The sequence below is a fragment of the Grampus griseus genome (assembly GCF_964374135.1).
Source record: "Grampus griseus genome assembly, chromosome: 16".
Classification (NCBI taxonomy): domain Eukaryota; kingdom Metazoa; phylum Chordata; class Mammalia; order Artiodactyla; family Delphinidae; genus Grampus; species Grampus griseus.
The window spans coordinates 27,162,574-28,316,006 of NC_139010.1; the positions used below are offsets into that span (position 1 = coordinate 27,162,574).

General features: G+C 39.8%; 22 protein-coding genes and 3 pseudogenes across 81 annotated transcripts in view; 10 read left to right on the forward strand and 15 right to left on the reverse strand.

The window, feature by feature from the left end:
- Window positions 1-5,430: 5,430 nt before the first annotated feature.
- On the forward strand, window positions 5,431-9,401 carry NUDT13 (nudix hydrolase 13; the record flags this gene model as incomplete). The annotated part of the gene is given in 8 exon segments (XM_082673535.1): window positions 5,431-5,517; window positions 6,855-6,980; window positions 7,145-7,186; window positions 7,190-7,252; window positions 7,254-7,257; window positions 7,979-8,133; window positions 9,194-9,355; window positions 9,357-9,401. Coding segments are annotated over 8 exon segments (684 nt in total).
- Window positions 9,402-12,086: 2,685 nt separating this feature from the next.
- On the reverse strand, window positions 12,087-38,761 carry ECD (ecdysoneless cell cycle regulator). The gene is made up of 15 exons (XM_082674351.1): window positions 38,680-38,761; window positions 37,974-38,132; window positions 36,539-36,756; window positions 33,245-33,362; window positions 31,003-31,090; window positions 30,711-30,889; window positions 29,574-29,766; window positions 28,864-28,992; window positions 26,252-26,380; window positions 24,422-24,507; window positions 16,928-17,034; window positions 16,614-16,797; window positions 15,473-15,540; window positions 14,030-14,244; window positions 12,087-12,362 (listed from the first exon to the last, which is right to left on the reverse strand). Exons 3-15 carry the CDS (start codon window positions 36,741-36,743, stop codon window positions 12,132-12,134), a joined length of 1,932 nt encoding a protein of 643 aa, XP_082530477.1. The 5' UTR covers window positions 36,744-36,756; window positions 37,974-38,132; window positions 38,680-38,761; the 3' UTR covers window positions 12,087-12,131.
- FAM149B1 (family with sequence similarity 149 member B1) lies at window positions 38,283-99,329 on the forward strand. 3 transcript variants are annotated; one of them, XM_082674352.1, is made up of 14 exons: window positions 38,283-38,480; window positions 42,694-42,798; window positions 43,739-43,868; window positions 66,007-66,149; window positions 66,934-67,050; window positions 74,227-74,394; window positions 77,994-78,181; window positions 89,592-89,716; window positions 91,539-91,645; window positions 94,039-94,263; window positions 95,736-95,859; window positions 96,102-96,227; window positions 98,021-98,099; window positions 99,200-99,329. In XM_082674352.1, the coding sequence occupies exons 1-14, from the start codon at window positions 38,434-38,436 to the stop codon at window positions 99,271-99,273; spliced, it is 1,758 nt and encodes a 585-aa protein (XP_082530478.1). In that variant the 5' UTR covers window positions 38,283-38,433; the 3' UTR covers window positions 99,274-99,329. The 3 variants fall into 3 exon arrangements, with proteins under 3 accessions (XP_082530478.1, XP_082530480.1, XP_082530479.1); XM_082674354.1 differs by lacking the exon at window positions 94,039-94,263; XM_082674353.1 differs by lacking the exons at window positions 38,283-38,480; window positions 42,694-42,798; window positions 43,739-43,868 and adding an exon at window positions 61,043-61,202.
- Window positions 78,255-105,786, reverse strand: DNAJC9 (DnaJ heat shock protein family (Hsp40) member C9). 3 transcript variants are annotated; one of them, XM_082674357.1, is made up of 5 exons: window positions 105,491-105,786; window positions 105,178-105,318; window positions 104,291-104,545; window positions 102,343-102,429; window positions 78,255-79,599 (listed from the first exon to the last, which is right to left on the reverse strand). In XM_082674357.1, exons 1-5 carry the CDS (start codon window positions 105,668-105,670, stop codon window positions 79,555-79,557), a joined length of 708 nt encoding a protein of 235 aa, XP_082530483.1. In that variant the 5' UTR covers window positions 105,671-105,786; the 3' UTR covers window positions 78,255-79,554. The 3 variants fall into 3 exon arrangements, with proteins under 3 accessions (XP_082530483.1, XP_082530481.1, XP_082530482.1); XM_082674355.1 differs by lacking the exon at window positions 78,255-79,599 and adding an exon at window positions 101,138-101,312; XM_082674356.1 differs by lacking the exon at window positions 78,255-79,599 and adding an exon at window positions 101,181-101,975.
- Window positions 105,787-107,954: 2,168 nt separating this feature from the next.
- MRPS16 (mitochondrial ribosomal protein S16) lies at window positions 107,955-109,571 on the reverse strand. Its single transcript, XM_082673693.1, has 3 exons — window positions 109,380-109,571; window positions 108,685-108,945; window positions 107,955-108,197 (listed from the first exon to the last, which is right to left on the reverse strand). Exons 1-3 carry the CDS (start codon window positions 109,390-109,392, stop codon window positions 108,064-108,066), a joined length of 408 nt encoding a protein of 135 aa, XP_082529819.1. The 5' UTR covers window positions 109,393-109,571; the 3' UTR covers window positions 107,955-108,063.
- Window positions 109,572-110,738: 1,167 nt separating this feature from the next.
- Window positions 110,739-199,034, reverse strand: CFAP70 (cilia and flagella associated protein 70). The gene is made up of 28 exons (XM_082674045.1): window positions 199,007-199,034; window positions 197,156-197,258; window positions 195,816-196,002; window positions 180,248-180,346; window positions 179,996-180,075; window positions 178,619-178,798; window positions 174,971-175,153; window positions 172,543-172,637; window positions 168,385-168,484; window positions 163,649-163,783; window positions 155,892-156,062; window positions 154,904-154,984; window positions 153,231-153,322; window positions 150,661-150,721; window positions 150,144-150,338; window positions 148,000-148,131; window positions 143,327-143,452; window positions 141,137-141,270; window positions 140,900-141,015; window positions 140,477-140,701; window positions 129,659-129,817; window positions 128,942-129,063; window positions 127,327-127,479; window positions 126,648-126,809; window positions 125,882-125,971; window positions 121,285-121,386; window positions 112,370-112,417; window positions 110,739-111,024 (listed from the first exon to the last, which is right to left on the reverse strand). Exons 2-28 carry the CDS (start codon window positions 197,216-197,218, stop codon window positions 110,944-110,946), a joined length of 3,372 nt encoding a protein of 1,123 aa, XP_082530171.1. The 5' UTR covers window positions 197,219-197,258; window positions 199,007-199,034; the 3' UTR covers window positions 110,739-110,943.
- Window positions 118,152-118,806, reverse strand: LOC309834894 (ADP-sugar pyrophosphatase-like; annotated as a pseudogene). The gene has a single exon. The product of its transcript is annotated as an ADP-sugar pyrophosphatase-like (transcript).
- Window positions 199,035-199,462: 428 nt separating the features above from the next.
- On the reverse strand, window positions 199,463-227,129 carry ANXA7 (annexin A7). 4 transcript variants are annotated; one of them, XM_082673922.1, is made up of 14 exons: window positions 227,067-227,129; window positions 223,542-223,596; window positions 221,109-221,331; window positions 220,404-220,505; window positions 219,731-219,795; window positions 219,239-219,304; window positions 214,981-215,083; window positions 214,671-214,765; window positions 211,744-211,857; window positions 211,335-211,505; window positions 208,246-208,416; window positions 208,091-208,166; window positions 206,900-207,012; window positions 199,463-204,458 (listed from the first exon to the last, which is right to left on the reverse strand). In XM_082673922.1, exons 2-14 carry the CDS (start codon window positions 223,593-223,595, stop codon window positions 204,336-204,338), a joined length of 1,476 nt encoding a protein of 491 aa, XP_082530048.1. In that variant the 5' UTR covers window position 223,596; window positions 227,067-227,129; the 3' UTR covers window positions 199,463-204,335. The 4 variants fall into 4 exon arrangements, with proteins under 4 accessions (XP_082530048.1, XP_082530049.1, XP_082530050.1 ...); XM_082673923.1 differs by lacking the exon at window positions 227,067-227,129 and adding an exon at window positions 226,647-226,669; XM_082673924.1 differs by lacking the exon at window positions 227,067-227,129 and adding an exon at window positions 223,690-223,711.
- A 3,714-nt stretch (window positions 227,130-230,843) lies between these two features.
- MSS51 (MSS51 mitochondrial translational activator) lies at window positions 230,844-235,990 on the reverse strand. Its single transcript, XM_082674182.1, is given in 10 exon segments — window positions 230,844-232,902; window positions 233,207-233,300; window positions 233,612-233,839; window positions 233,842-234,097; window positions 234,101-234,177; window positions 234,383-234,512; window positions 235,324-235,474; window positions 235,756-235,789; window positions 235,792-235,954; window positions 235,958-235,990. Coding segments are annotated over 10 exon segments (1,371 nt in total). The 5' UTR covers window positions 235,976-235,990; the 3' UTR covers window positions 230,844-232,682.
- A 7,847-nt stretch (window positions 235,991-243,837) lies between these two features.
- Window positions 243,838-291,950, reverse strand: PPP3CB (protein phosphatase 3 catalytic subunit beta; the record flags this gene model as incomplete). 6 transcript variants are annotated; one of them, XM_082673128.1, is made up of 15 exons in its annotated part: window positions 243,838-245,683; window positions 247,093-247,122; window positions 251,917-252,014; window positions 252,746-252,830; window positions 254,898-254,924; window positions 259,913-259,990; window positions 267,631-267,756; window positions 270,733-270,827; window positions 270,933-271,010; window positions 271,114-271,253; window positions 271,518-271,663; window positions 273,467-273,578; window positions 277,045-277,169; window positions 277,869-278,069; window positions 291,866-291,950. In XM_082673128.1, 15 exons carry the CDS (start codon window positions 291,948-291,950, stop codon window positions 245,505-245,507), a joined length of 1,605 nt encoding a protein of 534 aa, XP_082529254.1. In that variant the 3' UTR covers window positions 243,838-245,504. The 6 variants fall into 6 exon arrangements, with proteins under 6 accessions (XP_082529254.1, XP_082529256.1, XP_082529255.1 ...); XM_082673133.1 differs by having other exon boundaries at window positions 243,839-245,683; window positions 270,733-270,821; window positions 291,866-291,898; XM_082673132.1 differs by having other exon boundaries at window positions 243,839-245,683; window positions 252,746-252,827; window positions 291,866-291,898.
- Window positions 291,951-294,070: 2,120 nt separating this feature from the next.
- Window positions 294,071-443,327, reverse strand: USP54 (ubiquitin specific peptidase 54). Of its 16 annotated transcripts, none has more exons than XM_082673115.1 (24): window positions 385,482-385,562; window positions 366,198-367,036; window positions 355,538-355,630; window positions 339,478-339,612; window positions 337,820-337,933; window positions 337,598-337,680; window positions 337,069-337,174; window positions 336,804-336,956; window positions 335,049-335,198; window positions 332,959-333,127; window positions 331,378-331,548; window positions 328,814-328,945; window positions 328,264-328,644; window positions 327,777-328,008; window positions 326,499-326,632; window positions 317,371-317,538; window positions 314,779-314,898; window positions 313,651-313,846; window positions 311,419-311,594; window positions 310,216-310,374; window positions 302,202-302,320; window positions 301,450-301,590; window positions 297,370-297,556; window positions 294,071-295,350 (listed from the first exon to the last, which is right to left on the reverse strand). In XM_082673115.1, exons 2-24 carry the CDS (start codon window positions 366,342-366,344, stop codon window positions 294,791-294,793), a joined length of 4,026 nt encoding a protein of 1,341 aa, XP_082529241.1. In that variant the 5' UTR covers window positions 366,345-367,036; window positions 385,482-385,562; the 3' UTR covers window positions 294,071-294,790. The 16 variants fall into 16 exon arrangements, with proteins under 16 accessions (XP_082529241.1, XP_082529237.1, XP_082529246.1 ...); XM_082673111.1 differs by having other exon boundaries at window positions 310,570-311,594; XM_082673120.1 differs by lacking the exon at window positions 385,482-385,562 and adding an exon at window positions 443,220-443,327 and having other exon boundaries at window positions 310,216-311,594; window positions 366,198-366,756.
- LOC309834398 (protein FAM136A-like) lies at window positions 405,434-405,852 on the forward strand (annotated as a pseudogene). The gene has a single exon. The product of its transcript is annotated as a protein FAM136A-like (transcript).
- Window positions 443,328-448,371: 5,044 nt separating the features above from the next.
- Window positions 448,372-455,219, reverse strand: MYOZ1 (myozenin 1). Its single transcript, XM_082673429.1, has 6 exons — window positions 455,064-455,219; window positions 453,808-453,898; window positions 452,703-452,881; window positions 450,484-450,730; window positions 449,939-450,104; window positions 448,372-448,882 (listed from the first exon to the last, which is right to left on the reverse strand). The coding sequence occupies exons 2-6, from the start codon at window positions 453,878-453,880 to the stop codon at window positions 448,651-448,653; spliced, it is 897 nt and encodes a 298-aa protein (XP_082529555.1). The 5' UTR covers window positions 453,881-453,898; window positions 455,064-455,219; the 3' UTR covers window positions 448,372-448,650.
- A 3,627-nt stretch (window positions 455,220-458,846) lies between these two features.
- Window positions 458,847-467,042, reverse strand: SYNPO2L (synaptopodin 2 like). 2 transcript variants are annotated; one of them, XM_082673848.1, is made up of 4 exons: window positions 466,806-467,042; window positions 465,418-465,569; window positions 464,472-464,986; window positions 458,847-461,093 (listed from the first exon to the last, which is right to left on the reverse strand). In XM_082673848.1, the coding sequence occupies exons 1-4, from the start codon at window positions 466,908-466,910 to the stop codon at window positions 458,929-458,931; spliced, it is 2,937 nt and encodes a 978-aa protein (XP_082529974.1). In that variant the 5' UTR covers window positions 466,911-467,042; the 3' UTR covers window positions 458,847-458,928. The 2 variants fall into 2 exon arrangements, with proteins under 2 accessions (XP_082529974.1, XP_082529975.1); XM_082673849.1 differs by lacking the exons at window positions 464,472-464,986; window positions 465,418-465,569; window positions 466,806-467,042 and adding an exon at window positions 463,069-464,462.
- Window positions 467,043-470,785: 3,743 nt separating this feature from the next.
- On the forward strand, window positions 470,786-495,803 carry SEC24C (SEC24 homolog C, COPII coat complex component). 2 transcript variants are annotated; one of them, XM_082673600.1, is made up of 24 exons: window positions 470,786-470,865; window positions 472,649-472,848; window positions 475,536-475,671; window positions 484,141-484,316; window positions 484,526-484,900; window positions 485,214-485,350; window positions 486,608-486,676; window positions 487,983-488,094; window positions 488,324-488,451; window positions 489,632-489,770; window positions 489,976-490,091; window positions 490,267-490,391; window positions 490,553-490,744; window positions 490,950-491,043; window positions 491,259-491,375; window positions 491,731-491,901; window positions 492,405-492,501; window positions 492,591-492,736; window positions 492,960-493,098; window positions 493,251-493,369; window positions 493,467-493,646; window positions 493,908-494,099; window positions 494,335-494,424; window positions 494,569-495,803. In XM_082673600.1, exons 2-24 carry the CDS (start codon window positions 472,677-472,679, stop codon window positions 494,707-494,709), a joined length of 3,363 nt encoding a protein of 1,120 aa, XP_082529726.1. In that variant the 5' UTR covers window positions 470,786-470,865; window positions 472,649-472,676; the 3' UTR covers window positions 494,710-495,803. The 2 variants fall into 2 exon arrangements, with proteins under 2 accessions (XP_082529726.1, XP_082529727.1); XM_082673601.1 differs by lacking the exon at window positions 486,608-486,676.
- Window positions 495,804-495,947: 144 nt separating this feature from the next.
- FUT11 (fucosyltransferase 11) lies at window positions 495,948-500,662 on the forward strand. The gene is made up of 3 exons (XM_082673235.1): window positions 495,948-496,716; window positions 497,097-497,722; window positions 499,133-500,662. Exons 1-3 carry the CDS (start codon window positions 496,009-496,011, stop codon window positions 499,278-499,280), a joined length of 1,482 nt encoding a protein of 493 aa, XP_082529361.1. The 5' UTR covers window positions 495,948-496,008; the 3' UTR covers window positions 499,281-500,662.
- Window positions 500,663-504,960: 4,298 nt separating this feature from the next.
- CHCHD1 (coiled-coil-helix-coiled-coil-helix domain containing 1) lies at window positions 504,961-506,194 on the forward strand. The gene is made up of 3 exons (XM_082673536.1): window positions 504,961-505,101; window positions 505,227-505,345; window positions 505,941-506,194. Exons 1-3 carry the CDS (start codon window positions 504,978-504,980, stop codon window positions 506,052-506,054), a joined length of 357 nt encoding a protein of 118 aa, XP_082529662.1. The 5' UTR covers window positions 504,961-504,977; the 3' UTR covers window positions 506,055-506,194.
- Window positions 506,195-508,251: 2,057 nt separating this feature from the next.
- ZSWIM8 (zinc finger SWIM-type containing 8) lies at window positions 508,252-522,201 on the forward strand. 4 transcript variants are annotated; one of them, XM_082673031.1, is made up of 26 exons: window positions 508,252-508,577; window positions 510,696-510,849; window positions 511,094-511,188; window positions 511,362-511,534; window positions 511,710-511,817; window positions 511,930-512,011; window positions 512,132-512,252; window positions 512,651-512,852; window positions 513,001-513,176; window positions 513,551-514,544; window positions 515,305-515,436; window positions 515,569-515,748; window positions 515,851-516,034; window positions 516,247-516,345; window positions 516,940-517,064; window positions 517,513-517,753; window positions 517,852-518,010; window positions 518,115-518,343; window positions 518,521-518,810; window positions 518,965-519,188; window positions 519,695-520,186; window positions 520,430-520,613; window positions 520,717-520,893; window positions 521,054-521,173; window positions 521,497-521,607; window positions 521,736-522,201. In XM_082673031.1, exons 1-26 carry the CDS (start codon window positions 508,370-508,372, stop codon window positions 522,182-522,184), a joined length of 5,709 nt encoding a protein of 1,902 aa, XP_082529157.1. In that variant the 5' UTR covers window positions 508,252-508,369; the 3' UTR covers window positions 522,185-522,201. The 4 variants fall into 4 exon arrangements, with proteins under 4 accessions (XP_082529157.1, XP_082529158.1, XP_082529159.1 ...); XM_082673032.1 differs by having other exon boundaries at window positions 508,267-508,577; window positions 520,430-520,589; XM_082673033.1 differs by having other exon boundaries at window positions 508,267-508,577; window positions 521,429-521,607; window positions 521,736-522,088.
- A 149-nt stretch (window positions 522,202-522,350) lies between these two features.
- Window positions 522,351-529,585, reverse strand: NDST2 (N-deacetylase and N-sulfotransferase 2). Its single transcript, XM_082673883.1, has 14 exons — window positions 528,146-529,585; window positions 526,716-528,062; window positions 526,436-526,523; window positions 525,972-526,126; window positions 525,601-525,786; window positions 525,214-525,342; window positions 524,900-525,082; window positions 524,717-524,813; window positions 524,227-524,350; window positions 523,925-524,099; window positions 523,556-523,726; window positions 523,341-523,450; window positions 523,041-523,143; window positions 522,351-522,946 (listed from the first exon to the last, which is right to left on the reverse strand). The coding sequence occupies exons 2-14, from the start codon at window positions 527,718-527,720 to the stop codon at window positions 522,821-522,823; spliced, it is 2,652 nt and encodes an 883-aa protein (XP_082530009.1). The 5' UTR covers window positions 527,721-528,062; window positions 528,146-529,585; the 3' UTR covers window positions 522,351-522,820.
- Window positions 529,586-531,140: 1,555 nt separating this feature from the next.
- Window positions 531,141-585,289, reverse strand: CAMK2G (calcium/calmodulin dependent protein kinase II gamma). Of its 16 annotated transcripts, XM_082673279.1 has the most exons (23): window positions 585,128-585,289; window positions 583,676-583,770; window positions 572,561-572,620; window positions 565,232-565,286; window positions 564,295-564,360; window positions 561,996-562,068; window positions 561,749-561,851; window positions 561,237-561,320; window positions 560,707-560,801; window positions 560,007-560,129; window positions 556,304-556,387; window positions 556,039-556,081; window positions 553,475-553,537; window positions 551,443-551,486; window positions 544,192-544,224; window positions 541,993-542,061; window positions 540,783-540,827; window positions 539,261-539,309; window positions 537,919-538,032; window positions 535,830-535,905; window positions 535,368-535,462; window positions 533,650-533,894; window positions 531,141-533,035 (listed from the first exon to the last, which is right to left on the reverse strand). In XM_082673279.1, the coding sequence occupies exons 1-22, from the start codon at window positions 585,190-585,192 to the stop codon at window positions 533,662-533,664; spliced, it is 1,767 nt and encodes a 588-aa protein (XP_082529405.1). In that variant the 5' UTR covers window positions 585,193-585,289; the 3' UTR covers window positions 531,141-533,035; window positions 533,650-533,661. The 16 variants fall into 16 exon arrangements, with proteins under 16 accessions (XP_082529405.1, XP_082529414.1, XP_082529413.1 ...); XM_082673288.1 differs by lacking the exon at window positions 553,475-553,537; XM_082673287.1 differs by lacking the exon at window positions 544,192-544,224.
- A 29,538-nt stretch (window positions 585,290-614,827) lies between these two features.
- On the forward strand, window positions 614,828-621,580 carry PLAU (plasminogen activator, urokinase). Its single transcript, XM_082673423.1, has 11 exons — window positions 614,828-614,912; window positions 615,245-615,332; window positions 615,805-615,838; window positions 615,982-616,089; window positions 616,409-616,583; window positions 616,772-616,863; window positions 617,066-617,279; window positions 617,497-617,645; window positions 618,269-618,409; window positions 618,744-618,892; window positions 619,580-621,580. The coding sequence occupies exons 2-11, from the start codon at window positions 615,276-615,278 to the stop codon at window positions 619,754-619,756; spliced, it is 1,296 nt and encodes a 431-aa protein (XP_082529549.1). The 5' UTR covers window positions 614,828-614,912; window positions 615,245-615,275; the 3' UTR covers window positions 619,757-621,580.
- Window positions 621,581-692,134: 70,554 nt separating this feature from the next.
- On the forward strand, window positions 692,135-793,043 carry VCL (vinculin). Of its 4 annotated transcripts, XM_082673853.1 has the most exons (22): window positions 692,135-692,401; window positions 725,491-725,561; window positions 747,750-747,900; window positions 748,081-748,189; window positions 751,048-751,170; window positions 752,579-752,739; window positions 760,432-760,522; window positions 761,518-761,665; window positions 764,910-765,063; window positions 766,129-766,304; window positions 768,419-768,609; window positions 769,833-770,032; window positions 771,906-772,034; window positions 775,712-775,861; window positions 778,029-778,137; window positions 779,262-779,564; window positions 781,163-781,287; window positions 782,631-782,816; window positions 786,248-786,451; window positions 788,478-788,681; window positions 789,064-789,168; window positions 791,418-793,043. In XM_082673853.1, the coding sequence occupies exons 1-22, from the start codon at window positions 692,234-692,236 to the stop codon at window positions 791,562-791,564; spliced, it is 3,405 nt and encodes a 1,134-aa protein (XP_082529979.1). In that variant the 5' UTR covers window positions 692,135-692,233; the 3' UTR covers window positions 791,565-793,043. The 4 variants fall into 4 exon arrangements, with proteins under 4 accessions (XP_082529979.1, XP_082529976.1, XP_082529978.1 ...); XM_082673850.1 differs by lacking the exon at window positions 786,248-786,451; XM_082673851.1 differs by lacking the exons at window positions 692,135-692,401; window positions 725,491-725,561; window positions 786,248-786,451 and adding an exon at window positions 737,013-737,077.
- A 2,888-nt stretch (window positions 793,044-795,931) lies between these two features.
- On the reverse strand, window positions 795,932-818,126 carry AP3M1 (adaptor related protein complex 3 subunit mu 1). Its single transcript, XM_082673854.1, has 9 exons — window positions 817,860-818,126; window positions 807,772-808,047; window positions 806,912-807,083; window positions 802,996-803,133; window positions 800,863-800,948; window positions 800,055-800,188; window positions 798,979-799,186; window positions 797,359-797,503; window positions 795,932-796,887 (listed from the first exon to the last, which is right to left on the reverse strand). The coding sequence occupies exons 2-9, from the start codon at window positions 808,042-808,044 to the stop codon at window positions 796,787-796,789; spliced, it is 1,257 nt and encodes a 418-aa protein (XP_082529980.1). The 5' UTR covers window positions 808,045-808,047; window positions 817,860-818,126; the 3' UTR covers window positions 795,932-796,786.
- Window positions 818,127-818,329: 203 nt separating this feature from the next.
- Window positions 818,330-1,153,433, forward strand: part of ADK (adenosine kinase) — a 486,537-nt gene continuing 151,433 nt past the window's right edge. For 3 of the 7 annotated variants that reach the window (XR_014297905.1, XM_082674080.1, XM_082674085.1), the window contains exons 1-6: window positions 818,350-818,446; window positions 859,707-859,781; window positions 887,087-887,140; window positions 996,734-996,812; window positions 1,071,679-1,071,851; window positions 1,074,938-1,075,046. Coding sequence is in view for 6 of the 7 variants with exons in the window: in XM_082674080.1 (XP_082530206.1) it covers window positions 818,382-818,446; window positions 859,707-859,781; window positions 887,087-887,140; window positions 996,734-996,812; window positions 1,071,679-1,071,851; window positions 1,074,938-1,075,046 (555 nt within the window). In the remaining variant the exon portion in view is untranslated. Of the gene's footprint in view, window positions 818,447-818,669; window positions 819,026-822,922; window positions 823,004-844,537; window positions 844,665-859,706; window positions 859,782-887,086; window positions 887,141-996,733; window positions 996,813-1,071,678; window positions 1,071,852-1,074,937; window positions 1,075,047-1,153,433 lie in introns of those variants that run through there. The other 4 variants (XM_082674082.1, XM_082674083.1, XM_082674084.1 and 1 more) reach the window with 4 other exon arrangements.
- On the reverse strand, window positions 1,010,850-1,011,366 carry LOC309835035 (proteolipid protein 2-like; annotated as a pseudogene). The gene has a single exon. The product of its transcript is annotated as a proteolipid protein 2-like (transcript).

Here is a 1,153,433-nt window from a genome sequence, read left to right on the forward strand (position 1 = left end):
AAGTATAAAAATATCATGAGTATTCAAATCTCAGAAAACTGTTTCTTTTGTCTTCTGTTTACAGAGGGCTCACTGCAATCGCTTTTATCATACAGTCAAAAATAGGTTCCTATAGATGCCACTAGGGCATGTTTATCATTTTACTTTGTAGTTTCATGTGGAGCTAACTCTACTGGTGTTACAAAAGCTCCCAGATCCTACAGAAAATATCTCTAAACTGTGTTTCCTACTTAAGTGACAAAATATGCCATATACCTGAGAGTCTGTTGTAGGGCTTTCAGCAGTCAAAATCATTATCCCTGGGAGTTCCCTGGTTGCCTAGTGGTTAGGACCATAGGCTTTCACTGCTGGAGCTTGGGTTCAGTCCCTGGTAGGGTAACTGAGATCCTGCAGGCTGCGCGGCAAGGCCAAAAAAAAAAAAATCATTATCCCTAAGGCCGCAGAAGGAGAATCCACATTCAGTCCTCCCTGAATCACGCAGTTCCTGCCCTGATTCCCAAGTCTCTTGAAAGGATAGACTTAGGCCGTCCTTAACGAAGGTACAGAACTTGCTCTATTACGTTTTTTTTTAAGAGAAACTAATTACAGGATGTTCTCTTTTTCTACATTTTAATTTTGGCTATTGAAAATATTACACTTTGGGGCTTCCCTGGTGGCGCAGTGGTTGGGAGTCTGCCTGCCGATGCAGGGGACATGGATTCGTGCCCGATTCCGGGAGGATCCCACATGCCGCGGAGCGGCTGGGCCCGTGAGCCATGGCCGCTGAGCCTGCGCGTCCGGAGCCTGTGCTCGGCAACGGGAGAGGGCACAACGGTGAGAGACCCGCATAACGCAAAAAAAAAAAAAAAAAAAAAAAGAAAAGAAATTATTACACTTATTAAATAAGTGTATGTCAAATATGGCTTCACTTTCATCAATGATCCCTTCAGTAGAGATAAGAAGCTAACGGCATCCACCTGGGGGAATAGATGTTTGAAACAAGAGTGCATTGAAGATAAATTTGCTTTTTATCATCCCTAGATTGAATAAGGGTTTCTGAAGGTATACTGTTTGTTCCTTGTCTGCAATAATAAAGTCTGCTCCCATCTCTAGGTGCTCTGTGGTTGATGTTTTATCACTGAACTTGTTTTCCTTTCACTCCACTGCATGTAAATTCTTGCCTCACAGCATAATATTGGCAAAGTACCTTGAGGTTCAATTCAGTAAATATTTATTACCCTTGAAGTTCAATTCAATAAATACTTATTGAATTGAGCCATTCAATATGCTAATTACCCATGATACAGAACTAAGGCAGACCCTGCCCTTAAGAAGATAATAGTCATTTTTGATAAAGGAGGTAAGAATATACAATGGAGAAAAGTCAGCCTCTTCAATAAGTGGTGCTGGGAAAACTGGACAGCTACATGTAAAAGAATGAAATTAGAACACTCCCTAACACCATACACAAAAATAAACTCAAAATAGATTAAAGACCTAAATGTAAGGCCAGACACTATAAAACTCTTAGAGGAAAACATAGGCAGAACACTCTATAACATTAATCACAGCAAGATCCTTTTTGACCCAACTCCTAGAGAAATGTAAATAAAACCAAAAATAAACAAATGGGACCTAATGAAACTTAAAAGCTTTTGCACAGCAAAGGAAACCATGAACAAGACCAAAAGACAACCCTCAGAATGGGAGAAAATATTTGCAAATGAAGTAACTGACAAAGGATTAATCTCCAAAATTTACAAGCAGCTCATGCAGCTCAATATCAAAAAAACAAACAACCCAATCCAAAAATGGGCAGAAGACCTAAATAGACATTTCTCCAAAGAAGATATACAGATTGCCAACAAACACATGAAAGGATGCTCAACAACACTAATCATTAGAGAAATGCAAATCAAAACCACAATGAGGTATCACCTCATACGAGTCAGAATGGCCATCATCAAAAAATCTACAAACAATAAATGCTGGAGAGGGTGTGGAGAAAAGGGAACCCTCTTGCACTGTTGGTAGGAATGTAAATTGATACAGCCACTATGGAGAACAGTATGGAGGTTCCTTAAAAAACTACAAATAGAACTACCATATGGCCCAGCACTCCCACTACTGGGCATATACCCTGAGAAAACCATAATTCAAAAAGAGTCATGTACCAAAATGTTCATTGCAGCTCTGTTTACAATAGCCAGGAGATGGAAGCAACCTAAGTGTCCATCATCGGATGAATGGATAAAGAAGATGTGGCACATATATACAATGGAATATTACTCAGCCATAAAAGAAACGAAATTGAGTTATTTGTAGTGAGGTGGATGGACCTAGAGTCTGTCATACAGAGTGAAGTAAGTCAGAAAGAGAAAAACAAATAACGTACGCTAACACATATATATGGAATCTAAGGGAAAAAAAAACGGTCATGAAGAACCTAGGGGTAAGACGGGAATAAAGACACAGCCCTACTAGAGCATGGACTTGAGGATATGGGGAGGGGGAAGGGTAAGCTGTGACAAAGTGAGAGAGTGGCATGGACATATATACACTACCAAACGTAAAATAGATAGCTAGTGGGAAGCAGCCGCATAGCACAGGGAGATCAGCTTGGTGCTTTGTGACCACCTAGAGGGGTGGGATAGGGAGGCTGGGAGGGAGGGAGACCCAAGAGGGAAGAGATATGGGGATATATGTATAGCTGATTCACTTTGTTATAAAGCAGAAACTAACACACCATTGTAAAGCAATTATTGTAAAGCAATTATACTCCAATAAAGATATTAAAAAAAAAAAGATCATAGTCTTTCAGGGGAGACACAGATTAACAAATAGCACCATGTAAGTGCAACCACAGAAGTATGGGCAAGGTATACAGTAGGACAAAGGAGGGAATGACCCCCTGTAGCCACCTGAAATCCTTTTTTAAAGAAATTTAGGATGTAAATAAATAAAAGGAATAACTGTGGTAGGAGACCAGTGCAGGAACAGAATTCTCAAAGATGAATGCTGTAAAAGAAACTAAGTACGGTTTTGTAATGCTTTGATTATTTCCAAAACACAGGTATTTATCTGAGCTGAAGGAATATGATGATGCATGTAAAAAAGCCCAGCAGACAGGAGCATTTTACCGCTTTCATAACCTGGCTCCTTTGGTTCAGAAATCAGAACATCAATACCTGGCCCCGCCAGCATAGCCTATTAGGTAAGCCCAGAGTAGACTAGTAAAGTAGACCAGGCTGTGGCCGCTAAGCAGAACTCGGTCCATATCAAATCACTGAGAAGAATCCTCCGAGTTTAGAGTCCAGATTTTTCAAACTTCTTCTGCCAATTAATTATTTAACGTATAAACCTGAATTGCCCAATCGAATATTTTTGGGTGATGGTTTGAACCACTATAGCCTTAAACCAAGGGTCAGGAAAACTGCTGTCCAAATTGGAACCCATGTCTGTTTTTTAAATACATTTTTATTGGAACACAGCCTCACTCATTCATTTACATATTGTTTATGACTGCTTTTGCACTACAATGGTAAAACAGAGTATTGTGACAGAGACCGTATGGCTCACAGAACTTGAAATATTTTGCCAACCCCTGCCTTGGACCAGCAATTTCCAGCCTCCAAGAAGCTGTTCACTGTTACACTGTTTAAGATTTGCATCATGACTTAATTTCTCCTTAGAAGGGTCAAAACTAAACGTGAACTAAAATTGTTTTGAGAACTCTTTTAAGGTATATAACTAGAGATATCTAAGCCATTGGGATTTGGCATTCAAGATGCTACCTTGAGTTTTATATGATGCCACTATGCAGAAACTTCTAAATACATTGCCAGGGTCAGATGTTGGAATACTTAGATAGGTAGTTTCTAGCAGTGCATAAGTATATGAGGATGTTTATCAGAAGGCACTAAATATTATTTATAGATTAGCAATGTAATCTTGTATTATGAACAAATAAATATGAGCCCTTCATGCACAGGAGGATAGATTTTCTCCCTATACAGCACTTGTCTTTACAGGCCAGGGTCTCAGATGAGTAGTCTACCCTGGCCCAAAAAAGCAGCATGATTTGAAGAGTAAACTATAGACCTGCTTTGGTCTCTCTACCATTTTAAGTTTGACACTTATTTTTTTTTCAGTGCTTTAATAAGTCAACTATCATGTATCTTTAAAACTAGGGGATATGCTCCTTTCATGATACAATCATAGAGTAATACAGTGTTACACAGAAAGAATTCCTTTAAACTCTTCAGACTGCTGATGAGAAAATGGAGGCCTTGAGAGGTTAAGTGATTAGGCCAAGATGATATAGCTAATTAGCTGCAGGGCAGTGACTAGAAGCCAGCTGTACCTACTTCAAGTTGAAGTAGATGGTTTCCAATAAGTCTAGTATGGCTCTGATGGTTTAATTAAAACCCTTGTTTTCTTCCCTTCTCCTTCTGTGTTTCTTCGAGTTGGAAAGACTCCTGGGTAAGTTTGGGCAGGACATGCAAACAACAGAATATTCCGTGCTAACTGGATGCTCCGAACAGCAAGAAGCATTGTTTGCTCTGGATCTAGGTCTAAATAGCTCCTCTTTCATAAATGGTACATAACATTATTCCTGATGGGTACTTCCCAGTGGTTCTTAGACTTTGGGATTCCACATAATAGTAAAATTTCAAAGAACATTTTAAGAATACAAAACAATTTCAATTTTTCTTAAGTTAGGACCTTAAAAGATAGTACCATCTACCATTATCATCACTTAAAGGACATTTTAATACTTTCTTTCTCAGCTAGGTGGTGGTACAAAGATGTTTACTGTATTATTCTCTGTACCTTTATACATTTATACCTTTATATGTCTTAAATATTTCATAAGAAATGTTTTAAAATCCATGACATTATTCTTATTTCTCTTATCAATGCAGGTGAATAAACATGTTACCTTGGAGTAGCTCTGGGTGTTCAGACCTGCATTTGGGAACTGGTTTGCTAGAGGCTCATGGCTCCTGTCAGGCTTTCCTTCTCTCTTTCACGGTGTAGCTGTAAATGTAATGATGCTGGAATGGAGGTTCAGATAGGAGCTTAGAGGTCCCCTTTCATCTTTTTAGCCAGGGATAGTGTGTGGCTAGTGCGAACGTTCTTATTGCCCCGAAGAGGATCTTGGGAAACACTATGCTCTAATGTTTCCCAAATTTGCCTGAATATAAGAATCTCCTGGTGCTTGTTAAAAAATCAAGATTTCTGGGCCTCACTCACCTGCTATTCAGAATCTCCAGGCAGGGGTTTGAGAACCTGTATATTTTTTTATTCTCCCTAGTTGAGTCATATTAGGTGAGTTTGGGAAACAATGTTCTAACAGAATATACTTGAGAGGGTCCCTGAGGTAAAGCTTGACATTCATTTCATTTTGTTCTCTTTTCTAATTTTTTAGCTTCCTTACAGAAACCTGAAATGGAGACAGAGCTCAAGGGGTCTTTCACTGGGCTGAGGAAGGCTCTCTTTCAGCTGAATGTGAAGGATGCCTCCTTGCTATCCATGGTAGATTGATTTCTTGGTTCTGTAGGAAATTAAGTAAAGTAGTGTATATGGGAAACATTTGATTTTTTTTTTTTTCAGATCATAGTCCTTCCTACAAACCTTGGCAGAAGGACAATGTGCTGTAGGGAGATTGCTTATTCTTCTTTCTTTTACCCTGTTTTTGGCAGGACCGTTGTTAGTACCATTGTCTCCTGAGGGTGTGCAGATATATGGCAATATGATCTATCAGCCTTATAAACATTTTTAATGACCCACAGCATGACATATACATCATGAGAAGTTATTTTATATTGCTTTAACGACTTGTCCTCCAGCTTTAGATTTCACTTGCTAAAGTGCTTTTGACTGCCCATTTAAAGAGGTATCTCTAAACATTTTTAAAATTATTTATATTTATTTTTGACTGTGCCAGGTCTTAGTTGCGGCACACAGGATCTTCGTTGTGGCATGCAGGCTTCTTTAGTTGCAAAATGCAGACTCTTAGTTGCAGTATCTAGTTCCCTGACCAGGGATGGAACCCAGGCCCCCTGCATTGGGAATGTGGAGTCTTACGCACTGGGCCACCAGGGAAGTCCCTTAACATTTTTTTTTTGTTTGTTTTGTTTTTTGTTTTTTTTTGCGGTACGCGGGCCTCTCACTGCTGTGGCCTCTCCCGTTGCAGAGCACAGGCTCCAGACGCGCAGGCCCAGCGGCCATGGCTCACAGGCCCAGCCGCTCCGCGGCATGTGGGATCTTCCCAGACCGGGGCACAAACCTGTGTCCCCTGCATTGGCAGGCGGACTCTCAACCACTGCGCCACCAGGGAAGCCCCCTTAACATTTTTTATTTGCAAAAAAATTCCAACTTTATTGGAGAGGAGTACATGTTGGGGTGGTAATTATACTGAAAATGTTTTCTTTTTAAGCTGGCTCATAAGTTCACAGGTGTTCATTATGATATTTTATATATCATATTTTTAAAATAATTCATAATACATTTAAAATATGCTTTTTAAAAATTCATACTTCAGAGAATTCCCTGGCGGTCCAGTGGTTAGGAGTTGGGCTTTCACTGTTGTGGGCCTGGTCAATCCCTGGTCGGGGAACTAAGATCCCGCAAGCCACACAGCACAGCCCCCCAAAATAAAATAAAATAAAATTCGTACTTCAGATGCTAGAGGACTATGTTCAAATAGTTTCCTTATTTTAAAGTTTAAATAGTTAATAAGCATTTAAAGTAGGTGAGCTGAAAAGGGATTGGTGTGTCCCTTTGAGTTGCTCTAAATAGTAGCCCCAGCACCATTATAATGAGCCCCACATACTCTCCAAATGAAACCAAGCCCATCTTTGTATTCCGAGGCTCAGGCTCTTCTCCATTGGCATGATGCTCATCAGTTCTGCAGCAGAAGTGGACAGCCCACCAAGAAGAATGTGGCTGGCAGCAAGCGTGTGTGCCCTTCCAATAAGATCATCTATTATCCACAGGTAATTATCGCTTTAAAAGGTCAGTAATCCAAGAAGGCTGTGCACTACTTTGTCTTGTGGATGGAAGCCTGTACAGCTAAAAGGCTTTCCTTAGTTACCCATTACTTTGTTTCATTAACAGGCCCCAAAGCCCTAGTGCCCAAGTTTCCATCCCCTTTTCCTAGATGACTCCTGTGGTGATCACTCTGGTGTCAGATGGGACTCAATGACTGCTTGCCCGCCAGAGTTCCTTTCCCAAGGGAATGTATTCTGCCTTGGCAGGTTTTTGTGATAATAGGTAAGGAATTTCGGGCATATACAGATAACATTGAAAGACATGAAATCTTATAGTATGCAATAGTATGTATTTCTTATTCTTGTTGCCATAGTGTCTCAAGCACATTCTTCCCTATTATATCAAGAAAACTACTTTGTGGCATCAATTCTCCAATATTTTATAGGCAAATTTTCAAACATAAGCATAGCTGGAAGATTTATACAGTAAACACCCATGTACTCACCACCTAAATTCCATAATTACTATGTTTACTTTATCACATATCTGTCTATGCATTTCTCTATCCACCCATTAATCCATCTTATTTTTTGATGCATAGATTGCAGACATTAGTACACTTCCTCCTAAATATTTCAACATGCATATTAATATTATATTAACTAGAATTTAATATTTATTTACAGGTTTGTTTGGTTTTTTTGTCAGTCTATTGGGGTAAAATTTGCAAATGGTGAAATGTGGCATGTGAACTTTATTAAAAACCTGAGGGCAGCAGTAGCCTCTCCGACTCTTATTTTGTGTAACTAACCTAGTAGGTTCAAGTATTGTGGTTCAATACCCAACTTCAGACTTGATTCCTAGTGTAGAGACTCAGAGATTTAGGGCTCCCCCAAGAGTATTTCATTGACTTGGGAGCCAGTTTTGCATTCCTTTCGCCAACGGGCTTCTGTATCACCCTTCCTGCTGCAGGGCTGTCCTGAATTAATCTGTGTGCTTATAGGTGAAAGTCTGGAAGAGGCTATCTGGCGAGAAGCTGCAGGAGAGGTGGGATTGGAGGTGGAAAGACTGCAATACTCTGCATCTCAGCACTGGCCCTTTCCTAATGGTGCACTCATGATTGCTTGTCATGCAACTGTGAAACCAGGGCAGACAGAGGTGAGTTCTGATGCTTCCCTTATGATATATCCTTTGCCTCATCCAAGCTGGTCCATAGGTACTTACTAAGCACCTGTCTAGTCCAGCATTGTTTAGATTATACAAAGACATGTAATATATGATTTATACCTTTAAGGAATTTGCAATCTTATAAACAACTAATCACCATAAAAATTGGGAGTGCCAACACAATCACCATTCTTCCTTGTATATATCTCAATCATGAAACAATTTATCTTTCATCATCAGGAAATTAACAGTCTTGCATAGAATAGGCACACAATAAATATATAAAATTTAATGACTGATTTCAGAATTGGTATTATTGCTCCAATCAGGATGTTGGGGACTAATAATATAAAATCATAGGAACTTCTGATTGAAAGGGACTTAGATGTTGTCTTATCCCACCTCACCTTGCTCTAACATCCCTGACAGATGGTGTTGTGGTCCCTATGTGCCAAAGTCTATTTTGTGCTTTGGTTTCTATACAATGAATAATATCTAATCTGTCTCAGCTCCCTGTGGATGCAGTTTGCATTTTTGCTTCTTGCAAGGCAGATACTATGCTTTTGACTATCATTAATTAACACATCCTTTGAAGAAGAGTAACATGTATATGTTCTTTTTTTTAGTTATATAATTTTACCTCTCAATGTTAACCACTTTTTTTTTTTTTTTTTTTTTTGGCCATGCCGCATGGCTTGCAGAATCTTAGTTCCCCAACCAGGGATTGAACCTGGGCCACAGTAGTGAAAGTGCCGAGTCCTAACCACTGGACCGCCCGGGAATTCCCAAACCACTCAATATTTTACTATTTGAGCTTCCAGGATTTAAAATTTTTTTTTTAATATTTAAAATATATACTTAACTCTCATCTCTTAATTATGGTACTTTTGCTTCTGGACCCTATCTAGAACAGATTATCTCCCAGACTATAGATCCCAGATATTACCTTCTAAGATTGCTCAGTTCTGGAACCATTTTCTCATCTTTGGCCGTCGTATTCTAAGTTTTGTATCTCCTAACCTTATAGCCTGTTTTTCCTTATGTCTTTCAGATCCAGGTGAACTTGAGAGAACTAGAAGCAGCTGCCTGGTTCAGTCATGATGAGGTGGCCACAGCCCTGAGGAAAGACAACCCATATTATCAGCAACAGAATGGGGCTTTCCCATTCTGGTTGCCCCCCCCCCCCAAGTTAGCCTTTACCCACCAACTGATAAAAGGAGTGGGTGGAAAAACCGACCTGTTCTATCCTGCCTGCTTAGCTCAGATCAGGCCACCTAATTAGATAAATCCCTCCTATCTCAGAGGGGCACATCAGAGATCAACTGATGAAGAGGTGGTGACGAAAGGTCATCTCCAGGCCAACATCATAAGAAGGCAGAGCAGATGGTGAGCCCCCAGCAAGGCACATCTGCCAGCAGTGTTAATAAAAGAAGTTCCTAATCACAGGCAATCAAAAATGCCAAAACTGATGAGATGACAATTGTCAAAATCAGAGGGAAAGCTGAAGCATTAGTTTGGATATGGGCCCTTGCTCATTCATTTTCTCCTGTGCTTTGGAAGCAAACATCTTTTGGCATGTGGCTTGTCAATGCTGGGTTTATACTAACTGCCAAAATGTGCCTGGTATAATTTTGGTTACAACTTTTATTTTAATATTGAAAATATATAGCAGATCTCAACCCTCTACTGAGTTCCTTTTTATCCTCATACAATTTAAAAAATAGCACATATTTTTTAAACAAATTTATTTACTTATTTATTTGTGGCTGTGTTGGGTCTTCGTTGCTGTGCGCGAGTTTTCTCTAGTTGCGGCGAGTGGGGGCTGCTCTTTGTTGTGGTGTGCGGGCTTCTCATTGCGGTGGCTTCTCTTGTTGTGGAGCACGGGCTCTAGGCGTGCGGGCTCGGTAGTTGTGGCTTGCGGGTTCTAGAGCGCAGTCTCAGTAGTTGTGGTGCACGGGGTTAATTGCTCCGCAGCATGTGGGATCTTCCTGGAGCAGGGCTCGAACCCATGTCCCCTGCACTGGCAGGCGGATTCTAAACCACTGTGCCACCAGGGAAGCCCAGCACAACATTTTTGAATTTGTGTAGAGGTAATTATTTTGTACATTGTAGTTAAATAAAAGCCATATTCCTTTAAGTCCTTCATCCCAGGAAAGTGGAAGTTAAGGTCTTCCTCAAGGTACTCTCTAGTAAATCAGAGGCAGTGATGTTCTATTGAGGTAACTGCATGCCAGTGGGGCTCAAGAGCGTAAGTCTTTTTTGCTGTTACTTGCTCAGTTTGTGACCCAGGGAAAAGATGATCACTTGCCATGCCTGTTTTCCTAAAGGTAAAATGGTTGCTGCCTTTTGCACACCCAGTAAGTGTAACTTCAATGAAGCGATCAGTGAAGATGAACCATTTCTTGAGTTTTATGGGATAAACTAAATTTAGGATTTCTTATCATTCATATATACCATTCTAAACCTTGTCATAGGGAAGAAGCACTTATCTGGAGGAAATGGAATAAATTTCTGTACCTTTGTTCAGATGTATATTTCTGTCTTATGAAGTGAGAAAATTGTAGAAAGTGAGAATTGGGGGTGGGAGTAATCTATTAGTGTGACAAACATTTAAGTCCAGATTCCAAGTCTGTGGAATGACTAAAGCAATATTCAGAAGAAATCCTGTTAGAGGTCTGTTTGAAAAGAGGAATGGCTGGGGAAAGTCTTATCTTCAGGTACTTTTAGGCAACTAACTAGTGATTAAAGACCCAAGTGCCAAAGACCCTAAGATTATTCACACATCCAAGTCCCACAGGACTAAGTAAAAGAGATTCTAGAACTAGAAAGATTGAAGTGACTGAATTTCCTTTTGATCCCAAAAGGTTGTTACTCTCACCATTGCCAGCAAAACATCATTGCTTTGGGGAAATCAAACTGCCTTCATCAGGAAATATTGAGGGATAATATGTGATGGGACTTGATTGTCCTGTTAGATTGGCAGCTTGCCCTGACCTGGGCTGAACCTAGCATGTAGAAGGGAAAAGCACTCTCGAAAGAGAGATCCTGAGATTTCTTCATATCTTGCAGTTAGAAGAAAACAGTTCAGGGTCCATGTGTATTACCATCTCCCAATGTTTTCTATCTCTTTGTGGGTGTGTTTGTGAGCACATGTGTACACAGTATTTTCAGACTGGGGAATCTGAAAATACTGATAGAAAGGGGAGTGTGCAGGACTCCTGGTTGTGAGTTTCTCAAACTTACCATGGAGTGTTTACTTTTGGATTAATGTGTTGTGCTGGAAAAGAAAAAATGAGAATGGCTAATAGGAGGAGCTGCAACATTGAACTTTGTTTCCCAGCAGTGAGTGGGAAGAGGGCTTTGCTTCTTAGAACTCCAAGGATAACTGAAAGCAGAGGCCAAAGAGGGCAGGGTTGGGGTACTGAAAAATGGCAGATAAATAAAAGAAACTGGTGCAGGGCTCACCTGGCTGGAGAATATTTATGTGGCAATGAATCATGAAGGTGCTAAGGATAAAAAGAACCCAATGGGTCCATGAAGAAGAATAGCAAAAACAGGTAAAACGCTAAAATTATTGGACACCTGAGGGAGACAGACTCAAGGTCATTGGTAACTGGAATAAAAAGGCAACTCATTCATTCCTCATGTTTGCCTATCTACCTTCCTTCCTCTACCCAATATTTAATTCTCGATAAACTTAATGTTCTAAACATGGAGTGTACATCTTATCTCAAGGGCTTGATTCTCTCTCTTCTGCTGATTTCAAAACCTTGTGTGCAAAAAAAAAAAAAAACCTTGTGTGCATCCCAGAGTTGAGATCATAAAGACTTGTGCAGAGAGGGCAACATTTGGGGCTCACAGAGGAGAAGTTAATCTGTGAACTTAAAATGAAGAAAACATTTTTACTAAATGTGTAATCAAAACTAGAAATGAGCATAGACAGACTCAATATTTATTTAAGAAGAAAAAACAGAGGCTAGGTTTGCTGGCTAATCTTTTGTTGGCTTACTTATGGGTCCGTGATCAGCACTGTCAGGCAGCTGCACACCCATGCTTTGTAAAAGGTTGGAAGCAGGTCCTGCCAGTCCAGCTTGGGAACTATAGGATTCCAGTATGTTTGAAACCAGGTTCAGGTCTATATCCACTGGTGTCATAACAGATCCTCCTGCACCAGAATCTTCCTCCTCTGAATTGTTACTGGCAGTCTGGGATAGAGGCTCCTTGTTCATGGAGGGAAAAGAAAATCATGGTACAATATGCTATTAGGTTGGATGGTAGTTACATTAAAAAGCTAAGTAAGCAACAATGTAAAATTGATTTCCATATTAGAAAGGAAATTCCCTTGATAGAAAATAAAAATGAAGTCTAATAATAAACTATGTAATTGAACACACATATTAAAATTTGGTTCTGAAGATTAAAACACACTTCTTCCTAGGATAAGTTTCTGCAGATTAAATGGATTTCTTCCCGATTTTGAAATAGCCCAAGGGAGATAACCAGAATTAAGGAGGTAACTTTATAGCTTGCCTAAGAGTTTTAAAAGGGAATAAACAGAAAAATGAACATTAAAAAAAAAAGAATCTAAATTTTCTCTACGTGAAAGAAGTGAGATTTCTTCCCTACCCACAATCCCCACCCCAATGAGAAAACAAAATTAAAAACCTGAGGCCTGGGCTTCCCTGGTGGCGCCGTGGTTGAGAGTCCGCCTGCCGATGCAGGGGACACGGGTTCATGCCCAGGTCTGGGAGGATCCCACATGCCGTGGAGCAGCTGGGCCAGTGAGCCACTGCCGCTGCGCCTGCGCGTCCGGAGCCTGTGCTCCGCAGCGGGAGAGGCCACAGCAGTGAGAGGCCCGTGTACCACACAAAAAAAAAATAAATAAAAAAACAAACAAACAAAAAACCTGAGGCCTTGTGGGATCCAACCACAGAGACTGTGAATTGGTACTTGAGCCTCTGATTTCATAGGCTGAGGAAAGAATTTGAGAGATTGCAGCTTGATCTATAGATTTTTATATCTTTGCTACCCAAAGTGTGGTCCATGGACCAGCAGCACATCCATCACTTGGGAACTTGTTAGAAATATAAAATCTCAGGCCCACCCTAGACATACTTAACCAAAATCTATATTTTAACAAGATCTTCAGGTGGTTCATATTCACATTAAAACCTAATGTATGGTTTCTAGTAGGTTTTGGCAATACTAAAAGTGATTAGTTTTAAATGTGGTTAAGATGATCAAAGCAAGGGGAATGACATTAATTAAGGGCTCATTATGGGTTTTACTGTTGTCTCATTTGGTTCTCACGTTCATTCTATGATATGAAGATTATTGGTTAATGGATACATTCACAGTGGATAGCTGAGCTGGATTTCAAACCCCGCCCATGAGACTCCAGGGTCCATTCTCTTTCTATCTGTGGTTAGACAGTGCTGGTATAAAAACTAGGATAAAAACATGAGTGGAAGATAAATTCTAAATTTGGCTCTAAATACGGGAAACATAAAAAACAAACACTATTAAGACTTGAAAATTACTTGCATATTTAATATCCCTTCTCTTTTTTTAAAATCAATTTAAGCTATTAGTAGAAATATGCAACCACATACTAATTTGAACATATCACATGACTTTAAAAAAAAATCCTGATAGATAACATAGAATAAGTAATATAGTCAAGCTTATGTTTAAGAAAATCAGTAATCCGTCAGCCTACCAGTGTTAGGAAAAAATTAGCATTCTTATTTATTCAAATTAAAAAATTCATCACAGAAAATTATCATGAATCAAATAGAAAAAAAGAAAAGAAAAACTAAGATAAAATATGGTTTTAGCTATCCTTTGTACTAGACTCAAAAGGGAAAGAGGTTGAACACACACATACCATTTGCTTCTGGGTGGTGAAACTTTTGCCAATGCTGGTATGTGCGAGTTCCTGGTCCATCTGGGCCATGTATGACTTGAGATCAGCAAGAGTTCCTTTTACAGATGCTTCTTCCCCAGGCTCCTGTGTTTTAAGATCCAAGTCATCATCACTATCTAAACATTCAGAGTCTTCCTCATCCAGTTCATCAGAGTCTGAGTCATGGGGCCTTGAACCTACATAGACCCCAACACAGAAAGAGCCACTCATTAAATTTTTTTGGAGTGATTACACATCTCAAAAGAATTAGAATGTTATCTAAAATGTTATCAAAAAAGAGCGAATATTAGGCAAACTACTTCAGAAAAATCCCCTCCAGAAAATGGTACTGCTGGCAAACACTTGCAGAAAAGTACACAGCCTGAGCTGAAAGATTCAGCTTTTTCTTTTTAATGTGAATTCAATTAATTAAAATTTTTTACTTAAAAAATTTAAAAACTACATAATCCAGGAATACATTTTGATGTAAACATTCAAGTTATGCAGAATTGTCTCACACTTCACTCTCTTCCCAGAGTTAAAGATCTTTTCACAGTTCAGTGGGTACCCAGACCTTTATTTATGCAATTCTGTGTGTGTGTGTATATGTACATATATATAAAACACATTTGTTATATATATACATATTGAACTATGGTTTGCTTTTCTACTTTTTTTTTTGTAAAACTGAACTATAATCCAATTTTTGCTACTACAATGTTGCAATCACCATCTTAGCATATATAACTTTTTCATAAATTAAATTCCTGGAAGTGAAATAGCTAAGTCAAAGTTTATGAACATTCTGGAGTACCAAACTGCCTTGAGAAAAGACAACTTACACTTCTACTCCCACAGTTTGACAGTGCTCATTTCTCCAACTCTTGAGAAAACTGGCTATTATCAATCTTTTAAATTTTTGCCAATATGATGGGCAAAAAAAAAGTTCTTATTTTTATTGTGTATTTACTTGCTTACTAGAAACAGTTAACTATTTTCAAATATTTATTGATTATATTTATTCTTCAAGGCCTGTTTATATTTATTGATTATATTTATTCTTCAAAGCCTGTTTATATCCTTTGTTGATTTTTTTTTAAACTAGGCTATTTGTGTTTTTATTATTAGTGTATATGTGCAGTATGTCTAAAAGAGAAAAAAAACAGTGTAATACAGGAGCCCATGTAAAACCCTATCTAAACACACAGCATTCATTCATTCAACAAAGATTTAATGAACAGCTATGTCAGGCACTAAGCAAAGCATCCTCTGCAAAATCATTCAATAGGGCAATAATTAATGGTTGAAAGCAACTCAAAATCATTAAAAAAAAAAAAGCAAATGAGATCCAATGCTCCAATGCTCTAGCAATTGCTATACTACTTACACTTGCAAAATGAAAATAAACATCACACTGTAACTCACCTAAGATCTTATCAAAATAATTAAGAAAAGAATCTGCATCAAAAGTGACTGGAGCCTCAGAATGTTCTCTGTAAGATTAAAGGAAAAAGACAATTTATCCCAAACTCTTTGAAACTTTTTCTAAACTGGTGCCATTCTTAGGAACACTCCAGATATATACTCTCAAAAGAGGCACAGAAAGGAAAACTGTAGTTTCAATTTTAAAACTTATGCTTACTGACAGGGCAACAGAAATGGGAAAGATTGATGAAATAAAAGTAAAAACTGCACTTTGATTATGCATATTTAATTTACGCTGATTTAGGGATCTACCCACCCTCCACCTCCCATAAAATATATCTAACATTAGCAGAAGTTGTTATTTATCCAAGTTCATTTAAATAAAGTTTATCTGGGCTTCCCTGGTGGTACAGTGGTTGAGAGGCCACAACAGTGAGAGGCCCGCGTACCACAAAAAAAAAAAAAGGCTTAAATAAAGTTTATCTTTTTTAAGAACGAAGTCTTTAAAAATAAGTAAGAACAAACCTTCCCTTATCTCTGCTTTCTCAAAGAGAGAATACTAAACATAAACTTTAATCTTCTCATGAGGCTAACGAGCATCAACATTAATGAAGAGATATTTGCTGTGCAAGTAACAATTCTATCTACCTTTTTTCCCTATTACTTGCCAAATGTAACATCTCATTTCTTCTGTTATTATTTCTTCCTCTGATAAACACTTTTATCCTCCTCTTTTGAGTCTGAAGCTTCCAATCTGCTTGAGGGTGGGAGATCAGAAGTCTGAGCTTGATGAGAACTAGAAGTTAGGAGTCCATAAAATTCTGAGTAAAAATCTAAAGAATAAAGTACATGGTTGCCCTGCACAGCTCTGGGGTGGTGGCCTTTACATCTGCTGAGTGGTCTCTTTGGCTTACTTCAAGGATCATAAGGGATCAGGTTACTAGAAATCTGACGCCAGATAAGTAAGTTATCATAGTACTAGGCACCAAAAGAGGAAAACAAAGCAGTAAAAATCATTTATTTAAAAAAAAAATTTAAACAAAGAAAAAGGAAAAGAAAGAGAGAGAGAACTGGCAATGACTGGATGATGTCAACATATAGGCTATAACCATTTAGATATTTATACTTTAACACAAATTACCGAGGCAGCTCTGCTCCTTTGTGGGTTGAGACTTTGGATATGAAAGCTTTCATGCTCTCTGAGACTTGAGTTAAGTCATAGTTCTCCTCCTGCCCCTTGGAAACGGGCTCTGGTTCTTTTTTACCAGCAGCTTCCTGCAGCAGCTGGTCCAGCTGATCTGGTGAGAGATCTAACCACTGGTCATCTGAAAAAGAAGCATGACACTGCCATACTATACTCACATGACAGGTACTCTCAGGAAAGGACCCTCTGAGACTTAGTGGAATGTTTCAATTCTCTCTAACCCCTCTGCTCTATCCTGGTCCATCACTCACCATCTTCTGGGGGAAGATTAGCTTCTTCTTTCTTAAGCTCTTCTATATCAAATGGTATTGTCTGTAATAACGTTAAGATTTCTTCACCTGGGCTCATAGCATGAGAGCTATAAAAAATCAAAGACATGGGTATTTAATGAGAACTTAGAATAATAATCACGAAAACAGAGTATTTTAAAGTTGGAAGGGATTATCTAGTTTAATTTGTTTTTAAACATTTGTTTAGGACACAGAATCCTTTTTCTCAAAATTCCACCAGAAACTCTAAAATATAAAAGTGCTCAAAGAAAAACTGCTCTGGGGAGTTCCCTGGTGGTCCAGTGGTTGCACTTGGCACTTTCGCTGCCGCGGGTTCAATCCCTGATCAGGGAACTAAGATCCCACAAGCTGGGTGATGCAGCCAAAAAAAAGAAAAATTGCTTTGTACAGGAAAAGAAATCATCAACAAAATGAAAAGGCAACCTACAGAATGGGAGAAAATATTCACTAACCAAACATATGATACAGGGTTAATATCTAAAATATATAAAGAACTCATAACAGCAAAAAACCTCCCAAGCAATCTGATTTAAAAATAGGCAGAGGAACTGAACAGACATTTTTCCAAAGAAGACATACAAGACAAGAAAAGGTGCTCAACATCAACTAATCATCAGGGAAATGCAAATAAAAACCACAATGAGATACTACTTCACACCTGTCAGAACGGCTATCATCAAAAAGACAAGAGAGATAATGTGTTGGCAAGAATGTGGAGAAAAGGGGACTCCCTGGTGGTCCAGTGGTTAAGATTCCACGCTCCCAATGCAGGGGGCATGGGATAGATCCCTGGTCGGGGAAGATCCCACATGCCACGTGGTGTGGCCAAAAAAAAGAAAGAATGTGGATGAAAGGGAACCCTTGTGCACTGTTGGTGGGAATGCAAACTGATACAGCCACTATGGAATACAGTACGGAGGTTCCTCAAAAAATTAAAAACACAGCCACCATATGACCCAGCAATCCCACTTCTGGGTATTTATCCAAAGAAAATGAAAACAGGATCTCAAAGAGATGTCTGCACACCCATATTCCCTGCAGCATTATTCACAATAGCTAAGATTGGAAACAAGTGTTCATCAACAGATAAATGGATAAAGATGTGAATAAATAGACAGATAGATAGTGATTACATACACACAATGGAATATTATTCAGCCATGAGAAAGAAAGAAATCCTGCCATTTGCAACAACATGGATGTACCCTAAAGGCATTAGGCTAAATGCAATAAGCTAGACAGAGAAAGCAAAATACTGCATGGTATCACTTATATGTGGAATCTAAAAGAAAAGTCAAACTCATGGAAACAGAATAAAAAAGTGGTTGTCAGAGACTTGGGATGAGGGATATAAGCAGAGGCTGGTAAAAAGACAAACTTTCAGCTATAAGATAAATACAGTCATAGGATCTAATGTAAAACATGGTTACTAGCGTTGATAACACAGTATTACATAATTGAAATCTGCTAAGAGAGCAAAAATTATTCTCACACACATACACAAAAAATAAATATGTGGGGCTTCCCTGGTGGCGCAGTGGTTAAGAATCCACCTGCCAGCACAGGGGACATGGGTTTGAGCCCTGGTCCGGGGAGATCCCACATGCCACGGAGCAACTAAGCCCATGAGCCACAACTACTGAGCCTGTGCTTTAGAGCCCGTGAGCCACAACCACTGAGCCTGTGAGCCACAACTACTGAAGCCTGTGCGCCTAGAGCCCATGCTCCACAACAAGAGAAGCCACTGCAATGAGAAGCCCGCGCACTGCAACGAAGAGTAGACCCCGCTCGCTGCAACTAGAGGAAGCCTGCGCACAGCAACGAAGACCCAATGCAGCCAAAAAAAATAATAATAATAAATAAATATGTGAGGTGATGAATTTATTAATTAACTCGGTGGTGGGAATCTTTCCATAATGAATAGGTATATCAAATCACTATGATGACACTTTAAATATCTTATAATTTTGTAATTCTGTCAATTACACCTCAGTAAAGCTAAAAAAAAAAAAAAAACCTGAAAGACTGCTTTGATTGAAATGGACGCTGGAGGCTCAGAGACCTGCCCATTCTGCCTTCCCCTTTGGATCTGCAGCAGGCTCCATGGAACACTATCATGAAGCTGATGATTTACTATCACTCTTTCGATTTATATATATCATATATACGAGGAAAAGAAAACCCAGAAGAAAATATGAACAAAAATTAATCTAACATGCATAAAGTATGAACAAAATTTAATCTGTCAGGGCTTCCCTGGTGGCCCAGTGGTTAAGAATCCGTCTGCCAATGCAGGGGACATGGGTCCGGGAAGATTCCACATGCCGCGGAGCAACTAAGCCTGTGCGCCACAACTACTGAGGCTGCACTCTAGAGTCCGCAAGCCACAACTACTGAGCCCGCGTGCCATGACTACTGAAGCCCGTGCGCCTAGAACCTGTGCTCCACAACAAGAGAAGCCACCGCAATGAGAAGCACGCGCACTGCAAGGAAGAGTAGCCCCCGCTTGCTGCCACTAGAGAAAGCCTGCGCGCAGCAGCAAAGACCCAATGCAGCCAAAAAATAAACAAAACAAAAATTAATCTATCATATATTAAATGCTAGGCTAGCACTTCAAATACATTTTCTTTATTATTAGATTGCTAGGCTAGCACTTCAAATACATTTTCTTTATTATTAGATTGACTTCCCCACCAGGGAAGTCCTCAAATACACTTTCACATTTAGCCTTCTACTTACTATTATGAGGAGGTAATAATCCTGTTTTACAAATGAGAAAACCAGAGCCCAGTGAATTTCTATAAGTTTTGCAAGGTCATTTAGTTGGACAGAGCAAAGGCTTGAAATCAAGTCTTCTGATACTATTTTGTGCTCCTCCTACTATAAACTGATAATGAAATACACACAGATTATTTACATGATGAGTGAGTTATTTTGTGATGGTGATGTGATTTGTTATATAAGTTCATGGAACCCTGTCTGAACTATTTATAATGGAGCAAATCAAGTTACATAATGGACTTGCATTCATTTAATAAACATTTGCACACCCTGCTAACTCATGTGGGTAACAGGAAACTATCCCTACTCCATAATATGTAAATATTACTAGGAGAGAGAAAAGAAATATACAAATAATCATAATAAATTACAAACATATAAAGTCACAGACGAATAGCAAATGCTATCAATACAAAGAATCATAGGAGGGATTCCCTGGTGGTGCAGTGGTTAAGAGTCCGCCAGCCAGTGAGGGGAACACAGGTTCGATCCCTGGCCCAGGAAGATCCCACATGCTGCGGAGCAACTAAGCCCATGCGCCACAACTACTGAGCCTGCGCTCTAGAGCCCGCAAGCCACAACTACTGAGCCTACGTGCCAATAACTACTGAGTCTGAGTGCTACAACTACTGAAGCCCACACGCCTAGAGCCTGTGCTCCACAACAAGAGAAGCCACGACAATGAGAAGCCCATGCACCGCAACGAAGAGTAGCCCCCACTTGCCACAACTAGAGAAAGCCCGTGCGCAGCAACGAAGACCCACCACAGCCAAAATTAAAAACAAATAAAAACAAACAAACAAAACAAGGGTCATAGGAGAAGGTAATTATTCACTGGGGTGGAGGCAGAGAAGTTTAAAAAAAAAAGAGAGAGATAATGGAAGAAGTTGAGTTAGGCCTTAAAGAATCAAGAGGATTCTGACAGGTAAGATAGGGTAGAGAAACTATGCAAGGGGATAAATGAGCATTTGTATAGAGGCAGGGAAGTGAGGAACATGTTCAGAGAGCAAATGGGGTTCAGTCTGGCTTAAGGGTGGAATCCGAGGCTGAATAGATGGGCTGGGATGACAGCACAGCAAGCGTGAAATGGCTAAGTTTAGACTCAATGAAATAAGGAGTGGGTGATCACTGATGGCTTCTTTGTTATTTTTAATTTTTGTTTTATGAGATTTAAATAATATAGACAAGTTGAAAAGGTAATACAATAAATGCCCATATCTCTACCACCCAGAATTATAATATTGTTATACTTATCTCTAGTTTAATTATATGATTACATTTATACATTTAACATAAAAACCAAACTAGTAATATGTGCGTGTACTTACAAAAAAATATGATAGATAAAGTTAGTTTCCTTTGATGATCAACACTCCCAGTTCCAATCCATTTCTCTGCTACCCAAAGGTGATTGCTCTCACAAGAATCCTCCTGGGCCACTGAGTGTGTGTGTGAGACAGAGAGACAGAGAGATAGAGATCGAGACAGAGACAGAGAGAGTGTGTGTACTATTTGTTGTATTTACTGTTTTGTTCTCTTTACCTGAAATGTTATTCCCTCAAATACCTGTCTGCCTCATTCCCTCACTTCCCTAGATCTCTTCTGAAAGAAAAACTCCTTGGCCAACCTATCTAGAAGAGCAGCCCTTATATCTCTCCCCCCAAACGCTGCTTTTTCTTCAAAGTACTCATTACCATCTAACATCATATAATGGTTTACCGTCTTTCTCCTACACTAGTATATAAGCTCCATAAGGGCAGGGAGACTTTGGGTTCACTTGCTGCATTCCCAGTGCCTGGAATAGGGCCTGGCACATAGGAGATAATAAGTATTTATTGAGTGAATATAGATACATGTATCTATACATAATACATGATATTTTGTGTATTTTTACAATTTATATGCATAGCACCCGTATTTTACAAATTTACAACTTGCTTTTTTCCCTCAACATTATGTTTCTGAAATCTATTCATTTAGACCAGTGGTTCTCAACTGGGGACAATCTGGCAATGTCTGGTGACATTTTTGGTTGTCACAATTGGTGGGGAGAGGGGAGCCAGTCCTACTGGAATTTACTGGGTAGAGGCCAGGGATGTTGCTTCACCTCATACTAATGCACAGGACAGTCCCCCACAGCAAAGAATTAAGTGGTCCAAAGTGTCAACAGTGTCAAGGTTGAGAAATCCTGAATTAGATTTATGGATATTTAGCTAATCTCTGATTAACTAATGGAAGTAGGCCATCATGTAAATACACTGCAATTCATTTATCTACTATTGATGGACACTTAGATTGTTTGTAATTTTTCACTATTACAATCTCTAATAATTTTTAGGAGACGGGAGTAACATGATTAAAGACGTACTTCAAGCAGATTCTCCTGGCTCTAACGGTTGAATTGGAAGAGAAGAGTCTCTAGAGGTTGAGAAACAAGTTTAGGTGTAGCCATAGTTCAAGAATTAAAGTAAGTAGAGTAGCTAGCTGGGCAGTAAGGAAAAAGAATGCAAGACACAAGATAATAGTAGACAGGATCTAAGGACTGGATCCAAGGAGAGAGAGGAGGTCTGGGTGATAAGGAGGATGGTGGTACTATTAAAAGACAGTAGGAAACAGTCTATGATATTAATTCAGCTAATAAAAAAGAACATTGGGAAGTAAAGAAGAGGTCTGGAGGGAGATGTGAGTTTGGTTTCAAACTGTTTAGAAGTTATCCTGGTTTGGTGAATGGGAGCCTCTCCTGCAACACTCATTAAAATGTTGGATATTTAAGCTATTTGCAATAAGTAAATTATGGTCCATTTGCTAAAATGCTGTGTGGTTATTTAAAACTATGCTTATCAAAACTTTTTAAGGTCATGGAAAATGTAAGATCGTAACGAGTAAAAATTATGAACAGGATACAAGATTTCTATATAGTATAAAAAATGTTTAAAAAATCAACCGGTTATGGGGAAAAAAATCCTGGAAGGCAGTAGATTGGAATAATAATAGTGGTTTACTCATGATATAAATTTTTTCCTTCTTACATCTTTCTGTATTTGCTGTAATGAATGAATATGTTACTTTTATAACAACAAAAAACTTTATTATATTTAAAAAGAACTACCCAACCATCAATCTATCTTATTTTGTGGGAGAAGCCCTAACTCTCCTACATGTGAGTCTCCCTCATTTCTTAACTTCTCTTCAACCTAAGACTATCAGGTAACACTTTTCAACAAGGGGAGTGGTCTCCTAGAGGAGACAGGGATCATCATAGGGGGAGATTCTCCTAACTATGAGGGCCACCTCCTTTACTTTCTTTCCCAAGTTTTCTTAAAGGATACCCTAAGAAGGCATCATCTTTTCCAATTACTGAGATAAAACTGACGGGAATGGGACAAAGGCACCCCTAGACACTTAAAAAAGAGTAAAGACTGCTGTAAAGTCATTACCACCTCACAGACACTGAGGTTGGAGTTCTCTCAGCATCAACTTTGCTTCATGCAGTCTTCAAAGAACATTTTATTACACAAATATGTGATGTTTGAGATGCTGGCAAAATGACTGGGGTTCAAAACCACATTGGTTTGACCAAAAAAAAAAAAAAAAAAAGCCCAATGACAAAACAAAAACCACACCCACACACAACTCAGGACCTTTTAAACCATAACATATACAAAGTTATTTCTTTCATGTTATTTAATACCTTTATTTCTTTCATGTTATTTAATAGCTTTAAGTATCTCAAATTCAATTTTGCAAACATAAACTGAACTTTTTCCAATATTCAAATTCTGACCTTTGATTCTTCAGCTCAATAAGACCTTCTGCAGGAGCTCCAATTTCCTTGAGCCACACTGACTAGAAGTACCCTCAAGCGACAAGTCAGACAAATGTGATTTTCTTCTTTCAGTGATCCTATTCCCTCTGATTTTTGCCTGCTTTTGTTGTTTCCCACTGTCTTCAAATAATTGTTTTTTATATTCTGTCCAGGGTTTATCATTGTAATTAGCACAGGGTTATTCTGATATGTTACTCCACCATTACCAGAACTGAAACTCAATTTTATAAAATTTTAAAGGGGAGCCATTTCCTTCCAACCCTGTGTTCATTTCTTTCTTCCCCCAGAAAATGTATGTCAGGTTAGAATGAGATTTGATTTGGAAGGTGAACGCCTGCTTCATCCTGCGTTTCAGATCCACCTAAAAAAATCTAAACACAGCCCAGAACTCCCATAGGAATTAAGCACATGGCTCAATACTAGACTGCCTGAGTTTAAATCCTAGGTCTGTCACTTTATTAGCTGTGTAACCTTTGGCAAATTATTTAATCTCTCTTGGCCTCGGCTTCTGAGCTGTAAATAGGGAAAATAATAATTGTACCTATTTCATAGGGCTTTAAGGGGGATTAAACAAGTTAGTGGCCTATGCTTTGTAAGTACTCAATAAACGTTAGCCATTATATGATGATGATGATGATGATGATGACGGTGATGGTGGTGACAGCTGCCAGTGCCAGCAAACTTCTGTAACAACACTTCCTCTCCCTAACCCCTGTTCCTTCAGTAGTCATGAGCCTGGCCATTAACTGTTTAAATATGGAAACTCCAACATCTGCAACTATCTCAAGAGTAAGTAACTCCTTAACTTCTGGCAAGTAATCAATCTCTTCAGGTAGCGATAAACTCACCTTTCTGGCCGGTTTATGGAGAGTTGGAAGTAGTTCTTTGCCATTTCTAGCCTTTCCTGGTACTGAGCAGAACCTTTCATCAGTCCCTAAAAAAATAATAATGCCCATCAGAACATTATATATATGGTATCATTAAAATAACCTGCTCACCAGCAACTTTCAGGGAGGCAGTGTACGATATAATATATTGTTCAAAAATCATGAGGCCTGAGTCCTAGTCCCTGTTTTGTCACTGATGTACCTGTTTGGGCTCCAGTTTCTTCAAAAAAGGGACTAGGTTAAATGTAGTGGTCCCTCATCCTTTTCACCATTAAGGGCCTCTTTCCAATTTGGAAGGTTTTCTATCATTTTCTATTATTTAACTCATTATTAAGAAATAATTGATTAACTAGTAATTAATTTATAAAGCAAAGTACAAATTGAGCCAAAAAGTAGCATAATCCCACCTTAACTACCATTTCTATCTTTCACATGCATGTTTATGGTGGCATTCATACTTAATATTTTATATTCTTTAAAAAATATACTATAATATAAGCAGTTTTCCATACCACTACACAGTCTTTAAAATCATCATATTCTTAAGGACTTTTCTACTTCTTGGATGTTTCCTTAAAGTAGATGATTTATTTCTTTTAATTAATTAATTAATTTATTATTTATTTTTGGTTGCATTGGGTCTTTGTTGCTGCGCGGGCTTCTCATTGTGGTGGCCTCTCTTGTGGAGCATGGGCTCTAGGTGCGCGGGCTTGGTAGTTGTGGCTCATGGGATCTAGAGCACAGACTCAGTAGTTGTGGCACACCGGCTTAGTTGCTCCGTGGCATGTGGGATCCTCCCGGACCAGGACATAAACCCGTGTCCTCTGCATTGGTAAGTGGATTCTGAACCACTGTACCACCAGGGAAGCCCAAAGTAGATGATTTAAATTGAAGGTTCCAAGTTTGAACCTTTCTATAGTTCTTGGAATACACTATCAAATTACTTCCCAGTTAAGGTTCTAACTATTACGATGTTATCAGGAATGTATAGGTGTATTATTTTCACTATATTCTCAACAGCACTGAATATCATTCATATCCTTTTTACATATGTGAAAAACAGTCTTTATTATTATGTTAATATGGTTATCTTTACTACTTGTGAGAGTGAATTTTTTTTTCAGTACGCGGGCCTCTCACTGTTGTGGCCTCTCCCGTTGCGGAGCACAGGCTCCGGACGCGCAGGCTCAGCGGCCATGGCTCACGGGTCCAGCCGCTCCGCGGCATGTGGGATCTTCCCGGACCGGGGCACGAACCCGTGTTCCCTGCATCGGCAGGCGGACTCTCAACCACTGCGCCACCAGGAAAGCCCGAGAGTGAATATTTTAAGAGAAATTTAGTAGTTGTCTTTTTGCAATTTTTTTTTTTTTTTGGAGTATAGCTGCTTTACACTGCTGTGTCAGTTTCTGCTGTACAGCAAAGTGAATCAGCCATACGTATACACATATCCCCTCTTTTTTGGATTTCCTTCCCATTTAGGTCAGGTAAATTTTTAATCCATGTCTCTGCTAACTTTTCTATTTGGTGTCTTCATGTTTGCTTTACAGATTTGTGCAAGTTGTTCATCTGATACAAATAATAACTTTTATCACTTTATATAGATGTTATTATTTTTTCTAAAATATTGGAAACAGTTTATAGACACTCCCTCATTACCACCAAGCTAGAATGGTGCCTTTCAACTCTAGTTCCTACAATTATGTCACACATTAAATATGGACATAGAACTTTAATTCACTGGCTTGACTTACCCTGGATTGTCCAATTTAAAAAATGCATTGCAAGTCCTACCTTAAAGTAATCATTCTTTTTCAGACTTTCAAGGAAGCCAGCCCAGAGCGGTGAGGTAGTCACAAGAGATTTCTTGGCATCAGAAAAATGTGGGCTACATTTGGAGCATAAGATCTCAAATCCATGAGCCTAGATGGAAAAGATAGAATTTTTATTATTAGGTTAATTTCTTTCCATTTAACCACACTCAAGAACTAGGTGATTGGACACATGGGTATGTGGACATTTAAAACACTTTCTGAATTTTAGGAAAAAAAAATCTGACTTTATTTCCAAGTTTCTTAATCTCTACAGATTAAAAATTATAAAGGGGAAGCAAATAATACAAAACAAAGATTCTTATTCTCTTCAAAGAGATTTCTTTTCTCACTAATTAAAAAACTAGAAATTTAAACTTATTTCTTGTTTGCTTAAAAAGGGCTTGCGAGGCAGAAATAGAGACACAGATGTAGAGAAGAAACGTATGGACACCAAGGGGGGAAGTGGGGGGCGGGGGGTAAGTGGGGGGTGGTGGTGGGATGAATTGGGAGATTGGGATTGACATGTATGCACTAATATGTTTAAAACAGATAACTAATAAGAACCTGCTGTATAAAAATAAAATAAAATTCACAGAAAAAAGGCTTGCAAAAGGTTTCTTGTCTAACAGAATTATAAATGAATTAAACATAGTCTCAGGCATAGTAAACGGAGGGAACCACTTCATTTTAAGAGTCCTTTGGCTAAAAAATATAATAAATGCACATGGCAAAATAATTCTAATAGGGTGCTTCCCTGATCACTCTAGAGAAAACTGTCACCAATTCCTTACATATCCTTTCAGAAGTAATCTATGCACTCAAGCAGATATGTGTGTGTCTGCATATGTCCATCCTCCTACTCCATCCCTTTTATTACTAAATGGCAACATACACACTGCTCTGAACCCTGCTTTTCACTTAGTGATATACCTTAGAGATCATTTCATATGAGCATATATAAATTTATCCATCCCACTTCATGGAAAGACCATAATTTATCCAACTACTCCTCTACTAACAGACATTTTGGTAGTTTCCAATCTTCTGCTACTATAAACAATGCTTTCATGAGTATCCTCGTACGTCTTTGTGCACAAGTAAAATATATGGAGGATAGATTTCTGGAAGTGAAAATGCTGAGAAGGGTTTGTGCATTTTAAATGTTATGGAAAGTGACAAACTGTTCTAAGAGACTGATTCAACTTATATTCCTATCGATAATGTTTGAGGGTACCTCTTTATGTATTTTTACAAACCCAGTATGTATTATCAAACTTATAGGTACTTGCCAATCAAATGGTGAAAAATACTATTTTGTAGCTTTAAACTGCATTTCTTTTATTATGAGCAAGTATCAACATTTTTTATAAAAATCATTTGTATTTCCTTTTCTGTGGACTGTTAATGGTTTCTGATGATTTTTTGATTGATTAGTACTATTTTTTTATATTGAATTGTGGGAATGCTATATATTAGATAAATCAACTTTTGTCATTTACTAGTTTTTTTCCTCTTTGTCATTTAAACTGCAAATATAGGGCTTCCCTGGTGGTGCAGTGGTTAAGAATCTGTCTGCCAATGCAGGGGACACGGGTTTGAGCCCTGGTCCAGAAAGATCCCACATGCTGCAGAGCAAATAAGCCCGTGTGCCACGACTACTAAGCCTGGCTCTAGAGCCCGCAAGCCACAACTACTGAAGCCCACGCACCACAACTACTGAAGCCCGTATGCCACAACTACTGAAGCCCGTGTGCCACAACCACTGAAGCCTGCACACCTACAGCCCGCGCTCTGCAGCAAGAGAAGCCACCACGATGAGAAGTCCATGCACCGCAACGAACAGTAGCCCCTGCTCGCCACAACTAGAGAAAGCCTGCACACAGCAATGAAGACCCAACGCAGCCAAAAATAAAATAAATTTAAATAAATAGCAAATATATTTTACACTTTTACCAAGTTTACTATCTTTTGACTATATTTATGTTTTTTTCATACAGAAATGCTTTTTTTTTTTTTTTTTCTGCGGTACATGGGCCTCTCCCGTTGTGGAGCACAGGCTCCGGATGCGCAGGCTCAGCGGCCATAGCTCACGGGCCCAGTCACTCCGCAGCATGTGGGATCTTCCCGGACCGGGGCACGAACCCGTGTTCCCTATATCGGCAGGCGGACTCTCAACCACTGCGCCACCAGGGAAGCCCGCTTAATTTTTATATTATCCAATTTATCAATCTTTTCTTTCATAGTTTCTAGTTTCAAGTCGTGCTTAGAAAGGCCTTTCCTACTCAGATTTTCAAAGTTTTCCTATGTTTTTCTTTCAAATTTTATGGTTTCATTTTTTTCATTTAAATATTTGGTCCAACTGGAATTTATTTTGGCATAGGCGTGAGGTAATCAACTTTAATTTTTCAGATAGCTTCACAGTTTTATCATCACTTACTGAAGAATCCACTTTTCCTTCTTATTTGAAAAGCTACATTTTACTACATTCTCACATTAATAGGGTATATATCTAGATTTCTAAGCTCTGTCATTATTCTCTTAAGAGCCCTTTGACATAAAGGAAGAAAATAAAATTTTCTGGTTTAACATTACCAACTTCATGCCCAATTCGTGGGCTCGGTATTGGGGATGAGATGGAGGAGGCAGCCTGTATCCACTCCGCAGGTCTGGCACAAACCTTTGTTGCACCAACTGTGCATATAGACATTTAGTGAAAGTGACCTGGACATTGGGGCACAAAATATGTGAGTCTTTTCCTGAAATTAAAAATTTGAATATAATTTCATAGTTAATAATAACTTCATAGTAACTTCATTTATGAGCTTCATATTCATATAAATGCAAAGAAGATCCAACCTATTTACTGCCTATATTTTTTAGTAACAGCTTTACGGAGATATAATTCACATACCCATAAAATTTACCTTCACTTGTCTGTATTTAGTTATCACTAAGGTAATTCAAATCATTAGTTACATTACACAGCAATTTTGGTGGGTGGATGATATAGAATAATTCTTAATTCTCTGGAAGAAATGAAATGTTTTATTGTTAAGAGGATGTAACTACTCAAATAGGGAAAATATGGTCAGAAATAGCTAGGGAACATTGAAATACAAAATAAGGAGTCAGGTCTCTTACAATCTTCCTCCCCCGGATAGGAGAAAAGAAAAAATTTAAAAATGTATATTAACTTGCTATGAGGAAACAGAATATTTCCAATTTTTTTCTAGTGAACAATTAAATAATGTTCCATTTTATTTCCAGTGAGAGAAACTAAATGACCAAGAGAACTAGCTTACCGAAGTCATTATTCGTGTTTCAGGCAAGAATGTCTTGAATATACGACAGGCTCGCAGGTCAATGGGGTCCCGCAGGTAAAATGCCTGGACTCCTGCAGCCACCAATCTGGGGCGCTGCTTTAGCACTGCTACAATGCCAGCTGGAAGGAAGCAGTGTGCTTGATGAAGGGAGGCTTTAATTTTTTCTGGGTATCTGTGACAGGTAACATAATTATTTTTATTTTATGACATGTAAACATCCAGGATTCTTATACCATTTACTTCCCCCTTAACATTTTATCTTGTCTTGGTTCACCAAGAGTGAGATGGAAAAAGTGACAAGAGAGGTGAAGATAAAGATACTGTAGGGAATTCCCTGGCAGTCCAGTGGTTAGGATTTGGCACTTTCACTGCCAGCGGCCCAGGATCAATCCCTAGTCGTGGAACTAAGATCCTGCAAGCTGCGCGGCCAAAAAAATTAATTAATTAAAAAAAAAGATACTGTATATACTAAAGACTACAAGAAGGAAGAGAGACAGAAAAAGTGGGAAGAAATGGAAAATAAAGAAAAGGGATTAAGGTGGCCCAATAAAAAATAAAATCAGAATTTATTCTCCTAAAAAATGGTACAAAGTGTACTGAAGCGAAGCTAAAAGAAATGTTTAATACTGTTAAGACCTGAATGGTGCTAAACATTTAATAGGCACTCACATTTGAATGGCTGAATTAGTATGTTATTAGACTAAGGTATTCTCTTCTGAATAGAGCCTAAGGTGCTCCACCTAGGTCAAAGAATCCCATATATACTCCAAGAACCACAGAAAAAGCCTGAACACAATTGTGCTCACTTAGGTTTCCATTTCTAAAGGTCTGAAAATTTCTATCTATGGATCTACATAATACTTAGCCATAATATCTAAGGTAAATAAATGCAAAACTATTGGGCCTATGACACTTTTAAATGGAAATTAAAAGATACATCTGTTTCCTGATTTTAAAACACGTAAGTTTAATTTGTTGGTCAATTTCACGAAGGATGAAGACAGCATGAAAATTAGCATTAATTTAGGTGAAAGAAATTCCAGATTCAACAGAAGACTTGAGCGACATGAAATCAAAAGGCTCCTTAACTAGCAGTGAAAGTGTTATTTTTCTTACCCTCTGATGCGTCTATTCACAGCAGCTCGTATAGATTCTGAAGCCAAAATTTTTTCTGGGTGTGTTGAGATTATATTCAGTGCTTGTGAGATTGTTTGGAGTGTGGTCGGTAACCAGGATACTGCTCCAGGTTTCTTTGGTGCAGGAATAATGCACAACTCCCCATGATGGAAAAACACCTGCAAAATGATGTTTTAATTTTCATACCAGGCAGTGACAAACTCTCAGTGCATATGAAAATGTTGCAACATGATTTCACCTCTGTAGATTTTCCAAACTTGGATATACTTACCCTATTGGCACTATTATCAGGATCCAACCATTTAGGGAGAAAGTCAGCAGCTTCTATTAACAAGAATTCACCGTCATTGTCTTCAATCCTAATGCAAAAGAATTTCTAACTTTATATTCAAAAAAGCACATATTTGCTAATAATCAAACAAATTTGTTCTAATACATTTTCTCCTTCATCTTAGTAAATATATGAGTATGTATCATGTGTAGATTTCTATAATTAAGCAAAATGTTTAAGATACCACTAAGCACTGAAGGAGACTCTAAGATTGTAAGGAGGAATTCCTTAGGTGAGGGTGACAAGGAGAGAAAAATAAGTACATAAATAAATAACAATAGAAAAAAATATGGAAAATATATAAAGTACTATGGGGTTTCAAAAGAAAAAAAATCACGTATAGCCAAGATTAGGAAAACCTTTATGGAGGAGGTATTACTGGACCTGGAAAGATAATTTTGTTTTGCCTCATTTGCATGACTTTTAAAAAATTTAAATTTCTGAATAGATAATACAGTCACATGGTTAAAACTTTAAAAAAATACATAAAAAGTTATACAATGAAAAAGTCTCCTTCCTGCTTTTGTATCTATATGCACAACCCCTCCACCATTGTTATTTCTTGTTTATCCTTCTAGAGTTTGCTTATGTGTAATCCAGCCAATAGGAATATAAATTCTTTCTTCTCTTGTTGCACAAAAGGTAGCATATCATATATACTGTTCTAGATTTTTTTTAACTTTTAATGGGTGGAGATAACAATATACGGAGAAAAGGAGAGATGTTCTTGGGAGAGAGAAGAGCATAAGCAAAATCATGGAGGTAGCAAAGTTAAGGTAGATATTTGAAGAATGACAATGAGTAAAGAACAAGACTAGAAAAGCACAGTTATATAATTTTGTGAAGAGCTTTAAATGTTGGCAGAATCAATGAGAATGAGTTGAATTTTATAGACAAAATGAATGAAAGGTTTTAGAGTAGCGTAGTAAAATGGTTCGAGCTCTACTTTAGGAATATTAATCTGGCAGAGACATACAGGAAAAACTTCTTCCTTTTTCTAATTTTTAAAAAAACCCCGACAAGACAGTAGATGCCTATTAAAGAGCTTTAGGGGCCTAGTGTGTAGGTATGAACCATCATTACATGTATAAAAATCAGAATCAGCACATGAAAGGTATTGCCCCCTTCTTATTATCCTAGTAAAGACAGAAACTACTATTTTTGTGTCTGTTCATTTAAAATTCTATCATTCATTAAAAAATTATTGCTATGTATTTGTAGGTATGGTAACAGTAGTGTTTGTTATCTCTTAGATTTACATCCTGAAGTATTTAAAAATCAAATGGCATAATACTGGAGATCTGCTTTAAAATAATCTTGCTATGTGATGGGGGAGTGGGGAAGGAAGTAAATGAAATAAGAATCACCAGGAGTTGATAATTACTGAAGCTGGGTGATGGGTACATGAAGGTACCCATCTCTCTACTTTTATGTATGCCCGAAATTTTGATATAATAACAAGTTTCCAAAATTGTTGTTCTTTTTTCCTTCTTGTTCTGCTGGGGAAAAGACTGGGTGGATAGAAGACCAGAATTTGGGGGCCGATGAGGAAAACTAGGACATATGTTAAATGGGTGGAGCGCCCTCTGCTGGCAAAACTTGGGAATTACAGATAATTATCCATTCCTATTTTTAAAACTGAATTAGAATGCACTATCGTCTACTTTGCTTCCTGTCCATAAAATTGCACACTGATTTATCTTTAAATTTCTTCTGTATATGATTTCTCATAAAATATAGCTATAGTCTAATAGAGGAAGACACAGTAAAGAAATCTGTGAAATATGCATATCTGAGATGAATTTCTTTTTTTAAAGACACAAGAAATTTGACGGTGATTACTTTTGGGAAGTCAGAGCAGTACACCCTTTTGTATTGTTTGAATTTTATTTACCATGTGTATTTGTTCTTTCATAACAAGAAGAAAAAGAGAAAATCTAAAATAAGCAGGTTTTGTTTGAAATTTTTTTGAAGTTGAACTCTCAAATGATTCTTTAATTCTTCTTCAAGAAAAGGAAGTCACAAGAGAAAAGGAAGAAAATACAGAAGTCACGTTTAAAATCTACATCCCAAGTTTGTACAATTTCCACCAGACTACAGAAAAAAATACTACTAAATGGATAAAAATGTAGTCATTTTCAATAATAGAATTCCTTTAGAATTATTAATAAAGCTATAATACCTTGCTACTAACTCTGGAAATTCCTTTGTAATTTGCTTTACTATATAAACAATAAACCATTCATCCTCAATGTTATCTCCAAACTTTGTCATGCCAAATATATGAGCAGGAACACCTCCTAAAAACAAGAGAAAAGCAATCATATAACTAAATAAACATACCAGTGCAAATAAAAGTACAAGTAATCATTCAATTAAACAAACATTTATTGACTGGCTATGCTCCAGGTACTATACTGGGAGCTGGGGTTGCAATCCTGAACAAGATACAAGAAGCTTATTCTTGAGGAGCTTAGGGTCTAGACAACAGGAGATAGACAACCAAGCATCACAAAACAAGATGATGAACAGAGGTATACACTGAGGGCTATGTGAGCATAAATATGTGATATCGGAGCTACACTCATCTGGAGGAATGACCAGAAGTAGGCTTCCAGAAAGAGAGAACATGTGCATGTGCAAAAACACAGAGGCATGACAGACAATAGCATGGTTCTGGGAATATCAGCAGAAATTTTCAAACAAGTGCATTATCCAAAAATATGTAGAACTTAAACAAGACACTCAGACAGCCAATGGGTCAAAGAAGAAATCACAAGGGAAATTAGACAATATCTTGAGACAAATGAAAACAAAAACACAACATGCCACAAAGATGCGATGCAGTGAAAGCAGTGCTAAGAGGAAGTTTATAGTTATAAAAGATGTCAAATCAACAACCTAACTTTATACCTTAAGAAACTAGAAAAAGAAGAAAAAACTAAACTCAAAGCTAAAGGAAGGAAATAACGAAGATTAGAGCAGAGATAAATGAAATAGAGAATAGAAAAAATATTTAAAAAATCAATTAAACAGAGTTGGTTTGTTTAAAAGATCAACAAAATTGACAAAACTTTAGTTAGATTAACTAAGAAAAAAGAGAAAAGACTCAAATAACTAAAATCAGAAATGAAAGAGGGGATATTACAACCTATGCCACAGAAATAAAGAGGACTGTAAGAGAATACCTATGAACAATTGTACATCAGCAAACTGGATAACTTAGAAGAAATGCATAAATTCCTGGAAACACACAAATTATCAAGACTGGATTGTGCAGAAATAGAAAATCTGAACAGATCTATAACTAGTAAGGAAATTGAATTAGTAATCAGAAACTTCTGCACAAAGAAAAGCCCAGGACTAGATGACTTCACTGGAGAATTCTACCACACATTTAAAGAAGAATTAACATCAATCCTCCTCAAACTCTTACCAAAAAACTGAAGAGGAGGAAACATTCCCAAACTCATTTTATGAGGCCAGCATTACCCTAATACTAAAGTCAGACAAAGGCAATACAAGAAAACTACAGACCAATACCCCTGATGAATAATGATGCAGAAATCCTCAACAAAACACTAGCAAACTGAATTCAACAACACATTGAAAGGATTGTACACCATGACCCAGTGGGATTTATTCCTGGAATGTAAGGATGATTTGACACAAGAAAACCAACCAATGTAATATACCATATTAACAGAATGAAGGTCAAACAAGTGTAGTGCGGAGTGTCTCAAGAGCTACCACGGCAAAAAGAATCCCCAAACAGGTGGGAAGAGCTGCCCAACCAACTCTTCTCCCTACTCCAGATTTCCCAAGTTTCATCAAGTATAGAAGCTCCAGTTAGGGTGTCTATTTTTATCTACCTTACATATTAAACTTCAATTTGAATTTCATCCAGAAGCAATGAGGAACTCCTGAAGGATGTTAGGCAGGAGAGTGACATGATCAAATTTGTGTTTTACAAAGGTAACTGGCAACAGGGTCAGGAACTGCAGACACTGGAACCAGAGAGGTTAGTTAGGTGGCTACTGTAGTCTTCCAGATGAAGAGATCAAGGGGGCCTAGACTGTAGCCAAACAGATGTAGAGAGGGGTCATATTTTAGGAGTAATCACACTAGGATTTAGTGCCTGACTGAACATGGTGAAGTGAGGAGTTGAGGATGATTCTGAATTACTAACAAGCTTGATAACTAGGTGGCTAGCAATCCCATTAAGCAAGACAAGAAAACACTGTGTAAAAATGATTGATTTACTAGAAAAAAGGTAGGGAATTGGTTTTGGCTGTGCTAATGGGACAGTGTTCTTGCCAATAAATATCACGTGTTTCAGTGAATAGGTGTTTAATAAAATTAACGTTTTGCATTTGGCAACTGCTAGCCAAAAGGAAACAGATAAGCACTAAATTGAGAGCCAGAATGATGGTATCACAAGATGCCACGCTCCTGATCTGAAATAAGACCCCACAGAAGTCACTGCATGAGTAGAGCCTTGGTCACCTATCCATGATTCATTTTAGTAAAGTTATAAGAAATGACAGGACAAAGTACCATATTTGGCCAGAGGTCAGATCTCAAGCACTGACAATACAGGGAAGCAGTGAAGGAACCTCAAAATGCTTCCAAGTGGCAAATAATGGTCATTTAGCTCAATTATTTCTCTTTATAAGCCAAGCAGAGCCACTCTTAGATCCTTACCAAAACAACTATGTGAAAGGCAGCCTAGTAAACATACTATCAAGACTGAGGAATACAGAATAACAGCTAAAAGAACTATGGTTAAGGAAGCCAGATGCCTGAACCTGTTTAGTATAGGTACCTAGATACATTATGGCATAGTAATTAAAGTTCAAAAGAAGAGCCATGGCTTAATAATGTTGAATATATATTAGTACCTAAGATAATGAGTATTAGAAAGCATCCATCAACATGAATTAAAAAATTTTTTTTTTTAAGTTCAAGGGCTTAACTGAATAGAGGCAAACACCATAAAAAGCTCAGGATATAAATCTCCTGACAGGGTTCCCCTGGTGGCGCAGTGGTTAAGAATCCGCCTGCCAATGCAGGGGACACGGGTTCAATTCCTGATCTGGGAAGATCCCACATGCCGTGGAGCAACTAACCCTGTGTGCCACAACTACTGAGCTTGCACTCCAGAGCCCACAAGCCACAACTACTGAGCCCACATGCCACAGCTACCGAAGCCCACGCACCTAGAGCCCATGCTCCCCAACGAGAAGCCACCGCAATGAGAAGCCCGCACACCTCAATGAACAGTAGCCCCCGCTCGCTGCAACTAGAGAAAGCCCACACACAGCAACAAAGACCCAACACAGCCAAAAATAAATTAATTAATTAATTTAAAAAAATCTCCTAACACTGAATGAACTATGGACTATTACACATCACTGTTGTCAGAATGACATTAAAAGTCACACATATCAAAGCAAAATAAGCAAAAGAGCCTTACCTTTCCCAGGTTTATATTTGAGATTGAAAGGCTGATTCTGCCAGATATAGGGGACCAGCATAGGTGCAAACTGGGTCATTATCTTCTCAATGTAATTTTGAAGAATCTCTCTGTGTTCTTCTGGGTCCCTTGGTTCATCTGGTATCAGGAACAGTTGGTATTCTACAGTGTCTTCCACTGTAGCAAACTTCATATTTTCCTCCATTCTTCTTTGAAAGCTACATTTAAAGTTTCAATAATATAAACCATATAGAATAATGTAGAAGTAATATCCCATTCCCTGAACTATGCTAGGCAATTCCATTAATGTTGTTTCCCAAAATTCAGTTATCCACATACCATCATCATGATTTTTGCCTATACCAACTATAATAACATTTATTTAACATACTTTTAATGACATTGTTATACTTACGATTACATTAAAGGAACTTTTGATATAATACAATAAATGGAAATCCAATACCACATTCCCAAATTAATAAGTATGTAAGAATAAAATAAAAACTGTTTACCCTTGCACTAGCAGTGGTGTGTATAACACACTTTTAGAAACACTGAAATAACATCTTTTGAAACACTATCACAAGTCCCAGTTCTACCAGTAGTCCCAGTTGTGTTATTCTGGGCATTTCACTTTCTTCCTGGGGCTTTTTCCTTAATTGTAGAATAAGGCTGTTACTGTATCGTCTCTATAATCCGTACCTCGTTTAAATTTTTATTATTTAAATTTTCTGAAAAGCAATCTCCCTTACTCTGCAGAATTAAATCTCTCCCGTTGTATGGCATAGAGGAATTCAAAACTACAAAACATTCATGCCCTATCATTTCACCCCCAAATAATCTGCCCATGGCTCTTGATCCTACAATTATCTATCCTAAATTTTCCCCCTTCTCAGGTCTCAAAGGGTATAGCTCTGGTATATTAGGAGGTGGTAAATAACTATTTTCTAAGGGTTCCCCTTACAAACAAAAGTACTAGCTCACTATTGCTTCCAGGTGAGGCTTGGTAAAGGAAGACACTGTTTTGGATTATCCACTTTACGGCTGCAATTCGATTTTTAGACTTGTTTTTCTAACGGAGTAGTAAAACGAGGTCGAGAGGAACTTGCATCTTCTATCCAGACACTCATTCGCTACTTTCTGTCCAAATCATCATTTGGCCTTTTAACCCTGGTAGACAGATGTTAACTACCCACCCGAGGACTATAAGGGGCTTTGAGATCACTCAGGCTAACTCCACACTGTACATATGAGAAAACACTAGAAGGGGCTTTGAGATCACTCAGGCTAATTCCACACTGTACATATGAGAAAACCGGGAGCACAGCAAGAGAAGCAACCAAGCAGCAGAGGCCTGACTTGGGAGTCTAGAGCTTTTTACTCAGACTAGGCGCTCTCCTTCATCCAACAAAATGAAGCCAATTCCGCTTACGGTTCTAGGGCCTGGGCCTCTCCGGCAAGTCTCTGCTGTGGCACCTTTCCTCAGCCGCCTCTCCTATCACGTGAGCTGGTCAGGAGCTGCCAGTAGCAGCCAAAGCCTGGCTCAGACTGGGTCCACACGCTCCTCTGGGACCAGAAGACAGCAGAAACTCTGAAAGTCAGAATCCGGCTCAGCCTCGGAACCCCGGGCGTCGCCCCTGTTGCGCATCGGCGAGAGCATTAGGTGGGTGCCCGTGTGCCTTCGTCACTTCCGGCTCCACGGGGAAGCAAGGAGGGCGGAAGACTAGGGAGGTGGGGATCCTGTGGGAGTGACGGCCCGGAGTCTAAGAGACGGGGCGTGACGGGGCCGGAAGGTGGCGGGAGGGAGCCGAACCGGAGCCGGCGGGAGGGCCAGGCCAGAGGCCCCCAACCTGGCTTGCCCGCCCCGGCCGCGGCTGAGGAGGAAGAGGAGGATGATCTCCAGATACACTCGGAAGGCGGTGCCACAGAACTTGGAGCTGTGAGTGGACTGCTCAGCCACCCCAGCCCGGCCCAGACCGAGGCGGGCCGCAGGCGCTTTGCGGACCCTCCCTGACCAGTCCCTTGCTCCTTTTTCCTTTCCCAGGGCGAGGGAAAGAAAATTTTCTTCGGAATTCTCTCCTCCCAGCCTTGCCGGACGTTGCCCCTTCTACCTCCATCTCCAGCTAAGGGCGTGTTACCTGTGCTGTCCCAGGACTTGGCCCTCTTGGGTTGCACTTCTTGAGCTCGGGGACTGGGTTTCCTAAGGCATTTTGTAGTTTCCGCAGTGCTTCGTGCCCCAGTGTCAATGACCATTGACAACTCGTGAAGCTATTAATAGCTGAGTGCTACAATGAAGTTGAATACGTCCAGTGCCAAGCACAGTGCAAAGCTGCTTACATGCATGCATTAGCTCACTTAATCGTGTCAATAAGGAGAGCAGATAGGAACTATTATTTTGCCCTTTCTACAGATAAAGATCCCAGACTTAAAGACTGTAGCATGCCAAAGATCACACAGCTAGAGGGTGGTGGTGGAGCTGAAGTACGAACCTGTTGTCAATCTGTTTTTGAAGCTTGTGGTCATAACCATTACACATACTGCCTCTGCACCTCTGCAATTTAGTGTCAGAATCCTTAAGGATCAGTTTTGCTTTTGAGACTTTAGACAGCAAATATTTCCCACTTAAAGACCCACCTCCCACCCCTAGTGAAGTGTTATAATGTAGGAAGTAATGATAATGTCATTCATTTATTAATGCTTTACACTTTCAAAAAGATTTTCACATTTTGATTCTCTTAACAACTCTGTAAGATGGGTATGATTATCTTTAGTTTTTCAGCAGATGAAAATATCAGAAAGGTACACATCTTAAGATTATATAACCAATAGGTTTTGAGCTTGGGTTTTTCAACCCCAAATACCAATATTTTTCCTCCACTAAACTATGTAATTTTAGCAACCATACATTTATTAATTAAATATTAACTATACAGGGCAATTAACAGGCATGGTATCTTCAGTCACATCTGGGTTTCTGTTTAGACTCTTCTGTAGCCTTGTTAATTTTAGGCAAATTACTAAATCTTTGAGCCTTCATTTCTGTAATATAGGAATAAGACCTTATCTAAAAGCATATCTAAAGTGATGGCATAGGGCTTGACACATAGTAGGTCCTCGGTAAATGGTAATTTCCTTGTCCCTTCCCATCTTTGCTTGGTACAATAGCCATACAAACAAAATCAGTCTATGATCTTTCCTTGCCTTTCAGAAGCTTATTATCTACTAAATAATAGGATAGGACACAGAAGCAGTTCAGTTAATAGGCTTTTTTAGCAAATAGGAAGAAGAAAGTCATTTACCAATAAAGGGAACAGGGCTTAGGCAAAAATCTGCTTTTATAATTAATTCTGACCATTCTGAGAGTGAAAAAAATATCATTTATGGAAAAAATTGTTGATAGCGCTTATTGGGCCAGAATTATTGACCCAGTATGGTTATGTTACTTGTTCTCTATTGTTGACTTGATACTCCATAAAGATAACTCTCCCAAAAGATGATTCTCTAGAAGTGTCAGAATAACGTGAATAATGATGATAATGAAGATTATATGCATCTAAATAACTATATATATATATATATATATATATATATATATATTTTTTTTTTTTTTTCTCAGTACACGGGCCTCTCACTGTTGTGGCCTCTCCTGTTGCGGAGCACAGGCTCCGGACACGCAGGCTCAGCGGCCATGGCTCACGGGCCCAGCCGCTTCGCGGCATGTGGGATCTTCCCTGACCAGGGCACGATCCCGTGTCCCCTGCATCGGCAGGCGGACTCTCAACTACTGCGCCACCAGGGAAGCCCTAACTAACAGTATATTAAAAGTAATTTTTACTTTAGGTGTTATAATGATAATTTGCTTTGAAGAAGTAATTTTAGTTTTCTCCCTAATAGTTCCAAATTATAGATATTGAAAACAGGTTGGGATAAAATATACAGCTTAACATTTTAAAAATGGTAAATCTCAAGCATAAATGTATAGTGAATAATATAATGACCTACCCATCACCTACATTAAACAGTTATCAAAATTTTAATATATTTGCTTCATCTTTCATCTATATATTTTTTTCAGCCTGTCTGTCATCTGTGAAATAAGGAAGGAAAACCCCAGACACTATCATTTCACCCCATATACTTCATTATGCATTTCTAAAAATTATACACATTTTCTTATGTAACCACAAAGCTATGATCAAATTTAATATTTCTTTGGTATTATCTAATTGTCACTTGATAACCAAATTTCTCTGACAGACTAAAATATGTTTTAAGTTTCTATTTCATAGCTGGAATCCACATTTCTGATCCCCGCCACTGTCTCAAAGACAAGCTTTTGGTTGTAAAATCACTGAATGAGAGAAGTACAAATAGCTCTACACAAATCCATGCCCACCATTTGAGAAATAGTTTAAAGTACAAGCTCTGCTGACTAGGTCTTTATATACAAAAATGGTACAATTTACTAAAATCTCAAACTATTCATTTGCTCTGAGAAGCCTCAAACAAACTACTTGGATTTGAATCCTGGCTCCATTACTTACTAGCCATATGACCTTAAGCAGGTTACTTAATCCCTCTGTGCCTCACTTTCCTTTCCTGTGAAACAAGAGTATTAGATTTATAATATACATTTGCATATTAAAAGCCCTGGGAAGACCTCTTGTAAAGAAACCTGTGTAACTTTGTTTAACCTATCATGTTATTTGACTACAGAATTTTGTGGGGAAGGAAAGTCTATTGTGGATGATTAAGACTGGAACATATAATAATTGACCCCATAGTTTATTCTAATGCACATGTTGAACTCTCTAGAACAGTACTGTCCTATAGAAATATAATACAAAACACATATATAATTTAAATTTTTCAGGTAGTCACATTAAAAAAAATAGTAGAAACAGGTGAAATTAACTTTTTTACCTTTTTATTTTGAAATAATTATGGACTCAGGAAGTTACAAAAATAGTACAAAGTCCCATGAACCCTTCACCCAGATTCCCCCAATGATGACAATTTACGTAACTATCATATAATTTCAAAGCCAGGAAACTGACATTGGTACAGTACTGTTAACTAGACTATAAACCTTATTCAGTTTTCATCAGTTTTTATATCCACTCCTTTGTATATATGTATATATAGTTCTATGCAATTTGGTCTCATTTATTGATATATGTAACTACCAATACAATAGAGATACAGAGCTGTTCCATCACCACCAGGAAACATCCTTATATATGCCTTTACAGTCACATCCATTCCTTTCTTCACACCCTGGAACCACTAATCTTTTCTCCACCTCTATAGTTTTGTCATTTGTGAATGTAATATAAATGGAATCATATAGTATATGTAACCTTTTGAGATTGGCTTTTTTCACAAAGTATGATGCCCTTGAAATCCATCCAAGTTGTTGCATGTATCAGTTCACTCCTTTTTTATGCTAAATCATATTCCATTGTGTAGATATACCAAAGTTTAACTATTCAGCTGTCAAAGAACATTTCAGTTGTTCCAACCTTTTTCAATTATAAATAAAGCTGCTGTGAACGTTTGTGTACAGATTTTTGTGTGAACATAAATTTTCATTTCTCTGGGATCAATGCCCAAGAGTGCAATGGCTAGGTCTCATGATAAACACATGTGTTTAGTTTTATAAGAAACTGAAATTATTCCAGAGTGGCTGCACCATTTTACATTCCTACCAGCAATGTATGAGAAATCCAGTTTCTCCATATCCTTATCTGCGTTTAGTGTTATCACCATATTTTATCTTAGCTGTTCTAATAGGTATGTGGTTATACCTTATTATATTTTCAATTTGCAGTGAAATTAATTTTAAGAATATATTTTGTTTAACCCAAATATATCCAGAATATTATCATTTTAAAATGTAATCAAGATAAAATAATTAATGATACATTGTACATTCTTGTTGTACTAAGACTTCGAAATCCTATGTGTTTTACACTTAAAGTGCATCTCATTTCCAACTGACCACATTTTAACTGCTAGTGATTAATGGCTACTGTATTGTACAGTGCAGTTCCAGAACAGCAAGAAGTAGGTGACGAACTTGTAGATCAAGTTACTGAAAAGTATATATTTTTTCTTTACAGGAAATATAACTTTGTTTTTCTCTTTCACAGGAAAGGAATAACAAAACATCCTCTTAATCATCATCCCCTTCCAGAGCAGCTGGATGCAATTTCCTCTACCAATGACAGCCATGAAAACGACATAAGTTCCCAAAGGTAATAACAAAAATTGTACTTGTTTGCTTATTGCACTTGATAATGGCAAAAGTTTTGTTTTTTTGCCTTAGGATTGGTATCAAGCCTTGTACTAATGAAAGAAAACAAGAATTTTTATCACACTTTTTCAATACCATTCAACTTTCATTCTGGAACAGCTAATGGAAACACACTTATTTTTATAACCTTTGAAAAGCAGTATTATGAAGTAGTTAAAAACAGAGACTCAGGAGGAACCCAAACAGATCTGATTTTTAATCCTGGTTTTGTCATCTATTAGCTGAATAACAGTGGGCAAGTTACTTACCTGGTAATAGTATCTCTTAAAGGGTGTTCTGAATATAAATGAGATAAAATACAGTAAATGCTGAGTAAATATTAGCTGCAGTTATTATTTTAAGAAATAGAGGATACGGTAACTTCACAGAGGGTTCTGAGAAGCAATGTGGTATCATAGAATAATTACAGTCATAAAACCTAGTTTCAACACCTAGTACTGAATCTCAGATTCTTTGTCTTAAAAAAGGGGTTGAGTTCTGCATCACCAGGTTGTTGTGAGGATAAAATGGGGTTAATATCTGTGAAAGTGCTTGGTAAACTAAAAGTGCCATACAAGTTCACATACTATTCTATGTGAATTCCTAGACGTTTCTGAAATGTCTTTAGTTCTCAAGGGTAGATATTATAAGTGGAATGTTAAAGTATTCATTGTAAACTAAGACTAGAATTATTTAGAATGGCTGCCATCAATTCTGTAGGAATTAGATCCGACTTTACTATGATGCTTACATTTCAAGTCCTTCATTTATTTTTACCTCTGTGGATATATTTCTACACATGCTTATCACCTAATAGATTGCTGAGTAGTTAATGCTGCAGAAACTTGAGGAAATATAAGAATTTTTCTGTTTTCTCTTCTCCTTCCAAATTGTGCATTTAGTGAGTCTGACATCACACAAGAATCACCTTTTACATCAGCTGACACTGGGAATTCAAGGTCTGCTTTTCCAAGTTATACAGGCACAGGGATCTCTACTGAAGGCAGCTCGGACTTCTCCTGGGGATATGGTGTGAGTTTTATGTTATTGGTCTGATGGATTGCTTGGGAGACTGTTCTGGGAGTTAGCATTTGTCAGTTTGGTCAGTATATTTCATGCCTTCCCTCTCCTACACTGTTTATTTTTATTTTTATTTTTTATTTTTTTTTGCGGTATGCGGGCCTCTCACCGTTGTGGCCCCTCCCGCTGTGGCGCACAGGCCCCGGACGCGCAGGCTCAGCAGCCATGGCTCACGGGCCTAGCCGCTCCGCAGCATGTGGGATCTTCCCAGACCGGGGCACGAACCCGTGTCCCCTGCATCGGCAGGCGGACTCCCAACCACTGCGCCACCAGGGAAGCCCTACACTGTTTATTTTTAACTTTATTTTATTTTATTTGGCCGTGCCGCGTGGCGTGCGGGACCTTAGTTCCCCAACCAGGGATCGAACCTGTGCCCCCTGCAGTGGAAGCCCGAAGTCTTAACCACTGGACCACCAGGGAAGTCCCTCCTACATTGTTTATTTACTCTTTAAAATAGCTGTAAAGAAGCATCAGCTTCACCCTCTTTCAGTATTGCTCTGTTTTATGGATGTAGTAGTTGATCCTTAGAGATGCTTAGTGTTTGGCTTAAACACTTGCACGTTGGTATGGATCTGAGCTCTGGATCTACTCCTTCTGCTGTGCTCAGTCCACTAGTGTCTCTCTCCACTACTAATATTACCTTGTTGTTTAAAATGTTTTTGAAAGTTTATTACCAAGCCATATAGACTGGGAAAATGTTTATATTACTAAATGAGAAAAAGCACGTTAAAAATAAATGTATAGGGCTTCCCTGGTGGCGCAGTGGTTGAGAGTCCGCCTGCCGAGGCAGGGGACATGGGTTCGTGCCCCGGTCTGGGAAGATCCCACATGCCCTGGAGCGGCTAGGCCCGTGAGCCATGGCCGCTGAGCCTGCGCGTCCAGAGCCTGTGCTCCGCAACGGGAGAGGCCACAACAGTGAGAGGCCCGCTTACCACAAAAAATAAATAAATAAATAAATAAATGTATAGTGTAGTTCTAATTTTATTTTACAGATATTTTTGCTTATATATACTAGAAAAAAAGACTAAAGATATTTACCTAAAATGTTACTCCTTTATTAATTGGGTGTTGAGATAATGAGATTTATTTATTTATTCATTCATGACTATCTGCCATTATAAGTATTATTTTTAAAAGACCAACAACCTTAAAAGAAAATTTAAAAAACAGATTTTATGCATGTTTCTCACCTTGATGCAATAGGTATTTTTATTTCTGTATCCTCTTTCAATCTATATTTAATTTGGCCTAGCTATAGTCATGGTGTACATACAATACTATGCTCTGTTTTCTCACTGTTATTTTGTAAGCACTCTTCCACAATACTGACTTTATACAATATTATTGTTAGCAACCTGCTTTCTTTACAAAAAGCCTGCTAATTGTTACAACCTTTTTGTCACTATGAGTTATTTTCTAGTCATTTTAAGTTGGATGTATATATAGTTGCCTTACATAGTTGTATGATATATGTGCATCCTGATCTGCTTCTTCATTCACCATTATTTCATATAGACATTTTCTTTTACTACTTCCATACTTGTCAATTTGAATAGTTATATATAGTTATATAGCATTTCCTTGTTTTAATATATTATATCATAATTTAGTAATTTCATTATTATCTGATACTTGGGTTTTCAGTTTTTATTTATTCAACAAATATTTATTGAACGCATTTGTTGTCAGACACTGTATTTGGGAATATGGGGTGAATGAGATTTACATGATTCAATAGTCTAATGAGGGAGACTGACAAAAGCAAATGAACAAAATAACTACAAAAGGTCATAAGTACTCTAAGGAAGACAACAGGGAGCTGAAATAGAACACTATAAGGGGGATTCACTTTAGGTAGGGTATCATGTAGGGTAGATCTGAGACTTGAAGACTGAAGAGTTAACCACGTGAAGAATGAGGAAAAGAGCTTCCAGCAGGTAACCAGCAGCATCTGCAAAGGCCCTAAGGAGGAAGAGATCTTCATGTTTCCAAGGGAAAGTGTTTGGTATGTTCTTGGAACTGGAAAAAGGTCAGGGTGGTTGAAGGATGGTGTACCAGGGGAGAAAGCGCTAATGAGACTGGAGAGGTAGGCAGCACTAGATCTTGTAAGGCATTGTAGGCCATGGTAAAGAATTTAAATTTTATCCTTACGTAATGATTTAATTAATTTGATGACTTATTTTGAGGTTTTAGTGTACTGACTATATATTTCAATCAGTTATCTCTATATTTTAATTAGTATCTCTTTATAAGTTATGAATGTCATACAAATGTTTCCCATTTCCCTTCTTTCCTTTTGGTATTTATTGTGTAACAGATTTTTTTAAAAAAATTCAAATATAACCATTTTACTTTTGACCTTAATTTCTTTGCTAGTCAGGATTTTATCTTTAGAAAGATGGAATATTATAATATTCTTTTTCATAGCTTTTTAATAGAATTTTGCGTGTATAACTTTTTAACTCACCAGACTTTTAAAATAGTATATGGTGTGAGGATAATTAAGTTCTTTTACTGTTGAACCTACTTTGTTTGAACAATTTTTCTACATTTGACTTAATATCTTAGGGTTTTCATGATATTTTAAAAATCTTGGAAAATCTATTAGTGTTCATTAAAAAACATGTATTATTTAGTATTTGTGTCCTCTTTGCTCTTTCAGATAAATTTTATTTTCCCTTGTATGAAATTTTATAAAATATTCATGAGGGATTTAATTGATATTGTATTACAACATTATATTAAATTAGGTGCAGGGAGAACTAAAATTTATTGAATATTTAATAGGTGCTAGGCTCTGTACTAATCGCTTTATAAACACATTTCAGTCATTTTGTACCTTAACTGAACTTAGTATTCTACCTAGAAATATAGTTTACTTAGATCTTCCTTTAATTTAATCCGCTTTATCATTTCATTATTTATTTTGAGTAAATCTCTTGTTGTAAGATACAACTGATATTAAAATTGAACTTAGTATTTAATTATACATTTTCCTTGCTTTTGAACTTAGGTGTTTTTGAGTTATCACTGGTATATAGGAATACAGTTTTCCCCCCAATTTAACTAATGGCCTACTACTTTGCCAAATATATTTATAATCATGCTGGCGTTTATATTCTTAGGTTTATTTCTTTTAAAATATTGTTTTAAAATTAACAAAGTTGGGGACTTCCCTGGTTGTCCAGTGGTTGAGACTTCGCCTTCCAATGTAGGGGGTGTGGGTTCGATCCCTGGTCGGGGAACTAGGATCCCACATGCCTCGGGGCCAAAAAACCAAAACATAAAACAGAGACAGTGTTGTAAGAAGTTCAATAAAGACTTTAAAAATGGTCCACATTAAAAAAAAAAAAAGTCTTAAAAAAATTAACAAAGTTATTATAATGATGTGAAGGAAGACTTTCCTTTTTTATTCTAATTATATCTATTATTTAAAGTTTTATAGTCAACAATCATAAAAATATCTAACCCAGTTCTATTCTATTTTAGTTTTATCTACTTCGGATTGATTTTTTTTAAATAATCAAATAAGGTTTATTCTAGGAATACAAAGATGGGTCAATATCTGTAAATGTATTAATATGTTTAACATCAGTGAATTAAAGGAAAAAATATGATCAAGCCAATAGATGTTAAAAAGATACTTGATAAAATCCAAAAACCATTCCTTATAAAAATTTTCAATTAGATAGGGAAGGAAACCCTTGAAACTTGATAATGACTATTTGTCAGTTAAATATCAGTTTAAATGGCAAAACACTAAAGCTAGTTACAGCAGTTACAGTTACAGTTACAGCAAGGAACCAGACAGGGATTCTCTATTTACAAATTTAATTGATTCCTTTGCTAACTTCGTACATTTTAATTTTTACATAAAGCTTGTCATCATACACTCTATCCAGGGCTATTTGTTTTTCCACTTAACACTATCAATATATTTTGAAGAATATATTACATTATAGCATATTATGTATATTATAGTATATTCAAATATATATATTATTAAAAAACTAACTGCTTTGTTCTTTGATGGCTGCATAGCCATTGCTATTACAAAAAAGTGCTGCATTTATGACTCTGTACATATATTATTTTACATATATATGAACATATCTGAGGATAAGTTTCTAGAGGTTGAATGCTGCTCAAAAGATACATGCTTTTGTAATTTTGAAAGTTGTTACCAAATTGACCTCTGTAAAAGTTATGACAATCTGCAATCTCACCAGGAACATATGAAAGGGCCTATTTTCTTACACTCTTGACCAAAACAGTGAATTATCAAACTTTTTCATCTTTGCCAGAGTTTTAGTTTTTTTTATTTAAAGGTATCTGATGCAATGGGGTTGATTAGAAAAGAAAAGTTGCACACCTTACAGAAAACTGCATAACTTACATATTGGGTGTGCATGTGTGTGTGTGTGTGTGTGTGTGTGTGTGTGTATGTGTGTATGTGTGAAAACAGTACACAGATCAAGATATAGACAATCAGCATCCCACAAGGCTCCTAGATGCCCTCTCCCAACCCCAAAGATAACTACTGTTCTGACCTCTATCATCAGGTTTACTTGTTCTTGCCCTTCATATAAATGGAATCCTACAGTATGTATTTTTTATATCTGGCTTCTTTTGCCTAGAACTGTTTGAAAAGTTCATACATGATGTTGCACATATTTGTAGTCTGTGAATTGCCTATTAATATTTTCATACTCATTTATTATTTTATTTATCATTTTCATATTAATTAGTAGGAGTTCTTTGTCTTTATTTTTAAATTTATTTTAACTTATTTTTTATTTATTTATATTTTGGCTGTGTTGGGTCTTCATTGCTGTGCGCGAGCTTTCTCTAGTTGCAGTGAGTGGGGGCTACTCGTTGTTGTGGTGCGCGGGCTTCTCATTGCAGTGGCTTCTGTTGTGGAGCACGGCCTCTAGGCGTGCAGCCTTCAGTAGTTGTGGCATGAGGGCTCAGTAGTTGTGGCACAAGGGCTCAGTAGCTGTGGCTTGTGGGCTCTAGAGCGCAGGCTCAGTAGTTGTGGCGCACGGGCTTAGTTGCTCCACTGCATGTGGGATCTTCCCGGACCAGGGCTCAAACCTGTGTCCCCTGTATTGGCAGGCGGATTCTTAACCCCTGGTACCTCTTTGTCTTTTAGATTAGGGGTGGTGGGTGTACTTTTTGTGTAAAGGGCTAGATAGTAAATATTTCAGGCTCTGCAGACTCTGTCAGGACCCTCAACTCTCACTGAGAAGGCAGCCATAAGCAGTGTATAAATACATGGGCATGACAATGTTCCAATAAATTTTATTTACAAAATAGGCTGTGGGCTGGATTTGTCCCACTGGTCATAGTTTGCTGACCCCTGTTCTAAATAGTTATATAATGTCCACTCTCCATGTACAACTATAGAACTTTTGGTATTGTACCCAGTTGAAAATTTATTTACCAACCTCTGTTACAGGTAGAGGTAGGTAATGAATTGTACAATAAGTCAGGAGATGGGGCTTTCTGGAATGCCGTGTTTTTGAGAAAAAATTCTGGAAAATTCCTAATTCCTAATTAGGAATTCTCCTAATTCCTGCCTGGAACATGGAACTACGGCCAAAGGTAAAGCAGCCATCTTGGACCATAAAGCATCACTGAGGATGGAAATGATAGAAGAAACTGAGTCCTTGATAACCATGGAGGCACCATATTGCTTTTAATGCCTACCCCTAGATTTAATTTTTTTGAGAGAGAAATTAAACTTTTATCTTGTTTAAGTCACTGTTGTTTTTATTAGTAGTAACTAAATTCAATTAATCACTGATACACTCATTCTTTGTTAAATGTATTGCAAATATCTTTTCCTGGTCTGTGGCTTTTGTAACTTTCACAATTCCCACGCTTAGGTCTTTAATCCCCCGGAATAGTTTTTTGTATATGGTATATAGCAGGAACATAATTTTAATTTTTCCATATGGATAATGAATTGTTTCAGCACCATTTACTGACTAGTTCAGGATTTCTAAGCAAGGGCATTTTTGGCATTTTGGATATGGCTGTTGTACAGCAATGTCCCATGTATAGCAGGATGTTTAGTATTAATGATCCCTGCCTATTAAATACCTGTAGCAACCTCTAGTCATTGTGATCACTAAAAATGCACATATATATTTCCAGCTTCTTCCATAAAAGGTAGCATTATTTCCGGAGAGTACTGTTGCATCCTTTCTCCATTGATTTGCTATGTTACCTCTGTTATAGATTAAGTTTTAAAATATGAAATAGTCTGTTCCTGGGCTCTCTAAACTGTTCTATTCTAAACTCATGCGAATACAACTGGCTTTTTTTGTTTGTTTGTTTTTTTGCGGTACGCGGGCCTCTCACTGTTGTGGCCTCTCCAGTTGCGGAGCACAGGCTCCGGACGCGCAGGCTCAGCGGACATGGCTCACGGGCCCAGCCGCTCCGCGGCATGTGGGATCTTCCTGAACCGGGGCACGAACCCGTGTCCCCTGCATCGTCAGGTGGACTCTCAACCACTGCGCCACCAGGGAAGCCCAATACAACTGGTTTTCATTAAACTATAGCTTTGTAATAATCTATAATATGTGATAGGGAAGTCTTACTACATTATTGATAATTGTCTTGGCCAACCTTTTTTATGTATGTTAGAATCTGATTATTAAATTGCATAGGACAATTTGGGGAAGACTGCTATCTTTATGATAGTGAGTTTTCCTAATCATGAATTTGATATATAAATCTTTCCATTTATTATCCATTTCTTTAATGTCTTTCAATACATTTTTATAATTTTATCCATAAAAGTAATATACATTGTTGAAGATTTATTCCTAGGTACCTTGCATGGTATATTAAAAATCATATTTTTAATCTATTTGTTGCTGGTATATAGGTGTAGAGTTCATGTTTTGTTTTGTTTTTTTAAATTAATTTATTTATTTTTGGCTGTGTTGGGTCTTCGTTGCTGTGCGTGGGCTTTCTCTAGTTGCGGTGAGGGGGGGCTACTCTTCGTTGTGGTGTGTGGGCTCCTCATTGCAGTGTTTTCTCTTGTTGTGGAGCACGGGCTCTAGGTGTGCGGGCTTCAGTAGTTGTGGCACACGGGCTCAGTAGTTGTGGCGCATGGGCTTAGTTGCTTCGCAGGATGTAGGATCCTCCTGGACCAGGGCTCAAACCCGTGTCCCCTGGATTGGCAGGTGGATTCTTAACCACTGCACCACCAGGGAAGTCCCAGAGTTCATGTTTTCTAAGGGAACTGAGTTCTAGGCTAACGTTGGCTTCTGGCAGAAATTTATATTCTTTGTCATGTGTTTAACTTTTGATATTTCATTTAAATGTTTTAATAGATTTCTCATCTGTTTAATACTAGATTAGACTTTCATTGGATTATTTTTACTTTTTTTTACTGTGATAGTCACATACATAAAATTCACTCTTTTAAAGTGAACAATTAAGTGATTTGCAGTATATTCACAGAGTCGTGCAACCATCCTATCATTTTCATCACCCCAAGAAGAAACCCTGTCTCCATTAGCAATTACTCTCCATTTCTCTCTCCACCCAGCCCCTGGCAACCACTAATCTGCTTTCTGTCTGTATGGATTTGCCTATTCTGATATTTCATATAAATGAATCATACAGTATATCACCTATTGTGTCTGGCTTATTTCACCTAGCATATGTTCACATTTTATCCATGTTACAGCGTGTGTCAGTACTTCTTTTTTATTAATGAATATAATTTAATTGCATGGATATACCAATTTTGTTTATTCATCAGATGATGGACATTTGGATTGTTTCACTTTTTTGCTATTATGAATAATGCTACTATGAACACTTGTGTACAAGTTTTTCTGTGGACATGTTTTGAATATTCTTAGGTATACACCTAGGAGTGGAATTTCTAGGTCATATAAAAACTCTATGTTTAATATTTTGAAGAATGCATTTCTCTTTGAAACTTATAGCTATAATTGTGATTGTTTTCAAGGTTCCTGGTTAGTATATAAATAATGTTGATATTTTCCTTGTATTACACAAACATTTCATTGCAGATTTCACATGTATGTCAGAGTAGGTAATTCCTGTGAAATCCATTATTAGTAATGGATTGTGTCTTAATCAAATTCAAGTTTTGTGATCAAAGTTGCAATTACTGCACATTGTGTTTTCTTAATAACTTGGAAACAACCTCAAACTTACAAAAAAGTTGTAAGTATAGTAAAAAGAACAGTTTTCCCTTGGTATCCATGAGGGATTGGTTCCAGGACCCCCTGTGGATACCAAAATCCAGGGATGCTCAAGTCTCACATAAAATGGTGCAGTATTTGCATATTACCTACGCATATCCTTCTGTACACTTTAAATCCTTTCTAGATTGCTTATAATACCTAATACAATATAAATGTGTTTTACATTTACAAACCCATGAATATGGAGGCCAACTGTTTTTTTCCTGAATGGTTTGAGAGTAAGTTACTGACATGATACTCCCTTGCACCAAATATTTTAGTGTATATTTCCTTCAAGCAAGGACACACTACATTACTAGAGGGCAAGAATCAAATTCAGGAAATTAACACTGATATATTGCTACCACCTAATCCATAGATCCCATTAAAGTTTCACTAGTTGTCCCAATGATATCCTTTATAGCAAAAGTTTATATCACATTGTCAAGTCTCTTTAGTCTCCCTCAATCTGGAACAGTTCTTGAGTCTATGATACGACAGAAATGAGCTTGTTTTTCTCATTGCATTCTATTAGGTGGCACATAATTCCATTTGTCCCATTATTAATGTTGTTCACTTTCATCACTTAATTAAGGTGATTTGCCTTTGCATTTGAAAGTATTTTATTGGGGATATATGTATACGTATAGCTGATTCACTTTGTTATAAAGCAGAAACTAAAACACCATTGTAAAGCAATTATACTCCAATAAAGATATTAAAAAAAAGTATTTTACGGGGCGGTACATTGAAATTATGTACGTACTATCCTGTTCCTCCTCAGACTTTCAATTTATGATTTACATCAGTGTAGACTCAAGGATTCCTATTTTGTTCTGTTAGTTATAATATATAATACATCATTATTTACCTTGAAGTTCCAATTGTCCCAGATTTGGCCCACAGAATTCCCTGCAAGCTGCTTCTGTGCCACTTTGACATGTTCCCATCCTTCTTTAAATATTTCCTTACTTTCTGGCACAAGATATCCAGGCTTATTTTGTACTTTCTTTGCCCCAACCCTGGAATCAGCCAATTCTTTAAGAAGCCCTGGTTCCTTTTATGCCATGTTTAGAAACAAAGATTTGGGTGCTAAGCGTGCTCATTGCTTTTTAGGTGTCACTTATTCCCAAACCCTCCCAGTGGACAGAACTAGGGAATATAAGTACTCCTCCTATCCCACTGTGAAATGACAAGGTTCATTCTAGTTTTTTCCTTTTCTAATTTGTAACTTCTTTCTCTGACAGTGATAAACGTGGCTTCCGTTATTCTTAATATATTTACTTATTTGATTAGTCCCCCTGAACATAACCAGTTCCCCACTAATCCACTGCCTCTTAACCTCTGCAAATGCTCTTCTCACTCCACATATGTTTCAACACCCTGTGCTGAGTCACTGACCCTTGCATTCTCGCACCCAATGAATGATCTCCTCATCCCACTCAGAGTCAGACACCCAATGTTGTCCTTGCCTCCGAATAGGCACCTTCCTCAGGCTGCTTGGGCTATCACCCTGTGTGGGGCTGCCGACTCCCCACATGGTAACTTTCTTCTCCATTGTTGTTCCAACATTATAAGCTGGCTGCTCTCCCGCAAGGACATCCTCCTCATCTCACTTGTGCTCCATCACCCTGCAACGACCTGCTCCCCATGCAAACACCCACTGTGGCAGATTATATTTTCAAGTCATGCCAATATACATCCATCTGACATGCCCTTATTACAAGATACTGATATTCCTCCACTGAAGAGATAGGCTCTTTCCCTTTGTTCTTTCCCTTTGAACCTGAATGGACTATTTAACTGCCTTAATCAGTAGAATGCAGTGAAAGTGATGCTGCATGATTTTTTAGGTTAGAAAGCAACACAGCTTCTGCCTGCCTCTTTCTGTTTCTCTCTCTCTGGATGCTTGACCTTGGAATTCAGCCACTATGTTGTGAGGAAGTTCAAACCACATGGAAAAGCCCATATAGAGAGAAACTGAAGCCCCCAGCTGAAAGCCAGCATCAATTGCTAGATATTTGAGTGAATGAACACTCAGATGCTTTCAGCTCTAAGCCTTTGAGCTTTTCAACTGATATCCCAGATGCTGTGGAGAAGAGACAAACCATTCCTGCTGTGAGCTATGTAAATTCCAGACACATGTAAACCTGCAAAGATAATACATGATTATTGCTATTTTGAGCCATTCAGTTTTGGAGTAATCTGGTACACTGCCAAAGTAATTAGAACACCCCTCTCACACTGCTCAGGGTCAGAAAAACTGCTTAGATGTTCTCTTTACCTCTCTTAGGCTCCTATCATACAACAGGCTGTCTTCCTACACAGACGCCGTCATTACTGTGCTTAGGTTCCAATATCTTATAACAGGCTGCCTTCCCAGGTTGATGCCTTCCTTATTCTGTTTTGGCTCTGAAACTCCATGTTGACTGTCTCTTGAGGCATTGGTTAACAGGCAGCCCATATCGATAATCCCTAAGAGAAAAGAAACTCATAAGGTAGGCAGGCCCCTGTTTACCCTGGCTCCCTGCCTGGGAATAATTTTCTGACTATGGAATTGTAAGATAGAGTCCAAACAAAGCACAGTGGTCCCATTTTGCTGAGTAACAGAGATCAGAGTTCAGGGCAGATAGAGCAGTTGGAATCTTTAGGACACAGGGAGATAAAGAACACCAGAAACTAAATAGGTGGGTAAATACAAAGTCTATATTTTTTAGTGATTTCTCTAAAGGATAACTGACTGAATAAAGCAAAACATGTGCAAGATGGAGTTTATATTTGTAGAAGTAAAAGCTGAGACAAACATAGCTCAAAGGATGGGTGAATATAAATGGAATTATACTGTTATACGATTATTACATTTGTGAAGTGTCAGGTATCAAGACAAGTGGGAAGTATGAAGAGGGAGGTGTGAAGTGGTAAAATATTGACTAACTAGACTTTGATAGGTTAAGAATGCACATTATTAGCCCTAGAGCAAGCATTAAAAAATTATAAGAAGAATAAGCTAAGATGCCAATAGGGGAAATAAAATGGAATACTAACAAATATTTGATTAACCTAGAATAAGACAGGAAAGGAAAAGAACAAGAAAGCCTCCCCCCCCCTGCAAAAAAAGGGACAAATGGAAAAGAAACAGCAAGATGGTAGACTACAACCCAACCATGTCAATAATTAAAACAAAAAAAATGGAATGGATAAAAAATGGATAAAACACAGAATGGATTCAAAAAAAAAAACAAGACTCAACTATATACTATATGGAAGAGACGAACTCTAAATATAAAGACACAGATTGAAATTAAAAGGACAGAGAAAGTTATACTGTGCACACAATAGGCTTATATTAATATGAGACAAAATAAACTTCAAGACACAGAGTTGATTACTAGGAAAGAGGAATATTTTTTACGGATAAAAAGGCAGTTTGGGGGCTTCCCTGGTGGTACAGTGGTTAAGAATCCTCCTGCCAATGCAGGGGACATAGGTTCGAGCCCTGGTCTGGGAAGATCCCACATGCTGTGGAGCAACTAAGCCCATGTGCCACAACTACTGAGCCTGCGCTCTAGAGCTGCTACCCACAACTACTGAGCCCGCGTGCTGAAACTACTGAAGCCTGTGCACCTAGAGCCCATGCTCTGCAACAAAAGAAGCCACTGCAACAAGAAGACCACACACCACAAGGAAGAGTAGCCCCCGCTCGCCACAACTAGAGAAAAGCCTGCATGCAGCAATGAAGACCCAGCGCAGCCAAAAAAAAAAAAAAGGCAGTTTGGGGACATCCCTGGCAGTCCAGTGGTTAACGCTCCACACTTCTACTGCAGGAGGCACGGGTTCGACCCCTGGTCAGGGAACTAAGATCCTATATGCCATGCAGCCAAAAAAAAAAACTTTAAGAAAAAATGCTTGCATTCCTATACACTAATGACGAAAAATCAGCAAGAGAAACTAAGGAAACAATCCCATTTACCATTGCAACAAAAAGAATAAGATACCTAGGAATAAACATACCTAAGGAGGCAAAAGACTTGTACTCAGAAAACTATAAAACACTGATGAAAGAAATCAAAGATGATGTAAACAGATGGAGAAATATACCATGTTCTTGGATTGGAAGAATCAACATTGTGAAAATGACTATACTACCCAAAGTAATCTACAGATTCAATGCAATCCCTATCAAACTACCAATGGCATTTTTCACAGAACTAGAACAAAAACTTTCACAATTTGTATGGAAACACAAAAGACCCCGAATAGCCAAAGCAATCTTGAGAAAGAAAAACGGAGCTGGAGGAATCAGGCTTCCTGACTTCAGACTATACTACAAAGCTACAGTAATCAAGACAGTATGGTACTGGCACAAATACAGAAATATAGATCAATGGAACAGGATAGAAAGCCCAGAGATAAACCCACGCACATATGGTCACCTTATTTTTGATAAAGGAGGCAAGAGTATACAATGGAGAAAAGACAGCCTCTTCAATAAGTGGTGCTGGGAAAACTGGACAGCTACATGTAGAAGAATGAAATTAGAACACTCCCTAACACCATGCACAAAAATAAACTCAAAATGGATTAAAGACCTAAATGTAAGGCCAGACACTATAAAACTCTTAGAGGAAAACTTGGGCAGAACACTCTATAACATACATCACAGCAAGATCCTTTTTGACCCAACTCCTAGAGAAATGGAAATAAAAACAAAAATAAACAAGTGGGACCTAATGAAACTTAAAAGCTTTTGCATAGCAAGGAAACCATAAACAAGACCAAAAGACAACCCTCAGAATGGGAGAAACTATTTGCAAATGAAGCAACTGACAAAGGATTAATCTCCAAAATTTACAAGCAGCTCATGCAGCTCAATATCAAAAAAACAAACAACCCAATTAAAAAATGGGCAGAAGACCTAAATAGACATTTCTCCAAAGAAGATATACAGATTGCCAACAAACACATGAAAGGATGCTGAACATCACTAATCATTAGAGAAATGCAAATCAAAACCACAACGAGGTATCACCTCACACCAGTCAGAATGGCCGTCATCAAAAAAATCTATAAACAATAAATGCTGGAGAGGGTGTGGAGAAAAGGGAACCCTCTTGCAGTGTTGGTGGGAATGTAAACTGATACAGCCACTATGGAGAACAGTATGGAGGTTCCTTAAAAAAACTAAAAATAGAATTAACATATGACCCAGCAATCCCACTACCAGGCATATACCCTGAGCAAACCATAATTCAAATAGAGACATGTACTACAATGTTCATTGCAGCACTATTTACAATAGCCAGGAGATGGAAGCAACCTAAGTGTCCATCGACAGATTGAGGCCACTCTTCCTGGCTTACTGTCTCCTCACATGACCTTTCTCCTGGGCACAGGCACAGGTAGAGAGATATCTGGTGTCTCTTCCTCTTCTTATAAGAACACTAATCCTATCAGATTAGTGCTCCACCCTTATGACCTCATTTTACCTTAATTTCTGACTTAAAGGCTTTATCTCCAAATAGAATCATGTTGCAGATTAGGGCTTCAGTATATGAATTTGAGGAGGACACAATTCAGTCCATAACAACGTATACCAGGAAGATGTAACAATTCTAAATAAGTAAGCATCTAATTGAGTTCAAAATGTATGAAGAAACACTGATGAAACTAAAGAGAGGACTAGATGAATCCACAATTATTGTTAGAGATTTTAGTTATTAATAAAACAATTAGAAAATCAGTAAAAACATAAAAGATCTTATGCTATACTGAACAAATGCAGAGTACATATCCTTCTCAAGAACATATGGAACGTTGACAAGGACAGACTGTATGGTGGGCCATAAAATATATCAGTATTGTTCAAAAGATTAAATCTGGGCTTCCCTGGTGGCGCAGTGGTTGAGAGTCCGCCTGCTGATGCAGGGGACACGGGTTTGTGCCCCAGTCCGGGAAGATCCCACATGCCGCGGAGCGGCTGGGTCCGTGAGCCATGGCCGCTGAGCCTGCGTGTCCAGAGCCTGTGCTCTGCAATGGGAGAGGCCACAACAGTGAGAGGCCCGTGTACCGCAAAAAAAAATTCAAATTTACGGATGCAGCTAAAGTAGTTCTTATAAAGACATTTATACCTTTAAATACCTATTTTAGAAAAAGAAGAAAGCTTTAAAATGAGTAACCTAAGTTTCTACCTTAAGATGCTAGGAAAGAAGAGTAAATTAAATCCAAAGTAGAATGAAAGAATTAAAAGCATAATTAATCAAATAGAAAATAGGTAAATAAAAGAGAAAATGAACAAGTCCAAGAGTTGATTCTTTGGAAAGATTAATAATTAATAAGCCCTCTAGTGATACTAGTCAAGGAAAAGCAATAAAATGCAAATTACAAATATCAGGAATGAAAGAGATGTCACTACAAATTCTACAGACATTAAAAGAATATTAACAGAATAATATATACAATTTTATGCCAATAAATTCCATAACTCAGATGAAATGGACAAATTCCTCAAAAATCTGAATAGTTGTAAAACTCTTAAACTAAATCAAGCAACTCTCACAGAGAAAGCTCTAGGCTTAGGTGGAAGAACATACATTTGTGGAAGAAATAACAGTCACACAAACTTTTCCCCAAAACAGGAGCATTTTCAATTCACTTTATGGGTCAGCATAATATTGATGCCAAAACCTGACAAAGACAATATAATAAAAGAAAATTATGAGATGGGACTTCTAAATAGTGTGGCAGAGTGAGTAGCTTGACAAATCTTCCCCAAAAGCAACAATAAACTGGATATAATTGTCTAAAGCAATCATTTCAGGATTCTGAAAATTGACTAAAGGTACACAGCAAATGGAGTAGCAGTTATTCATGAAAATCAATAGAACTTTGAGTTAGGAACAATAAGAGTCTGTTCAACTTTAAAGGGACAAACTATGAAAACTAGCAGCTTCACCACCAGAGAGGGCTCAATAGATTTGGAATGGAACTTGGATGAACTCTAAGTTCAACAGCATTGTCAACAACAGTAGCACATTCGGTAGCATATGAACAAGGAAAAACAGTGGCTCAGATAGTCTGAGGTTTCAATACTAACTAGGGCAAAAAATGGATTGGCAGACTATCCAGAAATTTATTAAGGAGGTCTGGGAAATAAGTCGTAGGAGGGCCTAATAAACTCTCCACATATCCATGCAGGAGAGACCAGAGAGGGCCCAAACTATGCACACACAAATGGCTGACTATGAGTCAGCACACAAATGCAAAGGAGATGCGACGGCACAGAAATTAAGAGCCAAGGCAGCCATTAAAAACTGCTTGAATTTGAACACAAAGTAAACTTTAAGACATAAAATACTACTAGAAACAAAAGGACATCTCCATAATGATAAAAAGGCCAATTCTTTAGGAAAATAAAGTAGTTATAAATGTATACACATCTAACAACGAAGCCTTAAAGCATATGAAGCAAACTACAGAATTTAAAAGAGAAATGGGAAACATAACAGTTGTAGCTGGAGACTTCAATACCCCACTCTCAGTACTTGATAGAACAACTAAACAGAAGATCAGCAAGGATATTGAAGACTTGAACGGTGCTATCAACCAACTTGACCTAATTGATTCTATCCAATGACAGCAGAATATATAATCTTCAAGCATATAAAAAACAAGTTTCATAAATCTAAAGGGATTGAAATTGTACTAGGTATGTTCTCCAACCATGTTGGAATTAAGTTAGAAATCAACAATGGATATAAATTTGGGATATCCCCAAGTATTTGAAAATTAAACACTGTTCTTTTAAATAACTGATGGGTTAAAGAACAATCTACAAGGGAAGTTAGAAAATATTTTCAATTGAATGAAAATGGAAAAGCAGAATATCAAAATTTATAAGACATAACTAAAGTGGTGCTTAGAGGGAAACTTACAGCTTTAAATACCTATAGAAAAAGAAATCAAGCTTATAGACACGGAACAGATTGGTGATGACGGAGGTGGGGTTGCGGGGTTGGGTGAAATGGGTGAAGCATGTCAAAAGGTACAAACTTTCAGTTATAAAATAAATAAATCATGGAGATGTAATGTACAGCATGGTGACTATAGTTAATAATACTGTATTACATATTTGAGAGTTGCTAAGAGAAAAGATCTTAAAAATTCTCATCATAAGGAAAAAACTTCTGTAACTATGTATGGTGATGTGCTATGGAGATCAATTCACCAAATATACAAATATTGAATCATTATGTTATGAAACTAACATAATGTTGTATGTCAATTATACCTCAACAGAACAAAAGTGCCTACAGAAAAATGGAGCATACTGAATCAATAACATAAGCTTCCACCTTAAGAAACTAAAATAGACCAAATTAAATCCAAAGGAAGCAGAAGGAAGGAAATAAAATAATACAGATGAGAGTAGAAATTAATGAAACAGGAAACAGAAAAACAATAGAGAAACTCAATAAAGTCAAAGTTCTTTGAAGAGTCAACAAAATTGATAAGTCTTTAGCTACTTTGACCAAGAAAAAAGACGACATAAATGAACAAGATTAGAAATAAAAGTGAGGACATAACTGTTGACCTTACAGAAAGTAAAAGGACTAGGGAAATATAATAAGCAGCTTCATGTCAAGAAATTAGATAACTTAGATATAACAGGTAAATTTCTAGGAAGACACAATTACCAAACTGACTCAAAAAGACATTAATAATCCATACAGATATATATTAATTAAAGAAATTAAATAAGTAATTTAAAATCTTCCTACAAAGAAAAGCCCAGGCACAGATGGCTTTACTGGTAAATTCTACCAAATATTCAAAGAATAAATAATAACCATCTTTCATAAACCCTTTCAGAAAATAGAAGAAGAGACACTTCCCAACTCATTCAGTGAAGCTAATATTACCCTGATACCAAAGCCAGACAAAGACACCAGAAGAAAAGAATTCTGTATGTAAAAAATTCTCAGGAATTCACAAAATGAACAAACAGAACTGCTTAGCACCAATACATGAGTTTAACAAGGCCACAAGATACAAGGTCAGTATAAAAACGTCAACTGTATTTCTATATATGCTTAAATATTTAAAGAAGAAATAATACCAATCTTTCAGAAAAGAGGGAATGGTTCCTAAATCATCCTATGAGGCCATCCTATAACACCATAGTCAGACAAAGGCATCACATGAACAGAAAACTACACATTAATATTCCTCTTGAAATTATACAAAAAACTTTAAATTATTAGCAAACCTAATTTAGCAACATAAAGGGATTATTTACCCTGAGTGGGATTTATCCACGAATGCACAGCTGGTTCAACATCAGAAAATTAAATTAATACATTATAGTAATGTGAAAAACTGACATGATTATCTCAATAGACACTTTGAAAAAGCATATGATAAAATCCAACACCCACTCATGATAAAAACTCTCACAAAACTAGAAAATAAAAGGGAACTTCATCAACCTGACAAAAGGCACCTAAAGCTAATAGTGTATGTAATGGGAAAAGACTGAATATTTTCCTCTTCAGATCAGAACAAGATAAAGATGTCCCTTCTTGCCATCTTTATTCAGCATTGTATTGGAGGTTCTAGTCAGTGCAATAGACCAAAATAAGGAAGTAAAAGCCATCCACAGTGGAAAGGAATAAGTTAAACTATCTTCATTCACAGATGACATGATGTAGAAAATCCTAAAACTTTCCCTCCGCCCCCACCCCAACTCCATCTACTAGAACTAAGAAATGAGTTCAGGACGGTCACAGTATATCAGATCAATTTACAAAAATCAATTGTAAATGTGGTATATTTATGTAATGTAATATTATTCAGCTATAAAAAGGAAAGAAATACTAATACATGCTACACTATGGATGAACCTTGAAAACATGCTAAGTAAAAGAAGCCAGATACAAAAGGCCACATGTTACATGGTTTCATACATATGAAATATCCAGAGGAGCAAATCTATAGAGACAGAAAGTAGATCAGTAGTGGGCAGGGGCTGGGCAGAGAGAGGAATGGAGAGTGATGGCTAATGGAGCCAGGGTTTCTTTTGGGGTGAAAATGTTCTAGAATTAGATAGTTGTGATGGTTGCACAACTGTGCATATGCTACAAACCACTGGGAATACACTAAAACCACTAAATTTTACACTTTCAAAGGATGAATTTCATCGTATGGGAATTGTATCTAAATTTTTAAAACCTATTGTATTTCTACACATTAGTAATGTATAATCTGAAAGTGAAAATTAAAAATAAATTCAATTCACAAAGAACAAAAAATTGTTAGGGATAAACTTAATGAAAGGAGAACAAGACTTATACACTGAAAAATTTAAAACATTGCTGAGAAAAATGAAATATAAACAAATAAGAGACATTCCATGTTCATGGATTGGACGACTAAATACTGAGATGGCATTTCTCCCCAAATTGATCTATATATCCAATGCATTCCCTATTCAAATCCCATCAGGCTTTTTGTAGAAACTGATAAGCTGATCCATATTGACATGGAATTGCAAAAGACCCAGATTAGTCAAAACAATTTTGAAAAAGAAGACATGGACTTCCCTGGTGGTGCAGTGGTTAAGAATCCGCCTGCCAATGCAGGGGACACGGGTTCGAGCCCTGGTCTGGGAAGATCCCACATGCCACAGAGCAACTAAGCCCGTGCGCCACAACTACTGAGCCCGCGAGCCACAACTACTGAAGCCCGCGTGCCTAGAGCCCATGCTCTGAAACGAGAAGCCACCACAATGAGAAGCCCGCGCACCACAATGAAGAGTAGCCCCCGCTCGCCACAACTAGAGAAAGCCTGCACACAGCAACAAAGACCCAACTCAGCCAAAAATAAATAATAAAGTAAATTAATTAATTTATAAAAGAAGACAGAGAACTTACTCTATCACATTTCAAACTTAATGGTACAGTAATCAAAACAGTATGGTAATGGCATAAGGATAGGCCTATAATTCAATGGCACAGAATAGAGAATCTAGAAATAAACTCATATTTATGGTCAATTGACTTTTAGTGATGACAATTCAACAGGGAAAGGATATTTTTTCCAATAAATGTTGCTGGGACAATTGGATATCCATATGCAAATTGGATGAATTCAGACCCTTACCTTACATCATACAGAAAACTTACTCAAATTAATTATAAATTTAAATGTAAGTGCAAAAACTGTCATTCTATTTTTTTTTAATTAATTTATTTATTTTTGGCTGCGTTGGGTCTTTGTTGCTGCGCGTGGGCTTTCTTTTTTAGTTGCGGTGAGCAGGGGCTACTCTTCATTGCCGTGTGCGGGCCTCTCATTGAGGTGGCCTCTCATTGCGGTGGCCTCTCTCGTCACGGAGCACTGGCTCTAGGTGCGCGGGCTCTAGAGCGCAGGCTCAGTAGTTGTGGTGCAGGGGCCTAGCTGCTTTGCAGCACGTGGGATCTTCCCAAACCAGGGCTCGAACCCGTGTCCCCTGCATTGGCAGGCGGATTCCTAACCATTGCGCCACCAGGGAAGCCCCTGTCATTCTTTTAGAAGAAAACGTATGAGAAAACCTGCAAGACTCTGGATTAGGCAACGAATTCATAGATATGACACGACAAAAGCACAAGCCTAAAAAAATGGATAAATTTGACTCCATCAAAATTAAAATCTTTTGTGCTCCCAAATACACTATCAAGAAAATGAAAGAACAAGCCACAGACTGGGAGAGAATATTTGCAATACATATATCTGACAAAGGTCTTGCATCCAAAACTTAAAACTCCATATGAAGGAGATAAATAGACCAGTTGAAAACAAATGAGCAAAAAGCTTGGACACTCTGTAAAAGAAAACATATGAATGGCCAAGTAGCATATAGAAAGATGCTCAATATCATTATCATCAAGGAAATGCAAATTTAAAACGGTCATGATACACACTCACTAAAATAGCTAAAACTAAAAAGACTGACCATACCTAGTATTAGCCAGGATGTGGAGCATATTTAATGCTCACACATTTCTTGTGGGAGTGCTAACCTGTACATTTATTCTGTGATATAGTTTTAGTAGTTTATTTTAACATTAAACATCCACTCATTATAAGACCAGTAATTCTACTGCTAGGTATTTATCTGAGAGAAATAAAAATATATGTCCAGAAAAAGATTTGTGCATGAATGTTCATATATTTACTCATAATAAAAAATATTGTAAATAATGCAAATGTCCCTCAACAGGAGAATGGATAAACAAATCGTGGCATATTCTTACAACGCAATACTATGTAGTGAATGTAATGTAATGAATACTAACACATGCAACAACATCGGTGAACCTCAAAAACATTCTGCTGAAAAACATTCCACCTCTCTCACTGAATCCGTCATCAAGTTTTGTGTATTTTATCCTCACAATGTATCTCATGTCTTTTTTTCTCCTTTTCTTTTTTCTTTTTAAAAATTGAGATATAGTTGACATATAACATTGCATTACTTTTAGGTATACAGAGTAATAATTTGATATATGTATATAATGCAAAACACAAAAAAGTACATCCTGCATGATCCTGGTTATATGAAGTTCTGTAACAGACAAAACTAATTTATAGTGCTATAAATCAGATCAATGGTTTCATGACATGGGGAACAGGAAACTTCAGTTGCACAGGGGTATGAGGGAACATTCTGGGGTATCAGAAATGTTCTTCTACATCTGGAAAACAATGGTGGTTACTTGGGTGAATACCTTTGTCAAATGTCATTGTGCTGTAGATACTTGAAATGTTATTGTATGTAAACTATTCCTCAATAAGGTTTATTAAACTTTCTAAATACTCAAAGAGTTAAGGGATAAGATAGCATCCATTAAAATTATTGGAGGTTTTAAAACAAAGCAGGTAGAGATTTTAATTTAAGAAAAGACAGATATGAAAATTCAGTTTAAAATCTTAGACATGAATAGCATTTGAAATATCTGAGTAGATAACTGGACATAACTACTATATGTAAACTGGACCCAGTGAAACAGAATAGTAGTGAATTGAATGAGAGAACTAAGAAAATCACCTAGGGGCTTCCCTGGTGGCGCAGTGGTTGAGAGTCCGCCTGCCGATGCAGGGGACATGGGTTTGTGCCTCGGTCTGGGAAGATCCCACATGCTGCGGAGCGGCTGGGCCTGTGAGCCATGGCCGCTGAGCCTGCACGTCCGGAGCCTGTGTTCCGCAATGGGAGAGGCTACAACAGTGAGAGGCCCGCGTACCGCAAAAAGAAAAAAAGGTGTAACTTTTCTTCCATCAGAATGTAAAAGGGAACATAAAAACAGATGAAGTAGAGAGTAAGCAGAGAATCAGATAACATGATCAGATTCACATTTTATAGCCATCCTTTTGGCTGCTGCAAAAGGATAAATTATAGGGCAAAGATTTAATGTAAACTGTCAGGTGAAAAATGCAGACTACAAAGTAATATATATATGGGATTGACTGTCTACCTTACGCTCTAAAAAGAATACTGGAACCAAGCAACTATAATAAAATTAACAATCATTATCTTTGAGTGGTAGAATTATTGGTAATTTTTATCTTTCTTTATACTTTTCTGGATATTTTTGATGAAGAAAATGTTACTTTAAAAACGTAGATATTTCCACAAATTTTCTTTAAATAGGAATAGGGAGGCCATCTGAATATTGTAAGATCCCAAAACTCACTAACTTAACTTTTCTTTCACACAAGTGGACTAAATATTGAAAATAAAACAGAATCTGATTGCTTTCAACCTTTATGATTATTAACAGAGATTGAAGCTCATCTAAATATTTTGGGGTGATAATTTCTTTTAGGAACTTGATCAAAATGCCACTGAAAAAGTCCACGCAATGTTCACAGCCATTGACGAGCTCTTGTATGAGCAGAAGTTGAGTGTACATATTAAAAGTCTACAAGAAGAGTGCCAACAGTGGACATGTAGCTTTCCTCACCTCAGGTATTGGAGCCCTTGTATATTCATGGCTAATACTAAAATTTGAAGAGCAGATTTCCAAGAAAGCTTGTATTCTGAAATCTCTATGGGCATAGATTTATATAAATGAGGCAATGTGGTATAAAGCCTCAGATGACAGAAAACTCATGTTGATGGAAGTTTCTCAGAGTTTTCATAACTACCTATATTGTCCTAATCAAGTAAAAACAACTTCTATACCAGTAACTGTGATCTGTGTACTATGGCTGTCCAAACAGCCTTGCTTTTGAACAAGAGGGTCAGAAAATGTATTTGATTACACTGTTGTCTATAAGTAAACTCTTATGCATGTATACTTGAAAGCAAACATAGGCTATTAGGAAGCTTTCCTTAGAAACCGCATTAGTGCACTTACTACACATACTTAAAATTTATAAAGCTTCATGTTCTTAAGAATATAATTCAGTTTTCACTAATTTGGCCTGGCTTTCACCCACTTTGGCAAATTTAATGAAGATTGCTATAGGGGATGGAGGGAAAATTACAAATGTTTGCCCAGTTCCCTTGGATTTTTTTCAGTGGGGTGGAAAAGCTTTATCCTTTCTATCTCCATTGTATAGGAGAGAGATATACCTTTAAAAAGGCTCTGGATTCACATTTCTCTCAAGAATCATTCTAAATCAGTAACGGACTAAGTATGTACTAGACTTCTATGTAGAGCCATCAAATTTGTTCCAAAAATACCTACATTTTGTATGTATGCCAGGTGAAGGTGCTTAATTATCTCTTTATGTTCTTCACTTTGAAGGATTCTGGGTAGGCAGATAATCACTCCAAGTGAAGGTTATGGACTGTATCCTAGATCCCCTTCTGCTGTTTCAGCTTCACATGAGGCAACAATGTCTCAAGAAAGAGATTCTACTATGTAAGTATTCTAATATGTAAGTACTTATGTATTCTAATGTGCAAGTATTATATTCTACTAGTTATACTAAGGGATTAAAATACTTCTTCCTATTTATTGGTATTTAGTAAAGCACAGCAAATTCTGTAAGATTGACCATATTCTTTATGCATATTAGAATTTTGTTACTTAGTTTTTTGTTCAAAAGTAAGACATTCTCTAGGATTTAAGGGTTATTCAGATTCATATATATCTACGTCCATCTATAAATCTAGGCACTTCCCTCTTGGAATAAATGTGTAGATACACTGGTTTAAAGAAATTCAGGGATCTAAGAAACAGACTTTAAAATTTTTTGAAAAAAATTCTGAAAAGTCATTTTCTTAAACATATAATACTAATTAAAACTTAATTTCTTTATAGAAGTTAAACTGGTATTAGTTTATCAGCTTAAAATGGGTAATTAGTACACTAGCTAAAATGGCTAATTCTTTAACACCTCAAACTCTTTATTTTTATTTTTACTTTTTAAAAATATTGGGAATTCCCTGGTGGTCCAGTGGATAAGACTCTGTGCTCCCAATACAGGGGGCCTGGGTTCAATCCCTGGTTGGGGAACTAGATCCTGCATGCATGCTGCAACTAAGAGTCCCCATGCTGCAACTAAGAAGCCCGCATGCCGCAACTAAAGATCCCATGTGCCACAACTAAGACCCAGCACAGCCAAATAAATAAATAAGTAAATAAATAAATTCCTTTACTTTTTCCTAAGACTGTAATTTTACTTATACTGATACCTTCTAAGAGTTGTAGTAATACTTTCTTTTGATGCCTTTTGGGGCTTGTAGTAATTTCATCAGACCACAAAGTAAAACATTATTGTCTTAGGCCAGTTAAGGTTATGAGATCTGGGTTATCAACTAACTGATTTTTGGTCAGAGAATGGGATTTGTTTACTTCTTTCAAAGTGATTTAAGCTCAAGCTTCTGGTCACTAGGCTGAGCTTTCTTTCTAAATTTAAACCTCATGTATTACATCAATAAGCCTTTTTAAGTTTACTCCTTTTATATAAAGGTCAGACTTTTACAAACTAATGTCTCCCACAGAAATGATGTATCCTTTAATTCTCACTGACCAAAATTACATAACTTATGTCCTGCTATTAAGATATATTTACCTGATCTATTAGTATAAACTTTATATATGCCTTATTATTTTATAACTATAAATAGCAGTTCCATTTAGAGATTCCAAAGAAATAAGGAACAAATCTGAGCAGTTAGCTCCTCCTTTTTTAGGACATCTGGCTAAATCATCATTCTGCAACTTAGTACAGGCAACCTTTCTTTCCTTTTTACTTGCTACCACCACTGCTGCTTGGTGCTTCTTATTTTTCGTTCTGCTTTTCTGGATTATTTGACTTACAGTTTTCAATAATTATCTTTCTTTACTATACAGATGAAACAATTACCTATCTATACTTTATATACAGAGATATTTAAATGAAACAAGTTATTCAGCTATATTAGCACGTCACTACTTATTGAAAATAATAACAAATTAAATATAATCCATATTTATTTTCCTATCACTACCACTTTGTCCATACTTGATACTTTCTATCTTGAGTACCATTAATGAACTCATTGCGTTTCAAAATATTTATATATTTTAATTAACCATAATTATTATTGATGCTCAAATTGTTACAACTTGGCCATGTCAAGCTAGTTCCTTTGTTTTTGTCTTGAATGTTTCCTTGTTTTCTGGTTACAATAGGATGCTCCAGGCCCATCCTGGAAAAAAATTGTTTCTTCCTTTAAGGCATGGTATCAGCTGAAATTCAAGGAAATCTGATTCCTTTGAGAGGCTACTAGTATTTGAGAACAAAATTTGGGTAGTGAGGGTATGTAAGTTGGTGATGCTGCTGCAATTCTGCCACTTTTTGTAATAAGTGGTGTGAAAAAATGTGTCAAGAATTCATTTTGATATTTTTCAGTTTAACAAATCAGTTTTCCATAAAATATGAGGTTGATCATCTACTTTCTACAAAAATAACATTTCAAATTATATCCATTCTTGCCCCTCCACATTACATCAGATTCTCCTTTTAAAGTTCAGCGTTAATCCTTTCTGTCCCCACTTAAAAATCTTCAATAGCTTCCCAGTGAATTTAAGATACAAATCTAAAATTATATCATAAGCTGGCCCCAGCCTACATCTCTACCTTTATCTTCTGTCACTCTCTCTCTCATTCATTCATCCTCCCACACTGGATTTCTTTCAAATCTCAAATGTACTAAACAAGGTATTCGGTCCAGCTTCCATTCTTGAGGAGTTCTTGGGCCAGAGGAGAGTAGTATAATAAACAACACAAAAATACAGTCTCTTCCTTTTTGTATCTCTAACACCTCGTACAATGCGTAGAACATGGTTAGCATCAACTTATTTTTTTTTTACTAAATCATATTTATATGAAAACAAACTCCATGAAAATGAATTAATTGATATTATGGTGGCAAAACAATGTTATCAATCAAGACAAATTAGTGTCTAGGTCAAAATGGAATTCCAGGAACTTTATAACAATAGAAGATGGTGGCAGCATAAGGAGAAAACACAGCCCAGAAAAGGACCATGAAGAAGATGAGTCTGAGGACATTTCCATTTGAAAAGAAACTATGCAGTCATCTGCTTCAAGTTAGCTTAAGGGGCTTACCTACCCTTACTTTAAATACATACCTCAACAAAAATTAACTATAATATCTAATAAGTTGCTAAAGTATATGACTATATGCAGAATTATAACCCTTAAAAAAATCATTAAAGAATGGAGAGCTCAGAAATAAACCTCTGCGTATATGAGTAAATAATTTTCAGCAAGGGCGCCAAGACTACACAATGCGAAAGGACAGTCTCTTCAACAAATGGTGCTGGGGAAAGAATGCAAAAGAATGAAGTGGGACCCTTATACCATATACAGAAATTAACTCAAAATGGATTTTATAGACCTAAATGGAAGACCTAAAACTATTAAAACTCCTAGAATAAAACACAGGGGAAAAGCTTCAGGATATTGGATTTGGCAATGATTTATTGGATAGAACACCAAAAGCTTAGGCAACAAAAAGCAAAAATAGACAGATGGGACTACATCAAACTCTAAATTTTCTGTGCGTCAACAGAAACAATCATCAGAGTGAAAAGGCAACTTATGGCATGGGGGAGAATATTTGCAAATTGCATGTCTGATAAGGAGCTAGTATCTAGAATATATGAGGAACTTCTACAATTCAACAACAACAACAAAAATAACCCAATTAATAAATGGACAAAGGGGGGCTTCCCTGGTGGCACAGTGGTTAAGAATCTGCCTGCCAATGCAGGGGACACGTGCTGTGGAGCAACTAAGCCCGTGCGCCACAACTACTGAGCCTGCGCTCTAGAGCCAACGAGCCACAACTACTGAGCCTACATGCTACAACTACTGAGGCCCATGCGCCTAGAGCCTGTGTTCTGCAACAAGAGAAGCCACTGCAATGAGAAGCCCATGCACCGCCATGAAGAGTAGCCCTGGCTCGCCACAACTAGAGAAAGCCTGTGCACAGAACAAAGACCCAACGCAACCAAAAATAAATAAATAAAATACAATAAAAAGAAAATGTGGTATATACATACGATGGAATATTACAGAAGGAAATCCTGTCACATGCTACAATAGGGATGAACCTCAAAGATATTATGCTAAGTGAAATAAGCCCGTCACAAAAGGACAAATACAATATGATTCCAGCCATCTTTAGTATCTAAAGTAGTCAAATCATAGAAACAGAAAGTACAAGCGGAGTTGCCAAAGGGAGGGGAGGAAGGGGAAGGGGCAATGAGTGTTTAATGGATATCAGAGTTTCAGTTTTGCAATATAAGAAAGTTCAAGAGATCTGTTGAACAATAATGTGAACATACTTAACACTGTTGAACTGTATGGTTTTAAATGCTTATGATGGTGTATTTAATCTTATATTGTTCACCACAGTTTTTAAAATATCATTAAAGTGACATGGTATGGTTTCTCCTAAGCCCACCTCCCTCATGTCACTCATTACAAATTATAGCTTTTGCTTCCATTTTCTTTGATTTTTTTTTTTTTACAACTGTCCTAAATGCAAGAGCCCAGTCAAGCTAATTACAAATCAGACTTTTTCAGACATAAAGAGCTTTCTGAAGCTCTCCAAAACCATGGAGATGTTCTCTTTCCGTTTTTCTACTGGTAGGGCCATCCACAATCATATTTCCTTTCCTAGTGTACTAAGTTATATTTTCTTCCTTTTGGCATCATGAGATCACAACTTCATGTAACTTTCCTCTATTTTGATCATCGCTAGAGGTCCACTGGAAGATAAGTTGGTCTGAAATGGAGTTGAGAGTGGTTAATTGTACTTTTCAGATCCTAGTCAGGAAGGAGAGAGCTCTTGGCCACTTGTTCCTCCTAGCCAACCTGGAGGGCCTTGCAGTGATCACCTCCATGAAGGCTGCAGAATTCTGCCTCCTAAGGCCTACACCTGAGGGCTGGCTCCAAATTAAACTCTTTGTTTAAATAAGAAACCCAGCAAAGTCATTTTATCCTCCATGCATGTGGGAGAAGAATAAAGTGGCAATGATTTCTTTCCGCTCACAAGAAAACAGATCTGAACTTAAATATTACTATCAGGGCAATACATTATTAGATAAGACCACTGTTATTTTTTTAGTAAGTAAGAGAATTACAAACATTTTAGAAGTTAAAGGTTATTTTCCAGACATGGTAATCTCTGAAGTCTGATGATTTAAAAGATCCCTTTGTTAGAAACAACATTTGCAAAGACAGCTTTATGATGTAGAATACTATCTGTTCTTTGCTGCAGCTTTAGGGGAAATGGGAACACTTTTCCTTCTCATCTAACTGAAAATTTTTTTAACTGACAAAAAGGCCTATACTTTGTTAGAAAAGCCTATTTTTTTTTCAGAGCAAGTAATTCCATTAGTTACCACTGACTAAAAAATGATTGGTTAGTAATACAAATGGAACGATACAGTAGCACAATAACATAAGGAATGCTGGGAGTGCAGTGTTTGACATGGGTTTGACAGCTTTTAATTTTGTCATGTTGTCATGTTGAAAAAAAATACTAACACCACTGTTTTATAAAAGAAATGACATATTAACACAAAAAAGCATGTCTCAAAATAAGGACAGTCCTTTTCAAGAAAGGGCATTTTGTAGTCTTACTGAGCATTGTTCTTATTTTGCTCATTTTGATGTGGATCCGTAAAAATTTTGTCATGGATTGCCATAAATCTGTTGACTAGATTTTGGGTATCACTGTTTAGAATTTCAGAACAGAGACTTAAAAAACCTAAAGTCTCAAGTTTAGAGACTTTTATAAACGATAATACCAGCTGGTTTTGATATATTTATTCTTCAAACTGTTTTCCCATCTCTTATTGTCTCTCTGTCCCCCATGCCTCCTGCCATGGTCCAGGCTCTCATCAGCTTACCAGCTCTTGTTTCATCTTTTGCACTAGCCTCCTAACCACATTATCCTCTTCATCACCACCATAGTCATCTTTTAAAGCAAGGATGCTGTCATTCCCCTTCTTAAAAACTTCAATGCCATTGCTATCAATTAGCCAAAGTTAACAAAGTACTACACAGTCTGGCCTAATACCCTTCCAACCACTTCCTATGAACAATACACCTTATTTAACGGCTTACATAACAGAGAAATTTCTCTTTTAAAAGAAGTCTGGAGGAAGGGTATCTAAAGATAGTACAGTGGTAGTATGGTGTTTTCAGGGTCCTAGACTCATTTCATCTTTCTGCTACATTGTGCTAGCCCAGGATACTTTTCCTGAGTTTTGGGGTTTTTCTTGGTGGTCCAAGACAGCTGATAGAGTTCCAAACATGACATTCACTTTCCAGGTAGCAGGAAGCAGGAAAGGCAGAGGGCAAAAGGGCACCCCTTAAAGCTAACCCAGTTCTCTTTAAACAGCCTCCCCAGAGTCCCACATAACAATTCTGCTCATATCTCATTGGTCACATCTGGCTGCAAGGTGGTGGGAAATGTCATCTTTGAGGTGCGTGTATTGCTCTCCTGAATTAAATTGGCATGATGTATTAGGAGAGGCAGGGAGAATCGATATTGGGGGCACCTAGCGTTCTCTGCCACATATGTATAGAGTTTTTTGAAATTACTGTACATATTTTATAATCTTTTTATAATTACCATTTTATTATGGGAATCTTCCATTTTGTCCCCCAACATTAATTTAGTAACCTCATAGAATTCCACTGCATGAATATACCATTATTTAAACAACCAATCCCCTATCCTATATTTTGAAACAGTTGGGCCAGTTTTGAATTTTAGCAATTATAAGCAGTTCTGTGATGATAATTTTTATAGCTAAATCTTATAGGTCATATCCTCGAAGGAAATCCCCTACAAATGAAACCACTGAATCAAAGTGTATTTCTGTTTTAAGGTTTCTAATGCATATTTCCAAAATGTCTTCCAAAAAGATTTTCCCACTAGCCTTGCTGAAAAGTGCCATAGGTTTATTCTTTTTTCATTGTTTAAAAAATACTTAAGGTACAAAAAGGTATAAAGAATAACACAAAGCATACATTGGTTATATTTAATATTTGGTTAAACTGAGAGCCATTTAAAAAATTGTACTGCTCAGATTTGACTGACTTTCTCCAAAGTAAACCTGCTGAAGTGAAGGCGTCATCATATATTCGTTGAATACCTGGGTAGGATGAGAAATTTAAATAGAAGTAAGGGAAGATACTTGCCCTTTAGGAGTATACATTTTGAACAATGACGGAGTTATTGAAATAAGCATATAACCTCCTGAGGTACTTTAAAGAGCTAATTATGAATGTAAATATTATTAGATTTTTAAAAATATTTTATAGCCATAGCTGTTGCATCTGAAAAGATAGCAAGCAGTATTCAATAGTGCATAATATACCTAAGCAGAGTGGGTCTATGGCTAGTATTTATTTATTCCTGTTCTGAGAAATAACAGGTATTAAGGTTTAGAGTAGCCCAGGAAGGTGTCACTAGGGCAAGGGACCTTGAGCTGAAACTTGTGCGAATGAGTTCCTTTGAAAACTGTTTATGTTGAACATAATTAATATTTTTCCTCTTCCAGATTTGGTATTAGGGGAAAGAAGTTACATTTTTCATCTTCATATGCTCCTAAAGCATCTTCCATTGCCAAATCCCCTAGCTTGTGTTCTATGGAAAGAGAAGAGGAAGACTGTATAATCTTCTCGGAAGGAATAATAGAGGAATACCTAGCATTCGACCACACAGATATGTGAGTATTATGTCTTTTAAACTTTTTACTCCCCTGTTATTTTGTTGTTAATATCTATTTTTTCTAAAGTATACTACCAATACTACCTATAATTAAGTTGATGTCTGTTTATTTCTTTTCTATTAGTTCTCAGTTATCCAGTGTCATGTACTTAGTTGATATAAATTCCTATTGCTTTCATATACCAGTCTTCCTTGTATATTTTCTTCCTACACACGCCATTTGCCTCTTCCTGAGATTAAACATTTTTTAAATGAATTTTTTTCTCCACATAATTTGATTTTCCTCTTTGTAAAGTATCACCAGTAACTCATGAAAACTTTATTCATCTGATTCTAAATCCAGTGCTCTCCTCACTATTCCATGCTACTTTTCTGATATATTAAACTCTTAAATTATTCCTCTAAGCCTTTAAAAGCTCAGAATTGATAGTCACAGTAGTACATCTAGAAGTGAGAATTTCATTTTAGGCTGTGAGGCTGTGGTTAGGTCTAGTTAGTGTCACATGATTCTGGACTTCTTCCCATATTTCCTACTGAGCCATGTTTACTACATGCTCAAGGTACACAGTCCTAGGGTCAGGTAAACACAACCCAGATTTCCAAACATAACACCGTTGAGCTAGCTCATTGTTCCAAGGGAATCATAAGTATGCTGTTTTGGTTTTGCAGAAATTGCCCCCTTCCCTTTCACTTCATCTGGCCTGAGTCAAATTATCCATATTTTCTCTTCCTTTTTCCTCAAAGGTCTTTTCCCTTCATTTTAGCTTATAAAAAATACAGTAGATTTAACTAATTTAAAATGTGATGTTCATGGCTCATAGGTGTCCCTGGGGCATCTCTTCCCCTTTCCTGATAGTAAACTGAAATGAATTTTCAGGTAAAATGGAAGATTTTTAGAAAGGCAGTCTTCTCTTTAGAGATATCACTGAGATATTGAGATGTGATGAATGAAAGCATGTAAGTTTGGAAGAAAATGAGATATGAAAGATTTTTTTTAAAATAACTTGGGAATAGGGAAGGTCTTTCTAACCATAGCACAAAATCTACAAGTCATTTAAGAAATTCTTTAAAAAACTACATAAAATAGTATTTCTGCATAGAAAAAATTCATAGAGTCAAAAGACAAATGACAAACTGGCAAAAATATTTGCAGTTCATGCATAGACAGAGGCTTAATTTCCTTAATATGTATATCAGTAAGGAAAAGATTAAAGATGAAACAAAGAACATGAATAGTTCACATTATAAGAAGATGGATTTTAAATATATGAAATGGAATTCATTCACAATTAGAGATACAAATTAAAACTATAATGAGTATTCTTTTACATGTCAGACTATCAAAGAACAAAAGATAAAGGAGGTTAATAATTCCTTGAATGAGAAAAGAGGCATATTCTTTCACTACTGGAGAATTATACCACCTATTTATTTATTTATTTATTTACTTAGGTTTATCAAAAATTTATTCTTCTTTATTGTCAGCACGTTCCATGGTATGGATGTACCACAGTTTGTGCACCTGTGGAAGGACACCTGGGCTATTTCTAGCTTTTGGCTATTATTAATAAAGCTGCTATGAACATTCACGCACAGATTTTTATATGAACAAAAATTTTTATGTCTCTGGGATAAATGCCCGAGAGTATACTTTCTGGATCCTATGTATACCACCTCTTTAAATTGAAATGCACATACCCTTTGACTCAATAATTCTATTTATAGGAATTTATCCTACAGATATAATATCCATGTAGCCAAAGAAGTACATACATATTGTTCCCAACTTAAGATGAGTTGACTTATGATTCCTTGATTTTGCGATGGTACAAAAGTGATACATCTTCAGTAGCAACTGTACTTTGAATTTTGATTTTTTTTCCCTTGGCTGGCGATATGCAGTATGATACTCTCTCGGGATGCTGGGCAGCGGCAGCAAGCTGTGGCTCCCAGTCAGCCACACAATCATGAGGGTAAACAACCAATATACTTAAAACCATACAACCATTGCTTTTCGCTTTCAGTAGAGTATACAATAAATTACATGAGATATTCAACACTTTATTATAAAATAGTTTTTGCGTTAGATAATTTTGCTTAGCTGTAGGCTAATGTAAGTGTTATGAGCACATTTAAGGTGGGCTACGCTAAGCTATAATGTTCAATAGGTTAGGCCTATTAAATGCATTCTTGACATGATATTTTCATAAGTTCATTGGGCTGTAACCCAATATGTAAGTTGAGGAATATCTGTAGAAGGGTATTAATTGCAGTATTGATTATAAAAGCAAAGGTTAGTTGATCAATAACTGTCTAGTTAGATATATTATGGTATATCCAATGGAATACTCTGCAGTTATTTTTGTTTGTTTGTTTGTTGCAGTTATTTTTAAAAAGAGGCAGATTTATATACATTGATAGGGATCATGGACAAGATACACTGACAGAAGAGTGAGGTGCAGTACAGTGTATAATGTAACTATCTCTCTGGACCTACGTGTTTGCTTCTGAGAATGGGGACTGGGGGACAGAGATGTAGGAGACTTATTTTTCACTACATACATATATTTCCTTCTATACAATATGAATTTTTATCATATGACTATGTTATCTCCTCTAAAAAGAAATATAAATTGAAATACATTTAATGCTAATTAGCCTCCTCTGCCACTTAATGCCAGGCTAGCTCTTCCTTGGGAAAGGAGAAGCAAAGGGAGTCTGGCTGCCCTGCTTAAATCTCTTAGCATCCTTCTTACCTGCCTACAGTTTCCTATTTCATTCTTGAGCACTTTGTTGCCCCAGGAGTAACTTTCACTGTAAAGGTACTTCTCTCCACCCAAGCCAGTTCCAGAATTTGCTTTGTCTTAGTTTATAATACATCTGTCATAGATAAGCACATCCATCAGCCAAATTTTCTTCCCCCAGAAATCTGGGGCTACTGGCACTCATTGCCAGAGAAGAGACAGACTTGCCTAACTGGAAGTTTCTGGATTATAGATACACAGTCTCCAGAAGAGTCTCAGAGTAGTTTCCTGTGCTGTTGGGCTTCCCTCTTTTTCCTTTACAGCCAATTACCAAATGTTTATTTGGATTAGTAAAAGTATACTAATTTTAATAATCTATGTGGACTACTTCCCTAATGAATCATTGCCTCAAATAATTATGCAGCATAATCACAGTTATATGCGCATCGTTAAATGTGTCAAGTTAATATTAATCTAAATGTTACCCAGTTACAACAAAAAGAGTATTTTTGTGTGCTTAATTGTCATAGGTTGCTTGTTGATCAATTTTAAATGCCCATCTATTTAAAGCTTAAAAAAGTACAATGATTCTGTCTTCTTTTTCTTGTTCTATTTTTTTGGCAGAGTAGGGGGGTGGGGTGGGATGGATGTAAAAAGGGAAATGCAGAGTCTCCTCTGTTGAAAACTCCCTTAGTTCACAGGCCTATTTAATACCTGTGCTATATATGCGGGGAGGAAGGGGGGGGTGGTGGCGGGGAGGAGCATAAATCACACTCCTAAGCAGCCAAAAGACAGTGGTGAACACCCAGTGAAGAATAACCATGAAGTCTTTCCTTCTTGCTTCTGTTAACAGGGAAGAGGGGTTTCATGGAAAGAAATCAGAAGCAGCTACAGAGAAACAGAAATTAGGGTACCCACCTATTGCTCCATTTTACTGCATGAAAGAGGATGTCCTTGCTTATGTGTTTGACGATGTGTGGAGCAAGGTCCTAAGCTGTATGGAGCAGCTGACACGTAGTCACTGGGAGGGATTTGCTTCTGGTAAGGCTCTTTGTGAAAACAATATAAAAAAATAATTGTTTATGCTTTCCAAACCGTAACCAGTCTATTAAATTATATGTTCATTAGTACTAAAGAATCATATTTGTATTTCTCATAGAAACTAACAGATATTTGGAAAGTATCTGGGAATGAGTGCATAAGTAACAAGGTCTACTCTATGATGACTAGATAGAGATTGTGCTTTCTCTTTGAATATAATTATTTGTGAGAAAAAACATGTGCAAATACATTTAAAAAACTGCTTTATTGAAGAATTGATATACAATAAACCAATCATATTTCAAGTGTATTATCTGATAAATTGACCTATGTATACAGCCATGAAACCATGAGACAATCAATACAGTGAATATATCCATTACCCTCAAAGTTAATAACCTTGTAATCCCTCCCTCCTGCCCCTACCTGACCCACCATCCCCAAATGACAAGTTATCTGCTTAAATGGTATCATGTAGTATTTACTCTTCTTTTGTCGGCTTCTTTCCCTCAGTGTGATCATTTTGACAGTCATCCATGTCACTGTCTGTGTCAGTAATTTATTCCTTTTATTGTTGAGTTGTATTCCATTGTTCCACAACTTGTTTATCCATTTATCTGTTGATGGACATTTGGATTGTTTTCATTTTTGGACTATTAATGCTGTTATGAACACTAATGTACAAGAATTTTGACACATATTTCCTTTTCTCTTGGGTAGATTTCTTCAAGTGAAATCGTTGAATTATATGGTTAAATGTATATTTAACTTCTTAAGAACTGTCTGTATTGATTTTCTATGTTGCACAAAAATTATCACAAACTTAGCAGCTTCAAACAACACACATTTATTATCTCACAGACTTGTGGGTCAGAAGTCCAGGAACAGCCAGCTAGTCATTTACTTAAGATCACACAAGGCTGCAATCAAGGTGTTGGCTAAGGCTGGGTTCTCATGTAGAGGCTCAACTAGGAAAGGATCCACTTCCCCTTTTGTGTGTTTTTGGAAGCATCCAGTTTCTTGTAGCTGTAGCAGTCATGGCAGCTTATTTCTCCAAAGCCAGCAAGAAAGACTGAGAGCTAATCTGCTAGCAAGACAGAAACTTATATAACATAATCATGGGGGTGACATCCCATCACTTTTACCATCATCTTTTGATCTGAAGCAAGTCACAGGTCCTGCCCATGCTCAAAGGGAGGGGTTTAAACGAAGGTGTGAACATCAACAGCTGAGAATCATGGTGGGGGGTGGGGGGTGCACCTTGGAATTTGTCCACTAGTCTTCCCACTGGCCCTTAGTGATTCATGTGCTCCCACAGGCAAAGTACATTCAACTCCCTTCAAAGGTTTCCAAGAGAATCATCTATTACAGCATCAGCTCCAAAGACTTTGAATCAGGTCCTGGTATGAATGAAGTTCCTGGATGTAATACAGGAAGTGAAATTACTGGGGCACAATTCCTTTCCATCTATAAACCTATGAAACTAAAGCTTATATACACAGGTATATAAACATCTAACTATATAATCCAGCCATTCTACTCCTAGAGACAAGTTATTTGACCCCAACACACCCAACATACAATAGTGGGCCAGGAAAAAGATAACCATTATAGACACTCCAGTTAAAAGGCTGGGGTCAGGGAGGTGAGAGTAAAAAAGGGTCCACAGCAATTCTGAAATCCAGCTGTGAAAATACTGGGAGTTCCTTCATTAAGTTTTAATTAAGGCCTGGAAATAATCCTCTCAGCTTTCTGCTCTACCCTCTGAGCTCTTGGTTTTGACCTCTGAGTCATCCTTCCTTTTTCATGAAACATAGCACATGTTTGTAGCTAAGTAATTTTATTAGGCTGCTTCCTGCCAGTAGAATTTTGGGGGTCTGATAGCCTTCCTTTATTTAGAATCTTTTGCCATCTAGAGAGATTGAGAATTTTCAAAATCATCAAGTCCTGGTTTCTTTATGTTTAATAGTTCTTCCCTCAATTTATCTCTCTCATCTCGTGTTTGATTATAAGCAGCAAGAAAAAAATCAGGCCTCACCTTCAACACTTTGACTGGAAATCTCCTTAGCTATACAACCAAGATCATCACTTAAAAGTTCTGCTTTCCATGTGACCACAGGAGACCATTTCACTAAGCTCTCTGCCACAAAATAACAAGCATCTCCCTACTTCCAGTTTCTAATAACATGTTCCTCATTTCCTTCTGAGCCCTCCCCTACAGCTTCCTCCAAATCCAGATTCCTACTAAGTCTGTTCAAGGTAATTTATGTCTTCTCTATCATGCTTCTCAAAGTTCTTCTAGCTTCTACCCATGAACAATCAAAAATGAAATTAAGGAAACAACTCATTTATAATAGCATCAAAAAGAATAAAATACTTAGGAATAAACTGAACCAAGGAAGTGTAAGACTTGTATGCTGAATACTACAAAATATTATTGAAAGAAAATAGAGAAGACCTAAAGAAATAGAAAGACACCCTCTGTTTATGGATTGGAAGACTAAATATCGTTAAGATGGCAATACTCCCTAAATACATCTACAGATTGAGTATAACCTTATCATAATTCTAACTGCCTTTTTTGTAGAAATGATCCTGAAATTCATACAGAAATGCAAGGTATCCTGAATATCCAAAACAATATTGAAAAAGAACAAATTTGGAGGATTCATACTTCTTGGTTTTAAAACATAATACAAAGCTACAGTAATCAAAACAGTGTGGTACTGGCATAAGAACACATACTGATCCAAGGAATAGAATCAAAAGTCCAGAAATAAATCCACACATCTATGGCCAACTGATTTTCAACAGGGGTGCCAAGACCATTCAATGGGGGAAGAATAGTCTCTTTAAGAAATGGTACTGGCAGGGAATATAGCCAATATTTTATAATAACTATAAATGGGGTATAACCTTTTAAAATTGTGAATCACTATGTTGTACAACTGAAACTTACAGAATATTGTAAATCAACTATATGTCAATCAAAAACAAATTCAGATAGGAAAAAAAAAAAGAAATTGTGCTGGCACAACTGGATAGCCACATGGTAAAGAATGAAGTTAGACTCTTACTTCACACCATATACAAAATATCAACTTGAAGTGGATTGAAGGTACACATTTAAGAGCTAAAACTATAAAACTTAGAAGAAAACATTGGAGTAAATCTTCATGAGCTTGGATTTGGCAGTGGATTCTGATATATGACACCAAGACCACAAACAACAAAAGAAAAAATAAATAAACTGGACTCCATCAAAATAAAAAACTTTAGGGTGTATCAAAGGACATTATCAAGAAACTGAAAAGACCGCCTACAGAATGGGAGGAAGTGTACGTAAATCATACACCTGATAAGAATCTAGTACTCACAGTCTATAAAGATCTACAACTCAAAAACAAAAGAAAAAACAACCCAATTTAAAAATGGGAAAATAGGGCTTCCCTGGTGGCACAGTGAAGGATCTGCCTACCAAAGCAGGGGACATGGGTTCGAGCCCCAGTCCAGGAAGATCCCAGATACCGCAGAGCAACTAAACCCATGCGCCACAACAGCCTGCGCTCTAGAGCCCACGAGCCACAGCTACTGAAGCCCACATGCCTAGAGCCCATGCTCTGCAACAAGAGAAGCCACCACAATGAGAAGCCCACACACCACAACAAAGAGTAGCCCCCACTTGTCGCAACTAGAGAAAGCCTGTGCGCAGCAACGAAGACCCAATGCAGCCAAAAATAAATAAATAAATTTATTTTTTTAAAAATGGGCAAATAACTCAAACAGACATTTCTCCAAAGAAGATATACAAATAGCCAATAAGCACATGAAAAGATGTTCAACATCATTATTCATTAGGGAAATCAAATCAAAACCAAAACCACAATGAGACACCACTTCAAACCCACTAGGATGGCTGTTATTTTTTTTAAAAAAAGAAAAGGACAATAACAACTGTTCATGAGGTTGTGAAACTGGAACCCTCATAAATTGCTGGTGGGAATGTAAAGTGGTACAGCCACTGTGGAAACAGTTTGGCAGTTCCTCAAAAAGTTAAACATAAAATTACCATATGACCTAGCAATTCCACTCAAAGTTATATAATCAAGAGAAATGAAATATATCCACACAAAACCCTGGCATGAATGTTCATAGCAGCATTAGTCATAATAGTCAAAAAGTGGAACCAGGACTTCCCTGGTGGCGCAGTGGTTAAGAATCTGCCTGCCAATGCAGGGGACACGGATTTGAGCCCTGGTCTGGGAAGATCCCACGTGCCGCAGAGCAACTAAGCCCAGGCACCACAACTACTGAGCCTGAGCCTTAGAGCCTGCAAGCCACAACTACTGAAGCCCATGTACCTAGAGCCTGTGCTCCATGACAAGAGAAGCCACCGCAATGAGAAGCCTGTGCACTGCAACGAAGAGTAGCCCTGCTCGCCACAACTAGAGAAAGCCCACTCACAGCAATGAAGACCCAATGCAGCCAAAAATAAATAAGTAAAAAAATTAATTTTTTTAAAAAAGTGGAACCAACCTAGACATCCATCAACTGATGAACGGATAAACAAAATTTGGTATTCAAAACAAAATTTGGTATATCCATGTGTTATGGACTGAATTGTGTCCCCCTCAAAATCCATATGTGGAAGCCCTAACCCCCAATGTGACTAGGTTTGGAAATAGGGCCTTTAGGGAGGTAATTAATGTTAACTGAGTCAGAAGGGTGGGACCCTAATCCTATAGGGTTGGTATCCTTGTAAGAAGAGGAAGAGACATCACAGCTCTCTATTTCTGTGTGTGTAAAGAGAAGAAGTCAGGCAAGGACAGAGGGAAAAGGCAGCTGCATAGGAGCCAGGAAGAGAGATCACACTATAAACCAACCCTGACAGCACCTTGATCATGGACTTCCAGCCTCCAGAACTGTGAGAAAATAGATTTCTGTTATTTAAGCCATCCAGTCTGTCATATTTTATGGCAGCTTGAGTAACTAATACATCATGCAATGGAGTATTATTCATATATTAGAAGGAATTAAGGGACTTCCCTGGTGGCACAGTGGTTAAGAATCTGCCTGCCAATGCAGGGGACATGGGTTCGATCCCTGGTCTGGGAAGATCCCACATGCCACGGAGCAACTAAGCCCCTGCGCCACAACTACTGAGCCTGCGCTCTACAGCCCTTGAGCCACAGCTACTGAAGCCCACATGCCACAACTACTGAAGCCCATGTGCCTAGAGCCCGTGCTCTGCAACAAGAAGCCACCGCAATGAGAAGCCTGCTCACCACAACTAGAGAAAGGCCGCGCACAGCAACGAAGACCCAACGCAGCCAAAAATAAATAAATTATTTTTTAAAGAAAGGAATTAAGTAATGAAGCATCTTAAAACATGGGTGAACCTTGAAAATATTACGTTAAATGAAAGAAGACATACATAAAGGGCCACATATTGTATGATTCCATTAAGGTGAAATTTCCAGAACAGGCAGGTCCATAGAGAAAGTAGTTTAATGATTGCCAGGGGATGGAGGAAGAGGTGCATTGGGAGGTATGGGGTTTCTTTTTGGAGTGATGGAAATTTTCTGAAATTAGATAGTGGTGGTGGTTACAGAAAATCATGAATATACTAAAAACCACTTAATTGTATACTGTAAAATGGTTAAAAATGGTGACTCATGTTATGCAAATTTTATCTCATTAAAAAATTTTTTTTTAATTCTTGCAACCTGAGAGATGTCCTCTAAAACTTTTTGTATGTGAGTCTGTTGGTGAGAAATGCTTTCTTTTGATATATGAAAATTTCCTTATTTTTCTTTCATTTCTGCAAGATAGTTGTGTGGTGTACTGAATTTCAGGTGGACACTTTTTCTCTTGGTACCTTTTTTTTTTTTAACATTCAGTGTATCTCATTTATTTTTTAAAAAAATTTTTATCATATTGGAGTATAGTTGGTTAACAATGTTGTGTTAGTTTCAGGTGTACAGCATAGTGATTCAGTTATACATCTACATGTATTTCCTTTTTTTCAAATTCTTTTCCCATTTAGGTTATTAGAGTATTGAGCAGAGTTCCCTGTGCTATACAGTAGGTCCTTGTTGGTTACCTATTTTATTTTATTGGAGTATAGTTGCTTTACAATATTGTGTTAGTTTCTACTGTACATACAGCAAAGTGAATCAGCTATACATATACATATATCCCCTCTTTTGGATTTCCTTCTTCATACTTTAAAGATGTTGTCCACCGTCTTCTCACTTGCACAAGAAATCTGATGTCATCCTTTTCTTTGTTCCTGCGTTCATGTATTTTTTCTTTGGCTGCTTTTAAGATTTTTCTCATTTTCACTGGTTTTGAGCAATTTGATTATGATGTGCCTTGATGTAATTTTCTTCATGTTACTTCTGCATGGAGTTTGTTGAGCTTCTTGGATCTGTGGGTTTATTGTCTTCATTGTTTGGAAAGTTTTCAGCCATTATTTCTTCAGATATTTCTTCTGGTGCCCACCATCCCTTAGGACACCAGTTACTCATATATATTAGTCCATTTGCTTACTGATCCCTCAAATGTGATGCTTTAATTAAAGAATTTTCTTCTCTGTGTATTTCAATTTGGATGTTTCCTATTGTGCCTTCAAGTTCATTAATATTTTCTTTTACAATGGTGAATCTGCTGTTAAGCTCATCCAGTGTATTTTTCTACTCATTGTTTTCTGTGAAGTATGATTTAGGTGAATTTTATATCTTCCATGTCTCTTTTTGAAAAAGTGGGATAACTCAAACATATGTGTGAATTCTGGGTTGGTTTCAATGATTGATATTCTTCTCATTGTGAGTTGTATTTTCCTGCATGGTATTCTTTGGGTGCCAGACATGGTGAATTTTATCTTATTGGGAGTTTTTTTTTTTTGTATGTATCTTCTTCGGTTTTTCCTGGGATGCACTTAAGTTACTTGGAAAAAATTTGATCTCTTCTGGTCTTGCTTTTATGATTTGTTATAGACAGGTCATCAGTCCAACTAATTATCCCCCAGATACTGAGGCAAGATTGTCCTAAGTACTCTGCCCAATGCCCCATTAATTATGAGTTTTTCTAGTATGGCTGGAAGAACCAGGCACTGTTCCTGGTCCCATGTGAGCAGCAGGCACTATTCCCTCTAATTCTTTCAGTTGGTTCTCTTTCCTAGCCTCAGGTGGTTTTTTCTCATACATGCAGTGTTCAATACTCCTTTGAGTACTCAAAGGACACCCCACACTCTACAGATATCCTGGGTTCCCTTTCTGTGCATTTTTCTTCTCTGATACTCTGTCCTATGAACCCTAGCAGTCTTGGTCTCTCTGGACTTTCAAATCAGGGAGTCCACCAGGATCTGCCTTTGTTCTCCCTCTTTGTGTCATGTCTTGGAAACTCTTTCAAGGCAGTTGCAGAGCTAGCATCATTTGTTTACTATCTCATGGTTCACTGTCTTTCATTACCTGATGCCCAGTGTCTTAAAAGCTGTTGTTTCACGGATTTATTGGTTGTTTTAAGCAGGAGGGTAAAGCCAGTCCCTGTTGCTCCATCTTGGCTGGAAGCACAAGTCCAGGAAATACATTAAAAAAAACACTTCTATTAAAGTGTATCTAGGGGAGAGACTTCCCTGGTGGTCCAGAGGGTAAGATTCCATGCTCCCAATGCAGGGGGCCCAGGTTCGATACCTGGTCAGGGAACTAGAACCCGCATACATGCCGCAACTAAGAGTCCACATGCCACAACCAAGAAGTCCGCATGTCGCAACTAAGATCCCACGTGCCACAACTAAGACCTGGTGCAGCCAAAATAAATTTTAAAAATATATTTAAAAAATATAAAGCATATCTATATAGAATATTGCAAAATAAATTTACATCAAGCTTGATTAATTTTTTTTTTTTTTTTTGCGGTACGCGGGCCTCTCACTGTTGTGGCCTCTCCCGTTGCGGAGCACAGGCTCCGGACGCGTAGGCTCAGCGGCCATGGCTCACAGGCCTAGCCACTCCGCGGTACGTGGGATCTTCCCAGACTGGGGCACGAACCCATGTCCCCTGCATCGGCAGGCAGACTCTCAACCACTGTGCCACCAGGGAAGCCCTTGATTAATTTTTAAAAACTGAGTCGACTTGTATGACCAATGCTCATATCAAGAACAGAACATTACCAACACTTCAGAAGCCCCTTTCATGTTACTAAACTCCTACCCCCCAAAAGTAAACCTATCCTGAGTTACAGCACCACAGATTAGTTTTGCCTGTTTTAAAACTTTTAAGAATGGATTCATATAGTATGTGCCCTTCTGCATTTGGCTTCTTAAACTCAACACTGTTAGATTCAACTGTTTTGAGTGTAACAATAGTTCATTTTCATTGTTATATAGTATTTTATTGTATGAATATATCACATTGTACTGTTGATGGACATTTAGGTAGTTTCCAGTTTATGTCTGCTGGCATATAGTGCTGTTATAAACATTCTTGTATATGTCTTTTGGTGAACATATGTAGTGGGTACATAACAGTGGCACTGCTAGGTCATAGGATATGCTATTCCCACTTCAGTGGATACTGCCAAATTTTTTTCCAAAGTGGATGCATCTATTTACACTTTCTCCAGTATTGTATGAGCATTCCAGTTGCTCCACATGTTTGCCACAGTTGATACTGTCCATGTGAGTTTTTTTTTTTTTTTAAAAGCCACTCTGTTGTATGCATGTTTAAGTTCCCTTTTAAAGCTGGTATTGGAGAAGAGTAGGTCTAAGACCCTTTCAAAACAAACTGCTTTATATCATGTGAGGTTAAGTTTTGGGAGATACAGGACAGATAAAGTCCAGAGACATATCCAAACCCCAATAATAATAAATCCTGGTAATAAAGGAATTACTTCAGTTTTCAGTATCAACCACTGAAAGTTTTCAGAGAAAACTTTCATTTTACCTTTCACAATTTTACCAATGTTAGGCTATGAATTAATATCCTTTTAGTTTATTTTTCCATGCATCCATAAATTTAGGTTATTTCATTGTATAACTATTGTGATTTTGAAACTTAAAGTTTGAAAAAAAGACAATGATCTTATAATGGAGCTGGAAGGTCTCTGACTGGTTTAGTGGGGTGATTGACCTAAAATAGGGATCAGCAAACTTTGTGTATAAAGAGCCAGATGGTAAATGTTTTAGTCTTTGCCAGCCATCCAGTCTCTGTTGCAACTACTCAACTCTGCCCTTGAAAGCAGCCATAAACAATGTGTATATGAGTGGATGTGGCTGCGTATACTACTATATACTCAGTATACATCTTCCCCAAGGACATATATAAGAATATCCATGACAGCATTATATACTGGAAAACATAAACTGGAAACTACCCAAACATCCCTCAACAGCAGAACGTGATATATTCATATGATGGAGTACTATACAGTAATGAGAATAAGCAAATTACTCTTACAGCTTTATTTACAAAAACTGGCAGTGGTAATGGGCATGAGGTTTCACTAGTTGTGTGTGGCCATTTAAATTTTAATTAATTACAATTAGGTAAAATTTAAATTGTTCTCAATCACACCAGCCATATTTTATTTTTTTTTACTTAAGTATAGTTGATTTACAATGTTGTGTTAATTTCTGCTGTACAGCAGTGATTCAGTTATATACATATGTACATTCTTTTTTAAATATTCTTTTCCATTGTGATTTATCATAGGATATTGAATATAGTTCTCTGTGCTATACAGTAGGACCTTGTTGTTTATCCATTCTATATATAAAAGCTTACATCTGCTCACCCCAACCTCTCACTCCATCCCTCCCCCAGTGCCCTCCCCCCGGTGACCACCAGTCTGTTCTCTATGTCCATGATTCTGTTTCACAGAATCACAAAGGTTCATTTGTGTCACATTTTTAGATTCCACGAATAAGTGATATCATATGGTATTTGTCTTTCTCTTTCTGACTTACTTCACTTAGTATGATAATCTCTAGTTGCACCCGTGTTGCTGCAAATGGCATTATTTCGTTCTTTTTTACAGAGGAGTAGTATTCCGTTGTATATATAATATATACCATGTTTTCTTTATCCATTCATCTGTTAATGGACATTTCGGTTGTTTCCGTGTCTTGGCCATTGTGAATAGTGCTGCTGTGAACATAGGGGCATCTTTTTCAATTATAGTTTTGTCCAGATATATGCCCAGGAGTGGGACTGCTGGATCATACGGTAATTCTGTTTTTAGTTTTCTGAGGAACCTTGATACTGTTTTCCAGTGGCCACACCAACTTACATTCCCACCAACAGTGTAGGAGGGTTCTCTTTTCTCCACATCCTCTCCAGCATTTGTTATTTGTAGTCTTTTTAAAAAAAATAAATTTATTTTATTTTATTTCTGGCTGCATTGGGTCTTTGTTGCTGCACGTGGGCTTTCTCTACTTGCGGCAAGCGGGGGCTACTCTTCATTGTGGTGCGCGGGCTTCTCATTGCAGTGGCTTCTCTTGTTGCAGAGCACAGGCTCTAGGTGTGTGGGCTTCAGTAGTTGTGGCATGTGGGCTCAGTAGTTGTGGTGCACAGGCTCTAGAGCACAGGCTCAGTAGTTGTGGTGCATGGGCTTAGTTGCTCCGCATGTGGGATCTTCCCAGAACAGCGCTCAAACCCGTGTCCCCTGCATTGGCAGACAGATTCTTACCCACTGCACTACCAGCGAAGCCCCCTGTAGACTTTTTAATGATGGCCATTCTGACTGGTGTGAGGTGGTACCTCATTGTAGTTTTGATTTGCATTTCTCTAATAATTAGCAGTGTTGAGCATCTTTTCACATCTTTTTCATGGCCATCTGTATGTCTTCTTCGGTAAATGTCTGTTTAGGTCTTCTGCCCATTTTTGGATAGGGTTTTGTTGTTGAGTTGTATGAGCTGTTTGTATATTTTGGAAACTAAGCCCTTTTTGGTTGCATCATTTGCAAATATTTTCTCCCATTCTGTAGGTTGTCTTTTCATTTTGTTTATGGTTTCCTTTGCTGTGCAAAAGCTTGTAAGTTTGATTAGATCCCACACTAGCCATATTTTAAATGCTCTATAGCCACATGTGGCTAGAGGCCACTATACTGGACAGTGCATATGTAGAACATTTCCTTCAATCTCCAAATGTTCTATTAGACAGCTTTGCTCTAGTAATCTTTGCTTTTCCTTATGCCAGGTACAAACAGGAATCACCAGCCTGGGAAACACTTTAAAATAAATTCATGGTTTAAAGCGTTTTTTTGAACTGTGCAGGTGGTATGAAACTGGGCTGCAAAGCTGTGAAGCCTATCTTGAGATTATGAATTCTCATGAAAGATTTTTTTTCACAGTACTGTTGTTGTGGGTCTGAAGATATTCATGGATAATAGATTCTATTCCTTTGCTCAGATGATGACAGTAATGTTGCAATCACCAGACCAGCTTCAGAAAGCCCCTGTGTGCTGAATGCACCACAACCTTTGGTCTTACCTCGAGTGCCACTGTCTAAGGTGCTGTCCATCACCTCAAATCCGGTAAGTCGCACAGGGGAATGTACTGGAGAACCTAGGACTGTTCTTGTAGATGAAGTTTGCTCAGTTATTTGCCTTAATTGTATCACTGTGACTCTTTTCCAGTAAAGTTATGTGTTTATCACAGTAATCCAGTGACTCTTTGCAAAGATAAGTTTAATTTCAGTTTAAAAAATAGCAGCGAATGCACTCATGTCAATGAATTGTACATGTGAAAATGGTTAACACAGTAATATTATGCTATGTATATTCTACCACAATTAAAAAAAATTTAACCTGTTAAAAAATTAATAGAAAATTAGAGTTGATAAGTAATTCTCAATCAGCTCTTTTGAAAAGGCATCTATAAGCTGTGCAATCTAGACTCAACTATATGGTCAACTTAAGTCTGCTTTGGAAAAAATGAAAAATATGAAAAGAGGGACCAATATCAGATCTTCTGTGGCCTTAACATTCTGTCCTTTGAATTTCTTTTTGACTTCTTCCCTCTTTTTTCTCTTATCTCAGACTACCTGGTTTTTGTTTTATTTTTAATATTTGAATCTGTTGACATTTTTGCTTTTTGGATGTTTACTAATCATAACCAGATGTAAAAGGCAAATGAAAGGGAGGAGAAAATGGTTTCAAATAAGTCTGTAGACAAGCATATAAAAATGGCCATTTCTTGCAGAAGGTTGATAAGCCTGGTCTCATCCACGTGTAATGATTTATGTAATCCCAGTTCTTACAATGATAGCTTCCCAGTGTTACTTGTAGCAAAAAAAGTGTGGGAGCAGGGGAGGGATAAAAAGAAAAAGGATTCTCATCCTTGGCCCATGCTCATCAAGCCTGGGTTTAGTACCACATCTAGTATTTGCTTTGTTGGTGTACTGGCCAGATATTGTGCAGCTATATTTTAAAAAGGGTTATTTAAAAGTAAACTCAGCTTGTGAATCACTATACTGTACACACCTGTAACTTATATAATATGTACATCAACTCTACTTCAATAAAAAAAAAGTAAATAAAAATAAACTCAGTAAGGCCCATACCTTATCACACTGGAGTATGACCTAGGTAATAATCTAATATTCCTATGATGGTAATAAAATACTTCTACATGTTGAACTGGCCTGGTTATGACCTAGGTAGCCTAAGCCCTGAAAAGTTAACGTACACAGTTCTGGTTGTTAATGACCAAAGGAAGGAGAAGCAATAATCCAAACATTCTTAAGACAAAGTAGGAGGAAAATGCATACTGTGGCAGAGAAGGAGCTGGCCAGAAAGGGCACTTAACTGACTGAGAGAGAAAATAAACAGGACACTAAGGTGGCGGTGGCAGTTAAGATTAAATCCTGCTAACATTAAGATACAATTAACTCCTTCTAATAAAGTCTTCAGAATTTACGTTATTTTTGAGAGCTGACTGCTCCAGGTGTAGTGAAGGAGAAAGCATTAGTTGATGCAGAGCATAGGATTATGTGATGGTAAAAGAGATAGCGTTTACCCCTATTCTCCCCATTTTTGTTCCATATTTTGTTTTCTAGTATAATGTAAATAATAATAATAAAGGTCCTCTCTCCCCTATGAGAGTGACTATTAATTGCTTTCATCTAAGTTGACCAGGCTTCCCCATTTAGAAATGGAGAGGAAAGCACTCTGATCTTGTCATCTTGACAGTGGATTTGGGGCTCCAGCTGGGGTACTGACCAAGATTTACAAAAGTTAAGGCATAGGAGAAAAATGTATAAATGACCTAATTTGGAAATACTAACTTCTGGCAAAGTTGGGAAACCAAGCTGCTATCTTCACCAACCAATGAGTAACACCTTCTTTTGATATGTAGATGAGTCTCTGTCAAGCAGCAAGTGGTCATCAGCCAAATGTGAATGGTCTCTTGGTTCATGGGATGCCTCTACAGCCAAGAAATCTCTCCCTAATGGACAAGCTCCTGTAAGAAGTATAAAACTTTAAGACTATAGAGTTTAAGTAGATCACTGAGAAATAAAAGGAAAGCAAAGTCAGTCAATCAACATGCATGTATTGAGTACGTACCAAGCAACCAGAGACATCTGGGGAGTAAAAACATATAAGGAAAATGGTCTCCACCTTCAAGGAGCTGATAAAATAACTGTTGAGAAGGCACAAAGGTAAAAAGAGACCTAACCATACAGGGCATTCCTGTGACTGAGGGCGAAGTTTGTGTACTCAGTGTGAGCACTATGGTAGTCCCAAAGAAGGGAAGCATTTTGGTGGGTAAGTGTAGGTTTTGAACGTGTCCTTGAAAGACAGAAGTTTGGATAAGCAGAGAAGAGCAGCAAGGCTATTCTAGGTAGGAGGAATGGTGTGGAAAAAGGTTTGGAAACAGGAAAATACAAATATTTAGAAGAGAAAGCCGACCATTTTTGCTGTAGTAGGATAGGAAGCAATAGGTTAGAATTTTAATGTTCTGATCAAAGACCACTGACAATCTTCTACAACTAAAATAGACCATGGTGTGATTAGTGGGAAAGAAGACACTATGAAATTAAAGAACTTTGGGACCAGACTATGGAGGGTTTTGAATGTCATGTTTTTGAGATCCATCCATGTTGTTGCATGTGATTCTCTTTTATTGCCAAGTAGTATTCTATTGTAATAGTACACCACAATTTGTTTATCCATTCTTCCGTTAATGAACACTTGGGCTATTTTCCAGGTTGGGGCTGTTATGTATAAAAGGCACTATAAATATTCTTACACATGTCTTTTTTGTGGACCTATGGTCTCATTTTTCAGTATCTAGAAGTGAAAGTGTTACAGAATAGGTTAAGTGTATGCTTAACTTTATAATAAACTGCCATACAATTTTCCAAAGGAATTGTACCATTTTACATTCCCACGTGAGCAATGTGTGAGTCCAGCTGGGGAGCACATATATTTAAAACAGGAATCTGAAAGATAGATTTCACAGCAGTAGGACACAGATTGGATTGATGCAGGAGGAAATGAAAGTAAGGAGTCTAATGCAGGAGTTCAGGCTGCTATGGGTCTGTTCTCAAGTTGTAGCAAGACTAAAAAAAGGAATGAAATATTTTAGGAGATATTGCAAAAGAAATCACATTCTATAAAAATACAGGAATCAAAGTCAACTCAGATTTCAAGCTCAAGGAAAGCTTGTTTGGCAGGGGGAAAATGAGCTTAGGGTGTGTTGAGTTTACAATGATGGGCCATGTAGAAGGTCAGATTTGAAGGCTGATCTAGAAGTGTGGAGGTGATAAATCCAGTTATGAATGAATAGTCCAGAGGAAGAATAAAGATGAACAAAGAGCAGCTAAGGCCTAAACCCCTGTAATTAGAAAGCAGTAGGTTGTGTAAAGAAAAGGCTTAAGTGAATGGTTAGGAAGATCAGAAAGATCTCATATGAGTAATGCTCAAGGTTTAGCCCTATTCTGTGATGGGCATTTTTCCTTCAAAGTTCTCCAAACCCTGAGGCATATTTTGCACTAGAGGACACCAAAGTGGCCTGAAAGATTGAGGAACTTGCTGAAAGCCAAGAGCACATGGCAGAGCTTTATTCTTTCACTTCCCCTCCACATCACAGTGTAAATACTATCTCTTAGGTGCCTTACAATAGAATCAAACATTCTCTCATCTGCTTAAAACACAAAAACAAAGCCGCTGAATCTACAAGGCAGAGTTTAAGCTACTGAACTGTTGAGCATGGTATTTTATCAGAGTACTTACAGGAAAGTGTTATATTTCACAGTTGTTTATGCAAATGGGGATCTACTGCCCTGGGCTGTACAAAGCTCTGGACCCTTTGCCTGTTCCCAGCTTTCCAAGGAACCCCCTATCCCTGTAGGCTCCAGCTAGCTCAGCATTTTAATCTCTGCAGTGGGAGCCACACTAGTGCCACACCACTACTAAGCAGCAATATTGGCCTTTCAACTAAGTCTTTCTGGTGACATTCCTTCAGCACAAAAGAATGCTTCAAACATGGTAGGAAGCACAGACCCTGAGGTAAACTTTTGGGAAGCACTTTGGAGTCGGTACCCTACAGGTTAGTCTTTATCAGTAACTGAAGAAGTGACTGTGATGGCAGGTGAAAAATGGACTTGCTTTCCCAAGTCTCCATTCTAGTAAATTATGTGTAAGATTGAAATGATGTCCTTCTTTTAGGTACACATTCTCATGCCTGAGCTAGATTATGTAACTTCTAAAACTAGGTTATTTATTGTTTTCTCTTTTCGCTTTTTTCTCCCTTGAATGTATTTTATAGTCTAAGGCTTTTTACCTTTTGAGTTCTGTCTCCCTGTACAGAGCAATCTTGATCTCACTGTGGGTTTCTGATATTTGGACACTAGAGATCTTGATGACAAGCTACTTATGAGGCCTGGGTCCAGTACCATCCTTTCAACTCGAAATTGGCCAAATCGAGCCCTGGAGCTTAGTACATCATTTCTGTCATATACAGTGCAGTCCGCCAGGAGACGCAATCCCCCACCACGTACCCTTCATCCCATCAGCACAAGCCATTCACGCGCTGGAACACCAAGACCTATGGAGGAAATACTCAGAGGATCCCGAATGTAGGTTTCAAAAGCAGAATATCTGGAATCTATGGTAAAACTAATGAAGAATTTTACATAGAGAATGAATTTAAATCTAAGATTGAAATATATGCCTAAACAGTAATCATTACATATTCTTATGATGAACTGCACACTGGTGTAAATCTAATACAGAAAAAATGGAGTTAAATTTGAATGAAATATAGATATACTGGATCTTCCTATTGATTTAGCTAAAGATTTATATTTCTACAAATAAAATGTTGGCTAGAATACTTCAGTAGAACTCACCAAAGGAATAAAAGACATATGTATTTTATTAAAACATTTTCCTTAGTGGGAACATCCTCAGTGAAATTCTTCCCCAAATAATAGTTAATTCTCCTTTAATATTTTTCTGTACCGTTAGGATCTACCTATTCCATTGACAATGAAAACTTTAAAACCTCAGATAAGTAGATGCTTATACACCTTGGCACGTCTTAGGAAGTAACACTAAACATGTTCTCTTCCCTTTTCCCACTTTTCATTCACTAGACACTCTGAGCCTCACTGTGCAAAAAATACCAAGCCAAGTCTTTAAAATAAAATTCTTTCATTAGTTGTTGACTTACAAAACATCTTAGGATAGTTAATTTCTAAGACTAAGAACAAGGGTGTGAGATGACAACACCATAACTGTGTTTTGAATTCAGCCTCTAAATCCAGGACGTCACTATACTTCTCTCCCAACACTTCTTGATTTTGACTTTTCAATTTCTTGTTACAATTTATCCCAATAGACTTACTAAAAGAGGTGTCCAAAACCACCAAAAATCTTTGTTAGGACACCAGGGTTCTCAGCTGCTCTCTATTTTGTTGATATACCTATATCTATACTGATATAGCTATACATTCATTTGAGTATGAGTGGTCTTGATGTATAATTAATCTCTCATCCCTCTGACAGTGCTTTTTTCCAAGTGGAAAAGTAAGCTGCTTTGTTTTTTCTGGGACATGAAAAGTATCATTCAGCTTTTAATTACTATCTTGGGCATGAGTAATACTGCAAACTGCTCCAAATCCCATGGAAGGAAATAAGTTTAGGAACTTTACCTGGAAATTATAGTTTTTAGTGAGAAGGACAACCAGAAAGCCCAGAACTGTGAGTTCCATCAGATGTGAAATTACAAATCCATAACTGTCAGAGAAATACAACACAATATAGGGAAAATTGTTTTATTCCAGTTCTCTGTGGGAGAAAGGGTCAACTTCTGCTGTATGCTCAGGATGAAGTTTCAACAATAAGAAAATACTATGAAGGAAACCCAAAACTTTAATTCTCCAAAATCCTTTCATTGAGATCTCTTCACTTAAAAATGTAGGCAGCTTAAAGCTTTCTGTGCATGAAATTAAACTCATCTGCTCAATTTATTTGATTCTAATCAGTTTGCTTATATTGTTATAACTTTATGCTTTCATGTCTTGGTTTCTGCTGATGGGATCTGCAGCCCAGTGGCGGCCGACTCACTCTCCTCTCCCTCACCACTGCCCCTGAGTCGAAATAATCTGCTGCCACCTATTGGCACAGCTGAAGTGGAACACTTGAGTACTGTGGGGCCACAAAGGCAAACGGTATGTCTTTCCTATTGCCTTTCAATGTGCTTGTAAAACCTCAGGGTCAGTAATTCTGCAGGGTCTGTGCTCTGGTCTTGACTTAACACTATATTTTGTCAAAAGTACACACTGAATTCTGATTCATAACGATGGCATTGGAGCTGCTTGGCCTGCAGTGACCATACCTGTTAGGGTTGATAAAGGACATGCACAGCTCCACTACGAATTAACTGTTTCTGTAATTTTTATCTCTTCTGCAGAAAACCCATGGCGATTCCAGTCGAGCTCGAAGTGCAGCGGTGGATGAGCCTAACCATCAGCAGCCCCACGAGAGGCTCCTTTTACCAGACTTTTTCTCCAGGCCCAACACAACTCAGTCATTTCTGGTAGAGTGACATACTTCCTCTATGGTCTTGATAGTTGAGGAAAGGGGAAAAAAATAGTTTGGCAGACTTAAGGCTTTACATGGTGGCTTAATCAAACTCTAAGAATAAAAGATGAGGTTCTAATAAAAATAATATTTTTAAGTTTTAAGTATATTTTGTTGAAACTCTAACTGGTCTCTGTCACTCATTCTTTTAACTTATACATAAATTGCAAATTCTAAGCAATTTAAAGTTTAGCTATTTCTGAGAATAAGCAAAATGTTAAACCCCAGTGTGTATCAGATTAGCATTAACTTCATTCTCTAACACTGCTCTTAGGGAATTACACAAAAAATGGTATCAGATTATGTATGTGGACTGGTGGATGTGCGAGTTAAGACTTTTGGGGGTTCTTAGTTAATTGGTGTTTGAAATGCTGACAATGCCTTACCACTTAATGTACATTTACTAGCCCTTTTACTTTTAAACAATAGAAAAAAACCTGATTGGGAGACTGGAGATCATGCACTGACCTTGCCCAAAATTGTAAGCCAGGAGCTCAGCCCCACCTCGTTTGCTTTGTGCAAGAGGGCTTGGAGAGCCTAGGAAGTGACTGGGGCTACACTTATGGCCCAGGAACCAGGCACCAGGAACCCACATCCTATACCAGTTTTCAAGACAGTGGTATTTGCAACACACTTATCTCAACTCATAACCCTTAAAACTGTATCAGCCTAAAGCACTGTACGATTCTTCCTCCATTAGAAGAGTGGTGAGAGTAGTAAATGAATGGGACATTGTACTAGTTTCCTAGGGCTGCTATAACAAATTACCACAAACTGGGTGGCTTAAAACAATAGAAATTTATTCTCTCAATTCCAGAGCCTATTAAGTCCAAAATCAAGGTGTCAGCAGAGCCATGTTCCCTCTGCAGGTCCTAGGGAAGAATCTTTTCTTTCCTCTGTCGTAGTTCCTGGGCTGTTCGGCTTACTGCCTGTTTTTATAAATAAAGTTTTCTTAGAGCAGAGCCACCATGCTCATTCACTGTCTGTGGCTGCTTTCCTACTGTAACAGCAGAACTGAGGAGTTCCACTGACAGTATGTACCACAAAACATAAAACGTTTACTATCTTGCCCTCTACACAAAAAAAAGTTTGCTGATCCCTGATAGAAAACATGGGGCTTCATCAGGAAAGAAAAAAAAAAAATCTCAAATCTCTTAATACCAGTGCTGACAGGAAACTGAGAGGGACGTTTTTATTCTAGAAGTACCAGTGGGATGGTATTGATAGCTTTTTTTAATATCTGCATTTAGGTATTTTAGTTGTATCTTAAAATCTTTAAATCCCTTGAGATAATTTTGAAATGTTTGAGTTCCATGTTGAGAGTCACATTTCAAGCATGGAAGTAGTCATGGGTGTTTCAATGTTGCTGAAAAGGTTCTGGTTCTGTTGTTTTAAACAGTCAGCAGGCAATGGAAATCAGATAAAAATTCCCTTCACAGCCAATTTTAAGTATTTAGAAATATTAAACCATACGGATTATTTATAAATGCTAAGATTTTCTTAAAGACATATTAATAAAGTTGTAGAACTTGAAATTTTTACAAGTTAACAATGGCTCTGTGGGCTTCTGGCTTGGGATTTTTCTTACTTGGAACGTAAGAGTACACTTAGCCAACTTGTCCCTCAGAATGTCAGATGATGTCGATTACATTGCTGTCCAACTTCAAGGTTTTCCCTCCTACCAAGTAACACATTATCCTCTGGGAGAAGTCACATTGTAAGAAGTGTCTCATCTTCTCTCTTTTTCAGCTGGACACACAGTATCGTCGTTCATGTGCTACTGAGCATCCTCATCAGGCCCGACCTGGTAGGGGATCTGCAGGAACAGGTCGGGCCATGGCTTTTATTTTACTACTATGTGGTTAAGACCCTGCTGTTTTCCATGTTTATTTTTCCTTCCTCCAGATTTTATTACATTTTGTTTTCCTACATCTTTGTAAATTACCTCAAATTCATTTTGGAATATGGGATATAATAAAAAAATTACAGAACTCCACTGCTCAAAGCCAGAAAGTTCCAGATTTGTTTTCTCATATAAAAATTAACCTCTTGCCATTCCGGCAAACTACTTTTTTTTTTAATCTAAAAAATTTAAGCCAAATAAGTCATTTTCGTAACATTCAAACATTGCATGGATTTTATTACTTGGCAAACCCCATATTGCTATGGATTAAACTGATCTGGTCAGTTAAGCTGCTAGGCCAAGGTAAGAAAAGAAATTCACAATGTCAAGACACAAGGAGTCTGATTCTATCCCATTAACTTTTTTATCTTCTAAGTTATATTCTATAGTTTCTATTTTCATGTGAGTGATGAGAGAAAATTTAAGGATGTCTTAATTCTTCCTATAATGGTCTCACCATCAGGGTCATTTTCTCCTTATGTTATAGGTGAAATTTAGAACTATTGGGCAGTTGAAATGTTTCCTGTTAATAATCAGATTAATCAGCAAGTACATTAAAAAGTAATCTGCCTCAAACCTTCTCTGTAATCCAAGTGAATTCTTTTAGTTCAGTTCCTAGTAGCATCATTTGGTAGTCTTTGAATGCTTTCAGTGGATTCGGTTCTTGGATCAGTTCTCAGAGAAGCACTGCTGCCTCTGAGCTAGTTATTACATTTGGCCATGCTGCCGGTCAAGTATAACTAGTATAATATTTAGGTAAGTCCTTTTAAATTAGTGGCTATTTTCTAAAATTAGGTTACTGCTTTCATATCTAAATATAGATTTTGTTTCTTTATTTTTACATTATAAAATACACAAACATGATTTTTATTGCCTTGGTAAATATATACTTTACTGTTTAGTCACAGGCTCCAAATTTAAAGTCTAACTGATAACTGGAGCAAAAAAGCCCATACATGAACTTGAGACAATCAAATCTAGAATGTCTACTAATGTTACTCTATGATGTCATCTTTGTCTGACAGGTCCTCAGTTACATGGATCTACAAAATCTCAAAACAGAGGTGGACCTATCACTAGAACCAGGCAGGGACCATAGGGCAAGTGAGAAGAACCTGCCTCATGCTGCAGGGAACATGTGGGAAGATTTCACAAATCAGTGTTCAGTCATCTCGTGATGCAGAGCTTGTAAACAGGAGACAACTTGAAACTATCTTCATGAAGAGTTATTTTGGTACAACAGACTGAGAACAGTATCAGCCAAAGATTACATGGGTACTGCTTCTATCTCCAGTTACTGTCTTCTTTCAGCATAAGTTAACCATTTCACTGGACAGTAAAATTTGTACCCAAAGATGTAACAAAAGAGTAATATCCTCCAAATCACTGTTCATATTGTCTGTTAACAATGATCAGTTCAATTATTACAGGATTCTATCAGACTATACATACACAAAAAGTAGGAAATTGTTTGATAACATTATCACTGGCTTCGGAATACTTCTGCTTGTGTTAATTTTTGGACAGGTGTACTCACTTTTACGTCATTTTTAGGAGACAGTGCTGTCAAAAATCTGAGCTACTCATCAAACAGGTGAGTCGTTCCTAAAGTTTTCTCTTTAGATGTCCAATTCCACAGGCAGACAGATATGGCAGGGGTGAGTAACTAAAGACATAAATGTTGAGCACTGGTGTAAAGTAACCTATGTAATAAACCATAATGGATTTTTTTTTCACATAGGACGACTCAACCTCACAACACCTGCTTGACATCAGGTTATGCTTCTTTTCTTCTTAAAGTACTTTAGTGGTCGTATTTATTTCCAAATATTAAACTCACCTTGCCGATTTTCTCCTGCAGATCTAAGAAAGGCAATTTAAAAATTTATAGAATATTTCTATTAGTGAGCCAGCAAGACACAACTTCTTAAAATTTCAGAAACCCTGCAAATTAGTCCAGTATAAACATATCCTAAGAGCAAAGGAAGAGAACTTGGACATTCTTCCAATTTTCACATGGACCTTTCCTGAGTGCACTCATTAACAATGGTTTTAACTATGGCTTACATTTATTTTATTTAAATTTCACTGAATTTTAATTTTGATGATCATACTGGTTTTAGATCTTACTGTTAATCTTCAGAGTTGATCAATTCAATTGGGGTAATTTTATTATTTTGCACTTATCTAATGCTATCACATGAAGACGGATGCTTCAAACAACCTGCATTAAAATTGTATTTTTGATGCAATTAAAGAGTATTTTTTAACCTGTTTATAATCACAAACTGAAAATGTGTCATGGGCTTACCCCAGATAAATCATGATACATAAATCTCAGTAACAGAAGGCTTGTTTTATGTATATGGTATTGAATATATTAGCTTACAAATCAGAGATTTTAAGTTGAACAGTCCCTAAAAAATTTCCATATATTCTAATGAGTTCATACCAATTCAACTAAATATAAGTGAAAATCTCTGTACCATTCTCACAAATCAATACCAGGAGTACATAATAACAAGCCACTGGATCAAGACGTCTTGCCTTTCAAGGTTAAAGTTAAGAGTCAGAAGGAGCCTCTAACAAGTCATTTAGCCCAGCTCCCTTACTCTTTTATAGAGGAGAGAAGTTCAGACAAGCTCAGTGACTTAAGGACATTCAGCAGTTACAGGCAGGACTACAACATCTCTTGAGGCAACTTAAACCAGGCTATCTGCTACAATGCTGACTACGACTACTTTTCTTCTCTCTTCTTTATCCTAAGCACCATTCATATCGTTTCTAGATCATCTTTTAAATGATCACACTGGGATCATTTAAAAAGCTCCTGGAACTTAACAGTCATTTTTTTACTTGTTTATTTAATCATGTAAGATGCTTGAAGTTATCTGAACACCTGTTTCTCCTACAAACCTCAAGCAAAGAGTGCAAAACTTAGTTGTAAAACAAAAAGGAGAGGGTCTATGCAAGAACATTAAGAAAGCAGGGGTTTCCCTGGTGGCGCAGTGGTTGAGAGTCCGCCTGCCGATGCAGGGGACATGGGTTCATGCCCCGGTCCGGGAAGATACCACATGCAGCGGAGCAGCTAGGCCCGTGAGCCATGGCCGCTGAGCCTGCGCGTCCGGAGCCTGTGCTCTGCAACGGGAAAGGCCACAACAGTGAGAGGCCCGCATACCACAAAAAAAAAAAAAAAAAAAAAAAAAAAAAAAAGACTGAAAGTAAATTGGCAAGTATTTGGAAGACAGATGTCCAGCAAGTGTGTTGAAGGCTAGGTAAAGTACCTGTTCTAATAAACACACACCACTAAATACCCTGCAGCTCACTCCTGTGTGGCAAAATGACAACTGCTAAATGTGGTAGGGATAGATCTGCATTATAGGTACAGTTCCTTGTACAGAAGACCCATAGAAGAGTGCTGTCAGGAAGCATATACCCTTCCGCTCCCTCAATGATCACCACCAAATTCCTTCATAGGAGGACCTCACAGAATGTCATGGTGTTTCCAGGATATACTAACATCAGGTTGAGAGATTCTGTTTGGTTTATGTAGTTGATCTGAATCATTTAGGCTTGAAAGATAACTTTTCTCAAGGGTTAACTTTTGTCTTCAAATCTTGACGGCACCTTGCCTATGATGGCATCAATTAACACCTAAGGAGTTTTGAAGAGAAAATTCCATTATTTCTTTTCTTTCTTGAGAGTTGTTTTTTTCCCCCCTCGTTTGGAAGGTTTGCAGTACTTTGCTTCCATCTGAGCCAGAAAATTGTCCATTTCCTTTTGCCGATCCTTTTGTCTGCTCTGTTTGAGAAGTTAAAACACAAGCTTTCAAAACACAAGACTGTCCACAGAGATAAAAGTACTTAGCAGCTTCCAGGGGCTGGTGGAAAGGGAGAATGGGGAGTGACTGCTAATGGATAAGGGGTTTCTGTTTAGGGTGATGAAAATGTTCTGGAATTACTGCTGATGATTGTAAAACCTAATAAATATACTAAAAACCATTGAACTGTACAATTTAAAAGGATGACTGTATGGTACCTGAATGTCTTAAAAGAAGAAAACAAAATGCCCACAATACTGTACATACACTCCAAAGAAAATATTAGCAGTAAGAATCAGAACATGAAAGAAGTGGTGGCAACCTTCACAGACAACCTGCCAGGTTTACCTGAATGAGTGCTTTCAAGTTATCCACTCCTTCATCAAGCCCCAACTCCTTCCTGCTCATTTCTGCTTCTTTAGCCTCTTCCTGAGCCTAAAACAGAAACTCATGTGAGACGCTATGGCCATCTAGCAAATACTAAAAATACACCCTATTTCCCCAAAGCAAATTTAAGACTCCTTCAATTTGAAGATTATATAAATTAAAAGGATAAAATTGCATAAATATGACACTCACTAAAAGGCAGCATTGCTGACATCAAGCAGTAGATCCTCTGATTCCAATAAGCATTTCTGACTGCTCCCCATTTGTATTTGCTAGGGGTAAGCAGGTAATTTGGTTTCATAAACCACATGGTGACAGGAAGGAAACCAAAATGCTAGAAGAGCTAAGAAAGGTCACTTAGCCAAGGATGCCCTCAAAATTCTGCCAGGATATAGGCACCTCAGATTCCTCCTCTGGAAACCCAATTTACTACATGTGACTTGGGGCAGCCTTGAGAGCAACCCTGGTTTAAAATTTCCCCTGAGTAGTTAGGATAAACTCTAACAAATTCAGTTTTAACCTTTCTTTACCGGATTTCAAAGCCACCTCCTCTTGCCAAATGTTACTAGGGCACTGATTCCAAAATACCACAAGAATACCTTGGGAAAGGTTAATAAGTTCATTCTTTCCTTCAGGGCAACAAGTAAGACTATAAGAGGCCCCAACCCCCAGTGAATTTTCTAAGTAGCAATGAATACTATTAATACTGAGAGTTATGATACATTAGGACCCTGTTATTCCAATAAAGAGACACAGTTTCCATTGTCTACTTTCAGTCCCTGTATTCAATTTATTTCTTTTAATACTGTATTCCCCTCTCCAAGTTTGTGGGAGTCTCACTCAAAAGTATTCCAGCCTCCCGCCCCGCTCCCCCAAACTCTAGGGAAGTTTCTCAAGCTAATAGCCTATTACTGAATACAGCTGTGCTCAGTTTCACCTAAAAAATGATTACCAACTTAAGATAAACTGTCAGCTTGAATCTAGACAGATGTAGCCTATGAGCCAAAATGATGATCTTGATACACATTCCACTTCTCTCAACTCAGCACAGGTGTCAGGTTTCTCCTGTCTCTTTACCTAAAAGCTGCAGACCTACCTCCACCCCCATTTCAGCCATACAAAGTAAAGTACCCACCAAAGAGCTACAGTCTTACACTGTTTGCTCTCCGTGGAGCTCCCATTATGAAAGCCAGGTTGAGGCAATGGTGCCTTTTAATACCAAAAGACCAGAGGCACAGATGTTTGTTACCTTGGATCCACTCCCTCCCTGAACCCCAGATATCCTTAAGCTCCTTTCCCCTGCCATCATCCTTACCCTCACCAACTCCACAGTTTAATATGGGTATAAAGGACACACAAGCCACAGTCCTTGATACTCCACAAAAGTGTACCTCAGAGTGTGTTTGGAAAGACACTGTTATCAAAATAAACTAAATTGTTTGTTTAAAAAAATGTATATTCTGGGTCCAACTCAAGAATCAATCTGGCAAGAACAAAGGAATCTGAATTAACAAGACACAGTTTTAAAGGGACAGCCTCTGTCACCCTCCCCGCCACGCCTTAACCAAGTGAGAATCACTGTCTAGCCTGTGTATCTGGACTCCATTATTTTATCTCCTCAGGAATGCCTCAGCAAGGTTACAAGAATTGGCCCATATGAAGAATATTTCAGTGGTACTTTAAAATGATATTATCTAAATAATCCATGCAGTAAAATCCTCTTGAGCACAACACAGTAGAAAAAAAGGTTCTCTTAATGAGCTGATCTGCTCATTTTATTAGATGAAAACTACAAATCAAGTTAAACCTAGTCTTTATTTCAGCAGTCTTGTATGTATTTTCATTATTGTAAATATCCTCAAATTCTTTTTGGAAGCAGTCAAGATATAAACAGCATTCAAAATCTTACCCTCCTTTTCCTTGCATTCATCTTTTGCTTTGCTTCTTTGACAAAGGCATTATAGGACGGGACCTCTCTGGCATCAATGGCTTGTTGAATAATGTTCCTTATCCTGGGTTCCTCTGTGTACTGCACACACAGCACAGACTCCATGATCTGATCCATGTCACCCTTGAAGTCCAGATAGGCCTGTTTAATATCAGCCAGCTCTTCTTCTGAACCTTTGTATGTCTTCTCAAAAGCTTGAATGTCTTCTAGAGATATCTGAACAAATGAGAGGCATATGCTTTAACTTTGAGAATTTTATTTTAAATAAAAGAAATACTAGTAAAAAGTATATTTAGGTGTTGAAATGTTTCTCCTCAACTCAGTTACTTGAGTTGAAATTGTTGCAAGGAACCAAAGTTTCTATGCCAAAGACTTTCCAGAGTTCTCCCTAATCCAACCTTTACAACTGCTAAGCTACAGACCAGGAAAATTTAAGTGACGTTTCCAAGCTAGGAAAAGTTTCAGGACTTACATCGGAATATGTAAAATAAAGCACATCTTGTAAAAAATCAAATGCCCCCATTTCACTACAAGCACTTTACATCAACGGAAAATTAAAGACCCATTTCAGTAAGAGTGTGTGTGTGTATGTAGGTGCATGTGTTATGGATACACACACACGGTTCAAACTAACAGTGAGATATGTCTTCCCTTCTTCAAAGATCGATAAGTAGATAGGTATCTCCTGAGGAACGCCGGTGTGTATGTGTGTGTTTATTGATATTTCGAGGCCAAATAAAATTCCTCATTCTTACACAACACAAAATGCAAGGCCTTAGAGGCATTCAATAAACGTTTGTTGAATGAATGATGAAAACAGTCACAAGGAAATCTCCAGAGTTCTTTACCTTTTTAAACAGTAATCTCCAATAGGCCTCCCAGTCCCGATCTTGGCTGAGCACATCAGAATCCTCGTCCACTGTTCCCTGCTCATCGTACACTGCTCTCTGATCTTTGTCACTCAGAACGGAATAGACCTTCCCAAGGATCTGCGGGAAAGAGCATCCAAAAATCAACCCTGCGCCTCTCACTGAAACCGCGCCGCGAGAAATAAAGATTAGAAAACGCCAGGCCGGGTTCGGCTCACTCCACCTGGGCGGGGTCGGGCGGCCAGAAGACGGAGAAAAGCCCGGGCAACCGGCGGACCGGGGTCTAGCGCACCTGGAAGCGGCGGGTGGCGTCCTCCTTGTCGCCCTCGCCCACCCGGTCCGGGTGCACCTGGAGGGACACCTTGTGATAGCCGCGTCGGACCTCGCCGTCTGAGGCCTCGCGCCGCACGCCCAACACTTGGTAAAGGTCGGCGGTGCCGAACACTTCCTCGCACAGCTCCAGAAGCCCCATGGCCGGCAGCGGCGCGGAGCCGGCGGCGACCTCAGCGAAATAAGCCTGACTCCAGTGACGCTGAGCAGACGTGAGCGACACCCTTTTCCCGCGCAAAAAGCCCAGGGCGCCGGCGCCACAAGAGGCGCCGAAATGGGCGGGGCCACGACACCACACTTTACGGCGGTTGCAAAGGGGGGTGTGGCCAAGCTTGCGTCGGCCAGAATTGAGGCGGAGAGTGGAGCCGGCGTCCCTGGTTTCCTCTAGCGCCAGGACCTCCTTCCACCACGCCCTCTCCTCCGCGGCCCTCCTCCCGATGCTCTGGAAATCTCCCATCTACCTTTTCCCCAACGTCCTAGCTCAGTTTACGCAACAATATAAGGAACGTTTATATTAGGCTGAACCTATGCACTGTTTTCTTTTTGCTTTTACAGGGTATCATCGGCATTTGGCAATTTCACATGGTTTAAATTTAACCTGAAGATTAAACAGATTTGTTCTTTTCCAAAGATGATCTGACAAGAGTACATAGAGCTCTGAGGCCCAAATAATTTTGCAACCTACAGGTTGGGACCGCTGGGTAGGGACTTTCCCTTGAGCCCTGCAATTTAAAAACCCTACATTAAACAAAAAAGACAAAATACTGGTCTTTTAAAAATTCTTTGTCTGATAGAACTTCTAGATTTGACATTTATTACAGAATCATTTCCATTCACCTTCCAGCTCCTAAATCACCTTCCACTTTGCTGGAGATAACATGGTCCAAATGCTCATCTTATTAAAACCTAAACTTTGGAAGCAAAAGCTTTTTCAAGTGCAGTCCTGGGTTTGAGCATGCTGGACTTGAGTGGGTAGCAAGACAGGCTGATGCAATCATTCAAGACTTGGTGAAAAATCTGGGCCTGGAAATCCAAAGCAAGACTAGGGCTAGAGAAAACTTTGGAAATCAGGGAGAGGATGAGCTCACATAGGAAGTTTGCGTATATAGATCTTAGACAAAAGATAGACCAGGGCACAAAGTGAATACGTGAGCTGGAAGAAACTCAGTGGCTCAAAATACCCATTTCACATCAGTTCCCCTCACTGGACAATACTTTCCAGAATTACATTCTCCTCTGCTCTACCAATTAAAGCTTCTCCAAAGACCTCAAACTCTCCAGGGTAGATTATTATCTTTTAAACTTTGAAATGGTTTTCAAAACATTTCTCTTTCCTAGTTCCAAGATCAAACCCAGGTAAAGTCAGTTGCTCTCTGCCTGCTGTGCCTTTAAAGTCGCCCCAAAGTAAGTGGAAGCCAACCAGTGACAACCCTGGGAGAGCCTTGATGACCTCAGATTTTGAGATGGCTGGTAACTGTTCTCAGAATATAAAACCCAGAGAATAAAATAGTTTGGTACATTGATAGGGCTATAGAATCTCCTCTATAAATCTCCTATGTTTTAGTTTTATGTCAGATTATGAAATCTGTATTATCCAATGTGCACTAAAACCATCTAATCCTGCTGCACTTCTGGTGGAACAGAGTATGTGCTATTTGGGTTTTGGGGGACACAACCAGTCATCTGTATTACAAAATCATGATACCTAAACCTGATTCTGTCACTGACTTTTTAAATGGATTTTTATAAAGCCCCTCATCTTAGCTCATTTCCCCAGCTACAGACAATACGACATGTTGGAAAGGGCTCTCCAGGTAGGAACATTGGGGTCTGACTCTTAGCTCTGCCCAATATTAAAACTATGTGGCCTTGGGCAAGTTTCTACTGCTGAACTTCAGCTTCCACTCCTATAAACGAGATAATCCTACTTAATTTCATGATATCTTATAATTCTCACAAATAACCTTGCACGGAAAAGGCCTAAAATGTATGTGGGTACTTTACAATATTATCTTTCTTCCAGTTATTCCTAAAAAGCAGGTTGTTAGAGCCTAAAAGCTCATAACAAACCTACCTTTGTAAATCTGAAATTTTGCATTTACAAGACAATGTAAATCTGCAATTACAAAAACAGTAAGTGAAATAACTGTGTTCCTGAGCTGGTGGGATGACCATAAATGACTAAAGTAGGAATTAGTTGGATAGGACACAGACATGCTGGTTGGGGACTTTGAAACACAGGGAAGTCCTGGAAGGTAGCAGGCTGTAAAGTTGTCCAAGAGACCCAGAGTCCAATCCACCCCACAGCCACTGTCTTTCCCCAGATGAAGGCTGAAAAAGCTAATTAGTACCTATACCCAGCTTTATGTCAGTCAAGAACAAACCTCTCCCTGGGCCCTGTTCAGGTCAGGCCAGAATACCATGGATGACTTAAAAAAGTCCATTTATTGACCTCTAAATATAATAAAACTAAGAGATCTGCACAAATATTTTAAGAGGACTTCGACCTTGTTCCCAGTGCTATGATCACTGAAGTCAGTTTGCTTTTGTTTCTGTAGCCTCTGTATCTATTCTCTGAGCCGCTAAGAGGACTTCTCGTGCCCGTTTCCGTCGCAGCCTCTCAGCATTTGTGATCACCATCGGATGCAGAGGGAAAAAGCCAGAAAGACCTAAAAGTAACAGTATTTTCATTCATTATAACAATACAAGCTAATGTTTCCCTGGGAACTCAGCATCACTGAACTGAGGTCTAACAGAGACCTGATCTAAAACATAGATTCAAATCAAGTTCCTCACTCAACAAAATGTTTTACCTCTTCCCCCAACTCACTTCCTTCCATTTACTGCAAGGTCACAGTGGATGTTGTCTACTTCCTAACACTATTTTCCTTACTTGGAAACAAAAAAGAACTGACAGATAGCCATTCAAGACACACCGTTCCCATTTTTTAGCATAAAATCTCAGTCATCCAGAAAGTCTCATAAAGGAGTCTACAAAAGGAATCTCCAGATTCAAAATGGCAATCAGATCAATTTCAGTTCTCACTCCAGTCCTGATTAGCCTGGAGATAATGAAAATCGTTCTTAATTCCCATCATCTTGGAGCTGATTTCAATTTAAAATCCCCTCAGAGAGGTAAGGCTAGAGCTGAGTTACCGAGAAGCTTTTCCACAGGCTTAGAGAGGTGGGCTCCACAGCCAATCCAATGCCGGATCCGGTCTAGGTTGAGAGCAACGATTTTCTCTCCATGACTGTTGGGCAGTGGATCATAGGAGCCCAGCTGCTCCACGAAACGGCCATCCCTGGGGCACTTGTTGTGAGCAGCCACGATGCGGTAGAAAGGCCGGTTGGTACAGCCACCCAGGGTAAGGCGGATAGTTAAGTGGCCTCCATGGTAGGCCTTGCAGAGCAGAGTACCTGTAGACAAATAAGTGGTTAAGACACAAGAATCGAGGGCACAAAACCGACAAAATGAGATAGATGAAATGAGTCCCCTTCCTCCACTGAAAGGTCCTTACTTCCAACCAATTCTTGTCAATCTGACTTAGATACCGTTTCTTTGTGAAACTCCTCTTATGCACTCCAGCCATCCCCCAACGCACTCAACACTGGCTCTGGACCATGTCGGAGTCCAGCTGCCTCATTTATAAAATTGATGCCGTTTATCTCATAGGGTTTCCGCGAAAACTTAAGAACAAAACAAGAAAACCACTGAGGAGAGGGTCAAAAGTGTGCAGTTTCAGGTACTGGTTGCCTCTAGCTCGTCTACGAGAGCGCCGCTCCACCCAGTCCCGCACGCCCCCTACCCCCGGCGACCGCCTTTAAGGTCTCCCGGGGCCCCCATCACTCACTGAGCTGGACCATAGCGCAGCCGGCAGGCGCCGGGGCCTGTGCACCAGCTGCGACGCCTCGGAGCTTCTCGCCTCCCGCGCGGATCCGCTCTACCGCCTCGGTGGCGCGGAGGACAGCCGGGAAAGGTCAGCGTTGAGGAACGGCCGGCCTCCAAGCTCCGCGACCCCAGGCCGGGCGCCCCGGTGCCGGAAGCGAACGGCCCACTCGCCCCGCCTCTTCCGCTTTTCGCCCCTACACTTCCCGTAACGCAACACAGTGGAACCTAACGTACCTCAACTGCCGCAAAGGAGGGGAGCTACAGTTTGGGGCCGGATAAGTGCGAGAAGAGCCCTGTGGGGTCTCCCGGCCCTCACTGGCCTTTGGGTTCCTGCCAGAGGGAGGAGTAGTGGACAGTCCTGGGAGCGGCTAAGAAGTGCTAAAGTGCTCCACAAATCCATCCTTCCAGCAAACTTTCCGAGCACCAGTTAGGGCCAAGGCGAGCTGCCGAGAACGCAAAGATGCGCTGTCCCTGCTCCCAGGAAGCTTGACAGTCTGGTAGGGGAGATGGTGAGGTTACACCAGAGTAACTAGGGGTGGTCAGTACACAGTCCTGGAGTGAGCGGAAGAGAAGGTGAACCTGATAATTCCTTTGTGCCTCAGGAAGACTTCATAAAGGAGGTAGTGTTAGGACTGAGAGTAGAAGGACTATAAATGAATGTAGAGTTGATTTTACCGTTCTGTGTTTACTAATATGCCTCTCACCTTCCCTCCTGCTCTACCTCCCTCCTATTCTCTCAACCGCCTCCTTTAAAAAATGAAGGAGGGGAGCCTTTATTTCTGGTTTTGCTGTAAACTGATCCGGAGGACAGGGGTGAGGTATGGTTCCTTTGTCATCTCTAGCCCTAGAATAAATGGCCTCCTTTGTGAGGAGTTTTGCATCTGTTATAGGGTAATGGACTCTTCATGGAGCCCTTGTGATTTAGATCCATGAAGATACCTTCAGCAAAGACCAGTCTATTAAGCTTCTCTGTTCACTGTTGGATCCAAAGGATCTGGCCAACTCATATGCTCTTTGCTCTAATGCAGTGACCCAGCACAGCATTCTTCCTTTCCGCCCACCTTAGAAATGATGCCTTAATTCCCAAGTTCCAGTAAGTGAACCTGGCCAACGACCTTAGCAGTTGACCTCTTTCAGGAGTGATCCTGATAAGCTTTCACCAGAAACCCTAATAATGAAGCTACTATACCTTACTTATACACACACACACACACACACACACACACACACACACACACAGAGTTATATTCTTATATATACCTCAGTATACCTTAACTGATGAATTCTGAATCTCTTATTTAGATTTTTTTATTGCCATCCAGTTTACTGTCAACCACTAAAACATCCAGTAACATAGACATCCAGTAAGATAGCCAATGGAAATAAGTGAATGGGTTTCAGTTTGTGCTGAAGATCCTTTTTTCTTTATCCCAAGCCCTCATATGGTGAAACATCCAGGGTATAATTTCTCTGGGAAGGAAAGGAGCTCAGTGTCCCATACAGAAAATTCTTCAGGTGGAAGGATGTCAGAAAGATGGATTTCCAAAGCCAACCGTCTCCTGTACCATGTGGATCTCTGCAAGCAGACTCTCATCTTTCAATTTCAGCTGCATGAGAGGAGGAAGGGAAGGACACATGTCATACCTGATATACCTATGTGGAGACCCCTCTTTTGCGGAACCACAGCTAAAGAACATAGTTCCTCAGGATGGAATTGACTCTTCCTATATTCTCTATTTCACAATAACTCCATTAAAAAGACCTCAAAACATCGTGCTGGTTACATGGATGTGTTCACTTTATGAAAATTCATCACGTGGTATGAACACTCACAATTTGTGTATGTTTTTGTAAAATAACTTAAAGTTTATTTTTAAAACTGTTTACCTTATCACCCAATATATCTTAACTAATGAATAATGTTCCTATTTGGCAAGTGAGAGAAAGGAATGAAAGACACAGGAATCAAAGACATTAGACTTTAATTTTAAAATCTAGATGTGTAGTAGACACATCTAGTTGCCTACTGAAAACCCACTCTCTCCCTTCTTTTACTAACAAAATCATTTCTTTACAGGGCAGCAATGTAACCAACTAAAAAGCCACATTTCTTGCTTCCCTTGCAGCTAGGGGTAATTTCAGTTGTTGCCAATGAAATGTAAGGTAAAGTCATATCTCTTTAAAGGGAGGTGAAATAGCTAGCATGGTCCCTTTGTCCTTTCCCTGCCTTGTTCTTTATTGTGCCTGAAACATGGATATGATAGCTGTACCTACAATGGCTGTCTTGCAATTATGAGGGATGGAAACTGCATGCTATGATTGGTGAAGAAGAAAGAAAGAGGTTGGGTCTCTGATGACACTGTGGTACCAATTCTGGACTTTTCATTAGATGAGAAAAATAAAACTCCTAATTTGTTTAAGCCACTGTCTTCCAAGTCAAATTACTTGCAATCATAACTGATAGACTAGACCAGGGGTTGGCAAGCAATTGCTCATGAGCCAAATCCAGCCTGCTGCCTATTTTGTAAGTAAAATTTTATTTGAAATGCAGCCATGCTCATTAGTTGGTGTATTGTCTATAGCTGTTTTTGCACTACAAGGGCAGAGTAGTAGTTACAATAGAAACCATGTAGCCCACAAAGCCTAAAATATTTCCTGTTTTGCCCTTTACAGAAAAAGTTTGCTGACCCCTGTACTAGAGCAACACCTTCATTTTATATGTGAGGAAAATGAGGCCCAGGGAGGTTAACAAAAGATCCCGCATGGTAATATGCGGGTTTTTATTCCAAACCCAGCAGCCCCATGATAATGGCCAAAGATGGTAAGAAAATCCTCTAGAAAAATATTCATATCATGAAATGCTGTAAAGTCAAGTCCTGAATTAAGCCAGCACCTTCCCTCCAGTTTACCAACCTCAGTACAGTATGAACAGCAGAGGTATCTGCATCATACCTTCATCGTGTACTTGTAGGCCTGCTCAGCTTCCAGTTGCCGTCCAGCCTGAAAAAAAGAGCACCGCCAGGTGATGAGGACATATCATAAATATTATGAAGGGAAAGTATATAAGCAGTGGACTTATACCTTCTTAGTTAAGAACCTCTGAATTCAAAGGGGGAAGCAGGAAAATGAAAGATGGTAGGGAAAAGCAGATGCTCATATATATATAATATATATACCCCTCCTTCATTTCAAAAAGCTTAAAGACAACTTGCCTCTCTTTTTTTTTTTCCTGAAAGCACCATGAGTCATTTGTTACTCTCAGGATTGAAGCTATTCTGTTAATAACAGCTAACACTTACATAGTGCTTGCTTTGTAGTTTACATTTTTTAAGTGCTTTACTTTCATACATAACACTATTATTTATATTTATATTGTATCAATATACTATTGATATTTACATGCCACTAGTATCTATAGTTCCCAGTTTACAGATAGAGAAACCTGGGCACAGAGAGGATAATAACTTGCCAGGGTTATGAAGCTAATAAGTGGAAGAGCCAGGTTTTAGAACAATGCAGCTTGGCTCCAGAGTCCAGGTTTTTAACTACTACAATTCATCCTGTCTGTATGCATTAGAAAAAGCAGATACTGCAATTACTTCCATGAAGATCTGGATATGAGGTGAGAACACTACTTCTCCTAGTTATTTCTTGTATGAAGTAATCATGTAGGACTTAAATGAGAATAATATGATTTCACTAGTATATTTCATAAGCTTGTGCATAACAAATTAGCTGCAGTATTAAGAGTCACTTCAGAAATTTTAAATACATAAATATGAGAACCACAGACTGTTCAGGTTAGAAGGGAATTTAGAGAATATCAAGTCCAATTCTCTGATTAGTGCTAGTCCATGGTAAATTTTTACTAGTTCACAGAAGACTTCATTACCGTAAAGACTTTCCTAAAATATTTAAACTTTCAAGTGTTCCTACCTGAAGTTCACTGAATTCCAGGGGCATTTTCCAGTACATCTTCCTTTCCTATCATTATTACTTTTGTTTCACTTCTGTCATAGGGAGGCAGAGACCCAAAGGATGGAAGGATCCAGAACAGGCAAAATTTTGAAAAAGAATTTTTTTGTTTTGTTATTATGTAAAATGCTGCAGTAAACATCCTTGTTCATGTTTTCTGCTATTTTCCTTAGTAATGTATCTATATATAAAATTGCTAAGTTGTAGATATGAATGTGACTAAATAACGCCATATTGCACTTCAAAGTAGTTGTACCACTTAACATCCACTAGCAATTAGGACAATCCTTATCAATGTTGGTAATATCAAACTAATTTTTCCCAATCTTATGGGTGTGAATTTCTGTCACATAATTATAAATTGCATTTTCATGGTTACTAGTGAAGCAGAACTTCTTTTCATATATTTATTGACTTTTACAATTTCCACTTCAGCAAATTATATATTCCTATCCTGTGACCATTTTTCAATCAGATTGTGTGTAGGGTTTTTTTCTTATTGTAGGAAATATTTATATATTCTGGATATTAATCCTTTATTAGTTATAAATGCTGCAAGTATTTATAATAAAGTCCTTAAGCTTTATTTTAGTGCCTTTTGTTGTACATGAATTTCCAATTTAAAAGCTGTTAATTTATTGATATTTTTATCTTTGTCTTGTGCTTTTATAGTCATAAGGAAACCATGCACACCCAAGGGCAAAGAGGTATCCTCCATATTTTCTTCTAAAGAATCTAAAGTTTTAGGATTTAGACCTTTAAACCAGCTGGAATAGTGTGTGGGGGGGGTGGGGGGGGTTGAAGTAATGACTTTTTTTTTCATATGGATAGCCAATGACTCCACCACTATTTATTGAACAGTCACTCCATTTATTCCTCATTTTGGTGGGATGTTTAATTTTTTTTTTTTTTTTTTTTTTTTTTTGCGGTATGCAGGCCTCTCCCGTTGCAGAGCACAGGCTCCGGACACGCAGGCTCAGCGGCCATGACTCATGGGCCCAGCCGCTCCGCGGCATGTGGGATCTTCCCGGACCGGGGCACGAACCTGTGTCCCCTGCATCGGCAGGCGGACTCTCAACCACTGCGCCACCAGGGACACCCTGTTTAATCTTTTAAAAATAGATTTATTGAGGTATAATATATGTACCATAAAATTCACTAATTTTAAGGTTCAACTGTGCAACCATCACCACAATCCAGTTTTAGAAGGTTTCTATTACTCCCCAAAAGTTTCTTCGTGCCTGTTTTCAGTCAATCCCATTCCAACCCTTGGCCCTAGAATCACTGATCTATTTTCATCTCTATAATTTTCCTAATTTCATATAAATGGTATCATATAATATACAGTCTTTTGTGCCTTCTCTTAATTAGCATAATATTTTTGAGGTTCATCCATATTGTTGCATGAATCAGAATTTCATTTTTATTGCTTAATAGTATTCCATTGTATAAATATACCATATTTTGTTTATCCATTCACTGATGTGTCATTTGGAATGTTTCCAGTCTTTACCGATTATTAAATGCTGTAATGAAATAGAGAAATCTTTGTGTAGACATATGTTTTCACTTTTCTTGACTAGATACCAAGAAGTGGAATTGCTGGGATATATGGTAAGTATGTATTTAACTTTTCAAGAATCTGCGAAACTGTTTTCCAAAGTGGTGTACTAATTTGCAATCCCGCCAGCAATGTATAAGGATTCCGGTTTCTCCACATCCCTGTCAATAATTGCCAGTCTTGGGCTTCCCTGGTGGCACAGTGGTTGGGAGTCTGCCTGCCGGTGCGGGGGACACGGGTTCGAGCCCTGGTCTGGGAGGATCCCATATGCCGCGGAGCGACTGGGCCCATGCACCACAACTACTGAGCCCACGGGCCACAATTACTGAGGCCTGTGCGCCTGGAGCCCGTGCTCCGCAGCAGGAGAGGCCACCGCAGTGGGGGGCCCACGCACCGCAGCGAAGAGTGGCCCCTGCTCACTGCAACTAGAGAAAGCTCACGCGCAGCAACAAGGACCCAATGAAGCCAAAAATAAATAAAATTAAATTTAAAAAATTAAAAAAAAATTGCCAGTCTTTTCGATTTAAGCCATTCTAATGGGTGTGTAGCGTGGTATTAATTTATGTTATCTTAATGAATTATCTTTTAAATCTTGACATAATTTCAGATTAAAGTTACAAGAATAGTTCTCTCCTCTCTGTATATACACACATGCACACATATATACATGTGTACATGATACATAAGTATATATTTTAACTTTTCCTGAACCATTTGAGAGTAAATTGCAAACATGATGCAATTTTAGACTTTAGTATGTGTTTCCTAAAACCAAGGACATTCTCTTACATAAGCACAGTGCAATTATCAAAATCATGAGATTAGTACAAATATAATACTATTATCTAATCTGTAGACTTCATTCAGATTTTTCCAAATGCCCCAGTAATATCTTTTGTAGCAAAAGAAAATCCAGGATCATGCCTTTTACTCAGTATTCATGTCTTCAGTTTCTTTTAATTGGGAGTAGTTCTTGATTCTTCTTGTTTCATGATATGGAATTCCTCAACATTATAGGGCAGTAATTTTGTAAAATATTCCTCAATTAGTGTTTGATGTATCTTTATGATTATATCAGGTTATGAACTTTTAGCAGGAATACCTCAAAAACACTGTTGTGTTGCCCTCAGTGCGTTCTATATTAGGAGGCACATGCTGTTTATTCCAATAATGGTGATGGTAACCTTGATTATTTGTTTAGATTGTTATCTGCCAGGTTTTTCTACTATGGCATTACTGTGTTCCCCCTTGTAATTAATAAATATCTTGTTGTGAAATACTTGAGACTATGTAGATATCTTCTTCCTCCTTAAGCATTCATCAGTAGTTTCAGCATACCTTGTTACCATAGGACCCAGCAATCCGACTTCTGGGCATATATCTGGAGAATAATTTGAAAAGATACATGCACCCCAATGTTCATAGCAGTACTATTTATAGTAGCCAAGACACAGAAGCAACCTAAATGTCTGTCAACAGATGAATGGATAAAGAAGATGTGATATCTATCTATCTATCTATCTATCTATCTATCTATCTATCTATCTCCAATGGAATATTACTTAGCCATAAAAAAATGAAATGATGCCATTTGCAGCAACATGGATGAACCCCAAGGTTATCATACTAAGTGAAGTAAATCAGACAGAAAGACAAATATCATATGATATCGCTTATATGTGGAATCTAAAAAACTGTAGAAATGAACTTATTTACAAAACAGACTCACCGACATAGAAAACAAACTTATGGTTACCAAAAGGAAAGGTGTGGGTGAGGGATTAGCAGATACACACTACTATATATAAAATAGATAAACAACAATGTCCTCCTGTATAACACAGGGAACTATATTCAATATTTTGTAATAAACTACAATGGAAAAGATTATGAAAAAGAATCACTTTGCTGTACACCAGAAAACAACGCGACACTGTAAATCAACTATACGTCAATTAAAAAAAAAAAAGTGGCAAGAGTGAGAATCCTTGCCTTATTCCTGAATTTAGCAGGAAGACTTTTAGCTTTTCACCAATGAGTATGATGTTGGCTGTGGGTTTGTCATAAATGGCCTTTATTATGTTGAGATATAGTCCCTCTATACCCACTTTGATGAGAGTTTTTATCATGAATGGATGTTTACTTTTGTCAAATGATTTTTCTGCAACTATTGAGATTACCATGGGAGTTTTAACCTTCCTTTTGTTAATTTGGTATATTACATTGATTGATTTGCAAAAGTTGAATCATCCTTGTGACCTTGGAATAAATCCAACTTGATGGTGGTGTATGATCCTTTTTATACATTGGTGGATTTGGTTTGCTAATATTTTGTTGATGACATTTCCACCTATATTCATCAAAGATACTGGCCTGTAATTTCTTTTTTTGTAATGTCTTTGTCTGGTTTTGATCTCGGGTAAATGGTGGCCTCACAGAATGAATTTGGGAGTGTTCTGATCTCTTAAATTTTTTGGAATAGTTTGAGAAGGATAGGTATTAGTTCTTCTTTATTTATTTTGTAGAATTCCCTTGTGAAGCTGTCTGGTCCTGGACTTTTATTTGCTGGGAGTTTTTTTTTTAATTTTTGAATTTTATTTTATTTTTTATACAGCAGGTTCTTATTAGTTATCTATTTTATACATATTAGTGTATATATGTCAATCCCAATCTCCCAATTCATTGCTGGGAGATTTTTAAATTACAAATTCAATTTCAATTCTAGTTATCAGTCTGTTCCGATTGTCTATTCCATCTGGACTCAGTGTTGGCAGGTTGTATGTTTCTAGAAATTTGCCCATTTCTTCTAGTTTGTCCAGTTTGTTGGCATATAACTGTCCATACTATCCTCTTACGATTTTTTGTATCTCTGTGGTATCAGTTGTTATTTCTCCTTTTTCATTCTTATTTTGTTTACTTGGGTCCTCTCTCTTTTCTTCTTGGTAAGCCTGGCTAAAGGTTTATCAATTTTGTTTATCTTTTCAAAAAAACCAACTCTAGGTTTCATTGATTTTTTCTATTATTTTTTATCTCTATTTTATTTACTTCATCTCTGATCTTTTTTTTTGCATTTGGTGTTGCTTTTATTTTATGAAAAAGCTCATTTCAAATCTACATTAAAACTAAGCTGAATACAAAGTCTTAGCGAACGGGGTCTGGTGGTTCTTTTTACAAAAACATGGCCGCTGTCCTTTGGCCTTAAAACTTCAGGAAGGGCACTTCAAATGGCTTCATCTTTGCACGTTTCAATGCCAGAGCATAGGAATAGACCTAGCGTCTACTGTCAGATGTTCATCAGCTACCAGAGTATCAAGTCTCTTCAGCAGGTCATTCTTTGGTAAGGAAATTACTTCCACAAATTCTCCAACTCCTGGCTTTGGCTCAGGCCTTAGGTTTTCAGCATCATCTCCATTGATAGTTACGGTCATGATGTGTGTGGTACAATTTGACAAACCTGGATCCATACATACAGCTGGAGAACATTCAGCAACATCTCCTTTATAGCCAGTTTCTTCCTCTAGCTCCCAAAGAGCAGCTGCTTCTAGGCTTTCACTGTCATCAATGAGACCACAGGGAATTCTAAGCAGTAGCCTCCCAGTGGTGGTCAGAACTGCTTTACCAGAATGATACATTCATAATGAAGGGTTCTTTGAAGCACTGGGATAACCGGCCACACCATCAGCAGACTGTCCTTTCCTAGTTGTCCACCTCACAGTTTCCCAAGTTCTTGTTTTACCAGTAAGATCCCTGTCAGTTGTTTTATCAAGCCTGACCCAGGTTCCTTCTGAAATTAACTCTTCTGAAATAATAGACTGGTGTTTTGAGAAGAATCTGCTGGTTCTAGTTTTCCCATTTTCAAACTAGTTAGTCTTTATAGTCCGGAGGCAAGAAGTTCACGCTACTCCCAGGCATGGGACAAAGGGATAGGTACTCCTTTGGGCGGGGGGGGGGGGGGGGGGGGCCGGGGGGGCGGGAGGTGAAAGCATGGGTCCGAGGCCGTAGTCTGAGGAGATGTGGTGCTACTGCTCTCTCTAATCTTTATTAATTCCTTCCTTCCACTGACTTTGGGCTTTGTTTGTTCTTCTCTTTCTAATTCTTTTAGGTGGTAGGTTTGGTTGTTTATTTGAGACTTTTCTTGTTTCTTGAGGAAGGCCTATATTGCTATGAAATTCCCCCTTAGAACTGCTTTTGCTTCGTCCCATAGATTTTGGAAAGTTGTGTTTCCATTTTCATTTATCTCGAGGTATTTTCTGAATTCCTCTTTGATTTCATCATTGACCCATTGCTTTTTTAGTAGCATGCTGTTTAGTCTACACGTGTTTGTTCTTTTTCCCATTTTTCTTTCTATAGTTGATTTCTAGTTCCATACCACTGTGGTTGGAAAAAATGTTTGATATAATTTCTATCCTCTTAAATTTGCTGGGGCTTGTTTTGTGGTATATTAGTGTTTCAGGAAATAATCTTGGGGGAGGTCATCTTTAGAACTCTACCTACCAAAAGAAATTGTATATGATTTTCTTTTTGATCTATGAATTAATTAGAAACATCTTTTTAAGTTTACAAATGTATGTGAGTCTTTTGGCCTATCTTTTAGTTGTTGATTTATAATTTTACTGAAGTGTGATCTACATGTATTCATTGAAGCTCTCTTCGTGGTCTAGCATATGGTCAACCTTTATGAATAATTCACTTGTGCTTCAAAAGAATATGTATTCTATGATTAAGTACAGGGCTATATAATTAGTGTTTGAGCTCAACCTTGTTGTTTTATTCAAATCTTACACATCCTTAATTTTTTCCCTATTTGATCTAGCAGTTTCTGAGAGAAGTGTATTAAAATCTTCCATTTTGACCCTTTTAGTTTAAAGATGAAGAAACTGAGGCCCAGCAAGTTTAAGTAACTTCCCCAGTATCCCACAGCTAGTTGTGGCACAGCTGGGGTAAGAACTAAGGTATTTCTCATATTGATATTTACTCCAAAGAGAAAGTCCAGTAATTTTTATTCTGTTAGTTTCTCTTATAATCACAATATTCCCTGTCAGTTCTGTGTTGTATTGGCCAATGGAAAACTGAGGGCCACTCTCTTTATTCCCAATTTGAATCTTAGGCTAATGTGCAAGTTATTGAAGCAAGTTATTTTAATTATGGGAGGGTTACTTTCTATAGGTAAAGCAGCTATCACAAATTCCCACAATTACACACACACACACAATTTCCCATCTATTTCAAGGATAAGCACCCTCAGCCAGCAGTTCAACAGGATGGAATGATTCAGAAACACTAGTAGAGTATCTCCTTTGCTGGTCTTTGACCTTGTTACATTCTGATACAATATCACTCCCATTTTAAATTTTTTTAAAAGGAAAACAACTTTAATGAAAAAGGAACTCAGGTCATTAAATATAATTAAATACATTTTAAATATAAATACCATGTCTTTCCTGATTAGTATCAGGTAAATATCTAAACTATGTGTCTGAATAGCTAAACCATCTGTCTGAATTTTGGTCTCAAAGAAAAATCTTAGAGACAATTACAAAGAAGATGCTTCATAGCATCAGGTGCATTTTTTAAATGATGGGATCTTCTGGGAAAATAACTTCAGTCTATCAGATTTCTGTTGTTCCTATTGTTGGTAATTCATTTATGGCTACACCCTTATAGTCTACTTTTTTTCTTTTTATCATTAGATTCTTATATAGTTTTCTAGACCATATATGACATTTTTGTAGATCCAGAGCATAAATAGGATGACTATACAATCCCAGACTTGAGGTCCTAAACATGAGAGTGAAGGCAGGCAGAGCGGTGCTGAGGAGGGCACCTTCCCCAAGTCTAATCTGCCATCCCACTGCACAGCCCTTGCACATCTCCTAACTGCAACCCCAGACCAAGATCTGATCTGTACATGCTCCTTCATCTTGAGTCAGGGCACACACTGGGCTGGGCTTAGTTTGTGTGGTCTGGGCTGAGGCCTGCTGAGCAGCTCAAAAGTGCCACAGGGAGCCCACCCCATCTGAAACCCCCACTGACGGTCAACCCCAATCCACCCCATTACCACTCACCTGAGACCACCAAACCCAAATGCCTCATTCCCATTTTTAGAATCTCCTTTCCAGATAAACACACCTAAGTATATGATTTTCAAGCACATCCTAAGTAGAGGCTTCCCAGACATGAACTCTCCTTCATCATCAGTATAATGACCACATCTGAAGCTCATCAAACCTCAACTATCCTGCATTGGTGGCCTTCCCGCTATCTCTTTCTTTACTTGGTCCCTCACCCCTCTGCTCTACAAGGGCATTGTGTAAAGATAATAATCACTCACTTTCAGGCAGACCAGGGCCAGATATGCCCATACTTCAGCATTGTAGTTGTTCAGTGCATTGGCTTCAGAGAGAGCATCCTCAGCCTCTGTGAGCTCATCCAGCTTGATAGAAAAAGAAGATAATGTGATTTGTTAAGTCAAAGTAGTTTTCACTTAAGCCAGCTGGAATCCGTTTAGCTGAAAATGCTATGTCCAAATAATATTGATATATGTGACCCATACTAATAATTTTCAACTTAAAAAATTTTTAGCAACAGAAAAAAAATTTTTAGCAACAGAACTCTTTCTTCAAACAAAATCATATGTGGTGGTGTTCCAATATATGAATGAGTTAAAAGCAGAACTGCTCTGATTAGAAAGTCAGGTACAGGAATCTGGAGCCCTGCCTGCTGGGCTCTCGAGTTACACCCCTCTCTTCTTCCTTCTCTCTATAGCAGGCCCATCAGGGCATCCATGAACCATAGAACTTCAGGTGCCAGGGTTGGAAAACCAGAAGTATTCACTATCATGTGTGCCTCATTCAGTGATTTCCCCATACACAGTGGGCTGTCAGATACATTTGTAGTTTTACATTGTACATCCCTTTCTTAAGTTAGAGTCCTATTAGCCCATCAAAATACTATTGTTTAGAAAGCTTCTCTTTCCCCTAATATTAGTTATTGACAGCACAATCTTGAGCAATCAATACAACATTCAGAGATTCTAGGGCATTCCCTGAGCTCTGGGCACATGGATATCATTGCTGCTCCCTAATACTGTGAGTCTGTTTTGTAAAATCTTCCAAAAGGCCACCTAAGGAAAGGATAAGATACCTCTCTCTCCCCAGTAAAATCGTTCTTCATTTTTCATGTTTTAGAAAATAAAATAACTGGTTTCTAGGCCCAAGACAATATGAAGAATGGCCTTTCGGCAATGCCCATACCTTGGTCCACACTTTAAATGTCTCAGAGATATTGATTCATAATTTAATCAACCTATATTTGCTAAGGATTTATTTTACTCTGTGTCAGGCAGTATGCTAGATACTTAGAATAAAAAGAAAAAATACAACTTTTGCCCAAAGAATTCACTGACAGATACGTAAAAAATTAAGACAAAATGAAAACTCAAACACATAAAGAGTTCTGATAGAAAATAAGCATTTCTATAATAAAAGCATATATATATACATATATATACGTATATATATATATACATAAATAATCTAGTGGAGGGACAAAGGAAAAGAGGAATAATTGTACCCCAAGACTAAGGGATGGCTTCAGAGAAGAAACACTGCTGAAGTCAGTCCTGAAGGATAAATAGGAGTTTGTTAGCTATACTTCAAGGCATTCCAGGTAAGAGGAACTTCATATACAGAGGCACAGAGGCTTCAGAGAGCATGGCATGCTCAGGAAACTCTTAATATGCTTGTGTGGCTGGAGAAGGGAGGGAAGGGAGAGACAGAGAGAAAGCGAGAGAGAGAAGAGAGAAAAGAGAGAAAACAAAGGAAGTGATAAGACCAAGGAGTTAGGAAGAGACCAGATCATTCAAAAAAAATCTGAATATTATTCTGAAATAAGGGGTAGTCACTGAGGAGTTTAAATAGGGAAGTAACCTTGTATTTGCATATTTTAAAGACCACTTTGGTAACAATGCAGGAGATGAATTGAGGGAGGACAGGAGAACACCCTAGCAGGTAAAGAAGGGATGAGGCTTGAATTAGAGCAGTAAAAACACAGATGGAGAGGAGACAGTAGACTCAACAGACATTTAGGAGACAAAATCAATAGGATATTTGATGCCTAATTAAAAGTAATAGAATTAGACTAGGATAGTTATTAAGTTTCTGGCTTGGTTGACTGGATTCATTATAGTCCCATTTACTAAGACAGGGAATACAGGAGAAGGTACAGGCTTAAGGAATGTGAGAATCCTTCTGAGATAAGTTAGGTTATATTTTGGATATGTACATTTTGAGGTGTCTGGGAGACCATCAAATAGAGCTGTCTATTACATTGTTTGATATAAGGGTCAGAACATGAAAAGTGTTATGAATTGAAGCTTTAGGATTCATTGGGGCACAATTGGTAGTTAAGACCACTGGGGTAGATGATATTTCTTAGGGAGAAGAAGTAAGGTGACAGGAGAAGAGCTGGCTATAGAACCCAGGAGGACCCAACAATTATGATGGGCAAAAGACTAGGAGCCAGCAAAAAAAGGCTGAGAAGGACACCAGAGAGGAAGGCGCGGAACTGGAAGGATGTGAATGCAATATTGTGGAAGTCAAGGGAAGAGAGGGTTTCAAGAAGGAGGCAGTCAGCAGGGTTAAGTGCCACAGAGACTTCATCGGAGGGTCTATTGCATTTGGCAATTAGGATGTTATAGGGGGCCCCCATCAGAGAAGTTTCAGCAAAGCGTTAAGGGGTATACACCTAATTGCAAGGAATTGAAGGATAAATGGTACCTGGGAAAGGAACAGATAATTCACATGATTTCAACTTCATTAGTGATGAAAATGTAAATTAGGATATATATCAAATTGGAAAATGATAGTGCCCATTGTTGATGACTTAACAGTAAAAGGGACTCTCACACCTGGCAGAATATAAATCAGTTTACAGCCTTTCTAGAAAGTGAGTTGACACTATACTTAAAAATTTTTCTACATTCTTTATGAATGTATCCTAAGGAAATAACAGAATTAAGCACAGAGATTTATGTCTTAAGAATGTTTATTTCTGCTTTATTTATAATATATAGATGTAGAAACTAATGACATGTCCAATAAGTGGTTGGTCAAATAGATATGGTATATCCACACATAGGTATAGCATGACTAAAACTTTGACTGAGGGGCAGAGATTACTTGGATACCTTAGCAATGGGACTTAACCCAAGTTTTTTTGAGTTTCTATATCAATGAAAATATTTTTTATGCTACTTAAAACAAATAGAAGCATGATTTATGCTGAGTAGTTTGTACTGTTGGTTTCTTGTTCTTCTGAAAGTGCTGTTAGGTTTCTAACAGCTACGGATGTTTTACATCCTTTCTGGGAAGGTGGAGTGGGGGCATATGGCTTCTATATAAGTGATCATGTGTCCTGGTTGGCCTGGGACACTACCTGTGTCCAGTGTAATTATTAATATCACCCTTTTCATTCTCAGAAGTGTCCTGGTTTGTATGATAAATTACATGATAACCTTACTTATGCATCCAAACCAGGGAATACCATGCAGTTATCAAAATTTATGTTTTAGACTATTTGATTATGTGAGAAGGTACCAATGCTATACTGTTAAGTAGAAAAAAAGATTCCAAAGCAGTAAATATATTATTTACAATTTTATACATTAAAATTACTTTCAGGGCTTCCCTGGTGACGCAGTAGCTGGGAATCCGCCTGCCAATGCAGGGGACGCGGGTTCAAGCCCTGGTTCGGGAAGATCCCACATGCCGCAGAGCAACTAAGCCCATGAGCCACAACTACTGAGCCTGCATTCTAGAGCCCATAAGCCACAACTACAGAGCCCGAGTCCCACAAGTACTGAAGCCCACATGCCCAGAGCCCGTGCTCCACAATAAGAGAAGCCACTGCAATGAGAAGCCCGCGCACTGCAACGAAGAGTAGCCCCCGCTCGCCACAACTAGAGAAAGCCCGCATGCATTAACGAAGACCCAATGCAGCCAAAAATAATAAATAAATAAACAAAAGAACTTTTAAAAAAATTACTTTCACATACGTACGAAAAAAGACTGGAGGAAAATGCATTCAAATGTTAATAGTGGTTATCACTGAGTGGTGGGGATTATGGATACTTTTATGTTTTCTTCATATTTTGTATCATCCAAATTTCTATAACTATCATATTTTACCTTTATGGTTAAAAAAACAGCAATGAGAATAGGAGACAAGGAATGTAAACAATTCTTTTGGTTAAGGGTAACAACCAGGGAGGTTGTTACTGTTGTTATTGTTTAATAAGAAGGGGAAAAGTACAGGGAAAGAGGGGATTGGGAAGGAAAGCTTAAAAATGTAAATCAAAAGAAAGAAAATATTAAGAAAGTGAGGGATTAGGAGAAAAGGAGAGGGATAGAATCAAGAATACACGTGAAGAAGTTAGACAAGAACAGAAGAATGCATGCGTCTTTCAAAGATTAGAGGAAAGGAGGGAAGGGTGACTAAAGAGTTTATAGGGGCAGTGGAACAAAAGATCTACCAGAAGCTGTAGCAACTCCTCCTGAATATAGAAGGGACACAGAGCCTAATAAGTATCAATTAGTTTCTTTAATTTAATTGAGTAGATTCTTTATATCCTATATCACTTTTCTCTTCCAGATAACATAATAAAATTACAAGCTTATGTACCATATAACATGAAATTTTTTATTATATAGCTTCATGCTTCAGTTTTTGTGGGATTTTTAAAGAATGTTTTATTTTTGTAGTTCAGATTGACCTTCAGTTTACTGAACAGCTTTGAAGAGCAACTTTTCATTAGAGAAGACTGCCCTGATAGCCTTCCTACCACCATCCAAGCTCCCAGGATACCTGGAAGGCCAAGGAGTCAAGGTCAGCTGTATACACAGGCTAGTCTCAAGACCTGATCCTCTTACCTTATAACAGGCGATTCCCAGTCCTAGCCAGGTAAGGCATGAAGGCGATCTCTTACAGACTTGCAGGTAGGTTTTCTTTGCCTTTTCGTACTGTAGAAAGAAAGCACCACTAAGCTATTGATCTGCAAGCTTCAAACACTGCATTTCTAGGATAACCATGAGGCTTCTGTAATTGTACTCCACACCAATCTAAGTTAGATGAGTCCTTGGATTATGTATATATATGTTTATATATATATATATATTTAAATATATTTTATATATATATATATTTTTAAAATATATATATTTTTTAAGACAACTTTTTAAGAGAAGTTTTATGTTCACAGCAAAATTGAGAGGAAAGAACAGAGATTTTCCATTTACCCACTGTCCCCACACATGCATAGCCTCTCCCATTATCAACATCCCTGACCAGAGTGGTACCTTTCTGTTAGTTAAGTCAAGCTAAGAATGCTTCTACTACTTTTAATAAAAGAAAGCTAAAATAATAGCTAAAATAACACTTACTGAGTTCTTAACAACTTTTTTAGTATCATAATGGTTAAAACCACAGACTCTAGTATTAGACTGCCTGGATTTGAATCCTGCTTCTATTAATTACTGGTTATCTGATGTTGGGCAAGTCACTTTACCTTTGGATGTAAAAGTGTCATCATCATATTACTATTCTTACTCCACAAAGATGGATGTTAATGCTTGAACTGTAATCAGGTCCCAGACAATGACCTGATTTACATAGTTACTCCCTATCTCTATTCCTCACCTCTTTCTCTTCCAGATATATCTGCCCCAGTCGCAGGAAGATGAAGTGCATCTCAGAAGCATCCACTACAAAACTAATGGTTCGCTCATAGCATGCCTTGGCCTCAGCATGATTTCCACTCAGAAAATAGAGATGGCCTTTCACGCCCCAGACGTTAGGGTTCTAAGAAAGTGAAGAACAAGTAGTACATGGGATGAGGTGGTATTTAAAAGTACATTAATGATCTTTGTTTAACATTTAAATTTAGATGAAGTCCATGTTCTTTTGCAAATTAGAAAGAGGGCCATTCAGTTGCACTGGGAGATACTGTTCTAGGACTGCCCTCTCATTTTTTTCTTGCATTCTTCAAAGCCATTTTGTCTTTGGGGAAAATATTAAGAAAAATATTCATGCATAACCATGATAATGTTCACAATGAGAAAGTAGAAGTTCAGGAAACTTGAAATAGATAAAGTGTCTGCTAAAGAGCTGTCCTTATCCTTTCTCTGTCCTTTGTAAAAGTCATGATTGATTAAGAAAAACAAATGGAAGGAAATTAGATAAATGAGTTTACTGACAGCTGATGACCCCCACCTCTGGTAACCAGAAATCTACCTGTGATATGGCATCACCACCTTTAAGAAGGCCTACTTGTCCCTTCTCCAAACTAAACTTAAGACACTCTAGCAAAAGTTATTACCAGGTAGTCCATCTGAGCTGCTTGCTGAAGGTATTCCTCTGCTTTAGCAAAATCCTTCTTGAGTAGGTGTGTCTGGGCCAGCACCAAGTAATACTCACAGCTGGGGCCTCCATGAGGGCATAATAACTCATGTGCAAGCACTCTGTGTACATACTGCAAGGAAAACTCAGATTATAAGAAACATGTAAATGACTGTATGCTGTCAATTCCATAGCTCTCATGGTTGAAGATTATGTCTCTGATAATAAATAATAAGAAACATATTATAGAATGAAATGATTATCAATTTCAAAAGGTTAGAGGTGAATTATAAACATTCAGTATATCATGGTTCCATTACCAGCTATTCATGTAGTAACATTTCCAAGTGAATTATCTACAGTACTGTATAATTCTGGTCTTGCTAGTCATACTAGATGAGTTTTAGCCTATTGTGTAGCAGACAAAAGCATTTCATCAACCACCCCATTTTCATACGAGGTAACATTTTCAGGCATTTGTATTTATATGGAAACTTAGAGTGAGACAAAACCTCCCTTTCTAAAATTCTAGACTCAGGATCTTAGAAACATAAATGTCTGTTTCTGACACACTCTCAAGCATTTGTTATGTTCACCAGTTTTATACTTTGGGCTATACTTTGTTTTAATATGATATAAGGCCTGCAAATTTGACAAAGTCATATGTACTTGCTAAGAAGAGGGGAAACCCTTCTCCCTTTGTTCTCATCTCAGCCTATAATATAGAAACTTCCACTAATAATGAAACCTTCTTAAGAAAATACTGACGGGGAGGCTCTGCAGCTGTTCCCTCTACCTGCATACTGACTCTTGGACATGGGGGAAAAGTGATTTATTTAATTAGGGAGACAGAGAGACTATTTCTCTATTGTGAAAGGTTAGTATATTAAAGCCTCCTGTTTAACATGGCCCACTCCCACCTAGTTCATAATTCTTGCCCTGTCTTGAGTTGCCCACCCTCAAGTGGCACATGCACTCTATAGGTTGAGGGCCAAATCTCTTGCCTCCTGGATCTTGCTCTCTCTCTTACTGCTCACTTCATGGATATGTTTCTCATTTCCTATGTGGTAGGTAGACCTTACAGGATGCTCTTTTTCTCTGAGAGGAGACAGCAATTCTCCAGCTGTTCCACCTGTGACTGCATGGGTAAATCAAATCTGGGACCAGTCACATATCCAGCCCAGTTATATCAATAAAAAATTAGTATTTTTATCCCCCCATATAGCACTGTGTATCTGTTTCCAATTGGTTCAGAACCTGGAAGGGAAGAAGGGTGTGCTTAGGCTCCTGTGAACCCCCAACACTCACATAACATGAGTTCCCACAATAAAGTAACATCAGGCTACATATGACTCAGAGTCTGATTTTGCTTTGCTGGTATTCTATAGGGAGCAGACTTGCAGTGAGGTCTCCTGATGCTCTCTGCAGAGAGTAGTTCATGTTTGAATGTTTATTCCATTGTGTCTATAGTGTGCTCTCAAAGCATGTTTGATTTCTGCGTCATACACAGTTAAGCTTGCGAAGACATCACTATGACAGAATAAGTAGTTCATTAAAATCTTTCCCTCTACTTGCCCTTTTTCAAATATTCTGACCTGCACAGCATTGACCTTCATCAAGAAGCGTATGGTCTCCATGAAGACGGTGGCAGGAGTTTGGGAAACACTATAAAGGGTGGGATGCAGACAAGTAGATGACTCTTGACATTCTGATGCTTCTGAAAATATGATATTAAAATAATAGACAATTAGATATAAAGGAAAAATTCAGAAGCTCAGACACATAGCAGGGAGAGTATTCTACTCTAATATATGAGAGAAATTATAATCTTGAAAGCAATAGATTATTCTACAGCAATGGCCCCCAAGGAGATCTTAAAGGTTCTCGAGGTTATTCTACTGGTGGTTCCAAATGCAAGCTGAATGAATAAAAGCTTTTTATTAAATGCAAGCTGAATGAATAAAAGCTTTTTTTTTAAAAAAAAAGTATTCAGATCTTCCTGAATGTGAAACAGATTTGTAGATACTTTGAATCTTTAGATACTGTAAAAATGAAAATTCATTGCCAGAAAATCATAGGTCTATAGTTGGCTACTTCTCTGAGCTAAATGTAAATCCTCACTACAGAAAGAGTTGCATTACTGAGACTGGATTTCAGAGTCTAGCCTCACATGAAGGAATTTAGACAATATTACAGATAAACTAATCAACTTCAAACAAGTTAAGATTGCCATTTTGGTCAGCAAAAGAGTTTTCAACATTGTCTAGTTTGTTTATCCCCTTCGTCCAACTGGAAATCTTTATTCTAATTACCTTTTTTTGATGGTATCTCCTTCATAGATGTGTTGGAAGGTTTTTGGCTGGTAGTTGGATCCTGAGACTGTACAGACAAAATGGGTTCATGTGACTCAGACTGCAGGTTAGAGGATTCATCAAGAAATTCATCTAGAATGGATAATGGAGCTCCTAGTCCTAAAAAGATTAAATTTTAATGAGATAAAAACCTACCTTCCTACATTGTATATTAAAAGGTTATTACAGGAGATAAATACAATTAATTTCCAAAGCATAGGAAACATAACCCCTAAATATTGCATGGAAAGACTTGTTTTGCAGATTTTTTATATTTCTGAATAATTTAAAGAGTGCAAGCTAAACAGACAGCACAGCTCCTGCCACTATGACCCCCAGTCGAACCCTTCTGCCAGCCCAAGTCATGATAGTGTCAAACAAATACCTATTACAAAAGCTATATGCTAAGCCTAGAATCTCAAGAATCCAGAGGAGAAGATTAATATTTAGATAATATTAAAACCCTTTAAGAACAGGAATTCTATTTTATTTCACTGTTCAAAAATCACATCATCGGGCTTCCCTGGTGGCGCAGTGGTTGAGAGTCCGCCTGCCGATGCAGGGGACACGGGTTCGTGCCCCGGTCCGGGAAGATCCCACATGCTGCGGAGCAGCTGGGCCCGTGAGCCGTGGCCGCTGAGCCTGCGCGTCCGGAGCCTGTGCTCCGCAATGGGAGAGGCCACGGCAGTGAGAGGCCCGCGTACCGAAAAAAAAAAAATCACCATCATCATAAGTAGTTATATATGAACATGGCTATATGCCAGGTATTATATTAAGGATTGTAATGTACAATCTTATTTATTTTTCACAACACTATGAGATATACTTATTATGTTCCATTAAACAAAGTGAACCACAGAAAAGTTAAAAAATTTGCTGAAGCTCTTAAACATTCCAAGCTGCCTCTCACATAAACAAATGTTTTAGGAATAAAAATAAAAAGCAATGCTGGTTAGGAAATGATCAGTGCCAGCTGGTTCTGAATCAGAAGAGGTCACTCTCAGCTAGAGAAAAAGATATGGCTTTGAAAAATAGGTAGAAGTTGGATAGGTAGAGAGGTAGGGGCTAAAGCATGGAAGTAGCAAGGTAATTATTTTTATGGGTATTGAGGATTGCATAGTAAAAATTAAGGAAAGGTAGGTTGGGGGCTAGACTGTATTGATATTTGAATGCTAGGAGTTTTCTTCTGTAGGAAAAAGAAGAGGTTTACAATGAAGAGTTTTGAGCAGAAAAATCAGAGGATGAAAGTGGGATTTTATGAAGATTACTCTAGCAGTACTATGCAGCAAGGAGAAAAAAAATGTTGATGGAGACAAAGAAGTCTGTAATAAGGCTGTTATAACATTCTGGATATTGGTAATGGAGAGTAGTGTAAATATAAAAGGAAGATGTAGGGAGCATTTTGAAAGAAAACCAAATGGTCTGGGAAATCAACTTGATATTGGGATCGGGGGAAGCTCAAGCAAGCAAGCAAGAAGAAGCAGGGATGACTCTGAGATCATGAGCTTGGGTGCGTAATATAATGATGTAGAGTCAGTTTGAGATATGAGGAGATGAGTTAACTAGTGGAAAAATCCAACTGCTGGATTCTGGAGGGATGTCAAGGTTAAAGATAGAAATCTGGGGCTTCCCTGGTGGCGCAGTGGTTGAGAATCTGCCTGCCAATGCAGGGGACACGGGTTCCAACCCTGGTCTGGGAAGATCCCACATGCCGTGGAGCAACTAGGCCCGTGAGCCACAACTACTGAGCCTGCGCATCTGGAGCTTGTGCTCCGCAATAAGAGAGGCCGCGACGGTAAGAGGCCCACGCACCGCGATGAAGAGTGGCCCCCGCTCGCCGCAACTGGAGAAAGACCCAACACAGCCAAAAATAAATAAATAAATAAAAATTATATTAAAAAAAAAGATAGAAATCTGACAGTTATCAGAAGTGAAAATAGAAACTGTGAGGGTAGGTGAGCTCCTAGAAAGTACGACAGTATTACTGGGAAATGATTACATCTAATGGGTATGACAAGAAAGTGAAGCAATCAAAGGAAACCCAAACTATTGGAGATGGAGTTAATCCAACATGTATTTCAAGAAAAGAGAATGGTTAAATATGCAGACTGATCATTGAGAAGTGATGATTTTAATGAAAAAAATGAAACTGGAGAGGTGGCCAAAATGGCAGAGTAGGAAGACCCTGAACTCACTGCTTCCCATGGACACACCAAAATTACAACCACTTACAGAACAACTATCTACGAAAATGACACGGAGACTAGAAGAAAATATTTTCCACACCAAAGACTTAAAAAAGGAACCACAGTGAGATGGTAGGGGGGACAGGGACATGGTATAGTCAGGACCCACACCCTCAGGTTGGTGACCGACATACAAGAGGAATATCACAATCATAGAGGTCCTCCCCAAGGAGTGAGGGGTCATAGTCCTATATCAGGCTCCTCAAACTAGGGATCCTGAACCAGGAAGACAAGCCCCCAGAACATCTGGCTCTGAAAACCACTGGCACTTAGGATCAGGAGAGCTGAAGGACTACAGGAAATAGAGACTCCAATTTTAAAGGGAGCGCACAAAATCTCTCATGCTCCCAGTCCCAGTGCAGAGGCAGTAGTTTGAAAGAAGTCTGGGTCAGACCCACTTGCTGATCTTGGAGAGCCTATTGGATGGCAGGAGGCAACTGGTACTCCCTCTGGGGATGGAGACACTGTTGACAGCCATTTGGGGATCATTCTACCATGATAACACTGGTACTGGCAAGTGCCATTTTAGAATCCTCCCGCTAGCTTACTACCACTGGGGACTGAACCCACCCACCAGGGGGTTGGCACAAGCCATGAGCCCTCCTGGAGCTCACAGACAGCTGCACAGGGATACAGCCTAGCCCACCAGTGGGCCAGCACCAGCCCCAATTCCCGCCAGGGCTGCACAGCCAACCACACAGGAAGCCTACTGTGCCCTCCATTGGGCCCTCAGCCACCACATGAGGCACTGCCTCACAGACAACTGGGCCAGGGCCCAGCTCCGCCTACCAGCATGCCCACATTAGTTCACCTTGCCACAAAAGAAGAATGCATGCAGCCTACATACAGGATACCTCTAGAGCACATAGCTCTGGTGACGAGAATCGAGTGCCCTGCTGGGCCCCATTGGACATCTCCTACATAAGGCCATTCCTTCAAGATTGGGAAGTGTAACCAATTTACCTCCCTACCACACAGAAATAAACAGAGAATTGGGCAAAATGAAGAGACAGATGAATATGTTACCAATGAAAGAACAAGACATAACCTCAGTAAAAGAACTAAAAAAAGTGGAGATAAGCAATCTTTCCACTTCTTTGAATCATCTTCAGTTGCCTTTATCAGTTTTTTATAGTTCTCAGCAGATAAGTCTCTCACCTCCTTGGTCAGGTTTATTCCTATGTATTTTGTTTTGTTTTCTTTTTTGGATACGATTTTAAAAGGATTGTTTTTTGTTTTGTTTTGTTTTGACTTTCCCTTTCTGATATTTCATTGCTAGTGTAAAGAAATGCAACAGATTTCTGTATGTCAATCTTGTATCCTGCTACCTTGCTGAATTTGTTTATCAGTTCTAGAAGTTTTTGTGTGAAATCTTTAGGGTTTTCTCCATATAGTATCATGTCATGTGCATATAATGACAATTATACCTCTTCCCTTACAATCTGGATACCTTTTATTTCTTTTTCTTGTCTGATTGCTGTGGCTAGGACTTCCAATACCATGTTGAATAGAAGGGGTAAGAGTGGGCATCCTTGTCTTGTTCCAGATTTTAGTGGGAAGGCTTTTAGCTTTTCACCGTTGAGTATTATATTAGCTGTGCGTTTGTTATAAATAGCTTTTATTATGTTGAGATATGTTCCCTGTATACCTACTTTGGTAAGACTTTTTATGATGAATGGATGTTGAATTTTGTCAAATGCTTTTTCTGCATCTATTGAGATGATCATGTAGTTTTTGTCTTTTCTTTTGTTGATGTGGTGTATCACATTGATTGATTTGCATATGTTGAACCGTCCTTGTGAACTTGGGATAAACTTGGTCATACTGTATGATCTTTTTTTACGTGTTGTTGGATTCGGTTTGCTAATATTTTGTTGAGAATTTTTCATTAAATACAAAGTTAAAAGAAAAGATATGATAACTATATAAGCAGAAATCAATAAAATTAAAATTGAAAATTAATAGAGAAGATTAATGAAACCAAAAGTTGGCTCTTTGAAAAGATCAATAAAATCAATAAGTCGTTAGCCAGGCTAACTAAAAAAAAAAAAGAAAGAAAGAAAAAGAGGACATATTACTAATATCAGAAATGAAAGAAGAGACATCACTACAGATCCCATGGACATTAAAAAGATAGTAAAGGGCTTCCCTGGTGGTGCAGTGGTTAAGAATCCACCTGCCAATGCAGGGGACACGGGTTCGAGCCCTGGTCCAGGAAGATCCCACATGCCGCGGAACAACTAAGCCTGTGTGCCACAACTACTGATCCTGCACTCTACAGCCCACGAGCCACAACTACTGAACCCTCGTGCCACACTACTGAAGTGCACGCACCTAGCGCCCATGCTCTGCAACAAGAGAAGCCACTTCAATGAGAAGCCCACACACAGCAACAAAGAGTAGCCCCCACTCGCCGCAACTAGAGAAAGCCCACGTGCAGCAATGAAGACCCAATGCAGCCAAATAAATAAATAAATATTTTAAAAAGATAGTAAAGGAATATTATGAACACTTATGTGCCCACAAATTTAATAACCTAGATGAAATGGACCAACTTCCTAAAAAACATAATCTTCCAAAACTTACACAAGGAGAAACAGACAATCTGAATAGGACTATATCTGTTAAATATACTGAATCAGTAATTAATAACCTTCCAATACAGAAAATACAAGGGTCAGATGGGTTCACTGGTGAATTCTCCCAAACATTTAAATAAGAGATTATACCATTTCTATACAATATCTTTAAGAGGACAGAAGCAGAAGGAATACTTCCTAAGTCATTCTATGAGGCCAACATTTTCCTAATACCAAAACCAGACAAAGACTTTACAAGACAAGAAAACTACAGACTATTATCTCTCATGAACATAGACTCAAAAATTGTCAACAAAATATTAGCAAATCAAATTCAACAATATATAAAAGAATTATACACCATGGCCAAATAGGATTTAACGTAGGTATGCAAGGCTGGTTGAACTTTCAAAGATTGACTAATGTAATCCAGAATATCAACAGGCTAAAGAAGAAAATCATATGATCATATCAATAGATGCAGAAAAAGCATTTGACAAAATCTAACGCCTCTTCAAGATAAAAACTCTCAGTAAACTAGGAATTGAGGGAAACTTCCTGGACTTGATTAAGAATATCTACAAAAAACTATAGCTATCATCATACTTAGTGGTAAGAAACTTGAAGTTTTCCCACAAGGTCAGAAATAAGGGAAGGATGTCCCTTCTCACCACTGCTTTTCAACATCATACATTATACTGTAAGTCCTGGCTATGCAACAAGACAAGAAAAAGAAATAAAAGAAATACAAATTGGGAAGGAAGGAATACAAATTGAGAAGAAATAAATACAACTGTCTTTGTTTGCAAAAGATATGATTGTCTATGTAGAAAGTCCAAAAGAAGTGACCAAAAATACTCCTGGAACTAATAAGCAATTATAGCAAAATTGCAGGATACAAGGTTAATATATAAAAGTTAATCTATATACCAGCAACAAATAAGTGCAATTTGAAATTTAAGCACAACACTATCTATATTGGCATCCAAAAAATGAAAAACTTAGGTATAAATCTGACAAAATATATACAAGTTCTGTATAAGGAAAACTACAATCTATGATGAACTAAATCAAAAAAGAACTAAATAAATGGAGAGATAGTTCATGTTAATGGATAGGAAGATTCACTATCATCAGGATGTCAGTTCTTCCCAATTTGATCTATGGATTCAATGCAATCCCAATCAAAGTCCCAGAAAGTTATTCTGTGGATATCAAAAAACTGATTCTAAAGTTTATATGGAGAGGCAAAAGACACAGAACAGCTAACATAATATTTAAGGAGAACAAAGTTGGAGAACTGACCCTGCCTGACTTCAAGACACACTATAAAGCTTCAATAATCAAGACAGTGTGGTACTGCCAAAAGAATAGACAAATAGATTGGTGGAACAGAATAGGGAGCCCAGAAATAGACCCACATTAATATAAACTAATCTTTGACAAAAAAACAAAGGTAATACAATTGAGCAAAGATAGACTTTTCAGCAAATAGCAGTGGAACAATTGGACATCTACATGCAAAAAAATGAATCTAAACACAGACATCATAACATCACAAAAATTAACTCAAAATGGATCACAGGGCTTCCCTGGTGGTGCAGTGGTTGAGAGTCCGCTTGCAGATGCAGGGGACACGGGTTCGTGCCCCGGTCCGGGAGGATCCCACATGCCGCGGAGCGGCTGGGCCCGTGAGCCATGGCCGCTGAGCCTGCGCGTCCGGAGCCTGTGCTCCGCAACGGGAGAGGCCACAACGGTGAGAGGCCTGCATACCGCAAAAAAAAAAAAAAGATGACAGAACTAAGTGTAAAATGCAAAAACTATAAAACTCCTAGAAGATAACATAAGAGAAAACCTAGATGACATTGAGTATGGCTATTTAGATAGAACACCAAAGGCATGACCCATGAAAGAAGGAATTGACAAGCTGGACTTCACTGAAACTAAAAACTCAGGCTCTGCAAAGGACAATGTGAAGAGAATGAGAAGACAAGCCATAGGACTGGGAGAAAATGTTTGCAAAAGACACATCTGATAAAAGACTTAGTCAAAATATACAAAGAACTCTTAAAACTAACAATAAGAATATAAAGGACTTGATTAAAAAGTGGCCAAAGACCTTAACATACATCTCACCAAAGAAGATATACAGATGGCACATAAGCTTTTAAGATACTGCATATCATATGTCACCAGGCATGGTGATAATGGGGCAGAAAGACTATGCATGTGTGGAGGCAAGAAGTATATGTGAAATCTCTATACTTTCCTTTTAATCTTGCTGTGAACCTAAAACTGCTCTAAAAAATGAAGTGTATTTAAAAATAAAAGATTAATATGAAAAATCATATTCTAATAAATTTTTAAAACTAGATGAAATTGATGAACTCTAAAAAGTATAAAATACCATGAATAACACAATAAGAAATACAGAATGCAAATTCTTAAAGATTAAGAAAATGAAATGATAGTCAATACCTCCTTTGCCAAAAACCCCAGGTCCCAGTTGTTTTATGGTTGAGTTCTGCCAAATGTTTAAGTCAAAATCAACTGTATCATATATAAGTTGATACAGAAGAGCAAAGGAAAGGTGTCAAATAATCTTGATTATAAAAATAGACGACAGGGGGCTTCCCTGGTGGCGCAGTGGTTTAGAGTCCGCCTGCCAGTGCAGGGGACATGGGTTCGTGCCCCGGTCCGGGAAGATCCCACATGCCGCGGAGCGGCTGGGCCCGTGAGCCATGGCTGCTGAGCCTGTGCGTCCGGAGCCTGTGCTCCGCAACGGGACAGGCCACAACAGTGAGAGGCCCACGTACCGCAAAAAAAAAAAAAAAAAAAAAATAGACGACAAAAGAAAATTACCGTCTATTTCATTTATGAACATAGATGCAAAGATCCAAAATAAAGCATTAGCTATTCAAATCCAAAGGTATATTAAAAACTAATACATTATGATCAAGTAGGATTTCCAATTATTGCAAGAATTGTTCAATATAAAAGAAATCTGTCAATGTTGTTCACTGTATTAATAGATAAAAGGAGAAAATTATTTTTTTCAACTGATGCAGAAAAAGAATTTGATAAAGATCAACACCTATTAATGAAAAAAACTCTTTGGAAATTAAGAATAGAAGAGATCCTCCTTAATTCTGTAAAGGTTTTTCAGAAAAAGCTTACAGCATATTTTACATTTAATAGACAAACTTTAAACTCATTCCCCTTAAGACAGGAAAGAAGACAATGCTGAACAACACAACTAATATACAACATATTATTGTAGATAATAAAAAGACATGAGTAGTATGAGGATTGGGAGGAAAACGTAACACTGTCATTATTGGCAGATGATATGATAATCATATTCTGGAAAAAAATAACAGAATTAATAATCTATTTGAATCAATAAGAGTCAAATAAGATTGTCATATACAAGTTCAATCTAAAAAACAACAGTATACACTAAAATCTAAAATGTAGAAAATCAACAGCATACACTAAAAAATACAGCAATAACCAACTAGAAAACATAATTAAAATAAGATACTATTATGATAGCAATGGAATCTATAAAATATCTATGAATTACTTAAACAGGGCCTCACTGGAAAAAAATGTTATAACTTTAATAAAGAACCCAGAAGATGACCAGAGTAAATGGAGAGATCCTCCACACACTTGGATGTAATGGTTTAATAATATGTAGATGTTAATTGGCCCTAAATTTATCTATAAATTCAATACAGTCCAAATAAAATTTCCAACTGGATTTTTAATGTACTTGATAAACTCACTATAAAATTCATACAGATGAATAAACATTCATGAATAGGTAAGTCAGGTATAAAAAAGGCAAGTAAATGGGAGAACCTCATATGTCAGATACGAAGGCATACTATAACACCACAGCAATAAAAAGAGTGTGATATTGTTTTAAGATCAGACAAATGAGACAGAACAGAGAGCTCAGAGACATATATACCTTAAATCAAAGGATAAAAGATGATGGTTTAATAGATGGTTTTGAGAAAACTAGATCTATATGTGGAGAAAAATAAAATTTGATGCCTACCTTGCATCACAGTCAAAGATGGAATCCTGATAGATTAAAGATCTAAGTAGGGACTTCCCTGGTGGTGTAGTGGTTAAGAACCCGCCTGCCAATGCAGGGAACACAGGTTTGAGACCTGGTCTGGGAAGATCCCACATGCCGCGGAGCAACTAAGCCTGTGCGCCACAACTACTGAGCCTGCGCTCTAGAGCCCGTGAGCCATAACTACTGAGGCCGCGTGCCACAACTACTGAAGCCCACACACCTACAGCCCGTGCTCCGCAACAAGAGAAGCCACCACAATGAGAAGCCCGCATGCTGCAATGAAGAGTAGCCCCCGCTCACTGCTACTAGAGAAAGCCCACGTACAGCAACAAGGACCCAAGGCGGCCAAAAATAAATAAATAAAATAATAAAAATAAATTTTTAAAATGATCTAAATGTAAAACTAATATTATAAAGTTAATTGAAGAAAATGTGACTTGAGGCAAGAACTATTTAAACAAAACTTCAAAGGCACAAAACTACAAAGCATTTGGAGAGTTGAACAACACAATCAACTAATTAAACCTACTTATAGAGCACTCCACTCAATGACAGCAGAATACACACTCTTTTCAAGTGTATATGGGATCAAGACAGATCAAACACTAGACCATAAAACAAGTCCAAATAAATTTAAAAGGATTCAAATCATGCAAAGCACATTTTCTAATCACAATGAAATTAAATTAGAAATAAAAAACAAAGACATCTGGAAAAATCCCCAAATATTTAGAAAATAAAAAACATACTGTTAGATAACCAAGGGTCCCAGCTATTCAACTTCTAAATATTTACCCAAGATAATGAAAGTATATGTCTATACAAAGACTTGTACACAAATATCCATAGCAGCTTTATTTTAATAGTCCCAAACTAGAAACAACCCAAATATATATCAACAGGTGACTAAATAAACATACCGTGGTATCTCTGTACATCAGGATACTATTTAGAAATAAAAAATGATGAACTACTGATATGGGCAACAACATGTTTGAAACTCAAAATAATTAGGCTTAATGGAAGAAGTCAGACAAAAAAGAGTATATACTGTGTGATTCTGTTTAATTCTAAAATTCTAGAATATGCAAACTCATTTATAGTGATAGAATATGCAAACTCATCTATAGTGATAGAAAGTTGATTGGTGGTTATCTGGAAATAGGAGCAAGAGAAAGAGATTACAAATGGGCACAAGGGAAGTTTGGGGGATTTGGGATATGTTCATTATCTTGATTGTGGTGATGTTTCCATGGGTGTGTTCATATGTCAAAACATCAAATTGTACATTAAATATGTGCAGTTTATGAAATGTCCATTATACCTCAAACTGTTGAAAATACATGTTCACAAAATAACAATGTACAATAACTTATAAACAAAATAACATATGGAAGAAACACATAAACAAAAATACACACATTAAATACATTAGAATGACTGATTTCCTAAAGTGGAGGAAAGGAGAATGTCAATGAAGAACAGGAAAAAAATACAGTGTATAAATAAACAAATAAATTTAACAATCACAAGAATGGGACCTTACATACTGGGGAAGAGAGTGAGGGGAAAAAGAATGAAATTTACTCAGCTAAAATGATACCCCTTTCAGGGATACACAGAGACAGTAAATTCTCTAAGTCTCAAAAAACTGAATAGCAACAAGTAGAAGCTTCCAACTTTCTGTCACATGAATGAGGAAACACTTAGAAGGACTCTTTCCTGGTATCCCTGGAACAACTCAAAACTCCACCTTCTCATTCATTTAACAGCTATTTACTGAGTACCTACTATGTGCCAGGTCCTACTCATAAGGCCAGTAATTTATTCCAATAGCCACTCATCATCTCCCTGGTCCTACCTGCTGGGACTTCCACCTTGACTGCTGCTGTAGAAGAACCACTGGTTATTCCCCAAGGGCCTAAACAGGAGTCGTCTTTCCCTCCTTCTTCAACATACTCCACAGTACCGGTGCTCCTCTGCTTCGTAACTTGTGCCTGAAGCACTCGTGCCTGAAGCTGTTTGAAGGCTTCATGAAATGCCATTTCCATTCGAATATCATTGTTTTGAATTTCATAGTACAAGCCTGAAGAAAAAAAGATGTTGAAATAAATGTGACTAATTTCCCACCATCATATACTGAAGAATGACAACATTTCACTTAAATTTCCCACACTTTTATTAAAGTTTAAGAACTACACAATGAGCCATTTAAGAGTGGAAAGAGAAAGGGAAAATCTTCTAATGAAAGAAAACACATTCATATCACAGGAAAATATCAAACCAAGTAAAGTCCAGGCTACAACATTAGTTGGCTCCAAGCAAGTAGCATCTTCAAAGAAAATTTCTGCCTGTTCATAGTTCTCCATCAGGACAGCCAGGACACCACACAGCAACAAGCTGAGAAGAGACCACCAACATGATTAACAACATGGTCCCATGTCACAGTCATGGAACGAAGACAATTTCACATAGAAGCTTATCTGCTCCTACTCATTCCTTATCTCCCTTCCAACCATACCTGTGGATATGATTCTGGTTCAGGGAAAGGGCTTTCCGAAAACACTCTTGTGCTTTGATATTGTCTTCAGTTAGGAGGCAGAAGGCACCGTAGTCCAGCCAGTGCTCCAGGTTCTGGGGCTCACGAACCAACCTCTATCACATGAAACATCAGGAGGACCAAGGTTATTGTGACGCTATGTCATATTCTTTATGCACACAACATCACACAGTAAGCACTCCATAAATACTATAAGCTCTATGAAAGTAGAAACTATGACTAAGAAGTCATAGAACAGTCCGAATGCCTAGAACAGTCACTCCTCTGGCTTATAGTATGTGGTCAATAAATATTTGATGAAATAATGTAAAAAATGAATCCTCAACTCATTGCTTCCTAGTGTCAGTGTTCTGGTCATCATACGCTCATCCAATTACTTGGGAACCAAAAGGTTCATTTTATATTTCATTTTAAAGATTTACATATAATCATTTCTGTCACAGTCTTGAGAATGCAAACATAAGCTTATCCACAAATATATAATAATAAAAGCAACTCATAATGAGTTAAAACTATAAAGCATTGCTGAAAGAAATTAAAGAAGACATAAACAAATGGAAATACATTCCATGTTCACAGATTGCAAGACTTAATATTGTTAAGATATCATACAGTCCAAAGCAATTTACAGATTCAATGCAATATCTATCAAAATTCCAATGCTGTGTTTTGCAGAAATATAAAAGCCCATTCTAAAGTTCATATGGAATCTTAAGGGACCCTGAATATCCAAAGCAATCTTAAAAAAGAGCAAAACTGGAAGACCCACACTTCCTGATTTCAAAACTTATAAAGCTATAGTAATCAGCCTGATACTGGTATAAAGACAGACATAGAGACCAAGGGAATAGAACAGAGAGCCCAGAAATAAATCGTAGCATATATGGTCAAATCACTTTTGACAAAGGTGACAAGACCATTCAATAGGGAAAGGACAGTCTTTTAAGCAAACTGTGCTAAGAAAACTGGATATCCACATGCAAAGATTGAAGTTGGACCCTTACCTAATACCATATACCAAAAATAACTCAAATGAATCAAAAACCTAAATGTAAGACCTAAAACTATAAAACTCTTGAGAGGAAAACAGGGCAATAGCTTCACAACATTGGATTTGATTTTTCCTCCAGCTGGCTATGTTCCCATTAAGTACGCATTTTCCCCTCTCCCCACACCAAAACCTTTGCACCAGAGGAGGGGTGTCCTGAAGCAACTGGGGCCCATGTGCATACAGAGGTCCAATGCACTGCCTGTGTAGGCATCAGTGGCTCTTCTCAGATGCAACCCAGGGTCGAGTCTTTTCCCTGGTTGTGGTCCCCAGATCCAATGCTGCTGTGGCATGGTCTAAGTGGGGCTGGAACATTGGCTTGGCCTGGGCCCAGGTGCATGGTGAGGCAGCCATGGGAAACCTGGCAGCCAGTAGGGCAGACCTATCTCTGCCTTGCCTCAAGGGCAAGCCAGGACGCTTGCACCCCTCAGGAGCGGAGTCCAGGCTTCTCCAGCCTTTTTATCCGTCCCAGCAGTCCTCCAACCAGCCAAGGTGGCTTGTCTCCTCTGCATAGGAACCCAGGACTGGGATACCCAGTCTGTGGCTTGACCTACTTACTCCCCAGTGTGGGTATACACCAGTGCAATCTCCCCTTTCCTCTGAGTCCCCTCCGAGGGGCACAGATCCTAACCAGATCTCCTCTTCTACTTTTCTTCCCCTTCTACTCAATTGTGTGTGTATCTTTCTCAGAGCCTTGGTTGTACAGGAGTCCTTCTGCCAGTTTCCAGTTAGTTTTCACTGAGAATTGTTCTACATGTAGATGTATTTTTAATGTGTTCGTGGTGGGGAGGTGAGTTCCATGCCCTCTTACTTTGTCATCTTGATCTCTGCCTCTCGAGGTTCATTTTCTGCATATGGATAACCAACTGTTCTAACACAATTTTTTGAAAAGACTATCCTTTCTGCATTGAATTTGTAAACAACTTTGTTGAAAATATAATGGCCTTATTTGTGTGCACCTATATTTGGACTCTGTTTTATTGATCTATGTGTCTATCCTTTCACCAATAAGGTTGGATTTTAAACAATCAGAAACTACTCTTTATTATACCCATATTGTACAAATAGCAGTAATGACAACCACCAGAAAGATGTTTAATTACCTCTTCATAGTACACTGTTGCCATTTCATAGTTCTCATTGACTTCTGCTTCAAATGCAAAGAGTCGAAGCTGTTCACTGCTGGTATAAATGGTTGAAGGAGTGCCTTGGACATCATCTGGCATGGCCTTGTCATCATCAAGATATTAGGCAGACGAAATGAAGCAATTACAAGTAGAGAAGTTTTATAAGAATAAACCAAATGTGAGACTCTAGTCAAGATGTCAAAAATGATATTGAGGTTTCATACAGTCTTGCCAATACACTAAGAGAGTGAGAGTGAACCAAAGGATGAATATCAAGGGTGAAATAGAATCTCAGGGATCTGAGTACCAACAGTCTAAGCTCATGGAAGTGAGTAAAAAATTATTCAGGGCACAACTGCTCTCTTCAACCCTTAGGGCAGCCAGAATCCCTAAGTCACTTCTAACCTCAAACAGCTTCTTTCACTTTCTCTAGTGTACAGACAAATATTATCATTTTTTAGGTGTCATGACATGAAAAGGGTTGGCAAGAACTAGCTAGAGTCTTTAAACATCAAGAAAACACGAGCCCAGGGTAAATCTTTGGCAGCTACATCTACGTTTTCAGTGGGATATATAGACAGATAGATTCTACAAAGGAGACATTTTAGAAATAGCCAGAAAGGTAGAAGGAAAAATAATATATCCTATATACCCAGATAGGAAACCAAGTCTGGTAATAACAAGTAATCTCTTGGGCCAGACGCTATGGCCAGGGAAGACCCCCACCCCACCCCACCAAATTCTTTAACTACAAATAAAAATAATACCACTGACTTGAACAAGTCGAGTTACTAAGGAATGTGAAGAGTAAAGCTAAATTTGAGATGGACCAAAGTAAGCTTTTGATCATTGATTAATGCCTCTGTTCTTTGTTCTTTTTAATTTTGGTGACTTTGACCTCCAAATCCCTACAGCAACACACTGCCATGCCCAAACCAGAAATATTATACCTCTAATATCCACTCCCCAAACCCACATTACAAGCCTTCTCCCTTCTTGTCATTTAGTCCCCTTAAAACTCCTCTCTGACTTCCAATATGCTGATCATTTCCCAAATGGATAAGCCTGGACCTCATGATTTCTACTCATACTACTCTCTCACCAGCACACTCAAGTTCTGGGCATCCTTGTCCTTTTCCTGCACTTGCCCGGAAAACTCCCAAATTAAAACAATCCTACAATCGGATTTCTTCATTCTTAGACAGGAGCTGCTAACTGATCCTGAAGAAAACCGCATGCAGCTTTAGCTGAAGGCCTTTAATGCTCTCAGCAATCTATGTATTTGTCCTTGTTCAGCAACATTTTTCATAATGCTGTGCAGTATCTAAATTTTCTTCAAGCTTTTCATGCAACTCTTACCCCTTCACTTTCAGTAAAGGCGTTACTTCACAGAAGAAATAGAAATCATTAGGCAAAAAACCCCTCAGCTTTTGAATCCTACACCTGAATTGTTTCTTTTCAACTTCTCCCAGTCTGCTGACTCTTCCTAAACCTGTGGATGTTCTAAAGACTTTTCCATCTTAAAAAGAAAGTCTCGGGCTTCCCTGGTTGCGCATTGGTTGAGAGTCCGCCTGCCGATGCAGGGGACACGGGTTCGTGCCCCGGTCTGGGAAGATCCCACATGCCGCGGAGCGGATGGGCCCGTGAGCCATGGCCGCTGAGCCTGCACGTCTGGAGCCTGTGCTCCGCAACGGGAGAGGCCACAACAGTGAGAGGCCCGCGTACGGCAAAAAAAAAAAAAAAGAAAATCTCTAATTTCTAGCTACTGCTTTCCTACTTCTTCCCTTCATCTTCCAACTTCCTGAATTAATATTCCACCTGCTTCCTAATCACTCATTTACTCTTCAATTCATTATCATTTGAATCCACATCATTAGCCCAATGAAACTGCTCTGTAAAGGTAACAACAACCTCCTTATTGCCAAATCCAATAAAAACCTTTCAGATTTTTTTCTTTTTTCCCCAGGTTTATCAAGATATAACTGACATATATCACTGTATACGCATATATTGACTTAACATATATTGTGAAATTACTACTGCAGAAAGTTTAGTTAGTGTTCATCATCTCATATAGATACAATAAAAAGAGAAAGCAAAAAAAGAAAAAAAAATTTGTCCTTGTAATGAGAACTCAGGATTTACTCTCAACAGTTTTCATATATACCACACAGCAGTGTTAACTATAGTCCTCATACTGTACATTACCTCCCTAGTACTTATTTATCTTGTAATTGGAAATTTGTACCTTTTGACCTCCTTTCTCCAATCTCCCCTCCCCCTACCCCAGATCTTGTTTTTCTTGAACTCCTCAAAGTATTTGACAATGGTGACCATTTTTTCTTCTTAAAATTTTCTTCCCTTAGATCCTGAAATACCACTGTCTTCTGGGTCTTTTGCCTTTTCAACAATTTACTTGCCTCCTTTATTAATTCTTTTACTCATCCATCCCTTAAATGTTGGTGTTTCCTAGGGTTTTGCCACCAGCTTGCTTTTCTCTCTACTCGTGCTTTTCTTGGCAGCTTCATCTATGACCACAGTTTGACTAGCATCTATATACTCAAGGCTCCCAAATCTAATCTCTAGCCCAGATCTCTCTCTTGAGCAAAACCCCACAAGAGTCAATGTTTAAAACTGAATTCAACATCACTTGCCTTCCACCAAATTTGCTTATGTTGTATTTCTTGTCCTAGTCAATGGTATTGCCAACTACCCAGTCACTGAGACTTAAACTTAAGAATCTTTGCTCTCTTTTCCTCCTTAGTATGTAATAACCAGTTAACATCACCAGTTCACCACCTCTAACCTCTAACTGGTTAACATCACCAGTTCACCACCTCTAACTGCTATCAGAGTGCTTTTTGTAAAATGTAAATCTAATCATATTATTTCCCAGTATAAAATAATTAAATTTATTGCATCTAACTGCTAATAAGGGAAAAAGCCAAAACTTCTTTGTGTGGCATATAAGGCCTCCATCCACGCTCCTAGCTCCCCTACCAGGAACTGATCCCTGGCTTCATCGCCATTTTCTCTGTCACTCAACCACTTCAAGCTCTGCTCCTGAACTATATGCAGTTTCTGTACATGCCATATTCTTCCAAGCTTCTAAGCCTTTATGATGTTCTCTATGACTCAAATGCTCTAAAACATCTACCTGGTGAGCTTCTTTTTAGCCTTCAAGGCCCAGGTCGAGTCACAGCTCCTCTGTGGATCTCAGGGTGAAGTTGATACTTTCTTTAGGCATCCCCTAACCTGCTCTACCACGGACACACCTTTGTCACAGCACTTACCTCACTCTACTGCAGTTATTTGTATTTTGTGCCTCTCTCCTCTACTAGACAGGGGCTCCTTGGGGACATAAGGCAACAGTAATTACCATCTCATGCTCAGTTCTCAATTGCTTTCCAAATCAAATCATCCAAATCATCTGTGCAGGATTGTTCTCTTAACCCTAGGATACTGGACACTCCTACCTCTTTCAGGAAGGCTGAACAGGTAAAAGAAAAAGTGACGGTGGCCGAGAAGAAAAAAACAGTGAAGGAAAGAACAAATAGAATAGAGACTTTGAGGGACTTCCCTGGTGGCACAGTGCAGTTAAGAATCCGCCTGCCAATGCAGGGGACACAGATTCGATCCCTGGTCCAGGAAGATCCTACATGCCGCAGATCAACTAAGCCTGTGCACCACAACTACTGAGCCTGTGCTCTAGAGCCGGCGAGCCACAATTACTGAGCCCATGCGCCCTAGAGCCTGCATGTCACGACTACTGGGCCCACGCGCCGCAACTACTGAAGCATGTGCACTCGAAGGCCCGCATGACGCAACTACTGAGCCCGTGTGCTGCAACTACTGAAGCCCACATGCCTAGAGCCCGTGCTCCACAGCAAGAGAAGCCACTGCAATGAAAAGCCCGCGCACTGCAATGAAGAGTAGCCCCCACTCACTGCAACTAGAGAAAGCCCTTGCGCATCAACGAAGCCCCAACGAGGCCAAAAAAAAAAAAAAAATCCACCCTTTCCTTTAACAAAAAAAAAGAATAGAGGCTTTGAGGATGCACAGCTGGTTACAGACTACCAGGGGGACAAAAACACTTTGATTTTGTCTTTGTTTTCAAACAAACCACAACTGCATACATAAAAAATGAGCAAATGAAGGCAAGATGTACGATGTACAAATATAAACAGACAAGTGGGAGGAGACCAGTCAGATAGAAAAGGCATATATGAAGTGTCATTGTCATTCAAGTATAATATCTGAAAACTCATAGTTTTTCTTTGTTTTGATTGTCAGTCTTGAAGAAAAAGTTGAGAACTGCACACATTCACAGAATAAATAGAATGATAATTTTTTTCCACAATTTACATAGCTGATTTTATTTATTTTTTATCCATCAAATTTATGAGTTATGAAATTAATATTTCTATGAAGTTAAAAGAGGATATCCCCTTATTTTCCCTAAAATTAGTCTTATAACTTAGGCAGTTTCTTATTCATCTTTGTGTTTTCAATGCCTAGCACAGAGCAGACACCCCAAAAAATGTTTGTGGAATTAAGGAAGAAAAGAAGCAAGAAAGGAAGGAATCATTGAGAGGAGACCCTGATGACCTACAGAGAAAAGGAAGGGTTTTTAGCTCTGAAGCACCTACTTGATTTAAGGCCACATGCATCTGATCCACCAAGAAAACGTAGAGCTCACTAATAAATTTCTGCAGCTCCTCTTGGCTTTCAAATGCTGTTGTCTTCAAGTACTTCTCTCTCACAATCTTTACCACAGCATGCTGCAAGAGACACATATCACCATCTGATAACGCAGTCTAGCACCATGCTAACAGCACAGGCCTCCCTTGAGTTTCTGATCTAAGGCTCATCAGAACTCCAGGAGGTGATTGATTTTCCCTGGTGACTGCTAGACTATTGGTTCTCTGATTTTCCCCCAATCAACATACTCCACGTGGCTTTTCTTTTGTGTGTGTGTGTGTGTGTGTGCATTTTTTTTTAACATCTTTATTGGGGTATAATTGCTTTACAATGGTGTGTTAGTTTCTGCTTTATAACAAAGTGAATCAGTTATACATATACATATGTTCTCATATCTCTTCCCTCTTGCATCTCCCTCCCTCCCACCCTCCCTATCCCACCCCTCCAGGCGGTCACAAAGCACCGAGCTGATGTCTCTGTGCTATGCGGCTGCTTCCCACTAGATTTCTACTTTATGTTTGGTAGTGTATATATGTCCATGCCTCTCTCTCGCTTTGTCACAGCTCACCCTTCCCCCTCCCCATATCCTCCAGTCCATTCTCCAGTAGGTCTGTTTCTTTATTCCTGTCTTACCCCTAGGTTCTTCATGACATTTTTTTTTCTTAAATTCCATATGTATGTGTTAGCATACGGTATTTGTCTTTCTCTTTCTGACTTACTTCACTCTGTATGACAGACTCATCACCATCATCACCAATATGGTCAATGCAGGATTCATACTTTGTGAAGAGAGCCATAAAGCAAAAAAAACCTTAGCATTATGTTTATGCATTACATTTCTCATGGTGGCCACATGATTCAAGGGAGAAAAGGAGAAAGGCCTGATTTGAGAGTTTGGAGAATGGAATCCTGGTTCTAATCCTGCCACTGTGCAACCTCATAAATTATTTTACACTTGGTACTTCAGTTTCCTCATTTGTTAAATGGATATGTACTCCTGGTATTCCTATCTTACTTCAGAAGATGATTGAGAAGCCAAAGAGAAATAACAGGCGATGAAATTTAAAATGTTGTACAAATAACATTGCTATAGCCAGGACAGCATCTTCTTTTTTCTCCCCTAAGTTAACATTATTGCCAGGCTTTGTACTAAGCACTTTCCATGCATTATCTTATTTAATTCTAATAATGACCCCATGTGATCATATTAATATCCTCCCTCATTGTTAGGCAAAGAATTGAGGCTCAGAGTGGTAAGGTCACTTGAGACACAACTGAGATGTGACTATGCCACCTGAGAATAGCCTCTTGCCTCCATGGATATCAGCTGTTTTTCCCTTTGTTACTTCCACGTGCTTTCTTCGTATCTGTTTGGTATAGTATAGGGCACATAGTAAATGTACATAGAGAGGCAGTGCAGTGTAGCAGATGAGAATGTGAGTCTGGAGCCAGACTGCCTGAATTTGACCTTTGACCTTTGACGGGGTGACCAAAGACACCCCGTCTTTGACCTTTACTAGCTCTGTGATCTTGGGCAAATTATTTAACCAACTAATGTTGCAATTCTCCATCTGTAAAATGGGGGTACCTATCTCATAGGGTTGTTGTGAGGATTAAATTAGTAAAGTATGAAGCATTTAAAAATTTGTCTGGTATACAACAAATACTCAATAAATGTTAGCCATTATTATTTGGGAAATTATTATTAAGTAAATATTTCTCAAATCTTAGTGATTCTATGGACTAGGAAAAGGTTTGTAATGGGAGACAGAGATAATTAGTCATGGAATCAATACCAGGTACAGAGTTTCTGCCTGCTAGTGCAACACGAAATCTGGCCCCAAATCTGGCCTACTTCAAGTGAAGAATTAGTTTCTTAAAAGCTTACACTCAGGACAGATACTGAACCATTCCAAGCCTCTACAGGAGTGGAAGGATGTCTCCAGACATTCTATCCTAGAGAACATAGCTCTTTGCACCAACAGCAAGAAAGGTAGAGCACAGCTGAACATAACCAGAGAAAAAATAACTAGGTATGTAGAGAAGATGCTTCATAAAAATCCATGGAATCATTAAATAAATTAATATTTACCTTGAGTTGTTCTTTGAAAGCAAAGTATTTTCCAGAGCAATTAAGTTCATAGTTGAGCTGGCACTTCTGCTCCTCCAGGGTTTCACTATCCAGATCACTCCCCACTTTGACTGCCTGTTTTCCAAACATCCTGTGATACTCATTCAGAATGGCTCTAGAAATGTTCTTGATCTGCATGTGGTAGTCACTCACCGCCTAGAAAAATACAAAACGTCTGGTAAAGAGGCCTCAAAGAGGTCAAGACGTGGAATGGAAGTCTGAAACTGGATTGGGCTTTACATTCAATAATACTTTAGGTATAAATTGCCCTTTTCTTCCCAGCTCAGAAACCATCAGCCAAAGATTAAACACTGTATACTCTTCACTGAATGCCACTGGTCACAAATAGAAGCAGGAAGGAAAATATGTGAAGCTACAATTTCTCACCCCTTCTGGAAAACATACTGAAGAGCCCATGCATTATTTTCACATGGGTGTACTCAACATCTTAGAGTTTCACCTTGGCTTTTGTACTTGCCTTCTGAGCTCCTCCCGTCCGACGGGTAAGAGGCGGCCTTGGAGGTATCATTTCCTTGACCCTGTATCAGAAAAAAACAAAACAAAACTTTATTATATTCAGATTTATGTTCTTTTATTTCCCACCTCTTAAGGTCTAGGCGAGGGAGATCTAAGGTCAGTTGCCCATCACACTTGAGCACTGAGCTATTCTTTCATGTAAGAACCTCGACGTGAACCTCAGAACAGTGTATGGCTGTGGACTAGACAAGAAGAAAGCCACTAAGCAGCTAGCTGGAAAGTAGCTAAGTTGCACTTCTGGCTAATTTGAGCCCTGGCTTTACCCTTACACATTTTTTTAAACTGTTGTACACAAGCTGCTGGACTCAGGGGTTAGAAAGAGATGGGTGTTAACGACTTTATATGTACTCAGTAGAGTCTCTGAAAGCACAAAGTTTTGGAAATATAAATGGTACAGGCAAGTGAAAGCTTTTCTTTCCTTTCCAACAGGACAAAATGTGTACTCTTGGTCATAATTTATAAGACTGCATTAAACTACAGTAATGATATCAAACTTTATGGTGAATAAGAAAATATATTTTATCACAGTCAAACTACTTATGCCAAAACCTCTACCTTCCATTTTCATGAGCTCTTACAAGAACCTAAAGGAAATTAAGTTATAGCTCTTTCTTCTTACAGTTTCACATTCCTACTGAGGTATACTACACTGCCTTGAAGTTTACAAAAAAATTCACAAATTCAATTTTTCTTTAATAGGTCCTGTGTATGGGGGAATCCCCTGGTGGTCCAGTGCTTAAGACTTGGGGCTTTCGCTGCAGTGGCATGGGTTCAATCCCTGGTTGGGGAACTAAGACACTGCAAGCTGCATGGAACGGCCAGAAAAAAAAAAGTGAGAATAGGTCCTATGTAATTTTATACCTTGCTCATAATTCCTAATTTTAATTTTATTTATTTTAATAGATAATATATCCACATGATTCAAAACTTAAGACGTATGAAACAATATACAGTAAATTGTCTCCTTCCAACCTTGTTGTCCAGCCACCCAGTTTCCTCTCCAGAGACAACGTTATTCACTTATTCAAAATATATACTGAGTGCCTATTACCCATCAGGCACTTTTCTAGGTGCTGGGGATAGAGCATTAAACAGAGCAGACAAAAATTCTTGCCCTCATGGTGCTTACATTTTAGTCGGGGAAAATAGACAATAAATAACATAAATTGGTTAGTGATATGTGCCATAGAGAAAAATAGTGTGAGGAGGCAGATAGACTATGTTGGGGGCTGGGGGTGGTGGAGTTGGGGAGCATATTTCACCAGGGAAAGACTCAGTGAGATGACAGTACTTGAGTATGACCTGATGGAAGTGAGGAAACAAGTCATGTAGGTACCTGGGGTAAGGAAATTATAGGCAAAGCAAGCAACAAGTGTAAAAGCCTTGGTGCAAGAGTGTGTCTGGCATGTGTGAGGAATAGTGAGAGGTCAGTTTGGCTGGACCAAAAAAAATGAGGACAAAATATATGCAGAATATGTAGGCCCTTGTAGGCCACTGTAAAGCCTTTGACTTTTACTCAGAGTGTGATGGGGAGTTGCTGGTAGTTTCTGAACAGAGGAGTCACATGAATTGACTTCCATTTTAATACAATCATTATAGAACTCTATAATAAGAATAAGTTGCCCAAATGTCCATCAACTGAAGACTAGAAAAACAAAATGTGGTATATTCATAGAATAAAATACCACTCAACAATAAGGAAATGAAGTACTGATACATGCTACAGTTTGGATGAATCTTGACAGCACTATGTTAGATAAAAGAAGTCAGTCAACGAAGACCACATATGGTATGATTCCATTTATATGAAATGTCTCAGAGTTGGCAAATCCATACAGACAAAAAAGTAGATAAGTGATTGCTTAGGACTGGGGTGCAGGGTGTTGGTGGGGAAATGGCATGAGAGTTGGAGGAAATGCAGAGGGATTGAGAATGTATATGGAGACATTACTCTCCATTTTATAGAGATAAAAAGGATATAAAGGAATGCTATGAATAATTACACATCAACAAACTGGATAATCTTGATGAAATGGATAACTTCCTAGAAACACAATCAAAGCACTGTGGTACAATATAAAAATAGTTCTAAAAAATTACATATATTTACATGTGACAAGGGTGCGTGTGTGTGTGTGTGTGTGTGTGTGTGTGTGTGTGTGTGTGTGTGTGTGTGTATAATATAGGGACTTTACAATAACTCCAGAAGGATAAGTACCAAGGTGTTAAAAGTGGTTATCACTGGGTGAGTAGAAAGAAATCTGGGTATTTTTAGATACTTTCTTGTTGATTTTTTTTTCCTTGCCTATCTTGAAATTCTCAATTTTTTTGTAATTGGCAACATACTGCTTTTATAACAAGAAAACAAAAGAAACTTATCTGAAAAAATAAAAACAGAAAACTGTCTGCTGCTTAGCCCAAGAAAAATTACATTTATGTGGACAAAATGACTTACTTTTATTTATACCTAAACTGTCTTGCAAAGCAAGTATGAGAACCATTGCTACACACCTTCTGGCTAGTTCCTCCGGCATTCGCTTTGGAACCAAGGCTTTGTCCAGCTCAATCTCCAACACAATGTATGTCCCTGCTTCTACATATTGCTGTAAAGACATTTTTCTCTAATTTATTCTTTCCAGAAAAACAGATATTTATGAAAAAATTTTAGTAACATAAGATAATGCTCACAATATAATAAGTGAGAAAATTGTGTATATAACTATATATAGTGTGATTCTGACTTAAAACATTTTTTACATAGAAAAATAACTGGAAAGAGAAATAGTAACACTGGTTATCTCTTGCAGAAAAAGGTTTTCAATTTTAATCTTGGAAACTTCTACCCCAGCTGAAGTCTTGTTTAATTTGTTCGATACTGTTCTTGGAATTGTTTCAAGTGAATGCAATTCTTTCTTCTACCAAACCTTTCAGGAGTCATGAAGAAATAACCTCATAACCGTCTGACATTCCCACCCACACCCTCTTAAGTGCCATAGATCAACTTCAACCTCATGGACATTTCTACCCAGATTCTTGCCAGCATCCTAACTATCAATACAACATGTCCAAAACTGAACTTATCATTTCCCCTATATCCATCTCTATTTTTACTTTTCTCTTAATGATTCTGTCATCTTTCCAGAAAGTGAGGCTTGAAACCTGAGTTATCTTTAACTTTTCTTCCTCAACACCCCAAAGCTTTCAAATTCCACACCCTGCCTCCACAGGTTTTTTACTCTTTACTACAATCCCTTCCCTAGATTAAACTGTCATCAACACTCATCTGTACTGTAAATAAAACCTATAAACTGACATCTGAAGATCCTACCACAACTTCAACCTCTTTCTTCCATATCCTGGCAAGAGTACTGCTCTGAAACACTCATGAGGTATTTTTTCTACGTGACTTAAAAAACTTCAGTGTGAGTCTCTATGATAAGGCTTAACAGTCTCTCATCATCTATACAATGAAGCCCAAACTTTCTAGCAAGCCTTTCAAAGTCTTTCTAAAACTCACCTCAGTCTCTGTCCTCTTTATCACCTCCTTCTAGAACCATTACTTTCATTTCTCTATACCATACACTGAATTAATTGATGTACCCTGAATTCTGCTACCTTCTTCGTGCCTTGACTCAAGCTGTTCTCTGGCCCTGAAATTCTTCTCCTGAAATTCATTTGGCAAAGGGCTCTCTTTATCTTTCACTACTTAGCTTCGATACCACCTCTTCCTGAAGTCTTCTGAGACTGCCCCATCTGACTCCTCTGAGGCCACATAGCACTTTCATTTGTACCTCTACTACAGCATTCATCAAGATTCTTACAGTTAGTTATGTACCAGTCTGTTTTGCCCACCAGAGTGTTGAGTGTCCTGAGGGCAAACAAATAAATGCTGCAGATGATGCATCTTTGCATCTCTCGTAGTGCTTAATATAGCATAATTAATAAAAGACATAAATTTTTAGTGCTAGAAAGGACCTTGAAATTAATCTGGTATCCACTCCTTTTAGAGAGTCTCAACAAGACAAAGAATTTTACCCAAGGTCATAAACTAGTCGTGGCAAATATGGGATGGTTACTCAGATAACGAGCATTTTCCTGAGCATTTTCCACTATATCATACTATCTTGCTCAGTAAAGGACTGATGAATTTAAATTTAATTTTCAAACTCTTCATGCATAGTTACCTGTCCTTCTGGATTGTTGCAAAGAGAGGGTTCAACTTCCAAAGGAGTATCTGAGCTCTGAGATTTTATACTAGGTGCTTGCTGAAAGAAAATAAGCACACCTCAAAAATTCAATTCTTGGGACTTCCCTGGTGGCTCAGTGGTTAAGAATCTGCCTGCCAATGCAGGGGACATGGGTTCGAGCCCTGGTCTGGGAAGATACCACATGCCGTGGAGCAACTTAGCCCGTGTGCCACAACTACTGACCCTACCTTTTAGAGCCCACGAGCCACAATTACCGAAGCCTGCGTGCCTAGAGCCTATGCTCCACAACAAGAGAAGCCACCACGATGAGAAGTCCACGCAACACAACAAAGAGTAGCCCCCGCTCGCTGCAATTAGAGAACGCCCAGGTGCAGCAACGAAGACCCAACGCAGCCAAAATAAATAAATTAATTAATTAATTTTAAAAAATTAAATTCAATTCTTGGAACTTCCCTGGTGATCCAGTGGCTAAGGCTCTGCGCTCCCTATGCAGGGGTCCCGGGTTTGATCCCTGGTCAGGGAACTAGATCCTACATGCCGCAACTATGAGTTCATGTGCTGCAACTAAAGATCCTGTATGCTGCAACTGAAAGATCCCACATGCCGCAACTAAAAATTCCACATGCTGCAACTAAAGAAAAAAAAAAAGATCCCACATGCTGCAATGAAGACCTGACACAGCCAAATAAATAAATAATAATTTTTTTTAATTATTAAAAAAATTCATCTAGCCCTCTCAAGTCCTCCACTTTGGGGAGCTTGTCCAGAAATTAATAAAGCTGGTTCTTTGACTTCTAAAAAAAAAAAATTCAATTCTTACATGGTCTCCACAATAGCAGAAGCAAGGACCATTATGTTGCATCAAAACGCAAGCTAAACTGAGGCAATTCACCAAATGAGAAATCAGTGCAAGCCTCTGGAATGTAACAAAACCAGCAAAATCATCACCTTCTCAACAACCTACCACATCCCCAGGCCTAGACCTTGCTTCCATATCCTTTTCTTTGACTGTTTTCTCTTCTTTCAGGTTCTTAGAAATAACTGGTTTGGACACTGGAGAATTAATTCCTCCTATTTTATTATTCTGAATCAAATGATGGCCAGTATCCCGGAACAAGCTAAATGAACACTTGGTCTGAAAAGAAAGAAAGAAACAAAAAAATGTAATGACTCACAGGCAAATGAAACAAACGCAGTAAAAACCCACATTATTCATTAATATCATTTAGTTTTCTAGACAATTTCAATATGGTACAATCAGAGATGGATAGGAGAAGCAAAAAACAATTGTCTTGTCGTACTTGTTGAACAGGTGAAACCATCACAGAAACATAGCTGCCTACCCTGTTTTTTAAATTAATAAGAGAACTTTCAACCTGGCTTGATTTGGTGTCTCATAACTTATTACCAGAAAGCTTTTAAACTTTGACACATAATTTCAGATTAACTTTAAGTGGTAGAATTTATTTCTGTACAGGAAATATCATCTGTCTAAATACTACTGGCCTATCAATTATAATTTGAAGAATAGTGCAAGTTTAAAGTAAAAATTTGTATGGGAATATTCAAACTATAGATAAATAACTGGAAAAGAATCTTAAAATAATTTTTAAATTAAACAACATGGATGAATCTAAATGTAATTTATGCTAAGTGAAAGAAACAAGACCAAAAAAAAACGAAAAACAAAAGAGGGGAGGAGTGGACAGAGGTGGGAGAGAAGGTTAACAGATGAGGATAATGGATATTTTCATTATCTTGATGGTGGTGATAGTTTCACAGATGCAAACCTACGTCAAAAGTTTTAAATTGTACACTGTACATATATGCAATTTATTGTATGTCAATTATACCTCAATAAACCTAAAAGACAGTCCAACAATATTAAAGAAAAATTATAAATAGTAAATATCACTCACAATCTTACCACCTCTACAGTAATTGCTGTATTTCATATATTCTAAGATGCAAACTGTTTCAAATTTTAACATCTCTGGAAGAGAGAACTTTACATATAAGTGGTATTATACAATATGTAGTCATTTGTGTCTCCCTTTCATTCAGCGTGTTTTTGAGGTTCATCCATATTATAGCATGTATCAGTAGTTCACTTTTTTTTTCTTAATAAATTTATTCACAAAATATAGTGAGACTGTAGAGGGTCTGGGGGCTGTACACGGGCAGGGCCCTGGGGAGCTCTGTATATGGGGCCGGGAGACAAGGGAGCCTCCAGGTGGAAGGGTATTTTTTAATAAAAAAAATAATGGGAGGTACAACCACCCCTCCCCCCTCCCTGATTAAAAAGACACAAAAATAGACATCTCTGAGGTAAATGGGGAGCCTGGGGGCTTAAGGGTGTTGAAAGGGTACTTCGTGTTTTCTGCCGACACCGGTCACACACTGGAGCATTCTCCAATTCTAGCTCTTCTTCCCTGGTGAAAAGGCTGAAGCTATCCCGCAGAGACACCTTGCCCCCAGCAAATCCTTTCTTGGGTATGGGCAGGAACAGGTCACAAAAAACCTCGGAGGTCGTGGAGTGATACCCACAGGCCTGGCACTTGAGACAACTTTTCAACTGGCCCACAAACAAGTCCACAATCTTGCTGTCCTCTCGCTCGAGGTAAGCTTCCCATTAGGTTGGCTCGGTTGTCACCGCTTAACTCAGGTTCTAGCAGAGCCCCTCCGCAGCATGGTGGGTAGGGAGCTGGACTATTGGCCAGAACTGGTGGAGCCCGGCGGCCTCGTCAGTTGATTTCGAAGTGTAGCAGCTCCATGAGGAGCTTCAGAAACTCTTGGGCATCCTGCTGGCTGTATCCAGAGAAGGAGGGAACATATTTCTGGAAGACACCTCGGAATCGAGTAGGATTCACAGCTTCGCAGGAGTCAGGGTGCCACAGGGCACGAATCACATCTGCAAAGCCTTCAGAGTTCACTTTTTTTTTTTTTTTTTTTTTTGCAGTACGCGGGCCTCTCACTGTTGTGGCCTCTCCCGTTGCGGAGCACAGGCTCCGGACGCGCAGGCTCAGCGGCCATGGCTCACGGGCCCAGCTGCTCTGTGGCATGTGGGATCTTCCCGGACCGGGGCACGAACCCATGTCCCTTGCATCCGCAGGCGGACTCTCAACTACTGTGACACCAGGGAAGCCCAGTTCACTCTTTTTTTAAAACAGCTTTACTGAGATAAAATTAACATTCCATACAATTCACCCGTTTAAAGTGTAGTCAAAATTCAGTGACTTGGGAAAAAAAAATCTGATTTACAGGCCTAGGCAGCACCTTCCTGAGGATGTTTTTCTGCTTGGTTGAAACACAATGAAATATTTATAATTTTGGATATTCTCTGTTTAGGCTAGGGGTACTATAGACTGCTAGCCCATGAAGATTAAAATGGAATTCACTGGGCAATATCCAACCAAGTATCAGAATGGAACAGGCCACCAACAAGGGTGAAAGCAGGTTCTGTTTCAGCAGCAAGTCCAACAGAGACAAGGAAGTAAATTATTCCAGTTTTGCTCCAGGAAAAAAAAAAAATTCAATGATTTTGGCATATTACATTAATTGTAGTTCATTCCTTTTTTACTGCTAAATAGTATTCCCTAATATAGATATGCCACAATTTGTTTATTGATTCACCAGTTGTGGGCATTTGGACTGTTGTGAGTTTTTAGCTATTATGAATAATGCTGCTATGAACATTCATGTACATGTCTTCATGTAAATGCAGGTTTTCAGTTCTCTTGGGTAGGTTCCTAGGAATGATTTTCTGGGTTGTATGGTAAGTTTATGTTTAACAGAGATTTTCTATATAGTTGTTCTGCCAAGTATTGAGAGTGGAATATTGAAATTTCTAAATGCTACTGTCAAATTGTCTATTACCCCTTTCAATTCTGTTGGGTTTGGCTTCATGTATTATGAGATTCTGTTGTGTGTATTCACTTATAATTTACACATTATATATAATAATTTATAAATCCTATCCTTCTGATTAATTGACCCTTTAATTATTATGACATGCCACTCTATGTCTTTAGTAATATTACTCATCTTGAAGTCTATTTTGTCTGATATAAATATAGCTACTCAGCTCCATCATGCTTTCTATTTGCATAGTATATCTTTTCCATCCTTTTACTTCAACTTATGTGTGTCTGAAGCAAAATGTATTTGTTATAGACAGCATATCATTGAATCTTGATTTTTTTTAATTGAAGTATTAGTTCAATTACCATATTGTATCAGTTTCAGGTGTACAGAAAAGTGACTCAGTTATATATGTTTTTCAGATTATTTTCTATTAGAGGTTATTACAAGATATTGAAAACAATTCCCTGTGTTCTGAAGTAAATCCTTGTTGCTCATCTATTTTATGTATAGTAGTTCATGTCAGTTAATCCCATACTCCTAATTTATCCCTCCCCCCACTTTCTTTCCCCTTTGGTAACCGTAAGTTATTTTCTATGTCTGTGAGTCTGTTTCTGTTTTGTATATAGATTCATTTGTATTATTTTTTAGATTCTACATAAGTGATATAATATTTATCTTTCTCAAATCTTGATATTTTTAAAATGCAGTCTCATAATCTCTTTCATTGGGGTGCTTAGACTACTCACATATAATGTTATTGTTGAAATATTTACATTTATTATTTGACATTTTGCTATTTCTTTTCTATTTATCTTGTCTTTTTTGTTCCTCTCTTCCTTCTTTAAGTGCCTTGTTTTAATGTTAAATATATATATACTTGAGTATACGCATATGGTATATGTACACAAACACAAACACACACATACACACACACACGCTTTTCTTAGTGGTTGCTTTAGAGATTACAATATGCATCTGAACTAATCACAATCTATTTCACACTGAGACTAATTTAATTCTGATAAAATATATAAACTTTACTGTGCTATAGCTCCATTCTATCCTCTTTCCTTTATGCTACTATTATCATATAAATTACATCTATGTATGTTACAAACCCAATAATAAAACTAATGCTTTATATAATCACATCTTTCAAAGAAATTAAGAGCAAATATGAGAAAAACATATATTTCTAAAATCTTTTATACTTACTTACATTTAACCATTTCTAGTGTTCATTTCTTCTTGTGGATTCAATTTATCATTTGGTTTATATTCTTTCAAGCTGAAGGACATACTTTAGTAATCCTGGCAAGACAGGTTTATTAGCAACAGATTCTTTCAATACTTGTTTATCCATGGATGTGTTTATTTCACCTTCATTTTTGGTTGATAGCGTTTTCATTCAACACTTTGAATCTGTGTTTCCATTGCCTTCAGGATTCCATTGTTTTGGATGAAAAATCAACTGTTAACCATGTTGGTGCTCCCCTGTAAGTGATGAATCATTTTTCTCCTGTTGAATTCACAATTTTCTTTTTCTTTCAATAGTTCACTATAATGTGTATACTATAGACTTCCATATGCTTTTCCTACCTGGAATTCTCTGAACTTCTTAGGCATGTAGATTAATGTTTTTATCAAACAGGGGACATTTTCAGACATTATTTTTATATACATAACTTCTGCCTCTTTCTCTTTTCTCCTAGGACTCTCATTACAATATGTTGGTTGCTCTCCACCAAGATCTCCATTTCAACCAACGACATTGTCAGCCATGGGTCCTTCACCCACTGCTCCAAATTTTGTGAGCCCTCTCTGTGGCAGCAAAGTTGCTGGCCCTCACAGCCCATCCTGCCCTAGAAGAACCACCTCACTGATTAAGCTAAATTAGAGAAGAGGTAGGGGGAGGTGGTTTAGGAGCAGATCTAGGCAAGAATGCCTCAAACTCCATTGTTTTTCATGCATGAATACTTCTCAGTTTGTTGATGCCTTTGGTCAATTTCCAGAGCACTGAAATGGCATTTTGTCAATTTGTCCAGCTTTACAGTTGCTTTTAGGGGGAGAAAATTTGACAACCTCCTCACTCAGACATACCCAGAAATGTTTCCTCCCCAGTATTTTTTATATATTTAAAAAATTATGATTATATATTTTTAAAAAGTTATGATCATAGTGGATGTAGTTTTATATCCTTTTTCATTTAACAGACTATCACATGCATCATCTGTTTTTAAAGTTTTCATGAGAATAATTTTTAATATATGCACAATATTCTCCTTCATATGGGTATAATAAAAGTAACAGGCAAAAATGTTTGTGTGTCAACTATATCCCTAGTTCTTTACATATTTTATCTCATTTAATATGTAAAACAATTCTAGGAAACAAGCAGTGTCTCCATTTTACTGATGAATAAAGTTAAGAGAAATTTAGTCACTTGCCCAAAGTCAGTAAATGGCAGCCTGTCTGGCAGTTCCAGAATTCAGTCTAGAAACTGGCCTGACATCAAAGCCTATAACCTTTCGGTTAATATATTGTTTCCCTCAGATTCACCAAAAATATCTTGATATGATTGATACAATAAAGTGCTTTATATTTTAGAAATAGTAGCCATCTTCTGATATGTATTCAAATATTTTTCCCAATTTTTTAGTTACATTATAATTTTGTTAATGATGGTTTCTTCTATGTATAGAAGATTTTTATTTTTTGGCAATCTAAATCTTTTATATCTTTCATTTGTTTTCAAGCACAGGAAGTCTTCCCTTAATTCATATCTTTAATTAATAGACACTTCTATTTTTATAGACTTCACATTTAACTTATTTTAATAAACTCACTTGGAATTTATCATGATCTATGCTATATGTAAAATTTTTGCTTTCTTTTTTTCATTTAACTATCTACAAAACATTAATGATTATCTTTTTAATGGATGCATATTCCACCATTTTTATTTACAATAATTTATTAATCCTTTCTCTATTATTAGACATTTAATCTTAATTTTAGTCTTGCTATTATTGATCCCCAAAAGTTTTCATGAATAGGAGGGTTTTGATCCTATTAAATGATTTATTTCAGACAAATCCCTATAAGTTTGATTTCTGATTCAAAGGATACTTATATAGAGTTTATGACTCAGTTGGTTTTCAAACAGCTGATGGATCTTTCATGACTCTGTTATTGAGAAATACTTGTCCTAATAATGATAAAATAGTAATACGTTTTTGTTGTTATTACTGTTGTGTTTTACAAAGCCTCACTTTCTCCTAAGAAGAAACATGATAAAGTTGATTTTTTGCTTAAATAAATAAATAAATAATGTGTATTTTAACACCTGAAAATTGCAAGAACTATATTATAGCTCATTAATCAGTACATATATTTAAGTTTTTGCATACTTAACACACAATACTTCATTATTTGGAAGATTTTCTTTCCAACTTTATTGAGGTAAAGTTGAAATACAGGCTTACTCTGGAGTTATTACAAGTTTGGTTCCAGACCACCTCAATAAAGCAAATAACTGCAATAAAGCAAATAATGGTTATCTTGGTTTCCCAGTACACATAAAAGTTATGCTTACACTATACTGTAATCTATTAAGTGTACAATAGCAGTGTCTTAAAAAACAATGTACAGGGACTTCCCTGGTGGCACAGTGGTTAAGAATCCACCTGCCAATGCAGGGGACATGGGTTTGAGCCCTGGCCTGGGAAGATCCCACATGCCATGAACAACTAAGCCCATGTACCACAACTACTGAGGCTGTGCTCTAGAGCCTGCGAGCCACAACTATTGAGCCCACGTGCCACAACTACTGAAGCCCACGCGCCTAGAGCCTGTGCTCCACAACAAGAGAAGTCACCGCCGCAACGAACAGTAGTCCCCGCTCGCCACAACTAGAGAAAGCCGGCACACAGCAGTGAAGACTCAATGCAGCCAAAAATTAAAAAATAAAAGTAAAGATCTTAATTTAAAAATACTTTATTGTTAAAAAAGGCCAAAATGATTACACTAGTGACAACACAGATCCCAGATCACAATAACAAATATAACAATAATGATAATGTTTGAAATAGTGTGAGAATTAATAACATGCGACACAGAGACACAAAGTGAGCAGATGCTGTTGGAAAAATATCACCCATAGACTCGCTCATCATCTCAGGGTTGCTGCAAACCTTCAATTTGTAAAAAAAAAATGCAATATCTGTGAAGAGTAATAAAGCAAAGGGCAATAAAATGAGGTATGCCTGTATAATAAATTACATATTTAAAATATACAATTTGATCAATTTTGACATGTGTATACACATGTGAAGCCATTACTGCAATTAGAATAACCAGTATTTCCATCATCCTTAAAACTTACCTCATATTTCTTTTGTAGTCCATTCTTCCCTCTATCCCTGTTCCCAAGCAACCACTGATCTGCTTTCTGCCACTACTTTCTGATAATTGTATTTCATTGGCAGTATACAGCATGTACTCTCTTTCGTCTGGTTTCTTTCATTTATCATAATGCATTTGAGATCCATCCATGTTGCACGTGTTAATAGCTCATTCCTTTTTATTGCTGAGTAGTAGTCCATTGTATGGCTATACCATATAATTTGTTTTTCTGTTCACCTATTGATGGAGATTTGGGTTGTTTCCAGTTTTTGGATTTCATTATCCTAAAGTTTTTAAGGTTCAAGGGCAGAAGACTTCAAGGTTCCATATTTAACATCCCAGTATACCAGCTGGTTCCAAATATCAATTGCAAAGCTATGTGTGCTAAAGATGTAGGTAAACACATACATAAGAATAAATTAGGATGATACCCTCTCTTCAAATTTTTCTTACCTTTTCATAGACTGTGCTACCTAAGTAAGGGTAAACATGAAAAGCTCCCCGAATCCTCTTCACACCTGGATACAGCAATGGCACCATATTAACATAAGCCACACCATGAAATGAAAGCCGACCTTCATCATCAGTCTAAAGGAATAAAAACAGAGAGCTGTTAGTGCTACAGAGTAATGTAGCTGAAGTATGGAACTCTGACTTAGCAGTTCAAAGACCTGACTTTAGGACTAGCTGAGCTACTTGATTTGGGTCAGTTACGTAGACATTTTGGGTCTCTGCTCATTTATCTATTTATTTATAATTGGGTTTAAAAACACCATGATCTCTGAGATAACGTATACTAACACTATGAACAGTAAAGATAATAGTTGGATCAACACATATGCAAACTAATTAATAATATATATTCAACCAAAATGTCAATTTCACCATGTTGCTTCTTAGAAAAAAGTGAAGCTTTGCAAAAATCAGTAATAACAACAAAAGCTTAAAAGAAAACAGATTGTGGCCTTAGCTTTAGTTTACAGATTCATACGAATGAGAGGGGCCTTACAAATCATCTGCATCAGTGACGACACATACGATTTAATTTATGCTTAAGTTCTAACCAATTAGTGGAGGTGTTTTAGAATACTGTGTTGAGAAAGATTCTGTGTCCTTATTTGGGTTCAAAAGAAAAGAATGCTTTGATTGATCAGTAATATCTGCCATGGATGAAGGAGGATGACTGACAGTCTGCTGTCATGTATTTGCCAACCCTAATCTCATCTAAATTCTCATTACAAAGATGAAGAACATGTCAGTAAATATATTTTAACATAATTTTTAATGGTTGTATGGTTTGCCATAGAAAACTTTTATAAGGAAAAAAATCAGTGGAAGAAAGTTTAGTGAAAGAAAAAAATCAGTTTAGTGAAAGAAAACACAGTTAATTTCTACAAGGTTAAAAGTAATCTCTTTGAGGGACTTCCCTGGTGGTCCAGTGGTTAAGACTTCGCCTTCCAATGCAGGGGGTGAGGGTTCGATACCTGGTTGGGGAGCTAAGATCCCACATGCCTAGTGGCCAAAAAACCAAAACATAAAAAAAGAAGCAATATTGTAACAAATTCAGTAAAGATGTTAAAAATGGTCCACATCAAAAAAAAATCTTTATAAAAAAAGTAATCTCTTTGATTTAGCTGATTATAACAATAATTAGAAATTAGATTAAAAGCCCTATCTTCATGTGATAACATTATATTGCTTTAGAAATCTAAGGAATGTTAGCCAATACATATTATATATTACAAAGATACCAAAACCAGACAAAGATATCACAAGAAAAGAGAATTACAGGCCAATATCCCTGATGAGCATAAATGCCAAAATCCTCAACAAAATATTAGCAAACTGAATTCAACAATACATTAAAAGAATCGTACACCATGATCAAGTGGGATTTATCTCAGGGATGCAAGGATGGGTTAATATCCACAAATCAATCAATGTGATATACCACATTAACAAAACTGAAGAATAACAATTATATGATCACCTCAATAGATGCATAAAAAGCATTTGACAAAATTCACCATCCATTTATGATAAAAACTCTCAACAAACTGGGTATAGAGAGAACATACCTCAACATAATATAGGCCATATATGACAAATCTAAAGCCAACATCATACTCAAAGGTGAAAAGCTGAAAGCATTTCCTCTGAGATTGGGAACAAGACAAGGATGCCCACTCTTTTTTTTTTAACATTTATTTTTATTTATTTGTTGATTTATTTATTTATTTTTGGCTGCATTGAGTCTTCGTTGCTCTGCACGGGCATTTCTCTAGTTGCAGCGAGTAGGGGCTACTCTTTGTTGCGGTGCGCCAGCTTCTCATTGCAGTGGCTTCTCTTGTTGCAGAGCACGGGCTCTAGGCATTTGGGCTTCAGTAGTTGTGGTTAGCAGGCTCTAGAGCACAGGTTCAGGAGTTGTGGCGCACGGGCTTAGTTGCTCTGTGGCATGTGGGATTTTCCCAGACCAGGGCTCAAACCCGTGTCCCCTGCATTGGCAGACGGATTCTTAACCACTGCATCATCAGGGAAGTCCCAAGGATGCCCACTCTTACCACTTTTATTCAACATAGTATTAGAAGTCCTAGCCATAGCAATCAGACAACAAAAAGAAATAAAAGGAAAACTGGAAAGGAGGAAGTAAAACTGTCACTGCAGACAACACGATATTGTATATAGAAAATCCTAAAGACACCATCCAAAAACTACTAGAATAAATGAATTCAATAAATTTGCAGGATACAAAATTAACATACAGAAATAAGTTGCATTTATATATACTAACAACAAATTAGCAGAAAGAGAAATTAAGAAAACATTCCCATTTTAAAATGCATCATTGGGATTTCCCTGGTGGCGCAATGGTTAAGAATCCACCTGCCAATTCAGGGGACACGGGTTCAATCCCTGGTCTGGGAAGATCCCACATGCCACGGAGCAACTAAGCCCATGTGCCACAACTAAAAATCCTGCATAAAGAAACTAAAACATGCCGCAATGAAGATCCCATGTGCTGCAACTAAGACCCGGTGCAGCCTAAATAAATAAATAAATATTTTAAAAAATAATAAATGTTTTTGCACAGTGAAAGAAACTACGAACAAAATGAAAAGGCCACATACTGAATGGGAAAAAATATTTGCAAACTATATTTCTAAAAAGGGGTTAATATCCAAAGAACTCATACAACATCAAAAAAAACAAACAACTTGATTTAAAAACAGGCAGAAGACCTTAATAGACATTTTTCCAAAGAAGGCATACAGATAACCAACAGACACATGAAAAGATGCCCAACATCACTAACAATCAGGGAAATGCAAATCAAAACCACAATGAAATACCGCCTCACACCTGTCAGAATAGCTACCATCAAAAGACAACAGATAAGCACTGGCGAGGATGTGGAGAAAAAGGAAGCCTCATGTACTGTTGGTAGGATTGTAAATTGGTAAGATCCTATGGAAAACACTACAGAGGTTCCACAGAAAATTATAAATAGACCTGCCATATGATCTAGCAATTTCACCTTGGGGCATTTACCCAAAGAAAACAAAAACATGAACTTGAAAAGATATATGCACTCCAATGTTCACTGCAGCATTACTTAAAATAGATATGGAAGCAACCTAGTTGTCCATCAAAAGATAAATGAAGATGTGGTATGTATATATATAATATATATATATATATATATACACACACTATGGAATATTACTTAGCCATAAAAATTGAAATCTTGCCATTTGTGACAACATGGATAGATCTAGACAGTATTATGTTAAGTGAAATAAGTCAGACAGAGAAAGATTAATACCATGTCATCTCACTTATACATGGAATCAAAAAAAAAAGACTAAAACAAAACAAAAACAGACTCAGAGATACAGAGAAAAAAGGGTGGTTGCTGGAAGGGGTGGGAGAAACAGGTGAAGCAGCTTAAGAGGTACAAACCACCAGTTATATAACAAATAAGTTACAGAGATATAATATACAGCATAAAGAACGTGGTCAATAATATTGTAATAACTTTGGGGACAGATGGTTACTAGACTTATCATGGTGAACACTTCATAATGTTTGCAAGTGTCAAATCATTATGTAGTACACCTGAAACTAATAATATTGTGCAACAACTATATTTCAAGTTTTAAAAAAGACTTTTTGCAGGGGACATTTCTTAGGCTATTTCCCATGGTTTTCTTCTTCAGCATGATAGGAAGCAACTGTTGGCATAGTAAGTGGGATGAACTGAAAACACAGTCATTTGGACAAATGCATTTATTTTTATCATAAACAAACAAACAAAATACAGTAGAGAACTTTTCTAGGCTCATCAAAGCTGTATCTTTTCAGCATAGTAGTACACCTATGAATCCTATTACTCTAATTAGTGGGCTAAAACAATTTAAGTAGGTAAGTCTAAAATAAATTTAGAAAGATGTAGTAGGTTGAACCATATTGCCAATATTTAACTACTTTTGATGTATTAAAAGGCTATTTGGGGGCTTCCCTGGTGGTGCAGTGGTTAAGAATCTGCCTGCCAATGCAGGGGACACAGGTTCGAGCCCTGGTCCGGGAAGATCCCACATGCCATGGAGCAACGAAGCCCGTGCGCCACAACTACTGAGCCTGAGCTCTAGAGCCCGCGAGCCACAGCTACTGAGCCCATGCTCTGCAACAAAAGAAGCCACCGCAATGAGAAGTCTGCACACTGCAACAAACAGTAGCCCCCACTTTCCGCAACTAGAGAAAGCCCGCACACAGCAACGAAGACCCAATGCAGCCAAAAATAAATAAATTAAATTAATAATTTTTTTTAAAAAAAGAAAAGAAAAGCATTAAAAAAAGCCATTTTTCATGGTTTTACCCATGTTAAAACTATAATAAAGAGCTAGAGGAAAACAGGATAACTGAGAATAAAGCCTAAATAATTGTTAGTGGACAATAGGGAACTAGGGTTACCAGTCATCCTGATTTGCCAGGAACAAGGGAGTTTCCTGGGATATGAGACTTTCAGCACTAAAACCGAGAAACTATTAAGCAAATCAGGATGAGCTGGTCACCCTAGGGAGCAGCCACACAGTTCATATTTTCCTTTGGTATCAGAATTAGAAGCAGAAAAACAGGTTGGGTCTGACCCAGCATTTCTTATATAAATATTTTTAAGTAAACTAATTTACCTTCTCAAATTTAGCAGATTTCCCTTTGGGTACAGTAACCAGAGGAACCCTTGTGATCTCTACAGGCCAAAATCGACAATCAGCAATTCGCTTCTGAAAACTGCAGATCAAAAATCAGCCCATTAGCATTACATGCAAAAATGGGGTTAGTATAATTTAGGTCAAAAGGAAGTATTCCTCTCTTAAAAAGTAATGGAATACACATATGTAAAAATTTTTATTAGGCGTGTGGGCTTTTAAAACCTTCTCATAGGGCTTCCCTGGTGGCGCAGTGGTTGAGAGTCCGCCTGCCGATGCAGGGGACACGACTTCGTGCCCCGGTCCGGGAAGATCCCACATGCCGCGGAGGGGCTGGGCCCGTGAGCCATGGCCGCTGAGCCTGCGCGTCCGGAGCCTGTGCTCCGCAACCGCAGGGGCCATGACGGTGAGAGGCCCGCGTACCGCAAAAACAAAACAAAACAAAAAAACCTTCTCATAGCAATAAAATTCCAAAAATAATTATACTATACTGCTAGCAGAAGCAAATTGTATATTTTTGAGAGCAGTTTGACAACATGAATCAAAAGTCTTTAAAATGTTCATAGCCTTTGACCCACAAATTCCACTTCTAGTGATTTATTCTAAAGAAATAATCAGACAAGTATGCAAATAGTATAAAGTACATTTATTTCTACTGTGAAAATAATCATAGTAAGACTTCCATTGTCAGCTCAAACACATAAAGAGCTTGGAAGCTATCACTCCTGTCCTCACAACAAGAAAAGAGCTGGTCAGGGACTTCCCTGGTGGTCCAGTGGTTAAGAATTCACCTTCCAATGCAGGTGATGAGGGTTCGAACCCTGGTGGAGGAACTAAGATCCCACATGCCACAGGGCAACTAAGCCCGTGCGCCACAACTACTGAGCCTGCGCACTCTGGAGCCCTAGCGCCACAACTAGAGAGACTGTGCGCAGCAACTACTGAGCCCGCGCACCACAACTAGAGAGAAGCCCACACGCCGCAACAAAGAGTCTGCGTGCCTCAACTAAGACCCAATGCAGCCAAACAAATAAATTAATTAAAAAAATAAAGGCATATGTAAGGAAAAAGCTGGTCAAACTGAAAATCAATGACTTTTCTTAGATCCATCTAAGAATTAAGTTCACAGGGCAAATTGCCACCTGGAAGTTTAGAGAAACAGGCAAGTACAGAGAATCACAGCTGAAATCAGCTTACAGGCATCAGAAGCCATTAGAGCCAGTAACTGGTAGAAACACTTTAATGATAATTTTGAAAGATTGTTGGAGGCTGAGAGTGAACTAACCAGAGAGTTAAAAACTCCTGGGTGCCCAGTCTTAGGGGGTCCCCACACGTTCTTGGGTTTTAAATCAAGGAGCTCCATCAGACTCTCATTGTGAAAGCAAGAGAATAGCCTTAGGCAGGGAGAAAGGAAAGGTAACCATATTAAAATATGTCCAGAGTATTCTCCATAACAAAGGCCTGCTCTGTAAGGGAAACTACTTCACCAGAGTTTTATCTGACCCAGGGAAAGGGCAATTAGACAACTCCAGTCCTATTTAGCCTTCCTGTCTCACACGAAGAGAGGAAGAAAAAAAGACTATTACACACTTATGAAGTCACAACCTACGGGCTCAAACCCATTAAAATACTGAGATTTAATCACAGGATTATAGAACACTTCCCTTCCCCAACACCTTACCGCCACACATCAACAGGATCCAGTATAATAACAGTGAATTATAACTGAGAATCTGCAAAACACAAACCCTGTTTAGGAAAGAGCTCTTAGCAAAACCAAAGACAACAGGGAAGGAGCAAAAGGACACTGAAGCCTCTAGCATCTACAGCTACAGCAAGTGTTAAACACAGCCTACCTCCTAGCCAGGTTAACATAAAAACTCACAGTAAAAAACCTAATTACCATATTTCTTACTACCCAAAACATAATGTCCAGTTTTCAATAAAAAACTACAAGGAATGGTAAAAGGCAAGAAAAAATACAGTCTGAAGAAACAAGGCTAGCATATGAACTAGACTCAGATATGACACAGATTTTGAAATTACCAGATAGAAAATTTTAAATAACTATGATTAGTATGTTAAGAACTCTAATGGATTAAGCAGACAAAATGCAAGAACAGATGGGTAATGTAAGCAAAGAGATGGAAATTCTAAGAAAGGATCAAAAGGAAATGTTAGAAATCAAAAACACTAAAAAAAAGGAACAATTCTTCTGATGGGCTTATCAACAGACTGGACATAGCTGAGGAAAGACTCAGTGATCTTGAAGCCACTGAGCCAATAAAAACTTCCCAAACTGAAATGGAAAGGGGAAAAAAATTTAAAAATCACAACAGAATATCTAAGAACTGTGGGACAATTACAAAAGGTATAACAGGAATACCAGAAGGTGAAGAAAGGGAGAAAGAAGCAAAAGAAATATCTTAAGTCATAATGGCTACAAATCTTACCAAATTAATGGCAGATACCACAGATCTAGGAAGCTCAGAGAACACCAAGCACAATAAATACAAAAAAAAAAACTACACCTAGGTATATCATATTCAAACTGCAGAAAACCAAAGAGAAAGAGAAAATCTTGGAAGAAGTCAGAGAAAAAAACACCTCACCTATGGAGGAATAAGGATAAGAATTACATTGGGCTTCCTTTCAGAAATCATGCAAGCAAGAAGAGAGTGGTGTAGAAACAAACCACCAACCTAGAATTCTGTATCTAGTGGAATTATCCTTCAAAGGTGAAGGAAAAATACTTTCTTAGTCAAACAAAAATGGAAGGAATTTGTGGCCAGTAGACCTGCCATGCAAGAAATGCTAAAAGTTGGGGGCTTCCCTGGTGGCGCAGTGGTTGGAAGTCCGCCTGCCGATGCAGGGGACACAGGTTTGAGCCCTGGTCTGGGAAGATCCCACATGCCACAGAGCAACTAAGCCCGTGCACCACAACTATTGAGCCACGTGCCACAACTACTGAAACCCGCATGCCTAGAGCCCGTGCTCCCCAGCAAGAGAAGCCACGACAATGAGAAGCCCACGCACTGCAATGAAGAGTAGCCCCCGCTCGCCGCAACTAGAGAAAGCCTGCACACACAACAAAGACCCAACACAGCCAAAAATGAAAACAAATAAATTTAATTTTTTTAAATGCCTATTAAAAAAAAAAGAAATGCTAAAAGTCTTCAGAGAAAAGGAAATGATGTGGGCCAGAAACGTGGATCTACATAAAGAAAGGAAGAAAATCAGAGAATGAAACAGATTAAAGTAAAATAAATTAAAATTTTTTTCTTATTTTTAATTAGTCAAATAGATAACTGTTCAAAGTAATAATAGTAACAATGTGTCCTTAATAACATATCAGCAAATCAAATCCAACAATGTACATTAATATTATATACTACTGTCAAATTGGGTATATAGGAACTCTGAAATATCTGATCAATTTTTCTGTAATCCTAAAACTGTTCTAAAAAATAGTCTATTATTTGAAAAAACAGAGATTTTCATTCAGATTATACATATATTGATAATCCTCTATTTCTCACCTCTCCCTAATCTCCAGGTCACTGTGACAGAGACCGATAGTTACCCACACAAAACTGTGTCATGTTCTGCTTTAGTATATAAATCCTGATCTAGTCTGGGTGACAATGTGTCCAACAAAACCATTATTTCCTAAGCCTCTTTTGCATCGAGAGATGGCCAATGAGATGTAAACAGGGGTTGTCAGATTCCAGGAAGGTTCTATAAGAGGGGCTAATACAGCCAGCATGTGTCCTTTTTTAATCCATAAGCACTCCCCTCTTCCAACATTCCGACAGGAATGTGAAAGTGCAGGCTGGAGCTCCAATAGCCATCTTGAACCATGAGACAACCTTGTGGATGGAACGTACATGTTAAAGAAGGTAGAGCAAAGAGAAAGATTGAGCCTGGATACCTAATAATACTGTAGAGCCACCACACATACCAGCTCTGAACGAAACAAGAATCCCCCATGGTTAAGCTACCATCACTAGAAGCCTGCTATTAGCAGATGTGGTGGAAGAGAACCTCAGGATCACCTTAACTCAAATATAAATAAACAAAAGCAACATTTCTTCCCACCTACATCTCTGTTGGTTAGACATATTCCCTCCCTCTTCCTACCTGATCACTGCAGGAGGATCAAGGTAGCAGCGACTTTCCAAGTCCCAAGTAATCCTTTTCTTTATGCACTCTGCTTGGTTCCTAAATTCCCTGTCCTATAAAATCATAAGACAGAGACTTTTACTCTCTCAGTATGCCATGGTTGTCTCCTGCTCCATCTGTGGGGCATTCTTTTAATGGATTTGGTCACAATACTTTTATTACTACTACTAATACTACTATAAGTATGACTACTACTGAAAATACTACCACCATCTTAAATTTTAGGGTACTTTACTATTAATACAGTATATAAAATAAAATACTTATATTATCCTTATATCAATCTAATACTAACTGCCAAATATTCACTCACATAACCTTAATCAGTGATTCTCAACCGTGGATGCATATTAGAATTATCTGGGAGCTGATAAAAAAAAAATCAAAAACTGGGCATTGGTATTATTTTAAAAGTAAATTCTTATGTAATTGATCTGGGTTAGAGCCTGGCCATGGTTACTATTTTAAAAGCTTTCCAGGTGACTGTGATGAGCAACCAGGGTTGAGAACTAGTTATCTAAATTAAAATGCAATATAAAATCTAAATATCTAAAATAAAATATCTGCTCTAAATGAAAACATTAATGTAAGAAGAGTATGAATTTTTAGTAATCACAATGATGAGAAAAGACACTGCACAATGTTTTTAAAATATTGCTAGCCTTATCTCTATTTAAAATATTTAGAATCAGATACTGAAAGTAATTCAACCACTCATTGTAAAATTACTTTATTGAATGTTTCCACTAATGATTATCAGCTCATTCAAAATACATTTGCAAATGTGTTTACAGCATTTTCTATGCTCTTGACAAACATAGGTTGTAGAAAAATGTGAAGTAAGAGTGAAAGAGAAAGAAAGAAAGAAAGAAAGAGGAAGGGAAGGAACAAGAAGAAAATAATTTCAACAACTGAAATGTTCACCAACAGGAGACTGGTTAAGCAAGTTAAAGTATGTCTATACTTTAAAAAAAGTATATCATAAAGCAAGTGTTAGCGCAAGTTCGTGTGCCGAATGCACAGCGAGGCCAAACAAACCAAAACGTTGGAGTTTGGAGCAGAGAAAAAAAGGTTTATTTCAGGGCCATGCAAGGATACGGGTGGCTCATGCCATAAAAACCCCAAGCTTTCTGAAGAGTTTCAGCAAAAATTTTTAAAAGCCCGGTGTGGGGGGGGCAGGGGGGTCGCAAGGTATGTGATCAGCTCATGCACAATTCTCTAATTGGCTGATGGTGAGGGAACAGGGTGGTGTCACAGGGGTTAACATTTTCAGTACTTAGGCTCCAGGAGGCCTGGGCCTATGTGCTCATGGTCATCTTCCATTTGGTGGGGGGTTTTCACATCTGTAAAACAGCTCAGGAAATGTGCCTCAAATATTATTATCTAGGTACTTCAGAGAGGAGCTAAAGCAGAGGATTTGGGGGAAAGGCCTGTCCCCAGAAGGTCCCATAGGGTCCTGCTCTGTTATACAAGTACAAATAAAGAAAGAAAAAGAATGTGGAAGAAATCTCCAAGATACACTATAAAGCGAAAAAAGCAAGTTGCAGAAGTGTGTGAGTATGCCACCATTTGTGAAAAAAAAAATGACAGGGAAAGAATACGTGTAGGTATACGTGTGTATGGGTATGTGAAGAAAAAACACATTTTCCCTACTTCCAATATGATTAAGCACTTATATATACTCAATTAAAAAGAAATAAATAAACATTTCACACTTGAGATAAAGCAAAAATAGCAGAGTCTTCTTGACAGGTTCTAGATCTCAAAACAGCAAGACTTTGAATACTTCCTATAAATCTGGACTCCCTAAAGAAAAACAAGTTGATCCCTGACTTTTACTACACTGATGTCTTTGAGCCAGTCTTTCTGAAATCTGACTCCCTTGCATCCTTTTCGAGGAAACTTTACTTTTCTAAATGTTTTTGCTTCTGAGTCTTCTTTTGACTATTTACTTTTGCTTTTATATGCGTAAAAATGTAACCAGAAGGAAACACAAGAAACTATAACAAAGGTTAACTACCAGGGTGATGATCTGGGAAGGAATTAGGAAGAAGAGACATGGAGGAGGGGGGAGACTTTAACTGCATATCTCTTAATGTTTTATTTTGACCTGTAACTGTATTATAACCTACTCATAAATAAATAAATGTCAAATAAAATAAAGAATAAATATGAATTAAATCAATGATTTTGTTTGTTGGACTTAAGAAGTCAGGAAATATTTTAATCAGAACTTTATAGATAATTGTTTTATTTTGACATACACCTGTTTTATTTTAAGAGGTGATGGATGTATATGAATTACAGTGATTTACAAACTGTAAACATATGTTTTATCATATGTCAGTGCACTGAGATTATCACCAAATCCGCCTAATTCTCTCACCTCAGGATGGTTGAGTTCCCCTTCTTCTTCCTCATAGGGCCCACCAACGATGAAAGCATCAGGAATGTTATTAGCTCCTGGAGCCAGAATGTTGGCAATAGGCCATTTTTTGGGCCGAGGAACAGGTTCTCTTTCCCCTCCAAGCTTCAGAGTTCCATTCTTGAAGAAAATGGGATAGTCTTTCTACAGAAATAAATACCATGTATCAGGAAATTTTGTGAAAGACTTTGAAGTGGACAAAAAAAGATTACTGAAGTGTCTTTTCAATGGAATGCCAGGTGTTGTCTAACAGATCCTTCTGTGATTATCTGTTTCTAAAGAGGGGCCTGTGTCCTTCATTGTCTTGCTATTTTATAATTCCATAATTTATAGAAAATTGATAATAATGCAAATTATTCTTGTCCATAGATATGGACATGTATTTTGTCCAGTGGAGATATAATTGATCATTGCACTATGGCTGATAAGTTTTGAATTATTAGCAAATATATTTCAAGATTCCTAGTTGCTTGTATATATGGGTCATTTGTTCAGATTCTCCTTTTTCAAAAATATTTCTTTATTTCTTTATTTGGCTGGGTTGAGTCTTAGTTGCAGCATGTGGGATCTTCACTGTGGCATGTGGGATCTTTAGTTGTGGCATGAAAACTCTTAGTTGCCACATGTGGGATCTTTAGTTGTGGCATGAAAACTCTTAGTTGCCACATGTGGGATCTACTTTCCTGACCAGGAATAGAACCCGGGTCCCCTGCACTGGGAGCACAGAGTCTTTAGCCACTGGACCACCAGGGAAGTCCCCAGATTCTCCTCTGAACTGGTTTAAACACTTTATGTCATTTTATATTTATATGAGAGTCATGATGTACCTTTTTAAAACTTATCTTTTAAAAAATAAACAAATCTGACAAAGGGCTAAAAATATAGGCATTTTCATATCTGTAATTTATCTAAAATATACTTGCAATAGAAAATTGATAAAGTTATAAACAGACAATTTATAGAAAGAGAAATTCAAAAATCCAACATTTAAATAAAAACATGCTAAAAATCATTAATAATAAGTGAAATGCACATTAAAACAATGAGATACTATTTTAAACTGTAGATGGGCAAAGTCAAAGTCTGAAAATATTGTGTTGACAGCATTGTGAAGAGAATGGTATGCTTATACATAGTTGATGGAAGTGTAAGTTTGTACAACTATGGAAAGCAATTCTGTAGCCTCTTATAAAAAGTAAAATTGGCATAACCTGTAACTCAACTATTCTAGTTCTTTGGGTTAAGTTTTAAAACTTCTGTGAAGGAGGGGCATTTCTAGAATAGCAGAGTAAGAATCTTTGAAAATCTGCTCCTCAAAAAAAACCCAAAAAAACCAATGCCAGCAAAAATTGTCGAAATTAAGGATGCCAAGACCACTCAGGGCTTCCCTGGTGGCGCAGCAGTTAAGAATCTGCCTGCCAATGCAGGGGACACAAGTTAGAGCCCTGGTCCGGGAAGATCCCACATGCCGCAGAGCAACTAAGCCCGTGTGCCACAACTACTGAGCCTGCGCTCTAGAGACCATGAGCCACAACTACTGAGCCCATGTGCCACAACTACTGAGCCCACATGCCACAATACTGAAGCCTGCACACCTAGAGCCCATGCTCGCAACAAGAGAAGCCACTGCAATGAGAAGCTCGCTTACCACAATGAAGAGTAGTCCCCACTCACCGCAACTAGAGAAAGCCCACGTGCAGCAACAAAGACCCAATGCAGTCAAAAATAAATAAATAAAATAAATAAATTTATTTAAAACAAAAGACCATTCAATAGGGACAGGACAGTCTTTTCAACAAATGGTGCTAAGCAGGTGCTAGTTATTCACGTGCAAAAGAATGTAGTTGGTTCTTACCTAACACCATATACAAAAATTAACTCAAAATGGAGCAAAGGCCTAAACATAAGAGCTAAAACTATAAAACTCTTACACACAAACACAGGGGGAAAAGCCTTGTGACATCAGATTTGGCAATGATTTCTTGGTTACAACAACAAAAGAAAAAAATGGACAAATTGAACTTCATCAGAATTTAAAATTTTGGGGTATCAAGAGACACTAACCAGGGACTTCCCTGGTGGTCCAGTGGCTAAGACTCCATGCTCCCAATGCAGGGGGCTGGGGTTCGATCCCTGACCAGGGAACTAGATTCCACATGCTGCAACTAAAGATCCCACACGCCACAACTAAAAGATCTCACATGTGGCAACCTAACGAAGAATTTATGTGCCGCAACTAAGATGCGGCACGGCCAAATAAATAAATTAATTATTTTAAAAAGACACTAAACTTGGGCTTCCCTGGTGGCACAGTGGTTTAGAGTCTGCCTGCTGATGCAGGGGACACGGGTTTGTGCCCCGGTCCGGAAAGATCCCACATGCTGCGGATCGGCTGGGCCCGTGCGCCATGGCTGCTGAGCCTGCGCGTCTGGAGCCTGTGCTCCGCAACGGGAGAGGCCACAACAGTGAGAGGCCCGCGTACTGCAAAAAAAAAAAAAAAAAAAGATACTAACCAGAGTAAAAACGGCAACCAATAGAATGGGAGAAAATATTTGCAAATCACATATCTAATAAGGGAGTAATAGCTAAAATATAGAGAGAACTCCTAAAACTCCAACAACAAAATGACAAACAACCCAATTCAGAAATGGGCGAAGGACTCGAATAGACATTTCCCCAAAGAAGATATACAAATGGCCAATAAGCACATGAAAAGATGCTCAACATCATTAGTCACCAGGGGGATGCAAATCAAAAACACAAGGAGATGCTACTTCACATCTATTAGGATAGCTATTATCAAAAAACAGAAAATAACAAGTGTTGGTATATGTGGAGAAATTGGAACCCTTGTGTACTGCAGGTGGGAATGTTAAATGGTGAAGGAGAATTGGAGATTTCTATACGAAAAATGTAAAATGGCAATAAAGCAGGTAAGAGTATTAACTAATTACATTTTTTTAGCAAGCAATTTGGAAATCTCAAGAGCCTCAAAAGACCCATACACAAGCATTCTATAGAAATCTGGACTAAGAAAATAACCCGGAATTAAAAGAAAGTTTTGTATAATAAAGTACATTATATAAAATATATGCATAAAAGTAATCTGTGTAGAAATACTACATCCAGGGCTTCCCTGGTGGTGCAGTGGTTGACTGCAGGGGACACGGGTTCGTGCCCTGGTCCGGGAAGATCCCACATGCCGAGGAGCGGCTGAGCCCGTGAGCCATGGCTGCTGAGCCTGCGCGTCCGGAGCCTGTGCTCCGCACTGGGAGGGGCCACAACAGTGAGAGGCCCGCATACCGCAAAAAAAAAAAAAAGAAATACTACATCTAAAATTGTCAGATTTTAAATGTTTTATATATTTTCCATCATAAATATGTATGTATTGATATAAATTATATGTAGTATATATATATACATGTATATAACATGTAAACTATAAATATTAACATGCATGTATAAAACAGAAGTAAACTTTATGTTTTTGAGCCTAAAATAAATCTCAGCCATTAACAGAGCCTGCTTTGAATGAAATCTTAGAAGGTGAGGAAGAGATGACCATATGAGTGTTTAAATCTCTATAAATATCTTGCTGTAAGTCTTTACCTCTCCAGCTGATGGAACTTGCAGACCAACCATGAAGTTCTGCAGCAGCCCCATTGGAATGAAGGATTCAGGCACAGAGTAGGCAGCCTCCAATGTGACCTTCAGGAGATTGCCTCCTGAGATCTGGGCTGTGGTCAATAAGGGCTCCGCCACAAATACTTTAACTTCAAGACTGCACTGCTGTATAAGAATAAAATTACGCAGACATTTGAAAATGCTAGAGGCCTCCCTTTTTTCACATTATCTCATTTGAACCTCACATCATTGCTCAAGGTAAGAAGGTCAGGTTTAATTATTTCCATACAGAGGATTCAAATAGCTTTTTTAAGGTCCCATGAATTAGAGATAAATCCAAGAAGAGAACTTTATCCCTAAGCTAGAGCCCTTCCCTTCTCTTCTTCTATAAGATCTAAGGGAAATCAACAGTACATAGACTGGGACACTGGACCAAGGAAGGCAGATAGAGCCCAGATATCTACCTCTTTCCAGCACAAATCACATGGAATGACAGAAGGATATTAAATGATTATCTTTATACCCAATAAAACAATAATGCTACAATAGCCCTGGAAAACAAGAAATGCCATCACTGGACTACACATTTTTAGGAATCATTGAAAGACAGAAAGCAAATTAAATCAGATCTACCAAAAAAACCTAGAAGAAACCAATCACATCCTAAAATAAGAGGAGAGAATCACAGCAGATGTAGGAGTGGATTGTGGCAGCTCGAAGGTCAGAATCAACAAGAATCAGGAAGGGGCTTACATCAACAGTTAAGTAAGGAACTGCATTCAGAATAGTTGGGGCAGTTGGGTCTTACTTGTGCAAAACTGAAGACAGCTGTGGTATCTGCTGAGAGTGAGTGTACTTGCACAAGAGTGGCAAAAGCAGTGCCCCAAGAAGCTACTGATCCCAGGAGGAACTGGGAAACAAAGTCCAGAACACAAACCAGTAACACAGCCTACCAATTCATGCTTCCCCTCCTCCAATGACCAGAGGCAAGCTACCATGCCAGAAAGTGTGTTAGATGCATTCATATACTATTTAATTTAATTCAACAGGTCATAGTTAAAGAGGCATTTCCATGGTTAAGCCTTCCCTGCATCTACCCCTGGGCAAAGTAACAGATACCTACTCTGTGTCCATATGCCCCAACCCACCATTTAATCACACTGGTCATAACCTCTGATGTGTAGATTATGAACTCCTAAAGTAGGAGTTTCCTTATTCATCTTTGTTTCCCAGAACCTAGCACTATGTGTGCCTGTGAAAAGAAGGTGCCTGATGAATTGGACTCAACTAAATTTAACCTTAAGAGCAGACAGGCTTGACTGAATATCAGGCTGATATGTTAAGAGTTAAAACTCTAATTACCTTAATACCTGATCGAAGAGCTTCCAAGGGCGAGCCTGGCACAGGGTGCAATGGGACCATCGTTTCAAACGAACTCTCTCCTGCGAAAAGAAGGCCAAGTCAAGCCAAAGAAGGAAGGGTTAGGCAGAAATAACTGTGCTCATCTTTCAGTGAATCCCTCAAACTCACTGAGGCTGATTTTTGCACTTCTCTGGAACTAAGTTTTATGAGAAATAAGTTTATTTCTGCTTTTGAGCAAATCACACATCTGACCTTCCAGTAAAGGAAGAAGGTCCACCACAGCTTGACCAAGAATCATGGTCTTCTCCTCTTTCTGTTTCTTTTCCTTTGGTAAAACTTCAGTCATCGTTACTAGAAAAATCAAAACAAAGAAAATGAGAACATGTCTAGCTCACACATCAGATAACCAAGGTGCAACAAACAAATCATTGTCAGAGAAATTCAAGTTAAGAGAAATGAACTTGAAACTTGAGAAGGCACCATTATTAGTGACTTCCAGTGGAAGATACTGGACCTCCTCAGTGACTTATTAATCTTTTTCCATGCAAATTATTTTTAAAAAGGATTTTTACATCATAATCATGTACACACATATGTATAAACTTACTGATACATATGATTATAACAAAGTTTCATGTAATATTCATCCTTAGCTCAAAATCCTTAGGTATTTTCTATTCTATTTCATGTATAAGAAATTACTGGTCATGACTCCCTCAATCAATTTTAGGAAAGACTAAAAATCATCATCTGGGACTTCCCTGGTGGTGCAGTGGTTAAGAATCCGCATGCCAATGCAGGGGACACGGGTTCGAGCTCTGGTCCGGGAAGATCCCATATGCCGCAGAGCAACTAAGCCCATGTGCCACAACCACTGAGGCTGCACTCTAGAGCCTGTGAGCCACAACTACTGAGCCCGCATGACACAACTACCGAAGCCTGAGCGTCTAGAGCCTGTACTCTCCAACAAGAGAAGCCACCACAACACGAAGCCCGTGCACCACAACTAAGAGTAGCCCCCGCTCGTCACAACTAGAGAAAGCCCACGTGCAGCAATGAAGACTTAGTGCAGCCAAAAATAAATAAATAAATAAATTTTAAAAATAAAATAAAATAAAGAAGGAACCTGAAAGTCCCTTTTTCCTTTTTTTAAAAAATATTTATTTATTTGGATGCATTGGGTCTTCGTTGCGGCACGCAGTATCTTCATTGTGTCGTGGGGGCTTCTCTCTAGCTGTGGCACGTGGTCTCTAGAGTGTGTGGACTCAGTTGTTGCAGCACACGGGCTTAGCTGCCCCGTGGCATGTGGGATCTTAGTTCCCGACCAGGGAATAAACCCATGTCCCCTGCATTGGAAGGATTCTTAACCACTGGACCACCAGTGAAGTCCCCAGTCCCTATGTTTATTTGTTTTAATTCCATGATTTCTTATGGTACTTACTTACATGGTTTAACTTTGTACACATTTTTATCCACCTAGAATTTATTTTGGTGTAATTCTGAGATATTAGTTACATCTTTTTCCAGAGAGCTACCCAGGTGTCCTTACACCATTGATTACATAGACCACCTTTTTCCCTACTGATGTGAAATGTCATCTTAATCAGATGCTAACTTACCAGAAGTACTGGTGACGATCTCTGGACCTGCTAGTCTGTCCTAATAATCTGTAAGTCTCTGCATGCACAAACACCTCATTGTTTTATTATGGTCTTACACTATGTTTTACTCTCGTGTAGGATTAATAATCCCTCATTAACTTTTTCAGAAATTCCTGATTATTCTTACTTTAAAAACTTTTTTCTGGGCACTTCCCTGGTGGTGCAGTGGTTAAGAATCCTCCTGCCAGTGCAGGGGACATGGGTTCGATCCCTGGTCCGGGAAGATACCACATGCCACGGAGCAACTAAGCCTGTGTGCCACAACTACTGAGCCTGCGCTCTACAGCCTGTGTGCCACAACTACTGAAACCCGTTTGCCTAGAGCCCATGCCCCGCAACAAGAGAAGCCACTGCAATGAGAAGGACGCACACCGCAGCAAAGACTAGCCCCCGCTCCCAGCAATTAGAGAAAGCCCATGTGCAGCAATGAGAACCCAATGCAGCCAAAAATAAATAAAATATAAATTTTTTAAAAAAAACTTCTTTCTGTAAGCATTCTATAATTAAAAAAATAATGTTGGCAGATTTATAGAGATCATGTTAAACTTATAGGTAAACTGAGGGAGAATGACATCTTTGTTATGTTGAGCATTCCTGTTTAATATGGTATGCCTTTCCTTTTGTTCCACCTCATACCTCTCAACAGCATTTTCTTTGAATCAGGATCCAAATAAGGTCCACACATTGTGATTAGCTGGTGTCTCTTAAGTCTCCTTCACTCTACTGATGTGTTTTCCATTTCTTTAGGTTTTCTAAATTGTCCATTTTATCAAAGTTTTCATGAGTAATGGCAGAATATTCTTTTTTATGTCTTTTTAAAATTGTTTTAAAATACACATTACATAAAGTTGATCATCCTAACCATTTTTAAGTATCAGTCCAGTGGTACTAAGTATATTCACATTTTTGTGCCACCATCACAGCTATCCATCTCCATAACTCTTCACCTTCTAAAACAGAAATTTTATACCTGTTCAACAATAACTCCCCATTTTCCCCTCCCCCTGGAAATCACCAGGATACTTTCTATCCCTATGCATTTGACTACTCTAGGTACCTCATATAAGTGAAATCATACAGTACTTGTCTTTTCATGACTGGCTTATTTCACTTAACATAATGTTCTCAAAGTTCATCCACGGTATAGCATATGTCACACTTTCCTTCCTTTCACAGCTGAACAATATTCTACTGTACGTATATACCACATTTTGCTTATCCATTCATCTGTCAATGGACATGTGGATTGCTTCCACATTTTACCTTTTGTGAATAATGCTCCTATGAACATAAGTGTACATATATCTCTTTGAGACCCTTTCAATTCTTTTGTATATATTGCCAGAAGTGAAATCGCTGGATCATACGGTCATTCTATTCTTAATTTTTTGAGGAACCACCAGTTCCTACAGTAACCACACCATTTTACAGTCCCACCAAAAGTACACAATGGTTCCGATGTGTCTACATCCTTGCCAACACTTGTTTTCTGTTTCTTTGACAGAAGCCATCTTAATGGGTATGAGATTGTATCTCGTATTTTTGGTTAGCATTTCCCTAATTAGTGATGTTGACTATTTTTTCATGTGTTTACTGGCCATTTGTAGATCATCTTTGGAAAAAAGTCTATTCAAATCCTTTTCCCATTTTTGAATTAGGTTGTTTGGGGTATTTTTGGTATTGAATTTTAGGAGTTCTCTATATATTCTGGATATTAACCCCCTATCAGATATATGATTTGTAAATATTTTCTCACATTCTGTGGGTTGTCTTTATACTCTGTGGATAGTGTCTTTTGATGCCCCAAAGTTTTAAATTTTGATGAAGTTCAATTTGTCCATTTTTGTATTTTGTTACCTGTGCCTTTGCTATCCTATCCAAGAGTCAATGAGAAATCGAATATGATGAAGTTTTGACCTATGTTTTTTTCTAAGTGCTTTATTGTTTTAGAACTTACATTTAGGTCCTTGATCCATTTTTGCATTAAGTTTTGAATGTGGTGTTAGGTAAGAGTCCAACTTCATTCTTTTGCATGTGGATATCCAGTTTTCCTAGCACTACTAGTTGAAAAGACTTACCCTTCCTATTGAATGGTCTTGGCATCCTTGTCAAAAATCATTTGACCATATATGTTAGGGTTTATTCCTCAGCTCTCTATTCTATTCCACTGTTCTGTATGTCTCTGTTTCTGTCAATATCACCCTGTTTTGATTACTGTAGCTTTGTAGTAGGTTTTGAAAACAAAGTATGAGACCCCCAACTTTGTTCTTTTTTAAGACTGTTTTGGATATTTGGGGTCTCTTAAGATTTCATATGAATTATAGAAAGGGTTTTTTTTTTATTTCTGCAAAAAAATGTCTTTGGAATTTTTATAGGGATTGCACTGAATCTGTAGATCACTTGGAGAAGTGCTAACATTTTAACAATATTAAATCTTCCGATCCATGAACATGTGATATGTTTCAATTTATTTGTGTCATCTTTAATTTCCTTCAGCAATGTTTTGTAGTTTTATATTTATGTAGATATATCTTTCTCTATTCTTTTACTTTTTACCTTACCATATGGTTATATTTTGAGTTTCTTGTATATAGTGTATTTCTTTATCGAATTTGTAATCTGTGTCTTGATATATTTAATGTAATTATTAATATATTAGGGCTTAAGTCTGCTGGGTTTTGTTTGGCCCCTCTTTTTCATTTCTCTGTTTTCTTTTCTCAGCCTTTCTCTGGATTACCTGAGCATTCTTTAGAATTCCATTTTTATTTATCTATAATACTTTTGAATATATCTCTTTGTATAGATGTTCTAGTCATTGCTATAGGTATTGCATTATATATATACTATTTATTACAATCTACTGATGTCATCATTTCACTAGTTTGAATGAAGTATAGAAACCTTACCTCCCTTTATGTCCCCTTGCCCTCCCTGTTTATAATTGCCAAAAATACTTTCTCAATATACAGAACCACATCAGATAGTGTTATACTTTGTTTCAAGTGTGAAACACAATTTAGAAAACTCAAGGAGAAGGAAAGCTTATTTTATCTGTCCAAATTTTTGCTTACCATATTCTTTCTTCTTTCCTGATGTTTCTAGGTTCTTTCTTTTATCATTCCCTTTCTGTTCAGAGAACTTCCTTCAACCATTCTTTTAGGGTAGGTCTTCTGGTGACAAATTCTTAGTTTTCTTTCATTTGAGAATATCTTGATTTCCACTTCATATCTTTTATTTAGGTATTCCATTCTAGGTGAGCAGTTCTTTTACCACTTTGTAAATATTGTTCCATTTCCTTTGGGCCTCCATGTTTTCTGATGAGAAACTGATACCATTGTAGTTGTTTTCTCCTGCTTTCAATTTTTTTTTTCTGTGTCTTCAGTTTTCAGAAGTTTTACTATGGTGTTCCTTAGTACAGATTTCTTTTGGGTTTATCCTGTTGGGACTTTGCTCAGCTTCCTGAATCTGTAGGTTTATGTCTCTAGCCAAATTTGGGGAGTTTTCAGGCTTAACTTCTTTGAATATTTTTCGAGCCTCACTCTCTTTCTTCTCTCCTTCTGATACTCCAATAACACTGTTAAATCTTTTGGCATAGTCCCACAGGACTCTGAAGTTCTGTTCATATTCTTTTAGTCTATTTCTTCTACATTACTCAGATTGAGTAATTTCTATTGTTCTATCTTCCAGTTCACTGATTCTTTCCCCTTTTTCCTCCATTCTGCTGTTGAGCCCATTCACTGAGCTTTTCATAGCAGTTAATATATTTTTCAGTTCTAAAATTTCTACTAGATTCTTCTTTATATCTTCTATTTCTTACTGAGACTTTCTATTTCCCCTATGAGTCTATCTATTGTTTTTTCATTTGTTTCCAACATGTTTACAATTGCTCATTGAAGCATTTTTATCATGGCTTCTTTAAAATCTTTGTCTAATAATGCTAACATATCTATCATCTTGGTGTTACCATCTACTGATTATTTGTTTAATTCAGTTTGAGATCTTCTAGTTCTTAGTATAATGAGTGATTTTCAAATGAAACCTGGAATTTTTATATTATGCTATGAAACTCTGAATCATACTTAAACCTTCTTTTTTGCTGGCATTTTTTGACACCGCTCCTACACAGGAAGGGGAGAGGCAATGCCTCATTATTTTCAGGTGGAGATAGAAGTCTAGGTTCCCCACTCAATCTCCATTAATACCTGAGTGGGGCAGCTCCTCCGTACTGCTGAGGGAAAATGGGGGTTCTGATTCCTTACTTGTTCTCTACTGATACTATAGTGGGTGTAGATGCATTACCACTAGGTGATGGTGAGTTTTGATTTTACACTAGACCCCGTTTGACACACGCCAGTGGGGAGTGGAGGAGCACCTCATTACTGCCAGATTGGGGCAGAAGCCCTGGCTCCCTGTGTGGTCTCCATTAAAACCACATGTTAAAAAAACAAAACAAAACAAAACAAAAAAACCACAAGTTGAGGGAATTCCTTGGCAGTCCAGTGGTTAGGACTTGGTGCTTTCACTGCCTGGGCACAGGTTCAATCCCCGGTCAGGGAACTAAGATCCCACAAGCTGCGTGGCATGGCCAAAGGGAAAATAACAAAAAACAAAAAACACATGTTGAGAGAGGGGGGTCATTACCATAGAGCACAAAAGTCCTGGCTTCCTACTTGGTCTTCTCTGACACCACTCAAGTAGGGTGTTGAGGCATGTTATTTCAGCTTTGTGCGTGTGTAAGCCTAGGTTCCCCACTTGGCTTGGGTATGGGTGGGGCCACAGTTTTTTTTTCTGGGCATTTGACTGGAGTAGAGCAGTTTCTGTCTAAATGTTTTCTGTCATGCTAGGCTGCCCCCTTTCCTGGTCTTTTGATTAGAGAGAGCACTTTTGTTGGTGGTTGGTTGGTTTGATCTGTACCCATTTTTGTTTCCAGGCTGCTGGCTTCTTCAGCATACAGTTTGGGATAGATGAGGCGAAAAGAAAACCCAAGGAACTCATACTGTCTTTCCTCAAGTCTCATTTCTTTCTTCTCTCTACCTTTCAGAGTCTGTTATATAAATAATGTCCAGGGTTTATAGCTCTGAGAGGAATAGACGAAAGTATATCTAGTCCATCTTCTTGGAGGCAGAAGTTCTGTTTAAAATTCTTCTTGATGGGCTTCCCTGGTGGCCCAGTGGATGAGAGTCCACCTGACGATGCAGGGGACACGGGTTTGTGCCCCAGTCCAGGAAGATCCCACATGCCCCGGAGCGGCTAGACCCATGAGCCATGACCACTGAGCCTGCGTGTCCGGAGCCTGTGCTCAGCAATGGGAGAGGCCACAACAGTGAGAGGTCCGTGTACAGCAAAAAAAAAAAAAAAAAATTCTTCTTGATTTCTAATGACTGTACTTAAGATTACAAATGTATCTCTAAGCACTACATTAGCTATATCCCACAGTTTTGGTATTTGGTGTTTTACTGTTGACTTGATTCTAACTGCTTTGCAGTTTTTATTATGATTTCTTCTTTGTCTCATGAATTATTCATAATAATTTTTGCTATATATTTATTAGTTCTTATTTTTTTGACTGTTGTATTTTGGTCAGAAAGCTTTGTCTGTATGCTATTGATTCTTTGGTATATGGCAGGACTTGCTTTGTGGCCTGGTAAGTGGCCAGCTTTTATTATACAAATGTTCCTTGCATGTTTTAAGAAAATACATATTATTTAATGATCAACATAACTCTATGATTACTAATTCTTAGAGAAATTTTTTTTGTCTACCCAGCACCTAGACAGATATGATGGTGAGTGAACTTTTTTTCTAGTCCAATCTTTTTGAGAGTCTCGGCTTACGACGAGGTAGGTGGTCTCACTCTCAACTTCCCATCTACAGCAGCCCAAGTCTCTGTCTCTGTAAGAGCATTAAAATCCAAGCCCCTGGGTTTTAGAATACTGCCCTCTCCCTCCACACCACCACACACCAACGGCAGCTGTTCAAGAGTTCCAGGTTTCAGTTTCTGTTTTGTTTCTGGAACAAAGGAACTACCATTTCTTTCTCACGAGTTCAGTGACATGCTTAAAATAAGGGTCCAGTATTGCCTTTCCTATCCAGTATGCTAGGGAAGAAGGCAATTGAGATACAACTATTACTTGGGGTGACAGAGAAGCACAGAAGAAAGAAGAAAGAAGTAGAAGAGAGTGGGTGGGATAAAAGAGTGCAGGTCAGATGGATGCCTCCGTGGTTGACTGATTCCCACCTATGCCAGAGCTAGGAATCACTGCTCTTGAACAGTGTTTCCCAGTAATCACCTGAGACATTTTTTTCCCAAGGTACAGCTACCTAGGCTCTTCCCATGGCAATTGTGAATTTAGTGGTATGGGGTTGGACCCTGAAGATTATTTTCTCCCAAATTACTTTCTCTCAGGTGACTGTTATGGAAAGAAAGGTCTGGAAAGCATTGCTCTAGAATACTGTATAGATTCTCAGGTCCACCTCTCCGGGTTTGGGATCTTGGAATCTGTGGGTTTTCGCACGCACCTTAGGAGATGTGCCACTAAAAAACAACAAAAACAAAAAATAACAAGTATGGGTCATCAATCGGATCAAGATTGCAGAGGAATAGGATGGGGAGCTCACCTTCTGACACAAATACATCAAAAATACATCTACATGTGGAATGATTCTCACAGAACATCTACTGAATGCTGGCAGAAGACCTCAGACTTCCAAAAGGGCAAGAAAATCTCCACATAACTTGGAGAACAAAAGAAAAGAGAAAAAAAAAGAGAGAAAGGAATCAGGATGGGACCTGCGCCCGCAGGAGGGAGCTGTGAAAGAGGGAAAGTTTCCACACGTTGGGAAGTCACCTCACTGGTGGGGAGATCAGCCAGAACAGAGGGGGAGCTTTAGAGCCTCAGAGGAGAGTGCAGCAACCGGATTTGCAGAGGGCAAAGCAGAGAGAAACCTGCACAGATGGTTGGTGTCACCACCCGGCACTCGCCAGCCTTATACGCTTGTCCACTGAGGTGAGCGGGGGCTGGGTGCTGGGGCTCAGGCTTTGGAGGTCGGACCAGGGGAGAGGACTGGGGTTGGCTGCGTGCAGACAGCCTGAGGGGGCTAGGGTGTGGTGTGCCTCAATCAAGGGAGTACAGGAAGAAGCCTGGGCCCACGAGAGAGGCAAGACGCCATTGTTGGGGGTGCGAGAGGAGAGAGGCGGGACCTCCATAGGAGTTTCTTTCTCCACACACACTCTCAGGTGGCAAGGCACTGCCTACCTGAGCTCCAGGGGCAGGTACGAGCCGCCACTGCCATCTCGGACTCCAGAGGTGGGCGCAGACTGCTGCCACTACCAAGGGTCCCACAACTGGGCATCAACCGCTGCCCCAACCGCTGCCTTCCTGGGAGTGTGCTCAGGCTGCGCACCCGCACACCCACTATCAAGGGGATAACGGCCAGAACAAACTGTGGAAAGAGACAGCAAGCATCCAAACCAAAAACAGCCCTCGTGCCAAAAATATATTTAACCCACACAAGCTATGCAGGGACATTCCCACATATAAATAGCCCTCCAAGACGAGAGTAGATAACCATTTCTCCTAAACTCACAGAGTAAGAGAAATATAAGCAAAATGAAGAAGCAGTTAAATTGCTTCTTTGACTCCCAGTTAAAAGACCAAGAGAATTCCCCAGAAGAAACAAACAAGGAAACAGACCTCTTCAGTCTAAGACACCGAGTTCAAAAAGGTAATGAAAATACTGAAAGTATTAAGAAAGGCTATTGGCAGAAACGCAGATTACGGTAAAAAGGAACTAGAAATTACGAGGAGGAGCCAAGAAAAATTAGAAAATTCATTTGCCAAGACAAAAGCTGAGCTAAAGGCAATGAATAGCAGAATGAATAATGCAGAAGAAAGAATAAGGGATCTGGAAGATAGAATAATGGAAATTAGCCAATCAAAACAGCAGAGAGAAAACCAAATGAAAAAAAAAAGAAAGCAATATAAGAGACCTATGGGATAATATAAAGAATGCCTATCTATGCATAATAGGTATTCCAGAAGGAGAAGAAAGAGAAAAGGGTATTGAAAATGTATTTGAAGAAATTATGGCTGAAAAAATCCCAAATCTAAAGAAGGAAACAGATATCTAGATACAAGAAGCACAGAGGGTCCGAAACAAGATGAACCCAAACCGACCTACACCAAGACATATTCTAATAAAAATGGCAAAAGTTAAAGATAAAGAGAGCATTCTAAAGGCAGCAAGAGAAAAACAAATAGTTAATTACAAGGGAACTCCCATAAGGCTATCAGCTGATTTCTCTACAGAAACGCTGCAGGTCAGAAGAGAGTGGCAAAATATATTCAAAGTTTTGAAAGGGAAAAATCTGCAACCTAGAATACTCTACCCAGCAAGATTATCATTCAGAATAGGAGGGGAAATAAAGAATTTCTCAGACAAGCAAAAACTAAAAGAATACAGCAATACTAAACCTATCCTAAAAGAAATATTGAAAGGTCTTCCCTAAATAGAAAAGAAACAAGAAGATATAGGAAGGAGGAAATCACAGTTTACAGTTGGAAAGTAAATCACTTAAATTAGTCAGTATACAGATCAAAAAGAAAAAAAAACTTATTTGTGAAAGTGATGATAAACACAAGGAACAGAAAAAGGATAAACATGAAGATGTAAAAAAGGACATCAAAATCCTAAAATGTGGGAAAGGAGGGTAAGAAAATGTAGATTCTTTTTTTTAGAATGTGTTTGAACCTATATGACTATCAGTCTAAAGCAAGCAGATATAGGAAGAGGTTACCATACTTGAAAAGCAGGGCAACCACAAATCAAAAATATACAATAGATTACTAAACCCAAAAAGAAGAGAACACAAGCGTAAAATAAAAGGAAATCATCAAACCACAAAAAGAAAAACTAAAAGAAAAAGAAAGGAACAAAAAATAAACATAGAATCAACTGGAAAACAAGGTTTAAAATGGCAATAAAGGACTTCCCTGGTGGCACAGTGGTTAAGAGTCCGCATGCCAATGCAGGGGACATGGGTTCGAGCCCTGGTCCAGGAAGATCCCACATGCCGCGGAGCAACTAAGCCCATGCGCCACAACAGCTGAGCCTGCGTTCTAGAGCCTTTAAGCCACAACTACTGAGCTGACATGCCACCACTACTGAAGCCTGCAAGCCTACAGTCTGTGCTCTGCAACAAGAGAAGGCACCGCAATGAGAAGCCTGCGCACTGCAACAAAGAGTAGCCTCCACTCGCCACAACTAGAGAAAGCCTGTGCCCAGCAACGAAGACCCAACACAGCCAAAAATAAATAAATAAATTTATTTTTTTAAATGGCAATAAATACATATGTATCAATAATTACCTTAAATGTCAATGGACTGAATGCTCCAATCAAAAGACAAAGAGTGGCAGACTGGATTAAAAAAACAAGAGCCTACAATATGCTGCCTACAAGAGACACACCTTAGGGCAAAGGACACACACAGGTTGAAAGTGAGGGGATGGAAAAAGATGTTTCATGCAAACAGAAATGACAAGAAAACAGGAGCTGAAATATTCATATCAGACAAAATAGATTTTAAAATAAAGGCCATAAAGAAAGATAAAGAAGGATATTATATAATGGTAAAAGGATGAATACAAGAAGAGGATTTTACACTCATCAACATATATGCACCTAATCCATTCACGATAAAAACTCTTACCAAAGTAGGTATACAGGGAATATATCTCAACATAATAAAAGCCATTATGACAAACCCACAGCCAATATAATACTCAACGGTGAAAAGCTGAAAGACTTCTCATTAAAATTTGGAACAAGACAAGGATGCCCACTCTTACTACTTCTATTCAACATAGTATTGGAAGTCCTAGCCACAGCAATCAGACAAGAAAAAGGAATAAAAGGTATCCAAATTGGAAGGGAAGAGGTAAAACTGTCCCTATATGCAGATGACATGATACTATATATAGAAAACCCTAAGAACTCCACGCAAAAACTACTAGATCTAATAAATTCAGCAAAGCAGCAAGATACAAGATAAACATTCAGAAATCGGCTGCATTTCTTTACACTAACAATGAAATATCAGAAAGGGAATGTAAAAAAACAATACCTTTGGGAATTCCCTGGTGGTCCAGTGGTTAGAACTCCATGCTCTCACTACAGAGGGCCTGGTTTCAATCCATCCATGATTGGGGAACTAAAATCCCACAAGCCGCTTGGTGCGGCCAAAAAAGAAAAAAAAAAAAAAAAAAGCTTTTTAAAATCGCACCAAAAAAAATAATACCTAGGAATAAACTGACCAAAGAGGTGAAAGACTTATATGCTGAGAACTATAAAACATTAATAGAGGAAATTAAAGATGATTCAAAGAAATAGATATCCCATGCTCTTGGACTGGAAGAATTAATAGTTAAAATGGCAATACTACCCAAAGCAATCTACAGATTTAATGCAATCCCTATCAAATTACCCATGACATTTTTCACAGAACTAGAACAAATGATCCAAAAATTTATATGGAACCATAAAAGACCCAGAATTGCCAAAGCAATACTAAGGAAAAAAACAAAGTAGGAGGCATAACTCTATCAGACATCAGACAATACCACAAAGCTACAGTAACCAAAACAGCATGGTATTGGTACAAAAAACAGACATACACATCAATGGAACAGAATAGAGAGCCCAGAAATAAACCCACACACGTATGGTCAATTAATCTTCGACAAAGGAGGCAAGAATATACAATGGGAAAAAGAAAGTCTCTTCAGCAAGTCGTGCTGGGAAAGTTAAGACAGCTGCATGTAAATCAATGAAGTTATAACACATACTCACAGCAGCACAAAAATAAATTCAAAACGCCTTAAAGACTTAAACATAAGACAAGACACCATAAAACTCCTATAAGAAAGTATAGGCAAAACATTCTCTGACATAAATTGTACCAATGTTTTCTTTGGTCAGTCTCCCAAGGGAATAGAAATAAGAACAAAAATAAAGAAATGGGACCTAATCACTCTTACAAGCTTTTGCATAGCAAAGGAAACCATTAAAAAAAAAGAGAGAGAGACTTCCCTGGTGGTCCAGTGGTTAAGAATCCACCTTCCAATGCAGGGGATGTCGGTTCAATCCCTGGTTGGGGAACTAAGATCCCACATGCTGGGGGACAACTAAGCCCGTGTGTCGCAACTACTGAGCACACGAGCCACAATTAGAGAGAAGCCCGTGCACCACAACGAAGGAGCTACATGCTGCAACAGAGATCCTGTGTACCGCAACTAAGACCTGACACAGCCAAAAATTAAATAAATAAATAAATAAAGATTGGGACTTCCCTGGTGGCTCAGTGGTTAAGAATCCACCTGCCAATGCAGGGGATAAGGGTTCAAGCCCTGGTCTGGGAAGATCCCACATGCCGCGGAGCAACCAAGCCTGTGCACCACAACTACTGAGCCTGCGCTCTAGAGCCCATGAGCCAGAACTACTGAGCCCATGCGCCTAGAGCCCATACTCTGCAACAAGAGAAGCCACAGCAATGAGAAGCCTGCGCACCGCAACAAAGAGTAGCCCCCGCTCACCACAACTAGAGAAAGCCCATGTGCAGCAACAAAGGCCCAACACAGCCAAAAATAAATAAATAAATATTTTTTAAAAAAATTAAAATAAATAAATAAATATTAAGAAAAGAAAAAGGAAAAAAAAGAAAAGACAACCTACAGAATGAGAGAAAAGATTTGCAAATGATGCAACCAACAAGGGCTTAATCTCCAAAATATACAGACAGCTCATACAACTGAACAACAAAAAAGCAAACAACCCAATAGAAAAATGGGCAGAAGACCTTAATAAACATTTCTCCAAAGACATACAGATGGTCAGTAGGCACATGAAAAGATGCTCAACATCACTAATTATTAGAGAAATACAAATCAAAACTACAATGAGGTACCACCTCACACCAGTCAAAATGGCCATCGTCAAAAGTCTACAAATAACAAATACTGGAGAGGGTGTGGAGAAAAGGGAACCCTCCCAAACTGTTGGTGGGAATGTAACTTGGTGCAGCCACTATGGAAAACAGTATGGAGATTCCTCATAAAACTAAAAATAGAACTACCATATGATCCAGCAATCCCACTCCTGGGCATATACCCGGACAAAACTATAATTCAAAAAGATACATGAACCCCTATGTTAATAGCAGCACTATTCACAATAGCCAAGACATGGAAACAACCTAAATGTCCATCAACATATGAATGGATAAAGAAGATATGGTACACATATACAATGGAATACTTCTCAGACATAAAAAAGAATGAAATAATGCCATTTGCAGCAACATGGATGTAACCAGAGATTATCATACTAAGTAAAGTAAGTCAGAAAGAGAAAGACAAATACCATATGATATCACTTATATGTAGAATCTAAAATATGGCAGAAAAAAAAGTGGATATATGTGTATGTATAACTGACTCACTTTGCTGTACAGCAGAAACTAACACAAGATTGTAAACCAATCATACTCCAATAAAATAATTTTTTTAATTAAAAAAAAGTCCTCATAGGTCAAATTACAGTATATCTTAATGTGAACATTCAAAATGACAATTCTAATTTAAACATATCTCGAGGTTACTAATGTTAATAGTAAAAAGACAAAACAAAACAAAAATAAATAAATAAAATATGGCACAAATGAACCTATCTACAAAACAGAAACAGATTCACAGATATAGAGAACAGACTTGTGCTTGCCAAGGTGGAGGGGTGAGGGAGAGGGATGGACTGGGAGTTTAGGGTTAGTAGGTGCAAACTATCAGATTTAAAATGGATAAACAACAAGGTTCTACTGTATAGCACAAGGAACTATATCCAATCCCCTGGGATAAACCGTAATGGAAAAGAATATTAAAAAAGAATGTATGTATGTGTATAACTGAGCCACTTTGCTGTACAGCAGAAATTAGCACAACACTGTAAATCAACTATACTTCAATAAAAAATAAATTAAATAAATAAAGTTTTAAAAACCACACTACCAAAAAATAAAAAATAGTATGGGTTAAAACAAACAAAAAAGACTTAGCCTAGAATACAGGTTTAGGAACAAAGTATTTCAGAGATAATATTATGTAGTTAGAAACTGTAAAAGTGTGAATACAGAAACTATCCATCTATTTATCCATTCATTCATTCATTCAACAAACATTTTTTGAGCCCCTTTCTATCCCAGATATTTCTAAGCACTAGAAATTCTGAAATAAATAAGATACAGCCCTGATTTCAAAAAGTGTCTCCTCTAACAAGGGAGGCGAATTAATAATTGCTATACAGTTTGGTGAATATACAGAAGTACAGATATGGCTGCCAGGTAAAATACAAGATGCCAAATTAAATTTGAATTTCAGATAAACAACAAATCATTTTTTTAGTGTAAGTATGTCCCAAATTTGGTTTTTGGGTTTTTTGTTTCTTTGTTTTGTTTTTTTCCCCTAAATCTGGCAACCTTAAATATAGGAATACAAAGGAAAAGCTCACAAATCAGCTTAGGAGACGAAGGCTGCAAATTTCAGTTATATGTCTATTCATATACGCCCATGGATTGAATTGAGCATTATCTACATTCTTACTTGTTTGACTGTTAATAAGAATTGATTAGTTACTAAAAAGTTATTAAATAATATTTTTTAGGGAAATTAAAATGAGTTGTACACATGAATAGATCAAATTATCTATATATGATTGGTCTTGTTTCAAACTGGGGGCTGTTTTTTTCATAAAAGAGCATGTTTGCTTCATGTTATTGCTTATTGTTCTTCAAAATTGTATAAATATTCTTTTTTTTGATCATATGTATGTTTTACTATCAGCTGCTGGAAAAAATAAAGTCAATTTGGAAAATAAAAAAAAATTTTTTTTTAAAGTTCAGTTATGTGTCAAAAGGTCTTCAATACAAACTGATTAAAATTAGTAGGTCATGGTGACAGCTGCCAGAACCAGGTGGGACTCAAAGTATACTGTGTTATTCCCAGATTGAAAAGGTAAGGTGTGTTCATCTGTCACTACAACAGCTACTAAATATCTCAGAATATCCTGATCACTCATGTAATTAACATATTTAGAATCCCAAGCACTTACAGAACACAGGTTTGTGGGCGAGGTCATGTAAAGTGACTCCTCCTTCAGGATTGAACTCAAAACTGCAAGTGAAGTTGTATTTTGCAGTTCCTTCTGGAGAAACAGCAATTTTTGCAGAGTCTCCCAGAACCACCTGATTGAATTCTGCACGGATAAAGGTAACTGGAGTATCTCCTTTAAAACCTTTCTGTTGACAGAAAAATACTTTACAATTATATTCAAATAGAGAATTTTCCTACATATCTGGCAACCCATTTTGACTTTATATAGCATTTTGCACGTTTTCCTAACAAGCTATGTTACAAATACAAACGGGGGAAGTAGAAAGTCATTAAACAAATCTAGTTGTAGCTAAATGCAACATTCTATTTAAAGGCCGTTAAGTTGGAAGCTTTGAAAAATAACAGTAATTGTGTTTATATGATTATATAATTGTGGAAGATTTGAAAAAGTGAGGAAAGCACATAGGAAGACATTACCTGTAATAATATATTTTCTAGTGTTTTGCTGTGTGTGTGTGTGTATATATATATATATATATATATATATATGCACACACATTTATATATACATTTTTATATATACCCTTTAAAAGAAAGTAGAGGTCATTTATTACATCCTGTTTTGGAATAAGCTTTTTGACTTCATAATACTGAATGAATTTTTTTTTTTTTTTTTTGCGGTACAAGGGCCTCTCACTGTTGTGGCCTCTCCCGTTGAGGAGCACAGGCTCCGGATGCGCAGGCTCAGCGGCCATGGCTCACAGGCCCAGCCGCTCCGCGGCATGTGGGATCTTCCCAGACCGGGGCACGAACCCGTGTCCCCTGAATCGGCAGGCGGACTCTCAACCACTGCGCCACCAGGGAAGCCCCTGAATGAATATTTTGACGTTTCATTATTCTTGTAAATTTTAATACTTATATCATATTGTAGTTTTATTATTTAAATTCATCAAATGAAATTAATCACAAGAGAAGTTCTGGAGGAATTCAGATCCTTTTCAGGAGAAAGGAACTGCTGTCTAGGAAAATGAAAACCAGTTGTTTCACCCCCATTAAATTTAGTATTCAAATTGCCAGATATTTTACACATTAATATGACTTGCTGATTATAGACTAACAATAAGGAACACTGAGAAGGAAGTGCCATTGCTATGTAAAGCCAGGAGGTTTGGTGGTACAGAATAATGCAGAACTCCATGCCTCCTGCTAATGTTCCCAACACATCTTCCCCAAGCCACAACTGGATGACTGACAGGGAGACCTGAGCCCAAAGACAAAAGTACATTCAAGGAGAATGAATAAACTAAGGACTTCCAGGATTCCCAAAAATAACTTTACCAAGTCATATCCATCTGTCACAGTGATCTGCACGGGTCTGCCTGTTGATGACACCTGCTCCATATCAGCACCTGGGCAAAGTCTCTCTGGTCTTCTTTGATCTCTGTGAACATAATGAACGAACCTGTCCCCTTATATACCATAGTTGCACAAGTATCCACATTACATCATAACCAATACCAGGGGAGAACCTAGAGAAATGCCCTAGTCCAGCACTGTTTTGTGCACTTTCCAACCTTTGTTGCCAGATAGGCAGTGCCTTAGGGACCTGGTCACAAGGATGACTCTGCTGGTTAGTGCTAAAAAGATTCTTATACATGTAACTAACCCATTAAGCACAAATTATCACAAGGCAAAGAGGGTAGGAATGCCATCACCCCACCTCCCATCCCTCACCTGCTTCAAAGTGTTTTTTGGTAGCTTTTTTTTCTTTGTGATGTGCAAAACTCCCCTCAAGCATTACTTAACCTCTCAGTTTTAGAAAAATATATTTTGATAACAAGAAAGAGGCAGCCCCACAGAATGTTAGTCCACTGGAAAAAGTCCTGATGTATGTCTTATTTAATCAAAGGTATTTTCAAATTATTTTACAACACTAAGGATACAACTTCAAAAATAAATTGGATATATGTTAAGGGAAAAAAAAAGGTCATGTTTTCTGACTCAATTTAAAGTGGAACTTAATGCAATTCAAATATTTACATCGGCTATACTATGCTAAGTGTGTCTAGGACTGGTGGTAGAAAAAAGAAAGAGATATCTTGCTGTCTCCAAGCTTTATAAGTATTCTGCATCTTTCTAGCGACTCCCTCATTTTCCCTGTTACCTACAAGTCTCAGATCACTTGTTCAACGTTATGTCTCCAGGCTCATTCAGGGCCTAAGTGGCCCTGACAACTTTCTTATCAAGTTTACATTTGAAATGATCTTTCACATTAGTCTCCTTTCCTTTTCAATAGTAGCATGTGAATTACGCCTTCACTAGCCTGACCCTGGACAAATGCTTAACTTCTCTGAGCCTCAGTCTCACCTTCTATAAAACAGATAACATAACTTCTGACCTGTTTCACATTTGTTGCGAATATCCACTAAAACAGTAAAACTGCTTAACCTATGAAGCACCGCACAAATGGTGTTATTAATAAGCACTACGTTTCTTGAATGCTTAATTACTTCTTTAGAGAAAAGTAATCTATCATACATTTCTGCAGTCCCTGAGTGTCTGGCACCATGCCTTGCCCGCAAGAGGCATTAGCAGCATATCTGTTGAACAACGAGTGCAAGAAATCTGGCTAGTTAAAAGTTATGGTCAAGGCAGTTAAGTGGGGGCTCCTGTTGCCGCTGACAAGGCACGCATTTCTTGTCATCTGCTCAGAAGAAGGGGAAAAGTCAGATTAGAAAATGGTTAGATGCACAACACTGTAAATCAACTATACTCCAATAAAATTTTTTTAGTTTAAAAAATAGAAAAACAAAAAATAGCTTAAACAAACAAACCCCAAAAAACAAAAAGAAAGAAATCGTTTAGGTGAAGGAGATGATGTGACTGGGAGTGGTCTGGGGACAGGAGCGCAGTCTGCGCTTACTGTAGGGGAATCTCGGCGCAAAGTGGGAAGTGGGGTCTCAGTCTGGCTTATGGGTGGGAGGCCTGGGCTTGGCGAGAGCGTCCGCGCCTGGCGGGGTCGGTGGCGTTCGAGTCTGTACCGGAGTACAGTAGTGCAGGGATGCGGTGTGTGCGTTTCAGCCTGGCCGAAGCTTAGGGAGAAGAAACTGAGGTAACACGGTGTGGCCGCAGGACCGGGGTGGGGAGGCCGGGAGGAGACAGTTTTCTAAGGAGTAAGAGCAGACTTACCTGACTTAGCCGCAGAGGTGTGTTTTTTTTTTGCAACTATAGCAACCAATTACATCTCGCGAGAAATTTGTCTCCACAATCACCGCAAGTTTAACCCAAGACTCGCGATAACATTGTCCGGGAGGGAAAGGGGGACGGGGCGCAAGGTGAGTTTCTGCGCCTGAGTTCCGGAAACCGTGCTCCTCAGCGACAGCCTCTGTATTTGCGGTCACTTGTGTTTTCGCCGATGCCACTTTCCCTTGGCATAAGTGTTGGCTAAGTACAAAGATTTCCACCTCTCGAGTTTGCTTTTTCGACCCCTTTCTTTCAGTATCTCTCCATAAATAGGAGAAAAACCAAAAGCAAATTTATTTAAAGATAAAATAAAAGCCTTTATTAAACGGTTTTGAAAACAGGTCATTTAAACCTTTCTCCGTGAAAAATGCACATAAGACAATACTTTAAAAGGGAGCCTGTGTCTCACACACTGTTGGGGAGGATGCAGAACCGCACTGCTTCTAGTGCTAAATATTTATACAATAAACAGACTCAAAGTATATGATGTTAATGCAAAAATTTAATACGTTTGAAATTCAACATTACTTTAGAGTTGGAATGGCAAAATACAATGGCAAAAGCCTGGAAACAACTCAAACGGAAGAGTGGATGAATACACTGATATATATTCACAATATCACGTATTACAAAGGAGTCAAAATGAATGAACTACAGCTCTTCACAACATGGATGAATCTTAGAAGTATACAACTTTAAAATGTTGCACTGCTAAGAGCCAGCTTGAAGGGGCTCCTGGCCAAATCACAGACAATTTGAGGATCAAGATAAACAATGATAATAATGGATTACAATCCATTGAATAAAATAGGAATACACAAGTTCACATTGATATAAATAAATGAAGAGAAAGGAAAGCTCTTTCTAACAGTAGAATGCCAACCCAATGATGGAAATAGAGAATTACCATTTGGCACCAACTATAGAAGTGGATGATTTAGACATGAGTCTTCAGTGGTAAGATTGGTGTGTGGAGGTTTGATGAGGAATAGGATACTGGCATGATTTTGGAATACTAATCAATTACAAAGGGAAAAACAGTGAATTTAAGAAACCAGCATGACTAAGTGATCAACGTTAACATCACCAGTGTTGGGAGGGAGTCTACATTTTGTGCCTCCTGATGAGACTCACTGGGAAAAGCAAAGCATCATTTTGTGGTACTCCTGCAAACAAGGCACCTCGGTTGTAAGCCGTCCTGCAGAAACTAAGGTCTGTACCCTTTAATAAAACTGTCAAGGCCATGAAAGACTGGCAACTCTTGCAGATTAAAGGAGTCTGAAGATACACAACAACTAAATGCAATACTTATTCCTGTATAGCATGTTGACCCAGAAAGGAAAAGAAACATTGTTGGGATAGTGGGCGAAATTTGAATGGGCTTAGTAGATTGGGTAGTAGTGTTGTACCAATACTGATTTCCTGGTGTGGAAGATTGTTTGCTGTTATGTAGAAGAGTGTCCCTGTTTGGGGGAAAATACCAACTGGAGTGTTTAGGAGTGATGGGACATCATGACTGCAGTTTGCTCTCTCAACCCTCAAAAGTTTCAGAAAAAGACTAATAACAAAGGATATATGCGCGCACACACACATACTCAAGAGTGAGCAATGAACCAACAACATGTTAACTATATGAGAATCTGGGTGAAGAGGAAATAGGAGCATGGAAGTTCTTTGTACTGTTCTGGCAACTTTTCTATACATTTGAAACTATTTCAAAAGAAATTATTAAACTATACACACACCCACACACTACTCCCCATGGAAACTCTGCTTAGGATACAATTACCAGAGCCAAAATTTAAAAACAAATTGTATTTCTGCTAATAAACATATTAAAATTATAAAAATTAAGAAAAAGATTTTTTTAAGTTGCAGTGTTATAAGTCATAACAGTTCTCTAAATAAAACTATGCAACTGTTGAGTAAGGCATTTATCTCTGGATTTTTCCCCCAGTGAGGGTTGTGAGTGAATCTGCGCTGAAATAACTATCCTACCTTGTGCACACATACCTTTTTTTTTTCGCTGTAAGGCTTGCAGGATCCTAGTTCCCCGAATTTAAAAATGGGTATTTGAATAGACATTTTTCCAAAGATATGCAAATGGCTAATAAGCTCAAGAAAATATGCTCGTTAGTTATTAGGGAAATGCAAATCAAAACCGCCGTGAGATGCCACTTCACATCCACTAGGATGGCTATATTCAAATAGACAATGATAGTGTTGATAAGAATGAGGAGCAATTGGAAGCCTCATTCATTGCTGGTAGGATCGTAAAATGGTGCATACAGCTGCTGTGGAAAATAGTCTGGCAGATCTTCAAAAGGTTAAACATTCTCTCTCTGTGTGTCTCTTTCTTCCCCCCAACACTTTCTTAGTCTCTTTCTCTCTCCCTTTTTTTTTTCAGCCTCTTTGAATCTTTCAGTCTCTCTCTGAGTCTCATTTTTAAAACTGCTCTTTTAGAACGGGAAACGGTTCAGGTCCTGCTGTGGCATGGGGCTTATGTCTCAGTCACGTCTGCTGTGAAGCACACGATGCTCTATTTATTGTAGAAAGTGACTTTATTTGCTTTCTAGAATTGTTTCTAACAGATGGTATAAGAGAGGTAATAAAGAGAAAAATTTATGTCTGTAAAGAATACAAAAGTTAGTTTTACTTACTGTAATATGACTGTCTTAAACTTATTTTCTGAGAAATAAATGTTCTAATGAGCAGCAAAAAAAAAAAGTTAAACATAAAAATACTGTATGTACCAGCAATTCCACTCATAGTACTATAGCCAAGAGAATTGAAAACATGTGTCCACAGAAAAAACTTGTACATGAATGTTCATAGCAGCATTATTCATAATGGTCAATAGGTGAAAACAACCCAAATGTCCATCAATTGATAAATGGACAAGCAAAATGTATATCCAACAATGGATTATCCAGCCACAAATCAGAATGAAGTATTGATTCACGCTACTACACAGGTGAATCTTAAAAACAGTATGCTAATTCAAAGAAGCCAGACACAAAGGGCAACGCATTGTATGATTCCATTCATATGAAAAGCCCCAATAGGGAAATCCAGAGAGACAGAAAGTAGATTAGTGATTCCCAGGGGCTGGGCAGGAGGAGGGGAAAGGGGGAATGACTGCCAATGGGTATAAGTTTTCTTTTTGGGTGAGGAAAATGTTCAAAAATTGATTGTGGTGATTGTTGCACAAATGCATGAATATCCTAAAAACGACTGAATTGTACACTTTAAAAGGATGAATCGTATATGAATTATATCTCAATTTTAAAAAATAATTAATTAGTTATGTCTGTGCTGGGTCTTCACTGCTGTGTGCGGGCTTTCTTTCTATTTGCAGCGAGCAGGGTCTACTCCTCACTGCGGTGCGCAGGCCTCCCATTAAGGTGGCCTCTACTGCTGCGGAACATGGGCTCCAGGCGTGTAGACTTCAGCAGTTGTGGCACATGGGCTCAGCATCTGTGGCTCGAGGGCTCTAGAGCACAGGCTCAGCAGCTGTGGCGCACAGGCCGAGCTGCTCCACGGCACGCGGGATCCTCAGGGACCGTGGCTTGAACCTGCGTCCCCTGAATTGGCAGGCGGACTCTTAACCACTGCACCACCAGGGAAGCCCTCAATTTTTAAGTTTAAAAATATATAGCTCATATCTTTCCCTAGTACCTTACACCCCTCTTTCTCACCTTTACCAAATCCCATCACTGTTACTTACTTTTCCAAAACCTATATCAAAACTCTATCTTAGGGCATCCCTGGTGGCGCAGTGGTTGAGAGTCCGCCTGCTGATGCAGGGGACACGGGTTCGTGCCCCTGTCCGGGAAGATCCCACATGCCGTGGAGCGGCTAGGCCCGTGAGCCATGGCCGCTGATCCTGCGCGTCCAGAGCCTGTGGTCCGCAACGGGAGAGGCCACAACAGTGAGAGGCCCGCGTACTGCAAAAAAAAAATCTATCTTAGCCAGTGATCCTTCTGCCTATGTATCTTGCTTTTGCCCTGCGCTACAGTTGTACATAGGTCTATCTCTCTAAGAGTAAAGTTGTGTCTTATACCACCTTGTATGTATGTCCCTTGGTACTTACACAAAACAAATGTTTATCGAAATATAATTGATAATTACTATTCTCCCCCTCAATTTTTAGTACAATCATTCACCAGATCTGTATTAAATATCTGCTTTGTACCAGGGAGCTCAACACAAAGAACAAATAGGGTTATTACCTTCAGCAGAATTTATAGTCTAACATTTACAATTTCCTTGTATCCTAATTTTTGTTTAGAACCCCCCACTAGATTACAAACCTCCTTCCTTTGTATTGATACTTTCCCTAACCTACTGTAATGCTCAACATACTCGATAAGTAATTGCTCAGTACTGGGAATAAAGCCAGGTTTGAAATCACTGACTCCCTGAACTACTTCTCCAAAGAGCTAGTATTCAGTCTCCCAGGAAGATGATTTAAGCCTCTTTTATTCATTAATTCAGCACCTCTTATGTGTCAAGCTTCACTGTCTTGAATCATGATTAAATTGCAACTAAAATTAAAGTCTTTCATAAATTTTTTTTCTTTCTTTTTTCTTTCTTTTTTTTCATAAATTTTTTAAAAAAATCAAGGGCCAATAAAGATCTCTAGGCAGTCTCAGTAGACGTAAAAGTAGGCTATATATTTTATGCACATAAACACATAATCCCTCTTTTAAAAGTTATTACAGGCAATACTAAACTATTTTCTATGTGGGAAGTTTAGTGTTTATGAATATAGAATACCTATTTATGTAAAGTAAGATGCAAATTGCTCTTCTAGGTCAAAAGAGCTGAATTTTTTAAAAAAATAATACAGTTTTGACATATTACCAACTATAACTGTCCAATGGAAGGCAAGGGTTTTTTTTAAATTCAATATTTATTCAAATTTATTCAATATTGAATTTTTTATTCAATATTATTACACAGAATTACAGACTGTTGTGACTTTTATTCAATTTGGTATCCTATTTAGAATAAGAGCAGTGAGAATTATGCTTTACAAACATTGCATTATTACTTCATCATTGTGATATGGCTTTACTTGATCGTATATAGAGAAAAAAATAACATTGGAATTAAGGCAATAACCACATGTGCAAACCAAGCACAATACCCTGACACAGTCTTTAGTACAAAGCTCTTTTGGTTAGGTGAGGATTGATGTTGCTGCATGCAGGTCAGTCATTGCTTTGAAGGATAAGCTCTGAATAGCTTCACTCATTTAAAAAAATCTCTCCTACTGGCCCACAATGGCCAGAAGAAGCCTTCGGTAATCTCCACTCGTATCACTTGCAATCCTTTTGCTCAGAGTCTTCTGATACATCTGACTGAACATCTGTTTTATTTGTACAAGATCAATCTGCATGCAAGACATGATATTTTTGATATTAGAAAACAGCTGTTAAAGAAAACTGATATTAGAATTATTCTTTAATAGTGAAAAGATCCTAATTATAACCAAAGCAGAGGGGAAAAAACACCAGATGACTGGCATTTTATAGCTAGCATTCATACCAGTACTAGCGTCACCCAGTGAATGTCTGATTCACTGTTCTGTAAAGATATTGAATAAGGGTGATACTAGTTTCATCTACTATTCCAAATATATTAGTCATTTAAAAACCATTTGATAGAATGGCTATTATCAAAAACACAGAAAATAACAAGTGTTGGCAAGGATGTGGAGAAGTTGGAACTCTTGTACATTGCTGGTAGGAATGTAAACTGGTGCTGCCACGGGAAAATGGTATGGTAATTCCTCAAAAAAATAAAATAAAAACAGAATTACCATATAATACAGCCATTCCACTTCTGGGTATACACAAAAGTGAAAGCAGAGGCTCAAAATTTGTACACCCATGTTCACAGCAACATTAATCATAACAGCCAAAAAGTGGAAGCAACCCAAGTGTCCACTGACGGATGAATGAATAAACAAAAAGTTGTGTATGCGTACGATGGAACATTATTCAGCCTTAGAAAAGAAGGAAATCCTGACACATCCTACAATGTGGATGAACCTTGAAGATGTTAAAAAGGACAAATACTGTATGATTCCACTTATATGAAGTATCTAGAGTAGTCAAATACATAGGACAGAAAGCAGAATGGTGGTTGCCAGGAGTTGGGGAGCAAGGAGAATGGTGAATTATCGTTTAATGAGTTTTCAGTTTTGTAAGGTGAAAAAGTTTTGGTGGTGATGGTTGCACAACAATGTGAATGTACTTAATGTCACTGAACTGTACACTTAAAAATGATTAAAATGTGTTACGTATATTTTATTATAATTAAAGAAAAAGGGATCCTGCTTAGAAAATTTAAGTCTAAAAACAAATACACAAGAAGGTTTTTCCAAATACTGTATTACGGTTCTCTTTTAAAAAATGATTTACCTTCTTTCATATAATTTCATAGCATATGTTTTCTTTTGATTAAAAAGAAGTCCACTAAATAAACAAAGTCAAAGAAAGGAATACATCTGAGGCTATATTTAGGTAAAAAGATAAATATAAAATTTTTTACAGTTATTTCATAATTAAGTGTATGCTAAATTTTAAGAATTTTTATGTCCAATGGGATTAATCTGCATAGGTCTTTCATACAGTTCTTTTTTTTTCCCCCCGCACCTCGTGGCTTTCAGGATCTCAGTTCCCCGACCAGAGACTGAACCCAGGCCATGGCAGTGAAAGTGCCAAATCCTAACCACTAGACCACTAGGGAACTCCCTCATACAGTTTTTTACATAAGCAAAATGAAAACCAAAAAATAAACATCTGGAGTTCCCTGGCGGTCTGTTTCACTTAAGCAAGCCTCTCTCACAGCATGAGGAAAGTGAACACTGTGCTTTATACAATCGCTACCAGCCGTGAGAAAGAGAGCCCTTTCTTAATGTCAGTCCTGAGGGATTGACAACCAACTAAGGAACTTTTAAGAAATTAACATTCTAAGTCAGACAGAGAAAGACAAATACTGTACAATTTTACTTATATGTGGAATGTAAAAAAACAAATGAACGAACACAACAAAACAGAAACAGTTATAGACACAATGAACAAACAGGTAATTGCCAGAAGGGAGGGGGTTGGGGGAAGGAAAGAAATAGGTGAGGGAGAGTAAGAGGTACAAACTTCCAGTTGCAAAATAAGTAAGTCACAGGTATGAAATGTACAGTGTGGGGAATATAGTCAATAACTATGTAATATCTTTGTAAGGTGACATGTCATAACTAGACTTATCATGGGGATCCTTTTGAAATGTATAGAAATATCGAATCACTATGTTGTATAACAGAAATAAGCATAGTGTTATAGGCCAATTATACTTCAAAAATGAACAAACTCATACAAAAAGAGATCGGATTTGGTGATCAGAGGTGAGGGGTTGGAGAGGGAAGATTGGAGAAAGACAGTCAAAAGGTATAAACTTGCAGTTATAAGATAAGTAAGTACTAGGTATGTAATGTACAACGAGATAAATATAATTAACACTGCTTTACATTATATATGAAAGTTGTTGAGAGTACATCCTAAAAGTTCTCTTCACAAGGGAAAAGATCTTCCTTTAATCTTGTATCTATATGAGATGATGGATGTTCACTAAACTTACTGTGAAAATATTCATGATGTATATAAGTCAAATCACTATGCTGTATACCTTAAACTTATACAGTGCCGATTATAAACTTACACAGTGTCAATTATATCTCAATAAAACTAGAAGAAAAAATGTGTTTAATATTGCTAAGAAAAAAGGATCAACATTCAAAATCAAGTAAGATCAGACAAACAGAGAAAGCCTCACCTCACTTCGAGTGACCACAATCCTGACCAGGGTGGAGTCATCTGTGCCGGCACCTTTCATAGAATGGTACAGCCTCTCAGCGAAGAAGGCAGGGCGGTTCAGGGCACACTGCACTGCAAGTGAGAGACGCTTCAGACGTGAAATGACTTGAAAAAGGTGTGCACACACCACCTATCACTTCTAGCTGCTTTTGATCATTTTCTACGTAATCATCTCAGAAATCTGAGGTGAGCTGAAGATATTCTCCCCTTGATTTTTCTCAGCCTCCACCTTTCTTTCCAGCAGCATCAGACAGGCTACCTTCAATTCTACAAGATTCCCTCTGGCCAAAAAATCCCATTTTCTCTCCATAGATGCAGTCATTAGCCTCTTAACATTTTCCCCCTTAAAGTGAGAAAATCTGTAGCAACTGTGCCTTGGTAATATCTTACTTAAAAGGAATAATGACTAAAATCTGAATTCTAGATGTCAAATATATCATTTGACTGAGAGAAGGATGTAAGATACACTCCAATATAAAAAAAGAAATCACAGATTTGAGCAAAGATTTGAGAATGATAATAAGAAATCTGACATGTTTTCTCTTAGGAAAATTAAATTAGCAAAGTCTCTTCCTGCAGATGGTAGAGATGTACTAACTATACATCATTACGTTAGCTACAATTACTATAGTAGTATTTGTAAGATATTCAATTGCTAATATCAATGTGTTACTAATAGTCTCTTTAGTTTTATATTCTCCATGAGAATGAAATTCCCATTTCATTAAACATCTGAATGTCAGGACACCAAAAACTGGGTTTTTAATTTCCAAATGGAAAAGGGTCTCATTGGGCTAAGTACTTGAAAGGTGTTTTGGAGAGCTCACAATGACGCTTTGTGTGGTAGCACTCCGTAGTTCCTTAGGGCTTTCCTATTCACCTTAATGGAAATGCCACAATCTATCATATATTTTTGTATACTCCTCAAGAAGGGCATAGAGAATAAAGACCAAATAATTTCAAAACAATCCTATTTGATCACACCACCAACCATTCATAGAGAATTGCATATAAAAACAGAGGGTTAGCTTGGCCTCTGCCTAAGCAGATTCCAGGGAGGCTATATTAATAATCACCACTTAATGGGAACAACTATTCAAAGCCTCACTCATTTACAAACAAAACAAAGCAAAACACTAAAGTATCTTACAGATGGTCTTCAAACCACTTTCAACACTTCCAGAAAACTCACGGCCGACACTGCTTAACAAATCTCGATTAGCCACCTGTAAACAAAAAGTATAGTGGTTAAAATATTTTCACACCTTAAAATAGAAGCCAAATCTTCAAAAGAAAAGCTCATACCCTGCAATAGGCCTCCATGGTAGCTTTCAGCTGAGGAAAGCTTCTTGTGGCAAGAATCATGTTAAAGCAAGATTCATCTGTCCCTAATTTCCCCTCACCAGCCTGACAGAGACGCTGAGCATCTTCCTGAGCCAGCTGGTGGTTAACATTCTGGTTCTCATCGCGATTTCCCTGCAAAAGAGGAAGGCAGGAATTAGAAGAAGGTGATACAAGTTCTATTAAAAAAAATAATAATTTTTTTCTGGGACTTCCTGGTGGTCTGGTGGTTAAGACTCCGCACTTCCACTGCAGGGGACAGGTCCCCATGACAGGGACACGGGTTCGATCCCTGCTCAGGGAACAAAGATCCTGCATGCCATGTGACAAAAAAGTAAAATAAAATTGTAAAAGAAAAAAAAAAGTTTTTCCAATCTAGTCACTTCTGGATTTAAAGGGACAATTTACTAAAAATTAATGTATAAAGTTTGTCACACTTATCTTTCATTTCCAAAGAAACTATACTAGTGTAACTAGTACTTTATTACACTGCCAACTTTGGATTTTATATGACCATGGTTTAATGAGGTTATATTAAAATGAGAGGTTTTCAGGGCTTTGAGAGCTAAATTAAATCAGAAAAGGTTTCCATGAAAAATCACACACACGTTTTATTTTTGAAAGTGTGGAAAATTTTATTAACATTCACTTTAAAAAGCTTTCTCTTGGTACACCAAGAGAAAGGGGTTCTTAAAAAAGTTACTCTTCAGGGTTTGGTCCTTGGTTTAGAAGTTTTGGGGTTTTTGTTTTTGTTTTTATTCAATAAACATTTATTAACAGGTATTAAGAGACTAGGCATGATAGAAACCACAAGGACTGGAAGTGACTATGGCCACTCCATTCTTCCCATTAAGGAGATAAAAGATGCCTCCACAGTGGGATTAGGGTTATAACTGAGGTCTATGGGAATTAAGTGCAGGCTCAGAGCAGGGAATGACAAATGGCCCAGGAGAGTCCAAGAATGCTTCTCTGAGGAGGTGGCTTGAAGGGTGGTAATTGGGCCAGGAGAAACAGAATGGTGTGTGTTGAGACTGCAAAGTATGACACCTCCAGAGGCTGTGGCCACACACACACACTCGGGATCTAGCAAGTCCTGAACACTAACAATGCAGCCACTTCTATCCTCCGGGAGAAAGCCTTCTGCTACGAAAGGAATTTCATTTTTCACTTCTCTTGTGATAGGGTCTACTTCTATCGGTTCATGTTCTGAGCCAATAAGCACCGTCCCCTGTTCAGTTCGGAGAGAGAAGCACTGAGGTTTCCTGGAGGCTGGATATCCCTGAACTCCAGGGTCTGAAGTAACTTTAGATTTCTCATGATGAAGCGACTACTGAGCCACGCTGAGGACCTCCTCTAATAGGAGATATAAACTACCACTCAAATAAATTATGAGTCTGCTTAGCTGGGATTTAAGATCAATATGCATTATACTGAGTTCCGCTTTGTATTCATCCATATAACTATAAGGTATGGAGCACTTGCTTTGTACCAGGTTGTATTAGTCAGGGTTCTCCAGAGGAACAGAAACAACAGGATGTGCTAAGTGGTGGGGACACAAGAAAGACAGGGCCCCTCCCCTCAAGGAATTTAAGTCAAAGGAGGGAGTATATAATATGGAGGTTTCGTGAACGTCCTTTCATTCATCCAAGTGTAATCTTAATATACAAGTATTTATTATGAATGTATACATGAAAATGACATGTGAGCCTTTTAGAAGAAGTTATAAATAACTCAAGTACTGCTAGTCTGTACCAATTTATAGACCAAACTCTTCACTGGGAAGAAGAGAGGGAGGGCCTGGGCCTGAACAAGAGTAAAGCTTAGATGGGTAGTTGGTTTCTCTCAAAAATATCAATAGAAACACAAACCCAAACAAAGGAAAGGCTGCCCTCTGGAGTCTCAGTGTCTGTCTGAGCAACAAAATGGAGAGGTGTTCCTTGAAGGTGAGAAACTGTCTCCTGAAGAGCACTGGGCACAAGGCATGTGTAGAAGCATATTCTAAATGGGCTACTGAACACAGCACAGGCAAAGGAGCTCAGGAACAACTCCCCAGATGATTGCCTTTGGATTCAAGCACATAATACAGTCCCATTTTCCTAGGAAGCCACTCCCTGGAATAGGGACCTTTACTTTGAAAGATGGCTGGGCCTTGAACCCTGCATAAAGAAATATTCAGCACCTCATTAAAGTCTTAATAATCATTTTTTAGCATTAACTCTCTGGTCCTGATTTTCTTTTCATGCTAACCTACTCCCCTGCTCTGTTACTCTGTTGTGGGTAAATTCAATGTCCTCCCATCCATTTGCTTTCTTTTCTCATTTCCATACCCACGCACTTTGGCACACTGTCTTTTCTGCAACTACCTCCCTTTGCTGTGAAGAGCCTCTCCTCTACTTTTAGAATCTTCAAGACTGTCCAACCTGTGCACTAGCAGGATAGCCAACAACTCCTGATACTGAATCAGTGTGCTAGTATTTTGCCTCATCTCTTTCAAATATACCCTGATTATCTCATTCTAAGTGTATTTGTAGTATCATTCCAAATACCCTATTTGGAGAATTTTCTGCCACTTTTCCAGCACATTTGGGGAATCAGAACAAGGAGGGTACTAAGCACAGTACCCACAGTACTAAGTACTGTGAACGCTGAAACATTTTCTGCATTTCTGGCTCTCCTCACAGTCCTCACTCTTGTAGCACTTGCATGGCGGACCTACATACCTTCAGTTGATGGTCCGACTTAACTGGCAGTACAATGCTAAGCTCAAAAGTACAGATTCATCGCCATTCTAAGACACAGAGCCTCAAGTTGATTTCTGATTTCATACAACCTTAAAGAGGTTAATTTCTGATTCCTTACAAAGGCCAGATTTGCAGAAATAAATTTCAGTAGTGACTACAAAGAAACCTGTACAGTGGATTCTGCATTGTCCCTCCTAAAGATGTCAAGATTCCAAGGGGACTAAATATTAAAAGGAATAAAGAATGGCCACTGGCAACAGGCAGTAAAAAATGTTCCCTCCACCAACACCCAAACTTTCATGCTATACTCACCTGGCACATGGATACAAGTAAACGTTCAAAATGCCCTGATGTATCTGACCTAATGTCCTTTTCAAGGTCTCGTCCAAATTCTGATTGATAACATCTGACAATTTCTCTGATTTCCTGATTTGTTCTTGTGCATAAAATTTCAATCAATACACGTTCCTGAGTTCCTACTCCCTATGTGAAGTGAAGAAAGGGAGAATTATACAACAAATCATGAAATTTCTGAAAGTAGTTAAATCTTACTGTTCCATCAAATATTTCTTTAGCCCCCAGATCTAAAAAGCTCTATATATTCAGATGATATAAAATAATGTACTGATTTAGCTGTCACTATAAATTCAAAACTGCCAAAATTTATGGGGCTTTACATTTGAAATAGGATAAAATACTCAAAGTAAATGCCATATACTACCTTCATTGCATTCTGTAAACTCCAGGCATCATAATACGTAGGTGGCATGAACAGGGCAAGGATCAGTTCTTCCATATTTCCACTTAACTCTGACTTAAGATCTTTGATTAAATCCTGTTAAATTACAAATACAAGCTAAGTATATGTGCTCTCCAAATTTTGTTTTGCTTAAATTTTTTAAGGACAATATGAAAAAATGGAATTGAATTGCTATATGAAAGCCTCAATTGCTGTTCTGAATATTATATACTAAGGAATAAATATTTATTTTAAGTTTATTACACTCAAGCAGATATATTTTACTCATTCTATCAATAAACACTTAATAATAAATTTATTATAGTTCCACCACCACACTAGGTACAAAATAAGAGGTATAGGAAACAAAGAATAATTCAAATTAACAAAATGATAAACAGATATTTACTTAGTATAAGAAACTGTTCTTACTCTATGAGGAAATAGAAATTGTCATCATCATGTTCTTATTTGAAACGATAAGATAAACATTTTTAAAAAGTTAATATAAAGCAGCCCGTACTCCAGCGTGAGATGAGTAAGTAGCACAGAAATAAGCTGAAATAGGAAAAGTTAAAGTGGGCTAGAGAGCTCAGAGAAAACTTTTAGTCCAGATCTTGAAGAATATGTAAAAATTAGCAGGCAAAGAGAAAGAAGAAAGGTATTTCAGGCAAGGAGAAAGAACACAAACAAGGAACAGAAAAGTGGTTCCCAGCCTTGGCTATATGCATTAAAATCATCTGCAGAATTTTTCCAAAAAAAAACCCACAAACAACACTTATGTCAAGAATGAATACCCAGAGATTCTGCGTGTGTTTTTAAGTTTGAAAAGAGATTATGATACTCAGCTAAGATTGAGAATCAACAGTATAGAGGCAAGAATGAGCAAAGCTTGTTCAATGGAACAACAAGACAACCAATTTTGTTAGAGGGTCATGTTTTCAGAGATTAGTAAAACAAAGTTGTAACTACATGCTTGGATTACTACCTTGAATACCAAGCTAAAGAGTGTGGATTTGATTCTGCATGTTGGGAGGAGTTGCTGGAAACTTTTACGTAAGAAAATGGCATTGATATAGCAACAACAGGCAGTATCAACAGGCAGGACGGACTATGACGACAGAGGCTATAAATGAAATTTAGGCTACTGGAATATTTAGGTAAGAAGTAATAAAGGCTTGGACTTGAGTGGTGGAAAGAAAAAAAGGAGACAGAAGACACATTTTTAAAGAGCTCTTTTAACAGATTAGATCAATAAGACATAGTCAATAACCAGTTGCTAGGACAAAGCAGTGCCTGGCATACAGTAGGCACTGAAACAATATTCACTGATTAATTGACAAAGAAGAGTGTGGAATCAAAGAAGACTCCAAGGCAGGCTAGAGGAATAGTATTTTTATTAATAAGAAGTCAAGAGAAAAGGTGGCTGTGGGTAAGGAAAATAGGCTGGGAATTTAGTTTTAATTCAAAGGTGCTGTATGAGAAAATTCAGGACAACAAAGCACAGACCACATGTGAACTAAAGAAATTCATAATGTGGAAAATACTTTTGCGAGAAAAGTGAGTCTGATGTTGAACCCTAAGAGAAACTAGAGTTTGTGTCACTTAATCAGTCTTAAGACTAAGGAAGTGGATTTTGGGTTGGGCAGGCAAAGTAGAAAAGATGAGGTGGGACCAGCCAGTGGAACTCTACTTCCATTCTGAGAAAAGTAAACTGGATTCAGAGGATATCGGAAAATGTTTAGGATTCCTATCTAAATGGCAAACCAATGCTACCCAGTCTTGCCCTTTATATTTGAGAAACGATGACACCTTTCAGCCACAGAATCTTGCTGGATTTAGTCACTGATCATCCACTCAACAAATATTTAAGTGGCTATCTGTTAGTGTTCCTGTACTTGGTACTATAAATACAAAGATGAATATGACATGGTTTGCCTGATGGGAGCTCACAGTTTTGGGGAGTGGGCAGTGACGTTAGTTACAGCAGAGGTTTTACAAAGTGCTATGGGACCACAGTGGAAGAAGCAGCCAAATTATGCCCAGAGCAATGAGAGAAACTTCACAAAGTAGCTTAATCAAGACAAATCCTGGAGAATTTGTTTGCCATGCAGGAAAAAAGGAAAAGTTGTTCCAGGACAAGAGAACAACATATACCAAACACAGAAGTATGTGTGCAGGGAATGGCAAGAAGTTCTATGAAGTCATAATACAAGATATGTTTAGAGGGAGGAAGAGGAGTGAAAGATGATACCAGGGACCAAAAATAAGCAAGGGCTACATAAGAAGTCCTTGAATCCAACTGTAAGGAGCAGACTGAGAACCAAGCTACTGATCAGGATTGTGGTCATAATCTACTTTTTACTGAACATGTGTCACCTACCAGACATAGTAAATAGGTATGACTGTGAGATCAAGGACTACTCTAGAATTGGAAAGCCTTCTAAGAGAAATAAATATTGATGGGACTTCCCTGGTGGCGCAGTGGTTAAGAATCCGCCTGCCAATGCAGAGGACACAGGTTCGAGCCCTGGTCCAGGAGGATCCCACATGCCGTGAAGCAACCAAGCCCGTGCACCACAACTACCAAGCCTGCGCTCTAGAGCCCACGAGCCACAACTACTAAAGCCCGTGTACCTAAAGCCCATGCTCTGCAACACGAGAAGCCACCACAATGAGAAGCCCACGTGCCACAACGAAGACCCAGCGCAGCCACAGATAAATAAATAAATTTATTTAAGAAAAAAGAAAGAAAGAAATATTGAATACACCTCTCCTGGGGTCTCTGAAATCTAGTTGTCTCTTCTTTGTACTCACCAGTACGAGTAAAAAGATAGTAACCAACCTGACAGAATGCAGGGCGTAAGGCCACTGTTCATGCTCACTCCTGAAAAGGAAACAAAACATACCTTGCCATACATGGTCTTAAAAGCTGCTTTAATTTTTTGCCTTTGATCATTGGAACGATTGGCCACAACGTCCACAATTGCCTGTTCGTCTGTACCTGAAAGAACCATACATGTCTAAGTAAGGATGAGGTCTGTGTGGGGTGCTCCTTGATGACATCTTTTAGATGCTTACAAGGTGTCTGGTGCCAGATTAAATTGAGGGATGTGCACACAGGCTCACATATAAACTTGGTTTATGATACAAAGCTTATTTTTACTCTACAATCACTTGAATTTGATTGTAAATGAGACAAAAATATGTTTTCCTCACCAAAACCCTTCATTGCTTTACGAAGAATTTCTGCATCTCTCATGGCATCGAAGTTGGCAGCAGGTTGGATTGTTCCTTGAGTTCCCTGAGTCATCGAAGCAGGCTGAGAACAAGAGGCATAAAATCCAAATCAGTTATTGTGGTAATCATTTCACAATACATACATATACCAAATCAACATGTTGTATACCTAAAACTAATACAGTGTTATATTTCAATTGGGTCTCAAAAAACTGGAAGAAAAATAATATGAAAAAATGTTCAACATCTTATTAAAAAAAATACTAACTTAAAAAAAAAAGCCAACTCCGGTTTCTCTGCTTACAGGAAGACAACTTAAGACTTCTCCGATTATGGGACTTCCCAGGTGGCGAAGTGGATAAGACTCCACACTCCCAATGCAGGGGGCCCGGGTTTGATCCATCATCAGGGAACTAGATCCCACATGCATGCTGCAACTAAGAGTTTGAATGCCACAACTAAGGAGCCCACCTGCCGCAACTAAGGAGCCCATGTGCTACAACTAAGGAGCCAGTGAGCTGAAACTAAGAAGCCTGCCTTCTGCAACTAAGACCTGGTGTGACAAAATAAATAAATAAATATTGGGGGGGGGAAAAAGACTTCTCTGATCATCACTCTTAGGCAAGGAAGCCAGTACTTAGGTTTTAGGATAAGGATATTTATTTTCATGGCTCATTCTGGAACAGACAGAGACTATCTTTCTCCCACCAAAAGACAGCCAGACACCAAACTTTCAGGAAACAAGAGAGTCAAGCTTGTGAAGATAGTCACAATCTTTCCATGCCTTGGTTTCCTTCTTGGTAGAACAGGAGGGCAAAAAAGAGATTGATCCCTGGATAGTGCGAGTGGCAGTGTTTTATTTAAAGAATATAATAATGGCTTTAGTGAGGTAGAGCCAGACTTGCCCAATGAGATTTCAAACAAGCAATATACTTTTGGTAATAGCTCTTCATTTCCTGTACGGGCCCTGATTATTAGACATAAAACATTTTATAATAAGAAAAGCATGAAAATGAAATTGATGACTACAGACTCTGGGAGTTACAATATTCTTCATCGATTTTATAAGGAAATAAACCAGAAAGCAAAACAAGGACTATATGTTTTTAAATACAAATCTATAAAGAAATTTAAAAATCACCATATGACAAAGACCACAGTACTAAGTGTTTCAGGCAAGAATCATCAATGGATGCTAAAATCAGTGGGTAAAAGTATAATGAGAACCAAGATATTTGCATACTTTGTAACATTACAGCAGAAAACCTAGCAGACATCATCTGAAGCAAATGATCAAAACCAATTATCACCAGGAATGGGGTAAATCAACAACTAGTGCCTCCTGATATGATTCACTAGGGACACGACATCATTTCTGTGGTATTCCTGCCAAAATGGCATAACCTAGATTTAATCAGGGGGACTTATCAGACAAACACAAATTAAGGAATATTTTACAAAATAACTGGTAGTATTCTTCCAATGTATCAAGGTGATTAACAACAAAGACTGAAGAATTATTTCATATTAAAGGAAACTTAAGAGACATGACAACAAATGCAATGTTTCATCCTGGATTTGATCCTGAACCAGAAGGACATTACTGGGACAAGTGATGAAGTCTAAAGGTTGGGTAATAGTATTATAAAACTGTTATTTCCTGTACTGTATTTATGTAAGAATCTGAGTAAACTGTATGTATACAGGAATTCTGTACACAATTTTTACAACTTTTTTATAAGTCTGAAATTATTACAAAATTAAGTTTAAAAAAGTTTAAATACAAAGCTATGAAACAATTCATTAGTTTTCTTAAAATATTCGAATCAGGGTTTAAGAGAGATGGGATACAGCAAGATGATATCCCTTCACATTTTTTTTTTTAATTTATTTATTTTTGGCTGTGTTGGGTCTTCGTTGCTGCACACGGGCTTTCTCTAGTTGCAGCGAGCAGGGGCTACTCTTCGTTGCGGTGCGCAGGCTTCTCACTGCGGTGACTTCTATTGTTAATGGAGCATGGGCTCTAGATGCGTGGGCTTCAGCAGTTGTGGCACGCGGGCTCAGTAGTAGTGGCTCACGGGCTCTAGAGCGCAGGCTCAGTAGTTGCGGCGCACAGGCTTGGTTGCTCTGTGGCATGTGGGATCCTCCCGGACCAGGGCTCAAACCCGGGTTCCCTGCATTGGCAGGTGGATTCTTAACCACTGCGCCACCAGGGAAGTCCCCCCATCACATTTTTTAAAATTTAATTTTAATAATATATTTTATTTAACCAAGTATCTCTAAAATATCATTTAAAGATGCAATCAACATCATTTCAAAACATAAAATGATTCAGTTGCTTTCTAGGCAACTGAAACGGTATTTCGAGTTATACCCATTGAATACAGCAACAGCAATATGCCAACCAATATGCCCCTTTGTAGGGGCAAAGTGATTGGGGAGAAGGAGACCAGACCCTTCGACAAACATTTTTATGGTCAGTAATTCCTCCCACTCATCTCTACTCTCACGCCAACATTTTCTTCTACCAATAAGCCCTAACAATCATCCTTCAGTAGTTTCTAAGCCAGGAATGTAAGCAGAGAACTAACAAGAAATATTTGTATATTGGTTTTAAGGAAAAACTAAAATTATTCTACTTGTAGCAAATATTCAAGCAGAAAAAATTTTTCAACATATTGCCTTTACATGAGGCTTAATGTATCAAGCACTGATGAAAGTTTTCTTTGATGTAACCACTGTCACTAAAATCCTAAGCAGGGCAGAAGCTTCTGTTTATAATACACTGAACTAGACAGTAAGAGAAACTAACCCTCATCATGCACTATTTGACGACTATCATTTTCTGTCATCCTCTTGTTTCTAAAAACGAACAACCACCAAAAGACTTATTCCATTTTTCATCTAGAGGGAAAAATGGTTTTGTTTTATTCTTTGTTGAAAGTCTAAGTTTGAAGTGAATCTTCATCAAGAATACTATCATTCTGCAGGCATTATACTGAACTCAAAGAAATCAGGGTCTATATTCTTGAGGTCAAAACTCTAACTACAGAGGATTTCTCAGTACAGCAAAGCCCATACTATCTGCCACCAAAAGTGCCACCCTTTGCCTTCCATTTCATTCCGATCTTCCTGCTGAAAACCTGCCATAGAATTAGAATTGGGTCAATCAGGAGAGGTCACCTGGCCCCAAGACAAAAGCTTTCTTTACATCTTCCTATACACACACACACACACATACACACACACCAACTTCTATCAGGGGATTTTCAGTGACAGGGAGCTCACCCCTCACAAGGTAGTCTATTTCACTTCCATCTATTCCACTTTCCATCTCCCAAAATCTACTGCTCTGTAACTTCCTGGTTTCAATTTAGGGTCGTAATTGTTATGCAAGATAAGCTGCATGTGTATGTGTGTTTTACTTTTAGTGTTTTTATGTTTAAAAATCTTTTATATTCAGTCATAAAATGATGTCTTTAAAAGCAAATGCATGCTTAAACTAAACTAAAATAAAAATTCTCATAACAAATGATTAGAATAACTACAGATTTATAATATGATTAATAATCAACAATTTTTTTAAAAAAGGATTGAAAGCAATTTACTATGGGCTTTGGAGGAATATCATTTACTGTATCAGCAAAGTAGCACTGTATAACAGAGACCACTGGTCTGAGAGGCAGAAGAGCTAGGATCTAGTCTCAGCTTTGACTTTCACTAGCTGTGTGGCCTCTCTGGAGCTCAAAAATTCCTCAAATCTGGAAAGGAAGCCAGAAAATGGCTAAGTTTTTTTCTTCCAATTCTGTAACCCCTTACCAATCCCAGCCTAAAAAAAGCTTTAAAATGCTAGATCTTTATGAATAGACAATATGAAATGAGAAAATCAAGATAAGGTAAACATAAAACTGCTTATGTTCCTATTAACTTGCATAGGATATAAAAGAATTAACAAGTCAATTAAAGAATAAAACTTAATATTAAAATAAGGAGCTATATTGAGATAGGGCAAAGATTTGATATACGGGAGACCTTCTGAGACTCCTGAAAAATCAATTTAACAGACATTAATTGACTACTGTATTTAAACCCCTGCCAAGCACTACAGGGACATAAAGATAAAAACAGATACAATGAGCCCTCAAGGAAGTGGTGAGAGACAAATACAGGAGAAATTAGAAACAAATGAAGGCATATATAGGAGATCTAGTGATTAGTGAACATTAAAAAACCTTACTTCACTGCTATAATCCACAGAAACAGGAGAGAAAACAGGATAGGAAGGTAAGGATTCTGTATTGATCTGAAAGAAGAGTGGAAAGTTATAAAGGTAAAAAAGGAAAACAAAAACATACTTCATAAAACACTGCCAGAAATATCAACCACCCAGTAAGTTCATAGTTATACTGCCAGCAAGGGAGGAGGAAAAAGAACTAAAACCAACGCCAAGAGTCCAAGTGAATCACTATGAAAAAGAGTATGGGTGTCATCACCTGTGAGAAGGGACCTATGTTTGTCTTATTAAAGTCATCAGGACAGTACTTAAAAGCAGGTGGACCAAAGAGCATGGAGTCTAACAGAAGCAAAGATTAAAGTCTTAAGTGAACTGTTTTAGACCATCTCCTCTGCTTCATGGAAACCTCTAATGTTAGCAAAGGAGTAGTGCCCTTCTTTAGCATTATCCAGTTACCCAGACTAAATTTAAAAGGTAGGAAAAAAAAAAAAATACCTGACTAGGGTAAGGAGATTGTCCTCCAGGGTACTGAGAAGGCATCGGTCCCCCAGGAAAACCACCTACATATTAAGAAAAAATACAGCAATCAGGTCTTAACTGATTTAATTTTTCAAAACAGCACTGATTTATTATGAATATGGAAACATATGAGAATATTCACACTATTCACTAGGATAATTTTTAAGTTTTATAATTTACTGAATCAAAAACCAACTTTGGTCACAAGGACCTTTTAAAATATTCCATGTCCTAATTTCTTTAAAATAATTTAACATAATTTCTTTATAAACAATACTCTAAAAAAAGAACAAAACACTTGAACCAGATTAAATTCTGATTCCATCTGGAAAGGATGACAGGACATAGTTCTGGGGGTTGTTTCCTTTGTGCTATACTAATGAGCAGAAAAGTTCCTGAAGGTTTTGCTTTTTGGCTTCAGGACAGGTAATTTTTTTTTGATTGAAAACATAGGTCCTTATTACCATCTTGCTGATTAAACTTTTTCATCAAATTAATACACTTCATGAAACCATATACTACCTAAGAAGTATTTAGTATAAACGTTTACTAAAGACGATCCCAAACATAAACTACTAAGTTCCTTCAACAGCAACTGCAAGATTCAAAATATCAAGGTACTGTTTTTCTCTGGACAGTTAGTACATACCAGGTAGTGGGACCTGGGATGGGCCCCCGCCATAAGACTGTGAGGGTGCCTGTGGATAGCCAGAAAAGCCTGCTCCACTTGGTGGGGCTCCAAACCCTTGGCCTGGAAGAAGAACAAGAGAAAAAAAGAAACAAACTACAGTGACAGTTCTCATGATTGAAGTGAAAACTTTAGAAACAGTAGAAGAAAATATACTATTAATGCTATAGCAGTAGTCCCTTTTGGTCTAAATTCAATTTCTCAACAAATCCTTCCCCATTAAAAAATAAATTTAAAAAAAAGGTTACTTCATTCATCTGCCTTAATAACTTATAATACAAAAGTGCTAAGATTTTTGTTTGTTTGGTTGGTTGGTTTGGTTTTTTACATACTGTGGACAAAGCTGTCCTAAGGTCACAATCATGCCAAATGAAATATCTTAATCAGTTCTTAAGATTACAAATTATCAACCAAACCATTATATATTGGTCCTTTATTACCATGAGATTTATTCTAATTCCTTTCTCAACAGAATTTTGGAGACTGCTCCCAGCTTTCATGCCTCCTTAGAACCTTTATCCTTCTATCTTGCCAGCTAGGTCCTTACTGTCTAAGGTAGAAAGTAGGCTAAGAGCAACTCTGACCTCGTACAAAACAAGAAGGAACCGAGAGGATTAAAGAGAGAAGAAAAAAAATGCTATACTAATTCCACAACCCAGGACTCACCTCCAGGATAGGATGGAGCTCCCCCTGGCTGTGGGGCACTGGGATAGCCTCCAGGGGCAGGGTAGCCTCCAGCTCCTGGGTAGCCTCCAGCTCCTGGGTAGCCTCCAGCTCCTGGGTAGCCACTACTTGGTGTTGGTGGGTAGGCACCTCCTCCCACTGGAGGAAAGCCACTAGGATAAGAATACTGACCAGGAGGAGGAAAAGATGACTCCTGACCCGCAGGCTGAAAAACCAGAAAAATTTTCAAATGAATGTGATCACCGAGAAATAGAACCTAGCTAAGGAAACAAACAAAGATAACTGTTAAGGTCTAGCTTATTCTTTTACATATTAAAAAGCCCATTAGAAGTCCTGGTATCTCATACTAGTTTATCAGTATACTAGTTTTTCAGGACACTTGTTTGTCAGAATTCAGTTATATATAAATCTACCTGTGTTAGGCAAGAAGGGTCTGTTTCTCTATTTGGGAGTAAGAACCAGGCTCTTTCCAAACCTCAAGCCTTCAGGAACAACTAGCAAAGCTCATTAGTTCCTTCATTTTCCTAGCACCTGGAAATAATAGGAAGATTTGCCTCTCTACCCTAAAGAGAAGAATTCATGGCTTTCTTGCAACACATCTGGACCTGTGCATAACAGGGGGGAAAAAAAAATAAGGTGACCTGAGTCATACACTGGGTGTGACATTTTGGACCTCAGTTCAGATCACACAATGTCTAAGTATGGAGAGACTGTTACATGTTCACTAAACTTTTTCCCAGGCCACAAAACTAGACTACATTTCCCAGGACCCCGTTACAGTTAAATAGGACCATATGACTGAATACCGGTAAACGAATGTGGACAGAAGTAACATACACGACTTCCAGCCTGGTCCCCTTAACTTTCTGCCCAATCCTCTAAGCTCTCTCTTCCCCTCTCTTTTCCTTCATCTGCCAGCTGGAAGCAGAAGATCCAGTGGAGGACTCCAAGGCAACAGAGGATGGAAGGAGCCTGGGAACCCTCAAGACGACATGGAACAAAGCCTCCTAGCTCCCCACCACACCCTTCCCCCGGCCACCCCCACCACTGACTTCCAGGAGACTGAAGTAAGCAAGTAATAAGTTTTTATTGCTTTAAGTCATTGGGATGTTAGGGTTGTCTGTTTTAACAATTAGCTGATATTGACTGAAATGGTGGTCAGAGTCCAGTTTAGTACATAGGGACCTGGGAACATATTCATAATTCTCATCTCTTCAATGATAAATTCGGGAGAGCTATATATTCACTTTACATAAGAATATACACATAAGAATATACATTAATCTGTATAGGCCCCTCTTTCTATTCTCCCAGAGTTAGAAAGAAGCCCTGCATACTTATGAGCATAAAATTGAAACACAATTCTTACTTATGCCTCAGCTATGAGGTTAGTCCTCAGAATAGTATAGACATCAACAAGGCAGAACTTGGTAGCACATTTATAACATGCACTCCAAATACTAAAAGTCTCAGAAGTACTAATCCAGGGACCTCTAATCCACTGCAATTTGTTACCTATGAGTCAAGCTCCTCTTAAGTTTTTTTTTTTTTTAAAGATGTTGGGGGTAGGAGTTTATTAATTAATTTATTTATTTTTGCTGTGTTGGGTCTTCGTTTCTGTGCGAGGGCTTTCTCTTAAGCCCCCTCTTAAGTTATTTTAAATCTTCTAACACAAAGATTAAAAACCAGTAACTCAGGACTTCCCTGGTGGCACAGTGGTTAAGAATCCGCCTGCCAATGCAGGGGACACGGGTTCGATCCCTGGTCCGGGGAGATCCCACATGCCGCTGAGCAACTAAGCCCGTGCACCACAACTACTGAAGTTGGCGTGCCTAGAGCCCGCACTCCGCAGCAAAAGAAGCCACCATAATGAGAAGCCCACGCACCACAACGAAGAGTAGCCCCCGATCTCTGCAACTAGAGAAAGCCCACGCACAGCAACGAAGACCCAACGCAGCCAAAAATAAATAAATACTTAAAAACAACAACAACAACAAAAAACCCCAGTGACTCAGGATCGATTTAGCTTACCTACATGTTGTACTGAATCATACAGCATTTAACATTTTAAAATATTCATTTCCCAATTTTAACAATTGGGCAATTTCACATAAAATCCAGATTGTTGGCTTTACTTGAAGATATGGAATTATCCAGCAACACTGGGTCAGCCTCCCTGCATGGACACATGCGGCTTAACCTGACTAACTGCTGCCTTTCCACAGGTGAGCCAAGTCCCTGTAGTTCCCCACAACACCTGCCTTCACTCATGAACTCCACTCAGTACTTCTGGCCATTTGAATTTATGACCCCTGCTCTAGCATATTTGTAAGAACTGTCATGGGCTGGCTAGTTCTATACAAGATCTGTGCCAAGGACATGAGCTATTTTAGTATCATAAGTGGCAATACTTACAGGATATCCAGGGAAAGCTGGGTAGCCTGTGGGGGGATAGCCCGGGTACGACATTCTGTAACAACAATAAAAAATGTCTTCTGTAATTTCCTATAAGGATCAAGGCCTTTGAAGATATATTTTGTCATAGGGTTTAATCAAAACACACCTTCTGTCAAAAGAGTCTAGCAGGCAGACTGATTCAGTAGTTCTGAGATGGGGCCCAAGATTCTGTATTCCTAACTAAGCTTCCAGGTGATGCTATTGCTGCTGGTCTGTGAATGATATTTTGATACCAGAATATTTTGGCATTTCTGAATCTACCACCTAATTTGCCAAATTTTTCAATATGTGTTTTGGCTCGTCTCCCCAATACAGCTATAAATGATTTGTATTTCTTTTTTATCAAGACCCCAAACAATGACATATACACACTATTATATATAAAACAGATAACTAATAAGGAGCTACTTTATAACACAGGAAACTCTACTCAATACTCTGTAATGGCCTGTATGAGAAAAGAATCTAAAAAAGCGTCAATATATGTATATGTATATGTATAACTGATTCACTTTGCCATACACCTGAAATTAACACAACATTGTAAATCAACTATACTCCAATAAAAAAATTTTTTAATAAAGGACCCCAAACAAATCCAGTTCAACACTTACAAAAGCCCACTATTTAATAAGCACTGTCCTAGGTGCTGATACAGAGATGGGGGGGGAGGAAAATGAGAAAATAAATTTAAGTTATTATAGTGCTCCTTATGACATAAGCACAGTATAGAAGCTAAAAACTTGCTAAATTGAGAATGAATGGGCATATATTTAGTCGAAGTTGAAAGAAAATAAGAAAACTGATCCAGTCAGTTTTAAAACAGTCATTTGGAATCCAAAGACCTGGATGCAAAGGACGTTAAATCATTTTTTGCTGTCTTCTTCCCCAAGCCCAGCTGATAAAAAAAAAAGGAGTAAAGGAGAAACAATATCACCCAAGAACAGTCAGATGGACCAAGGGTAAAAGAGGTCAGGGTCAAAATAAAGTGAAGAAGTCTGAAAATAATTTATGGGAGAAATTAATAATTATTTTATTTATTATTTTTTTTTTTTTTCCAGTACACGGGTCTCTCACTGTTGTGGCCTCTCCCGTTGCGGAGCACAAGCTCTGGACGCACAGACTCAGCGGCCATGGCTCACGGGCCCAGCCACTCCACGGCATGTGGGATCCTCCCGGACCGGGGCACGAACCCGTGTACCCTGCATTGGCAGGCGGACTCTCAACCACTGCGCCACCAGGGAAGCCCAATAATAATTTTAAAGGCAACAAGTTTTATAGCACCAAAGACTACAAAAACAATTTAAATTTCTAAATCTCAGGAACTGTTCCAGTGACAAAGTCCTATTTCTACAGCCTTTAGCTACTACATTAAATCTTACCTTTAAAGGCACTAGAGGAATTAACGTCAACAAGAGTTTCTGAACAGAATGAAGATAAAGACTATCCGTACATGAGAAAACTTAAAGCAACTTTAAGAAAATGAATCTGGGTACATTTTGAAGTATAATTATATAAAGGACTAGAATGCAATTCTATTTCCAGGATGTACCTCATAAAAATACTTACACAAATGCAAAATTATATACGTTCAAAGCTATTCATTACACACTATTTGTAACAGAAAAAGGTTGGGAATTCCCTGGCAGTTCAGTGGAGAGGACTCAGTGCTTTCACTGCCATGGGCTGGGTTCAATCCCTGGTCAGGGAACTAAGATTCCGCAGGCCAAGTGGCACGGTTAAAAACAATCTAAAAGTCCATTAATAAGGAACAGGTAAAACAGATTATGGATAGCCATACAATGAAGTGTTAGGCAACTATTAAAAATGAGCAGCTCTCTTTTTACTCATATGTGAAACCACTCTAAGTCATATTAAGTGGGAAAAAAGATGAAAAACTACATAATTTGCAACCAAATGTGTAAAAATTACATTTATTTGCTTGTATATAGAGAGAATATCCCTGAAAGTATACTCAAGAAAGTAGGAAACAGTACTCCACTGCTGCCTCTGGAGAGGAGAGCTGGGGCATAACAAGGAGATTTTTCAATGTACTAAAAAAAAGTGCTAAGTGTCCTTTTGGAATTATGCATGTATCATCTATTCAAAATGCAGATTGAAAAAGCTTTTGTAAAAAGCTGAAACAAACCCGAGTTTGGTGACTCAACAAACTACTCAACTTTGCCCAAGGAATAATCAGACTATACCAGTGAACCAGAACTTTTATTTCCTTTTCAACATCCTCCGTCAGCAACTACTTTTAAAAGACTAGAAAAGCATTCTTGGTTTTCCAAACCATCTCCACCCAGTGAGTCAACTACTAAAAGGGGTGGGTCTCACTATTCAAGTCTCAGAGATGGCATGAAGCCCAGGAACACAGGAGGCAGCTGTTGCAAATTTATGAAACAAATACAAAATAGAAAGGGTGTATGAAGATGGCCAACAGCAGATACTACAATTTTCCAAAACCTGCCTCTTGATTGGGAAAGACCATTTAAATCTGTCAGCAAGGGCCCTTCAATAAAGAATTGGAGGCACGACTAGGCTCTGCATGGACAGGGTAGGCAGTCACCACCAATGAGGACTGAAAGGAGGCTTCACTTTGCAGTGGTCAAAATTCTCTCTTCTACCTCCCTATCTAGTACTTGAACTCCTTCCCTGCCTGATAGGTAACTCATTACACTCATTATCTAATTAGGACAGATTATCAGATCAGCTCCCCACCAGCTGGCAGAAATTAGAGAGTTTAAAGGCAGTTGGACGACTTCTTTTCATTTCTGTCACTTTATGGTAGACATCAGCCATCTCCTGTAGAATTGTTCACACAGGTTGGGCTCAAATCAGCACACGTTTGCTGCTGCTAAGGTACTAGGAATCTAATCTGGAATGCCACTTCCCTGAATAGTTTCCAAGAATTATAAACCTGAACCAGTGTACAGTTTTAGGCTTCCGCATTCTGTCCTAGGTTCACTAAGCAAGTACAAACGTCCCAAGTTTCCCTAAATTTGCTGTGTCACCAGGAAGTCTAGTCACCAGCCGGACTTAGCTTTCGGTGCTGCTCACCGGTTTTCCTACTCAGCCCTCCGTGGGGTCGCTTCAGCAGGGCCATCCTCTGGCCTCAACCCCTCCACCTGTGGTCCACCTGCCTGCGCGGGAGGCCCCTTGGGCAGTGAGCTCCCTCGGACCTCCGGACAGCCAAGGGGCACAGACGACCGGCGAACAGGACTTCCCGTTGCCCGGCCGCCTCGCCGATCCCGCCCTAATGCGCCCCCGCCCGAACGCCCCCACCAGGCAGCCCGGGTCCCAAAACGCGCACACCGAGTCGCTGGCCACTCCCGGGGCCCACAGGCTCCTCCAGCGCCCCCCTGCTCGGGGACACACGCGGGGCCCCGCCCTCTCCCGGCTGGCAGGCCTCAGAGCAGGCCGGGGCGAGGCGACCGAGGGGGACGAGGGATGGCAACGGTAGGGTACGCCGTTCCTCACCTGACCCGGTGGAGCAGCGCCTCGTCCCAAACTGATCTCGGGCAAGATGGAGCCGGGGGCGGGCCCGGGAAGGGCGGGGCGCCGAGGGCCGCCGCCCGAGGCCGTTAGGATCGCAGGGGGCGGTGCCGACAGGGCCAGTCCAGGCGGCTGTCGGTGCCGCTGCTCCGGCTTTCCCTTCCGCCCCGCCTCGCCGCCCCACCTGCGAGAAGACGCTCTCTTCGGGTGCACCAGCCAGTTTTATCACAGTTCCTTCTGGGCTCTCTCAAGCCATTTGGGAAGTTGAAGCCGTCCTGAGGAATCCCGAAGCCCCTTCAGTGGTGGGCGGCAAAGAAGGGCTCGAAACTGGGAGGCCAGGGGCAGCCTCTCCGCCTGATGTGCCGTCCTCCCTATCTTCTGAGGACAAAGACGGTGTCTTTTATTAGTCCCTTGTGAATTGAATTAATATTTATGAGGCTCCTAGATAGTGGGAACAGGAGATGCACTAATCAAAACCACTCCAAAAGGGAGTTGTTAGGTGATTCCAGGCTCCCCTCACACTAGAGCCCTACCATTAAACATTTGAGGCAATTTCAAGGGCCCAGACCAGTATCTTAAACTCATTAAGAAAGTTTATATTCCAGAGCAAAGAACCAGTTGGCTACCTTTTACAGTGGTTCTCAAACTGTGGTCCCCAGACTGGCAGCCACCACATTACCTGGTAACTTGTTAGAAATGCAACTCATTGGGCTCCACCTTAGACCTAATGAATTAAATTCTAGAGATGAAGCCCAGCAATCTGTTTTAACAAGCCCTCCACGTGGTTCTATGCACACTAAAGTTTAAGAACTATTAACCTATTACTCCACATGCTTTTCTACCCAAAACCTGCCTCATGGGGGTGGGATAGGGTGGATTAAATTTTTAAGTGGCAAAAGCAAGATATACATGGCCCTAAAACAGGAGTGAAGTGGAAGGTACTTGAGAAAGGTCACTGCCAAATTTAAACAAAACTGCACAACACTCTGGATACCCAGCATTAATTCCCCAGCTCTCACCAATCGGTCTGGAAAATATTGGGCCTTTCTGTCCAATCTGCCTGGAGACCTCTGGAATTTAAGCATTCCCTAAGAAGCCTGTCCTTACTCCTTTGCTCTATATTACTACCTAGGTGATCTCATCCCCACCCTTCCCTCTGCCTTAACTATCAGCTTGAGAGGTTATTTTCCAAACCTCCTATTTCCTGCCCACTTTCCTGAGCTATAGGCCCAAATATCCGATAGTCTATTCAGGTAGATACCACTAGATTTCCCACTTCATCCTTTCAATTTGTCCTTCTTTCTTGACATACAAGGACCTCCAGGGCCAGAGACCCTTTCCTCATGCTGCCTCTGCCTAGAAAGCACTGCCTGCCTTTTAACAATTATGAATCTATTAAGACTCAATTCAAAGATCACCCATCTCCTTCCTGCCTCAAGAAGCTTTTCCTGACCTTCTTTTCTTTACCTTCCCTTGGGTAGACTCCCTTTTTTGCACCCAAGAAAACCTTTTATAGATGTCTGCTGTGACACATTTAACAGTAGTCATGGGCTTCCCTGGTGGCACAGTGGTTAAGAATCTGCCTGTCAATGCAGGGGACATGGGTTCGATCCCTGGTCCGGAAAGATTCCACATGCCACGTAACAACTAAGCCCGTGTGCCACAACTACTGAGCCTGCACTCTAGAGCCTGCAAGTCACAACTACTGAGCCCACGGGCCTAGAGCCCGTGCTCCGCAACAAGAGAAGCCACCGCAATGAGAAATCTGCGCACTGCAACAGAGTAGCCCCCACTCACCGCAACCAGAGAAAGCCTGCGCGCAGCAACAAAGACCCAACGCAGCGAAAAAAAAAAAAAAAACCCAGTAGTCATAGCACATGAGTATTTAACTTGCCTGTATTCAACCACATGAACTTAGCAAAAACAAAACACCTCTGAAGGTCATCATATGCTCCAGAGTTCACATAAAATAGGAGACATTATGCTTCTCCTAATGTGAATATTGCACTGTGTTTAAACACACATACCGGACTTCCCTGGTGGTCCAGTGATTGAGACTGTGCTTCCAATGCAGGGGAGCGTGGGTTCAATCCCTGGTCAGGGAAGTTCTGCATGCCAAGCAGTGTGGCAGCAAAAAAAAAAAAAAAAAAAAAAAAAATATATATATATATATATATATAATTAAAATAAACATACCTACGTTTTGTACAGACAGAGCAGTAATTTTGTCCCCAAAGGGACATTTGGCAATGTCTGGAGACGTTTTTGGTTGTCACAACTAGGGAGGAGGGTTTTACTAGTATCAATGGGGAGAGGCCAGGGATGTTACTAAACATTCTACAATGCACTGGACATCCCCCTACAACAAAGAATTATTCAGCCTGAAATGTCAGTAATACTGAGGTTAAGAAACTCTGAGTTAGACTAATCTTCCTAAATAACGGATTTGGTCATATAATTCCCTGATTAAACTCCTCCACTAGCTTCCCACTGGAACCAGAATAAAATCCAAACTCCTAGCCATGGTCTATTAAGCCCCACATAATCTGGCTACTGCCTACCTCTCTGATCTCATCCCTCTTCACCTTCCTTCTCAAGCACCAAACTCTGGTCAAAATGGCCTTCTGTCTAAACATACCAAGCTTGTGACCAAACACACCAGAGATTCCCAGGATCTTTACATTTGTTATTGCTCCTATTTGCAATGTTCTCTATTGCATGTTACATCTCAAATGTCATCCATCTCCTCAGAGAGGTATGTATTCCCTGAACATTGTAGCATTAGTAGCCCCACTGTCACTAACACCACTACCAGTTATACACACTAATCACCCTATTTAATTTTCTTTGTAGCACTTAAAAGCATATAAAATTCTGTATTTACTGTTTGTCATCTCCCCCTGCTGCCCTCGGAATGTACACTCCTTGAGAACAGGGATATCTCTAGAGTCTAGAAATAAAATGTTCAGTAAATACTTGGTTGACTACAACAGGGCCTCCCAGACTCAAGCCAATTATTTCATCCAGTGATCAACTAAATAAACAGAGGTCTGTTTCCAATAGTGGAGGAAATAATTGGCTCTGATAGACTTGTTGAGATAAGGATATGTTGGAATCCACAATGGAGTGTTATCCTAAGGGAATTTCAATGTAGTTTTGAAAATACAGCTTTTTCACTTCATATGCTGACTTTAGAAAATGTAACTCATTATATTGCCCCTGCTTAACATCAGTCTTTTATTAAACTGTAAACACTCTAAGGGTAAAAGCCATTTGGAATCCTCAGCATCTAGCATGAAGCTAAGGCACTTTTATGTACTGTCACCACCACTCTAAGCTGGAATTTTTTGTGTCACCTGTTACTGTGTGGTTTCTGTCTCCTGATTAGATTCTGATAGATATATCACATTTCACCCAAAACAATCAGCAATTAAGCCCTATAGATTTTACTTTCACATTCTAGCTACAAAATATTATCTACCTGTTTACTTTCCTTGTTATAGCTAGACCTCTTCTTTTCCCTAACTACTACCATTGGTCACTTTAGTTGATACATGCATTACATCATCTGAACCACAAAAATGGCATTCTGACTGGTTTTTCCATTGTCGAACCATCTTGCTCAGTAAGTTCAATCTATTTATCTTACTGAATAATATTCAAAGTGGTATGTATTCAATAATAGCTACCATTTATTAAATACATACTATATGCTAGACACTGTTAAGCACTTAACAAATATTCTCATTTTTTACACTCTGATTTAAAAAACTGTTTTTGGTAACAGCTTTATTGAGATATAATTCACTGATGTAAAGTGTACAATTCAATGGTTTTTAATATATTCAGAGTTGTACCATCACAATTTTAGAACATTTATATCACCCCAAAAATAAAGCCCATACACTTTAGCCATCATCCCCAATATGCTCACCATCCTCATCTCTATGCTGCCACTCATCTACTTTCTGTCTCCATAGATTTGCCAACTCTAGACATTTTATATAAATGCACTCAGATAATATGTGGTCTTTTATGACTGGATTTTCACTTAACATGAACATGGATGAGCGTATTTTCAAAGTTCATCCATGTTGTAGCATGAATCAGTACTTCATTCTTTTCTATGGCCAAATATTTCATTATATGTATATGCCACATTTTGTTTATCTATTCACAAGTTGATGGACACTTGGGTTATTTTTACCTTTTGGCTATTATGAATAATGCTGCTGTGAACATTTGTGCACAAATATTTTCATTTCTCATGAGTACACACCTAGGAGCAGAATAACTGGATCAAATGGTAACTTAATGTTTAACTTCTTGAGAAACTGCCAGACTGTTTTCCAAAATAGCTGCACCATTTTACATCCCTACTAGCAGTGTACGAGGGCTGCAATTTCTCTACATCCTCGTTAACACTTGTTATTATCTGTCTTTTTTATTGTTGTCATCCTAGCAAAAGAAGCACTTTCTTTCATTGTGGTTTTGATTTGTATTTCCAGATGACTAACGATGTTGAGCATCTTTTCATGTGCTGATCGATCATTTGTATATCTTCTTTGGAGAAACATCTGTTCAGATCATTTGCCCACTTTTAAATTGAGTTATTTGTCCTTTTATTATCGAGTTGTAAGAGTTCTATATATATATTCTGGATGTAAGTGGAGAGGCTGAGGTCACAGCAAGTTGTAGAAATGAATATCCAGGGAATATCCTAATCCTGAGAGTGTGATAAGAGAAGGATGACAATAGACAGGGTGTGGTAGAATGGCAGACCCAAAAAGAGAGCTGATGTTAATCACTCCTTTGGCAAGAGAGAAACCTCCAATCTTGAGATGTTCTGTGTAGACAAGTAACACTTGGCAGTGAACAGGAAATAAGATAAAACAAGTGACTTAAGAAGCCCCAAACTGAGTTTATTGTGGTATAGACCAGGTGATAACAAACTCCAGTGTATTCAAGTAACCCTGATACACCTTGGGATACCTAAAATACAACACAAGGGCAAAAAGCTGCTCTAAAATTAGAAGTCCCCAAGAGAAAATAGGAAAATGAGACATGTATCTCGAAAAAGCCAGGAAGTAGAACAGTGTGCCAATCCTCACAACCTCCCCCACGTTCCCAACCACTTCTCTACTTCCTCATTTTTCCACTACTTCAAGTCATTAAGACTTCTGCATTTTTTAGCCCAAATTGCTGTATAAGAAGAAAGTCTTTTTCAGAAGAATAAGGTGCCATTCTTCTCCTTGGTGCCATCCGGTTAAAGTCAAAACGTATAACTTTCTCATGAAGGAAACTCTTAGGAACTTAAGGCTCTACAAAGACTGATATAAGGGCCTTTTGTCACACACTAAATCTAGAATCCTGTCTCCACACACTAAATCTAGAATCCTGTCTCTAGAAGCTACATGTGGCTAACCTCTTGGAAATGAGTCACATCATACAGGAGCTCCCATTCAGCTTAGAATCTACCAGGACAAGTGAATTGTTTACGATATAGTGGATTTGAAAGTTGGCAATAATCTGGCATCAGCAGGTAATTTCATCACAATCTCTGCATTTTCTAGACACCCAGTCAGGATCTGGCTCAGCTATTTATACCCTGCCATTTACTTTCTCTTCCAATTGCCTCTTATCCAGCTGGCAGGAGCTTCCAAGAAACGTGATATAGTAGGCACTGCAGTATACTGGCTGCTTGTTGGGGTTGGAGTAGACCTGTTCAGGTTTGAGGGACGCAAAAGGATTAGCTCCACAGGCTGTGATGTGTGTATCCATGTCCACCAGAATCTGCAAAGAGGCTGCCAACTCCTGCTGGCTATGGGAGACAGATAAGAAAAATTGCCCTGCTGATTATGAAAGAGATAGGAGAGGAACTGCTCATCAATCCCAAAAATTACCTAAGGCTGGACTAACGCAACAGCTATCCCTCCCTCCCAAATGTCTAGACTAACTACTCAATTAACTAGCATAGCACTTTGAAGGGATGAGAAAGCCAAGCATGGGAAGGAAGAAAATCCTCACCAGAAGGCAGAAGATGAGCAAGGGGGAGAGAAATGAGCTCATCTACATAGAGGTGTGAGTGAATTGGGGAGGTATCACAAATAGGAGGAGGTCAAAACCTGTAAACAGTAATCATTGTAGGGATCTCATAATCACGAAGTAGCAAGAGGGTGGGCAGCCAAGCCTCCATCAGGTCCAGGGAAGCATGGAAACCTATGGAACAAAAATGGAGATGGAAATAGAAAGGGGAAATGCTAAGGCAGACCCTAACCAACATACTTCTTTGACTGCGTCCACCCCTCACCTTGCTCACCTCCAATGCTCATTTACCACCATCACCCGCCCCAGATTCTTTAATGGAAAATTATGGACCCAGGTGTAGCACATATGGCTAATGATCAACCAAGGTCTTCATTATATTACGCTCAACCTGACCAAATGAATGGGGTTCCAAAGGTACAAGAGCCAGGATGGAAAACTCCCAGAGGACCGACCCTGTATTCCCCCAAACAAATGACTCTTACCTGGATGGAATGCCACCACCAAATCTGGATGGGCTATCTGCCCAGACTCTACCTGCTCCTCCCAGAAGTCATGATAGAGGCCCCTATGGCTACTAAGCTGAACTGTGCCAGGTTCCAGGAGTGAAGGTGAGGCACTCTGTGAAAAGCCAGCAGCTACATCTACACCAACCATGATTACATGGAGGCCAAGGTGCCCAGGAAACATGTAGCCAAGTTCATCATAGTCCCAGGGTGAGTAAGGAACGTCTCTGCATGAGAAGCACCAACCACGTGCACTGTGCTTCCCCTGACCCTCCCAACATTTATCCCCAAGGCCCGAAGCCCAAAGCCCAGTGTCAAGGGCTGTGACAGGGCATCTGTCAGCAACCGCTTCAAAGAGCCCTGCAGGACATCTGGATCTGGCCTTGGCCATCCTACACTGGCCCACAGGGTGGTCATGGCCTGACTACCAAGCATAGCATCCAGAGTAGCCTCTAGCTGTAAACGTCACATAGAAAACCAGGTGTCCCAGCCCTGTGCGCCTTCAGTCAGCCAAGACCAAGGTCCTGAGGGAAGGACAAAACCACCTGCAGGAAAGAAGGAATAAGAAATGACCTAATCCTTCCCTGGCTTCAATATTCCCTCCATGTTCATTCTCCCAACCTGTCCCCAAGACTGCCCTGTCCCACTCAGTTCCTCATTTTTTCCTCAAAACAACACACTTTCATATATTTCTCCAAGTACCATCAACTATGACCATTATGGCAAAATTCCCCAATACTGTCACTCCACCTGTGACCAGAGGCCATTCCATGAGACGGTCCACAGCTACAAGACGCAGCTCTTGACAAACCCTCCTGTGTGCTGGCCAGTCTGACCTCTGGCACTCTGGACCACAGTAATAGACACTTCTGCACCTGAGAGAATGAGGCCCAGAAACAGATGTTCCTATACCTCAAAGGTGAATGGGGGACTCCTGGGGAAGGGAACTGATATTCCTGCACCTGGGAAGAAAGATCACCGGGTGAGGAAAGTAGGGAGAGGAATGACAGCTGCTGCAACAAATTTGGGGACTATGTTTGGCACAGGAGGCAGGAGGGAGTGGGAACGTAATTTTTCTCTTGGGTTACAGTGACACCTCAGCCTCTGTCTAGAACTAACTTTTTACATCCCTTACAGAAACAAAAAAACAGCAGGAGTTTGTGGCTGCCCTGTTATCACAGGTGTGGCTTGACCCCAACCTCCCCAGACAGATACGGTCTTACCACTTAAGTGCTCAAGAGAAGAGAGGTAGGGCTTCCCTGGTGGCGCAGTGGTTAAGAGTCCGCCTGCCGACGCAGGGGACACGGGTTTGTGCCCTGGTCCAGGAAGATCCTACATGCCGCGGAGCGGCTAGGCCCGCGAGACATGGCCACTGAGCCTGCGCGTCCGGAGTTTGTGCTCCGCAACGGGAGAGGCCACAACAGTGAGAGGCCCGCGTACCGCAAAAAAAAAGAAAAAAAAAAAGGAGGAGAGAGGTAGAAAGGATTATACTCCGGTCTAACCTCCCCATAATACCAAAATAATCAGGAGTCTTATAAGCAACCCTTTTCTAATTTCTCTGTGGCCTAGATCACACAAAATGAGGAGCAAGCCTGAAGTTATTCTGAAAATTCTCAGACCTTTCCTCCTGCGATGAGGTCTTAGAATAGGATCATTCCGGATGTCTCCCCTATTAGCCCCCAACTAATCACCTCTTGCCGGAGGACCCTGGAGTTTGAAAGGCCACTAGGGAGTACTTTACAGTGAGCACAGAATCGGAATGTGTCCTCCATCTTCTGGAACATTTCTTGAAGGCATCGATATCCAAAGCCTGATACAGGAGTATCCCCATCTAGCACCAACCTGCAGAAACAGCATGAAGAAGGAGTGGCAATACGAAAAACACCTCCAAAATTTCTCATGACTCTTACCTTGTCTCCTATATATTTGCACCTCTCCTACTCCCATTGTTTCTCTTTTAAGCAAATTATATTTCTTCTATAGTAATAAAACTGGCAAAAGTCAGGATGAGAAAATCCCTCATTGCAAATACCCCATATTCCCCAAGCTATACTCCCTCTCCACCTTATGAATCACTTCTACCAGTGACAATATATCACTCTTCCATAGAGTTAGTCACTCACTTGTATTCTTCATAGCTTTTCATGTTCAGCTTTGAAGGATCAGCTGGGATAGGCCAGGAACATTATTCTCCAAGGAGAAGAAGCCAAGTGTATCAATGCTAGGTCCAGGTTTTGAGAGGGTCAGAGGCACAGGAGTCACAACTGTGGGTGGGGTCACAACCACGGGAGCCACTGATGAGGGGAGTTTCTTGTGCCTTCGTCATCGGGACCGTGGAGCCATGGCCTGTCCAGTGATACCTGGGGACTATACGTAGAACAGATATGGAATGGAATTTTGTAAGTTGGACACATATGATGCTTTTTCATATGTTTGACCTTTCACTTGTCATTCCAGTCTCTCAGGCCCAGGTATCAGTAAGATTTATTTCATATCTACAGATTATTGATCACCACAGGCAGTTGTGAAAAAGAGAAATAATTATATGTGACTATAATTATACATATATGTATTATACATGAAGTTCTATATATAATATAGATGCCTAGAAAAGTCTGGCAGGGCTCATATAAAATTGATAACAGTGATTAACTCTGAGGAAGGGAAAAGGCACTAGGATGGGAATTGGATCGATAAAAGGGAACTTTAGACTTGTTTGTAATGTGTGACTTTTTATACAAAGAATATATTCGTATACTATTTGTGTATTTTAAAACATCAACTTAGAGGAAAAAGCAACAAAAGTTTTGGTTGGGCTTCCCTGGTGGCGCAGTTGTTGAGAGTCCAACTGCCGATGCAGGGGACACGGATTCGTGCCCCGGTCCAGGAAGATCCCACATGCCGCGGAGCGGCTGGGCCCGTGAGCCATGGCCGCTGAGCCTGCACGTCCGGAGCCTGTGCTCCGCTACGGGAGAGGCCACAACAGTGAGAGGCCCGCGTACTGCAAAAAAAAAAAAAAAAAGTTTTGGTTGTCCGAAACTACCATCTAACTAGAGAAACAGTCAATCTAATCTAGTTGGGGAAGGAAAACATTCATTTTAAAAAACCTATCATCACATTTATAAGCAATAAACCAAAAAGTAGAAATCAAATGCAATACCAAATTAGCACTACAATGCCAAGTTATGCACATTATTAGGAAAATTTTCTAAAAAGGTGAGTTCTGAAGTAGAACTAAACCCACACCCACTCACTACCTAGAGAGAACTCTTGTGGTGTCCTCCTTCCCTGGCCTGTCTTTTCCCATTCCTTCCACGAGGGTTGAGTAAACAAAAGGGACTATACTGGAAAAAATAAAACATAAATATTTATTGATAAACAGATAAAATCATTTGCAAAATATTATAACAGAAACAAATGTGAAAAAACATACTTAACATCTATATGTCTTAGACGTTAGATATAAACTATAATATAAGGCAGTGTATAAATCCTACAAGAAAAGTGAAACTAGAGCACTAATGGGAGATCAGAAGAAGAGTGTCTCTCAGTTGGTGAGCTACAGACAGACTTTATGAAGCAGCAGTTGGAACAGACCATGAAATATGGCAATACTGTGAATACACAAAGATAGGGAAACAGGAACTCTAAACACAAAGAAGAATGTGACCATAACAAATGTAGATGGGAAAATTCTGGGAACTAAGGAACTAGAATGGTTTGAGCTGGATTATTAAGTCTAAAGATCTAAGTGTAAGAGAGAAAAACTATATATAAAGTCTTAGGGGCTTCCCTGGTGGCACAGTGGTTAAGAATCCACCTGCCAATGCAGGGGACACGGGCTCAATCCCTGCTCCGGGAAGCTCCCACATGCCGCGGAGCAACTAAGGCCGTGCACCACAACTACTGAGCCTGCACTCTAGTGCCCATGAGCCACAACTACTGAAGCCTGCGTGCAGCAACAAAGACCCAACACAGCCAAAAATAAATTAACTAATGAAAAAAAAATTTTTTTAATGGTAACTTTCATGTTAAAAAAAAAACCACTATAAAGTCTTAGAAGAACACAGGGGAAAAGCTTCATGATACTGTATTTGCCAAGTTCTTGAATACGACACCAAAAGCACAAGCAATAAAAGAAAAAATAGATAAACTGGACTATATCAAAATTTTAAAACTTTTGTGCATCAAAGGACAAAGTGAAATGGCAACCCATAGAATGGGAGAAAATACTTGTAAATCATATATCTGATAAGAGATTAATATCCTGAATATGTAAAGAACACCTGAAACTCAACAACAACAAACAGCCCAATTACAAAATGGGCAAAAGACTTGAATAGACATTTCTCCAAAGAAAATATACAAATTTCCAAGAAGCACATGATACTCAACACGACTAATCAAAGGCAAATCAAAACCACAGACACCACTTTACTCCCATTAGGATGGCTATCATCAAAAAACTAGAAAACAACAAGTGTTGGTGAGGATGCAGAAAAACCGGAACCTTCCTACACTGATGGTAGGAATGTAAAATGGTGCAGCTGCTGTGCAAAACAGTATGGCAGCTCTGCAAAAAGTTAAATAGAGAATTATCATATGACCCAGCAATTTCACTCTTAGGTATACACCCAAAATAACTGAAAACAGGTATGCAAACAAATGCTTATACACAAATGTCCATAGCAGCACTATTCACAGTAGCCAAAAGGTAGAAACAAACTAAAGGTTATCAAAAGATAAATGAATAAACAAATTGGGATATATATATATATACACATATATATACACACACACACACATATATATACACATATATATGTGTGTGTATATATATATATGTATATATATATAAATTCAGCCATAAAAAGAAATGTACTGATACATGGTACAATGTGGATGAACCTCAAAAACATTATGCTAAGTTAAAGAAGCCAGACACAAAACGACACATTATATGATTGCATTTATATGAAATATCAAGAATAGGTAAATTCAGAGACAAAGCAGATCCGTGGTTGCCAAGGGCTGGGTGGAAGGGGGAATGAGGAGTAACTGATTAATGGTTATAGGCTTTTTGGGGGGGGTGATGAAAACGTTTTAGAACTAGATAGAGGTAGTGGGTGCACAACAACGTGAATGTACTCAATGTCATTTAATTGCTCACTTTAAAAGGATTAATTTTATGTTATGTGAATTTCACCTCAATTTAAAAAAGAAGAAAGGTATCTATAGAGATTTTGAAGCTAAAAAATTGTTTTATTCCCCAGATAAACTGCCTTCAGGGACAGGGAAATGAAGAGGATAATGCTGACAGTGGTTGTTTTTTATTGTCAATGAGGTAAAAGTTCAAATCAAGAATTGTGTTTTGTTACAAAAATGGTCTGACATTTAATCCTTCTGAACTAGATCTGTTAGGAAAAAACTCCAGAATCATCATTCAGCTGAGATGTAGGTGGCAGAACAATCAAACAAAAACCCTCCCCAAATCATCCAGCTAATATCCATTATCTTACAACATGGCTCTTGCAAACCACGGTCCTCAGGTTAATGGAGGAACTAATTTGATTTTCCTTTGTAGTTTCTTTCTCCTCGTCCTTTCATTCCACCCCTATTCTCCCCCCTCATCCCACAGATGAACGGCCAGTTTCAGAGTCCACAAAACAGAGATAACTAAGTTCATCTGCGTATCACATCTTCTACATTCCCACCAATAAAGAAGAAATTAGACCTAAAGATAGTACATTATTTTAGGATTTAAGGGTTCTCTCTCTTTCCTAAAGGGCAGATGGAATTGCCTTCAAACCTTAGGACACCATTTCCAAAAACTGACCTGGCTCTTCCCTCCACTTTTTTTAAAAAAATTTATTTATTTTTGGCTGCATTGGGTCTTTGTTGTTGCGCACAGGCTTTCTCTAGTTGCAGGGAGTGGGGGCTACTCTTCGTTGCGGTGCGCAGGCTTCCCATTGCGGTGGCTTCTCTTGTTGTGGAGCACGGGATCTAGGCATGCAGGCGTCAGTAGTTGTGGCTTGCGGGCACTACAGTGCAGCCTCAGTAGTTGTGACACACGGGCTTAGTTGCTCTGCATCATGTGGGATCTTCCCGAACCAGGGCTCAAACCTGTGTCTCCTGCATTGGCAGGTGGATTCTTAACCACTGTGCCACCAGGGAAGCCCTTTCCTCCACTTTTAATCACCAAACATTCTCATCACATTCCCAGAACCACTGCAATTCTAGAATAAGTACTCATATGCTGTATCTACCCAGCCCCCTCTGGCAAGACACCACCTTCTTAAACCTTGAAAGAATGGACTCATCTTTTCTTTACAGGTATCGAGGAAAAGTATCTTTGAGATAAATCAATAGTCTTAAATTCCAGAAGTAATAATAAATATCTTCCTGATATTCAACCAAAGGCCTTTATTCTGCAATGGAAGCCAATTAAGACCAGAAAGGTACTTATCCACCTTTCCAATGAGCGATCTTCCTCCAATGGAAGATTAAGTCCACTGGAAGACTGGATGAACTGGCTGGAAGTCAAGGGATCGATCACACAGCTTGGCGAGGCATGAAGTTGGTGAAACCCCTGATGCCATATTTTCCTCTGTGTCTACAGTGGGTTCCTGATACAAATGGATAATTTTCTGGCAGGAAGGTAAGAAGGTGGGAATGAGGAGCCAGGTCTTTGCATTTGCATCTGTATATATCATCAGGCTCATGTCTGAGTTTGTGTACCCAGCCCCCCTAGTTCTAACTTTCCTGCAATGAGGCCTAGTATCCTCCAAGTTTGGGGGTGGGGAGTTGACCTGAGAGAAACAAAGGCAGTGACTTGGGGTCTAATTTATTCCCAGTATATAAGAGAGAGAACACCAACACCAAGGACTGGAGAGGAGACATGAACTGGATGGCCTACAAAAACTCTTATCCTTCATCTCTAAATTCTCTAAAATATTAGCTAGCTTATCCCCACACCTAGGTCTCCCATATTCACCCCTCCTTACCACCAACAGCCTCAAATTTCACCTAAATCATAGTCATCTTCTCACCATCTCCAGACCAGTGAGGCCCATCTAATTTTCTCAAGTTCACCAGCAAACAAAAAATGTCTTTAGGGAGTAGGGAAGAGAAGGGTGAGTGAAGCTCATCATTGGGGATCCTCAAAAGGGGTTAGGAAAGAGAAAAAGAAAAGGAGAAACACATTAGAAACATTGCTATTAGGACAACATTCAGCAGCTTTATCAGTGATTAACACTCCCTGGAGTGATAAATACTTTACTCAACTATAAACTAAGCAAGCAGAGGAGTTGATGGAAAAGTAACTTACCCTGCTAAGCCCTCAGCTTCCTTCCTTCTCTCTTTCTTCCAAGTGAAGTAAATGCTTGATCTCCTCAGATCTACATTGTGGCTGATTTGCAGCTGTCCCTTCATATCACTTTCCTTTGCAAACTGCTGAAATGCTGAGTCTCTGTGATAAGGTATGCCCTGCCAACCAGACAGACAACACTGAATTCTCCCTAACGAGGCAAATAAGGACCTGGCCCCCTGCCCTTGGACTTCTCTCTTTCTGACCTTCCTTCTCTGCCAGGAAGGCTCAGAACTCTGTCAACACTCCCAAACTCACCAAAGGCCAGGCAGGCTGAGGAAAGATGAAGCTTACTGCTTCCTGGACCTCTCTTACTAAGGCAGCATTTCTGCTCCCAGTCCACAGCGTCAGGAAAAAGCCCTTGGGATTAGTTCAGAAGTCAGTATTTGATTGGAAAAGGTAAACACTAGCCCAGAGGAACAGGAACCCCTAGAGTTCTAGATGTCAATCTAGACACAGGATGAGCTCTCCCAAGCCCCAAGTCCTTTTTAACGTAACAAACACTGCTCAAACACAACTCAACAGTGACCAATGTAGGTTTAAGTACAAATATGATACCCAGAAAAGGAGAATACAAATGGTCATTTAATGGTACAGAAAGAAATCAATTGGAGGGGAAACGTCCAGAATTAATTTGTAAAATTCAATTTCCCTGAAAGGAGAGCAAGGCACTTTCTGAGTGAATGTCATCAGGGGCATTCCACCTGTTTATTTTAAAAGAGGAATAAAATTTTCTGGAATATTAAAGTAAGCAAGACCAAAAACACACACTATATCTAGGAAGAGAAAATAGAAAAGAACTCAAACATCTCATTCCTTCCTGTAATGGATGCTGATCCAGGGAATTTAATTCCACATTTCTAGCTCCTTTTCACTTAGAGCTATCAAGCTCCAGAACCTATCAGAGTTGTTAGTGCAGTGGTCCTATATGACTCTATGACCTGACGCTGCTTATATGTGGGCCCAGCTATGTCACTTACCTGCCTCTGTGAACATCAGCAAATTGGGGAACAGAACCACTTGCAATAAGGTCCTGGACCGTGGCAAATAAATCTATGCATGAACAGATGCAGAGAATGGATTCCAAAGGAACCCCAAAATGTAGAAAGCACAAACTACAAGCAGGGAAGGTGGAAGAAAAGTGTTAAGGATGCAAAAAAAACATTACATAACATTATGTAGAATAGCTGTGGACAAAGGAAAATCAGTTGCAACAGGCAAAAATCCTGAATAAAATAGGGGTAATTCATTTTAAGCAAAGGTTTCAGGCCAATTTCAAGTTTAACTGGCAGAAAATTGAAAGGTTTTGAGGTTTGTTAATGGCTGAACTGCAAAAGGTAAAAGAACTCAGATTGTTTTTTCTAACTCAGAAGTGTCATCTTTGAATATAAAGGGAGATGATATATAGAAAAAAACTGACATTGAATAGTTTACATTTCACCATCATTACTACTGTTCTGGTAGACATTTAAATTTACAATTTAGAAAGATCTGAACTTTTCACAATTTGCATTCATCATGAGTTACATAAAAAAAAAAACCTTTAAAAGTACTTCTATGGTTCGTTGTGAAACTAGTTAGAAGACAGACTAGAAAGAGCTTCCTATTCAACAAGTACAAAGGGGGCTTCCCTGGTGGCGCAGTGGTGAAGAATCCTCCTGCCAATGCAGGGGACACAGGTTCAAGCCCTGGTCTGGGAAGATCCCACATGCTGCGGAGCAACTAAGCCTGTGAGCCACAGCTACTGAGCCTGTGCTCTAGAGCCCGCGAGCCTAGAGTCCATGCTCCGCAAGAAGAGAAGCCACCGCAATGAGAAGCCCGCACACTGCAACGAGAAGCCCCCGCTCTCTGCAACTAGAGAAAGCCCGTGCACAGCAACAAAGACCCAACTCAGCCAAAAAATAAGTAAAATAAATTAAAAAAAAAAAAGTAGGAAGGGATCTATGAGGCACTGGGTGATATTCTACCACTCTTCATGTATACCACTTTTTCTGAGTTCCATTCCTTCCTCTTATTTTCTTCTTAATTTTTGCCATTAACCCTAATTCTTCTGATTTGCTAATGATATTTTATGTTTACCCATGATTCCCATGAACACTATATAACCCTAGTAATGGACCTAAGGAACTAAAGAAGTTCCTGCTACCTGATATATTAGTTAAGCTCTTAATTTAGAGATGCATAGTTTTCATAGACCAATAACATCAAGAGAATATTTAAGGTATACAGTACATAATAACTGTAAAGGCAGCTCATGGACTGGGATGCAAGTTAATATTACAGCAAGCAGAAGCTGTAATGATCAACAATTGGAGTTCTGCTTGCTACCTTGAATTAGGCATGTATATATACTTCAAGTTAAATTAATGCTTTTTTTTTAAGTCTTTATTGAATTTGTTACAGTATTGCTTCTGTTTTATGTTTTGGTTATTTTTTGGGCCGCGAGGCATGTGGGATCTTAACTCCCTGACCAGGGATCGAACCCACACCCTATGCATTGGAAGGCAAAGTCTTAACCACTGGACCACCAGGGAAGTCCCTAAATTAATGCTTTATAATGTGTATCATTATAATTATTGTTGAAAAATGTAATTAAAGTTGCTATACAATTATATTATTATAAAATGTTGAACAATATGCAAATTTCGCTCAATTTGCAAAATTCTATACTTATTTTGATTGTGACAAAGAACGAAAATGCAGTATTCTTCTTTTCTTATTGTTAAAACTTAATAAATTCCAAATACTACTGTAACAAAATTCTAGACAATAACATTTTCTTTCAGTTAAAAGTTAAGTGAAACACTGATTTTAAATAACAGATTTAGGCCTATAATAGGCACCCAGAGTGCTCAGTTACTAATGCTCATGTAAAACAAGTATAAGCAAAGTAAAAAAAAAGAAAAAAAAGGAAAAATTTATGAAGACAAGAATTTAATTCATCATATTACCATGAACTACCCATTAGATAATTTTCTCTGAATATCCCAATTCTACTAACAGGATTTTCTGATTTGCATGAGGTCAAATCAGACTACATCTTCCAAATAAAACCCAACACAGAGATAGGAGCAGCGGCCCATGCATGGAATTTATTGTGTGCTACTGTTTATAAAATACTCAAATAGTCCTGCACATGCATAATATTTCCAACTTAGAAAGGAGACCATACAGGGTGCACTTTCTGGCAAACAAACAATAGATGGTTCCGCTGCCTGGAGCTCTGAGTTGTATTCCAGGGCATGAGGGAAGCAGGCCACCAAAGTAAAGGGAAATACCAAACTACTGTGGCAATCAATACAGGTCAGTAATTGTGAAAAATTAGCACATGGTTCCATTTAGTCTAACCAAGCAGTTCTGTAACTATCAAAAGAAAATGTTCAACATGCAGTCTTGACTTTTATGCTTCCACTAACATCTGAATGACTGAACAGAACTGTTGCTTCTATGCTGCACTGCTTAATCAAAAACACTTCCAGAACATTTTAAAATTTCCTTTGCATCAAAACATAAAATGATAGGAAGCCAGCAGTAAATCACCCTGGTGGCTATTTAAGCAACTTGAGTACTCACAGTAAACTAAAATTTCTCATAACATCTAGGTAACCTATACATGTCGTACCTGTACATCATAGGTCTATATATTAAATATTTGCAAAATGAAAACATGCATACACAAAATACGTCAAGTTTTACAGACATGATTTGAATTAAAATTTACTTTGACAATGTACAAACTTCTTTTAAAGTACCTTAAATGAGTAATTCTGTAATTCTTCATAATTCTGAAATTTAGAGATTTTCTTCTTAAATCTCTGGGGTGTAAATCTCAAAAGATCTGGGCAAGAAAGATTCTAAATTAGTTTTTGGATTTGTGTACAAGTAAGAGAGTCTGCCTAGAAATAGGTTATGCATTCATAATTGAAAAATACCAAGACTATATTACAGAATTAGCCACATTTAGGAACTACAGACCTAAGGTCAGCATTTTGTATAAATGCCAACTGGGTTTCTCAGCATTTTGCCCATAATTCAAAACACAGCTTAGTAACCTCGGAAATGTATTTTAAGACCATGCTAACTCATCCTTTAAAGACATTTCATGGGGGAAAAAAAAAGTCCACATTATCTCTTAGGATTGTATTTGAAGTTATGGTTGAAAAACAAAATCTAATTCTACTGAGGGGAAAAAGAAATCTCATTTGTAAACTTAAATGTGTGAACCACAAGCATAAATGGAGGTGTAGTTGCCCTCCACTGGAAATTGCCCCAAGCCCCTTGCTCACTGCTCTCCACCTTGGCAGCGATGACCCAATCTTATCAGATAGCACAACATGTCCCAGGGCCCTCAAGCCTCCATCCAGGAAGGGGGCTGGGGTCTCAAAAGCACAATGGTTTCTCCAGAGGGACTGTGACATTTACAGTCAGCTTGACCGACCCCTCCAGCTCCTCGGGTGATCTGTCCATTTGGGGCCCGAGCTGTGAGAGTCCCTGGGAAGCCGTGGGTCACTGGGCACCATGGTTGCCAGTCCCGTGGTTCTCAGTGGCATGTGCGGTGTTCAGAGAATTGAAACCATCTTGCTGTACAGCATCTTTCCGGGGTGGCATTCTCTCATTGATCCTATCCAAACCCTTTGCCTCTTCAAAACTGCAGATTCTATGTGGTGGAGAGAATCCTCGTATTGCTTAACAAAATGCAAATTTGATACGTCAGTAATTGAAAAACATTTCTGAGATTTCAAAAACATAATTAATGATTTTTAAGAAGAAAGAAATTAGTTGTACATAGCAACATTTAAATCTTACTTTAACTGAAGCCTATCCCCATTCTAGATTTCCCCTTAAAAATGTGAAATGTTTAAACCTAAATATAAACATGACAGCTTCATAGACGACAAGTGTTACATAGCCTTAAAAAACACACACACACAAAAATAATCCTCCCCTGCCCCCAAGACCTCCAGGCAATGGTCTCAGGGTCTCAACCTGACTTCTACTACATCAATTATCTCCTACCTCAGGCCCTAAGATCACCAGTGACTATCACAGTAAGGCAGCAACAAGAGTAGGGGCAAGTGAGGAGGCTAAACAAGGTTAATCCTCAACATACAAATCTGTACCAAGAGCGTGGGAGAAGAAAAGAAAGTTAAAATTTAGCAGATCAGAACTACCTTGGAGGTCAAGGTATTATCGCCCCATTACCACCAATATGAAATGAAAAAGGTAGGAAATGCCTCCAGGAGTTAGATCTGTGTTTGGCAGATTGTAAAACGTATTTATAGTTCCATATTTTAGGAGATGTTTTCCTTAATTCACTGGCCATTCACTGCCTGTTCTTTGGAAACCCAAATCAAAATAAACGGCAATCCTCCTCCAATTGTTATGGTTTCTCATTCACTTCATCTGGAGTGATGTATCCTCTATTATTAAAATGTACATTAAAAAAATTTCCATACTATTGGTTATAATTTGGTTGCTTTAATATGCAATCCCTGGGACTCAGAGTCTGTGCATGTGAACCAAGTAAGGGGTTGGGGCAGCAAAGCTTTCAGCAACGTGGAATACCAACCCAATACATGATATACGCGATGTAATATTATCAGCAAACACTAGCCCAGACTGCAGCACAAAATCACAGTGACAACTCTGCACTCTCAGGTGAATTACTGAAAATGAGTATGTCATTTTTATATCATGAGTATACCAAACCTACATCTAGAGAGGATTGCACTTCAGAATTTAAAAATCTGAGTAGCACAGAATCATGCAAAATATGGAACAGATCTTTATTTGCAACTGTAAATGCTATAATATTATACCATAACATGCTGTACTCTAAAGAATTCTGGAACATTAAATGCTGGTCGCATTACTATACTAGAAAAGGGAAAAAACCAAATTGTCACTATGGAACTCAGTCCTTGTGATTTAAAAAGAAGAAGAAGAAAAAGATATGACTGTTAAACTTGATGAGTCAGTGAGTCTGATTCATCTTGGACTGTGCAAGCTAGAAGTAAGACACACCCACAGGACATTCACTGATGCCCACCCACACACCACAGATCTCTGCCCAGTGCAAGGACTCTGATCGTACCTTTTTCAGCCTCAATAGCCTCAACTGTGGCTGTACAGAAGTGAGCAGAGGCATGCAAAATGAATGAGAGAGATGAGAAGGGTCATATCGTACAGCAGAAAAGGCAATGATTACTTAAAATATAACAGTACCCCATACTACATTATCATTTACAATTTAACATATATAGTACCCATATTAGAGAGCCCCATCCAATCCCCCAATTCCTGACACAGCACAGTTTACACACAGCACTAAGACACCATCGCTCAGAGCACAGAACACATAGACCTATTGTAAACACAGACACCTCAGCATCCATGCAAATGCACACTAGTATTAATTACCCATCTTGAATTCAGTATTTTGATGACGTTAGAATTTTCCAACATGTTTATTATGTCACATCCATCACAATCACAAGGAAATTCTCTAGAGTGAAATTATGATGGTAGAATTGCAGTAGAGCAAACAGAATGAGATTCTTTTCTTTCATGTCTAACTTATCACCAGTTGGTCCCCTAAGATATAAACTAGAAGGGGTCAGCAATGCTTTTCCTGTCACTTCTAATTCATAGGGCAAAGCATAAGCTGCAAAAGTTGGTATGGCTACAATGAAATTTATGGTCAGTAAACTTGGTGAATTACTCTAATTAGAACAGTTCCATAGTGCTGTCCTCTGTGGGTAATCTAAAAGGACTCCTCTTACCTACTAGAAACGTCCTTTCTATTATAACTGGTGTTCCAAATATCTAAAGATATCTAAAGATATCAACATGTAACATATATAAAAATCCATTTATGTTCAGTGTATCACGAACTCAAATCTACCTCAGTTACTAACAGCCTCAAGTGACAATAAGAAGGCTACTGAGCATGTTTTCAAGCCCATCTACCAACTAGAGAGGAATCAAGAGATAGAACTGAGGTCTTACTGGCAATAAATCCTGTTCATTTCATGATATGGACATACATATAGGTCATATAAATGAGAAATACATTCTTGGTATAGCTTGTCTCTGGCCCATTTAGAGAATTGCAACATATTTAGTCATACATATTTTTGTAGTCAAAGATTCTTTTGGTTCATTTCTGGGTTCAAACTGTATAAAGCACTCACACTGAGGACCAGGACCAAAGATTGCAGAGGACATTATTGCCTGATAATACTGCCAAGTCTCAATTCTTACTTTACCCAAAGTGTACAAATTCATACTATTGATAATGTTCCATCCCTTCTACTTTGCTTCTTCAATGATAAGGCCAATTAGAATAATTATTCCTAAAATGAACTTTTAGCAGTACACATGATTTAGAAATAATAAAATTTATCCAAAGCAGTTATTAATGTGAAAGGACACTGATGAATCTAAGGAATTAAAGAAGGCTAAATTAGATGTTTGTAATCTCAATCAGATAGTAAAGTGGGGACCCCCAAAAAAGGAGCATAAACACTGAATAAAGGAAGAATTAATTTTTCTCAACTGTTAAATCATATTACAAATTAAAGCAGATATACTTATTGTATACCCACTATACTTATTTAAATCACCATTTAAAAAATCTAGCCCTGTACACTTGGAAAATACTCTTGGAATTTGTCCAGACAGAAAACTGGGATAAATGACCCACCTCTACTGGATCAGCCCTGGAATTCCTATTCTTCAAAACATGGACTATTTTCTTTATAATTTAGAAATTAAATAGGGAAAAATAAAATGCCTATCAGAATCTATGTTTTAAAGAGCTTGTGGTAACAGAAGTGATTTTATATGAGATATTTCATAATTTGTATTTTATATATAGTAATAAATTAAAAAACTGATTATCACTGTAAGAATTAGTATCTATTTTAGTATGTCAATAGTTTTAAAGTCTATAAAAATTTTTTTCAAATTATGAAAATGACAATACACTTTTGGGGGCTTTTAATTTTATATGCATTTTCTAGGTCAATTTATATTCTCTGCTCTTTCCCAAGGCCTCTAAATGCTCCTAAATGCTTTTTAGGACACAAAATGTACATCACACTCAAAATTGCATACCATGTTAAGTCTGAATGCTTAGAATTCAAAGAAGATCATTTGAAGCTTACATATTAAGCTGGAAAGAAAGAGATCTGATAATTGCAAAATTCTATCTGAAAAGCACTATTTTTCCTCAATTTTTTTCAGTTTTATGGGGCATCTTGACATGACCTTACTAAGTTTGAGTGTAATGCTGTTTCAAACTGTGTTCCTCAATACTACACAGGATAAGTGATCAAGAGGAATTGACCTTACTATAATATAGATGGCCACATATTTTCTCATATAGGTCCTCATGAAGGTAGCATTATAATGGCTAGCTCCCAATCAAACTTCCAAGAAGAAAATGCACATAAAATATGATTATCAAATCCTACTCCAACAGAGTTATGCAGTTTGTAAAAACACTTGAGAAATATCATAAATTAACTGTAAAGTTATTGATGAGACAATTTCTATTTTCTGACAATAGGACAGAGGTCTTAGAATTTTAAAACTTTCTTTTTGCAATACTTAGCTCTCAGGTATTCACGTCAGGGGTCATGTCTACTAAAATTTTAAATGTTACATAAATTTTTAAAAATCACATGGGTGATCATACTTCTGTATGAGTTTTGTTATTTGTTTCAAAATGGGTTTGTCTTATGATAGAGAAATCACTTCAACCAAATGTAAACCACACGATCAAGATCCATTGCTGGCAGAGCTAGGGAGCTATCTAGTTTCCCAAATCGGACCCCTTAAGCTCAGCACCATCCAGTAACTCACTCTACGCCGGGAATAGACAGTCCCTTCAGTAAAGCTGTCTTTCAATCCTTCCCTGCAGTTGGGGGTGATTTCAAAGTTGGAAGACTGAGCTTCAGGCTGCATGCAAATTAAGAATAAATAGATGTGCTGAGCTCTCAACAAAGCATGTAATTAGCAGGCACTAATTGCGAAATCTGAAAGAAAGGTTCGCTGTGGATACAACATAAAAGTAACAAAATATCCAAGGATAACTGAGAGATGACCGTAGTTTAGATTTACTTAAGTGTGAGACCCTTTAGGTTTTCTTTTCCTTTTCTGAACAAACAGGAGGAAGGATATGGCATTTTTCAAGTTATTAAAATTCATCCTTTTCTATTAACATTCTTGCTAGTGTTATTGAATGTTTAAGGTCTTCTTAATTTGTTTTAATGAAATTATTTTTTGCTCATTTTCCTAATGTTTACAAGATAATAAGAAAAATGAAGGGCAAGAAATATAAAGAAAATCAGAGCAGATTTTTTTTAAATCAATAAAAGAAACCTCATTCAAAATGAAAATTTGAAGATATAATTTCAAAACATACTTATATATCTCACATATACCAGTAGTGGTAGCAGACAACACAATAACATATAAATAGAACATGTATAGGCTACAAGTAGAAATTATTTATCTACAGAAAAATTCTTTTTATTTATTTAAGCATTTATTATGAGACCGAGTGAAATGAAATTGTGAAAAGTCAATCTAATTTAAATTTATTCAAAATTTAAAATTAAAATTTCCTATTTTTTTGCCTTAAAAATTTGACTAATTACAACACCAAACATGACTGAGAAGACATCAGATCTGTTGCTTCCTGTTTTAATACAACAATGACCCTTGGAGGGCTGTCAAAAGTGACTACAATAAAACATAAATTAAGGCTTTACATATCACATTTTCTGCTTTCCAACCACAAGGGAAAGAAATCTAGACTTTCAGTTATTGGGTATAATCTATAACATTCACATCACTTTCTTCTATTTAATCTGTAATGGGCTTTCAAAAAGTTAACCCAGTATTTACACAAATACTTACTCCAAAAAAACTTAAGATTTTTTTTTAAATATAAAATATTCAATGAGCCAGATTACAGGAATGCTTTACGTATAATTCTTTTTATTTTCATGCAAAATAAAGGCACACTTAATAACACCCTTTCAATTTTGACTTACAGGATTTAAATTCCACCCCTTATAACAATGACTTAATGTCTAACGTTACATTCATGTTGAGAATGCACAAAGTACAGCAACAATGCAGCAAACCTCAAAACAAGGTGCTACAAAGTTGCTTCTACATCAAGACAAGTGTCTGATAGAGTAATTTAACTTAACATACTTTTACAGACATACAGCTAACCTAAAGAGAGACAGACAGATTTAGGAAAGCAGCTACATCTGCAGAGGAAGGAAACAGCGTGTTACAGACAGTCAATTATACATAGAACATTTGACAAACACCACAGAAAACAAACTTTGGCATCATTTACCAGGGTACAAAACCTTGCACAAATGTTTTGGCAAGTGAAGTGCATAAGTAATGTTCTGGGGCTCAAGCAGATTGTTAATTCTAAAATTAACATCTGAAAATGTAAGCACAGTCTAATACAATTACATAAATTAGAAAGATAAAAAAATAAGAAACTTGGAATTACATTTCCATTTAAGTAATATGGATATCCTTGATTCACATTCTGAAACTGAAGCTTTAAAAAGAAAATGGTGCATTAGACAAACGAATAAATATTTCAGACATTATGATATGAGTTATTCCCATATCATTTCATGAAAAGCTGAGAGACTGATCATTATTTTCAATTGAAAGGAATACCCATTTTATCATTTTCTGGCCTGGTCAGGTTATTAATCAGACACTACCTATCATATAGTATTCTGCTTGTATCAGCTGCTGAGACAAGAACTAAAAGGCAGAAAGAATTCCCTGCATGCATTATGTGTATTGTTAGCAAAAGAGTGAGGTGTGCCCCAGTCCATGTGAGGCACAGCAAGTTGCATAACATCATTACCACTTTGCAGGGTCTGCCGTCCTCCAGCTAACACTCCACTAGGCAACATCCCTGTGGGAGTCAGGCCCTTGAGTGTCAGCACACTTTCACTCTCCTCCCTATAGCAGAGAGATATAACAAAGATCAGAGACGTCCAACAAGTACTTAGGTTAAAAGAGGAGATGGGGCCCAGATGTAGGCCATGTATGTAACTTATGACATTCATTGCTATTACCATATTTTCCTCAATTCCAAGATATACATTTTTCCACGTTCTAAATGTTTCAGATATGAGGGTATGCCGTACAACTGAGACATATATTGTTCTTCCTGAAAAGCTTTATTAAATATGTGGTGAGATTCATCACCAATGGGTATCATAATATTGATAAAATATGGTATTTCATGTCTGATATAAGCAGTTTTGCAAACAAATTTTTAAGGACTAACCCATTCATGTGCACCCTTATACCTGGTCTTCCTGAATTAACCCCAGGAAGACAATTTGTGACTCCAGCAAAAAGGACTTCCTTTATAGATGAGCAAGTTCATCAGGAACACTCTAAAATGTGCCCCCTCCTCCTTATTATGCTCTAATTTTAAGGTGTAGATCTAATACTTTCATCACAGAAGGACAAGAGATGCCAAAGGTGAACAATAATAATCACAAGGGTCAAAAATACTAGTTTCAAAGGGACCTGTGTTCCCCTCTTCAACATGTAAGTATACAACTTCTTTATAGAAAGAATGCTACTATATTGCTTTTAGATATCAAACAGGACACCGCTTATAATAAAGTATAATAAAAGTGATTTCTGTAAAACAAATCATTGGGAAAATATATCATTACCTGAGAACAGAGAAGACCCTTGCCATCTTGCCAATTGCTCGAATTTTGTTTCTTATGATTTCTTTCCGGGCTGCAGCTGAACCTACTTTCAATGGAATAAATAGAAAGAAAGACTCAAGTTTAGGGCATCCATACTTGTACCATTCTATTAGCCTGCTTCACTCTCATCTGAACCAACACCAAGCCCCTCGCCACCAGCTCACATGGAAGAAACTAGATGAACTCATGCCAAAAAGCTTCTCTTTCAATGTTTAGCTCAGCACTGATCTAATACTGGGATCTGACACAGATACAACTGAAAAGTAATCAGCCAACTTTATCACTCTCACACTACTGACTAACCAGTAAAACAGCAATGGGAAAGAAACTAGAGTCCAACCTGTATCACAAACCAGAGGACAAAAAAATGGTAACAATTCTACAGTCATTGTTTAATTCTCATGAGAGCCTATGGCATGCAGACTAACAGACTAGAACTGGTCATAACCTTTAGACTTCTGTTAGATTATCATAAAAGCCTTTAACATGCAGGCTGGAAATATCCCATCATACTATGACAAAAGAAGCTTCCTTGCTCAAAGTTAGTCTGCAAACAGTGATATGAAGCGACTACTGGGCAGGTGACCCAGAACGAGGGACCATAGCAGCATTTCAACAATGTACATCTCAACCTCATGGACTAAGTGTCCTCTAAGGTCATGCAAATATATACAAGCTTTTACATCCCTAGGTGAGTATGACACAAGGAGAGTGAGCAATGAGAAAAGACTCCCCAAAAAACATGGCTAAAGAATCACTAATGCTTCATCTCCAAATGGTTAGCTGCACTGCCTATCACTGATACAGAAGAGAATATATCAAAATAACTGAATCTTTGCCTGAATAAAGACTCAGAGGTTGTTATCTTCCTTCCCTTGGCCTCCAGAAAGAACAACAACAATCTCAGTCCTGTTATCTCATATACAGCAACTAGAATCACTCTGGACCCAAGAGTGTGGTTCCTTAGAACTGTGCTTCAACATGATGAAAACAAACATATGGAAGCACCGTGGTTGAGGAGAAGGTTAAGGAAAGGCTAAAGACACTAGACCAAAAGGGGCCTTAGGTACACAGAGGTCTGAACAACCAAAAGTCTTTTGGGCTAGAGCATCTTATTTAAAATTCAAGCAGTCCACAAATACATATAATTAAAAACTAAGATGATGACTGGACCTTACTGCAAGGAAACAGAAAAAGAGATCCAATTTCAAAGATGAAAACAAAAGACATATTTTAGAGAAAATAGGCTCCACAACCATGTTTATGATGCTCTAAGTGTAATATTATGAGTGCTGAAGCTATAGCTTTTACAAATCCAAAACTGTGTAGGTCCATGGTACTACACAGGTATTTCTAAGGTGCCAAAAAAATTACTTAAAATCTCAAAATCATAGAATATTGGAATCTGAAGACATTAGAGATACTGCAAAGTTCAATTTCCTCATTTTATAGACAAAGAAACTAACTTTACTAAGTGTCTTGTCCAAGGACATAGGGTAAGTCTGATTCTCTTCAAATAAATTAATATATTTTGTTTTAAAATTGACAGAATTTTTGAAATAGCCAGACTGGGGGAGAGGAGTACAGAGATGGGGGAGGATGGCTGTAATGAGATACATTCACATTTTCAGCCTTAATTTATATATCTATAAAACTGAATGATATGTAAACTATACTGATTTCAAATTAAAAATTCACTGGAATATAAAAACACTTTACAAATCAGGATTTTAAATCAGTCTACAAACACATCATGCATAATATTAAAGTAAATGTCCACAGTAAAATTACTTTGGGGAATCAGACAGACAATCAAACACCCCTAGTCATGCAGGGAAAAGTACAAAACATTACAAATAAGCAAAAGAATGAAATTTTAAAACAAGAGGAATGAAAAAGAGGGAAAAATATTTCCATGCACAGAAAGACAGATATCTTGGAATATGACTTCTAAAAACATCAAATTCTAACTTAGATAAAACTTAAACTAAATTTGCACAAGGCCCAAGAGGACTCTGCATAAGTATACTTAATGAATACACAAACTTACATGGACATGAGAATAACTTATGAAGTCATATTTCAAAACAATGTTACTCTGTCTGGTCTGTACCTTTTTTATTGCCATATATGAGCCGTTCTTCAGATGGAGAGTCCAGAAAAAAGGAAGTGAATGATGGAGAAAAGGTGGTTGAGACAAATAAAAAGATAGAGATTTAACTTGGCAGTGGTACTGAAGAATGAATGTAGAAAGAAAGGGAGAAAAATGAAGGTCCTCATATTTGAAATTTGAAAAATGTAGTACTGTAAGATCTGGCAAATAAAGGAGGGATGCCACTGGGTAGAGCTCTAAAGGAAAGATTTCTTAAAAGATATGTGTTCAGAAGAAATTATGGACAGAATGACTATAATATTTGATGAAAGTAGACAAATTAGGGACAGAAAAAAACACGTGAAAACACATAAGACTGATAAAAGACTGTGCTAACAACAATCGCACATTTATATTAATACCCTTAAGGAAATGTGTCACCCATGGAAGTATGTTAAGTGAAAGGTAATGACACAAATGAGATACAAACTCATGTGGTTCTTCAAGGACACGAACATCTGCAAAATCTGTAGCATACACAGAGAAATGTAGGTAACTTTATAAACTACCTCAGTGGAAAACCTTACCCACTCCCAATAAAGGAAAGGCTAAGCCTCCCACACTCCATAATAACAAGAGCACACAATTTCTTGAATCAGAATTGTGGAACTTTTGCACATACTCAGGATCAACAGTATGTGCTGTCTGTTCCCAGTCCAATCTGGGAGTTTTAGGGACATCTTTTTGCACAAATAGCAACAGATTGTTTCAAAGCAAGTAATAGCTCTTAGAGTAGGCAGCAGAGATGTCTCATTTGAGCTTTCCATTCTAATGCTGAGATACATGATTCCATTATAGGAAATGCAAAGTTTTAGTTTAGTAAAACTATAACACATATGGATTATGTATTTCCTTTACCAAACTCAAGACAAAAGATAAATAACTGAAAGAAACAGTATGCATTCTAAATATCATAGAAATCAGTGTTCAGAAATTCCCTTTAATGATTACATAACACCTCTAAAAGGAACACTATGTGCATTTACACATGCAATATGTTTATGCAAATTTTTGCCTTTAAAAATAAACCCACATGTACATTAAACAATACAGAATACCAAAGGCCATCACTTAAGAAGAAAGAAAGTCTTATTCCTTTAGCCAATTTCAGCCTTGAATATGCAAAATCTACTCTTTCCTTCCTCCCAGTGGGAAATGTCCAATCCTGTTCTTTCCCTTCCCCCACAGAAAAGCTAAACCCTTATTGTGTCTCCACAGCAATCCCCAACCCAACAAGTTTTCTTTCTAAGTCAGATTTCTTCCCAGGCCCAGTCCATAACATGGTTCCACCGCTGAGTAGGAAAAGGGGAAGGAGAGGAGAGAAGGTATGCTATCATGCTCAAAGGAAAGAAGAAAAGACAGGGTTAAGGGGAAGAAATAAGGGAATATGTGTAAGAAAGGGAAACAAATGTAGTTCTAGTAGCTCTTTTCCCTATCCCATCCTAGTATCTATCCTAAACTCCTCCCCTTTCCTCCATTCCTCAAGGTTCTTCCTCCCCCACGCCACTCTCATTCCTTGATGCAAACTCCCATACCCATATTCAAAAAATTTTCTTGGGCTTCCCTGGTGGCGCAGTGGTCGAGAGTCCGTATGCCGATGCAGGGGACACGGGTTCGTGCCCTGGTCCAGGAAGATCCCACATGCCGCGGAGAGGCTGGGCCCATGAGCCATGGCCACTGAGCCTGCGCGTCCGGAGCCTGTGCTCCGCAACGGGAGAGGCCACAACAGTGAGAGGTCCGCGTACCGCAAAAAAAAAAAAAAAAAAAAAATTTCTTGGCGTCCCTGCTCTTAATACTTGGTAGTGTAAGGGTGAATAAATGTGGAGTAATTGCACCTGCCATGTTGGCAGTGAAGGGAGATCTATTTCTAGTATTCAAAGATGGAACTCAGTGTATTTTCCCGTAGAAACATTGTCATAATTTTTTAAATTACTTAAAGAGTGGGAAAGAATTTTCATCCTCTCTATTCCCTCAATCTATGGAAGAGAAGATTTTGAGAAGTTGGGTGACTTTCCCAAGATTACACAGCTAGTATAATGGTAGCACCGACACCTGAACCACTGATCCTTTTCACTAAACTACAGTGCCTCTTTAATGATCAAATTTGATTCATCTCTGGAGTGTAAGAATGATATAACAAGTTGATAAATAAGCATAATTTATCATTAATAGGAAAAATGTTGATAAGATACATAAAATCTCATTAGAAGGAATATAATAAAATTTTATATTTACTTCTGGTTGAATTCCCAAAAATGATTCAGTATCTATCTTCTTATAAATCATCAGTATCTAAACCAAGTACTATATTAGACTTAACAAGGAAATTTTTTCCCTTTTTACTATGGAAAGAGGACTAAAGCATCACCTATCACTACTCCTATTTAACACTATTAACAATATTGATACAATTTTTTTTTTTTTTTCGGTATGCGGGTCTCTCTCACATTGTGGCCTCTCCTGTTGCGGAGCACAGGCTCCGGACACTCAGGCTCAGCAGCCATGGCTCACGGGCCCAGCCGCTCTGCGGCATGTGGGATCTTCCTGGACCGGGGCACGAACCCGTGTCCCCTGCATCAGCAGGCGGACTCTCGACCACTGCGTCACCAGGGAAGCCCAGATACAAAATTTTTGAAGAAAAAGAAATAAAAGGTAAAAATGTAGAAAATAAACAATATCAGCCTTATGCAAATGACATATTTTTTAAAGTGAAGGAAAACAAAAATTACCGTAGGAAGTAATTCTGCTGATCCAACTTGTTGAACATAAGATAAACCCACAAACATATAATTCCTTTATACAGTCAGAAAATATAAGAGAGATACCAGTTGCAATAGTAATAAGAACATAAAACACTGAAATATTAATTTAACTTGGTAATAACAGATTTTTCCCAAAGAAAAACTATATAATTTTAAATAATTATATATTAAATATATTAAAAGGAGTAATTATAGTAAATGAACTAATTATATAGAGCAAGAGATTTTGATCTTAGTTTAGAAAATTAAATATTATTTTTTAAAAACTTCCTAGATTCAGATATAGATTTAATGTAACACCAATTAAAACTCCTACTAGATAGTTCACAGAATTTGACAAATTAACAGAAAACTCTATTGAAAAAATTAGTGGAACATGTACAAAAATGATTTCATTATATTATTGATCATTACATCAGTACCTATAAAATTATGAAGTAGGAACTATTATCTTCATTTTGAAGATAAAAAAACTGAGGCTCAGAAAGGTTAAGTAACTTGCCCGAGGTCACATAGCCATTATGAGCAACTAGAATCTGAACCCAGAACTAGTCTTACAACAGTGATTGCAGAACATGGAAAATAAATATTTAGTTAAAACTATTTAAAAATTTTATGGAAAAGACAGATATGATGAAATATGTTAGAACTAAAAGCTTCTACAAAATATCATAGAGAATTAAAATAAGGAAAAATTAATATTATTCATTAAATCTTATTATCCAAACAAAAAAAGAACTGATATAATTTATTTCAATGAACAAAACTATAAACCAGAGTAAAAGCACATCCCTGCCTGCCACCAACAGATGGCACTAGCAGACACTTGTATATAGTCACTTTGTGCTTTCAACAAATGGACTTAAAATTGTGGTTAAGAATCAAACCTGTTGGTAAGTAGAGAAATTTCTAAACAGTTTTTACTCAGATTTTACTTGTTAAATGGTCACTTGATAGGGACAGTTTACATAGTTGGGAAAGCAGATAGTAATTTCTCCCTTAGCATCATGAGAATTCAAAGAAATGTAAATTAAACCAACTGTAATTTATAGCCACCAAGCAAAATAAGTAAAAACAACCAAAACCCAATTAGGTGGGCCTGTGAAGAAATACAGGTCTATAGATTCATTGCTAGAAACACTTCATATTGGTCCAATTTTTATGCAAAGTAATCTGGCAGTTCATAGCTAAAATAATGAAGCTAAAACTCTTCATTCTCTTTAACTCTGTAATTCTCTTCAAGAAATTTATTCCAAGAAGGAAAATTAAAACTATTGTATGAATGTTTATTGCATGCTATTCATAATAAAGATAATTTAAAGCAACCCAAATGCCAAACAATATAATACTAACTACAAAGATTATGGTATATTGATATACTTAGAAATATGTAGGTATCGAATTTTACCAATATGTAGACCATGTTTAATACATGGAAACATTTATATGAGAATTAAAACTATGAAAAGTATGCTGCAACAAAGATGTGAGGGGCATATGGAAGGGAATAAAGAGTTTTCAGCTTACAAACTGTTTATGTTTTTGTTCATTCAGTTAATTAATATAAATATTTAAATTTAAGTTCTAAATAAAAACTTCAGAACATAAAAATAAAAGTAATTTTGTTTCTATTGTATTAGTTTATACTATAAATGTGCATTAGGTACATAGGCTGGTTGGCTTACATAAGAACTAACAACCATGTATAACTTTGTATGGAAAAAATGCTTGCTGAATTTTAAACTAAACTAACAAGTGGTCTCTTAGAACATAACCACTCATAAATTGAGAACAGCTTACTTTGAGTTTTCAAAGGAAGAAGTGACAACGGCATTGGGTATTCAGGTATGTTTCTGATGCACTAAGAATACAGTACCAAGGAAAAAAAAGCATTTTTATCCTCCCTTCTCTAAGTAGTGTCCATATTCATGAAGAACCACATTCTATTAGCACTTCAATTTTCCTTTCCTTCTGTTCTTTCTTCCAGATTTCCCCTTTCCCTAAATTCATTTTCTTCCCCATACCAACAGAAAAAAAAAATTACTAAAATGATTTTAAAATCTTAAAATAAATAATATCTGAAAAACTGACTTGTCATTTATCAAATAGCATAGCCATTTGAGAGCAATGACTATATTTTACAAGAGTATATTAAAGCTGGGCAGTTAAAAGATTCTATTTCACAATAAAAAACAGTAAAATGAATAGTCATACCATCAAACTGGTCTTCTCCTTCAGTCATAAGTTCATCATCAGAGCAAATACTCAGAACATTTACCAACATTTCTGTCACTATTAAAAAAAAAGTTACACATTAGTTTATCATATTCAACTATCTATATGTATACAGGGCAACTATTTATACAAATGATCCAAGAAGACGAACATATTCTGATAGCAGAAATGACGGAATTAAAAGCTATGAGGGCTTTTAAAATGAAAGAAATTAAGTGGCTAACGAGCCTGAGAGATTCTTTATGGAATAAGTTTTCAGGTCTCTCAGGAAAAAAAAATGAAGCCCCCACAGGGCTAAGAACAGGGATGAATAACATCTAAATACATACATTTAAATTCTTCATTTATGGATACAGCATTAAGGAGTAAGAAAGGGACCTCCCTGGTGGTCCAGCGGTTAAGACTCCGTGCTCCCAATGCAGGGGGCCTGGGTTCGATCCCCAGTCAGGGAACTAGATCCCGCATGCTGCAACTAAGACCCGGCACAGCCAAGTAAATAAATACATATTTAAAAAAAAAAAAAAAAGGAGTAAGAAAAAACCATGGCACAGTTCCACTGTTTCAAAAAGTTTCAGGATTCAATCTTTTAAAAACTGGCTCCAGCAATTCCCCTGAAACTTAATTCCTAAGACTACTAATGACTATCTAACAACTGGAACCCATGGTTCTTTCTTAGGTTTAATTCTCCTTCACCGTTCTATATATTTTTTTGTCTTCTCTTTTCCCTTGGTTTCCAGGATTCTACTCTTCTGTTTTTTCTACCTTTCAGACTATTTTTCCCACAAATTTGGACATTCTCAAGATTCTCTCTGCAGTCCTGTTGTTTTTATATGTTCAATCTCTTGGTGATTCCATCCATTATTATGTATTTTCAACTACCACCTTTTGAAGATGATTCCAAACTCTTTATTGCCAGTCTCGACCTCTCCTTCAATCTCTAGATTTCCCTGCTGGTTTTACTGCCAACTGTCTCAGACTATTTGTATATCGTCTGTTTCCCCTACTAAAATGAAAGCTTCATGAGTGCAGGGTGCTGTTCTGTTTACTACTGCATCCCCAGAGCCTGGTACTATGCCAGGCACATGAGAGGCATACAGTAAATATTTGACAAATGAGTAAATAAAAAAATTAAAGGTATAAGCAAATTTCAATTAATCATATAAACGCCTATTGAATATTAGCCCCTGGATGTCCTGATGGCACCTTGAAATGGACACATTCAAACAAAATTCAATACTGCCCCTATTATTTCCCCTATAGTATATTAATAGCACACCACATGTCAGGCACTGTGCTCAAGTTCTGGGATTCAGATATAAAAGGTCCAGTCTCTACCCTGTAAAAGCTTACTAACTACTAAGGATAAATAGTTATATATATACATATTATATCACAAAAAAGTGATGAGCACTATGCTGAAAGTACGCAGAGTTATGCACAAGATCTGCTGAAGAAAAGAAGGCTTTTGGGACTTCCCTGGTGGAGCAGCAGTTAAGAATCTGCCTGCCAATGCAGGGGACACAATTTTGATCCCTGGTCCAGGAAGATCCCACATGTCACAGAGCAATTAAGCCTGTGTGCCACAACTACTGAGCCTGCACTCTAGAGCCCGCAAGCCACAACTACTGAGCCCGCATGCCATTACTGAAGCTCACGCACCTAGAGCCTGTGCTGTGCAACAAGAGAAACCACCACAATGAGAAGCCCGCACACTGCAACGAAGAGTAGCCCTCGCTCACTGCAACCAGAGAAAGCCCACGTGCAGCAATGAAGACCCAACGCAGCCAAAAATAAATAAATAAATTTATTTAAAAAAAAGAAAAGAAGGCTTTTGGTAGAGGAATCATGAAGTAGAAATTTGCCAGGTGGAGAGGGCAGATAAAGCACTCTAAACAGAAGTTAGAAAAACTATGAAGAAGTCATATAGATCAGTGGAATAAAATTGAGTCCAGAAATAAAACCTCACATTTAAGGTCAACTGATTTTCAACAAGGGTGCCAAAACAATTCACTGGGGAAAGAATAGTCTTTTCAACAAATGGTGCTAGGACAACTGGATATCCACATACAAAAGAATGAAGTTGGACCCCCACTTCACACCACACACACACACACACACACACACACACACACACACACATATTAAGTCAAAAAGGATCAAAGACCTAAAAGTAAGAGCTAAAACTATAAAGTTTTTAGAAGAAAACATAGGAGTAAATCTTCATGAGCTTGGCAATGGTTTCTTAAATGTGACACCAAAGCACAAGCAACAAAAGAAAAAATAAAGAGGACTTCATCAAAATTAAAAACTCTTGTGCTTCAAAGAATATCACCAAGAAAGTGAAAAGACAATGTCACAGAACAGGAGAAAACATTTGCAAATCGTATATCTGATAAGGGACTTGCCTCTATAATATACAAATAACTCTTACAACTCAATAGTAAAAAGACAAATAATCCTTTTAAAAAAGAATCCATTTAGAAATAAACATTTCTTCAAATAAGATATGCAAATGTCGAATAAGCACATAAAAATATACTCAACATCATTATTCATTAGGGAAATGAGATACAATTTCATATCTAATATGATGGCTATAATAAAAAATGATACATAATAACAAGTATTGGCGAGGATATGGAAAAACTGGAAACATTATACACTGCTGGTAGGATTGTAAAATGGTATAGCTCCTTTGGAAAACAGTTTGACAGATCCTCAAAAGGTTAAACATAGAGTTATATGACCCAGCAATGCTTACTCCCAGTTACATACCTAAGAAAAATGAAACCATATTGTACAGGAATGTTCATCGCAGCATTATCCATAGTAGTCAAAAAGTGGAAACAACCAAATGTCCATGAGCTGATGAACGGATAAATAAAATGTATATCCACACAATAGAATATTATTTGATCATAAAAAGGAATAAAGTACTGATTCATGCTACAACATGGATAAACCTTGAAAACATTATGGAAAGAAGCCAGTCACAAAAGACTACATATTGCATGATTCCATTTACATGAAATACCCAGAATAGGAAAATCTATGGAAATAGTGAGTAGATTAGTGGTTGCACAGGGCTGCAAAGAAGATGTGGGGGGAACTGGGGAGTGAATGCTAATGGACACAAGGTTTCTTTGGGAGAATGGTGAAAATGTTTCAAAACTGATTGTGGTGACAGATGCACATCTCTGAATATACTAAAAACCACTGAATTACACAGTGTAAATAGGTTAAGTGTATGGTATTTGAATTATACCTCACTAAAGTTGTTATGAAAAAATAAAGAAAAAGTAAGAAGGTATGAAACTTACACAGCATATAGTACATTAAGGAAGTTGGCTGGGCTGTTTCATACCTGGAACATAGAGAACGTGAAAGAAAAAGACAAAAAGTGAGGCTGAAGAGAAAGTAGGGAAGGTCCACATGTGACAGGCTAAGGTTTATCCTGAAAGTTACCAGAGTCATTTATGGATACTAAATAGTAGCTTTTAAGTGTGTAGTGCTTTCCATCTAGAAGCTTAGCTGTGAAGGAAAGGCAAGAGAATCATAGCACAGTAGTAGTCAATGAAAGATATCAGAAAAAGGAAATGTTATTTATTTTTTATTTAAAGATCATATAGATTTGAACAATTTACAAAAGAGCTTAGAAGAGAGAGTTTGAAGATATAGAAGATGTAAATAATACAGTAACTTTCCTGAAAAAGCAGAAGGGTAATGAAATATAAGGACAAGTTAGAAAGGCTAGCCCTGGATAGAAGGGTCACATCTTCAGCAGGATAAGAATTCAAGATGAGTGCAGTTTATTGGGAATTCCCTGGTAGTCCATTGGTTAGGACTCCACACTTTCACTGTCAAGGGTCCGGGTTCAATCCCTGGTTGGGGAACTAAGATCCCTGCAAGCGGTGTGGCATGGACAAAAAAAAAAAGACTGCAATTTATAAAGCAGGGGAACAGTCAGTACAGAAAGCTCCCATTAATGGTACATGTTCTCTCTGAGAGTAATGGAAGTGGCTAGAAAAAGAAAATGTTTAAGTAAAAAAGATAAAATTTTAGAATATATCCTAACGGAAATGAGTGAGGAAGCAGACTAGTGATATAAAGGATGTTTGGGTACTACTGAGAGCCTAGCTAATGCTAGAAATCAAAGGGTGGTACCAAATCATAAGGCTGTATAAATATCTCCAACAGTGCTTTATATGTTGACTGTAAGAATGGAAAAAATGGATAGTTAGACTTTACTGGGGCTAACATTTATAGAACAAAGTAGAAAAACGAGAGAAAGGAGTTTGGAGGTGTGTTAAGAAGAAAGAGAGGCAAGGGGGGATCTGACTAAAAAAGAAAACAACACGTTCAAAGGCCTAGCAATCCCAATGAAGATGAAGAGAAGCTATAACTGAAGTAAGCGGTTGCTAGAATAACAGAAGTTTCATCAGGGTGTGTTAATAGCACTATCATTACCAGACTCAACACATCCAAGCCATTTTCAACCATTCCCTCCTCTTAAACATGCAATCTTGTTAAGTCTCACTGATTCTTTTACAGTTCTTGCAGTTCTCCCATGCTCTCCATTCCTAATGCTAACAGGGTTTCATTATGTTTCCATTTTGACTCCCGATGAAGCTTCACAACAGGTCTCCCAATCTCTAGTCTTCCTTGCAGTTCACTTCACCAGAGTAATTTTTCTAAATGACTATCATGATTATATTCTGTTGCAGTTGCTTCTCACCATTTATCAAAGTTCCAGATTCTCTGTTTAAGTGATCAAGATCCTCCTGATCTAACCCTGACTTAACTTTTCATTCTTTTTCTACTACTGTCCTTCATACATCTTACTTGCTAATCTAACTGAACCTCAACATTTGTCAGTGACGTTATGCTTTCTTCCTTTCAGACTCAGGATTGGGAAGTTCTCTCACCTAGAATTCTCTTGCCCAGATCTACCAGCACAATTCCACCATTCTTTAAGCCCCAGTTCAAATGCTACTTTAATCCCTCTGACAGATATAATCTCCTCTCTCTTGTTAATTCCTATAAAACTATGCTTATCTTGGAGCGCTTACCATATTACATTTTATCATTACTTATGTATCTTTAGTCCCCTATTAATCTGCAGAGACCCAATATCTTACTTGTATTTGTGTATCCTTAGTACCTTGAATAAAACAGACTTTCCAAAAAAATCTAGCAAATGAACAAATCCTACATGTATGACCTTCTACAGAAGATCACACTATGCTGGACTCTCTGAAACAGAGGTTCTTAAATTGGGGCCAATAAGCCTGAGTGGGGTTACCAATCCACTTCAGATCTGTAAACATCCTCAAAATGTTACATACGTACAGATGGTACATATATTTCGTACATGAAATTTTCTGGAGGAAAAGTCTGTAACTTTCACGAGATTCTCAAAAGGGTTTTGTATTAAGAAATTAATAAATGTATTTGTGTACTTTAATTTTTTTAAGAGTCCTTATCTTTGAGATTCATTCTAAAATATTTATAGATACAAAAAATAACAGCTGAGATTTGATTCAAAATAATTGAGGTGTGGCATGGGAAGTAGTGGATGGCGATATAAATGACACAGTATTGGCCATGATTTGATAACTGTCGAAGCTGAGTAATTAGTACATAGGAATTCATCATATTATTCGCTCTACCTTTGTATCGTGCTGGAAATTTTACAACATAACATTTTTTAAAAACAAAATAAAAAGCCCCCAAAAGGCTAAAAAACACTACTTTCATCTAACTTTGGGATTAAACCAGCCTCCAAGGAAGCCTCTGGCTTAGTTAGGTTAGTTGCTTCCCAGGGACTAGATCAGAGTCAAACTGGCTTTTTCGATGCGGAATCAAATGAAGTGCCATTTGCTGCTTTTCACACCAAAAGAACATTTTCATTAGAATGAAGAAGTAGTTAGGCTATTTAAACACCTAACATGTATTAAAATGGAAAACTAGGCAAAGAGTTTGAGAAAATTTTCTTACTGTGCTCAACATTGGTTAGGATTCTATTTGCATATAATGTTCAAATCTGAGATTCCCATTTTTAGAAAGATATGAATAATTTAGAGAAGATCCACAGAAAAACAACAAAAATGGTCAAAGGGTTTGAATACGTCCTCACAATAGCTAAGATGATTTAGAGTGGCAAAAAAGAACAGACGATCACTTAGTAGCAGACTTCAAATGTAGGATCACTGAATTCCACTGTTCTTCACTTATGAGAGAGCCACAGAAACTAGATTAAATTTTCTCATTTCTCAAAAGGAGTTAGACTACATGATTGTTAAGTATACTATGAGATCTAAAATTCTATGATGTCCTGGTTTTTGATAGGTGCATTCGTTGAGAAAACCTATTATCTTCTCTCTCCTTGTTTGAATACTCATAGCATAAACATTTAGATTAGATATAATGAAATATTTCCTTTTTTGTGGAGGCATAAGAAAATCAAATTAGAAATATCCATTCTCCTCCTACCTTATCTTCCCTGCTCTCCCCACCCCCCACCCCACTCATTCTTCATTAAAATATTTGTGTTGCAGTCTAGCCTGGAGGCAGGAGAATGAGCAAGATGAATTCTTAAATTTCCTTTAGCCTGATGATGCTATCATTGAACTATTTCTCATATACCAAAGATAGAAGGTTATAAGTGTAATGCATCCCTTGCACCTAAGCCCTTTACTGGCCCCCTTCTCAAATGCTAAAGTGGGTAATTCTATCCCCATATTAATGTTGACCTACGGAATAACTGACAAAGACCAAAGGCAATCTGCAAAAAAACTGTTTAACATACACAGTTTAAGTATTAACTCTGAATTGCAGAACGAAAAATTGCCTTGGCAGAAGTAACATATCTCCGACAGAAAGGAACATTTTGTAACACAGAAGAGGTGAGAAAAAATAGAGAGGGATATAGAACAAAATGTTTTACAATCATGTCTGTACTCTAATATTCTCATATTCCACGTATGGAAACTGAGGTATTGCTTTGTGGGAAAATTAACACTAAAATGGAAAAAGAAGAATGTGATAAGGTAAGGAAATCTTAGGAACTCTAAAGAACTAGAATAAAATACAAAAACAAAATCTCTTAAATAGCATTTATTTTTTTAAAAAAGCCTATTAAATACATAGTAATAGGAATCTTTAAATTATCAGAAAAGCATTACCACTAAAATTGTATACATATTTTTTTATATAAGAGAAGAAATATCAGGTCAGAATCTGAATTTCTCTTTATCATTTTTGAGAGTACAGAACTGCTACAAAATGACTAATATTGCCTCAAATGAAGGCAATTAAATTCTCCCATGAATTGCCATGACATCCCCAAAAGTGGTGTTAAAATATGTAAAAGTGTCCATTCCAAAGCAAAGCTATTCCTCTATTCCTTCATAAAATATTTAAGCTAAAGAAAAAAAGAAAGAAAACCCAACAGCTGAAGACAACATCAGGCTATTTATAAGTCTTCTCCCAGTCCTCCAGACACCCTCAGATGGGGGCTGTAAACAGCTAACTAAAATATCTTTGAGGCTCTCATATCCACACCCACTGACACAAGTAGAGCTGTAGCCACAGTGAAATTAGCCTTCAGCTTCCTTTAGCAAGTAGTATATGCCTGCAATAGTACACTGGAGCAAATATAACGGTAATAAAACAATTTTTTTAAATAAAAATCATACCTTTTTCTCCAACAAATGGTAAAGACCATGTGAAGACATCCATAAAATTGGGCAACCAGTAAGGATGTGGAGAACAGTTAAATTGTCGAATATTCATCACATTATTTTCATACTTTAATACAGCAGCTGCAAGATAAGTCTGAATGTCAATGTAACAATTTGCCTTTAGCTCTAAAAGTCTAAAAACAGATATAAGCACAAAAATATCTTTTTAAGGGGGTGGGGAATCAAGGGGTGAGTAGAATGAGGGCTAGTAGCGGGAGGTAGAAATTTTTAGTAGTAACACACTTTTGCTTTTAACACACTCTTATGTAGAGCATAGTCAGATCTTCACTTGTCATTATTAATGAAATTCCCAGTCTTTCTCGAATGTTTATTTTACTATATAATCCAAAGATAAACATGCACTTTTACTAAATCCAAAATTGTGAAAACTCAGTTTTTAGAGGAAACACAGAATGACAATGAGCAATTTTCTAGGTTTAAAATTTCATACAAGTTGGAAGAATTTAAGAGGGTGTTTTTAGTTGCAGGCAACCTGAAAAGGACAGCTAAATGGAAATAAAGCAAGAAAAAAAAAAACAGAAAAGAAAAAAATTTGGAACATTTTATTTATGAATGTAGGAATGTACTTATTTCATGTATTATAAGAAATCAAATGAAACTACTACAAAAAATATTTTACTTCATATAGAAAAAAATTCCATTAAAATACCGAAAGAGAAAATATTATACAGGTAACATACTCTTCTCAATTTCAGGTATCTTTCTAATGTTTCATAAGTTGATATAAACAATACCTTAAATTAATCTGACATAGATTTCAGTCACTAGTTATATTATTTTATGGGACACTGGACTAGATGGGCTAGATTCTAATCTAAGCTACAGCATATACTAGCTGTGCAATAGTTAGCAAATTAACTAATCTGTTTCTCATTTATAAAATAAGACTAATATGTTCACCCTGCCTACCTCAGAAGTTTAAGGTCAGAGAATGTATTTCACATGAAAGTACATAAAAGTATAAAATGCTTTGTAGACACTATAATAATTATGTGGTTACTTTTCTTTTTTCATTTTAATGTAAAGCACTGAAATGTAGATGTTAAATTCCAAGATTTGGGATTCTAGCTCATATAGAGTCAAAAGTAATATGTTTGTTTCCCTTATGAAATTCCCATGAAATAAACATATTTTAAATTTAGCCTCAGAAATTAAGGGCTGATACAAAGCATTCGGCTTTAAAAAAGAGAGAGAAAGAATCTAGAAAATTGCCTTACAGATGGAACGAAACATTACAAACATATCCCATACCATGTAAGCACTCAAGTCATTAACACTATGTACAGAATCAGAACTACCAAGAGACATTTGATTCTGACAAGACAGATTCAATGGTTTGAGTTTCTTTTCTGAGTACTAAGAAAAGTGATCCCTTAACCTCCTGAGTTAAACTGACGAAGGACAACCAGTAAGTCAGTAATCAACAGAGCACTGAACACTAGCTCCTTTAGTACTGACAAGGGGAGGTTACAGGTAGAAAGTTAAATGTAACAAATCAGTTCTGAGGATGGCATCCAAACTTAGATATGTTCCTCTTCAAAAATGAAGCCATGCTTCATTAGGTATCTTTATAGAAGCGTCAAAATTTATAAACCAAAATATAATTTAAAAAACTATTTTAGCACTGGCATAATCCTTGGAGGCTACAATGATACTAGCTTCTAAAGATTACCAACTCAGTTAATGTCAATGGTATGGTTGTTTTGGTAATTAATACAGTATGGAGTTCTTGTAGCATACTCTGTATCCAAGTTATTATACAGCTTGCTACTGTCTGATCTCTGGCAAATGTTTTAATCTTTTAACTATGATCTATACTCTTCCAAAAACTCTTATTCCACTCCTCTTTTGAACTCACACCACAACCCATATTTAGCAACGACCTCATTATTTCTCTAAACGTACTTTTAAAAGTCTTTAACCTTCTGTTCTTTCCTCCTGGTACAACCACTCCAGTGTGACCCTGGAAACTATGGCACAGTCAACTGAATTCCAGACATGTCAAGACAGAATAGAAGCTGGCTTCTTAATTTCCTCTTCTGAAAATGTGAACTACGTAAACATACTCAAGCTCATCTTCAGTGTCCCTGGCACACACTTAACTAGATTAAGATCCTTTGGTATTATCTCTCAATAAACTGTGTTCAAAGTTAAAGTAAACCCAGTTATTACAGACAGAGCAAATTTGGAGGGAAGAAGGGGGAACAGGAACCACCAGAAAGAAGGGAAATTAAAAAGACGTAAGAAAGGGCTTCCCTGGTGGCGCAGTGGTTGAGAGTCCGCCTGCCGATGCAGGGGACATGGGTTCGTGCCCTGGTCCGGGAGTATCCCACATGCCGCGGAGCGGCTGGGCCCGTGAGCCACAGCCGCTGAGCCTGCGCGTCCGGAGCCTGTGCTCCGCAACGGGAGAGGCCACAAAAGTGAGAGGCCCACGTACCGAAAAAAAAAAAAAAAGACGTAAGAAAAAAGGAAGAAAGATCAGTAAAAAGAAAGGAAAGGGAAGAATGTATCCCAGAAAGGAGGTCAGATTGACTTAATCAAAGCCTCAACTACAAATCATCATGGGGCAGTAGAGATAAACGTAGGGAATAAGAAAGGGAAAGCAAACCTAGATCAGTGAACATAAAACAAGAGACATGATAAACAACTATGCGGTACAAATACATGAAATGGTCAAAGCAGCAACAGCAGCTTTATGCAAACAAGAAAACATTCTCTTGACTATAAGGGGGAAGATTTAAGAAAGAGGAGTTTGAGAAAATCATGTTTATTTTTGCTTGACGTAGTTACCTCAGAACATTCTTTCACAAGGCAGCTTTTGTGAATGACAAGTTGTGGACTGGTTACATATGACTTAAGTTTCACATTTTGGATTTTTATTTCTTGCCCTCTCCCCTCCCTTATATCTTATACTTTTTTATAATAAGATTTGGATAGTTACAGTTTCAAACAATACCCCTTTTCTATTATATTTTCAAAAAAAAGTCAATTTATATATTAAGTTGTTTAACAATTTTTTTATCAACAACATCTTACCTTTATTATTGTAGACATCTAAGTAATTAGGTGCCGAAAAAATTGTTATTAATGAAGGGAACCCTGTAGTTTGACTTTTTCTGTACATTCTATAGCTGCAAAACAAATAGCTTAATATGCATCGTAAAGCATCAATCATGGTTACTAAGTTTGATTTGTATATAAGGTGTTAATTTGGGTCAGGGAAACAGAATTCTTACCCTGCATCTTGAGCTTCATGAGCTCTAATAATCGATAACAAATTATTGTTTTGCAAAAATTCACACACTGCTGGATAGCTGTGGGGAAAAAGAGTAAATTAAGTAAAATAATGACTTTCTATATGAAGCATATGCTATTTTAACAACTACAATGTGATTAAACTTGGATTTTTTTCCTTACTTATAAAAATAAGAACATCCTCGAACTGTATTGTGACTAAAATGTTCCTGTGATTTTTCATTTCCAAAATCTTCAGAAGGATCAGACCATAGCAAGTCACACATTGGTCCAAATGCAGGTGGCTCTTTGAATCTATCTAACTGTGAAAGAAGAAAAGAAATAAAGAACAGAAATAACTTGTCAAAAAGTGAGAATGGAATGGACATAGGAAAGTGGTACCAACTTTAAATATTGTCCATACTACATTGTTCTGAATGGTTAGAAGATATTTCCATAAAATATCAGTATATTAATTTTTACCATTACCTAATCTTGGCAGTGAAGAGAGGTTTGAAGCTTCTAGTCTCTATCCAACAAAATACTATAAATAGGAATCAACTCTTGGAATTAAAATATATACTCACTCTCCTAATATCATCCAGTGTGTGTATTTCTGGTGAAAGTCCACCATGAACACAAAGAAATTGTTGGTTTAAAAGTGCAGCAAGAGGCAGGCTATCAAAAGCTTCCATACAAGCTTCATAGACTCTTTCTGAATATTTAATTTTACCTAGAAAAAGAAAAAAATTCAATAATTGAAAACTGCATAACTTGTTGATCATTTTGAAAACATGTGTGTGTGTATACACACGACTATTAAAACCAAGCAAGAAAATTAAAGATACGGGAAACAGCCAAGTGGCAGCCAGGGGTTCCGACTGGGTAAAGGGGTGAGTTTAAAAAGGCAGCAAGGAGAAATTTAAGGGACAATAAAACTTTTCTGTATCATGACTGTAGTGGTAGGCAGCTCTATTCATTTGTCAAAACTCAGAACTAAACACCACAAAGAGTAAATTTTACTGCGTAAAAAAATTTTTTTTAAAAAGGCCAGCATCTTGCCCCATTGAATCAAGAAGGATAAGCAATGTTATTGATCTTGTGAAGACAAAATATGTGCTCTCTCTAAATTTATTTTGTGTATGCAGCAGATAGTCATAAAATGTTACTAAAAATAAATAAGTCAAATCTCTAAAAATAGTTAAACTCTTCACCTTTATAGGCCAAGAAAGGCAAAATTAGAACTAAAAGTTAAAACAGTGTTAATACTTTATTTTATTCTAAGAGTCAGTGACTACTTTGTTGTTATAGGCAAGACTACTATATCACCACAACAAAACTCAAGGTCCATCCAATTAAAAAAAAGATTTTATTCATATGTTGCAGGAGCAGAGGCTTTCCTTTAGCCTACAATGAACACTTAAAATGGGCAGTGAAGCAAGAAGCCAATATAACACAAGAAAGACTCTACCAAACTAAACTCTCATCTACTTTTAAGTAGATATCATACACATTCTCTTGCTCCTTTATACTTTTAAATTCCTGCATATTTTATGTTTTGGGTGGGATTTTGGCGGACCGCTTGTTCCTTATCTAAGGGAAAAAAAGAACTTAGTTCCTACTTCACTTTTTAATATTGTAACATTCAAATACGAGAAAATCTATATCCAGCAAGCAGAGGTTATAAACTGATAGTCTGCTGACAGATCTGTTTTCCAACACTGTGGTTTAATAAAAATTTTAATTTGATTGCTTTTAGGTCAAGCATGCACTTCCCAGGTCTCATCTTATATTCTTTAGGTTACCCACCTGATCCTTGAAGTTATATGAGCTTGCCACCTCTGCCATTATCCATCACTATATCGATCTTTATTGAATCATGTTTTGAGCCTCAATAATTCTGAAGTTATTTCTAATTTTAAATCTTAACTCTAAGACTTAATACAGCCATGAATATTAACAAGTACACAGCTATGAGGTGTGAAAAAAGGTCAAACACTGCTCCATACCATATGGTTGCTTATAGCTATTAGATTACCACAGCCATAATAATTTAAGAGAGAAATGGGGTAAACATTGTAGGTTATGACCTTCCATTCATTAATAGTGTGTTTAAAACAATCTGCATAATTAAAAAATAAGTAAAACAATCTGCAATGATGATTAATCTGCTAAGAATTTTCATGGGAATGCCTCAATATTGATGGAGAGAAATCTCCAACGCAACCTTTCTTTTCTTTTGGTTTATATTCATCCTGTTAGAAAAAATAATTCTAACGTTAAAACTACATACAGAGCTCAAAACTGTTCCTAGGTACATATGTAAAAATCAAACTTAATAGGAAATACTGAAATGAAAACATCTGAATAAAATTAAACACTAGAGATCACTAGACAATCTTCCTCAAAGCTTGACACATTTGGACACAAAATCTGTTCTTACATGTTGCACTGTAAAAATCGTCAAACTCTTACTACCGACATCACTCCAAAAGAATACTGAGGAAGTGAAAATATTTCTCATGGCAGTACTCACATTCCTGCTTAAAGGTAAAATATTCAGTAAGGTGTCTGCATTCATGGTTGCCTCTCAGAAGAAATAATGTGCTTGGGTATAGAATCTTCAGGACCCATAAATATAAGACACACTACAAAAGAAAATGTTTCCAGTGAATTAATCTTATATTTTTGTTTAACTAAGCTGTTTGATCTTTGCTTCTTTTCTTCTAACCCTACTACCCTTACAATCTCTATCACTCTTCATTATCTTTTTATTATCTTTTTCTCTTTGTCCCTTACTAAAACATAAGCTCCATGAAATTAGGGACTTTGTCATCTTATTCACTTCTGATTCTCCACTCTTAGAAAAGCACCTAGCAAATACTAGAAGAGCAATAAATATCTGTTGAATGAATGAGTCAAATAATTTAATTACTTTAGATTTACAAATTGTTTGCTGTAAAAACAATTAGCAGATTGGGCTCCTCCTTAGGTATACCAATAAATAAAACAATAACAATGTCAAAAATAATAGCAGCTAACATTTATTGAGTACTTATAATGTGCCAAGCACTATATAATTAATTCCTCTCCTTTATTCCTCAAACAACCCTACGAAGTATATAATATTATCTCTATTTTACAAATGAGGAAACTGAAGCAAAGAGCTTAAGTAACTTGTCCGAAATCACAAAACCTCTAAGTAATGGAGATAGGATTCTGATCCTCTGATCTTAAACATTATGCCATGTTGCCTAATGAAGAGAATAACCATGCTTTATGTTTACATTGTTGGTTATGAATGTTGCCTTATATAATGTAGGTGCTTATTATGTGAAATGATTCAAAGATAATTCAATTTCTTAATAAAAAGAATATTAAAACAGTACAGCAACTATTTTTCCCTAAATACACCTAACATAAGAAACAGACTCAATCCCACTACTGGGCATATACCCTGAGAAAACCATAATTCAAAAAGAGTCATGCACCACAATGTTCACTGCAGCTCTGTTTACAATAGAAAGGACATTCAAGCAACCTAAGTGTCCACCAACAGATGAATGGATAAAGAAGATATGGCACATATATACAATGGAATATTACTCAGCCATAAAGAGAAACGAAATTGAGTTATTTGTAGTGAGGTGGATGGACCCAGAGTCTGTCATACACAGTGAAGTAAGTCAGAAAGAGAAAAACAAATACCGTATGCTAACCCATATATACGGAATCTAAAAAAAAAAAAATGTTTCTGAAGAACCTAGAGGCAGGAATAAAGGAACCTAGAGACAGGAATAAAGATGCAGACATAGAGAATGGACTTAAGAACACAGGGAGGGGGAAGGGTAAGCTGGGACGAAGTGAGAGAGTGGCATGGACTTATATATACTACCAAATGTAGAATAGCTAGCTAGTGGGAAGCAGCTGCATAGCACAAGGAGCTCAGTGCTTTGTGACCACCTAGAGGGGTGAGATAGGGAGGGTGGGAGGGAGACGCAAGAGGGAGGAGATATGGGGTTATATGTCTAAGTATAGCTGATTCACTTTGTTATAAAGCAGAAACTAACACACCGTTGTATTATACTCCAATAAAGATGTTAAAAAAATAAAATTTAAAAAAAGAAAAAAAGAAACAGACTCACATTTTACTTATTTGGTTAAAAAAAAAAAGGAAAGACTATTTCATATGTAAATAAGCTTGGTTTACATAATCATATACAAAAAGAAAAAACAAACTTCATTTATTTATTTTTTTGGCCGTGCTGCTTACGGAATCTTATTTCCCTAACCAGGGATAGAGCCCGGGCCCTTGGCAGTGAAATTGCAGAGTCCTAACCACTGGACTACCAGGGAATTCCCACAAACTTTATTTTAAACAAGTTAAGGTATATGAAATGTGTAACTATTCACATCTTCATTTTATTCACAAGAAAAAAATAATTAAACTGGGGAAATACTTATTAAACACCTGTCCTTTTTCCTTATTCTGATTATTATTTTCCTTTTATAACAATAAAATATATTAACAGTCAGCTACTAAACCCTCTAATACAAAGACATACATACCAACATGCTCAGGTACCAAGTAATCTTCCTAAAATTTTTTATTTTATTGTTTTTGTCAAAGCCCCCAATCAGAATAGAATTTTAAAAAAAAAGCCCCCAATCTTTATATTAAGGAGGGCAATTTTCTAGTTTTCTTGAAGGCTCCAGGGAAGTTTGAGGAGGCTGATGATGAAACTATGAATGGAAAGAGGAACAACTAAGGATAATAAAATTCCCAAGGGAATTTGGGTGGACAGAGCCCTGAGCTCTCTTCCCCACTAAGGATCCTAGCATACCTCAGAAAGGAGGTTGAAAACACTGGAGGAGAATTAAACAACAGTAATCGGCATGGAAATTCACCAGGTAAAGCTTCAGTATCTAGTGGGGGAGATGGTTAAGAGCACAGGCTTAGAGTCAAACTGCCTAGCTCCACCATTTACTAACAATATGACCATGGGCAAGTTATTTAACCTCTCCAAGCCTCAGACTCCTCTATAAAATGGATAAAATAATAGTACTTACCTCATAACTTTGTTGTAAAGATTAATCAATGTGTATTAAGTGCTCAGAATATGCTTGAAACACATTAATGCTAACACACCTATCTATTTGTAGAGCTTCTACCCAACAATTTTACCTGTAAGAATCTGTCCTGTAGAAATAATTGGGCAAGTATATAAAGATGTATAAATAATATGGCTCACAGAAGCATCACCTATAATGGCAAAAAACTGGGAACACCTTATATGCCTAATAAGAAGTTGATTAAATTGACTGTGACTTGTTTAGTCGATGGAATACAATGCAGCTATTAAAAATGATGCTATAAATTTATAATTATTTACCTGGAATGACATCACAGCATAGGGATTTATGAAAAAAGGAAGTTACAGAACCTTATAATAGGGTTCCATTTTCATTTCAAAAAAGGAAAGAGATGCATATATTAGAAAATACAAATTGTTCTATATTTATATCTTATTTTAATTTATATAATTAGAAAAGTAAAAGGAGCAAAAAGAACCATCTACTGCTAAGTGATAATCAACAGGTCACTTTAATGTCTCAAGTTTTTTAAAACAAATACTTTCAGAATGCATAAAGATTCTATATGATATATTTGGGTTTTAATTGCTATGGAAGGAGGGATAGAAGTACTAGAGTTTGAGCAATAAACGCACTGTAATATATTTTATTTCATCGGAAAAAATACAATTAATCTTTTTTTGCATGGGTGAATGCCTTTAAGGGCAAGAGAGATAAACAGCATTAGCTCCTTAGGGCCACTAGATAACAGGGCAATAAAGACCCCTTAGTTTGCTTACAATTTCCACTGGGAAAAATGGCAATTATAATTACATTAAGAGTGGCACAAAGAAAATTAAAAGAATAGTTTGAAAGACAGAAGAGGAATAAATAGTAGCTTTACTAAAAACTTTAGAATATGCAGAGGTATTAAAAAGAACCCAATACAGGTAATTTAAGGAACTTATTTTATTAGGAATTAATGGAAATCATCTATGATAACACTTAAAAGCAAATCAAATGACAGTATATGATTATTACCTCTATACTAAAATAACCTCTGTCCACATAATCACCAAGAAAAAGGTATCGTGTATTAGCAGGTGATCCTCCTACTTCAAAAAGTTTCATCAGATCAAAAAATTGGCCATGGATGTCACCACACACTGAAACAAGAAGATTATTAGATATGAAAAAAAAACTCTGAAATAACAAATTTTACTTAAATTCTAATTTATTTTACATAAGAGATAGTGTAAAATTATATCAAGAAAGGTCTAAGAAGGAAGTAATCTATGAGGAGTCATGATAGGGATGATGTGTATACAAGTGTTCATGTGCTCAAGATCTAGAACGAGATATAACAAAAGTAATGAAATTTGTAGTCAGTGACAAAATTTTCATCTAACTTTATAAAGCTCCTCTTTAGGAAGCCAAGCATGCATGTCTTAGGATGACAAAATTATAATGGTGGCAGTAAAATCTCCATTCTAACTCCATACTTTCTGTTGACCTGTAAATGATCACTTTTGGTATCTGATACAGCATTGAGGTATTTGCCCCTAATGACTGAAAACAAAGTAAATAAGTATTTGTTGAATCAAATTCAGTGATGGCCAACACAACTAATGAAACCTTCACAAAAGCATACTAGACTAACTTCTGCACTCAGATTATTTAGGATCATGTTTATTCATTGAAAACAGGCAAAAACTTTAAAAAGAAAATAATCTGGAAATTCAAGATAATGTCCATGTAATATTAATTTAGTATACAATATGAATGAAGAAGAAACAGCTTTATATTTAGGTAAGTAAATAATGCTGCAGTAAAAAAAACAATATCCAAAACATAAATAAGTGTACCTGTAATTGGAGCCTCTACTTCTATCATGGTTTTCTCTCTCCGAAGAATGGCAGCACCCTCATTGATAATTCTAAGTGCAATTTCTTCATCTACCCGACCTTCTTTTACTAAGTGGTTCTTCAAAACATCAACCCTGGGTATCCCATCCATATCAAAAACTTCTTCAGATGTCAAGCGATGCGTTGGGGGGAAAGGGACAGCTGCAATTTTTTTTAATTAATAAAAAATAAATCACTATTAATATATTAACATAAAAACTAATCAATGGATCTAGGTAAATAAGAGTAAAAACTGAAAAGCTGAAGTTTTGCGTCTTCATTTACTGGATGGGGTATTAATTTTTTAAAAGCTTTTTTTAAAAAAGAGTAATCAAACTATACTTCCTTATTAATTATATATAATAACAGAAGAATTATTAGAGAAATAAACTGTCTCACAAAATTAAAAGTTCTTTCAGGATAACTAAAGCTTTTTTCTTTAAGCAAAAACATTTTTTGGTAGAATTCTCAAAACATACATTCTTCATCTTAAATGAAGTACAATAAATATAATTTAATACCACATAGGCATGAATAGAAAGAAATCCCAAATATAAGGTGATCTACCAACTTCCTATTAAAAATATATAAAACAATGCCTGCTAGCCAACTTGAATAGAAACTTCTAGGGATATAGATTAAAACAGCCAAATGCTTATTGATGGAATTTAAATTAATTCAGATGCACATATAGATTTGAAATAACATTAATAAATCACGATAATTTTGAAATACTGCTTTTTCTCTTACCTTCATGTTTCATAAAATACTTTCATTCAAAATCTTTACAAATTTTTGACATCAGTGTATTCCTTATCACTGGATTCGTTTTTTGAGTCATCTAGCATACTTTTCAAAAGCAAATCATCCTCACTCCCATTTAAGTTGTTTGAGATACAGCACTTTTTAAATACATATTCAATGCTATCACTGCAAATTTATCCTAAGCCACAATTTCCATTTGTCTAACTACTGAAAGAGTTGGCCTTTTTACTCCTGTAGCATATATTTACGATTTCCACAAGTAATTACCAACTGTATTGTTTTAAACTGATATTTGCTTTTTTCTATTCGTAAGAATTTAATCATAATAAGAAACGCCAGATGAAAAAACAAAAGACAAACTGATTTCAACCTAAAGCTCTAAATCCATTGTCATTGAATAATCCAGTCACTTATTCTTACTTATAATGTTAAAATCAATATTTTTCTCTCACGCCTGTGATTCATTTCTCATGACTGTATTACCATTCTCTTTAAACATTATTGTCTTTAAACATTATTATCTTCTTCATATACTGGGAATTTTCAACAAAAAATAGTACAATGATTTTTGTCTTCACTATAATTGAAAATACTTTGCTCCTGTTCAAATGAAATGAGATTTAAAATACTGAATTTAAACTGATATTTGTTAAATGGAATGGAAAACGTGAAGGTCCATTTTCAATGGTATCTACCACAATTTTGAGGTCATATACCTAGGAAAAGTTACTACATATCTGTTAAAATTTTTTATTCCTTCTTTACTGAATCCAACAAATGACCTCTTTATGCATTCAAAATCAGCTTGGATTGAAGTAGTTTTAGGCCCTTTACCAAACAGTACTTTGCTTTTCAAAATAAAGAAAGCAAGAGGGCTTCCCTAGTGGCGCAGTGGTTAAGAATCTCCCTGCCAATGAAGGGGACACGGGCTCGAGCCCTGGTCCGGGAAGATCCGACATGCCCCAGAGCAGCTAAGCCTGTGAGCCACAACTACTGAGCCTGCGCTCTAGAGCCTGCGAGCAACAGCTACTGAAGCCCGCACGCCTAGAGCCCGTGCTCCGCAACAAGAAGCCCACGCACCGTAACAAAAGAGTAGCCCCCACTCGCTGCAACTAGAGAAAACCGGCGCCCAGCAACAAAGACCCAACTCGGCCAAATAAATAAATAAATAAATATATATATAGATATATATATTTTAAAAAAAAGAAAGCAAGAGAGAAATTTATAGTAAGAATTTAGTCTACCTATAGACTCAAATGTAAGGCAGATCTCTCTTTTCTGAAATAAAATTTTTAAAGAAAAAAGTCACTTTATATTTGGGCATACAGTACATACTATTTTCTTGATGTTTCAGGGCCATCACTGGGATCATCAATTATTATGCAGAAGACTGGAAAAGTATAGGACAAACTGTTTCTTCACAGTACAACTTAAAAAAACTAAAAGCAGGGGGCTGGGTTAGAATTACATCAATTACCTAAGAAGAGTAAATAACCACATTCTCATAGGAGGAAAAAAAGTTAGGAAGAACTCAGTTCTTATAAGTGAGATAAGAACTAAGGCAGAGGGATATCAACCATTTCTAAAAGACTTTGAAATCATCAATCCCTGTTGCTTTCATCTTTTTTGATACTTAGTAAAACAAAACTTGAACTTGCATTTCCCCCCCTTCTTTAGAACACATCTATTCCCATTACTTTTTACTGCATCTAGAATAAGACATTAAAATACATTTTGTTCCCCCAAATACAGTATGTCAGATTCCAAAAAAATAAAAACCTTTCTTAACGTACATTCTTCTCCAACCAAAGATTAAACAAACCATCATACTATATGCTATAACCAAATTTGCCCCTAACAGTAAACCAATTGTTTAAAAACTACAAAATTTAGGTTGAGCGTCCGCCTGCCCATGCAGGGGACACGGGTTCGTGCCCCGGTCCGGGAAGATCCCACACGCCGTGGCGGCGAGGCCCGTGAGCCATGGCTGCTGAGCCTGCGCGTCCGGCCCGTGAGCCATGGCTGCTGAGCCTGTGCTCCGCAACGGGAGAGGCCCGCGTACCGCAAAAAAAAAAAAAAAAAAAACCTACAAAATTTAACAATTACTAAATAAAAATTACTTCTGGGACATCATGAAAATGAAAAGTTTAAATATCTCTTAAATACAAATTTCTGAGATCAAGATGGGGTCATATTTTTCTCATCAGGCCAAGAGAATTTTTCCTCTACTTAGGAAAAAAGATACTGTTTAAAATGTTGCATTCTAGATTATGCATACTTCCTAAAAATCAACAACATAAGTCAACTAACAGGTGAATTCTGTTCAAAATACAGAACTTCCTAAAAACTGATCTGGGAGACAATCTCTCTCTGCCCCACTCAGCCAGTCGCCTGTGGTACTGCATGTTTTCATGCACATTGCGAATGCCCCACTGCAAGTCACACTGAGCTATTATTGCTCCTCTTTAACCAAGAGTCAGAATGTCTTTATTCATCTGGGGAAAAAAAGTATAAACTGCCTCCAGACCTATGTTTTCTACTTCTTTTTCAATTCAAGGCATACTTTTAAATTTCAACACCAGTTGGTATACTTTTTAAGGAATGGGTACAGGTTGAGGGGTGAAGAAATGCCACCATAGGTAAAAGTAGACGAAAAATTGTTGTTCTAACAACACAACACTGATAGTGGAGAACAGAGAGTTTCAAAAGAATGTTTTAATATGTCAGTAAATAAGAAAATAAGAGGCAAAGGCATTGTGCTCTTTGGCAGCTGGAGAAAGGAGCCATAGCAGGTGATCTAACTAAGCAAAAGAAAACTAACCAAATAGAATTTGGCCTAACAGGAAATTAATTACTGACCCTGTTGGTCAATAGAGGGTTAAATTTTTTTCATCAAAAATTAATATTCTCAACTACTACCATCAACTCCTAAGGTACTTTAAAGCATTTCCATTTAAGTTCAGGTTTTAAATGATTGGGTTTTTTTGGGGTTTTTTTTTGCGGTACGCGGGCCTCTCACTGTTGTGGCCTCTCCCGTTGCAGAGCACAGGCTCTGGACACGCAGGCTCAGTGGCCATGGCTCACGGGCCCAGCCACTCCACGGCATGTGGGATCTTCCCGGACCGGGGCATGAACCCGTGTTCCCTGCATCAGCAGGCGGACTCTCAACCACTGCGCCACCAGGGAAGCCCTAAATGGTTTTTCACATTTCTAATTCATCTTCAGCCAACTATTCCTGTTTTTCTAGGGTTTTCATCCTATATATTTTTTTCTCCTTATTTTCAGAGTATTTTTCCAACTCTTCTATGTTTGAGATAGGGAAAAACCAGTACATAAAATGTATGTAAATATAATGTGAATGGTCAATAACTGAAATGGGTAAAATGGAGGATTAGCTTGAACAACCTAAAGAGCTATAAAATCATAAAATCACCAAGTTTCCAACACTAGAAAACTTGATTTGGTAATATTCACTTTAACCAAACTGTTCTGTTGAAAAATTTCCTTTAACACAAATTTTGGCATGAAGGTCATATCTGTATAGTAATCAATAACCTTCACAAGCTATTTTAATTCAGATTTAATATATGGTGGCTGATAGACAAGGCCTCAAAAAATTTAATGTAGGAAGTTGAAAAAATAAACCAGGGACACAGACTGATCAAGGATGGGGGAAGAGCAGAGATCTTATTTTTTCTACTAATGGTAAGAAATCCTGGGACTTAACTAATCCTGTTGCCCAACTCTAAGCAAAGGCTGCAGACTATTAGCCCCGTGAGGCCTCTAACACCAACTGGGGTGCAGCCTGTGCCACCTAAAAACTACTCCAAAGTATCATTCAGATGTCTGTGCTGCTCACCATTGCCATTACTGGCAACTGTCCAAAATAAAGTTCCTCCTGATTTTTATCTGTGTTTCTTTTGTTCACACCATACCATCCTCAGGCTGTTCTCCTCCCTCCCAATCCTCTTCATTGAGGGCTGCAGAATTCCCATTATAAAAAATTTTTTAAAAATTCACCCTTCTTTCCTGTGTGCACATGCGTGGGCACGCACACACACACATTTTAGCTCTTCACAGAATGCTGTCTTCATCTCTCTAGCTTAATTAAATCTTAGTCCTCCTGAAGGACAACACTTCTGAAACACTTTTTCCAAAGTTGACGATGCTCATTTTTCCACACTCCACTATTTGAGCAGAAAAGGCCACAGTCTTCTTTCAGCTCCCCACTACCACTTCCAACATCATCACTCCCGTGAAGAAGAAAATGCTTCCTCGTTTGAGGTTCATGACTTCTGGCTAGTTTATTCTTGTCCCAGCCATCTACTAAATTTCTGGTCATCTCTCACATGAAACTCAGTTTCCTGGTTCGAAAGCTTTCTCCACTCTAAGCACCACCATCATCAATGTCCATGTGGATGACCTATGTAAACCCAAGAACTGAGAGGTTGGAGCTCCATTCTACTTCAACTCCCCTAGTCTTAGCCATAATTTCTGCTCCAGCTCTGAAATCCTGAATTCTAACCTCTTACTCCATGATCAAAATCTCTAATCCTTTCAGATTCACTCCCTTTTCTTCAACTGTTCTCCAAGAACGTGGACAGCCTCTCCTAATCAACCCCCTTCTGGATACCTTTGCTTGCTGCAATTCTGAAGCTATTCCATCACCTACCCACTTTTTAAACAACATCCTGAATTGTTTAAAGTCCTTTTGTCCTTTTACCCTACTTACAAAACTCCGATTCTTGGATTAGTTAAGTTTCTAAACTTGGATGCTAAGTATAAAATCATCAAAACAAGGCTTCCCTGGTGGCGCAGTGGTTGAGAGTCCGCCTGCCGATGCAGGGGACACGGGTTCGTGCCCCGGTCCAGGAAGATCCCACATGCCATGGAGAGGCTGGGCCCATGAGCCATGGCCACTGAGCCTGCGCATCCGGAGCCTGTGCTCCACAACAGGAGAGGCCACAACAGTGAGAGGCCCGCGTACCGCAAAAAAAAAAAAAATCATCAAAACAGCTCAGTGCTACTACAAATTCATGGTCTCCAACTTAGTTGGTCACTAGCACTTGCCATCAATCTATTCAACGTTCTAGTCTGTGCTCTCTCCCATTCTCCTCAGTGGAGATTTCAAATGATCACCTCTTCCTTGAACCCTACACTTAATTTCTCTCTTACTCAGTAGTCAACTTGAATCTTTTTCAGAGAAAATTGAGACCTTCAGACCAAATGTCACTTTTCTGTCCCTCTCCATCCACATCTATGCCAGTATCCACTTTACATTTCTTCCTATCAAGGAAGAGGTATTCCATCCATCCAATACTAAACATTCTACTGTGCTCTGAATCCCACTATCCCAACCTCTTCACTTCAGTTCACCCTTCCCACCCACCCATGCCCCTATTCTGTTTCTTCTGCCTCTGACTCTCCATTGGTTCTTCCCTTTGAGCAGATAAACATACAGCCAGCCCTCCACAACCACAGGCTTTCCTGTGCAGATTCAACCAACCACGGATAGAAAATATTTAAAAAATAAAGTTCCAGAAAGTTCCAAAAAGCAAAACTTGCATTTGCCTCTCTGGCAACTATTCACATGGCATTTACATTGTATTAGGTATTATAAGTAATTTAGAGATGATTTAAAGTAAATGTGAGGATATAGGTAGGTTATATGCAAATACTAAAACATTTTACATAAAGGACTTGAGCATCCACAGATTTTGGAATGGGGAGGGGTATCCTGGAACCAAATACCCACAGATACCGAGGGGAGACTGTACTAAAGTCTCTATGATCTTAAAAACAACCCCAACAAGTAATTCTCCCTTACTTCTCATCCCTGTTTTTACCATATATATCCCTTATTTTACAACTAAGCTTCTTGAAAGAGTAATCTACAGGGAATAGCTTCATTTTATCACTTTTTTGTCTACTTTCCTCAATCCACATTTATCTGGCTTCTGCTCTATTCCTTCACCTTATATCTCTCTCCTCTCTTGGGTTCTTGAACTCACTCACCTGGTTCTTCTCTTAATTCTCTGGTCATACCTGATCAGCCTATTTCATGAACTTCTAGTCCTTTTTCTGGTCCTAGGACAGTGTGACCTAGGATTCTGTCCTTGGCCCTCATATCACACTCCTCTCATTCATAACTATGGCTTCAACTAAAATCTATATTTTGTGGACTCCCAAATATATTATTCAGTCCAGACCCTGCCCCTAACTAAACTCCAAATCCTTATTAAACTATCAAATATCTTCATTTGGATGTTCCATAAGTATCTTAAACTTAATATGTCCAAAACTTAATGTCCTCTAAACTATCACCAATATAGCTACTCATCTGGAAATTATCCTAGAAGTCTTTTTCTTCCTCGCCCTAACATGGTCAATAGGTCCTAAATAATTCTCTGATCTGGTTTTGTCCCTTTGGTCCTGGGACACTGAATAAGGACTTTTTTTTTTTTCTAAAATTACTAAAATCTTTTCAATTTTTCCCATGCTTCACAATAACTCAGAATACTTTTTAAAATTCAAATCTCAACATCCTCCTGTTTCAAGACTGGCTTCATCATATAAAATCCAAATTGTGTCTCTTAACATACCATATGAGATCCCTTGTAATCTGACCCTTCCCTACATTTCCAACCCTCATCTTTTGCCACTAACTCACATTCCGGACACATCCTATACTTCAGATATTTAATCTTCATTTTTAAAGTTACATCACTTAAAAAAAATCTCTGTACTTTGCACGCCCTATTATTTGGGGGTACACTAGTCCCACCTTTTGCCTAACTTCTCCTTGTCCTTAAACCTCATTTCAGTGTTCCAATTCTTGAAAACATTTCCTGTTCCCAGGCTAGGTTAATGGTGCCCCCTCCTTGTGGTCCCATAGCAAAGCATTTGATGCACACCTACATCATGGCACTTATCAATTGTACTGTAAGTATCTTGTCTCCCCCTCAAGTTTATGAGCTCCTTGAAGGCGAGGGAGCTGTCTTTCATCTCTACATACCTAGTGATTTGAACATGTATACTAATGTCTACTGAATTAATGATACATTAGTTACAGTTTCTAAATTACTTATCTTACACTAATTTATGTAGCAATGACAATATATTTATAGTACTTTATTTACAGTTTACAAACTGCTTTCACATACATAACGCTATGATTCTCAGAGACATCCTGTGAGTTCAGTAGGGCAAGTTTTATCTCAATTGCACAAATAGGATAACACGTTCAGATAAGTTAATGGCTCTCTCAAGGTGTTTCAACTAGTAAGGGGTAGAGCCATGATTGAAGCTGAGTTCTTCAGAATGCTACTCCAGTACTACCTGTCTTATACCAACACAATGACAATGCTCTTCTGACTAAAAGAGTCATCAAAACTCTCCTCTTCACCAAGAACGGTATAACCCCTTCAGATGCCACAGGTAGAAGCATGCTCTAAAGAAAGATTTCAGCAGATCCTACAACACTGTCTTCAAAATTTCCAGGTATCCCTTGGATTCCTTTTAATGTGTGGTGGTTCTTTGAACACAATAACCTTCCCTCAAAAACTGGTTCCCCTTCCTGGCTTATTTTTGTTATGGTATCATCATTCTCTGTTACTCTGACTTAAAATTTTGGTGTCATTGTTCTCTTTCTGGACTCCAAGTCCTACCGATTCTTCAAATTCTCTTTTTTTTTTTTTAACACCTCCATTGCTGCAATGTTAGTTCAAGTTCTTATTACTTTGTGTACGAGAAAACTCTAACTAAAATCTCTACTTTCCCTCCCCTTTTTTGTACAAAGCATAGGTAGATAAATCTACCCCAAAATTTGGGGTGGTTTCTTAAGGACTAAAGAATAAAGGGAACAACAGCCTGAAACTTATTTTCAAAGTCTTTCTTAACCATTCCCAGTATCTTCCATGTCACTCCAATCTCTTCTGCTTTCAACTACCAATGCTCAAACAATCACTAAAGCAAAATTAGTCTGATTATTGTTTTCTCAAAAAGGTTTGCTCTTCCACCTGTTTCATTCCCACACCCAGTCACTGATCCAATATATCTACTTTCTAATATTACTCAGAATTTGTGTCATATCTGGTTTTTCTCCTTCTCTTAATTCATACTGTGGTCATTCTGCACTTGGACTACTCCATTAATCTTCTGACATCCTGATTTAAGCCTCTCCCATTATAATATTTCATTCTACACAATATCACGTTAGCTTTCAAAAACCAAAATACTGGGTCATTCCTTTACTTTAAAACCTTCAATAATAATAATGGTGATGGCTATCATTAGTTGAGTACTTACCACGTGTCAGGCCAGGCACTGCGGTACAAATTTTACATGAATTGTCTCTATTAATCCTTCAAAAATCCCATATTATTAACTCTATTTTGCAGATGAGAAAATTGAGGGTTGGTGATATTAAGTATCTTGTCCTCAGTGAAAAGGTTAAAGTAGAACTAGGTTCAAACCCAGGCAGTCTGACTCCAGAGGCTTAATCATCCAGTGTTCTTAATTATCCAGAGGCTATACTGCTTAGCTTAAGTTTCAGATCCTCAACTTGGTGTACAAAAAATCCTTTCCAACTTCATCTCCTGCTTGCCAAGAACTTCACACAATACTGTCACATATTTCATGCTTTTTTCTAACTCCATGCCTTTCTGCTGCTGTTTTCTCTACCAGAAAATATTTTCTCTATCCCAGCCCTACCTTATATCTGAAGAAATTCTACTCATCCTTTAAGGCTCCGCTCAAAACATAATCCTTTCAGTAAAGTTTCCCTCCAATTAAGACAGTTAATTCCTTTTTTACAGCTCCAACAGCACTTTGTATCTAATTCATTATATTATTTATTTGCAATAATGTCTCCCCCACCAGACTGCCTCCAAGAGAATCTATCTTACTTATTTCAATTCTGTATCCCTAATGCCTAGTATTATGTCTGGTACAAAGCACATACTCGATAAATGTTGCACAAATAAATGGTCCCAATCTTTTGCTTATTTGAATCTTACCCATTCTTCAAGACCTCTTTCCTCCTATACAAACCCTTGCTAGACCACTCCAGTCCAGAATCATCACTACCTTCTTTGAACTCAGCTTGCTGGGTCTGCCACTTATCTGGCAATTATTAATCACACCCAGCCTTATGACATAAATGATTAACTTTTTATGAGTACTTATTTCCCCAAGGACCAAGACTGTAGTTTATCTTTCACACTTCTGTTGTTTCCCTACAGTTTTTAGCTATACAGCAGGCATTAAATAAATATTTGCTATTTGATTACTCTGAATTTCCAAAATAAATTTTACATACCATACAAGGATGCCAATTAGCTTTAGCTTATTTCATCTCTGTGTATAAATAAACATTTTTATAATGAAATGAAGTCATATGATTGGCACTAAAACACACCTCATCTAATAAATCAAAATTCTTTTACCAAACTTTTCCTTATAACTCTTGCCAATTCATTCAATAGCTCCGAACCTAAAACTTTTGCCTCACTACTGAACAGCTTTCCTCCTTGGCATTTTCCTTCTAAGATGACCTGTTGCCAGTGTTCTCTTTCCTTCTTTCTCTCTCTCTCTCTCTCTGTCTCTCTGTCTCTCTCTCTCCCTTTCTCTCTCCCTCTCTCTCTCCCTCTCTCTCTCTCTCACACACACACACACACAATATTCTCTGTTCCTTTGCTTTCTATAGGACACACGGTACTGAAGATTTATTTTAGTATGCTGAACAGTTTAACAAAGGTGGAAAGAAAAAGAAAAATCATTTTCAAGAGTTATATTTTTTAGATAGGTAAGTCCACAAAATAGCTTTTGTAAACAAAAACTAAAATGCAAGTTGCTTTAAAATATAATGAAATAGAACTAGTAAAAAACATTGAAGTAGCTATGTGACCCCGAGACCTTTGTGGGTCATCTAAAAATCTGTAATGAAAATAAGCAATCCTAATAAAGCTAAGGTACTGGAAAACACGTTAGCCTCATATTTATAAGCAGGGCAGCTGGCAAGAGAACCTAAATGAATCATAAGGCTGCCCATCAGATATATAATAGCTAAAAAACTTACAACACACACTCTTTAGCATTTTGGTTCAATCTGAAAGTCTGATAATTTAAGAGATAAGGATAATATAACCTATGAAATAAAGAAAACATGTTGAATGCAAAAGAGAGTCACATTGTGGGTGCTAAAATGAACATATACACAATATAGACAATGCATTCTAAGTGATAAAGGTGAATTTTTGTATCAGGAGTAATAGATTTAATAATCTCAAGGGATAATCTAGTTTTACAAATCTGGGACCTGATCTATACGGCAAAAAGTACATTTTAAAAGTATCTGGAAAGAAAAGGAAGTACCTGAACAATTCAGGTCAAGCAAATTTCCGGGCGAGGAGGGAGAGCAATATACATAAATTCAGGGTTTTATGCTTAAATTACACACACCAATTTTGCTGATGTGTCAATAAGGCATTCACGCCAAAACAATCAGCTGTTTTTCCTAGTTTGTTTCTATTTTCTTATTTTCAACTTCCTATCTTAGCTAAAGATAGAAAAATGCTTAACAGAAAATTGTCAAGAGGGCATACTATCTCACCTAAACCACTTGGGCTACACCAACTTTCAAACAGAATTTGACCAGAGCCAGCAGCTGGAGCAGGCTCAAAACTGAACTTCTTTAACTAACCAGGAAACCTAATCACCCATAATCAGTGATATGGAATTACCACTAATAATTTCAGTGAATAGATAATTTATACATGAATCACCTATAGTATCCCAAGATCTCAAACTTCACATGATGTGAATTTCAGGCATTTGATATTAAATACAGAAAGACCTATTTCCCCTTCAAAACCTATGTGACCATAAAATATAGGCCTCCTGACTAGAAGTGTAAGAGTATAAAATTTAGAGACAACAAGGAAAAGTTTCAGGGAGTAAAAACACTACTTGTATTCAACGTCAACGATGGTCTCCATAACATTACTACTATGAAATGGTACTGATGCAAAACTAGCACATACTGGACTTAAAAGAAATCTGGATTTTTAACAAGTTAAACCTAAGTTGAACTAGCACTGTGGTCATATATCTTCAGGAAACTGGTGTTCTTTGTCATCAAATGCAACATGAGAGTACAACTATTGACTGAGAAAGACAAGAAAAGCTTGAAGATGAAATCTAAAAGGAGATTTGTATATGAAAGGTAAGTTTCCCAGTAACTTCCAAGGAAGCCAGAGACTCCATGAGCAGCACAAACCAGTCTGTTGCACACTATATCTAAAGCATGTGATCCATATCAGTCATTCCAACTAGCTAACAAATTCCATGAAGAAATGAAAATTGTCTTGAAGAATATACTACAAAGCACATGAGATCTTACATCCATGAGCTCTACTAAACTATAATTTTCTTACCAACAAACTCCTATTTACCTAAATCAAGTGACTTTTATTTCATACCAATAAACTGCAAACATGACTGTGTCTTGCATTCAAAACTCACCCCTAAGGAATATGCCTTATGTCTGGAATCTTATTTTTACTGTATTAAAGCAGTACAAGGGAAATATTACCACATATTTGACAAGAAACAAGAAGATTCACAAGCATAAGGAGAGCATAAACTCACTGTTCAGCAATGTGACTGGTTGTCCCATCTAATAGTAGGGTGAAAAGTACCCAGGGAAATTAACAGACAGCACAAGTATACTGTCAGCAAATTAACAGGCAGCCCATGTCTCCTATTCCCACCCCCACAGAACTTCAGGATTTCACAATAGGATGAATGCCTGAACTACCAATCATTTTTCTTTCTCTTTTTTAAAAGATTTCTCAGGACAAGGATTCCATAAACTCTTTTTTAAGTTCATTCCAATAACTGGCCTGAAAAGATATACTATTAAGTTTTTTAAATTATCTACATAGCCTAGATACAAATTAGTGTTATTATTATTAAAGGAGACTCGAATTGACAAATTAAAATTAAAAAAACACAAAGGAAAAAGTTTTTCTTGTTTTTAAATATTTTAATGGAAACATGTCTAGTCAGATTTCCAAAACTGGGCTAACAGTGTTTACATTGTGCCAGTATACTTAAGAAGCTGAATTAAATAAATAAATAAAACAAATAAAAGTATCTATCTTTCAAAAATAAATGTGATACAATAAGGAAACCTTTATTCTAAAATGATTTCAATTTACTGACCAAGCTACAGGATAAAGAAAAATCATTTCAAATTATGTTTTTCACCTCCGCAGCAGTGCTTCAAGTTGATGGGCTCTCCCAGAAAGCGTGGAAATCTTAAGCAACTCTCAATTAGCCCTCAATTTCTCTATTTTAAATTAATCTGCTGACCTGTGGTCGTTAAACAACCATAAATTCTGCACCAGCTGAGAAATATTTAATTTTTTCTTCTAGGGGGAGTGTGTGGGTGTCTGCCTGCAAAGGAGGGCTAACCCCTCTTGGCCTTTGACCAAAAAGTGTTGACGGTTTTCTACGTAAATGCTTCTTCCTATCCCTGAAGCTTTTTTCTCTTTTATGCTGTCTTTTTTCCATCTATTCTGCACTTAAAGCCGGGGCCCCCAAATTCTGGCTCGTCCCTTCACCCTTGTCCAATCCCATACAGTTCCCCCAATTTCCGCGCGGGGTGACACCTGAGGGCCGAAGGCGAACCCCTGCGGCTGGCGCTAACTAGGCGCGAATAGGGCAGACGGCTGTCATTGGGGAGCAGACGTGGGCCAAAGCCGAGGTGATTTCTGACTGCTCATCGCCCGGCGCCGCGTGGCTGAAGGTCTCCGAGCCCCTCGGTCCGCCCAGGCAAGCAAGGCGTGCAGCTGTCGCGGTGCAGGAAGCTAATCGCGGCCTTTGGGCCGCTTTTGACAGACCGGGCAGGAAAAGAAAGGGGCTCTGCGACTAGTAGCCTCACCCCTTCGGCTAGGAGACCCCCCCAGGGCGAAACCCCCGCCACGGCCAGAAGGCAAGCGAGAGACCGCGGAGCCGCCGCCACCGACTCAGCCCAGCCCAGCAGGGGCCCGCCCAGGGGCCACTCCCCAAGGGAGGCAGCCAGTCATTCGCCCGCCCTTCCGGGCCCGCTCCGGAGGGGACGGTCTCCCGCCCGCCCTCACACAGCTACCTCCTCAGGCCAGGCCCTCAGGGCTTCGTCCACCTCTCACCTTTGACGACTCGGTCAGCCCCGGGAGGGGGCGGCGGGGGCGGGGGTGGGGGCGGTGCAGCCCGGGCCGGCTCCGGGGCGGCCATGCTGGGCCCGGGGCTCGGCTAGGCGCTGGGCCGGGCGGGGTTGGGGGCGGGGGCGGCGGCTACCAGAGCCAAGCGGCGGCGCCGCCGGGGAACATGGCGGACCCTCTTTCCCTACAGAGGGGCTAAGACCGGCATGCACCGCGCGTGCGGGGGCGGGGGCGGAGCAGGCTCTAGGGACTTGGGCAAAATTACTGAGGCTAGGAGAGAAACGGGACGAGCCAAGGGATCAGGTGAAAATTCTGGGCAGGCAGAAACAAAAGAGTGAGAAGAGATGGCTGTCTGCATCTAGTTGCTGCGGTGAATGAGTGCTAGGGAAAACGACACCAGCTTTTATGGAGCTCCCAGTAAGATGGGGTGACGATCAAACCTAAGAATCTCCTACTAATAGAGAAAAAATATATAACAATTTGACTACCGAATCCGGGTACTTTGGTTGGTAACTGAAAGGAGAAATAGAGGAAGCATTCTAGATTCTAGAGCAAAGCAACAGTTCAGAATGGAGTCTGAGAGAGAATCTGACTGACCCTTGTGTTTAGAGCCTGGAACTGTCAAGAGTCTGGAGGCACAGAGTAACAATGCAGGTAGAGCAGACTAGGCTCCAAGGGTTAAGAATCAAAACACGTAAGAGGAAAGAAAGGGATGACACCAAGAGACGTTCAAAGAGTACAGAATTCACCTGAAAAGGACACAGCCTCCCTCTTGATTCATTCAGAAAACAGAGATTCCGAAGGCAGAGGAGTAAGTAGGGAACTGGAAATTAGTTCCTCATAAGAAATACCTCACAGGATATTTCTCTGCATATACAGAAATGTGGGCCCAGGTTTTCTATGGAAACTTTATAGAGACGGACATTCATGGGGAACGGAGTAGTGGGACAAGAACTGACTGTTCGGGACTTCCCTGCTGGCACAATGGTTAAGAATCTGCCTGCTAATGCAGGGGACACGGGTTCGAGCCCTGGTCTGGGAAGATCCCACGTGCTGTGGAGCAATTAAGCCTGTGCGCCACAACTACTGAGCCTGTGCTCTAGAGCCTGCATGCCGCAACTACTGAGCCCGAGAGCCACAACTACTGAAGCCCACGCACCTAGAGCCTGTGCTCCGCAACAAGAGAAGCCACCGCAATGAGAAGCCCGTGCACCACAACGAAGAGTAGCCCCCGCTCGCCACAACTAGAGTAAGCCCATGCGCAGCAAAGACCCAGTGCAGCCAAAAATAAATTTAAAAAAAAAAGAACTGACTGTTCAATCAATAATTATTAGAAGTGTGTATGACACCAGGAAAGGTACTGGATCATGAACAGAGACCAGCATATCCACTAAGCTCTATATATCTTGATGGCATAGGATTCAAGTAGCATAGGGTAAGAAATGCCTGCACATCCTCCTGCTCAATACTACATGTGCTCAGAATCTGTTCATAATAGATGGAGATAATTAGATAAGCAGTTGTTCAAAGGTCTCAAAGAGCACCTCTCTACCTCTTCATTTCGTCAATCTCAGTGATCGTGAGAGCTGGGGTAAAACAGAAGAGAAATGCCCAATGGGTATTCTTTGCAAAGGGAACTCACAAAATATTTTTTAGAGGGAGGTGAATTTGGGAGTGAGGCAGGGGTGAAAATGGATCTTTCTGGCATGGAAGTGCAATAATTCCACAGGGGAAGGGGAGGGGCAGCCATGGGAAGAGAGCAAGGAAAGGATACGAGGCGCATCACAAACTTGTAGAGGGAGGGCACCAAGAGTACCTAGATCAGGAGTGAGTTTGTAAGAGGAGTTTGAATCCCCAGAAAATCTCCCTAAGGAGGGAAGGAGAAAGTGTGTAATGTGTTGAGTGCCTCTTGGCAGGAAAGGGATAGAAAATATACTAGTGGCAATAATAACAAGGAAAGTCACTCCATATTAGGACCCATTGACTCCTACCTTGAATATATACCCTTCAACTATCCTTCAATTCCTCTTTGGCTGCTCACTTTCACTCAGTCAAAAGCCATATACAGAGCCCCAGGCCTCTGGGAATTGGTATTTCTTGCTTCTCCAGGCTTCCCCACCCCAATACAAAAGAGCAAGAGCATACAAAAGGGATTAAATAGACAATTAAGTGACAAGGAATTAAATAGAACTATCTTATAGATTTATTAATGAAAAATACTTTACAAAAACAGTATGTTTGGCCCTAAAATAGTTCAGCTGACTCTCAGGGTTTACAACGGCGACTGAGCGAGTGGCAGTAATGGCTCTGCTGCTGAGGACAGGAGGGTATGTTAGTGTGCCTGACTCCATCTGTTCAGAAGAGCAATTGTTATGTTGGCAGCCTCGCATTCTAGGCCAAAAGTTTGAGGGCAGAGGGACAATCTGGGCAGGTGGGTTAGCCTGAATGTTGTGGTCAAGACCAACACTACAGGGCTACATGTCCCTCCAAGGATGGGGGATTGGGAAGACAGAAGGTCAGGTAATAGGGACAGGTGGATAAAACAAAGAAGTTGGTAATATAATAAGGAACAGAATACGAGGGCTCAGGTGGAGGTGGGGGCATAGAGTATTCAGGAATAAAACGGTGACCCTAAGATCCTAAGGAATGGCTAGTGTCCAGAGTAATATGGATTCATCTTTAAGGTGGGTCAAATAAAGCCCTAAACAGCAGCTGCTTCCTTTTGCTAGGTGAATGGAAATTGGAATTTCAAATATTCCCTCTCAAAGAGCCAGGTCTCTTTAGCGGTTCCTGGCACCCCTAGGAGAAGGTGCCAACTCTATGCTGAGATGAGACTAGCACAGCCCCAGCAGGGATGCAGGGTACCAACTCTATAGAGAAAGCTGTGGCTCCAGGAGAGGAAAGGGGTGACCTTTACCACCTGCTGTGCTGCATGGCTCTAGCCCTGATCTGCTCTCTTCCAGGGGCATCTGCTAGAACAAACAGAAACTCCTCTCTCCCTGTCCTCCTGTGCCCAGATTGCAGGGTATAACTGCTTTGCCTCCAGTCATCATCTGGGGGCATATCTACTCTTCGAGGACCAGGGGCTCGAAACTCTGGAACAGGACCTGAATTCCAAGCTGACCTCAGGGGTACACGAAGACTGCTTGACGGCAGAGACACAGGGTAAACAATGGGAACGTGGGAGGGTGAATGGAAAAGATCCTCCCAGGACTGAGCATGAGGAACCTGAAGGCCCTGGTGTCTCTCTGGTAGTGTGGCAGTGTGAGTTAGCTGAGGCTTGCACCCTGGAGTAGTCAGGAATCTGGCGCCAATATGCTGGTTGGTCTCTGACCATGCTCCCCAGGAGGCATCTGTTCTGGTTCGATGGGGGAGACTCCGGTAGTTCAAAGTCCTTCCTGTGTGCTTGACCGCTTCGGAAGTTTCACCCCTGTCACACATAGCCAGAAACTGCTGGACACTCCTCGAAGTTCCTGGGAAGAGAAAAGAAACCCAACGATTGAGCATCTTCAGTAAAACCATTCTCCTTTCCAGAGGACCATTTCTGGCTTTTCCTTCCAACTCCCCACCTCTCCAAGAACATACACATAAGGGAAAGAAGGAACCTAGTTTTGCTTTTAATTTCATTTTTTAAAATTCTTAATAAACATTAAAATCAAGTCTCTTACCTCCAACCTGTGCAAATGAAACAGTCTCCTGGATGTTGCCATACTTCTGTCTCACTGCACTATAATCCTTCCTCCAAAAGACACACACACACACACACACACAGTCACACACAAATGGCTCTCTAATATTGCAAATGTATGTTCTCACTGTGACAACTTTACTCCTTAAGAGCCACCACTCCAAAACATCACTCAGTTTTTCTGAACATGGTACCTTCACTGAAGTTAAGCTGTGTCTGCTTACATTCTTGCTCATTCTCCAAGATCTCTGCTTTTGTTTGCACCACTCCCACATACATAATGTGAAATGCCTTTTCTATACATTGATTCCCCTTTACTTAAAAGAAACAAAATAACTAATTTTCAAAAAATCACTTCTAAACAATATTTTTCATTCTTTATTTTAAAATTCCATCAACACCTGTACTATACTTACACATATGTATATCTGACTATTGAAACTCTGAGCTCTTTGAGAGCAGAGAGCTGCCTTCTTTCTCCCCTGTATTCACTGTAGCATTTGGTGCAGAACAAGTTGCAATAAATGCTGCCTGACTAATCAGATACCCCTAATAACTGTCAAAGGAGGCTGGCTACCTGGCTGTTCCACTGAGTAATATGAAGTCCATTTGTCCAGAAGGCCTGCGTATCCAAAGCTCCCTAAAATTTGGACACAAATATCAACAATACTACTCTATCTTCTGTTCTAAGAATGACAACCATCCCTCCTTGCCCTGGGGATTTACATATCCACAGACAGGTTTCTCAACCTCGGCACTACTGATATTTTGGGCTGACAGCTCTTTGTTTTGGGGGTGGGATGGGGTGTGCAAGGAAACTGCTTGTGCATTGCTGGATGTTTAGCAGCATCCCTGGCCCCTCTACCCACTATATGCCAGTAGCACCTCCCCTTTCCCGTTGAGAATCACTGCCTTAAACTGTAGATTCAGCCCATAAGGAGGAAAAGGAACAAATCTAGCTGTGGAGGGTCAAAGCCAAAAGGATACTGTCCACCTTCCCCAGGATTGTCTGGGTCTCTATACATGGTATGGATATTCCAAGGGTCTTTCCAAGTCTCCCATTCACACCTCGTCCTCCTAGATCAGGGGTCCCCAACCCCGGAGCCACGGTCTGCTATCTGTCCATGGCCTGTTAGGAACCAGACCACACAGCAGGAGGTGAGCAGCAGGGGAGCAAGCGAAGCTTCATCAGTATTTACAGCCACTCCCCATCACTCGCATTACCGCTGGAGCTCTGCCTCCTGTCAGCATTATGGCGAGTTGTATAATTATTTCATTATATATTACAATGTAATAGTAATAGAAGTAAAATGCACAATAAATGTAATGCGCTTGAATCATCCCCAAACCATCCCCCCTGCCCCTCCCATCTGTGGAAAAATTGTCTTCCACGAAACTGGTCCCTGGTGCCAAAAAGGTTGGGGACCGCTGTCCTAGACCATCGCTCAACTGAGACTCGGGATAGAAGGAGAGGAAACTAGCTGATAGGGATGACACTTCCTGTTTTGGGGGATCTTAAAGACTGGGTATTAACTCCCCTTGGTCACTTAAAAGCATATCCTATCATGACTGAAGCAATTCATTTTCATGGGTAGTTAGATTCTGGGAGCTCTGGTCTAGACCATGTTGCCCAAGAAATGATTCAATCATAATTCATCTTTAAAGCAGTCATTCATATCCCTTTACAACCCCACCTGTGACCCCTCTTCCCCCACCCCCCAACAGGTGTACTGATTTGATTCTTCCAAGTCCCTGGAAATGTACCACATTCCAGCACATAATAGTAGATTGTGGGGAGAGTTACCTGGGGGTCTATGGGGCTCCCCTGCCACGCTGGGCATCAAGACATCTGGGGACAGGAACTGTGGTTGGGATGGGTAGAGTTGGGGACCAAGGAGAAACACAGGAGGGTCATGGATGACAGGGAGGGAAGAGGAGCTGGAACAACGGTGCCCGGTTTCCAAAGGCTTTTTCCTCGCGTTTGATGAATCCTTATAATGAGACAAGACAAAAAAACATAGAGATGAGGATTAACACAGAGCAGGATATGGTTGGGTAAACAGTGAGGAAAGCAGGGGGAGATGGAAGGAACTAGAGTACAAGCATTCCTTAATCTAGAGAGGGACCCAATTTACTTGTCACTCTCCCTATCAGCCCCTCTAGGAAACATCCTGACCACTATGAACTGGAGACACCAAACTACAGATTCTCTTCCCTTAATCTATCTTCCTCATAACCCTCACCTTCCCAAACCTAACATCAAGGTCTTTAGCAAACTCCTTAATGCTAATAGTAGAATTAGAGAGATTGCGATAGAAATTTAAAAATAGAGAAGAGGGGAATTCCCTGGCGGTCCAGGACTATGCGCTTTCATTGCTAAGGGAACAGGTTCAATCCCTGGTCAGGGAACGAAGATCCCACAAGCTGCTCAGCATGGCCAAAAAAAAGTAACAAAAGCCTCTAAAAAATACATATTTAAAAATTAAGAAATTAAAAATAGAGAAGAAATGAGAGAAATTCAGAAAGCCTGAGAGATTGAAAAAGAAAATTCTACACTCTCTCTAAATATTGGGAACTAATATATATCTCCCTAAATGTACAATCAAAAACTCTCTATTCCATCTTTCCCATTACTGCTACACTCTACAGTCTCCACTTTGGTGCTGCCTGTCAAGTTTGTACCCATTGATGCTTATGACCTGCTCTATGCTCCATTCAACATTCACTTCTGTGGCAAAATCTCTGAAATATCCCCTTTAACATATGAAACACTAATATGTCCAAAATTGAACCAACATTCTTCCAAACTCCTCCTCCTGGTACCGTATTTTCTTGTCACCTAGACTCAAATGTTGACATTGCCCTTGATTTTGCACTTTTCTTCCACAATTCCATTAGTTACCTATGCCATGTAATGTCATTTCTACCTATAGGTTTTTTTTTTTTTTTTGCAGTACGCGGGCCTCTCACTGTTGTGGCCTCTCCCGTTGTGGAGCACAGGCTCCGGACTCGCAGGCTTAGCAGCCATGGCTCACGGGCCCAGCCACTTAGCGGCATGTGGGATCTTCCCGGACCGGGGCATGAACCCGTGTCCCCTGCATCGGCAGGCGGACTCTCAACCACTGCGCCACCAGGGAAGCCCTCTACCTATAGGTTTTATATTTAAACTCAATTGGACCACTGCAGCAGCCTCCAATTTAGTCTTCCTATCTCCAGCCCACTACCTCCTTAGTGTGGCCTGCAAGTTCCTATGTGATATGGCAATGCTGATCTTTCTCACTTTATCTCCTACCATTCCTGTGCCTTTTACACTCTAACCTTCTTAACGTTCCTCAAACACACCAAGCTCATTCCACCTCAGGGCCTTTACACTCTGCGTTTCTGTTACCGGGAATGTTCTTCCCGTGGCTTACACCTTCATGTCACTGAGGTCTCTGATCAAATGTTACTTTCTTAGAGCTGATTTCCCTCACTACTCTATCAAAAATAGCCCTGAGAATAACCACTATTACCTCTTTACTCCTCATCCTCTTCCTTTGCTTTATTCTTCTTTATCACACATTGTCTGGGGTTTACTTGTTTATTGTCTTTCTCTCTTAGTAGAATACATTTATTTTCACTCCAGTATCCCCAGCACCTTGAACAGCTCCTGGAACATTATAGGCACTTAATAAATAATATATTAAATAAAATAATCTATATTCCAGTATATCTTATTTCCTTTACTAGATTGTAAGATATTTTGTGTTGTTCCATCAGTGTGTGCTCATAGCACCTAACAACAGCATGGCACATGGTAGGCATTTACCATATAGCATAAGGACCAGGTGCTAGTCCTCTCGGCATGTGACACAGCCATAGAAGAAAGAGACACCACTCTTCACTGGTTTCCTTTCTATCTCTCTGGTCTCTTTTACCAAGTCTCCTTTTGGGGTTCTTCAGAAGAACCACCTCAAATCTGATACTCTTCAGGGATATGTCCTGGTTCCTCGCCTCTTTTTGTAATACTCTTCCTCTTTTTAGTGGCTATGATTCTCAAATCTCAATTTCAAGTTTATATGTCTCACAACCAAAGGCTACCAGATACCTGTCTCCACTCAAGCTTAATATATCCAAAATTGCAGATATCTCTCCCCCCAAATATATTCCTGCTTCTCCTCCCTCAAATATTATCATTATCAACCTACAATTCCTAGATATTATCCTTGATTCTCCTTTCTCCATATCCAGGCAAGTAGGTACCAAACACATTAATTTTTACTTCCTAATTGGCTCTCCAGTATGTCCACTTCTATCCTCCTGAACTCCTTACTGTGGTTCATGATATGACCCTTGTTTATAGTGTTTCCAGTCTCACTTGTCAATACTCTCCATCCTTCCCTCACCAGACTCTAATCATGCCATACCAATGAGCTTCTTTTAATTCAGTTAATGTCTGCTTCAGGTCCCTTTATCTGCTACATTCTTTTTACTTCCTGTAGGAAGACTTCCCTGATTCTTCAAGCCTGGTTTAGATGTCCCCTCTATTATGCTTCCATAGCATTAAATCCTATCATATTATATTACAATTGTTTATTTATCTGTCTCCCCCAGTAGACTGTAAAGTCATGAGAGCAGGGACTGTATCTAGCTCACTCACCACCACTTCCCCAGCATCTGGCACAATACCTAGAACATAAGCTCAAAAAGCATTTGTTTAAAAGAATGAATCGGGACTTCCCTGGCAGTCCAGTGGTTAAGACTTCGGCTTCCAATGCAGGGGTTGTGGGTTCGATCCCTGGCAGGGAGCTAAGATCCCACAGCCTTCGTGATCAAAAAACCAGAACATAAAACAGAAGCAATTTTGTAACAAATTCAATAAAGACTTTAAAAAAATGGTCCACATCAAAAAAAAAAGAACGAATCAATGAATAAATGAATGATACAGAAGTCAGGACAAAGGAAGCCAACTCTCCTAGGAAAATAACAATTCGCCATTAAAGGTATATGAGAACAAATATTGGGAAGAAAAGGCCACCTTTTCCAAAAAGAATGGCCAACTGTTCAGAGCTCTTTAGAAACTTATGAGCAATAAACTGGAAAAAATGACTACCTCTAGGGAAAGCAGTTGGATCTGAAGAAGTGGTGGAAGAGACAGTTTTCTTTTTGTACATTTTTATATCACATATTTAAGACCTGTTTTTTAGTATTTGTCAAACTGACCTGGTGAGCATGCTTCAATATACTGGTGCTTTGTATCCTGACCCCTACTGAAATAAAAATTCAACTTGCTTTGGGCAAGTGTGTGAAATTCTCCAAAGGCACGTTTTAGAAACCCAACCACTGAAACTATTTGATTTAGCTGATCTCTGCTGACTTGGGTGTCCCTGTCCCTTTCACATATAGACTACTGCATTAATGCCATATGAAAAGCCCCAAGGATGAGGATTTTAAATTATTTTCCTTCTCTTGCTAATGTACATGCTTCATTTCAGCTTGAAAGCACACTGGACCCTACTCAGTCACGTACTAGGATGGGGAAGAAAAGGCAAAAAAATACTCCAACCCATCTCTTATCTTCTTCCTTTGATTAGTACAGTGGGTTCTAACCCAGTCAGCAGCAGTGGCTTCTCCAAGACTCCTCTTGAGGCTGCTAGTACTCTTCTCATCCTGGGGAAGCCTATAATACACCTTCCAGAACTGCTACAGAGAAGGGACATTCTTCTAGGCTCCAAGTAAATGTGTGTCAAGAAAATAATGACTATGTGTCCTCATTTTTGCTGAGTGCATATGGCTTTCCCCCAGATTACAACTTTCAGCTTCTCCTGCCCCTTCACCTGCAGTATATTTTTACCTAGCAAGAGAAAGAAGATGCTCTGAATAGATAGACCCTGATTCTACTTACAAAACTGTGGGAAGAGACTGGGACGTCCTCCCTCTCTGAGACAACGGTGCCACTGAGACTGCGTGAGATGCGCCGAAAGTTCTCTGCACCATACTGATCATCCTCCCCACACTCCCTGCTGGGGCCTCGGCCAGGTGCAGCCTTCAAACACACAGACACACACAGGCAGACACAGAACACCAGACATGTGGTTTTCCCACAGACCCTGTCCCGAGGGATATGGGAGAGAATAGGGTAAGACTCACTAGTAGATATCTGAATTAGACGTATTTAAAAGGTAGTGGCCATATGGCAATCTCCTCTCACTCAAAAGAAGCCCAATCTGGGACGAAGTGAGAGAGTAGCATTGACATATGTACACTACCAAATGTAAAATAGATAGCTAGTGGGAAGCAGCCGCATAGCACAGGGAGATCAGCTCGGTGCTTTGTGACCACCTAGAGGGGTGGGATAGGGAGGGTGGGAGGGAGATGCAAGAGGGAGGGGATATGGGGATATAGGTATATGTATAGCTGATTCACTGTTATACAGCAGAAACTAACACAACATTGTAAAGCAATTATACTCCAATAAAGATGTTAAAAAAAAGAAAAAAAGAAAAAGAAGAAGCCCAATCATAGACCTTCTTCTCTTCCAACAGCCCCACATTACCATGCCGCTGCTTTACCACCAACCCTACCACTCATCTCTCTCCATAATTCTTTCCCAACACATCACCCCATGCCCAAAACTTTAGCACCTGAGGTGGCTACCTGAGAAGTAGACACTGTATTGGCTTCATGGAGACTGTGCTCTATTTCTGCTGTTGGGGTCTTTGAGAGATCAAGGCCAGGGGCTGAGCGCAACCTCCTTCCTACACCATCTGTAGAGCCTGAGGAGGAAAACATAAATACAAGTTGAAGCCATCTCTTCTCCTGGAGTCTAAACCCAGCCTGGCAGCACAACACTCAGGAATTCTTGTTTCATTAAATAACAAATATGCATCTCTGAATCCACTGGAGGATGGGCTCCTGGAACGTAGAAGCAGGAGTTTCAGAATATGGATAGCTTCCTATAAGACTATAAGGATCTCAGAACACAGGCCTTGAAGAACCTTGTTGAGAAAGGGCTCTGTGGACAGATAGCTGAATAGCAAATATAATCAGCTTTGCTTCTGTCAGCCTTGGGCCCAAGACTTATAATACATACAGAGGAAATTATCTGATATAGTGATTCTCTAGAGTGTCTGTGATGACAAAGGAACTATTATCTCCAGTCTGGTTAGGAATTGAAAATTATCATAGTAATCACATATTAAACCGACTCATTTTACAAAGCAGGAAAATGAGTTCCAGGATCTGACAAGTAGTAAGTAGTTTAACCAGGATTAAAACTCAAGTCTCTGCACTTACACTTCCAGTTATATACTACGAGCAGGAGCTCTTCAGCAACATTTTGTATGTGCAGTGCTCTTTTACTTCCCCCATTATCTTCTCTTTTTTTTTTTTTTCCTGTACACGGGCCTCTCACTGTTGTGGCCTCTCCCGTTGCGGAGCACAGGCTCCGGACACGCAGGTTCAGTGGCCATGGCTCATGGGCCCAGCCGCTCCGCGGCATGTGGGATCTTCCCGGACCGGGGCACGAACCCGTGTTCCCTGCATCAGCAGGCGGACTCCCAAGCACTGCGCCAGCAGGGAAGCCCCAGCTTCTCTCTTTTCTTCACTTAAATTCTAAACAAATTCTAAATGTTTATCTCTTCCTCAAAATCTTGCGAGACTATTAAGAGATGAGCTGTTCCAAACTGGATATGTGACTCCCAAGGCGCACTCACCCCAATACAACTAATTAAGCCTTCCATTCTGAAAATGCACACATCCTTGACCTACATTTGATATATATGTCTATTGCCAATTCATGTCTTGATTTGTTATTTTGATTCTGATATTGCTGATATACTAAGCTAGAAGGCCAGTTATTTTCAATATTTCCTTGTGCTTAAATGCAGTGGTTCCAATACTACCTCAGATTCATCTAGAACTTTTAAAAAATACAGCTTTGTGTACCTCTCTGCAGACCTACTGAATCACAATCTTTCTGGCTGGAGCCTGGGAATATTTATTTTTAAAAGGTTTCCACAAAAAGTGTGGGAGAATATCCTCAAACATTGTTGGAAGAAATGTGAAATGTTATAGTTTTCCTAAAAAGCAATCTAGAGATAACCATTAAGACTGAAAATATATTTATCCTCTTAACCAATAGTTCTACTCCTGGGAATAAGAAGCAAAACTATCTGTTTATTGCAGCCTTGTTTGTAGTGGCCAAGAACTAGAAATAAAGTAATGCCCATCTATAGCAGAATGGCTAAATACATTACGGTATCCTCAATATCAAATATTGTCCAGCCACTAAAAAGAATGAATTGAGTTAAACTAGATGACTTAGAGGAATTTTCATCAAGTATTGTTGAGTTAAAGGAAAAAAATCTGTAATATTATCCCCAAACAAAAAAAACACTATATATGTAGGTCTATATAGGATTATATGAACAGAGAAATACAGAAATATGCACATTAGACTACTGTCTGAGAAGGTGGTGGGGGATAAATGGTAGGGATTGATTTGAGGGAAGGAGAGAGAAACAAAAATTGTCTGTAGTAAAAACATCATAGGAACTTCCCTGGCTGTCTAGTGGTTAAGAATCCGCCTTACAATGAAGGGGACATGGGTTCGATCCCTGGTCAGGGAACTAAGATCCCACATGCCATGGGGCAAGTAAGCCCATGCCCCGTAACTACTGAGCATGCAGGCCACAACTAGAGAGCCCATGTGCCACAACTACTGAGCCCACGTGCTCTGGAGCCTGCACGCTCTGGAGCCCGTGCACCACAACTACAGAGAAGCCTGCCCAGCGCAGCAAGGGGCACATATGCTGCAACAGAAGATCCTGCATGCCACAACTAAGACCCGACGCAGTCAAAAATAAAATAAAATAAAATAAATAAATAAATATAAAACAACAACAACAACAATCATGTGTGCTATGATCCCATTTATATAAAATTATTCTGGGCTTCCCTGGTAGTGCAGTGGTTAAGAATCTCCCTGCCAATGCAGGGGACACAGGTTCGAGCCCTGGTCCAGGAAGATCCCACATGCCACGGAACAACTAAGCCCTTGCACCACAACTACTGAGCCTGTGCTCTAGAGCCCGTGAGCCACAACTACTGAGCCTACGTGCCACAACTACTGAAGCCCATGTGCCTAGAGCCTATGCTCTGCAACAAGAGAAGTCATCTCAATGAGAAGCCCGCGCACTGCAACAAAGAATAGCCCCTGCTCGTTGCAACTAGAGAAAGCCCGCGCACAGCAATGAAGACCCAATGCAGCCAAAAATAAATAAATTTATTTTAAAAATAATAATAATAAAATTTTTCTTCCTTTTTTTAAAAAACCCATTCTTCAGGTGACTATGATGGACAGGCAGATTTAAGAATTACAGCTGTAATGGTTAGAATTTGGTGCTCCTCTAATCAAGTCAAGTGTGATTCCTACCTAGACAAGAAGGTAGCCATTGGAACCTCCTGAAGAGAGTAGACACTGATTCCTTTAAAGATACTTAAACAGAGATGGAGGTGGCCTTCTGTAAGGAGTACTGTTGAGGGGACTTCTCGATTTGACAGAATTAAGGTGACATCTACTCACTGATCAATAGTAACAAGAAGAAAGACTACCAGACATTATGTACTTCTTGATATGATATAAGAAGTCTAAGTACTACCTATGAAATATTCTTATTTTTAAAAAGTAAACCTGATTTTAATCAAGAATCAAACCTTCTAGCCCTAAGTACCAAGTTATAGGGAAAAAGAGGGTCTTAGGAGAACATGTTTTAAAAACAAAATGACAACAAAAAAACCTCTCCTAGAATATAATCTAAAACGTGGAAGACAAATGACCAAATTTCTTCAACAAATAAATGGCAAGGGGAAAAAAGAGACAGGAATCTTACAGGCTTAAAAGAAGCCTTGAGACACATCAACAAAATGCAATGTGTGGATCTTGTTTGGATTCTGATTCGAAATAAACCAACTGTGAAAAGACACCTGTGGGACAATTGAAAAAAATTGAATACTGGCTAGTTACTGTATTATATTAAGAAATTATTGCTAATTTTTTAGGTATAATAATATTATAGTTCTGCGTTTTAAAAAAGAGTCTTTATTTCTTAGAGATACATTCCAAACTATTTATGGAGGAAATGATATAATGTCTGGGATTTACTTTAAAATAATCCAGTGGGGAGGGAAAGTGGCAGGGGCGGGGGAGGGGTCCCTAAATCAAAATCAGCCATCGGTTGATAATTGGGCAAGATCATCTTGGAAGTTAGTGATAAGAACAAGGGGGTGATTATAGCATTTACTCTTTACTTTAGAATATATTTGAAGTTTTCCATAACAAAACATTATTTTTAATTTTTAAGATGATGTGTGAGCAACTTCAAAATACTATGAAATTTAGAATATAGGTCAAGGGCAGTGTTCACATAACCCTTTAGGAACTATAGTCATGTCAAAACTAATCTGGTTGCAAAATACCACATTCTATATGATTCTATTTATATGAAATGTCCAAAATAGGTCATCTATAGGCAGAAAATAGATTAGAGGTTTACTGGGGAGTGAATACTAATGGGTACAGGATTTCTTTTGGGGGTGATGAAAAAATACTTTAACTGATTGTGGTAATGGATGGACAACTCTGTCAATATCCTAAAAAACCACTAAATTGTACACTTTAAATAGGTGAATTGTCCAGTACATAAATTATATATCAATAAAGCTTTCTTTTTTTTAAAGCAATAAGTCATACAGAGAAAGACAAATACTATATGATCACACTTATATGTGGAATCTTTAAAAAAGCCAAACTCATAGAAACAGAGAATGGAATGGTAGCTGCCAGGAGCCAGGGGGTGGGGGGAATATAGAGGTGCTGATCAAAGGGTACACATCATTTCCACTTATAAGATGAATAAGTTCTGAGGATCTAATGTATAGCATGGTGACTATGGTTAACAATATTGTATTACTATATACCTGAAAGTTGCTAAGACAGTAAATCTTAAATGTTCTCACCACAAAAAAAAGAAAGAAAGATATTGTAATTAGGTATGGTGATGGCTGTGTTAACTAACTTTGCTGTGGTAATCATTTTGCAATATATACATGTATCAAACCATCACACTGTAGACCTTAAACTTATACAGTGTTATTTGTCACCTATATCAATAAAATTGGAGAAAAAAAGTAATTTGGTGCTTAATAAATGCTTTACAATAAGATAAAGCAAGACTCCCCTAAAGATATATTCTGTCATATATGGATCCTAATTGGCATTTTCCTTCATTGTCTACTTCTTGATTTATTCCACTGATCTCTTCTTTATTCTGCCACGTCAGTTCTGAAAGACTCAATTTAAAAAAGAGACTCTAATAAAAATAAAATAAAAATAAAAAAGAGACTCTAACCAAAATAAAACCTAGTTTGGTTTCACAAGTTATTTTGAGGACTGATTCATTAACTGGATTTTTTAAATTAGTTTTTGTTCACTATTAAGTAAAAATTAATGGTTGCTAGGTACGCTTTCATACTGTTTTCAGAAGTATAGGGCTTCCCTGGTGGTGCAGTGGTTAAGAGTCCGCCTGCCGATGCAAGGGACACGGGTTCGTGCCCCAGTCCGGGAAGATCCCCCATGCCACGGAGAGGCTGGGCCGGTGAGCCATGGCCGCTGAGCCTGCGCGTCCGGAGCCTGTGCTCCGCAATGGGAGGGGCCACAACAGTGAGAGGCCCGCTTACCGCAAAAAACAAACAAACAAACAAAAAAAACCAGAAGTATAATCTTCCTGAGCTTGCCAGTATGTATCAAGAGATTTTTTAAAGTTTATAACCTTCAACTAGTTATTACCCTTCAAAAAGTTTATTCTAAGGAGTTTATCAGAAATGTGGCCAAACTCTTAAGTATAAGGATATTCATCACAATGCTGTATTATCAAAAAATTTTAAGTAACCTAAATATTCAACCACAGTAGAATGGTTGAATATATTATGGTGTATTTATATGCAGCATATTATAGTCATTAAAAGTAGTTTTTTCCAAAGGGAAAATGCTTATGGATATAATGTAAGAAATCATGGGACTAAACTATATACATATATTATAATCCAGCTTTTTGTAAAAACAAAACAAATAAATATATAGTATATATGCATAAAAAACAAAACCAGAAGCAACATAGATGGAGATTATTATATTAAGTGAAGTAAGTCAGAGAAAGACAAATATAATACGATATCACTTATACGTGGAATCTAAAAAAATGACACAAATGAACTTATTTACAAAACAGAAATACTACAGACTCACAGACATAGAAAACAAACTTATGGTTACCAAAGGGGAAAGAGGGGGAGGGATAAAATGGGTGTTTGGGATTAACATATACACACTACTATATATAAAATAGATAAACAACAAGGACCTTCTGCATGGCACAGGGAACTATATTCAATATTTTGTAATAGCTATAATGGAAAAAATCTGAAAAAGAATATATATATATATACACACACACATATATATATGTATGTGTATATATATATATATATATATATATGAACTAAATCACTTTGCTGTACACCTGAAACTAACACAACTTTGTAAATCAACTATACTTCAATTTAAAAAAAAGTATGTCATGACACTATTGATACTATGTATAAAATAGATAACTAATGAGAACATATTGTATAACACAGGGAATTCTACTTAGTGCACTGTGATGACCTGAATGGGACGGAAGTCCGGAAGGGAGGGGATATATGTATATGTATGGCTGATTAATTTTGCTGTACAGTAGAAACTAATACAACATTGTAAAGCAACTATACTCCAATAAAAATTAATTAGAAAAAAAAAGTAAACTAGGGGAAATTTGGAAAAAAAAAAAGTATGTCAACCAGAGGTGGGGGGCAGCAACCCAAAGCCAGAAGTAAACTCATGAAACTACTGCCAGGGTTATCAATGATTTTTGTTACTTTATATATTTTCAAAGCCATCTACAATAAAAAATGTTGCTATCTGGGGTAACATAAGGTTTGTTTTGTTTTGTTTGTAATATAATGTTTGACATTCAATTGGTTAGTTCAGTTTTAATTGCAATATATTTTTATATGTGTTTATGATTCTTAAAATACTTGACATTCGTATATTCTTTCTCCCTTATATTAGAGAGGAAGCTAATTGAGGCAAACTCCAACTTTTCCTCATTCTTTGTAATCTTCCCATACTGCCCTGTCCTATGTATTAATACTTAAGGAGCACTTAATAAATGTTATTGCAAAGTTTACACTAGAGTGGAGATGCTAAAAAACATATCTTAATATTAAATCTTATATTTATATGATATCCCCCACTCTGATGCTCCTGGGAATATAGCAGATTTTCAATAACCACTTGTTTGGCTATAATTAAATATTGGTTGGCTGCATGCAAAGAACTATACCACCTAAACTGAAGATAAATTTCTGAGTTTAATTTTACAGAATCATACATATCATTTAAAGAGTTGGAAGGTATCTTTAAAAAATAAAATCATTGGGGCTTCCCTGGTGGCACAGTGGTTGAGAATCTGCCTGCCAATGCAGAGGACACGGTCTGGGAAGAGCCCTGGTCCAGGAAGATGCCACATGCCGCGGAGCAGCTGGGCCATTGCACCACAACTACTGAGCCTGCGCTCTAGAGCCCGCGAGCCACATCTACTGAGCCCACATGCCCCAAATACTGAAGCCCACGCGCCTAGAGCCCGTGCTCCACAACAGGAGAAGCTACCGCAATGAGAAGCTTGCGCACCGCAACAAAGAGTAGCCCCCGCTCTCCACAATCAGAGAAAAGCCCACGCGCAGCAACGAAAACCCAATGCAGCCAAAAACAATAAATAAATTTAAAAAATAATAATAATAAAATAAAATCATTGAACCAATTCTCTCATCTTATAAGTAAAAACTTGGATATTAAATGACTTGTCCAAATTTTTACTGACAGTTAATGATGGAGACAGAACAATAGTTCAGGCTTTGGAGTTCTTAAGTACATCAATCTTAAGTTATAAATATCCTTCATGTCTTCAGTTTACAGAACTAATTCTGTGCTGTGCATTTAACATTAGACTTCACTCTTCACACAACATAATCTCACAAAGAGTCGGTGAACAGGTACCCTACAAGCATAACACCTTGAAAATTCTAAACCTGGTAGTTCCTGAACGGATCAGGGAAGGTCTTGATATTGCTGGTTCAGTACGATCTGGATATGCCACACTGGCGACTTGGCTCAACGTGAACATCCTCATTGCAAGTTGGAGCTTGTTCCTAAGCCATAGAAGAATGACTTTTCCTCCCAGCCTCCCATACCTCATGCTGAGTCACTCTCAAAGGCCTAGGAACCACTCCTTAGCATTCATACTCAGCAGCCCTGGGCAAATACTCACTGGTCTCTTTAGAAGGAGGGAACTAGCTTGTGAGTGATGATTCTGCCCCGATTCTCCACTCTAGCCAGAAAAATGTCTAGCTTCTTGTCATGAAGTCTTTATGAATAAAGTCAGAAGTTCTACTGCTGCCTCCTAAGCTGAGGATATTATTTACATAGAACACCATCCCCCTTCTGATCTTATCTTCCTGCCTTCAGCTTTTCGATGCCCCCCACACCCCCTGCCCCTGGTTGCATTCTTACCTGTTTGGCTCAGTGGGTTCCAGGCCACTTCCTGCTGCCCCCATCCAGAAGAGCCAGATTGAGAAACCTGAAGACTGGCCTGGTAGAGAGACTCCAATTCTGAGGTCTCCTGCTCTGTGTCTTGGTTCCAATGTGGATGCAAAAGGATGTGGTTTCTTTCTGGATAAGTTACACAGGTATGGGAATCAGGAGGGGAGGACTTCATTCCTGGCCCAGGGACCCCAAGCTGAGAATCACAAAGCCTTGTAACATTCAACCAGGAATCCAAAGGCAAGGAAGTTCCCAAGTTGACACTGCTGCCCAGCTCCTTAGGCCTAGCATCTCTCACTTGAGCTGGTTTCCCATGGTAAATACCTGACTCTGCCAACCTGGACTGTCCTCCCCTAGAAGTTTCACCATTAGGCAGCCCAGAGTTCATGGCAAGAGAAGGATGATCAGCAGGCTCTCCCCAGGAAGGCAGTCTGTTCCTACCATCCACAGAGGGTTGTTGTTTTGCCCAAGGCCAATGACCTTTCCCTTGACCCTGTGGGAATGGAGGCTTTGAGTCAGAAAGGGAAGAGTCCTTCCTTAGACTGTTGGGCAAACTTCTATCCTGGGAACCTGTACCATCCCTTGTGGAGGTGCCCTGCATCCTCTGGAACTGCTCTGCCAGAGAGCGGACAAGCCCCTTTGCAGTAGGAAACTCTGGCCTATAGGGGTCCTCGCTGCCTCCGTCCACTTTTGAAGTCAATGAAGTTTTGAGGCTTTGGGTTTGGAGGCATTGGTTAGTTTTCTGTAAGGTATTAGGAGAGTGAAGCACAGAAGAGGAAGGAGCAGGCATTATGGAGTGGCAGGCCCTGTACAGAGAAAGGCTGGGCTGAGCTGATGAACTTGAAGGACCACAGCCTAGACTGTGTGCATCTCCTCTCTCAGAGGTGGTTGTTCCAGTTGGCTGTAGCCAAGGCATCACCTGGGATGAGTCAGCAGGATCCCTCTTTTCTTGAAATAGCTGTTCTTGATCAGTGCCTCTTCCTCCTTGTTGGGGGAACCTTGTACAGCTGCTGTTGTCCCCCCTGTAGCTTTGCAGCTCACCCTCTGGTTCCCAACCATGATGAGAATTCTTCTCAGTTCTCCCTGGTGTTTTATGTAAGCCCTGCCTGTGGAACACAGAGGGGTCAATGCTGTCCACCTCAACAGAAGTAAGAAGGTTCGAGGCAGACCCACCAGAGGAATTGTGCTGTGGAGCAGACAGGGCAGATGACTCTGGGAATAATGGCGAGTGTGACTCATGGCAGGAAGCGGATGAGTAGATGAAAGAACTGGCCCCAAACTCTGTATTCATGTAGGGTTCCAGTTGGGCCTCCTGGCTTAACAATACTTGGAGCGGGATAGGCTGTTCACTGAAATAAATAGAGAGAGCCAGTCATAAGCTGTCTTAATTGACAAGATCACTTACAAAAATAACTGTTCATTTGGTTTCCATTTCTAGCTATTCACAGAGGTAATGGTGAAAATAAATGGAAAGACAAGCATAAGTAGAGTCAACAGATCAGAGGTTCACAAGAGAAGGCACATAGTCGGCTCACACCTAAGTAACAGGTAATATTAATTCTCTTTATTAAATACCCTCATCAAAGTTGCCCACAGTAATAGTAAATAAAGCTCTTGCTAATATTCTTCATTCCCTGTAAAGTCCCATTCCAATCATATTCTACTTACAAATTCAAAAACAAAAATTGCTCATGCCATATGCAAATGACAATAGAATGTAAGCAAAGCCTAGAAATCACTCATCCCTAGGGTCCTGAGAGGCAGATCAGCCAAAAGAACCAGAAGGCCACATTTACAGAGTACAGGATGATTTGGGCTCCTGGGATTAATATAAAAATCAACCATTTCAAATTTTTTTTTTTTTTTTCTTTTTGTAGTACGCGGGCCTCTCACGGTTGTGGCCTCTCCCGTTGCAGAGCAGAGGCTCCGGACGTGCAGACTCAGCGGCCATGGCTCACGGGCCCAGCCGCTCCGCGGCATGTGGGATCTTCCCGGACCGGGGCACGAACCCGTGTCCCCTGCATCGGCAGGCGGACTCTCAACCACTGCGCCACCAGGGAAGCCCTCAAATGTATTTTTATAATCTGGATTTGGTTGTATTTGTTTACTGAGATATTTCCCCAAAGTAATGTGCTGTGACTCTCTTGAGATTTGGGAGTGGAAGTAGGGATTAATTGCAGTTAGATTTCTTACTAATTGTTTTGTATTTCTGACCTAAAGAACTCAGGGCTAGAAGCACTTAGATAAAACCTCAATCACTCACATACATCTAATGGCAGAAGTTTTCTGAAAAGAGTTTAGCTGCCTAAATTGCTTATAATCAAAACACATCTCTGAAAAAAAAAAAAAAAAACACATCTCTGATCAGATTCTCAAATTAGCATTCAGCGAATGGGGTAAACAATAGGAGAAAAGAAGAAAGAAGAAGATCCTAGCTATGAGCATTAAATTTGAATGATAATACACTATAAACTTTTGTGGGCATAGTCATTCAATCACCCTTACAACATTTTGAAGAATATGGTATTACTTATAAGGAAAGCCTAATGGAGTCAAACAGACCTGGATTTGAATTCCATGCTTCTACCACTTACTAGCTGAGTAATCCTGGGTACCTTACTTATCTCATCCTCTCTGAGCCTGAGTTTTCTTATTTATAAACCATTGCTAAATAGTAATCCCTGTCTCCTAAGGTTATTGTGAGAATTAGATAAAATAAAACATAAAAGAGTTTAGCTTAGTGCCTGAGCAAATATTCAAAAAATGTTAGCTTCTTTTATAATGTTTATATTCTGAAAACTACTCAGGCTTGTTAACAGCCAAAATTAATTCTTACTTAAATCTATCTATTCTCAGTAACAGCCAATTTCAAGGGCTAAAATGGGGAAACTACACCAATGGCCATGGGGACTTTTTTCCTACTCCTGACCATAGGGAAGCAAAACAAAGGGAATCTTTGTGTCTCCTCTCAACGGATCAATCAGAGCAAGGAAGACTGCTTTCTCTACTTCCTTGAGGGACAGGAAGCACTGAAATCTCAAAATAAATCACACGGTTTCTACTGCAAAGTGAAATGTAACTCAGATTGCCATGTCTAAGACCATAATATGTACAAATTTAATAGTCATGTTATTACACAAGTCCAGAGACAAACTCACCCACAGGAAATATAGACAAGTGGTCTATTTATTATGCTATACTCTCTGCATCTTTCTAGGAACTATTAAGAAAAGGACCAGCAGTGGGATGAGCTTTTCATTGTATGTCTGACCTGAGAGAAGAAATCTTTTCAGAGGACTCTTCTCTCTCCCCTGGAGTCGCCAAGACAATGAGAGCTGGCTATGGAGCACCCATGGTCACTTCCTCCCCTGGCGTCCATAAACTACAATGGTTCCCAGGCACTACCTTGTTGGCTGAGGGAGGGCTCCCCTCTGTGAGGGGAGGCAGGCTGAGGGCTGCGACGGCGGCTGAGATGGTTGCTGCTGCTGCATGCGATCCTGCAGGCTCCGTGCTTTTCGAATAGTGATTTGCAGCTTCTTATCGACTAGGGCTCTGCTGTGCGTGCTAGAGCTGGCACCATGCAGGGCAAGTCTTAGTTTAGCTAAAATGCAAAAGAAAATATAGCAGAAACAGAACACAAAAATACAAACAAAAATAAAAAGAATAACATTCAACCAAAAATGAGCAAAGATATGCAGTAAAACTCAAAATATGCAGCAGGAATACAAGGCGTGGACCATGCATATGTTGTCCAGGGCACAGAGCTGCCTCTGGCTATAAGGAACATTCATGGAAGCCATGGAGGCCAAACAGGTTAATTCAAATTTAAAAAACAAACAAAAAGCTAAACTAAAATGAGTCAGGAAGATAAACTGGTGCTTCCATCTTAGACGTTGCCACTCTCATTGTCCTTTGCAACTGACCTGTCCGACTCTGGTCTCCATTCTCTGCTCCCATCTCCCCCTTCCTGATGGCCAACAGCAGAAATAAGATCCAAACCTGCATCTGTCTTTATAGAACACAGTTTCTTGTGGGTCACATTAAAGAACCAGATACAAATTCTAAGCCTTAGTCCCTTGCTGTAACCTTATGGTGCAGCATAACAGGAAGGCAGGGGAGAAACATAAAAAATCAAATATGCAACACAAAGTCACAGGCCTGGGAAGTCACAGTCAATTTATTCATTTCTTCCTGCCCTAAGCTCCACCTCACTAGTCAGTAACTAGAGAAAGAGCAGACTAACCTCACATCTGAGATCTAACTTTATTTTGGGATTAGAAGGTAGGTCTGGCTGGATAGTTCATTTGTAGACTTCTGCTGAGGTTTTCCCAGTAAATAACCATAGGCCACAGTGACAACGCCTAGCACATTTAGAAATCTGAAGGGCAAAAGATAGCTAAAGTGCCTCAGTTTGGGGGAGTGACAGTGAGGAGACTTAAAAGCTGTTTTTATCCTATCTGAGTGACGACACTAATAATACCTATTGTGAAGTTAGTGAAAAGTGCCATAGCCATAGCGGTTAAAGTTACTTACAGATAGCTTCGTTACAGAGAGCCAAAGCGGCAGCACAGTCTCCCTTCTGTTCCAGATGCAGCGACTCTTCAAACACTGAATCTGCCTCTTGTAGGGACCTCTCAAAGCCGTCACTCCTCCCTGAAAGGGCCAGCACTTTTCATTTTCATAACAATCTGTTCCAACTTTTCCTATGTGCTGTTTTTTCCCTTCAGTGCACATAGATCATTGCTGCTGAGCCTCTGGTCCACCCTTACTCCAACTGACCATTACTATTAAGAATTCTCTGAAACACGTAGGACATCCATTTTTGCCTTAGCTGAGACTTTACCAAAGCCATGAAAGAGGGGCATGTCATTGTCCACCACATATTCCAACTCCAAGACCTCTAAGGGAGGCCCTCAAGGAAAGAACAAAGTACTGTCTATAATAGAAGGGTGGGTTCTTATGCCTGGAACTGACGTGCTTCTCTACAGTGCAACAAGATACATCTTGGCAACCTGTGTTCAACGCCCCAGATCTCCACCAAGACCTCCACTGCTGTGTTAAGGCAAAAGTGGCTTCAGTACTCTGTGAAAAGCCATCTGTAACACTTCTTTCCTACATAATTCATAGTTTTCTTTGTACCACCTGCACCTGGAAAATCAATACCCCTCTTGGGCACAGGTGTTCTACGGTTCCTAACTTCAATGTATCTACCAGGCCAGTGGAAATGCCCTTGTTCTTGGTTTGCACACACATACCTTTCATCAGCACTGCTAAGTATTTACTTCTATCATGCCCTTGCTCACCAAACCTACTGTAAAAAAGTCACCTTCCCTTGCAGTGAGCATAAGATGTTGCTTCCTCCCCTGAAAGTGAATGTGTGCCAAAGCAGGTGCAGGACAGTCTAGGGACAGCGCCACATGAAAAGCAAGAAAGTACTGTAAGGGCAACTTTTGTAAAAGAATTCTCAAGTTTATATATCCCCTTGCCTTTTACTCACTCATAACCATAAATTAGTAGTAACCTGTAACCCAAGTTCACCTACAATGGGATTAATGGTGAGTTTTCACAAGCTCACAGGAAAAAAAAAATCATTTCTCCCATAATGCACCTATCCTCCATTAACCTCCAGCTGTACATGGTAAGAAAAGCTCTTCCATACCCCTAACATTCACTCCCTAATTCACCAATAGCTTCGGAGAACAATGAGAAGGAAGTAGAAGTAACAAGTTGGTTCTGAAGATCTTGACATTTGGGTTCTACTCCACTGCTAGAGGTATGGTCCCTGGGGTAGGGGGTACTCAGGCCTGAAGTTTTCTCACTATATCTGAAATCAATTGAATCTATACAACCTTTATAATCAGAGGTGGTGGCTAGAGCAATTAAAACAAAAAAAGTTCTCTACAGAGATATAGGCAAACTATATAGTTGGTCAATGATTGTACTAAATTTTAATTCTTATCCTCTAGAATCTTAGCACTCCATTCCTTGCTCTAAACCAAAGTGTATGGAGAACTGACAATGAAATACAGCCAGAGGGATCCACTCTCAACTCTAAGGTACTACCCAACTGACAGAGCGGGGAGAAAGGCAAGGGAGGAAGATGACAAGACCCCTCTTTCAGAAGCAATATGAACCTGAGACACCAATGTGATATAGCTTAAGGACAAAAAGGAAGAAAAAACTATCGAAACATAGGGACATCTAAGAAATTAGGAATGGTAAACTAATTTGGAGACAAAAAACAATGCCTTGGAAAGTATAAAGCAACAACTGCCTTGAATCAAAAGACAGTAGGATTAGAAGAGAAAAGTAGCCCCCAAATAAGCCCAGGAAGTTTTCCTAAGTGTTGATAAGAAGAAAGAAGTGATCAAAAGAAAGCAGCCACCCAAAACAGCATCGGCTCCTATTCTTTACACTACTTTAGCACAATTTGTTGCATCTGGAGGTTCTGAATAATCAACTCATTTCATAGAAAAACACAGATATAGGTTTCAGGGCCTATTTAAAATAGATATCTCAGCCTTTTTGAACTCTTATTTTGAAGGCTAGTCTCTGCTGGTACAAAGTGATGTCCTAAAGCAATTGAAGGGAGAAAAAGTAACTAATGTGGGGCAGCTGGAGAAGCTGAAATAAAGTCCATGAAAATCGTGTGAGATTGGGATATGAATCATCAGAGGATCAAAAGGAAATCAGACTCTGTGTTCTTAGAACCTGTTTGGTAGATCCACTTCCCTGAAGCTCCAGGTAGGAAATCTCAAGGGCATATTTCTGCTGAGCGAGAAGAATTCCCCTCACTGTCAGTGTGGCTCACTCACTGCCTTTTTCTGCTGTTTCTGAATTGAGTAGTTTAATTTACATCTTATATAGCTGTTCATCAGAAATATTTTTCATGAACAATATACTATCTTCAATCTACAAGCTTTTAATAAATGGGCCCCAAATCAGTGCCTGTCTCTAACCAATAGGCCTGTCACCTCCTACTTTAACTAGCTCTCACTGAAATGGCTGAATTAAGATAAAATATAACTTGGCTAAAGAGAAGACAGAATTTATGAGCTTGAGTACTTTTTTCCTCCCAGCTTTCTCTGTCCCCATCACCCACAACCTAATGCTCACAACAATTACCCTGATTCTGCAGTTCATCTAAGTCCATGAAGCGGCTGGGATGAGGGTTAAACCCTTTAGCTGCCTCTAATTCCTTCTCTCGTTTCCTTTGAAGTTCCTGTTCCTGGGCCCTTCTGGCCACCTCTTCCTGCAATTCATCCAGTTCAGTTTTGGAAGATATCTCCCCACCTGGAATAAAAGCAAGGGAGAAGAGAAGTCGCCACATTTCCATAACCAAGACTAAGCACTTGCTGTATTTATGGCCACAGCACTGCTTTTCCTTTGGAACTCTTGGCTTCAGTCTGGAGTTCATATCTGCATAGTGCTTTCCATTTCAGATTCAGGATGATACCTAGGCCATGAATAATAATAATATTTATTGGGTGCATTATAACAACAATAACATCATGACAACTAACATTTGTTGAGTATTTACTACGTGACAGGCATAGCTGTAAGCACTTTTACATATGTTATTTAATTCTCAGAATAATATGTGAGGTAGATACTATTACTGCCCACATTTTAAGAATGAAGAAACTGAGTCACAAAGATGATAAATAACTTACCCAAGGTAACAAAAATGGCAAACGGTAAAGCTGAATTAAAGTCAAATAGGTTAAATTCATAATCTGTGCTTTTAACTACTAGAGAGCATTCTCTACCATGTGCTACCAGTGACTCACCAGGAAGCTTCAAACAAGTCAATTTCTCCCTCTTAATTTCCACCACCTTTTTAATGAGTTTGGAAAATATTGATAGTAGTAAAAATTTAATTTTTTCAGTGTTCACAGATGGAACCAAACAGATCTAAAAGGATGTCCATGATATATTAAGTGAAAAATCAAGTGACAGAATAGTATCTATAGTATGACTCCCTTTTATTTATTTTTAAATGCTAGTAATAAACTTACCTATGGACAACTAGGGCAGCTGCCAGATGCTGGTGGGGGACCTCGATGCCCAGGGAGACAGGAGGAACCCCCAAGCGACCCGGTAGGACATTGGGGGACTAAGGGGGGAGGAGAAGTGGAGGCAGGACAGGACCTGTGCCCCCAAGGGGTGGCTGGGAGCAGGGAGGGGTTCCCGTGTCTGGAGGGAGCCTCGGGGGCTCAGATCAGGGGGAGCATGCCTGGTGTTTCCCCTGCCCAATTGGCCCGGGAAGCTTGCCCAGCTCTCAGGCCCGGTCCTACACCCTCGAAAGGCCCCTTCTACTACACTGGTTCTGGGGGCATATGAGGGAGGCTGGAGGAGAACAGAAGAGGCAGGCGGGATGGAGGGGCCCTCCAGGACGGAGGAACAGGAGAGTCACAGAGGGAGTGTGCCCTGCCCACTTGGGCTGGGAAGCCTGCTGGCTCCCAGGCTGGGTCCCCCACCCACCAAAACCAGAGGCACGCCTGGACCCCTACTGTTATGTTGAGCCTAAGTCCTACCCCCCCATGGCCTTTTCCAGCCCTGTGCGTCCTAAGCACAGGCCTCGCCCACCACCTAAACCCCACCCGTGCCTAAGCCCTGCCCCCACAGCCAAGGCCTTTTCTGCCTTTTTTTTTCTTTTTTCCCCTCCTCTTTTTTACTATTGTGGTTCTGTTTTACCTTCTGGTTGTTGTTTCATCTATATTTTTATTTTCATTTTATTTCTAACATATCTGTTAGTTTCCTAGTCTAATTTTATTTTTACTCTTTGTTATTGTTCTGTTTTATTTTTTGCCACCCCACACGGTTTGCGGCATCATGGTTCACAAACCGGGGGCTGGGCCCAAGCTCCTGTGGTGGAAACTCCAAATCCGAACCACTGGACTAACAGAGAACCTCAGACCCCAGAGAATATTCATCGGAGTGAGGTCTCCCAGAGGTCCTCAACTCAGCACCAAGACCCAGATCTACCCAAGAGCCCACAAACTTCAGGGCTGGAAGCCTCAGGCCAAAAAACCAGTAAGACAGAAACACAATCCCACTCATAAAAAAAAAAAAATTAGCCAGCAAAAAAATATGTCATAGATGAAGGAGCAAGGTAAAAACCTACAAGACCAAATAAATGAAGAGGAAATAGGCAATCTATCTGAAAAAAAATTCAGAGTAATGATAGTAAAGTGATCCAGAATCTCAGAAATAGAATGGAGGTACAGATTGAGAAAATACAAGAAATATTTAACAAAGACCTAGAAGAACTAAAGAACAAACAAACAGAGGTGAACAACACAATAAGTGAAATGAAAAATACACTAGAAGGAATCAATAACAGAATAACTGAGGCAGAAGAACGAGTAAGTGAGCTGGAAGACAGAATGGTGGAAATAACTGCTGAGGAGCAGAATAAAGGAAAAAGAATGAAAAGAATTGAAGACAATCTCAGAGACATCTGGCGCAACACTTAATGTACCAACATTCGAATTGTAGGGGTCCCAGAAGAAAAAGAAGGGTCTGAGAAAATATTTTTGAAGAGATTATAGTGGAAAACTTCCCTAACATGGGAAAGGAAATAGTCACTGAAGTCCAGGAACTGCAGAGAGTCACATACAAGATAAACCCTAGGAGAACCACACCAAGACACATATTAATCAAACTAACAAAAACTAAATGCAAAGAAAAAATATTAAAAGCAGAAAGGGAAAAGCAAAAAATAACATACAAAGGAATCCCCATAAGGGATTTTTCAGCTGATTTTTCAGCAGAAACTCTGCAGGCCAGAAGGGAGTGGCAGGATGTACTTAAAGTGATAAAAGAGAATAACCTACAACCAAGATTACCCAGCAAGGATCTCATTCAGATTCAAGGGAGAAATCAAAAGCTTTTCAGACAACCAAAAGCCAAGAGAATTCAGCACCACCAAACCAGCTTTACAACAAATGCTAAAGGAAACTTCTCTAGGCAGGAAACACAAGAGAAGAAAAAGACCCATAAAACAAACTCAAAACAATTAAGAAAATGGTAATAGGAACATACATATCGATAATAACCTTCAATGTAAATGGATTAAATGCCCCCACCAAAAGACACAGACTGGATGAATGGATACAAAAACAAGACCCATTATGAGCTGTCTACAAGAGACCCACTTCAGACTCAGGGACACATACAGACTAAAAGTGAAGGGATGGAAAAAGATATTCCATGCAAATGGAAATCAAAAGAAAGCTAGAGTAGCAATACTTGTATCAGATAAAATAGACTTTAAAAGAAAGACTGTTACAAGAGATAAGGAAGGACACTACATAATGATCAAGGGATCAATCCAAGAAGAAGATATAACAATTATAAATGTTTATGCACCCAACATAGGAGCACCTCAATACAAAAGGCAAATGCTAACAACCATGAATGGGGAAATCGACAGTAACACAATAATAGTAGGGGACTTTAACACCCCACTTACACCAATGGACAGATCATCCAAACAGAAAATAAATAAGGAAACACAAGCTTTAAATGACACAATAGACCAGATAGATTTAATTGATATTTATAGAAAATTCCACCTGAAAGTGGAAGAATACACTTTCTTCTCAAGTGCACACTGAACATTCTCCAGGATAGGTCACATCTTGGGTCACAAATCAAGCCTCGGAAAATTTAAGAAAACTGAAATTGTACCAAGCATCTTTTTTGACCACAATGCTATGAGATTGGAAATCAATTACAGAAAAAAACTGTAAAAAACACAAATACATGGAGGCTAAACAGCGTGCTACTAAATAACCAAGAGATCACTGAAGAATCAAAGAAGAAATTAAAAATACATAGAAACAAATGACAATGAAAACACAATAACCCAAAACCTATGGGATACAGCAAAAGCAGTTCTAAGAGGGAAGTTTACAGCAATTCAATCTCACCTCACGAAACAAGAAAAATCTCAAATAAACAATCTAACCCTACACCTAAAGCAACTAGAGAAAGAAGAACAAAGAAAACCCAAAGTCAGTAGAAGGAAGGAAATCATAAAGATCAGAGAAGAAATAAATGAAATAGAGATGAAGAAAACAATAGCAAAGATCAATAAAACTAAAAGTTGGTTCTTTGAGAAGATAAAATTGATACACCATTAGCCAGACTCATCAAGAAAAAAGGGAAAGGATGCAGATCAATAAAATTAGAAATGAAAAAGGAGAAATCACAACTTGACACCACAGAAATACAAAGGATTATAAGAGACTACTACAAACAACTATATGCCAATAAAATGGACAACCATGAAGAAATGGACAAATTCTTGGAAAGGTACAATTTTCCAGACTGAACCAAGAAGAATTAGAAAATATAAACAGACCTATCACAAGTAATGAAATTGAAACTGTAATTAAAAATCTTCCAACAAACAAAAGTCCAGGACCAGATGTCTTCACAGGTGAATTCTATCAAACATTTAGAGGAGAGCTAATACCCATCCTTCTCAAACTCTTCCAAACAACTGCAGAGGGAGGAACACTCCCAAATTCGTTCTACAAAGCCACCATCACCCTGATACCAAAACCAGAAAAAGATATCACAATAAAAGAAAATTATAGACCAATATCACTGATGAACATAGATGCAAAAATACTGAACAAAATACTAGCAAACAGAATCCAACAACATATTAAAATGATCATCAACCATGATCAAGTGGAATTTATCCCAGGAATGCAAGGATTCTTCAATATACGCAAATCATTCAATGTGATACACCATATTAACAAATTAAGGAATAAAAACCATATGATCATCTCAATAGATGCAGAAAAAGCTTTTTACAAAATTCAATACCCATTTATGATAAAAACTCCCCAGAAAATGGGCATAGAGGGAAACTACCTCAACATAATAAAGGCCATATATGACAAACCCACAGCAAACATCATACTCATTTCCACTAAGATCAGAAACAAGACAAGGATGTCCACTCTTACCACTCTTATTCAACATAGTTTTGGAAGTCCTAGCCACAGCAATCAGAGAAGAAAAAGAAATAAAAGGAATACAAATTGGAAAAGAAGAAGTAAAGCTGTCACTGTTTGCAGATGACATGATACTATACATAGAAAACCCTAAAGATGACACCGGAAAACTACTAGAACTAATCAGTGAATTTGGTAAGGTTGCAGGATACAAAATTAATGCACAGAAATCTCTGGCATTCCTATACACTAACAACGAAAAATCAGAAAGAGAAATTAAGGAAACAATCCCATTTACCACTGCAACAAAAACAATAAAATAACTAGGTATAAACCTACCTAAGGAGGCAAAAGACCTGTATGCAGAAAACTATAAAACACTGATGAAAGAAATCAAAGATGACATAAACCAATGGAGAAATACACCATGTTCTTGGATTGGAAGAATTAACATAGTGAAAATGACTATACTACCCAAAGCAATCTACAGATTCAATGCAATCTCTATCAAACTACAATGGCATTTTTCACAGAACTAGAACAAAAAATTGCACAATTTGTATGGAAGCACAAAAGACCCTGAATAGATAAAGCAATCTTGAGAAAGAAAAATGGAGTTGGAGGAATCAGGCTCCTTGACTTCAAACTATTCTACAAAGCTACAGTAATCAAGATGGTATGGTACTGGCACAAAAACAGAAATACAGATCAATGGAACAGCATACAAAGCCCAGAGATAAACCCACGCACATGTGGTCACCTAATTTATGACAAAGGAGGCAAGAAAATACAATGAAGAAAAGACAGCCTCTTCAATAAGTGGTGCTGGGAAAACTGGACAGCTATATGTAAACAAATGGAATTAGAACACTACCTAACACCATACACAAAAATAAACTCCAAATGGATTAAAGACCTAAATGTAAGACCAGACACTATAAAACTCTTACAGGAAAACACAGGAAAAACACTCTTTGACATGAACCACAGCAAGATCTTTTTTGACCGACCTCCTAGAGTAATGAAACCAAAAACAAACAAATGGGACCTAATGAAACTTAAAAGCTTTTGCACAGCAAAGGGAACCATAAACAAGATGAAAAGTCAACCCTCAGAATGGGAGAAAATATTTGCAAACAAAGCAACTGACAAAGGATTAATCTCCAAAATATACAAACAGCTCATGGAGATCAATATCAAAAAAACAAACAACCCAATTAAAAATGCGCAGAAGACCTAAACAGACATTTCACCAAAGGAGACATACAGATGGCTGAGAGGCACATGAAAAGATGCTCAACATCACTAATTATTAGAGAAATGCAAATCAAAACTACAATGAGATATCACCTCATACCAGTCAGAATGGCCATTATCAAAAAATATAGAGGGCTTCCCTGGTGGCGCAGTGGTTGAGAGTCCGCCTGCCGAAGCAGGGGACACGGGTTCGTGCCCCTGTCTGGGAAGATCCCACATGCCGCAGAGCGGCTGGGCCCGTGAGCCATGGCCGCTGAGCCTGCGCGTCCGGAGTCTGTGCTCCGCAACGGGAGAGGCCACAACAGTGAGAGGCCTGCATACCGCAAAAAAAAATAAAATAAAATAAATATATATATATAGAGAGAGAGAGAGAGAGAAAGAGAGAGAGAAACAATAAAGCTGGAGAGGAGGGTGTGGTGAAAAGGGAACCCTCCTGCACTGTTGGTGGAAATGCAAATTGATACAGCCACTATGGAGAACAGTATGGAGGTTCCTTAAAAAAACTAAAAATAGAACTATCATATGACCCAGCAATCCCACTACTGGGCATATACCCTGAGAAAACCATAATTCAAAAAGAGACATGTACCACAAAGTTCACTGCAGCACTATTTACTACAGTCAGGACATGGAAGCAACCTAAATGTCCATTGACAGATGAATGGATAAAGAAGATGTGACACATATATACAATGGAATATTACGCTGCCATAGAAAGAAACGAAATTGAATTATTTGTAGCGAGGTGGATGGACCTAGAGTTTGTCATACAGAGTGAAGTAAGTCAGAAAGAGAAAAACAAATACCATATGTGAACGCATGTATATGGAATCTAAAAAAATGGTACTGATGAACCTAGTAGCAGGACAGGAATAAAGACGCAGACCTACTACAGAATGGACTTGAGGATATAGGGAGGGGGAAGGGTAAGCTGGGACGAAGTGAGAGAGTGGCATGGACATATATACACTACCAAATGTAAAATAGACAGCTAGTGGGAAGCAGCAGCATAGCACAGGGAAATCAACTCGGTGATTTGCGATGACCTAGAGAGGTAGGATAGGGAGGGTGGGAGGGAGGCTCAAAAGGGAGGGGATATGGGGATATATGTATGCATATGGCTGATTCACTTTGTTGTACAACAGAAACTAACACAGCATTGTGAAGCAATTATACCCCAATAAAGATGTATAAATAAAAAAACTTATCTATGTACTTGTACATAGAATAGAAAGCACAGAAAGAGATGTAGGAAGATACATGCCATAATGATAACAGTGGTTCCTTCAGTTTGAAGAGGCAATGGGCAAGTTACTGAATTGTTGGGCTAACATTTACTTCTGTAATGTTTTAAAAGGGTGGTCAGTGTCACCAGATAAAAAAAATAGGGTTTACTATACAAAGAGGATGGTGGGGTGTTTGGTGTGTGAGGAATTTATTCTAACTCCTTGCCAAATATCTTTTACCAGTTGAGGAATCCAGTTGGTGAATTCTATCCAGCTAATCTAGAATTAGGGCTATCAGTGAAATCATGAGACTCAGTCTTTAGTGTGCTGAAAAACTATTGGCTGTCGAAGGAAAGAGAAGGGGGAACAGGCTCATGGAAGAGCACAAGTTTCTCAAAGCAATGTTAGTCAATATGAGATAAATTAAAATGTGGGAAATAAACCAAACCTATAATTTCATTAGGAAGAATGAATCTCTTCCATGGATTTCTCACTATAACCTACTCTAGCCCAGGATTTCAGAGATATCTGCTTCTACAGGCATTGTTCTGCTCTGCCAGATGTTAGCAACCTATGGCACTCACACCTAAAAGTGTTCATGCCTTTTTATTTCTGCTGCATATCACCCTTCCAGCCACCCTTAAGAACTTTCAGTGGCCATTAAGAGAACTGGTGGTCAGACTAGTAATGTTCCTGGTGTCATCTCTACAGGTTGGCACATAATATTCTGTCCTGGTCTCCCTAGTGAGCTGGCCACATATCTATATTCAGAAGCTCATTAAACCAGACCATAGTTAGGTTTCTGCCCACACACCCTACTCCCAACTGATCTAACATACAGGAAAAAAAGGGATGAAACACATCTTTCAGAGAAGGTTGATTTCTAAGTTAGACGAATGGACCCCAGAACTCCTCAGCCAACTAAACAATACTGAATACTCACCACCTTCCTTCAAGCATCACAAAAAGTCTCCATGTTCGGGAGACTACATAGTTACTACCTCAATTTTCAGCTGTGAGTAAGTAAAGGATTTATTTTACTTATTTGAATACGCACTGTAAGTATATATGTGTGCTGTGAGAAGAATGTAAAAAGGATATAAAACCTATGACTACCTCAAATGTCTATGCTTGGTGTCTCATACCTGAAATTCCAATATCCCTTTATCTTCAGGCTTTGACTTGTTAAAATGCTAGTTTCTCTTAGAGAAAGCATACTTTAAACTATTCTCAGTCACATTCATCTAGTGTAAAAGAGTTAGATCATTCCTTTAAAGCTTGTTTTGAGAAGGAGGGACAGGCACATTCAAGAAGGAAAAACAAAGCAGGGATACTAGACAGGATATAGAGGCAGGGGCAAGGGGAGTTCTGACCTGCTTATTTCCCAGTTTTGCCCATAGCCTACATGTCCCCTTTGTTATCTCAATTCATAATACTAAACAATAAAAAATCCATTCCCACAAGAATGCCTCTATACCAAGGAAAGCCCTAGGAGTTATTCTTCTGAAGAAAGCAGGTGCTACTGATACTGTTCACCATATTTCTGTTCCTTCTTGCTCCCTCCAGGGCTCTCTCCAAGGTGGAAAGGAGCAAGCAGGCAAGCCATGATAGAGAACAACAACAAAAAAAAAGATAAATCCAGAGATGGAGCAGATCAAACGTCTTCACATTTACATTCTGATGGAACAAAGTACAATTGTCCTCTAATTTCAAATGTGCTCAGGTTAGGCTGTTTCCCAAATAGAACTGGCAGTAAAATCCAGTTCTCCAAATCCAACGTCCTTGCGCTTACCTGAGAGGGGCTGATTCTTTGTCCAGCCACTCCTGGATACTGTGGAGTCTGCCTCCAGGATGCTACTACTGTGAGACTTTGGGATGTGACGCCAGGAAGGGGCCAACCCAGCTGATCTCTTAGCACTTGTATCCCTTCAAAACAGAAACCAGTCTAGTGAAAGCATCAGAAGGCAGATAACTAGCAACATTCCTAGGACTAAATTCCCTCCAAAAACTACAAGAAAAACCCCAAACATCGAACTAATATAATTAAAATACCTGCAAAACTACTTCTGAAAATTGAAATACCGACTCGTTCCCCCATCTTATCTCACCTCATTCACATTTTGTACATCTAGAAGTGTCTGGCACAAAACTTATTTAATGAATTAATAAACAAATGCTCTCATATGGATTGGCTTCCTCTTTCTTATACTTTTGTAGCATCTTCTCATGTGTAAAACTAAACAGGGTCTGATGTCAGGGAAGAGCAGTGGGAAAGTATGAGGATACAGTTATCACTCTTACAGAAGATATCACTCCTTTCAAAGCTATAAACTGTTAGGAAACTTGTCTCTGAGGCAACTCAGTAAAAACAATATATGGAGATCTGAAAGTTATAAAGCAAATGGGCCCTATGGACAGGGTGCAATGACCACTATTAAACTGTCATCATTATCTTATGGAATTATGAATATCACTGGCTTCGTAAGACACAGAATCCCCAGTGATCTTAAATAAAAAAGTCTAATATAAAAGGCAAGAATAAATAAAAATTGGGTTTTCTCTCTGATTGTATAACTATGTAAGTTTTGGTTCACTAACTCATTCTTTCAATAAAAGTTATTTACTGGGCTTCCCTGGTGGCGCAGTGGTTGGGAGTCCGCCTGCCAATGCAGGGGACGCGGGTTCGTGCCCCGGTCCGGGAAGATCCCACATGCCGCGGAGTGGCTGGGCCCGTGAGCCATGGCCGCTGAGCCTGCGCGTCCGGAGCCTGTGCTCCGCAACGGGAGAGGCCACAACAGTGACAGGCCCACGTACCGCAAAAAAAAAAAAAAGTTATTTACTAAACAATTATTTTATATATAATACTTTAAAAGTTGCCTCTCCTTTCTCAAATGTCTTTGCTGCTTCTCCCAGCAGAGGGTACTGTTGCCATAGAAAGTTGATCGAGCACATTTTGCTTGCCCACAAGATGGTAATAAAGTCCATCTCTTCACTTGTCTGAGTTTAAAAGCCTCTTGCTGGCTCACATTTCTGCAAGGGACAATGTAGCAATTCAAAGGCCAAACAATACCTGCAGACATTCGAGCTCTCAGGCAGGGCTGCATCCAGGCTGACAGGGCTGCTGCTGTTCCTCTCACTGCTCTCATAGCCAGATTCCATTCGCTGGATTAGGCGAGGGTGCTGCTCTAAAAGGTGACAGCCTGGCCGTAATGGGCCCCAGATCTTGTACTGGGGTCTTGGTCCGCCAGTCTTAATGTCGTAAGCAGGTGGCTTGCTTAATTCGTCTGGTGTAAATTCTTTAGCTATCTCAATGAAAGAACAAGTATGGAAAAGGAGGTAGATTTAGCATCTGCCTCAAATCAAGATATAACTAACCCTTCCCTCTAGCTACTCATTCACTGAACTCATATCCCCAAAAGGCGACCCATGAGGGTAAAATTTTTACCCTTCAAGGTAAAAATGCACCTTGCCAAGTCTACCAGAAAACCCAGGTTTTTTTAAAAATACAAAAATCAACTTTATTCAAAAGCTCAATTCTTCCCTAATTATCTCCTTACCTGAATCCTCAGAAAAGGGGCTAAGCTGCGTATAGCCAGCGTGCTTCCTTTTTTCCTTACTAAAGATACTGTCAATATTGAGAGACTCCCGTTTGGGTCTCCATGTTGGACGATACTTGCTAGAAGAACTGGATTTTGACTCACTGCTGGTACTCTCTACTTCCCAGTCACGAGAGTGTAAAGGCAGGTTCCGAGGAGGTTTTTTGTCAGTCTGGTCTCCTCCCCTCCCCCCACAGGGAGATCCTAGGTTGGTCTGAGAAACCAGGGATGGTCTGTTATGGATAATATTGCTGACTGTCTCTTTAAAATCCCTTAGCCTGTTGGTGCTGCTGGATGATTTGGAGGCATTCCTAGGAGCCTGCTTCTCTTTCAGTGTTTCTCCTAAAAACACAAAGGATGAAACAACTGTAAATGTTTAAAGTCATCACGGGCACCCAGACCCCAGAGTCAAAAAAGAATGAAAGGCCTTTGAGCAGACAGGAGAAGCCACAGTTGGAGTGTGAGTGTGACAGAGTGAGTAAAGAAAGAGAAACTATGCAGGGGGGCTTGCCTTCACTGTGGTACCCTGAGGCCTGAAGCTCATCGCCTTTCCTTCTGACCCGACCAGAGCTCCTCTTGCGCTCTATCAGTGACCCTTTCTTGGATGGGAGTTTCTGATTACATTCACTATCAGTCAGGTGTCCTGAAAAAAACAAGGAAATGGGGGTAAGCTGGTATCTGAGACTGACCTCCATCCTTTAGAGAACCTACTCTCCCTTTGGGATTCATGGCAGTACCACAAACTTAGTGGATCGGAAGCTGTAGAGGCCAAGACTATGTGATTTAAGTGTAGCAGGAATCTCTCAATAGATAAAGGCAGAAAAGCTCAAGTATTTAGTGGGAACTTCCAAATTTACAATGTCTCCTGAGCAATTACCAATCTCGATCCCACTCATAATCCTTCCCAGTGACCCAGAAGGACACATTACTTGGTAGTTTTTAAAAGGCAAAAGTTTTAAAGATTATATAAGAATATCATGGTAGCAACACATACCGAGTGAAGTTTAATTTTTATTACATCTGGTATTATCCTAGGTGCCCCAGCCTTTGCCCACAAGAGCTCTGATCGTATATGGCTTTAAGACCCAGTTCTAAACGTTCCTTAAATGTGAATCATTCCAAAGGACATCTGAACTTTGAATAATTCTCATTCCCAGCCATAACCCATGCTTTACCAAACTTGACTTCGCCCAGAGATTACACTTCATAGTTCCTCAATACTAATCACTGGGAAACCCAGGAGATCTGGGCTCTTTTATGTAACTTGCCATACTTCACGCCCACAGTATGTGAATGTATAAGTGTGATCTGACAACAGCAAAGGTCAGATTCTAAAGGATATAATCATCTAAGCTGCTAGAAGCCAAAGGTGAATTAAGCAACTGAATTAAATTGGAATATAGGCTTATAGGAAATCCCCTAGGGTTCTCAAACATCTGAGAGCTAACAGAAATTTGCTTCCATATGTTAGTTATGAAAATCCTTGTACATATTCAGGTATGATATGCAATGATATGGCTACATATTTTCAATTACCAACGCAATCTCTTATTGCTTTTATCTAATCATTTGCTATCTCTGGGCCCATAAGAAAGACTTATCAGTTGGAACAACGAAATCCACTAATGTAAAATCCAATGGGCATGCTCCTCCACCCCCAGCCATTCACAAACCCTTAAAATAAACCTGACTCTCCTTATTTATCCTGTGACTTGGTTTCTCCCTGTTTCACAGTTTCAGAAATACAATCTAAAAAAATCACACTTTGCAGTAGTCACCTATGCAATAGTCATCAAAAGAAATCCAATATGAATCCAACCAAACCACTAGATCCAACTACCAATTCATAAAAAATATAGAGGAGAGAGAAACACGCTACAGTTTACCATACAGACACAATCAGCAAAACTTAAAATGTGGGAAAACTACAGCACAAACTACCTAGTTCTTCAACAATAAATAGAAAGGAAGAAACAGAGGCAAAACCTACAGATTAAAGGAAATGTAAAAGACTTATTAACCCATCACAATGTGTAGACCTCATTTGGATTCTGAGTCAAAAACAAACCAACCATTAAAAAATATGACATTTATGAGATAATAGGATATTTGAATGCTCATTGGTTAAGAAGTTATTAATTTAAAAAATGATTCTTTTAGAGATATATACTAAAATATTTATGGAAAAGGTGATATAATGTCTGGGATTTGCTTCAAAATAATCCATGAGTAGGGGAAGTGGGCAGAGGTACAGATAAAACTAGACTGACCATGAGTTATAATTATTGAAACTAGGTGATGGGTACATGAAGGGGCTGTATACTATTCTGTATGCTTTTGAATATGTTTGAAATTCTCTCTCTTTTTTTTTAAAGGTCATGCACAGGATGTAAACCACCAATCTGAAGCCATGGGATCACTAATTCCCAAGTCTCTAAGAGTATGGGCACTGTCCTATGCCTTAGGTGATGAACTTTTCATCTCAGCAGTCAGTCACTTACTGTTCTTACTTTTGTGCCCTGTAATGATTTCTTCCACTAACACAGGCACAATCTTCTGTAGATTAACAGAACAATTCAAGAATGTTCTCTGCATGGAACTCACAATAACAAACAGGCTAGCTTTCCATCCTTTTATTTCTCTGTCCTTCAGGAAGCCCAGCAAGGTGATGAGCAGGTTTCCCCATCCATAAATATGCCCCTTCTCTCAAAACCCTTCAGGGCTTTGAAACAAAGCCTGGCATGAGAAGGAAATGAGGTGCAAGACCACAAGGTTTAATGGGGCACTATGAGAATGACAGGGATCAAGAGCACAGCAGGAAAAAAGCCTTCAGAAAAAGATTTCAGAATAAATAATCACATTACAATTGTCCTTACTGATAGGCTGCTGTTGACGGGAACATCATCATTCATTCAGAAGTGAGTTGCTTTCTTTCATCCTTCTCAATTACCCAAGTTCTGTGCATTTCCCCCTTTGCATGACAAACATTTCTGACTTGCCCCAGTTTCTTTTTCTTGGGAGACCCTCTATGCAGAACTGAATCAGGCAAGCAGGGTCCACTGTATAAGTCCCTACCTGTGTCCCGACTGCTCTGAGACATGGAATCGTTCTCCACATTATAGATGACTGTTCCCTGAGAATCAGAAGAGAAGTGACTGACCACAGACTCCTGGTGGGAGTGTTTGTAGGGATAGCTCTCCGTTGAGGAATCTGTTCGAGTATCACTTGAGATGGAGGGCTCCCTCCCTGAGGGAAGGAGGAGACATGCAAAGGTGAGGAAAGAGAGGACAGTGATAGAGAGGGGGCGAAGAGCTGGATGGCAACAAAGGTTCACAAGGTAAGAACTTCCTAAATGGAAGGGTGAGAAGGATATACCAGAGCCGTTCTTCCCAACACCCAACTTCAGATAACCCAGACACACAATTCCTCCCACTCCTGCCCCTACCTTGCTGAAGCCCTCCCTTTGCCTGCCATTGTGAAAAACTGTGGGGCTTTTAGAAAACCTACAGGGGGGAAAAGTAGAAGAAAGGAAAAAGTTGTGAAAAGTAAGATCTACTTAGATGGCAAGTCCCAGGCCAACCTGGCACACATAACCTGTTGTTTCCCTATCCCTTGTTTCCCTATCCCATAATTTTTCTCCTATACTGCCAGAAAAGTCACTTTTAAAAATTTAAAAGCATTTTTAATATCTATGAGACATTATGGGGCAGTTATTTATACTTTGGTGTGAATTAGTTCAATTAGACTACTTTCCTCTGAACACCTAGCTGAGATAAGCACAACAGTGTAAATGGGTGTTTGACTGAAGGGAGAAGCAGCAGAGCAGGTCTGGGTGGGGCACAAGGGTGGGAAGAACATACCAAACAGGAGGGAGGTACAAAAGGGAGGGGAAAAGATTCCAAGGATAAGTATCTTCTCTTTCATTATACTCAGGGCCAGCCAGCCTTAGATCCAGAAGAGGAAAAGAACATTACTTTTTCCTCCTTTTAGGAATCAAGCCAAAACCATTAGGGTTGTATTTCTATTACAGGATGAGTTTCTGAGGGATAGCCTGAGACTTTAGTAATAAAGCTGCAACTGTTTCTACAGGAAAACATGATTTAAGTTCCAAATAACTGAATTAGAAGTGAACAGCTGATTCATAAGCTAAGAAATATTGCTACCAGACTTGGCATTTTAAAACAAAAATCTCTCATCCCAAACAAAATGACGAGCTTTGTAGTAACTCATATCATTTTCTGGGTCTTAACAACTCAAGTCACTGTTAAATTGCTAGTAAGAATGAGTCATCTTAGCAATATTAGAAGGTTAAATAGTGAGGTTTCCCTCACAAACTTAATACCTCATAAGTTCCTTCTAAATGAACATAATTGAACATAATTTGAACATAATTTCCTTCTCATTTTGAGAAATGAACATAATTTCATTCTCATTTTTGAAACGGGGCCAGGTGATCTAGACAATATATTCCTAAACACTGAAGGAAACAAAGCCTGACACACCTTGGGCTTCAGCATGAGTTGGCACTTCTTTCTTATTTCTGATGAATCCTCTTTCTCCAAGCTAGGTTAAGTGCTAGGCTCATGACTGTGAGACCCTACTGTCCAGTCATCACATTGGAGTGGGGAGGGAGAAGTAAAGAGCTAGGCTGCTCACCTGAATCTTCACTATCGTAGCATGTCCCACTGTACGACTGGAACTCAACTTGGGGGGGCAGGTCCTGGGTGGACACTGGGGTACCCTGGGGGTCTGCATAAAGCAGCAGCAAAGGCTGATAATGTCCCTTGATGCATTTGGTCACCACATCCTTCCATTTGGGCCCAATCTGAACCAGAAACAACCAGAAAAAGCATGAAAATTATACTTCATATCCATAATTCAACACATATCTTTCTACTCTATTTTTCTAAAGAAAATAAAAGAGATGAAAAGACAAGAACTGGGTAAAGAAACAACAAAAGAGATCTTGGACCTAAACTTAATGAATTTTTTTTTTTTTTTTAATTTTTGGCTGCGCCATGTGGCATGTAGGATCTTAGTTCCCCAACCAGGGATCAAACCCACGTCCCCTGCAGTGGAAGTGTGGACCTTCAGGGAAGTCCCAATTAATTTTTTTCTTTTTTTTTTGGCGGTACGCGGACCTCTCACTGTTGTGGCCTCTCCCATTGCGGAGCACAGGCTCTGGACGTGCAAGCTCAGCGGCCATGGCTCACGGGCCTAGCCACTCCGCAGCATGTGGGAGCTTCCCAGACCGGGGCACGAACCCGTGTTGCCTGCATCGGCAGGCGGACTCTCAACCACTGCGCCACCAGGGAAGCCCCCAATGAATTTTTTGTTAAGTCTTTTTTAATGAAATCCTTTTAGAAAGCACTAAAACCCTATAAGAGATAGGAATGATGAATAAAATTACTTTTATTCCTGTGAAACATCAATTCAATTACGAATAAAAGTTCTCAAAGCTGAATATGCTATGTGAGGGGACTTCAGTTGACTTGGTGATCAATTTCTTTTCACAGACATCAAATAAAAGCCCTTGCTTGAAATTTGCATTTCTATAATTTTCTCCTAAATATTAAAATCACCTTCATGAAGCTAAAGAGCAGACAGAAACCCTCTCACAGACTTCCTGAAAATAAATGACATTCCGTCTCAGAGTTCACACAAGGCAGGACATAAAATGTCAAACTGCTTAGAATATACAGCTGAACCTCTCAGCCTTAGCTTTGTGCTGGATTCAGTGCTGCCATGGCAGTGGAAAAAAGTGGCAGAAGAGCCATGGAAACAACAATCCAATCAAATCCCCAAACTCACTCTCTTTTAAGTTTGATCCAGTCACATTCTTAGATGGTGTGTTCTTGGAGTCAGACCACTGGCACAGTGTTTATTTCATAATAGACGTTCAGTAAATTTATAACTGAATTATCATTTTAACTGAAACATTTATATACTTTTTACATACAAATCTGATTTAATATTTTATAAGGCAGGTATTATTTTTCAAATGAAAAACCTAAAGCTCAAAGAATTTACATAAGTTGCCCAAGATTACAACAGTAAAAAAGAGATGGAGAAGAGAATCAGGGAATTAACAAAGACTTTACTATTTGTAGAGGACACTACATAAGGCCCATGGGTTGGTGTAGATTATAGTCAGCAGTCTCCTAGCTGCTAATCTTATCACAAAAGGCTTCCTAACTCACACAGATCACCTAAACTACTTCAGCCACACACTCTGTGGTTTAGATAGTACCAAATTTCCAGCTTTAAATATCATTATAGCCTTATTTTCTCTACACAATCCCCAAAATACGTTAATCCGTGATAGAGTACTTCAGGGAGATATCAGAGAATAATTTATAGCAGCCCTGGGACAAAGTATGACCCACTGTTAATTACAAGATTTGGAATTCTGAACTCTGTGCTAAGCTTATAACCTAATTTGAGGCATTAGATTGTTCTCGCTCAAATCAACGAATTAACACATTTTTTGAAAAGCCCTTTCAACTATAAATTCAGAATGGTTCTGAATGCTGGTGAGGTGATTCCGAGAAAATAACAGAAGATAAATTGATCCTGTCCTCAAGGAACTTGGTCTGTTGGGGAAGACAAGACTGACACTCTCATAAATTCAATAGATAGGCAGACAGACATTAAAATTATGAAAATGAAACACTGAAGACAAGTAACTGTCCACAGTTTTTTGTTCCATTCACCAAACACGTCAAGAAGGACTTGAATATTCCTACCTCCTTGACGTGAGCATCATCAAAATACATCCATTTGCGGATCTTTGTTTGGAAAAAGAATGTAGAATAATGTTTGCCGTAGTAACAGATCATTCCTACTAAGTACAGTTCAGACTGCTTGGCCCGGTCATCTGTCACTCTGAAAAACAGCTGTGGGGAAAGAGGAGAAAGGAAAGAATAGTCACATACTCAGCCCTCTCACATCATCTCTCAGCAGACTCCATCATTTCTTAATTAAGGTACTGACTTGCTTCTCCTTTTGCTAATCCATATTAATCATCAGAAATGAACATAAAAAGGCAAAATTTTAGCGAAATGTCAGAGAGATAGTGACCAAACTGGTAATGTGGTGATGTTTCTTCATAACTTTTATTTTATTTATTTATTTATTCATTCATTCATTCATTCAAATTGCAGCAAGCGGGGGCTACTCTTCGTTGCAGTGTGTGGGCTTCTCATTGCGGTGGCTTCTCTTGTTGTGGAGCATGAGCTCTAGGCGCGTGAGCGTCAGTAGTTGTGGCATGCAGGCTCCAGAGTGCAGGCTCAGTAGTTGTGGCGCACGGGCTTAGTTACTCCGCAGCATGTGGGATCTTCCTGGACCAGGGATCGAACCCGTGTCCCCTGCATTGGCAGGCGGATTCTTAACCACTGTGCCACCAGAGAAGTCCTCTTCATACCTTTTAATAATATTTTCTTGCTGGGGCCTATTCTAATATGAGCCAGGAATGTTAAAAAAACATAAAAACAAAACATTCTCAAGTTTCAAAGGTTATTTATCAGCTGGTGCCACAAATATAAATTTCCTGTTGAGACACTAAGTAGAAGGTAAGAAAGCCCTTAGGGGGAGCAATCCCACCATACTGGTTACCAACATTTCAATTCCTAGATATCTAGCACTGTCCTAGGTGTTAAGAGATACACAAAATATTTGAAGGCAAGGACTCTTGCCTTGAGGAATCTGTTTGGTTGAAAAATCAATCATAAAAATAAAGCTAGAATAGAACAGAATATGTAGGCTATAGAAATTTAGAAAAATGATCTTTAATTGTGCATAGCCTACTATGTCAGAGACTCCTTGGCAAGGAGACCTAAAGTAAGATCCCAGATGGTTCACTTATTCTCAACCATGGCTTAATGACATTAAAAAACAACAAGGGATCTCCTTAGTCACAGGACCATCCCAGAGGGAAACCAGCAGAAAGGAAACCACAGACTTTCTGACTGAAGGAAAATCCTGGCTGTACCTATAATAGGGTACGCCGCTGATAAGGTAAACAGCCCGTGTCTGAAGTCTGTTTCCACTAGAATTCTCTTCCAAGCCACTTCATTACCTTCTCAGCAGATGTTGGTTCCTACCATGAATTTAATATTCTAGGACTCATGTCATCAACTTCTACCTTCTTCTCCTCCCATAGCAGAACTAGACAGGACTGCTCACTTCTTTGACCTTACTACCTCCCATGGTTGAATACACTTCCCTATTCTACACTGGTATTAACTAATGATAAGTAGAGCATATGATAACTCTATTTGATTTTTAACAGTAGCTAAGCTCTGCCCATTCTGTCTTTCAAGGCCAAGATCATCCCATATCTTCCCAAAAGCCTTTGCTTTTGAGTGTACAGATACACACAATATATTTTTTCAAAACTCTTTAATATTTGTCATTTAGGATATACTTTTGTGTTCAGAGTTCACTGCCCTTGAGCAATAGTAAGTTAGAAGAACTCCAAGTAAGAGATAAAGGTAACTAACACTCACGTCACCCAGCTTAAGGCAGGTGCCCAGGCTGTGAATGACATCCTCTGCCAAGTCTGAGTGGTCCGAGTCCCATACCAGCCCAATTGTGATAATCTGTGGAGCGTTCATCAACACACGGCGAATCCGAATCCTCTCTCCACAGTTGCTCTGAAATACATATATAATGCTAGTGAGAAATGTTGCCCACTGACTCTGCCTCAATTCCACTAATCTCAGGGTTTCCCTCCCCACTCTGAACCCCACCCCTCACTTAACTCACCGGGCAGTTCCGCAGATCCCCCATGGTGCTGGCATTCTGCAGCAGCTCACCAAACATGCTTGGTGAGGGTTTTTCTCGTCTTTCCAGCATACAAATAGCCTGATTGCTTCGAGATGGGGAATTGAAGGGGGATGATGTTGGGAGTTGTACAGGGTTATAGCTAAATCATTCATGCAAATTCCTAACTCACATGTTTGACTTTCTTCCTCTGCCCACTATGCCAAAGCCCCTCATCCTGACCAGCCTCAGTATCCCACAGAGTAAGTGTGCCTGCCTGTCCCTAAATCCAAAGCTCATAGAATCCCCATTCCTCCTCCCACTCTGCTGGCCAGAACCTGAGACTAAGAAAAGGGGACAGATGGGAGAGGAAAGAAGGAAAACAAGGTTATTTTTAAATTACTGTTCTGAGTTCCTACAATACAGCAAATACTCAGCAATAAGGATACAAGCTATTTGGGTACCTTCAGTTAAAACCCAGTCAACTGAAGGACTGCCTAAGTATACAAACAGAGAACCCTATAAGACTCACCAAAGGGAAGTAGTGGAGATATAATGCACCATCTGGATGAAAGGCAGCGGATCAGAAGTGGCGCCACAGCTAGTACATACACACTAAGCCCAGGGAGAAAAAAGCAAAACCAGCAGCCACAGTCATTAACTGTTTTGGCACCCATTTGACATCCTACATCCTAGGATAAAGTGTTCTTGAAGAAAAGGTCTAAGAAGTGATGGGAATAGAAATAAGGTTCACCTGCTCAAACAACGTCATTGCAAATTTCTGGTGGGAGATGCAGTGTTGGGCAGTGCATATGTCCTCTTTGGTTTCATCAGCAATGTGGAAGTGAATCCGCATCAGGAGGTTTTCCTAATAGGGAAGGACAAAAAGCAGTACGTAGACAAAAGTACAAATTTGTTGGCAGTTTACTCAGAGAAACAGCAATCCTCCTTGAAGGGAGGAATACCACTGATTTTTTTTTTTAATTTTTAATTTGAAATAATTATAAATTCACAGAAAGTTTCAAAAAAATTATACAGGAGCTCCATGTACCCTTCACCCAGTTTCCTCCACAGGTGACATGTTACTTAACTATAATACAATATCCAAACCAGCAAATGGACATCAATAAAATCCACCGAGTTTATTCAGATTTCACCAGTTTTACATGCATTCATTTGTGTGTATGTGTAGCTCCATGCAATTTTATCACATGTATAGTCGTGTAAACACTCCCACAATTAAGATATAAAACTCTTTCATCACCACAAAGCTCCCTTCTGCTATTCCTTTAACACTGTACCCACTCAATTCCAAACCTAACCCTTAGCAACCACTAACATGTTGTCCCATCTCTATAATTTTATTATTTCAAGAACGTTAAATAAATGAGATCATATAGTACATAACCTATTGATAGTGCGTTTTTCACTCATCATTACTCCCTTTAGATCATTCAACTTGTTACATAAATCAACAGCTCATTCCTTTTTATTGCTGCACAGTATTCCCTGATATAGAAGTACCCCAGTTTGTTTCACCATCTACCCATTAAAAGCATCTGGGCTTTTTTACTTTGGGGCTATCACAAATAAAGCTTCTCTGAACATTCACGTACAGGTTTTTGTATGAACATATGTTTTCATCTCTCTGGGATTCACGTACAGGAATCTAACTGCTGAATCATATGGTAGTTTGCAAGTTTAGTTTTTTAAGAAACTGCCAGTGTTTTCCAGAGTGGTATACCATTGTTCATTCCTACCAGCAATAAATCAGTGATCCAGTTTCTCAGGGGCACCCCTGATTTTGGCCTATATTTTACCCTATAATAGGATATATATCACTCAGATTGTTTAATGGTTGCATAGAGTCTTTTGAAGGTTGATGAATAGAACCCAGAGTTGAGAAGCGTTAGGGTCCTCTACTAAAAGTCACTGGGAGCAAAGTAGCCATGTACATAGCACATCACACTTGTGCTAAGGACTCAGCTATTCCCTGTTTAATTATCTTTACTATGCAGGAGCTCTCAAACTGTGGTCCCCAGACCGGCAGCATCAGTGTTAGCATCTCCTAGGAACTTGTTAAGAGATATTCTTGGGACCCATTCCAGACATACTGAAACAGAAACTCAAGGGAGTTGAGCCCAGAAATTTGTATTTTAATGGGCCTTGTCTCCTCTGAAGGTGAGAGCTACTGTTCTGTGCGATGGCAAGCACAAAACTACCCTAAGCCTGAAGGAAAAAGAATAAATCCACTAGGCAATTCATACTTTAGTAGCAGAAACAACTTATAGAAACTAGGGAAATTCCTAGTTATAACTGTAGAGACCAGGAGCACAGTAAAGTAGCCAGTCCCTGATGGAGACCATCCACAGTCTCACCCCATATCAAAGAGGGCCAGAGGCCAGCACTTACAAAGCACTCCGCAGCATCGTCCATAATTCCCAGCTGGAAACGCTGTTCATCCTGAAAAGTCTTTGCCAGAGCACTGCGGAGAGTGTCAGATGGAAGCACTTTTTCAGTACTGCACTGAAACTGGTTAAAGATTCCCTGTAGGGAAGAGGTTAGACAAGGGGAAAAGCACAATGCTGTTACTGAGCTTCGAGGCATCCCAGTCTGTCATGCTAGGATCTCCATGCTTACAGCTATGGAGCCAAATGTACTTTGAATGTGTTGATATGCTTGCAGTTAGTTATAAAAAAGTAAAAAAAAATGAGACTCATAATAAAGGGCATGATATGTGCTAATAAGGATCCTTGCTCTTCCATCTGAGTGTGATACTATCAAGGACTCATTAGGAGAGACCGTTGTCATGAGTTAATGCAATGCAGTTACCTCTGATTTCCTCTGATATAGAAAGAGGTAGATGGTCTACAATAAATAAAGATAAATTATATGTCACTGAATTGGTAAATTATTCTCTGGGGGCTCATCGTATGAAACTTGGCCCCTTCTTTTAAATTGTTTAGCTAGTATAAAATTACCCAAAAGTAAAAAGAATAATATAACAAATACCTACGTGTCTAACACTAAGAAATAAACATTCTATCATGTTTACTTCCAATCTACAGATAAAGCTAAAGTTCCCTTTAAGACCAGTCACTCACTATGAGTTTGTTGCACAATCTTCTGTTTATAATACTTTTACATATATTTGTATGTGTGTATATATGTGTGTGTGTATGTACATAACCCTCAATAATACATAGTATGCTTGTGTGTATGTGTCTTTCATGTAAAAAGTATCACACTGAATTTTACTTTTTTAAAAAATTCAGCATTCTTTTTGAGGTTAGCCATATATTTCATCCTTTTCCCCTGCTGTATAGTATTATATCATGTTACTACATCACATCTATTTATCCATTTGTATAGTATTATATCATGTTACTATATCACATCTATTTATCCATTTCTTTATTGACAGATATTTTAACAGTCTCCAATTTTTTGCTATTGTAAAGAGGCTATGCCAGCTTAAACTTCTACCAGTGCATGAATATAAATAAATTTCCCCATATCCTTATCAGCAATTAATACAGTCAGACCGGTTAATTTTAGTCTTTCTAACTACATTTAGTTTTTCTGGGTCTTCTATGAGTATTACTTGCAGAAAATACCTTCTTCTAGTCTTCTGGTATCTTTCAAGTGCAGCAGTTTTTTATTTTGGTGTAACTAAATGTATCTACCTTCTCCATCTTTACCTATATCTGAAACAATGATGAATATGATATCCAGAGAATGGAAACAAAGAGTGGCAACAAGTGGCACCTGCTTTGAGGTGTCCTTCTCAAGTGGTATTGGATCCTCTGCACAGAGATTTTAGAAAGTGCTCCTTGACATCACATAGCCCAGATCCACACTAAACCACCAGATAAATTAGTTACATGTCAACATGCCAAAGAATGTCACCAGCTTGAAATCCTCATTAGTAATTTATTCATATTAAAAAATTCCAGGGTTACTCTCAGACTTACTAACGAGACCAGAAATTAGATCACTTTTATAAACCTACTTATGTGAGCTAAGAATAGGAGGTCCCACCAACCTAGAATGGCTAATTATTGGTCCTCATTTTACTTGACATTTTACTTGCAGTAGCTCAGTCACTCATTCCCTTCAAATTTTTACCCAAATATTACCTTCTCAATGTAGTGTTTCTGGATCATTTTATTTAAAATTGCAAGCTCCACCCACTCTTTCTAAACTTCCCACACTTACTTGTTTTATTTTTCCCTTTGGCACTTTTACCAGCAGTCATACCATGTATATTACTTATTTATTGTCTAACTGTACTCTCTAGAATATGAAGACAGAAATTTTTGCCCTTTAATTCCTTGCTACACTCCCAGCATCTATAATAGTAATGGCATGTAGGCCATCAACAACTAGTTTTGAATGAATGATTTTATATGGTTAGATCTTATTAAGGGAAAATATTAACTCCCTTCTCTCTCTCTTTTTTTTTTTTTTTTTTGCGGTATGCGGGCCTCTCACTGTTGTGGCCTCTCCTGTTGCAGAGCACAGGCTCTGGACGTGCAATTTCAGCCGCCATGGCTCACGGGCCCAGCCGCTCCGCGGCATGTGGGATCTTCCCGGACCGGGGCACGAACCCGTGTCGCCTGCATCGGCAGGTGGACTCTCAACCACTGCGCCACCAGGGAAGCCCTCCCTTCTCTTTTATAAGCACATAAAGAATCACCTAGAAAAGGTGAAAATTTTTCTTAAGGTAACACAACTGGTTCAAGCAAAATGGGACTAAACCTTGTTCTGCTAATTTCAAGAGACCTCTGTTCTCTTACTAGCATCATTCCACCTCATACACACTGAACATCTATCCCTATAGCAACTTGAGAACAATTTACTATGAACTCTGCTATTATTGCCCTACAAACAATTCCATATGATGTGGAGGAGGCAGCACCAGAAAAACATATTTAGTATTACTTAATAAGCATGGGGCTGGGGGGAAATCTATTATAATTACTTTATTTTGGAGTGACCTAGAAAGTTTTAACAAGTCTATTATAAGATCAGGTAAAGACAGAGCAAGACCTTCCATAATTTGTGCTGGAAGTGGAAGAATGTCTATCAGTGACTCCTTAAACTAGACCAAAAGTAAAGGTCTGGGTCCACAGTTAAACACTCCTAGAGGGCAACTGGATATCTGTCAAGTGACCAATGGGATTTTGAAACTTGGGGAAATGTGAAGAAAAAAGGAAAAGGAAGGTAGGAAAAGAAGTAGTGGCTGCTTCTACATAAGGTGATCTGAACACTTAATGATATGCTGAAGGGAAGTCACCTCAGCTTTGCAAAACTTAGTGACCACTATCATATCCTAACCTGCCACTCTTCTCAACTGTTAATGGTAAGACATTAATGCTGACAAAGGCTCTACCTCTAGAGCAAGGGATGGATGAGGTTTGGTCCTTTGTTCAGAGTCTTAAACCGGTTCCAAGACAAACCGATGGAAAATTAGTTTCAGGGTAGTTCTGTACAAACACAACAAATGCAAACTGCAGCCCCTTTAGTCTCTCTCAACTGGGTTTCCTCAAGAATTAATACTCTAAAGCAACAGTTCCTAATGAATTAACTTCTCTCCTATGCATAGTACTAGTTATGTTACCATCCTAGAGAGAATTAAGAAAATAGTCACTCAAAATACTTTCTGTGTTCTGTGGTTCAGATGACCTTGTTTGAGAAAGGACAGAGATGCACTGAGAGATGGCATAGAGTAATAGTTAAGAGTATGGACTCTGGAACCATAGTATTTGGGTTCAAAATCCCAGCCCTGTTACTTACCATCTATATGACCTTGGACAAGTTACCTAACTTCTCTATGCTTCAGTTTCCTCTTCTAAAAGAGAATTAATAATAGTATTTACCTCCTAGGATTATTTGAGGATTAAATAAGTTATCTATCTTTCTACTTATATCTTAGACTAAAGTCTGACCATATCAAAGTGCTATCTAAGTGTTAACTGTTATTATAATCATTCTATTTGGGATTCATTTTAGGTTACTGCCTGCTACTGATGTATGAAGAAGGGCCTTGAGAGTCAGAAAGGCTTCTACCTTGAGCTACCTACCCAGTCTCTAAGGTCTAGGTACAAAGGAAGAAATTCTTCTCTATTCTGCTGCTTGTATTCAAGAGAGGCAGATTTCCCATGACCTAGATAACAAGGGTTTTAGCACAGAAAAAGAAAGACTTAAAGTCAGAGCTCTGACTGTGCCCATAGTGGATATGCAACAACAGATCTGGCTCTTGTGTTCAGTGGCATCATCTCCATGCTACTCTTTTTTTAACCTCTTAATTACGAACAGCTTTCTCCACACACACTGAGTATCTGAATGTATTCAGAATAGCCTCTGCCTGCATCTTCTTTATTTTCTTATTCAATATTTTAATTATTGTTACCGGTATTGCTCTGCCACTGTTAGGAAGAAGCAAGTGTATCAGGGATGACGCAGCCTGAGCCTGCCCAGCATGCATCTGTGAGCTGCAGCTCTGGAAGAAGCTGTAGCACAAAGCCCCTCTGTTAGGGCAGCACACTAACCCCTGTGTGTCCCTCTCACATGAGCACAAGGCAGGAATGGGCCTCCTCCTGTTCCCTTTTTCACCCTCCTCCCACCTTTCCCAGAGGGAGATCCTGTTCACACCAAAGAAAGCCAAGAACATTTAGTTCAGCAATAAGAACAGGTGGTAGCACCAATAAGGAACAAAAACTGGTATTCTTCCAATTGCTGAGTTCTATGGCAGAGAGGGAGAAAGGGCAGGAAGAACCAAAACCCAGGAATCATTCTCCCCTGTGGGGTCCCTGATGGTTTCACTTCAATAAAGAAAAAACCCACCTTTGAGGTTTCTCTCTGCCGTTCTTCACAGAGTGAAACCAAAGAGGTCTTCCTTTTCACTCTCAGGAAAAGGCAAATTACTTTTTGTCTGTTAACTATTTTCTTGGATGCAGTGCAAAAGCAACAAGACTAATGACTAAAAGCAGGTGCTTCCCCATCCATCTCTCTTGGATCAAGTAGCAAACAATTCTACCCACAGGAGCATATAATTATTTGGATTAGTAAAAACCACGTAAATAAGATAAAAGTGCCATAAAGACAGAAAGTCTTTGTGCTTTGTCATCTACAAATGCAGCTGTTGCTTAAGTTCTTCCTTTTTTTCCCCCTAAAACACAGACTTTGTCTTTAAGGAGGGAACAGCTGTCTATTTCTCTCTCAGAATTTTCTATCTTTGCATCAAAAAGAAGTCATGAGTAGAGAAGATACAGGTCAAGAAAAAGGGCTGTCACTAAATTTGATGCTTTATGGGCCCAAGGTCTTTGAAAAGTGCCCCAGTCAGCAGTTCAACTCATCCCTGAGAGGTGTCCAGCAACACCTTCTACAAAGGCGTGACACATGTTATACACTACTACTAACTCAATTCTTAGAGTTTCTCTTCTTGATCTAAGCTTCCCAAATCTATCATTTTGGCTTTCATAACTATCCCTTTTTTTCCACACCTCCTGTAAATCATAGACCTAAATAAACCATAAACCTAGATGTGGCCAATCGAGTCTGTTTGTAAACACAACCCTTTGAAAGGAAAATAAAGGAGCTACTCCTTGAGAGTCACTGACTGCTGGAAAATAGAACTTTCACCCTAGATTTGTATGTTCAAAAGAATGTTGAACGTTTTCTTTCAAGAGGGGAAAGAATATTGAAATATTTACCATTTTGGCATCCAAACCAGTAACACTGGATTTTTAACATTTTATTGCCAAAAAGTTCAAACAGGGCTTCCCTGGTGGCGCAGTGGTTGAGAGTCCGCCTGCCGATGCAGGGGACGCGGGTTTGTGCCCCGGTCCAGGAGGATCCCACATGCCGCGGAGCGGCTGGGCCCGTGAGCCATGGCCGCTGAGCCTGCACATCCGGAGCCTGTGCTCCGCAACGGGAGAGGCCACAGCAGTGAGAGGCCCGCGTACCGCAAAAAAAAAAAAAAAAGTTCAAACATACAAGGGTAGACAAAATAGCACAATAAATTCCCATGTACCTATCATCCAACCTCAACCATTACTAACCTGTGGCCAATCTCATTTCATATATACCACCCACCCTCCTCCCAGATCATTTTGAAACAAATGCCAGACATTATTCATCTGTAAATATGTCAGGATATGCCTCTAAAAAATAAGAACCCTTTTTGTTTAAAACATAACCATATAACAAACCCTTTCTCTAGTGTTCAGTGATTTTTTTGTGATATAACAGAATCAGTGATTACATCTCCCCTGACAAGTGTGAGCTGCAACTCCCAAGGTTTGTAGTCTATGAGCTGACCAAATATGTGTTCTTCAAATTAAAGTTGTTAAATATAACAACTTTAGTGACAATTCAGTGACAATTCTGAAGTGACATTTATGCAGTAAAAACAAAAGGAAAGGTACCTATGTAAAGTGATGGCTATGTTAATTAGCTTGTTGTAGTGATCATTTCACAATATACGTATATACCAAAACATCAAGTTGTGTGCCTTAAATCTCATAATTTTTATTTGTGAATTATACCGCAATAAAACTGAAAAAAACACTTAACCATAATACCACTACCACACTCAGAAAAAGGTATGCAGTCAGTTTAACAGAAATTCTTGCTCCAGGAAGAGAAAGCAGAGAACAGCTGGCCAGTTTCTCTCTTGAGATTCTTTAACCTTATGTCTTAAAATAGCTACCTTCTAAACTTCCTTATTAGAAAATTACCCACATAACCTATATCAGTCCGTTTAAATCAAATTCAGTTACCAATACCATATCTCCCCATGAGTTTAGGGCTTTATTTGCATTCAATTTATAACCCAATACCTTGGACTTACAGTGGTGAAGCAAAAGACGGTCATAAACTTACCTTTCACACGCATTCCTGCTACCTATGCAAAAATGACACCCACATACACAAAGGCAGAGACACAGATAGAAACAACAAGACCTCAAGACAGTGGACAGACAGAGACAGGCCAAATTCACCAGGGAATAGTATTGCTTTTAGTGGGAAATCATAAACTAATATTGAGATTTATAAAAATGTAACAGTCATTCTGGAATTTTTGCCAAGATCAGAAATGTAGGACCTTAAAGATGACCAACAGTATTCAAATCAAATTTTAAGAATCAAAGCCACTTACCCCACAGGGGAAATAAAAAGGGGGACCCGTCTGGACATGAACAAAGATTTTGAGATTGTATAAGTTTCAGGTTCTGCCATAAACTCTGGAAAGAATCATGATGATCTGCTATATTTTTCCTTATAGTCATACCCCTCTATTTGAAATACCATGTAAAATTCTGAACTCCAGAATTTTTAAAAGGATAAGAGCCTGAGTTTTATACTATCCAAGTTATGTCAATGACTAAATTAGTCAAGAATATTTAGGTACAGGGCTTCCCTGGTGGTGCAGTGGTTAAGAATCTGCCTGCCAATGCAGGGGACAAGGGTTCAAGCCCTGGTCCAGGAAGATTCCACATGATGCAGAGCAACTAAGCCTGGGTGCCACAACTACTGAGCCTGCGCTCTAGAGCCCGCGAGCCATAACTACTGAAGCCTGCACGCCTAGAGCCCATGCTCCGCAGCAAAAGAAGCCACCGCAATGAGAAGCCCACGCACCGCAACGAAGAGTAGCCCCAACTTGCTGCAACTAGAGAAAGCCCGCACACAGCAGCAAAGACTCATGGCAGCCAAAAATAAAATAAATTAATTTTAAAAAAAGAAGAATATTTAGGTACAGCCTAATACAACTTTAAGAAAGGTTAACCAGGGCTTCCCTGGTGGCGCAGTGGTTGAGAGTCCGCCTGCCGATGCAGGGGACACGGGTTCATGCCCCGGTCCGGGAAGATCCCACATGCCGCGGAGCGGTTGGGCCCATGAGCCATGGCCGCTGAGTCTGCGTCTCCAGAGCCTGTGCTCCTCAACGGGAGAGGCCACAACAGTGGGAGGCCCGCATACCGCAAAAAAAAAAAAAAAGAAAGGTTAACCAAAAGACCACACAAATATGTTCATATCACATAGATAAGCATAACAGGAAGGAAGTTCAATTCAAATGGATAGGTGCATTAGACATAAGGACATACCTTCCTTATGTGAGGGCTATTTATTACTAGCTAAAATTTCCAGGTAACATACTAGAAATCTAATTTCCTGGCTTAAATAAATAGCCAGTCTAGGATAATGGGTTTACTCCTCTGATAGTGGCCATGACTATAGGACAATGAAGAACCTTCCATTCCTACAGTCTACAAAAAAATGACCAGACTAATTCCTTATACCACATTACTCGATATGTTTATGCTTCAGTCCCCAGTAGAGGAATAGCTACATGGTACACAATAAAAAAATATCGAGAGATTTGTTCCCTGAACTCTCAAATTTCCCCCCAATTAACAAGTGAGCTATCAGCAGAACACAGACTTTCCTGCCCCTTCACAACAGTCTTACTGTTCTACAGGTACAGACTTACATTCCAGGACCCCTATATACAAAAACCTATTTCCTACCTACCTACCTCCATCACCACCACCATTCCCTGGCTTTTATTCCTTATACTAACATCCTTTAAAAAAAATCACTAATTGAGAAGGTTTGTTGGATTTAATCAATCAATGCAGCATTCTTCTTCGCCTATAACAAAAAACACTCTGTCCTACATCCTGGCACTGTAAAGCCTCTAGTACAATCCCTGGAAGGAGAACAAAATCTTTGTGGCATACTAAGTACAGAGGACGGATTTCCTCCTCTGGACAGAGATAAATAAATAAACCAATACCAAAGTCAAGTCATACCCTGGGGGCCAGGGTGTAAGAGCAGACTCAATATGAATAATAAATCAGAGCTCTGGGCTATAGGCATGACAACAGTTTAGGTCAGGAAAAATCTTTCAGTAATACTAGGTGGGAATAAATTTGGTATTTTAGAAGGGACAGGGTAATTAGCACACAAATTTCTCTTTTTTTTATATAAATTTATGTTTTCATTTATTTATTTTTGGCTGTGCTAGGTCTTCGCTGCTGCGCAAGCGCTTTCTCTAGTTGCACGGTGAGCGGGGGCCACTCTCCATTGCGGTGTATGGGCCTCTCACTGCGGTGGCCTCTCCTGCTGCAGAGCATGGGCTCTAGGCACGCGGGCTTCAATAGTTGTGGTGCACGGGCCCAGATGCTCCGCGGCATGTGGGATCCTCCCGGACCAGGGCCCGAACCGGTGTCCCCTGCATTGGCAGGCAGACTCTTAACCACTGCGCCACCAGGGAAGTCCCCCACAAATCTCTTCTATTTGCTAAGTCAGAGTTGAAATGCATTGCAGTTCAAAGTAAGCAGAAAGACAGACTAACACAAATTCTTCATTAATAATTTGCATGCAAGATTTTGAGACTGTAATTACTTTAGGGACTTAGTGTCAAGTAACACAGAAAAGAAAAAAACACTATATTTTACAGGACCAAAAGAAATGGATTATCATAAACATTGTGTACAAACCACCAAAAAGTACTGGATGCAACATATACTATGGTACCAATGAAGATCACTAGGCACAGGACTACTGGCAGACGTTCATAGAGCAGAAGAAAAAAACAAAAATATTGAAGAAGACATGATCCAAAAGGTATTCACATAAGGCCAGTAGTAAATGCATTTTAAGTAAACAACTGCAGAGAGAGCAGGGACACATATCTTTCAGCCAGACTTGGAAGGGCAAATCCTTCATCCAAACATCAGATTAAGGGAAAGTTAGCTAGCTTCTGACTCATCAAGGAACATGTTTGTGTTTCTTTTTGTACTTAATAGTAGGTTCTAGAGATAAGCAATTATGCTCTAACATAAAGAATTCTGACTTTATAAAGAACTGGCAAGTTTTGCAGAGTACTTCAAATTCAGGAAGTTTGGAATCTCTTGTTTTAAAAAAAATCTAAGAAATAAGAATTTTACAAATCAAACAGCATTAAAGAATGCAAACAGGTCATGAAGTATCAGCAAAAAGGAATTCTTATTAGCCTCATCAAATATTCCTTCTTTTTAAATAGGAGGCAGAGAAAAATATATATAATTACACCCATAGAGAAAAAAATATATAGAATACACCCACACTGGGACACCACAAAGTTAACATGTAACTTAATGGCAGGATACCAGATAACTGCTCTACAGACAGAATCCCAGACTTTGACTTCTTACGTCAGCAGATCTTTCCCACCATCAACCCCCATTCCTGCCTCCCTCCTCCCCTCCCCCACATCTCTCCCTTCCCTTACTAAATGAGGCATGAAGGCCTAGATTAGTAAACTTAGTAAAAAAAGTATGAGACCAAAAGTCACAATATGAAAATCTCTATTAAACAGGACAAGAGTGAGAGCGAATATAAAAGACAGAAAGAAAAAGAAAAGGAAAAGGCAATACCCTAAACTCCATAACTAAAATACCAAGAAGTACTAAAAGACTATATGAACCCAGAAAAGTTGTGTTTATATTATGGTCCAGGCACTGTGAGGAACACCAAAAGAAAAGCTGGGCCACCTTCCCAAAAACCCATTCAGCCATGCTAAACACTGTTAAAATCAATTACGGATGTAGATATAGTATTTTTAAAACTTCATGAAGAAGATAAATTTCTGAAAGGCAGATGTGGTTTGGCTTAAAAGGGATGTGTTATTGTTCTGTTTATTGTTATTATTTTTGTTATTATTTTGGGTGCCAAGGGATGCAGGCAAAGTGAATGACATCTGTCTGCAATGCAATGTCTAAGAGGCATGCATAGTAAGTATACCATCTGCTATCATAGATGAAATGGAGTGCCTGGGGAAGGAGAGGAAGGGAAAAGGAAGTGTGAAATTAGTTTTTTAAATGTCCATAATCCTGCTTTTCTAAGTGATTGAAGAGACAACTGGGAGGCACTTCAAGATTATAAGAAGGTAGTAACTTCAAAATAGCACTCCAGGGTAGTCTTAGGTTAGAACAAATGAAATAGGAAGATACTAGAGATGGAAAGGCAATTAAGGGCCTGAAAAAAAGAAGTACTCTTTTTACTAAAACGGTGGGCAAAAAGACCTATTACTAGAAATATTATAGACCAGAGAGGAGGCATAAAGAGAAATGATAATTCCTGTGGTGGAATTCAGGCTATTTTCAGTTTTCCTCTTTACACTTTAGTATACTTTCCAGAATGATTGCAGTATTTTTCTATATTTATAATAAAAATCATCATTCAAATAAAGAACAAACATGATGTGTATACACAGCCAAAGAATAATAAATAAATGCTCATGTGACTGCCACACAATTTAAGAATGGAAAAATTGAGTTTGAGTATCCACAAATGATTATATCCTACCCATTCCACCTTCCAGAGGTAACCATTATCCTGAATTTTGTGAAAATCATTCCTTTTTTCTCTACAATTTTATCATATGTATGTATCCCGGAACAATATGTTATTTATTCTGCCTGTTTTGGATTTGTATATAAATGGAATCATAGTTTAGCAGTCTTCTGTGACTTGCTTTTTTCATTCAATATACAAATCTTCCTTGATTTATGATGGGGTTACATCCCAATAAACCCACTGTAAATTGAAAACATGCCTAACTTATCTACTGAACATCATAGCCTAGCCTAGCCTACCTTAAACTTGCTCAGAACATTTACATTAGCCTACAGTTGGGCAAAATCATCTAATACAAAGCCTACTTCATTATAAAGTGTTGAATATCTGATCGAATTTATTGAATACTGTACGGAAAGTTAAAACCAGAACGTTTGTATGGGTACAGAATGGTTATAAGTGTATAGGTTGTTTAACGTCATGATTGTGTGGCTGACTGGGAGCTGAGGCGTGCTACAGCTGCCTAGCATCACAAGAAAGTATAATACCATATATATCACTAGCCCAAGAAAAGATCAAAATGCAAAGTAAGGTTTCTACTGAATGCATATCGCTTTCACATCATCAGAAAGTCAAAAATCGTTAAGTCAGACCATCGTAAGTTGATGGCTGTCTGTAATGCTTGTGTGATTAACTCAAAATGATACATGTAGCTGCAGGCTATCCATTTTCACAACTATATAGAAGTGAAATAAACTACTACTCTAGGAATAAACCATAATTTTTTAATCGATTATATTAGAGTTGGAATGGGTTGTTTCATTTTTCTGTAATCACAAAAAAAATACTACCTTAAACATCCCCAAACATATCTTCTGGTATGTATGTACAAGGAAGTTTCTTACAGCGAATATCCAGGAGTAGAATTACTGAGTAGTAGGGTACCTGCTACTTCAATTTTATTTGACAAATGTAATGACAAACTGGTTTCCTAAATAGTGGTATCAATTTATATTCCAACCAAAAATTTATGTAAATTCTCATTATTCTACCTTGTAGGTAACAATTTTATCTGACTTTTAAATTTCTACTAATCTGAAGGGTATGGTTTAATCTACATTTCTTACATTACTAAAGAGGGTAAGCCTATTTCATACGCTTAAATATCAATTGGGTTTCCCATTCCGAGAAATGCCTGTTTATGTGTTTTGTCCATTTTCCTGTTGACTCATTTTATTATTTACTTATTCTTCATGAGAATTCTTCTCTGGAGTTCTATGTTGGTTACCAGTCCTCTGTTGATTATATATATTGCAGATATTTTCTCCCAATTTGTAGCCTTGTATATTTATTGTCTTTATGGAGTCTTCTGATGAACAGAAGTTCTTGAATTTTCTATAGTAAAACGTATCAAGCTTTTTAACTTTGCATTTTTCATGTCTTATTTATTAAATCCTCTCTATCCCTTAGGCCATGATATTCTCTCATAGTTTCTTCTAAAACGAAGTATATTGTCTTTCACATTTTACTCCTTAATTCATCTGAAATTCTTACTTTTGGTATAACATGAAGTAGGGATCTAATTTCCTTTTTGTCTATACAAATAAAGAGTTATCTAAGCACGTTTATTGGAAAGTCTAAGAGTATAATTTTCAAATTAAGTGCACAATAATTAAAAGAATGCAAACAATGCCATCTAAAACAAAGTATGTGCAAATTAGAGCCTAATTATTTAACATTTATTTAGCACTGAGAGATTGAAAAGCACTTTAGGGGAAAAAAAATCAAATTTTTAATCTTCCAATACAGCAAAAGAGGCAGTGAAGGAAAATAAATCTAATGGATAGATCAGGCAATGATGTGATGAGGAAAGCATCAGAATTTCCACACATCTTCAGCTTATAAAAAGACCCAAAACACAGCCTTTGATCCACTAAGCCCATTTACCTATCCATCATAAGCAACTGCTTCTCTGAAAAACTCCCAAGATACAACCTCAGCCCCTTTAGCTTGAAAAACAACTTCCTTTCTGTAACTGGCTATTTCAGAAGGTGTCCCATAAGGTCTGGTGATTGGTTTCCTTTATCTTTCTGACTTATATAATTATATTGATTTATATTAAAGTAACAATTTGTCCCTGTGGAAAATGAAACATAGCAAGACTATGACAGCCAGTTCTCCAGAGTCCCATCTGGGTCAGTGAAGAAAATGGCACAGTCCTGACTAATCAAAGGCATGTCAGAGGGTCATGTAATTTCCGTCATCCCTTCTTGTTACAGATAGGAGTTTCCAGTTTCAGGAGATAGTTCTACCAGGGATTTCTCCAGTATTCAGATCTCTAGCAAGTAACTTGCCTTGTATTTTTGGTTTTAATGCCATGAACCAGACTCCCCTTGGACTTGCTGACCAAAGGACCACTATGTTTCTTGTTTATCTAAAGTTAGATACTTAATGCCAATGTACCTTTCAGAAAAATCAAGCCGAATGCTCTTTTGGATGGACTTCTGTCTGAATGGGCATAGTCAGAAATGTTACAACTGTAAAAAATCTGGTTTTATTAAAATTTCATATTTAAACTCCCCAATTAACCAATAATTTTTTAAAACATCTTTATTGGAGTATAATTGCTTCACAATGTTGTGTTAGTTCCTGCTGTATAACACAGTGAATCAGCTATATATAGACATATATCCCCATATACCCTCCATCTTGCGTCTCCCTCCCATCCTCCCTATCCCACCCCTCTAGGTGGTCACAAAGCACCGAGCTGATCTCCCTGTGCTATACAGCTGCTTCCCACTAGCTATCTACTAGCTATCTATTTTACATTTGGTAGTGTATACATGTCCATGCTACTCTCTCACTTCGTCCCAGTTTACCCTTCCCCCTCCCCATGTCCTCAAGTCCATTCTCTACATCTGTGTCTTTATTCCCGCCCTGCCCCTAGGTTCTTCAGAACCATGTTTTTTTTTTTTTTTTAGATTCCATATATATGTGTTAGCATACAGTATTTGCTTTTCTCTTTCTGACTTACTTCACTCTGTGTGACAGACTCTAGGTCCAAACACCTCACTACAAATAACTCAATTTCGTTTCTTTTTTTTTTTTGCGGTACGCGGGCCTCTCACTGTTGTGGCCTCTCCCATTACGGAGCACAGGCTCCGACACGCAGGCTCAGTGGCCATGGCTCACTGGCCTAGCCGCTCCGCGGCATGTCAGATCTTCCCGGACCAGGGCACGAACCCGTGTCCCCTGCATCGGCAGGCAGACTCTCAACCACTGTGCCACCAGGGAAGCCCAATTTCGTTTCTTTTTATGGCTGAGTAATATTCCATTGTATATATGTGCCACATCTTCTTTATCCATTCATCTGTTGATGGACACTTAGGTTGCTTCCATGTCCTGGCTACTGTAAATAGAGCTGCAATGAACATTGTGGTACATGACTCTTTTTTAATTATTAACCAATAATTTATATTCTATATTTTGCTAAAAGTTATAATGGTTCCAAACAAAGGGTGGAAAAAAAAAGATATTTGTGACCCTAGTGGCAAAAAGTTCAGAAGACTCAGTTATCTCTTTCCAGAAATATCTGCCTACCATGGACTAAAACTTCAAACTGATGTTGGTCAAAAAACTGTTTTGAGTCAGTTGTTGCAAATTTAACTGCGAAATTCTCCTGGATTTTTTGGTCACAATTCCTGCTCTCAGGTATAAAAGCAACTAAATTAATAATGATCACAACCAAGCATCCCTGTGACAAACCAAGAGTTCAGACTTCATCAGACTGAAAAATGACTCTAGAAGCTTACTCAGAACTTTGGCATACTCATCCAACCATAAATAACCCATTGTATATCAGGACCAAGAAAACAGCAAGGATGAGTGTTGGAAAAGTAATAGAGAATGGGCCCTTCCACATCCTAGTTCTTTCTCTTTAGCAACTTACCTAAAGAGAACTCTCTCGCATTAGGGCATTTTATTTGTCTCTAAATGAATCCTCAGTTTCATTTTATTCAGAAATGGAAAACTTGGAGTCAGATAATGGGGTACACAACTGATATAAAGAACCTATTGATTATTACATGTGATAATAGGAAATATTAGGGAATGGGAAAATGGCAAAATTTTAGTACTGGATTTTCTTTTTGTTGTTGTTGTTGTTGTTGTTGTTTGTTTTTGGTGGTACGCGGGCCTCTCACTGCTGTGGCCTCTCCCGTTGCAGAGCACAGGCTCCGGACGCGTAGGCTCAGTGGCCATGGCTCACGGGCACAGCCGTTCCGCAGCATGTGGGATCCTCCCGGACCAGGGCACAAACCCGCGTCCCCTGCATCGACAGGCGGATTGTCAACCACTGCACCACCAAGGAAGCCCTGGATTTTCTTTTTTTAATAAATTTTTTTCTTTTTATTTTTGGCTGTGTTGGGTCTTCATTGCTGCACGCGGGTTTTCTCTAGTTATGGCGAGCGGAGGCTACTGTTCATTGTGGTGCGCAGGCTTCTCATTGCGGTGGCTTCTCTTGTTGCGGAGCACAGGATCTAGGAGCACAGGCTTCAGTAGTTGTGGCACACGGGCTCAGTAGTTGTGGCTCGGGGGCTCTAGAGCGCAGTCTCAGTAGTTGTGGCACATGGATTTAGTCACTCCATGGCATGTAGGATCTTCCCAGACCAGGGCTCGAACTCATGTCTCCTGCACTGGCAGGCAGACTCTCAACCACTGTGTCTCCAGGGAAGCCCCCTGGCTTTTCTTAATAGAAAGAGTTTGTTGCTAAATTTAGCTTTAATAGACAATATTTAATTCCATGAAAAACAGTTGGTTGTTTATTCTTTCAAAACGAAAATTTAGTGTTAGCTTTTCGGATAAATACTCAAAGTCTAAGCAAGTTTAAATAGTATCCAATCACATTAAATAGAGTTGTATGGGCAAAAGGTTCAGAGAAACAGAATACCTAAACCAAGTAGTAGTTATTTGAAACAAGCAAAACTAATCATACTTATCCTTTGTACTAAACCACATGCAAATAATGCAGTAACAAATTCTTTAGCATCAACCTGAATAACCAAACCACCTTAATATTGATCATTAACCTAATGACAGTGAGAAGAAACAAATTTGAAGTATTTACCTTGAGAGCACAAAAGATGCAGGAATCTCCCATGCATTTGTGAGTTGTAAGCTGCCTAAAGCTACGTCTGAAGATGTCCAAGTGCCATAAAACCTGATGAAAAGGGAAAATACTTCATTATTCTACAAAAACCTCCCATTTAATTTCAAATTCAAGAAGTCAAGCAAACATAGGTAGACAATAGACATTGTTACTCCCAAGAGAAAAGCTCATTCTAGTGTATTAAAAAAAAGGTCAAAAACGGTGAGGTATCCAACCAGAGGGATAGGTGACCATATTCTGGAAAACACACTAATTCGAACATAAAGTAGGTCACACAGAGAAAATATGATACTAGATACATCAAATGTGATCCTAAAGAGGGAAGTTATGGGTTAAAAACTGCGGAATAAGGATTTATTTCAATGGTCCACACAGGGAAACCATGAATATTTTAAAACTTACTTAGAAGCTTGAATGGTAGTGTGGAATTTTGTCTTTGTTAGATTTCTCAATTTTTGGACCTTTCTGAGAGAGGTGTAACCTCCTTAAGTCAAGAGAATAAAAAAAATAATGGTGATATCAACAGTAATAAATCGGTTCATAGGGGGCAGAGTCAAGATGGCATACTAAGAAGACGCGGAATTCGCGTCTCTGCACAACTAGGGTACCTACCAGGCACCGGTGGGGGACCACGGACACCTAAGGGGACGGGAGGAACCCCCAGCAACCAGGTAGGACGTGGGGCATTGGGGGGAGTGAAGGGGGAAGAGAAGTGGAGAAGGGAGGGGACTGGCATCCCTGAGGGGCGGCTGGGGGAAGGGATCCCATGCCTGAAGGGGGAAACTGGGTGAGCATTGGGAGGGCAGAGGATCAACAGGGATCGTGGCCAGGTTTCTCCTACCCACTTGGGCTCCCAGGAGCCTGCTGAGATGCCAGGCCTGATCCTCTGCCCACTGAGGCCCCCTACAGCCGCACGGGCCTGCAGGAGTGGGAGGGAGGGAAGGGGGAGCAAAAGTAAAGGCTGGACCTCTGGGACTGGCAACCCTGAGTGGTGGCTGAGGGAGGGGAGGAGTTGGTACACCCAGCAGGGCCCACCCATGGTTAGGGGTCCATCAGCAGCAGAGGGGACCCTGAGGGAGACAATGGGGGAGGGGCACAAAGGAATGGAAGGGAACCGGGCCAGCACCTTCTCTGTCCACTTATGCACCAGGGGGTCTATTGGGTTCCTGGGCCTAATCCTCTGCCCTCAGAGCCTCCCTCCTGCCTTGCAGAACCCAAGCCCCGCCCCCACACCCCCACCAAAGGTCCCACCTCTACACTCAGAGACACCTTCCAACACGCTGGGCCTAAACCCCACCCATACACCCTCACTAAGGGCCCTACCTCCAAACTCCAGAACTCCACACTTCAGAGGCCCTCCTTTCCACGTGCAGCCTCTCTCCTTCCCGTGCAGGTCCTAAGCAGAGGCCCCGCCCCATGTTTAAACACTGCCCCATCAAGGCCCCACCCCCAAGGCCTTTTACGGCTGAGTGGGTTCTGGAGCCTAGGCCCTGTCCCACACCCAAATGTCACTCCCCCACTCACCTATATCCTGCCCCACCCTAAACTCCACCCCTGCTAAGTTCCACCACCACCTAAACTCCGCCCACATAGCCAAGGCTTTTCTTTTTTTCCTTTCTTTCTTTTTTCCTCTTTTAGATTGGGGTTCTGTTTCACCTTGTTGATTCATTGTTGTTGATTCTTTTATATTTTTATTTTTCCTAATAAATCTTTTACTTTTTCTAATTTTACTATATTCTTTATACTTTGTTATTATTCTCTCCTTTTGGCTTGTTCACCCCACCCCTTTTTTTTCTTCTTTTTTCTGTTGTGGTTTTATTTTACCTTGTTGCAGTTGTTTAAATTATAGTTTTATTTTTCCTAATATTTTTTATCTTTCTAATTTAATTTTGTTTTTTACACTTTGATATTCTACTGCTCCTTTCTTTCTTTCCTTCCTTTTCTTTTTCTTTTTTTTTACCACACCACGAAGCTTGCGGGGATCTTGGTTCCCAGGCCAGTGACAGGTCAGGCCCGACTTCCTGTGATGGGAGCTCCGAGTCCAAACCGCTGGACTAACAGAGAACCTCAGACCCCAGTGAATATTAATCAGAGTGAGGCCTCCCAGAGGTCCTAATCACAGCACTAAGACCCAGCTCTAATCCAACTGCCTGCAAACTCCAGTGCTGGATGTCTCAGGCCAAACAACCAGTAAGACAGGAACACAGCACCACCCATCAAAAAAAAAATCAAAGGACAAAAATATATGTTACAAACAATGGAGCAAGGTAAAAACTTACAAGGCCAAATAAATGAAGATGAAATAGGCAACCTACCTGAAAAAGGATTCAGAGTAATGATAGTAAAGATAATCCAAAATCTTGGAAACAGGATGAAGAAAATACAAGAAACATTTAACAAGGATCTAGAAGAACTAAAGAGCAAACAAACAGTGATGAAAAACACAATTACTGAAATTAAATTACTCTAGAAGGAATCAATAGCAGAATAATTGAGGCAGAAGTACGGATAAGTGACCTGGAAGATAAAATGGTGAAAATAACTGCCTGGGAGCAGAATAAAGAAACAAGAATGAAAAGAATTGAGGACAGTCTCAGACATCTCTGGGACAACATTAAATGCACCAACATTTGAATTATAGGGGTCCCAGAAGAAGAGAAAAAGAAAGGGTCTGAGAAAATATTTGAAAAGATTATAGTTGAAAACTTCCCTAACACGGGAAAGGAAATAGTCAATCAAGTCCAGGAAGCACAAAGAGTACCATATAGAATAAACCCAAAGAGAAACACGCAGAGACACATATTAATCAAACTGTCAAAAATTAAATACAAAGAAAAAATATTAAAAGCAGCAAGGGAAAAACAACAAATAACATACAAGGGAATCCCCATAAGTTTAACATCTGATCTTTTAGCAGAAACTCTGCAAGCCAGAAGGGAGTGGCAGGACACGTTTAAACTGATGAAAGGGAAAAACCTACAACCAATATTATTCTACCCAGCAAGGATCTCATTCAGATTTGATGGAGAAATTAAAACCTTTACAGATAAGCAAAAGTAAGAGAATTCAGCACCATCAAACCAGCGTTACAACAAATGCTAAAGGGACTTCTCTAGGCAGGAAACACGAGAGAAGGAAAAGGCCTACAAAAACAAACACAAAACAGTTAAGAAAATGGTAATAGGAACATACATATTGATAATTACCTTAAATGTAAATGGATTAAATGCCGAAACCAAAAGACATAGAAGGGCTGAATGGATACAAAAACAAGACCCGTATATATGCTGTCTACAAGAGACCCACTTCAGACCTAGAGACACATACAGACTGAAAGTGAGGGGATGGAAAAAGATAATCCATGCAAATTGAAATCAAAAGAAAGCTGGAGTAGCAATTCTCATGAGACAAAATAGACTTCAAAATAAAGACTTACAAGAGACAAAGAAGGACACTACATAATGATCAAGGGATCAATCCAAGAAGAAGATATAACAATTGTAAATATTTATGCACCCAACATAGCAGCACCTCAATACAAAAGGCAAACGCTAACAGCCATAAAAGGGGAAATCGACAGTAACACAATAATACTAGGGGACCTTAACACCCCACTTTCACCAATGGACAGATGATCCAAAATGAAAATAAATAAGGAAACACAAGCTTTAAATGACACATTAAACAAGATGAACTTAATTGATATTTATAGAACATTCCATCCAAAAACAACAGAATACACTTTCTTCTCAAGTGCTCATGGAACATTCTCCAGGATAGACCATATCTTGGGTCACAAATCAAGCCTAGATAAATTAAGAAAATTGAAATTGTATCAAGTATCTTTTTCAACCACAACGCTACGAGACTAGATATCAATTACAGGAAAAAAACTAAAAAATACAAACACATGGAGGCTAAACAATATGCTACTAAATACCCAAGAGATCATTGAAGAAATCAAAGAGGAAATCAAAAAATACCTAGAAACAAATGACAATGAAAACACGACAACCCAAAAGCTATGGGATGCAGCAAAAGCAGTTCTAAAGGGGAAGTTTATAGCAATACAATCCTACCTCAAGAAAAAAGAAAAATCTCAAATAAACAACCTAAGCTTATACCTAAAGCAATTAGAGAAAGAGGAACAAAAAAACCCCAAAGTTAGCAGAAGGAAAGAAATCATAAAGATCAGATCAGAAATAAATGAAAAAGAAATGAAGGAAGCAATAGTAAAGATCAATAAAACTAAAAGCTGGTTCTTTGAGAAGATAAACAAAATTAATAAACCATTAGCCAGACTCATCAAGAAAAAAAGGGAGAAGACTCAAACCAACAGAATTAGAAATGAAAAAGGAGAAGCAACAACTGACACTGCAGAAATACAAAAGATCATGAGAGATTACTACAAACAACTATATGACAATAAAATGGACAACCCAGAAGAAATGGACAAATTCTTAGAAAAGCATAACCTTCTGAGACTGACCCAGGAAGAAATAGAAAATATAAACAGACCTATCACAAGCACTGAAATTGAAACGGTAATTAAAAATCGTCCAACAAACAAAAACCCACGTCCAGATGGCTTCACAGGCGAATTCTATCAAACATTTAGAGAAGAGCTAACACCTATCCTTCTCAAACTCTTCCAAAATATAGCAGAGGGAGGAACATTCCCAAACTCATTTTACGAGGCCACCATCACCCTGATACCAAAATCAGACAAAGATGTCACTAAAAAAGAAAACTACAGGCCAGTATCTCTGATGAACATAGATGCAAAAAGCCTCAACAAAATACTAACAAACAGAATCCAACAGCATATTAAAAGGATCATACACCATGATCCAGTGGGGTTTATCCCAGGAATGCAAGGATTCTTCAATATATGCAAATCAATCAATGTGATACACCATATTAACAAATTGAAGGAGAAAAACCATATGATCATCTCTGTAGATGCAGAAAAAGCTTTTGACAAAATTCAACACCCATTTATGATAAAAACTCTCCAGAAAGTAGGCATAGAGGGAACCTAACTCAACATAATAAAGGCCGTATATGACAAACCCACAACCAACATCGTTCTCAATGGTGAAAAACTAAAACCATTTCTTCTAAGATCAGGAACAAGACAAGGTTGCCCACTCTCACCAGTATTATTCAACATAGTTTTGGAAGTTTTAGCCACAGCAATCAGAGAAGAAAAGGAAATAAAAGGAATCCAAATGGGAAAAGAACAAGTAAGCTGTCACTGTTTGCAGATGACATGATACTATACATAGAGAATCCTAAAGATGCTACCAGAAAACTATTAGAGCTAATCAATGAATTTGGTAAAGTAGCAGGATACAAAATTAATGCACTGAAGTCACTTGCATTCCTATACACTAATGATGAAAAATCTGAAAGAGAAATTAAGGAAACACTCCCATTTACCATTGCAACAAAAAGAATAAAATACCTAGGTATAAACCTACCTAAGGAGGCAAAAGACCTGTATGCAGAAAACGATAAGACACTGATGAAAGAAATTAAAGACGATACAAACAGAGGGAGAGATATACCATGTTCTTGGATTGGAAGAATCAACATAGTGAAAATGACTATACTACCCAAAGCAATCTACAGATTCAATGCAATCCCTATCAAACTACCAATGGTATTTTCCACAGAACTAGAACAAAAAATTTCACAATTTGTATGGAAACACAAAAGACCCTGAATAGACAAAGCAATCTTGAGAAAGAAAAACGGAGCTGGAGGAATCAGGCTTCTGAACTTCAGACTATGCTACAAAGCTACAGTAATCAAGACAGTATGGTACTGGCACAGAAACAGAAATATAGATCAATGGAACAGGATAGAAAGCCCAGAGATAAACCCATGCACATATGGTCACCTTATCTTTGATAAAGGAGGCAAGAATATACAATGGAGAAAAGACAGCCTCTTCAATAAGTGGTGCTGGGAAAACTGGACAGCTACATGTAAAAGAATGAAATTAGAACACTCCCTTACACCAAACACAAAAATAAACTCAAAATCGATTAAAGACCTAAATGTAAGGCCAGACACTATAAAACTCTTAGAGGAAAACATAGGCAGAACACTCTATGACATAAATCACAGCAAGATCCTTTTTGACTCACCTCCTAGAGAAACGGAAATAGAAACAAAAATAAACAAATGGGACCTAATGAAACTTAAAAGCTTTTGCACAGCAAAGGAAACCATAAAAAAGAAGAAAAGACAACCCTCAGAATGGGAGAAAATATTTGCAAACGAAGCAACCGACAAAGGATTAATCTCCAAAATATACAAGCAGCTCATGCATCTCAATATCAAAAAAACAAACAACCCAATCCAAAAATGGGCAGAAGACCTAAATAGACATTTCTCCAAATAAGATATACAGATTGCCAACAAACACATGAAAAGATGCTCAACATCACTAATCATTAGAGAAATGCAAATCAAAACTGCAATGAGGTATCACCTCACACCGGTCAGAATGGCCATCATCAAAAAATCTGCAAACAATAAATGCTGGAGGGGGTGAGGAGAAAAGGGAGCCCTCTTTCACTGTTCGTGGGAACGTAAATTGATATAGCCACTATGGAGAACGCCTTAAAAAACTAAAAATAGAACTACCATATGCCTCAGCAATCCCACTACTGGGCATATACCCTGAAAACCATAATTTAAAAAGAGTCATGTACCACAATGTTCAGTGCACCACTATTTACAATAGCCAGGACATGGAAGTAACCTAAGTGTCCATCGACAGATGAATGGATAAAGAAGATGTGTCACATATATACAATGGAGTATTACTCAGCCATGAAAAGAAACGAAATTGAGTTATTTGTAGAGAGGTGGATGGACCTAGAGTCTGTCATACAGAGTGAAATAAGTCAGAAAGAGAAAAACAAATACTGTATGCTAACACATATATATGGAATCTATAAAAAAAAATTGGTTCTGACGAACCTAGGGGCAGGACAGGAATAAAGACACATAGAGAATGGACTTGAGGACACATGGACCGGGAAGGGTAAGCCGGGATGAAGTGAGAGAGTAACACTGACATATATAGACTACCAAATGTAAAATAGATAGCTAGTGGGAAGCAGCTGCCTAGCACAGGGAGATCAGCTCAGTGCTTTGCGACCACCTAGAGGGGTGGGATAAGGAGGGTGGGAGGCAGACGCAAGAGGGAGGGGATATGGGGATATACGTATGCATATAACTGATTCACTCTGTTATACAGCAGAAACTAACACACATTGTAAAGCAATTATACTCCAATAAAGATGTTAAAAAAAAATCTGTTCATAGTTTGTAACCTTGATACAATGTGATGAGAACAACACTTTACTTCTATGGTATTCCTCTCAAAAACCCATAACGCCAATATAATCATGAGAAGCATATCAGACAAACTGCAATAGTGGGACATCCTACAAAATACTTGATTAGTACCCTTCAAAATTGTCAAAATCATCAAAAACAAGGAAATTGTGTGAAACTGTCACAGCCAAGAGGCGCCTAAGGAGACAGGACAAGTAAATGTAAATGTAGTATCCTGGATGGGATCCTGGAATACAAAAAGACACTTCATAAAAAAACTCACGAAATCTGAGTAAACTATGAGTTCAGTTGAAAGAGAAATGGTGTAATATATAGCATAAATGCCTTAGGAAGCTCCTCTTATCTGGAAAACATTTAAATAGCACCATATATGAAAAGGCACTACTTTTGGAGCACCAGATTATAGCACACCTCCGAGGCTTCTTCATACTTTGGTGTCTATAGATATATATTTCCAAAAGTTCTTTGAAACACGTTACACTTCCAAATAAGCAACGCCTTTTTATAATAAATGTAATGGGTTCAATACATCTGTGGTGAACACAGCTTTCATACCAAAAGTTAGAATATTAGCTCATTGAAACAATTACTTTCAGCTTGTAACATGATTATAACAGGCACTCCAAAATTATCAATGTCTTCCAAGTATAAATATAAAAATAGGTATGTGTGTGTAAGTTATATGTTCTATATGGCACTGGAAATTAGAACAGAAATTTGTAAATATTATTGCTTAGACTGACAATAAAAATAGAACATATAGAAAAAACCAGAATTATAAAAACAGGACTATGGCCTGATAGGAGCTAAACACACACACATCTATATCAACACCTTTTTTTACCTTCCTCTAAATTACAAAAGTATTATTAGTTTATGCAAAGTGACTCAAAAAACTAATACGTGGGGGGAAAATAGCCTAACCAAACACCCACACCCACCCCCGCCCCTGCTGCAACTGCATACAATTTGTGGTAGTAATTAGTGAAGGTACTTACACTCTTTCTTTAGTTTGACAGCATAGAATTTTTGACTCTTGACAGCATAGAATTTTTTAATGTTTTCAAATAAAAATTTGAAAACAGAGTATGGAAATTTCATTACATAAATAATCTTGACAATGAAACTTTGTCATTTGCAACATGGATGGACTTGGAGGTTATTATGCTAAGTGAAATAAATCAGAGAGAGAAAGACAAATACTGTATGATATCACTTATATGTGGAATCTAAACAATAAAATAAACTAGTGAATACAACAAAAAAGAAACAGACTCACAGATATAGAGAACAATCTAGTGGCTACCAGTGAGGAGAGGGAAGGTGGGGGGCAAGATAGGGGTAGGAGATTAAGAGGTACAAATTATTCTGTATAAAATAAGTAAGCTACAAGGATATACCATACAACACAGGGAATACAGTCAATATTTTATAATAACTATAAATGGAGTATAACCTTTAAAAATTGTGAATCTCTATGTTGTACACCTGTAACCTATATAATATTGTACATCAACTTTACCTCAATTTTTTTTTAAAGACATTTTTAATACTACTGAGAAGACTAAACATGGACTGGGTATTAGATAATATTAATAATTTTAGCTAAACTTTTTAGGTGTGATAAAGTCTTTAAGATTATGGTTTTTTTCATGTCCTTATGTACTAGAGAAATACACTGAAGTATTTAAAGATCACATAATGCTTGGGAGTAGCTTAAAATAATTCAGCAAAAAAAGGGGGCCAGTGAATGAACTAAGACTGGTAAATATTAATCATTGTTGAGCCTGGTTGATGTGTACATGAAGATTCATAATACAAAATAAATAAGTAAATAAATAAATAAGCTTGACAAGATCCTTGTACTACAAATGAGGAAATTAAAATACTATTACCTGTACAAGGTCACAAGGCTAGTCTAAAGAAAGGCTAAAACTAGAACCCAGGTCTCCTAAGTCCAGTGCTTTTTATATCAAATATGTTGTCTTGTCTTTTTTTTTGGGGGGGGGGGTATAATTGCTTTACAATGGTGTGTTAGTTTCTGCTTTATAACAAAGTGAATCAGTTATACATATACATATGTTCCCAATTGTCTTGTCTTTTTTTCTCTCATAACAACTTATTTTCTCATACATCTGAGGTGTAAAGCTAATATTTTACCCAAGCATAATTATCTTGGGTGGCAAATTTCATTTACTTTTACTGTGAAGAGGAGAAAAAAGGGGAAAGCAATCACTTGAAAGTTAGACCAAGGGGGATGAACCGAACACGGTATGGCTCTGATTGGGCAGGGCAGGCAGACAGACAGGAAGCTTTGGGATTCTGAGACAGCTAAAGTGGCAAGCAAGACAAAAAGGGAAAATTTAGAGTAGATAATCACCTTAGAGGAATTTATTTTCTACCAGCTCTGTGCAAGCATATCTGACCAGACACTGCAAGGAGAGCTCAGAGGAAGGAGATGAAGAAGTAGACAAAGACTGGACCCCGATCAGAACGTGTGCTAAGAGCCTGAATATTATGAGACAAGAATAACATACCTGATTCATTTAAATTAAGTTCAAAAACAGGCAAAACTAATCTATGGTTGGTGGTTACCCTTCAATAGTGTTCACCCTTGGGGAGTGGTTAGTGACTGGAAGAGACCGCAAGGGAGTCTTCTGGAAGCTGGAAATCAGCTCTTTGTTAATCTGGGTGCTGTTTACATGGTTGTGATCAGTTTTGAAAGCTGAGTTGTATAATTATGATACATGCATTTTCCTGTATGTATATTATACATCAATAAAAAGTAAAAAAGAATATTAAAAAAAAGAATAACATACCTGAGAATCTTTCACTTGTGGAAAGAATTTTGCTTTCTATACTAGAGGAAAGCAACTAGGGTGATGAGACACCTTCGTCTCAAATGGAAAAAAAGGAAACAGTAGAGACTGTTCAGGAAAAAAGTCAATAAACAAGTAGTAAGATCATCTAGTCCATGTACCTCCCTTTAGACAGCTAAGTAGTAGTAGTTACAGTTATTATTTCTACTATCATTATTACTCTCCTCTTTTACAAATGAGGTAATTGAGACTCAAAGAGATAAAGTGACTTGCCTACGATCACAGAGATTAACTTAAAAAATAATCTTAGGCTGCTGACCTCAAACAGAGACTATCAAGTGTTAGATTTAAAACAGTAATCAGAAATACAGCATCAGCAAGTGAAAGTCAAAGTTCACCAAAAAGAAAGAAATTACCCTTACCTGCAAGGCACTGTTGAGGAAGCAGCTGTTTTGTCCTGGCTCATTGCTGAGGCCTTTGCTGGGGGCTATGGAGGTTGAGCTTCGAGGAGCAAACATCCCTTGGACACTACCACGGCCCCCTGAAAAATAATTTCTCTTCCAAGACATTATTGTTCACATTTAGCCTGAAAACACAGAGGAAGTTTTGTATCTTTTGGGGAGGGAGTTTCTGTCTGCTGAAGTCCTTAATATAAAGAGAATCCAGAATTTAACAAATTTATGTTGAAAGATTTTAAATTGACAACATTTCAAACATCATATATGCAGCTCAAGAAACTCAGGTATCCTTAGATCCACATGACAGAGCTGTCCTCTACTTGCTCCAAGCAATGCCCAAAATGTAACATGGCACAGGATTAATTCAAATAGAGAAATCCTTCCTTCGATTTTTCTTGAACTGCCTCCATAAAACCCTGGTGAAGTGGCTGTACTCCTCAACTCCAACAGAATCCAGGATCAGGGTAGGATGTGTTCTTTAGGCTTGTTTATAATGCTTCTTGTGGATTGAAGAATTTTCCAACTGGAAGGAGAGGCAGACGGATAAGCAAGAATCCAACGCAACCCTCCTCGCCTTCTATTGCCTCGTCCCATCATCCTCTGAAGTAAAAACCCAAGTTCTAAGCAACTGACATAGATTCCACAAAGCTAAGAAGCTTGTCTGAAATAAATGGAGTTTCTGTTTTTGTTGTTCTGCTGCTGTTTTTTAATATGCCCCCAACATTTTCTAGTATTCCATCCAGAACTTCAGAAAGTCTCTTCTCTTTTCCTCTGTGACTAGACTAGCCAGCTGTGCCAGAGAGCTTTAAAGAAAGAAAAAAAAAAACAATCAAAAGCTTGCGTCATTTAATGACTCTACTAGCTTTGTGCGCTTCTGCCAAGATCAGCGTTGCCTCACCTCTCACTAAAACTTGAAACCGAGACAAACAATGCTCACCACCCCACCCCTGCAAAGAAATCCTAACAACAACAAAAAGGAGAAACACTCAAACCAAAGAGGTGGGAAGAAAAAGGTGTGCGCAGCTTTAGTCTCATAGGAGCCTCCTCCCAAATTTTCTAGGAGGAGAAGAAAGTTGACCTGGACAGAAATAAGAACTGAATGCAAACTTTCCAAAATCAGGCTAAGAAAAAAGTTACCAAGTAAACACACACCAAACTAGAAATTGAAACAGTTTGTTTTGGATGTTGTGAGTACAGAAATTTTTCAAGGTATTTTAAATGCTCATGGCTATAAAAGCCTATTTAAAGGTGGGAGGGTCATGTTATCAGTCTAGGCTCTGAGTAAAGATGTCCCATCCCAGAGAAACCCTCATGGTGAGTAAACCATATGTCCTTAACATCCAGTTTGTATGTTACATTTTTTGCCAGAGGATCAGAGAGATAATTTGGGTTACAAATCACTTAATCCTCAGATTATATCCAAGGCATTCACAATCAGAGGCCATCCATTGACCAACATTAATTTTCAACTAATTAAAATGTCAGTGAGGCAACAAGGGAAAATTTCCTTGGAAGGAAATGCTTCTAATATTCACCTTTAAGTTTTCCTGTAAGGCTGCCAGGTCCACAGAAGGAAAAAATTAAGAATGTTAAATATTAAATTTGGTTTCTAACAGTTTCCCAAGCTTCTCCCTTCCTTCCCACCATCGTATGGATGACCTAAAAAAGCAAAAATGCTATAACATCTTAATCATTCTTGGTTCACCTAGCACTATCCATAGTGTGTTCAGTGGAAAAGCTGAGGCACAGGAACATTAAACGGTTGCACAGACTGTTCTTTCCCTTCTCTAAATTCCCAGACTATTTATAATCTACAGGTCACAGTTAAAGTATTAGATTATACATTATAGTGTCATATTATTCTGTATTTGTTTTTATTAATCTCTATTTGTTTTATATGGTGTCAGTCATATATCCTGACTATGACTGTATGAAATGAAATACTAACTAGTGTCAGACATGTGCTAAACAATACCGATATTCTTTATTTTATCTTCATAACAGCCCTATCATGTAGGTATTAATAGTTCCGTTTCACAGAAGAGTAAAGGGAGGCTTAAAGACATTAACTTGCCCAAATCAAAGCTGGTGTCAGAGCTAGAATTGTTTGACTACTTACTGTGACTTAATTATATATTTTATTATACTATTCCAAAAGCTCCTAACACAGTGCTAGTCTAGTCATAAGCAGGCACTCAATAAACACTGCCTGATGATTAGCATATAGCACCAGGCAGGATCCCATGTCTCCTACACAGACTACATGACCCTCAACCCTCTACACACACCCCATACACACCCCACTCGAGGCCACTAAGCAACTTCCAACAAGCCATGCAGCATTCCTTCAGCTCAACTGCTGCAAAAGAATGACAAATACCAACCCTCCACTTTGCTCAAAGCCAAAAGGACTTGGCAGGCAGGTGGGGTTTCCAGTATCCACATTAGGAGCTCACTGAAACTCAGCCTGCCCTATGATACACACCCCTGAGTTCAGGGAGCAAAGGGAAAAAAGGCAGTAGCAGAAAAAAAGATTCTCAGGCTCTGAATGGCAGCATTATGTAGGGTAAGGCAAAAAGCTCTCACACTTGAGCTAGGTGTGTCAGAAACCAGAGGTGAGAGCCAAAAAGAACAAAGCCAAGAGTGGTAATAACAAATGGTCCAAGAAATACTGATGACAAAATATTTCACTTAAATTACAGGTCTAGCACCAAACAATATAGTCCATCTACTAAAGATACATGAGAAAATAAAGAGTTCTACCAACATGGCTCTAACAACCTATTTTTAAAAAGAAAAAGAACTTCCTAGGCAATACCAGAGTATTTTAGGGGTAAAAGAGCATAATGTCTGCAACCTACTCTGAAATGGTTCAGGAAAAAAAAAAAAAAATTTGTGTGTATGCATGTATACTTATGTATATATGGAGAGAGAAGGAGAGAGAAAATAGTAAAGCAAATATAGCAAAATGTTAACAATAAATAAATCTGGCTCAAGGGTATATGAAAATTCTTTGTTCCATTTCTTGCAACTTGTTTGTAAGTTTTAAATTATTTTTTAAGTTGAAAAGGAATTGATATCTGCAAATAATACAAGAATTTAAAATTATGTAAGAATTAGCTTGTACTGTATGAAGTATTAGTAACTCAATGCAAAATCATGACTAAAATCATTAAGCTGGTAGATAATAACCATGCCAGATGATATTGGCAATCCCAAACTGAAAATAAAAGAAAGAAAAAGAAAAATACAAAAATGTATAGATATGAGGACAAATTAAAAGGAAATAAAGCTTGAATCCTATTTCTATGACAAGGAGAGGTCGAAACACAGTGTAAATTCAAGCTGTTGTCAGGAGTAAGTGATGTAGAGTAATTGTGATATTATTAAGAGGACTAGGACTAGACCTGGAGTTGGAAAAACATGGGTTCAAATTCTACATTTTTACTACTTTATGTAATCCCAAATAACTTAGGTGTCCTGAACTTTGTTTTCTGGGTCTATGGAACGGTGGCACAATACGTATTTCACACAGTGACTAAGATTTAACGTGATAGGTATGTGAAAGCAAGTTTTCAAAACAAAGAATTAATAATGAGTTCACTGAATGAGTGAATTGCTGAGCCTAAAAACTGAAAAGTAAATTTCTGTTTGGGGACCTCAGGATACTAGAAAGTTGTAAGCCAGCAGGAATAAGTCTTCTAATTATATGAAAAGAACAATAGGCCTCACATAGAACAAGGTACATGTCAGTATGATTTAGCTATGTGCTTGAAGAAACATTTGAATTTTACAATTATTTAAAAAATACAAAGTTTAAAAAAATAAAATAAAAAGTTTAACATAAAAAGGTAAACAACTGAGTCTATTACAAGGAATAGGGTAACATTTTAGAAGGTCTACAAACACTGACCATGTTCAACTGATCAATGATTCAAATGGAAAAGCCATGAAGAGTGTCTCAGTTTCTAAGGAAGGAACAGTAGCCCCATCACTAGTGATTAAAGTCAAAAGTAACCCAAACAATAGGAAGTCAAACTGTACAACACAGGGACTTCCCTGGTGACGCAGTGGTTGAGGGTCCGCCTGCCGATGCAGGGGACACGGGTTCGTGCCCCGGTCCGGGAAGATCCCACATGCCGTGGAGCGGCTGGGCCCGTGAGCCATGGCCGCTGAGCCTGCTTGTCCGGAGCCTGTGCTGCGCAACGGGAGAGGCCGCAGCAGTGAGAGGCCCGCGTACCGCAAAAAAAAAAAAAAAAAAAAAAACTGTACAACACTGAGATATCCCAACAGTTTCCAGAAAATTTGCCCACATTTCTGGTTCTGTTATTCTATATAGCAGTTTACTTATAATTTACTGAAGAATCTATACTTGAACTGATAAATCAGCAGGCAATTACCTCAATTCCTTGGTATACTCCACATGTCAATAATTACTATATCCATAGTATCTTCTCGCTTATTATGAGGATATCAATGTCTGGCATATAGTAACTGCTATATAAATTATTGTTATTGTTATTATTACCATTCAAACATTCCCTTCTCATGAGCTCTTTTCCCTTTAAAGATAACCACATAGATATCCTATATTCTTTAAAAACCCAGTAACAGCAAAGACCACCTTGAACTTATTAAATCCTTACGCCTACTGTCCTAAATTTTTTTCAACCTTTCACTGCTAAAAGTCTCTGTAAAATAATTTACAACTGCTGCTTCTCCTTGCTCATCATTAATGTCTTCAGAACATGGTACTGTTCCTTTATTCCACCATCACAATTCTACTTCATGGAACATTTGCCTTCTAAAGAAATCTAATTTCAAAACCCACTGGCTTTTTCCATATGCCTCATTCTTCTTAATTTTTCTGCAGCACCTAACACTGGCTGCCTGATGTAACACAATCGTGAATTCATAGGGTGAATTAATAAGAAAATAAAAGAATGACAAAAATGAGAGAATGACAAACACTGGTTCTCCTACTGCTCTGACAGTCCATTTTCTCTCTCTTTTGTTGCTTTCTTAAAAGTAAGCATTCCGGGACTTTCCTGGTGGTGCAGTGGTTAAGAATCTGCCTGCCAATGCAGGGGACACGGGTTCAAGCCCTGGTCTGGGAAGAGCCTACATGCCGCGGAGCAACTAAGCCCGTGAGCCACAACTACTGAGCCAACGTGCTGCAACTACTGAAGCCTGCGTGCCTAGAGCCCTTGCTCTGTGACGAGAGAAGCCACTGCAATGAGAAGGCCGTGCACTGCAACACCACAACTAGAGAAATCCTGCGTGCACCAATGAAACCCAACACAGCCAAAAAAAAAAAAAAAAACCTAAACATTCCCTAAAGTTAAAATTAGACCTTCTTGGTCTTGTCTAGAGTACTTTCCATGAGTGTTCTCATCCCCTTTTCCATCAGAACTTCAACCATAACTTCTGGTTTGATAAATCACAGATCTTATGAACTCTGAAACCAAATTACCAACTATGTGCACACTGTCCCACTTTCAAAACAAGTTTAACATGTCCAAATCTGAAGTCACCGCCTTCCCCCCCAAAATAGTCCCTCCTCTTTATCCCCCATTTTTTAAAATTTATTTATTTATTTATTTATTTATTTTACTAATGGCATTGAGGCAGGAGATAGATGGGCCCCAGGCTGGGCAGCTGGAGTTGTCCCCTGTGGACAGATACTCCAAAATAGCAGGCACGAGAGAAGAGCTGAGCACTGCCCAGATAAAGATAGAGACAACATATTTCTCTTTCTTGAGGTCAAGAAGACCTTCCTGACTATACATGCACAGAAAGGCTCTTTGGAGGTCAAAAGGGAGGGGGCATCACCTCATAGCAAGAGATGTCAACCTACCTAGAGGTCGCTTCACTAGAATCCATCTTGGCTAAGAGACGTGTGCGCACACATGGGAGGACCCTGATATATACCAAATACGGACTCAAAACCAGGCAAAGCGTGCTTCCCTGGTGGCGTAGTGGTTGAGAGTCCGCCTGCCGATGCAGGGGACACGGGTTCGTGCCCCAGTCCGGGAAGATCCCACATGCCGCGGAGAGGCTGGGCCGGTGAGCCATGGCCGCTGAGCCTGCGCGTCCGGAGCCTGTGCTCCGCAACGGGAGGGACCACAACAGTGAGAGGCCCGCTTACCGCAAAAAAAAAAAAAAAAAGAAAATACACAGGACTTCCCTGGCGGCACAGTGGTTGAGAATCCGCCTGCCAATGCGGGGCACACAGGTTCGTGCCCTGATCCAGGAAGATCCCACATGCCATGGAGCAACTAAGCCCGTGCGCCACAACTACCAAGCCTGTGCTCTAGAGCCTGCGAGCCACAACTACTGACCCCACGAGCCACAACTACTGAAACCCACGCGCCAAGAGCCTGTGCTACACAAGAGAGCCACCCCAATGAGAAGCCCGCGCATCACAACAAAGAGTAGCCCCCGCTCGCTGCAACTAGAGAAAGCCCGTGCACAGCAACAAAGACCTAACACAGCCAAAAATAAATAAATTTAAAAAAATACACAGATAGCAAATAAACATATAAGAAGATATTCAATATTATTAGTCTTTAGGGAAATGGAATTAAAACCACACTACATGCCTACTAAAGTAGCTAAAAACAAAAACAAAAATATTTAAAACCTGACAATAACAAAGGCTAATGAGGAAGTATCAGAGCGACTGGAAGTCTCCTAAATTGTTGATAGAAATGCAAAATGACACTGTTGGCAATTACATATAATGTTAAATATACTTTTACCATCTGACCTAGCAATCCCATTCCTAGGTATTTTACCCAAAAGAAATGAAAGCTTATGCCACATAAAAACCTTTACACAAGTGTTTATAATGGCTTTACACATAATCACCAAAAACTGGAAACAACCCAAATGTTCTTCAATTAGTAAGTGGTACATACATACATTAAACTCAACAATAAAAAGGAAAGAATACTGACATACACAAAAATATGGATGAATCTCAAATGTACTATGATGAGACTCAAAAGGCTATATACTATATGATTTCACTTTTATGACATCTTGGAAAAGTCAAAATTAAAAGTCAAAATAGACCAGTGTTTCCAGAAGTTGTGGGTGACAGTAGGGGTTGATTGCAAAGGGGCAGTACCAGGCTGATGAAACTGTTAACGTATCTTTTTTTTTTTTTTTTTTTTTTTTTTTTGCGGTACGCAGGCCTCCCACTGTTGCGGCCTATCCCGTTGCGGAGCACAGGCTCCGGACGCACAGGCTCAGCGGCCATGGCTCACGGGCCCAGCCGCTCCGCGGCACGTGGGATCCTCCCGGACGGGGGCACGAACCCGCGTCCCCCGCATCGGCAGGCGGACTCTCAACCACTGCGCCACCAGGGAAGCCCTGTTAACGTGTCTTGATTGTGCTGGTAGTTATACTATACTACCTCTATGCATTTAGCAAAACTCAGAACTCTATACCAAAAAGATTGTGGTATTTTAATATAAATTTTTCTAATTTTATATAGACTACCAAAGATTCTAAAAAACACTTTTTAAAGCATATTTTAAAGTGTCAATTAAAAAAACAAAAACCTTTCCCAGGTCCCTCCTGAAGAATAATGTCCAAACTTCTCAGTCTGATTCTTAATAACATAATCTGACCTTAATTTATATTTTATATTTATCTCTTTTTATCCCACTACATAAAACTTCTCCACCCAGGGCTTCCCTGGTGGCACAGTGGTTGATTAAGAATCCACCTGCCAATGCAGGGGGCACGGGTTTGAGCCCTGGTCCGGGAAGATCCCACATGCCGTGGAGCAACTAAGCCCATGCACCACAACTACTGAAGCCTGTGCGCCTAGAGCGTGTGCTCCGCAACGAGAAGCCACCACAACGAGAAGCCCGTGCACCACAACGAAGAGTAGCCCCCGCTCGCTGCAACTAGAGAAAACCCGTGCACAGCAACAAAGACCCAATGCAGCCAAAAATAAATAAATTTATAAAAAGAAAACAAAAAAACTTTTACCCAAACATTTTTCCCATTTCTGTGATCTTATTAATAGTTTTACCTACTTGGGATGCTCAGTAACCTACTTCCCCTCTATAGGTAACCCAGCCTCTTTGTAAAAACCTTTGTAAAACACTCCTTGACTACCCCAAGCCTGAAGGGATCTCCCCCATTTCTGAATTCCTATATAAATTTTCTATAATTGTAAGGGAAATTAATGTTTCTATCAGACCATTGTTTCTAGGGTCCTTCCCCTCTCCCTGTTCCCCTCCATCCCATCTGAGAATAGAGAATGGATGGAGGTCAGAAGCCAATTGTGTTATATACAAATATCTGTTACTGTGGATATACAAATATCTGTTATTGTGGGGATACATTACATAGGAGTTCACTATAGTTTATTTTATTTGTCATATAATCTATCTTTCTATTTATAAATCGTGATTCTAACTAAAAAGCATGATTCTAAATATATATGTGTGTGTATATAGGTATGTATGTATGTGTACACATATACATATACATAAACTTTCCATAATTACTTCATCTTATAAAGCAAGATATTCTAATATTTATGTGATTCAGTTAAAACTTCAGGCTTTCCTCACTGTCAATATAAACATTTTAAGGGACATCACACAGCTTTGGGCAGATGAGATCCTAGTGAGATAGTTCTGTATAAATGCATCTGAGTCATATCCTTAGATACTTAGTTTAAAAAAAAAAACAAACAAAAAACCCAAAGCTAAACAAACTTGGTGAGCATTGCATTATTTGTTTAGTGGAAATCTGTTCCAAAGAAGCTGTCCATATGCAGTTTGTTTGTTGTTGTTGTTGTTCTTTAATTTATTTATTTTTGGCTGCTTTGGGTCTTCATTGCTGAGCAAGGGCTTTCTCTAGTTGCAAATAGTGGGGGCTACTCTTCGTTGCGGTGTGCGGGCTTCTCATTGTCGTGGCTTCTCTTGTTGCGGAGCACAGGCTCTAGGCGTGAGGGCTTCAGTAGTCATGGCACGTGGGCTCAGTAGTTGTGGCTCGCGGGCTCTAGAGCGCATGCTCAGTAGTTGTGCCACACGGCAGCATGTGGAATCTTCCGAGACCAGGGATCAAACCCGTGTGCCCTGAATTGGCAGGTGGATTCTTAACCACTGCGCCACCAGGGAAGCCCCATATACAGTTTTCAGTACGGAATCTTGCTTAGTTTTCAGGTCAGCCAATTAGATGATGATTAAAAACAACCACCACCTGATATTGGTAACTAAGTGCTAGATGCAAATTTATTCAAATTTAAATTTAAACGGCTCCATAGTCCATTATCTAATACTCCTATCTGATTGATTTTGCCTTTGTAACAGTAGCAACCAAAGGGCACGCAGCATCCTGCAGAGAATAGTCCTAGACTACAACAAACTAACAGATAGTAGGCTATTTGTCAGCTAGTTATTCCCAAACTCTTTGCAGAAAATGTATCATTATCTTTATCCACATTTATTAGTTTCCAGCCAACTCCAAACACAATGGAATATTCAATCAAAGATGGAAGGAGGAGAAAGAGCATACAAGAACCCTATTGCCGTGTTGCTCTCAACTCTGAAGAAGATACAGCAACCTATATTTTACTATTGCAGAATAGACTCTGAATAAGCTTGTTCATAAATTCCTTTTTTCCCAACTTTATTCAGGTATAATTGATAAAACTGTTATGTATTTAAAGTGTACAATGTGATGATTTTATATATGAATACATTGTGTGAAGGGATTCCCATATCAAGTTGATTAACACATACTAGAAAGGCAACAGAAAAGACTAATGAAACTAAAAGCTGGGTTTTTGAAAATATAAATAAAATTGACAAATCTTTAACTAGACTAAGAAAAAAGAGAGAGAAGGTTCATATAAATAATATCAGAAATTAAAAAGGAGAAATTACAACTGATAACAGAGAAATACTAAGGATCATAAGAAACTACAGTGGACAATTATACACCAACAAACTGAATAATCTAGAAGAAATAAATTAAAATATAGAAATATACAACCTACCAAGTCTGAATCATGAAGAAATAAAAAATGTGAACATAAATACTTATATTTATTTAATCTTTAATCTACTTTATACTTATTTAATCATCATTACGACCTAGCTCCTGGGCTTTACTAAGTCAAAACAGCCTGCATTACCTTGTTGTCTCTAACATCAGGTAAACTAGGAAGCTTAGAAGCCAGAATTGGGAAAGAAGCATGTCATCTTATCACCTATTACCTATTTCTTTATGTAGTAGAGTTACTAAATTGTATGTCCCACATTGTTCCCAATCTGAACACACTAACTTCCTGTGAGCAGGCTAAAAAACCTTTCCCATGTGTGAAATGACAGAAAACAGTGGGTCCCAACCTTTCTGCAGACCCCCACATCCAGAGGCAGGCTTAAGAAAAAACCATGAATTGTGACAGGAAATGATATTAGTAAAAGCAATTCCTTGGGAAGGGAGAGGCACCATATGTGCAGACAACACTGAAAGGCAAGGGCAAGGTGGGGTAGAATTAAGAAAAAAGAAGAAGAAACCATGAAGATTAAGGGCCCCTCTCTTGCACAGGCCCTCAAGCCCAATATCTACTTTCCTCTTTTAAAAAAACTGTTTCCCTTAAAGTGGGCCCTCTGAATTATGTAAGCTCCAGGTCCCACAGACTCTGAATCATATTACAGAAACTGAGCTTTTATAGTATACGTTACTTGAGAAAATATATGATTCAAAAATCTACTTTAGGGCTTCCCTGGTGGCGCAGTGGTTGAGAGTCCGCCTGCTGATGCAGGGGACGCGGGTTCGTGCCCCGGTCCGGGAAGATCCCACATGCTGCGGAGCGGCTGGGCCCGTGAGCCATGGCCGCTGAGCCTGCGCGTCCGGAGCCTGTTGCTCCGCAATGGGAGAGGCCACAACAGTGAGAGGCCCCCATACCACAAAAAAAAAAAAAAAAATCTACTTTAAATTCGGTAATAGTAATAAACATGTATTTTACTAATCAAAGCCATCTAATACATTATGCGTTATATAAATTTAGTTAGCACTAAATAGATCTAAATTGTACTCTTTGAATTTTTCATTCTTGGGCTGACTGTAATAATTCTACTAGGGATCCACACACAGTTGACAGAGTAGAAATGGCAGGGCTAAATTTAAAAGATCATGGCTCAAGACTGCCAGTATTAGAGGTACAGCTCTAGAAAATGAAGACCTCTAGAAAATGAAGACCTCTAGAAAAAAACATTTCTCTATATTAATGAAATACAGAGAATGATTACTTCACAACGAGTATACACAATGCATCATAATGTGCTGCCATTTTTCTCAGGCCAAAGTATTAAACCAGGCTATAGACGTAGCCGCCCTAATTATCTACTACTATATTCCTCACCAACAAAGTCAGCTTCTCTTAGCCTCTGTGTCTGAAAAAACCCTAAGTAGTCATTCAACTGTTTGCAAAATGAAACTGGCTTAACCATAAAGAGAGATGAGGCCTGGAAGGACACTGGGCCACAGGAAGAGCCTGTCACCCTAAGAGACAGTGGGGTAAAGGAGGTTCAGAGATCTATAGCTTATTAGCATTAGCATTGGAGACTTCTTTATGAATGGGATATGAGTGTAACTGAGACCAATACTGACTAGAAAGGATTTATTCCTGCAGAACCTGAAGGTCCTTTGATGAAACCAGGAGTAAGGTGCAGGTATCTCAGAAAGGGATAGCTCCCTTAAGGGAATTCATTTCATAATCATTAAATGAAGTTCAATGAGGTCTCTAAGTAATACTACTAATTCTATACGTAGAGAATTCCATGACATTCATGCAAATGATAGTATCAAAGTATCTCCACCAAGACATTTATTAACCACAAAGGGAAAGATAGTAACTTTACTGTAGAGAAATGAGGCAGAAACCCCCTTAACCAAGTGATCAAGTCAAACATCACGAGCAATAATACATATTGACATCATGAATCCCATGGTAATAATGCACTGAGAACACATTTCTTGACGTTCTTGCCTAAACCATATAATCTCAGTTCAATCATGAGGAAAAAAAAAAAATCAGACAAATCCAAATTGAGGAATATTTGACAAAATAACTGACTAATACCCTCCAAAAATGTCAAAGTTATAAAAGACAAAGAAAGACTGAGAAACTTTTACAGAACCTCGGAGACTAAGGAGGAGAAAAGTCTAAAATGCAATGTGAGATCCTAGACAGGATCCTCAATAAAGAACAATGGTGAAGAAACTTGAAGTTTGACGGTCTTTATGTAACAGTATTGAACCAATGCTAATTTCCTGCTTCTGATCATTATACTATGCTTATATAAGATGATAAGATTAGAGGAAGCTGGGTTAGGGCTATATAAAAACTGTACTATTTTTGCAACTTTTCTGTAAGTCCAAAATTGGTTCAAATAAAAAACTTTTTAAATGTGCAAATAATTCATTGAGGGAGATGAAAGCTTGGGCCCAATGCGGAATAGAGGCAATTGGAGGATTAACATCTATACTTATAAAGGTAAGTGGACTAATAGTTTGTGATCATGGGAAATTTAGAGTCCAATGAAGGCTTGTGTGAAATGTCTGGGGTTATCATGTTTAACATCAAAGTTTAGCAGTTAATGGGTTATTAGTTCAGAAACCTGTTTCTCAGAGCTTGATTTACCTAGAATGAACTATTAGAAAAGTTTTTAAATCTACAAGATCAAGGATAAGTAAATGTAAAATAGCAGGGGTCTTGTTAGGGTGATGAATTATTTTTTTTCCTCTTTTCTCTATTTTCTAAATTATCTATAATTCATAGATGAATTATCTTTAATTTATAGTTTCCTTACTTAAAGTAAAACTAAAATTGGAATTTAAATTCATTTTCCCTAAAAACAGAATGAAAGGACTCTGGACCAGAGGTAACCAACCATTGAGAAAGCTGTTTAATAATTGGTAACTACTTCCTATTTAGAAACAGGGGGCCAGATGTGGATTTCTATTTCCTTTCATTCTGTTTTCATTGCTGCTGCTGCTGAGGTCCAGATCCTCTCCCCTCTGGACTACTGGACCACATTCTGACTCTTTGACAGGTCTCCATTCCTATATATGTGACTACCAGAGGACTCCTAAAATACCATGACACTCACCTTTTCAATGGCTTCCAGAGATGGGTATTCTTTTGGCTAGAGAAAAATGGTATTTTTATAATTCACAAGGGGAGAAATTAATGGATGGAGTTTTCACAAGTTTCTCTCCCATAATTTTTTCTTGTCCACTTATTCCACTGCTTACAAGGCAAAAACATGAACAAAGAGTAAACTTTAAAAAAAAAAAAAGCAGGGACAGTTTTTTGGGGGCAGGAACCCGCTGTGTCCCCCTTTGCCTGGCAAAGCAATAAAACTATTCTTTTCTACAAAACAAAAACAAAAACAAACCCAAAGCAGTCAACAGGACCTATTTTGACAGGTTTTTTTTCTTATTGACTCATGTTCATGATTGTGCTTTCTTTTTTTTTAAATTAATTTATTTATTTTTGGCTGTGCTGGATCTTTGTTGCTGCGTGCGGGCTTTCTCTAGTTGTGGCGAGCAGGGGCTACTCTTCATTGCGGTGCTCAGGCCTCTCATTGCAGTGGCTTCTCTGGTTGCGGAGCACGGGCTCTAGGCGCACGGGCTTAGTAGTTGTGGCATGTGGGCTCAGTAGTTGTAACGCACGGGCTTAATTTCTCCACAGGATGTGCGATCTTCCCAGACCAGGGCTCAAACCCACGTCTCCTGCATTGGCAGGCAGATTCTTAACCACTGAGCCACCAGGGAAGTCCATGATTGTGCTTTTTTTATTGCATATTTTTACATTCACATAGTCCGCTAGTAAAATTAACTACTAATTTATAAGATTGAATTAAATATGTCTGGCACCTACACAAAGTTTGAGAATCATTAGACCTTACCACCATTTTCCAGCTACATCTACTCATTTATTCATCAGACATTTCACTGAGCACCTATTAAGTGCCCCTCACTCATCCTCCACTCCAAGATAAGCATTCCCATCCTCCCCCATATTACAGTTATTTGTGTACATGGAGTACCTCACATATTCCTTAAGGGTATCTTTTTATTCCACACAGAAGTTGAATATAATAGGCACTGAATCACTGAAAGTTTAATTTAAAGAGAAAACTTCTCGTTTGAAGGGATAAGTACCTAGAACAGCCAATTCCAACATTCTGATAAACTCTGACTCTCCTTAAATAAGAGTCCTCCAAATCTCCATAACTAGCTTGAGATATCACAGATGGTTTTTTCTAATGAAGACTGTATCAACTCAATCAATATTTGCTCTGATTCAAGCTTAAAAATAAAAAGAGATAGCATCTACAACCATAAAAAAGTCCATGTTATTTGTTGATTTATGGGCTGGTTATCACAAACTCCCCAGTGAATACAGTTACTCAACTCAAACAATTTCCTGAGGGTTGGACTTTGGCAGCTTCAAATTATTACATCATGTACAACAAGAAAAACTGTATGCTGATAAAGGACAGAAAGCCTTATATTTTTTCTTTTTGTAAGAGCTTAGAAAACTGTCATTTACAATAAATTTGTCCAAAAGCAGCTGGAAAAAAAAACACGACATGTTTCACTTTACTATTAAGTGACAAATGTAACGACTAAGAAATGACATTTGGGGACTTCCCTGGTAGTCCAGTGAGTAACACTCCGTGCTCCCAATGCAGGGGGGTCCAGTTCGATCCCTGGTGGGGGAACTAGATCCCGCATGCATGCCACAACTAAGAAGTCTGCATGCCACAACTAAGAGCCCACATGCCACAATCAAGAGTCCACATGCCATAATTAAGAAGTCCACATGCTGCAACTAAGACCCAGCACAGCCAAAAATAAATTAATAAATTAATTTTAAAAATAAATAAAAAGAAATGACATTTGCAGGCTACTTAGCCCCTCCTTATAAAGATCCAGAGCTATATAGATAATCTACTGACTTCCAAGGGAGGCAGCATGATAGTAGAAAGAACATAGTGGTTTAAAGTGCAGGCTTTGCAGGGCCAACCACATTATATAACCTCAGGAAACACCATGATCATAGTGGAGATCCAGGAGGCACCATTCCCAGGGAACACAATGTGATTTATAAAACTTAGGGACCGGGCTTCCCTGGTGGTGCAGTGGTTAAAAATCCGCCTGCCAATGCAGGGGAAATGGGTTCGAGCCCTGGTCCGGGAAGATCCCACAGGCCGTGGAACAACTAAGTCCATGTGCCACAACTACTGAGCCTATGCTCTAGAGCCCACGAGCCACAACCACTGAGCCTGTGAGCCACAACTACTGAAGTCCACGGGCCTAGAGGCCACGCTCTGCAACAAGAGAAGCCACCACAATGAGAAGCCCGCGCACCACAATGAAGAGTAGCCCCCGCACACCACAACTAGAGAAAGCCCATGCCCAGCAACAAAGACACAACATAGCCAAATATAAATAAATAAAATAAATAAATTTTTAAAATAAATAAATAAATAAATAGAAATAAAACTTAGGGACCTAGAGTTCACATGGTAGAACAGGTTTGGATTCTACCACCTAACAACTGTGTTATCTTGACCAACTTATTGAATCAATTATTGAAGTCTCAGGTACCTCACCAGTAAAATGGAATTTAAAAATATATATATGTCTCTCATACAACTCTTACGAGAGTTAAATGAAATAGTGTGTGTGTATACATACATATATGTGTATATATATTTTATATATATATATATATATAATTAGCCCAGTATCTAGCAAATGAGACATAAATGTTTTGATGATAATTATGAAGAAGCAGGATAAAATGAATCTAAATTCCAATCCTGCTACATCACTTTCAGGTCATTTACTACATGTAATAAATGTGATTTCTTGAGACTATTGCAACAAAATTATAACACTTAGGGCCAGGTACAAAATAGGAGCTCCATAAATAGTAGCTGTGATTATGATAACTGCATCCCCTATACCCATCCTCTCTCTTTCCTTCTCCCTTTCTCTCTTACACACACCGCCCCCCTCCCACACACACACTTACTGTAAAAATTCTATGAGATTAAACTATAATAGATAGCACAAACCAAAAGCCACATCAAAATGAGGGAAAATGTATTCTAAAAATAATGCATTTTCAATACAATTCACCTCGACTACTGTGGTAACTTCCAAACTATTCTCCCCCTTCTAATCCTACCTATAAAATGGTGCCAAAAGCAATCTCTGATCAATTACTATTTAGCTCAAAAAACTTCAGTGACAAAATACTTATACTTAAAACACAAAAAAATGAGTTGTTCTATGTATACACCCGGCATTTTGCTCAATAAGGAATATGTATATTTATTGAAGAAAACCTGCATATAAGTGGACCCATGCAATTCCAGTCCCTGTTGTTCAAGGGTCATCTGTATTACCCTTCCCCCAGCCCCATCTTCCCAGTATTTCCTAATACTAATAATCCACTCCACTCAGCAAACCTGTCTGAAGAAGCCATCCTGCTGGCAATTTATAGTAATAAAGACTAATGATAGTCACACCCTATTAGGAAGGAGTAGTCATTTATATTTAATTCATTTCCCAAAAGATTTTCTAACTACTGTCCCCTACCAATTGGGATTTAATCTCTCCCTCCCAGGAACATTTTGTTAATCAGTTCTTAACCAACACCCGAGTACTTTATTAGAATAAAAAGCAGAAAGTGACATTGCCTTACACTCAGCAGATGTTCAACACTTGTTAAATAAAAGAATAAATGAAGAACTAAGTTTTTTGAAATACATTTTTCAATTTAGAGATAACTCAGTTATAAGTATAACCAGTCATCTCTTTATTTCTTCCCTGAATCTCCTGCCTAAATCATATCATACCTAAATCATACCTTCTGTTTCCCAAAGGTCTATGGAAGAAAGATACTCTACCTAATAGCCAGTAGAACAAACACAACATTCTTCCTCAAACATGCTGCTAGTAAGGCTTCCCTGGTGGCGCAGTGGTTGAGAATCTGCCTGCCAATGCAGGAGACACGGGTTCGAGCCCTAGTCTGAGAAGATCCCACATGCCGCGGAGCAACTGGGCCCGTGAGCCACAACTACTGAGCCAGCCCGTCTGGAGCCTGTGCTCCGCCACAAGAGAGGCCGTGACAGTGAGAGGCCCGCTCACCGCGATGAAGAGTGGTCCTCGCTCGCCGCAACTAGAGAAAGCCCTCGCACAGAAACGAAGACCCAACACAGCCAAAACTTAAATAAATAAATAAATAAATAAATGTAAAACAAACATACTGTTAGTAGCGCCAAACTAGTAACTGTGGTAGATAAAGGGAAAAAAGTCAATAGTGAATACATTAGGCCCCAGGATAGCAAAATGATAACTATGAGTTCCATAAAGTTGCCTTATATTATCCTCTAGTTCAGTAACTTAGAACTAGAGAGTTTTTTCCTAATTTTTTAAACCCTAAGATTGTTTTTCAACTTAAATGTTCAATTGCAACCATGCAGTATTTATTAATCATTATAAACATACCACTTAAAAAAAAAGGAGCTTACAATTTAAAAAATTAAAAAAAAATAAACATACCACTGCCCAAATTATTTCAGCACAAACAATAATGAAAGCATGATGGCTCTATCAAAAGCCACTGACTGCACTGGCTTGACTCGTTTCTGCTAGGAGAACACTGGCACTGAATGGCACAAGCAACTCCAGTGTGAGAGACCAAGCACATGACTGGGAAGGTGACAGAGGATACGAAGGAAAGAAAGGCATGTATCAAGAACCCCTCCTCTCTGGGGGCAGGAGTGGAGGGAAGGGCAGGGATCCACTGAAATCTACTCTAAAAGCCTTCTAATACTCAAACAAAATCATGCTGCCAGACTCCTGGTTTTGAGCCAGTTCGAATCCCACCTCTACTTCTGACAACTGAGAGACCTTAAGCAAAGTACTTACCCCCCAGCTCTTTCAGCTGTAAAATTATAATAACAGTAGCCACCACTTAGTGAACACCAACTTTATGCTAGGCACCAGACACATGGTACGTCCTTTAATTCTCACAATTAATCTACCAAGTAGGGATTATTTCCCTCATTTTCCAAAAAAAGAAAAACCCATGTTCTACCTATGCATGACTGTTTCCCAAAGGGATAATACTACCTATCTGACAAGGTCATATTGGGAATTAGAAGTAAATGCAAAGCACTTAGCATAGAAACTAGCACTTGCCACATGGTAGTAGAGCTCAGGAATTCATTATTATACAAGTGCACCTATCACTTGAATAAGTGATTCAATTGAACCGCAATGAAATACCACAAACAAGTTTTCCCTCACATCATCTACCATAAAAATGACTTTTAATTAGCAGTACTTCTGAAGAACCCAAGGCTTATAACTTTATAACTGCTTGAAATACCAGAATATCATCCATTCAATGTCAACACATACACACACACACACACACACACACACACACACACACACACACACACTGTTTCTTAGTTGAAGATCAAAACGTATAATCCAAGGAAATAGAAAGCCCATTATGAAAGTGATATTTGACTTAAGTTGAACACCGAATATTAAATATTTTACTTTCAAAAGGATTATAGACCTCACATCTCAAGAGAGAAGGTGCTAATGAACAAATCTAACTTCCCAAAAGTAATTCCCAGAACCATCTGTTATCCTCAGTACTCAGCAAACCATTTCCCAGAATTGACAATATATTGCCAAAATTTTAGTGAATTTTGCCAACATTTGCTGAGAAGAAAAAAGAATCATTCCAATTCTGGAAATAAATGCTACTTTCCAGCTTAGCCACAAAATAAGACCTCTTCTTCATTATTTCTTTTATCAGTATGTTAATACTGAAAATAAGTATAAAGAAATCACAAATAACCTTCTATCTGAAGGAAATTTAAAATACTAAACCCACAACCCTTGCCTTTAATTCTATGAGCTCAAGAAAATCTATGAGAATGGGTTTTTAAACCAATAATAAAAATCAAAGTTCCAAAGCCTTAATAATTGAATAAGAGGAGGGAAGCACAGAAACAACAGTCAGCATTAAAGAAGCCTTCTGAAAGTTAAGAAGTTAACCTCACTTTCAAGGTTTAAACTTTGCCCGTTAAAAGCAACACTTCACAAAGACTGACCAGTTCCCTACATCCCTCCACCCACCCAGTTTTACCATAAGCACGTACTTACCAGAGAGCACACTCAAACCTCCAGCAAAAGGCCACCAGAAATCACAAGGGCATTTGTGGGACCAGTGATACAGGAATGGGGAGGGGCAAGGGAAGAGCTAGAGTTCTGGGGAGGGAAGGGTACGTTGGGAGGAGACAACTGAAGCTAGCAACAATGGGAAACTGTGAATTTAAACCACAAAGGCTTCCCGCAGAACAGAGTAACAGGGAAAGGGCAATTCTTTTTACCACCTACCAGGAACTCAGCACTGACAATTCATGATAAAGCTAAAATCATGGAGCTTCCAACGAAACACAAAGTAAACTTAAGAAACTAACCAAAAGTAACTTGAAAGGACACACCACAAACTTCATAAAGGCTTAAGAAAAACATTTAGGAGTCTGTTTCCTCCCGGAGCATTCCTGATGACAGAGGTCAGCAGTATAACAATAAGGTTTGCGGAGTGGCAGCTGCTTTCAAATGGAGGGCCAGCACTAAAAAAGTCCTTTGCACTAAGTCAAAAGGAGCACTTGAAGACGCTTTTGTAGTGCTTTTGAGAAAACCAAAACAGTGTCGTGTTTGAATCCTTAATTCATAATTCCAAGACTGTCTAGACTTAAATTGAATTAAATCATTTTAAGACGCAAAACTCTTCCAACTATCTTAAACAAGACACACTCTTAAAGAAAATTAATGTGTAAACTGAGAGGTTGGATTCAGGAATCAATTTTTAAAAGCTTGGACTCTCAAAGATTCCCAACCTGAAAGGCGAGGACAGTGAAAAATCTCCCCCCTTCTCTCAGGGAAGAGGCCAAATTATATCACCAAGAACAAACAGCAGGCAGAGTCCTGCCCCCAAACATGTGATCATTCCACCCAGAACTCACATTTGCAGGCAGGGCACAAAGGCCCCAGAGGACCAACGCACACCCTTCTATGTACTACTCCCTGTTATAAAACAGCTTTATTGAAAGGAGTTGTTTTATAAGCATACTGATGAAAAAACTCATCAGCAGAATCCTTGCCAAATAGGAAGTTCTGTTGTATTTCTATAGGTTGAGAGAAAATGTATGGGTTCATTTTTTTAAAGATTTAATTAAGATTTATTGGCAAAATTAAACAAAAGCAGGCACTACCCAAAACTAATTAAGCTCTTACATTTTAACAATATACTAGTCTAAAGTAGTCCTTTCACAAGAAGGGAAGTGCCCAAATTAAAAAAAAAGAAAGAAAGAAAGAAAGAAACTATTGCTTTTCTTTTGCTAACCATTAGCATTCTAATTCAGGTCTCCTAGTGCTTGGTGGAGGGGGTGGTGGAGATGTTAGTGTCATTTCAAAATGTGAAACACAGGATTTCTACGATCAGTGCTAAATACAAAAAAAGAGTGTACAAATATCAAGGTCAAGCTCTCCAATCAAGTCCTTAAGAGATGGTTATATACTCCTTGTGGAACTAATCAAATAAAACTAAGAATACTGGGGCAACCCTGGTTACAATGCAACTAGGTAACATGACTTCTCATCTCAGCCAGGCAAGGGAGGCGATCCACAGGGAAATCTTACCTTATGAACTGTAATCTCTTTTGAAGCCCCTCAGAAAATACTTCATGCAAAACTCTCCTACATACTCACATTCTGCCTTGTATAAGTTATTTTTGGACATTTCTTATTTCCTTTTCAAGACTGCATAGGAGATTCTGTCTCATATAAAGAGAACCCTGTGTCAACCACTAGGCATCTCAACCCAAAATAAATTGAGTAACTACAGCTTTGTGCTAGATGAGTGCCAAATTGCTTATAGGAGTGTTTTTGTGGGCATGATTGCTAGGTCAAGATGTTGCAAGAAGGGGGACCGCTTCCAGGGCTCGAGAGTGGGCTCTTGTCTAACACTCGGAAATGAATCCGAGGAGACACACATACTGACAAAAGCAAAAGACTTTACTGGGAAGGGGCGCCCGAGCAGAGAGCAACAGGGTAAGGGAACCTAGGAGAACTCCTCTGCCCCGTGGTTCACAGTCTCAGGTTTTATGGTAAGGGGATCAGTTTCCAGGTGGCCAATCATCTTGCTTGGCCCATATTCGGTCTGACTCAGGGTCCTTCCTGGTGGCACAGGCATGTCTCAGCTAAGATGGATTTCATCGTGAAGGTTTATGGGAGGTTGCCAGGACACATTGTCTCCTCCCTCCTCCTTCTGGCCCCTCCCAAATTTTTCCAGGTTAGTTTTACAAGACATACTATGGACTGGCGTGTCCTCCCTCCTTTCAGCTCCTCCCAAATTCTCCCGGTTAGTTTTCCACGGCAGAACCATGTTCTTCTTCAGGACCTCCTACTGTGAGACAATGCAGGCAAGCAGTTATCATCCTGCCTCCCCAGCCAAGGTGGGGAGTTTCAGTCAAGGGTTCCCAAACAAAGAGGGAGACTAACATATATGGGTTTAGATGTCATTTTTAAATGTTCAGGAATCCTGAAGTTGGATGACACTGGTTACAACAGTGAAGCTGAGCAGGAGCCTGCAGAGCCTTCCCAGGTACAAAAGCCACTCCGTGTCTCAGTTTCTTGGTTGTAGAAAAAAGGCTTTAGTCTCCTAGGCCTTCCATGAGTTCCAAAGAGCAGCCTCATGCAATCAATGATTAGATTAGTCACAAGACTCCTGGTTCCTCCTGAAGGGATACTGATAACAATCTGATGCATATCTTCGAGCTGTTCTGCAGAAACTAAGACACACACACACACATACACACACACACACACACACACACACACCCGACCTCCCAGGTAGAGAATGGTGACTACATCTAACCACAAGCACTAGACCCCAGACTATCTGGAACCAGAAGGTTGATGACTGAGATTCCAGGAACATTACCCTGTTACCTCACCATCAACCAATCAGAAGAATGTCCATGAGTTGATCAGGCACCCTGCAACCCTCACCCATAATGTTGCCTTTAAAAAACCCTTCCTTGGGACTTCCCTGGCCGTCCAGCGGTTAAGACTTCACCTTCCAATGCCGGGGGTGTGGGTTCGATCCCTGGTCAGGGAGCTAAGATCCCACGTGCCTCGTAGCCAAAAAACCAAAACATAAAATAGAAGCAATATTGTAACAAATTCAATAAAGACTTTAAAAATGGTCCACATCAAAAAAACTTTAGACAAATAAAGCTTCCCTGAAAGTCACTGGGGAGTTCAGGTCTTTTGAGCACAACTGACTGTTCTCTTTGCTTGGCACCCTGCAGTAAATGCTGTGCTTTCCTTCATCACAACCTGGTATCAGCAGATTGGCTTTCCTAGGCTCCAAGCATGTGAACTCAAGTTCGGTTCAATAACAACAGTACTTTGTAAAACTGTGCTTCAACAAAACTTGTCCTATTTTTCAAGTACTTTGCAGGGAATGTTACACCATAAGAGTCCACCTTTGACTATACAGACAAAGACCTCTGAAAAAATATAAAAAATTTTAGCAGGGAGAAACTACTTCTAAGACTTGAATAAAACAATCAAGAGAAATCCTTGTGTGGGTGGGTGGGGTACGTGGGGGGGTGATATGGAAGAACATAGGCCGAAAACTCCCACTTGGTCACATCCACTATCCAGAGGGGTAGGGTACAGCAGAATGTTCAATTTAATAAGAGAATATTTTGCTTCTCTTAGAGCCATAAAAGAGAAACAGAATTTCTCTAAGAAAAACCAAGGTGACTCCCTCCTGGAGTAACCCCAAAAATCATTTTTGTTGGGTTTTATTTCTGAGATGCTAATGATAATGCTGATATTTGCGGAAAGGAAGGAGTTGAGTGGCTCCAGAGTAGGAGCCAGATTGGAAAATAAAAGTGTCTTGATTCTAGCACTCTAGGGAGCAGTGAGGAAATTTGGAGACTTTTAAATAAATTATGGAGGATTGAGGTGGGGAGGGGCAGAGTAAAGACTGCTTTATATCAAGTGGAAGCCCATGGAACAGTAGCATTTGACTCCTGGCTATGTGTTCACATGGGGGAAAAAAAAGCTTAAACTGGAGTTTGGAAAATGAAAATAAAATATGGACTTGATCTTAGTTAACAAGGAACCCAAGAGAAAATATTCTAGCCTTTGACTCTAGATTGTAAAGAAGAATATACTGGAAAGTCCATAGAAAACAATAAAAACTATATACCTAATTTGTATCTAGTTTATATTCTGAGATTTATTTAGTGTCAGTAAATAGCATATGTACCTTGAATAGCTGATTATTTTACTCAAGTACCCATTACTAAGAAGAGGTATAATGCAAAAAAGGAAGAGAGAAGAAAAAAAAAACCAAACAATTATGATCCTAAGGACATACTTCGGATAAACTCTGGCTGTTAACCACAGACCTAAGCAACAAACCATCCAAAAACAGTTCTGTGTATTTCTCACACAAATGGACTCTGAAAAAAGAGGAAAGGCAGTCAGGGGCCACTTATTTGAGTTTCTAATGTCATAATATCATTATCATTTAAATTCATATATTTAATTACATCTTGCATTATCCTAAAAATTATTTGAAATAGCACTATGTCATTATGAATATAGCCAACATATCTCTAGAACAATGGTTTAAAATTTCTTCAAAGAGACTGAAAGCTTCTAGAGAGGAGTAAGGATGTCAAATATCTCTCAAGCACCACAGAATCACCTAAATGCTAGTGAAACCTAGCAGGACTCTGTGGGGCTCTTGGGCCTGGAAGCCTTTCAAACAGTTGCTAATCAGGGAAGGGAGGGGATGCAGAGACAAGGGAGGAGCAGCCAACAAACAACAGTGTAGCCTTGGGGCAGGGTCCTCAAGGGATACTCATAATGATATCTTTGAGCTCTTTTACAGAACTAAAATCCCCAACAAATGGAAGATATTAGCATTCTTTATTCCAGAGAAGGGCACAGTTTAATAACCTCCAGAAGCTCATCAGGAAACCACCTGAGGCCAGATTAAAGGAGTGCAGGCCCTGCACACACCCTGATCCTTATCAGCAACCCCACCCTTGAACCACTGCTGTAAAACTCCTCATCAGGAATTCCCTGGCGATTCAGTGGTTAGGACTCTTTGCTTTCATTGCTGAGGGCCCAGGTTCAACCCCTGGTCAGGGAACTAAGATCCCACAAGCTATGTGGCATGGTCAAAAAAAAAAAAAAATCCTCACCAAATCCCCCCACATTGGGACACACAGTTTTTCAGGGCACAAGTCTTCTGTGTCCCCCTTTGCCTGACAAAGCAATAAAGCTATTCTTTTCTACTTCACCCAAAACTCTGTCTCCAAGATTCAATTCGGCACCAGAGCGCAACTTCCAGAGCTCTTTCTTCTAGTGCTCTTACTCCAAATCTGTGAAGATTTAGGGCAGGCACATAATGAGAGGACTAAAGGACAGTGGTGACTGTGCCAAAATTTCAGGATGGCCACAAACTAAAATTGTGAATAAAACGAAGAGCAATTTGCTCCCAGTTCTGATAACACCTTGCTATGTCACTGAAATAATTATGCGTGTTAACTCAGAAGATTCTAAAGGCAAAAACTCTCCTTAAGAGGTTTCACAAGAACCAAATTGAGTCTACAGTTGTGCTATGCTGTCAGTAGAGTAATTTACATTTTGGGCAATATTTATCCTAAATCGTCTCTGGTCTTCTCTAGCTGTAGTGAAAGCCTCTGAGATTTCTACCACATTTCAGCATTTTATAACTGATTTGGGGTAGAGTTACTAATAATGTATTAAGATATACATGCTAGGGGAAATTCCCTGGTGGTCCAGTGGATAGGACTCCATGCTTCCACTGCCCGGGCCTGGGTTCAATCCCTGGTCAGGGAACTAAGATACTGCAAGCCACGTGGTGCGGCCAAAATATATATATATATATATATATATATATACACACACACACACACGTGCTAAATTTTTCCCCATGTTCAACTGAACCTTAATAACCACACCATCATTGGCACAGTGGTTAGGAATCTGCCTGCCAAAGCAGGGGACACAGATTCAAGCCCTGGTCAGGGAAAATCTCACATGCCGCAGAGCAACTGAGCCTGTGCACCACAACTACTGAGCCTGCACTCTAGAGCCCGTGAGTCACAACTGCTGAGCCCGCATGCCACAACTATTGAAGCCCACATGCCTAGAGCCCGTGCTCCGCAACAAGAAAAGCCACCACAATGAGAAGCCCGTGCGCTGCAACAAAGAGTGGCCCCCACTTGCTGCAACTAGAGAAAGCCCACACACAGCAACGAAGACCCAATGCAGCCAAAAATAAATAAATAAAAATTTTTTTTAAATCCTTTAAAAAAACAAAGTCACACCATCATGCCAGGACAATTCAAGGGGGAAAGAACAGTCTCTTTAACAAACAGTACTGGGGACTTCCCTGGTGGCGAAGTGGATAACACTCCACGTTCGATCCCTGGTCAGGGAACTAGATCCCACATGCATGCCGCAACTAAGAGTTTGCACGTCACAACTAAGGAGTCCACCTGCCACAATTAAGGAGTCTACCTGCTGCAACTAAGGAGCCGGTGAGCCACAACTAAGGAGCCTGCCTGCCTCAACTAAGACCCAGCACAACCAAATAAATAAATTAAATAAATAAATATTTTTTAAAAAAATAGCGTTGAGGCTGTTACCCGAAAATTGGGTTCGCCTCTTGATGCATGTCCAGCCAAAAGACACAACCAAGCCAAAGACTGGGAGAAGGAAGGATTTATTACTTGCAGCAAGTAAGGAGAACACCAAGGATCTTTCCCAAAGCAGTGTCTCCCCAAATAGCAAAATTGGGAAAGTTTTAAGCTAAGAGTACATGCATATTCATGAAGGGACTTGGGCCAACGACAGAGTCCAAGCTTTAGTTGACTGAAGTCACAAGGGTCAGAAAAGGTCAACATAATCATCCCTCAAGTTCCAGCTTTTCTGGTGGTTGAGCACTTCATGCTAATCTTTACCACTAAAACAGAACTGGGAGTCTTTACAACTGATACATTATCTTTGCTATTGTTACTTCTCTTGTCTGACAACTGGTCTGCTTATTTTTGCATTCTTTTGTTCCCTTAAGATCACTAATTACTGAGACTTGTTCAAGGACTAGCACTGTGACCAGGCTTAGATCATAAAATGGCTTAGGCCAAAAATGGCTACTCTTATATCAAGAAAGCCATGCCTGGTTCTCTTTCTCTGGGGAACCCCAACCCTATCTGCTTACAAGGAAACTGGATATCCATATGCAAAAAAATGCAGCTGGACTCCTATCTCATACCATATGAAAAAAAATTAACTAAAAACGGATCAGGGACTTCCCTGGTGGTCCAGTAGGTAAGACTCCATGCTTCCGATGCAGGGGGCCCAGGTTCGATCCCTGGTCAGGCGGGAAACTAGATCCTGCATGCATGCCACAACTAAGAGTTTGCATACCACAACTAAGAAGCCCCCATGCCGCAACTAAAGATCTGGCGTACCACAATTAAACAGGCCACAACGAAGATCCCACATGCAGCAAATAAGACCCAGCACAACGAAAATAAATAAATAAATAATTTTAAATAAATAAATAAAAATGGGTCAGATATCTAAATAAATGAGCTAAAACTATTAAAACTTTTAGAAGAAAGTTTAAGCATACAACTTCATGATTTTGGGTTAGGCAAAGTCCTCTTAGATATGACACAAGCAGCAAAAGGAAAAATAGATAAATTTGACGTCATAACAATTAAAACTTTTATGTTTTAATGGACACCATCAAGAAAGTAATAAGATGGGGCTTCCCTGGTAGCACGGTGGTTAAGAATTCGCCTGCCAATGCAGGGGACACAGGTTCGAGCCCTGCTCCGGGAAGATCCCACATGCCACGGAGCAACTAAGCCCATGCACCACAACTACTGAGCCTGCGCTCTAGAGCCTGCAAGCCACAACTACTGAGCCCGTGTGCCACAACTACTGAAGCCTGCGCCTAGAGCCGTGCTCCACAACAAGGCAAGCCACCGCAATGAAAAGCCCATGCACCACAACGAAGAGTAGCCCCCGCTTGCCACAACTAGAGAAAGCCCACACGCAGCAACAAAGACCCAATGCAGCCTAAAATAAGTTAATTAAAAAAAAATTTTTTTAAGTAATAAGATAACCAAAAAAATGGGAGAAAATATTTGCAAATTACATTTCTGATAAGAGACTTGTATCTAGAATAGATGAAGAATACTTACAACTGAATAATAAAAGCAATCCAATTTAAAAATGGGTATTTCTTAAAACCTCAATTTAAAAAAAGTTCTGAATAGACATTTCTCCAAAGAAGATACACAAATGAATAAGCACATGAAAAGCTGCTCAACAATACAGTATGGAAATAGTCAAGAGGAGTGACTTTACAGTGAAGAAACCTGACAGCCAGTGCCTCAGGCAGGTGATCAAGGTCAATATCAACAATGATAAATCATGTTGACAACATTTACCCTTGATATGATGTGATGAGAATGATACTATATATCTGGATCTTCCACCCAAAAACCCATAACCCCAGTCTAATCATGAGAAAAGTATCAGATGAATTCCAATGGAGGGGCATCCCACAAAATACTTGACCAGTAGTAGTCCAAACTGTCCAGGTCATCAAAAATAATCAAGGGCTTCCCTGGTGGCGCAGTGGTTGAGAGTCCGCCTGCCGATGCAGGGGACACGGGTTCGTGCCCCGGTCTGGGAGGATCCCACATGCCGCGGAGCGGCTGGGCTCGTGAGCCATGGCCGCTGAGCCTGCGCGTCCGGAGCCTGTGCTCCGCAACGGGAGAGGCCACCACAGCAGTGAGAGGCCCGCGTACCGCAAAAAAATAAAAATAAAAAAAAAATAATCAAAGTTTGCAAAACCATTATAACCAAAAGGAGTGGTGATAAGTAATGCAATGTGGAATTTTAGATGTGGACTTAAACAGAAAAATAACTAAGCTGGGATGAAGTGAGAGAGTAGCATTGACATATATACACTACCAAATGTAAAATAGCTAGTGGGAAGCAGCTACGTGGCAAAGGGAGATCAGCTCGGTGCTTTGTGACCACCTAGAGGGGTGGAATAAAGAGGGTGGGGAGGGAGACACAAGTCGGAGGGGATATGGGGATATACGTATGCATATAGCTGATTCACTTTGTTATACAGCAGAAACTAACACAACACTGTAAAGCAATTATACTCCAATAAAGATATTTTTTTTTAAAACTGGGGCTTCCCTGGTGGCGCAGTGGTTGAGAGTCTGCCTGCCGATGCAGGGGACACGGGTTCGTGCCCCGGTCCGGGAAGATCCCACATGCGGCGGAGCAGCTAGGCCCAAGAGCCATGGCCGCTGAGCCAGCGCATCCGCTGCAACGGGAGAGGCCACAACAGTGAGAGGCCCGCATACCCAAAAAAAAAAAAAAAAAAAAAAAAAAAATGAAGACATCTTAACAAACTATGGGCTTTGGTTAATAATGTTTCTATATTGGTTTATTAACTGCAACAAATGTGCCACACTAGTGTAAGATGTTACTAATAGGGGAAACTGTGGAGAGACACAATAGGGTAACTCTCTACTACTGAAAGGAAGCGGGACCCTGTGAGGCCCACCTGGGTATAAATCCTTTCCATGTCCCCTGTTTCCTGTTTGTAGGAAACAGGCTTCATTCAGCCACCTTGACTTTCCCTGAGTTCCAAAGGGCAGATTCAAACAGTTGCTTATCAGGGAAGGGAGTGAATGCAGAAACAAAGGAGGAGCAGTTAAGAAACAACAGTGCAGGGACATCCCGGGTGATCCAGTGGTTAAGAATCCGCCTTCCGATGTATGGGATGTGGGTTCAATCCCTGGTCAGGGCCACAGCTAGAGAGAAGCCCGTGCGCTGCAATGAAAGATCCCGCATGCCGCAACTAAGACCCGATGCAGCCAAATAAATAAAAAAATATTTTAAAAAAAGAAAGAAACAGTGCAGCAATAAAAGCGAGGTCCTGGTTCCTCCTCAAGGAATATACATAATAATACCTTTGAGGGCTTCTGTAGGAAATAAGGCCCCCACCTAGGTAGAGGAGGGTAACTTCAGGCTGTGCACAAGATTCTTGGAACACCACCCTGTTACTTCACTACCAACCAATCAGAAGAAAGCCTGCACACAAAATAAGGAAGACTGACCTCCTCCCCAAATGATTCTCCCTTAAAACACTTTCATGGGGCTTCCCTGGTGGCACAGTGGTTAAGAATCCACCTGCCAATGCAGGAGATACAGGTTCGAGCCCTGGTCCAGGAAGATCCCACATGCCGCAGAGCAACTAAGCCTGTGCACCACAACTACTGAAACCCACGCGCCTAAAGCCAGTGCTCAGCAACAAGAGAAGCCACCGCAAGGAGAAGCCTGCGCACCGCAACGAAGAGTAGCCCCTGCTCGTCACAACTAGAGAAAGCCCACGTGCAGCAACGAAGACCCAATGCAGCCATAAATAAACAAACAAACAAATAAATAAATAAATAGAACACTTTCATGGTTAAGCAGAATCGTCAGAGTTGGTTTTTAGGCACAGGTCTGCCATCTCCCCAGATTGCCAGCCTCCTGAATAACCTTTCCTTTCCAACCAACATGTCTGTCAAGTATCAGCTTTTGAGCAGTGAGCGAGCAGCAGAATCTGAATTTGGTAACACTATTTGCTCAATTTTTCTATAAATCTATAACTGTTCTAAAAAATAAACTGCTTTTTATTAGCTTGTTAATAATTAATAATTTTTTAAAAACATGGTTAAATTAAACAAAGAAATGAAAATCAAAACCACCTCTTCACACCAAAATGGCTAAAATAATAAGGGTTAACAAGAGTGGAAAGAAATCTGAATCTTCCTGCACTGCTGTTGGAAATGTAAAATGGTACAGCCACTGTAAAAAACAGCCTGGTAGATCCTCAAAAGATTAAACATAGAGTTACCATATGACCCAGCAATTCTATTCCTAGAGATAGATAGGTAGGTAGGTAGGTTAGGTAGGTAGGTGGGTAGGTAGAGAGATAATCTCCAAGAGAAATTAAAACATATGTTCACTTAAAAACTTGTACATGGGGCTTCCCTGGTGGCGCAGTGGTTGAGAGTCCGCCTGCCGATGCAGGGGACGCGGGTTCGTGTCCTGGCCCGGGAAGATCCCACATGCCGTGGAGCGGCTGGGCCCGTGAGCCATGGCTGCTGAGCCTGTGCGTCCGGAGCCTGTGCTCCACAACGGGAGAGGCCACAACAGTGAGAGGCCCGTGTACAGCAAAAAAAAAAAAAAACTTGTACATGAATGTTCATAGCAGCATTATTCATAATAGCCAAAAAGTGGAAACAACCCAAATGTATATCAACTGATAAATTGATAAATAAAATGTGATATATTCATACCATAGAACAGTATTCTGTCATTATAAGAATGAAGTACTAATACATGCTACAACATGAATAAACCTTGAAAATATCATGCTAAGTGAAAAAGGCCAGTCACAAGGACCACCTATTGTACGATTCCAATTATATGAAATATCCAGAATAGGCAAATTACAGAGATAGAAAGTAGATTAATGGTTGCCTAGGACTGAGAGGAGGTGTGAAAGAAATAGAAAGTGACTGCTAATAGATATACCATTAATTTTGGAGGTGATAAAAATATTCTAAAATTAATTGTGGTGATGGTTGTTCAACTCTGTAAAGATATTAAAAACTACTGAATTGTAAAACTTTAAATGGATGAATTGTGTGGTATGTGAATTATATCTCAATAAAGCTATTATTTTAAAAAATCACAGTTTTCCTCTTTGCAAAACAAGGACACTGTTCCATGTCTGTGGTTTAAATTAGGTTCCCATAAACAACAGCAGCTGTCACCTGGTAAAACTAGATGGCTTCAAATGCTTGGCAAACAACTTATGTGTGTATGAGATTTTGAATAGCTGTTTTTAAAGAATACATAAGCAAGAAAATCAGGCTGTCAGGGCATTCTTACTGTCTGACATTGTCATTTAGTTCAGGACAGAATGCAATCACCATTTCTCTAATCAAGAAGTCAACAGTACTGATTACATGTATGTCCAAAGTGAATGGACACAGATAATTCACTGTGACAAAAATAAGGCTGAAAATGACACCAACATGTCACAGCAGCAAAAGTCAGAGTACAAGTGTTACGTTTGGGTGGAAAGACAGAACAGATGAACAAGGCAGGCTGAAACGACACTTGCTGGGCACACCCTTTGCTAAACAATTACAAACATTTCCCTACATGTCTGTAGAAATCCTTCCTGTTGCTTTTTGGGCAAATTTCCCCAGAGTACTCTCAGAAGCTGACTTAAAACCGTCTGTTTGAAAAACAATCTGACTGTGCTCAAGGTGCAAAGAAAGCAGAGAACTAATGAACCTTTGGTGAGTGAAAAGGGGGACAAAAGGATAGGGGGAAAAGATGGGCAAGTATTTACCTTCATTAAAGAGACTTAAACACCACTCCCGAGTTGGTGATCTGAACTAGGAACACGGGAAAAGGGAGACATGACAGCATGGTATTAATGGTTTGGGAAAGGAACTGGTCCTTTGTGCCACTTTATTTTCTTTCCTTAAACAAAGAATTTAAATGTCCAGTTCACAGAGAGAAAAAATAGATGACCAATAAAGATAAGGAAAATGTCCTATCTCATTCATATTAAAGAAATGTAAAAGAAAAGTACTATCACCTTTTGTATCTCAGAATGCCAAGTATTTAAAAGTTTGGTGAAACCAGAGCAGGTGAGGGTGAGGGGAGGGGTAAACTCTCATTCACTCCTGGTAGAAATAAAATTAATTTGGTGGTATTTCTCAATTTAAAATGCTTATACCGGGGCTTCCCTGGTGGCGCAGTGGTTGAGAGTCCGCCTGCCGATGCAGGGGACACGGGTTCATGCCCCAGTGCGGGAAGATCCCACATGCCCTGGAGCGGCTAGGCCCGTGAGCCATGGTCGCTGAGCCTGCGCGTCCAGAGCCTGTGCTCCGCAACGGGAGAGGCCACAACAGTGAGAGGCCCGCGTACCGCAAAAAAAAAAAAAAAAAAAAAAAAAATGCTTATACCCTTTGTTTCAGCAATTCAACTTCCAGAAATTTACCCTGCAGTTTGCAAAGATAATGTAGAAAGATATTACAGTTGCACCGTTTGTAATAAGTAAAAACTAAATGTCTGTCAATAGGAGATTGGTTAAATTATGGTAAGTCTCATTTGGGAATATTTACAGATGAAATAATATGTAAGAAATTTACTTCAAAATAATTATGGGTTGACTAAGGAGGAGTGGGGGAAGGATAGATGAAACACAACTTACCATGTATTTAATAGTTCATGAAGCTGGTGATGGGTACAGGTGAGTTCAACACACTCTTCTCCTTACATTTGTATATGTTTGAAATTTTCCATAATAAAAACATACAAATGTATAAACAACCTCACTGAAGGGGGTAGTGGATAAAGGTACTGACCTAAGCAACTATGGAAATGACTGGAGTTTTTAAGACTAACAGCAAAGAAACTGAACGTTACCACTGCCATGCTAGCTAGTACAGATGCTTCCCACAGGTGTACAAGTTAACAATTCTGAAAAACACTATACATGTATACTGGAATTGAACAATTAAGTAAATGAATGGGAGATAGTGGAAGGTTTCTCACGTTTGGAATGGGAAGTTACAGATAAGACAGAGGAAAAGGCTAAAATTATCCATGTGGTAACAGATTAGAGTTGGAGTATAAACTTGTGTTTAGCTTAATAAAGATACAGATGGGGGACCTCCCTGGCAGTCCAGTGGTTAAGACTCTGCGCTTCCAATGCAGGGGGTGTGGGTTCGACCCCTGGTCAAGGAACTAAGATCCCACATGCTGCATGGCGTGGCCAAAAAATAAAACACTTTTTAAAAATAAATAAATAAAGATGGTTACATCTAGAAATATTTACAGATGTGTATATGTATACACGCATATATTTACTTGCTGTCAGCTGAGAATGTTTAGAATCAATGACACACCAGTTGCAACAAGCACACCTAGACCTGACATCTTAGTTTCAAATACTATTCTCCAATAAAGGAATCCAAGGTTCCTTGGAGAAATGGCTAATTCTAGGCCTGGGACAGGAAATACATGAGATGAGCCTGGAGCATCTTATAATGTCAAAAAGTAAGGAAATGCTAAAAACAAAACACAACAAATATCCTAAATTGATAGAGGTATATCAAAGGGACACAGGAGACAACCAAAGGAGTGCCCAATGGCCAAATCTGAAACAATTTGAGAAGAAAAAGAAAGTAATATTGGGTTATAGGCTAAAGAATAAGATAAATATCTATGAGTCCATACCAATTTAAAGAAATGTATTCCTGGGGAATTCCCTGGTGGTTCAGTGGTTAGGACTCCACGCTTTCACTGCAGGGGGCATGGGTTCAATCCCTGGTTGGGGAACTAAGATCCCGCATGCTGCGCAGTGCAACCAAAAAAAAAAAAAATGTTTTTTTTGAAGTATAGTTGATTTACAATGTTGTGTTAGTTTCTGGTGTACAGCAAAGTGACTCCATTTTTTATATATACATATATATATTCTTTTTCATATTCTTTTCCATTATGGTTTATCCCAGGATATTGAATATAGTTCCCTGTGTTATACAGTAGGACCTTGTTTATCCATTCTAAATGTAATAGTTTGCACCTACCAACTCCATACTCCCAGTCCATCCCTCTCCCTCCCGCTTCCCTTTGGCAACCATAAGTCTGTTCTCTATAAGTCTATTTCTGTTTTATAGATAGGTTCATTTTGCCATATTTTAGATTCCACATATAAGTGATATCATATGGTATTTGTCTTTCTCTTTCTGACTTGCTTCACTTAGTATGATAACCTCTAGTTCCATCCATGTTGCTGCAAATGGCATTATTTAGGTCTTTTTTATGGCCGAGCAGTATTCCATTGTGTATATGTACCATATCTTCTTTATCCATTCAACTGTCAATGGACATTTCAGTTGTTTCCATGTCCTGGCTACTGTGAATAGTGCTGCTATGAACATAGGGTTGCATGTAACTTTTTTTTTTGTTTTGCAGTACGCGGGCCTCTCACTGTTGTGGCCTCTCCCGTTGCGGAGCACAGGCTCCGTATGCGCAGGCTCAGCGGCCATGGCTCACGGGCCCAGCCACTCTGCGGCATGTGGGATCTTCCTGGACCGGGGCACGAACCCGTGTCCCCTGCATCAGCAGGCGGACTCTCAACCACTGCGCCACCAGGGAAGCCCTGCATGTAACTTTTTGAATTATAGCTTTCTCTGGATATATGCCCAGGAGTGGGATTGCTAGATCATATGGTAATTCTATTTTTAGTTTTCTGAGGAACCTCCATACTGTTTTCCATAGTGGCTGCACCAACTTACATTCCCACCAACAATGTAGGAGGGTTCCACACCCTCTCTAGCATTTGTTATTTGTAGACATTTTAAGGCTGGCCAGTGTGAGGTGGTACCTCATTGTAGTTTTGAATTGCATTTCTCTAATAATTAGTGATGTTGAGCATCTTTTCATGTGCCTACTGGCCATCTATATGTATTCTTTGGAGAAATGTCTATTAAGGTCTTCTGCACATTTTTCAGTTGAGTTATTTGTTTTTTTTATTGTTGAGCTGTAGGAGCTCTTTGTATATTGTGGAAATTAAGCCCTTGTCTGTTGTATCATTTATAAATATTTTCCCCCATTTTGTAGGTTGTCTTTTCGTAAAAAAAAAATAAAAATTTTTAACAAAAAATTTAAAAAATAAATAAAATTGGCAACTGCCTAGAAAACAAACTTAGGGGAAAGGAGTAGGGGAGGGATAAATTAGGAGGCTGGGATTAATAGCTATACGCTACGATATATAAAATAGATAAACAACAGGGTCCTACTGTATAGCACAGGGAACTATATTCAATATCTTATAATAACCTATAATAGAAAAGAATCTGAAAAAGAAAAAATATATAGATATATATATATTGCTGTACATTTTGCTGTACAACAGAAACTAACACAACATTGTAAATCAACTATACTTCAATAAAAATTAATTAATTAAAATGGCCAGGGCTTCCCTGGTGGCTCAATGGTTAAGAATCCGCCTGCCAATGCAAGGGACACAGGTTCGAGCCCTGGCCCGAGAAGATCTCACATGCCGCAGAGCAACTACTGAACACCACAACTACTGAGCCTGTGCTCTAGAACCTGTGAGCCACCACTACTGAAGCCTGTGCACCTAGAGCCCATGCTCTGCAACAAGAGAAGCCACAGCAATGAGCCCGTGCACAGCAATGAAGACCCAACGCAGCCAAAAATAAAATAAGTAAAATAAATAAATTTTTTTTAAAAATGGCCAATTGCGAATAAAGTCAATATTTGTTTACCTAAAAAAAGTATATTAAATTAAGATAATAGGGACTTCCCTGGTGGCGCAGTGGTTAAGAATCTGCCTGCCAATGCAGGGAACAAGGGTTCGATCCCTGGTCCGGGAAGGTCCCACATGCCTTAGAGCAACTAAGCCCATGTGCCACAACTACTGAGCCCATGCGCCACAACTACTGAAGCCCACACACCTACAGCCTATGCTCCTCAACAAGAGAAGCTACCGCAATGAGAAGCCCACACACCGCAACTAGAGAAAGCCCACACACAGCAATGAAGACCCAATGCAGCCAAAAAATAAACTTCTAAAAAAAGAAAAACAAAATTTTTAATTAATATAATAAAATAAAATTACCAACTGCCACCCTATCTCCTTACCCTGCCTTAGTTTTTTTAATTGTACTTATCACTACCAGACATTACTCATTATCTACCTTCCCCATTAGAATGTAAGCTCCATAAGGCAAGGGCTTTCTTTATCTTATTTGCTACTGTATCTCCAGAGTCTAGTACACTATGTGGACACATAGTGGGCATGCCATAAATAACTTGCTGAATGAATAAATGATTAGGGTGTTAGGTGAAAAGAGCAGATTATAACAGTATTTTCAAAAATATTTCATTTTTATAAAATCAAGCAAAATGGAAAACAAAAGCTACTATACACGCGCAGAGTCAATTCTCATTACATGGATTCCTCATATGCCAATTTTCCTACTCACTAAAATAATTTGTAACCTCAAAATCAATATTTGCAACACTTCTGTGATCACTCATGGACATGTGAATGCACAGAATGGTGAAAATTTTGAGTTGCCTGAGGTGCACATTCCCAACTAGGTCAAAGCCTGAAGGCAATACTCAGCCTTCTGTTTCAGCTCTCATACTACTAACTAGTGTCCTTTTAGTGGTTTATTTAGTACAACATTTTTCACATTTTTGTGCTTTTGGTTGGTGATTTCACTGTTTAAAATAACCCCCAAGTGTAGTACTGAAGTCTATTGTTTCTAAGTGCAAGAAAGCTGTGATGTGCCTTCTGGAGAAAATATGTGTGTTAGATAAGGTTCATTCAGGCATAAGTCACAGTGCTATTCACCATGAGTTCAATGTTAGTGAATCAATAATATATATTAAATAATGTGCCTTTAAAAAAAACACACATAAAACAAGGTTACATGTTGATTAGTTAACAAAAATGGGACCAGAGACTCATAGGAACCTAATCCTGTATTTCCCCTAGGAGCAATGATTCAGTATTCATTAATTCAGTGTTTGCTGTGATGCTATAGAACATATGAGCACAAATAATAAATCTGTGCGTATTTGTACATGTAAAATTAAATTAAAAGGTCAGAGAGATTATATACCATTATACCATGAGGTTAACATAGTTATTGTTAATATAATCTTTGGGTGGGAAGATTATAAAGTATTCTTATTTTTTCCTTATTTGTATTTTCTATTTTTTCTTTTACAATGAAAATATTTTTTGTTAGAAGAAAAAACTGAGTTGCTGCTAATATTTTAAAATAAGAATTATAGTAGTAAACATTCTATGGTAGCCAAAGGAATATAAAAACAGGAAAAGAGGGCTTCCCTGGTGGCGCAGTGGTTGAGAGTCCGCCTGACGATGAAGGGGAGACGGGTTCGTGCCCCGGTCCGCGAGGATCCCACATGCCGCAGAGCGGCTGGGCCCGTGAGCCATGGCCGCTGAGCCTACACGTCCGGAGCCTGTGCTCCGCAACGGGAGAGGCCACAACAGTGAGAGGCCCACGTACCGCGAAAAAAAAAAAAAAGCAGGAAAAGAACAGTGATTTTAAATAATTAAAGTGTAAATTTATAGCTCTCCTCTTAACTTTTTAACCTGGATCTTCTAAATGAAACCTCGTATGTGCAAATACACATGTAAGCCTATACACTTCTCCCTGATTAGTGATTAACAGACTACTCAAATACTAACAGTTTGAAACTCACTCATTTATAATTATAAAATTTTAGAGTAGAAATAATCTTTGGAGAACTTAAAGTTTCTAATCTAATGCAAGAAAATTTTTTGTAATCTTTTTTACAAGAGGTCACCCAGCCCCTAACAGACTATGTTCAAGAACAGAAATCACATCATCTTATAAGGCCATACATTTTAATTTCCACCCACTGCTCTTAGTTCAATCTCTGATCAAAAACAGAGGAGATCTACTATTTCCTCTTTACATATGCCTTTCAAATTATATAAGACAAAACTCATGTGTTCCCTTAGTCGCCCTTTCCAGGCTAAATACTCTAGTACAACCAAGACTCGGAGCAGTTCACAACTTTATTCATCCCCTCATGTAATCCCCACTCTTTTAAGTATGCACTGGATCTGCTGACTTGCTTCTAACAAAATATAGCAAACGTGATGGGATGTCATTTGCAAGATTAGATTAGACTCTGGCTTCCATCTTCTTCACTGTCATGGAAGCCAGCTGCCATGTTGTATGGAGAGTCCCACAAGGCAAGGAATTGAAGGATGCCTCAGCCAACAAGCTAGAAAGGAACTAAGGTCCTCCGTCAGTTAACCCGTGAGAAGCGGAATCATGCCACAGGAGAGGCAGAACTTGGAAGCTGATCCTCCCCCAGTTGAGTCCTCAGATGAAATCAAAGCTCCTGTTAAAAACTTGTTTACAAGGACTTCCCTGGCGGTGCAGTGGTTAAGAATCCACCTGCCAATGCAGGGGACACAGGTTCGATCCCTGGTCCCGGAAGATCCCACATGCCACGGAGCAACTAAGCCCATGCACCACAACTACTAAGCCCGTGCTCTAGAGACCGCAAGCCACAACTACTGAAGCCCACACACCTAAACCCCATGCTCTGCAACAAGAGAAGCCACCACAATGAGAAGCCGGCCCACCACAACAAAGAGTAGACCCCGCTCTCCGCAACTAGAGAAAGCCCACACACAGCAATGAAGACCCAAAGCAGCCAAATAAATAAATAAATAAATAAATAACTTGATTACAGCCTATGAGAGACACACTCTGATTCCTAACTCACAGAAACACAGATAACAAATATTTGCTGCTTTAAGTTGCAAAATTTTGAGGTAATTTGTTATGCAGCAATAGATGAATAATACACTAGTAATTTCACTTCTCATCATAGCCTAGAAAAATTCTCACACATGTATCTTCCTTAATTAGAGGAAAACTGAAAACAAGTTAAATGTTCATCAAAGGGGAATGAATAAATACAATGTGATACAGTCTTAAGATTTAATGCTATGTATCATTTTTAAAATGGAATATACAAGGTAGATCTCTAAGGGTGAAAAAAAGGACTGATAACTTATCTACTGCATTTGAATGAATGGAGCAGAGTTTTAGGTCCTAGCTAAGAGTCTGGGAATGATTTAATAATGATTAGAACTTTAAAAACCGAGCAAATGAAAAAAGCAAGGCAATTATGCTTAGGAAAATGAAAAATTGTATAAGAAAAGAATTATCTGGAAAGGGCGGGCCACAGTGACCCAGGAAGCAGCGAGGCAGCGGGCTCCTGAGCGGGAGTCCATGTGGGTGCCGGCCAGCAGGGAGCAGCGCCAGGTCGCCATGGCAGAGCTGCAGCAGCTCCTGGTGCAGGAGGCGGTAGACTCTATGGTGAAGAGTCTGGAGAGACAGAACATCTGGGAAAGATGCAGGGCCTCATGTCCCACTGCAGCACCGTCTGTTGTGAGGACAGCCAGGCGTCCATGCAGCAAGTGCACCAGTGCATTGCGTGCTGCCATGCACCTCTGGCTCAAGCCCAGGCCCTGGTGACCAGCGAGCTGGAGAAGTTCCAGGATGGTCTGGCCCGGTGCACTATGCATTGCAACGACAAAGCCAAAGATTCAATAGATGCAGGGAGTAAAGAGCTTCAGGTGAAGCAGCAGCTGGAGAGTTGCGTGAACAAGTGTGTGGATGACCACATGAACCTCACCCCAACCATGACCAAGAAGATGAAGGAGTGTCTCTCGTCCATTGGGAAATAGATGTCTGCTATTGGCCATTGGGGCTGAAGGCAGGAATCTGTTTAAAAAGAGGAATGGGGATTTGAGTTTTCTAAGGAAAGTTTATGAATGAGGAAATTAAGGATGGCTGCAAGTTTAAGGCCTATGTCACTTGCCTCTGGACACTGGTTCCCTTGTGTTTGAATCCTAGAAAGTGAAAAAAATTGGTGCTAAAATTTGGGTCAGAGATAGCACAAGATAGCACAGGAGAGTTTTTGTGAGCCTGAATTTCATGTGGCAAGTGCTTATCCTGGCACAGATACTATGAGCTGTTTACCAGAAGGATCACTACAACATTTTCCACAAACTGGAAATAAAACAAAATCCATGAGGTCACTAATTTAGAAGGGGGCTTCTGGGGATCTGTTTTGCTTGGTTTTGTTTTATATACAAGGGCATGAAGTTACTTTAAGATGTAGAGTTGGGGGAGGTAGTTTGGATAAAAACTTTGAAAGGGTCCTTGCAGGTATTCATTTCTGGCCGTCAAAATGTGGATGCGCATTTCTTAAAATTCTCACACATGACATCTTTCAGCCTGGAGACCCTGTAAAAATATAAGAAGCGCTATCACACTGGTAGGGGAAGCAAACTTTCCCTCTAACTGGCAGCCATGATGAGCCCTGAGGCTGTCTGCAGCAGAGCCAGCCGAATCACAAGACAATCTTGCAGTGACACTCACCCTTGAAGGGAAATGGGATTTTGATTGTGCTATATGCTAGTATTCAGGAATGAACAGCGAAAGATGAATTGTTAGCTGCTTAATTAAGAGAGTTATGAAGTACTGGCTTTGGAAAAATCTGGTTTTCATAAAACAAAATAGAATGAAAGCCTAAACCCAGTATTGCTTACTTTGCCCCCTGTAATAACAAAGCTCTGTTGAAACAAACCCTTGGCAACATGAAGGTCAAAGGAGAAAAAGTAAGCAACTCAGGGGCAAGCTGTGACTCTTTTAGAGCAAAAAATGGGACACAGCCCCCCGCCCCCGTTACCAAATACCACTTTTGCGACATGGGTTGTTCTTGCCCCAGTTCTGGCACCTTATCGTTTTATTAAGGACCCTGTTGCGTTTTTAGCAACTTATTACTTGATAATATAGCCTGTCTGTTTGCTGTTTCAAGACGGTGATATATTTTCCTAGTGGTTTGGTTTTAAAAATAAATAAGATGTAATTTTTCAAAACAAAACAAAAAAAGAATTATCATCATTGTACATGATGTAGCTCAGGTTCAATATTGGTATAATATAAATAATAAATAACGACCCCAAATCACATAACTATGGTGAAAATATACCGGAGAACACATATATGTATTTAAAAGCGCCAACACTTCATATTCTTTATATTGAACACTTTATATACATTTAACAGTTTTTAAAAGCAACTAATATGATTATATTTTTAGAAATATTTAAGACACTTGATTATAGTTGCCTCTGTGGGGAGGGATAACTGCTATTTTTCCTTCTACACATATAAACTATTCACATTTTAAATTTTATTTATTTTTATTTATTTTATTTTTGGCTGCGCTGGGTCTTCGTTGCCACACGCAGACTTTCTCCAGCTGCAGCGATGCGGGGGGCACTCCTCATTGCGGTGCGCGGGCCTCTCATTGCGGTGGCTTATCTTGCTGAGGAGCACGGGCTCTAGGCACGCCGGCTTCCGTAGTTGTGGCTCACGGGCTCTAGAGCACTGGCTCAGTAGTTGTGGTGCACAGGCTTAGTTGCTCCGCGGAATGTGGGATCCTCCTGGACCAGGGCTCAAACCTGTGTCCCCTGCTCTGGCAGGCGGATTCTTAACCACTGTGCCACCAGAGAAGACCCACATTTTTAAAACTATGCACATGTATTACTTTGATAAAAATAAGATAAAGTTCCTTGTAGGGAGGTAGAGGGAAGGGGCTTTGGTTTTATCTCTGTTGTTTTATTTCTAAGAGAGAAAGAAAAATTATATAACAAATACCCATGTTTCAATTTTAAATTGCATAAAATTTAAATAAATGTTTAAAATTATTTTAAAATTTCTCAATACTCCCCTCCTCAAATCCCAACAATTTCCTACATAAATGGTTTTCAGACCATTTTTGGTCCAGTCTCCCTTCCTTAGAATGCTCTCAACTTTATCAGTGTCCATTTAAACCAATATGCAAAAATGTATTTCCAACCTAGCACAAAAATATATTGGAACCAAAACTTTTATGACCTGGATAAACGTAATATAGCTGAAGGTGTTTTTAGCAGCCACATTGCACAGGCAGTTGCTGCTACATTTGTGATTAACCAAAATTCCCAGATATTTTTCACATGAACTGCTGCCCAACCAGCTCTTCCTCATCCTGTTATTGTGCATTTGAAGTTTTGAATTTAAATATTCAAGGACTTACTCCTGCTAAGTATAATTTCAGTTTGAGCCCATGATTTCACCCTATGGACGTAATTTTTAAGGCTTTATTTATCATCTGTCAAATTAACTACTCCTGCATCTTTCCAATACTTACATCTCTGATTAACTTGTTTTAAAAATGTTTTAATGGGACTTCCCTGGTGGCGCAGTGGTTAAGGATCTGCCTGCCAATGCAGGGGACATGGGTTCGAGCCCTGGTCCGGGAAGGTCCCACATGCTGCGGAGGAATTAAGCCCATGCACCACAACTACTGAGCCCATGTGTCACAACTACTGAAGCCCATGTGCCTAGAGCCCCATGCTCCGCAACAAGAGAAGCCACTGCAACGAGAAGCCCGCTCACCGCAATGAAGAGAAGCCCCCGCTCACCCCAACTAGAGAAAAGCCCACGTGCAGCAATGAATACCCAACGCAGCCAAAAATAAATAAATAAATAAATAAAATTGTTTTACTCTATCCAAGGTCCAAAGAAAATCCACCAGAGGCTTTTCCTGGTGAAATCAAGAGTCTAAGTGGATACAATTATTCAATCTTCAACACATTCATTTAGTCAATCAACCAAACCATATTTTACTATATAACAGCTATAAATGTATCATGAAAGATTGGGAGAAAGAAAAGACAACCCTCAGAATGGGAGAAAATATTTGCAAACGAAGCAACTGACAAAGGATTAATCTCCAAAATATACAAGCAGCTCACGCAGCTCAATATTAAAAAAACAAACAACCCAATCCAAAAATGGGCAGAAGACCTAAATAGACATTTCTCCAAAGAAGATATACAGATTGCCAACAAACACATGAAAGGATGCTCAACATCACTAATCATTAGAGAAATGCAAATCAAAACTACAATGAGGGGCTTCCCTGGTGGCTCAGTGGTTGAGAGTCCGCCTGCCGATGCAGGGGACATGGGTTCATGCCGCGGAGCGGCTAGGCTCCGGGAAGATCCCACATGCCGCGGAGCGGCTAGGCTCGTGAGCCATGGCTGCTGAGCCTGCGCGTCCGGAGCCTGTGCTCCGCAACGGGAGAAGCCACAACAATGAGAGGCCCGCGTACAGCAAAAACAAAAACAAAAACAAACAAACAAACAAAAAAACTACAATGAGGTGGACTTCCCTGGTGGCGCAGTGGTTAAGAATCCGTTTACCAATTCAGGGGACATGGGTTTGAGCCCCGGTCCAGGAAGATTTCACATGCCGTGGAGCAACTAAGACCATGCACCACAACTACTGAGCTTGCGCTCTAGAGCCCGTGAGCCACAACTACTGAGCCTGCGTGCCATAACTACTGAAGCTCACGTGCCTAGAGCCCATGCTCCACAACAAGAGAAGACACCACAATGAAAAGCCCGCACACCGCAACGAAAGAGTAGTCCCCGCTCTCCGCAACTAGAGAAAGCCTGCACGCAGCAACGAAGACCCAACACGGACAAAAATAAATAAATTAAATTAATTTTTAAAAAAACAACTATAATGAGGTATCACCGCACACAGGCCATCATCAAAAAATCTACAAACAATAAATGCTGGACAGGGTGTGGAGAAAAAAGAAACCTCTTGCATTGTTGGTGGGAACGTAACTTGATACAGTCACTATGGAGAACAGTACGGAACAGTTTTTTTCTTAAAAACTAAAAACAGAACTACCATATGACCCAGCAATCCCACTAGTGGGCATATACCCTGAGAAAACCATAATTCAAAAAGAATCATGTACCACAATGTTCACTGCAGCACTATTTACAATAGCCAGGACATGGAAGCAACCTTAGTGTCCATGAACAGATGAATGGATAAAGAAGATGTGGCCCATATATACAATGGAATATTACTCAGCCATAAAAAGAAACGAAATTGAGTTATTTGTAGTGAGGTGGACAGACCTAGAGTCTGTCATACAGAGTGAAGTAAGCCAGAAAGAGAAAAACAAATACCGTATGCTAATACGTATATATATGGAATCTAAAAAAAAAAAAATGGTTCTGATGAACCTAGGGGCAGGACAGGAATAAAGACACAGACGTAGAGAATGTAATTGAGGACACGGGAGCGGGAGAGGGTAAGCTGTGACGAAGTGAGAGAGTGGCATGGACATATATACACTAGCAAATGTAAAATAGATAGCTAGTGGGAAGCAGCTGCATAGCACAGGGAGCTCGGTGCTTTGTGACCACCTAGAGGGATTGGATAGCGAGGGTGGGAGGGAGACGCAAGAGGGAGGGGATATGGAGATATATGTATACATATAGTTGATTCACTTTGTTATACAGCAGAAACTAACACAACATTGTAACACAATTATACTCCAATAAAGATGTTTAAATAAATTGCATTAATTTAAACATTAAAAAACATTAATATCGCGATGAAGAGTGGCCCCTGCTTGCCACAATTAGAGAAAGCCCTCCCACAGAAACTAAGACCCAACACAGCAAAAATAAATTAATTAATTAAAAAAACAAAAACAAAAAAACCCTGACAACTGGAGCCCTTGTACAATTCTAGGAGAATGTAATGGTACATCTACTTTAAAAAAAAAAAATGCAATAAACCAAAAGCCATTGAATTGTATACTTTAAATGGGTGAATTATATGGTATGTGCATTATATCCAAATAAAGCTGTTAAAAAAAGAAAGACTGGGGCTTCCCTGGTGGCGCAGTGGTCGAGAGTCTGCCTGCTAATGCAGGGGACATGGGCTTGAGCCCTGGTCTGGGAAGATCCCACATGCCACGGAACAACTAGGCCCGTGAGCCACAACTACTGAGCCTGCGCGTCTGGAGCCTGTGCTCCGCAACAAGAGAGGCCACGAAAGTGAGAGGCCCGTGCACCGCGATGAAGAGTGGCCCCCACTTGCCGCAACTAGAGAAAGCCCTTGCCCAGAAAGGAAGACCCAACTCAGCCAAAAATAAAAATTAATTAATTAATTAAAGTACCCTTAATTTAAAAAAAAAGAAAGAAAGACTGGGAAACTGTGGGATTATGACTGTAACAAGAACAATCTCTTGATCTATTAACCTTGTAATTCTAAATAGAAGTAATAGAATTTAAGAATAGAAATAGAAGAAATTTGTTATGATAAATCAGCCTATACTAAATCTTTTGGGTTAATACTCCATATCATCTGTTTGATCACTTATAATTTAATTTTTCTGTATTTAACATTAATTTTACAGGTCTGCACTTTTCCAACTACTTTCCTCTTTTTGGATATCAGGACATTTGTCTCTCTCTGGTTTTTATGATTTCTCAAAGATTAACAACAGTGACTCTGAGATCATCAGCCAGTTAATTCAGTACTCTGAAATTCAACTGAGTCTTAAAATTTAAATTCACTTTAAAATGATCATTCTTGCCATCTGGGATAGTTTGTAGTTTACAATTTGCTATATACTCCCTAGTTTGAAAACTATTGTCCTTGCTGCTAGTAATAATCTATAGAGTGCTTATTTTTTAAAGAACTTTAGAATTTCTCAAAAATCCTATAAATAGGTTAAATAGAAATTAATATACCATTATCCTATTTTACAATAGGGAAACCGAAGAACAGAGAAATTTAAATTATTTACCCAAGGTCAAAGAGCTACAATGAACCAAAATCTCCTATTGCAGCCTAGGGCTCTTTTCATAAGGTCATGTAGATCTCTAACACAAAACTACTTAAGACAGCACACAAAGCTTCTTGCTTAAAAACTGATTTTTCAGTTAGTGGTTGACAGGGGTTAAGGAGTGGGTAGATGCAAAGGAAGTGGGTATAGCTGTAAAAGGGTAATATGATGTATCCTGTGGTGATGAAAATATTCTGTACCCTCACTGTATCAATGTCAATATGCTGGTTGTGATTTGGCACTACAGTTTTACAAGATATTACCACTGGATGAAACTGGGTAAAGAGTATATCAGACCTCTATTTCTGTGTGAATTTTGAGAAGTATCTCAAAAGAAAAAAGTTTACTAAAAAATAATTAATAATTGATATTTCTTTTTTAAGCCAACTTAATTTTAAAGAAGCTTACTTAAAGTGAATAGTTTAGGTAAATTAAAACAAAAAACAAAATACAATCATGCATAGGGCTCTGAAAGCCAGCACAGGGGACTTAAAAAGCAGCTAAGTCCCATTAACTAAAGCTTTAAAAAAGCCATAGAGATCCCTGGAAATTAAAAAGGAACCCCCAGGATTTTTGTTTCCCAAAGAAGCAAAATAAAACAAGACAGTATAGGAAATAAACTATTAAGTCACCTCAAAACGAATCACTAGAATAAAGTTAAAACCACCAAAGCTTTCCTCAACCATCGACACACTTTACTGCAAACCTCAACTTAGAGAAAAGAATGAATGTGCACATGTGTCACCTTCAACTTGATATTCACAACCACACATTTCAAAAGAGTCCCAAAATTGCTTCTGTTTATTTGCTACTCACAAAGTGCCTGAAGCTTCAACCATTTCCTGCTTCTCCCAGCTGCAGGACTTGCAATTAGGAAAACATTCACTCAGCATCTAGAGCAGGTCTGGTTAGAAGGATGAGCTCATCCCTTCAGATGTGCACCTGATCCTCAGGAAGTTGCTCCTCCTCCAGCCAGCAGGTCTTTGTATGTTTAAAGTGACACCCACAACCTGTGTAACCACTTGGACAGAGCCAGAACAAGTCCTTCTCTATACATGCCTACTGCCACGGAATCATTTCCTGCTCTGGCCACCTCACATAGCCACCAAATTCAGGCGGCAGCATAGCAGTAGCAGCTGCTGCTGCTCCCAGTATGGCCTCACTAGAGAAGGATTTCATTTTCAGCTTATAATGGAGGTCAGGTTCTTCACTTCTACCCTGTGAACATCACACTATTTGTTTCAACAGGTCCTTGCCCAGAGTCAGACCTGACGAATCACCCTCTTCAGAACTTACAACTCATTTTCTTAAACCAGGAATGTAATACTTCTCCATTCTCTTACTCTGCTTGTCTTGTCTACAAGTCTCAATTAACAGAGGCAGCTAAATGCACTATATGCATTTACAGCTAAATGCTCCAAACCCAAGTTTGCCCCTCAGTTTCACTACTTCTAAGAAAACATTTACTCTGCCATAGCTGTCCATTTATTGGTAAAACACATAATAATACTAACTCAAAAGATACGTAGAATTCACTTCAAAGTGATGTAATATTGGTACTTTAATTGTCTTCAATCAAAAGTACCTGGATACTGGGCTTCCCTGGTGGTGCACTGGTTAAGAATCCGCCTGCCAATGCAGGGAACATGGGTTCAAGCCCTGGTCCGGGAAGATCCCACATGCCGCGGACCAACTGAGCCCGTGTTCCGCAACAAGAGAAGCCACTGCAATGAGAAGCCAGCGCACCGCAACAAGGACGAGCCCCCACTCACCGCAACTAGAGAAAGCCCGTTCACAGCAACAAAGACCCAACGCAGCCTAAAGTAAATAATAAAATAATTTTTTTTTTTTTGCAATACACGGGCCTCTCACTGTTGTGGCCTCTCCCGTTGCGGAGCACAGGCTCTGGACGCGCAGGCTCGGCGGCCATGGCTCACGGGCCCAGCCGCTCCACAGCATGTGGGATCTTCCCGGACCGGAGCACGAACCCGTGTCCCCTGCATCGGCAGGCGGACTCTCAACCACTGCGCCACCAGGGAAGCCCTAAAATAATTTTTTTTTTAAAAAAGTACCTGGGTACCAAATAGTCATTCAACAAATATTTCTGTGCACCTATTATATAAAACTGTCTGAGGGTGCTGGACTGGGCTTTCAACTTAAAAAAAAAAAATCTAATAAATAGCCCTTCCCATCTCAGCCTTCCACAGGACCTTTGCAGTATTTTTACCTCTGTCATGGTAAGCTTCTAATACACTAACAGGCTGAGATAGGAATATAAACTAGTTGGAATAACATCAAATTCATTAGTGGTTACCTTTGAGAGATGGCAAGGGACTTGTGATCAAGAAGGAGAAAACAAGGAGGCTTCAACTTATTTAGTAATATTTAATTTGCTGGATAGTAGACACAAGGTTCCTTATTGTATTATTCTTCTTAAATGTCTTAAATAATAAAAATTTTTAAACAGAGAACTTCTGAGCATCAAAAGACACAGTCAACAGAGTGAAAAGACAACCCACAGAATGGGAGAAAATATTTGCAAATCATTTATCTGATATGGAGTTAATATCTAGAATATATAAAGAACTCCTACAAGTTAACAACAAGTGATTGAAAAGTGCACAAAGGACAATAGACATTTCTCCAAAGAAGATATACAGATGGCCAATAAGCATATGAAAAGATGCTCAACATCACGAGTCTTTAGGGAAATGCAAATCAAAACCAAAATGAAAATTGAAAACACCCATTAGGATGGATACTATCAAAAAAAAAAAAAAAAAACAGAAAATAGCAGCTGTGAATGAGGATGTGAAGAAACTGGAACTCCTAGTGGGAATGTAAAATGGTACAGCCACCATAGAAAATGGTAAGGCAATTCCTCAAAAAAATTAAAGACAGAATTATCATACGATCCAGCAATTCCACTTATGGGTATATATCCAAAAGAACTGAGAGGACTGGCCAAGATGGTGAAGTAGGAAGATCCTGAACTCACCTCCTCCCACGGGCACACCAAAATAACAACTATTTACAGAGGAAATACTGATGAGAAAAACTGGAAGACCAGGAGAAAAGATCTTCTACAACTAAAGAAATAAAGAAGGAACCACAAAAAGTTGGGTAGGAGGGGTGGTGACATGATATAGTCAAAACCCATATCCCCAGGTAGGCGAACCACAAGTGGGAGGACAACTACAGTTGAAGAGGTTCTTCTCAAGGAACAAGGAGTCCAAGGCCCACAACCAGCTCTCCAGGCCTGGGTCTTGCACCGGGACAACAAGCCCCACATTTGGCTTTGAAGGCCAGTGGGGCTTACTTTCAGCAGAGGCAGAGGGCTGTGGGAAATAGAGACTCCACTTTCAAAGGGTACACACAAAATCTCACACACTCCAGGACTCAGCACAGAAGCAGTAATTTGAAAAGAGCCTGGGTCAGAACCCCCTGCTGATCTTCGAGAGCCTCCTGGAGAGGCAGGAGACAACTGGAGCTCATCCTGGGGACAAAGACACTGGCAGCAGCCATTTTGGGGAGCTCATTCTACCATGCGGACATTGGTACTGGCAAGTGCCAATTTGGAATCCACCCTTTAGCTTATTAATGCCGAGACCCAGCCCCACCTACCAGCCTCTCAGCACCAGTACTGGGACACTTCAGTCCAGCAGCTAGCCAAGCAGGAACACAGCCCCACCTACCAGTAGACTGGCCAGAGACACTGGGACACAGCCTCACCCACCAGTGGGCCAGCACTAGCCTCAGGACCAGCCTCTCCCACCAGTGGGCAGGCACCAGCAGAGGAATCCAATACCAGTAGGCTGATACCACCTTCAAGATACCCAGGACCCCAGAGTCAACCATATCAGGAACCTGCCCACCCCCACGCCCCTGGGCCCTGGCCCTACCCACTAGCAAGCTGACAACAGCTCTGCGACACCTTGGACCCCTCAGCTGGCTGCCTCAGGATCCAGCCCCACTCACCAGTGGGCCAATACCAGCTTGGGACACCCCAGACCCCACAGCCAGCTCTGTCAGGAACTAGCCCTACCCACAAGCAGGCCAACACTAGATCCAGGACCCCCAGCCCCACAACCACCCACCCTGGAACATGGCTCTGCCCATCAGTGTGCCGGCACTAGCCCCAGGACCCCTGGAGCCCCAGAGCCAGGCTCCTCATGACCTGGCCCCATACACCAGCAGCCAGTAGCCTCTGCACAAGTCAGGACATGGCAACCAACCAGACAGGGGGCCAGCCACACCTACCAGACCACCCATAGTAGTCAACCCACCACAACAGAAGGACCCACGCACATAGCTCTGGTGACCAGAGGGAAGTGCACTACTGGGATGTATAGGATGTCTCCTACAAAAGGCCACTTCTCCAAGATCAGGAAACATAACCAACCTACCAAATATATAGAAATAAAAACAGCAAATTAGGCAAAATGAGGTGACAGAAGAATATGTTCCAAATGAAGGGACAAGATAAATCTCCAGAAGAACTAAGTGAGTGGAGATAAGCAATCTACCCAATAAAGAGTTCAAGGTAATGATTGTAAAAATGTTCAAAGAAAAAAAAAATGTTCAAAGAACTCAGGAGAAGATTGGATGAAAAGAGTCAGAAGTCAGAAGTTTTTAACAAAGAGTTAGAGAATATAAAGAAGAACCAAATGGAGTTGAAGAATACAATAAATAAAATAAAAAATACACTAGAAGGAATCAACAGTAGATTAGGTGATACAGAGGGATGGATCAGCAAGCTGGAAGACAGAGTAGTGAAAATCACTGAAGCTGAACAGAAAAAAGAAATGAGGACAGCTTAAAAGACCTCTCAGACAACATCAAGCATTCTAACATTCACACTGTAGGGGTCCCAGAAGGAAAGGAGAAAGAAAAGGACAGAGAACATATTTCGAGATATAATACCTGAAAACTTCCCTAACCTGGAAAAGAAAACAGACATCCAGGTCCAGGGAGCACAGAGAGTCTCAAGAGGATCAATCCAAAGAGGACAACACACAGACACATTGTAATCAAAATGGCAAAAATTAAAGATAAAGACAGAATATTAAAAGCAGCAATGTAAAAGCAACAAGTTACAGATGAACTCCCATAAGGCTATCAGCTGTCTTTTCAGCAGAAACTCTGCAGGCTAGAGGGAGTGGCACAATATATTTAAAGTGATGAAAAAGAAAAACCTACAACCAAGAATACTCTACCTTTCAAGGCTTTCATTCAGATTTGATAGAGAAATCTAAAGTTTACAGACAAGAAAAAGCTAGCTAAAAGAGTTCAGCACCACCAAACCAACTTTACAGACATGTTCAGCGGACTTCTCTAAGTAAAATTTAAAAAAGTCCACAACTAGAAATATAGAAACTACAAAAAGAAAAATCTCATTGGTAAAGGTAGTAAACCAACCACATGTAAAGCTAGTAGAAGAGTTAAAAGACAAAAGTACTAAAATCATCTGTATTCACAATAAGTAGTTAAGGGTTACACACAGATGTAGCATATGATGTCAAAACCAGCAAACATGGGTGGGGAGTCGGGGGGGAGTAAAAATGCAGGGCTGTCAAAATGCATCTGAATTTAAGAGATCAGTAACTTAAAATAATCACATACATATAGATATATAGCTATATATAAACGTCATGGTAGGGACTTCCCTGGTGGCACAGTGGTTAAGAATCCGCCTGCCAATGCAGGGGGCACAGGTTCGAGCCCTGCTCTGGGAGGATCCCCCATGCCGCAGAGCAACCAAGCCCGTGTGCCACAACTACTGAGCCTGCGCTCCAGAACCCACAAGCCACAACGACTGAGCCCCTGTGCCACAACTACTGAAGCCCACGTGCCCAGAGCCCGTGCTCCACAACAAGAGAAGCCACCGAAATGAAAAGCCTGCATACCACAATGAAGAGTAGCCTCCACCTGCTGCAACTAGAGAAAGCCTACGCGCAGCAACAAAGACCCAATGCAGAAAAATAAAATAAATAAATAAATAAAATGTTTTTAAAAGATATTAAAAAATAAATAAACCCCATGGTAACCACAAGCCAAAAATCTATAATAAAACCACACACAAAAAAAGAGAAAAGCATCCAAACAGAACACTAGTCATCAAATTACAATGCAAAAGATCAAAAGAAGAATGATTTCACTTATATGTGGGATCTAAAAAACAAAACAAATGAGTAAACAAAACAAAACAGAATTATAGATACAGAGAACAAATAGGTGGTTTCCAGAGAGAATGGTGGCTGGGGGGAGAAAAGAAATAGGTGAAGGAAATTAAGAGGTACACACTTCCAGTTGCAAAATAAATGAGTATGGGTATGAAATGTACAGTCTGGGGAATATATTCAATATCTATGTAATATCTTTGGTGACATATCATAACTAGACTTAGCATGGTGATCATTTTGAAATATATAGAAATATCGAATCGCTATGCTGTGTAACAGGAACTAACATAGTGTTGTAAGTCAATTGTACTTCAAAAACAAACAAACAAACTCATAGAAAAAGAGATCAAACTTGTGGTTACCAAGGTGGGGAGGGGGAGGAGGGAGAATTGGATGAAGGCAATCAAAAGGTACAAACTTCCAGCTATAAGATAAATAAGTACTAGGGATGTAATGTATAACATGATAAATATAATGAACACTGCTGTATGTTATATATGAAAGTTGTTAAGAGAGTAAATCCTAAGAGTTCTCATCACAAGGAAAAAAATTTTTTTCCATTTCTTTAATTTTGTATCTACATGAGATAATGGATGTTCACTAAACTTACTGTGGTAATAATTTCATGATGTATTTAAATCAAATCACTATGCTGTACAACTTAAACGTATACAGTGCTGTATGTCAATTATATCTCAATAAGACTGGGGGAAAAAAAGAACTGAAAGCAGGTTCATAGGCAGCATTATCCACAATAGCCAAAAGATGGAAGAAATGCAAGTGAACGGGTAAGCAAAATGTAACATACACATACAATGGAATATTATTCAGTCTTAAAAAGGAAGGAAATTCTGACACATGCTACAACATATATGAACCTTATGCTAAGTGAAATAAGCCATGCACAAAAGGACAAATACTCTATGATTCCATCTATATTAAGTACTTAGAAGAGTCAAATTCAGAAACAGAAAATAGAATTGTGGTTGTCAAGCACTACAGGGAGGGAGGAATGGGGAGTTGTTTAATGGGTGTTGAGTTTCAATTTTGCAAGATGAGAAGAGTTCTGGAGATTGGTTGCACAACAATGTGAATATGTTTAATACACTGAATTGTACACTTATAAAAGGTTAAGGTGGTAAATTCTACATTGTGTATTTTACCACAGTTAAAAAAAAAAAGAGAGAACTAATCAAAATAGGTCTAAACCTGCTAAATATAAATTACTGAGTGAGAAATATTTTAAATCCTAGTTCAAACAGTCTGGTGCTTTTCTCTTCTTTCAAAAATCAATTCAAGCTTGGGACTGCCCTGCTGGTCCAGTGGTTGGGACTGTGCACTTCCACTACAGGGGGCACCGGCTTGATCCCTGGTGGAGAAACTAAGATCCCACATGCTGTGCGGCCAAAGAAAAAAACAAAAATCAATTCAAGCTTTACTGGTGATATTTGTTGGAAAAAACTGATGTGCCATAGGCAATAAATGAATTTATTGCTCTGATCAATTTCATAAAACTGAAGAACCTAATATATTGGGGGTAGCTAATGTACACCTATAGAAAGAAGTCGAAAGTACAAACACACCTCACTTTATTGTGCTTCACTTTTTCATTATATTTGTTATGGTGGTCTGTGATCAGTGATCTTTGATGTTACTATTGTAATTATTTTGGGGCACCACAAACCATGCCCATGTAACACGGCAAATTTGATAAATGTTGCTTTCTTCTTACCACTCCACCAACCAGCTGTCCCCCCTTCTCTTTCCCTCTTCAAGGGCTTCCCTATTCTCTGAGACACAACAATATTGAAATTAGGCCAGTTAATAACCCTACACTGGCCTCTAAGTGTTCAAGTGAAAGGAAGAGTCACATGTCTCTCACTTTAAATCAGAAGCTAGAAATGATTAAGCTTAGTGAGGAAGGCATGTCAAGAGCCGAGATAAGCCAAAAGCTATGCCTTATGCATGAAACAGTTAGCCAAGTGGTGAATGCAAAGGAAAAGTTCTTGAAAGAAATTAAAAGTGCTACTCCAGTGAACACACAAATGATAAGAAAGTGAAACAGCCTTACTGCTGATATGGAGAAAGTTTAAGTGGTCTGGGTAGAAGATCAAACCAGCCACAACATTCTCTTAAGCCAAAGCCTGCTCCAGAGCAAGGCCCAAACTCTACTCAATTCTATGAAGGCTAAGAGGAGTAGGGAAGCTGCAGAAGAAAAGTTTGAAGCTACCAGAGGTTGGTTCATGAGGTTTAAGGAAAGAAGTCATTTCCATAACATAAAAGTGCAAGGTGAAGTAGCAAGTGCTGATGTAGAAGTTGCAGCAAGTTATCCAGAAGATGTGGCTAAGACAATTAATAAAGGTGGCTACACTAAACAACAGATTTTCAATGTAGACAAAATAGCCTTCTATTAGAAGAAAATGACATCTAGGACTTTCATAGCTAGAGAGAAGTCAAAGTTTGGCTTCAAATCTTCAAAGGACAGGCTGACTCTCTTGTCAGGGGTTAATGCTATTACCAAACTGAACTCAGGTCCACTTGTCCAATAGGCAGGAAAGCCAATCTACTGACACTAAGTTGTGGTGAAGGAAAGTACAGCATTTATTGCAGGGTGCCAAGCAAGGCAAACAGGTAACTCATGCTCAAAAGACCTGAATTCCCTGTTGGCTTTCAGGGAAGGGTTTTTAAAGGCAACATTAGGGGTGAGGGTTGCAGGGTGCCAAGATCAGCTCATGGACTTTCTTCTGGTTGGTTGAAGATGAGATAACAGGATGACATTTTGGAAATTTTAATCACCAACTTTCTGGTTCTAACCAGTCTGGGGTCTAGCACTTGTGGTCAGCATGCAGTCACCTCCACCTGGGTGGTGGTTTTATTTTCTGCAGAACAACTCAAAGATATGCATCAGATTGTTATGTATATCACTTGAGGAGGAACTAGGAGTCCTGTGATTCTGTTTTTATTTATTTATTTATTTATTTATTTATGGCTAAGTTGGGTCTTTGTTGCTGCATGGGCTTTCTCTAGTTGTGGTGAGCAGGGTCTACTCTTTGCTGAGGTGCGCGGGCTTCTCATTGCAGTGGCTTCTCTTGTTGTGGAGCACGGACTCTAGGCATGTGAGCTTCAGTAGTTGTGGCTCGTGTGCTCTAGAGCACTGGCTCCGTAGCTGTGGCACATGGGTTTAGTTGCTCCATGCCATGTGGGATCTTCCTGGACCAGGGCTCGAACCCGTGTCCCCTGCATTGGCAGGCGGATTCTTAACCACTGCGCCACCAGCAAAGCCCGTGATTCTGTTTTATAGCTGAACTATTGTTTAAGCTATCATTACTTTTCTTGCTTGACTGCTTTTCCTTTGTTTCTGCATTTCCTCACTTCTCTAATTACTAACTGCTTGAGTCTGCTCTGTGGAACTCAAGGAAGGCCTAGGAGACTAAAACGTTTCTCTACAAACAAGAAATAGGGGACAAAGAGGGGCTTTTGTACCCAGGAAGGCCCCACAAGGTCCTGCTCGGTTTCAATGCAACTGGTGACTTTGATAGGGATAGGATAGGATAGTTATACAGGTAGTTGTAGAAGTCCCAGTATGGGATTATAGATAGAGAGGGAAACCTAGGAAACTTTGGGAGACCACTGTAAGTTAATGATCGCTCAAGAAAGCTATCGGAATGTTGTGGAACACAGCAGCCTTGCTTAACTATAAAGTGATAAATAAAAGCAGGAGATATGTCCCAGGTCATTAGGTGAAAGAAAAATGTTACCACCCTTCTACTGATTTGAATAAGCGCAATGACAGTCCTAGTTTGACCCATAGGGTCAGACACTGTCCTGCCCAATACGAAGGAGGAGCTAGTGATGTAAGCCTGAAGTCTACTTGAAGAAGGCTGTCTTTTCCCCTCCCCTACTCTCCTTTTATTATAAAATTGTAGCCCACTTAATCCTTGGGGCAGAGCCTCCTTGCCTGACCACTTGCACCTCTCACAAGCGTCCTTTATTAATAAATCTACTTCTTGCCTATTACTTTGCCTCTCACTGAATTCCTTCTGCACTGAGACACAAAGAACCTGAGCCTCAGTAAGTCCAGACACCAGGTGAGAGATTCTAATTAAAGGACCGTGGGTTCAAGTCCCAATCAGTGTTTTGGCCAGGTTCAAGTCCCGGACTCATGGGTTCAAGTCCCAATCTGGGTTTAGGCTGGGTTCAAGTCCCAGCACGTGGGTTCAAGTCCCAATCTGAGGTGCACAGTTTCAAGTTTAGGTTAAAACCAATGCTCATTTACCATTTTGAAAATCCTAGAGCCCTTAAGAATTATGCTAAGTCAGGACTTCCCTGGTGGTCCAGTGGTCAAGACTCTGTGCTCCCAATGCAGGGGGCCAGGGTTTGATCCCTGGTTGGGGAACTGGATCCCACATGCCACAACTAAAGAGCCTGTGTGCTGCAACAAAGATCCCGCATGTTGCAACTAAGACCTGGCACAGCCAAATTAATAAATAAATATTAAAAAAAAAAGAATTATGCTAAGTCTACTCTGCAAACGGAACAACAAAGCCTGGATGACAGCACATCTGTTTACAACATGGTTTACTGAATATTTTAAGTCCACTGTTGAGATAAGAAAAAAAGATTCCTCTCAAAATATTGCTGTTCACTGACAATGTACCTGGTCACCCAAGAGTCCTGATGGAGATGTACAACCAGATTAATGTTGTTTTCATGCTTGCTAACACAGCATCCATTCTGCAGCTCATGGATCAAGGAGTAATACTGACTTTCAGGTCTTATTGAAATAGAAGGGAAGGGGGCAAGGAACAACCTCTAAAAGAATGACATAGGGACTGCCCTGGCAGTCTAGTGGTCAAGACTCCACGCTTCCAATGCAGGGGGCGTGGATTCGATCCCTGGTCAGGGCACTATATCCCACACGCCACAGGGCGCGGCCAAAAAAAAAAAGAAAAAGGACATAGCCCTTGAGGATATGACATAAACTGGTTAGAATCAACTACATCCAAGACAGCAGAAGATTCGACTGCCAGTGCACCTTGAGCCTCATTATATGCTCACTATAATACACTAGCATCTAAGTGCCACACCTACAGTGTCATTGGTGCCATGAGTTTGGAGGCTAACCATAAAAGGTCAAAAAGTGGGCAGTGGTCCAATTCCTGGAACTTTCCACCCCTTCCCGAAAATAGTTGGAATAATTCTCCCACTCGTTAGCCTATGAAATTATTCAGCCCATAAAAACTAACCACCCCATATTTCAGGGCCTCTTGCCTTCTGAGATGGCCCACACTCTGTCTGTGGAGTGTGTTTCTCCCAAAACCATTCTCGCCTTTTGAGATGGAGCACATTCTGTCTATGGAATGTGTCTCTCTAAATAAATCCACTCCTTATCTATCACTTTGTCTCTCACGGAATTCTTTCTGTGATGAGACATAAAGAACCTGAGCTTCGGGGCTTCCTGGTGGCGCAGTGGTTGAGAATCCGCCTGCCAATGCAGTGGACAAGGGTTCGATCCCTGGTCCGGGAAGATCCCAAATGCCACGGAGCAACTAAGCCCGTGAGCCACAACTACTGACCCTGTGCTCTAGAGCCCATGAGCCACACTATTGAGGCCACGTGCTGCAACTACTGAAGCCCACGTGCCTAGAGCCCGTGCTCCACAACGAGAGTAGCCACTGCAATGAGAAGCCCGCGCACTGCAACAAAGAGTAGCCCCTGCTCGCCGCAACTAGAGAAAGCCCACACGCAGCAACGAAGACCCAACACAGCCAAAAATAAATAAATAAAAATAATAAATAAATTTATTAAAAAAAAAGAAAAAGAACCTGAGCTTCATTAAGTCCTGAGACCAAGTGTGTGATCACAATTAAAAGACAGTGGGTTCAAGTCCCTATCTGGGTGTGCAGCTTCATTATTATTTAAGAAATACATTTTGTAAGGCTATAGCTGCAATAGATAGTAATTCCTCTGATGGATCTGGGCAAAGTCAATTGAAAACCTTCTGGAAAGGACTCATCATTCTAGATGCCGTTAAGAATATTTGTGGGTAAATCCCTGGCGGTCCAGTGGTTAGGACTCCATGCTCTCACTGCCAAGGGCCTGGGTTCGATCCCTAGTTGGAGAACGAAAACCCCACAAGCCACGTAGCGTGGCCAAAAAAAAAAAAAAGAATATTTGTGCTTCATGGGAAGAGGTCAAATTTCAATATCAGCAGGAGTTTGGAAGAGGTTTATTCCCAACCTTCATAGATGACTTTGAGGGGTTCGTGATAAAACTTGAACAGATATGCAGTTACTCCTTATGGAGGAGCAAAGAAAGTGGTCTCTTGAGGTGGAATCTACTCCTGGTGAACATGCTGTGAAGATTGCTGAAAAGACAAGAAAGGATTTAGAATATTGCATAAACTTAGTTGATAAAGCAGTGGCAGGGTTTGAGAGGATTGACGACAATTTTGAAAGAAATTCTACTGTGGGTAAAATGCTATCAAACAGCACTGCATAGTACAGAGAAGTCATTCGTAAAAGGAAGAGTCAATTGATGTGGCAAACTTCATTGTTTTCTTATTTTAAGAAACCATCACCACCACCCTAAGCTTCAGCAACTGTCACCCTGATCAGTCAGCAGCCATAAACACTGAGGTAAGACTCTCTACCAGCAAAAAGATTACAAATCATTACAGGCTCAGATGATGGTTACCATTTTCTAACAATAAAGTATTTTTTAATTAAGATATGTACATTTTTGGGAGTTCCCTCACGGTCCAGTGGTTAGGACTCGGCGTTTTCACTGCTGCGGCCCCGGGCTCAATCCCTGGTCAGGGAACTAAGATCCTGCAGCCCTCGGAGAGTGGAAAAAAAAAAGTACATTTTTTAGACATAATGCTATTGCACACTTAGTAGACTACAGTATAAATATAATTTTTATATGCAGTGGGATATAAAAATTCAGGTGAGTCACTTTATTGCAGTATTCTCTTTATTGTGGTGGTCTGGAACCAAACCTGCAATATCTCCAATGTATGCCTATAAATATCACCACTAAGGTTTGCTGAAAAAACAAACACTTAACCTAAAGTACACAGTCCCCAAATACTAAATGAAAGCTTAGAAATAAAATAATTATTCTTCTTCATATTCTATACAAAGTTTGAAATCTGCATTAAAGTGTATTAGCCCCATTCCTGAGGCTTATTTAGAAAGGGTGGAAGTAAGGAAACTACAATTAAAAAACTAAGAAATAATCCTTCAGAGGAAGTATGTGCTTCATAGGTTATTGTAAAGATTAAATGGATTACTATATGTAAAGTGTTGAGCATAGTGGCTGGCACATTATATTGCTCAACAAAAGTTATTCAAACTTTCTCCATTTTCTCATGTCCCTATTTTTTCCCCTTAAACCAACATAATCAAAATTAGTTTGACTGTTTTTTGTTGTTGTTTTTGTTGTTGTTGTTTTTGGCGGTACACGGGCCTCTCACTGTTGTGGCCTCTCCCGTTGTGGCACACAGGCTCCGGACGCGCAGGCTCAGCGGCCATGGCTCACGGGCCCAGGCGCTCCGCGGCATGTGGGATCTTCCCGGACCGGGGCACGAACCCGTGTCCCCTGCATCGGCAGGCGGACTCTCAACCACTGCGCCACCAGGGAAGACCAGTTTGACTGTTTTTAACACAAACATGAACAGTATTTGAAATAACTTTCTGCGGTTCACAAAGTGATTTTACAATCACTATCATTAAATACAGTTCAATGAAGAAAAAAAGGAAAGAAAACTAAAATTTGAGTGCCTACAACATGATAGCTACTGCACTGAGAATTAACATTTATTATTTCACTTAATTTGTTCAAGTAGGTTATTATTATACTAATTTCACAGATAAGAGAGCTAAGGTTCAGAAATATTTCATAATTTGACCAACTTTGCACAGTAGTATTAAATTGAAGGGCTGAGATTTGAATGCTGTCTGGCTCCAAAGTTCATACCCTTATCACTAAAAACTATCTTAAGCCCTGTGAGAGAGAGTTTTTTATTCTCTTGTTCAATTACTCATTCATTCACTCCCTCACTCAATCAAACAATTCAATGGTGCCAGGCACACTGTTCTAAACTAGTGATATGAAAATTAGTAAAACAGCATCTGCCCTCATAGCCTAGAGGGTGTATGTGTCTGAAGGAGGGATGGATGAACACAAATCAACCAGAAAACAATTAAGTAAGAGTTCAGTAACAGTAATATAAGCAGAATGCTGTTGAAACATGGAGGGTAAATATTAGCTTGGGAGAATCTGGAGAAGCACTGCAGAAGAAATATGATTTCACCTGAAATTTTTAAAATATGTGCTTATAACTTGATAAAAAAGCATCTACACAAAAACCTATAGGGGCCTTCCCTGGTGGTCCAGTGGTTAGGAATCCACCTTCCAATGCAGGGGACGCAGGTTTAATCCCTGTTTGGGGAACTAACATCCCACATGCCACAGGGCAACTAAGCCCACAAGCCGCAACTACTGAGCCCGCACACTCTGAAGCCTGCATGCCACAACTAGAGAAGCCCATGCACTGCAACAAAGAAGAACCCACGAACCAAAACAAAAGACCCAGCACAGCCAAAAAACAAAAAAACAAAAACAAAAACCTACAGCTAACATCACACTTAAAGGTGAAATACTAAATACTTTCCCCCTAAGGTTGGGAACAAAGCAAGGATGTCTGCTCTCACTACTCTTAATCAACATAATATTAGAAGTTCTAGGCACTGTAATAGGCAAGAAAGAGAAATAAAAGGCATACAGATTGGAAAGGGAGAAATAAAACTCTATTTGCAAATGACAGAATGTCTACATAGTAAATCCCAAGGAATCTACAAAAACACTCCTAGAAGTAATAACAAGGCCACAGGATATAAGATTAACACCAAAAAAAATCAAATGCATTTCTTTTTTCTTTTTTTTTTGGCTGCGCTGGGTCTTCGCTGCGGGGCGTGGGCTTCTCTAGTTGTGTTGCCTGGGCTTAGTTACCCCACGGCATGTAGGATCTTAGTTCCCCGACCAGGTATCAAACCCGCATCCCCTGCATTGGAAGGCGGGTTCGTAACCACTGGACCACCAGGGAAGTTCCAATTGCATTTCTATATACAGTTGACCCTTGAACAACACAGGGGTCAGGGCGCAGAACCCCCTAAGCAAGAGGAAAATCCACTTATCACTTTACAGTCACCCTCCAGTATGGGCGGTTCCATAACCTCGGATTCAACCAACAGAGGATTATGTAGTACTACAGTATGCATTTATTTTTACAAATCCATTTATAAGTGTACCTGCATAGTTCGAACCTGTACTGTTGGAGGGTCAACTGTACTAACAACAGACGTGCAGAAAACAAAATAAAAAAACATTACCATTTACAATCACTGTAAAAAAAACTAAATACTTAAGTATATACACTTTCCAAAAACATGTACAGGGTCTGTATGCTAAAAGTTTGATGAAAGAAAGCAAAGATGACATAAATAAACAGGCTTGTTCATTGATTGGAAGACTCAACATGATAAAAATGTCAATTCTCCCCAAATTAATCTATAAGTTTAATGCAATTCCTATAAAAATCCCAGAAAGGCCTTCTTTAGACCTAAACAAGCTTATTCTAAAATTTACATGGAGGTCTTCCCTGGTGGCACAGTGGTTAAGAATCCGCCTGCCAATGCAGGGGACATGGGTTCGAGCCCTGGTCCAGGAAGATCCCACATGCTGTGGAGCAACTAAGCCCGTGCACCACAACTACTGAGCCTGCGCTCTAGAGCCCACGAGCCACAACTACTGAGCCCGTGCTCCGCAACAAGAGAAGCCACCACAATGAGAAGCCTGAACACTGCAACGAAGAGTAGCCCCACTCGCTGCAACTAGAGAAAGCCTGCGCACAGCAACGAAGACCCAACGCAGCCAAAAATTAATTTTTTAAAAAAAACGCACAGGGCTTCCCTGGTGGTGCAGTGGTTGGGAGTCCGCCTGCCGATGCAGGGGACATGGGTTCATGCCCCAGTCCGGGAAGATCCCACATGCCGCAGAGCGGCTGGGCCCGTGAGCCATGGCCACTGAGCCTGAGCGTCCGGAGCCTGTGCTCCGCAACGGAAGAGGCCACAACAGTGAGAGGCCCACGTACCACAAAAAAAATAAATAAATTAATTAATTAATTAATTAAAAAATTTTAAAAAAAATTAAAAAATGCACAAATTTTTTATCTTACACTTCTGAGGTTAAAAGTCCAACACACTCTCACTGGGCTAAAATCATGGTGGTAGTAAGGCTACTGTTCTCTTCTGCTTCTATTGCAGAATCTTTCCTTGACTTTTCCAGATGCTTAAGGGATGCCTGCATGCCTCTGCTTACGGTCCTCTTTCCTCCATATTCAAAACCAGCAACAGAGATTGAGTCCTTCTCACATAGCATCTCTTCTGCCTCCCTCTTCCACTTTTAACAATCCTTTTAATTACATTGAACCCATCTGGATAATACAGGATAATCTCCCTATTTTAAAATCAGCTGATTAACAACCTTAATTCCTTTTTGCCATGAGGGAACATACAGGTTCTGAGGATAAGGACACAGATATATTCGAGAGGGCTATTATTCTGCTTACCACAACTAATTTAACCAAAAAAAAAAAAAAAAAAATGTGGGCTTCCCTGGTGGCACAGTGGTAGAGAGTCCGCCTGCCGATGCAGGGGAAACGGGTTCGTGCCCCGGTCCGGGAAGATCCCGCATGCCGTGGAGCGGCTGGGCCCGTGAGCCATGGCCGCTGAGCCTGTGCGTCTGGAGCCTGTGCTCCACAACGGGAGAGGCCACAACAGTGAGAGGCCACAACAGTGAGAGGCCCGTGTACTGCAAAAAAAAAAAAAAAAAAGTGCTCTGAAGAACAAGAATCAGGAGTCGGTGAGGAAGAGTAGAGCAGAAGAAAGATGTTTTTCCTTCTAAGCCTTAAAGTATCATTTCACTTTTAAATAATGTACATGCATTACTATGACTTGATTTTACTTTTAATGGCCTCAAATTTGCATGGCTTTATTGGCACAGAGATTGGCACAAACAAATCAGTTGCATAACGTTAGTAATCCCCTTGGGCACTGCTCAGCAAGAACTAAGCAAAGCACTTTGAGGATACTGTAGGAAATGTAGGAAAAATAACAATTTGGGGACTTCCCTGGTGGTCCAGTGGTTAAGGGGGTACAGGTTCAATCCCTTGTCGAGGAACTAAGAACCCACGTGCTGCACTGTGTGGCCAAAACAAAAAAAAGAGAAAAATTTAAACCATAACTATGGAATCTGTCCTGACTAGGGATACACATCTTTCTGCATTCTGAGTAAGAAATCTAGTCAGAAAGTTCCTAACTAGTTTCCTGAAAAATATCTGTGATCTAGAGAGGAAGGAGATTATGTCTAATACTTGGGAACTAGAATCCGAACAAGATTAGTTTCATAAGCTCAAATAGTGGTTCATCCTCATCAATGCCACCACAAATAGGTTCTGTTCAATGTATCAATTCCAGGTGAAAAATGGCACTGGGCAAAGTCAGGATAATAGAAAAGCTTTTGACTTGTTAGGGAATAGAAAGTAGTTTACACTGGCTGAAATAAGACAGTGGAAATCTAACTAGAAATAAAACCAGAATCACAAATCACAGGTTAGTCTTTGATAGTCAATGGCAGATCACTGAAAGCTACTGAACAGGAGAGTGACAAAGAGTAAAGCATACCTTCTTACTCAGTGTTTTTAGGTGGTTGATAATCAGTGAAGCTCAAGGAAAGCCAATCCACTGCCAAGACTATGGGGGGACACTGGAGGCTCCCAGGTACAAAATTTAAGAAGGCACTCACTCTCAAGGTCAATCAAGTAACCCTGCACTTGCACAGCCCTGAGAGTAAGTGACTGCCTCCTTAAATGTTGCACTTGCACAACCCTTAATATCCTTATTTTGTGGGCTAAGCACCTCATTTATCTCATTCTTAATAGCTAAAAAGTAGAAAGAACCCAAATGTCTCAACTGATGAACGGATAAAAAGAATGTGCTTTATTCATATAATGGAATATGGAATATTTTTTTGGGCCATAAAAAGAATAAAACATTGATACATGCCACAACATGGATGAACCTTGAAAATACTATGCTGAATGAAAGAAGTCAGTCACAAAAGACCACATATTGGTATTTTATGATTTCATTTATATGAAATGTCCAGAATAGGTAAATCTATACAGACAGAAATAAATTAGTAGCTGCCAAGGGAGGGAGGGGTTGGGATGGAGAATGACTGCTTATGGATATAGAGTTTCCTTCTGGACTGATAAAATGTAATAAAATTGATTGAAGTGACAGTTGCACAACTCTGCACATATAGTAACTTTTGAACTATACACGTTAAATAGGTGAATTGTATGATATGTGAATTATACCTTAATAAAACTTATTTTAAAAGCAGATACTTAGGGCTTCCCTGGTGGTGCAATGGTTAAGAATCTGCCTGTCAATGCAGGGGACACGGGTTCAATCCCTGGTCCAGGAAGATCCCACATGCTGTGGAACACCTAAGCCCATGCGCCACAACTACTGAGCCTGTACTCTAGAGCCTGCAAGCCACAACTACTGAGCCCTCATGCTGCAGCTACGGAAGCCTTCACACCTAGAGCCCATGCTCCGCAACAAGAGAAGCCACCACAATGAGAATCCCGCGCACCGCAACAAAGAGTAGGCCCCGCTCGCCTCAACTAGAGAAAAGCCTGCACGCAGCAACAAAGACCCAACGCAGCCAAAAATACAATAAATAATTTTTTAAAAGAACCAGGGACTTCCCTTGTGTCACAGTAGTTAAGAATCCGCCTGCCAATGCAGGGGACACGTGTTCGAGCCCTGGTCTGGGAAGACCCCACATGCCGCGGAGAAACTAAGCCCATGCACCACAACTACTGGGCCTGCACTCTAGAGTCTGCAAGCCACAGCTACTGAGCCTGCGTGCCACAACTATTGAAGCTCATGCACCTAGAGCCCGTGCTCCACAACAAGAGAAGCCACTGCAATGAGAAGCCCGCACACCATAATGAAGAGTAGCCCCCGCTCGCCGCAACTAGAGAAAGCCTGCGCACAGCAATGAAGACCCAACACAGCCAAAAATAAAATTAATTAATTTTTTAAAAATTCACTTTATACATTAAAAAAAGCAGATGCTTAGTAACTATCTATTGAAATAAGGCATAAAAAGGATGAAAGTCATTGTGAAATAAGAACAAGTGCAATTTTTAAAGGGAGTTGTTTCTTTTCATGAATTTTTAGAGGAGGCATAGGAAAAGACACCTCTAAATCAGACTTCTATACTTTGCCCAATTAAAATCATTACCAGAGTTTGGTTCATACAGATTTCCTACCCAAAATAACTTGCTATGTGGCAATCTGTGATTTAAACATTGGTGTTGACTGATAAAGCATGAATAATTTAAACGTGTATTCTCAATATCAATAAATACTCTAACTCTGAGGTGTCTAAAACCTACCTTTGTAATTACAAAATTTCTTATTTCAATTCTGTTAAATAACTAGAAGTTTCCTTAGACCTGGTGGGCCCGAAGAAGGGGAAAAACCCAAGATTAAAATGATATTGCCTCTCTCTGGTGTTCCCCAACACTGTAGGAACACCCATGATGTAATTCTCAATTGTTCACAAACACATTTCTGGTCTTCAAAGTCCACAAGTAAAGATAAATAAGAGGCTGAAATAGCAAAAAAGGATCAAGGAACTTGTTTTCTTTTGGCACCATACAGCTTTGACTGGGGCCAACACCCAGGACAGGATGCACCACCAAAGGAAGTGGATCTGCACAGGGAAACAAGAGCTGAGCCCAGGTCAGAAATGAGACAATGACATACAAAGAGAACGCTCTGTTTCTATAATAAGTGAATTTTTCTACAAACCTACTATGAAACTAATGTATTAACTAAAAAGTATTTATCCAAATTTTCTTCTCAGGAGAAAATGAACATTTTTTTCTTCTGGGAAGTCACTGACTTACCACCAGCTTTATATTAAAAGCCTACTTTTCATGTCTTAGGAAAAAATGAATCTATACACAGGTCAGAATAAGACTGACAAAAATATATTTTGCAAGAGTCCAATACAGTCTTATCCTCAGCTTCTGTTTTCATTTAAAAACTCAAATGTTATTTGAGGGAATTCCCTGGCGGTTCAGTGGTTAGGATTCAGCGCTTTCACTGCCGGGGCCTGGGTTCAATCCCTGGTGGGGGAAGTAAGATCCCGCAAGACCTGCAGTGCAGCCAAAAAAAAAAAAAAAAAAAGAAATATTATTTGAAAAATGTGCTTTTTGGAACATGTTTCTTCCTTTCAATGTGGTACAGAAAGGTACTGTTTAGGGAAAGTGTTAAAATACTGAAATGTCAATTTCAGAAACTTCATTAGTTGCATACCAACAATGAAAGGACTATATTTTCTATTTGCAAAACAAATGTAATTGGTTTTTCTTAAAAGCCACTGGTCTGGACTTCCCTGGTGGTCCAGTGGTTAAGATTCCGTGCTTTCACTGCAGGGGGCGCAGGTTTGATCCCTGCTCGGGAAGTTCCTCATGCTGCGCGGTGTGGCCAAAGCCACTTGCCTACATAGCCAAACTGAAATAAGGAAAACTCTGAAAGAGTAACAGAAAACTTAAAGCATTTTTATATATACAACAATCCTACATTCATGTATGTGTCTGATATAAACCATCAATAAAAAAAGAGAAGTACAGGAATTCACAAATTTACTATATGGCACTGTCCCCAAAAGAAAAACAAATAGAATTTGGATAGCCTTTTCTACAGATGTATTCTCTGGGGGGAAAGACTGAAAAGTGAACCTCAAAACAAAAATAAATAGAATTTGGATAGCCTTTTCTATAGATGCATTCTCTGGGGGGAAAGACTGAAAAGTGAACCTCAAACTGAATTCTACTTTCCCACTAATTCTCATTAAACGTTAAAAAAATGTTCATATTTTTAACATTGATAGACCAACTTAAAAACTTTAGTGAAGATGTGATCAAGTTGGTGACTGGTTCGGCATTAACGTGGACATTAGAATTTATTTTCAGTATTATTTCTTCTAGGAACAATGGTGTTTTACTAGCAGCTAAATTATCTCTTTTAGTACTTCATATGATTTTCCTAACTCCATACCCAGCCATTCCTACTCTTCCCAATGTTCAGCAATTTCTCCAGAACATTTTCCTTGTCAGGAAAATTTTCCTTGTCAGCTTCTGCCCTCTCTTACCTTTTAGTTGATGCTTTCACTTGCAGGCACACCCAGGCCTTAACAGGACAGGGAATTTATCAGCAGCTATCAGCAATGGAAAGGTTCTGGAACGGGATGGGGAGTTATGTGTATGACCAGCAATTCATGGATTTTTCTCTGCCTTCTATACTTGGCCATTTTGACACAGTCTTTAAGGCAAATACCCACCCTACCTTGGTAGCTCTGCCTATTCCTCTCAAGTGCTATCCAACAGAACTTTCTGCACTAATGGAAATGCTCAATATCTGCACTGCACTGTTCAATATAGTAGACACATGTGACTACTGTGTACTTGAAATGTGGCTGGTATGACTGAGGAACTGAATTTTTATTTAATTTTAATGGCCACATGTGTCTAGTGGCTTCCATATTGAACAGCACAGATAGCCTAGATTCCTGCAGAGACTAAAGCTATTGCTCTAATGCCAAACCCCTTGGCTAGTGACCAGACACCCAACCAGGATCATGCTAGCCCTGTCTTCTAGAAGATGTTCCTTGTATCCCCCAGCTTGGTGAGAGGGTCCTACAGTGAATAAATGAATCATCTGGAACCACAGAGTGACTACCTGCCTAATCTTCTATAGCTCCTACCATCTCAACCCCTACTGCTTTGAGTTGGAGTTACCACCTTCCTTTAGGTACTGCACATTAGATCACTGCTTCTCAGACTTTAAGGTGTATATGAATCACCTGGGGATCTTGTTAAAATGCAGATTCTAATTCTGCATTTCTAACATGCTTCTAGGTGCTTGGTACCTAACCTACATGGTACTAACCCTAGGTTCTTGGTTCTCCTAACCCCTAATCTGACTGGTGTTACTGATGGTTCAGCAGCAAACATATGAATTCAGACCTCCTAAGTCATAGTATGCTTTTCATTGAACAAATATTTGCACCATGTAATGAAGCTGCACAGCAGTATCAAATTTGAGCAGTAGATGATGTTATTTGATGTGATAGACCATTTTTTAAGCATACTGTTTTACAGAGGAGGCTATGACAATGAGCTAAAGATCACAGTTCTAATAAGTGAACAACTGGAATGGGAACCAAGGTTTGTTTGGTTCCAAAGCCCACATTCTTTCTGCTATGCCAACCACCCCCTCAATGCTAAACTCAGGAATGTCCACATGTCAGGATTTCCCTTCAGAAGTGAGCTGTGAAGGAACATTGCTGCTAAAGAGTTATCCTTTTTCCCCAGGTATAACAGTAATCAGAAAAACCAGCTTCTTCCATATGTATGATTAAATATCAGACATGATTATTATTTATATATTCTATTGTGTATTTTCAACCTGATCAATTTTATTCAGCTATTGTCTCCCCAAATTTAAATTCAACTACTTTAACTCAGATGACACATCACTATACACAAGATTAAAAGAGTTTCTGACTTTTCTAATCAAATCCCACTTGAACCCAGAAGTGAGCTTTTTTCCTCTATTTTTTTTTTTTATTAATTTATTTTATTTTATTTTGTTTTTGGCTGTGTTGGGTCTTCGCTGCTGTACACGGGCTTTCTCTAGTTGTGGCGAGCGGGGGCTACTCTTCGCTGTGGTGCACGGGCTTCTCATTGTGGTGGCTTCTCTTGTTGGGAGCACGGGCCCTAGGTGCACAGGCTTCAGTAGTTGTGGCACACGGGCTCAGTAGTTGTGGCACACGGGCTTAGTTGCTCCGCGGTATGTGGGATCTTCGTGGACCAGGGCTCGAATCCATGTCCCCTGCGTTGGCAGGCGGATCCTTAACCACTGCACCACCAGGGAAACCCCTTTTCCTCTATTTTTAATTCATAGTTTTATTCACCAGACTTGGTTTGAATAATTCTAACCCTCTTAGAATTTTCCTATTGTCAAGATAACTTCGAACCATTGCAGTAGCCCATTCTAGTGTTTTACCCATTGATGGTCAAAAGGTTTCCATAGGGCTTCCCTGGTGGCGCAGTGGTTGAGAGTCTGCCTGCCGATGCAGGGGACATGGGTTCGTGCCCCGGTCTGGGAGGATCCCACACGCCATGGAGTGGCTGGGCCCGTGAGCCATGGCCGCTGAGCCTGTGTGTCCGGAGCCTGTGCTCCGCAACGGACGGTGAGAGGCCTGCGTACCGCAAAAAAAAAAAAAAAAAAAGGTTTCCCATAAAAACAAAGAGCAAACTAAAAAACATTGCAAGCTATATAATAAATGATTAATATTTTTACCATAAAGAGCTATAAATCATGTCAAAATAAGAAAAAAACTGCATACACCAAAATGAAAATTGGCAAAGACATGAAGAGCTGAAAAAGATAACTATCTTGAAAATCCAAAAGAATCAAATGAAAAACCATTTAAATCATTTTTAAAAAAGATTTACTATGTTATCCAATTCAAGATCAACACAGAAGTATCAATAGCTTTCCTATATGCCAGCAATAACCAAGTTTTTATATGTCATGAGTAGAAGATCCCAATTGCCATATCAACTTTAAATAACCATAAAATAACTAGAAAGGTAGACATGTGCAAGACCACTATCAAGAGAACTATAAACTTTTCTAAAGGATTTTTTTAAAACCTAAATAAAGAGAATACACTGTTTCTAAATGGAAAGTTTCAACATTTGTAAATTCATGGGTGTACAAATTCACCCATAAAGTAATTTATTTGTTGCAATCAATCCCAATTACATTTCCAACAGAATCTTTGTAACAAAACCTGAAAGACTGTTTCTGAAAGAAAAAAAAAAATCTGTTTTTTGTTTTTTTTTGCGGTACGCGGGCCTCTCACTGTTGTGGCCTCTCCCGTTGCGGAGCACAGGCTCCGGATGCCCAGGCTCAGCGGCCATGGCTCACGGGCCCAGCCGCTTCACAGCATGTGGGATCTTCCCGGACTGGGGCACGAACCCGTGTCCCCTGCATCGGCAGGCGGACTCTCAACCACTGCACCACCAGGGAAGCCCCCCAAAAATCTGTTCTTATATATAGTCTAAGACTGAGGGGGACCTGACCTTCAGCAATAATTAAAACTGGGTGGTATTGGGAATTCCCTGGTTAGGACTCTGCACTCTCACTGCCAGGGCCCAGGTTCGATCCCTGGTTGGGAAATTAGATCCTGCTAGCCTCTTGGTGCGGCCACAGAAAACCAAACCAAACCAAAAAGCCTGGGTGGGGCTTTCCTGGTGGCACAGTGGTTAAGAATCCGCCTGCCAACGCAAGGGACACGCATTTGAGCCCTGGTCCAGGAAGATCCCACGTGCCGCGGAGCAACGAAGCTCATGCGCCACAACTGCTGAGCCTGCACTCTAGAGCCCGCGAGCTACAACTACTGAGCCCGCGTGCTACACTACTGAAGCCCACATACCTACAGTCCGTGCTCTGCAACAAGAGAAGCCACCGCAATGAGAAGCCCGCGCACCGTAATGAAAAGTAGCCCCCGCTCGCCGCAACTAGAGAAAGCCCGCGCGCAGCAACAAAGACCCAACGCAGCCAAAAATAAATAAATTTTTAGAAAAAAGAAAACAACCCAGTTAAAAAAATATGCAAAGAACAGAATAAGAAATTTCACAGAAAGAAATGTAAACAGCCAATAAAGAAACAAAAAGATGCACAAACTCACAAGCAATCTGGAAACTATAAATTAAAATTTACCCATTATATTAGTAAAACTGTACAAGATTGATATCAAGTATCAGTGGCAATTTCATCAACTGCTGATGGAATAAAGAATGGTACACAGACTGTAGGGCAAATTGGCTGTATCTTTCAAAATTAGAAACATGTATACCTTTTAAACAACAATTCTAGGCACCTACTCTACAGTTATTCTAGGACATTTGCACAAGAGACAAGAATAAAGGATGTTCATTTCAGTGTTGCTGATAACTGCAAAAATCTGAGAAAACTTAAATGTCCATAGATAAAGAAACAATTAAATAAATTACAGACATTCAAACTGAAATACAATCAGCTGTTAAAAAGTGTGTACTGACAGGATGAGATCTCAAAAGCATATTGCTAGGTTTTAAAAAAAAAAAAGAACTACAGGAAAAAAAATTATCAATCCACGGACTTAAAAAAGATATAAATAGATATAGAAATTGCATATATTGCAGGAAAAAGAACTAGAAGAAAATTCACCAAACAGGATAGTTCTAGAAGAGGAACCTTTGCTTCTTAGCCTCTACATAAAGAATTATTTTTTTAAAGAATGTACTTTTTTCTCTTTCTTCAAATTAAGTATACAATTTAAACATTCGTAAGATTTTTAAATGTTTTTAAAGACAGGGGCTTCCCTGGTGGTGCAGTGGCTAAGAATCCGCCTGCCAACGCAGGCGACACGGGTTCGACCCCTGGCCCAGGAAGATCCCACACGTCACGGAGCAACGAAGCCCGTGCGCCACAACTACTGAGCCCATGTGCCACAACTACTGAAGCCCGCATGCCTAGAGCCCGTGCTCTGCAACAAGAGAAGCCATGACAATGAGAAGGCTGTACACTGCAATGAAGAGTAGCCCCTGCTCGCCACAACTAGAGAAAGCCCATGCGCAGCAACGAAGACCCAACGCAGCCAAAAATAAAAACAAATAAATTAATTAATTTAAAAAATTAAAAATATTTTAAATAATAAAAAAGACAGAGAAGTCAACAAAAAATATTGTTTTAATTTGCAGTTTCCAGATTATGTGAGTTTGAGCATCTTTTTCTTTCTTTCATTTTTTAATTGAAGTAGCTATTTTACAACGTTGTGCTAGTTTCAGATATACAGCAAAGTGATTCAGAGATAGATAGATAAATAGGTAGACAGATAGATAGAACAAATTGTTTTTCAGATTCTTTTCCATTATAGGTTATTCCAAGATATTGAATATAGTTTCCTGTGCTATACAGTAGGTCCTTGTTGGTTATCTATTTTATGTATGGGGACTTCCCCGGTGGTGCAGTGGTTGAGAGTCCGCCTGCCAATGCAGGGGACACGGGTTAGAGCCCTGGCCCGGGAAGATCCCACATGCTGCAGAGCAACTAAGCCCGTGTGCCACAACTTCTGAGCCTGCGCTCTGGAGCCCGTGAGCCACAACTACGGAAGCCTGCATGCCTGGAGCCCATGCTCTGCAACAAGAGAGGCCACTGCAAGGAGAGGCCCGCGCACCGCAACGAGAAGTGGCCCCCGCTCGCTGCAACTAGAGAAATCCCGTGAGCAGCAACAAAGACCCAACGCAGACAAAAATAAATAAATAAAATAAATGAAAAAGAAAAAAAAGTATTTAAAAAAAAATCCACCTGCCAATGCAGGCGACACGGGTTTGATCCCTGGTCTGGGAAGATCCCACATGCCAAGGAACAACTAAGCCCGTGTGCCACAACTACTGAGCCTGCGCTCTACAGCCCATGAGCCACAACTACTGAGCCCACATGCCACAACTACTGAAGCCCATGCGCCTAGAGCCTGTGCTCCATAACAAAGAGAAGCCACCGCAATGAGAAGTCTGCACACTGCAACAAAGAGTAGCCCCCACTCGCCTCAACTAGAGAAAGCCCGCACACAGCAATGAAGACCCAACGCAGCCAAAATAATAATAATAATAATATTTTATATATAGTACTGTGTATCTGTTAATCCCAAACTTCCCCTCCCTCCCCTTTTGGTAACCATAAGTTTGTTTTCTATGCCTGTCAGTCTGTTTTTTATTTCTTTATTGGCTGTTTATATTTCTCTCTTTGAAACTGCTTATTCTATTCTTTGCCTAATAAAAAATAATAAATACGGGAAAATGTTCAACTTCACAGGTAACCAAAGAGATGGAAATCCAAAATGAGATATCACTTTTCAGCTACCATGTAAATTGTTTTTGGTTTGTTCAATGTCTATGTACTATTGCTAATATAAATGCTGAGAAAGTAATACTTTCTCCCAGTGGACGGAATCTTTCCAGAGGCTGTGTGTATCAAAGTAGAAGAAAAAGTCTCCAGGCTCTCCTGTGGTGGGTGGAGTTACAGAAAGCTTTTAGACCATTATTCTCTTTACACATCATCAACTGCTTTCAGTTTTCAACCCTTCTGGAGAAGTTCCCGTTCTCACCACTGAAGGCTCTTCCTATCATCTCACTCTCTTGCTCTAAACCTTTCTTGGAAAAATGTCTCAATGCCTCAAAAATAACTCACATTAAAATATGGGCACACAGCCCACTTAGTTAAAAGATGTTAGAAAACATTGGAATCTCATTCACACCCCCGTGCTATTCCAGCTAAAATCTATACTGACGAGGGACTGATGCAGAAAGTCAACTCAATGAAAAAAAATCACTGACTCACTGTCAAATCTGCATGTAATTCTTAAGAATATCTGGGACACTGCATTAAATGACTTTGGGCAAGTCATTTAAAAGTTCTGTTTCCTCAATATAAAAGGAAGATATAAAATTTGAATTTCAACCAGAAAATCAGATTTTGGACTTTGGAATATAGAGTTTTAAAAACCTGAAAGTAAATATACAAAAAAATAAAAATTTTTAAAAATGTAGTGTACAAAAATTTTTACCTAAATCCCTTAGTCTGCTGTAATAACATTTGCCCTGTATATGAATATAGATAACCATTTCCACTGTTAAAATAATCACTTTCTGGAAGTTTACAGATGTTAACAATTGCTTATTATAACTATTTTCCCAAGCATAGCTCCCAATACAATCATATACAATATGAATATGGTAATGTACTCAATTCTCTGTACAATACAAACCTCATATTCAGCATCATGCTAATATTCAAATTAGTTCCTCATATGTAGTGTCAATATTTGAGGGAGAAAACTCTATGAATAAAGAGACACAGAGATTGAATTCTGATCTTCTGACCAATTCCACATTCAATGACTGGTCCCCTACCCCCATTCCAAGGCCCCCTTACTGCAAAAGAAAGGAATCTTGCTTAGATTACCAGTCACATATATTTCCAACTCCAGTCCCTAATCTGCCATTTACTAGCTCTATGATCTTCTGCAATTTCCTTAATTTTTTAAGCTTCAGTTTTCTTATGTTTAAAATTGAAGTATTAGTACCAGCTGACTAGCAGAGTGCTGTGAAGATAAAATGAGATAATTGGGGTTGTGGGGGGATAAATAAATAAAATGAAATAATGTGCCTAGGACATTAATAATCAATGAATGTTAGCATTTATGCTTATTATTATCATTATTATTGACTTAAGAATGTTCAGGGGCTTCCCTGGTGGCGCAGTGGTTAAGAATCCGCCTGCCAATGCAGGGGACACGGGTTCGAGCCCTGGTCCGGGAAGATCCCACATGCCGCGGAGCAACTAATCCCATGCGCCAAAACTACTGAGCCTGCGCTCTAGAGCCCGCAAGCCACAACTACTGAAGCCCATGTGCCTAGAGCCCGTGCTCCGCAACAAGAGAAGCCACCGCAATGAGAAGCCCCCGCTCACTGCAACTAGAGAAAGCCCGCGCGCAGCAACGAAGACCCAACGCAGCCAAAAATAAATAAATTAAAAAAAAAAAGAATGTTCAGTGATATTTAAGAGTACTTTAAAAACACTATTAAATTATGAACTGATCTGTGAATTTTCTCCTCAAGCTTCCATTCTAATTTTATCTCTTCTGAAAAACGTAATGTGTTTTATTGATGCAGCATAGTTTAGAATTTGCTTAATATTTTTTAAAATAATTTCTTCCATTTTAATCTTGTCAACTATTATGTAAACTCCTCAGGGCCAGAACCTTGTTTCATAAGCCTGTGTTCACATATATATTGTGTTTACTACAATGTAATGATTTGTTACTCTATTTCTCTCCCTTCCTAGGCTCTGAGCAATTCCAAGGCAAAAAGCAAGGCTTACTTATATTTGTATCCTGGAGACTTAGTAATCAGACACAAAATAGGTCTCAATAAACGTTTGTTGAAGGGATAAATGAATGAATTAATCTTTTTTCCCCCCTGCAGTGCCTTACAGTACTCTACACATAATAGGAACTCAGTAAAGCTCCTTAATGGATTCATGGAGAAATCTTTTGGACTCAACCACATAAAGCTTTATCTTGCCTCAGAAAAGCATTTCGACTTTAAAGGTTAGCTACTAACATTACAAATTAAAAGTTTTAGTCTAACATATATCAAATGAATAGGTTCAATAACTAACCACATCAAGGCTAGCTCTAGAAGGATTAAAATCCACTATTCTAATTAATGAATTTGTGAACCTCAGCATGGAGAAAGCCAGTTACATAATCAAAAGAGAGGTTATCAAGGATGGAACCCACACCTCCTGCAATGGAAGCCTGGAGTCTTAACCACTGGACCACCAGGAAAGTCCCTGTTTTTCTTTAATTAACAATGATCTTTTGATGTTCCTACTACCTGGTTTCTTGCAAAAACTCCTATATATCCTGGCTCCTCCCTTACATCTTCAGAGCAGTCCCTCAGAGTCATCTGAGAGGCTGTCTTCCAGGCTTAAGTCCTCAGCAAGTCTGTCAAATAAAACGTTAATTCTCAAAAAAAATAAATAAATAAAAAGAGAGGTTATGCCTTTGCAAATTTATACCTACAAAAGATAGTGAGAAATAATTATCAGAAAGCTTGTATCTGTATATTGAAATGAACAAATTATTTTTTATGCCTGAATTGATGCCACTGTTTTCACTAGAAATAAGAGTTAACAGCATAGTGATCCAAACCTGTCTCTAGAAAACAGTCCTTGAGACTCAGAGAGTAAATGTTTTGCCTCTCAGTGATTTTTAACTCCCGGAAGACTCCTTTTATTTCCAGACTGACGGATATTCAAAACTCTTTCTGTCTCCTAAAAATAAAACTGCATCCATTTCTTAAAAGGCAAACAACCTGAAAAGACACACTTTCGGAACACTAGGTTTTTATATTCAAGTAACTAAAACTATCCCTAGTGTTCAGCCTTGTGCTGCTGCAGTAGAAACACTTTTCTTAGTTTTTAAATTACATTCGTGGAGGATTTAAATGTCGTACTGTACATTCTTTCACTGTATGATCTAAACTGATTTTACACCGCATATATAATTTCATAAGTACACCGTAAAGGAATTCTACACTTGAATGAAACTGGAAAGAAACGTGAACTTAGCACACACCCCCTTCTTCCAACTCGATACGCACATCTTAGTTTTTTTTTCTCAAGAATTTCTCTCTCCCGCCCCCACCCCACACTTTATTTCAGAGCAGCATCATTCATTATCCCACTCACCACTACCGAAAGAACCTTTCCAACTAATACTATTTCACCAGGACCCTCCTTTCACATCTCAGAGTCCGTGGGGGATTTCTTTGGAAGGGGGGTGGGCGGTAAAGTTCCGGGACGCCACCATTCCCGCCATGTCCTATAGGACCCAGGTCCTAGCGCGCAGTCCCCGACCAGCCTCAGGCGGACCCCAGGAAACTGCGAAGGTCTGACACCGCACCCCCCATCTCCGCCAGGGCAAAGCAAACCGGGCCCAACCTCTAGGCTCCTATTCAACGTACCCTCCTCCTCGCTGTACCCCATTTCTTCCCACTTACTTTACCCAATTCTGAGTCCCCATAACCATCTTGCTCCCAACACGAACACCCTTTTTACAGTCCGGGCCCTGCCCCTTGAACCCTTCTACACCCCGGTCCCTCCCCCTGGACCTCCCACCAGCTTCAACCCTCGCAGCGTGCCCTAGTGCAGACACGCGCCCTGTCCCTATAGCTACTGGACCCGGGTCCTACCCCACACGTCACACTCGAGCCCATTTCTCCCGCGACCCGACCTTCCCCACCCCCCTCCCCAAGCGCTACCACACACACCCCCCAGCACCCTGTTACCTCCGGCCCCGCCCCCCTGAGTGTCGCACTCACCGCTTCTGCCGCCGCATCATTAACCGCCGCGGCTGCTATAGCTACAGGGAGCCAAGGCAACCAGCTCTCGCGACACTTTCCTCAGCTACGGCGAGAACGGCCGGGAAGAGTCTCTCGCAAGAAAGTAAATGAGTCAGGGTCGAGACGGCTAAGTATATCTCGCGATAGTATTGTGTAAAATGGCGGCCGCAAGGCGCTTAAGGGGTGGCCTGGAAAAGTCTGGAGGTGGGCGAGGGCGGAGAAGGTTATGGAACTGGCAGGAGAGTCGGATAAGTATTGTAGGCAGGACGCAGGACGGTCTGGGATGGGGTAAGTTAGTATGACGAACCCTACACTGGAATAACTTGAGGTATGGGGCTGTCTTTTCCCAGTGCCTCAAACTTAAAGCAGTGTCGCCTTGGCTGAAGTTCAGTCTTCCTGGCATTTTCCTTAGGCATGCAGAGTAGAGATGGAGGGAGCAAGCCAGAAATTGACCTTTCCATCTCCTCCTTAACCTTCCTTCAGGAAACTTTGATTCGTTCTTCCCCTACTTTGGTTTGTGAATGGTGTTTGACTTAACAGAAATATTTATGTTTATACACTCGTGCCCCGCCCCCATCAATTTGCCCAACGAAACTAGGAAATCAAAGTGTTTTGTTGTTGTTGTTTTTAGTCGAACATTATTACAGATGTTTGGCCTTGAATGTGGAAAGGGGCCGCATTGGTTTGTGATTTGAACTTTGCAGTTGTTGCTTGCCACCCTGTGGGTACATCCTTACTTGGTGACTCTCTCAACACTTAGTTGTAAGGGCTTTCTCTCTGCCCTCAGAAAGCTGTAAATGCAGACTGAGTAGGATCTGGAACAGACGACAGACATGTTAGGGGACACACTGACTGAAGCTGCCCACCCTGGCCAGGCAAGATAGTAGCCACTTGCATGAGTCATCTTACAACAGGAGGTCCTGGTAAGGAACGCGGAACTAACAAGCTACCACCAACCGGAAGAATTCAGGAAAGGTCAAAATGAGAGAGGAGACACCAGTCCATATGTCCTACCAACATCCCAGAATCCTCACTGGAATCTGTTTTGTCTGAGCAGTGCGCGCACCACCAGGAAGGACCCTGAGTCAGAATGATTGGCCAGAGACAACCCGGAAAGTAACCCCATTCCCATAAAACTCAAGGCTGCAAGCCACGTGGCAGGGCAGTTCTCCTGGGTTCCCTTACCCTGCTGCTATCTGCCTGGGCACCTCTTCCCAACAGTCTCTTGCTTTGTCAGCACGTGTGTCTCCTCGGACAATTCATTTCTGAGTGTTAGCAGCCCACCCTCAGGCCCTGGAAGGGGTAACCCTTACTGCAACAGCTATATAAAGAACGTTGTTCAGTGAGAGTAAAACAGAGGAGAACAAATAAGGGAATAAAAATAATAAATGGAGAATTCAGTTTCTTCTCTCCAATCCCCTGAATACCTCTCATAGTCTAGACCAGTGCTGTCCGGTAGAAACATACTGTGAGGCACATCATGCAATTTAAAATTTGTAGAAGCCACATTTTTTTAAAAAGTAAGAAAAATGAAATTTAGTTATTCACTTAACCCAACGTATTCAAAATATTTCAACATAATATTTTGAAATTTTTAAAAATTTTTATTGGGGGTACAGTTGATTTACAATGTGTTAGTTTCTAGTGTACAGCAATTTTTTTAACATTTTGAAATTATTAATGAGATATTTTACATTCTTTTTTCATACTGAGTCTTCAAAATCCATTGTTTATTTTTACAGAGCATCTTAATTTAGCCTAGGCAAATTTTAAGAGCTTAATAGCCACATGTGGCTAGTGACTGCAGCATTAGACAGCAAAGCTCTAGACCCTATACCAGGGAATGCATTATCTGGATGACTTTAGGGGCATAGTATTATGGGCAGGTGGTTTATGTAAAAGAAAACCTTGAAGTTGCTAACTCAAACGGCTGCAGAGTCTAGGTGGGTAACAATAAAAGAGATCTGATGTAAAACAATAGGTGGTAGTGGGGACTTGTGCCCACTGAAGAGTGCAAGTGAAACAGGAGGAAAGGGGGCAGGGCACAACCTTTGAAGGAATGACACAGCCTAAGGACGGGACATAAACTGATTAGAACCAAATGGGTCCAAGATGGCAGAGAAGTCAACTTCCACTAGACCTTGAGCCTCAGTATACGCTCACTGTAACACATCAGCAAGTTAAATGACACACCCAAAGGCACCATGACAGTGGCGGTGCCCACTGTCAAAAAGTGGACGGTGGCCCAATTCCTGGAAATCCCCACCCCTTCCCGAAATAGCTGGAATACTTCTCCCACTCATTAGCCTATGAAATTACCCACCCCTGTAAAAACTAACAACCCCATACCCTGGCGGCCTTTCTTAGCTTCTGAGATGGCCCACACTCTGAAGAGTGTTTCTCTCTAAATAAATCCACTTCTTACCTATCACTTTGTCTCTCACTGAATTCTTTCTGCGATGAGACATCAAGAACCTGAGCTTCATTAAGTCCTGAAACCAGGTGTGTGATCTCATTTGGAAGACTGTGGGCTTTGGTGGGGTTCTGGCACGCGTGTTCAAGTCCCAATCTGAAGTGCATGGTTTCACAAGCTTCTATATAAAAAGAGTTTTCCTGCAGCCATTATGGAAAACACTATGGAGATTCCTCAAAAAATTAAAAATAGAATTTACGTATGATCCAGCAATTCCAATCCTGAGTATCTGAAGAAAAAAAAAATGTTAACTAGAAAAGATATATGATATGCACCACTGTGTTCCTTACAGCATTATTTACAGTAGCCAAGATGTAGAAGCAACCAAAGTGCCCATCAGTAGATAAATTATGGGTATATATTTACAAGATTTCAGATATTCTGAGGTTGGAAAGATTAAGTTGCTAGGTTTTCAGAGCTGTTGACTATTAGACCCTGAACTTTTTTTTACCCCAACTTTAAGGGTAGGCATTTAATAATTATTTTATAGCTGGGAAATCTCTTTGTCACATGAATGTTGTTATTTACTTTTGTACATCTGATGCCTGATTTATAGTACCTAGTATATAGTAGGCACTCAATAAACATTTGTTGAAGGAATATAGTCCTTAACTTTTGGGGAGGGCTCACAGACTTTTTTTTCAATTTTTATTAATTTATTTTTGGTTGTGTTGAGTTTTCATTGCTGCACGCGGGCTTTCTCTAGTTGCAGTGAGTGGGGTCTACACTCCGTTGCGGTCGGTGGGCTTCTCATTATGGTGGTTTCTCTTGTTGTGGAGCACGGGTTCTAGGTGCTTGGGCTTCAGTGGTTGTGGCGCGTGGGCTCAGTAGTTGTGGCGCACAGGCTTAGTTGCTCTGCTGCATGTGGGACCTTCCTGGACCAGGGCTCGAACCCGTGTCCCCTGCATTGGCAGGTGGAGTCTTAACCACCGTGCCACCGGGGAAGCCCGGGCTCACAGACTTTTAAACATGAGAATCTCATAAAAGCTATGAAATCTTATCCACATCCTGTCTGTGCCCTGCCCATATTCCCTCAGCCTATCCTAGAGTTCACTACAGCTTTGGTAGACAAATCCTGTACAAGCCATAGCTTCCTACCTTAAACACCTGAGTTATCTCCTTGCCTGGAAGTGCCAGCAGAGTTAACATTCCCCTTGGCAATCCGTAACCAATGAGAGATGGGATTTGGTAGCTAAATATTCCAGTTACTACTGGAATAGTAGTAGAATTGCCTCAGTGAGGCAATTCTGAAGTATGTTTTACTATAGTGTTTCTCAAACTTTACTAACACTTAAGAATCACCTGGAAAGATTAATAAGACACACATTCTTGAATTTGCAAAAATTTTTTTGGCCTTGCTGTGCTGTTTGCAGGATCTTAGTTCCCCCGACCAGGGATCGAACTGGGTCCCTGACAGTGAGGGCGCCAAGTCCTAACCACTGGACTGCCAGGGAATTCCCTTGAATTTGCACTTTTAACCAAGCTCCCAGGAGAAAATGTTGCTGCCAGTGCATGGACCACACTTTGAATAACATTTTTCTCAGAGAGTCTCTAGTGAGATTCAGCCCCAGTTGCTGGAAGCACCTTTTTGGCCTTCTTCTCATTCCCTTACACTGCTTGGATTCTGGGACCACCTCCCAAATTTACTACTTGCATCCAAATCTTTGTTTCAGGGTCTGTTTGTGGGGGAAGCCAAACTATGACAACTCTTCTTAGAAAAATGCACATAGAAATAGTTTTGTGTACTAGTTTAGAGGAAGTATGAATTCCCTGAAATTTATTTATGTCATAAAGGAAGGTGACCAGGGTAAATGTCATATGACCCAAGTTCCATGAAAATTGAATCAGTCCAGGCAGTCTAGGAACCTAATATAATCATTAATGGCTCATGGAGTTAGCTGAATTCAGCCAGCTCTCCTCAGAAGTTATTTTTCCAGATCTGCATCAAACTCTGACTTTGTGGGACGTAAGAGTAAGTCCGGGACTCTAAAGAAACCCCATGCTTGAAGTTAATAAAAAGAGTATTGTTACTCATTCCTATTGGATTCTCATGGTTTCTTCCCAATCATAGTGCTTTCTGGACACAACTGCAGTGCCCCTATGACCCTTAGATCTTTTCTTGATGTGTTCACAGATGAGCCAGGCATACTATAACTGCAGATGGTTTCTCCCACTTCCTTCTGGATTCCAACATGGCTCCCTATTCTATTTCATCCTTTTGGGAACCTGTAACCTTTGACATATATTCCTAAGCTCACTCTCGTGTCATCTGGAAACTTTATGGCATGCTCTCATTCTGTAAAAATTGGGTAATCCTGATTATCCCAGTTTCTAATCAGCTTCTTAAAGAGAGCTAACGCCAGGGTAACCAACGCCTATTTCCTAAACACAGCACACAATTGCTGCTTAGCTTTGCCCACATATGGGCCAGCACATGTGTTTGTCCATGATTATTTGTCTTATGTACTATTCAATAAGTATGTCTTTGTATACACCTATGAATGTGCTTTGGCAGGTGCGGATGTGGGTGTGGGTGTGTAAGTAATCAGGTCAGTCTTGAAGTCCGAATAATGGATGTATGGTATTTTACTTTAATTAGTCTCTGTGCATTGTTAGCCTCAGTTTTCGTCTGCCCTCAAATATCAGAGGAAGAATGAGTTCATTTCCTTGAAGTTTATTAACTGTTACTGAAGGCAGAGAAAATTCCATAAGAGAAGGTTCCATACAGAGTAAGTGGAAGGGGAGCTCTGAGTTGGTAAGAAAAGATGCTTGGAGTGGGGACTTGGAGTGAAGGATGGAAGGGCAGATCTCTCCTTTCTTTTTCCCTCCATTCCCACAAGGATACTGGATTTTCAGTGGGGGTATCCTGCTCAGCATTCCCTCTCCAAAATGGAACCAGAGAGGGGAAACTTGATACAAAGTAGAGGTAAAAACACCTCACAGCTCCTCTGTTTCTCCATCCAAGGGGATGCCAATATCCACGTTGTAGTCTACAGGCTCCCCGGAGCTCAGCCAGGGAATAGGGGTTCGATTGAAAGAAGGCCTGTTGGAGAGGTTCTGGTTGTAGAGGACTAGGGGTTCACTCAGCAAGGGCCCCAGGTCAAACTTGGGCATCTGGAAGGTCATGCGTTTGGAGGCCTTCTCATATCCACCATAAGGCATTGCTGTCCTGAAAAGGGGACACATTATTTAATTAAAAGCCAGAACAAAAGAAAGAGTTTTGTCAGTGGGATGTTACACTGTTTTGAGGATAGGGAAGTCTGTGAATTCTAGTTGCAGATTGCTTCTGCACTCCTTATTCTTCTTCTCCCTAAGTACTCCATTCCTCCTTCTGGTTTGCTTGTTTCCCCAAAGCTAAAAATGAGAAAAGTAGTCTAGTGTGTACTAGATAGAGAGTCTCATGGATAGTTGTAAGCCAAACCAGTCACATTTTCAGAGAATTTTACCCCAAACACTATAGACTCAAGGGTCTGAGGTCACCTTAAATTATAATGACCCCCCTCAAAACCCCTACCCCACCTTCAGTGGATAGTGCGTGCCCTGGATGAGAGGAATTAACATTTCCTGGAAAATCCAGGCACCTTAGGACCAAATGCAAAAGCACTTCTCTAGGGCTTCCCTGTCCCGTTTTCACACAGTCTAGAGAAACCCAGTTCCAAAAGGATAGATACTTGAACCTTACTAAAGTAGGGTATAAAGAAATAGAATCTTCAATAGCATAATAACTTGCTGTGGTGCATAATCTATAAAAATTCTGAATCACTATGTTGTACACCTGAAACTAATATAATGTTGTAAGTCAACTATACTTCAATTAAAAAAAGAAAAGAAAAGAAAAATAGAGTTATACTATAAGGACAGTAATGGAATTGTAACCTTGAATGAAGGGAGCCTCAAGAAGCCTTTAAGTGTGTAATATATTATTCCCATTTCACAGTCAAGGCAACCAAGGCTCAGAAGTAGGGTGACTTTCCCACACCGCTATGAACAGCTATGAACATAACTATGAACTAAAATTCAGATCCTGCCTCCTAGCAAATTTTTCCTTCATCATACCATGCTGTTTCTCTGAGCTAGAGTGAAAAGACCAAAAGCCTTTATTGTGGCCCCCAAATTCCTCCCATGCCTCCTCATCCCCCTGAAACATTTGAACCAGTCTCCATTCCAACTAAGGGCATGTTGCCATACACTGGAATGCATCAGGTTCCTTCCACATCCTCCTTACCTGTTGAAGGACTTATACTGAGGGAGATCAGCTTTGGCCCCGTGGGCCAGCAGGTTGATGCCAAGTTCCACTTTTTGCTGGGAGTCAACCCCCATGGCTCTCTCCCATGGGGAAATATAGGTCTTGAACACAGTGATATGTTTTCCTTCTCCACCTGCCTGGTCGTCTGGCAGCCATGGGAGAGAAATAATAATAAGTCAAATAATAGCAGTTAGTAGCCAATGGAAGTTAGTCTCAGAGCCCTGCACTAGAGAAGTTGCTGGGGCCAGGGACCAAAGGTAAAACATCTTGGTAATTGTAGAAGGTTTGTGAAATAATGACAGCCTGGAGTCGGATTTGTGATACAAACTGAAAGGCTAGAAAGGTGACTGAGAGACAAGGCTTCTGGGTGGAATAGACACGTCTCTGTATCCTTATGGACCCAGAAAGTCCATCAGGCTATCTCAACAGGCCTCTCCTGCTTCCTACACCCAGTCTAGGCCTCATTCCTGGGTATTTCTCTGCTTTAGAGACCAGACACCTTATACTTGGGTGAGGATACTTGCCTAGTCCTGTCTCGCCAACCCCTGCAGTGCCAGCAGCTCCTCCTTGGCCAGTCTGGCCCCCAGGACCATCTGTACCCCGATATCCAGACCCAGGGCCCTGATGATGGTGATGCTCGTCAGAGCCATACTGTCCGGCAGAGCCACTTCCCCCTGCCTGGCCTCCACCGCTGCCCTTGCTGTAGGAGAATCCCTGGCCAGCTGTACCCAGCTGTCCCCCAACTGTGGGAAGGAACTTCTGGAAGTGATCCTGAAAAGAAAGGACAAAGTAAGGGGAAGGTTAGCAATGGGTATGGGGAATACCATAGCAAGTAGGAGGTGATCAGAGACAATGGACAACCAGAAGACACTGAATCATCTGAGACTCCCCCCTTCAATAGATGGTTAGCAGATAGCCTGACTGAGAGAAATTAAACTCTCCTTAAGGGATACAACCCCTATGGCTCAGTTCGAATTACATCTAGGATGGGGGCAACTCATTCTCCAAAATCCCCTTTCCCTCCTTACCAAGGCAAAGAGAACCAAGAGTTCTGCTCAACTTAGGTTTGAGAGATTGGGGCTGGCATGGAGAACCCAGCCTCAAGTTAAAGAACTAGAGAGATCTCTGCTCCTCCCCTGCATCTTGTCTAACAGATAAAAGTCTCTTCTCTCTCTTCCTCTTCCTCTCCCTTTCTCCTCTTGGTGCCTGTTGGACCAGGACTTCCTGACAGTGAAACTGTAGTGGGTAGGGGGAAGGGAAGCCCAAAGGGCAACACTGGATCCATCCCCAAAGCCTAAAAATAACCCTGCCAACTCCTTCAGGAGGCTCTCCTGGCCACCCACCGAACACACCCCCATGCTCCACCCAGTGTAACCAGACACAGGCAGGGGGGAGGGCTTTTGGCCTCCTAAAGTTAGATATGACCGGCTCAGCATTTTTATTCTGCTCCTACATACGGGCAAATGGCAGACACTCCTGCCCCTGGCCCCATGTAGGCATCTATTTTCACTCTCCCCTGGCTGCCCAGGAAAGGTGGAGGGGGAAGAAAGGAAATGGAAACGATCCCCTCCTTCTCAGCTGAAATATCTTGTGCCTGGTCCCTCTCCAATCTCTACTTCTCTTCGGAGAATGATCCTGACTAGGAGACGTAGGACCTTAAAGCATGGTTTCGGTCCCCACATCTGTGGTCCTTACACTGACCCTTTAGATAAAAGAATGGCTCAAGAAGAGATGGTTATAAAAATTCACTTACCTCTTTCTACGGTTGCCAGATTTTGCAAAAAGAAAAAATCACAGGACACCAGTTAAATTTGAATTTCAGATACACAATAATACTTTTTTAGTATAAATATGCCTAAGTATTGCATGGGACATATTTAGATATGAGAGTATTCATCATGTACCTGAAATTCAAATTTAACTCGGTGTCCTGTATTTTTTAATTTAATTTTCATGTCCCAAATATTTCATGGGACATACTTATATTAAAAAATTGTTGTGTATCTGAAATTCAAATTTAACTAAGTGTCTTCAATTTTTTTTTTTTTTTTTTTTTTTGCCATGCTGCGTGGCTTGCAGGATCTTAGTTCCCCAACCAGGGATCGAACCCAGGCCCCTGGCAGTGACAGCACCAGACCACTGGACCACCAGGGAATTCCCTAAGTGTCTTCAATTAAAAAAAAAAACTTATGTCCCAAATAATGCATGGGATGTACTTTACTAAAAAATTATCTGTGTATATCTCAACTTTATTTTTTTAATTGAAGTAGCATTGCTTTACAATATTATATTAGTTTCAGGTATACAACATAGTGATGCAATATTCTTATAGACCATACTCCATTTAAAGGTATTATGAAATATGGGCTTTATTTACTGTGCCTACAATATATCCTCAGTAGCTTATTTAGTGTGTATCTCAACTTTAAAATATAGGACTGGGCATCCTGTGTTTTATCTGGTAATCCTATCTTTAATACTTAACCATACTGGGAAGGAATTTTCTCCTTGAAGGTGTGGACTCCCCACCCTGCCTCACCAGCTCTAAGATACAGATTTAGTTTCAGAGGTGGGCTGTAATTCACCCTGGAGCTATTGGGGGCTCGCTGTATCTGGGGGGTTAATGAGCTTATAAATTAGCTGGGAGGGGAGGTTGGTCATATTTTAGAGACTTGGGCGGGGCCTACCAAGAAGCTGTCAAAAGAGGCACGAGCCTTTCAGAGTAGTAAAGTTCTGAACTCACCATTGAGCTGTCAGAGAAGACATCAGGGTGGTTTTCATAGATAAATTTCTCCACCCGCATCTGCCGCAGTTTGAACATCTTGGAGCCCCGGTTAGTGAGTAGCGACAGCTCCTCCAACATCACATCCCTTGGGACGCTGATCTTCTTGCCCAGGTTCAGGCCTGAGCTCTCCTGTCCACCTTTCAGGGAGGTGGGGAGGCAGAGGCAAGGGAAAGAGGAAAGTAGGGTTTTCTAGCTCCAAATGAAGCTGCCATCCACAACTAATTAAGTGTGTGTGTCCCAGCAGAGATCACTGAGGGAAGCAGATGCTGTCTGTGATGTCTGATCAAATTCTATCTAGTTTATGAGGGATTTTGATTTCCTGGGTTTGGAGTTGGAGAGAGTGTATGGGAAATGGGGTGCAGAGTGAGACAGTGGGGATACTAGAATGGGTGAAGACGGTGAATGGGGTAAAAGGTATGGGGTACAGGGCAAAAGAGTAAAGAAACATCATAGATGGAGGTCATTGGGGAAACTGTAGCACGGGGGGAAAGCCCAAAGCCACCTCTAAATATATACTCCTATCTTAACTCCTTTGCCTTCTCTTCCCCTCAGTAAACTGGCTGCAAACGGCTTCTAGGTATTGATTGGGAGAGCTCTTCACATGCTGTACTCCTACCACCCCCAGGAAAAATGCCTGAGCAATTTTCCATTTTAAGTGCCTATACGAGGCTCCTTAGCTCTGGGGAAAGAAGTAAGGAAATTAACCATTTATTGAGACCTTACTCTGTGCCAGTCTCCATCATACATATTTTCTTCTCAAACATACCTCACTGACCTGTGGGTCCTGTTGTCTTGGACCTGTGCTGGGTAACATGGCATGGGTGTTATTGTCTCAGATTACAAGGTGAAAAGGGTGGAAGGGTGAGTAGTCAGTGTTGAATTCTTTCTTCCTTTCCCCCCTTCCCCCCACCCCTGCAAACCTCACCCCCACCCCAAATTCCTCTTGTCTCTCCTTATCTCTTCGCCTTAAGACACATATAACCTTATGATACTTCTGGGGCTCATGGGCCAGAGATACTCTCAATAAGAAGTCCCACACTAGGTAGGTGCAAACATGCCATACCTCCAGTGAGTTCCATGATCAGCTTGCTGGATTTCCGCTTCTTGTTGGGGGCAGGGGTCCCTGAGAGTGGCATTGTGGAGGTGGATGGAGCCTGGATAGGGTGGGAAGGAGGAGGTGAAGGATGGACAGGGACTGCGGTGAGTGTCTACAGTAAGGCACTGCTTAAGGACTTCAGGGAGCAAAATTTCATTAGATTTTTTAAAAGAAGTACATATTTCTCTAAAAGGTGAAAAACCATTGCTTTAGGGCTTCTCTTCTTGGGAAGCAGGGCAGAAAGTATAGAGGCACCCCTTGCCCCTGCCTTCTACCAACCTCTTTTCAGCTGTTTTACATAGAGCTGGTGCCGGGCTTAGGAACACAATATGTATTAGGAGGGCCTGGGGGTAAAACAAACACATTACTTACAGGTCAGGTAATGCACCCAGGTTTCATTGGTTTGGCATGACTTGAAGCTTTTATTTGTACGGGGCTCCCAGACTGGGATTATCATTGCAAACTCTGGCCTCTCAGTCTTCCCCAAGCCCCAGAGTGGGGGGGGGGGGGTGGAGCAGAAAAAATGTTCTGCCAGGGTTGAGGAGATCCAGCCAGAAACATTCTCCATAGGATGGAGAGGTTATTGCCCCTCCACCGGGCCAGCTGGATCATGGCCTGGGAGGTGACAGCAGTGCTCCCACTCAGTTTCAGTCACTCCCCACCCCCCAGACCTGGAGTGGAGAGGGAGGTCAATCTTGATGCATGTCAATTCAGCAATATCATAGCAGTGGGGAATTCAGGGAGGACAGGAACATAATCATAGGATCTGGCAGTGGAGGGGGACAAGCTGGGAAAAGATACAGATTCCAGCCCCTCCTTAACAGAAGTTGGCACTCAGCGAAATGTCTTCTGCTGAGTCCTGTCTCACAGCACATCTGCGATTCTACTAGCTTAGTGGGGTCTGCTGAGGCCAGAGTCCAGGAACTGCTAAATAGATTCTCCCCATACCTCTCTCAGCCCCAACTAGGTTCTTGTTTTCCATCCAGCCTCTCAGACCCCCTTCTCATTCCTCCAGTGCCACCCCAAAATCTCCAATCCCCCCACCCTCTTGGGCCCTTCTCCTTCCAACTCTCTGTGGCTCCCCTGAACTGGACAACTGGGAACTGAGTACAGATGGAGGAGGGAGGAGCTCCCCCCAGGATCAAGGGTCACTATTACAGACACAGACACAGCAGTCAGCAGAGTGGGCTCCAGCCCCTCTGACTATAAAGCTGGAGACTTACCGGCTGCTCAAGCGGTGGTCAGCTCTCCCTGGGGTCCAGCAGCTTTGGAGGACTGTGCTGCTGTGACTAGAGAACCCGAGCTGGGCAGGCGTGGGGGCAGCACTGGCAGTGGGGGAGGGAGGGTGGTTATTAATAGAGACGATGAGCGCAAGCAGCTCAAATGGCACAGGGGTACTGAGACCCTGGAACCAAGATCCCATCCTCCTTGCCCAGAGGCTCAGGAAGGGGAGGAAAGTCCTTTGGAATTCTCTCACTAAGCTGTCTGAGCCAAGGATCAGTCTACCCAGGGACTCCTCTTCTTTGGCACCTCGAGGCTGAGATCCAAAGAAGCACTCAGGGAGAAAGTGAAAACTGAGAGGGAGAGAGGAAGCAGGCAGCAAGTGGTGAATAAGAATTCGGAGTGGGAAAGTGAGAACCAGGAGAATGTGTCTGGAGAGCCATTCGGAGACAATCCAGGCTGGAGCTGGAGGGACATGTGGGTGAATTTTGGGGGTGGGAGGGTTTAAGATGCTATGTTTCGGGAAGGAATTTCTGTTCACAATGGAACTGCCCTTTGAAAGTTCCTGGATAGGCTGGTCTTTCCTTTGGGAGGGCCAGATTTTGGCAGGATAAGGGACCAAATTAACCAAATCCAGTAGTTAGGCTATCAGGGATGATGTGGGAGAAGACTTGACCAGTTTCTGCCTTTTCATCCCCATTTGCTGTTCGGGTGCTCAGTTTAGCCTGCTCTGCCAGATAGATGTCACTTTTTTTTTTAAATTTATTAATTAATTTATTTATTTTTGGCTGCATTGGGTCTTCGTTGCTGCACGCGGGCTTTAGTTGCGGCGAGTGGGGGCTACTTTTTGTTGTGGTGCGCGGGCTTCTCATTGCGGTGGCTTCTCTTGCTGCGGAGCACAGGCTCTAGGTGCGCAGGCTTCAGTGGTTATGGCTCGCGGGCTCTAGAGCACAGGCTCAGTAGTTGTGGTGCACGGGCTTAGCTGCTCCGTGGTGTGTGGGATCTTCCAGGACCAGGGATCGAACCCGTGTCCCCTGCATTGACAGGCAGATTCTTAACCACTGAGGCCGCCACCAGGGAAGTCCCAGATGTCACTTCTACCTGAAGGGGTACACGTAGGCTTCTGACCTGCCAGGGCTTTACTCTCTGAGGCTCCTACTTGGGATTTTCTTCAAAGGGAGCACACACCCCATAGGATCTGGACTGTCCCATTCACACTGGTCTAGAGAAGCCTCTGGGAAAGGGCACAAGCTTGAGAGCCCCCTCCAGGGAAACCTGTCATTTGCCCGGCACCTTCCTCGGTAGCTGCGTGAACATCCTGGATCCTTCTCCATCTTCTGCTCAGGTTTTGTAACCAGCTGCTGTACCTCTGCTGTATCCACCACCCTGTTGTGGCTGCCTTAGGAAGTGGCTTTTGTAGTCCCCAGAATACCTTTCTGTCCCTCTGTGAGCTACCCACTCTTCCTGACCATGTCCTTTTCCCATCCTGAACTTTATAGGTTCAGGTTAGGGGCTGAAAGTTCGCCCTGCTCCCCTCTACTTGGCCTCTGCCCAGACCAGTTTAGCCTCCAGATTCCTCATCTTTTGTCCTTTTTCTCCATTCTCTCCTAACCCAAAGAAGCAATTAGATGAAAAAACATAAATAGCAAAAAGTGATTTCGTCATCATTACCATCCTCCCCTCAAAAACCAACCAAAATTTTGGTCTCTTATGATTGAGTACCTAAAACTACCTAGTGAATGAAGACAGAATATTTAGCCTAGGCTCTCTGAGCCCTTCCTTTGAAATTCTGAGAGGCTGCATATTTGGGAGAATCGGGTCAAGGGCCTGGTTATTGGCAAAAATCTGCCCCCTGCTGGTAAAATTGGGGCAACAGAACTTCCTCTTCTCAGAAGTCTAATTCTAGCCGCCTTTCAGTGCCTTCTCTTTTTTATTTAGTCTCAATCCACGCTGATCCACCCTCTCTCTCCTTCTTCCCTCTCTCACCCCACCTTCAACTTCAGCCATTGCTTTCCCTTCATTTCCTCCAGGGTGTTGGGAAAGCAGGGCCTTTCCAAATTGTCTAGGTTCTGTAAGCTGAGGCCTCATCTGAGAAGTATGGAGCAGGGGATGGAGAAGGGGAGAATCTGGAGAGAGAGAACTGGGGGAGTGAAGGAGGTGGCTACACTGGATTAGGACAGAATTGGTAGAGAAGAGCAAAAGACCAGGGGGTGAAGGGCAAAACAGTAAAAAATAGGAGGGTAGGAACTGAGAAAGAGATCAGGAATCAGGAGATCAGGGGTATGAATTAGAGAAGATGAAGGGGAGACCAGGATTTAGGTATAAAACTAGAAGAGATGACAACAACAGAAGATATGGAGCATAAGTTTATTCTTGTGCACAAACCAAAGTACTGTGACTCACACTCAATATGCAAAGGAAATTATCAATTTCCAGATCAAGCAGCAAGCGTGACTGGTGGTGGTCATGGTGAGAGGGGAGCCCATATCCCTCTAGGATCAGAGATCAGGACCTAAGCTGGAAAGAAATAAGAACTAGGGTTTGAGGGATGTGTTAGAACTAAAAAGAGGTTTTGGCTCTGGGTGTTTCCCTGCCCTTTCTCAGGTAGTTATGACAAGCTGCAGAAGACAGAGGGACAGATTCAAAGGAGGTAGCACAGATACCTGTCTTTCAACACTCAGCACACACTCTCACATCCCTCCACCATCATCCCCCTTCACTCTAACAAATACATTCTTCTCCCTCAAATTTCTCCCCAATTCCCCTTTTGTGTACATGATTGGTTTCTTATTATCCAATTTTACTCTCTACCAACACTGTAGTCTCCCTCACCATGCTTCTCTCTGAGGCTCGATCAATTTCATTCATTTCTGTTCTGCTCCTGGTTTCTACCTCACTTTCCACATCATGGTTCTTTTCTCCTTTCTGTCTTAAGTTCATGAGACAATGAAGCCAATGATTTGTTCATTCTCAGAGGACATTTTCTTTCTTTCTTTTCACTTCTTGGATGCTTTGTTGCTCAGCATGGGCCTCTCCAGTTGCTAACTTTCTGAAATCCCAAGGAACAGAATTCTTAGTTCTACTCCTGGTCTAGCTGGTATAACTCAACCCATACAAACTGCCCTGGTCCTTCGGGTCTCCTCATACTCTATGAATTTCACCAGATGCTCTACACCTGCTACAGATGATGATCTTTAACTCTAATGAGTCTCTTTCTCCCCACCAGACATTCTATGTGAGGATAACTGACTCTTCTTTCATTAGTGCAAGGGTAAGACCCAGATTGGGTCTTTATTTAGACGGCTCCTCTTACTCTTGCCTCAGACAGAAGAGCACATCTGTGTGCACGCACACACTTGCACACACACACCTAGGAAAATGCCAGACAAGCTTGGGAAAGAAGAGTGAGGAGCAGCAAATGATTTCGTGCAAATAGGGGTCAGTTCAGTCCCTTTGCTGCCTGTCTGGTGGTGAGCTTCTTGCCTGAGGTCTCAGTGGTAACTTCTCTGTCTTTCTCATTGACTGTTAAAACAAAGCCCACAGAAAAAAGCACAAATGTAGAGAAATGGAGACTAGTGGAGGAGTGTAGGTGAAGAGACAGAGTTAAAGACAGAGATCCAGGCAAGGAGCTACAAAGAGAAGCACAGACACCAAAGCAAAGATAGTATTATAGGTTGGAAAGCAGCAGGGAGGTTAGGAGTCAGGAGGAAGCTGGGAGATGGGACACCAACTCCAAAACTTTCTCTGGCAGGAGGGAATTTAGCCTGCAAAGGAGGGGTGGCGGGAGCGGGGGCGGGCGGGTTGGGTAGAAGCAACTTTAGGAACTAGCTGTTCCACCTCCCCTTGGTCCTGGGAGCTGTGTCCTGTTCAGTGGTGGCCCGCCCCAGGCCTCCACACATGAGCCTGCCATCCTGTTCTAGTAGCTGAGAACCGGGGCCTGGCTACCTGGAAGCCACAGGAGCTGGGGGAGGTCCCAAGACCCCTGGGAGACTCTGGAGGAGGGGCTGGGCTAAGGACAGGGGCTGAGGCCAGCTCTGCCCTCCAGATGGGCTCATCCAATGTAGTGGCTGCTCGGGGGGCAAGCACAGTGGGTGCCAGGGGCTCTGCAGTGGGCTGGGGCGCTGGAGTCGAAAATCGGCGGATCTCCTGGACTCGGGCAGTTTTGGGAGGCACTGAGGAGGTGGGTCCAGGAGTCGGGGGAACCTCATCAAAACAGAACATGGCACTTTTAAGTTGGTAGGGCTGGTGCCGCATGAAATCCAAAGCCTTAATGCCCTGCTTGGGGGCTGCCCGAGGCCCTTGGGATTGGATCTTACTAGGGAGAGTTCGGGCAGCTTGGGGGAAAAACGGTGAGAGCAGTGGGTTGTAAGCAATTGGAGGTGGGGCACGGATATTGGGTGAATATTTCCAGGAAGGGGGCAGGGAGGGGGTAGGAGAAGGGCTTCTGGGCCGAGGGCCAAGGCCAGGACCAGGTGCTTCCACCACATACCTGTCCGCTCGGCTCTGACGCTTGGCAAACAGCTCCCCACCCCTGCCTTGAAGCCTTGGTGGTTCAGGGATTCCAGCTGAAGGGGCCGCCCCATTCACTAACCCATCGAGGAACCCTCGAGAAGGGGGCTTGGGAGCCACTGGGGGTGGAGTCTTAGGAGTTGTAGGGGGTGGGGTCTTGGGAGCCATTGGAGGCGGGGTTTTAGCTGTCACGTGAGGCAAAGTCTTGTAACTCCTGCCACCCGGTGGCTGCATGAAGTTGCAGGCTTCAGCCCCGAGGCTCAGGGCATCCTCCTCTGGACAAGATTCCGCACCCCCAGCCCGGGGTTTTTCATCCAGGTTCTGCACCAACGATAGCAGCTCCGGGTTGGGCGAGTTCTTCGTCTCCTCATTTCCCGGCCGGAACATCTGCTTTCGGGTCCCCCGACGCCGGGCCTCCTGGAGGATGCCGGTGCGAGCAGCTGGCACGGAGATGCGCTTCTCTCGAGCGCTGGAGGGCTCAGGGGCTGCGGGGCCAGGGGCGAGGGCCTCTGGGCGTGCAGCAGGTCGCAGAGGCGCCGATAGGAAGATAGAAGCGGTGGAGGTCATGGCAGCTCCGCTAGCGGCGGCGGGGGGCTCTGGGGCTCCGCCTGGCGTAACAGGACGATTGGGGGCTGGGATGTATAGGGAGCTGGTGGCCGTCACGGGGCCGGAGGAGCGTGGGGTGCTGGTGGAACCGGGGGTTGACACGTGGCTGGGAACCCCTGAAGAGAAGCTGGGCAGAGGAGTGGTCCCCTGCGGAGAGGACAGGAAAGGCGGTGGGACGGCGCTGAGGCCTCCCAGGCTCTCATTTGCCCTTTTGGGAGCCAGGGGCCGGAAAATAACCGAGGTGGTACCTGGCCGCTGCCCTTGTAAGCCCGGAGTAAACGGCCTGGCTGACCGGTTAAAGATGCTTGGAGCTGGGGTAGAGGCTCCACTGCTAGGGAGGAAAGGTCTGGGGCTGGCTGCAGGGGCCGGCGAAGGGCTGGATGGGAGCACAGCCGCCTCTGGCGGAGCGCTTTGTGCCCGAGGTGGTGACTGCAGGCCCTGCCCGTTGAGCGTGGCGGCTGGACCATCCCCGGCCGGCTCCTGAGTGCTGGAGTCTGCGCGCTGGCGCTGCTGTTCAAAGAGTTGGGCCCCTCGCCCAGAGGCCTCACTCAGCTGCCCTCCCAGCCCCGGGCCCTGGCCCTCTGCTGCGCCTGAGCTCGGCCTGGCCAGCTCCATGTCCAGGTAGGGGCTGTCCCAGTCGGACTGGTTGGTGAGGCTGCGGGCGTCGGAGAAGGCCTCTTCGTCCAGCTCAGACTCACTAGTTGGAGGGACGCCGTCCTCCTCCCCAGCGCCTGTCCCCGCGGCAGCCCCAAAGCTCACTAGGGTGTACTTCTTGGCTCTCTGCCGACGTTTCTTAAACATCAATACCCCTTTCGAGTGGGGGTTGGGGGCTGCGGTTAGCAGGGATGCAATCGTCCGGCATTTGGTCTTGGCCTCCTTCACACTTCTCTCTTGGAGGCTCTCTGCCCTTTGCAGTTCTGGGGAGAGGAGGAGGGAATGGTCAGGGAGCATCTTCTGTTCCCCAAGGCTCTCACCCGCCCCCCACCCCCTCCCCCCACCAGCCAGCTCCCTCAGGCCTCCCACCTCTGGTCTTCTCACTGGCCTGACCCACAAGGTCTCTCCTGCCTTTGGCAAAGTCCTCTAACTTGGGGCCAGAGTGGAGGTGAAAGGTGAAACCAAGGACAGTGAAGGGAAGGCAGAGGGTAGTTGGCTGCCCTGACACCACTCTGACCACAGCTCTCCTCCTATCCTCTCTTCCCTCCTGTCTTTCAGGAGATTGCTCTTACCCACACCACACGCATGCCTCCCCTGCTTCCCTCCATTCCTGGCTGGCAATGTGAGGCTGGGGTAGAAGGGGGTTTACTTCCCATGGCAGGCAAGGACATGAAGCAGGTCCCACGGTAAGAAAAAATAAGAAGGGGCACTTTTCTCCCACCAAAGAGACCCTGTTAGGGGACTTCTCAGAAAGTTTGGGACTTATCCCCTCTTCCTACCCCTTACCCTATAATAAGGACACAAAGGATCCTTAGCAATGAGGATCTTCATTCATAATTCCACTATCATCGTGTGATCCACGTCATATACATTCATAGAAATAACTCCCACCACACATCACTTCAACAAGGATATGGCTCTAGGGAGAGGTGGCTATGGGCATATTTTCTCATCTGTACTTTTCTCTCACATCCCCATATACTCTAGCTTATATACATCCTAGTTCATATACACATGTATAAATACACGTGTCCACACAAAAACATACATGCATACTCAAAGTGGCCCTTCTTCCCAGAATTCCCCTAGCAGAGACACTGTCACTAACAGTTGGGACAAAATTTAAGTGCCTTCTAAATCCAAGGTGCTCCTCTGTGCCTCAAACCCCTGCTACTCACAGGCAGGGATGGCTTCAGATCTGAGATGCAGGAAAAGCCAGAGTGCTGCTCTCCAAGGAAAGCTTCCAGATCTTTAGGATATCTCAAAGTCACCAGTTGATACAGTCTCCTTTCCCCCAAGCTGAGGGTGGGAGTGGGGTGGGCTTCTTTGACAGAGCTGCCCCCTATTTTCCAAGCCTTCTGGGTAGAGAGCTCAGGTAGACACTACCAGGCAGGCACGCAAGCACTGTGTGCTAAGGGGAGCCAGGACAGGGTTTCCCGTGCCACGTGGGGCCTGGGAGGTGGAGCCAGGAAATGGGAACGCTGCCCTGCTGCTAGGACCCTGACTCGGACACAGATACTCTCCGATCCATGATCCCCAGTTCCTCCTGAAAAATTCTTGAAATTCCATCTACTTTCCACTCAAGATATCAAAGCTCCCTTCTGATTAGGGCTCTCATTCCACCCGTTCCAACGTTCATAGCACACAATAGTACTGTGTACTAGAGATAGGCACTGGAGTCATAGTTTAGTTCAGATTTTTGGTTCTTGGGAGAGTTACTTCATCTCACTGAAGTTCAGTTTCCTCATCTGTAAAGAAGGATGATAACATAACGTCTACCTCATAGGGTTGCTATGAGGTTTAAGTGAGATAATGTAGGTAAATTTAGCATTTAACCTAAGCCCCACTGTGAGTAATTATTACTATCAAAGCTTTCTTGACACTAGCTACACATGTATCCAGACACTTTCTTGTTCACTCATATCTTCTCCCACGGACTCCCACATACATGCTTTCACGTATTCATAGATTACTCACACTTCTCTCTCACACATACACCCTCTCTCCATGAGTTTTCCATAGCTCATGTGGTCACAAACCCCTTTGACATGTGACCATAGCATCAGCCCATTCTGAGAAAAGGGCAGTGAAACTCTTAAGAAAAGAAGGAAGAGGAAGGAAAAAAGGAGGAGGGGGTAAGGGAGTAAGACCTTTCCCAAAGACCTCCCTTCCCCAACTGTTGATGTAGTCCCCTCCATTCTAGATTCCAGAACTCTCTTGGCTGTGGGAGGGTAGTACCTGCATAGAACGGGTCCTGGAGCTCAGGAACTGGGCTTGGGGCTTTGTCGCAACTGGCTTGGCTGAGAGGCTCTTGGCTGATGGGCTCAAAAGTCTCCATGCCGAGAAAGGCAGTGTTGGCTGGAGCAGAACCAGTTTGAGGCACCCCCCACGCCTTTTAAAGCCCCTTTGTCTTATCCCCAGAGCTGGTAGCTGAATGAGCTCACTGTGCTATTTTTGGAGCCTGGCCCCCCTCCCTTCTCTGGGCTGCCCCACAAGCCCTGGTATGATGGACATGGGCACCTGCCTACCCTTCCCCCTACCCCACCACACTGGACAATGAGGTCTGCTTAGCTAAAAATATCCCTGAGCCACTCACTAACTACAGTCTCACCCAGCATGATGGGGAAGGGAGAGGGTGCTAAAATGAGAATTGGGGATAAGCATGAGATCGTGGGTGTGCATCTGGAATTTCTTTGTGGGACATGGGACACTCTCAGGGATGTCTGATGGTAAACTGTCACGTCCTTAGCCTCTATTCCAGACTTAGAGGCACAAAATTCTATGGATCAGGAATCAGAATAGGGGAGGAACGAAAGATGAGAACTAGAGGGGTAACCCTGAGATTTCCAAGGTGACAAGAAAGGTCTCTAGAGGAGGGGTATGGGAGGCATAGGACAGGGAGAAAGTTCACTCTTAGACTTTGTTCTGTAGCTCACATCAAAAATAGTAAAGAGGGCTTCCCTGGTGGTGCAGTGGTGATGCAGGGGACAGGGGTTCATGCCCCGGTCTAGGAAGATCCCACATGCCGCGGAGCGGCTGGGCCCGTGAGCCATGGCCGCTGAGCCTGCGCGTCTGGAGCCTGTGCTCCGCGTCTTAGGGCCTACATTCTCGCCTAAGATAAGAAGCCAAAGATCCCTCCCACCACCACTTCCTAGAGATCTCATGACTATTCCATAGCCTCCCAGTCCCCAGGAATCCTAATGGAACTAGCAATGTCAAAGGTAGCTCTGATGCTATGCCTGCAATTAACACTGAAGAGTCCCTGTATCCCTGTCCTGCTTCCAAATACTCCCCTGACCCATGTCTGCACTCTGCCTTCACCCCGTCTGACACCTAGCAAAATCATAGCAACGACAAGCAAACCCTTCATCAATTCATGTCCCTTTCCAACTTCCCTACTTATCCTGTTCCTGGGTTGGGTTGAGCCCCCTGTACTTTTTTGTCACGCTAGTTCAAACAGCAAAACTAATGGGGATCGTGAGAATAATTATTTTCCCCTCCTATCCATTACTCTTCTCCACCTGTCCCCAAGACTGTATCCAAGGGAAGCATAAGGTAGGTGGAATGTATGGTTATGGAGTGTTAGATTTAGGGCTCAGATTGAAGGATCCTGACTAAGGAAAAGGAGTTCAGGCACTCACTGGCTTGTTTGGCCTTCTGAGTATAGGTGGTAGTCAGATCTTCTGCCACTGGGTGGGGAACAGGCCCCACCATAGGGATGAGATGAGGGCCAGGCCGGAGGGGGCCATGGGGCAACAGCAGGGCCTCAGCCGGGGGTGGCTGAAGGGTTGTCCCGTCCTCCCAAGATGGGGAGCTCACGCGGCTGTCATCCTGGCTGGGAGGGCCAAGGACACCAGGTGCTGGCTCTGCGGGGCTGTCAGACAGGTAGACCTCGTCAGGTGGGGCTCCTGGAGGGGTGGGCCTTGTTGGGCCTCGGCGGCGGGGTCGGCGGGTCTTTTCCTGGGTGGCTGGGCCATCAGCATCACTGTCTGTCTCTCCATAGTAAGCCTCACTGTCAGGGGGAGAGAGGAGGCTCCCAGGCAGGAGAGGCTGGGGAACTGGAGCACCAGGGGGCTCAGGACTCAGCGGAGACAAGGGTGACAGTGCCTGAAGCTCACCAGGGGATGGAGATCGCACAGGCCCCTCGTCCTCTACCCTGGATGGAAAAGATGACAGAACTTGAGAAATGAGCTGGATGACTGAGAGCTAGAGAGATCTGGAGGAGATAGGAGAAGGATGTAAGGGGAGAGAGGGGACTGGCATGTAGGTGAAATGGATGGGCTGGGAAGAGTGGAGATCTGAAAATGAACTGGTAGGCAAATCTGCTTGGCAGGCTTTGACTGGAAGTGGGTTTAAAGAGAGATGTGACGATAAATAGACAGGCAAAGGGCCTAAATAGGCCCACGCACCCACATTCAAGTGCTTTGGGAGGCATACACAAACATCTATACTCCAGCACAGATACACAAGCAGAAATGGGTACTTGTCAGTAGCTGAAGTCAGGCCAGTGAGACATAGAGCTGAGACAGGCAATGGAAGCCCTGGACTAGGGGGATGGGTGTAGGCTGGGGTGGGAGGGGTCCATACCGCCTGACGGTGAGGACAAGCTGATTCCCTGAGTCATCGATGAGGCTCATGGCTCTGGCATGAGAGAGGCTGGTGCAGGAAACCCCATTGACGGCCAAAAGCTGATCCCTTTCCCGGAGTCCTGCTCTGCCAGCCTGGCTCCGTCTTCGGATCTGAGAAGGTGTTGGAGGAGAGACTGTAGGTGAGGGAGGGCTCCAAGGGGGGAATAGAATGAAAGGAGTTAGGACAGGAGGGACCAGTGTGTGGATGGAATTTTACTTTACAGGGTAAGAAAGGATGGGGAGGGACAAGAGGTGACAGTTAAGGGGGGTCAATCTAGACGGAAGAAGGTACAGATTTGAGAGAATAACACATCCTTTAAAGGAAGGTAGGGTAATCACTGAATGAAAAAGATGGGGAAAACTGCAAGGGGGGACGGGACGTACTATTGTAGAAATGGTGGTTATCCCCTCAAGATTTTCCTCCAAAGGAAATATCTATACTAGCCAACAGTTCTCTTCTAGTCCTTGGAGTCCTAGGCACCATTATCTACACAGTCAAGATTTTAGAACAGTACTCCAGATTGGAGGGAGTCCAGCAGATTCTGAGGGATTGCGATTGTGTATGTATATGTGTGCCGGGTGTGCACACACATGTACATATGTTAAAGTAATAATAGTAATAGTGGCGATACATTTAGTGCTTACTAAATGTTAGGCACAGTGCCAAGCACTCTACGTGTTTTATTGAATTTAATCCTTAGAAGTTAGCACCTATGGAGTAGGTACTATCATTACCTACATTTTATAGTTGAGAAAATTAAACCTGTGCTATGAAACCAAAATGGTAACAACTTCATCTGACAGACCATATCTTGCCATAACCCTCCTAGCCTTAAAAAAAAGTCTTGCCTAGTGAGAGAAGGGATCTGGCGTAGCGAAAGAGGAGGACTGAAGGCTGGGGCAGGGGCAGGGCAAGGCTGGGCTGGGCTGGGCTGCGTGAGAACCTCAGATCATCACATACCAATTTAGTTAGAGAGAAATGACAACCTTCCCTACATTCCTGGAGTTTGGAGTAGAGGCACAGACCCAGGAGAGCAAAGACTGGATGGCCAGCCCTGAGCCTCTGTTGCCAGCCCTGGACCTCTGCTTCTATGAAATTGAGGCACAGTCTTCCTTTTTCTCTGCTCCCAGAAACCAGGAATTCCCTTTTCTAATAGCCCCCCACAAGAAGGCTGTGCTCAGACACTGCTCCCCCCGTCAGATCTGAGCATGCTTCCTCGACCATCTACCCACCCCCACTCCACTTCTTCACAGCCTCCCACTTCTCCCCCCACAGGCCACCACATGACTCTTCCCAAGTTCCCTTGGGTTCCCCTTTCCCTGAAACCTCAATATAGGCTCCCTTACCTTGGATACCTGTAAAGGTTTCCTCTGCTCGGCCCCCCCCTGAAGTCGGAAGCCCCAGGGGGCTCCCCCAGACAGTGTGACCAGCACCTCCTCCTCAGCACCCATCTCTCAGCTTGGCCTATGGCCTTCAGAGTTTGGACAGTGTCCCAGGGAGAGAAGTCGAGGTGCTGGTACCCCGTCCGGCCTGTCTGGCTGTCCTGCTTCTGCTGCCCTAGGCCTTCCACCCCACACCACACACCACAGGCAGGCAACTTGGCCCTGAGATCAGTACAGTCCAGAACACATGTCCTGTCAATCGAAGCTGTGCTCAAAATAGTTACCGGCTGTACTCCCCTCCCTCCCCAAGCTGTATTACTCCCAGAGCTAATTATAGTGAAGACTTCTGCCCTCCCCTGTCTCCCATTCTCCTGCATGGGCTTTTTACTCAGGACTCAGAGTACTAGCTCTGTGGGCTCTATAACTAATGTACATCCTTTCAGGGACTGTGCGTTCCCTGATAGGGTCATGGACTAATCCCAACTGCTCTCCTCCAAACTTATTCCAAAGTGGCAGCAGCAGGGGCTTCAATTCCTGAGCAAGGAATGGCTGGGTTTGTCCCACAAGATTGCAAGACCCCCAGAAAAAAGTACCCCTTTGCTGTATGAATTAACCTATTAATCAAAGTGGAGATCCATATCCCACTGCAGTGCTGGGTGCAATGTAGAGGAACTCTGTTCAGCCTGCTCCAGCTGAAGTGTTGCCTGTTCCATAAAGCTTTTCCTGCCCATCTCCTCACTCCCTACCTATAGAATTAATCCTTCCTTCCTCTGGGCAAAATATGTATCTTGTTCGTATTTCTATTATTGTAGTTTTCAGCCAATATTACGGTTTGTTTATATGCCTGTCTCCCTCCTAGATTGTGAGAAACTTGAAGGCAAGGACTGTGTGTAAAAGCCAATCAACAGCCCCCAGAGCAATGACTGATGTAACAGGTGCTCAATGTTTGGTGAAATAAATTACCTCTTACAACACATAGTTGGTCATGGAAAGGTGGGTAGAGATAGGTGTGCATAAACATGCCAACCCATGTTAATAATAAAATATTTAGTTATTTTTAGGTTTCCATTACATGAATGTGCCCTATGTTAAGAGATCTCTTTCTTTTAAAAAACATAATATTATGGTGCTGTAATTATTGAAGGCTACAGAGGTCCCTGGAATAGCTGCTCTGATAGCATGCTAAATGCTGTTTGCCTTGGTGTTTGATGTAGTCATAAAAAGCACTTGGAATTTAGAGTCAGAACTGGGCTTGGATTCTTGTTCTATCATTTATTAGCTGTATGACCTTGGGCAGTTACTTGACCTCATCAGTGAAAAGAGTATCTAAATATCCATTCATTCACTATTCAAACATTTATTGAGTGCTAGCTACATGTAAGCCATTGTGCTATACCAGTGGCTTTCAATTAACCCTGCATATTGGAATCAATTAAGTGCATGTTGGAATCACCTGGAAAACTTTTAAAGCTACTGGCTCCCTAAAATAGGACTGTGTATATGATTAGATGATGGGTAATGACATTTTACATATTACATGAATTTATATATTATACAAATATTATACATTATACAAATACTTTATACACACACACACACACACTCTCTCTCTCTCTCTCTCTCTCTCTCTCAGGCCCCTCAGCCTTAGGGATTCTAATTTTATTGGCCTAATAGCTGGTATGGCCATTTTATTTTTATTTATTTATTTATTTTGCTATGGCCAGTTTAAAAAGCACTGCAGGTGATTCTAATGCGCAGCCAAGATTGAGAACCAGAGTGGGGATACAGAAACCAATAAAATGCAACGTATCAGCCTCTATTCTCAAGAAACTATGAATTTAAACTCTACTACTTACTAGGAGTGCAACATTAAGCAAAACAGAGGATACCTACTTTCCTATGCTGGCGTGTTAAATGGGATAAATTATGCGAAAATACTTAACAGAGACCCCAGTTTATGGCAATTGCTCAACAAATGTTAGCTGAATTTCGCAAATTACTAATCTAGACTAGTGGGTCTCAATCTTCAGCATGCAATGGAATTGTCTAGAGGGCCATAGCTTGCTGGGCCCCACCTGCAGAATTTCTGATTCAATATGCCTAGGGTGGGTCTGCAATTTGTAACAGGTTTCGCAGGTGAAACTGATACTGTTGCTCCCAGGATCACAGTTTGAGAAACACTGACCTCCACTATAAACTCCTGAGGACAGGAAAAATCTGCCTGTTCACTAAAACGTGCTCAATGCCTAATAACAGATTCCAGCAACGACTAGAAGTGCAAGTTTTTCAATGAATGAACCACTTTGTGCCTCAGAATAACTAAAATTTACTGTGCACAATATGAGAGCAAGAACTTTTCCCCACATTGGTCATAAAATTCTTCATTTAATGTTTTTTTCCCTTTAAATGCTTCCTTTACACCAGTGCTCTTTTTCCCCATTTCTTTTCTTCCTTATTAAAAAAAAACTTTTATTTTGAAATGAATTGTACATAATACATATGAACTATTTGAAAATAACAATAATGTAAATATCGATGTGAATATTAAGAAATAGAACACTATTAATATTATTGATGCTCCATTATGTTCCTCCCAATTATACTTTTCTCTTTCCCTCCCCAGAGGTAACCAACAGCCTGAATTTTGTTACTTTGGGGCTTTTTTGTTTGTTTCTTGTTTTTTTGGCCCCAGGCCAGGCTGCTTGCAGGATCTTAGTTGCCAGACAGGGACAGAAACCAAGCCCTCCAGCAGTGAAAGCGTGGAGTCCTAACCGCTAGACTGCCTGGGACTTCCCACTTTGTTTTTCTTTATAGCTTTATCATACGTGTATGTAATTACAAAACCTTATTTAAATTGATGAAGAACTTTTGTTTGTTCACTACTGTATTCCTGGACCCAAGAACATGGCTTGGAACACAACAATGCTTAAAAAATAATTATTAAATGAAAGGATTATTGAAAGGATTAAATGAGGTTATGTATATTTTAAAAACTCCTACAAATATTAGCTACAATATTGTTATTATTAAATGGCGTAATAATAATTACTCCAGGAACTGTAGCTCTTCCAAAAGGCTGGGGGCATTCTAAGAGTAGAGATTATCAGGCTGTGGCAGTGCTCTGCATCTAAACCAAGGCGCTCTATAAAAACGGTTAACTAATAACGAGTGACCTTTACTGAGCACTTACTACGGTGCCAGGCAATCTTTGTGGCCTAATCCCATACTCTCAACAAGTTTTTAGAAGGGCATTCATATTCTTTTCATTTTACAAATGAAAGAAACTGAGGCCGAGATTAAGTTGCCCTAGCTAGGGAACTGTAGAGCCAGAACTTGAACACATGACCCCAGAAAGCAGAATTAGTGCCCTTTAACGTTACAGGGTTCTAAGGGAATTCCCTGGTGGTCCAATGGTTAGGGCTCTGCACTTTCACTGCCCGGTGCATGGGTTGGATCCCTGGTCAGGGAACTAAGATCCTTCAAGCCCCATGGGTCAGCCAAAATAAATAAATTTTAAAAAGATATATTACATCAGAATAATTATATTTAAAAAAAATTGTACGCCCCGCTCCGCAAATCTCAAGACCGGCAAAGGTCATGGGTGAGAACCTCCAAGACGGAAATCAATGGGGCCAGGGGTCAGCAGGAAATCGCTACAGAACTCTAAATCAGAGGTTTCTAAGATGTCATAGGAAGAAGAGTTACTAAACATAGTTCAATCACATCTCAGCTGGTGGGACCATAAGGTTACCAGGACATCTGGGCAAAACAAAAACAAAAACAAAAACGGAAATGCATAAAAAACTGCGGAGCCCCTAGGGGTCGGCCATGACGAGAGGGGAAAGTAGCGCATGTGCGGCATCCGGGTTCCTCGGCGCGTACTTACTGCCGACGTGGCAGAAGGAGTGGCCTTGGAGCGTGGGGGTGGAACTTCCGGGGGCGACGCGCCGGCCCCCTCGGAACCGGAAGTGGAGCCAGGGAGCCTTGACGTTAGGAACGAAGTCGAACCTGGATCTGGAGCCGGGTGAGGAGTGGCTTCGGGAGGTTGGTGGGTAGGAAAGCAGAGGAGAGGCCGGGGTATCACTGGCCAGATCGGGGTCCTGTCTGAGAAGGAAGGGAGGGGCCCGGGGGCGGGGGCCGGGGAGAGACCCTCACCTCATGCATCCACAATCCAGAATCAGTCCTAGACCCTCCCTTCTCTTCTCCCGGCCCAGATTCCGGCTCCCGCTTCCTGCCCTGAGCCTGTTGAAGGGCGCAAGACGCTCGATCTCCTACTTAGTGGAAGTCTCTCTCATCGCGGCCCGAGAAGCTGGCTTGGCTTCTCGGTCTTGATCCCCAGCGCTCCCAGCCTCCACAGCTCGACTACTTTCAGAGTTCTAGGAAGCTTGCCCCGCCTCCTGGGTTGTCACCCTCGACTGTCCACCCAGAGTGGAGTTGAAACTTGAGCCTGACTCCAAACTCTTGGGTGTGTTTGAGGGGATTATTTCCTCGAGAAGAAGCTCCTTTCCTACCATCCCCACCCCCACACTGACTTTAGGAAAATAAGAGGAGGAGGACATCCGTCAAGCTTAATGTAGTGACCTGTGTGAGGTTTAGGATTTGGAAGAACAGCTCCTGAGATGGCTTTGAATTTAAAGAGTTCTAGTCCAAGAGCAGCTCAGCTTTTCTGTAGTCAAGATGGCCCTACCTAGCAAAGGGAGAGGCCCATTGTTCCCTTGCAGTAGCTGTGAGCTCTTATGCTTCCTGGGTCCCTTCTGTCTATAGGAGAGTTGGAATGATCAGGCTATGAAGAGTAGATGTGATCAGATAGTCCTGTTCTTGGAAGGACCTTGGAAAGGCTCTCCAATTTATTCCTTTGTTGCTGGGCAAGATTGTAATAATTTTGGTGGTGGCCTAGATTCATTACAAGCATACAAGAGCAGAAAAAGGAGAGTTGGAGAAGTGCATTGGGATTTGGAATACTTAGTACTGGAATCCTTCTAGCAGAGGGGAATACAGTCCCCTCTGCTAGAAGGATAAGGTGAATGATCTTTTTCCATGAAATCTAACTTTGCCACTGATCTTTGAACTGTTTCCCTAGGTTATTGTGAGAAGTTTTTGTGCCAGGCCTGCACTCAGTTCTAATCTGATACCTTGCTAGAGTTTTGAGCTGTTCTTTACATTTAGTGATTTTAATAATTCAGTTCTAAGGTCCATACACTTTTTTGGTGGGAAGACTGGGGATGGTGTAGCACTTGATTTACTGCAGTTTAGCCAAAGAATGTCATTTTTCTAACCGGTTACTCTAAAATTTGTCTTTTGAGGGGGAGGGAATTTAGCCAATCTGTTTTAGACATGTAGTCTGGGTGATTAAAAATGACTAGCACACTAGAGGGTATTCAATTTTGTGGAATGAATGGATGCTAGAGTGAATGAATGGAAAGTGAGAGCATTGTTTCATTTACCTGTAATATCACAATAGTTTATCAGTGGCAGGACTTCTTGTATGACTAGACACTAGAAATCATACCACTGGGGAATGGAGGCTGCTGCTCCATTCCAATGGGCCTATCTGAGGTTGAAATTTATACCCTCTTGGCAGTGACAAAGCATAGGGTTCAGAGTAACAAAATCCTTACTTTGAGGAGGCAGTCTGTCTGCTGTCTGGGGAAGAAAATTACAAAGATCCTGTAGTAGTGTGAGAATGATTAGGCTGATCACTACCTGATAAGGTCAGTCCTTTTCCATTTCTACTTCCTACTGTGAATAGTGCTCTCTCTTTAGAAAACTGATTTTGACTAATTTCTCTCTTCTCTCTCATCTAATAGGTGAGACCAAGTCGGGGATGCTCTCATAATGAACGTTAACCAGTCAGCTCCACCTGTGCCGCCGTTTGGGCAGCCCCAGCCTGTCTACCTAGGGCATCATCAATCCAGCTATGGTGGGCAACCAGGGCCCACAACCGCCCCCACTTCCTATGGAGCCTACAATGGCCCAGTACCAGGCTATCAGCAAACCCCTCCCCCAGGTATGTTTCCAAGCTTCCTTTGAGCTGAGGAGGGGAATTAGTAGTCTTCAGGTTGGGTTGTATTGCCCTACCTAAGCTGCCTAAAAGGTTGTGGTGACTGGGATTGAGGAACATGAATCTGGCTCTTGGTCACTGAGAGTCCTGTGGGCAGTCTGCCCTTCCCTGTTTTTTTTTTCCCTTTTGGCCGCATCTCGCAGCTTGTAGGATCTTAACACCCTGACCAGGGATCGAAACCAGGCCCACAGCAGTGAAAGTGCCGAGTCCTAACCACTGGACTGCCAGGGAATTCCCACCTTTCCCTGTTTTTTTATAAGGCGACTGTGTCTCTGCCTTAAGACATCTAGTGGGAGCACATCTTCCAGGTTCAATGGCAGTTCACTTCCTGTGGGTGTCACCCTGTGCAGCCTCACCTGGCTGCATTGTTCACAGCTGGATGGAAGGGTTGTGGTCGCAGCTCGTCCAGAGCCTGTGACTAGGATTAATTATTTCTGTTGACCTAAAGTCTCTCTGAAATCACTTGTTTCTCATGTATATTGATAATGCCTCTCATCGGACTCATAGTTCTATCTATAAATGACTCTGGGACTTGGGGAACTAGTTCATGGATGAAAAGTGTGATGTTTGTGTGCCTGATTTTTGGTGCCTCTCATATCTTTCTGCTGATATCATTCCTTTTCCTTTGTTTGAGTTTCTTTGGCTTCTTAGATATTGTCTAATATCAGGGAAATAAGAGGAAACCAATCTGGTGCTGCCTTAGGATCAGTGTTTGGCTTTTACGTTACTTTTTCATGAAGAGCAGCTGGTAATCTACAGATTATATTATTCATAGGGGTTTTTTAGAAAATGGTTGACATTTGATCTTTGGTTAGGCTAGCTAAGGACTTAGGTATACCAAATGCTTTATGCTTTTTAAAACAGTAAATTCCATAAAGGGATATGGGAAAAAGAAGGCACCAAGGAGGCATAGGTAAGATTTGGGAAATGATTGAAGTTATGACCATTTTAATTATGACTTTGGAAAAAAAAATTGCGAAGTGGTGAGATTAGGTCTCAGGGCTTTGGAGAGCCTTACTCTGGGTTGGGACTTTGGCTGGACAGAGTCCACCTCTGATCTATCAAGTCCTGGCTTATCAAGATGGAGTTTGGCATTGCCCCAAGAGGAAGCTCTGTTATTGAGAGGAAAACGTATCTGGTTCTTTGATGGCTAGTGAGCAGGTTCAGATTAATCATATTCCTGTAGGCAGGTTCTATAGTGTCTAATCTCTACTGGGGGCAGAGCAAAAGAAAAACAAAAAAACAATAGTTTGAACAGGGGTCAGCAATATTTCCAAAGTGATATGCCAAGTAACTAATTGCTTTCTTCCTGCATCTCATGTGGGAAGGATGCTTGGGGGGAGTAGAAGTAGCTTTGATGGCAGCTCTGATGAGCAGAAAGGATGGAGTACAGCTTTTGTGATGACATAGTGACAGCAGTAATTGGAGGGCAGGTGACCTGTCCTGACTGAACAGTTGGGCAGGAACAAATTCTCCAACCCGTGGGAATACTTTCCTGAGCCATGTGCTATTGGGAGTGCCAACACTTAGAAATGGCTGAAAAGAAGATGCGTAGGATGAGTAGAATATATGAAGAAGAGGTTGGCAGAATAGTCTTCCTAATGTTTATTTATTTATTTTGGCTGCGCCGTGTCTTAGTTGCAGCATGCAGGATCTTCATTGTGGCATGTTTAGTTGTGGCATGCGGACTCTTAGTTGCGGCATGCATGTGGGATCTAGTTCCCCGAACAGGGATTAAACCCAGGCCCCCTGCACTGGGAGCACAGAGTCTTACACACTGGACCACCAGGGATGTCCTGAATAGTCTTTCTAAGAGGTGCCTTTCTTTACAACCTAGTTTAGAATGTTACTTGGTCACCTTCTGTGCCACCTTTCTCAAGTATGCTCTAAGTTTCTGAGTTCTGGAGTGGGATCCTTTCCTTTTTTAAAAAAAAATTATTTATTTATTTATTTATTTTTGGCTGTGTTGGGTCTTTGTTGCTGCACTCAGGCTTTCTCTAGTTGCGGTGAGCAGGGGCTACTCTTCATTGCAGTGCACGGTCTTCTCATTGCGGTGGCTTCTTTTGTTGCAGAGCACGGGCTCTAGGCGCACGGGTTTCAGTAGTTGTGGCTTGACGGCTCTAGAGCACAGGCTCAGTAGTTGTGGCTCACGGGCTTAGTTGCTCCACAGCATGTGGGATCATCCTGGATCAGGGCTCGAACCTGTGTCCCCTGCATTGGCAGGCGGATTCTTAACCACTGTGCCACCAGGGAAGCCCCAGATCTTTTCCTTAAAAGAGTTGACGTTTTGTCTAGGGTAAGAACGTTAGACTGTCCTGGATTGAGTGAGAGTGTATGGTGATCATAGGAAGGCCCTACATTTTTGTGGCTCTGGCTACAGCTTCACCTGTAGTATACCTGTCTAGGAGAGTAGAGGCTCTCTGGCTGGGCATCCATGTTCAGAATCTCCTGTAGCTGGAGTTGCATGTTGATGGTGTCCTTTTCATTACCAAGCTATGGTATTATGCTTGTGATATTGCAGTAAAGGTCTGAGCTTATTGGTCTGAGCTTATTGATTCTTGCTTTGCATTCCTTGCTCAGGGTGGAGGAGAAAGTTATTTCCCAATTGCTTAGTTTCTCTTCTTTACCCTCAGGTGTTTCAAGAGCCCCACCTTCTTCAGGGGCACCTCCAGCCTCGACAGCACAGGGCCCTTGTGGCCAGACTGCATATGGCCAGTTTGGACAAGGAGATGTACAGAATGGGCCAAGCTCCACTGTTCAGATGCAGAGGTACGTATTTGTTTTTTTTTTTAACATCTTTATTGGAGTATAATTGCTTTACAGTGGTGTGTTAGTTTCTGCTGTACAACAAAGTGAATCAGCTATACATATACATATATCCCCATTATCTCCTCCCTCTTGCCTCTCCCTCCCACCTTCCCTATCCCATCCCTCTAGGTGGTCACAAAGCACCGAGCTGATCTCCCTGTGCTATGCGGCTGCTTCCCACTAGCTATCTATTTTACATTTGGTAGTGTATATATGTCCATGCCACTCTCTCACTTCGTCCCAGCTTACCCTTCCTCCTCCTCGCCGTGTCCTCAAGTCCATTCAGAGGTACGTATTTGGCTCAACCTAAAATTGGTCTGATGAGACTGGAAGAATTAGGAATGTGTGAGGGCCTGTTTACTTTTCTTTTCTTTTTTTTTCCTTTGCTTTTCTCTTACATCCCTTTTCCTCTTCCCTTCATCTTTTTGTATTTTGTTCTCATTTTTGCAGGTTACAGGTGCTGCTGATGTCCACCCTATGGATTATTGACCCATCTAAGTACCTGGGTTTTTTTCATATTCTTTCTATTTTTGTGAACTTGGGTTTTTTCCTTGACTAGACATATCTATAATCATTGTTATGGTCCTTCTGAGCTTACCCTACGGGAAAAACAGGAGAAAAGAACCTCAGGATTATTTATGTCTCTTCTGACTTCCCCTTTTCCTTTAGATCAGGCACTTAGTAGGACTTATTGGTTAAGTTTGAGTGTGACCAGTTATGAAAGGAAAGATACTCAAAGGAAAACTACGTAAATGATGAAAACTTTGGTGGTGCATGACTCAGTAAACCCTTGTCTTTGCATGGAAGTCCATTAAAGGAGGGCAGTCATCTCTGTTGGAATGCTGTTTGTTTTTTGGTAAACAAAGAATAAAGTATAACTACGCATAGGTAGTGGTAGTGGAAGAGTCACTTAGTGACATTTTTATTAGGTGTCCAGAATACACATTTTTAACATTGAATGTAAGCCCAGAGAAAGAGGCTAGGAAACTCTCCCTAACCCTCTGTGTTGGAAAACTCTGAGAAGCAGTATAGGGAATTCATTAGTTCATTCATCCACTTAAAAATATTTATTTTGTACTACTATGTGTCAGATGTTGTTCTAGAGGTTGGAGATAAAGCATTATCAAACAGATCAAGTCTCTGCCCTCGTGAGCTTATAGTCTCATGGAGTACACAGAAGATAACAAGTAGTCAAATGTAAATAAGAAATTAAACAGGGCTTCCCTGGTGGCGCAGTGGTTGAGAGTCCGCCTGCCGATGCAGGGGACACGGGTTCGTGCCCTGATCCGGGAAGATCCCACATGCCGCAGAGCGGCTGGGCTCGTGAGCCATGGCCGCTGAGCCTGCATGTCCGGAGCCTGTGTTCTGCAACAGGAGAGGCTACAACAGTGAGAGGCCCGCGTACCGCAAAAAAAAAAAAAAAAGAAATAAAACAGAATAAGGATATTGAGAATGAGTAGTGAGGAGGTAGGAAGCTGTTTTAAATACATTGGTCAAGGAAAGCCTCTCTGAAGTGATGTTTGAAACCACAGTGAAATGATGAAGGGAGGTACCCAGAGATCTGGGGGATGAGTGTCTTAGATAGACGGAACAATGGTGCAAAGGCCCTGGTAGAGAAATTAATTTGGTTGATGTGAAGAAGAGCAAGAATGCCAGTGTGTCTAGAGCATAGTGGAGAGTGGAGGAGATAAAGTAGGTACATAGGCAGGAACCATATCATGTAATGCTTTCTAAGCCATAGTTAGAAGTTTAAATTTGATTTTAGTTGCAGTGGGAAGCCGTTGGAGAGTTTTAAGCTGGAGAGTAACATGTTCCCCATTTATTTGTTTGTTCGCTTATGTGATGGATCTTTTCATTGTAATGTAAAACACATATACAAAAAACATACAAAACAAAGGTATGGCTTGGTAAATTTTCATAAAGTGATTACAACCCAGATCAAGAAATAGAACTCTGCCACGCACCCCTAAAACCCCTTCCATGTGTTCCAGTTCAATCATCGCTCTCTCCCTCCCCCCATAGGTAACCATTATCCTAACTTTTTTGTTTTTGGCCATGCGGGATCCTGGTTCCCCAGCTAGGATTCGAACGCATGCCCCCTGCAGTGGAAGTGCGGAGCCCTAACTACTGGACCACCAGGGAATTCCCTTCCCTATCCTAACTTTTTTCTCTTTTTTTTTTTTGCGGTATGCAGGCCTCTCACTGTTGTGGCCTCTCCCGTTGCGGAGCACAGGCTCCGGACACGCAGGCTCAGCAGCCATAGCTCACGGGCTTAGCTGCTCCGCGGCATGTGGGATCTTCCCGGACTGGGGCACGAACCCGTGTCCCCTGCGTTGGCAGGCGGACTCTCAACCATTGCGCCACCAAGGAAGCCCTATCCTAACTTTTATAGTAGCCACTTTCTTGTGTTTTTTTAAAATAGTTTACATCCAAAGGTACATCCCTAGACACCACAGTTTAGTTTTACCTATTAAGAAAAAACAACTTGATGTGTCTTTTAAGTCCATAGGTTCCCTTTTTATCTCTTTCTTTTTCTTACTGTTTATCTGTTGAGGACTCAAAGCTAATTGACCTGAAGAGTTTCCCACAGCCTGGATTATCTGGGTTGTATATTCATGTTGCAGTTCAGTATTTTCCTTTTTCCTTTGTATTTCCTGCAAATTGGCAGCTGAATCCAAAGACTGGATCCAGATTTGATCCCTGTGGATAGGATGGAGCAAGATTTTGAAGGCACATAATATCTTTTTTTATATATAAATTTATTTATTTATTTTATTTATTTATTTTTAGCTGCATTGGGTCTTCATTGCTGTGCACGGGCCTTCTCTAGTTGCGGCGAGAGGGGGCTGCTCTTTGTTGCAGTGCACGGGCTTCTCACTGCGGTGGCTTCTCTTGTTGTGGAGCACGGGCTCAAGGTGCGCGGGCTTCAGTAGTTGTAGCTCACGGGCTCTAGAGCGCAAGCTCAGTAGTTTTGGCGCACAGGCTTAGTTGCTCCGTGGCATGTGGGATCTTCCCGGACCAGGGCTCGAACCCATGTCCCCTGCATTGGCAGGCAGATTCTTAACCACTGTGCCACCAAGGAAGCCTGGCACGTAGTATCTTTTTTTTTTTTTTGCGGTACGTGGGCCTCTCACTGTTGTGGCCTCTCCCGTTGCGGAGCACAGGCTCCGGATGCACAGGCTCAGCGGCCATGGCTCACAGGCCCAGCCGCTCCGCAGCATGTGGGATCTTCCTGGACCGGGGCACGAACCCGTGTCCCCTGCATTGGCAGGCGGACTCACAACCACTGCGCCACCAGGGAAGCCCCACACATAGTATCTTGATGTCTCTCTTTTTATGATGTTACTAGTTGTTGATTCATATGTATGTTAATTCACTGGGTTTACAAAATGGTGATACTCTAATTCTTTTGTTTTCCTCATTTATTTGTTTGAATACCATTTTAGACAGTTCTTGTCATCTGTTATTTGGTTACAGGTTGTGCAATTCATGTAGAATAAATGCTTGACTCTTTACCTTTATTTCCTAGTTTATAGGGAAATGAGTTGGTTCTCAGTTATGTACAAGGTGACCAACTCTTATTTTTAATATCATTATGAATTTATAGTTTTAAACATATTTGATGGGTTTCAAATTACTGCAACTATCATCATTATTGGAGTATAAAGTGTCCTGTCTTTGACCAATGTGAGCCTCTTCAAGTTGATTCCTGAGTCCTTTTGACATGACCCTAGTAATCTTTAGGTCTAATGAGATGTTTCAGGCTTATCTTGTACATTTATATTCTAGACCAGGAATTACCCATTTTTCCAAGAAATCCTTTATTTTTTTGGTGAGAAATGTTATTTTGTGACTATAACCTGGGCACTAGGAATGTTCATTGCTGCCTGATTGGTCACTTCCTAGGCCTCTTCAGTGGACGTAGCTAAGAAATACATACCTACATATATTAAAGTTATAATACCTCATTAGTTTAAATACGTACTTTCAGTTCAAATTCAAGACTACAGAACCTTTACTTAACCTCTTCATTATATCTGTATCTCTTTTCTTCCATACCAGGAGTCTTGATTCTCAAGACTGTGGGGATGATGGAATTTGAATATTGGAATATCCCACAATTTCTCATTTATTTTATCCCTTATTATACACAACAATCTCAGTATAACAATACTAATACTATCACAAATGTGATTAGTAAAAACATTACTTTTTAAAAATTTTGCTTGTGCTCTCCTCATTCTCTAATAATTAAAACAAATATATTTATTTTAAAAAAGAGGTCACTTCGCTGAATTCAAGAGTAGAAGTAGGGAATCCTATGAGGAGGTTATTGCCGGTAGTTCAGGTAAGGGATGATCTTGGCTTGGTTTAGGATGGTAGTGGTAGAGGTGGTAAGAAGCAGTCAGATTTGGGATATATTTTGAAGGTAGAGTCGGTAGGATTAGATGTGAGTTAAGAGAGAGAGAGGAATTCTGGATGTCTTTTAACCTGTTGACTTAAGCAATTTGGTAAATAGTGCTATTTACTGGGATGAAGAATATTTGAGAAGGAGCAGATTTGGGGGGTGAAATGAAGGGTTTTATTTTGTACATTATAGGTTTAAGAAAGCTACCAGCTACCAAGTAGAGATGCTGAATAGGCAGTTGTATATGGATCTGCAGCTAAGGAATAATGTCAGGACTGGAGATACAAATTTGGGAGTCTTCAGTATAGAGACATTATTTAAAGCCATGGGACTAAATGAAATCACTTAGAAAGTGAGCATTGTGAGTAAATAGTAGAGATGAGGACTGAACCTTGGAGCTTACTGACATGTAAAAGGCAGTCAGAGGGACTTCCCTGGTGGTGCAGTGGTTAAGAATCTGCCTGCCAATGCAGGGGACACAGGTTTGAGCCCTGGTCCCGGAAGATCCCACATGTCGCAGAGCATCTAAGGCCGTGTGCCACAACTACTGAGCCTGCGCTCTAGAACCTCCAAGCCACAACTACTGAGCCCAGGTGCTGCAACTACTGAAGCACGTGCTCCTAGAGTCCGTGCTCCGCAACAAAGAGAAGCCACTACAATGAGAAGCCTGCCATGAAGAGTAGCCCCTGCTCACCCACGTACAGCAACGAAGACCCAACGCAGCCAAAAAGAAATAAATGAATAAATAAATTTATTTTTTAAAAAAAAAGGCAGTCAGAGGAGGAGCTATCAAAACACAATGAAGGGGCTTCCCTGGTGGCGCAGTGGTTGAGAGCCCGCCTGCTGATGCAGGGGACGTGGGTTCGTGCCCCGGTCTGGGAGGATCCCACATGCCATGGAGCAGCTGGGCCTGTGAGCCATGGCTGCTGAGCCTGTGCGTCCGGAGCCTGTGCTCCGCGGCGGGAGAGGCCACAACAGTGAGAGACCCACGTACCGCAAAACAAACAAGCAAACAAAAACACAATGAGGGGCTTCCCTGGTGGTCCAGCGGTTAAGACTCCATGCTCCCAATGCAGGAGCCTGGGTTCGATCCCTGGTCAGGGAACTAAGAGCCCTCATGCTGCAACTAAAGATCCCATATGCCACAACTGAAGACCTGGCACAGCCAAATAAAACAAACAAACAAACACACACACTGAGAAAGAGCAGTAGTGAGGTAGGAGATTAGCCATGACAGAGTAGCATCCTGAAACTAGGTGAAGAGAGTATTTTAGGAAGTCAAGAGAATAATCAGCTGTGTCATTTGCTGCTGAAGGGTGAGATGTAGACGAAGAATTGACTGTTGGGTTTGGCAAGGTTCGACGTCATTGACAGTTGTAGTTTCAGTGGAGATATGAAGGCAGGTGAAAGAATTTCAGCTGGTAAGTAGATTAATATAACCTAAAACCCTTCTGCCACAAACATCTAGAAAGGGGAGAGGAAATAGAAACAATTCTTTTTTTTCAAATACATAATCAAGCTTAAAAGAAAGAAAGTGAAATCCTCAAGTGCCAGAGACAAAGTGGGAACTGAAAATCAGAGTGGTTTTCAGTTTTCAGTGGTTTTCAGTGGTTTTCAGAGTGGCTGCCTGTGGAGAAGGTAGAAATTATTATCTTGAGAACCTGCAGGCTTAAGTTTAAGGGCAGAGCAACTAAGCCTGTGCGCCACAACTACTGAGCCTGCGCTCTAGAGCCCACGAGCCACAACTACTGAAGCCTGTGCCTAGAACCCGTGCTCTGCAACAAGAGAAGCCACCGCAATGGGATGCCCGGGCACCGCAACGAAGCGTAGTCCCCGCTTGCTGCAACTAGAGAAAGCCCACACGCAGCAACGAAGACCCAACACAGCCAAAAATGAATAAATAAATTAATTAATCAATTTATTTAAAAAAAACACACAACAAGATACTCCTGTGTATCCATCAGATTGGCAAAATTAAAAAGTCTGACAGTACTAATTATTGCTGAGCATGTGGAGTATCAGGAACTCTCATCCACTGGTGGTCAGATGCAAATTAGTACAACTACTATGGGAAAATAACTTGGAATTATCTGTTAAAATTAAAGATATGCATATCATATAAACCAGTAATTTCACTCATAGCTATATGCCTTAGAAAAAACTCATGTGTATATAAACAAGTTGAATATATGATTGAATATAGCAACATTATTGATAATATCCAAAAATTGGAAAACCCCCAATATCTATCTGTAGTAAAATGCTTAAGTAAATCATGGCATATTTATTTAGTGGAATAATATTTAGTGATGAAAGAGAATGCTAAATGCAACAGCATAGATGAATTCATAAACATCGTTGAACAAAAGAAGCAAACTCAGAGTATGTACGATGTGATTCTGTTTACAAAAGTTTAAAAACCTGACATAGCTGAATTATATTGTTTTAAAGATACGGGAACAATTATCAAGAAGTTGGGAAAGTAGTTATCTTTGGGAGAAAGGAGAGGGCTGTGATGGAGGAGAGGCACACTGGGCCTTTGGTGTATTCTATTTCTTGAATTGCTTTTCGGTTACATGGGTTTTTGTATTATTCAGCAGTACGTATATGTTTTATGTATTTTTTTCTATTTATGTTATATTTCACAATTAAAAAGTAAAGTATTGATACATTGGACTAAGAATTGGGTCTGGGTTCTAGTTCTAGAATAGTCTGCTACTTATACCCTTAGTGTCTTAGTTTTCTATCTGCTCTGTTTCCCTCATTAATTTGCTGTGAGAATTAAATAAAGCACTTAGAGATGCTTTGTAAATTATAAAGCCATGTACGGATAAGGTGTTGGTTTATTGTTACTATGGTATGTGATAGAATACCACTGGGTAGTGGAGAGTATTATCCATGTTAATAGAGTAGTACCATGGAATATAATTATTTTGACAAGGATTTATGAGCATCTGCCATGGGGCTAACAGTATGTTTGTTGCTATGGAAGACAAAAAATGCAAAGCCCAACAAAGAGCTTAGGGAGGTAAGTTTCACTAGCATATTGCCCAGAAAATACTAGTTAAATGAACAAATGAAAAGTGTGAAACTGCAGAACTATTAGAAGCTGACCAAACATAATAAAGTTCTAGTTATTTAGTAGAGACAAAATAAGCAGGAAGGATAAATCAGAATTTCAGTTTAACAGGCTATCGTTGTGAAGAATTTGATTCATTCTTGAAATCCCAGAAAGAGCTTGTTATGTATAATAATCTATGTTATAGATTTCTGCAGTAACATTACTGTAAAACACTGTTGCAACTGCTAGTTGGTATACAATGATATTGGAATGATTTTGAATTTATATTTTAATATGCCATCTGATACCATGGGAGTATTCAAGACAGTTATCCAAGTAACGAGGCTTTGCTAGATAGACCCAGCTAGAAGGCTACCTGGTTTATGTCCTGTTTGTCTAGTCCTTAACTCTGGTAGAGTTAGCATCATCTTTCTGCTTAGCATAGAATGCCAGACTTAGCTGACCTGCTCTTCTAATCTTAAGGATATTTCTAACATCTTTCCCAGGATTAAGTGATACTTTGGTTTAAAAGTTAAACAATCAAACTGCATTTGTTTGAGCCCACATTATTAAGCTCCTGTTGTGTTAATGCTTCTGTGCACCTTCCCTTCGACTCCTTCAGTGCTTCAGATTACAGAACTGAGGTGGTTTGTCAACAAAGGATTAAGGCAGAGGAGGTGATAATCTAACTAGCAGAGTAAATAATACTCTGATCTGAGGGTGTTCAACCATGTTTTTGGAGTGAACCTAATGGAAAACAAGGTTTGCCATGAATAATCACAGTGTAGATCATGAGGAATGTAATTTATTCACAAATATATAAAAATGTGAAGCCATATAAGAGCCCAGATGAGAATAAGATGCTGTAAAACAATATAGTTTCCTATATGATGTGGAGCTCCTGCCAACTTTGAAGGGTATCTCAGCCCACTAGAAACCTCTGCCTTCCTTCTCTTCGCAGGCTCCCTGGGTATCAGCCATTTGGGTCAGCCATATTGGCCCCTGTGGTCAGCCAGCCAGCTGTGCTTCAGCCCTATGGCCCTCCCCCAACAAGTGCACAGGTGACGGCTCAGCTGGCCGGAATGCAGATCAGTGGTACTGTGGCCCCAGCCTCTCCACCTTCAGGGCTAGGCTATGGTGAGTAGCTGTGACCACAGGAATACTGTCCCCTTCTTTTTAGAAGCATCAGACTCTGGGGCTATACCTGAATCCCTTTTATTTCTTGTGCTTCTGAGCCCCAGCAGATGGGAGAAGTCATTCCTGCCCCTCATGTGGAAAGGAAAGTGATTTACTGAACAAGGAGGCAGAATGACTGGGGTTCTGACTCTACTTCTTCTACTTCTCAGGCCCACCAACATCGCTGGCCTCAGCCTCAGGAAGTTTCCCTAACTCTGGTCTGTATGGCTCCTATCCTCAGGGCCAAGCTCCTCCCCTTGGCCAGGCCCAGGGTCATCCTGGGACCCAGGCTCCCCAGCGATCTGTCCCACTACAGGCCTCCAGCTTCACACCCCCAGCTTCAGGGGGTCCTCGGATGCCTTCGATGACTGGTCCTCCCTTGCCTGGACAGAGTTTTGGGGGGCCCCCAGTGAGCCAGCCCAACCACGTGTCCTCACCTGCTCCTCAAGCTCTGCCCCCTGGCACCCAAATGACTGGGCCCCCAGGACCACCACTACCACCTATGCACTCCTCCCAGCAGCCAGGCTATCAGCTGCAACAAAATGGTGAGTTTTTCCCAAGGTCTACCTAGGAGCCAAAGGCTTTAGCAGTTCACGTGTTTTTGTTGTTGTTTTTATTTGCTTTTAGTATTGTTTGCTAAGTGGTGAACTAGATAGACAGCTTCAGGGTATTATTACTAGGATCTGGGGTTTATAAGATTTTTTTTTCTCTTAGTTCAGGTAGTGTGGGCTTTCTCTGAATGGTCACTACTGTACCTCTCAATTCTACATTTATAGGAGTCTAGTAATTTCCGTGAGGCCTTAAGAAGAGATAGAGAAGGAATAATTTGTTCATCAACCTTGTGTCCTTGTCACTTAGGTTGCTTTGGACCAACCCGGGGCCCTCAGTCCAATTATGGAAGTCCCTACCCAGGAGCAGCCACTTTTGGAAGTCAGCCTGGGCCTCCTCAACCATTGCCTCCTAAGCGCCTGGACCCTGATGCCATCCCGAGCCCTGTAAGTAGATACTTATGTGGTCCTGGGGAAGGTGCTTGTGGCTGCCAGATAAGTGAGTCAACCTAGAAGAGATGTTTGCCTAGGCTTTTCTGATTTTCCTTTTCGTTCATCATCTTGTAGGTGTAGAACCTAGATGTAATTTTTGACTCTTTAACTAGAACTTGAAGTCCCAGAAATCTTCTGGGGGCACTTTTACTTCATAGCTGGGCAGGAAAGGAAGGGAAACCAGGAGTGATCAGCAGTATCAGTAGAGCTCTGGGTTGAGTGCTGCATTCTGCCACTGCTGGACAGAGCACGGTAACCTCTGCTCTTCTGTGGAGTAGTGGGTGGGTCCAGGTCTTGTCCTCTTAGATCTAGTAGGATAGCAGTCTTCTTAACGGGTAGAGCTGGTGGAAATTCTCTGGTGTTAGGTGGTAAGAAAAGGAAAGCCTCTCTGGATTCTCTCTGCCCTTATTTGGACAGTGTTTTAGGAGGAAGCCTCCAATACTTTTGTTTGTTAGCCTGCTGCTGTGTGGATGGGGAATAGTGATCTACAATTTCAAGGGCGATGTGGGGAAGTTGCTTCTCCCAGGAAGAGGGTGAATCTCACCCTTAGAGCCATCAGAATACTCAGGCCTTCCTCATCATACACAGAATAGAGGCTGGTACTGTATTCCCAAGTGGAGGCCACTTTATAGTTCTGTCTGCAACATTTGCTATGTCAATTACCTCACCATGCTTAGCCATTGTCATATTCCATTCTGTTCTCTTCCCTCTTCCTTTGGGGAACTATCATGGTGAGGGACCCAGTTGGCAAAGGGGGACTCTAGAGGATTAAGCAGTCCCTCTTTCCTTCTCCCTCCTTTAGTAAGGAGAGTCTGGTTGGATGTGAGGCTTCTTTCAGCATAAGAATAGTTCTTACATGGGAGGCTTGGCCTTTTGGAGGGAACATCCCTCTTCTTCCTTCTTAAAATTTCTCCCATTCAGCCCCTCTGTATAACCCCTCTTGCCTCCTATTTGCCCCCTTCCTTATCTTTCTACATCATAGCCTGAGCCATTAAAGGCTCTTTTTTGGCCCAGAAACATTTGGAATTTCTGATCTGGGGGGGCCTGATTTCAGCAGTATGAGCTGGGCTCCATGGAGTTAGTATGAGCTAACTCCATGAGTTAGCTGTTCATGTCTAACTCATCAGGGCTGAGAGAAGTAACATCTGCTTCTTGTTCTTTTGTCTCCCTCCCTGTATTCCCCTGCTGCCTTTATTATTAAAACACTAAAAGCAACTCAATGAGCTGCCTCCTCAGCAGAAAACCAGACACAGAATAGACCCTGATGCCATTCCTAGTCCAGTAAGTGCAGGGGGTGGGTGTGTGTGTGTCATCCCTGTGTTAATGTCACCCATGCATGCCTGTGACCTCATCTTCACCTCATCCACCATGTCCATCCCTCCGCATCCTCTTCCCTTAGTCCTTCTAGACCCTTGCTTTTACAAGCTAGAAGGATGTGCATGCCTCGAGTCACCATATAATGAAGAAGTAGCAAGCTGTTAGCAGTGCCTTTAAGTATGGGATGGTAGAAGGTCAGGATCGAAGGGTGGGGTCAGATGGCATATTAAGCTTTGGTTTTAGTCCTGCTGGCTCCTCCAGGAGCCTGCATGTGACATAGGATGGAACAGGACAAAACTGAACAGTAGATCTTTCCCTTTTGGGTTTGATTTGTCTACTGCTTATTGTAGAGAAACATGTGGGTAGGTGGCTACTAATGTACAAATTTGGGAAGCTCATTTCTTACGGGGAGGGGTCAGCTGGTTTGGGAAAGTGTGGGCCACTTTCTCATCTGGAGAGTCTGTTTGACTCTGATATATTTCTAAGCTTCAACTCTTTCTCCTATGGGATACAGAGTCTTCTTCTCCCTTTACTTTTTCTGGTTTTACCAAACCCATCTTGAAGTAACTGACCAAAGGTTATCAGCCTGCATGAAGGTCTGATCACCAGCTTTGCAAAATCTTTTTTTTTCCTTTGCTGGGTCTGTCAAAATGTGGGGGACTGAGGATTGGGCTATAATATCCTCTTCTTCCATATTTACACACTGATGCTTACCTGAAAATAAGGCAGCATCTGCTTCCTCACCTTACCTGATCATTTCCTGCTGTGTAATCCTCTCCTCACCCTGTCCCTTCTACTTTCATTGAGTGTAGAGTCATTCCAGGTAGATTTCATTTTTACATGTTTACCGTTGTCTGTTCCCCTGCTCTGATTCAGAATGTGTCTTGGGAAGAGAAGGGGAGGCAGAGGCTTGATGGGGGAGGGAAGTGGAATCTGATCACGTTTGAAGGCTTGTGATAAGAGCTGGAGCTTTCCTGGAGTAGGTATTATAACAGGGTGATCACCATTTATTGGGATCAGGGCGATTCATAAAGAAGCCCTTTCTCAATGTTGCCTGTCCAGCATGTTGCTGCTGACTGTGGAGTGGAAGATTGGCATTACAGCATTTTATATGATCTCCTAAAGGAGAGCAGGCCTGGTGCATGAGGCGTGTTCCTTGGCAAATTATTAGTTTCTGTGCTGCAGCTCCAGTGTTTCTTTCTCCTGGCTCTCTGCGACCTGCTACTCCCTTTTCATCTGTCACTTCATTCATTTCACCTCTTCCCTACAGATTCAGGTTATTGAGGATGACAGGAACAACCGGGGTTCAGAGCCATTTGTTACTGGAGTGCGGGGCCAGGTGCCACCCTTAGTCACCACCAACTTCCTCGTGAAAGACCAAGGTGAGAAGGGCATTAATTACTCCCTGCAGGGACTTTTTCTCCAGCATTATCAGCTTATGGATGGGGCTTTGTCAGTCTTTAATCAGAGACCAGTCCCTCATTGGTCTCTAGGGGGAAAAAGCCACCATCAGCTCTAGCATTTGTTGGGATGATGGGGTGGATTGGCAATGGAGAGCCAGTGTCTGGAGTGATTCTGTGATCTGACTCAGCTTTTCTACCTCCGCTTCAGGGAATGCAAGTCCCCGATACATCCGATGCACATCCTATAATATCCCTTGCACATCTGACATGGCTAAGCAGGCTCAGGTGCCCCTAGCAGCTGTCATCAAGCCGCTGGCAAGGCTGCCCCCAGAAGAGGTGAGTCAGGGAAGGGACTAGAGTATAATGAAAGGGAGGAAGGGAGGGGGATTGGGGAGTGAGACTTCTTCCTACATGTGATTCTGGCAGTCACAATGGAAGAAGTCTTGGTTGGGTGGGAGGGGTGAATATCTTCAATAGCTTTCTATCACAGGGCCCATGCCTGAAGGGGTGGTAGGGATGAGAGTAAAAGCCCAAGAAATTGCTGGATGGGAGCAGAGTCCACAGGGGAAACACATTATGGAAAGAGTCAAGGCCAACTTGTAGGGGAGAAGACAGCTGGTTGCAGGAACGTCTCATAGCATGGTCATCTCCAGATGATTAGAAGCACATCATTCTGTTTTTTCTTGTATGCTGTCCTGTCATCCCAGGTAAGTCGAGATGTTAGGACAGCATATTAAGGAAAAAGGTAGATTAAGATCCAGTAGTCCTTCTTACCTGGTTTGGGCCATGATCTGTCACCCCAATCCCTGGAATCAGCATTGAAAGAGAGAGAGCTTGGCAGCTGCTCTGCCAGGCCTTGGTAGGATACCCTCATATTCATGCCTAGCTTAATGAACTTGGGGTGGATTTCTCTGTAACTGGATACTCACGGCTCACTTTACATCCTGTTTCTCTGTCTTGTTCTGTGTTTTTCTCTTTCTTTTTTCCTGGGTCTCAGTGGGGATGGTTGGACACTTGGCTGCTGGTCTCTTATCTGTAGGGTGACATCTGCCTGGGCGTCAGTAGGCTCACAGAAATCCAGGGATTGGAGAGGACAAATGTCATAGATACTTTGTTGGGAAAGGAGGTAGGAGTCAAGATCCTAGAGCAGGAGTGAAGGGGATTGAAGATTGGGCCAGAAATGAGAATCCTGGGTAATCTCTGGTTTTCTCCTCATACATCCATGTCAGCCCCTGGCTTGTTTGGGCCAGTTCCACAGTTGCTCTTCTCTTTCCAGAAGAAGTGAAATTCTAGAGATGAGGAGTAAGGAGAGGGGACTATAGAATTTAGACTCTTAGGGACATTCCTTAGAGACATTTGACATTTGTCCTTGTTCCCCTTCTCTCTGCTCCCTCCCCAGGCAGACTATCTGAGCCATGCCCTTCTCCCTCCAGGTTGTTCCTCCTCATCTGTTGCCACATATAGCTCCCTGCTGTAGCTTCCCTCTATGTCTGAGCCCCTCCCCTTTGCTCTTTAGGCTTCACCGTATGTTGTCGACCACGGGGAATCTGGCCCTTTGCGCTGCAATCGCTGCAAAGCATACATGTGCCCTTTCATGCAGTTCGTTGAGGGAGGGAGGCGCTTCCAGTGCTGCTTTTGCAGCTGTATCAACGATGGTATGTTCACAGAGGCTGGGGTTGGGGGGGATCTGGATTGCATCTTCATTGTTCTCTTTCTAGTTAGATAGATGAGGGTCCGTTGGTTCAGGAGTTGGGGAAATAAGGCGCCTGTGGGGATGTGGGGCAATAGAGTGAGCTCAGCCAGGACCCAACTAAGATTGAGCGTGGACCTTTGAGTAACACTCTGCCCTACTCCCCACAGTTCCCCCCCAGTATTTTCAACATCTGGATCATACCGGCAAACGTGTGGATGCTTATGACCGTCCTGAGCTGTCCCTGGGTTCTTATGAATTCTTGGCCACTGTAGATTACTGCAAGGTGAGGGAAGGTAGCGTGGGGAGCAGCAGTGGGTGGACAATGAGACAGCTAAGACTTGCTGTGGTCATTTCCCTCACCCCGTCATTGTCCCCTTTGGTGTTGACTTCTCTCTAGTCAACTGACCTGCTTACTAATACCCCTCTCCCACCCCCGCCACCATTTCCTTCCTTTGCAGAACAATAAGTTCCCCAGCCCTCCTGCCTTCATCTTCATGATTGACGTCTCCTACAATGCCATCAGGAGTGGTCTTGTTAGGCTCCTCTGTGAGGAGCTCAAGTCATTGTTAGACTTCCTGCCTAGGTGAGAGTTAGGAGCCGAGGTGCTTCCTTTGGATAATGATGCCTGGGGAGGGGGCTTAGGGGTGGGTGGCTGGGTTAACTCAGCACATCGTGGATCCTGATGTCATGAAGTTGGGTGGTGGAGAAGTTGGCAACCGTGGGTAACAATGTCACCTTCTACAGGGAGGGCGGGGCAGAAGAGTCAGCAATCCGCGTTGGCTTTGTCACCTATAATAAGGTGCTCCACTTCTACAATGTGAAGAGCTCATTGGCCCAGCCACAAATGATGGTTGTATCTGATGTGGGTGACATGTTTGTGCCACTGCTGGATGGCTTCCTGGTCAATGTCAATGAGTCTCAAGCAGTCATCACCAGGTAGGAGTTAGACTGTGGGGGTAAAGCAGGGGTGGGGTGGATACAACCACAGAAGGCCAGAGAGTTGAGCAGAGCGTTCAGCAGATGTACAGAGGCTGTGCCTCAGGAGTTCTCAGAGTCTGGGGGCCAGATGACTCTTCAGGGAATTGAGGGATTTGAAATTTGGATAGCAATTTTGATTGCCTCCTATCACCTATCTCTTCAGCTTATTGGATCAGATTCCAGAAATGTTTGCAGACACAAGGGAGACAGAGACAGTATTTGCCCCAGTTATCCAGGCTGGGATGGAGGCTCTGAAGGTAAGGCTCGAGTCCCTGGCAGCCACCTCTGCAACACTGTCTTCTGACCATCTTACCCCCTAGGATACAACCCCTGTATCTTCAGTGATTGATGGCTGTGCAGTGAGTCAGCTTGTCTGACATAGTTGGCACTGAGTAAATGACGAGGGAAGGGATGAATGAATAATGGATGAATAAAGGAAAGAATGGACAAGTAGATCTCTCTTCTTTTCTAGGCTGCTGAGTGTGCAGGGAAGCTCTTTCTGTTCCACACCTCCCTGCCCATTGCAGAGGCCCCAGGGAAACTGAAGAACAGAGACGACAGGAAGTTGATCAACACAGACAAGGAGAAGGTGTGGGATTGGGAGCTGCGGGGAGGACTTTCTATTACAGAGGAACATGCTGTCTATTCACAATGCAGTACTCTTAACTTTCTTGAGGGAGACTGGGACTGGATCCTCTGCCCTTTCACATGTCACATCCGTGACTGCCAACCTTCTCCACTGCTCCCACACCTCTACCCCATCCCAAAGCCCTTGGTAGACTTTTTTTTTTTTTTAAGAGACTGTTCTGTTACTATTGCAAACTGAGAGGTACATCTGAAGTCTTACATGTCCTTGAACATCCCATATTACATATACAGCATATACAGTTCTCAGGCAGGGTGGAACTGGGATCTTTGAACATTTTTTTCCTGTTCTTCCCCAGACTCTGTTCCAGCCTCAGACAGGTGCCTATCAGACCCTGGCCAAAGAGTGTGTGGCCCAAGGCTGCTGCGTAGACCTCTTCCTCTTCCCTAACCAGTATGTGGATGTGGCCACGCTCTCTGTTGTACCCCAGCTCACTGGTGGCTCTGTCTATAAATACGCTTGCTTTCAGGTACGGCATGGGACTCTGGGTGGCAGGTGGAAGCAGGACTGGGAATGCCTGCCTGCATGTGGAGTGGCCCCTTAGCTGCTGACTCATTAATAGGAATAGCGTTGGAGGAGAAGACTGCACAGTGTACAGAAGAGAGTGTGGCAGTCAGGAGCACGGGGCTTGGAATCAGTCCCGGGTTGATATTCTGGCCCTACTATTTACCAGCTGTGTGACCTAGGATAAATTACTTAATTATTCTCTCCTTTGTTTCTTCATCTACAAAATGGGATTTTTATAGTTATTAATTAGGATTTATCATCAGGATTAAGTAATTATATGTAAGGCACTTAATGGGATACCTGGCATGTAATATGTAATAAGTGCTTAAAAGCTATCATTATCATCAACATCATTATCTTCACTGTTACTGTCATTATGATTCTGCAGGCTTGTAGAGTGGAGGGGGTGCAGGGAGATTGTTTATATGTAGTCAGTGATGTGACTCTGAGCCTGGGGGGATGCAGGTGGAAAATGACCAGGAACGGTTCCTGAGTGACCTGCGTCGGGATGTACAGAAGGTCGTTGGCTTTGATGCTGTGATGCGGGTCCGGACAAGCACTGGTCAGTCCTAGTTGGAGAAGAGCAGGTGGGGGGGCTCAGTCTGGAGGGAGGCACCTGTCATACCTTTAGCCCTGTCCATGTGGCCTCAGGTATCCGTGCTGTAGATTTCTTTGGGGCTTTCTACATGAACAACACAACAGATGTGGAGCTGGCTGGGCTGGATGGGGACAAGACGGTGACTGTGGAGTTCAAGCATGACGATCGGCTCAATGAAGAGAATGGAGCCCTCCTGCAGGTAGGGGACAGGAGGCAGGGGTTGGGGAAGAAGTGTCCGCGGTCATATCACTGGATATAAACAGGCTGTAGGGAAGGGGGTGAGGGATGGGTAGAGAAGACTAGAAGAGGCTGGAGAAGGGATGGCTCATGTCTGTCTTCTAGTTTAAGAATATAGCAGAGGCAGTTTTCCAAGGGCTATGCTGAGGGAGGGGTGTGAATTCCCCCTTTCTCCCTTCCCCTAGTGTGCCCTGCTCTACACCAGCTGTGCAGGGCAGCGACGGCTCCGCATCCACAACCTGGCCCTCAACTGCTGCACTCAGCTGGCTGATCTGTATCGAAACTGTGAGACTGACACGCTCATCAACTACATGGCCAAGTTTGGTGAGGGCAGAGGCAGGGCAGGGTGGGATTGGGGCTAAGAGAAAGGTCCAGGATGGTCAACAATTCAGCATTCCTGAGTGGGTGTGATGGTGGGAAGGCGCATGTGATGGAGTGGCTGACCATTGACTGTGCTGTCTCCCTTTCCCATCCAGCATACCGGGGGGTCCTGAGCAGCCCTGTGAAGACTGTTCGTGACACTCTTATCACTCAGTGTGCCCAAATCTTGGCCTGTTACAGAAAGAACTGTGCCAGCCCTTCCTCTGCAGGACAGGTAGGGCAAGCATATTGGTGGAGGAGTTGTTGGGATACATTTTTGCATTGGGAGGGATTTCTCATGATTATTGACTTTGTTTTGATAACCCCCTTAGTTGATCCTTCCTGAGTGCATGAAGCTACTCCCAGTTTACCTGAACTGTGTATTGAAGAGTGATGTCCTGCAGCCTGGAGCTGAAGTCACTACTGATGACCGGGCCTACGTCCGACAGCTGGTTACCTCCATGGATGTGGCTGAGACCAATGTCTTCTTCTATCCTCGGCTCCTACCGTTGGTGCGACTGAGTGCTGGAGTGTGAGACATTGTAGTGAGAAAGGGACATCATAGGAGGACGAAGGGAAGGATTAATATTATCTGTGTCTGACACTCATGAATTTTTTACCTATCTTATCTGATGTAATATTTTCATACTGAGAGTTACTCAGGTGCTTAGCTTTCTGAAATTTCGTGTGTATGGGGGTGGAGGATGGGGGTGTGGGTGGGCAAACGAGTCTTATGGTCCTTGGTAACCGTTTGCCCCCTTCCTTTTGTCTAGACAAAGTCTCCCATTGAGAATACCACTGAACCACCAGCAGTTCGAGCATCTGAAGAGCGTCTAAGCAACGGGGATATATATTTGCTGGAGAATGGGCTCAACCTCTTCCTCTGGGTGGGAGCAAGTGTCCAACAGGGTGTTGTCCAGAGCCTCTTCGGTGTCTCCTCCTTCAGTCAGATCACCAGTGGCTTGGTGAGGGCAGGGAGTCAAGGAGAATGTGGGTGTGGAAGTAGACTCTGTGATATGAGTTAGGAGCCAAGAAAAGTGTGTTCATTCCCTTAAATAGCAGGGTACACTTAGAGAGGGAGGGTGCTGTCATTCTTCACAGGCTTCCATATTTCAGATAATGCATAAATCTGTGCTGTCCCATCTTCACTTCTGGATTCAGCATACCTTACCATAAGGATAAATGAATTTTGTGTTCCAGAGTGTTCTGCCAGTTCTGGATAATCTACTGTCCAAGAAGGTGCAAGGCCTCATTGACAGTTTGAGGGCACAGAGATCACGGTACATGAAGGTAACACTGATCCGGACCTGGATTTCTTACCTTGTCAAGTCCTCACTGGGAAGGGGGATGGGGAGTAAGTGACTAGATAATGGGATTTTAGGGCATGTTTAATTCCCTTTAGCCCTGCCTCATGACCCTGTGTTCTGGCCATAGCTTATTGTGGTGAAACAAGAGGACAAGCTGGAGACACTGTTCAAACACTTCCTGGTGGAAGACAAGAGCCTGAGCGGCGGAGCATCCTATGTGGACTTTCTCTGTCATATGCACAAGGAGATTCGGCAGCTACTGAGCTAGAGCATGTGGTAAACAGCATAGGGTCCAGGCCAGCTTCCAGAAAGTACCCCAGGACAGCAGAGAAATTGGGACAGTTCCATATATTATAAGTCATATAAGCTGACCTCAGTCTCTTTGGGGGGAGGGGGAGGTATAAGGAGACACCTTCTTTCTGGGCTCAAGTATCCTACCACTCTGTCATGTCCTGCTGTTGGAAGGTGCCCCTGTCCCCTCACTTTACCATTTTCCTGCTAATCCTGTCGTAATGAATGTAGTTTCTCAGTTCACTGTATATGATTTGGTGTTGGGGGATTTGGAGCCACCCAGACCCTGATAATATTATGTGTCCCTTTGGACCAGCCTCCAAGAAGAGAAGGGCAGACAGGAAGGAGTGAGGATCCCAGGGTATTACAGGGGGAGGGGCTGCGAAGTCAGCTCATTGTCATCAACAACTTCCTATATTAGGGATAAACATACTTACAGGTGCACAAGAGCTGGGGTATAGACCATAGATGGTAGAAAAGTGGTCAGTCTTCTTGGGCCTGGAAGTCAACAGCCAACTCAGAGTGACTGAGGGTGGTTGATTAGCTTTCTTGCTCTGCTTCCACTGATCTTTCTCTCTCCTGAAATGATTGGTGATCACTTGGTGAATAGAGGCACGTAATCAGAAATGAATGAGCCTGGGAACAGAGTTGCAAAGTATATTAAGACCTGGTAGCGGTATCAGCCTCCTTTCCAGCTGGAGAGGCCCCAACACTGGATGGTTCTGTAGGGAGCCTGGCCATCGACTTGCAATACCTCACAGAGCCAGCCCGCATCCCACTCTGAGCTCCCGCTGGAAGCACTGCTCTCCAAGCTGGAGGTTGTTGGGGAGAGAGGCAGAGGTGTCTAGTCTCTCCTGCTAGGACACCACTCAGGCTTTCGTACCGACAGAGTGGCTGACAGTTATCTTCCAACCCCACCTAGCTGGGGCAGGACAAGGGCTAGGCTTGATGGTGGCCAGGCTTGCCTGCTCCCAGCCCGGGACGCCCCTGCTCTGGACCTCTCATTTCTCTTCGTTGGTTTATTTTTCAATGCATCTTTAATTTGTAAAGAAATAAAATAAATTAAGATGTAACCAGCAGCCTCCGTTTTATCTGTGACGTATCACTTTCCTTGCAGTACTTCCTGCCAGGATTAGCGGCTCCCGCGAAGTGGCCGGCTGAGGTGGCCACTGAGCTGCGCATGCGCCATGTGCCCCTGTGGCGTAGGACCTCGTCTCGTCGCGACTCACCGCGAGGTGGGGCCTGTTGCTGAGGGGTTTCGGCTGTCAGAGTAGACATGGGGGCCGGCCGCACGGGGGCTGTGCTTGCTGCCCTGGGAGTGCTTAGTGTCTGTGCGGCCAGCGGCTCAAGGCCCGTGGCGGAGGGGGAGACCGGCGGGGAGGGGGAGTGGGCGGAGCCGTGGGACGGCGCAGTTTTCCGGCCTCTCTCCGCGCTGGGGGCAGTGGGGGTGGCGCGCGGTCCAGGGACCCCGCGGCCGGGGAGGGGGGAGGCGGTGGACCTGCCGGTGCTGCTATGGTGGAGCCCAGGGCTGTTCCCTCACTTCCCGGGCGACTCGGAGCGCATCGAGTGCGCGCGCGGCGCGTGCGTGGCCTCCCGGGACCGACGGCTGCGGGGAGACTCGCGGACGCGCGCACTGCTCTTCTACGGCACCGACTTCCGCGCGTCCGAAGCGCCGCTGCCGCGCTTGGCGCACCAGAGCTGGGCGCTCCTGCACGAGGAGTCGCCCCTCAACAACTTCTTGCTGAGCCACAGTCCGGGCATCCGCCTCTTCAATCTTACCGCCACCTTCAGCCGTCACTCGGACTACCCGCTGCCGCTGCAGTGGCTGCCCGGGACCGCCTATCTGCGCCGCGCGGCGCCTCCGCTCCCGGAACGCGCGGACTGGCGCCGCCGGGGCTACGCGCCGCTGCTCTATCTGCAGTCCCACTGCGACGTGCCTGCGGACCGGGACCGCTACGTGCGCGAGCTCATGCGCTACATCCCGGTGGGTGAGGGGGGGCGGGAAGGGGAGGGTGGCGCGCCGGGCTGAGGCCGCGACCCCTGGTGTCCAGGCCGACGTGCCATATCTTTTTTTTTTTTTTAACATTTTTATTGGAGTATAGTTGCTTTACAATGGTGTGTTAGTTTCTGCTTTATAACAAAGTGAATCAGTTATACATATACGTATATCCCCGTATATCTCTTAAGTCTCCCTCCCTCCCACCCTCCCTATCCCACCCCTCTAGCTGGTCACAAATCACCAAGCTGATCTCCCTGTGCTATGCGACTGCTTCCCACTAGCTATCTATTTTACATTTGGTAGTGTATATATGTCCATATATACGCTACCCATACCCTCTTGACGGCGTGCTGTACCCCACTCAGGTGGACTCATATGGGAAATGCCTGAAGAATCGGGAGCTGCCCACGCTGCGGCTACAGGACACAGCCACAGCCACCACTGAGGATCCAGAACTCTTGGCCTTCTTGTCCCGCTATAAGTTTCATTTGGCCCTCGAAAATGCCATCTGTGACGACTACATGACGGAAAAACTGTGGCGCCCCATGCACCTCGGTGCTGTGCCTGTGTACCGCGGCTCTCCCTCTGTGAGGGACTGGGTGCCCAACAATCACTCCATCATCCTCATTGACGACTTTGAGTCGCCGCAGAAGCTGGCAGAGTTTATTGACTTTCTGGACAAAAATGATGAGGAATATATGAAATACCTGGCATACAAGCAACCTGGGGGCATCACCAACCAGTTCCTTCTGGATAGTCTGAAGCAGCGGGAGTGGGGAGTGAATGATCCTTTACTGCCTAACTACCTTAACGGCTTCGAGTGTTTCGTCTGTGACCACGAACTGGCTCGGCTGGATGCCGAGAAGGCCCATGCAGCCTCTCCTGGGGACATCCCTGTCCCTGAGCCTCATATTGCCCAGCCCTCACACATGGACTGCCCAGTGCCCACACCTGGCTTTGGCAGTGTGGAAGAGATTCCTGAGAATGACAGGTAAGGGTAGCTGGGGTCCCCTGTGGCTGTCAAATCAAATGATTTACTGACTTGCTTCCTGCAGGCAATAAATTAGCACTAGGTGCTGAGGGGATGTTGTATAAGGAAATTATGACATGGGATCACTCTGCCTTTAAGGTATCAAGAGTCTAGTTGTGGGGATAAGACAAACTGCGAAAGCTCAGTAAAAGGTGAGATATCATTCAGGGCAACAACATACAAAAATCAGCTTTTGTAAACAATGTTTGCAGTAGTTCAAAAAAAGCTTCAACTAGAGCAGAGGGCCCGTTCAGGGAAGCAATGGGGGAGAGACAAAGCTGGGCCAGGTTGTACATATTCTGAATACTAGGCTCTGGAGCTGGACTGTCCTGAAAATCAACTCAGCTATTTATGGAGCACCTGCAGCATGGTGGGGCTGGGGATGAGAGATACAGAAGAGAGTATTCTGAGGGAGGTTTGTCTGCAACAATCAGGGTTTATACCTGTTAACCTGGTGTAACTATTAACAGCACCTCCTTTCATTCTTAAAATTACCCTGATTTGGATGATAAATTATGTTTGTCCTAGACAGAGTAGAAGGGATGCTTTCAAAGGATGATTAACAATGGTAGGCAGTGTGGATTGGAAGGGAAGTGAGGGGGCTACTGCAGTAGGTGGCAGAAGGTGGTGACATTGGGAAACAAGGTCAGCATGGGAGGTGGGGTGGGAAGATGTTGAAGCCACTTGCAGCAAACCACACCTGTTGGGGGAGGGGTGATAAAAGATTATTAGCCGTGAGAAAGAGAGGCTGCTAGAATGTCCTGCAGAGATCACCTTGGACAGTGGATGGCAGCAGAGGGCTGGCACAGTTTGTTCCTGGGAGTGGAGGTAATTTGTATCCAGTAATTTACATCAAGTAATTTGTATCTAGTTTGTGCTGAACATAATATTATGATTTATCAGAGGAAAAGTGTAACACATTAAAAAAAGAGAAACATTCAGGTTCTGTCTCATCAAGACACTGGATACTATTGCACTTTCATTTTGATTATTGAAATAGGTGTAACATAAAAGGTAACCATCTAAATATGCCCCCTTGCTTTTCTTAGGGAGATTACTGTGTCCATAGTTTGGCCCCTGTCCTGCCTGCCTCTTAATTCCCTCCACATTTAGGGACCAAGAGCAGGCAAGTCAGGAAATTTAACTCATTGGGGGAGGGGGGGTGTTGTGTGATAAATTTGTGTTTGTGGCTTACTGCCTGTCACTTGGACTAGTACTGGGTTTACTTCACATTTCCTTCCCTCAAAGCGGATCCTTCGTCCTAGCCATAAACCACTGTATCTGCTTAAGATTTCTTTGGCCATTCAGAGAAAGGTAGGACTCACAGCTGTGCTGAGGTTCCGTAATCCAACTCCCATTTTGATGTTTCAGCTGGAAGGAGATGTGGCTGCAAGATTACTGGCAAGGCCTGGACCAGGGGGAAGCTCTCACTGCCATGATCCACAACAATGAGACACTGCAGAGGAAATTTTGGGATTACCTAACCGAGATCTTCATGAAAAGGAACCAAAATCTCTAATTACTCTTGCAAGAGTCCTTAACTTGATAGAGCTAAGGAGATGGAAGTCCTTATTCTACCGTGGGACATGAAGGGTATCTGCTACGCAAGTTCTTAATGAGCACTGTCTTACCATGAGTTCAAAGAATAAGTTATATCTACTGATATTTTATTCTAAAGATGTGTAGCCAGGGTCTCAGCCTATGGTAATAGGGCCTCTCCTCAAGGAGAGAAGGGGGCATCCAGTTCTTGGTTTAGTGGGAACCAGAAGCCTGAAACACCCATTTGATTAAAGGTGCTGATCAACAAAAATTTTAAAGAACTGCTTATTTCTCTAGCCATATCATCCTCTCAGTCATGATTGGGACAACACGTTAGTACTTGGCTGTGAATGAGGTAAGATGGGCCAGGTTTAGCATCTTTAGAAAACTACTGTGCTATTCCTCAAACCATTCATTATTCGGTACCTTTCCCAGTCTCCTTTCCTCATCTCTTGCTTTATAAACTGTTATGTTGGTGAAGCAAAACTCCTGGTGGGTTGTATTCTGGCTCTCTGGAGTTGTATTTTTTATATCATTTACTTTGCTTTTCATGTCAACCTTTTCATTTTGAATGGCTTTTTCTTTCCTGGTTTTCCACAATTTCTGATGGAGACGGAGTAGCCTTGCCACCATTCCCACATTCATTTTCCCCAGCATTAAACTGCCTGTAGATTTGACAGCTTTTCTTACTGCTGGTTTGCTTCTTATCTAGGGCATATCTGAAATTCCTTCTCCACTCATGAGTAGAAAGATTCAGTGGCTAATAAATGTCATGCCAATTTAATGAATTGTCCTGCTCTATTTTAGATTAGAGATGGAGACTCAGGCTGGAAATGACAGCAGAAAAAGCTATGATTTTGAAATGTTGAAATAGGCCAATGTGAATCTAAGTGCAGATTTTTATAAGTCCTTGATCTCTTCTGTCTGCCTAATGAACTCTTCTATTATTTTTATATGCTACAAAAGTCCATTTCCCCCCAAAACTCATGAAAATTATGGCAGAAAAAAACAGCCCAGCAATATAGCTCTAGTAATTCTTTCATATTCTGTGGCACTTTTCACTTTAAGTGGGATAAATATTCCAACTTCATTCGCTCTATTACTGTTACAACGCACAACTTTATAGTACTTACTGAGACTACATTTTGATGGAGCCCACCCACCTAAGCTCAAGGGCATGAGAAGCGAAGCAAGACATTTAAGCCATCACAAGTGGCTGGCTAAATAAAAAGTTGTTAGTCAGATTTAAGGAGGTAGCCAGACCCTTCTATTGCTGTGGTTTAAACATACAGCTTAATGGACAGGGAGACCATTTGCTTTTTCTGGGGCAGTGGAACAAGAAAGAATACCTTGGATCTTAGAACTACCCTGGTTGTAATATTGTATTAATGAGTTATCACTAGAGAAGTTCCATAGCTTATCAATATGTCTGGTTTAATTAGTGTGTGTGTATGTATGTATATATGCACACATTAATTTACAAACATATATATATATATAGTTGTAAAGACTGAAGAGGAAGATGATGCTTATGACTTCAGTACAGACTATGTATAATAGAATCTTGTCCTTCTATAAGGTTTTGTTGGGTTTTAATTTTTTTTTTACATCTTTATTGGAGTATAATTGTTTTACAATGGTGTGTTAGTTTCTGCTCCATAACAAAGTGAATCAGCCATACATATACACGTTCCCATATCTCTTCCCTCTTGTGTCTCCCTCCCTCCCACCCTCCCTATCCCACCCCTCCAGGCGGTCACACACCACCGAGCTGATCTCCCTGTGCGATGTGGCTGCTTCCCACTAGCTAGCTATCTACCTTACGTTTGGTAGTGTATATATGTCCATGCCTCTCTCTCCCTTTGTCACAGCTTACCCTTCCCCCTCCCCATATCCTCAAGTCCATTCTCTAGTAGGTCTGTGTCTTTATTCCTGTCTTATCCCTAGGTTCTTCATGACATTTTTTTCTTAAATTCCATATATATGTGTTCGCATATGGTATTTGTCTTTCTCTTTCTGACTTACTTCACTCTGTATGACAGACTCTAGGTCTATCCACCTCATAACAAATAGCTCAATTTCGTTTCTTTTTATGGCCGAGTAATATTCCATTGTATATATGTGCCACATCTTCTTTATCCATCCATCCGACGATGATGGACACTTAGGTTGTTTCCATCTCCGGGCTGTTGTAAATAGAGCTGCAATGAACATTTTGGTACATGACTCTTTTTGAATTATGGTTTTCTCAGGGTATGTGCCCAGTAGTGAGATTGCTGGGTCATATGGTAGTTCTATTTGTAGTTTTTTAAGGAACCTCCATACTGTTCTCCATAGTGGCTGTACCAATTCACATTCCCACCAGCAGTGCAAGAGTGTTCCCTTTTCTCCACACCCTCTCCAGCATTTATTGTTTCTAGATTTTTTGATGATGGCCATCCTGACTGGTGCGAGATGATATCTCATTGTAGTTTTGATTTGCATTTCTCTAATGATTAATGATGTTGAGCGTTTTTAATATTTTGAGCAGACTGCTAAACTGTTCTGTGTGATATACCAGCTTTTTAAATAATTAATTAATTTATTTGTCTTTATTTTATTTTATTTTTTTTGCGGTATGCGGGCCTCTCACTGTTGTGGCCTCTCCCTTTGCGGAGCACAGGCTCCAGACGCGCAGGCTCAGCGGCCATGGCTCACAGGCCCAGCTGCTCCGCGGCACGTGGGATCTTCCCGGACCGGGGCACGAACCCGTGTCGCCTGCATTGGCAGGCGGACTCTCAACCACTGCGCCACCAGGGAAGCCCATATTTGTTTTTATTTTTGGCTGTGTTGTTTCTTCGTTGCTGTGCGCAGGCTTTCTCCAGTTGCAGCGAGCGGGGGCTACTCTTTGTTGTGACGAGCGGGCTTCTCATTGTGGTGGCTTCTTATTGGGGTGGCTTCTCTTGTTGCAGAGCATGGGCTCGGCTTCAGTAGTTGTAGTTGTGGCACGGGGGCTCTAGAGCGCAGGCTCAGTAGTTGTGGCGCACGGGCTTAGCTGCTCCGCGGCATGTGGGATCTTCCCAGGGCCAGGGATCGAACCTGTGTGCCCTGCATTGGCAGGCAGATTCTTAACCACTGTGCCACCAGAGAAGCCCACCAGCTTGTTTTTAAATTTAGGAAATCTAGCTCTTTAGAGCTAGATCAAAGCTAACATCAAGTGTTTATTTAAAAAAATAATGGCACCTGCTTGGAATGGGGTGAAGATTTACAGAGAATTTACCATTTTTGGCTGACGTGAAACTATATAATATACTGCAAAATGGAAATTCTGCAACAGACCTCGCAATAAACATTTATATATATGGGGTGCTCATATATTGTTTATATATGAGATGCTTCAACAACTAGGGTCCTAAAGATGTGGCCAAGCAAAGCTATAATTTAGGCTGGGTTTCACTGCCAGGGTGGTTCTTTTTTCTTTTCCTTTTTTTTTTTGGCTGTGCCGCATGGCTTGTGGGACCTCAGTTCCCGGACCGGGGACTGAACCCGGGCCCTTGGCAGTGAAAGCACAGAGTCCCAACCACTGGGGAACTCCCCTTTTTTCATTTTATTTAATAAAAAATGCCCTTTATAACAGCATGGAAAGTTTTCTGTTTGGACTTTTGCAGAAAAGAATAAGAGAGAAAGACAGACCTTCGAAAATAATTATGTTAAAATTTGATATAGTAAGGACTCTTACAAAAGAAGCCAAATTCAGGACTCTGATTTCTAAGCTTGCAATCTATTTAAATGCAGATGCTAGTTTATATAGTGCAAAATACATTATTACCCAAGTGCAAAATAAGGTTAGGACTCAAATTTCATTATGTGCAATGAAAAGGGTAGGTGATGGTTATGCAAGGTGTAGAATCATCCCTACCTCTCCTGTCTAATTACAACAGTTCACACTGGCATTACCTTAGCACTTTTATGTACAAAGTAGGCCAGTTTTTTATGAATGATTGTGGCTGGAGACTCATGCCTGCTTTGTGGTCAGTGCTTCCCAGACTTTCTCCTTTATTCCTCTTACCATAAAAGTATTCAAAACCAGGTGCTACATTTCTACAAGGGAAAGCAGAACCAGGAATAGCCACATGGCTATCTAACTAAAGGCTTCACTTTCTCTGTGGAGAAAGCAAGCAATGTGAATTTTCTCTGGTTTGGGGCCCAGCCTGCTCTGTATACAGTAGCAGACTTGGGGTTATTGGTGGTAGAAGTTCTGATAGGAATTAGCTTTATTTGTGTTGCTGCAGTGGGGGTGGAGCATGGGGCTGATGCCTTTATTATTCCCGAGTTGCTTCTTCGATTATCACAGGTTTAATTTTGTATAATAAATGGCTTCTTTTTAAACATTGTCTTCTGCTTGGTTTTATTTCTGGGGTGAAGATGGTAAAGCTGGAGACTTGCAAAAATATTTCAAACATTTGTTCATTTAACAAGTATTTATTGGCACTACTCTAGGCCTTGGGGATACACCACTGAACAAGATAGACAAGGTCCCTTCTCTCATGATGCTTACATTTTAAATGGGTGTTGGGGGGTAAGGCTGTAAACAAACAATAAATGAACAAGATAATCCAGACTATGATAGGTACTCTGAAGAAAATAAAACAGGTTGATGGTGGTTTGGATGGAAGTCAGGGAAGTCCTCTCTGACATGAACTGGGACTCAACAGAAGAAAAAGAACCAGTCATGCAGAGATAAATGGGAAGATTCCAAACATCTGTGATAAGTGATTAGCACACACTAAATATTGCTTCTCCATAGTAGTCACCTTATGAACTACAAGCTTGTCCAAGTTATGCTTCCATTACCAGAGACACTTCTTGGAGCTCATGTGTAAATGCCTTGAGAATGAGTGGTTCATCTTTGGATTGAGTTTTGTAAACAGCTAAAAGTCACTTGGTGGGGAGGAGGGGGCGGGGGGAAAAAAGTAACTTAGAAGCAAGTCTGATTAAAGCTAGGCATCATAATTGAAGGGCCAAGTGTATAAATAGGAATGGTACTGCTAAGTACCTTCAGAGGATTGGCGAGAGGATTAACTAAAACGATGAATGCGAGAAAGTGCTTAAACCTCACCCAATCCAGTGAGATCACTACAAATGAACAAACGATATCTAAGCAGCAGCAGCTGTTAAGAGTAAATGAGCCTATTTTTCTTCGCGGCTTCGGAGTGGCTCTAAAGGTAATCAAAACCAACAGTTCTTAAAGGTTTATTAAAATAAAATCATTCCCAACGTAGCATCTTAAACTTATATTTTGATTCGCTCCCATCCTCTCTGCCCTTGCCTGTGTATCGCCCTCTAATCCAGACTTTACCACCAGAAACTAGAGTCCATTTATCAGGCCTCTTTCCTGAGTGTTCCCGGCCCAGTACTGCCCCAAGACTTCAGAGCCCGGAGCCTACAAGAGTCAGCGTAGATTCACAAAAGAGTCCCAAAGACTCTCCTCCTAACTTGCACACGGGTCTGCACCAGCCGTGATCCGACCCCGGCATCAAGGCGACCCCGCCAAGAAAAGAAAAAGGTGAATGCTGGGGCGGGAGCGGGGGGTGGGGGGTGGGGGGTGGGAGAGGTTGTCGCCGAGTCTCGTCGAGCTCGTAGGGGTCACGCAGGGTCACGCACGGCGCCGCAGAGCCTGCCGGGAGCTCGGTGAGCAATGGCGACGCCCAGCCTCCGGGGTCGGTTAGCAAGGTTTGGAAACCCGCGGAAGCCCATACTGAAGCCTAACAAGCCCCTCATCCTAGCTAACCGTGTCGGGGAACGGCGCCGGGAGAAGGGCGGTGAGCAGTCGGAGCCGTGGAGGCCCCAGAGCGGAAGTCGGAGGAGTGCAGAGGGCTGCTGGGTGGGAGGGCCGGAAGGTAAGGGTCTCCTTGTGACTGAGGGTCCCCGCGTTCTGCTTCTCCAGAGGCGACTTGTATCACGGAGATGTCAGTAATGATGGCTTGCTGGAAGCAGAATGAATTCCGCGACGAAGCGTGCAAAAAAGAGATCCAGGACTTCTTCGATTGTGCTTCGAGGGCTGAGGTGACAGGAGACTCCTGGGGTGCCCTTTTGGGAGGAGAATGGGGGGCATACAGTAATGATTCTTACTGTCTCTTGCTAGGAGATAAGAAAGTCCCTCTCATTCTAAAAGGGCGAGGAAGTTTTTGGAAGCTACCTGAGTCACGCCAAAGTGGGGAAGGTTACCGTTTTGAAGGCATTGTGATCTTGAGCGATTTGTTTCACTGGTTTTAGCTTTACTTGGTGCAAAATGAGGTTAATATTAGTATCCACCTTACAGAATTTTGTGAGTGTCAAGTGAAGAGATGAATGGGAAAACCACTTTGTAAAGTTTAAATTGCTGTTCAAATAGACATTATTGTCTGAAGTAGAACTAAAGATAGTAAAGGACAGGTTGTTTGGTTTCCAGCCTAGACTTAATTGCCAGCTGGCATGGTAGCTTCAGACCATACAGTCATTCTTGGGTCCCAAGTTCTTTTGATGAAAGGGGACTGGGAAGATGACACCGATCTCCAGGCTGGTTAATACCTTAGTGTGATTTGGGGTGTTGTGAGAACTATTAGCTTAGGTCAGGGCCAACTTTGGAGCTATCATTTTAATTTTTGTTCTGTGTTTTCAGGCAGCCCGAAAAGTGAGATCAATCCAGGAGGACCTGGGAGAGTTGGGGAGTTTACCCCCCAAGAAATTGAATAAGTTGTTAAATAGGTTTCCTAACAAACCTCATGTCAGCTGAAAATGGAGAAGCATTTTCAATGACTGGACTATAGCTTCTGAGAACTATGCAGAGGCATTTTAGAGATGTTTGCACTGCCATGCTGTCTTTGAAGAGTAGGAGGCAAAACACTTTCTTTTACCCTTTGGAATCATTATGTGGGTGGAAATTATGCTTTATGTTGAAATAAAATCCTCTGAAGAGAACTTGGCCTTTTGTTGTGGATTAGGTACTCCCACCATAGTTGAACCTTGTGTCCTCCCCTACACTCTGGAAGGTCTTTGCTCTCTAATTTGCACCAGGTGCAGGACAAAAACCTTTGTCTTGTCCTGCATTTGAAGTCCTGTATACCATTTAATGCCCTTGCCTTTGGATGCATTAAGGATGTTGGAGTCTGTCTATATGCAGAGTTTTTTGCCATCATCTGTAAGTATTTAGCGACTACCTATTTTGTGCATAACTCCTGCAGGGTGCTGCAGGAATAATCAGAAGTTCACAAACTGATGACCCAAAGGTACTGCAGATGAATTTTATTTGGCCCACACAGTTAAAATTTTGTTTTTAAATTAGCTGGCCACATTCAAAAATAGGAAAAATGTCATAAAAAGCCCACTTTTTAGCTTTTCTTAAAAAAATCAAAAGATCTGGCAACCGTAGTTTCTTATTCCCACATGGAAATAAAGATTAATCAAGTAGAGCTGATTATCGTTTGTCTCCATTCTCCAGGGATCTGGCCACAGGACTCTCCCAAATGATGAGACTGAGACTTAATTGGCAATTATCTTCTTTGTGTATCACCTGTTCACTTCTCTCATTAAGTTATCCGCCTAGCTGCTGAAAGCATTTACTTTTGTGACCTCCTGATATTAGAACAGTTGTATAGCATTTTATGTATACTCTGCCCTTCCAGGCATAACTGAGTTAACCTTTTCTATGTACTTTACAGCACATACATCCCTTTAAATGTACAAAGGGATCATTGGGGGTTTTAAAGCTCCAGTGGGATAATTATTAAGATAAAGAAGGGGCCGTGCCTCCTTGACCCCCCCACAGTTACCTCTTTCTATAGTCCACATACCCCATTGGTGGAGCACTGGGCAGTTGCCTGGTTCTGCAAGCTGTTAGGAAGCTCAGTGCTTAGGCATTTTGTACTAGCCTTGGAAGTTCTTAACCGACAGTCAATAGACTCCCAGTAAGAGGTCTGTGAATATGGATGAGAAAAAAATTTTATCTTTAACCACAACTTAAATTGAGCATTTCAATTAGGGCGGTGGGAAACAAACCACAGTATTACTAGCAATACCTATGTGAAATCACAGTATCTCAATATTTAAATTCATCACTTCAATATTATGGTAGTTATTACACTTGATGCTGGATCTTATTTAAAGTATAAATAAAGAAGTACTATGTTACAAATTTGTTTTATTAATATTTTGATAATTGTATTTCAACATAAAAGGTTTCCTTTGTAATTCTTTTGTTTACTTATAAACAATCTGAGAAGGGGGTCTAGGGGCTTCACCAGGCTGTTAAACGGCCCATGGCACAGAAAAAGGCTAGGAACCCCTGGACTCAAAGGCCCCACTGACAAACAGTGCAACTATCTCCTGAAATCAAACGCCTTCTTTTCCTGTTGCTTCGCCAATTAAACCCCATTAAAAAGTCTTCTGGAATGCAGGCTTCTGAACTACAATTCCCAGAAGGTGATGCGGCCCCGGGGCCTATCCGGAGTTAGGACAATAACTCCACCCAATGGTTCCTGTGTTTGTCTCTTGACAGCCTACAACTCCCGACATGCGTGGCCGCTGCTTATTTCTTCGGGACATTATGGACGCCGGGTTATTGCTGGGATCTGTAGTCGTTTCGTATACTTTTGGGGGTTGGCTTCCTCTTACGGTATCTGGGGGTGGGCTCGAGAAAAAAAAGCAGGAAATGTAGCAATTAAACAGGTTCCTTATATCCGCGCGTACCGGCTCGGGTTCCTGGGCGCGCGAGGGCGGAAGTGGTGGTGGCCGGCGCGGCCGGAAGTTCAGATCAGCTGATGGGGGAGGCGGCGCCGCAGCCGCCAAGAGGCCCCGGCTTCCGAGCGCTTCGTCCGGGCCTTGAATCTCGGAGACTGGCCACGATCCCCGTTCACACCTCGCAGTTGGGCAAGGCCCCGTCCCGTGTCTCTCCCAGGCCTGAGATCCTCGCCCGGCACGGCCGCCCTGAGCGCCCCGGCCACCCCCAGCCCCGGCTCGCCCCTCAGGCCCCGGGCCTCCCCACAGCCCCCGGCCGGCGGCCCAGGCCCCGGATCCGCGGGGGGGGACCCGGCCCCGGGGGGTGCGGGCCCCATGGAGCTGATGTTCGCGGAGTGGGAGGACGGAGAGCGCTTCTCTTTCGAGGATTCGGACCGCTTTGAGGAGGATTCGCTCTGTTCTTTCATCTCCGAGGCCGAGAGCCTCTGCCAGAACTGGCGGGGATGGCGCAAACAGTCAGCGGGGCCCAATTCCCCCACTGGCGGCGGTGGCGGAGGTGGCAGTGGCGGTACCAGAATGCGAGGTGAGGGTGAGCTGGAAGGAGGGGAGCGGGCAGGCCCTGCTCCGGCCTTGCTCGAGAGCTGTCCCTGCTCGGGAGCTGTCCCAAGCTGTCCCTGCTCGGGAGCTGTTCAGGACTCGCTTTTCCGGTCTTCCTGGGGCTGCCTTCTCCACACCTGCCTGCCTGCCTGCCTGCCTGCCTGCCTGCGTGTGTGTGTGTGTGTGTGTGTGTGTGTGTTGGAGTGATGGCTGGGAAATTCTGGGTTGGATAGGATTAAAGACAGAAAGTAGATCTTCTGTGGTTCATTTGCCGTAAGAGATGGGGTAAAGGAGAAGAATTCCCTCTTTGACTTGGGAGTACTTACCGAGTTCAGCCTGAGGCAGGCCAGAAAATAGAAAAGAATGTGGGTAGGGGGTGGATTGTGAAGAAGTGACCACTTGAGGTGTGTCACCCCATCGCAAAGTGTATTGGGAGCTTCTTGATTCAAGGTGATGATCTCTGATCCCCGTTGCACCAAGAAGGGATTCCACCCAGAGCAAAGTGGAGGTGAACTGGCCTACGAGAGGGGTGTCACATAGGTTTAGATCAGAGACTTGGTTCCTGGCCATATTGAACATCTGTCAGAAGCCAAGCCTGGGACCACTGTACTAAAGCCTTAGATTTCCTTCATCTGGGGCCTGGGGAAGAGTGTGCGTACTTGACTCTCGAGTCTCGTGAAACACTCTTCTTGCTTTTCACTTGAGTTTCTTTCATCCTTGGGTCTTTCTGATGAGTGCTGTGAAGAATTTTGCTTTTGTTAAAGAGGATGGAGAAGAGAGTGATAACAGAAGCCCCGCAGACTCAGGACTCACCACATTCTTGCCTTCTTCAAGGCACAGTTTGAGCTTCATTGGAAGTGGACTTTTTTCACCAGTTGAGGGGTTTAATTTGTGATTCTACTCTGGACATTCTAAGGTCCTGTTTTCAAAAGGCCCCGGAGAGATTTCCAGCACCCCTTAGGGACAGAGGGAAATTTACATGTCACTGTTTAGGAGTGGTAATATTTACCTTCATTTGGAGAGATAGCATATGCCCTGTACACACACACATCATAGGTAGTTTCGCTATGGGTCTTCTATGGGCTCTTTGCTTCTTTCATATTTGCATGTGTGGGTAGGCTTAGAGCTCCCTCACTTTGAGGGAAGTAACTGAAGATGGTGGTGAAGATTTTCAACATATTGATATCTTTATGAACAGGTTAAAATCTAGGAAAGCATGGCATTCCCCCCTCCCCCGCCAACCCTACCCTTTTTCAGTTGCTCATTTATAAAATAAGAAGACTGACTTTTTATTTAGAAAGGTTCCTTTCAGCACCATTATTTTCTATGTGTCTTTTAATCTGACTAGCAATTTGGTGAGATATGCAGTCTGTTGCGTTTCACTGCTTTTTGATTAAAACAGTGTGGGAAACTTTGAATGGTAGCTCCATCTTACTCCAGGTGAGTCCAGGAGTGGCAGCCAGGTTCCCTTGGGGTAACCTCTCCACCCCCAACCCACACCCCAGGGCATCCACTGTGGGAAGCCAGGGCTCAGGTGTGCCAAAGAAAGTGCAGACTCTCTCTTGCTTCTGGAGGTCCCTCTCAACTCTTCTGGGCTCTGGCCTATCTTCCCTCCTTAGATGGAAGCATGGAGTCATTTAGAGGGATAGTAAAAAAAAAAAAGGGGGATAGTAAAAAAGAAAGGGACAGTAAAAAAAAAGCACTTAGAGAAGCGAATGCCAGGGGAGATATATACACAATGTAATGTGAATCTCAAGTGCTAGGTATATGGGAAATTAGATGCCAAGCCAGGTGAGACTCATTACTTGCTAGGATCCTGGGACACACCTGTTTGGCTAGGAGTTTCTGGGATATCCCTGGTACCTTCTAGCAGGCTGTAGGCTGGGGATTGCTTAGCTCCCCTTCCCCAGATGGAGTCTTAAGGGTTAGTGTATCCTCACAGGAGGGTCCCTTGGTTTTTCATCCAGATGTCCTCTTTCCTTCATAGTGAAGGCGGGGAGGGGGGAGGGCGCATCAAGATGTGGCATTGGCATCGGTGCCAAGTAATCATGGCCCTTTTTGTTTCCCCTCCTCTTTCCCCTTACCTCAACCTTTGTTTCCAAAGATGGACTGGTGATCCCACTGGTGGAGCTGTCAGCAAAACAGGTGGCGTTTCATATCCCATTTGAAGTGGTGGAGAAAGTTTACCCCCCGGTGCCTGAGCAGCTCCAACTCCGAATTGCTTTTTGGAGCTTCCCTGAGAATGAAGAGGATATTCGGTGAGGCTAAAGGACTGACGGTGGGGAGTGGGGTCCTGATGTTCCACACCGTGCGCTGGGCTTCCCACGGAACAAAGGGCACCGTACTTGGGGCTGCGGTAAGGAGGCAGCCGGGGCAGGGAGTACCTGGGATTTTCCCCAGCACGATATGACACTGGGGAGTGCCCGGGGCATGGTGGTCTCTGACAGGGTCTGTGGAAGGGTATTTGCTGCATTGTGGCTATGTCTTCTTCTTCACTCCCAGACTGTATTCCTGCCTGGCCAACGGCAGTGCAGATGAGTTCCAGCGAGGGGATCAGCTATTCCGCATGAGGGCTGTGAAGGACCCCCTGCAGATTGGTAAGGGCCCCTCACCAATTGGTACTTCCTGCTCCTCCCACCCCCTGTGTTAAGAATTAAGGAACTACTGCAAGAAGCTGGAGCAGGTTGTCTGAAGAACTGCAGGGCCAGGGTCAAGGGCAGAGACCTGTGTCTTGGTGGCTCTCCCTGACCATACCTGTGTTTCTCCCCAGGGTTCCACCTGAGTGCTACAGTGGTGCCACCTCAGATGGTCCCCCCCAAAGGGGCCTACAACGTGGCTGTGATGTTTGACCGCTGCCGGGTCACTTCCTGCAGCTGCACCTGTGGGGCTGGGGCCAAATGGTGCACCCACGTCGTGGCACTCTGTCTCTTCCGCATCCACAACGTGAGGCCCTCCCAATTTATCCTGGCCCTATTCTCCGCTCCACCCCCCCTTCTCTGCTGCATGCCTGGCCACAATGTGAGCCCCCTCTCCTCTCCTACTCTGCCTCTCTGTCCCCAGCTCCGATGTCAGCAAGCCTTTTCCCAGATTGTTTCATTTCTCTCGGTGTTCCCTTCAGGCTTCTGCAGTCTGCCTGCGGGCCCCAGTGTCAGAGTCCCTGTCTCGACTGCAGAGGGACCAGCTGCAGAAGTTTGCTCAGTACCTCATCAGTGAGCTCCCTCAGCAGGTGAGGGAGGTTGACACACCCTCTCTGACTAGTCCAGGGCTGCATATCAGCCTTCCTGTTAGGCCCAGGCCTCCTTGGGTCACTTCTGCCTTTGTGTCCCTTTCCCCCTCAGATCCTGCCCACAGCCCAGCGTCTCCTGGATGAACTCCTCTCCTCCCAGTCAACAGCCATCAATACAGTATGTGGAGCCCCGGGTGAGTGTGGTGAGAAAGAAGGGCAGCAGGAAGAAAGCAAGCTTGGGGGTGCAGAGCGCCACTTACTAAAGGCGAATCCAGGCTCCTACCTCTAGGTGACTGACTGCCTGTCACCCTCAGACCCCACAGCAGGGCCGTCTGCCTCCGATCAGAGTACTTGGTATTTGGATGAATCAACACTCACTGACAACATCAAGAAGACACTGCACAAGTTCTGTGGCCCCTCCCCTGTGGTGTTCAGGTAAACAGGATCTCTTCATGCCTGTGTCTGTGGTGGGAGGGGCGCATCCCTCGGGCCATGGCCAGTTTCTTTGTTTTAGTAATGCATACCTCTCCCACTCCCCCCCTCACTCGTACACTGCCTGGCGCACACGACATGTTACTAGTGAAATCAGTGGGTGATGATAATTTTATGTAGTCACAGAGTGGTCTGTCCTTAGGTAGAGCAGGAGTTATTTTGCTTCCTTTCAGCGATTGGGAAACTGAGGCAGAGGGCGATTAAGAATTTTTGTCTGGGTCATACTTTTTCCCCTGTACTCTGTATTTTGACCCCTTTTGTGTCAAAGTCCTGTTGCTCTTTCACCTGCTTTATTCAGCCCCATCTTAGGGTCATCATTTTCCACTCTGCGACTTTCACAGTGATGTGAACTCCATGTATCTGTCTTCCACGGAGCCTCCGGCTGCTGCTGAATGGGCATGTCTGCTGCGCCCACTGAGGGGCCGCGAGCCAGAGGGAGTCTGGAACTTGCTTAGCATCGTGCGGGAGATGTTCAAGCGGAGGGACAGCAATGCTGCCCCCTTGTTGGAAATCCTCACCGACCAGTGCCTCACCTACGAACAGGTAATCCCGCAGAGCTGGGGAGGCCCGTGCTGGCTCATCCTCTCCCTCCCTTAACCGCACTCCCCTCTTGCTGACAGGGACACTGCGTGGGGCTCCTCTGTCTTCCTCTAAGTTGTTAGGTTCATCTCAGAGTCCTCTTTGTTTCCAGATAACAGGCTGGTGGTACAGCGTGCGCACCTCAGCCTCACACAGCAGCGCCAGTGGGCACACAGGCCGCAGCAACGGGCAGTCAGAGGTGGCGGCCCACGCATGCGCCAGCATGTGTGACGAGATGGTCACACTGTGGAGGCTGGCTGTGCTGGACCCTGCGCTCAGCCCCCAGCGGTGAGTCTCCCCCGAGGCTCACCACCGCCGGGAGATGGGGCCAGCCCTGGACAGACCGAGCCCTCATCTCCTGTACATAGACACACGTACCATTTTTCTAGTCCTAGGGAAATGGGAGGTGCTGAGCATTAGGGTTTCCAGTGATTTATGAGTTCTTTTCCTGAGAGGCTTTCTTCCATCCCTCCTCTAAATAACCCACTTTCCCAAATCCCTGAGTATTCGAGTGATGTCTATGGGGCTGGCTCAAGAAGCACTTCCTGGGGTCCTTCCCTGTGCCCCGCTTCTGGGGAATACCATCTCCCCGTTTCCTCCTGTCCCTGCTCGGCGCAGTGTAGGCCCCACAAGCCCTCCTGGCCCCCACTTTGTTCCCACAGGCGCCGGGAGCTGTGTGTGCAGCTGCGCCAGTGGCAGCTGAAGGTGATTGAGAACGTGAAGCGGGGACAGCACAAGAAGACCCTGGAGCGGCTCTTCCCTGGCTTCCGGCCGGCAGTGGAGGCCTGCTACTTCAACTGGGAAGAGGCCTACCCCCTTCCCGGTGTCACCTACAGTGCCACTGACAGGAAGCTGGCCCTGTGCTGGGCCCGAGCCCTGCCCCCTCGGCCAGGTGCCTCCCGATCTGGGGGCCTGGAAGAATCCCGGGAGCGGCCCCGCCCTCTTCCTGCCGAGCCAGCTGTGCGGCCCAAGGAGCCTGGGGCCAAGCGCAAGGGATTGGGTGAGGGGGTCCTCTCATCGCAGCGGGGTCCCCGCCGCCTCTCGGCTGAGGGGGGAGATAAGGCTCTGCATAAGATGGGTCCAGGTGGGGGCAAAGCCAAAGCATTGGGGGGGGCTGGCAGTGGGGGCAAGGGCTCAGCAGGCAGCGGGAGCAAGCGACGGCTGAGCAGTGAAGACAGCTCCCTGGAGCCGGATCTGGCTGAGATGAGCCTGGATGATAGCAGCCTGGCCCTGGGTGCAGAGGCCAGCACCTTTGGTGGATTCCCGGAGAGCCCACCACCCTGCCCTCACCCTGGTGGCTCCCGAGGCCCTTCTACCTTCCTTCCTGAACCTCCAGATACTTATGAAGAAGATGGTGGCGTGTACTTCTCAGAAGGGCCTGAGCCTTCCACAGCTTCTGCTGGCCCCCCTGGCCTACTGCCCAGGGAGCTTTGTACCCGGGACGACCTCGCTTCCACAGATGAGAGTGGCAATGGGCTCCCTAAAACCAAAGAGGCAGCCCCTGCGGTTGGAGAGGAGGAGGATGACTACCAGGCGTATTATCTGAATGCCCAGGATGGCGCTGGGGGCGAGGAAGAGAAGGCTGAGGGCGGGGCTGGGGAGGAACACGACCTGTTTGCAGGACTGAAGCCACTGGAACAGGAGAGCCGCATGGAGGTGAGGGGGCTTGTAGGGGACTCTGAGGGTGCCTCTTAGCCATAGCTGGGAGAGGGACCGCCTGCCTCTGGTTGCGAGTGACAGGACTGTTGTGTGACTGTTAGAATCCTGCAGCAGGCTCCTAACTGGACTCGCTGCCTGCAGTCCATTCTCTTCTCTCCATGTTGATCTTCCTGGAATGTATAATTTTGTCACTCTGCTGCTTAAAACTCTTCAGTGGTTTCCCATTACCCTTAGGGTGAAGATGAAGGTCCTTGGCATGACCTATGAGGCTTCACTTGTTCTGAACTTTGTCTGCTTCTCCAGCCTCATCTAGCTACTATGTCAGTTATACTACACTCAGTTGAGCCGTTCCTGTAGCTTGCCATGCTCTCTCTTACATACATAGTTTTGTACGGATTGGCCTTTCTGTCTGGAATATTCTTCCCTCATCTTACCTGGTTAGCCCCTGTTTCTTCTTCAGGCCTCAGAGATCTTAGAGATCATGTCCTCTAGGAGGTCTTCCCTGAGACTGCCCCTCTGCCCCAAGTCCCATTGAGGTATCCTGCTCATCCGGCTCCCCTCTGGACCTTTCCCAGTAGTAGCCAGCTTCACACCTGTTTGTGTGTTTATGTGTCTGTTTCTCTAATGGGCTGTGAGTCTCTGTGGTATACCCAGGACTAGCATAGGGCCCAGTGTATAGCAAGTGCTCATGGGATATTTGCTGCATGAGTGAGTATGGTGTCCTGCAACATGTTTGGTGCCCATGTCCTCTTTCCAGATATTATTTGCCTGTGCTGAGGCCTTGCATGCGCACGGCTATAGCAGTGAGGCCTCCCGCCTCACCGTGGAGCTTGCCCAGGACTTGCTAGCCAACCCACCTGACCTCAAGGTAGAGCCGCCCCCTGCCAAGGTGAGAGAGAACGCCCCCTCCCTCTCCAGTTACCCATAACCCTCTCCCACGCCCCACCCCAGGCTAGAGTCTCCTCCCTCCACCAAGGCGAGTCAGACTCATCTGCCTGCCTCCTTGTGCTTCCCTCTTTAGGGCAAGAAGAACAAGGTTTCTACAAGCCGTCAGACCTGGGTGGCTACCAACACCCTGACCAAGGCGGCCTTCCTGTTAACAGTGCTAAGTGAGCGCCCAGAGCACCACAACCTGGCCTTCCGAGTGGGCATGTTTGCCTTGGAGCTACAGCGGCCCCCAGCTTCCACCAAGGCCTTGGAGGTCAGAAGTTCTATCTGAATCTTGCACTGCCATCTCCTCAGAGACTCACACCGTGATCTCCATTGGGGTGATTGAGGTCTTAGTTCCTCCCTATCCCCTCAGGTGAAGCTGGCATATCAGGAGTCTGAGGTGGCCACCCTGCTCAAGAAGATTCCTCTGGGTCCGAGTGAGATGAGTACTGTGCGCTGCCGGGCAGAGGAGCTTCGGGAGGGGACACTCTGTGATTATCGACCTGTTTTGCCTCTCATGTTGGCCAGTTTCATCTTTGATGTTCTCTGTACTCCAGGTATGATGCCTGACACTACAGAAAGTGGGGAACTGGGGCAGGGGTAGCTTTCTCTAAAGAGAAACCAAGAGCCCCAAGGCTCTGAATCGCCTGTAAGAAGCATCGGGCAGCTTCATGGAAGGATCTGGAATGATGAGTGTCTTGGGTTTCTTCCCTTTTCATTCTGTCCCATGGTACTTCTGTCTTCTTAACTTACCCCAAATTTTATCCAGTGGTTTCTCCCACGGGTTCCCGGCCCCCAAGTCGCAACTGGAACAACGAGATGCCTGGGGATGAGGAGCTGGGATTTGAAGCAGCAGTTGCTGCCTTGGGTGAGTCTGTCAGTGTCTTGAGCACATCTGTGAGCTAAGCCTGGCCCAGGCCTTGAAGTGCATGAGACATGAGCCCTCTTCTGAAGGGGCTCTATGGTAAGGGGAAAGCCAGCGTGACGTGTATGTGCCATGACACATAGTGCCTACGAGACTGAAGAATTGAGGGCAAAAACGTGGACTGTGAATGTTCGGTGTTATAAGGACAGCAAAACAGGACTCTAGGGAAAGGCCTTAGGAAGGGGATAGAGTATGGAATATGGGTTAAAAGATGAGTTAAGTTCTAGGTAGGGGGACAAAACACTGTGAGTAAAGACACAGGGGCAATCAAGTCTTCATGAGTGGGGAGCCCAACTTCCCTGAAGTGATGGATATGTTGGGGTGATAGAGAAGGCCAAATTATGAAGGTCTTAAAAAGCAGACCAGAGCTTAGGCCGGATGTATTAGGCAGTGGGCACCTTCCATAGCGAAGGTGGGTTGGACCAGGAGAACTCCTTACTTCACATGCTAGTGGCTGGGGAGCCCTGGCCTGTTTCCCCTTGGCTGTCTTTCAAGTTATGGCCTCTCACAAACCCCATGAGCGCCTCTTTCTCACAGGCATGAAGACAACAGTGAGTGAGGCGGAGCATCCCCTGCTATGTGAAGGCACACGTCGGGAGAAGGGTGACCTGGCCCTGGCACTAATGATCACTTACAAAGACGACCAGGCCAAACTCAAAAAGGTAAGGGATTGAGGTACTGGGATTTCGACAGGCAGAGAGAGCAAATTTTATCACCTTTCTCAGGGGTTTCTAGTATAATGGAAGGGCTATTCTACCTACAGGAGATACCGGGGGAATCTTGGGAACACCTCGTAAAGAACGTGAGAGACCAGTGGTTCTTATAGGAATGCTTGGGCTTGGGGTGGAAGAAGAGAAACTGGGGGCATAAAGTCGTTCATTCATTCATTTATTTCAATATATATTGAATATCAATATACTTAGTCCTGTGGTAAATGTTATAGGGGATACCAAGATATGTAAGCCAGCCCCTGTCTTCCAGCAGGTTCTCCTGTGGTTAGAACTGGGAAAGTCTTCCTGAGGAGGAAGTATTAAGCTGTTTCAAGGAGAAAGAAAAGTAATAGAAGTCAGGAGATAAAGGGCATCCAGTCACCGCTTCTCTGTCTTTCAGATCTTAGACAAACTCTTGGACCGAGAGAGCCAGACGCATAAACCACAGACACTGAGTTCGTTCTACTCATCTAGCCGCCCGGCCACAGCCAGCCAGAGGTCTCCTTCAAAGCATGGGGGCCCATCTGCTCCAGGGGCCCTGCAACCTCTGACCTCAGGCTCTGCAGGGCCTGCTCAGCCAGGGAGTGTGGCAGGGGCTGGGCCAGGCCCCACTGAGGGCTTCACAGAGAAGAATGTGCCTGGTGAGGTGGGGGCACTGGGCAGGGGGGATGTGTGGTATGGAGCTGTGTTGGGCCCCCCTTTCCCAGGCTCATCCCAATGTCCTGTCTTCCCTACGCAGAGAGTTCCCCACATTCCCCCTGTGAGGGTCTCCCATCTGAGGCAGCTTTGACCCCAAGACCAGAGGGAAAGGTCCCCAGCCGCTTGGCACTTGGCAGCCGTGGAGGCTACAATGGACGGGGCTGGGGCTCACCAGGGCGGCCTAAGAAGAAGCACACAGGTAACAACCCATGGGATGACATGGAGGGAAGGAGATTCCTGAAGGTTGGAGTCTGAATTCTGGAGCTTCTGACTTCTGAGACTGTCTTGTCTTGGGGGGGTTAGGCATGGCCAGCATTGACAGCAGTGCCCCTGAAACAACGTCGGATAGCTCCCCAACCTTAAGCCGGAGGCCACTTCGAGGGGGCTGGGCCCCTACCTCCTGGGGCCGAGGACAGGACAGTGACAGCATTAGCAGCTCTTCCTCAGACTCCCTTGGCTCCTCGTCCTCCAGTGGAAGTCGCCGGGCCAGTGCCAGTGGAGGGGCCCGGGCGAAGACAGTTGAAGTTGGCAGGTCAGTGGGAAAAAACATCCTTGTCTTCTGACCTGGCCCACCCCGAGAGCCACATCCCTAGTGTAATCCAACTGTTGTCTCCGTCAGCATCCTCACTTACCCTGGTCTTTTCCAACCTACCTGGACACGCACCTCAGAGAAACCCCAATCCCTGTCCCTACCCCATTGCCCCTTCAGGTACAAGGGCCGCCGTCCTGAGAGTCATGCCCCCCATGTACCCAATCAGCCGTCAGAGGCAGCTGCACACTTCTACTTCGAGCTGGCGAAGACGGTGCTGATCAAGGCAGGGGGCAACAGCAGCACTTCCATTTTCACACATCCATCTTCCTCAGGGGGCCACCAGGGTCCTCACCGTAACCTGCACCTTTGCGCCTTCGAGATTGGGCTTTATGCCCTTGGCCTGCACAACTTTGTTTCTCCCAACTGGCTCTCACGTACTTACTCTTCCCACGTTTCCTGGATTACAGGTAAATCCAGCATCTTGATTTGGGTATGGGAAGGGGATTAATCGATGATGATAAGTCATATCCTTGTGGAGTTACTGACCTGATAGGAGAGATGCCATTCCCATTCCCATTGCCCGTGCTAACCCCACTCTGCTTTTCTCTCCTTTTCCTGAAGGCCAGGCAATGGAGATTGGCAGCGCAGCCCTGACTATACTGGTAGAATGCTGGGATGGGCACCTGACACCCCCTGAGGTTGCATCCCTGGCTGACAGGGCATCACGGGCACGAGACTCCAATATGGTGAGGGCAGCGGCGGAACTAGCCCTAAGCTGCCTGCCTCATGCCCATGCGTTGAACCCCAATGAGATCCAGCGGGCCCTGGTGCAGTGCAAGGAGCAGGTATTTTTACAGGCAATTGCGGACCTGCTTTGGGGCATCTGGGCAGGGAGGTTGGGTCCAGCTCCTGATTCCCATATCCTGGAGTTCACAAACTATCCAGTTGGTCCTCTCATGGTGACACTTGACATAGTAATGTGCTTTCACATCTATTACATCCTTTACCTTACAACTCTGAGAACAGATTATTCGTATTTCATAGGTAAGGAGATGTGGCCTATAGTCTAGGGACCAAGATGATCACCGGGATGGAGTCCTTAGGGGAAGCCTCAGGGAGATGATGGGACTTGGCTGGGAGTAGCTAAATTAGTTTGGAACTGGGACTGGTCAACAAGTATTTGTTCATTGTGTGAAGCACTCACTGCTCTGACACTGACTCTGGGCACTGGCCCTGACCTTAGATGCCTCCCCAGGAACCAGCCAACTCTGAGGGAGACATTGGAATGTCATCTAGAACTGTCCCTGAGTAAAGCCCTTCCCCCTCAACCCTCTTTGCCCCTCCCTTCCAGGATAACCTGATGTTGGAGAAGGCCTGCATGGCAGTGGAAGAGGCGGCTAAGGGTGGGGGCGTATACCCCGAAGTGTTGTTTGAGGTTGCTCACCAGTGGTTCTGGCTATATGAGCAAACAGCAGGTGGCTCATCCACAGCCCGTGAAGGGGCTACAAGCTGTAGTGCCAGTGGGATCAGGGCAGCTGGGGAGGCTGGGCGGGGGCTGCCTGAGGGCAGGGGGGTCCCAGGGACTGAGCCGGTTACAGTGGCGGCGGCGGCAGCAGCAGTGACAGCAGCCACAGTGGTGCCAGTCATCTCGGTGGGGTCCACTTTATATCCGGGTCCAGGACTGGGGCATGGTCATTCCCCTGGCCTGCACCCCTACACTGCTCTACAGCCCCACCTGCCCTGCAGCCCTCAATACCTCACCCACCCAGCTCACCCCGCCCACCCCATGCCTCATATGCCCCGGCCTGCCGTCTTCCCTGTGCCCAGCTCTGCATACCCACAGGTGAGTATGCAGTGTTCTACTGGAGATTGGGCATGTGGGAGCACATTGGGAGTTCACGGGGGGTTGGAGTGGGGTACTCCGGGAGGATAACAGGGCTGTCCAAGAGTCCTGGTGAGGTGGCGGGAGTCGGGGGACCCAGCCCAACTAAGATAAGAAATGCAGGATACCCAGCTGTGGGATGAACGGGGAAGAGCTACATCCTAATATAATTTGGAATCTTCCTTTTTTTCTTCCCGCCTCGAGGGTGTGCATCCTGCATTCCTGGGGGCTCAGTACCCTTACTCGGTGACTCCCCCCTCACTTGCCGCCACTGCTGTGTCTTTCCCCGTCCCTTCCATGGCACCCATCACAGTACATCCCTACCACACAGAGCCAGGGCTCCCACTGCCCACCAGTGTGGCCTGTGAGTTGTGGGGACAGGGAACAGGTGAATGGAGGGGAGGCACGCCGGGCAGGGGAGGAGGGGAGGGAATCCTCTCTGTCCCTCTCTGGGCTCTGAGTTCCTCATGTGGCTTTCATCCCACCCTCAGTGAGCAGTGTCCATCCAGCTTCCACGTTTCCGGCCATCCAGGGTGCCTCACTGCCTGCCCTGCCCACACAGCCCAGCCCTCTGGTGAGCGGGGGTTTTCCACCACCTGAGGAGGAGACTCACAGTCAGCCTGTCAACCCGCACAGCCTACACCACCTGCACGCCGCCTACCGTGTCGGTGAGAGGAGGGCCCTTCCTGTGCCCCCACCTGCAGCCAGAGACTCTTCCATGACCCCTCCCCACCATACCTCTTAATTGGTTTACCGTGGGGTCAGGTACGAGGCTGAGGTAGAGGGTGGAGGACACACCCTCACCACGTGCCCACCCTTTTCTCCCAGGGATGCTGGCACTGGAGATGCTGGGTCGCCGGGCACACAATGATCACCCCAACAACTTCTCCCGCTCCCCCCCCTACACTGATGATGTCAAATGGTTGCTGGGGCTGGCAGCAAAGCTGGGTAACACCTCCCCTCCCCAGGACCATTGTCCGCCCTCACCTGCTCCCCCCACCTTCCCATCCCAGACCTCCTTCCTAGCTCTTGCTCAGAGTTGAGGCCTTGGTCGGGTATGTGTGCGTGCGCGAGGGGCGGGGGGCTACCTCAGCTCCTGGGGTGGAGGGAGGCTCTCTGCCAGGCCAGAGCTGAGAGATTAAAGTTGGGTCCCTAGGGCAGAGGTGGCCACCCCCGTCTCATGCCCCTCCCCCTGCCCCCCAGGAGTGAACTACGTGCACCAGTTCTGTGTGGGGGCAGCCAAGGGGGTGCTGAGCCCGTTTGTGCTGCAGGAGATCGTCATGGAGACGCTGCAGCGGCTGAGCCCCGCTCATGCCCACAACCACCTGCGTGCCCCGGCCTTCCACCAACTGGTGCAGCGCTGCCAGCAGGCATACATGCAGGTGATAACCCAGGAAGTATGGAGCAGGGTGGAACACCTCCTGGGCAGGCAGGGAACAGATCACCCAGCATGCCAGGGCGGAGGGGCCTGGTTCTGTGCTTAGTGGCTTATCCTCCCCACGTCTTCCAGTACATCCACCACCGCTTGATTCACCTGACCCCTGCCGACTACGACGACTTTGTGAACGCAATCCGCAGTGCTCGCAGCGCCTTCTGCCTGACACCCATGGGCATGATGCAGTTCAACGACATCCTGCAGAATCTCAAGCGCAGCAAACAGACCAAGGAGCTGTGGCAGCGGGTCTCACTCGAGATGACCACCTTCTCCCCCTGAGTCTGGCCCCCCTAGGGCCCTATACAGGGACACAGGCCTGTGGCTATGGGGACCCCTCACAAAGGGGGAACGAATCTTGGCTGGACAGATCATCCCCACTCAGTTCCCTGGTAGCCCAGACTGGCAGCTGTTCTTGGGGCCAAGATGTCTCAGACCCTAGAAGCCTAGGGTTGGGGGAGACAGCCCTGTCTGGGAGGGGGCGTTGGGTGGCCTCTGGTATTTATTTGGCATTTATAAATATATAAACTTCTTTTTTACTCTCGTCTGCCTGGGCCTTTCCCTTCTTTCCCTCCATGTGTGGATGAACCTTGAACTGGGGCAGAGGAAAATCTTGATACTTGCTTTTATTCTAGGTTTCTCCCACTCCAGTGAGGCAGACAAAACACAAAAATAAGGATGTTTATTAAACTCATTTCTAGCCCACAGCTAGGGCTCATATTCAGCTCTATGAGCCACCGTCTGACCTCATCCCCATTCAATGTGAATGACATTAGAGAGGCCGGGCCACAGGTTGATCCCACAGTAAGGGGTCCCTCCCACGGCCACTACAGATAAGATACACTGCTGGGGATAAAGAGGGAAAGCATTGGATTAATACGTTCCTCTTCACCCTGCCTGGACCCTCTCATTTCCCCCCCACCATCCAAGACCATGGGCCAAAGGTGCCTAGTACCATCTTGTGGGGTATCAAGGGAAGCCCCTTTATTAGACCCCAGAGCTATGGGAAAGGGATGCCCTTCCCTTCTTAGCCATCCCAGGCCTCGAGGCCACTGAGGTAGAAGGGGGAGGGGCCAGGCCACTCTAATCCCCCTTGTGGGCCCTGATCTGGGCTTGCCCCTTAGGGAAGAAGGGGGCTTTTGCTGGTACGGGAGGCTGATACATCAGCCCGGACTGGAATGCTGCAGTTCTTCCCGAAGCCACGAGGGCACTGGCTGTCCAAGCCGGCTCAGCAGCTTCGACAGCTCCAAATTATGGTTCCGGAAAAAATCCGTAAGGAAAAGGCGGGACTAACAGGAGAAAAATGAAGTCAGAAATGGTAAGGAGTGGACAAAATCAGATCTTACAGGTGGAAAGGGATACCCTGTCCCTGGCTTTGCTTACCTCAGTGTCCATATCTGGGTACTTCCGGCCTTTGCTCTTGCCTAGACAACGAGTCTTGCCACCTTCAAGTCCCTGGCACCAGAATCCCTTATCTTCATCAAACCTGCTCAACAAGAAGAGGCCATTAGGTGACAGAAAAGAAATCCAAGCCTCATAAATGTACACTACCTCTCCCAGCCCAGAGGGACACATGTCTCTCCTTGCAAGACAGGGTAAATCCATGTCTCTTCCAAACAGACACGGTCAACCTGCTTCCCCATTTCCCCCAGAGTCATCCTCCCCTGGGTCATGCTCTCCCACCTGAGGGTCCGTGTGTAGTTCAGAAAGGGTGTGATACCCAGGAACTTCTGGATGCTCTCCATTGAGGCAGCTGGGTTGGTACGCAGTTCTTGCCCATCCACAATCAGCAACTAAAGGGACAGGGATGTGGTTCCCTCTGTATTCCTTAGAAGCCTCTGGGCTGAAGGGAAAAGGAGGGGAAGGGGACCCCCATGTGGGCTACCGGGGAACTGTACCTGTCCAGAGGGGTAATATGTCAGCCAGCGTTGCAGATGGGTGGAATAGTAGCCAGGGACAAGACAACGGTCCTGTAGGGAGCGAAGTGCCAGAGGGGCATGGGAGGAGGCTGAAATCACCTGGTAGAAGGTATAGTTCAGAGCAACTGGGTCTCCATGTGCTCGCTGATGCTGACGGACAAGGAACAGGAAGGCAAGGAATTGGTGATTTGACAGCATTGTTCTGCCCTTCCTCTTAGTCTAGTGAACAGACAGCACAGGCACCCCTCCCCAAGGCACTAGCTTAGTTTCCCTACCCTCATTCCTTTCTGTCTCTCTAGCAGTCACCGCCTCTCTTAAGTTCTGATGTGTGCCTAGCTTCAGGCTCACCTGGTACCAGGAGTAGGCCCTGTCAGCAGGGTTGGTGAGCACAGTGATGATCTTGGCTCGCGGCAGGAGGGCAGCCCCCCGACGTGGTACAACCTCTGAGTCAAAGTAGGTGGCACTTTTTTCAAACAGGAAATCAGTGCTGGCATTAGAAGGGACAGGGAAGAAATCCATGTACCTAGGAAGTAGTAGAGAGGAGAGGCAGAGAATTTGCAGAGTGAAGGGGCCGGACATCTGTGCTGGGAGAAGCTGGAATGGGGTATTTTAGGGGAAGGGAGTGTCCTGAGAAGCATTCCAGGTCTCACCAGTCAATGCCCTTGTGGTAATTAGGGCTGCTGAAGAACTGAATCTCCTCAAAGGTGCTGGGGCTTGGGAAACTGCTAGTCACAGCTGGGTGGAGGCTCAGGAAGAAGTGAATAGCTGTGGTCCCTAAATGAGAGACAAAGTCCAGGCCATTGTGGGAGAGAATCCACCTCAACAACATCAGCTTGAAAGAGGTGAGAAAATAATCACTCTGGGTGGTAAAATACCGTTTGGCCAAACTAGAGCGAGAAAAGGAATGCCTGAGAGAGGCCCAGCGAAGGGTTAAAATGGTAGTTCTCAGCCTTGATTGTGCATCGGAATCACTTGTGGGTCTTTCAAAAAAAACTCAACAGATGATTCTGATGTATAACCAGGTTAAGAATCACTCAAGGGACTGGATTAATGAGGGGTGGGTATGAGAAGGGAGTTCCTTGGCCAAAGAATTCTTTGGGTTTAAGGCAAGGCAACAGAAGTTGCCTAAGGATGATTCACCTGTCTTCTGGGGTCCCACAATGAGGAACTTGGGGAGCCGATCACAGGTTTTCTCCTTGGACCAGATATCTTTGTGCCTCTTGTCATCACAGGGATTCTGAAGGTGAGGCCAAGAATCAGATAATCTTTTCCTCAACGGCCACCCCCATCACATCTCTAGGTCAGCCTGAGCTCCACCTGTACCTGCCAAAGGGGGCTTCGCTCTTGAGGGAAGAGGTCAAAGTACTTCCGTGCGAGAGGGACAGGAGGAAGGGTCTGTAGGCGCAGCCGTGTCCAGCACTGGAGAAAGCGCACCAGGCTCTCAAAGGTGTACAGGCCCAGCCGATCATTTCCATAATTAGACAGATGAGTCATAAAGATGCTGATCTGAAAGGGGGTGCCTGCATGTCAGATTTGGAGAGCCTACCCCACTTCAGAAGTGGGCTTGGTGAGCAAAAGTCTCAGTATGCAAACACTTTGGCTGTCCAATCTTCTAGCCCTTCCTCTCGGCACCTTACCGGATTAAGCAGCACTGTCAGAAAGAGTTCTCCACCTCGGATGCTCCGGTCTAGTTCACGAGAGCCTCCGGGATACTCATTATAGAAGATCGTGTGAGTGAAGAGGCCACACGTCTGCCGTGGCAGCACCTGAAGGGAAAAGAACAAACAGGGACAGATGAGATTTGAAAGGTAGAATGAGAAGTAGATTAAGGACAAAAGACCTGAGGCATTAGGATTCCCTGGGTTTGTAGAGGACCCAGTCTGAAGTTACAGCAACAAAGCTCTTGCTATGTGCAATATGACTTTTCATCTCTCTACCCCTTATATGGATGAACTTGGACAATGCAGGTTGGAGGCTGTCCAAATGTGGGAGTTTGATTCAAGTCCGTATTGGGAGTCCCTCACCATAATGCCATTGTGAATGAAGCCACGGCGGTAGCGGGCAGGGCGGAGATGGGGATACTCCTCAGTGCTGGTCACCTGGATGCCCCACACGGATTTCCAGGCCTCATAGAGCTGTGTGTGGATGGGATACACGCCGGAGTGGTGGGGGGCCACAGCGTACCCCAGATCCGTGGGAATCCCATGCTCCTGGGAATGGCAGAGACTCTCACCAGGACCTGGTGAGGTTTGGGGAGTAGAGGGTAAAGAGGGTGGGGATGCCTCCACAGAAAGTAAAATGGAAAGGGTGGGGAAAGGGTACCCCATTAGGGTAAGGTGGAGAAGGAAGCATCATCTTTGGGAGAAAGTATGGGAAAGAGATCCAAGGGTCTCACCAGAGCAAACTGTTTGTTGAGCCTCATCTGGTCAGCCAGCACGGAGCGATTGTGGAACAGGTGTGGCTGCATGTGGCTCCACATGTGGGGGAACCACCAGAACTCTTGGCGGTGCTTCAGCAGCATGTCGTCCCCTGCATCCTCCTCCTCTGTCCCTATGACCACACACTGACCACTGACCACAGCCGGTCAGCCCCTGTGCCCTCCTTTGTTCTGTAACAACACTGACCACTTTCCATCCTTGGGACAACATTGCTGACCTCTGCCCACCTAAGACTATTTTCCCGATTGCCAACCTGCCCTCCAGCCGCCCATGCTAACCTAAATTCATACCCACTGCTAGGCCCTCATAGCATTCTGACCCCAAACCTTGCCCCTTTTCTCCAACCTGTCTGCCCAGGAGGATGGACAGTGAAGAGACAAACTAAGACTGATACGCTGAAGGAGCAGGGGAATAAGCTCACCAGTATGATAGAACTTGCCCGAGAAGCCCAAGTTGAAGGTGAAGTTGGGGACTAAGGTCCTGAGTTTGTTCTGGGTGGTCAACAGAGCCTGGGAAGAGTAGCAGGGACATGAGAAATCAGGAGACTAAGAAGGAGAAAAATGAGAAGTAGCATTCTTCTTGCCTAGAAAGGGTAGGGAGCGTACCTATGACAAGCTCAGAATCAAGGAAGGGACTCTGATAGGACAGAGCTTGAAACAGCTTCTAAGGAAAGAAATGAGTCAGGAAAAAGAAAGACTGACCTCAACATCAGCCACCTTCATGCGGGTTCCTTCCTTGCCCACAAAGATGTCATCGATGTCTACCAAGATGTAACGGTCAAGGTCCAAGCAGAGGCGCTTGCCAGTGAGGTACGCAACAGCATCAACAAAAACGAGTTTGTGAAGCCAGAAGGAGAGGCCATGGCCAAAGAGCACCCGCTGGATGCCATCGTGAAGCCCCAAGTCCTGTACCACAGTGGGAAGCCGGGCCCGGCGAGGCAAGGGTCCTGGCACCGGGGGCTCAGCTGGTCGAAGGCTGGCAAGAAGCACTGGTTCATATGTGCTATGATTGGATTGGAAGATGGTCCAGTCATCACCGGGCAGTGGACCCGGCTCCAGGCGGCTGGGGCGTGTGAGATGCAGTAGTGGGGCAGAAGGATTCACTTGGTAGTCCTGGAGCCCCAAGTTTGAATGTAGAAAAAGGGGAAAGCCCTTGAGCTGGGCACTCAGTAAGCTATGCTCATGGGCTCGGAAAAAGCCAATGATGCCCACACCATACTCCACACAGTACCGGTCTAGCAGTTCCCGACTCCAGGCATCCAGGTTGACATACTTGAGCAGGTTCTCATAGATGACCAAGACATACCGGCCACGGGTATGATCAGTCAGTGTGGGCATGTCCCCTCGGCCAGGTGCCAGCTCAGTGCTATAACGAAAACGGCTGGACTCCAAGATGGCCACAATCTCCTGCCCCAGCTGTGAGTATGCGCTCTCCACAAACACAAGGACCACGGGTTCAGTTCGTGCTGTCTCTGGCGGCCTGGGGGGCCGGGGTGGGACTGGAGGCCGTACAGGGCCAGGACCAGCTGCCCCACCACTACTGCAGTCTCCCAAGGGCAGGGGCAATGGTTCCTTGGCCTTGGGGCTGGTGGATACGTAGTAAGCCAAGAAGCCCATGGAGCCCAGACTGAAAGCGATCAGCAGCAGTATGAGGCGGTGCAGTTCCAGCTGCCGAGCTGGGCGTACCACCTTCCACAGCTTGAGCATGGCGGGGGAGGTGAGGCAGGGATGGGGACTACCTTAGGGGATGGGAGGTAGGAGTTCTATAGGCTGAGGCTCTCTTGGGAGGGTAGAAGGATATGAAAAGAGGGGAAAGGGATTCCTGCAGGGTCAGTTCCCTGAAAAGGTGGAAAACAAGTCCCCTTAGTATAGGATAGGGGAGGTAGAAGGGGCAACAGGGGGCAACTGGACAGAGTCCATTGGTCTCAGGTCACCATGGCCCACTGGCCCATGGCTTCAGGATGCAAATCTAGCCAGGCTCCACCTTTGGTCCTGGCTGAGCTCCTCACATCAGAGGTCAGCAAAGTTCACAATCTCTGCCCTCACTACCTGTAAGACAGAAATCAATGGGTTACTTCTCTCCTTGAAACTGTGTCATTAATCCATTCCCCTCTTCACCCCATTTCTCTTACCTCCTGCTCACAGGATGGTTTGTTCTCCAGAAAAAAAAAGCTCCTGTAGAAAAACAACATAATCTGAGTCTCATACTTTAGCTTCACAGCCTGTTCCCTTTCTTAGAATACTGTCTAAATTCTCCCCCCTGAGCTAAGCTCAGAATTGAAGCAGTATATCCAAGGTCTGGAAGGGAACAAATTTCCCATCGACAAGAGGCCAAACAGCCCAGGAGGCTGAAAATGAACCTGCTCTGAAAGGAGTTCCCAACCCGTGACAGAGCAGTTGGTCAGCCAGCAGGAGCTCTGTTCGTCCTGTGAAGAAGGGACGGAAAGCCCCAGAAGTCCCGTGCTCCAACAAAATATCAGATAAGAGGAAACTCATGTGTCTGCTAATGTTCCTCATCTATCAAACCCAACACCACAGGCTAACAGCACTAATGAACTTGCAGTGAGGTGGGGAAATTCAAGAGGAAAGAGAAATGGTGTTAGCTAATCATTCTACTACCTTCCAAATCCAGAACCTGGGGATTCTCTTTTCCATTGCTCGTGAAAAATTACCCATCCCTCCCCTTTATTTCACTTGTGCCAGTGTCAAGAGGGGTGATAACAATGTAGCCCCAGAGCAGGCCACATCACTGGCACCTAAGAAAAGCTAGAGAGCTGAGTCCAGAGTTTGTCTCCTTATCCACTCCAGTTCTCTTTCCTAACTTAGCCTAGGTGGTACTACACTCTCACCCCTGAACAGCTCAGAAGGGTCCTGAGCTAGCCTGGAGAGACATGAGGAATTGAGTCCTATTACAAAAACAGAGCGAACTGAATGGGGCTGCATGACAGAGAGCAACAGGAGCTTAAGTAGTACACAATCAATTATAGAGAAGGAGTAAGAACAGTCGGATCAGAAAATAGTTTTAAGGAGACCTAATTCCGGAGACTTTTTTCCTTAAGTAGACTACTTCTAGAAGCTTTACCGTCACTCTCCCCACTTTAGTCACTCGAAGTAAGGCCAGTGGCTGGAGATCTCTCTCTACCACACATCCCACACACACACATACACATCTCCGGGTGATTAAGCAGAGATGGGGTCCTTCAGAACTGAGAGAGACAACTTAAGAACAGTTCTGCTTTGGCCTGGGTAAAACTAATCGGCGTGAAAAGAGAGCTGGGAAAGGATCAAAATGGTGATGGGAAGGGACGAATCCTAAGAATTAGAGGAAACTTTTTGGGGCAAACACAGTAGTGAGAAGAAGTCACTGTGAAGCCGATACTGGGGGTGTATCACCCCCGAGGTTAAGAATAAGAGTTAACATTTACTGAGGGCTTACACTTTGCCAGACATTCTTCTAAGAGCTTTCCATATATCTAATGCTCACACCGGCCCTAAGAGATAACTAATATTCCCATTTTACATATGACTAATTTGAGGTCCAGAGAACTTAGCAACTTGCCCAGGATCACACAGCTCAGTCAGTGGAGGAAATGGGATTCAACGTCAGGCCTGTCAGGCTCCAGCCCTGGTCTTAACCACTGCATTTTAGCTTCGAACCTAGAAGAAGCAGCAATATTCAGGGAAGGGGTGATGAGGGAGTACTGGGGTGGGAGGATAAATGCTGAAGCGGGACCGCGGCGGGGAGGGGGCTAAAGGTGCGGGCGCAGCAGGAGGAGAGCAACAGAGGGGGGTGCTGGGGAAGGCGGGGGTGTGGGCCCCGCGCTGGGAGACCGGCAGTGCAGATGCCGCGGGAGGAGGGGGACCGAGCAGCGACACGGGCGTGGGGGGCTGGCACACGGGGGTCGCGGATGGAGGGCCCTGCTGGTGGGAACATGGGCTTACAGGTGGGTATGGAGAGAGTCGGGCGTGGAGCATTAAAGGGGATGGGGCAAGGGGCGCGTGGAGGAGTCTGCGGGGACATAGGGGCGGGCGTCGGGCTGGGGGGAGCCCCGAGGGGAGGAGGAGCCCCGTGCGGAGGGGACGAGCCGAGGGGAATGAGGCCACTGCCAGGGCGGCCTGCGGAAGGGACGGGGGAGGGGAGCGCAGGCCGCCCCGAGGGGCGGCCGGGGACGCCCCTGCGGGAGGTTTCGGTGGCCACACTGAGGGAAGTCTGTGAGGGGAGAACTGCGGGGACCGTGGCTGGGGGCCACACTCTGAGCGGGGGGGGGGTCTCCTCAAGGGCGGCTCACCCGGCGGACTGGGCGGCGTCCCCTCTGTCCCCGGGCTCCGCCACGTCCCGGGGCTGCCCGGCTTCCCTGCTCTCGGGGCCTCGGGCTGCGTCGCGGCGGCTCCGCCATCTCCGAGCGAACGCTCTGCCGCAGCCGGGCCCAACCACCGCTCCCAGCGGGGGGAGGCGGCGCGCAGCCGCTCGCGGCCCCACTTCGGGTCACCCCCGCCTCCGGGCCGGCCCGCCGCGCTGCCGAGGTGCCGAGCCACCGAACGGTGTTCCGCAGCGCTCGGCCGAGCCGCAGCCTCATAGACGGCGGGCTCCGAGCGCCCCGACAAGAGGCGCCCCCCTCCTTCCCGCGCAGTGGCACGGTCCGGCTAGCGTCGGCGCCGAGGGTCCCGGAGCCGGGGCGGGCCGAGGGTGTGGGCTCTTCCACTCGGCCCGGCGGAGGGGGAGCCGGGCCGGCCCACTGAGGGGCGGGAAGGCTGTCCTGGACGCGGGCGGGGCCCGGGGGCGGGGCGAGACTCAGAGCTCACCCGCTAAGGGCCCGAGTTCTTCCCCCTGCTCCAAACTCGCCTCAGCAGACCGGGCGACTAATTGGAGGCTGATGAGTTTATGAGGAAGTCTTATTCTAAAATGAGCCCAAAAGGGGTGGGAGAAGGTACATCTTCTCCACCTGAAGCCTTGTAACCCAGGCTGTTAAATCTAAGCCTCCGGCCATAAGCCTCCAACAGCAGTAACACAATGGAGTGTTTAAAGGTTATTTTATTAAATATCTTCAAGGTTTCATTGTAACAAAGCTATGAAGGGTCTACCAACATTCAGAACAAACACTATTTTTAAATTATTTCTATGTCATCATGCAAAAATTCTGCATCAAATGCCTTCTCATTTCCTGTTTAAAAGGTGATTTTTTTTTTTAAGTCTATTGTCTATAGATGCTGACATTAGCCCCAGAAGAGGATTAAGAATGCTAAGAAGTGGGGCTGGAGCAGCCATATGAAGCTATGGGTCTTAATGAACTCTAAGACCATTTGTCTTCAAGCCAGCAAAACCAAACCCTGTGGTGAAGGTGTCTGCGTGCTGGTACTGCAGGCTGCAGGGCAGAAAAGGGTTAGGGCCCAGGGGCTGGGGCATGCAGGAGGTGCTCAGCGGAGCCTGGCTAAATCCAAGCACCAGCACCTGTGAGTCTGCTCTCTTCTCACCTGGCTCCAAGGTAAACCTGTAGCTTTGCCTCTTCTCCCAGCTCCTGTGACTCCTTAAGGCAGTCCAGGGAGCTGGGGCCCACCCATCTATCCCCCAGTAGTGCAGACATTTGTGCAGACAGGTCTGCACAGTTGTTTTGGGGGAAACCAAGGCCATGACCAATTGCTCCTCCATTATCTTCTCTGCTACCTGCTTAGAGTATAAATTTTTCCCTCCTGGAATGGAACTCCTTGAGCACAGAGAGGGACAATGAATGTAGGAGCCTTGGCTCTGGACATCTCTTTTGGGTACATGCAGGTGAGAGACAGGGTGATGCCCATGCAGATTGTCCAGCAGTTAAGTCTATACTTCAGTTGGTCAGTAAGGAGGTCTCTTTGTAGAGGATACCTCTTCTTGCCCGAGTAGTCAGGTCAATCTCAAAGACAGGAAAAGAGATGGGCGTGCAGCAAGGGAAGAGGAAGAAGGGAGGCAGCCCCGAGGGCAGCCTGAATGCATAGAAACAACCATCACTCAATCCCGCTGCCTCACTCTTCCCATCCCACAGGGGCACTTGGCAGAGGGCCCAGGTCCAGATGAGGGTCAGCACAGGGACCACCAGCATGAAAAGGCAAGACAAAGATGATCCAAATCAGCACGGAAACAGAACTGCCAAAGGCAGCAGGGGGAGCCCAGACCAAGGCCCGGCTCTCTCCTTTCTAAGTTATAAGAAAACAAACACAAAGCAAAGCGGCAACCCCTCCCACTTCCCAGCTGCAAGGATTGGGCCTCAATAGCAGGGCCCACGTGCATTGTGCATCCTATAGAAATGGATGAGTCAGTGAGTGCATGTCAGACTAACACGAGGTTTCTCATCAGCTTTGTAGCGGACACACTTCTGCAGCACCAATTCTCTTCCCGTCTATACTAAATGGTACAGTACAGCAATGTCCGGGCCCTGCTTCTCAGTCCTGAGCCCACTGTTTCTCAGCTGCCTCCACGGCAGGCTGGGAGCTCCGCGTTCTCTCCCAAGTAGGTCTGTTGGCCATGATGTTCTTCATCAGCCTCATTCTAGGCGTGTATACAAATTCTGAAGACGTCCATTCCTAGACCTGGGGCAGGTAGGCCACCTCAGGGGCTGTAATCACATCACAGCCCCCAAAGTTCTGTCAGAGTTCTTGCCTGGTCCCCTGAGTCCATGGAGGCCAGAGGCTAAGCTCACCTCTTCAGGGCTGGTAGGTGAGCCCATTGCTTGTGCCAGGATGGGCATCACACAAACTCCTGCCTTCTTGCTAGCCCAAGGGCTATTGGTGGTTTTAAAACGCATCACGGTATGGATCCCATTTTTTTTTTAAACGATCTTCTTTTCTTAAATGTAAAAAACACCTCGGTACAGCAGAGACAGACACGAAGGGCGGGCGGGAGGGCTGCATGCAGGGGCGTGCATTGGCTGCTGCCGCTTTGTAATTTAATTGTTTTAAACCTCAAACGAACAGGACTGCCGCTGTCACTCAGGCCCTCCAGAGCCACTGGCTGCGAAGGTTTGACCTCCGGCTGGGATCTCCTTATGCCCCTGTCAAACAGAACAGACGTGGTAACAGAACAGAGGACAATACCCACACAGAGGAGTTCCAGAGACTTAAACACACTACATACGTGGTCAAGTCTGCCTGAGAGGGTGGAGGATGGGGGAGAAGCTAGTATTTAAACATAACACTGCCTCACATTTGCTTACTAAGTGCTTTACTTACAAGTATATTATTTAATCCTCACCACAACAAAGGAGGTAGCCACCGCTCCTTTTTTTTTTTTTTTGGGCTGCACTGCAGCCATGTGGAATCTTAGTTCCCTAACCAGGGATCAAACTCGAGCCCTCTGCAGTGGAAGGGCGGAGTCTTAACCACTGGACCGCCAGGGAAGTCCCTCCTTCTTCCTTATTGACAGCTGAGGAAAATAAGGCTTAGGGAGGGGAAGTAACCTGTCCAAGGTCACCCAATTTGGAGTCAAGGAGCCAGACCCAAGTCTGTCTGACTTCAGAGCATGACTTATTACAACCACCACACTGTCCAGCCTTCACTACTCTTCTGGGATGGCCCGTGTATCCTCCCCCAATGCCACCTCTCAACCTCTTCTTCCTCCTCTGACCCCACTTGTCCCAGCCGCTCCCCAACCCCCCACCAGGTGCACCTGTGGCTGAGCTCACTGCAGCGGTGCGGCAGGGGCCCCTGAACAGTGATAGTGGACATTGAGCCACTTGCCATCCCGGCGGTGCCAGACTCGGGTCTCCTCTGACTGGCTGGTGCGAGGCCGGCCCTGCCCATCGATGTACTGGGTAAGGCGGATGTAGGCGATGCAAGCCGCGTCCTCTCCAATCACGTGGACGTGCGGGTTCAGGATGGTGGTGTGGATGGGCTTGCTGTTCTTGGACAGGACTGTAGGGGGCAGGGAAGGGTGGGGTAGGTAGGAGGGTGTCAGGCCTGGGGACTGGCATTTTCCTCCCAGCCTGCACTTCCCAAGTCTCACCCTCTCTCCAGTAACCATTCTGTGAGTCTCCAAGTCCCCATACACCTTCCAGAGGCTGGGAAACCCCATCAGATTAGTCTTGATTATTCAAAAGGAAGAGAAAGGTGTGGAACAATGATAATAGCAGCTACTGTTTTAATCAGACATTGTGCTGAGGGGTTTTACATGCATGAGCCATACTCCTTGGTCAATATTATTTTCTTCTTTATAAGATAAGGAAATAGGCTCAAGGAGGTTAAGTAATTTGTCCAAATCACACAACATTTGAACTCAGGACTATCTTAACGAAAGCCTATGATGATCTTTCTACCCTAATAGGTGGGTTTAGATTTCATAAGGGTTGGCTTGTCCCTAATTAGGGTTATAGAGCAAAATCAAGAACTTAAAATATTCAAAATTGATTTCTGATTTTAAAAAGATCCAAAGTTAAAAAAAAAAAAAAGTCACCAAAGCACCAAGCTCAGGATATTCCCAGGGTTCCCAGGTCCTCTGGGGGAAAACCAAGAGAAGATGGGTTGCCATTATCAGCAAACACTATGGATTGTGTTGCTTTTATTGAGATTCATATTTTACTTCAATTCAAATATTAGGGGCTACATGAGACCTTTTGGAGAGCTTCTATAAATTCTGGAATTGCTTCTGGCTGACAGAATTACCTAGATAACCTAGGGTTTATAACCAGCTAAGACATGGAGAGGATGGCAGTTAGTAGAGAAAATAGTGAGAAAATAAAATCCAGGGCAGGATCCTTTCCCAGGATAAAGTGGGAAAGATGAGAAAAAAATAAGAAGGGGGACGGTCTTACTGGAAAGAAAGATGGGAGGAGGAGATGAATCAGCTTCTTATCCTCTGGGACTTCCAGGAACTGTCCAGGGCATATACCCTGCCCCCCTGGCTCCCAGCCAGGACTCCTATCTCCCTCATGGCTAGGAGGACCCTAGCCACAACTTCCGATCTCACAATCACCAACAGCGCCCTGTTACTTGCTTGCACATTCTTATCATGGTTTTAATTTCCTCTACTCTGAAACCTGCAGACACAGAGCTGAGATCATTTCAACCTAACCTCGCATGGTTTCCAATCGTCTTGGAACAAGGCGAGGCTTAAAGAAATACAGTGGCCTTGATTATGGCAACTGGCATTGGCACTGCCACGAGGCAGCTGCAGAATGGAGGGGCAGGCGGGGCTGTGGAGGCGGCCCTTTGAAGGTGCCAGTTGAAGACCATCCTCAGGGCCCAAGGGGGCAAGCACATAGACCAGGGTGCGGCAGGCAGGTCCAGTAAGGGAAAAGCGGGCAACTGGGAAGAGGAGAAGGTGAGCGGGGACAGAGGCAAGGGGGTGAGGGGCAGGCAGGAGTATCTCAGCAGCACGAACCCACTCACGATTCTCAAAGTAAAACTTATGGAAATCCATCCCTTCCACGAGGTTACCGAGGGCCTCAGGCTCAAAGGAAGTGAGGCCTGGATCACAAATCTTCCTGCAGGGGGAAAAAAAAAAGCAGCCCATCAGTCTTGTACGAGAATTACTCGTCTCTCTTCCCCATCAGTGGTGTCTGTCCCGCAGCAGGTTATCTGTGGGCTGGGCCTGACAACACGGCTGCGATCTTAGAGCCCTGCCTGCCAAGCCACTTAGCTCTGCCCTTTCAGCCCATGGCCCAGACACCACAGGCGGGCTCAATCACTGATGTCTACCTGGAAGGGCTCCCAGGCTAGGGGCCTGGTGTTTAACTCAGACACTGTGTGCAAGGCCCAGCCTTCTCTTTACCCCTGGTCCCAGCTGCTTTTTGGGAAGAGGGAAGGCCTCGAGAGATGACTTGGGTCTCAAGGAAATAAGTCTCTACTCACGTGTAGGCCTCAAAGTCCCCATTGTTGATGGCCTCAATTAGTTGTTCTGTGATCTTAATGATCTCCTGTTTTCGCACTGTGGGGGGAAAAATATAGCAATTTACCCGTGGGAGACTGGGAATCTCCCAAGTGACGGAAAGCCCTCCCCAATCCTTCAGAGAATCCCCTGTGATCTCTCTGACAAAGACATCCCTGTCTTCTCTGTCTTTAAGGCCCTTTGCAGGAAGATGAGCCCACCTTTCTCTCCATTCCCCCTCTGTTGTCCATAGAGCTAACGACACACCCCCCCCGCCCCCGCACAAAGCCCGCCTTATGATCCTCTGGCCTTTGCCTCCCTCTCCATCAACAACCAGGATGCAGAAAACACTCTTGTCTTTAACAGCTGAGGAGCCTGACACATTGTGAATATTCTGCCCTCAGTCTGTGTATCTGATCCCTAGCAGGTTTAGCCTCTCAAAGAACCATCTCCCGATAGGGCTGTTTCCACCACCCACTTGCTTCTCTCACCTGAAGGGGCTCAGTCAGGTCTCAGTTACCACCTCCCCACCCCCAGCCCTCACTTAGTGGTCCAGAACTTAGCCCTGGGCGACAGCCAGCCTGAGAGCAGAATCTAGCCAGGGATGAGGTCTCCAAAGGATGAACAGAGCCCTGGGATGGATGCTTAATTCTCTTCACCCTGCTCATCTCCTCCACAGGGCTTTTCTGGGATAAAGGATCTTGGAACTACAAACACTCTTTTTTAAATGGAGCCTCTCACCAGTGAGACAGTTCCGTTTACCCTGGACAAGCCTTGGAAAGGCTCTAAGTCTCATACCAGCTCTCAAGCCAGGACATGTCCCTCAGGAAAACCAAGACAAGCTTCAGACGGACAGGCAGGCAGAGTTGGTGCCCTCAGAGCGCCCCCAACCCCAATCCCAAGCCAAGGGACTGCTGGTAACATCCTGCTCTCCTAGGCAGCTCACTTACAGGGAGCGCCACTATTAGCAGAGGGTACCGCCAGGGTAAGGGAGGCCTCGTACTGAGCTCGGGCTAACCCTGACCGGAGCCCCAGGCTGGCCCAGGCCACAAGCCTTTCCTCACAGGAGCGAGAGGCTGCAAGACAAATGTGAGCATTAGGACAGCACAGCTAAGGGGCACCACTGGGAGAAGGCAGAGCAGCCAATGGTACAGCCAGGAGGGGGGCTCTACAGCCACCAGCACCACCATGGGGGCAGCTCTAGGTGCATAAACAGGAGGTGAGGGGAACCACAGAGCTCTATCCACTTTCTAGAGGCAAGCAGGTAGGCACACGTACACACACACACACACACACACCCTCTCCAACCCCACCACACCCATCTGCAGGACCTGACTGGGGCCCTATGGGTGAAGAGGATCGTGTTTAGAAACTCTGAAAGGAGACGGTAGGAGGGAAAGAAGCAGACAAAGGCATCCTCTACAAAAACACAACTAAAAATATAAATACAAGCTACCATTAACCCAGCAAAGCATCATACCCAGACATTCTACTATCCCATTTATTTTTCGTAATGCTATGAGGTAGGTGCCATTTTATCCCCACTTTACAGATAAGTAAACTGTAGCTCTGGGAGGTTAAGTTACTTTACACATTTTTGAAGGTAGTGTAGCTGGATTTAAACTCAGGCCTGTCTCACCCCAAGCTCTTAATATGATATTACGCTTAGCCTCAAGAAGCACCACATCCCGACATGGTTTCTTGACTATGGCAAATTTCACCCCCCCACCCCCTGCCCACTACCCTGGACCTGACTTCTGACTCCACCTTTCTTCCCACTCGGTGCCGAGGCAAGGCCCACTGCACATCCCAGTGGCTTTCTCCTCCTTCCCTCCTGCAACGATCTTCCACCCGCTCTTCATGTCTTTGGGCCCCAGTCTCAGGGCCCCTGCCTGGTCTTAACAGCACCTCCAATCAGCTCCCACACCCAGCAGAGGCTGAGCTCCTGAGGCTGACCAAACGGACAGCTGGGCTGGGCTGACAGCTCTGGGGAGGGGCTGGGGGGGGAATCCCCGAGGGGCTTCAGGACAAGCCAGGGAGACGGAAGCCAGAATGTGCCTCCCTCACACTTACTGGCTGAGGAGCAGAGAGAAGGCTGGGGCTGCATGCCTGCAGAGGGGGCTGTTCTGTCCCGGGAGCTCCGTCCTTCAGGCACCGAGCTGCCATTCCCAGTGCGGAGCGGGGCAGCTAGCCAGCCAGGGCAGGGCAGGGCAGGGCAAGGCAGAGCAGCCAAAACAAACAGAACAAGGCAGGTGAGCGAGCAAGCCGGACAGGACCCGAGCCCGTGGCACTGAGAGCCGGGGCAAGGCGATGCCTCGGGCTGCTGTGGACGCTGGACCACGTCCCACGCCGCCGCCTCTGCCACAGAGGCCTCCCAGCTGAGAGCCCCAGGAAGGGGCACAGACCTGGGTTTGTGGCTTCCAGAGGAGCCTGCGAACAGCCTGTACAAGTCCTGGGGAAGATGTTCTAGGGGGCAAGGCTACAAGATCAAGAGCCCAGCAGTGCAGGAGCCGCTTACCCTGCCAGCATCGCCAGAAGTGAACTGATCTGACCTCAATCCCAGCAGCCCTGGAAGCACTGTTCTTTACTGCCTTATACGTTTATGCTTTCTTTTTTCTTTTCCTTTTCCTTTTTTTTTTTGGTATTACCAGAGATTTGTTGCTCCCTTATCGCCGCTGGGCATGCTCTCTCAGCTCTGTCCTGTAACGTTCCTCCAACTTTTCTGAGGACCTGGCCTAAGGTCACTTACTGAAGGCATGGGAGCAATTCCAGGAGGCCAAACCAAAGAGCAGGACAGAGATTCCCAGCAGCCTGGCCTGCCATGCCTTCCCACACCCCCTGACACTCTGGCCAGGCCCAAACTTAAGCTGGTGGTCTGCACAGGACCACTGGGACAGGGCCAAATGTGGTTCTGACTCCGTCACTCATACCAAAGCTTTGTGATAAGAGTGACCAACCCACCCCGACGTGTCCAGGACTGTCCTAGTTTTAAAACCAAAAGTTCCACATCCTGGAAATCACTACAGTCCTGGGGAAATTGGGATGACTGGTCACCCTACTAATGGCTCATGACATCTATAGGCTGCTTCTGCAGGGACTCAAGATGTCCCTGTTCTGGGATATCATATCGCAGCAGCAACAGGAACAGTTCTCTGAGCCCTGGGCCTCAGGAACAGCCCTCGTTTAGCTATCCTAGACTTGGGGTCAAAGAAGAGAAGCCACTTGCCCAGCCCAGCAACAAGAGACAGGGCCTCATATCTTGGCCCATGGAAAGTAGCTTTTATGCCAAACTTTCTCCTGGCGTATAAGGAGCCACCAATCTCAGTTCTGGGGGCAGACAAGGCAGGTGCCCCACTGGAGCCTAGGTACCTGGGACACTGCCGGGGCCCCTTCCCCACCAAGGGCTAGCACCTACCTTTGAGGTCCTCATCTTCTGTGGTGGTGTTGCAGCTCTCTGTGGAGCCCTGCAGGCCAAAAAGAACAAGTTTCTATAAATGAGGCCCTTGGAAACCAGAGGAGCCAAGCAGAACAAAAGCAAGAGCATGTGCTCCTACGGGAGCTGCAAGGAGGAATCAGAAGGCTCTATTTCCACCCTTGCCATCTGACTCCTATGAAACTCTGGATTCCCAAACACCATCCTGAGTCTTCCCCAAGTCAGTAAATGTACCACTTATCCAGTTGTTCAGGCTAAAACCTAGAGTCATCTTCTAGGTTTGATTTTTATGCTGATTCTTTTCTTTCTCTCTTTCCCTCATATCTTAATTATCTAATCTAAAACCAAATCTGTCAGTTCTACCTGCAAAATAAATTACGTGTCTTACCTCTTCTCCTCAAATGCACAGCTACAACCTCAGCCCAAGATGCCAACATCTGGCACCTGAAATACACAATAGCTGCCTGGTCTCCCTGCTTCCACACTTGCTTCCTCCCTAAAGTTCTTGCCCATAACACAGCCAGAGTGTAAATCAGATGCCATTACTCCCCTGCTAAGAGCCTCCAACAGCTTCTTATTGCTGCTGGAAAAAAAAATGCAAACTCCTATCAAGTCCTACAGAGCAGGTCCTGTCTGCTCCTCCAGCTTCACCACCCTCCTGCTACTCTCCCCCTTGCTCACCACACCCTTAGCTCTGATTTCTTCTGTCCCGTATATGTGCCAAGCCCCTGCCCTTGCATTCCCTCTGTCCAGGGCACTCTGCCTCAGAGTCTGCCTGGTTGTCTCCTTCCAGTCTTTTAGTTTTTAGCTCAATTATCACCTCCTGAGGGAGGCCCTTCCCCGACCACTTAACTAAAGGCCCTGTTCATTATCTATTTACTTTGCATCATTTCTTCATAGCACTTATCACTACTGGATTTTATCTTATTTATTTGGTTTTTGGTTTATTATCTGCCTCCCCTACACCTGTGGAGAGGGATTTAGTCTCGTCACCTCTGTAAACCAGAGCCGTGGATGGTTTTGGGCTCAATAAGTATTTACTAATGGTAGTGAAAATACGGAGACAAGGTTATTGAGGGCATAAAGGAGTGAGGCAATGGGGAATGACTGCTCTAGGGTCTGACTGCCTCTGTTTTTCTAGCTAATGTTTACTCTCATTTAAACTTCACATGGAAGAAGATTCTACTTTTATTATCCCCATTTTACAGATAAGGAAACTGAGGTGCAGCCTGGGAGAGTGACTGGTCCAGGGGTCCAGGGCCAGGATGCAAACTCAGGCCTGTCTGGCTCTAGAGCCTGAGCTCAGCATCACTAAGGTATGATGCCCTCCCTGGCAACAGAGTGATAAACAGGCATGTGCTACCCCCAGCCTAGACTCTGCAAATACCTTGGCCTTGAGGTGCAGCCTGCAGGCTGCCATCTGCAGGACGCTTAAACCCTGTGACCCAGCCCACCTGTTTCCTGCTGACCTGGAAAGCAGGAGACTGGTTCAGGAGCCACTTACCTTGATCCCATCTGTAGCGTTGTGGACCACAGTGGTTTGTGGCTCCTGTGAGGGAAGATGAAAATTACCCTACTGACCTGGGGACAGACCTACAGCTCTTCCCTAAGGGACGCCACCCCTACCCCAGAACCCTCGTACATTGACCTTATGATGACCACTGAGGTCCGCTCGCCAGCCATGCTCACAAGACAAAATATCCTGGCTCAACTGGGTCCCAGGCAGCTGGAAGCCCCAGATTTAGGGGACAGCACTGGCTGGTAAGGAGGAGAGGCCTGGCACTTAATGGAAGCAGGTACTGGGGAAGCCGAGGACAAGGGCCCCTGTTCCTGAACCCTGCTGAATCTGAGTGTCCTTTCTCCCACGGGACAAGTACACTGGAGGAGCTGTAGGCTTGAGGGAACAGGCTGGGCCCTGACAACAGTGTTCATCAAGGGGAGTGCAGGAGGCAGGGATGCTGGGAGAGTGGACTAAGGTCTCCCAGAAAGACCCAGGATGGCCCTCAGCAAGCTGAGCCCAGAGAGCCGCCTGCTTCACCCACCCTGTGCCTCTCGCAGAGTTCCTGTCCCTACAGCCCCACAGCAGGCAGCTCCAGAGGCCACAGGAAGTAGGAGGGGCAGCACAATTCCCCCTCCCTCTCTCCCAGATACCCCCTGCTAACTCTAGTTAGTCACCAGCAGAGGGAGCTCTGAGAGCACACAGTGCCCCTGGCTGAGCCCCGACAGAACTCGGACAGCATGGGGGCTCTCCAGGAACCCAGACACCTCAGCACCATCCAGAGGTGGGGGACCCCAGCCCCCCTTCCTATTCATTGCTTTGCAAAGGAGAGGCTGAGGCAGATTTTACAAGGAGGCCTCCAAGAACTGATGTACAGATCCCAAGAAAGCTCCTACCCTCTCCTTTTATAAGCAACTCACCTTCCCGGCCCCTGCAGCAGACCCACTGAGGGCCCAGCCTGGGGCTGGGAGGCTTAGCTGAGAGCCCTGATCACTCTCCCCCCGCCAAGAGCAAAGAAGCAGGAGCAGCAGTTCTGCCATGCAGGAAGGAACACGGCCAAGCACGACAGTGAGGGGGAAGGGGCCTATGGGGCAGTGCGCAAAGCAGCCTGCTCTATAGGGATGAGAAAGGAAAAGGGCCAAGGAGGCCTGGGAGGAAGCAGGAAGGAGGGGAGGCAGCCAGGGGCAGGGGCGGAGAAGCGGTAGTCAGGAGGTACCATGGCCGTCTGCAAGGGCGCGGGCTCTTGGGCTGGGCTTACGAGACTGTTTTTGTTGTTGCTCTGTGGCTGAGACAAGAAAACAGATGGTTTAGTTCCTCTAGAGTCACCAAAGCCGCCTGACTCCCAGACCTCCCTTGCACCGCCGGCCTGGCCCGGAGGAGCTAGGCCTGAGGTGGCCTCCATAACACTACGGGATGGGAGCAACGGTTGGAGAGATGATCAGAGGAGATTATTTGGAGGGACCCAAAGACCTAGCCCAGGAGGCATCCTCGAGGTGGGATGAGCCCGAAGACTTGTTTTAAAGCATCTCTCCAGAAATCTCTGCTGATGCCAGGTGCCATGTCACTGAACAATTATACTTCACACCCAAAGAAATTCAGGATCTTCTCACTTTATAGGGGGAAAGGAGTGTGGTTTATAAGAAAGCAGAGCAAAATTCAGAAACTCTGGGTCCCCTAACTGTGGGCAGTCCCCTGCTGCCCTTTCAACCTGCCACCTGCATATCCTTCCCCTTACAACACCAGACTGAAGCCTGATCTGAAAAGAAGAGGAACAAGGAGAGGAAGAAAACCTGGCCTAGGAGATGGTGTCCAGAGAGGAAAGGGGCGGAATTTGGATACAAAATGCATCCACTGACCCTAGGGAGTAGAGACAGGGCTGTGCTGTTGGCCTTTCTGCCTGATCAATCTTCGACCTGGTCAGCTGGGAATGAGGGCAGAGCTCCAAGGAGTAGCAGGTGAATCCAGAACCCAGTCCCCAGGAAAGAGTAGGTTGCCCAGCATGCCAACATTCCCAACAGCAGACCACTGGGATATCTCCTTGCCTTTCAAAATATTACACTGAGTGGCACAGCAAGGGAGGGTGGGGGGAGGATAACGAGGAAGGAAGGAGGCCGATCTCCAGGGCAGGGAGTCCTATTGATGCTCTCTGCCTCTTACAATCCCCTAACCAATACACTCAGTCTCACTGGGAGTGCCTGTGGAGTCGGTGGCCACTGAGGAGCAGCCTGATGCCTGCAAATTCTTCAACAAGCAGAGAGACAAATGTACAGCTACCATCTCTGTGCAGGGCGCAAATGAGGGCACACTGGCAGCTAGGATGTGCTTCTTCTCTCCTAAAACACATACAGAAAGCCATCCAGACTGTCCTACTTCTTCTTGCCTGGAGGCCTCTTTTATGGCCCCTTGGACCAGACCTGAAGCCGTAACTTGCTATCAATGGTTGAGATGTCCCCAAACCCAGGGCTAGGCATGGAACCTCAAGCCAGGCACCTAAGTGCTATCAGACTCCGCTGAATTCTGCAGGCTGGAGAAGGGGGGCCCCAGGAGTAGAAAGGATGTGGATCTAATTTCACATGAACTCTGCTCTCTTCCATATTCCCCCAGAAAAGAGCAGACCCCTCCTAGCTCAGCTGCTGATATGGACCTGTTTGGGGCTGATTGGACAAAGCTATTCTATTTGCAAAGCCCAGCTGAGACAGGGGGCAAGGGGGCAAGGACTGCAGGGTGTCCGTAAAAACTGCCATATCTGCAGAGGGCTGGGATGTCACCCAGGTGGCCCCACTTCTGGCTTTAATAGATGGTTTCATAAGGATTCAGGCTGCTGTGTTCCCCTGGGTGTCCTGTGTCCTATGAGAAAGAATATGCGCTCTCTGCAGCCTTTCAGCTGTTGCTCCTGCGGGCAGGGTGGGAAGGACGAAACACCAGACACAGCGTGCTAATGGGCACTTGCACAGGGGAAAAGGCCAGGAGAGTGAGGCTCAGAGCTGAGAGCCTACAACCGGCTCCTCCGCACACCACACAGAAGTCCGCTGGCTGACAGTCTGTAGGAAACGGCTGCTTGTGCCCGGTGAGCAGGGTCTCTCCTCCTGCGCGACCGTGAGTGAGGGTCTCCCCTTGTGCTTGCCACCTGGCCCCGAATCCCTACCAGCTTCACATCCTGCCCTGGGCTGCTGGGGGCAGTCCAAGTGCTGCAGCAGGGAATGCCATACCACACATTCCAGTGCCCGTTTCTTAGGCCGCTGGGCCACCTCGGGCAATGGCTCCCGCCTGGCAGGACAGGCCACACCTGCCCGCACAGCACAGACATGCAGTGAGGATGAGTGAAGCACACGCACATGGCAGAATGGGTTTGCGTGGCTGGCAGGCGGGCGCAGGCAGCATGGAGCGGGCGGATGGGTGGGCAGGCAAGGCTCACCATTAGGTGCACGCTGGAACTCGACTTCCTTTTCTGGACACACCACAGCAAAAGGGAAAGAGAAGGGGAAAGAGGAGGTAAGAAGAGAAGCACAGAGACGCTGCAGGTTAGTGCACCAGCATGGGCTCTGCCTCAGGAGAAAAGAGCAGAAGGAGGAGACCTGGAGTCCAGCACCAGAAGGGTTAAAACAGCATCTAGACAGACAGGCACACACACCCCTCCAGACCCTGGGAGAGGAAGAACTCCTCTGCTGTCAGGTTCATAAACACAGATTGAGGATATTCTGAGGTGTCTCAGATTTGCTCAGAGAAACCTCTTAAAAGGAGATTAAATCACAAGTCTATGAGAGTAAGTAACATTTTGCTGCAAATTTATAGGTTTGGGCTTATCTAGCTCACCTACAGGATTATTTATTTTCTTTCATTACTAGGTCTGCCTGAAATTCGAGTGAGCAGCTATCAGGTAAAGAGCAAAAGCTACTCTAGGTCATCCTGAGCTTTAACAACATTTGACTTCTGAACCTACACTTTTTTTCACTGGACTCCCAAAACTCCTTTTCAGAGAAAGATGTTGAACTTTTGAAAATCATCTGACAAATATTAAATTTTGGCATTCATTTCTTTGTTGGTATGGCCATGCTCATTTATAAGATTTCAATGTTTTATTGCATTTTGTAATTAGGGGGCAATGGAAAAGCAGGCGTGCTGGTGATTAAAAGTGCAGTGATCTTATGGACACAAAGATGTAAACCACGGGGAATGCTGAAAGCAGGGATGCCTTAGTCTCAATTAGAAGCTCAAACGCTTTATGTTCAGACATGAAACAAGAGCAGAAAAATAAAGACCACACGGAACACTGAAAATATATCTTGGAAGACTGTGTCTAAAAGGTGAAAGGTAATTGAGGATTTTATCATTAGCTCGCTGGGAGATAGAAGTCCCCTAGGAACATGTCTGTGTGTCTTTACTCGCATATTCATCTAACGATAGCCAACAAATGCTTACTGAGGGCTATTCTAGGCATACTGAACACAGATAAATGTTCCTGCCCTCAAGAAGCTGACACTCTACTTGAGAAGACATTTTTGAGAATGTATTCTATTCAAAAGAAGGGGACTACAAGTATTTAAAAGAATGGTCCACAATTTAGAAATAGGTCTAAAGAAAAAGAAAGCCTAAATATAATAAGGCCTCTTGCTTTAGCCTTTTTTTTTAAAAAAATAAATTTATTTATTTATTTTTGGCTGTGTTGGGCCTTTGTTGCTATGCGCGGGCTTTCTCTAGGTGCGTCGAGCGGGGGCTGCTTTTTGTTGCGGCGCGGGCTTCTCATTGTGGTGGCTTCTGTTGCTGAGGAGCACAGGCTCTAGGCGTGCGGACTTCAGTAGTTGTGGCACGCGGGCTCAGTAGTTGTTGCTCACGGGCTCTAGAGCGCAGGCTCAGTAGTTGTGGCGCACGGGCTTAGTTGCTCCGCGGCATGTGGGATCTTCCTGGACCAGGGCTCGAACCCGTGTCCCCTGCATTGGCAGGCGGATTCTTAACCACTGTGCCACCAGGGAAGTCCTAGCCTTTCATATATACCCACATATGAGATTTTACTTCCAAATTATCCAAAAAAAGGGAGTTGCTTTACATTCATATATATACTTCTCCCTTTATCCAACCAGAGTGGTAACACTTTGAAGGAAGGTCCTATCTTATTTGTCTTGGTAATCTCCATGGTTCCTAGCAAAATGTCTAAAAGTCAGCATACGATCAACAAATGTTTGCCAAGTTCAACTGGGTTTGTTCACTCTAGTTTTTCCCCAGGCTGAAGCAGAGCACAGGTTTCTAACTTGCCTGGAATTACAGCACTGAAAACTCTGCAGGGGCACAGACCAGGGCCAGTCTTGGAGTCAAAAGGCCATGCAGGTTGCTTTCACCCAGACCTTGCCTTAGGCAGGGTACTTTCTGCTGTCTGCTTCAACTAATGGGGAGTAAGTTCCCAACTTGCTCCCAGCTGCCTCTCTTACTTAAACTGCCCTGCATGAAAACTTGAGATAATCCTTTCTACTCATGGGTTAGTTTCTACCAGGTGAGCAGGCTTCTTTCAATTTCTTTCTCCATCCCTTCAGGGTTTTGCCCTCAGCCATGCATAGCTGGCCTCCTCCTCTGGCAGCCTGCAGCACTGTTTAATTACCAGATCATTTTAAACAACCATACTTCACTTATGTTTAAAAATTAAATATTAAAAATTTTAAACCAGAAAAAGGTTCAAGCCTCCTTTCCACACTTAAACAAATATTCAAACGGTACTTAAGGAAAATAATAGCATCTCTCTCTTCCTTTTGTTTTTCCTCCCTTCCTCCCTCCCTTCCTTCTTTCCTTTCTTCCTTCTTTTCCTTATTTCTCTCTCCTTTTCTTTGCTTCCTCGCTCTTTCTTTTAAGATTGGATGGTCATTCTGGCCTGGGACTAGTGGAATGCACAAGTTGTCCTCAATTAGGGGCCCCTCAAGTCTTGTCCTCTTAAGTGGCTCTCACTCCTCCATAGACCCTGGGTCACTGGCATCTTCAAAGAAACCTAGCCAGAACCTGAAGTCCCCAAATTCAACTGCACAAGGTAGACTTACTGCTCAAACCAATGCTACTATCCGAGCATCTGTGAAAGCTTCTGAACAGCAAGAAAGAAATCTCCCTATGGACTTTAAGCAGCAGAAACTGGGGAGGGGGTGTGGTGGGCTGGGAAAGGAGGATGGGGTCTAAAAGAAAGATCCAGGATGTGACAGATCAGGATCTTCTGAGAGGCCTCACAGGCCTCCCTCATAACACAGGTTATCACCTTGACTTTCAAGAAGGCCCAGAAAAGCAAAACCCCGCATACCTTGCCTTGTCTTTTCCTTCCTTCCCCTTTTGCAGTACTTTCATCCAACCACGCTGTTCATTATTATATACTTGTTCCTGATTATAAAAGGACTGCAGCCACATTACAAGCAATTTGGAAAAGAGAAAAGAGGGGAAAAAAACACCCATAATCCTATCACTGTTACCAGTCTTTTGTGTATGCAATTTAAACATAGCGTTGTAAGCTCTATACAAGTTTATGCCTTACTTTCTTTTAATGTCTTACTTAAAAAATAAATAGTATCTTAATTTTTATTCTGATTATCAAAGTAATACACGGTCTAGGTGAAAAATGTAGAAAATACAGAAAAATGTATGAAATAAAAGTTTCCCAAATTCCCATCACCCAGTGAAGTTACTATTAACACTTCAGTGGGTTTTCTCCCAGTTCTTTTTCTATTCACATATCATACACTGAATATAATCTAGAAGTACTTTTTTTTTTTTTTTTTGCGGTACGCGGGCCTCTCACTGCTGTGGCCTCTCCCGTTGCGGAGCACAGGCTCTGGACGCGCAGGCTCAGTGGCCATGGCTCACGGGCCCAGCCGCTCCGTGGCATGTGGGATCTTCCCGGACAGCGGCACGAACCCGCGTCCCCTGCATAGGCAGGCGGACTCTCAACCACTGCGCCACCAGGGAAGCCCAGTACTTTTTTTTAAACAAAATTTAGACAGTACTGTATGTACTGCTTTATATCCCACTTTTTCCACTTGAAACATTTCTGTTATTATATAGTCATAAAAATTAATAACTTTGTAATGGTCGATTAGATTTCCCATAATTATTTAGTCATTATCCTTTGGGCTTTTGATGTTTCCCATCTTCTCATGGTTATAAGTAATGTCATGTTGAACATCTTTCTGCTTTCAGTTTTTCCATATTTTGAGGGATTCCTTTAGGACAAATTCCCAGAAGTAGAACTAAAAGGTAAAACAGGAAAATCTTTGTGTATTTTGACACACAGGCTGCTTTAGGAGGGGTCATTCCGACTTCCACCACCATCACAACTTAAGAGTCAAGAGATGGCACCTCGTTTCCACCTGCCTCTCTCTGATACCAGTGAGGCTAAACATCCACATTTGTTAACTCATTCTACTTCCTCTTTTCAGATTGTCAGTTCATCTTCTTTGACCATTTATCTGCTGGATTTTAGGGGGTATTCTTATTTATTAGAGAAAGCTCTTTTGTATAAAAATATTAACTCATCCCATCACATCTGCTATGAATATTTTCTCCAACCTGTCTCTTGTTGGCCTTTGAATTTTGGTTGGTCATGCCCTTCTTAAACTCTTGCATCTTAGCTTCCGTTCCCACCTCTATATTCAGTCTTTTCTCAAGCATAAAACTCATTTACGGAGTACCTAATCAGGGTCAGAACCTGGGCTAGGTTCCCCGCATATGTTCTCATTTAAAGCAATTTAGTATCCTTCTCAGCATTCCTGTAAGGGCTGGCATTGTTGCACACCTCTGTTCTTCCTCCACCGCTTTCTCCATTTCCTTTGCTAATTCCTCTTCTTCCAGCTCCTTAGTAACAGATAACCCTGAAATTCTGCCTTTCCTGGACTCTTCAACATTTGTGTGCTTTGGATTCATATGGAGGAATGGGAGTGTTATTAAAATTCAGATTCTGCCTCCCGCCCAAGGCTTCCTGAATCTGAATTCCAGGCTGGACCCTGGAATCTGTGTATTTTAACTAGCTCCTTAGGCAAGTCTTACGTGGCTGTGCCTGAGGCCAGTATCTACAAAGTTTTGCCAGAAACCTACTCCTTAATGACACCTTTAACCCGTCCTCTCACCATCTCAGCTGTCACTGCTTCATTTCAGGTCCTGTTTTGTGCAATCACTCTCTGCTTCCGTCATACAAAAGCTAATGGAGTTCCCAGAATCATCGTGCTGTTTCAAACTTGTGTATTCCCTTTGCCTGGAATGTCCTCTCCTCTCTGCTCCCCTCCTTAACTTGGCAAAATCCAACTAGTCCTTCAAACTCAGTTCCTCGGCCATCTCCTTTGGGAAAATTTGCTGTTCTGGCTCAGGAGCTCGTCCCTCTGCTCCTCCAGCGCCTGCCTGGCACGTACCTCCCTCAGTGGACACGAGATTCACTCACGTGAGTGTCCCTCTGCACACCTCCCTGGGCTACACCAGGTATCTCCCAGCACCTTTGAAGACCTCTCTGCCCAGATCTTCACTTGTCTCTCAGTCTCCGTGTGGTCAAAACAAAACTTCTCTTCTCACCAAAACATTCCTTCACGACTACTCACATTTCTAGCAAAGATACCACCATTTCTTTCAATATTCAAGACACTTTGCCATTACCTTTGATGGACCCTTTTTAAATCTCCCATATCTAATGGGAACTTCCTTTGCCATACCTCTCATCAGAGCTAATGTCTAATCAGAGCCCAGCACCCACGGGTAGAGCTGGACCAATGACCTACAGGCAGCACCTATTCCAAGTGGTTGGTCTGTGCTCCTCTGGTGGTCATTTTGAATATTAACCCTTTCTGTTTCTCATCATCTTTTCTTCACCCTACACCCAGACTATAATAAATCCTAGTTGATACCTGGGTGTCCTGTGTCCCATGAGAAAGAATATGCGCTCCCTGCAGCCTTTCAGCTGTTCCTACCCTCTTCTATTCACCCTTACACGCTTAGCCAAGTCTTTGGAAAACATCACTCTTAACCTTCCCTGCTCAGTGGTCTATGGTGTTTTCTGTGGTCTAACACACAAACCTCCAATTCCTCTGCTCAACCAGACCAATCCAGCTGTATTTTTTATATCCCTCTACCAAACACCCCATGTTCCAGTTGGGCAGAGAACATCAATATGTATAATAGAACCCATAAAAATATTTTTTGTTGTTTTTAAGTTACAGAAAATACATTCTCATCTTAAAGAAAACACATGTGTACAAAGTAAAAAAACAAAATGTGTGTCTCCCCACCCTGCCTTCACCTCCAATCCCATTCTCTAGAGGCAATCACTGACTTGGTTCCAATCTTCCTACCTCCTATTAGTTTTCTCCAATAAGTCTCTTCCCCAGAAGCTTCTTGGACTGAACCATCCCATGTAGGGTCCAGTACCATATACTATTCAGGGCTTAGCTGATCCCAGATCTGTTCACTTTCCTTTTTAATTGACCCTGCAATTCTTGAGGCTGGATGAAACCTGCATCTCCTCTTATACCTCTTGTGTGCCTTTAGAACTGAATGTAGCACTGAGCCTCTGACAGGTACTTAATAAATACTTTGTAAAGATTGACTCTAGCTTCTCCTCCAGAAAAATATATGCAAAATCTCTAACTAGCCACCTTTTCCTAACCTGGCTGCACCATCGAGCTCACACCCCTGTAACTGAGGGGCTGCCAGTCAACCCCAGCTCCATGTCAGCAAGTGTGCGTGGAGCCCAAGCTCCCCTCCTTAGGGCAGAAGTACATGGAAGCAGGCATGCAGACAATGAGAGAAAGAGGAAGGGATGGGGGAAGGGAAAGGGGCACACAGGTATATCTCAGCTGGGGACATAAGATCCTGGGGAAAGGTCTAATTTAAACTTTTGTTGGAACTTAAAGGTTTGCTTAATAATGGTTTGAAATTCTCCGTGGTGTAAATTGGCAGGCTTCAAGATAGCATGAACTCCTATCCAATGCCCCAGCCCCAGGGCCCTTTCTGCCCCCAAAGCCTCCTAGAACACCTTGGCTGTGTGAGGACCCCTCTACCTTGGCCAAGCAGCACCCCCACTAAGGCTTCTTGTTGGTCCCTATTGGCCCCTGTCTTGCCCTCATCCCGCAGGAAAAGTTCCCTCACCAAATGAAAACGAGCTGTGAGGTACCATGTCCCTGGCCTGTGTCTAAGGCGCCTATGCCTCGAGAAAGTTTGACACTTTCACTCAATGGTATCTGAGCTGGGTTCTGGAAGTGCTTTGGAGATAAGAAAAAAGAACAAAAGGATAGTGGCTTCAGGTGCCAAGTCCTGTACCCTGAGTCAACCAGGCAAACTTTGCTTTCATTTGATTAAATCGGTTTGTGCTTTAAAAAGAAAAAAGATTAACCAGTGACCTAAAAAACCCAGACAGTCAAGCCCTGGAGATGAAACCTGTGTCTGGAAGTCACGTTCAGGATTCAGCTCTAGTAAACTATAGTTTGGATCACCTCCCCTGAGTCTTTCCAATCAAGCTAGGGTCAGGTGAAGCACGTATCCCTCTGCCCTCTCAGGCCAGTGGAACCTGCTGTTCTGAGCACAGAGGTTTCTGGTTTAAAGCAGAAAAGCAAGGATAGGAAGGTTCTTGGGGAAAGGGGGGACAAAGTGCCAAGGAGTCCCTTGGGAGTGACTGTTGGAAGAGAAAGGCCAGACCTTGGGCTGGAGGAGTGGAGACACCTACCTTGACACCGCCGTCCGACTTCTTGTTCAATAGGCTTTTGGCAGCTGTGAAAACAAAGAGAAAAATCAAGTCTCCTGTATTGTACCCTCTTCCCATCCTGAAGTCTGGCAGCTGGATCCGCAAGAGACTGATGTGTTTGACAAGGGGGCCAGGAGTCTCCTGAACCCCCTAGAAGAGGCCCTTCCTGATGCCCCAAAGCAAGAAGGGCATCTCAAGCAGCGTCAGACCCTCAGGGTGGCACCCCAGGATCTCCTCTGCCATGGAAGAGGGCTCAGCAGAAACAGGGACACTCCGCATTCAGGAGGAGAAACCACATTCAGTACTGGGGCTGCCTGGGCCATTGGGAACTCTGCCTTCAACAGCTTCCACCTAGGCCTGGAAGCAGAGTGCCAGGGTGAAAGGTGAGGGCTCTGTCCCTAGATGCCATGGAGATTCTCAGGACAGCCAAGCTGCAAGGATGCAAGACATCAACTGAGTGTTCTCAAGAAACAAGAGTGTCACAGTTCATGAAGGAGACCAGACGTGAGGACAGACAGACACAGACACAGAGACTAGGACCACCTACAGGAAGGTTTTGCCAGGGGGTTGAAGCCTTGACTGGGCATGTCCTCACTGCCACCCTTTCCTCAGTCTACTCTCTGGACTGGGTAGAATAATGAGGTATTAAGGACTGAGCAGAAAGGACTGGGTAGAATAATGAGGTATTAAACAGATTCTAGCCAGGCACAGGGTGATGCTCAAGGCTGATGAGCTCCACATAGGAAGGCTGGTGATGCCTGTTCGCCACAAAGGTCACAAGAAAGTAGCAGACAGTGGATGGGAGACTCCAGGGAGATTGAATCAGTCCAACTGTCTGATCCACCTAGACTTCGATGGGTTTGCATCTTGGTTCTACTGCTTGCTAGCTGTGTGAGTTACTTAACCTCCCTGAACCTCAGTTTCTTTATCTATAAAATGGGATAATGGCATGAAAAGCACTAAGCAGAGTGCCTGGCACATAGCAAGAACTCAGCAGGTGTTAACTACTGTCACTATTGCTGCCATTCTTCCCTTCAGGTAGCCTTTCCTACCCAAGCTGGGTCTCCAGTGAGAATAAGGGTCCTTGCATCACAAGAATTCTGACCTCCAAAAATGGCCTTTGGTCCTATCTCCAGTTTACGCTGGGGTGATTTGAAACTTATTTTTAAAATGTGTTTACTACTATGCCTGACCACCGACGGTGTTAAGTGCTTTACATACGTCAAATTTCTCTACTCTGACAGCCCATTAGAATCACTTGGGAGTTAGAGAAAAATGCTTATGCCTATCCCATGCCCTAGAGATTCTGATTTTATTTGTCTGGGGTGGGGTCTCAGCATCAGGATTTCTTTCTTAACAAGTTTTCTCATACAGGCAGGGTTGAGGGCCTTAGACATACATGATCTTAATCGTCACCATGTTATTTCTTAGCCCCATTGGAGAGATGAGGAAACTAAGGTTGGGAGAGCTGATGTGACTTGCTCAGGGTGTGGCAGGGCTAGGATCCAACCTCTGGAGCGGCTATCTGCACAGCTTCTGTACTCTACGGCATTTCAGACCCCGAGGCCGGCAAATGCCAGACTTCACAATTGTGAAGGGCGTGGCTTCCCCTTTGGGGCCGCCCACCAGTGCCGCTGAAGCCTAGTCTTCCGCTGTGGGCAGCTCAGCTCTGGGCCACGCCAGGGCTGTCTCGGGCCAACTTGGCCGCAGCCCTCACAGGCAGGCCAGGCTCTCGGGCGGGTGGCGTCAGGAGGAAAGCCTCCTGCTGCCCAGCTCCACGTCCCAGGCTATTGCCTCCTGAGAGTTGGCAAGCGCCCAGCATGCACGGCTGGTTAGGGGGCTCCGTAACACCGATGCGCTCGCAGATGCCAAGTTAGGTGGTCCGTCCGGCATGCCCATCTCAGCCCGCAAGCATGGGACTCGCCTCCCTGGTGAGCGGGCCTGGCATGCTGGCCCTCCTGGTGGGGTGGCAGGGAGCCGAGGCAGGCGGTCGGGGAGGACTCATGCCACGTACCTTGCCCGGCCAGGCCGGCGGCGCTCGCGGCAGGCGAGGCGGGGGCGGAGCTCTGCCTGCCAACTGAGGGGATACAGTCTCTGAGTGCACAGAGCTGCCGCAAAGCCACGGGGGCCAGTCAGCAGCGAGCATGCCCCAGCGCGAGGCACAGGAACCCGCTGCCGCTGTGCACGGCAGGGTCCGGGCGGCGTGGCCAAGCCGGCCGAGCTGGGGGAGCAGAGGTGCCGGGGGCAGGCTGGTGAGCAGGTGCAGCCAGCCCTGCAGCAGTCTGGGAACCTGAGAGAACCGGGCTCGGACAGGGCGTGGGGGATCCCGCGGCTCCACCTGTCCCACGACCACCTCGGGTGAGGGTCTGCAGGTCAAAGCCTGACTTGGCAAGGGGCCGTGTCCCTTCCGAGGCAGCCCAGCCCTAGCTTAAGGCTGTCAGGAAACAGCCTCATCTGCAAACCTTCCTCCCCAGGGGGACCTAAAGGAGGACATTTTCAGAGGGCAGCCCTTTCCTCTGGCCGCATTCCAAACAGTAGAGAGACTGGCACTCGGGGCCCAGGGAGGGTCCGTGGCCCTTGTGCAGCCAGTTCACTGATGTTCCACGGCCCCCAACTCCTCAGAGACACCCGTCACTTTCCCTCTTCAAGACAGGTGGCCAGGAGAGGCTGCATTTCAGAGTTCCAAAGGTGTAGGTGCCCCAAAAATGAGCGCCCAGAAAGTAAACAAAGGCCGCTTAAGCAATACATTCTAGAAGCCCCGACTGCACCACAAGCCAACCTGCTAGAATCCAGGGATAAGCTGAACCTTCTATTTGGGATCAACTCAGAAAACAGCCTCACTTGTTCCTAAAGAAGCACACAAGTGCCCTTCCTTCTTGATTATACTTCTAGACACCTCTTCCTACAGAAGCTTCTGGAGACTGGCTCTGTCTTCCACCTGTCCCAGAGTCAGGGCAGACGAGGTCATCCTGGAGTGCTTGCAGCATTCCTTTTTGTTTGTTTGTTTTTTTGCCTCCTGCGCCAGGGCAAAGTGAGTGCCACGGCCAGACAAAGTCTGGGTAGCAAGGACAGGAGGCTCTTTAGGGATCAGTGAAGGTGCTGTGTTGTAACAGAGAGACTGAGTTCCTGAAACCAGGACACCAATTTCATGAAATGGACGGGGAGAGGCTGATGCAGAGGCCGGAGACCACGGGATGGGGCACATGCTATTGATTTCCTAGCAGCCTGTTTCACATCTCTTCCACTCAGAGAGAGAAGAGATCACCTCATTCTAGGGTCGGCACATATCTGCCCTTGAGCGTCCTCTAGAAAGGCTTTCTTAAACCCAGAAAGTAGAAGGTGCAAGTAATTAGAGGACCAGAGGCCTGATGTGGGACAACAGCTCCACCTCTGCAGGAGGTGGCCCACTGTGCCCTCCTGTCCCCATTTGTGAGGTGAATTCAGAACACAAGATCGAGCCCCAACTAGGGTCACAGGGGATGGGCCTGAGGGGGACACTCTCCCAGCTTACTCTCCAGTCCTGACCCTCCAGGGCCCTGTGGCTCTCACTCGGGCTAGAGCTCATGAAGCCCCAGAGCCAGGGCTGGAGGTTACCGGGAACCAGTACAGCCAAGCCCGTGGACTCAAGCTCAAGGGAGCAATCTCTGCCCAGGTAGCTGCCCACCTGAGCCTCCCCCACACACAACCCCCCCACCCCCATGGCTGTGTAGAAGGAAAGCAAGGGAGGGAGTCTGGTTATGAGAATGAGAAGGGGGTCTTGAACCAAAACAGTGGGGCTGGGGGTTAGGGGGAGGGAAGATCAGGGGAAAAGGCAAACTGGGAAGAAACCTTTCTGTCTTAAGTCCCCTCATTAATCTTTTCCTCACAGAAAAGCCACTGTGCTTCCCAAGTGAGGGCAAACAATGATGAGGGTGGGGGGAGGGGGAAGGTGGAATGTCTTGCATCTTAAAAAGAAATGTCAAGTGTGATTTACAAATTACTGGTCCCAACTCTCCCAATTCCTCACGCAACATTAAGCAAATTCCTTTCCCTCCATCCTGCTGGTCTCTATTTCTTCACTTTTACAGTTGGTACAAAAGAGAATATTTTAAGCACAGTGCCTGTAAAAGGTTTAAACATCTGGAATAATTTCTATCAGTCATCTCCACTTGGACACAACGATGTAGTGATCGTCCCAGTCAGCCAATTAATGGTGGTGTCTGGGAAGATTCACTACATCTCATCTCCTTCTTTTTCCCAGCACATCCTCCAATGCCCTTGAGACTGGCTAAAATCTTAAAGTGCTGAGAGTCTTCAGACAATTAAGTAAGAATACCCAGGGACAAGGTAAATGGAAGACTGGGCAGACTACTCCTTGGGAGGTTCTAGGGAATACAGTTCATAAACCTGAAGTCAAGTAAAGCCCCCCAGAATTTCAGGTTACAAAACTCAGCTGCAGCAGCCCCTCCAAACAGGATCCTCATCATCTTGGTCAAGGTGTTGCCTGAGACACCCAGTGTCAGGATGGCATGATATATGGCAACAGCCCATTCTGACCCACTCACCTCGTAGAGTTAAAGTGCACAGCTGAAAACATACCTGAAAAGTTCCTGGAGACAAGCATGGTCGTGAGGATGGCACCCTGGGGAAAGAAGAGGGTCCTATGAATTCCATCAGGCTCTAGAAAAGCACAGTCTGTTCTCACGCAGAGGGCAGCTGCTGGCTAGGGGCTCCCAATGAGTACAACCTTCATAGCTCAGCTCCAGCCAGGAGGGGAGCTTCCTTCTGTGATGGGGCAGGGGGTGCACTGCTGAAAGGTATGATTTCAGGATGCTGGCAGCCTGGCCCAGAAGGCTAGACTCACCTTCAGTTTTCTCCGGGCATTGAACTTGCGTAGGCACTCCACGGTCTCTTGACGATGCATCATAGATGCCACTGTGGACCGTTGCTGGAAGCCAAATAGACAGGCCTGTGAGCCCCCCACCGGATCCTAGGCCCCTCACCATAGTCCCAGCACCGGTGGCCATGTGCTCAGCCGCCCCAGAGTTGCTCTGAAGATAAGATGAGGTCATAGATGTGAAAATGCTTTTACAATAAAAGCACTACCCAAAAATCAAGGTTATGTAAGGACAATAATCTGTTTTCATGAAAACACCACCGGTAATTGATGCTGGATGAAGGTGCCCAAGAGAGCATTCTAATCTTCCTTGGGAGATGGAGGCTATGGAACGGGAGAGTATTTTGTGTGTTGTGATCCTCATGCAGTTATTCCTTCAGCAACTATTTAGTGAGCACCTACTGGGCTCCAGATTCTGGGCAGTGAGAGAACAGAAAGGGTTCCTGCTCTCCAGAGAGAACATTCATTCCTTCTAAGAGTTCCTCTCAACAACCATCCCACTCGCCAACAAGGTCGTAAACGAAGCTGTGATCTGAGAAGCTAAGGATCTTTACCTTGAAGCATTAATTCTTTTCACCGTTTTGGATAGGAATTTTTCTTCAATGTATCACTGCTAACTTCCTCCTTAAACAGAGTCCCCTGAACATGATTTACATTTCCCTGATGACACAGGGTCAGCAATACAAGCATCAATGATTACATATCCTAATACAGAGATGTTCTCAGGGTCTGCTGAGATATATAGGAGGATGGAGGGTGGGGTCCACAAACACGACCCCAGAACATAATGTTTCCGCAGTTCTTGAGTACCCATTTTAAGTGGCTCATCCCCTCACTCTGCTGTTGTTACCTTGGCCAGCCTGCTAAAAAAATAAATCCTACAACATGCAGCCTGGTGCCCACACCCCCACAGGGCCATCCTGCCTTCCTTCCCCTCTGGCCGCTCCCTTTCCTAGTTCCCAAAGCAACTCTCCCAACCTTATCTACCTTCCCCAGATCTCATATTTCACCTCCTCCTCCAAAGTGTAAACTTCTCCACAAAGTGAAATGAGAGATCATCAAGCAAGAACTTCAACTTCAGCCTTCTAACCACAAGCTGATTTTCACACCCCTGCAACCTAATCCCAGGTCTCAGAAGCATCATCCCTCATGTGCTGACCCCTTGACCTGGGCTCAGGAGTCCCTCTCTCATTGTGCTATCCAAACACTGGTTCCTCAGTTAGCCAATATTTTTAACCCCTCATATTCTGGATTATATTCTTCTCTGTAGTCTACACAATACAGTCAAGCGCAAGATTTTAAAAACTCCCGACTCATCCATCTTCTCTAACTAGTACCATGTCTTTCTCTCTTCACCCTCATTCCCTCCTCACCTCACTGTAAACAGGCTTCAGTCTCTCTCCCTCCACTGCCTCTATCAGTGAAATAATGAAACAATGCTTCTAATTGGTCAGAGCCAACAGGCTCTCTTCTGTCTTTATCATGGACTCTCTGAAGCATCTAATTACAGAACCTCCCTTCCTGAGACCTCCTGTTTCTTAGGATCTCCTGATCCTCCTTCTCCCATGGAAATTCTCATTCTCAGTCTCCTTTGCCGGCTCCTCCAACTCTCCCTGGCGCTAAATGCTGGTGGCCATCTCTTCTCTTACAACAGCCCACAGTAAGAATTCAATCAGGGGCTTTCCTGGTGGCGCAGTGGTTAAGAATCCACCTGCCAATGCAGGGGATACTGGTTCAAGCCCTGGTCCGGGAAGATCCCACATGCCGCTGAGCAACTAAGCCCGTGCGCCACAACTACTGAGCCTGCGCTCTAGAGCCCGCGTGCTACAACTACTGAGCCCGCGCGCCTAGAGCCCGTGCTCCACAACAAGAGAGGCCACTGCAATGAGAAGCCCGCGCACTGCAACAAAGAGTAGCCCCCGTTCGCCGCAACTAGAGAAAGCCCGCGCGAAGCAACGAAGACCCAACACAGCCAAAAAATAACCCTCCAAAAAAACAGAAAAAGGAATTCAATCAGCATAGAAACAATCCCATCTATTTCTATAGCCCCAACACCACCAAAATGACTACAACCTATATTTCCAATTTTTAACTTCTTTTCCATATTTCTAACTACCCACTGGATATCTCCAGCCAGAGGTCCTCAAACACCACACTTAACATGTAGGAAACTAAAATCATCATCTTTTCTCACAAACAGGTTCATCCTCTGGGTTTCCTCTGGGTCAGTGAATGGTACAACCCTCCACTCAGTTACCAATTCAAAACCTGGCAGTCCTCATAGATCCCACTCTCTCCTTCACCTCCCAAATCCAGCTGGTCACTAAATCCTTTTCATTCTATGTCCCAAACATCTCTCAGATGTGTCCACTCCTTGCCATACCGCCCACTCTCCTATTATTACCCTTAGCCGAGACCTCATCTGGACTTGCTTAGACAGTCACGACAGCTTCCTGAGCTCTCTGCCCCTGCCTCTTTCCTCTTCAATTCCATTTTCTACACAGCTTCCAAACTGATCTTTCTTAATTAACTGCATACTTCATTCCCTCTTTAAAACCCTTAAATGGTTCCCTGTGCTTTCAGAGTAAAATCCAAACTCCTTAGGCAGAAACCTGTATGTCCTGGAATCTTTTTGGCTTCAGTCTCTTGTATTCCTGTAGTCCTACGTTCATCTACAACCAAACTACTCAATATTCCTTAAACTCGCCACAATTTCCCCATGGCCTCTCACCTTGGCCCTTGCTAACCTCTGTCTGCAGGTTATCATCCTGGGGAACTCCCAGTCATCTGCCAAGAACCAGGACAGAGCCCACCTCCTCCATGCCTTTAGCAATCCCACTGCCCACCAGAGACGGCAGGAGCTCCTATATACTCATTAGCTTCTTTTACGTACTTGTCACATTGCAGAGTGGTTGCCTGCTTGAGTGCCTGTCTCCCCAGATAATCTTTGAGATGTGTGAGGGAAGGCACCATGCCTTATTCATCTCTGTATCTACAGCACCCACACAGGGACCAGCATCAAAGAAGCATTCAGTAAACACGGGAAAGAACAAATACATAAATGCATCGTAGCTGTCAGGAGGCCTAACAAGAGGCAGACCCTCTTGTTTGAAAAAAGATGTTTCAGCCTGATAGAATTGTACACGAAAACAGAATATGCGGACCCACAATGATAGCCCTGGGGGCTTCTCCTAGGGCGAGATTTATGACTGAACTTCAGGAGGCTCTTTTTCATGGCTCAGAGGCCCCTTCTGTTCATTTGCTGGGTCTTGGTCACATTTCCATTAGAGTCGTCTAAGAGCTGAGAGCTGAGATCCGAATAGGCACTCTAGGCATGGCAATTCACTTTGAGTTCTGCTAGCTGCTTTCTCTCATCAACTAGAGTCTGCAAGGGTCAACCTAAGCCCTCATTCAAGATCAAAGCTAAACCACACCTGACAAGTGAGTGGGGGAGAGACAGAGGCCAGTTAGTCCCAATCGCCTCCCCAACTCCTCCTGATGACATTTGCTGCCCCTGGGCCCCATCCAGTGCCCCCTCCCCTCTGCTGGGTCTTAGCTCAGGGCCCAAAATGATTATTCTCTATTCATAAGAAGGAGGGTAAAGACAGTGCTATGGGCACATTGAAAGCTGACATCCCTGATCTCCTTGATCTCGGTGGAAGACACTTACACAGACCCATGGATGCTTGAGAGCCTGGTCAGCTGTGATACGCTTTGCAGGGTTTATGGTCAGCATCTGGTTGATCAAGTTCTTGGCTTCAGGAGTCACCGTGTCCCACTCTGGTGATGGGAACTAAGGAGCGGGAACAAGAGAAGGAGGGATATGAAATTTGTGAGCCTCATACCCCCTATAATTGGGGTACTCTGTGTTACCTAAAGCTGCCCAGCAGGGTGTGGGAAAGCCCTGGGGTATCCCAGGAGCAGGGTCAACTTAAAGACCGGGAAAGGAAAACAGAACAATCATGGTTAGAATGCCAGAATATCAGACCGGGAGACTTTGACATCTTCTGGTTCAACTCCATCTCTCTACTAGGAGGAATCAGGTGTTCAGCGCTGTGCCGAAGGCCCCACTGCAGTGGGAGAGCCACCAGACTTCTCATCCCTATGCCATGCAGCACACCACACAGCCACACCATTCTTTGCAAATAACAGTCCAAAGGGCTTCAGTGGACTCCGTGACTTTACAGCTACCAAAAATGGCTGTGCAAAAAAGCTGCTCCCTGGGACAGGTGGTGTCAAGAACTGAGGCCTATATGCCATGCGCATCCCTGGGTCTTCAAAATCCCTGACACTCCCTGTACCCTGTGACACACTCAACACGCCCCTTCCCCTGGTCAGAGCCTGAGGGGCAGGAACAAACAGGTCCTTACATCATAGGCTCCGGCCTTGATCTGCTGGTACAGCTTGTGCTGATCCTCATCCCAGAAGGGAGGGTAGCCCACCAGGAGGATATACAGGATGACCCCTACGAGACAGGACACAGGTCACTGGGGTCAGTCACCTGCTTTGCTGAGGAACCAAGAAAAGCCACACAGGGCTCAGAGCCACCCAGAAAGTCAAGGCCATACCAGAAGGAGAAGTGAATGGCAGCCAATAATGCTGTGCCACTATGCTTCACTCCCCACGTCACCAAGCCGCGTCCGGGATTTCTTTAGGCACAACCCACCTGCTAAGGCATGGGCAAATCCCTCTTCAAGAAGGATGCAACGTCATCTAGGAAATACTTGGGGAGAAGGGTGTGATGGAAACAGCCATCCCGGGGACACTAGAGCAAACACCGTGAGCTCACATATACCAGACGCCTGTGGGACCCACAAGGAAGAGCAATGCCTCTTTCTTGCCATCGCTGGAAGTCGAGGGCCCTTAACACCAAAAAGCTGAGTGTGTGGAATGGGCTTACCGCAGGCCCAGATATCCACAGGTTTTCCATACGGATCTTTCCTCAAGACCTCAGGGGACAAGTAACCTGGGGTGCCAGCAAAACCTGTAGCGGAAGAGACAGCGGAGGCACACTGAACCCACTTTCTCTTTCATTAAACCCACATTAGCAATTTCCCCCAAGTCCCTTCTTACTCCTGTTGCATTTGCTACATAAGCTCTCAGCACACGGGCAGCAAGAGATGACGGGCTGGGCTTCTTGTAGTGCCCGGAATCTAAATCAGAGGGTAAGTCCATGTGTCTACCAGGAATTCCCATCCTCCCCAGAGGCAGCAAGAACACAGTGCTAACAGCAGCAAGTCTCACTGTACTGAGTCATGGAGGGCCAGGGGGAGTTCTGCACCCTCCCCTCCTCCAGTCCCTGAGGAGCCCAGGGCCATTAAGGGTCTGGCTTCTAGTTATGAAAGAGGAAGGCAGATCAGGAAGAGGAGGAAGGGCGGGGGCTGCATTCCAGGAAGACAGGGTCACTCTTACCAAACCAAGCCTGTTGCTCTCCCTGTACTTCGATGGCTAGGCCAAAATCAGCCAGCTTGACTGCGGCACCCTTGCATTTACTCGCCAGCAGGAGGTTCTCAGGCTGTATAAGGAAGACAGAGAACCTCGTGAGGCACCCACCCGCAGCCCAGACGGAGCCTAGTTTGGGCCTCGCAGTACTACCATCTGGCACCAGGTGGCGCCAATGCTTCACAAGCAAGAGGCAAAGGGGGAACCTGGGTAGTACCTTCAGGTCCCGGTGGACAATGTCATGCTGGTGGATATGGTTAACACTCTCCAGAATCTGATGTATACAGTGGCTGCAAAAGCAGAAGAAAGGTCAGTTCAGGGTTAAACCATCCATGACCACACGCTGTGGACAAAAGCACTTATCTCTGGGTCAGGGATTCACAGAGAATCACTCAACGAGGAGCTAGAACCTTGGACTTCGGACATCATCTGTTCAACCTACTTTATAGAAGAGGAAACTGAGGCCCAAGCAGATTAAGTGGTTTTTCCAGGCTCTCCTGCTAGATAATGGCAGAGGGCAGACTAGAACAGGGTCCACCATGCCTCCTTAGACTGTAAAGGCCCAACATATTCAACTGGTTTCCAAGAAACTGGGGGACATCTCAGACTCCTGAGAAAGAGAGACCATCCAACTCCTTCCTTGTTTCTCTTCCCCGCTATGGTAACCCTGTTCTTGGAGAAGAGGCTTGTGGTAGCAACTCAGGAAGGATAGTCCAACTTATTAGCTTAAGTTGTTTCGGGGGTGGGTACACTCATTCTTTCATTTAAACGTTTATCGAGCACCTACAGGCACTGTGCTTGGTACCACATCAGCTGTAAAGATGACCCAGTGCCTGCCCTGAGGTTTATCATCTAGTAGGGGAGATAAAACAAGTACACAGGCACCATCAAGAAACAAGGTACTAAAGAGGGTTCCAAACAGGCACCTGAGGAGCATTTCTGATCATGATTTTTCATAGGAAAAGACAAACTAACCTAGAGTCACATTCAGCTGCTGATTCGTGAATCCAACTTCCAAACCATCCTGCCACACTTACAGTCAAACTCCTGGTGGGGTGTACTGGCAGTCTAGAGCACTGGTGAAAACTGGGGGATGATTATGGCCCCCAGAGGACATCTGGCAATGCCTGGAGACATTGCTGGTTGTCACAACTGAGAGGGACAGTGCTACTGGCATCTAGCAGGTAGATGGTTCTAAACCTACAATGCACAGGAGGGGCCCTAACGACAAAAAATTATCTGGCCCAAATGTCAGTAGCGCCGAGGCTGAGGAACCCTGGCCTAGAGAATGGAGCAGGTACTACCAAGTGTCTGCTGAACTGGTGACCTGGACTTATTTTTCCTTCCTTTAAAAGCTGATGCTGGGGCTTCCACAAGAGCCAAAGGGTCTTGCTGGGCTCCTGGAGGCGGAGGTTCAGGCCTCCCTATAGGACACAGCCCAAGAGTAGGCCAAAGAGACTTTAAGACTGAGCTGAAGAGGCGAGTCTCCACAGAAATATATAATTAGAACAGAGCCAAGCTAGCAGGGAGAGCCTTCTGGCCAAAAATGGCAAAAGTGCGAACTGTCCCAGCAGAGCCAGGCCAAGCCCACTGGTACAGTCACCCGCCCCGGCCCCCCCTCCTCCCCGCCAGGCTCCCTGAGCTATCACTGCCTCCTCCCACCCAGAGCCTGGTCCTCCCCTGCTGGCACTGGAATTCATCTCCCACTTGAGAATTTTTCCTGAGGCTGAAGCATCTGAGGTTGATCAGCAAACAATGGCCTCTCAGGGTTGAGAAATCTGTGAGGAAGCTGTGCTCCCCCACCCTCCAGAGGCAGCCAGAGCTGCCACATATGCCTGAGAAGCTGCAGGCAGGATGATCAAAATCAGGTTGTAAGGACATCACCCGAGAGAAAACTCAGGGCGGGGGAGGAGCCGAGGAAGGAAAGGCAGGCCAAACAAGCGCCCCAGAGCTGCGGTGTGGGAGGAATTCTGCTGTGTCACACGGAGGAGCTGCCAGGGCTTCCTGGAGGGCTGGGGGCTGAAGGGTATGGCCGAGGAATGGTCCTCTAGCCTGCGGAGCCCCAGATGGGGGCTGGTGATGGTGGTCAAGACACAAGGTCATTCAGGCTGAAATCTCCCAGGAAGGTTCCCCGGTTGCATTATTAACCCAGACATTTACACTCCTTTGGGACACAAACCATGTTTTCTCCATCTCTGGATCATCCCCAGGATGCCTCGTTATGCAGCAGGATTTGTCAAAAGAAAGAAGCAGGGATAGGGAGGGTCCTTGGGCCCTTGTGAGTAGGCGGTGGTGCAAAGAAAAGGTATTTCTGGTGTGACGGTGTAAAGGAGATATGTAAGAGCTTTGCAAAAAAACTGATCTGGGAGTGCTGAATTATTAACTCCTAACAATACCCACGGAATGTAGCCTGAGTCCAGCTCTACAGAATCCTTGTCCAGATAAGAGCTCTTCTGATCTCCCCCAAAGACGATTCAAATAGGCAGGAGGCCTGGCCCCCAGGGCCCTCATCTCACCTGGCATCAGCTTCACTGTAGTATTCTCTGGCCACAATGTCTTCAAACAGCTCCCCACCGGTAACACTGCAACCAACACAGAGGGTCAGAGGAGGCAGGTCAGGTGTCCAACCCCAGCATCCAACAGGTAACAGGTCACACTGTACAACAGCTTTAGAGAAGTGTCAGCTCTACATGCATTTTGTCTGAGAGCCCAGAGCACGCCAGTCCTTCAATGACATGGAGCTTCTCCTTGGGACAACATGGGCCCTCCCTTCCCCCTGCACATTTCTGTTTCTGTAACCTATAGATTAGCTAATACTCTGGTAAAGATGAATATACAGGCATCTAAGAGAAAATAATCAACCTACTCAAACAGTCATAGCTTTATTTGAGACCAATCTGAATACGAAGATAAAGCTGCCCAAGAATGACAGACCTACCACTGAAGTTGAAGAATAATGAGACCAAGGACACAGAGACCCAACCCGGAAAATACCAAAGAGGCGTTTCTAGGAGGTGAAGAGCCACTTTTAAGAAATTAAACTGTAACCAAAGTGGAGGAGAGACCAATGGGAGCCTAGTTTATGACTAATAAAAGGTACCTTCAATTTCCCAGAATTTTTAAGGTCATGCAAAGACCTATGTTCTATTTCTCCACTAAGGACAACACACCAAGAAACAAGAAAAAAGCATCTGCACAAGGTGTGCTGCTGAACAGAAATGCAAGAGCAATGCCATCCCGGGGTTCAGAGCCCGGGGGAGATATGGAGTGAGCAAGGAGACCCTCGGCAACCTGCCCATTACCAGAGGAAGTTCAAAATCAAACCCCTCTCCATGGGCAAAGGAGGGGGACCCTCGGCAGAGGCTGAAGACCCAGTTTAGGCCTTTTTTCCAAGCCTTCCTCTTGAGCCGGCTGGAGGGAAAGGCCCCCACACCCTCAGAAAGCGGCACTTACAGGTCAAACACGAGGTAGTGAAACCCTTCTTCAGAAATACTGTCATGGAGGCGTACTGCAAGAGAGGAGATGGGGACAGAGATTAACAGAGAGAAAACCTGGAAATCCTACTCCTCTCCTACTTGGCCACCCCAGCCCTGCCCCGTCCTGTCAGCCCCACAGGCTCTCTCCTGAGAATGGGCAGACGCCCAGCAGCCCCGGTCCAAGGCAACATGGCCACAAAGCAGAGACGACCAGACCCCAGGTCCAGCGCTCTGGTCGCCACCTCAGACTGCCTACAGTGTAGGCGAGAGACAGAAGCTTTGTGGCTAAGAAGTAAGATAGGACGGAGAAAAGCAAGAACCTTCTTCCCAGAGGGGGCTGGTCCCAGAGAAGGTAGTCCTGGGATATGACACGTGAGGGTGCAATGCAAAGCGAGCAGCACCGAGAGACACAGACTGCAGGGGGACAGAGAATGACAAGATGGGAGAGCCTGAGAGCCTGGAGTAGATGGGAACAGAAGAATTAGAGGGAGGGGAAGAAGTGGGAAAGGCAGAGCCCAGCAGGGAGGCGCGTGGAGGGAGGATGACGGATGGTGAGCATGGGAGGCAACACACAGATTCAGGCGACGACAACAATAACCATTTATTAAGTGCTCACTACGTGCCAGGCCTTGTATTAGGCTCTTTGCGTACATTACTTATGCTACAAGCATTTACTGAGTGACTGCTGGGTGTCAGACCCTGTGGTAGATGGCGGGATTTAGGAAGGACACAGTACGGGCCTTCAAAGAGTTTATTATTCCTGACGACCACCCCGAGATAAGTATTACTCCCATTCCACAGATGAGGACACTGGACGCTCAGGGACATACAGTATCTTGCCAAAGGCCAAAGATGTAGTGGGTCCAAATGTGAACCCAGCTCTTTCTGACACCAAAGACTGGTCCATATCACTGTTTCCTATAAGAAATGTGGAGTAGCCCATACACCCCGGCAACAAAGCAATGGAGCCCGGAGAGAAACCACTCACGAATGTGCCTACAACAGCATCAAAGACGGCTCCGAGAGGCTACTGCATGGAGCTGCAGTGAAGGCTGCAAGAAGAGGCTGCCGAGCAGAATCCCTTCCCACTCCCCACCTCCAGAGCTCTGGGCAAAAGCTCAACCTAATGTCTTCTGAGGTCTCCTCTTCAAGCCTGTACCCACAAAGCCACCTCCGGGTTAAATGCCAACCCCTGAGCATCATTCTAATGCAAACACAACTTTGTTTTGGCCAACCATCCTAGCTGCTCCTGTCCCTTCCCTCACCTGCACTCTCTTGATGGGGAGCCTATGTTCCAAAGGGCTTCTTCTGTTTGACCTTCACTCCATCCCTCAGCAGTTCCAGGAGCACCTTGCAGAGCACTTCAAGAATGGCCTGACACCAAACCAACCAGTGAAGTTCTTCGATACAAAGAAATCACAGTGTCTCTTCCATGTCCGGCCCCAACCAGCTCAAATGACAACTACCGTTTCCAGTGTGAGAGCGTTTCATCAGGGCTGAGGCACTTTCCTACGTACCCTTCCCACCAAAGCAGGATCAGCCGAATGTAAAATACAGGCACTCAGCCATCACTAGAGCCCTGTGGTTTTCCTCACTTGACAAAGGAGGACTCGGGCCTGCCAGGGCTAGAACCAGGGCCTGACAATTGTTTATACTTCATATTGCCAACCTTATTAGACCTGATCTGGTTACTCACCCCAAAATTCCCCCAGAACTCAGTATTTCTGCAATTTACCAATGGGATCAAAGGCAGGTGGTACTTCTAAAACCCTTCCTCCTCAAATGATTCTCTCCTATACTCGGGCTCATACTTCTCTAGGCCTGTGGGGGACATAAGGAAGGAGCCATAGCCAAACCCCTGCCTCCCTTCCACCCTAACTGAGCCAGGCACGCTCAAGCGAGCTCCCCCAAAGCCCTGCCACCCTCCCTCCTCACTTGTGGGTCTCTGGCAGGAGTTGGTGTCTCATGCTGAGTCCTGCTGCAGCTGCTGCTCCCTTGCTTCCAAGAGGACTTTCCATTTAATTAAAAATTTGCTACTAAAAAGCATTAAAGTGTGTAATACAAATAATCCCCTGGAAATCAGCTGTCCCAGAAGCTAAAGACCAGCTTCATTAGGGAGGTGACCAACAGCAGCAGGATGATGCACTGACAGGGCAGCAGGTACGATGCTAACAGCCACTCCCCGGGGAGTCCTGCCGCCTGGCCCTGCCTCCCCAGGATCCCTGCCCCCAGACCCACCGCCCCGAACCCAGCACAGCAGGGCTGAGAACAGGGCAAAAAGGGCAGGCACCCATGCCTCTGCCCAGACAGGGAGTCACTGGAACTCGCCCTTCTCCAGAAAGGCCACACACTGAGCCCAGGTGGGAGGAAGCTGGGAGGGGAATCAGAAGAGCAGAGCAGCAAAGGAAGACTAATCCTCCCAGGCCACCCAACCCAGAGAATGGCTTTGATGTGTGTCTCAGAGCATGGCAACCACCAAGACGAGGAGGGACAGGTGTGGAAGGCTCCATCGCTGAGCAAGACTGATATCTTTTTGTTTCCACTTGTAAAGAAAATTAACACAGGACTGAGAACAAGACAAGAAACTTGAACGCAGCACTCTAACTGCCAACCTAGCAGATTCTTGATATTAATGATCCAAATTACAATACCTAACTCGTAGCTGAGCTGTTTCAATGTGCTCGGCATTGTGCCAAGTGCTTTTACACATGTTATTTGACTGAACCCTTGCGTTAGCTCTGTTGGGTAGGTACTTCTATCACCTCCATCTAACAGGACAGGAAACGGTGGCTCCAAAAGAAACTCACCCAAAGTTATACTGAGCAGCAGAGCTGAGACTTGAGGACAAGGCAAACTGACAGCAAGATCCCTGATTTTGTGGAACTGCCTGCCAGGGAGTCACTTTCTCCATCCTCTTAGGCAAAGGAGCTCCAACCTGTCCCCACTAGCCCTGGCCATTCTGATTCACTCAGCAGTGTCCATTCAGCACCTCCCTGAAGGAGGCGTGACTGTACATGCCACGGACACAGCTGTGAACAAGGGAAACCCAGCTCTGCCACCGCGCAGCCTCTGGGGGATTGGGGAAGACGGGCTTTAAAGAAGCACTTACACAAATGCATAACCAAGCGGTACTGTACTGAGGGCTGTCAGGGAGAAGTAAAGGATGCTATGGATGCATGGGGAAAAAAAACAATCCAACACCCAGGCCATTCCACAGTCATGAGAGGGTACGAAGGCCAAGGAGGACCAGACCAACTCTAGACAGGAAGATCTGGAAAAGGAGTATGAAGCAGTTACTGCATTACAGTGATAAACCTAATTATTGTTCTTTACAAACTGTGGAAGGAAGAACAGGCCAAAAAAACCCCTCGATGTCTCATACCTTCAAGTACTGACAAAGCCACAACCCAAATTTTGTGGCTGTTTCCAATTCTTTAAAAGCCACCAACAGTATGCCACATTTTAACTACCAAACTTTGGTCAAAAAAGCACTGACAAAGTATCACTGTTCATGTCCATGGAAATAACACAGTGGGAAGGAGGTCCTGTCATCCCATGGGCTGGTGAGGGATGAACGCTGTCCTCCAGAAGCGGGTGGGCAGGGATTTGGGAGCTGCTCAGTTATGATCCAATGTTTCCTTCTCTTTCTTTACAACCGCTTTTGCTACACTTACTATTAGCTGTATGGACCCTGGGCCCAAGGTAAAACGCAGCCAGGCTTGAATAACTTGCGAACTGATTTGGGTCTGGGAGTCTAGGAGGGGTCACTTCTGGGAGCTGGAATCTCCATTTTCATCATTTCCACTTATTTCCTAGGCCTCCTTTGCTTGCTGAACCTTTTCAAAACAACTCCACGTAGAGGCACAGGTGACAAAACGGAGGCACAGGGGGGTGAAACCATGTGCCGAGGTCACAGCTAACCAGCAAATCCCAGATTCAAACCTAGAGGACTTGACTCTAAAGCCACAGACCTTTGCTTCTCCACGTGCAGTCCATGGATCAGCAGCGTGAGCATCAGCAGGAGATGTAAGGAAGCTCAGGTCCACCCCAGACCTACTGAATCAGAATCTGAATTTTAACACAATCCCTAAGTGATTCACGAGCACATGAAAGTTTGAGAAGTGCTGCTCTAAACCACAATGCTAGACTGTGATGAAACTGCTGGGGCAGCTCAGCACGAAGGAAGACAGAGTCTATTCATTAGAGGAATTTAGAGCAGAGAGCAAGCAGAGCACAGGTAGAAGACACTTCACTCAGACTTTAGATGATTAGCACTACTGCCGTTTCCTCCTCTCAACTCCATGCCTCCGGCCACTCTCCCAGGGCTGTTTCAGGTCCTGCAGGATGCCTCAGAACCAACAGGCTTCAAAAAAAAAAAACAGACTTTACCTTTTAGAGCGATTTTGGGTTCATAGCAAAACTGAGAGTAAAGTACAGAGAGCTCCCACCTACCCCCTGTCCCCACACACGCACAGTGTCCCCCAACATCAACATCCCCACCGGAGCAGTGCATTTGCTACAGCTGATGAGCCTACACTGACATATCATTATCGCCCATGGTTTACGTTAGGGTTCACTCTTCCAACAGGCTTTCAACTCCTGGGGCAGAATACCTATCAGGGAAAAAAACTGGGGGTGCCTGGCTCCTTGTACCAAATACCCTTCTGAATTCAAGTGCCTAAGGGTCTGACAATAATCAGAGGTGGACCATATGCTCTCTGCTCTCAGCTTCCTCACTCTTCCTCACTCTTGGGCTGGTCCACTTGTATCCCTGAGGAACGGAGTTAGAGGCTAGAGCCAAAAGGGCCACAGCTCTGAAGGATGGAGCAGCGGAGAGAGGAGATGAATACTGAATTAAGGGGACCAAACTGCCTCCTCTTCTGCCACAAGCCAGGTCAGGCTCCATGGCAACCCCGCCTCCTGGACCTGCAGCTCCCCCACATCTCCAGGAGTCCTGGTTCCCACTGGACGCCAGATAGCCTGGCTAGCCCGCTCTGCCAGGACACGGTCCTGACTCACTCTTCCCTCCCCCTGCTCTTGACCCCAAAATAGGGCCTCAGACCAACACGCCCAGGATCTGGGAGCAGTCGTGAAACGGAAGCACAGTTCTAGGAGATCAGACGCTGACAAAGGGAGTGTGCCTTGCCTGGCCTTCCCTGGGTCCTGCTCCCTCCCGAACAGAGCAGATGGCTGGGGTACATGGTCACTCCATCTGCCTTAATTCTGAGCTGGAGGCAGGTGGTTAAAAAGAACAAAAAGCCGGCGGGGGGGGGTGGGCTACCAAACCAAGTAAAGTCTAAAAGGTCAAAAAGTATATATCTAATTTAAAAGAAAACATAAAAAGAAGGCTCGGGCATTATTCAGCTAGAATCCCAGTTTTGTACTTGCCGGTTGATTCTTGACTGTCTTCATCCTACCCTAACCCTGCTGTGCTCAACCATGCCCGTGTCGCAGGTAACGCAGACATGGTTCTGCCTCCTGCATCATCTACCCCACCCCTTGTTCTCCTCCCTCCAGGAGGACAATTCATCATTGCTCTACGAGTTGGTCACCTGGGACATAAGGAAAGGAAGTTGCCGTCCGCAGACCCTGAGACCCGGGACTGGAACACCAAAATGCTTCTGTGCTCATGGATGGCTTTAGTTACCCACGTTCTTTTTTCCTCCTGCTCTGGAACTGCTAGGACAGAGGTCACAAGCTCACAAAGCCTACAGGGACCAGGTAGGCAGTACAAATGTGAGATAACAGCAAAAACAGTGGCCAGCGGGCTGAAGGGGCAGCCACTGCCCAGCCCCAGCTGATTCCGGCCACATAATGGATGTGGGCTCAGCAGAGCCAAACCTTCTGATTTGAAAGATTGGGAAACAGAATTTTTTTCAAAGTGTGAAATCTCGTTTTAAAATACTGGCAAACAATAAAAATATTTTTAAACCACTGAGCCGGCCAAACAAAACACGCCTGAGTTTGTGCCTGCTGTTTTAGCTGCTCCTCTCATCATTTCTCTTCTACCTAAGGCAACACTTTGGTCCCCACCGTTCTGTTTGCAGGTGAGGGTCTAACTTCAGAGAGCTCCGGTAGTTCCAAACCCAGGACTTGTGGGCTGAGAAGTGCTGGCTCCGTGGAAGACTGCACCAGGCAGAGCTGAGCACCAGCTATGCCAATCTGCTTCGGGTGTAATCCAAGCTGCTGATTGCCATCTATAAAGCCCTGCATGGTTGCAGTTCTGGTTACCTCACAGCTCCTCTCCCCTTGGGCTGGAGTACGACCTCACTCTCCTACGTTAAGAGCTCCCGGTGAGCATTCCAGCCCGAGATCTGGGAAGCCGGAGGCTGAGTAGCTCTGGAGGAAGCACCGAGCTTCGGCAAGTCGCCTTACAGCCCCAGCTGCCAACCCAGCGGAGTGGGAGGCCTCCAGGGCACTGTGGGAGCCCCGATATTGAGGCCGTGCCTGAGGAGCGCGGAAAACGTGTTGTCCTTTGTGATGATCACAGCTTTCAGGGAAAACCTAGGAGATGCTCCCTGCTCTGCCTCAAGTCAAGCCCGGGGCTTCTGCTCAGACACTGCAGCCAGCCCAGTTTCTGTTCCCTCTGCAAGAAGCACCGAATTGGGGCCAGCGTTTTTGGCAAAGACGACTTCAGCTGAACAATGTAAAACGGAGCCGGAGTGGGTTGTGGCAGGCAAACCTCCTCGGCTTTACAACAACCAACAATGTGCTCCTGTCCCCCATGTCAGGGTGGGAGCAGGGAGAAATCCTCTTATTTTTCTCCTTCACCATCCAAGTGGCTCCTGCCATCCCATCTCCAGAGAAGCCAGGCGGGTGGGCAGCTTGCTTTCCCGGCTCCGGGGAATACAAACGGGAGCACCATGGAAACCCCCAGAGTGTGCACGACACCGCAACAGGAACAAAACTTTTTCAAGTCCAGAAACAAAATCCGGACCCTTTTATGACGGCCATGGAAGGCCCCTGGTGAGGGATGCTGGCAGGCTACTAGCCAAGAGCCTCAAACGCTGAGGACCTGGACCTCAGCCCAAAGACGGAAGGAGAGGGGAAGAAAGCGAGTCTGAAACATATTCTGATACCTCACTCCCAGCCCTGAGATGGCACCACAGGGATGGAGACACTCAGGTCTCTGAACTAGAACACCCCAGAATTCTGAGCAATACATGGCTGCTATCCTGCTTGGGCAAAAAAAGACACCAGGCAAAGGCCCAGGGACAGAAGTGGTTCCCTACACAGAAACAGTGGATTTCTGTTCTCTCCAACTTCCACAAAATGCCCAAGAAACGCCCTATGTAAGGGCACTTACCAATGTTTGGATGCTTCAAAAGTCGGCATATCCGGGCCTCACGTTCTAGTTTCTGGTGATCTAAGAGCAGAAGAGAGAAAACAAAAGCCATCAAACACCCACTCTATTTGTGGCCGCCTGGCTATTCATATGCTTTCAATTCTTAGGCACCAACTATGCCCTTTTTACAATTTGCTGAATTAATACATCACGTCACGGCAATTCTGGAGACAGGTATTAATGACAACCTTTTCCTGATGAAGTGTCTTAGGAAAGCTTCCCAAGTTAGTGAGTGGCAGATCCAGGATATGAAGCCAGGTCTTTAACTAAAACTGTAGTGCTCTTTCCACCACAGCAGGGATTTCACTGGGCCAGTGTGTCCAGAATCTCTTCCTTGTTGGAAATACTAATAATAATGGCTAAGTTTTATTGAACACCTACTACAAGACCAGATATTGTGCTAGGAGTGCTGCATACATTCTCTAATACAGTCTTCATGGCAACCCTGCAACATAATGATGCTGACAATGAAGATGGCGATGATTTGAAAATAATAATAATACTAGCTAACATTTATTGAGAGCTTACTTCTACACCAGGCAGATACATATTTAGTCTCATAACAATGCTATGAGGTTGGTAGTATTATGATGCCTGTTTTGCAGAAATCCTGCTTCTCCCCAGGATCCTCTTGGCTGTCCACTGCTGGGAGCTCTGACCTCTTGGCACTCAGGCTCTGGGGTTACTCTGCTTTGGTGAAATGACCAGAATCCAAGAGCCCACCAATCTAAGCAAGCTGTGTTTGGTCAGTTCCTTCCCCGGGAAGGCAGAGCTCCAGGAAGTAGAAAGAGAGGCTGCTACTACTCAAAGCAAGGTGGCCTAGAAGCCCTGCCCACCCTACCCCCCAGCTCTACTTGCTGAAATCCTGCCAAAGTCACCCGCTTCACAGAGTCTTCCCTGTTCCTCACGGTAGTCTGTGACTTCTCTCCCCATGACCCACCCCCATCTCCCACAGCACCTCTTATAATTCTCACATCACACATTAAATCACACATTAAATCTTTCGGTCACAAGCTTTTCAAAGGGTGGGACCTCTCTGCGTGATGCTTCCTAGAGTTCCTTCCATATCAGAGGCTTAATAACGGTTTGTCAATAACATTGACAGTAGTAGTAAAAACTATTATTTACGAAGCATTTACTATAGGCCAGGCAGAGGCACGGATTCTCTTATTTCATCCTCACAGAAACCCCGTGAAGTGGAGGATCTGATTAGTTCCACTACATTGTAAAGGAGGAAACTGAGGCTTAAAAGGTTCAAGTAACCTGGCCAAGGTCCCACAGACAGGCAGTGGATACAGGTGGTCCGAGCCTAGAGCCCTCTTTCTCATTGCTATGATGTGATGACAAGATAAAGAAAAGTGAGAGTATTAAGTAAAGACTCCAGGCTTTGCGGGGCATAGTCCAGTTCACCTCAACTTCCCCAGGTCCAGGCAGGTACCTTCCCATCCATTGCTGCCAAGCAATTCCCACCTCCCTTGGTAGGGGCTTCTGCCCATCCACCTCTACCTAAATAGCAAAGAGCCTCTGTAAAGCCTCCCATGACCCTCACAACCATCTTACCAGGCAGGTGCATTGATTATCCCATTTCACAGATGATAAAACAGGCCCAGAGAAGTTAAGTAACTTGCCTGAGATCCTACAGCAGGAAAGGGATAGAACTGTGATTTCAAGCCCAGGCCTGCCTGAGATAATGTACGGATTATAGATGAGAAGGAATTCACATTTACTGTTTCACCAACCACCCTCAGCTTTGTCCTAAACTTTCCCTCTAGGGACAGCTCTGCTTTGTGGAAGAAGGACATGGGGACAGGCAGAGATTAGTTCCTGCTGCCCAGCTAATCCATCCCAGCTGTCCAAAGATCTGGGTCAGGCCTTCCTTCCCATCCTCGAGTTCAGTATGACCACTGACCAGGATGCAGCCAGGAGAACTCCAGGTAACCCCACATTGCCTGGGATCCCTCAGGGCCAGGGACCTTCAGAAGGTAGGCAGTTGAGGAAGCAACACTAGCCCTGCCTAGTCCCCCTTCCCCCCCTGCAGGGGGCCTTGCTTCTTCCAGATCTTCCAGATCTGGCCAGAGGATGTCAGGGCAACCCCACCTTCCTTCCATCCCTGGACGTGGGATGGCAGTACCAAGCTAGTCACCCTAAAGCTGAAGACCTACCAGCCCTCTCTCTGACCACTCACCTCACACCCTCCAACCCACAACTCTCGGGCTTGGCTGCCCAGGCAAGTGCGGGAGAACAGTATCTTGCAATGCGGAGGTGGCAGCTGAGGAGAAGGCCCAGAAGATTAATGTTTATCTCCTCCCTTAAGACTCTTACTGGCTAATAGTTACAGTTCCACAACAGCAACAGCACTAAAAATACGGGTGCTCTGGCACCCGTATTATCAGTGACTCAGAGTAAGAAGGGAAGAGACACAGAGTCACACTTCCAGCTCCTTGAAGGAGGTGCCCAGGGTCCAGAGGGTCCTAGATAGTCACTTAGTTCAACCCTAACTCCAAGGAGCTGAGCCCCATGTTCTGCCCAAGGCCTGTGTCTCCTCTGAACCTCGGGTCCTTGCTCTGATCCTTAGTCATGGAGTCTGGCCATTAACACATCAGCTTTGGAGTCAGAGAGCCCCAGACTGAGTCTCAGGGCCGCCATGTTGGGTGAGTTATTAAACCCATCTGAGCCTCATTCATTCACTCAGAAAATATTTACTGAGGCCTACTATGTGACAGGCACTGCTCCAGAGGCTGGGGATATGGCAGTGAACAAAAGAGATAACAATCCCCACCCTCATCAAGCTGATATCCTGGAGGAGCTGAGGGGAAGGGACAGACAGGAACAACTGGATGGTATGTTAGATGTCGTGGTAAGTGCGATGGAGAAAAATAAAGCAGGGAAGTGGGAGAGTGGACACTTAAAATAGGTGGTCAGGGAACACCTCAGCAAGGAGGTGATGTTTGATTAGAACCCGAAGGAGGTGAGGTGAGAGAGTGAGCCAGGCACACAGCTTGGGAAAAAGTTTCCTCACTTCTAAAATGGAGGCAGCGATATTCATGGATTAAATGATGTATTTGGGTAAATGCTCAGCACAGTGCCTGGCACACAGGGAGAGCCTCCTTTCCAAAGGCCCAGTGATAAGACAGACGAGATCTCCCAGGCTGGGCTTGTGCCCATGGCCATCACCAGAGACACGAGAGTCAGGCCCACTCTCCCTCAGCCTGGGCAGTCATGGGGTCCACAGCACAGCAACTGAGCCCTCCGACCTGGCTCCATCACAGCCTCCTGTTTGGGGGTGGCCCACCTGTGTCTAGAGCCGACAGGGGAAGGTTAACAACAGGGGCTCATCAGACAGAGGACAGCCCAGGAAATGCTGCTGCCCGTGGGATCCCTGGTCTTCCTCGGCCTCAGCCTTGCTGGCTGTGGCGCCCTGCCATCCCGAAGCTCTGCTCAATGAGCCGTATGGTTTCTGCTTACCACGCTCTCCCTGACTCCTTACTCCTCGCACAGCCAGCCAGCACCCCACCTCTCCAGCTGTCGTCTCTTGTCCCTTTCCCCCCTCACTTCCGGTCCTGTTGTCCCCTCCAGGGCTGCTCCATGTCTGGGAAAAAGCAAAGGGCTCCACCCCAGCAGCAGTGGTGTTTGAGGAACAAGTAAGGTTTGCAGAGCATCTTTTCCAGATGCAAGGTCTGTCCTGTAAACTCGCATCCCCAGCCCCAAAAGGGGTAAGGCCACTGAACTGGCCTGGTCCACAGTGGTAGGTCCAGTCCTGGCTTGGCATCCCAAGGTGATTAAACATCAGCCAGTGCTCTTGTCACAAAGGCAGCCTTCTCCCTTGAGACGCCCCCTCCTTCCAGTGACCACTGAGTTTGCCATTCCTAGGGAACAGCCCAGACCTTCCAAGGCTGACCCTCTTCCCACCCACCTTTCAACTGGGCTCATCCCCACCCCCTCACACGGCCCAGCCCCCCCTTCCTGTTTGACAACGGCCACTTCCCGCTTTTGCACAGGGCCACTTCCTGCCTGCCTGTGAGCTACTGCCATGGAGAGACCCACCCCTGCCGGCCTTCAGCCCAGCTCCAACCATAGCCCTCTGCAAGGATTTCCCCTCAAGAGCAGAGGTGGCAACAGGCGCAGAAAGCAGAAGCGGCCGTTATCAAGATCCCGCTTCAGGCTTTCCTAATAGCCCACCCAGGGCAGAGCCAGGCCCTGGGACACAAGGATCCCTGGAGGCCTCACGTCTCCCGCTTTCTGCCCAAGCGCTTCAAGACTTGGTTCAGGGCACCACAAAGGCCGAATACCCTTGACAAGAAGGGCAGCAAGGAGTGACCAGATGCAGAAAAGAGGAAGCAGACAGTGAGGAGACGGTGCGTGGCAAAGGTGGGGCAGAGCCCTAGAAACACCTCTCCCTTAGGACCCCAGGGGAGATGCCCACTCCAAATTCACTTTCCTTCCCCAACAGGATCGGGGCCCAGGGAGGGTCGTCCAGATTCTCCACAGCCCTGCAGAGACACGCTGGCTGATTTAGTGACATTTCTCTAAAACCATGAATGCCAGCACCAGCTTCAACTAAGATCCTACTGCCACCTAAACATACAACCCACTGTAAGTGGGAAAGGACACAGAGCCCTGCTCTGGCTATGGGGACTCTCCCCAGGTTCCAACCTCAATGACACCCTTGACTTTTCAAAGGGTATTTCAAAGTTCTGTGCCTGTGGCCCCAACATGGGTTAGGAAAAGCTTCCCAGAGCCTATCGAGTTCAGATGCTCAATGTGGGTCTCTCCTCTTGTTGCTCTTCCAAGTGCCCCCCTCCAGGCCCCCCGTAGATATCGCTCCGAGGAGTATAAACAAGGGCAGCATAGGGATTTGGTGTCATAATCCACATTCCGCAGCTGCTTATAAACAGTCCCTGGCCTTGGGCACTGACTACTGGGCATCCCAAGCCACAGTCTCACTGACCTTACCCTGACATTGTGATGCCACATCCATTCCTCTGTGAATCTCACTCTAAAGGTGCAAAGTCCCCAGTTAACAGCAAAGTCCGTGTATCATGTAAGAGCAGGGGCCACAGCTTCTAATTCCTTCACACCCATACACCCGGGAACTAGCTGAGGGCTGTGAATACAGTGAGACGGAGCCTGAAATGTGCCCACGTGAACCCCCGGGGCTCTGTCCTTTAACCTGGTGTCCCCCCCTTCTCTTCAGTCCTAACTTGAGCAGTTTTAACTGGGTGACACAAAGACCTGAGCCCTACTTTGGTCTCTGAACCTTAAGACAAGAGAAGCTTTAACTGAGGAGGAAAAGGAGGGAGGCACCGAGAAGTGCCCCATAGTGAAAGTCTCCCAAGCCAGCTTGGACAGGGAAAATCCCCATGGGGTCACTAGCAAGCCCCAAGAAGGCAAAGCTCTGCCTCTGGACACTCTCAAGGGCCAGAACAGGGTCAGCTGCCGAGTTCTCCATGCCCCTGGCAGGGCTCTGGGTGCCTGCAGCCTTTGCCCACTGTTTTGGTGACATTTCCTTCATGGTAACCAGCCCCAAGTAAAACATCCCAGGAAGCAGCCCCTAAAAATAGCTCCTCCCAGGGCAGCAGCAAGCAGGGGGAGGGGAAAGAGAGGGAGGAGAAAAGAGGGGAGCAGATGGGAAGCTGCTGCTGCTGATAGAGCCCAGGAAGTATAGGTGGTGTTGGGGGGAAGTGGCTGGAAATATCCCCATCATAGAGCGGTCTCTACCCACAGAGGTGGTTACAGATGACAGCAAGACCTAGCCAGCCTAAAGGAGGGATTTGCTCCACTGGGCTTAGAGCTCTGGGCCTAGATGGAGAGGTACGGGGGTGATATATCAGGATTTATCACAGGAACTAAATATCCAGAATATGTGTTTTAAAGGGAAGAGTCAAAGGGTAAGTGAAGTCCATACTGCTTAAGGATGCTGGGATCTGAGCACTGGCAAAATCACTGGCATGCCTATATCTCAAAACAAACCAATCTTTTGTGTCTTGGTTTCCCCACTGGCTGTGGGACAGATCTGGCTGGCCAGGGGCAGAAGACAAAGGGCCTCTGCCGAGAGGCACTCAGAAGGTGCAAAGTGCCCATTTCTTCCTGTCACCACCCTTTTGGCACCCATGGGATCAGGCCCATGTCAGCCCGCCAAGGCTGTCCAGAGAGCAGCGAGCACAGAGATGGGGCAGAAGCCTGTCACACCCACTCCTCCCCTTCCCTGTCTCCAGCCTCAGCAGAGAATGGGGTCAGCCACTCACCTCTAGGGTTTCAGCACAGCCTCAAAGCTTGGAGCACAGCTCCTAACAAGGGACCAGAGCAAGCAGCAGGAAGAAGCAAGCAGCAGGGCTTCCCCTACTGCCACCTTGGATGGGGCCACCTTCCAACCTCCATCTCCACCCTATGATGCCAGCACCCCAAGTCACTCTGGGAAGGGGCGGGAGGGCAGGGAGGCAGGCCAGTGTTGTGCGAGCTAAGTCACACAGCTCAAAGCATGACTGTGTGATGAAACTGGCCCTTAGCACAAAGAAGGGGCCTCCAGGCTGCTTCCTCATCTACCCAGGGAGAAGGGTCAGAGGAGCTCCTTCACTTATAAACAAGTTGCCCATTTCTCTGTCAACAGAAATTGGTCTGTTTTATCCTCAGGAGGAAAGCACGGTTTTGGATCTAATATCTAATCTTCTTAAATGCTTCCTAAAGTCCCAGAGTCCCAGCATTCCCGTGCTGCATAGATTTCTCTTTCTTCTGCCCCTCCCTCATTGCTGTATCACCCTCCTCTCTCTTCATCCTTAACAGGAAAGTCTCACTTGGAGATACCACAGGGGACACAAATGTCATGGGGGCTACTCAGGCCAACACTAAGGGGGTGGAGACTTTTAGCTGGCACCACCCAGGGGGATCCTATTTCACTCCTCAGGGCCAGCTGGACCCAGAAAGGGACAGTCTTTGCCCTTCTGGTGGCCAACATGCGACAACTCCAGCCACTCAGCTTGCCACAGTCTTGGACACGAACTGACACCCCAATCTGGGGGCTCAGAAGCAGGCCTCTAATCACAGAACAGCCCATGTACACAGATGGCCACATACCGGCCAAGACACCACCTGGAGAAGGCTGGGCTAAGGTGTGTCTGGGAAATCTCAGAGATCATGGCAACAGCAACTGTCACAGCTGTCGCTGATTTTAGACAGCATTTCTTAAAAGTGTGGCTCAGGGTCTACCTGCATGAAATTCACTAAGGCACTTGTTAAAAATGCAGATTCTGAGGCTACACCCTAGACCTCCTGAAGCAGAATCTCTGTGGATAGAGCCCAGGAATGTGCATTTTTAACCAGTCTTCAAGGTGATCCTCTTGAACACTAAAATTGAAAATTGCTGCTTAGAGGAAGTCCCAACATTGCCCTATAAGGCTGTTTATGACACGGAAGGAAGATGATAAGCTGCACTGTCTTCCTATATCTCCCACCTGCTTTATTCTCCAAGCACAGGTCTTTAACCTCATCTGTCCTCCCCTACAGCTGTGTCAGGCCTACAGCCTGGCTCCATGGATGAGAAAGGGGGAACCCAAGCCAGCACCAGGGTACAAGGGATCCAGCAACTTGGCTATGAGTTTCCTGAGCGCCAAAGCCAAAAGGCAACCAGGCTGGTTACACAGTCCATTCACTCAACAAGTACAGGAGGCTCAATATGTATCAGGCACTTTGCTGTATCAATATGTATCCGGCCCCGCCCACACCAAAGTGAAAGAAACAGATATGGTTCCTTACCGTTACCCTCCCAGGTCCTGGGGAAGGGGAAAGCTTTTGCTTGCATTTAGCTTCAACAGAAATTTCTTCACATGGGGTATACCGATTAAATAAATAAATAAGCAAAGCAAGTGCTGTAACAGATTTCATAATATTGTTACCAACAGCACCTCTTAGTAAGGCTAAGTATCCCATCATAGTGAAAGCAATTGGAATTCAGATAAATGGTCCAAATAGAGAAGTTTCTTATGACGTGAACTGCTCCAAAGATAAATCCTGAACTATGTAGAGAAAAGAAAGGACCATTTGCCCTTCAACTGTAGCAATATGGGAAATGCTTTGGATATAAGCAAGAGAGTGGGATATAAAATGTTATGCTCCATGAGGTGAAAATCTATATGCATATGAATAAAGATAAGAAGAGAATATGAAGATTTAAAAATAAAAAAAGACATAAGGGCTCAGGCTTCTGGGGGAGGGGGTGCTCTTAAATCTTAAAATAACGACTTATCATTGCCATCACCTGGCCCACTAGCTCTGCATCCAAGCCTATTTTAAATGCCTCCTGCAGCCTAGCTGAGAGCTAAGCTTGGAACCACCGGCTCCCTTAAGAGCCCCAACTCTACACCTACTGCTGTTCCAAAGCAAATGGAGTGACGTTATGTGACTTCAAGTGACTCTACGTAGACAGGCCCGCAGACAACAACAGCGCTCAAGGCTCAGCCACGTGAACTCATGGCCATGGGATCCCTGGTCTTGTCGCACAGCCACCACCATGGGCCCCCGAGGCCACCATGACAAGAAACAACAGAGCAAAAGAAGGATTCCCATCCAGAGCTGACCCCCCAGAAGACCAGGTGATCTCTCCCCATGCCTCCTGGGCCACCTTACCATGGATGCCAAGGAGAACCAGCCCGATACGCTCTTTTTCACTCGGCAGCACAGAGGATCACAAACAAGAAAGATAACAGGCAGAGAGACTCAGCAAACACAGCAAGCTCCTTCAGACCCTCATGGATGACCCTGGTGGGCCCACCACATTCCCAGACACAGAAATCCAACACCTGTGGAGCCCCAGACAGACAGACAGCGACGAGTGAAACCCAGCCCCAGCCGCTGCACCTTTATAAAATATACAGCGTAAACTGAGAGGCTTCAGGGAAGCCACGGCCTTCACTCCCTAACCCCATGGGCACCAGCCTAGTGGGCACTGGCCCAACCCTCCCCAGGAGCTCACACCCCCCACGTCCACACCTACAGCACAGCCCCTGGCTGGCTCCCTCCATCTCCAAGACAACACCCTCCCACTCTCAACCTCCAAACAGTACGGGCACTTACATATTCCTGAACTCTCTTGTTGGCATCTGTGCCTATCAACCAGGACCAGACCTCTGTCCCAGAGTTAACCTGGCACACAGGCCACGCAGCAGAGCCCCAGTTTTGGCATAACCATCTCGAGAGAGGGGGAGCTGCTGCCTAAAGCATATGATCTTACACAAGAATCTTCTTGGGGAGAAAAAAAAATCAAAGAGAAATGAAACCTCATCCCACTTGGGCAGGGAAAGAAAGATATCAGCTGGGAAAGATGGGACACGGTTGAAAAAAGGTGAGGACTGGAAAGGGACATGATCACATCGGTTAGGGAAGTTCAGATGGGTAGGGAAGGAGTAGAAAATGATGGCCCAAGGCAGGCAGCTCCACAAAGTCACCACACCAGCTATCCTCATCCCAGAGTTCAGCTCCCAGCTGTCTCTCTCTCTCCCTCCCTCCCTCATCCCTGGGTCAGAGGACAGTGGTGCGATGAGGAAAGCAAAGCACTGCATCATTAACTGGAGACACCAGACACCAGCCCCATTTCTGATGCACCAGGGCTATGCTGTGTGGGCACGGGGAGGTATCCATTCTCAAACCGTCATCCCTGCCTGCGCCCTGCATCCTTGGCCAGAGGATGTCTGCCAAAGAGTCCAGCCCACCACACTGTCCCGCCTCCCCATGGAAGGAGGGCATCTGACTGCCCACATATCTCTATGGCAACCATCGCCTCCAACTCAAGGTACCCAGAGAGAAAGAAAACAAACAAATAAGTCAACTTAATAGCCAATGTAGAGGAACAGCAAGAGACAGGGGCTGGGAGGGAGACAGCAAGACAATCCCTGCTTGTGAGGATGGAGAGAGGCCCTCCCAGCCAGGAGGCAGACACAGCCCTGCTAAACAGGTCCCAGAATAACTGACATGATAGAAGCCCACTGTCATTTTATAGCTTCTCCAATGCTTAGGGACATCTACTACATCTCTTACCCCAGAGACGCCCAGGTCATTACTGGCCATGGCCCACATCTTCTCCAGGGCATCTGTCCTGGCTCCTAATATATTTATCGCATCCTATTGCCTAGTCTTAATTCCTTTCTGTAAGTCTCATAACCTTTGTCTTGGTGCTACACCCTGCAGCTCTCGATGACCTGACCCATCTACATACCTCCACAGTCACCACACCTGTTCACAGAGCACTTCACACATTGTTGGGTCTATACCTATCAGATGAGGTGAGTTTGGCAAGCACCCAATACAAGGTGCAGGGAGTGTAGGTTCAGGTGTGAGAGACAGGGCCTGACCCTCCTGGCCTCAGGTACTTGGAAGGATCTCACAAGTTAGGCCCTCAGGCCTGGGCCTTCACAGTTCTCAGATCCCGAGGCCAAGCTGCTTCCACTCCAACCAGGCCATTGAGATTTCCAGACCATGAGGCATCAGCCTCCACCCAGGACAGACTGCATCTGCTGTTGCTGCACCACCAACTTTGTAATTTGATCAAAAAAGCAATCAAGTTCATCTGGCAGGATTTGTTCCTGAGAAGCCCTCGACAGTAGCAGCCTCCCCTGATGTTTACAGATTTCCTTCCCTTGGGAGTCTGTTCTGCCGCCTGCTGGGCAGGGGGAGGCTGGATTTGTCAGAGCTGTTCACTTACTGCATTTTCATCTTAAGTTCCCACTGGGGCACAGGGATTCGGACAGCCCTGGAGTGGTTACCACTGCCCCAAACACAGACTCCAAATGACCCAAATGAAGAGCTAGCCACCCACCACTCCCCATATCCTCCACCTCCATAAAAACCAAACTCCTTTGAGCCTTCACAGACTACTCCTCCCAGCAGCAACCTACAACGCTTACATCTTCATTCTTTTCTACCTGTTCCCCATACAATTCCTTGCCTGGTTTCAAAGTTCACCCACCCTGAAATTCCAACGCTTCTCCAAGTGCTAAAACGAACAATCCCCAACTCCTGGAGCATCTTCAGAAGAATCCATAGCCCTTGGAGGCACCCTTGGGAGAGACCAAGATGGGGAATACTCACCCCGGGCAGATAATTTCTTGGTATTGATGATTTTTGCTGCATACTCCTGCGTGGAGGTTTTCTTCACACACCTGCGGACCACAGAGAAAGCACCCCTGGAGGGAGAAGGGGGAAAGAACTGGGAAACGGAGCAAACACACTTCAGGTCTGAGGACAGTGATGCTCCCAGCACTAGATCTTTAGTCAAAATCACACACACACACCAGCGTAGTACCCATCACCATCCAACATGGGGCAGAAGGATGTGGCCTCTGCAGGACACTCAACAGATGTGGGTGGAGGACCACCCTACTCCCACACCCACATCTAGTTCTGGGCGAAGCAACAGCCCTAACCTCAGGCTGTGCATCAAGCTGGTGGCAGATGCTTAAAACACACACCTGCTGCATCTCACAGACAGCCCCTGCAGTCCCGGCCTAGAGGACCCGGAGAAGGCAAGAGACCCTGCCCTCTTCTCAGCAGGAATAGTTGTGGGTAGGAGGAGAGATTAGAAAGAGGGTATAATCCTCTGAGAGAGAAATCTCCCTCAACCATGGGGGAAGGTGGGGAAAGTGAGGCTCAAATCCCCCTCACCCGGCTTCATCCCACTGCATCCTGGCTCAACTGACAGCAGGGAAAGAGAGGATCCAGTTGTGGGTCTCAGACATCAACAGCTCCCCTTCCCCATGATATTTCCCTCTACGTCTGCGCCCCCCCCCCCCGCCCAGTCCCCCACGGGAGCTTCTACACTCCAGCTCTGGAAACATCTAGGGGGGCGGGCAGGGCGGGGGCTGCAGTGGCCGGGCTCGCCGCCGCGGGTGGGGGTGGGGGGGCTGGGGCTGCTGCAGCGGCCTGCTCAGTGCGGAGGGGAAGGGGATGCTGCGGCTGCGGCGCGCGACTCTCGGGACCGCTGCAGGGATGGGGGGAGGGGACGGGGGTGCTGCAGCACTGCCCAGCAGTGGGGCTGGGTTCCTGGAAGCTGCACTAGCCGGGGGCGGGGCCGGGTACCAAACATCCCCCCACACCCGGGCACCGCAGCGGGGTTGGAGCTGCAGGGCCGGGGAGGGTCCTGAGTGCCAGGCGCGTGGGACATAGGACGGGATGCTGAATGAGCTCCTGAACTGAGTGGGAAGGGGGCAGCGAGCAGGTGGGGTCGGGATGGGGGGCGCCTGAAGGCTGCAGGAGGGGCGGGGCTGGGGGCGCCCAGGAGCGCTCCAGGGGCTGCAGTCCCGGCGGCAGCGCGGGGTGCAGCGGCCCGGGCAGCTGCTGCAGGGCTCGGAGGGCGCTGCGGGGCAGGGAGCTGGGGGCGACGGGGCCCCCGGAGGCGGCTGGCGGGAAAGGCTGGGGGTGGGGCGGGCCGAGGGGGCGCTGCAGCGGCTGGTGCAGGGCCGGGGGGCGGGGCGAGGAGCCGCATAGCGCCCGGGCGGCTGGGGCAGGGTGGGGGGGCCCCGGCGGGCGGCGGGCGAGCCGTACTTGCCGAGCTCCTCGAAGAGCTGGTAGTCGTCGGTGAAGCGGGTGCAGGTGGCGGTGGTGGCCATGCTGGCGGGCGGGCGGACGCGGCGGTGCAGCCCGCGCCGACGTCGGTGCACAGTCACCGCCGACCGGCCGAGGGAGCAAGAGGAGGAGACGGGGCTGAGCCCGGCAGCACCGCGAGACTTTACCGGGGAGAGCGAGGGAGGGAGGGACACCCCCGCGCCGCCCGCCCGCCCCGCCCCCAGCCCCGCCAGCACCACCCCCCCCGCCCGGCCCCCGGCCCGCCCCCGGGGAGGGGCCTCCCGCCGCCGGCCCCGCCCCGCCCAAGGGAGCCGCCTGGGCTGGGTCGAGCGCGCGGGAGAGCGAAGGGGAGGTGGGGGGTGGTCTCAGCCCTGGGCCGCCCGGAGGGAGCTGAAAGGTTCGCGACCTGTGGGCTTGTCTCAGGGCGGACCCTACAAGTGCTCAGAACGTGCGTGCGAGTGTGTGTGTGTGTGTTGGGAGTGTGTAGGGGTCTGGACCACCGAGTTTTCTGGTGAAGCTCCACACTCGAGTCCGGCGCACACGATGTGGAGAGAGGGCCAAGATCAAAAAGCCCGTGTCGCACTGCACACTCGGGAGACGCCCCCAGTCTGCAGAGCCAGCTCTCAGCAGCCTTCCCTCGGGAAGCTGACAGTCTAGACTGTGTAAGCATCAGGGCCATTATTAGATAAAACCCTTCAGGCACGGTTTGTTCAGGGAGACCAGGCCAGGGCGAAGGATGCAGGTGGAACTCTGCCTTCCTGCACTCCAACCTTAGAGATGAGAGAATGTTCTCTCTCCGGCCAGCTAAGAAAGGGATGAAATGGGAACCATTTAGAAAAGGCTTTGTGCGGTGTGGGCTAGAAGAGCAAGTGGAAGGAAGAAAAAAGTAGCCCCATTTTCTTGCAGGCAGCCTTTATTTTATTTTATGGCACTCATCACATTGTGTAATGATATGTTTACTGGTATGAGAGGAAGTAGAGCAAGAGCATGGCTGTCTTAAGAGTGAGTTCGGGGTCAGACTGCCTGACTTGGATTTCTGGGCAACTCACTGACCAGCTGTGTGGCATCCGGCAAGTCACTTAGTTTGTGCTTCAGTTACCTTATCTGAAAACTGGGAAGAGTAATAGTAACTAACTACCTCACAGAGTTTTGAGTATTAAATGGACTAAATCACGTAAAGTACTTAGAACAGTACCTGGTACCTAAGTAGAAGAGTGTTAGCTATCTGTTTAATATTTGCCTTCCCACTAAATTGTAACAGGGCAGGGCTTCTGCCTGTTTTGTTCACCACTCTTTACTCAGCCCCAGACACTTAGTAAATATTTGTGGAATGAAGGGACTCCTTGGGGCCCTGGCTCCTGTCGCCAATGTCAGAGGATGGTAGGACGGAGGCTCACAACTGTCTCGGCAGAGGAGAAACAGGCCGGGCAGGTTCCTGACCTGCCCGGGCAGCTGTACCCCAAGTCAGAGGCCAGCCCCTACTGGGCAGGGCGGAGCTCAGCCAACTGCTGCAGCTCAGTCTTGATTACAGCAGGACGCCCACTGGGAGTTGGGCCTCCATTGTCAGCAGGCTGGCTCGCCCGGAGAAGGCAGCTGAGAGGCTGAGAGGCGTCCCAGCCTCCCAGACCACCTCCCTGAGGGGGTGGGTGGAGCAAAGCTCCCAGGGAGGGCTCCTCTCCTTTCCTTAACCAACAGCCCTTGGAGCTGGTTTGAGAACCAGACTGCCCAGTGGGGGTGATTAAGGGAATAGGAGAGGAAAAGCATTAATAGATTGCCTGGAAGGAGGGCAGAGGGCAGAAGGGAAGGGTTGAGGTGACAGAATATCATGCCCCACCCCTCCTCAGGGCAACAGGAAGTAAGGCGCTGGGGAGTAAGGCCACTTCCTATCTCGAAGCACCGGGGTAAGAGCCTGGTTCCAAGTCCCAGGGTGGGGCAGGGCAATGAGATTGTATACACGTGGATGACAGTAAATCATTCACCTTAAAAGCAGAAGTGATGGCTAGCCTGCACTCTAGTAACAAGGCTTGCATATTAATCATCAGTGTGCCATTCCTGAGCCCTCAAGGCAACTTGGTTCCCGACCTCCAGATGCTGAAACTTTATATTCATTAATGTAAGGTGGAGTGAGAAGATGGAGAGACGTCAGAACAAGCACAGGCCAGGGCTGCCACGGAGACCCCTAGGGTATCCCAAGGGAAAACAGAAAAACAAGACGACAAACCTGACCTGTTCCCGGCAGAGGGTGAGGGTTCTACTACCTCATTTCTCCCTCCTTCCCTCACTACCCTCAACAGCCTCTCTGACGTGGCCGCAGTGGTATGGCAACCTCATGGGGTCCAAGAGTGGCTATGTTCCATTGCAGCCAGTCCCCTGGTAAGCACCACTACTCAGGCCATGCCCACAGAGCGGGGAACAGGGATTTACACAGGAAATGGATTTCCTGATAATCACCAGAGGAGCCCCACTAGGCGGACCCTCTGTCATTCTGCTGATCTTTCTCTTTGGAGTCTCTGAAAATTACACCATGGGACTTCTCCTTGAACGAGAGAAGCTTCCCTCCCTAATTTTGGAATGCAATTTTAGAGTATAAAGTTACTTACTCTTCAGAGTTGAGGAAAATGGGGCAGTTGAAAGGGAGGCTTTCTTTTTATTGAAGTATAGTTGACACAATATTATGTTAGTTTCAGATGTACAGCAAAGTGATTCAGTTATATATTTGTATATATTTTCAGATTATTTTCCATTATAGGTTATTACAAAATATTGAATATAGTTCCCTGTGCTATGCAGTAAATCCTTGTTGCTTATCTATTTTATGTATCATAGTTTGTATCTGTTAAGCCCATACTCCTAATTTACCCCTTCCCCCCTCCTTTTCCCCTTTGGTAACCATAAGTTTGTTTTCTATGTCTGTGAGTCTGTTTCTGTTTTGTCAATAAATTCATATGTATTATTTTTTAGATTCCCCATATAAGTGATATCGTATGATATTTGTCTTTGTCTGACTTGCTTCACTTAGTATGATAATCTCTAGGTCCATCCATGTTTCTGCAAATGGCAATATTTCATTCTTTTTTAAGACTGAATAATATTGCATTATATATATATATACCACATGTTCTTAAACCAATCCTTTGTTGATGGGCATAAAAGTGAGGTATTTAAATGCAAGAGGGATGACACTCTTGGAAACAAAGAATAAGTACCTGCTTGTTATGGGATGTTGTAAAATAAATTTGAAAAGAATTCAGTCTTGTACTGCAAGGGGTTTTTAAATCCATACTTTAAATCCACAGAACCCTATGGGTTACATGGTCAAGCCCCAGCAACTGCTTAATATACTGGGGTTCCACATAAGATTTTGTTGAAAAAAAAGAGTCCCTGGCTAAAAAAATTCCCTGAAAGAAGTTTGAAACCCACTGGATAAGTGGCTTCTGAGGTCCCCTACAACTCTAGGATTCTATGACTAGTTTTGGAGAATTAGGGGTGATGAGGTCAATGGCCTTTCTCCAAGGACTCTGAGAAAAGTTTTTGTTGTGAGGCATTTGAAACTAGTGAGAAGATACGATAATGGGGAAAAGAAACAATGAGAAAGACAAATGAAAACATTTACATAAGCAATCCCCAAACTAGGAGGGGTTAAGGGATGCCCCTCTCTCCCCTGGATGACGCTTCAAATCACAACCACGCACAGAAAAGCTGATATGCCCCATCGCCAAAGAGAACTACTCCCAACCAAGCCATTGTCTTTGGTAGGAGTGTTTTCCCATGCTTCCTGTGTCTAAGAGCTTGAAAAAAGGGTTAAGAACCACGAATTAAATCAATGACTGCGGTATTTCTTAAAAGAGAAGCTGAGGTATTTTAAGTGAGGGGCTCAACTCCTACTGGGCATAGGGGATGAGATTTTGGGGTGACAGGCTGAGAATATTTGGAGTGAGAACTAAAGCATTTGGTGTGAGGAAACGAGGTGTTTGTAATAGGGTCTGAGATGCAGGGAATGAGCTGAGCTCAGAATTTCAGGTGTGTTGTAGGAATGAGTTTCAGGTGAGTTGTGAGAAGCCAAAATGATTGGAGTGAGGGGCTGAGGGGCTGGCAGGGAGGAACTCCCTTCCATTTTGCAGCTAGAGGGCTGGTTCTGAAGGGCAGACTGATTCCTGCCTTCTGACCCTGAAAATCCAGGTCAGGGCTCCCTTGGCCTCTCGACCCCTCCACCATTCCCCTATAGACTGTGTGCCCCTTGAAGACAGAGGGTACCAGATCTTTCTTTCTTGTATCCTCAACACCTAACACAAAGCCTGGCATATAGTAGGTGCTCAGTAGGTATTTGTGGAATGCATGAAGTATTGGGGCAAGGGGTTGAGTTATTTGGGATGAAGAGGGAGCACTGGTGGAGAGGTGACAGAGCTGTCATCAGAGGTAAAAGGGAGGAGCTGAGGTGAGGTGCATGTCCTGCACCAGTGGGTATGGCCTGGGCATGAACAGCAGCATGTGGGGCCCCCTGGTGGGCAGACCTGAGGTGCACAGGGTGCTTAGAGGGAGAGACAGGAAAGGCAGAGAAGATAATAAAAATCACAATTGTAGCTAACATTTAGGGAGAGCTTGCTACACGCAGGGTGCAGGCACTAAGCACTCAACATAAGCAATTTCATTTAACTCTCATCACCACCCTGTGTGTGTAGGAGCCATCAGCCCCATCTTCGGAAGAGGAAACTAAGTTTAGAAAGGTAAAGCAGCTTGTCTAAGGGCAAATAGCTACTCTGTGGTAGAGCTGGGATAATGTGATTGAAGGGAAATGAATAGAAAGAGATGTGGGGGAGTAAATGGCATGGGGGTTCAATTCGATTGTGCTCATACCACCAATAGGATCTAGATTGGAATTTTAAACCCAACTCACATTTATCCCAGTGCCCTAGTCCTGAATCCAGGGACTAGCTCAGAGGGGACACTCATCCATTCATTCATTTCTTCATTTTATTAAGCACCTCCTCTGTTTCAGTCACTTGGGAAATAGAAGACAACAATATGACAAAATTCCTGCCCTTGGAGAACTTACATTCTTGTAGGCAGGTGATGAAACTAGAAATAGGTCATTTTAGACTGGAGTAAGTTCTACAGAGAAAATAAAATAAGCAATGAGGCAGAGAGTGAGGAATGGGGAGGGAATAGAGAACCACTTTAGCTGAAGTTCTCAGACCTGGCTGCCCTCACAAAGTGACTTTTAAGGGAGACCTAAATGATGGTAAAGAGGTGGTCATTTGAAGATCTGGGACAAGAGCATTCCTCAGAGAAGGAAGAGCAGCAACGACCTGAGATAAAAATATCTGAGGGGTGGAAAGAATGCTGATGTGGTGGGAGCAGAGTGGGCAAGTGGGGAAGCAGGAGGAGGATAGGACCTAGAGCCCTAATAAACCCCATTGTCCTGGTATAACCACAAGGGCAGGCTGCCTCTGTCCTCACAGAGGCACAAGACTGGAAACCCCAGCTCAATGTGAGAAGATACCTTGATCAAGGGCGGACATAAATCTGGGCCTGAAGCCAGAAATGATGCTGTTCCTTGGATACCATAAAGAAGGGTGGTGGAGATGGGCACAGGATGAACTCTCAGCACTCTAGGGGCTCTGAGGGTGGTGTGCAGAGGGATTCTTGCAGAAATAGCCAAAGTTGTTTGTTGCTCTGCTTGTTACAAAGCCAATTTACTGACACTGAGTTGTGGTGAAGGATAGTACAGCATTTATTTCAGGGTGCCAAGCAAGGAGATCAGACAACTTGTGCTCAAAAGACCTGAACTCCTCTATGGCTTTCAGGGAAGGGTTTTTAAATGCAACATTAGGGGTGAGGGTTGCAGGGTGCATGATCAGCTCAAGGACTTTCTTCTAATTGGTAGGTGATGATGTTTTGGGAATCTCAATCATCAACCTCCTGGTTCCAACCAGTCTGGGTTCTAGTGCTTGTGGTCAGAATATAGTCACCATCCTCTACCTGGGTCGGGGTGGGGGCATCTTAGTTTCTACAGAACAACTCAGAGATATGCATCAGATTGTTATCTATATCCCTTTAGAAGGAACCAGGAGTCCTGTGATTATTCTAATCATTAACTACTTGAATCTGCTTTTTGGAACTTGGGGAAGGCCTAGGAGACTAAAACGTTTTCTGTAACAAGAAACGGGGGGTGGGGGGAGCTTCCCTGGTGGCACAGTGGTTAAGAATCTGCCTGTCAATGCAGGGGACACAGGTTCGAGCCCTGGTCCGGGAAGATCCCGCATGCTGCAGAGCAACTAAGCGTATGTGCCACAACTACTGAGCCTGTACTCTAGAGCCTGCGAGCCACAACTACTGAGCCCGCGAGTCACAACTACTGAAGTCCGCATGCCTAGAGCCCATGCTCCAAAACAAAGAGAAGCCTTCACAATGTGAAGCCCGTGCACCACAACAAAGAGTAGCCCCCACTCATCGCAACTAGAGAAAGCCCAAACGAACTTTTTGGCCAACCCGATATTAATAATAATAATTATTCCATTGCTACCCTTGACCAGGTTTCTTCAGTTTTTTTCAGCTCTACAGTGATTTGACTATCTTGCTAATGACCTACGTTCAGAATCTTGGAGTCAACTTTGACTCATCCCTCACCTGGCTTAGGGGGCAGAGCTGAGTTTGAATTCTGCCACTTACTAGTTACGTGACATTGGGCAAGTTACTCAAACTCTCTGAGCTCTGTGTTCCTCATCGGGAAAATAAAGATGTCATAACTTTGCTGTGGGGTTGTTATAATAATTTAATAAGAATACGTGTTGGTGAATGGCTCAATGTCTGATGCTATATAAATGGTAGCTTTTATTATTATCATCCTGTGTATCATCAGGAACTGACACCAGTAAATTTTTCCCTTTAAATTTCTTTGTATCCATTTCTTCTTTTCCATTTCCCTCCCACCATCCTAAACTAGGTCTACCTCACCCTCCAGAGTTACTGCAGTAGCCGACCTAACTTTACCAACTAATTTACCAAATTTTATATTTCTCTTCCTTTCTTTCTTCTTTCTTTTTTTCTTTCTTTCCCCTTTCCTCCCTCCCTCCCTCCCTTCCTTCCTTCCTTTCATGAAATATTAAACACCTACTCTTTTTAGGGCACTGTCTCAGTGCTGGGGGTGGAGCAGTAGATGAAATACATGCTGTCCCTGCCCTCAGGAAGCCTACTTCTAGTGAAAGGGACACACTATAAACAAACAAATATTTAATACATCAGTGAGTGCTAAGTGCTATGAGGAAAGTTAAAGCAGGGAAAGGGGTTGGAGGTGCTATTTAATGCAGGGTGGTCGGGGAAGGTCCCTCTGCTAAGCCCAACATATATGCAGAGATCTGCAGGAAATAATATCATTTTAAGTAGGTCACATCTTTGCTGAAATGTTCTTGTTTCCTTCAGAATTAAGTATGGGACTTCCCTGGTGGTGCAGTGGTTAAGAATCTGTCTGCCAATGCAGGGGACACGGGTTTGATCTCTGGTCTGGGAAGATCCTACATGTCGCAGAGCAACTAAGCCCGTGTGCCACAACTACTGAGCCTGTGCTCTAGAGCCTGCGAGCCACAACTACTGAGCCTGTGAGCTGCAACTACTGAAGCCCATGTGCTCTAGGGCCCGCATGCCGCAACTACTGAGCCTGCGTGCTGCAAGTACTGAAGCCTGGGCGCCTAGAGCCCGTGCTCCGCAACAAGAGAAGCTGCCACAATGAGAAGCCCGAGCTCTGCAATGAAGAGTAGCCCCTGCTCGCCGCTACTAGAGAAAGCCCGTGCACAGAAACGAAGACCTAAGGCAGCCAAAAAAAAAAAAAGAAGCCACAAATATTAAAAAAAAAAGAATTAAGTATGAATGCTCATGTATAACTTTCTAGACCCTCTGTAATTCTATGTTATCTTGTGATTTCGTACCGCTCCCAGAATGCCTCTGCTTCTGCAGACATGCTCAACGTGCTTAAGAATGCACATCATTAGATTAATAGTACTTATCTCTGATAGTGGTATTACTGTGAACATTTTTCTTTAAATGTGCTTTCTAAATGTTTTATGATGAATTTACTTGAATAACAACGACAATAGTGTCATATTTTCTCTTCCCCATCACCTTATTTTAATCTTCATATAACCCTGCAAGGTGAATTTTATTATCCCCATTTTACAGATGAGAAAAGTTAGGCAAGAGAGTTTGCACTGATCCTCTGCACTCAGCTCTTGAAATGTTTGGCACCTGATGACAGGCTCTATGTTTGCTTTTAAAAAACTTTAGTTTTGCCTTCGTAGTTAGATCATAGGTTTCTTAAGGTCAGAACCCTTGTCTTTTTCTTTTATCTCCCTCTCCTCTCTCCTCATGCTTTTATCAGGGTGCTCTGTACTGTACATAATGGGTGTTTTTTAATGAATTGGTCTGTTGCATGGCTGGTCTATGGTTCTGATATGGTCCATTAATTTGCTAGTGGTGCCATCTTGTATGCTCTTGACCCTGGGTCCAAGGATGGAGAACCTGGAGATTCTGGGGACAAAGAGGTGGGGAAGCTGGACCTCCACCCAGAAAGGGCAGTGATTTTGCTTGTCCACTAGAGGCCGCAGTAGGCCCAGTTTTAGAGAGCCAACAAGGCTGTGGATTACTCAGCCGACCCCACCCCAGGAGTCATTTCCAACACCAAGTCTGTCCTAAAACCCAAGCCTCTAGAGATGGCCTATCAGTGACCCTGGCTTCACTTTCTTCCAATAGATCATCAGATTCCCACACTTGGAATGAGTTAGCTCCAGAACAGAAGTTGCTGATGGCAGCTAGATAGAAGAAGAGTACCAGTAATTTCCAGATGCCCCTGAATTAGGCAAATCAAGGACTGTGTATGGAGCACCCTATTGATTACCATGGAGCCTGCTGTGTACCATGTAGTGTGCCAGACTCTGGGACTAGATCGGTGAACAAGATGGACTCTGTTCCTGCCCTCCCAGCTCTTATGATCTAAGGAGATATGCAGACAATTAAACCTAAAACCTAAAATAAGCTGCTGACATGATTTCTGTTCCAGGATTAGTTTTCTTTGGGTCTCATTTCATCCCATGTGGTATCTCTTGCTCTAAAGAAATTAAATAAAGGCAAGAAGCAGAGAAAGAACCTTTGCCCACATTTGGAGAATCACTGCAGGGCCCCCTCCTCTCTCAAGGTGGAAGGATTCCCAGTGGCTCCTGGCAGATCTGAGGGTGTCTGGGGGCAAGGAAGTGCCAGGCCACCTCACTACAGCTTTTCTGCTTTCCTTTCTCCAAGGAGAGCTTTGCTTGGGAAGGGAAGTAGATTCCCCATATTTTGGGATACGACCCAGACTGCTGGCTTTCTCACTGCTTTCTCTTTACTTCTTTCTTTTCTTTCTTCCTTGTCCTCAGGTTATCAGTCAATCAGTATATTTATCAGATGAGTAGTATATTCAGGGCACATTATTTTACCCAGAAGCATGAGTTTAAGGAAGTTACAACAGAGCTGAGGAGATAACTAGAGAGAGGGGTAGAGGTAGACACCCACGCAATGCAGCATTTTGATAAATGCAAATTGGTAGCTGCAGACAGTCATTGGTCGATCCCTGGGGGCTGAGCTGGTCGGGGGAGGTTTCCTTCCTGGACGAAGTGACCAGGGCCTTCCAGGCTGAGCCCTCTGGCCCATGGGAGGTTTCTCTGGACAAGGCATCCTCAGAGAAGAGGGAGAAGGGTGAAACACCCCCCCACGCCCCAGCTGTTCATTCCACTGTGCCTGAACAAGGGCTCAGAGGCCCATGTGCTCAACATTCCTGAGAAGCAGCTTCTGAGTCAGAGCCCCAGAAACAGCTGAGGCAGCTTCAGGCTGGAGTCTTGGCTCTCTTTTCCCCTTTTCTGTCCAAAAGCAACACCCTCCCTAGCTATTTGGATGTGACCAGAAACCCAAGCAGGGATCTGGTTAGGAGCCTGGCGCAGCCAGTCTATAAAATGTATTTGGTCCCTGCATCCCATCCTGGGCTGCAGCCCACAGCTAAAGGCATGTTCCCAATGCCACCTGTGCCAGGAAGTCCAAGGGGTGAGGGAGACTCACCCTATGACTACAAGTTGCAGCTCCCTATGTGGCCATTATTGGGCTGCCGTCTGGAAAGGGGGTCTTAACTGGGAATCGGCTTGAGTTAAGACAGCAGCCTTCCCCGAGCAATCTGCCAGTGCCTCCTCACTGCCTGGGCGTGGGGCCCAAGACATGCCAGGGCGATGCCAGACAGCTGATTCAGGGGGCGGCATAAGGGGAAGAGAAAAACCCTTTACACCCACCAGCTAAGAGAAAAGACAAAGCTGCCCTGATGCCTGTTGTGACCACCCTGTAGTGCCAGACCATCCCCAGAGTCTGGGGTGGGTCTATTCCTCAGCCACTGGTCCACTAAGGCCCACATTTCCTGGGGCCACCAACAGAAGGCCAAGGCTCCCCTTCTCTCTCTGAACTCCCCTCTTCCTACGAAGACCTCTAGATGTGCCGGTCTAGGTTCCCAAACCCCCTTCTGCAACTGATTCAGGCCCTGCCATTGTCACTTTCCTGAGACTATGACCTTGGGCAAGTCACTTGCTTTGGTAAATCTTAGATTCCTTATATTTAAGGTGGGACAAATCATACCTGCCTGCCTCATAGGACTGCAGTAAGGGTCAAATGAGATCATGTCTATGAAGGTAACATATACTATGAAGCACTTACATAATAAGGTATTTTTATTGTCATGTTTATTCCTATGATGGGAATTATAGACACTGACCCCTGAACCTCAGAGTCTTCCTCTTTGCCTCTTTTGTCAGACAAGTTACTCTGAGGCCAGTGCTGAATCCTAACCCAGTCCTGGGCCTCAGAAGCATGGAGCTCTTATGCCTGGGGCTGTGATGCCAACTCAGGGAAGCAGCCCCCGCACCCCCAGCTCTGTTAAACCGGTTCTTTCCCTTCTAATCAGACTCCCTCTGTCCAGTTTGCTTGCAGTGATGACAAAGGAACTTAAAATAGCACAGGCTCTGCAAACACTGCTGAAGATGGCTTGGGCATAATATGCTGCCTGTCACCCATGGGCCTGTCTGGGCATCTCAGCCAGGTGCAGCGCTCTACCCTCCAGGGTCTGGCTTGTCTTCCTTTATGCAGCACCAGGATGACAGTGCCTCCAGTCAGCACTTTGGGTGCCTGAATTGGATGACTACCCAGAAAGCTGGCTTGCCTAGAGGTGCCAAGGGAGGGGGCTCTCGGCTTCCCCCACCAGCTCCTCACACCCACACTCTTGGGACCTCTCCTTGCACCAAGAGGCCAGGTTAGCTGGGCTAAGATCATGCAGAACAGCAGCTGTCTCATGGCTCTGGGGAGGGCTGCTTACTGGGAACGAGGAGAGTCTGATTCTGAGGACCCTGCAGCTAGCAGGTTCTGGCTTGTCACTCTTGCTGCAGAACCAGTTTGGTGTAGGCGACTGCTGGGTCTGCCTCAGCTCTGAAACTTCCCATGGGGCCTCCCTGTGATTTACCCTGGTGGGAGTGGTGGCTGCCACGGCTCATTCAAATAAGGAAGCATGCAGCAGGGAGCCGTGGGTAGGAGCTGCCATTCCAGCAACCGCAGCATTGCTGAGCCCTTCTCTAATTCCCTGTATTTTAAGCAGTCACTGCCACCCGGCATGGGTTTCCACCCTTGGAACTTTCTCATCCAATTCTTTCTTTCTTTTTTTTTTTTTGGCTGCGTTGGGTCTTCGTTGCTGCGCACGGGCTTTCTCTAGCTGTGGGGAGCAGGGGCCACTCTACGTTGGGGTGAGCGGGCTTCTCATTGCGGTGGCTTCTCTTGTTGCAGAGCACGGGCTCTAGGCGTGTGGGCTTCAGTAGTTGTGGCACACGGGCTTAGTTGCTCCTTGGCATGTGGGACCTTCCCGAACCAGGGCTCAAACCTGTGTCCCCTGCATTGGCAGGTGGATTCTTATCCACTGTGCCAACAGGGAAGTACCCCAACTCTTTCTTAAAAACCTCTCGGGCTTCCCTGATGGATGGATGATGGATGATGGGTGATAGGTGGATGGATGATGGAGGAGAGATGATCAGAACTGTGAGGACCAGTGCTGTGCAAGATGCACCTGGAGATAGGCTGATACTTAATGTGATGTAGCTACCTGCCAGCTTGGGAGGAGAATGACGAAGGTAATGAGGTGCCTGAACTACTGCAATTGAACTGTCTCCCTAAAGACCTACACTTCTACAGTAAATCTCACATTCTATTTTCCCCCAAACCAAGATCTCTGGATTAGAGCCTTATCCCCAGACAGTGCAGCCACCTCTGAGTCACTGCACAGCACTGCTATAGCCCTTAGGGCTCAGACTATGCAAACCATCCGACATGGATTCCTAACCCAAATCAAAAATTCCACCTAACCCCCTACTGTGACCCTGCTCATGACTCCTTCCCTACCCTAGCCCAAAACTTTGCTTTGACCCAGTTCCAACCGTGATCTTGATCACAGTTGTTTTTACATCCCTGGTGCCAGTCTTGACCTTGATTCCCATCTTCACCCTAACCTTGGCCCAGACACATCCTTGCTTCTGATCCTGAGTTTATTATAATATTATACATCTGTGCTCTTTTGGTTTTTACCTAGAGCTTTTACACATATTATTTAATTTCATATTTACAACTCTATGTAATCATCCCTATTTTACAAATGAGAAAACTGAGACTCTGAAAAATGCCCAAGGTCACACAGCTAGTAAATCAGGGAACCCAGATGAAATTCAGGTCTTCCTGTTCTAAATCTAGGGCTGCAGGTGTCTGGGTTACTGAAGCTCCACATACAGGTCTCCATTGCCTTTGTGGCAAATTGATCCTAGATAATCAAAGACCTCAGGGTTTTAATAGTAGTGCTGATAATTATAATTACATTAACTTACTGGACAATTTCTCTGTGATAAGCAAAGTGCTAAAAAGCTCTTCATATATTATCTTACTCAGTACCCACCACAAGGCTATGGAGCTCTGTGGCCCCATTTTACAAGTGAGGAAACCATGGCTTCTGGAGGTTAAGTAACTTGCTCAAGGCCACACAGCTGGTAAGAGGCAAGACAGAATTTGAACCCAAGTCTTTGTGACCTTAAATGCAGTTCAGGGGCTTCCCTGGTGGTCCAGTGGGTAAGACTCTATGCTCCCTTTGCAGGGGACCCAGGTTCAATCCCTGGTCAGAGAACTAGAGGCCACATGCCGCAACTAAGAGCCCACATGCTGCAACTAGAAAGAGCCCTCATGCTGCAAGGAATATCCCTTACTCGGCAGTGAAGATCCCGTGTGCGACAACTAACATCCGGCACAGCCAAATAAATAAATAAACAAATATATTTTTTAAATGCAGTTCACTTCAACCTTTACCAAGAAATGGGATGGCAGCAGGGAGCAGCTAGGAGCCTGGGTCCTGCAACCATGTTCCCACCATACCTTTTGAGCTGTAGTGCCAAATTCCAGAGTATTGTGTTTGATCACCAAAACTGGGTCAAAAATGAGTCAGGCCTTGGTAGGAATGACTCACTGTGGTGTCTGTCAGCTCTATAAGGAGACAGGAAGCCTCAGAGGGCAACTGCCAGCTGACCCCTGCAGAGTGGATGAAGGTCCCAGAAGCAACCACCGCAAGCTCTGTGGGGGTTAAATGCGGAAACCCACATGCCTGCCAAAGAAAGATCCAGACTTAAGACTCATTTTAAAAATCAGATTCACTTTGTTATACAGCAGAAACTAACACACCATTGTAAAGCAATTATACTTCAATAAAGATGCTAAAATAAATTAAAAAATGAAAATTGAAAAAAAAAGGAAAAAAAAATCAGACCTACCAATCCCCATTTCTTTCTCCATACTCAGCTCTACCCCCTAACAGGGCTCCATTTTGGTCAACTTCTCTGTCTTTCATCTCGGACTCCCACACTTAACCCATTTCCTTCATGGACAGGTTTCCTTGTCTCTGTCCCAGTCCCTATCCCCATCTCAGCTCAAGACTCTGAATATCTGTGCTGCCACCTTTTCATGTCCTGTTTCTCTGAGTCTTATTCTCAGTGCCTTGTCAATCCCTATGTCACGGGGCTCCCCTTTTTTGCAATTATATTTTTGTAAAATACACATATTATAATATAAAATTTACCATTTTAACCATTTTTTAAATTGAAGTATAACTGCTTTACAATGTTGTGTTAGTTTCTGTTGTACAATGAAGTGAATCAGCTATATAGAGACACACGTAAAGAACGGACGTGTTAACCGTTTTTAAGTGTACAGTTCAGTGGCATTAAGTACATTCACTTTGTCGTGCAACCATCACCACTGTTCATTTCCAGAACTTTTTCATCATTCCGAACAGAAACTCTGTATCCATTAAACAATAATTCCCCATAACCCCTGGTAACCTCTACTCTACTTTCTATCTGTATGAATTTGCCTATTCTAGGTACCTCATATAAGTAGAGTCATACAATATGTAGCTTTTTGTGTCTGGCTTATTTCACTAAACAGTGTTGTCAAGGTTCATCCATACTGTAGCATGTGCCAGAATTTCATTCATTTTTAAGGTTGAAAAATATTCCATTGTATGCCTATGCTACATTTGGTTCATTCCTTCATCTGTCAATGGACAGCTGTGTTGCTTCACCTTTTGGCTACAGTGAATAATGCCACTACGAACACGGATGTACAAGTATTTGTTTCAGTCCCTGCTTTCAATTTTTTTGGGTAATATAACTAGGAGTAGAATTGCTCGATCATATGGTAGTTCTATGTTTAACTTTTTGAGGACCTGCCAAACGGTTTTCCACAGTGGCTGCACCATTTTACATTCCTACCAGCAATGCGCAAGGGTTCTAATTTCTCTTCATCCTCACCAACACGTGTCGTTTTCCACTTTTTTGATAAAAGCCATCCTAATGGATGTGAAGTGGTATGTGAGATCCCTTTTGAACATAGCACTCCACAGGTCCAAGTGTTCCAGATTCCCAAGGGCTGTTCTGCTCCCTGGGGACCCCATGAGCCTGCCTGGCTCTCAGAATTGGTATTTCCAGCCAACACACTTCTTTGTCCCTGTGCCCTTTGACCTCTCTTCCAGGCTCTGACAAGCTGCTGCCCATCTCTCTGCCTTTTGCTCATGGAGAGTTGGACTGAGAAGTAACACAGACTTCAGGAAGAATACAACTTCAATTTCTTTAGGTCCCACAATCATCTGAGCTCTTTTTTCCATGTGGTCTTCCAGACGAGAGACAACTGTGCTGGCTCCGTGGGACCGACTTTATGACTTTGACCTGCCACTGACCTCAAGAACTACAAAAACATCCAGCGCCTTGAGCAAAACTATTTCTTGGTCTTACCAGGACCTAAGGGAACAGCTTATATCTCCCCCGCCCCCAAGCTATCTGAATCAAGACTTCCCTGAGCCCCTTCCTTTGCTGAGGCTCATATTTGGTGGTTTAGGTCTTCAAGACAAATTCTGGGTGTGGTGATTCACCTCCTCATGAGCCTCATGACTCCTTGAGGGGAACTTGGAGACCTGGAATTTTGGTCATGATTCCCTGTTCATATTCCCAGAACCCAGACTCTCTGGGGCAACATTTGTTTATATTGTTTAATACTAACGTCCTCTCCATAGACTTCTGATGTCAAGGACATGGTGTGTCAAACCTGGCCCCCATGTCCTCATACATCCTGGGCTTTGCGTCAGCCCAGGCCTCACCCCTTTGCTTAAAGCTGCCTGATATAAATTCTTTTTCTTTCAGCCGCTTCTTTCTTCCATAAAAGCAGGTGGAAAGAACATCCTTCTGCATTCCACAAAAGAGAAAACATAGGCCTACAGAGGGTGCAAAGGTGGAGTCAGCGACTAAGCTGGGAATGGAGCTCCATTCTCCGACTCTGAAACCACAGCCCTCCATGGGCAGTCACCCCCTTCCTCAGGAGGAAGCTCTCAGCTCATGCTTGGGGATATGGCCTTTGTACTTGACAGGTGCCTCTGGGATTGGAAAGTGGGACTCTCTGCCTTCAGTCTTCTCACTCCAATCCATGAAACTATTGTTTTGGCCTTCAAATATGGATTTCGTGGTACAGCCCTTTAAAGGAACTTTCTAAAGCTCTTTCTAAAGCAAGACATATGACTCTCCAAGTTTGGAAAAACAGAAGCTCCTAACCAATAGGAACAAAGACAGCTGTACGAGTCCAAGTCCAAGTTTCTTACTTGTAGTCTCACTTCCCCTCTGGTATCCTCTTATTTCAGTTCTCACTCCCACTCTTCACCCAACCCTGCAGGTTTATCATTTCCCCATTCCTTCCAGCCCAAGCCCTGACAAAATCCAAGTTAATCTCTTTGTTTCATTTATCTTGATTGAGACTGGTGGGAATTTTCAGCTTTACTAAAAATCTTATATACATCCTTGTTCAAGAACTTACAGTGCCTTTCTAGAGTCTGTGGTATCAAGTACAGACTTCTATCTGGCTTTTAAGACCTTTTATAATCTGACTTTACCCTGCCTATCTGTACTTGGTTCTCACTACTCTTCAATGTAAGCGCTCCTCAATTGGGCAAGATTTCTCACAGCTTATGTACACATGCGTATACACACACACACAGTTAAACATATACAGTTTACTCTCCACAATATGTACCATGTTTATTCAAGCTCCTGTCTTTTTCCATGACTCTTGCTTAGAACTTCTTTTTTCCTGCTCTCTACCAATCCTAATATGACCCATCTTTTTTTTTTTTTAATTTAATTTTATTTATTTTTTTGGTTGCGTTGGGTCTTCGTTGCTGTGTGTGGGCTTTCCTCTAGTTGCAGTGAGTGGGGGCTACTCTTCCTTGAGGTGCGCGGGCTTCTCATTGCGGTGGCTTCTCTTGTTGCGGAGCACGGGCTCTAGGCGCGTGGGCTTCAGTAGTTGTGGCACACGGGCTTAGTTGCTCCGCGGCATGTGGGATCCTCCCAGACCAGGGCTTGAACCCGTGCCCCCTGCATTGGCAGGTGGATCCCCAACCACTGCACCTCCAGGGAAGCCCTGACCCATCTTTTAAGATTTGTTCAGGTCCAGGAAATCTCTAATTTCAGTGCCTTTGTTCTCTAAGTTTTTACTGCATTTATGGTCAGTGTTCAGAATGTTTAATGTTAACAGGTTTTTTTTTTTTTTAATTGTGGTAAAAAAACCACATAACCTAGAGTTTACCGTCTTAATTCTTTTTAAGTGTACAGTTCAGTAGTGTTAAGTATATTCACTTTGTTGTGCAACAGATCTCCAGAACCTCTTCACCTTGCAAAACTAAAGCTCTAAGACAGAGAGGGCCCAAATAAATAAAATCAGAAATGAAAGAGGAGAAGTTACAATTGACATCCAGAAATACAAAGGATCATAAGAGATTACTATGAACAATTATATGCCAAAAAATTGGACAACCTAGAAGAAATGGATAAATTCCTAGAAACATACAATCTCCCAAGACTGAATCAGGAAGAAATAGAAAATATGAGCAGACTGATTACCAGTAATAATATTGAATCAGTAATCAAAAAACTCCTAACAAATAAAAGTCCAGGACCAGAGAGCTTCTCAGGTGAATTCTACCAAACATTTACAGAACAGTTAACACCCATCTTTCTCAAACTATTCTAAAAAATTGGAAGGAAAAGCATGGTTCTAAACTCATTCTATGAGACCAGCATCATCCTGATACCAAAACCAGGCAAAGACACCACACAAAAAAGAAAATTGCAGGTCAATATCACTAACTAACACATATGCAAAAATTCTTAACAAAATATTAACAAACTGAATTCAACAATACATTAAAAGGATCATACTCCATGATCGTTTGGGATTTATGCCAGGTGTGCAAGTATGGTTCAATATCCATAAATCAAACAATGTGATACACCATATTAACAAAATGAAGAATCAAAATCATATAAACATCTCAGTAGATACAGAAAAAGCTTTTGACAAAATTCAACATCCATTCATGATAAAAACTCTCGAAAAAGTTAGTATAGAGGGAATATACCTCAACATAATAAAGGCCATATATGACAGAACCACAGCCAACATTCACACTCAATGGTAAAATGCTGAAAGCATTTCCTCTAAGATAAGGAATAAGACAAGAATGCTTATTCTCATCACTTTTAGTCAACATAGTATTGTAAGTCGTAGCCACAGCAGTCAGACAAGAAAAAGAAATAAGAGGCATCCAAATTGGAAATGAAGAAGTAAAACTGTCACTATTTGCAGATGACATGATGCGATTTATAGAAAACCCTAAAGACTCCACCAAAAAGCTATTAGAACTAAGAAATGAATTTAGTAAAGTTGCAGGATACAAAATTAATATACAGAAATCTGTTGCACTTCTAGACACTAATAACAAACTATTAGAAAGATAAATTAAGAAAACAATGCCATTTGCAATTGCATCAAAAAGAATAAAATACGTAGAAACAAATCTAACCAAGAGGTGAAAGACCTGTACTCTGAAAACCATGAGACATGGATGAAAGAAATTGAAGATGACACAAACAAATGGAATGATATACCATGCTCACTGACTGGAAGAATTAATACTGTTAAAATGTCCATACTACCCAAGGCAATCAACAGATTCAATGCAATCCTTACCAAAATACCAAAAACATTTTTCACCAAACTAGAACAATCAATCCTAAAATTTGTATGGAAACACCAAAGACCCCAATTGGCCAAGGCAATCTTAAGAAAGAAGAACAAAGCTGGTGATATCACAGTCCCTGATTTCAAACTACACTACAAAGCTACAGTAATCAAAACAGTATAGGGCTTCCCTGGTGGCACAGTGGTTGAGAGTCCGCTTGCTGATGCAGGGAACACAGGTTCGTGCCCCAGTCCGGGAAGATCCCACATGCTGCGGAGTGGCTAGGCCCGTGAGCCATGGCCGCTGAGCCTGTGCGTCTGGAGCCTGTGCTCCGCAATGGGAGAGGCCACAACAGTGAGAGGCCCACGTACCACAAAACAAACAAACAAACAAACAAATAGTATGACACTGGCACAAAAACAGACACATAGATCAATGGAATAGACAGCCCAGAAATAAACTTATTCTTATATGGCCAATTAATCTACAACAAAGGGGGCAAGAATATACAGCCACTTCAATAAATGGTGCTGGGAAAATTGGACAGCTACGTGCAAAAGAATGAAACTGGACCATTTTCTAAAACCATATACAAAAATATTCTCAAAATGGATTAAAGATTTAAATGCAAGACTTGAAACTATAAAACTTCTAGAGGAAAATATAGGCAGCACACTTTTTTTTAAAATAAATTTATTTATTTATGTTTGTCTGCATTGGGTCTTCATTGCTGCATGGGGGCTTTCTCTAGTTGCGGCGACTGGGGGTTACTTTTCGTTATGGTGCGTGGGTTTCTCATTGCAGTGGCTTCTCTTGTTGTGGAGCACGGGCTCTAGGCACGTGGGCTTCAATAGTTGTGGGGTGTGGCCTCAGTAGTTGTGGCTCGCAGGCTCTAGAGCTCAGGCTCAGTCATTGTGGTGCACAGGCTTAGTTGCTCTGCGGCATGTGGGATCTTCCCGGACTAGGGCTCGAACCCGTGTCCCCTGAATTGGCAGGCAGATTCTTAACCAATCTGCCACCAGGGAAGTCCTAGGCAGTACACTCTTCAACATCCGTCTTAACAATAGTTTTTTGGATCTGTCTCCTCAGACAAGAAAGACAAAAGCAAAAATAACAAATGGGAGTACGTCAAACTAAAAAGTTTTGTACAGTGAAGGAAACCATCCAAAAAAATGAAAAATCAGCCTACTGAATGGGAGGAGATATTTTCAAATGATATATTTGATAAAGAGTTAATATCCAAGATATATAAAGAACTCATACAACTCAGTATTAAAAAAAAAAGTTTGATTAAAAAATGGGCAAAGGACCTAAATAGACATTTTTTCAAAGACGACAGGCAGGTGGTCAACAGACACATGAAAAGATGCACATCACTAATCATCAAGTGATGCTTAGTGATCATCAATCATCACTAAAAATCAAAACCACAATGAGATGCCATCTGATACCCATCAGAATGACTATTAACAAGAAGACAACAAATAGCAGGTGTTGGCGAGGATGTGGAAAAAAGGGAACCCTCATGCATTGTTTGTAGGACTGTAAACTGGTTAGCCATTATGGAAAAGAGTATGATGTTCCTCAAAAAAATAAAAATTGGGCTTTCCTGGTGGTGCAGTGGTTAAGAATCCTCCTGCCAGTGCCGGGGACACGGGTTCGAGCCCTGGTCCGGGAAGATCCCACATGCCGCGGAGCAACTAAGCCCATGCACCACAACTACTGAGTGTGTACTATACAGCCCATGCTCCACAGCAGGAGAAGCCACTGCAATGAGAAGCCCACGCACCAGAAAGAAGAGTAGCCCCCACTCGCCGCAACTAGAGAAAGCCCGCACGCAGCAATGAAGACCCAATGCAGACAAACATAAATAAATTAAATAAATTTTAAAAATAAATAAATAAAAATTGGAACTACTATATAATCCAGGAATTTTACTTCTGGATATTTACCTGAAGAAAACAAAAACACTAATTCAAAAAAATATTTGCACCCTTATGTTCATTGCAGCATTATTTGCAATAGCCAAGATATGGAAGCAACCTAATTGTCCATCAATAGATGAATGGATAAAGAAGACGTGGTGTACTTATACAATGAAATATTACTCAGTCAAAAAATCTTGCCATTTGCAATAACATGGATGGATCTAGAGGGTATCATGCTAAGTGAAATAAGTCAGAGAAAGAGAAACACCAAATTATTTAACTTATATGTGGAATCTAAAAAACAAAACAAACAAATAAGTAAAACAAAATGAAAGCAGACTCACAGATACAGAGAACAAATGGGTGGCTGCCAGAGGGGAAAAGGGTGTGGGGGGGTTGAGCGAAATAGGTGAAGAGAATTAAGGTGTTCGAATTTCCTGTTATAAAATAAATAAGTCACAGAATTGAAATATACAGAATAAGGAGCATGGTCAATAATATTGTAATAACTTTGTATGTGGACAGATGGTTACTAGATTATTATGGTGATCATTTCATAGGATATTTAAATGTTAGATCACTATGTGGTATACCTGAAACTAACATAACATTGTACATCACTATATTTCAATTAAAAACAAACAGAACTTCCCTGGTGGTGCAGTGGATAAGAATCTACTTGCCAATGCAGGGGACACGGGTTCGATCCCTGGTCTGGGAGGGCCCCACATGCTGAGAAGCAACTAAGCCTGTGCACCACAACTACTGAGCCTGAGCTCTAGAGCCTGCGTGCCACAATTACTGAAGCCCGCGCCCCTAGAGCCCATGCTCTGCAACAAGCAAAGCCACTGCAATTAGAAGCCCGTGCGTTGCAACGAAGAGTAGCCCCTGCTCGCCACAACTAGAGAAAGCCCACACGCAGCAATGAAGAACCAACACAGCCAAACATAAATAAAATTAAATCTAAAAAAAACCAAACCCAAACAAACAAAATACTGAAGCTTTATAGCTATTAAACAACAGCTCCCCAATTCTCCCTCTCACCAGCCCCTGGTAACCACCATTCTTTATCTCTTCAAATTTGACTACCTTGGATACCTCTGTATCTATAGATATGTGTGGAATCATATATATCCATATATGATTTTTGTGACTGGCTTATTTCAATTAGCATAATGTCCTCAAGGTTCATTGATGTTATACAACAAGTGACAAGATTTCCTTCCTTTTAAAGACTGAATAGGGCTTCCCTGGTGGCGCAGTGGTTAAGAATCCGCCTGCTGGTCTGGGAAGATCCCACATGCTGTGGAGCAACCAAACCTATGCACCACAACTACTGAAGCCTGCGCGCCTAGAGCCCGTGCTCCGCGATAAGAGAAGCCACTGCAATGAGAAGCCCGCGCACTGAAATGAAGAGTAGCCCCCGCTTGCTGCAACTAGAAAAAGCCTGCACGCAGCAACCAAGACCCAACGCAGCCAAAAATAAATAAATTTATTTTAAAAAAAAGAAATAAGGAGATGCTTTAAAAAAATAAAAAATGAAGACTGAATAATACTCCATTGAATGTATACACCACCTTTGCTTATCTCTTCATCTGTCAGTGGACACTTGGGCTGCTTCCACTTCTTGGCTATTGTGAGTAGTGCTGCTATGACATGAGTGTACAAATATTTCTTCGAGACTCTGGTTAAGTTCTTTTCAATATATACCCAGAAGGGATCCTCAAGGGATTGAGGGGCTATTTGATAGTCCTAGATTTGATTTTTTGAGGAACTGCCACACCATTTTTCATTGTGGTTTGCAACATCTTACAATCCCACCAGCAGTGCACAAGAGTTTTAATTTCTCTATATCCTTTGCCAACACTTGTTATTTTCTGGCTTTTTTTTTATAGTAGCCATCTTACCTAGTGGCTTTTTAATCATTTCATGTGTATTCATTTTTTCTTCTTTACAAGATTTTAAACTTCTTCAGGGTGGGGATCATGTCTGTTCTGTGTGCCCTCAGAGACTAGCATAGTCCTTGGCACACCTTAGGTATTTGAAAGTAATTTTTAGTTCATTTAATGAAATGAACAGTCTGAGTTGAGCTCAGTTCTTTTATTTTTAGAACTTGGGGTCGAATTTTCTTTACGAATAGAATAGGCTGACTGCCACGATACAGACTGAATAAGTCTTTAGGACACTATGCAATGGAGCAGAGGGTCTGCATAGGGAGAATGACACTGTTACTTCCTTCCTGACTACAAATGCAAACGCTGTGGTCATCCCACAGCTGCTGGGTCCACTGGTGATGGGCATAGTTCCCACACTCCTGCAAAGGGACAATGCTCTGGAATCCCAGTTCTATTCAGGTGGAATCAGAAGAGCCTAGGGGAAAACAAACAAACTGACCCTGAGAGCTCAGAAGTTGGGCCAGCACAGGAAATGTGAGGAAATATCACAGATAGAAAAGTACCAGTAAGTACAAGTATTCTCAGTTCTGCTTTGTACTCATTTTTACTCAGGTTCTCCCAATTTTCCTAAAGTCTTGGGGAGTCAATTTCTTATCCACTGCCATGACTTTGAGGGTTACTCTAATTCCCCACGTTCTTTTAGCTTCTACATGGAAAAGTCCCTCCATTAGCCATCCATTTGGCATCTTTTAAATGAAACTATCATTAGTATCTGAAAAAAGAACAAGTACAGAGGTGCTGAAGAAATTAACTTTCTGAGAACAGATTCTTTAGAAAAATCACCTCAGGGTGGCTGGGTTGGCACAAGGCTCTCAGGTGTACATCCCCTCCTTGATTCATCTCTGCGAAACTCTACCCAAAAGTCAGCCTTCCTGCCATGAACCATTCCCACCTCTGCGTTCTCCTCTGGCCCCCACCTCAAAGGATGGGGTTAAAGTGGAAACCCTAGTCAATAGAAAATTCGTGATTTAGTTGGGCATTCCTAGGTGAAAAAATAAACTAATGTTCCCTAGGTATGCATTGGCTGACATTTTCTCCAAACTTGTTTGGTGGTAAGAATCCTATGGGACGTATATTAAGAATCAGATTCCTGGGCCCCCTCCCAGACTTAATGAATCAGAGAAGGAAGTAACCTGAGATTCTGTATTCTTTAAACCTTTAAGACAGGTGATTCTTATCATCAGACAAGGTTGGAAAACATAACATTAGTGAATATTATTACAGATTCCCGGGCACCTACATAACAGGGTAACTTTTTTTTTTCCTCAGGAAAGGGTAAAGGGACAACACCATTGATATTGGCTTGGCTGTGTATCCTTAACCTCTGAGAGCTTCAGTTCCTTATCCATTAAGTGGGGTTGATATTACATCTCCCTCACTGAGGATTAAATGAGAGAATGCACACAGAATGGTTACCAAATGCCTGCTAAATAAAATGCATGTTCAATATAGAGATGCTATTGTTATTTCCCCACAGAAAACCCCTAGGTATCCCCGTCATACAAATATGGCTGAATAACGGCTTTGAAAAAGGGAAAACTGACAATTGATGTTTCCAGAGATCTACACAGACATATAAGCACAGGCAGAAAACCCAGTGATCACTTCTCTGACAAGACCCCGCAGATACAACTGTGGCTGGCTTTACTAAGCAAAAGGAGGAACATTTTAATCAAAGTCTGGCTTGAGCTGCGAATAGACAGGAATCAACCCAGACATGACTTGGACAGCTGGGGACACTCTGGGATAGCACCATGGGTTAGAATAGGGAGATTCCCTATTAGGTATAAGGACCAGCACCCCTACCTTCCTGACTGAATGTGATATTGCCTCAGAGGTAGTTCTGCAACCCCTGGAATCAACCAACTCTACGTGTGAGTCCCAACCCTACCATATACCTACAGCATGACCTTGGATAAACTGCTTAAATTCTGGGAGCCTCAGTTTTCTCATCCATAAAATGGTGATATTAATAGTACCTTCCTTAAATGTTGTTGTTAAGATTGAAAAATAAAATGAATGTAGGCAAATAAAAGTTGGCCATTATAATTTATCTTCAACAAGGGATAGATTATAATATTCCCTTAGAGAGAAGAGACTTCTTCTTTAGTTTCTGTCATATTCCCCCCCATCTCTGCTCTCAGAGTAAACAGGAGCCTCCTGGTTAGATTATCCACATACTATTCCCTCTCTTCACTCTGCATACACACCTATATAAGGGGCTCCCTGCCATGCCCCTGCTCCCTCTTCTCATAGACTTCCATACATTTCATCCTCTAGTACCTTCTAAAAGGAGACTGACCTCTCCCCAGGACTTGGCTGCCTCATCACACTGTTATCAATCACTGCTTGGAGAAAAGAAGCACCTTCTGCAGGTGGGTAGGAAGACAAAGAGACTGAGGCTGGGAATTGAGGGTGGTCAGGATGGGAGGAGAGAGGATTCAGAATAGGAGGGGGAGGGGGGAAATGTGTCACCAGGTTCCTTAAAATCAGTGAATTCTCAATCTCATCATTTTCAGTGAATGAACGTAGATGATTCACTTCCCTTCATCAGCCCTCTGTTTTCCTCTCTGTGTAATGGAAAGGGAAGTGCTTGCACTTGTGTTAAAGGCAGAGAAGCATATAGAATCCAGCTTGGGAGAGTCATGAGCCCATGAAATTATACATCATGCAGGCTGTGGATGTTATGTTGGTTTTCTTCTGAACAATATTTTTGAGTATACGAGCTCCTGGCTGAACATATTTCCTTTAATATCATTGACTTTTTGGCAGTTTTTAGCAAAACCACCAGTTTCTGGTTTCCCATTCCAGCCCTTTTTTCCTGGGTATCCCCTTTGGCTTCTGGTTAAGCAGCCATTGCCATCCAGCATGGTAGCCTGGGCTCTAAGCAGAAGTTCTAGGACCAGGGCCTAGCTTTGGTTCTGGTGGGGGCCTCAGAATCCAGAAGGTCTGGAAAGCCACGACCAACATTCTTTGAGGTAGTAAGTTCCTGATTTAGGGAGTAACCAGGTTTAGATTAGGGACAAAGGAAAATCTGGCCAAGGCTCTACTCATGCAGAGGTCTGAGCTCACTGGCTTGGGTGGGGCTAGGAACTGGGCCAGAGATGATGAGGCAGAAACGATGAGAAAGGGTAGGGGTCATAGGCTGAAGCTGGAGGGTCCAACTTGGCCCCTCTGTTCACTGACGAAAGAGTATAACCTCAGGGTGCAGCCCCTGTACTCTTTGCTTTCCATGAGTAAGGAAGCAATTATGTGGCTTCCCCCGCCCTACTCTTGCCAAAGGCCGCTGGGGGCCTAGCAGCTCCAACACCTCCCCTATCATGTTACAGGCCCCAAATGTGGCTTGCAGTGCCTGCTGTGAGACAGTATCTTTCCCTCAGCATTAAACATGCAGAGAGAAGGAGTCCTCAGACCCAAGGAAACTACATGACCAGCATTCACCGCCTCCTTCCCAGGACTGCAGAGAAGTCTGTGGCCCCCATGAGTAGGTGAGAAAGAAGAGCTTCAGGCCACGAACAACTGGAGAGGAGGAGAGAGTGGGAGTCAGGGATGTGGGGGTGAGCAGTGCACACAGCTGGTCAGTTGCTGGGAACTGTTGGTTAAGGACACAGCATCCCCACTTGACTGGAATCCTGGGATGGACTCCCAGGAATGGCCTGGACTTCTGGGCCAGGACAGTCATAGACAGGAAGGCAAGGCAGGCACTCAAGGTAGGAATTACAGTTTACAAAGTTCATCCGTGTGTCTCTAGCATCTAGAACTGTGCCTGACACATGTTAGGCCCATGATAAATCCTTGGTGAGTGAATAAAGGGATGAATGAATGATTTCACACACAAATATGATCTCATTCAATCTGCAAAGTGAGGCAGGGGCAGGGCAGGTGTTGCCTCTTTTTGTAGATGGGGAACCAAGACCAAGAGAATTAAGCATCTTGCCTGAGGTCATTAGACTTGGATGTGGCTGACCTGTGGCTAGACACTGCACTCTCTACACAGTACCAAACTGAACATTCTTGGTATAGCAACCCAGGAAAACATCTTGTGACTCGACATGAACTTCCCTTTGGGTCCTGCTAGTCAGAAAATAGCCCTTCAGTGGTCCTGTTTCCTGGACACAGTCTCAGGGCCAAGTTTGACATCCTGGTCCTCCTGGCACACCTGGCATCTGCCTGCTTTTTTATGAGCCGCTCCAGGAAATGGGGCCTCTGCATTAGTCTCTGTTGCCACGTCTAACATGGGAGATCTGGACCACTGAGATGTGGAGGCAGGAGGCTGGTGGTTTTACTCTGAGACTCAGGAACAGAATGAAACCACATGTATTCAGTTCCTTATTCTCTCACACTTGACAGAAACTTCAGATAGACTAGACCACCAAGTTAGTTTCTGGAACTTAGGCAAGCAACTAACTCATATTATAGCCAGGGTCTCCCAGGAGCTCAGAGCCCATAGTCCTAGGCATGTTTCTGGAAGGAGGTCTCCAAAGCCAGCAAGAAGGCTCCCCTGAGCTGGAACATCTTACAGCATCTGGCCCTTCTCTTCACAGCCTTCTGTTCTGAATCCCTCTCTTTGGAAGCAGTGAGGTATGGAGCACAGGAACAAGGATCAGAAAACCAGGGTTCTAGCGCTGGCTTTGCCACTTATCAACTATGTATCTTCTCTCCACCTCATTTTCCTCATCTGTGAAATGGAAATAACTATTCCCAGCTACGTAAGGTGGTTGTGAGTTTAAAGAGGAATGGTTTGTATCAAGGTGCTTTTTAGCAAAAGACAGAAATGATGTCAGTACTATTTTTTTATGGCAAGGAAAAAAAAAAAGACAAGGAGAAGGGAAACTTCCAGGGAGCCCCAAAGCGCTCTCTTCTCACTTGTTCACAGATTCATTCATAATAAAGCACCTAGGTGAACATGGCATGCACCAGGTGCTGAGGGGGAGAAAGATATTTAAGATGTAGTCTCTGCCCTAAAAGAATGGAAAGATAGCACAGACTGTGCACCAAAAGACGGACACAGATTTCAGAGAGCGCCAAAGATCACAGAGTGGAAAGGATATTCTCTCTTCACAGAGGCTCTAGGATTGTTCAACCAGGTGAAGAACCCACAAGAGGAAGGAGGGGGAAGAGGGGTGTCATGCTGCATAACGGTCTCCAAGTCTCTTTGTCCGGGAGGAAATGAGGTCATCCTGCTCTCAGAATCAGCATGACAGCCTCCAGCCAAGTAATATGGAGTCATGAGAGCTGCCGGGGAAGCTCAGTGAATCACAAGTCAGCGGGGAATTTCCTGATAACTAACCTAAGAGTTTCCGGGTAAGTCCTCAGGTTGTAACTCTGTTTACATTTTGATCATGTTTATTTACAATTAATGTGTTCTATAATGTGTTCTAACTCCAAACAAAACATATCACAGTCTTCTACAGGAAGTAGCCTGGCTGGTTCCAAAGCCTCTAGCACCTCTAACTCAGTCCATCCCCTGGGAGGCTTGGCAGCTCAGAGCTGGGCACAGAAAAACTCTCTCCCCAGAGGATGATGGGTCACCTGCCTCCTAAGCTGGATGGTTAACTTGTACTTTCCCCAGGCAGAGGCTGGCATCCTGAGATCTCTGGTTGGGGCAGAGCAAAGAGGCTTTCCTTCTTCCTGCCCTCCTGGCACTTTCTCTGCTCTCTTCCTGCCCCTCTCAAGTGGACCCAGACCCAAGGTCCAGGTTTGCCAGGCAGCAAAACGCTGTAGGCCTAGGCAGGGAGAGGGACAAGCCTTGGGCCCCTTAGTGGGTTACAGGGATTCAACCTCCTCTCCTTCCATTGAGGGAGACAGTCCTGCAGGGTGGATTCAAGTGACCCCAAGCCCTGGCTCCCAACACTAGGGGAAACGGATGGGGGTGACTGAACTTCAGAGTCCCTGCTGTAGTTCTTCAGCTCTGCCTGAGAGATATGTGTGTGTGCATGGACTTGTGCGTGTGTACACAACTGTGTGTGCTCACCCTCAAGCAGGAAGCATAGGTGGAGTCCTTTACACATGGTTTGTCTTTCTGGAAGCCAATCTATTTGATGAGCAAATATTTTATCTTATTAGAAACAAGGCTCTATGATGAAGTAGAATACTAAATACACGTGCATTTAAAAATCTGTAATTATCCTTTTGGAACAGGTGATACAAGGATGTGTTTTCAAAAATTTAAACAGTGTAAAAGGCTATACAGTGAAAACTAAATCTCATTCTTGTCCTCCAGTTCCCAAATTTCTCTCTTCAGAGATGAAAATAGAACTTTCTACATTAATAAGGCTTTACTATTCCATTGTCTTTATTAAGTGACAATACTATGGCCCAGGCAAATAAATGAATAGTTCATTTTAGGAACTTCCTGAAAAACCTATGAACACTTCAATAGAAAGCATCAACAGTTTGTGCCCTAAGACTTTGTTCTCACAATCCTACAATATCATATCACGACTCTTATCCAATCCTTATCAGGCCCTCACTTTCAAAGACCTGCCTTATACCAAACTGCAAATTCTCAATAAAATCGGACCCCCTCCCCTGCCACTACCAAACTACCTTACCGCAGTAAGCAATAAACTAAGCTTTGTCTTATCCACTGGTTGTGTTGATTTTCGGGGAGCTGGCATACTACTTGGAGGCAGTCCCTGTGAACACGTTTTTTTGTGTGTTTCAGCGACGTGTATTTTCACATTGAGAAAGAGACTTCACAGCTGTACAACCTGCAGACTATGCCTCTAAGCCCAAGGGTCCGAATCAGTGTCCTAGGCAGCTGGGGGCCGAGGGTGGAGAAGAGCTTTAGGGGATCTGGGAAGAGGCATCAGAGCTGGAGGAGAGTGTCTCCCTAGCGCCTTTCCTTTTGGCAAATCGGGGGGATGGGGGGGTGCTGCACGGGGGCGGGGCCCAGGCCAGGTGAATGGGAGGAGGGGGCGGAGAATTTAGATGTCTCTCCATACCTCAGTTCAGACCTGGTTCGTCCCCTCCAGTGGGGACAGCGCTGCCTCTCACAGTTTAGGTTGTGGAAGCCTGCGGGGTCCAAGTCGCGGCGGGTCCTCAGGGAAGGGGAGGGAAGGGAGTGGACGGGGCGATACCGGGCTGGGGCGGGGCCAGGGCTAGGGCGAGTCGTAATATAGAGCCAGCACTGCCCGCTAGCAGCACAGTGCGGAGACTGGAGCCCTAGAGCCCGCCCGAGCATCAGAGTGTCCACTAGTCCCCGCTATTCCGGCCCTGCGCCCCTCCGGCCATAGGTGCGGGTGAGTGTGGACCTCCCTAAGAGCGCAGGGTGGATGCGGGCGACCCAGCTCTTGCCGGCTTTACTTCTCCTTACTCGCTGCCCCGGCTCGGCTGCGGCTGCACGCTGAGTCACCGCGCTCCGTGCCCATGTGTTCCCCTGCGGGGACCAGTGCAGGCTGCGCCACGACCTCTGAGCCTCCAGAGAGGATAGACGGCCGGGCCTGGGGAGCCTGGTCACCGCGGGCTCTTCCCGCAGGGGACTTAGGGGCTCCAGCCCTGAACTGCAGTAACCCACCCGGTCCGCCTTCGCGCGCTCCTCCGCTTCTTCCCCTGACTTCTCCTTCCCTTGTAGAGCCGCTGTCTAGAGCCCCAGCCTCGCCACCATGAGACTCCTGCTGGCATGCCTGCTCCTCTGCGCCCTGGTCGTGAGAGACTCCGAGGTGAGTTGGCTTCCCTGCTTTTGACTCTTGGCGGCGGGAGGAGGGGGCTTGCAAGACCCCTGAAAAGCGCTGGGGAAGGAAGGGGCTGCATAGGAAGCTGGAGTCCTCCGAATTCCATCAACAGCAGGGCCAAACCCTCCCCGGGAAATAGGACAGGTGTGGCATTGGGGCCTTGAGAACCAAGGGAGCTTGCACTTTCCGGCAAGGGAGGAAGACGCCACAGGGACTGCCCCAACCTGCTGGTATCTGATTTGTGAAGCTTGCTTGAGTCAATTCATTTCTCCCTGCTAGAAGCTGATGATCTTCCATTTGAGGGATAGTTAGACATGAACAGGGTAAGGAGAGAGGGAGCTGGAGGGAAGGCTGAGTTTGGGGATTGGGGCCAGTTTATCCTCACCCTGGGGTCCCAGGAACATGGGTCCTTTGGTGAACTTTTCCTTTCAATCTCTCCCCCCGCCTGCATCTCTTCCAGGGCAGCCATGAACTTCATCAAGTGTCTGGTGCCTGTGAGTATCCACCCCTTGCACAATATCTGGTTGCACAGATATCTTGGAAAAGCCTCAGGAGGCAGCCCCTCCCTGTCCCTGCTGGCTCCCCCTTTGCGTCCACCTATGCTCCTTGCTTACCCCCCAATCTTTGTGCTCTCCAGCGAAGTGTGGCTGTCTGAATGGAGGAAAATGTGTGTCCTACAAGTACTTCTCCAACATTCAACGATGCGACTGCCCAAAGAAATTCCAAGGGGAACACTGTGAGATAGGTATGGGGATCCTGACTCCAACTGGGGAGGAGGGGGCACCAGAGACTTGGGGGCAGGGAGACATGGGTGGGATGCAAGAGCAGGCAGGAATTAGGAGGTAGAGTGGGGGGCATCTTTATCCTCATGTGATTCACAGTCAAACATGAACACACACTATGTCATGAAGCTGAGGCTGCACAAATGTGAGGTGGGGATGGAAGGAGACCCTTTCTAGTATCTTCTGCCTCACTGAAATCATGTGAGGCCTGACAGGATCTCTAAAATGCCTGTCTGAACTTCCTTCTCTTTCTAATATTCTCATCCTCACATCCTCCCATAGATACATCGAAAACCTGCTATCAGGGGAATGGTCACTCTTACCGAGGGAAGGCCAACACTGACACCAGCGGCCGGCCCTGCCTGGCCTGGAACTCTCCCACCATCCTTCTGAAAACGTACCATGCCCACAGACCTGATGCCCTTCAGCTGGGACTGGGGAAACACAATTACTGCAGGTGAGGTGGGGGCAGCAAGGACCCTCCTTATGGCCTCACAGAAACCCTCGTTACCATCTTTTCTGCTTGCCAAGTGCTGGCCATAGCATGAGAAAATCAAGGCCTCTGGTTGAGTCTTCCCTGGAGGGGAGGACACAGAAAAGGCATTCTGGGTTGGAATGGCACCCTTCTCCCCTCTGTGTTGCCAGGAACCCAGACAATCAGAGGAGACCCTGGTGCTATGTGCATGTTGGCCTAATGCAGGTTGTCCAGGAGTGCATGGTGCACAGCTGCTCTTCTGGTGAGTGTCACTGGCCTGTTTATGATGGTGGGTGGAAGGGGACAAACTCATTTCTTCCCTTATTCCATCATAGGAGGGATGAGGAGGGAGGCCTGCAGGAGAGAGGCCTGCCTGGCCCTGAAAAACTGGGAGGTCAGAGGACCAGGAGAAGGACACTTTATCCTTCCTCCCTCCCCAAGATATCACTTTCTTTCTCCTCCAGAAAGAAATGCCCTATCTCCTCCAGAAAAGTTACAGTGTGGCCAGAAGGCTCTGAGGCCCCGCTTTAAGATTGTTGGGGGAGAATTCACCACCATCGAGAACCAGCCTTGGTTTGCAGCCATCTATAGGAGGCACCGTGCAGGCTCTGTTACCTACGTGTGCGGTGGCAGCCTCATCAATCCCTGCTGGGTGGTCAGCGCCACACACTGCTTCATGTATGTCCCTCTGTCTCTTCTCCCTGACCCTCCTGCCCTACCCCAAACAAATCCCTTCCTCCTTCCCAGCAAAAGATTCCCCTTATTTCTACCCCCTTGGCTTCTCTCTATATGGCCCATGGCCTTGGGGACAAGTGATGCTCTGAGGTCGCTGTGGTGGGGAGGGGGAAGTGACAGGATCTCACAAGATCAGACTGACTGATCTCCCCTCCCACAGTGAATACCAAAGGAAGGAGGACTACATTGTCTACCTGGGTCGGTCAAAGCTTAACTCCATCACACCTGGCGAGATGCAGTTTGAGGTGCAAAAGCTCATCTTACATAAGGACTACAGTGCTGACACCCTTGCTCACCACAATGATATTGGTGCGTGGAAAACCCTCATCTGCCGTGATGATGATAGCTGTGGGAATGGGGGTCTGAGAAGAGACCCACGTGTGAAGTTGGGGTTGTAGGGGAACTTGAAGACCCTGCTTTACACAACAAAGGAGTGGTGGGGAAGGGTTCAGAGTGGAAAACGTGAGGGGCCTGGTGCTCCTCTGTAGAGTCCCTGAATTTCCAAACAGGTATCCTCTTCTGGGTGGCAATGGCCCTGATGGCATATAGCTTGGGCTGGGATGCCCCTTCCATTGTTGGATGGAGCCTCTGTCTGTCCCAGGATATAGAACTTGGAGAGATTATTGGGCGGGATTTCAGCCCAGCTACCTCAGCCAGGGCTTTATGAGCTGTTTTTTGCAGGAAAAAAACTCATACAGCTGTATGCAGTTGCCCTGGCTGTCCAAGGCTTTGTCAGCACCTGGAACAAAGCCCTTGAAGCATGGGACAGGGGAGACTTGTTTCAGGTGACAAGCTACCAGCAGACCTCCCAGGATGACCTCTGACTCTGACATAGGGATAGACAGCCATTCCCTCAGGGTTTGGAGGGGAGAGATAGTGACCACCTGACTAGGTGGTGATCTTTCCCCTCTGACCCCTTCATGCTCCCCCAGCCTTGCTGAAGATCCGTTCCAGCACAGGCCAGTGTGCACAGCCATCCCGGTCCATACAGGTCATCTGCCTGCCCCCAGCGAATGGGGATGCCCGTTTTGGCACAAGCTGTGAGGTTACTGGCTTTGGAAAAGAGAATCCCTGTAAGTGACATTTGGGTCTGGCTGAGAGGGTCCTGAGGGAGTGTTGTAACCTGGAAGTGAGCTCAGCTTGATCAAGAGAGGACTGTGGATGTAGAGATGGGAGCACTGTGGAGGCAGCAGATGGGTCCAGGGATGGAGTGGGGAGCATTGTTTAGGGAATGATGAGCCATAAAGTTAAATGGGTGAGGGATGAGGGACTATAGGTGGGGTAAAGACTTAGATGTGGGTGGAAAAAAATAAGGGCTTTCCCTGGTAGGGACACTTTTTGGACCTCCCTGGCAGAGAGTCCCAACAGACACATTTTAATGTACATTCCCCCGTTTCCTCCATCTAGCTGACTATATCTATCCAGAGAAGCTGAAAATGACTACTGTGAAGCTGGTTTCCCACGAGGAGTGTCAGCAGCCCCACTACTATGGCACTGAAGTCACCAGCAAAATGCTGTGTGCGGCTGACCCACAGTGGGAAACAGATTCCTGCCAGGTGAGAGTTCCAAGCATCTTTCTCCATCACCCCTAGATCTCCCTGGGCTCCTGGGCCTGTCCCTACCAGCTTTGGGGAGCCTCTCTCCAGTCAAAATCCCAAGAAGCCAGGACCGGGGGTTCAGGTCTTAGAAGGTTTAAACCAGTCCTTATGTATTTACCAAACATTTGTCAAGAGCCTGGCTCTATGGTAGGCACTTCAGACTCAGGGAGGGAGGGGGACTAAGACCCTAAGAAAGAGAAAACAACAGAAAATAACACAATTCAGTGCTCAGAGTGTGGTGTGAATTATAAATGATCAGCTGTTTAGGAGAGGGAGGTGAGAACCAACTAGATGGTCACTGAGGGGGGCACTTCAGAGAGAATGTGACTCAATAGGAATTTGAGGAGGCAGAGGAAATAAAAGAGAGCATTTCAGTTGCAAGATACAAAAATGAGAATGAGCACGGCATATTTTGGGATGGGAAGGAGAAGTAGGGTCTGAAAATGTAGGTAAAACTGTAGATAACAGGACTTCGAAAGCCAAGCAGGGGATTTTTAAACTTGGTGTGGTAGGAAATGGGGAGTCACCAAGGACTTTGACTCTAGGAAACTCTCCCTTTTCTCTCGGGCATGATTGGGTCGTAGGATCAGATGGCCCCCTTCTCACTTCTCCCAGGGCTTACCTTTTGTGTCCTTGGCTTAACAGGGAGACTCAGGGGGGCCGCTGGTCTGCTTCACCCAAGGCCGCATGACTCTGACTGGGATTGTGAGCTGGGGCCGTGAATGTGCCATGAAGGAAAAGCCAGGCGTCTACACAAGGGTCTCAAGCTTCCTGCCCTGGATCCACACTCACATTGGGGGAGAGAATGGCCTAGCCCTCTGAGGGCCCCCAGAGAACCAAGGGAAGAGGCGGGTACCACCCACTCCCACAGTGACCGTCATTTTTGCAGTAGGGCCATCTGCACAGCTATATGTAACGAAGAGACTGAGGAAGATGAGCTCTGCAGAGGTGGTTTTGCTTGTGCTGCCCATCAGGGTGAGTGACAGTAGCTTCACCCTCAGATACACGTCTGGGTGCTGGACGCCCAGATCTCCCCTGGCCAGGATGGAAGGGTGGTCCTGAGCCAGAATGGTATTGTCGTTTTCTGGACTAAAGCTTCCTGGAGTTAAAAATGGTATCTCCTGTGCATAGGTGGAAGGAGAGCCAGCTCCCTGGCAGTGGGCCATTCATGAGGCCCACTGTTGGGAAATGAATAATTTCCCAATTAGGAAGTGTAACAGAACTGAGGTCTCTTGAGAGAGCTTGGCCAATGCAGGAACAGTGGTTTGGAGAGTAGGGACACTAAATGACTTGCGGGAAGGGCTCTGACATTCCATGAATGTATCAGGAAATGTTATATACGTGTGTGTATGTTGGCACACTTGTGCACAGGCTGTGTCAGTGTAAGAGCTGGTGTTCTGTGTCTGACTGCAAGTCTAGATACTTCCCCAAATTGTATGGACTGTGACATCACACAGAATGGCCTGTTTGGAGAGGTTGTGGGGCCTCTTGGGTCTCCCAGGTGATGATATGTATAAATGTACCATTCTGGGGCACACAGTGTGACCAGCACTAAATTTCCAGTCTCACTTTCACATAGATGTCCATTCTTGGCCAGTTATCCCTTCTGACCTTCCCGCCGAGTTCATCCAATCCTCACTGAGTGAGGTGAGGACCATTCCTGTACACTGAATATTTAATAATTATATTCTGGTATTTTTATTTATATCTATTTTTGTAATTTTGAATAAGTATGGTTGATCAAATGTGATTTTTCTGAAAATTTTGGCTCTTCCCTCATGCTTGTATGGGAGGGAGTTGGGATGATAAAAAGTAGAAAATGACAATGGTGGAATGCACCCCAGAGTTTCCTGTGGGGCGATATCTGGACTTAATGGGGCTTTGGGAGGAGAAGCTAGGAGACTTGTGGAACAGACCCTCCATAGCACATAAGGTACAAAAATGTGCCCCAAGCCAGAAGTCCACAGCTTGGTAAATGGTGTGCAGGCTTTGTCAACTCCTAGTTCCCTCCCCAGCCTCATGCCTCTGTGCAGTACACATCTTGTACAACTTTACACGGTGATCCTACCATATACTCTTCACTCTGACCCCAACAATCCTTGGGCTGACTTCAACCAAGGGGGACATGTGCATGAGTGAAAATTGCTGATCCCAAACCCAGCCCAGCTTGAGTCTGTGGCATTCAGGAAACAGAAGACATAATTTCCCATCATCTGTGCATGGGGCTGGTGCTGAGTTTCCTCAGTGTGTGTTAATGAAGCTCATGACCAGCCTTTGCTATCCCTCATATCAGGGAGCTCAGAATCTAAAGCTGGGTGATATCCTAATGGGCATGTACATATATTTTGAACCAAACATCAGCTTCTTAAGAACTGGATGTAGAAGGCAGTTCAGGAGTTACAGTTGGATGCCAAAATTTTGGAATTTCCAAGCTATGCTAGTGAGTTCTGGCCATGTTTCTTAACCAAGTCACCTGTGAACTTAAAAAAAAAAATATATATATATATGTTTATGCTCTACCCACAGAGATTGTGATTCAGGTCAGGGCTGGTGCCAGGGCTCGTGATTTTAGAAAAATTCCCTAGGTGTTTCTGATATGCAGCCCTGATTGAGATACATTGGTGACAATTGGCCAGATTATGTGAAGGGCCCAAAAATTCAAGACGTGGTCAGCGTATGTTCTCTGCATGAACAGTTAGATTTCTGAGTGGGGTTTGGGGGCACAAGGTCTCCTGGGCTTCCTGTTCAGAGGATCCCTAGACAATGGACCCCTGGAGGGCAAGGACCCAGAGTATTCAGCTTTTAATCCCCATAATCTAGCATGTTTCATTCAGTATGATGTTCAGAGCATGGATTTTGGAGTCAGGTGGCCTGGACTAGATTCCTGACTCTAAAATACTAGCTGTATGACTTGGGAAAAACTCTTAACCTTTTGTGTCTCAGTTTCCTCATCTGTATAAAAGAGATATCTACCTCCCAGGATTGTTATAAGGATTCATGCGTTCATAAATCTCTTAGCCATAATCCTGGCACCTAGTAAAGGCACAAAAACAGTGGCTACTATTACAAAACTCTGTAAATTCTCGTAGAATTGAATGGGAACCCCTTCCCCTCTTTACCCCAGGATTGCATAGGTGTATTTTGTGGAAGATGAAACCTGCTAGGAGAGAAAAGGCAAAGATGTGAAGCTAAGAAGCCCAGCCCAGGCTGAGTTGCTGCTCAGCCTCTGCATACCCCGCAGGGGCCAAGAAAGATCTTGTTCCAACATGAACAGCGCCAGCATCAGGGCTCACAGACACTGAAAACAGGAAGTATGAGCCCTACTGGTGGGTTGAGCAATGCACTGCTAACAATCTTCAGACCATTTCCCAGCCACCTGACCGACCCCCAGCCAGCTGCTACCTCTTCCCAGTCACAGACCTCACTCCGGGGTAGCAGGAATCAGCCACTTCTCCAGCAACCAGTTTCAAGGCTCCAGATACAACCCTGTCACTCACTTTAGGGACTGCCCTTTTCTAGTGCTCCCTAAGTGCTGGACATTGTACTAAGTTCTTCACCTATTATCTGGTTTAATCCTTATAACAATCCTATGGGGAAGGTGCCATCCTTAGCCCCATTTAACAGCAGAGAAAATGGAGATAAAGAGAGATTAGGTGACTTGCCCAAGGCAATGTGGCTGGTAAGTAGCAGAGTGCTGGCTCCAGAGTGCACAGGCCCGGCACTCTCAGCAGGGCCCAACCTGAGGGAAGGTTAGCAGCCCTCTTTTCAAGCTCCCTACTTCAGGGATGCTGGGTGCAGGGAGGCTAAGTGTATCCGAATTTCAACCCTGGCCTAGATTATAATTCTTTCCTCTTAAAAGATTCCCAGGCCAAGTGAGCAAATCACACTCAGCCACCAGTTTCAAAGTAAAACTTTACCCTTCTCAAGCAAACCTCAGCCTTTTTGGTTGAAACCTGATTTCATTGAAGTGGTTTTTGTTTTCACCAGAACCCCTCCTTCTGAAATAGTCTGTGGCTCATGCTATTATCAGGACTCAACTTGATTTCCACTCATGCTCTGCCTTTCCCAAGCCAACCCTGCACAACAACACCACCCCTGAATACACCCCTCCACCCTCATCCCTGTTTGTCCACCTTCCTCCCCAGCTGCTGACATTTGAGCCCGCCCTTTGAATCACAGTGAGAGGAGTTTGCTGAGGTGTTCTTTAAATAACAGTACTACTGAGGTATACTAAATCACATACCATACAATTCACCCATTTAAAGTGTGCAACTCAATGATTTTTTAGTATATTCACTGAGTTGTGCAACTATCACCACAATCAATTCTAGAACATTTTCACCAACTAAAAAATAAACCCCATACCGTGTAAGAGGGATAAATCAGGAGCTTGGGATTGACATACACACACTACTATATATAAAAAAGATAACCAACAAGGACCTACTGTATAGCACAGGGAACTCTACACAATATTCTGTGATAACCTATATGAGAAAAGAATTGGAAAAAGAATGAATATATGTATATGTATAATTGAATCACTTTGCTGTACACCTGAAACTAACACAACATTGTAAATCAACTATAATCCAATAAAATTTTAAAAAAAGAAACCCCATACCTATTAGTAATCACTCCGATTTTCTCCCCAACCCCCTCAGCCCCTAATCTACTTTCTGTCTCTATGAGTTTGCCTATTCTGGACATTTCATATAAATAGAATCATATAGCACCTAGTCTTTTGTGACTGACTTCTCTACCTACCATGTTTTCCAGTTTCATCCATGTTGCAGCATGTATTAGTACTAATGCTGAGTTTTAAGTAGCAAATTGGGAGAAAAGATAGTCTAGGCCCCATTCCGACCTTGCAGTCCCATTGGGAGTCATTCAACAACCTTAAAAGAAAAATTTTTTTAAGGACCTTGACACCAGGCACTGTTTTAGGTGCTGGGGATACAGGAATGAATAGGACATAGTGCTAGTCCTCAAGGAGCTCACAACTTTGCAAAGGAGACAGAACGATGACCACAATTTAATGTGATAAAAATTGTAATATTTTTGCTATAATAAAAGTATGTATAAATGTGTGGAACAATGATGAGGAAGTAAGTAATTCTGCCTTGGCAAATAAAGGGAGACTTCCCAGAGGAGGTGATATTTTACCTGAGCCTGCAAAGATGCAAAGAAATTTGCCAAACAAGGAGGAGAAAGGCATTCCAGGGATAGGGAAGATAATGAAGGCATGAAAAGAAAACCAAGGTGTTCTCAAGAAGTGATGAATAAACTGCTGTGGTAGAGAAAAGAGTTGGGAGGGGCAGTGAGCAAGCATGGAGTAGGGGTGGGAGTAAGGAGCTGCTGGGATCCAGCAGGTGAGGACCCTTAGGCAGGGCTGATACTTAGTAGCAGGTGCCAGTACTTCTCAATCTCTAAAACACTGATGTCCCAAGATCCACACACACCCCACCCCTGACATGGTCCCCTGCCACCCAGCCTCTTTCCAGTTCTTCATAATCCAGCAACCACAGGGTTAATGCCTGGCAGAGGGCCCCTAGCAGGGGCCTCTGAGATTCCTTCCCTCCTCCAGCTGCCTTCCACGTGTTGGTACTGGGAAGTCCTGCTAGTTAAATATTTTGAATATCACTTCTTGCCCTCAGGCAGTAAATCTAGAAGGTTGATTAAGGTCACGGAGGCATAAAAAGGTTTTTTTCTCTGAACTAAAAATTTCCACCCAATTGTAAAAGTAACTATAAAAGTAAAATGCTTCCATAGCATTCTACCGCCATTTTTAAAAATTAATTTTTATTGGAGTATAGTTACTTTACAAGGTTGTGTTAGTTTCTGCTGTGCAGCAAAGTGAATCAGTTATATGTATACATATATCCACTCTTTTTTAGATGTCCTTCCCATTTAGTTCACCACACAGTACTGAGTAGAGTTCCCTGTACTATACAGTAGGCTCTCATTTGTTACCTATTTTATATGTAGTAGTGTATATATGTCAAGCCCAATCTCCCAATTCATCCTCCCTCCACCCACCCAGCCATTGCTAACATCTCTAGCTTCTTGGGTCTCCTTTGCCATCTCAACCTCCTCTACTTGGCCCTGAATATTGGGTTCCCCAAGACCAGACCCTAGACCAGCTCCTCTTCCCACCCTAAACTCTCTCCCACACAGTCTTATTCACACCCAGGTTTAAATGACCATCAATCAACAGTTGATTTACAATGATTATCTCCAGCCAGACCTCTCCTCTGAGATCCAAACCCTTACTTTCCATTGTCTACTTGACGTCCTCTTTTGGTTTTCACATATAGGGCACTTCAAACTCAACCTGCCCCAAACCAGCCCTGTCTTCAGGTCCCAACCCGATGGGCTTCATCCATTACACTCTGTCTTGGGTGACGGCACCACTTCCATTCACATCCAGAAACCTAAAAGTCATCCAGATGCTTCTCTCCTTTCACCACGCACCCCCTACCATCCCATCCATCTCCAAATCCTGGCAATTTGCCTAAGAGTTCTTTAAATTTATTTTATTTATTTATTTATTTTTGGCCCCGTTGGGTCTTCGTTGCTGCGCATGGGCTTTTCTCTAGTTGCGGCAAGCGGCGGTCATTCCTCGCAGCGGTGTGCAGCCTCTCATCGTGGTGGCCTTTTCTGTTGTGGAGCATGGGCTCCAGGTGCATGGGCTTCAGCAGTTGTGGCTCACGGGCCTAGTTGCTCCGCGGCAGGTGGGACCTTCCCGGATTAGGGCTCGAACCCGTGTCCCCTGCATTGGCAGGAGGATTCTTAACCACTGCGCCACCAGGGAAGCCCTGCTTAAGAGTTCTTGAGGTCATCCATGTCTCTCCATTTTCACCACCACCATTAGCTGAGCCCATCCCACCATCAACTCTTGCCTAGACCACCACAATAGCTTCCCAACTGGCCTCCCCCATTGACTATCTCTCTTAATAACTCCCACTGCTCCTGGCTGGCTAGCTTGGGCAGGGTCCAGCTCCTACCTCCTCTTTAGCTCCATCTGGCACCAGCCTCTCCCAGGCTTGCCCTATTCAGCCATTCTCTTACTCATCAGTTCCTCTCTCACCACAGGGCCCTTGTTAGTCATGTTCCTTCTGCGTGGGACTTTCTTTGACTGTTTAAGTTCTTCCTCATGCTTCAGAGATCTCTTTGCCAAGGAAGTCTTTCCTGGGTTGCCTCTATCTGTAGAAGGTCTCACTATTTTGTCTACAGTCTCATTACACTATGTATCACCTCTCTGATGCACTTGTCACTATTGCAATTTTACTTCTGCTGCATCACTATTTGATTAACGTTTGCTTTTCCCCACCAAAATGTAACTTCCATGAGGGACAGTGTGTGGGGTTTTTTGGTTTTTTAAATTAGTTATTTATTTTAGGCTGCATTGGGTCTTTGTTGCTGCGCTCCAGCTTTCTCTAGCTGTGGCGAGTGGGGGCTACTCTTCATTGTGGTGCACAGGCTTGTGGTGGCTTCTCTTTGGCTTCTCTTGCTGTAGAGCATGGGCTCTAGGCGCACTGGCTTCAGTAGTTGTGGCTCGCAGGCCCTAGAGCGCAGGCTCAGTAGTTTGTGGTGCACGGGCTTAGTTGCTCTGCAGCATGTGGGATCTTCCTGGACCAGGGATTGAACCTGTGTCCCATGCAGTGGCAGGGAGATTCTTAACCACTGCGCCACCAGGGAAGTCCTGACTGTGTTTTGATCATCACTAAATCCCCAGCATCAAGCATGATGTCTAGAATATGGCAGATATTTAATAAATGTTTACTGAATGAATGTATTCTGATGTTTCCATTTTTCTCTGCTTTTTTACATAGCTGTGTTCACACTCTATACATAATTTTGTATCTTGTCCTTTGCTTTTGTCATATTTTGTCATAGCCATTTCCTGTGGTATTGCAAATCTCTCCAAGAGAGAGATTATTTACAATGTAGTTAATAACACCCATCCAACCTACCTTTCTGGATTGAGGCATCATAAAGTATGTGAAAGTTACTTGTAATCTATATGTACATATGAGACAGTATTATTTGCATTTAAAAGGAAATGGGGGTTAAATTTCTCTCTGGTGCCCTCCCTACCATTGCCCTTATACCTCTTTTCCTCAGGCATTTTTTTTTTTTTTTTTTTTGGTGCCCTTGTTCTGCCTGACCACCTAGTTAAGGTCTAAAATAACTCATTAACTTTAATATGCTACCAGCCCAAAGAGTTTACATTTTTTAAAAGGACTTCTAAAAGAAGGGCGTTACAGCCAGTTTGGTGAGGTTTGGGGGCTGAGAGAGGACTCAAGATATTCACTGATTCATTGGTTTATTCTTCACTCATTTCACTCATTCATTTAACAAACATTTATCGAGAGTTGGTCATGGGCCTGGCACTGTGCTGTGTACTGGGTGTAGAGATGATGATGTGTACTGGGTGTAGAGTCTCAGCTTCAATGGGCTAAAGGTAAAGTGAGGGACAGACAAGCAAGTGAACAGACTACAGTGAGAGCATAGCTATGAGGAAGATGTGTGAGATGGGCATGGAGGGCTAACAGTGGAGTCTCAAAGGGCAAATATGGAAGGGACAAATGACAATCTGAGTACAGGAAATAGTATGTGCAAAGGTAAAGAGGAAGGAGAATGCATGGAGCCCTCAAGGAACTGCATGTAGTTCAAGGGGATGGGCTATACAGGGCCAATGTTAGAGAGGCAATTTAGCTGGAGGAATTGCCGAGAGCTGAAACCTGAGGGCCTAGAGGACCCTGCCTGCCACATGAAGGACTTTGGATTTTATTGTTATGGGGAGTCATTAGAAAGTTTGGAGCATGTGACAGCAGTGTGAAAGATTTGAGTAAAAGAAGATCCTTTGGCCTAGATGAGACTATGGGCAGGGAAAACCAGCTCAGAGACTAGTACAATTAGCCAGGTAGGAGCTGAAGAGTGTCTGAACCAGGGCAGTGGCAGGGATGTGGGAGGGGAGGGTACAGATATGGGAGATTTGGGGGGGATAGGATAGACTTGGAGCCTGGATGGGGTGAAAGGAGGAGAAGGACGTATCATTTGGTTTAGCCTCCTGTCTTTGGATAAGTGAGATACTGCATAATTTTACAGGTGAGAAACTGAGGTTTCACTGTAAGTGATTTCCCTAAAGCCATATCTAGTAGGTAGTTGACCGAACTAGAGTTACTACTGGTGCAATTTTTTTTTTAAATTCGTTATTCTTATTTATTTATTTATTTTTGGCTCAGTAGTTGTGGCATGTGGGCTCAGTCGCTCCACAGCATGTGGGATCTTCCCGGACCAGGGCTCAAACCCATGTCCCCTGCGTTGGCAGGCGGAGTCTCAACCACTGCGCCATCAGGGAAGTCCCTACTGGTGCAATTTTGAGGATCAGTATCTACAGGGCAAGCTAGACCTGCTGATGGCCTATGTGACTCTGTCCACTCAACTGGAAAAATCCTCATCACCATAGTCACCAAGTGGTGATGTCATCCAAACCTGTGGGGGTTGACGCTTGTTTCCTAAACATCCCAGGTCTGTTCAGCCCTGTGACTGGGGTTCTGACTTAAGGAATTTCTCCAAGACCTCCCAGTGCACTGTCAGCGCACTGATGCACTGTCAGTGAACTGGTGGATGGGTCTGTGGTATGTATAAGGGGATTAGCAGACGCTGTATCTAGCTGTTTGCCTTATGGCTTCCTAGAACTGAGACATGACTTCTGGTGTTCGGGAAGATCATACACACTTGGCACATAACCAAGTTCTGCATGCAGGGTGTGAAGGTGAAGTCGATTTTGTAAGAACTCTGGCTGATAGTGTTTTCAACCCAATCCCTCCATCCCCCTTTTCTGTGGTCTGCCAATTGCCTTTACTTTCTCACTCCCTCTGAATATAAAGGAAACGGAATGACTTTCCTTTCTCCCCTGGCTCTTCTCATCCTCGCTCTGCAGTCTCTTTAGCTCTCTCTTTCCAGAGCTGGTGTCAGTGCCATGGGTGAACAGGACTCTAGCTCCAGTTGGGATTTCCCTCTGATTAGCCTGGTGACATGGGTCAGCCCCTGCCTCAGATTTTCTCTTACTGCTCACTACACCTGTATACCTCTTTCCATCACAGGCTGAGAGGCTCTGCCTGGGGAACTCTAAGCTTTTGAGCCCCAGGGGAGCTGGATATATATATATATATATATATATATATATATATATATATATATATATATATAACTCCATATATATATATGGAGTTAACAGCTATCGATCAGATCACTTTTATTCTCCACTGGAATTTGGCCACCATCCCTGGCTATTAGAATTCTGCCAGATGCCCCAATGGTGAGCTTACCAGAAGTCCTGCTCTGACAGCCCCTTCTTGTAGCCCCATCACATCAAGACTCCCTCAGGCACTTACCTCGGCCCTTTCTCTCTCCTTAGCTGGACTACTTCATGGCTGAGAGAATGAGGAGGAAGGATGGACAGAGGCACGGGGTGGGATAAACATTTTGCTTAGAACATCCATCTAAAGCAGTGGCTCTCCAGGTATGGTCCTTAAATCAGCAACTTCAGATCACCTAGCACATGTTAGAAGTGCAAAATTATCAGGTCCCACTCAAACCTACTGAATCAGCAACTCTAGAGGTGGGGCCCAGCAATCTGTGTTTTAACAAGACCTCCAGGTGATTCTCTTACATACTCAAGTTTGAGAACCACCCATCTAATGCATTGATTCTCAGACTTCAGTATGCACACGAACCACCTGGGGAGCTTGTTAACCATAACGTGGTTAAACAAAACTGGATTGGTATCTGGGCAACTGTATTTTTAGCAAACTCCCTAGGTGATTCTGGTATTCATCAAAGATTGAGAATCACTGATCTAAGGAATTCATTTTATCAGTTAGCTGAGTCTCCTGGGGAGGGAGCAGACAGAAGGCTGTGGAAATGTCTCTCAAAGTTACAAATGCCACCTGCATCTGCACTTCTGGGGAGCTTGTTAGAAAAGCAGGATCTGAGTATCAGATGTATTGACCCCAAATCTCTGGACCTGAGGACCTGGCAGCCACATTCAGAGTTCTCCAGGTGATTCTTATGCATGTGAAAGTTTGATAACCCCGGAGCAACAGGTCAGCAGGCATTCTCAATGATGGATGCATGTTAGAATCACCTGGGGAGCTTTAACAGTGACCTGATATCTGAACCGCATCTCCAGAGAGTCTGATTTAATTAGTCTGGGATGGGGCTTCAATATTTTATACAAGTCGTCCCTCCCACCCCCACCCAAGTGATTTTAATGTATCGTTAGGCTTAAGAACCATCAGGTTAAAGGATGATGCAGATCTGGGAAGAATCAGGAAATAAGAGAAAGCGAAGGAGTGCCAAAGAAACAATTGGTGGAATCCTGTGGGGGAGGTTAGAAATGTCAAGTTGGAAATAGGGAGGAGATAGAAAGGTGGGAAGGGCCTCAGGTGGGAGGGGGAGTAGGTTGGCTTGAGTGGTGTGGAGCTTGGTGTAGGAAAAGGGTTAGTGTATTAGTTTTCTACTGCTGCTGTAACACATTACCACAAATTTAGTGACTTAAAATAACATAAAGGCATTATTTTACAATTCTGGAGGTCAGAAATCCAAAATGGGTCAGCAGGGCTGAATTCCTTCTGGAGATTCTAGGGGAGCAGAATCTATTTCCTTGCCTTTTCTAGCTTCTAGAGGCTACCCACATTCCTTAGCTCATGACTCCACATCACTCTGACCTTTGCTTCTGGCATCACATCTCCCTCTCTCACCCTGACTCTCCTGTTTCCCTCTTATAAAGATCCCCTTATAGATTGTGATTATGTCGGTCCTACCCAGATAATCTAGAATAATCTCCCCATCTCAAGATCATAACTTAATCACATCTGCAAAGTCCCTTTTTTCATGTAAGCTAACATAGTCATAGATTCCAGGGATTAGGATGTGGATATTCTTGAGGGTCATTATTTGGCCCACAACAGTCTGCTCTCTGGCCCCCAAAGATTCACAATCATCACATATACAAAATACACTCACCCCCATTCCAACATCCTCCCAAATCTCGACCCATTAGAGCATGAACTCAAAGCCTAAAATCTCATCACCTCAAAAGCCCCAACTTTCATCATCTAAATATTCTTAAATAAGGTATGAGTGAGGCACTGGATATAATCCATCCTAAGACCCATGTTCTCTCCATCTGTGAACCTGTGAAACTCAAGAAACAAGTTATCTGCTTCTAGGAATAGGCATAGGATAATAGTTATAGACATTCTCATTCAAAAAGGGAGAAAATGGAAGGAAAAAAGAAGTCACTGGTCCCAAGAAATGTCAAAATACTGCTGGGCAAACTCCTTTAGGTTTCAAGGACTGAGAATAATCCTCTGTGGCTCAAGGCTCTGTCCTCTGGGGTTGCCCCTCCTCTCTCAGAGTCATTTTTCCTTTTACTTGAAGGGTAACTTATGTTTGCAGCAAGAACTTTTATCACCCTGTTTCCTGCCTGTGGAATGTTGAGAGTCTGATAATCTTCTTTCATTTTGTTTTCTCTGTCACTTTCAGTCCAAAGTGTTTCTACTGATATAAAATTCTTACGAACCTTGTGGGTCTCTCACATATGTCATAGGCATTCACTCCATTAGATAAAAGTCTTCTCCACAGATTTTTCTTGGATGATCCCATCTCTATCTCTGGATTCTGCTGAGATGGTTGTGGGGATCCATGAGTAACATGCCCAATCCATTGTAAGAGCATTTTGTAGTAATAAATGCTCTGACTTTTTGTATTAGCAGAAGGTCGTCCAGTCACAACTTTGACTTTCTCTCTAGAGTATTGTTTCCTGAGAGTGAATCTGCTAATTATAACGTCTTTTCCAATCTGGATAGGGTGAGAATCTCCCAGACCACTAAGTCCTGGTTCCTTTTTATTCAGAGTTCTTCCCTCAGTTTACTTCTTTCCTCTCACATTTTACTATAAAGATCAAACATAAATCAGATTTCACCTTCAACACTTTGCTTGGAAATCTCCTAAGCTAAATACCCAAGTTCATTCCTCACAAGTTCTGCTTTCCATAAAACTATAGGATACAATTCAGCTAAGTTTCTGCCACTATATAACAAAGACATCCCCCTCTTCAGTTTCCAATAAAATATTCCTCACTTCCAGGCCTTCACCAGCTGTACCTTCAATGTCCATATTTTTACAAATATTCTGTTTATGATTTAGATATTATCTAAAACAATATGTTTTCTCTACTGTGCTCTTCACTTTCTTCTTATGCCTCACCAGTAGAGTTTTTAACATCCATAGTTCTACTAACAGGCTGTTCAAGACAACCTAGGCTTTTTCTATCATGCTTCTAAAAATTCTTCCATTCACTGCCTACTGCCCAATTCCAAAGCCACTTAGTTTTTAGGGTATTTGTTACATCAGTGCCCTACTCTTGGTACCAAAATCTACATTAGTTTCCAATTTCTGCTATAACAAAGGACCACAAATATAGTAGCTTAGAATAATACAAATGTATTATCTTACAGTTCTAGAGGTCAAAAGTCCAAAATGAATCAGCAGGACTGGAGGGTCTAGGTGGAATCTCTTTCCTTGCCTTTTCCAGCTTGTAAAGGCTGCCCACATTCCTTGGCTCATGGTCCCATAGCACTCTGACCTCTGCTTCCTTCATTACCTCCCTTCCTCTCACTCTGGTCCTTCTGTTTCCGTCTAAAGGACCCTTGTGATTATATTGGGTCCACCTGGATAATTCAGGACAATCTCCCCATCTCAAGATCCTTAACTTAATCATATCTGCAAAGTCTCCTTTGCCATATAAGGTAACATATTCATAAGTCCCAGGGATTAGGATGTTGACATCTTTGGGAGGCCACTATTTGCCTACTATAGTTAGCACAGCTTAATGGGAGTGGAAACAGTTGCTTCAGGAACAGTGAAAGTCAAGCAGAGGTGAAGGTCCCCAGTCTGCAGTCCAGCTTCTCCCAGGGTTGGGTTGGTCATGTCTGGCTGGCTCCAGGAAGCCCCTGGCGTGGCTGAAATGTTTGGTCAGTCACATGTTTATTGGTGTTCCTCAGGCCCTGGACTCTCTCCTCTACTCAGAGAGAGGAGGAGGGAAATAACATTTACTGAGGGCCCACCAAGTGCCTGGAACACAGACAGGCAAAGAAGCCACAGATTCTTGATTCTCTATCCTAAGGCCTTGCCCCTGGCCTGGGACTCCAAAGTCCCTCAAAGAGCAGGGGTTCTTAGCATCCACAATCAGACTTGTAGTGGTCCCTGCAACCCCCAACGGCTAATCTCCTTCCTGGGCAGGCAGTTGTGTCATGTTGGGCAGCACCTTTCCCTCCCTGGCACCTGTGTGTGACTCAGACCCCCAGGTAAAGCCCAACCCAATGGGAAGTGACTAAGCATTGAACTTTGCTTCCTCTTATTGGGGAGAGAGGAGGAAGCCTGAAGCTGGGCCTGGCCCTCCCTCTCACTCAGATTTCTCAAGATAGTAAGGGAGAGGGTGGGGCTTTGCAGGTGACTGTACCAGGGAAGGTCCCCTAGAGCATCCCCACACTTCTGCTTTTACTGTGTGTGTGTGTGTGTGTGTGTGTGTGTGTGTGTGTGTGTGTGTGTGTGTGTGTGTGTGTGTGTGTGTGTGTTTGTACAGTTTAGGAGATTTGAGGGTGGTGGGCATGCTGGGATCTACCAGATTTTCCCAACTTCTACCTTGCTGCCTTTGAGGAGAGTCTAAAGTTTGTTTCCTGCACCCAATGAGACAATTTTCTTGAGTATGGAAAGTGGGATTTGGGGAATCAGGAGGACTCTTGCCTATTGCCCAGGCTGGAGTCCTGACAGTGCTAAATTACAAAGACTCTGTTTAAAATGCATAGTTGGACATCTCTGGAAGGTTGCATGGTACTGTAGTTGTCTCTAGGAAGGGAAAGTGGGTGGTTGGAGGACAGGAAAGGGAGCCTTACTTTTCTCTCTTACCCTTCTTTGATAACTTTTTTTTTTTTTTTTTTTTTTTTGCGGTACACGGGCCTCTCATTGTTGTGGCCTCTCCTGTTGCGGAGCACAGGCTCCGGACATGCAGGCCCAGCGGCCGTGGCTCATGGGCCCAGCCGCTCCGCGGTATGTGGGATCTTCCCGGACCGGGGCACGAACCCATGTCCCCTGCATCGGCAGGCGGACTCTCAACCACTGCGCCACCAGGGAAGCCCCCTGATAACTTTTAAATTTTGTTCCATTTGCAAGTACTCCCTATTCAAACAGAAATAATAATACATCGTTACCCAAGAAAGAAGAGAAAAAGAGAAACCTTTTCCATATTAGTGCTAAAGTAATTCACAGTGTTAGTCATTGACTGGACAAGCACTATGGCATCCTGTTGGACATCAGGCACTGTACTAGGTACTGGAGACTCTGCAGAGAGCAATGCAGTATCCCTTGCTTCACAGAGATCCCCGTCGGGAGAGTGACGAGACAGAGAACCAGGACCACGCAATGTCAGAAGTGTGATGATGGGGAAGGTGCAAAGAAGGCTCCTCTGGCCAGACTCGGGGAGAGGAAGCCTTCCTGGACCTGGTGCTGTCCATGCTGAGACTCAAAGGGTACATAGGAGAAGAGAGAACCAGGCATATGGAACATCACAACAAGTACAAAGAGTGCAAGGGCCATAAAAAAATCTTGGTTGCTTCCCTGGAATTGCAAGCACTCGATAGCTCTGGAGTGTTGAGTTTGGAGGAAGTGTTGGAGAAATGAAGTTAAAGAGGTAAGGTCAGATTATGAAGTGTTTTATAAACAAGTTTAAGATAAGTTAGTGGTCACTTTGAAGGCAGGTGTGGAGCACCTAGGGACAGGGGTTAATAATAACCCACAGGTATTGGAATGCTCTTTTATGCCAAGCACTATAATCTTTTTACGTAAGTTTCTTCATTTAATCCTCCCAGAAAGCCTGAGATATTTACTATTATTTTTTTTCTATTTTATGAGTGAGGAAACTGAGGCTTAGAGAGGTTAAATTCAGTGGGAAATATTACAGGGTCACACAGGAAATACTATAGATGTCTTAGCACACAGCTAGCCCAGGGCAAAGCTGGGGTCTCTCCGAGGCACTCACTCAGTCTGCAGTGCTACTTCCTCATTCAGATAGAGCAGTGGTTCTCAACAGGGAGTGATTTTGCCCCTCAGGAGACATCTGGCAGTGTCTGGAAACATTTTTGGCTGTTACAGCTAGGGGGATGCTACCGGCATCTAGTGGGTAACTAACATCCTACAAAAGACAGTCACACACAGCAAAGAATTATCTGGTCCCAAATGTCAATAGTGCCAAGGTTGAGAAATCCTGAGACAGAGAATGAATTGTAAGGGGCAGACATAAGGAGGTAGCCAGAGGGCGAGCGTGAGAGTTTTAGAAAAAACTATTTTTTTAAGGACTTGTGTATACTGTATTTACAGCAGCAAGAGACAGGGGTCAGTGGCAACAAAGTCCTGGATGGACCGGACACATCCTTTTCCCAGTATGCTCCTGCCGCTCCCAAGCACCAGTTTTAAGAGTTCAGAGAGAGGCTTCCCTGGTGGTGCAGTTGTTGAGAATCTGCCTGCCAATGCAGGGGACACCGGTTCAAGCCCTGGTCTGGGAAGATCCCACTTGCTGAGGAGCAACTGGGCCCGTGAGCCACAATTACTGAGCCTGAGAGTCTGGAGCCTGTGCTCCGCAACGAGAGAGGCCGCGATAGTGAGAGGCCCCGTGTACCGCGATGAAAAGTGGCCCCCACTTGCCACAACTGGTGAAGGCCCTCGCACAGAAACGAAGACCCAACACAGCCATAAATAAATAAATAAATAAATTTAAATCATTTGGGCTTCTAATAAGACCTCTGCTTAAAAGACAACAACAACAAAAAAAGAGTTTAGAGAAAACCAATGATGAATTATCCTAGAGTTACCCAGAGCTAACTCTGAAGAGTTTCCTGCCACCTGATAGACCCAGGACTGTTAAGGGATACTAGCCAAGATGACCGCCTCCTCACCTATTCTGAATAGATCAGAATAGAACCCTATTCTGATAGGCCAGGGCTCCCAGCTCTGATGCTGCTGACACATGGTATTGGAGCCCAACGTTTCTGGTCAATGCATAATTTCAACAAATGATAACAAGCAGCAGCCAAGAGACCAGAGACACAAGAAGAATATTGCAAACCTTATTGCCTGAATATGCTATTCTCACAAGTATCCCTTCCACCTGGGTCAAGAGAGGATATTAGGTGGGTTACCTGCCTATTCACTGATTTAACACAGAGCCCTCCCTTGTCTTTCTACCTGTAAACTCCAGACTCCTATAAAGTGGGTCTTTATAGGAAGCATGTAAAAACTCAGAGGATGAGGCAAAACACTGCTTTAGTTTCGAGGATGTTTCATGTTGGGTACTTGTACTCCTGAGTGCTTTAGATCAGCGGTCCCCAGCCTTTTTGGCACCAGGGGCCTGTTTCATGGAAGAAAATTTTTCCACGGACCAGGGGTAGGGGTATGGTTCTGGCAGTAATGCAAGCGATGGTTCAGGCGGTAATGCTAGCGATGGAGAGTGATGGGGAGCGGCAGATGAACTTCGCTGGCTCGCTCTCCCTCCCCTCACCTCCTGCTGTGCGGCCCGGTTTGGTTCTTAACAGGCCAAGGACAGGTGGTTGGGGAACCCTGCCTTAGATCCTGCTTATCTCTCGGTTTCCAATCTTTACCTGAACTCTTAACTGTTTCCCTCCTGGTTCTTGTCTGGCTCTGCAGTTTGACTCTCAACAGATGTGTCTGTCCTAATTGGGCTTTCCAGCAGACCTTGTCCCTGTTCCAGGCCTACATGAGTCATCAAAGTCTTGCCTCTGTCTTCCCTATTATAGCTTTTCATCTTGCCCACTGTCTTAGCCCTGAGAGTGAGGAAAAGTTGTCCCTAGGGCCTAGGATCTAAGAGTGCTCAGGAAGATCCACCTTTTCCTACATCTGAGAGTCCATTCTTAGACAGTTAAATTCTTCTAAACATCCTGTGTTTCCCAAAGTGTCCACGTGGAAATTCCAGGAGGTAGATACTAAGTGGAACAAAGATTTTTGTAGCCAAATAAGTTTGGGGAATGCTCTGTGGACTTAGTTTCTTGTCTACAACAAGGCTTCTCAGAGCCCTTGAAATATTATGTTCAGAATAAAGGTCCAATAAGGGCATTTATACAGTTCACAATCCATTACCCCAAACCCTTGGGATGAGATGTATTTGGAATTCAGAATTTTTCAGATTTCAATAAGGTAATGTGATGAATATGCTATTTATCCCATAGCATCCCCAGCAGAGTGGGACAGGCCCTGTAATCACATATTTCTGCAGAAAAACTTCTGGATAGTCACACTAAGTAAGTTAAATAAAGAATCTGAAAACTTACAGATCAATTTAGATCAGGTTCTGTCCCTGAGTTATGAAAAAACTTTTGGTTTTCAGGACTTTTTGGACTTCAACATTGTGGATAAAGGATTGTGAACCTGTGTATGAAGCCCCACCAAATATATTTTGGCCACAGAACCCCCCTTTTCCAGGAGCATCCAGTAGGAATAGCATCCCCAGACTCTTGACACCTGAGCTATTGGTCTGCAAAACAACTTTCCCATGGGAGGGAACACACTGTGGCCTCGCCAGGCACTCACATTAGCCTCATCATCTCTGGTGACAACTAGATGAGATGTGGATTCTGATAGCTGAACAAGGAGGTGGAGGTTGAAAGACTGAGCACCCACCAGACACAGCAGATCTGGTTGGGTAGTCATGGTGCTCAGCCTTCAGGTCCTAGGTGGAGATTGAAAGACTGAGCACCCACCAGACACAGCAGATCTGGTTGGGTAGTCATGGTGCTCAGCCTTCAGGTCCTGGGTGGAAAAAAGGGGCATGAGGAAGAGCAGCACTGTGGAAACATGGGCTAGTGTTTTCCTCCTAGCACTCTTCCACATTTTTCAAATTGCTTTAAAAAACTTCACATTTTTCCCTCCCTGATTATTGTTTTCTACTGCAAGGAGTTGCTCTGAGTGTTGCTGAGGGAGAGAGGCAGGCCCAGTGCTGATGTTCACCCTGAGGGCAAGATGCTGGGTCCCTGGGAAGATGGCTTCCTGTTGTTCTGGCATCATTGTTCTAGCCCAGAGTTGAGGTGTGGTTGTGGGGCGCACATGAAGCCAGTGTCCCCTGGGTTAGGAGGAGGATGCTGGATTTCTGGAATATTTCCAGGAAGACTTCCTGCTTTGACAAAAACAACACAAACACAGGAAAAGGGTCTGGGGCCTAAGGGGAGGGAATAATGAACCAGAGTGGAAACTCTGGAATGGAGGCTTGTACAGAGAACAGCCAGGTACAGAGAAGCTTTCCCCTCGCCATCCAGCTATGTTCCTCCGGCCAGCGGAGAGCATTTCTCCACTGAGGTGACAGGTTGGGAGCTGGAAGAGGGGGACCAGTAACTCTTGAACCTTCTCCACCTTCCTCTTATCCACTCTGCACTTAGTGTCATATTTCACTGTAGCCTGGTCCATGGATGGTGAGGGTGGAGAGGGGACAGTGGACCAGTGGCCATTTAGCTAGGGCCTCACGTTTATGAAGGGCCTCAAATACAGACCTTAAATGTGTAGGGTTTTATATCCATCAAAGAGCTACACTCAGCCTCACTCACTGGGATTAGCAGAAAACATGCATCCCAAACTTGTCCCATTACCAGATCACCAGCTGTAGTGTGCTGTAAACTATTATTATTTTCATATGGCTTGTGAATTGCACCATTATGCTGCATTACATGTGTGTATGTATGTGTGTATGGGGGGGGTCACAAGCTTTAATTTACTAAGTATAAATATTTGAAATAGACCACAATTTAGTAACTATTTTTTGGCAATTAAAAAACATCAGGAGCCAAAAAATATGGTAGTAAACATATTTTAAAAAATAATAAAATGGAAATAGTCTGGCCCTATCTTCACATCTGAGAAGGATAAAGGGAACTCCAAGCAGGAGGCTCAGAGTGCTTGTCCCAGCTGGGTGGTTGGACTCAGAGCTTGTAGAGGACAGGGTATTCTGCCAGCCTCTGGGACCTCCTTTCACTGCTCTGGCCAACTCTGGCTTCATCTGCATCACTCTAGCGGCCTCTGCTGGGTTAGGGGTGAAAGGCGACCAAGGATCAGGTGGCGTTCAGAACTCTGGCTGGGAAGCTGGGTGGAATTGCCTAATGGGCAGTGTGAGGGCCTTGGTATCAGAAGGGACTCAAAGAAGATAAGATCTGACGACCTCAAGGCTGTTTATGCCATGCTCCGGTTTAACAAACTTCTGATAGTGGTGCTGAGGATGGGAGGCCAGTCCAGATCCGAAGGCAAGATGGCTGCACCCAGGAAGAGAAATATTCTATTGCTGGGTGGGGATTCATGACTCAATTTCTTCTCTTCTGACTTATTTCTCCATATAGTGACCACCAAAGGGCCTGGCCTCTCTGAGAAGGGCAGCCATCCTCCTCCATACAGCTGGTCATGACCCCTCCGATTTAGAGAGAGAGACCAGGAAGACTTGCTGAGGCCTCCTGGCCACAGCTGAGTTCTGTGACCCAGCTTTTACTAAGGGACCTTGTTCTGAGGACAAGTGGGAGCCTTACCCAGCCAGTTAATGAAAATCCTTCTTCTTGTGCATGTGACATTTATCCCTGTGAGGTAGATGGTAGCGTTCAGGCCCCCAAACCCTTCTTTGAACATAATGGTGACCAAGTGGGTCCCAGTGAGTATTGGGGATAAAAATAACACATGGGAGCTCACAGCTTAGTGCAGCTGCCGTGGCTAGTGACAGAAGCTGGTATCAGGTTATTGAGAAAATAGAGCCTTTTAGGTCTGGCAAAGGCTCACTTCAAACACACAGAGGTTGTCGTCATCATGAGTAAAGCCGTTTATACCCCAACAGCTTGCTTTCCCCCTTCACTCTGTTTCTCATTCAACATTGCAGATGGAAACTTTAAACTGTAGAAAAAGCAGCTGAGTTTCATATGGACTAAGAACACTTATGTGTGAACTTTGGGTCTTAAGTCACTAGTGGTAGCAGCCTCTCCCAGTTCTGCCTGTTTCTCTTGCTTTGTATATTACCCAGGGTTTCTGAAATCATGCCGTTCCTCTACTCATATGCCCGGGTCAGCCCGGGCTGCTTGATGGTACAGGGCCTTGTCACAGTTGTGGATTTCACAGAACGGAGATGGTGGCTCAACCACAAAACGGTGGTTGGCTTTATCAATGGATAGTAAAGAGGAAAACCATATTTATAGTAATTGAAAAAACCTATTTCTGGAGCAGTCTGTATCTAGGAATCAGATTTGCTCAGACTCAGGATTACTACCTTCAATGTACAGGAAACTCCCAAAGATCAACAAGAAAAAAGACCAGAAATCCAATGGAAAAGTGAGCAATGGATAAATTAGGAAATCATAGAAGGGAAATCAGAAGAGCTGGCAAGTTTGTAAAGATATGCTTAACCTTAGAAGCATTCTGAGCGATGCAAATTAAAACATGATATCACTTTGCATCATTAGATTGGCAAAAGTTAGACAAGTCATATATCACTTACCAAGTGTTGGCAAGGATGTGGAGAAAACGGAACCATTGCTGGTGGGAGTATAAACTTGTAGAACAATTCTAGAAGCCATCTGACTCTATTTCATGAATTAAATATGTTATACCCAAAGAGCCAATGATCCCACTCTTGGGTATATTGCTCGCCCAAAACTCTCAAACAGGCCTATAATGGAACATAAACAAGTATATTTGTCAGCAGATTGTGTGTGGAGGCAAACCTGGGTGTCATCCCTGGAGAAATGGAGCAGTGAAATGTGTGGCTGCATGCTTGGAAGTACTGTGTAGCCACCAGACACAATGAACCAGAGGTACTTAAAGCCACACATCAATCTTAAAAACATGTGTCATGTAAAGAAGAAATACAATAAGATCTATGGTACAATAACATTTACGTAGACTGAAGTCACATCTATCCATAAAAGAGCACTATGTATCTTTTAGGAATACCAATATACCTGTGGACATACATTACACATATTATAGTGAGTGCCCTTTATAGGGTGGGGAGAAAAATAGATGGTTAGGGGAATGAATGGGAAAAAAATAGGAGAGGGCACCTATCTACTAATGACAAAATGATGTACCATCAACTGAAGAGATTTGTCCAACTCTCTGTGCCAGAGACATAAAATAAATTGCTGTCAAAAATCTTCATACAGGGATTTCCCTGGTGGGGCACTGGTTAAGAATCCGCCTGCCAATGCAGGGGACACAGGTTCGATCGCTGGTCTGGGAAGATCCCACATGCTGCAGAGCAACTAAGCCTGTGCACCACAACTACTGAGTCCGCATGCCACAACTACTGAAACCCACGTGCCTAGAGCTGGTGCTCCACAACAAGAGAAGCCACTGCAATGAGAAGCCCGTGCACCACAGTGAAGAGTAGTCCCCGCTCGCTACAACTAGAGAAAGCCCATGCACAGCAACGAAGACCCAACGCGGCCAAAAAAAAAAAAAAAAAAAAATTATTAAAAAAATTTTTTTTCATACAGATGGTCAAAAATAAGGGCATCTTGGGCTTCCCTGGTGGTGCAGTGGTCGAGAGTCCGCCTGCCGATGCAGGGGACACGGGTTCGTGCCCCGGCCCGGGAAGATCCCACATGCCGTGGAGTGGCTGGGCCTGTGAGCCATGGCCGCTGAGCCTGCGCATCTGGAGCCTGTGCTCCGCAACGGGAGAGGCCACAACAGTGAGAGGCCCGCGTACCGCAAAAAATAAAAATAAAAAATAAGGGCATCTGGAGCTTCCCCTAATGATTTGAAGAGTTGGTGGCTATATAAAGTTTGGATAGACATTTCAAAGGAAGGACCACAAAGATCATCACAAAATGCTTCAGGCATCTTGGAGGCATTTTAAGGTGACGCAGGGATTGTATGAATGAGAAAGCAGGTAAAGTGTTAGGCCCGCAGGTGACATGCCCAGGGAAGTCATGGAGTGAAATTACAGTGGAAAGTATAGGGAAGATGCACACTGAGGGAAGCCAGAACACAGTGGATCCAGTCCTGTCCTGGGTGAGATGTCTCCTGATGGGCAAACCTCTGGCTCCTGGAATCAGTCTATGCAGAGACGGGGCAGTGAGCAGGATTTGTTTGACTAAAGGAATCTTCATGGAGACCTCATATCTATGGGGTCCTTAAAGGCAGTCTTTGGAGAAGCACATAAGGAAAGCAAATGATTGGCCTGAAAGCAAGGTGATAGAAAAATGAAGGAAGGCACTCTGACCCCAGGTTAGTGCTACATGTGGGGAAAGAAAGGGAGCAATTTAAGAAGCAGGTGAAATTTGTAAAAACTTATTTGTCTCAATGCAATGTGGTAACCTGGACCAGAAAAAGGACATAAGTACACAAAAATCTGAACAATGTCTGAATTTACGTTTATAGTACAGTACTAATGTTAATTTCTTAGTTTTGTTTTAGATTTTTTTTTTTTGGTGGTACGCGGGCCTCTCACTGTTGTGGCCTCTCCCGTTGCGGAGCACAGGCTCCAGACACGCAGGCTCACCGGCCACGGCTCATGGGCCCAGCCGCTCCGCAGCATGTGGGATCTTCCCGGACCGGGGCACGAACCCGTGTCTCCTGCATCGGCAGACAGACTCTCGACCACTGCGCCACCAGGGAAGCCCAATTTCTTAGATTTGACAAGTGGATCATTCTTAGGTGTATGTAAGGTGTTAATATTAGGGCAAGGTGAGTGAAGTTCAGACAGGAACTCTCTCTTTGCAAATTTTCTGTAAATCTAAAATTATTTCAAAATAAAATTTTTTAAAAGGTAAAAGCTCCAGTCCAAAGGCATTTAAAATGAAATGGAAATAAGTAAATATATCAATCAGGTATATATTATATCTAAGATGTATGCATACATATGTGTTTATATGCACATATATATGTGCATATATATGTGTTTATAAAGGTGTGAATTTTAAAGTTCGGGAGAATTTACACCAATATGTTATTAACTCTAGGTCATATTATAACTAGGATGTGGATGCTATAGGTTATTGATTCTTTTCTTTATAGTTTTTTGTATTGTCTGAATATTTTAAAATAAAAATGTGTAAATGTTATAATTATGAGAAAAATACCTCATCTGGGTCTGCCTGAAAGAACAGGGTGCCAGGCACAGAAACTTCCCTGGATGTCTTGCACAGATTCCAACCCCCACTGGGTCCCAGGCTCCATTTCTCCCAGGGCCAGGTTTGAGCAAATCTGCAGATGAGCAGCCTTCCTCTCCCTCTGCGAGGTCATCGGTGAAAATGCGTGGTCCTGTGGGTGTTCAGGGAGAAGCACTGATACTCTTATTGGTGGTCAGAGAGCTATGAGCATGTTCACATTCTGCCTGTTACTGGGCATGTGTGGGATGCAGAGTGTGGACTGTATGTATAGACTGATAGTGTTTATTCCTCTTTTCTCTCTCTTTTTTTTTAACATCTTTATTGGAGTATAATTGCTTTGCAATGGTGTGTTAGTTTCTGCTGTATAACAAAGTTAATCAGCTATACATATACATACATCCCCATATCTCCTCCCTCTTGCGTCTTCCTCCCACCCTCCCTATCCCACCCCTCCAGGTGGACACAAAGCACAGAGCTGATCTCCTTGTGCTATGTGGCTGCTTCCCACTAGCTATCTACTTTACATTTGGTAGTGTGTATATATATATATATATATATATATATATATATATATATATATATGTATATATCCATGCCACTCTCTTACTTCGTCCCAGCTTACCCTTCCCCCTCCCCATGCCCTCAAGTCCATTTTCTATGTCTGCGTCTTTATTCCTGTCCTGCCCCTACATTATTCAGAACCTTTCTTTTTTTTTTTTTATGATTCCATATATATGTGTTAGCATATGGTATTTGTTTTTCTCTTTCTGACTTACTTCACTCTGTTTGACAGTCTCTAGGTCCATCCACCTTGCTACAAATAACTCAATTTTGTTTCTTTTTATGGCTGAGTAATATTCCATTGTATATATGTGCCACATCTTCTTTATCCATTCATCTGTCGATGGACACTTAGGTTACTTCCATGTCCTGGCTCTTGTAAATAGAGCTGCAATGAACATTGTGGTAATGACTCCTTTTTTTTTTTTTTTTTTGTGGTATGTGGGCCTCTCACTGTTGTGGCTTCTCCCGTTGTGGAGCACAGGCTCCGGACACGCAGACTCAGCGGCCATGGCTCACAGACCCAGCCGCTCCGCGGCATGTGGGATCTTCCCGGACCGGGGCACGAACCCGTGTCCCCTGCATCAGCAGGTGGACTCTCAACCACTGTGCCACCAGGGAAGCCCAATGACTCTTTTTGAATTATGGTTTTCTCAGGGTATATGCCCAGTAGCGGGATTGCTGGGTCATATGGTAGTTCTATTTTTAGTTTTTTGAGGAACCTCCATACTGTTCTCCATAGTGGCTGTATCAATTTACATTCCCACCAACAGTGCAAGAGCGTTCCCTTTTCTCCACACCCTCTCCAGAATTTATTGTTTCTAGATTTTTTGATGATGGCCATTGTGACCAGTGTGAGGTGATACCTCATTGTAGTTTTGATTTGCATTTCTCTAATGATTAGTGGTGTTGAGCATCCTTTCATGTGTTTGTTGGCAATCTGTATATCTTATTTGGAGAAATGTCTATTTAGGTCTTCTGCCCATTTTTGGAGTGGGTTGTTTGTTTTTTTGATATTGAGCTGCATGAGCTGCGTGTATATTTTGGAGATTAATCCTTTGTCCACTGATTCGTTTGCAAATATTTCCTGCCATTCTGAGGGTCGTCTTTTCATCTTGTTTATGGTTTCCTTTGCTGTGCAAAAGTTTTTAAGTTACATTAGGTCCCATTTGTTTATTTTCGGTTTTATTTCCATTTCTCTAGGAGGTGGGTCAAAAAGGACATAGAGTGTTCTGCCTATGTTTTTCTCTAAGAGTTTTATAATGTCTGGCCTTACATTTAGGTCTTTAATCCATTTTGAGTTTATTTTTGTGTATGGTGTTAGGAAGTGTTCTAATTTCATTCTTTTACATGTAGCTGTCCAGTTTTCCCAGCACCACTTATTGAAGAAGCTGTCTTTTCTCCATTGTATATTCTTGCCTCCTTTGTCAAAGATAAGTTGACCATATGTGTATGGGTTTACCTCTGGGCTTTGTATCCTGTTCCATTGATCTATAGTTCTCTTTTTGTGCCAGTACCATACTGTCTTGATTACTGTATCTTTATAGTATAGTCTGAAGTCATGTAGCCTGATTCCTCCAGCTCTGTTTTTCTTTCTCAGGATTGCTTTGGCTATTCGGGGTCTTCTGTATTTCCATACAAATTGTGAAATTTTTTGTTTTAGTTCTGTGAAAAATGCCATTGGTAATTTGATAGAGATTGCATTGAATCTGTAGATTGCTTTGGGTAGTATAGTCATTTTCACAGCGTTGATTCTTCCAATCCAAAAACATGGTATATCTCTCCATCTGTTTGTATCATCTTTATTTTCTTTCCTCAGTGTCTTATAGTTTTCTGCATACAGGTCTTTTGTGTCCTTATGTAGGTTTATTCCTAGGTATTTTATTCTTTTAGTTGCAGTGGTAAATGGGATTGTTTCCTTAATTTCTCTTTCAGATGTTTCGTCGTTAGTGTATAGGAATGTAAGAGATTTCTGTGCATTAATTTTGTATCCTGCTACTTTACCAAATTCATTGATTAGCTCAAGTAGTTTTCTGGTACCATCTTTAGGATTCTCTATGTATAGTATCATGTCATCTGCAAACAGTGACAGTTTTACTTCATCTTTTCTGATTGGATTCCTTTTATTTTTTTTTCTTCTCTGATTGCTGTGGCTAAAACTTCCAAAACTGTGTTGAATAATAGTGGTAATAGTGGGCAACCTTGTCTTCTTCCTGATCTTAGTGGAAATGCTTTCAGTTTTTCACCATTGAGAACGATGTTGGCTGTGGGTTTGTCATATATGGCCTTTATTATGTTGAGGTAAGTTCCCTCTATGCCTACTTTGTGGAAGGTTTTTATCTTCCTTTCTTTTTTGATCTTTAGTATTTCTTAATTACAAAAGTAATTAATAGATGTGCCCTCTAACAAATTTAGAAAATATGAATGTGTAAGTAAAAAAGTAGAAATCCCCCATATATGGCTCAAGCACGTTTTCAAAAATAGACTTTTTTAAAGAAAAGTTTTAAATTTACAACAAAATTGAGTGGAAGGTACAGAGATTTCCCATATACTCCCTACTCCAGTATCAACATCCCCCACCAGAGCGGTATATTTGTTACAATTGATGAACCTGTGCTGACACATCGCAATCACCCGAAGTCCATAGTTGACATTAGGGTTCACTCTTGGTGTTGTACATTCTATGGGTTTTGACAAATGTATAGTGACATATATTCACCATTTTCATATCATACAGCGTAATTTCACTGCCCTAAATATCCTCTGTGCTCCACCGATTCATTTCTCCCTTGAAATTTTTCATATCAGTAAATGTATATATTTGTCATTCCTTTGAATGGTTACATAGTATTCCATTGAATGATGTACCATAATGTAGGCATTTTCTAAGCCTCTGCTAATACAAATGCATCTATGCACATACTTGCACCTGTATCTTGGGCAGTCATGCTATTTCTGTGGGAGAGATTCTTTCCGTGGGACTATTGAGTCACACATTTACAATTTTGAAAGAAATCGCCCTGTAAAGGCATTCGTTCATTCAACAAATATTTATTGGGTACTATTTTGCATCAGACATTTATGAGACCCTAGGAATTCAGCTATGAATAAAACAGACAGAGTTCCTAGTAGAGGACGTTATCACTAAACAAATAATCACACAAACCAATATTATTGCAATTGTAACTTCTCTGAAAGAAAAGAAAAGTTTGTTGGAGAATGTAGACAGAGGAACCTAATTTATACTGGGGGTTCAGAGACAGCCTCCATCAGGCTGAGAATTCAAGGATGAATAAGAATAGGAAGAGTGGGGGTCCGGGAGATAAATGGGAGATAAGGGGCCTTCCAGACAAAGGGAAGGCCTGTTTGGAGGCCCTGAGGTGGACAGTGTGCTGAGTTGGAGGAACATGAGGGCCAGTGTCAGGGAAATAATCCAGAAGCGAGGCTAAGGAGGAAGGCTGGGCCAGGCCGTGCTTGGTCCTCTAGGCTGCCTGATTTACAGTCTCTCTAACAGAGCAGGAAGGGTTCCATTTCCTGTACCTTTGAGACCAGCAATGCTTAGAGGTGTTTTCTTCCCTCCACTCTATTACTGTGTGAACATTCCTTGATTGTGGCCATGCCTTGATTTTCAATACGAGTCTTTTTGAGAAGTGTGTAACAGCTCACGTTGAGATTGCCAGATTCAAAATACACTTCAAAAATGTACTTCACAAAGTTAACCAAATTCCCCAAATCCCTGTGCATCCCAGCATATTTATTCTATTTTAGGACTTAAAGTATGAGAGAAATTTCCTGTTTCTGTAAAACCAATCTGTTCATCTAAAGCAAATCATACTTGTTCCATTCAGCTCACGTTCCAGAAGCTCTCTCTGGGGGTCCTGGATCCTGCCTTGTTCCAGCCAATGAAATGCAAGACCTGTGTGGGAGGAAGAGTGCTGGGCAGCTGGCCTTTTCGAGTCACGCTTTCAAGTTCCACTCTTGTTACTGCAGGTGCTGCTGTCAAATACAGGCGTCCCAGTCTGTGTGTCCCCTCTGGGCTCCCACAGCATCCTGGGATAAACCTGTCATTGCAAGGTCCACACTGTTATTTAATCTTTCCTATTGGTGCTCAGTAAGTGTTTATGGAACAGATATATTGCATTAGCCGAAGGTAGAAAACATCTAAATCATGGTGTATCATTTAATGGAATACTATGCAAGCATCAAAAAGGACGGGGTAGATATATATTTACTGATGTAGAAAGATGTCCATGAGCTACTAGGTGAAAAAAGCAAGTTACAGAACACAAATAGTACAGCCTTCTTTTTCCTTTTTAAAATTGTACACACAAATATATACTTACATATATGGAAGACGTTTATGTTTTTATTTATACATTTCTGTATTGTCTGAATTTATTACAGTGCACAGATGTGAGTTTTGTAATTAAAATGAATAAAGGAATGGATGAACAAGGGACTTTTTAGGATTTTCAGAGGGGTGAACGGAAAAGAAAACTCACTCTTTAGGTTCCTCTCCCTGACCTATTTACCAAGTCTGAGACTTGTTCTTTCAACTTCTGTTTGAATAGTATTTTTTTAAAAAATTACTAAAAGGGACTTCTCTGGTGGCACAGTAGTTAAGAATCTGCCTGCCAATGCAGGGGACATGGGTTCAAGCCCTGGTCTGGGAAGATCCCACATGCCGCGGAGCAACTAAGCCTGTGTGCCACAACTACGGAGCCTGTGTTCTAGAGCCCGAGTCACAACTATTGAGCCCGCGTGCTACAACTACTGAAGCTCGCATGCCTAGAGCCCATGCTCTGCAACAAGAGAAGCTACTGCAATGAGAAGCCCACGCACAGCCAAAAAGAGTAGCCGCCGCTCGCCACAACTAGAGAAAGTCCACGCGAAGCAATGAAGACCCAACACAGGCAAAAATAAATAAATAAAATAAAATAAAATTTTTTTAAATTACTAACGGGTGTTTATAATATAATAAGTAAAAAACAGGCTCAGAAAATCTGAGAAAAAATTGGTATATGTATAGAAAAAGGTCTCAGAGCAAACTGCTTATAGAGCTATCCCTGAGTATGGGGTGGATTAAGGGAAACATTTATTTCTATTGCTTGAATATTTTGCAATATGTATATATTTCTTTTATATATATAATAATAAAGGGTTAATTTCCTTTTTTTTACTATTTCCGTACTTCCTTTTCATTCAAGATTTATTCATTCATCCAGTAAATATTTACTGAGCAACCGCTATCAGCCTGACACAGTGCTAGAAGTTTTTCTTCACTTTTTAAAGTAAAAAAGAATTTTTTTTAATTTAGCCATTCTAGTAAGTGGCACCTAACTTTTTTAGTTTTGATTTGCACTTCCCTAATAACTAATGAGGCTGATCATCTTTTCATGTGCTTATTGACCATTTGTATGACTCCTTTAGAGAAATGTCTATTCAAATCCTTTGCCTTATTTTTTTTTTTTTTTTTTGGCCACACTGCATGATTTGTGGGATTTTAGTTCCCTGACCAGGGATCAAATCTGGGCCCTCCACAGTGAGAGCGCCGAGTCCCAACCCACTGGACCTCCTGGGAATTCCCCAGAGGATTTTCTTCTTAAGTAGCTCATGGTCTAGTGGAGAAGACTCACAAGAAAACAGTGCGATGTGAGAAGATGTATAACACTAAGTGTTATGGGGGTCTCCATCTGCCAGGAGAGTCAAAGAATGACCAGGGAGCGTTTTGCAGAGGAAATGGTGCTTATGCTCAGTCTTAAAGAATGAGGAGGTGGTTGCCATTTGGACAAGGTGAGGAAGGGTATTCCACAGGAAGAGAATACCTTGTATGAAAACACCTTTTATAAAAATCTAGAGGAGTGGGCTTCCCTGGTGGCGCAGTGGTTGAGAATCTGCCTGCTAATGCAGGGGACACGGGTTCGAGCCCTGGTCTGGGAAGATCCCACATGCCGCGGAGCAACTGGGCCCGTGAGCCACAACTGAGTCTGCGCATCTGGAGCCTGTGCTCCGCAACAGGAGAGGCCACGGTAGTGAGAGGCCCGCACACCGCGATGAAGAGTGGCCCCTGCTTGCCACAACTAGAGAAAGCCCCTGCACAGAAACGAAGACCCAACACAACCAAAAATAAATAAATTAATTAATTTAAAAAAAAATCTAGAGGAGTGAAAGAGGCTATCCTGCTCATGAACATTAAATTGGTCAGTGTGGTGGAGACACAGGGGACATGGGAAGAAGATGGGCTGGAGAAAGACACCCTAGGAAGAGTAAGAAGCCTCTGAAGAACCTTCTGTGAGCTATAGAGCAGCTATATAGCTGCCCATTTAATAATTGAATAAACTGAGTCACAGAAAGGCTAAATGACTTGCTCAAGTCCACATTACAAGAGGAGGCCAAGCTGCAACATAGTTCTAGGGTTTTTATGCTTCAGGCTACAGTGCTTCCTGGGCCAGGCCCTATCCTTGAGAGCGTTCTGATGTTCTGGCTTGAACCACTCCAAGTTGTTAGCAAAGAAGAACAGGCCAACATCACAGTAGGCTCTGACCACACTGGCCACACACTTGGTACACCCTTGTACCAGAAGCCACAGGAGAGCTTTCTCTAAGAGAGCTTTTCCTAGAAAATGACATATGCACACTCAATCTTGAAGTTGGTGGATACCCCTCAGAAATGATAGAGGAGGCAGCTTCCTGGAAACCAGCTGTCCTGGGGAGCCACGTTCCATTCTTGCTGCCAGCATGTAAGTGGTACTTAGGCCACTTGTTCCCACCCAAGCCAGAGACCCATGGATGTAGCAGTTGCTCAGATCCAGAGCTTGATGATGCTGCACAGGCTCTGAAATCAGAAAGAGGTATTTCTCACACTCACTCTAATGGTTAAAATGAAAAGACTGACAATTCCATGTGTTGACAAGGACATGGAGAAACTAAATGATTTGGCAGTATTTAATAATGTTAAATATATTCCTACCTAAGAAAAATGTTCATGATAGTATTATTCAAAATGACCTAAAACTGGAAACAACCTAAATATTTATCAACAGGAGAATGGATAAATAAATTAGGTGGTATATTCATAAAATCATATACTATTCAGCAATAAAAAGGAACAAACTCCTGATACATACAACAATGTGGATAGATCTTAGACGTACTGTATTGAGCAAAAGAAGCCAGAAACAAGAGTATGATTCCATTCATATGAAGTTCAAGAATAGGAATCAAGAATTTGATTTTGAAGTTCTAATCAAATCTATGAGGATAGAAGTCAGAATATTGGTTACCTTGGAAGTTAGAGGGAGTGGGTATTTGCTGGAAAGGGGCATAAAGGAATGGAAGTGCTCTGATTTTGATCTGGGTGGTGGCCACATGGGTATATGTATATTAAGTATATGTAAGGGACAGTGCAATACAGTACTGTGAGAGACAGAGGGAGAGGGAGAGGCAGAGAAGTCAGTCTTTTTTTTTTTTAAATAAAGAATGGAGACTTTTTTAAAATTAATTAATTAATTAATTAATTTTTGCTGTTTTGGGTCTTCATTTCTGTGGGAGGGCTTTCTCTAATTGTGGCAAGCGTGGGCCACTCTTCATTGCAATGCACAGGCCTCTCACTATCGCGGCCTCTCTTTTTGTGGAGCACAGGCTCCAGACGCGCAGGCTCAGTAGTTGTGGTTCACGGGCTCAGTTGCTCCGCGGCATGTGGGATCTTCCCAGACCAGGGCTCGAACCCGTGTCCCCTGCATTAGCAGGAAGATTCTCAACCACTGCACCACCAGGGAAGCCCCGAGAAGTAAGTCTTGATTCTAGTTCCTAGTTCTACTACTGTGGCTTCTGGGCAAGTTACTTAACATTTATGATTCCCTTGTCTCATCCATAAAATGGGGATAACAGTATCCCTCTCACAGGGTAGTTCTTAAATTAAATTTTTATTTTTATTTTATTTTGGTAAGAACACTTAACATGAGATCTACTCTCTTCAGAGATTTTTAAGTGTGTAGTACAATATTGTTAATTATAGTCATGATGCCATACAGCAGATCTAGAACTTATTCATTTTGCATTACTGAAGCCTTAAACCTATTGATTAGCAGCTCTTCATTTTCCCCTACAGCCTGTCTCTGGCAAGCACTGTTCTGCTTTCTGCTTCTATGAGTTTCACTATTTAAATTCCTTATATAGGTAGAATAATAGAGTATTTGTCCTTCTGTAACTGACTTATTTCACTTAGTATAATGTCCTCAAGACTCCACCATGTTGTCAAATGTTTTTAGGACTTCCTTCTTTTTTTTTTTTCCTTTTTTTTTTTTTTGCAGTATGCGGGCCTCTCACTGTGTGGCCTCTCCCGTTGCGGAGCACAGGCTCCAGACACGCAGGCTCAGCGGCCATGGCTCACAGGACTAGCCGCTCTGCGGCATGTGGGATCTTCCTGGACCGGGGCACGAACCCGTGTCCCCTGCATTGGCAGGCGGACTCTCAACCACTGCGCCACCAGGGAAACCCAGGATTTCCTTCTTTTTTAAGGCTGAATAATATTCCATTGTATATATGTACCACATATTCTTTATCCATTCATCCTTTAACGGACATTTAGATTGTTTCCACATCTTGACTATTGTGAACAGTGCTGCAGTGAACATGGCAGTGCTAATATCTCTTTGAGATTCTGATTTCAATTCTTTTGGATAGATACCCAGGAGTGGGATTGCTAGATCATGTGGCAGTTCTATTTTTAATTTTTGAGGAACCTCCACACTGCTTTCCATAGTGGCTGCACCATTTTGCATTCCCACGAACAATGTACAAGGGGTCTAATTTTACATCCTTGCCAACACTTTTTTGCCTCAGGTAATTTTAAGAGTCGAATGAGATAATGCACAAAACTCTCTTAGTCCAAGAGCCTGAAAAAAAAAAACTGAGTTTGGCAAAAGTTATTCTCACTGTTGCTTCTCATCCACCACTTACCCCACCAGGAACAGGTCCCTGAAGCCTCACCCCCACCAAAAATAATTCATCACTGGGTTGTGTCAGATCCCCAGGCAGTGCTCCCAAGCCGCACAGCACTAAATGTTGTCACGCTTGCATTATCCATGAAGCTCCAGTGACTAGAAAGAAGTTTCATTGAGTTCTGAACAGGAAGCAGCAGTGGCAGCTGATAATCTGTGACCTGAATATAGCTATCCATTATCTCACTGTGGTTTCTTGTTTCCCTGACAGAGGAAACGCCTACGACTTTCTTGAAGTTATTCTAAACACTTGGTTCCTTGTTTAGCTCTGGCAGGATAATGTTACCCCTGGGCACTCCTATGCTTTGGGCTGTGGCCTCCCTGCCAGCCTGGAGGTCCCAGCTCAGTAGCCAACCTGTGGGGTAACTGTCCCCTTTGCTTGGGAGGGTGCTGACAGGAGCAAAAGGGGAAAGAGGCCAACAGTATCTCTAGCCGTTGGAACAGAAAAATAAAACAAAACAAGAAAGATTTACCACAATATCCCCTTTTTGTTCCTCTTTAAGAAACCAGCCAGGCAGAACTGGCTGGGAGGGAGGGTGTCACCAGTTTCTTCTCATCACCACTAGTTTCTGAAATGCTCTCCATCTCCAGTTGCTTCTCTCTGGTTCTGTTCTTCTCAGGGAAGTAAATCTGTCCTCCTGGTGAGTCCGCCCTCCAGTAAGGAGCAGAGCCGATGCCAAGCTTCAGACTTGAGCAGGAAAGCCCTGTTGAATCTTGTCCTTGTAAAACTCAGAGCCCAGGAGGCTCTGGGACAAATTGCAAATGAGGCAAAGTTTGCCTTTGGCTTCTCATCCCCCTGGCTGCCCCCTGACCAGCCTGTTCTCAACCAAAGCTTTTATGATACCGACTCACTTATCACTGCATCTGAGGGATCATTCATTCTGAAGAGTTAAGGATTTCAGGTGTTACCTCTCTCAGGAGTGCTTATATTTTAAAAGAGACCTTGAGATAGTAATGCTTAAATCAAAGGACTACATCTCTGACAACTGGGGAGCTGTGTTTGGTGGGGAGGGGAAGGCCTTTAGGCTTTTTGCACCATTCGTAGTAGTTCTGCTTCTCTGATTAAACACTGACTGATACAGGCATTAAGAAGAAAACCAGAGACTTCCCCGGCAGTGCAGTTGTTAAGAATCCATCTGTCAATGCATGGGACATGGGTTCGAGCCCTGGTCTGGGAAGATCTCACATGCCGTGGAGCAACTAAGCCCGTGCGCCACAACTACTGAGCCTGCACTCTAGAGTCCGTGAGCCACAACTACTGAGCCCATGTGCCACATCTATTGAAGCCTGCACGCCTAGAGCCCGTGCTCCGCAACAAGAGAAGCCACCGCAATGAGGAGCCCGTGCACCGCAACGAAGAGTAGCCCCCACTCACTGCAACTAGAGAAAGCCTGCATGCGGCAACAAAGACCCAACACAGCCAAAAAAAAATAAATCAATAAATAAATAAAATAAATTTATAAAAAAAAAGAAGTTTATTATAAAGATTTGACATTTTGCAATTGTGGGAGCTGGTTAAACAGCTTGTATGTGACTGTTGTGTATGCTTCTGGTGCTGGGCCTGAAGTCAGGGGGGCAGGTGGTCAGGAGGAGTAGCTAGACATGAAGTATGGGAGAACAAAGTCAAACTGGAACTTGCAAAAAAAAATGTGGTGCCCACAGGGTGAATTGGAAGCTGTGTTAGTCTCTTACTGGGTCCTTTGTCATGGAGCTAAACATACATTTGGCCCAGGAGTTGAAAAGTCTGAAGGATGAGATTTGGTGGGAACCAAAGGAGTTGTGGGCCTAACTGCTAATCCCAGGGCCAACAAGGTGAGCCAGCAGAACTGAGACAATGTGTGTGAGTTACAACAGTGCCTGATTCTACACCTGAGCATAAACATGGGTGTTTTGCTTCTTCTCTCCAGACATTGTGCAAATGTTATTGTGGGCAACCCTAGCCCAGAACCAGACAAGGAAAGCAATTCTGAAAAACATAGTTCGAACATTTAGCTAAGTTGACATAGTACAAATCTACCATGATTCCTTTCTATATTTGCCAAACCTTCTTCAATTAGCTGTATTACTTTAATAACCAAGAAATAAAACTTTAAAGAGTCCCTAAAATATTCAAATGTCTAATAAATATATGAAAAGGTACTCAATTCACTAACAAGCAGGAAAATGCAAATGAAAAGCACGATAGGATATCCCTACACACCCACCAAAATGGCCAAAATGAAAATGACAGACAACACTAAGTGTTAGTGAGAATATGAGCAACTGGAACTCTCATTCATTGCTCATGGGAGTGTAAATTGGTACAACTACTTTGGAAAACTGCTTGGCAATATCTGCCGTAGTTGAACATATGTGTACCCTATGGTTAGCAATCACATTTCTAGAAATACATATGTTCAACAAAAGACACGTATAAGAATATTCACAGCGGCACTATTTGTAATAGCTAAAAATGAGGAGCAATTCAAATGTCCACCAACAATAGAATAGATAAATAATCCACGGTGAATTCACATAATCCACTATCCAACAATGAGATAACTACATACAACAATAAGGGTGAATATCACAAATATAACATTAGGTGGAAGAAATCAAACACAAAAGAATACATAGTTATAATTCCATTTATGTCAAGTTCAAAAGCAGGAAAAATTAATCTATGCCTTTAATCTATGAATAAGGATTTCCTTTCAGTGATTAGTAGCTACAATGGGGTCAAAAGAGGGCTTCTGAGGTGCTAGTGATGTTCTGTTTCTTCATTTAGGTTTTGGATACATAGCAATGTTTGCCTTTTGAAAATTTATAGAGCTGTATATTTATGATGTGTGCACATTTCTGTATATACGTTATACTTCCACAAAAAGTTTAAAAAATTAGTAATCCCTGGTTTAGGGAACTAAGGATAACTACTCTTATTATATCACAAGTTGAGAGGATAAAATTCCACAATGTATGTTACACTGCTTGGGGAAAAAAAGAACCTGACGAATATGCAGACACAGGAATAAGGAGAGAAAATAGAATATTTAATTTGGGTTGGTACCTTTAAAAAAATTGTGGTAAAATTTCTGCAACATAAAATTCACCACTTTATAATTTTTTAAAGGGAATGTGTGTGGTTGTGTGTGTAGCAGGGGAGGTACTGGTTAGCGGGAGGTGGGAAGGAAAGATAGGTTTCCTGAGTTCTTATTGTGACAAGCATTTGCTCTGCTTGCTAAGCTAAGGTCTTGTGACCAAACAGGGAAATGTCACTGCCCCCTGAAGTCAGTCCCTTTGTTGGCTACGGGTGACTCTCCAACCCCCTGAAGCCAGGCTGGACCAGATGACAGGAGTGACTGTAAGTTCTAGAAATGCTACTGAATCCAGGTCCCACTCTGTTCCCTCTAGTCCCACAACACACATTCAGCCTCAGCTGTGACTGCCTCTGTCCCCAAAGCTTCCTTCTTCATTAAGCAGTCATGAGAAAGATTGGGATTACAAGTTCAGCAAGGGCTTTAAGTGGCAGCCCCAGGACAGCAGTGGTAGCATTCATTTTGCTGTCCACAGTGATGACATGTCTGCACTTCTAGGCTCACTGGGGCAGCTGGTTTTTTATTTGGCTCCAACACTGGCACCAGCACCATTTGGAGAGGAAAGGCACTCACAGCTCCTAAATACCTACACTGGAGCAGAGGCCAAGGATCCCAGAAAAATCTGTCCCTTACAGTACCACTGGAGAGAATTAATTGAGTGCTTACTGTGTGCTTGGCATGACACTCCCAGGAAGACATCTGAGCCTCTCGGACACCAGCAGAGGGCCTGGGACTCAGCCAACGTTCCCTGACCTAGAGCTTTTTAAGGGGAAGAGAAATCTGGATCAATTACTGTGGGTCACTCATTATCCCTCTTCCTAGAAGCCTAACCAACCCCAGACTTTATTCTACTAAAATCAGGTTAAAATGAACACCACACACATGTATGTAAAGAGAAGTCTGGAAGGACAATAGCAGAGGTTACCTTTGAGTCCTGGTGTGGAGTTGATACCTCTCTCTTCTTTGTACTTTTTAAGGTAGCGTATGTAATACTTAAGCACACGGCCTTCAGAGAGCAAACACTTGTGTTCAAATCTCAGCCTTGCTGTGTACTAGCTGCGTGACTTTGGGCAATTTACTTCACCTGTATGAACTTTAATCTTCTTATCTGTAAAAGGGAATGAAAATAAACCTGCTTCATAGGGATATTATGAAGTGTGAATGAAATGATGCACATTAAGTGCTTTAATACTGTGTCTTATGCAGAGAAAACACTCCATAAATGGGAACTGTTATTGTTATATTTCTATACTGTTCGATTTTTTTCAACAAACACATATTTTTAAAATAAAAACAGTAAAGTTTTTTTTTTTGTTTGTTTTTGTTTTTAAAGAAAAGAAGAATAAGGATAGCTGTTAGGGGAAGAGAGTTTGTAAGATTGTAAGAGGGCACGTGGAGACTTAGTGGTGTCTGGGCAGATTCAGTGGTGTCTGGGCAGACGGAGGGCAGGCTCAGACATGGAGATGCGGGCGTGGTTGAAGGGGACTGTGAGCCTCTTTTTTCTGGCTTCCAGATGAGGAGCCATCTCTTCCTGCTCTGGGATACTGCCCTCTGCACTCTCAGCTCAGACATAAGAGCAATTGCCCCAATTAGTTCTACCCTGGCAACATCTCTGATTCTCAGAGAATCCTGGGGCACACCGGCCACCAGAGGGTTTCTTTTCATGATCTGGGTCCAGGGTGACCTGGCCAGCTCAGCACAAGGCTGGTATGATTTCATCTCCTGTTCCGACAGGCTGTGTCTGTAAGCACTGCCCTAAAAGGTTAGCCTCTTGAAGATGCTCCTCGTTTGTTCCTGAAGCTCAGGATTCATTTTAATTTTAATAAGAAATTCACTGCCATGACATCATCAAGATAACTCTATACAAGGGACATTCCTTAGGGGTGGCAGCCTCTCTCCTCTTTCCTAAGGTTTTCTGTTTCTGTTAAGTGGATGCTGGCTCTGGCCTTCCACGTCTGGTCTGGAGCTCAGCACACACCGTGGGTTTGCCTTTTGTCACACTGAGCATGCCTCTTGCAACTGTGGCTGGGGCACACATTCTCCCATATTTGGGAGTAAGCCGGAGACTTGGCGGCATGTGGGTTTCTGTTTAAAATTCCAAAGCCAGCGGGGCGTATATTATCCATTTCCTCAAATCCAACATGCTGTAAAGCATGAGTCAGAGTTGGATAAGCTTCTTCCCAGGGGAAGTTGTGTCAGTTGGTTATTGAATGTAATTAAACAAGGATAATGTTCACTGGCATTAGTTGCAGATTAATGCACAGAAAAACAAAATCTCCAACTTGAGTTTACAATATTCCTGCCAAGATAAGACAACTTCCCCAAGTGTGACTGATCAGAGAAAGCAATCCAACCTTCATGTAATTTGAGGGGCACAGGATGACCCCACATCAACACTCTCCTTCCACATAAATAAATAATGCAGATAATAGGACCTCTGAGGTGTATATTCTGATTATTTTAAAGGTATTTTTGTGAGTGGGGATACCTGTCAGTAAATATTAGGGAGGTTATTTTATCTGATTTGATCCATCATCACCAAGGGCCAGGTGGTTGAAAGCAGACTCTGGGGGAATGGAACATGGGACAGATAAGACTTGATAAGCACTGGGGATAATATCCAGTTTATTATACTTTGCTTACCAATGGGCCCTTTAGGAGGTTCCTCCAGGAAGCCAGAAAGCAGCACTAAGGCCCTGAACTCCAGAAGGGCTGAGAGGGTAGGGGTACCAAGAGGGAAGTTAGGAAACGAGGGGTGGGTCTAGAGAACATCAGAAACCCATGGTTTTTATAGCATATTTTAGCCTAGACAAGCCCTCTCCTCAATCATGGAAACCATAAATAGAAAGTCAATTCTGGAAAGGCTGTTGGAAGTCATTTAGTCCAACCCCTCTTCAGAAAAGAGCAAACTGAGGTATACTCAGAGAAGTTAATTAAGCTGCCCAAGTTCACCCAGCAAGTTAGTGGCAGAGTTGAGACTTAAGTCTCCTCTTTTCATTTTTCTACCAAACTGCTCCCGGGCAGTTTCTTGGGATGACAGGAGCCAACACTCAGGCTGACCTCACTGGCCCATATCTGCATATATCTACCCTGCCTTTTCAAATATAACCTCTATTCAGGGTGTGAGAAGCAATGCTAAACCATATCCGAAAAGGTATAGTCTTCTGCCGGCATAAATCAACAATTTCAAAAGGTATTTTTTCTTAACTCCAGTAAAAAGTGTGCTCAATTTCATATAACTGAGATTTAAAGCTTATTGCTAACTAGAAAAGCATCTGGAGTTAAAGAAAAAGGGATGTGTGACTGTTCTTTTACTCTCTGATGAAGCAATCTCATTCCCTGCCCCCCACCTTCCACCTGAGAAAGCATTCAGAAATATACTTGATCTTTTTGGCATATCTCTGTGTTTTAGTGTTTTGAGTGCCCCTTCTGATTCAGGTCAAAGCATTTTGTTTTTCTTAAATGTGAGATTGTATTCTTTCTGCCCAAAGAGGATGGAAAAGACTTTTCCAAATAAGGAAGTTTTGCTGGAGTGTGTGTGGCCCAAGCAGCAGTAGTTGCTGGAGTCTTAACTTAGTCATATACGGTAGCTCCACTAAGCGGGAAGCATTTAGGGACTCATTAGCACTACTGCACAGCAGAACCATTGGGGGTCGGGGGTGCTGCCAGCAAGTGGTTGTGGTAACCAGGGGCACGAGAAAAGTTTGTAGAGAAGGCAAAGTTTGGTTTTGCACAGCACAGCCCTGCTCTCCCCACTCCCTCCTTCCCAGCCCCAGAGTCCCACTAGTGTCTGCTCTCTACTCAGAACAGAAAGAGGATGCTCCGATTCTTTGGAATCAAATAGATTCGAATTAAAATCCTACCTCCTTACATAGAACCTTTGTGACCTTCAGTAAATTACTTAACTTTTTGAAACTTTTTCCTTTCTTTTAAACTAAAAATAATAGTGCTTATCTTATGGAGTTGTTATGAGGAGTAATCTAATAAATGTAATGTGTATAGCACGTTCTAAATTCCCCTTTTTAGGTTCTAAAATTACAGTTGACCCTTCAACAACTCAGAGGTTAGGGGCATTGACCCTCAGCACAGTAAAAAATCTGGGTATAGGGACTTCCCTGGTGGCGCAGTGGTTGAGACTCCGCCTGCCGATGCAGGGGACACGGGTTCGTGCCCCGGTCCAGGAAGATCCCACATGCCGCAGAGCGGCTGGGCCCGTGAGCCATGGCCGCTGAGTCTGCACATCCGGAGCCTGTGCTCCGCAACGAGAGAGGCCACAACAGTGAGAGGCCCACGTACCGCAAAAAAAAAAAAAAAAAAAAAATCTTGGTATAGTCAGCCCTCTGTATATGTAGTTCGTATCCACACTTTCCCATCCATGTATTCAACAAATCACGGATGTTATAGTACTGCAGTTTTTACCACTGAAAAAATATTTGTGGATAAGTGCACCCGTGAAGTTCAAACCTTGTTGTTCAAGAATCAACTGTCCTTTTCCTTCCTTTCTTTAGTACCTCCTCTACTATCAGAACACCTTAGTTTGAGTCAGCTGTATTTAACCAGGGGTTAGGAGGAAAATGTGATTATTAAAGTAATTTGTGCTAAGGTGTGAGTGACTACAATAAAAATTTATTAGCCCATGGGACTTCCCTGGCAGTCCAGTGGTCAGGGCTCTGTGCTTCCACTGCAAGGGGCACGGGTTTGATCCCTGGTCAGGGAACCAAGATCCCACTTGTCACGCAAGCGGCCAAAAAAAAAGAATGTATGTAAATACTGAATTTCACTAAAACCATATATTAAAAAAAATAAATGAAAAAAATTTATTAGCCCATATGAACGTCTGACTTCCGTAACCAGGAATGTTGTTATATTGTAAATGAGACAAAGAATTTCCTTGCGATACTGGGGACATTTTATTTTGTAATGCCCCTTAATTTATACCACGATGCCTTGTCCACCTGCCCTTAAAGCCTACTCAGCTTCTTAGGGTGAGAAGAAGCAAGTGCTCCATAAGAGTCTATAGTATTCTGGAAACTTGATAAATAGGTTCATTCTTTTTCTTTCTAAACAGAGGAATGCTAATCATTTTATTTTTTTAATTTTAAAAAAGGTGAAAATCTTTGACAGAAGTTTCTTACCTGAACAGCAAAGGCCTGTTTCCAAGTCCATACCCAAATGGAACAATTAACCCCAGACCAAGTAGACCTTAAGATAGCCTTGATGTAAAATGGTACAGCCACTTTGGAAAACAGTTTGGCAGTTTCTCAAAAGGTTAAACACAGAGTTACCATATGACCCAGTAATTCCACTACTAGGTATACACCCAAGAGAAATGAAAACATATGTTTGGGACTTCCCTGGCGGTCCAGTGGTTAAGACTTTGCATTCCAATGCAGGGGGTGCGGGTTCGATCCCTGGTCAGGGAGCTGAGATCCCACATGCCTCAGGGCCACAAAAACACAAAACATAAAACAGAAACACTATTGTAACGAGTTCAATAAAAAGACTTTAAAAAATGGCCCACATCATTTGTATGGAAACACAAAAGACCTCGAATAGTCAAAGCAATCTTGAGAAAGAAAACAGAACTGGAGGAATCAGGCCCCCAGACTTCAGACTATACTACAAAGCTACAGTAACCAAGACAGTATGGTACTGGCACAAACACAGAAATATAGATCAGTGGTTCAGGATAGAAAGCCCAGAGATAATCCCATGCACATATGGTCACCTAATTTATGACAAAGGAGGCAAAAACATTCAATGGAGAAAAGACAGCCTCTTCAATAAGTGGTGCTGGGAAAACTGGACAGCTACATGTAAAAGAATGAAATTAGAACACTTCCTAACACCATACACAAAAATAAACTCAAAATGGATTAAAGACCTAAGTGTAAGGGCAGACACTATAAAACTCTTACAGGAAAACATAGGCAGAAAACTCTATGACATAAATCACAGCAAGATCCTTTTTGACCCACCTCCTAGAGAAATATTAAAGAAATGGAGAAATGAAAACAAAAATAAACAAATGGGACCTAATGAAACTTAAAACCTTTTGCACAGCAAAGAAAACCATAAAAGAGATGAAAAGACAACACTCAGAATGGGAGAAAATATTTGTAAATGAAGCAACAGACAAAGGATTAATCTCCAAAATTTACAAGCAGCTCATGCAGCTCAATATCAAAAAAACAAACCACCCAATCCATAAATGGGCAGAAGACCTAAATAGACATTTCTCCAAAGAAGATATACAGATTGCCAACAAACACATGAAAGGATGCTCAACATCACTAATAATTAGAGAAATGCAAATCAAAACTACAATGAGGTATCACCTCACACCGGTCACAATGGCCATCATCAAAAAATCTACAAACAATAAATGCTGGAGAGGGTGTGGAGAAATGTTGGTGGGAATGTAAATTGATACAGCCACTATGGAAAACAGTATGGAGGGTCCTTAAAAAACTACAAATAGAACTACCATATGACACAGCAATCCCACTACTGGGCATATACCCTGAGAAAACCATAATTCAAAAAGAGTCATGTACCACAATGTTCATTGCAGCTCTATTTACAAGAGCCAGGACATGGAAGCAACCTAAGTGTCCATTGAACGATGAATGGATAAAGAAGATATGGCACATATATACAATGGAATATTACTCAGCCATAAAAAGAAACAAAATTGAGTTATTTGTAGTGAGGTGGATGGACCAAGAGTCTGTCATACAGAGCGAAGTAAGTCAGAAAGAGAAAAACAAATACCGTATGCTAACACATATATACGGAACCTAAAAAAAAAAAAAGATTATGAAGAACTTAGGGGCAGGACAGGAATAAAGACGCAGACGTAGAGAATGGACTTGAGGACATGGGGAGGGGGAAGGATAAGCTGGGACGAAGTAAGAGAGTGGCATGGACTTATATATACTACCAAGTGTAAAATAGATAGCTAGTGGGAAGCCGTTGCATAGCACAGGGAGATCAACTCAGTGCTTTGTGACCCCCTAGAGGGGTGGGATAGGGAGGGTGGGAGGAAGACGCAAGAGGGAGGAGATATGGGGATACATGTAAATGTATAGCTGATTCACTATGTTATAAAGCAGAAACTAACACACCATTGTAAAGCAATTATACTCCAATAAAGATGTTAAGAAAAAAATGGTCCACATCAAAAAAAAATCTTAGAAATAAAAAAAGAAAACATGTTCACACAAAAACTTTCACATGAATGTTCACAGCAGCATTATTCACAGTAGCTAAGTAGAAAAAACCCAAATGTCCATCAACTGATGAATGGATAAACAAAATGTGGTATACCTATACAATGGAATATTATTCAGCCTTAAAAGGAAATGAAGTACTGATATATGGTACAACATAATGGATGGGCCTCTAAAGCATTATGCTAAGTGGAAGAAGTCTGACGCAAAAGGCCACATATTATATGATGCCATTTATATGAAATTTACAGAATAGGTAAGTTCATAGAGACAGAAAATAGATTAGCAGTTGCCTAGAGCTGGGACGAAAAGGGGAGTATTGTTAATTGGTATGGGGTTTCTACTTGGGGTGATGAAAATGTTCTAAAATTGATTGTGGTGATGGCTGTACAACTCTGTGAATATAGTAAAAACCACTGACTTGTACACTTTAAGTGGGTGAATTGCATAGTATATAAACTATATCTCAGTAAAGCTGTAATACACACACGCATAAAGATAGCCTTGAGAACAGTACTTGTTACCTTGTAGGTACTTACAGGTTGGTTGGTTAAAAGGCTACAGGTCTCCTAAGGTCTTGAAAATGGTCCTGGTGTCTTGTTTGGAGATCCTAGTGAGTGGTAACTTATGAGTCCAAGCATGAGTGGTGGGAGGAACCAGGGTGTGGACCTCATAAGCTCTTCATTCTGTACTCCTGTTCTTCTGACCAGAAACATGAATAAAACAGTAGAAAATAGGCCAGAAAATGGCTTCTAGAATACATTTTAATAGTTATTTCTAGTATTGCTGCTGTTTTTTCTTAAAAATCTAATTTCTCTTTAAGCCCTATAAATGGAACAAGCCTTATTAGATGGATATTATTATTTAAGATTGGAGTCACTAGAGAAATCATATGATTACTAGCTCCACAGGCAATGAATTGAAATGGGATGCTCAAATCAGCTATAGGGAGTTGAGACAGGATCTTTGGCAAGATGCTAGATTATTAAAAGAGTTCTTTTGCACTAAAATGAAAAAGCCTTAGGGGTCAGAAAAAGTAGTTAGAACTGCTTTGCTTCAAAGATCCAAGTGATTGATGGAATAATAAAGGCAATTCTTTGCAGACTAGGAAATTTAATATTATTAGTATTTGTTTCAGGATCAGTTTTGGTAAAAATGGCACCACAGCTTCATGAATTTTTATTATTTTGCCCAGGAAATTCTCCCTCTTTGATTTGTAAAATGGAAAAGAATAACTAAAGCACAGTTCAGACCTTAAGCCATTAGTCTCCATATCCTTAGTGAATCTAAAATGCAGACACAAAGGAAGCTGGATCAAATCTCTATTTTCCAGCTTGAAACATGATTTGGTAATATGAGTGTATTTAAATTAGTAAACAAGCAATATTAAGGTTGACTTCACACATTTTAAAATTGCTTTTAAATTTTCAAATGCAATGCATGGTCATAATAAAAATGTAAAACTGCGGCAGTATATAAGTAATTAATAAAAATTACTAACAATGAATATATATTTACATTGTGCCCAGCACTAGGTTTAGAGGTACCTACTTTAATCCTCACAGTGCTCTTATGAGGTAGTTATTATTATTATATTTTCCTCCATTTTGCGACAAAGAAACTGAAGCTCAGAGAGGTTAAGTAACTTGCCTAAGGTCACACACCTTGCAAGTGGTAGAATCAGGATCTTAAACCAGGCAATTATACTTCAATAGCTAAGCTAAGTTCCTTTATACTTTGAGTGAAGTTCTTATCAACTTCTCCAATCCTCTTCCTCCAAATTATTATTTGCAGTTCACTGTATATTAGAAAGATGAAGTTTAATAACTGGAAAATAACCATTAGCTTTCTCATAAAAAAAATCAATGGATCCAGGCATATTATACAATATATAAAACGAATTAAACATATAAATGTAATTAAATACCATTAATTATATATAATTAATCGTATAAAATTAATTAAATATATAAAAATAATGTATTATAAAATACATCAAAATATTCACAGGCCCAGGACTTCCCTGGTGCCGCAGTGGTTAAGAATCCACCTGCCAATGCAGGGGACACGGGTTCGAGCCCTGGTCCGGGAAGATCCCACATGCCGTGGAGCAACTAAGCCCGTGTGCCACAACTACTGAAGCCCACGCACCTACAGCCCATGCTCTGCAACAAGAGTAGCCACCGCAATGAGAAGCCCACTCACTACAATGAAGAGTAGCTGCTGCTTGTGGCAACTAGAGAAAGCCGGCGCCCAGCAACGAAGACCCAATGCAGCCAAAAATAAATAAATAAATTTATTTAAAAAAAATTCATAGGCCCAGATACCAACACCCCAAAATGAAAACCCACATTCACACAAAAATGTGTACATAAATGTTCATAGTGGCATTATTCATAATAGCCCCAAAGTGGAAACAATTCAAATGCCCATGAACTGCTGATTGATATACAAAATGTGGTGTACCCACATAGTGGAATATTATTCATCAATAAAAAGAATGAAGTACTGATACATGCTACAACAGGGATAAAACTTGAAAACATTATGCTAATTGAAAGAAACGAGTCATAAAGGACCACATATTGTATGATTCCATTTATATAAATTGTCCAGAACGGGTAAATCAATAGAGACAGAAAGTAGATTAGTGGTACCTACTAACCTGGGAGTGGGTAAATGGGGAGTTACTAAAAACAGGTAGCAGGTTTCTTTTGGGGGCGATGAAAATATTCTAAAACTGCTTGTGGTGATGGTTACATAACTCTGTAAACATAATAAAAACCACTGAACTGTATATTTTAAATGTATGAATTTTATAGTATTTAAATTATATTTCGATAAAGCTGCTAAAACTTCATTCATGATAGTGAATGTAATAATCAAAATCCATTTGGTTATTTCAACCTGTCCTTGAAACCTAAAGAATAAATAAAAATATAATCAAGAATACCTTCATTGGGGCTTCCCTGGTGGCGTAGTGTTTGAGAGTCCGCCTGCCGATGCAGGGGATGTGGGTTCGTGCCCCGGTCTGGGAAGATCCCACATGCCGCGGAGCGGCTGGGCCCGTGAGCCATGGCCGCTAAGCCTGCGCGTCCGGAGCCTGTGCTCCACAGCGGGAGAGGCCACAACGGTGAGAGGCCCGCGTACCGCAAAAAAAAAAAAAAAGAATACCTTCATAAGGACTTCCCTGGTGGTCCAGTGGTTAAGACGTCACCTTCCAATGTGGGTGGTGCGGGTTTGATCCCCGGTCAGGGCATTAAGATCCCACATGACTTGGGGCCAAAAAACCAAAACATAAAACAGAAGCAGTACTGTAACAAATTCAATAAAGACTTTAAAAATGGTCCACATCAAAAAAAATCTTAAAAAAAAAATAGAATACCGTCATAAATCAAGGTAGCTTGCTGTTCAGATATGACAAGGTTATAATGAGAAGACAAAGCAAAATTTTAAAAACCACAAGAAACAACCACAACTTACATACTAGTCACATAGAAGGAAGAAGAGGTAGCTTGTACAAAAATCTAGAGCATGTCTCAGCTTTATATTGCTTTAGTTCACATTTGGCTTTTAAAAGACTACATACTTATTTAACATGATTTTGAAATATAACACATTTTTGGCAAGGAGACTGGTAAATTAGCTGTGATGCTGTGGCAGCTAAGCCCCAAAGATGGCCCCTGATACACCTTCTGCTATTCATGCTTTTGTGTAGTCCCCTCCCACATAGAATCTGGATTGACCCTGTAACTCATTTTTTTTAAACTACTAATAATTTAAATTTGATTTAAAATGTCATACAAAAATTTAAAGCTAGGTGATGGGTACATGAAAGCACATGTACTTTTAATATGTTTGACTATTTCCCCAATTTTTTTGTTTTGTTTTAACCAATAGAGCACAGTTAAAGTGATGACTAGTTCTAGACCTAAGCCTTAAGAATACGTGGCAATTTCTGCTTTTGCACTTTTGAAAAGAGTCTTGAAATGCCATGTAAGAAGTCTGGCTACCCTCTGGAGAGATCACGTGGAGAAGTGACTTAGAAAAGCCATGTATAAAGGGAGAGACCCTGAGACTGAACGGAGAAAGAGGCCCAACCATCCCATCAGCCCATCTGAGTCCAGCCTTCCAACCGTCCTCACCAAGGCTCCAGACATGTGAATGTGCTGTCTTGGATGTTCCAGCCTCATGCATCCCCCAAATAACTGCAGCCCCATCTGACATCTCATGGAGCAGAACTGCCCAGCTGAGGCCAATCAATCCACAGAATCATGACAGGTTAATATACTGAAGCCACTGAATTTTGGAGTGGTTTATTATGCAGCCATAAATAACTGAAGTGAAAATTTTTGTTTTGCTTTCCCTAAACCTCCACAGGTGTTTGTGGGCTTTGCTGTTGTTAGAGCTATTTGGGGAATAAGCTGCCATAGTTTTTCATTTTAAAAACTTTTTATTTGGAAATAATTTCAAATTTACCAAAACAACAAAAAAAGTTCCACAATAGTACACAGATCTTCCAAATATTCACCCTGGTTCCCTACTTATTATTTCTGAATAATTTGGGAATAAGTTGTAGACACGATGTGCCATTACCCTTTAACATCTCAATTTGTGTACCTTGAGTGTAAGGATACAGTACAACAATCAAAATCAGGAAATTAACATCAATCCAATAATATCATCTAATCTACAGACCCAATTTAAATATCACCTAATGTCTCAACAGTGTCCCTTACAGGTCCAGGATCCAATCTAGGGTCTCATGTTGCCTTTAGTTGTCATGTTTCTTTAGTCTTCTTCAATCTGGAATAGCTTCTCAGTTATCTTTCATGATCTTAATAGCTTTGAAGAACCCAAGCTAATTGTTTTGAGAATGTTCCTCAATTATGGGGGTTTGCCTGATGTTTATAATTTATTTTTTTTGGCAGGAATGTCACAAAAGTGAGGCTGTGCTAGTCTCTGGGCATCGTATGAGGAGGCACATGATGTCACTGTTCCATTATTGGGCATGTTAACTGTCATCACTTAGTTAAGATAGTATCTGCCAGGTTTTCCACTATAAAGTAATGAATAATTATTTTGTGGCAAAAATCTTTGAGATCATGTGACTATCTTGTTTCTCATCAAAATTTCCCCAGTTTTAGCATCCATTAATGATTCTAACCTGAATAAATTATTACTCAGATGATCACCAAATGGGGATTTTCTAATCCTATCATTCCTTCTAGATTTATTAGATAGGATAGGGTTTTCCTTTCTCCCTAATTAAGTAATTAATTAATATCATGATTAATTACTTAATTACATAGGAACTCATGATTTCTCTTTTACTCACAGGGCTACAATCTGTTATCTTTTTTTTTTTTTTTTGATACTTAAATTGTCCCAGACTTGGCCAGTGAGAGCCCCTTCAAGCTGGTTACTTATAAACATGTCCCCATCATTCTTCAAGCACTTCTTTACTTTCCGGTGTCATAAAATGTTACTAACACACCTTGTGCTTTCCCTGTTCCAGTCCTGGAGTCAGCCATTTAATTAAGAGTCCTGGTTCTTTTTAGTGGATAATGGTACCTAGAAACCAAGATCTAAATATGCTCATTGTTATTGGAATGCCATTGCTTCTAGACCCTCTCAGTAAACAAACAAAACACACACACACACACACACACACACACACACAAAAAACTATATTTGTCTGCCTATCTGTCTAATCAGACCACGATACTGGCATCTCCAATTCCTATGCAACACTCCAAGGTATATTCTACACTTCTCAGTTTCCATAGTTGTAATTCTTTTCACAGTGAGATATCTGTATTCATTTATTTGCTTAACCCCAGACACGCCAACCTCCTTACTGGGTACCAGTGGAAAGGTTGGCCCCAATGAAGGGGAAGAGGAAGAAAAAAGGCTTTTTTTCCTCAATGTGTCAGAAACTTAAGCAATATATAGCAAACATTTATATATATTCAACTATTTTGACCATGCAGTTCAGAGACCATTCATTTTCTTAAATAACAAAAAGGACAATTAAGTATTTGCTTAAATTTCCATATATTATCATTAAGAAAGATTTTAGCAAATAAGATTTTGTTTTCTTTGTTTCTGTTTTCTTCTTTTTTTGGCCGCACCGCACGGCTTGTGGGATTTAGTTCCCCGACCAGGGATGGAACCCTGGCCCTCGGCAGTGAGAGGGTGGAGTCCTAACCACTGGACTGACACGGAATTCCCCAAACAAGATTTTTTTCCTTTTTTAAAAAAATTTATTTATTTATTATTTTTGGCTGTGTTGGGTCTTCGTTGCTGCATGCAGGCTTTCTCTAGTTGCAGTGAGTGGGGCTACTCTTCATTGTGGTGCGCAGGCTTCTCTTGCTGCGGAGCACAGGCTCTAGAGTGCTCGGACTTCAGTAGATGTGGCGAGTGGGCTCAGTAGTTGTGGCTCGTGGGCTCTAGAGCGCAGGCTCAGTAGTTGTGGCGCATGGGCTTAGTTGCTCTGCGGCATGGGGGATCTTCCCTGAGCAGGGCTTGAACCCGTGTCCCCTGCATTGGCAGGCAGATTCTTAACCACTGCGCCACCAGGAAAGCCCATGCCTTTCTTTTTTTTTTTTTTTTTTTTTTATACAGCAGGTTCTTATTAGTCATCCATTTTATACACATCAGTATATACATGTCAATCCCAATAGCCCAATTCATCACACACATCCCACGACCCCTGCTGCTTTCCCCCCTTGGTGTCCATACATTTGTTTTCTATATCTGTGTCTCAATTTCTGCCCTGCAAACCAGTTCATCTGTACCATTTTTCTAGGTTCCACGTATGTGTGTTAATATACGATATTTGTTCTTCTCTTTCTGACTTACTTCACTCTGTATGACAGTCTCTAGATCCATCCACGTCTCTACAAATGACCCAATTTCATTCCTTTTTATGGCTAAGTAATATTCCATTGTATATATGTACCAAATCTTCTTTATCCATTCATCTGTCGATGGGCATTTAGGTTGCTTCCATGACCTGGCTATTGTAAATAGTGATGCAATGAACATTGGGGTGCATGTGTCTTTTTGAATTATGCTTTTCTCTGGGTATATGCCCAGTAGTGGGATTGCTGGATCATATGGTAATTCTATTTTTAGTTTTTTAAGGAACCTCCATACTGTTCTACATAGTGGCTGTATCAATTTACATTCCCACCAACAGTGCAGGATGGTTCCCTTTTCTCCACACCCTCTCCAGCATTTGTTGTTTGTAGATTTTCTGATGATGCCCATTCTAACTGGTGTGAGGTGATACCTCACTGTAGTTTTGATTTGCATTTCTCTAATAATTAGTGATGTTGAGCAGCTTTTCATGTGCTTCTTGGCCATCTGTATGTCTTCTTTGGAGAAATGTCTATTTAGGTCTTCTGCCCATTTTTGGACTGGGTTGTCTGTTTTTTTAATATTGAGCTGCATGAGCTGTTTATATATTTTGGAGATTAATCCTTTGTTGTTTGATGCATTTGTAAATATTTTCTCCCATTTTGAGGGTTGTCTTTTTGTCTTGTTATGGTTTCCTTTGCGGTGCAAAAGCTTTGAAGTTTCATTAGGTCCCATCTGTTTATTTTTGTTTTTATTTCCATTACTCTAGGAGGTAGATCAAAAAAGATCTTGCCGTGATTTATGTCGAAGAGTGTTCTTCCTATGTTTTCCTCTAAGAGTTTTATAGTGTCCAGTCTTACATTTAGGTCTCTAATCCATTTTGAGTTTATTTTTATGTATGGTGTTAGGGAATGTTCTAATTTCATTCTTTCATTCTTGCATTCTCTTTCCAGTTTTCCCAGCACCACTTATTGAAGAGACTGTCTTTTCTCCATTGTATACCCTTGCCTCCTTTGTCATAGATTAGTTGACCATAGGTGTGTGGATTTATCTCTGGGCTTTCTGTCTTGTTCCATTGATCTATGTTTCTGTTTTTGTGCCAGTACCATATTGTCTTGATTACTGTAGCTTTATAGTATAGTCTGAAGTCAGGGAGTCTGATTCCTTCAGCTCCGTTTTTTTCTCTCAAGACTGCTTTGGCTATTCGGGGTCTTTTGTGTCTCCATACAAATTTTAAGATTTTTTGTTCTAGTTCTGTAAAAAAGCCATTGGTAATTTGATAGGGATTGCACTGAATCTGTAGATTGCTTTGGGTAGTATAGTAATTTTCACAATGTTGATTCTTCCAATCCAAGAACATGGTATATCTCTCCATCTGTTTGTATCACCTTTAATTTCTTTCATCAGTGTCTCATAGTTTTCTGCATACAGGTCTTTTGTCTCGCTAGGTGGGTTTATTCCTAGGTATTTTATTCTTTTTGTTCCAGTGGTAAATGGGAGTGTTTCCTTAATTTCTCTTTCAGATTTTTCATCATTAGTGTATAGGAATGCATGAGATTTCTGTGCATTAATTTTGTATCCTGCTACTTTACCAAATTCATTGATTAGCTCTAGTAGTTTTCTAGTGGAATCTTTAGGATTCTCTATGTATATTGTCATGTCATCTGCAAACAGTGACAGTTTTACTTCTTCTTTTCCAATTTGTATTTTTTTATTTCTTTTTCTTCTATGATTGCTGTGGCTAGGACTTCCGAAACTATGTTGAATAATAGTGGCAAGAGTGGACATCCTTGTCTCGTTCCTGATCTTAACTGAACAGTGGCAAGAGTGGACATCCTTGTCTTATTCCTGATCTTAACTGAAACTGAAATGCTTTCAGTTTTTCACCATTGAGAATGATGTTTGCTGTGGGTTTGTCATATATGGCCTTTATTATGTTGAGGTAGGTTCCCTCAATGCCTACTTTCTGGAGAGTTTTTATCATAAATGGGTGTTGAATTTTGTCAAAAGTTTTTCTGCATCTATTGAGATGATCATATGGTTTTTATTCTTCAATTTGTTAATATGGTGTATCACATTGATTGATTTGCGTATATTGAAGAATCCTTGCATCTCTGGGATAAATCCCACTTGGTCATGGTGTATGATCCTTTTAATGTGTTGTTGGATTCTGTTTGCTAGTATATTGTTGAGGATTTTTGCATCTATATTCATCAGTGATATTGGTCTGTAATTTTCTTTTTTTGTAGTATCTTTGGTTTTAGTATCAGGGTGATGATGGCCTCATAGAATGAGTTTGGGAGTGTTCCTTCCTCTGCAATTTCTTGGAAGAGTTTGAGAAGGATGGGTGTTAGCTCTTCTCTAAATGTATGATAGAATTCACCTGTGAAGCCATCGGGTCCTGGACTTTTGTTTGTTGGAAGATTTTTAATCACAGTTTCAATTTCGTTGCTTGTGATTCGTCTGCTCATATTTTCTATTTCTTCCTGGTTCAGTCTTGGAAGGTTACACCTTTGTAAGAATTTGTCCATTTCTTCCAGGTTGTCCATTTTATTGGCATACAGTTGCTTGTAGTAGTCTCTTAGGATGCTTTGTATTTCTGAGGTGTCTGTTGTAACTTCTCCTTTTTCATTCCTAACTTTATTGACTTGAGTCCTCTCCCTCTTTTTTTTTTTTTTTTTTTTTTTGTGGTACGCGGGCCTCTCACTGTTGTGGCCTCTCCTGTTGCGGAGCACAGGCTCCGGGCACGCAAGCTCAGCGGCCATGGCTCACGGGCCCAGCTGCTCCGCGGCATGTGGGATCTTCCCAGACCGGGGCACGAACCCGTGTCCCCTGCATCGGCAGGCGGACTCTCAACCACTGCGCCACCAGGGAAGCCCTCTCCCTCTTTTTTTGATGAGTCTGGCTAATGGTTTATCAATTTTGTTTACCTTCTCAAAGAACCAGCTTTTAGTTTTATTGATCTTTGCTATTGTTCTCTTAGTTTCTATTTCATTTATTTCTGCTCTGATCTTTATGATTTCTTTCCTTCTGCTAACTTTGGGCTTTGTTTGTTCTTCTTTCTCTAGTTTCTTTAGGTGTAAAGCTAAATTGTTTATTTGAGATTTTTCTTGTTTCTTGAGGTAGGCTTGTACAGCTATAAACTTCCCTCTTAGAACTGATTTTGCTGCATCCCATAGGTTTTGGATTGTCGTGTTTTCATTGTCATTTGTCTCTAGGTATTTTTTTATTTCCTCTTTGATTTCTTGAGTGATCTCTTGGTTATTTAGTAACGTACTGTTTAGCCTCCATGTGGTTGTGTTTTTTACGTTTTTTTCCCTGTAATTGATTTCTAATCTCATAGTGTTGTGGTCAGAAAAGATGCTTGATATGATTTCAATTTTCTTAAATTTACTGAGGCTTGAATTTGTGACCCAAGATGTGATCTATCCTGGAGAATGTTCCGTGTGCACTTGAGAAGAAAGTGTAATCTGCTGTTTTTGGATGGAATGTCCTATAAATATCAATTAAATCTATCTGGACTATTGTGTCATTTAAAGCTTGTGTTTCCTTATTTATTTTCATTTTGGATGATCTGTCCATTGGTGTAAGTGAGGTGTTAAAGTCCCCCACTCTTACTGTGTTACTGTCGATTTCCTCTTTTATAGCTGTTAGCAGTTGCCTTATGTATTGAGGTGCTCTTATGTTGGGTGCATATATATTTATAATTGTTATGTCTTCTTCTTGTCTCTTGTAACATTCTTTATTTTAAAGTCTATTTTTTTTTTTTTTTTTTTGTGGTACGCGGGCCTCTCACTGTTGTGGCCTCTCCCGTTGCGGAGCACAGGCTCCGGATGCACGCGCAGGCTCAACGGCCATGGCTTACGGGCCCAGCCGCTCCGCGACATGTGGGATCTTCCTGGACCGGGGCACAAACCTGTGTCCCCTGCATCGACAGGTGGACTCTCAACCACTGTGCCACCAGGGAAGCCCTTAAAGTCTATTTTATCTGATATGAGTATTGCTGCTCCAGCTTTCTTTTGATTTCCATTTGCATGGAATATCTTTTTCCATCCCCTCACTTTCAGTTTTTATGTGTCCCTAGGTCTGAAGTGGGTCTCTTGTAGACAGCATATATGTGGGTCTTGTTTTTGTATCCATTCAGCAAGCCTGTGTCTTTTGGTTGGAGCATTTAATCCATTCACATTTAGGGTAATTATCAATATATATGTCCCTATTACTATTTTCTTAATTGTTTTGGGTTTGTTTTTGTAGGTCCTTTTCTTCTCTTGTGTTTCCCACTTAGAGAAGTTCCTTTAGCATTTGTTGTAGAGCTGTTTTGGTGGTGCTGAATTCTCTTAGCTTTTGCTTGTCTGTAAAATTTTTGATTTCTCCATTGAATCTGAATGAGATCCTTGCCGGGTAGAGTAATCTTGGTTGTAGGTTCTTCCCTTTCATCACTTTACGTATATCACATCACTCCCTTCTGGTTTGTAGAGTTTCTGCTGAGAGATGACCTGTTAACCTTATGGGAGTTCCCTTGTATGTTGTCGTTTTTCCCTTGCTGCTATTAATAATTTTTCTTTGTCTTTAATTTTTGCCAATTTGTTTACTGTGTGTCTCGGTGTGTTTCTCCTTGGGTTTATCCTGTATGGGACTCTCTGCGCTTCTTGGACTTGGGTGGCCATTTCCTTTCCCATGTTAGGGAAGTTTTCGACTATAATCTCTTGAAATATTTTCTCTGGTCCTTTCTCTCTCTCTTCTCCTTCTGGGACCCCTATAATGTGAATGCTGTTGCATTTAATGTTGTCCCAGATGTCTCTTAGGTTGTCTTCATTTCTTTTCATTCTTTTTTCTTTATTGTGTTCCGCAGCAGTGAATTACACCATTCTGTCTTCCAGGTCACTTATCTGTTCTTCTGCCTCAGTTATTCTGCTATTGATTCCTTCTAGTGTAGTTTTCATTTCAGTTATTGTATTTTTCATCTTTGTTTGTTTGTTCTTTAATTCTTGTAGGTCTTTGTTAAACATTTCTTGCATCTTCTCAATCTTTGCCTCCGTTCTTTTCCCAAGGTCCTGGATCATCTTCACTATCATTATTCTGAATACTTTTTCTGGAAGGTTGCCTACCTCCACTTCATTTAGTTGTTTTTCTGGGGTTTTATCTTGTTCCTTCATCTGGTACATAGCCCTCTGCCTTTTCATCTTGTCTATCTTTCTGTGAATCCAAATAAGATTTTTAATAGCATCTCTGAAAATAGTGGAAAGACATGAGATTGTGAGCTAGACGGAGCTGGGTTTAATTTCTTTCTCTAAGACTTAGTGGAGCAATCTTAGGTAAATTTCCTAATTTCTCTGAAATGTAGTTTCCTCTTCTCTAAAATGGAGATGAATGAAAGACATAATTATTTTTAGGATTAAATGAGACCATATATGTGCAGTGATTATCTTGATAGAGACTGGATTTTGAAATTTGTAAAGTAGAATAAAAACAGTAACTTAAGATTTACAAGCAGTTCCTTCCTGATAAGAAGTGAAGATTTGGATACACATTGAGAATCCACTGCCCTCTTCTCTGGAAGAGTAGCCACTTTGTTTTTAAATTATGCAAATGTACACAAACTATCCACCAATTGTTCTTTGGAGAAAGACTGAATACAGTGACAGAACTCAAATATAGCGGTTTTCCATAAAGAAATTATGTGTTTGATAATGTAAATTGAGTGTATCTTTTAGCTACCTTGAAGGGGAACCTCTCTTTTCCTCCATGAATTTAGGCTGCCCTTTGCCTATAAATTATTGCTCACTCTTGGAGAATAGTGTAATTTTTTCCAGTTGTTTTTTATGAGGGAACCCTGAGAACTGTAGGAGGGACTGCAGGCATGAATTTCATCTCATGTCGGAGGAGAAACTGTACACAGTGACAGCTGTTGGCAATTGCTGACCTTCACACAGTAGTTTTTTTGTTTTTTGGGGTTTTTTGAGTGGCTCAAACAACAGAAATTTATTTTCTCCTGGTTCTGGAGGCCATGAGTCCAAGATCAAGTTGTTGGCAGGCTTGCTTTCTCCCGAGGCTTGTCCTTGGCTTGAGATGGCTGTCTTCTCTATGTCACACAGTAGTTTTTAAGACACAATAATCCAGAATGTACTGATGCTGGATGTGTTAGTCCAGGTCCTCTGAGAAGCAGAATCAAGATGGTATTAAATGTATAAGAAATGCACTAATGAAGATGTCTGTGAGAGAAAATGGGGAGGGAACCAAGAGAGCTGAGGCAGTCATTTTCATACTGTGGATGAAAAAGGAAAGAGAGTACAGAGGGAGGAGAATGAAGCAGGAGCCCTGAGAAGATACAGATATAGATAGATATCTGCCATTGTACTCGACCACTCCATAATCCCTTTTGTTCTGTCACTGATGAGGCTAGGCTGCACCTCCTAACTTTGATTCTGTGAGATGTTCTTCTATCTATGCAACACATGTCTTTTTTGGGTTTGTTTGTTTAAGTGCATTTGACTCCTAAGAACTGCCATGTGTGGGAGAGGTAGCTAAGAGCAGAGCAACACCCCTTTCCTGATGCCAGACCATGGATACCCGTGGGGAGAACTGGGGCAGAGGTGTCCCCTGCCTTGATGGTCTCATCAGGGTCCCTGAGAGAGACCACAAGGTGAGGAGACCAAAGCAGCAGAATCCTACAGATCTATTCCTGACCCCCAAGAGCTAGCCCTTCTCACCAGGTCATATTGAAAAGGTGACTTTTTGGTATTCGGAGGAATGAGTATTAAGTATTTGTTTTAGTATTAATGGACACATGGCTGAAATTTGTAAACTTAGGCTGATGAAACCCAAGCATTTGGACTACCTAGGTAAAACGAGCGCTTCACAACAGGCCTATAATTAATGCTAGTTATCTTCCACCTCCTTTCCAAGATTCTCTGTCATTCTATAAAATGCCATGCTCCAGGGTCAATTATCTACGAATCCACTCTGATTTCTGGAGAAATCACTTCTGAGTACATAAAGAGTAATGCAAGTCTCCCTTGCTTAGGAGAATGAATTGCATTTTAGGAATTTTGCTAAGTGGCTTACATTCTCACATTGACTTCCATTAAAAAATTACCAAATCAGGGCTTCCCTGGTGGCACAGTGGTTGAGAGTCCGCCTGCCGATGCAGGGGACACGGGTTTGTGCCCTGGCCTGGGAAGATCCCACATGCCACGGAGCAGCTGGGCCTGTGAGCCATGGCCGCTGAGCCTGCGCGTCTGGAGCCTGTGCTCCGTAACGGGAGGGGCCACAACAGTGAGAGGCCCGCGTACCCAAAAAAAAAAAAAAAATTACCAAATCAGGGGGCTCTAAAACATGCTGATTATAAGTATTCTTAGAAAACGTTTCAAAATAAAAATAAAACCTCTTTATAAAAAGCAAGGTTTGTATAGTTCACATATTGGAAAGAAAACAAGAGTTCTCTTAGAAAAGATAGTAATTATTCACAATACTCCAAAGTATAATCCTGTGCCGTTCTCAAAATGAGTCCTCAAATAAAAATATTAAATGTGTGCCTGATGCTGTAGGGTGTGTATTGGGGATGGTAGGAAAAGGGAAGAAATACCTCTCCTGTTTGGGTGATCTGAATACCTTTACCTTCTCAAGCTGGTGCAAACCATTTAGTATATAGTTTCTTCCCTTTTCTCAGGCTAGGGACACAGACAAGACTGCGGAATAGCAATGTGTGTTAACCAGGGCTCTTCTGACTGCTGATGAGATAATCCTAACTTAACTTAGCTAAAGCCAAAGGACATTTATTGGTTCTTACATTTGAGTGGTTCAGGGCAGGCTCTGGCTTTAAGCATAACTGGATTCAGGGGCTCAAACAATGGGACAAGGTTTTCTTCTTTCCCTGTCTTTGTGCCTTGCTTCTCTCTGTGGTTTGGCCTCATTTTTTTCTACTCTAGATAGGACTCTGGGGAAATTGTCTTCAACAACTCGAGTTTCACATCTTTCAAGTTTAGTATGTCCAATAGAGAATTTCTCTCTGTCTCTCACAATATCCATAAGTCAATTTCAGGGAAGGGTTTAGATTGGCTCTGCTAGGGTTGTGTGTCCTTTCTTGAATGGTTGACTATTACCAAAGAGGTGGGATATTATGATTGGCCAGTCTTGGGTATAGTCACTCTACTTTGGTAATCGTGAGGGGAAAAGGTTAGAGAAAAGGGAAAACTGTAATTAAGAGCCCCACCAGGTCATATGAAGTAGGAGAGGAATTCTCCAAAGCAAAAGGGTATGTACATTAGGAGGAGGATAGAAGAAACATACTGAGTGTTAAATGTTATAGCTCCCAGAGGGTAAGAGGTGGAATCCAATCTAGATTTTTCTACCTTTGGTCTCTCTATGTCTCAGTTTCTTGGGCTAATAACTATAATTTGCTTAAGCTGATGAGATTCTTTTCTTTAGTTCCAAACCACATGATAAAATACTTTTTTGTTTTTTCTTCCTATAGCTTTTGAACTTACTGCTCTTTCCAGACTCCTCTGCTCAGCAATATCCATACAAATTGTTAAGTTACCTTTGGACTTGAAGAGACAGTGGCATCTAAAGTTAAGATGCAAAGTCTGTGAGAAATGAATTGGGTTTTAATTTTATTTTTTGTATTTATTTATTTATATTTATTTTTGGCTGCATTGGGTCTTTGTTGCTGCACGTGGACTTTCTCTAGTTGTGGACAGCGGGGCTACCTTCATTGCGGTGTGCAGGCTTCTCCTTATTTGGGCTTCTCTTGTTGTGCAGCGTGGGCTTTAGGCATGAGGGCTTCAGTAGTTGTAGCACATGGGCTCAGCAGTTGTGGTGCATGGGCTTAGTTGCTCCATGGCATGTGGGATCTTCCCGGACCAGGGCTCAAACCCATGTCCCCTGCATTGGCAGGCAGATTCTTATACACTGCGCCACCAGGAAAGTCCCTGGTTTTAAATTTTAAAGCCCTAATCAAGTTTCTTCAACTTTCCTTCTGCTTTGACCAAAGGCTACTTAGAAAAGATGCAAGAACAAAGGCAATGACAGGAAGTACGTGGAAGCAATGACAGGAAGTACGTAAAATGTGTGAACATTTTACCAAATTTATAGATTTCAGGCTTTCTCTTAAGTGAGTTTCTGAAGATCATAGCATTCCTATACCAGCCAAGAAAGTTTTCTTTATAGACACATAGAAATCCACACTGTAGCAAGTACTGTTCTTACAGATGGAGCGGGTAGCTTCCTAGGTTAGTGTTTACCAAATGCCAGAGCTGGGACTGATTGTGTCGGGATCACCAAGGGATCTTATTAACAATACAGATACTTTGGCCCCATTACAGACCTACTGAGCTTCTGGACTTCCCTGGTGGTGCGGTGGTTAAGAATCCACCTGCCAATGCAGGGGAGACGGGTTCGAGCCATGGTCTGGGAAGATCCCGCATGCCACGGAGCAACTAAGCCCATGTGCTACGACTACTGAGCCTGCGCTCTAGAGCCCAAAAGCCATAACTACTGAGCCCGTGTGCTACAACTACTGAAGCCTGTGTGCCTAAAGCCCGTGCTCTGTAACAAGAGAAGCCACCAAAGTGAGAAGCCCGCACACCGCAATGAAGAGTAGTCCCTGTTGGCTGCAACTAGAGGAAGCCCGGGTGCAGCAATGAAGACCCAATGCAGCCAAAAAATAAAATAAAATGAATAAAATTTATTTAAAAAATAATAAGGGAGTTTACCTTTAAAAAAAAATGCCTTCTAAGAAAAATGAGTGTTATCTCTCCAACCAAAAGACATATATGGGGCTTCCCTGGTGGCGCAGTGGTTGAGAGTCCGCCTGCCAATGCAGGGGACACGAGTTTGTACCCCAGTCTGGGAAGATCCTACATGCCGCGGAGCGGCTGGGCCCGTGAGCCATGGCCGCTGAACCTGCGCGTCCGGAGTGTGTGCTCCGGAATGGGAGAGGCCACAACAGTGAGAGGCCCGCATACAGCAAAAAAAAAAAAAAAAAAAAAAAAAGACATATATGAGTGTTCATAGAAGTTTTATTCATATATAGCCAAAATTTGGGAGAAAAATCAAATGTCCACCAATAGCAGAAAGGCTAAATTTTGGTATATTCATGAAACGAAATACCATACAACAACAAAGAACAGAATACTGCAGGATGTAAGCATCTGGATGAACCTCACAGCTATAATAATGAGTGGAAGAAGCCAGGCACAAAAGAGTACATACTGTGTGATTCCATTTGTATAAATATCAAGAACAGGCAACACTAATCTACGATGACGAAAGAAATCAGATTAGTGAATACTTCTGGGGGAAGGGTGTATTAGATATCTATTCCTGTGTATCAAATTACCCAAAATCTTAATGGCATAAAACAAAAAAACCCATTTATTATCTCACATAAATTTCTCTGGGTCAGGGATTTGGGAACAGCTTATCTGGGTGGTTCTGATTCGGGGTCTCTCATGAGACTGTAGTCAAGATGTCAACCAGGCTGCAGTTACCTGAATGTATTATGCTTTAATAACATTTTTTTTTTTAAAGCAATGACCTTCCTACACACGCTGCTAGACTGTAAGCTCTGTCCTCGTCACCACTTTTGTGCACCTGGCACAGTCTAGCACACAATAGGTGCCCTGTATCAAGTTAGCCTCTTTTGGTTGCAAGTGAAAGAAAATCAAATCAGGAAGTTCCCTGGTGGTCCAGTGGTTAAGACTCTGAGCTTCCACTGCAAGGTGTGCAGGTTTGATCCCTGGTGGGGGAACTAAGATCCTGCATTTCATGTGGTGTGGCCAAAAAAAAAAAACCCAAATCAAACTGACTTAAACCACAAGATTAATTTGCTCAGTGTGCTGGTTAATTTTGTGCCTTCTAGACTGGGCCAGGAGGTGCCCAGATATTTGGTCATTTTCCTGGGTGTTTCTGTGAGGGTGTTTTTGGATGAGATTAACATTTAAATTGGTAGACTGAGTCAAGCAGATTGCCTTCCCTAATGTGAGTGGGTCTCATCCAATCAATTGAAGGCCTGGATAGAACAAAAAGGGTGAACACCGCCCAGGGAACAGAGAATTCTTTCCTGCCCGCCTTCCAACTGGGACAAGGCCTTTTTCCCTGCCTTTGGACTAGAACTGTAACATGAGCTTTTCCTGGGTCTTGAGCCAGCCAGCCCTTGACAGGAATTATACCACTGGCTCTCCTGGTTCTCAGGCCTTCAGACTTGGACTAGAACTAAATCACTCTCCTGGGTCTCCAGATTGCCAATTCACCCTGCAGATCATGGGACTTGTCCTCCTCCATAATGAGCCAATTCCTTACAATAAATCTCTTTGGTTCCTATTGGTTCTGTTTCTCAGGAGAACCTTGATCAATATACTCAGTAACTGAAAAATCCTCAGGTTAGACTGGCATCAGGTGAGAATTGAGTCCAAAATAAAAATTTCACTGAGGACATATTTCTCTCTTTCTTTCTCCACAGTGTTGCCTTCATATTCAAGCTCTTTATGGTGTTCCTCAGAGCTCCAGACTCTCCCATCATGGAAGTGAAATGGCTGTATATGCTTCCATTTTTACACCATACCTTGAGGGAAAAGAAAGCATGTCTCTGGTAGCTCCTATACCTGGGAGTCACTCTTTCTCATATTGGAACAAATTGGATTAATTGCTTACTTTTTTTTTTTTAACGTCTTTATTGGAGTATAATTGCTTTAAAATGGTGTGTTAGTTTCTGCTATATAACAAAGTGAATTAGCTAGAAGTATATATATATCCCCATATCCCCTCCCTCTTGAGCCTCCCTCCAACCCTCCCTATCCCACCCCTCTAGGTCGTCACAAAGCATCAAGTTGATCTCCCTGTGCTATGCATCAGCTTCCGACTAGCCATCCATTTTACACTTGGTAATATATATATGTCCATGCCACTCTCTCACTTCGTCCCAGCTTACCCTTCCCCCACTGTGTCCTCAAGTCTGTTCTCTACATCTGCGTTTTTATTCCTGCCTTGACACTAGGTTCATCAGTACCGTTTTTTTGGATTCTATACATATGCGTTAGCATATAGTATTTGTTTTTCTCTTTCTGACTGACTTCAGTCCGTATGACAGACTCTAGGTCCATCCACCTCACTACAAATAACTCAATTTTGTTCCTTTTAATGAATGAGTAATATTCCATTACATATATGTGCCACATCTTCTTTATCCATTCATCAGTCATGGGCATTTAGGTTGCTTCCATGTCCTGGCTACTGTAAATAGTGCTGCAATGAACATTGTGGTACATGTATCTCTTTGAATTATGGTTTTCTCAGGGTATATGCCCAGTAGTGGGATTGCTGGGTCATATGGTAGTTCTATTTTTAGTTTTTTAAGGAACCTCCATACTGTTCTCCGTAGTGGCTGTATCAATTTACATTCCCACCAACAGTGCAGGATGGTTCCCTTTTCTCCACAGCCTCTCCAGCATTTATTGTTTCTAGAATTTTTGATGATGGCCATTCTGACCAGTGAAGTGATACCTCATTGTGGTTTTGATTTGCATTTCTCTAATGATTAGTGATGTTGAGCATCGGTTCATGCGTTTGTTGGCAATCTGTATGTCTTCTTTGGAGAAACGTCTGTTTAGGTTTTGGGCCCATTTTTGGATTGGGTTGTTTGATTTTTTGATATTGAGCTGCATGGGCTGCATGTATATTTTGGAGATTAATCCTTTGTCCGTTGCTTCATTTGCAAATATTTTCTCCCATTCTGAGGGTGGTCTTTTCATCTCATTTATGGTTTCCTTTGCTGTGCAAAAGCTTTTAAGTTACATTAGGTCCCATTTGTTTATTTTTGTTTTCATTTCCATTTCTCTAGGAGGTGAGTCAAAAAGGATCTTGCTGTGCCTTATGTCATAGAGTGTTCTGCCTATGTTTTCCTCTAAGAATTTTATAGTGTCTGGCCTTACATTTAGGTCTTTAATCCATTTTGAGTTTATTTTTGTGTATGGTGTTAGGAAGTGTTCTAATTTCATTCTTTTATATGTAGCTGTTCAGTTTTCCCAGCACCACTTATTGAAGAAGCTGTCTTTTCTCCATTGTATATTCTTGCCTCCTTTGTCAAAGATAAGTTGACCATATGTGCGTGGGTTTACCTCTGGGCTTTGTATCCTGTTCCATTGATCTATATTTCTTTTTATGCCAGTACCATACTGTCTTGATTACTGTATCTTTATAGTATAGTTTGAAGTCATGTAGCCTGATTCCTCCAGCTCTGTTTTTCTTTCTCAGGATTGCTTTGGCTATTCGGGGTCTTTTGTGTTTCCATACAAACTGTAAAATTTCTTGTTCTAGTTCTGTGAAAAATGCCAGTGGCATTTTGATAGGGATTGCATTGAATCTGTAGATTGCTTTGGGTAGTACAGTCATTTTCACAATGTTGATTCTTCCAATCCAAGAATATGGTATACCTTTCCATCTGTTTGTATTGTCTTTGATTTCTTTCCTCAGTGTCTTATAGTTTTCTGCATACAGGTCTTTTGTCTCCTTAGGTAGGTTTATTCCTAGGTATTTTATTCTTTTTGTCAACTGCTTACTTTTGAACCAATCACTATGAGCAAGTGGAGAGACTGTATTGATTGACTCATGTCCAACAAGGACTACCCACTGGAGCTGTGTTCTTGTGCATCAGAAAGGGGCGAGTATCTATCTCAGAAAAGCCAAAGGTTTTTTAGATCTCTGAGTTTGGTTTCATTGGGAAGAATTGATCCCTTGGCTATTCTAGCTGCAAGAAAGCCTGGGTAATTTAGTATAGTTAGCTGAGTTCTGATAGGAGGAAGGGGAAATACATTTTAGGTGGACAACTAGTGGTATCTTTTATACCAACAACAAAGAGTGGGATTATCATACTTGGTTCAGAGAAAGCATCGTTCATCCCTTAGGTTTGGGGAGGGGCCCACCTTCTCTCAGCATATTTGCCTCCTTTGACAGATAACACTTTTCAAATGTTCTCCTTAAATGTGAATTGATACTTCTCCATCAAGAAGTGGGTCTATGTTCCCTTCCTGGAATCTGGGAGGACTCATGTATGATTCAGGTGAGAAGTGATATTTGTGACTTTCAAGGCTAGGTTAGAAAAGGCAATACAGCTTCTGCACAGCTCTTGATCTCTTGGGAGATGTGCCTTTGAAATTCTGAGTCCTGTAAAGAAGTCTGGCTACCCTGAAGTCATCATGCTTGAGAGCCCATGGGAGGGACCACATAGAAATAGAAAGAGATGCTTGAAGGGCTCCATCACTTAAGCCCCCATGATCTTTGAGTCTTCCTAGCCCAGGTATCAGACATATGATTGAAGAAGCTTTTCAGATGACCCCAGCTGTAGCTACTATCTGACTGCAGCCTCATAAGAGACTCTGAGCTAGAACTTCCCAGCCAAGTTACTTCCAAATTCCTGAACCACAGAAAACATGAGAGAATAAAAGATTATTGTTTTGGAGTAATTTACATGCAGCAATAGATAACTACTATACTTCTCCAAAGTATTAGATTCTACAAGCTAAGGATGAAGGAGAGAATGCCTACTGAGTAGGTAACCAATGGTGTTTGTTCGACTCATAAGTAGTAAAGGTGTTAAAGCAACAATTCAATGCATATAAAAATAAAAACTCAAGACTATTTTTCAAAGCACTATTTACAATAATAAAAAGTTGGAGACAACCTAAATGTCCAAAACTAGAAAGTTGTTTAAATAAATTATGGTTCTTGCACACTTTAAATGTAATATGTCTATAAACCGACTATAAAAATCAAGGTTTGAAGAATATTCAATGTCATGGGCATATGTTCTTGATATAATAATGTTAAGGTGAAAATAGTAGGAATAAAAATTGAACCCTATATTTTAAAAGGGTGAGTTTTATAGTATGTAAATTATCTCAGAAAAAAATTGTATGAGAAAAAATTGAACATACACATAAAAATATATACGAACAGAAAAAAAGGCTAAAAGGGAATATATTAAAATGTTATTAGTAGTTATCTTTGGAAGCTGAAATTCTCCATAATATTTAATACCATTATTTGTAGCTTTGTCACACAATGAATAAGGTTGAAGTGCAATAAAAAAGTGAGAAAACTGGAAAAAGGTGTAAAGTTGAAAATGATTTAAATTCACATTGCATTTTTAAAAGCTTGGTCAAGAAAGAGCAGGATCATATGGTAGTTCTATTTTTAATTTTTGAGGATGCTCTATACTGATTTCCATAATGGCTGTACCAATTTACATTCCCCAAAGTGTATAAGGATTCACTTTTCTCCACATCCTCACCAACACTTGTTATTTTCTGACTTTTTGATAGGAGCCATTCTAACAGATATGAGGTGATATCTGTGTGGTTTTGATTTGCAGTTCCCTGTTGATTATTGATACTGAGCACCTTTTTGGATGTCTTCTTTAGAAAATGCAATTCTACTTCTGGGTATATATCCAAAGGAAACAAAACCGAACTCTTGAAAAGATATCTGCACTCCCACGTTCACTGCAGCATTATTCACAATAGCCAAGACATGGAAAGAACCTATGTGTCCATGCAATGATAAAGAAAATGTGGTATATATATACAGTGGAACATTATTCAGCATTAAAAAAGAAGGAAATTCTGCCATTTGCAACAACATGGATGAAACTGGAAGACAGTATGCTAAGTGAAATAAGCCAGACACAGAAAGATAACTACTGCATGCTCTCACTTACATGTAATATCTAAAAAAGTCAAACTCGTAGAAACAAAGAGTAGAAGGGTGGTTACTATGGGATGGGGTGGACGGAGTGGGAGAAATGGGGAGATGTTGATCAAAGTGTACAAACTTTCAGTTATAAGATGAGTAAGTTTTGGAGACCTAACATACAGCCTGGTGACTATAGTTAATAATACTGTATACTGTTAATGTATTGTTAATGTATTGTATACTTGAAATTTTCTGAGTAGATCTTAAGTATTTTCAACATACATGAAAAATGGTAGCTATACGCGATGATGGATGTGTTAATTAGCTTGATTGTAGTGATCATTTCACAATGTGTCTGTATATCAAAACACCACATTGTACACTATAAATGTATATATACATATATGATACCATATATTTTATATAAATAAATAAATAGTCTTTATTTGCGAATTATACCTTATTAAAGCTAGGGGTAAAAAAAAGAAAAAGAACCACATTGTTTTCAAAATGATGGCGGAAGTGGTTGTGGTTTTGGGTGGGGGTGGAGGGTGGGGTGGGGTGTGCATGCAGCATTTGGGGAAGGAAAGGAAGAACTACTGATTGAGCCACTGTGTGGTTCTTATGTGGGGACAGCGTGGGGAAAGGGCTGGTGACGTGTTCTAGAGAGAGAAGGTACATCTGTGGTGAGATGGGGGGATGCAGTGTGTATAAGTTGTAGATTGACCCACGTGGGCGTAAAGTGCACTGGAGTGTACTGAGTAGGTGTAAGTAAATCCTTAGACACATGACCGACATACAGCAGTCCAAAACCTCACCAGGAGGAGAAAACAAACACAGAGCGAAACTGAGCGTCCCAACTAAATATAGAAGAATCTCTATCCTTGACTAAAATTTCCACAAATTGTACTCACACTGACAGTTGCTACTATGTCTCAATTTCCCAGGCTGTGTAATAAAAGAGAACTGTACTTCTTGTTTTCTACCTACCTCAGAGAATTGCTACGGACTTAAAAGAATCTAAAGTTTCCCATGTCATTGGCACTGTGTAAAATAACTGCCAGCATAGAAAACTCTTCCCCAGTTTCCTCTAACGGGAAAATGCTAAATTTTTACATGTCTTACAATGTTCCCTATCATTAGTGGCCTTCAGACTAATTAACATGGCAAAAAGTAATGTTGAGTTAGCCACGACCATGAGCAAATGTCACATAGTCCTTAACCTCTGTAGGTTATAATCTTGTGGAAATTTACCTTTTCATCTTTTTTTTTTTTTTTTTTGCGGTACGCGGGCCTCTCACCGCTGTGGCCTCTCCCGTTGCGGAGCACAGGCTCCGGACATGCAGGCTCAGCGGCCGTGGCTCACGGGCCCAGCCGCTCCGCGGCATGTGGGATCTTCCCGGACCGGGGCACGAACCCGTGTCCCCTGTATCTGCAGGCGGACTCTCAACCACTGCGCCACCAGGGAAGCCCTCATCTTCATCTTTGAGTTGTATGAACATTCACTTCCGTCTGACTAATTTAATCACTCTCCCGAACATGCTTCCCTCCAGGTCTTGCTCATTCTGGAATGTCGGCCAGCTGTCTTGCCTGCCTAACCAAACATTATTCTTCCTTTGAGGCCAGATTTAATTCCACCATCCCATAAACTCTTTCTTACCCTCAGGCCCATGGTGAGCTCCTCTTGCTTGGAACTTGATCACATGATCTTCACCACATTATTTTTGACTTACTTTCGTGATGGTTCTTAGTCTAGTGCAGGTTATGAATTGACCTCTCTCTCTCTGGTAACATTTTTTGGGTGCTTATTATGTGCTAATCCTTTGTATTCAATAAGATTGAAAACATTATTATCCCCATTTTAGAGATGAGAAAACCGAAGCTTTGTAACTTGCCAAGTGTCAATTTGAAACCGTGTGGCTAAGTGCCCAGCTATAAATCTGGGGTTCTGTTATTATAGAGGAAAAGCAGAACAGGTATTGGGGACATCTATCAGTCTCCGTCATAGAGAGATGTGAGAGAAATATAAAATGGTCATCTAATAAACGGAAAACTGTGATAAGTGCTACGAAGCAGAAAGGATTGTATAAAGAGCTCATGCCAGGGCTTTGCAGTGGGAAGTCATAGAGAAAGAACTAGAAGTGGGCTTTGAAGATAGGTGCATTAGTTATTCTATTGCTATGTAACAAATTACCTCACAACGTCCATTTATGTTTTTATTTTTTATATCAATTTATTTATTTATTTTTGGCTGCGTTGGGTCTTCGTTGCTGCGCGTGGGCTTTCTCTAGCTGTGGTGAGTGGGGGCTACTCTTTGTTGTGGTGCTCAGGCTTCTCATTGCGGTGGTTTCTCTTGTTGCAGAGCACGGGCTCTAGTCGCGCAGGCTTCAGTAGTTGTGGCTTGTGGGCTCTAGAGCGCAGACTCAGTAGTTGTGGCACACGGGCTTAGTTGCTCCGTGGCATGTGGGATCTTCCCAGACCAGGGCTCGAACCCATGTCCCCTGAATTGGCAGGCGGATTCTTAACCACTGTGCCACCAGGGAAGCCCACAACGCCCATTTATTATCTCAAAATTGTATATGTCCAAAGTCTTGTGTGGTGTGGCTGGATTCTCTGCTCAGTATCACAAGGCTGTAATCAAGGTGCCAACTGGACTGAACTCTCATCTGGAAGCTTTGGGGCAAATCTGTTACCAAGATCATTCTTCTTGTTGGCAGAATTCAGTTCCTTGCGGCTGTGGGAATGAGGTCCATGTTTTCCTGCTGTCTGTCAGCCAGGGCTAGGCTTAGCTCCTAGAAGCTGCCTGCATTCCTTGATATGTGGCCTCTTGCATCTTTAATCCAGCAATAGCTTGTCAAATCCTTCTTGTGCTTCTAATTTTTAATTTCCTCTTCTGTGACCAGCTGGAGAAAATTCTCTGCTTTAAGGGGGCTAATGCGATTAGGCGAGGTCTGCCTCAATAACCTCCCTATCTTAAATTCAATTGTACTATATAACGTCATCTAATCATGGGAGTAAAATCTATTATAGTCGTAGTCCTGGGGATTATACCAGGGGCCGTAAATCTAGGGGGACATCTTAGAATTTTACCTACCAGAGTAGATAAGACATAGACAAACAGAGAGAACTTTCTAGGTGGGAAAGAAATGCAGGCAAAACTCAAAAGTGAAACTCCATCACAGATTTTTGGATATTAGAATATGTCTGTTTGTGACTGCTCCAATAATAATAATAGCTTCCTTTTACTGAGGTCTCCTTGGTGTTTACACAAATTCATTCACCAATCCATATATCAGCTCTATGAGGGTGGTATCATTTCACTTTTACAAAGAAAGAAATTCAGGCAGAGAGAAGAAAAGCCACTCACCAGAGTTCTATCCCAATCAAGTGAAGCTGGGATTACGGCTTGAGCTCTGGATGACTTCCGAGTTTGTGCTCTTTGCATTGTGTAACCCACCTGACTGTGGGTCTGGATGGGAAAGCAGAAGGCAGTAATGTTGGTCTGAGCCCAGTCTGTGGAGGTATTGATGTTAAAATGCATTAAAATGTGTTAACAGGTGCCGTGGAAGATTTTAGAGGGTGCATATGAATTGTGGGGGAGGAAGGGGACAGAAGTGGATATGGATGTGGATGGAGGGGAACACATGGACTGGATATGCAATATGGTATTTTAGGGAGGTTAACATGGCCAGTCAGGAGGAGCCTGGATTACAAGATTGTAGGCAGGGATGATATGTTACAGTTGACAACTACATGATCCAGCCTCTGAATCTCGCTGCCAACTTGCAGGAAATTCACAGGACAGAAGAACGTGTTAAATTGCACATAAGTATACAATCAGCAAAGTGGAGGCAGCGTGAGGATTATAGAAAACAAATCGTATACAGTTCCATCACCCCAATATTATTATTACTAATGTGAAAGTGAACAGAGAAAAAAGCTTTGGTAGCTATGGTAGGACTAGAGAAAAATTTTAATAGATTTGATAAGAAACTCCATAAGGAATGGAAGTTCCTAGGGAGTTGTTTAGTAATTAAGGCAGTCATGGTCAGACCTGTGTTACCAGCTATGTAACTAGGGTCAGGTTCATGGGTGTACAATCAATGTAGTTACACAGGGCCCTGCACTCAGAACTTCACATTTGGGGTCAAATGCTCTGCAATCATTGTCTGTATTCTTAATAATTTTATCTTTGAATTTGTATTTTAGAAGAGAAGTCCAATGGGACAATTGGAACAGGCACTGGGGGCTTGGAACCTCAGCTTCTACATGGTCCTCCCTTCTACCACCTCTGTTGGATGGGTTTTCAGCTTGCTTGCTCTCCCAACCTCTGGCCCCCTGACCTCACCCAGCCTCCCCTGCCCTTGTCCAGTGACCACTTTTACCCTCTACTCTACCTTGGGCAGGGCTCTGTGTGTGCCACCGATAGTATCTAGGGGTTAGGCAAGGAGGTGGTCATTCTCAACCCAAGGTATCAATGCCACTGCATTTTTTTGCGCTTGACTTGGTGGAGGTGAGTCTCTTGCCTTCCTTTGTCCAGTTATTGAGAGAATCTCAGTGTGGAGGTTGTAATACCTTTGGAGGCCACCCATTTGCTGTGGGTTGGGGAGGCAGGCCTGTGGTAAGGAGAGATGCCTGGTTTGGCCTCCTGTCCCTTGCTGGGAATAGTATGCCAGTCCAGCGGCTAGCAGGAGGGGGCTTCAGGCAGCCAGTGGGTTGCATGGGCCCCCAATTTCCTATGGGGGGATCTGTATTTATCCCAAAGGTATCTCCCTACCCAGGAGTGTGACATTAGATAGCAAATAAAAAATACTCTGACAGGTTGAGAGGGAGAACCCAAAAAAGGAGTAAGCTTTACATTTTAGTATCTTTAACAGCACTTTTTTTCTGCTTTTTGAGCCACATTTTTATTTTGCACTGGGTCCCACAAATTGAGTAGCTCGTTCTATGTGTGATCTTAGAAATTACAAAGTACCAAATTTAAAGTTTCTTAGAATTTAGAAAGTACCAAATAAACGTTAGCTTAAAACAGAGGAAGAAATCCATTGCCTCTAAGGACATGAAAGCAGTAACAAAAAAGTGGAGGTATTTATGAGAAGGAAAAGTACAGGACTTGGTAACACACGCAGTAGAAACAGGGGATATATACCACTAGGCAAAAATAATTTCAAGAATTGCACAGGGCAACCGACACTAGTTTAGTCTCTTGCAAAACATGGGTGCTTGAGAAATATTTGCATTTGACTTGAGCATCTTCAGCTTGGAGGTATCAGCGAAACTGTTTCCTCTTGGAATGGGGAAGCTTAGGCAAAAGAGATTTTGAGGTGAGGAAGACATTTAGAAGATGTCATCTACAAAGCATGCTGTGAGAGGAATAGGCAATTTGGTCTAATCTATCAAAATGTAAAATGTACATAGTTTTGCATTTTCACTTCATTTCTAGGTCCTCGATAAATACACATGTGTACAATACAGAAGCAAGTACAATGATGTTCATGCAGAATTGTTGAATAGGGGCTTCCCTGGTGGCACAGTGGTTGAGAGCCCGCCTGCCGATGCAGGGGACACGGGTTCGTGCCCCGGCCCGGGAAGATCCCACATGCCGCGGAGCGGCTAGGCCCGTGAGCCATGGCCACTGGGCCTGCGCGTCTGGAGCCTCTGCTCCGCAACGGGAGAGGCCACAACGGTGAGAGGCCCGCGTACCGCAAAAAAAAAAAAAAAAAGCAAAAATCAGAAACCAACCTAAATGTCCATAACTAGGAAACTGTTCGATTTCAGGCAATGGCGTACCATGCAGCCATTAAAAAGAATGAGGTAGACCTGGACCTATATTTACCAGGAGTGAGACAACCAGGGGATTTTAATTAAGGGGAAAAAATATCAAGTTCCAGGAAAATGCTTAATCCCATTTACTTAGAAAATATATATGTACAAGATAATGAGTAGATAAAGGTCTAGAAGCCTGAACACCAAACTTTAAACTGTGAGTATCTCTGAGCTCGGGAGTGGGTGGAGCGTGTGTGTGAATGAATGGGACGCTTATGCTTTCTCTGTGCACTTCTGTGTTTGAATGTATTACTGAGAGGAAATGGAAAGTGTATTTTGAGGGCGTCGTGTGAAGGGAAAAGTTGGGGAGCAGGGTGAAGACTTACAGCTCCCTGGTCTCTTCAGACTCCAGCGCCGTCTGAGGTAAGGAGACCCCACCCCGCTGAGGTGATTCTGCAGAGGGGCGGAGCTCTGCAGAGCCAACACTGGAGGCGGCCCCGGGGGGCGGGGCCCCGACTCCAGCCGCACGCTCCGCTCCCACCATGCCCTTATAAGGAGCGCCCGGCGTTAGGGCTCGGGAATCCGGTCGCAAACCCCGCGGCTCAGCCCCAATCCCAGGCCCCTCCCTTGGGAATGGGGGCGGGGCGGGGCCTTGGCGGCGCGGTTGCGTGGGCGGAGCACCTCAAAGAGGGACCAATAGGAGTGGAGGTCCGGGTCTGAGCGGCGTTGCCATTGGGCGCGGCGACGAGAGGGGGCGGGGCGCTCGCGAGACTGGTTACGCCGAGGGAAGCCCGGACTCCGTAGTCGCCGCTCAGAGTCCGTCTCTCTGCGGATTCCCGGCCCCGCCGTTCTCAGATCTCTGTAGCCCGCGGTTCGCCGCCCCGCTCGCCGCCGCGATGCCGGTGTTTCATACGCGCACGATTGAGAGCATTCTGGAGCCGGTCGCGCAGCAGATCTCGCACCTGGTGATCATGCACGAGGAAGGCGAGGTGGACGGCAAAGCCATCCCTGACCTCACCGCGCCTGTGGCCGCCGTGCAGGCGGCCGTCAGTAACCTCGTTCGGGTGAGCGCGCTGGGCCTGGGATGGGGAACGGGGGCGGGAGACGTCCCTGGGGTTCCGGCTTGCCTTGCGGCTCCCCTGCGCTGCCTGTGGCTTTGCCGGTGGGCTCGGGAGCCAGACCGCCTCGGGTTTGAATCCTGACGCCCCCGCGTTGTGACCTTGAGCAAGCCCCCGAGCCTCTCTGGGTTTCAGTTTCCTCACCTATAAAATGGGGGCAATCATAATAATGCCTGCCTTGCGGGTTTGTTGTGAAGATTCAGCGAGGTGGTATTTATAAAGTGGCTAGCGCAGCTTATGACCCATAGTAAGCGCTCAATAAATGACAGGCGTTAGGATGTCTGATAGCCCCTTTCCCTCAGCAGGCTGTCGCCCCTCCCGTTGACAGCCTTGCTTTCAGCTCCTTTTTAGGCCTCCTCAGTCTGGCCTCTGGGCTGGCGGGCTCCTCTGATGATTCCCTGACTTGCCTTCCAGGGATTCTTATTTGAGCCACGTTCTCCTTTCTAATACTTCTGCCCCTTACCTTGAAACCCGCCTCACCCACCTCTGAGCCCTCCTCAGAGCTCCCCGCGTCCGGCCCTTCTGTCCACTTGTTTTAGTGGCCACTCATCCCTGTCTCCTCCTTTCCCGGGCATTCTACCTCTGCTCACACCTCTGGCACTCACAAACACCGGGTGATATCTTTATGCAGTAATTTATGACTACGAATCCCTTTTCCCCTTTCGCTTAACCCTGTTGCCTTTCATCCCCCCCCTCCCCCTCCAACTCCCGTGGAGATTTCCACCTGGCTTTACCTGCTGTCAAACGGCTTCCTCCCACTGGGGCCTTTCCAGACTCGGGGGCCCTCTTCATCGGCCCCTCCTCCTGGCAGGAAGCAAGATGGAGAGGCCTGTGGAATCTGGGATCTGCGGCCCCTGCCGGAGAAAAGAGCGGGGCGTCTCCTCCCCGAGCCACAACTTTCCTAGATGGCGAAGTGGCTCTGCAGACCCCTGTAGCCCACAGCTGTGACTAATAACTGAGGTGATTCCTGGAGGAGGCGGAGTTCACTTCTGAAAGGGGAAAAGAGGTGCTGTGACCAGTCTCCTAACACTCTGCTGGCTAATATCACACTTTTCTTTCCCACCCTGGGTGGGTGACTCAGACTGCTGCTGCCTGTGGGGAACAAATTTGGAAAAATTTTATACGGCTTCCCCACTGAGCTGTGTAACTAGTGTGTGCCAGGGTAGTTAGGAGGCTGGTAGGCAACTGTGGGTCTGGGTGGGGCTTGGGTTCCGTATCTGTTTAGAGCACTTTAGCACACTTTAGCTGCTCAAAGTCTTCCTCAGTCTTCAGGGGACCAGTTCAGGAGACTGGTACTAGGAGAATGCTACTGACCAAATTCCCCATCTGCCTTCTGTGTACATTTAGTTAGACTGTATTCAGGAAGAATACTGAATTCATTCAAAATGTCTACTTCTACACTGTTCTTGTTCTTTTTATAACTAATTTTAATCTAAGACTCCGGAGTACATTCTTATGTAGTGTTGTCTAACATGGCTGCATTCCAGGCCTCCATTACTCAACAAATAGGAAACAATGTAAAGAGACAAGGTAATAGTGTCCCTCCAAGGAGTACTTCAGGAAATGAAATCTTAAAACCACATGTTGCACTTGGAGCAGAGCTAGTGTATAGTCTAGGGGCTGATATCTGGTTAGGCTATTTAGAAAAAAGTTATTTATGAGCTTCAATGCATGAATTAATAAGAACTGAATGTCTGCTATATAGGGAGCATTTTAATAAATCAGTGGTTCTTAGGTTGAGATGTGTATCAGAATCACCAGTGGGGCTTTTTAGAAATAAAGATGTCCAGCTCCCACCCCAGACTTACTGAGGAGCTCTTTAGGGGGTCAGGTCAAGGCCTTTGTGTTTTTGAGAAGCTCCATAGGTGACTTTCATATAGTCCCTTAGTTAGGAAACACTAATAGATACTGTGAGACAAATACCAAAAAAATGAGGCCATTGATAAACTGAAAACAAAATTACATATAATTGCAAACTTCCCAATACATTACAAAAGAAGGGACTTGAGATTGGTGGTACATAGGAGTTAGCAGAGAGAAAGTGGGGAGGGTTGTGTTGATAAGTAGTTAATCATGAACAAAGGTACTTGTGAATAAGTGACTTCCAGATTACAGCAAGTAGATTGTCTTGCTTAGCTCAGGAGGCAAGTTGGAGAGAAACTGGAGATGAAATTGGTGCATGCCATATGGGCACTTTAACAGAAGGCCAATAAGACGAACAAAGAGAATGGAAGGGATAGGATGAGGACAGTGTGTGAGGGAGACTGTATAGATTGTGTTCTGGGGAGGCCCGAGGACCTACCCATTGCTTGGAATCCTGGGTGTCAGTTGTGGCCCTGTGTATATGCTGCTGAATATTGTAATGAATCGTGTACATGTATCAAGTTCCCAACTAGATTGTGTCTGAAGAACAAGGCCTCGTATGTGCTTCTCCGTTCCTACCCTCAACAGTGGCCCATGGGATGGCTTGATATTGTTGAAGGAAAGAAGGAACTATGGGAAGGAAGATAAATTAGGAGACTTTTAAAATTGGTTGGTCATGAGGAAAATGAGGGCCTGGACTTTGGGTGTGGCAGGGAAAATGGAGCAGGAATTAGAACCATATTACAAATACAGTAGAAGAAGAATTAGTAGAGCTTGATAATAGAACTCTCAGGAAAAAAACACACGGTGCTATTATAAATTAACGAATCTGATTTTTGAACAAATATTCTGGAATTTATACAATTCAGGTTTCTTTCAGTTACCTTGGGAGGCTATATCCTTATTCCAGTGCTTCTCTTTGGGAATTTCTTACAGATTATTTACATATATATGTCAAATTAATTTGTTTTATTTTGGTCAAGAAAATTTTGTCTGAAGTCGGCATTTTTTAACCCTACTACTTTATATACCATTCTTGAGTCTAAAGTGACTTTTGGATATTTCCAAAATTAAAATTTACCAGGTGATGATGAAATTCTGAATTGTTAAGCTGTAGTCATCCACTTATGAGGTAGGTATTTATTGGGACACATTCCTTCTAACATCAAAGCAATAAGTATGATATTGGGCAGAATACGTGTAATACTGGATTGAAGGTCCTAAGTGGCCCGGAGGAAGTGAAGTATCATGGAAGTTCAGAGGAAGGTAAGGTTGCTCTTCTTGAGAGCATGGGGAAGGCTTCATGGAGGAGATAACCTCTGAGTTGGCCTTAAAGAAGGTGGGATTGGAACTTTTTTTTTTTTTTTTTTTTTTTTTTTGGGTACGCGGGCCTCTCACTGTTGTGGCCTTTCCCATTGCGGAGCACAGGCTCCGGACGCGCAGGCTCAGCGGCCATGGCTCACGGGCCCAGCTGCTCCGCGGCATGTGGGATCCTCCCGGACCGGGGCACGAACCCGTGTCCCCTGGATCAGCAGGCGGACTCTCAACCACTGCGCCACCAGGGAAGCCCGGGATTGGAACTTTTAAAGACATGGTAATAAAGGCATTACAAGTGGAAAGAATACCTAAACAAAGGCATCGAATTATTGAGAATCTGAGGACCAAGTTTTGACTTAGGAAATCATTAAGCAAGACTCATTTAGATTTGTAATTTTTCATGTGTATTTGTTAAACAAAAGTAGCCTGGTCACTTTATATATATATATCATCACAATTGAGTCATCACTTTTACTCCACCCTTAGGGAGAGGGTAGGATGGGATTATTTACATGTCCTTTTTTCAACTGACTAAGACCATTTTTAAATTTTTATTATTTTTATTTTTTTGCGGTATGTGGGCCTCTCACTGCTGTGGCCTCTCCTGTTGCGGAGCACAGGCTCTGGACGCGCAGGCTCAGCGGCCATGGCTCACGGGCCCAGCCGCTCCGCGGCATGTGGGATCCTCCCGGACCAGGGCACAAACCCGTGTCCCCTGCATCTGCAGGCGGACTCTCAACCACTGCGCCACCAGGGAAGCCCAAGGCCATTTTTTTAAAAACAGCTTTGTTGATATATAATTCACATACCATACAATTCACTCATTTAAACACTCAATTCAGTGTGTTTTTTTTTTTTTAGTATATTTACAGAATTGCACAACATCACTACAGTCTAATTTTAGGACAGTTTTGTTCCCTCAAAAAGAAACTTCATACCCATTACAGTCACTGATTCTCTCCCATCCCCCAGCACCCCAGCCCTAGGCAACCACCATTCTGCTTTCTGTCTTTGTGGATTTGCCCTTTCTGGACATTTCATATAAAAATGGAATCAGAAAATAATGTGGCCTTTTGTGTAGGACTTTTCACTTAGCATAATGTTTTCAAGGTTCATCTGTGGTGTAGTATGTGTCAGAAATTCATTCCTTTTTGTTGCTGAATAATATTCCATTGTATAAAATAAGGCCATTTTAAACACAGAGAATGATTCTAATGCAGTAACAAAACAACGAGGGGGCCTAGGAGAAAGATGGATGGGAAGGGAAAAATAGAGGAGAGGTACAGGTTCCAAGGATGGGATTCAGTCAGCAGTGTGAAAAATTCAGAAGTCTTAGACTGTCTTGTAGCATGGTATATAAATTTTTCTTTTTTCCCATTGAAGTGGCCCATAGAAATCTGACAGTCTTTGTGACCACATAGTCGTGCCAGTTTTATTAATGGGGGTTCATACACTTTGCTTTCTCCATTGCAGCATCTGAGGGCATGTGTTGTAACTACTCCTGGGACTCATGAAATATTTATTTCGGACGTTTTTCTGGCCTTTACTTTTATGAGCCTCACCCATATATCATACCCTGTTGGGACCAGCTCTGGGACAAATAGCAGCATTGTCTTTAAACTGATAGTTGGGAAAGACTGTTCTGCTCTTAAAAAGAAATCAATTTTGTCTTTTATAAATTATCTATATTAACATCTGAAATTATTCCTACTTTAATTTCTTTTGGTTGATGTTGGATTTATTTCAGTTAAAATAAATAACAGTGTTTGGGTGACAGGCCTGTGGGTGATTTTCTTCTTCTTCATATTCTGTATTTTCCAATTTTTAAAATGAACATATAAATTCCTATATTAAGGAAAAAATTAATACGGTAAATAATAAGAATGTATAATTCTTTATCGTTTATAAAATGCTTTCATATGTATAATCTCATAGCTGTCCTTTAAGGTAGGTATTGCTATGGTCTGAATTTTACAGATGAAGATACTGTAGATCAGGGAAGTTAAGTAACCTGCCCACAGTGGCACAGCTAATTAGTGGGGGAGCTTGGACTTGAGCTCTGTTTCACTTACTCTGGACACTCTGCTCTTTTCACTCCACCATTCTGTGTCCACTTAGAACAAAGTTGTTAAATATCACTGGAAGTTTTCTAGCTTGAATCAGAAGCAATGAGAATGTTGTTAGTCAAAGAGTTTCCATTTGTCCTGGGCTTGGCAAGATTATCTGTTTAAAGGTTGGTTTTGGCATGGCCTGTGTGAAGGGCCTATATTAAAAAAATGATGTGAAGGTAGTGTTCTGTTTCACAGTGACATTCAATTTTGCAGCGTTAAAAAAAAAAGACTAGATACAGGTAACACAAAAGTATGTCTGCCAAACACGTAAAGGCTTTTCTAGTATTTATGGCTGCTTAGCTTGGAGTCTATGAGAACTAAATAGTATATAAAGTAGGTTTCTAGGATTTCTGTATTTAAATAGTATTTATAGTAGGTTTGTGGATTCTTTGGGGAATCGTGAAGTTTCATTTGAAACACTTTGTCTCTAGATCAAAAGAGATATACAAATAGGACTTAGCATTTACTCATGATCGAGAGAATGGAAGAGTTTTGGAGATTGTATGTTTCTACAACTATGTTTATAATTTTAATGGAGCCCCAATTTAAATATTTGTTTATATATATTGACACAGTGGAAAGTTGGGCTTTTCTAAAGCTGTTTTGTAAATAGCACTGGTATAACAATGGACAAAATAAAAGTTATTTTATATTTTATGGACAAAATAAAAGTTAGAGTAAAAGTTTTGTGGTATCAACCACAGTATCATAAGTTGACTCCTTCTGCTATAGTCCGGAGTAAGGGTAGCATTAAGACAACTGTTTTTATGGAGATGGGACTTATTTGGATTTTAATATTTCTGGTATATTGGTTAAAAAAGGAGTCTGGTTATTTTATATACTTAATTACCGGTCACATATATATGTGTGTGTATGTGTATATGTATATATAAAATACTTATGTTTTGTATGTATCACAGCTGAGAGGGTCATTATTTTAAAAGCTTTCTGACAACTTCCTGGTCTTTTACTGGCACACCTAGAAAGAGGGTAGGATGGGAATATCTTAATTATCCACAGTCTAAAGTCCATCATAGCATGTATTTTTTTCTCTTGTGACAGTCATCATACTTGGTCAGTGTTTGTCTTCATTGGGTTGTACGTTTCTCAGTGGCAGAGGCCATGTCTGTTGTGTTTGCTCCTTTCAATGTCAGGCTGGTCATAGGTGTGCAATATAACTTTTTTTTTTTAATGAACTAACTATATATATATGTGTGTGTGTGTATATATATATATGGCATTCATTTAAAAAAATAAATTTATTTATTTTTATTTATTTTTGGCTGCATCGGGTCTTCGTTGCTGCGGGTGGGCTTTCTCTAGTTGCGTGAGCAGGGGCTACTCTTCGTTGAGGTGCGCAGGCTTCTCATTGCGGTGGCTTCTGTTGTTGCAGAGCACGGGCTCTAGGTGCACGGGCTTCAGTAGTTGTGGCATGTGGGCTCAGTAGCTGTGGCTCACAGGCTCAGTAGTTGTGGCGCACGGGCTTAGTTGCTCTACAGTATTTGGGATCTTCCCAGACCAGGGCTCAAACCCGTGTCCCCTGCATTGGCAGGTGGATTCTTAACCACTGCGCCACCAGGGAAGCCCATCATTCATTTTTTTGTGCACAAAATATTGTAATAGGAATTTTTGTGCAGTGACAATTTTCCATCCCCAGCTTTCAGACATCCGGTATAGCTGAATTTGAATAGTCTCTTTGAATTTATAATGGGCCTTGTCTGAAACAAGTAGAATATATACTAGGAGGGAGGAATGAATGGCTAACTGCCCATTGTTTGAGATAACGAAAGTGTTCAGGCTATTTTGAGTTGTGGTTCTCTGTTTCAGAATCATTTCAACTATGCAGGCCACTTACTAAATTCATAATGTGAGAATATGTTGCCTCCTATCTGAAAGTAGCATTGGGATTTTGCATTCTTTTTGTCTTTTTAAAACATAACAATTTAGACCAGGTGTTGATATATTATTTGGAACTCTTCTGGTTACAGTGTAGTATCATACTGAGTCATGAATTCCTCATTAAGAGATCTTTATTTCCTTGAACCATATGGCAGGAGACAAAAGATATCAGAAAGTTGATCTGCTGCTTTTTTGTTTTTTGGCTGATCCAGGCCCAAACTTTTCATTGAACCTTATGTCATGGTCATGACACTGGGGTATACTTTTTACATAATAAACCAGCTTTAGAGCAGTATTAAAAGAAGTAGCAGTCCTTAAAGGGCGAACATCAGAGATTAGCTGGTATCCCAGCAAGGTTTCTCTCTAGCATAATGCTCTGTGCTCTGGACTGTTGCTGAAAAAGGGCCATTCTATTAGTTTATGTTGCTTTCAGGCCAGTCTGCTCTTAAATCTTCCCATATAGACAGGACTAAAAGAAGAAAACAAATTTCAGCCTTGGCTTTTTTAAGCTCCAACAGCCTTCAGTGCTATGTAGTATAAATACTTCAGAGTGAAATTTAAGGAGTAAAGTTCAAATCTGTAATAAGACTCTGAAACACCCAGAGACAAAAGTTGGTGTATGGGAGGAAGGACCTCCCATTGCAGGCTTTCATCGGTCGTTCTGTTCCTCGTACATTGGACCTGTAGAATTCTTAACAGTATGCATTTGGGTATATTGGGCCACATAGACAGTTTAGTTTGGATAACGTAAGTTTTGAGTTATCTAGGCTCCTGCTTCTCTGTTTTTTTCTGTCATTTTCGTATTTGTTCAGTTTCCATTTGGAATGATTATGAGAGGAACGCTATCTTACCTGTTTCTTCTTAACAACCTGCAAAAAGGTTTGTTAGGGAAGGAAGCTGAAATAAATCTATAAGTAGGGGATTTTTGTTCATTTGTATTTTTATCATCGTTAATGTTTTATCTTTAACACTAAAAATATGTATACTATTAATAATCATTTTTGTCATGCTGAGCTTTGTATAGTCTTTCAGAAAGAACAGAATTTCTCTTGTTACAAAAGTATTACATTTTTATTGTTGAAATTTTAAAAAATCTATCTTTAGTCACAGTCGTCTCCAGTGTTTCTCAGCCTTTTACAGTCTGTTTGAACTTGATTTGTCTTTTTGTCTTTTCTCTCTACTCCAAACCAATTTGTTTCCCTAGATATAAATACAAACTTAACTATATATAGATGCACCAGCTCTTATCCCTTTTCACCATTAACACCCTTCCCCCTGCAAACCATTTAATTCACTTTCCTGCTCAAGAATTTGCAAAGAAAAGTGAGGAAACCCAGTCAGTTACAACAACCCATGACTTTCTCTGTCATGTGCTGTTTAGGGAGCCATGCTGTACTTAGCTAACTGCTCTTTCAGTAAGTGTGGAATGAAATAAGTTCAAAATAATGGGCTAGATCTTGAAAGAACTTCTAATCTCAACATCCTTATTAAAGATATGGGGTCTTTACATTGATTAAATCTATTTAAGTATGTGTATTATGTGCAGACAAAGGGATAGAGTATGATAGAGTAATGGATAAAAGGGGACTTGTATAATTAGACATAGGCAGTTGGGGATTCCTCGCCTTCCTTCCAGTCCCTTGGTAAGGCTTTGTAGGTCTTGTGTCCTTGTATGCTGGGTCATCAGTCTTTGGATGATTGAGTTGATTGTGGGTTTGTTTTTTTTCTCCCCTCCTTCCTTACTCCCCTAGGGTGTCTCCCTTTAAGACTGTTTGTTTCTGGAGGACAAGGACTGGGTTATATTCTTCTTGATATTCCTGGTGCCGTGCTTATCCCAGTCTCTTGCTCATGGTATTCCTTTGATAAGTGTGTTGTGCCTTGATACTCTCTATACCTGCTGGTCATTCTAGGCTCATTCATGATGAAGATAGCTCACTATCTCTTGCCTCCATTGGATGGCTTGGTGACTCTTCTTCTGCGCTCAAATGTTGCTATATGCAGATGCCTGCATAATCACAAAAAGAAACAAAGGTTCATAAATATTATATTGTGTTGGTTACATATTGGAACTTTAGATTCCAAAAAATTCCGTCACTTCTATGAGAAGGCAGCTCATTGGATGGGTATGAGTGTGCAATGTGTGTATGTATAGAGGATGAGAGGTAGTGAACCTTAGAACTAAAAATGTTTTACAAATATTGTTAAGTTGCAGAAAATAGAGTCTTTGGCCCTTAGAGAATTTCCCACTGATAAGATTTCCAGTTGGATGACTTTTAAGGGGAAAGTGGCTGAATTTCATTGCAGTTGGCCACAATCCAAGCCAAAGTCATTCCTTCTTTTTGAAATAAGCTTAACTTATTCCCACAAGTAGGCTTTCTGTGAAGAAAGAAAAATGGTATATTTGTTCTTAGAGTTGAAAGTTGAGGGGCCAGCTTTCAACTTATCTAGCTTCTCTATATTTCCAGCCTTCTTTCTGTCCCCACCCCATCCCTGGAGAACTGGCTCATCTTTTATCTGTAAGGTGGACAACATGTTTTTATTCATTTAATTAAAGTAGATAAGGATATATAAATGTGCTAGTAAATCTCTAGTAACACTTAAATTTCTTATTCTGTGGCTTTTCCCCCCAAACCACCAAAATTAGTTATGACTCTAGCTGTGCACATTGCCTGGTGTTCTGAATAATAGTAGGGTATATAAGACATGGTCTGTGGCCTCAGGTTGTTAAAATACAGATGAAATTTATGATCTTATAAAAGATTTAGCTTATCTACATCTTCTCCATCCATGAAATTGTTGCAGAATTAAATTATTTACTTTAAAGGGTTGTACGCTAGTACTGTAACTACAGTTTTGATTCCTTGGAGCCATGGAGAAAATGTGAGTGGGCCAGCAGCAGAATAAGCAGGTGGTGGGCCCCCTAGTTAGGAAAAGACCGCTGAGCATCAGCTTCAGCTGCCCTCTTCTTGATTATTTTTTTCCTTACTGTGCTTTTCACAGTTGTAAGTAATTATTTGTGTGATTATCACTTCTTGAACATCTTTCCCCCACTAGAGCCCCCGGGGCAAATATTGGCTCTGCCGTGTTTGCCCCTGATTTTCAGCACCCATCAAAGTGCTTGGCACATAGTAGAGTCTTGAGGAATAATTGTTGAACAAACAAGTGGGAAGACCGTTTGCTGCTTCCGTACCCCAAAATGTTTTATGCTTCTTTGGAAAAATGTATATCATGCTGTGGGTGAATCTTGATGAAATTTAACTGCGATTAGGAAAGCAGCAGTAAATCATTGCTTAGCACAGGGTATTGCATGCAGTAGGATCATCCAATTCATGTTTCCTGAATGAATAAATTCCAGGGATAGAGTCTTGGAGTGCAGATGGGGATAATCCTGCCCAACATAGGATTATGCAGGATATTTAAGTTTAAAGAAATACAGAACATGGGTTTGGGATTCTCTATTAGTTTTGATGCTTTGCAAATGAACAGAATAGCCAACTTTGGCAAAGTGCATCTGGTATGAGTCAGCAAATACCAAAGTCAGACTTTAGATATAGATATAAGATAAATTACCTATAGTGTAATGGTTAAGTGTAAAGGCTCTAGAGCTGAACTGCTGAGGTTTAAATCCTACCACTGACTGACACCTGCAAAGTATGTAACATTGGAGAAAGTATTTAATTTCTGGTTCTCATAGTCCTCATCTGTAAAACAAAGCTAATCATAGTATCTGACTTGGAGTGTATTATTGTGAAGATTAATGAGTTTGTAAAAATGTTTAGAACTATGCCTGACACACAGTTAAAGATTTCAGTGAGTGTTAGATATATTAATATGTTTTTCCATGATTTTTAAGTCATATTTTAAATGTTAGTCTAATGAAAAAGCAGTGTTGATTTTTTTTTTTAATGTCTAAGTATAACTTCTAACTTTTACTCAACAAGGCAAAATGCCAGTGAAAGCTTTCAGTAGAATTCCATATGTTGTGAATATACAGTTTTATCAACTGTGGGGAAAATATTCACAGTTTAGGTGCCTAAGCCTTTGATTGCCAGTTTCCCATGAAAAATTCACACATCTGAGTTTATGATTGATATCTCCTTTGTTTGGAGCAATAGTGAGAGTAAAATTATATCTCTCCCCTCTTCCACCCCAGTTTAGAAGCAAAAATTGGGACTTAGGATTTGGGATTTATCCCAAACATTCATTGTTCTATTTTCTAAAAAAGAAAAAACTGAAGGGGTAGTCACTAAAGTAAATGGAATTGGCCCTTCCAGGTAGAGTTGAAAAGTACAATGCATTTGTGAAATAGAATTCATCTTGTTCTGGAACAGCCAAATTAATTTAACAAATATTTAATGACTACATAATATGCTGGATACTGGAAGAGGTTAGTATCTCTAGCCTGAAAGGAAGGATAGAATCTCTTTCAGATGTCCTATTGATATAGGAGTAATAGAGTTTAATGTAAAGGTCAGGGGACCTTAACGACTAATTTGGAAGGTATACCTGTTATTTCTAGTCTTTCAGTGGTTTTCTGGAAAATTTTTAACGTGCATATTTAACTTCAAAGTCTTAAATTAATTGGCATCTTTACTTTCTACTTGAATAAAATGGTAAAATACTTGTAATTCCACTGTCCCCTTATATATGGTTGTCTGAGATTTTGTTTCTCTCTTGATTTTTTTTTGCCCCACAAATTAGACACTATTGTATTATACAGTTGCTTTTTTCCCCATTTACCTATATGTTTACCACTTTTTTTGAGATATAAGAGAAACGATGAACAGACCTCCCTTCTTCCTGAAGTCTGTCCTACACTAATATCTTTAGGTGGGTCTTTGGGCAGTACACACTCTAAGTTTCATTTGTCTGAAAATATCTTTTATTTTGCCATCTTTTCTGAAAGATAATTTCATTGGATATACAAAATTGGGTTAATAGTAATTTTTTCCCAGCATTTTGAAAATATTACTCCAGTGTTTTCTGCATTCAAATCTGCCATCAGTCTAATTGTTATTTTCCTCTAAATAATGATTTTTTTCTCACTGGGGCTTTTAAGATATTATTTATCTTTCTTGGGATTTTTTGGGCTCCCTGATTTTGAGGGCTGATTTCTTTTATCAGTCGTAGAAAATTCTTAGCCATTATCTCTTGGAATTTTTGCCTCTTCCTTCATTTTATTCTTACCCTTTGGAAGTGTAATTAGAAAAATACTGGACTTTCTCTATTCTCTGTATCTGAACAGTTTATATTTTCCATATGGTTATTTTTTCAGGTCTTCCAATTTGCTAATTCTCATACACCTGGGTCTAATATGCCATTTAATTCAGACACTGAGTTTTTAATTTAAATGGTAGTATTTTTTACTTCTAGAATCGTATCTTTTTCAAAATCTTGTCAGTATTGTAGTCTCTTGCTCTTTTATCATTCTTTTAAAAAAAAGATTGCTTTTATTCTCTCTTTTTTTTTCTTATTTAATGAAAAACATCTTGGAGTGTAAGGAACTACAAGAGCTTAATACTAGGATGAAAGTAGAAAGGCACTTTTTTTTTTTTAGTAAACTTATTTATTTATTTTTGGCTGCATTGGGTCTTCATTGCCGCGCGTGGGCTTTCTCTAGTTGTGGCAAGCGGGGGCTACTCTTCGTTGCGGTGTGTGGGCTTCTCATTCGGTGGCTTCTCTTGTTGCAGAGCACAGGCTCTAGGCGCACAGGCTTCAGTAGTTGTGGCACATGGGCTCAATAGTTGTGGCTCGCAGGCTCTAGAGCGCAGGCTCAGTAGTTGTGGCGCACAGGCTTAGCTGCTCTGCGGCATGTGGGATCTTCCTGGACCAGGGCTCGAACCCGTGTTCCCTGCATTGGTAGGCGGATTCTTAACCACTGCACCACCAGGGAAGTCCCTAGAAAGGCACTTTTAAAATCTGATGAAATGCCAGGATAACATTACTGTCTTGAGATTGTAGAAGTTGCTGATTCTTTCATTTTTTAAAGTTTTTTATTGCAGTAAAATATATGTAACATAAAATTTACTGTATTAACTTTTTTTAAGTATACGGTTCTGTGGCATTAAGTATATTCACATTTTTGTATAGCCATCACCACCATCTCAAGAACCTTGTATTTTCTCCATTTGAAACTCTGTACGCATTAAACCCTAACTCCCTATTTCTCCCTCGTTTGGGTCCTTGGCAACTGCTATTCCATTGTCCATCCCTATTAATTTGACTTCTCTAGGTACCTTATATAAGTAGAATCATACAGTATTGTTCTTTTGTGAGTGGCGTGTTTCACTTAGCATAATGTCTTCAGATTTCATCCATGTTGTAGCATGTGTTAGAATTTCCTTCCTTTTTAAGGCTGAATAATATTCCATTTTATGTGTATATCACATTTTGCTTATCCATTCATCTGTTGATAGACACTTGGGTTGCTCCCAGCTTTTGGCTAAGGTGAGTAATGCTGCCATTTCATCATACTTTTAATGCCTGCTGAGGTCTGGACTCTGTCCCTGAAGGGATATAAGCTTCTGATGGACTCATGGAGGACTGTGAACCCAGCTTCTAATGCCAGGGAGCAAATGTGTAATCAAAGTCCAAAGGCCCTTTTGAAGAATAAGTTGGGAAGATAGGAGGGGGAGTTCATTCTGTCTTAGAGAGGCAGTGTTTGAAGCATGAGGGAGTTTGCCAGCCGGAGAAAAACTGGAAAGCCTTCTGAGCAGAGAGAATGAAATGATTGAAGGGTGTGAATGTACAGTAGGGAGTGGGGAAGCTTTAGTGATGACACTATTAACGTAGATTGTGCTAGTTTGTAAAGGGACTTACATGCCATATTAATCACTAAACAAACAAACAAAACCTTCAGTTTTTGAATAGTGAAAAATTTATCTGGTTCAAAATTTAAAAGGTACAGCAAGGTATATAGTGAATAGTCTCCCTCTCACCCTTGAACTCCAGCCACCTGGTTTCCCTCCTCATAGGAAACTAATGGACAAAGGAAACCAAATGTCTTGGGTGTGTTTCTAGAGATAGTTATGCATATTTAGGCAATATGTATTCCTTTTTTTTTTTTTTTTTTTTTTTTTTTTGCGGTACGCAGGCCTCTCACTGTTGTGGCTTCTCCCGTTGAGGAGCACAGGCTCCGGATGTACAGGCTCAGCGGCCATGGCTCACGGGCCCAGCCACTCCGCGGCATGTGGGATCCTCCCGGACTGGGGCACGAACCCGCGTCCCCTGCATCAGCAGACGGACTGTCAACCACTGCGCCACCAGGAAAGCCCTATTCCTCTTTTATACAAAAGATGACCTGTTATACTGTCGTGTTCCTTGATTTTTTTTCCCTTAACATATTTGGGAGAACATTTCTTATCAGTTTGTATAGAGCTTTCTCTTCTTTTTTATTTTATTTTTATTTATTTTTAATTCACTGCAGGGGACGCAGGTCTGATCCCTGGTCAGGGAACTAAGATCCCACATGCCATGCAGCACAGCCAAAAATTAAAAATAAATAAAAATAAAATAAAAAAGAAGAGAAAGCTCTATACAAACTGATAAGAAATGTTCTCCCAAATATGTTAAGGGAAAAAAAATCAAGGAACACGACAGTATAACAGGTCATCTTTTGTATAAAAGAGGAATAGGGCTTTCCTGGTGGCGCAGTGGTTGACAGTCCGTCTGCTGATGCAGGGGACGCGGGTTCGTGCCCCGGTCCGGGAGGATCCCACATGCCGCGGAGTGGCTGGGCCCGTGAGCCATGGCCGCTGAGCCTGTACATCCGGAGCCTGTGCTCCGCAACGGGAGAAGCCACAACAGTGAGAGGCCTGCGTACCGCAAAAAAAATTTTTGGCTGTGCTGCATGGCATGTGGGATCTTAGTTCCCTGACCAGGGATCAAACCTGCGTCCCCTGCAGTGGAAGTGCAGAGTTCTAACCACTGGACCACCAGGGAAGTCCCATCTTCTTTTTTTAAAAATTGAAGTATAGTTGACGTACAATATTATGTTATAGGTGTACAATAGAGTGATTCACAATTTTTAAAGGTTAGAGTCCATTTATAGTTATTATAAAATATTGGCTATATTCCCTGTGCTGTATTACAATATATCCATGTAGCTTATTATATACAAGCTTTCTCTTCTTTTGATAGTTACATAATATAATCCATTGGTGGTTGTAACAATTTATTTAACTAGACCCTTGTGGAAGGACCTTACGTTACTTATGATCTTTTATTAATTCAGACAGTGTGGCAATGAATGACATAGATATGTCATTTTATGCATGTGCAAATACATTTATAAGATAATTTCTAGAAGGGGAACATTCTAAGCACTGGATGTCAGGCAATGGAGGGATTTTAAGCTGAGGTATAACGTGGATAGCTTTGGGTTTTGGTAAGATATCCCTGGTAGTGGCGAGGAGATAGATTGGCAAGTGAGACACAGGAGCTGGAGAACCATCCATCTAAGATGGTAAAGGTTGCCTCAAGCAGTGGGAAGAAGGCAGATAAAGAGGGGCCAAATTCTAGAGACAGCCTCTTTATTACTTAATTTACATTTGGATTCATAGTATTCTCAATGTCAAAAATACATCAGTAAAACAAATTATTTTATTTATCCTCAATTATTTTATTTATACTATGTGGTTATTACTCCCATTTTACAGGTGGGGTAACTAAGGCTCATAGAGCCTTGAGCTGGTAAGTGGCAGGACCAGAGCTTAAGTATTTTAATTATACAAATGAGATCACTTTGAAATGCAGGACAGAAAACCTAGAGTCCTTATCAAATTTAAAAGAAGTCAACAACGATTTTATTGACACAAGTTATACCCCATACCTTTTTGTTCTCATGTGGATGCAAGAAAAATCTTGGAAAAAGACAAAGAAAAGATCAAATTGAAATTGGGAACTCAAAGGAAGGTCTGTAAGGGAAGGGCTATACTTACCCTTGAACTCAGGTATGCCAGTGGTTTTTAATCGTTCCAATGTATATTCTGAGCTGGCATGGAAAGATATCCATGCTGATGTTATGCAAAAAACAGGAGGCGGATATGTTTAGAATGATCCCATTTTGTATTATTTAATATGTGAAAGAGCATATACTAAAATGTGGTGGGATTGAGTGGTGGGGTTTCAGGTTAAAATTTTTTGTTTTTCTTACCATAATTCATGTTTGTCTCCTAACAATAAACATGTACCACTTTTGAGGTAAAAAAATAAGTCCAGTGTTTTCCCACGTCTTTTTATTGTTATTATTTGCACTATTCTCACTGCCTGGAATTATTCTTCCTCTCATGTTAAAATGGGCCTAGTGTTGATGTCACTTTCTCTATGAAGCTCTGTCCAGGCTGCTTAGTTGAAATTAATGTCTTCTTTTGCTATGTTTCCATGAGGCTTGACTATGTTCCTATCAAACTCTACCATGAGTTAGAGCTACTATGTGCATGTCTGTTTGCACCCCTTCTTCCTCCAGCCCCACTCAGCTTCCAAATTTGAGTTCTAGAAAGCATGTAGTGCTTCCATCGAGTTGGATTACTCACACTTGATAGATACGTGAATGTTGAATTGGTTGTATTTGCAGCAGTGCAATTTTTTCCTCTGTCAGAACAAGGAAAGATAGATATAAATTCTGAGTCACAGTCAGCAGGGTGATTTTAAAATTCTCAAAGCAATGATATATCTAGGTACACTGGATGAATACTCTTTCCTAATTTGTGAAGGCTGCTGAAAATTCTCTGGAGTAAAAGGAGCCATAAATAAATAAACACCATCTCTAAAACTGCCATCTCTATTGCATCTCTAAAACCAAAACATGAAGGCTACATTTTACCTGATATATACTCAAGAACTCTTATCTTGGAATTGGAAATTCCAACGTAGGCTGTTTGTTTGAAAGCTTCCACAAAAAGGCAAATTCCTCAGTCTGCTGCAGTCATATACTCTACTGAAGGCTGAGGAATGGCAATGCAAAAATCATCTTTTCGGGCTTCCTTGGTGGCGCAGTGGTTGAGAGTCCGCCTGCAGATGCAGGGTACACGGGTTCGTGCCTCGGTCCGGGAAGATCCCACATGCCGCGGAGCGGCTGGGCCCGTGGGCCATGGCCGCTGAGCCTGCGTGTCCGGAGACTGTGCTCCCAACGGGAGAGGCCACAACAGTGAAAGGCCCGCGTACTGCAAAAAAAAAAAAAAATCGTATTTTCCCCCCTTCTTGTCTGGAAATTGACCTCTTTTATTACGTTCGTGAAATAAACTTTTTCCTCATCTTTTTTTCAAGTAGTATTTTGTTGATTCTTCCATATCTTTTTTTTTTCTCCTTTCTCAAAGCTACCAGCCTAGATTAGGCTTTAATATTTTCAGTTCTTGATAGTTATCTACTAATCTCTCATTCCCATCCATTATTGCCACGTAAAGCTTCTAATACAACTCTGATCTCAACATTTTCTTCCCAGAAATTGGCACCTCCTCCCGTTGTTTTCTAAATTAAATTCCTTTTTCTAGCTCTTTTTAAAAATTGAATCTTGCTATAATATTGTTAAAATTCAAGGTATACAATATTTCTTTGATACATTTATGTATTGCAATATGATTGCTGTTGTGATATTTATCACATTGTATAATTATAGTACAATATCGTCGATCTTATTCTAGCTCTTGAGGGCTATCACACGCTAGCCCTTTCTGTTCTTATTTCTCTGTGGAGTGGAGAAACCAGCCTATAGCCTGTGGGCCAAATTTTGTACTGCCCAGGAGCTAAGAATAGTGTTTACATTTTCAAGTATTTGAAAAAAGTCAAGAGAAGAATAATGTTTTGCTGCACATGAAATTATATAAAATTAAATTTTTAATATCCATAAATAAAGCTGTATTGGAACACAGCCATGCCCATTCATTTACATATTTTCTGTGACTTTCACACTACAGTAGTGTTGAGAAGTTGTGGCAGAGACCATATGACCCACAAAGCCTAAAATATTTACTCTCTGGCCCTTTATGGAAAAAATTGCCAACCCTCAACCTAGAGTCATAGAGTTATAAAGTTGGAAATAAGATCTCAGAGATCTTCTGATCCAACTCTCTCGTTTTAAAAATGAGAAAATGTATTCTCAGATGTAATCAACAGTATGTCTAAGGCAGGTACCTTCGGCAGTGGAAAAGCCAAAATCAGAATTCATTGCTGGTCCTACTCCACCATATTGCCCTTCCCATGAAGCCTGTACTAGCCCAGTAGGACTGCTGGCTCTTTCACGAACAAACTCCAGGTTGTCTCATCTCTGCCTCTATGTACATGCTGCATTTCCTTCCATCTAAGATGCCTTCTTCCCTCCAGAAATTTTATCTATGCCTTAAGGCTCAGCTCAAATACTGAAAACTGCCCTTATCTCAGCAACTGTTTGAGCTCTCTGTCCACATGCCCACCGTAGTGCTAAGTTCTATCTCCCCATTAGCACTCACCAGAGTCATTTATGTAGTTCTGATGCTATTCCAGGCCATAAACTTCCCAACTGTGCATCTTTATGTCACCTGAGGAAGTATCACCTGCACATTGCCTTACACACAGAATTCTTAGGACATAATTTAAAGAATGAACCAATCTAAAAATGTAAGGATACCAGAGATACCTTCAAGATCTCTGGTTTACTTCTCTTCTATTAAAAAAGAAAGAGAAAGACTATAACACCACTGAGTAATATTTTTTGATGGGATCAGCTATATAGAAGAATTCGTAGGGAGTTTACTTACACCATGTCCACCTAGCAATTGATGAAGTATATACACCCTGGAGAGAGAACTTGGATTTGTCCTAAGGAGGATTACCTAATTTTGTGATGATTATTTAAGCCTTTAGTATATTTGTTGATTGCTAGGCTTATAGAAACTACCTGCTAAGGTAGGAATTCACACAAATTCAACAATGAAATCCTTCCACATTCTCTGTCAATCTCCAGGGATTCTCTGCTGTTATACCTTCCATATAAACTCTCAGTTTGGGATGGTTTCCATCTATGAACTAAATATAGACTTGTATTGTTCTGTGATGAACCATTAGGAGTGAACTTGATATTTAGTAAGAACTGAAGATAAAAGGAATGTAATTTAGTGTTTAGGTGCATTGCCACCATTGTCTTTACTTTCCTTAAAACAATAACAACAACAAAACAAAGCCACCCCCCCAAATAAAAAAATGATGAATGGACTCTTATTATGCTGTAATTCTCTCAGTTCTAATTCTATTTCTTCCTTTTGCCCAACTGGGAATAAGTTATCTAAGATGGTAGAGCCAAAACTTACTAAAGGTTTAGTTGTCTGTGGCAACTGTTGAACATCTAGGCTGCATCATTGATAGTTTGTATTAGGAAGCCAGTGAAACAAAAGGAAATCAACTTTAATATTCCTGTAAAAGTCTTTCTGTTGGTTAGACAGAGGGTATGTCTAATTTGTTAATGTTATAGAAGAATGGTGATGAAATGCAATCTGCAAAAGGCACAAACATGACTAGTATTGCTGGGGATGGTTGATAGCTTTTTTCTGTCTGTACATCTTAGCCAGTTTGGTCTGGATGTGCTGTAGCTGTTCTCATTTCACTTTTCAGCATGTTTAGAATTAAGTCTGTGTTCAGCGCATATGTAGTCACACTAAATTATATTTGTAGTTGTTGAGAAGAAAAAGTAAAAACATTAAGAAGAAAAGCCTAAAGGTAAAACTTTGGGGATTTTCTAGGTACCGTAAAACAGGAGTTTTTCCTATGAGCATTACAATTGGCAGCCTTAACCATTTGACACATTGATATTACAAAATATTGAATTTCCAGTTCTGGCTGCTTGTAAGAAGTGTGTTTGTAGCTTGGGCTAAGAAATGGAGTAATTTTACTTATGGCCCTAATTTAATGGGTCAGAGTGTCTCTTATAGCCTAGAGCCAAATTCAATTACTATACTGCAAAAGTGACTCTGAATAATCTCCAATTAACAAGCAGGATGGTTCCCAACAGTAGTAACAATACTTACTTTTGCCATTGGGTTACTATTTCAAGTTTTGACCACACCTATTAAAAAAAAAAAGGTTGCATTGTTAGTCCTGGTTTAATTTTGAAAGCTAATTGCAGCCAGGTTGACTCAGTTGATCATCTCTAAGCAAATAACAGTTAAGGAGCTTAAGCAGCTGAACCCCTAGTGAGCCTGACCCATGTTGTTGTGGAAACCTTCCAGCTTCTGGGAAGGAAAATCAAACAATTGGACATCAGTAGTTTAAACTGCATCTTGATGGTTTATATTTGCCCATTGTGAGCTTGAAGTTTTTATATTTGCCTGGTTGTGAGCTTGAAGTTTTCTTATCCTTCTTGCCATCTGAAAGTTCCAAAGAATTGTAAAATCATGCAGTCTTACAGCAGAAAGCTTTAACCATCATTAAATTTGTTTTCCTCATTTTTGAAAAACAGTATAATGGCTTAGGATTAGAGCATGGATATGCTGAAGTCAACACCACTATCTGAGTGATTTTAGGCAAATCAATTAACCTCTCTGTGCCTCTGTTCTTCATCTGTAAAATGAGATAGTAGTGGTACCTCCCTCATAGAGTTGTAAAAAGGATTTAATGAGGTAATAAGGGGGCTCCTGACTTATAGCATGTGCCCAATTAAAAAAATTTTTTTTTTCTTTTAAAGGATAAAATGGAAGTCACAAATGAGTACCGCAATGGCAGAGGGAAAGAAAACACGACTAATGTTTATTTAGCACTGTTAACTTTCAGGCCGTGGAAGATGCGTATGTATTAGGTGATTTACATGTGTATTACTATATCCCTTAGCCATGAGAGACATTTTACTTTTTCCATTTTACTGATAAGGAGACTGAGGCTTAAAGAGATTGTTGCTTGCCCCAGGACACAGAACTAGTAATAACAGAGCAAGGTAAGATTCATTCCAAAGCCCCAGTTCTTTTCCCACCACTCTATGTTACCTTCCAGGATGGGCCCTCCGTCTCAGTTTTCCAAACATAAAAATGGGTGATGTTTCAAAATTCATTGACAAATTAGTTTGGAGTTATTTTTCCATAGGGACAGTGTTACAAACGATATGTTATATACCCAGGCTTATCTGCAAAAGCTGCAATGTAATTGAAATCCTTCACATTTGTGAACTAAATCTGTTAAGAAAAAAATGCATTTGCTAAAAGAAAGTGCATCTAGCTATTAAAGTAGAAAAACAAGAAAAATAAGAGTGTATTTTAAGTTCTGTGGAATGTTTGAGAAAAGCAGATTTGGTTAGAGGGCAGTGAGGAAGATAACAGACTCTTTTGATGCTGATGGGGCCTCTGGGATACTTAAGGGACTAAACATTTATATAGCACAGAGACATCCTGCATTTGATAACACCTTAATAGTGTACAAACACATTCATATGCATTGTTTCCTTATAATCATGTATGAGACAGGACAGATGGTAGAGTTGACCTAATTTCTCTTAGCAATATTTAGCTTTCTTTTTTTTTTTTAAGTTTTTAATCCATGATTTTTGTTTAATGGCCTTTGGGAGCCCAGCTAGTCACCTTAATAGAGCCATAGAGGATTAGTTTATAGGTATGTTGAAGAAATAATGAAAATAAGAATGGAAGATCTTCCTGAGTTGATTGTGGGAGAAAGTGGGTGATAGGGAGAAGTTTCCTGTGCTGATGATTTGCTTGCTTGTTAAATTGGTGGCCACCCAGAGCACAGGTGTTTGTGGTTGTGTCTACAGAAGAATCCTGAGTTGAGAGAGAGAATAAAGTATTTGCAAATTGGAAGCCTGCCCACAGTATCTTCATAAATAGGGATCTGGTGAGCAGGGCTTCTCTGCTAACATTAATCTAGCCTTCATTGATACACTCAATCTCCTGTTGTGTTAGAATAAGCAGCTGCTGCCAAGGCAGCTTAACACTAGTTGTAAGGAAAGTATGTTGCATCAAATGAGCTTGCTTGACATTAGAACTTGCCACCCATGTAGTTCACCTGCTCTTTAACCCATTTGATTGTGTTCTTATTGATGCACATTTAAGTTTTTGGCAGTTGGTCAAAATTTGAAGCTTTTAGGCACTGGTGGTGTCTCACTTTATAGATTGTTGTGTACCAAGAATATTGTTAGTACATTTTAGAAATTTAGCATATATTTTTCTGATTATGAAGGCATTGCATACTCAGTTTTTAAAAAATCTGGAAAGTTGGAGAAGGATTAAGAAGAAAATAAAAATCATCTGAAGGTCTAGTCTCCATGTCGTAATTCCTTCCAGTCTTTTTTTTTTTTGATGTGGCTATATATTGGGGAGAGAGTGGGATGTTTCATTATTAGTGAAATAGCTGAGGCATAAGTAAAATTTTACATGACACTCATGATATTGCAGAGCTTGCCTCCTGTACTGTGCTAATTAAGAACGGAATCTTTTTGCTAAATCAGGTGGCACAAACTCAAATACCTGCAGGGTCAAATAGGTAATGAGTGAATCAGGTGGGTTATAGGGCACCAGGGAGTGGTAGGGACTGTGGTAAATTGAAAAATGCAGGCCCTGATTGAAGAAAACTGCTATCTTCATCTTATTGTTGCCATATGGAAACAGGGCCTAGTGTTACCAGATCTTCCTGATAGTCAATAAAATCTGGAAATCTCTATTTCTTTCAATGTGAAATTTCCCATTTAAAAAGAACACTGAGCAGGTCAAACAGAATAGGTCTGTGGGTTGCACTTGACCCATACACTCCCATTTTGTCATTCCTGACATAAATACTTCTCAGTCTTTCTCATAGTTCTCACAAGAGGAGTACTTTTAGAAAATATTTAGAGAGGAGCTGGATAAGGATTTTCTAAGAGTGGCTTTCCTGGCCTAGATCACCATTTCCCTAAGTATATCCTACAAATTCTAATTCCGCCATAGGTTAGTAGGTGTTAGAAAAGAAACAATTCTTGGTCAAATGAATTTGGAAAATAATGGATTAAACAAAATTAAACTGATTTCTTGTCTGAAGGTTATCTTAGATCCTTAAATATACTAATATGCCTTGTAAATTCCTAAGAAGAGCATATAGCCCATAGACTCTACAGTTACAGTTATCTCCGTATCTCCACTTATTTCTCCCACTACCCCCTTTGTCTCTTGAGGAAGAGGTGGCTTTCTTTCTGGTAAAGGCTGATCTCTACCTACTCTTCACATTCTATCCCTGCCTCTTCAGAGACCTTGCTTCATAATCAGGGTCTTGTTTCCTGCCTCTCTTCTTTCACCCTATCAACATGCTTAATTTTCTCCTATTTAAACAAAATAATAGCCCTTTCCTTACACCATACACAAAAATTAACACCAAATAGATCATGGACCTAAATGTAAGAGCTAAAATTATAGAATTTTTAAAAAACAAAGGAATAAATCTTCGTGACCTTGGTTAGGCAAAACCTAAGATACTGTATCAAAAGCACAAGCAACAGAAGAAAAAAATAGATAAATTGAACTTCATCAAAATTAAAAACTTTTGTGTTGCAAAAGGCACTATCAAGAAAACAAAAAGACAACTCACAGACTTGGAGAAAGTATTTGCAAAAGACACATCACTTAATTAAAATATGAGTAAATGGTTTATTTATTTATTGGCTGCACCGCTTGGCTTGTGGGATCTTAGTTCCCCTCCCTTGGCAGTGAAAGCGCAGAGTCCTAACCACTGGACCGCCAGGGAATTCCCCTGAGTTAAGGGTTTAAATAGACATTTTTCCAAAGAAGATATACATATAGTCAATAAGCGCATATAAAGATATTCAACATGATTAGCCATTAGGAACATGCAAATCAAAACCACAGTGAGACACCACTGCACTAGAATCGTTATAGTAATAAGAAAGGCAGATAAAAACAAGTATTGCCAAGGATGTGGAGAAATTTGAACCCTCGTACATTGCCTGTGGGAATGTTAAATGGTACAGCCTCTTTGGAAAACAGTCTAGCTATTTGTCAAGTGGTTAAACATAGAGTTACCATATGATCTAGCAATTCTACATCTAGGTATATGCTCAAGAGAAATGAAAACATATGTCTACACAACAACATTTACACTAATGTTCATAGTAGCATTAGTCAAAATAGCTAAAAAGTAGAAATAATCCAGATGTCCATCAGCTGATGAATGATAAACAAAATGTGGCATAACCATACAATGGCATATTATTTGGCAATAAAAGGCAATGAAGTACTGATGCATGCTACAACATGAAAGAAACCATTCATTAAAGACCACATATTGTATGATTTCATTTACATCAAATATCTAGAATAGACAAATCTATAGAGACAAAGTAGATTAGTGGTTGCCTAAGGCTGGATGGAGGTGGGGAAAGGCTGGGGATAAATGAAGGGGGTGGCTGCTAATGAGTTTCTTTTTGGGGTGATGAAAGAGTTCAAAAATTGATTGTGGTGATGGTTGTATAACTCTGTGAATATACTAGAAACCATTAACCTCTCTCTAGCAGTTGACACTGTTTTTCACTTTCTTGAAACTGTATGCCTTTGGCTTTCATGACACACAGTTCTACCATTCCCCCTACCCCGCTCTCAGACATTCCCTTCTCGGCTCTTTTCATCCGCTGGTTCTTCCACCAGCCGCAATCTATTCTTCAGCCCAGGCAAGTAAACGGAGGAACCGTCTCTATGATTCCTCCTCTAACATTTCCTTATCTCCATCTGAACATCCCATACCTTCTGATTAGTTTCTTTCTCAGAGCTGGCTTTCTTCCTCCATTGCATGTATTACCAAGTCACTTGCATCAGGAGTCTGGGTGTCTCCATTACCCTCTATGTGGACTGAGTGTCATGTAGATGGATTTCTTACATCTACCCTCATATCCATCCATACTGCTGCTGCTTTAGTTCATCTTTCACTAAGACTCTAAGCTCCACGAAGTCAGGGGCCATGTGTATTTTTTTCATCACTGTCTTAATACTTAGCACTGGTGTGTTATATAAATATTTGATTGAATAAATGAACTAACAAGTGAACTTGTATTCCTAGTTTTCTTCCCTCTGTTCCATTCTTGCTGCTGAGTTTATCTTGTTGAAATGTAAACCTAAGAATGTCTTTTGCTTAGAACCATGAAATAATTTCCCATTGCTTAGAGAGTAAAGTCTAAGCACGCTGCACACAGGGCCCTCCCTGATGTGGCATCTTTCTGCTTCTTCAACTTCCTATTCTCTATACCTCTTCTCCACCCAATACCCTGTGTTCCAGCCAGATGGGTCTGTGTTCCCTGAACTGGCCATACTTTCACATATGCTTCTCCACTATTGGAAACCTCTCGTTTTTTCCCCAAGTCCCATTATTCCTGGAGAACTCTTATCAGCCTTCCTAGAGTTTCTTTTCCTCTGTGAAACTTGGATATAACTCTTGTTAGAGCATTACCCTGTGTTACAATGATTTGTTTAAGCATTTGTCCTGTCTGTGAAGGGCGAGGCCTGAGTCTCACTTATTTTTTGTATTCCCATCACACACAGTGTTGTACATAGTGCCTACCACATGGGAAGTTCTCAATAAGTGCTTGATTAAATGAATGAGTGAGTTGGAAATCAGAGTAGCTTAGAGAGTCCTGGTTTTTCTGGTATATATGGCTTTTTTAAACACTTGGCTCTGGTGTGCCCTCTGTGAATGATACAAAAGGTACCAGTGAGGGGGTGGATAGATCACAAGTCCATCACCAAGCACTGCAGGAAAACAACCAAAAGTGTTGTTGATGTTGGGTCACATACATTATTATTTTCCTTGTATGACCCACATGTGGTACTGGACACAGCTGCCTATCAGAATGGCTGTTCAGTATAATAGATTGATACTTATGCCGTAAGAAACACTGATTTGAGCCAAACTAATAGACAGATGGATGCACACTCCCTTGTCATAATCAGTTGGTCAGTCAGTTGATCTCATAGCTTGGCTTGGCCTACTGTAATTTTAAGTTAGGCTTACATTTTCATCATTTGTATCTTCTTGTCTAAATACATTAGCAACTTCTGTTGATTACCATCTCCCTGCCACCTTTTTAACATAATGCTCTATAGTTACCACTTATACTGTACAAATCGCTAACACAAGTCCTCCCTACTGTGTTTTGTCTTCTTGTTTTCTTATACCTAGTCTAGCTAAGGGAGACACCTACATTAACATATTTTTTAGTCTGGGTAGTGACTTGAACCAGCCAAGCTTTTTTTTTTTTGCTGGAAAGAAACCAAGTCTCTCTACTGAATTACTGAACCAAATCGAGTAGATTGTGATAAAAGGAGTAATAACAACAGCAGAAGACAAAAGGCCTCTCACATAGAATTTTGAACTAAAGTCATGTAGTGAACAAAAGATATTTAAATTAACTACGGAACAAAGTAAGAGCTCTTCAAAAGAAACATCTTCCTGCAAAGCCCCCTAAAAATGCCCCCAGGCCTTTTACTCATTCACTACCATTATTTCAGTTGTATGTCTAAGGATGCTTTATTTCTTCTCTCATTCTCTTCCCACCACCTAGCGGACACATAGTTGGCACTTACTGCCTGTTTATTGAATTGAATGGAATTGGGCCTCAGGAGTTAGAAGCAATTCTCTGAAGAAGAAAATAAAAGATATAATTTTAGCAGTGAATAGAACCAACAAATCTGAGTTTCAGCAATGGAATAAAGTTTGGAAGCAATAAAATGTATTTACTGTAAAGTTAGATTACTTTGAAAGGGTTGTTGTTAAATGCTGACCTGGAAAAGCTGCTGAGAACTTAAGACTACAACTAAGACCTATTTGTCATTCTTTTCTCTGCGTTTTTTTTTTTTTAAGCCCTTTAACATATAGGTCTTTTTTTTCAGAGGGAATAAGACTTATTTTAAGGTTAAAAAAATCAGGCATCAACTTTAGTTTAATCTCATACTCATAAAACATACAGATAAAATGTGTAGGAAGTGAGAGCTTTTAAATTTTGTATTTATTAATCGTTTTATACCTTGTTCTGCAAAAGAATTTGAGGTAGAAAATGAGGACTTAAGGTAGAAAATATAAATTTAAAAGCAAGTTTTCTTCATCAGAGAGCTAAAAGGGAGTTTGGCCAACACACAGTAGACGAGTAAGAAGACCCCCAATGAGATCATGTAGTATAGAAGAAATAATTGAGTAATCAAATGATTTATTTGAGGTTACATAGCCGTTTATTAGCTAAGCTGGAACTAGAAATCAAGTCACCAAATTCCCATACATGTGCTCTTAACATATATGTAGCAAAAACATTTGGCTTAACTAGCCAGGAATTTTGATGACCTGGTGATGCACAGGTTCGAGAAGCATTTGTCAAGTTGATCACTTCCCACTTGTTTGCAAAGTTGTGGCCTGTACTAGGAAATCATATGCTTCCCCATACTAAGGTTGACCTCCAGGAATAATGTTTTTCCACAAGCCGTGAAGATTCCTGCTAGTTAACAAAGAGCATTTTGTGAATCCCTTTCTGAATTGCTCTACTCTTTTTATTTGGAAAAGATGGCTGCTGTAGAAACTTTTTGTTTTGATAGTGTGGGGAGAGCAAAGGAAAGCGCATTTCCTGTCATCTCCTGGTCCAGCTCTCCTCAATAGGTTTTGCCAGCTGTTTACACATAGAAGATGCCTTTCTGGTCCTGCATATCCTTAGAAACTGGCTTCTTTGGAAGTTCTTGACTTGATACTTGATACAGCGATAGAACTGAATTGAAAAGATCTAGATCTAGAACAAAGGATGACAGCCTTTGAATAAATGGGCAGGTTAAGTTACATAATCCTCTCTGCCTTCCCTTGGCACACAAAGCCCTTCCCAGGCTGACTCCAGCTTTCCTTTCTAGCCTCATTTCCTTTGCTGAAGGCACACCAGCCTGTTTTTTTTGTCTAGTCAACCGTGTGCTCAAACACGTTTGAGGCTTGGTCTGTGCTCTTCTTTGTGCTTGGGCTGTCTGATCCCTCTCTCCTCCATGTGGCAACTGCTGTCTCTCTAGGCCCAGCTCCCTTCTTCTCTGAAGACACCACGTAGCAAAGGTAAAAATCAAGGTTAATCTAGCAGCCATGTGAAGAGTGAATTAGAAGAAGGAGTTTGGAGGCAGGAAGACCAGTTTTAGGAGACAGTGCAAGTCCCATAGACCTCAGCTGTCCAGTATTGTAGCACGTGTGGAATTTAAATTCAAATTAAATGAAAGAAGACAACCTGAAAAGGCTATATACTGTATGATTCTAACTATATGACGTTCAGGAAAAGGCAAAACTATGGAGACAGTAAAAAGATCAGTGGTTTTCAGAGGTTTGGGATGGAGGGATGAATAGGCACAGCACAGGATTTTTAGGGCAAAACCCTGTGTCATACCATGATCATGGATACCTGTCATACATGTGTCCAAACCCATAGAATGTGCAACACCAAGAGTGGAATGTAATGTAAACTATGAATTTGGGGGTGATTATGATGTGTCAATGGTAGGTTCATCAGTTGTAACAAATGTACCACTCTGGTGGGGGGCATTGATAATGGGGGAGGCTATTGGTATGGGGGCAGGGAGTATATGGGGAAATCTCTGTATCTTCTCAATTTTGCTGTAGACCTAAAATGGCTGTTTAAAAAATAGTGTTAATAAAAAAGATTAAAATTAAATAAAAGTAATAATTCAGTTCTTCAGTTGCACGAGCCATATTTCAAGTGCTTAGTAGCCACAAGTGGCTAATGGCTACTGTACTGGATAGCACAAATTAAATAGAACATTTCCATCATAACAGAAAGTTCTGTTGGACAGCATTGCCCAAAATCAATTCTCCGAGTAAAAATGGCATTCATTCTACATAGTCACGTTTTATGTGTTATGCCTTAAAAACAGGACCATTCATTGTGTGTAACCTAATTATAGGCTGAGTGTATTGAAGATCAAAGTGACTGTGGATACTATCACTGCAGTTATGAATGCAGCTTAGAAAAATAAATCAGATTTAGTTCACATCACTTAAATACTTAAAAATAGTTTTAAAATAAGTAGCCCTTGGGCTTCCCTGGTGGCGCAGTGGTTGAGAGTCCGCCTGCCGATGCAGGGGACACGGGTTCGTGCCCCGGTCCGGGAAGATCCCACATGCCGCGGAGCAGCTGGGCCCATGAGCCATGGCCGCTGAGCCTGCGCATCTGGAGGCTGTGCTCTGCAACGGGAGAGGCCACAACAGTGAGAGGCCCGTGTACGAAAAAAAAAAAAAAAAAAGTAGCCCTTGAGTATGTTTTTATTGTCTATTTCTGTTTCCTCACCAACCCCCTACCTTTACCAAAGAGACCTAAAATAGTTAAATAGAATTCATTCTTTAGTAATTACCTCTACTGGGGTCAGAATAGTTGCTATTGAAAAACTGTTTCAGTGGTTTTGCCTGGTTTACTCATGATTGTTTTATCCTTTCATGTTAAATCTTTGCTATACATCAGCCTTTTAGCATTGCTGCTTTTGAAGACATTTTACTTAATTGACCTATGTGTTATTTTAAATTTTTCTTTCTGTCAGTCCACTCCCCAACCCCTACTTCACCCATTTCAAGAGCAAGTCCCATTAGCTCTTCCTCCAAAAGAACTAATTCTCCATGTCCACTTTTGTGTCTTATTTTAAGTCACTACCATCATTGCCCTGGACAACTAGAGTAGCTTCCTAACTGGTCACTCTGCTTCTCCTTGCTTGCTAAGATCACTTCTCCTTTTAACAGGCAAAATGTCCTTTAAAAAAAAAAACATCATGTCAATCTCTTGTTTAGCACTCCTGCTTCCTGTTGTACTTAGGAAAGATTCCAAACACCTTAACTTGGCCTAAAAGGCTCTTTTGTGATATGACCATTGCCTTCTTACCCAACCTCATCACCACACCTACCCCCCTCACTGAGCTTCAGCCACTCTGGCCTCCTTAAGGCTCTTTTAGTACACCCAAACTTTCCTGCCTTTGGGCCTTTTTCTTGCTTCTCCCTCTTGATTGTTCTTTCCAGCTCTTGCATGAGTAGTTCCTTTTCAGCTTCAGAATCTCAGCTCCAATGTTACTTCTTTGTCCACTGTTTTTTTTTTTTTTTAATTGGATTGTTTGTTTTATCACTATTGAGTTTTTTAAAAAATTATTTAATTTATTTTTATCTTTGGCTACATTGCGTCTTCGTTGCTGTGCAACAGGCTTTTTCTAGTTGTGGTGAGCGGGGGCTACTCTTTGTTGCAGTGGGTGGGCTTCTCATTGTGGTGGCTTCTCTTGTTGCGGAGCATGGGCTCTAGGCGTACGGGCTTCAGTAGTTGTGGCACATGGGCTCAGTAGTTGTGGCTCATGGGCTCTAGAGCGCAGGCTCAGTAGTTGTGGCGCACGGGCTTAGTTGCTCCACGGCATGTGGGATCTTCCCGGACCAGGGCTGAAACCCGTGTCCCCTGCACTGACAAGTGGATTCTTAACCATTGCGCCACGAGGGAAGAAGCCCTGTCCACACTTTTTAAAGTAGGCCCTCTCTACTCCTACCCCATACTCTTTATAGCATCATCTTTACTATTACCTGGAATGATTTTGTTTATTTATTTATTTATTTACTTGTGTGCTCTCTCTCTGTCTACTCCCACTGGAATATAACTTCCATGAGGGAAGGAAACTTATTTTTACTCCCGTTCTGTCTAAAGTACCTGGAACAGTGACTGGCACATGTACTTGCATTCAGTAAATGTTTAATAACACTGAATAACTGAATACTTTCTAAAGGAGATATAAGGGGAACTCTTCCCCACTCGCCTGGCTTGCACACTCTCTCTCTCTTTCTCTCTACCCCTGTCTCTCTTTGGCTCTCTCTATATATGTACACGTGGTGTGTAAAATAAAAGGAATTGCCGTTGCTCTAAGTGTGAATATCCTTGTAGACCCTTTATGCTTAGTATGAACGAGTGACTGTTGCTGCACTTCATCTTTTCCTTCATGAAGTCATGGCCCACAGCTTTTTGAATGGCTGATTTTTGTTAGAAACTATGGTGAACAATACATCTGGAAATATTCTGTCATGTTTTGATCTGAGAAACTCTAGAGAACCAGCTGCTGATTTGAAAGGGTTTTATTATGATACAGACAGTCCATTGTCTACAAAAGCACTGGCTATTACACAGTGGTATATGTGTCTTGCTTTTTTCTGAGCTATTAACTTGAGAGAAAAAACTTGTATTTATTAACTCATGCCTGACTGGTATTCCCTGAGAATAGTTTATTGTGTTATTTGCTTAAGCTGCTTTACTGTGCATTTAGGAATTTTTTAAACTCGTTTTTCTTCTTTAAACTCAATAAAAGTTAAACGGTTAAATAATAGGATTGCGATACTTTCCATTCTGGGTTTTAAAAATTTCACAGATTTCTGCATTAAAATGTGGTTTATATTTATGATTTAATATTCCTAAATAGCTTTATATTGATAAAAGGGTGAATTTCACTATTCCTTATATTAAGGTTTGCTTCTTTTAGAGTGCTTTGTAATATATGATATAGTTAAAGAAAAATTGACATCCAAGCCCTACATAGGAATGATTTTAAAGAAAGTGAGTATGTATACCATTTGTGGTATAATAAATACATGTGCACATGCACACAATCCGGTTAGTGTGGCAGTATTTTGATATGTTTTTAAAATTTTTTGCCATTACTTTTGGGGAAGATTTATATAAAATGATAGATAATTAATAAAATTTTTAGGTAGGAAATAATTACACTTAAGTAACCAAGAGTAACATTTTAATGTTACATTTTAAATTACAAAAATTATATATACACATTTCAGAAAATTAGAAAACAGGAAATACAGATACAAATTCACTCAAAATTTTGCAAGCATTAATAAACACATTTTGTTTTATATTCTTTCAGTATTTTGCCTTGTACATAATGAGTTTTGGGTTTGTTGTAATCATAGTGTATTTATTATTTTTTATTTCTCCTTTTAAACGAAGTATAATGTCATAAACATTTTCCCATAGTGCTGAGTCTTTATAACCATTGTTTTAATGGCCCTGTAGTACTAAGTCTAAAGATATATCTTAATTTACTTAACTGTTCCTCATTGTTGGTAAGTTATTTTGAAAATGTTTTTGCTTTTTTAACTAACATGATAGTGAATATTTTTGTAAATATTGTGATTACCACACTTGGTATTATTGCTTATAGGGTGTATTCTCATAAGTGGAATTCCTAGATAGGACGTTTTTGTCTGTTAACACATACTAGCAAATGATTTTCCAAAGAGAATATACCAGTTTACATTGCTACCAGCAGGGTGTAAAACTATTCCATTGCAACATTTAGCATTATATATTATTTCTTTTTAAGATGCTCTATGATTAGGGAAAACATCATGTTGATTACTAGTTAAGTTGTGTACTTTCATATGTTTGGTTTCTAGTTTCAGAGTTATTGTTTCACATATTTTTCCAGTTCCAGTAATGTTAGTTTTTTTCTGAATAGACATTTTTAGCTTACCTAACTGGATTCATGTACTTAATGTACTCCATGTACTCTTTCAGAGATGTAGCAGTTTGTCATTAAACATAAATACACACAAACATATATATTCTCAATGATGAATTTTTTTTTTCTCACTGTGCTCAATGATGCCTTCAAATTAATTACTCTGGAACAGGGTTAATACATTATGTTTGCACTCTATATTGTTATCCAAGTGTATTATGGAAACATATGTGGGAGCAATCTTGATAATTTCAAAAAATCCAGAAATTTTCTTCAAATCTATCATTTTCAATGATAATGTGTAATGTATGTGTTTCAAATATGTTTAAATAATAGTTTTAAAAGTCTGAGAATTTAAATTTGAATTGTGAATCGTTTTTCCCTGTAGGTTGGAAAAGAGACTGTTCAAACCACTGAGGATCAGATTTTGAAGAGAGATATGCCACCAGCATTTATTAAGTAAGTAATTAAAGCATTCTTCTATTGCTAAGCAGAATAATCCTCTTGTTAGGAAAGGAAAAATACTGTAGGAGCAATTTTTTTTTTTTTAAATATAAAGCTCTGTTTACAGTTGAAATTTTAATTTTTCATTTTTCAGCAGTCAAATTTCCTACTGTTGATTTTATTCATTGGTGTTAGGCATTTTTGACATAATTTTTAATCAAACTGTGACTTCTGAATTTTGTTTTTCAGAATGGAAAGGATTCAGAAACATTCTGACCTTAGCATGCATAAGTCTGGATTGTGTACTAAATACGTTTGCTTGGAGATAACAGTGGATACAAACTTAAAAAAAAAAAGTGTTTTGTCACATATTTCAGTAGCGTTTTAAATTTAAGTTATATTTACATATCACTTAATACTCCTACAAATAATTGCTGGACATTTTGGCCTATCCTATGTAAAGTAAGCAGAGATACTAACTTTTGATTAGTTAAAGCTTCTCAGGTTCTTGATTATGTTGTCTTTGATTAATGACTTTGTTTTTTATGACAGTCACGTCCTAAGTAAAAGTAAAGCCTGATGCATAAGACAAAAAAAAAAAAAGTAGAACCTCTACAAATCAATAAGAAAGAGATAAGTCTATTCAGTTTTAAAAAACAAGGGCAAAGAATTTGAATAGGCACTTCAAAAAAGGAAATCCAAATGGCCAGCAAACCTGTGAGAAGGTGCTCTATCTCAGTAGTCATCAGAGAACTGCAAATTGTTCTATATTATAAGCTCCTAAATTAAGAAGTCTGATAATATCAGTTGTTGGTGTGGATGTGGAGCAATTGGGACACTGCTGCTGGGAATGTAAATTGGTGCAGCCACGTTGGGAAAGAGTTGGGCATTAGTAAAGTGGAAAATAGGCAATTTCTCTGCCTCCCGGTATGTTCCCTAAAGAAACTTATGCCCATGTACACTAGGATCCATATACAAAAATACTGATATCAACATTGTTCATGATGATACCACTGGTCTATCTACAGTAGAATGGATAAAAATGATCATGGTATAGTCATCAATTGGAATATTAATCAGTAATAAAAAGGAATGAGAATATTTCATTTTAAAATGGTTAATTTTATGAATTAAAAAAGAATGAATGAATCTGAAAAATAATTAAGGGAAGTGAATGATAGAGATATAGATATGTAGGTAGGTTCCATTTATTTAAAGTTCAAAAACAAATAAACTGTTGTTTAGGGATGCCTATTTATAAGGTAAAAAGATAAAGACGAATAAGGAAATAATGAACACAGAAGTCTGCATAGTGGTACTCCGGGAGGAAGGAAGAGGGCTCTACTCAGGGAGAGGCATGCAGGGGCTTCTAAAGTGGTAATAATGTTCTATTTCTTGATTTAACTGTTCAGTTACATGAGTGGTTGTTTTATAATCACTCATTATATTATATATATGTTTTGTGCAATTTTCTGTATGTATGTTATATATCACAATTTAAAATAAAGCAAAAAGTGTTCCTTTATTTTTATCCTCCTTATGGTCTATTATTTTCATTGAACAGATGAGAATTTCACCCATATTGGTATCTTCTTATTTCTAACTTACTTTAGTGGGTGCTTCTACAGAACTGTTTCTGTTAATTCTGCAAAATGTTCATGTGTCAGGAAGTAAGGTACCAGAAGCATCTGTTTTTTGCAGAGTCTGTTTTGTGGGAGTCTCTTTTTAAACTTGCCCTCTTTGGACTTGGTGGCATCCTGGGTTTCTTCCAGCTCTAACCAGTATGAGCCTACTTTATTTATGTGCCATTTCATCAGCATGGTAATATTAAGAGTCCTATGCTGTCAGTTAAACATAGTGTAATTAAACTTGCATTTACTGTACATTAAAAACACAGCTCTAGCTTGTACCCATTTGCCCCTCACCCCCTGGAAGGTACAGAGCATGGGGAGATAGTGTATAGGGAGATTCAATATCAGGGAAGTATGTATATGTATAGCTGATTCACTTTGGTATAAAGCAGAAACTAACACACCATTGTAAAGCAATTATACTCCAATAAAGATGTTAAAAAAAAAATATCGGGGAAGTTGGACTTGATGACCCTATAAAAAGTTCCTTTTAACCCTTCACATTCAAGCCTATGAATATCATTTGACTGGTAAATGAATTTCTTCAGGAAACTCATTTCTGCTTATTCCCAGAAATATACCTTTGAAATATGCTATATGCTCTCTCACAGGCTTCCTTGGGGACTTAGAAAAATTAAGGAGTACCCTAGTTGTGATGATATTTTCAGAAAAGTGGGTAACTTTAAAACAAAACAAAACCTCATTGATCACCCTTGGTGGTAACTAGGACACCAGCCCCTTACTCTGGTAATGGGAAATTTAAAGAAAAGAGGCATTTGTCCTATCTTTCCAGAGGTTCCTCAAAAAATTAAAAATAGATATATCACATGATCCAGCAATTCCACTTCTGGGTATTTATTTATTTTAATTTTTAAATTTTATTTATTTATTTTTATTTTTGGCTGTGTTGGGTCTTTGTTGCTGTGCGTGGGTTTTCTCTAGGTGCAGCAAGCGGGGGCTACTCTTTGTTGCGGTGCGTGGGCTTATTGCAGTGGCTTCTCTTGTTGCGGAGCATGGGCTCTAGGTGCGGGGGCTTCAGTATTTGTGGCCCTTGGGCTCCATAGTTGTGGCTTGCGGGCTCTAGAGTGCAGGCTCAGTGGTTGTGGTGCACAGGCTTAGTTGCTCTGTGGCGTGTGGGATCCTCCTGAACCAGGGCTGAAACCTGTGTCCCCTGCATTGGCAGGTGGATTCTTAACCACTGCACCATGAGGGAAATCCCTGGGTATTTATCTTAAGGAAATAAAATCACTTATCTTGAAAAAAATATCTGCACCCCATGTTGATTGCAGCATTATTTACAATAGTCAAGATATGGAAACAACCTAAGTGTCCATCAATGGGTGAATTGATAAAGGTGTGATATATATATAATATATTATTCAGCCATAGAAAAGAAGGAAATCCTGCTGTTTGTAACAACATGGATGGACCCTGAGGGCATTATGCTAAGTGAAATAAGTCAGAGAAAGACAAATACTATATGATTTATATGTAGAATATTTAAAAAAATGAATTCATAAGTACAGAGAACAGGTGGGTGGTTGCCAGAGGTGGGGAGGTGGGGGGGTGTGCAAGATGGGGAAGGGAGTCAAAAAGTATAAATTTGCAGTTATAAATAAGTCATGAAGATATAATGTACAGCATGGTGAATATAGTTAATAATACTGTATTATATATTTGAAAGTTGCTGAGAGTGGATCTTTTTTGCAGTACGCGGGCCTCTCACTGCTGTGGCCTCTCCCGTTGCGGAGCATAGGCTCCGGACGCGCAGGGTCAGTGGCCATGGCTCACAGGCCTAGCCGCTCCGAGGCATGTGGGATCTTCCCGGACCGGGGCACGAACCTGCGTCCCCTGCATCGGCAGGCGGACTCTCAACCACTGTGCCACCAGGGAAGCCCTGCTGAGAGTAGATCTTAAAAGTTCTCATCATAAGAAAAAAAAAATTGTAACTATCCTTTCTCTCTTGGGCATACTTTATTTCACAGTAACCTAATAGCTCTAGTTGATGGGGGAAATTCTAACCAATAAAAGTGGAATAAATGACAGAATTAGAAAGTCATGATTATGCAATGTTTAATGAAACCACTGATTTAGGTAAGGATCATTAATGGATATGAAACCATTCAGAGGTTTTAACCTTTATCATGCCATTCAGGGAGAACCCTGGTTGCCTTGAGGAGTCAGGGAAAAACATTGTGTTATGACCAACTGAAATATTTACTGAGCAGTGTTTAAAAAGTACACGACTTAATATGCCACACTCTGAAATGTTACCTGAAAATAGCCTGGAGTACAAAAACAATATGGCTGTTATTATCAAACAAATTTTGGGGACGAATAAGTATTCCGCAGTTTAAAACATGAGGGCTCTTTATGCTTTTCTTTAGAATGCAAAATGAAGCAAAAAATAACTTTACTAGGTTGGGGAAGGGACAGAGAGGGAAACAGATGGAAGCAATTAATGACATCCTTGGAAATGTTGAGTAGTACATTCTTTTGGGCTGTTTGGTTGATGTTTGGAAGTTTCCAGGGCATGACAGACTGATGCTTCTGCTGTCTCTACTTTGACAAGGACTTCTAAATAGTGTCTGCTTTGACAACGCTAGAAAATAAGTTTAAAAATTTATTCTTGGATCAATCTCTACTCCTAGAATGTTAGAATGTCAGGGCTAGAGAAAACAGAAGACTGTTGATCTCTAGATGGATTTATACATAAGCAATCTGATGTAGATTTAGAGATTTTTCAGGGAAGGATATGTCATTTTCAGAATTTTTGACATTTTCAGGATTTGGGGGGGCTCTCAAAATCAAATCATAGTCTATTTGTGTGACTGGCAATTAAGGGCATGTTGGAATGTTGGAGAATGGTTTAATATCAGTTAAAGATCATACATTTGGGTTGTAACTGTTGATGAGGGACTCCAATGCTTGGGCAATTCCTTACTGTAAAAGTGAGGGCCATTTTAATATAGAACAAGATTTGCATTGTCACAGGAAGGCTTTCTCTTGGGTGGAGCAAAAGTTATCTGATCCCTGACTTTACTGGCAAATAGAGTTTACAATTTACTAATTTTACCAGATTGCATTAATAGCCACAGTGTTGCACAAGAGGTGTAGGGTTGCGTGATGATTGCCACAGAAACTGCTGTGATCTTTGTAGACTTCAGGAGTGCCACGGTCATGCTGTACTGTTAAAATAGTGGTTAGACTCACCCTATAAGAAGTCATTTGGTCCTTTAGAGACTGTCAGCAGGAGATTCAGCTACTGTTCTTTGTGTTTGTACTTTGCATCATTGTCATCAATCATTATCATCAGGCAGCTGCAGCAGCTGTAATAGTTATGTGCGATTTATTAATGGGCTAGACACACTAATTGGTTAATAGAATATTTATTGATTGCTTTCTATGTGTCTAGCATGCTAAGTGCTACATAGAATAGCAGTTTTTAATTGTCCTTATTATGAATGATCACTTGTAAGATGTATTACAAGTTATTTATTAATAGTAATAAAGTGCCAAAGTTTGCAAATGCTTTATTTAAAAAAAGTAAATTGAGCATATTCAAGATCACATATATAATAACATTCCTCTCATTCCCACTCACTAGGTTTTGTTTTTTTCCTTTTAACTTTTATTGAAATATAATATATTCACTGGCTTTTTATTATGCTTTCTTTAGTGCAGGAGAAATTAGTGGAAATATCGCTGTTGCGGCTGGAAATTGTGCATAATTGCAGGTACACCCAAAGGGATAGGTCATATATTGAGAGTTTTATTCTTCTGTGTATCATGGAGGCACTAAGGTGAACTGCTGCTACAGAGAGATTTTTAAGAAAGTGCTTTAAGAAATTTCAAATTGAAGAGCTGTAAAACAGACTGACTTTATAATAGGAGAGAAGGAGTGCTACCATTGTAGGTAGGAATAGTAGAAAGAGGCTCATTTAGGAAGTTGGACTTGGGAGGACAGATGTAGGGAAAAAGGAAAGTACTGGAAGTGGGGGCAGGTGTGGGAAGAAAGGAAAATACTCCAGGTGGAATGAGCAGCATGAGTCAGTCATGGGGGCTTTGAGGAGAGAAACAGTCATGGTGGGGGTGGTAGGAACTAAGCTTAGGTAGTTGGGTCAGATGATGAAGCCCTTGAAAGCCAGGCAGAGGAATTTGGAATTGGGTGGTAGGGAAGCTTTGCGCTTCTTGAGCAGTAACTCAAATGACAAGATGAAGGTGGTTTTTCAGGAAGAGTCATAGCCAATACAGGATGAATAATAGGTGCTAGTGAAGGAGAGTAAGCTGTGTGTCAAACTGACCAGATTCATTTCCTGTCAGCAGGGATTTGCTTCAAGCTGATTTCTTAATAGGTAAAAAATGTTTGTGGCAAACTATTTTCTTAGGCTCGGAAAAACTGCTATTGCAGTATACGGTGGAATTTCATTCTTATTTCTGCAATGGAGCAGAAATGGATAAGGAAGGCAGTGCTTGGCCCATATCCAGGGGTGTTTAGTATCTGAATATATCAAAAGGTGTCACTTGTGAGGTGGTCTCCGTGGTATGAACTCCTTAAAAAGGGCATAAAGCGCTTTGTCTGTTGGCAGGCAAATAGTTTCATTTTAGAACTGTGAAGTGTCGCCACTCTGTCTCAGCGCTGCTCTGAACAGTCTGCTTGAAATCATCAAAACTTGGATTGATTCACCAGTTTGGACTATTTTTGAAACATATTGTAATGTCTAAGCCTATCAAATAAAAGAATGTTCCTAAAATACTTTGTGAAAGGGTGTATGTAGTGGCAATCTACATAATTGCCATTAATCATATTTCCTAGGAAATTGCCATGTTTTAACCCTTAAACTTTATTAGTTAAGCACAATTATGGTCTGTATTTGTACAATTTTACCTTGACTGATACTCATGTACAAAGAAGAAATTTGAAAAGGATTTAAACATGCTTACACTTAATTTAGATTTATTTTGACTTAAAGTAGTAGTGTCATGTTTTTAGATCATAAGCCCTCATATTTAGCTTTTTTCTTTGCTTTTGATCTTGAACAATCAGAATAATTTGTGAGGAAATTTGAATTTTCAAACACTCTTTTTGGTGAAAGTGGCCAGAATATCTTTTTTTTTTTTTTTTTTGCGGTACACAGGTCTTTCACTGTTGTGGCCTCTCCCGTTGCGGAGCACAGGCTCCGGACGCGCAGGCTCAGCGGCCATGGCTCACGGGCCCAGCCGCTCCGCGGCATGTGGACTCTTCCCAGACCGGGGCACGAACCTGTGTCCCCGGCATCGGCAGGTGGACTCTCAACCACTACGCCACCAGGGAAGCCCCAGAATATCTTTTTAAAGTATTAATTTTTGGGCTTCCCTGGTGGCGCAGTGGTTGAGAATCTGCCTGCTAATCCAGGGAACATGGGTTCGAGCCCTGGTCTGGGAAGATCCCACATGCCACGGAGCAACTAGACCCATGAGCCACAACTACTGAGCCTGCGTGTCTGGAGCCTGTGCTCCACAACAAGAGAGGCCGCGATAGTGAGAGGCCCGCGCACCACGATGAAGAGTGGCCCCCGCTTGCCACAACTAGGGAAAGCCCTCGCACAGAAACGAAGACCCAGCACAGCCAAAAATAAATAAATAAATAAATAAAATATTAATTCTTTGAGCATACCACTCAATGCACTGTGCTTCTCTGGGGCTAATGTGTGATTCTAATTTTTGTTTTTTAGTTTTTTATTTTTATTTATTTATTTATTTATTTTTGCGGTACACGGGCCTCTCACTGTTGTGGCCTCTCCCGTTGCGGAGCATAGGCTCCGGACGCGTAGGCTCAGCGGCCATGGCTCACGGGCCCAGCTGCTCTGTGGCATGTGGGATCTTCCCGGACCAGGGCACGAACCCGTGTCCCCTGCATCGGCAGGCGGACTCTCAACCACTGCGCCACCAGGGAAGCCCTAATTTTTGTTCTTTAAACTTTGAGTTTTTAGTGATCCTTCCATTGCTACTTTAAGAGAAGATTTTTGTTACTTAACATAGATGACCAAGTAACTATGAGATAATCATTCACATCTGTCAGCTGACTTGTTGCATTTTTGACCTAGAGCAAGCACTCAAACTTTAAATAGTTCACCTTTGAACTTGCCACATTAAACATAGTTGAGTACTACTATTTTTCACAGACTTTCTCAAGCAAAAGTGATTTAAGTTTTGAGTCTTTTCAATAATGAACTCTGGGTATTTTATTAACTTGTGGAAGAGTTCTAAACAACTTGGCAGGGATTTAACCCTTATTTTAATTTGTATACACTTCATGATTAAGAAGTAAGCAAATAATACTTTAAACATGTAATACTTTGGTTTCCATTGTCAACAGTGATCAGTCACATGATTGAAGGGAACTCAAGGGGCCGAGGGAACTCACATTTATTGAGTATGTATTATTGGGAGAGGTACTTACATATTTTTATTTTCTCATGTAATTCTGAGAACATCAACTTCAAGGTATTAATACATTCATCTTACGGATAAGAAAACTGAGGTTTGACAAACTTTAACTCACCCAAGTTTGCTCAGCATGTAAGTGGCAGAACATGTTTCCTGTTGGTGGTCTCGTGGCTTCCAAGTCCATGTTCTTTCCATAATCTGACTTCCAAGAAGTCAGGTGGTCCACCACTCTCTTTCCAGGCACTACTAACTTTATACTACTCGTAGAGGATAACGATTTACAGTTTTCCTGAGTATTTCCAAAGAAGGAATTTTATGTATGTAATTTGTGATGTACTGCAGTGTCTTACACCTCCTTAAGCTATAAAGAAGTTAAAGTCATAATATTTTAAAGTTAAAAAGAATCATAGAGATTATTTAATCCAACTGCTTTATTTTATAGATGAATTGAGGCCGTTGGCTGCCCCAACCCTACCCTGCAAATACAAACAGAAACACTCAAAGTAATTAGACACTAGTATTCCCTTAATGATTACCTTGACTATATAGGTCCAATCTCAAATTAAGAAGTTCTCAAGGTTTAAGTTTTTTTTTCTTACCTCTATTTAAAATCTTTCTTGTTCTTTCCTTAATAGAAGCAAAAGAGCCTTGTAAAAATAGCTCTATTTCTTGAGTACCTTTTATGAGCTGGGTACTTTATACTGTGGTTTTTGTGTGTGTGTGTGTGTGTGTGTGTGTGTGTGTGGTACTAGGGCCTCTCACTGTTGTGGCCTCTCCCGTTGCGGAGCACAGGCTCCGGACACGCAGGCTCAGCGGCCATGGCTCACAGGCCCAGCCGCTCCGCGGCATGTGGGATCTTCCCGGACCGGGGCACGAACCTGTGTCCCCTGCATCGGCAGGCGGACTCTCAACCACTGCGCCACCAGGGAAGCCCTATACTGTGTTTTTTAATGCACCTCGTCTTGCAGTTGAGGAAGCTGAGAGTCAGAGAAGCTCACAGTAACTTGTTGAAAGTTACCTAGTAGATAAACGGCAGAGGTAAGAGTCAAACCCTAAACTATCTGACACCAGGCTTGTACTCAATCCAGTATGCTAAGACTCTTTCTCACCCTTCCTTGTAAGAATCTCTTCTCATAATGTAATAGTTATTGTGAGGCTTAAATGAGTGAGATAATGTATGTGAAAGTACCTGAAAAAAAAAGATATTTGGTGAAAATTAGCTTTCTTCTTGAGCTTCTCAATCTTTTTTTCTCAGTCATTTTCTCAAAATAAACTCAGTTACTTTTTAAGCTTTTTCACAGAAAAATTTCCTCTCATTTATTGTCTCCTGTAGTAAGACCTTGTTAAAAAAAATCTGATTGCTTGTTTTCATTTAATACTTTTTCTGTATCTGTTGAGATAATCATGCAGTTTTTATCCTTTCCTCTATAAGATGGTCTCTGGTCTACTCCATAAGTATCAACTGTTCTGATGGTGAACCGTCTATGCATTTCTTTCTTTCTTTTTTTTTTTTCAGCCACATTACACAGCTTGCAGGATCTTAGTTCCCCTACCAGGGATCGAACCCCGGGCCCCAGCAGTCAAAGCGTCGAGTTCCCCCATCTATGCATTTCTAAGATAAACCCTATGTAGTAGTGATTTAGAAAAGAATATACAATGCTAAATTCTACTTTAATATTTTAAAAAGATTTTGCTTCTTTGTTCATGAGGGGTCTTGATCTATAATTTTCTTATTTTGTTTCTTATTCTGTTATCAAGGTTATTTTAGTTTCATAAAATAAGATTTCTAGTCTTTGAAACATTTTATATAAGAAAAGGATTGTCTGTCCTTGAAAGTTGGGCAAAACTTGTATCTAAAACTTTCTTGGGTCTGGTGTCCTTTAGAGGAAGAAATTTGATTACTCTTTCAGATTCCTTTTATTATCTAATTCAGGTTTTAAATTCATTTTGAGTCAACTCTGATAATCTGATACTTTTCTAAGAAATTATGCATTTCCTCTAACCTTTTTTGTTCAGTATTATCTATTTCTACCTTTTTTTTTTCTTATCACTCTTATGGGAGATTTATGTTTTATTAGTTTTTTCCCCAAAGATCTATTTCATTAAATTCTGTTCTTAGGTTCATTATTTATTTTGTTAGGTTTATTATTTGAATATCTTATTTTCAATATTTCTATCTTTTAGTATTTCTTGTTTTTAAATAAATATAATATTTTGGGCTCTCAATTTTGCTCTGATTACAAGTTTAGAAACAGCTGTGTAGGTACTTTAATAGTTGTTCAGCCCTAAATATTTTGTAATTTTGTTGTGAATTCCTCTTACCCATGTACATTATTTAGTAGTACATTTAAAGATTCTTTCTACTACAGGCATATTTCAGAGATGTTGTGTGTTCAGTTCCAGATTACCATAATATTCGCAATAAAACAAGTCACATGAATTTTTTGGTTTCCCAGTGCATATAAAAGTTTTTTATACTACACTGTAGTCTGTTAAGTGTGCAATAGCATGTGTCTAAAAAAACAATGTACATACCTTAATTTAAAAATATTTTATTGCTAAAAAATGCCAAAACAATCACAGTAATAACATCACAGATCACCATGACAAATATCATAACAATGAAATATTTTGAAATATTGTGAGAATTACCAAAATGTGACACAGAGACATGAAGTGAGCAAATGATGTTGGGAAAACGATGCCTGTAGTCTTGCTCAACACAGGGGCCACAAACCTTCTAATTTGTAAAAAACACAGTATCTGCTAAGTGCAGTGAAGTGAAGTGCAATAAAATGCGGTATGCTTATATCTTTTAATTGTTATATTTCTAATTTAATTGCTTTGTTTCCAGAAGTCTTGGTTGGTATGTGATCAATTCTTCGAAATTATTCTGTGACATAATAAGTGGTCAGTGTTGGTAAGTGTACTACTGTGTGTGCTTAAAAAGAAAGTGTATTCTCTTCTGCTTGGGTATAGGGTTCTCTTTTTATCAATTAGGTCAACATATAAGTATTATTGATCAGACTTCTATAGTCTTGCTATAAATCATAAACTGTTTATGATTGAGGTCTGTTGAAATCTATAATAATTGTAGATTTGTCAGTTTTCCTCATAATTGTCAGTTTTAACTTTATATATTTCAAAGCAATATTATAAGTGGTTACAAGCTTATGATTCTCTTGGATCCTAAATTCTGTTAATTATTTTTTTATTATCTTTTTTTAGGATGATTGTTGACTGCTGTTTAGCCTACTGTTGACTTTTATCTCCAGATTTTGTTCTTTTTTTTTTTTAAACCACATCCTAGTTTTTGTCAGTTTTCCTCATAAGTAAAAATATTCTCTCATTGTGTGTCTATTCCACTTCACTTTGTGTTTAGGTATTTACACCTCTAGCTCATTCATTACATTCTGCTGTAGAACAGTGATTATCAACTTTTTTCAGCATAAGGAACTTCAAATAATAATGGTGAGACTCTTTATTATTAGTTGATTAAGAATGTATAAGAATAAAAGTCACAATGAATTTGTAATGTTTTAAAATAGATTTTTATTTTATTCATCACGACAGCATCAATATACATTTGAAAACTACTAGTATCTGCAAGACACACTTGCTTATATGTTTATCTGTTTCTGCTGTAACCACAGCATGAGTTGGAGGAAGGACCAGAGGAGCTGATAGACCTGTAGGTAGCAGAGTTCTTGATTGAACCTTGCAGGATCAGAATCTCTTCTCCCTTCACAGATGCTAGATTTGAACAAGGGGTGAAAGAAGGTGGGGAGAAAGACTAGGACTAGTCATTCAGGCTTTATAGGATTCAAAGGTTGTGACTCATAAGCTGCCAGCAAGACTTGAGGAGGATGTAGCTTGGGCAGCAGTGACACTTCGAACCTTCCCATCCCCGACATGCTGCTTCCCTTTCAGTTATCTCTGGGCTCTGGCAGAATCCTGTTTTGTTTGAAGGGAAGTTGAAACTGGCTACATACCCTCCTAATCTCATCTGAAATAAAAGAATTTAGTGAGCCTTTGATGTTTATGTGTGTTTTAGCTTTGTTATCTCAATGTACATGTTCTAGCAAAAAGAGTGTGGTGTTGCTGTTAAAGGGTTTTGAATGTTTTCAGTATGACTCATTGTGGTTTTTAAGTTTAGTTTTGGGTGTACACATGCAGTGTCTGGTACTGTCACTGAGTTAGGTCAGGGAAAGGAATAATTTGTGGATGAGGCCTGTAGGATCTTTAAATCTAGGAGCACAGGGTTGGAACAGGATGTTATAGTGTTACCACACAGTATACACAGGGGTGAGTTGGTGCTGGGCACTTGCTACTTGAAATAGATTAAAGTTTGTCATTGTACTCAGTGTTCCTAACTTCCTCCTAAAAACTAACTGCTTGTAGCCTTCACTCAGGTTTCTGAATGACTAATGGCCAAGACTCCTTGACCTTTCTCAAAATGGCAGTGCCAGGAGCAAAGCGTATTGGCTGGTACTGGGAAGCCACGGAATGACTCTGCTTTTTGCTATTTTAAAGTAAGATTAGTGCCAAATGGCTAGTATATAAAAGAATACTTTATTTTCACACATCTCCCTGAGTCTTTTGAAATCTTTACATATATTATTATCAGTTTTAAAATCATATGTATATGCACAAAAAGATACGAGGATGGAATGAGTTGTATAGAGGTATACAACTAGAGGCCATACGTCCTATTTGAGGGATACTAGAAAGACTGCATTATCACTTGCTAATACCTGGAATTTCATTAGAGCTCATTCTTCAGGTTAACAGTTTAAATGCTTGAATACATAGCGAAGGGAGAATCTTTGAGTCATCAGCAGTTATTTTTACTGATCTGCAGTTAGGTTCTAAATGTGGGAAAGCAGAGTGTTTGAGGGCCTGCCCCTTACCCCCAACCCCTGGCCTCTCACCCAGGCCTTATATTTATGAAGGGCCTGGACTTCAGTATTTTCTTCAAATGGTATACGTGTAGTCATAGAGGAAGAGAGGGATTCTTAAAAGAAGATGTTTATCGTGCAATTAAAATTATTCAATGTAACGACTTAAATATACCACCATGTTTATGACCTTGTTTTGGCATTTCTTCATTTTTAAATATGATGGGCTTCTCAAACTTGGAAGTAATATGGGCCTTTCTTGATCTCTCAGAGACCCTGCCCAGTTGGGAAGGGAAGGAGAGTCTCAACATGGGTTAAGAAGACAGCAGGAATAGCCCGGCCAGTCGATTTTGCCTGCCAGATAATTATGCCAGGGCCAGCCTGGTTGGAAATGGACATGCTGGGTGCCATGGCCACAGTGGCGGAAAGCCTCACCCACCAGCTGACTGTGTTCTTTCTTCCTCCCACCTGTTTCCTTCCTATCTACCAAGTGTTGTCTGTGCTTTTTGTGATTGGATATGCTTATGGTCTGACCAGCTCTCTCTCTTGAAAGGACAGGTCCCAAGAGGTAAACACTTGCTTCCTTGGATGTGCTCCAGGGTAATCTGACTTCCATGATGTCAGATTTTCAGGTGTTCTGCTCCATAGCACTGCAGTCTTTAGTAAGCAGAATGCATTTTTTGTGATAGTGTTTATAATCTAAATGGCTATACTGTCTAAGGTCAGGTTTTATTAAAACAGTGAATTTGGTATGGGGTAGTTTCCACCCCACCCCCCAACATGTTTTTTGGGGGTGGGGTGAAAGTTTAACTTGTTGAATGTTTTAGAGAGCTTTTTGATTTAAAGTTATACAGCAGTATATGTCTAAATAGGCCCATCAGACTCTCTCTTTTAAGGAGGCATACCTTGTTTCATTGCACTTAACTTTATTGTGCTTTGCAGATACTGCATTTTTCACAAATTGAAGGTTTGTAGGAACCCTACACTGTCAGATGATGGTTAGCATTTTTTAGCAATAAAGTATTTTAAAATTAAGGTATATACATTGTTTTCCTTAGGCATAATGCTATTGCATTCTTAATAGACTACAGTGGAGTGTAAACATAACTTTTATATATTTACAGTAGAGTGTAAACATAACTTTTATATGCATAACATTTATAGACTACAGTGGAGTGTAGACATAACTTTTATATGTGTTTATATGCACACAAAACATTTGTGTGTCTCACTTTATTGTGATATTTGCTTTATTTCTGTGGGCTGGAACCAAACCCTCAGTATCTCCAAGGTCTGCCTGTATTATTTTGTCCAAAGCTGTCTCTCTCCCTTCCTCATCTAAATCAGTGAGCTGGGATATGATAACTGATTTTTTTTTTTTTGCGGTATGCGGGCCTCTCACTGTTGTGGCCTCTCCCGTTGCGGAGCACAGGCTCCGGACGTGCAGGCCCAGCGGCCATGGCTCACGGGCCCAGCTGCTCCATGGCATGTGGGATCCTCCCGGACCAGGGCACGAACCCGCGTCCCCTGTATCGGCAGGCGGACTCTCAACCACTGCGCCACTAGGGAAGCCCATGATAACTGATTTTGACAGAAGCCGATTGAGATTGTTTGGCTTCAGGGTGAGGAAGTTACCTGTCCTTTGTGATAGTGAACTGCCCTCCCTAGTCAAACCAGGTCTATTGCAAATACATGTTATTGTTCACAGAAAGGACTCTTGACTGTGTGTGTGCATGCATGTGTTCGTGTGTGTGTGTGTGTGTGTGTGTGTGTGTGTGTGTGAGAGAGAGAGAGAGAGAGAGAGAGGGAGGAGAGAGGTGGGGGGAGCGGAGAGAATGTTATTCCATTGGAAAAACAACTCAGAGATGCTGTGAGGAGAATCATCATTATAAGTAGTACTGAACTTCTGAGGGCAGAAGCAGTGTTGTCTTCACCTTCTCTATCACAACTGTCCTAATCTCTTAGGTAAAAATGACTACTTCCACTTTTGTGTCCCCTCAGCATGTGCTGGGCATACTTTTAAATACTAATTTGTATTTGTTTATATGTATGTCTTGTCCTACCAAGGTGGTAACCCCTTAAAAGTAGGGACTTAAAAAAAGTCTAGGGAGTTCCCTGGTGGTCCAGTGGTTAGGACTCGGCACTTTCACTGCTGTGGGCCTGGGTTCAATCCCTGGTTGGGGAACTAAGAGATCCCGCAAGCCGCACAGTGTGCCCACCCCCACCCCCTGCAAATCTAGTTCTAAGACTTGTGTAGCAAGTAGTAGGTCTTCAGTATGTTAAATGAACAAATTTATGAAAAAATTAAACTAAAGGAATTTAAGATTCTCACTTCTGGATGCAGTCTAGAAGAACCTTTAAAAATGTCTTATGGCAATGAATCTTTATAATCTCTAGATCTGTTATCCTTTTATTTTTCTTAAATAAAAAATTCAGCATAAGTTAAAGCGTCTTGATAGTGATAATTGAAATCACATGGAACTGAGTAGTTTGGAACCTTTCCATCTCTTAAATTGTGTGGGTTTATATCATGTAGTAATTCTGTGAAGAATGGATTAGAGGGTTATGAGTGGGTCCTGTGAGGCTGTCATTGGTCCATTGATCTAAAGCATAAGAGCTTCCTATTAATTTAGGTTGAAGACTCAGAGGCAGAGAGAAGCCTTAAAATGTGCTAGTTGATTGATTTAAAGTAGCTAAATCAATATTATTAGTATATAGTCAAGATCTATAATTATTTAGGAAATGGACCTTATCCCTACTGTCATCCTCTAAAATGCTTTTTAAAAATTCAGATTTGTATTAAAAAGTAGAAGATCTCTTTAAGAAGTCAGGCAGCTTGAATGTTTAAATAAAATCTCATTTTCCACAGACAAGACAGACTCTTTCCTGTTTCTGCCTACTGGTTAGTCATGGTGGGATTTGTTTGGCTTTATGAATGCCATTAAATTTTAATGTACAGATCAGATGTCTCATTGTAGGTAAAAGGAAAGGGTGTAGTGTCTGTTTTGGCCCTATCATTTTACCACACAAGGGAACCATTAGTGGAGAATCAAATTGATTCCTGTAAAGCTTTTCCATTTCATCTTTTTTTTTTCTTCTTTCCTTTCTCCATGATGGTTATTCCTTTCATTTATTTTTTGCTTTTTCCAAATTTGAAACACTTGTGCAGTAACTGTATCCTTTCAAATAGGTGTAGTTGCATTCTGTGGTGCTTATGTTTGTTTGCTATAATTTCATCAAGGTTCATGTTACCTGGAAATAAAATTAAGTTTGTGACCTTTTAAAGTTAATGATTTCTATGGCCAGATGGTTTCATGATCTCCTGTACTTGGTGAAAATCCATTCATGCATTCAATAAATGTTTATTGAGCATTTATTATGTGTCAGGGATTCTACTCTGTGAATATAGGATATATAGGGTCCTTGACCTTGCTGAACTTACATTCTTGTGGGAGATAGCAAAAACAAAACTGGGAGGGTTTATGTCTCATGGGAGCACATAAGAAAGGTACTTATAGACTTATAGGATGGTTTCATGAAGGAACAGTCATTTAAAAATGGTACCTAAAAGAATGAGTAGGGGTTAGTCAAGCAAAAGAGGGGAGAGAGAGAGAGAGAGAGAGAGAGAGAGAGAGAGAGAGAGAGAGAGAGAGAGAGAGAGGTTTCAGCTAGAGGGAATGGCTGTAAAAAAATATCTTGAAGCATGAGGCCAGTGCTCTTTAATAAGTGGCTGACATCCCTAAAAGACTTTCGAAACACTTGAATATTTTTGAATACCTTGGATATTTTAAAGTTTTCATTTAAATATTTTTAAATCATAAGTTTAGTTGCAAAGCATGTGTTTTCTGCCCTGTTGTGTGTTATATACACATCTTAAATATGTTTCTCTGTAAATTTAGCTCATTTAATTTGTGGAAAACATCTGCCACAGTCCTTCGCAAAACCAGTTCTCATTGTCTAACTAGTCAGCAGAATCAGATTTACTTTTTATTAACTTTGTGTTTTAAAAAAGTTCTTGCTTTTAGTCAGTCAGTTATCTTTTAAAGATTTAAACAATAAGAAAAAATGTGTTTATATATTGATGCACATATTTACCATTTTGTGCTCTTCATTTGTTTCTGTAAATCCAAACTTCTATCTGGTATAATTTTCTTTCTTCCTGAAGGACTTCCTTTAAACTTTCTTATAGCTCAAATCTGCTGGGTGATGAATTCTTTTAACCCTTACATACTGAAAAAGTCTTTATTTTGCCCTAATTTTTGAAATATTTTCTTTGGGTCTACTCAAAGTTCTTCAGTACTTTGCTCTACTGTTCTCTGGGTTGCATTGTTTCCAGTGAGAAGTCTGTTGTTACTCTTATCTTTGTTCCTCTGTAATATAAAGTATCTCATTTTTCTCTGGCTGCTTTTAATATTTTCTCTTCATTATTGGTTTTAAGTACCTTCATTATGATGTACCTTGTTGTAATTCCCTTGGTATTTTTTGTGCTTGGGTTTTATTGAGCTTTTTGGACTTGGGGCTTTAATTAAGTTTAATTAAGTTTTAATTAAGTTTATAAAAATTGTGGCCATTATTTCTTCAAATATTATTTTCTGTCCCCTTTTCTGTCCTTTGGGAACTTCAATTGCACACATATTAGGCTGCTTGGAGCTGTGCCACAGCTCACTGATGCTCTGTTCATTTTCTTTTAAGTTTTGTTTTCTCCCATTTTAGGTAATTTTCATTGCTGGCACTTCAGTTTCAATAATCTTCTTCATGCAATATCTTATCTGTTAGTAATCTATCCAGTGTATTTTTGTATCTCTAGTTGTTCTATTTCCATATTTTTTATATCTTTCATTTATCTACTCAGTCTTTCCTTTAGCTTTTGAACACATAGAATACAGTTATAGGAACTATTTTAATGTTCTTGTCTACTAATTCTGTCCTCTGTGTCATTTCTGGGTTGGTTTTGAATGATTGTTTTTTCCTCTTTGTTATGGGTGGTATTTTCATGCCTTTTTGTATGCCTGGTAAATTTCAGTTGGATGCCAGTGTCATATTACTCTTGTAACAAACACAATATAAATGTTTTATCTTACAATTCTGGAGGTCTGAAGCCCAGAATGAGTTAGCAGAGTTGTGTTCCTTCTGGAGATTCTAGGAATGGATCCATTTCTTTGCCTTTTCCAGCCACTAGAAGCTGTCTGAATTCCTTGGCTTATAGCCCACATCACTCCAACCTCTGCTTCTGTTACATGTCTTTCTGGTTCTGTTGTCAAATTATAGTGAGGTAATACCTTCAATGTGCTGATAAAATAATTGTCAACCAGAATTCTGTACTACTGAAGTAATCTTTGAAGGATGAGGACAAAGTAGGCATTTTCAAACAAACCAAAATAGATACATTTTGTCACCAGCAGACTTACTAGAGGAAGTGCTAAAGAATGTCCTTCAGACAATAGTCAGATGATTCCAGGTATAATGCCTGAGATACAAGAGGGAATGATTAGCCAACATATTGGACAGTTTGTTGGTAAATATAAACAAACTTTGACTTATACAATAATGTAATGCCTAACAAGATTTAAAAGTTGAAAGTAAAAGATACAGGGCTTCCCTGGTGGCGCAGTGGTTGGGAGTCCGCCTGCCGATGCAGGGGACGTGGGTTTGTGCCCCGGTCCGGGAAGATCCCACATGCTACGGAGCAGCTGGGCCCGTGAGCCATGGCCACTGAGCCTGCGCGTCTGGAGCGTGTGCTCCGCAACGGGAGAGGCCACAACAGTGAGAGGCCCGCGTACCGCAAAAAAAAAAAAAAAAGATACAGCATTTTGTACCTGAAAACAATAACATAAACATGAAACAGAACTTGAAAACAATAGCATAAAGGTCAGGAAAGGGGTGATTGGGAATTAAGTATGTTAAGATCATTCTGTTGTTTGGGGAGGAAGTACAATTATTGACTCATTTTATTTATTTATTTTTAAAGTTAATTTATTTTTGGCTGCGTTGGGTCTTTGTTGCTGTGCATGGGCTTTCTCTAGTTGCGGCGTGTGGGCTTCTCATTGTGGTGGCTTCTCTTGTTGTGGAGCACAGGCTCTAGGTGTGTGGGATTCAGTAGTTGTGGCACGCGAATTCTAGAACGTAGGCTCAGTAGTCATGGTGCATGGGCTTAGTTGCTCCACGGCATGTGGGATCTTCCCAGACCAGGGTTCAAACCCGTGTCCCCTGCATTGGCAGGCAGGGTCTTAACCACTGTGCCACCAAGGAAGTCCTTATTGACTCATTTTAGATTGTTACCATGCCAAGTATGCATGCTAAACTATTTAATGAACCACAAAAGTAATAAAACATAAAGTATATGACCTATAAAATAGTAAAGGGAATAGAAAAATATAGAAAAAGACTCTCAATCCGCCCCCCCAATATATCAATAATAATAAATTTAAATGAGCTAGGTTATTAAGTTAAAAGTTGCTAATCTGGATTAAAACTGTGTATTTATATGTATATATGTAGTTATAAAGACACATCTAAAATATAAGGATACTGAGAGTTAGAAAGTTATATACCAGTCAAATAAAATAGTCAAAGAAAGCTGGTTTACAATATTAATATCAGCAACAAACATTATTGGAGATATAAAGAGGTATCACATAATGATAAATAGGTTCAGATTACAAGAAGGATATAATAATTGTAAATTTATATGTACCTAATAAGTTAGCCTCAATATATAAAAAACAAAAACAGCTGCAAGGGGATACGGACAAATCTGTTGTTATGGTGCAAGATTTTATCACTCAGTAATTGATAGATAAAACAGACCAAAAGAATCAGCAAGGATATAGAAGATTTGAACAGCACAATTAACAAGCTTGAGCTGATGGAATATGTGAAATATTTCACCTAAAAATTAGAGCAAACTCATTCTTTTCAAGCACACAGAAAATTATACCCTTTAAAATTACTAATTGTATATTATATAACTTTCACCTCAAACTATATCGAAATCAATTTTGGTCTATCATATTGGTAAAGATACATAAGTCTGATTATACATTGAGTTGTTGAATCTGTGAGGAAACAGATCCACTGTGTCATCCACTGTGGTGGGAGTGTAAATTGATAACTTCTGTGGATGGCAATATGGCAACGTTTGTCAAAATTATTAATGTCCATACCTATGACTCAGCAGTTCCATTTCTAGATAGTATCCTACAGATATACACATTTAAAAATGATATTTATTGGGCTTCCCTGGTGGCTCTGTGGTTGGGAGTCTGCCTGCTGATGCAGGGGACATGGGTTCGTGCCCCGGTCCGGGAGGATCCCAGATGCCGCGGAGCGGCTGGGCCTGTGAGCCATGGCCGCTGAGCCTGCGCGTCCGGAGCCTGTGCTCCGCAACGGGAGAGGCCACAACAGTGAGAGACCCGCGTACCAAAAAAAAAAAAAAAAAAGATATTTATTGGGAATTCCCTGGTGGTCCAGTGGTTAGGACTTGGGGGCTTTCACTGCCGGGGCCCGGGTTCAATCCCTGGTCGGGAAACTAAGATCCCACAAACTATGCAGCACGGCCAAAAAAAAAAAATGTTTATTCAAGGTGATTCATTGCAGCATGCTAATAAATTAGGGACTAGTTATGTAGCTGTATAAAACAATGAGGAGGCTCTTTGGGTACTTCTACTAGAACATCACCAAGTTAAATTAAGTGAAAAAATCAGAATGCAGAGAGTATGCATAGTATGATCCTATTCGTGTAAAAATGGTGGAAGCCTATGTTTTTGTTTCTTTGTGCATAAAGTGTCTTTATTTTGAAGAATACAGAGGAAACACATAACATTGGCTGCAAGTAGATGGAATTTGAATGCCTAGGAGATAGTGGAGGGAAGAAAAATTTTCACTGTATGCCTCAGGGTTTTATATATGTGTATATGATTTTGTCATATGTATGGGTATATATATATATATATATGTTATGTAATTTCAAATTAAATTTTAATTTTAATTTAAAAATTTAAAAGGAACAGAAAATAACCAGTCATCTAAGACTGATCAAAAGCCACGCCAGTGAGCTCTTGCTCTTTGCTGATATTTATTATGTGCTGCCTTATGGCTCTGAAGTTTGTGAATTACTAAAGTATGCTTCTTGAGAGTTAGAATAGTGTTTTTTGCATCTTTATATACATACCTATAGTGTCCATAGCCCAATGCTTTTTATGTAGTTGAAATTAGTATGTTGGTTTAATTCTATTTTTTAACAAGACTGTGTTATACTTGTTGAGTTTTTATATTATTTCATTTGATATAACTTGCTGTGAAGTGGGCTTTTATTTGCATGGGACATTTTCTGTGTTTCCAAATAAGAATGTGTAATTTTGGCTAAATATTTTAACTTAAAGTAATTTGTTGCATGTAAGTTACTCAGTGATAACATAATGGATTTACTGAATGTGAGGAAATGATCTGTTAGGTCCTTTTCAACTCTGTACAGAAGAATAATTGAATGAATGAATACATTTTAGTAGTACAAGAGGGTCAAGGAGAATACTTGCTTTATGCATTTCGGGTTCCTTTTTTAAATGACCCCCCCCCCGAAAAAAAGACACCTTTGGCTGATCGGGTCATCTGTGTTATTAAACTATATTATATTAAACTATTACTAACTGATTCAGTTATTAATGCCAGTGACATTTTAATTAACAGCATAGTTTTATAGGGTTGTTTTCAAACTGTCCAGTTTGTCAAACAAATCCATTTGGCTAGATGAAAGAAAAATTTATGCATTACCTCATACTTTTGCTTTGTGTTTCCTCCTATTTCTTTGGTGTGTCTGATTATTAAATTTCGCTTAACACAGTGCTTTGGTATTTTATTTCCGATGTTGAATCTGAAACTGTTGTCAGGGATATCAGTTCTTTGTGTAAGTGTCTTTTAATGGCAGTGTATGTAGGGTGAATAGGAAGGAAACAAAGGAGTTACAGAGATACAGCAACCTAAAGTAAAAGGTCCAAAACTTTTTCTCATTATTTTTTGTTGCCAGGAAATAATGAAGAACAAGGGCTTAGTGCAGTGAATGAAAGAATGTGCTGCCCGTAATGTAAATTTTAAAAGTTGGAAACTTAGGTTCTATTATAAATTGGTCTTGGCTATTTTCCATATAGGAAAAAAATGTGAATTTATGTCCATTTACATTCTTTGCATTTGCATGTGATATTCTTCTGCTTGGTTCTGCCAGTGAGTTAACTCCATGTTCCTCCCCACAGGGTGGAGAATGCTTGCACCAAGCTTGTCCAGGCAGCCCAGATGCTTCAGTCAGACCCTTACTCAGTGCCTGCTCGAGATTATCTAATTGATGGATCAAGGGGCATCCTCTCCGGCACATCAGACCTGCTCCTCACCTTCGACGAGGCTGAGGTAGACAACCTGAGGCCCATGCAGACCTCTTCCAGACAAAAAGCCCAGCCTTAAAAGATAATAATGGAGGATTGAGGATTGTTTAGGATGACAAAATGTTGACTAGCTACACATCTGAATGACTGTGTTTTTTACTTATCGTTTACTCAATTGACTGAATACTATGAAATATATTTTCAGGTTCGTAAAATTATTAGAGTTTGCAAAGGAATTTTGGAATATCTTACAGTGGCAGAGGTGGTGGAAACTATGGAAGATTTGGTCACTTACACAAAGAATCTTGGACCAGGTTAGTCATATCCTACTTTTATAGCAGAATTTTTTATGGATTGTCCATGTTTGATCAAGAGGAAAGGGGTACTCCTCCCTACTTTTTTTGTGGAAGATAGGTAATGATGCATTGAACTTTTAGTTGTCTCTACTCTGTTGATGGAGCTGACTCTGTGCTTCTACTGAAGAGATATCATTGTCTCTGAAAGCTGAATCTGCTTTCTACAGATCCTGGCCCTGTCTAATGAACTAAACTAGACATTGCAAATGTTGCTGGAGAATGTAGGAAATAATTTCCTATTACTGCAGTGCTTAAGGCCACCCTGAATCCTGACCTCTTCATTCCACATTATACAGCATTCCTTCACTGTCTGCCAGCTGGCCTGTAGCTCTGTGTGACCTCTTAGCTTGCTAATTAGCCTGCCTACTATTATGGATTCATGCCGTTGCCCAAGCCTGCATAATATAATCAGACCTAGAAGGAGAGAAGAACTTCTGTGGCTAAATCTCTGATTGTGTAGTCATCTGAGAATTCAGTATTCAAAATACATGAACAGATACCAGCTTTTGGTGTTATAGACATATAACATGAACTTGAGGCTCCTTATAGTATGAATTAGACCAATGACAAGACATATCAGATGTTTAATTTGTTAGTATTAAGAATCACATATTATCTTATAAAATTCTTTTGTCTTACATAAAATGTATTTCCTTGAGGTTTCAGTGCAGTCATACTGTAAACTTAAGGCAGTTTAGAATTTCTCTGAGCTGTCATTGAAAATCGCTGGGAAATGGCTTTAGAGCAGTACCCTTTAAACTTTCTCCTAGCACTGTGAAGAAATTTTATTTCTTCAAATGAAATCTTATGCAGATGAATTGGGAGATTGGGATTGACATATATATACTACTATGTATAAAGTAGATAACTAATGAGAACCTACTGTATGGCACAGGGAACTCGGTGCTCTCTGGTGACCTAAATGGGAAGAAAATCCAAAAAAGAGGGGATATATGCAGAAACTGACACAGCAGTGTAAAGCAACTATACTCAAATTAAAAAATAAAATAGACAAGCAACAAGGATATATTGTATAGCAGGGAATTACAGCCATTACCTTGTAATAACTTTTAATGGAGTATAATCTGTAAAATACTGAATCACTATGCTGTATACCTGAAACTCATATTGTAAATGAGCTATACTTCAATAAAAAAATCTAATGAAATAATGAAAAAATAAATCTTTGCAGAATCCCAACATATAAAAGACAGAAATGGAGCTACTCTGGATGAAGCAGAGGCAGCCCCACCCTTTCCATCTCCCTCTGGGTGCCCCTTGGCGATCTGTGAACCTGCTTAAGAAGTTCTAAGAGCAGTTGGAAAACCAAAGTGTTAGAGAATCACATAGTACCCTTGAATAATAACCAAAGTAGCAAAAAGTGCTAGCATGCTAACTCCAAAACACCAGATGCTTTCAAATGCTGTCATCACCATAATTATTATTATTATTTTTAAAATTTATTGTATTTATTTATTTTTGGCTGCATTGCTGTGCGTGAGCTCTTAGTTGCGGCGAGCGGGGCTACTCTTTGTTGCGGTGGGCAGGCTTCTCACTGCAGTGGTTTCTCTTGTTGCGGAGCTCGGGCTCTAGGGGCGCGGGCTTCAGTAGTTGTGGCACACGAGCTCCAGAGCGCAGTCTCAGTAGTTGTGACACATGGACTTTGTTGATCGTGACATGTGGGATCTTCCCAGACCAGGGATCGAGCCCATGTCCTCTGCATTGGCAGGCAGATTCTTAACCACTGTGCCACCAGGGAAGCTCCCATAATTATTTTTATTTGTTTCTAATTATAAAAGTGATACATCCGTATTTTGGATAAGTTGGAAAGTACAGAAAAATTTAAAGATGAAAACAAAACACATTATTGTAATTCTTAAGATTTTTTTCAGCCGCTAGTTTCTTAGCCCAGGCACACCTTGCTTCACTTTCTTGTGCTTCACACATAACTGTGTTCTTACAAATTGAAGGTTTGTGGCAACCCTGTCTCAAGCAAGTCTATTGGTGCCATTTTTCCAATAGCATTTGTTCACTTCATGTCTCTGTGCCCCATTTTGGTAATTCTCACAATATTTCAAATTTTTTTCATTATTATATTGTTATGGTGATCTGTGATCACTGATCTTTGATGTTACCACTGAAAAGATTATGATTCATTGAAGGCTTAGATGATAGTTGGCATTTTTTAGCATAAAGTATTTTTAAATTAAGGTATGTACATTGTTTTTTTAGACATAGTGCTATTTCATACTTAATAGACTACAGTATAGTGTAGACATAACTTTTATATGCACTGGGAAACCAGAACATGCCTGTGACTCGTTTTATTATGATATTCACTTTATTGCAGTGGTCTGGAACTGAATCCGCAGTATCTTTGAGGTGTGCCTGTACTAGGCTCACATGAGATTCTTATACACATAGGTTCAGTGGCCAGGTACATGGCATGAAAGCTGGTATGGTAGCCAGGCAAAGTATTTTTCCCCCCACTTGTGAATTTTTTTTCAAATGTATATTTACTAATTGCAACATTTAAAAAATATTTGTGAATGTATTTATGTCAAATGTGTGAAAATTATGTCACATTTAGGATTTAATAAATTGCTTTTAATGAGAAGAATAAAGTTGCATTAATTTAGAACTGTCCTGAAAAATTCTATATCATAAATGCTAGAGTTCAGTGATAGTATCTGTTGTTTAAATAAGTGGACAGTCAGTTTGGACTTTCACAGTAATTCATAATGGATTTAGGCTCAGAAAGCCAGACTCTGGATTGTTTCACGGCTCACTCTGCACAATTTATTCCCTGTGCCCAGGAATGACTAAGATGGCCAAGATGATTGATGAGAGGCAGCAGGAACTGACTCACCAGGAGCACCGAGTGATGTTGGTGAACTCAATGAACACTGTGAAAGAGTTGCTGCCAGTTCTCATTTCAGGTATTTTCTGTCTGTACTTTATCTTACAGAAAAAAAACATGTTAACATGTTCTAAACTCTGGTGTTTATTTTCTTTTGCTGTTTAGTTGCATGTCTTTCAGCCTGAGTAAAAATGCAGCTGATTAGCTAAGAACCAGTATTTATCTTCTCTCATGCTCTCCTTCTCTTGCTCTTTGTTTGAAATTGCTCTCCTGTTGCCTCATACTGTTCTCTTGAAGTTCTAACAGGCCCTTTTCTCCTCTAGAAACTCTAGTTTTGGATGTATGGATTTTGACACCTTTATTTGTACTCAGAAAAAACAATTAGGAGCTGGAATGGATATTATAGAGCACTGTATAGTAAGGAAGTGAACCCACAGCCCTTTCCTAGAAGATATTTAACTCTTCTCTACGTTGAAGAGCAGGTGGTGTACACCAACTAGGACCACGTTCCCATTGGGCAGAGCCCAGAAATGCAAACATGGTGGCTGCTCTCTCAACTAGCGAAAGGGAGTTGCACTTATTGAGTGTCTAGTATGTACCAGACATCTCATGGTTTATGTAAATTATCTTTGTCAAGTTGTGGGTTAGTTGGTTTAAGTCTCAGAGGGCAGCTTTATTTTCAGAATTTTATAAGGCATGTCACTGTAATCGCCAGCTACTGCCTTCCTGCTTTGTAATTTCAAGTAGTAGCTAAAATAGGAGATGTGAGTGTAAGAGTTCAGAAAGCCCTTACATGAACTAGAAAACAAAAATTTGTAAATAGCGCCTTATAATCTTCTCAAAAATATGTTTTTGAGACCAACTGTTCCATATGGCAGAAAGGTTGTTGGGAAGAATCTTTCTTTCTAATCTGGGTCAATAAAGCATTGATTAATCTTTGTTTTTATAATTTTAGTTAGTTTATAAGAAGATATTCTCTTCTCTAGTGTTTCGTTATTATTTTCTTCTTTACTTTTAGGGGTTAGATAGTTCCTGCTATATGTTAAGATAAATCATGGAAGATAAACTCAACACTTTGGGATCTTCCACTAGGATTGGGTCAAGCGGCATTCTTTGGTTACAGTTTTACTGACTGTTTTTATCTCGTCACGTTAGGTTTGTGTTTGATGGGGCCAGTGTTAGGGCTGGGATGATAATTGATTTAGAAGGATAGTGGATATTTTGTGACTGTGGATCTTCAGTATATGCATGTTAAATTAGTTTTCTGATCATGATGTGGTGAAGTTTTGTACCTTGAGCTTTCTTAACAGTGAAGGTTGCTGATACTGGAACTTTAATGGCAGACTTGCAGTGTTTGTTTTCATATTCTTTTTTAAGACCTTAGAAGCCCAAAACATGTTCACAGTGTGGAACATCTTGTGTGAATATTGTAATACAGCAAGATTAAATTCCAGGCTTAGTTTCTGATCTTTTGTTTATTTTTACAGCTATGAAGATTTTTGTAACAACTAAAAACTCAAAAAACCAAGGAATTGAAGAAGCTTTGAAAAATCGTAATTTTACTGTAGAAAAGATGAGCGCTGAAATTAATGAGATCATTCGTGTATTACAACTCACTTCTTGGGACGAAGATGCCTGGGCCAGCAAGGTAAGTGTTATTGGGGGAGAAATAAGCAAAATCCCCAATTTTCCCTCCCTGGGGATGTGATTGTCTCACATTTTTTCTTGTAATTGTGTGTAGCATAAGACTACTTAGATATTATGACAGTATTTTCTTCTTTACTTTTGTAAAATAAAGGGTTATGGGTTACTTCCTGCTTTTGCACTTTTCCTTTGCTCTGAGGTAGAACAAACAAATAGGTATGCAGGGTGAATGTTGGTTGAAAGCTAGGATGTAGCTTTTCCTTCAAGCTGGAGTCTCATGGATTGGGCTGGTGGAGGAATTCTGGTGTTGTGTATACTTCCCTGGGTGGGAGCCCTGCCTTTCATGTGGGTGGTTGTTGCTAGGTGACTAAGTAAGATACAGAATATGCCTATGACTGAATTTTATGGAAAACTTTTCTTAACCAATTTTTGACCCAGAGAAATCTACAAAGGAAACTCTTGACATTTCTAGGTGTGTCCCTTCATCATTCTGTTTTCCCTAAAGAGAGCTTAACTGAAATATTAGTTTTCACGTTTGTCCGTTAGTTTGAGGGGTCCCTTTACCCTTGGTCTAGAATTTCCTCTTGAATTCCAGAAGGGTTGGTGGATTCCGCCTAGAGCCCAGCAGCGGTGGTTTGAGGTGCTGCTGCTCTGGTCTGCTTCTTGTCTAGTGATTGGGAACAGAGACACTTGGGTTTACACTTCCCTTGTAGGAGCCTAAGATGCAGGCAGTGGGGGGAACACATTGTCTCCAGGATCCAGCTTCCCCCACCATGTGGACCCATATGCTATCTCCAGGGCCACCCAGCAGGCTGGTGGCAGACTACAGAGGGGATATTGTAGTATGATTTCCACTGGGTGCCCAGTAGGGCTCTGTTTGTCCTCCAGGACACCTATAAGGTAAGGTCGAAGCTGGGGCTAAAATCAACAGTCTCTCTTTGTTGACCAGAAAGTTAAACTAAGAGTGGAGGAGAAATTAGTCAGATTATCTTAACTATGGATTTGTTTTCAGAGGCATGAAGTTCTTGAACAAGTTCTAAGACTGTATTTTAAATCCATATTGTAAAATCATGTAACGTCTTTGATATTTTACTTAATTTTGCTTTTGCATATTTGATAACTTTCACTTCCCTGTTATGACTTCTTTATGCATCTTTTTTTTTGTTCTCTTGTTTGTTTTATTCTTTTTCTCACGTTTAGAAGGTAAGCTTTCTCTTGCCCTCTAGTTTCTTTTTTGCTTAAAAAGAGAAAAAGCATGTCTGTGAGGTTTTCTTGTGCTGTGTGCCGTGCCTCATTCCGTGTGCCGGTGTGTAACACTGTGCTTGAATATGCGTCAGAATTTGACTTAATACGGGACTCTGGGGCTGTGCTGGGCAGACTGTTTGGCTCATGTGGAGCTGTTTCTTTGGGGAAAGCAAAAGGAAAGACATTACTATGGGATGTCAGGCTTTCTATATTTGGTGGGTGCTTTCCTCTCTTTGAGCAGTCTCCTGGGAACTGTTTTGGTCTGGTCGTTCCCACTGACTTCACTTGAGGGGCAGATTTCCCCAGGTAGCTGGGTGACCCCTAAGTTACCAGTGGACCTTGCTCTTAGGAAAGGAAACTTCCAGCTGTTGCTATCTCGTATTTGCCTCTCCTACCAGTTTCCTTTGCAGGCTCTGGAATTTGACTTTTGGAGATGCATCATTGAGGTTTTAAGCCATAATGAAAATGGGTAGGCTAGAGAGTCTAGATGGGGCACCTGTCCTTCACAATAATCCTAGCATTAAAAATCAAAAGGAAAAAAGTCAGGTGTACCTAAAGTTTTTCCTAACTTCAGTACCTGGCTCACTGCATGTTCTGCTATCTAAGCTGTGAATCAGCTGTTGTTCTCCATGATCTCATGTTCCTCTAATCTAATCTCTTTCCTTATTCTCTTCTCTTTGCTTCTAGCAGATGAGAAATAGTAAAAAAGAGAAGCGGGCCTTGCAACCTTAATGTTTCTCTATTTTTGGAAGGGAAAAGTCATCCATCAATTAGTAACTAAGTGTGACTGAGCTTTATTTTGTGCAAGTGCCGAGAGCTGCTTCTTTAAAAACCAAAACCAAAACCAAAACCGTGGTCAGTTGAGTTTTTCAGGAGGAAGATTAGGCATTTGGGGGCATATACAAGGGAAATATAAACCTGGTCTCCACTGTGTACAGTCTAATAGCTCTCTCAGTTTTATGCTGATCTGGAAGGAACCAGACTGTTAGGATGCTGTAAAACTATCAGAATGAAAGGAAATAAATAAAATTAGTTCAGCTAAAAGAAGCTTAAGTACATAATGACATCAGAATGAGCAAGAAATGTTTATTTTTTAACTTCATTTTGCTTTTGTTTTACATTTACCTGATTCAAATATCAAAATGCTATAAAGGGACTTCCCTGGTGGTGCAGTGGTTAAGACTCTGTGCTCCCAATGCAGGAGGCCCTGGTTCAATCCCTGGTCAGGGAACTAGATCTCATATGCATGCTGCAACTAAGAGTTCACATGCCACAACTAAGGAGCCGGCGAGCCACAACTAAAACCTGGCACAACCAAATAAATAAACAAACAAATAAATAAATAAATATTGAAAAAATGCTATAAAAGGATATGTGTGACACAGCTCACTCTCATCCCCATCCCTATCCACTCTACCTCCCTTACCCCCTAAGAGTAATTGTTTTTATTAGTTGCAAGAATATTTAGAAAAAAATTTACCCTGAAAATGGAAATTGGTAACTAGGGTTTGGTTATTTTTCAGTTTAGTAGCATTATGCATCTTTCATTGCTCAACTGTAAGCAGTGAATTAATCAGACCTTGTGTCTGTCTGTGACCCCTGGGTTCCCATTCTGTTTAATACATACGATATCTTTTACCTCCTCTCACCCCTACCAATAAAGAATTAACTTTGTCTTACCATACTTGTTTCATGCTTCCCCACTGGTGCAGTTTTCTCCTGGAAAGTGATGGTTCCTCTAGAAAAGTGGGGGAAGAAAGTAAGTGGAAAAAATTCTTGGTAAAAGTACGTCTTGCCGAATAAGTTAAGATTTTAAAGAGGCAATGCAATAGCTGATTATTTTACGTTTTATACCTACATTCAAATGGCAGATTTACAAATTTATAAGTACTTTGACTTTAAACACTTCACTTTATTTTGAAAATAAAAAATTTCCCCTCCTAAATCAACAATCATAATGATTATTAAAAACTATTTTAGCATTTTTCCTGGGAATACATTATGAGACAAAAGAATTTGGGGTTTAAACACAGTTCTAATTTTACCCTTTGTAAATTTAGCAATCTATATTTAATCTCTTTTTTTTTGGTATTTATATTACTTGTATCTTGACGCATGCTGAGAATAAAGAGGAAGTGAAAAAAATTTAAAAAGCATTTCATTGCTAAGAATTTTTGAACCCTATGTAGGTGTTCCTGTAACTGCAACTTGAGTCATTAGATACTATTATTCAGAATTCGTCCCTGTGGTGTGTCTCCTCCCACGGTGGGCCTAGGTTGGTGGTGGGTAAATGTAGTGAGTGACTCAGATGTCTTGCACAGATTACTCTAGTCTACCAAAGAAGGAAATACTGGTTAGAACATGCAATCCTATAATAACTTGCCCTTACTGCAGACCATTGAGGATTTAAGGGTTGATTTTTATTTCAGTTTTGAAAAAAATAAGGTTATATATGAGCTTTTTATGAGTCTTTTAGTATTCTATTATGCAGTATTAGTTTTAGTATTCTAGTATGCAGCTAATACAACAAAGGATTTATCTTTTGGAGTTTGAGATAAATAGTTAATTTAGGTATATATAATATTTCATCCTCCCCCCCAGCCAAAGGAGAAAAGCCCAACATGGTACAGGAATTGACATTTCCCTTCTGATCCAAGTGATCTTTTAGTTGGTATAACTGATTGTGTGTGCATAGGTGGCACGGAAGCACTGAGAAGGTATTCTTGGAGATGAGGAACTGATGCCTGGGAGGGTAGCTTGCCTGAAGGCTCAGGGCTAGATGACTTTCTCTCCAAGGTTAAATGTAGTTTATAAGATTTTGTTCTACGGCCCAATTTATCTTTCCAAAAACATCTTTGTTTAAAACACGGACTTGAGGGTAGAAATGTGGTCAGGAATGGGCTGGAGTGAGAAGGGTGGGGTTGGGAGGTGTTAGTGGAAAAGGGAGAGTAGCTTGGGCAGTGAATGAGAGGGGGTCCTTAGTCCCAAATTAAAAATTTTCAAGAGCCTGGGAACGGAGAAGCTCGCTTTCCCTACCACAGTTCCTCTTGATCGTCTGTGGGAGGAACTCAGTGGTTCTTGGTATTATTCAGTGTTCTTTAGGTCTAACTTTATATTAAATTTCAGAAGTGTTTCAGGTCCTGGAAAAGCATGTAAAAAGGAGTCTTTTAGGTTGTCCTTCTGACTTCTGGTATATGTGGCAGAGTGCCAAGGCACTATGGTTTTTCTCATTTAAAACCTGAACTCATCAGAGTTTTACAGTAAAACGGACCAGAGCAGGAGGGTATCAGATCCCTGACAGCTGTCCCCAAAGCTACATGACTAGATCTGGTCTTTTTTATATTCACTCTTTAAAAAAAAGCACAACAACAAAAACAGAGAAGAGATTGGTGGAGACTTTTCTTGTTCCCAAATTTGAGATTTTACAGAGAACAGTACTTATTGAGGGTACAGTTTTTTCCTCTTCTATTTCATACCCAGAGTGTATTCTGAGTACTTAGACCTACATGACAAGGTTTAACAAAAAGCTTTATGGTACATAGTGTAGTTGACCCCAGAGTTATGACTATTTTTACCCTTTATAAATATATCTCAAAATTGCTTCTTAGTCCTAGTTGTTCATTGAATTTGTTTATATTATAGCCGGTGTTAGTATACTTCTTTTGTTGCTTATGTCCGAATTCTGTCAATTCCATAACAAACACTGCCCTTCAAAAGAAATTCTTAAGAGACCAAAATATTTGTTCCCACAGACATTTTTGCTTTTAATAGATATGACATTAAAATGTATTGTGTTTAAATGATTCTTTACAATTTGCTCTATTCCAGAAAGAATTTAAGGTGGCCCTCTCAGTGACTGTTTTAAATCTCCAAAATTGTCTAAAATTCATGCTCTTAAAAACTTTGGTAACTAATTGAAATTCCCAATGTAAAAATGCAGCTTCATTGCAAATTTGCCATTGATTATTTTTAGGAGAAAATGAGCATCTCTTAATGTTAAATTCTTGATATTCTCACATCTCATACTCAGGACTAAATTAGTCACATCCTGAGAATCAGATTCTTTCCTTGAAGCATGGTGACCACGCTTTATTAGGGAGAAAAAAGCAGTTACTTTTGAGGATACTGAATAAAGCAAAACTAGTTTTTCTATTGTGTTTCAAATCATTTTGGGGCAGTGGAGAATAAAAGCAGTTATTTAGGTTAGTGAGGATTATGAATTTGATTTATAGAGCTAATTTTCTGGGCAGTATTAACCAAGCCAGAATTGGCAAGGCAAAAGATTTGCTGACAACTGTAAAAGGTTAGTGGAATCTTTGGCAACTCTCTTTGGTAAAAGAAAAAAATTCTTGAATTTCATCTAATAGAAAATAATGAGGTTTGAGATCAAACTGTGTTTCTATGACTGAGCCCCTTAATTTATAAAATTAAATTACATTAAAAATTGAAGTTCAATGAAGCAATGAGGGAAAAAATGCCTAAAATAGAACCTAACATGTAGGAAGTGCTCAATTAAGATTAGTTTCCTAACTGGTAGCCTTTAATGCTAGAATAGACACTGAAAAATTTCTGATCTTTGTTTCCCCTTGAATTGAGATTTTTGAAATGTTATAAGTATCTATTGTTTTTTTTTCACTGAAAATATAAGTGTATTAGAGAAATGGTTATTAATAGATTTTAAATTAAGTATTTTTCCATGGCTATAATTCCTCTTCTTCAGAATGTGCACAATACTTCCTAGGTGAGAGATCATGAATTTTTTTTTAAATCTGTATCTAGACAAAGTCCTATAACTGGTATTAGACCTTAAAGGCTATCCGACTCTCTGAGGTTGGGTGTTGCCAGTGACTCTCTTTAAAAAGATATTGATTTGGGCCTTGCTAATTTGGAATTAAGCTAAAGTTGACTTTTGAAGACAAGGTTTGCTGTACAGATTAATTTGAACTAGATGAAGGAAGAGCAAATATTTAAACCATTTGAGAATCAAAGCACTTAAAAAATGCCACTTGTCTACTTACAGTACTAATGACAGATGGATTTTGAAATAGATCCTCTTATGACTGCCTTTTATTGATAGATGGCTATCATAATTTCATATAACTTGATAATAAAAATATTTTATTTCCATTTTTTCAGTAATTTAGTTCACTTCTTTTCAGTTGCCATGGCTGAGAATTTGTTATTTAGAGCCTTAGATAGCCAAATCTGTATCTGTTTAGATGGGGAAAGAGGGAGTCCAAAGCTGAGAGTCCTGTAATTTGAATAGGTACTTTGGAAAAGCTGGTGTCAGGCTGCTGACCTTAAGCCTAATTATGAGTGCTCCCAACGCTTATTGGTGCTGCTGCTGGGTTTTGTTTGAATTGGACGTGGGGATGCTCCTAGTGCCCCCATGTGGAAAACTGGTGGCATCACACCTTGAAGAACCCCGGTTTGCAGGACTGGAAATTGAAAAAAGGTAGGGATTTAAGGCGTTGCCTAGAGTTTCAGAGGTTAACTCTGTGCTTTGATGGATGGGCTCTGTAAGATCCAGTTCCCTAAGCAAAAGGGAGAGAGGCTGTCTTTTAAGGTGTTAAATAGACTTAAGAGATGGCCAGTCTGTCAGTTGTGAGGATGGGTACGTGCATATTTGTTATATTGTTTTCTGTATATCTATTTACTTAAAAAACTGTATTAAAACATATGTATATTTTAAAAGTGATTAGTCTGTTGTTTGGACTTCTCATGCTATATCCTGGGAGATTTTATGCTAGTTTTATGCAAGTCATTATGAATCCTGATTTTAAACAATAAATTGAGACCCACTTATTTTATCCTGCCTCTTCTTCCAGATTAGGGACGGTAAGGGAACTAAGGATGAGGAGTGGCAGGAAAGGCCCGAAAGACACTTCTTTCTTGTATTACATTTGGTGGTTTACTTGTGGAATTAAAACTGAATTGCTAGATTAAAATTTTCAGCTTTCTGCCAGCCAGTAATTCCAGGTTTTTCAGATTAAACGTAGTGAAACATCAAGCAGTGTGTGTATATTTCAAAACAAGATGTAGAAGAACTGTGGTTTGTGGTGCCACATGCTAATGAGGCTTCCCTGAAGCAGGGAGAGCTTTGGCAGGGCTGCAGTAGATGATTGTTGACTAGTGGAAAGGCTGATAATGAGGCATGTGACAAGAGGACTTTTTCCAGCTGAAGACATTGAACATCTTTTGGCTTGAGCAGTTTTACCAGTTTTCACAGTTTAGCAATAGGGAGACTAGGAAACAGAATTAACTGAAGATTTGCATGCAAGATGCTGCATTTTGACAGAAATAAGCGTTATGGTGTGATGAGAATATTTTTAAGGCTGTTGTAGGACTACCGTAGCTATTGTATGTTAATGGTGTAACTTCTCTGTCTTACTTTGTATCATGGTATCTTAGTTTTTGCAAAGAAAATACTTGTGGTATTTTTCTTCAAAAGGACACTGAAGCGATGAAGAGAGCGTTGGCCTCCATAGACTCCAAACTGAACCAGGCTAAAGGTTGGCTCCGTGACCCCAGTGCCTCCCCAGGTAACCCTCTGGTTCTACTTTTCTGATAGATAACAGCAAAAAGCTAAAAACCAGGCAAACAAAAGAAAAAGAAAAAAAAAAGAAAAATCATTTCGTAATCTCATAATCCTGAGATAACGACTGCAACATTTAGGGGCATACTCCATTCTCTGATAGTTTTGACTAATTGAAGTATTACTGGTCCTTAAAAGGATGAAGGGCATAGACTACCTCTCATCACAGAGGAATAAAGCAAAGTGAACTGGGCATTCTTTGCCAAATTATTGGTTCACCCCTTCCCTGAATCAGAAAGGTAATTATTTTGAATGAAAGCTCTTCTTTTCTAGTTTCCGTTGGGCAGATTTCCATTTACGTCAACAGAGTACTTAATTAAGCAGATGAAATGATGATGCTAACAAGAATTGGGAAGCAAAGTTGACTTGTATAAAGATAAGACCCAAAAAGGTTATTGAGCTAGGCATTATGGATTTTCTAATCTAATATTTATTCAGTTTTAGATTAATATTTGAATGAATGTGAAAAGCCTAATGGAGTTTAGAGGCGTTGAGTACTATTGAATTGTTAGAGCCTACTTTCATCATTCACATGCTTACCAGAAACTGCTTATTATCTCCAGATGGGTATGGTTCCAAGGATCTTTTTGAGCAGTCTCTGTGGTTAAAACCTCACCCTATGGTTGTAAGGGCAGTGCTTGGCTGTTAGCTATCAGATGTATTGCCTTCTATTCACTTGTCATTTAAAATCATCCATTCCTTCATGAATGAAATGACTTGTAAAGCAACCTTTCTAAATAATTAATGGATCAACAATGTAGATATTGAACAGCTCTCTCTCTCTCTCTCTCTCTCTCTCTCTTTTTTTTTTTTGGCTGCGCCACCTGGCTTGAGGAATCTCAGGTCCCCGACCAGGGATCGAACCCAGGCCATGGTAGTAAAAGCCTGGAATCCTAACCACTAGGCCACCAGGGAACACCCTTGAAAATCTCTTTGTTTTAGGTGATGCTGGTGAACAGGCCATCAGGCAGATCTTAGATGAAGCTGGAAAAGTTGGTGAACTCTGTGCGGGCAAAGAACGCAGGGAGATCCTGGGAACCTGCAAAATGCTAGGGCAGATGACTGATCAAGTGGCTGACCTCCGAGCCAGGTAAAGTTCCTCTGCTCTCACCAGAGCAGTAGTGGTAACAGTTGGGATCTCGCTCCTGATGGAGTGATTCAGAAAGCAAGTTTCTGTGAATTTTACTGAATTCTCTTTGGCTAATAGATAATGTAGATATTATATTCTACTAATTCTTTTGAGATTGGAGTGAATTTTCCTTTTGTTGAACTTTTAAAATATGTAGATGCCTTATCGTAAAGTTGAAATCTGTTTTTTTAGTTTCTAGCCATAGGCTTATGAAAAATAAGGTGCATAGATATCTTTTATGAAGGCTGGATAGAAAAAAAACATAAAGAGTGAAAACGTTGGAATTATTTCACATGTCATTTTAAAAATCAGTTAAATAGATTATCCTCTACGTTGGTCATTTCTAGGCTCTTTTGAGTTTCTATTTCATCATTATTCATTTGGTTTTATAATTCTTTTACCTCTCTCTTACCCACCTCAAGTCTTGGCTTTTAGGATCCACCCCCATTCCCCCAAATTAAATATGTATAGTTTGCTATTAAGAAAACTCAGTATAATATAGGTTTGTTTGGAACTCATACATATAGTTAATGAAGTTCTAAAAGATTCTCATCTTTATGGAATTTTATAGTACGGACATTGTGAAAAATTGCGGTATGATGACACACTAGTATAAATGAAATTTAATTTTGCTTCAAGATTGTCATGAAACGTCTTAAGATAATTGGGATACAGTATAAGGTCTCCCTACAAACTAAGGCTTCAGGAACACGCCTTGACGTGTTGCACACCATTACACCTAGCCTCAAATGTATTAACATAATGGACTTAAGAATATAGTTTTTTTTTTTTTGCAGTACGCGGGCCTCTCACTGTTGTGGCCTCTCCCGCTGCGGAGCACAGGCTCCCGACACGCAGGCCCAGCGGCCATGGCTCATGGGCACAGCCGCTCCGCAGCATGTGGGATCCTCCCAGACCGGGGCACGAACCCATGTCCCCTGCATCGGCAGGTGGACTCCCAACCACTGCGCCACCAGGGAAGCCCAAGAATATAGTTCTTAAAGGAGTGGTTCCTGACCTTTCTTGGACCAAGGTCATTTTTATAATTTGATGAAAGCCATTAATCTCTACCTAAAAAGTTACATATAAACATGCCCATACAATACTATATGTAATTTCCAGAGGTTCATGGATTCACTGTAGCCCTGGAAGCTCCACGGGCTTCAGGTTAAGAGCCTTTACCTTAAAGGGAAGAAGGAACAGCATAAATAAATGTGATCTCATTGAGTGCAGTGGGCCTTTTCTCTTGCTGTGAAGCAGTCTCCTCTGCCATGAGCATGCCAAGAACTTTACAGAAAGGACAAAAAAGAAGTTCTGTTCCCATTTGGAGAAATGCCAATGCAGTTTGACAAGATTCTTGGCTCTTCTAATTTCTCACTGCTGGCTCTTTTGTCTGCAGCCTTTTCACAGTGTGGTAGACAGTTTTCAGTTGGAATTCTCAAATACACAGTTGTATGTATTTAGAGAAAGATGAATCTGAGCAAGAGAACGAGGTAGTTGCTGTACAGGACCGACCATAAATCTGTAAAGAGAAAAGGTTGGAACAGTGAGGAGCCTCAGTGGGCCTGCTTCACACTGGAGTCTGCGATAGCCTTTCACAATGAAAGATTACAAAGCTGTCTCCTTGTTATCCTTTCTTAAATATGCCTAGCTTTCTAACAGCTTAGTGGCTGAAACTCAGTAACAATTTCCTCTTTGGTATTCTTCTATTCAGTCACCTAGAGTTTCTAGGGTTGTAAGTATATATTTTCCCCTCCATGGTACTCAAACTTTTTATTTTGAATGAAAAATTATGCAACCCATAAATATTTTTACTTTTTCACAGTTGGGCTCTTACACAAACAACGTTCCTCATAATGAATTAGTAGATTTGAAGGAAAAAAGCAAATTAAAACATAAAAAGTATATTTCCAAAAGTCTTAGACTCCTCTGCCATGTAAAAGGGAGGTGTCAAGTACAAGTAAAAGGTATATATATATACCTGGTAGTAAATATTATTGAGTTCACTACCTCAAATATTGGTATACATGAAAAACATATAAATTTAAAAAGAGGATAGGTAGATGAATGACACATCCATACTATTATTAAGGGAAGCAAAGATGTTTTGTAGTCTATCCTAAAATCAGAAACTCAGGTTATGATGATCAGCCATTCCATTCAACCAAATGATAAAGTTGCCACCCCTATCATTGAGTTTACCAGGCTGGGTGGATTCAAAAATATGAGTATAAAAAGATGGCAAATCTTACTTTGCTATGACCTGGGAAGTCTCTAACAAAGGGAAAACAAATTTCTACTAACTCACATCATTTTTTTGTAGTAGCAGCATACCACTTCTGAGAGAGGAAAATAGTGAAATTAGTTCTTTAGGAACATGATGAGAAATAATGGTTTCTTGTCCTTGTGTGCCCTTTTCCCTCAGTACTATCTGGTTTTGATACTTATAGGTTGCATAGGAGTGGAAGGTAGATATTTAAGATTACCATTAGGTTATGATAATGACAACTCTGTAATAACAATAGTCACATGTGTATTGCTTTATTGCCAAAGTATTTTCAAGTATTTCTTTTTGCTTGATGCCACTCTGTTTGATAAGCAGGGCCAGTATTATTACCTACCTACCCCTCATTTTCTAAGTTAGAAAACTGAAGCCCAAGGAAGTTAAACATTGTACCCAAGGTTCCTCAGGTAGCAGAAGCCAGGATTTGAACAGACATCTACTTGGTCCCAGTGTGGTGTGCTTTCAGTAGCACTATGTGTGCTGCCTCCTGAAACATTTTCAATGTATACTTGCCCATAAATAAGATAATCTAATGGGCTGTTTATTTCTAAAGCATACGTACTATGGTAACAAAACCTTCCATAGCAATAAGATCACAAGCACATTTCCCTCCTGAAGATTAGGTTTGATTATGTAATCACCACCAAGAGGAAAATCAATATCAAAATGTGCAAGTCTGGTCTTTAAAGTGGTTATGCAGTTCCTTGAAGCTACTGTGTATTATTTCTCAGAGCAAAGGAGAAATTAGATGGTTTGGGTGTTTTGCTTTGTCTCTCTCTGTGTTTCCTTGTGTTATCGCAGATTTAGTAGAAAAGGAAAAGGACAAACATGTTAGTAAAAGAACATATGCTGTGCTTTTAGTAATATTTTGCCATTAAGAATTTGAGAGAGTACAACAGCAGCATCTATCTGTTTGAGCAGAGGACAAGGAGCCTCACCGGTGGCCATGCAGAAAGCCCAGCAGGTGTCTCAGGGTCTGGATGTGCTCACGGCAAAAGTGGAAAATGCAGCCCGCAAGCTGGAAGCCATGACCAACTCAAAGCAGAGCATTGCGAAGAAGATTGATGCTGCTCAGGTAGCGATGATGATTTTTAGCAAGGGTGGGAAATAAAGGAGAAAGAGAAGTGTTCCATAAATATCCTGTATCCCTCTCCCCCTAACTTTCTATGGGTGGATAATGGGTGTTTCTAAGTGATGACTGATACACACTAGTTGCCAATGTTAACACGTCCCCTACCACCACAGGCTTAAGGCTAATGTTTATCCATATTTTGAAATAACGATCTTAATTTTGAATTCTTCAGTTAGTTAAAAGTAAGCATTCTGAGTACCATTCCCCTAGCTCCTGATGGAGATTACAGTATGTTAAACCTGTTATTCATCTCAGAATTCACAACTGTGTTTGGTCATAGCAATGTAAAAGGGTTAAAGCTTTCTGATATTACTCTACTATAAAATGATTTTCAAGCATTTCATGAAGAAACATAAATGTTTAAGAAACTGAAGAATTAATAAGGTGTGATTAATTCAAAGCTAAAGGTCATGAAGATATTTTATCCTAATGAGAAAGAAAAAAATCATTTTTAAAAAGATGAAGGGGGACTTCCCTGGAGGTCCAGTGGTTAAGACTCCGAGCTTCCACTGCAGGGGGCATGGATTCGATCCCTGGTCTGGGAACTAGGATACTGCATGCCGCACATGCAAATATTAATATCTCTATAAATAAATAGCTGAAGGATTGATTTGGTTTTGCCTGAGTAAGAACTGTTGTAAAATAATAAGGATCAGCATTATAAAAACAATTGCTGGTATGCCTTATGGTTACTTTTTTTTTTTTTTTTTTTTTGTGGTACGCGGGCCTCTCACTGTTGTGGCCTCTCCCGTTGCGGAGCACAGGCTCCGGATGTGCAGGCTCAGCGGCCATGGCTCACGGGCCTAGCCGTTCTGTGGCATGTAGGATCCTCCCGGACCAGGGCACGAACCCGTGTCCCCTGCATTGGCAGGCAGACTCTCAACCACTGCCCCACCAGGGAAGCCCTTATGATTACTTTGGAAATATTTCTGATGGCCTTGTTAAGTTTAGTAAAATTGGTTCATGAGTAGATCACAGTGTGCTTCTTTTCTATTTCTGTGTGTGTAGAATTGGCTTGCAGATCCAAATGGTGGACCAGAAGGAGAAGAACAGATTCGAGGGGCTTTGGCTGAAGCTCGGAAAATAGCAGAATTGTGTGATGATCCTAAAGAGAGAGATGACATTCTACGTTCTCTTGGAGAAATATCTGCTCTGACTTCTAAACTAGCAGATCTACGAAGACAGTATGTATTTAATCAATTAAATTGTCCTTTAATCTCTCTCTTTTTCTCCCTAAGCACATATATAGTTGAAATTTATAGGTTAAATGCACATATGATACTCTTCCATTGTCTTCTTATTGATTCTTTGTGACGTGGTGAGGGCAGATATTTTTAAATTAATAATTTTAGGATACTAAGAACTATTTTTTAAAAAAATATTTTTAAGAGATCTATTTTTAAAATTAATTAATTAATTAATTAATTAATTAATTAATTTGGCTGTGCCGGGTCTTCGTTGCGGCATGCGGGATCTTTAGCTGCAGCATGTGAACTCTTAGTTGCGGCATGAAGGATCTAGTTCCTTGACCAGGGATTGAACCCAGACCCCCTGCATTGGGAGCACAGAGTCTTAGCCACTGGACCACCAGGGAAATCCCTGAGATCCATTTTTTAAAATTTCTAAGCTAGGACATACTACTACACCATGTTTGTGACTTGTCTGTTTCCCAGGCATATGAGGAAAATAACTTTTGTGGCTAGCTATGAAAAGCTTTGTGTGTGTGTGTGTGTGTTGGGGTGGGATGGGGAGGCATAAGAAGATAGTTTCTTCCTTGACCAGCAGTGTTACTTCTTATGTAGCAATTATAAAAGATCCTTAAATATAACATCCTCACTGCAGGTTCTTCTCTTAAGGGGATTTTTTTTTTTTTAAAATCGGTGAGACAGATAAGGCTTTCATAGCATCTACTTTGATTGTATAGAAAAGAAGTGTCACTTTCTCCTTTTGAAAGATATTTTTATGTCTTAAAAAAAAAACAACTGCATCATATGCTAAAAAGAACATTAAAAAAGTGTACAATGGCAAAAGTAAGAGTTGCTTCTCTCCCACCTCAGTCCTCCAGTCACTTCTCCAGGAATAACCATAGTCAAGTATCTTGTGAGATTCGACTTTTCATTTAACTTGTGTATTTCACTCCCTATTCTTCCACAGGAGAGTGCCTAACCTTTTTCCACAGAGGTACTTTAGAGTCCTTTCAAATCTTATATTGGGTAAGAGACCAACGTTAGCTAAGAAAGCAGACTTCTGCCTCAGACCTTGAAATAGGAATGAGTGGGAGCAGGGTGGGTATACTTTAGGCAGGAGGTTGTGGTGATAGAGAGCAGCTTAAGTAATAGCTCAAGTTTGATTCTATATCAAGCTCAATCATTTGGGGGGTCACTATTTTATACCCCAAATATAAAATTATGTAGGTGGGAAAATGTATAATTGGACAATTGTAAAGTAATATATGTCTACAAATTTTGGTCTCTGTTCATTAATATTGGCTAATTAATATAGTCTTTACATTTTTACTAGATTTAAAAATACTCAGAGGAGGAAACTATATTCTCAGGATCCTAACACAGGTCCATATACATAGCAGGCACTCATTAATGTTTCTTAATGATGAAGAGAGAATTAATGATAATAGTGATAACAGCAGACCAAGTTTGGTCACATGCCATCATTACATATTCCTATTATCTATCAATCAATCTATCTATCTATCTATCCATTTATCTATCTATCTAAAACTTCCTGGCAGCAGGAGTAGCTATGATCAGAACCATAGGAATTATCTTCTTTGTCCAGCTTTATAATGGAGAAAGTATGAAAGTTTAGAATCATAAAGGAACTTTTAAGATAGTAGCTAAATTAGTCATTCTGTCAGGTAGACTAATATTTGCATTTTTATCGGTGAGCCAGATGTGATTATCCTGAAGTTTACTTTTCTATGACCTAGTGGACTTGAGATGTAAAATGAGTCAGATTTGAGATGGCAGGCTCAGGGGCCACCTAACCTAGTGATGACTGATCGAGCTCAGCTTACCAAATGGTTGAGCTTGGTTGAGCCAGACTGACCAAACTCATATTTAACTACAACATATTTAACTGTCTTAACGAGGCAAAACAACCAGAATTTATATTATTAATTTCTTATTTAAGGGTCAAATAGATAAATCCCTCTCCTTTCAAACCAAGTTAATAATAATCATTAGCAGTTTGTCATCTCATTAGCATTTGTATTAGCAATTAAGTCATCTCAATGTAAAGAGTGTCTTTGTGTGACAGGATGGCTATTTTTTTTCTGCAGGGGAAAAGGAGATTCCCCAGAGGCCCGAGCATTGGCCAAACAGGTGGCCACGGCCCTACAGAACTTGCAGACCAAAACCAACAAGGCAGTGGCCAACAGCAGACCTGCCAAAGCAGCTGTCCACCTTGAGGGCAAGATTGAGCAGGCACAGCGGTGGATTGATAATCCCACAGTGGATGACCGGGGAGTTGGTAAGATCATCACTGCACTTATTAATCCTCATTAAACTTATTACAGTGAAGATAAGCAAGTTGTTGATAGAGATCCTGTATCATCTGTAATTAGGTACAGAAGGGGTTCTTTAGCCACTGGTGAGTAAGTCATTCCACAGTGTGACTCCATCTCCAAATGTAGCCAATAAATTTCCTGTGATTTAATCAAGAAGTATTAATAAATAAATGATTTTGCTGCAGGCAAATAGAAAATTCCTCAGGTTGCAGCTGAAACTTTGAGCTAATTATTTCCAGTCTATGTATACTTTCATTCTGTTGTATTTCTGTTATTACAGTCCTTAGTTAAGTTCACAGTTAAATATAATTTTTGAAAATAAGTAAAAGACACTTAACTACCAAGGTTGTTTTCAGTTTTGAGGGCTCCTGTATCACACAATCACCTGTAGAATTGCTAACCTAAAATTTTGATTTTTGAGAGATTTTAGGAATGGATCTATAAGAATTTAGGTCGTATTATGATAGCAAGCCTGTTGAAGCTGAAAGATCTATTTATTTCATTTGCTATATTCATTGGAAAAAGATAAAATTTTTAATTGGTGATTCCCAGTGTGGGGGAATCAGGCAGACATATAATTTACTGGTGGAGGAATAAATTGGTACAAATTTTCTGAGTGGCAATTTGGAATTATATGTCAAGAGCTTTAAAAAAGTTCATACTCATTGACTCAGCAATTTGACTTACAGGAATTTATTCTAAAAATAATTAGAGATGTTTCTAAGGAGTTACATATGAGAATATGTAAATAGTGTAAATATTTAATAATATTAACAATTATGGTTCATATGATAAAATGTTGCAGAGTTTAGATCATGATTTTTGAATAATATTTAATGATGTAGAAAAATGCTCACGTTAAATAAAAAGAAGCAAGGAGTAAAAGTTAATGTATAGTATGATCCCGGTTTTGTAAAAGAGAAATGTATGTATGTATAGGAGCATGCAATGCATTCAAAAAGACTGGAAGGAAATGGTCAAATATATCAGTCTACAAGTGATGGGATTATGGGTAATTTATATTTTTTTACGTTTTTTATATTTCCCCAGTTTTTTGTCTTGTTAGGGGAAAAACCCCCACTAACCCCATTAAATGTATTATTAAGAAAAGAAATCCTTACCAGAATGGCACAGTGGTTGGCTTCTCCTGGTCTATGTGAGTTTCAGTGTTTTCCTCTTGGTGCAGGTCAGGCTGCCATCCGAGGGCTTGTGGCCGAAGGTCATCGTCTGGCAAATGTCATGATGGGGCCTTATCGCCAAGATCTTCTTGCAAAGTGTGACCGAGTGGACCAGCTGACGGCCCAGCTGGCTGACCTGGCTGCCAGAGGGGAAGGGGAGAGTCCTCAGGCGAGAGCCCTTGCATCTCAGCTCCAAGACTCTTTAAAGGTAGAACTTGGGAGCACATATCATTACATTTCTTTCTTTCTTTTTTTTAGAAATAAATTTATTTATTTAATTTTTGGCTGCGTTGGGTCTTTATTGTTGTGCACGGGCTTTCTCGAGTTGTGGCGAGCGGGGGCTGCTCTTCATTGCAGTGTGCGGGCTTCTCATTGCGGTAGCTTCTCTTGTTGCGGAGCTTGGGCTCTAGGTGCACGGGCTTCAGTAGTTGTGGTGCACAGGCTTCAGTAGTTGTGGCACGCGAGCTCAGTAGTTGTGGCTCGCGGGCTCTAGAGCTCAGGCTCAGTAGTTGTGGCGCATGGGCTTAGTTGCTCCACAGCATGTGGGTTCTTCCTGGACCAGGGCTCAAACCCATGTCCGCTGCATTGACAGGTGGATTCTTAACCACTGCGCCACCAGGGAAGTCCCTCATTACATTTCCTATGCTTACTATTATTCAAAAATTAAGAGGGAGAGTTTTTAAAAAATATAATTTCTTGAGTCTAGGGAAAGTGAAAAAGGTGTGATCAAGAATATAAGGAGGGGCTTCCCTGGTGGCACAGTGGTTAAGAATCCGCCTGCCAATGCAGGGGACACGGGTTTGAGCCCTGGTCCAGGAAGATCCCACATGCTGTGGAGCAACTAAGCCCGTGCTCCACAACTACTGAGGCTGTGCTCTAGAGCCTGTGAGCCGCAACTACTGAGCCCGCGTGCCACTACTGAAGCCCATACGCCTAGAGCCCAAGCTCCGCAAGAAAAGAAGCCACTGCAACAAGAAGCCTGCACACCGCAATGAAGAGTAGCCCCTGCTCGCCACGACTAGAGAAAGCCTGTGCACAGCAATGAAGACCCAATGCAGCCAAAAATTAAATAAATAAATAAATTTTTTAAAAAAAGAATATAAGGAAATCCAGAGCTTATTAAGGAAAAGCTTACTAGTGTGTGATAGCAATTAAAATTGTGTTTCTCAAGCTTCACTCAATCAAGGGCTCTTTCATATTTGCTCTACCATGTATCACCTATACTTTTTTATTTAGTCAGTATTTTTCTTAAAATGGACTCCTTTTTTAAACTTTATTTAAAAGAAAAGTTTATAAAAATCCTGAAATCAGGAGTTTGAGTTAGTTATATTTTTTCTAATATTCTATAAAAGAAACACACAATTATTAAAATAAAAACATTTGTCTGTGTAACACCTATATTCATTTCAGATACCACCAGCCAGTGCATGCTACCCACCTTGAAAAACAGTGGGGGTGATTGATCCTTCTTCGAGTATTCATCTAGAATAAAACTTAGATTGGACAAAGTGTGATAATTATGAAAAGGAGTTTTTTCATGACTTCTGAGAATCTTCTGCTTTTGACCCATGTTAAAATAAAAAATGGATTCATATATTGGTTATCAAGTTTTTCTAGAAACTTATTTGAAATATCCAGAAAAATTCCATTATTGATTTCTTTCATCTGAATATAAGAAGTTGCTTAGAAATTTGCCACTGCATCCACCAAACAGTCCTTACAGTTACTGTAATTATGTCAGGCCCCTCCAGCACTGGGATTGTTGAGGAACTCTGTCTCATCTCATGGTCTTCTTTGGGCTCAACCCCATGATTCTTAGTATTATTCTTAGGGGCCATCAAGAAAGGAAGTAAGATTTCTTGTTTGGGTGGAACAGTCTAGGGAAATGTGAGTCATGTGGGCAGGATTCACTTCTTACACCTGTTTCATGCTAGCTCAGTGCTTTGTACACAGTTGATACTCATAGCTGATAAAGTTGAATGAAACACTGAATGAATGAATGTGTCAGTGAAGGAAGGACAATGGCAGATGTGCTTTTTGGATATTTCTGGAAATTTTCATTTTTAAACAATGTTTTTAAGGATCTGAAAGCCCGGATGCAGGAGGCCATGACTCAGGAGGTGTCAGATGTTTTCAGTGATACTACAACTCCCATCAAGCTGTTGGCAGTGGCAGCCACTGCCCCTCCTGATGCACCCAATAGGGAAGAGGTGGGTATCTGAGGTCTTCCATTTCTTCTGTTGGCCAGCCATATGTATATGTATATGTATGTGTATGTGTGTGTGTAAAGGTAAAATGTGACTGCAGTGTATGTCAGGAGTGGTTGGGAAATTGTGGATGAAGGGTGGAAAGGTAGAAGAGGGAAGAAAAGCCTTGCCACTTCTTCTTTCAGTCACCAAGTATGTCGCTTAGGAATGTCTTTAGGACGTGTCTTCACTTGCAAGCAGTAGAAGACCTGACTGTCAGAGATGAAAACAAGTGGGTTTTATTTTCATCACATAACAAGAAACATGGAGCTAGGTAGCCTTGGCATTGGTTCAGCAGCTTGATGCCATGAAAGCTGGCATCTCTCTGATTTTCTTGATCTTTTCCTCATGATGTGAGATGCTGATGCAGCCCTAGGCATTATGTTCAAGGCAGTAAGAAATGAGCAGTGGGGGCATTCCAGTCACAACTAGAATAACTGTCCCTCTAGTTATAACCTTCCCTTTAGTGTCCCCTTAGGACACTTTATTCTCCAGACAGAAGTCAGGGCAATTCTTTTAAATCATTTGATGTCATTCTTTTACTCAAACCCTTCAGATTACTCCTCCCTGTCCCAGAGTGAAGCCAGAGTCCTTACAATGAACAGTAAGGCCAGTGATGTGCTGGTAGACACAGGAAAAAACAAAACAAAACAAAAACAAGAAGGCCCTGATTTGTAATGTTTGTTAATTTCCATGATGTAAATATTCCCATGATGGCTGTTTCAATGTGAAGTCACTGTAAGCAGAGTCGGGAAGAGATGGGCACATTTGGCTCTTATGAGCTTGCGTGAGTTGGTACCAGCAGCTTCGTCACACCACTGCATCTGGTCCGCCATCTACTTGTCTGACCTTGTGTGGTGCCTCTCTTCCCCCTCATGCTCCTGTCTCTGCATTGATCTTCTTGCGTTGTATTCCCAGTATTCCTTGTTTATGTTTGTATGTTCTAACCTTGGGGCCCTTGCTGTTGTTCTCTCTGGTCCTCCCACAGATAACTGCATAATTGTTCGCTCACTTTCCTCAGCTCTCTACTGAAATGTCACTTTGGGGTCACCACCTAAGATCGCAACCCCACCCCAAGCCCATCCCAAGAAATTCCCTAATCTCCACATCCTACATTTCTCCTTCGTGTTTATCAACACTTACATATTTACCTCGTTTTCCTCACGTTAGCATGAAAGCTCCATGTGGGCAGGGATTTTGTTTTGTCATTACTTTATTCCCATTTCTTAGAACAATGTCTGACACATCCTTGGTGCTGAATAAATGAAAGTAAACGCTCACCCAGAAATCCTCCAGGAGACTTTTGTGTATGTCTCATTGGCTAGAATGCTGTCACATGGCTACCTCACTGCAAAGGAATCTAGGAAAGCAAGTATTTGGTTTTCCATCTTCTATGGTATTGGTAGTGAAGGAGAAAGGATTGGGTCAGGCACCCAAGACAATGTAGAACTGGTGAGCAGACGTTTATGTTATTCTTATTTGCTAATGACCCCCATTTTCTTTCTCTAGCCTAGGTTACTGGGCAGTTCAACTCATGGTCCCCTTAGGCTGGGGTGATGTGCTGTGTTTTCATTCCAGACATCTGAGTGTCTGATGAGCAGACAAAACTGTCTGCTGGTAATCTCTACCTAGATGCTGCATGGGTACCTCAGCATGTGTTGTCCTCCTGTTTTCTTCCAGCTGGAAATTTGTGAGTCGCCACTGACTCTTCCCTTCATCTTCCCACATCTATAAAGCAAGACAAGCTAATTTGATCTCACAAATACGTCTTGAATTCTCTCTAATTTCTATTCATGTTGCCACGGCTCTAGTTCTGATCCTTGTTCCCTGCTGCCTTTATAACTACACAGCTGAGACTGGTCTTTGAATCCATCACTAGGGCATGAATAAAATAAAAATACAGATCTGACCCTGATATTTTCCTGCTTAAGCCTTTCAGTGGCCCTTCCTTTTCACATAGGAGAAAGCCAGAGCTCTGTGATCTGGCTTCTAATACTCCCTCTACCCCTGTTTCCCCCAAACCCCACCTCTGAGTTCATGCCCCAGCAATACCTCATTGCTTATAGTTTCCTGCGTACTCTGTCCTTTCTTTTCTCCATGTCTTTGTTCTTTCTGTCTCTCTACCTAATTATTGTCCCCTTATCTCTTTTGGCTAATTTCTGTTTATCCTTTATTCTAGTATCCTTTACTTCCTGGATAGTCTAAGTGCCTTACTTTTTCCTCCCAAGTATCAATGCTTAGTTTTATTATTGCACATAGCACACAACTATTGTAGGTATCTGTTTATGGGCCTTTTTAACCCTGCTAGGATGTGAGATCCTTGAGATGCAGAAATTATGTCTTATTCATCTTTGTATCTTCAGCACCTGTTCCAGGGCCTGGCACATAGTAGGTGCTCAGTACAGTTTGGTTGAGTGACAAGAAAAGCAAGCTAAGCAGTTGGGTAAATCAGAGGGAGCAGCTGACATAGACTGGGGTTGAGATGGTGAACCAAAGTTGGCAAAGCCTTATAGATTCAGAGTGGGAGACCAGCCAAGGAGAGAAACAAGGACTGAGGCCAGGAGAAGAGGACCAGGGGGCTAGAGATTTAGGAAGAGATCCTGAGCATTAAATGGCAAGAACCCAGCTGGCTGAATCCAAACAAGAGGTCAGAATGGGGAAGAGACTTGCGTGCATAAACATAGAACCCTGGCAATGAGACTGGAGCCTGTTGTTGGACCAGGAGACCTTCAGAGATTGTCTGCTGGGAGCCAGAACTTGTCTCCAAGTAGGGGCAGGTAGACCTCCAGGAGGAGGCAAAGAAGAGGGTAGATTCTGCCAGGCAGTTCCTAATGTGCTCTGTGTATAATATAAAGCTCACCCAGGGCTGTTGGATATACCTTGCCTCAAGCATCAATTCTAATAATGTGATCCAAACAAATGACAGAAGAACTTTCATGTCTAAGTTAAATTGTCCCCTTCGTGGTATGTGACCTTGCATAATATCCATGTCGAAGAAGAAGTTAACTTTTTAACAATATGTGAACTGAATGAACAATTCAGTAGATGGTTTTGCATTTGGGGTGATGGAAGTCAGCCATCCTTACCCTTGTGTCAGGCGTGGGTGTGAGCACCAGCTATCATTTTTCCCATGGAGGTCAGGGGCAGAGCTTTTACAACATTAATGGTAATGGGATATGTGAGGGAAGCTGCCCTGAGGAGGCTGGAGCTCTGGTTAGGACTCTGGATATTCTTGGCCTTTAATGCATCCAGCCACCTGCACTGGAACCTGGAGTAGGTTTTTCTATACTCTTCAAACTAGGGGATAAGCCTTTTGTGAACAGGGATTATTTAAGTCTTTGGATTCTGTGAACTCCTTATTGCAGACTGCACAGCACTGTACGTCCTGTTTGCACCTGGTAAGCATTGACTGCGCTGAAATTCAACGGTGTGTGTGCACTTGCCTGGATGCATGTGATGCTTATGGCCAAACCTCTGAGGAGATACGGCAAGGCCAAGACTCGATGTGACTGTTGTCTTATTAACTTGTAAAGTCTTTGCTGAAGCAGTTGCTGCCTCTGCTTAAAGAGAGACTTTTTCTTAGGCTGCCTGACCCATTTTATTGCAATAAATTTTCTTAATGTCTTTGTTTGTTCCTCAAGGTATTTGATGAGAGGGCAGCTAACTTTGAAAACCATTCAGGAAGGCTTGGGGCCACGGCAGAGAAGGCGGCTGCTGTTGGAACTGCTAATAAATCAACGGTGGAAGGCATTCAGGCCTCAGTGAAGACAGCCCGAGAACTCACACCCCAGGTGGGTTTCACTCCCCCTTCATCATGTCAGTACACACCATATTGAGTAAAGAAGGTTAGTTACAGAACAGTTTCTATACATTTTTGAACACTTACTATAAAATATCATGAAAGAATCCACACATACCCTTAATGTCTAAATCATTTTTATATTGTTCGAATTTTTTTACAGTGATCATGATTAGTTTTGAAAGTAGAAAAAACTAGTAAAGCACCCCCCTCCCATGCATAATTAGGGAAAAATTCAATAATCTTGGGAGGTTAGTTTATTTTGATTTTAGAGCTTATGCCTTTCCCCACATCTCTTTGATGGTATTTTAAAAATTTTAGATGTGGCCATAATTTTTCTTTTTTATTTAATTATATAACCAAGATGTAGCTAATGTACTGTAAACAGAATATTGGAAGAGTGGGAACAAAAGAAAACAACTTGGACAGGAATTAAAGTTCTAGTACATGATAGATGTTCTTAAAAGATCTCTTCAACATCGTTTAGTGTGATGTTTGTGCATTTTTTTCTTCCAATAAAATTACAGAAAATTCATTATCTTTTCATTCATTTATTCAGCAGATATTTCTTGAGTGCCTGTGGTACATTAGGAACTGTCTGGGCTTTAGAAATCTATGATACTAGATTTGGTGGGGAGCTTGTAGGCAGAGACAGGGGAAATAAGCTTGTCTCTTAATTGTTCAACTTTTGCCAATGTGGCATGTTAACAAGTTAGATTCTCTTGAAAAATCATACTTGTCTAGCTTTTTAAAAAAAAGTCCATAAAATATGAACATGTCTAACTTTCCTTAAAAATTTCCATAAAACATAGAACATAAAACGTAGGATTTCTCTATAAAACTGAGATTTCTGAAAAAACAGAAACAGCACTAGGCTTAAGACACTAACTATGGAAAGAGCAAGGACTTTGGAGACAGATCTGGATTCGAATCCTCTGTCACTTTGAGTTTCCTTGTGTAAAATGGAGATAATTCCTTCCTAGTGGATTGTTCTGAGGATTAAGAAGATGCTTGTGCAGCCTATAACTTATCAAATACTCAGTAAATGTTAGTTCCTTCCCCAAGTGCTGCAACTGACTAGCTGGGAGCTCTTGAGCAAGTCACTTAAATTTTCTGCGTCTTGGTTTTTGCAGCTGTGAAGTGGAGAAATTACTGTCCTTTCTCTCTCACAGGCTTGTTGTGAGGATTTAGTAAGACAGTGGATGTGAAAGCACTTTGTTAACTGTAGACAGTTGTTATTATTTAAAGGAACATTTATTTATTTATTTATTTATTGGCTGCATTGGGTCTTCGTTGCTGCACGCTGGCTTTCTCTAGTTGTGGTGAGTGGGGGCTACTCTTCGTTGCGGTGCGTGGGCTTCTCGTTGCGGTGGCTTCTCTTGTTGCGGAGCACGGGCTCTAGGCGTGCGGGTTTCAGTAGTTGTGGCACGTGGGCTCAGTAGTTGTGGCTCGCGGGCTCTAGAGTGCAGGCTCTGTAGTTGTGGCACATGGGCTTAGTTGCCCTGCGGCATGTGGGATCTTCCCAGACCTGAGATCAAACCCGTGTCCCCTGCATTGGCAGGTGGATTCTTAACCACTGCGCCACCAGGAAAGTCCGACAGTTATTTTTAATAAATATTTATAAATCTGTTTTAAGTAATCTTTAGTATCATTCTTAATGGTGCTTTTTTTTTTTAAGAGATAGAACTTTTACTTAAGAGCTGCTATCATAAAAAGAGGATAAGTAGATATTAAGATGTTGAAAATTTCACAGGATGGCATGCCCTTTCTGTTTAACAGTGTGGTAGAATTTAATGAATTTTATATACATATATATATTTTTTAATATGCACTATATATAAAGTTGAATCGTATGAACTTAATGGTGCTTTTTAAGATGAGGCTTAAGTATCTGTCCGTTTTGTATATGTTCAGAAGTATCAAGCAAACACCCGTTTACTTTGTCACTTTATTACCTTCTTAAAATCAGGCTGTTAACTGTAAAATCTTTTGTGAGGGCCCATTCTGGGGAGCTGTTTATGAGACCAAACTAAAGTGCTTGGTCTGAAAAGAGACTCACCGATTTTTGGCCTTATAGTGCCACCTGTAGGTAAAGAGGGGGAAGCTTTGCTGAAGGTTTATATTTGAGTGGTGTTTAAAGGTTGTTTTGTCATTGCCAGGTCGTCTCAGCAGCTCGCATCTTACTTAGGAATCCCGGAAATCAAGCTGCTTATGAACATTTTGAGACCATGAAGAACCAGTGGATCGATAATGTTGAAAAAATGACAGGTAGAGTTGTGTGCAAAATTCTTCCTGTCTGATCCATGAGACTGAGAAACTCAAACAGGACCAGTTATGTTACTCAGCTGTAATTGGATAAAGGGACCGTCATGTGCTCGACAGTGTACTTGGCCCTGATTAAGGCCGCTGAGCAGCAGCGGCTTCTCATTCAAGCCTTGCAACTTTGTCCGAAGAGAGACTCTTTGAGTCTCTTTGATTTTAATGTGGCCCTCCCGGTGTGATGTTTATTGTTACAGCTCCTATCTTCTCTGAATAGTGTCTTTTCTCTGTCTGAGCCAGAGTTTGGTTTCAGAGGCTGAGAGGCGGTGTTTGTGGATACAGTAAGTGTCCCTGTCATTTTCAGCAGGTTCACATTTCAAGGAACCACAATAGCTACCATTTAATACAACTTGTCTCAGAGTTTCCTCCAACTTATCAACTACGTAGTTTTTTTTTTAAAAAAAGGAGAAACCAACAACTGACAAACCTGTGTCTGTGCGATAGAGGTGGCACCTCTGAATCTTCTTCATTCTCTTTGGAGGGAGGGATGGGAGAGGAAGAGATGAGGAATGTAGGCTCTTCGGCTTCCCTGCAGAACCTGCTGGGACAGGGGTCCATAGCAGCCAGAGATGAAAGTGGAGCTCCTGAGGTGTCTGAAGAGAGGTAACAGAAACAAGAAACAGGCTGTTAGGGTTATTGGAATCCTCTGCGTGGCTCATCTTGGGCACTGCAAGCTGCCAATAAGCAACAGATGGCTGGGGAGTGAGACGGGAAGGGAGAAAATACTGTTAACAGATAATGTGGTGCTGATGCGGTGAAGGTTTCAGACGCAATCCTTGTTTCCTCCTGATGTCAAAGCGTTTCTGGTTGTCTGTGGTAGATACAAGAAGGCTGGTGACCACGGTTGGTATAAATGCTGTGAGTCTGTATGGCCTCCTGGGCTACATTCTCACTTTTTTTTTTTTACAATGGTGATCACCTGGAAGCTTTTGATTGTGTAAGAAGGGTTTTGAGCTGAAGGTGAGAATTATGGGTGTTGTACTTTCACGTGAGAAATTTGAGTGGACAACAGGGTTTTGGAGTCTCTCTTCTTCTAAAATAGAAACTAAATTCCATTTCTGTTCTCCGGACAGGGCTGGTGGACGAAGCCATTGACACCAAATCTCTGTTGGATGCTTCCGAAGAAGCAATTAAAAAAGACCTGGACAAGTGTAAAGTCGCCATGGCCAATATTCAGCCTCAGATGCTGGTCGCTGGGGCAACCAGCATTGCTCGTCGGGCCAACCGGATCCTGCTGGTTGCTAAGAGGGAGGTGGAGAACTCTGAGGATCCCAAGTTCCGAGAGGCCGTGAAAGCCGCCTCTGACGAATTGAGCAAAACCATCTCCCCAATGGTGGTGGATGCAAAGGCTGTGGCAGGAAACATTTCTGACCCTGGTAAGCAATGCATGGTGTGGTTCACCTCAGCTGAGAGGTTAATTCAGGAAGCTGACAGGGTGGGGAGAGAAGATGCACCCCACAACCATGACACAACCTGGGAGCAAAAACTACAGATACTTAGTTTGAGGATAGTATATTAAGCTTTCTCTGTTCAAAATATGTTGGACAGAATATTTTCTGCAATATTGGCAGGGTTATTGTAAATTAGTTTCTCTGGACCAACTTCCCTGTGCTTTTTTTTTTAATTTTATTTTTTATTTGTTTCTGGCTGCGTTGGGTCTTCCTTGCTGTGTGTGGGCTTTCTCTAGTTGCGGCGACCGGGGGCTACTCTTCATCGCGGTATGTGGGCTTCACATTGCTGTGGCTTCTGTTGTTGTGGAGTATGGGCTCTAGGCACGCGGGCTTCACTAGTTGTGGCTCGCGGGCTCAGTAGTTGTGGCTTGTGGGCTCTAGAGCGCAGGCTCAGTAGTTGTGGCGCACGGGCTTAGTTGCTCCGTGACATGTGGGATCTTCCCGGACCAGGGATTGAACCTGTGTCCGCAGGCGGATTCTTAACCACTGCACCACCAGGGAAGTCTCTCTGTGCTTTCTTAATGTCTGATTAAATAATTCCTGGTCCTGTTTAGTCATTATTTTGGAAATTTCTCAAAAGATGCATAATAACCAATTTATCAACCATTTAGCTTATGTAACTGGCATACCTTCTGCTTTTCTTAAAATGCTTTTTCTCTGGACAACATTCATTATTTCTGTCAAATCTGGAAAGCCTAAGTTAACCTGTGGGTCTCCTAGGTCTTGATCTTGATCCTACAACAAAGAGTTTGTGTTTTCTTTAGCTGAATTTTGATCATATTTTCATTACTGCTAAAGATGTAACCACTCCTTTTTGGTTGGAAACATCTGAATTCCTTCCTCCTGTGAGCCTCTAGTGTTTCTAGCCTCTTCTATGAGTAGAATCCACTCAGTGTGAGAGAATGGGAAGGAGGGGCTGCCCTGTTCGTCCCTAGCCCAGGTAAAATCTTTCTGGTTTTCTCAACCCACCATCACTGAAGATGTGCTCAGTTTCCTAATTGGAGTTTCTAATGGTTTGAGTAGATTCCTTTAATTCTGGGTGACTGGACACAGTAGCAGCAGCTCAATGTAGGGGTTAATATGCTGAATGCCAAGTGGAGCAAAGGAGTAGGGAGAAAGGTGAGAAGTACTCCAGGGAATGTGTGCCCCATCTGAAACTTGACATCTCCCCTGTTCTGAGTGGGGCAGGCTTATCTCTCGACTGCTTTATCATGAGAGGTGATGAGCACCACCTGAGCCCAAAGTGTTCCTGGCCCGGCAACGTGCTGAGTACTTGTTAGCTGTACAGGCAAGAAGGCGCCCTGAGCACTACAGGGATCAGCTGGTTTGTGCCACTTTTGACTCTTTGCAGGCCTCAGGGCATCTGCCTGGCTCTTACCTCCCTTCCCCTTCAGTCACTGCCTGTGCTGCTTACTGGCAGCTTCATATCCAGCTTTTGTTACTGGAAACCAGTTCTTCTGCTGGACAGACAGTGCTCCAGGGCACTGACCTACCCAACTGAAAGTGAGGGTGTCTGTGTTTAGGCCTGCAAAAGAGCTTCCTGGACTCGGGATACCGGATCCTGGGAGCAGTGGCCAAGGTCAGAGAAGCCTTCCAACCTCAGGAGCCTGACTTCCCGCCTCCTCCGCCAGACCTTGAACAGCTCCGAGTAAGTAGATTCAGAGAGTTTGGGAGAATTGAGCAGCAGGGTGTCGGGACTGTAGCAAGAGAGAGGTAGGCTGTTCTGGAGCCTCGGTCACTAGGTAGCTTTGTTTAACTTTTACTTGAAGCTCAGTCAGAGGCACAACTCGACTTTCATTCTTGAATCTGGCGGGGTATTAACCGAGTGCTTATGCATGGCGTGTGCTGGGTAAGTGGGGGTCTTTGGTGTTGGCCTGCTCTAATGGGAAGTGACTGGAGCAGAGGAGCTGGCTGTGGTAAGTGTGGATGTGATGAGTGATGAGTTAGTTAGTGGGGCAAGTTAGTGAGGAGTGGGAAAATAATCTGCACAGTTTGTGGTGAGAATTTATGTGTTCCCAGTTGATGATGACAAACCTGAGGTGGTTAGACTCTTGTGTACATTCTTCTTTCCTTCATTTGACTTTTTTTAGTAGCAAAAGTAATAAAATCCTTTTTTTTAAAAAAAAGTTAATTTTTCCCTAACTATAATTTTAAATCTTTTGATGCCCCAGAAAGTACCATGAATTTTTTCTTCCATAGGTAAATGGTTTAGGGGGAGGAAAGCTGAGCAATAGCTTGCAGATACAAATCCTAGAATCAGAAATAGTCATTATTTTTAGACATTTTCTCTGACAGTATTGGAAATAGCTTGTCCTTGGGAATAGCTTATCAAGGCAATAATTTGATTTACTGTCCCTGATATACTTTCCCATATTTAATATCCCAAATTTACTTTTCCATATTTAAGTTTCTAAGTTTGTTGAGGACAAAATTGGGTCACTGTGCCCATAGCTAATGAACAGTGCTTCCCTAGCCTTCAACGCTTCTTTTTTGATTTGACTTGATTCTTTTCAGCTGGGCTGTTGGTGGGTGGCTAGGGAGGGCTATTCTGGGGCATGGATTCTTATGTGATCAATAGAGTCCTGACATTTGGAATCAAGAACTTAGAGGTCATTTGGTCTAGATATTCCTCACTGATAAACCCTTTGAGAAACCCAAGGCCCAGGGGAGAAGTTGTTGCTTATGCAGCTGCCCGTCAACAGAGTCAGGACCAGAACTTAGATCTCGTTTGAGGATCCTTGGCCCAGTAGGGCTGTGCGTGCCTCCCTGGGATATGTCCAAAACAGTAGGTGCTAACTTTTTGTGGAGAAAAAAGGAAGAAAATATGCTTCTGTTGAGATTGAAACAGGTGGTCCTTATGATCAGTGTGGATGGTCTTAAATGGAGTGAATGTGGGTGGCTTTTTTGGGGATGCTTTTTAAAGGAAAGGAAAGAATTCTGGTGGGGAGTAGTTCCTAGAGCTTTACTTACAACCTGGTAATTCTTTCTTAGCTGACAGATGAGCTTGCTCCTCCCAAACCACCTCTGCCTGAGGGTGAGGTCCCTCCTCCCAGGCCCCCACCACCAGAGGAGAAGGATGAAGAGTTCCCTGAGCAGAAAGCTGGGGAGGTGATTAACCAGCCAATGATGATGGCTGCCAGGCAGCTCCATGATGAAGCTCGCAAATGGTCCAGTAAGGTAAGTAATGAAGCTCTTCTTGCTGAGAAAGGATGAAGAGCCATGTACACAGCCCAGGAAGTCTATTTGGAAAATCACCCTCTCTCTGCTTTGGTTCCTGTTATTGCCAATAGCACAATCCTCTTCTTTCTTGTGGTTTAGTGAGATGTTTCTGGCACTTGATGGTTTCTCCTTCTAGCAGCTAAAGTGAGAGCTAGGATACCTTAGTTAGAGATGAAAGTTCTTTTCTTTCTGTCCTCTAGAGTGTCAGCTGCCCTGATGCTGGACATTTGGTCTCTTAGAAATTGCTCTTCTTTCTTGGGGTCACTGAATGTTTTTAGATGCTCTCGTGCTAATTATCCACACTGCAAACATGGCACAGTCTTCTGTAGGCTCTGCTATAGCTACATGAAATATTTGCATTTTCCTTCTCTTTTCTCATAGAAGCAGGTAGATTGGTGTCTTAGAAGCCATGTGCTTTTTCCCTTTCTCAGAATCATCTTACCCCTCAACTCAAGACAGCTCCAGGCTAACTCCTACTAAACAATCTGGAAGTGTAAATATTAACATGGTTGGTGAAAATTTGGATGCTGCAGCAGTCATGCCTCATGAATGATGAAAAGTGAGTGGTAGCTTTTCTAGACAAGAGCTAAATATTATTGTTAACCCTGCAGTGGAAGGTGGTTCGAAGTCAGTTCTAAACTGTTTCTACCATGAACCTACATCTTTATTCCCAACATCTATTGGACTTTGTTCATTTCACACCTTCAGCCACCTCAAGCTCTTGTATTGAATGTAGTTCCCCAGGGACCTCCTGCACATGCAGCTGATCTTGGGTTTTTTCAGGCTGGGAATTTGACCTTGGTTTGTTTGGTTGGTTGTTTTTTTCCGGTACGCAGGCCTCTCACTGCTGTGGCCTCTCCCATTGCGGAGCACAGGCTCCGGACGCGCAGGCTCAGCGGCCATGGCTCACGGGCCCAGCCGCTCCGCGGCATGTGGGATCTTCCCAGACCAGGGCACGAACCCGTGTCCCCTGCATCGGCAGGCAGACGCTCAACCATTGCGCCACCAGGGAAGCCCTACCTTGGTTTTTTAACTCTGTATTTTTCTGCACTGTTAGCTGTGAGCCCAGGTTCCAAGAAGGAATGGTGACCTTGCTGGTGTTGGACCTGACCCGTGGAATCACTTATAATCATCTCTCTCTAGCTGGGGCATGCACACCCCTGGGACCATTAGCAGAGTCCCAGTGCACATGGGGAGTGGGGTGGGGGTGATAGTGAAGGTTGGTTTTACTCAAAGATTTTTTTTTTTTTTTTTTTTTTTTGCGGTACGCGGGCCTCTCACTGCTGTGGCCTCTCCCGCTGCGGAGCACAGGCTCCGGACGCGCAGGCTCAGCGGCCATGGCTCACGGGCCCAGCTGCTCAGCGGCATGTGGGATCTTCCCGGACCGGGGCACGAACCCGCGTCCTCCGCATCGGCAGGCAGACTCTCAACCACTGCACCACCAGGGAAGCCCTACTCAAAGATTTTAAAGAACATATTTATTTGTTTGTTTGGCCGTGCCACGCAGCTTGCGGGATTTTAGTTCCCTGACCAGGGATTGCACCTGGGCACCCGGCATTGAAAGTGCCGAGTCCTAACCACTGGACCGCCAGGGAATTCCCTAAGGAAAATTTAAATTTCTTTATAAACCCAGATACACTCTAAGTTATGGATGTTAAAAATAAAAGTACAAAACATTTCAAATCTTTATTTCTTACACTCTTTTCTTTTATATTGATATCTTGCCCACATTTTAAATAAATGTACTTTTGAACTTAAAAAAAATAACAGATACATTGTGCAGTGGAACACAAAATATACATGAATTTAAAGACAAACATAAAACTTAAGGGGCAGACAGCATTGGCCTACATGTTTATCCCACTCTGCCATTTGTTGCCAAAAATCCGTAGGTCTGACTGTCTCTGGAGGTTTGGAGCATCTGGGGATTGCTGACTTTGAGCTGTGTGAAGTCAGGAGCTATTTGAACCATGTGTTTAGGGAGGACGGATGGTGGTATGTGTTTGTGTATCTGTCGGTCTGCTTTGTACTTTGGGACTCTGAACCCCAGCAGAAGTGGGCTGGCCTCTCCTCTAAGGAATGGGGGTGAGTTGAGTCCTGGTTGAGACAGTTTAGGTGAAAGGATTTAGAAGGTACCCAAACCCCTTGTTGGCCCTGAATCCTCCAACTTAATAGTCAGTGTTTGGAGGCAGGCTTCCTGTGCGGATTAAGACTTTCAGGAGTTGTAGCAACCTCAAATAAAATTCCACACAAACTCTTACTTCCTCTTGGTTAGAGATGTTTGATATAAAGAACCTGTGTTTGCCATTCTTTATAAGTGGTTCGGCTTCATTGGGGCAATTCCTTTCATTCTCTTTCCCCCTTAGCCTATTTTCAGCATCAGATCTCTCTTGCTTCCTTCCTGGCCTTTCAGAATGCCCATCCCTGGTATTAAATTAATTCTCTCCCCCATCACGGGTCCTGTTTTCTCATGGGCACCAGTTTTGAGCTCCTCTGAACTCTGCTTTGGTCAGTTGACAAGTCCATGTGTTATCTTATCTGTGAAATATCAATAAATTGAGTTTGGGGTAAGTGCAACTGGAGAGATTCAGGGTGTACCCGAAGAACAGCTTTCTTAGTCGGCTAGTTATGGATGCAATGTGAAATTGTGAAGTGTTGTCTCTGTAGACCTTAGGGAGAGCTGCTCTGAAGTGTGGGTTTTCCCTAAGGTGGTTGCTGGATGAGATGTCTTCTTGAGGCTCCTTCTAGCTGGGTGATTGTGGGGTATTTGATAAGTCCTCTTCACTCACCATTGTGTTTTTCTTGCCTCTTTCCTGGTTTGATATCTGTTGCCTCAAATTTATCATTTTCAATTCTGGAAGTTTTAACCCCTGAAGGAAATAATCTGTGTCTGGCAGCTGCAGAGCTGACCCAAGACACTTTCTGTTTCCTGGAAGCTGTAGAACAGCGTTCATATGAGCCAGCAGTTGTTCACATTGTTCTGTTGAAAGCAACTTGTGTGGTTCCACTTACATTTTCCCTCTGGATTCCTTTTAAAGTTAATAAGTTACTATTGTTTGGCTTCTCAAAAATGTTCTGACCTGAGAATTACTCTTTGGTAGTAAGTGTATACAAAAGGAATGCCACTTTCTTTCTTTGTATAAATAGTTCTCTGGAAACCGTTTGCTACTGGCGTAAGCGTCTTTCCTTTACTGTGAACAAGGCCGGTGCCGGAGGCTGAGAATTCCCCCTTCTGTGGAGCTTGGTTCATCTGACTCCTGGAGAGTATCCATTTTCTTTCCCATCCTAGGCAAACTTTGGTTACTAAACCGGCTGAAGCTCAGTTGCCCAAGCCCTACTGCTCTTACTAACACTGTCCCTATTTCTCACCCTTCCTGCCATCGACAAAGCCGGGTAACCCAGCCGCTAAGGTGGGTATAAGTGCTGTAGCTGAGGCAGATGCGGCTGACGCTGTTGGGTCCCCTGTCCCCCCTGACATGGAAGACGATTACGAACCTGAGCTGCTGTTAATGCCATCCAGTCAGCCGGTCAACCAGCCCATTCTGGCAGCGGCTCAGTCATTGCATCGGGAAGCTACCAAGTGGTCTAGTAAGGTACTGATTAGCGCCCCCAGCTGGGGCTGCTCCATATGCATCTGGCCATGTGCAGCCTTGACACATTGCATCACTCATGATCTGTGCGGGTCCTGTGAGTCTGAGCCGGGCGGGCATCTGTCTGTCTGCACCTTGTTGTTAGGACTGGCTTCACAAGTTTGATAGGTCTGCTAATGCCAGATTAACTGGATTGCATTTATGTTTGGGAGTTAGAGATGGGGTCACTTTTTGAAAGGATTCCTTTTCTTACTGACCTTGTGGCCCATATTGGAACCTTAAACCCCTTGGGAAGCCGTGGATGCCTCTCAGTGACTTTCAGGTCAGGAATCATTGTAGACCATTAAGAGGTCATCTGGCCTGATCACTGGACTTTGCCTGTCCCCCACCTATGCCCCCTCCCCGCTGACCTCTCACTGTTGGCTCAGGCAGAGTTGATCAGCGTGAGGAGTGTTTCTGGGGAGGGCTGCTTGCTGTCCTGCACTTGGCTGTGGGGCAGATGCTGTGGGGCAGATGCTCCCTTCATGGGAGCCCACGGGGAAGGGGGCTTCACTGACTGGCTTGTTCAGGGGTTTCAGTGGGAGAGGGGGTGTGAGTTGGGATCAGATAGCGCTCAAGTCTGCAGGACAGGAACCAACGGAGCTTTGGCCTTAGGGAGTGGGGGATGGGGGCAATCACTTTTTTCCCTTTGAAGGTGGCATGTTGCAAGAAGAAAGGGTTTGAAGAGCGATGGGTAATAAATAACTAACCCTGGCACTACACTGTCCTCTAACCAAGGTCATGAAATCCTGGAATGATCCCAGGTCTGCACTGGAAGAGGTGGGCCCAGCCAGCCTTGTCTAACATACCCCTATTCTCATGAGTTCTTCCCATGCCTGTGTTCTCTCTGGCCTCAACTGCTGCCCAAGATGTTATACACCCTCCACCGTAAAAGATCAGCCACGTCACGGTGCCTGTGGAGGTTTCTCACAGAGCACCCTGCAGTGGCATGGTTTGTGTATGTCTCACTGCATTGTCTAGAAATTGTAAAGCATGAGGGGAAAAATGTGTAGAGCCTGGCCTTTTAGGTAGTTTTGAACATTGCATTTGTTATTTTTGGTTGTTATCAGCCAAAATATCAGCCTTTTGAAGGCATAAAGTAAATTACTTGTACATTTCCTTATTATGACCCATGAGGGTTTTAATGAACCAAAATGCCCAGTGTAAGATAAACTGCTGTTAGTTGGAGTGAGGGTTACATTTACGGCTTGACTCACGATTTTTATTTTCCCAACGCCTCCCCCGGCATCCTCTTAACTGTGAAGGTTTCTTTAATTGAAGCCACTTAGCTGAGAGGACTGAAGAATTGATTCTTGGCCTTTTTAAATGTGAAAAATTAAAATAATATGTTCCTTTAGGCTGAGAGTACAAACAAGAGGCAGTAGAGGGAGGGCAGGAGCAGACTTAGGTCAGAAAAAATTTTTTTTCACCAAGGCTGATAGTTACTTGGTTTAAATTCTAGTTCAGCAGCGACAATCATTGGCTGCTGTTTGTAACAAGGGTAAGGATAAAGAGGATGATTTCAGCATCTGGAAAGGCTCATCTGTATTTTTCCCTTCAGGCCAGCTGTACTGCTTTCCCCCCACAGAAAGGAAAATGCCTGTTTAACCAACTTCTTGGGCCCATCCCCAATTTATTGACATGATTAACCTGGAAATGCTGAAATGCTTGTTTAGTGCTATGCCTGGGGCTCACATGTTGCCCTTTCAGATTAATATCCAAGTCTTCCTTTTTTGGTCCGGTGATCTCTCTCTCTCTCTCTCTCTCTGTCTCTCACTGAGTACTGGGGTGAGTACCCTGGCTCACTCTTCTGTTTATTTCTCCTGTGCTGTATCTATATCACTCAAGAATAGTCTGTATACCTTCTTCTCACCCCTCCAGAGGGCTGCTAGAGCAGCAGGCTCCCTCCTCTCTTCTCCGTGCTTCTACTTCCTTCCCTAACTTGGCCAGAGTATGGGCTGAGCTCACACTGTATCTTGCTTCTCTCTAGGGCAATGACATCATTGCAGCAGCCAAGCGCATGGCTCTGCTGATGGCTGAGATGTCTCGGCTGGTCAGAGGGGGCAGCGGTACCAAGCGGGCACTGATTCAGTGTGCCAAGGACATAGCCAAGGCCTCAGATGAGGTGACTCGGTTGGCCAAGGAGGTTGCCAAGCAGTGCACAGATAAGCGGATTAGAACCAACCTCTTACAGGTACTCAGGAAAAGTGTGTGTGTGGCGGGGGTGGGGGGGCAGGGGGTAGGGTGAAAAGCAGGAGAGAGAAAACTGGGTGAGCAAGGAGGAGGTACTTTAGAATGGGAAGAAATAGCAGAAAGGGGAAATACACGTGTATTTGGGAAAGACAGATACAGGCAAGTTTATTTCTGAATCAAATGAAAGAATTTTAATGCTTCCATGTCTGGACAGAAGGACTATACTGATCCTAGGGGTAAAACAATTGGAATCCTGCTGCTGATTTACTGAATGCTTTCTGCATGCCAGCCACTGAGAATACAGAGGTGAATTAAGTCTCATCCTCAGGGAGCTTGTGGATAAGAAAAATAAAGAAACATACTAAATTAAATTTTCTTTTTAGGTATGTGAGCGAATCCCAACCATAAGCACCCAGCTCAAAATCCTGTCCACGGTGAAGGCCACCATGCTGGGCCGGACCAACATAAGCGACGAGGAGTCTGAGCAGGTATGTGCTTCTGATTTCTCGCCAGCAGCTTCTATTCCACTTGATAGCAATTCAGTTCAGCCTTGAGGAAATTTTAACTGTGAAATGGGTATTCAGTATGTAGGATGGAGTCTTCAGTTCTCTCAGAAGAGCATCTATGTTGGAGAGATCATCAGAAATTTGGAAAGGGAAGTAAAAAGCTCTTGTGCAACTCTTGTCATTTTACAGCTGAGAAATTGAGGCCTTGGGAGGTTAAGTGAATCAGCAGCAGTTAGGACTCTCTACTTGGTTCTTTTCCTCCCTGGAATAGGTTTGGCTCTCTCGAGGCCTCCAATGCCTGTTCAGTCCTGCTCACTCTATCCTTCTGGCTGGAGAATTTCTGCTTCCTTGTTCTCTGGGTGATAAGTACCTCAGGGAGGATGAATAGTGTAGGCTTTTCAGGGGCATGAGGTGGTTAGGCCTGTGCTGAGGCTGAAGTGACATCTCAAACGAGGTGCTTCTCTTTTGGTTTCTTTGACAGAGAATGAAATAAAGATGGTGGGAGTGTTTGCTTAAGTGTTTCTTGTATGTATCTCGGCAGTCACAGTTTTTTCTCTCCCTGCCTGCTGGGAACGTGGCTCAGGTCTTCTCAGAAAGCCCTCATTTGAGCACCTCTTCCTCTCATTTCTTCTCTAGTAGTCTCTGCTATGAGCCAGACTTAACAATTTCTTCTTATGGAAGGTAGCACATCTTTTGTTGAACTGCTCAGACAAGGCTCATCATGCAATGGGATATGTATGTGGCACTGTATTACATACTATGTAGGGGAGTTAACAAAATACACACAATCCCTCTCCTTGTCCGGGCCAGGAGATAGAGGTTAGGAGCACTTTAGAGGAACAGGGAGGCTACTTCTCTTGGTGTCAGTAGTGCTACCTTAACTACCATGGTTTAATTCAACAGCTCTCACCATAACCCTCTCTTCTCCCAAACCATGGGAACTGGATTTTAACCTTTAACTTCCATGTGTTCTAGGCAGGGTTTGGGCACTAGGCTATTTCCTGTCATGTGATCTCTCCTGCCCCAAGAAAAGGAAATAGAAAAAACAGGGAAGAAAGGGTAAGACTCAGAGTTTCCGACCTTATCATTTAATCAATTAGCCAACAAAAATGTATCTTGGGAGTATCTACTATGTTCCATTAAATATTCCAGTTAAAAAAAAAGAAACAGTGTGGTAGAATGGAAGAAACACAGGATTGCAAGTCAGAAGTTTTGAGGCTCATCCTGACTGTTGTGTGAGTTGGGCTGGCAAGTCTCCGAATCACGCTGGGCCTCAGCCTCTTTGTTGACCAAGCGAAAAGAGTAACTGATTGGGAATTCTAGTCCATAGTTATGCCTCTCAGAGCCCATGAACCCTCTGAAATTGCATGTACAAATTTTGTGCACGTGAGCAGTTTTTTCTGGGGAGAATCCACAGCCTTCATTAAACCCTCAAAGGGTCTACAGCTCAAACATATTTAAGAATTAAAAAAAAAATTACTGAGTTAATGGATTGATAAGTTAGTTACTAGTGTGATCTCAGTCCTGTATTTTGTATGTTTACAAGATTTACTTATTTAGATTTTCATGGATTTATAAGGTGGTTGGTTTACTTGGTTAGTTTTTCATGTGTTAATTAAATGTTTATGAAATGCCTCGTGACAGGCACTGACGTAACACTAGGGTACAGCAGAGAACAAAACTGACCAAAATTGCTGCCCTCATGGAACTTAAATTTTACATAAAACATCAGATAAACAACCTAGGTAAAACATACAGTACATCAATTAGTGATGGTAAGTTCTGTAGAGAAAAGTGAAGAAAGAATTGGAGGATGAGGCATGCTGGGAGTTGGGAAGGTGGTTTGTGATTTAAAATAAGGTGAGCAGGAAAAGCCTCAGCAAGGTGACAAATGGGCAAGGATCTGAAGGAGGTGAGAGGTGAGCCATGGGATACCTGGGGGAAGAGCATTCTAGGTAGAGGGGACTGCAGAAGCCCGAGGTAGGGGCTTGTTTGAACACCAGGAAAGGAGTATACACTAGAAGCCACCTAAGGGTACAGTATAAAATCAGTGATGGTCCAGTTTTGGGTTCTTTTTGGTGATCCAGCTATAAACCACCAGTGATGTGACAAATACAAGGGATGCCAGGTACAGGTAGGGTAAACTGCATTGCATTCCTGGCTTAAGCCTGTTTCAGAGGCAGGGCTCCATCAGCGACTGTGAGTAATGGAGAGCTCCTCTTTCCTTACAGGCCACAGAGATGCTGGTTCACAATGCCCAGAACCTCATGCAGTCTGTGAAGGAGACTGTTCGAGAAGCAGAAGCAGCTTCAATCAAAATTCGAACAGATGCTGGATTTACACTGCGCTGGGTTAGAAAGACTCCCTGGTACCAGTAGACACCTGGTTGAACCTGGCTAACACAGAAGCCCCTGCTGAACAGAATGAAAATGATCGGAGTCCCAGGAGCCACCCAAGATTACTGGGGGGTTGAAAGCCACATCTTGGCCTGACATAACAGAAAGGAATGGGGCCTCTTCACATTAGAAAACATTTATACTCTTGTCATGGACACTTTGAAATGTGTCTCCTTATAAAGCCTGTATTCTCGACCACGGCTTTACTTGTGCACACTCTGTCCCAATAGGCAGACGGGGTTTCTAGCCCATGGACTTCACATAAACTCAGAATCCAAGAGTGAACACTAGCCAGACATCCTGTTCTGCGCTTGTTCCCTAAAGGACAGTCCCCTTTCTGCCCCCGTCTCCCCATTCTTTCCGCCAGGCTCCCAAGACCCAGGGCCCAGGCAAATCAGTTAAGGAAATCACTGTGCCTCCAAAATTTTTTGGGCTTTCCATGTTGCTGCTGACCCTGCCTGCCTTCCCTGGCTGTGCTACCTTGGTCCTTTTCAGGAGTGACCTTCACTGTTGCAGGGGAAGGTGGCCTCTGGGGAGCCCCAGCATGTGGGGCCTGGATTCACTTCCTGCCCTTCCCCAATTTAATCCTTCTAGTTTCCCACAGTACAAAACCAAATTTCACTTTGTCAGGAGGAAATCACCAAATCATGTGATTCTGTCTTTACCTCTTTCCAGAGCAATGTCTGTGCTAGGGAAACCTTCCGTCCCATATCCTGCCTCGGCCTGCCAAGGTAGCCATCCCAAGAACACACTGTGTGTCCTGGTGCTCTCTGCCACTGGAGAGGCAGAGTGGCCGGGGCGTGGCCCTGCCCATCCTCCCAGCAGGGCCACTCCCAGGCACTCCACGCTTTGTCACTGCCTGCAGAGATCTATGCTGAGGCCTTATCATTCATTCTTAGCTCTTATTGTTCTTTCTGAGCTGAAATGCTGCATTTAATTTTTAACCAAATGATGTCTCCTGTCCTGGCTTTTGTATTCTTCCCACACCCTTCCTAAACAAGGTTTTAAAGATATATGTTTGTTCTATAATTTTGAAAGATCGTTTTTATCCTTTTGAAATTCAGTCCTAAGAATTGGTGCTTGTCCCCAGGAGTGTCTAATGGAAAGGCAGTCCTGTCTGAAGGACACTGCCTACCTAAGGGAGGTGGTACTTGCAGACTGGAATTCTGGCACTGCTGGGGATGAATCGATGGGAAACAGTCCTCAGTGATTCCTACCTCCCTCAGCCAACAACAGCCAAGCCCCTTGCATCCTACCCTCCCTCCTTAAGTACAGTTGTTCAAAAGAGTAATGGGTATAATATTTAATTATCACCATAGTAAGTTTCCTATTAGCAAAGTGAGAGAAGGCAATTTTTCCTTTCTTGTACTTACCACTGCTGTCTAAGCATTCCCCAGCACATGAAACTATACTTCTTCCCAAAGCCAGAACTGGATGAGTAAAGGAGTAAGAACCCTTGCCTGAATGTCCTCCCAACCTCCAGTGTGTGTTAGACCCTAACATCGAATGTGTAAAACTTGTCTTAAGTTGGTACTGTACACTCAGGCTTCCTCTGTTTTCTTTTAACTGATGATTATTTTCAAGGCCCTCAGCATCCTTGTATAGTTGCTTACCTGATATAAATGCAATATTAATGCCTTTAAAGCATGAATCTATGCCAAAGATCACCTTTTGTTTTACTAAAGACTACTTAGAGGAAGTAAGAAAAATCATGTTTGCTCTCCAAGTTCTTCCAGTGTTTTGAGACACTGGTTTACACTTTATGCCAATGTGCTTTTCTCTAATATCAGTGCTCAAGACACAGTGAAGCAAATTAAAAAAAAAAAAAAAAATCCCTGAATGCTGATTAGACATCACTAAAAAATTACATTTATAAGCTAGGATTTGTTATATGCAAATATTTTCTGCCTCTTCTGTTTAAAACAATAAAGTACATTTATATAAATAATGCTTTAAATGATGGGTAAGTTATTTCAGCAAGAGCTTTTAGATCAGGTTTCTCCTTTGTTTTGAAGAATAGCCAGTGAAGCTAATCCTCAAAATGTGGAAACTAAAGGTTTTTATTTAATCCAAATATTGTACTGGAAGAAGAAGAAACCAGTGGTAATATATTTACTTAACAAGACCTTTGTAATAAAGGACAACATTGGGGATTATAAACTAGAAGGAGCAGAAGTGACAAAAGGTTAACAGAGGAAAGCAGCCAGATGATACAGATCATCCCCTGGTTGAAGCAGTCCACCTTAGAAGATTCTGGCTGTATGTGGAAGCCATCACTATCCCCTAAGCTAAAGCTATTACATGTGCAGGAATATTGCAGGTTGATATTTAATATTCTAAAGCCCAATACAGAACAACAGGGTTGTCAGGGATCCACCAGAGTTATGAGGCAGAGCTAGCTTTCGGGCACATATTCCTCTTCTTGCTTGAGGAAGCTCTAAGAGGAGGAACAGGTTCTTGAAGTAGAGCTGGGACATCAGTATTTTTGCCTTATTTTCTATATATGAAAGTGGTAAATATCACTAAAGGGGGATAGTACCGCTGACTACATTTATCACTGCTTTAACATAGAAAAGTTGCTGACTAGGGAGGCAGATTCCAGCTGTCTGAGTTAAAGGGAACTGTCCAGAGGTACTGAATTAGCTCAGTAATATCTGAAAACAGTATTCACGGTCTCATTTTTTCTATTTACCATATGCTCACTGGTGCTGCCTTCCTGCTGCATTATAGTTTTTCTCAAGTCAGATGACTCTAAGGACACCAGGACCAGTATTTTCCAAGGTTCTTCTATAGCAGCACTTAAGGAATGAACCCATCACATGAACTCCCTTTGAATAAAATGATGGTGACTCCTTTATGCAGAAAATGAGCTTTTGGGTTATACTCCTTTAAGAATTTAGAAAATGAGGCTATCCTGGAATTATCTGGAATTCTATGCTTGAAAATATTTCACTACTACTAAGAATTCATGGATCTTTGTTATTAGTACGTGGTGGTACGGAGAGTAGCTTTGATCACTTATTATTCAGTCTGTGGCTAAAAGGGTGATGGTTAGAGAAAATATATAAGGCTGAGGTCAAGAGAGGAGCACTTGGAAGTGCTCTGCAACAACCCTCACACCTTGTGTGATGAGGCAGAGTAAAATGTGACCGTGTTCAGCCTGCCCTAACACTGTGGCATGCCCAGCTGAGAATGCTGAATTAACAGTCAAGCTAAAAAATCAACTTGTTGCTTTCATCTTTTTATTGACAGTGTAGCCAGAGCTAGAGAAAGGACTTACTGGATTCAATCAAATTAATAAATACAATAATTTAATTGTAAAAGGAAACAGTCTACTTGGAAGTTTTAGCAGAAATTGCTAGAAGAAGGGACTCTTGGAATACAATCTGCTTGTATATGAGAAGATAGCACAGAAAGAAAATTAGTCCATATATGGATGATTGAGATTAGGGATTCTGCAGAAAGAAAAGCAATGTATTGATTGCTCTTTTGAGGTATGAACTTTGAAGAGGAAGACATTAAAATGAAAAGCATTTGAACTGGGTAACCAATCTTAGGCAAAGGGAATAAATATTTGGCAACATCTTAATTTTAGCTGCCAAGCTGATATTGGTTACCCTAGAAATTACTAAGTTGCAAAAAGTAACCTTTCCTATTAGATGAAAGGCAGGCTGGGTGCCCTAGGCAGGCAAAGGTAAGAATGCTGCTATACAGTGGGCTCCCTGTACCAGCACCAACCACTAGCCCTGACAGCAGAATGGGATGAGTGTAAGGGCTACGATTAGCATGATAAGGGTAAGGGATAAGTTGACAATGAAAAGAATGGAGTCACAAAGAAAACTAATAGCAAGAGCAAGAACTTACACCTTAACTTTCTCCATTCTTCATGTCTAATGAAGCAAAATAACTGGGCAAGGACTTCTAAGTCAATCAAGTTAAATGATAACAACTGTGGACTGACTTGCCAACCATGAAGATCAATACAGGTTTATCAATGTTACTGAGGATTTTGTTTCTGCCTCATTATAATGTACTTTGTCAGTACAGTAGAGACATTTAAATACTCCAGTGACAGTTACAACAATAGTTTCAGGAAGGAATCTATTGACTATAGCCTTGGGAAGCACACAATATGAAAAGGGAGTTCCCCTGAAGACAAGGAGTGTAGACAAGTTGAAACCCTTAAGAACAACAACAGAGATAAAAGATTTAAGAAAAAAAAAAAAAAGATTGACAACAGTGAGGCAGGCACATTTTCTTCCTTTAGCTGAACTAGGGCATGAGGCCTTTAGGCTGACTGGTTTTAAGTGGTGTTGGATAAGCTTTATAAAACATGAAGATGGCAAAGGTTCACTTAAGTTTCTCTTTTACTACATTAATTTGCTTAAAATCTCAAATGCTTGTGCTTGCAATAACTTCCTAAAAGCAGAAGTAGTGTTCCTTTTATTACCTTAAAGCATTCACCCCTTTGATACAAATCATTTTTACTGTGCTAACAGCTGAACCAAGTGGCACAAAACTGAGATGGTACTTACTGCAGCAAGCAATCCCTATAAATCAAAATCTGAGCTTTACATAAAAATCTTATTTATAAAAAATACAATACCAAGTACAGTGAGAATGGAGCATGGAGCAGCAGTGCTCCCTGCCAGGGCCATGTGGAGTGGCTTTTGCTACAGTGCTTGCTTAATGGCATAAGTGAAAAGCTGAATAAGGCAAACACTTGAAGAGGCAGTTTTCTGTAAACTTCTTGGGGTGGGAGGAATTTTTCCTCTGTTGGGACAGAAGATTTGGGATGGCTAAGATCAAGTGTGACATTTGGCTGCACTTGATACATGACATTACAGACTAAGATAGCTCCTGCTGAGACCAGCTCACTTGTTTTAGGAGAGAGGTTATCACTGTAGACTTTTGCCTTGACTGTTAAAATATGCAGCCTCCAGCTGGTGTCTCCCTATGGAGGAAATCACCTCTAAAATCATCCTAGGTGACAAGATACAAATAAGCTAAGTCATTCAGAAGTTTCCTTAGCTTAAAGCTACTTAAGAACCCTACATTGATTACTAAGCAACTCTGTTAGCGGTGTGTGGCTTGACACAAATGCTTTAACTAGAATATGTATTCCCATCCAATTGGTACCTAATGGTAATAAACTGTAATGACACTTGGAAAACAAACATATCTTGAGGAATTCTGGCCTCTTCTCATGTCCTCACTTGGAACTTTCCAGCTTTCGTGACATATTTGACTCCTTTAAATGGCTTATATTTCTCCCCATACATGTCCAAGCGGTTTACTTTTAAGCCTGTGTCAAAAAGAATAGGTAAGGAAAGGAATAAATTACTATCCTGGTCACACCAACCAATACAATATTTGCTTAGCAAATAGAGTTTACTACACAGTAAATGTGACATTAACCAGTGTGCTTGTCACCATTTGGAAGCAATGTGTCTTCTACCATTCACAGATTATAGCACTATGGAAATATGGTTTTAGTTCAGATTCCCATGTGGACAAGCAGTGTCTTTTAAGGATAATTCTACTTTCTGTGAGTATGAATGACTCCTTTCTTTGTGCTTGAATGAGGGTAGGGGTGAAGGGAAGCTGTGTGAAATAAGGTGCTCTCCAAAATCACTGTACCCATAGCACAAAGTGAAAGGCATACTGGAGCTGTTGCTCTTTGTAGAGACGGAATGTCAGTAACCCTTCTAAGATCCTAGTAGCTGACCTCAGCAAAACTCAATTACCCTTAAACACAAGTCAAATTTCTCCTTACCTGAAATGGCAAGCTGCTGGATCTTGAACTGTATGTTGAGGCTTGGATTCTCTTCTGGCTTGGGTGCTCCAGATTGTAAATTTACCAGTCCTTTAAGACTAGGGAGCTTTTGTGGAGTGATTTTTCCCACATCCCACGTTAGTACCTTAAAAAGACATAAAAAACAAAAACATTCTGAACTATTTATTAAAGACATATGTTCAAAGACAAGGTGCAAAGACACCATAAACTTCTGTACAAAATAAAGCACAGTGTCTTGGAAACAGACCTGGGATTTCCACTGAGTTTTATCACTAATTAGTTCTGTGACTCTGAATGGAGAGTGAGGGTAGAGAATCAATGTTTGTTAAGCATCTACTTTTGGATTTAGCACTGTGCTTAGCACTATTCATATGCTGTCTCATAGACACCTGTAATGTAAATTTTGTCTTAACAAATGAGGAAACTAAAGCTCTGAGGTCAAATGACTTGCTCAAGGTCACATGGCTAGTTAGAGGCAAGGCTGGGATTTGAACCTACAGCTCTCTGGTATCAAATGTTCTTTCCACTATACCACCTTTACTGTTTATCTCTGGGCCTAAGTTTATTTCTCCATAAAATAAGAAGATGGGCCTAAATTGGTGTTTTTAAACTTTTAGTGATGGAACCCTTTGTTCAAATGAAATCTTTAGTGAGGAAGCTCAGTAACAGATGAGAAATTGAAGCTATTATGTTTGAAGCTGGGGTGAAGGGCCAGGGATCTGGAGCTCCCCCTTCACTTCTCATCCCTGTGTGGTCTCTGGGGAGATTCTTCAAATCCTCAGTATTGGATTAGATGATCTTTAACATTCAATGATTTTACTAAAAAAAAAAAAAAAAAAAAAAAAAAGAAAACCCTTTGCATTTACCAGGTAGCTCAATGACTCTACTGAAGAAAAGAATCATTTTTTACCCAAGCAGGAAGCAGAGAGAAAAATCATCTTTTACAATTTCTCTGAAATCCTTCTGCTAGAGGCAAATATATGTAGGGTGAGAAGGCAGCTTTCCTAGCCAACATCCTCTGTGGAAGAGTATGAAACAATGCTTTTAAATTAGAAAGGAAGAGAAAGGTCTTAATTTCTACAGAAAATTTAGCAATTAATAGATTATAATATCTATTAACAATTAATAGATCATTATATCCACATAATGCTTTTCTCTTTTTAAAAAGTTTACCAGATAGCCTTAGGTTCGAATCCCAACCTTGCCTCTAACTAGCTGTGTGACCTTCAGCAAGTCACTTGACCTCAGAGCTTTAGTTTCCTTGTTTGTTAAAGGAAGACAAAATTTATATCACAGGCTTCTATGAGACATCTTCCTCACTGAAGAGTGAGTGAATCTCTGGATTATCAATGGATAGGTAAAGGCAGACTCTGAAGGAAGAAAGAATGAGTCTCACTTCTGTTTGTCGACTCAGCAGCAGATGCAGGATTCCCTCTTCAGGCAGTGGCAGAAGCACAGCACAGTATGCATTCCAGGTTTTGTTAGGAACTTCAATTTTAACCAAGACATTAGACCCTTTCCTCTGTCCCCCCACATCCCCAGAGCACAAAATAAAGATTGCAGAAACACTTGCTCACTCTTGATTTTAGGTGGCTGTACCTTGGTAACTGGATCAAAAGTATAGCTGCCTTGTGTTGGTGTCAGGTTCATATTCAACACAACCTTTGGCATGTGAACTGTCACTGTGATTCCTTCAATAGTTTTCCCCATATTTTGCTTTGGTCCAATTGTAATATCAAATCTACCACAAGAACTGTTCTCCTTAAAACTGATGCTATGTTTCACATACACTGGTATTGCCACTAGACTAAAAAGAGAAAGAAAGACACAACCACAAAAACATACAATTAATAGTGTGAGTTCCAGAGGTGGCCTGAAAACCTCAGTCCAGAGTATCCTATACCCCCAGAACTGCAGATTGAGTATGTGTACCAGAGCAGGTTGAGTATAGCACAGTGTTCTGGAAACACTCCGCTAGGAATTATACAATTTCTGAGCAGTAAGTATACAAATCAAGATAGAAATCTGAAGCTTAATTATAGTATAAGCAATTGGGGCAAACAGCCCTCGTTTAAAGAAATGAAATAAGATCCCATAGAAAGATAATTTAAAATTATACAAACTAAATAAATCAGTTTTTATGTGGTAAGGGCCAAGAAACAATTCCTCTGCTTTTAAGTCCTGTTCTGATGTTACCCAAAATACTTTCTGATATTTTCAAGGGACAAACCAGCTACAACTCACGATGCTAAATCATTCATTTAAACTTCACTGCAGAGAAGAGTAACTTCAAGCCAGTTAGCTGAAGAATGTCCTGGAGAGCTACAGGTAAGTCTGTCTCCTTCTATCAGCCATGACGTCCACAGACCACAGTAAAATTATGGTATGGGTTTACGGTTTTGCCCAGGTTATGCATGGTCCAAAATGCTTGCTCTCAGATATATATTTTTACTACAGTCTAATTTACTACTACTCTGTACTCTTAAGATTCAAAGTATACTGATTATGTTAGACACACATTTTCACCAGTTCTTCCTGGGTCTCCTGGTGAGCAGTGGCTAAAGGGAGCAATGATGAATTCAAGTACCCAACTTGTCAGAATGAAACAGGGAAAAGTGAGTTCTATGCAGTACACTGATATTTGACAGGAGATTCTGATTGATGCATCAACATACTTTTGTGAGCTGACACGATATGATATGAGTCGGAAGTTTCCATCTGGAGGAATAAATGACAAAACCCTTTCAGATTCCCAACGCTTGAACCGGATGCAGGGGTGGAAGCTGACATCATCTAGAAGCCTCGGGTTCTGCCAGGGAAACAGAAGACAACCATATTTATAAAGTATAATGAATATTGTAACTCTAATTCAGATACTATGAGAAATTATATGCTTCATCAAGATATAGCAGTCATGTAAGAGTTTGTTATGATCACATCAACACAACTTTAGTTTCACAATGCTTTAAAGTCTGCAAGTATTTTATATACATTATTTTATTTGAATTTCAATAACCATGAGGTAGAAAATGTGAGTGGTATCATTTCCATTTCATAGATGAAAAAACTGAGGTTCAAAGAGCTCAGGGTCAGGACAAGTTAGAGGCAGAGATAGCATCAGAGCTCAGTTCTCTTTATGGTTCTTAGTAGTGTATCATGCTGTATCTAAAATGATGCAAAAGATCAATGCCCTTTCATATCAACAAAGCATGTAATAATTCAGGAAAAGTAGCACCGCACATTTGCAGATGCCAGCCAGCCATTTAAGCTACTTCTAGCATACTCAGAGGCAAAGACCCCTCCTCAGCCTTTCCATAAAGGCAATGCTCATCATGTAAGCTACTGTCTTTGGAAGCTGTGTTAGGAATATTTCTTAGATAATCCTTTGCAATCTAAAACAAACATGTCTCAGTATTTATCATTTCATTTAGTACTTCACATGTATTAGGCTTGCAAGGAGCTACAAAACAGGAGAAAACTTACCATGAAAGAAAGGGAAAGGTCAGGCATTCCAGATAGCTTAATGCAAGCATCAATTACCCCCTGAATTTCTGCAAAGACTGTAGATCCTAAAGAAAGAAATAAAGGTGATAACATCACTGGAATCTGCATCTTTACTAGAGCTATCACTGTATCTGAAGTAATGGACATATCTCCTGGGTGTCAGACATACTGAAGCTTTGCACATCTATTAAAAGGTTAGTGGACAGAGGACCCATTACACTAGTTCAGATAGCTTCTTTACTGAGTGCCATGGCCTATACCTATCTCTGGTTAGAATATGATAATTCTAAGGAAAATCAAACCTGTTCCTATCTTTATAGCGTCTACTTTGTAAGACTGCTGGATATGAAGTTAAAATATTTTTTTCCAGTGATTTTTAAAATTAAAAAAAATTTATTCAATTTTTAAAGGTTACTTTTCATTTACAGTTATTATAAAACATTAGCTATATTCCCTGCATTGTACAATACATTCTTGAGCTTCTCTTACATCCAACAGTTTGTATCTCCCATTCTCCCACCCCACCCCACAATGGTAACCACTAATTTGTTCTCTATATCTGTGAGTCTTCTTTTCTGTTAAATTCAATAGTTTGTTGTATTTTTTTAGATTCCATACATAAGTGATATCGTACAATATTTTTCTTTATCTGGCTTATTTCACTTAGCATAATGACCTCCAAGTCCATCCGTATTGCTGCAAATAGCAAAATTTCTTTCTTTTTTATGGCTGAGTAGTATTCCACTGTGTATACATCTTCTTTATCCATTCATCTGTTGATAAACACTTAGGTTGATTCCATATCTTGGCAATTGTAAATAATGCTATGAACACTGGGGTGCATGTATCTTTTCAAATTAGTGTTTTTGTTTTCAAAATTAAAATATTTTAATGACCATTTTTTTTTTTTAGATTCCATATATGTGTTAGCATATGGTATTTGTTTTTCTCTTTCTGACTTACTTCACTCTGTATGACAGACTCTAGGTCCATCCACCTCACTACAAATAGTTCAATTTCATTCCTTTTTATGGCCGAGTAATATTCCATTGTATATATGTACCACACATCTTCTTTATCCATTCATCTGTCGATGGACACTTAGGTTGCTTCCATGTCCTGGCTATTGTAAATAGTGCTGCAATGAACATTGTGGTACATGACTCTTTTTGAATTATGGTTTTCTCAGGGTATATGCCCAGTAGTGGGATTGCTGGGTCGTATGGTAGTTCTAGTTTTAGTATTTTAAGGAACCTCCATACTGTTTTCCATAGTGGCTGTATCAATTTACATTCCCACCAACAGTGTAAGAGGGTTCCCTTTTCTCCACACCCTCTCCAGCATTTATTGTTTGTAATGGCTCCTATTTCTTAAAAGTTAACAGCTAGCTTAGTCCATTTCATTAGAAACTTGGCTAATTTTATTTAAAATACTTTAACAATAAATCAAAGTTAAAATATTTAAAATAAAATTAGCCAAGCTTCTAATGAAATGGACTAAGCTAGCTGTTAACTTTTAAGAAATAAGAGCCATTATTCTTTAATAGTACAGCTATTATTCGATAAAATGGAATTTTATAATAAAAAGGGCACTCACTGTAGAGACAGTGTCTATAATTCACAGTAACTCATATTCACACACCAACTAGCTGTGTGACCTTGAACAGATTACTTAACTCTTCTAAGCCTCAGTTTCGCCTTGTATAAAATGTGAGGGTTGGACTAGATGTTTTTAATAAAACGTTATGGTTCTAATACAGTACTGCTCTTTAGTCTGGGGTCTTTACTAGAAGGACTGCAGATAAACTGGTAGCAAAAAGTATGGTACATAGTAGATATACAACAAATATTAAACTGAATAAATGGCAAGATGGAAATGAATATAGGGTAATAACTGGCTTAAAGTAAGGTGGCATTAGATCTGATTTACAAAGGTTTGGCATTTCTCAACTAGAGATTATGAAAATAATATGTAACCTCTGGACAAAATAAACAGATTTGAAAATGAATGCTTTTCCACTGAAATGCATACTGCCAAGGGATTTCGGTTTTCTATTCAGCTTATGTCAGCTGAACTGTTTTTTCCCTGATAAGATAATATGCACACAATTACCTGATTTATCTATAATTGCATCTATTTCTTCAACGACATCAAAATAGGCTTCATTGTTTGTGTACTTTACCCCTGCTCGGCGCCATGGGATGTTGGACAGCTGCCCAGTGGGGAGTGTGTCCCCAACATTACTACTGCCTAGAAACCGGAAAAACAGAAAGCAAAGCTAACACATAAGATGCTCATCAGAAAAGTTCTTAACAGAAAAAAAAACTCAAGTACTTTAGCTGCTTCTTTAGTGTTTGGGTATTTCTCCACTGAAGTTGTGGATGGTTTACAGAACTGTCAGAGACATATCCATACCAATGTGATCAAATTTCTAGAAGACAGAAATAGGCCATGTGGTCCTGTGTCTATCTGCCAAACCAGGTTAAATTCATTTACTTATCTTTTGCTTCCTGTGTGTTAACAGTAACCTAACCTAATTCCAGTGGCTCAACAACAGAATCTCATCCTGCTACCACTGAGGAAAAAAGAGGCTGGTTGTTTCAAAACCCTCTGCTGATAAAATGTCTGCACCGAGAATACAGAGTGATAAGTAGGCCATTTGGTATTCAGCTTAAATTATACATGAGATGCCGCCAAGCAGAGTTAACTGGCTGAAGAACATACTCTGGCCGTTTCCCATTTTAAGGTCAGCACACCCATATGGCACACTCACATGCAATATGGCTAATGTTCAAAATCTGGCTAATTTCCTGGTAAACTGACATATGTCTGAAAATAAGTCTGGTTGTCCAAAACATATACCCTTGAGCTGTGACATATTTAACATTCTGGTTAATTTACTTTTCCAACTCAAAAGTAGTACATGCTTAACAATAACAACAACATGTGAAAAGTTCAGAAAAGTAGCTAAAAAAAATCTATCTTCCTATCACCAAAATACACCTACCATTAACATTTTGGTACATTTCTTTAAACATTTCCTTCAAAACAGGTTGCATTTATTATTTTTTTCTATTTTGATAATTTTGCTTTTTTCAGATTTCACTTTAAAATATACAATTGGCCCTTGGGACTTCCCTGGTGGCGCAGTAGTTAAGAATCTGCCTGCCAATGCAGCGGACACGGGTTCGATCCCTGGTCTGGGAAAATCCCACATGCCTAGGAGCAACTAAGCCCGTGCACCACAACTACTGAAGCCCTCATGCCACCGCATGCCTGTGTGCCTAGAGCCCGTGCTCCGCAACAAGAGAAGCCACCGTTAATGAGAGCCTGCTCGTCGCAACTACAGAAAGCCCACGCACAACGAAGACCCAACGCAGCCTAAATAAATAAAATAAATAAATAAAAATTTATTAAAAATAATAAATACACACTTGACCCTTGAACAACACAGGGTTTAGGGGTGCTGATCCCTGTGCAGTTGAAAATCCATGTATAATTTTACAGTTGGTGTTCTGTACACATGGTTCTGCATCAACAGATTCAACCAACTGCGGCTTGTGTAGTACTATAATATGTATTTACTGAAAAATATCTGACTTTAAGTGGACTCGGGCAGTTCAAACCCGTGTTCGATTGTAGTTGCAGTCAAAGTACACATACAACTTTGTAGTGTAATTATGGTTGGTGTTCCTGCCTCCAATCCTGTTAATTCCAGAATTTTCTAAAAACACTACTTTAATCTTTCTGTTCAAACACTTTAAATGTTTCCCCACTGGCTTTATGATTAAAGCTAAATATTTAGACTACCATTCCAGGACTTCCTCAACTTAACTTTTTAATTTTATCTCACTACTCAACTGAAAAACAGCTCTACTTCTGTTAAACAGGTTAATACAATTCAAGATTTTTCACTGTGTGTTTTTTCTCATACAGTTCCATCTATGAAGAATGTTCTTATTCCTCCCTCTCTTCCTAAATTCTATTGATTCTCCAGGACCCTGTCCTAGGGCCACCCACTACAGTTCAGGAGAGATTACTTTATACACTGAACCACTCTCTTGATCTTTATAATGTATTGCCTTAACAATCCATGTTATGGGACTTCCCTGGTGGTCCAGTGGTTAAGACTCAGCGCTCCCAGTTCAGTGGGCCCGAGCTTGATCCCTGGTCAGGGAACTAGATCCTGCACGCATGCTGCAACTAAGAGTCCACATGCCGCAACTAAAGATCCCGTGTGCTGCAACTAAGATCCGAAGCAGCTAAATAAATTAAAATAAAATAAATAAATATTTAAAAAAATATCAAATTTAAAAAATTTTATATTTCACTAATTTTTTTCTGACTATAAAATACATGTTCATTTTGGAAATCAGAAAGTATAATGCAAAAATAAAGATAATATGTAGTTCCTTAGCTGGAGATGGTATTATAAACTTTAGAACATTTTTTGTGGGAATATTTATGTATAATTAAGAGTAACTTTTTATGGTTGTGTGCTTTTTTTTTTCTTTTTTGGCCACGCTGCACAGCTTGTGCAATCTTAGTTCCCTGACCAGGGACTGAACCTGGGCTCCAGCAGTGAAAGCAAGAAGTCCTAACCACTGGACTGACAGGGAACTCCCTGTTTTGTTTTTTTTTTCCCATTTAATATTACACCATGTGTACCCTCCAGTGTCACTACACCATCTATAAAGTATGGAATTGCTTTTCAAAATCTTATATTGTTATTTATGTGTTTTAATTTTTTTTTTTTCAGTTTCTCATCCAGAGTTTACGTTTTAGGAGCAAAGACACCCCATCTTTTTTTTTTTTTTGGTGGTTAGTTGATGTCTTTTATTTATTTATTATTATTTTTTAACATCTTTATTGGAGTATAATTGCTTTACAATGGTGTGTTAGTTTCTGCTTTATAACAAAGTGAATCAGTTATACATATACGTATGTTCCCATATCTCTTCCCTCTTGCGTCTCCCTCCCTCCCCCTCCCTATCCCACCCCTCCAGGTGCTCATAAAGCACCGAGCTGATCTCCCTGTGCTATGCAGCTGCTTCCCACTAGCTATCTACCTTACATTTGGTAGTGTATATATGTCCATGCCTCTCTCTCGCTTTGTCACAGCTTACCCTTCCCTATCTTTCCTTAAATTTCTCCTGACACTCAGTCTTGCCCAGAGGATGAATAAAGGAATGATCACTTTCTTATAGGCCTCTCTTACCCCATTTTTTAGGTCAGTGCACTTGGAAAGGGGTTTGCAATGGTGGACAGTATAGCTGAAGTGGCATATAACATTTCACAGAAATCTTTCTCTAGAAGACTTTGATACTTTCAAAAGTATATCATCCTCTGGATGTACCTAATTTCTAGCTATACTCAAGAATTAAACCAAAATTAGAAGTTTGTAACACAAATACAAGGCCCACAATGCACGAAATCTCACAAATAGACTAATTTTCTCTTTTTAATATATCTTCTATATGTACAAAATAAAGACTTGGAGGAGATGGCATGTACTCTGTGGTGCAGTCTTAAATTTTCTATACTCTAGTAATTGTGGGGTATGCAGCATAATGCCAGATTTATAATGCTATATTTTAATTTTATTTTTTTTCCAGCTTTACTGAGATATAATTGACATATAACATTGTATTAGTTTAAGGTACACAACATCATGATTTATGTATATATTACAAAATGATTACCACAATAGTTAACAGCTGTCACTACATTGGCTTCTTTATGATTAACTGGGATAATTTATTCAGTCTTACTAGTTCCTGTTAAACAATAGTAATAATATTTTTGTAGTCTTGTAGCAAAATAACAGAAGAGTAATAACCAAAAGTTCTGTATCATTTAAGATATAGTATCTTTTCATGAAAAGAAATATATATCCATTTTAACATTATCACTAACTATAATTCTGGCCAAAATGGACTACCTTAATAATCTGCCAGATCATAAGCAAAAATGAATTGTTTATGAAGTTTTAATGGCTCAGTTCCTAACAGAGTGTGTTTCATCTTACCTGTAATAGAGTTGACGACAGAACGCAGAATTGTTGGTGGTTTAATCAATTCTTTCAAAATGTTAGATTCAGTAGCCAGTGGAAATCCATTGTCTAACATTTCTTCCAAGAGCTCATATACTATGACCACATTATCCTTAATTGCAGCCTCCGAACACTCACCAAAGTAGTCCTAACAAAATGTACATAACATTACACAATGGAAGACATGAAGACAGGCTTGCTAAATACTTTTTGTTCTAAAGGGTAAGCTTACAGTAGCATAATTCATTGTTTAAGATGTTGAAAATATGTAAAACAGAGGGAAAAAACCCTCCATAGTTCTATATACTATTTCTCAATATTTCCTTAATATTTTTAAATTGAATTCCTATTACATATTATGCCAGAAAGTACACTGAAATGTTAAAACAGAATGTGAACTATAAAATTCATTTGCCTTGATTAGGTACTCCAAAAAACAAAGATCAGTTTAAAATTATTGGTATATTCAGCAAGACAAGAAAAAAATAAAGTGTAAGTATTGGAAGATTTCATAACCAGTCAAAATCGTGGTACTATTCAGAGAACTGTATGTGGAGGGCACTATTATTTCCTGATGACATAATTTATAATACATAAAAAAAAATACAGCTTCCATTACCATGAGATTGTTTTGTTCTTCTAAAACAGTAACTGGAGCACCATGTGTACTACTGTATGCCCTACTAAAAAGGTTTATGTTTATGAACTTATGCTTAGTTGAAAAGAAGAGGGAGAGACAGAGAGACAGACTACACATCAAAAACTGGGTATTTAAAGAATATAATCATAATATAACTTGGATAATTCAATTTCAAAGTATCTGATGAATAACCAACCTGAAAAGTATCAGCAACTCGATGTAGGAACTCAATTACAAAGAGAGGTGGCACTTCAGTCTGTATGACAGAGACAAAGAAGAGCTTATCCCGATAGATACTGATGAGGTAGTGGTGAGGTGTTGAAATAACAGGTGGTACATTTTCAACATCAGCTGCTTTCTCTTGAGCTTCAAAGAAATAATCACAGACAGACTGGCTCACAACACTCTTCCAGTGCTTCTCTAGAAATATGTCACCGGAACAGTTTATGAGAAATAGACTGTGGATCATTTTCTGGGGGAGGAAAAACGTTTAAATTTAGTATATATCAAAAAAGCATCCTCGTATTATCTGGACACCAAAACCAGAAAAAGGCAATACAAGAAACTACAGACCAATATCAGTTAAGACTATAGGTATAAAAATCCTCAACAAAATACTAGCAAACTGAATCCAGCAACATATAAAAAAGATTATAACCCTGACCAAGTGGGATTTATTCAAGAATGCAAGGTTGGTTCAACATATGAAAATCAATCAACACAATATACAATATTCATAAAATAAAAGACAAAAAATATAATCATTTCAAAAGGCGCAGAAAAATAATTTGACAAAATCCAACAACCTTTTGTAATTAAAAATATTTAAACTAGGAATTGAAAGAAATTTCCTCAACCTGATAAAGAGCATCTATGAAAATCCCATAGCTAGGGACTTCCCTGGTGGCGCAGTGGTTAAGAATCCTCCTGCTAATGCAGGGGACATGTGTTCGAGCCATGGTCCGGGAAGATCCCACATGCTGCGGAGCAACTAAGCCTTGCGCCACAACTACTGAGCCTGCGCTCTAGAGCCCATGCGCCAAAACTACTGAGCCCGTGCGCCACAACTACTGAGCCTGCGCTCTAGAACCTACGCTCCATAACAAGAGAAGTCACCACAATGAGAAGCCCGTGCTCCGCAACGAAGAATAGCCCATGCTCTCCGCAACTAGAGAAAGCCTGTGCACAGCAATGAAGACCCAACGCAGCCAAAAATAAATAAATAAGTAAATAAATTAATTAAAAAAAAAAGAAAATCCCATAGTTAACATTTAATACTTAAAGACCAAAAGCTTTCCACTTAACAAAACGAACAAACAATGATGTCCATTTTCACCACTTCTATTCAACGTGGTACTGGAGGTTCCAGCCAGGGCAATTAAGCAAGAAAATGAAACAGAAGTCTTCCACATTGGAAAGAAAGAAGCAAAATGATCTCAATTTCCAGATGATATTATCTTGTATGTAGAAAATTCTAAAGATTACACATACACACGCACACACTAATTACTAGAGTAATAAATGAGTTAAGCAAGGTTGCAGAATATAAAATTAATATAAAATATCAACTGTATTTCTATATATTAGCAATGAATAATCTGAAAATGAAATTGAGAAAGCAATTCAAAAGCATCAAACAGATCAAAACATTTAGGATTAAATTTAACAAAAGAAGTGTAAGACCTGTACATTGAATATTATAGAACATCACTGAAAGAAATTTAAAAGACCTAAAAAAATGGGAAGACCTTTCATGCTTACGGATTGGAAAACTTAATATTGTTAAGATGACATGACTCCCCAAATTGATCTACAGATTCAATGCAATCCCTATTACACCAGCTGCCTTTTTTTTAATGGAAACTGAGAGGCTGATCCTGAAATTCATATGGAAATGAAAGAGACCAAGAATAGCCAAAACAATCTTGAAAAAGAAGAACAAATTTGGAGGACTCACACTTCCTGATTTCAGAACTCGATGTAAGGTACAGTGAGGTGCTGGCACAAAGAGAATCATAGAGATCAATGGAATAGAATTGAAGGTTCTTAAGTTAACCCTTACGTATACGGTCAACTGATTTTTGACGAGTGCTAAGACCATTCAGTAGGGGAGAGGATAGTCTTTTCAACAAATGGTGCTGGGACAACTGGATTTCCACATGCATAATAAAGAAGTTGGACTGCTATCTCACACCATATACAAAAATTAATACAAAATGTATCAAAGACCTAAATATAAGAGCTAAAACAATAAAACTCTTCGAAAAAATATATGCATAAATCTTCATGACCCTGGATTAGAAAACATTTTTAAGATATGACATCAAAAGCACAAGGAACAAAGGAAAAAAACAGATAACCCAGACTTACATCAGCATTAAAACTTCTGTGCTTCAAAAGGCATTATCAAGAAAGTAAAAAGACAACCTTCAGAATGAGAAAATAACTGCAAACCATACATCTTACAAGGGACTAATATCCAGAATATATAAAGAACTCTTACAACTCAATAATAAAAGACAAATAACCCAATAAAAAATGTGCAAAGCATTTTAAAAGACATTTCTCCAAAGAAGATATACATACAAATGGCTGATAAGCACTAGAGCTCACTATCTTTTCAAAATATGAACTAAAATCACAATGAGATAACATTTCATATTCTCTAGGCTAGATATAATCAAATCAAAAGGCAGACAATAACAAGGGTAGACAAGTTTGTGGAGAAACTGGAACCCTCATACATTGCTGGTAGGAATGTAAAACAGTGCAGCTGTGCGGAAAACAGTTTTGAGTTCTTCAAAAAGTTAAAGACTGAGTTACCAAATGACCCAACAATTCTACTCCTAGGTATACACCCAAGAGAACTGGAAACCTATGTCCATACAAAAACTTGTACACGAATGTTCTTAGCAACATTATTTATAATAGTCAAAAAGTGAAAACAATCCAAATGTCTATCAACTGATGAATGGATTCATCAACCAATGAATGGATAAATAACAGATATCCAAAATGAAATGTTATTCAGCCATAAAAAGAAATGAAGTACCAGCACATGCTACAACAGGATGAACCTTTAAAACATTATGCTAAGTGAAAGAAACCAGATACAAAAGATCACATATTGTATGATTCCATTTGTATGAAATGTCTAGAATTCAGGCCAATGCACAGAGACAGAAAGTAGATTAGTGGTTGCCAGGGGCTGGGTAGAGGGGGAAGAATGGGGAGTTACTGGTTTTTGTATTTCTTTTTGAGGTGATAAAAATCTTCTGGAATTAGAGGGACTTCCCTGGTGGTGCAGTGGTTAAGAATCTGCCTGCCAATGCAGGGGACATGGGTTCGAGCCCTGTTCTGGGAGGATCCCACATGCTGTGGTGCAGCTAAGCCCGTGAGCCACAACTCCTGAGCCTGTGATCTAGGGCCCACGAGCCACAACTACTGAAGCCCACGTGCCTAGAGCCCGTGTTCTGCAACGAGAAGCCACTGCAATGAGAAGCCTGTGCACTGCAACGAAAAGTAGCCCCCGCTGGCTGCAACTAGAGGAAGCCCACGTGCAGCAACAAAGACCCAACGCAGCCAAAAATAAATAAATAAATTTATAAAAAAATAAAAATAATCTTCTGGAATTAGAGATTTGTGAATATACTGAAAACTACTAAACTTCACATTTTTAGAAAACTGCAGTTTAGTAGTTTTCAGTCTAAAAAATGCTTAGTTTTAATATAATTATTTTTTCAATTAATAAAAAGTATTCTTTAATACTTTGTAACACACAAATCCACTCCCAGGTGGATTAACAGAAATGCGTACAAATATGCACAAAAAACATGTATAAAAATATACTGTAATAGTGAAAACTATTATTATTTATTAATAGTACAATGGGAAAATAAACTAGTGTATTATTAAAGGGAAATACACAGCAATGAAAATGAATAAACTATTGCTACATGAAACAAATACGGACGAATCTTACAAACACAATATTGAACAAACAAAGCCAGACACAAAAGGATACATACAGTATGATTCTATTTATATGAAGTTCTAGAACAGACAAAGCTAATCTATAGTTTGAGAAATCAAATGGTTTCTTTTGGGAAGGAGAGTGTGGGTGATGACTGAGACAGGAACAGGGTTGGTCTCCTAAGGTGCCGGTAATGTTTTATTTCTTGATCTAGATGATGGTTACAAGTTGTGTTCATTTTGTGATAATTCATTGGGCTTTATGTTATGGCTTGTATACTTTTCTGAGTGTTAGTTATGCTTCAAATAAAAAGTTTATTGTCCTTGTAATATGGGAGACAGTGGACAAATATCTACCTTAACTTGCTCCTTTCTTTTATATAGATAACATCAGTATCAGGTGTTTAGTGGTCCATTCATTCAAAATTACACTAGTGAATGATAAATGTAGCCTAAGGAGAAAGAATATAAAATCTATGAATATAATAATTTCTATGCATGAAGATAAATTCCAAATAGGAAAGGAAGAGTTTCCAGAATGAATTCATTCAATTCTATTGACACAGAAAACAATGACATCAACCTGACCAGTTTTTTATAGGAAGTCATTTACTTAATGAAAGCAGTTGACATTTAAAGACTATTTGGTGATGATTTCCTCTTCCCATTTGGTGAATGTTCAATAGTTATTAAGTAAATAATACTAACTACTAAGATGTGCTTTAGCAATTATTGTATTAATAAAGTATGGATGCTGTTAATATTGATAGTTTAGGGTTCCAGTTTACTAGAAAAAGAAAATGTTTCTTTGTTCAAAGGCATCTCTATTTAGCCAAGTTATCAACCTGAGTTGGCAGCAATAAACGCTGATACCTCAGGCTTTGGACCTATTAAATTTTTCCGGATTAATATCTGGAACCTCCTAAATCTTTCCACTTTATCTAGTCAGATGCTTTGTTTAATAGGTTTGCTTTGTGTCAGTTTCTATTTGAGTGTTAAAATAGTGCCACTGGAATATAGAGAACCTACTGACTTTTAACCTCTGTTCTCTGATACACTTTAAAAAAATAGAACAGGAGTACCCAGCAATAAGATCTGCAACTAAATTTGCATTGTGATGCCTTTTGTGGAATGAAATTTTCATCTGAAATATAAAGTACGATTTAAAGTGGAACATTGGAATCAACTCAATGAGACCCAGATTTGAGCACTTCAGGTGAGCCCCCTAAGGAATATGGCATCCTTCACAATAATTAATTTTCAGCTTCATTCAAAGTATTTTATTCATTAAAGATAAATGAATTAATAGTACCTAAAATTGAGTACTTACTGTGGGCCAGACACTATCCTAGGCACTTTTCTTATATTATCTTTTTTTTTTATATTATCTTATTTAATCCTCACAACTCAATGCTATAAATACTGTTTTTATCCCCATTTTACAGATAAGACAATAAAGTCTTGGAAATGATAAGTCAATTATCTAAGATGATACAATAAGTATCAGAGCTAGGATTCAAACCCAGATCCAGTTGAATCTTGAGCTCCTGTTCTTACCTGCCTCTTAGAAACTAATTATCAGGAACACACTGTATTGCATCAGTGTCAGTACAATTTACTGCAATAATGGACATGTCCTCTATCTGTGCTGTCCGATACAGCAGCCACCAGTCACATGTGAGCACCTGAAATATGGATAATGCAACTGAGGTACTGAAGTTTTAATTTTAATTAATTTAAATTTAAATAACTACATGGAGCTAGCTGTTATCATATTGGACTGGGCAGCAAATGTGCTGTTTGAGCTTATAATTTAAGAGGAAGAGTTGAAGGATATGCCTCTTGTTTAGTTAGAAGCCAAAATGTATTCTAATAAATTATTTAGACCAGAAATTATATTTAAGAGAGCTGACATAGGTTATCTTCTTAAACTATTCATCCTAAAGAAAATGTAGTTCACATGGATCTGTGGTACTCCATTGCCACAATATACCCTAAAAAAGCTGCTTATTCTTGAAGCAAGTGACTTTGTAGTTTCTTTACTTGAGCGGCCAGATTCCTACACATCCTCTTAAGCTGGTGAAAAATTCTTTCCAGGAAAAGTTTCCACCAAAGTTGTTTTCATTGGCAGTAGTTCAGGTCTCAGAAGAATAGAGTAAGTTAAACTGCCATCTGGATTTATTGCTGTTGTCCTCAGTGCTGAGAGGAAAGCACAGCACTTGTAGCTTTCAACAGTGCTTAGCTTCAAAACCCATCTTAACCTTCTATTATAGGAAAAAAAAGCTTATTTCTTCTATCCATATTAAGACCAAGGACTTAATGCAAAAAACAAATACCACATGCAGCAGTGTAAATTTGCTTGTTTCTTTAGCTACTTATCCTTTGAGTAGCTGCAGTTATTTATTTCATTATTTTAATAAACTTTCTGGGAAAGCTACCACCACAACTATCTTTTTGTTCCTAGTGACTTCTGAGTCAGAAAACAGAATTCTCCAAGCTTATTTTAAAGCCACTTAAGAAACTGTGTTCAGAGGCAGTTCCATCAGAGCTTTGACTGCAGCTTAAATACTTCGTAAACCCTCTTTACTGAATGTTGAACACACTCACCCTGATGATTCACAAGCAGTGCAATTACAATAGTCAAAATATCCTTGGAAGAGTGTCTAAAAAAGAAAATGTATTCCTTCTATATATAACAGAATGGAGGTATAGAAGGGCCTGTATCTAAGGTGAGAGAATGAAACCAGAAAATAATCTAGCTATTCTGATTTTTAACCAATATCTTGATCCTGTTCATTCAACAGTTTTGAATGTTTTATATATTAAGCAATGGGGATACAAGGAGAACAAAATAAGAGTCCCTGAACTCACAGCATTTAGAGTTCAGCAAAGAAGGCAAACAATTTAATACAGTAAGATGATAGGGGAAATACAGTACGCTATAAAAATCCACAAGGCTTCAAGGTGAGAAAGAACATAAGACAAAGAAATGCAGTACAAATTTAGCAACTTCAGAAGGAGGATGGAAGTGATGAGATGAGAATGGAGAAGATAAGCAGAGATTGGTTCACTTTATTCTCAGTGCAATGTAAAATCATTTTTTATGGTTTTATGCAGGGGATTCATGCAACCCAATTTACAGTTTTAAGATCGCACTGTGGAAACTGGATAATTGGGCAACTGAATATTGTGACACTAGTTGAGAGATGAGTTATGTGTGGTCTAGACTAGAGTGTTGATAATAGGGATGGAGTAAAATGAAAAGAGAAACATTTAGGGTTGAGAAAAGTTTGGGGGGTGGGGAACAGGCAGTGGAGACGAGAGGGAAAACAAGGGATTCAGCCCTGGTCCTATACAATCTGACCCAATTCTGGATATATCTGACCCCAATGGATATATTCAGAAGACCATTGTATATATAGGTCTGGTGCTTCAGAGAGAAGCCAAACTGGAGATAGATTTGTGAGTACTGTAATCATGATTTTTTTTTTTTTTTTTTTTTTTGCGGTACGCGGGCCTCTCACTGTTGTGGCCGCTCCCGTTGCGGAGCACAGGCTCCGGACGCGCAGGCTCAGCGGCCATGGCTCACGGGCCCAGTTGCTCCGCGGTATGTGGGATCTTCCCGGACCGGGGCACGAACCCGTGTCCCCTGCATCGGCAGGCGGACTCTCAACCACTGTGCTACCAGGGAAGCTCCATGATTTTTTATTAATGCAAAATATAACTATAAGGAGACTAAAACTACAAAGAGAGAATGTGTATAGTAGAAAAGAACCTATGGAAGTAACTTCATAATCTGAGTAGCATGTGGGTCAAGAAAGTGGACCTGGAAAAAGACTGAGAAGATGTGGCCGAAGAGGGATAAGAAAAAAAAGTGGGGGCGGGGGGGAGTCTAGTAACCAGAGTATATTAGTGTGTTTCCAGAAAAAAGGAGTGGTAAACATTTTAAATGGCACAAAGAGGTCAAGCTACAAGGAAAACTGAAAATATCTGTTATTTTACAGTGTTTCTCAACTTTCATTATTGTATCCTAAGGTGCCTTTTCATATTCTCGTTCACTCACACCCCTCTTCCATAAAATTTTAATACCATGGAATATTTCTGTACACCTCTTTATGTACCATAAATACCCGTGCTTTATACATAAAAGTATGATTTTTTTTTTTGCCTCAAAGGAAGCAAATTTTCAGCCTGATGAGAACGTACAGTTTAACACATAGAGGCCATTTGGTGATCTTTTCAGGCCTGTCATTGTTGTGGCCTCTCCTGTTGCAGAGCAGAGGCTCCAGACGCGCAGGCCCAGCGGCCATGGCTCACAGGCCCAGCCGCTCCGCGGCATGTGGGATCTTCCCAGACCGGGGCATGAACCCGTGTCCCCTGCATCGGCAGGCGGACTCTCAACCACTGCGCCACCAGGGAAGCCCCATTTGGTGATCTTAGTAAGGGCAGTTTCAGTGCTAGCTCAGTGGAATGGTGGAAACAAAATATACTGCAGTGTGCTGAGAAATAAATAGCAAGAAGTTGGAAAAACAGAGATGAGAGTAAATGATACATTCAAGAACTATAGCTATGAAGGAGAGGAAAAGACAAGAAAATAAATGGGATTAGTTCATAAAGTTAAGGAAGAATATTTTTAAATGCTGAAGGAAAAATGTGAGTAGAAGGGGAAAGGCTGATGAATTGGAGAGAAGAAGTAACTTAACCAAAAAAAAAAAAAAAAAAAGACCCTGAGAAGTCAGGAGAGGATGGCACTGGGAAACTAGGTGAAAGGATTTGCCTTCCCAAGGAGAAGGGACACTTTTTCCTCTTTAAACAGAAGGGAAGCAGATTTGTACATTTGGTTGCAAGAAGATGATGGCTTCTATTTTCTCTGCATAATAGGAGAGAAGGTCATTTGTTGAGAGAGAGTGAATTCCTCTTCTCTACAAATGTCACTCATTATGTATGAACTGAAATGTTATTGAGCTACTTAAAAATATCTAGTCTGCAGGGAACTCCAGTAGTCTATTATGTTGACTGTTTAAAAACATTGTAAAATCCTAAGATTCAGTAAGAAAAGCTAATCTTATTGCCAAGAGAGCATTCCTACTAAAGGTATGTTAAGATTCAGGTAATTTTTCATTCATTTCAATCCTCCACTTTTCCTATGATCTCAAATGAAAGTGTCCTCCGTTCTTTCTAACACTAATTTTTCCACTTGTAATTTTGATCCCATCCCCTTTCCTCTCTTCCCAGGTCTTATCTCCTGTTTCTTGAATGTTTAATCTTATACATTAGTTACTTGCTTTCTGCTCCCACACAAAACAAACAAACCCCAAACCTTTTATGGACCTTGCCAACCATCTTTCACTTCATGCTCCAAACGAAGAAGCATTAGTCTACACTTGCAGTTTCTCCTCTCAATAACGGACTCTATTAGAGCAGTTCTCTCAAATGATCCAATGACTTCCTAATCATCAAATCCAACAACCTATTCTCAGACTTCAACTTCCTCCTTTGATCCCTGCAGCATTTCATGTCACTGATAAGTTTCCCCAAAACAAAACAAATACTTCTTACCAAATTATACGAACTTAACCTGTCTTGGTTCTCCCCTGGAAAGTTTCTTTCTGGCTTACTTATCAGGCTTTTTTTTTTCAAATAAACTTTTCTTTCATCTCCACCTAAACTACTGTTTCAAACTCGATATATTCCAAGCTCCACAAAATTCCTCCTTCTCATGTGAGGACTCCTAGTTTTATAGAGGTATCAAGTTCTTAATCAAGCTTCAGCTTCGGGTTCAATCCAAATCCACCAAATCCAACCAAGCACATCGTTTATCACTTTTCCATACTCACTGTCACCTCTTCAGTTTACAGTCCTATCAACTCGTTTCTGAAGAACTGCAACACTGTCCTCACCGCATTACCCCAGGCTCATCCAGGCGCCACCCTCTAACAGGACGTCCGCTCAGGACACTTAAGGATTTTGTCCTCCACAGCAGAAGCCTGGGGCTGAGGTCCAAGTCCTCGGTACTTTAGCTCTCCGTGGGTGACAAGACCTTTTTCCCGCGTCAGAGCACGGTGAGGGACCCCAATGAGCCTGAACCTCTTGAGCCTGAGGGCCTGAGAACACTGGGCTGCAGGTGCACCTTTCCCTTCCGGCCCAGCTGGCAAGAAAGACCGGAAGGCCGGGAGGGAGGCGCGGCCCCGGCCCACAGCACCAGAGACGCTCCCGCACCCCAGACTGAAGTCGGGAGCCCGAGCTATTCAGCCTACGTCCCACTTTTCGTGATGCCACCCTGTCCGCAGACCCCCAGGCCCTCACACTCACCCCGACTCCTGGGCCAGTCAGTGATTCGACGCGGGGTCCTCTCCTGATGGAGGCCGAGGCAGCTGAGAAGATCGTGAGGACCCCGGAGTTGGGATGCCGGATAGATTGCCTGACTAACAGCTTCAAAGTAACCAACAGTACTGGAAAGAGTAAATGAGTGAGAAGACGTTGAATGAGGAGAAAGACGTCTTTTGAATTTTAGGATATAATCTACTGGATCATCCAGAGTCTAGAGAAACGGGAGCTTTCACATCTTCTGGACTTAGGCGCTCATCCGCAGCCTAAACCAGTCAGGGTGTCCCTACAATCGGGAGGGCGGGGTTAGGAGGAGCTGTGAACTAGCCAATGGGTGAGGCCGAGAGGTAGAGCCAAATAGCTGTGCCTGGGAGAGGCACGAACTGAGAGGAGCCGAGAGGGGCGGGGTTTCGAGATAAGGAGGAGGTGATGGGAGAGGGGGCGGGGCCTTCGAGAGCCGAAGGGGTGGGGCGAGCTCTGGAGCTTAAGTGAGGTGGGAGCGCGAAAATGGCAGCGGCTGAGGAGGAACCGAAGCCCAAAAAGCTGAAGGTGGAGGCGCCTCGAGCGTTGAGGTGAGCGCTACCTGACACAGGGTAGAGGGTGACTGTGCCTGCTGCTAACCCGGGACCACATGGGGTTGCGCGACCGAGGCGCCGGGTGGTATCCGCACCGCCAGCATGGGGCCAACACACGGGACCGGTTGCTCGGGTAGCTGCCCTCCTGGCTGCGACCCTTTGCCCGGCGCCCGCCCAGTTTGGCCGAGTCACCGCCGGCTCCGGAGACGCTCGGCCGCCCTTGGCCAATCAGAACGCCGGCCGGGGGTGCAGCGCCGTCTTTGGGCAGGCTGCGGGCGCCACGTGGGAGCCCGCTCGAGCTGAGCTGGTGCGACCAGTGAGGACCGGACCCGACCTGATCCGAGTCACTTGCGGCGACCTCCTCTTCCCGGCGGGATGTCGAGGAGAATGCCCAGCGACAGCTCTACCCTGGGGCAAAGACAGAATTCTTGGGAGTTTTCGTAAAGGTCGCGGAAGGGCGCCTTGACCTTCCTTTTCGTACGTACATCGAACCGAATGGTGTTATCTTTGGAGATCCTCTACCGGGGACCAAGACTCCCCCTCCGAGGCTTTGCGGAGGTGGCATTTGCCTGAACGGTTAGGAAAGCTTGATTTTTCTTTTTTTCTTTGCACTTTTGGCAGCAGTGGAGATAGTTCTGCACCTAACTTTTGTTTCACATATGATTTGATGTTGCAACTTTTACTTACAAAAAGTTATTGGTTAAAATATTACTTCCTAATAAGTATAAGGTGCAGTATGCGTATTCCTTGATGATTTTGAAATGTTCCTTGGAAGGCAAAGATTTTTGTATCTAAAAATAGACATCAAACTGATTTAAAACTGTTGGGACACTCCTGATCATACAAGGCAAATCTCATTTTTTCTAGCATTACCCTTCCTTACCTCTGAAAGAACGAATCTTTCATAATTGAAAAGAAAAGATCACTTAGCGGTTTGGTGGTGTGTTAACGCTGTTTTGAATGGATGGTGACCAAATCCCTGCCAGTGCCTTTAATGTATTCCTATTACTTTCAAAGGGTCAAAGGGTTAGTGTGCCTACCTTATATGAAGAAAATAAACTTTTTTTTTAAACGACTCAGGATGTTCCTTTTTCGTTTTAAGCTTTCAAACTGTAGACTAAAGCAAAGGCTTTTGAATCAGACCTACCTGGGTTCAAGGCATGTGCTTTCCCTGGTTGGCCCATTATTAGAGTATTTCCTTAAAAAGTACCTTCTTCACAAAGTTTCCTCTACCAAATTGGAAGACAGCTGCAACTTTCCCCTGCTATCCTACTAAACATACAACCCTTAGATTTTGTCATATGGTAATCTGTTTTCAAAGTGCTTTCCTATTTTACAGATGAGAAAATGGAAGCCCAAATGAAACAATTAGTTAAGGAACTGAAGTTTGAACATAGAGCATCTGGGTGCATGTTCATTGTTGTTTGACTTTACTGTGCCTACTTGTATACAACCACCCAAGATACGCTTCTCTTCGCCTATGCAGCCTTAAAAATAACGATAAATAATAATGTTTAATGTGTATTGTTTCAGCATTTTACCTTTTTTAACTCATTCAATCCCACAACACTACAAGGTAGACACTATAATTATATACATTTTAGCAAGGAGGAAACAGGTATAGAGAGGTTAAGTAACTTGATCAAGGTCAACTTTATTAACCTCACACAGTTTGTCCAAAAGCCCTAGTGAACTGTTCACTCAGCTTTTGTTTCTCTACTTTCCTGTCTGTTTTTTGTTTTGTTCTGTGGTTAGTGTACATAGCTTTTTACGTTGTTGCAATATATGGGTATATGATACATAATAATTCTTAAACAGGTGTAATGTTATTTTACATGTTATTAGTGTCTACGTAAAACTTGTAAAAGTCCTTAGGCAACTAAAACTCATTTTATAAAATATGTAGTTAGTACCACCTGTAGACATGAAGTCAGGATTAGACACCTGAGTACTGGGATAAATCTCTTCATTTTGTGTGAAGACCTTTTGGGATTGGCTGTTCCTACTTTCATTATATTAGTTTGGCTTTAAGGGTCTCAGTGTGGTAATACACTGAGTGGTTAGACTTCATGCATTATCTGTGATGACTTGCTTGACAGTTAAGGGGCTAGCTAACAGTTTTGGTTAACTTTTAAGAGAACGGCTTATAAAGTCTAAGCATGATTTAATGTGTAGAATCAGTTCCTAGGGAACAAATAAATTTATGATATAAATTTGTAGATGTCAAGAAAAGGATTTAGGGCTTTGTGAGAATTTCAGTTAGTTTTAGGGTAGTAGTTCTCAAGCAGGGGAAGTATTGCCCCCCCCCAAGGGACATTTGGCAATGTCTGGAGACATATTTGGCGGGGAGGGCTAATGGCACCAAGTGGGTGGAATTCAAGGATGCTGCTAAACATCCTACAATGCACAGGAATCCCCCTAAACCAAAGAATTAGCCACACAAAAGTGACAATAGTGTGAGGCTGGAAAAAACGGCTTCATGGAGAGCATCTGACAAGTCTAGCTTCCCTTTCTCAAATATCCATTATTTTTCTAGGCTTTTTAGGGTATAGCAGTTACTGAAGTTGCAAAGAAATAAGCTAGCTCTGTCATATTTTCACATTGGGTTGAGGAACATTAATTGAGTGCCATACGTTATACTAGGTGCTTTATTTATGCTATCTCATTTAATCTTCCCATCAACATGTGAAGTAGGAATAATGATCCTTGTGTTACAGATGATGTATTTAGGCCTGAAAGAAGTCAAGAAGCATTTTTGGGAACTGCTCCCTAGATAAAAATGTTCCATGATGATTACGTGTATTTGGGACCACTTAACTTTCTTTTCTCTCCTTTGGAAATATCATCCAAGTTAATTTCTTCAGCGGTCACCTCTAAAGAGGATAGAGTTCCTTCCAAGGCTTGTTGAGCACATGCCAAGCCTATTCTTTTAGTCAGTCTTTCAAATGCCTGCTATTTTAGGCATGGTGCTAAAAATTAGGTACATGGAGTGAGAGAGCTAAGACCCAGGTACCATCCTCTTGGTGGAAAATGAGTAGGGTTTGGGAAAATGATAACTGAGCATACCGAAAGATGACATACTGAAAGACGATGCTAACCAGATGTGAAGTAGGGTGTCTGGCTTATAGAAAAGTTTGTTTGGAGGTAGAAATGGCAGAGAGCTGCCTCTGTTGGGGTACTGAACACTTTCACTTGTGTGATCTTTCTACCTCTTGTCTGATCTTTCTACCTCTACATTTGTTTGGTCTGACTGAAGCAGAAGGTGTAGGAGGGTCCAGGCTTTGTACTGAACACTTTCACTTGTGTGATCTTTCTACCTCTACCTTCAGCTCTCAGACCCTAATTTTAACTGTCTGCTGAATATCTCCTTCTGAGTGTCTTGCTGACACTTCAAAGTCATATATATCGAACTAAATCCATCTGCTGTCCTAAATCTGCACCTTCTTCCATGGTCCCTACATCTGTTAACGGCACCACTAACTTCTCTTACTCCAAAGTTTGGAACCTTGATACTTGATTCATTTTCCCTCTGCGTATGGTTATCAAAGTTGGTCTTTTCTTCTTCAGTTATGTCTGATAAATTCCTTTTGTTTTCCATCCCTGCTGCCACAACTCAAGTTGAAACTTTATTTTGCTTAGACTTGGTGTTGGATTCTTAACCAGTCTCTCCACCTACAGGTTCAAGTTCTGCCTAATCTTCTTCAGGAGTAGCTCTACTTATTCATCATAGCAAATATTCATAAGCTCTGAAGTCGATGTTAGGAAGGGTTGAATCTGAAGAGCCCACATTGTAACTCTCTCTGATGTTTTAGCAATTACACATTGTTCTGGATCATGACTTCTAATTTTATATAATTTATATATATATAAATTATATATAATTTTAATCTCTATTAAAAAGAAAACAAACTGCACTTCTCCAATCAGCAAATGTTGAGCTTTTCTCAAATTATTGCTTCTTAACCATTTCACTTCCATGGACTCCTTTTAGTCTTTCCTTCTGTCTTTTACCTCTCACTAGGACCCTGTGTTTTAAAATTGTGTATTAAACCTAGGAATAAAAGTCTGTAAGTATTTTAGATGACCAAGCAACAGTTTTAGTAACCTCTTCATTTTATTTTTTTGGTCTTTATTTATTTTTTTAAAAAATACGTATTTATTGGAGTAAAATTGTTGTGTTAGTTTCTGCCATACAACAAAGTGAACCAGCTATATGTACACACATATCCCCATATCCCCTCCCTCTTGAGCCTCCCTCCCACCCTCCCTATCCCACCCCTCTAGGTGGTCACAGAGCACCTAGCTGATCTCCCTGTGCTATGCAGCAGCTTCCCACCAGCCATCCATTTTACATTTGGTAGTGTATATATGTCAGTGCTACTCTGTACATCCCAGCCTCCCCTTTCCCTGTGTCCTCAAGTCTGTTCTCAACGTCCAATCTCTTTAAAACACCTTTTTTTTTTTCTGTTTCAGGAAATTCTCCAGAAGATGATTTTTATAAACTGAGCGTACTGTTCCTGGAGTGGCCTGTTGTGAGGATTAAATGAGAAAAATGTATGCATACTAGAAAAGAGAAAGGATGATCAATTGTGCGTCCATAGTGTATTGCTCAGTGCCTGGTCCTTAGGAACTATTCAGTTAATGTTTGTTGGATAAATTATCAGCGCAGCATAGAGTGGGACTGGTAATCTTTACTTTTCTAGACCTTATGTTTTTAACAATGAAGCCTAAAATTGAGTTTGGCTCTTTTCGGGTGATATTGCATGTTGTTCACTTATATTTATAAATTTAATCCTTTAAGATTAAAACTTTGGTTTTGAAGGAAAATGAAAAACAGAAGTCTCCTGAGGTACTTTGTATGAATCCCTTAATAAGGTCCTTTCCCAGACATTATATACTAGGGCAGAGAGAGGGTGGTGAAAAGGCAGAGTCAGAGGAAAGCCTGCATGGATTGTCCTGGGTATCTAGAGGTAAACATGAAATGCCTGGAGCCCAGGGAAAGTGAGAAGGGTTTTTGGTAAAAAGACAGGCATTGAAACTATGTTTCTGGTTTTAGGTATAGGCCTAGACTGAATAACACTAAATAAACATTAAGCCAATATGCTACTTTCTACCAGGAATATGGCTCTACTTCCCTTCCATCGATTAAAATCCTGCCTGTATGCAAAATGATCAGAGTTAAGTGGGGAAAAAAATAAGAGAATTAAAATTCTGAAGAGTGTTCTGGTCAGGATGGAAGCCAGTAGAGCAGTGGTTAAGACCTTTGGTTGACTCTTGGTCCTTATTAGCTGGTAATCTTGGAAAGATTGTTTACTGGCCCCATGCCTCTGTTTTCTCATCTTTGAAATGGGTATAATAAAAATACCTACCTCAAAAGATTGTTGAGAGGATTTCATGAAAAAGTAAATATAAAATTGGCATATAGTATGTCTTCAGTAAAAGTTAGCTGTTGTTATTACGGTGCTCTTTATCCTGCTTTTAGCTCCCTACCCTGCTCCAAACACTGCAATTACAAATTTAAAAAGAAAAAGAGAAGATACAGGTGTACTCAAGAACAAGATAACCATCTCCAGGGACTGAAATGGAAAGCAAACATGCATTTAGATCCTGGGTTCAGGAGCAAGTGGAAATAACTTTGTGCAGGGGAACTGGAGTCAGATACCCTGGATGAAACTTGGAGCTGGGCTGGGGCTGGATGAAAAGAAGGCTGAAAGCCTCTATTCCTGGCTGTTGCTTTAAAAAGCTGTGGCTCTGAAGTGGTGACACAGAAGTGGCTGAGCTGCCACATGGCTCAGAGTTGGGAACTGTAATTTCTCCACTATTACCTGGTACAAGAGCACCGAACTTGTAGGTCATGGGCTCTGGAAGAGGGGTGGCTTACCTCAGAACCATTCGAAAAAGGAAGGGAAAGTCTGAGCCTGCACACAGATGAGGAAGACTATTACTTAGAAAATAACAAAACCACTAGGAGATAAACTCACTTAAAATCTAATAGAGCAATTTCAAAATGACTTTTAAGTATTTTAAATATGTTTAAAAAGATAAAAGAAGTAATAGTTATAAAAAAAGCATGTTATAAATACACAGTAGGTAAATGTGAAGTAAATGGCTATATAAAAGAAAAAATGGTGAAAAATTAAATTTTTAAAAGTTGGTTAAACTCTGGTCCAAACGTATTTAAAGCAAAAATTAGTGAGTTGGAAGATAGTACTGAGTAATTTACCCAGATGTAGCACAGAGAAATCAAGAAAACTCAAGAGAATATTTTATATATATATATATATATTTATATATATATATATATATATATATATATATATATTTATATATATATATATATATATATATATATATATATATATATAAACACATACATATATTGAGAGGCACCAACTAACATCTAACTGGGAGTTCCAAAAAGAGGAAAGAGTGTGAATGGTGGAGAGGCCTTGTTAGAAGAGATGATGGCTGAGAATTTTCCAGAATTTAAGAAAGATCAAAGTCCTCAGGTTGAGAGGATATTCCAGGTGCATATAAGTGATATCACACAGTATTTGTCTTTCTCTTTCTGACTTACTTCACTTAGTATGATAATCTCTGGGTCCATCCATGTACCTGAAAATGGCATTATTTCATTCTTTTTTTTATGGCTGAGTAATATTCCATTGTGTGTGTGTGTGTGTGTGTGTGTGTGTGTGTGTGTGTATCTATCTCACATCTTTATCTGTTCATCTCTCAATGAACATTTAGGTTGTTTCCATGGCTTGGCTGTTGTAAATGGTGCTGCTATGATCATGGGTGTGCATGTATCTTTTCAAATTATAGTTTTCTCTGGGTATATGCCCAGGAGTGGAATTGCTGGATCATATGGTAACTCTATTTTTAGTTTTTGGAGGAACCTCCATACTGTTCTCCATAGTGGCTGCACCAATTTACATTCGGATTGTGGGTTATTTTCTTTTCTTTCTTTCTTTCTTTTTTTTTGTATTTTCCAACTTTTCTACACTGAACATATATATTAGGACTCTTGATTTGAAGCTGGAGGAACTTGATGTGCATTAAATACATACTTTGGCCAAGTGTCTAAATATCATCATTACAGAATGGACCTCTGGGATACTAAATAAATCTGAAACTTTGTAAAACAAGTATTATGATTTTATTATAGGTTGTAATCTTTTCATCTGTATTTCTGAAATCCTAAAAGTTCTGAAAACTGGAAATTAAAAAAAAAGTTTGAGATGAATTAATTTGGCAGCAGAACTTGAACAGGTTTGAGGCCCCCTGTAGTATTTATTTGTCTGACACAAATGTGTATGTTTTGCTGTAGAAATATGTGTTTGTTGATGGCATGCTGAGTGAAACCTTCCTGGGCAGTTTATAAAACATATAGCACATCCAGTGCATTACCTTCCTAAAATTGACAAATTTCTAAATCCCATAAAATTCTGGCCTCAGAACATATCTTGCCCCAAGGATTCAATAATAGGATTGAGAGCCTTTCTAAAAATTTAAATATTCAGTTTTTAAAAGCTTGCTATTGTGCAGGAACAACAATTTCTCATCAGAATCACTTGCTAAAATTTTCCTGCAGTCCCCATTCTACATGTTGATGATACTAAATAGATGCTTATTTCAAAGGTCTTGTTTGGCTAGTTCTACCATAATACTGGTGCTGGTTATGTAACTGAGTTATTAGGCTTTTCTTTCTTTCAAATAGTAACTGACTAAGGTAATTAATACTAATTACTAAAAATACTAAGGTATTAGTCAGTTACTCTTCAATTTTTGGACTTCAAGATTTGGAAGGCTCATTTCACTGAAGTGGTCTCATGAACTGAAATTTCACATACTGCTTGAAGACGATACTTTTTGAATATTTTCCAAAGCAGATTTAAAGTTGTTGCCCTCACTTACATGTTTTATTTCTTATGTTTTTGTTTGTACTTGTTTGTACTTGTGCCCTCATATGATTTCTTTAAAAATGTATTCATCTAGGAAACAATAATTCGCTTTCAACGTAAGAACATCTGAGTTTCCATTTGCATTTTGGCTTTCATTGCATACATGCTGATTTCAGCATCTTCTGTAGAATAGAATAAGAAAATATGTACAGCAATTATATAAGAAACTCCTACCTTCTCAAGACACAGTTTGGTTACTGTATTAACAGGATCTCACAATTTTGTCAGCAAACCACATTTAGTTACTAATAAGCCCCGCTATTTTGCTATGTTAGCTGCAAATACAGGATTATAGGTATGAAGGTAGCTTATGTGATTACTGATCACTCACAAAATTAGAGGTTATCAGAAATGATATTGAAGTGGTTACTTGGCTTTTTGCCTTCTAGAGGCTGAGGCTGGACTTTGGTGTATCCCTAGTAGAACCATTAAGTTTCTAAGAGACTCAGTTGACTAAAAGAGCAGGAAGTCTAGCCAGATATGACTCATTCTAGGAGTGCATCTCTTGCCTCTATTGTCGTCTGGTATTGAATTCATTTCTCACACAGCCCATCTTAATGTAACAAGAAAGATGGCATTTTTCATCCCTAAGCCCAAAATCTCATGAGCCCAAAGGCAGAGACTTTCCACATCTATGTGTCAGTTTTGAGAATACTCTGATTAGTCCTGCCTGGGTTACATACCCACCATTGAATCAATTAGTGTATCAGAGGTGGGGATTTTGGCCAGCCTTGGATATACTCTCAGCCATTTTCCTGTGTGCAAGTGTGCGTGCTTGCATGCACACCAATGGTGTTTATATATGTGGGGGAGTGCATGGATGTTGAGGAGGATGCTCTAATCAACAGCTCCACCAGCACTTTGTAGGGTGTAAGAGGTGAGGTGGTATCATTCTCTTAGCAAGAGAAAAGTTCATTATAGCATATATAGAATATATTTATGAAAACCTCATTCCTCAAGGTCCAGCCAAAGTTTATCTTCCCTATAAAACTTTCCTAATCACCAAGCCTGGAAACAGCTCCTTCACTGGTTGGTTGTACTTTATACTTTGCATTATTGCAGTGCACAGTGTATGCATGTTTTATCTCGTCTAGTGCTACTTGAAGTAGGGAAACTTGTTGAATCACTCTTAATGCCTTATAACTAATTACTTCATTGCAACATAGGCTCTAAATTTTTATTCAGTGAATTAATTCTTAAACTCTAAAGATGTTTTAAGGTTATGTTTGTAGTACTCAGTGGCACAAAATGGATTCATGTTTTGGCTGTAAATTCTTATCTATTCATAAGAGTTGATAGATCTCTTACCTGAAAACATTTCATGGTTCTTGGACCTTTCTTTTTTATTGTTACATGGAGTGAGCTTGTGTGTGAAATAAATTCAATACTAGAGGACAGAGGCCAAGAGATGCACTCCTAGATTACATTTCTGTTCTTTCTGGTGACTATAGTGAGCCTTGACTATAATAATCATTTCGTGCATTTGTCCATGGGGAAAATTCCCTCAGAATAAATATATTACTCCTATATAAATAGTAACATTTTATTAAGGCCGTGTGGTCAGTGTTTTCTTTCTTAAAAAAAATGTAGTAGAATTGCTTATTTGGTGGAGAAATAAATTTTCTGAAAATGAATTTGCAAAGAAGAACGCAGTGACTTATCAGAATGATCAGTCTTTTCCCTATGGGTTAGCAGGTCCTTAATTAGTGAGCTTATTTGCATTTTAATTAGAACTCCAAAAGCACTGAAGGTTAGCAACATTGTTCTTAATTTCATAGCGTACTGTGTAACAGTGTACTATGTAACCAACAGGTAATACCGCAAAATGGTCTTTTTAAGAAATTTGTCTGTTGACTCATCCAAGAGGGGTCACTGGAAAACAAAATATAGCAAAAGAATCAAATTCAGATGTCTTAGGGTTCTCAAATTCCTTTAAGCTTGATGTAGCAAAATAGTTTTACTCTTTGAGCCCTTGAGCTGAAGTCTGGAAAGCCATGTTAAGTTTTTGAGTAAACAAATTGAAAAACAAGAAAATTATCTTAAAAAAACCAAACAGTTCAAATGTGTTGCCTTTGAAGTTAACCACATTAGAGATTTGAACATTTTCTTGTTTTATAGGCATGACTGAGGAAGTCTTGGGTTCCTCCTAAAATAGAGTTTTTTAGAAATTGTTTTTCCTATGCAGAGCTGAGACCGTAGCTGTCATTTTTAGTTCTTAGTTTTGGTGAAGATTAGAGCTGTTAAGCTGTAGAAGTGATGCAGATTTACACCCTTGGTTATGTCTCTGTTCTCACATACTCAAGATGAACTGATTATATTACATTTTAGCATGGGATAGCATGGTGATCCCATTCAAGTATACTGACAATTCTACTTTATCTTGTTTGTTTTACATAGCACTTGCTTATCCAAATGTACAGAGCTGGATTGTTTAGATTTGAAATATTATAATAAAACATAGTTATATTATTAAATTAAGTAGTACTAAATGTTTAGTATTAAAAAGTAGTATTTTAGTAAAAAATAGCTTGAAAAGTTTTTTTTTTTTTTTTTTGAAGGTGTGGGGGTTAGCTTCCTCTCTACATGGTAGGTTTGACTTCTTTGGGTATATTCATCCCTCAGTTTGAATATTGTAAAGATGCTCTGTAGAGAAATATATAAATTTCTAGACTTACACTCACAAATCCTTAGAAATGGGAGCAATGTTAAGTTATCTTTGCCCAGCCTTCTGCATTAGACAGGAATCCCTTCGTTAGTACCCCTCTTCCCCTATTTGTGTAGCATTCCTCCCCTAGATTCAGCACAAATAAGGGAAAGGAGTACATTTTTTCACTAATGGAAAACACACACACACACACACACACGCACACACGAGACCTTCGATCTCACTTCTATGTGAAGCTTGAATAAACTACATTCCTTAGAAAACTTGTTAGTATCCTGTAGCTATCAAGTCAGATTCAGAGCTCTTTAAATGTAAATGATTTCTTGTTGGTCAAGATATTTCTTCTTTATACCCATAAAACAGGTTAAAGCAGGCTTTCCTAGCCTTTCCCTTTTAGAAGCTACTTTGGTATTTCCAAAGACTGCTTGGGAATGCAGGTGGGAGCAGGAATGGGAGGAGATGGCTAGGTGTGCAAATCCTGAGGTAGGATCTTCTGTAGCTGAAGTTTCCAACAAATGGTGCTGAAGTGTGAAAACAACAGCAAATCTCAGTATTAGCCAGATGTGGCTTTGAAATGGTAATTTACAATTTCATGTGATTTTTGAAAACTCTGAACATGTTTTAGACTCTTGAGATTGTTGGTGCCTGAGGAGGTACTTAAAATCAAAGTCTGATATTTACATGGTTGTGTTGAGAGAATTGAAGCCCAGTGAAGTTAAATGTCAGTCAGGTAACAGCTAGTAAGTATCTGAGGTGAAATTTGATCCGAAGTCATAACTTGTCATTGTCTTACTTTCTAGAACAAGAAATGAAGTTTAATTTTTTTTTTAAAGATAAAAATAACATATTTAGGACTTCCCTGGTGGTCCAGTGGTTAGGACTCCATGCTCCGAATGCAGGGGGCCTGGGTTCGATCCTTGGTCAGGGAACTATATCCCACATGCTACAACTAAGACCTGGCACAGCCAAATAAATAAATAAATGTTAAAAACAAACAAACAACATATTAAAGAATATGTCAAGCACTTTTACCTTTTCTTACAGGTCCTCACAAGGCCACCAGGTAACTGCCTTCATCTGAGGAAATAGACCCAGAGAAGTTAAGCATCCCTAAGTACTAAGCTCTCACTCTACACTCAGGACATCTGATTCACGTTTCTTGCTGTTTGTATTACACTATGAAGACACAAATTGAGAACGTGTCAAAGTGAATTCTGTATGTGCCAGATAAGCACACTATTTAAAGAAATTCTGTGGTGATGTGTTTAGTGTTTAGTAACCTTGTTTAGATTTTTGTCTTTCAAGTTCTCTTATTCACACATGTAGGTACCCCCTCCCCCACCACCACCAAGAATAAATATCCCCTCGTGGGATATACTTAATTGTATGCTTTGTAATGGATTAACTCATTGAGCTTCAGTTTTGAGCAGGTTGTGTTTTCCGTTAAAAGCCTTGGGCAAACCAATTTTGCTTATGTTTAAGAGTTAAAATGTTCCAGTTAAAAGAACAATTTGTGGTAAGTTTTTATTTACTTTAGAGATTTTGCAATTTTCCCTGATATTGATAATTTGAATCTTATGACTTAGCATTATTAATTATTATAATTATATGGGATAACCATTACTGTTCACAGAGTTTAATATGCTCAAGATTATACAATAAGTGGCAGAGATAGGATTCAAACCTGAATCTGATTTATTTTTAGTGATTAGCTCAAATATTCAGGTATTGTATAAACAATAGAACAGGAATCAACAGTGATTTGTGTGATCAAAAAAAAAAAGCAAGCCCTTTCTTTGCTTCAAAAAATACTCCTGTGTTATATACGAAACAATTACTAGTAATCTGCTAAAAAGCTGTTAATCTTTTAATATTATTAATTCAAATGTTATGAAAATGTTCTACCAGATCTGAGATGGCAGTGATGAGAATTCTGTTTCATTAAAAATGACCTACAGCTACAATTAGTCTTGGACCTCATACCAAAAAAAAAAAGCAACAGTTTTAAAGAAATGATAAAATGTTCAGTTAGCCTACTTTTAAGAATATGACTATAACATTTCATTAAGTTCAACTAATATTTAAAAACCTCAGTTTTATAATGCTTGATAACCAGAGGAAAAAGGAAGTAGGGATAGGAAAATACAGATCTGTGAAAAGAAGGGGGGAAGTAAAGGGAAGTGATAAAAAAGGAAAAGGCTCATTCCTCTTAGCTATTTCTGATTTCTACATAACTTCCAACATCAGACATCTCTGCTTTTCAACTTTTCACTCAGCTCTGAGGTGTGTATGTGAGTTTGTGAGAAGCTTCTTATTATGAACCTGTGGGCTGTTAGTGTGGGGCAAGGAAAAAGAGCTTTGTATTAGGAATCAGAACACCTGGGTCCTATTAAGGTTTCTGTCTAGATTTGTGTGAAATGAGTCGTACAGATTAAAATGCTTTTCAAACTAGATCATGAATCAATTTGGGTATAGAAAAAGTGGTATTTTATAAAAGGAAAATAGGAAAGGTCAATGCATTGAATATGGTAAGGGTAAGTATTGCTTTGTGAAACGTTTCCATTATGTATATTTATGGAGTATTAGTTGCAATGCAAAATATATTTTTCACAATGAGTTTGGTTTTCTGTCCTAAAATTTAGTGGCTTAAAAGAACAGCCATTTTACTAGAGTTCATGGTTTTGTGGGTCAGGAGTAGCTGGTTGATTCTTCTGCTCCATGTGCTATTGACTAGGATCACTTGGAGGTATTTAGCTGATAACAGGTCTGGTGTGGAGGGTACAAGTTGTCTTTACTCATTTGCCTGGTGTTTTGGTAGTGGTGGCTGGCAATCTTGGCTTAGCTGGGTTCCTCTCTTTCTCTGTGTGGCTTGAGGGCCTCTCCATGTGGTTTCCTCAACCTGGTAGTTGGACCTCTTAGATGGCAGCTCAGAGACCAAGGCAGGAGCTGGCAGTCCTTTAAGGCTAGCCTGGAATCTGGTCAAAGGAGTCATAGTTTAGCCCAGATTTAAGGGGAGGGGACATAGACTCTTGTCTCCAAGAAACTGTGGCCATTTTTAATCTGCCACAATTATTGTAAAATAATTTTGAAAACCGTGACTGAATTTATCCAACCTTTTAATTCTGTTATTGCCCTTTGAAAGATGATTAATTTCAATAGTCTACTCCCCTGCACCCCGCCACAGGTACCCCTAACATTGGAAAATGTGTCAATTTTTGATTTCAAAGTGCAGAGTTTAATTTAAATATGTGTAGTATTTTTCCATGGAACTGTGAGTTTTAGGTTTTGTAGAAATAATTTAAGGTCTAAAAATTTCTGTGGAGTCTTAAGATAAGTTTGCTACCTAACACTACCTAAAAACTCTATTTGACATTGAGTAAGAATTGCCTTCTTACAATGCCTGAAGATTACATTTGGATTTAATTACTTCTTCCCTTCACATTACAGGCAGTCTGAAGCTGTTATGTTTTTTTTTTTTTTTTTGGCTGCGTTGGGCCCTCGTTGCGGTGCGCGGGCTTCTCATTGCAGTGGCTTCTCTTATTGCGGAGCATGGCGCGTGGGCTTCAGTAGTTGTGGCGCATGGGCTTAGTTGCTCCGCAGCATGTGGAATCTTCCCAGACCAGGGCTCGAACCCGTGTCCCCTGCATTGGCAGGCGGATTCTTAACCACTGCGCCACCAGGGAAGCCTGAAGCTGTTATGTTTTTGTTGAAATCTGAAAAAGTGAGAAATCTGCTCCCACCAACCCCCATTCTACCCCTCAGTAAAGAAAACAAAACTATTAAACGTTTTTGTTAAAAACCTACAAGTTGTTATCACAAGGAAAAATCTTTGTAACTATTTATGGTTATGGATGTTAACTAGACTTACTGTGATGATCATTTTGCAATATATACAAATACTGAATCATTACGTCTTACATCTGAAGCTAATATAATGTTACATGTCAATCATACCTCAAAAGAAAGCATTAATTCTTGTAAAATGCAGGTTTTGTGGTGTACTGTATCTTTAGGTGACAGAGTGGTTTCCAGAAGAGGACTGTTCCCTGTGACAGAGCTGTAGGGATTTGTGGAAATGTCCATGTCAGAATATCTGCCCATATTTGGAATATTAATAGCACTTTCTTAAGATATAAGCAAAAGGATTTATCTTCTCATACCCTTGGCTATTTAGAATCCCAGATGTTGAAGCAGTGTTTGGGTGTAACCCCTGGCTTTTGGGGAATGGGTTGGGCTGGTTGTTTGACCAGTTATGCTGCAGAGTCATTCTTCTTTGCCTCTGTCTGCAGAAAAATGTCCTGTTTTTCAGATAAACCACATTCATCTTAAATGCTCCTCCACCCCAGGCTCTTTTTTTCCCACCGAGGAAGACATGATGGTGGTCAAGATTTCCTTCAAAGTAATTAAGGAGGAGAATGTGAAAAATGGTAAGAGCTTTAGAATGAAATTCTGTGGGTTTAGATGCCAGTATTTAAAAATAACTATTTAAACCCACCCCCAAATGAAATGGGAGAACTTATGTGTATTTTAAACTTATAAACAGGCATATGAGGATAAATGGTTTATAAGTTATAGATGCTTAGTTACACCAAAATATCAATTTTTGGAATAATATTATATATACATACATACCTATGTACATACTTTGTGTATGTGAACATATATCAAACCCTGATATTGGTAGTCCCATCACATTGCATTTCTTTCTTTTTTTTTTTTTTTTGCGGTACGCGGCCTCTCACTGTTGTGGCCTCTCCCCGTTGCGGAGCACAGGCTCCGGACGCGCAGGCTCAGCGGCCATGGCTCACGGGCTTAGCCGCTCTGCGGCATGTGGGATCTTCCCGGACCGGGGCACGAACCTGTGTCCCCTGCATCGGCAGGCGGACTCTCAACCACTGCGCCACCAGGGAAGCCCCACACTGCATTTCTTGATGAACTTATATAACTATTGAGGCAATAAAAAAAATTTGTTCTTAACGTTTCCCGTACCTGATTCTCTCATATATGTAATGAATCATTAGAAAATCTGCACGATGACCCACCCCAAAAGCTAATGATCCTTCCCCTTTAACTTGAGATTACATGATCACATTAAGTAACCACTGGGTCAAGTGATCTCCATTGAAAGCACTCCAAGGAATGCTATGGTATATATACTATATTTATGTATATAATTTTAATTCTACTTGACTGTTGTGCTGCATAAGGAAAGACACTTCAAAGATTACATTTTTCCCAATACAACAGTTTTGGTGGGCTCTTTGCACTTCTCTCCATCCCAGGTTTCCCAGTAACACTGAGACTACTATCACTACCACCTCCACCACCATCACCACTGTATAAACTTCCAAGTCTTTCAATTTTAAATATCTAGTTATTGCAGAAAAGCAGTCTACCCTATTTCCACAAGGAGGGGTTTCACTCTAAATATTTCACTATTTTTCTCTGCACCCTGAAATCCAATTTCAGGTCAGTCTTTAGGCAGATGAGAGCCAGTGCCAGTCTGTGTCCTGTCCCACAGACTGTGAGAGAAGGTGGCCCTCTGCCCATGTAGTAGGGTGGAAGATAGGACCTTCAAATCTAGGTCAGTCCTCATCAGTGGAGACTATGAAATTGCTGGTTCCTATTATTAGGATACTCTGTTAGACAGAAAAAAAAACATTGAATAAAAGAAAACTTTATAAACCAGTTCCATCATTTCTAAAGCAACCCATTAGAAATTTCTATTTCTTAGGACTCTTTTTGGATAAAACTGCATGTTTAATTTGAGACTACATTTATTTTTACTCTTATATAGTAGAACATGATAGGCACTAGGGGTTAGAGGATATACCCAAGGACTAATATAAGTTAAAAAAAATTATTTTTTTTTTACAGTGGAACCTTTTGTGGACATTTGTGGTTTCAATTTATGAGTCTTGAAAGATCTTGATAAGAAATAATTTGTAATTTTACTAAAGCCTAAATTTGATTTGCACAAAGTGAATGGCTGGGGTGGGAGATTTACTTAGTTTTATAGTAAATTTAACCACTTGCTATTAATTGTGTGCCCCTAAATTCTTGCAGAGTAAAAAAGATGTTTTTCTTTGTCAACAATCAGTCTTGTGATTTTGACAGAAATGAAATTGTGGTTGAAATTTTTAAAAATGAAGAGGTCTAAGAAATGATTCTTGGTGGCAATTAGGAGTCTTGGCTAAATTAAAGACAAAAACGGCAGATTCATTGGCTGCTCAGATTTAATCTATGAATAAGCACATATGGAAATAAAGGAAGCAATTTCTGAAAGTATTTCATATGATGCTCCGGCTAGTAAGAAAGCTGTTACCGGACTACTACATCTTACGGGTGGAAGTCATAGTGTGGTGTTCTGAAATTTGGGTGTTTATAAAAGTCTCAGACTTATGTCAGTCTGTCTTGGGTTTACTTTGGTAACACTGTACAGTGTTAATTAGCCCCAGTTCTGGAGTCAGGCTACCAGAGTTTGGATTTCTGTTCTGTAACGTGTGACTTTCAGCAAATTATTTAACCTCTTTGAGCTTCAATTTCTTCAAATGTAAAATGGTGATAATAAAAAATCTTCTGATAAGGTTTTTGTAAATTCAAATAAGGTAGTACTTGAAACATATATAGCATGGTGTCTGGCACATATTAAACACTCATTAAGTTTTACATGTTATTTTAATTATATACATATTTAGTGGCTGCTGGCAGGTGACTGCTAAGGTAGAATGGTTGCCCTCTTAGGGTGTTGTTCAAATGAAACTGCATATACAATTCTGGACAACTATTTTTAGTCTATTAATAGAAAACAGTAGGCACTACAGAGTAAGGAAGACTAGAAAGAAAAATCTGTTTCCCAAGTCTTTATCTCTATCCCCGACCTCCCCTGGAACTTGTCCTTTGAACTTCTTTCTTGTCTTTCCCTTTTATCTCAGTAACAGCAGCGCCATTTACTCAATTTAGTCCAAAGTTACCCAATTTAGTCTAAAATCTAGGAGTTACTCTTGACTCCTTTATTTTCCTTAGTCCCCCATATTCCTGTCATTCTATTGGATTGGCCAAAAAGTTCCTTCGGTTTTTAAGTAAAAAAAGACACACTTTCCATTTTCACCAAGAACGTTATTGAACAATGTATTCCCCATTTTGTTCCACTACCTTCTGCCATATTTCATGCAACTTCATAATGCCATCTTCCCAAAACTTTTTATCTTTTTGAGCAAAAAACCGTTCCAGGTACCTTTTACAGTCTTCCAGGGAATTGAAATTTTTTCCATTAAGAATTTTGTAAAGACCGAAATAGATGGAAATCTGAAGGTGCAATGTCTCGTGAATACGGCAGATGAATCAGAACTTCCCAGCCAAGCTGTTACGGTTTTTGCCTGGTCATCAAAGAAACATGTGGTCTTGTGTTATCCTGATGGAAGATTATGTGTTTTCTGTTGACTAATTCCAGACCATTTTCGTTGAGTGCTGCTTTCAGTTGGTCTAATTGTGGGTGGTACTTGTTGAAATTAATCGCTTGGTTTTCCAGAAGGAGCATATAATAGAGGACTCCCTTCCAATCCCACCATATACACATCGCCTTCTTTTGATGAAGACCGGCCTTTGGTGTGGTTGGTGGTGCTTCATTTCGCTTGCCCCGTGATCGCTTCCATTCCACATTATTGTACAGTATCCACTTTTCATCACCTGTCCGAATTTGTTTTAAAAACGGAATGTTTTTGTTATGTTTAGGTAGAGAATCGCATGTGGAAATACGGTCAAGAAGGTTTTTTTTGCTTAACTTATGTAGAACCCAAACATCAAAGCGATTAACATAACCAAGCTGGTGCAAATGATTTTCAACACTTGATTTGGATATTTTGAGTATGTCAGCTATCTCCTGTGTGGTATAATGTCGATGGTTCTCAATTAATGTCTTGATTTGATCGCTATCAACTTCAGCTGTTCTACCCAACCGTGGAGCATCGTCCACGAGAAATCTCCAGCACGAAACTTCGCAAACCACTTTTGACACATTCGATCAGTCACAGTACCTTCTCCATACACTGCACAAATCTTTCAGTTGCGTTTTTACCTTTCTTGAAATAATAAAGCATAATATGCTGAAAATGTTGCTTTCTTTCTTCCAACTTCAATATTAAAATGGCTACACAAAAATTCACCAATTTTGATACTTTTTTTTTTAATGCACTCTGATATGACAGCTGTCACAATACAATCTAACAAAATTGTTTCGAATGAAGTTAAAGACAACTAAGGGCTACTAGAGCCATCTTATGGAAAAAACCGAAAGAACCTTTTGGCCAACCCAATACCTCCAAAATGTCCATTTACTTCTTTCTATGTCCACCACTATCTTCATTGTTCAAACCACAATTATTTGTCATCTTTATTACTGTAATAGGCTTTTAATTTAGTCTTTCTGCTTTCATGCTCCTTTGATCCATTCTCTACACTATAACCAGGTTGATCTTTTAAGACAAAATCAGATCACGTCATTCCTCTGTTTAAAACTTAATTACAGTGGCTTCCTGTCTTGCTTATAACAAAGTCTAAACTTCTTAGGCTCATCAAAACTAAGACGTTCTGCTTCTTTCTCTAACCACAACCTTTTGTCCCTCCCCTTTTTTTCACACTGGGCTTCCAGTTATTTTAGTGCTGTCTGTCTGTCTGGAAACCCTTCCCCCACCTTGCTCTTCCTTGTCATTCAGTTTTCTACTGGAGATCTTCCCTGACTACCCACTCTAAAGGAGCCTTTCTCTGTGTTATCCGCTGGGCTTAATTCTCTGCATAGCACTTAACGATCATTTAATGTTCTTGTTTATTTGATTATTTATCTATATCTCCTCACTAGAATATCAGTTCTATAAGGGCAGTACATGTTCTTGGTCATTGCTGAATCTCCAGTGTATTGAGTAGGAGAGAAGATCTCAATAAATATTTGTTGAGTTAATGAGTGATTGATTCCTTTTTTTTTTTTTCTTTTGGCTGCACGGCAGCTTGTGGAATCTTAGTTCCCCGACCAGGGACTGAATCCGTGCCCTCAGCAGTCAAAGCGTGGAGTCCTAACCACTGGACTGCTAGGGAATTCCCAAGTGATTGATTCCTAAAAGCTTTTTTGTGAAGTACCGGATTTATGGTAAAATAAAAACAAGAAAAATCTTTTATATAGAAAATATATTTCATAAGGTTACCAGCAATACTTCGGGTAGCGCTGTTTATTCTGTGATGTCCTTTTTACATTTTTATGTTAAAATGCCCTTTTGTGAAATGATAGTGATATATTCAATTATATAGTTTCAAAATATATTCTTGGCAGCATAAATAATTGGGAAGCACTGTTGTCCCATACTTCTATTTTTTTATTTTATTTTTTAAAGAATCAATTGTTTATTTATTTATTTTTTTGGTTGCATTGGGTCTTCGTTGCTGCATGCCAGCTTCCTCTAGTTGCCGCGAGTGGGGGCTATTCTTCGTTGCAGTGCATGGGCTTCTCACTGCAGTGGCTTCTCTTGTTGCGGAACACGGGCTCTAGGCACGCGGGCTTCAGTAGTTGTGGCACGCGGGCTCAGTTGTGGCTCGCGGGCTCTAGAGCACAGGCTCAGTAGTTGTGGCACATAGGCTTAGTTGCTCCGCAGCATGTGGGATCTTCCCCGACCAGGGCTCGAACCCATTTCCCCTGCATTGGCAGGTGGATTCTTAACCACTGCACCACCAGGGAAGTCCCTGTCCTATACTTTTAGATTGGAAATTTTCTTTGACTTTTAAAGATTTGTGGTTCACTGAAAATATAGAAGCACTGTGTAGGTGTTCTTGGGAGGGAGTTTTGCTAAGAATTCTTAGTAAGTAAAGTTCAGTCAATCAAATGTTATTATATTCTTCAAATTCTCCTGGGAAATAAATTGTCAGGTTCCATTTAAAGATTATATTGTTTGAATATGTCACGTTAAAGTGAAATGTGACATGAGAATCTATCGATAATAATTAAAAGGAAATAAAAATAGTGAACCTCTTTTAATATTTTTTTGGGTAATACATTTAGCAATGTTTCTTTGAATAACTTTGTCCATAATGAAAACTAAGTAAAATTGCGAGTATTTTATTTTCATTAAAACTGATCAACTCTTAAAAAAGCAACCCAATTTGTATTGTCACAAGCGGACAGTTTTTTTCTTCCACTGTCCATTAAGAACTGAAACGGACCTGAGATATCACCTGTAACAAACTACCTGGTGTTTCAGATAAGGAAACTGACGGTCAAAGGACATACATTTTTTTGGTAGGCCTAGGATTAGAATTCCCATCTCTTTATTCTCCGGCTCCTGAACTTTACTCTGTGGCACTAATTATTTTAGGGAGACAAGTCTTAAGAAATTTCTCTTTTTGGAATATGGTATAGATTGCTTTAAAATCTTATTTTATCAGTATTTTCTTTTCTTTTTTTAAATATTTATTTTGTTGCACCGGATCTTAGTTGTGGCAGTGGACTCCCCAGTTGCAGCATGTGAACTCTTAGCTGTGGCATGCATGTGACATCTAATTCCCCGACCAGGGCTTGAACCCTGGCCCCCTGCATTGGGAGTCTTAACCACTGTGCCACCAGGAAAGTCCCAGTATTTTCATTCATATGAAATGAGGAGATGTATTTTTAAGTAACATGCAGGGAAGATATTCCACATTCAATCTTGTGACAGCTGGCTTCTTAAAGGCTGTGCAAAGCTCTAAAAGTGGTACTTATGCTTTTAATTTTTGTCAAGTTAAGATTTAAAATTAAACAAGAAAATCATAGACATTTTATTTTTGTTATTCCTGTATTAAAGAATCTTTACACATGAAAAGATGAGACATTTGTAAAGTAAGCCTAATTCCTCTAAAAATAAGGGTAGTTTTGATGGTTGTGATCTAAAAAGACACAGGTTTTAAAAAAGCAGGAATAAGTTTTGTATTTTTAAATCATTTCAGAAAGACCATTAAAATTTAATAATACAAAAATTTTATGCTAATAAAACCAACATGTAGTAGAAAATTTATAAAGCAGATCAATATAAAGTCAAAACGACACATAATTCTACTTTCCAGAGAATCCAGTAATAACATTTTGGTATGTTTCTTTCCAGTTTTTTTCTGTGTATATACGGCATATATATATTTTTTAACATAGTCAAGATTATACTCTACATTCTTTTTGTTGGATTGTTTTGCTTTTTTCACTTAAGATTATATCATGAGCATTTTCCTCTGTCCTTAAAAAGTCTATGAAAACATTTTATAGCAGCTTCATAACATTCTTCTATAATTTATTTAACCATTATTCTATTTTTCCTTATTTAGGGATATAATACATTTTTGCTATTAATGTGAAAGGAATAACTAGGTATACACATCTTTGTTCATGTTCTATTTTATCTATTATAGTTGCCTATAAAGTGGAATTGGTGACACGTTGCCACAAAGCTTTCTAGAAATGTACTAATATATGAAAATACTTGTTTTATTGCACGCTTAACAAACTGGTTGTGTTTGAAGAGAACTTTGCTATTATTTTGGGTTTGGAAGCATTTGTTGAAAAGGTTAGTCTACATATTTGTTGTGCTATCCGTAAACATATTTATTTAACTATTTGGCGTTAGCTATCTAGGTGCTTTTAGTGACAGACTAACCACATGATTAGATAAAGTAGATAGAATATTTACTTATCTATCTTTCCAAGAGCAAACTGTTCTGACCCACTGATCTTGATTCAACTATTTGAATTAGAAGAAAGTTAATGAAGGTTAATAATTCAAATTGACTGTTTTTCCCTAAAGTGAAGAATAGGGTTGAAATAAATTGCTTAAAAAATTGATTGAAAGAGTCTTTTAGTGGTTACTCGGTAGCTAACTTTGTGTGTGTGTGTGTGTGTGTGTGTGTGTGTGTGTTTGAGAAAAATTGGGTGGAGGAGAAAAAAAGCATGAAAGGCTGAGGAAAGGAACGTGCTGTGAATTAAAAAAGCTGCTGCCTTTATTTGGAAAAACATGTCTTTTATCTCTACCTGATTGACTCTGAAAGAACAATCACACATGAGCCCTGTTTACTGAAATAGCATTTCTGTATCTGTACCTGCTGAAATGAACTGTTACCTAAGTACATTTTAAGTAATACACTTTTTGAAAGTTGTGTTGACTGATTATGAGTAAAAAAACCAAAGTTTTGATTGTTAGATGCAAAGTGTCACTACTCAAAAATAAGTAGCTTTTAAAAAATCTTTGAATGTGATATGGCTTTAATTTGATTGAATATTTGAGTATTGCAGGCTTTTATCGTCCCTTAATGACATAGAATATACTGTATTTGTTAAAAAGCAAAGTTTCAAATCTAGCTGTTTTGGTACCACAATTAGTTTTTTGTTAAAAATCAAAAATAGGAGTCAACAAAGTTATGTTAGGCATGTGTGAAAGTTCATTTATTTTTCACAAGGCCGAGTGCATGTTAGCTTTCATATCATGCTTCCCAGAGATGTAATTTTAAGAAATGTGGTAACAACGAAGTAATAATCATGTCATGTGCTGAGGACTCTATTAGACTTTACTAGAATTAAGTTTTAATCTTCCCATTGCCCTGAAAAGCATGTAATGTGTAAACCGAGGGACACATAGGTTAAGAACCAGCCCAAGGTCATGTAGGAAGTCAAGCAGGGGTTCCAAGTCACTTCTGTCTTGCTACCTTTACAATCTTGCTACTTCCCTTTACAACCTTGCTACTTAGCATGGCCCACGGACCAGAAGCAATTGGCAAAATCTGGGAACATAAAAGAATGCAAAATCTTGACCATAGAGACTTGCTGAATCAAACCTTTATTTTAACAAGATCACTCAAGTGATGTGTATGTATATTAAAGTTTGAAAAGCACCATACTCCATCCCATATTAAAAGTTACATGGAGGTTTTGAAATTTGTTCTAAGGATTATTCCTGGTGTTACGTTAGTTCATGTGGGTTATCTATTAACATTTTCCATGAGAGGAGGAGGCAAACTGTTGAATTAGTCAGTGTCTCCCCTGCTTCAAATTGCTATTCTGCGGCTGCTTTGATTCAGATCTTGTTTAATCCAGAGGAACAAATGACTACTTCTGCTTGTGGACATTTGGTCAAAGTCCCAATCAGCCAAGTATAGCTCTGTTTTTAATAGCCTTTACTCATGGACTGAACACATCAAATTTATAGTACATGGCTTCATTCTAGATAGGATTTTCCAAACTAAAGAGAAAAATGCTAAAAAAAAAGCGCATTTTCAAAGGAAACTTGAAATCCTTTGGAATACTTGATGTTTCAGATGGTTAGTAAGGAATGAGGGATTTGTATAAATTGGTCTTTACTAATTTCATTTAGTGAGCATAATTATTCTGTCATGGGGCAATGATAGGTAAGAAAAAAGCAAGGCTAACTTAGTAGAACAGCACTGTCAGGTAGAAATATAATGCAAGACATAAAATTAAAAAATTTCTAGTAGCCACATTAAAAAAGTAAAAAGAAACAGTTTAAATTAATCTTAATATATTTTATTTAACCCAGCATAGCTAAGTATTATTTCAACATGTAATCAGTACAAAATTTATTACTGAGATATTCTGTATTTTTTTTGTACTAAGTCTTGAAAAATTCAGTATGCATTTTATATTTACAGTGTCTCAGTTTGGATGCTAAATTTTTCTCAGTTAAAAGGTGAAATGTGGTGCAATGAAAACAAAATTGTGTTTAATGGAAAAATATTTTACCTTTTGGTTTTAAAATTTAAGCTAATTAAAATTAAATAAAAATTCAGTTCCTTCAGTCACAGTATGCAGAATTCAGTATCACATGTTGGATCGTGTTTTTTTTTAAAAAATTTATTTACTTTATTATTTATTTATTTTTGGCTCGTTGGGTCTTCGTTGGTGTGCGGGCTTTCTCTAGTTGCCGCGAGCGGGGCTACTCTTTGTTGTGGTGCACGGGGTTTCCCATTGTGGTAGCTTCTTTTGTTGCAGAGCGTGGCTCTAGGTGCGCGGGCTTCAGTAGTTGTGGCACGCTGGCCCAGTAGTTGCGGCTCGCAGGCTCTAGAACACAGGCCCAGTAGTTGTGGCTCACGGGTTTAGCTGCTCTGCAGCATGTTAGATCTTCCCCCATGGGGGCTTGAACCCATGTGTCCTGCAGTGGCAGGTGAATTCTTAACCACTGGGCCACCAGGGGAGCCTTGGATTGTGTTTCTAACGTAAGTGATTTCACACTTATGGACTTGATCACCATCCAGATGGTTAGTAAATGAATGCCACTGGAGGTTGTGGTCTGTTTATATAAATATTTGCACAGAGCATAAAGAGGGAATAAAAAAAAGCTATTTAGGTCATAAAGCGTTTACTGATTATCCTCCATTCTACCCTTCCTGCAGTTGGAATTGATTTACCTGTCTTTTTATTTATTTATATATGTTTGGCTGTGTTGGGTCTTGACACATCGAACCGTGTCCCCTGCATTGGCAGGCGGATTCTTAACCGCTGCACAAGGAAAGCCTTTTACCTTTTATTAGTGGTTCAGAATCAGTTTCTTAAATCCTTTAACCCCCACTAAATTGTAAGGCTAGCTCCAAGAGTTAGGGTTCTTCCAATTTTTTCCCTATGGCATTAGATGCTTACTTCAGAGCGCTTCGTACTTTTCAGAAAAGTGAGGAAGTCTGACAATTAGTATGTCAAGTAGGATAGTCTGAGTGGGCTAGTTTGGCCCAGAGGTTTTAAAACTTTACACGTGTACCTGGATCACCCGGGAACTTGCTAAAAATACCAATGTATGGGCCTCACCTTTCTAGGTTCTGATTCACAGGTTTATAGTGAGACCATGGACACTTCTGTATTAAATAACTTGTTTTAAGTGTTTCTGAAGTTCAAAAACGTTTGGGGACCACAAGACTCAGCATTTGACTCTTAAAGGCTGCGAGTTCGAATTACGACATGTGCTGCTGTTGCCACGCGATCGATTCTACCCGGACTGAGGTTTCCCAGGCGGCTGCTGCTTTTCTGCAGATGGTTTTTCAGGCTGTTAAACCCCATCCCCAAAGACTGCCCTGACTCCGTCCCTGTCCCAAGTCCTGTTAAGGCGACCTGGGCTGGCCGAGGTAGACAGGGCCATGTGACTGATAAGCCGGTTGCCTTTCGGAGCGGCCATTTTTGAGGCGGGCACCCATCCTCGTGCCCCGTAAGCCAGAAGTGTGTGGGGGGGAACTCTGTTACCAGGACTCAAGATGGCCACCGCGCCCGCTAGCCAGCCCGCTAGCCCGCGCGCCGGCACGAGACGCGCGGGCGGCTTGCAGTTGCCCGAGGCGGCCTGGGCTAGTCTCGGGCCGCGGGCCCGGGGCGGAGCGCCCGCCCCTTCCGGGCTCGGCCAATCAGCGCGTGCGGCCGGCTCAGCGGGGGCCGCCCGCGCGCCGGGTATGTGAGGACGCGCTCCCCGTCGCTGAGTGCCTGAGCCCAGGAGCAGTGGCTGTGGTACCTGCTGCTGCCGCCCGTGCGGACGCAGAGCATCGGACGCGAACGCTGTTGCGTGGGGCAAGAAGGTGAAGCCATGACGGCCATCAGGTAATGAGACAGAGCGGCAGCTTAAACTGCGCGCTTGCTGGGCATTAGCCTCCTGGCTGCCGGAGAACTGTCGCCCCTTGTCTTGGGTGTTGTGGAGCCTCCCAATGCCACCGGTCCCCCTCATGTTGGAGGCTCTCTCTGCACTTTTCATTTGGTCATTTCTGCCTTCCTCAGAAGTTTTGGGGGCTGAGGCACATGCGAGCAGCCGCACCGCTGAGGTGACCCTTACCCAGATTACAGGGTTTGAAGCTTGCAGGTGAGCGTAGTGGGTTTCTCGTGAAAATGTAGCTATTTTCCCTCCCCCGGGATAGCCCGAGGCCTGGGGAAGTGTGACGTGCACAGGGCGTGTCCATGCCCGCGTGTCATGCCCTCTGACAACTTCATTGGTGGCCCAGTGCAGACCTGCAAAGTTGGCCGTTTGATGCAGGTAGATTGCCCCCAAGTTGTGAAATTGTGTGTCCCAAAAATGTTTGCTTATGACTGGAATTAGTACTCTGGTTCCCCAGGTACCATCTGTTTACCTACTTTTATCTGAGAGTCACACGCAATGTGGGTTTCATGAGGTGGTAGGTATACAATGAGAGCAATAAAAGAGAGGCTTCCTTCAATTGCTCTTCCAGAGTTTGGAAGGTTCTTTTTTGGTAATGGCGACAGGATAATGGCCCTGTCCAATGTCTGCGGGTAGCACTGACTGAATGTTTACCTTATGCTGATGAAACTATTTATAAAAAGAGGTAAATTGCCTTATTTACTCAGTGTTCTGAACTGCCTCTTTTAAAGTAGACCTTGGCCTTCATTGTCCCAGAGAAAGGGAGGCCCCAGCACAAATGTGAAGAGAATAAAATTAGTTAAATTTTGGTTTATGAGCTTCCAGCAGCCTAAATCGTGGTGATTTAATGGTTTCTCAGTGGTGAATTTGACTACACAGTGTTTAAGAAATGACTCGAGAACCTGACCCTCAGGGAAGTTAAAGTAAGACGTAACTGTGCTGAACTGGGATGCAGTTTCTGTTAAATTGCGTAATTCTATATTAACACAAAGAGTATTTACCTCATTATGCAGAAGGAGGAATTGGGGTACTGAAATGTGGAGATCAACATGGAAAGATTTCACAATAAATTGTATTGGGACATATAAGTCTATATTTTAATGCTAACAGTATTTTACGATGAATTAGGATTATGCTGTTAAACCTAGTCACTGCTCCCTCTCCCCACTCCCAACTCCCATCATTGTAGCCGGCTACTAATTAGGAGTGTGGGTCAAATACTGTCTATGTTAAGGGACACTTCTTATGTGGACTGGATATTAATCCATCATCATATTCCTGGCTACTCTTCAGTGGAGAAAAACCCAAATATAAAGCTTCTGCCGCTCGGCCAGTGACAGTAGGATGTATTTTTTAAGGTAGGGGTAGAATGGTGGTTGTATTAAAATTTAAAGGTTAATACCAGCCTTATTTGACTTGTGGAAGGATAGATAACTACTAATAGTTACATTTATCCTTGTTTCTTCAGATGTTAGTCTACATTTTACATAGACTTCAACTATAGTGACATGACTCAGAAAAAGATTTTTAGATATTATCTAAACCCAGCTACCACATTTATACCTGAGGAAACTGAGACCAAGAAGACTTGAGTGCCTTGTGCAAAATCAGTTAGTGGCAGAGTTAGGAACTGAATCCAGATATCCATTATACAGTGCTCTGCATGATACCTTTATAAAAACAACATACTACTTAAATTTCCTGAAAAAGCTGCTTCTGTGAACAAAAATTTTAGAGTATTCTGAGAGACAGCTATAGTAACTCTCTTGCTTTCCTGTAGTCCTCCAAGGAACTTAATAACTTAGGTTTAGGAGTAGGCAGGGAGACTACTGAAGTTGAAGCAACTCTATATATGTGGTGACAGTTTTAAAATGGTTTGGTAATCCTACAGATACCAGCTGGTTCCCAGTGAGGACTGTATTTAATGCAGTTTTGTCATACCTTTAGTTTTCACGTTTATGATGTTAGGCATATACCCATTTTGTACCCAGTTTAACGGTAGCCGAAAGGATGGGTACTGCTTACTTGCTTTTAATACTGGTGAGGAGAATGATCAAGGTCACCAAGCTATCAAAATCTGACTTCGTGTCCATTGTTGTTTTTTATACCACACTTAAAATAATTGCTGCTAAATATAGTAATATGTGACTCCTCGCAATGACTACCACAGAATACATCAATAGGATTGGAAACCAGTGAGGGCCAGTGGTCAACACACCTAGGTTCTAATTGAGGGTATTTTTCTGAGTTACTGATCTTTTTCTCTTTTTTCCTTCTCTGGACATTTGTTTAATGAAATACTGAGTGATGGTGATACAAATATGTATTCCACAGCGTTGCTGGTTAGATATGAAAGTGTTCTTATATTTTAAGATGTTTTATAAATGGAGTATTCTCTTCTTGTTGAAAGCAATTTGGTCCCCTTAGAGAATGGTGTCGTCTGAAAATAAATGTTTAAATCTTAGATTTTTTAAACAGGAAGTGAACTGACCTAATTCCCTCATTTTACAGTTGAAGAAACTGAAGCCAAGAGATACTATGATTTGTTAAGGTTCACACAAGTAGTTGCATATCTTGAAGTAGAACCCAGCTTTCTAGATACCTAGTTCAGTGCCCTTTCCGGTGTAGCATTCAGCTATTAGGAATTCCTAAATATGATTTAAATCAAAAGAATTAAAAAAAAATTTTTAATCTTTGAATAAGTTTGGCTGGAGAATTCGACTGTCTCTTTGACTTTTACTATTATTTGTATTCTACTCTACTACACCATTACTAATGAAGAGTTTACAGCCTGTAAAACCGATTATCAGATTACGTATATCAGATTCCAGCTTGTCTTCATGTGAGAAATGATAAAACATTTTTAATTGCCCCAACAGGAAAGTTGACCCTTGAGTTAAAATTCAGGAGACATAGGAAAATGTAGAATGTCAGGACCAGAAGAGAATCTTAGAGAGCATTTTACTCTTTTTTTTTTCCTCTTAATTTTTTTTTTAAAATTTTATTTATTTTTGGCTGCGTTGGCTCTTAGTTGCTGTGCGTGGGCTTTTCTCTAGTTGTGGCGAGCGGGGACTATTCATTGTTGTGGTGCAGTAGCTTCTCTTGTTGCAGAATACGGGCTCTATGTACATGGGCTTCAGTAGTTGGGGCACGCGGGCTCAGTAGTTGTGGCTCGCGGGCTCTAGAGCACAGGCTCAGTAGTTGTGGCGCACGGGCTTAGTTGCTCGGCGGCGTGTGGGATCTTCCCCGACCAGGGATCGAACCCTTGTCCCTTGCATTAGCAGGTGGATTCTTAACCGCTGCACCACCAGGGAAGTCACCATTTTACTCTTTTTCTTTCTCTATACTGGACCTTGAGGCCCAAAGTGAAGTGATATATCCTAGTTTGGCAATGATAGAGCTTAAGAGAGAATTTAGGTCTCCTAACTCCTACATTATGCACTTTTCACTGAGCCAACAGTATTTCAAAATACTCCTATGAATATTGCCTTCCTGACATGAATGTCTCATCTGGTTTTGGGCATTGCTTACAGCTTGAGTTTGTGCCAGGGAAGACTGGGAAAATGAGGTAGGGAGACAGGGAGAGTGTTCGCTGTAGAGCTGAGGAACCCAATTCTTTGGCTTTCCCAGACAGGTCAGGTTTGGTTTAAGACTATTCTGGGACTTGACATGACTGCCCTACATGATAATTCTGTAACCACTTCTGTGGGTTAAGCCTACGTTGGGAAATTTATGTGGGCTGTGGGTGGGGTCCTAGGGTATTTTTCTCCTAACACTCAAGACTTTGAGGTACATCCAGTAGGATCTGCCAAGCCACTCAGATGGAGAACATTCATATCGAGACTAAATTCTGGCTAAGACTGAAACTGCCTTGTTTTGTTGATTTGGTTTCTTTAGAGCCTTTAAACAGAATTTTCAAACTCATTTTCAGGACTTGTGTCTTAAGAATTATAAATTTCATATTACTGTACAAACTTTTTTATGCCATGAGACTTCTTAGTGAGGCTAATGAATTTTTAAAATAAAATGAAAAATGAAATTGTTTCATTTATGAAATATTTTGAAGAACTAAAGCAGGAATCCTTCCTTTGGAGAACTGCAATGTCAGCTGTTAATACTTATTTATAAATAGGTCATCTTTGTTTGAAAAAACATACAAGGTTTTCTAATTCCAAATCTTTCCAGCCACAGTATTGCTATATTAAGCAGAACTGTCAAAGATGAAATGGAACCAAAATGTCTAGACTGTTTAAATGTTAACCCTGTCCTGTAACATTGGTTAACAATGACGCCTATTTACCTCTTCGTACCTACTCGGTTTTAAAACGTTATTTAAAAAAATACTGTAATAAAACGTAAGTCTGAATTCTTATTTTCACATAGCATAGCTGGCTTATAAATAGGATGACCATATGTCCCAGTTTGTCCAAGACAGTCCTGGATCATGCCTTTTATCCTGGCATAATTATTAATAGCTCTTCCTTTATTCTCAAAAGTATCCCATTTGGATAGTAAATTATCTAGTCACCTACTTACACACTATAATAATTTTGTTGTAGTAGATTTTGGTTGTTGAAATGTTACTTGAAATACGACCATAAGATGATGGAATATTAGCTTATTTTGGCTAGATTTGGATATTTTTCATTGGTCGGACATTTTTATTGTGTTTAGCGTTCTTACTGTCTCAGAGTAGTATATTGAACAAGAAAGCACATGATTTGAAGTTAGGTATCATTTATTTGTTGTCTGACCTTTGGCAGGTTATAGAACTTTGCTGAACCTTTTGTTTCTCTTAAACAGATAATAGCAATACCTATACTACAGAGTTATTGTGAGGATTTAAAGGCAATAACATACATAAAAATGCTTTATAAGCTGCAAATTGCTATGTGTTAGTCATTAGTATGTCTCACATGTGCTCCTGAAAGTTGAATTTTAAATTAATGGTTTTATCTTGTTTAGGGAACCTTGCTATTTAATAGCACAATCTTTTAGAAGTGTTCTTACTGTAATGGGGAGCAGGGAAATAATAGTTGGACATATATGTGTCTTTGAGGTTTTCTGGGAGGGAGGGGCAGGAGTTTCAGCATATTTGTATGCTGAAAAGAATGATCCAGTAGAAAGTGAAAAAACAGATGATGCTGGACAGAGGGAAGAGATTATTTCCTTGAGTTTGCAAGAAGGCATGCCAGTATGCACAGGCTTAAATGGAAGGACTGGCCTTACATAGCCTAAGGGACACAAATATTTTCCTAGTTTGTTTACTTAAAAAAAAAAATACCAACAGTATAATTCATATATAGTAAAATCACAGATCCTAAGTTCACTGTATTTTGGGGAAAAAAAAAAGTATTTGTGTAAAACACCACCCAGACCAACTTACAAGACATGTTCATCTCCTAGAAAGTTCTTTCCTGTCTCTTCTTTTTTTAAAAATATGTATTTATTTATTTTGGCTGCACCCGGTCTTAGTTGCTGCATGTGGGCTTCTTAGTTGCAGCATGCTGACTTCTTAGTTGCTACATGCGAACTCTTAGTTGCCAGCATGCATGTGGGATCTAGTTCCCTGACCAGGGATTGAACCCGGGCCCCCTGCATTGGGAACCCGGAGTCTTACCCACTGGACCACCAGGGAAGTCCCTTCTGCCTCTTTTTCAGTCAGTCTCATTCCCTGCACCATCCAGGCAACCATTTTCTGGCTTCTATTAGTAGAGATTAGTTTTGTATATTCTATAACTTCATATAAATGGAATCATACGGTAAGTACTATGTGTGTCTGATTATTTTATCTGATTACTGTTGTTCAGTAACAATGTTGATATTCATCCATTTTGATGTGTGTGTTAATAGTTTGTTCCTTTTCACTGCTGAGTAAGATTCCATTATATGGATATAGCAACAATTCTGTTGATGGACTTTGGCTTGTTTTCAGGGTTTGATTATTGTAAATGAAGCTGCCATGAACATTCGTGTGGACGTGGGTAAATGCCCAGGTGTGGAATTGCTGTGTTCTAGGGTAGATGTATGTTTAACTTCAGAAACCACCAAACTGTTTTCTAAAATAGAAAACAAAATACTTTAAACATTCAGTGTTATAAGAGTTCCAGTTAATCCACTTTCTTGACAGTGTTTGGCATTTTTGATTTTAGCCATTCTGATGGATGTGTAGTTACATTTCATTGTAGTTTTAGTTCATTGATTGCTAATAATGTGATTATAGACCATTTGCTTATCTTTTCTTTAGAACTGCCAGTTCAGGTCTTACCCATATTTGTAAATATAAGTTGTCTTTTTGTTGCTGATTTGTAATTCTTTCGATACTTCAGATATAAGTTATTTGTTAGATATTACAAACAAACATACATACCTTCCTATGTAGCAAATAAGCAAAAAAGACATGTCTTTTCATTTTCGTAACAGTGTCTTTTGGGAGCAGAAGTTTTAAAATTTGAAATTGAATTCATTGATTTATTTTGTTTATTACCTTTTGGGTTCTTAGAAATCTTTCCTTCTTCTTATGTTTTCTTCTGGAAGCCTTGTAGTTTCAACCTTCACATTTAGGTCTAAGATCCATCTTAAGCTGATTTTTTGCTATGGTGTAAGGGTTTCCTCAAAAGGATTTTCAGTCAATAGATTAGATAGATGTAGGACTTTTCCTGGACTCACTGTTCTCATCTGTTGACCTGTTTGTATATTGTTACACCAATACCGCACTTTCTTAATTATTGTAGCTTTGTAAGCTTGGTGCTGTTTCTTTAAATTTTTGATAGAATTTAGCAGTGAAGCCAACTGGGCCTGGAATATTTTTTGGATGAAGGGGTGAAAGGTTTTAAATTACAAATTTTGATTTCTTATTAAAGAAATGATAAATGAGTATTCAGATTTAACATTTTTTCCTGTGTCAGTTTTGGTAAGCTGCATTTTTAAAGAAATTTATTCAGAATTGTTGGATTGTTAAAAAGATGTTCATAGTATACTATTACTGCCTGTAGGAACTGTTTTATGTTCCCTTTTTCATTCCTGGTATTAGTACTCCTCCCATGCCTTTTTTTTTTTTTTTTAACTTTTTGGGATCAGTCTTGTTAGGGGTTTATCAAATGTATTAATCTTTTCAAAAGCCCAGATTTGGGTTTTGTTGAACTTCTATTTTGGTAATAGTTTTCTATTTCATTCATTCATTCATTTATTTAATCTATTTGGTTTATTTTTGCTGTCATATTTTTATTTTCTTCTGCTCTTTGGGATTTAATTTACTCTTTTTCCATTTTGTTTTGAGTTAGAAGTTTAGACCATTGATTTTAAACCTTTCTTGTTTTCTAACATGTGCATTTCATATATAAAATGTTCCCCTCTCAGTACTTTTTTAACTAAGTAGTTGTGGTGCACGGGCTTAGCTGCTTTGTGGCATGTGGGATCTTCCTGGACCAGGGCTTGAACCTGTGCTCCCTGTGTTGGCAGGTGGATTCTTAACCATTGCGCCACCAGGGAAGCCCTACATGTGTTTTTAAAGTTTTTAATTTCACTCAGCAATATTTTGAGGCTTTCAGTGTAGTTGTTTTACACATCGTTTATTCAGTAAATGAATATTGCAGTTGTTGGGTGTATTGTTCTATAAATACCAATTAGTTTCATTGTTTTATTTACTTAATTATTAACTAATTATTATTAATTATTAAATTGTGATATAATTCACATGCCATAAAATGTACCATTTAAAACTGTACAGCTCAGTGGTTTTTAGGATATTCACAGGGTTTTACCTCCATCACTACTATCTAATTTCAGAACTTTTCCATCATCCCCAAATGAAGCCTCATACCTGTTAGTAGTTACTCTCCATTTCCCCTGCCCATACCCTGGTAACCACTAATCTACATTGTCTCTTTGAATTTGCCATATTCTGGACATTTCATAAGTGGAATCATATATTTGGGCTTTTGTGCCTGGCTTCCTTCACTGAGTACAATGTTTTCAAAGTTCATCTATGTTGTTACATGTATCAGTATTTCATTCCTTGTTATGGCTGAATAATATTCCATTGTATGTATAGACCACATTCTGTTTATCCATCAGTTGATGGATATTTTTATTTCCACTTTTTGGCTGTTATGAATAATGCTGCTATAAACATTCATGTCCAAGTTTTTGTGATGTCACATGTTTTTTTTTTTTTTTGCGGTACGCGGGCCTCTCACTGTTGTGGCCTCTCCCGTTGCGGAGCACAGGCTCTGGATGCGCAGGCTCAGCGGCCATGGCTCACGGGCCCAGCCGCTCCGCGGCATCTTCCCGGACCGGGGCACGAATCCGTGTACTCTGCATTGGCAGGCGGACTCTCAACCACTGTGCCACCAGGGAAGCCCTGTCACATGTTTTAATTTCTCCTGAGTATATACTTAGGAGTGGAATTGCTGGGTCATATGGTAACTTTATGTTTATTTTTTTGAAGAATTGCCAAACTTTTTTGTCAAGCTGGCAGCATCATTTTATGTCTCCACCAGCAATTTGGATTCCAATTTTTCTGCGTTCTTGCCAATACTTGTTTTTGTCTAGCAGTATCTGCCGAGAGGCTGTATGTGCTTGATGAGGCATACCTTCAGTGCCCAGCCAGGCTTACAATGCTGCCATAGCCTCTATTTCCTGCTTGTGCAGAGCCTCATGCTCAGAGATGATTGCTTAGTACCTTTTCAGGTCTTTCTTGAGCATGCCCACAGGCCAGGGCACATGTATAATACATGGTCTCCTAGATTCTCAGGAATATTCAGAACTTTTCAAAACCCCTTATGGTATCTCATGCCCCACTTTTCCTTTTAAGTTTTTTTGGTTAGCTGCTTGTTTGTCCCAACTGCTTCAGATGGCTGGGGTGTTAAACAATTGCAGCCAATTGTTTTTGACAAATGCCCCCGGGGAAAAGGCTGTTAGTACTGGGGAAACTCTGAGTCAGGTCAAATAATGAGAAATCTTGGAGTAGGAGTTTTTCGGGTAACTGCCAGTAAGCTCAAATAATAGCACTTTTCTGAAAATGGGGCTTTGAAAGAGCTCCAGTTCTGTTCCAGCTCATCCAGTGGCTGGTAGGCCCCTGGTTTCCACTGTGTTTGGGGGCTGTTGCTTTTAAGGCTGCCTTGGAGCTGGTTAGGGGGGATGGGAATAGGGCAAGTTAAAATGCCACAAAGCTTGCTGTTTTTACTGAGATTCAGCCTTTTTTTTCCCCTTGAATAAATGCTCCTCAGGTGTTGCAAGCCTTTGGTTAATACGTGGAGTTCTGAAAGTGTTGATTTTGACTTTTTTTGCTAGTGTTCTTGTTGCTTTTACGGAAGAGAGGATTTTTGGAGGCCTTTATTCTGCCATTCCTGATGTTATCACCCTAATTGTTTCTTAAACATTTAAAAATATTCTTACTTTTTCTTTCTTTTAAAATACTTTACAAGGTTTTTTTTTTTTTTTTTTTTGATTTTGAAAGACTCGCAAGAAGTTGCAAAAAGAGTACAGAGAGTTCCTATGCACTCTTCACCCAACTTCCCCCAATGATAAAACTTATAAAACCACAGTATCTTAGCAAAACCAGGAAATTGATGTTGGTATAGTACTATTAAGTTGACTATAGATGTTATTAGAATGTCACCAGTCTTTGCATACACTGCCTTTTATTGACGTGGTGGTGTGTAGTTCCTCGAAATTTTATCATGTCCAGATTCCAGATTAACACAATTAGGGTATTAAACTATTCTGTCACCACAAAGAAACTCCTTTGTGTTATCCCTATATGGTCACACCCTCCCCCCCAGCCTTAACAGTTGGCAACTCTTGATCCGTTCTCAGTCAATGTAATTTTGTCATTTTGAGAGTGGTATATAAATAGAATTTTACAGTAGGTAACACATAGATAAGGCTTTTATTTTCACTCACTATAGTGCCTTTGAGATCCATCCAAGTTGTATCATAGTTCATTCCTTTTTAATGCTGAATATTAGTCCATTGTATGGGTGTACCACAGTTTCTTTACCTAGTTACCTATTGAAGGACATTTGGGTTGTTTCCAATTGTTTACTATTACCAGTAAAGCTGTTATGAACATTTGTGTACACATTTCTGTGTAAACTTAAGTTTTCATTTCTCTAGGATAAATATCCAGTAGTGTGATTCCCTAACTTATTTTTGTGTTGTCTGTTTTACTAACTACTAAAAGAGGGGTGTTACAATTAACTAAGACTGTGAATTTGTCTATTTCTTGTGTTTCTCTCAGGTTTTTTTTTTTAAGTATTTTGAAGGCATTTATTTTGTTTCTTGGTGAATTGACCTGCTTTTTTTTTTTTTTTTTTGCCTCTCACTGTTGTGGCCTCTCCCGCTGTAGAGCACAGGCTCTGGACGCGCAGTCTCAGCGGCCATGGCTCACGGGCCCAGCCACTCCGTGGCATGTGGGATCTTCCCAGACCGGGGCAAGAACCCGTGTCCCCAGCATCGGCAGGCCGACTCTCAACCACTGTGCTACCAGGGAAGCCCTGACCTGCTTATTTTTATGAAATCATTTTATATCTGGTGATGTCTGCCTTGTTTGATATTAATATAGCCACTGTAGGTTTTTTATGATTAGTATTTGCATGGTATGTCTTTTTATCCAAGCTTTTTGTTTTTAAATTCTCTCTGTCTTTATATTTAAAGTGTATCTATAGTAAATGGCGTTTTTTTTTAATCCAGTGTGACAGTCTTTATTTTTCAATTGCAGTGTTTATCCATTTACATTTAGTGTGACTACTAATATGGTTGGGTTTAAGTATACCATCTTTTGTTTTCCATTTATCCTATGTGTTATTATGTCTTTCCTGCTTTTTTTTTCTAAATTGACTATATTTTAATTTTTCATTTTATGTTGTCTATTGGGTTTTTTAGCTATACCTTGTTGTGTTGTCATTTGGTGATTGCATTAGGAAGTGCAATATTCATTTTTAACTTACCACAACCTATTTTGTTGTTGTTGTTGTTGTTGCTTTCTTTTTGGCCATGCTGTGCAGCTTGTGGGATCTCAGTTCCCTGACCAGGGATTGAACCCGGGCCACGGCAGTGAAGGCCTGGAATCCTCGCCACTAGGCCATCAGGGAACTCTATTACAACCTATTTTGAATTAGTGTTCTATTATTTGACCTTTGACGTAATAAGTACCTTTAAAATTTAACCTTACTCTAGACCCAGTCCTGATCTATGGGAGCCTGAGATAAGCAGCAGTCTGTTGATAGAAGTTAGAACCTGGAATCGAAAAATCCCTCAAGGCCCTTGTGATTATCATATGCCAGCTATTGAGAATACAAATGTAATTAAGGTTAAAAAAAAAAAAACAACTTTACCTTTTATGTTGAGATAAATTGAGATAAAGTACAGAGCAACCCTTAAAATTGATTAAAAGTTCATCAAGGAACTTAACAGAATCTAGGGAGGAGGAATGAGTAAAACTAGGAGGTGGGCAGCAGTGCCTTAGTTTATAGGAGCTATCATTCACATTGTGAACTGCACCCTTTGGAGTTGTCCAGGGGACAGCCTGTACACTTTTACATGGGAATCCTTAGGTACGAGTTGGGCAGAAAAGATTTTCTAAGAGAGCTGGCATACGAGAAATTTTAAAAAGGTGAATGGGCATTTGCTAGGCACAGAAGTATAGGGGAAGGACCTTACAGTCAGTCTTTTTCAGGGCACAGTGAGGTATTATGATTGGAAAATGGATTGTATGTGTTAGAATGGTGAGAGATAAAGTTAGAGAGGCACTGTATTTCAGTGATTGTAATAATGCACATTTCTTCACATTTTAACATCTCTCAGATGCATTTATGCCTTGCAATCTCCATGGGAAGTTGGAATCTTATGATTCATGGCATCTCAGATTTGATGAAATATTGTAGGTTCCAGCTAGACTCAATGTCCTTTATGTTTTGTATTTTATCCTCTACACAGTTGTAAGGGGAATAACTTTTAAGTGGAAAAATATCATTATTTGTTTAAATAATATAATTCGGTGATATTGTACAGGATTTATTGTGGCTAAAAAAATAGCAGCAGTGTAGGAATTTAGGCAAGGTCTGTAGAGGACCTAGTTAAAGGCAGCGCCAGTCGGGTGTTGTGGGGTTCCTGGTAGATGAACTGTTGGAACAAACCAGGAAGATGCAGTTACTACTAAGAATGGTGCTTATTGATGGAGAGAGAGGAATCACATATAAAGTTGAGTTTTCTGAATTTAAAAAGGGGATGATTGCTGTAACAGTTAAGGACACTCATCAATAGTGTTTATTCTGGCACCAGATGTAAGTAAATATTTTTGATGACCAGAGGGCTAATCAATATCAATATATCAATAAACAAGACAAAGTTTTCTCAGGATCTTTTACGTAATATCTACGTCAGTGTGCAGTATTTGTAGGTTGTCTAACAAAATAATAATTATAGTATAGGTTTATGTTGGATGGAGCCTGAATTATGAGACACTTCAAAATTACTGACCAAAAAAAAAAAAAGAAAGAAAGAAAAAGTCATTCAGAATCTTTCATCCTAGCATCCATTCCAGGAAAAAGACATTGCTAACATTTGGAACAAAACAATAATCCTAGTATGGGTTAGTCATAGTTTTTGGCCATAGACCAGCCCCCATCTTGTTCACATCTAATAGGACAAGTTCAAAGTAAATGCTTACTTAAATAGTATCTTCATTGTTTAAGAAGGGTGATACAGTATTTACTGGCGTGGACACTAGTTTGTATTTAGGAAACTAGCCATTTTGAAGAATTAGTGTTTTTAACAAAGTTAATTTGTCATACTAGAATGAAATCATATAATAGTTTCTCATTTACGTACACTGATGGAGAGGAAAACGACATGAGTAGTTTAAACTTATTTGCTTTTGGAAATAATTGTATAGTTTTTACTTAACTTACTGTTTGAAGACACCTTTTATCTGCTGTTTTAAATTTTATTGTCCCCACCTCTTACCTTAGCCACTGTTGCTGCAACAGGTTCCACACAGGCTCCGGACAATTCCAACTTGACAGCATCTCTCATCAAGTACACATGCTCTGTACTTCTTGCAGTGAGGAACAGTAGTCAGTGTACAAGTTCTTCCTCTTTTGTCCTTTACACGCGGAGCTCTGAATCACATTTTACATATTCTTCTCCATAAGCAAAGGTTTTGTTGGACAAATAAGTTTAGGAATGAGTTTAAACATGGTTATTGTGATTCAGTGTGCTCATTTTCCCCCATAATTCTTTGTAGAAACCATAGGCCCAGAGAGGTTGAATTAATTTGGTAATATTATTTTTAATAAATTTTCAAATAGAGTGTTATGAACTATTTTGAGAATGCAGGAGATGTGCAAAGGACTGACTTCTTAAAAAGAAGTATCACAGTTACATTCCTTAAAACCAAGAGGGGGGCTTCCCTGGTGGCGCAGTCGTTGAGAGTCCGCCTGCCGATGCAGGGTACACGGGTTCGTGCCCTGGTCTGGAGGATCCTACGTGCCGCGGAGCGGCTAGGCCCGTGAGCCATGGCTGCTGGGCCTGCACATCTGGAGCCTGTGCTCCGCAACGGGAGAGGCCACAACAGTGAGAGGCCCACGTACCGCAAAAAAAAAAAAAACCAAAAAAACAAAAAAACCTAGAGGGGACCAGTTGGGGGTGGAGAGACTGACATGGGGACAGGAGGATATTTTTTTGTGATGATGGAAATGTTTCATATTTTGATTTTGGTGGTGGTTACATTACTGTATATATTGAACTGAACACTTAAAAAGCGTGAATAAAAAGAAACAACCAAGCAGCTCCCCTGTGCTTTTTTAAAGAAAAATAAACAAGTTCTAAGAGTTTTTATTGTTTGACTAATAATACAGAAATCAGGCAGAGAAGTCCGTAATGAAATGATGGTCACGTTTTACTGTATCTGCCTGTTGATCCTTCATTTTCTAAGCACTTATTTTCTTTTTATATTAGACTTTTATTTTGATTACAGATGCCCGTGTGAATAAATAAATGCCTTGTCTTTTATGCCTCCCCCATCATTTTTCTTTAAATAGAAAAAGGGACAAATTTCTCCTAATTGCATATTCAGCCATAGATGCCCAATCTGTGATTTTAATAAGAGACTGTAATTCAGTCTTCTAAATCATTTTACACTATAATTGTAGGCTATACCTCGTTCTCCTAAAGAAACTTTTGGGTATCAGTCCTATTGATATTACTGATAACCTCCAAATGGTGAGGAGGGTAACTGGTATGGAGGCAACTGGAAGAGAGCTTGAGCAAACTAGATACCAATGGGAAATTGCACAGAGGCAAATTTTATTGCATAAACTAGAAGAATGGCTCTCATTGAGGCTGACCCAGCTATGGCCTCTGGTCCATTTCTTGCTGTCAGTTGGTATCAGTTGTGGTGGAATTCTATCTTTCCCTCAGTTTTGAGCCGTATTGTAATCAGTTATGGAAAACAGACTCCCTCAAAGTCTGTTAAATGTAATTGAAAATTACACTATGATACCCATTGTGAAGGTCCCACCCCAGTCATTCAGTTTTTGAAGGGTAAGGCTGTTGCCTGGATTCCTCCAGGACTTGCTGTATGCTCCCTAATAAACTTTGATTAGATCAGTATTTTACTATCTAGAGAGTTAAATATCTATCATGTTTGTTGAGTATAAAACTTTATTGTGATAGACCTTAAAAAAATTGAATTTAATTAGCTTTAGTCATTAGCTGTTAAATATTGTGGAAAAAAATCACATGATCTGGTTTCTTCTTTTGTTATGTTTTATTTCATCCAATTTAAAAGTCATTCTCTTTTCTAAATGGCTTTGTGCTTCCTCTAAAATGTCGTCCTACATGTAATAGGCAAATCAGAGGTTTAATAAACTAGTATGTTAAGTTTATTTCCAAGGTAAAGTGAAGATATTTATTTTTATATTTGTGCATTTTACACATCACCTTACTTTCAGAAGTATTTCTAACTTGTATTTTGTGTTTTTTTTTAGTGAAAATATTCTCTTTGGAATGGGAAATCCTCTTCTTGACATCACTGCTGTGGTGGATAAGGATTTCCTTGATAAGTAAGTATTAAGCTCTTCATATGTACTATGTGAAACTTACATCTAAAGAAAAACTGAAAATTTTAGAATTGAATTTACTGTTTAACATCTTCAATTGGAGGAAAATTCAGGAAATTTAAATCTGATAATAGCAAGTGCACCATTATTATTTATTGAGTAATTGACCGCAGTTTTCCCTGGGAAAACTTAGGTACATTTGTTCATTCCTGTTGCTACTTTCACTTGAAATTTATTTTTTTATTCTTTGCAAGGAAGAAGTATGTGAATAACCTAATGATTTAATTTCCACATTTTAAAATTACTGTCAGTGAACTAAATCTATAGTGGTACCATAACATATGGGAGAAGGAATAGGATTAGAGAGGGCAAGAAGAATATGTAGGACTTAATTCAGACACCGTGAATCTCCACTGTTTCCCCCTAATAATAACTTTTGATGTTAATTTAGCTGAGAAATCATTTTGTTTATTTATCTGTCTGTGATGATTTGGTGCAAGGAAAAAAAAGTACTAAAAAAAAAAAAAAGTACTAAAAAATATTTAATAATGAGAAATTAAGATCCCCTTCCCCTTGAACACCCCAAGTTCTATGCCCAGGGACAACCACTTTTAAAAAAATATTATTGAGGTAAAATTTACTTAAAATTAAATCATAATTTTAACTATTTTAGAGTGTATGATTCAATGACTGCTAGGACATTTGCAGTGTTGTACAACCGTCACCACTATCTAACTCCAGGACATTTCATCACCCCCAAAAGAAACACATAGCCATTTAAGTGGTCATTTCAGTATTCCCACCTGCCCTCCCCACCTCTCCCCAATCTCCTGGGAGCTACCAGTGTGTTTTCTGTCTCCATGGATTTGCCTGTTCTGGATATTTTATTTCATATAAGTGGAGACATACAATATGTGGCCTTTTGTGTCTGGCTTATTTTACTTAACATGATGTTTTTCAGTGCTCTTCCATGTGTCATCAAAACTTATTATTAGGGGGCAATAGTGGAGATACATGGTGTTTGAATGGTGGATGGATGTTTGAATGGATACATGGTGTCCTACATATTCTTCCTGCCCTCTCTAATCCATGTTGTAGCATGTATCAGTACTTCATTCCTTTTAAGGCAGAATAATATTCCATTGTTTGTATATACCACAGTTCGTTTATGCATTCATCAGTTGGTGGAGCCATCGGTTGATGGGCACTTGGATTGTTTCGGTTTTTAGCTATTATGAAGAAGGATGCTGTGAACGTTCATGTACAAGTTTTTGCATGGGTATATATTTTCATTTCTTTTGGGTATATGTATTGGAGTGGAATTGCTAAGTCAGATGGTAATTCTGTGTTTAGCTTTTTAAAGAAGCATATCCTTACCAAAACGTGGTCTTTTTTCCCTTTTTAAAATTATAGCCATCCTGGGACTTCCCTGGTGGTCCAGTGGTTAAGACTCTGTGCTTTCATTGCAGGGGTCATGGGTTCGATCCCTGGTTGGGGAACTAAGATCCCACATGCTGCGTGGCATGGCCAGAAAAAAAAAAAGGAGAAAAAATAAAATTATAGCCATCCTAGTGGGTGTAAAGTAATATTGTGGTTTTGATTTACATTTTTCTAATTATTAATGATGCTGAGCATCTTTTCATGTGCTTATTGGCCATTTGTATATCTTTGGAAAAATGTGTATTGAAGTTCTTCACCCATTTTTTAATTTGTTTTTTGTTGTGGTTGTAAGAATTCTTTATATATTCTTTTTTTTTTTTTTTTTTTTTTTTTTTGCGGTACGCAGGCCTCTCACTGTTGTGGCCTCTCCTGCTGCGGAGCACAGGCTCCGGATGCGCAGGCTTAGCGGCCATGGCTCACGGGCCCAGCCGCTCCGTAGCATGTGGGATCTTCCCGGACCAGGGCATGAACCCATGTCCCCTGCATTGGCAGGCAGATTCTCAACCACTGTGCCACCAGGGAAACCCTATATATTCTTAATACTAGACCCTTAATAGGTTTATGATTTGCAAACACTTTCTCCTATTCTGTGGGTTATTTTGACTTTCTTGAGAGTATCCTTTAATGTGTAAGTTTTAAATTTTGATGAAGTCCAGTTTATTTTTTCTTTTGTTGCTGTGCTTTTGCTGTCATATCTGAAAATCTGTTGCTAAATCTAAGGTCACAATGATTTATGCCTATGTTTTCTTCTAGGAGTTTTAGTTTTAGCTCTTAAATTTAGAGCTTTGATCCATTTTGAGTTAATTTTTGTATCAGTTGTGTGTTAAGGGTTCACTTCATTTTTTTTGCATGTGGAAATCTAGTTGTCCCTGCACCATTTGTTGAAGAGAGTTTTCTTTTCCCCATTGAGTGGTCTTGGCCCTCTTAAAAATCCGTTGACCATAGGTGTTTGGGTTAATTTCTGGCTTCTCGGTTCTATTCCATAAGTCTGTATGCTTGTCCTTATTCCAGTACCACACTGATTTGATTACTGTAGGTTTGTAGTAAGTTTTGAAGTCAGGAAGTGTGAGCCCTCCAACTTTGTTGTTGTCTTTCAAGGTTGTTTTGGCTATTCAGTGTCCCTTGCAATTCCTTGTTACTTTTAGGATCAACTTGTCCATTACTGTAAAAAAGGCAGTTGGAATTTGGAATGGGATTGCACTGAATCTGTAGATCAGTTTTAGAAGCATTGCCATTTTAACAATATTAAGTCTTCCGATTCATGAACAGGAGATGTCTTTCTTTAAGTTGTTTCAACAGTGTTTAGTAGTTTTAAGTTTAGAAGTCTCGCATTTCCTTGGTTAAATTTAATCCTAAGTATTTCATTATTTTTGATGCTACTGTAAATGGAATTGTTTTCTTAATTTCATTTTTGGATTGTTCATTGCTAATACATAGAAATACAACTGATTTTGGGGGATAACCATTTTTAACAAATTCTGTTTTTTAATGTCTTGGAGATTATCTTTATAACTCTTCATCTGTATAAGTTCGAGTGTCAAAGGATCAGGCAAGAATTTATAAATGTGTAAATTTGCCCTATTGTAATATAATAGGAAATAGGTTGAGGCGCCAAGGACAAACTGGAGAATGTGTCTTATCCTAAGAAATTCAGATACAAATTTTTAAAATATACTTTGCTAATCAGAAACACTCCTGCATACAATTATGTTAATGGTTTTACTTCTGATTGCCTTGTACTTTTAAATGATATAATATACACACATTAAAATATTTTCTTGTATCAACTTTCAATAGAATCCTTAGACTTCTCATTATATAGAATTAGAAGTGCCTCTATTCTTCCGTCTGCTACTTCGCTCCTTTTAAGTTCTGTTAACCTTCTACTTTAACTCCTGACTCTAACTTCTAGTCTAACTTTTAACTTTCTACTTTCTAACTTCTGTTTAACTATATTTTTTATTTTAATAAAGATTGATACGTTTTCATTCTGTTAGCTATCTATAATTGTCTTACCAACTTTGAATACAAAGTGGTAGTGAAGATTGAAACTCACTTAAACATACTTAATACTAGTATCACTGTATTTATCCCTTTTTTCAGAATTAAATAGTATACTAAGAATGTAGAGTAGGTGTAACGTTTGGAATGTAATTAGAGCACTTAACTCTATTAACAAACTAAAGAAAGAAAAATTACATTGTCATCTCAATAGATAGAAAAACCATTTGCCAAAACTACTATCTATTCCTGATAAAGTTTCTTATAGCGTTCTTAGAATAGAAGGGAACTCCTTTAACCTCATAAAATTTGGGTTAGGGAAAAGCCTACTAATAACATAATTCCTAATGGTGAAAGTCTGCATGCTTTCCCCCCAGATCAGAAACAATTCAAGGATGTCCACTCTCACCACTTCAAAATGTATACAGTGGTCCTGAAGATTCTGTTCAGGACAATCAGGCAGGAAGAAGTAAAAGACATCCAGGTTGCAAAGGAAGGAATAAACTGTTTTTATTTCCAAAAGGCATGATCATTTATGTAGAATAACTGATGGAATCTACAAAAAAAGCTACTACCTGATTTCTAGAATTATTATAAAGCTACAGTAATCAAAACAGTGATATCAGTGTAAAGTTTGATGGCATAGAATAGAAAGTCCAGAAATAGACCCACGCAGAAATGGACGACTGATTTTTTTGTAATTAATTAATTTTTGGCTAGGTTGTGTCTTCGTTGCTGCACACGGGCTTTCTCTAGTCACAGCGAACGGGGGCTACTCTTCATTGCGGTGCATGGGCTTCTTATTGCCGTGGCTTCTTGTTGCGGAGCACGGGCTTCAGTAGTTGTGGCTTGCAGGCTCTAGAGCGCAGGCTCATTAGTTGTGGCGCAAGGACTTAGTTGCTCAGTGGCATGTGGGATCTTCCTGGACCAGGGCTCGAACCCGTGTCCCGCTTTGGCAGGCGGATTCTTAACCACTGTGCCACTAGGCAATTCCCTGGACGACTGATTTTTGACAAAGGTGCAAGGCAGTTCAGTGGAGAAAGGATTGTCTTTTCAACAGATAGTGCTTGAACAATTGGTTATCAACATGCATAAAAATGAATTTAGATCTGTATTTTGTACCATATACAAAATTAACTGATAGAACTAAACGTCAAGCCTAAAAGTATAACACTTCTAGATGATAATATGGGAGAAAATCTTTGTGACTGTGGTTTAAACCAGAATTTCTTAAATGTAGAACACCAGAAGTATGTTCTATAAAAGAAAAATTGATAAGCTGGACCTTTTCAAAATGAAAATTTTTACTATTGGAAAGACACTGTTATAAGAATTAAAGGACAAACCACAGGTTTGGAGAAAATCTTTGCAAAGCGTATGTCTGATAAAGGACTACCAGTCAGAATACATAATGAACTCTCAAAACTCAATCAGAAAAGAAACAACCCAATAAAAAAATGGGCAAGGCATTTGAACATTCACCAAAGATATATGGATGGCAAATAACCACATGGAAAGGTACTCAGTCTCTTTCATTATTAGGGAAATGTAAATTAAAGATACAGTGAAGTACTACCACACATTTGTTAGAATGGCTAAAATTTTAAAACAAAGCATACCAAATGTTGGCTAGATAATGGAGGAACTACAGCTTTCTTCTCATGGGGAGTTAAAGTGCTGCACTGAATTTCAGTTTAAAAAGTTAAACACACGTCTATTTGATCCAACCATTTCATTCTTAGATATTTACCCAAGAGAAGTGAAAACATGTGTCCGTACAAAGATGTGTTCACTAATGTTATGGTGATTTTTGTTTTTAATAGCTAGAACCTGAAAGTTATCTAAATGTCTATCAACAGGTGAATCATTAAACAGATTGTTTACCCATACATTAGAATTCTAGTCAGAAATAAAAAAGGAATATTGTTTGGATGAAACTCAGAATAATTGTGTTCATTGAAAGAAGCCTGACAAAAAAGAATACATACTGTATCATTCCATTTATATTGAGATTATAGGGAATTCAATTTATAGTGACAGAAAGCAGATCATTGGTTTCCTGTGCATATGCCAGGGTGTGGCGGAGGGCAGGAAGGAGAGATTACAAGGCAGGAAGGAGAGATTACAGAGAGACAGGACCGAGCTTTTAGGAGTGTGTTCATTACCTTGATTGTATAATGATTTCATGAGCATATACATGTATCAAAACTTACCAAATTGTATACTTTAAATATTTAAGATGTATGTCAGTTACATGTCAGGAAAACTTTATAAATAGAACAAAATAGAATCAATTGACATGAATTTATGCGTTTAAAGTTAGAACTCCTTTGTTTGCTTAGTGTGAGATGTTTTGCCCAGGAAATCAACTAATTGATTGTCACTGTTTTAAAAAAATTCTAATAGCATATAAAAGTACAAAGAGGAAGTAAAAAATCTTGAAATTTTATGACGTGTAACCAGTGTTAAACTGTTTTGATGAACGTGCCCCGGACATCTATGTATAACCCAGAGAGATATTGTATATGTTTGTGTTTATGGGATAATACTCTGTGTAGTCTTAGGAAATTAGCTTTTTTTTCACTGTACACTATGTTTTTAAAGGTTCATGCAAATATGATCAGAGTGATTATGATGTGGCAGCTGTGTGCTGACACTATTGGGAACTCAAATAGCTTCTTTGTTTCACTAGCAGCTGATCCCAAATGGCCAGCTGAAGTCTTATTTTTTTTATTTTAGGAGGGTTTTAATCAGTAAAACTGACTTTTGAAATCAGTACTTGGAGATAAAAGGCACATTTTTGAACTCTAATCATAAAAAGTAGAGCATTCTCTTTCTTATATTCCTGACCATTTCTTCCAAAATACACTTGAAAGTGTTCCTCATCATTTCAACAGACTGTGTTTAACTTATGTTTTAGACCATGTTTAGATGAGTGTTTTATATTTGCATGGTGTAAAAATAAATTATCCAGGAATAATTTGCTAGGTACTGTAACAAATGAATTAAATATATACTTATTAGTATCTTACACTATAAAAATGAATTAACTGTTAAAATTCTTATAAAGTATCTGTTTTTGTGATTCTGATTTTTTTTTAAAAAGTACTTGGCCTTTTCAGTTAAAAAAATAATTATTGTAAAACTAGTACTAGTTAAAAAGTAAGCTAGTACTGAAGGTTTTTAAGGAAAAAATCAGTTCTTTGCTGCATCTTCCATCTTTCTCCTTGCTTTTACCCCATTCTGCATAAGTGCTGTTTTTCCAGATTTTAAATTCTATTAGCTGTTTTTTCCTGGTATCTGCCTATTTCTAAATAATATGCTAGTATTTGTGTGATTTTTCATAAGGGTGATTGATTGGAGAGGCAAAGGACAAAAGTTCCTTTAATGTTAGGAAAGGATACAAGAACATGATTCCATTAGGAAGGATTCCAGAATAGAGGATACAATAGCACTGTGTGGAGGGGCACACTTGGTCTTCAAGTCACTGGGAGAATAGATGACCAAATCTTGTTACTGGGTGATGGTGGAGAGGATTCCCTCTGACCTTCTGAGAACTTTGCTTTTGCAATTCTCTCAGCATTTATACACTCTCTTGATTTTTTTTTTTTTAATTGTTGGAGGGTCTCTGATTACTTTTGTCCTTGTTAACCAGGTTCTAGTTACTTGTCAGAAAGCCTCTGCATTCCTGAATGCTTACTGGGAGAATAGGTGAATTGGCGGTTAATGTCTCATAAATACCCATCCACCTAGCCGTCCTAAGCTTAGGGCTTTCTGAGGTCTATCTCTCTAGCTATTTCGATATTATATATAGTCTCTGTTATGATACCTAAGGATTTAGCTCTCTTTCACTCACACCATTTCCTCTTCTTCATCTTCCCCATTTTGTTATATTACATTAAAACAAATATAAAAAATGGTACAAATGAACCTATTTACAAAACAGAAATTGAGTCACAGATGTAGAAAGCAAACTACGGTTACCAAGGGGGAAAGGGATGGGGGGAGGGATAAATTGGGAGATTGGGATTGACATATATACACTACTATATATAAAATAGATAACTAGTAAGAACCTACTGTATAGCACAGGGAACTCTACTCAGTACTCTGTAATGACCTATATTGTAATAGAATCTGAAAAAGAGTGGATATATATATATATATATATATATATATGTATAACTGACTCACTTTGCTGTACAGCGGAAAATGACACAACATTGTAAATCAACTCTACGCCAATAAAAAAATAATTAATAAAATAAATAAAAATTTAAAAACCAGATCAGTAATCATTGTGAACAGAATTGTAGTCTTTGATTACTTATAAAACTTTTTTTCTTTCAGTGTATCTTGTGTTCATTTGCACTATTTTCTATACACTTATTCAAATTTTCAATAGCCACTCTATTAAGTCTGTAATGTGCCTAATAAGCACTCTCTCCGCTACCCGTTCTCCTCAAAATCAGTAAGTCTATCAACCTCTTTTCCTCTGGTGACCTCCCTTCTTCAGTTCTCCATCTTTGTGCTCCAAACTGAACTGGTTGTGTTGCTAGACTTGTCTTTTTTTTTCTTTTCTTTTCCTTTTAAACAGTAGTCTTCCTTTATCTCATGTCTTCTTTATTGGTTTTCTGTGTGTGTGTGTGTGTGTATAGCATATCCATCAGAGAAAGAGTGCATAAGCATATGGTAATTTTTTGAATCTTTGTATATGTCTGATGATCTTTAAAATTTTTTTCCCCTCACGTCTTATTGATTGGTTAGTATAGAGTTTTCTTTGAGAATTTTGAAGGCATGTGCCATTGTCTTCCAGCATCTAATAGAACTCTTTATATTACCAGTTTTTTCTCTATGCAAGCTTTTAGAATTTTTTTTTTTGACCTTGGTATTAGTAAATTATCATTATGTAACATTTTGTTCTTGTGTTATGGATGCATTTTTCCCCCTTGTCTGTCTAAGTGTATTAGAGTTGGTTCTGTTTGGTTTTTGAATGTCTTTTCTTTCCTGCTTTATCTTTGTTCCCTGTGGATTGTTCTTTTCTGGTTGTTTATTGTGGCCTTTCTCCTTCATGGTGGAGCCTTTCCTCCAATATTAGGTGATCTTTGGCTGTCTGTTCTTATTTAAGGGTAAGACATTAAAACTTATTCTGTTTATTTGCAAAGGAATAAGAAAAAGTCTGGAAGGATATGTTCTAAACTCCAGCAGTCATGGGAGGGTGGGTTGGCTAAGGTGGGTACTTTTATTTCAAAATTCTATACAATTTAATATTTTTGTAACAATCCTTAATTGCTTTTATGAGTTTTTTTTTTCTTAAAGCTTTAATGAAGTTATCTGTTGCTATGTAATAATAGTTATCTATTGCTATGTAATACATAACCACAAAACTTGGCTGCTTAAAGTAACAAACATTTAGTCTTTCACATGGTTTCTGAGGGTCAAGAATTTGAGAGTGTGGCATCGCTGGGTGGTTCTGGCTTAGGATCTCTGATGAAGTTGTAGTCAGTCTGTTGGCCAGGGTGGCAATCATTTCAAGGCTCAACTGTGGCTTCCAAGCTCATTGATCTGTTGGCTGGCCTCAGTTTCTGAAGTGCTGTTGGAGTGAGGGCCTCAGTCCCTCACTTCATAAATCTCAGAGTGTCCTAAAAACATGGCAGCTGTTTGCCCTATTGCGAGTGACTTGAGAGAGAGTAATAGTGTAATTTTCCCTAGATGGAAGCTGCAGTCTTTTTTTTTTTTTTGCGGTACGCGGGCCTCTCACTGTTGTGGCCTCTCCCGTTGTGGAGCACAGGCTCCGGACGCGCAGGCTCAGTGGCCGTGGCTCACGGGCCCAGCCGCTCCGCGGCATTTGGGATCCTCCCGGACTGGGGCACGAACCCGTGTCCCCTGCATCGGCAGGCGGACTCTCAACCACTGCGCCACCAGGGAAGCCCTGCAGTCTTTTTTATAACCTATTCTTGGAAATAACATGTCATCATTTTTGCCATATGCTTGTTATTGGTCATACAAACCAAACCTGGTATAATGTGGGAAGGCACTACACATGGATTTGAAAAACAGGAGGCAGGGATCCTTGGGGGCCAGAAGGCAGGCTGTGATCGTCAGCCTCCAAGATGGCTCCTGATGATCCCCTCTTCCTGGCATTCTCGTGAGTAGTTCCCTCCCACATTGCACCATGGCTGATCTGTGTAATAGGGCAGAAGTGATGGTATCCTACTTCGGAGATTATGTTGTAAAAGACAGTGTCTTCCATTGTGGCTGCTCTCTTCTTTCTCTCTCTCGGACATTCAGACACCTTGTGAGAGGCTCACATGACTGGAGGTAGAGGCCTCAGGCCTATAGCTATTGAGGAACTGAGACTTGCCAACAACCATGTAAGTGAGCTGAGAAGTGGCTTCTCCATTCTCTGTTGAGCCCTGAGATGATTGCAGCTCTGGCTGACAGCTTGACTACAACCACGTGAGAGACCTTGAGCCAGAAAAACTCAGCTAAGCTACTCCTGGATTCCTGACCCTCAGAAACTGTATGGGATAAAGACTGTTGTTTTAACCTTCTAAGTTTTGGGTGAATTTGTTACATAGCCAAAGAGCACTAATAAATAAAGCCAAAAAATTTTTTTTCAAACACACACACACACACACACACGCATACCCCACATTCAAAACCTCATTGGCAGGTTGGTATATGTGGGTTTGAAACCACTAGGTGGCGTTTCAGGGGGCTCTGAGGAGCTCCGGTTCCTTATGTCTCAGCGCAGAAAGAATTCAGTGAGAGGCAAAGTGATAGATAAGAAGTGAGTTATTAGAGTAGGCCGCTTGTGAGGCTTACAAGTGGGCAGATGAGAAGGTGCTGCGCCCCAAGAACTTAGTGGGCTACAGTTTTATAATCAAAGGAAAAGTGGGAGGGGGAGAAGACCACCTTCTTCCTCATTCTTGAGTAGACATCACACTTCCATCACCAGTTCCTCCTCTGTGTCGGGCAGGGGAGTTTTCTTGTCCCTACGTGGTCAAACCGGGACTGTCATGGCACTATGGAAAAATTATTCCATGTCTCAGTACAATGAGGGTCTTTCACTTTGAAGTGTCACGTTTTTATAAATTATTGTTTTTTATGTGTACAGAGAGCATGTCCAAGGGGTCATTAACTTACTGAGCTCACTGGGCAGGATGTGGGTCTCATGCCACCATTGTTTTATTGTTTGGGGGCATGTCTCATACTTCTGTTGCATGGTTTTGTTGCTAAGCAAGCCAGCTTGGTTTTGTGGTTAAGCAAACCTGCTTTCTTGAGTGATCAATAACTTATAGGGGTGTCCCATACTTTTTTTTTTTAACTTACAATCCTCTGGTAGGATTAACTTATTTAATTACCTACTTCGTCCCTTTACTCTGTGCCTATCAGGTTGGGCTTGTTTACTGATGGGACTTTATTGTGGCTTGGTTATGCTAAAAACCTATTTTGGGCTTGTTGACTGATGGGACTTTATTGTGGCTTGGTTATGCTAAAAACCTATTCTGAAAGTCTAAAGAGTCTGTTCAGTTTCTTTACAGAAAAGTCTTCCATTTTCCTTTCTGAAGGTTTAAGCTTGGCTGCTTTATTCTGAGTTGTCCAGGGAAAGGGGGCTAGAGATACCATAATTAAGTAGGCAGTTTCACCTGTCTCTCCCTATTCCCCCTGGTTTGCCTGTTGTTCCTTAGTTCTGAGATACTTCTCTTTCGTTTCTTGAGGGAATAAACCTCTAATTTATCTCTAATTTATTTTAGGAATTGTAAGTTGTGATGGTGAGATGGTAGTCCATTCCCTTACTTGTAGCTCCAGGCCTTATCTGTAACCTCTGAGATTTAGGGTTTCTGCAGGTGGACTAAGCTTGCTTATCATAAGTAGTCTCTTTCAATTGCAAATGAGATTTTAGTTTCTTTAGTGCTGCTGAGTTCCTCATCTGCTTTCCTTTTTCTGAAAATTTGTGGAAACCTTTTGACCATTAATGCTTAATTACATTAGTATTCTTTTTTTTTTTAACATTAGTATTCTTTTTGCTCCTGTAGGTGTTTGCCTTTTTTTGTGCCTTTATTATCATTTTAACAGTCTTGGAAGGAAGAGTAGATAATCTTTCTGCCATACATAAGTGGAAGTCCAAGGGGTGTGAGTGTGTGTATTTCACTATTATTATATGTACTATAGCAGGAAATGTATAACCATGGACTCATAGGATTTTTGAGACAAATTGGAATTTGGAGATAATTTAGTCTTCTTTATTCATTTTACAACAGCGGAACAGGCTCAGCAAAGTTAGATGTTTTGCCCTTGATTACAGTTAGCATTGCAAGCCTGAGATGGAATCTGTATCTCCTGACTCTATTTGTTTCTTTTTCTACCATGCTACACTAATTACCTTTATTTTTTAAACAGATGATTAAATTATTAACAGTTTGAACCTATTGTACAAACTAAGAATTAATAACTACATGCCAGATTTTGGGGATTCAAAATGGGTAAGCCTGGTTTCTATGTCAGAGCAGTCTCTGGATAAATAAAAATGATTTTCTTACTTTCCTTTAGTTCATATCTTTTGTTGATTACTGGCTTCATCTTTTGTTTTAACTGTTTAACAATTTGTATATTTATGTGATGATCTTAACTTATGATTTGCCAAACAAGCAGTGTTTTGAATAAAAGAGAGGGTTTTTTCCCTTTAATTTACAATTTCCTTTGACTTTCTTGACTCACGTTACTCTTCTGCTTTCTAATTTCTTACTTGAGAGGAAGCTCAATATATATATATTTTTGTACTAGGTTTACAATTTAGTATAAGCGTTGCATGCAGTGTTTATAAACATTGCTGGGGAGAGAGGCAATTAAGGAAAGTATCTTACTAAATCTTTTCTATATACAGTAAGCTCTTGGTGCAAAGGAACTGCACTATGCTTTTTTCTTACATGACCCTTGGCATGGTGCTGGATACATGTTAGGCACTTGGTGAATAGCGTTTGGCTGAAAAACATTTTTTTATGAAAGGCTTTTTTTGAAGTGGAGTTTTAAGTGTTCAATGTTAAAAGTTAATGAGAGGGCTTCCCTGGTGGCGCAGTGGTTCAGAGTCCGCCTGCCGATGCAGGGGACACGGACGGGTTCGTGCCCCGGTCTGGGAAGTCAGCCATGGCCGCTGAGCCTGCGCGTCCGGAGCCTGTGCTCAGCAACGGGAGAGGCCACAACAGTGAGAGGCCCGCGTACCGCAAAAAAAAAAAAAAAAAAAAAAAAAGTTAATGAGAGAATTGATATTTTCTTCACATACATTTTTGTGAAGATATATTTTTCACATGCTATGTTTGTCAAGCTTTTCAGAGCAGTTTTTTAAAGAACAAGAACCATCATATTCTAATGGTCTTTGCACACTGGACTGGTATACAACAAAGGGTTGAATCTAAAGAAGGGCCATGGAGAATCCATCTGAAAAACTTTCAAGAGTAAGGAGAAAAAACAAGAGTATAATAATTTTTAACAATTATTATCTGACAATAAAGCATTATTCAACATGTATTAGGTACGTTTTTATATGGTATTAGTTTAGTCCTCATGACAACTTTATAAGGTAGTTATCCTCGTAAAGAATAACAGAGCTTAAGTCATTTGTTCATGACCAAAAAGTGTATCAGTCATTGTGCAGTAATTTGAAATACGTGCTTGTTTTAATTGTAAAACCTGTATTCTTTATTTTCTACTATCTTACTATGGAAGTATTAATTTGAAAGTGAAAAACTCAATTATATATCCAGATTTTTTGAGTGTAAATTAAGTAGATACATAAAGGCTCATAAACTTAATGAAATTCTATTTTCCTTTTAGTATAGATATAGTGTAGATGAGAAAAATGTGTGTAGTTTGCTCCAAAAATTGTTAACATTTAGTTTTAATTAGTGCATCAGAGTAGATTAATAATTTCTTTGTGAGAGATTGAAAGACTCAACAATTCTCTTTTTGACTGAACTTTCAAAACAGTGCACTTCTTATGTTGGGAGGATGGTATGTTGTCTACAATTGACCTGTTTCCAGAATAGAGCAAGCATTGCCATGATTCAGAAATATCAACTAGATAATTATTTGATATTCAAAAATTAAATTTCTTCTAGAGTATCCTAGTCTTTATTTGAAGATTGTAAAGCTGGTTTTTCCCTTGAATAAGAAAAAATTAGGATCTGAGAAAAGCAGAATTAAGTTAGTTTGGGTGTATCCAATTTGCCAAAATATTACAACTGAAAATAAGTAGGACACGTGTGGTAGGAAGTAGGCTATTGAGAATAATCTTTTCCAGCATATTGAAGAGACACAGTGGGTGTGAGGGGAGGAGGAAATATGGAACATATAAATACTTCCAGATGAGTATTGGTGTAATTACGGGAATAAAGGAAAGGAATGTATTAATAGGGATGGAAAACAAATATGTAAGACAGATTTGCCTTAATTTTTCCTGACACCATATAAATACCACAGAAGTAAGAGGAATGAGAGAATTAATGAAATGGTAATCGGGAAATAAAAGTCATCATTAGAAATAAAAATACTCAGTTTTAAGAAGGGAAGCTAGAGTAGTTCAGGAAATGTGTTTCTCTCACAGACATAAATCCTTAATAATATAATGATATGAACCTTAGGTAAATCTTGATTAATGTAAGCATACATGAAAGATACTACTTAATGTTTACTCCAAAAATACTCAAAGTAAAGTTGATCATAAATTTCAATGCTGATTATTCAATGCCAAAAATTTACAGATGAATTATTTGTATAAGTTAAGATGAATTACTTTGATAAATGATGTATATTAGGTGTGAAGGTGAAACAATATTTGGAGTGTCAAGTGAGACTCCTTATATACAGTTAAAAGCTATCATTGTTTTGTTTAAAACTAATTGTGAGATGCTCTGACACTTTTGTAGTTGTCTCTGTATAGCTATTCTGCAGTATTTTCTTCTACAAGTTATAACATTATGCTTTGTGTATTTAGGTCCTTAATTGATCCTGAATTGATTTTTGTATATGATGTGAGGTAGGGATCCAGTTTTTTTTGTTTTTTGCACCAAAATATTTTATTATTTTACAGATGTAAAGAGGAGAACTCTTTGATTCTATTTTTAAAATAAAGCAAATAATTGCTGGTCACAATAATCCTGAATACTCCTCAACTTACAACACCTTTTTGTTTGGGACTGAATAATAATGTTTCAAGATTCAGTAAAATTATTTGTCTTCATATAAACTAAACTTCTAATGTTGGTCATAACAGGAGTTTGCTACACTCAGAACATGTAGAAAAAAGAAGAGAGAATGAAAAACATGTTACAAAATTTGTCTCTGTTAACATTTGCAGAGAAAAACGAGAACAGACAGAGATTTAGAGAGAGAGAGAGAGAGAGAGAAGGAGAGAGGAACCATAATATGAATTACCATCCTCCCACCATCAAAATCTTCAAGGTGATAGGCAAATAAAGACAAACTTAGGACCAGAACTCGCAACAGGATAGACATGTATGTGTATTGGGATCCAGTTTTTAAAAGGTTTTCCTTTTAGGGAATCAGCTATTATATTACTATATTGTGAATAGGCCAACTTCTACCCACTGATCTGCAATGGCAATTTTTATTTATCTATAGTTTGGTCTCTGGCTTCTTAACTTTTTTTTTTTTTTCCCTTCTAGTCTGTCTGTCCTTGAACTAATATAGCCCTATTTTTATTTTGTTACTAAAGCTTTACACTAAGTCTTGATGTCTGATGGGCAAGTCCCTACACTTCGTTTTTATTCAGGAATTTTCTTAGCTGTTCTTGGCTCTTTTCTTTTGTCCACAGATTTTAGAATAGCTTGTCAGGTTCTACAAAAATTGTTTCTGGGATTTTGTTTGGAATTACATTACCTTTATAGATGAATTTGGGAAAAATGAGATCTTTAACATATGAGTTTTTCTATCTATACATGTATTTCTCCATTTAGTTTATGTATTCTTTTATATATTTCAATAACACATAGGCTCTAAGTACATTAGATACAGGGTTGCAAAATGAATAGTTTTGATTTTTTTAGACTTACATATCTTATGGTGTGGTCATTGCTAAATTTGTTAGCTTCAAAAATTATAAAAATGAATGATTCTTGGAAAAAATTCAAACCATGTAGAAGAGATTAAAAGTAAAAATGAAATCTGGGGTAACTTACTGTCTCTGCAGCAGCAGTCCACTAGTACTTTCTGCAATGCTGGAAATGTTGTATATCTGTGTTTTCCAATATGGTAACCAGTAGTCACGTTTAGCTTTGAATGTTTGAAGTGTGGTTAGTGCAACTGATGTGTTTTTTTTTTTGGGCTGTGCCGCAAGGCCTGTGGGATCTTAGTTCCCCGACCAGGTATCAAACCCGTGCCCCCTGCAGTGGAAGCACAGAGTCATAACCACTGGACCGCCAGGGAAGTCTGACCACTGATGTATTGAATTTTAAAATTTTATTTTATTTTAATTAATTTAAATTCAAATAGTAATGTGATTAGTGGTTATAGTATTAGACACTGTAGCTTAGGTCTTATTGCAAAATTTAGTTTTCTTCATAAGTGTACATTTTTGTTAGGTTTATTCTAGGTATTTTTAAAATATAGTTGTTGCTATTGTGAGTAGAATTTTTTTTCAACAACTTTTTAAGATTGTTCGTGGTATTTGGAAAGGCTACTGAATTTTGAATATTTCCTTTAGCTTAGTTACCTTTGCCCTTCTTTAAAAGAAAGGTGATCTTCGGCTATTTTGATTTTTGTTTAATGAATTCCAGATTCTTAGAATTTGAAATAAACTGGTATTGAAATTTGAATTTGAAATAAACTCTGAATCTTTATATTATTTCATATTAAGTAATTGGTTTTGAGTTGTTCTGGAGCTTCTTCAAATAAGACCTAAATTATGGATGCTAAATGAACATAGACTCATTTATAAAGATTTCATTTTGCCCCAGATATTGTAAGACGGTATTCCTCGTGGCTTCTCTGATTTTCAGACCTGATTTTTTTTTAAAACAACCTTGGTCTGTCTTTTTTCTTTTTTAATATTTATTTATTTATTTGGCTGCACTGGGTCATTATTTGCGGCATATGGGATCTTTAGTGGAGACGTGTGGGATCTATTTCCCAAACCAGGGATCGAACGCAGGCCCTCTGCATTGGGAGCACAGAGTCTTAGCCACTGGACCACCAGGGAAGTACCTCCAGACCTGACTTTTGAGGAAATATTGAGGAAAATGGTATTCTTAAGGCTTACCTAAGCATGGATTCATTTTTAACAGTTCATTTGAGCTCAGTATACATTTTTTGGAGCACCTGCTTTGTGTTCAGCATTTTGCCAAATACTGGGACTACAGTGTTAAATAAGTTTCTTGCCTTTAAGCAGCTAGTAGTGTAATTGAGGAGACAAATGTAGAAAGAAATTGATTCATATACTGTGGCATTATAGAATACAGGTTAAGATTGTGCTCTGGAGTGACTTGTAGTTGTGTGACTTTGGTTATATTTCTTAATCTGTGGAAGCTCAGTTTCCTTGTGAATAAAATAGGAATATTATAGTAGGAATATTAAAATAGGAGTATTATAATGTGAGGATTGAATGAGATAATTTATGTATTTGCCATGTGCTAGCTAATATTATTGGCTACTAGACAGCTTGGAATGTCTCACATCTCTGTTACAGACAGTGGAGACAACTTGAGGGGGGTTAATAAGCAGGCGGATGACATGGTCAGATTCACGTTTAGAATGCTGTAAATCACTGTGTCTGCAGTAGGTCAGAGAATTTGAGGAGATAAATTAGAGGAGGCTGTAGTGATAGACGTGTTGAGAGATGGTGACCTAATCATTACAGTTAGGAGAGAATGGTCGGGAGAAAGTTCAATAATACTTCAGTGTTATAAAGGTAAGACTTGATGATTGATTTAATGAAAAGGGCAAAGGAGTCAGGGATGACATTCCAATGTTTAGTTTTGGTAAATGACTAGATGTTGTTATTTATAACTGAGTTAGGGAGCATGGGAGGGGGAGGACATGTTAGAGGGGATGGAGAGATTGAGTTGTTTTGTTCATGCATGAGATGAATGTGTGATATCTAGGTGGGCATATTTAGGAGAGAGTTTGATTTATGTTTCTGGTGGGTAGAGGATTCATGGTGGGAGAGACATGTAATAAACATTATATTTAATTGTAATTTGACATAATGCCATTCAATAAATGTTAGCTATTTTTACCATTATCATCATCATCATTATCACCACCACTGCTGCCACCATTATTAAATAGGTAGTGTTTAAGGCAACCAATAGATAAGCCTTTCTAGAGGAAGGGCATAAAGTAAAAGGAGAAGTGGGGTGGAAGATAGAACATGTAATGGATGGGTAGATGAAGAAGTATGGTAGGAGATGGAGAAGAAATGGTGAGCTTGTAGCAGGAGAACTAAGATAAGGTCTCACAAAGAATAGTGACTTTGTATGACAGAGTGGTTAATAATATCAGATGTAACAGATTGGTAACATAAAGCCTACAGGAGTCCACTGGACTTGACAATAGGATGTCAGTGGTGACCTCAGCTAAGTAAATCACAGTGGAGTGACATGTAGGGACAGAATCCAGACTAAAATATACTTAGAAATATATAGGAAGTGTGATACAACGTGGGCTAGTTTTGTTCATGTGGCCCAAGAGCCAAGTGGTGACATCTTACAAGTACCAAATTTAAAAAATTTCCTTTAATGAAAATATGTGGCTGGTTGTTATGAATAATTATCAATGATTTTTTTAAAATACAAAGAGTATAGTTCTATGTGTTTAGGTTTAAATCTAGCTTAATTATTATTTCCTCCAGCTTTCTCTAATTGAGTTTTAATCCTCATCTAGTTGTTTTTTTTTTTTTTGCGGTACGCGGTCCTATCACTGTTGTGATCTCTCCCGTTGCGGAGCACAGGCTCCAGACGCGCAGGCTCAGCGGCCATGGCTCACGGGCCTAGCCACTCCGCGGCATGTGGGATCTTCCCGGACTGGGGCACGAACCCATGTCCCCCGCATCGGCAGGCGGACTCTCAACCACTGCGCCACCAGGGAAGCCCCCTCATCTAGTTTTTTAATGAGAATTTAAAATATTATTTTCATAAACCTTGTAACTTATTGCTGTTATTTGCATTCAAACCCCATGGTTTACTCTCTTAAAAAATTAATTAATTAGTTAATTAATTTTTGGCTGCCTTGGGTCTTTGTTGCTGCCCGAGGGCGTTCTTTAGTTGCGGTGAGCGGGGTTTACTCTTCATTGCGCGGGCTTCTCATTGCGGTGGCGTCTCTTGTCGCGGAGCATGGGCTCTAGGTGCACAGGCTTCAGTAATTGTGGCTCGCAGGCTCTAGAGCACAGGCTCAGTAGTTGTGGCACACTGGCCTAGTTGCTCCGCGGCATGTGGGATCTTCCCAGACCAGGGCTTGAACCCACGTCCCCTGCATTGGCAAGCGGATTCTTAACCAGTGTGCCATGAGGGAAGCCCACCATGGTTTACTCTTAATCTGTTTCTTTATAAGCCTCTTAAATTTCAGCTTTAGTGAAAGCTGAAAGATTAGTGGATTAACACTTTTGATCTCCTTTTTCTTCCTTTCTGTTTTTTTTGTATTTTTTTAAATTGAAGTATAGTTGATTTATAATGTTGTGTTAATTACTGTTGTACAGTAAAGTGATTCAGTTATACATATATATACCTTCCTTTTTTAATATTCTTTTCCATTATGGTTTATCGCAGGATATTGAATATAGTTCTCTGTGCTTTCTAATATATATATATATATTTTTTTAATTTGCTTTTTTTTTGGCTGCATCGTGCATCTTGCAGGATCTTAGTTCCCTGACCACGGATTGAACCTGGCCCCCGGGCAGTGAAAGCACAGAGTCCTAACCACTGGACTGCCAGGGAATTCCCTCTAATATGTTTTTATAAAAAAATATTTATTTATTTTGGCTGCACTGGGTCTTAGTTGCACCATGCGGGATCTTCGTTGCGGCATGTGGGATCTTTAGTTGTGGCATGTGAACTTCTTAGTTGTACCATGCAACCTCTTAGTTGTAGCATGCATGCAGGATCTAGTTCAGGAATCAGACCAGGGCCCCTGCATTGGGAGTGTGGAGTCTTACCCACTGGATCACCAGAGAAGTCCCTCTAATATGTTTGAATCAACTTTTATTTTACAATTGCAAGAGCCATTTAAACATGTTACGTTGTTTAAAATCTCACTATATCCACACTATCTGTATGATTGATTCTGTCAACTTTATAAAACTTAACAGGAACCATTAGGGTTCTTTGGTTTATATGGTAATATTTGTAGATTTCTAGAATTTTACTCATTTAATTCTCACAGGGCAATCTTAGTTGCAAGTATTTATGGAATATTTTATTATCATCCTGCTATATAGCAAGTCTTAGCTTGACATTACTATCTGTGACATTGGTAGGGCATTTCGTTTATGACTGGGCTGTTCTGGACTTCACAGTCTCTTCAAGGACCTTTCTGAGCCTGAAATTCTAAGTTATGCTAATCTTCAGGGAAAGAACACATCTGAATAAATAGTGTCTGTTTCAGTTTCTTACAAAAGGCCCAAACTTTGTTTTATTACTGTTAGTTGTACACTACTGTTGTTCTGGCGTATCTCAATAGTTATCTATAATGTATTAATACATTTTATTTATGTGTTCTGATACTTAATTATAAACCTAAATAATAATACCATTTTCCCATTGCCCATGGTAGGAATGCCATTATTGGATTTTATTCTTTCTTTGCTTCAAGAGTGTCTTCCTTAAATAGCTCAGACAGGATTGAGGGAAGTATTTCTCCTCCTTCTCCTCTCCCCTCCTCCTGTGTCCCTTCTACCCCTCCTTTTCCCTCCCTTCCCACTTCCCTTCTTCCTACTTACTTGTCACCTGTTGCTGTCAATATTTATATAATAAAGTATTTAAATTAAATTTATTTAAATTTTTTTGTACAAGAAAAGTTTTCATGTAATCTTTGGAGGCTTACAAGTTCATTGGTTGAAAAGTTTAAGTGGAAACTGTAGCCGGATGAGTATCATAACCACATTCTAAAATGTTGTATGTAATTGTTTTTAATATAGTTTTTCTAATTTCAAAATAATATCCTTATTATGTACATTTTAAAAACACAAAGAACAAATAAAAATCATATGCAATGATATATAATATTTTGATATATATGTTTCCAATTCTTTTTGGGAGTATATTGCAAGCTTTTTCTTTTTTTTAAAAAAAAGTATTCATTCATTCATTTATTCATTCATTCTGGCCGCGCTGGGTCTTAGTTGTGGCATGCGGGATTTTTTTTTTATAAATTTGTTTATTTTATTTACTTATTTTTGGCTGCGTTGGGTCTTCGTTGCTGCTCATGGGCTTTCTCTAGTTTCAGTGAGTGGAGGCTACTCTTCATCGGTGCGCGGGCTTCTCATTGCAGTGGCTTCTCTTGCTGCGGAGCACGGGCTCTAGGCTGCGGGCTTCAGTAGCTGTGGCACGCAGGCTCAGTAGTTGTGACGCACAGGCTTAGTTGCTCTGTGGCATGTGGGATCTTCCTGGACCAGGAATTGAGCCCGTGTCCCCTGCATTGGCAGGTGGATTCTTAACCACTGTGCCACCAGGGAAGTTCCAGGATTTTTTTTTTTTTTCATTTGTGGCATGCGGACTTCTTACTTGCGGCATGCAAACTCTTAGTTGCAGCATGTGTGCAGGATCTAGTTTCCCGACCAGGGATCAAACCTGGGCCTCCTGCCCTGGGAGCACGGAGACTTACCCACTGGACCACTAGGGAAATCCCTCTCCTTTTTTTAAAAAAAAACAATATTGAACCATTTCCCCATGGTTGAACTGTAATTTACTGATGCAGTTGGGTACGTTTTGGATGGTGTAATAGTTTACAGTTTTACTTTTCCATAAATTATGCTCTAGTTGACATCCTTGTATACAACTGTCTGATGTTTCCTTAATGGAAATTTGTAGTTGTGCAGTTGTTTCAAAACAAGTGAAATACTTTAACAACTCCCCCCCCCACCAATCTACTTTTGAGCTAATTTAATTATTCATTTGGTAGAGGTGGAGGCATTCCAAGAAAGGGGGGAGGGGTGAGCCTTTATATCTGTTAAATAATGTGCTGGGCCCTTTTCAAGTATTATCTTTTTTTTTGTTTTTTAAAAATTTGTTTATTTTATTTATCTTTGGCTGTGTTGGGTCTTTTTGCCCGGGGACTTTCTCTAGTTGTGGCGAGTGGGGGCTACTCTTCCTTGCGGTGCGTGGGCTTCTCATTGGAGTGGCTTCTCTTGTTGCGGAGCACAGGCTCTAGGGGTGCAGGCTTCAGTAGTTGTGGCACACGGGCTCATTAGTTGTGGCACATGGGCTTAGTTGCTCCACGGCATGTGGGATCTTCCCAGACCAGGGATCGAACCCGTGTCCCCTGCATTGGCAGGCAGATTCTTAACCACTGCACCGCCACCAGGGAAGCCCCCTGAAGTATTATCTTTTTTGATCCACATAGCAACCCTGTCACATAGGTAGTTTTATCCTCTTTAGAGAAATTAAATGGCTTGTCTACTTAATGGCAGAATCAGGACAATGACACAGGTCTTTGACTTTCAATCTAATGTAGTTTCATTGACTCAGAGGCTCTCTTTGTGGAGACTAGAGGCAGGGTAAAGAGGGCCCTTCCCTGTGCTCTCTCCTGCTTCCTCATTTTCTGCTGATTGGTGTGTATTTCTTTTCCTCCTGGTAAATTCAGGTAGAAAAAAGGTTGAGAACTACCACTATACCATTTTGCTGTCTCTGGCTTTTTTAGGGACTATGTTCATGTTTGAATCAAGAAATGGATATAAAAGCAGAACATCTGTTTAATCATGTTTTTAGGAAACAAAACCCAACTAAAAAATAGTCTGTGCTTTGTATTATTCTGGAAAAGACGTAGTAGAAAGTTGAAGTATAGCGCTCTACTTTCTACTTCCTACTAAGTTGAATTTTCCTTTTGACGTTTATTAATTTAAAACTGAATACTCAGAGAATAAGTTAATTGTAATAGATTCAAAAGGCTGTGTATCTTTTTTTTCTGCCAACAGCAGTTAGGTTGACAGAACAGCATACATTAAATGAAAATAAGAACTACATATAATTATAGCCCCACATTTAAACAGACATTTAACAAACAAACATTAACATTAAATGTTTCAGTGAGAAATAGCTCCATTTCATTAGTAAGAATTATGGACCTGATGGTGTATTTACTTTTACATTTATAATTCTAATTTATATCTTGCCTACTTCCAAAATAAATTTGAGGCAGTCCTTTTAGTATATAACTGTATCCTCAAACCTAGCAGTCTGGCTGATTCTGGGTAGTATATGTATAGGTCAGGTTCTTAAGAAGAAGGGTGCAAGAGTCAAGGAAGAGATAAGCAAGATAAAATTGATAAAAAGCAGCAAAGATGAAGAAATGTAAAGGTTATTGAGATCTGATGGAAAATTCCCTGGTTTGGGGCAGGGGAAAATCAGATCAGAGACAGAAATACTATGGGAAGACTGAACTTTTTTTTTTTTTTTTTTTTTGCGGTACACGGGCCTCTCACTGTTGTGACCTCTCCCGTTGCGGAGCACAGGCTCTGGACGCGCAGGCTCAGCGGCCATGGCTCACGGGCCCAGCCGCTCCGCGGCATGTGGGATCTTCCCGGACCGGGGCACGAACCCGTGTCCCCTGCATCGGCAGGCGGACTCTCAACCACTGTGCCACCAGGGAAGCCCAAGACTGAACATTTTGAAGTTTGGGGTTAGAGAACTAATTTGCCTGGAGGATAGTGCAAAATGGATCTTGCAAATTTATTGTTGAGGACCTGAAGATGTACTCTGTGAATCTGGCGAGTAGAATTTCCCTTTGGGTGATTTGATCACAATTAGGCTATCCTAGTCTGGTTCTTGCCTATACTATGGATCTTTTTTACGGGCCACCTTCACTATTCCCTTCAAATTCTTGTCCTCAGACTTTAAAAGGGAAGGTTGTTCATGGGGAAGGAGCAAAGAAGAGATGAAATAGGAGAGGAAGAGAAAGTTGGGCAACAGATAAAAGCTGTCCGTTTTTTGACTCTCTTATGAAGGAGACTTATTACTCCCTCTTTTCTTTATTATAATAAGCATTATACTTAACTTTATTGTAATATTTATCACACTATGAGCAGTTACTTTTATTCTGATTTGTCTACTGAATTGTGAGGTCCTTAAGGGCAAGAAATGTTTGTTCTTTCTCTTTTACTAACCAACTAGAGAAAGAAGGAAGGTAACATTGAGTTCCTATTTTATATGTACCAAGCACTTTGCTAAGACATAGATATCATCAAATTCACTGGTTGAAACTTTTTAGCTTCCATAAAATTTTTTTTTTTTTTTTTTTTGGCGGTACACGGGCCTCTCACTGTTGTGGCCTCTCCCGTTGCGGAGCACAGGCTCCAGACGCACAGGCTCAGCGGCCGTGGCTCACAGGCCCAGCCGCTCCGCAGCATGTGGGATCTTCCCAGACCGGGGCACGAACCCGTGTCGCCTGCATCGACAGGCGGACTCTCAACCACTGCGCCACCAGGGAAGCCCCATAAAAATGTTTTGATGAACAAGTACTTCCTCACTCATTAAGTTAATATTTATGATTTTTATATTGTAATGTTAAATAAAACTGATAAATCACTCTTAGTGCATGCTAAATACCATTGTGGTTTGATACCCACCATGATTCATTTATAAAAAGACACAAACAGGCTCTTTTTAAACATTTAAAAAATTTATATTCCTTTCTCTGTTTAAATTCGTATCTCTATCACACTTTTCCCCACCAGATTTTATCCTTATGTGGTGTATTTTTATGCATGGATTATGTTTTGCATGTACTATACTATGCATACATTATGAAGGCAATATATTTTTATGCATGAAAGGCTTTCGTGCATATTGATCACCCTATTGTATGTCTCTGCAACATATATATATGTGAAGTCAAGTTTAAAAGAAATTTCCTAGATTTTAAATTGTAATTAGCATATAGTTAGTAAAACAACATAAATGTATTAAAATGTTAAATCATTATTAAATAAGAAAATAAGTTATTGGAAATGCATGTTTGAATGAGATGGATGAAGCTGATCTTCAATGTTTTTCAACTAATTCAACCTTTTGTAGATAAATAATACTCAATGCTGCAATAAGACAATGGTCAGCATCAATTTTATTTCCTCCTTTTTTCTTCAAGAGGTGTAAATCCTGAGCAATTTGTTTACATAATTAATTGAATGGTAATGCACAGTTTTGTTTCAGTAGTTGTCACCCAGTTATTTGAACTCTTCTGTCATCAAATGATTTATCATCAAAATTATTTTTGTTTATGTGTCAGCTGGTAATTTGATTAAGTCCTTCTTCAGTTTCGTTGAAAACAAAGACTAGAAACCACCTGACTTGCCAGGATCATTAGAGTCATTAGAGACATGCAGTTCTGGGATGTATACCAAAAAAGGCTTTATTAAGTCTTCTTAATATAATTATATTAGGTAGTAATTATATCTATTAGCGTTTTACTTATAGGCATTGTTCAGGAGCTATTGAGAAAAGCTAAATATTGTTAACTTCAGTATACCTATGTCAAAAGGATATTTTTTTGATAAGATGTTTTTATCAGATGACTTAAAGATGTTTTTTTTTTTTTTGCCTTAAACATGTTTTAACCAAAGCCATTTATTCAGTTTAAAGCCATTGTCTGCCTTGGAACCTTGCTGGCAAAACTGTTCTTTCATTGTCAAAACAATCAGATTGACTTTCATGATCTAAGAAGTCTGACTTTATTTTTCAGTTCAAATAAATGATTTGATTTGTGTTCCTGTGACAGCCATGTTTGATATTTAATCCTTGGTAGATAAATGGAAGGCAAGGAGACTTGTTTTAAAAGTGTGTTGCTTGGGACTTCCCTGGTGGCGCAGTGGTTGAGAGTCCCCCTGCCGATGCAGGGGATGCGGGTTCGTGCCCCGGTCTGGGAAGATCCCACATGCTTCAGAGCAGCTGGGCCCGTGAGCCATGGCCACTGAGCCTGTGCGTCCGGAGCCTGTGCTCCGCAACGGGAGAGGCCACAACAGTGAGAGGCCCAAGTACCGCAAAAAAAAAAAAAAAAGTGTGTTGCTTGGAAGAACTGTCTTTCTTGTTCTTTTTAGAAACTCTGAGCTTTGCTTCACAGAACTCTCCCTGAAAGGTAATGTAATCTTTGATGATGAACATAGGCTAGAAATGATGAACTTTTAAAATGAAAATTGTAACCAACTTCTGCCCCATTCTATAATATATCTGAAAATAGAACATCCTATCACAGTTACTCATTTTTAATTTCTATCTTCATTCTTTACAGTAATTATAGAACAGGAAGCCCTGTAGTCAGTTTGTAGTAATTTAAGTTAAAGAAGGCTTTGCAGACAAAATATTATGAATCATTCCTTGTTTAATACTTCAGAGATTTTTATATCTAGGCAATGCAGTTTGGTTTCATTCAGGATGGACAAGAGGTATGCCATTCTTTTTATAAAGTGAGTAAAGACTTGTGGAAGGGGAGTCAAGTGAGGAGAATTTGGATGACCTCTCCGTTTAGACCTCTGATCCATTGTCAGGCAGATTAGTTTTAGGAAAGGAATGAATACAAGTGGAAATTGAAGACCTGTCCATTGTTGTTTATCTATTTCAGTGTACTCCTCAGAGAGTCTGTTTACCTTCAGTAGTATAAATATATGATATTGGAAGATCCCTGTTCTAATATTTATGGTAGCCTCTATTTTATAGCCAGGGAAACTTAGACTTAAAGAGGTGAAAGAATTGGCTGTGGTCATTAAGCTAGTAAATGGTTCAGTCAAGAACTCCAAAACTTACTTTTCCTCATATGTCTCACTACCTAGTACATAGTTTGGTACACATAGATGTATGCTATGTATTTAATAAAAGAATAACTTCATATTGTTTTGTGAACTATTAAATACTTAACATTTTAGTAGTCTCTTGAATTTTGAACTGCTGTGTGAAAGTAACAGATGATTCACTGCAGAAGAATATTGAAGATAACTCACATTTTTTTTTTTTTTTTTTTTTTTTTGCATTACGCGGGCCTCTCACTGTTGTGGCCTCTCCCGTTGCGGAGCACAGGCTCCGGACACGCAGGCCCAGCAGCCATGGCTCACGGGCCCAGCCGCTCCGCGGCATGCAGGACCCTCCCAGACCGGGGCACGAACTCGTGTCCCCTGCATTGACAGGCGGACTCTCAACCACTGTGCCACCAGGGAAGCCCGATAACTCATATTTTTAAAGCATGATCAAGTTCATCTCCCTTTAGTTCTTGAGGTGGTGTCTGTGGAAGTGACTAATAGACCATCAAAGAACTTAGGCACTTTGGGGGACTTCCCTGGTGGTGCAGTGGGTATCCGTGTTCCCAATGCAGGGGGCCTGGGTTTGATCCTTAGTCAGGGAACTAGATCCCACATGCATGCCTCAACTAAGAAGTCTGCATGCTGCAACTAAAAGATACTGCATGCTGCAATGAAGGTCCCACGTGCCTCAACTAAGACCCGGTGCATCCTAAATAAATAAATAAATACTAAAAAAAAAAAGAACTTAGGCAGTTTTAAATGTTTTATCAATTAAGATAGAGACCTGTTAACAGTGTAGTAGTGTTTATTTGATAGGGGTCAACTGGCTGTATGTTGATATCACAGTCAGATATCCATGAGGCAAACGTATGTTTATATGACCAGTATATTTTTGTTTCTGTGTTAACAGGTATTCTCTTAAACTGAATGACCAAATCTTGGCTGAAGAGAAACACAAGGAACTGTAAGTGCATTAAACCCTAGGTTGTACATAATTTACTCTGTCTATGGAGTAGATACATGTAAACAATCTGATTTTTAAAACTCTGTGTGGTATAAAATATAAAGATGTAATCAATATTATGACCTTAATCCTAGTAGGATTAGGATAATTTATACTACATAAGGTTAACACAGGAAATAATTGTTCCTATGCACACATTAGAATATGGAGTATTGTATCCCATCCTCTAGACTAAGGGCATATTCGGAAATAGGTCGTTTCATCTTCTTTCCCCAGATAAAATGTTAAATTGTCATTGTTAATTTTGGCTCTTGCTCAGTTGACTTCCACCCTTTGCTTAAGGTGGAGAAATATGATTTTGTTCGTTGTCTTATGAAAAAGTAAATGCCTAACTCTGTTTAGCACAAGGTAAAACACTTTAAATATAAATAAAATTTTGTTCCTTTAAAAAATTTTAATGTTTGTAGGATCCTATCTTTCGGGTAGGTTAGCTGTATACATGATTCTGGGATATCTCTGTTGCTATTTTTCTGCCCTGTGGTAGTATCTAAAAAGATTACTACCTCACAGGAACTGTGAGGTTTTTAGTTAAAAATTACAGACTTGGGAGTTTTAAAAATTCATCTCAGGGACTTCCCTGGCGGTCCATTGGTTAAGACTTCGCCTTCCAACGCAGGGGGTGTGGGTTCGATCCTTGGTCAGGGAGCTAAGATCCCCCATGCCTCAGGGCTAAAAAACGAAAACATAAAAAACAAAAGCAGTATTGTAACAAATTCATTAAGAACTTAAAAAAAAATGGTCCACGTCAAAAAAAAAAGTCTTAAAAAAAATTTAATCTTTTCAATATCATAGGTTTGTCCAAAGAGGGAAGCTAAAATAAAGTATATGCTTCTGTTTTCTAGTAGGCTACTTTTTTCCTCCATTGTGCAGTAAGAAAGTTCTGATAATTGTAATTATTATTGAAACACCTAATGTCAAATAATAATGTAGAATTAAGTTTGAGGAATTTGAGGCTAACTACGTCACAGGTTGGACCTCACTTATTATTATTATTATTTTTTAATTGAAGTATAGTTGATTTACAGTGTTGTACGGACTGCGCTTATTGATGATAGTCAACGTTCTATCTATCCTTTTTATAAATACATGGGTGAATTTTACAAACTTCCTTGGGAGTTTCCTTAATGTTTGACACTCTCTTATGTTAAAGATATTTTAATATCTAACTCAAGTCCCTCATGGTTTAGTTTAAATGTAATCTTCATTTGTACTCAAGTTATGGAGAATAACTTTTTCTGTAGATTGAGTGCTCCAAGACTATTATTTTCTTCTCAAGGTTAAGTAATGATTTTTCTGAGTACTTTTTAAGGTTCTATTTACAAACACTGTCCTGAATGTTTTCCAAATTATTTTCTTTCTTCTGTCTTATAGAAGAGATTATAGTAAGTGTTAATCGTAAAATGGTAGGCTCAATGTGTAAGAAAAGGATTTAAGAGTTCCTAGAGTTGATATATCCCATTGTTACATGCTAGCCTTTCATCAGTATTTTTATATTTATTATGTCTTCATTTGATTATAATCTCCATCGTGGGTTCTCAAATTTATTGTTAAGGAATTTTATATAATTTCTTTCTTTACTGCCTAGTCAGTGAGGGTAGGTGATTGTAACTGTACCATTGGTTGGTTGCTTACTTATAGATTTGGTAACAGAACTTTTTTGTTTTGGAAATTAGGTAGTCAACCTAGAGGTTCCTTTGGCCCTCGGAGACTATGACCAATATTAAAAATACCAGAAAACTGCAATAGTGTGAATATTTTCATATTATTTAATATGTAACACATATGAATGTGTTAATTCATTTATAGTTTCTTTAGCTGTCTGTGATATAGTTCACTCTCATGGATAGACTGATTTTTTTTCTTAGATTTTATTATGGAAAATTTTAAATGTATAGTATATAATTACCCATATATTCGCCACCTAGATTTTATCATTAACATTTTACTCTCTTTTTCACCTTATCCATTCTTTTGTCTATCCATTACTTCATCTGCTTTTTGAGTGCATTTCAAAAGTAAATTGCAGACATCAGTATGTTTCCCCATAAATATTTCAACATGCATACCATCACCTAGAATTCAATAGTTTAGAATTTTTTGCCTTTACCTGTAAATATTTTCATACAGTGAAATGCACAAATCTTAAGTGTACATTTGCTGAGTTTTGAAAAGTGCATAAATGTTCGTAACCCAGTTCTCTATCAAGAAATTCCCTTATGCCTCTTTGTAGTCACTCTCTGCTCCTACCCTCCAAGAGGTAAACCTTATTATGATTTTTTTTCTACTATAGATTAAGTTTTTCCTGTTCTGGAATTTCTTATTAATGGAATCATATGTATGTTATGTTTTATATAATACTTCTTTCACTCAGTATAATATTTTTTAGATTCTTTTATGTATTAGTTAATTTTTTTTATTGCTGATTAACATTCCATGATTTATCTGTTTTCTTATTGGTGGACGTCTAGGCTGTTTCCTTTCATTTGGATACTATGAATAAAGTTGCTGTTAATATTTTTGTATAAGTCTTTGTGAACATGTTTTTATTTCTCATGGATAATTACTCAGGAATAGATTTGCTGCTGAGTCACTAGGGTAATAGTATATTTGGTTCTATGAGGAACTACTAGATTTTCTTTTAAAGTGGTACCGTTTTACATTCCTACCAGCAATATATGAGAGTTCTAGTTGCTCTACATCCTCATCAACATTTGGTATTTGTTGGTCTTGCTAATTTTAGCTATTCTGGTGGATATGTAGTGGTATCTCAGACTGGTTTAATTTGCATTTCCATGATGACTAATGATATTGAGTACTTTTTCATTAGCTTATTGGCCATGTATATTTTCTTTGGTGAAGAGTCTGTTCACATCTTTTGCTGATGAAAAAAATTAGATTGTTTTCTCCTTTTATTGATGACTTGTTGGAATTCTTTATATATTCTGGATACCAGTCAATGTCAGATGTATGTTTTACAATTTTTTTCCTCCATTTTTTCTTAATAGTGCCTTTTGATAAGCAAGTTTTAAATTTTTAGTCTAATTTATCACTTTTTACCTTTATGATTATTACTTTGTTCATCTAAAAAACCTTTGCCCTCAATTTATGAAGATACTCTTATTTATATTTTTCTTTAAAAACTGTATGATTTGAGCTGTTTTGTTTAGGTCTATGATCTATTATGCATTAATATTTGTATATGATGTGAGGTAGATTCCAATGTTCATTCTCCTTTATCTATATGGATATCTAGTTATTTCAGCATTATTTGCTGAATAGACTTTATTTGTCCACTGAATTGTTTTGTTGCCTTTGTTGAAAATAAAATAACTGTCGAAATATGGGTTTATCCTGTTCCCTTGATTTACTTGTCACTCTTTATGCTAGTCACACAGTATAGTAAGTATTGAAGTCAGGTGCTGTAAGTCCTCCCACTTTGTTCTTCATTTACAAGATTGCTTTGGATGTACTAGATCCTTTACATTGCCATATATTTTAGAATCAGTGTATCAGTTTCCTCAGAAAAACCTTTTGGGATTATCATGGGGATGTTGAATCTATTTGAGAGAGAATTGACATCTTAACAGTATTTAGTCTGTCTTTTAATTTCTCTCAGCAGTGCTTTGTAGTTCTCAGTGAAGAAGTTTTGCTTGTCTTTAGGCCACATGAATTTTAATACCAGCCTTGCTTTATGACTATGAATTTCGAAACAAAAGATTGAGGGTTTCAAATTATATTTTCACCTAGAATGTGTTAAATTTGGATAGATGTTTTTTTTTCTCACAGTGCCTGATATGTCTTCTGGATATTCCGTAGCAGGCCTTTGGTAGGGCAGTCCTGTCTCGTTAACAGTATCGGTATAAAACATACTAGCTGAGTGTAAATAATAAGTACTTTACCAGAATTTTCTTTCTTTTATGTTAAGCCACTTGGAATATCTTCTGGATTTGATTGTTATATACTTTTTCTTGTCATTGTCCTTGCAGATTTTATTCCTCTTTGAATATATTACATAGTAATTATTTTATAAGTTAGCATTTATCACTAAAAGTATATTGGAGTTATTATTTTTCTACCATAACTACATATTTAGCTGTGTAGGAAAATTAGTGATGTCCCTAATCTTTGCCAGCTATGGTTAAAATGAATATCATTAGGCCATACCACAGACTGGAAAAGAGAGATAGGTATTTAGCTCAAATCTGTCATAATTCTTAGAGAAACTCTTCAAGGCGTGCAGTGTGATGATAGATTAATAGCTCAAATTTTTAATCTAATGGAAGTGCTCTGGAAAAAAGATTGTATGGCGTTATGACAGGAAAAATACATTTTATTGATTGAAGCAGATTTTCAGGTTAGACCTTTTCTTTTGTCACTATTTAGCACTAAAAAATCACATCTTTTCTAGGTTACTCTTCGCTTTACTTACTTTATTTCAATTAAAAAAAGATGTTGGAAAGGAGTCTAAATCTTATTAGGAGCCAAATGACCTGTGTGCATACTTAATATATACACATTTTATAGAAAATACAAAATTTTCAATTCTCTTAAAAAGCAAGTGCCACACTATTGGATTAATCTTAAATGAGCTATTCTCTTTTTCTAGTGCAATTAACTAAATTAAGTCTGTGGAATATTATGCAGTTATTTATTTTATTTTATTTAACATCTTTATTGGAGTATATTTGCTTTACAATGGTGTGTTAGTTTCTGCTTTATAACAAAGTGAAACAGCTATACATATACCTATATCCCCATATCTCTTCCCTCTTGCATCTCCCTCCCTCCCACCCTCCCTATCCCACCCCTCTAGGTGGTCACAAAGCACCGAGCTGATCTCCCTGTGCTATGCAGCTGCTTCCCGCTAGCTATCGATTTTACATTTGGTAATGTATATATGTCCATGCCACTCTCTCACTGTGTCCCAGCTTACCCTTCCCCCTCCCCATGTCCTCAAGTCCATTCTCTAGTAGGTCTGTGTCTTTATTCCCGTAGTGCCCCTAGATTCTTCATAACCTTTTTTTTTTTAGATTCTATATATGTGTTAGCATACGGTATTTGTTTTTCTCTTTCTATGCAGTTATTAAAATGTTTTTAGGAAAATATTTAATATCGTGATGATTTAAGTAGGTGAAAAAGATTGCTTGTAGATATCATAAAAGAGAATTGTAGTAGAATAGTAGATCTGTGGGTGATTGATAATGGGTGAATTTTAATTTTTTTCTTTGTACTTTTATGTGTGTTTTATTTATTTATTTATTTATTTATGGCTGTGTTGGGTCTTCATTACTGCACACGGGCTTTTTTCTAGTTGCGGCAAGTGGGGGCTACTCTTCGTTGTGGTGTGTGGGCTTCTCACTGCAGTGGCTTCTGTTGTTGTGGAGCATGGGCTCTAGGTGCACGGGCTTCAGTAGTTGTGGCATGCGGGCTCAGTAGTTGTGGCACATGGGTTTAGTTGCTCGGCGGCATGTGGGGTCTTCCCCGACCAGGGCTTGAACCCGTGTCCCCTGCCTTGGCAGGCGGATTCTTAACTACTGTGCCACCAGGGAAGCCCTATGCTGTTCTAGATATGAAGTATATTTTCCCTTTTGTTACTGAATGAATTCTCCTTATTGACTATTTTTTTATGTCAAAATTGAATTATTTTGTTAGAATTCCCCCTTGAATTTAAAAGTTTTATCTTGGAATAAGTATATATAAGTTTTTATTGGTTTAGGATTATGATGAAATGGAAGAAAATAAATGAATTATGTAAGAGGTATGAAGCAGGAGTATTGGAAAGGACACTCTTAGACCTTAATCTTTGGTTCAGTGTAAAAATATTATAATTTCTTAGAGAACAATGCCAATTTCTAAACCAGCAGGGGAGATTTTTAAGTATTTAAGTGGCATGTTTCAGAACATGTTCAGAGCCCTTAGAGAGAATCAGTAACATCTGATATGCTCTTAAATTCATTATTATTGATGGTGTGGCTTAGTAATTCTTTGAAAATATCAAGATTGTCTTGTAAGAGTAGTGTTAGAACTGATTGCCTATAAAGCTGATAGATTTTGTTCATGGCAAATGCCAAAGAGAAAAAAAACGCCTGGGAAGTGAAAAGTCAAAATTGAAATAAAGAACATCTAGGACCAGCAACAAGGTTAAGTGGTTAATATGATTTCAATATTCATAAAAGCTGCAGTATTTTAAATACCATGAACATTTTTATGATCCCTTTCTCAGGGCCCACTTTCTTTTACATATTTTAAATTATAGAATTTAAGATTCTAGAAATGAACCCTAGAACTAATTATTCATATTTTATGATGAATGGGTGAGATCCACATGATAAAGTGACTTGCTATAGGTTACACTGCTCTTTAATGACAGCGCTGGACCAGACTTCAAGTCTTGTGATGCCCGTTTAAATGCTTTTGTATCACACCAAGCAGCTCCCTAAAAATACAATAATTTTTTTAAATAAAAAGGATCGATATTCAGTGCAAGTCCCAGTACTAACTGATTATAATGAACCCAATGGCTATATCAAGGCTCTCAATGGCTGATTAATTTTACAGTATTATATTATGCTTTAGAAACCACCTCAGACTCATTCAGTGAGTTGAGGAGAGTCAGGTATACTATGTATACCTGAATTCCAAATGCAGGGCACTTCTCATTCTTCCAAGGAGATGGTATAATACAAAGCTTTTTGGCCAAGTTGACTCTAAAAGCTTTTAGAGAAGTTTCACAACCACATATTATGTGAAATAATTTTAAAATTCTTTTTTCTTTTTTACTTCTCATTTGTTTGAACATTCAGAATTTTCATAATCTTTGTTACCAGTAGAAGAATCTTTTTCTCTAGAACACAGCAATCTTCTTTGATCGAAGTTGTTTGATTCCACGTATGATCCTTTCACTGGACATTTTATCCTACAGATAAAGCTACAGATGCCTCTTACATGGGAAACATTTTTGTTCTTGTTGTTGTTTGTGAAATATTTTTGTAATTGAGTTTTTAATATATAGTCATGATCTTTGTACGGTAGCTGTTTACTATATTGTTTTTTAAATTGATCTTTAAAAAGCTCTACAATAACATTCACCATTTGTGCTTATGAAGCTGTGCCTCCAGGAATAAGTACTAAATGTGTGTTCAAATTCTTTGCTCTTTGTTTTTTTATACTAATATCATCAGGTGACTTCTGTAAGAATCCCAAACTAGCATTGATTGAATTCATTCCAGGCAACTATTAATGGTTCTAAACTAATCTGTGAGCAGAGGTCACCCCTTTGGTGAACTTTTGACTGTGCTCTCACTTTAGAATTCTAGGATTTCATAGTTTCTTGTTATCTGTTGTTATAACTGGATTATGAAACTTTCGAAAGGTTTGCTTAAATATTGTTTAAAAGAAAATTATTAACTCTGACATAAAGAAGTACTCATTACAAGAAATAATTTTAGTATTAAACTTTGTCATATATTCATGCATATATGATAGATGAATGAAAAATGTATGTTATTAGTGGTAAAACCTTAAAAGCCTCAAAGGATTAATCCTAAATTGCCACCTTCTGTTTTTGAAGAACTGTATGGTGCTCTGGATTCAGCACTAGAAGAAACTGAGTTTATGTATGTTTTGCCACAGATTGTATCCTTGGTATATCAGGTAAGATTCAATTCTGCTATGAGTAATGAGAAATAAGAAACCTATTATAGGGATTAAACCTTACTTACTGCAAGAAAAACTAGGGAAGTAGAGGTCCAGAAAGGATTAGAGAAAAGTCACTAACCAGTCCTGGTGTGTGGATTAATGAATTGGAGCTTTCAAGAAGCAGCTAGGAATGTATAGCTGCTGGAGTAAACTGTGAGGAGAGTTGGTGGATTGTTGGCTCTTTGAAGCTACCACTTCTGTGAGTTTTCAGTGGAGCATTTGGTGATGGGCTTAGGCCTGGTTGGAAAGGTGAGCTGGAGGTGGAGTGGGGATACATAAGGATAAATTGGAATTCCTCCCATACCTTTCTGTCTTCACTACCTCTAGGCAGTAACTACCCTTGGTGTGAAAGGGCCGCTGCTTCACTTGTACCTCCCAAATTGTACACAGCTTTCTCTTGTGGCTAATCCCAACCTAAAACCACATAGGGAAGGAAATTCTGGGGATTCTAGTTTTTAGTTGACACAGTATAAAACTACCATACTTGGGTTAATCACTTAATCTCTTGAATACAACATCGTCATTTGTAAAACAGTGATAATTTCATTTTATCTTGTTAGGTTTAATGAGGATTAGATGAAATTATATATGTGAGAAAGTTTTGATCTACAAGGAATCATAAAGGTTAGTTGTGATGTAGGTTGTTTTGAGTATGATGATGCTTATAAAAACACTGTTTAACTGGCTTCGGCTCTTAGAGAAGCTTAGCTGTCTGTCGCATATCACTGGGTTTAGATTAGTGCTTTGCTCTTTCATTATTATCCATTAAGCAAATAGTTTCTTTAATTAGCTACTTCTCTTTTAGTCTATTCCGTAATCCCTCTGAATATAGTTTTTGAGTTTCAGGCATAAAATTGTTCAGAAAAAAATGGTGGTGGTCTTTTTTGCTTTCTACCTCTTTGATTTTTTTAGTGGGGAAGGGTAAGGTGGTTCCTGAAACTTCATCCAGACCTTTTCAGTCCAAGTGTAGTTCATTGATCTTTTGCTGCAAATAATTTACTTGACAGTATTTTACTATGTGGTATCAATAGGGTGAATTTATTCAGGTCAACATGGGTTGAATAGAGTAGAAATTGCTGTGTTGAATTCTTTTTTCTTCTTGGTCTACAACAGACAAGAATATTTTGAGAGTGCAGCTATGACAGATATCTACCTGAAAAACAATGTAAGGGTTATGCCAACATGGTCTATATTCCCTTAAGGATTGAGTCAGACTATTTGGGAATGATATGAATTTAGGAGTTTTGGGGAACTTTAGTATCTGTTAGCAGCTAATCTAGTTCTTGAAAACTACTAACTGTATATAATTAGTATTTTCTCTACTAACTATAATTAATGTTTTCTTTTTGGAAAGTATTGAAAAATTGAATAACACTTAAGAGCAAGGAAAGAGGACATTACTTTAAGTACTTTTATGCTCTAATTTAATCCTCACAGCAACCCTATGAGGTAGGTATTATAATCATTCCCATTTTACAGGAAACTAAGGCTTGGAGAGACTCTATTACTTTTCTAATAGTAGGAAAGGTAGGTTCCAATTTGATTTCAGATCTTTTTTATTGCTTTTTACTTTGCTTAAGTTCAGTGACTTAGGAAAAAGAATATTCTAAAAAATTCTTTAGAAGAATGATATTATTTAAAACACATTTACTTCACAAACTATTTATGGTAGATGTTATATTTCATTAGTTTTAATATGATTTACTAGAAAAATACCATAGTTTGTAGGTAATACTGTGGTTTTTTGGGGTTGGCTGATGGCTAAGGTGTAAAACCTTAGAGGATAATCTGAGCTTATGTTGATGACTAGAAATCCAATATTTCCAACCAAATAGGTCTTCTTCTTGAAGTTCTGTGTATTATAAATTTATTCCTTGTGATGCTAGCTCCCTCTGTAGAACTTCATTAAGATTGCAACTTGGCTTTTTCAATCATTTTGCAAAGTGATTGAAGCATTATCTAGAATAGATTTAAAATTTTTCTTATAAAATTTTACTTTATATTCTAATCACTTCCAAGTGTTTTTTCTTGTGAAGATGTTACCTTTATAAAAATGTCTTACTTTATATATACTAAATTTTAGTAGCATATACAAAGGGAAACCATCTTCCCCAAATATTCCTACTACTTTAATGTCTTTTTGTTTGTGAAGGCCAGAGACACTTGTGATTTCTACATCTGTAGGGTCTGTGTTGGGTAAGACCAGAGGAGGTAGAAAAAATCCAATGGAAGATTTGAAAAAAAACTTTTTTGGAAGTGTAACTGGTTGCCATATATCATATTTGAAATGATCTTTTTTAAAGAGTTTTTTCATTGTTAAATTGGACGAGAAAATGGTCATTAAGGGAATTTTTTGGGGGGAGAGGGTCTTGCAGAAAGGAGACAAACAAAATTTCTGCGTGCTAGAAAGATTCATTTATTTTCAAATTGAATTCAACAAAGAAAATCAAAGAAATGCTGGATTTCAATCCTCAGCATTTCTTTTTTTTTTTGGCCTTAGGTTGTTATGGTTCTAAGAGTCTCTGCTTATGACCATTTTACATGCAGAATTTTTGGTGGTAAAAATTGTGTTTTATCAGCTTAAAGTGAATCCATTTCCCATATACAAAGTATTCATAGGGTATTACTTAATGCTTAATTTATGCCTGAATATTTTTGTTACTGAACTCAGGTTCAGCTACTTGCCACTCAAAAGCCAATAATTCGAGAGGCAGGTGTCAGTAGAAAGGGAAATTGCTTTAATCAGAGGAGAAGGTGGACTCGTGTCCTGAGACCAACTCCAAAGATTCTGCTCAGCCATGACAGTTTTTAAGGGGTAAAATGGGGGAAGAATCTCTGAATCATCAAGGCAGGAGGTTGGGTTCTGCATCATTCTCCATTGTGGGCAGGCTGGCTGACTCTTCAGATGTTATCTTACCCGAGTGATCTGCCTGCAGGATTGCTAATGGGGTCTGTTGGAGGTAGAGAGCTAGTCATTCTTTAACTACTAAATACTTCATTCTTACTTCTTTTAATCTTGGAAAAGAATCAACAGGTTAGGCAAGGCATGGTGTGCATTCAGGAGAGCATAAGTCAGGAGTTAGTTTAAATTGCCTAGTGATCTCATTCTTTTTTTTTTTTTTTTTTGGCGGTACGCAGGCCTCTCACTGTTGTGGCCTTTGTCGTTGCGGAGCACAGGCTCCGGACGCACAGGCTCAGGGGCCATGGCTCACGGGCCCAGCCGCTCCGCAACATGTGGGATCCTCCCAGACCGGGGCATGAACCCGTGTCCCCTGCATCGGCAGGCGGACTCTCAACCACTGCGCCACCAGGGAAGCCCTATTTATTTATTTTTAATTTATTTTTGGCTGTGTTGGGTCTTTGTTGCTGTGTTCAGGCTTTCTCTAGTTGTGGCGAGCTGGGGCTACTCTTCCTTGTGGCGCGTGGGCTTCTCACCGTGGTGGCTTCTCTTGTTGCAGAGCATGGACTCTAGGCACGTGGGTTTCAGTAGTTGCAGTACATGGGCTCAGTAGTTGCGGTGCGTGGGCCCTAGGGCACGCGGGCTTCAGTAGTTGTGGCGCGTGGACTCAGTAGTTGTGGCGCATGGGCTTAGTTGCTCCATGGCATGTGGGATCTTCCTGGACCAGGGATCAAACCTGTGTTCCCTTCATTGGCAGACGGATTCTTAACCACTGCGCCACCAGGGAATTCCCCCGTCCCTCAATACATTTTTAATGAATAAATAACATGCTTTAAATGTCTCCAACTCGGACTTCCCTGGTGGTTCAGTGGTGAAGGGTCTGCCTTGCAGTGTGGGGGACACGGGTTTGATCCCTGGTCAGGGAGCTAGGATCCCACATGCCGTGGGGCAACTCAGCCTGCGCACCACAACGATGGAGCTCCTGCACCTCAGCTAGAGAGCCCACGTGCTGCAAACTGCAGAGCCCATGCGCTCTGGAACCCACACATTACAACTACAGAGCCCACGCGCCCTGGAGCCTGCCCGCCACAACTAGAGAAGAGAAAACCCACAAGCTACAACTAGAGAGAAGTCCACGTGCTGCAATGAAAGATCCCGCGTGCGTCAACAAAGATCCCGCATGCTGCAACTAAGACCTGACACAGCCAAAAATAAATAAAATAAACAAATAAATCTTAAAAAAAAGTCTCCAACTCTATGTATTCTTCTTTTCATAATTCTTGCCCAGAATGTTACAGTAGCACCTTATATAACCACCCTGCCTCTATTCTCACCTGTTCTCTTTACTTCACATTCACATTCTTTACTTCACATGGTTGCACTTTTGTTTCTGTCCTATTGATTGTCCACCTTTCTAAGACACTAGTTTGTCCCATCACTTGACCATGTTGTTAAAACACATTAATAGTTCTCCATTGCCTACTGGATGAATTTCAAGTTATTATGCATGACTTGGAAGCAGTTGATGATCTGAAACTGGCTTTCCCCCATTATCGCTATCCCTAGCCAACAGCTTTCTTCCTTAAGCTCCCTTAAGATCTGATTGCTTGTTTTTGTATCTGGGTCTTTGAATGTACAGTTCTACCCTTTCCCAATCTTATCTGCCTGATAACTTCAAAATTCAACTGCTTCTGCCAAAAAGCTCCCTCTTCACCCCTAATAAATTTGCTTTTGTTATTGTACTAAAACTTGTCTGTTGTCCATATTAGACTGAATTTGAGACCTGTGACTATTTCATATCCAGTTCTGCTTGTGTGTCATACAGAGGTCTGCTTATTAAATGCTGTAGAATCAAATTAAATGCCTGTGGGTTAAGGAATAAGTATTAGTTGAATTGGAAGTTAATTTTTTTTTTTTTTTGGCTGCATGGTGTACAGCCTGTGAGATCTGAGTTCCCTGACTAAGGATGGAACCCATGCCCTCTGCAGTGGGAGCTCAGAGTCTTAACCCCTGGACCGCCAAGGAAGTCCCGGAAGTTAAAGTTTAAGAAAATGATGCTTTAGGAATTTTAGGAAAATGGTATTAGTTTTTAAAGCATGATGTCCAAAATGATGGTACTTTTAATTTTTATTTATAGAAGGATTTTTAGACAACATAAAATGATTCTGATTTCTTTGTATTGAATGTTCTAGGAAAATATAAAAAAAAAATTGGTCCATAATTTAATCCTTTTAAAAATAGAGTTAATTATCAGAACATTTCTAGAGCATAATTTTATTCCCATGCTGACTTCATCGTTCCACCTTATTTGTTGTCAAATAAGGATGAGAAAGAAAATGGGGAAGGGGGAAGGTGGAAAGGAAGAGATAGGGAAATGGAAAGGAAGAGAGGAGGAGGGATGGGTGTGTGGAGGGGTGTGTGTGTGTGTGTGTGTGTGTGTGTGTGTGTGTGAGAGAGAGAGAGAGAGAGAGAAGTTCATTTTGCCATTCATTGTGCAGACTTTTATTTAATCTGTTTCCTTTTTAATATGAATGCATATCCCTTTCTCCAGAAATTGAGTCATTTGGTGATTCTGCAAATAAATTGACTTGCTTCTTATTTCTTCTTTCCCTTCTTCCTCCTCAGTCTTTGGTTTTAGCTTTTGTCTGGTGTGCTGGTTCAGCCATCAATATTTGTTACTCTAAAGACTTCATCATCTTATGGACATTTTTCACCAAAAATGTTGTTTTTGTAAGCTTCTTGTCATTTTAGTGCAAGGAGCAGAGATGAGCTTTGCTTTAAGTCTTTTGTGTTGAAGTAAAATAATGGTCAGTGTATTTTTAATATGAAAGCTGTATAAATTGAAATGTTCAATTCCTTTACATTAGGAAACAGCAGCATAATTAAAAGGGAGATGAATTACTCCATCTGCAAGGTGCTCAGGAAGTGGAGAGAAAGATAGCTACATTGTAAGCTCCAGGAGAGAATGGGTTTACCTCTTTGTGTATTTGTCTTTCCTTTCCATTGTATACATAGTGCCTAACTTTGTGTAATGTAGTGTGTGGTTCACCAATAGTTATTGAAAAAATATAATATGTAATTAAAAAAATCATTTTAGATAGAAAGTACATCAAGAAATATGCTACCCTCTTTTGGGCTTTTTAGTATTTTGATCATGCTCTCATTCTCCATTTCACCTTTAAAAGCCTGTAATTAGTGTCCTGATTTTTGCCTTTAGTTTGTTTATATTCCTTTTCATAGTTGTTACTGTTAGCTCATAAAATTATGACCTAATTTATGTTTTCACCATTATCCAGCACAGTTAGTATTCAGAAAGATTTTATTGTTAATCAACCTTGAGATCAGCCTTAACTAATTTCAGTTGATTTGGACACACCTATTTTTTTAAAAAATCAGCCCTGATATAAACACAAACAACAGAGAACACTGTCTTTCCTGAAGATTATGTTCACATTTCATCCTCTTCATTGAGTAGTGTAGATGTATTATTTCAAAAATAAAAATTATTTTTTGTATTAAAAATTGACATTTCTTTTCTTTTTTTTAAACTAAGACCACAAGGTTCTGAGGAGATTTTATCCCGAATGACCTTAGAATAATGGTTAACTTCTTAGTAATTAAAAAACAAAATAATGCTGCAACCTTGATTCAGTTTTCAAGTATACTTTTGCTTGCTAGTCAAGCCATTTTTTATTATTCATTTGTAGTACTTTAAATGAGTCCCTATTGTTGTGCAGGTTTTCCAAAATAGTATTAATAATGTAAATGCAGAAATTTATTTTAAAACTAAGGTGATACCCACCAGATGGTGCTATTTCGCCTGTTTTGTCTGTGAAAAAAAAAAAGATGAATATAGAACTTTTTAAAAGTGTATGGAATATCTCCTAATATTTTGGGGGACATAGTATTTTGGGGATAGAGGAGTTCAATGGAGAGAAGTATTCAAGTATTATAAACTTACAGAATATAGAATAAATTTACATATATGTTATACTAATATGTTTATCTTAATAAAGGTAGAGACCATTGCTAGAATTAACATGGCTGAGAACTTTTTATTTAGTGTAAAAATATTAAGTAGATACTCTTCTTAAGGTTTACATAATGCAAATGCTATCAACTGTCATAATTCCATAATCATAAAAAATGTAATTATTTCTAAAAGGAGGTATTACCAAAATTTATATTTCAGTTTTCTTTTTATTTTGAAGTAAACAGTATTACTGTCCAGCGGAGTTACTACATAGTTATTTACAAATAAGAAAACATTTTGATTATTTTTTATGTTCTTGAATATATCCCAGATCAAGGAGAGATGATTAGGCTTGAATTCATTATTTTTACAAAGGAAAAATAGCTCTTCTAAATTAATTTGTATATTAGGAAGAAGGCAACCACGCGGCACACTAGTCATTTAGATGCTGCAATTGAATGATTGACTATCCATTATAGTTTAATTGGCTAGCTAATATACTTTCCAGTGATGTATGAAAGATTCAGCCAGTGTTTCTAGGATTTTAATATACTTAACTTTTTCTGGTCTTATTATCCCTCTGTATTTGCATCTGGCCATGAGACTGAAGCATAAAGGTGTGTAGATGCTGTTATAAGTATTTGCCAAAGTCATTGCTGATAATAGCAACAATGATTTTATTTGCATGTGTGAAATTAGAGATTAAACTTGCTTTTATATCTTACATTTGAATTTTTCCCCTGGAAAGGTATGTGTGTTACTTTGTAGGGGAGGAAGATTTTTTTCCTCTACTCTTCTTGGTTATTTTGGCTGGTCTGCTAATTCAGTTGACGAAAGACAGATTAACAGGAGAAAAACAAATTTAATTACGTAGGTATGGGAGCCCCATAAAAATATGAAACCCAAGGGCAAGCGTGGCAGTTGAGGCCTTCCTGAGCTAAGGAATGGGATAGGGGACTGGGGCTTCAAAGGGGAGGAGGGTAATTCACAGAACAATAAGAAGAGCAGATGTTTGGTAATTAGCTGCCATAGGGATAGGTCTTTCGGATAAACTGTTAATCTCTGGTAGCGCTCTCTCTGAGCCAGGCCCCTTATGCAAAATTTTTTAGGTACTTAAGGGAGAGGTAAAAAGGTCTTCCTGAGTCTTTTGGGCCTTGGTTGTCTTCAGTTCAAAGTAATCCAAATGCCAAAGTGTCACATTTTGGGCAGACTTGTTCTGAACCCCTTCAATTGGATTCAGTGAATGGAACTTAACTCTATAGGCTAGGAAATACAGATAGTAGATTTTCTTGTATTTCTAGATTTTGTGAATGAATACTTTAATCATAACTATATTAACATTGTTGACATTCTCATAACAACCTGAAGATTGTGAACCACCATATTGCTTTATCTTAACTTGTTTTATAGCATTTTAAAAAAACTCTGGGTTATAGTTTTTGAGTATACCTCAGATCTCTCTTGCAAGAGTATAAAGTTCTTCCTGCTTTATTTCCCTTACTCCGCTTAGCACAGTGCTTTATATATAGTAGATGATCTGTGTATATTTATTACAAAAAAGAGTTAATTTTTTCATGCCTACTATTAGTAGTAGTATTATAACACAAAGGAAGTTATTTAGATAGCTTTTCCTCCTTGTACTAATTTCCATAGTAACAGAGTATACTATGTTCTATTATTTTTAATCTTAAACATCTTTTCTTATATGACTTTTTATAGTTGGTTTAAAAGGACCATCTCACTGAAATCTCATAGAATTGTACTAGTGATGCATTCTATCCTGGTGAAGATAAGTGTATTTTCAGTTTTCTTAAAAATAAAAAATCTTGTCATCAGTCTAGTTTCATGTGGATCTTGAGAATTGGAGATGGTCTTGTCCAGTAGTTGGTTCAGGGCCTCTTGCGGGGGTTCCTAAGACCTTTTCAAGGGGGTCCACGAAGGCAGAGCTATTTTCAAAATGATAGTAAGACATTGTTTGCTTTTTCATACTCACTCTATCATGAATGTAAGTAGTTTTCCAGAGGTTACATGACATGCGATATTGATTGAATGCGTAAGCATATGAGAATGTAGCTGTCTTCTATTAAGCCAGACATTAAAGAGAGTTGCAAAAATTATAAAACAATGTAACCCTTGGCACTAAATTTTTTAGTTTGGAAATTTTTTTTTTCTTTTTCCATAAAATGTTACTTGTTTGATATTTAATGCTTCTATTATTAAAAATAATAAATTAGTAAACATTTTAAAATATGTTTTAATTTCTAATATGGTAACCAGGGATAGATATAAAAGCTCTTTGAAGTATTCAATACTTTTTTTTAAAGTATAAAGAGGTCCTGAGATCAAAGCATATAAGAACTTCTGATCCTAATTCTTTATCTTCATTTCACAGATGAGGGTCCTCAGTGGCCCAGAGAGGTGAAGTGGTTTAATCAAGTATACTCAGCCAGTTTTTGGCTTAGCTGATACTTGTATCACTGACTTCTGACTGCTTTGATTTATGTTATTAGCTGTTTTGATATTTAGGTATTTTCCAACCTAATACGAATTCTGAGTTCGTTAAACTGTTTTTTAGTTTGATATTTTAATTGACTTTATTAAGTGTATGAATAAATTGGGAATATTGACCTGATTTTTCAGCTACAATAAAAAAGTTTTTTAACACATAAAATTTCTAGTATAACCTTGCTATAAAGTATGAACTTCCTAGCAAGGAAAGTGAATTGATAGATGAAAAAGTGTAGCCTTAGTGTCAAAAAAAAATAAAGTTGAGGGCAAAGAGGTAGCCTCTTGTGTTTTAGAGAATCTTTTACTACTCTTTACTTGTTTTCTTCCCATTCATCCACAATAAAACATTGGTTACAGGCTTCCCTTGACATTTATGGCAGTCCACTCATAGAAGAATGAAGTGTCCTATTCTTAGGTTTCAAAAATTAATAGTATAATAATTCTACATTGCTATTCTGGTGGATATGCATTATTTCTCATGTTGAATTTCATGCTTGGAGGATTGAATTCTAAAACATTCTCCATTTTTTGAAATTGATGAAGGAATTTAAAACCACATCATGAAGATAGATTGAAAACCTGGATAGTTTGAGCTTGAAGAGAGAGAATCAGGAGATCCATATATTAGCCATCTTCATTTGAAGGAATTTCTTTATGCGGAAATAAGATTAGATTTATTGATTTATATGTGAAACCTCAAGGATAGAAGAACCAATGGGTGGGTGACACAGACTGAATCATTTTAGCTCGATAAAGGGAAAGTCTCTAGAAGTAAAGAAATACAAAAATAGAATCAACTTGTATTGGTAATAATTTCCCTGTGTCAGGAGGGGTTAAATTGCAGACCAGATTCCCTGGTAGGAATGTTGGCAAATGAATAAAGGAGTTCTGGTTAATTGGGTTAGATGACCTTTCATAAGATTCTTTCTATTATCTGTTTTGGTATACTTGTTGAAAATAACTTGTTTTAATGATAAGAGTTTCTTTTAAAAAGGTAATTGGTTTAGCAGATATATTCTACTTTTATATTAACTAGTCAATAAACTTTATGGATCTGTGGTCTTGGCATGAGCAGTATAATCGATTCTCCTAGAAGGAGTGTGTGTTTTCTTTGTTCCTTTTATTGCAAGCCATTTGAAGAGATGATGGATTGGTAGCAGAAATTTAGAAGTGAAAGGAATGATAAACATTAGAAAGGAAGATGAAAGCCATTTTGAACATGTACATTGAATTGATGATATTTTGAGATTTATTTTAGTATTTGCTCATTGATCACAAATATTTTCTGCCTTTTGTTACTACTCTTTTCCTGTCTGGTTCTTTTCCAAGTATTCCAACAAAGTAAACTATTCTGTAACTAATATTTTTGTGAAATTCTTTCAGTTGTTGCTGTTTTTACGAGTTGTAGCCTCCTTTATAATATAATCAAATGATGACTGCATTAAAACATTCTTAATTTAACAGAGTATGGGTCAGGGGAGGATCTAGACTAATATTTTTAACTGTTTTTTTCTTGGCATACTAGATGAAAAGACATGTTCATACTATTCCTAGAAGTAAATGGATTATAGCAAAATATTTGGCTTTATTTTCATTTGTGAGTGGGTGTCTGTGTTTTTGTGTCTATGCATGTATCTTTCTCTGTATATCATGTATATTCTTAATACTTCCAAAAATAATTTGAGATCTTATAATGTCTTATTGTACACGTAAACACACACACACACACACACACAGCGTGATTCATTTTTCATCAGACTTTTATTGAAGGCCTGGCATAGGAGTTAAATTAAATTATTATAGGGTTCAGGTAGGAAATGAATGGGGGAAATGAGCCAAGTTGGAGCAATAGATTTTGATTGATAGGTAGATTACAGCCTCTTCAAAATAAGATTTGTCGCACTGTGGAATCTTGCCCTCTGTTATACAATGTAAATAACATTGTTGTATGTGATATTTAAATAGTTAAGAAATTCTACCAGAACTTAATGAAAGGACTTCTTGGTCAACTTGTCATTAGACAAATTAAGTAATATACCCATTCTTCAAGTATGTTGAGGTTTTAAAAAATTTATTAATTCATGTATTTATTCATTTCATTAACATTTATTAATCTCCTACAATGTATGAAGCCTACTTTAGACATTGGATACAGTATCAGACAGTAATTTTCCTTCACTCATAGTGTTTATAGTCTAATGGGGAAGACATATTTGAGCATTAAATTTCTTATTCAATAAATATTTCTAGTAAAACATAAAGTACAAAAGCAGAGAACTTGGAGTCTAATGATTTGAGTTCTTTTTTTCTTTTTCTTTTTTATGATTTTATTTATTTATTTTTGGCTGCGTTAGGTCTTCATTGCTGCGTGCAAGCTTTCTCTAGTTGTGGCACGCGGGCTTCTCATTGTGGTGGCTTCTACAGGCTCTAGGCGCGCTGGCTTCAGTAGTTGTGGCTCGTGGGCTCTAGAGTGCAGGCTCAGTAGTTGTGGCACACAGGCTTAGTTGTTCCACGGAATGTGGGATCTTCCCAGACCAGGGCTCAAATCTGTGTCCCCTGCATTGGCAGGTGGATTCTTAACCACTGTGCCACCGGGGAAGTCCCTGATTTGAGTTCTTATTCAGCTACTATTTACCTCTTCATCCAGTTAATGCTTTTTATTAAGTGTTTATTATATATACCCAAAATGTGAAAATTAGTAAGATATAATTCTGCCCTGAACAAGTTCGGTGTCTCCAAGATTATAGACAGGTAATAGCTAGTGATAACTTCTGCGATTGAATTATGTATAAAATCCTACAAGAGTAGTACATTCCTCTAGCTATGAGGGACACAAGAACCTATCTCAAAAAGCTGATATTTGAGCTAGGCCTTGAAGGATGAGTGAAATTATTTGGGAACAGAGGAATCCATGTGAACAAAGGAGGAGTTACCCTTGTCGACTGAACAACAATAACAAAAAACATCCCACAGTGTGAGGGCAATGAGTTCAGTTTTATTTGGGACTTACTGAGGAGTATAGCACGGGAGACAGCCTCTCAGCTCTGAGGAGCTGCTTCGAAGAGGTAGTGGGGGAGGTCATTATATACGTGATTTGGTCAAGGGGGTATGTACAACCAAGCACACATCTAAGCAGAAGGTTGCTGCTGGTCACAAGAAGGTTGCTTCTAGTCACAAGGAGCAGATGTCTTCATTAATGATTTAAGTGCTTTTCTAGGTATGAGAATATGCAAGAAATTGGATTCATAAAATTTTCTACTGAAAATATCTAACCAACTGAAGGTCTGTTCTGCCAGTTTTTCTCAGCGCACAGAGTACCTCATTCCTGATCTCCACCATGAAATCCTTTCATGGTGTGTTAAAGTTCTGGGACTACAGTGGCTAGTGACTTTATTCTCTCTCTCTTTTTTTTTTAAATTATATTTTATTTTTGGCTGCGTTGGGTCTTCGTTGCTATGTGCAGGCTTTCTCTAGTTGCGGCGAGTGGGGGCTACTCTTCGTTGTAGTGCGCGGGCTTCTCATTGTGGTGGCTTCTCTTTGCGGAGCATGGGCTCTAGGCACATGGGCTTCAGTAGTTGCAGCACACATGCTCAGTAGTTGCGGCATGTGGGCCCTAGAGTGTGCGGGCTTCAGTAGTTGTGGTGCGTGGGCTCAGTAGTTGTGGTGCACAGGCTCTAGGGCACACAGGATTCAGTAGTTGTGGCACGCGGGCTCTAGAGGCTACAGGTTCAGTAGTTGGCACACAGGCTTAGTTGCTTCGTGGCATGTGGGGTCTTCCCAGACCAGGGATTGAACCCATGTCCCCTGCACTGGCAAGCGTATTCTTTTTATTTTTTTCTTTTAATTGGAGTAAAATTGCTTTACAATGTTGTGTTAGTTTCTGCTGTACAATGAAGTGAATCAGCTATATGTATGCCTATATCCTCTCCCTTTTGGACCTCCCTCCCACCCATCTAGGTCGTCACAGAGCACTGAGCTGAGCTCCCTGTGCTATACAGCAGGTACCCACTAGCTGTGTATTTTACACATGGTAGTGTATTTATGTCAAACCTAATCTCCCAATTCGTCCCACCCTCTCCTTCCCCTGTGTCCACATGTCTGTTCTCTACGTCTGCGTCTCTATTCCTGCCCTATTTAGGTTCATCTGTACCATTTTTCTAGATTCCACGTATATGTGTTAATATATGATAATTTGTTTTTCTCTTTCTGGCTTACTTCACTCTGTATGAGAGACTGACTCTAGGTCCCTCCACATCTCTGCAAACGACCCAATTTCGTTCCTTTTCATGGACGAGTAATATTCCATTGTATATATGTATCACATCTTCTTTATCCATTCATCTGTTGTTGGACATTTAGCTTGTTTCCATGTCCTGGCTATTGTAAATAGTGGTGCAATGAACATTGAGGTACACATGTCCTTTTGAATTATGGTTTTCTCAGGGTATATGCCCAGTAGTGGGATTGCGGGATCATATGGTAGTTCTATTTTTAGTTTTTTAAGGAACCTCCGTACTGTTCTCCATTGTAGCTGTATCAATTTACATTCCCACCAACAGTGCAGAAGCAAGGTTCCCTTTTCTCCATGCCCTCTCCAGCATGTTTTTCTTTTTTTTCTTTTTTTTTTTTTTTTTTGCGGTACGCGGGCCTCTCACTGTTGTGGCCTCTCCTGTCGTGGAGCACAGGCTCCGGATGCACAGGCTTAGCGGCCATGGCTCACGGGCCTAGCCACTTCGCGGCATGAGGGATCTTCCCGGACCGGGGCATGAACCCGTATCCCTTGCGTTGGCAGGTGGACTCTCAACAGCTGCACCACCAGGGAAGTCCTGTAGATTTTTTGATGATGACCATTCTGACCGATATGAGATGATACCATGTTGTAGTTTTTTTTTTTTTTTTTGCGATACGCGGGCCTCTCATTGTTGTGGCCTCTCCCGTTGTGGAGCACAGGCTCCGGATGCGCAGGCTCAGCAGCCATGGCTCATGGGCCCAGCCGCTCCGCGGCATGTGGGATCTTCCTGGACCGGGGCACGAACCCGTGTCCCCTGCATCAGCAGGCAGACTCTCAACCCCTGCGCCACCAGGGAAACCCCATGTTGTAGTTTTGATTTGCATTTCTCTAATAGTTAGTGATGTTGAGCATCTTTTCATGTGCCTCTTGGCCATCTGTAAATCTTCTTCAGTGAAATATGTATTTAGGTCTTCTGCCCACTTTTTATTTGGTGGGTTTTTTTTTTTTTTGATATTGAGCTCCATGAGCTGTTTGTATATTTTGGAGATTAATCCTTTGTCTGTTGCTTCATTTGAAAATATTTTCTCCCATTCTGAGGGTTGTCTTTTCATCTTGTTTATGGTTTCCTTTGCTGTGCAAAAGCTTTTAAGTTTAATTAGGTCCCATTTGTTTATTTTTGTTTTTATTTTCATTACTCTAGGAGGTGGATCAGAAAAGATCTTGCTGTGGTTTATGTCAAAGCGTGTTTTTCCTATGTTTTTCTCTAAGAGTTTTGTAGTGTCTGGTCTTGTATTTAGGTCTTTAATCCATTTGGAGTTAATTTTTGTGTATTGTGTTAGGTTGTGTTCTAATTTCTTTTACATGTAGCTGTCCAGTTTTCCCAGCACCACTTATTGAAGAGGCTGTCTTTTCTCCATTGTATGTTCTTGCTTCCTTTGTCATAAATTAGGTGACAGTATGGGCATGGGTTTATCTCTGGGCTTTCTATCCTGTACCATTGATCTATATTTCTGTTTCTGTGCCAGTACCATACTGTCTTGATTACTGTAGCTTTGTAGTATAGTGTGAAGTCAGGGAGCCTAATTCCTCCAGCTCCATTTTTCTTTCTCAAGATTGCTTTGGCTGTTCAGGGTCTTTTGTGTTGCCATACATATTTATTTTATTTATTTATTTTTGGCTGTGTTGAGTCTTCATTGCTGCACACGGGCTTTCTGTACTTGCAGCTAACAGGGGCTACTCTTCATTGCGGTGTGTGGGCTTCTCATTGCAGTGGCTTCTCTTGTTGCGGATCACGGGCTCTAGGTGCGCAGGCTTCAGTAGTTGTGGCATGCAGGCTCAGTAGTTGTGGCGCATGGGCATAGTTGCTCCCCGGCATGTGGGATGTTCCCGGACCAGGGATTCAGCCTGTGTCCTCTGCATTGGCAGGCAGATTCTTAACCACTATGCCACCAAATAAGTCTCTTGTGTTTCCATACAAATTGTAAAATTTTTTGTTCTAATTCTGTGAAGAATGCCATTGGTAGTTTGATAGGGATTGCATTGAATCCGTAGATTGCTTTGGGTAGTAGAGTCATTTTCACAATATTGATTCTTCTAATCCAAGAGCATGGTGTATTTCTTCATCTGTTTATGTCATCTTTGATTTATTTCATCAGTGTTTTATAGTTTTCTGAGTATAAGTCTTTTGCCTCCTTAGGTAGGTTTATTCCTAGGTATTTTATTCTTTTCGTTGATATGGTAAATGGGATTGTTTCCTTAATTTCTCTTTCTGGTCTTCCGTTGTTAGTGTATAGGAATACCAGAGATTTCTGTGCATTAATTTTGTTTCCTGCAACCTTAGCAAATAAATTGGTTAGTTCTAGTAGTTTTCTGGTGGCATCTTTAGGATTTTCTACATATAGTATCATGTGTCTGCAAACAGTGACAGTTTTACTTCTTCTTTTCCAATTTGTATTCCTTTTCTTTTTTTTCTCTGATTGCCGTGGCTAGGACTTCCAAAGATATGTTGGATTGATAGTGGCTGGAGTGGACATCTTGTCTTGTTCTTGCTCTTAGAGGAAATGCTTTCACTTTTTCACCATTGAGAATGATGTTTGCTGTGGGTTTGTCATATATGGCCTTTATTATGTTGAGGTAGTTTCCCTCTATGCCCACTTTCTAGAGAGTTTTTATTATAAACGGGTGTTGAATTTTGTCAGAAGCTTTTTCTGCATCTATTGAGATGATCATATGGTTTTTATTCCTTAATTTGTTAATTTGGTGTATCAAATTGATTGTGTATATTGAGGAATCCTTGCATTCCTGGGATAAATCCCACTTGATCATAGTGTATGATCCTTTTAATGTGTTATTGGATTCTGTTTGCTAGTATTTTGTTGAGGATTTTTGCATCTATATTCATAAGTGATAGTGGTCTGTAATTTTCTTTTTTTGTGATATCTTTGGTTTTGGTATCAAAGTGATGGTGGCTTTGTAGAACGAATTTGGGAGTGTTCCTCCCTCTGCAACTTTTTGGAAGGGTTTGAGAAGGATCCGTGTTAGCTCTTCTCTAAATGTTTGATAGAATTCGCCTGTGAAGCCATCTGGTCCTGGACTTTTGTTTGTTGGAAGATTTTTAATTACGGTTTCAATTTCATTACTTGTGATAGTTCTGTTTATATTTTCTAATTCTTCCTGGTTCAATCTTGGAAAGTTGTACCTTTCCAAGAATTTGTCCATTTCTTCGTGGTTGTCCATTTTATTGGCATATAGTTGGTTGTAGTAGTCTCTTATAATCTTTTGTATTTCTGTGGTGTCTGTTGTGATTTCTCCTTTTTCATTTCTAATTTTATTGATTTGTGTCCTCTCCCTTTTTTTCTTGATGAGTCTGGCTAAAGGTTTATCAATTTTGTTTGTCATTTCAACGAACCAACTTTTAGTTTTATTGATCTTTTCTGTTTTCTTCGTTTCTATTTCATTTATTTCTGCTCTGATCTTTATGATTTCTTTCCTTCTACTGACTTTGTGTTTTCTTTGTTCTTCTTTCTCTCGTTGCTTTAGGTGTAAGGTTAGCTTGTTTGAGATTTTTCTTGTTTCTCGAGGTGAGATTGAATTGCTATAAACTTCCCTCTTAGAACTGCTTTTGCTGCGTCCCATAGGTTTTGGGTTGTTGTGTTTTCGTTGTCATTTGTTTCTATGTATTTTTTTTATTTCTTTGATTTCTTCAGTGATCTCTTGTTTATTTAGTAGTGCACTGTTTAGCCTCTATGGATTTGTGTTTTTTACAGTTTTTTTCCTGTAATTGATTTCCAGTCTCATATTGTTGTGGTCCGAAAAGATGCTTGATACGATCTTAGTTTTATTAAATTTTTCAAGGCTTGATTTGTGACCCAAGATGTGATCTATCCTGGAGAATGTTCCCTGCGCACTTCAGAAGAAAGTGTGTTCTGCCACTTTAGGATGGAATGTCCTATAAATGTTTCTCCTGTTAAATCTGTCTGGTCTGTTGTGTCATTTAAAGCTTGTGTTACCTTATTTATTTTCTTTTTGGATGATCTCTCCATTGGTGTAAGTGTGGTGTTAAAGTTCCCTACTGTTATTGTGTTAATGTCAGTTTCCCCTTTTATGGTTTTTAGCATTTGCCTTTTGTATTCGGGTGCTCGTATGTTGGGTGCATAAATATTTATAATTGTTGTGTCTTCTTCTTGGATTGATCCCTTGATCATTATGTAGTGTCCTTCCTTATCTCTTTTAAGAGTTTTTATTTTAAAGTCTATTTTATCTGATACGAGTATTGCTACTCCAGCTTTCTTTTGATTTCCATTGGCATGGAATATCTTTTTCCATCCCTTCACTTTAGTCTGTATGTGTCCCTAGGTCTGAAATGGGTCTCTTTTAGACAGCATATATATGGGTCTTGTTTTTATATCCATTCAGCCAGTCTGTGTCTTTTGGTTAGAGCATTTAGTCCATTTACATTGAAGGTTATTATTGATATGTATGTTCCTTTTACCATTTTCTTAATTGTTTTGGGTTTGTTCTTGTTTTCTTCTCTTGTTTTCTGCCTAGAGATGTTCCCTTAGCATTTGTTTTAAAGCTGGTTTGGTGGTGCTGAATTCTCTTAGGTTTTGCTCGTCTGTAAAGCTTTTGATTTCTTTGTAGAATCTGAATGAGATCCTTGCTGGGTAGAGTAATCTTGTTTGTAGGTTTTTCTCTTTCATCACTTTAAGTATATCTTGCCACTCCCTTCTGGCCTGCAGAGTTTCTGATGAAAAGTCAGCTGATAACCTTATGGGGATCCCTTTGTATGTTATGTTTTGCTTTTCCCTTTCTGCTTTTAATATTTTTTCTTTGAATTTAATTTTTGTTAGTTTGATTAATATGTGTCTTGGTGTGTTTCTCCTAGGGTTTATACTGTATGGGACTCTGCGCTTCCTGGACTTGGGTGACTATTTCATTTCCTGTGTTAGGGAAGTTTTCCACTATAATCTCTTCAGATATTTTCTCAGACCGTTCTTTTTCTCTTCTTCTCTGTAACCCCTGTAATTCGAATGTTGGTGCCTTTAGTGTTGTCCCAGAGGTCTCTGAGATTGTCTTCAATTCCTTTCACTCTTTTGATGTTTATTTTCCTCCTTGGCAGTTATTTCCATCATTCTGTCTTGCAGCTCACTTATTCGTTCTTCTGCCTCAGTTATTCTGTTATTGGTTCCTTCTAGTGTATTTTTCATTTCAATATTGTGGTGTTCATCTCTCTTCTTTAGTTCTTCTAGATCTTTGTTAAACATTTCTTGTATTTTCTCAATCCGTTCCTCTATTCTGAGATTCTGGATCATCTTTACTGTCGTTACTCTGAATTCTTTTTCAGGTGAGTTGCCTATTTCCTCTTCGTTTATGTGGTCTTGTAGCTTTTTACCTTGCTCCTTCGTCTGTGACATATTTTTTTGTCATCTCATTTTTTGTTTTTTGATGGGTGGGATTGTGTTCCTGTGTTACTGGTTGTTTGGCCTGAGACTTCCAGCACTGGAGTTTGTAGGTTGTTGGGTAGAGCTGGGTCTTGGTGCTGAGATGAGGACCTCCAGGAGACCTCACTCCGGTGAATATTCCCTGGTTTCTGAGGTTCTCTGTTAGTCTGGTGGTTCAGACTCTGAGCTCTCACCGCAGGAGCTCTGGCCTGACCCCCCGGCTGGTGAAGCAAGATCCCACAAGCCACGTGGGGCAGCAAAAAAAGAAAAAAGAAAAAACAGAGCAGAACAACAACATAGAGTAAAAAATAAAATAAGATTAGAAAACTAACTGATATCTTAAAAAGAATAAAAAATTAAAATATAGATGAAACAACAACTAGAAGGTAAAACAACCACAATAGTAAAAAAAGAGGAGGGGGGAAAAATAGAAGCCAGAAAAGGCCTTGTCTGTAGGGGGCGGGGTGTAGGTAGGGGTGGGATTTAGGTGTTGGGTGGGGCCTATGCTTGGGACCCACAGGGCTGGAAAAGGCCCTGGGGGTGGGGGTGGGAGGTGGGAGGTAGGGCTTAGGAAGCCATAGGGGCCCAGGAGTGCCTGTGGCCTGGAGGGCTGGGGACCAGGTCCAGGACCCCAGCAGGCTCAATGGGCCCAAGTGGGTGGGGTAAACACTAGGTGCGTTCTCACATTCTCCAATCTCATAGGGCCCCTCCCCCAACCCATGCCCCTAGGACCCATGTGGCCGGAGGGGGCCCCCAGAAGGCAGGGCACCAGTCCTGGAAGCCCAGCAGGCTTCCTGGGGCCCGAGTGGGCGGGGGAAACACCCGCAGCATCTCCCCTGATCCTCCGGTCCTGGAGGGTCCACCCCCCACCATCCGCCTCTCCTCTTCTTCCCCCTACTCCCTCCCTCCCATGCCCCTAGGACCCACGAGTCCGGAGGGGGCCCCGGAGAACAGAGGACTAGGCCCGGGAGCCCAGGAGGTTTCCCAGACACCCTCTGTGCCTCCCCTGATCCTCCGATCCTGGAGCGCCCCCCTCCGTCCGCCTCTCCTCTTTTCCCCCCACTACCCTCTGCCTCCCTCCTGTGCCCCTACAACCAACATGGCCCAGAGGGGGCCTCAGAGGACAGAGCTGGGAGTCCCACAGGCTTCCCGGGCCCGACTGGGCAGGGGAAGTGCTAGGCATGCTCCCCCCTATCCTCTGAGCCCTCAGGGTTCCTCCAGGTGTAGGAACCCCTCCCCCTTCTCAGCCACCCCTCAGTGGTGCCAGTCCTGTCTGTCCTCCACCACTTCTCCCCCCTCACTCCCCCCACATACTCCCCGGTCGCTTGGGCGTTCCTCTTGTCTCCTTGGGTGTCGAGGTCCCCCACCAGCGTCTGGCAGGTGCCCTAGTTGTGGGGAGACACGCCTGGCAGGCTGATTCTTAGCCACTGTGCCACCAGGGAACTCCTGTGGCTTCGTTCTTTAGAACCAGATGGCAAGTGACATTCTTTAGTTTGCACCCCTATGCCCCAGATAGAGGGATCTACATGAATACACAGAAGCATGAATGAGTGAGGTGTATGTAGCGAATGATGAGGTATTGTTTAGTTTGGTTTTAACACTAGGTATGCTATGGAAGGAGAGGTAAGAGAAGAAGCTAGCTACACATGTAGGTTGGAGCCAAATTATGAGAGAGGTCTTATATACTAGGCTAAGTTTTTGGGTAAAGTTGAGAGGTATGTGGGACCTGTGAAGGCTTTAAAGCAGGCAAACCTGCTTAGTCTGCATTTTACAAAGATAATTGATAGAATACAGGATGAAGTGGAGAGAAGTTGAGGCTGGAGGCGGGTGTACTAGTTTAAAAACTCTTCGTAATAGATATGAATGAGATACTGAGGATCTCTTGCAGGGTAGTAGTAATGACTTCAGAACATAGGGAATGAATTTGAAATACAATTCAGAGGTTGAATTGACAGGATTTAGTGACTGATGAGGAGGAAGGACATCCAGGAAGGTTTTGAATTTTTGTCTTTGGCATCTGTATAGATAAATGATGATCCTATTAAATTTGAGCGTAAAAGCAACTTGATTTGGGGGAAGTAATAAATTGGGTTTTGTAATGTTGAGTTTGGAGGAGTGAACCTAAAAGGAATGCTGTAAGGTATTTAAGTTGTTAAGTGGATGAAATGCCTATTATAGAGAAAGGAGAAGAATTAGGAGAGAGATAGCTAGCTGTTAGGTATGTCATTGAATCTCTTAAATTCTCAGTTGAGCAATTCTCGGTTGTTATTTATAAACTATGGGAGGTGGGATCAGTAATCTTTATGGTTTGGAAATAAGCAATGTTTTACTTATCACAAGTTCTAAATTAGTGGTGCAGAAATCACAATAATTATGTATGTTATAGACTAATAATATTAGTTAAAATTTATGGAGTGAGTTAAAATTGAGTGCTTCCTATGAAGCTTAGCTGAAATGCTAAGCATTTTATGTTCATAATCCTGTTTAATTAAATATTACTACTCTCTGAATTTTCAGAAGAGAGAACAGGAAATAAGTGGCAGGATGGGTATTCAAACCCAGGTTAGTCTAACTTTAAAATCCAGGCTCTTAACCAGTATGCTAATTGCCTGTCTTTTAGAACATGAGAGCTGTAATAGATCTAAAGACATTATCTAGCCATGCCCTATAATCCAGTATATGCCATAGCTAAAATCTGTAACTAATGTCAAGATTAGCTCTCCAATTTACTTAATAAAAAGCTTACCCAGCAGTCATTCATTACTGCTGTTGTCCTTGAGGCAGATCTTTCTTGTGTGTGTGCGTGTGCGTGTGTGTGTGTGTGTGTGTGTTTACCCCTCTACTGTGTGACTTGAGTAAAATCCTTATCAGTCTATGCCAGTCATGGTTGTCCCATTTTTTTGCGCTAGTAATTAGTTAAGATGTGGGCATGTGACTCATATCTGGCCAGTGAGAAATGAGGGAGGGGAGGTTTGATGAGGGGCTTCTGGGAAAGTTTTTTCCCCCCCATATTTCTGGATGTTATCCATCTCTGTGGGTACTTGGAATTGTGGGGGTTATTTTGTAACCATTTGAGGGCTAGTTGAGCGCAGTGGTTGAGAGTCCGCCTGCCAATGCAGGGGACATGGGTTCGTGCCCTGGTCTGGGAAGGTCCCACATGCCGCGGAGTGGCTGGGCCCGTGAGCCATGGCCGCTGAGCCTGCGCGTCTGGAGCCTGTGCTCCTAAGCGGGAGAGGCCACAACAGTGAGAGGCCTGCGTACCGCAAAACAAAAACAAAAACAAAAAAACTCCACTGTATGGCAGAGTGAAAAGTTGTAGAGAACCTGGATCCTTAATGATTTTGTTGAGCTGCTAGATTACCCAACCTTAAAGCTACTCTGCCTCAGGACTACTAAGTCTTACATGAAATTCGAGGAAATTTCTTATGCTATGTGAAATAAATAAGGAAATTTACTAGGCCATTTTGAATTGGATTTTTCTTTTTTTTTTTCGTAAGTACCACTGAAGGAAACCCAATTGGAGTCTAAACTATTTACCCTTGATCTGAAGTACAATAGAAAACATTATAAGGCTTGTATTACTATTAAGGTATAATGAAAACAGGAATAATAGTTTTTAGTGTCAGTGTGCCTAATTTAAATGGGGTAGAACCTGGAGATGATTATGTTCTAGAAAATAGGTATTATAGGTTAAAGTAGGAAAGTGTCATTGAGGAAATAAGGTTGCTTTTCTTGACAGTTTCTGTAGTTAAAAGGAATAGAAAATAGGTCTTCAAATTAGCGTAGGGAATAGAGTCGGATTTACTTTGTAGTCAGTTAGCTTAAGTTTCAGGGTTTCTCACTTACACAGGCCTTTCCAAGGCCCTGAGAGGATCCCAAGCAATGTGTTTGCATAGTTTTGTTTGTTTGTTTGGTTTTTGTTCTTTTTTTGGTAAAATTTACAAGTGTTAGATATTTTAACCAGTTAAAACTGTTGTCTCTTTTCACTTTGACTTTCCCTCTATCTAGTACCCTCATTGGAATGGCATTAGAGTGGCCAGAGGCACTTTTGGGATCCAGTTAAGGGGAAGTTTAGTAGCGGACATATTTATATGGAGTATGTGGTTTGCAGTTTTTTCTGTGTATAGTTATTACTAGCCATTCTGGCATAGGTATGACTTATAGGAATATTCTTATTTTCCACTGATACATAGATGCAGGGCCAAGGGTCTTAGAGCAATGAGTACGTTCTTTGTGTCTGGTACCAGAAGTATCTAGGCTAAGGAAAGGAAACATGATTTAAGTAAATGGAGTCAGAAGCTAGTCTGGAAAAAATTTCCAAATCTTAGAAAGATTGAAATATATGAAAGAAACTTTGATAGGGGTTTTCCTAAATCCAACAACATTTCTAAGAATGCACATGACCTTATCTGTAGTAAGTTGTAAAACTGATATAAGCTTTCCTAAATTATTAATTGTAATCATTGATCAAATATGCTAGCAGAAAGAATTCTCTTTCTATTCTCTTGATATTACAAAATCGTTTTATGAAGAGGCAATAGATGTTATATGAAGAGGCAATAGAATATGCAACCAGAAATGTAGGAAATATGATCATTAGAGAGGTTGGTCAGGTAGTTGATAAGAATATGCCATTCTTTCTGAAATTTATGATGTTTGTGGCCTCTGCCGGCTTTTTAAAGTTTGTAATTTGTTGTAATTTATTTTCACATTCTAATTAAATGTTTACTTCATACCAAATTTTGTATTCTTTTCCTTAAAGAGAATTCCCCAAGTTGTAAAAGATTCTGGCCCACAAAACCTGGATCTATTCCTCATAGGAAACAAAAACTAAGATTTCTTTCGTAGAAGTGTTGAAATAGCCAAGTCAAATGACAGTTAAGCGAGTCCCATGTTTCATTATTACGGCAGAATAAGATAGAGGTAAAAAGTTTGAAATGAACACAGAGAATTGGGGGGTTTTAATAGCTGTGGTGGGTTTGAATGATAATAGTTTCCCTTAACATTTTGTCAGATTATTTCCGGTACATGGCTGTGGCAGCCTTGATGATTTTTTTTTTTTTTTTGATCTTATGACGTAATTATCTTATTTTGATCATGTCTTATGTTTTTAAGTATAAAGCTAGAGTGTGATTCTTTATTGTTATCCCAAAATACACAGCATATTATCTTGTTCATGGTAAAAATATAATAAATATTTGCTAAATGAATGAGTCTCCATTGTTTTGCTTTCTTAAAAAAAAAAAGCAGTCATTTGTAGCTGCTTTAAAGTGACAGATTGTTTTAGCCATCTTAGACTTTATCTCAACCACTAAACTATGCCCTTGACTAAGATGTAAAAAGAAATAGTTTAAGGAGATACTTTCTTCACTAATATTCTTCAGGAATTGGAATGGGAGAGATTTGATGAGCGGAAAGAAGGCCTCTACTTTGTGCCAGCTGTTGAAGACCAGACAGAATCACTCTTTCTTGTATAATAAAGAATTTGTTTGGTTTTTAGTTGCTGGGTCCTGGGTTCCTGGTACTGAGCAACTAAAACCCTTGGAATTTCCCAAGTGATGGAAGTGTCTTTGTTATTCATGAGCTGCTTGGATCACTGTACTATCACTGTCATGCTAATGAGGTGATGCAGGGTGGGCCCCTAGATAGCTTCAGGTGGGGGTACGCTGGTCCCCCAGGAAGACCAGGCCATGTGATTCCAGGGTTGGGACTTTGAACCACCCCACCTCTGGGAAGGGGGCTTGTAGATTGTGTTCAGTCATGTGGCCAGTGATTTAATCATTCACTGTACATGAAATCCCAACTCTGGGCATTGAAGCTCAGTGGGATTTCCTTGTTAGTAAACAAAGTAGGTGCCAGGAATGTGTCCAGCCCTGATTCCACTGGGGGAGAGGGCATGGAAGCTCCCTGTTTGGGATCCTTCCAGACCTTATCTTATATGTCTCTTCATTTAGGAAAACTGTAAGTATGGTGCTTTCCTGAGTTGTGTGAGTCTTTTTGTGAATTATTCAACCTGAGAGGGTAACGGAAACCCCTAAATTTGTAGGCTGTCAGTCAGGAGTGTGCATGGCATCTTATGAGAGGAAATCCTGCTGTGAACAGTGTCCTTTAACTTGTGGGGTCTGCACTAACTCTGGGTGGTTGGTGTCAGAATTGAATTGCAGTACCTAGTTGAAATTGGAGGAGAATACCTCCAGAAAGACAGATTCTAAAATTATGTGCCAAAATACTGAACACAATTTAGGACTTGGTGGTTTGCAGCACCAAAACAAAAAACCTGAACGGACAACTCACATATGAGAAGATGTTCAACCTCATTCATAAGAGATGGAACTTGTTATTTTTTGTTCTATTATGTGTTTCATTTTCAGGAGAATGTTAATCACCAGTTCATACTGTAACAGAGCAGGACACTATGGGGCCTTCCCAGGACAGGCCTTCCCCCAAATCCTCTGCTTTAGCTCCTCTCTAACGTACCTAGATAATAATATTTGAGGCAAATTTCCTGAGCTGTTTTGCAGATGTGAACTGACACCACCACCCCCCCCCAAAAAAAAATGGAAGAACTACTTGATGATCATGAGCACATAGCCTCAGGCCTCCTGGAGCCTAAGGATTGATAATGTTAACCCCTGCGACACCACCCTGCTGCCTCACCATCAGCCAATCAGAGAATTGTGCACAACTGATCACATACCCTGCGACACTCCCTCTCCTGGCCTTTAAAAATGCTTTGCCGAAACCCTTTGGGGAGCTCGAGGCTTTTCAGGGCATGAGCCACCTCGTCTCCTTGCATGACCTTGCAATAAACCTTTGTCTGCCCCAAACTCTGACGTTTCAGTCTTTTTGGCCTCACCGTGCGTCAGGCACACGAAATTGTGTTAACAACGTGTTACGTCAGTTAGGGTTGAGTTTGCATATACTCGGAATTCCAAAATCACAGTGACATAAACAAGATAGAACTTCATTTTTCTTTCATGTAAAAGATATCTAGAGGTTAGCTAGTCCAGGTTGGTGTAATAGCTGTACAGTTATCAGGAGCCCAAGCTCCATTTTCTCTGTGCTGGCTTCCATTTTCAGGTTCACTTCATGGTGACTGTTACTTCAAGAGATGTTAAGTCTTGTGCCTGGTCCTGTTGTTAGAGTAGTCTGTAAAAAGACCCAGTCCCTGACCTCCTGGAGTTTATAATGAGTGAAGAAGCAGCTTGTAAAATTGAAGATGTAGTAGTAGTAGGCATCAAATAGTGGCTTCTCTTGGGGAAGGCAGCTAAGGAGAAGGTGATTTCTGAATAGGGTAGATTAGGAGCAAAAGTAGCAATAATTATGATAATATAATCAGAGAACTGTGAGTGAATTTAATTTAAACAAACAACAGTAAGATAATCATATAGTGTGCTAAAGGAAATAATAAAGGAGTTTGTATATGATACCAAGCCAGCTTTGAGGAAGGAATGATTAACTTTGTTGGGGTAGGATCAATGATTCAAGATGAACAGGACAGTCTTTCAAATGACTTGAAAACCTCTATCTAGTTTCTTCCTTAGCCTCTTATTTATTCAGGCTTTCATTTTCTGGTTAGCCTCAGGTACACTATTTGCAGTTTCTTTTTTAATACTTTTTTAATAGATTTATTTATTTTTATTTGTTTATGTTTTTGGCTGCGTGGGGTCTTTGTTGCTGCGAGCGGGCTTTCTCTAGTTGCGGCGAGGAGGGGGCTACTCTTTGTTGCGGTGTGCAGGCTTCTCATTGAGGTGGCTTCTCTTGTTGTGGAGCACAGGCTCTAGGCACGCGGGCTTCAGTAGTTGTGGCATGCGGGCTCAGTAGTTGTGGCTCGCGCGCTGTAGAGCACAGGCTCAGTAATTGTAGTGCATGGGCTTAGTTGCTCCGCGGCATGTGGGATCTTCCCGGACCAGGGCTCAAACCTGTGTCCCCTGCATTGGCAGGTGGATTCTTAACCTCTGCCCCACCAGGGAAGTCCCTATTTGCAGTTTCTTGATTGTGCCCTGACTTCACTGCTTATATATAATTCTCTGCCTGGAAGTTCTCCCCACAAGGCTAATTTCTGTTTATTCTTGAAAATTCAGAATTCCTTAAAAGGTTACCTGAAAGCCTTTCCCCTGTCTTCCTCCCTCCATCGTGCTAACCTCTCCTGCATTCCCATAGCATGTTATTGCTTTTTTGCATTATATTTAAGCTGTTTTCAGTTTGTTGCTTCCTAAAAATTGTTTATTATTTGAACATAGAAACTATGTTTGAATTATTTCATCTCTACTGGAAATAGTAAAACATTTACATGAAAAAAAATTTTTTAATGTGGTGTACTCACCTGTACATGCTTTCTCACTGTCTCTGTATGTCTAAATATATAAAGAACTACTATAATTTTAAATACCTTAAAGTATAATTTTCTTAAAATATATGGGCCTTTTGGTCACTTTTGTACCACGTAAGTTATATAATTTTATAAAATCTATTTAAATGCATTTGTACTGAACATGTACATAAAAGTTTTGTTGTACATTTGAAAAATACTAGTATAACCAAACTATTAACAGCTTTCTCTGGAGAGTGTGACTACAGTAAACTCTCATTCTATTTCTTATTTTTTAATTATTTTAAATTACAGTTGAAAAATTAGAAAAATTCATTTTTCTTTGGTTACAGATACAAGCATATTGCATGTTCCTTGTGAAAGATCAAGATGATTCATAAATATATAGAAAGAAGAAGTTCCCCATAATTCCTTATCCATGAGACAACCAATGCCAATAACTTGGTATATATTTTTCGAACATCTTCCTTAAAGGTATTTGATATAAACAAAATAATAGGTGTAAGTCAGGCAGAGAAAGACAAATACTATGTGCTTTCACTTATATGTGGGATCTAAAACACAAAACAAATGAATAAATATAACAAAACAGAAACAGGCTCACAGATACAGAGAATAAACTAGTGGTTGCCAAAAGTGGAGGGGGGTGAGGGGTTGAGTGAAATAGCTGAAGAGGATCAAGAGGTATATACTACCAGTTATAAAGTAAGTGAGTCACAGGGATGTAATGTACAGCAGAGGGAATATAGTCAATAATATTGTAATAACGTTGTATGGTGCATAACTATAAAAATAACAAAGCACTCACACAAAAAGAATATGTATAATGTTGTGAAGCATACTAATGAAACTGTCATGGACCCATCATCCAGTTTAAGAAGTAAAATGTTTTTAATAGCTTTGAGACTGCCTGTGTGCTCCCTGTGGGTCATACTCTCTCAAATCCCCCACAGAGGTAAGCATTCTCCAGAATATAGGGTTTTTTTTGAGGGCGGGGTTTGTTTTTACAGTTCCCTTTCTGTGTAGTTTTATTATCAATGTATATTCCTTAGCAATATGTTCTTTAGTTTTGCTTGTTTTGAAACTGTAAAATTAATACATTTTTGTGTTTCTCTTATTTATCGTTGTTAGTACATATAGCTGAAGTTCATTGATTTTCATTGTTGAGTAACTCGTATTCCATTGCATGAACATATATCACTTTATTTTTCTATTCACTGGTTGATGGACATTTATGTCATTTCCAGTTGTGTGATTATGAACAGTAATTCTGTGAACATTCTTATATGTAACTCCTGTTGTACATATGCAAGAGTTTTATTTAGGGCAGTGCTTATCAAAATACTGTGAACTGCAACTTGGAGCAAGAAACACATTTTACATTTCAGTGCATGCATGCACACACACACCCCTACAATTGTAACTAACTTAACTGCTTACTGTTACTAAATATAATAAAATATAAAAAGTTAATTACAGGGGCTTCCCTGGTGGCGCAGTGGTTGAGAGTCCACCTGCCGATGCAGGGGACACGGGTTCGTGCCCCGGTCCGGGAAGATCCCACATGCTGCGGAGCGGCTGGGCCCGTGAGCCATGGCCGCTGAGCCTGCGCGTCTGGAGCCTGTGCTCCGCAACGGGAGAGGCCACAACAGTGAGAGGCCTGCGTACCACCAAAAAAAAAAAAAAAAAAAAAAAGAATGACAAATACGATTTAAAAATCTCCAGAACGAGCAATAAAGAAATGAATGTTTGGAAATATTTATACAATTTTGGAAATTTTTATTATCGATATTCTTGCCTATTCATAAATTCATTTCAATTCACTGCATAGAAAAACAGTGTAGTATGTTTAGTTGGTACACTACTAGTTTGAAATCCTTATTCATTCTAGTAGGTTGTTGTCAGTGGTAATATGCTCTTTCTACTTAGAAATTTCTTTTTGGTCCTAATCTAAAATAATTCATTCTGTTCGGGTATCAAATTTAATGAGTGATTCAAGGTTTATTATCCAAATGTTTTTAATAGATCCAAATAGATCCATTTGGATCCATTATCCAAACGTTTTTCTTTAAAGTTTCAAATTTCTCATTCAGAAATTAATCATGAAATGTTTTACACAGAGAAGTAAGAATTTACAATACAACTATTTAGTTCAAACCTGTCTTCATTAATGTTCTCTTCAGTAAGCTAGGGAACACTGTCTTTTGGTGTCTTTGGCTATGTCTGTTTTATTAAAATATATCATTACTTGTTCCCTACAGTTTGACATTTATTTCTTTAAGAGTGTTGAAAATAATCAAATATGCCTATTTTGTCCCCCAGGTTTTCAGTAATATTTCCCAGAAAAGATTTTTTTTCACTTGAATTAAAAAAAAAAAAGGTATCTTATTCCTGCATTTCATACCATCCCCTCTGCTTAGTATTTTCTTTCTCAACAACCAATAAATGCACTTCAAATGTAATTCTAAGTGGGTATGGTTAGTTCCAATCTCTGAACAAAATATTTTAGAAAGTTAGCTATTCAGTTTGCCTCCTTTCATTACATTAACAGCTTTTATTACATTTTACCCATGAGATTTGGTGGAATTTCTGTGCTAAAGCTTTACTACTACATAAAACTGTGATTCCAACCAATTCTTTGTTTTAGTAGCCTCGTAATTTTTAAGAATAACTCTGCTCTTTTCCAGACAGATTTGCTGCTCCATCACTTATAATTCCTGTAAATTATTTTTAGTTTAATTGATCAGCAGTGCACTTTATTTAAAAATTTTTTTTTACATTTTCCGTAAAGTTTTATTGGAAATTATTCTAGTAATTGGTCCTAAATATATTGTCTAGTATATCTGTAGTAGACCTTTGATATTCATGAGGGTTATACCCGTTATCTTTATGAAACCCCAGACTACCAAATGCTTCTCTAGCGTATATTATCACCCATAAAATGAAACCAAGTACAACTGAAAAACGTATACGTGACTCTTTTAGGTTCCATTCTATAAATAAGGAACTAACCGTTAATAAAGCTGTTAAGTGTTGCCAAAGCAATTGGATGAATTGTTCTCTTGTTTGCTTTGGACTTTATCACATCAGAGGGCTGAGCCACCTCTGAATGCTACCTTTTTAATAAACCCAGTCATCTGAAAGTTAACATGTCCAAACCTGTTCCTCCCACCGTCTGCCTCACTTTAATAGATAATTCCACAGCAGAAAACTGGAAGCTATCCATGGCACCACCCTCTCTCTCATTCCCCACCTGCAGTCCAACAGCATGTTTTGTATATTTGTTCTTCTTTCAAAACACCCAAGTTCACATACCTCTTTGTATCTCCACCTGCACCACTCCAGCCTCTTCTCTTTCAAGAGCCTCCTGTCTCTTGCTAACACTGCACTTTATAATTCAATAAATATATTTAAGCCAGTTGTATGAGAGGTTAAAATTGCTACAGTACAAAAATCTTACATTAAATGATCTTCCCACATGTATCTGAGATATATTGAACGAATTCTTATCAAGTTGGGTCATGAAATTTATGCCAGACTAAAACTGAGAAGTAAACACTGTTTCTTGATATTTTGCAGTAGTACAGATTTTATGTAGTTTAGTGGTATATCATCACGAAAAGATATAGCTGTTAATTTATCAGCTCTTTCAAAAAAATACATTTTTTGCCTGTACAATGCTAAAAGTAAAAAAATGTTCAGCGGCTGTATGAGTCATTTTCTTTTGCCGTAAGTTAGGCAACTAGATGATAATGAGAATGACTAAGAATGGGTCTTAACTGTCTTTTTTCTTTCTTTGAAACTATTTCAGGAATGTAGAGCATGCTATTTTTCCAAGTATCTTTACTTTTAAAGAGTTTAATCTTTTGTTTATAAAATATCATTATACTCTTGGGTTTACCATTTTTATTAATTTATTGATTTTTTTGTACAGTACTTTCAGTATTTACCCTTCTGGGTCCAGCAACTGAATTTGAATATGCCTCTTTATGTTTTACTTCATTTTTTCTTCTAAAAATAAAACAGTCTATTTTAATGTCAGTGTACTTTTTTATTAATTAATTGTTTTGGCTGCGTTGGGTCTTTGTTGCTGAGTGCGGACTTTCTCTAGTTGCGGCAAGCGTGAGCTACTCTTCGTTGCAGTGCATTGCGGTGGCTTCTCTTACTGCGGAGCATGAGCTCTAGGTGCACGGGCTGCAGTAGTTGTGGCTCACGGGCTTAGTTACACCGCGGCATGTGGGATCTTCCTGGACCTGGTCTCAAACCCGTGTCCCCTGCATTGGCAGGTGGTTTCTTAACCACTGAGCCACCAGGGAAGTCCCAGGGTCAGTGTATTTTTGTTTAAGATGTTTAATGTTAAAATTGTTGTGAACTTGAAAAAAGTTATTATAGAATATACTTCAAAAAAGATTTTTAAGCAAAACATGGTTGATACTTTTGTGGCTGATGGATAATAATTGTTCCCAACTTTTTCATAGCTATAGTGAATTTTGTTAATATTAAATTACACTGTACGATATTAACCCTCATTATGATAAAAATGAACTATCAAAAAATTAGATGAGGCATCAGTGAGCAAAATATTGAACAACCTATTTTCGTCTGGTATGTATATTGATTACAACATTTTCACTATATTAATGCCATCCCTAGATCCTCTCACAGCTCTCTCTTGGCATTTAATAGACCTTAGTTGAACAAATAAAAGTGGGGAATAAATGAAGGAAAATGAACTGAATGTCACATAACTTTAAGTTAATTTTTATCAGAATTGCCACTAACAAACTGACTAGCATTTGGTACTAAAAGGAACTAATTGAGCAAACTTAACTTTTGCAGTTATATTTCCATGAACTGTCAGGACAGTTATTCTTCATTTATCAAAACAAAACATCTTTAAGACCATTCATTTGGCACTATAGAATGTTAGTTATTTTTCTAGACATCTATTTGTTTTATTAGTCACCTAATATCAAGTGCAAGGGATTCAGAGGTAAACAAGGCAGTGTCTCCTTTTTGAGGAGCTCCTAGTCTAGTGGGTAGCCAATGAACAGTCACAGTGCAGATGTGGAATTAGTGTTTAAGGGAGTACAAAACTCTGTGGGTGTTGTTATCAGACAGGCAAAGCTTCACAGTGGAGAAGGACTTAGGCTTAGTTGAAAGAAGAGTAAGATTTTTCATCAAGTGGAGGTGGAAGAGATAGCCTTCTGACATAGACAGCATGTGAAAAGGTAGGGAAGCCTGAATGCAGCATTTTTATTAGTTGTGTCTCCCTGGAGCATTTTGTAACTTGTATTGAATATTCTGAGATGACAGAAAAGTGGGCAGGGTTCAGTTCATAGAGGGTGATGCTAAGAAAATTAGAGTATTGTAAGCAGGTGATGTGTTCAAATTTTTTAAAAAATAATTAATTTATTTATTTTTGGCTGTGTTGGGTCTTCGTTCCTGCGCGTGGGCTTTCTTTAGTTGCAGTGAGCGGGCTTCTTATTGCAGTGGCTTCTCTTTTTGTGGAGCACGGGCTCTAGGTGTGTGGGCTTCAGTAGTTGTGGCACATGGGCTCAGTAGTTGTGGCTTGTGGGCTCTAGAGCGCAGGCTCAGTAGTTGTGGCACATGGGCTTAGTTGCTCCACAGCATGTGGGATCTTCCCTGACCAGGGCTCAAACCCGTGTCCCCTGCATTGGCAGGCAGGGTCTTAATCACTGCGCCACCAGGGAAGCCTGATGTATTCAAATTTGCAGCTTTGAAAGGGTGCTTGATATTATCCTGGTTATACTTTTGGCAGTTTGGGCAGGAACTGATTTTTACGATTTGATAGTAAATTAATGCAAAAAGGAATTTGGAATTCTCTTTGTCTTCAGACACCATGAACATTATCTAACCTAACTTTACAAACTACTTAGTGAGTTAGATGTCTTTAAGAAAAAAAAATTTTTTTCTGAAATTTTAAAGATTTAAACCTTTTCAAGGTTTATCTTTCTCAGATAATTGGACTAATGAGTTACGAGCAGAAATGTGTTTTTCTGGGCTGGAGCATTTAATTACCAGTGCAGTTCTGTCCAGAGCTCTCTTTCCATCTATCCTGATGACTGGCAGAGTTTGAGATGGTGATTGCTGCATCATCTTGGGTAGTGAGATGAAAAGACATGGAGTGGAGCCTTTAGGAAGACCCATGACCATCTAGTGTAAGTGAGAAAAGGACCTTATCATCTTAAGCCACTGAGATTTTGCAGTTTTTACCTGATAAATGTTACCTGAACCTAGCCTGACCTTTCTCCATTGATGCAACCTGTATATTAAAAATCTTAGCTTATAAATAAAAATATCTTAGAAGGAATCATTGTAATATAAAAATATGTAGAGAAAATTTTCCGATCTGATTTAGAGATATTTAAACCACAATAATTCATGTATGTTGTAATGTAAAAGTTTTCATAATATATGTAGACTATGAGTTATTGCAAGTATCTATAAGAAAAGTCATTTTGAAAGAGATTAAAATGACCTTATCTCTAATTTTTAAGATAAATACAGTAAATGTGATATAAATCCATTACAAAACTGGGTAAAAATTGGAGACAACTGCAGTTTTATAAGTCACTGCATTAATTTTTACACTCGATAATTATTTTCCAGTAAGTATTTACGTAATCAGGAACTTAAGGGGTTCGTATGTACTTTGATATTCAGAGTTCCAAAGTAATCTATAGGTACATTTTAAAATAAGGAGTGTGGTGGTATTAATATTTATTTGAAAACACAGGAGTTACTAAAGCAGTTTACACTTCATTGACATCATGTAATCATTTTGGATAATCATCATTATCCAGTATCATTAGTTTAATCATCTATATAGATATAGGTAACTTAATCTTTATATAAGATACTTTTGTGATATTTTGGTTATTATCCTAATAATAAATAATGAGTAACAATTTTACTACAAAATGTACAAACCAATATATGCTTAGGATTGTTACCATTTACTGATAGTAAATTAGATTTCCACACTAAATGATTTCTGCTTATCTAGGCAATACATTTAAACTATAGAAAAAAAATGCAGTGTAACTTGTACTGTAAATAAAATACTAGTAATGAGCATCACAGTGAGAGCTGGTAGTGTATGAATTATTCATTGCAGACTTATTATCTCTATGTCATTAGCATGTAAGATAATGAATCTAATTACCATGGCTTTAAACTCAGAGGAGTTAGCAGTTTATGTGTGGAACTTTCTGGGCTGTAGTCACCCACAAGGGTATTGAGAGAACTACTACTTTTGTGTTTTGTTGCTGAGATACTCTTTCTCCTTACTTGCTTCTTTGTTGGTAAATTAGTTTTCGTTTATTTTTAGGTAAAGATGAGATTTTTCTGTTTGAATACCTTTTAAAGGAGTTACGAGAAATACTTAAATAGTTTAATATGGGGTTTTTTTAGTGTAATTTAAGGTAGTAGGTAGACAAAATATTATTGGTTTGCTTTCATTAACCCACATAGGTTACCATCACCTATTATAGTAGATTACCATAAATAGTGTAATTACTTGAAAAATCTAGGCTAAAAGGTTAATAATCAATTTTTTCCTTTTATAGAACTTGGGGTAAAATGCTTTACTTTCAAAGTACTTGGTATTAGCATATACCCCTTTCAAATCTATGATATTGTATCTCCAATCTTAATTTAAGGTTTTGATGAACTTCTTGATTTTATTTTCTTATATTATAGTGTAAATTATCTGTAATAAGCCATTTTAATTAAAGTTGGTAAATCTACAACTGCTTCAATTATACACTAATCAATTATACACTAATTTAATTCTACTTAGCAGGGTACGGCACATCATTAATCGGTTTCAGACTTAATACAACAGATTTAGAAGTAAAAAAAATTTTTTTTAAAATTTATTTATTGGCTGTTTTGGGTCTTCGTTGCTGCGCGCGGGGGCTACTCTTCGTTGCGGTGCGTGGGCTTCTCATTGCAGTGGCTTATCTTTTTGCGGAGCATGGGCTCTAGGCACATGGGCTTCAGTAGTTGTGGCACACGGGCTCAGTAGTTGTGGCTCGCGGGTTTAGTTGCTCCGCAGCATGTGGGATCTTCCTGGACCAGGGCTGGAACCTGTGTCCCCTGCATTGGCAGGCAGATTCTTAACCACTGCACCACCAGGGAAGCCCGAAGTAATCAAAATTTGTGAAGTATTTTATTTAGCTGGGAGAAAGTGAAGGATCATAATGTCAAGTAATTCACATATCGATTCTGCTAAACTAAGAGGTTCATCAGTTTAAAAATGAAAAAATGCAGCTGCGATTTATGTTCATTGTTGAGTGCTGTGGGCTGCGAGAGCGATTATATAATATCTTTAGATATTAATAATATAGTAGTTTTGTATTCTACCCTTAAAATTTTTGTTACCAACTTAATTTCTATAGCATGGTTTTATCTCTGTATCTTATATGTATATTATATATATAAATAATATATGAGTATACCTTAATTCATTGCTTTTCAACCTTCTCCTTGTCATGGCCCACACAGAATATTTATTAGTAGTTGGTTTTGAACATGTAAGCATGTGCTAAAGTGTATTTTTTCCAGAATTATGTTAAAGAAATAAGGTGATTAAATATAACTAACTTAAGTCTTTAGCAAAGTGATCTTTTGTTATGGTTTTATTCTTATTGAGGTGGTGACTTAAGTGTGCCTCCGAAGTCTTAGGAATGAGTTATGAACTCAGTGTAATAACTTTTCTCAATTAACTGCTCATTGAATTGAATGATTAAGATTAAATTTCATTACTCATTTATTCTCTGCATGTTCATATTATTAGGAATACTCCTTGCCCTGCCCAGCTTTCTTCCCAATAAATTCTTTGTAAGAATATTATAGATGGGGGTTTTCTAGTTTGTGAAGACTGTGTTAAATGCATTCCACTCTTTTGAAAAAGTTATTTTTGGTAACAAGTTTAAGGGAACCCCATGGGCCTTTGATCTATTATATCTCAGGGCCACTTTAAAAAAAACTCCAAGTTAATATATGCACATGGTTAGAACTCAGATAGAACAGATGGTCTTATAATGAAAAACAAGAGAAATCCTACCCCACATTTCCTCTTCTCACTCCCCCAAAGGCAGCTACTTTTAACTCAGTCTGTTTTGAGTGTTTGTTGTGGTTATCTCTACCTATAGTAGAGACTGTATATTATTTCTTGATATTTCTGCTCTTCTATGTTCTTCTGTGATTAGATGAATCTTTGTCTCATACAATCTCTGCCTTTCCTAGTTTTGATCAGTTTCAGTTCTTAAATTGTTTACTTTGTATTTGAAATAATAATAGGAATGTTACATTTCATGTTTTATTAGCTGTTCCCTGCTTTCTTTCTCTCAGCTTCTTTTAATTTTAACATTATCAAAGTTGATAAATCAATATTAAGAATGTTTTTGTATTAAAATAATTCTTGGCCTTCCCTGGTGGCACAGTGGTTAAGAATCCGCCTGCCAATGCAGGGAACACGGGTTCGAACCCTGGTCTGGGAAGATCCCACATGCCACGGAGCAACTAAGTCTGTGCGCCACAACTACTGAGCCTGAACTCTAGAGCCCATTGAGCCACAACTACTGAGCCCGTGTGCCACAACTACTGAAGCCCGCGTGCCTAGACCCCGTGCTCCGTAACAAGAGAAGCCACTGCAGTGAGAAGCCTGGGCACAGCAACAAAGAGTAGCCCCCGCTCGCCACAACTAGAGAAAGCCTGCTCACAGCAACGAAGACCCAATGCAGCCAAAAAATAAATAAATAAAATTAATTAATTTTTTTAAAAAAAGAAAACTGGATACCCTTAAAAAAAAATAATTCTTGCGTATAGGTAAAAAACTGATTAGTGCCAAAAGGTTTACAATGAAATATAGCAGTTTCCTACCTTCCCCTCAGTTTTCTACAAGCGACTGCTTTTAATGCTATTAATTTCTTCCTTATTATACCACTTTATTTCTAGATAATATGGTTATTCTGCTTTTCTTGATTAACCAATTTTAGATGTAATCTATTGAACTTTTAATGGCAGTTTGTGATTTGGATCATATTATGCACCTACTCCTCCAGTTTAAAAAATATATATAGGGCTTCCCTGGTGGCGCAGTGGATGAGAGTCCGCCTGCTGATGCAGGGGACACGGGTTCGTGCCCTGGTCCAGGAAGATCCCACATGCCACGGAGTGGCTGGACCTGTGAGGCATGGCCGCTGAGCCTGTGCATCCGGAGCCTGTGCTCCACGACGGGAGAGGCCACAGCAATGAGAGGCCTGCATACCGCAAAAAAAAGAAAAAAAGAAAAAAGAAAAAAAACATAATAATTTTGGTTAAATCTGTGAATAATCTGTAGTTAATATTTACATTATTATGACCTTGTAAGCATTGAATAACTAATGCACTATATTACATCCATTAACTTAAGCAAATGTTTGTGTCCTTTCCACCTCCTGTATGGTTTATTGCCTTGCTTATTCATTTGCTTAGTTTCCTATGGACTTATTTGCTAGTTTTTCCCTCTGTTTCAACAGATCTCTTAGGCACTGCTCAATTTTTTGTGTTTAAGTGTAGTTCTAAAAGCTCAGGGTTTTTTTTCCTCTAGAGCTTTCTCTCCCTCAACCTGATGTTTTGCTTCAATCTTTTTTTCCCAGTTTCCACAGCCCTGATCCTGATCCTTTGACTTTCTTTTGTTGGATAATTTGCTTTTTTGGTTGTTTTCTCTCTTATTAGTTTATTCCCTCATTTTACTGAAGCATATCTTTTGAAGATTCCTAAAGAAAGAATGTGTGGGAAAAATTTTTTTTGACGACTTGGAAGTCTTAAATGTCTTCATTCTTTCTCTACATTAGATTGGTATTTCAACTAGGTATGGAATTGTAGGTTGAAAGCAATTTTTCCTCAGAAATTTGAAGGCCTTGCTTCATTAGTAGCTAGTGTTGCCTGTGAGCTTCTATACATGACCTGCTTTTTCTCTTAGGAAACATTTTGATAGAATCTTTTCTTTCCCTCTGGTATTCTGAAATATCTTTATGTGATTTTTCTTAGGAGCATTTGATGGGCCCTTACTATCCAAAAACTTTAATGTCCTTCCTGCCTTTTTTTTTTTTTTTTGGCTGTGCTGCACAGCATGTGGGATTTTAGTTACCCACCCAGGGATTGAACCCACACCCCCTGTATTGAAAGGCAGATTGTCAACCACTGGACCACCAGGGAGGTCTCCTTCCTGCCATTTTTGTTAAACATTTTTGGTAATTTCCTCTCTACCATTTTCTCTGTTTTTTCTCTGTAGAACTGTAAATTATCTTTATTAACCAGTTTTCTATTAATGAACACTGGGTTTTTTTAGTTTTTCATCACCAAAAGTACATTTATTATCTTCTTGCATGTATTTTTACACAATTGTGTCAGTTTTTAAATAAGATATAACTTAAAAGGATACACGTTCTAACTCTTGAGAGATGCCAAATTGTCTTTCGTAAAAGTTGTATCACTTATGATAGAGTATAATGGTGTTTATTTACACATGCTGCCAATGTGACAGGTGAAAATATGACATTTATCAGTTCTAATAAGCTTTCTTTCCCCTGATTGTTGCTGAGGTTGAGAACATTTTTGTTTTATTGGCCATTTATAATTATATATTTTGCCAATTGTACTCAGTCTGCAGGCAGACCTTTTGGGCCATTTTCTTCTATATTTATAACCTGTTATTGGTATTAGCATTCTAATAGGGGGAAACATCATGAGAGAATCTATTTAAGTGTTAATGGGGCAAGGAAAAGATCTCTTTTCCTTTAGGGTGAGAGTTGCTGGCCATCCATTCCAAGCCTTTCTCCTGGCTTTGTCATTTTTCAGACAGAGGGATTGTTCCCAAGTTTAAATGTACCAGCAAAACGGAGCACTGACAGAAGACCTGGCTGTAAAACACGAGATTTTAACCTTAAAATCGGGATTGGGCTTTCACCCTGTTTATCAGTGCTTCCTCTGAGAGGTGGAGGGGTGGGGGGCAGAAGGCAGTGAGAAGGAGAAGTTTTGAGATTCTCCTACTCATATTCTGGTGTGAAGCTCCAACACGTAGAATTACTTTTTCAAACATGTTTATTTTCAGTTTTTCGTATTATTTTGTCCTACCAAGTCATGAAGCATAACAAACCAACATGGAACACATTTGATACTGATCATAGATAGTTTCATTCATTGATTATTCATTTATTCATTCAGTCACTTACAGTAACACTATACTTGATCTCATGGAACATACAGTCCTAGGGATTGGTAGGAGTCTAATTGATAAAACATGTAGTTTGTGCTTCTTGACAATAGAAGGATTGAATAATTCAGGAAAACTTGAATCGGACACAGACTTGCTTTAAAGTGGAATGCCATATTTGCTTGTTTGTATTTTCATAAATACATTTCTTAGGTTTTGATTTTTAAAGCTAGGAGAGAGCAGAGTGTCTTGGTAGAAAGACCTAATATGTGATCCTTATGAGTTTCTCTATTGTTGCCAAACATAAAACATTTAATAAGGCATTCAACAAAGTAGATTAAGTGTTATTCAAAACATAGCTTATAGTTGACCTAATGGCTAAATGGCCTGGTTTATGAATCTATGAATTATTCCAAGGGTAATTCTTATGTAACAAAGTTTTTTGTTTTGTTTTGTTTTCATGCAGAAATACTTGATTTCTGCAAATACTACACAGGGAATTGAATAAGAAGTCAAAAAGTCACAAGAAAAAGAGAAACCTTGCCTTTTTAGTGCTTTAGCGAGGACATAGAGAACATTTTTAGTAACAGGCTACGCTTCATCGTGAAAATACAGTTGGGTGTTTTAGGCCTTCACAAATTTGATTTCATTGTGTTTAGTGATGAATGTTAGTAAGCTGAATGAGATGGGAAGAAATTAAACAGGAACTCTCAGACTGTCATGTGGTTGTGTTCTACAGTTGGTAGCATGGATTTTCTTGCTTTTAGATTTTCCTTATGAAATATTTTTAGTGTATAGAAGAATTTAACAATACTGAAACATGCACCCATGTACCCAATATCATAACACTGTGCTATGTTTGTTGACGGTTTGAGTGTGGCAGCGAGGGGGAACAAAACAGATACAGATACAGTTAGGACTTTGTATATACCAGTCTGCAATCCCTTTCTCCCTCTTATCCCAGGTCACTGGTATTTTTAGCTGTTTTACATGTTTTTTGTTGTAATACATTTCTTAATGCTTAAAGTGAATATATATGTATTCATAAACAATATCAGGGGTTGATTTGAAGGTTCTAAAACATTATGTAAATACTATTTTACTGTGTCTGTCCTTCATGGGTTTTTTTTGTGCAGTATTATATTTTGAGATTTATATATGTTAAAATATTATTTGTATGTTGTATAGTATATTTTATGAATATATATGTTATAAAATATTTATTTTCTATATAGTACTGTATGAATGTGTCACAATTTATACTCTGGTTGAGGACTTTAAAAGTTTTTCAGTTTTAGAAACTTCGCTGCATTTAAGGTTCTTATATTTACTTATGTATGCGTATGTGAATGATTCTCTAGGACTGTACTGTCCACAACAGTAGCTACTAGTCACATGTGGATATTTAAATTTAAATTAATTAAAATTTAATAAAATTAAGTTCCTCAGTTGCACTAGACACATTTCAAAGTGCTCAGAAGCCATATGTAGCTAGCAGCTAATGTACTGGGTATTGTAGATAACAGAATATTTCCATTTTTCCAGAAAGCTCTGTAGGACAGTGCTGCCACAGATTTATACCTGTGTGTAAAATTGTTGGTTGTGCACATCTTGCACTTCACTACATAATGCTGAATTGTTCTTGCCAACAGCCTCTGAGCATTCCCTTTCTGAACTGTCATGCGAAGAATTGCTCTCAATAGAAATTTTAATTTATTTTTATTTTGATAGGTGTGAAATGTGTCTCATTGTGGTTTTCACATGCACTTTAAAAATGTCTGGTGAGATTGAGCATATTTTCCTACATGTATATTTGCCTAAAGATTCCTGTTTTGTGATTGCCTCTTAGTGTCCTTTGCTCACTTTCTTTTTTCTGCTGTAATATTTAAAATTACTAATTTTTATATTTTTGTATTTTATGGATGCTCATTCTTTGATTGTATTTGTTACATATATCTATCTGTGCCCTGTGTGTGACTTGTCTTTGTGGTATCTTTTGTTTCATGTAAGTTTTATAATTTGATGTAACTAAATTTACCAGTCTTTTTCTTTTATGCTTTACGTTCTTATGCTTTGTTTAAGAAATTCCTTCCTACCTCCAGGTCAAAGAATTTCCGATATATGCTCTACAGAGTTTGATCTTTCATCCATTTGAATATAATTTTCGTGTATTGTGTAAGGTAGAGTTTGAGACTGAATTTCTTTGTATATGTATAACCATTTATTCTGGCATAATTTTTTGAACAGTCCACTGTCATATACTGAGTTTATAAATATGTGTGAGTCTGTTTCTGGGTTTTAATCTGTTTCATTTGTCCACTTATCCCTATACCAATATTTCATTTTAATTTTCTTAAAAGAACAATAGTGGTTAAGTCTAACTCCTCCAGATCCCAGAGTTGATTTAACTGATGTTAAGATGGAGGATTATAATTCATAATACAAAATATTAGAAAATGATATTAGTATAACCAACAGAAGTGAACAAAAACTTGTGATGGTATTTGAAGAAAGCTTTGGCTTAATTTTTGAGGATTGGGAAAATAAAGGATAACATTTTGAAAGTCAGAACTTCTAGACTTTAAAGCGGTAGATTAAATTTTTTAAAATCTAATTTTCACTTTTAGTGCCTTTTGTTTTCTTCTGATACACAGATGAATCACTTGTTACCAGTTTTATAAATGGAGTTTGTGGTTTGGTCATAGTATGAAAAGGAGAATTAACAAAAAGCAACATGGTCTTAGGAGTAGTAATTAAGCAAATGGGTTTTGGAGTCTTACTGTCTGTCCAGTGATTTGTGATCTTGGGCATGTGAATGGGATACTCAGAGTAGTGACTTTACAGAGTACTTGTGATGATGACCTACATTAAACACCAAGTGCCTGGCAAAGGTAATGGGCATTCTAAACAGTTGTTTCTAAAGTAACTGGACAATTATTGAGAGAAGGATGAGGGGAGGCTTAGGATAACATGTATGTACATATGAATAATAAAGCAATGGACTTTGGAATAGTTATTAAATACAGAACAACAATAGGAGACTAGCCTTTGCTTTAGCTGCAAAGGGAAGTAGAAGACAGTGAGTCTCAGATGGTGACCAGTGCAGGACACTAGGTGGTGCCATTAGTCTAGACTGCTTATTTGATCTCTCTGGAGGCTGAATAGCCTCAGAGTAGAAAGATAGAAAGGCAGTCACAAATTAGTCAGGAATTGCTTGTATATTAAAGTGTGAATTGTTTTATTGAGTATATTTCAAAGTAATATGATAGTTCTTGATATTTTCTCCTCCAGTGATCATTTTGAAAAAGTTTGTTTTAAAGCAGTTTGTTACTTTTTAAATAGTTTATTTGGTGGACAATCATTTGTTTCTAATTTTAAATTAAAGATTATATATAAAAATGTACTTCTATTTAGAATTCATGGTAAAACAACAGGTTTTCATATTGAGATGAGTCAGAAGGAATGTGGTGTTTTAATAAGGTTTAGTGACCTTATCTCGGATTGGTGTACAACTCCATTAAACTTTTTGAAATACTGAAAATAGTTTGTTGATTCCTGTTAATTTCTTTTAAGATTCCAGATTGAGAATAATTAAATGCATTACTTGATTTCTGTTGGTGATTTACACCACTAAGTTTTTATTGAAACATGCATTGAACAAGTGACAGAAACCCCCAATTCAGACTGGCTTAAGCAAATGGAAATTTATTGGGTCATGTAATTTAAAAGATCATATGGCTTTGCTGATTTCAGGTGAAGCTTGACCCAGTGGTTTAAATAACATTTTTGGACCCTCTTCAACTGTTAGCTGTGTTTCTCTTGGTATTGGCTCCTTTTGCGAATAGGCTCTCATCTCCTGGAGGTAGGGTAGCTTTCAGCAGCTATAGGTTTATATCCTTCTCATGTTTTTGCATCTAATGGCTCCAAGAAAAGTTGTAGCTTTAGATCATGTTAAGTCTGTTTGGCTTGGCTTGGGCTACATATCTGCTCCTGTGATTGGAGATAGAATTAGCACTCTTGGAAATTTAGGAATTAAGAGTGTTGGAGGGATGCTTTCTCAAAAGCAAATTTGAACCTTGTTATGGGAATAAAGAATGGTTGTAAAATGACAGTCATTTCATTAAGAAGGTTGTCTTTAAAACTGTTTTCATTCCTTTGATTTTATTTTGCTGGAGTTTGTTTTTACTTTAATCCCATTTCTGCTATTTATTAGTTGTGCAACTTCTCAGAATCCATTTCCTCATTTCCTCATACCTAGCCGAGTGCCTGGAATATATTAGATATTCCAGAAATGTTTGTTTACCTCTAAGCATGGCTATTAGCCAGACACTTTTGGGTTTAATCAACACTTAATGTGTGTCTCATATTAGTCTATAATCAGTAAATATTATAAGTGTAGTAACTTGTAATGATAAATTTCTGAATTCTTAATGTAATTTATTGATTACCACTTTCAGTGATTAAAATGATAGTTGATAGATGCCATCCTATTCATGACTTACCTGTATTTTTTTTATATATATAAATTTATTTATTTATTTTTAGCTGCTTTGGGTCTTTGTTGCTGCGTGCAGGCTTTCTCTAGTGAGCGGGGGCTACTCTTTGTGGCGGTGTGCAGGCTTCTCGTTGTGATGGCTTCTTTCGTTGCAGAGATGGGCTCTAGGCCTGCAGGCTTCAGTAGTTGTCGCACGTGGGCTCAGTAGTTGTGGCTCACGGGCTCTAGAGTGCAGGCTCAGTAGTTGTGGCGTGTGTGGCACACGGGCTTAGTTGCTCTGCGGCATGTGGGATCTTCCTGGACCGGGTCTCGAACCCATGTCCCCTGCGTTGGCAGGCGGATTCTTAACCACTGCGCCACCAGGGAAGCCCCTACTTACCTGTATTTTTATATTTGTATTGAATGTGCAGATTTAGCTCATGAAGATTTTTGTGATTAATCTATGTTGGGAAATATTAATTATCTTTAAAGACAGCAATAAATATAGTGAAATTATGATAAATGTTTTCATTGTTTGGGGAAATAACATACTCTGTTTCATGTGTTTGAAGAATAGAAGGAAGTTGGCAGCGAGAGAGAAAGATGAATGATTATGGTTTAAACTTGTCTTTTTAATTAAGGTGCCTCATTGCTGTGTGCAGTATTCAGAAATGTATTTTAAACGTAACACTAATTTTCAACTACCATTAATCTTTATTAGAAAATATTGCTTATATTTATCATAATATTTTTTCACCAACTGTATGGCTTTTATAATCCATTTAGGTTAACTGGTGTGTAGTCTCAAGAAAAGAACCTCTAATGGTTTTTGAAGTATTTGAACATTAGATATTTGGTAACCTACATTTCTAATAACTAGCCATACACATAAAACTCTTGATAGTGATGGCATAGAACTAATTATTTTCTTTATAGTATAACATAGTGGTAAATGTGGTTAGCAATAAACTGTTATACCGAAATCTTTTATTCAGAAGTGACAAATATCAATGTCAAATATATAAATATTTCAGTATATAAAATTTTGTAACGAAAAATAAAGCCACATCAGATCAAAGGATGTTGTAAACTGATGTGGCCCATCATTTTATTGTTGGTTATTGTGTTTATTATTTGTGTCTTAATTGCAGTTTATTTTTTAAAACACTGTACTAAGTATATATAAAAGCAGTAAAAATATGAAGTGCTAATAAGGAGAGAGGTATCAATCTGATGGTAATTATAAGTAGAGAAAATTTTTTTAATTGAAAATGGTGAGGGCTTCCTTGGTGGCGCAGGGGTTAAGAATCCGCCTGCCAATGCAGGGGACATGGGTTTGAGCCCTGGTCTGGGAAGATCCCACATGCTGCAGAGCAACTAAGCCTGTGCACCACAACTACTGAGCCCGTGTGCCACAACCACTGAGCCTGCGCTCTAGAGTCCGTGAGCCACAACTACTGAGCCCACATGCCACAACTACTGAATCGTGCATGCTTAGAGCCCATGCTCTGCAACAAGAGAAGCCACCACAATGAGAAGCCCGCACTCTGCAACGAAGAGTAGCCCCCGCTGTCCGCAACAAGAGAAAGCCCGCGCACAGCAACGAAGACCCAATGCGGGCAAAAATAAATAAATAAAATAAATAAATTAAAAAAAAAAGGAAGGTGAAAAATTAGTTTGTGCAACAACAGGAATTATTTTGAAGACAAAGCCAGTGATTAAATATGTGAAAAGTAGTGTGCCTGTGCCCCAGAGAGCTGTTGCTTCTTGGTTATATCTCTTGATATTTACCATATCAGAAACTAACATGAAGACATTTAAATTACTTATTAATACATTTAAAGATAGCTGTAATAAGCCCATTATACGTTAACATAAGTGACATATTTTTGTGAAAAATGATTATATTTTCCAAACAGAAAATAGTATAAAAAGATTGCTGTTGTTTTACTCTTTTTTGTTTTACAGTTTTGCTAATCTTTTTAATGTCTGACATAATAATATGTCATAATAGAAGCAGGTGGATTTTCATCTTCTACATTCAGTCTCTTTCAATATATTGTTTTGATTGAAGTATACGGATGAAATAATGGCCTCACACCGAGATTATAGCAGGTATAGCTAGTAAGAGCACCTTATAGAAGTAGCAAGAACAAATTTATTAGTTAATCTTTGAAAATGCACGTATTAACATCCTAGCTGTATTACCTTAAAATCTTCTCAAAACAAAATGGAACACAAATACATAATCATTCATTCCATTAGCCACCCGAGTGATGTCATCACTTACGTAGCCTCTGCAAAACTTTGCTATATAATCATGCAAGAATAAGTTATAAAAGGAAAATAATCTTAACCTGTGGATTCTCTGAAAGAATTGTAGGGACTCCTGTGGTCCATGGACCACACTTGTGAGATCTGCTAGCCTATACAATTTAAAATAATCACTATGAGGCATTGGTAGAAATTCTTTTTAGTTTACAGTAAAGTTTGGGAGTTAATATTAGATGTCTATTGATTTTATGTTAAAAGACTAAGAGTTAGAGAATTTGAAGTCCAACAGAGTTTGTGAGTGCTGCTAATCAGATTTGTCACAGCCAGGGATAGTCCTTTAGGGTTAAGGTCCTTTAAATTTATGTGATACCCAAGTAAGTGGCGAGGCAGTAATTGTGGATACCATAGCTGCTAAAAAGTTTCGTATGACACTTGTGCAGAAATCATCAAGAAGAGAGAAATTATGTCATGACCAATTTTTACTGTGAAGAAAACTGGAATATTTTGGAGAAAGAGGCCAAATTAGAGTACATGTACCAGCAAGTTAGGAATAGAGGATAACAATGTATTCTTCTGTTTGACAGGGCTCTATATAGGAGCTGGACATGTTTGATTAACAAACAAATGGGATTTAACCTACTTAACATATACGGGCTTCTGTATTGAGATCTTTTCTTAGTATAACATAGATTCACCCCAATATCAAGTTGTGGGGGATTTTAATACCTCCAAACTGGCAGTTGTTCAGCTGAGACATGGAGACAAAACAGACCTTGGTTAATATCTTGCAGTAATTGTCATTTCTAATGTTGGAAATTTTAGCTCTTAATACTACTGGTTAAACAATTTAACATTTATGTTTTCATGCTTAGAGATTAAAAGTATTTCTGTTTTACACTTTTATCAGGTATGTTTTAAGGCAATTTTCTTTTAAGTATATCGTTTGTTTTTCTTTCTTAATAGTGTTTATCAAAACTAATTATTTGGTATGACAAAGCTACTTGGCACTGTCATATTAGCTTAAACTTCCCTTTGTTATGTCCAGCAAATAAATACTTGCTTTTCCTGAGTAGAACTCAACTATACTGTAAATCCATTGATACTAAATTATTTGTGGAGATTTAACATGTAGGGAAACCTTAATTATGCAGAATATACTTATGAAGAGTAGGTGATTTGTTTACTGTCTTTAACTCAGTCAAAATACATGTAGATATTTGCATAAAAGGGAAGTGTCACTAATATAGTTTGCATTACTTAATGTTACATGTAAAATTAATTTTTCTTGCAAGAGATGTGAGATCTGGCAAGATCTGAAAGTGCTGGCTTATCAGCTTTCAGTCTCAAGTATTTACATAATTGTTTAACAATAAACAGCAGATTAAGTAGGAGGAAGAATGGTTGATCCTGACAGAGACACTTTGAGTATAACTCTTAACTCACTTAAGAGCACTCTTGCTCACAATGCTTCAATGATGCTGATCTTTGTTTTGTTTCTTGAACAGCTGCTGATTCCTACATTGGGACCTTTGCATGTTTCCTTTTTCTGGAATACTCTTCCTTTTGGTTTTTTTGGGCTTCCTTCAGTTCTCAGTTTAAATGACACTTCTCATAGCACTTACGGATATCTGAAGTGACTTTGTTTCCTTGTTTATTATGTGTCTCGAGTATAAGCTCCTTGAAGGTAGGAGCTCTGCCAATTGACTTCTATATATATTCTGCTTCTAGGAGTGGCTGGCACACAGTAGGACCTTAAATATTGTAAGAAAGGTTATATTTAAGTGTTATAAGATGAAATCATTTAAAAATGCCTTATTTTCTAATTCTCATTATAATTAAAAGATAGTTTTATAAATGCTTAATTTTATAGCCTCCAAATAGTGATATTTTACTGTTCCTTGTTGTGATGGATAAATTATAAGCCATCCTGTGTTTAATTCTAGTTGGGTTTAGTGGAAAAGTTTTCTACTTTCAGAAGTTTGCTGTTAGATCATTTTGTCAACTATTCTTATGTAATTACTTATTTCATTTACAGGCTTAGCTAACAATTTACAAATAAACTTAGATCAGTAGGGCCTCCTGTTGCTCCTTCTACCCATATGCAACTTCAGTTTGCCCACAGTCTGTGGTGTACCTCTTGTGAGGTCTTTACAGTTCAGAGCTTCTCTGCTTGGGCTTTTGCCTTAAGCAAGCACAGGAGTATAATTAGAAGTAGAAAAGAGGAGAAGGGAGTAAAGTGGAAGAAGGAGAGGATTTTCAGAATGGATGAAATGGGTTCCTAAGTGGAAGCATGGTAGACATGGAGCTATGCAGCCCAGATCCTTCTTCAAGGAAGAATTACAGCCCAGATGTTTAGAAGAAGGTAATCAGAAAGACTTCAGCTGTCAGCTCCTTCAAGGTTAGCTTCTGGTAGAGACAGCCTCCTTGCCTAAGGTCCTGCCTTTCCCAGGGCACCTCTCATCATGCAACTGAGCAAGGCAGAGGTATAAAGGCCCAGCCCTTTTGTTCATACCTGAGACAACTCTGACAAATAATTACCTCCAGAGATCCCTGTCAGGTTTCCTGAGGCTTTGTGACGTCTGTATTGTAATTTGACTTCTCTATCTCTCTGCAATCCTGATTCTCCCCCTCCCCCCATCCCCTTCCTTTCACAGGAGTGATCCCTAGTAAACATCTTTTACCCCAAACTATTTTCAGTGTCTGATTTTAGAGAATCTTGGTTGCAACAGGGAGATGTATGGGCATCATTGTTGTCCTTGAATCTTTAATAAAATTTATGCAAATTTGTGTGTGTGTGTATCATTCTGAGAGGGTCTACAGCTTTCATGCTATTCTTAAAGCTAGATTGAAAACTACAGGTCTTTTTTATCAAGGAATTAAGGAGGAAAGGCTTTTGATTTTTTTGAATTCAGTGTCAAACTAAATATTGTGAACCTCTGATTTTGGTTAACATGTAAGCCAGAGCTCTGTTAAGAGGGGAGCATTCTCCAGTGACGTAGCAATATAAGCACCCTGGCAAAAGCCATTTTAGCTGGTTCTAATATGCTGCTGTAGTGGCTCTTGGAAGCTTGGGAAAAGTGATGTCCCATGTTAATTGAAGTAGATGTGTGAGAGCTGCATGGCAGACAGTGGGGCAAGGGATCAACAGGCTCAGAGAAGTGAGCATGCTAGACCTACTTTATGAGACTGGAAAAACACTCTGTTTATCAATAATGCACAAGGAAATGCAATAATGAGGGGGCACCAGCATCATTGAGAAGCCTCAAGTGGCTGTTTACTGTAGATGGAGGCTGATGGTAGAAGATGCCTTTACAAAACTGGACTCTTTAGTAGCAAGGGAGAAGATGGGATCCCGGAATAGTAAACCCTAGGGAGCAGCAATTAACTGTCAAGCAAGGATGGTATATTAGTTTTCCGTTGCTGCTATACAAATTGCCACTAATTTAGCAGCTTAAAACAACACCCATTTATTATTTCATAGCTCTATAAGTCAGAAGTAGGTGCAGTGTATCTCACTGAACTGGTTCTCTGCTTCAGGTTTCATCAGACTGAAATCAAAATGTTGGCAGGACAACATTCCTTTCTGGGGTCTCTAGGGGTGAATGCTTCCACGCTCATTCAAGTTGTTTGCTGAGTTCAGTTACTTGGAGTTGTAGGACTGAGGTCCCATTTGCTTGCTTGCTGTTGACCACAGACTTGTATCTGTTGAATCTCTGTTGTTTCTGTAGTTATACATGTGTGTGTTTTCTAAGTTGATCTCTGTTGTACCTTTGCTTTCTGTTTCCTTGATTTGTGCTCTTATTTCCTTCTTTTTACTTTCTTTGGCTTATCTGTTGTTCCTTTTCTAATATCAGTGAACACTTGGCTTACACATTTACGGATTTATTTTTTTTTCCTTTTCTAAGATTTGCAATTCAGGCTATACATTTTTCTCAGTACACCTTTAGTGTGGTATCATCTACATTTTGAGAGACAGTGTTGTAATTATCATTCATTTCTAAGTATTTTAAATTTCCCTTAACAATTTCTTTTTGACTCTTTAATTGGGAATCTTTTAAATTTTGAAAAATGGGCTTTAAAGAAGTTATCTATTTGTTTTTTAATTTAATTCCAAATTGTAGTTACAGAACAAATTACATGGGATATTTGATCTTAGAAATTTTTGTAATTTGTCTTATGTCCCAGTATACAATTACTTTTGTAATGTTTTATGTATACTTGATAAGCATATACATTCTCTAATTGTTGGATGAAAAATTCCATATATCATTATATGATCCACTCATGGTCTTATTATTTCTTTTTTTTTTTTTTTTTTTTTGGTGATACGCGGGCCTCTCACTGTTGTGGCCTCTCCCGTTGTGGAGCACAGGCTCCGGACGCACAGGCTCAGCGGCCATGGCTCACGGGCCCAGCCGCTCTGCGGCATGTGGGATCCTCCCAGACCGGGGCATGAACCCGTGTCCCCTGCATCGGCAGGCGGAATCTCAACCACTGCGCCACCAGGGAAGCCCGTGGTCTTATTATTTCTCGCATATGTATGTGTGTGTTTGTGTATGTGTTTATATGCTTGACTGATCAATAATGGAAAGAGGTATATAGAAATCTGTGATGCTAGATTTGCAGATTTCTTTTTCAGATTCTTCTATTTTTGTTTAATATAGTTGACCATTTTATTAGGTGCCATATACTTTAGAATTACTATTCTTCCTTGTAAACTGAGCTTTTAAAAAATCATTATGTAGTGACCCTTTCTATCCTAATTGATATCTTTATTGTAAAGTTTATCTGATAATAGTTACAGTTAAACTTATTTCTTTTCATTAACATTTGACCAGTATATCCTTTTCCTCTTTTTACATTAGAAAGTTAGATGTCCTTATGCTTTTTTTAAATAAATTTATTTCTTTATTTTTGGCTGCATTGGGTCTTCGTGGCCTTTCTTTTTAGTTGGTGGCAAGGGGGGCTACTCTTCGTTGCGGTGTGCTGGCTTCTCATTGCGGTGGCTTCTGTTGTTGCAGAGCATGGGCTGTAGGCGCACGGGCTTCAGTAGTTGTGGTGCGAGGCCTTCAATAGTTGTGGCTCGTGGGCTGTAGAGCACAGGCTCAGTAGCTGTGGTGTGTGGGCTTAGTTGCCCTGCGGAATGTGGGATCCTAGCTCCCCGACCAGGGATCAAACCCGTGTCCCCTGCACTGGAAGGTGGATTCTTTACCACTGGACCACCAGGGAAGTCCCACCACATTCTCTTATTGTTCGTAAGTTTTCTGTTAATTCTTTTTGAATTTTTTTAAGCTATGCAATTATTTTAAACTATGCAACAACATATTCCAACATATCCCAATACTTATACCTCCAATTTCCTTCATTTTGTTTAATGGTGTTGGCTAGTATTCTAGTATGATGGTAAATGGTGATAATAGACTTTCTTGTTTTATTTCTAACTTAGTAAATTAGTGGTATGTTATGCATTTCATGGTACCCCTCCCACCTTCAAAAAGTATATTTTCACAAACTCATTTAAGGGAATTTCCACCAGTGAACTGCCTTGCCACACTTTGTGCTTTCCTTCCTACTGCATGGCAGTTGCTTTTGACAGCTTACAGTGTGTACTTTTAGTTGTTCCATACCATCATTGATTACTCCATCTTTTTCTTATTAATTTGCAGTAGTATTTGTCTCCTACTTTTACTGAAAATAAGGTGCTGTTTTCATTATCCTTAATGTTGCATGATTTCCAGTAGGAGGAACAGAGTGTTCCATGAACATTAGAAGTTCTAGTCAGAAGTTTCTAATAGACTTGGGAGCATCCTACATTAAACCACAGCTCCACTTTTCTTGTTCTCTGCATGGAATTGAAATATTTAGAGTTGCCGAGATTTGAGTGCTCTTACTGCTTTCTTGGAGTACTGGCTATTGTAAAACCAGCTTACTCTAAGCGAGCATTTTTGGTGCAAAGCTATTCTACATCTCAGTAAGTGTATATTTTGCCAAAATTGCCTTTGTGTTTTCAAGGCAATGCTCCATTATCTTCTAGTTTTCAGTGGTGCTGTGATGAAATCCGATGCCATTCCGATTCTTTATCCTTTGTTCAAAACTCTTGTTTTTTTTTTTTTCTGCAGAAAGCCTTTAGGCTCTTTGTCCTGATAATGTCTTTGTATGAGTCTCTTCTCATCCATTTTGCTGGACACATTGGTGGTGGATTCTTTTGATGTGGATCATGTCCTGGAGTTCCGAGAAATGTTCTTGAATCATTTATATGATTTATTCCTATTTTCTCTATTCTCTTTTTGGTTGGGGACTCCAGTTATTTGGATATTGGACATCTTGGATTGGTCCTCTAAATTTTCTCTTCTAATTTTGTTTACTTTTTGAGAAATTTTGATTTTTACTGTCATATGTTTGATTTCAAAGTGTTCTTATTTATTCTGATACTTTTCTTTTAGTAGCATCTGTTCTTGTCTCATAGATGCAATATCTTATCTCTGAGGATTTTAATGATAAGATAGGTTACTTATCAAGGTTTTTTTCTAATGTAGGTCTCCCTTTCCTCCAAGTTGTTATTTAAATTTTTTGTTTGTTTTGGCTTTTGTCTTTCACAGTGGAGAGTTTCAGATGTCTCGAAATATTCACCTCTTTATTTTTAAGAGTGGGAAATTGAAAGACAATAACTGTGCATGGGTCGGAGTTGGTCACTGTTAAATGACCTGCTGTGCTGTTTTGTAGCAGAATTCCATGTTGATGTCATTAGATCATTTCTTAGACTAGGTTGATTATAGGAAGGTTCCTTTTCCAACTTCCTGCCTTCTGGAGCCAAGAAGAAGAAAATTGGAGGTCTAAAAGTTTAGTATATCAACTTTTGGTTAATCCTTGTGTTTTCAGTATGTTTCCAGCACCCTCCTGTCTGTTTTAGAAAATGGGCCTCTAGTCTTCTGCATGGCTGAGAAAGAGGGCATGTTCCCTGATGTGCAGAGTGCAGTGAGGGATCTTAAGCAAACCTTTATGCCCTACCTTCACTCCCATTCCTAGAAATTCCCAGTGCTACCTAGTGTGGTGCCTTTGGGAGTATGACAGTGTAAATTTGATTACTCCCAGTTTCCTTCTGCCTTTTTCCTCTGTTGTTTGATTTAACTTCCTTGGGTCTGTTAAGTGAATCACTACCCCCCCCACTCTGTTTTCTAGTGTCCAAATTTTTGTCACCATTGTTTCCTTTTCTGTAATTTTTGTCCTTGAGAATAGTTTTAGTGGGGTTCAGGAGGAATCAGAAGTTTATGCAAGTATTCAATTCCTTTTTTATTTCCTGAAAGTATGACACATTATTGCTTTTATCTTATTTTGTCTCTTTTAATTTAGATGGAAAATTATTGCATTATAGTTTGTTTTTTTAACATCTTTATTGGAGTATAATTGCTTTACAATGGTGTGTTACTTTCTGCTTTATAACAAAGTGAATCAGCTATATATAGACAGATATCCTCATATCTCCTCCCTCTTGCATCTCCCTCCCATCCTCCCTATCCAACCCCTCTAGGTGGTCACAAAGCACCGAGCTGATCTCCCTGTACTATGCAGCTGCTTCCCACTAGCTATCTGTTTTACATTTGGTAGTGTATATGTATCCATGCCACTCTCTCACTGTGTCCCAGCTTACCCTTCCCCCTCCTGGTGTCCTCAAGTCCATTCTCTACATCTGCATCTTTATACCTGTTCTGCCCCTGGTGCTTCAGAACCTTTTTTTTTTTTTTTTCATTATAGTTTTCTAGTGAGATATTCAATTAATCAGAATTGAGATTTTAAGAGTTACAAGAGGGTTTTCCATATTGTTATATATAATGTTCATTTGAAGTATGTAAAGGAAATAATGAAGGAAATAATATTATATGCAGTGTATGAAAATAGTGTTAATTTGATGCTTTACTTTTTATACAGTTGCTTTGATACTTAGTTTTTATCACTTATCAGATGCCCATGTGCTTTATGGGAAGCTAGGTTTTTCTTTACCTTCAGGGGCTGAATCTGAATATAGTCTAAGCCAATCATTGTTTTTATTTTTTTAATTTTTAAAATTTTATTATTTATTTTGGTTGTGCGGTTGTTAGTTGCAGCAGGAGTGCCCCTTAGTTGTGGCATGCAAACTCTTAGTTGCAGAATGCATATGGGATCTGTTCCCTGACCAGGGATCAACCCGTGTTCCCTGCATTGGAATGCGGATTCTTAAACTTATTTATTTTATTTTATTTTTTGGCTGTGTTGGCTCTTCGTTGTTGTGTGTGGGCTTTCTCTAGTTGCGGTGAGCGGGAGCCACTCCCCGTTGCGGTGTGTGGGCCTCTCATTGCGGTGGCCTCTCCCGCTGTGGAGCACAGGCTCTAGGTGTATGAGCTCAGTAGTTGTGGCTCACGGACTCTAGAGCGGAGGCTCAGCAGTTGTGGCACACGGGCTTAGTTGCTCCGCGGCATATGGGATCTTCCCGGACCAGGGCTCGAACCCATGTCTCCTGCATTGGCAGGCGGACTCTCCACCACTGCGCCACCAGGGAAGCCCGCGGAATGCGGATTCTTAACCACTGCCCTCCAGGGAAGTCCCATAAGCTAATCATTGTTATTTCATTCCTTTTGATTGACTTAGTAACAAGTGGCCAATGACACTTGAAGAAATTTATTGGGAAAGTTTTTCTTCACTTTTTTTTTTCTTTTTTTTAATGTAATGCGTAAGGAAGGGACCGTCTCTCTCCTGATCTTTGGACATTAGGTAAATTGATAACTGTAACTATTGCCGCTATCTTGGGCCATTAAAGGACAAAAGTCATCACACTAAGGATGGCACAGAGAACACATAGAAACAACCTAGGTCAATGATGATGATGTTGAGTTATAAACTAACTAATCCTGGAGCTGCTCTAGTTCTGGTGCTTTTTATGTGAGATGATAACTCCTCTAATTGTCTTAAAAAAGTAATCAGAATAACCATTACTTGTAGCTAGTTAAAAAAAAGAATCCTTAGTAAATAAACATTCTAAAGTTCAAATTACATAAATGTTAAAGCTTAAAACTGCAGGCTGGGCTTCCCTGGTGGCGCAGTGGTTGAGAGTCCGCCTGCCGATGCATGGGATGCGGGTTCGTGCCCCGGTCCGGGAGGATCCCACATGCCGCGGAGCGGCTGGGCCCGTGAGCCATGGCCCCTGAGCCTGTGCGTCCGGAGCCTGTGCTCCACAAGGGAGAGGCCACAACAGTGAGAGGCTCGCGTACTGCAAAACAAAACAAAACAAAACCCTGCAGGTTTCTGAGAGGTTCGTGGCGCACCACACCCCCCCCACCCCCCGCAGCCAAATAAGCTGAATTGGGAATTGGGAATTTATATTGTATTCTTTCATTCGTATTGTCTTTGCCCATAACTTGTGTGGCTTTGACATTTTAGTTGTTTGGTAAAACTGGTAATTTTATTCTTTTGTTGTGGTGTGACTCAGGTTGACCTGACGTTTTAATAAATCTGACTCCTAGGACTGATTAAAGAAACATCTTATTTCTTGAAATATGTACATTTTCTACATGAAATTGGTTGCTTTTTTTTTTGTTTTTTTTGGTGACTTGCCTTGCCAAAGCTTTGGGATCATATGTTTTTCATACTGATGTTACATTTTTTCTTAAAAAAAAAAATTTAATTAATTAATTTTGGCTACATTGGGTCTTCATTGCTGCACACAGGCTTTCTCTAGTTGTGGTGAGTGGGGGCTACTCTTCATTGCAGTGCGTGGGCTTCTCATTGCAGTAGGCTTCTCTTGTTGCGGAGCACAGGCTCTAAGCGTGCGGACTTCAGTAGTTGTGGCACATGGGCTCTAGAGCGCAGGCTCAGTAGTTGTGGTGCACGGGCTTAGTTGCTCCGTGACATGTGGGACCTTCCCGGACCACGGATCGAACCCGTGTCCCCTGCATTGGCAGGCGGATTCTTAACCACTGCGCCACCAGAGAAGTCCCTGATGTTACATTTTTAATTAATATTTAAATGCAAAAGGTGACGGTTTAAAAGATTGTCTTGTTAGTGACTTATCCTTAAAAGCAAGTGTCATTTGGTTTTATTTTACAATAGAATTTAATCTTACATGTTTTTTGTTATAGTAATGTTACCAAAAAATCTCTTATTGAACTATTTGTGGTGAGCTTTTTAAGGATGTTTAAGATTTCACATGCAGTTTAACTGATCACAGATGAAGTTGTAAATTAATACCTCATGAGTGTATTTGACTACAGGGCATTGTTTGTGAATCAAAACTCCTTTCTTCCTGTAAACTGTGAAAGAGGTTTAAGCATATGGATTAGAATTGCATGGTGATACCAGTGTACTTATGAAAAGACACTGTAGTTGGATCATTTAAAATGTACTAAAATATTATGAACAGCCATAAATCTTAATAATTCCCTTAAGCTTTTAAGGGTTGTAAGGTTTAGTTCTATTCCTTTGTTGGATTTAACCACCTTAATAAGAAATTGTTTTGTTGCTTTTAAAGCTGTACATAGTAGTAAGAATAACCATTGATATAGTATGGTGGTAATAAGAATAGCTGAAGTTTCTTAGAGAACACTTAGAGAACATGTATTTTTACAGAAGTGTTCACAGTTGTATCAAATACACACGTGAAGTTTTTTCTTGTTTTCATTTAAGTCATTCTGTTAATAAAACCTGTAGAATGAATAATTGTTCATTGATACCTTCTAGTATAAGATTATTAAATGAGCATTGTTCAGTGTAAAATCAGAATTTTTTTTTTTTTTTGCTGTAATTTTTGTTTTACAATATGTGAAAGTCACCCGATGTGGAATGTGCTCTTCTGGTTATGACAGACTGTCACGTATTTATTGAAAAAAATATCAAAAAACAGGGACTTCTGGAAGGCAGTGATAGGTTAGAGGAAGCAGAAAGAAGCTTTAGTTAACTTCTTTGAGCGAATAAGGCAAACACTAGATCTTACTAGGAAAGGTGGTTGGGAAGCTTTTGGGGTTCTGATATGTCACCCCTTTAGGCTCCTTCATTCTTTGAAAACTTTGGTACCTGTTTTATTCTCTTTTCTGCTGTCTTCTTAGTTCCCATGTGGATGACATTTCCAGTCCCAGTCATCACACTTCCTTAAACTCCTCTATTATAATTACCATTTTGTTCATTCCACTTGAGCAACCCTCTTTTCACATTCTGAACTTACTCCCTGCCCAGAACTGCTTTAACAAAAAAGATTCTGTATTTTCCTTATTAGTTCCTGACTATTTTCACCTTATTCTCTTTATCTAGCCTGAGTGGCATGGTTAGTTATTTCAACTACATCTTACCATTATCTTCAATTCTCTCTCCCCTTTGACCAAGCCAATTTCTAAACCTGGGTCAGTTTGTGTGCCTTACTTTTTGACTTCTTATCACAATTAACTTATTTTGTCATAGTAGACATTTTCAGCCATCTTTGATCCTTCTCCGTAAGCCTTCATAAGTAGGTTATTCACCATGTGTTATTACCATCTGAAATGGATCTCAAATCTCACCTCTGTTTGCAACTTTCATGTTTACTGCCCATATTATCTCTTGGATTAAGTACTGTAGCCCTCTCCTCTCTGGTTTTATTTCTCCAGTGGTTCTCTCTTTCCACTTTTTCTCTCCCAACAATACATAAGGGATTAGATCTCTATCTAACCCTTTCCCCCCTAAATTAAAAGAGTCTCCCTTCAGTAGTAATTCTCAATTGAGGTGCCAAATCCTCTAGGTCTCTGTGGGGTATGTATTTGGTTTTGAAAACATCGTAAGAGTGATTCTCTTCTTTCTGAAATGTCTGTTGCAGGACTTCCTTAATTGCATCATCTGTAGTGCTACAGAAGTTGTCTTTCTGAAACATGGATTTTTTTTGGGGGGTGGGGGGGACCAGGGATTGACCCCAGGCTCTGGAAGTGAAAGTGACAAGTCCTAACCATTGGACTGTCAGGGAATTCACTGAAACATGGATTTAATTCATTTTACAAATGTACAGCCACTTATTTTTTGCCACGTACTGGATTAGCTGCTGGAGTAAGGAAGATGAATGCTAAGGCATTTGTCTTTAAAAAAAATATTAATGTTACAGTACATCTGTCATTTAGTGGAACTTTAACAGGTACTTCCTGAACTTGTCTTTGTAATAGTCCTTCAGTGTAGATACTGTTAGTTGCTCTACAGATGAGCAAACTGAGTCTCAGTGAATTCTAAGTAATAAACAAGTGATTAATGTTATGATAAATACTTGAAAAGGTACCTATGAGAGCATCAAGGAGGGATATCTAGTCTAGGATTAGAAGATTAACAGTTAAGGTTGGCTTCACAGAGAAGATGGTGTCTTAAGCTGAGTCTTCAAAGACAAGTATGAAGTTAGACAAAGAAAGTGATAGGTAAGAAGGTATGTGTGTAGCATGGTTATACTGTGAACAGCCTTTGCAAAAGACATGCAGAGACTTGAGAAAGCATTTTATGGGAACACCTCAGTATGACTGAAGCATAGTGCATGAGTTGGGGAACCAAGAATGACTTCAGTAGATAAAAGATGTTAAACCAGGCTGCATTTTATATATATATATATATAATGCAGCCTGTTGTGTGTGTGTGTGTATCCTGCTAAAACGTTTAGATTTGTTTTTAGTAAGTGATGGGAATGATTTTAAATAGAGTTAATTGATTAAACAGTGTGGAGAATGGATTAGACGAAGGCCTTTCTGCAATCATGAAGACATCTTAGACTGTTGGAATACCCCAAATAAGAAATATGGAGGCCCTGAAATGTGGCAGTGAGGTTGAAGTGGAAAGAGGTGGAATTTAAAGGCCATTTGGGAGCTGAAATCAAAAGACTTGGTATAAAAAGTGAGTGAGGGCTTCCTTGGTGGCGCAGTGGTTGAGAGTCTGCCTGCCGATGCAGGGGACACGGGTTCGTGCCCCAGTCCGGGAAGATCCCACATGCCGCGGAACGGCTAGGCCTGTGAGCCATGGCCGCTGAGCCTGTGCGTCCAGAGCCTGTGCTCCGCAATGGGAGAGGCCACAACAGTGAGAGGCCTGCGTACTGCAAAAAAAAAAAAAAAAAAAAGTGAGTGAGAGGAATGATTTCTCAGGTTATATTCAGTGTGGGAGAGTGGTTGTGGCAATCTGAGATAAAGCATATTAATATTATATAGTACATAATGTAGATGACATTAATAGGTTCTGAATAAATATTTGTGGAAGCTGCTTCCTAAATTCTCTCTCAGTTTTTATTGGAGTGTGTTCTTAAACATCTGGACAGCTGTGGCCATTAAGACTTTTTCATTTATCAAGCCTTAACTAAATAAAATACCTAGGGCCCAGTTATACTGAGGTTCCTGGGTGGGGTAGGGGTGTGTGGGGGGCACAATAGAAGTTCTAGGACTTGCCCATCTAATTGAAATTCTTGAGTTTAAGCAGCTTAGGAACTTCCAGTTTTCATTTTCTCCAGTACTGAAAACTAACTTATTGGAGGTCATGTAAGTCACTATTGTGGTTTAAAAAAGAAAAAGAAAAAAAGTGACCATAATATGTAGAAGGAAACTTTTAAAACTTCATTATAAAGGAATTTACCTGAAAGTCTCATTGTTTTTTGCCAGAATTTATATACTATTAAAATATTGCAGTGAAGATGAGCTGCATTAAAGTTATCTCTTTAGATACCTCTGGAGTGGAACCTTTGTAACTAATACAGTAGAAAATATGATCTAAAATGGGTAACAGGGTTACTTCACTTTTCTTTTAATATCCATGGAAATTAGTTGGCCTTAAATTATTTGAGAGATTATTTATACGAAAAACAAGTAATGTTTTATAAGCCTCTATTGCAACTGACTAAGGCAGGAAAAGAGGAGAAAATTTGCTCCTCTCTTTTTTACTTTAGTGCAGAGACTAGGATCTCCAAGCATAACATTCAAACTGGGGGACGGTGAGTACTTTGAAAATTATGTCAATAGGTAGGAAATGAAAATATCAGAATGAAGCAGTTTACACGTCATTGTTGAATTGAGCCATAAGGTTGTGGCATAATGCCTGGATTAAACTTTTTTTTTTGCGGTACACAGGCCTCTCACTGTTGTGGCCTCTCCCGTTGCGGAGCACAGGCTCCGGACGCGCAGGCTCAGCGGCCATGGCTCACGGGCCTAGCCGCTCCACGGCATGTGGGATCTTCCCGGACCGGGGCACGAACCCATGTCCCCTGCATCGGCAGGCAGACTCTCAACCACTGCGCCATCAGGGAAGCCCTGGATTAAACTTTATTGCAACTCAAACATGCCTCACACATACACACATACACACACACACACGCACACACACTCTAAATACATATATATTCACTGAGGTCTGTGGCTTCTTCCATGAACTATCACTGCAAGAGACAACTTCAGAGCCAAGTTTTTTGAAAAGCGCCAATGTAAGAAAGTAAATTGATAGCATATCACTTTTTTTTATGACACTCTGCTTTACACATAGTCGGTGTTTGATAAACATTTGTTGAATTGAACTAAATAAACACTTCTCAAAGTTATGTGAAGATTAAGCCTAAGTAAGGATGTCTGTTGAACCACGATGAAGGTTAAAATTACGTAAAATATACTCTTAATTAAAAAGTAACGTTTCTTTCTGATTGTTGAGAATTTGGAAAATACATAAAAATACAACAAAAAATATAAAGATCATCAGTAATTCCACCATGAATAAAGTACTTCTGTTACCATTTTGTATTCTCTTCCAACTAATGTTTCTTTTAAAAATGGTACTACAAACTTGCAGTTACCAAATAAATGAGTCATGGGGATGAAATGTAGAGTGTGGGGAATGTAGCCAATAATAATATAATATCTTTGTATTGTGTAAGATGGTAACTAGACTGTGATGATTATTTTGTAGTGTATAGAACTGTTGAATCACTATGTTGTGTATCAGGAACTAACATAGTGTTGTAGGTCAATTGTACTGTAAAAAACAAATGAACGAAGTTATAGAAAAAGAGATCAGATTTGTTATTACTGGAGGTGGAGGTGGGAGGAGGGTGTTAGGGAGGGGGAATTGGATGAAGGTAGTCAAAAAGTATAAACTTCCAGTTATAAGATAAGTAAGTACTGGGGCTTCCCTGGTTGCGCAGTGGTTGGGGGTCCACCTGCCGATGCAGGGGACATGGGTTCGTGCCCCGGTCCGGGAAGATCCCACATGCCGTGGAGCGGCTAGGCCCGTGAGCCATGGCCACTGAGCCTGCGCGTCCGGAGCCTGTGCTCCGCAACGGGAGAGGCCACAACAGTGAGAGGCCCGCATACCGCAAAAAAAAAAAAAAAAAAAAAAGTAAGTACTAGGGATGTAATGTATAACATGATTAATATAATTAATACATTAATTTCGCATATGTTAATACCCAAAAGTTGTTAAGAGAGTAAATCCTAAGAGTTTTCATCACATGGAAAAATATATTTTTTCTTTTTATTTGGTATCTATATGAGATGATGGATAGTCACTAACTTACTGTGATAATCATTTCATGATGTATGTAAGTCAAATTGTTACTCTGTACACCTTAAATTTATACAGTGCTGTTTGTCAATTATATCTCAGTAAAACTGGAAGAAAAAAAGTGGGACTACAGTTTTGAAAGATGAGTACTTCAGGAAAGTTAATGTCAATTTACTTTCTTACATTGGCGCTTTTCAAAATTTGGCTCTGAAGTTGTATCCTGTAGTGAATCTTATTTTGATGCTTAAAAAAAAAAAAAAACTGTCCCCTTCCCCTAAAATAAAGGAAATAAAGTTCTCCTTTGTGGAAAAAAGAGAGAAGATGGAAAGTATGTATATCATCATATACCTGAAAATTGATGCATTTCTATAAATATATGGACAATTGGTAGTTTACTCTTTCTTAAAATAGTATTTTTACATTCTATTAAGATTTTTGGGTACATGTGACAATAAACTTAACTAGCACTAGCTTAGTCTAAAAAAGGAACTTAGCAACTAGTCACTAAAACTGCATACAGACAAAAAGTATGTGTACAGGTTGGGCCTTAGTTCTTTCCTTTGTCTCTGAGAGTTATGTTCAGTTTGTCAGACTTCTGTGTTTTTACTTTGACTTATTGTGTGTGTGTGTTATGGTCTTCTGTTGGCTTTCCTTCTTGCTTATTTGAAAAGCTGTCAGTACTGTTGATTAGTAATTTCAGATACTATATTTTACATTTTTATTTTATTTTACTTTTTTAAAATTAAAAAATTTATATTTACTTATCATTTAGTTAGGTGTTTTGGCTGCACCGGGTCTTAGTTGCGGCACGTGAGATCTACATTGCGGCATGCGGGATCTTTATTTGCGACATGCGGGATATTTTAGTTGTGGCATTTAGACTTCTTGGTTGCGGCATGCAGAGTCTTAGTTGTGGCATGCATGTGGAATCTAGTTCCCTGACCAGGGATCGAACCGGGGCCCCCTGCATTGGGAGCGCGGAGTCTTACCCAGTGGACCACCAGGAAAGTCCCTACATTTTTATTTTATTTTATTTTTAAAATTTATGTATGTATGTATGTATGGCTGCGTTGGGTCTTCATTGCTACGTGCGGGCTTTCTTTAGCTGTGGTGAGTGGGGGCTACTCTTCATTGCAGTGTACGGACTTCTCACTGTGGTAGCTTCTCCTGTTGTGGAGCACAGGCTTTAGGCGCCTGGGCTTCAGTAGGTGTGGCTCGCGGGCTCTAGAGTGCAGGCTCAGTAGTTGTGGTGCACGGGCTTTGTTGCTCCTCGGCATGTGGGATGTTCCCAGACCAGGGCTTGAACCCGTGTCCCCTGCACTGTCAAGCCGATTCTTAACCACTGCACCACCAGGGAAGTCCTTACATTTTTATTTTATATGCAAGGTAAATACCCAGAAAAAATAATTTGGTTTAATATTTTCATAAGATTTATGGTGTATTTCATTGTTCTTCCTCAGAAGAGTAATTTCAAGTGAAATAACCATGACTGGAGTCTCATTTGTTTAATGGCTGAAAAAGCCTTTCAATTTACACTAGGGACCAGCTGATAAATTTTAGTATTTGTGACACCAGTATTCATATTCTGAGGTGTTAAAATGCTTTTATGAAAGAGGTAAGTGTTTTACTTAAAGAATGAGGAAAAAGATTCATTTTTTTTTTTTGTAATTTGCAGTGTTTTTCCATTTTTTGCTGAATGCTTTAAAAAAAAAAGCTTTGCATTGTTCCAGGTTTTTCTTCTTGCTGATCAACTAATGTGCTAAATGTGTTTTGTTAAGGTGACCCTTTAAGATTGCTCTTATAGACTAAGGAGAGGTGCTGAATTTTCTAATGTTGTAGAAGAGATTATATTTAGTTGTTGGTATTTCAAGTTGGAACACTTCATTCTACTTTGCCTTTAGTTAATGAGTCATCTGGAGAAAATGGGTGACCTCTTGCTTTTAGGAAGAGTCTGTAGCAAATAATAATAAGTTAAACGCTGTGGGAGATATTCTACCAAATAACAAACTTAAAATGGAAACTTCTGTAATACATTTTAATGCCCATATGTAAGATATAAGCTAAAGGATATAGAAGCATTTTGCTCATTATTTTCTTCAGCTGATAAAAACAAACAAAACATAATCCCGATATAATCCTTTTTGTCACATATAACAAAAAGAAAGCTTTTTTTTTTTTTTTTTTTTTTTTTAACCAAAGCACCTTCTGGATTGTTATCAGTTACAGACAAGTGGGAAGCCAGCTTAGGTCTATGAAATTCTTTGATATACAGGATATACTGCAGTGGTCAAATCTGAATAATTTTCAGTAATTGGGGAAAGTATTGTGATGATAGAAGTACTGAATGTTTAAAAAATATTTTTATATTATATCTGCCAAATTTTTCCCCAATTAAAAAAATTGTGGTAAAATACATATAAAATTTGCCATCTTAACCATTTTTAAGTGTACAGTGGTATTGAATACAGTCATAATGTTGTGCAGTCATCACCACCATCCATCTCATAACTCTTTTCATGTTGTAAAACTGAATCTCTATGCCCATTAAATAACTCCTCTTTTTCCCTTTCCCCAGGCCCTGGCAACCACCATTCTGCTTTCTCTGTCTATGGTTTTGATTACTCTAAGTACCTCATAGAAATGGAATTACACAGTGTATGTCTTTTTCTGACTGTCTTATTTCACTCAGCATAATGTTCTTGAAATTCATCCATGCTGTAGTATGTGTCAGAATTTCCTTCCTTTTTAAGCCTGAATAATATTCCATCGTCTTTATATACCACATTCTGCTTATCCATTCATCTTTTGATGGACATTTAAGTTGTTTCCATGTTTTAGCTATTCACTAAATAATGCTGCTATGAATATGGATGTCCAAGTATCTCTTTGATATCAGTTGTTTTGGGTATATACCCAGAAGTGAAGTTGCTGAATCATATTGTAATTGTACTTTGAATTTTTTGTGGAATCATTATACTGTTTTCCACAGTGGCTATACCATTTTACATTCCCACCAACAGTGTACAAGTGCTCCAAATTCTCCCTGTTCTTGTGGAACACTTACTGTTTTCTGATTTTTTGATAGTAGCCATCCTAATAGGTGTGAGGTAGTATCATTATAATTTCGATTTGCACTTATCTAATGATTAGTGATGTTGAACATCTTTTCCTGTGCTTATTGGCCATTTTTGTAATATGTTTTTTGAAAAATGTTTTATTCAGGTCCTTTGCCTGTTTTGAATCAGGCTGTTTGGTTGTTTCTTGTTGCATTTTAGGAGTTCTCCATAAATTCTGAATCAAAATCCTTTATCAAATATATGACTTATAAATATTTTCTCCCATTCTGTGGGTTTTCTTTTTTACTCTGTGGATATTATCTTTTTTTGTTTTTTGATTTAATTTAACTTTTGGCTGTGTTGGGTCTTTGTTGCTACACGTGAGCTTTCTCTAGTTGTGGGGAGCGGGAGCTACTCTCCGTTGCAGTGCGCGGGCTTCTCATTGCGGTGGCTTCTCTTGTTGTGGAGCACAGGCGCTAGGCGCGCGGGCTTCAGTATTTGTGGCACGTGGGCTCAGTAGTTGTGGTTTGTGAGCTCTAGGACGTGTGGGCTTCAGTAGTTGTGGCACGTGGGCTCTAGAGCAAAGGCTCAGTAGTTGTGTCGCATGGGCTTAGTTGCTCCCCAGCATGTGGAATCTTCCCTGACCAGGGATCGAACCTGTGTCCCCTGCATTGGCAGGTAGATTCTCAACCACTGTGCCACCAGGGAAGTCCCACTCCGTTGATATTCTTTTTTGATATACAAAAGGTTTTACTTTTCATGAAGTCTAATTTGTCTATTTTTTGTTGCTGTTGCCTATTCTTTTGGTGTCATACCCAAGAAATCATTGCCAAATCCAAAGTCATGAATCCTTTGCTTGTGTTTTCTTCTAAGAGTTCATAGTTTTAGATCTTAAACTTAGGTCTTTGATCCATTATGAGTTAATTTTATATGTAGTGTTAGGTAGTCCAACTGCATTCTGTTGCATGTAGATATCCAGTTTCCCTAGTACAATTTGTTGAAAAGACTGTTCTTTCATTAAATGCTCTTGGCACCCTTGTCAAAAATCATTTGACCATATATGCATGAGTTTATTTCTGGATTCTTTATTGTATTCCATTGGTCTATGTCTCTGTCTTTATGCCAGTTCACACTATTTGATTATTGTATCTTTGTAGGAAGTTTTGAAATCAGGAAATGAGTCCTCCATCTTTGTTCTTTTCAAGATTTTTTTGGCTATTTGGGGTCCCTTGAGATCTCATATGGATTTTAAGGTGTGTCTTTTATTTCTGAAAAAAAGGTCATTGGAATTTTGAAAATGTGCTAAATTTTTATAGTTTTCTTCGTTTCTTCATATTTGGTTTAGTATGACAGCTTTGCAATATTAGCAGTTCTTTGAGAGAGTAGCAAAGGATGTGGGAGATACTGATTCTAATTTTGGTTACCTTTATGTTATATATGTCACAATATTTGCATACTTTAGTTTTCTCATCTGTGCAATGGGATAAAGAAAATATATCATATTGAAAAACAGGAAGTTTTAAAATCTTAGAGTTCAAAATTTTTTTTTTTTTTTTTTGCGGTACATGGGCCTCTCACTGTTGTGGCCTCTCCCGTTGCGGAGCACAGGCTCTGGACACGCAGTCTCAGCGGCCATGGCTCACGGGCCCAGCCGCTCCGCGGCATGTGGGATCTTCCCGGACCGGGGCACGAACCCGTGTCCCCTGCATCGGCAGGTGGACTCTCAACCACTGCGCCACCAGGGAAGCCCAGAGTTCAAATTTTTAATACAAGATGTCTTTTTGAAGTAAATTTTCCAGGTCTTCCCTTGGGCACAGAATGACTACATCGGTAGCACCATGAACTGTGAGGTTTTTTCCCCGTTTCTCAAATGTATTTATTTACCACGCATCTCTCTATCTATCTATCTATCTATGACTATTTTGAGCCTAGTGTTGTCTGCTATACCAAGGATACCGGTCCTTTACTCATTCTTTTCATTTACAAAGATCATATGTAATATACTGGAGGGGAATTTGGGTCTTTTGGTTCTGCCGTAGTAAAGCCTGCATTTTGGTTCACCCTGCACATGGCAGTCCAGATATAGGACGGTTTCTGCCATAGAAAGATGGCACCTGCTGTGACAACTCTATCCTTTTTGGTGGATCTCATGGATCATTTCTTTGCAGTGAAGTAGAGTGTCCTATGACATAATTCTGTCCTTAATCATAGCAGTTTTGGAATATTGGAGAATCAGTCATGTTTGAGAGATTTTCTAATTGGTTTGTTCTTTCAGCATTTATTTAATGAACGTGCTTGTATTTTTGATATCCTAAACTCAACATATCCCAAACTGAACTCCTAATCTTTCACCCAAATCTGTTCCACCTGCAGCCTTCTTTTTTTCACTTCATGACAACTTTATCCTTCAAGTTGTTCAGGCTAAAAAACCTTAGCGTTATTCTCGATTCTTCTCTTTCTCTGATAGTGCATATACAATCCTTCACAAATCCTACTGGACGACTTTAAAATATATCCTGAGTCTAGTCAGTTGTTTTTTTATTTAAATTTAATTTTATTTATTTTTTTTATACAGCAGGTTCTTATTAGTTATCTGTTTTATACATATTAGTGTATATATGTCATTCTCAATCTCCCAATTCATCCCACCACCACCACCATCCCCCTGCCACTTTCCCCCGTTGGTGTCCATATGTTTGTTCTCTATATCTGTTTCTCTATTTCTGCCCTGCAAACTGGTTCATCTGTACCATTTTTCCAGGTTCCACATACGTGCGTTCTGTATGACAGTCTCTACATCCATCCATGTCTCTACAAATGACCCAATTTCATTCCTTTTTATGGCTGAGTAATAATGCGTTGTACATATGTACCACATCTTCTTTATCCATTTGTCTGTCGATGGGCATTTAGGTTGCTTCCATAGCCTGGCTATTGTAAATAGTGCTGCAGTGAACATTGGGGTGTTTGTGTCTTTCTGAATTATGGTTTTCTCTGGGTATATGCCCGGTAGTGGGATTGCTGGGTCATATGGTAATTCTATTTTTAGTTTTTTAAGGAACCTCCACACTGTTCTCCATAATGGCTGTATCAATTTACATTCCCACCAACAGTGCATTAGGGTTCCCTTTTGGCCACACCCTCTCCAGCATTTGTTGTTTGTAGATTGTCTTATGATGCCCATTCTAACTGGCGTGAGGTGATACTTCATTGTAGTTTTGATTCCCATTTCTCTAATAATTAGTGATGTTCACCAGCTTTTCATGTGCTTCTTGACTATCTGTATGTCTTCTTTGGAGAAATGTCTATTTAGGTCTTCTGCCCATTTTTTGATTGGGTTGTTTGTTTTTTTTAATATTGAGCTGCATGAGCTGTTTATATATTTTGGAGATTAATCCTCTGTCGATTTGTTTGCAAATATTTTCTCCCATTCTGAGGGTTGTCTTTTCATCTTGTTTGTAGTTTGCTTTGCTTTGCAAAAGGTTTTAAGTTTCATTAGGTCCCATTTGTTTATGTTTGTTTTTATTTCTATTACTCTAGGAGGTGGATCAAAAAAGATCTTGCTGTGATTTAGGTCAAAGAGTGTTCTTCCTGTGTTTTCCTCTAGGAGTTTTATGGTGTCCGGTCTTACATTTACATCTCTAATCCATTTTGAGTTTATTTTTGTGTATGGTGTTAGGGAGTGTTCTAATTTCATTCTTTTACATGTAGCTGTCCAATTTTCCCAGCACCACTTACTAAAGAGACTGGCTTTTCTCCTTTGTATATCCTTGTCTCCTTTGTCATAGATTAGTTGACCACAGGTGTGTGGGTTTATCTCTGCACTTTCTATCCTGTTCCACTGATGTATATTTCTGTTTTTGTGCCAGTACCATATTGCCTTGATTACTGTAGCTTTGTAGTATAGTCTGAAGTCAGCGAGTCTGATTCCTCCAGCTCCGTTTGTTTCCCTCAAGACTGCTTTGGCTATTTGGGGTCTTTTGTGTCTCCTTACAAATTTTAAGATTTTTCTGTTCCAGTTCTGTAAAAAATGCCACTGGTAATTGGTTAAGGATTGCATTGGATCTGTAGACTGCTTTGGGTAGTATAGTCATTTTCACAATATTGATTCTTCCAATCCAAGAATGTGGTATATCTCTCCATCTGTTGGTGTCATCCTTGTTTTCTTTCTTCAGTGTCTTATACTTTTCTGTGTTCAGTTCTTTTACCTCCTTAGGTAGGTTTATTCCTAGGTATTTTATTCTTTTTGTTGCATTGGTGAATGGGATTGTTGCCTTGATTTCTCTTTCTGTTCTTCCTTGTTAGTGTATAGGAATGCAAGAGATTTCTGTGCATTAATTTTGTATCCTGCAACTTTACCAGATTCATCGATTAGCTCTAGTAGTTTTCTGTTGGCGTCTTTAGGATTCTCTATGTATAGTGTCATGTCATCTGCAAACAGTGACAGTTTTACTTCTTTTCCAAATTGTATTCCTTTTATTTCTTTTTCTTCTCTGATTGCCATGGCTAGGACTTCCAAAGCTATGTTGAATTGATAGTGGCTAGAGTGGACATTCTTGTCTTGTTCCTGCCCTTAGATAAAATCCTTTCAGTTTTTCACCATTGAGAATGATGTTTGTTGTGGGTTTCTCATATATGGCCTTTATTATGTTGAGGTAGGTTCCCTCTATGCCCATTTTCTGGAGAGTTTTTATCATAAATGGCTGTTGAATTTTGTCAGAAGCTTTTTCTGCATCCAGTGAGATGATCATATGGTTTTTCTTCTTCAGTCTATTAATATGGTGTATCACATTGATTGATTTGCATATATTGAAGAATTCTTGCATCCCTGGGATAAATCCCACTTGATCATGGTGTATGATCTTTTTAATGTGTTGTTGGATTCTGTTTGCTAGTATTTTGTTGAGGATTTTTGCATCTATATTCATCAGTGATATTGGTCTGTAATTTCCTTTTTTTTGTAGTATCTTTGTCTGGTTTTGGTATCAGGGTGATGGTGGCCTCATAGAATGAGTTTGGGAGTTTTCCTTCCTCTGCAATTTCTTGGAAGAGTTTGAGAAGGATGGGTGTTAGCTCTTCTCTAGATGTTTGATAGAATTCACCTGTGAAGCCATCTGGTCCAGGACTTTTGTTTGCTGGAAGATTTTTAATCACAGTTTCAATTTTATTACTTGTGATTGGTCTGTTCATATTTTCTATTTCTTCCTGGTTCAGTCTTGGAAGGTTATATCTAAGAGTTTGTCCATTTCTTCGTGGTTGTCCATTTTATTGGCATAGAGTTGCTTGTAGTAGTCTCGTAGGATGCTTTGTGTTTCTGTAGTGTCCTCGGTAACTTCTCCTTTTTCATTTCTAATTTTATTGATACGAGTTCTCTCCCTCTTTTTCTTGATGAGTGTGCCTAAAGGTTTATCAATTTTGTCTTCTCAAAGAACCAGCTTTTAGTTTTCTTGATATTTGCTGTTATTTTCTTTGTTTCTATTTCATTTATTTCTGCTCTGATCTTTATGATTTCTTTTCTTCTACTGACTTTGAGTTTTGTTTGTACTTCTGTCTCTAGTTCCTTTAGGTGTAAGTTTAGATTGTTTATTTGATATGTTTGTTGTTTCCTGAGATAGGATTGTATTGCTATGAACTTTCCTCTTAGAACTGCTTTTGCTGCATCCCATAGGTTTTGGATCATCGTGTTTTTGTTGTAATTTGTCTCTAGGTATTTTTTGATTTCCTCTTTGATTTCTTCAGCGATGTCTTGGTTATTTTGTAACATATTGTTTAGCCTCCATCTGGTTGTGTTTTTTCTCCTGTTATTGATTTCTAATCTTATAGCATTGTTATCAGAAAAGATGCTTGATATGATTTCAGTTTTCTTAAATTTAGCAAGGCTTGGTTTGTGACTCAAGATGTGATCTATCTTGGAGACTGTTCCATGTACACTTGAGAAGAAAGTGTAATCTGTTTTTGCATGGAATGTCCTATAAATATCAATTAAATCTATCTGGTCTATTGTGTCATTTAAAGCTTGTGTTTCCTTATTAATTTTCTGTCTGGATGATCTGTCCATTGGTGTAAGTGAGGTGTTAAATTCCCCCACTCTTACTGTGTTACTGTTGATTTCCTCTTTTATAGCTGTTAGCAGTTTCCTTATGTATTGATGTGCTCCTATGTTGGGAGCATATATATTTATAATTGTTATATCTTCTTGAAGACATAACTATTATGTCTTCTTGATCATTATGTAGTGTTGTTCCTTGCGTTTTGTAACATTTTTTATTTTAAAGTCTATTTTATCTGATATGAGTATTGCTAGTCCAGCTTTCTTTTGATTTCCATTTGCATGGAATATCTTTTTCCATCTTCTGACTTTCAGTCTTTATGTGTCCCTAGGTCTGAAGTGGGTCTCTTGTAGACAGAATATATATGGGTCTTGTTTCTGTATCCATTCAGTGAGCCTGTGTCTTTTGGTTGGAGGATTTATTCCGTTCACGTTTAAGGTAATTATGGATATGTATGTTCCTTTTACTATTTTCTTAATTGTTATGGGTTGTTTTTGGAGGTCCTTTTCTTCTCTTGTGTTTCCCACTTAGTGAAGTTCCTTTAGCATTTGTGTTAGCGCTGATTTGGTGGTGCTGAGTTCTCTTAGCTTTTGCTTGTCTGTAAAGCTTTTGAGTTCTCTGTCAAATCTGAATGAGATTCTTGCTGGGTAGAGTAATCTTCGTTGTAGGTTCTTCCCTTTCATCGCTTTAAATGTATCATGCCACTCCTTTCTGGCTTGTAGAGTTTCTGCTGAGAAATCAGCTATTAACCTTATGGGAGTTCCTTTGTATGTTATTTGTCTTTTTTCACTTGTTGCTTTCAGTAATTTCTCTTTGTCTTTACTTTTTGCCAGTTTGATTACTGTGTGTCTTGGCGTGTTTCTTTTTGGATTTATCCTGCCTGGAACTCTCTGTGCTTCCTGGCCTTGGGTGGCTATTTCCTTTCCCATGTTAGGGAAGTTTTCGACTACAATCTCTTCAGATATTTTCTCCGGTCCTTTCTGTCTCTCTTCTCCTTTTGGGACCCCTATAATGTGAATGTTGTTGCGTTTAATGTTGTTCCAGAGGTCTCTTAGGCTGTCTTCATTTCTTTTCATTCTTTTTTCTGTATTCTGTTGCATGGCAGTGAATTCCACCATTCTGTCTTCCAGGTCACTCATCCGTTTTTCTGCCTCAGTTATTCTGTTATTAATTCCTTCTAGTGTATTTTTCATTTCAGTTATTGTATTGTTCATCTGTTTGTTCTTTAATTCTTCTAGGTGTGTGTTCTTTCTTTCTTCTACGTCTTTGTTAAACATGTCTTGCATCTTCTCGATCTTTGGCTCCATTGTTTTTCCGAGGTCTTAATTCATCTTCACTATCGGTATTCTCAATTCTTTTTCTGGAAGATTGCCTATCTCCACTCCATTTAGTTGTTTTTCTGCCTTTTCACTTTTTCTACCTTTATGTGAATGTGGTTTTCCTTCCACAGGCTGCAGAATTGTAGTTCTTCTTGTTTCTGCTGTCTGCCCTCTGGTCTGTAGTCACTTCTTAACCATCAACACCACTACAGGCATCTGTCCCTTGCTTTGTGCCACCATCATTCTTTGCTTAGGTTGTTATAGTAGTTTCTGTTAGTCTCTCTTTTTCCATCCTTCCCACCTTCATTATGTTCTTGGCACAGCAGATGTGTTGTTTTTAAAAACAAAAGTTAGATCATGATGGTCTGATAAAAATAAGGTATAGAAATGGTAAAGAAGGGAAATATTATTTGCAGGTGAAATGACTGTGTTTTTGTAAAACTCAAAAAAAGTGAACTGACAAATAATTAGAAACAACATTTACTTGGTGGAGGATTATAGAATTGATACATAAAAAGTATTTTTTATACTTTTCTATATACAAAGAACCATAAATGATAAATTAACAGCAACATAAACAGAGTACAACTAAATATCAAGAGAGTAGTACCAGTGGGGTTTATTCTAAAATGAAATGATCATTCAGAATTAGTGAATCTATGAATATCATTTACCATGCTGTCCCCAGCTGCTTCCCAGAGGTTACTATTGTTCACTCATCAACTCCAGACCAGCTAAACCAATGATCCCTGCTATCTGGTGGCTGAACTACACCTTCTGAAGTGAAGTGTGATCCTTTACACGTTTTTCCTTCCTTAGGCATTTTTCAGTCAGCCCTACAGTACCATATGGAGCTTTCTTGTATCTTATAGTTACTCTTTTATCATAGTTAATCCTTTGTGTTAAAATTCCCCCATTTAATTTACTGTGGTTGTAATCTTTTTATTGAATCAAACTAATGCACTATATTAGTATGTTTTTGGAGACATTTTATATGATTATTTTCATAGATGCTAAAAGTACATTTTCAAAACTCAAGATTCATTCTTTTATTAACTTTTTATGAATTGAAGTATAACACACATAGAAAAGGGTACAAATCATAAGTGTACACCTGAAAGAATTACCGCAGAGTAAACATACTGTTTAACTGCCATCCAGTTCTAGAGATAGAACTTGGCCAGCAGCCCAGAAGCAACCCTGGTCCCCCTCTTTCTTCCCCAAAGGTATCCACTATCCTGACTTAAACACCAGAGAGTAGTTTTGCTGTTTTTGAACTTTAAATAAATGGAATCATATAGTATGTATTTTTTGTCTCTTGCTTCTCTGGCTCATCTTTGTGTGATTTATCCACATCATTTTTGGTAGTAGTGCTTTATTCATTGTCTTTTCTATGTCCTATTCCACTGTAAAAATCCATCTTAGTTTACTTTTGTATTCTACTGTTGATGGATGTTTGGGTTGTTTCTAGTATGGCTCTATTTGAAATAATGCTAGTGATGAACATTATTGTATGTATCTTTTGGTGTTCATGTGCAGACATTTCTATTGGAATTATATGTAGCATTGGAAATACTGGGTCACTGAGTATGCTTGTCTTGAATTTTACTAGATATCATCAGAAAGATTTCCAGAGTTTTGTATTCCCATCATCAGGACTGAGAATTCTAGTTTTCCCACTGGTGTTTTCAGTCTTTAAACTTTTGTTTTAGCCATACTGTTGGGTGGGTTGTGATGTCTCATTACTGTTTAATTGTATTTCCTTGACCATGATCACTGTTGAAGTTAAGCATTTTCTTTTTTGTTTATTTACTGTTTGTATATACTTTTCTGTGCATTGCATGTTTAAGTTCTTTCCTCCAGTTTTCCCTTGGGTGTTTAATAATTGATTGATTCATAGGAAATTTCTATATATTCAGGTTATGGCCCCTTTTGGTTGGCACATGCCTTCTGTGACTTTGAGACTTGCCTTTTCACTCTTTTAAAGGTATATTTTTGTAAATAAATATTCTTCATTTTAATCTGTATACTCCTTTTGGTGTTCTTCTCTGTTTTTACTCTATGATTTTGACTATCGTTGGTGTTACTTCATTCTAAAATGTTGTGTAGAATTTAGTGATAATGCTATCTCGACCTGGAGTTTTCTTTGTGGGAATATTCCATTAAAAATAGGTAAAGGGGGCTTTCCTGGTGGTGCAGTGGTTGAGAATCTGCCTGCTAATGCAGGGGACATGGGTTCGAGCCCTGGTCTGGGAGGATCCCACATGCCGCAGAGCAACTAGGCCCGTGAGCCACAACTACTGAGCCTGCGCGTCTGGAGCCTGTGCTCCGCAACAAGAGAGGCCGCGATAGTGAGAGGCCCGCACCGCAATGAAGAGTGGCCCCCGCTTGCCACAACTAGAGAAAGCCCTCGCACAGAAACGAAGACCCAACACAGCAAAAAAATAAGTTAAATAATAAACTCCTACCCCCAACATCTTCTTTAAAACAAAAAATAATAATAATAGGTAAAGGACTTTTTATATTTTTCTATTTATTCTTATACCACTTTTGGTAAGATTTGTATTTATAAGTATTAGTACATTTTGTCTAAATATTAAAATGTGTTGGCATACCTTGTTCATCATATCTTCCTGTGATTCTCTTAATTTGTATATAATCTATGAAGATGTACCCTTTTGCATTTCTGCTACTGGTTATTTGTTACTCCTAAGGGTTTATCAATTTTATAAACCTTTTCAAAAACCAACTTTGGCTTTGTTGTTCCCCTACAGAGCATGCTTGTTTTCTGTTTCTACTTATTCAGATCTTTGTTATTTTCTTTTTCTACTTCCTTTAGGTTTAGTTTGCAGTTCTTTTTTTTTACCTTCTGGAATAGACACTTGACCATAAAAAAATACATTTTTTTTATACATGGCAAAAAGTTTGCATGAAGTCAGAAGACAATTTACAAACTGATTAAAATAGTTGTCAATTAAATCAGAGTCCAGGTCCTACTTCTTTAATATGTAAAGAGCTTCTAGAAGTCAATATGAAAAGAGCAACAGTTACATATTAAAAATGAGCAATGTCTATGAACAGATAGATGATGGATACAAAAGTTAATATTAATGGCACTTAAGCATATGAAAGGATGTTCATCGTCTCTCATAAGAGGAATTCAAAATAAACATATTCTGATAATTCTTATATAATATATTGGCAAGGATATAGAGAATAGGCACTTGCATAATATGGTGGGGATATAAACTGCCACAACCTCTTTGAAGGCACAATTTATATTATTTATCAAAATTTTAAAAGCCCTTTGATCTGTGAATTTTATGTATGCATAAGGATGTTGGTTCCCTTATTAACTGTAAAAGCAAAAAAAAAAAAAAAAAGCTTAGAAAACACCTATATGTTTATGTAGCTATGCAGTGGAAAGCTATGAAGCCACTGAAAAGAGGTAGACTGTAGGTGCTGGTTGTTATGGAACAAGCTCTAGGAAAGATTGGTTGCTGAAAAATGTATCTTGTTCAAAGAGTTTATGGGTGAAATGTCTGTGTTTCATGTGTGCATAGTGAATTTCTGAAGTGCCAGTTAGTGTCAGTGCAAGGTAAAGGCTAAGTGTTTGTTTTCTGTTTATGGAATTGAATTGACTTCATCTTGTATTTCATACAGGCTATTCAGCATTTCTTTTAGTTATGTTGTATTTTCTCACTTATATTATAAACTCAATGAAAATAGAAGATATGGACCATGTTATATGCTCATTATGTGCTCTGCACTGCCTGACATAATACATTGAATGCTGTACAGCCAATATTTTGTGAATGCAAAATAGAATTAGTTGACACTCAGACACTCATTTATTTTATAGTTTCAGAACCTGGTCACATATTTAGCCCCCTGTGGTAGATAGATACAACAGTCATTATTTTATTTTCATGTTTCAGAAGAGTGAACTGAGCCCAAGTGATTAAGTGATTTCTATAAAGCAGGGATTGGTAAAGCCTGTGGGACAAATCTGTGCCATCACCTGTTTTTGTATGGTCTATAAGCTAAGAATGGTTTTTATATTTTTTAATGACTGGGGGGGAAAAGAATAATATTTTATGACATGAAAGCTATATGAAGTACAAATTTCAGTGTCTATAATTAAAGTTTATTAAAAGATATCATAAACATTCATTTATGTATTGTCTGTGGCTGCTTTCCCACCACTGTGGCTGAGTTGAGTAGTTGCAGTAGAGATTTGACGTGGTATTCTCATTGATTGCTTCATTCACACTGCTGCCTGACACACTGCACATCTCAGTGATGCAGTTGTGATTCAGTAGTGTTTCAGGTGTCATGCATATTGCTGTGCCATACACTTTATTTTTCATTACTGTTGCATATCCCATTACGTCAAAACAAGAAAAGGAGAGAAAAGGGGGCTTTGAATCTTATGGCTTTAAGGGAGCATGGACTGTGGATTATTTTATTAAACTAGGTGGTAAAACATTGTGTTTATTATGCTCTATTAAAAGAATATAATATACATTGCCATTACCAGGCTAAGTACTTACATTCCAAACACAGGAAAGCAACTCTCATAAAAGTTAGAAAATTTAAAATATTTCATCATAGCAGATTTTTTCCACAAGTACAAAAATGGTGAAAATGAGTTGGCAGTCAAAGTAAGGTGAGGAATGGCTCATTTGTTAGCCAAGCAAAGAGAGCCACTTACCAATGGTGAGCTAATTAAACTGTGTTTTTTTGTAGTAGCCAAAGAAATGTGTTCAGAAAAAATAAATTTGTTGAAGACTATTAGCCTTTTGGCGACAATAATTGCTTTAAGGATCTAGGACATTGGTAGCAACATCAGTAGTCAATTAAAGAAGAGGATAATGATTTTGACTGGTTTTCCTGACTCTTGATGAGTCAATAGATGTTTACTGAGAGTGTTCAGTTGTGTATTCAAAGAGGTAATGCTAAGTTTCAAATGACTGAAGAATTAATTAGCCTCCATGATAAGTGTTTGTAGAACAACTGCAGGCAAGATTATTTTCAAAGAAGTTGACAACATTATTTCAGTATAGTCTGAAGTAGAATATTAAGATGTGTTACAAGTGATGGCGGTAAAAATAATTGTGGAACAGAAAAAAAGTTATTTGGACAAATTTACAAAGTTTGTGACAATGTAAAAGTTTTTAAAGCCTATGCTTATTCATTGTATTATTATGATTACAAAATTGTAGAAAACATTTGTGTCTGTCATTTATTATTGAACCAGTAATATAAATAGTGAACTTCATTTGATTTCATGAAGAGAGAGTTCCAGTTTTTGTCAGAAATTTGAGCTATTTCACATGGCCTACCCCCGTAAGTTTGATAATTACAATTTTTTGACCTCACGGTCAAGATTCAAATTTTTCTAGACATGAACACGCTCGTTTTACTACTCTTACGGAACACTGAATGGCTTGAACATTACCTTTTGCTTCAGTCTTTATATTGTTTCTTACCGATATAATTGATAGTGTTTCTTAATTATGAGGCAAACCAGCTCTTATATGTGAAACTTATACCATGGTAGTCATTTGACAGCGACTGAGGTAGTTTGAATTACAAGTAGTATCAATCTGTATACGTCACATTCTGTCAGAAGCCAAAGCAAAGAGTGATATCTCCATTCACACACACATTTGTAGCAGATATATTTTCCAGGCTGAAACTACAATTCCAACAGTATTTGTGAGACCTTGATGGAAGTGCAAAGAAACTTCCTTATTTCGGAATCTTCCAACCATGCAGTTGAGGAGCCTCTACCTAACCTTGAGTTAGAAGTGATTGATCTAAAATGTAGTGACATGCTAAAAGGCAAATATCAAGAGACCTCTGTAATAGAATTCTGTAAATGCCTTCTAAGTGATGAATATACTCAATTAAAATCATGTGCTTGTGGATTGATATCAGTATTTGGCAGTATATCTGTGTGAAAAGACGTTCAAAGTTGAAATATGTAAAATCTCATTATAGATCAGTGTTAGTAGGTGAACATTTGCAGTCATTTTTGAGGATAGCGAGCAGTAACTTTGAACACGCATTAAATGAAATGTTATTCCCCACAAAAGAATTAGTTCTACTACTAATAGTAGACCTGAATTACCAAAAATTTTTTGGAAATTCTTTTATTTTATAACTACCTAAATAATACTGTTATCATTTGTTTTTCTCTTTATCCACAAAGCCCAAAATATTTATTACCTGACTTTTTACAGAGAAACTTTTCTGAACCCACTCTCCCCCTGAAGGAATAATAGTATGTCTAATTAGAAACCAGTTATGCATTGAATTGATTGTCTTTTATTCTCATTTTAGAGTTCTTGCATTTAGAAAATACTAAAAATGTTCAAATTTGGAAAAGTTTGTTGTCTGTGTAATGTAATTTAAATCTCTGAAGTGTTGGAAACAAGATTCACTCGTTAATTATGTCAGTAGAGTATATCCTATAGGGTTTCTTGCAACAAACACTCTTCTGTAGTAGCTGTCTAACTTTGGAATTCACGGCTTTGCCTTCTTTACCTTTTTTTGTTTGCTTTTGCTTCCAAATTGACTTGATAACCATTCTTCAAAGTTTTTTACTTCTGAAATCCAGTATATACTGAAAAGGATTTTTATTCCACATTATGCTGAGTCTAATGCTGGCGGTTGTTTTAAAAAACAGTATGGGGACTTCCCTGGTGGTGCAGTGGTTAAGAATCTGTCTGCCAATGCAGGGGGCATGGGTTTGAGCCCTGGTCCGGGAAGATCCCACATGCCACGGAGCAACCAAGCCCGTGTGCCACAACTACTGAGCCTGTGCTCTAGAGCCCGTGAACCGCAACTGCTGAAGCCCACATGCCTAGAGCCCATGCTCTGCAACAAGAGAAGCCACCGCAGTTAGAAGCCTGCGCACTGCAATGAAGAGTAGCCCCCACTCGCCACAATTAGAGAAAGCCCGCACGCAGCAACGAAGACCCAGACGCAGCCAAAAATAGATTAATTAAGTAAAAAAAAAAGAGTATGAATACCTCCTGCAAATTACTAAGCTTCATGGGCAGTTTTATTTTAAATTCTGTGAGAAATAAGAGTTTTAGGATCTCATATAACATGCCTTGATACATGCTATAATATATATATTGGTAAATAATCTTTTATGAAACAAACCTTTACATTCATATCTTGATTCAAAAGAACAATACATCTTCAGATTTTTAATATAAATTAATCCATTTTTCCCTTACAGTAGCTTTCTGAGAGCTTATTGCTATCTCTTGAGAGTTTACATCTTTGACAAGAATATTTGTAATTTGAAGTCATCACCCAATATTGTTCAGTTAGCAGTTACAAAGGATTATTGACGGTTACCTTCTGGTTGCTGATCCTTTTAAAATCATTATATTCTCATGATTATTTTGTAATTAAGTCCTATATATTGAGCCCTAGTGTTTGTTTTTCAAGTTTTCTTTTATGGAGCATTTTTGTCTTTTGGTACTTTACTTCTGAATTATAGTTCCTTTTTTCTTTTTTTAAGTCTGTTTATATTCAATGGGATTAAAAACACACTTCCACTTTTAGAGCAGATTTATCATCTACCCTTCAGGCTGTTCTTTAACATGGAACTCTTAAGAATGAATATCTTAAGCTATTCCCCAGATGTTTTAAACTCCAGCAAACTTGTGGTTTTCTTTATTGGGATCTCTGTTGGTAGTATTCAGAAGATGAAAGAAAACATCTCCTCAGTCTCTAAACACTTTTCATACTGATTTTAGTGTCTTTTGCTGCAAAGACATGCATAAAATAAAACTTCTATACTGATAAATTTTCAGAATCCTTCTTTTAAAATGTAATATCAAAATGAGAATTGCATTAACAATAATGTAAAAAATAATATTGTGTGTTGCATGTGCTTTTGAATCAACTTTGTTATGTGATTCGTTTTTGGTTTTTTATAGCTGTGACATTTGGTCAGTTGTTTAACGGGTCATGCAATAGATTTTATTCTTCATTACTTAGTAGAGATTGAGGATGTTTTGCTTCAAGTGTTTTTCCGAAATGTTGGGAGGTTTAAATTTAAACTTTTAAAGATGTCAGTCATTTAGTTCTTTTTTTAGAGGGCAGCCAAATTGCAAATTCTTTGAAAAATCAGCAACTAAATTATTCCTCCATAGTTATAAAAATAGTTGGTAACATTTATTGAGTGCTTATTATGTTCAAGGCACTGGCATAATACAACAGAGTGGTAATGATTCATACTAATTGAAAGAAAGATAATAAAGAGTTAATAAATGAAAGAGTGAAATATTGCACTACAAACACAGGGGCTTTTCTCTTCCTGAGCCTGTTGTAAAGGAAGCAAGTAGGAGCATCTTATCTGATTTCAGTTGTTTAGAAATAATCTGATTTTTTTCTCACCAGGTAACATCGTATCTAAGTGTTAACCTAAGGTTTATGTCTTATAGTTAAATTTCTCTCTAATAACAATGTTCTACATTCTTTTTTTTTTTTTTTTTGAGTTCTTTTGCCTTCATAGCCCACCTCGTGTCTAGTAGGTATCTGGGACATAGGCAAAATCACAATCAATGTCAATATTGGGTTCTTTTAAAAAATATTCAAGAAAAACTTAATTTCCTTAAAATGTGTACAGGTTGGTAATCTGTACCTTAAAAATCCAACACCACCAGCAGCAGTAACAAGAAGACTCTCATTTAATCCTTCCAGAGTTCATCCATCCATTTATTTATCAAACTTTTTTTTTGGTGTGTATGTGGCATGTCAGGCACTATGCTTAAATATTGTGGAATGCAAAAACAGATAGGGTCTTTAATACCATGTTTTATGAATGAGGAAAACATTAAAAATAAATTAAAAATAAATTACTTGCCCCATGTCAGACTACTAGATGAACATGAAGTTAAAGCAAGGTCTGTCTATACCAGAGCCTTTGTTTGAGGAACACTGCCTGTCCTGATGCCTTGCAGTGTAAAATCATATTTTGACCATATCGGTATCAAATTTGTCTTATATGTCCTTAGTAAGGAATTTGACTATGCTGGATGGACCTTCCTTCGTCCCTCCCCTCCCCTCCCCTCCCCTTCCCTCCCCCCTACCTCCCTCCCTCCTTTCCTTCCTTCCTTCCTTCCTCCTTTTCCTCTTAAATACTGATATTCCACCTAGTTCCACCCTCTGGGTTCTTCTCATTTGTCTGGGCATGGATTTCTTTGGCTTTATAATATTTGGGTTTTTTGAGCTTCTTAAGCCTGTAAGAGTGTGTCTTTAATCAAATTTGGGAAGTTTTAATAATAAGATGTTATTTCTTCAAAACTTTTTTCTGCGCTGCATTTTTTCTCTTCTCCTGACACTGTCTGGTAACATAAATGTTAGATCTTTTAGTATTATTTCATAGGTATCTGAGTATTTGTTCATGTTAAAAAAATCATTTTTCTCTCTGTTGTTCAGACTGTAACATTTTTATTGATCTGTCTTCAAGTATACTGAGTTTTAATTCTGTCTTCTCCATTTTGCTTTTCAGTCCATCTAGTGAGTTTTAAATTTTCACTTATTTAATTTTTATTTGGTCTTCTTTACATCTTGTATTTCTTTGCTGAGTCTTTCTTTTTTTCCAGATATTTCAAGAGTTTTAGTAGTTTTGGTTCCCTGGAGTTCTCCTCTTTGGTCCTCTAGCCAGAGAGCCGGGGCTTTATTTTCCCAGTTCTGCCACAAACTTCCATGACTGAGACTTGTCTGGGGCTAAGTAATAGGAAGATTTAGAGAGAATATTCTAGGTTTAAACTTACTCAATAAATTCTTAAACTCATATATCAAATTATTTCAGTTCTAGATGTTTACTCTTTTTTATAATTTTAATCCTCTGTTGAAATTCTCCATTTTTTCATCTAGTTTATGCATTCTTTTCTTTACTTCCAGTATCTAAATCATTTTGAAAATGTTTTCTAGTTTTGTTTTATTTTTAGTTTTTAATCAAATTATTTTGCCTCTTTCCATAACTATCAGTTGTTATTGTTTGCCAGACACTTTATATAAGAACTGTTGATCCTTCAGATTGTATATTCTACCAGAGTGTTCACCCTTTTGTATACAAGGCTGATGTAGAGTGACAGGAGAGCTGATCACCTTAATAAAGTTAAGGATTAAAGCTAGGTCAAAGTTGATTTTTGGTTTTGATAGATTCAGTCTACACTGTTTGCCTCTGTTTCTAGAGCTTGACTCTCTAGGACTCTTAGTTTAGACCACTGGGTTCTTTGTCGCATCAGCTGTGTGAAACAGTCCACCAGAGCTGCCTTCAGAGGTTTCTAGCTTAATTCTTCATCCTTCTGTCCAGCACACCTTCAAAATTTGGCAAATAGCTCAAGTGGGAGACTGACATTATAAAATTTGTTTTTTAAAAACTGAAGTGTAGTTGATTTACAATGTCGGGTTAGTTTCACCAGTACAGGACAGTGATTCACTAATACATATATTCTTTTACAGGTTCTTTTCCCTCATAGGTTATTAAAAAATATTGAGTATAGTTCCCTGTGCTATACAGTATATCTTTGTTAGTTATCTATTTTATTAATAATAGTGTGTATATAATAATCCCAACCTCCTAATTTATCCCTCCACCCCCTTTCCCCTTTGGTAACCATATGACATTTTGTTTTAGACACTCAGTTTCCAATTTTATCACTTTAGTACTATGTAATAACTAAAATTCCAACTTTTTTTTTAACCCCCTGGCCCTCCACCTCCATACCATTGTTCTGCTAAACCCAAAGTCTGAATTTTAAGCTTCTAGATACAACCAGGATAGATACATGTCCTCTCCCAGTCCCCAGCAGAAGAGTGTCTTAGTTTTTATTCTCCACTCTTCCTAGGGATTTCATTTCTTGCCTATCATGTTTTTAGTTCCTTTGCTCTTGGCCTTTGTTTTGTAAGCACTGCCAAACTGGGCAAACTTTCTGGTTTTTAGGTGATTTGGGTTAACCCTCTTAGCTTACATTTGATTTTCAGAATTCAGCAGATGTGTTATGGGACAAACCAGCTGTGTGTTTGAGGTCCCTGAAATGTCAAATTTAGTCTTTCTAGCCTCATGCTGCTGAGTACAAATTTGGACAGGTCAGGCAGACAGCTACCAGGGCTGGCCTACCCTTTGAACAGTTCTGACCTCCCTGGAAATTTATTCATTTGGTGCTCGTTGCTTCCATAGATCTTTTCTACCTTTAATGATTTATAATTTGCATGACTTTTCTAGTTGTTGTCAGTAGGAGTGCTGCTTATGACCCACTATATGGTACTCAGAATCAAAAGTTCTATATATTATGTTTGGATAAAAGATTTAAATGTTTGAGTGTTTCTGATGAGTGATATATTTTCTTTTTTTTTTGCGGTACGCGGGCCTCTCACTGTTGTGGCCTCTCCTGTTACAGAGCACAGGCTCTGGACGCGCAGGCCCAGCAGCCATGGCTCACGGGCCCAGCCTCTCCACGGCATGTGGGATCTTCCCGGACCGGGGCACGAACCCGCGTCCCTTGCATTGGCAGGCGGACAGGACTCTCAACCACTGCGCCACCAGGGAAGCCCATGAGTGATATTTTTTATAGTTGTGTAGAGAAAAATGATTAATTATTGCTTGAATACTATCCATATCTGTTACATATGTTTATAGAATTTTTCAATCAGAGTAACTAAGGCCCATTACAAACCATGTATTCTGTGATAGAAATAACAGCCAAAACCAAAGCAGTAAAGGAGGGAAAAAGTATAATTTGTGTTTTGGAACTTCCTGTGGACATATGGATGACATTCTAGGTTTATCAAGAGACTATTCATCTCATTTTGAGAAACACTGTCTTACAGTATTTCTCTTTTCCTTATATGTGGCTGTTTCTTGTATAGTTTAATAGTAAGTATCAAACAGTTTTACTGTTTAATGAAAATTATACTTTGGTTTAGTGAAATTTTGTTGTGTGTTTTTATAATGAGTAGAAACTTAATACATATGCTGTACATCTGAATTTAGGAATAATTCATTTTATCTTAATCATCTATACTTATGTACAAAGTACTTTTCAACAGTATATTTGATTATTTCATGTGCAAAAACTTCATCTTCAGAGTTATAAATGGGAATAATTAAAAACTAAAACATTTTAGAATTGAATAAGGACTTATCTAAGCAACACATGCTTAAAACTGCTTTCTTATCAAAGAAAATAAAATTAGAGGTTGGAGAAATACCTTTAAATTACAATCCTTATGAACTAATAGCTTAACCCTGGTTTTGAATGACTGTTACTTTTTCCATCTTTTAAAAATATGCTTAAATATAAACACATGTGGGAAATGTTCTTTTGGCTTTTATCAAACTGACATTTAAGTGAATTTTTTTGAACCTCACTAAACATTTGTGGTAAAAGATTTCAAAGCTTTGAATCTTTCTATTTGCCTATGGATTTTTTCCCCCTGTGTTATTCTATTAACATTTGGTCTTAATAAGTATAACCTGTTTAGAATTACTGATGTTTTTTCATTTATTATTTGTTTAGATGAGAAGTTTAGGAAAGAGCTTCATCAAAAACCCTACTTGGCAGTTATGAATGCTTTCTTAAGGAAGTTAAATTTTTTGAGTTTTACTCTAAAGATTTTACTTGTGTCTTATCCCTAATATGTCTTCTTTATGAAGTTTTCAAAATCGTTGATGTTTGGTTTCTGTGCCATGATGTTAGCACAATGTGAGATCTCCTTTATCTTATGATGTACGATGAGCTCTCTCTCTCTTTTTTCCCTCCAAGACTGGGGTAAAAGAGGCTGTAGTTACTGTGAAAGTGGGAAGCAATTGCCCTAAGATAGAACTAGAAGCTATAAATGATGGTTTTATGGACACTTTCCTATTGATATTCTTTCTTATATTTTACTTATAAGAACTTTTATTTTTCTTTTGCTTAAGGATGATTGGTCCTACATTAGGGTAGAATCATGAAATCTTTCTCATTTGTTTAATATCAGTTAACTAGAAAAATTACATATTAAAATTTAAGGAGCTATTTCTTTTCTTTAATTTCTTCTCTCCCATTATTTTTTTTTCCTTATCATTCTTCCTTTTATTTTTCGGGCTTTTTAGAATGATTTTCTGGATGCATCTTAAAAACAAGCCCCCAGCTGCCTTTTTATTAAAAAGTAATTCATTTAGTTTTGGGCCACAAGGTGTTTTATTCTAAATACTCTTATTTTTATTTTACATGATTTTAATTTTTTCTTAATTTTTGGATGGATCTCCTAGTCCTGAGTCTACCACTTACTAATTGTGAGAAATTCATCAAAAATCATTTAACTGGGCTTAGAGGATAAGGAAGGTGAATTTACTCATTCTTCTTAAAACAAGGTACACAAATAGAATCACACGTAACCTGCACTTCAGAATTGCTAGGAGACAGATCATACTAAGAACTCAGATTTCTTGTAAGTATTGGAAGAAACATCATGTTGCAATAGAGCAAGCTCTTACTTACTCCTGTACATCTTTACCTCTGGAGAGCAGGGGTGGAGGGGGTGGAGGGCCTTAAGAGCCTATGAAAGAGAAGGGAGAGATGTGGAGAATGTAGTTCAAGAACAGACCCAATCATTCCTGAAAAGAAAAAGTCCAACGTTCCAGACCTGTGTTTTAAACATGGAGTAGGATCAGACAGGCCCTCTCACCAGTCAGTGCGCCATCCCCAATCCATTCCAGTTAGATTTCTCTTTTTGCCCTTTAAGTGGCTTGCCTGGGAAAGCCACTGAACCCTGTCCTGATCCTTAGAGCAAGGGATCTCATTGTTGAAGAGAGAGAGTTTTGGGCAATTTCCTTTGGTGCCCCCCTAGATAGTATGTTCTTTTTTTAATTATTATTTAGTTTTAAAATTTATTTATTTATTTGTTTGTTTATTTATGGCTGCGTTGGGTCTTTGTTGCTGTGAGTGGGCTTTCTCTAGTTGTGACGAGCGGGGGCTACTTTTTGTTGCGGTGCGTGGGCTTCTCATTGCAGTGGCTTCTCTTGTTGCGGAGCACTTGCTCTAGGCATGCAGGTTTCAGTAGTTGCAGCACGTGGGCTCAGTAGTTGTAGCTTGTGGGCTCTAGAGCGCAGGCTCAGTCGTTGTGGTGCACAGGCTTAGTTGCTCCATGGCATGTGGGATTTTCCTGGAGCAGGGCTTGAACCTGTGTTCCCTGCATTGGCAGGCGGATTCTTTTTTTTTTTTTTTTTGCGGTACGCGGGCCTCTCCCGTTGCGGAGCACAGGCTCTGGACGCGCAGGCTCAGTGTCCATGGCTCACGGGCCTAGCCACTCCGTGGCATGTGGGATCTTCCCGGACCGGGGCACGAACCTGTGTCCCCTGCATCGGCAGGCGGACTCTCAACCACTGCGCCACCAGGCAGATTCTTAACCAGTGCGCCACCAGGGAAATACTTTTTTTTTTTTTTTAAATAAGTCAGGTTTATTGAGGTATATTGAGATATACTTGACATAGAGTAAAACTCACTGTTTTTATATGTAATATTCTATGAGTTTTAACAAATGTATACCGTTGTGTAACTATCACCAAATTAGGACATTTCTGTTGTCCTCCAAACTCATACTTCTTTGTAGTCAATTTCTCCTCTCTGATTTCAGTTCCTGACAATCACTACTCTGATTTCTGTCCCTATAGCCTTGCCTTATCCAGAATGTCAGATAGATGGGATCATATTGTTTGTAGCCCTTTTATGTCTGGCTTCTTTCACATGGCATGATACTTTTGAGATCCACCCATGTTCTTGAATGTGTGGATGTACCACAATTAGTTTATCCATTCACTAACTGATGGACGTTTGGGTTATTTCAAGAGTTTGATGATTATAAATAGGACTGTTGTAAACAGTCACGTACCTGAGTCAGCTGGTAAGTATATGTTTAACTTTTTTTAGAAATTGCCGAATTGTTTTCTGAAGAGACTGTAGCCATTTTTCATTTCTGTCAGCAATGTGTGAGTTTCAGTTGTGCTGCACCCTTGTCAGCACTTAGTATTGTTATTTCTTTAAAAGCCATTCTAATAGCTGTATCTCCTTATGGTTTTAATTTGGATTCCCCTAATGATTGTGATGTTAGAATCTATGCTTATTTGCTGTCTGTGTCCTTTCTTTGGAAATGTTTCTATTAATCTTTTGCCCAATTTTTTATTGGATTGTTTTCTCATTATTGAATTTTGAGAGTTCTTTATGTATTCTGGATAGTATATACTTCTCAAAGTTAATATTTATAATAAATGTTGCAAAGTATTTTTATAACAGGAAGTATATTTTTGAAATGGTAGGTCAGTACTGTTTAAGTCATTATGAATTATGAACGCTGCTTTAGCACCCTTAGTTGCTAGGTTCACTATGACATATTCAGACTGAGCATAGGTTGTCAGACTTGTCAGGAATTAATATTATATAATATGAAAAATATCATTGCTTGGTAAGTCACTTTTTTTAGGAACGTTAGAGAATAAAAAGTTTATATTGCTAAAGTTTTCTTTTAAAATTCTCACATTTATATCTTTGCCATTTGTCATACCAGTTTACATCATTGATTGGGTAATTTATTTAGAGTTAAAAAAGAGGTATATTTGGAAGAAATTTCTTAACCTAAAAACCGAGCGATGATACGAATTAAAAATGCCCTACATTCTAAAACTTTCTTTAGATCTTACAAATTGAACTAGATGATGTTTGATCCTCAGATTACAGGAATAAGACTTAGTTTTTCATTCATATCCTTATGTGTGGGTCACAGTCAATGGAATTAAGAGTACTGTGATTGTTTTTCTAAGGTATAGTGAATATGCATTGTTATAGTATCATCTTCCAATAAGTACTGTTCTCCTTACTCTTCACACTCCTGATTTTCTTTACTTGTGTGTGGCGGGTATTCTTTATTCTTGAGTGCTAAATTTTCTGAGCAGAACATAATATATCCCATTGGATATATTATGTTAGACTCTGCTTGTGTTTACTTCTTACAACTCATTGAAAAATCTTTCACTATTTGTTCCTCACTCTAACTTTGTAAAGTAGAAACTAGTTGGAAATTTTATGAAACAAACAGTACACTATGTTAACAAGCAGCAAAATGTAGATGCTGTCTTCAGTATAGCATCATAATTGTCTTCCATTAAATTTTTCAGTTATTGACTTTCCCATAACCTATCTGACCATGTTGTAGTTAGTATAATAATTACTGTTTTTGAAAAGGTGAATCTCTTTGTAGTATATACTATCCTGCATTTATTTCCATTAATACTTGTGGCTTGACTTAAATGCCAAAATGGCTTTTATGCTAAAGGATGGATTATGTTAGCTAAGGATGGATTATATTAGCTTGCCTATGTTTACTTTGGTCATTTAGTCACTGCCCAGCTGTTCCACAATTAGAAACTCTTGCTGCTGCGAGTAGCATGCTTATGATCATCAGTATTATTATTATTTTTATCAGAAGTCTGTGCTATCTTTTTTTTCAGTTTATTTTATTGAAGTATAGTTGATTTACAATGTTGTGTTAATTTCTACTGTATAGCAAAGTGACTCAGTTATACATATATATATACACACACACACACACACATTCTTTTAAAAAATTTTGTTTTGGAGCTTAGCTGCTTAACAATGTCCTATTAGTTTCTTCTGCACAGCAACTTGAATCAGCTATACATATACATACATACCCTCTTTTTCTGGTTTTCCTTCGCGTTTAGGTCACTACAGAGCATTGAGTAGAGTTCCCTGTGCTATACAGTTATGTTCTCATTAGTTATCTCTTTATTATACATAGTATCAATACTGTATATATGTCAATCCTAATATCCCATTTCATCTCACCCCATCCCCCCTTGGTATCCATACGTTTGTTTTCTACGTCTGTCTTTATTTCTGCTTTGCAAATAAGATCATCTATACCGTTTTTCTAGATTCCACATATATGCGTTAACATATGATATTTATTTTTGTCTTTCTGACTTATTTTACTCTGTATGACAGTCTCTAGGTCCATCCACATCTCTGCAAATGACCCAATTTCATTCCTTTTAATGGCTGAGTAATATTCTATTTTGTATATGTACCACATCTTCTTTATCCATTCCTCTGTTGATGGACATTTAGGTTGTTTCCATGTCCTGGCTATTGTAAATAGTGCTGCAATGAATATTGGGGTGCATGTGTCTTTTTGAATTGTGGTTTTCTCGAGTATATGCCTGGGAGTGGGATTGTTGGGTCATATGGTAGTTCTATTTTTAGTTTTTTAAGGACCCTCCATACTGTTCTCCATAGTGGCTGTATCAATTTACATTTCCACCAACAGTGCAAAAGGGTTCCCTTTTCTCCACCCTCTCCAGCATTTATTGTTGTAGATTTTTTGATGATGGCCATGCTGACTTGTGTGAGGTGATACCTCACTGTTTTGATTTGCATTTCTCTAATATGATGAGCATCTTTTCATGTGTTTGTTGGCCATCTGTATGTCTTCTTTGGAGAAATGTCTATTTAGGTCTTCCACCCATTTTTTGATTGGGTTGTCTTTTTGATATTGTGTGCTATCTTTTAATAGACTTTAAATTTTCATGTTCGATCATTTTCATATGATACCTTTTCTGTGCATACTACCATTCTGAGGTATGGTCTAATACTAAACTAGGATTAAAAGACTAGTATTTAGTCATTGCTTTCCCTACCACATTAGTGTTTGAAATCTTCTCCACTCTCTTGTATTTTACTTTTCTTCTCAGAAACAAAACAGATATATAGATAGCTTTCATATTATTGTCAAGAATTATCAATTGTTTATAAAGTATTTAATAATATGTGATATGAGAGTGGAAAGCATTACTTAGAATTTAAATTCTCCTATATACTATCAGCACAAGTATTAAAAATTCTTAATAAGTATATGGTATATTGCTTTCTGCTTTTTCCATAAGGTTAGTCTTCCAAGAAATTCTGAACTACATTCCAGTGACATTCATTTTTATTTAAAAGTTTTCTTTAATAAAAATACTTCCATTTTAAAATGAATATAAATACATGATCAGATTGTAGAAAATATCGAAAAGGAAAAGGCTTATGTCTAAAATGCTGATGGGCTGTTAATGCGGTTCTTCTGTTCATTTTTGTTAAATTCTAACGAAAAATACTGAACATGTTGAATACCTTTTTATATTCTGATAATCTCTTTGAACAGTAAATATAAGAAAATCCCTTATTATATTTTGATTTTCATAAACTACAAATGTTCATTTCTTACATTTTGTGTTCTTTCGACTTTATCTTAATTTGCTACCTATAGTTTCAATGTCATTTTCATACATTTGTTTATTCATTCACTCTATTTTAATTGTATCATCATAAGCCGCCAGAATTCCTTCCTAGAATAGTACAGCATATAAACAATTATAATATGAACTATATTATATTCTGTCCAATGATAATCATTATAATTTAATCATTCCACTATTTTTGAATATTTTGTTTTAAACTTTATTATATCTTATGGTAATATGTTCAGCTTTTGCATATAGCATTATTTATGATTTGGATTACTTCCTTAGGGTAGAGTCCTAGAAATGGATTTTTATGATAATAGTATATAAAAATTTTTGTGATTCTTGATATGTATTGCTAAATTACCTTCCAAAAGAGTTCTGTCACTAACACTGTATGGTTATATCAGCTTTTTCACATCTCTAGTAATGCTGAGTATTAATAGTTTATACTCAACCAATTTAATGTGCAGAAATCTGTTTACATGTTTTTGATTACTAGTGAACGAAGCTGATTCTTTTTCAACATTTATCATTTTTCTTTTGTTTACTGTTCATTTTTCCATTTATATGAGCCATAATAGTTTCTTTTTCTCATATGAGAATATTAAAATAGTATTTTAAAAATATTGAATCAATAAATTCATTAAAAGTAAATGTTAAAATATATAAAATGATAATTAAAATATTTTAAAAATCTTTTGGGTAAAGATAACCATTTTTCATATTTGTTAAACAGGTTTTATCCTTTATATTTCTAGTTTTTAATTTGTTTGATTTTGCTTTTATTTAGAAATGCTTTAAATATTTTTGTTATCAAATTTGTTGTTCTTATTCTTTGTTTGCTTCTGTCAACTGCAAACTCTCATGCAGAAGTTTGATAAGCACTGAATCCAGTTTTCTCTGGCATTTGATTTAAGTAACGTTGCTCTGGAATTTTTTAGCATCATAAAAACTGCATACTTTATTAATTTGAGCTTCATAAATCCTACCAGATTGCTGGTAGGAAAATGTATCAGCTACTGCTCTTTCAATTGTGTTTTTGTTTGTTTGTTTTTGGCTGCATTGGGTCTTAATTTCTGAACACGGGTTTTCTCTAGTTGCGGCGAGCGGGGGCTCTTCTTCGTTGCGGTGCATGGGCTTCTCCTTGTGATGGCTTCACTTGTTGCAGAGCACAGGCTCTAGGCACACGGGCTTAAGTAGTTGCAGCACGTGGGCTCTAGAGTGCAGGCTCATTAGCTGTGGCGCATGGGCTTAGTTGCTCCACGGCATGTGGGATTTTCCCGGACCAGGGAACGAACCTATGTCCCGTGCATTGGCAGGTGGATTCTTAACCACTGTGCCAACAAGGAAGTCCCAGTTGTGTTTTTTGATTGAGGTATTTGATATGCCAACTCCATTCCGACAGAGAAGCTCAACCAAATGGAGAAAGTAAGAATGTATCTATAAAGTACTAAAATTGCCACGCATCTCTCCCTATAGAAAAAATCACGTACTGGAAATATATAGAAGTTCCCTGCAAATTATAAAGATATCATAAACTCTGTCATCACTAAACAACTTAGAAAATAAGGTTTTTATATAATTGATTATATCCCTGCAAAGCTGTAATCATGGTTTTGAGACTTATTAATGTTTTAGCCTGAACTTTTTTGTTCTTTCATTAAATATACACAGTCTTTCATCTTTTCCTAGCATTTTCCACTGTGTACACTGATGGTTTTGACACAGATAATGTGGACCATTCATACACAAACCAGAGATTTTGTATCAACTAGAAAAGTGTGTAGAGAAAATGTGCCGAATCCATGCAAGAGATTAAAGAAAATAAATTTTTCCTCAATGCGGTTAGTTCTGTGAACAGAAAATTTTCTGGGTTTGATAATCAACTACTTAGGAGTTCCCTTTTTTTATATGATTTTTCTTCTCTCCTGTATTTCCTAACACCATCCAACTGATAATCCGAAGTAGAAGTCTCAGAATTGTTTTCCCTCTGCCACATCTTTCACCTAGTTATTTATCACATCTTATGTCTTAAACTTCAGAAATGATTCCTTAGCTTGATCACTTCCTGGTAGCCCCTTAACTCAGCATCTGATCTTAGGTATGAACTTTTCCAAAGGTTGGCGATCTGCCTCTTTTTATTCTACCCTGTCCTCAGAAGAGTGCTATCATCATTAAAAAAAAAAAAAAAATCTGCCTTTCACACTATTAGTAAACAGATGTTAAAAATTCCTAGTTGCCTACTGAAGAATGTCTAAATTGATTAGCCTAGCACAGAGAGTTTTGTTTGTTTTTACTATTTTACCTACATTACCTGTAACTTATTTTCTGAATATGTTTTCGTTTTACCCCTACCGTTGAATATTTTTTCTCCCTTATTTGTCAAATTATTGTTCAAAAGTTAAACTTTCCCGGCCTCTTTCATTCAGAAACACTTACTTCTCTGCTCTGTGTTTTGTTCTGTATGTAGTTCTATTTATATAACTGTATGGAAAGTTGCTCTTTTCTTCCATTGTAAGATGAAGTAGATTTTAAAATGTTTTTATTAGAAAACAATTTATATGCTTATTACACAATCAAAACAAATGTATATAAGATCCATAATTGCTTGTACTTTGGAGTGAACCACTGTTAACACCTTGGTTGTAGTCTTCCAGGTCCTTTTTACTACACATGTATATTGGATAATTTTGTTTGCAGTATACATATATATATATTGCACTTTTCTTGGATTATATTGTGCATATGTTTTGGTTACTTAATATTTCTAAATTGAAATATATGAATATCTATCAGTAGTATAAGTCTACAACATTTAAAAATATTTAACTCTTTAGTAGAAGCAATGCATACACACAGTAAAAATAAATCAAAGTGAAAAATTAAGCATTCCAGTTTTCTGAAATGGACTTACCCTATCATTCATCAGAATTCATCAGGATTTATTAGGCCAAAATTTGGAATAAGACTAATTTGCCTATTGATTCTCACTGCTATTTATTCTCTGTGCATATTATGCTGGAGGTTCTAGTGTGTGCACTAAGGCATGAAAAGAGGAGAAAACATTTTTTTCCTTATTCACAAATTATGACTATATATGTGTGGCAAAAACAGAAGAATCATTGCTATTAATTAGAGATGTTGGCAACTTGATTGGATAAAAAAAATTGATGTAAAGACTATATTTCTAAATACCAGCAACAAATAAAAATTAGGTTTAAACAAATATCATTTACAGTACTGTTAAAACATAGGAAGTATGAAGTCGTGACTATAAGCGATGAGCAGGATTTATGGCACAAATTATGAAACTAATAGATGTTAAAGACCTAAATAACTATACTGTGGTATATACCGTAATCATGGATTGGATAGTTGTTGGGGGCGGGGGCTTGCTTCATGGATCTTAGTTGTGCACCATGTCGGCTACAAGTGGACAATTTAATATTGGAAAGATATCACTTTTCCGTGTGTGTGTGTGTGTTGTGTGTGTGTGTGTGTGTGTGTGTGTGTGTGTGTATATAATTGCAATCCTAGTCAAAATTCTGACAAGTTATTTTTTGGAAATGGACATCTAGTTGTGCATTTATGTGGAGGTCCAAGAGGGCCAAGAATAGTCAAAGCACTCATGAAGAACATGAAGAGAGCACTTGTCCTTCCATTAAGACTGATAAAACAATAATATCTAAACAGAAATGGAATTTTTGCAGGGGTAGGCATATAGATCAATGAGTCAGAATAAAGAGCCCCCCCCTCCTTCTCTCTCTCTCTCTCTCTCTCTCTCTCTACACACACACACACACACACACACACACGCACGCACACACACACACACATATAGTTGTGTGTCTATTTGTCTGTCAGTCTTTGGTAGTGGTGATGGTCATGGTAGTTACACAAGCGCTGAATTTCAAAATACTGTTTTAAAATTGTATGTTTATTTCAGGTACCTTTAAGAAATTTATAAAAAATAAAACAGAACTAAAAATGAAGAAACAATTTAAAAAAACCTTCCCTTCTTCTCCACTCCATACAGGGGCAAACACTAACAGGTTTTTTTTTTTTAATTAAAAAAAATCAATTAATTTATTTTTGGCTGCGTTTGGGTCTTCGTTGCTGCGTGTGGGCTTTCTCTAGTTGCAGCGAGCAGGGGCTACTCTTCATTGGGGTGTGCAGGCTTCTCATTGCAGTGGCTTCTCTTGTTGCGGAACACGGGCTCTAGGCGTGGGGGCTCAGTAGTTGTGGCTCGCGGGCTTAGTTGCTTCGCGGCATGTGGGATCTTCCCGGAGCAGGGCTCAAACCAGTGTCCCCTGAATTGGCAGGCGGATTCTTAACCACTGTGCCACCAGGGAAGTCCAACAGTTTGTTTTTAATAGTTTACTGTTATAAATATAAATAATGTAGTTATGCCCCATTTTTTGAATTAACAGTTACTTATCTATTGACTCATCTGAAAGCTGAAGAATATAGTGCACATACACTGTTTTTTCTCCTTTTTCCTGCCTCATTGTCTTACTTATGTTATTTTAGATATTTTAATTTTTCTACTGACTTATTTGTTTGTTTATTTATTTATTTATTTATTTTAAAGCTTAGGGAAAGTCAAGAGACTTCTTTGCAACAGGATGGAAATTTTATTTTATTTATTTATTTAAAATAAATAAATTATTTTTGGTTCCGTTGGGTCTTCATTGCACACGGGCTTTCTCTAGTTGTGTCAAGTGGGGGCTACTCTTCCTTGTGGTGTGCAGGCTTCTCATTGCGCTGGTTTCTCTTGTTGCAGAGCACAGGCTCTATGTGCACGAGCTTCAGTAGTTGTGGCACACGGGCTCAGTAGTTGTGGCGCATGGGCTTACTTGCTCTGCGGCATGTGGGCTCTTCCCAGACCAGGGATCGAACCCGTGTCCCCTGCATTGGCAGGCGGATTCTTAACCACTGCGCCACCAGAGGAGTCCCGTGACTTTATGACTTTAAACAGTTTACTTAAAGCCTCTTTTTAAAAAGTTGGTCATTAACACGAGATACTTGTGGACTCTTTTCAAATGAAGGAATGAGAATAAGAAAACTTTTCATCTCTCCATTCTTCCATCTTCAAAATGTCAGTGTTATAGATGATGTTTTTACAATCTGTTTTATAAGTATAATTAAATGTTACATATTTTATCTCTGCATAGATTCAAAAGTTGAAAACCAAACAAAACATCATTACTGAATAACTAGGTAGATATTTTTCTCTGTAGAACAAAGTAGTGTGATTGAATCAACTCTTAGAAGAGAAAATACAATCCTTTGTTATTAAAATTTGGACTATGTAAGGGAGAATTTTACATGAAAAAAATATAATAGACCTTCATTTAAATTTCTTTCAAAATACTTACACTTTTCCAAAGTCATACACAGTTGTCACTTTTTCCTTTTTTTTTTAAACCCCATGCAATTTTTTTTCTTCCTCCCTTTCTCCTTTCCTTTCTTTCTCTTTCCTGGCCGTGCTGCAGGGCTTGTGGGATCTTAGTTTCTTAGTTCCCCGACCAGAGATTGAACCCGGGCCCTCAGCAGTGAAAGCACCAAGTCATAACCCTTGGACCATCAGGGAATTCCCCCTTATGTTTCTTTCTGATTTATACACCAGCATAGAATATAGTAGTTCTTTGTCTTTTAGCTTCCTGTATTAAGTCTGATGTTATTCTGATTCTTATTCCTTTTTATGTAGTGTGTTATTTTTCACCCCAGAAGCTTTTAAGGGTTTCTCTTAATATGAGAGTTCTGAAATTTAACAAGGTATGTCCAAGTGTGGATTCCAGTCCCTACTTCCAAGTATAATTGCTTGGTGTTTAGAGATATCTGAATATTATATATATATATATATTTTTTTCTCTTTTGACGACTTCTTTTTTTCCTAGTGTTTCTTTCTTACCCTTTATTATCTCTGTTCTCCTTTTCTGTCATTCATGTTAAATGGATCTTGGACCATCTAATTCATTCTCTGTTCCTTTTAAGTTTTCTTTCATACTTTTCATCTCTTACATTTTTGATACAATTTCTGGGTATTTTTCTTAATTTGAGTTTCGTTCTCTTCATCTTTTTAAAATCTGTGTCCATTTTAATTGCTTAGGTCATTGATTCAACTATTAATTTAAAAAATTCAATGGTGGTAAAGTTAATTTATAGCAACTCTGTTATTCTGTAATTGTTCTTTTGTCATATAACTAGACAGGTAGGTTTCCCCGAATTGTCTCTGAGAAAAAACTAGGCAGAAAGTGAAAAACAGTGTGAGAGTTCCTCAAAAAGTTAGACTTAGGGTTACCATTTGACCCAGTAGTTCTACTCCTACATATATACCCAACAGAAATGAAAATGTTATATCTACACAAAACCTTGTACATGAATGTTCATAGCAGCATTATTCCCAATAGCCAAAAGATGAAAGCAACCCAAGTGTCCATTGTTGGATGAAGGGATAAACAAAATATGGTATATCTATAATGGAGTGTTATTCAGCAATAAAGAGGAATAAAGTATTTATATATGCTGTAGCATATATGAATCATGATAACATTATGCTAAGTGAAAGAATCCAGTCAACAATGCCATACACATATATATTATTCCATTTATGTAAAATGTCCAGAATAAGTAGAAATACAGAATATAGAAAGTAAATTAGTGTTTGTTTAGGTTGGGGGAAGATGATATAAGATTGGGTTTTGATAGCTAAAGGGTATGGAATTTCTTTTTGAGTTAACGAAAATATTCTAAAATTGATAGTGATGATGGTTACAGAAGTATAAGTATATGTTAAATGATCAGATTGTAGGCTTCATATGGTTGAATTGTATGATATGTGAATTATATCTCAATAAAGCTGTTATCAAAAAAAAAAGAAAAAGGCAGGCGAGGAATCTACACAGTTGTTAGATAAAAGAGGACTTTTTCATGACAGATTAGAGCATTTAAACAGATCTGACTCTTGTGGGTAAGGTAGGAGTGGTTGGGCAGCTACCCTCGTGTACCAAATATAGTATATAAAGAAATTGCTCTTGCTGTTATGTCTCCTGTCACTGCTTTGTCAATTCTGTTACATTAGCTTTCTGTTAAATTAGAATTTGTTATTTCTCAGATTCATTGTCTGTGCGTGGCATCTTTCCTTGATTTGTGGTGCTGTTATACTTTTGTTCATTTTCATATATAAAAAACATACTTTTTGACATTCAGTCAGATTTGGAAGGGGAAACAAGCATATGCTTCCTCTTCCATCTTGAAATGTGAGGTTCTATAATTTTTATACCCCTTGAACTAATTTTAGATATAATATTAATAAGCAAAATTTTGGTTTCTGTAGAAAACTCTTAGTTGACTGGAATGAGGAGAAATACACTGATTTCTATGTGTTTGTAATTAACAAGTAATTCTGAGACTGCAGTTCTGAATTTGACTAACCAGTGAGTTGTATGTGACCTTTGTTGGACAGTCTGCTCAAATACTTTATGCCTCACTTTCCTTGTTTGTTAAATAAAGGCATTCTGTTTATCCCTTTTAGTTTTAAAATTGATCATGTTTACAGTTGACCCTTGAACGACATAGGTTGAACTGTGTTGGATCCACTTAATAAGTGGATTTTTTTTTCAATAAATATAGTTTACAGGTCTTTAAGTGCGGGGAAAAGTTTGTGTTTGGTTAGAGATCACAGTATGTGGAATCAAAAGAACTAGGGTTTGAGTCCTGACTTTATCCAAACTGCTTTAGCATCCTGCCCTTGGGTGAGTCATTTATCAAGTCCTTTATTTTTTTTATTTTTTTTTTTATAAATTTATTTATTCATTTATTTATTTTTGGCTGTGTTGGGTCTTCGTTTCTGTGCGAGGGCTTTCTCTAGTTGTGGCAAGCGGGGGCCACTCTTCATCGCGGTGCGTGGGCCTCTCACTGTCGCGGCCTCTCTTGCTGCGGAGCACAGGCTCCAGACGCACAGAGCTCAGTATTTGTGGCTCACGGGCCCGTTGCTCCGTGGCACGTGGGATCTTCCCAGACCAGGGCTCGAACCCGTGTCCGCTGCATTGGCAGGCAGACTCTCAACCACTGCGCCACCAGGGAAGCCCCAAGTCCTTTATTTTTGAGGCAGAGATAACTGTTCCCGAGTTTTTCCACAGAGGGATGGGGGATTGGTGTGTTGACACCCTTCTTCCCCTTCTATCCTGCCTGAACAACTCGCAGTGGAAGACCTTCACATAACTTTTACAGTCTGCCTTCAGTGTCCATGGTTTTACATCCATGGATTCAACTAACTGTGGATTGTGTTGTACTGAAGTATGCAGGTATTTATTGAAAAAAAAAATTGAAAAATATAGGAGCTAATAGTACCCACCTCATAAAGTTGTGAGCATTTTAAAAAATGATGATTTGGTTAAAATGTTTTAAACAATAACTTTTGGCACACATAATAAATATTATGTAAATGTTAGCTGTGGAACCTCACCCTAAAACGTCAGAGGGTTCTGAAATCCTGTAAGTTTTAGAAAAACTGAATAATAGTCAAACAGATTTCTTTGTTTCAGATATCTCAATGCCTTTAATATGCTGATATGCACTATGAAAATTCAAGATGGAAATAGAGTACACACATTTCCTACGCTTATTTGGTCACATAATCCTTTTTCTCTAGACCGTCTTGCAAAGCTAGTGTTCTTTTTATTTATTTTTTATTTTTTGTGGTACGCGGGCCTCTCACTGTTGTGGCCTCTCCCGCTGCGGAGCACAGGCTCCGGATGCGCAGGCTCAGCGGCCATGGCTCACGGGCCCAGCAGCTTCGCGGCATGTGGGATCTTCCCGGACCTGGGCACGAACCTGCGTCCCCTGCATCGGCAGGAGGACTCTCAGCCACTGCGCCGCCAGGGAAGCCCGCTAGTGTTCTTTTTAAACCGTAATAGTCTAGAACCATATTGGTCCAGTAAGGTAGTGGCTAGCCTTGAGGTTATAGATACTCAAATTTAAGTTAATAAAGTTAAATAAAATTTAAAATTTTATTTAAAATAAAACTCATCAGTCACACTAGCCACCTTTCAAGCGTTCAATGGCCACGTGTGGCTAGTGGCTGTCAAACTGGACGCACAGATACAGAACATTCCCACTGGAGTCAGAAAGTTCTGTTGGATGGTGCTGGTAGAATTTGATAACAAAAACTAAGTAAACAATAGAGTATATAGTTGGTTTACTGTAATTTTAGTAGCTATAATAAATTTAGGCCCATCTAGTTCTTCCCGAAATATTATAGTTATTTGATTCTTAGTCATTGGAAGAAATTAATGATGATGGAATGCAGAAGACTATAACTTAAGGAAAGTTCTTGAGAAAGTGAGAAAGGATGGTGTTGCTGTAGCAACAACAAACTGGGTGGCCTACATCAGAAATTTATTCTCTCAGTATTCTTGGGAGGCAGAAGTCTGAAATCAAGGTGATAGCATGGTTGCACTCCTTGTGACCAGCCTAGGGGAGAATCCTTCCTTGCCTCTTCCAGCTTTTGGTGGGTGTTGGCATTCCTTGGCTTCCTTGGCATATGGCCATATCACTCCAATCTCTGTCTCCATCTTCACCTGGTCTTCTCCTCTCTGTCTTCTCTTTTGTCCGTTGTAAGAAGACCTGGCATTGGATTTAGGGTTCACCTGGGTAATTCAGGAGGGAGGATCTACCTGAAGATCCTGAACTTAATTATGTCTGCAAAGACCCTTTTTTCAAATAAGATTACATTCACAGGTTCTGGGGGGACATATCTTTTTGGAGAAATTGGCTTTTGAAAGTGGAATGGCCTCAAACGAACATGGCAGTTGATCACTGTATGTTTACTTTGTCTATTCATTCTTCCTCTCTCCTCCAATCTCTCATATCACTCTTAGTTGTTACATAGTTCAGAAAGTAATTAGAAGAGAACATTTCCTAAACTACCGCAACTAGCCACCTATCTGCATCTGGGACTGTGTACTTTGTTTTCTCTCCTGTTAGTATTAGGTGAATATTGTTAGTGGTATACAAATACTGCTGTTAACATTTTGGCAGGTTTGCTAATTGTGTTTATTGGCATCTCAGGGTTTTATAGATGGGATCTGAAGGCAATTGGAAGTACGGAAGTGGGTATAATAACTGTGTTTTTCCTACTCCTGATGTAACCATTTCTGTATTTATCTCTTTTTATATTTTGAAGTTCTGTGAAATGTTTAATTTGAGTAAAAAGATCTACTTCCATACTTAAAAATTTAAAGTTTTGAAAATACTTTCCAAGACTGGCATCTTTTTTGAATACTCTATTCACATCCCAATCTCTCTCTTCTTTGACTGATCTTCTGTAGCACTTGCTGTCTACGTTGCATACATTTTGTTGGTTGATAACTTGGTATTTAAAATTTTTCTTTTTCATGTGTATTCATCCTTTTGTTCCCTCCAAGGTCGTAAATCCTTTGAAATTAAAGTCTATACATATGCCCTTTGGTTATCTCCGACAGCATCTAACATGTTAGAGACATGTAGTAGGGAATATTGACTTATGATCTGGATTATTAAAATGCTGTGTAGTTTGAGACTTATTAGAATCAGTATCCATAGCCCGTTGTCTGGGTACGTGTAATTTAGGGGTTTATATGGATCATCTTGTATGAAAAGTTTTATGTATAGTTAGTATATGTATTTTCCTGAAGAGAAGTTCTCTAGCTTTTATCAGATGCCAAAGTAATGAAGTATCAAAGGTTCAGTTCATCTCTCTCTGTTCCTATATTTGGCAGATACAGAAATTGTGTCACTAAGCAACTTTCCTAGAATCATACAACCCAATGTAATTTCCCAATTCTTTAAGTTATAAAGTAATAGCCTTTATGATATCTAAAACTTTTAGAACTTATTAGAATATACATTTGTAAGGATTTTAGAGTTCAGTACTTAATATAGGAAGATATGCATTGCTTATAAATAATAATTTATAAAGTTATTTTTATCTTCTGTTTAGTTTAATGGCTAATTATGGTCAGCCTATATATTTTAAATTCTTATAGTTGTACACTTGTGGAAAAAATTTCTTAAGTATGGAAATTTAGCAAAGTTGTTTTTTATACAACATTTTAATTCATTTATTCAACATAATTATGTAGTTCAAAAAGTTTCACTAAATGTGATTTAACGAACTTCTAATCAGAAAAATTTGCATTGTGACAACTGACAAATGCTAACTTACTTTTTTCTACTGTGATTTCCTTTTAGGTTTGATGAACTTGTAAAAAAATTCAAAGTTGAATATCATGCTGGTGGCTCTACCCAGAATTCAATTAAAGTGGCCCAGGTTGGTTAATTATTTTAAAGATGATAAAGAAATGGATTCAGAATGATTCTAGACTTTTGGTCATTGTGCATAATAATTCCAATCTATATTTGTTGCTATAGAATATTTCTGTTGGTTTTGAATGTTTATTATTCATTTCTTCTTAATTTCCTGTGGAATCCTTTGATTATTATTTTATATTTCATGTTATTGATTTGTAGAAATTCTGCATATTTTATAGATAGTATTCTTTTTTATTCTATAAATTCGAAATATTCCTTATTTGTCATTTGTACTTTAACTCTGCTTATCATGTCTTTTACTTTTCCAAAGTTCTTAGTTTTTTTAAATATAGTTAAACTTTATGGCTTCTGCATTTCATATAATACTTAGAATGGAATTCTTACAACAAGATACTATAAGTTTTCTTGTTGTATATATAAATACATATATACCTATATATCTACATAGTTGTATGTATGTATGTATAAATTTATGTATCTGTGTCTATATCTATATACGTCTTCCAGAGGGTAGTTGGATAAACTCATTTTGACGTATACTCTACAAGTTACCAGCGTGACCTAATTTTAAGTGGGAGCGTTAGTGTTCTATTTAAAGTTCCAATTATGAAGGACATGAAAAAGCTTTACAAACTTCTGGTTCTTGCCTCTACGATTTGTAAACTAGCTCAAAATCCCACTAACTGCAGTCAAAGGTCAACTCTGATGGACTCAGGTCATTTTGATTTTTTTATTGATTAATGCTTTCCCTTTGAATTGTAATTATGGGCCAGAGAAGTGGAAAATTGACAAACAAAGGTTGAACAATTTCTGGTTTTTTAAACTAACTTTTATTAGATTTAGACTTACACTGTATAATTATCCTGCATACTTCCAAAGCTCAAATTTAATCATAGTATTAAAATATTGTAGGTTGTAAAATATTGTGTGTAGTGGCCTGAGGAGATGAGGTCTTTGTATTTGTCAGCTGATTTTGTTTGTTTGTTTGTTTAACATTCCGGTGGTCACTTTGTGAGCTCAGGTTAATGGAAAAAAGACAGTTTACTTCTGTATTAGTTTTCTCAGGCTGCCGTAACAAAATACCACTGACTGGTTAGCTTCAACAACAGAAATTTATTTTATTACAGTTTTGGAGGCTGATGCCATCTAAGATGAAGGTGCTGTCAGGTTTGGTTTCTCGTGAGGCCTCCTTCCTGGCTTGTAGATGGCTGCCTTCTCACTATGTCTTCATGTGGAGGTGGGGTAGTAGGGGGAGCGTTCGGTTCTCCAGGAACCAAATCAACTGTATCTTAGTTTTGGATTTTCCAGCCTCCAAAAAAATTTTTTTTGTTGTTCAAGCCATGCAGTCTATAATATTTTGTTATGGCAGCCTGGGCGGACTAAGACAAGTTATATACCCAAAAGAATTGAAAGCAGGGTGTGGAAGACATACATGTAAACCCATGTTCATAGCAGCATTATATTCACAATAGCTAAAATGTGGAAGCAACCCAAATGTCCTTCAGTGAATGAATGGATAAACAAAATGTGATATATGCACACAATGGTATATTTTTCAACCTTAAAAAATAAGGAAATTCTACCACATACTACAATATGGGTGAATCTTGAGCATATATACTAAGTGAAATAACCCAGTCACAGAAGGACTAATGATGATGATTCCAGTTATATGAGGTACCTAGGTTAGTCAAATTCATAGAGATGGGAAGTAGAATGGTGGTTGCCAGGAGTTGTGGGAGGGGGAAATGAAGAGTTACTGCTTAATGGGAATAGCGTTTCAGTTTTACAAGATGAAAAGAGTTGTAGAGATAAATAGTGGTGATCGTTGTACAACAATGCAAATGTACTGTATGCTTTAAAATGATTAAAAAGGTAAATTTTGTATATACCTGTTTTACTACATTTAAAAAATAAATCGAAAATAGATTCTAGGAATGCTTCAAAGGGGAGTGATATCAACTTGATTCAAGTTACAAATTTCATTTGTTTATTCAATAATCAGTGAGGCGACATAACAAGTCAAAAGCATGGGCTTGCTCTTGGGGCCATGGGAGTCCATTAGAACTGGGTTTGAGTTCAAGCTTTGTCACTTTATTGGCTACGAAAGCATGAGCAACTTTTATGGGCCTTTCACCTGTAAATGGAGGTTAATGCTTATTGCAGGTGGAAGTTGTAAGGATTTATGAGATAATGAATGTTTTAAAAAATTATGCTTCTTTTTGTTTTAATTAATTAATTTATTTATTAATTTTTTTTGACGGTGTTGGTCTTTGTTGCTGCGCACAGGCTTTCTCCAGTGGCAGTGCACGGGCTTTCTCTAGTTGCGGTGAGCGGGGGCTACTCTTCATTGCAGTGTGCAGGCTTCTCATTGCAGTGGCTTCTCTTGTTGCAGAGCACGGGGTCTAGGCATACGGGCTTCAGTAGTTGTGGCACGTGGGCTCAGCAATTGTGGCTTGCGGGCTCTAGAGTGCCGGCTCAGCAGTTGTGGCGCACGGGCTTAGTTGCTCCTTGGCATGTGGGATCTTCCCCGACCAGGGCTCGAACTCGTGTCCCCTGCATTGGCAGGCAAACTCTTAACCACTGCACCACCAGGGAAGTCCCTATCCTACTTTTCAAAAGAAAGTTTGGAAAGTTTGGAAAGGGCTATTTTCCCCCCCATTTTTCTGAATTTTCTTCATCTTAACAGAATGTAAATTTACCCATTCATGGACAGAACAACCAGTTTTTTGGCTCTTATTCACATAAAAATACTTATTTCAATCTAGCCTTCAGTTGAACATCTTGTTTGGGTTTTTAGTTCCCCTACTATTTTGAGAGGGCTTTTCTTTTACATCTGATTGATGATTCAACTACATAATTGCCCAGTTATAATTTATGACTCGGGTAACCACAGAGTTTTGAAAAACATTCCTTTAGAAGTACTTTTCTTTAGAAGGAGAATTCTTCAGATTTTCCTTGGCAGTCATTAATAGGAAGAACTGATTCCTTTGTACATAAAGCAGATATTTGTTGGGCATCTGCTATGTGCTAGTCATTGTGCTAGGTAGTAGCTGGTAACATAAGCTATGTCATCTAAATTTTAAGTAAAATGTGATAAAATATTTAGAGCCTTAAGTGAACAATCTTGATATAATCTTGCTTGAATCTATTGTGGTGAATGAACGAGGTTGAGCTTTACGCTGTTTAAGAAGTCTATCCAGGGACAGCCCATCCGGGAAGGTTCTGGTTTTTGTTTTCTGTTAATGCACTTGATTGGTTGATTTTGGGGTTTTGTCTTCTTTTCTTATTCATTTATGTTCTCCTTCACCTCTGAGAACAACTGGATTACAGTCTTCCATTTTCTCTATCACTCTAGGTTACTGAAAAAGCAAATACTGCACAACAAATACCAGTTCAGTGTGGCTACACTAACTGAATGCTAGGTGCTGTGAACTGTAGATCTAAAATTAGGGCCAAGAATAAGAGTAAGAATTCAGTCATCATCAAAGTATTCATAAACCATTTTTTTTACGATTTTTAAAATTTTTTGATGTGGACCATTTTTAAAGTTGTTACTGAATTTGTTACAATATTGCTTCTGTTTTATGTTTTGGTTTATTGGGTGCAAGGCATGTGGGATCCTAGCTCCCAGACCAGGGATTGAACCTGCACCCCCTGCATTGGAAGGCAAACTCTTAACTGTTGGACCGCCAGGGAAGTCCCCATAAACCATTTAATTCTATATGTTTTTCGTTAGCATATGCCACCTGTAATACGTGTTTTTTGTTACAGGTATTTTGAAAATAGTTCAGTTCTTCTGTAAAGACAAGAATAATAACAAGGTAGATGAAATTCATAGATAGTAACCTGGTAGGTTTTAAGACTGAGGCAAAACTCATAGGATATTTTAAGTATAGATAGTAAATAAACAAGTAGCTTGGGAAACAGGCAAAGTTGATACAATTTGTTAAATATAAATAGCAAGTAAGTTTGTTACCTGTAAGACTGCTAAAGACAGAATAAAGAAAACCTGTGTTGTAACAAACAAGAGTATTACTGATACACAGAAAGAGATGGAAAGACCATATTATGATCATATACCACTAGGCTCACTTCTCCAAAGATCACTCATTAGTGAAACTTACTATGTTATCATTCTAACCCCCACATGCATATAACCCAGGAAAAGCAAATAAAGCCATGACTGTTCAGGCTCTTTTCCAAAGTGTTCCTGATTTTTAATATCTCCCAGGGACTCCTGTCTGTAGGCCCCCTTGCTCAAACTGTGGCCCTGTTCTCATAATGATACCATCATCATCAGGGAAGGCAGATGAGGTGAAAAGCAGATGATGTTTGAACATTCAGGCAGTGTGGTCCTTATACTTGTTTGCACCCTGTGTGTTAACTTACTCCAACTCTCTCCCTTGCTTCTTGTGTGTTTTAAATGGATACATCTGTGTTAAGCATCTTAATTTGGTTGGTAGGCCCTTTCCGTTCTGTGTCCTCTGGGATAGTTTGCTTACTTGGAGTCTACCAGGGCTTTAAGATAATTTCCCCATATCACACCAGGTTTAGATCGATTTTTCCTTGTTCGGTAGTTTAACAACAATAACTCTTATGGTAGCTATGGAAAAATATGCTGAAACGTTGAAAGAGAATGTTACTTGGCAAAAATCATCACCTCTATAAAAGAAGAACTGGAAGTCATATGAAGAGTAAAGGTTAACATTGACAATGTAGAGCTCATTCTGTCAGATCTTACCAATAATCATACTTTGATATATCAAGTGATGTGACAAATCATGTCAACAAGAAAATGTTCCCATTAGCTCTTAGATAATTTAATTTGTTAAAACATGTTTTTGAAGATTTTAATGAAACCACAAGCAACATAAAGCAGTATTGTTGATATCATGTCCAAATATAATTTCTAGACTTTTCTCATCTACATATTTGACAGACAGTGCAAATTTAAATTTTGACAAATTCTATTCAGTATAAACTTATTAATGAAAATATTTTATCTTCTAAATATCCTGTACACCTTGTATACAACACTGCTAAAAAAAAGGGATGTGATATGCTTACCTATGATATTGATGCTTTCATAGTGAACATTTTTGGTCACTTTTCAGTTTTTTAAAAAAGTACAGATGCACTTAATGTGATTTTTGACTTAAAAAAAATGGAAGGAGATAGCCTCCTTGGACATGTGCCTAAAAGATGGCTATAATTGTTGCTGGACCTAGAAAATATGTCCTGCAGTATAATATTTTTAGAATGTGAGACAAGAAGAATGTCGTTATCTAATGTGGCAATACATTGAAGATGAGAATGCAGAGAAAGATTACAGTAAAACAAAAATTTATATGCCATTTCTCCAAAAGTGTTTGATGATATTTGAAGAGGCCATAAGGAGGCTAGGAAAAACTCATACAACAAACAAATGATTCATTTTTGTGTAATATGACTGCTTTATATCTCAAGAGGGGGGAAAGTTTACTATAGAAGGGCAGCCAACTTAAATAGGGCTTTCTCAATGTCTTTACTAAAACTGTAAGTTACTTGGACTCCAACTTTGATAACAGAAATTGCAATCACCATTGTGGTTTGGAGTATTTTGAAATAATGTTCATTTTAGGCATGGATAGTATATGTAATGAATCTGTAAATGCAAAGGACATGATTGAATAAGCAGTTGGAATACCAGAACAAGAATTTAGACAGATTCAAGGTAGATGAATATTTTGTAGAGCTAGAAACTAATTCTTGTATATCTAAATGGCTGCTATTGCTAGTAAATAAAATCCTAAGTATTCCATGCTCAAATGCTTTTGTTGAAAGAATGTTTAGCTTGATGTCATCATGTTGGACTGACACCAAGAATGTGGAGATAACAGCAGAACCATAAGTCAAAGTGAAATGTACTTTTAACTATATTCAGTTTTACCACACATTAAAGAAGGTATCCTATGGTTTTAATCAGTTCAAAGAAGTATTATTGGAAAGGAAACACACAGAGTTAAAATATTCTTTTATTTCATGGGACAAAAAGGAACACGTCATTGTTATTTTTTTCTAAATTTTGGTAACATCTGTTTAATCCAACTGTACTTACTCTTCTTTTTAAAAATCTTATATTTATGTACGTTAAGAACATACAATATGGCCTGTAGAAATTTAAATACGTAAAAAGAGTTTTAAAAAGTTAAAATAAGTTGCTATATTTATTTAAACAAAAGAAATGATTGTTATGTTTTCCCATACATACACTGTTTAGTTAGTCCTTCTTTTAATTATTACTAATTGCCACTTGTTAATTATTCATATTGTTTCATTTAAATAATAGCACTTATGTAACAGAAAAGGAAATAATACAGAATAGTATATAATTTCAGTTAAGTACTGAAATAATAACCATGGACTGGGTGGCTTAAACAAGAGAAACTAATTTTCTCACAGATCAAGGAAGCTTAGAAGTCTAAGATCAAGGTGTTGGCTACTATGGTTTCTTCAGGGTCCCTTCTTCTCTTGCTGCTTCTTCAAATATTTGTTCTTCTGTGCATACACTTCGTGTCTCTGTGTATGTTCCTATTAATTCTTATAAAGACACCAGTTAGATTGGATTAGGGCCTAACATAAATGCCTCATTTTAACTTAATGACTCCTTTAAAGCCCCAATCTCCAAATATAGTTGCATTCTGAAATCTTGGAGGTTAGGGCTTCAACATATGAGTTTTGGGAGGACACAGTTAGTCCATGACAAGTACTCATTTGTTTATATTTTTAAATTTTTGGTAGTATACCATTTTGATTCCCATCTTATTTACTTTTTTGTATGTGTTTTAGTTATTTTCTTGGTTAATTTGGGGATTACAATTAACATTCTAAATTTATAACAACCTAGTTTGAATAGTACCAACTGAGTTTCAGTGGCATAAACACTGTGCCCCTTTATATCTCCATCCTCCACCTTTATATTGTTGTTGTTCCTGATTATATCTTTATACATTGTGTGCTCGTTAACACAGATTTATAATTATTGTATAATTCATTTTACCTTTTAAATCCTCTAGGAATAAAAGAGGAATTGCAGACCAAAAGTGTGGTAATACTGGCTTTTTTTTTTTTTGCCTTAGAATTCTTCATTAATTTTCTTCTTCAGGCACTACTTGGCCATTTTAAAGGCACATCAAGTTTCTTTTTAATGTCTTTATTGGAGTATAATTGCTTTACAATGGTGTGTTAGTTTCTGCTTTATAACAAAGTGAATCAGCTATACATACACATATGTCCCCATATCTCTTCCCTCTTGTGTCTCCCTCCCTCCCACCCTCCCTATCCCACCCCTCTAGGTGGTCACAAAGCACCGAGCTGATCTCCCTGTGCTATGCAGCTGCTTCCCACTAGCTAGCTATTTTACGTTTGGTAGTGTATATATGTCCATGCCACTCTCTCACTTTGTCACAGCCTACCCTTCCCCCTCCCCATATCCTCAAGTCCATTCTCCAGTAGGTCTGTGTCTTTATTCCCATTTTGCCCCTAAGTTCTTCATGACCTTTTTTATTTTTAGATTCCATATATATGTGTTAGCATACAGTATTTGTTTTTCTCTTTCTGACTTACTTCACTCTGTTCAGCCACTATGGAGAACAGTGTGAAGGTTCCTTAAAAAACTAAAAATAGAACTACCATACAACCCAGCAATCCCACTACTGGGCGTATACCCTGAGAAAACCATAATTCGTAAAGAGTCATGTACCAAAATGTTCATTGCAGCTCTGTTTACAATAGCCAGGACATGGAAGCAACCTAAGTGTCCATCAACAGATGAATGGGTAAAGAAGATGTGGCACATATATACAATACTGCTTTCTTCTGACTCGTATTTTTCAGAAGCCTCATGACCAGCTACCTGTGGTATTCCTATATTGTTTTAAGTTATATAAGTTCACTATTAAGTTTCCTTCAAATTGATTTACTGATCTTTCTAATGTTCTATACCTGTTAAAAATTAGTCATTTTTGCATATGTTCTGGGCAGCTAATCAAATATTTTAAGTGCCTTCTCAGTCTTTGTTACCTGAAGTATAAGTAGATCATCGTTGGAATCAATTATTTCTTCTTCCTCTCCTCCCCCAAAGTGTTGAGGCTATATGGATTTTTATGATTTGCTATTCAATAATAAAAAGTAAACATTTTCTTATTACTTTAGTAACTGCCATTTTTTTCTAAATAAAGTATATTTCTCTCATTTAAAGCAAAGATCTTAGGGATAAAATAGTATTCATTCTTTGCTGTAATTGAAATCATTTATTAAAAACTACTAAATGTGTATATGTTCCTTGCCAAATAGCCCTCTCTCCTCCATTTTTCTTCAGGAAGTAAAATATGTTCCTAATTACAAATTTTCTTCCTTAATCATTTATATAAATCCATCAGTAATAGATTTGATTCTTTTCTTCACATAAGTATTAAACGTTTCTCTTGGTCACTTGAATTCTTATATCCTTACTTCTAATTCCTCACTGGTTCTCTCATTATTGACTTTTCAATCTTTCTTTTTGTCACCCTTCTCACAGTTAGATAAGCCTCTATGTTTAACTTCTAGTGAAATTTTAAGCAAGCTTTTGTTTTGTTTTTAATGGAATTTTGAGAAAACTGTCTTGTGCCAGTATTTTTATGTTTTATACAGGATAGCTGCTGGGGTGTATGGAGGGGGGAGAGGTGCTTTAATTGTTTTTTTCCTACAAACATCAAGTAATGAATCAGTTTTCAGAATTGTGTTTTAAAGTTTTCCCAAACTCTTTGTATATTGAATACCTAAAAACATTTTTTATAAAGTTTATACAATTATGTTTGAATGAATAGAAACATGTTCAACGCAGAATTGTAAAGTTGATATTTTAAGAACCATGTAGCATTTCCAATTAAGTCATAGTATTTAGAAATTAAAATTGAGAGCCTCATATTTTCTTTTGTAGACCTTTTTTTTTTTAAAAAAATAGTTAATCTATGTGGCTTTCCTGTATGAATAAATATTATTCTGATTATCTCTTTTTATGACCTGTTTCACCTGAAAAAACTATATAGAGATTAAAAGGCATTTTAGTAGATATATATCGGAATCTGGGAACAGTGCAGACTGCTTAGATCTAAAGAGAAGAAACGACATTGGAGTGATCAAAGAGAATTCTCCCTTCTAATGCCTTACACCTGGAGCAGTTGCAGAACTGTCAATAGCACAACTACATTTATAAATATCAGAGCAGGATGTGGCAGACGGTGGGTGATACAACACAGAGTCTTGTCAAACCTTTATGTCACTAAAAAGGAGGTTCCTTTTAGTGCCAATTTTAAGATTAATGAATAATTTTAAATAACTTAGGTCTTACAAAGTAAAATTAACTATTAAAATTGTGAATTTCTCCTTGCAATTGAAAAATTTAAGTATGAATTAACACCTCCCTTCTTTGGTAATCTTTTTCTTTGTTGAATAAGACTGTGAGAGATTTTAGTAGCTAAACTAAGGTGAAGAAAGTAGTGTTTTGTTTTCCTGAAGGATATTTTTAATGTGTTTGTGACATCCTTCTATGTTAAATCAGATTCAATGTAAAGCAAAACCTATATTTTCTCTCTTCCTTTCTATCTCCCCCTCCTCTTTTCTCTTTCCGTCATCTTTTCTTTCTGCTTTTTGTCCTTTAAGCCTTATTTTATGTCTTGTGTTAAGGGATTCTTTTGCCACTGTTAGTAAAACATGCTTTTAGTTTTGTCTCAGTAGTTAAGGTGTGCTCTGAGGTTGTTTAGTATAAATCTACACCTACACATCATAAACTATCCACTTTATGAAAGAAAGCATACCTTTTACACTTATGAACCTTAATGTGGTACATTGTCTTGCAGTATGACATTAAACATGGGTACAGTTTGAGATTGTATCTCTCCTGCCTAAGAGCAAAGCAACAAGTGCTTCAGTAAGGAAAACCACAAGTTGCAGGATCTCCTTTCATTCAGGGGATAAAATTCTTGCCTTGATTCCATTCCTTTTCATTCTATTTTGTAATTAGGGTTCAGGAACTTTTAAAAATAAATGTCTTGTTAATTAATATATTTATTTGAACTGAAAAATAAAGTCACATCTTTTCTGGGAGAGAAAAATGTCTCATTTGTTTGGTTGGTTGGGCAATGAATATGGTGTTTGCCATTTGAATTAAATAGTGGTACTGTCAACTGCCATGTTTTTAAAGACAAGCTTTTCTAGAGTATTTCTGTTTTCTTTGGTACTTTTGGCAACAAGATACTTGAGAAAGTAAAAAACAAAATAGTATAAATTTTAGCTTAGCACAGCGTAGTGGCTTAGGGAATGTGCTGTGCAATAAGCAAAGCTGGGCAAGTACAAACTTGGGCAAGTCACCTAACCTTTTTTTTTAATATAATATGTTTTATTTATTTATTATTTATATTTTATTTGTTTTATTTATTTGTTTTTTAAAATTTATTTTTGGCTACGTTGGGTCTACGTTGCTAAGCTCAGGCTTTCTCTAGTTGCGACGAGCCAGGGCTACTCTTCGTTGTGGTGTGCTTCTCATTGCAGTGGCTTCTCCTGTTGCAGAGCACAGGCTCTAGGCACGTGGGCTTCAGTAGTTGCAGCATGCGGGCTCAGTAGTTGCGGCACGTGGGCCCTAGAGCGTGCGGGCTTCGGTAGTTGTGGTGCATGTGCTCAGTAGTTGTGGCACACAGCCTCAGCAGTTGTGGCGCACGGGTTAGTTGCTCTGCGACATGTGGGATCTTCCCGGACCAGGGGTCAAACCCCTGTCCCCTGAATTGGCAGGCGGATTCTTAACCACTGCACTACCAGGGCAGTCCCAAATCACCTAACCTTTTCACGTTTCAGTTTCCTCTTCTGTAAAATGGGAATAATGATAGTACTTTTATAGGCTAATATTCTTAAAAGGGAAAATGGGACTCTCAAATATGCAATGAACACGTCAACAATTTTATTTAACTCTAATTAGTGTACAGGTAAGATATTGCAATTTATTTAAAGGGGAATTCAAAGACTGGAGGTATGTGTGGTCCATGAAATCAATTTACAAATATTACAAAACTGACTTTGGTGGGGTGGTGGATTTCATTTGTGTCTCTACAGGGCAGATTTTATTTTCTGATTTTTTTTTATAGGCAGTAATTATTGCTATAAGTAATATACAATTTACAAACTCATGAAATAGCTCAAAGGTATATGCTTCATGATAGGGAAGAATAATTCTAATCCTTGTATTTTCACAGATTTTATTAAGAATAGTTGTTGAGTTGGTAACATAATTGTTTTCCCTTTTTAGCCTATTGCTATAATTTATTATTTTAATATTTTTCCTTTTATTAGTTTTGTATTCATTAAAATATAAGCATCATGAGGGCAGGCACTTTGTTTTGTTCCCTGCTGTGTGTCCTCAACATCTCCAATAATCTCTGTGACTTGGAAGACTTTCAGTGAACATATTTTGAGTGATTGAAGTGATTAATAGATACAACCCTATATGAGAAAGTTGTATTTTTCTTTACTGCTCGATTCTCTGGTTTGTATTAATTTTATTTAGTTTTTTGACAGGGCAAAAGCATAATTTCTGTACAAGCATAGGTATTTATTTTAATCTAATTATTGAATTTTTTCTTTTAATGTCATGCGTTGGTATATTTTGACAGCAATATAAACAAAGTTTATAATGAAGAGTATTACCATTGGAGGCAAAGATCTGGATTCTAGACCTGGTTCTTCTCTGAGTGGCCGTCAACTCTTTGAGCAGTAGTTTCTTCACAAGTAAAATGAGATGATAAAACACTATAACCTTGTAGTTTATTAAGAGAATTAAATGTGATAATACACATAAATTACCTAGGAAGGTTCATGGCACATAGTTAATGATCAAAAAAGCTTAGCTGTGCTGTTAAACTATTATTTTAGTTGGGTTTGATTTTTGGTGTGTTATTTCATGGAGTTGTAAAAGTTTATATTTATTCTGTAAAAGCAGTCATTTCAATAGTGTCCTAAAAATCTGTGCTTACATATACAGTTAGTTATATAACTGTCTCTGATTTGAAGGACTCACACGTGTAATGTAATACAGTGGTGATTTGTCACATAAATAATAGATATGATAAAGTAAAATGTGGGACCCTAATGAATACCCTTTTATAAGTTGGTATTCAAGATGTTTACATTCTTTTCAATACATGCTCTCATAAGATATTCACCATACTGAATAAAATAACATTGTGATTGTTACTTGGAACAATGAACAATTTAGCTAACTTCTGAAGCTTAAATCAAAGGTTTGAATTTTGCTTAACAATACATTTTGAGCTATATAAATAAGGAATTTTAAAGCATTTGATAATCATTTAAGGTTCCCCATTAAGCCCTGAATTTAGTTGATAATATCGAAGACAAAGCATATAGGAAAATAATGTTTTTTTTTTTAAATTTTAAGTTGAGTATTATTGCAAAATGTTCTTGATTCCACTGGAAGAAATTCAAATTATGTAAAAGAAAATGTTTCAGACAGTTTTTATTGTAGCAGTACTTTATGAATAGGCTCTTGAATATAGCAGCTTATTGATAAAAATTTTGAATTTGTAAATGAATCAGGCATCTGTCTTAAATCTTATGAAATTGCTCTTCATTCTTCATAGATATAGTCTGCATATTGTAGTTCACTATCAACTTCTGGAATCTATAATAATGAATTGTCAAGTTGAGAATCTGTGATATTACTTTCCAGGTTCTACTAATTTGCCTGCTAGTCATCTTTAACTGTAAGAAAGTGAGCCAAAAGCTGGCTTCCTAGGTACTATCCTGTTACTCTATCCTGTACATTGCTGCTTATAGGTGACCAAATACTGAGAACCCTCATTCCCCACTTCTTGTCTTTTGTTTTCCCCCTCAGAGGCATTGTTGCCATCCATTAAGAGCCAGTAACTTCCTATTTTCTAAGTTTATTTCTGCACCAGTCAATATTCTTATTCCATCTTTGGCATTTTCAGGAGCATGTATTCACATTGATTTATAAAGTTATTTAAGTATATACCTGTTTAATATTTGTATTATTAGGAAATGAAAGGCCTGATCTTCTGTTAATGAAATTTGAAATAAGTGCAAGGTAAATAGGATGAGGTATATTTTCTCTTTTTGAAATTAAACTATGTGTATGTTTGGCCCTAAAGATAGATATGTATGCATGTATACACAGAGTTTGTGAGGTAAAATGAAGAATTGACCTAAGGAACCTTATCTCATTCTACTGTCCTACCTGGATCCCTCCCATGTAAAGCGTTTAGAATCCAGTATGCAGTGATACAATGCTTGGCCTCATTTTCATAGACCTTACTTGGTAGTAATTGTGGTCCATCCCATCATGACAGCTATAATTTCCTTCTTTCACAAAGTCTCTACATGAAAATTAACGGCTATGCAGTGAGCTTTTCAAATAAGGGAGAAGAAGATTGGATGGATGGGTGGAAGTTAGCTGACCATTGAGAAGCTCTGTTCTTGGTAGGCGTAGCAGGTTGATTGCATGTGGTTGTCTAGTTAAATTGAAGAACTTTGCCGTTTACTGTTTGTGTATTTAGAAGTGATTTAACAACATGTAACAGAAAACTGAAAATTTTGAGGATTTAAAAATTTGAGATCTGGCAGAATAAGAAACTTAGAGAGGTTTGATTTTTTTTCCCCCTAATAATCTGGTTATTATTTATTTATTCCTCCACAGAGCCCCCTTCCCCCCTCCCCCCCCCCCCACATGGACACTGAGGAGGTTGTTTGGAATGGGTTACAACCTGGGGCCTGGAGTCTTGAAATCTGAGGCACCCTCTTCCGTCATTTTGTGGCTTAGGTGGGGGTATTGTCCAGGCAGAACTGTTGTCTCCGTTTGTATGCTGCAGAAGGAAGGGGAACCTAGGCATACCCATAAAGGTGGCCATACCCAGAGGAGTTGATTGGCAGGCTGGAAGACAAATTTTCTCGATAAAGGCACTTTTACCTCAGTTGTGGGCTGGGAGGAATTATTTCGATGGCGGTGTTATTTGCAGGTTGCTGAGAGAAATGAAGGGAGTTCACCTACATTGGGCCATCTGCAGGGTCAGTAGGGGCTGCTGTATGTCTTTGCTGCCGCAAGGGGAAGGTAATGTAGGCATCATAGCCAAAGAGTAATGTAGGAATTAGGCCCAGTACCCCTGCAACGATTTTGGAGTGGTTTCCTCTCTCACCAAGCACAACAATGGAGGTGATCAGATAGAGGATGACCGCTACGAGGGTTCAGAAGAAATCACTCCAAGGCCAGTTGATGATCTGTATCTTGGTGTGCAGGTCACACATGTAGATGACAAGGAGAGCAGCAAAGACCATCTCTGTCACCGACAAGGAGGAGTATCCTGATGTCGAGGCACCGAAGCAGATCAGAATCACCAGGCACAATATAATATCAGCAAACAGGAGAATTCCCTGTCGGGGGCGTGAGAAGTTGGAGCAGGTGGCCCAGCAGCCGGGGCCGAGAGGCGCTCGGAATCCACCATGGCGTGGACCGGAGTCCTGAGAGGCGCAGAGGATCTGCTTGCTTGTGGGTTTGAGGACGGTGCACACCCAGACATCTTGCCCGCTGTCTGATCGGGAAGGGGGCCCTTGGGCGAAGGGAGAGGTTTGATTTTATGAAAGCAATACCAGTTATAGTCCTTTATGAAGATAGCATACAATTTATGCAAATATAATAATTAAATAATATGTTTCATTAGATAGATCAGATTACTTTCAGTTATGTTCAGAATAGTAATTATTCATATTTATGGACCACTAGGGATTTGTGCTTTATGTAACAGTTGTCACCTTCTCTCTCTTTTTTTTAAAATAAATTTATTTTTGGCTGCGTTGGGTCTTTGTTGCTTTGCACAGGCTTTCTCTAGTTGTGGCGCGCAGGTTTCTCATTGCGGTGGCTTTTCGTTGTGGAGCATGGGCTCTAGGCGCACGGGCTTCAGTAGTTGTGGCACACGGGCTGAGTACTTGTGGCTTGGGGGTTCTAGAGCGCAGCCTCAGTAGTTGTGGCACACGGGCTTAGTTGCTCCACAGCATGTGGGATCTTCCCTGATCAGGGCTCGAACCTGTGTCCTCTGCATTAGCAGGCGGATGCTTAACCACTGCGCCACCAGGGAATTCCCGTCACCTTCTCTTGTATTAAAAATTGAATGAAATGTTCATCAGGTAGACTAATACAACTCACATAGGAAAGTAATATTTGAACCATATGATTTATCTAAAAATACTGGAGAACTAAAAAGTAATATCTCTGTGAAGCATTCATATAAATGTGTCATTTGTCTGAAATAGTGAAAGTCTAAGTATATAGAGCAGTACTTTAAATTATTTAGAATAGGTCATTTTCCCTTCCCCAAACTTATAGATTTAATCCTACCCTGAGGAAAATTATACTAAATGTGAAAGATTGTAGTCAGTAATAACATAGTCAGTGTTGCATTTTTTTTAAAGCAGGGACTATCAATTCTTAATCATCTCCTTTAGGCCCCTGTGGGATGAAGGTTAATTTTATAGCATCAGAGACTACAAGTAATGTACATTGCTGGGGACATGTACGAAGCTGACTTGATAGGGCTTGTACTTTTGGAGTGACTGTATAGTAGGTGGAAGTAGCAAGCTCAGCCTTTGGGCTCTTCTATGTGTAATCAAACCTTTCATGTAGGAAGTTGTGGCAGGTTGATACTTCCCCCTTATACCCCCTTATTTGTAGGGTTTCTTAACATTTTTTAAATGGTTTTAATTGTTAAACTTAGAACACATTTTAGAAAATTGAAATGTAAAGAAAGAAAAAATGACAGTAACCTCTTTTTTATTTTCCAGTTGTATGTGAGTCAGTGTGTGTTTACATAGTTCTACAATTAGAGAACTTGGGGAGAAAACAGTTTCCTTTGTTTTTTTTAAGCAAATTCAGTTTGTGTCATGTAGTTTTACAGAGCCACCAAACCACAATCTTAGGGAAAATAATGTAAAAAGATTATTCCAAATGAAGGAAAATGGGCAAAGAACAGTGTATTTCTTGAATGTGGTGCTTAGTTCTGGGAACCATATATTTAGAATACATGACAAACTTCTCGTTGTAGATGACGTTGGGCAGTTTTCCTATAGCTTCTTGTGCCTCCGTTTGCTCATTTGTATACTGTAAAATGCACACTGTACACTTGGGGTTGTGAGGGTGAAATGTAAAATAAAAAATGGAAGAGTATGTACTACTAGGTAAGGTGCTGGCACATGAAATCGTTATCATGGATGTTATTAAACTTCAGTATCATCATCATTATTAAAGATTATGTGATTTAATTTCTCAGTGTTTTCACAACATATTTATATGAATAGGTGGTACTCATTGATATATTGCACTGTTGAGAGCCATTTTCAAAATAGTCCTTTAGTTATACATTTATCAAATTGCTGCTCTGCTTACTGTGACTTCTCAGAAGTATAGTGTTATGGGTGGGATGTTACATAGAAATGTAGGGATTGAAGTAAGTGTTGTCATTTCATAAAAGTTAAATCTCCCAGTACTCTCTCTCATCCTTTTGGTTAATGATAAAAGTTTGTTGGGAATTCCCTGGTGGTCCAGTCGTTAGGACTCGGTGCTTTCACTGCTGAGGTCCTGGGTTCAATGCCTGGTTGCGGAACTAAGATCCCGCAAAGCCGTGTGATGCAGCCAAAAAAAAAAAGTTTGTCTTCCACAGAACTAAATGCATCTTTTAATTTAATTTTCTAATGTTACTCTATTTGTATTTACCAAAATGCAATATGCATGTTTTGGTTTTTAAAGTATCTCTCTCAAGTTCTTTGACATTCTTTCATTTAAAAGGTAGAGGCTAATTTCCCTGTTGTTGAATATGCCCAGACTTAGTAACTTGCTTCTAACAAATAGAATGTGTTAGAGTTGTGTGTGGCATTGATGATGTGCATTGATGTGTGGCATTGATGATGGGCTGTTTCTGAGGCTAGGTATTGTTGCTTCCACATTGTTTTCTTTTGGATGCCCATAATAAGAAAGTCAACTGCTGTGTCATGAGGACGCTCAGTCATCCTACGGAGAGGCCCTCATGACAACGAACTAAAGTTTTTTACCACCAATGAGCACCAACATGCTAGCCATGTGCAGGAGCTAGCCCCAATCACCATAACCTAATGAGATACCCTGAGACACAACTCCTTTGCTAAAACACTCCCAAATTCCTGACCCATAAAAAAAGCTATATAAAGTTATGTTTCTTATTTTAACTCACTGTGTTTGGCAGCAACAAATAACTAAGAGGCACAAAGTCCAAAATTTTAAAAGGTCAAGAGTATGTAGGGAAAAGTAGATTTTCCTCCTGTGCCCATACTCTGCTCACCCAGTTTACGTAGTTAGATGTGATTCCTGTAACAAGTTTCTTGTGTTCTTCAAGAAATATTTTATTTCTTTACAGCTATGTGCGTATCTATTAATGTGTATTTTCTGCATATGTTATACTGTGTACACAGTTTTGTATTTTCATTTTTTTTTCTTAATAGTATATCTTGGAGATTGTTCCATACCAGTATGAAATAGATATGGCTGATTCTTTTTAATGGCTATAATGGTCCATTCTATGATAGTATTATAATTTTTTTTAATAAATAAATTTATTTATTTATTTTTGGCTGCATTGGGTCTTCGTTGCTGTGTGTGGGTTTTCTCTAGTTGTGGTGAGCAAGGGCTACCCTTTGTTGCGGTGCGCAGGCTTCACATTGTGGTGGCTTCTCTTGTTGTGGAGCATGGGCTCTAGGTGCGTGGACTTCAGTAGTTGTGGCATGCGGGCTCAGTAGTTGTGGCTCATAGGCTGTAGAGCGCAGGCTCAGTAGTTATGGCACACGGGCTTAGTTGCTCCACGGCATGTGGGATTTTCCTGGACCAGAGCTTGAATCCATGCCGCCTGCATTGGCAGGCGGATTCTTAACCACTGCACCACCAGGGAAGTCCCAGTATTATAATTCGTTTAATGAATCTCTTACTGTTTAACATTTAGATGGTTTACAAAGATACTTTAGGAGTACCTTAATATGCATGTTATTTTCCATCTGTATATCTTTTTTTTTCCTATGTGGGAGTCACATAGAAGGTTACATCTGAATAGGTTTTTTTGTTTTTGTTTTTTAATATTTATTTATTTGGCTGCTCCAGGTCTTAGTTGTGGCATGCAGGATCTTTAGTTGCAGCATGCAAACTCTTAGTTGCAGCATGTGGGATCTAGTTCCCTGACCAGGGATTGAACCTGGGCCCCCTGCATTAGGAGCATGGAGTCTTAGCCACTGGACCACCAGGGAAGTCCCTTCCATCTGTGTATGCTTATAATTTAGTCCTAGAAATAAGAATTGCTGGCTGAAAGAGCATAAGCATGGTAAATTTTTATACAAATTGTCAAATTTGTCCACATAAACATTTTACCAATTTTTATTTCTATCAGAACTGAATGCATATATTTATTTTAATACATCCTTACCAATTCAGAATATAATCAGGGTCTTCTTTATCAATATGCTGTGTAAAAAGTAAGATCTCATTGAAAGTTTACATTTACATTTCTCTGGATGACGTGAATTACTTGGATGGAGTGAACTATTTTCTGAGAGAAATAAATTACCAAAATTCATTCTAAAAAGAGAAAAATCTGTGTGGTGTAATGCTCATATAAGAAATAGAGCAGATTATCAAAGAGCCTCCTCTCCACAAGAGTAAAAATCCTAGGTGACTTCACTTGGCAAATACACCAGACTTGTGAACATCAGATTATTCTAAGATAATTAAACCATTGAGCAGCATAGGAGGAAAAAAACCCTTCTAGATTCTTTTCTTTCAAGCTGGTCTCCCATTGATACTATAACCCAACAAGGATAGCAGAAAGAAAAATAAGCAAGCATAAAACTAAAAGTATAGATTAATACTATTTTTGACTGTTGTGAAAAAAAGCCCAAATACAATATTTGGAAATAAATTTAGTACCACATTAATAATTGTCAGTGACCAAGATGAAAAGTTAATTCTGGGAATGCAAGGATGGTTCAGTGTTACAAAATCTGTAATTTGTTCTCATAGCAATAAAACAAAAGAGAAATAGGATCTTCTATGGAGATGCTAAAACAACTTCCATTACAGAAAATAGATATATGTTTTCTTAATAGAATCTGTCTGTCTCAACTCCAATGCCAGTATCATATTTTATAGATAAAATAGGGAAATAAAATTAACACTACCTTTGTTGAGTCTGTTGTGGAAAACCCCAATAGAATGAAGTGAATACTGTTGTAAACAAAGAATTAATAAATTAGGTGGATTTAAAATTTAGTGCTTAAATTAATAGATGGGATAAACAAACTATAAACCTCATTTACAGTAGCAAACAAAAAGATAAATACCTTTTGGACAGACATTGTTTTTATTCTGGTTTTCTGCAATCTCTCCCCCACCACCCGCCTTTCATATTTCCTGTTTTTATTTAAGCATACTTTTTCTTTTCTCTTATTTTTATTTCTATTTGTTTTCTGTCTCTATCCTTCCATTGCTATGTGACTTTATATATTCATTGCTTTGAGCTGTAAGAATAATTTAATACCAGAAACATTACAGATAGCTATATTACAATGCATACAGAAAATATAGTTAATATAATTTACTATTGTAGCTTACATCAAAAAGTACAAAAATAAGCTAATTCTTGGGCTAACTTTTGTTTTTTACAGATGCAGGGAAATGCCTGAATTTCAATCTTATACACCACAATGTGTTTTTAAAGTTTCGTATCATGCTTCTAGTTTTGAAAACCATTCTTTATTTTTATTTCTCAGAAATATGATACTCTAAAATAAATATATTGATAAACGATTATTTAAGTCATTCTACTTCAATTGAAGTAGGAAAGCGAGAATAATTTAATATCCCAGAAGAATAACAAAATAAAAATCAGTGGTAATTCTGTGTAACATTAGCCTATATTTCTATTTCTTTAACTTTGAAATCGTTTGTTGCCTTTAGCTGGATCATATTTCTTGAGTTTTACTTTAATAGTAATTTTGCTAATGTAAAAAGTTACTATATAATGTCATTAGTAATGTCATGCTCTATCAAGCTGATGCTCTCTTAAAAATTGTTGATCATAACAATATGAAATGAGGGAGGTATATGTAGTTATGAAAGACCTTAACATTACTGTGTATCTTTTTATTTAAGTGCAAAGTATACTCATATTGTTTCTATCACCAGTATTTTTTTTTTAATGGTATAAGCACAAAGAGCTATATTATGATGGTGAGACTATGAAAAGGTAAATTTATGGTTAGCTTCCAAATCTGCTCTAGTGTTTATTACCATCTGATCTCTTTGGAGACTATTATAACTATTCATGGGAATGTTTTCAACACAAAAAAAGGATGGTTTGTGTATTGGCAGAAAGCAAAAAATACCAGTGGTTTAAACCATATGTAGTTTTCTTAGAATTAGGCAAGGGAAATCAACTGAAGAACTAATTGAGAATCATTAGTAGTTATGTGGTTTATCTCAATTTTGTCAGAATTCATTCATAAAGGACAAAATATTGTACAAGAAAAACTGAAGGTAGTGGAAATACAACAATAACTCCATTTGGCATATTATTTTATTTTCGTTTTAATCAGTGAAATGTTAAGATGGTCTCAAATCTTGATGTAAACCTCAGAAATAAAATGAGGAATATATGTCAAATTTGAGGACTTTTTAAAAATAAAAGCAGAAAGATATTCATGTTAAAATAATTATAGAGATGAACACTTGAAGAATGCCTTTATTAAAGGTATTTGTCTTGAATTTAATGCAAACATATTATTTTAAATAATTTTATGTGTGTCCTAGACATATCACTCTTAAGGAGTAGAAGTAGTTTGCAGTGTTTTAAGCTTAAGTTAAGTTGATTTAATAGTAAAAGGATAAAAAGAAATATCTTTTCACTTTTCCATTCTAAGAGTTGGAGAGAGGTCTATAAAAAATGAGATGACAAGTCAAAAAATTGAATTCATCTATTTTTATTCAGCAGTTTTAAACAAAAAATGCCTGGTGGGCTGGGAATATACAGGAAATTTAAATTTGTGATCAAGAATAAGAAATGCATTTGTGGTTTAAAAAAGAAATACCAGCATGTCACATTAAAGTTATGGTGTCTACAGTATTGTACAGTTAGCAGGAAAATGTATTACATCAGGGGCTATGTTGCACTTTAGAGAGCTAGTATGGGGATGCGGATGAAGAGAATAACTCCGTAGAAGGCACGACCATTAATAATCCAGTCAGAGAGGAAGAATTTTGCTGTCTCCCATGTAACATAAAACAGATGTTACATTCTATTAAAAACCTTCTTAACTAGAATGAATGTTTAGATCACTGGTCAATAGGAGAAACATGAACAATGGTAATTTAATGATTTTGAAAATTTATTGTTTGTCAGTTAATATTGGTGGTAGGGAGGGTGAAGGGAAGCTTGCTAAATGTTATTGTATTTTGGATATCTTAATTTAGAAAGCTGAAAGGCAACAGTGAACTATATTTTGAATTTATTTTACAAATTTTAGCTATTTTCTTTCTCAGAAATTGTTGTAAAAACCAAGAAATTTAGAAACTGTGAGTTCTGATTTAATAAATCTGAATAGGTGATTTAAATATATCTAAAAGTGTTTAATTTATTAACTTTAAATGAAAGCTGGAAACATTGTTAAGTAGTTGGCAGTCGAAAGAAGACATATGGAGAAAAGGCCACTGGGGATGTTTCCACAAAGTCCTAGGTATCGTTTCCTTTTATTTTTTAAAAGATTTACGTTTTTTCCCCCAGTATTGTTTTGCATAAAAAAATTTTTAGGTGTAATGTACATAATAAAATTGACCTTTTTAATGTACAGTTGTATAAGTTCTGACGTAAGCACACAGTCATGTAGCCACTACCAGGAGCAAGATATGTTTTAGTTCCAGCACCCTAAAACTTCCCCTGTGCTCTTTTGTAGTCAGCCTTTCCCCCACCGCAGCTCCTAGCGATCACTGCTCTGTTTTTGTTGGCAGAGACAGACCTCCTTGCTTGGTGTGCCAAGACTGTAAGGCTCTGACTGCTCTCTTTCCTAGGACATTTCTCAGTATTATTTATATAGCTGGTGGACTTAAAACATGAGGTAACTGTCTCTCCCCAGACAAAGAGCAGACTTAGTTACTGTTTGCTATAAAATTGGTAGATTCCCTAAGCTTTATGTTCCTCACCTGCCAGTGCAAACCCAGTGAGTGCATGCATAGCATCTATCTGAACCATCCTGTTACCTGCATAGGACTTGGGGCAAGGGGAACTGGTGCAAATATGCCCATGTTCATGTGCCTTGACTTGAGTAAAATATAATCTTTTGCCTTTCATCCAGGGGTCTCGTGTCTTCTGCCCTTGTCTGTGAATCAGCATCAGAACTTTTTGTTGTTGTTGTTAGCTTTTAAAACAAGGTAGAATCAAATTCCATATCATAGTTTTCTGTTTCTACAGTTTTGCCTTTTCCAGTGTTTCATATTGATGAATCTAGCTCCTGGCCAAAAACCTGTGTGTGATTTTTCAGGCCAATCGTAGGGATCTACAAAGGTTTTACTTGGTGGGGTTTATGTGGGAAAGCTGCCTTGCCCCCACCAGAGTTGTTGTAAAGCCAATGAATTACTGTCTCTGAAGGGAGTTGCAGTCAAGGACTCATCCCACCTGGCCAGCTATGCTCTTACACATGTCAGTATTCCTAGACCAAGCACCTTAATTTGGAGGCCCCTTTATCTGGGGCTTTTGTTGAGGCCTGGCTTAGATGCTTCTGTCAAGACTTTTTTATTAGGGAAGTGACAAAGAACTTTGGAGACACCTTTCTGTACTGTGACTTAGAACTCAATACTATTCTACACCTAGCTCTCTCCCTTCCATCTTACCCCAGACCCAGGGTCTTAAAATTTCAGAACCCTTTTTTGGGGGCTCCCTTGGCAGTGAAACAGCTCCCGCATCTGTGCAGATTCACCTGATCCTTGACCAGTGTACTGGTCCTTGGGGGAAAGTGGACACTTTCTCCGATTTACCGTCTTTCTTACAGTATCACAGTAAGTGATGAAAGACTTAATTATTACTTTCACTTTGGCTTGTCTTTTTTGTTTGTTTGTTTTGTCATGAGGCTTGTGGGATCTTAGTTCCCCGACCAGGGATTGAACCTCACCCTGAGCAGTGAAAGCACAGAGTGAAAGCACAGTGAAAGCACAACTGGACCACCAGGGAATTCCCTGGCTTATTGTCTTAATCGACTACTCTGAAACCTGGCAGCTCGCCTCTCTCCAACTCACTTGAGTTCCTGACACACATAAATAGAATCATATAGTGCATAGCTTTTGAATCTTGTTTCGTTTAGTTGGCATAAGTGCATCAGAGATTGTCATCCCTTTTGTTGAGTATCCGTAATTTGTTTCTTTTATGGCTGAGTAGTGTTCCGTCATGTTGATGTACTGCAACTTGTATATCCATCCCCAATGGAGGAATATTTAGATTGTTTCCAGTTTTGGTGATTACTAGTAACTCTGCTATAAACATTTCTGTATAAGTTTCTTTATACAGACATACATTTTCATTCCACTAGAAGTAAGATTGCTGGATCACATGCTTCATAAGGAACTGCCTAAGTGGCTGTATCATTTTACATTCCCACCAGCAGTGTATGAACAGTTTTATTGGCTTCACATTTTTGCCAGCACTTGGTATTGTTAGCTTTTGTTATTTATTCGCTGTAACAGAGGTAAAGTAGTATCTCATTGTTTTAATTTACACTTCCTAATGATGTTGAATATATTTTTATGTTTTTTTTACTATCTGTGTATCTTCAGAGCAGCGTTCAGATCTTTTTTAAAAATCGTGTTGTTCATTTTATTATTGAGTTTTGAGATTTGTTTATATTTTCTGAATATGTCTCTTGTCAGATATATGATTTGCAAGTATTTTCTCCCATTATATTCTTGTCTGTTAATTTTCTTAACAGTAACTTTCAATGAGCTGAAGTTTTTACGAATGTATCAGTCTGTTTTTTACAGATAATGCTTTTATGTGATACTCTTTGCCTAATTGAGGGTCAGAAAGATATTCTTCTATATTTTCTTCTAGAAATTTTATAGTTTTAGTTTTTACATTTAGGTCTGTGTTCCATTTTGCGTTAATTTTTGTGTTTGTAGGATGAGATAAGAAGTGTTCTTTTTTTAATCCCCACTTTGGCATATGGGTATCCACTTGTTCCAGCCAATACCCTTTCCTGAAGTCTTTTTAAATCACTTTAATTGCCTTTGTACCTTTTTCAAAAATCAATTATATGGTTGTTTTTCTGTACTGTGTGTTCTGTTCCATTGATCTATATGTCTATCCTGTCTCCAATATGCTGCCCTGATTACTGCAGCTTTCTAATAACCCTTGATATGTTTGTTTTCTGTGGTCTCTATAATCATGTTACATTGAATCTAGAAGTTGAAATTATTACATTTCAGAGGTTGAAAATTTCTTACATTTGTAGTCATAAGCGTCTATAAATTTTCACTATTGAATTTTGATTTAATGTACATATTAGAAATTGTTTCAATATGCAAAGCGCTGTTAACTTCCAGTTGAAGAGTTTTGTAATAGTGACTTTATTTAATAGTAATAAGTAGAAAAATTAAATAGATAAAGGAAAATTTATACATCTTATTGTCACTGCTTTTTTGTCACTACTTTTTTTAAATGTTTTTATTTTTAATGAGACTTACTTTGTTTTTTGTGGGTGGTTTAATTTTTATAGGTTTTCCCAGCAGGAGAACCTAGAACAAGGATTTTAAAACAAATAGCCAATTTGGAAGATGTAGGTAACTTTGGCAAGGGTGGCAGGAGGTGATTCAGGGAACACAAAGCAGCTAATAAAAAGTCATTAATCGAACTACCACGATAAGTTACTGGGGCTTTATCCTGTGGGGAAATTTTGAGAAAAATCAGTGTTGAAATCGATTTCAGAATTAACTCACTGGAAATGCAAGTATATTTCCTGTTATTGGCTGTGGAGTGCAATTTGGAAGGCTGTGCACCTGCCTAGTGCCCAGGTGGGCACAGCAGCTTTCACCAGTTCAGGAGAAAATGCCTCTGGCACAGAGAGGAAGCTTCTAGCTTTTGGAAGCCTGGAGCCAGGGGAAATTGTTAGGTCCAAAGGATATGGGAAGGGCACTGACAGCATCTGATGCGTGCCCTATGACTTTTAAGTCCCTTTTCTGGGTTATCATAATAAATAGCTTTAATCAAATGATCCCTATAATGATATTTTCTAAATAAATTAGATTATATTTTCTGTACTTATGTGTCTGTCTCCACTTTTTATTCATAAAGCTTCATTAACTTTTTGTATATTTATCCTTGTCATACTATGTAAAAGAGCGAATTAACTACACACTTGGAAATATTGTATATTCCCTTTTCAGGTAATGTTAAAATGTTAAATGATAAAAGAGGATACATAAGATGGTAAATAAGCATATAAAACGTTTTCAATATCTTTAGCCATCAGAAGAGTGCAAATTTAGAAAATGTGATAATTAGCTAAAATTTTTAAATGATAACAGTAACAAGTGCTGATGAGAATGCAGAATGACTGGATCTCTCATACATTGCTGGTGGGAATGTAAAATGGCACAGCCACTCTGGAAACAGCTTGGCATTTCTTATAAAATTGAACATACATTTTCATGACTCATCAGTCAGATTCCTGACCATTTGTCATAGAGAAATGAAAACTTACGTTCACGCAAAAACGTGCTACACATATAGTCATAGCACTTTATTTGTTATTGCCCTGAAGTGGAAACAATACGAATAACCTTCAGCAAGTGAATGGATAAACAAACTGTGATACACCTGTACAGTGGAGTACTACTCAGCTTTAAAAAGGAATAAAATATTGCTACAGACAACTTGCATGGATTTCAAGGGGGTTACACTGAGTGAAAAAAGCCAATCGCACGTATTTACATTCTGTATGATTCCAATTGTATAATGTTCTTGAAATGAAAAAAAATTACAGTCTTAGAAAACATTACAGTGGTTGTCAGAGGTTAAGGATGAAGGTGAAAGGTAGATAGTGTGAATGTAAAGGAGTTGCACAAGGGACTTTCTTGGTGGTGATGGAAGAGTTCTATATCTTAATTGTTGTAGTGGTTGCACAAACGCATACAGCGTATAAGATCTCATAAACTGTACACATACAGAAATGAGAGTGCATGTAAAAACTAGTGAAATCTGAATGGGGTCTTCAGTTTAGTATTGTACCAATGTCAAGTTCTTGGATTTGAAAATGGACTATGGTTATGTAATACGTTATCTTTAGGGGAAGCTGGGAGAAGGTAATGTGGGAGCCTTCTATATTATTTTTGCAACTTCTTGTGAATCTAAAATTAGTATTTGGTCATTCAGTATGTTCTATTTATTGACACTCTTTTCATCTTATATTTAAGCTGATTATTTCTTCATGACAGAATAATCTCATGATATGTACTTAAAATTTGTTTTAAAGTTAGGGATTAAAAGACTATGAACCTAATTGTATGAAAATTAATTTTGTAAACTATTTGTCCCTTGGGTGTTACTTTTTTAACCTTTTCACAGAATTTCAAAATTGCAAATATAATTAGAATAGTTTTATTTTTTAAATGAACTCCTTTATAGACTATATTAGACAACACTCATGATGTCTTCAGAATTCTAGGCTATAAATCGAAACTTTTGGTGGTGACCCATCTCATTGATATAAACATGTAATTTTCTCTTCCTGTAACATTCTTTTCCTTCATTTGACCAGTTTGTGCCCATTTCATATGTCTCAGCTTAAATGTGACTTTCTTGTGGAGGTCTTACTTCTGACACTCCTCTTTCCCCCAAAATCTGTCTTTGGTGCTACTCAGGTATGCTTCTATACCAAGTTGGATTCATTTTACAGATGTACAAAGTGACCAGATAATGGGCAAGTTAATCAGCCTACTGAGACGGTGGCATTTGGCATAAAATATCAGAATACACCCTAAATCTTAAATGTGTGAATCAATTATTTAAAACAGGAGACCAGCCAACCTATTCTAGTGATGCTTAACAGAGATGTATTTGTAACTGGTAGAAGAAGAATCACTCCCTGGGTACAAGATCAATTGCTGTTTGTCTTATTCACCTGAAGATAAATTGCTTTCTCAGATTTTGCAGACTTCCTTTTCCTAAAAAAATGATTTATTAAAGTGAGGTTCCTTTATTATACCACTTACTCTTCACTTTATAATACTTTTATATTGAAGGAAGCCCAGAGGTCAACCGTAAGTAGTCTTGTCTCTTCTGCTTTTTATTTCACTGTTATTTTTAAACCAGTTGGTGAAATTCCCTTCCATTTTGAAGAGCCATTTTTCACCTACATATGAGGAAATTTAAACTATTAGAGCTGATATTAACATTCTATTACTATAAATTGTCTTTGGTTTGTTAAAAATATATATATATAAAAATTTATATTTATTAAGTGTAATTTTAGGATTCAGATCTATTGACCAGAAAAAGTAGTTTTTTTTTTGGTATGAGGGAAAGAAACGGTATAAAATACTGGTTAATAATCTAAGGAAATGTTTTCAATGTTTCATTATGTATCTGAATTTTGCATTGTTTGTATTATATGAGAAAAACTTGGTTGTTTCCCTATATTCCCATATATTTTTTTGACAGTTTGAGAAGTATGACAGTTTTCATTTCTTCACCTAGTAATTTTTCATTCTTAAAATATATTTTTAAAATATTTATTCATTTAAATATTTGTTTATTTAAATATTTAAATAAATATTATATATATATATATTATATATAGCTAGCTGCACCAGGTCTTAGTTGTGGGACATGGAATCTTCGTTGCGGCATGCGGAATCTTTAGTTGAGTCATGTGGAATATAGTTCCCTGATCAGGGATCTAACACAGGCCCCCTGCATTGGGAGCACACAGTCTTAGCCACTGGACCACCAGGGAAGTCCCTTAAAATATTTTTTAAACCAGGTTTCAGAAGATGTATTCTGGTTCCTAGTTTGGGAACTCTGAAAGTTACTATTCAAAACTGTAAGCAAATAGATCTTTTATGAAAATGAGGGCATATGTCCCATTTGCTTTGATAAAGTGAATAGAAATATGGACTGTTCTGGAAAATCTAGGATATATAGTTTCAATGTATATATATAATCGAGGTACATGGATTAACATCGGGGAATCAAAATAGAGTCAAGAAATAAACTCAAATAGAAATGGAAATTCAGGAAGAATATATATATAAAACTGGCAACCAGTGGAGGAAAACTAAGGAATTGCTATTTGTGGGAGAATTTTTTTCCACTCAATGTGCTTTCTTAATGTTTTAATCATTTTTATAACATGCTGTGTATTACCAATTTTAAATAAGTACATAATTTTGAAAAATTAAAATGAGTGGCAAATTTTTATAGGAGCAATTTATTTAATCAATATTTAATTGTCCATTTGCAAAATATAATTATACCAGGATTAGTATGATCTGTAGAATATTGAACGCTGTCTTTCAAATACTTTTTAAAAAAATTGTCAACCTTCTTCCATAAAAAATATCTTAGTAATTAACTCTGTTCATTAGACATTTACCATTATCCTTTATGTCAGAAATTTAGAATGAGAGAAATTTTATGATGACCTGGTTGATGAACATTTGTCCTCATTTTCTTGTGCTATAGCCTTTGAGACATCCAAAGTTACAGTTTTCTACTTACAGTTTTTTCCCTTCTCTTTGGTAGTATACTAGCACAAGTATATTCAAAGTAATAATGTCTGTCTTACTTTCTTTTCAAAGTAATGTCAAAAATCATTTTAATTTTTACTATGCTTTTGCCAAAATTTCTTATACTTGCCATAATGTATTTTACACATTGAAATAATTTTTGAAATTATTTGAAATTATTACTTTTGCTTCTTGCTGTCTCTGGTTTTGTTTGTTTGTTCATTTGTTTTGCTGTCTATTTATGCCCTTTTCAGAGTTTTATATGTGTTTGGACTTACTTATTGCAAAATCCACCATGTGTTAGCTCTCCTAATAGTTCCCCATGTCATGCAGTTGCTTGCATAATACAAGTAACTATTCTTGGAGTTTTGTATATTTATTTATTTGGCTGTCATTTTATTGAAAATTGTTTGACAGTTGTTTATTTATGAACGTCCTTAGTACAGAAATATGCGGTGCAAGACCAGTGTGCTCAGGTTTGTGCTTAATTGTTGCTATATGTGTATTTTCAAATTTTTGAAGACTTAAAGAACAGTAAAACATGTACTTAGCATAAATGTTACTGCTCCTTGGTACCTTTAAACTGTCCTTTAACTTTTTAAACCTTTGTTCTCATTCTACTTTAAAAAATAGTTTTGTTGCAATATAATCCACATACCATACATTTCATCATTTAAAGGGTACAATTCCATTGTTTTTAGTATATTCATATGTATGTGTAGCTACCACCAGTGTCAATTTTAGTACATTTTCATCACCTCAAAAAGAAACCCCATACTCTTTAGTTATCACTCCCTGGTCCTCCCCCATCCCTATTCCACATGAATTTTGGAATCAGCTTGTTCATTTCTACAAAAAATACAGCTTGGACTCTAATTAGGATCAATATAGGTATTAATGACCGTATTAACAGTGTGAAGTCTCTGATTCATAACATGGGGTGTTTTTCCATTTATTTAGATCTTTAAATTCTTTCAACAGTGTTTTGAATTTTCAGAGTATAAGTTTTGCACGTTAAAGGAAATATTTGGTATTTCCAAATATTTTTTCTTTTTGATGTTATTGTAAGTTGAATTGTTTTCTTAATTTCATTTTTGGACTGTTCATTGCAAGTGTATAGAGACACAATTCATTACTTAAATATTGATCTTGTTTCCTGTACCTTTCTGAACTCATTTATCAGTTCTAATATTTTTCAGTGAATTCTTCAGCGTTTTCTATGTACTAAATATGTCATCTACAAATAGAGTTTTACTTCTTCCTTTCCGATTTGGAAGACATTTATTTATTTATTTACTTATTTATTTTGCTTAATTGCTTTGACTAACACCTCTAGGCCTCTAGTATAATGTTGAAGAGAAGTGGTGAGAGTAGACATCCTTGTGTTGTTCCTCGTGTGAGGGCAAAGGTATCCTGTCATTCACTATGTTGTTTACTGTGGGGTTTTCTTTTGTTTTTTTGTTTGTTTGTTTTTTTTTTTGCCGTACGCGGGCTTCTCGCTGTTGCGGCCGGCCCGCTGCGGAGCACAGGCTCCGGACGCGCAGGCTCAGCGGCCATCGCTCACGGGCCCAGCCGCTCCGCGGCATGTGGGACCTTACCGGACCGGGGCACGAACCCGCGTCCCCTGCATCGGCAGGCGGACTCTCTACCACTGCGCCACCAGGGAAGCCCACTGTGGGTTTTTCTTAAATGCCCTTTATTATATGCAGGAAGTTCCCTTCTATTACTAGTTTGCTGAGTCTGTTTAACTTGAAACAGTGTTCGATTTTGCCAGATGCTTTTTCTGCATCTGTTGTCATAATCATGTGAGTTTTGTTTTCTGTGCTATTGATATGATTATTATATTAATTGATTTTGGGATGTTAAGCCAACCTTGCATTCCTGGGATTAAATCTCACATGATGGTGTTATGTAATTCTTTTCATATGTGCCAGATTCTTTTTTGCTACATAGAATTTTCAGTAGTGGAACAAAAAGGGTATATTGTCCTTAGAAGGATTTTTAGCATTGCCCAACTTTTTCATTAAGATATTTAGCCCTTCTAACTCAGCACTGTCTCATTTTTTTCTTTTATAATTTAGTCAGTTGTTTTTATCTTCAGTTGAAATTTGGACAGTTGATTCATATCTTTTCTAATTTTCATTATATTTAGAATAGATTTCCTCAGTTTTATTTTCTTAAGCATGTATTTGTTGGTAAACATTAGGTACTATTTATAAATTCCCAATTCTTGGGTATAGTGCTACTTATTAATCTTACGATATTACTAAATGCATATGTTTGTCAATCCGCACTAAGAAATGCAGTTTACATTACTTCCAAGGATGCCTATGTGTGTATATATGACTGAATAGTTCTTACCTTTGGTACCTTGCAGTACATTTTGATTTTTATTGTATTCTGTTACATGTAAAAATGATGGTTGTGAAAAATTACAGTTAACATCCTCTAGCACATCACAGACTATAGCTTGAAAGTTACTATAAAAGAGGTTGATTAATATAAATGGAGGAATCTTTCTCATCTTGTTTGTATAGGAGAAGTTCTTAGGTTATTTCATGGGATACTCACTTCATAGGATGGTTTGTATCTTGTTATACATTGTGGGTTTTTTTCCATTTTTTCCTTTTGTACCAAGTGAATCAAGAGCACTCTTGTTCTTTGCATCTCTAGCAAGCCTAGTGCAACTCCTCCTGTCTCAAATAGTTAATTATTCCATATGCTAGACACTATTAGGCACCTTACTTCTAAACCTTTTAATACTTCAGTGTAACTTTACTATATCTATTACCCCCATTTGCAGATGGCTGAATGTTGGGAGATAATTCATGGATTTCTCATATTCCTGCACATTCTGTGTCTTCTAAGCAAAGGCATTTACAGTTCCCATGTTTGTATAAGTATAAATTCCTGGATAGTAAAACTAGTACCATGTCCCTCCTTGGAGACATCCCAAGGAATTAAATATAAAAGACCTCAGCTTTCCATCTCCATAGGAGCTTTGTGTAAACAAATCTTCCTCGATTTACAATGGGGTTACATCCCAGTAAACCCATAGTAAGTTGAAAATACGTTTAATACACCTAACCCACTGAACATTATAGCTTAACCTAGGCTACCTTAAAACATCAGCCTGCAGTTATGCACAATTATGTAACACAAAGCCTATTTTATAATAAAGTGTTGAATGCCTCATGTAAATTATTGAATACTGTACTAAAAGTGAAAAACAATGTTTGTGTGGGTTCAGAATGGTTGTAAGTGTATCTGTTGTTTACCCTTGTGACTGGGTGCCTGACTGGGAGCTGCAGTTGCCCAGTATCAGGAGAGAGTATCATACACCATATAGCTAGCCTGGGAAAAATCAAATTCAGAATACAAAATACAGTTGCTAATGAATGTGTATAGCTTTCACACCATCATAAAGGCAAAAAATCATAAGTCAAACCATCATAAGTCAGGGACTGTCTAGAGAAATGAATAATCTTTCTTTCTGGAGCAGAAACCCGGTGAAAATCAGTTTCTAAATTTTGAGATTACTCTCCTGAGATGCTCTTTGCTGGCACTAGTAACATCCAGCCCTCACTGCATTGCCCTATGAGGATTGGTGCTCAGGGAAGCAGCACTAAGATATTGCTCTTGCTGCTGTTTTTGCCATGAGTAATACATTGTCTTTGTCTCTGATCCAGAGGTCTCATGTCTTTCTGTTTGTTTGTGTGTGTGTGCATGTTCGTGTGTGTGCGCGCGCGTGCACGCACGCACATGTTCCTGGATATACAAAAGGTGAGAAAGACACAGATAGGCAAACACTGGCTGGCTACTTTGTTAGCATGTAAGTACAGTTAAATAGCAGACCCTTGATGGTTTTTGAATTAACACTTGTTTATAGAAGAAGTGCAGGGCCTCATGCTTAGTAAGTAGCAGAACTGCAATTTGAACCTATACCTTACGTAGGTGGATAATATAACTAGAAAATATGGTGCTAATGACTAGAGTTTGGTGTAAGCAGACAAAATAAATATTTTATGTCACATTTGCATATTTTTGATCTATGACTCATGAGCAGTGTGAATGTTTTTCTCCTCATCCCCATATGTTAAACTAAAAAAGTGATAGGCTGAGCCTGTAATATAGGGGTGAAATTATTTTTATAAGAATAAAGTTTCCTGTATATGTACATACATTTCAGAACATATTGAAAAATAAAAGTGTAATGACCTTGAATAAAAATAGTTTGTTAAAAGAATCTAATCCCCACAGAATAAAAGTACTTCTAGAATTTTTTAATTTAGTATTTTTTTCAGTAGCTAAGATTGTAATGCAAAGTAAAAAACTGGACTTAATTCACCACTTATTTATGATAAAAGTTTTAAAACTAAAATTTTGTCATGATTGTGACAGATGTAAAATCTTTAAGGAATTCCCTGGAGGTCAGTGATTAGGATTCTGTGACTCCACTGCATGTGGCACGGATTCAGTCCCTGGTCGGAGACTAAGATCCTGCATGCTGTGAAGCCAAAAAAAAAAAAATTAGAATATATCTTTATACTTGTTATGGAAGTACCATGAGGTAATATCCACAAATAATTGATTTTAAGTGACCCTCCTATGTGATATTCTAGGTATTAATCCTGTGTTTTGAGGAGTAATTTGTATATGTTATCCTTATAGAACATTTAAGAGAAAGCCTTTAATTTAGCATTAGCATAGGCTTCTCAAATGAAGCGTGATGTGTTAAAATAGTTAATTTAACATTATCTGGGTCTAATACAAACCTATGGGCCATTTATTTCAAATTTCATTGTAGGATATCTATATCTATATCTATATCTATATCTAGATTAAGTTTGTGGCCAGAAGAATATAGCTCATTCTATTTTGAGAATCTAGAAAATAGTTTACACAAAAGCATACGGATTACTTCTATATGAATATGGTTTTATATTAAAAACCCTTTCACAATGTATATGTAGAATATAAATTTCACATTATATATAGTTTATAGTACGAGATAAGAAAGAGACTAATGCTTGCTTCCTCAGAGTGAGGAATTCTTTATCCTATGTTTGGCTGCAGGGGGAGGGCAAAGGTGTTTTTGTTTTAACTAAGCTCTCATCAACAAATACTTTTATCTATCTGTACAGATCCATTCAATATAGCCACATTTTCTGAAGTACAGGAGGAACTGTCTAATGTGGTTAATTATGAAAAAAAAATTTAAGCAACAAATGTAATTTGTAAATATCGTCTAATTATTTGTGGTATTCTGAATCATAGTTATTTGAAATTCCATATCTTGCCAGAGAAATCAGGGTGATAGCAGAATAAGTGACGGGTAGAGACTTGCATAAAACCATGCTGTTTGTACATACGCAAAGTAACTCAGTTTTCCAGACTAAGTTGGGCCCTGAACCTTCTTTTCTATTCTCTTTTTTCTTTTTTTCTTTTCTTTCTTTCTTTCTTTAATGGCGGTATCATTAATTTACAGTGTTGTGTTAGTTTCAAGCGTACAGCAAAGTGATTCAATTTATGTATATATGTATTATATATATGGATACTCTATATGTTCATTCTTTTTTAGCTTCTTTTCCATTATAGGTTATTACAAGATACTGAGTGTAGTACTCTGTGCTATACAGTAGGTCCTTGTTGTTTACCTGTTTTCTATATAGTAGCGTATATATGTTAATCCCAAGCTCCTAATTTATCCCCTTTGGTAACCATAAGCTTATTTTCTATGTTTGTGAGTCTGTTTCTGTTTTGTAAATAAGTTCATTTTTATCGTTTTTTAAAATTCCACAAATAAATAACACCATATATTTGTCTTTATCTGACTTACTTCACTTAATATGATAATCTCTAGGTTCATCCATATTGCTGCAAATGGCATTATTTCATTCTTTTTTATGTCTGAGTAATATTCTGTTGTATACATATACCACATCCATTCATCTGTTGATGGACATTTAGGTTGCTTTCATATCTTGGCTATTGTAAATAATGCTGCTATGAACATTGGGATATTCAAATTAGAGTTTTCTGCGGATATATGCCCAGGAGTGGGATTGTCTGATCATATGGTAACTCTGTTTTTAGTTTTTTAAGGAAACTCCATAATGTTCTCCATAGTGGCCGCACCAGTTAACATTCCCACAAGCAGTGTAGTACGTGAACCTTCTTTTCAATTCTTTATTTTGCTTTTAGTTAGCTTTCTGTCTTATTTTCTCTAGAATTTATGTTAATAACTATTCCTATCCCCACATCTACCCAGTCTCCTATCCCTCTATCAGGAGACAACTTCCCAACTTCTCAACCAAGCAACCATTTTGGCTTCAAGAAGTGTTTTCAGTGTCTTGTGCAGTCACACTTAATTACATCCATACCTTTACTTTATTGTTTCTACCTAATATGTGAGAATTAGTTATTCCCCTTCTTTCATTTTATTCCTGACATCCCTTATTTGTGCTTTTCTTCTCATTTTTGAGTCTACCTTCAAATCTTATACCCTCCTTGACCTTCACAGCTTTGTTGAAAATGTGCTTTAATTCTCTCCCATCTCAGTATAAAATAAGAAAATCTCTCTCCAACATCTGCCTTATGTGTCCTCTTTCCTTTTCAGTTGCATTTCTTGAAAATGTAGTCTACACTTCTGTATCTCTTAATTGCTCTTACCACTGCTCTGAAATGTAGGTAGTAGGAGCCACGTTGTCAAATCCACTGAACACTATTTAGTTCTCATCTCATGTGACTCATCTATGGCATTTATCACTGTTGACCCTACCACCAGTTTGAAACTTTTTTCCTCTCTGGCTTAGCTTCTGAGATACCTCTTCTTCAGACTTTCTTCCTTTTCTGATTCCTCAATCGTTTCCATAGCTGGATCTTCCTATTGTTTTAGCTCCTACAGTGTTTCTTTCCATCTCCTTTAAATCTTTACTCCACATTTTCTCTTGGGTTCTCATAGCCTCTCTCTCTTTTTTTTTTTAACATCTTTACTGGAGTATAATTGCTTTACAGTGTTGTGTTAGTTTCTTTGTATAACAAAGTGAATCAGCTGTACATATACATATATACCCATATCCCCTCCCTCTTGTGTCTCCCTTCCCCCTTCCTTTCCCACCCTTCTAGGTGGTCACAAAGCACTGAGCTGATCTCCCTGTGCTATGTGGCTGCTTCCCACTAGCTATCTATTTTACATTTGGTAGTGTATATATGTCCATGCCACTCTCTCACTTCACCCCAGCTTACCCTTCCCACTCCCTGTGTCCTCAAGTCCCTTCTCTACATCTGCGTCTTTATTCCTGTCCTGCCCCTAGCTTCTTCAGAACCTTTTTTTTTTTTTTAGATTCCATATATATGTGTTAGCATATGGTATTTGTTTTTCTCTTTATGACTTCACTCTGTATGACAGACTCTAGGTCCATCCACCTCACTACAAATAACTCAATTTCGTTTCTTTCTGTGGCTGAGTAATATTCCATTGTATATATGTGCCACATCTTTATCCATTCATCTGTCGATGGACACTTAGGTTGCTTCCATGTCCTGGCTATTGTAAATAGAGCTGCAGTGAACATTTTGGTACATGACTCTTTTTGAATTATGGTTTTCTCAGGGTATATGCCCAGTAGTGGGATTGCTGGGTCGTATGGTAGTTCTGTTTTTAGTTTTTTAAGGAACTCCATACTGTTCTCCATAGTGACCGTATCAATTTACATTCCCACCAACAGTGCAGGGGGATTCTCTTTTCTCCACACCCTCTCCAGCATTTATTGTTTGTAGATTTTTTGATGATGGCCATTCTGACTGGTGTGAGGTGATACCTCATTGTAGTTTTGATTTGCATTTCTCTAATGATTAGTGATGTTGAGCATCCTTTCATGTGTTTGTTGGCAATCTGTATATCTTCTTTGGAGAAATGTCTATTTAGGTCTTCTGCCTATTTTTAATTGGGTTGTTTGTTTTTTTGATATTCAGCTGCATGAGCTGCTTGTAAATTTTGGAGATTATTCCTTTGTCAGTTGCTTCATTTGCAAATATTTTCTCCCATTCTGAGGGTTGTCTTTTCATCTTGTTTATGTTTACCTTTGCCGTGCAAAAACTTTTTAAGTTTCATTAGGTCCCATTTGTTTATTTTTGGTTTTATTTCCATTTCTCTAGGAGGTGGGTCAAAAAGGATCTTGATGAGATTTATGTCATAGAGTGTTCTGCCTATGTTTTCCTCTAAGAATTTTATAGTGTCTGGCCTTACATTTAGGTCTTTAATCCATTTTGAGTTTATTTTTGTGTATGGTGTTAGGGAGTGTTCTAATTTCATGCTTTTACCTGTAGCTGTCCAGTTTTCCCAGCACCACTTATTGAAGAGGCTGTCTTTTCTCCATTGTATGTTCTTGCCTCCTTTATCAAAAATAAGGTGACCATATGTGCGTGAGTATATCTCTGGGATTTCTATCCTGTTCCATTGATCTATATTTCTATTTTTGTGGAGTACTATACTGTCTTGATTACTGTAGCTTTGTAGTATAGTCTGAAGTCCAGAAGCCTGATTCCTCCTGCCCTGTTTTTCTTTCTCAAGATTGCTTTGGCTATTCGGGGTCTTTTGTGTTTCCATACAAATTGTGAAATTTTTTGTTCTAGTTCTATGAAAAATGCCATTGGTAGTTTGATAGGGATTCCATTGAATCTGTAGATTGCTTTGGGTAGTATAGTCATTTTCACAGTGTTTATTCTTCCAGTCCAACAACATGGTATATCTCTCCATCTGTTTGTATCATCTTCCATTTCTTTCTTCAGTGTCTTATACTTTTCTGCATACAGGTCTTTTGTCTCCTTAGGTAGGTTTATTCTAGGTATTCTTTTTGTTGCAGTGGCAAATGGGAGTGTTTCTTTAATTTCTCTTTCAGATTTTTCATCATTAGTGGATAGGAATGCAAGACATTTCTGTACATTAATTTTGTATCCTCCTACTTTACCAAATTCATTGATTAGCTCTAGTAGTTTTCTCGTAGCATCTTTAGTATTCTCTATGTGTAGTATCATGTCATCTGCAAACAGTGACAGCTTTACTTCTTCCTTTCTGATTTGGATTCCTTTTATTTCTTTTTCTTCTCTGATTGCTGTGGCTAAGACTTCCAAAACTATGTTGAATAATAATGGTGAGAGTGGGCAACCTTTTCTTGTTCCTGATCTTAGAGGAAATGGTTTCAGTTTTTCACCACTGAGAACCATCTTGGCTGGGGGTTTATCATATATGGCCTTTATTATGTTGAGGTAAGTTCCCTCTGTGCCTACTTTCTGGAGGGTTTTTATCAAAAATGGGTGTTGAATTTTGTTGAAAGCTTTTTCTGCATCCATTGTGCTAATCATATGATTTTTCTCCTTCAGTTTTTTAATATGGTTTATCACATTGATTTGCATATATTGAAGAATCCTTGCATTCCTGGGATAAACCCCACTTGATCATGGTGTATGATCCATATAATGTTTTGTTGGATTCTGTTTGCTAGTATTTTGTTGAGGATTTTTGCATCTGTGTTCATCAGTGATATTGGCCTGTAGTTTTCTTTCTTTGTGACATGTTTGTCTGGTTTTGGTATCAGGGTGATGGTGGCCTCGTAGAATGAGTTTGGGAGTGTTCTTTCCTCTGCTATATTTTGGAAGAGTTTGAGAAGGATAGGTGTTAGCTCTTCTCTAGATGTTTGATAGAATTCACCTGTGAAGCCATCTGGTCCTGGGCTTTTGTTTGTTGGAAGATTTTTAATCACTGTCTCAATTTCAGTGCTTGTGATTGGTCTGTTTATATTTTCTATTTCTCCCTGGTTCAGTCTCAGAAAGTTGTGCTTTTCTAAGAATTTGTCCATTTCTTCCAGGTTGTCCATTTTATAGGCATATAGTTGCTTGTACTAATCTCTCATGATCCTTTGTATTTCTGCAGTGTCAGTTGTTACTTCCCTCCCCTCATTTTCAGTCTGTATGTGTCCCTAGGCCTGAAGTGGGTCTCTTATCGACAGCATATATACGGGTCTTGTTTTTGTATCCATTCAGCCAGTCTCTGTCTTTTGGTGGGAGCATTTAATCCATTTGCGTTTAAGGTAGTTATCAATATGTATGTTCCTATTACCATTTTCTTAATTGTTTTGGGTTTGTTATTGTAGGTCTTTTCCTTCTCTGTGTTTCCTGCCTAGAGAAGTTCCTTTAGCATTTGTTGTAAAGCTGGTTTGGTGGTGCTGAATTCTCTTAGCTTTTGCTTGTCTGTAAGGGTTTTAATTTCTCTATCTAATCTGAATGAGATCCTTGCTGGGTAGAGTAATCTTGGTTGTAGGTTTTTCCCTTTCATCACTTTAAATATGTCCTGCCACTCCCTTCTGGCTTGCAGAGTTTCTGCTGAAAGATCAGCTCTTCATCTTATGGGGATTCCCTTGTATGTTATTTGTTGTTTTTCCTTGCTGCTTTTAATATTTTTTCTTTGTATTTAATTTTTGATAGTTTGATTAATATGTGTCTTGGCATGTTTCTCCTTGGATTTATCCTGTACGGGACTCTCTGTGCTTCCTGGAGTTGATTGACTATTTCCTTTCCCATATTAGGGAAGTTTTCAACTATAATCTCTTCAAATATTTTCTCAGTCCCTTTCTTTTTCTCTTCTTCTTCTGGGACCCCTATAATTCGAATGTAGGTGCATTTAATGTTATCCCAGAGGTCTCTGAGACTGTCCTCAATTCTTTTCATTCTTTTTTCTTTATTCTGCTCTGCGGTAGTTATTTCCACTATTTTTATCTTCCAGGTCACTTATCCGTTCTTGTGCCTTAGTTATTGTGCTATTGATCCCTTCTAGAGAATTTTTTATTTCATTTATTTTGTTGTTCATCATTGTTTGCTCTTTAGTTCTTCTAGGTCCTTGTTTAAACGTTTCTTGTATTTTCTCCATTCTATTTCCAAGATTTTGGATCATCTTTACTATCATTACTCTGAATTCTTTTTCAGGTAGACTGCCTATTTCCTCTTCATTTGTTTGGTCTGGTGGGTTTTTACTTTGCTCCTTCATCTGCTGTGTGTTTCTCTGTCTTCTCATTTTGCTTAACCTACCGTGTTTGGGGTCTCCTTTTCTCCGACTGCAGGTTTGTACTACCCATTGTTTTTGGTATCTGCCTCCAGTGGCTAAGGTTGGTTCAGTGGGTTGTGTAGGTTTCCATGTGGAGGGGAATGGTGCCTGTGTTCTGGTGGATGAGGCTGGAGCTTGTCTTTCTGGTGGGCAGGACTGCATCCTGTGGTGTGTTTTGATTTTAGGCAGCCTCTCTGCTAATGAGTGGGGTTGTGTTCCAGACCTGCTAGTTGTTTGGCATAGGGTGTCCAGCACTGTAGCTTGCTGGTAATTGAGTGGAGCTGGATCTGAGCGTTGAGATGGAGATCTCTGGGAGAGCTTTGGCTGTTTGATATTATATGGAGCCGGGAGGTCTCTGGTGGACCAATGTCCTGAACTTGGCTGTCCCCCCTTTAGAGGCACAGGCCTGACACCTGGCTGGAGCACCAAGAGTCTGTCAGCCACACGGCTCAGAAGAAAAGTGAGAAAAAAGAAAATAAATTTATTAAAATTTAAAAAATTATTAAAAATAAAAAAGTTAAAAAGTAATAAAAGAAAAAAAATGGACAGACAGAATCCTGGGACAAATGGTAAAAGCGAAGCTATACAGACAAAATCACACAAAGAAGCATACACATACACACTCACAAAAAGAGAAAAAGGAAAAAAATATACATGTCTTTTGGGAAGTCTGAGGTCTTCTGCCAGCATTCAGTAGGTGTTCTGTAGGAGCTGTTCCACATGTAGATGTATTTCTGATGTATTTGTGGGGAGGAAGGTGATCTCCACGCCTTACTCCTCCGCCATCTTGAAGGTGTCTCATAGCCTGTTAGCAAATGAATTCCAACTCTTTTTCTGATATATTCTGTCACTAAGCTGGAGTGTCACAGGCCCTCTTTGTGATTTCCTCTCCTTTATCTGCCTGGCAGTCTTAAAAAGTCTCTCCCCAGGTATCACTGTTCCCCACTATCTTTCTCTGACACTCCTTCCTCCCTTACCCTAGTTTGTTCTCTTCTCTTCCAGGTTATAGAATGATTTGCCTCTGTTTTCAGCCAATGTGGCTCTCCACCAATTTGTTTTCTAATGGAGCTGCTGAAAACCCTACTAAAAGACAAATTTTGTCATGTTACTCCTTCAGAATGCTTCAGTGGGTAACATTAATAGTTAGGATAAAGAGTCTTATCTTTCTTTTTTATGTTCTTTTTTTTACTGAGGTAAAAATTCATATAACATAAAACAAATCACTTAAAGTGCAATTCAGTAGAATTTACTGCATTCACAGTGTTGTACAGTCATACCCACATCTAGTTCCAAGATGTGTTTTTATCTCTCTAAATGGAAACCCCAGAATGAAAGCAGTCATTCCCCTTTCTCCCCTCCTGCCAGCCCCTGACAGCCACTGGTAGGTTATCTTTCACTATGCATTTACCAATTCTGAGTGTTTCACGTAAATGCAATCATTGCTTTATATGACTTTTTCTATTTGGCTTCTTTGACTTATACTATTTTTGAGGTTCATCGAGGTTGTCATATGTATTAGCATTTCATTCCTTTCTGTAGCTGAATAATTCTCCATCGTATGGATATATTCTGTTACCTATTAGTCGATGGACATTTGGGTTGTTCAGATCGTTTAAATGCCTCTTTTTGATTCGTATGATTATATACCTAGGAATGTAAATGCTGGATCATATGGTAAATTTGCATTTAACTTTTCAAGGAACCACCAAACTGTTTCCACAGTGGCAGCCGTAGTATACGTTTTCACCAGCAATGTATGAGCGTTCCAATTTGTACACATTCTTGCCAACACTATCCCCCCCACCATTTCTTTTTTCCTTTTTTTTAAATTATGAACAACCTTATGGTTATGAAGTGGTATTTCATCATCATGTTTTTATTTCCCTTAATGACTAATCATATTGAACATCTTTTTATGCACTCGTTGGCCATTTGTATATTTTCTTTGGGGTAATGTGTATTCAGCTTATTTAACCATTTTTTATTAGATTTGTTTGTGTTTTGTTTTTAACTCAGAAATACCTTTTAAATGATCAGATCCAACATATTTCTAGACTTAATGATTATCAAAGAAGAGTTACATTTTGCTCTTTGACGTTCTTTATTATTACAGTCTCATTTTTAATAACTATTGGAACATTATCAGCGTGTCTGGACTCTCTGTACTTAAAATGCAGCAAATTATTTTTTAATCTTAGTACTAAAATATCCAGTACCTTTCTTTTTTCTTTTTGCGGTACGTGGGCCTCTCACTGTTGTGGCCTCTCCCGTCGCGGAGCGCAGTCTCAGCGGCCATGGCTTACGGACTCAGCCGCTCCGCGGCATGTGGGATCTTCCCAGACCGGGGCACAAACCCATGTCCCCTGCATCGGCAGGCGGACTCTCAACCACTGTGCCACCAGGGAAGCCCTCCAGTACCTTTTGATAGTTTTAATATAGAACATTTCCACTTAGCAGTTCTTCATACCCTAATGAACAGTTATATGAAGGGTGTAATTTCCCTTGTCGATTAACTAGCAGTCATTGGTTAATGCTCAAGTAATTGGTGATATTTCTCTATTGTTCACGTTTTCCTCTTTTTAAAAAAATATTACTTGCTTTCTTGTTAGTACTTCAGAAACGTTTACCAGATTAATGTGTCAATTGTAAATCAGATATAAAGGTGTTTTTGGCAGTCATACTTTTGAGGGGGGGCGCTAAAGGGATAATGGATTACAATCAACAATTTTTAGATATTTCATATGGCAAATAAATTATAAAGCTGATGTTAATATTAATGTGCTGTGAAACCTCATAGTTTATGTGTTCATATTACCAGAATTAGAGCATTTTAAGAGCAAGAAGAGCTCTCTAAATTAATATCTGTACTGTTTTTCTACATATGTTCTGTAGATTTTTTAAAAATAATAATTCTGCAAGAAAAATTTGTTCTGGAAAGCATGAAAGCCAGAAATTTGTTTAAATGTCTATGATACTATGTATTTTATCTAATTGGTAAACCCCACTATTGCACTTTCATTCAGAAAATGTAAGCTGATGGTAGGGACAGCAGTGAGTGTTTTGTGAATATGAAGAGTTAAGTAGTAGTTGTAATCTAAAATGGTTATCAAGGGGTGCTTTAAAAATTCTTTTCCTAGAGCCTCTAAAGCTGGCATTTTAGAAACTGTGGTTTATGGATTGTCAGTTGTAGTGGAGGTGTGTTTATGGACCTATAGGAAGTCCATAAATCCACTGAAATTATAATTTTTAATGTGATTTTTAAAAGGAAAATACAATACTTGTATCATATTCTGAAATGAATCCAAGATTTTATAATTGGTTACAAACCACTGATTTAAAATGTTGGTAAAGGCCCACTATATATACAATTGATCCTCGTTATTTGTAGATTCCGTTTTTGTGGCTTCACCTATGCAGTAAAAATTTATTTGTAGATGCAAAATTAGTACAAGGCGCACATCTGTAGTCACTGATGTGCACAATACTGTGTGAAGTCAAACAAGGTGACACTTTGCCTTTTTGTTTCAGTATCTTCTTCGAGGTGTGTTTAGTGCTTTTTTTTTTTTTTTTTTTTTCCCCCCGGTACGCGGGCCTCTCACTGTTGTGGCCTTTCCCGTTGCGGAGCACAGGCTCCAGACGCGCAGGCTCAGCGGCCATGGCTCACGGGCCCAGCCGCTCCGCGGCATGTGGGACCCTCCCGGACCGGGGCACGAACCCGTGTCCCCTGCATTGGCAGGCGGACTCTCAACCATTGCGCCACCAGGGAAGCCCTGCATTTCTTTTTGTTGATGATTTTGTTGCTTAACATCAGCCCCAGTCATAGTGCTGGAATGCTCTCTATTGTTTCTAGGATCTAGAAGGCTGTGATGTGCCTTATAGAGAAAATACTGTTAGGTACACTTTTTTCAGACATGAGTTATAGTGCTGTTGACCACGAAATCAATGTTAATGAGCCAAATATAAATTTGTGCATATATACAGATAAATATTTTACGTGCAGTTATGATTATATATAGATATATTTATATAAGTATAAATATATGTCTAAACCGAAACACACGTAAAACGAAGTTATGTATTGATATTGGTTGGAACAGTGGTTCAGTATTCATGAATCCAGTGTTCATAATAACTTTGTACAACATAAGTACCTTGAATAACAAGAATTAACTGTAATTGGTTAGAGCCAGTGAGGCTTATCTAGTTGACCTTTTGAAGTCTTTTTTTTAACTTAATATTTCTTTATTTTTCTGTGAACATTTATATAAATGAGGCTATACATCATTCATCTCTTAATATCACACATCAAATGCTTCTAACATAATCATGATAAATGCTTTTGACATAAGTGGGCTTCATATTTACACTTTCTACCTCTACCAGAATTCACTGGTCTACTTCAAATTTCTATTTGAAATGTTATTACCACTCATCATACAGTATGTTGGAATATAATACATGTACCATATTTTGCTATGGGATATTGGTAACTGTTCCTACTGACATTAGCCATTTTATCTAAGGACCTGTTAATTCATTAACAGTTAAAGAGTTATAAGTGGGTCTTTAGCAAATATTAGCTGTATATTTGCATACTTACTTTGATTTAGTGAATGCACTTATCTTTTTCATTATTCACAACTAAAGGAATTTGGGGCTCCCTCTTTCTAACAAGATGGAGTAACAAGTACTGGATTTACCCTCTCACCTGAAATAATGATCATGGGAAAACCATATGATCATGTCTTATAGATGCAGAAAAAATAGTTGACAAAATCCAACATCCATTTCTCTTAAAATCCATGAAGAACCAGTGGTAACACTGTACTTATTGTTGAAAGACTAAATGCTTCCCTGTTAAGATTAGGAAGAAGACTAGGATGTCCACCTTCACCACTTCTGTTCAAAACTGTACTGCAGGTTCTAGCTAGAGCCATTAGTCAATAAAAAGAAAAGCATCTAGATTAGAAAAGCTGAAGTAAATCTTTCATCGTTTGTCAGTGATACGATCATATCTGTTCATATCCTATAGAATCTACAAAAAGATACTAGAACTGATAATTGAGGTTTAGCACGCTTATAGGATTCAAGATCAACATTTTAAAATCAGGTGCATTTTTCTCTATTAGCAACAACAAATTTGAAATTTAGTAAAAGCAATGTTTACCATAATGTCCATAATATAAAATACTTGGGGACAAATCTTTCAAAATATGTACAAGACCTGTATATATACATAGGTCAGAACCTACACAATTTTATACCTAATATTCATATAAATAAATTTGTATCATTTAAACCTCTGTGAAATGACTTAACAAACAATGCAAAAAAGTAAAGGAATTTGTATCAACATAACACTAAGTGAGTTGACTAAAGTCAACTCAATTTTTAATCACAAGATCTCTAAAAAATGACTAAACATCACTGAACAAAAGTTATGAGTGTAGTATAGAGTGTTGGATACCAGTCAACATTATTTCTTTGCAAAGCACAACCAGCTTGAGTATTCGTAGCCTTGACCAATTTGTTTTCTTGTTAACCATAATGTTTTGGGTCAGCATTCCAAAATTTGAGTGAGCAACATCTTTTGAACCTTTTTGACTGTTTTCCAGTTTCTTCTGGTATACAATTGGTTTAACAGATTAGGGTTAGAGGTGAGTTTGAGATATGTGTGTTTAGTGTAGAGGATATTTAAGAATTACTTATTATTAAGAATCTTTGATTAATATTTTTGAAGATTGTATAGAGTAATTTTGAGGTAATTTGAAAATAACAAATTGCAATTTGTTATCATGGAGATGTGTTAAACTGTTGGTTTGGGCGTACCTATACTGATTGTCTAGTATGTTTTTAATCATGGTGTTTCCTTTTCAAACAATAGATTGTGATGAAAAGTAAATTCACAATGAAATATATATATTAGCAATTGTAACTTTTGGATTTGGAAAGGAAAAATTATAATCTGAAGTTTTCTTCACCCCCCACCCCAAAGATAGTCAATTAGCCTCAACTTTCTGAAGTGTTTTAGATTAGATTTCTAACATACAGATTTTGAAAGGTCATATATTTATTTTGACTTATGTTCAGGAAAAACTGGAAGGCTTAGCCAGAATGATAAATGCATGAAAGAGATTAGGTTTTGCAAGAGAGAATTCTTATATCCCTTAATATCTTTTATGTTACCTCCAAATTTTTCAAAGATGTAATAAATCTGACATCTACTACTTTCCAAATGAAAAGTTTGTAAATGTAACATTTTTCTGCTTTATCTAAAGGATTTACTTTACAAACTTAATTTGAATGTCTGTTCTCTGTCATTGCACGTAATTTCTGGAGACTAATTACATCCTTCTTTTTGTTTGTGGCTTTTAAAAATTACATCTTTTAATAAGGTATATGTCTTAGCTATCAGGGAATTTTCACCATGTACCAGTTATTTCTGAGAAATGGGCAATGAATTATTCGGGAACAGAAACATTCTATTTTTTGTCTACTTTTCCAAGTAGCAGTTTCTCTGAATAATAGGCTTTTTGGTGTCTGTTAATTGGTAACTTTTGATATCAGTTGACTCCTGGGAAAGTGTTTGTAGTTGTTAAAAGTTAACTAAATGAAGAGTTATAATCCTTGAAGTAATAGTTGTCTGTTTTATACTCTATTTTTAATTATTGAGTGCCCCTATGATCATTTGTTACTCTTATTTAAATCCTTAACTTATCTAATAAATGGGACATTTATGATAATCAGTATTGTTTATTTTAGTAAAAATTCCATTCATATTTTCACGTCACTTATACTGTCAGTTATTGTTTTTTCTTGCTCTGCTCAGAACAATGACGATATTCAATCCCAGCATTATTTTGTACATATGTTTCAGATCCTTCTATTCTGAGTCAGTATGCATTTATTGAATGCTTAGTATTTCTTTATAGCATTGGTTTAGAATATGTTTCTTGAACTTTCAAATCACTTATCTTACTTTTTTGAAGAAATGAAACTTTTTTATGAATAAATACTTTCAGTTCAAGTTAATAATACTAGACATTATTTGAAAAACAAAGAATATAATGTTGTGAAATGGTGAACTTGATCTAATATCCCTTTTCAAGACAATTTAACATTTCCCTCTTTTGGCAGTCATTTTTTTAAAATTGTATATTATTGGTCCAACAGAAGTAGGGAAAATGCACATTTTAATTATTTCTTTTTATATTTTTGAAGTCTAAAGATCTTTAAGGGAATTTATTGTGGCTTGTAAAGGTATCTATCTAGAATTTCCCAACAAGTATGTAAGGGATAATTTAACTGTTATGAACCCAGCCATCATCCATTTTCAGAGTTTGTTGAACATGGTTCTTTTTAAATCATTCTCTATCATGTCTACATGCTGTACACTGTCATCCCTTACAGTTCTAAAAATCTGTAAGAAATCTAAAATCTAAAATCTGAAATCTAAAAATCTCATATTCTGTGATGACATAGAATTCTCCTAACCCTTGCACCTCTAAGTGTCACTGCCCCCAAATCTGCCATTTCACTGGACTTAGTGCATTTGAGTGCACTTAATATTCTCTCAAACTTATGTAAACAAATTCTCTCAATTTTTGTGTCCTTTCATTTCACAGTGCCTAGCCAGCAGTTCTAGGTCAGTCTAACTTATCATCTACCACTCTTACTCCTTGGGTATTGAAATTATTAGATGAAAATCATAGTACTATTTTATGGGTGGGTCCTATTTCAAATTCCTGGCCTCCAAACACGCACTTAGTTCTTCCTGTAACATTTTTTGAAATGGTAGCTTTTCTTTCTAAAAATTCTTTTGAAGATTAATATTAAAATCTTATATAATTTAAGTAAATACTTTGTTATCTATCCACTTGGAGGATACTGACTTCCAAAATAGGAATACATTCTAGACAGTTGAAAAATATACAGTTGACCCTTGAACATTGCAGGTGTTAGGGGTGCCGACTCTCCACCTATAACCTTATAGTCTACCCTCCGTATCCCCAATGTGCACCAACCATGGATTGTATAGTACCGTAGTATTTATTACGGGAAAAAATCTGTGTATAAGTGGACCTGTGCAGTTCAAACCCGTGTTGTTCAAGGGTCCACTGCAATTGATATGTGCAAACACTACTCTTTTTTTACTCTGCTTGCAAATGGAAATGTATCCTTTTATTTATCACTTGAGTTGAATATCAACAAACCATGTCAAAGAAATTTTGCAAAAAAAATGTTATTTCATGACACAGAGGAGATTTTTATGATATGAAGAGCAAACACTTCAAAACATGAAAGCAATTTCATGATTTTGATAATTTTATTATTGTTATATAATGTGTTAATTTTATTATAAACATGTTAATATAACATGTGAAAGGTATATGAGAATTCTCTGTATTATTTCTGCAACTTTTCTATAAGTATAAAATATTTCAAAGTAAAATGTTAAAAAATAAAAAAACTATTACTTTATTTTTAGTTTTTTAAAATAAACTTATTAAAATTTTATTTTATATTGAACTATAGTTGATTTACAGTGTTAGTTTCAGGTATACTGAAAAGTGATTCAGTTATATATATACATATATCTTTTCTTTTTCAAGTTGTTTTCTCATTTAGGTTATTACAGAATATGGAGCAGAGTTCCCTGTGCTATACAGTAGGTCCTTGTTGGTTATCTATTTTAAATATAGACAGTGTGTACATGTCACTCCCAGACTCCCAATCTATTCCTCCCCCTGACTCATTCCCCTGGTAACCATAGTTTGTTCTCTAAGTCTGTGAGTCTGTTTGTTTTGTAAATAAGTTCGTTTATATCATTTTTTTTTTAGATTCCGCATATAAGTGATATCAATGATATCTGTCTTTCTATGTCTGACTTACTTCAATTCATACGATAATCTCCAGGTCCATCCATGTTGCTGCAGATGGCATTATTTCATTCTTTTTAATGGCTGAGTACTATTCCATTGTATATGTGTACCACATCTTCTTTATCCGTTCATCTGTTGATGGACATTTAGGTTGCTTCCATGTCTTGGCTATTGTGAACAGCACTGCAATGAACATTGGGGTGCATGAATCCTTTTGAACCATGGTTTTCTTCAGATATATGCCCAGGAGTAGGATTGCTGGATCACATGGTAGCTCTGTTTTTAGTTTTTTAAGGAACCTCCATACTATTGTCCATAGTGGCTGTACCAGTTTACATTCCCACCAACAGTGTAGGAGGGTAGACTTCTTATTTGGAATAATTTTAGATTTACAGAAAAATTTTGAAATATGTAATCCTCACCTAATTTCTTCTCAGTGTTAGCTTATTAAATAAAAATATCATTTTCAGTGTACATTTAGTAGCTGAATACATTTAGTAAAGTCTTTATTCTGACTCTATTTAGATATAAGCTTTACCATTAATTAGCAATTTTAATACTTTTTACTTTTGCTTCTATTATGGAAATGATTTAATTTTTTTTAACATTTTTATTGGGGTTGGAAATGATTTATTGACAATTATTCCTGGTAATATAGTTTAGATAGTAACTTGACTAATTTAAACTTTTTTCTTATATTATACAATATAATATTTTAAGTTATTATTTCTAGGGTTATATATGTATTAAAATATTATTAAATGCCTTGATAAGTTAAAGATTCCATTTTTAATGACATTTACAAATTTTAATAGCTGCTGCTCAGCAACTTGCCAAGCCCTTATCTGAAAGTTTTTATCTGATTCTATAGAAATTAAACAAAGTAGAATTATATGTTCTTCTTGGGAAATCATGTCACCATGTAATCATCATATTAGTATACTGCTTTACATAAAACTTATATATTAAAAACTAATATAAAAACTAAGTTTCCTAAAGCATGTATATTTTTTGGTTATCCAAAATTTGGTCATATTTTATACTCCTTCATTGAGTCTCTCTATATGTAAGCATTTTCTAGGCATTGTAAGGGACTCACACATGTCTGCATCTACAATAATTTCACTTTCTACTCCAACTCTCATTTCCTTTCTGTTTGTTCAATTCTATTCCATTTTCTTTCTCATTCTCTAGAACTGCAAATTTTATCCTTTCCCCCTTCCCTTCATTGCCAGATGTCTAGACAGAGTAGTTTACATTCATTTTCACTACTGCTTTACTTCCCACTCATTCTTTATTCACTAACTGCAGTGTGGGATCTCAACCTTATCTCTCTTTGGAAACATTTTTTTTTTTGGCAAAAGTCACTAATAGTATAATTGCCAAACCCAAAGACCATTTAAAAATCTGAATCCTAATTGACCCACTTGAGGTTATTTCATTTGATGATTACTTCCTCAATTTTAAAACTTTCTTTCTTCCCTTAGCTTTCAGGACAGATAGCAGTCTTTCTTTGTTCTTACTAACTCTTTCAGTTATCCTGTCTCTTTACCTTTACTGGCTTATCTTCCTTTGTCAATTTCTTACTGTTGTTTCTAATCTATAAGTCATAAAGATTGAAGTACATAAAAATACAAAAACAAAAGTAGGTGAAAAAAATCATAAACAAAGATGAAATGAAAGAAAATATTTGTAAGATGTATCAGGTAAAGAGTTAATATCCCTAACTTGTGAACTGATTCTTGGGATCTTGGTAGCATTAAGAAAAGAAAAACCCAACTGAAAAAGTAAACAGGGGCTTCCCTGGTGATGCAGTGGCTAAGAATCCTCCTGCCAATGCAGGGGACATGCTTTCGAGCCCTGGTCCAGGAAGATCCCACATGCTGCGGAGCAACTAAGCCCGCGAGCGACAACTGCTTAGACCACGTGCCACAACCACTGAAGCCCACACGCCTAGAGCCCGTGCTCTGCAGCAAGAGAAGCCACTGCAATGAGAAGGCCACGCACTGCAACGAAGAGTAGCCCCCCCCCCCCCGCTCACCGCAACTAGAGAAAGCCCGCGTGCAGCAACGAAGACCCTATGCAGCCATAAATAAATAAATAAACTCTATCTTTAAAAAGAAAAAGTAAACAAAGCATATGATGAGTAATTCAGTTCATATAAGAAAAAATATGAATTGCTAGTAAGTAAATGAAAAGCTCCTCAACCTAACTAACAATAAAAAATGCAAGTTAAAAGTCACCATATTTGCATATTACTTTGTTGAGAATAAACTGATTAGAATTCAGTGTAGAGAGATATAAAATCAGAGGACAGGGGACTTCTCTGGCGGCACAGTGGTAAAGAATCTGCCTGCCAATGCAGGGGACACTGGTTTGAGCCCTGGTCCGGGAAGAACCTACATGCCATGGAGCAACAAAGCCCGTGCGCCACAACTACTGAGCCTGCACTCTAGAGCCTGCGAGCCATAGCTGCTGAGCCCAAGTGCCACAACTACTGAAGCCCACATGCCACAACTACTGAAGGCTACAAGCCTAGAGCCGGTGCTCCACAGCAAGAGAAGCCACCGCAATGAGAAGCCCGTGCACCACAATGAAGAGTGCCCCCGCTTTCCACAGCTAGAGAAAGCCCGCACGCAGCAACGAAGACCCAACACAACCAAAAATAATAATCAAAAATAAATAAATAACAGCAAAGGACACTTTTATACCCTTCTGTATGGGCATGAAAACAAGGTACACCTTATTGTAGAGCAGTTTGGCAGTATTATTACAAATTTTATATGTACATAATCTTTGACTCAGTAATTCCTAGTTTAGATATCCTATAGTAATAGATATGTGTATAAGTAATATGTAAATATATTTAGACAGTGTTTATAATAAAGTAAACTGAAGACAGTCTAAACATTTAGCAATAGGAGAAAATTACAGTCATGATATATTTGTATATGGAGTGCTAATTTTCTAATGATAAAAAAATTATAATGCCACTAGCACTTATTGAATGCCAATTTTATATTAAATCTGTATATTTAAAAATCTATTGGTAAGACAAAAGTTAACTTTAAGCTCACAGAGATTTTCTCCTATTTTCTTCTGGAAGTTTTATAGTTTTAGGTTTTGCATTTGGATCTATGATCCATTCAGAAGTATTTTTGTTTATGGTATGAGGAACGAATGGAAATTTTTGTATATGACTATCCAATAAATCTAGCACCATTTGTTGAAAAAGCTGTTTTTTCTCCAGTGAATTACTTTTGTACCTTTGTCAGATTTAGTTGTCATAGATTTGAGGATACAGAAATAAATTCATCCATTTATGGTTAATTGATTTCTGACAAGAATATCAAGACAATCCAGTAGAGAAAGAATGGCCTTTTTAACAAATGATGCTGTGAAAACTAGATGTCTACATACAGTAGAATGAAGTTGTACCTGTACCTCACACCATATACAGAAATTTTGGTGAGGATGTTGAGAAACTGAGCTGGTGTGATTATAAAATAGTGCAGCTGCTTTGGTATATAGTCTGGCAATTCCTCAAAAGACTAAAGATAGAGTTACCATATGACTCAACAATTCTAGGTATATACCCAAGAGAGATGAAAACATATCTTTACATTAAAAGTTGTACATGAGTATTCATAGCAGTATTATTCATAATAGCAAAGTGGAAAAAAAACAAGTGTCCATCAACTGAGGAATGAATAAACAAGATGTGAAGTATCTATACCACAGAATATTGGCAATAAGTAGGAATGAAATACTGATTCCTGCCACAATATGGATGAATCTTGACAACATTGTGGTAAGTGAAAAAAACCACTCACAAAAGTCCACATATTTTATGATTCTATTTCTGTGAAATGTCCTCAGTATGCATATTTATGGTGACAGAAAATACAGTAGTTGTTTCCTGGGGTTTGTGGGAATGGGGGTTTGGGGATATGATGGCTAAGTGATGAGGGATTCTTTTTGGGGTATTGAAATGTTCTAAAATTGATGTGATCTTTGCACAGCTCTGTGAATATACTAAATGCTATTGAATTGTTCACTTTAAGTATGAATTGTATGTATGTGCACTTTATCTCAACAAAGCTGTCATGTTAAAAAATATATATCCGTCTCTTTAACTCTTTGGATAGAAATTCTGCCCACACATGACTTTTACTATGGTGCATTGGTCGTTTGCAAAGTTTTTGTTCATTAAATTATGCAGATCTTCCAAATGTAAAATGTCTCATTTGTCGATATCACTACCAATTTCAAGAAAAGAGTCTTTTATGTATTGGGAATCTCACAGTGGTGAATATGTGATTTACACAATTATAATTATCAGTTGAAAGCTCAAATTTTATTATTAGCAATAAATCCTGACAGTTATTTTTTAAATGACAGGCTTAACTTTTTTTCATTTTTAAGAAAATATCTGCCAAATACTCAAGTCTGAATAACTATCATTTGTCTGTCAATCATTATTTCAAACAAAAATAGTTTTCCATAAAGAAAGCAGTTGGTTCATGTACAATAGAAACTCAACAGCATAAGTGTTTTTCCTCAGGAAACCATTTTACTTCATTCATACTTTCCAATTTGTTACACAGATTATTAAAAAGATGTGTATTTAAAGCTCACTGTTTAATAAAAATCAATGATTTTTTCTGCTTCAAAAAATTCTTAAATTAGTATCTTTAAAAAAATATTTTTTCCTTACAGTTTTATTGAGATGTAATTGACATACAGCACTGTGCAAGTTTAAGGTGTACAGCATAGTATTTAGACTTACATACATCATGAAATGATTACTACAATATTTTTAGTGAACATCAATCATCTCATACAGATACAAAAAGATTGTTTCCTTGTGATGTGAACTCTTAGGATTTATTTTCTTAACTTTTATACATAACATACAGCAGTGTTAATTATACTAATCATGTTGTACATTACATTTCTAGTACTTATCTTATAACTGCAAGTTTGTACCTTTGACTGCCTTCATCCAATTCCTCCCCCCCCCCTTACCTCCTGCCTCTAGTAATCACAATTCTGATATCTTTTTCTGTGAGTTTGAAGTATAATTGACCTGCAATACTATGTTAGTTCATGGTGCTCAATATAATGATTCTATACATTACAAAATGATCACCATGATAAGTCTAGTTACCGTCTGTCACCATACAGAGATATTATATCGTTATTGAATATATTCCCCATGCTGTATGTTTCATAAATTGGTATCATTATTTATTTTAATTAATTAATTAATTATTTTGGCTGTGTTGGGTCTTTGTTGCAGGCTTTCTCTAGTTGTGGCGAGCGGGGGTTACTCTTCATTGCGTCGTGCGGGCTTCAGTAGTTGTGGCATGTGGGCTCAGTAGTTGTGGCTCGAGAGCTCTAGAACGCAGGCTCAGTATTTGGGGCGCACAGGCTTAGTTGCTCCGCGGTTTCCCGGACCCGGGATCAAACCCATGTCCCCTGCATTGGCAGGCAGGTTCTTAACTGCTGCGCCAACAGGGAAATCCCTTGCTCATTGTATTTTGTTTCCATGCTGCTTCCTCCACTAGAATGTTAACTCTTCAAGGTCTTAATTTGAGATTGAGATTTCTTCACAGAGTACTTTAGATATAATAAGGGCTTGATAGAAGTTTATTGGATTAATAAGTGTATAATTCCATGGTGGGTGCCCAGTAACATTTTTATTTTGTTGATGGTATAACTGAGCTGCTAATAAGATTCTCCTTGCAATCTCTGAATGTAAATCTTTTCCCTAAAAAACACTATACATTTTAATTATTTGATGCTACTGTGTAATTATCTGATGTTACTGTGCAAAAAATACACATATTTATTGTTGATTGCTATTGAATATTTCATTGTAAGGGTAGATACAGGTGGGCTAAAGCGTAGGCTTGTCAGAGATATGGATATGCCTGAGAGATTATCCTTTGATTCACGTGGCCTCACAGATCTGCACTTGGGACTATGATACAGTTGTTACCACTTACTTACACTCGGTGGATAGACAGGCTGAAAGCTAAAATCTCTTATTAGAGTCAATCAGGAGGGGCCAGAATTGCATAAGCACTTCAGCAGTATGACGAGGATGGCAAGGGTAGCTTCTTGAAAGACGTATGGCATCCTCCCTCTGAACAGGAAGTAGCATCAGCAGTGGTGTCCTTAATGCAGATTTGAAAGCCAGTGAAGTTTTCTTGTTTTTACAATGTTGCTGATTCTTACTGTGTACAGCCTCTTGGTATTTAAAATGCTTGTATTCTTTACTTACATTAAAGGAATATATGTATTATTGCCTAGGTATATGGGCATCACTCTGTCAAGGACCACCATCCTTGTGACAGCCTTGCACATTTTTTTCTTACTGATTTTTGAGAGTGCTTTGTACCTTAAGAATACTGACCTCTCCCCACCCCTTACCCTTCTCTTCTCCTGTGTAATGATCTTAAGTTTAAATCTAGTCACAGCTATCAGTATTTTTCTTTATAGTATTTGGCGTTCATGCCATGGTTAAGGAAATCTTTCTTTGTCTAAAGTTATTTTTGAAGTAGCTGAATTTTCTACCTTTCTGGTTTTCTTTTTTACATTTTTTGGTTAAAATATGAGGAGAGGGAATTCCCTGGCGGTCCAGTGGTTAGGACTCCACTCTTCGACTGCTGGGGGCCAGAGTTTACCTAGTCGGGGAACTGAGAATTAGCAAGCTGCGCGGCAGGGCCAAAAAAAAAAAAGTAAAATAAAATTATTAGCGGAAAGAATCATACCCCTTCTCCCTGCCACACACCAAAGGCTGTGTAGTTAACCTGGCTCACTGTATTGAATAACTCCCTTTTTCCCCAACTTAGCAAAATGTCATCTGTATTCTATACTGTGTTGCCATCAGTACACGAATCTGTGTTTGAACTCTTTTTTTCTTTTTCCATTGATTTCTTTTGATGTCAGTACCAAATAGTTTCAATTACAGTTGCCAAATCATACATTTTAATACCTGGTAGTAAAGCCTCCCCTCCCCCCATCATTATGTACTTTCCTATTATCCGCTCAGGTGAATTTAAGGACCATATTAATATTTTCAGAATATCACATTATTGTTTATAGGGTTCATTGGGGCGAAATAACATTTTTATAATAAATTTTTAAGGGTAAATGTCTTTTTGTCTTACATTAATATTTTCATTTTAATTTCCCATTTTGTATATATATTTTATTTTTAGCATTTTATTATAGGAAATTTCAGACCTACATAGAAGGATAGAGAATAGTATAATGACCTCCATGTACCCATTATCTAGCTTCAATAATTATCAGTATTTTGCCAAACTTGTTTTATATTTCTCCTATGAAGCAAATTCTAGGTATCTTGTCATTTATCTATAAATCCTTCAGTTTGCCTTTCCAAGAATGACACTTTAAAAAACCCAATAACACCATACTATTACCTTAAAATGTTAATTTCTTAATGTTATTTAATACCCAATTCAGAATTCAAATTTTCATAATTGTTAAAAATCCATTTGTGATAGTTTTATTTGAATCAGAATCTAAACAAGAATTTAAACAGTGCGTTTATACCTTATATCTAGTTAGCTGTTATCTTGCTTTCTTCTTGTTAAAGAGTCAGTGACTTTTTTTTTTCTTTAAGAGCAAATGGGTTATTTCTACTGTAGACTGTCTCACTTTCTGGATTTGGTCTATTGCTTCATATTTAATGTTTGCTTGTAGTTAGTGCTAGAGGTTTAGTTAGATACAGATTTGTTTCTTTAGGCAAGAATCTTTTAAAAGTGCTATTCTATCATTTTACTATATCTCCTTTGGAAACCATCATGTCTGGTTTTCCACTTTTAGCAATCTAAGATTAAGCAGTGGGTTCAAGTTTGGTTTCTTCTTGCTGCCATTATATGTAGCATTTGTACCGTTTTTGATTTGTTTGTTTTAACATTTTTTCCAGTTTTATTGGATATAATTGACATACAACACTGTTTGAGTTTCAGGTGTACAGCATAAAAGTTTGACTTACATATTTTGTGAAATGATTACTGCAGTGAGCTTCATTAACATCCACCATGTCAGATAAGCGCAGTAAAAAGAAATGGGAAAAACAAAAAATTCTCCTGTGATAAGAACTCTTAGAATCTACTCTCTTATCAACTTTCATGTATATCATATAGCAGTCATAACTACAGTCATCATGTTGTACATTACATCTCTTTATTTTTTTCCTAATAAGTTACTATTAGTATTTGAGGAAGTTTTTAAAGCACATGTTTTAGTAACTGAACATATTACCAAACTTTCTTTACTATTTCTAATAATTTTTTGTGGATCCTCTTCGGTGACCATTACAGAAAAGTGGTTAAGACGTGGGCCTTGTTGGTACAGTGTCTAGATTTAAGTCCTAGGGAGCTTATTTGACTCAGTTTCTTCATCTGTAAAAGGGAGATTAGTGAGTTATTTCCCATAATATGCAGAAAATAAATTGTGTTTGTTTGTTTGTTTATGGGTTTTTTTGTTTTTGTTTTTGACCACACTGTGTGGCTTGCGGGATCTCAGCTCCCCGACCAAGGATTGAACAGCGCCCTCGGCAGTTAAAGTGCAGTCCTAACCACGGGACCACCAGGGAATTCCCTGAGTGTGTGTGTGTGTGTGTGTGTGTGTGTGTTTAATGTCCTTTTCTTTTTCAGATTGTGACATTATATTTTCACCTTTCAACCTTTTTAGTGCTTTACTTAATTTTACGATATAATTATACTGGCTATGACAGTGTTAAATAATAGCAGTGTTAACATGCAACCTCCAATAATATTAATAGCTAGTATTTATTGAAGTATTATCTTATTCTTGTTTTACTTTTATTCTTGTTGTATAATAAATAAATGTTATTTTAGGAATATGCAGTGATATCATCAAAATAAAATTTTTGGTATCTACTGATCCGCTAATAAGATACTATTAATCAAATACCTATTGGGTATCTATTGTGTGTCACTTGCTGGGGATACATTGATGAGAAAACAAATAAAAATTCCTACCTTCATGTAGCTCATATTTTAGTGGGAGGGAGAAATACAAATAATGTCATATGTAAGTGTTGACCTAAAAAATATTTCTTTAGCAAAAATGGGTTTATGCAGGATCAACAAAGAATTGCAGTTGGGCATCTGCAACCATGACAAGCCTTGTGCAAGTCTCTGCACATGAAGGAGGGAAGGACTCTTAAAAGAGGTGAAAAAGAAGTTGGGGGGACTATAGTAAAGGAAGAGTCCATTGAAGGAACTGAGAGGTCAGAGTAAAGTAATTGAGGTTTCTGTTTATTAAATTTTACATAAGCAAAATAATAAAAAGTAGAAGAGTACGGTATTGGGAATGTTGGAACAAAAAGAACATTTTACAACATTAAATAGAGTGCGTGGAACAGTTTTGTTGCGATTTGAGTAAAGACTTTCGAGATGAGGCAATAGCTTTCTGGCTTACTGGGGAAGTCCAGTCTAGTAGAGATGTCAGTAGTTGCTAAGGGAGAACATGCTTGGCATGTTTCAAAATCCTGCATGGAGTTCATTGTGGTTGGAGCAGGATATGAAGAGTAGCAGAAGATGAGGTTAGAGAGGCAGCAGGAGGTAAAGAAGAGTGGCTTGAACCTGTAGGGCCTCACAGACTAATGCAAGGAGTTTTGCTTCTCATTGAGTGATCTGGAGAGCATTGCAGGGTTTTGAGCAAATGAATGACATCTGCTGATTTACGTTTTAAAAGGAAAATGTCAAGAAAGGAGGCAAGGAGATCAGGAAGCTATTGCAATAATCCAGGCAAGAGATTATGGTAACTTGGATGGGTGGTAGCAGTGGAATTAACAAAAAGTGTTTGGAAAAAAAAGTAGTTAAAATCTGGAAATATTATAAGGATAGAGCCAATAAACTTTCCCAAAGGACTGGATGTGGGATGTGAGAAACACCCTCCTAACTGATCTCTTTGTTGCCTCTGTTTATGTACAGTATAAAAATCCTTTTATATACAATAGCAGAATTGATCCTCATTTAAATTTGATAATTTAGCTTTGTTATTTAAAACCCTTCAGTGGCATTCTGTTGCACCCTGTATAAAATTTATTCTCCTTACCATAGTCAGTAAGGTGTACATGATCTGGAACCTATGTATTTGTCAAAACTTAGCTACTATAAAAAAAATTTTTTTTTCTTCAGTTTTTGAATATATGCCAACCTCTTCCATGCCTTAGAAGTTTTGCACTTGCTTCTCTTTCTGTTTGGAAGAGTCCCCAACCTCCAAGCTTATTTTTTGCCTGTTTAGCTTATTTGCATATTTTATGTCTCAACTTAGTTTCTTAGACCTATTTAAAGTAGATTATTTCCTTGCATCTGTCTTCCACCCCATTGTCCTTTTCAGCCATTTGTTTTTTTTCCTTCATGGCATTTCTTGCAATTATTTTGTTTCTCTGTTTAATGTTTTTGTTGTGTTTGCTTTGCATTTGTTTGTTTGTTTGGGATCTCCATGAAGCAGAGACCATGTCTAACTTGTTCAACTTTGTGTTTCAGTGCTAGCCAGGTGTCTGGCTCATAGACTTATTCAATAAATAGCTTTAGATTGGATTGACTGACTATATTAATGAACAAATGAGCAAACAAAATGTTTACTTTATATGCCAGTGTAGCAGCCCTGGACATTACACCTAACTTAGATTTTAATTCAGTCTTGTTATTTTGATACTCCTTCCTTAATCAGCCATCGCATATTGCTAATTGTAAGATGGTCATACATGATTCTTTATCACTAGAAGAAAATTTCTTCCTTGAATTTCATTTAGTTATTAACATGTAGGCAAATCCTTATATTTCAGAAGGTAACTATAGTCATATAGTTATACTACCTGTCACGGAGATGTGTCAAAGGAAATGTGAAGTAGCAGCTTTAAAGATGTCCCCTACCCCCACCCCTTTTTTCCGTTGAAGCTATTATCCTAAAGGAAGGAAGGGAAAAAAAAGAAATCTATGGTGTGAGTTCAGGTTTACTACCGTAAGTGTTTAAGAAAGACCCCTGTTACCATGACAACAAATGCATGTATTTCAAGTGGAAAATTTTCAGCATAGGGGACTGATAAAATTATAGCATCGCTATTCTTAGTATAGAATTGCTCTTTGTCAAGTTAAAAAAAAAATCTGAAATCCCCTATTAAAATTAATTTTTAAATGTTCCTATAATATTGTTTTAAAGTCATTTATTATGACTTAAAATTATACCAAAAGAATATACTTTCATAGATCTGTCATGCAGAAAGTTAAGCATTTGATTTGACATTAAAAATTACTTTTCTAATCTGTACTAGATCTTTGCTTAAATGGTAAATAGTTTACTGTATTGGGAGTTTTTGACAATAGAAAATGACCTGCCACTTTATAGATTCCTTTGCCTTAAATGCTATCTAACTCCAGTGGAGGAAAGCTGTTAAGCTTTAAGTGCTCTGTCATATTTGCAGGCTTTTATAGTTGAAGAGAACAGCAGTGAGCAATGATGATGGGAAACGATGGAAGGTAGACTTAAAACACCATAAAACACAGACGATTGTGTGTAATGCCTTGAATTGAATCCTTTTTGAATGAAATGATCAGCCATATGTGCCACCCTTATGGACCCTGTAAGAAGAGGAGAAGAAATGTGCCCTGATGCTAACTGTGCATGAAATTGCAGTGTTAGGAGGTATTGACCAGATGTTTCAATCTCAACAAATAGCTTGTTATGTGACTGAGTGAAAATATCTTTGCTTCTTTGATCACATACACCTTGAAGGAAGAGGTAATTTAATAGAAGCTGTCATAGTTCATCATTGTCAATAAACTTTGACTTGACCTTTGCCTTATGCTTTTGATGTTGCTTCTGATAAGTGTTGATGGGCAGATGTTTACTGCCTTGAGGGATTTTTCTTTTTATAAGGTGTATGCTAGAAATAGTAAAGGAGAAGGAGTTTTCTCAATTCTTCTCTTGCTCTTTGGTTATTAGTTGGCATGTTTTTCTCTGGATTTTGTAGAGTTTCTGGGCAAATGCATCTGAGTGACATTTTTACCTCTAAAGACCCACTGTGGGTTTTTCTGTAAAGGTTTCTTACTCTGCTCACCTCTCTGTCCCAGTTTTAATTGGTCCCAGTAAGCTTCTGTGGTGATTTTTTTTTTCTTATTTCATATACCGTACATTCTTCTGTTTTTTCGTAGCTTGAAATGATGGATCTCTTAGAAAATCACCGTAATTTCCTGACTTTCACACTTGAGAACAATGATAGCTAGAGAGATTAAGCTACTTATTCAAGGTCACATGGTTACTCTTTTCGAGGCCAGCTGTATTTCTGAGAACTGATGACACTCTTTCCAGTAAGATTTTCTTTACTTCCCTTTCTTGCCTATATCTAGACTAGTGATTGGGAGTATACCTTCTAAAATCATACAGACTTGAGCATGCCACTGACATACTTTCCTCATCTGTGAAATTGGAATAGTAAGTATCTGCATTGTGTTTGGTGGTTCAGATTAGCTGAGATAAGGTAGTAGGTAAAGAATTAGCAAATTGAAGTACTCAAAGTAAGTACTCACTAATTTAGCTCTTAATTATGTTTTTGTTTCTAACTCATCTTTGGTTAATTATAGTGTTTTTTAGCTGAACTTTTGGTTTATATTTGGTTTTGTTTTATAACTTTATTTATTTTTGTCTGCATTGGGTCTTCGTTGCTGCACGCGGGCTTTCTCTAGTTGTGGCTAGCGGGGGCTACTCTTAGTTGTGCGCAGGCTTCTCATTGCGGTGGCTTCTCTAGTTGCGGAGCACGGGCTCTAGGTTCACGGGCTTCAGTAGTTGTGGCTCGCGGGCCCTAGAGCGCAGGCTCAGTAGCTGTGGCGCAGGGGCTTAGTTGCTCCGCGGCATGTGGGATCTTCCCGGACCAGGGCTTGAACCCGTGTCCTCTGCATTGGCAGGAGGATTCTTAACCACTGCACCACCAGGGAAGCCCCTTATATTTGGTTTTTAATGCAGTTTTTCTTAAGTTGTCAGGGGGAAGGAAGTATTTAGACTATATGGGGAAAATGAAAATGATTTTAGAAATTATTTTTGAATTATGGTAGTTATACAGGTAAATAAAATGTCCTTTAAACTAGAGCAGCCGTTGCTACCATCTCCTTTACTTTGAAGTTTCTTGAGGATTGTAGGGAAGGAAAAATTTTCCTTGACCCTCTTAGGGTCCTGGCTGGGTCTGAAAATTAAACTGATAAAAAATACAAATTTATTTAGTATAAGTTTTATGTGACATGGGAGCCTTCATAAGGAAATGAAGACCCAAAGAAACAGTTTGACCTGAGTAGCTAGGTTCGATGAGGAAAGGGAAATCTTACAGAAATATGACATAGGTCAGAGAGTATGAAGCAAGTGTTAACTGGGGAAAACTTAGCAAGGTCTTTTTGTTAGGATTCTTCTGTGCATCCCTTTGTCTTTGGAGATAAGTGTGCTCTTTTCCTGCAGATACTGTGAAGGCACCTCTCATGTGAGGGTTTTATGACCTATATCAGGAGAGAAGGAGAGTGATGGTCAGAGGGACCTTTCTACTTATGCCATTTTCTCAGATTCCTTTAGCCAGTATGCCATAATTTGGAGTAGTGTGTCCTACACCCCCTCAGCATTTTGCCATATATATTTACAACATCATTTCACTATGTAAGGGAATTTAACAATTTCAATTAATGTCGTGGAAATGCTATATTAAATTCTGTTTCTACAGACACTTTCTGGCGGGGTTTTTTTTTTTTTAATTACAGATCTCATTTCTCCTTATGAGATATCTTTATTCCAACCTAAAAGAGAGACTTCATTGTGCATAGCAAGAAACTTAAAGAAAAGATAGGCATGATTTTTAAAATCTTGGGAGAATTAGAAATAGAATATATATTATCCATTGGGTAGAAATCTTGTTGCTTAAAGGCTTCTGTTGAAAGGCAGATTGAATAAAAATCTGAAGCCTGTTGTGGCACCATATTCAGGTGCTGGGTTATTTTTTATCACCTAATTTTGGATACTTTTGGAAATAAATCTAGGCTACTTATTTTTTAGTTTTATTTTTTTATTTTTTTTTGCGGTACGCAGGCCTCTCACTGCTGTGGCCTCTCCCGTTGCGGAGCACAGGCTCCGGACGCGCAGGCTTAGCGGCCGTGGCTCACGGGCCCAGCCGCTCCGCGGCATGTGGGATCCTCCTGGACCGGGGCACGAACCCGTGTCCGCTGCAGCGGCAGGCGGAATCTCAACCACTGCGCCACCACGGAAGCCCTAGGCTACTTATTTTTGATAGCCAAAGAAATTGAGTAACAATTTCAGGTAATATAAGTTGTTTAAAAAACATAACATACAGTATTTTCTAATTTAGATAAATAGCTTTGGATCAATGGTTTTCTTGGTTAATTTGGTACACTCCTATTAGAAAGAAAAAGGTGTCCACCCTAGCTATAGCTGTATTCTCCCTATACCATTCCTCCTCCCCCCTCCTGCTTCTCTCGTGTGAGTGGCCTAATTCCTTTTAGGAATCTGATCAAATTCGTGAATCCTCTTCTCTGAAAAATACATAAAAATTTCCTTACATTTCAGGGGGTTAATGCATTCCCTGCTTCCTCTCACATATACCTTGCCCTGATTGGGGCCCACAGACCTTGTACAGGCTACAAATCTCCTTAGAAAATAAAATTCAAACTCCTTCCTAGTATTCTAAATATTTAACAATTTGTCTTAGAAATAATAGTGTTATTGCTACTCATATAATAATTACAATAGTAGTAATTATAAGAATAGTTAAAATTTATTCTGTGCCAACCTTATGCCAGGTCTTCTGCTGAACCTTTAACCTGGACTAATGGTTATATTATTAATGATATCTCCATGTGGACTGTATCCAGTTTGCATTTATCGTGTGCTTTAGAAAATATCATGTCTTTAGAATACAAATTGAAAGAAGAGATTATAAGCACTTTGATTCTAACACCTTATTTATGTTCACTCATTGCATTCATAAGGTATCAAAATCCTTTTTGAAATACTGAATTTATTTTTAGTTCTTTAATTCCAGTACTCTCTTTTTTGCTTCTGAGCCTCTTTGTCATTCTTCTTCCACGGAAAATTAACTATCCCACCCAACACCCACCATGTCCCTTAAGTCCTACAAATTTCAGTTTGGAGACAGGTTCTCATATTTCCCTTAGGAGATCATCTTTGGTCACTCTCCAAAGTCTAATGTACTTGCTACTCCCATGTGCTGCAATAACATTCTCATTCTCTCTCTCTCTGTCTCTCTCGCTCTTGTTACCTATCTATCTATCTAAATAGATAGGGTGTGAAGAGAATCCAGGCTGGGGAACACTCAAGAATGGGGAGAAGAAAACAAGCCTACAAAAGAGATAGAGAAGTGTTTCTTTATCTGTTATTTACTACAATAATGTCCAACAGATGGTAAGTGATCAAAAAATATTTATGTAATGAGTTAAATAACGTTACACTAAAATTTATTTTTATCATATCTCAGTGCCCTGTTATTATCAGCAGCAGCAGCACTCTTTAATAGGCACTACTTTAGGCACTTTGCTTGCATTATCTTATTCAAGACTCACAATAATTCTGCAAGAAATATAATTTCTCTTAGAGTATATAATTTATCATCCCATGACTAGATGAACTTACATATATCTGAGTCTGAAGTTTTTTTTTTTCTAGTAGGCCAAAGTTTCCCCAAATCTCTTCTGAGCAATAGATGTTAACAGGTATTTAACAACAAAAATAACTAAAAAACTATTGCTGGGCTAATAGTAGAATTGTTGGGAATCAATTTTACTAATAGGATGCATGCCAGCAGGTGAAAGTGGAGCAGTTTTGGCAGGAAAGGAGGCTAACGTTACTAGTTACTGAGGGAGAATGGATTCTTAATAATGTTTATGAAAATTTTCTGTTTCACCCTGACTCGCTTGGTACCAAAGCTTAGTCGTCATCTGAGAGAATCAATCCTTTAAGCTTTGTGATATATGCTGTTGTCCTAACCAACTACTTCAGTTTTGATTTCCTCATCACCCTTTGCAGTCTGCTTGTTCCTGTTATTTCCCAGTTTTGACATTTAATTTCTTTTAGTTGTGCTTTACAGTTTTCTTGAAATGCCTCATTGGGTTTTCTTGTATAAAATTTCTTAGGCTTATCTTGCAATTATTTTAGTAACTAGGTGTCATTATTTGTTATTCTGTTATGGATTGAATTAAAGTACATAGCATTATTTTAGAAGTGGCTGGTTCTTGAGCATCATTGTCATTTATATTGTCCTAAATATTGCATTTAGGTGACAAAGTGGAAATTCATCTGGAAGGTGAAGTTAATATTAATAGAAATCTTTCCATATGTTGTTAAAGACTCTTGATGTGAAGCTCAAAATGTGAAGCTCATTTTTTCAGCCCCTGTTTAAATTCAGTTGTAAATTTTCTCCTCCTGGTTTCTTACCTTAATGAGGTATCATCTCTTATCACCTAACTTCTTTGCTCAAAAACCCTCCTGTGCACCCTTCTATCTGCAGAATGCCACCTAAACTTCTTTAAGTGGCATTTAATGATCTGGCATAGATCTTTTCTCCATTAGTCTCTTCCCTCACACATAGTTCTCTGTCATACTCCTAACTGACAAATATTTATTTTCCTTTATTTCTCTTATTATTTTTGTTAACACTGTACTTCTTTTATTTCTCAAACTGTGTGCTAAGGCCTCTTCGCTGCAGACCCACTTCGGTTTCTCAGGATATTTTAAATTTTCTAGGGAAACAGTGACATCTATCAGGTACAGCACAAACCACTAACTTTGGATATTTTCATTTTAAAATTAGGTTGCTACATTCCTTTTGGTGATATCATATACTTTGTAAAACTGGGTTTCTGTGACTAATAAAAATAAGCACTGCTCAGAAATTAATGTGAGACAGGAAATGAGGGTGGTGGTGACCAGCCTGATTCCAAGGTTTGAGAATTTTGCAGTGCTAGACAAGTACTAAATTGTTAGGAAATAAATACTTAAGTTGTTTAGAACTAACTACTTAATAAATAGAATTCCTTTTGCCTTAGAGACACCATGATAAAATTCCTAACACAGTAAAGGAGGCATGTGCTCTATGCTTCTACTTTCTTTCCAGTTCATAGCCATTTTAAAAAATTATACCTATCATTCAAAGACTACTCGATAATGTCACCCATCTCTGGAAGCCTTTTCTGATCCCCCCAGCTGCAATTAATCTCCCTCCTGGGTGTTTTCTGATACCATTGTAGCTTTACTGTTGCTGTTAAAATTGAATTCAACTAATTCATTTATTTATTTAAAGTTAACAGTAATGGCTTTCTGGTTCTCTAGTTAGGTGTAGTTACTTACAGTATAATGAGAGCCCTCTCATCCTCTGTGTAAAAGTGAAACAGCTATATTATTAGGTATCATTTACTGAACTAGAGTGCATGTCTTGATAAGTCTGTTTCTAATTCTTAAGCATCCTTACAAGATCACAGGTTATATTATACACATTTTATATTTGAAGAAATTGGAATTTAGCAATGTTGGTTTCTGTCACACTGACATACCTCCTAACCTTTGGCTATTCTAGTTACTTCTCCTTTTACTGTTGATAGAATCAGCTTTTTGATATCCTCAAAAATCCTATTGAGATTTTGACTGGGGTTTGCAATGACTCTATGAATCTATTAGGGGAGAATTGCTGTTTTAAGAATATTAAAATTTTGGGAATTCCCTGGCAGTCCAGCGGTTAGGACTGTGCGCTTTCACTGCTGAGGGCCCAGGTTCAGTCTCTGGTTGGGGAACTGAGATCTTGCAAACCGCGTAGGACGGCCCCCCAAAAAAAAACAAAAAAAAAGAATGTTGAGTTTTCCAGTTCGTGCACATAGGCTCTCCATTTATATAGGTGGGTTTTCTTTTCCCCCGCAGCAAACGTATATAGTGTTCTGTGCATAGGTCTTGAGCGTGTTTTCTTAAATTTTTCGCAATATGTTTTATTTTTTGATGTTATTGTAGATGACACTGTTTTCTTAATTTTAATTTTCAGCTGTTCCTTGGTAGTATATAGAATCACATTATATTTTTTTCTTGAATCCTGAGACCTTGATAAACTGACTCTTTAATCCTGGAGCATTTATATAAGCTCCTTTGTGATCTCTTATATTCCTTAAGTATGCACGGATCGGTCCCCAGCAAAAGCCTTAAGAGTTACTCTATATGGATTTCAGCTCATTCCTCTCTGAAACTCTTTTTTGCCATTTCAAGTTTCCTGACTCCTTGAACACTTATCTCTCTCTGCTTAATTCAGTGAGAATGCCAGGCTCTGTTTGGCTTCTTCCTCCCTGCACCACAGTCTGGAAATGGCCTCCTGGCAGAGAGTCTGCATGATGTCAGGGCTCACCTTCTGTCTTCTCTATCAGAGATTACAGTCCAGTTCTGCCTGTTGGCCAATGTCTGAAAATTCTTTAGTTGTTCCCTTTTGCTTTTCTTTTTAGTTATTCAGAACACAGGGGTAGTTCTGGACCCTGCTACTCCCTCAGGGCTAGACTGGAAGTTAAAGATAGGTGTTTAAGGATGTTCTGTCCTTATATAAACAAAGAAAAGTTGGGCAGTTTGTTTTACCCAAAAAAAGGCAGCATATTCAGGTTATGAACAAAGTTAAATCTCTTTTCTAGAGAATCTGACAATGTAATGATTTTGATTTCATATTAGGGACACGGTCATTTTCATCATTTTATTCTCTAGTATACATGTATTAAATGTTTACTGATTGCACGTCAGAAGGGTAGGAAACAGATTGGTCAAGTGTTGGTCACATTGTGTTTGAGACAAAGTTAGTGGTGTACTAAAGTTTTAACAGAATTTAAATTAGTTATACCTCCTTAGGTAGGTTTATTCCTAGGTATTTTATTCTTTTTGTTGCAGTGGTGAATGGGATTGTTCCCTTAATTTCTCTTTCTGATCTTTCCTTGTTAGTGTACAGGAATGCAAGAGATTTCTGTGCATTAATTTTGTATCCTGTAACTTTACCAAGTTCATTGATTAGCTCTAGTAGTTTTCTGGTGGCATCTTTAGGAATATCTCTGTATAGTATCATGTCATCTGCAAACAGTGACAGTTTTACTTCTTCTTTTCCAATTTGTATTCCTCTATTTCTTTTTCTTCTCTGATTGCGTATACTCAGAAAGCTGTAAGACACTGATGAAAGAAATCAAAGTTAACACAAACAGATGGAGAGATACACTATGTTCTTGGATTGGAAAAATCAATATTGTGACAATGACTGTACTACCCAAAGCAATCTACAGATTCAACACAATCCCTATCAAATTAACCAATGACATTTTTTACAGAACTAGAACAATAAACCTTAAAATTTGTATAGAGACACAAAAGACTCCGAGTAGCCAAAGCAATCTTGAGGGAAAAAAATGGAGCTGGAGGAATCAGACTCCCTGACTTCAGACTGTACTACAAAGTTACAGTAAACAAGATAGTATGGTAATGGCACAAAAACAGAAGTATAGTTCACTGGAACAGGATAGAAAGTCCATAGATAAACCCACGCACCTATGATCAACTAATCTATAACAAAGGAGGCAAGGATATACAATGGAGAAAAGCCAGTCTCTTCAATAAGTGGTGCTGGGAAAACTGGACAGCTATATGTAAAAGAATGAAATTAGAACACTCCCTAACACCAGACACAAAAATAAACTCAAAATGGATTAAAGACCTAAATGTAAGACCAGACACTATAAAACTCTTCAAGGAAAACATAGGAAGACCACTCTTTGACATAAATCACAGCAAGATCCTTTTTGACCCACCTCCTAGAGAAATGGAAAAAAAAATAAATGGGACCTAATGAAACTTAAAAGCTTTTGCGCAGCAAAGGAAACTATAAACAAGACAAGAAGACAACCCTCAGAATAGGAGAAAATATTTGCAAATGAGTCAATGGACAAAGGTTTAATATCCAAAATACATAAACAGCTCATGCAGCTCAGTATTAAAAAAAACAACCCAATCCAAAAATGGGCAAAAGACCTAAATAGACATTTCTCCAAAGAAGACATACAGATGGCCAAGAGGCACGTGAAAGCTGCTCAACATTACTTAGAGAAATGCAAATCAAAACTACATGAGGGGGCTTCCCTGGTGGCACACTGCTTGAGAGTCCACCTGCTGATGCAGGGGACACGGATTCGTGCACCGGTCCGGGAAGATCCCACACGCCGCGAAGCAGCTGGGCCTGTGAGCCATGGCCGCTGAGCCTGCGCATCCGGGGCCTGTGCTCCGCAACGGGAGAGACCACAACAGTGAGAGGCCCGCATACCGCAAAACAAACAAACAAAAAAACAACAAAAAAAAACTACATGAGGTATCACCTCACACTGATCAGAATGGGCATCATCAGAAAATCTACAAACAACAAATGCTGGAGAGGGTGTGGAGAAAAGGGAACCCTGTTACGAAGTAAGAGAGTGGCATGGACATATATACACTACCAAATGTAAAATAGCTAGCTAGTGGGAAGCAGCCACATAGCACAGGGAGATCAGCTCGGTGCTTTGTGACCACCTAGAGGGGTGGGATAGGGAGAGTGTGAGGGAGATGCAAGAGGGAGGAGATATGGGGATATATGTATATGTATAGCTGATTCACTTTGTGAAAAAGCAGAAACTAACACAACATTGTAAAGCAATTATACTCCAATAAAGATTTTTTTTTAAAAAAGGGAACCCTCTTGCACTATTGGTGGGAATATGAATTGATACAGTCCCTATGGAGGACAGTATGGAGGTTTCTTAAAAAACTAAAAATAGAATTACCATATGACCCTACTATGGGCATATGGTAATTCACCTGGGCATATACCCAGAGAAAGCCATAATTCAAAAAGACATGCTCCCCAGTGTTCATGGTAGCACTCTTTATAATAGCCAAGTCACAGAAGCAACCTAAATGCCCATCAACAGACAAATGGATAAAGAAGATGTGGTATGTATATGCAATGGCATATTACTCAGCCCTAAAAAAGAATGAAATTGGGTCATTTGTAGAGACGTGGATGGATCTCTAGACTGTAATACAGGGTGAAGTAAGTCAGAAAGAGAAAAACAAATGTTGTATATTAACGCATATATGTGGAACCTAGAAAGATGGTACAGATGAGCTGGTTTGCAGGGCAGAAGTACTGACACAGATGTAGAGAACAAAGGTATGGACCCCAAGAGGGGAAAGTGGCGGGGGGGGGGGATGAATTGGGCGATTGGATTGATATATATACACTAATATGTATAAAATAGATAACTAATAAGAACCTGCTGTATAAAAAATAATAATAAAATAAAATTAAAAAAAATTAAAAAACAAATTATTTATAAACTTTTTAAAAATTTGTATTTTTAATCTTTTTCAACTTTCTTGATTATAACATCTTGATTTATTCAGCTAGATTACTGAGTACTTTGAACAGTGAACATTGCTTCTATTTCTTTTGTGTGTCTGCTTTGGCTTACTAAACTTTCATTTTAGATTGACTAACTTTTGAGTGGAAATCACTGATCAAGAGTAAAGGTGTCATTTTGTTAGTATGCTGATAATCAGATATTTCCAGAATGTTAGCCAGTTTCCTGTGATGAAATACTCAATAGTGGAATTATAACAACCTGCTGAATAGTTCTATTATTTGTCCATTTTTTTGTTTTGCAGGTTCAAGTAGTAGCGATTTGTAAAGGAAACATTTCAATTCATTTAAATCCTGCTTATGGAAGGGTTGGAAGTCATATTTAAGCCCGATAGTGAGTTGATATAGCCCTTTTTTTCACACTAGTTTGAATATGTGAACTTTGATTATAGTTAGGCTGAGTTACATTATAATAACTTCACTTTCACTGATGTTTCCTTTTATTTTGATGGCATTTTAAGTTATTTAAAAAATCATAGTAAAATTTGCTGTTGACTTTGCCTTTTTTTATTTTACTACCTAAAACAGACATGGTTCATAATTTAACCATGCTTCTACATGAATAAAAGTAAATTATAGAACAACATACAGGTATTTTCTGCTGTTAAATGTATTATTTACCTAAGCATGGTTTAAAGGATTTAAAATCTATTACGTATGGATATTGATGCATTTTAAGATATTAACTGCTTCATGTGATGGACTTATTTTAAAAAATTGATTGATAATATTAAAGACTGAATAAGCTAATTTTAAATTATTGTTATTTTTAAATGGAATGTTTGATTTCATTACAATATCTTTAACCCATCTTTTAATTTTGAAAATTTTCTAACTTACTTAGAAGTATAAAAAATAGTTAAAGGAACTTCTGTATACCTGTCATAGATGTACCAATTTTCATTTTATTTTATTTTTTTTATTTTTTAACATCTTTATTGTAGTATAATTGCTTTACAATGGTGTGTTAGTTTCTGCTTTATAACAAAGTGAATCAGCTATACATATCATATATCCCCATATATCCTCCCTCTTGCGTCTCCCTCCCATCCTCCCTATCCCACCCCTCTAGGTGGTCACAAAGCACTGAGCTGATCTCCCGGTGCTATGCAGCTGCTTCCCACTAGCTATCTATTTTACATTTGGTAGTATACATATGTCCATGCCACTGTCACTTCATCCCAGCTTACACTTCCCCCTCCCCATGTCCTCAAGTCCGTTCTCTACGTCTGCGTTTTTATTCCTGTCCTGCCCCTGGGTTCTTCAGAACCATTTTTTGTTGTTGTTTAAAGATTCCATATATATGTGTTAGCATACGGTATTTGTTTTTCTCTTTCTGACTTACTTCACTCTGTATGACAGACTCTAGGTCCATCCACCTTACTACAAATAACTCAATTTCGTTTCTTTTTATGGTTGAGTAATATTCCATTGTATATATGTGCCACATCTTCTTTATCCATTCGTCCGATGATGGACACTTAGGTTGCTTCCATGTCCTGGCTATTGTAAATAGAGCTGCAGTGGACATAGTGGTACATGACTCTTTTTGAATTATGATTTTCTCATGGTATATGCCCAGTAGTGGGATTGCTGGGTCGTATGGTAGTTCTACTTTTAGTTTTTTAAGGAACCTCCATACTGTTCTCCATAGTGGCTGAATCAGTTTACATTCCCACCAACAGTGCAAGAGGGTTCCCTTTTCTCCACACCCTCTCCAGCATTTATTGTTTGTAGATTTTTTGATGATGGCCATTCTGACTGGTGTGAGGTGATACCTCATTGTAGTTTTGATTTGCATTTCTCTGATGGTTAGTGATATTGAGCATCCTTTCATGTGTTTGTTGGCAATCTGTATATCTTCTTTGGAGAAATGTCTATTTGTGTCTTCTGCCCATTTATGGATTGGGTGGTTTGTGTTTTTGATATTGAGCTGCATGAGCTGCTTGTAAATTTTGGAGATTAATCCTTTGTCAGTTGCTTCATTTGCAAATGTTTTCTCCCATTCAGAGGGTTGTCTTTTCATCTTGTTTATGGTTTCCTTTGCTGTGCAAAAGCTTTTAAGTTTCATTAGGTCCCGTTTGTTTATTTTTGTTTTTATTTCCATTTCTCTAGGAGGTGGGTCAAAAAGGATCTTGCTGTGATTTATGTCATAGAGTGTTCTGCCTATGTTTTCTCTAAGAGTTTTACAGTGTCTGGCCTTACATTCAGGTCTTTAATCCATTTTGAGTTTATTTTTGTGTATGGTGTTAGGGAGTGTTCTAATTTCATTCTTTTACATATAGCTGTCCCGTTTTCCCAGCACCACTTTGAAGAGGCTGTCTTTTCTCCATTTTATACTCTTGCCTCCTTTATCAAAGATAAGGTGACCATATGTGCATGGGTTTATCTCTGGGCCTTCTATCCTGTTCCATTGATCTATATTGCTCTTTTTGTGCCAGTACCATATTGTCTTGATTACTGTATCTTTGTAGTATAGTCTGAAGTCAGGGAGCCTGATTCCTCCAGTTCCGTTTTTCTTTCTCAAGATTGCTTTGGCTGTTCGGGGTCTTTTGTGTTTCTGTACAAATTGTGAAATTTTATGTTCTAGTTCTGTGAAAAATGCCATTGGATCTACCAGTTTTTAGCATTTCAACATTTGCTTTCTCTTTCTTTATGTAAATAAATATGTATATTTTTCCCCTGAACGATTTTGAAGTATTTACCCTCTATTTGAGAAATTTAGAATTTATACAATCCTGTTTACTGATATATTATAGATATTCCAATCTCAGTGATTATTCTAATAGTCTTTTATAGCTGTTTGATTTTATTCTCAGTCCAGCATCTATAATGATTACATGTTGCATTTATTTGTTGTATTTCAAACGGCTTTTCTTGTTCTTTTTTAAATTGTGTTGTATTCCATTGAATGGATTTATCATATTTTATTCAACCAGTCTTCTGTGCATGGACATTTTGTTTCCAACATTTTGCCATTACAAATAATGTCTCAAAGAATACTTCTGTATATGTTGTTTTATATTTGTGGACATGTATCTTCAGAATAAATCCCTAGAAGTAGAATTGGACTACTAGATCATCAGTTACTGTATCTTTATCTTACAGATTTCTCTTTGTTACCTTTTTTTACTTCCTCATCCCTTTAGCACTAAGCATACATGCATTTCTTTTATACTCCAGATATTTGGAAGTAATGTAAGATTTTGATATCTTTTGACTTTGCATATTGAGTATTTTGCTGAAAAGTCTTAGAAAAAAATAGATGCTGTTTACAATAACTAATACAAGTATTAGAAACCTCAGGAATTTGAGCCTAATTATAAAAGATAACATATCAATGAAAAGTATGCATTTTAAAATAAATACAGTGATTAATTTATAGCAAAGAAATTAAAGTTTTATGAGACTAATGAATTAGAATTTTTAATACTGTTTATTTCTGAATAAGTTGTTTGTTTAGTTAGTTGGTTAGTTTTGGCTGCGTTGGGTCTTCATTGCCGTGCAAGGGCTTTCTCTAGTTTCAGTGAGCGAGGGCTACTCTTTGTTGCAGTGTGTGGACTTCTCATTGCGGTGGCTTCTCTTGTTGTGGAGCATGGGCTGTAGGTGCGCGTGCTTCTGTAGTTGTAGAGCGCGGGCTCAGTAGTTGTGGCTCGCATCCTGTAGAACACAGGCTTAGTAATGTGGCACTTGGGCTTGGTTGCTCCACAGCATGTGGGATCTTCCCAGACCAGGGCTTGAACCCGTGTACCCTGCATTGGCAGGTGGATTCTTAACCACTGAGCCACTGGAGAAGTCCAATAACTTGTTTTTAAAACAACTTATTAGACGTTAACGTAAGTTTAGCATATATATATGTGTATATATACACACACACATATATATATATGAAGTACAATATTAATGACAGCCACAGCTAATATACATCATCTACTTTGTGCCTGGTACCATAATGCATATACATTAACTTAAATTACCTAATTTAATCCCCAGCAGCTTTATAAGGTGTATTTATAATTTTTTTCCTCATTTACATATGAGGATAATGAGGCCTAGAAATGTTAAGTGACATGGTCTTACTTGCGCAGCTAATTAGTGGCAGAGGCAAGATTTGAACCCACACAGTATTCAATATAGATTCTGGGCTTTTAATGACAATGCTTCACTACTTCTATTGGACTCAGTATTGTTTTTCTGTATCAAGCCAGTATTGACCTAAGGTCTGTATGACTTTGAGTTCTTAACCACTGTGTTCTCTTTCTTTCCCTGAAGGAAGTATAATAAGATTTTATGTGGTTGTTATATCAAATTTGTTATCATAAGTGGTGATACAGGATTGAAATTCCATTCCTAACAGCCACAGCTGCTAACAAAGCAACGCTTTTATGCCACCATCCTTGGCAGAATACTGAACTATGTGTACCATTTTTCTGACCCATTAAAATTATTTATGTTTCTCTTTTTCAGTGGATGATTCAGCAGCCACACAAAGCAGCAACATTTTTTGGATGCATCGGGATAGATAAATTTGGGGAGATCCTGAAGAAAAAAGCTGCCGAAGCCCATGTGGATGCTCATTACTATGAACAGAATGAGCAGCCAACAGGAACTTGTGCTGCGTGCATCACTGGTGGCAACAGGTCAGTGTTATTTCAAGGGAAGCACTGTACTAATTGACTGTTTAACCACTGGTAAAATCTGAATTCAAATCTGAGTTTGGAATTTAGACCTCATGTTTGTAATTTATTTTAATGTTTAATAAACTCTTCTTCCTAGTATCATTTTTCCTTAAAAAGTTTTTTTTTACCTTTCTTGAACCTGTTGTTATCTTCATGAAGCGTAATGAAATGAAAATTTTGAGATTATCAAGTCCAGCCTCTACTTTTTATAATTAGGGTCAGAAAAGGAGCGCATTTTATTCAGTGTTTTGTAGCTAGGTTCTTGCCGAACTGAATGTTCTTTTCAACATATCCTGAGATTGGAATATTAAAATACATATATACACATATATATTTTTTAAATATATAAAATATTACATTATATCCAGCCTCATATAAATTAGGTTATCTAAAGCAGTTCTGGCGAACAGTCATCTGCCCATACTAAACAACTTCCGTCATGGGTAATGCACCACTCAAAAAACAATCTTTTACATTTCTATACAACTTCACTTATCAGAAAGTTTTTCTTTGTGTGAACTTGAACTCTGTCTCTCAGAACTTTCCATGCATTGCTTTTTTTGGTGCCTTTTGCAGCTACGTGGAGGTATATCTTCAGTACATTCATGCTTTGCTAACATCATTATTAGCATACTGCTTATCAGCATGGGATTTTTCTCCTTTGGAAAGGAAAAAAATAATTTTCCTAGTTATTATATTGTTAGAATCACCAAAGATGGTCTCTTTTAAAATGGTGACTCACTAGATACTTTACATCCCTTATAGCTAAAAATATTGTCTGTCCTCCACCATTTCCTATCTCCCTTTCTTCCCCTTCTTTCTTATTTGTCTCTTTGTCTTCTTTTCCTTATTTCCTCCCTTATCTCTCCTCCCCTTGCTCCATTCCTCCTTTTTACCTCATATGTTTTTGCTCACTCTTTGACCTCTCAAATGTATGTTAAAGACCTGACACTATTCTGGGCAGTAGTCATTAAATAACTAAAATATAACTTTCAAAAACAATTAGGGTACCAAAGCCATTTTCAAACTTTCCTGTAACTTTATTTTTTGGGTGTAGGAGAAATTTATGATTTTAAGGTTTTAATAAATAAAACCATCAGTTCAAACATTGAGATATACTTATTTAGACCTTTCCCCTTTTCAGTTTTTCTAAAAACCAACTTTAATAGGCAGGTGCAGAGTTTTCCCATCAGTGAGAAATGTGTCAACTTTTGCCTCTGATACCACTCTGGCTACAGTAAAATTGCTAAATTGTTTTTGTATGTTAAGTTGTTATTTTAAAGAACAGGTATGATAATATTAGGTCTTCCATCAACAGCTTAATTTATATACTCATATAATGGTTATGGTGATCAGTATTAATTAGGTGCTATTGGAAGTCAGAAACTGAGGGAAACCCTCGCTGTCTAATTCATTATGCAAATTGTGGAACCTAATAGATTTGGATAGATTGTTTTAAATAGAGCTAGGAACACTAACTTCCAGTGTCCCAAACTCAGGTTAAGGGAATATTCTTCTTAATCCAGGTTCTTATTCTCCACAAACTCTGAACCAGATAGATACACTTGGATAGTAAGAATACCTGTATTTTCTTTTGGAGGAACTATTTAGTTTCCTATCAAGAGTAGTATTTTTTTTTATCAAAATAGAGTTTAGTAGCTCATACCAGAAGTATTTGCTTTTATTTAGTAACCATTTTTTTGTCAACATTTTGCAAGAGTCATGATTATTAAAATATTTTTTATAAATTAATTATCCTTAAATTTGTAATATAGTTATTTTGCATATACATGTATTGATGAATATCACTCTTATCTGCATTAATTTAGTTGAGCATAAACAGAATGTATCCTTCAGCTAGTCTGATGGCATATGAGTGAGTACAAATATGTTTTGGAAGAGAATTGATTTATTTTTTTCAAAAGAGAATCTAACCATATTACCAAAATCTTAAGTGATGAGATGATGTATTTGTGGGATGTTTTTAACCACAACTGTTAACTAAAAAAAATTTGAAAAATTGGCAAGTTTTTTTTTTTTTAATTTGTGGGTCAGAAGGAGGGGGAAAAGTGTTTTTATTTCTTTGTCTGTAACATAAATAATTATTGTATTAAGTTTAATTGTTGGACAATAATAAAAAGCTCTGTGTGGCACTTGGAACAAGATTTAAAATGTAGTATTCTGCTTATATTTTCAGCTACAAAACTGGAACAGTGCAGGGAGTTTTCAACTATGAAAACTAATATTAATTTATTCTAGCCCGTAAAATGTAATGGTTTTATGTAATGTAATGTAAAATGTAGTGTATTAATAAAATTAATCCCTCATAGTAAATATGGTCTACATTTATATGTGTGTTTTGTAAAATTAATCCCATACCTCGCTTTTAAAGCATTAGATTAAATATCAGTGGATAATATGTTGATATTTGAAAACTGAAGTTTTTAGTTGCATATATATTTTTTTGTGTGTAACTACATAGTAGCTATTTCTTAACTGCATTTTGAACTATTAAAAATGTAGAAAGTAGATAATTTTATTATTTTAGTATCAAAAGGAAGCTTAAATGCCAGTTTCTCAAAATACCAGATGATATTTAGAGCAAGGATTAATGTCCTTGTTTATCTCAAAGGCAACAGAGAAATCTTGAAAAGTTTTCAGAACAAAAGTAACTTTATGGGCTTCCCTGGTGGCGCAGTGGTTGAGAGTCACCTGCCGAGTCAGGGGACACGGGTTCGTGCCCTGGTCCAGGAGGATCCCACATGCCGCGGAGCGGCTGGGCCCGTGAGCCATGGCTGCTCAGCCTGCGCGTCTGGAGCCTGTGCTCCGCAACAGGAGAGGCCACAACAGTGAGAGGCCCACGTACCGCAAAAAAAAAAAAAAAAAGTAACTTTATTTACATTTATTAAAATCAGTATATGGCAGTTTGAAGAATTAAGAATAAAATTAAAACAAATTTTACAAAAATGTTATTAGTTAACTGTATAGTTATATGACAAGTTTGACTATAGGTAAAACTTACTTACTTTTTGTTATTGTTGTTTTAGATCCCTTGTAGCTAATCTTGCTGCTGCCAATTGTTATAAAAAGGAAAAACATCTTGATATGGAGAAAAACTGGATATTGGTAGACAAAGCAAGAGTTTATTATATAGCAGTAAGTATTTGCCTAATTCAAATTTCTGGTACATATTTACACTATAAATTATAGTTGTTAGCTGAGGTACATTTAAAAATAATTGTCTCTGATTATCCTGTAAATTCTTTACCCATCTCAAAGCATATGCTAGGTTCACTATTACAAATACAGAACAGAAATATGATCATTCTGTGGTAGCGTGATCTGTATTACTTATCTTCAAATATACCTCTTTTTAGATACATTATACATAGATGTTTTTAAACCAAGTATCAAATTCTGTATTAAATCTTAAGGTCTTTGAAGTAATTCTGGAAATTTGTATTTTTAGGCTACTTGTTGTGAATGATGCCATGCATTGTGTGTGGAAATATTATTAGCAATATAAATATTCACTGCAAACAGTTTGAGCTTATTTGATGAAAAAACTTAATTACTATTTATTCCATAGTAATTATCATGACACCTTTTAAGTTAATATTTTAGAAACATTGATCATGACAAATCTTTTAAATATCAGAATATGGGCAGCATGTAATTTGAATTATTAAGCCTTCTGGCATAAAAAATAATTGGTTAAGAATTCATTTCTAAAATAAGACTGTACTAAAAATTCTCCTGAATTAATCACCCTATGAATACCTTGTTTTTATTTAATATGAGTTAAATGTGGCTCATCACAAATACTAAGTAGATACCTATGAAAAATTAAAAGTACTTCATTTGCATATACGGTTTTGATATAACAGCTGCTGCCATTTACTACCTGAGCTGTGAAACAGCTGGTAAGATGCATAAAAAATTGATTATCCAGTAGGAACATGTTTATTGAAAATATAATTATTTCTTTCAGTCTAGTGTTAATGTCTCTTACAGCATGTTTACGTGCACTGCTGTAGGCTTTACAAGGTTATTGATTCCTCTGTATAGCAAATCCTACCCCTTTATAACTGTCAAGTAAATGCTTACATTGAGAGGATTATATAGAGGAAGGTCATGTTACCAACTATTCAGGTACAGTTTTGTATAAAGTGTAGAGTGATCAGTTTTGTTCAAATTAATAAAATTGAACTACTTCTGAGACTTGTATATTCAGCCAGAAACAAGTATCAAAATGTATTCCAGTTGGTATATCTGATTGTAGCTGTTAGCTCTTAGTTTCTGTTTCAGCTGTTTCATAAAAGAATGCTCTTTCACATTGCCAGGTAAATCTATAGTTTGTTCAGAGTTTGGCTATTTTTAAATAGTTCTGAAAATAGTAGACTCATATTGGATACCTGGGATGCTGTAGATGCTGTATATTGTTGGTGAACATTCAACAAATATTTATTCTGCTAACAACTAAGAACATACTTCTTATTCATCAAAATCTGTGAAATTTCTTCTGAAATGTAAAATTATTTCCACAGACTTTCAGCATTTCTTTTAAATCTTTAATTCCCTTTCAGCTCAGAGCATGCAGTCTAGTCTTAATAAGAAAACTGCAAATTTAGATAGAGTAGATATGTATGTCTTTACTTATTTCAAGAAATCAGGTTGGCTTCTCTACACTTTCAGTTTCTGTAGTGTCAGCACTCGTCTTACATCATCATCATAAACTTCAGAGGTTCAACAACTTGAAATTGTGGGAGCTCCTTATACAAAAGGTTCTTGATCTGAAGAAGCAGCTCAATATATCTAACACATTTCCATAAGTAAGATGTCTATCTGCATTACATAAAATAAACTAGATCTACATACTCAACTCTTCTTCTCACTGTTCCATGAATTAATAATGGTCACAAGCGTTAAGAAAATTCAAAACCTTCCTCATTTTCTCTGTCACATAATGCATTGAATCTGCAATTCACAGCAAAAACTTTCCTAATAAAAAGTCGAAATGGAATATGCATATACCAGTATTCTCTTTCGGTTTAAATGAAGTGTTGACATCTTTTTTACCTTCATAGCAGGTGTCCCACTTACAGCATATAAACTCAGTTTTTCCATGTTTAAACTGAATTCTTTGTTAGTAGGTTTTTAGGGATTACTGGTTATGCCAATAGCTAATTACATGTTGAAAACGTAAATCTTAGTTGCTCTTTACCTTTATAATCAGATTGGCATATGTCTGTTTATTCTCTTATATGAAATATTTCTTACACTAGCCCTCTAAGACTATGATATTTCGGAAAGGTTTATGAAAAAGATGAGGAAATTGGAGCCATTAAATTTCTAAACCATATATTTTCTTTTTTAAGCAATATTAATGTGCTGTGAAAAGTGAGAAAATTAGCACTCTAATTTCATCCTGCCTCTTGATATTTGTAGTTATTTTCATTTTATTTTTATATTTTCAGTGTTTAAACATTTGGGCCTTTTTTTTTTACTCCTGCTCTGTCTGCTTTACATACTTGTGTTGCTGTCTGCCATTTCTAAAGTTATGGGATATAGTTGTAACACCTGTTTCAATGCCCTTGTCTGCAAATTCTATCATATGTGTTTTTTTCTGGTTCTTGCCATGGCATTGGGTTGTTTCCTCATGCACATATGCTAAAGACTTGGGAAAGCCCTGCAGATCCTGAGTTCTCATTTTGTACCTCTTTCTTCAGATGGCTCTCTCCTTTCCAGTATGCTGCCCTTGCACGTGCTAGCTACCTTGGCTTTCCTGAATGGAGACTACTGAACTCTGTTTAGGTTCTCTCTGCCCTGACTGCAATCTGGAAATTCTCTCTAGGAATTAAGTTTGAATAATTGTAGGGATCACCTTATCTTGTCCCTTATTTGATTACTGTCCAATTTCTCAAAATTGATATTTCCTATATTTTGTCCAATTTTATAGTTGTGTAAGTTGTTTAAATCCATTCCTCATTCTTTTCGTCTTGGTTGGAATTAGAAATTTCCTGTTTGGTTTTGTTTTTCCTTTTTTTTAGATGACTATTTCTGCCAGATTGCCTGACTTTTTCTTTGAATTTGAACAGTCTTAAGGTTGATTCAACCTAAGAAACTCCCTAAATTACTGTTCTAGATTCTATAAAATTATCTAGCTGTCACTTTATCATTTAAAAATAAATTTAAAAGCTCTTAGCTAGTAGATAACTTTTCATCCATGTATAGTAATTTTTCTAATATTATCAGTCAGTCCTTAATAGTGTTTTGGACTACATTGTGAGTACAGTGGGATTTTGCACAGAAATTTATGCATTATTTCTAAAGAGTTTTTAATGAGAAAAAGGTTCCAAGTTTTAAATACATGGTAAAACACTAATCAGCTTGCAAGTTTGGGCTTACATAGGGAGAAATTTTAACTTTAGAGATCAAACAGATATTTAAGAAATAGGTTAACAAAAGCTTCCAGTGCCATGTGACTTACTTTGCATAAACTGTCACCCAATGTGTGTTCTTTTTTACTAATTCAAAATTAAGCACTATAATGGAAGAATAGTGAATCATAGTTTGTCAATAATTGTTTGAGAATATGGGACCAGTAGTTTGAATTTTCCTTTGACTCCTATGCATATTTCCTTCTTTCTGTGATTTTTCCAGTTCCAGTGGCTTATTACAGATCTTCTTTTACCCTGTCTTTAATTTATAACTCCATCTGACTGCTTTTATCTCTTTTCAGTCTACAATCTTACCATTTTGGTTAATACAGTTTTTGTGAGGGTAAAGTTTTAAATGTTACTAATAGTTGCTTCTGGAATAACGGGAGGTATGATCATGGATAATTGGAGGAAACATGGTTTGGAGAAGTGTACAACCTTGGAGGAAAGGAATAGAGTTCCCATATTTGGTAAGAAATAGGAGTTTTTGCATGTAAAGGACAAGCAGTAATCAATAACAACTATTTAGGTCTTACATCTCTCACTTTGTTTGTCCTGGTTGGGTTTTCTACTAAAATTCTTAATGACTACATGAGTAATAATTTATCTTTGTAGAACTGTTACTTAGACTCACAATTAAATATCTTTGTCAGTAATGTGAAAGCAATAACTAAATTCATTAAAATGAGTTGATAAATTATAAGAAATCTAGTCTATGAGATCATTTGGAATTTTCATATTAGAAGTTTTTCAGTGAACATTGAATAACAAATTAGAATGAATGTATAATGAAATAATATAATTGCTGTTTTTTTAGGATTTGGTTTTCTTTTGATAGCATTTACTAAAAAATATTCTACAGTATAACATGATTAGGAATTTTAAAAGACATTTGATTATGTTCAAAATTGTATCATCTAGTATTCTAACATGGTCATGAAAAAATTTGAGAAAGGTTCTAATGAAAGGGAATGAATTTGTCTTGTAATGGTGACCTAATAGAAATTAGAGTAATGTACAAGGAAATGAAAGATACCTATTAATTGAATATATATGTATGAGATTTGTACTACTCCCCCCCCCCAAAAAAAATCTGGATAGGTGAAAATAGAAAAGTTTTGCTCACTTATGGACAGTTACTTAAACTCATTGCCATAAAACCTTATTACACCATAGAAAAAGCCTTTGTAATATCATCTTGTGAACGCTGTACTATTATAATGAATGTACTTTGGCAAAATAAGTAAACAAATGGATTTTTTTTAAGTTTAAGCTATTTAATTGTGAATGATAATGACTTCATAGGTCACAGTTCTTTATAAAGCATTTAGCTATGAATGAATTCAAGGCATTTTTGGAATTTATTAATCTTCATAATAGTCTTCTGAGATTATTAGTTAAGGAGTTGGATGGTTGAACTACCTCTGACTTTTCATTTTATCAGTGTTCTAAATGCAGTTTTTGAACGCTTATGTATTGGAACTCCCATTGTATTGGTCAAATCAGAGATCATCATTTGGCTTTATTTCTGCATTTTTTTATTTCATGTTTTTGACTATACTATTCTGGATTGCTTCACTGACTTCATTAGGGAATAATTGTGAATTTTTAAGCCTTTTTAAAAATTTTTAAAAATATCCTTATAGGTGACATTAACTATTACATTTATAAATTCAAAAAATAAAATAAGAAAAATGTGTTTTTTTCCCTTCTATCTGGAGCATTACATGTTTGTATATAATTCCTGACATTTAGTATAGTAGTACACCCAACCCCCGCCCCTCCTTCCAACCCTTATCCGCCGTTCTACTTTTTGTGCTTTCAGTTACCCATGATCAACTTCAACCTGAAAATAGTAAATGGAAAATTCCAGCAATAAACATTTTATAAGTTTAAATTGTGCACCATTCTGAGTAGGCTGATGAAATCTTGTGCCATCCTGCTCTGTCCTTTGTCCAGCGTACCCACACTGTACACTACCTGCCCTTTAGTCACTTAGTAGCTGTCTCAGTTATCAGATCAGTTGTTGCAGTATCACAGTGCTTGTGTTCAAACAACCCTTATCTTACTTCATAATGGCCGCAAAGTGCAAGAATAGTGCTGATGAAAAAAAACGTAGTATATAAAGGGTTCAGTACTGTTGGCAGTTGCAGGTATACACTGGCGTTCTTGGAACGTATTCCCCACAGATAAGGGGGTTGTTGTATATATATGAATCTTTGTCTTGCAGGAATTTAGAGTTTTATGTACCAATTTGATACCCCTTCAAGTAAAGCCCAAAACTATGTGGTAAAAATGTCTATCCTTTAGCTTGGATATAATATAGAGACAAAGAAAAAGACTGATAGTTGTATTGCTTCTTAAGCATTAGTATTAGAGTTTAATTTTTAACTTAAAAAAATTTTTCCTTATGTTATTGATGTCCAGTGAGTTACACAAATGGTTACTGTTCTTACTTCTTCCTTATTAGAGACAATCTTTGATTCATACTAGAAAATTTTTCAAACAAGAATGTGATTTTTAGAAATTCTATTTGTACTTATTTTCAGTTTGTCTAGAATTTTTTTCTGGCAAGTTAAACTCTTAACAGTATGATTTTTTAGACTAATACTTTGAATTTTTATAGATAAATATTTTCTCCAAGTAGAGCAGTTTACTTCTATATTCCTATAATTTTTCTTAAGTCTTACTTTTAGCAGTTGTCAAAAATAAAACTCTACTAGGAGGAGGGAATCTATGAAATATTAAAGTAAGGTTATTTTCAGCTAAACAGATAATCTGTTTACTTATAGTAGAAAAGTAAGATAGTGTTGATTAAAGAAGTTTTGGGCTCTAAAGATAAAGATTGGAAGTTTTTGTGTTTTGGATTTGTGACATTATAATGCAGTCTTGGAATTTTATGTGAGGTTGGAAACCACACTACGTGCTAATTGCCTTAGAAGGTAAGAAAATAAACGTATGTATAGCAATTAGTTATTAAGGCAGTAGGTTCTTATATAGAGCCTCAAATGAATTAACAAACCATCTACTGAAGTATTTACACTTCAGTTTACTTTATTTATGTATTTCAGACCACTCAGCAATTGCTTGAGAAAATGTTTACTAAATCTCTTTAATAAACATGTTTGAGAGGGAAAATTTATAGACATTGTGATGACAGTATACATTTTTATGTGCTAGTTGTCACATCTTTGAAATTGTATATAAATTGGACATAGTCTAGTATCTGTAGAAGTATATCTGTTTTCTGACATATTTTACTGTATACAATCTTTATAGCTTAATATGATTTAACCCATATGTTCTGTTGTCTCTATTCTTCTAGATAAATTAAATTGGATTTAATCTCTTTATAGCAGCTTTATTGAGATATTTATATACTGTAAAGTTCACTGGTTTAAAGCATACAATTCAATGATCGTTAGTATATTCACGGAGTTCTGCAGCCATCACTGTAATATAATTTTAGAACTTTAACATCACCACAAAAAGAAACTTTGTACCAATTAGCAGTTATTCTCCATGGTCCCTGCATTCAATCTTGTATCCACATCTCATAATGGTTTCAGTGATATTCAGGTATTATGGCTATAAATTATATAATTGTTCCTAATTAGACAAATAATGAATTTATATCTTTGTTCTTTGACATATGTAGTGGAAGTCATAATAAGTCTTTTTTGTTTTCTTCCTATTACCTCTTTCTCTTTTGCAGGTACTCTAAAGAGTGTCTTCTGAGCTTTTGTTCTCATTTATTTGTTCTAGATACAATGTTACCATGTTTTGGGGTCAGTTCTTTAAAATGTCATTTAATTTTTTTTTTTTTCTGATTTGGCTGAATGACATGTTGTAGGTGAAGATTTTAAAATTATATTTGGTAAAGTGGGATGAAAAATGAGAAAACAGTTTTCTTCCTTTCCAGTACTTACTCAGGCATATTAAATCCATATTTGCTGTTACCCAGCTTCAGACCAATACAGGTTTCTCAGCTATATAACAGGGCTCATTTGACTCTAACCTCTTGTGTCTGTCATGTGTTTTCTCTACCACTTGGACATATTCATGTTAACTTTTTCATTGACATTGTCCTGATACAATTAGAAACATTAGCAAATCCTAAATAGTTGAAGATATTCTGAAAGATAGATTGCTGCTTTTCCAAATTGCATTCCTCTTGTACTCTATACAGATTGCTGACACAAGTTTTTCTTTAAATTTTGATAAACGCTTAAACGCTTTTCCCTGTAACTCTCTCCCATCTTTCCCTATAATACCCTTAGCCCAAACATAAATTTTGTGTAACCTCCCACCCCTGTTTAACTCTGCTGTCCTGACTAGTCATTTTGTGTATTCATTTTTCAAAGTATTATTTCTTTCTTCATTCTATAAACAATTTAAGACCAACTTTACTATTGTTGTTAAGTTTAAGGGACATGACATAAACTGTCACAATCAAATAAAATATAAAATGTATAGTAACCCACCAAAAATATTTTGGTTCAATCTTTTCAGAAAGATGCACATATATAAAATAAAAAAGCACCATATATTCTGTACTCATCCTACAAAAATAATTATTTTTACAGATATGTAGCTCCTTTAAGGTTAACATTTGACAGCTATAATAAACTAAATTGAATCTTAAAAATATTATTTTGCTTAAGAATGTTGACTAGCGTTTCTGAGGTAGATTGATGTGCTTAGTGTAGTAGATTTTAATCTTTTCTGAGTTTTGAACCATTCCAGAAAAATTTATTTACTCATAAAATTTTAATATAATTTTTGGTAGTTCATAGATTCAAAAAGCCTTTCTGCTAATTAATGGAGCCCAGTTCAAGAACCTCTGTTATAGTAAATAGTGAATTAAATGATACATAATCCAGTTATAGTTCCATATTAGAAAATGTCCATTCTGGATTTCTAAAACTTTTCTAGTTGTGCCTCTGTACTTGTTTCCTTATATCACTCAAGAATTGTTTTTTGTAAAAATATGTTAAAGTGGAGAATCAGACTTAGTGGTGAAATGATGTATTTAGTGCCAGTGATAGAAGAGCAGAATTCTATAAAATTATTCAAATATCTTTGAACCATTTGCTCTCTTTTAAAAATATCTGTATGTTTTCATTACCTGAGTATAACCAAAGACCTAATAATGCTAGTGCTTCTTTGTAAATATTCCCTAAAGTCATTTTTATTTCAATCTGTCAGGGTGGTCATTGTGATGTTTTCAGGTAGACTGTAGCATTTTTACTTCCTCAGATGAGCCAAATTGGGACTATACTTCGTGGAAAGTTTTTTTAATATAGTATGTAGACATTGGTAAGAATCGGAATGTCCACTGACTTATTAGTTTCACAGATGCTTCCATAATACTTAGTGTACCCTTGGGTATGTTAAATTATCATACCCTGACAGCAATCCTGAAACATGCCAATCTTATAAAGCCATATTTCTGAGAACTAAAGCCAAGCTTTCAGCGAACCATCTCTGACATGCCATGTTAATTTCCGTAACTATCATTACTGGAAGTGGTAGTATTTCTAAGGAATGGAGAATCTTGATAAATCTACCAAGTAAAAAAATATGACAAAATGTCTACCTTATCACTGGGTTTCTAATTATGAGGTTTGGTTTCTTTCAATCCCAATTGAATCATTTCAAAAATAATGATAAGCATCTTTTTTCTCTTGTCTTGAGTTATAAAATAGTTATTTAGGTGTACAATATATCAAAACAATAACTTAATCTATTTTCATTGTGTCTAGTGTTCATATTGTGAATGAAAACCTCATTCTGTCATCTCATAGTATATTTACATATACACATGATTTTTGCCTTAAGTAGAAAAGAAACAGCTGACAGATACCTAGGTTAATTTCCTTTTTAAAATTGCAGCAAACTGTTCTGTGATTCTTTTGTGTGTTTGGGGTTATTTTGTGGAGAAAGAATTTGTCAAGCAACATTTGAGGGACATTGGCCTTTTGTACCCTTTCCTAAATAAACTTAAACAGAAACCTGTCAACTCAAGAATAAAATATTTCTTTGTAAATTCTCACCTGCAAATTATTGATAATGGAAGGAGCACCTTTTTAATCCTTATATCCCCCTACTGCTCAACAGCTTTTAGATTGTAGATAAACTTCCCAGCTCAGTAATTAACTGAGCTCAGTCATCGCACCCCATATCATGTGATTTTTTTTTTTCAGTAGAATACATTATTAGAGCACTTACACAGCCAGTCTAGCTGCAGCAGCCCAGGCGGCAACAGCAGTGCCATTTTTCACAAAGGAAATGTTGAACAGGAGCCAAATGTTTGGTGGCAGTCTGTTGCTAGGAAATCAAGGTCCTGAGGCGATTAATGACAAAGCAAGCAATAACAAGAAGGCAGAATTACAGATTTAAAAGAGAAAAAAGTGGTTGGTGTTATAATTACCCAAAGAAATCCGCACTCATTAAATTGGCTGTTTTTATGATTGACTTTAATTGGAGGTTAGCTCAGATATTTAGCTCCTTTCCCACCCCTTTAAACACACACAGGCACATAATCTGTAGAACTGCAGACTTGTTTTTCTAAGCATTGAGAGGAGCTTGCCCTGTAATTTGATCCCCACTGACAGATGCATTTTCTATGCTGCCATTTTGAATTAACCTATTGTAGAACAATTTTCTTCAGCCCTGTTGAATAAAACATCTAGTCTGATTACCTCCGATGGATTTGATAGAGTAAAAGAATGTACTTCTCATTGAAGTAGACTGTTTGCATGGACTCTACTGATTTTGAACTCTGCCAGTAAGCACAATCATTTGTAATTAATTTTCGAAGAAATTTGTGGGGAGGAGGTAATGAGAGTCACCCTTTTATAGTTTAATGTTTGGGCATCTGCATCAAAACAGTATTATTCTTACAAGAAAGTGTTATTTTTCAATAAGATGTTCATATGCATTTGAAAATTTTTTGTGAATCTTCATCTATACTGTTGATAATTTTAGGAATAGAATCTTGTACTTATGTGCTCTAAAATGACCATTCTTCCTCCCCACCAACAGTATTTTAATTATAGGACTCAATATGCTTCAAAGCAACCTATTGTGAAACTGTTTTTAATATATAAAATATTTAATTAAAAAGATTTTAAGATCTGCCTGCTTCAATAAATCTTTGGTATATGTATCAAAAAGAAAAGAATTCCTTTATTTAAATTTTCTATGGTTTGATAAAATATATTACCAGAAAATCATTGATCAGTCTTTCATGTACAGTACCGGATGAAGCATCACAGTTTATTTACCTTTCAGAAGCCTTAAGAATAAAGTTACATGATGCCACTGCTCTCCAGATTTTTAATCAAACCCTGGAACAAAAGAACCAAGCACATTCTATCTGACAATACACACAGCGCTAATCAGATGCCAATGCCAAGCTGTCTGCTTTGTTAAATACTTAGCTTCCTAGAGGCAGGAAGACAGCTGCTATAAGTATGATGAAATTTGGTAGTTCAATCTATTTTTACTACCCTTGGGCTGCTAAGATACTGTTAATTTAGACCACCCCAATTGGTACACTTTAGGAAGTTTTTTAAAGAGTTTGTAATTAAAATGATAAAACATCGTTATTACATTGAAAACCTTCTGTAAGTTTTACATTTGACAGATACCTACTGAGATAACCCCAGCATGTAATTTACAATGATATAATGGTTGTAATTGCATTTTGGGGGGAAAAAAAAAAAAAGAGGAACTATAGGAGACAAGTGCTTCCTTTAGAAGAGGCCAAATATTTTTTAAAACGTTAACACAGATACTACCACCAGGGGGAGAAAGCTAAACTTAAAGTCTTTAACTGATGATAATACTGCCAGTAAGTGGATTGTGCTGCTTAGACCCATATAGTTAACCATATCTCCAGATGATACTGCCTTTGGGGACATGATTCTCAAATTGTATGTGAAATCTGTACTGATTTAACAGACTACTTAAATGTAAGTAAAATGGAAATTTCCAAACCTCATTTTTTTTTTCTTTTAAGAGAGGGTGCAAATAAGCAAGCTGAAGATTTTTATTATATTTTTTAAACTGTCAATCTACTTGAGCTATCCTTCTGAAATTGAATTCTTCAGATCTATGATATTGGGTAGCTGTCAGTGTATCTACTAAGATTAAATAGTCACATAATTGATATACCAAATTGAGTAGTCTGTAAGATAATTTTCTAGTTTATTGTCCCTACACTGTAGTTGTGGGTTTGTTTTTGTTTTTGTTTTTTAAAATGTTTCTAGTAAACCATTTACAATTCAATCCTAAACATTTGTGTCAGCAAAGCTTCCTTCCTTGGAGAATATTTTCTAAATGTATAAAATAGGTGCTTGGGACTAGAACCCAACTCCCAACCACGAACAATGTAAAGTTGATCTCATACTCTCACATGTCTTTTCTCCAGTCTAGAACTCTGAAGTGATAGATTATAAGCACTCAACCATAACTTTTAAGCATTGACTCTCCTCACAGTTTTAGGTTTTATTTTGTGAAGAATCATGACTTTTAATTTTTATACTCTGATTTTTAATCATTGAGATGTTAAAATGACAAGTGATAGGGAAAGAAAATCATTAACTACAAAGAAGACACAGGTTAATTTTTTGGATGATAGAACTGGTCTTGTGTGGTACTATAGTGGTAGGTACATGATCCTGCGCATTTGTTAAAGCCCATAGAACTGTACATCACAAGGAGTTAACCTGCAAATGCTTTTAATGTTGGGAATCCTAGGATTAGTGCAGACTTTGACAAATGAATCAACCTGTGTTACAAATATATGGCATCACCTCACTGAAGGGGTGTAGAAAAAAGGAGCTGACCTAAGTAACTTTGGAAAATGGTGTCTTGACTGGAAAATGTTAAGTTAAATACAGAGGAACACTATAGAAACACTGTATTCTACTGGGCAGATTTGTTTCTTATAGGAGTATGAGTTTTAATAATTCTGAGCCCACTTTGCATATATACTGGAGTTGGATAAATATCTAAATAAATGATAGATGGTGGGATTCAGGTTTCTCACTGTCAGAGAGGGATGTTACAGATAAACAAGATAAGCCAGGGGGGAAGGCTAAAATAAACCTTGTGGTACTCAGTTAGAGTTGGAGATAATAGTATGAATTTATGTTCAGCTTAATATGTATAAATGGGTAGATGGAGAAATAATTACAGGTACATGTGTACACATGGGCTAGTGTACATACATATATTTCCTAGCTCTGTCAACTGAGAAGGCTTAGAAGCAGTGACACCTCAATAGCAACAGACACACTCAGCACCCAGATCTGGGTTTGAAAATACTATTCTCCACTAAAAGGATCCAGGGTTCCTTGGAGAAATGGCTGATCCTAGGACAGGGAAAATGAACTTGTAGTATCTTGTATTCTTCCATAAAACCCATAACCCTGATCTAATCATGAGAGCATCAGACAAATCCAAACTGATGGAAATTCTACAAAATACCAAACACTACTCCTCAGAACTCTGAAGGTTATAAAAAATAAGGAAAGACTACGAACTTGTCACTGATAAGAGGAGACTAAAGAGATATGACAACTAAGTACAAAGTGGTTTCCTGGATTGGAACCAGAACAAAAAAGGACATTAGTGTAAAAACTGGTGAAATATGAATTAGGTCTGGACTTTAGTTAATAGTAATACACCAAAGTTGATTACTTAGTTTGGACAAATGTGCCATGGTAATGGAAGATGTTAACATTAGGGGAAACTGAATGAAGGGCATATGCAAACTCTCTTTATTATGTTTGGAGTTTTTCTATAAATATAAAATTATTCCCAAATAAAACTTCATTTAAAAATTTAAAACCTGGGAACTTCCCTGTTGGCACGCTGGTTTAGAATCCACCTGCCAATGCGGGGGACACAGGTTCGAGCCCTGGTCTGGGAAGATCCCACATGCTGCGGAGCAACTAAGGCCATGTGCCACAACTACTGAGCCTGTGCTCTAGAGCCCGTGAGCCACAACTACTGAGCCCATGTGCCACAACTACTAAAGCCTGCACGCCTAGAGCCTGCGCTCCGCAACAAGAGAGGCCACCACAGTGAGAAGCCCGCACACGGCAACAAAGAGTAGTCCCCGCTCTCCACAGCTAGAGGAAGCCTGTGGGCAGCAACTAAGACCCAATGCAGCCAAAAATAAATAAATAATTTAAAAACCTGTGTACCCACCACCCGTCTTAGGAAACAGAACATTACCAGTATCTTTTTTTTTTTTTTTTTTTTTTTTTGTGGTACGCGGGCCTCTCACTGCTGTGGCCTCCCGTTGCGGAGTACAGGCTCAGCGGCCATGGCTTACGGGCCCAGCCGCTCCGCGGCATGTGGGATCCTCCCAGACCGGGGCACGAACCCGTGTCCCCTGCCTCGGCAGGGGGACTCTCAACCACTGCGCCACCAGGGAAGCCCTACCAGTATCTTTGAATCTCTATGTGATCCTTATGATTCCATGTCTCTTTCCACCCTCAATGTAACCATTATCTTGAATTTTATGAATATTATTCCCATGTTTTTCTTTATAGATTAACCACATATGTATCCCTAATCATTCTATCACATCCCTTAACCTTTTAACATAATTTGTCTTCTTTGCTACTTTCTGGATAATTTCTTCAGATTTATATTCTGATGTTTCTAATTGTGTCTTCAGTAGTGTCTAATACTCTTTTATGCCTGTCCATTGAGTTTTAATATCCATTACTTTATTTTTCACTTTCATTTCTTTCAAATGTGCTTCTTGTTTCATCATTTTGATAAACTCTGACTCCTTTCTTCTGTTTCTAATCCTTTCATTTCTTTACATACATTAATCTTATTTTCTATTTTGTGCCTAGCCTAATAGTTAAAACTTTTGCAGTTCTGATTTTGTTGTCTATTGGTTCTGCTGGCTCTTATTCAGGCTCCCTTACGTTTTGTTCGTGAGCTGATATTCATTGTTTGTAGTAATTTTGAGGCTGAGATGAAGATAAGTTTCTTGAGAGAGGATTTGCATGGGAATCTGCCAAAAGCCTGGGGATACTGGTGGCCTGGGAACGCATTCAGATAAATTTTAGGCTTAAAGTTTTGTGGGCTGCATAGGTAACATGAGTTGTAGACCCATAAACTTTCATGAGGGTGGGCTTGTGGTTAAATTTTCAGGGAAGATATTTTTACCTCCACCTAGCATCAAGTTTGAAACGGGAATTTCCTTGTGATTCTTTCCTTAGGAAAGGCATACTTCTATTTCACTCTTACACTAAGTGTGCAGCTCTTCAGAGTTCCAGCTTTATGTGGAGATCTCTATAGACTCCCTATCTTTAATATACCTAGGATTTCTCTCCTAAACCTTGGGCCTAGTAGTGTGCTGGTAAATACTTTGAAACTTGCTCTCTAGAGGAAAAAAAAAGTCCTGATATTTAATATTTTCTAATTTTATATTACGGCTGATTTCAAGCTACCAGTGTGAAGTCATTGAACATGAATTTGGAAAAGATATGTATGGTTTGCTTTCACAAGCCGTTTTCAGCACACTACTGGCAGCTCTGTACATGGCTGTGAAACCTAAAGCTCAATTCACGGGATTTGGCATGTCCCCAGAATGAAAGACATTTGAGTATTTGCTTATCTCCCTGCATTTCCATTTTTACTTTGTTTTAGCTTTCTGAGTATTCTGTGTTAACCTAGCAATGCATTTCAAAACAAAAAAAGATTCTTTTTTTTGTTAACTCATCATTTGTTGTTGTTTTCAGCAAAAGGGCTATGTTATGGTAACTGAGTCGGCTTGACTACCAAAAATAGAACTTCTCCTTCTAACAATAAAATTTATTTTTTATTTTGCTATTATAAACATAATACATGATGATTACATTAAACTTGAGACATGTAAAAAGTATAGAGAAGAATATTAAAATCCCCCATAATCCCATCACACATTTATTTTTTGTGCATACATTTGTCCCTTTGAGTTTTTATATAATTTACATCATACTGTATCTACTGTTTCATAATATGATTTTTGTTTCTTAATATTTAATGAATGTTTGCTCGTCATTAGATATTCCTCCACAAGACACCCACACCCCATTACACATGATAGTAAAGAAAAACATCTGCACAGATAAGAATTAGTTTAATCCAGGAATCCAATCCTTATGGCCTATTAAAATAATTTGCTAAGGTTATTTATTGCAGCATTTATAATTTAAAAATATTAGAATCTATATAAATGACCAATCATAGGAGATTTGTTGAGTAAACTATGGTACATACACACTATAGAGTACTATGCAGCTTTTTGATAAGCAGATGTGGATTGATTTCCAGGAAATATGACACAAAAAGAAAGCACAAAAGAACATATATAGTGTTACCTTTTGTGTAAGAAAAAGGGAAAATAAAACATGCATATATGCAGGAAGGGTAAAGTAGAAAACAATAAAATCAGTAACCTATATGTGGCAGAAAGAGTGATGGAAGAGATGTGGGTGAGCATGACACTTCCTGGAGTTTATTTTTTTGGTATAGTTTCTAATTTTGATAGCATGTTAATACCCTGCCTATTCAAAGGTTAAAGGAAAATGAATGACATCGGTAGGATAGGGGATGTAAAATTGTAAGCATACTAAAACAGATGAACTTAATTGTTTATCAAAAGTCAAATGAATACTGTATACCGAAGGATAAAGAAGAAAGAAGGGAGGACTCAGCCAAGTAATTTATGAACACAATATTGGATTACATGTCCTCAATTTGGGGCAGAGTGGGAGAGGAGAAGAGTATTGCATACAAATCCTGAACTTTTTGTATTAAGATTTGTTTATTTTGGTGGTATGGGCAAACTAATGCTGAAACTATTTTGAGCAAATGAGTAATTGACTTAATATTGTTTGGATCCTGCGTTATCACTGTGGAAAAATGGACACACAAATATAGAATGAAAGAAGACAGAAAAGAATGCTGTGAGAATGGATTGGATTAGAGGTATCTGTGTAAATGTATACATTCCTGTGTATAAGTGATTTATGTGTGTATGTACTTGTATATGTGTGTGTTTTTATGTGAATATATATGCGTTTATTTCCTAGCTCTCTTGCCAAATGGGCAAAAGAGCAAAGTCGCTCAAGTAGTAATGACACAGCTAGCACTATTTCCTACTCTATTAGTTTCCTAGGGCTGCTGTAACAAATTACCAGAAACTTAAAACAACAGAAATTTATTCTCTCATAGTTCGGGAGTCCAGACATTCGAAATCAAGGTGTTGACAGGGTTGGTTAATTCTTGATCTTGGAGAGACAAAGAGGGAATCTGTCCCATGCCTCTCTCCTAACTTCTAGTGGTTGCCTGCAATTCTTGAAGTTCTTGGCCTGTGGCAACATAACTCTAGTCTCTGCCTCCATTGTCTCATGCATTTTCCATGTGTCCATGTCCAGATTTCCCTCTTCTAATAAGGACATCAGTCATTGGATTAGGGCCCACACAGTGTGATCTCATCTTGGTATGTCTGCAAAAACTCTACTTCCAAGTAAGCCTGCAATCACAAGTAATACCAGCAGTTAGGCCTTAAACATATCTTTTTTGTGGGACACAATTCAACCCACAGCACCACTAAAAGGAACCAGGACTCCATGTTGAAATGGCAGGTTCCAGGTCTAGGGCCAAGTACATACAAGGTGAACATCTTGTAATGTCACAAAGGAAGTGCTCAAAACAATGATGGAGGGTTTATCTTAATTATATAGGAAATAGCTTGAAGGTATCCCACTGGCGAAATCTGGGACAGTTTGAGCATCAATATAATTAAATACAGTAATGAATTATAAACCACTGGGAAAAAAAGTTTTATGAGATTATGCCAATCATAGGTGGAATGGAGGAAGAAAAAGGAAGGAAATAAGGAAAAGGAAGGCATCTTGCCAACAGTAGAATGCTGAAAGTTGAATGGCAAATGTGAAAGGTGTGGTGGAGTTGGAGAAAAACAAAAATGAAAACAAACCTGATATTATTTTGGGGTAAAGATTAGATCAGGCAAAAATCATCAGTAGATACAACATCTAAGAGGACGGGTTGATGAGGAGCAGGATGTGTGCATGGTCTTAAAATGGCTCCCCAAAGAATGTTTATTAGTTGTAGGGGCAAAAAGAAATAGCAGTAATGCATTGGATATGTGAAGCCCTAGTGATCAAAATTATGATCACCAGTGAGGGTTGGATGGCCATTGTGTGCCTACAGATGAGGTTCTCTGAGGAGGACACAACATCACCTATGCAGTATTCTGGATTAGAATGCATAATCTCAATTTAATCACAAGGACATATTAGAAAAATACACTCAAATCGAGAAGGAATAATAGCAAGTGCAAATAAATAAGGCAAATGAGGTAAAAATGTTAACAGGGGAATCTGGGTAAAAGGCACATGTATATGGGTGTTCCTGTACAATTTTTATTTTTGGAACTTTTTTGCATTTGAAATTATTTCCAATCAAAAATTTAGATAAATTATTCTTTAGTAAAAGAGGAGAAATTGAGGAGAAAAACATTTTAAAGTGGACTCAGATAGTGGAGAGTCCCAAATGACACTTAGCCAACCTTCTAAGTGAATATTATTCAAACTATTCAATTAGGAAACTGATTTTGGTGTAATTGTGAAATGTCTTATTACAGTGACTTTATGCTTCTTACAGCATTAAATTATGTTACCTAGAATCACCTTGAGATTTAACATGATAGCAGTTTAATATGTGGTTATATGTATAGTTAATATATATTATATATATAGTTTAGAGTTAATATATAATTACACAGTCGTCTCCCAGTATCTGTGGGGAATCGGTTCAGGAGCCATGTCCCCCCACCAAGGATACCAAAATCCTTGGATGCTAAAATCTCATATAAAATGGTGTGGTACAATCAGCCCTCCATATCAAGGTGTTTCTGCTTCCACAGATACAGAAGCCTGGCTATATAGTTAATATATGCGTGTACTGTAACTTGAAACAAAATAGCTCAATTCTTTCCATTAATTCTGATCAATTTTTATATGCATAAAAGAGATTGTTAGAATTATTTGAAGAAACCTGCAAATTCTTAAGACAAGTGGCCTTATTAACCACAATTCATATCTGTAGTAGATACAGAGAAGAAAGAGATTAAAAATATACCCATCAGCTCTTTCAATCAAGTTGGATATAATATGAATGGATTTTAAGCCAAGAAAGTTTGCATGAGAAGGGAAGAAGGAGAAACTCTCTGATACAGAGGAAAATTTTTGTGGTCATCCATAATCAGTTATACAAATATAAAAACAAAATTTGACAGGTGATATTCTCAAACTTGGAGATTCAGAAGAGTGAATGTATCAGTGCACTAGAAGCAAATACATTTCTCAGGAGCATTCATTAGTTCAAGTGCTTATCATGTGCTAGACAGTGTTTTAGGCATTTAGAACATAGTTGAGAATAAGGATTGTATTTATAATAGACAATATAACAGAAAATATTCTCTGAAGAATTGTTAATAATAGATCATATTTGTGTAGCACTTACTCTGTGCCACATACCGTTCTAAGATCTTTACATATATTAATTTACCTCAGATAACCTTATGAGTATAGATACTGTTATCTCCTCCATTTAATAGTTGAAGAAACAGAAGCATGGAGATGTTAATTAACTTGCTCCAGGTCTCACAGCTAGTAAGTGGCTAACCCAGGATTTGAACACATCGTGTAGGCTCCTGTGTCCAAGCCCTTTTTTTTTTTTTTTTTTTTTTTTGCGGTACGCGGGCCTCTCACTGTTGTGGCCTCTCCCGCTGCAGAGCACAGGCTCCGGACGCGCAGGCTCAGCGGCCATGGCTCACGGGCCCAGAGGCTCCGCGGCATGTGGGATCCTCCTGGACCGGGGCACGAACCCGCGTCCCCTGCATCGGCAGGCGGAATGTCAACCACTGCGCCACCAGGGAAGCCCCAAGCCCTTTTTTTAAATAAAACTTTTATTTTGAAATCACTGAAGATTCACGTCATCGTAAGAAGTAATACAGAGAGATCTCATATACCCTTTACACAGTTTCCCAAAGTTAATCTCTTATAAAACTATAATACAATTTCACAACCATCGTAATGACAGTGATATAATTCAGATACTAAACATATCCATCACAAGAATCTCTCATTAAGAATGCTCAACATCATTAATCATTAGAGAAATGCAAATCAAAACTACAATGAGGGGGCTTCCCTGGTGGCGCAGTGGTTGAGAGTCCGCCTGCCGATGCAGGGGACGCGGGTTCGTGCCCCAGTCCGGGAAGATCCCACATACTGCAGAGCAGCTGGGCTCGTGAACCATGGCTGCTGAGCCTGCGCGTCCGTGCTCCGCAACAGGAGAGGCCACAACAATGAGAGGCCCGCGTACCGCAAAAAAAACAAAACAACAACAACAACAAAAACTACAATGAGATATCATATCACACCGGTCAGAATGACCATCATCAAAAAATCTACAAACAGTAAATGCTGGAGAGGGTGTGGAGAAAAGGGAACCCTCTTGCACTGTTGGTGGGAATGTAAATTGATACAGCCACTATGGAGAACAGTATGGAGGTTCCTTAAAAAACTAAAAGTAGAACTACCATACGACCCAGCAATCCCACTACTGGGCATATACCCTGAGAAAACCATAATTCAAAAAGAGTCATGTACCACAATGTTCATTGCAGCTCTATTTACAATAGCCAGGACATGGAAACAACCTAAGTGTCCATCAACAGATGAATGGATAAAGAAGATGTGGCACATATATACAATGGAATATTACTCAGCCATAAAAAGAAACAAAATTGAGTTATTTGTAGTGAGGTGGATGGACCTAGAGTCTGTTATACAGAGTGAAGTAAGTGAGAAAGAGAAAAACAAATACCGTATGCTAACACATATATATAGAATCTTAAAAAAAAAAATGGTCATGAGAACCTAGGGGCAAGATGGGTATAAAGACACAGACCTACTAGAGAATGGACTTGAGGATATGGGGAGGGGGAAAGGTAAGCTGTGACAAAGTGAGAGAGTGGCATGGACATATATTCACTACCAAACGTAAAATAGCTAGCTAGTGGGAAGCAGCTGCATAGCACAGGGAGATCAGCTTGGTGCTTTGTGACCACCTAGAGGGGTGGGATAGGGAGGGTAGGAGGGAGGGAGATGGAAGAGGGAAGAGATATGGGAACATATGTATATGTATAACTGATTCACTTTGTTATAAAGCAGAAACTAACCATTGTAAAGCAATTATACTCCAATAAAGATGTTAAAATAATAATGCAATAAAAAGAATCTCTAATTGTCTTAGTTCAGGCTACTATATTAAAATGCCACAGACTGAGTGGCTTAAACAATAGGAATTTATTTCTCACAATTCTGGAGGCTGGGAAGTCCAAGATCAGGGTGACAGCATAGCATGGTTGAGTTCTGATGAAGACCTTTTTCCTGACTTGCAGATGGCCACCTTCTTGCTGTAGCCTTACATGGTGGAGAGAAAGGACTGTCTCTCTTGTCTGTTCTTATAAAGGCACTAATCCTATTCATGAGGCTTCCACCCTCATGATCTAATAACCTTGAAAGACCTCACCTCAAAAACATCACACTGGGAATTAGGGCTTCAACATACGAATTTGGGGGGGACACAGACATTCAGTACCTAGCACTTACGTTGCCCCTTTATAGCTACACCCGCTTACCTTCTGCCCCACCCCTTAACCCTGGCAACCATTAGTCTTTTCTCTATAATTCTGTCATTTCAAGAATGTATAAATGGAATCATACAATATTTCACTTTTGAGATTGGCTTTTTTCACTCAGCATAATCCTGTGGAGAATCATCCAGATTCTTGCATGTATCAGTAGTTCATTCTCTTCTATTAATAAATAGTATTCCATGGTATGGAAGTGCCACAATTTGTTTGTTCACTCATTGAGGGACCTGTAGGTTGTTTCTAGTTTGGGACTATTACAAGCAAGTTGTTATAAACATTAGTTTTTATTTGTTTTTATTTTTCTGAGCTGCTTTTAAGCTATATCCATCCCATTTTACCATCTCTCGATGAATTGAATAGAGAATGACTTGCTGGTAAGGTGACATTGAAAAGAAGCCTGAGGAATTAAGGGAAAATGCCATGTAGCTCTCTGAGGAAAGCACATTTCAAGCAGGCAGAAGCAGTGCAGAGGCCTTGACGTGGGAATATGCCTTTAGTATTTGCAACACAGCAAAGGAGGACAGTGAGACACACTGCAAGGAGAATGGAAGGAGATGAGCTCTGAAAGGCAGCTGTGAGTTAGATCTCTAAGATACATAAGGTTTTAAATTTTTCCAAAGTGAGTCAGGCAACTATTGAAGAGTTTGAGTAAAGGAGTGGCATATTCTGTATTACATTTTTAAATCACGGTAGCTCCTTGAAAGAAAATAGATGGTACTTATGCCAGGGAGAACAATTAGGAGGCTGTTACAGTAGTACTTGCAAATACATGATGGTGGCTTACACTAGTGGTGGAGATGTTTAAGATGGGTCAGATTCGGGATATATATATATTTTTTTATATAAATTTATATGTGTGTATATATATATATATTTTTTGGCTGCGTTGGGTCTTCGTTGCTGCGCACGGGCTTTCTCTAGTTGTGGCAAGAGGGGGCTACTCTTCTTTGCGGTGCTCGGGTTTCTCATTGCGGTGGCTTCTCTTGTTGCGGATCACGGGCTCTAGGCACGCAGGCTTCAGTAGTTGTGGCACGTGGACTCAGTAGTTGTGGCTCGCAGGCTCTAGAGCGCAGGCTCAGTAGTTGTGGCACATGGGCTTAATTGCTCCGTGGCATGTGGGATCTTCCCAGACCAGGGCTCGAACCTGTGTCCCGTGCATTATTAGCAGGCGGATTCTTAACTGCTGCACCACCAGGGAAGTCCTGGGTGTGTGTGTGTGTGTGTGTGTGTGTGTGTGTGTGTGTGTGTGTGTGTGTGTGTGTGTGTGTGTGTGTGTGTGTGTGTGTGTGTGTGTGTGTGTGTGTGTGTGTGTGTGTGTGTGATACGCGGGCCTCTCACTGCTGTGGCCTCTCCCGTTGCGGAGCACAGGCTCCAGACACGCAGGCTCAGAGGCCATGGTTCACGGGCCCAGCCGCTCCGCGGCACATTGGACCCTCCCAGACCGGGGCACGAACCCGCGTCCCCTGCATCGGCAGGCGGACTCCCAACCACTGCGCCACCAGGGAAGCCCTGGATATATTTTTGGTAGGCTGATTGTTGGATAAGAGAAAGAGAGGTGACGGGGATGATTCAGTTTACCAAGTTCAAAGTGATATGTGAAAACCAATAGATCACCTTATTCGTTTACAATAGGAAATGTAATTATCACGTTGCCCAGATATTTGTGTTTGCTTAATCAGCACATTCTCTAACCATGGATAAGTTTGCATTGGAAGTTAATATTTTGTCTCTGATGACGTAGAGTCAGAGGAAGGAGACTTCAATAAATTCATCTTCAGTAGCACATGAATGTGACACATTTATCTCATCAATAGTGACCTAAAAAATTAAAGTTCATTGACCTCAGTTCCTGAGCTCTTAATAGGTAGTATTAACATTTGCCTTTACCTTTCTTTCATAACCTATCAACACTAACATAACTCCTAACTTCAACATAGTCTTTCTCTAGATCTGTTCATATATTTAGATAGGCCATATTGCCTATCTCATCCTACTTTGTTGTTTTATGGTTGACTAAAAGGCAGTATGAATATTTCTTTTTTGCATGTTATTGAGGGATGTCTCACACTGCATCATTGTACTGGCAACAGTGATAAAATGACTAGACTTTTTTTTCATTTGGATAAATTTAGTATTGCAATTAGTATTATTGAAACTTTGTTTAGTGATATATCATTTATCCAGAATTGTCAAGGACAGCAGTGAATCTTAACAAACAAACGAAATATTGAGTGAGACCTTCTCTAGATTTTTTCTTTCAGATAAAGATATAGCTGTATAAATTCATGGTTTTATTTATCAATTCTATGAATATAATTGTTTTTCTCCATGTCTCAAGATTGTGATATACGATATCTGTTATTACATTGATCTGTTCTATGGTACATTTATTTGCTTTTAAGTGGCTCCAAACTGCTATGTATTTTGAGTATATATAGGTACTTTGCAGTAATTCTACCACTTCTGGAGCTGGTAATGTATCATCCTTAACCAAACTCCTTTTAGTATTTATAATTTTTTAGGGTGTGAAAAATCTAATTAGGTAGGTGGCATTTTTAGAGAAGAGTAAATAAATCCAGTACTAAATACTTAAGTATTTAAATACTCTGGGAACTTTTCTGCCCTGATTCTCTTTTGTACTCTGCATTTCTGAGGTTTCCTTTCATTAAGTGTAAGGCTTTACAAGGTAACTCAGCAATAGCTCCATGTATCATTTAGTTGGAAGTCCTTTGGTTCAGTGGAAGCAAATACTGCCCATTATAAGCAACCCGACAAAGAATTATTCTGTTGATGAGAAAATTAGCAAATTGTATCATCCATAACTGTTTATACTGCCAACAGTGTATCGGAAATGTCATCTCATTTCATTAAGAAATTTACATACACACAGATTTTAGAGTACTCATTCATGATGAAAGTCTTCTTGCACCCTGTTTGTGTTTGGAAACATTCAATAGCCAGGCTTGAATTTAAAAATTTAATTGAATGCTTAAAGAATTACAAGTGTTCCTTTCCTTAGCTCTAATGCTAACCAGAGTGCTTTTCTAAACTGCTGAGAATGGACTGAAGATTCTGCTGAGGGCTGTAGATACTTATCTGCCTAATTGAGCCATCATTTGTTGACATGAGGAAAAAACCACGTGACCTGCTTTAATGCATCTCTCAGTAACAGCAGGAGGGTAGAATGTGGTTCATCCAAGAGTAAAACCAGCAGCAGTGTTACTAGACATGGGAAAATAGCGTTGGTTATGGAGTGGTTTTAGTAAAAGAAGAATAGTAATATAAAAGCATATAATCATAAACAGTATAGAGAGTGATTTTTTAATTTTCAAAGTTATTTTGAATCCAGATATTTTAATCATTTAAGTTAGTTATTCACTCATTAACTATTTACTGATGTTTACACTTGCTAGGTATGTTAAGGGAATTGTTGACTTGTCAGAATGATTTGTATAAGTTAGTGGTAAAATTTGAAATTGGTGCTATATCACAGTGTGCTAAACCAGTGAAATAGTATTGAAAGTTTTTGAGTAGATAGGGAAGTATTTGGATCAAAACTTTGCTGGCTACATTAACCTGACCTGGAGTGAGAGACATTGGTTACAAGGACGTTAATTAGCAAAGTGTTACTTTAGTGGAGGTCAGGTCAAGAGAGTATAAGAACCTTAAATAAGATACCAGTAAGAAAGCAGGAGATAATATAAAAGCCTTTGGAAAAGAATGTGTGTGGTAGACTAAAACAAGTGAGAGATTACCCTCTTGAATGACTTGAGCGAATCGTGGCTGCATTAGTAAATCCAGAGGGAGAAATGATTTTCTAGATACACAGTAAGTTTGATTTAGGACATGTTGAATTAGAAATACCAATGAGATACCCATAAGTAATCTAGATGCAACTCTAGTTCTTGAGAAGTGAGTTGGAGCTAAAGGTGCAGCTATGGGAGTCAGCCATAATGATGGATTTGGTAAAGCTTCTAGAGTATTGAGATTATCAAGAAAAGGAATATAGAAGAAGAATACCAAAAGCAGTACTTTGAAAAGTGCTTCCTAATTGGTGAATGAAGAAATTAAAACTAAGAAGGCAGAGAAAAATGGTTCTGAAAGATAAGAGTTCATCACTGAGTAAACCAACTTACAGACTTTGATGATACCACTGGTGACAGTTTAAAATAACAAAATCACTAGAGCAGAGTGTAGTTTGGGAAACATTTGATCCCAGTCTGCAGTGAATTAAATACAGAAATCAAGAGTAATTATTTAGAAACTTTTTAGCAAGTTTATGTTGCTCAATGTCAATTCAATTCCTCATTGAATAGGGAATGGACAACTTCAAATGTTGGGAAACATTGTGGTGAGTTTCCTGTAGTACAGTCTCTAAACGAGTCACGTACAGTAGTGCTATATATGGGTTCGTGCTGCAGTGGGTTAAAAAACCCAACTTGTCTTTCACCACAGAGACTTTGAGACGTACTACACCAAAGAGATGGTGATAGTGGACAGATTCCACAGAGTTAAAGGGTGTTGGATGAGAAGAAAGGTTTGTTTAAAGACATAAGAGATCTGAGCTTGTATATTGTCTGAAGAAGATATGATAGAAGTCTGTTGATGCAGTGTGGAAGAGTGATAAGTAATAAATGGAATGAGATGAAAGGCATATAGATGAAGACTTTATTGTTGGGGGAAAAGTTACACTTAATATTTTGTGTGTTGTTTTTATTAGATGTTTATTTTGGTCCTTACAGGAATCCAGTGAGTTAGGTGGAGTATAATTGGTATAATTCATTCCCTTTTTCATGGAAGGAAATTGAGGAAAAAAAAAATTTAAGTGCCTTATCCATGATCACATGGTTAAAGAATGGAAATATTTTGATGCCTAGTTCTATACTAATAACTACTATCATGTCTGTAAGTAAGAACAAAAAAAATATTTGAAGAAATAATGGCTGAAAACTTCTTAAATTTATTGAAAACCATTAATCAACACGTCTTAGAGTCTCACTGAATGCCAAGTAGGATAAATGCAAAGAGTAGATAAATGTAAAGACACACAATAGTCAAAATGTTGAAAAACAATCACAAAAAGGAAATTGTGAAAGCAGCAAGGAAAAAAAAAAATCACATAAAAGGGAGCACCAATAAGATTTTAAGCTGGCTGTTCATCAGAGTCAATGGAGACCAGAATGCAGCGAGATGACATATTTAAAGTGCTGAAAGACAAATAATCTTCTGTCCAGCAGAAATACCTCAGAAATAAAGGCAAAATAAAAACTTCCCTAGATAAGCAAATCCAAGAGCATTTGTTACTAGCAGCTCTATCTGCCTTACAAGAAATACTAAAGAAAGTTCTTCAAGGTGAAAGTGACAACAGACAGTAATTTAAATTTATACACACTAGAACAAAGAGCACCAATAAAGGTATTATGTAAGTAATTATTATAAAAGACAATGTAATTGCATACTTCTTTTTTTCTCTTAACTCATTTAAAAGTAAATGCATACAATATGTATGTAATGTATTGTTAGCCCTATAACATATCAGAATGTAATATATATGACGATAACAGCACAGAGGGGGTGAATGGCAACAAAGCAGTATTGAAGTAAGAAAATGATACCAGATGGTAACCTAAATCCACAGGAAGAAATGAAGAAAACCAAAATGGTAAATAAGAAGGATAATATAACAAATGCCATAAATACATACTTGCTCTCCTTTCTTCTCTAAGAGACATAAAATTATATAAAGTAATACATATAAAAATGTATTGCTGGGTTTGTCACATACATATAGGCTTAATATGTAATAATAACACAAGAGGGGGGAGGGAATAGAGCTATATAGAAATAAAGTTTCTATATCTTACTAGAATTAAGTTAATATGAATCTGATGTAGATGTAGTTAAGATGTATATTGTAAGCCTTGGGACAACCAATGAGAAAATCACAAAAATTATAGTTAAAAATTATTAAAAGACCCATATAAATATGTTCAACTGATTTTTGACAAAAGTACAAAATCAATTCAATGGAGGAAGGAGAGTCTTTTCAAAACATTGCGTAAGGAATAGGACATTCTTAGGCCAAACAATGAGCCTTATACAGAAATCCTCATACCTTATACAAAAATCAAATCAAAATGGGTCACAGGGCTTCCCTGGTGGCGCAGTGGTTGAGAGTCCGCCTGCCGATGCAGGGGACACGGGTTCGTGCCCCGGTCCGGGAAGATCCCATATGCTGCGGAGTGGCTGGGCCCGTGAGCCATGGCTGCTGAGCCTGCGCGTCCGGAGCCTGTGCTCCGCAATGGGAGAGGCCACAACAGTGAGAGGCCCGCATACCGCAAAAAAAAAAAAAAAAAAAAAAAATGGGTCACAGACTTAAATATAAAATGTAAACTGTAAAACTTTTAGAAAACAAGTGGTTGACAATCTTCTTGATCTAGGGCTAAGCAAATTTCTGTTCTACATTGTACTAGCAGTTCTAGTCAAAGCAATTAAGGAGGAAAAATAAAGGACATCTAGAACAGAAAGTAAAGCTATCTGCTATAGATTATTTGTGTCCCTTCACAATTCGTGTGTTGAATGTTAATAATATAGTCCCCAATGGTATAGTATCTGGAGGTGTGGTTTTTGAGAAGTGATTGGGTCTTGAGGACAGAACCCTCATGAGTGTTACTAGTGCACTTAATAAAGAGGCCCCAGAGGGGTCCCTTGCCCCTTCTGCCATGTAAGGATACAACAAAAAGATGGCCATCTATGAAACAGGAAACAGGCCCTCACCAAACACTTGATATTGGTCTTCCCAGACTCCAGAAATATGAGAAATAAATTTCTGTTTTTTACAAGCCACTCAGTCTATGGTATTTTTGTTATAGCAGTCTGAATGGACTAAGACATTATACTCGCAGATAATATGATTTTGCATATAGACGATCTTAAAACATCCACTAAGGAAAAGAAAAAAATGAAGGAAGGGATGTGATAAACATAAGTACAGAAAGTAATGAAATAGAAAATTAGATAAATCTAAAACCTGGCTTTTATAAAAAGTGTAATCAAAGTAGATAATATTAATTATCTGATAATATTAATCAAGTGAAAAAAAGAAAGCACATTAGCAATGTTAGAAATGAAAGTGATGTTTAATCAGTAAAAAGAAAAAAATTGGGCCAATATATTTAAAAGTTTGACACATTCTGAAATTTTCTCATTTATTCATATATTATCTTCACTTAATCTTAGCCATACTCATGGCTATAAATACCATTCGTAGAGTGATGATTTCCAAATGTATTTTTTAGTGCATATCTCTTTTCTAATCTCCCACTGGTTACTTGATTATATGCAAACAGAAGTCTTGAAGTACACTGTTCTTGTTTCTCCCTCGCATCTATTGATAATACATCTCTGTACATGGTATCACTGTAGGGTTTTGCTCAAGGCTCTCTGGCCAAACCCTAAGAGTCATCCTTGATTATTCCCTTTCCTTCAGGAAGTATCTATCTTTAAAGTTTATCGGGAATCCAGCTATTTTTATTTATTTATTTTGCGATAGTTGGGCCTCTCACTGCTGTGGCCTCTCCCGTTGCGGAGCACAGGCTCCGGACGCCGCACAGGCTCAGCGGCCATGGCTCACGGGCCCAGCCGCTTCGCGGCATGTGGGATCTTCCCAGACCGGGGCACGAATCCGTGTCCCCTGCATCGGCAGGCGGACTCTCAACCACTGCGCCACCAGGGAAACCCTGGCTTTTTTTATTTTATCTGCAATTACCTTTCTATTATAAGACATCAGTATTTTACTTTAGGCCTACTGCAATAACTGGTCTCCTTACTTTTTCCTGTTAACTCTTTCCAAACCATTCTCCACAGAATAATAGGAATGATCTTTTAAAAATGCAAATCAGCATAAGACACTTTGGTATTTAAATTCCTTACATGGCTGCCAGTTGCTTATAGAATCACGTCCAAACTTCATCCAATGATATATAAGACCCTACATGTCTTATGGCTTTCTCTTACCAGTCATACTGTTTTATTCCATTCCTCCCTCATTGACTGTTTCTTAAACATCTAAGCTCTTTTCCTCTTAAAGTTCTTCACTCTTATTCCTTCTTCCTAGAATTCACCTGTCTAAAATTGCTTCTCCTGCTTTTTCTTGCTCCTGTTATTATACATCTCCAACATACTCCCCACCTCCCTATAATCATGTTTGTTACCTTTATTGAGTTATCTCAATTGGTAATTATCTTGTCTTGATTCCTCCTAAGACGCTAACTAGATGAGAAGGTAAAGAAAGTCTTGCCTGTCTTAACCACACTACCTCTAGCAACTAGCATAGTGCTTAGTATTTAATGAATGTTCAGTATGCATTTGTAGAATCTTATTTTTCTTTTTATATACTGCACAGTGCTAACCACATTGTTGGCAGCCAGGTATTGAGAGAAAGAGAGAGAGAGAGAGAGAGAGAGATATTGTATTTCTCTTGATTTTCTTTGTTGTTTTATAGTGGGTCCATTCCCTCCTTTCTCCCTTCTTTTTTAGATCATGTAATCATTTATATTATTGATTTGTCTTCAGTTTCATGTGGGCCTATTCAAATGCATACCTATGACCAGTATTCTTTTCTCCCTAAGTATATGTCTTCTGAATAAAAATTCTTGTCTTTCTATCATGATCACCTTTTAAAGAATTCTTTTATGTGTTCTACAGAATGCCTCCTATTTTTTGTTCTTGTTGTTAGGTTAGACGGCCCAATTCGGTGTCAGATGGATTTGCTGCCTTTGGTACATGTTCTGAACCAAAATTTAATTCTAGAGCTTGGGGTCAGCATGTTTCCAAATGTGTTAAACTGTAATCCTTTATAAAATGTTATATGTAAAGTAGTGAGCAATTTTGAATTTACTAAAAACTGAGAAAATTATTACTTTAGCTTTCACCAAGATGACTTAAAGAAAGTTTATCAAAAAGGATTATAGAAAGAACAGATTTATAGCAACTGTCTGATATATGACCAGAATCCCCATGTTCAACTAAAACAGACTTGCCCTAGGCTTTCTAGAGCATAATGCCCTTAGCAAGTAGCTTTCAACAGCTTTTTCAGGAAGCAATATTTTCCTTCAGTAAAAGGGTCACTGTACTGTTTTTCTTTTTCTTTTTCTTTCCCCTGTCTTATCTTTTGAGTTCAGGAAGTACTTTAAATTTACAGGCAGCTTTGAAGGCATGAAGCAAGTTCAGGCCCAGAAGTATTTCCTGTTATGGCATTAATCTAATTCCATGAAAGTAGAGCTGATTTTTCATCTGTAAAGTAGATAAAATGCCTAGAGCAGCTGACCATTATTCTGGGTTATCATGATAAAGGGGCTTAGTTTTGACACGAAAGAGTTTATCAGCCTAACCAGTGGAAGATTTCATCCTTTTTGTTGAAAGATATATTAATGGATTATAATCTGTCTTGGCTTCCAAAAGAAAGTTCTCCTTCATTTTGAAAATGTTTACTTAATTCAGCAAATATGGTTCTCATGTTTATAAAGCATATAATATACAATAAATCAAGCAAATATATTAAGGGCATCACATAAAATTAAATGTTAAACCTGCTAAACCAGTTTTTGTTACTTAGTGTTCAAATTAATGTCCCAATTTGAAATATTCACAACTTTTTCTTACAAATCCATATGACTAATTTCAGTATATAGACATGCATAATTTCTTCTAAGCATTTATGTTTGATATTAGTAGCTCATGTTATTAGGTCCTATAAACTCTTCTGTCAACTTATAAGTATTTTTCTCATAACAGTATATCCCATTTAATAGTCAGGTAATTAAAGTTATTTGTTTATGTTTTTATTGACTTACTTTGAGTATATAAAACATGCAAATAGTACGTAATTCAAAAAGTACAAGAGGGCTTCCCTGGTGGCGCAGTGGTTGAGAGTCCGCCTGCCGATGCAGGGGACACGAGTTCGTGCCCTGGTCCAGGAAGATCCCACATGCCGCGGAGCGGCTTGGCCCGTGAGCCATGGCCGCTGAGCCTGCGCGTCCGGAGCCTGTGCTCCGCAACGGGAGAGGCCACAACAGTGAGAGGCCCGCGTACTGCCAAAAAAAAAAAAGAGTACAAGTTCATCTTTTTCCCATCTCTGTCACCTAGTTCCCCACCAAGCTAAGACGTTTGGATTAATCCTAGTAGCTTGGTACAGGTTAAAGAATTTTTTTGTTTCAAAATTGATTCCATATTGGACATACAATGTTTCCTTGAATGATAATAGCTTACTTCAACATATCCTACTACTCCCCAGTGCATTACATACTTATTCCCCTTGATAGCCCTCTGAGTTAACTTCTTTTATCTATTTGAAAAATACAGAAACTGAAGTTATGACAGGTTAAATAGTTTGCCCAAGGTCACCCAACTACTAAGTGGTAGATTTGGGATTGGAACTCAGGCCCTCATTATAGGTTCATGGAAGTAAACAGTCATTCCACAATTCTGCCTCTTATACTTGATAGGAACAAAGATTCTACTCATCACTTATTTCACAGTTAATGAGAAAATTAATTAAGCTTTACCATATCCTAATGAGATGGTACCTAGTTTTATGTTCATTTTGTTTAAAATAAGTGAACTACCTATTCATCTCATAAACCAAAATAAAAACATTGCTTTGTTACTGAAATGAATATTTTAAAACCTAGATCATCTGAACCAGAAAAATCTCTGGCCTAATCAAAGACATACTGAGCAGTAAACTTGGGATTAGGAAATTTGGAGTTTTGTTTTGGTCTCAGTAATTCAAAGCATAATTGTCTGTGATCATCATTTTTCACATGGAATTTGAATACTATCAGTCCATTATATCTTAGAGGTATTTGTGAAGTTAATATGAGAACACATGTTAAATTTGTTAATTTAAACATCATTCATTGAGTCTGCCTACTGCGTGTATTCTATTAAGTAATGGGACCAGGTACAAAGGAGTAGAAAACATGGGTGCTGTCTTTATTAAACTACCCATCTTCTAGGAAGGATAAGATCTATTGCAATATAAATTAGAGTGATGAGTGCTTACTTAGCGTATGTGAGGGTTTCCTCAGCTAAGCTGTCAAAAGTAACAAGTTAACTGTAATTCTATCACCTTTGTACTAATCTATAGCTCTACAAACTCAAGACCTTACATCCACTTTCTGAAAACACATACATACACATATACCCAAAGTAGAGGTTTTAATAAACACATGAAAAAATGTTCAACATCATTAGGCATCAGAGAAATGTAAACCAAAACCACAATGAGATTCAATTTCACACTCACTAAGATTGCTGTAATCAAAAAGACAGATGGGACTTACCTGGTGGTCCAGTGTTTAAGACTTCGTGCTTCCACTGCAGGGGGTGCGGGTTCGATCCCTGGTGGGGAACTAAGATCTCACATGCAGAACGGTGTGGCCAAAAAAAAAAAAAAGAAGACAAATAGGGGAATTCCCTGGAAGTTCAGTGGTTAGGGCTCCACGCTTTCATTTCCGAGGGCCCAGGTTCGATCCCTTGTCAGGGAACTAAGATCCCACAAGCTGCATGGCATGGCCAAAAAAACAAAAACATAAAGACAGATAATAACAAGTGTTGACAAGGATGTGGAGAAAGTGGAACTCATGAACTGCTGGTGGGAATGTGCCAGTTTCTCAAGAGGCTAAACATAGTGTTACCATATGACCCAGCAATTCCACTCCGGCTATATACCCAAAAGAAATGAAAGCTTTTGTCTACATAAAAATTTGTACACAAATGTTCATAATAGCATTATTCATAATAGCCAAAATTAGAAACAACTCAAAGGTCCATCAACTGAAGAATGAATACATAAAATGTATTATAATCTATGGATTTATATACTGGAATATTATTCAGCAATAAAGAGGATCAAGTACTGACACATGCTACAACATGAATAAACTTTGAAAATATTATGTTCAGTGAAAGAAGCCATTTACAAAGTGCCACAAATGCATAATCCCACTTATGTGAAAATTCCAGAATAGTTAATTGGTGGAGACAGAAGTTAGGTTGGAAGTTGCCTGGTGGGGTGTGGGGGATGGGGAGTGACTACTAATGGGTACAGACTTTCTTTTTGGGGTTATGGAAGCATTCTAAAATTGATCATGGTGATGACTGCACATCTCTGTGAATATACTGAAACCACTGAATTGTGTACTTTAAATGTGTGCATTGTATGGTGTGTGAAGTAGAGCTCAATAAAGCTGGGATTAAAAATAATAATAAACATAATGTTGCAGAATGTTTAGACTACTTAGACCACTTGGCACACCTAAGAACAAAGCATCTAAGCGATTAGTACTTAGAAGTATATTTATTTGTAGTATTAAAGGCATAGATTAGTGAGGGACACCTTGGAGAAATGTATAATGTAAAAGTATTATTACTGTTGTTTTATTTACTATTTTCATCAAAACCGTGGTGGTGGTAATTTACTCATTCCACTGTAGTCCCTATTGGTTAAATACATGATAGTATTTAGAATGAAACTCAAATGTCGGTGATCCAGTGAGGAAGAATTGATATCAGAATTTTATAGATCATCTGTCACTTGCCTCTCCATCTCAGGTATATTTAGCTGACCTACCTATTAATATGATGATCCCTTTGGCACTTCATCATTCATTTGCCATCCACTGTGAACACATGAGCAACATGCCCAAAGTTTATTTGTGGTTTAGTTGTTTGGAGCTTAAAATGCATTTCCCCACAGAAATTATCCCCCTGTGCAGATGCTGGTTAGTTCCCCACACTATTTCATAAATGCTTAATGCTTAATACAGCTAAATTAAAGCATTAATTAGGTAGGAGGCAGTGAAAGAGGAGGAAGAAAAGTCTCTCCTGAGGATAAATCCTGGCCCCAAGGTTTTGCACTTTTAATGGGAAATATTTGTTTTGTGAGGAACACATATTTCGGAGTTAAATAGACTCACTGGTCTTCTGTTTGATCCCAGTCATATAACTGATATGAACCTCTATAGAGTAAACATCTCTAATTTGTTCTCTAGCCTTGCCTGTTAAAATGAAAGGCTTCTTTCTTTCTGGAGTCTTTTGAAGTGAAATGAGTAGACATGGAAAAGTAGCAAGGGATGGTAGGAATGTACTCTAAGGCAGCTTCTCCCTCTGGCAACATCTCTTCTATGACTATAGTAGTATCAACAATTTATAATGTGGTAAAAAGATGATTTGGTCTTTTAAAGAAGCTATTCCTTTTTAAATTCAGAGTTAAGGGGTTTTGATCCTTTTTCTTCAGCATCCAGCAGTGAGTTCAGGGGTGGTGGTCATTAATATCTTGATCCATTACTTTTCATAAAAAAATACATTTTTTTTCTGGTAATGGTTCATTTCTCTGACTGCTTTATTTCCCACCAGAAATCACAAAATCCATTTCCTGTGACAGTATAATAATTTTCATAACATCTGATTATAGTGGCACATACACACAGAAGATTAAAAATATGGGTTAGAAAAGAAGTAATAAGACATTGAGAATAAATATCCTGATAGAACTAATTTTTTTTAAGTCATAATCACTAACTTAGAAAAACAAATGTAAACAGTGGGTGTAAATAGATTGTTCGGTATTTTTCTAAAGAATTAGTTCTTTGCATGCACATTTAGTTTTTACACACTTGCCCAGAAGTTTTTCCAAAAAAGTTTTTTCTCTCCCTATTCTGACATGAAAATTGCAGATGTAATGCACAGCCTCTGTTGAAAAGACCTTCTGTTAAAATCAGCTGCCCCTTGACAAATCTTGAGTACTTAGTGATTAACATGTTAATAACAAGTGTGAATATCATTAATGTATCTACATTTAATTTCAGTACTAACACCTCATGTTTCTTATTCTTCATTCCTCAGAATGAAGAATTTTCCAGTTTGTAACTAAGTGGTAATTATATTTCTTTAATAAAGAATAAAGTGCTGCTGATAGTATTAATAATAATTCCTATATTTGTTTATAACATGCTTTCTGTATTCATTCTTTTATGTATTTCTCCACTATTATGCCATATTTTTAAGTGCCTTTGAGTGAATGAAAGTGGTTGAAATGTAAAAGAAGCTACTTAGAATGTCTGTAATATCACATGCCCCTCATATGTTTACACCTGCTTGAAGGAAAGAGTAAATTATTTCCTGAGAACCCCACAGTTATATAGCTAGTCTTACCACTGATCTGCTCTGAGGCATTTAACCTCTCTTAACCTTGGTTTCCTTATTTAGAGGAAGTGGCTGTTGAGCTTTGCCTAAATCATAGAGTGAGTGCAAGTAATTGTTTACTGAGAATTCTAAGAAAGGGTAATGGAAAATGTCAAGGATAAATGAAAGAGTTATAACTGCTCTCCTCTCTTGAAGGAATTACAGTTCACTCATTGAACTATCATTTTTAAAACTTCTACCTTTTTAAAAAAGCTGTTTAAATATAAATACATAAATGAATATATATGGTGTTTTGATTTGTTATCTCAATAGTGATTTTGAATTAATTGAAGAATACAGCATAAATATGTTTTTTATTACATGTAAATAGTAGGTTAGCCAAAACTCAGTAATTTTGGAATAGGTTCTGCCAGGTGAACGATAAAATGGATGGTAGGTATTTAAAGGGCTTTAACTTTTCTTTTATACTGATTTAAGACGGATAATTTTTCTCCTTACTCGTTCTAATTACTTGAAATTGGGGTGGGGAGGGTAGCCTGCCACTAATTGTGTGACCATTGTGTAAGTTACTTTCTCAGAAATCCTTCCAACCTTCCCCCTCCCCTTAATATGCTAATGTTCATTTTGAATTTGCAAGAGGGAGCTATGATATGCAGCTCTTAAAATCTATTTGCCACTCAAGCCTTTTTTCAAAGACAGCTTATTAACCTCTTCTGTAGAACAGATTGTGAAATACTAAGATAGGTTGCATGGTGAAGAATGGTAGGAGGTGGTGGTAGAAAAGTAGATGACAGTAGGAAATACAAAAGTTGGGAGGACCTTATATCCCATGGTTGAAAATATAAACTCTATAGTATGAGCATTTGGGAACCATAACATCTTTTGAAGAAGGAATGTGGTATAAGAATGTAATCTGGAAGAGTACTAGTGAGAGGTTAGATAATTGTACACTTGTATTTAACCCTTAATGCTAGTGGTTCCCAAATATGTACAGTGAATGAAATGAAGAAAGGTCTTCAACTATTCCTGTTTCATCAACTATATTTTCTCTATTTTAAAGATTACAATGATTTTAAACAAACTTTTACATTGATTTTATAAGCCAAAAGTATGTATGGTTAGTCTCAAAGCATCTCATGTTCCTCAATTGATTTTCATTGAGGAAGCTTTGGGTTCTTGTTTTTGTCTTTTTTATTGCTTTACTGAAAGCATTTCACATCTTCTACCCTTCCAGTAATAATTTCTATTAAACATCTCTTATTATGTTTGTGATGACTGTTAACTTAGTAGTTATACTATATATTTATTCATTTATTTGGCTGCACTGAGTCTTAGTTGCAGCATGTGGGTTTCTTTAGTTGCCGCATGCGGGCTCTTAGTTGCTGACTTGCTGATCTAATTCCCTGACCAGGGATTTAACACGGGGCCCCTGCTTTGGGAGCGCGGAGTCTTAACCACTGGACCACCAGGGGAGTCCCAAAAGGTGCTGTAGTTTTCTCCTACTGAGTATAAATATTTGTTTGGATTAAAGGTTTATTAGATAAATGGTTTAAAGGGTTTTTTTTGTTTTGTTTTGTTTTTGTTTTTTGGCCACACAGTGTGGCTTGCGGGACCTCAGTTCCCTGACCCAGGCCATGGCAGTGAAAACCCAGAATCCTGACCACTAGGCAACCGGGAAACTCCCCTAAATGGTTTAAAGATTAATTATCTTTTTAATTATCTTTTTACCTTCCTATTTCATTTGTAGGTCAGTCGTCTGTTAATACACAGAAATTGTCTTATTTCCCACTGTGTTCCCACTTCTAAGTGTCAAAAATATCAGAGGAAAAACAACTGGACGTTTTTTTTCCTTTTTTGTGCTTTAAAAATTTTTAAGAATTATGGCTCTACTGCTTATATTTTTGTAGTTAAATTAATTTTTTCCTGGGATCTTGTGAAAAAAGTAAAATATTGGTTCCATTTACTTAATGATTTTTTCAATTTCCTGATTTTATAATATCTAATCAATTGGATATTATAGAGATTTCCTTGTGGGGAGCAGGAGGGAGCAAAGAATATCTTACTCTGATGGCTGTTTAGTGATTTTATTACTAGAAAGAGAGACATTGCTTTATTGTTTATTTTAGCCAGTAAAGTTGTCTGCAAACTAGGTAACAAAATGCAAAGCAGTGTATTTACTTTTCCACCTTTCCCCAGAGAGACAGTAAAAGCAGTGTTCCCGTGGAACAATTCGCTAACTGGGCTTTCTTGGCAAGTACTGGTAGCTTTTATCACATGATTATAGATACAGTGAAAAATGCTAATGATGAAAGATGACTATGATTTCTATTCCTTGAAATATGACTAAAAATTTAGAAATGAAACCTGTTTTTCTGAGGCGACATCTAGATTTGCAGTTCATTTTCAACAGATGACCTGATCCACTTTTTTCAGCAATTCAGAAAAAAAGGTGAGAGTGGGAGGGCTAATATATAGCAAAGCTACTAAAGTGACTGTTTGAGTATTTCATTCCATCTGTCAGAGCTTCACTGGTATCAAGAATTTGACAGAAATGGATGTAATTCATTTGCTTTTTACAAAGAAGTAAATGATGGAACAGAACTACCCTAAAATGAAGGAGTAAAATGCCAGAAAGAGTGAAAGTAAAAAGAAAACTAAACATGGTATTCTTTAAAAGAATAACTCTTAATATAAAAATAATGATTATTTTAGTGATTATTTGCTTTTTTCTGTATTTGGTATTTTGGGGAAAGGAACTTGAAAGTACTTAATCGGAACCATTGATTAAACATCTCATTTGACTGTTTTGCTTGTTAGTGGTGGACCAGCTATAATTAATTATTCAGAGTACAGACATGATGTGTTGCACAAAAATTAAGCTATGTATAATCATACATAATTAAAAGAAATACACCTTACCTTGAACAAATAATAGTTATTTTAGTAAATTTGCAACTAAGAAAATAGACTTGGTTGACAAGAAAATATGAAAGATATATTTCAGATAAATGAATTTAAAATTTTCATATTAAGCTATAATTTTATCTGCATTTGGATTATGTCATTAGCTAAAATGTGGAGCTAGGCATTCATTCTACTTTTTTCTTAAATTTATTTATTTTATTTATTTATTTTTGGCTGCATTGGGTCTTGGTTGCTCCACGCAGACTTTCTCTAGTTGCAGCGAGCGGGGGCTACTCTTCGTTGCAGTGAGCAGGCTTCTCATTGTGGTGGCTTCTCGTTGCGGAGCACAGGCTCTAGGCGTGTGGGTTTCAGTAGTTGTGGCGCGCGTGGGCTTCACTAGTTGTGGCATGGGGCCTCAGTAGTTGTGGCTCCCGGGCTCGAGAACGCAGGCTCAGTAGTTGTGCTGCACGGGCTTATTTGCTCCGCGGCATGTGGGATCTTCCCAGACCAGGGCTCGAACCTGTGTCCCCTGCATTAAGAGGCGGATTCTTAACCACCGTGCCACCAGGGAAGTCCCGGCATTCATTCTACTTACTGACAGCTTTTAAAGTACTGAATTTATGGTATAAAGTTTTGTGGTGCTGCTTTCTTTTTAGCTGTTACTTAAACAATTTTTGAAGTCAGTCTGTAATTAATTGATCAACACACTTGAATGTGGTAGGAAGAAATGAGGTTAGGCATGTAACCTTTATTTTTATTTCAACACTATAAAACCATGAATTTATAAATAGTTATAGAAATAAAATCCTTTGGATATATTTCAGGAAATTTATAAATGAGAGCTTCATTTTGCTGTAGAACAGTAATAATAAGAACTGTTTTCAGTTGTTTTCAACAGCACTCTTTCATGGCCAGTTGATTCTGGTTGAACATTTTCATGTTAATTCTAGTTTATCTTATGACTGGCCACAAGTTTTTAATATAGACATTTAATTTTAACTACCACATACACTTAGTGGTTATAATTAGAATAGCTCTTAAATGAAAAAATTCATTTTGAACAAGTAATGGACAAATTTGGTTTGCTTCTTGCTGCAGACTTAAGAATTTTTCCCAATTTTTTTTTAGGTTACTATAACCTCTAAAGTTTACAGCAATGAGAGTGATAAGTATCTAGATTTTACTATAATAAAATTTAGAAAAACTTATATAAGCTTTGTACTTTATAGATGTATTTAAATACTTAATCAGATATACTAATTTTTAAATTGTCTTCATTTTGCAATTATTTTACTTTTGTGCAAACCATGGTTTATCATATGGACAAGTGATTAGTTTTATGGTAACAGAGATATGTTTAACTAAAAATCAAGCAAATTTTATAAATCTTTCTGAAAATCATACAAACGAGATGATTTCTTACAGGTTCAAGAAGTTATTAACTTTTTAAAGCATAAACACCTGGTACCATCCAGATGTTTCATTGAAATTTTTTTTAGCATAAGTCCAACTAGTGAATAGCTTAATTCATTCAACATTTAAGATGCATTTCTGTAGGACTAAGAACCTGCACCCCATCTCCTTGACTATGGTTCTAATTACCTCAGCTTGGACTGATCAATATTTGATCTTTTTCCCACCATGCAAACATGTTACTTTGTCTCTTTCTCTTCCTTTTGGATAATTTGCAGCCATGTGAGAATGGTTCATTTTGTTTGTTCTCTCTGGCTAGAGGCCAGGGGTCTCTTATTAGTATAATGCAGTTCATTGATGTGAATTTGTTGATCTCCTGGGTAGTTTTTCACAAATTTAAGGCAATTAAAAGCTTTTATATGGCATTTCACTTGAAGTTATTAGTGGCCTTTCAGTGATTTTGCTTTTAAAAATTACTTCATCATTTTATGATTATTTCCTTTCCTTCTTATTTCTCTCCCTTTTCCAACCTATAAAACTCTAGAAAAAAGGTTTGAAACAACCCTTTCATTGATTGATTTCATAAAAAGTAACAACTTATAAACTTGTAATTCAGTAATTTAATATTTTAATTAACACAGTTTTTAAAGGACTAATGAAATTTTTTGTTTTGTTTTATAAGACTTGTTTATTTTAAGCTTATGGATGTTCATAATAGAAGCCGTAATGAATCTGGAGAACAATAACAGGAATTGGATCTAAAAATTATTTAGTAAGTGCTTTTAAAAAAGCACATGTGTATATATATATTTCAAGCTTTTGAGGCAGTATGCTTTCTAAATTAGAGCTATATTAATACCTTAACATTTTCTTATAGCTAGCAGATGTCCATATTTTTGGTTCCTTAACTTTTGCAGTGAATGGACCCTTCTTTACCACATCAGAAGTAAGAAATGTTGAAGACCACCTAAGTCTTTAGGAATGCTATAGCATTGATTAAATTAAAATCTTTTGGCTTCATTTGTACATACTGGGAATCATTGCTACCATTTCTCTATTCTTTTCCCATTAAAAAAATTGTTTATTAAGAGTTGTTTTCTTGGTGTTTGTAAATTTACAGTACTTGACTCAGTTTGTTTCATTAGTATACTTCATTATCGTAAAGAAACCAAAACTAGAGTGCGTCTGAGGTAACTTGGAAAAGTTTTAATTTATAGAAATATTCTTGGTGTTTTACACTTTTTATTTGAAAATATGTGTAAAAATAATAGCAAATACTTAATAGGAACTTCCTGCTATATTAAAGCAATAATGCATTGTATTGGTTGAGAAGGTATGCCTTGGAGTTAAACTATCAGGGTATAAATCCAAGTGTCACTGCTTAACTAGCTGTGTGAGCTTGGGCAAATTAACTTCTGAACCTCATGTTCTTCATCTCCAAAATAATACGTATCTTATACAGATAAATTGAGATAATATATGTAGGTTGTTAAAACATGGTGTGGCCCACAAGAAATACTCAGCAAATGTTTGCTCTGAAGATATTTTTATTATTTGCCAGACTCTATGTTAAATTTTATACAGCTTTAGGGGAATTCCCGGATGGTCCAGTGATAAGGACTCCGAGCTTCCAATGCAGGGGGCACAGGGTTCAGTCCCTGGTCGGGGAACTAAGATCCCTGAATGCCACGCAGCACGGCCAGAATAATTAAATGAATAAATAAAACGTCTTTAAAAAAATTTTATGCAGGTTTATTCCAAAATTAAGGGTATACCAAAAGAGATAAGTTGAATCCCAATAGAAAGAAAATCTATACATAAAAAAAAAATAACATTTGACAAGTAGCTTATTTGGTATAATAAAAAGAGTTCATTATACTTCACTGAAGTCAAACTGTGTACAAAGGAAGCCCACAATTTAGAAAATATAGTTAACTCTTGGACTTATGGTTGAGTTATAGTGAGGAAATAGCATCTGTCTATTCCTTGGCTGATCAGGAGCACCTCAGAGAGTTGACATCTTTTTTATACAAAAAGTAAAGTGATTTGTTAATTTGAACAATATGATCAGAAGCTTCAGGTTTGACTGCATGATTCACAAGTGAATTTCATTCATGTAGCATAGGAAATATTTAACTTTCTTTTTCAAAAATATTGCTTCATCTAAATTAAATGAATATTTCTGAAGTGATTGTTATTATCTTGCATTGCAATGGCCTGCCTTTAAGATGCATAAAACTATCATCTGCCTCTTCCTGTAAGCAAATCTTTAAGGGAGAATATAATTTAAAAATCTTTTTGACTTCCAAACAAGGCCTTTCCTTGACTGATTTCTACCTGCCTCTCTTGCCTGTCTTCAGACAGTGTTCTCTGAGCTCCAGCCACACTGGACTTCTTTCAGGTTTTATTCCTCTCTGCTGAAACAACTCTCTCATATTCTCACCTTCCATTACCTAGTTAACTCTACAGTTCTATCAGATTTCGTCTCAGTCATCACTTCCTGACTTGGTCAGTTTCATTTAATATACTCTTGTTATCCTATCAACAACATTCACGCTTTCAACAACAGGTATTAAATGAGTCCATACTGTATGCTAGGTACCATGTATATACTTCAGGAACAGAAATTTTTGCTCCCAGGAATATTTCATTCTAGAGAGGCAGGGGAAGAGGGTAGGGCAAAACAATTATATAGTATATATATTCAGGTGGTAGTAGTACTTTATGGAAGTCATGTGGCAATAAGTACTGTATAAAAGAATAAATCAGGGAAATTGATTAGCATTTGACAGGCAGGATTATGAATGTTTTCTTTTAAACATGGTATTCTTAGAAGATCTCTTTAAGGAAAGGATTTTTGGCAGAGACAAAAATTTTTTGAGGAGAAAATCATGTATGTATCTGAATGTTCCAGGCAGATAGAACAGAGAATACAGCATGCTTGATGTTTTTGAGGAACAAGAAACCTTCGTGATGAGAAGGGTGGCAATATTTTGTGGCCCTTAAAATAGTGGTTAGCACATAATCAGTAAATATTTGTTGAATGATAGACTGATATTTGAAACACTGGCCCAGATCATTATTTTCCTAGCAAAACAAACAGATTGTTTATTTAATAACTATTCTCTTGATCAACTTAAGCCCCTGCCTTTCAAACTGACTTGAAAAATATCAGGATTTTATCACATCTTCTTGGATGTAAAATTGGGAGTAAATGATTTCTTAAATGTTGTATGAAAACATTTTAATGCAGAATTCTCATGATTTTTTAAAATGATGACCAAGAATTTTTAACTTATGATTTATCCCTCAGATTCCTCATGTTCCCACCACATCCCAGTTTGAAGTTTCTACTGTTTTCTGTCATTCAGGAGTGAGTACTCTGAGACCTATTCCAGAGGAAAGCTGTATACCATCATTCAGCTTGGCTTTAGAAATGTTTTTTTTTAGTCTTTTCTCAAAACTTTTTATTTTATTTTATTTTTAGATTACAAAATCCATTTATTTAAGCTTAGTTTTATAACTAGCATCACAAAATCAGACTGATCACAGATATCTCTGATGTATTCTGAAGGTATGACTTTGGAAATTTTTTGTGCCATACTTTCTAGTAAGGTCCTGTAGATCCAGATTGGTGTAGGCTGTTCCATTTACCACACCTGTACTACTAGCTCCCACTTGTCTCAGCTCCCAAAACAAACAACTTCTTTTTCATACTGCTTTCTGAAATACTCATCTACCCTACCTTTGGAACCAGCGCACAGACCACCTGGTGGTTCTTCCCTAACCACAGAATTCTTTAGATTAGTTAATATTTAACATGAGAAGGATCAAGAAATGATAAAGCAAAACTTGATTAAAAGATTTTTTTTAACATACATGTATATACCCTACCTTAACATATGATGAAAAGCAGTTTTTCCTAAATTATATTCCATGAGAAAACAGTTTCATTTCCAAATTGCTGGAAAACTTTAAGGATAGGCAAAAATTGAACAGATTTCTTTACTGTGGAACAAAACCCTTTTTTCACAGAACATCTTTTTACATATCAAGGGACACTAGAGTTCAGCAGGACACTATTTGGAAAATACTAGTACAAAAAAAATAAGCTCTCCATAGTCAAGCTCTCCATAGTCAAGTCAAAACACAAAGCGAGTTCAGCAGGACACTATTTGGAAAATACTAGTACAAAAAAAATAAGCTCTCCATAGTCAAGAGTCAAACATTTTCACTGCTAAAATAAGGCAGATTTTTTTTTTCTCCTTGCTTAATTGCCATACCAACCTTTATTGGTTCTTTCTTCTCTTACAATGATTTAATAAAGAAAAAATACCTAAATATGTTCCCACCCCATCCCCAACCTCATGATCACTTCTTGTTTTTAGCTTCCCTCTAAGACTATTTCTCCCGTTAATTGCTCTCACTTTAAGAAATGGAAGATAGCCTGTTTTATTTTGAAATTTTAAATTAGAAAGAGATTTGGATTTGGAAGCTGTTTCTCTGGCTACCTAACTGTTCCTCTACCCCAAGGGGAAAATACTGTGAAAGAACACCTGCTATTGAGTGCTCTTTGAACATTATTCTCCCACGCTTAACAAAGATAAAGCAGGGTTTTTTTTTAATGGAAAACAAACAAACAAACAAAAAAAGCCTTGTGATACCTGTGTACCAAAAGGCCCTTTTGACATTAGCTGTGTGATACTAACATAACACACACACACACAAACTCATTTTGGTTTTATGGATGGGGAGCTTATTTCAATTGTTGTGCTTATGAGTCTGTTATTCTGCAGTTGTGAAATCTCAGTTATTAGTATATCTAATTTGTTGGTTTGATATTTATTTATTTATGGCTGCATTGAGTCTTCATTGCTGTGCACAGGCTTCTCATTGCGGCAGCTTCTCTTGTTGCAGAGCACAGACTCTAGGCACACGGGCTTCAGTAGTTGTGGCGTGCGGGCTCAGTAGTTGTAGCGCATGGGCTCAGTAGTTGTAGCACATGGGCTCAGTATTTGTGGCTTGCAGGCTCAGTAGTTGTGGTGCATGGGCTCTAGAGTGCAGGCTCAGTAGTTGTGGCACACGGGCTTAGTTGCTCCGCGGCATGTGGGATCTTCCCAGACCAGGGCTCGAACCCATGTTCCCTGCATTGGCAGGCAGATTCTTAACCACTGCGCCACCAAGGAAGTCCTGTTGGTTTGATTTTTATTTCTTACCTCACATACATGTGTAGTATTGTTGCTATTTTTTTACAATAAAGTTGCATGGATGTAAAAAGGTTGTAGTTTTTTAGATGTTCATTAACCCCATTAGTTTTTTTGTATAATTCAAATAATGAAGAGATTTCTATTCAAGGATGCTTAGTTTTTCCTAAAACTTCAGTTCTGATTTTATATTCAGTGTAATTGGTTCCATCTCAGTGCCAGATTATCCTATTTGCCTTATCAAATAGGCATGTACAATTTAGACACTGTGCAAACAACTGTAGTATAAGCAAAATTGTCCCTAGCAAACATGAAATCTGCAAAGTTTTTGTTTGTTCGCATCTTTTCCTCTGTCAAGTTGTCCCTCCAGGGTAACATGATATGATGTGGATGTTCTAGTGAAGTGTTCCTTTTGTTTTGTCTTGTTTTTTTAAATCTTTATTGGAGTATAATTGCTTCACAATACTGTGTTAGTTTCTCCTGCACAACAAAGCGAATCAGCCATATGCATACATATATCCCCATATCCCTTCCCTCTTGAGCCTCCCTCCTATCCTCCCTATCCCACCCCTCTAGGTCATTGCAAAGCACCGAGCTCATTTCCCTGTGCTATGCTGCTGCTTCCCACCAGCCAACTATTTTACATTCGGTAGTGTATGTATGTCGATGCTTGAAATGTTCCTTTTATTCCATGAATTACAAATAGCTTAAGAAAATATTTAAAGTAAAACTGTAATGATTAGTCCTGGTGGTCTTCATTTTATTGAAAATACCTTTGTCAGAAATTATGTCATCACAGTGGACTGTTAGCTGGGAAGTTCTGTCAAGCAGATGAATGAATTAGGAGTACTGAGATTCTAATAAAAGACGCTACTGTAATATTGAAAAACTGCTGATGGGGGTTGCCAGTTTTATGTCTTTAAACTTACAGAACATCTTCTGTGATTAAGGTAAGGAATACTTAGAATAAGTCCTTAGAGTAAACCAACTCTAAACTTGAGAAACCAGAAATAGAAAATGATATTTCCTTTTAATAATGCCATTTAAGTTCCCAACTTCTCTTGGTTCAGCTGCCAGACACCTGTTTCTTTGTCTCAAAAACTGCTAGCAAAAAACAATAAGTATACTTCTTGTTTTACTTAGCTAACATCTGATTTTATCTGTACATTGATTCCATTTTAAAACTTTTCTCACCTTCCTAGTCTGGATGGCTTATGTAGCCCTCTATTGTTAACGATTGTCAGAACAAAGACTTTCATTCTTTATTTTGGAAAGGAAAAGTATCCTGACAGTACTATTTGCACTTCATTTAATTGTTTCCTTCCAATTTAAAATATGAACAATTTTAGATACATCTCTGATCCGTCCCTATCTGAGTATTAATTCTTTTGGTAATTCCTGTTGCAGTAGCATAACATCTTGCAAATATATATCCCCTTTATGAATGACATAGAGCTTTACATATAGCAGTATTCAACATAATGGAAGGTGATTTGGAACTCATACATTTTCTAGGCTAAATATAACCTGCTGTTTCATCTACTTTCTTAGCTAGATTTATTTTAACAGCTACTAGACTTCATGAGTTTTTACAATTAATGGTAAATTCATTATGCATTATCTTCTGTAGTAAATGTAAAAAATATTTTTGCAATATTGTTCCCCAAATCTTAGCTTCCTGACTAATAGTAAAATATCTTATCTGTACTAGAGTTTTATTATACAATAATTACAGCATTTTCTTGTTCTATATCATAGCCTGTTAACTAAAAATAAATGAGTACTTAAAATGGAAAATGAAATTATCCTGTTGCTTGAAAATATCTTAACTCAGGCTTTACTACAGGTTGCATATGGTATCTGTTAGAACTTTGAACCTATCTTGGTTGTTGAATTATTATGTGGATTAACTGTTGCATTTGAAAATTCTTGACTTTAAGAGTATATATCTGTTTTAAATCTTATACAAATGCTTTACAGGGTTTGAGAAGAATCTAATCTCTTTGCTGTATGTCTTTTTTGTTTGTTTGTTTTGTCTTTATACCAGAACTCCAAGTCCTAAGCACCAGCAAATTTAGGACATTGCTTTGTATAATATGGTATTATTAATATATTTTTTAAATTAGATAAAGTCTATCTACATTATTGATGTATTATAGGAAACATGACTAAAATTTTAACAGTTTAGAAAAATGAGAAGTTATACAGCATAGTAAGAAAACAGTCTTATCATGGCACTCCCAGGAGAAATAAAACCTCTTTAAGAGTACATTTGAAGAGCTTTTCTAAAATTCTGTAAGTCAATCTACAGAGAAAAAAGTATAGGAAAAAAGTTTTTTAAAAATATGGAGAGACTGCATTTTCTCCTAAAATTAACTACTGAAGTTTCAGAAAGTAATTTATTAAATAATGTGTGTTTCATATCTAATTTCAAAAATCCAGGTAATTTTTGTTTTGGCTATCAGGTAGAAATCTTACAGTTTAGTCATGGTTGAGTGGGTCATCCACTTCAAAATGAAAGAACAAGATAGTTCTTACCATTCACAAATTTAGCTTTCACAGTTTGGCTCACCTCTGCCATGATTTTAGGTGGTGAATGAGTCTAGTCAACTATCTAGCATCCAGTGTGACATATTTTGTTGTTCCCTACGGCTTATCAAATAGCAGTTGCCCTTCTGAAATGATGAGAATTTGGATTCTTTCTGAAAAATTACCTTTCAATGAGAAGAGTAGATTATGGTAGGGTTAAAAACTGATTAGCTTTAAGTTTAGAGATGCACATTAAAGAAGGATGACTCTCATACAAAATTTAGGATAAAAACAGAATTTTTAGTTAACTTCTGCATAATTCATAGATTTAAGGATTTGTGATGGTTTCAAACTGTCTTCTGGAATTCCAAGAAAGCAATGACTCAGATTTCATCAATAAACATGGAAAACTACATGTTTCTGAGAAATTCTTGAGAAATTTCTACCTAATGTGATTATTTTATCTTCTCAGTTTTAAAACACAGAACCTCTATATTGTTTACAGTTTGCCGGACTTTGTACATTTTCAATTGTTTCAATGTATTTTTCCTTTTTCCCATGGTTATTAGAAAACTAAAAGCAAATCTCTCTTGTGCAGCTTATGACATTAAAGGTTTATTCTGTTTTCTTCTTTACCACTAACCCTTAGTCATGATCTTATCTTTGTTTTTTTGCGGTATGCGGGCCTCTCACTGTTGTGGCCTCTCCCGTTGCGGAGCATAGGCTCCGGACGCGCAGGCTCAGCGGCCATGGCTCATGGGCCCAGCCACTCCGCGGCATGTGGGATCCTCCCGGACCGGGGCACGAACCCGTGTCCCCTGCATCGGCAGGCGGACTCTCAACCACTGCGCCACCAGGGAAGCCCCGATCTTATCTTTTTTACATTCTTCTCAAACACCTTAATCCCCAAGGAATTAGGCAAGGTGTAAAGAAAATACTTATAAAACTCAAGGAAATGTTTTTAGATTGTTAATTGCCAACATATAAGATCCTAAATATATTATAAGAGAAAAATCATAAGCAAAACTTATTAAAGCGGTGTTTACTGAGTTAGAAAGTGCTATTACTTTTATGATTACTCTGAATCGGTATATTCTTATAGACACCCAAAGATTCCTGTATACGTGTGTTCCTTGTGTGCTTCCAAAGTTATACATATAAGGCATTTGTGCTAACAGTGACCAGTAAGAAAATTTTCAGGAATATACCTAGGATATATTTTATATGTGACACCTTTTCCTGTGTCCTTTGTGTTCTAGTTTCTAGAAATTTTCATCTTTTTAAGAATAGTATTTAAGTGTTTTCTTAACTCTATGTAAATAAGAATCTGTAAACAAACAATTCATGGAATGATATTATTTTAGAGTTTTACTTTATATTTGTTTCCATCATACTTTGAGAGAATATTTCATGAACTTTTAATCATTTTTATTCAGGAGGTACATGAAATAAGTTCAAAAGATACCTTACCTTTAGAAATGTACTTAAATTTAAACATTGTTTTATATGTTTAATTCATTCCTGTTACACGCTTACTATGTACCTGGCATTTTTATAGGTGCTAAAAATATAGTAGTGACCAAAACCAGTAAAAATCGCTGCCCCCAAGGAGCTTATGTTGTAGTGTATAAAGACTTCAACCAAAATATATAATGTATTAGATGATAATAAGAACTATGGAGGAAAATAAAATGGAAAAGGAGTGCAAAGGGGTCCTGGGGTCTGGAGAGAGGGATTGTACTTTCAAATAGCCCCATTAGAGAAAGTCTCATTCAAGAGGGTAACATTTAAATAAAAATTGAATAACTTAAATGAGCCAGTCATGCACATCTTAGGGAGAAAAACAATCAAGACGCAGGGAATAGATAGCAAGTATAAAGACTCTTTGGGCCTTCCCTGGTGGCACAGTGGTTAAGAATCCACCTGCCAACGCAGGAGACACGGGTTAGAGCCCTGGTCTGGGAAGATCCCACATGCTGCGGAGCAACTAAGCCTATGCGCCACAACTACTGAGCCTGCGCTCTAGAGCTGGTGAGCCACAACTACTGAAGCCCGCGCGCCTAGAGCCGGTGCTCCACAACAACAGAAGCCACCGCAATGAGAAGCCTGCGTACCGCAACGAAGAGTAGCCCCCGCTCACCACAACTGGAGAAAGCTCACGCACAGCAACGAAGACCCAGCGCAGCCAAAAATAAATAAATTAAATAAATAAATTTATTTTTAAAAAAAGACTGTGCAGGGGGAGCATAGCATATTTCAGGAACAACAAGGAGGCAAATCTGGCTGGAGTGGAGTAAGAAATGGGCAGAGTAGTAGGAGATGTAGTTATAGAGGGAAAGAGTTGAGAGACATATTGAATATGACTTTACACACCATAGTAAAAACTTTATTTTTTTTTTTTACTCTCAATGAAATAAAAAGTCTTTAGAGGGTTTTGTGTGGAGGAACAACATAACCCTACACTAAAATATAAGTCAGGATATTCTGGCTGCTCTATGGACCAGAAACTGAATGGGGCAAAGATGGAAGACAGGAGATAAATTTGAAGGGCATTGCAGTAATGCAGGGAAGAGAGATGGTGGCTTGAACTTGGATATTGGCAGTGGAAGTGGTGAGAAGTGACCCGGTTCTGAATATAGTTTGCAGGTAGACGTAATAGAATTTGCTGTTGGATTGGAAGTAAGGTATAAGAGAAAGAAAGAAGTAAAAGTTGGAACATCCATTAACTGAGATGGGGGAAATGGGGAAAATTTGGTCCAGTTTTATATAAACTATGGAAAGTTTTAGTCTCATAGCCCAGTGTCCTATGGCTGATACAGTCCCTTGTCCACAGTGAATGAGTGATAAGTCATTTAATATTTCTTTTTGTCTCAGACTTGGTTTAGACTTAGACTTTGATAAACTTCTGTTTATGATGAGGAAACTGGTCTATTTAAGTTCGTTGATTCTATTATTTCTATTTTGTAATGGAATTTGAGGCACATTAGTAGAAACACAGCTTTAAGTTCTTTTCTTTCCTTACTAACATTAAAAAAAAGAACAAGTATATATAATGTCTTTTGTCTTACTAACATATTTGTACACCCTCCCCCTTCTTGGCAAACTTGTTTGAAAGTCTAGTGTTACACATTATGTCATGGGTGTACTGGAGCACATTTGTTCAATACAGTTCATAAATGGAAGCAGCTGGTTTCCTGTGCAGTTAAGAGAAGGCATGCACACAGCTGAGGTCTTCAAACTTCAGAATTCGTTGGATTCATTTTCTATCTTGTGTAATCATGCTGTGATTTCAATTAGTACAAATGTGTAACAAGTTACCTTAATGGCTTAAAAAATTTTGTTTCAATAGTTGAACTGCTAAACCTGGTTAATGTTCTTTCCCCCTGCCCTGTCCTAACTCACCCATCCTACCTCTTAAAAAAGCACATTACACCTATAGTCTTAGTTTTATATTTGATTCTGAAAAGGCCTGGGCAAGGGGAAAAAAAGTTATCATCTCTAAGGGAAAAGCTGAATTCATACACAGGAACTGCAGGATTACTTTGGCGTTTTACTAGTCCCTTGTAACACTAGCAAGTCCCATAAATACCTAATGGAAAAACAGCAGAAAATGAGATCTGCAGCAGCCTTTAGAGATCGAATTTATGTTGCTGAACATTTTTCTGAGGTTGAGTGTAAAGGTCAAAAGAAAGTGGATAGATTAAAGTTGCTGATTTTTGCAAACTTAAGGCCATGTTTAAAGGTTCCTCTTTCTGTAGCAAGAAAATTTCAAGATAAATGGCTTTGCTTCATTAGCTGAAATGTCATGTCTTCATTTAATATCTGTTACATGAGACATTTGGTGATTTAGTAGTATTTACATGCAGTAAATAAAATCCTCTGTCCAATTTAACAAATGTAGATAAAGAAACTAGTTGTTTAAAATCCCAAGAGGAGTAAGACGATAAGTGAATATATATGATTGTGTTAGTGTGTTTGTATATTTTTTAAATGAATGATTTTAGATATTTTTGGTAAATGTAGAAGGAAAAGATAGGAGTGAAGGTTTTCCCTTTTGTTAGTATAGGTTATTGATCCAGCAATAGAATTACCATCCTCCTTTTAAAAGAATTATTTTATCTATTATACTATTTCAGTGAAGGTAAATGACCTCAAAGAAAGGACAGTGGCATCTTTTAGCATTAAAATAAAATTCATAGATGTTTTTACTGGTCCCTTTACCTTTTGAATAACCTTCTATCACTATAACACTGTTGTAAGTCTGTATGAAAGAAAATGTGAGTTACTAGCATACTTTAGACTTGGTACAGTGAAAAACATTGAACTACCCGTCTGGACGCCTCTATCTTGAGTTGGTAGTACACAAAGCCACAACAAATATTAACCTAAAATTATGGATTATTTGTATCTCCAGGGCTTTCCTTGTGTCTTTGATTCCACAGTCCAGATTGCCAGTCACTGATACTTAGACTCCAAAGGAATAAAATAAAATTTTTTGACACATTACATTCAGTGCTGCATTACAGTAAAAAATTATAGAATAATATATTAAATCTTTTTTTTAACAGTAGTTGAGAATTACTAGTAAAACTATTCATTTTTATCTCTAGGAAGTGGGATTATGGACAGCTTTTCACTTTCTATTTTATGTTTTTCTCTATTTGCAGTTTTCATGGTAAACACCTTTTTAAGGACAGTATTAATTTTCATTATTCATTTTTTTGAACATCAGCTGATCTTATAGTACCCTGGAATCACAATTTATATAAAAAGTTATTTTTGTGTGATGGTTGAGTTTGCAGTCTCAAATGATTTCTATTAAATAAGGTATCTTCTTTTTGCAGCTAGATAGAGGTCACATCTTATGACACTGACAGCTGGTTCTTAAACCCAGGTACCCTATCTTTTTTCCTTTATACCACATTTCCTCATTAGTTCTCACTGCACTATACAGGCAATTTCCTCCTCTTAACTTTTTGTATTTTATTACGCTGTTAAAGCAGAACTATGCTTCTCTTCTCAAGTTCCCTTTTCCCTTCAGTACTGTTTCTATTCAAGGGTCCCAAGTGGTCAGTGATTCTGACTGGGGAGAGGGAGAAGGGTGGTGTTGTAGCTAGTGGGATTAAAAGGTCCTCAGGAAAGCAGGTATATGTACACTTACGCCTCTTAAAAAGAGCCTCCTCTCACGTTCTGAAGACAAAGGCTGTGCCTTAACTGACTTATTGCCATTCTTATTTATGAAGCCACCCACTAGGGACGTCTTCGGACTGTTATTGAGGTGAGGAACTCAAAGAAAAATGAACCAAAGGTCCTTTACTTTTACAGTTTTAATAAACTTATGTTCTCCAGACTTTCACAAGTCTTGTTTAGGGATCCTTTGAAAAAGTATGACATACTGTCATTTCAGTTTCTAGTGCTAATTGTTAATGGAACAATTTTAAGTATTGTAGTATTAAGTAGTATTTAAGTATTAATCATAGTTTTGTCACTATATTATGTGCAAGTTTAATAAACTTTCCAGGCCTACATTTCTCATAAAATTGAAAGGTGAATAAGGTTATCTTTAAAGTTTCTTTCAGCTCTAGAAATCTATAATTATTTGAACATTTTATTATGGAAAAATTGAAATCATACACAAAAATAAAGTAGCATAATGAACTCCTGTATTCCCACTACCCACATTCATATGTTATCAACATGAACAGTAACCCCTAGTGTATTCAAATATCTGGTCCATATTAAAATTTTCATATCATCTCAGTAAAAATAATTTTCATTCTACAATTGTTTTGTTCAAATCATAATCCAAATAAGGTGTGTGTATTTATCTAGTTTTTTGTTTTGTGTGTGTGTGTATTCAAAAACACCTAACATAAAATTTATCTCCTTATCCATTTTTTCATGTACAGTGCTGTAGTGTTAACTATAAGCACATTGCTGTGAAACAGATCTCTAGAACTTTTTCATCTTTCAAGACTAAAACTCTATATCCATTAAACAACAACCTCTGTTCTTCCCCCAGCCCCTGGCAACTACCATTCTACTTTCTGTTTCTAAGAGTTTGACTGTTTCAGATACCTGGTATGAGTGGAATCATCTGTATTTTTTTTTTTTGTCACTGGCTTATTTCACTTAGCATAATGTCCTCAAGGTTTCCCCATGCTGTAGCATATGACAAGACTTCATTCTTTTTTAAGGCTGAATAATATTCCACTGTACATATATATCACATTTTTATACCACATTTTATCCATTTATCTCTTGATGGACATTTAGATTGGTTCCACCTCTTGGCTATTGTGAATAATGCTTCATTGACACTGGTGTGCAAATATATCTTCAAAATCTTGCTTTTAGTTCTTTTGGATTTATAATCCGAAATGGGATTGATGGCTCATTTGGTAATTCTATTTTTATTTCTTTGAGTAGCCTTCATACTGTTTTTTCATAGTGGCTACCATTTCACATTCCCACCAACAGCATACAAGTGTTCCAATTTCTCCAAATCCTCATTGACACTTGTTATTTCTTTTCTTCTTTTTTCATAGTAGTTATTCTAACAGATGTGAGGTGATACTTCATTATGATTTTGACTTGCATTTTCCTGATGATTAGCAATGTTGAACATCTTTTCAGGTGCTTATTGGCCACTTGAATATCTTCTTTGGAGAAATGTCTATTCAAGTCTTTTGCTCATTTTACAATTGGATTGTTTTTTGTTTGTTGAGTTATAGGAGTTCATTATATATTCTGGATAATAATCCCTTATTAGATATAAGATTTGAAGTTTGATGTAGTCCCATTTGTCTATTTTTGCTTTTGTTGTCTGTGTTTTTTGTGTCATGTGCAAGAAATCATTACCAAATTCAATGTCATGAAGCTTTCCCCCATGTTTTCCCATAATAGTTTTGTAGTTTTAGGTCTTATATTTAGGTCTTCAGTCCATTTTGAGTTATTTTATGTACGGTTTAAGGTAAAAGTCCAACTTTGTTCTTTTGCATGTGTCTATCCAGTTTTTCCATTGCCATTTATTGAAGAGACCATCCTTTCCCTGTTGTGTAGACTTGGCACCTCTGTCAAAAATCATTTGACCATATACATGAGTTTGTTTGTGGGTTCTCTATTCTGTTCAGAATAGAGACAGAACAAATCTATCACCCTAAAAATTTAAAAGTATGGCTCCTTTATAAATAATCCCTTCCCCCATTCAACTCCTGGAAAGCATTAATCTGTTTTTCTTTCTCTATAGTTTGGTATTTTCTAGAATGTCACTTAAATGGAATCATAAAATATATAGCGTGTTGGATTTGGCTTCTTCACTTAGCAAAATGCATTTAAGATTCACTCTTGTTGTGTGAATCAGTCATGTTTATTATGTAAAATATATAGCTAAAGCAGCTATATTGGGGATGAGTTCTGTAATTTTATATTATGCTTTCTGTTCATGAGGTTTTTTTTGTTTTTACCTTTCATATGATCTCTTTTCCTTCTCCCTAACCCCCGTATTTCCACCCTGGTTTGGTTTGTTTGTATGTGTTTTCCATAAATTTTTAAGGCTTGTATTTTTATTCTAATGATTCCCTTGTGATCTGTAACTTCATATAAAATAAGCATTTTTTTTGTATGTTAACTGTTGCTTCTTAGAAATTCCACATTCTCTTTTCTTACACAATGTTTTTTTTCTTTCTCCTTTGTATTTTTAAGTATAGTTAGACTACAATTACATGGTTTATCAGCTGTTCCCAATCTCCTTGACCCCTGACTTTGAAAGAAGAGGAAATCTTAGTTAATATCATTGTTTCTCACTGTTCTCTCAATTACTGAGAGGAAGATAGAGCATGCATGCAGCAGGTTTTATAACATTTACATTCTGATCTATAACCATAACCACTCATCCACCCAAAATTTTTGGTTTTATTCTTAACAGTTAAAAAGAATCAACATTCATTGCCAGGCTTTTCATAATAGTAGTCAGGTCATCTCTAGTTTGCTAAAGTTTATTCTCAGTGATTTCTTCAGAAAGTCACTAGACGCTATATTCCCCTAGTTCTTTTATGTTCAAAACTTTTGTCATTTCATTTATACTTACCTGGTAATTTAATCAGAAATAAAATTCTTTAAGGAGTTTCTTTCCTTGAGGAGGGAATGGTCATTGCTTCATTATCTTGCAGCTTTAGATGATGCTTTGAAGAGTCTGCACACTCACATATATTTCTTCTCTCTTCGTGGATAACTCTTTTCCTTTACCCAGTTTCATTTTTCTACTGTCTGGTGTTATGTATTTCTTGGTTTATTTGTTGTCTGTCTCCATCCAATAGAATGAAAACATCAATAATAAAGGGATTTGGTATGATTCGTTCACTGCTGAATTCCAAGAACCTCTGTCAGTGTTCACTACTTAGTTTCTATCTAATAAAAATTTGTTGAATTAATGAAATCAAACATTCTGTCCCATATTCCAATTCTCTAGGTAGCTTGATGTTTTTGCTGGTTCACCAAAGGATTTTTTTTTAAGTTACTGTACCTTTACTAGGGAAGAAAGGAGCTAACTTAAATAAGGTGACAAACAGTACTTTTTTTAGATACTATAAGGCTAAAGACATAAAGAACTGTGCATATATACACTGTACTTTCATTGATTAATTTGTTTATCAAAGGTACAGTTTAGCAATTTTTCAACTACTTTACAGGTACACCAGTAAAGTTAAGTTCTATTACTGTTTATTCTGTGTCCTGGTAATACTGAAGACATGGTCATGTATTTTATTTGCATTGCTTGTTGTTACTGTGGCCTATTGAGAGAATATGAATAGAAGTTTAGTGTAAGGGGAATGCTGTTATCTCGAAATACATTTTTTTTTTTTTTTTGCGGTACGTGGACCTCTCACTGCCGTGCCCCCTCCCGCTGCGGAGCACAGGCTCCGGACGCGCAGGCCCAGCGGCCATGGCCCATGGGCCTAGCCGCTCCGCGGCACGTGGGATTCTCCCGGACCGGGGCACGAACCCGCGTCCCCTGCATCGGCAGGCGGACTCCCAACCACTGCGCCACCAGGGAAGCCCTCGAAATACATTTTTAACTATTTTTCTGTTCTACTGTTTTATGTTTCTAACTTGTATTCTTACCACTCTCCTCAAGCACTTTATGTCAGATTTCTTTTCTGTTAAGCCTTGATGATATCTAGGGAAAATTTGCCATAGTTTTTTAATCACTTTCAGCTATTATGGAAGTACTCTTACTTTTGGCCATTAAAATTTTAAGTCTAATATCAAATACCTCAGTCTTATACCATTCATAAACTGAAAATTTTAATGTCATTAAAAAGGTCAGTTCTTCCTACAGTGAGCCATAGAGTCAATGCCATTACCATGAAAATTAAAATGTTTTGGGGAACTTTACCATAAGTTTTATGGAATAGCAAAAGCCAAAAAAATAAAGATACTCCTGAAGAAAGACAGTGAGGGGAGGTGTGACATAGCCTACCATATACCCAAACTGTTGTGTATTGGCACAGAGGCAGAATATTGGAATAGGATAGAGAGGACAGAGATAGACCCCCTCATACATAGTAACTCGATTTATGATAGAGCTGGCATTGCAGCTTGGTGAGGAAATGGTTGATACTCAATAACTGTTGCTGGGATAATTATTTTTTCATAAAAAATGAAACTGAATTCCTGTTTCTACAACAAACACAGAAAACAACTTCAAGTGGATTGTCGATCTAAATATTTAAGTTAAAACAGCAGAGCTTCTAGAAGGTAACATTGAAGACTATCTTTATGACTTTGTGGATAAAGAATGACTTTTTTTTATTTAACATCTTTATGGAGTATAACTGCTTTACAATGGTGTGTTAGTTTCTGCTTTATAACAAAATGAATCAGCTATACATATACATATATCCCCATATCTCCTCCCTCTTGCATCTCCCTCCCACCCCTCTAGGTGGTCACAAAGCACGGAGCTGATCTCCCTGTGCTATGCTGCTGCTTCCCACTAGCTATATATTTTGCATTTGGTAGTGTATATATGTCCATGCCAGTCTCTCACTTCGTCCCAACTTACACTTCCCCCTCCCTGTGTCCTCAAGCCCCTCTCTACATCTGCGTCTTTATTCCTGTGCTGCCCCTGGGTTCTTCAGAACCAGTTTTTGTTGTTGTTGTTTTAAAGATTCCATATTTATGTCTTAGCATACGGTATTTGTTTTTCTCTTTCTGACTTACTTCACTCTGTATGACAGACTCTAGGTCCATCCACCTCACTACAAGTAACCCAATTTCGTTTCTTTTTATGACTGAGTAATATTCCATTGTATATATGTGCCACATCTTTATCCATTCATCTGTTGATGGACACTTAGGTTGCTTCCATGTCCTGGCTATTGTAAATAGAGCTGCAATGAACATTGTGGTACATGACTCTTCTTGAATTATGGTTTTCTCAGGGTATATGCCCAGTAGTGGGATTGCTGGGTCATATGGTAGTTCTATTTTTAATTTTTTAAGGAACCTCCATACTGTTCTCCATAGTGGCTGTATCAGTTTACATTCCCACCAACAGTGCAGGAGGGTTCCCTTTTCTCCACACCCTCTCCAGCATTTATTGTTTGTAGATTTTTTGATGATGGCCATTGTGACCTGTGTGAGGTGACACCTCATTGTAGTTTTGATTTGCAATTCTCTAATGATTAGTGATGTTGAGCATCCTTTCATGTGTTTGTTGGCAATCTGTATATCTTCTTTGGAGAAATGTCTGTTTAGGTCTTCTGCCCATTTTGGGATTGGGTGGTTTGTTTTTTTGATATTGAGCTGCATGAGCTGCTTGTAAATTTTGGAGATTAATCCTTTGTCAGTTGCTTCATTTGCAAATATTTTCTCCCATTCTGAGGGTTGTCTTTTCGTCTTGTTTATGGTTTCCTTTGCTGTGCAAAAGCTTTGAAGTTTCATTAGGTCCCATTTGTTTATTTTTATTTTTATTTCAATTTCTCTAGGAGGTGGGTCAAAAAGGATCCTGCTGTGATTTATGTCATAGAGTTTTCCTCTTAGAGTTTTATAGAGGAATCACTTCTTGAGGAAGATACAAAAAACATAAAGGAAAAGATTTTTAAATTTTTATATTTCTAAATGTCAAAATTAGGGTTAATAACTCTTACATATTTTAGAAATAATGGAAGTAAGGGAAGTTCCAAAGAGAAAATTGCAAGAAATAGTAGAACAGTTGAAAGAGTATATTGAAGCTCTAACAGAAAATTATCTTTCACAGTCAACATATTTTTTGGCTTATCTAAAAATCATATATTTTTAACCAACCAGGAGTTTTAGTCATTAAATGTAATCAGTTAGAAAGGGAACCTTATATAAAGATTAGGGAGTTATCCTAACCACGTGATTCATTATAACATCTTTAATAATAACTTAATGTGTTTCCCAAGGCATGCAGTGAGAAGTACAAAACATCACCTTGTACGTCGCCTAAAACACTGAAGTATCAGACTAGTTTTGACTGGAACATTCCATAAGACAATGGCCTAGAATCTCAAACATGCCACTCTCGTGAAAGACACAGGGGAGAGGGTAGAAGGAGTCTTTCAGACTAAGGGACACTGAAGAGTCTTTCAGAATAAGGGACACTGAAGAGACTTGACAAGCAAATGCAATAGTTGATTCTTGATTGAACCTGCATCAAAAATTTTTCAGTGGAAGAAAGGAACTTGCTGCAAAGAACATTTTTGAGATGGTTGAAAAATGTTAGCTATGGACTGCATGTTAGATAATATTATTGTATCACTGTTATATTTTGTGTTTATATAGGAAAATGTCTTTGGTCTTTAAGGAGATAAATACTAAAGGACTTAAGGGTCATGATGTTTGGAACTTATTTGCCAGCAGTTCAGGGATGAAAAAAAAGCCGTGTGTCAAACATGTTGCAGTTGGTAAATACAGATGCTCTAAGAGTGTTCATTGCACTGTTCTCTCAACTTTTTCTGTAAGTTTGTTAATTTTTCCAAACCAAAAGTTGAAGAATAACCTACAAGGTAAAAAATACATTTTCAACTATGGTAGCAATAATAATAATAAATTAATACACTAAATATACTTTTGTAACATTTATGAGTTATAGTTTTAGAAATCATGTTTATGTGGCAAAGATTTTTCCCTCTTGGTAACTTTTTAAAAATAATTTTCCAAATTTCCGATACTGGAAATAGAGGAATCCAAAAAATGTTTTTCATTTCACATCTAAATGCTAATGAAAACTGGCCTTTTAAAACATTAAAGGCATTTAATTTATCTAACTGGGATTCAGTGTTTAGCTTTGTTCAGCAGATACTATTGAACATTTAGGTGCTGTGGTAAAGTGGCTAATCTCTATAACTGTCCAGGTTTATTCCCTGATTCACTGTAGCACAGGGGAGTCTTCTGATGTCAGTGGCATCTGTGCCTTAGTCTCCTCAAATATCAAATAGGGTAAGTATAGTACCTATCTCCTAGAGTTTTAGTAATAATTAAATGAGTTAATATATTTGGAGCACTTATAAGTGTTTTAAAAAGTAGAGTTGCTGCTGCTGCTGCTGTTGTTATAAACCTGGATCTTTGCTAAGAAAGGGTAAGACTATAAAACTGGACTGCCACTGAGGAGTTCACAGTGTAGTAGTTTGACTCAAAAACAAGGTAATCATACGTTTTATATTAGAAGTTCATGTAGAAAGTTCATATAGAACACTGCTCATATGCTTAGTCATGTTTTCAATCAGATACTAAGTTCTACAATATAAAACGTAGCTTTCAGCTGAAGAAATAGGTAAGGATATACTTAGCAGAGAGTTTGTGTCAAAAGAATACTACTCAGAGAAATTCAGTGAATTAGCATCAGTAAAGGAAGTTCATGAATTTTGGATAAAGATTAGAGAAATGCTGAAAGGAGACATTGCCAGCTGGGATAATGAGTTGGGGAAGGGTACAGATACATGTAGTACATCCAGTGGATTAGAGAGTGTGTGTGTGTGTGTGTGTGTGTGTGTGTGTGTGTGTGTGTAAATGTATATGAAAATAATCTTCAGAATGTTTAGATTTGAATTAAATTCTGATTTTAAGACTTCATTTTCTGTAAGCATCCCATTTTTGATAGCATTCTGTTTCCTAAGTCATACTTTGAAACAGGGATACATCTAGTCCTGAAAATGCTGCTATTATTGTGCCAGAATCAGAACAGGATAGGATACTTTTCTGATTATTCTCCAATTGGATCACAGTATGATGGCTCAACCTAAGTTCTGTGCATAACTACTAAATGCTGACTCACAGAATTAAACCTATTTCCATTTTACTCTTGTCAAAATGGAATTCACAGATTCTACTTTTTTAGACCTAATACACACCTTATATATATAACTTACTGAGACCACCAAAGTTCAGGAAGGAAAAAGTCTTGTGTAAATAGGAGTAATATACTGGGGTTTGAAATGCTCTTCTAAGAGATTCTTTAAAAATCATATAAAATGATTTGAGTTTTTATAAGTTTCTTGGATCACAAATGGCCCACATTAATGTTATCTTATTATTATAATATTTTAGCCCATATTTTTGAACATGTTAGAGCATTTAACCAATTATTCTGAAAATGAATCATTTTTCCAATCATAATCTCTATACTTAAGAAATCCTTCCCTTTATTCCTTCTTTTCAAATTCATAGCATCTATATTTGGAAAATATTTCAATAAGGAAGAAAATAAGCATTTTTAATATATTAGAAAAGATTTTCCAAATTAGATAAAAATGGTTGACAAAATAAAATCTTTATGCATGCATTGCAATACTGATTTTATCAATGTGTTTCTGAAAAGATACTTACATAGTAACTTTGAATAAGTTCAACATATGGTATATGTTATGTAATTAATGATAGTATAGAACTATGTTAACCCACAAAATATTGTCAGAGATTTACCAAAGCCACAAATTATATAGAAGAAAATTACAGTTGAAAATGCAGTCTTTTTGTCTTTTTACATTCTCTCTTTATATCTAGATGGTACCGGAGATATTATATCCCTATGCAGTATGTGATCTCCAGAATACGTTGCCAAAATTAGAACAAAGCTTCAGAGCCTAATAGTTAAAATTATTTTCATAGTGCCAGTAAATAAGAGGAAAAACATCTTTGATCTAGTGTCTCAGCCTAGATCTCCTAATTGAAATCCAAAAGTCCAAAGATTTCAATACCATTCATCTCTGCCTAATAACAGAGTTTTTTGTTTTTGTTTTATCCTTGAGCATGTCACTCAGTTCATCTCTGTCTTAGTTTTCTGCTGGTAGGGTTGAACAAGATGATCCTCAAAGCTTCCCCTAGCTTGAGAATTCTGTTGATTTTTCTCTGTTAACTCACAGATAGCTTCCTAGGATAGAAGTAGTATTGTACACACTGAGATATCAGATATTCAATCAGATTTGCACCCGTAGATCTGTGGCTATTTTAATTTTTACTTGTTACTTACAGGAATTGTATACTTCTATGGAATGTAATGTCTTCTTTTATTTCAAAAATATGACACATTGAGTCACCAAAATAATGACCCCATAGGATTCTAATAGTAAGCTTTTATCAGTTAAATATTACTGTGTCAGCTTAAAATGAGCATAAGGAAAAAACATTTCTTTACTACTTAAGCTATTTATAAAAGTCTTGATAGTTCTAATCTGAGATAAAGATCATACAGTGCGTTTTTTCACAGTGCCTGGTAGACAGAAGATACTCGATGAGTGTTTGCTAAGTAAATAAAATGTCATTTCATTTGGTGCATTCCATTTCCTTAAATTTTCATTTTATTACAAAAGTTTTCAAAGATACACACAAAATTGCAAAAGTTCTATAATGAATCCACATCTACCCATTACTAAGGTTCAACAATTACTAAGATTTTGCCATCTTGCCTTTATAAACATTTTTACATTCAAAGATTGGCTTTAAAATACTTGACCTCTTTCCTTTTTACACTATATACTTCATATTTTAAAGAAGGTAGTAGTAATTTTTTACTTTCTTTTTTCTTTTTTTCCTGAAGACCTTGCTTCTGAGGCCCTTCATTTCTCTGCTTCAAGCTTTTACTTTTCCTTCACTATCATCCTGAAATTCCTTTCATCTCTGATCTGTGTTGAATCCTTAGTTTCTAGAATCCCGTGAGTTCTTCCCTAGTTAAATTCTTGTTTGAAAGGCACACATTCTCTGTTAACTTTCTGAGAAAAATACAAGGGAGATAAATACTTGGAGACCTAATATTTCAATCTCTACCATTTACTGTCACTCTAGATTAATAGTTTGGCTGCATATGGAATTCTAGAAAGAATATTTCATTTTGAATGTTGAAATAATTGCTCTATTGTATTCTAACCTCAAATGTTGTTTTTGAGAAGTCTCAGTTCATTTGTTTCCTAAGCTATTGTTTGTGATATGATTTTTCTCTAAAAGCATTTATAATCTATCTTTATCTCTGATTTTCTAAAATTTCCTGATAAGTAGTAATGGCATAGGTTTCTTTTAATTCATTGTGTTAACTTACTGGTTCCTATAAATCTAGACAATAAGAAAGTTCTGGTGAATTTTTTTTTCTGGTGAATTTTAAAATGTAATTTCTTTTAAAATTTCCTTCCTACAATTTTCCTATTCTTTCTTTTTGCAATTTGTGATAGAAATTTGACTTCCTGGAATGACCCTTTACTATTCTCATTCTTTTTCTCTTGATTTTTTTCCCCCATTTTTTCTGTTCATTGGGATTCCCTTTTTATATCTTCACTTTTTGTTGGAGACTCTTCTCAAGTATCTGATAATCTTGGTTGTCCATTTATATTTAGTAGTGATGCATTAAATACCTCATTAGACTTTGCACAAGATGGGACGTTTTGACCTTCTTAGAGTATTGGAATAAAAGACAGCTTTTTCATGGGAGAGGTAATTTGTGTCTTTCCAGGGCTATTTAGTTTCTCCAGTGTAGATTGGATCCTCCAGTTTTCTGTTTGGGTGAACTTGAGCCTGAATGCTAGCCAGGAAAAGTGTCTGAAGGGCTGACAATTTAGTATATAGATTTTCACATAACCACCTTCACCTTGGCCTGATTTCAGCATAGCACTTCATCCTGAATCCTATCTTCCTTTATGCTTGGAGTTCCTGAACTTGAAGCCTTTCCAGTTCTTTCCTAGCGTACCTTCTCTCCATTGTCCTTCAGAGATAATGGAGGAAATCAGGAAAGCCCCTTGAGGTAATTTTTGACAAGAGACTGTAGGAAATGTCTATACTCTGGCATCAGAAATGCTGTCTTAAAACCAACTCCATGGGCTTCCCTGGTGGCGCAGTGGTTGAGAGTCCGCCTGCCGATGCAGGGGACATGGGTTCGTGCCCCGGTCTGGGAAGATCCCACATGCCACGGAGCAACTGGGCCCGTGAGCCATAACGACTGAGCATGCGTGTCTGGAGCCTGTGCTCTGCAACAGGAGAGGGCACGACAGTGAGTGGCCCGCGCACCTCAATGAGGAGTGGCCCCTGCTCGCCGCAACTAGAGAAAGCCCTCACGCAGAAACAAAGACCCAACACAGCAAAAAATAAATAAAATAAATAAAATTTAAAAAAAGAACAGTTTAATAAAATAAAATATTAACATACTGTTAACATTTGCCAAAAACAATGGTCTATCTCATTTCGATATACATTTATGAATCACCTACTATTTGCCAGAAACAGTGGTGTTTGTTGTTCATTGAGTATGTGTAGTCCTGCCTAGAGAGAAGAAATGACTTTTTTGAATGTTATTACTCAGTTCACTTATTAAGTTTGCCTATGAAAAAAAACAAAACTTTGTTTGTAAATTAAAAATTAAATGTTTTGTGTGTATTTATTGAGTTTATTTATATTTTGGTTTTAGTGGTTACTGTTATACTTACACATTTTCTAATGTTCTTTTCCAAGTCCTCTTATTTAACCTGTTACTGTCTGGTTTATCTGGTTTTATTGGTATCCTGTAACTCTCATCTATCACCTGTGTTGAGTTTATTCTGTTTCCTTCTCTCTCTTTTCTTCCCTTTGTTAGTTACATTATTTCTACTTTCTCCCAACATATAAAATGTGTACTTTAGTCTTTTATATTTATTCCTGTTTTTGTTTTAGTTATAGATGTACATGTATATATTTTTAATGTTCACCCCCATTTTAAAACTCTTCCTCTAAACAATTTTTCAGAAAGACTCGTGGGTACAGAATTCCCTGAATTCTGTGTGTTGAAAGTTTTTCTGTAGTCTTAATATATTTAAGGGACAGCTTAGCTGGATATAAAAATCCTTGATTGACTCTTTATTTCATTGAGATTTTAAAAATTTGCTGTTTTAGTGTTGCCTTGCTTTACATGTTAGTTTTGAAAAGTCTCATACCACTCTAATTATCTTGCCTTTAAGTTATTTGACTGGATGTTTGGAAAATTTTGTCTTTATTCTTGAAATCTAATGGTTTTACTCTGATCTATCTCTAGGTTGCTCATTGTTGGTTATTAATTTTCCCAGGTATCCAATGGGCTCTTTCAATGTCTAGAATCAGGTCCTTTCTTATTTTTCAAAAGTTTTCTGGGACTATAGTTTAAATATTAATTCTGTCCACTTGTATTATTTTTTTAGGGACTCAAACAATATGAATGTTATTCCTCCTTTTTCTGTCTTCCTTTTCCATTATTTTCCTCTGTCTCTTTTTACTTCCTTATTATTTCATTTTCATTCTCTTTTACTTTCCTGTCTTTTTTTTTTTTTTTTTGGTGTCCGTTATTACATTTTCATTTGAATTTATTCTTTCTTGAGAAACCTTTGTCTTCCTTTTTCATTCTTGAGTTCAATTCAGTCTTTTTTTGTTTATTTCTGTTCTTAAGTTTTTGAATTTCAGATTTATGGTAAGTTTTCATATCTTCAGATGCTTGCTTGAGTATACTTAATTCCATTTGTGGTACTAAATTGTTATTTTCTTTTGTTTCATGGTTGGTTTTCCTTTGTGGAATTTTCCTTAGTTGAAATGTGTTGATTTTCACTTCTGATGTTTGCTAGCTATCTGTTACTCTGTCTCTTATTCAGAGAGAGAGAGTGTGTGTGTTATTATGGTGCTTTAAATAACTCCTGGTATAATAGTGTCCTCTTCCACCAGTATATCAAAGTGCAGATTTATTAGTGGATTTGTTTGGGGGTTGGGGGGCAGGAGTTGTTTTCAGTGGGTTTGTTTTGTGAAGGGATTAGGGATTGTGAGTTCTCCTGCTTTGTGCTCTCTTTCAAAACCCTAAATTTTGCCCCTTTTGATTCTTATTCTCTTCATGACTCAATTGCCAAAGGGGCTTCTTTTTTGCCTATTTTCTCCCTTAGAAAGTATGCATTTCATAGAGTGCCCCTTCAAATTTTTGTGCTTTTAAATTCCTCTTCTGATCTACCTGGATACCTATTAAATATTTTCATATTTATGGCGGACATCATCTTTCTGACAGTGGTTTTAGATTGACCTGAGGACCAGTTACCAGCTTTCTTCTCCTTACCTAACATTTTCTCTCAAACTAACTTTGCCCTCCACAAGGCCTCATGGTGGAATGGTGGTGGGGCATGAATATAAGAAAATCTTGCAGTGGAATTTGGTGATTTTTCTCCTTTTACTTGTAGTTATTTTATAGTTTAAGCATTCTTTTTAATAGCCACTTTCTAAAATATTCTCATGTGGTGTTTAACATTGAACACGGATTAATACAGGAGACTATGCTGTCCTCAACAACTCCTCAGTAGCAAGTTCAGTCTATTTATCAGTGCATTCTTCAATGAAAGACTAAGCACCGAGCTCTCCCTGTGCTGTGCGGCTGCTTCCCACTAGCTATCGATTTTACATTTGGTAGTGTATATATGTCCATGCCACTCTCTCACTTCGTCCCAACTTACCCTTCCCCCTCCCCATGTCTTCAAGTCCGTTCTCTACATCTGCATCTTTATTCCTGTCCTGCCCCTAGGTTCTTCAGAACCGTTTTTTTTTTTTTTAGATTCCATATATATGTGTTAGCATATGGTATTTGTTTTTCTCTTTCTGACTTACTTCACTCTGTATGACGGTCTCTAGGTCCATTCCCACCGAGTCTTAACCTGTTCTGAGTTATATTTTCCCTCATCCTTTTTTTTCAAAGTTGCCTCATTAATTGTGGAACATGAATTGTGTAGTGTATAAACAAGTAAGCAGACATACAAGTCAGTAGACTGGAGTGCAACTACCTCCTCACATCATTAGTTGTATGACCTTTGGCAAATAGAGCAACCTCTCTGGGCTCTAATTTCCGTATCTGCAGAATGGGTTTATAGATCAAATATTTTTAACTGCAGAACCCTGTTTTCATACTCAGATGCCCAATATATAAATCAGAATAGCAGGATGTGTTCAGGCCAATGCCATACCTGTAGGGAAACTAATTCTGATTTTTTTTTAATCTAGATAATATCAGCGCTACCTCTTGGAACAGAGAAACAGAACTCTTTCCTTCACTACAGCCAAGTTTTATATTTTGTGGCGCCCCCCCCCCTTTTTGCCATTTTCGTAAAGATTTTGAGTAGGCATTTCATTATTCTAAATCAGTGGTTTTCATACTTCAGCATGCATCAAAATCACCTAGAGGGCTTGTGAAAACAGTTTGCTGTGTCCCTCCCACACTTTCTCTTTCAGTAGGTCTGGGGGAGGACCAAGAATTTGCATTTTTAGGAAGTTCCAGGTGATACTGAAGCTGCTGATTTGAGAATTACACTTTGAGAACTGCTGTCCTATATCAGTGTTAAATATGCATTTTAGTCAGTTTTCTTATTTTAAAAATTATATCAAATCATGTAACAATAACAGCCAGAAGACAAGTAATGTATAAGTGATATATGATATCTGTAAAATAAGATAATTAACATCCAAAGCTTCTAATGTCCTGAAGCTTTCGTATCTAGCAGTAAGGGCTATCTATACCTTTTTGACTTCTTGTGCTACTGTTATGAGTGGATAGATACTAATCTGGCAGCAATCAGGGTTGGCTTCAGCAATAAAGAAATTATTCAAGTCTAAAAGCAATCCTCTCCTTTCGACATGCTGGAAGCACCTAAGAAGAAAATGTCAGAGTCAATATAAGTGCATTTACTGACAGTTTAGCTCTTTTCTATGTCACAGAAAATGGTTTGAAATTTGGCTTTTATCAAAAACAGAAACACTGACCACTCAGAATGATAAAGCAATAGCTTTCAGCTTAGTAATTTTCCATTTATAAAGTAATACTTTTGTAGAAATAAATAAGCAATTGTTTATTTTTGCATAGTTGCATTTTCTCCATTTTTGAGCTCAGATTTAAAACAACTCTGTCCAGTAGTAAGGGAGAGAAATCACTACTTTGCATTACATTAAGTAACAACTAAAAGATCACTTCAAGATAAAATATGACCCAAAAGAACAACCATCTCACTGTAGTTTCTTACAGATCACTTGTGTTCTCTATTCCTTCTCTTTCAGAGCCTGGTTTATGTATTTCATAAACTTTCCCATCTTAGATAGAATTTTATGTTTTTTAATTTTTCAGTAAATCCTCAGTTAATTAGTTACATGAATCACAAGTTATAAGTTGCATTTGTGGCTCACTAAAAGTTGTCAATTTCTGGATAAAAGGGACACCGTCCCTCAGAATATCCCTTCCGATTTTTTTTTTTTTTTTTTTTTTTTGCGGTATGCGGGCCTTTCACTGTTGTGGCCTCTCCCACTGCAGAGCACAGGCTCCAGACGTGCAGGCTCAGCGGCCATGGCTCACAGGCCCAGCCGCTCCGCGGCATGTGGGATCTTCCCGGACCAGGGCAGGAACCCATGTCCCCTGCATCGGCAGGTGGACTCTCAACCACTGTGCCACCAGGGAAGCCCCCAGATCTTTTTTAAAGTACAACTTCAATATGTACATGTTTTTTATGTTATTTATTGCTTCCAAAATTATTTTAAAAATCATCAAAATGAGACAGTGTTGAAAAGTAGAAATATTTTCTTTAATGAAAATATATTCAAGTTGATCCATATTCAGATATCTTGTTTAATACTTAAAATTTGTTCTTCACATTTGTTTAAAACTATTATAAAGGTAAGTGTTCTTTGGATTGTGCCTTTGTGTTTGTATTATGAAAGAGTCAACTGAGAAAAGCAGTCAAACAAATAATGTGGAAGTTGTTACCACTACAGCATGAATGTACAATTGTATTAACTTTAATCCACAGGAAAAAAATCAGATATGGAAACAAAAAAAAATGTCCATAGCCAGATAGATAAACACACTGTGGTATATCCATGCAATGCAATATTATTCGACCATAAAAAGGAATAAATCTACTATGTACTACAATATGAATGAACTTCAGAAATGTTATGCTAAGTGAAAGAAGCCAGGCATAAAAGATCACATAATCTATGATTCCATTTATTTGAAATATCCAGAATGGGTGAATCCACAGAAACAGAAAACAGATTGGTAGTTGCCAGGAGCTAGGGACAATGTGGAGTAACTTAATAGCTTTGGGGTTTCTTTTTGAGGGTGATGAAAATGCTTTTGAACTAGATAGAGGTGATGGTTGTACAACATTATGAATATGACCACATGAAATTGTTCACCTTAAAATGATTAGTTTTGTTTTATGTAAATTTCACCTCAATTGGGAAAAAAATATCAGTTAACTTAAAACCTAACTGAATTCCAGAATTTTTGAGATGGAGGGGCTTCTCAAGATGATCCACCCATTCTCCTGTCATGAAGAAACTGAAGTTCATCAAGATTAAATATATCACTCAAGTATTTCAAGGTAGCTTGTCCAAAACCTAGACCAGCATTTGAAATCTTGAATTTCTAGTCCAGTCACTTTTTTTTTAAGCTATGACATGCTGCTCTATTATCTGCTACTATTTTAGATATTTTAGGGGAAATACTACTCCAGTTGTCACTTATACATAAAAATAACAACAAAGAAACATAGCTTCATTTGTGCCACTTATTAAAAATGCAGGAACAGCAGGTGTTTGTTTCAATAATTTGCCAAAAAGCAGGCCAGAGCTTGAGTTAAAAGAGGATTCTCTGCAATACATCAAAGAAGGCATATATTTTAATTCTAGTCCACAGTTGTCTGGTTTGTGAACCCTTTGGTTCTACCATGATTATGATTCATTTCTGAAAGTTCAAAAAAGTCTTCAAGGGGACTTCCCTGGTCGTCCAGTGGTTAAGACTCAGTGTTTCCAATGCCGGGGATGTGGGTTCAAGCCCTAGTCAGGGAAGTAAGATGTCACATGCCATGTGGGGTGGCCACAAAAAAAAAAAAAAAGTCTTCAAACAATTGGTTAGCTTTCTACCACTTGACAATTTTTGTTTCTCCAACAGAGAAGAACGCTCAGGGTATAAAAATTATATAAGTGTTTCTGCCTAGCTTATGGCAGATAGAGGGTCTGTTTTCAACAGTTATCTTCAGAGGCACCTAGGGAGAAGCATTGAGTGGGGTTGAGGGGTGGAGATAGAGAGCAGCAACTACGAAAACAAGATAACTTGTATCCCTTGGAGATTGAGTCTTCTACTCAAGTGTAAGTAACTTGTGTTGATTTAGTGCTAGCCTCAAAATAGTCTGTGTTCTCATTTCAGCGGAGGACATTGGGAGGTATAATTACAGTTTACCCTTGAGCAATGTGGGAGTTTAGTGGTGCCAACCCATGTAGTCAAAAACCTGCATATAATCAACTATACTCCAATAAAAATTAAAAAATATACCCTGCATATCACTTTACGGTCGACCCTCCACATGCATGCATATGTATCCATGGATTCAACCAACTGGGGATCATGCAGTACTTTCACATGTATTTATTGGGAAAGAATCCACGTATAAGTTGATCTGTGCTGTTAAAACTCTTGTTGCTCAAGGATCAACTGTATATTGTTTTCTCCTCTCTAAGCCCACTTTGACATTCAGTTTCTTCGTGCCCTTTATTCTTTTGAGGAAGCTAACTGTCATTATCATACTATATTGGATTTCCTATTAATTTTTCTCTTCAATATTCCTTTTATCTGAGTGGTATTTTTACTTGGTAGTATGTATTTCCTTCTTTTCCTTCAGTTCATGGGTCAGCAGAATATGTCACCTGGGCCAGATTTGGCTCACTGTCTGTTCTTGTGAATAAAGTTTTATTGGAACACAGTCATGCTTATGCTTATATGTATTGTATATACCCACTTTAGTACTAAAACAGCAGAGTTGGGTGGTTGCAGTAGAGATCATATGACTCACAAATCTAAAATACCTACTATTGGGCCTTTAACAGAAAACATTTGGCAATCTTTGCTTTTGTTGTCCAAGTGGAAGGTGAAGAACAGATTCTACAGAGTGAATAAATATTGCCAGCAAAGCAGAGGATATAGGGAAATATAGAATTTTTGCTTAAGGTAGCTAGAAGCTCTGTGTGGTCAGTGTAAAAGTTTCTTGAAGGTGGATCATCAGAGAAGATGTAGACAAGATAGATTACTGTCATAATTACAGGGTTTTTGATGCCATGTCAGAAATTTGAGATGTATTGTTTAGGAAATGAGCCATTTAAGGTTTTTCAGCAAAGGAACTTTGCCAAAACAGGAAACTCTTGCAGTAATGTTTACAAGGCAAATGAGGGTTGTATTAATGGAAGATTAATACTAATGTTGTATACATATTAATGGGAAAGAGTATAGTTTTAAGAATTTCTAAAGATGTAATTGATAGGACATTTGATTTGGGGACAAAGAGTTAATAATTCTTAGATTCAAACTTCATTGAGCAGAACAGAAAATTGTTTGTACATATTTTGGGAAGTGAAGAACTAATTTTTATGGAAGGTTTAAGTTAATGGAGAAAGATTATAACATTATATAGGATAAGAAACAAATTAAAATTGTTTACTAGGTATCAGCATTACCAAAGTTGTTAGGGCATCCCAGCCAAAGGCAGTTTTTCATTGGCCATATTTTACCTTCAGGGTACCCATTGCTATCATCTAATTGGGGTCCATCTCTTCATAAAATCCTCTTACCTCTGCTCTCCAGAGTGCCACCCTTATACTCCGATTTACTTCTGTTGTCTCATGCAGAGTCAATTACTGACATTTTCTAAATACTATGAATCATGCCCAAGAAGGGCTTTAACTCTCTCAAATAAAAATGCTTATCACGGTATTTTCTTCAACTAGAGCCACAGTTCCCAGACTGTACACTGAGACACCCTACGGTCCTGCAACAAACTCACAAGAGTTCCATAGGGTATTTTGTATATCAGGGTAATGCATATCTTCAATATCAGATTGTGATGCATTCCTTTGGGATGATGTCCTATCTTTGGGAATGGTTGCTGTGATTAAAAAAAAAAAAATCCTGAAAATCAGTGCAGAACAGGAAATGAGGGTTGCACTATTCAGTTAGAATCCAAGGCTTGAAGAGTTGTGCAGTGCCCATCATCAGCACCATATCCCATTAGTAAGTGTTGTGGTGGTTTTTGAATGAAGTAAAAAAAAATTTTTTTCAGTTTATATACATTATTTTTTCAAACCAGGTATTAAGTTGTTAAGATTATCAGTACTTACTAAGTTGCTCAGACCTGACTGTTACAAAAAATAGAACTGTTAGGTATTTCTTAGGGCACCATGTAAAAGTTACTTATTCACTAAGGGTGCTGTGAACTGAGAAAGTTCAGATTCTTTGAGCTAGAGAGTTGTCCAAGTCTAAAATAAATATACTCTTCCTTTAACATGTGAAAATGCAGCAGTCCTTTTTTTTTCCCCCCCCCAAAAATAGCATTTCATGGAGTCACAGATGTAGAAAACAAACATGGGGTTACTGGGGGGGAAGGGGGGAGGGATAAATTGAGAGATTGGGATTGACATATACACACTACTATATATAAGATAGATAACTAATAAGGACCTACTGTATAGCACAGGGAACTCTACTCAATACTCTGTAATGACCTATATGGGAAAAGAATCTAAAGTGGATATATATACATGTATAACTGATTCACTTTACCGTACACCTGAAACTAACAAAACATTGTAAATCAACTATACTCCAATAAAAATTAAAAAAGAAAAGAAAAATAACAAAAAACAAAATAGCATTTCAGTTACATGGGAATTTATGTAGAATCTCAGTAAGAATTTAATCAGATATTTTTAAATTATCTGTACACTGTACACTGTTCTTTGTGCTGTAGCAAACATAAAAATAAAAACTACTCTTGCCCTTAAGGTTACAATGAAGTTTGGGAGGTAAGACAAATGCAAGTTGCTTATATTAATAAAATAAATACCCTTGGTTATTTATTTCATAATACATATTACGGAAGTTCAAAGAAGAACGAATACATGTGTTAGTGGGAATGCAGTAAGACTTTGTGGGATGAAAGTTCGATTTTAAGTGGACCTTGATGGAGGGGTGAAATTCCAACAGGTGGAGGTAGTGGATATTTCAGATAGAAGAAACAACATAAAGACTCAGAAGATTTATTTGGGGGGAAGCAAATCATTCTGTATGACTGAAGCAAGGACATACATTGTAGAGTAATAGAGGTTACAGCTGGTGTGCTCTGTACATTGGAGTACTATTGTGGAGAGCTTTGAATGCTGGGGTGTGAGGCATTTGGATTTAATTTACTAGTAAAATAAGAGTGATTAGGGTGATTAATCTGTCAGCAGGATATAGGATGATTAAATCAAGGAGAGAGAGAAGGCAGGGAGAGCTTTTGGAAAGGGAATGATGGATCTTGTTTTATGTATTTGTATTTCAAAGGAAATACCAAGCTCTATATTCAAGTTAAAAATGATAATTTTGATAAGCATTAGAACTAAGAGCTATAACATAGAACTCAACATTAATGGAAAAACAAAACGTTCTAATGCTCTTGATATTACTACAGAAGTAATGTTAATACAATGTTAATATGTATGGAGTGCATGCTACATACCAGGCATTGTATTAAGCATTCATTTAATTTTCACACCAACCTTAATAGCCATTACTATTCCCATTTTTTAGATGAGAACAATGAGACGTAGGGAAGTTACATAGCACAAGTCATGTATCTAGTAAGTACCAAGACTGGCAAAACTGTTAAAAATAAGTATACTAGTTTGTTTAAACTCTGTGGTGCTGAGAATTGAGTGAATCCATCTCAGATCCTGACGGATTATTATTATATGGCTTAGGTATGGCTCCTCTTATTATTTTAGTTTTTCCTATCATTCCTGATCCCTAATCCTATTCTCCTCCCCACCATGGGTACTCCAATGTGTTTGATATGTGTCCTGCATCCTTGAAAAGTGTATCATGATGTTTTAGGTATGCGCACATGTGTGTACATTATACAGAACATATAAAAGGATGAACTATATACAATATGATGTATATGTTTCTAATATATTACTTTAAATCTTTATATAATAGTGTGCATTCACCACATTTTCTGTATCCTTCCCCTAGAAATAGACTCCCAGAATGCCTCACACTCCCTTTTACTTTCAGCAAAGCTGTGATAAATATCCTCATGTATGTCCCCCTAAAACCCATCTTCTTTCTACTATGTCTTGCTGCCTCCTATTACATGCTTTTTGAGGTGTTTATTTCGGATGGAAGAAAAGCTGACATCTATGTTCATGGTATAGGTAAGATTGCAGGTTTTTTAATCCTGAAAAAGATTAAAATATATGTGGAATAGGTGATTTCATTGATGCTTCCAAAAGGAGCCACACAGGCAGGAAGATCTAGGTGAATTATCCTCTTCCACTGATGCATTATATTCAGTCAGTGGTAACATAAGCATTACAGCATCACTAGTATATTTGTTCTGGCTTTCTTCTTGTAGTGATTCTTTTGCTGTCATTACTATGAAGTAGTGCATATCATAACATTGTAATAGTAAACAATTTATACATTATCTTAATGTTTGTCAAAGTCATTTTCCTTACAAGCAAATAGGAAGTATGTTTTATAATAATTCACATTTGGGGCTTCCCTTGTGGCACAGTGGTTAAAAATCGCCTGCCAGTGCAGGAGACACAGGTTCAAGCCCTGGTCTGGGAAGATCCTGCATGCCACGGAGCAATTAAGCCCATGTGCCACAACTGCTGAGCCTGCGCTCTAGAGCCCGTGAGCCACAACTGCTGAAGCCCGCATGCCTAGAGCCCGTGTCTGCAACAAGAGAAGCCACCACAATGAGAAGCCCACAAACCTCAACAAAGAGTAGCCCATGCTCACCGCAAGTAGAGAAAGCCCACGCACGGCAACAAAGACCCAACGCAGCCAAAAAAAAATAAATAAATCGTATTTGATCCTCACACTCCTACAAGGAAATAGATTTTATACTCTATAAGACTTTTGCAAAACATGTACGACTCATTAAAGGGAAGAAAACTTGCTATATGGTTTTCGTATTTGTTATTTTTGGCTTCTAATTTATTCTTTCTCTCAACCCATTGTCTTGACTAGTATTACTATGGCATGGAAAACATACTAATTATGTTCTTTAGAATAGACAACTGTGGTACATCTTGAGATACACCATCTGGTACTCTCAGCCATCTCTCATCAGTTATAGTCGAGGTTTAGTGGGGTTCTCTAGTTGTCCTAATATTTTTCTGTTACTATACATTCTTATTTATTTTCTCTTTTGCTTCTATGAATAGTGGTTTATATTTACTAAAGTCACTTCATATTTAGTTTGTTCCTTTTTAAGCTATCTACTTGAAGAAATAATAGACTTACTCCCAGCTCTTGATCTGTTCTTACTCTTGTTTTTTGAACTAAACTTCTCACTATTTATAAACATCTTTTCTTTGAACAAAGATTTAATTCAAGTGAACAAAATATTTTTATCTTTTAAATAATTTTTATCAGAGAGTAATCAAACCACTTCACTGAAATTTGAAAAATAAAAATATTAAAATTATCCATAATTTTTCTACTGAAATTTAACCATTTTTGCTTTTGGTATATTCTCTTCCAGTTTTCTTTTCCTATTGATATAATATAGTTTATAACCATATTTTGTACTTACTACTTGTATATCTTACGTTTCATTTAACATTTGTGTATTATAAACATTTTCCACTTTGCCACTTATTTTCATAATCATCACTTTTATTATTTTCAAAGTATTCTCTAGAATAGCACTATCCAATGGAAATATAAAACAAGCCACATAAACAATTTTAAATTTTCTAGTAGCAACATTAAAAAAGTAAAAAGAAACAGCTAAAGTTAATGTTAATATATTTTATTTAACTTCAGATATCTAAAATAATTCTCATTTCAACATGTAATCATATAAAATTAATGATATTTTAACATTCTTTTTTTATACTGTCTTTGAAATTGGTGTCTGTTTTACATTTATAACACAGCTCAGTCACTAAATTGTCAACAGTCAAAATGAAATGTAGCCTACCAAAACAATAAAATTGTGTTTAGCAGAAAAATATTTTACATTCCTTCCATTTTGAATTTTTTTTCAATTAAATTAAATTAAAATTCAGTTCCACAGTCACACTAACCACATTCCATGCGCTCATTGGCTACATGTGGCTTTTTACATTTAAATTACAATTAAATAAAATTTGAAATTCAGGTCTTCAGTTGCACTAGCCACATTTTAAATGATCAATAGCCAGGGACTTCCCTGGCGGTCCAGTGGTGAAGACTCTGCACTTCCATTGTGGGGGGTGTGGGTTTAATCCCTGGTTGGGAAACTAAGATTCCACATGCCACGTGGCACAGACAAAAAAAAAAAGAAACAAACAATAGCTCCCACCTCTTAAAGACCATAGATATGTGAAAAGAAAGATAGGCTGTAAAGTGTTTACCACAGTGCCTGGCATAAGGAAACACCCAATAAATGTAGAGCTATAAATAAAGAATTTATAAATAATAAATATTTTTTAAAAAAATAAATGATCAGTAGCCAGATTTAGAACGGGTATATATGCCAGTTCTTACTTGACTATTTATTCCTCTATTATTGAATATATTGTTCCTAGGTTTTCAGTCAGATAAATAGTATACTGATATGTTCCTAAATGAATATTTTCCATATTTTGGATTATTTCCTTAAGGTAGACTCTCAGAAGTAGAATTATTGGGTCAAAGAATATGAATTTGTTTATAGCTCCTCGTGTGTATTTTCAACTTATTTTCTGGAACAAGTGTCAGTTTCACTCCCATCAGCGGTATTAATATATTAATTTCACCAACCTTTCTTCATAACCAAGTTACTACCACGTTTCTTTTTTTTATATTTTATGTATTTTATTTTTTTAATTGAAGTATAGTTGATTTACAATATTACATTAGTTTCAGGTGTATGACATAGTGATTATATATTTTAATAGATTATGCTTCGTTTAAAGTTATTACAAAACAATGGCAGTATTTCCCTGTGATGTACAATATGTACTTGCCTGTATACATCTATATATATATATGTGTATATATATATATATATATTTTTTTTTTTTTTTAAACGGTAGGCTGACCTCTCACTGCTGTGGCCTTTCCCGTTGCAGAGCACAGGCTCTGGACGCGCAGGCTCAGCGGCCATGGCTCACGGGCCCAGCCACTCCGCGGCATGTGGGATCTTCCCAGACTGCGGCACGAACCCGTGTCCCCTGCATCGGCAGGCAGACTCTCAACCACTGCGCCACCAGGGAAACCCAATAAATTACTTATGTTTGTTTTTTGTTTTTGTATTTGTTTTTTTGGCGGTACGCGGGACTCTCACTGTTGTGGCCTCTTCCGTTGCGGAGCACAGGCTCTGGACGCGCAGGCTCAGTGGCCATGGCTCACGGGCCCAGCCGCTCCGCGGCATGTGGGATCTTCCCGGACCGGGGCACGAACCCGCGTCCCATGCATCGGCAGGCGGACTCTCAACCACTGTGCCACCAGGGAAGCCCTCTATATATTTTATACATAGTAGATTGTATCTCTTAATCCCATATCCCTGTCTTGCCCCTCCCCCCTTCCATTTCCCCACCAGTAATCACTGTTGTGTTTTTATATCTGCAAGTCTGTTTCTGTTTTGTTATTACATTCATTTTATTTTTTAGATTCCACATATAAGTGATAACATAGAATATTTGTCTTTCTTTGTCTGACTTATTTTACTAAGTATAACTCTCACTTGGTCTGTCCACATTGTTGCAAATGGCAGAATTTCATTCCTTTTTATGGCTGAGTAATCTTTATCCATTCATCAGTTGATGGACACTTAGGTTGCTTTCATATCTTAGCTATTGTAAATAATGCTGCTGTGAACATTGGGGTGCATTTATCTTTTCGAATTAGTGTTTTTGTTTTCTTCAGATATATATCCAGCTCTGGAATTGTAGGATCATATGGTAATTGTATTTTTAGATTTTTGAGAAACCTCCGTACTGTTTTCCATAGTGGCTGTACTAATTTACATTTCCACCAACAGTATACAAGTCTTCCTTCCCTCCACATCGTTGCCAATATTTGTTCTTTGTAGACTTTTTGATGATAGCCATATTGACAGATGTGAGGTGATATCTCATTGTGGTTTTGATTTGCATTTCTCTAATAATTTGCAGTATTGAGCATCTTTTCATGTGCCTGTAGATCTGCATATCTTCTTTAGAAAAATGTCTATTCACATCTTCTGCCCATTTTTTAAATCGGATTGCTTATTTTTTTGATATTGAGCTGTATGAGGTCTTTATATAACATTTTGGATATAAACGCCGTATCAGTAATATCATTTGCAAACTTTTTCCATTCAGTAGGTTGTCTTTCCATTTTGTCAGTGGTTTCCTTTGCTGTATTAAAGCTTTTAAGTTTAGTTAATTCCCATTTGTTTACTTCTGCTTTTATTTCCTTTGCTTTAGGAGACAAATCCAAAAAATATTGCAGTGATTTATGTCAAAGAGTATTCTGCCTTTGTTTTTCTCTAGTAGTTTTTTGGTATCCAGTCTTACATTTAGGTTAATCTATTTTGAGTTTATTTTTGTATACAGT

Coding starts and splice junctions, on each gene's coding strand:
- FUT11 (XM_082673235.1), top strand. CDS start 496,009: ATGGGGGCCGGCCGCACGGGGGCTGTGCTTGCTGCCCTGGGAGTGCTT. Junction 496,717..497,096: donor AGCTCATGCGCTACATCCCG/GTGGGTGAGGGG, acceptor TACCCCACTCAG/GTGGACTCATATGGGAAATG. Junction 497,723..499,132: donor GAGATTCCTGAGAATGACAG/GTAAGGGTAGCT, acceptor TTGATGTTTCAG/CTGGAAGGAGATGTGGCTGC.
- NDST2 (XM_082673883.1), bottom strand. CDS start 527,720: ATGCTCAAGCTGTGGAAGGTGGTACGCCCAGCTCGGCAGCTGGAACTG. Junction 526,127..526,435: donor GGGCAAGTTCTATCATACTG/GTGAGCTTATTC, acceptor GTGTGGTCATAG/GGACAGAGGAGGAGGATGCA. Junction 524,814..524,899: donor AGCGAAGCCCCCTTTGGCAG/GTACAGGTGGAG, acceptor CCTCACCTTCAG/AATCCCTGTGATGACAAGAG.
- CFAP70 (XM_082674045.1), bottom strand. CDS start 197,218: ATGGAGCAGGTGTCATCAACAGGCAGACCCGTGCAGATCACTGTGACA. Junction 141,016..141,136: donor AACCAGAATCATATCCACAG/GTATGGTTGGAA, acceptor GTCTCTTCTCAG/CTTGTTGCTGTGTGGTGTCC. Junction 140,702..140,899: donor TGTAGCCTGGACTTTACTTG/GTTTGATATTTT, acceptor TTTTTTCTTCAG/GCTTGTACTATGAAATTCAA.
- ECD (XM_082674351.1), bottom strand. CDS start 36,743: ATGGAGGAAAATATGAAGTTTGCTACAGTGGAAGACACTGTAGAATAC. Junction 24,508..26,251: donor AAAAGAATGATTACTTTAAG/GTAGGACTTGCA, acceptor TTATTTTTTTAG/GGACTGATGAAAGGTTCTGC. Junction 12,363..14,029: donor TCACCACCCAGAAGCAAATG/GTATGTGTGTGT, acceptor TCCATGAACAAG/GAGCCTCTATCCCAGACTGC.
- ANXA7 (XM_082673922.1), bottom strand. CDS start 223,595: ATGTCGTACCCGGGCTATCCCCCCACAGGCTACCCAGCTTTCCCTGGA. Junction 219,305..219,730: donor AATCTCCTTACCCTAGTCAG/GTATTTTTTTTT, acceptor CTCTTCTTTCAG/ATCAATACAGAATCCTTACC. Junction 207,013..208,090: donor AAGTGGTTTGAAGACCATCT/GTAAGATACTTT, acceptor TCTCACTTGCAG/TGCAGTGTGCCCTGAACCGC.
- PLAU (XM_082673423.1), top strand. CDS start 615,276: ATGAGACTCCTGCTGGCATGCCTGCTCCTCTGCGCCCTGGTCGTGAGA. Junction 615,333..615,804: donor TGGTCGTGAGAGACTCCGAG/GTGAGTTGGCTT, acceptor CATCTCTTCCAG/GGCAGCCATGAACTTCATCA. Junction 617,280..617,496: donor AGCGCCACACACTGCTTCAT/GTATGTCCCTCT, acceptor CCCCTCCCACAG/TGAATACCAAAGGAAGGAGG.
- USP54 (XM_082673120.1), bottom strand. CDS start 366,344: ATGTCTTGGAAGAGAAATTATTTTTCAGGGGGCCGTGGTAGTGTCCAA. Junction 337,681..337,819: donor CAATGACGTTGTTTGAGCAG/GTGAACCTTATT, acceptor CCCTGGGCTTAG/TGTGTATGTACTAGCTGTGG. Junction 326,633..327,776: donor GAGAGCTCGAATGTCTGCAG/GTATTGTTTGGC, acceptor TCTGTTTTGAAG/GGATACAAGTGCTAAGAGAT.
- ZSWIM8 (XM_082673031.1), top strand. CDS start 508,370: ATGGAGCTGATGTTCGCGGAGTGGGAGGACGGAGAGCGCTTCTCTTTC. Junction 510,850..511,093: donor GAGAATGAAGAGGATATTCG/GTGAGGCTAAAG, acceptor CTTCACTCCCAG/ACTGTATTCCTGCCTGGCCA. Junction 515,749..515,850: donor CTTCCACCAAGGCCTTGGAG/GTCAGAAGTTCT, acceptor CTATCCCCTCAG/GTGAAGCTGGCATATCAGGA.
- DNAJC9 (XM_082674355.1), bottom strand. CDS start 105,670: ATGGGGCTTCTGGAGCTGTGCGAGGAAGTGTTCGGCACCGCCGACCTT. Junction 105,319..105,490: donor ACGCCACCCGCCGCTTCCAG/GTGCGCTAGACC, acceptor TCTTTCCCGCAG/ATCCTTGGGAAGGTCTATTC. Junction 101,313..102,342: donor ACTTGAAAGCACTCATTCAG/GTAAACCTGGCA, acceptor TTCCCGTTGCAG/AGCACAGGCTCCGGACGCGC.
- MRPS16 (XM_082673693.1), bottom strand. Junction 108,198..108,684: donor GCCTGTGGAAAAGCTTCTCG/GTAACTCAGCTC, acceptor TGTTACTTTTAG/GTCTTTCTGGCTTTTTCCCT.
- MYOZ1 (XM_082673429.1), bottom strand. CDS start 453,880: ATGCCACTCTCAGGGACCCCTGCCCCCAACAAGAAGCGGAAATCCAGC. Junction 452,882..453,807: donor GATCATGGAACTCACTGGAG/GTATGGCATGTT, acceptor CCTCCCTGAAAG/GTGGACAGGAGAGCTCAGGC. Junction 450,731..452,702: donor TCTTCTCTGACAGCTCAATG/GTGAGTTCAGAA, acceptor CTTTCTTTTCAG/GATCACTTCCAGAAGTTCCT.
- FAM149B1 (XM_082674352.1), top strand. CDS start 38,434: ATGATCTCCAGATACACTCGGAAGGCGGTGCCACAGAACTTGGAGCT. Junction 43,869..66,006: donor ACTTCTCCTGGGGATATGGT/GTGAGTTTTATG, acceptor AATTTCTTTTAG/GAACTTGATCAAAATGCCAC. Junction 74,395..77,993: donor GCATTCGACCACACAGATAT/GTGAGTATTATG, acceptor TTCTGTTAACAG/GGAAGAGGGGTTTCATGGAA.
- VCL (XM_082673853.1), top strand. CDS start 692,234: ATGCCGGTGTTTCATACGCGCACGATTGAGAGCATTCTGGAGCCGGTC. Junction 775,862..778,028: donor CCCGAGAACTCACACCCCAG/GTGGGTTTCACT, acceptor TGTCATTGCCAG/GTCGTCTCAGCAGCTCGCAT. Junction 782,817..786,247: donor CTCGCAAATGGTCCAGTAAG/GTAAGTAATGAA, acceptor CCATCGACAAAG/CCGGGTAACCCAGCCGCTAA.
- SEC24C (XM_082673600.1), top strand. CDS start 472,677: ATGAACGTTAACCAGTCAGCTCCACCTGTGCCGCCGTTTGGGCAGCCC. Junction 484,317..484,525: donor ACCTTCAGGGCTAGGCTATG/GTGAGTAGCTGT, acceptor TCTACTTCTCAG/GCCCACCAACATCGCTGGCC. Junction 490,392..490,552: donor TTGTTAGACTTCCTGCCTAG/GTGAGAGTTAGG, acceptor CACCTTCTACAG/GGAGGGCGGGGCAGAAGAGT.
- SYNPO2L (XM_082673848.1), bottom strand. CDS start 466,910: ATGGGTGCTGAGGAGGAGGTGCTGGTCACACTGTCTGGGGGAGCCCCC. Junction 465,570..466,805: donor AACCTTTACAGGTATCCAAG/GTAAGGGAGCCT, acceptor ACACCTTCTCAG/ATCCGAAGACGGAGCCAGGC. Junction 461,094..464,471: donor TCAGAAGGCCAAACAAGCCA/GTGAGTGCCTGA, acceptor TCCTCTCCCCAG/AACTGCAAAGGGCAGAGAGC.
- CAMK2G (XM_082673279.1), bottom strand. CDS start 585,192: ATGGCCACCACCGCCACCTGCACCCGCTTCACCGACGACTACCAGCTC. Junction 538,033..539,260: donor AGAAGATGAGGACCTCAAAG/GTAGGTGCTAGC, acceptor CTGGCTGGCTAG/CTGCCCCGCTCCGCACTGGG. Junction 535,463..535,829: donor GGGGACTTTGAGGCCTACAC/GTGAGTAGAGAC, acceptor TTCCCCCTGCAG/GAAGATTTGTGATCCAGGCC.
- CHCHD1 (XM_082673536.1), top strand. CDS start 504,978: ATGGCGACGCCCAGCCTCCGGGGTCGGTTAGCAAGGTTTGGAAACCCG. Junction 505,102..505,226: donor ACGGCGCCGGGAGAAGGGCG/GTGAGCAGTCGG, acceptor CTGCTTCTCCAG/AGGCGACTTGTATCACGGAG. Junction 505,346..505,940: donor ATTGTGCTTCGAGGGCTGAG/GTGACAGGAGAC, acceptor CTGTGTTTTCAG/GCAGCCCGAAAAGTGAGATC.
- AP3M1 (XM_082673854.1), bottom strand. CDS start 808,044: ATGATCCACAGTCTATTTCTCATAAACTGTTCCGGTGACATATTTCTA. Junction 807,084..807,771: donor GAGTTGCTGATACTTTTCAG/GTTGGTTATTCA, acceptor ACATTTTGTTAG/GACTACTTTGGTGAGTGTTC. Junction 800,949..802,995: donor TGCAATTATAGATAAATCAG/GTAATTGTGTGC, acceptor TTCTTTCTTTAG/GATCTACAGTCTTTGCAGAA.